A 1,083,902-nucleotide genomic window follows, 5' to 3' on the forward strand; every position below is an offset into this window, starting at 1 on the left:
ATCCACTTTCGTAGCACTTAATGGGAAGACAGATTATTACTTGAATGCATGTAAATTGAAAGAGGTGGATACTCAATGAGATCTTGGGAGTTCTTGTGCATCAGTTGCTGAAAGTAAGTGCAGGTACAGCAGGCAGTAAAGAAGGCAAACAGTATGTTAACCTTCATAACGAGAGCATTTGAGGATTGGGTTATTTTGCTCAATTGTATAGGGTGTTTATGGTGAGGCCACACCTGGAATATTGTGTGCAGTTTTAGTATCCTTATCTGAGGAAGGATGTCCTTGCTGTTGAGAGTACAGTGAAGGTTTACCAGGCTGACTCCTGGAATGACAGGTCTCATATGAGGAGAGATTAAGTCAGTTAGGATTATTTTCATTGGAGTTTAGAAGAGTGAGGGGGATGGCATAACAACTTATAAAATTCTAATGGGGTTGGACAGGGTAGATTCAGAAAGAATATTTCCAATGGTGGAGGAGTCCAAAACTAGTGATCATAGTTTGAGGATAAGGGATAAACCTTTTAGGACTGAAGTGAGGAGAAATTTCTTCACCCAGAGGGTGGTGAATGTGTGGAATTCACTACCACAGAGTAGCTGAGGCCAAAATGTCTGATTTCAAGCAAAAAATTAGATATAAGTCTTGGTACTAAAGGTATCAAGGGATATGGGAGGAAGGGGGATCAGGATATTGAATTTGGTAATCAGCCATGATCAAGATGAATGGCGAAGCAGGCTTGGAGGGCCAAATGGGCCTTCTCATGCTTAATCCACCTACCAGCAAGTCTATCCGACTGGGAGGAAATTGGAGCACCTGGAGGAAACCCACACAGACACGGAAAGAACGTTCAGACTCTGCACTGACAGAGACCCAAGGTGGGAATTGAACGCCGGTCCCTGGCACTGTGAGGTAGCAGTGCTTAACCATTGTGTGGTGCATGCAGTAGGACATCTAGATTCCTCTACACTTTAAAGCTTTGCAATCATTCACAATTTAGAAAATTTTCTTTCTTGTTAAAATGGACATGTTCACATTTGAACACTATTTGTATATATTGTGCTTTCTATTATGTCATGACTATGCTTATTTAGTTTCTTGGCACTGCACAAGTGACTTACCAACTTTCATTAATGCTAATCATAAATCACAGGTCATATTATCCCTGCCCATAACTTGCTCCTCTTTCAGTATAACCATTGCGTCATTTAGTTAATTTATAATGACAAATGGTAAATACTCATCTAATACTTTGATCATGATCTGTTTGAATCCTTATTAGGCCCAATTTTAACCCTGGATAATCACAGTGTCCATATAATGTTCGATGTTTTAATCGAACCTATCCCAATAAGGCACAGTAATATTCAGATAACCCTGTCATTTATAAATGATTGGTTCAACAGTACTTAGAATAACGTGTACAGTTTTGGCCACTGAGATATTGCAGCCACTAAGAAAATATGGTAGTGCATGTCCAGAATGAGGGATGATGAAATATTTATATTATGGTGTACCCTCACTGGTATAGAACATAGAATCCTACAGTGCAGAAAGAGGCCCTTTCGGCCCATCGAGTCTGCACTGACCACAATCCCACCCAGGCCCTACTCCCATATCCCTACATATTTTATCCACTAATCCCTCTAACCTACACATCACAGGACACTAAGGGCAATTTAGCACGGCCAATCAACCTAACCTGCACATCTTTGGACTGTGGGAGGAAACCGGAGCACTCAGAAGAAACCCACACAGACACGAGGAGAATGTGCAAACTCCACACAGATAGTGAGCCGAGCCAGGAATCGAACCCAGAGCCCTGGAGCCGTGAAGCAGCAATGTTAACCACTGTGCTATCGTGCCGCCCAGCAACGTGCTTTGGGGTTTCTCAAAGTTGAAAGGTGATACGATTGCTGTTTTTAGGACTGTTAAGGACCAGATAATGTTGACCATTACAAGTTACCTTACCTCACCCAAAACAGTAGAACCAGAGAACGCAAGCTGCAATTTGAAATGGATTGAAATTAAAACAAATCAATGGAAAGAATTTTTCAATGAATGAGTGATCAGTCTACGGTGCAGGCTCCATAGGGAGATGGTAGAAACAGTTAACATCAATTTATTCAAATACAAATTAATTTCTTTCAAACGACAGATAGTCACGAGCAATTTGAGACAAAATATGTGCCTAGTGGGAAAAACATGTGGCCTGTAGTTCCCTATGCTTTCCTCCATGAAGGTTTCTCTCATGTTTGGATCTCTTGCTCACTAATGATAGAGACTGATTGTTGTGATTAGTCAACAACTTCATTATCATTGTATTACGTGACTACCAAAGCAGTACAAGGACTTTTGTTTTGATTTTGAGGAAGTAGATAAGTGAAAATGTCTCATACTAATTCAGTCACAATGGCATTTTTCCCCATGCTTTTCCCTTAAACTAGCATCACTATTTTCTATACAACTGCACTGTAGGATTCTATGTTCTATACCAGTGAGGGTACACCATAATATAAATATTTCATCATCCCTCATTCTGGACATGCACTACCATATTTTCTTAGTGGCTGCAATATCTCAGTGGCCAAAACTGTACACGTTATTCTAAGTACTGTTGAACCAATCATTTATAAATGACAGGGTTATCTGAATATTACTGTGCCTTATTGGGATAGGTTCGATTAAAACATCGAACATTATATGGACACTGTGATTATCCAGGGTTAAAATTGGGCCTATTAAGGATTCAAACAGATCATGATCAAAGTATTAGATGAGTATTTACCATTTGTCATACTAAATGACGCAATGGTTATACTGAAAGAGGAACAAGTTATGGGCAGGGATAATATGACCTGTGATCTATGATTAGCATTAATGAAAGTTGGTAAGTCACTTGTGCAGTGATACATGTACAATTGGTATAAATATATAGTTTCTAATGTTTATGGGGAATGTTTAGAATTTTAGCATTATTCTGCAAGCGAGTCTGAAAAAAATCATTTAGTTTGAGTGTAAAAGCAAGTTAGTTACTCATTTTCAGTTGGGAATTTATTACTTTAATGGAGCTGATGGGCTTTTGTTTATACCAAAGGATCCCTTGGGAGGTTGATTGACATGGTCATGTACAGAAAGGAGTTTTTGCAATTTTAGAATTGCAGTCCTGGTGAAGAGAGACGTATGCACGCCATTCCTGAGAACTCTCTCTCTCTTTCTCTCTCCACAAAATCTCTCTGAAAGCTTCAAGATTATTAACACAATTCTTCTGGTTGTTAACTGTTGTTAAAGTGGCATTTATGTCTGTAAGAGGAATGTTGCTTATTTGGAACTGAAACGTGATAAGCTAGAAAGTAAAGTTGCTTCTTTTTTAAATATTATTCAACTATCAATATTTAATCTGCTTCATTTGTTAGTTATATTTAAATTGTTAACAAATGAAGTCTATTTTACTATAAAAGATGCCTAATTTGACAGTAGAATTACTCCTGGAGTGAAGCATTTGACCCTCACATTTATGCCAAAATAGAAAAATTGTTGGGTTCTAGTCTGGCTTCCCAATGTAACTTGGGAATCTTGTCCAGGACCCCAACACCTGGTCCAGATGGATAATAGTAGAACTTATTGAAAGAAGCAAAGGTGGACATGACAAAGGCACTGGTCACAATTATTGAATCCTGAATGTGAGCTGCCTTATTTTCACTGCTAAACCTGGGACAGGTGTATGTTTGTTAGGAGGTTTGTTCCATTGGAACAGTACATTGAGCTGTTAAGTTTATACAATATCATTTTTTTAATTCTGTATGTTAACTGTATTTTTAAACTTTGTTTGATAAAAGCTCCCTAGTTGGTTGTTTGAATCATATCTGAGTGAGACATCTTATGCTTACCTGCGCAATATTCAAAGTGCAAAACTTATGATCTAGGCTGACTTCATAAAATACCTTAGAATTTCTGACCTGAATTATAACACACTATTGGTCATTGGTGAAGGGAATGAATTTTTTGTGGAAGGGGTGCCAATCAAGCAGGATGCTTTGTCCTGTTTGGTATCAAGCTTGAGTTCTGTTGAAATTACATTCATCTAAATAAGTGGAGAGAGAATTGCATCACATTCCTGACTTGTGCAGGTAGTGGATAGGGTTTGGGGAAACGGGAGGTGAGTTACTCACTACAGGATTCCTAGCCTCTGTCTTGCTCATTTTTTAACTTGATGGTTACCCCAGATGATAGTGGGGGATTCAGCAATGGCCATGTCATTGGATGTCAAGGGGCAATGGTTAGGTTCTCTCTTGTTGGAGATTGCCTGGCATGTGTGCAGTGTGAATGTTACTTGCCCTTTGTTGGCCAAAGCCTAGATATTGTCCAGGTCTTATTGCACTTGGATGTGTACTGCGTCAGTATCTGAGAAATCATGAATGATGCTGAACATTGTGTAGTCATCAGCAAATATCCCCAATTCTGACCTTATGATATAAGGAAAGTCATTGATGAAGCGGCTGAAAATCGTTCGACCTTGGACACTCACCTGAGGAACTCCTGCTGTGGTGTCCCAGGACTGAGATAATTGACCTCTAACAACCACAACCATCTTCCTATGAGTTAGTATAACCAACCAGCAGAGAGTTTTCCTCTTGATTCCAAAACTGACTCCAGTTTTGTTAGAGCTCCTTGATGCTATTTATGGTCAAATGTTGTCTTGATGTCACGGGCAGTCACTCTCACCTCACCTCTGGAGATTGGCTATGTTGCCGGCTTTAATGTGCAGTCTTCTAATTCATCATAACTTTAACTTTCAAGGAACCAGACCAAGTCATGGAGTTCTCTTAAGCAGCTGTTTTAATGCAAGCCATATAACAAGGACACTGGAAAGTCACAGGTCTGTGCCGATAATTAACCAGAGTCCAGAATTCAGGAATACACACGCAGTTATAGTTTCAAATTCAATTACATGTAGTTAGCATATACAAATCAAGGTATAGGAGTTATCTATAACTATTCATAGCTCTTGATTGAGGTTGTATCATACATAAGATGTAGATATTAAAACCAAACACAATTATTACATGCCTGCTTAATTATAATATCCAATCAGCGCAAAGAGTTAATCATGTTAGCTGACCAAATCCATCACTGTTACAAATTATCATTGATGTCCCAATTTATGACAGTGTCTGTGGATATCACTCTTCTTGCCATGAACAGATGTCTGATTTAACAAATTCTCTCAGACTAATGGCCTTGGTGCTTATCTGTGAAGACTTTTATAAAGATCTCTGACTTTTCTCGTTGCAACTTATGTGATTTTTAAACGTGTGATCATTAACCCTTTCAAGCTTTTTTATCAATTTCAGTGTCGAAGCAATGAGGTCAGTAAGATGTCCCTAAGCACTTGAACCAAATTAGGCACTTTTGGAGAATAATCATTGTGATATTTAATGTACAAAACACAGCAATGAATTTGTGCACAGCAAGTTCCCACGAACAGCAATGAGATAGATGACCAGATCATTATGCCTTCAGTGATGTCCAAACATTGGCCAGGATAGTGGGCTAAACTCCTGTACTATTTGAATAGTACCATGAAAACCAGGCAAGAGGCAGATGGAGCCTTGGTTTAAAGTGTCATCCAAACGATGGCACCTCCAGCCATGCAGCACTCCCTCAGTACAGCACCAGAGTTCAGTCGAGATCTTGTTCTCAAGTTTCAGCAGTGCGACTTGTAACCCCGCTAACTCTGACTCAGGAAAGAGTCCGACCACTGGATCAAGGTTGACACTGTTTTGTGATAAGCAAGTGAAGAATTGTCACTCTATAACAGAATACAATGACTGGAACTGAGAAATCCCAGTGACTGGACCAGCGACTAGACAGGCAACCAGGCAACCCACACGTTGAGCTAATGTGTTCTCATTTTCTGTGACTTAGGTATTTTATTTACAATACAGACAACTCCTCTGGGCACTGTCAAAGTTTGTGTTTTATTTGAAAATATTTTTGAAACATGCTGCTGACAGTTACGGTCAGAGAACACTATTTACCTGTCAGAATCTTTCATTTTATGCCCACCCAGAAAGCAGAGATGGAACTTTGTGTTGGGGGGTTCTTAAAATTCTTCACCGATTTCCCATTACATTTTCGCAAAATTATTGTACATTTTTGGTCAAGTTTGAAAAGCAATTCCAAAAAAATGTGATTGATTCCTGAAATACACGATCGAATGAACAAAAATCAGTTTCTCTGTATTCACAATACAACACTCAGTCCTGTGGCAGCAGGTCAAGTCTCCAGGCCTCTCCGAGGATGGGCTTACTTTTGGTGTGTTACTGGTTGTGGTGCAGTTAAAATCAGCCAGGATTGGTTGGTATTTTGCTTTTAACATGTTAGAGTCTAAAGTTTATTAGTCACATGTCGGCTCACATTAACACTGCAATGGAGTTACTGTGAAAATCCCCTAGTCGTCACATTCCGGCACCTGTTTGTGTACCGTGAAGGAGAATTTAGCACAGGTAGAAGCTGTCAGTGCCTGCGCTGGCTTTTTGCAAGGGCTTTCCAGTTAGACCCACCACCTTTCTCTCCACCTACAGCCACATGGCACACTGGTTAGCAATGCTGCCTCACAGCACCAGGGATCCTGGCTTGGGTCACTGGCGGTGCGGAGTCTGCACATTCTCTCCATGTCAGCGTGGGTTTCCTCTGAGCACTCCGATTTCCTCCCACAGTCCACAAGACGTGCTGGTTAGATGCATTGGTTGTGCTAAATTCTCCCTCAGTGTACCCAAACAGGTGCCGGAGTGTGGTGACTAGGGGATTTTCACAGTAACTTCCCTGCACTGTTAATGTAAGCCGACCTGTGACTAATAAACTTTAGACTTTAACATGTTAATGTCAGCCTACTTGTGACACTAATGGATAAACTTCAACACGTTAAAAGCAAAATTCCATGGATCCTGGGAGTCTGACGTAAAAACAGAAAATGCTGGAAAATCTCAACGATCTGACAGCATCTGTGGAGAGAAAAAACAGAATTAATGTTTTTGAGATTGTAACTCTGAAGCAGAGGGTAATGAAAGTCTGGGTTTTTCTTTCCCAGATGGCAGCTTAGTCATTGAATTTATTCTAGGTTAATACAGACTCTTAAACTGCAGCGTGCAAAAGAGTTGTGGGTAACAGGTGGGAAAGTGAAGTTGAGACCAAGATTAAATTAGCCAGGGTCTTACAGAAAGAGTCTGAGGGACTCTGCAGCTCATTTCTCTCCTGTTATGGTCAAATGTTTTTAGAATGAAGAAACTGGGATTGTTCTCCTTAGAGCAACAATGTTTAAGAGCAGCACCGGACTGATCACAATCATTTGATGGAGTAAATAAGGAGTGTCCAGAGGCTAAAGAACCAGAGGCAACACGAGAATTTTTAAAAAGCCAATAATAATTGTGAGGTGAATGCACTGCCTGAAAGGATGATGGAAATAAACTCAATGATAATGTTCAAAACGAAATTGAAGGGAACACATTTCAAGGATTTGGGAAATGAGGCTAATTGGATAGCTCTACAAGCTGGCACAAGCATGATGGGCTGAAAGGCCTCTGTGTTGTATTATTCTTTGGTTTTAGGATCTCCTCTACACCCTCTTCAAGATCAGACACATTGAATCTTACATTAAAGTTTCATAAGTCTTGTGCTCCAGGCATAGTAAATGATAGGGTTCAGATCCAGTTCTATAATGGAAAGTTGCGAAGATGAATCCAGTGCACTGAATTTTTGTTCTGGGATTGGGATCCCAATCTGAAGTGGATTTCCAGGTGTTGACCCCATTTGCGGGTTTGATGGTTTATTAAGGACAGCCTGGGAGCTGCTGAGGTTGAAGGGCCACTCTCTGATAAATGTTTGACCATTACAAAGGCCACATGTGTCAGGCTGCCATTGTGGAGATCAACCTCTTCAGGGACAACGAAGGGCCATAATTGTGGCCCAATGGCTAGACTGGATATGGGGTGGGGCGAATCCCCCCCACTTCCCAGTCTGCAACCAGCACACTCCTTATCCCTGTAATGTGTTTAGGCCTCAGTGTGGTGGGAGGCTGATTGTAATCGGTGTGTGGCGAGTGTTCTTATTAAGCTTTTCAATTGGTCTAATTAACTCCTTTAACCTCCTGATTTGAAACTGAAGGCTGGAGATTATGGGTCTATCTGTCTCTGGTCCCAACTCTATGGCCATTTGAAAAGTTAGCCCGATAAGTCTGTTAGTTGTGGGTAGGAGCAGAAAAATTGACCATGAGTGCTCCCGCATTAAAAACCAACAGTCCCAGGAATATTCTTTGGAGGAAGAGCCTATCCCCACATTATATTGTTAACTCTAAATGCCCTCAGGACAACTCAAGATGAGTAATAACCATTGCCTTGCTGACATTGGCCTCGTCTCAAGAACATATGACACTCAAATATACTTTGTGTTTCTTGTATTTAAATAGAGAGATTCGGCTGCCTAATCAATAGGGGTAGGTCTTTTGATGCACTGGCAGCTTCTCCACCTCTGACCTAGAAACTCCAGGTTCAAGTCCCACTTCAGGATGTGATGACCGTGGAAGGTATGAGCATAATGTGGCCAAACAGGTTAGTTATCAGGTTGTAAATTCTCCCCATGCTCCTGATGGCAAGTGCTAAACAGTGCGAACCATGGTGCAAACATAATCGTGGACCAATCTCATGGAAGTGCATGGTTGCCGATACCCTTTTGATACCTGCCGATGGTACCTGGAGATGTCAACAGTGAGACATTGACGGAGCTGGAAATAATTATCTTATTTAAGGGAATGAGTCTGAATTGACTGTCTCACCATCTTACCACAGATGGATCAGTGAATCATCACCCTTCACATTACTGTGGGTGTTGCTGGGGTGCGGTATGGTCTTGGCAAATCCTCCATCTGGTAGATCATTCTGTGCCATTCTCCAACAACTGTTATGTTTTTTTACATTGCCAACAGTTCTTCTGCAACTTCTCATTGACTTCATTTGCTAGAAAATGCTTTGGGATGTTTTAAAGCCATGAAAGAAGCTTTAGTAAATCGAGTAGGAATTGATAATCACAGAATTTTACAGTGCTAAAAGAGGCCATTTGGCCCATCATGTCTGCACTGGCGCTCCAAATGACCATTATGGTTTCGTATCATTCCCCTGCCTTTTCCCTGCACCCCTGCACATTGTTTCTATTCAAATAATCATCTAATGCCCTCTGGAATGTGTCGGTTAAGCAAGCCTCCACCACACTTCCAGGCAGTACGTTCCAGACAATAGTCACTCTTCTTACATCACATTTACTTCTTTTATAAATCACTTCAAATCCGTGCCCTCCTCGCTATTGATCCTTTTATGAGCAGGAACAGTTTCTCCCTATCGACTCTCTCCAGCCCTTTATGATTTTGAACATTTCTCTCAAATCCTCTCTTAGCCGCTTTCTCTCCAATGAGAGAACAGCCTCAAACTCTCCAATCTCCATAGCTGAAGTTTCTCATCTCTGGAATCAATCTTGTAAAGAATAAGACATAATAAAAAAGTATCTTTGTTTTTGCACCTTGTACTTTCCAGTAATAATACTGGAAAATTATTTAAGAAAATGACATCCTGTTCTCCCAAAGCTATTTATTTATTTATTAATTAGTGTCACAGGTTGGCTAATATTTACACTGCAATGAAGTTACTGTGAAAATGTCCCAGCCACCACACTCTGATGCCTGTTTGGGTACAGGGAGAGAAAACTTAGCATGGCCAATGCACGTCTTTTGGACTGTGGGAGAAAACCAGAACACCCGGAGGAAACCCTTGCAGATACAGGGAGAACGTGCAGACTCTGCACAGTGACCCAAGCTGGGAATTGAACTGGGTCCCTTGCGTTGTGAGACAGCAGTGCTAATCACTGTGCCATCTTCCATAAGTCCCAGAATATAAATATATAAATTTACATGAATTGTGGGATCTTATTTGCATACGTCACAAGTGACAACATCTTGAACGTAATTCATAGAATCCCACAATGCAGTAGGAGGCCATTCGGCCCATCAAGCCTGCACCGACCACAATCCCACACAGGTCCTATCCCCATAACCCCCATGTATCTAATCTAGCCTAGCCAATCCCCCTGTCTCTAAGGGGCAATTTAACATGGCCAATCCACCTAACCTGCCCATCTTTGGATATAAAGCCCTGAGGGACCTTTCTCCTACCTGATTAGGCTCTGTGTAAATCTAAGACATTTTGCATGCTTCGATCATCGCTCTTGCGCACAGTCACTTCCTGATTACCTTTGCCTTCTTCTCTGGTTTCCTTCACCTCGATTTCTCAATTTCTAAAAAGGAAACCACACCACATAGCTGGCATTGAATGAACATGCACAAAATCATCTTTCCCCATCATCATAAGCTCCTGGTAATATGTCTCGACTTGCACCATTTCATGGTTGTTGATGTTGTTGTAATGAGTATCAGTGCCTGTGAGACAGAAAGGAGAAAATCAGCCTGGCTTTCTGCTCCAGGTTATTATCTAGTGACCTCTGTTGGACAGTGTGTCAGTAACGCAGCTGAGGGCAAGATCAGTCTGTGTGTGATTATAGTCCTCCCCTAAACAAGAAGCTTCCTGATCCTCGTCAGTGCCTGCACATGCCATGTGGGTGAGGCAACAACTAGCATTTATATTGTGCCTTTAAGGTAGAGAAGTATCCCAAGACATTTCAGAGGAAGGTTATCTGACAAAGAATGTCACTGAGCCCCCCAAAAAACGGCAGGTGACTAGGTGTTGGACCAAAGAGCTGGATTTTGAGTTGGCTGTAGAGGTGAAGACACTTTTAAAGTAGGAATTCTGAAATTTACAGACGATGAAACAGAACACACGGCTACCGAAGGTGGACTGCATGAAGTGGGGACTTACAACACAGAATCACAGGGCCACAGAGTTCTCAGCGGATTGTGGGGCTGGAGGAGGAAGTAGAGCGAGGCGGTAAAATCCCACCCCATGGTTTTCAAATCAAGGATGAGACTGGTTTAGGAGCCAGTGCAGGCCAGCAAGCGCAGCAAGGGGTGAGCAGGACTTGGTGGGAGTTACCGTGTGGGCAGCAGAGTTTTAGATCAGATCAACTTTATGGAAGATAAAAGGTGGTGGGCTGACCGGGGGCGGGGGGACCGGGGCCGGACTGACCGGGGGCGGGGGGGCCCGGGGCCGGACTGACCGGGGGCGGGGGGGGCCCGGGGCCGGACTGACCGGGGGCGGGGGGGGGGGCCCGGGGCCGGACTGACCGGGGGCGGGGGGGGGCCCGGGCCGGACTGACCGGGGGCGGGGGGGGCCCGGGGCCGGACTGACCGGGGGCGGGGGGGGCCCGGGGCCGGACTGACCGGGGGCGGGGGGGGCCCGGGGCCGGACTGACCGGGGGCGGGGGGGGCCCGGGGCCGGACTGACCGGGGGCGGGGGGGGCCCGGGGCCGGACTGACCGGGGGCGGGGGGGGCCCGGGGCCGGACTGACCGGGGGCGGGGGGGGCCCGGGGCCGGACTGACCGGGGGCGGGGGGGGCCCGGGGCCGGACTGACCGGGGGCGGGGGGGGCCCGGGGCCGGACTGACCGGGGGCGGGGGGGGCCCGGGGCCGGACTGACCGGGGGCGGGGGGGGCCCGGGGCCGGACTGACCGGGGCGGGGGGGGCCCGGGGCCGGACTGACCGGGGGCGGGGGGGGCCCGGGGCCGGACTGACCGGGGGCGGGGGGGCCCGGGGCCGGACTGACCGGGGGCGGGGGGGGCCCGGGGCCGGACTGACCGGGGGCGGGGGGGGCCCGGGGCCGGACTGACCGGGGGCGGGGGGGGCCCGGGCCGGACTGACCGGGGGCGGGGGGGGGCCCGGGGCCGGACTGACCGGGGGCGGGGGGGGCCCGGGGCCGGACTGACCGGGGGCGGGGGGGGCCCGGGGCCGGACTGACCGGGGGCGGGGGGGGCCCGGGGCCGGACTGACCGGGGGCGGGGGGGGCCCGGGGCCGGACTGACCGGGGGCGGGGGGGGCCCGGGGCCGGACTGACCGGGGGCGGGGGGGCCCGGGGCCGGACTGACCGGGGGCGGGGGGGGCCCGGGGCCGGACTGACCGGGGGCGGGGGGGGCCCGGGGCCGGACTGACCGGGGGCGGGGGGGGCCCGGGGCCGGACTGACCGGGGGCGGGGGGGCCCGGGGCCGGACTGACCGGGGGCGGGGGGGGCCCGGGGCCGGACTGACCGGGGGCGGGGGGGGCCCGGGGCCGGACTGACCGGGGGCGGGGGGGGCCCAGGGCCGGACTGACCGGGGGCGGGGGGGGCCCAGGGCCGGACTGACCGGGGGCGGGGGGGGCCCAGGGCCGGACTGACCGGGGGCGGGGGGGGCCCAGGGCCGGACTGACCGGGGGCGGGGGGGGGCCCAGGGCCGGACTGACCGGGGGCGGGGGGGGCCCAGGGCCGGACTGACCGGGGGCGGGGGGGGCCCAGGGCCGGACTGACCGGGGGCGGGGGGGGCCCAGGGCCGGACTGACCGGGGGCGGGGGGGGCCCAGGGCCGGACTGACCGGGGGCGGGGGGGGCCCAGGGCCGGACTGACCGGGGGCGGGGGGGGCCCAGGGCCGGACTGACCGGGGGCGGGGGGGGCCCAGGGCCGGACTGACCGGGGGCGGGGGGGGCCCAGGGCCGGACTGACCGGGGGCGGGGGGGGCCCAGGGCCGGACTGACCGGGGGCGGGGGGGCCCAGGGCCGGACTGACCGGGGGCGGGGGGGGCCCAGGGCCGGACTGACCGGGGGCGGGGGGGGCCCAGGGCCGGACTGACCGGGGGCGGGGGGGGCCCAGGGCCGGACTGACCGGGGGCGGGGGGGGCCCAGGGCCGGACTGACCGGGGGCGGGGGGGGCCCAGGGCCGGACTGACCGGGGGCGGGGGGGGCCCAGGGCCGGACTGACCGGGGGCGGGGGGGGCCCAGGGCCGGACTGACCGGGGGCGGGGGGGGCCCAGGGCCGGACTGACCGGGGGCGGGGGGGGCCCAGGGCCGGACTGACCGGGGGCGGGGGGGGCCCAGGGCCGGACTGACCGGGGGCGGGGGGGGCCCAGGGCCGGACTGACCGGGGGCGGGGGGGGCCCAGGGCCGGACTGACCGGGGGCGGGGGGGGCCCAGGGCCGGACTGACCGGGGGCGGGGGGGGCCCAGGGCCGGACTGACCGGGGGCGGGGGGGGCCCAGGGCCGGACTGACCGGGGGCGGGGGGGGCCCAGGGCCGGACTGACCGGGGGCGGGGGGGGCCCAGGGCCGGACTGACCGGGGGCGGGGGGGGCCCAGGGCCGGACTGACCGGGGGCGGGGGGGGCCCAGGGCCGGACTGACCGGGGGCGGGGGGGGCCCAGGGCCGGACTGACCGGGGGCGGGGGGGGCCCAGGGCCGGACTGACCGGGGGCGGGGGGGGCCCAGGGCCGGACTGACCGGGGGCGGGGGGGGCCCAGGGCCGGACTGACCGGGGGCGGGGGGGGCCCAGGGCCGGACTGACCGGGGGCGGGGGGGGCCCAGGGCCGGACTGACCGGGGGCGGGGGGGGCCCAGGGCCGGACTGACCGGGGGCGGGGGGGGCCCAGGGCCGGACTGACCGGGGGCGGGGGGGGCCCAGGGCCGGACTGACCGGGGGCGGGGGGGGCCCAGGGCCGGACTGACCGGGGGCGGGGGGGGCCCAGGGCCGGACTGACCGGGGGCGGGGGGGGCCCAGGGCCGGACTGACCGGGGGCGGGGGGGGCCCAGGGCCGGACTGACCGGGGGCGGGGGGGGCCCAGGGCCGGACTGACCGGGGGCGGGGGGGGCCCAGGGCCGGACTGACCGGGGGCGGGGGGGGCCCAGGGCCGGACTGACCGGGGGCGGGGGGGGCCCAGGGCCGGACTGACCGGGGGCGGGGGGACCGGGGCCGGACTGACCGGGGGCGGGGGGACCGGGGCTGGACTGACCGGGGGCGGGGGGACCTGGGGGGGGGGGGGGGCCTGACTGGGGGTGGGGTGATAGGGGGTGCGGTGACCTGGGGGGGGGCTGACCGGGGGTGTTGTGACCGGGGTGGGGGGGGGCTGACGGGGTTGTGCGGGGGGAGAGAGGTGGGTTGATCAGGGGTGGGGTGGATGGAATGGGGTGGGGATTGGAATTGTCAAATCTTCAAGTGACAGGAGTGTGAATGGAGGGTGTCTGGCACCTGCAAGAACTTAATACCTTCAGGAGAGAAGTGAAGGAAATGAAGGAAGGAGGACGGATAGGGGAAAAAAACCTGTTAGCTTGAAAGGGTAACAAGCTGCCAGAGCACTTTCTCCCTCCAGCTAATGCCCCTGGATAATTGATTGATAAGCAAGCTTTCTCGACTGATTGTATAAAAACAATTTGGAGATGAAAGGCTTCGAGTACACTGCACAGACTGCACTGGGAGGTCCTGTTTGAAAGCTTATTTCCTATTTGAGATGAAGCCTGTAGGGAAACAGTGACTGGGGTCATGGATGAAGAATTTGACTCCTCCCTTTGACCATTGTACATGCAAACCAGTTAGAGGAGGTAAATGTGTCTTAGAGTTTATTTATGTTGTATACACTGCTCCCCTTTGATTTGACTGCCAGGTAAGAAGGTGAACTGACATCCATACAGGGTTTTCCCCAACCCCCAGCACGTTCCAAAGCACTTCACAATCAGAGCAGCATATTTCCCAAGCATAGTCACCGTTATAAGACAAGGAAATCATAAAATCATAGAATCCATACCGTGCAGAAGGAGGCCATTTGGCCCATCGAGCCTGTGCCAACAATAATCCCACCCAGGCCCTATCCCATGCATTTACCCTGCCAATCCCCCTGACACTCAGGGGCAATTTATCATGTTCAATCCACCTAACTGCACATGTTTGTACAGTGGGAGGAAACCGGAGCACCCGGAGGAAACCCACGCAGACACAGGGAGAATGTGTAAAATCCACACAGACAGTGACCCGAGATTGGAATTGAATGCAGGTTCTTGGCGCTGTGAGGCAGCAGTACTAACCACTGTGCCACCGTGCCACCCATAAATGAACCGCTGATTTGCACTAATAAATACCTCTCAAACAGCCACAAGATTAAAGACCAGACCATACTTTTTGGTGACGTTGATTGACAGATAAGTGTTGCCGATTCCCCAGAAAGTGTGACAAGATCTGTCTGGTGCATTCAGATCTCTAGAGTGAGGCTTAGCTCCCACAACCTACTGACTCATGAAGGTGCTCACTATTGAGGGAAGTTAGACATTTACTGCCCTTGCACTGCATCAGGAGGAGGAAGCGAATACCCTGGCACCTGGAATTCAACCCACCCCCTTCCCCCACAACACAAGTGACATGGATACTGCAGCATTCATTGGGGGGGGTGGGGGGGTGGGTTTGGGGGGGGTGGGTGCTCAGGCTACCATGCGGTGTTGATATGGGAAGTGCTTGTGGGTGATGCAGTTTGATTCAGTCTGGAATATTTGCAATGGGAAAACCGATATTGATTATAAAGTTGGTTTAACTGTACCTAGGGGGGTCTAAACAGGATGATCATTGAGCAGGAATAACTGAACTTATTCCACAAATATGGGGAAATACGCAAGGTACGCTTGAAATTTTCAGGAAGTGTTTTCCGGTTTAATCATTCCACTGACACAAATCTGTGTGTCGTTGATGATCATTCAATCAAACATTTGGTTGAAAAGTAATCTATACCCATTCCTCTTTCTCTATATTCTTTTCTGGGGGTACTGTCCTCACTCCCATTGGTCTACCAGTCCCATCAGTAACAACCAATCTCAGTAACATTAGTTAATTACCTGTACTTGTTTATACTGCAATGCCTGTGGGATAATCATGGTGTGGAGATGCCGGCATTGGACTGGGGTAAACACAATAAGTCTCACAACGCCAGGTTAACGTCCAACCTGTTGAGACTTCTTACAGTGGGATGAACAACCAGGGGGATAAACTAATCGTAGCTCAAACATGTCCTATTCCCACCCAACACATTCCAACAGGGAGCGTCACTCTCAGGGCATCAGAAGAATTAATCTGGTTGATTCTATTTTCCCCCATCCCGCTCCCACTTTCAGACAGAGTAAATGCAATGCCCCCCTTATGCACAGCTGAAGAAGGTGAGATTGATGATCTAGCCTGGTATCTTTTGGTCAATAAGACTCAGTAGCATCTTATGGTCCCTTTATCTATTTGGGAAGTTCAGTGTCAGTAGCTAATACTCTCTCAATTTCTCCCCTCTCCTGAATATGTTGGCTACCTTGGGACCCAGTGAATCGCTCTTCCATTCAGATCCTTGTCCACGTTGTCATTATTCGTGTGTGAGGCTTGCAATGATTATTAGAGCTCCACTTGACTACCTCAGGCTGTCCCACTGTAATATCTAAAACAGAATGGTATGGTACCTCTCCCAACCTCAGAATGTCCCATTTAAAGTCAGTTAGGTATCTATAAAGCTCAGCCATTGTAAGAAACTCAACTGCTGATTTGTGCACAGAAAGCTCCCACAAACAGCAATGTGATAATTCTCTTAGTGATGTTGATGGAGGGACAAATATTGGCCACTAATTGTTCTTTTAAAAAATATACTTATCTTTTCATAGGGTGTGGACATGGCTGGCTAGGTGGGATTTGTTGCCCATTCTTAATTGCTGAGTGGCTTGCTAGGCCATTGCAGACGGCAATTAAAATTCAACCACATTGATCGTATTGCCTTATGATCGTTTCCACCCATGTTAGAAGGCACTTTGAATCACTGTCTCATCTACAAGTGTAGATCTCCAACAGTTCAGCACTCCATGCACAGTGTGTTGGTCGGGTCAGCCTCGATCCTGGCATCAAGTTACCAGAGTAAAGCCGCAATCTTCTAAGTCAAAAGACAAAGAATTTTGCCAGGGAGCCACGCTGACATCTACTGATGTAGAGTTCCAGCTGTGGATAGGGATCAGGAACAGGGAACCTGAATCTCCCATTCACAAACTGGGGTGCGGAATCCAATTGTAATGAGTTGAATTAACAGTGCTTACCCTGAGAATTGAACCTGGGAACGCTGGCCTGGGTGGCCCTTATTACATGGCGAGTAATACTTTTACCTATTAGGCCACAAGGAGTACACCGGTTCACTTGTTTGATCTTTTTATGAAAGAGAGGTTCCTGACCACAGCACAGTGTCTATTTTACAACGCATATTTTATACACACCAGTCCTCTCAAGTCGTGTCTCTGAACCCAGCTGATTTTTATTGTTTCATCTGCAACATGAAAGGAAGTTTGAAAATAGTGGTTTTCACCTAGCTGATGATAGCCATTAACAGCGTGAGAGGTTGTTAACAGCCGCTTGATAATGATGACAGGTAACCTTCTTGCTGCCTCAGTCCCATGGGAATGGTCAACTTCCCTCTGTCTCATTCTCTTTATGTTATTTAACAATAAGATGCAGGGGGTGAGCCTTTGACTCAGGAGTTACCACCCTAGCCTCTTAATCTCAGAAGATGCAGCATTCAGACAGCGGAGGCTGCAGCCCTCTCTCTGTTTTGGGTTGATATCCAGTGGGGTTTGCGAGTGGATGCTCTCTCTCCATTTCATAAGAACATAAGAAATAGGAGCAGGAGTAGGCCATCTAGCCCCTCGAGCCTGCCCCGCCATTCAATAAGATCATGGCTGATCTGAAGTGGCTCAGTTCCACTTTCCCGCTTTCTCCCCATAACCCTTAATTCCCTTGCCTACCAAAAACCTATCTACCCGTGTCTTAAAAATATTTAGCGAGGTAGCCTCCGCCACTTCAACGGGCAGAGAATTCCAGAGATTCACCACCCTTTGAGTAAAGAAGTTCCTCCTCAACTCCAATCTAAACTGCCCCCCCTTATCTTGAGGCTGTGCCCTCTAGTTCTGCTATCCTTTCTAAGCGATTTCATACAATCACAGAATTCCTACAGTGCAGAACGAGGCCATTCAGCCCATCGAGTCTGCACCGACTCTTCCCCAGGCTTACCCTATAGCTCTGTATATTTACTTCACTAATCCACATAACCTATATATCTTGGGACACTAAGGGGCAATTCAGCATGGCCAATCAACCTAACCTGCACATCTTTGGATTGTGGAAGGAAATCGGAGCACCAGGAGGAAACTCACGCAATTTCATAAAGAATGTAAAACACCACAGCCAAAAAAAGGTCGAACCACTTTGGTTGGTATAAAGACCGATGGCCATTGACTCTTGGGTGGGATTTTCCAGCTCAGCTGAGGGGAGCTTTCTGAAGGTGGAGGCAGCTCACCATTGGCCGCTGGTGGGACCTACTGGTCCTGACAAAGTCTATGGTGCTTGTCTGTCCTGCAGTGGGAGGTGGGAAGGGTGTCGCCGTCAGCAGGACTGGAAGAACCCATTTGCAGGAAAGGCTGGAAAATCCCATCCTCTGAAATATTTTGCTGTTCCATTACTCACGTCGCTGGGTCAAAACCTGGCAACTCCCTCCCTAACAGCACTGTGGGTGTACCTGCACCACATGGGCTGCAGTGGTTTAAGAAGGCAGCTCACTAATGCTTTCTCCAGGGCAATTAATTAAGAATCGGCAACAATTGCTGTCGTAGCCAGCAACACCCATCAAAGAATCAAAAATATTAGAGGATGGTTCAAATAACAGACAGTCCATAAACAGCAATAACTTGATATATTGGAGTGATATAGGCAACGGTAACCAGAGGACAGAATAGAGCGTACAAACATGATAGTACAAATTATTAGCAAAAATTATAAAAAGACAAAATTAAAGGCCCTTTAACTGAATGCTGAGCATTTGTAATAAGATATAAGCAAGAAGGCAACTCCCCACCACCTGCTCAAGGGCAATTAGAGATGGGCAATGAATACTGCCCTCGCCACCAATGCCCACATCCTGAATTTTAAACAAACAGATGAATTGAGGGCACAAATTGAAGTGAATGAATGTGATCTGATAGAGACTACAGACATATCATTGTTAGATCACTAAGACTGAAGATTCAGGCACCTTTCAGATGGATAAGATGTGAGCAGAAAGGTGAGTTTTAAGAAGCTTCTTAAGGGAGGAAAGTGAGGTAGAGGGAGAGGTTTCAGGAGGTCATTCCTGACCTTAAGGCCCATGGTACCACCATGAATGATGGAGTGATTATAATCTGGGATGTTCAAAAGGCCAGAATCAGACAAGTGCAAATATTTCAAAGGGTTGTGGGGCTGGAGGAGATTAAAGAAGGAATTAGCAAGGAATTTTAAAATAGAAGAATTGTCTAACTGGGAGCCCATCTAGGTTATTAAGCACACGAGTGATAGGGGAACAGGGCTTGTTGTTAGTTAAAAGACATGGGCAGCAGGATTCCGGACAACCTCAGGTTGATGGAGAATGTGGGTGACCAGTTAGGGGTGAGTTGGGATAAGTCAGAAGTGGGAAGGAACCAGCTCCATGTTCTCTGCTGATGCTGGTGTGCCAATGGGTCAGTGGTTAGTGCTGTAATGTAAGTAAAGCGGGGCTAGTTTCTCCTGCAAATCCAAACTCAGCACAAACTTCTACCCAATAGGATACAGCTTAAAACTGCTGACCAGTGGTGAATCTTTCAAGTAGAAACATGGTCAGTTTGTGCACTGTTTCCTGGGCAATTTAAGTCTAGGAAACTAAAGCTGTAATTAAAACTATTAGTGCTCAGCTTTTCCTTTGAAATCATTCTGTTGCACCCCTCCTCCCGGTCTCTGTAACCTCCTCCAGCCCTACAGTACAGATTGCAAACACCGAGAGACCTGGGGTGAATTCAGTAACAGGGTTTCAGTGGGAAATGATTTTCTGCAGCATAATCACATCACAGGTTAGCACGGTGATATAAATCATCTTTACCCAGTTGATCCCCATCAAAGCCTTGGCTGCAATAAGTGGGCACAAAATTGGAGCTTCTCACTGGAAGTACCCGCACCATCATGCTGTATATCGAATTAGCTGATCCGTAACGCAAGAGTATTTTAGCTTCAGCTATGCTACAAATATCACAAAATGGAAACAGGGAAAGAACAAAAGAAGTGCAGGTTAGATGGATTGACCTGTTAAATTAGCATCAGAGGTCCAGCAGGGTAAATATGTGGATTATGGGGATAGGGCCGAGGTTGTGGGTGCAAGATCGATGGGATGAATGGCCTCCTTCTGTACTGTACAGGTTCTATGATTCTAACCCAGTCAAGCAGAGCTCAGTCCCAGGATTTTGCCTTTATCAGCCAGTAAGTATTGATGAGGAAGTGCTCAGGGCAAACCAGAGGATGATTTACCCTCTCCTTTGGCTGATATCCAAATGGTTGACATTAGAGAAAATTTCTAATGATATAACATAGGGCAGCTTCTGCCCGACAAATCAACACTGGTGCCACTCACCTCACATCTTTACAAGCTGCCATTTTGTCAGGGACTGGTACATTCTCGAAGAGGGCAGGCCTGCCAACCCCTGTCCTGGCAAATTCCTGAGTTAATTAACAATCTGACTGGTCATAATGTGAATGTTCCTCACATGACCATCCACTAGCCAATCAGGTCTTCCTGCTGAGAGGGTTCTCTGGGCTCAGCAAGCCTCACATGACCATCTGCTAGCCAATCAGGTCTTCCTGCTGAGAGGGTTCTCTGGGCTCAGCAAGCCTCACATGACCATCCACTAGCCAATCAGGTCTTCCTGCTGAGAGGGTTCTCTGGGCTCAGCAAGCCTCACAATGAGGGAGTGGCTACCCAAACTCAGCAAAAGAAAGTTCCAGAACTCAACCAGTTTCCAGCAGGGTTGGAGGAACAGGAGTCAAACCTGCACCTTATTATTCATGGGGTAAGAATGTCACCATGACTGAGTGAAAGCATTTTGCTAGCTTTGGGTCATAGAAGTTTACAGCATGGAAACAAACCCTTCGGCCCAACTTATCCATGCTGCCCTTTTTTTTTAAAACCCTTCAACTAACCCCAATTGCCTACATTTGGCCCATATCCCTCTATACCCATCTTACCCATGTAACTATCTAAATGCTTTTTAAAAGATAAAATTGTACCTACCTCTACTACTGCTTGTTCCAGACACTCACCACCCCCTGTGAAAAAATTGCCCCTCTGGACCCTTTTGTATCTCTGTCCTCTCACCTTTAACCTATGCCCTCTAGTTTTAGACTCCCCTACCTTTGGGAAAAGATATTGACTATCTACCTTGTCTATGCCCCTCATTATTTTATAGACCTCTGTAAGGTCACCCCTCAGCCTTCTATGCCCCAGAGAAAAAAATCCCGGTCAATTCAGCCTCTCCTTATAACTCAAACCATTAAGTCCTGGTAGCATCCTAGTAAATCTTTTCTGCACTCTTTCTAGTTTAATAATATCCTTTCCATAATAGGGTGACCAGGATTGCACACAGTATTCTAAGTCTGGCCTTACCAATGTCTTGTACAACTTTAACAAGACATCCCAACTCCTGTATTCAATGTTCTGACCAATGAAACCAAGCATGCCAAAAGCCTTCTTCACCGCTCTGTCCACCTGTGACTCCACTTTCAAGGAGCATTGAACATGTACCCCTAGATCTTTTTGTTCTGTAACTCTCCCCAACCCCCTACCATTAACTGAGTAAGTCCTGCCCTGGTTCAATCTACCAAAATGCATCATCTCGCATTTGTCTAAATTAAACTCCATCTGCCATTTGTCAGCCCACTGGCCCAATTGATCAAGATTCCGTTGCAATTGGAGATAACTTTCTTCTAGCTTGTAAAGAATGGTTACACAGTAAGACTCACAACACCAGGTTGAAGTCCAACAGGTTTATTTGGTAGTAAACACCACATCTCCACATCAAGAATGGTTACCACAGGCAAATAACTTGGCAATTACAGTTCGGAACAGCTAATATTTATCTTGGCATTGGAAGTTTGGGCCTACACCAACTCTTCAGAGAATCCACATCAACTTCAATGGGATGACCTACTTCCTGTATAGTCTGACATCGTGTTGCTAAGACAAAACTACCATTGTGTACAAGCAGTGAAGTATAAGAGATTGAAGAATAATGCAGCTAGGTCAATGGTTCAAACTCGCTGATCAGGGAGGCCACAAAATCTGTGATTGTGATAAAATCGATGATATCAGGTTGATGTTCAGATGTCTGGTTATTCAGAATTTTCTCCCATTTCTCAGAAACGTCTCAGTGTAATTTCTCACCAACAGTGAACTAAGTGCAGTCAACGTTCTAAACCAGGCAAACGTGGCAGCCATAATGTACACAACAAGACACCACAATCAGCCATGGAATGTTGTTCCTCGAAACTGTAGGAGGTTGCGGAACTCTTTGTTCACCTGTGAATGGTGCTGTGGGATATTTAACCTCCACCTGAACCATTGGAAAAGGCAGATAATTCTCAGCATCTCCAACAATGCAGCTTCCCATTGCCAGTTGCTCTGATGTGTGGGGTTAGATTATAAACTCACATCATGGACTGGATTCTGACTTTGTCAGTGACTTTGAGCCAAGAGTGCAGTTGACTGAGCCAAACGTGCCTACGCCAAATGGGCTGCAGCCATTCAAAGAGTACGTCACAGAGGATAGAGACAAGCTGAATGGGACAGGAAGAGACAGAAAATGTAACACTAATATTGCATTATTAATAGTCCAAAAATAAAATTGAAGTCACTTTATCCAAATGCACTGTGTATCCGCAATGTGGCACAATGAGAGAATAATACTTCAGTTCCAATCATCATTTTAGAGACATGGTTACAAGGTGACCAAGGTAGGGGAAATAAATATACACAATAGCCCAAATCTTCCCTTCTCCAGGTCATCGGAAGTGAGATATATGTTGGGAGATGTGCATCAGAAGCCTAGGTAAGTCCCATAAATGGAAATTTCCCAGGAAATTTAAACTTCCAATTGGCTGCCCAGGACCATACGTAAATTTCTTTGATTCCCAAGTTAAAGACAGACACTTGGGCCAGATACACGAGTCTTACCTGGACACTTACCCAGGAAATGTTGGATGGTTTAATACCTGATCTAACAGTTGTATGTCTCAACTGAGCACCACAACAGACCCCCACAATTACCCCGTCCCTTGTCCCACCTGACCACCGTGTTTATTAGTGATGTCATAGTAAAAGAACCACTGGGAAATAGCAATCATAATATGAGCGAATTCCACATTATGTTTGAAAATGACCACCTCAAAACAGAAACAACAACCTTAAATTTTAACAAAGTCAATTGCAGAGCTATTAGGACAGAGTTAGGGTTGATCGAGTAAAAAGATATAAGGTACAGCAATAAATAAAGTCCAAGCATGGATAGTATTAGATTAAAAGACAAAGTTTATAAAGTTGCAAAGAGTAGTAGTAAGTTTCAAGATTTAGAAACCAGTAAAGGAACATCAAAATAGTGTTTGTTCTGGATTTCCAAAATCCCTTAGATTCTAGAATGATCCCAATGGATTGGAAATCAGTAGATGGAACACTGCTGTTCCAGAAAACAGGAAGAGAGAAAACAGGAAAAGACAAACCAATTAGCCAACATCAGTCATTGTGAAAGTGCTGGAATTCACTATGAAGGAAATCTTAACAATGTACTTAAAGAAGCATAGTGTAAGGAAAACAAGTCAACATACTTTCACGGAAGAGAAATTTTGTTTAACAAATTTATTAGCATTTTTTTGAGGATGTAACTTGCAGATAAGGGGAAGCTTAGTTCCCCTTAGATGTAGTATTCAATAAGGTGCCACACAGAAGTCTGTGAGACAAGATAAGGAGTTGGTGGCAATATATTAGCATGGATAGAGGATTGGTTAACAGATAATGGCATGATGTCACTAGTTGAATGCTGCAAGGATCAGTACGGAGGCGTTAGGTATTTACAATCTATATTCATGTCTTTGACAAAGTATAATTTATCTAAATTTGCTGATGATACCAAGCTAGGTGGGAGTGCAAACTGAGAGAGACACAAAGAGGTTGCAAAGAGATAAAGACAGGTTAAAGAGAGCAATAAGGTGGCAGATGGACTATAATGTGGGGAATGTGAGGTTACTTATATTTATTGTAAGAATAGAAAAGCAGATTTTCTTTAATGCGTACAATTTGTGAAATGTTGATGTTCAAACGGATGTTGCTGTACTTGTGCGAAGAACGCAAAAATCTAGCCTGTAGATATAGTAAGTAATCAGCAAGGCAATTGGGATGTTGGCCTTTACTGCCAAGGGATTGGAGTATAGGAATAAAAAAATCTTACTACAGTTTGTGCAGGATGTTGGTGAGATCACCTCTGGAATACTGGGAGCAATTTTGGTCTCCATATTTAAGGAGGGATAGACTTGCATTGGAGGCGGTGCAGTGAAAATCCACTGGATAGATTACTGTAATAAAAGGGTCCTCCTGTGATATGAGGCTGAGTAAATTGGGCCTATATTTTCAGAGATTAGAAGAATGCTGGGTGACCTCATTCAAACATTCAAGACTGTGAAGGGACAGGGTAGATAATGAAATGTTGTGGAACACAAAACATGAGGACGTAGTTTCAGAATAAGGGGCCGATCAGTTATGATAGAGATAAGGAGAAATTTCTTCACTCAAAGGGTTGCAAATCCTTGGAATTTTCTACCCCAGAGAGTTAAGGATGGCCTTTCGTTGAATATAATTACGGCTGAGGCAGACAGACCTTTGCCTTCCCAGGGAATCGAGGGATATGAGAATGGAAGGAAAGTGGAGTTGAAGTCTAAGATCAGCCACGATCATAGTGAATCACGTGGTCTTATGCTAAGGTAGTTCACAACCTCCTTCTCAATGGCAATTAGGAATGGTCAATAAATGCCATCCTGTCGGTGAAAGAATTTATAAAATCCAATAAACCAGAGGGACACAGCAGTGAGATTAATGATGTTTTGATGTTATTGCTCCCTGCATTTAACAAAGCCTCTCAATAGCGAAACAGCCCAAGGCACTTTTCAGGAGCATACAAAAGAGACAAATAAAATTAGCACTAAGTCAAAGCAGGAGACATCAGCACAGATGACCAAAGCCTGGTCAAAGAGGTAGATTTAAAGGTATGTTTTGAAGGAAGATAGAGGTGTCGAGGTTCAGCGCAAAAACATATTATTTAGGGGTTATGAATTTGACAGCGGGATGAAGAGACTCATGGATGTACGGAAGGCCAGAAATGGAGGAATGCAAAGCTCTCAGAGGGGACTTAGCAAAAGTTTCTAAATTTCATGTAACTTAAATTGAATTAAAAAACCCCAATGTAAAAGATCTAATGCAAGATATTTGTAACCAGTGTTACAGCTAGTTATCCTTTACAATTCTCCTATTATTGTTACCCAGTTTTTAGCTGGACAGAAGGAAAACTGAAGTTGAGTGGACATTGGATCAGCTGAAATTATCCTTCCAGTGGGCTGGCTCTCCCAGCTTAATGTCCAGTTGCATTTTAAATAAACCAAAGTTTTATTCTTTACCAGCTTGTGTGTTGGATTGTTCCAAACATCAATCAGCATTAGCCTGAAGCAGTCTGTCCTGGTATCTTTTACATCGAATTTACAGCATGGAACCAGGCCATTTACCCAGATTGATCTATGATAGTTTATACTACACGTAAGCCGCCTCTTACCCTCCTTCATCTCACACCATTAACATAGCCTTCCATTCCTCTCTCCCTTGTGCATTTCTTGAATTTTCACTTAAATATACAGATAATATTCATCTCAGCTACTGCATGTGATAGCAAGTTCCACATTCTATCCATGCACTAGGTTAAGTAGTTTCTTCTGTATTCCTTACTGGATTTTCTAGTGACTATCTTGCATTTATGACCCTGTGCACTTGGCTCAAATTGTGTTGACCCTTCTAGAGCACACTCCACACCCTATAAACTGATGGTGCTGCACCTCCTGGTTGACTGGAAACATCACCAACCGCAACGTGGCAACAGACCCGAGCGGCGCAATCCCAGGTACCCTGGACAACCAGGGAGATGTGGCTCTTGCTCCACAAGTGGAAAATGAGAAGCAGCTCAAATTGTGACTGTGACCATCCAAGTCAGACCATTGCCCACAGACTGTCCTGAAAGACCTAATCCTGTTGGCATCACAACTATTCACATTGCATCAACTGAATGGATTATTAACCCTGGCTTCAAACTATAACTGCTTTCCTAGACATAGAAATAAAAACATATTATGGCCCCTGGTTCTGGGATTCCCCCAGCAGCTGGAAACAAACCCACCCCACTAAACCCTTTTAAATACCTTTATTTAGAGGGAGGCAGTGGAGCAGTGGTATTGTCAATAGAATTAGCGATCCAGAGGCCCAGAGTAATTCTCTGAGGATCTGGGCTCAAATTTCCACCATGGTAGATGCTAACATAAAATCGAGCCGGTGGATGTGGTCTTTCTTGATTTTCAGAAGGCGTTTGACAAGGTACCTCACAAAAGGTTATTGCAGAAGGTCAGGAGACATGGAGTTGGGGGTAGGGTGTTAGCGTGGATAGACGATTGGTTGTCAAATAGGAGGCAGAGAGTGGGGGTCAATGGGTGCTATTCGGATTGGCGGATGGTGACTAGTGGAGTGCCCCAGGGGTCGGTGCTGGGGCCTCAGCTATTCCCCATTTATACAGATGATCTGGAGGAGGGAACCGAGTGTAGGGTGTCGAAATTTGCTGATGACACCAAGATTGGTGGAACGGCAAATTGTGCGGACGGTGTGGAGAGTCTACAGAAGGATCTAGATAGGCTGGGCGAATGGGCCAGGAAATGGCAAATGGAATTTAATGTTGGCAAGTGTGAGGTTGTCCACTTTGGTAGGAATAATGGTAGGAAGGACTATTACTTACGTGGCGAAAAACTGCAGCAGGCAACGGTGCAGAGGGACCTCGGGGTCCTTGTGCATGAGTCGCAAAAACCCAGCTTGCAGGTGCAGCAGGTGGTCAGGAAGGCGAATGGGATGCTGGCCTTCATAGCGAGGGGGATTGAATATAAAAGTAGGGAGGTCTTGCTGCGGCTGTATAGGGCATTGGTGAGGCCGCAGCTGGAGTACTGTGTGCAGTTTTGGGCGCCGTACTTACGCCTTGGAGGGAGTGCAGAGGAGGTTTACTAGGCTGATGCCAGAGTTGAGGGGGTTGAGCTATGAGGAGAGGCTGAATAAATTAGGCTTGTACTCGTTAGAGTTTAGAAGAATGAGGGGAGATCTCATTGAGATGTATAAGATGATGAATGGGATGGATAGGATAGAGGTGGAGAGACTCTTCCCGCTCAGAAAGGATAGTAGGACTAGGGGGCACAGCCTCAAGATAAAGGGGGGCGCGGTTTAGAACAGAGTTGAGGAGGAACTTCTTCACTCAAAGGGTGGTGAATCTCTGGAATTCTCTGCCCGTTGAAGTGGTGGAGGCTACCTCGCTAAATATTTTTAAGACGCGGGTTGATGGGTTTTTGATAAGAGAGGGGATTAAGGGTTATGGGGAGAAAGCGGGAAAGTGGAACTGAGCAGCGACAGATCAGCCATGATCTTATTGAATGGCGGGGCAGGCTCGAAGGCTAGATGGCCTACTCCTGCTCCTATTTCTTATGTTCTTATGTTCAAAGTCTAATGCTAAATTAGCAAGCCATCTTGCTTTTATTTTTGTCCAAAAGACGTGCTGCTTAGGAGCACTGGTCATGCTAAATTCTCCCTCAGTGTACATGGACAGGCGCCAGAGTGTGGCAACTAGGGCATTTTCACAGTAACTTCATTGTAGTGTTAATGTTAGTCTACTTGTGACACTAATAAATAAACCTTAAACACGAGGTCAGATCAGATTATTTGCATTTTGTTGTTGTATGAATTTGCAGAGATGTGTCGAGCAAAGTGAAGGGTGGTGTTTTTCATTGTGAAGATGCAGGGGTATAGTGTATATCCTGCTGTTTATCACACACAGAATTTCAAAGATGTCACATTTATATTGTACTTCTTTAAATCTCCAAATGAACCCGTGAGGTTTCGCACTCAACAGATTGCTGTTCTTACATCAGTGAACTCTGCATCCTTTGCTAACCCAGTGTCTGTTGCTGAATCACTCCTTATTCATATTAAACAGAAACCAAACCTTTGGAAATCCAAACTCAAAACACAAAATGCTGGAAGTACCCAGCAGGTCCAGCAGCATCTGCGGAGAGAGAAACAGGATGAATGCCGCAGATTGTACAGTCTCCGGATCATCAGGAGATGCACTATGGCCACTCTTGGAAGTGTCAAAATCCTGACTCTGTGGGGATTGCGTTGGGTAATTTCACTGCTCCTGGGCCTCTGAAAATGTCTCCAACTCTGAGTGAGAGTTAGGGGTATTGCAGGCTCCAACTTATTGACTGGAATAGTAACCCGGGAAATGTTCGAAAAACCCTGGTCTAACTCTTGGGTAACTATATAACTGATCCCAACTCAATTCCCCCTCGATGTCTCTCCCCCCCAACTCCGTCTAACCCCACCTGACTCCCCCAACTAATCCCCATGTCCCCCAATTAACGCCCCATCTCCCCCCGGACCCCCACCTTCCCCTCGACCTGATGTGATTAGATCCCACCATTTATCTCACCCCCTGAAACTCTCAGATGACCTGTCTGAACTCCTGATGTCGCCAACCAGACTTGACCCGATCTCGCTACCCAACCCCTTCAAACCAACCTGATTAACCTCTATCACCTGTCAATCTCCCCCGACATGACTAGACCCTGACCCGCCCTGACTCCCCCACCCAGCCTGACCTAAATAGACCCCAATCTGATGATCCCTCCCAAACTGACCTGACTACTGTTGGCCCACCTGCCCACTCACTCACCTACCACCCCACCCAGCTGCCATCCTGCCAAACCCTACCCATCTGAAACCATACCCCCTTACCCTATCACCTCACTCACCCTGTCCCATCTCTCTACAGCTTTTCAAAGCAGCTTCGGGTCATTTAAACACCTTACTCACCAGCAAGTGGCAGCTCGTGGCAATAAGGGGAACGTAGCCACTGCATGGGTTCCCCTTGTGTCTCTGAGGTTTTCTACACTGACTGAGTTCTACGGGCTTCTCGATCGGAATGTCGCTGTGAAAATTCCGAAGAAGGTAAGTCAGTATTTATTTTCTGATCAGGATTAGAAATCCCAATCGGAAGATTTGGGCCAATGCTCTGGGTCAAAGACCTTTCATCAGAAGTGGGGGACCCGTGTGCTCAGTGACCTACCCTGGCTCTCAGTCTGGCAACTCCTCCATTTTAAAGCTCTCATTCTTATTTTCTACTCTCTCCATGACCTCGTTTCTCTCTATAAATCTGAGGTCTCCTTCAGCCCTAAACACACTGTTGGGATCTCTACAGTCCTGTCTTCAAAATCCCAATTCTGGTCCCTTGCGTGTCCACTACTTTTGTTGCTATGTTGTTTGTGGCTGTATCTTTAGCTGCCTGGAATCCTCTCACTAAATAGCCTCTCTCTCCTCCTCAATTTAAAACCCATCTCTTTAGCCAAGCTTTAGGACTTAGAATCCCTACAGTGCAGAAGGAGGCCATTTGGTCCATTGAACCTGCAGCAACCACAATCCCACCCAGATCCTACCTCATTAACCCCACATATTTACCCCACTAATATCCCTGAAAACTGAGGAGCAATTTAGCATGGCCAATCAACCTAACCCACACAACTTTGGCCTGTGGGAGGAAACCGGAGCACCCAGAGGGAACCCATGCAAATGCAAGGAGAACTTGCAGGTTCCACACAGACAGTGACCCAAACAGGGAATCGAACCCAGGCCCTGGGCACTGTGAGACAGCAGTGCCAACCATTGCGCCACTGTGCCACTCACATTGCAATCTTAATGTAAGCCTACTTGTGACTCATACCGGCCCGCCTGCCACAGGAATAGAAGCAGGCGAGGGGTGGAGTATGAGAAGGTCTGTTGACCTGAGGCGGGATTTTACAGTTTTGGGACGAGTGAGGGTGTAAGAATTATGTTTTAGGTGGTTCTACATCAATTTTGTTTGATAATGTTCCTGTGATGCGTCAATGATAGATTCTGCTATGTTGAAGGTGCTATATAAATTCAAGCTATTGTTAGAGTTGAGAAGGATGTGTAGTTACACATTGGGCCGTATATATGAGCTGGAACATCATCTAATCACATGGTCTCTTTTACAACAAGGTCAGGTTTTGTCTAGCAGTTTCCCAGAGATGAGAGACTGATTCTGGGCAAATCCAGATCATGCAAGAATTTCTGTCCATTGAATCCCTAGTCCCTTGGACACAATGGGGGGTAGGGGAGTTGGGGAGGGATGTTACATAACAAGTAGGTGCAAACTGATATAAAGAGTTAACCCAAGAGACTCAAGATGGAGTGCTTGAGCAGTGTAAGCATTCAAAATGTGGGCGGCACAGTGGTGAGAACTGCTGCCTCACAGCAACTAAACCTGTTGACCACTCACCTGATGAAGGGACAGTGCTCCTAAAGCTTGTGGCTTGTGGTTCGTGCTACCAAATAAACCTGTTGGACTTTAACATGTCAGACTTCTTACTGTGCCTCACAGCACCAAGGACCTGGGTTCGATTCCCAGCTCAGGTCACTATCTGTGCGGAGTTTGCACATTCTCCCCGTGTCTGCGTGGGTTTCCCCTGGGTGCTCCGGCTCCCCCCCCACAGTCCAAAAGACGTGCTGGTTAGGTGCATTGGCCATGCTAAATTCTCCCTCAGCATACCCAGACAGGCGCTGGAGTGTGGCAACTAGGGAATTTTCACAGTAGCTTCATTGCAGTGTTAATGTAAGCCTAAACACTGATACTAATAAATAAACTTTAAATACAGATCTTGTGCAAGCATGGAGAAAATCAGAAAACAGCAACAACCAGTACACCTGACCTGAGTCTTTAATAATACGTAACTACTGAGCTGTACATTCATTGTAAAATTATCGCTTTCATGTACACGGTATGTTAATGTTTGATCCAAGTCCTATTACAGACACAGGGCTGACTTGCATTTCCCCATGAGCACACGATTCAGCTCCCTTGTTCTTGTACAGCAAGATGGTGATTAGTTTGATTAACAAACATGTTCCAACAAACTCCATTAAATAATACAAGGGATGCTCGAGATGCAGTAGCCCAGGACGGCAGTGGCATTGGCAACATTTCCCAGAGTCCTCCTTCATATCTGCTCATTACCACATGAGAGAGGACGACACACTTAACCAGACAACAACTGGGCCCACTTCAGGCAGGCTTTGTGTTCACGGCCAGTCCTGTTTACATTTCACACTAACATTAACACAAACCCGCCAATTAGAGAATGCTGGCGTCCCGGTCTCCCCCATTCAGATTTAAACAGCCCAGTAAAATGTTTTGCTGCCTCGGGGAATGACACGTTACGCAGTCAAGTTATTTACATGACGAAACATCTCACAGGGGGCTGTGAACAACTTTGCTTTCAGCTTTGTCACACAACCACTGAAACCGGGTGTTTACAATCTATCGCTGGCTAACCTCTCAAAGTAAGAAACACCAGGTTAAAGTCCAACAGGTTTATCTGGTAGCAAACATCACTAGCTTTCGGGGCTCTGCCTAGTGGGGAAAGCTAGTGGCGTTTGCTACCAAATAAACCTGTTGGACTTTAACCTGGTGTTGTAAGACTTCTTATTGTGTTTACCCCAGTCCAACGCCAGCATCTCCACATCATAACAACTTTGTGGGCCGAAGGGCCAGTATTGTGCTGCAGTTTTTCCATGTTTCTATAACCTCTCAAACACAGCGACTGACAAGACAATTGTAGCTGTAAATATTCTTCATCAAAGGTATTGCTGCTAATACAAAGTGAAGTCTGTGCCCCTTGGCTCAGCCAAGAATTCCACTCCAGATCACCATCCAGCGATTTCTGCTGAGAAAAGAACTATTGCCCTTGGATTATTGACCATGGGTAAATACTAGCTGGGACACAGGAGCTGATATCTATCTTGAACAATGCAGGAAAGTACGCGGTGAGGGATCGACTGTCCCTGTTCAATATTTCGCTCTGCTGAGTTCGGTAAAACTGGTTAGCAAGCAGGGAATGTGACAGGCAGCATAAGCAATGCAGCCGATTTATTTACTAGCCCACAAGATCCAGACTCTCGGAGGATGACTGCCAGACTACGGTGTGCTTGTGGAAACCAGTCCCCTCAGGAAAGCAGAGGGGATAAGGCAGAGAACTGGGTCTAGAATGAACAAATACCTTGGGAGATGGTATTATTTCCTTTCTGTGCATTTATTTGGCCGTTTGCCTCAACCATCCATTCCTCCGGTCTCATTGCCACCACCTGGATTTCACTGCCCTATGCAACCTCACACATATTGTCACCTCTGTGTCACTTTTACAGCAGGGATCAAACCGCACTGTGCTCACCCATTCTCTCCTGCTTCCTCCACACCAAGGAGATCTTTATTCGCTCATTCCTTCCTCCTTTGTGTCTTCCTCAAGCTTTTAAAGCCACCAATGGAGATAATTTTAAGTTAAGTTTCTCTCTCTGTGGGAAATTGATGCAATCATATCAGTGACGATTTGACACGTTTAGTTTCCGAGGTGCAGAGGGTGAGGCTGAAACCATCCTCCACAATTTCCTGATGTAATTCATTTTCCAGTTTACACCTTTTGACCCCATGGTTTCTGTCATGATCGATCCCCTCCCATAAATCTACCCCTCACCTAATTTTACCCTTCTTATAAACCTACCCTCACCTCACATTACCCCTCACCTAAACCTACCCTTCACCTAACTTTACCCATCCCCTCACTTTACCCCGTCCCATAAACCTACCCTTCACCTAATTATAACCTTCCCATAAACCTACCCTCATCTCACTTTACCACTCACCTAAACCTACCCCTCCCCTAATTTCACCCCTCCCCTATACCTACACTATGCCTCACTTCACGTACTCACTCTACGTTATCCCGTGCATCTCATTTCCTCAAATCATAAAGAATTCAAAAGAGAATATTTACACCTCTTGCTAATCTAAACATTTCAGCCTCCTTGTCTGACGTACTGTTGCAAACTCTTTCACTTTAATGTAAGTGATACAAAGAACAACAAAGAACAACCCAGCACGGGAAACAGGCCCTTCGGCCCAACGAGCCCGTGCCGTCGCATCACCCTACACCTATTCTACCCTGCGTGTCTACGAATGGAACCCCTAACTTAGCCAGATTCAGGGGAGAATAGTGTCAATTTGGTAAAACCAATCAGCCTAAGAGCACATCTTTGGGGTGTGGGAGGAAACCCACGCAACCACAGGGAGAATGCACAAACTCCCACAGACACAGGCCCAAATCCATGTATCTGCACAGCTAGTAGTGCTAGTCACCGAGCTGTTGCGGCGCCTGTCTACCGGTCCACGATCAACCACACACACCGACACGAAGTACTAGGCCACTCCCGGAACTTCCAAGAGCAGCCCACGCACGATGTCTGCACATCTCCCGCACACAGATTTGAGGATTTAACACAAGAATCACAAAGTGCTGATTCACATCAGAATTCCTCTTCTCTGCCAGACCGAGATTAGTTCCCCAGGATAAAGTGAGCACACACACATCTCATGTGCTGCTGACCTATACACATTAACAAGGTTTCAGCCTTTATCTGTGGTCAGTGTTATGTTAGCTGATTTTAGCTAGCGCAGAGAGGGAGCTGAGCTATTTTTCAGTTGTGATTCAGTCATAACGTTCCTTCCTTTGACTCAGATACTGGACCAAGGTTAATTTACTGGAAAACGTGGGAGGGCGACGCATTTAGACTCCAGTTTCTAACTGTCAGGCTGCAGCGTAAAAGTAGCTTTAACCTGGTGTTTCTCTGGACTTGGAAATGGTAAAAGGGGACGGTGGCAGAGTAATATCATCACTGGACTGAGTAACACAGAGCAACAGACTAATTCTACAGGGACATGGGTTCAAATCCCACTACGGCAGCTGGTGGAATCAGAATAATAAACTTGGAATATAAAATTAGTTTCAGTAATGGTAACCATGAAACTATTATCAATTGTTTGTCAAAACCCACATGGTTCATGAATGACCCTCAAGGAAGGAATCCTTATCTGGTCTGGCCTCCATGTGATTCCAGATCCACAGCTAACAGGTTGACTCATAACTGCCCTCTGAAATAGCCTAGCGAGCCACTCGGTTTGAGAGCAAGTAAGTCTGGGCAATAAATGAGGGCTTTGCCATCCATTGCCATATCCCCATTAAAAAAACGCACCCAGAAATCCCAATTGTCTACATGTAGACATCGATGACGTATGAACAAAATTAGGTTCAACTGTGGATCCCTCTGAAATGTTGAGGAAACAGGTTTGGTGATATTTAGCAGTGGGTCACCATGTGTCCAATCATGTCCTTATTCAGTGTCCGCACAGAATTGGTCATGTGACATTTATGGCTCAGTGGATCACAGAATGATGTAGCATTGGACGAGGCCTATTCTGTCTGTGTTGACTCTTTGAAAGAGCAGTTCATTTCCTGTTGCCTATTTCCCATAGCCCTCCTATATTTTCCTTTGCAGGTATTAATCCCAAAGATCAGAGGCTGAATGCCCGTGACTGCTGAAGTGTTTGCCAACAGGAAGAGAACAGTCTTGCCGGGTGATTGTTGAGCAGAGACATGGTACATTGGGGAGACCATGCAGACACCACAACAATGGATGAATCGACAATCACCCGGCGAGACTGTTCTCTTCCAGTCGGGGAACACTTCAGTGGTCACGGGCATTCAGCCTCTGATCTTTGGGTAAACGTTCTCCAAGGAGGCCTTCACGACACACGACAGCGCAGAGTCACTGAGCAGAGACTGATAACCAAGTTCCGTACACATGGGGGCGGCCTCAGTCGAAGCCTCAATGCCATCCCTCACCCCTTCCACTCGGATCAGGAGGGCGTCGAGGAGGGTGGTGAGGCTGACCATGCATAGGAGGAGGAGGCGGCAGATGCCTGGGCGGTGATCAGACTGGGCCAACGTGCTGGGAATGGCCTCATCACATCTCGCTTTGGGGACGAATGGGACTGGGGAGTGACCAGCTCTCCCCCCATGGAGAGCTAACATCTCACCAGTGACGTGGTGCCAGCTGTCTGCTCCCACACTGTTGCCAGGTGCCATGGACAGGGCACCGAAGCTATTGGCCGGACTCTGTGGGAGAATGATGCTGACTTGTATTGAGGACAGAGCGATGGTCCTCTCATCCTCAGCGATGTGTCTGACTCCTGCCTGACACTGAGCTTCACACATCCTGCCCTCGAATGGGCTTATCACAGGGCTCAGAAACACAGGGTGCACAATGGCAGCTACTACAGGCCCCACTCACGCCGGGGGCCCTGGTGTTCACACCCATCTTACAGCCCAGGTGAGCGGCCTGGGAGCACCTCGACAGTCCTTGGCTTCATGATCACTAGAGATCACCATTAGACACGAGAGAGGTGAGCTGTATTGGGGGAGGGGGGGGTGTGGGGGTGCAAGGGGGGTCTCCCTTCCATGGATGGGGGTTTGGGATAAGGGTTTCGAGGGGTGTGGGGGCCATGCCAACAGCACAGGGATGAGGCACCGGGCGAGCACGGCAGTTCCCCCCAAGTTTGGTGATATGATCCCTCCAAGCAGCAGTTCCCTGGGACGTCCCTGCCTCTGCTTGTTGCGAACCTTTAGCTGTGAGGTGCTCACCAGAGAATGACCCAGAAGCCTGTCTACCTAGAGAACCCCCCCCCCCCCCCCCCCCCCCCCCCGAGGTATGGGTATCTGGGTTGGTGTCGGGTCTGGGTGACACCTCTTCAACAGTGGGACTGGAGAGTCCCCCCCCCACCCCCCGAGCTACTGGTGCCCGGTGGGTCGAGGGGGGTGAGGTTGGTCTGGCCTGTTCCACTGGTCAGTCTGCAGGAGAAGGGAGATGGCATCAGTGCATTACAGACAATACTGAGAGAACATTGATTACGCGCTGGAAAAAGGACAGCATATATTTTGAGGATTCTCATTTTTCTCTTCACCAGCAGTGCAGGCACACCCGTCCCCCCCTCCCTGGCCAACTCAAGGACTCGCTCCTCAAAGTGTGTGAGGGCTCGGAGCTCCGGCGTGACTCCAGCTCCAGCGCCCGCTCATGCCTGAGACACAGAGAGGGAGAGTATAAGTGGCAGTGTTGGTATTTGAGATGGTGAGGAGGTGCGGCAGGGCTTGGGTTGGAGCTGGAGTGTGAGGACCATGGCAGCTACTGGGGGAAAATGGTGATTGTGGGAGGGGGGAACCTGCTGCCTGGTGTTGGCAAAGGCTGAGTGAGAGAGAGAAGGGGTGTGCGAGGGGCTCCACTGAGAGACTGGGGTTGGTTCACTCAGCCTGGCCCCAGCGAAGATCATTCATCTTCTTCCGACACCGTTGCCCCATCCTCTTCTGGGAAGCACCTGCACTGACCGGGGTTGCCACCGCTCCCCAGGTGATCCTGCTGGAAGGCTGCCTCCTGGAGCAGGGGTAGAGGGTATCCCCCTCTGCTCCACTCCATCCAGCATCCTGGTGAGGGCTCCCTCCAAAAAGCACAGTGCTGCCTCCTAGCTGCCACCCTCTGCAGTCACTGTGGAACAAATGCCAGGGAGGTGTTTATATGGAGCTCCCCCGGGGTTTGCAGCAGTGAAGTTGTCGTGGGTGGGCGGGCGAATTTCCCGCACCCTGACCCTCCTGGGTATAAACATTATTACTAACGAGGCAGCTCGAAGACACACCAACACCATCGGTGGGAATCAGGCCGTTTTTCGCACTGGAACCAACACTCTGCCATTTTTGGTAAGAATTTGCCACACGTGTGGGAAAATTGTGATCCCGGCACCAATCACACCGGTTTTCTCACCCAAGACGATGTTCAAAAATCTGCCCATTGCCCGAATGTGGCCTTGGATAAGATGTTCCAGATGAGAGCTCGGAAGGTGGTTGGTGCCACCTGTTGGGCAAAGTTACTCAGTACAAGCTCAGGTTCCTTCAGAGAATCATTACAATCACCTCCTTGGCCTGTGCGACCACCTTCACTGATAGATGCACAAATACACACAGGCCCCTCTGCTCCTGTACCTCCTTTAAAATTCTACCCTTTATTTTATACTGTCTGTCTTCTTCCAACCCAAATGAATCATTTCATACCTCTTGGTATTAAATCCCATCTGCCATGTGCCTGCCCATTTCAACCAACCTGTCAAATTTAACATGTTTATAGTTGTTTTATTTTATGAATGCCCCTGTTTTAAAATGTTAAAGGAGAGACGTGAACACAAGTTGTTCTCGGTTACCCCCACGAGGAATCTTGTCAGCCAACCCTCTCAATGTTGATAATCCAAAATGTTTTGAGATTTAACCCACCTGCCTGCTAACAGATTCAGACAGAATTTCTATCTTATTCTTTATAATCATCTTCCTTTGGACATTTCTATCTTTTTTAAAAGTACTTTAAGTCTTCACAAACTGACTTAGGAATTTTCTAAATCCTGAGAGTTGGTGTGACTGTCAAAATGGTCAACAGGTAAACTGTCAACTGGTAAATGGTCAACAGGTAAACTGTCAACTGGTAAATGGTCAACAGGTAAAGAGTCTATTAGTAAATGGTCAATTGGTAAATAGTGTATTAGTAAATGGTCTATTGGCAAATTCTCAACAGGTAAACTACCTACTGATAAACAGTCTATTGGTAAATGGTCTGTTGGTAAATGGCTTATTGGCAAAATTGTCAACAGATAAACTACCTACTGATAAACAGTCTATTGGTAAATGGTCAATTGGTAAACTGTCAACAGGTAAGCTGCCTACTGATAAACAGTCTATTGGTAAATACTCTACTGATAAACAGTCTATTGGTAAATGGTCTTTTGATAAATGGTCTATTGATAAATAGTCTGTTGGTAAATAGTATATTGGTAAATAATCAACAGGTAAACTGCCAGCAGGTAAATGGTCTATTGGTAAATTGTGTATTGGTAAAGTGCCCACTGGTAAACTGCCTTATGGCAAATTGTTTGCTGGTAAATAATCTCCTGATAATTAATCTACAGGTGTATGTGTCACTCAGGATCAATCAGCAGTTTGCCTTGTTCCAAATCATCTCATGAATTGCAGTTTGAGTGTCTTGATGTCCTTGCTCTAACTAGGAAAGGAGGTTATATCCTTTAGAGCTACTGCGTATGACAGTAACTCAGTGATCCATGTGGAGAATTGGCACTTGGCTGAGGTATTTATGGAGGGCTGCCAGACCATGCGATGACACCAGCAAGAGTTATCACATTCAGGAGCACAGTAATGGTTACGGTCGTGAACTAGCGACTGAGAGATTGTGCGTTCATAATCAAACTCGAGCAAGATGTGAAATACTATTCATTGAATGTAGTTATTTTTGGTGCCATAAAAGCTGTCAGATAGTTGTCAGAAACAATTAGTTTGTGAATGCCCTTCAGGGAAAGGAATCTGCCAAACCTATTCACGCTAACTCCAGTGCCACAGCTGGCTGACTTTTACTCTGGTAAGTTTCCAAAATTAAGTTGGCACAGTTTAGAGAAATCTAAAGAGAATTCCCAGCAATAATGGCATCTGGGTAATTTGAAGTTGTCAATTAAAAATCCTTGCATTTGTAGAGAGCCTTGGTGAGAGCTAATGTGAAGTATTGTGTAGAGTTTGGCCCCCTTTCCTAAGGAGGGATGTACTTGCCATAGAGAATGTGCAATGGAGATTCACCAGATTAAACCCTGAGGTGGTGGGACAATCTTATGAGAAGAGAAAGCATTCTTTCTGGCTGTATCACAGCTTGGTATGGCTCCTGCTCTGACCAAGACCATAAGAAACTACAAATGGGTTGTAAACGTAGCCCAGTCCATTACTCAAACACAGCCTCCCATCCATTGACTCTGTCTACGCTTCCCGCTGCCTTGGAAAAGCAGCATAATCAAGGATCCCACGCACCCTAGATGTAACTCTCTTCCATCTTCTTCCATAGGGAAAAAAGGTACAAAAGTCTGAGATCACGTACTCAAGAACAGCTTCTTCCCTGCTGCCATCAGACTTTTGAATGGACCTACCTTGCGTTAAGTTGATCTTTCTCTACACCCTTACCATGACCGTAACATTACATTCTGCACCCTCTCCTTTCATTCTCCCCTAAGTACTCTATGAACAGTATGCTTTGTCTGTATAGTGCACAAGAAACAATACTTTTCACTGTTTACCAATACATGTGACAGTAATAAATCAAACCAAGTCAAAGAAGATTCAGGAAACTGGGTCCCTAAAATTTCAAAGAATGAGGGATGACTTTACTGAAGTTTTAAAGTTCAGACAGGCTATGCGAGGGTGGATGTGGATAAGATCTTTCCCCTGGCTGGTGAGTCTAAAACTGGGAGACATAATCTCAGGATAAGGGGCAGGCCAATTAAGACTGAGATAAGAAGGAATTTCTTCACTTAATGGTGATTGTTTGGAGTTCTGTATCCTGGAGGGGAGGGAGACTCAATAACTGAGCATGTTCAGGGCAGAAATTCATATCATAGAATCATAGAATCCTACAGTGCAGAAGGAGGCCCATTGAGGCCACACTGGCCACAATCCTCACCCAGGCCCTATTTCTGTAAGCCTGCCATATTTACCCTGTTAATCCCCCTGATGCTAGGGTCAATTTATCATGGCCAATCAACCTAACCAGCACATCTTTCGGACTGTGGGAGGAAACTGGAGCATCTGGAGGAAACCCATGCAGACACGGGGAGATTGTCCACACAGACAGTCACACGAGGACAAAATTGAACCTGGGTCCCTGGTGCAGTGAGGCAGCAGTGCTAACCGCTGTGCTGCCCCAAACAGATTTACGGATACGAATGATTGATTACAAGGGATTTGGAGATATTGCAGGGAAGTGGATTGAGGTCGATGATCAGCCATGATCTAATTGAATGGTGGTGCAGGCTTGATGGGCTGAATGGCCTACCCCTGCTCCAATGTTCTTTCCAGCTTGGAGATCAACAACAAAAAAGGGAAAAATATAAATATAGGAATTTGAACCACCTCCAAACTTTGTATTGAATGGATAGTGTTCTTGAGTCAGTTATGGCTGTTCGGAAACTTCTAGAACCATTGTGACATATCACATTTAGCTTCAGCATTGTTTATAACAGGGTTAAATATTTTCACGTTCGTTTATTTTCTGATTCAGTGCATATTGATTGAAATGTTTATTTTTTCCAGATGATTGGACTGGCTCCTGAATCTGCTCAAAGCACCTTGACAACATATCTTTGATGAATAATATTCGCTGAGTTCCTGTTACAAAGAGGTAGGAAAGCAGAGACATGGCCGGTAACCAACTTTCAACTCATCAGAATTCTCTTAGAATCACTACTCTCCCAGTACAACACCCAGCTGCAAGTTACCATATATAAAGGCCACAGGTTTGGACACATAAAGCACACTGTCAAGTATCAACAGAGAAAGTAACATTCCTCCCTCTCAAAGTCAAATTATCTTACAGCATGGGGTTTGCATTTTGACAGGTTCAGCACAGGGGAGATTGATCCCTGGGGAAGTTGATCCTTGTGGAATCGGGCACTGGGGAGATCAATTCCTGGTGAGATCGATTCCTGGAGAGGCCGGCCCCCGGGGAGGTTGATCCCTGGAGAGGTCAATCACTGAGGGAGGTTGGGCACTGGGAAGGTCCAACCCTGGGGAGTTTGGCCATGTGAGCGTTTCCCTCCCTGAACCTTTCCACCTCTTTATCAAACTCACCTCCTTTAGGCTGCTCCTGAAAAACCTTCCAATCATTGGTCACTGGTCTTAATGTTTCCTGATCAGATTAGTGCTAACGTTTGTTTGTTAATGCCCCTGTGAAGTGTGTTTTACCACATTAAAGATAGAATATAAATGCGAATTATTGAATAAATGATCAAATGAGCCCAAAGATATGTTTCTAGCTGCAAATGTTTTACATTCTAATATCCTTCCTGGCAAATCCATTTTACCTCTGGATGAGGCGCTGGGTGAGGAAGTAACTGGGACCATCCGTCAAAAACAGACCTACACTTCCAGACACTGTGACTTCTTAGTTTGCTGTCTGGCGTGGCTGACTTTATGTCCCACAACACCAGGTTGAAGTCCAACCAATTTATTTGCTAGTAAACCCACCAGCTTTCGGGGTTTACCCCTTCGTCAGGTGAGTACAGAGTTGATCGAACTCTCCATTCACCTGACGAAGGGGTAAACCCAGAAAGCTGGTGGGTTTACTAGCAAATAAATTGGTTGGACTTTAACCTGGTGTTGTCAGACTTCTTAATGTGTTTGCCCCAGTCCAACATCGGCATCTCCACATCATGACTGACTTATCCCAGATTCATCTGCCTGTTAAATATCTCATATATATCTCTATTAGAGGGAAACTGAACTTGACTTTTTTTGCTATTCTTCACAGATTATCGCTTTACCATTCTCCTTTAGCGTTAAGTTGGCTTTCTACAGCATCCATCGTTGTGCACAGTAATATGGGTACATAATCCGTTTGAATTATAAAGAGTATGCAGCAGATCCCTCAGCACAACAATCCTTGTTGTCACTTATTCTCTGGTCTTTCAGAGAAGATGGTGGCGTAGTGGTAATGTCAGTTGACTAGTCATCCAGAGGCCTAGGCCAACACTCTGGAGTCATAGGTTCAAATACCAACATGGTGAGTGGCTGCAACTTCAAATAATAAAATCTGTAATTGAAAGCTCAGTCTCGGGAGTGGCCACCATGAAATTATCATAAGGCTGTTAGTAAATAACCAGGGATCTATCAGTGGCACAGTGGTTAACACTGCTGCCCCACAGTGCCAGGGACCTGGCTTGGGGCACTGTCTGTGTGGCGTTTGCACATTCTCCCCATGTCTGCGTGGGTTTCCTCTGGGTGCTCCTCCAACTGGGGAGATGGAGTGGGTTAGAGGGATTAGCTCGACTAAATTGTCCCTTAGTGTTGGGGGTTAGCAGGGTAAATAAGTGGGGCTATGGGGATAGGACCTGGGAGGGATTGTGATCAGTGCAGACGCAATGGGCCGAATGGCCTCTTTATGCAGTGTAGGGATTCTATGATAAAAAGCCATCTGGGAATTATTGCTTCTCGGAAAGAAATCTGCCATCCCACCTGAATCCATTGAGATTGATCCTTGACCATTGGCTGCAATGGCCTAGCAAGTCACTCTGTTCAAAGGCAATCCAAGATGGGTAACAGATGGTGGCCTTGCCACTGATGCCCACATCACTTGAAAAAATAGAGAGAAAAACCCACCCTTCCTCTGTGAACTCCATATAATCCTCAATTCCCAACTCCCACAATTGGTTATGTGGCATCCCCTTAAATATATTTATACTGTTTGCCTCAGCTACTCCCTGTGATTTTTTTCAGAACTAGCAGTTCTCTTGCACATCCTCCATTTTAATTGCTCTTCCGTTGCCTGGGTCCCAAGAGAAATTCCCTCTCTAAAACTCTCCTCCTCTCTTCTCCTTTAAGACTCAACTAAAAGACTATCTCCTTGACCTGCCTGAATATCTCCTTATGCGGCTTGGTGTCAAACTTAGTCTGAACACGCCTCAGTGAAAGGCCTTGGGAAGCTTCGCTGCTTTTAAAGGTGCTATATAAATGGACATACTTGTTATTTTCATGGTGGTCATTGATATGGAGTGGGCAGGCTGTTAATGCTGGACCTGTGCCCACACGCAGTTTACCAATTGGGGACAAGACATAAGGAATCCAAAGGTTCCTCTGATGGTGGAAATGAATCTGCAGTCAGGGCTTTGGTTACAGCAGCAGTGGCAATGAAGATTTTTGTGGGATCACCCTGTGCCTTATCCCAGGAGAGTCTTAAGATAGAACGACAGCTTATCTGTTTTCAGAGTGAGCTGCAGCAATGCTTCTTGAGATCCACTGGAGTGAGGTCTGTCACTGGGAGCTCCGAGTAATTGCTGTGGTTAAATGGGGAGCTCCCCTGCCTCTGACGCATGGGTGCTGGCTCCACTATGGAAAGCTGATACCGTGAGGGGGTATTTTGGAAGAGCTGAGATGAGGAGAGTGAAATTTTCTCCCTGTCAGGTGAAAGGTCAGCCCTGGACTGAGGGCACTCAACCACATTGCTGTGGTTCTGGAGTCAGGTGTAGGCCAGACCATGTAAGGACAGCAAGTTTCCTTCCCTAACTAGTAGATGGGTCTCTACAACAATTGACAATCGTTTCATGGCCATCATTAGGCTTCAAATTGCAGATTTTTTACTGAATTTAAATTTTACCACTTACCATGGTGGGATTTGAACCCAGGTCCCCAGAGCATTGCCCTGGGTCCCTGGATTCCTAGTCCAGTGGCAGTCCCACTATGCTGCTGCCTCCCCATTGTGCTATCTCACATCCATCCCTCAATCTATATCACTAGTCATTTAGCAAATATTTGTGGGTAGCATGGTGGCACAGTGGTTAGCACTGCTGCTTCATAGCTCCAGGGTCCTGGGTTCAATTCCTGGCTCGGGTCACTGTCTGTGTGGAGTTTGCACATTCTCCTCGTGTCTGTGTGGGTTTCCTCCGGGTGCTCCGGTTTCCTCCCACAGTCCAAAGATGTATGGGTTCGGTTGATTGGCCATGCTAAATTGCCTCTTAGAATCCAGGGATGTGTAGGTTAGAGGGATTAGTGGGTATAATATGTAGGGATATGGGGGTAGGACCTGGGTGGGATTGTGTTTGGTGCAGACTCGATGGGCCGAAGGGCCTCTTTCTGCACTGTAGGGCTCTATGATTCTTGCTGTGTGCGACCCACTTCCCTCCATTTCACAGGTAACTAAACCTCAAAGGTGTAGACATTTTCACCTGGTGAATTGGCTGCAGAGTACTTTGAGACATTAAGAGCAATGCAAGTCTTCATTTCCTCACTCCCTTGCAGACCCGAATTTGAAGGCCGCAGTGAAACTGCATCTCTCAAATCCTTGAGATCAGGTTAGGGTCAGCACAGACGGGTTTTATGTTGCTCCGCCACAGTCTAGATGAGGCATTTAGCCAGTGAGGCATCGAGAAAGCTCAGCTTTCTTTCCTCTTAACACCTAACCGTGTCCCTTGAGGTCGGTACAGTGCTGCGAGGGACAGCCATTTTAAATGATTACACAAGAAACAATGACAGACTCTAAAATTACAAGCTTGTATTAGCCGAGCTGCCCAGTGATGTCAAATGTCTAATCTCTGTAAAGAAGTTAAACTAGCCCTAAAGTATATATCTTCCCTAATAATAGGCAGTTGGCAGTGATTACAAGGCTGCCTTTCAGTCAAAGGGTTTAAAAGACTTCATAAACTGTGAGAGCGAAGCTTCAGTGCTAGACGACTGTCAGTAAAACCCCAGAGATCACAGTTTTACCAGCTAATTTCTTTTGGTGTATTAGGTGGCATAACAACAGGGTTGAGTCAGAGACAGCTGGAATAAGGGCAGGTGTCTCGTACATTTGACCCTGGCAGTTGCAGGGGAGCGCAGAAGGACCTGCAGAAATTATAGTGTTTTAGCAACAGGCAAGTAATAGATTCTTCACAACCTAATGGATTCTCGAGCAAGTCCAGTTCAAGCAGTGGTTCACCCTGTGTTTGAACTGCTGCGCCCAACAGTGCAGGTGAGGGCACCGCCTGGGAAAATGATTCAGAAAGAAATCTGAGTTCCTTCTGTTTCACCCCAGTCCAACGCCGGCATCTCCGCATCGGGAAACTGATTCACGGGGAGAGCGAGCACTGTGCGATGGTTTGCCTTGGGGATTGTGTGTGGGCTGCTTGGATAGGATAAGCAGACAGTCACATCTCCTGTAGTGTGAACGGGTCTCGCTCGTTCTGCTCAAATAACTGGCCAATTCTGAGGCACCTCACAGAATTTAACTAAATCTCTTTTTTCCACCCAAACCTCGCTCAGAACGTTCCCATGTTTCTCCTGGGTTCAGTTCCGGGATCTGACAACATCAGGAGGGGCATTCAGCCTTGGAGGGGGTGCAGTGAAGACTTAGCTGAATCGAGGTATAATGAGGGCAGGTTGTGTGAATTGGGTTACAATACAGCTGGGTTGTTCAGGAGCAAGACGCTTTTTCACACCCAGCTCAATCAGAATGAGCAGTTCTCTCTTGTAGAAGGCTATGGTTACGAGGACAATTGAAACTTTCAAAGCTGTGGTGTTGTTCGTCCATCATCATCGATGAGGACCTCGACACCATCAGTCATTTTGAGGCTGTGCAAAGCTGTGGCACAGCGGTTAGCACTGCTGCCTCACAGCGCCAGGGACCTGGGTTCAATTCCGGCCTTGGGTCACTGTGTGTGAGTGGAGTTTGCACGTTCTCCCCGTGTCTGCGTGGGTTTCCTCCAGGTGCTCCAGTTTCTTCCCACTGTCCAAATATGTGCGGGTCAGGTTGATTGGCCATGCTAACTTGCCCCTTAATGTCAGGGGGATTGGGAGGGTAAATGAGTGGGGTAACGGGTCCATCCATGGCAGTGCCATCCAGGCACAGGGTGGCAAAGCCAGGGTGGCACTGCTGGGGGTGGGGGGGGGGGGGTGGGGGCAGGTCCCTCACCATCTGAGCGCTACACTTATATGTGCGCCCCCATTGTGTTCTTCATGACTTGGGTTTTCTGAAAGTCGCTAGTGATTAGCGCTGACATGCTTCTGTGCCACCTTGATGGGAAGATACGCCATGGATGGATGTTAGAGCGTGATGACCATAACTATATATCAATATATTGAAATTTATGGAAATCAGGTCCACACCCTTTCCTGATTATGTCCCAGGCGGGGACGGGGAGGGGGCAGGGAGGTCGGGGAGGATCTCAAACTGAGCTCTCACTGACGCAATTCACGTTTTTGGCCACGTGTGAGGTTTGGCAACCATTAGGAAATTTGAGCCCATGGCAGCGATAACTTGTGTTATATTAAATTGCCAGTGTGTGCTACTATAACTTGTGATGAATGGAAGTGCGGAAATCTTCGGATCGCATTACATAGAAAGATACACACTGAAACAAACACGCATAGGGACACAGACAGAATCACAAACATACAGACAGACACACATGGATACAGAGGGACACTGACACACACAGATAAAACACAGACACCACGGGAATTGTAACAGGCAGTACAGGGTACGGGTACAGGGCCATGCAAAGGTCCCTTGACCTCGGGCAGGATTTTCCGACCTTGGGGCCAGTGTGGCCAGAAAATCCCGCCCACAGAATCTGGAACGCCGTGCTTGGGAAGTGGAGGCTGGAAATCTTACAACCTTTAAAAAATATTTGGATGAGCACTTGAAATATCATAACATTCAAGGATGTGGGAGAAATGCAGGAAAATGAGTTTAGCGCACCTTTAGTGGTAGTTATTGTTGGTGCAGGCTCGATGGGCTGAAGGGCCTTTACTGCATTGTGACTCTATGATGCAGACACACATGCTAATCTCCTTTTCCTAACTCAGTGATAACTGAGGCTACTGTAAAAATATTTTACAACTACAAAGCAGAGAGATCCCAAAGTTCTTTGATGAAATAAGCTGTTCTCATATTGGCTAATACAGCAGCTACCTTACATAGAACATAGAACACCACAACACAGTACAGGCCCTTTGACCTCAATGTTGTGCTGAGCTACGTCCAAACCCAAAATCAAGCTATCCCACTCCCTATCATTCTGGAGTGCTCCATGTGCCTATCCAATAACCGTTTGAAAGTTCCTAAAGTTTCCGACTCCACTATCACAGCAGGCAGTCTATTCCACACCCCAACAACTCTCTGAACGAAGAATCTATCTCGGACACCCCTCCTATATCTCCCACCATGAACCTTATGGTTATGCACCCTAGTAACAGCTACATCCACCCGAGGAAACAGTCTCTGCACGTCCACTCTATCTATCTCCCTCATCATCTTATAAATCTCCATTACGTCGCCTCTCATCCTCCTCTGCTCTAAAGAGAAAAACCCCAGCTCCCTCAACCTTTCCTCATAAGACCTACCCTCCAAACCAGGCAGCATCCTGGTAAATCTCCTCTGCACTCTCTCCAATGCTTCCACATCCTTCCTATAGTGAGGTGACCAGAACTGAACACAATATTCCAAATGTGGTCTCACCAAAGTCCGGTACAGTTGCAGCATAACCCCACGGCTCTTAAACTCAAACCCTCTGTTAATAAACCTTTTTGCACCACAGGGCCCCATAAACAAGTTGAATTGAGTTAACTTGTGTACGATTGGAAGTGGACAGCTGATCTGGACAGAGAGGCGTCCACCTGTTAGTGACACTTGTAAAAAAGCAAAGGCCCAGCTTGGGTTAACTCCTCAAATACTCGGGGAAATGAAAACCCATAACCTTCTGATTCAGAGGAAAGTGGCTTCAACAGAGTCACGAGTTGAGCTGCCCAGTGTAGCCCAGCATTTCAACGTGAGAATTTTGAGTCTCAGAGGCTGTGTTGCTGTCACAATAAAAAGTCTGACAACACCAGGTTGTAGTCCAACCTATTTATTTGATAACATATTATCAAATAAATAGGTTGGACTACAACCTGGTGTTGTCAGACTTTTTACTGTGTTTACGCCAGTCCAACGCCGGCATACCCACATCATTGCTGTCACAAGCCATTGAAGCCTCATCTGGCACTATTCAAAAAAGCACAGGGGAGTTTCCCCCAATATCCATCACTCAACCAGTGTCACTGAATCAGATTATCTGGTCAAAATCTCACTGCTGTTTGTAGAACCTTGCAGTCTGCCGATCAGCTGCTCTCCTTCATAGAATCATTCCAGTGCAGAAGGAGGCCACTCGGCCCATCAAGTCTGCACCAACCACAAGCCCACTCAGGTCCTATCCCCATAACCCCATGTATTCACCCTAGCTATCCTCTTGACACAAAAGGGCAATTTAGCACGGCCAATCCAACTGACCAAAGCGATTGTACTTGAAAAGTACTTGGTTTTCTGCAAGGAATGAGGTCAGAGAATGTGGAGCCAGAGGGGCGAGTGGCAGGATGGGGTTGTTAGGAGTATCAGACAGAAAGCAGAGATTGGGAGTGAAGGAGAGTCCGGGATGGCTGAGAGTGGGAGCGGTGTTACACTAGGAGCAGTTCTGGGACCACTGCTGTTCACACCTTACATTAACGATTCAGATTTTGGAATCAAAAACACAGGCCCGAATTCCTCCATCACGCCCACCTTATGAATTGTAGTGGGGGTGGAGGGGGGTCGGGGGGGGGGCTGCCGCAGACCATACAAAGGTCCAATGACCTTGGGTGGGATTCTGCGGTTTTGAGGCGAGTGCTATATTGACCCCCTCCCCCCCAGCCTTGGTTGATTAACTGGAGGCGGGTCCACCAGGGGACCAACATCGTCAGGAGAGGAAGGGAGAAAGTCGGAAAAGGGAGAAGAAACCAATGGTCCAGGTTTTGCAGTCAGTAAATGGTGCTAGCCATTAATGACAATTCGGATATTGAAGCAGTTCTGCTCACCGCAATATAAAAAGAATATAGAGGCCTGGAGAAGGGTGCAGACAGATTTGCAAATCGGATACTAGACGTGTGTGGGTCTCCCCATCAGTAAAGGATTGATTGATGGCTGGGGGGGGACGGGGGGGACGGACAGCGGGTGTAGGTGTGACCTATTGGAGGCCTTCCATTGTTGGAGTGGTAATAGAGAGAATGCTTCCTGTGGGGAAGAGCATAACGGAAGCCACCAATATCGTCACCAAGAAATCCCATCGGGAATTCGGAGAAAGTTTCTTCACCTAAAGAGTGGCGAGGAAGTGCTTAAAGAAAATAACATAAATGCATTTAAGGAGAAACAGGCGCGTATATAATGGAGAAGGGACTAGAGGATTCTGAAGGTAGATTTGGATGAGAAAAGCTGGGAGGAAGTTTGAATGCAGCATAAATACTGGCTTGGGTTGGTGAGGCTGATTGGCCTGTCTCTGTATAATCCTGAGTGATCCTGCTCACCGTTCTTCTGTGGCCTTTTGCACTGGAAGAACCTGTGATGAGAAAGCCTCTTCCAGCACCACTCTATTTATGGGTGGCACAGTAACACAGTGGTTAGCACTGCTGCCTCACAGCGCCAGGGCCCAGGTTCAGTTCTGGCCTCGGGTGACTGTATGGAATTTACACAATTTCTCCACGTCTGCATGGGTTTCCTCCGGGTGCTCCGGTTTCCTCTCACACTCCAAAGTACACGCCAACAGATTGATTTGGCATCATCCTGACATTGCCTAGTAGGACACAGCCTGTTGTGCAGGCTCAATGGGCTGACGGGCCTCTTCTGCACTGTATGACTCTATGATTCTACATGGTTGATTAGGAATCTCTCTCTGCCTCTTACTGCTTGTCATTAGTGTGTGTTGGAAGGATTCCACAGGTTGAAACAAAAGCAAGTCATCCAGATTCAAAACATTGGCTTTATTTTTTTTCCCCATAGATGCTGTCAGACCTGCTGAGATTTTCCAGCATTTTCCGTTATTGTTTCAGGTTCCAGCATCCACAGTATTCTGCTTTTATTTTTTCACAGGTTGATGCTGTTTGGCCACGATATGAACATCCCTTCCTTGACCATCAAGACCTGAGAAGTGGGACTCAGTAAGAAGTCTCACAACACCAGGTTAAAGTCCAACAGGTTTATTTGATAGTAAACGTCACAAGCTTTCGGAACGCTGTTCCTTCGTAAGGTGAGTGGAGAGTTCTCAAACTCAAACCAGGAGCTTCTGGTTCAGAGGCAGGGACCTTACCCACTGCGTCACAAGAAATTGTAAGATAGTCACTATTAAATCCAGTAGAGGATTCAGGAGAAATGTTTTTGTCCGGATAACAAGCTAGAATGTGAAAATTGCTACCCTGAAGGGTGAAAGAGGCAAATAGCATACATGACTTTAAGAGGAAGCCAACGTCACAAGGAAAAGAGAATAAAAAGATACATCAGTGGGGTTAGCTGAAGGAGTTTGTGCGGAGGCTGGTGTGGAGCATAAACATTGGCATGTAACTGTTAGTAAGTAGTCTCACAACACCAGGTTAAAGCTCAACAGGTTTATTTGGTAGCAAACGCCACTAGCTTTCAGGGCTTTGCCCAAGCCCACTCATCTGACGAAGGGTCAAAGCCCCAGAAGCTAGTGGCTACCAAATAAACCTGTTGGGCTTTAACCTGGTGTTGTGAGACTTCTTACTGTGTTTACCCCAGTCCAACGCTGGCACCTCCACATCATGTAACTGTTAAGCCAGATGGTCATTCTGTGTGCTGTGAACGCTTCATAATAATTTGCAAAATCTCAATGAATGAGATGTGACACTTGAACAAACTCGTTCTCAGTATCAGAAAGCTTGCTTTCAGACTGACACTGCAAAAAAATTTCCTTACATCATAATCAACAGGCCCAAATATTTTAGTTTAGTTTACGGCAACTCTCTCGTAGATATTGCTCTTTGCTGTATTTCAATGCTGAGTATTCTGCTGATGGTTCTAAAATAGTGCAGCTTTTGAGGGAACAAGACCAAGAAAACAGCACCTTCCTGATTTCCACATTTAACTACACAAGTTAAAGAGGTCTATAAAATATTGAGGGGCATAGATTAGTTAGATAGTCAACATGTTTTCCCAAAGGTAGGGGAGACTAAAACTAGAGGGAGTAGGTTTAAGGTAAGAAGGGAGTGATACAAAAGTGTCCAGAGGGGCAACTTTTTCACACGGAGGGTGGTGAGTGTCTGGAACAAGCTGCCAGAGATAGTAGTAGAGACAGATACAATTTTGTCTTTTAAAAAGCATTTAGACAGTTACATGGGTAAGATGGGTGTAGAGGGATATGAGCCAAATGCGGGCAACTGCGACTAGTTTAATGGTCTAAAGAAAGGGGGCGGCATAGACAAGTTGGGCCAAAGGGCCTGTTTCTATGCTGTAAACCTCTATGACTTAAGTCCCAATGTTATTGTCGGATTTACTCTTCACTCAGTGCCAACAGTGATTAGCACTGCTGCTTCACAGCTCTAGGGTCCTAGGTTCGATCCCCGGCTCGGGTCACTGTCTGTGTGGAGTTTGCACATTCTCCTCGTGTCTGTGTGGGTTTCCTCCGGGTACTCTGGTTTCCTCCCGCAGTCCAAAGATGTGCGGGGTTAGGTTGATTGGCCAAGCTAAGAAGTTGCCCCTTAGTGTTCAGGTTAGAGGGATTGGTGGGTATAATGTGTGGGGATATGGGGTAGGGCCTGGGTGGGATTGTGTTCGGTGCAGACTCGAAGGGCCTGCTTCTGCACTGTAGGGTTCTGTGATTGATTATTTTTAACCGCAAATGTGGATGAATGAAACAGAAACATAATCTGAAAAATCCAATGATATGTTCTAGGTGCTTTGGCAAATAAAACCCTGCAATTCATTCAGAGCAGGAATTAAAATGTTGGTTTGGAAAACCCTCTTTCCCTACAGAAGTGACTAAAGAGGTGATAATTCTACCCAAGAAGCTATTTATTCATTGCTTTATTACAGCAAGCCCCAGAGATCATTCCTTTCCAGTAGCAGATCACATCCCGACTGCCTTGCCCAGTTTCACCTCCTCACTATTTTCTCAGCTAATTTGCTGAACTGTTAATTCCTGCCTGACACTGTTTGAAAGGTTTCCCTTTCATGTTGTCAGGTTTCATCTCCTGGGTTTTAGGGGCCTTTTCTTCACAGCCTCTAATGACAGTGAGCCTGATAAAAGGATTAATAGTACTAACAATGGCGGTGTCACTGATCCCCTCCCCTTCCACTCTGGGTAATGTCAGTCGCAGCCAATGCTGATAACTCTCACATTGATGTGAGGAAAGGAGCTGTCAGGACAGGCACCTTTATTACCTCAGCAGGGGGCAATATAGGCAGGGGGAAGGGGGGTGGTGGAGGGGGAGGTTTGAGGGGGAATGGGAAGCTATTTACTGAGGCTTCATCCCTCCCCCACTCCATGATTTCTTGCACAGATTTTTTTTATCAGAGAGTAGCATCTTAGCAAATAAGACAGCAACAAATATTCTATCTTTCTATCTGCAATCGACTCACACTCTATTGTGTATCTGTCAGCTTTTTGCCTGTATGTCTACTTATCATCTATCTCACAGTTTACAGCGTAACTGTATATATCTATTTGGGTGCCAACTGTCAGCCTGTTATCTATCTCATTACCTGTCTGTTGGCCTGTTGTTTTGTCTATCTGTCTAGTTATCCCTCTTACAGTGTGTTGTCCCTCTATTTGTATCTATCTATCTATCAATCTGATTTAGTGTCTGTCTATCTAGTTTTCTATCAGTCTGTCTGTCTATCTATCTGTCTGTCTATCTATCTACTTGTCTGTCTATCTACCTATTTTACTGTCTATCTGCTATCTGTTTATCTATGTACTAGTCTACTGTCCATCTTCTATCTGCATAGCTACTTATCTGATAATATTGCCTATATTACACAGGCAAAGTGATTCTGTTTACATCAAGTGTTCCAGTAACAAATAAATGTGATCTGAATTATGCAGACATGACGGTGTGAATGTTTAATGTACAAGTGGCAGGATCAAAATTTCACCCACAATAATATTTTTATGCTGTGTCTCTCAGAACCGTATGTGTTTCCAAGGTTTCTGCCCCGCCCTGCTCTCCAAGCCGCTTGTTCAATGCTTACATTCCTTTGCAACAGGTCTTCTGAAAATTCCCAAGTGCAGGGCAAAAATTCTGAAGTAGCAAATTCTGCAGTCATGATCTTGGAGCATGTCCTCTGAGACAATCCCAATATTTGTATTTCCACACAGCGCTATGGGTCATCCATCAACAGCTGCCCACAATGAACAACTGGGTGCCTGGAAAGTGGCAAGGTCCCAATGTAAGAACTGGACACCTAGTTGCATTATGAGATATTTGGACAGGTAACAACATTCTGAACATAGAAGCAGATTGTAAGCTCTATCTTAGGAATGTGAGAAATAGACGCAGGACTGGACCATTCGGCCCATCAAGCCTGCCCTACTATTCAATACCATCATGGCTAATCTCTGGATTCAACTCCACTTTCCCACCCATTCCCTTGATTCCCCGAGAGACCAAAAATTTGTCCACCTCAGCTTTAAATGTAATCAACAACGGAGCATTCACAACTCTCTGTGGTTGAGAATTCTAAAGATTCACAACTCTTTGAGTGAAGGAATTCTTGTGCACCTCAGTCCTAAGTAATTCCGAGGCTATGTCCTCCTGTTTTAGATTCCCCAGTAAGAAGTCTGACAACACCAGGTTTAAGTCCAACCTATTTATTTGATAGTAAACTCACAAACTTTCGGGGTTTGCCCCTTTGTCAGGTGAACAAAGGGGCAAATTCACTTGACGAAGGGCAAACCCCGAAAGTTTGTGAGTTTACTATCAAATAAATTGGTTGGACTTAAACCTGGTGTTGTCAGACTTCTTATTGTGTTTACCCCAGTCCAACGCCGGCATCTCCACATCATGACTACTTAGATTCCCCAGCTAGGGGAAACAACATCTCAGGATTCACCTTGTCAAATATCTTCACAATCTTGTAGATTTCAATGATCTCACATTTCATTCTTCTAGACTGTAGGGAACATAGACCCAATTTAAACAGGCTCTCGTCATAGGACAATCCTTTCGCCCAGGGATCAATCTCATGAATCATTGATGTGCTGTTTCCACTGCAAGTTCCTATTATATTCCAGTCCCCTCAACCATGTACCACCTCTTCCATTCATAGTAACAGCTAGTGCTGTCACCGTCTGGATTTCATCTGTAATTCTGGCACATGTTTCATATTCAACATGTACACCCAGCACGTCACTCTCTGCCTGACTGTGACTAACACACTCGGAGAGCCAGTATCAACGTGTAGGTTCCACATCCTTAAACAGCATTCCAAAATCTGGAAGGTCCCAAAATCAGGTTTTGTCCTGGAAAATACAACCCTCATCCGGCATTGCAATCCATCACATAACTGGCTCACAGCACACTGATGTCCTGCTCTTTGGCTCTGCGATTAACAGTGGAAAGCAGCCTGATCCAGACCCAATCCCTTTCTTTCCCCATCTCGGCTGGGTCCAGCTCAAAATCCAGAAAATCCCTGTATCCAGTACACATTGGGAACCCAGCATCCCGGATACAGGCTCCAGGATCACTTCCCCTTTTTAATTAATTCTCAAAACACAGGGAATTGTGAAATCGATGTTGTATATGGGATACACAATATCGCAGTGAAGCAAGCAATTGATGTCTCTCAAAATACGAGGAATGATGGGAATGCAGCCTCAGAATTTGATAGGTCAGTTGCTGCATTTCCTTTACGACAGAACAAGCCAATTCTGGAAAGGCAAAGTCTGCTGTATGTGATGTTGTCCCTTGCCAGTACTACAGAATGTCCTTTGCCAGTGCTTATGGGATGTCCCTTGCTGCTACTGAGGGATGTCCCTTCCCTGTGCTATGGAATATCCCTTCTCAGTGCTCTGGGATGCCCTTTGTTAGTGCTATGGAATGTTTCTTACCAGTGCTGTGGGGTGTCCCTTGTCGGTGCTGTGGGGTGTCCCTTGTCGGTGCTGTGGGGTGTCCCTTGTCGGTGCTGTGGGGTGTCCCTTGTCGGTGCTGTGGGGTGTCCCTTGTCGGTGCTGTGGGGTGTCCCTTGTCGGTGCTGTGGGGTGTCCCCTGTCGGTGCTGTGGGGTGCCCCTTGCTGACACTTTTTTTGGAGATTTAATATTTGTTTCAGAGCTTCTGAAACCACATGTCATGCCTGCTGGTGAACCCTGACCACACTTGGTGCCACCATTTGCATCAGCAGTCTGCCAGAGTTACCTCTTTGTCGTCGTTGATACTGAGGGCTCTCATGTCTCTTTATTCAGAATGTTGGGTGCCCTGCTGACCTCTTGGTTCCCCAAACCTCCCCATACAACATATCCTCGGGAAAGTGACCATCTTGCAACCTGCTCACATGGCTAAATCAGAGCAGCCTTCTTTGTGTGATTAGTGCTAGCGTGCTGGGCATGTTTGTCCTGGGAAGGACAGCCTCACTGGTGATTTCTCTTTCTATGTGATATCAAAGATGCATCATCGACACTGGGGAGATGGTGGCCTGGTAGTGTTACTGGACAAGTTATCCAGAGGCTCAGACTAATACTCTGGGGATTATAGGTTCAAATCTCATCACAACAGTGAGGTGAATTTTAATTCAATAAAGAAATCTGAAAAATAAAATTTATTCAGCAATGGTGACCGTAAAAACCACCATTGATTGTTGTAAAAACCCAACTGGTTCTCCAATGTCCTTTAGGGAAGGAACTTTGCTGTCCTTACCCGATTTGGCCTACATGTGACTCCAGACACACAGCAATGTGATTAACTCTTAGCTGCCCTCTGAAATAGTTACCAACCTATTCAAGGGCAATTAGGGACAGGGAACAAAAGCTGGTTCTGCAGGCAATGCCCACACCCTGTGAAAGAATAAATACATTTAAACTGATTGGAAGCATTTTTCTCTTGGCAGGTGTAGGTTGCCTAGTCTTCACTGACTTACAGCAATGTGTTAAGGAATATGGCCTTCTGAATAAGCATCTTGGCCCTGTGGGTTAGTTTGTTGTTTTGACAGGGGCGCAAGGGTTTTGGGAGAACAGGCAGGGAAAGTGGCATCCAGATCTCAATCAGAGCTTATGGAATGGCAGACAGACCTGCTCCCATTTCTTTTGATTTTACAACCTCATGCCCATGTCATTCATTAGCCAAAGCTAGTGGCTGTCTTTCCAATGCATTGGTAAGCTTTTCCTCAAGGGTCATTTGTTGTTGATCACTGTAGCTGAATTTGTTGTCTTCTTCTGTGGTGTGCTGCTGCTGAGTGGGATCACAGTAAGGAGTCTCACAACACCAGGTTAAAGTCCAACAGGTTTATTTGGTAGCAAAAGCCACTAGCTTTCGGAGCGCTGCTCCTTCATCAGGTAAGTGGGAGTTCTGTTCACAAACAGGGCATATAGCGACACAAACTCAAGTTACAAAATAATAGTTGGAATGTGAGTCTTTACAGGTAATCAAATCTTAAAAGCATAGACAATGTGAGCGGAGAGAGGGTTAAGCACAGGGTAAAGAGATGTGTATTGTCTCCAGCCAGGACAGTTAGTGAGGTTTTGCAAGCCCAGGCAAGTCATGCAGGTTACAGATAGTGTGACATGAACCCAAGGCCGTCCTCATGTGTGTGGAACTTGCTATTAGTCTCTGTTCAGTGACTCTGCGCTGTCGTGTGCCTTGGAGAATGCTCACCCGAAGATCAGAGACCGAATGCCCGTCACCGCTCACGTGTTCCCCTCTTCCCTGGTGATTGTCGAGCAGTGTTCATTCATCCATTGTTGTAGCATCTGCATGGTCTCCCCAGTGTACCATGCCTCAGGACATCCTTTCCTGCAGTGTATCAGGTAGACAACATTGGTCAAGTTGCAAAAATACATACTGTGTACCTGGTAGATGGTGTTCTCTTGTGAGATGATGGCATCCATCTCAATGTTCTGCCACGTCTTGCAGAGGTTGCTGTGGCAGGGTTGTCTGGTGTCATGGTCACTGTTCTCCTGAAGGCTGGGTAGTTTGACAGTGGTCTGTTTGAGGTTGTGCGGTTGTTTGAAGGCAAGAAGGGGGGTGTGGGGATGGCCTTGGTGAAATGTTCGTCTTCATCAACGACATGTTGAAAGCTCTGGAGACAATGTAGTAGCCTCTCCGCTAAATATGCCAACATAAAGATGTTGGCATATTGAGGTGCGAATTTGGTCCCCATGACTGTTCCGTGTGTCTGGATGGAGAACTGGTTGTTGAAGGTGAAGACATTGTGGTCCAGGATGAAGCGCGTGAGTTGTAAAATTGCATCTGGAAACTGACAGTTGTTGGCATTGAGTACTGAGGCAGCTGCAGCAATGCCATCATCGTGGAGGATGCTGGTGTGGCGTGCTGAGACATCCATTGTGACGAGGAATGATCCTGGTTCAACTGCTCCATGTATGCTGAATTCTGGTAGGATTCCACACTTTGTCTTGGTTTTTTGTTTTGATAGATCGAGTTTCCTGTCTGGTCATGTGTAGATGTAGAATCCTTCCTGATTGGCAGGGAAAGCATAGGTCCGTAGTGTCATGACAAAAGCTAGGTGTTGTTTGTACAATGGCTTTCAGGATGCCCTCGATGTAGCCGGACAAGTTCTCGCACAGGATCCCATTGCCCGATACAATGGGACGGCTGGGTGTGTTTGCCTTATGTATCTTCGGGAGGCAGTAGAGATCTCCAACGTGGGGAGTACGTGGGATGAGTGGGATCACAGGCAGAGACACAACGGCCAGAAATCTTGTATCTCGCCCACAGCTGAGATTCTCCAGTCCCGTTGCATTGAACAGAGATTTGACTGAGCACCAAATTCTCCGTTGTTGCCGGCAGCGCGAGCAGAGTGTGCAAGACCGGAGAATAATGATCAACATCCTGTTCGACAACTGTAGTTTCCTTGACACAGATGTTGAAGGGGAGAATGAACCAGATGTAGGACGGATGATTTCTGAGTCTTTGGAGGTGGTCTTCTGTCTGGGTGACATCAGTATGCTGGTCAGGATTCCACACTTTGTCTTGGTTTTTTGTTTTGATAGATCGAGTTTCCTGTCTGGTCATGTGTAGAGGTAGAATCCTTCCTGATTGGCAGGGAAAGCATCGGTCAATAGGAGAGAGGAAAAAATACAAAACAGAGAACTAGAAACATAGAAACTAGAAGCAGGAATAGGCCATTTGGCCCTTCGAGCCTGCTCCACCATTCACTTTGATTATGGCTGATCATCAAATTCAATATATCCTCTTCCCCTCATATCCCTTTAGTGCCAAGAGCTGTATCTAATTTCTTTTTGAAATCAGACAACGTTTTGGCCTCAACTACATTCTGTGGTAGTGACTTCACCACCCTCTGGGTGAAGGAATTTCTCCTCACCTCAGTTCTAAGGGTGAGGATAAGGTTTACCCCTTATCCTCAAACCAAGAGCCCTAGTTCTGGATTCTCCCACCATTGGGAACATTCTTTCTGAATTTAATCTATCTATCCCTGTTAGAATTTTGTAAGTTTCTATAAGATCTCCTCTCACTCTTTTAAATTCCAGTGAATATAATCCTAACCGACTTAATCTCTCCTCATATAACAGATCTGCCATCCAAGGAATCAGCCTGGTAAACCTTCGCTGTACTCCCTCTATAGCAAGGACATATTTTCTCAGATAAGGACACCAAAACTGTACATAATATTCCAGGCGTGGCCTCACCATTATGCTCTATACAATTGCAGCAAAACATCCCTATCCCTGTATCAAGTCCTCCTGCTATGAAGGCCATTTGCCTTCTTGACTGCCCGCTGTACCTGCGCGCTTACTTTCAGCGACTGATGCAGGAAGATTCCAAGGTCTCGTTGAGTATCCTCCTCTCTCAATTTGCATCCATTCAAGTAATAATCTGTCTTCCTATTATTGCTACCAAAGTGAATAACCTCACATTTATCCAGGTTATACTGCATCCGCTATGCAGATGCTCACATACTCAGTCTTAGAATCAACTTCGTCACTATCCACCTTGACAAAGCATTCTACCATATTATGGTCACTCGTCCCCAAGGGTTCTCTCACAACCTGATTGCCGACTAATCCTTTCTCATTGCACAACACCCAGTATAGAAGACCTGCTCCCTTGTTCCTCAGCGTACTGCTCCAGAGAACCATCCCATATACACTGCAGAAATTCCTCTTCCATTGTACTGGGACCAATTTGACTCTCTCAATCTATATGCAGCTTAAAGTCACCCATAATCACAGATATTCCTTTAACACATGCATGTCTGATTTCCTGTCTGATGCTTTTTCCAATATTACCTCTATAGTTTGATAGTCTGTATATCACCCCCATCAATGTTTTTTGCCCCTTGTTGTTTCTTAACTTGACCCATATAGATTCCATATCATCTGTGCTAATATCTTTTCTCAATATTGTATCAACATCATCTTTAATCAACAATGCAACTCCATCACCTTTTCCTTTCCGTCCGTTCTTCCTAAACACTGAATAGCCCTCAATGTTTAATTCCCATCCTTGATCACCTTGGAGTCACGTCTTTGTAATGCCAACTATATCATTCCCCTTTACATCTATCTGTGCAAATAATTCATCCATTTTGTTATGAATGCTCCGAGCATTCAGGTACAAAACCTTAAGGTGGGCACTTTTAACATTATTCTCTTTCCTACTATTTTATACCCAGTCCTGATGTGACACTGACCTTTGATTTCTCTGCCTGTCACTTTCCTCATCCTCCTTACTGTCTTTTCTTCTTGATCCTAATTCCCCCTTAGTAATGACTAAGACATGGCCCAGTTTCACCTTGATCTCAAATATCAGAGAGGTGGAGCTATCAAACTGCATGTTATCATGGAAGGAGCATATGAGATTGCAAAGCTTAGGAGGAGCGCCGATTTTCCTAGTATCTATAAGAGACCACCCCTCCTCACAGTGTCAAATGCTTTTGTGAGACCTGCAAAGGCAGATAGAATGCTGTTTGTTGCCCTCCGCCCTTCCTTTGAAGCTGACAGAGGAAGAAGATCATGTCTACCATAGATCTGCCTGCTTTGAACCCACATTGGGCCACATTGCGTTGGCTTGTCATTGCAGCTTCATTAGATTGTCACTGAGAAAGGTCTTCCCAGTGATGCTAAGGAGTGAAATGGCCCAGTAATTGTTGCAAAGCCATTTTGGTTGTCTAATAGGAGACAAGAGAGTTGGTATCAATGGGTGCTATTCTGATTGGCGGTTGGTGACTAGTGGAGTGCCACAGGGATCGGTACTGGGGCCCCAGCTATTTACCATTTATATTGATGATCTGGAGGAGGGGGCTGAGTGTAGGGTGTCGAAATTTGCTGATGACACGAAGATGAGTGGCAAAGCAAATTGTGCAGAGGGTGTGGAAAGTCTGCAGAGGGATCTGGATAGGCTGAGCGAGTGGGCGAGGACCTGGCAGATGGAGTACAATGTTAGCAAGTGTGAGGTTATCCACTTTGGCAGGAATAATAGTAGGAGGGATTACTATTTAAAGGGCAAAAAGCTGCAGCATGCTACAGTGCAGAGGGACCTGGGGGTCCTTGTGCGTGAGTCGCAAAAACCCAGTCTGCAGGTGCAGCAGGTGATCAAGAAGGCGAATGGGATGCTGGCCTTTATAGCGAGGGGGATTGAATATAGAAGTAGGGAGGTCTTGCTGCAACTGTACAGGGCACTGGTGAGGCCGCAGCTGGAGTACTGTGTGCAGTTTTGGTCACCGCACTTGTGCAAGGATATATTGGCCTTGGAGGGAGTGCAGAGGAGGTTCACTAGGCTGATACCGGAGATGAGGGGGTTGGACTATGAAGAGAGACTGAATGGACTGGGTCTGTACTCGCTGGAGTTTAGAAGGCTGACAGGGGATCTTATAGAGACGTATAAGAAAATGAAGGGGATGGATAGGGTAGAGGTAGAGAGATTCTTCCCACTTAGAAAGGATAGCAGAACTAGAGGGCACAGCTTCAAGATAAGGGGGGGATGCGGTTTAGAACGGAGATGAGGAGGAACTTCTTCACTCAAAGGGTGGTGAATCTCTGGAATTCTCTGCCCGTTGAAGTGGTGGAGGCTACCTCGCTGAATATATTTAAGTCACGGGTAGATAGGTTTTTGGTAGGGAAGGGAATTAAGGGTTATGGGGAGAAAGCGTGAAAGTGGAACTGAGCCGCTTCAGATCAGCCATGATCTTATTGAATGGCGGGGCAGGCTCGAAGGGCTAGATGGCCTACTCCTGCTCCTATTTCTTATGTTCTTACATTCTTATGATGTTTATTTTATGTTTCAATCCATCTTTGAAGTAATCCTTGATGTGAGCAAGTGTGAAATTCCACAGGCGGGTTATCTGGATGTGTCTTAGTTGTAATTCATATTGGAAACTTCCAGAAACTTGACCAACTTGTAGTTGCAGACTTGTCAAGGGACCTCTAGCAGCTATCTTAAGTTGCCACCCTATCTGTTTTCCTTATTATCTTGAAAATTTTGATCAATAAATCCCTTAACCTTCTCAATTCCAGGGAGTACAATCCTGGTTTCTGTAATTTCATGCTTGCAATTTAATCCTCAGAGTCCAGGGATCATTCTAGTAAATCTGCCCTGTACTCTCTGCAAAACCAATCTATCCTTCCTCAGGTGAGGTGCCCAGAGCTGCTCACAGTAATTCCAGTAATATACCTGAAGCATGACTTGTAATCGTCGTATCCAGTGGCCAGTTCACCATACAGAAGGCCTTTGGGTATATAGTCATCATTCATCTGATGAATGTGACTGAATCAGTGCAGATGTCATTGGCTTATTAATAAGTGTATGGTAAAATCTTGAAATGAATTATAGACTCTAGTAATTTCCAAACAACAATTCCCTGGTTTTTCTCTCTCACCTCTCCTAGATGTGTTGCATTTTGCACTGTGAGTATCCCATTGACAAAGAATATGATATAATATACACAGAATAGTGAAAATGGTTCCAAACCCCCAATAAATTTGCATTCTTCCACCTTTGGCCTTTTGTCATCTACCACTTCCTTCATTCCACGAGTGGTGGCCTTGCCTTCTGCCATCTAAACCCTAAATCCTAAATTTTTATTTTTATTTCTTCAGAAAATATGGGCATCGCTGACTGGGCCAGCATTTATTGCCCATCCCTGATTGCTCAGAACTGAATGATTTGCTAGGCCATTTCAGAGGGCATTTTAGAGTATTGCTGCAGGTCTGGAGTCACATGTAGGCCAGACCAGGTAAGGTTGACAGATTTCCTTCCCTATATGACATTACCAAACCACATGGGTTTTAATGATAATCGACAATGGTTTCATGATCATCATTAAAGTTTTAATTCCAGATTTTTACTGAATTCAGATTTCACCATTTGCAGTGGCAGGATTCGAACCCGGGTCCCCAGAGCATTACCCTGGGTCTCTGGATTACTAAATCCAGTGAAAATATCACCACACCACCTCCTCTTTTCCTAAACCCTGTTGCCTCATTACTACTTCTTTAAGATGCTCTACAAAATGTATCTCTTTGACCAAGATTTTTTTGACTGTACGTAAGTTTCCTCCTTTGGATCAATATCAATTGTTATCTAATTATATCCCATGAAGCACTTTGGGACATTTAACTCTCTTAAAGGTGCTATCTAAACACAAGTTGTTGTAGAAGGAGATGTTTAACAAATCTGTAGAAGTATTGTGGAGACTGGAAGGTCAAAATGTTCATCAAGAACAGGCAAGGACTTTCTGCCTCCAATCCCAACTGGCAAGATGTTGTATATGGAGACTCACTGGTGCCACGAGTTACTGGGCCTTCTCCAAATAACAGGATATGGAGGACAAAATAATAGAGAGACTCAACAACAGTTTCTAGAGATCATGCCTGCTCTCACAGGTGGATGTAATGGATTTGATGGCATTATTCAAAGGAGAATTAAATTCTCCTGAAGTTTTGGCCAACATTTATCCCTCAACCAATACGAGCAAGAACACATTGACCGTAATTCTCCAGTCTCGTTTGCCCAGCCACTGCTTCTGGTGAGAATGGAAAATTTGGTGCTCCATTCACTGCAGCGGGACTGGAGAATCCCTGCTGCAGGTGAGGTCGGAGAATTCCGACCATTCTAACTGTTGATCTATTTAATGGGTATTTGAGGGGTTCTGCAGTTTGTCTGCAAGTTTTTTCTGACATTACAACACTAGGCTTCACTTCATTCTTAATGGGTCACATCAGGGCTGCAAAAACCACAATATAAAAATGTGATCTTTCTTTACAAGGCAAGTTCAAATTTCAATTATAATGAGTATTACCAAAGAATATGTTGTGGTAGCTCCCAGTTGAGGAAGACCAGTGCTCCAAGCACAGAGGTGCCAATTGATACGTACAGGTTATTGAATCTTCCTCTAGATGCTCAGCAATACCTCACAACACTTTGAAGAGATTGCCTAAATCCATTTTTTCTTTGGGAATCTGTGGAAGCCACAGACAGGATAAATATAGGGGTACGATATCACACTAGCTTTGCATTCCGCTTTCTTAATGCTTCACATTGACAATACACTCAGTGGATGATGTAGGAAATGTCTTGTATTCGTACCTCACTTTTTGAAGACATTTGCTGAAGTGAAGAATGCATTTGTTCACTTTGTCTTGTTATCCCAGGACATTATGGTGGTACGGGGTGGCATATTGGCACAGTGGTTAGCATTGCTGCCTCACAATGCTAGGGACCCAGAATTCTGGTCCGGTTTCCTCCCACGGTCCGAAGATGTGCAGGTTAGATGGATTGGCCATGCTAAATTGCCTCTTAATCTCCCAAGATGTGTAGGTTAGGGGATTAGTGGGGTAAATATGTGGGGTTAAGGGATTGGGGTGTGGGATGGGTCTGGGTAACACGCTGTGCTGGAGAGTCGGTACAGACTCGATGGCCCAAATGGCCTCCTTCAGCACTGTAAGGATTCTGTGATATTATGATTCTATGATTCCTGCAGGGGTTCATCAAGGTAGTGTCCTAGGCCCAACCATCTTCAGTTGTTCCATCAATGTACAGAAATGGGGATGTTCACAGTTGATTGTACAATGTTCAGCAACATTCGCAGCTGCTCAGATACTAAAGCAATGCATAGACAAATGCAGCAAGACTTGGAAAATAGTTAGGCTTGGGGCATTAAATGACAAATAACATCCATGCTAGACAAGTGCCAGGTCGTGATAATCTCCAGCAAGAGAGAATCTAACCATCTCCCCTTGAATGTCCTCCCATCACTGAATCCCCCACTATCAACAACCTGAGAGTTACCATAGGCCAGAAACTGAGCTGGATGAGTCATATGAATACTGTGATTACAAGAGCAGGTTAGAAGCTGGAGAGTAACTCACCTCCTGACTCCCCAAAGCCTGTCCACCATCTACAAGGCTGAAGTTTGGATTGTGGTGGAATATCCTCCATTTGTCTGGATGAGTACAGCTCCAACAACAGTCAAGAAGATCTATTGCACCCAGAACAAAGTTACCCACTTGAATGGCAACCCATCCACCACCTTCAACATTCCCTTCCTCCACCACTGCTGCACAGTGGCAGCAGTGTGTACCATCAGCAAGGTGCACTGCAGAAACTCACCAAGGCTCCTTGAACAGCACCTTCCATCTCCATGGTCACCATCATCTACAAGGATAAGGGCACTATTATATGGGAACACCACCACCCGGAAGTATCCCTCCAAGTCACGTCCAACTGTGACTTGGAAATATTATTGCTGTTCCTTCACTGTCACTGGGTCAAATCCCTCCCTTACAGCACTGTGGGTGTACCTACACCACATGGACAGCAGCGATTCAAGAAGGCAGCTCAAGGGAAATAAGAGATGGGCAATAAAATGCTGGCATCCTACGAAAACAGTAGTCACAGCCTTCAACCAACCCATATAATTCATTTAAGAAAGGGATTCAAGACTGTTGGACTCATTTGTTGAAATTTGCTCACTCTAAAATTTTATCACCTTTCAAATTAAAGTCAAAGAATTTCAGAACGTCATCAAACTTAGCTGAAGATTAATTTATTCCTTGCCTCGCAATGCTGTACGTAATCAGCCATGGGACCATCTGCATACAATAGAGTATTAACCTGTTCAGACTTTGTCTTCTTCTGTAATCCTGAAGCTATTACGTGTCTTGAAAATTATTTCATCAAAGTCACAATTCTGCACCTGGCCTAGTTCTTGTTTCAGCCCAGATCTGTTTGGTAAAGTCAATTTAATATTCAAGGTTGTTTTTCAGCCTAGGGGAGTTCAGCTTTAAATGTTCTGCCACTTTTAAAGATGGCACTGCGGTAACTGTATTTTCAATGTTTCTTACTGTTTGTCAGGTTTGGCAGGTTCCCAAGGGAATCACAGATCCACCATCAAAGGAATCAAATTCTTGCAGCAATTTTTTAAGTGGAAGATTTGTGTCCTTTAGAACATTCTCAAAGCACATCAAAGGTGATTCCTGATCTCCAACTTCTTCCCTCTTACTGTCAATGGAGCTCAGACGCTGTGTGGGTTGGTGCCAACCCTGAACCCTGGCTGCGGTGACCAATGAAATGGACTGCCCTGACTGATCAGTAGCCCAAAGATCCCCAGAGGCTAGTTTAGCCTAAGAACTGAACCTTAGCTGACCCTTGCCACACTACCAGAAGGATGTGGAGGCTTTGAAGAGAGTGGACAAGAGGTTTACCAGGGTGTTGCCTGGTATGGAGAGTTTTAGCCATGAGGAGAGATTGAATAAATTGGGATTATTCTCTCTGGAGAGACAGAGGCTGAGCGGTGACCTAATAGAAGTTTGTAAAATTATGAGGGGTATAGATAGTGTAAACATTTGGAAGATTTTTCCCAGGGCAGAAATGACAATTACAAGGGGGCACTAGTTCAAGGTAAAGGCTCAGTAAGCTAGTGGGGGAGGTGTTTTTGGAGAAGGTGATGAGGGCCTGGAATGAACTACCAAATGATGGGGTTGAAGCAGACACATTAGCAACATTTAAGACTTATCTGATTAGACTCTTGAACAGGCGGGGCATAGAGGGATACAGGCGGTTGGCTAGATTGGACAAAGTGATCAGCGCAGACTTGGAGGGGTGAAGGGTCTGTTCCTGAGCTGTACTGTTCTTTTTTCTACATTCCCAGACTCCACACATGCTCTGGTGAGTCAACCATTCTTCTGCCACTAAGTCTCCACACCAGCAATGAAGTGCCTCTTTAGGTAATCGCTGGCTGTGTCCTCAGTGCAGCTGCCCCTGACCCAGGGCTGGATGCTGTTCCTTCAGTTTTTAAGGCTCCAAGGCCTTTCACCAATTTCTTTGGCTTTGGGCCCATTCACCAGCTGCCACCATGTTATAAGGATTTGTTCAGAAGGTATCACTAAGTAGCTTAGAGCTTTCTCAGGTTGAACAGTGGTGTTTATTGATAACTCATAACTATTTACACATGCACAAAATATAGCCCAAACTGTGAGCTAACTCCATGTTGGCTTTGACACTTCTCCATACAACTCTGTCTTCTATCTACTGTTACATGTCTCTCTACATGAGGGGTCTATTGAAAGTGGTTGTGTGCTGGAGGATTGAACGCAGAGTTATCCTGGAGAATCAACGCTGTCCAGCATGAAGCTCTATGGAAGATACTTATAGACTTTGGAAAGCCCAAACATCTAGTGTGGCTAATATGAGAGCTTTCCAAAAATGCTTCAGGAATTGTCAGAGTAGTTGATGGGCATACAAACCAATTCCAGTTTGAGAATGGAGTTAGACAGGGGTGCGTCTCTGTCACTGACGCTGTTTATTACTATTGGAGAGAAGATAATAAGATTGGTACAGGAAGAGCGATGTGGCTGCAACACAGAAAGTTGTAGGATATGGATTTTGAAGCCTGCAGACAACATCACACTCACCACCAGAACAAGGAGGCTGTGGCGAGCTGGTCAAAAGACATGGGGAGTCTCTTTGACTGGACATGAGGGGCAGAGTCCAACATTGTGGCTCTATATGGAAAGGTCAAAATTGGAAGCACTGAGGCAGGGGCAGTGAAAAAGTTCAAGAACCTTAGCTCGATGATAAACACCAAAGATACATCAAAGAATGAAACCCAGGTTAGATTAGATGTGGTGAGAGACACAAGCAGTGGCCTTTTCTTGTATGGAAGACCAAAAGCATCAGTGTGAAACTGTAAAGGAGTCAGGTGCAGTCGCTCGCGGTGATCGTTGCAGGAATTGGGCTCTGAGGGACGAGGATGAGAGCAGGATTCCAGCGATTGGGATGTGGGTAACGGCGGAGAATGCTCAGCCTCGGCAGGATGGACAAATGAGTGGATTAGATCAGGAATCCAGGAACCTGAAGGGTTTTGAAGGAGAGTGAGAAAGATAGCCAAGTGCAGACATTGTCCTGGCAGCAATTGAAAGAGAAATTGAGGATAATAAAACTGAAGAGGAAGAAGATAAATTGAGATGAAGACTGAAGGAAGCTTGAAGAAAGTCAGAGAAAAAGCAACAGTCACATTAAGGAAATGGTGACAACAACCAAACAAATTGAGAGCTTAGAGCAATCAGGAAAGATTGAGTGAGTAGGGGTCTTTTCTCTAGGAAAGAGAAGGTTGAACATTTTCTTTGCTCATTCATGTGATGTGGGTGTCTCTGGCTAGACCAACATTTATTGCCCGTCCCTAATTGCCCTTGAGAAGGAGGCTGTGGTGAGCTGCCTTCTTGATGCACTGCAGCCCATGTGGTGTAGGTACACCCACAGTGCTGTGCGGGAGGGAGTTCCAGGATTTTGACCCAGTGACAGTGATGGAACAGTGATTTTATTTCAAGTCAGTATGGGAACTTGCAGGTGGTGTTCCTATCTGTATTTGTTGCCCTTGTCTTTCTAGGTGGAAGAGGTCACAGGATTGGAAGGTACTATTGCAAAGCTTTGATGGGTTGCTGCAGTGTATCATGTATCTGCTACACTCTGCTGCCACTGGACGTCTGTAGTGAGGGATGGTGGACAGGTTCTCAATCAAGGGGGTTGCTTTGTCCTCATAGAATCCCTACAGTGCAGAAGGAGGCCATTCGGCCCATTGAGTCTGCATCGACAACAGTTCCACCCAGGCCCTATTCGCATAACTCCACATATTTACCCTGCCAATCGCTCTAACCTAGGCATCCCAGGACACTAAGGGGCAATTTAGTATGGCCAATCAACCTCACCCACACCATCTTTGGACTATGGGAAGAAATCGGAGCACCCGGAGGAAACCCTCGCAGACATGGGGAGAACATACAAACTCCACACAGACAGTGACCCAAGCTGGGAATCGAACCCTGCAGCTGCGAGGCAGCAGTGCTAACCACTATGCCACAGTGCCGTCCTGGCTGATGTTGAGCTGTTTTGGTTGTTTGGGTTGCACTCATCCAGGAAAGAGCCGATAAATATCTTCAAGATTATGAAGTGTACTCGTTGGAGTTTAGAAGAATGAGGGGAGATCTCATTGAGACGTATAAGATGATGAATGGGATGGATAGGATAGAGGTGGAAAGACTCTTCCCGCTCAAAAAAGACAGTAGGACTAGGGGGCACAGCCTCAAGATAAAGGGGAGGCGGTTTAGAACGGAGTTGAGGAGGAACTTCTTCACTCAAAGGGTGGTGAATCTCTGGAATTCTCTGCCCGTTGAAGTGGTGGAGGCTGCCTCGCTAAATATTTTTAAGAAGCGGGTTGATGGGTTCTTGATAAGGGAGGGGATTAAGGGTTATGGGGAGAGGGCGGGAAAGTGGAACTGAGCCACAACAGATCAGCCATGATCTTATTGAATGGCGGGGCAGGCTCGAAGGGCTAGATGGCCTACTCCTGCTCCTATTTCTTATGTTCTTATGTTCTTATGTAAGTGGCTTGATAGGCTAGACATGGAAAAGATGCTTCTGTAGCGGAAAGAGTTAAAAACTAGGAGCCATAAATACAGGCTAATTATAATAAATCCAGGAGAGAATTCTTAACTCAGAGAGCAGTGAAAATACAAAAATCTATATCACAAGAAATAATTGAGGTGAATAGTACAGATGCATTTAGTTGGAAGTGAGATAAATGCAAGAGAGAAAGGAGTGGAAGTTTTACTCTTAGGGTTTAATAAGGGAAGGTAGGAGGAGAATGTGCAGTGTAAACACAGATGGAAGTGAATGGTCTGTTTCTGAGTTGTGTAATTCTACGTGATGTAATCTTGTCCTCCCAGTAGGTGACGCTGGTGTGCACACAAACTATTGAGGTATCAGTAAGCGTGGAGATTCTGATCAGCTCATTGGGTACAGGAGCAACTGCGGTGGGCAGAATGGCCTGCGCCTGTCTGTAATGTTCCTAGGATACCCTGTTCTGGTTGTGACCTCCTACCAGACATCATGAGTCCCTTAGCATCGCGTGAGTAACAGGATTTTCATGGTCGAATAACCACACTCTTGTTGTCCCTGCTCCCAAGTGAAGAATGAGTGGCAGCAATTTATCTAACTTTGGGCTGGGGGCTTGTGGATACGGATGGCCGTAAATCTCCAGGGGGAAATGGGGTGAAAATCGATTAAAAGCAGGATTAAAGGGAAGCAGAGAGAAAATGCCAAACGACTCCAGTTAATTTGAGGTTTGTATTTGCAAAATTTCACTTCAGCTTTCGTGTAGCCCGGAATGACAGCCTGGGATCAAGACTATAGTCTATTGGAGGAGGCAGTTAAATAGGCTTCAATGAATGGGTGATAGGGCACATTTAACCCCTCTCTAATATCTGTCACCATCAGTCACCAACTCCTCCCTGCCTTTCTCTCACTTATTGTTCAGTCCTGTCTCCTCTCTCTTGCTGTTCCACTCCCTGACCTCACCCTCCTCACTTTTAATCAAAGAATAAGAGAAAAACAATTAAACTCTTACAGATGCATAGCAACTGACTGAGGCATGCGCCACAAGGGCTGGGAAAACACTTCCAGGCTGATTACTGATTGAGAAACAAGACAAATAAAAAAGAGACTACAATGGGGTAAGAATGTGTAATTGGCAATAGGTCAGAATTCCAGCACAGGCCTGATTGATAGCGGAGAGAATCGCAGCTACACACACAAAAAAAAACAGCGCAAGGAACCCCAGCCACCCTGGACCAGCCACAGAGCTGCAGAACTCCACACCATCCCCTTTAATTCAGAGTCTTAAAGGGGCTGTGCCACCTGAAAGTTTTTAACCAGATTGACAAAAATGTTAATACTGGGTTAGGCCTGCTGTTTCCCAGTCCCTTCAACACGTGGGAATACCTATCCAAGTTTGCGCTCCTGTTGTTGGAGGGAAGGGTGGTAGTGGGGTGCAGGTAGGTGTGGTGGTGGGATGGGAGGGGGAACCACATCCACAGATGACATAAATTGGACATTTTTGTGCTTTCCACCAACTTCTTTCTTCATTCATTCATTCGCTGGCTAGGTCAACATTTATTGCCCATCCCTAATTGCCCTTGAGAAGGTGGTGGTGAGCTGTTAATACTGTGTAGGTACACCCACGGTGCTGTTCGGAAGCGAGTTCCAGGATTTTGAGCCAGTGTAATGGATGGAAAGCTGTCACTGACAGCTCCCTGGAATCTCAGTGTGTGGTACTATGTGTGGAGTCTTGTCAGGAATGTAAACCTGGAAAATGAGGCAGTTATTCCTGGGACGAGTTTATCAGCTATGCCCGAGTGGTTATACCGAGGAAATTTAGATTTATGCTCAAGACAGAGATTGCAAATCCATCAAAAAAGATGCAGTTGTGTTTATTTTGACTTGTTGAACGTTTGTAGAACAACGGTAAAAGTGTAGCATATCTTCCTTTCTTTGTGCTTGTCATCTGCTGCCATCTCCAGATATTAAAATCTACTCTTGGCACCAACTAAACTCTGTTTTCTGAATCACCGCATCTTCTCTCCTACACTTTTCAATATTTTAATGTCTTAACATTGGTCCTTCTCTTTGCAGTGTCAACAAAATTGAAATTGTTTCTTTAGGCTTAGCAAGGAGATTGAAAAGAGGTCACCCCTCCCGACCTCTTGAAAGATCTCGGGAGGCCCAACTTTGAGTACGCAACTCAGTTGCATCTGTTTGTCACGGAGAACCTGGTCCAGCAGTGTTCCCAGTCTCTGACAGCAATGTACAGAGACCTGTGCCCTATCACATGTGCAAGCTTTTGCCGTGGCCATGGGAGAGGGAGATGGAGCGTCTCAGCCTCCCTCCAGGTGCCGTTTTCCCTCAAGGAGTCCGCGATGGCCTCTCTGGCACTCAAAGGGAGGACAAGAAGGAGCCTCAGGCAGCTAATCAACCCCTGGAGCCTGCGCCTGGATTCTCCAAGGTTGTCCATCCGTTCCGAGCCCATCTGTTTGCGACCCTATCAGCCTCTGGGACTATGAGTATTTAGACAGGAAGATAAAGAGTTTGCATCTATACAGTGCCATGTTAGATCTCTCAGAAAGAGCCCAATACAATTCACAGAGAGGAATTCTAATGAACTGCTGCTGTCCTCTGATGAACGTGAATTCTGTGAAAAAAGGAGTGTTTTAGAACCTTAAGAAATTGGGTCAGTCCTCGGGGAGGTGGGAATGTACAGGGTGTCCTAGTGAAACTGTGGGGTGGGGGGGACTTCAAACTCACTTGGTGGGGTCAGAGGTAGGGGAAACCAGGAGCTAATGCTAGAGAGGGGATGCCAAAGAGCAAGGAATGTTGGAAGAGACCAAGATTACGGGAGTGGGAAATGGTCAGTTATTAGGTGGGTTCAATGTAAGAAGGCAAGTAACAAGGTCTACATTAGGGCAATGACATTGGCAGCTTTTGTTCTCAGTGGAGCTATTTAATAACTGATGGAGCTGTGCCTCATTACAAATGCTTCTAGCATCCCCTGTGTCAGAGGATATCTGGGTAGCCTAACAAAGTTCCAAAAGTCTTCATTATAAATGTGGTAGCCAATTTGCACACATCAAACCCCCACCAACAGCAATATAATGATCGGATAAGCTGATATTGGCAGAAAGATATAAACTGGCTGGGACACCAGGGAAAAGCTCCCCTGGTCGTCTTTAAAATAGTGCCATATATTTTTTAACCTTCACCTGGGAGGACAAACTTAATGTGTCATCCAAAAGACTGCGCCTCCAACAAGGCAGCACTCCCTCTGTACTGGGGCATCAACCATGATTGTTTCAAGTCCTGGATTCGAAACCAAAACTAGCAACTCAGGAACAAAAGTGCTGCTAACTAAGCTGCGGTTAACACTCAAAGACACAAATGGAATGCAAATGTTGAAAATGTAAAATTTAAACAAAGGATAACATCGGAACCACAATCATTTGGGCAGCATGGTAGCACAGTGGTTAACACTGCTGCTTCACAGCTCCAGGGTCTTGGGTTTGATTCCTGGCTCGGGTCACTGTCTGTGTGGAGTTTACACATTCTCCTCGTGTCTGCGTGGGTTTCCTCCAGGTGCTCCGGTTTCCTCCCACACTCCAAAGATGTGCGGGTTAGGTTGATTGGCCGTGCTAAGAAATTGCCCCTTAGTGTCCAGGGATGTGTAGGTTAGAGGGATTAGTGGGTATAATATGTAGGGACATGGGGGTAGGGCCTGGGGTGGGATTGTGTTCGGTGCAGACTCGATGGGCCGAAGGGCCTCTTACTGCACTGTAGGGTTCTATGGTTGTATCATCAACATCTGAAAAGGGAAATGATTGGTCAATGTTTGTGATGAAGGATTTTCACCTGAAACTTGAAGTTTTCATTGTTCTGTTTTCAGATGTTGCTGAGTTGTCAGTGTGTTATCAATAGCTTCTCTTTGTACAAAGATATACCGATTAGTAAATTTCCTTCAGTGGACATTGTCCTGAATGATCGAATGCCTGGGAGGCAGGGGGAGTCAGTTTGATCCTGTCCTTATGGAGTATCTCTGCACGTTACCCGCACATCAGGACCAGCAAACTTTTATTTGTTTCATTAGGAGGGATGAAAACCTTCCCCGTGGTACATGTTCTGCCATAAACTGTAAAGATTGGTGTTTCGAGCACCTCCTGAGACAGGAGATTCTAATTTATTAAGGATTTTTTTTGGGGGGGGATTGAATTGAACTATTTCCTCTGTGGGTGAGTCCAGAACAAGAGGGCATCACCTTAGAATTACAGCCAGACTACTTAAGGGCTGTCACAAAGCACTTCTTCACCCAGAGGATCATAGGAATCTAGAACTCCCTCTGCCAAATAGTTATAGAAGCTGGAAATCAATTGAATACATCAGAGCTGATACATGTGCGTTTGGTAAGGGGATCAAGGAATAGGAAACCAAAGAAGACCATTGGAGTTGAGATGGTATTACCTCCTCACAGCACCAGGGACCCGGGTTCAATTCTGGCCTTGGGTGACTATTAGCACATTCTCTCTGTGTCTGCGTGGATTTCCTCCAGGTGCTCCGGTTTCCTCTCATAGTCCAAAGATGTGCAGGTTAGGGGGATTAGCTGGGGAGGCGTGTGGTCAGAGGGCGCAGATTAGATGGGCCAAACGGCCTTCTTTTGTGCTACATCAGCCATGGTCTAACTGATTGGCAGGCAGCTTGAAGGGTTGAATGGCCTATTCCCATTCATACATTTCATAGTTACATGCCCTTCCTGTTGAAATCTTGCTGTTGTAGTCAGGAGGAAATTGAACAGATGGTGGGTGGGTGTTATTTCTAACTGAATCAACTGATACGCCTACTAAATAGAAAGAGCAATCAAGCCAATCTTTGGATTCGTGATTCTTGGGCAGAAACTGTTTGTGATTCTCCCCATAGCAACTCCCCACCGTTATAAATACACTTTTCTGACTCAATCTTAATTTAAGGTAAGTTATGTCACCCAGTTGTTGGCAATGCTTGGGAGGATGGCAATGGTCAACAATGAGTAAGCCATGAGGAGGTTGGAAAAGTGGGTGTTCAGCACTCTCAAAGAGGGCCCTTTGGTAGAACTGGCTGAAAAATAGGCTACAAAAACTGTTTGCAGAAACTGACACTGAGATAAATGAGAAGGAGAAAATAGCCAGGAGGGAATAACACTAAAACCTAGAGTGTGATCATAGAGAGCCCTAAAGAAAGACTCCAAGATGGTCAAACTCAAAATGTAGACAGTGTGAATTTATTGAAAAGCTGAGTAATATAAAGGCAGCTAAGATTGTATACATCCTCCACATGGAATAATCCACTGGAGGATTACAGGTACCAACACATGCAGGAAAAAAGTTTGTCACCAGCTTAAATATCTTTTTCACTTTGTGCAGAAAGAGACTATAATGTCTCCGAAGAACCTTAGCTTCACATTGTTCATGATAGCAGCCAGGGAATGGGCAGCAAATCCCTGCCTCGGAATTTTTGAGATGTGATGAATTGAGGTTGTGAACCAGTAACACAGACTTAGAGAAAGAACATTTCCCAAATTCTCAGGGTGGCACGGTGGTACAATGGGTAACACTGCTCCCTCACTGTGCAAGGGACCCGAGTTCGATTCCTGGCTTGGGTCACTGTCTGTGCAGAGTCTGTATGTTCTCCCCATGTCTGTGTGGGTTTCCTCCGGATTCCTCCCACAGTCCAAAGATGTGCGGGTTAGGTTGATTGGCCATGCTCAGTTGACCCTAGTTTCGGGGGGATTAGCAGGGCAAGTATGTGGGGTTACAGGGATAGGGTGGGATTGTTGTCAGTGCAGGTTCGATGGATCGAATGGCCTCCTTCCGTACTGTAGAGATTCTATGATTGTGTGCTTCCCCTCCCCGAGCCTCAAAGCTCATACCTGATGAGGTGCCACTGACACCCAAACAGCTGGAGACTTCGGGAGGAGAGGGCCAAGAAAACTAAAAGGGAAAAGCCTCAGTTCATCCTCATTGTAGCAATCACAACTTGCTGAGCCACAGAAGGAGATATTAAATGTTTCTCCAGAGCAGTAGGTTCTGAGGCTGCATCTTAAAGGAGGAGAGGGAGGTAGAGTGGTGGAGATACTTAAGGATGGAATTCCAGACCCTGTGGCCTTGACAGCTGAAGGCAAAAACCACCTATGTTGGAACAATAAAAGTAGAAGATATTGGAGATGTCAGAATTATCAGAGTGCAGAGGACTCAGAGATCTGGAAAGCAGGTTGAGATTATAGAGAGAACCTCCACCAGCGATAATGAGACAATGAAGGAATTTGGAAACAAGGATGAAAATGTTAAAATCAAGGAGTTGTCAAATCAGGAGGTTAAAATTTGGAGTCAGAATCAATTTGGTCTTAGAATGGCTATCTCCATTGCATGTTGGTACACTGGCGTGTTAGTGAGGGATCCATTGGCTAAAGGTTCAAACAAAGAACAAAAACAGCCTGGGAAACAGGCCCTTCGGCCCAACGAGCCCGCGCCGCCATTTTAATATTACCAGTCCCCCCCTCCACTCATGACCCTTATCTATTGTTTTTATGGCAATCTGCATTGAGGGAAACTAATTTAGGGACAATTTATTACTTCCAATCAGCCTAACAGCACATCTTTGGGGTGTGGGAGGAAACCGGAGCACCCGGAGAAAACCCACGCAAGCACGGGGAGAATGCACAAACTCCCACAGACACCGGCCCAAATCCATGTGTCTGCACAGCAATCAGTGATAGTCACTGAGCTGTCGTCTTGCCCAGTATCTGGTCCAGTTTAAGCACAGTAAAAAGTCTGACAACACCAGGTTTTAGTCCAACCTATTTATTTGATAATATACTCGCAAGCTTTCGGGGTTAGCCTCTTCATCAGGTGAATGGAGAGTTCTGGCCTCAGACCGAGCATATAAAGCACAGACAGTTTAGAGATTACTGATTAGAATGCGAATCCTTACACCTAACCTGCTGTTCAAGACCTGAAGTGGCTGATAATGTGAGTGGAAGGAGCACTGATCACAGTTTAAAGAGATGTGTATTGTCTCCAGACAGTACAGTAAGTGAGGTTTTGCAAACCCAGGCAAGTCACGGGGGTTACAGATAGTGCGACATGAACCCAAGATCCCTGTTGAGACCGTCCTCATGTGTGCGGAACTTGGCTATCAGTCTCTGTTCAGCGACTCTGCGCTGTCGTGTGTCGTGAAGGCCGCCTTGGAGAATGCTTACCCGAAGGTCAGAAGGTCAGAGTTTAAGCACACACTAATGACGTGAAGCAGTAGGACAATCTCGAACATTCAACAGCAGCCCAAGTATGACCCATCGCGTGTATGCCCCTCGTTGGATAACAAGGCGGACCGACTTAAAACCTATGAATTAAAAGAGAAAAAACATTATTATCATACCATATCCTTTTACATTACCAGGGACGTCCCAATGCTAATGAACTTTCTTTAAAGCAATCTCCTATATCCTCCCTTCTCCAACCCACTCATGTGCCTGTCTAAATTACTCTTAAACAACTCCAGCGCGCCTGCCTCCACCACCTTACTTGGCAGAGCATTCCATACCCCCACTACTCTCTGTGTGAAAAACCTCCCTCTAATATCCGAGTTATACCTCTCCCCCCCTCACCTTAAGCCCGTGGCCCCTCGTGCTGTGTGTCTCTAACATAGGAAATAGCTTACCACTGTTTACTCTATCCATACCCTGCATAATCTTATGATTCTCGGTTCTCCCACAATGCTGATGTCTAAATCTCAGCTGTATAACTTAAGGAAGGAGCGAGCACAGTTCAGGGGAAAGGTGGAAGTTAAGTATAACTCACCCAACTCTCAACAATCTGGGGTTTACCATTGACCAGAAACTGAACCACACCTGCCATGTAAATACTGTGGCTGCATAGCAGGTCAGAGGTTAGGAATACTGTGGCGAGTAATTCACCTCCTCACCCGCTAAAGCCTGTTTTTTTTTATCTACAACGGTATAGATCATGAGTGTAACGGAGTGGTGTTAAATTGATGAGTGCAGCCCCGACAACACTCAAGAAACTCAACACCGTCCAACACAGAGCAGCCAACCTGATTGGAATCCCAATCCACCACCTCCAATATTCAGTTCCTACATCACCAATACACAGTGACAGCAGTGTGTACACGATACACTGCAGCACCTCACCAACGCTCCTCAGATAGCACCTTCCAAACCCATGACAACTACCAACTAGAAGGACAAGGGCAGCAGATACCTGGGGAACACCCCCAACTGGAAGTTTCCCTCCAAGACACTCATCATCCTGATTTGGGACAATATTGCTGTTCCTTTACCGTCACTGGGTCAAAATCCAGGAACTGCCTTCCTAACAGCACTGTGGGTGTGCCTACACTTCATAAACTGCAACAGATTCAGAAAACAGTTCACCACCAGCTCCCCAAGGGCAGTTAGAGATGGACAATAAAAATGCTGACCTAGGCAGACCCACTTCCTGTGAAAGTCTACAAAAACAAACACTAATACATCGATTTGATAGTTAGACTGTTAAAACGTGTAGGCTTTATGGTTTTATATACTTTGGCTCAGAGAGCAACAGTTTGCCTTTGAAACAAAAGACTGTGGGTTCTAGTCCTACCTTAAGGACTTGCAAACATAATCTAGGCTGAGATTCCTATGCAGTACTGAGAGAGTGCAGAGCCTTTAGATGCCTTTTCAGCTCTGTCTGCTCTGCTCTGTCTGCTCTGCCCCGTCTGCTCTGTCCCGTCTGCTCTGTCCCGTCTGCTCTGCCCCGTCTGCTCTGCCCGTTTGCTCTGCCCCGTTTTTTCTGCTCTGTCTACCCTGCCCCGTCTGCTCTGCCCCGTCTGTTCCATCTATTCAGCTCCTCTCTCAAGTGAATATAAAAGATTTTGCTGTGCTGTTTGAAGGGGAGTTCCTCCTGGTGTTCTCATCAACACATTTCCCTCATCAAACATTATCAGAAACAGATGATTTGATTATTTATCTCATTTGCTGCATGGAACTTAAACTATTCCATTGCAAGGACCTGGGGACTTCCTGAAGTTGTGAAAGATGCTACCTAAATGCAAGTTCTTCCTTTCTCACCACTGCAATTAAAAGATAATAAATAATAAATATATCACGTCCTTCCATCGGCACCAGACAGCCCACTGAGCTGAGGGCCAATGATGCGCTTTTCCAAGTGTAGTCACTGTTGTAATATTGGAAACAGCAATCGATTAGCGCACAGCAAGCTCCCACAAACAGCCCTGTGATAATGACCAATTACAATTTCATGCAACATTGACTGAGAGATAAATATTGACCAGGTCACAAGATGTAACTCCCCACGCTTCTTCACAATGACATCTCACTGGTTTAATTCTTCATCAGGAAAGTGTACCCTCCAACACTGTAGCATTCCCTCGGTGCGGGTAGATCTTTGGTCTCAAACATTAGAATAGGACTTAAATCTGAAACTTTCTAACTCAGAGAGATTAGCTGAGCCACAGCCCATACTGTGTGTGCTGGTAATGGGAGATATTTCACTCAGTGGACATCACACTGAAGGGTTTAATCTGTGTTTACCTCCGCCCGAAAATAAACAGGCTAACGTCTGTCTGAAAGTAGCACGCGCAAGGAATGTACCCTGAGTGCCCAAAGTGTCAGACCTTCAGAAATAATAACTGAAAAGTTTTGGAAATTCTCGGCAGGTCAGACAGCGTCTGTGGAGAGAGAAAAACTCTAAAGAGTACCAGAAAATAGCAGAGTGTTGTCTCCGGTGAGAAAACAGGTGTGTTTTACACCAGAGGGGGAGTTCTCCCGTCCCGGCCGCCACAGGAATCGTAGCAGGTGGGTGGGGGGGGGAGACGGAACACACAAAGGTCCACTGACCTCGGGCGGGATTCTGCAGGTTTGGGGCGAGCGCGGCCGGAGAATCCCATCCCAGATCTTACAACACCAATGTCAACACCAGAGTCAATATACAGTGAGGAGGAGCGGGGGCGGAGGGGTCAACATCTGGCGAGGGGATGGTTAATATTTAAATATATTCAAATAAATGTAAAGTAGGTTTATGGGCGTGAACCTGATGATGTCAGTGGCGAGGGGAGGGGGGAGATACAACATCACATTCTCATCCACGGGAACTGTGATTTCTGGATCTTGAGGCGCAGTTGGTATTTGCACTGACGGCGAAGATTGGCTCAAGATCACCTTAAGATTTCAGCTGGCGATTTTTCATCAGAACCCGATCACGTTGTCCGAGGTTCTCTGGCCTCCCCTCTGCGTGTGCCGTTCGCCGGCGTGGGATTCTCTGTCGTGGGAATGCCCACCGAAACCACCCCACGGCATCGGGAAAACCCACGGCAGGGGGCGCGCCGCCGGCAGGGCCAGAGAATCCCACCGGCTGGAGAATCCCGGCCATTCGAAATGCGATAGGTACGGAGCCTTTGGGAAAGGACTGGGAGGGCGGGGAGCGGAACGCAAGGGAACGTCCGTGATAGGGTGGCGGACAGTAGAGATTGAACAGCAAGTTGATGAGAATGGCACTGTGCCCCCAGTGCCCCGGCAGTGAATTCTATCCCTGCTGCCCATATACACCCCCCTTCAGAACGTCAGTGTAACACCACAAAATATCCTCCTACACTGACACCCGGTTAATCCTGCTGGCAAATGTATTCTCCGCTAAGTTTCAGACCAACCCAATGGAAACAAACAGACAGCCAGGTTTCCTGTTGCGAGTGAGTCACAGAACACTCACACATCCAGAGGTCACTGGCTGTGTCCAATGCTTTCCACCACAATGGATTTCAATACAATCCAGCCCAGCCAGGGCCCACCCAGAGCTGTCACTGGGACACACTGGTGTCAGTGCATTATTAATCGTGTCTGCCCACTCATTCAGAAAGTGCACTGAGGATTGTCAAAGCCCCCAGAAAACTCCTTTACACGTGTCCAGCGTGTCTGCTCGTGGTGGGGGCTTCCCCGGGGGGGGAACGGCACGGCAGATTTACAATACAGGCTTCAGCAGATTCCACTGAGGGGAAGGGTCTTATTCCCCTATCCCCCCCCCCACAACTCCCCACTCCCCCAAAAACATATCTACCCCCCCACCCACCCACAGAAACACATCTCCCCCTCCACCACCCCACAGGAATTGGGTTCATTCCCCCACAGACACTGAGCTCACCCCCCCCCCCACAGACACTGAGCTCACCCCCCCAACAGACACTGAGCTCACCCCCCCAACAGACACTGAGCTCACCCCCCCAACAGACATTGAGCTCACCCCCCCACAACAGACACTGAGCTCACCCCCCCAACAGACACTGAGCTCACCCCCCCCCACAGACACTGAGCTCACCCCCCCCAACAGACACTGAGCTCACCCCCCCAACAGACACTGAGCTCACCCCCACAACAGACACTGAGCTCACCCCCCCACAACAGACACTGAGCTCACCCCCCCCACAGACACTGAGCTCACCCCCCCAACAGACACTGAGCTCACCCCCCCAACAGACACTGAGCTCACCCCCCCACAACAGACACTGAGCTCACCCCCCCCCCCACAGACACTGAGCTCACCCCCCCACAACAGACACTGAGCTCACCCCCCCCCACAGACACTGAGCTCACCCCCCCACAACAGACACTGAGCTCACCCCCCCCCACAGACACTGAGCTCACCCCCCCCCACAGACACTGAGCTCACCCCCCCACAGACACTGAGCTCGCCCCCCCAACAGACACTGAGCTCACCCCCCCCAACAGACACTGAGCTCACCCCCCCCACAGACACTGAGCTCACCCCCACAACAGACACTGAGCTCACCCCCCCCAACAGACACTGAGCTCGCCCCCCCCACAGACACTGAGCTCGCCCCCCCCACAGAAACAGAGCTCACCCCCCCCCCACAGACACTGAGCTCACCCCCACAACAGACACTGAGCTCGCCCCCCCCACAGACACTGAGCTCACCCCCCCCCACAGACACTGAGCTCACCCCCCCCAACAGACACTGAGCTCACCCCCCCCAACAGACACTGAGCTCACCCCCCCCAACAGACACTGAGCTCATCCCCACAACAGACACTGAGCTCACCCCCCCCCACAGACACTGAGCTCACCCCCCCCAACAGACACTGAGCTCACCCCCCCCAACAGACACTGAGCTCACCCCCCCCCAACAGACACTGAGCTCACCCCCCCAACAGACACTGAGCTCACCCCCCCCCACAACAGACACTGAGCTCACCCCCACAACAGACACTGAGCTCACCCCCCCCAACAGACACTGAGCTCACCCCCCCCCAACAGACACTGAGCTCACCCCCCCAACAGACACTGAGCTCACCCCCCCCCCCCAACAGACACTGAGCTCACCCCCCCAACAGACACTGAGCTCACCCCCACAACAGACACTGAGCTCACCCCCACAACAGACACTGAGCTCGCCCCCCCCCCCACAGACACTGAGCTCACCCCCCCAACAGACACTGAGCTCACCCCCCCCCACAACAGACACTGAGCTCACCCCCACAACAGACACTGAGCTCACCCCCACAACAGACACTGAGCTCGCCCCCCCCCCACAGACACTGAGCTCACCCCCCCCACAGACACTGAGCTCACCCCCCCAACAGACACTGAGCTCACCCCCCCCCACAACAGACACTGAGCTCACCCCCACAACAGACACTGAGCTCACCCCCACAACAGACACTGAGCTCGCCCCCCCCCCCACAGACACTGAGCTCACCCCCCCCACAGACACTGAGCTCACCCCCCCCCACAACAGACACTGAGCTCACCCCCACAACAGACACTGAGCTCACCCCCCCAACAGACACTGAGCTCGCCCCCCCAACAGACACTGAGCTCACCCCCCCCAACAGACACTGAGCTCACCCCCCCCCACAGACACTGAGCTCACCCCCCCCAACAGACACTGAGCTCACCCCCACAACAGACACAGAGCTCACCCCCCCCAACAGACACTGAGCTCGCCCCCCCAACAGACACTGAGCTCACCCCCCCCAACAGACACTGAGCTCACCCCCCCCCACAGACACTGAGCTCACCCCGCCACAGAAACAGAGTTCACCCCCCCCAACAGACACTGAGCTCACCCCCACAACAGACACAGAGCTCACCCCCCCCAACAGACACTGAGCTCACCCCCCCCCACAGACACTGAGCTCACCCCCCCCCACAGACACTGAGCTCACCCCGCCACAGAAACAGAGCTCACCCCCCCACAACAGACACTGAGCTCACCCCCCCAACAGACACTGAGCTCACCCCCACAACAGACACTGAGCTCACCCCCACAACAGACACTGAGCTCACCCCCCCCAACAGACACTGAGCTCACCCCCCCCAACAGACACTGAGCTCACCCCCCCCCCACAGACACAGAGCTAACCCCCCTCCCCCACAGGAACAGAGCTCCCCACCCCTCCCTGTGCCCAGACAACACACAAACACACAAATCAGAAGCAGGAGTACGCCACTCGGCCCCTCGAGCCTGTACCACCATTCAATAAGATCATGGCTGATTTGCTCGAAACCTCGAACCCCGCATTCCTGCCGACCCCCAAAATGATCTTGCTAAGCAAGAATCTATCGAGCTCCACCTCAACAATATTCAAAGACTCTGCTCCCACTGCCTTTTGAGGAGGAGAGTTCCAGAGACTGGCGACCCTCTGATTTTCCCTTCAGCTTTACCATCCAGGCCAACCCCCCCCTACACTATCCCTGTGCACCTACCCCACTAATCTCCCTAACCCACACATCTTGGGACACTGAGGGACAATTTAGCACAGCCAATAAATCTAACCAGCACATCTTTCAGACGGTGGGAGAAAACTGGAGCACCCGGAGGAAACCCACGCAGACACGGGGAGGATGTGCAGACTCCACAAAGACCCAAGCCGGAATTGAACCCGGGTCCCTGGAGCTGTGAGGCGGCAGTGCTAACCCAGGAAATGTTAGGAAAATAGAAACCATTTCTAATTCCTGGGTAACTGCAGTACTGACCCTCCAACCCACCACACACGCAGTGCAACCATGAGCGCTATCTGCTGTCGGGTGTCGCAGGCAGTGCGACTGGCGCTCTAAGGGTTAATGAGATGTTACTGATAGTCGCCGTCACCGCTCTGTAACAATGCTCTAAGGTCATTGCTCTGCTGTGCTGACAGGAGTAGCAGTCGGCTTTCGGCCCCCTTCTGTTGGCTGGGGGGAGCTGCTCCTGTGGCTGCCGGGTTGACTGTGCGAGCATTGTGAGTCACTGATGAACTGGCTCCATCACTGCCTTACTCTGGCAGCCTGCCTGATGGATGAGGTGGGCTCTGGCTCTACACGCAGCTTTTCCCACGTGAAAGAGTCGAGAAAATGTGTCATTCTATTTAACAAGAGAGTGGTGCTTGTCCCCTCCCAGTCATTTCCTACAGGTTTGGCTCAAATTAAACTGCGCCGAGACTCTGAGAGGCGATTGGGATTATACATTCTTCCGACAGGCTGATGTGATTTTCTCCATTGTTGCTAATAATGAGGGTTTGAATACTTTGGTTCAATATTCCTCTTTCTTAGCCTTATTTATGACGGTTTTACCTCCAACTGGGGAAAAGAATCAGCAAGGGTTCACCAAATCTGTTAGCTTCGAGCTGTTAATTGTGTTAACTCCAGAGTGTAATTCCCTTTCCAGTAAGGACTGAGGCACAGAATTTATCCACCCAGTTTCTCACTGGTGGAGATAATAAAGGGTGAATTATGTCCACAGTTCATGGCTCCTTTTTCTACGACCCATTTAGTCTTTGGTGACATATACAATAACCCACTGGGCACCTACCCTACAACGGGAATCTTTCAAAACCCTCTTACCTGAATGGTTCATAGAATCCCAACAGTGCAGCCGCAGGTCATTCAGCCCATCGAGTCTGCACTGAATCTCCAACAAAGCATCTTATCCAGGCCACCCCCTCCTACACTATCCGTGTATCTACCCCACTAATCTCCCTAACCCACACATCTTGGGACACTGAGGGACAACTTAGCGCATCCAATAAATCTAACCAGCACATCTTTCAGACTGTGGGAGAAAACTGGAGCACCCAGAGGAAACCCACGCAGACATGGGGAGGATGTGCAGACTCCACAAAGACGGTGACCCAAGCCAGGATTGAACCCGGGTCCCTGGAGCTGTGAGGCAGCAGTGCTAACCCAGGAAATGTTAGGAAAATAGAAACCATTTCTAATTCCTGGGTAACTACAGTACTGACCCTCCAACCCACCATGAGACCCCTCCTCCTGACTTATCTTCCCACTACCCCACTAGACTCCACCAACTAACACCCCTCGTACCTCCCCACATCCCAGACTATCTGTCTAACACCCCAAGGGATCCCAAATAAACTTTCGAGATGCCCCTCATGATTCCCCTCAACTACTCTCCCCACACCCTCCTCAACTAACCTCCACCCTTCCTGACTACCCTACAGATCTCCTGATCCTCCACAACCCCCCAACTCCCCAACCCCTACTACACACCCCCCCCTCAACTATTCCCCTAATACCCTCAGTCCGTCCCTATGGAAACTGCCCTAGTTGCCCTCACTGGCCACCCTCCCAGCTGATTACCACCCAACCAAGTGATTACCTGACCAACCCCCCAAAGCCTGTCACTCGTACCAGGCTCACTGGCCACCCCTTCCCCCACTGACCATCCCATTGACCACCTAAATCCCCCCACTGGCCAACCTCCCAAAGACCACACGGCCCCACCACTGACCATCCCCTCCCTCTGGCAACTGAACCCCCCCCCCCCCGACAACTGACACCTCCACAGATGCTGCCAGACACGCTGAGTAGTTCTGTCTTTATTCCAGATTTCCAGCATCTACAGGTTTTTCTTTATCTCCTTGAACCGAGGCTGTTATCTTTGCCGTCACCTCCCCTCCTGAGGGCTGATCTTTGTGTGATGATGTTTCATGACGAACTTTCACTTGGGACATTTTGCTACATTAAAGGCGCTATACGAATGCAAGCTCTTGTTGTTGTTGTCACGGGGGGTGGGGGGGTGGGGGGCGCCGTGATGCCGAGGCAAGTGCTTTATGTCACAAAACCTCGGTCCTGCAGGGGAGCCTCGCCCAGGGTGGTAACCCGCCTTTGCTGTTTTTGGAAGCTTTTGCAGTTTCTGCCTCTGGGTCACAATGTCCCCAGACAGCGGGCCTGAGGACTCTGTTCATGGAATGACCACTGAATGACCGCAGCAACCTGTGAACCACCCAGTAACGGAACAATAGAAACACAGTCCCATTTTAGAAGGTTCACGTAGCACTGAAACAATCAGCATCTGAAAGAGGGTGGTGGCGCAGTCCCAACCTGACTTGGAAACCTAGTCTTCAATACGATAAACTCGTATTCTTCTTATCAGCAGAATTTTAACAACTTCCCGTTAAAGATTAGAGTTGGAGCGGAGGATGTTCCTCAGGAATGACCGAGTGGAACTCTGGCGCCATCTCCTGCCTGATATTTGCAAGTGTCTCGGCCCATCTGGAATTGGAACACAGTAAGAAGCCCCACAACACCAGGTTAAAGTCCAACAGGTTTATTTGGTAGTAAACGCTATTAGCTTTCGGGGTTTGCCCCTTTGTCAGGTGAGTGGTTGTGCTCCTTTGGTTGTGACTCTGTGGCATTCCAGCTCTTGGCCAGGATTCTCCAGCTGTTCACGCTCCGCCGCCCTCCCAGCAAGCATGGAGAATCCGGAGCTCAGCCAAACCTCCGTTCACTGCAGCAGGAACCCAAGAACCCTGCCAGCGTGAAGGGCCGATGAATTCCACCCCTTGTATTTCACACGTAAGATCTTACTTGATGAGTTGAGGATATCACCTGGGCAGAAGCAGCAGTGCTATAGTGAGGAGTGCTGACTTGTCAGAGGTGCTGTCTTCCAGATTGGACATGCACTCGAAGCCCCTCTCGCAGGGGGATGTTAAAGATCCCATGACAATTTTCAATGAAGAGTAGGAGAGTTCCTCCCCTTGTGCCAGCCGATATAAATCCCTCAGTCTAAATCACTAAAAACTGAGTTTTCCAGCCACCTATCTCGTTCCTGTCTGTAGGAAACCACTGTGTACAAATTGGCTGAGTTATTCCCCTTTATTACAGCTACGTGACAACACTTCAAAAGTATTTAATTGGTTGTAAAGTGCTCTGGGACTTCTTAAAGCTGTCATATAGGCACAATGTTCTACTGAAGAAATTGATTCGACAACTACAAACACCTGCATTTATGTAGCGTCTTCAACATCCTGAAAAGCTTCACAGTAAGGTTATCAGGCAAAATTTGACATCCAGACAAAGAAGAAGAAAGTGGGGTGGCACAGTGGCGCAGTGGTTAGCACTGCTCCCTCACAGCACCAAGGACCCAGGTTCAATTCCAGCCTTGGGTGACTGTGTGGAGTCTGCACATTCTCCCCATGTCTGTGTGGGTTTCCTCTGGGTGCACCAACTTCCTCCCACGCTCCAAAGATGTGTAGGTTTAGTTGGTTGGCCATGGTAAGTGCACGGGGTTACAGGGATTGGGCTGGGCAGGACGCTCTTTTGGAGAATCTGCACATTCGATGGGCCAAATGGCTTCTTTCTGCACTGTAGGGATTTTAAGGTTCTAGGACATGGTGGGATAGGTGGGCACGGAGGCAGGGAGGGGCGGTGTGGATAAAATCCTTGTCAATGAGAGTAGGTTTTAAGGAGCGTCTTGGAGGAGGAAAGGAATTTGGAGAGCGGAAGTCCCAGAGCTTGAAGCTTAAGGAGCTGAAGGCATTTCCCCACTGCCAGAGAGCAGGAACATAGGAAAGTCAGACTTAGAAACGGGATTAGACCATTCGGCCCTTCGAGCTTACGCTGCCATTGAACATGATCATGGCTGCTCTGGTTGTGGCCTCAACTCCACTTTGCCACCTGCCCCCCCAACACACACCCTCACAATAAACCTTCACTCTCCTGTCTATCAAAAACCTGTTTAACTCAACCTTGAATATATTCAGTGACCGAAACTCCACTGCTCTCTGGGGAAGAGAATTACACAAACCAACAATATTCTGAGAGGAAAATATTTCTCCTCATCTCAGTCTTAAAGGAGGGACTTCTTACTCTTCAATGAGTTCTCATATCCTGCAGAATAAAGAACAGGAATCTGCTCAAGAGGCCAGATATGGAGAAACTCAGAGTGTTTGGAGGCAGTGGAGATTAATAAGAAAGGGATGTGAACATGCTGGGTTCCTTTCTAGGGCATAATTCCAAAGAGCCATAGAATCTCTACAGTGCACAAAGAGGCCATGCAGCCCATTGAGTCTGCATTGACTCTCCGAAAGAGCATCTGATCCAGGTCTTGGATCACTGTCTGTGTGGAATTTGCATGTTCCCCCCATGTCTGCATGGGTTTCCTCTGGGTGCTCCAGTTTCCTCCACACTCCAAAGATGTGCAGGTTAGCTGGAATGGCCATGCGCAGTTGCCCCTTAGTGTCCCAAGATGTGTGTGTGTGTGTGTGTGTGTGTGTGTGTGTGTGTGTGTGTGTGTGTGTGTGTGTGTGTGTGTGTGTGTGTGTGTTGGGTGGATTGGCCATGGTGAATGTACAGGTTGCAGGGTTAAGGCAGGGGGTGGGATGTCCTTTTGGAGGGTCAGTGCATACCTGATAATGGCCTCTTTCTGCACTGTAGGAATTCTATGCCTCTGTGCTACTCTCATCAGTGCAAGAATTTCCCTCCCTAAGTGTGGAGAACAAACTTGCACACCGTACACCAGGCATGATCTCACCAAACCATGTACATTTTAAATAAGAATTCTTTCTTCTTGTACCCCAATCCCTTCCACAAAGACCAAGATAAGTAGGGTTATGGGGATAGGGCCTGAATGGGGTTGTTATGGTGCAGGCTCGATGGACTGAATGGCCTCCTTCTGCACTGTATGAATTCTAAGAAGGTGCTATTTACTGTCGTAACTGTTTTATTTTGCCTGCATCCTGACTTTTTGTATTCCTTGTATGAGTACACCCAAGTCTCTGAGCAACAGCGTGTAAGTTTCAGATATTTTCACAAATATTATGCTCTTCTATTTTTATGAATGAAGTATATTACTCTCTGTGTGTTTGTCCAAGTCATTAATTTGGGTTGTGAATAGCTGAGGTTCCACTACTGATCTATACGGCATTCCACTAGACACAGCCTGCCAACTTGAAAATGCCACATTTATCCCTACTCTATGTTTCCTGTCTGTTAACCAATCCTTTATCCATGCTAATATATCACGACAACACCCTGAGCCTTTATCTTGTATATTAACCTTCTGTGTGGCACCTTATCAAATGCCATTTGGAAACCCAAACACACTACATCTACTGCTTCCCCTTTAACTAGCCCTGCTAGTTAATTCTTCAAAAAAAACTCTAATAAATTTATCAAACCGGATTTCCCTGTCATAAAACCATGGGATATTCCAGTCCTTCCTGCTGGCTGGATCTTCCAGGCTCGCTGAAGTAGATGCATACTAAAAAATTCTGGCCTACACTTTTCTAAGTTCCTGTTAAAACTTCCTTGTTAATAGATCCCAGGAATCTCCTGACGTCCGATATCAGACTCACTGGGCTGTAGCTTCCTCTTTCTGTCTCTTCTTTCTGGAAAAAACCTGGAGTGTGGGAGGAAACTGAAGCACCCAAAGGAAACCCACGCAGACATGGGGGGCACATGTCTTTCTGAATTTGGGAAAATCACAGCCAGGAAAATCTCTTCAGCTATTTCTTTTGCAACCCGAGATTTAGGCCATCAGGTCAGGCAGATGTGTCACATTTTAGCCCCAGTAATTATCTCTCCTTCTTCTCTGCTGACATTACTTACCTTGATTACCTCCCCCTTATTAACCTGCAGGTTACTTATGGTATATAACTTATATTTCCTACCATGAAGACTGACACAAAATACTTGCTCAATGTCAGTTCCATTTCCTCATTTCCCATGATGGTGTCTCCTGTTTCTGTTCCTAAGGGATCAATGTTTACTCGCAAGCATGCCAGGGCCTTGCTGTACTGCCCTGGCCACCAACACTCTCCTGCCAGCCCAGCTACAGTGCCAGTTGAGGACTGGTGTAAAACTGGGTGGCCTTATCATGTATGCTCGGCTGTGAGCCCAGATCCATAATAAGATTCTCTCAACAGAGTTACTGTTTTCACAGCTGGAGAGAACTGTTGGTTTTGATTGATTGACATCTTCACGTGGTTATCATAAAATGTTCTTTCTGTGACCTCTTTGGTGAATGTCACAATGTTTATCTGCGCAAAATTAAGATATAGGGACCAGAATTCTACTGCCTTGCCCGCCATTAACCGGAGCAGGTGAAGGGTGGACAATGGAAATGTCCGTTGACCTAGGGCAGGAATTTCCAGTCTCGCCCAGCAAGGCTGTAAAATCCCACCCATGGTGTTCTAGCAGCTTCTGCTATTGATATTTTAAAGGAATGTTTGATTGGCACTTTTACAGGGTTGTAGAAACATTAGTTTTTTCCAAAGGAAAATTTATGAGTGGGTGTTTTTTTCCGAGAAGTTCCCCATATGCCTATAATGTACATGCCTATAATGAGTGGACGGGAATGGAAGGGTCATGGGTTGGCATGGAGGAGTTAAGGGACTACTGGGAAGTGGGTGGAGAGCATGAGTTGACATTGGGATAGAAGGGGCCATGGTGGAGAGTGGGGGGCATGAGTTGACATTGGGATAGAAGGGGCCAGGGCAGTGGGTGGGGGGCATGAGTTGACATTGGGATGGAAGAAGCTATGGCGATGGGTGGGGGGCATGAGTTGGCATTGGGATAGAAGGAGCCATGGCAGCGGGTGGAGAGCATAAGTTGACATTGGCTAGAAGGAACCATGGTGGTGGGTGGGGGGCATGAGTTGGCATATGTGCAATAAGGGGCCACAGAGCAACAATTGCACCGTTCAGGGGACTTTCTATCATGGCAGGTCTAATGAGTTGGGAAATTTCCTTATTCGAGCTGCCCACAGTGAAAATGGAGGCAGTTTGCTCTATTTCTCTCTCCACAGATGCAGCCAGACTTACTGTGCATTGCAAACATTTCCTGTTTTTATTTCATATTTGCAGTGTTTTTTACATTGAGACAATTGTTTGAAACAGTAAGACTGCTTCTATATGACCTCATTAAGTATTACCAGAACAGATATAAACATTCATCAAAAATGGACAAAAGTTCTGGCTGGTGACACCAACAACCTTTGTCCTGGAGCAGTGCAGTCTGATACGTTCTCCAGTGGTTACTCGGTGTCGACACATTGTAAATGAGTGTGTGAAAATTTATCTGGTTGGAGCACTTGTAGCAAAATCAGTCGCATTCTTTCAAAAAACAAGTTGACAATGTTGCCAAAACCAGCAAACAGACATAATCTTCATGAAGGCATCCACAATGTCGTTACACTTAGCAACCAGAGGAATTTGTACCCCAAGCGCCTTAATCCCACCTCGAGAAGGAACCCCCTACTGCACCACTGACAAGTCCATTTCCTACAGTGGCATTGTGTCTGAGGCATGTGAAAACTGAAAAAAAAAGAACAGTTTTAAAACAGAAAAAAGAGCAAAGTTAAAAATAAGACAACAAAGAATAGCAGGAAGAAAAGTGGTCTGACGGAGTGAGCACGGGAAAAGGATTTAATTGGCGTTTTTAATGTTGAGTTATGATTTCGGTATTTAAGAACATAAGAACATAAGAAATAGGAGCAGGAGTAGGCCATCTGGCCCTTCGAGCCTGCCCCGCCATTCAATAAGATCATGGCTGATCTGTCGTGGCTCAGTTCCACTTTCCCGCCCTCTCCCCATAACCCTTAATCCCCTCTCTTATCAAAAACCCATCAACCCGCTTCTTAAAAATATTTAGCGAGGCAGCCTCCACCACTTCAACGGGCAGAGAATTCCAGAGATTCACCACCCTTTGAGTGAAGAAGTTCCTCCTCAACTCCGTTCTGAACCGCCCCCCCTTTATCTTGAGGCTGTGCCCCCTAGTCCTACTGTCTTTTTTGAGCGGGAAGAGTCTTTCCACCTCTATCCTATCCATCCCATTCATCATCTTATACGTCTCAATGAGATCTCCCCTCATTCTTCTAAACTCTAATGAGTACAAGCCTAGTTTATTCAGCCTCTCCTCATAGCTCAACCCCCTCAACTCCGGTATCAGCCTAGTAAACCTCCTCTGCACTCCCTCCAAGGCCAAAATATCCTTGCGCAGGTGCGGCGCCCAAAACTGCACACAGTACTCCAGCTGCGGCCTCACCAATGCCCTATACAGCTGCAGCAAGACCTCCCTACTTTTATATTCAATCCCCCTCGCTATGAAGGCCAGCATCCCATTCGCCTTCCTGACCACCTGCTGCACCTGCAGGCTGGGTTTTTGCGACTCATGCACAAGGACCCCGAGGTCCCTCTGCACCGTCGCCTGCTGCAGTTTTTCGCCACGTAAGTAATAGTCCTTCCTACCATTCTTCCTACCAAAGTGGACCACCTCACACTTGCCAACATTAAATTCCATTTGCCATTTCCTGGCCCATTCGCCCAGCCTATCTAGATCCTTCTGCAGACTCTCCACACCCTCCGCACAATTTGCCTTTCCCCCAATCTTGGTGTCATCAGCAAATTTCGACACCCTACACTCGGTTCCCTCCTCCAGATCATCTATATAAATGGTAAATAGCTGAGGCCCCAGCACCGACCCCTGGGGCACCCCACTAGTCACCAACCGCCAATCCGAATAGCACCCATTGACCCCCACTCTCTGCCTCCTATTTGACAACCAATCCTCTATCCACGCTAACACCCTACCCCCAACTCCATGTCCTCTGACCTTCTGCAGTAACCTCTTGTGAGGTACCTTATCAAACGCCTTCTGAAAATCCAGAAAGACCACATCCACCGGCTCTCCTCTATCCACCGCCCTAGACACATCCTCATAGAACTCCAGTAAATTTGTCAGACACGACTTCCCTTTAATGAAACCGTGTTGCGTCTGCTCTATCAAGCAATTCCCTTCAAGATGCCTCGCAATTTCCTCCTTAATGACGGATTCTAACATTTTACCTACCACAGACGTTAAACTAACCGGCCTGTAATTCCCCGCCTTTTGCCTGGCACCCTTCTTAAACAACGGCGTAACATTAGCCGTTTTCCAATCCTCCGGCACTTCCCCGGAATCCAGCGACGTCTGGAAAATAACCACCAAGGCATCCACTATCACCTCCGCCATTTCTTTCAGAACCCTCGGATGCATTCCATCCGGTCCTGGGGACTTGTCCACAATCAGCCCCTCCAGTCTGTCACGCACCACCTCTCTAGTAACAGTAATGTCATTAAGACCCTCCAGTCCTACCACCTTTCCATCGCTAACACCCGGCAAATTATTCACGTCCTCCTCCGTGAAGACAGAAACAAAAAAGTTATTCAAGACCTTAGCCATATCCCCATCCCCTACCACTAGGTCCCCTTTCTCATCCGCTAAGGGACCAACGTTCACCCTAGCCAGCCTCTTCCTTTTTATATATTTATAAAATCTCTTGCTATCCTTTTTTATATTAAGCGCTAGCCCAGCTTCATAGCTTCTTCTACCCTCCTTTATCAACTTTTTTGTCAATCTTTGTTGACATTTAAACCTTTCCCAATCCTCTTCTCGCCCACTGCTCTTAGCTACTCTAAATTCCTCCGCTTTTAATTTAACACTTTCCTTCACCTCCTTCGTTATCCACGGCTTATTACCTCTCTTCCTACTGTCCTTTTTAACCATCGGAATAAATTTCTGCTGAGCACCAAGAAAGATCTCCTTAAAGATCCTCCACTGCTCCTCAGCAGACCTACCTTCCAACGCGCTCCCCCAGTGAGACTATTTTTTGAAACATGAGTAACTTTTTCCCAGCACAAGTGTGCGTGAATTGGGAACAGAACCGGTGAGGGACAGCAAGTCTGCTGAACCTACCCCAGAGTCTGAAGGTTAAAAATGGTTCTACGCGATATACATGCCTGGTACCAAGGAAGACCTGAATGGAGCTTCAGTCAGCCTCACGTTCAACTGTCACGTTCTGGGCAGGGGAGGGCAACAGGCATGATGTCTCCATCCTGGCAGAAAGGACACACTTGCGTTTATTCAGCATCTCCTCAGAATATCCGGAAGTGCTTCACGTACAATATAATCACTTGTCACAATGTAGGAAATCTGTGCTCTAGCAAGTTCCCACAAACACCAAAGAAATGAATGACCAATAACAAGTTTAGGGTGATGATTCAGGGCCTAGGCATCAGAGGGAACTGGCTTCCTCTTTTTCAAACGAGATCACAAAGTCTTTGATATCCACCTGAGAATAAGCATGTCGGCTGGAATTTTCCAGCCATTCACGCCAGCGGGATTCTCCAGTCCCACCGACAGCGCACCCCCGCCCATTTCCCACTGGCATGGGGTGACGTCAATGGGAATTCCCATTGCCAGCGGCAGGACCGGAGAATCCCGCTGCTGGCAAACCACTTGCCACCTCCCGCTGGGGGAAAAAAAGCGCCTGGGAGGCCAGAGAATCTCAGCCCTCTTATCTGAAATGTAACATTTCCTAAAAACTGCACTGAAACATCAGCTTAGATCATGTGTTCAACGACAAAGCAACCCATCCACAAACATTCAGTCCCTCCGCTACTGATGAACAATAGCAGCAGTGTGTACCATCTACAAGATGCACTGCAGGAACTCATCAACATTCCTTAGGCAGCACCTTTCAAACACACGACGGTTCCCATCTAGAAGGACAAGGGCAGCAGATACACAGGAACACCACCACCTGGAAGTTCCTCTCTGAGCCACACACCATCATGACTTGGAAATAAATCACCATTCCTTCACTGTCGCTGGGTCAAAATCCTGGAACTCCCTTCCTAACAGCACTGTGGGTGTACCTACACCTCAGGGACTGCACAGTTCAAGAAGGTAGCTCACCACCACCTTCTGAAGGGCAATTAGGGATGGGCAACAAATGCCCACATGCCATGACTGAATAGATTAAAAGTCCCTGGAGTCAGTATCTGGGATTTGTGTACATTTGTTCAGTTAATTAACAGCTAGGAATATTATCAAAACAAAGTTCATCATCATGATACTTATCCTCTGGAAAGTTCTCAAATGCTATACAGTAAAGGCTTGGAAATTATATACAGTATGTTTTACTTGAATCAAATTTTGGTTGTGTTGAGGATTATTCTCATTGAAAACTTTAAACGTTATCTTGAACCATGAAACCATTGAGGATAACGAAGAGATAGAAAATATAGATGACCACTTAAAAAAGAGGGACCCAGAACCCCTGATTTCACTCTGTGCAGGAGGACTTAACATCTGGAATGCGATCTTCCCCTGGCCATCTAGTTGGATAATCAAGTTGGATAATCTACCAGAGGGTAGTGGACTCATCAGCAGAGGCTGGACAGGCTTTTACCCATCAATATCCCCTCCACACATTCAGACCAGAGTGAAAGCTTCATTTGATTTATTCTTATCACCTGCATTGGGATAAGTGAAAAGTATTGTTTCTTGCGCACTATTCTGACAAAGCATACTGTTCATAGAGTACATAGGGAAGAAAGAAAAGAGAGAGTGCAGAATGTAGTGTTGAGAAAAGGAGAGGGTACAGAGCACAGTGTTATAAAGTGAACGTTCATCTCCTTCCATTCAAATGGTTCACAAAGCTATGCACCCTGCTAACACCCAGATGGACAGTCGGATGACCACATTATGCAATGTCATCCTATTGAGTGGGGTACTGTTGGTCCAGCCGGTTGGTTATTTGAAGTATGTGCTCACCTCACTGGGCAAAACCCAACTACTTCCCTCAATTTAGCTGTGGGATGCAATCCTTCATCCGGGGTGGTTATACAGCGGGTGTAATGGCCTGGAACTTGCTGCTGGTAAGGGTGGTGGAAGCACAAATAATCAATGATCTCAAAGGGAAATTGGATAGGCACCTGAAGAAAATAATCTTGCAGAGTTACAGGAACCAAGCAGGGGATAGACACTAACTGGATTGCTCTGTGGGAAGCTGACAGTAACTCGATGGGCTGAATGGCCTCCTGTGCTGTAACTGATGATATGACTCTGTCATTTACTGAATTTGCAGAGGGGAGCCAGTGGATGCTGAATCTCTGCAGGTGGCATGTCAGTAAAGCAAGACAGTGGATGCGCATGGCACTCACTGCCAGCAGGAACTTACATTCCCGCCATTGTCCATGGGGTTTCCTTGTCACCGAGAAACACACAGTGGATTTGTCCCGTCAGTGGAACCATAATATCCCACTGGCATAGACAGCAGCAAGAGTTCAGCAATGGACTTTCCAACACTTAATGGACAATCCTTCCTGGAAGCTTGTAGGAAAACAAATGTAGAAAATAATATTCCAATTTACTTAATTTTTTAATTGAATAAATAAATATTTATTTGTTCATTTATGCATCTTTATAACAGTGGACAGAAATACTTTGTAAATTGATATATCTTAATAACACACACTGGGCAAGTCTTGTGGTGTAGTGGGTGGTTCTGTGCTCAAGCCCCCTCCACCAAGACTTGCTGGTCAGGGAACCTGAACTGATAACATGGCCAAGCAAGTAGAAAATAAAGCTGAAAGTATTCTCGACACAGACCCGTGCAGACAGTTAGAGTGGGAGAGATTTCTAGTCATCTGTGTAATTGAAAGAAAGTTGGAGCTTCTGCCATTGTTATCCATAACTCCAGACTATAACATGCATGTACAAGAGCATGTCATCACAGTCACTCTGGGTCTGAGTGAACTGCAAGAAGCCACCAACTATGCATTTTTAAAAATTCATTTATGGGATGTGGACATGGCTGGCTAGACCAACATTTATTGCCCATCCCTAATTGCCCTTGAAAAAGTGGTGGTGAGCTGCCTTCTGGAACCACCGCAGTCTGTGAGGTGTAGGTATGTCCACAGTGCTGTTAGGGAGGGAATTCCAGGATTTTGACCCAGCGGTGGTGAAGGAAAGGTGATATATTTCCGAGCCAGGATGGTGAGCGACTTGGAGGGGAGCCTCCGGATGATTGTGTTCCTGCTGCCCTTGTCCTTGTAGATGGTGGTGGTTGTCTAAGTGTGGGAGTCAGGGAGAAAGCATCATCTGCTGGTGGGTTCAGAAGTGGATTTGTAGGGATGGGTCGATCAGTGTATTCGTACAAATCCTACCCTCAGGAGTTAGACAGGTGAGGCAGGGTCAGTGAAAGAATGGTTCATGTAAAGGCTGCACTTTGCAGCCCTTTCACATCCTATACTTCTTTATGTTACTAAATCACCAGCAAATTTTGTTTGGGTCAAGTTTCTCCCCTTGCCTGAATGAAGGTTCCATACATGCCAGCAGCCCTCCGATATCTCAGCAGAATGTCCATCCCGTATGTCTGTGTCTGGACACTGGAGGCTGGTAGATTAGTTGATTCTGAACCCCAGTCTTATGTTCATTTAACAGCCATGGCAGCTGGGTAGTGATCAGGTGCAGTCATCCTCAGTGAATTTCCCCCCTTGGGTTCCTGAGGTCCATTATGTCCTCCAACTGGGTGAAATCAGAGCACCCAGTCCTGAGCAGGGCCTGGACCGGAAGGTTATGTTCTGCAGGGGTCGGTGACATCCTGACTGCCTGGTGACATTTCCATGTTCTATCCTCCATCTGTCACACCTGCCCCTGAAGCTAAAAGGGCAGGTGTACACCTGAGCTTGATTTTAATTTCGGGTAATGGTGTTTAAGGTGAATAATACCAGTTTTGCTGCCCAATATACCACATGCCTCATGTTGTCTTCCATAATTCAGTAGGAGGGAAAATCACATAGGGTGCAAAATGGGCAGTTAACTCTACATTGTCTGTTTTACACCATTGACCAAAATTGACCCATCACTCCACTGGCATCAATACCTCCAGTAACTGTTAAGTTTTTCAAAGAAATGGCGCTCAAATCTGTTGCTCCTATCTCTCGCCACTCATGTCCTCACTCACATGGAGGGTTCAGTGGAGGGAAAGTGCAAGTGGGGGTTTGTAAAAAACTTGGATTGGAACAGCCCCATCTCCACACTTCTGCACCATCAGCACTCATAGTTTCACAACTCCAGAGCTCCAGCTTTGGATCAGAGCTAGATGTTCTTGGGACCCAGGTTTGAATCCCGCCACGGCAGATGGTGCAATTTGAATTCAATAAAAAATATCTGGAATTAAGAATCTACTGATGACCATAAAGCCATTGTCAATGGTCAGAAAAACCCACTTGGTTTGGTAATGTCCTTTAGGGAAGGAGATCTGCTGTTTTTAGGAAATGCAGGTCCAGGGAAGGGAAGCGAGCAGGAGGATTGGCGAGCAGGAGGTTCAGCAAGGGCAAGGATTGATGAGCGGATGAGTCAGGGAGCAGGAGAGGTGGGTTACACAATGGGAAAGGTCATAGGTCAATGGGTCAATGAGCAGGAGGGTTCATAGGTCGGTGGGTCAGGGAGCAGGAGGGGCTACTGGTTGGTGGGTCAGGGAATGGGAGAGGTCACAAGTCAGAGGGTCTGGGAGCTGGAAGGGTCACAGGTTGGAGGGTCAGGGAGCAGGACAGGCTGCAAACCAAAGATTTGGTGAGAGAGAGGATCCGCAGTGACCATAAGAGGCAGTGAGTGGAAAGTGTGGCTTGTGGAAGATTCCGGGAGCCAGATGGGTGACAAGTAAAAAGTGCTGAAAGTAGAAATTACCATAGATCCTCTATATTTTAAATTTAATTTTATTTTCAAAGTTATTTTGTTTACCAATGTAGGAACTTAGCAAACAACATATTTCAAATTACAGAATATAATATTTTAATATTTTCTTTTTCTGATGAGGCAGTTCCTATACAACGCAATCTCGTTAGCTTTAATGAGAAAGTGTGATTGGCTTAAAGTTGGCTCACTTAAAGTCACGATTTTCAGGAACGTGACTATAACTTTAAGTCAGGACTTGCTGTACAAATCCTTCATGTCCAGCAGGGGTTTCTTTTTTTTATATTAATTCATGGGACATGGGCGTCACTGGGTGGTCAGCATTTATTGCCCATCCATAGTTGCCCTTGGAGGGCAATTGAGAGTCAACCACATTCTCTTTCCTAAAGGACATTAGTGAACTAAATGGGATTTTCAAACAATCGACAATGGTTTCATGGTCCTCAGTAGATCCTTAATTCCAAATATTTTTTATTGAATTCAAATTCCACCACCTGCCATGGCAGGATTCAAACCTGGGTCCCAAGAACATTACCCGAGTTTCTGGATTAATGGTCTAGTGATGTTACCACTGGGCCATCACCTCCTTATTAACTGTGGATTACACGCTGATGGTTAATAGTCCAAGAGTGTGCCAACGGTAAGGAACCTGGGGAACGAGTCATTGGTTAAGTCATTGAACAAATCACCTGCAAATGATTTGAAGAGTAAGAGGCGACTTGACTGAATCATATAAAATCCTGAGGGGACTTGACAGGGCGGATATGGAAAGGATGTTTCCTTTAGTGGGAGAATCCAGAACTGGGGGCCACTGTTTAAAAATAAACGGTCGTCCATTTAAGACAGAGAAGAGGAAATGTTTATTCTCTGAGACAGTTGTGAGACTTCAGATTCCTCTTCCTCAAAAGGTGGTTAAGAATGAAACTTTGAACATCTTTAAGGCAGAAGCGGATAGATCCTTGATGAGCAAGTGGGTGAAAGGTTACTGAGGGCAGGTGGGAATATAAAGTTCAAGTTAAAATTTGATCAGCTACAATTTTACTGAATAGCAGAGCAGGCTCAAGGGGCTGAATGGCCTACTCCTGCACTTAGTTCATAGGTTTGTACATTAGTAACATTAAATATTAATACTATATATTAAATGCTAGCCTACTGATCAAACACACTGTTAAACCACACCCTACCAATTCAACACAATATTAAACTAGACCTTACTGATCAAACACAATGTTAAACCATAGTCTGTAGACCGTAGACCATATTAAACCATAACGTACCAATCATGTGCTGTCAATAAGTACTAAGTATTTATTTATTTATTTATTCATTATGCCAGTTCCTAAACTGCAGAAATAAGCTCGACATTAATCCGCTGTCTCTCCCACAAATCTCAGAAAGATATTTTTGACATCTCAAACCTTTGAATTGCAAAGATTCAAAGTCACAAAACAAAATGTCAAACTAGCTAACCAGCTTAATAACTCCAGGAAATGCATTCTCAAGCTCATTTTTTAAAAAATTGTTTTACGCCATTCTTAAAATTCCAAAGCCAATGCTCAGAGTGGAGCAGGCGATCCCGAATCCATGCCTTGCTTTCTCCAAAAATCAAATTCAAAATCCAATTGAATCCAATTCATGGTCTCCACAGGAGAGACTAACAAGATCCAAGTGTAAGGTTGAGACATCCTTCAGCCTCCAAGTAAAGGTGACCACGTTCATTATCTGGGGTTCTTGGTAGGGTTCTGCTGGATATGCAGTGGCTTCTACAACTGACTTGCGCCCAGAAGGTTCTGCTGTGAACAGGACAGGATACTGCAGTGTTTTACCTGAGCTGATGGTTTCTCCTCTGCATCCGATGCACTTTGGGATTTTGAAGGAGTGGCACCTTTCTCTAATTGGTTGCACCAAGTGCAGCAATCACAGATGAGTTTCTCCCACAACTCATAGTCAATGTCAAGACTCCTAAATGAAGCCTTCAGGGTGTCCTTGTATCATTTCCTTATCTACCATGAAACCACACCCCAGACTCAAGCTCTCCAGAGAACACTTGCTTTGGTAAGTGAGTGTCAGCCGTTCTGGTGACACAACCAGCCCAACTCAATTGTGCCTGTCTCAGGATGGTGTGGATGCTTGGCATGCCAGCTCAAGTGGGCACCTCAGTGCCTGGGATTTTGTCATTTCTTATGACCTTCAGAAGATAGCTCATGTGGAAGTGACTGTGTCTCTAGGCATGATTTTGGTGCCCAGTCCAAGTCTCGCATTCGTAAAGCAGAGGAACACTTCAGCAGTGATGGGCATTCAGCCTCTGATCTTCGGGTAAGTGTTCTCCAAGGCAGCCTTCACGATACATGACAGCGCAGATTCACTGGGCAGAGACTGATAGCCAAGTTCCGCACACATGAGGGCGGCCTCAACCGGGATCTTGGGTTCATGTCACACTATCTATAACTCCCATGACTTGCCTGGGCGTGCCAAATCTCACTAACTGTCCTGTCTGGAGACAATACACATCTCTTTAACCTGTGCTTAACCCTCTCTCCATTCACATTGTCTGTACCTGTAAACACTTGATTACCCATAAAGACTCACATTCCAATCATTATCTTATAAATTGAGACTGTGTCTATGTATGCCCTGTTTGTGAACACAACTCTTCACTCACCTGAAGAAGGAACAACCCTTGAAAGTTTTCCTCCAAAGCTATTCTTGTGTCAATGTCAGCCAGAATGCCCACCCAGAAAAAAAACAGACCCACAACTCGACTGAGCAGGCACTTACAGAGCGCAGAAGCAAATGGGTGAGGCACCACCTACAATACCGTATTTTCAACATCTGGGAAGCAAGGCTGGAAAAATGTTGACTGGTTTCACTGTTATGGAACCTGCCACTGAAGCTGAAAGGGTTAATAATCACACAAGTGCTGTAAGGAAAAATAGGTCTTTATAAAAAGTCTTCACAGATAAGCAAATCAGGCATCGGGAAGTGGCGTAAAGTGAGTGACGTAAAGATAGAGACACAAACTGGGACAATGATCATTTGTAACAATGATGGATTAGGTCAGGATTAAACCTTCACACTGATTGGATATTATAATTAAACAAATGTGAGGTGATTATGATTGGTTTTAATATCTGTATCTTATGAATGATGTAACCTTAATCAATAACTGAGATTGGATAGAAATAATTCTTCGACCTTGATTGGTATATGCTAATTACTGGTAATCAAAATTGAAACTATAACTGCTCGTGTATTCCTGAATTCTGGTCTCTGGCTCATTCCAACACTGTCATGGTCCAAGATGTTGCCATCCATCAGCACTGGTAATGTGACATTGGAGTTTATCAATTCCTTCACACAGCGTTCCAACACTGAGACTCTTTGGCACATTCTTCTCTTTGCTGTTGCCATTTGCCTTCAGGTCTTCTGCAGGTCTTGTCTACTTACTTACCCAAACACATGGAAAGCTGTTCAGTCTTGCTTACCTTAGGTCTAAGACAAAGGTGTGTCAAGTCCTTATGAGAGAGAGAGTCATTTCTAATTATTGGCATTAACCTTTGATTTTCTAGGAACTGAGCTATACTTGCATTAAAACAGCCATTTAAGAGAACTTTGTGGCTCAGTCTGGTTATTTGAAGGGTAAAATTGTGATCCATTGAAAGGCTGACATCAAAGCCCGCAATAGATGCTGAGCAGTCCACACTCCTTAATTACCAGAGAGATCCGGGCGAGAAGGTTCTGAATGTGCTCAAAGCAGTTTGAAGTGAAGCCCAATAAAATGATAAGCTGTGTTTCGTTGACTACTGTCCACAACTCTCTCAGTGTAACCAGATGCTATTCAACCCAAGGAACATTGGGGGCACTCATGAAGGGATCAAAAAGGCAACAGGTCCATCAATAAAGAAAAGAGTTCCTTGACAGCAAAGGCAGGGAATGCGATTAAATACTGCAATTAACAGTTGGTGAGATGGGTGGAATACTACCTTGAGTTGTACTTGAGACAGAACTCTGTTACCGAGGAAGCTCGGGATGCCACAGAAAGACTGCCTGTCTTGGACAGAGTTGGATATTGAACCCACAGTTGAGGAGTTTAGCAAAGGTATTGACTCACTCACCATGGGTAAATCTCCAGGTGCTGATTCTGTACCATCTCAACTCAATACACACAGGACATCAGCATTCATGTAGCATCTGCATAAACGTCTTTATCTTTCCTGGGGAGTAGGGCGCTGTGCCCCAGGATACGTGTGATGGAAAAGTCATGACTCTCAGAACCGGGAGGTCGGAATGATTGCTATATTAGTCAAGGCATCTCCCTGCTGAGCCTCGTGGGAAAGGGATTTCTCTGTGTTGCCTGAGTGCAGCTCCAGGCTGAACACATCTACCCCCAATCCAAGTGTGGCTTCTGGAAGATCGGTGATTGACCTTCTCAGTCCAGCAGCTGCAAGAGAAACGCTGTGAACAAAGGAGATTATGTATTCCATTCATCGATCTCACCCAGACATTCGGTCATGTGAGCAGGGACAGTCTATTTAAGCTGCTGGAGAAAGTTACTTACACACCAATTCCACTTTCTTCATGGCAACAGGATGGGTAAGGTCAGCAATGACTAGACCACATTGGGACCCTTTAAATCCACATTGGGGTCAAACGTTGTTGCGTTCCAACACTGAGACTCTTCGGCACATTCTTCTCTTTGCTGTTGCCATTTGCCTTCAGGTCTTCTGCAGGTCTTGTCTACTTACTTACCCAAACACATGGAAAGCTGTTCAGTCTTGCTTACCTTAGGTCTAAGACAAAGGTGTGTCAAGTCCTTATGAGAGAGAGAGTCATTTCAGACTGAGCAACAGATGCAGCAATAAATAGACAGACTCTCACACACCGGTAAAGAGTTTGGATTGGCCATCAGCATCAGGGAGACAAATGTCATGGTCCAAGATGTTGCCATCCATCAGCACTGGCAATGTGACATTGGAGTTTATCAATTCCTTCACATATGTGGGTTCCACAATCACCAGCAATCTGTCACTTGACGCTGAAATCAAAACGTGCAGCACAAAAGCTGCAACTGTTATGAATAAGAAAATGTGGGCAACCAGACTGACAACATCCAACTGTGTTAACCAAGCCTACATCCTCAGCACATTCATTACTGTGGCGAAATCTGGACAACACACCCTAGACAGGAGAAAAAGCTGAATGGTTTCCACCTTTGCTGACTCAGATATCTACTCAGCATCTCTTAGCAGGACAAGGTCACCAATTGAGAGATGCACTCATTGCTAAGACAACAATGTCTGCACTGGTTGGGCCACATTCATTGGATGGATGATGGCTGTAAACCTTCCGAGTGGTGAATTAGTGACTGGGTCACGGCCTCTCTGGCACCCATACCTCCACTACAAGGACCCTGCAAGTGAGGTATGAAGATGGCAGATCTTCACATTGACAACTAGGAGATAGTCTCCGACATCTGCGACCTCTGAGGGCTGACTGTTTGAAGGGCATTGGAAGAGGAGAGAAGAAATGAAAAACTCAGAAAACAAAAGCCAGAAAATTGTGCACCTTCCCACTCTGTAGGAAATGCAGCAGACACTTCCATGTCAAAGTGAGTCACACCAGCTAATGTTTACACAGAGTAGACCAGAGTAGCACAAATTGTCTTTGTACAAGATGGAAGGCTGCCAGAGAGGAAAGGTGTTGAGGGTATGGAAGCAAGTTGGGTAAATGGAGCTCTAACACAGATGAACCGTGCTCTAATATAAGTCAGAACAAACTTGAGGGACTGAATAGCCATTTCCTGTACCTCCCTACCAACATAGAGTGATGATTGAACTATCAAATTGGCCTCTAAACGTGATTGTTCTACTCCCATTGAGTGAGAGTTATTATTTCCGGCGCAAACACATAAAACCTATTCCTTGATTTCAACATGGAATGATACAGACAGCGGCGAGATTGAGTACAAAGCAGATTTGGAACTCATGTGGAACCAAAGAAATATTCAGAGGAATAAGACTCCTCTGATTCCATAGTTTCTAATCTTGAATATTCCCGATAAGATTTGTAGCTGAAACCTTTCCTCTTGCACTCATCAGGACAAACACAAGAATGCCAAATTTCAAAGGAGTTTTTGCTGTAGGAAGGAAAGTGGGCTGATAGGTTGGCAATTCTACTCAATTGGCTGGTGCACTGCCCTGGAGAAAGCCATGGAGAACTATAGACTGCCCAAGCCCCTGGATAATTCAAAAAAAGGCACAAAGCTAGAATATATTCTTTCATTTGCAGAAAGTGGGTCCCTGTGTATGAATGTCTGTCAGTTCTACAACTGTAAATGAACCATGTTATGAGCTCAAGTGGTTTTCTTAAATTGATTGTTCGTGTAGCTATTAGTGCACTCAGAATTGTTTATCAAGTGCTGCCCAATCAAGAGATCACATCTATAATATTGTTTTGGGTTTTGCCAGCGCAAGCTGGTTGAGTATAGTCTGTATTCTGCCTATTACGAACAATGGAAAGAACATAGGGCAGAATTTTGCCATCGATTTACGCCTGTTTTATGGCAGGAAAATTCCGTAAAATCGGGCGTAAAGTGACGAACGCGAATGGCGTCGGTTTTTGTGACCAGCCCAATTTTACAGTACCTGGATTTCCCGTGTGGTCAGCCTCTCACTGGAAATGAACGAGAGGCATGTTAACTTTTTGAAATTTATGGAAGTTGTTCATTTCAATGTGTTTAATGAGCCGGGTGCTCAATCGTCCGGACTCGCTTGCCTTTACGGACTCGCCGGGAGAGGTTCTCTGCAATGAGGAAAACGCCTGCTCCCCACAAACAGTGAACAGTCGTGTTGGCCTCGCTGGTGGAAATGGAGGCTATTGAGGAACTCCTGAGGAGGCTGAGTGCAAGGCAGGGGTGTCCCCTTGACAGCAGTACCCTGACCCTGAGCAATGCCCACTGGGCAATGCTTGGGGGTCCTGTGGGGTAGGGCCTGACTGTGGCCAGGGCCAATTTGGGGCGATTTATGTCCAAGGGTGGACAATGAACCTGCTTGGAAACCTGACCACAGGCTGTATGAGAACCTGCCTTGGTAACTTGAACAATTTTCTGTTAATACGACCATGAGCTTGGCTTCTTGTCTTCACATGGGTTCATCAATAAATTATTTATTTGACTTGGTCTTCTGGTTGCCTACTTCGTGTCTCTAAACCCCGCCTCTATCGTCACCTGAGCCCTTGCTACATCACACTAGATATTTACCCATGAAGGGGGACATATTGTGGGCTGTCTCTGAGAGGGCTGAGATCAACAGGAAAAAAACAGTTACTGCTAATTCTGGAATTATTAGTGAAATGTTCAGTATACATGTGCACCAGACAAAATAGTCCACACAAAATGCAAATCTGCAGCCATTCATTCATTGCCCTTGAATTTGATCGCTTGCTAGGCCGTTTCAGAGGGAAGTTGAGAGTCAACCACATTGCTATGGCTCTGATGTCACATGTAGGCCAGACCGGGTAAGGATGGCAGATTTCCTTTTCAATAAGAAGATGATTGAACCCAAAAATGAGCATGGGAAAAATTACAAGGCAATGAACAGATAAGGTCTAACTTTCCAATTGAAAAAATATTTTCTAACAATTCCTTACCTTCAGAAAGCAATTTCCATTTAGATATTATTGAAATTTTATTTTGATTTCTGACAATATTCGGACATACAACGGCTGCCATTCTGATCTCATTTCAACCTTAAATCTAAGCGCAGTAAAGAGAAACCAGAAGCACATCATAAATACTCACAGTATATATCACTCCAAGATTACATATGTCTTTTTTATTTGTTTGTGGGACAGGTGTGCCAACATTTATCACCCATCCTTAGTTGCTCTTTAACTGAGTGGCTTCCAAGGCCATTTCAGAGTCAACCACATTGCTGTGGTTCTGGAGTGGAATGTAGGCCAGACCAGGGAAGAACTGCAGATTTCCTTCCCTAAAGGACATTAGAGAACTAGATGGGTTTTTCCAACAATTGCCAACGGTTTCACAATCATCAGTAGATTCTTATTTCCAGATTTTTTTTTATTGAACTCAATTTCTACCATCTGTCGTGGTGGGATTCAAACCCAGATCTCCAGAACATTGCTGAGTTTCTGGATGAGTAGTCTAGTGATAAACCATTAGACCATTATCTCCCCGTGTAGCCTAAAGTGGGAATAAGTGTAGCCCAAAGAGGGATAGCAAAATAATAAAATCTCAGCGGCATGACTGTTACTGGAGTAAGTTTTCCCACAATCTCAGCAACTTCTTAACTGTAACAGGGGAAAGGTAGTGGGCAGCCGATAAGTGATTTCTGTGGGTCCTGGTTGAGGTTTTGGGGATGGACACTTTACACCCGAAGGTGTGCAGGAGCAGGACAAACAGTGTTAGCACTCATGAAAGATACACCAAATGGTTATTTTCACCTGAATCAGTCAGTCTAGTGAGAAAACAACGGAATTGTACTGCCCAGACTGCTACGGGAATCAGAGCGGGTGAGGGGTGGACAGTGGGAAGGTCTGTTGATCTCTGGCGGGATTTTACTGTTTCGGGACGAGCGAGGCAGTAAAATTCCATCCATTGTGCCAAAGATCAAGCTCTTGTCACAGTCAGCTGACTAATGATTTATGAGCAGAGTTTTTACTTGGCTCAGAAGGTGGGAGTAGAGGTGATTTTGGGGAGAGACACTGACTCTGTTAGGCTGGCACCAGTCTGAATGTGGTGGATAACCAATGGAATCTCTTGCGGGCTTAAAATAAGGATCTTCTCCAAACGCCGAAAGGATTTTCATTTCAATGCATGGGTTAACTCTCACATCAGGAGGTCCACTGTCAAACTGCGGCAGCCTCCCAGTGTGACTACCTGAGTATGAGGATGTAATCTATTTGTATGCTGCCACTATGAAAACGATATATTGTGGGAGGCTTTCCCCCTGATGTCAAAAGACCTGAATCCTCAGACTTTGCTCATTTATAGCTGCTCACATGGAAAGATGCTGCTCTCCTATTGGCCCTCCAGACTGGGGAAACTGCCTGCCATCCTTCATAAGAACAGATAATTCATGATGCAAACATGGTGCCAGCGTACCCTAGAATCTGAAAGAAATATGAAGGACAATTTGAATGGGCACAGTTATTGCAAATTCACCATTTCAGTCTGGGGGTGTGCTATCATTGTAAGTGAGGACTGCTTCAGGAAAATAGATTCTTGAAATACTTAAAAGATGGTGGAGACTCCAACCTAAAGTGGCTATGATATAACTCACCTATGCTAAAAGCTTTGTGACCTTCAGTGCTACTTTATTTAATCCTGTTCACATTAATATATGCATGTGTGCCAAACAACATAAGCAGCAAGTAATAGACAGAACTCAGAGATTCCACAACCAACTGATCAGATCGAAGCTCTGCAGTCCTGTCCCATGCAGCTGTGAATGGCGGTGGATAGTTAAGCAACTCACTGGAGGAAAAAACTCGACAAGAATATCCCTATTCTTGATGATGGACGAGCCCAGCACATTCGTGCAAAAGATAAGGCTGAAACATTTGCAACAATCTTCAGCTTGATGTATTGAATGCATAATGCATCTTGGCCTCCTCCGGAGGTCCTCAGCATCACAAATGTCAGTCTTCAACCAATCTGATGTCAAGAAGTGGCTGAAGATTTTGGATACTGCAAAGGCTATGGACAGTGACAATATTCCAGCAATATTATTGACAATTTGTGCTCCAGAACTTGCCACATTCCTATTCATGCTGTTCCAAAACAGCTACAAGACTGGCATCTGCCTGACAATGTGGAAAATTGCCCAGGTATGTCCTGTGCACAAAAAGCAAGACAAATCAACCTGGCCAATTACTCCTCCATCAGTCAACTCTAGATTATCAAGGAAATGATGAAAGGGGTCATAAACAATGCTGTCAAGCATAACCTGCTGAACAAAAACTTGCTCATTGATGCTCAGTTTGGGTTCTGCAAGGATCAATCAGCTCCTTATAGGAGAGGGGATTAAGGGTTATGGGGAGAGGGCGGGAAAGTGGAACTGAGCAGCGACAGATCAGCCATGATCTTATTGAATGGCGGGGCAGGCTCGAAGGGCTGGATGGCCTACTCCTGCTCCTATTTCTTATGTTCTTATGTTCTTATAAGAAATAGGAGCAGGAGTAGGCCATCTAGCCCCTCGAGCCTGCCCTGCCATTCAATAAGATCATGGCTGATCTGATCGTGGTTTAGTTCCACTTACCCACCTGCTCCCCACAACCCTTAATTCCCTTATTGATCAGAAATCTATCTACCTGTGACTTAAACATATTTAACGAGGTAGCATCCACTGCTTCAATGGCCAAAGAATTCCAGAGATTCATTATCCTCTGAGAGAAGAAGTTCCTCCTCAACTCTGTTCTAAACTGACTCCTCCTTATTTTGAGGCTGTGTCCTCTAGTTCCAGTTTCCTTTCTAAGTGGAAAGAATCTCTCTGCCTCTACCCTGTCTAGCCCCTTCATTACCTTATGTCTCTAAAAGATCTCCCCTCAGCCTTCTAAACTCCAACGAGTACAGGCCCAATCTACTCAATAGTGCAGGCCCAATCTACTCAATAGTACAGGCCCAATCTACTCAATAGTGCAGGCCCAATCTACTCAATAGTGCAGGCCCAATCTACTCAATAGTACAGGCCCAATCTACTCAATAGTGCAGGCCCAATCTACTCAATAGTACAGGCCCAATCTACTCAATAGTGCAGGCCCAATCTACTCAATAGTACAGGCCCAATCTACTCAATAGTACAGGCCCAATCTACTCAATAGTACAGGCCCAATCTACTCAATAGTACAGGCCCAATCTACTCAATAGTACAGGCCCAATCTACTCAATCTACTTCATTGACTGGTTGTCCTGGAGCAGCTGCCTCCTTCAAAATTGTCCTTTTCCAAGATGGTACTGGAGCGAGATGACTTCTTGCGAGTTGTCCCCAGCATCATACCCTCTAATTCTATCCTTTACTCTCATTCTTCCCTGCTGCCATCAGACTTCTGAATGGTCCTACCATATGCTAAATTAATCTTTTTCTTTATCCATTTTAGTCATCGGAGGCCGGATGATGGAATAAACCTTTGCTCTATCTCATGGGAAAGATTGTAAGAGTGTAAGGAATCGGAGCAGGAGTGGGTCACATTGCTCCAACATTCTGCAAGATCAATGTGAAAATCCCACAAACAGCTACATCAACTTATTGAGTAACGAGGGAGAAAGTGTTCTTGTTTTTGAAATGTTTGAGAATGGTTTAAAATAATTGGTAAAACAGGCAAACACAGCATGAGGGGAAACGCTTTCATGCAGCGAGTGGTTAGGGTTCAGAATGCACTGCCTGAGGCTGTGCTGGAGGCAGCTTCAACTGAAACATTGAAAATGGAATTAGATTGTCATCTGGAAAAGAAGAATGGGCAGGATTCTGGGGAGAAGGTGGAAGAATGGCACTAGGTGAATTGCTCGTTTGGAGACTCAGTGCAGACACGATGGGCCAAAGGGTCTCCTTCTGCACTGTAACACTTCTGTGATTCCTGTGATTCTGAATAATTCTCACATCTCTTGATTTCCTGTGTTCAAATATCTATCGATGTCAGTCTTGCACTGACTGACTATCATAGTCTTCTGGGCAGAAAGTTATTAAATTAAAACCTGAGAGTTAGGAGCAGTAATTAAAATGCTATTAAGCCAGTCTAATTCCAGTTCCATATACATTGGTGCCCATAGCAACAAAAGTGGTCCTTCACCAAAGGAAAGAAAAAAAAATTATGAAGTTCCTTTCATAAAGTCACGCTCCAAAGTGCTTTATAGTCAATGGGATACTCCCAAAATGTTGGAATGTCGCAAGCACATTCTTAATCTGGCTACATCCTACAGACAGCTGAATGATTTGAGGTAGTGATGCTGAGAAATATTGACAAAGTTATCCCTGGAACTTCTTTGAGATAGTGCTGTACTAAAGTCAAAGGTGACTTGCTGTGGCTTCAACAATGAATGATTTATTATCAATACAATATGTACACAAGATGAGGGTTTGACAGAAATACAATACATGTCTACGCTCTTCTCCTCCCTGGCTCCAACTGAGATTCCCTCCCATTCCAGGACGCACACCCTTGCTCCCGAATGGCTCAGCTTCCCCCGCAGCCTCTCCATAGGTTCTGGCCCAATCACGTGACTCTCAAACGATTGCCCCTTTAAAAGGGGCCACTTTACCATAAGTACCGTGGGGTCTTTCACATCGATCTGAGACAGCAGATGTGTTCTTTATTTAACGTCTCATTTAAAGGATGGTGTCTCCAACAGTACACACTCCCTGAGTACAATACTGGAATGTCAACCTGATGTGACACCTAAACCCAGAACCTGCTGACTCAGGTGAGAGTGCCTCCAATCAAGCAATGAGGAAAGGTTGGGCAGGCTCGGCTATTATCCACTGGAATTTACAGAGTAAGAGGCAACTTGATTGAAACATATAAGATCCTGAGGAGTCTCAACAGGGTGGATGTGGTGAGGATGTTTCCACTTGTGGGAGAATCTAGAATGAGGGGCTGCTGTTTAAAAATAAGGCGTTGCCATTTAAGATGGCGACGAGGAGAATTTTTTCTCTGAACGGGTTGTGAGTCTAAGACTCTCTGGAACACTCTTCCTCAATAACCTCACAAGAGGTTATTGCAGAAGGTTGAGGGACATGGAGTTGGGGGTAGGGTGTTAGCATGGATAGAGGATTGGTTGTCAAATAGGAGGCAGAGAGTGGGGGTCAATGGGTGCTATTCGGATTGGCGGATGGTGACTAGTGGAGTGCCCCAGGGGTCGGTGCTGGGGCCTCAGCTTTTTACCATTTATATAGATGATCTGGAGGAGGGAACCGAGTGTAGGGTGTTGAAATTTGCTGATGACACCAAGATTGGGGGAACGGCAAATTGTGCGGAGGGTGTGGAGAGTCTGCAGAAGGATCTAGATAGGCTGGGCGAATGGGCCAGGAAATGGCAAATGGAATTTAATGTTGGCAAGTGTGAGGTGGTCCACTTTGGTAGGAATAATGGTAGGAAGGACTATTACTTACGTGGCGAAAAACTGCAGCAGGCGACGGTGCAGAGGGACCTCGGGGTCCTTGTGCATGAGTCGCAAAAACCCAGCCTGCAGGTGCAGCAGGTGGTCAGGAAGGCGAATGGGATGCTGGCCTTCATAGCGAGGGGGATTGAATATAAAAGTAGGGAGGTCTTGCTGCAGCTGTATAGGGCATTGGTGAGGCCGCAGCTGGAGTACTGTGTGCAGTTTTGGGCGCCACACCTGCGCAAAGATATTTTGGCCTTGGAGGGAGTGCAGAGGAGGTTTACTAGGCTGATACCGGAGTTGAGGGGCTTGAGCTATGAGGAGAGGCTGAATAAACTAGATTTGTACTTGTTGGAGTTTAGAAGAATGAGGGGAGATCTCATTGAGACGTATAAGATGATGAATGGGATGGATAGGATAGAGGTGGAGAGACTCTTCCCGCTCAAAAAGACAGTAGGACTAGGGGGCACAGCCTCAAGATAAAGGGGGGGGCGGTTTAGAACGGAGTTGAGGAGGAACTTCTTCACTCAAAGGGTGGTGAATCTCTGGAATTCTCTGCCCGTTGAAGTGGTGGAGGCTGCCTCGCTAAATATTTTTAAGACGCGGGTTGATGGGTTTTTGATAGGCAAGGGGATTAAGGGTTATGGGGAGAGGGCGGGAAAGTGGAACTGAGCCGCGACAGATCAGCCATGATCTTATTGAATGGCGGGGCAGGCTCGAAGGGCTAGATGGCCTACTCCTGCTCCTATTTCTTATGTTCTTATGTTCAAAGGGTGGTGGAAGCACAGGCTCTGAATATTTTTAAGCCAGATTCTGTATAAGGAAAGGTATGAAAGACAATCATGAACAGGTAGAAACATGGGATTGAGGTTCCAATAAATCAGCCATGATCTTATTGAATGGCGGAGCAGGCTTGAGGGGCCGAATGGCCTAGCCCTGCTCCTAATTCATATGTTATCTGTATGTTCGCACGGCTACAGCAAACTCAGATCCATTCAGTTTTGAAAGCATGTAACGCAAAATCATGGATTTCCATCCTGTCAATTGGCAAACACTCTCCAGAAAAATCAGAGGCTGAGAGTATGAAATGTTATTATTTGCTGACCCAGTGGGCACCGCGGGGCTGCACACTGGAATTTAGGCCGTTTCTATTTGTCCAAACTATTTCCCAATTTTTCTGCATGCGCCCCCTTTGATGAAGGGATAAATGCTGTATTAAAGTGAGTAACTCCTCCAGCTCTTTTTACCAAATTCCTCCAAACTTTGTCTTCTCGTGACTTACCTTCTGGCCAGTGCAAACAGTTTCTTTACTCACTTCATCAAAACCTCTCGGAAGCTTAAATGGAATAAAAGGATAAATCAAAACCCTTTTACTGTGAGACGGCAAAATAATGTATCATCCTCCTATCAGCTACTAATCGTCGTGTGATGAACTATGATGTCTAATCCTAAGCCCCTGAAAGATCTCTTTCTTTAAACTTTGCGCTTGTTGTGATGAGGAATTTAACTCCCAGGAGCTGGAGTGATTCCCCATTCCAGGCACTCTGTCATGACATCAAGCTTTCAAGATCAGCTATAGCACAGTTCCAGGGTGAATAGGGCTCCCTCTACTTAACACCAGCAATGACTGCAATGAAACACTTTCAGAGACTCCACTGGTGAACACAAGAGGTATTCATTAATAAGAATTGTTTAGCTGCAGCTAGCTTCCCACATATCTCTTTTCCTGAGAGCTCCACCGCCTGGGGTGATTTCCCACTCTGTGTCCCAGTTACTCACCCATGTCAGGTGGGTGGCACAGTGGCACAGTGGTTAGCACTGCTGCCTCATAGTGCCAGGGTCCTGGGTTTGATTCCCAGCTTGGATCACTGTGGGTATGGAGTTTGCACGTTCTCCCCATGTTTGCGTGGGTTTGCTCCAGTTTCCTCCCACTGTCTGAAAACCAACATGTTGGTTAGATGCATTGACTCAAACAGGCACCGGAGTGTGGCAACCAGGGGAATTTCACAGTAACTTCATTGCAGTGTTACTGTAAGCCTTACTTGTGACTAACTTTACTTTAAACTTTTACCTCTGTGTTGGCCTTAAAGGAACAGTCACCCCAGTGACACTCACCTCTGCTTCTCTAGTTGGACCAATAGTTAAAAGATAAATGGTGTAAATTTCATCATTGAATGCTCTTGGAAAGTTGTGCAGATCACAAATTCAACACAAACACTTCCATGCCTGAGGTCTCCAGTTACATTTCCAAGATATCAGGGGCCACACTGGGAGAACTAAATTGTAATGTTAACCCCATATTATGTGAAAAACTATGTGGATTTATTCACAGACTTTAGCCTAAGATTTTGGGTGGGATTCTCCGATTATGTTTGTCCTGCCACCCACTGCCAGCAACAATGTACAATTTGGCGCTCAGCCAAAACTATTCCCTGCAACGGCACTGGAGGATCCCAGCGCGGACAAGATCGGATGTTTCTGATGTTTATCTTTGACTTTCACTATCTTTGGGCACAAACAGGAATCCAGAATTAAAGTGTACGCCTTTCACAACTTCTGTTGTTTTTCGGATTAGCTTCTTCCCATACTACCTTTTTGCCTCTCCTATTTCTTTTTCGCTTCCCTGCTGAAATTCAGCCTGGTTCTCATTTGTAACATAATCCATGATGACTATCATTTGGCCCTTTCTCAGCTTCATTTTATTCTCTAATTCTTTTATCATCCAGGGAAGCTGTCCTATCTTTCCCACTCATGGGAAAGTACTTTGACTGTACCTGAACCATCTTCTCTTTTAAAGACAGCCCTTGGTCTTTCACCAAGTTGCCCACCAATCTTTGGTTCCAATTTACCAGGGACAGACTTGTCCTCCTCCCACTGAAGTTGACCCTCTTCCAATTAAATATTTTTACTCTAGATTAGTCCTGGTCTTTTTCTACAAAAAACCCAATACTGTGATCATTGTTACTGAAATGTTTCCCAACTGATACTAGTTCCAGTTGACACACTTCAATTTCCCAAATCAAATTCAGCTATGCCTCCTGCCTCATTGAATGAGCGTAGTATTAATCAATAAAACTCTGTCTTCTCTCTTTCTGTCCTTTATACTGTTAGTGTCGCAACCAAAATTAGGATAATTAAAGTTTCCCATTATCATTATTCTATAGCTTTTTTTTGCAATTTCCAAGTTATTATATTTCCTGCTATCTGCCCCACCTATATATTACACTCAGCAGCGTCATGGCACCTCAAGTGTTTCTTAGTACTAATCCCTCCCTCCATCACTGTAACGGTCTCCTTAATCAACACTCTCACCCCTTCTTCTTTCTTGCCTTCCCTATCTTTCCTGAATGCCTTGTAACCAGGAATAACCTGCTCACGTTTTTGCTACAACATCATGTTCCCACCAGGCTATTTGCATCTGTACCACATCAACCTTATTTACCACACTCCACACATTCAAATTAATGTCCAATTTAGACCTTATTGTATTCCTTCGTAGTCTGCTCCCCCCCATACCTTATTATTTCTTGCACTATTTCTAACTGCGTCTCCCAATTCTTTGTGAACCTTGTTTTCCCTAATTAATGTTATATCTTGGTGTCTACACCTCTTCTGTTTTAGATTAAGCCCTCCCCAACAGCACTCGCCGACCACCTCACATGGATGATGGTCTACATTCTGCTTAGTCATGACCATTGGGATTGTAGAGATCCCATTATCCCAAAAATCAATCACAATATCCCAGGATTCTAAAGGCCTCCCTCCTGCGTTATCCTTCCATCTACATATTCATCTGCTGTGTCCTGGTGCATGGCACGAGAAGTAATCCAGATATTACCACTTTTGCAGTCCTGATAACTCATCACTTTCCTAGATCCCTACATCCAATCTGCAGGCCTTCATCCCTCTTTCTATCCACATCATTGATAATGCAACCAGCTGAACATAAGAACATAAGAAATAGGAGCAGGAGTAGGCCATCTAGCCCTTCGAGCCTGCCCCACCATTCAATAAGATCATGGCTGATCTGTCGCTGCTCAGTTCCACTTTCCCGCCCTCTCCCCATAACCTTTAATCCCCTCTCTTATCAAAAACCCATCAACCCGCGTCTTAAAAATATTTAGCGAGGCAGCCTCCACCACTTCAACGGGCAGAGAATTCCAGAGATTCACCACCCTTTGAGTGAAGAAGTTCCTCCTCAACTCCGTTCTAAACCGCCCCCCTCTTATCTTGAAACAGTTCCATTGAAAGTAGCAGACGTAATTTAATGAAGTGTATGTGTGTGAACAAGGGTCAGTTTTAATTAGGAGAAGAAATTCAGCCAAGGAATGGAGCTTGCCACTGAAATCATTTTAAAGATCCAAAAGATAGTGAAGGTTTCTCTTTGACCTCCTCAGCTCCAGCTTCAGAAAGCCCATTCACGAGTACAGAGTCCCTGTACTTCACCTGATCTATCTACACACATGGCAAGGTCCATCTGCCCACTAGGCTTTTAGCTGCAAGTCCTCCACTGAAATGTTTGAGATGGGTGGCACAGTGGCACAGTGGTTAGCACTGCTGTCTCACAGGGACTGGGACCCAGGTTCAATTCTGGCCTCGGGTCATTGCCTGTGTGGGGCTTGCACGTTCTCATGTGTCTGCGTGAGTTTCCTCTGGGTACTCTGGTTTCCTCCCACAGTCCAGTGATGTGCAGTTTAGGTTGATTGGCCATGTTAAATTGCTCCTTAGAGTCAGGAGGACTAGAAGGGTAAATAAGTAGGGCTATGGGGATAGAGCCTGGGTGGGATTGTCGTTGGTGCAGACTTGATTGGCCGAATGGCCTCTTTCTGTATGGTAGGGATTCTAGGATTCTATGATATGGACAATGACCATGAGCTGGTCACCCTCCCTCCTCAGAGTGATCCAGTGCTACTCAGTGACAATGTTGATCCTGCCATCAGGGAGGCAACATACCATCCTGCATTCATGTCTGTTCCCATGGAAACACCTATCTGTCCAATCTTACTATTGGTTTCCCAATCTTCCTCCTTCCCCCTATGCAGCTAAGGCACCCATAGACATGGCTCAGTCTGCACTTCTGAAGGAACCATCATCTCATCATGGAAACAGCACAGAAAGATGCCCTTCAGCCCATTGTGTCTGTGCCAGCCATCATAATCCCATTCTCCAGCTCGCGGTCTGTGGCCTTGTGTGCTATGGCATTTCAAGTGCCCGTCTAAATGCTTCTTAAGTGTTGTGAGGGTTCTCACCTCTACCACCCTCTCAGGCAATGAGTTCCAGATTCCCACCATCCTCTGGGTGAAAGAGCTTTTCCTCAAATCCTCTCTAAATCTCCTGCCTCTGACCTTAAATCTATGCCCCAGTTATTGATCACTTTGCTAGGGAAAAGTTTCTTCTAACTACCTTATCCATATCCCCCATAGATTTGTACACCTTGATGACATCACCCAAGGAAAACAACCCCAGCCTTACCAGCCTCTCCTCTTGGCTGAAAAGCTTCAGCCCAGGCAACGTTCTGTGAATCTCTCCGGCACTTATTTAGTGCAATCACATCCTTCCTATAACCTGGTGACCAGAACTGCACACACTACTCGAGCTGTGGCCTTATAGAATGTTGTATACAGCTCCATCATAATCTCTCCGTTCATATATTCTGTGCTTTGGCTAATAAAGGCAAGTATCCCGTATGCCTTCTTAACCACTTTATCTAACTATCTTGCTGCCTTCAGGGGTCTTTGTACAAGCACTATAAGGTCCCTCTGGTCCACAGTAGTTCCTAGTGTCCTACTGTCCATTATGCATTCCCTTGCCTTGTTTGTTCTTCCAAAATGCTTCACCTCACTTTTCAGGAGTAAATTCCATTTGCCACTGTTCTGCACATCTGACCAGCCAGTCTAAACTGTATTCTAAGGCTTTCCTCCTGACAAGGGACCCAGCACCAATCCCTGCGATACTCAACTGGAGATAGGCTTCCAGTCACACAAACAACTTTCGAACCTTTGCCTCTTGCCACTAAACCAATTTTAGATCCAATTTGCCAAATTGCCCTAGATCTCATGGGCTCTTACCAGGCTCCCATATGGAACCAAGTCTTACTGAAGTCCACGTCAGCCACACCAACCACACTGCCACCATCTACACACCTAGTCACCTCCTTAAAAATTCAATCAGATATGTCAGGCAGGAGTGAGATTTTCCAGCTGCGCTCACCTCAAGACCGGAAAACCTCAATCGAGGTCAACAGACCTTTGCATGTTCCTGTCCTGCCCGCCACGATATCTGTGGTGGGCAGAATGGGAAAATTCCACTCATGATCTCCCCCTAACAAAGCCATGCTGACTATCCCCCTTGACTCTCCAAGTGCGGATTAATTCTGACCCTCAAAATATATTCCAATAATTCTCCTCTTCAGAATTCAGAACTGTTAGAGAATGAGATGCATTCAGGGGATTCCTGCAATATCTACTCCGTCCTCCTTGACTGCCTTGTGGGCATCCATTCCCTCTCTACCTCCACATGCTTACGCCGCAGATCCATTAATGTTCTTTCCAAGCTCACGGAATTGCCGCAATGGTGACACCTTCTGCTTCAGCTCTGAAATCCAGAGCCTGAGTTTCTCCAGCTGGTGACGCTTCCTGAACATGTGGTTGTGCAGGAAATGAGAAACACCCTGGCGTTCCCACGTGTGACACAATGCGCATACCATGGGGCTGATGTGCCTGTCGTGCTTTTATTTATTAGACTAACTAAAATCTCACAGAAATAAAGACGTATGAAAGAGTAATAAAAATCCTCCAGTATGTGAATATCCTCAATACGAACTGTCCCATTTACAGGAAGTACTTGGCAAAAACTGGCATCAGTCAGAACTGCAAGATAACAAAAAGGTGCAAAAAGAAGTTTACTTGGTACAAAGATTTTGGCATTGAAACAATCCTCCAACGTCAAATTACTGAACAAATTCACGTTGCAATGTCATAAATAGCTTCACTAGATATCTGGCTGTGTTAAGAGTTGCAGTTTAATAATTAGGTGTTTAGCAGAGTTACCCACTTTACTGAGTTCCCACCGCCTTTGGAGCTGAATGCGTTGTTTATTACTAACTCCCATCTCATCGTGACTGCTTGTCAGATTGCCTGCGGACCCCAAGCCCTGTCTGATAGTCTGATAGATCAAAGAGTCGGACAGTGGAAAATAATTTAGACAGCTATTCAGTCCGACTGGTTTAAAGAAGCACTCGGCAGAGGCAAGGCTGTTATAAAACCATCAGTGTTTTCCCCAGTGTCTGTGGATACGACACAAAGTCGCAGACAATGACCAGGAAACAGAGTGTCATTCAAGCTCGCGAGCCACATCGAATCGGATTCATCGTCCTCAAGCTGCTTTCTTCAACTAAAATGGACCCTGACCACAGGATATCTGTAATCAAACTAGACTCTCATCCTACTTTCATTTTCTGTCTAACATCTTTCAACAGTCACGGAGGATTGAAGATCTGACCCTCCTGTCAGTAGCTGTCAGTCTCTCCTATTCCCCTTTTCTTAGGCAGAATAAATGATATCTGCCCAGCAGTTTGATGTGAATGGTCCCAGACATGCAATCTGCTGGGATTAGTCTCCTGAAGACCCATTTTAGCCATTAATCTTGCTTTTATGAAGATCTTGCCCATACCAGGTCCAGTGTGAGGAGCACTGAGGGTGGCACATCCGTCAGTGTCATGAGGAAAAAAGGAGAGGTTTATTGGAATCCCGCCGAGCTCTACCCCCTGCCAGGTCCCCTCATCCCTGTGTCTGAGCAAGTCAGAACTAATCACCAGGCACAAGAGCACAAGTGATATTTAACCCTTTCAATGGCAGAAGCCAAACACTTGACAGTATTTATAGAAACAAAGCCTGAATGCTGGAAATCTTAAATAAAAACAGAGAATGCACAACAAGTCAGTGAAATGTGCTCCCAGTAGATTGTAAGAATGAAATGGTAGAGGTTCTCTCAATTAAATATTTGTCATTAGTTCAGTGTCTGTTTCTGACATTCTATTGTTCATAATAACTCAAATTATCCACAGTTCTGAGATTATTTACAAACAGAGCCCTCGGTCTTCACTCTCAGTTAAGTGTAAAATAAACCACGAAACTATCTCAGAGAAACAGGAATGTTTGTCCACATGTTCTGACCAATATTTATCTCCCAGCCAAGCTCATGCAAACATCGACTGCACTCATTGTACGCCTCCTGTGAAAAGTCCTGAGTGGATAACTATGAAGTGAAATCTGATCAAGTTAGTCATTGCCGTTAGTGACACCTTACTGCGTGCAAAGTAGGCATCATATTTCCCCTACATTATAACAGTGATATGGGATGGGATTTTCTGACTGCGCTCGCCCCAAAACCGGAAAATCCTGCCTGAAGTCAGCAGATCTTTTTGTGGTCCATGACCTGCCCGTTACGATTCCCATGGCCAGCGGGACAGGAAAACTTCCTCCCGCCACTTTTCACTTATTAATTGTAAAGGGCTCCAGAATGTTCTGAACTCCTGCAGTCATGAAATAAACTGAGAAGCAGATAGAAGGCATAAAATTCAACTGTCCAGCACTGCTTTAAAAAAGCACTATGGATACCTACCTCTACCTCCCTGATGGTGTTCTGCGAGTTTACAGTAGGTGTGACCCCTGTTTGTGCTGGAAGATGCTGATTTAGCACTCTCCTGATGTCACGGCAGTTCAACAGGTTGTTATGATTCCAGGATTCCAAAATCTGGCAACAAAAGTGAAGGTATCACCTGTACCATTTACTCATCAAGAAAAGTATAAATGGCAAGCCAGGCCCTGCAAGTGTGTTATTTAAAGAGCTAGTGTGGTGATTGTCCCTTTATGGATCTGTCTGCAAAGTAAGGATCACTTGATCCGCATAACCAATTCATACAATCATAGAATCCCTATAGTGCAAAATTGCTGGGCCTCTGGCGCAAATCTTTGTCTCTTCTTTGGACACAGGTGAGGTCCCAGAGGACTGGAGGGTAGCAAATGTGGTACCTCTGTTCAAAAAAGGTAGTAGGAATAACCCTGGAAATTATAGACCGGTGAGTTTGACATCGGTGGTAGGGAAATTAATGGAAAAAATACTTAGGGGTAGGATGTATGAGCATTTGGAGCGTTGCGATCTGATTAGGGATACGCAACATGGCTTTGTTAGAGGGAGGTCTTGCCTTACGAATCTGGTGGAATTCTTTGAGGAGGTGACAAAAACGGTTGACGATGGGAGAGCCGTTGATGTCATCTATATGGATTTCAGTAAGGCGTTTGACAAAGTCCCTCGTGGTAGGCTGGTAGAAAAGGTTAAGGAGCATGGGATACGAGGCCAGGTAGCTAGGTGGATTGAGAACTGACTGGGTAATAGGAGACAGAGGGTAGTTGTGGAGGGGACCTTGTCGGGCTGGAGGCCAGTGACCAGTGGTGTGCCGCAGGGCTCAGTACTGGGACCTCTCCTCTTTGTAGTATACATAAATGACTTGGAAGAGAGTGTAGGTGGTGTGATCAGCAAGTTTGCTGATGACACCAAGATGGCAGGGTTGGCGGATACTGAACTGGATTGTCAGGTGATACAACAGGATATAGATAGGTTGGTGCATTGGGCAGATAGGTGGCAGATGGAATTTAATCCTGACAAATGCGAGGTGATGCATTTTGGAAGGAATAATGCAGAGAGGAGCTACGTGATAAAAGGTAGACAGATTAGGAGTATAGACATACAGAGGGACCTGGGAGTGCAGGTTCACAAATCCATGAAGGTTGCGTCACAAGTGGAGAAGGTTGTTAGGAAGGCGTATGGAATGTTAGCCTTTATAGGAAGGGGTATAGAGTATAAAAGCTGCCGTCTAATGCTTCAGTTGTACAGAACGTTGGTTAGACCGCATTTGGAGTACTGCGTCCAGTTCTGGTCACCTTACTACCGGAAGGACGTGGAGACTCTGGAAAGGGTGCAGAGGAGGTTTACCAGGATGTTGCCTGGCATGGAGGGGCTGGGTTACGAGGAAAGGTTGGAGAAACTGGGACTTTTCTCCTTGGAAAGACAGAGATTGAGGGGGGACATGATAGAGGTATATAAGATACTGAAGGGAATAGATAGAGTTAATAGTGAGAGACTGCTCCCTAGACTGGGTACAAACACGAGAGGTCATGATTTAAGGGTGAGGGGGGAGAGGTATAATTTGGAAGTGAGAGGAAGGTTCTTTACGCAAAGAGTTGTGGGGGTATGGAACGCGCTACCGAGTAGGGTGGTGGAGGCAGGAACGTTGGACCTGTTTAAGGTTCAGTTAGATAGACACACGAGTGAAACAAGGATGGAGGGTTATGGTAGGGGCTATTAAATAAGGTTAGAACCTCGGGAGACACTGGAAAAGCAGGCTTGTAAGATTAACGTTTTTGTCTTTTTATTCCGCAGGTGGAGGTCCACCTCGTGTCAAACGAGGGGCATGCACACGGTGGGTCGTGCGTGGGCTGCTCTTGGAAGTTCCGGGAGTGGCCTAGTACTTCGTGTCGGTGTGTGTGCTTGATCCTGGACCGGTAGACGGGCGCTGCAACAGCTCGGTGACTAGCACTGCTGGCTGTGCAGATACATTTGGGCCTGTGTCTGTGGGAGTTTGCGCATTCTCCCTGTGGTTGCGTGGGTTTCCTCCGGGCGCTCCGGTTTCCTCCCACACCCCAAAGATGTGCTCTTAGGCTGATTGGTTTTACCAAATTGACACTATTCTCCCCTGAATCTGGCTAAGTTAGGGGTTCCATTCGTAGACATGCAGGGTAGAATAGGTGTAGGGTGATGCGGCGGCATGGGCTCGTTGGGCCGAAGGGCCTGTTTCCCGTGCTGGGTTGTTCTTTGTTCTTTGTTCTTTGAGACCATTTGGCCTATCAAAACTACACTGCCAACAATTCCACCCAGGCCCTATCCCTATAACCCCATATATTTACCCTGTTGACAATAAGGGAGAATTTAGCATGGCCAATCAACAAAGCCCGCACATCTTTGGACTGTGGGAGGAAACCGGAGCACCCGGACGAAACCCACGCAGACACGGGGAAAACATGCAAACTCCACGCAGTCACCTGAGGCCGGAATTGAACCTGGGCCCCTGGCGCTGTGAGGCAGCAGTGCTAACCATTGTGCAACCGTGCTGCCCTTTGGGGAGAAAAGTGGGGATCAGCCTGATCAGTTCAGTTTTCTGTTCTAGAACCTTCTCAGGAGCTGACTTGCGGCTGCAAGCCTCTGTATAGTTTGACCTGTAGACTAATGTTTTGTTGTTTTTCCTTTAACTGGTGAGCAAGAATTTGGTGATGATGATTTTCAAAGATCGATCCTCAGACTGAGCATCCAATTTACAATGAAGTTGAGTGAAGTTGAGACAAAGAAGAGTAATTTCAGAAATGTCCCTATTTGGATGGATAGATTCTATTGACTCTTCCATGGAGAACTGGACATAATACAGAGAGCGTTGGGGCTATTACTTTCAGGCCAGTGGAATAGAGGAGGAGGGGAAGAGAAAGACAATCCCCCTGAATACATGTGAAACCCAGGTTTACAATTTGATTTGCAGTCTCAAAACCCAAATGTGCCCAACTCCAAGTCATTCAGTGAGATCATTGAACTGGTAAAGTCACATTTCCATCCAAAACCATCGGTCATATTGCAGAGATTTAAGTTTAATTTAAAGGGGAAGAGCACCGGGGGTAACTATTGTGACTTATCACCAAGTTGAAGCAAATCCCAGAGCACTGCGACTTTAGAGCTTGCAATGATATGCTGCGGGACAGATTAGTCTGCGTGGTGAATAATAATGATGGAAGTTACCAGCGGAGACAGACATGAATTTTAAGTATGTGTTGGAGATAGTACTGGCATTGGAGAGTGCTGCCAAGGGTGCACATGAGTTACAAAGCGTGCAAAATGTAGCTGTTTACCGGTTAGAGTGGGAACCTGCAGTTAGCAGTGGTGCCAAAGTGAAGATGTGATAGTGAAGCTGAAGTGAATTCAGCCACAAATAAAGCAGCAAGATTTAGAAGTGAAATCAATCGGCAAAGATTGAAGCAGAATGTTAGCATTAGCTCCCTGAATCCTACAGGAACGAAGAATGTTTTCTCTGTCACAGGAAGGGCCATTTAAGGCATCGGTGCAAAAGCAAGTCAAGTAGCCGATTAAGTAGAGCATCACAAGTAACTTCATTGTAAGCCTACTTGTGACACTAAAATATTTATAGAATCAAAGAGAAATCTGAGTGCATCACAAGAATATAACGATGAGAAAGCTCGCACCAACGATTTAGATGTTCACTCCTTGTGTAATGTGAAAGCGGGCAAGGTAGCCCCTATTACTGTAATGCTCCCAGTTGGTGAAAAGCATCTTAAGTTGGAAGTAGACATTGGGGCATCTGCTACTGTGATAAGTCAACATACATTTTGGTTCATGAGAGAAGGAGCTCAGCCATTGAATTTAAAGAATACTGCATGTAAATTAACAGCTTACATAGGAGAAACCATAAAAATAATGAGTACAGCAACAGTACCTGTAAACTATGGACAATTGTCTGCCCAGCTCCCAATAATAGTGGTGTCAGACAAAGAACAAAACCTTCTAGGCTTCAATTGACTTAAGGAAATCAAGACCGAGATAATTGTAACTTTGGAGCTAATCTGTGTGTCAAGAATCCTCTCAGAGATTAAAAAAGGCTGTCCACAAATATAGAAAGAAAGATTATTAATAGTTTTTGGTGTCAAAAAATTCAAGAGTGTCTCTGATTGCGTTACTCTGTGTTTGTGTTATGTCACTGCCATAGCGGGGAGCTTAGAGGCGTGTGAAGACAGGGGAGAGGTGGGTATGAGGCTGCCAGCATTGAATGATGTGCAAGGTGGGGTGGAGTCTCTGGACATTAGGTGTAAATCCTGAGTGCCAGGGGTGGCTGCCGGGTGAGTGATGGGGGTTGGCACATTGAACAACGTGAGAGACAAGTACAGTAGCTAGGAGACATCATGTATAGATGAATTCACTGACTGGTGACTCAAATGTAGTCCTTGTACTTACTTGTTCTGGCACTGTTGTCCAGTTATCAAGTTCAGACTCCTGGAGTTGATCTTCCTGACCACCCGTTCTCACTTCCTTTTGAACGTAGCCTTGAGGATTTCATGGGACCATGCTCTTTCTCCTCCTGTCTATCTGCGCCATTAATGCCTCCAGGGTCACATCCCTCACTGCAGATCTCTCTCTCGTTCTCTATCCTGATGTTCACTTTATGCAGCAATATTCCTGTGCAGCATCCCTTGAAGTTACAGCCTGTCTTTAAGAAGAGCAGGTTGCCTTTCCCTCACAGGGTGCAAATAGATCTCCAGACTTCAAGCTCTGCAAAGGGCTTGGTTGCAGCGTTCAAGAGCAGACAGCAGGGCTGGAGGCAAACTGGACAGAGACACCATCATGTAGATGAGGAGGTGGTACCTTGACTGAAAAGGACATGGGCAGTTTACGAATCATGACTACTCACCCAAAAACACAGACCAATTTCTGGCCCAAGCTCTTCCTTGTTAAGACTTCTTAATATTTTGGATCATGGGTCAGGATTGCTGGGACAACTGTGGCATCCCTATCTCCATCCGGGGTGGGGGGGGGAGCTAGGTTGTGACACAAATCTGGTTCTATTGAGCTATAATATGACATGGATTGAAGCATAGAACTAACAAACCAGCACAATCACCAACTGAAAACTGTTTAAACTCTTTGAAAATAAATTTGGAGCCTTTCTTAATTAATCAGACATTAAATAAGTTACCCTTGTGGCATTCTGGGAATCGCAACTTTTTTCAGGCCAGGCAGTTACACTTTTCAGAACGCCTTACTGATGGGCCGGTAACTTCCTCTGAGTGACGATCAGCAATAGGCAGGTTGTTGTTCTTAGCGACTTAACCTGTGCTTAAAGTGGAAAGCGCCTGCCTCAGTGATTGATATCAATTATCCTCACGTTTCAGCAACATGCTCCCCAACATCAAGTCACTGATCATTTCCAATTGGTCACAAAATAGTAAATCTCGAATGTGACAGCAGTCTTGTTGTACCCCATCACACAGAATACTAAAACATAGCCCTTACATTTTGTGTGTTTCTTCTTCTCAAAGTTATTCCATTCACTTTAGCAGATTTTTCTGGTTCAAGAAGTGGAAGCAAAGCAAGTGCTGTCACCTCCCTGTGTGTGTCTCTGTGAGACAGCCACACTCTACCTTTTTGGATCCGGATTGTCTTAGACAAAGGTCAGACCATTTTTAAGTTAAAGTTTTAAAGTTTATTTCTTAGCGTCACAAGTAAGCTTAAATTAACACTACAATGAAGTGATTGTGAAAATCCCCTAGTTCCCTTTTCCGGTGCCTTTTCGGTTACACTGAGGGAGAATTTAGCATGGCCAATGCACCTAACCAGCACATCTTTCCGACTGTGGGAGGAAACCAGAGCAGTTGGAGGAAACCCATGTCGACACAGGGAGAACATGCAAACTCTGCACAGACACTGACGCAAGCCAGGAATCGAATCTGGTCTCCTGGCACTGCGAGGCAGCGCTGCTAACCACTCTGCCACCACACATTGAACAGCAAGAAGGTGTTGACAGTGAAATGAAAGACAAGTGCGCTAATCTGTTTTTAAATGTGTTTTAAAGCTAAGTATCACCTAACTACAGTGTTAATATCCTCTCTTCTGTCTAAAGTTCAAGCCCTATTTCAGTGCTTTAACAAGCTGACAATTCTGTGTGCTATAGTGGGAGTGCTGTATTGTTGGAGGGCTGTCTTTTAAGTGTGATATTAAACAAAGGATCTGGCTTTCTGTTCCGTTGAATATAAAAGATCCCATGGCATCATTGAGCAAAGCAATTTTGTTTAGAGTGTGTCTTCACACCCACACTGATTTTTTACCCTGAGGGAATAGTTAGGTAAGTGGTGGAAGGATTCCTGAGCTGATTATTAGCTCGTTGAACTGTGTGATGGTTGTTCCTTCCAAGACCAACAAGTCCTGATGTCGGACTCGAATCTGGAACCTCTAGTCGAGCAGTAGGGGCGCTGTCACTTTGCTACAAGAACTCCCACCAAAGCAATGAGTATAAAACAAGACGTTTGCAAGCAACAGTATGTGCATAATGTATGTACATGCATTGCATCAAACTGCTACAAAAGAGTTAAGTCATAATTATAATGAAATAGTGTCCAAAGATTTAATTTTATGGAGATTGTCTTCATGTTTCTAGAATACGTGAAATCCGATCTTGTTTCTCAAAAAAACACCCAAGCCTTTCTTCATTTCCAATTATTCTGATCACTTTATTTATAGTGAACAAACAGTGAGGTAACACGAGTCACATCCTTAGGATTTCCCAAGGAACCTCACAACCAGTGCATTCTAGTCACTGTCATCATGTTGGCAAAAATAGCAACCAATTTTCACACTGCTTCAGTTGAGGGGGAAATGGTGCATGGAATGCTGAGAATATTTATCTCCCCTTGTTTGAATCTCTCCATTTGGGTTTCTGCCCAAGGCACAGCATCAAAATGACCCTAGATGAATTCAGAAATATCTTCCTCAAACAATCCACACTCATTAATGTGATTGACTGTGCAATACAACTCTTGGAACTACACTTGCTTGGTTCCACTCTTAATTCTCCAGCTTGGCCAGAGCATCTTCCTTTCTCTGCACTGCTCCCTCTGAAATCCCACAGTGATCTATCCTTGGCTCCAACATATTCCACTTTTTCATGTCACCCAGTTGGCAGTATCATTGACAGGTCAACTTCCAAATGTAAGCTCACAATTCCCATCTCTTCCTCACCTTCAGCTATCTTGACCCCTCCCCTACCTCTGTGTTGTCAGACTGCTGATTTAACATGGACGAGTTGCAGATTCCTCCAAGCATTGGGGAGAGTGTCCATCGTCATAGCCCCCTTCACAAAACTTATAGTCATGCCACTGATGGCATCCCTCTCTTTGTACAATCTCTCAAGTTGAAGTATCATATTTGATGCAGAGTGTGTTAAGAACATAAGAACATAAGAAATAGGAGCAGGAGTAGGCCATCTAGCCCTCCGAGCCTGCCCCACCATTCAATAAGATCATGGCTGATCTGAAGCGGCTCAGTTCCACTTTCCCACTTTCTCCCCATAACCCTTAATTCCCTTGCCTACCAAAAACCTATCTACCCGTGTCTTAAATATATTTAGCGAGGCAGCCTCCACCACTTCAACGGGCAGAGAATTCCAGAGATTCACCACCCTTTGAGTGAAGAAGTTCCTCCTCAACTTCGTTTTAAACTGCCCCCCACTTATCTTGAGGCTGTGCCCTCTAGTCCTGCTGTCCTTTCTGAGAGGGAAGAATCTCTCTACCTCTACCCTATCCATCCCCTTCATTATCTTATACGTCTCTATAAGATCCCCCCTCATCCTTCTAAACTCCAACGAGTACAGACCCAGTCTATTCAGCCTCTCTTCATAGTCCAACCCCCTCATCTCTGGTATCAGCCTAGTGAACCTCCTCTGCACTCCCTCCAAGGCCAAAATATCCTTGCGCAAGTGTGGCGACCAAAACTGCACACAGTACTCCAGCTGCGGCCTCACCAGTACCCTGTACAGTTGCAGCAAGACCTCCCTACTTTTATATTCTATCCCCCTCGCTATGAAGGCCAGCATTCCATTCGCCTTCTTGATCACCTGCTGCACCTGCGAACTGGGTTTTTGCGACTCATGCACAAGGTCCCTCTGCACCGTAGCATGCTGCAGCTTGTCACCCTTTAAATAGTAATCCCTCCTACTATTATTCCTGCCAAAGTGGATAACCTCACACTTGCTAACATTGCACTCCATCTGTCAGGTCCTCTCCCACTCGCTTAGCCTATCTAGATCCCTCTGCAGACTTTCCACACCCTCTGCACAATTTGCTTTTCCACTTATCTTTGTGTCATCAGCAAATTTCGACACCCTACACTCAGCCCCCTCCTCCAGATCATCAATATAAATGGTAAATAGTAATGGTAAATGGTAATGTTCCTGATCTCATAACCCCTCTATCATAAAGATTACATTTCTTATTACCCAGCACATTCATTCCTGAACCCTTCTCCTTGTCTTTATCACATTCAGACTCAATTATTCTGATGCTCTCCTGGACAACTTCCTCTCCCACACCCTCAGAACACTGAAACTCATCCAAGCTATCCATCTCCTGCATCACGCTCTATTTACTCATCATCTGCCATTGCTAATCTACATTAGTTCCCAATTTCCCAACACATCAAATGTAATATTCTGATCTTTGATTTAAATATCTTTATGGCCCCACACTTCCCTATCTTTGTGCTCTCCTCTAATCCTATAACTCCACACTTCCCAATTCCACATCTTCCACTCTAGTCTCTTGTGTACTCTCCCTCCCTTCATTCTAGTATTGGTACTTGTCCCTTCTACTGGTTTAGCCCCACACTATAAAGGGGAGGTGATGGTGTATTGGTATTGTCACTGGATTAGTAATCTAGAAACCTTGGTTCAAATCCCACTTCTGGAACATAATGAAATTTGAACTAAAAATCTACATTTAAGACCTTAATGATGACCATGAAACCATTATTGATTGTCATAAAACTCCATTTGGTTCACTAATGTCCTTTAGGGAAGGAAATCTGCCATCCTTACCTGGTCTGGCCTACGTACATGGTTTAAAGAGCATTACAGCTTCTAAACAATGATACCTTTTCCTAGTTTCCCAACAGGACACCATTTTTGAATTACTCCACCAACATTATCTCCCTAAAGTTATCTAAGTTCAGTTCCACATTTATTGACCTATATCACCAATCAAATACCATTACCTTTTCCTGGCAAACTCTACACAGACCTAACCTATTCTTTTTCACAAATATTTACATTTCTGCCAGCAGGTCTATGGCATCAACTCATAAGCATTAAGTGTAGCAGTCTTTATTTCCTGGGAGTCACACAAGTGCTCTGCTGGAAGAGTACACCTGAAAAGCCTCCTCCCTCCAAAACACTTTGTAGGAGCAGAGTTGCTCTTTTGGTCTATTCAGATTCATTTTCGGATTGGTAGAGACATTGCTATAGTGAATGCACCAGAGAGCCAATGTCCTTCTTGCTTCTATTTATTCAAAAAAGGGGCAACATCTGGAGATATTGCTTCTTCCTGCAAAGAATAGGTCCCTGAATATAAATATATGTTGCTTCTGGAGCTGAGCTACCAACCAATTCGTACTCCTTTTATCATGCAGTATAAATTGCTGTTCTCTTTGAAATTTGGCATTCTTGCATCTGTCCTGATGAGTGCAAGACAAAAAGCTTCAACAATATGTCTCCTTTCTCAGCAATACTGAAGTTTTTTACTGCCAAGCAAGTGCTCATATTTATTCTTCTGAACAAAAATATGCATACTTTCATGGGGTGTGTTTGGAGCTCAGGACCATTCAAGGTTGTCAGTTACTGTATAATTTAATTCAAACTTTTTTTTGGAAGTTAAAGATTTATGTTATTATGTTGACTATTGCCTACGCCTTGATTTCCCTCATGCGTTTGCACGTGTTCCCTCATGCATTTTTGAGTTGTGAGTCTTTCACAAGATGTTGGGAGATTATGTGTCGAATGGGGTTGGTGTGGGGTTAGATTCACAGCTCAGCCTTAACTTACTTTTACTTACACACATGTACATTTTCCATGATATGGCGATGCCAGCATTGGATTGGGGTGGGCATAGTAAGAAGTCTCAAAACACCAGGTTAAAGTCCAACAGGTTTATTTGGAATCACGAGCTTTCAGGGTGCTATTCCTTTATCAGATCACTCACCTGTCCAATAAAGATCTATAGTCAATAAAAATTTTGGCTGATTTTTCCCCTGGCCTTACTATACTAGAAACTTGGAGACCAAATTTAACGTCCCAAATGCCACAGACACTGTATGTGGCTAGAAGATACTTTATCTATGTATAAATCCAACTTACTATAAATCCAGTAATGTATATATTTTGTTGTCTTTTTATAATGGAGAAGAACATGCTTCCTTCTCCAGAGTGTTTTCGATAAAATTGGTGCCAACTGTGACAGTATTTGTTTGCGTTACTTGCTGCTTAGCTTGACTCCTCTCTTCTACCTGCACTTGCCCCTGAAATATTTAATTCATTTGAAATGAAGAAGTGTTTTTTCCTCTTGCAAACAGACATCATTCATCTGCCCTTCTACCTACAGCTCTTTGTAGGAACGCTAATTGCTTGTTTACAGCCTTTTGGAAGGGAAACAGACAAATAAATCAAGCATTTTAAAGTCCTTCAAGCACGTTGCCAGCTCGAAAATTTTTATGATTTACTTTCAATTGTTTCTGTCCTTGTAAATTCAATTAATTTTAAAAATATAGATCTGCAAAAGGTAATAATTATGCCAAGCAAACAAAGTGCTGCAGACCCTGCAAATCTCAACTGTCACTATGTTTATTTTCAGCTCCAACTCACTCAACAAATATTCAGAATAAAGCTCATGGCAGATGCTCCAATACAGTACTGGGAGAGCACTGCATTGCCAGAGGTGCTGTCTTTCAGATGGGGCCCACTTGACTGCCTGGCTGGATAGAAAAGATCCCAAGCCCCTATTTCAAAGATGAGCAAGGTTATACCCGGTTTCTTGCCAATATTTATCGCTGAATCAATGTTGCTTGTACATCACAAAAACGCAGATTATTTGTTCATTTTTTGACAATGCGGTTGGTGAAAGTTTGTTGAGTTAAAATTAGCGGCCGGATCTTTTTTACATTACAGCAATGATCACATTTCAAAATGTACTCCATGGGCTGTAAAGTGTTTTCAGACAACTGGTGGTCATGAGAGGCGCTATATAAATGCAAGTCTTTCTTTTGTTTCTTCGTTTTTATTCTTTCACTGTGAATTTCCGCTTAAATTTTCACCGGTCATTTCAGATTCATCCACGTTCATCAGTATCCCCGTGATACTTATTCTTATTTTAACGACTGCTTGCACACATCATCTTGTCCACCCACTCTGCAATGTCCTGCTGCAGGCACTTTCTTGAACTTTCTCTTCAGTGCACCAGCTCACTTTATTCCAGAGCTGTGTCACAGGAAATGTGATTTCTGAAGATATATTTTTGGATTTTTTCCGCTGGCTGGATTTTAAATTGGAATCCTCTACTGACAATTGTACTTCTTTTTTGAAAAAAAGAAAGCCCAGACAGATCTGCTACAAAACCCGATTTCATATTCCACAAAATTGGAATGAAGAGAGAGACAATCAATCCATGGGGAGGTCATCTCCTGACTATTCAATCCACACTGAGACTCTGCAAATGTTTCTGAGATGAGACATTTACCTGCTCTGAAACAATAACTGCAGCGGACAGGAACTAATCAAGTCCCGCTGGAATATGCAGCCAGCAAGGTGTTTCAAAGGAACTCCTGTCAAGCAGGAGAGAGGAATAAGTGAATAGAACAATGCTATATGGAAACAGGCTGCTGGAGTCATGTGCTTTCTCTCTCTCACAAATTATTGTGTCCAGTCTGTAAAGCGACCACTGTGAAAAGAAATCAACGCTGAACCAAGATCTTTTAAAACATGGAAATTTGGTCCATGCAACTGCATCGAGGGGAACAGCTGAACAAAATGTCTGCAGTGTTGAACTGCAGTCAATCGAGGAAGAACTAACCCTCTATCCATTTTTTCATTCATGGGCGGTCAATCCCTGATAAACTTTTCCTCTTACTTTGCCATCTGTACTTGTGTGTAGGTGAGCCCAGGTGAATGTGTGTGGCCATATATGTGGTGTTTTGTTTTATTTTAGCATGGGAGAAGTCTCAATAAACTTACCTCGTTCTTTGTTTAGGCTAATTGAGAACATCTCCCAAGGTCGGCACGTAAATAGTGGGACCCTTACCGAATCGGCAAAGCACATTGTAATACTTCAATCAGACCATTGTGGCTGGCCTATTGGAATATGAACTCCCTGGTTAAGGAGTCAATTAGTGGTCCAGTCAGGGAATCTTTTCCTGGTATTTAACCAGGAGTGTCAGTTTCTCTGGCACTCCCGAAGGTAGACTGCTGACTGACAGTGCTTTGTGCTCTGCTGTTAGAATTGTAAGTAAAGGGATTTTGGCAATAGGACTTCTGCCTCTGAAGACTTTATTACACACACCCTCTTCTGAAAAAAAAGAAAAACAAGTTCTCTTATGGTCAAGCAAGAAGTGGGAAAATAGAGGAGTAATTTCATCCCTCCGCAACTGTTCTTGATCTCAATTCCAGTTTATCCATTGCCTTATCTGGTTCTGCAGCAGCAAATCTATTTTTCCTTCCTGTTAGGTGGCAAGGCTGTTTTTTTTATTACCTTATAATTTTGGGTTCTGGCAGAGGCTTATAGCCACGAACTGTTAACTGTTTCATACACAGCACCAGTGTATGAAAGGAATGAAATCCAGGCCCCAGGTTAGGGACAGTATGGTGAGTCTCAGGTTGTTATCATAAGAGGGATGGAGTTGGTAGCTACAGAACAGTAGCTGTGGGAATACAATATAAGTGGGCTTATATAAACCCACTGACTGCCACAGCTACCTTTTAATATACTTTTTCCCAATCTGCTTCTTTTAAGAATTCTATTCCATTTTCCCAGTTTTTACATCTCTGATGCATCTATTCTGGCAATGCAACATTCCTTACCAGTCCATCCATCATATCTTTATTTATTCTCAATCCCCTCTGTGATTTACAGGGACTGCAATTCCATGTGTTCGATTTCCTGCATTTCTACTCCCATTGCGTCCCCTCTGTAAGAACAGACCACTTGCTCTTACTTTCCACCTCACCAGCCTCCACATTCAATGGACCAACCTCCACTATGTCCACCGTACTCAGTGTAATGTCAGCACCAAACATTTCTATCCCTGTCCTTTCAGTACTTCAGTTGAACTGTTTCCCTACACAAAAATTTCATTCACACTTCAATCACGCCCAATGTCCCATCACTTTGCACAGCACCTATCAATGCAAGTGCAGAAGGTGCTATTTTACCTCCGCTGATCCCATTGTCCAAGCTCCCAAGCAATCCTTCCAGGTAAAAATATTTACAACTCACTCCTTACAAAACCTTTCCGGGACTTTGGGAGACTCAGAGTCTATCCACTCTGAACTTGGATTATATTTTGTGCTTCCTTGAATTTAGTATACTGCATTCACTGACCATGATGTGGCCTCTCCTACACTGGGGAGACTAAATGTAGATTGGGTGACTGTTTTGAGGAAGGACTTCATTCAATTAGTAGGCATGATCCTGACCTCCCAGTGATTCATCATTTTAATTTGCCTCTTTACTCTCAGTCTGACATCTCTATTAGTGTGAAGGGCAAGGCTGGCAGGAATAGGGAACACTGGGTGACCAGAGATATTGAGGCTCTGGTCAATAAAAAGAGGGAAGTGTACGTCAGGTATAGGCAGCTGGGATTAAGCGAATACCTTGACGGGTATAGAGGATGTAGGAGTACACTTAAAAGGGAAATCAAAAAGGGCAAAAAGGAGACATGGGATAGCTTGGGCAGATAAAGTAAAGAATCCAAAGAGTTTCTACAAGTATATTAAGGCAAAAGAGTAACTAGCAAGAGAATAGGGCCCCTTCCAGATCAGCAAAGTCATCTAATTGTGAAGCCACAGGACATGGATGAGATCCTAAACGAATATTTCTCGTCAGTATTTACCGTAGAGAAAGGCATGGAAGCCAGGTAATTCTGGGGAAGTAAATAGTGATGTCTTGAAAAGCACCCATATTACAGAAAACGAGGTGCTGGAGGTCTTAAAAGAGGGTAGAGGAGGAGTGGAATCGGCTGCCGTTCGTGGTGGTGGAGGCAAATTCGATAAGGTCTTTTAAGAGACTTCTGGATGAGTACATGGGACTTAATAGAATTGAGGGTTATAGGTAAGCCTAGTAGGTATGGATATCATCAATGCAACTTCTGGGCTGAAGGGCCTGTTTGTGCTGTAGTTTTTCTATGTTCTATGTTCTATTAAAATGCATAAAGGTAGATAAAGAAAATAGAATTTAATCAATAGTAATTTTTTTAGTCATTTATTAGGGTTAAAATATAAAAATGTGAAATCTTGTCTCATTCCTTTGACTATCAACTGGAAGCTTGATTGTTTTAAAGTTATTTGTCTCTCTGGGGAGTTTAGCAATTCACAGACCTTCCCTTTTGTTCTTTCCTCCCCTCTGCACTCTTCCCGAACATTTTTAAAAATCATTTATGGGCTATAAGCTTCATTGGCAAGGCCAGCATTTATTATCTATCCCTAATTGTTCTTAACAAGGTCTTGCGGAGCTGCTTTCTCGAATCGCTGCAGTCCATGTGGCATAAGTACACCCACAGTGCCATTAAAGTGTTCCAGAGTTTTGATCCAATGATAGTGAAGGAACATGGATATAGTTGCAAGTCAGGATGATGAATGACTTGGAGGGGAAGTTACTTTCCCATGAGCCTGCTACCATTATTCTTCTAGGTGGTAGAAGGTTTGGAAGGTGCTGGCAAAGGAATCCTGGTTCGTTGTGTCTTGCATGTGGTACACACTGCTGCCTCTATGCACTGGCAGTAGAGAGAGTGAATGTTGAAGGTGATAGATTCGGTACCAGAGCAAGTGGGCCACTTTGTCTTAGATGGTGTTGAGCTTCCTGAATATTGTTTGGGCATTCAGATAGGTGGAGAGTATTCCATCACACTCCTATCTTGTGTTTTGTAGGTAGTGGACTTGCATAAAACCTACTATATCTATAATTTCTTCAGTTCAGACAAATCACAGAATTGTTACAGTGCAGAAAGAGACCATTGAGCCCATCATGTCTGTACCAGCTCTCTGCATGAGCAATTCACTTAGCGCCATCCATGCCTTCTCCCCGTGACCCTCTACATTCTCAGATAACAGTCTAATTCCCCTTTGAATGTCTCGACTGAACTTGTCTCCACCATACTCTCAGGTACTGCATTCCAGATCTTAATCACTGCGTGAAATTACTTTCCTGCATGTTGCTTTTGCTTCTTTAGCCAATTACTCCAAATCTGTGACTCCCCTCAGTCTCAATCTTTCATGTATCGGCAACAGTTTCTTCCTATCTACACTGTCCAGATAACTCATGATTCTAATTTGATTTGATTTGATTTATTATTGTCATGTATTAGTATACAGTGAAAAAGTATTGTTTCTTGCGCGCAATACACACAAAGCATACCGTTCATAGAGGAGGAATGGAGAGAGTGCAGAATGTAATGTTACAGTCACAGCTAGGATGTAGCGAAAGATCAAATTAATGCAAAGTAGGTCCATTCAAAAGTCTGATGGCAGCAGGGAAGAAGCTGTTCTTGAGTCGGTCAGTACGTGACCTCAGACTTTTGTATCTTTTTCCCCGATGGAAGAAGGTGGAAGAGAGAATGTCCGGGGTGTGTGGGGTCCTTGATAATGCTGGCTGCTTTTCCGAGGCAGTGGGAAGTGTAGACAGAGTCAATGAATGGATTGGGCTACATTCACGACGTTTTGTCGTTTCTTGCGGACTTCAGCAGAGCAGGAGCCATACCAAACTGTGATACAACCAGAAAGAATGCTTTCTATGGTACATCTGTAAACGTTGGTGAGACTCGTAGCTGATATGCCAAATTTCCTTAGAAAGTAGAAGTGTTGGTGGGCTTTAGGATCATAGAATCCTACAATGCAGAAGGAGGCCATTCAGCCCATCAGGTCTGCACCAACCACAATCCCACCCAGGCCCTCTCGCCATAACCCCATGCATTTACCCTAGCTAGTCCCCCTGACAATCTAGGACAATCTAGCATGACCAATCCACCTAACCCGCACATCTTTGGACTGTGGGAGGAAACCAGAGCACCCAGAGGAAACCCACACAGACCATGGGGAGAATGTGCAAACTCCACACAGGCAGTGACCCTAGCGGGGAATCGAACCTGGTTCCCTCGCGCTGTGAGGCAGCAGTGCTAACCATTGTGCCACTGTGTCACTCTCTTAATGATAGTACCAGCACGGGGGACAAGGACAGGTTGGTGGTGATCTGGACACCTAAAATCTTGAAGCTTTTGACTGTTTCTACTTCATCCCCATTGATGTAGACAGGGGCATATTTTCGACCACACTTTCTGAAGTCGATGACAATCTCCTTCATTTTGTTGATATTGAGGGAGAGATTATTGTCTTCGCACCAATTCACCAGATTCTCTATCTCATTCCTGCACTCAGTCTCATCTTTGTTTGAGATCTGACCCGCTATGGTGGTGTTGTCAGCAAACTTGAAAATCAAGTTGGAGAGGAACTTGGCCACACAGTCATAGGTGTATAAGGAGTATAGTAGAGCACTGAGAACATAGCCTTGGGGCACTGGTGTTGAGGATGATTGTGTATCAAATCTCTTCTCAACCTTCCCATTCCGGGAAAACAATTTCAGCTTCCAACCTATCTTCATAATTGAAGTTCTTTATCCCTGAAACCATTCTTGTGAATCTTCTTGGCATTCTTTCCAATCACGGGCATGATTTTCCCACTGTGCTACATTGGTCAAGTAGCTGCATCTTGCATTTTATATTGTTTCTCCATGTTCTTCCAACCAAAATGAATCACTTCACATTTCTTCACATTGAACTTCATCTGCCACTTGTCCAATGATCCACCAACTTGTCTAAGTCCTTTTGAAGTTCTACACTATCCTCAAAGTTCACAATGGTTCCAAGTCTTGTACCTCCCACAGATTTTGAAATTGTGCCCTGTACACCAAGGTCTAGGTCATTAATACAGATCAGAAAAATCAAGGATCCCATCACTGACGTCTGAGAAACTCCACTATGAACTTTCCTCTCACCTGAAAGAACATCCCTGAACCATTACTCTGTTTCCTGTCATTCAGCTAATTCTGTATCCATGTTACTTTTATTCCATGAGCTACAACTTTGCCGACAAGTCTGTTGTGTGGCATTGTATGGAATGCCCTTTGGAAATACATGTAAAACACATCAATAGCATTGTCCTCAACCCTCTCTGTTACCTCATTAAAAACTCAGGAAAGTTAGTTAGAGATGCATAACCCTGAATAAATCTGTTATGGCTTTCCTTAATTAACCTGAATTTGTTCATGTGACTATTAATTTTGTCCTGAATTATTGATTCAAAAAGCTTCCCCACCACGGAAGTTACAGTGATTAGTCTGTAGAATCAGAGAATCCCTACATTGCAGAAGGAGACCATTTAGCCCATTAAATCTGCACCAACCACAATCCCACCTAGGCCCTCTTCCCGCAACCCCACATATTTACCCTGCTAAGCACCCCCCAGACACTAGGGTCAATTTAGCATGGCCAATAAACCTAACCTGCACATCTATAGTTGCTGGGCTTAGCTTTACACCTTTGTTCAACAATGGTGAAACATTTTGCAATTATCCAGTTCCCTGGCACCACCTGTGAGTCTAAGTAAGATGAGAAAATTATGGCGAGTGTCTCCGCAATTTACACCCTCACTTCCTTCAGTATCATTGAATGTAACTCATCTGGTTCTAGTGTAGTCCTATGTCAATTTTAAATTTAAACAGTTCATCTAATAACTCCTCCATATCAATTTTAATCCTTCTAGTGCATTATTTACCTTGTCTTTCACTACGGCCTGTGTAGCAACTTTTTCCTCGGTAAGTTCAAAGTATTAATTTAATACCTCTGTCTGAAAGACCATCCACAGATGCTGTCCGACCTATTCAGTGTTTCCATCATTTTTCATTTTTGGTTTAAGATTTCCAGAATCCTATATACATTATTTGTGAAATGTATTTATTAGTGTCACAAGTAGGGTTACATTAACACTGCAATCAAGTTGTTGTGAAAATCCCCTTGTCGCCACATTCAAGCACCGGTTCAGTTACTCTGAGGAAGATTTTAACATGTTCAATGCGCCTAACCAGCATATCGTTTGGACTATGAAAGGAAACCAGAGCGCCTGGAGGAAACCCACGCAGACACAGGGGGAATGTGCAGACTCTGCATAGATAGTGGCCCAAGCCAGGAATCGAATATGGGTCCCTCACGATGTGAGGCAGCAGTGCTAACCGCTACGCCACCGTTTTTACATCAAAACTATTCAAAAATGAAAAATATACCGAATTATTTTAATAATGCTACGATTTTGCTCTTTGGTTGATTGCAGCAGTGTCCAAGAAGTTAATCCTTAATTCATTAGTGATTCCGCGACATTGAGTTGAAAGTCTTATTGTTCCAATGGGACATATTTCAACTTTGTTTTTTGACTTACTGTCACCAACAATTAAGGGCTGGGCAATTATAGAATAGAATCATAGAATCCCTTCGGTACAGAAGGAGGCCTCTCAGCCCAATGCATCTACACCAACCACAATCCCACCCAGGCCCTTTCCTCATAACCCTGTGTATTTGCCCTAGCTAGGCCCCCTGACACTAAGGAGCAATTTAGCATGGCCAAGCCACCTAACCTGCACATCTTTGGACTGTGGGAAGAAACTGGAGCATCCAGAGGAAACCCACGCAGACGCAGGGAGAAATTGCAAACTCCACACAGACAGTGACCCCAGCTGGGGATCGAACATGGGTCCCTGGCGCTGTGGGGCAGCAGCATTAATTACTGTGTCACTGTGATGCCCAGAAATTTTCCACAAATATTAATTTACATGTTCTCTTAAGGATTAATTGAAGAAGTCTATGGAACTTTTTCAAATTAACGTGACCATCAACTATGCACCTCCTGTGAAAAGTTCCCAGTGGAAGAGGTAAACCGCATGGTGGCACAGTGGTTAGCACTACAACCTCACAGCTCCAGGGACCTGGCGTTGATTCCTAGCTCAGGCCACTGTCTGTGCGGAGTTTGGACGTTCTCCCCGTTTGTGTGTGTGTTTGCTTCGGGTCTCTGATTTCCTCCCACAGTCTGAAAGACATGCTGGTTAGGTGATTTGGCCATGCTAAATTCTCCCTCAATGTATCCGAACAGGTGCCAGAATGTAACCATTAGGGGATTTTCACAATAACCTTATTGCTGTCTTAATGTAAACCTACTTGTGACACTAATATAAATAAACATTAAATTGCCAAGTAGTAGTTCCCAAATAGTTAAAAATAGCAATTAAACACTTTCTTTCTTACATTGTAATTCTGAAAATCAATCGGGATGGAATGGAATTAAAGGCAGTTATAATTAGGATCTCTCCCAATAGAATGGTCCTATCACACATTGAGGTGATCTTTCTCCTTATCCATCAATAACTGTAACACTGTATTCTGCACCTGCTTTCCTTTCTAGTTTAAGTTTATTTTTTATTGTCACAAGTAGGCCTATATTAGCACTGCATTGAAGTTAATGTGAAAATCTTCCCTGTGTACTCTGTGAAAGGTGTGTTTTGTGTGTAATTGTTGGCAAGAAACAAGACTTCTCACTGTATCCCAATACATGTGACAAGACTTCTCACTGTATCCCAATACATGTGACAAGACTTCTCACTGTATCCCAATACATGTGACAAGACTTCTCACTGTATCCCAATACATGTGACAAGACTTCTCACTGTATCCCAATACATGTGACAAGACTTCTCACTGTATCCCAATACATGTGACAAGACTTCTCACTGTATCCCAATACATGTGACAAGACTTCTCACTGTATCCCAATACATGTGACAAGACTTCTCACTGTATCCCAATACATGTGACAAGACTTCTCACTGTATCCCAATACATGTGACAAGACTTCTCACTGTATCCCAATACATGTGACAAGACTTCTCACTGTATCCCAATACATGTGACAAGACTTCTCACTGTATCCCAATACATGTGACAAGACTTCTCACTGTATCCAAACACATGTGACAAGACTTCTCACTGTATCCAAACACATGTGACAAGACTTCTCACTGTATCCAAACACGTGACAAGACTTCTCACTGTATCCCAATACATGTGACAAGACTTCTCACTGTATCCCAATACATGTGACAAGACTTCTCACTGTATCCCAATACATGTGACAAGACTTCTCACTGTATCCCAATACATGTGACAAGACTTCTCACTGTATCCCAATACATGTGACAAGACTTCTCACTGTATCCCAATACATGTGACAAGACTTCTCACTGTATCCCAATACATGTGACAAGACTTCTCACTGTATCCCAATACATGTGACAAGACTTCTCACTGTATCCCAATACATGTGACAAGACTTCTCACTGTATCCCAATACATGTGACAAGACTTCTCACTGTATCCCAACACATGTGACAAGACTTCTCACTGTATCCAAACACATGTGACAAGACTTCTCACTGTATCCCAATACATGTGACAAGACTTTTCACTGTATCCCAATACACGTGACAAGACTTTTCACTGTATCCCAATACACGTGACAAGACTTTTCACTGTATCCCAATACACGTGACAAGACTTCTCACTGTATCCCAATACACGTGACAAGACTTCTCACTGTATCCCAATACATGTGACAAGACTTCTCACTGTATCCCAACACATGTGACAAGACTTCTCACTGTATCCCAATACATGTGACAAGACTTCTCACTGTATCCAAACACATGTGACAAGACTTCTCACTGTATCCCAATACATGTGACAAGACTTCTCACTGTATCCCAATACATGTGACAAGACTTTTCACTGTATCCCAATACACGTGACAAGACTTTTCACTGTATCCCAATACATGTGACAAGACTTCTCACTGTATCCCAATACATGTGACAAGACTTCTCACTGTATCCCAATACATGTGACAAGACTTCTCACTGTATCCAAACACATGTGACAATAATAAATCAATTCAATTCAATGGAAACAACAAGTGCCAACCTTGCTTGTATATGTTTCCCATTCTGCTCTGTGCAGAGGAGAAAAACTACATCACCCACAATCCCATTGAGTCACAATGCGCATGCTCCAGAAGTGTGTGCGCCGTCATAGCACCACCTGCTGCGTAACCTACCTCATCAGTCGGAAGCGGCGATGCGGCTCCTCCCTGTACTGGTGCTGACTGGGTGACGGTACGGGATGACATCAGCGACTCGATGGCTAAATGGCTGGGGGGAGCTGTCAGTCAGATGACGTATAGCCGCGCGGGCGGGGGGAGTGCGCGGGTTCGGTTGCGCCGTGGAGGAGGAGGAGGAGGAGGAGGCGGGGGGGAGGGGCGGGAGTTGATGTGATTGTCGGCGAGGAAAAAAAAGATGGCGGTAGCGGCGGCATTAGTGGAGTTCCAGCGCGCCCAGTCCTTAGTCAGCACCGACCGGAACGCCTCTATAGACATCCTCCACAGTATCGGTGAGTGAGAGCGGCCCAGGAGGGGGCAAGGCGGCGCGCAAGGAAGGAGCGGCCGGCCGAGCGGCTGCCCGGAGCGCGGATGGAGGGTGGTTGGGAAGACTAACGCTGCTGACTCACTGTGAGAGTGCGGGGCCCGGGGCCTAGTCTGCACTCACCCTCTCTCCCCGCTGTGCTCCCCACCAACAGTGGGCAAAGGGGAGCCAGGCCCCATGAGGAGGAGCTCATAGCAAGCGGGCATCTCTTCCTCCCTCCCTCCACTCCAATAATTACAGCCAGGCTTGGGGAGCTGGATCCACCGGCGGATGAATGGAGAAGCGCCTGGCAGAGAGAGAGGTGTTTGGAATAGTCGCTCTTCCCCAGAGCATGGCTCCCACACGATTCTCTCTCTCTTCCCCGGCAGAAAATACAAGTCACTTCACGGAGAATCTAGCAAGGGTTGATGAGAAACAACTGGCCAGAAACCTAACCTGGATCTCCCAATGAGGGATCGTCCAAAATAAAATAACTGCATTGAATAAAAAGGCAAGCATTGGGGAAGGGGGGAAAAGTAAATTTAAAAAGATCAAAGCATTGGAGTGGGAAGGTAGTCAAGGGAGGTCTAATTCCGAGCGAGGGGGTAAGCGACAGTGAGCTCATTTACTGAGTCATAGTAGGAATAGGCAGACATATCACCCAGAGTAAGTCAATGGGAGCGAACAGGGCTAGGTTAGAAAGTAGTGATATTGGGCAGGAAAATACACCAACCCATTTCACCAGGGTGACCTTATCAGTTTGCTTCTGGCACCAAATTTCTTTGACAATTGAACACACAGGTGTAAAATGAGCTTTGTATGAAGACAGCACAGTTTCCTGGTCAGTTTTGCAAGCAGGGATGTGATAATTATGTAAATTAAGTACAGTACTCAAACTACTTTCCTGAGCATTTATAAGGGAGAGCTGAGCAATATACCCAGCATGCCCTCAATGGGGAAAATAGTGGTAGGCTGGAGAGACCAGGTCACAATAGATTAACTGGTGTTTGGAAAAGATTTCACAAGTAGTGAATGACATGAATGAACAATGACCAGAATGCATACACTACTAAATGCATAATTAAAATGAACTGAAATTGAATTGCACTCTTTATCTTGTGCATATGAATTTCATGTTGTAATAACCTGAACAAAGTTTCAAGACATTGTTACACTGGTTATTAACTTTTCTGCAACACAGGATCCATTTTTTTTAAAGATTCACAGCATGTATCCATGTATGCAATTTGATTACATCTGAGTTTTGAAACTCAGATATTTTCTATTCCATTGTTTGAGTGGTATTCATGTACAATTGGAAAGTGTAAACAGTTGAAGCTATTACTTGGTGTCTGAGCGAGTGATTCATAGTAAGGATCTGATTCATAGGGGATCCGATTGGATGAGTGTCTGACTCATCCCGCATCGATCAGGGATTGTGTCTTTTCAAGTGAGACACCTGTGTTTGCACCAAATATTTTAAGCAAATTAAAAATAAATTGCAGGAAACGGTCATCATGTCAGGCCACATGTGAAGGGTGAATGGCCCAAGTAGAGGCAGCACAGTGGCACATTTGTTAGCACTGCTGCCTCACAGCACCAGAAACCTGGATTCGATTTCCTTCCCCTATCTGCATGGGTTTCCTTCAGGTGCTCCGGTTTGTCCCATGGTCCGAAAGACCTGCTGGTTAGGTGAATTGGCCATGCTAAGTCCTCCCTCAGTGTACCCAAACAGGTGTCAGAGTGTGGCGACCTGAGAATTTTCACTTCATTGCAGTGTTAATCTAAGTCTTGTGACAAATAAATAACCTTTATCTGAAGAAGTGTCCTAAAGTTACATATCTAATTCTATTTTTGGACAGCTGGTTTGTTTAAAATTGTTGATTGCAAATTCTCACCAATTTTCTATCTGTTAATCTATTAGATCTAAACTGTACTCCTAGATTGTGAGTTGTCTGTAATGGCCCTTTGGTGCAGAATTGTATCTCTTTCAGGTCTAGTTTTGCAAAGTTTTTTGTTTTGTCATGTTCTGTATTAGCAATTTGCCATTAGCGGAGGCTGATGCAAAGATATTTGAATGTAAGTTGAGTTTTATTAGTGACTTGTTGGTATTTAGCTACTTGTCTTTTTTCAAATGTTCTTAATATTTAAACACTTTAATTTTCTTGTGCTGTCTAGGTTTTGCATTGTCCAACAGTTATGTAAACTGTAATTTTTTGGGCAATAATGTAGAGAGAAAATCTCAAGTTGGGCTTGAAGAGAAGTTTTCTCAGGGTCAGATGTGGTTAGCAATAAGATATCAAATGCATTCAGAAGATGATAAACTGGTTTCTGAATGTGGCCTTGACAAGTTGAACAATTCCTCAACTCAACTATATGCCTATGCTTGGAAGCAGTACATTCTTTATCACGACTCACTGAAATTTTGGAAGGAACGTTTATGATTATCAAGAAAAAGCAAACATAGTTTTGGTGCTATTAACAGTAGAATCACATACTAAAGTAAAGAGAGCTGCTGTAAGTTCTTTGTCTGACTTGTCTGATCATCTGTACTGGGTTTGAGACTGTAATCTGTTGTACTTGGCTTGGAAAGTAAACTACTTGATTACACTCACGTGTATCACTTGTTGAGTAAATTAGATTTTGCCAGATTGCTTTTTTTTGATGCAAGAGGTGAAGCTGTTTGTAAAGTTTCAATTTAGCTGTATAACTGAAAAGCCAAATGCTCATGTAGCCAATGGTTACATGAAAGAAGAAAAAAGAACTTCCAGCATGTCTAATTTATTACAATAACAAAGTGTATTTATATAATGCATTTAATGTAATAAAACATCCCAAGGCACTTCACAGGAACATTATACACTTAATTAACAATCACAATTTGATTTGACGTGTCTTAAGTTTCCTTTGTACTTTTTGTTTCTGTTCGGGCCGTTCCCCGTCCTTTTGGGGAGCCACCCCCTTTTTCTTTGTCTGAATGTAATTTGAGTTTGTTTACTTGGTTTGACCTGAAAGACTTGTACTTTATTACATGTAGAAATATTATGGCAGTTAACCAAAAGTTTGGTCCAAGAGGTACATTTTAAAAGTTTCTTTGAGGAAGATGGGGTGATGAGCTTTAAAGAGGGAATTAGAGCTTGGGGCGTGGGGAACTAAAAGAGACCAACAGCAGAGGAATGCAGATATCTTGCAGGATTGGAGGAGATTAGAGACATAGGGTGGCCATGGTGGGATTTGAAAATGCATCGAGTCATTACCAAGAGCCAGTGTTAGTCAGCATATACAGGGATGAATGGGATTTGGTGCGAGTTAGGATACAGTCGGCAATGTGTTAGATAACCTTATGTTTGCAGAGGGCATAAAATAGAGGCCGGTCAGAAGTGCATTGCAGAAGTCAAATCTAAAGGTAATAAAAGCATGGATGAGAGTGATAGCAGCAGTTAAGGTGGGGCAGTCAGGCAATGTTACAGAGCAGGAAATGGGCAGGCAGTCTGAGTGACGGCGTGGTTATTTTAGTACATTCCACCATTCCCTTGATCACACGCCATTACCAAATTCCAAATATTCGCTCCACAGCCACACTTAAAAGAGAAAAATCTATCATTGAGCAGCATTGTACACAATTCAAGTGGACTTAGTGTGAACATTTTACTTGGACATCAAATTCCTGCTTCTGTTGTATGACATTTGAGGGAGGTTGCATAATACTAATTGTGCACTTTACATTTCAAGTGTGTTGATTTTTCATTGTATTTTATAGTGTAGTCTCTCAATTGTCTTTATGATCCATAATGTCCTGTTGGCACCCTGGACTGTGCAAACATATATTTTAAAACCACAGCGCTGATGTTATTGCCAAGTCTGTATCTGATTTGATCTTTTGGTCCTGGAATCTTGACACATTTTCTTTTTGATATCCATATTTAACCATGAATTCTTTAATAGAAATGGTGTTAACTTAGTGTTGTGAATGTATTCAACTCTTGATTATCATTTCTCTTGCGCTGAGATTGAGTTGAGAAATCTAAATAACAATTTAGTGGGAATCTAGCATTTTAAAAATTTATGTAGCTTTACTCAAGATAGCAAGTGACTTTATGATTTGTCTTCAAATAAATGTCTCAATGAATGAGAAATATATCGGGGTTGTGTTTAAATTGAAAAGCTCCCCAGTGGCTCAGTGAATGTATCAGGTAAGCAGTGGAACCAATCAAAGCGCCAAGGTCTTGCTTTGATTCCTTTTTCTCAAGTTAACTAATCTTAGCAATGGGAATGCTTCAGTTAACCTGGGTTGTGTTCCTGCTCCCAATCACCATCCTGTGACTCCTGAATTTGGGTGAATTGGGTGATAATGTATTTGGGTAGAAATGGTGACCATATATAGAACGTAGAACACTACAGTACAAACAGGCCCTTTGGCCCACAAGTTGCGCCAGTCATATCCCTACCTACTAAGGCCATTGATTATAGATAGGCCATCAATCCCATTAAATCCCACGTAAAGGGATGGATGTCATAACATGGAAATAGGCCATTTCGCCCAAGCAGCCCGTGTTGGCATTTACTCTCTATGCAAGCTGAGAGTTCTGAAGGTAAGGGAGGTTTAGGCTCAACTGAATTGCCACTTCCAGTAGTTAGACGCTGCTGGCACTCTTGTCAAGGTTCACGTGTAGATAATGTCACTTGGACTAGGTGTCGTGAAGCTGTGATAATGAGAAGCAGCTGCCATCAGATGAGACAAGGCTGGGCTAATATAGAAGGCAGAATAATTTTTAAGCCTTAAATGATGATCTTATTACCTGGGCATTTTGTTCTGAAATCATTTTTAAAAATCAGTTTCCAATACATTTTTCCTTCTATTCAGTTAAATGGTACACACTAATGGAGTGCCAATGGTTCTCGGGTTTGATACTGAGTGAGCAGCATTTGTTAAGTTCGTTTTTGCAAGACTCTTCCGTCCTTGATACAAAGGCAAACACCAACTGCTGTCCGATTCAAAAGTTCTTTATTCTGCTTACATATGCAAGCTGGCAAGCCTTTGCTTTGTAACTTCCACTCAGTGCTGGGAATCAGGTAGCAAAGGCTTGCCAGCTTGCATATGTAAGCAGAATAAGAACTTTTGAATTGGACAGCGGTGGGTGTCCGTCTTTGTATCAAGGACGGAAGAGTCTCGCAAAAATGAACTTAACGCATTTACAGTTGGTACTAAAGCATATTTTGATATTCAGGTATAGCACTTCAAGCTTGGTACCTACTTCAAATCTGAGCCCCAACAAAAAAAATGTGATTGACCAATTATTAATTTAACTATTGAAGTGTATATTCATCAATTTTAACACTATGTTAATGAACAATAGTGTTTATTTTACAAGTAAGTGCATTCCCCTTCATAATTTACAAATTAATATATTTCGTTTTGTGCTGATATATGCAGACATCAGAGTTGAGGCAAGAGTGATTGTTCTTTAGTGCAGTTGATTAGTTAGGCCTCAGGAGAAGGAAGCTGTATGCTGGTGGTTGTAGTGTTTTGTGTCAGTAGCTACTCTTGGCCAAAGTTGGGATGTTGTTATCCTTGTCACAGGAAAAGACTCTGCATGTTTCTTTAAGAATGGAAATTAACTTCACTAAATTAAGAGATATCTTGTGGTTTCTGACAGGTTTGCTAGCCTACTGTTTGCAGGGCAGTCTTGGGTACTCTTTGTAAATGGAAAAAACGTGTTGCTTTTTAAAGATAAAAGCATATTTTCAAACTCTGCAATAGAAATGCTGACTGCCTTTGATATTCTGCACCTGTGAAGAAAGCTGTTTTGAGTGTAAACCCTTTGTCAAAGTTCATCTGTTCTTCTCACAGTTGTTAATTGATATACTGATTAAAATAATTTTCTTTGGTCTTTCAAAGGGTTGAATGGTTGTCCTCTGGTACAGATGCATAAATAAAAGTTTGTGGTAACATTGGTATATAGATAAAACCATGTGGTAACTAATTAGTGGTCATGCTAGAAAATACTTTCAATTCAAATCTTTTTCATAATTTACTTTTATTAGTGTCCACGTAGTGCAAAACTGAGAAATTGAAAGTAATGTGGTATTGGGAATCTAAATAATCATTATGGACGGAAAAAGTATGATGAATAGAATGCTGAAATGTTTATATTTTCTTTTGTCTGTTGACTGTAGTTGGCTTGTAGGTGCATGTCATTATTCAAAAGTTGTGCACATTCTGAACTTTTGCATACTGTATGACTGTACTTGAGTGTGTTTGGAGAAGTAATAGTGAATGGTTCCCTGGCTAAGATATCTTGGGTGGAGCACCCACTGATTTTTACACATCTCCTGGTAATGGTCTTTTTACCTGAACAGTACCTGAATTCCATACTCGTGTTGGCCCAGTGCATTAGTGAGAGTATTTTGAAGAACATATAGTTAAGGTGTATCTAATAACATCTTAGAAAATAAAGTAAACCCAGGTTATTAAGATAGGTGAACATAAATGGAAGTGAATAAGAGTCACAATTATCAGTGAAACTTCTTTACTGAATACTAAATATATTGAATAATCTACTAAATAAGGTAAACAGAGTGAAGATGCTGGCCTTAGCTGAACACTAACACTCTATGTAATAAGGTCATGGGTTCAAATCCCACTGTAGAGACTTGAGTGCACAATTTTGGCTAATTGTAATATTGCTTTACTGAAGGAGTGCTGCTCTACTCGGGGCTCTTTTCTAAAACCAAAGACCAATACGCTCACCTAGCTGGATGTATAACATTCCAAGACTTTATTAGAGGAGGAGTAGGGGTGTTCTCCCAGGGTCCTGGTCAGCATTTAGCCCTCAATCAATATAATTTGAAACCAATTACCTGACTTTCTTTTTATTAAAATAGCAATATAAATAATTAAATTAGCTGTTATATTTCCTATATTACTGACCATACTTAAGTGCTTCGTTGGTTGTGAAGCTTTAAAGACATCCCAAAGATAGGACAGGTGTAATGCAGTTAGATCTGGGAGGGATTATGACATTAGGAAAGAGTTTCAGTGGGTTTATTGGCCTTTTCCTGTTCCTGAGTGCTGACCATCTTTATTGTAATTTTCCCAACATTGTTGCATTCCAAAGTGCTAATCTTAGATTGCTGCTTGCATGACTGACAAGTACTTGTCCTAGCTCCTAATTACAAGTAGCATCCAAGCAACCTTTCTTGTGATTGGTTGTAATTGCATTTTTATAACATCACAATGATTTAACACAAATGAAAGAACCATTCTAACTTAGGATGTGTGGGTATTAATGAAATACATTGCTTGTGTTGCATAATTCTTTGCCCATGTGCGGAGAGGGTTACCTTCAATTTCTTCCTTTTTTAAAATATTAAAAATACTTGGTTTAAAAGAAATTCTCCAGGTGGAAGATGGGTGGAACACTAGTCAGCACAAGTCAGTGTAAGTTTTAAGAATGGCAGGAAAACCCCAAGATGCTCTCCTTCCTGGATATGAAATGCCTGCTTCTCCAGACATATCTCTGCTGTTTGAAGCATAAGCGAGCAGTCTTTCAATGTTTAGCTGCAGTTTCCGCCTCCTCCCTTTCCAGTTTTCTTATGACTTATCTCATTTATTGTGTAAATCTTGCTCTTGTGTAAGGGAATTTTCAGATGAGTTTGGAAGACTTGTGCAATCTTAATGAAGCTTGTTTTTTGAGGACTCAAATTTAGCTATTCTAGTGTGGAGATCAGCCCTGCAAAGTCCCAGAAATTGGAAGCACTACAAATTGAGCAGACAGAACCCTGCATCCAATACTCTGATCTGTGCTTCTGCAGCCTGACTTTGTCCCATGTGTGAATAAAGCTACGTAGGTCCAGACTCTTACTACTTATAAATAAATCTGTGCCAATATTGTGTTTGTTGCTCTGCATCAGTGCTAACCTGAAAGGTCTGCTGTAGCTTCAGAGCAAAACATTGCGAGACCATAGGGGTAGGAGAACAGAGTTTTAGGAAGGCAAAAGTATAAAAAAGGTTCTAGCTGGAGATAGGAACTTAACTGCAGCAGCTGGTCATGATGCGTAGTGAATTGTTCCCTAGAATTGAAAATTGATATGGAAGTATCTTTATTGTCCTGCTCCATATCCTGACTTGCGCCTTGTCAATTTATCCATTGTTGGTGTACTTGCTGACCTACATTGGCTCCTAATCAGACAATGCTTCAATTAAAAAAAATCTTGTCCTGGTTTTCAAATCCCTGCATGGCTTTGCCCCTTCCCATCTTTGCAATCTGTTCCATTGATCAGTGGGCATGTTGCATTTTTTTTGTCAGGGAGACTTTGAGGATGTTCCTGAAGCATTTGCCCCTAGTAACTGCTTGCTGTGGCAAAGCTTAAAATAGAGCACTTGCTTTGGGAGTCTTGTGTCATGCATGCAGATGATGTGGCCTGTCCATCACAGTTGATTAACTGTGACCAGGGGTAGGCCATTTAGCCCCTCGAGCCTGTTCCGCCATTCAATAAGATCACAGCTGATCTTTTTCTAGACTCAGTTCCATTTATCCGCCTGCTGAACATAACCTTTACTGTTCAAAAATCTATCTTTGCCTTAAAAACATTCAATGAGGTAGCCTCAACTGCTTCACTGTGCAGGGAATTCCTCAGTTTCATATCCTTTGGGTGAAGAATTTCTCCTCAACTCAGTCCTAAATCTGCTGCCCCTTATTTTGAGGCTGTGCCCCCTAGTTCTGGTTTCACCTGCCAGTGGAAACAAACTCTCTATCTTGTCTATTCTCTTCATAACTTTATCTTTCTGTAAGATGCCCCACTCATTCTTAATTTCAATGGTTATAGTCCCACTCTACTCAGTATTTCCTCGTAAGCCAACCGTCTCGACTACAGAATCAATCTAGTAAATCTCCTTGCACCCGCTCTGGTGCCAGTTTATCCTTTAAGTAAGGAGACCAAAACTCCAGGTGTGGCCTCATCACCTTATACAGCTGCAGCATAACCTTCCTGTTTTTAAACTTCATCCTTCTAACAACGAAGGACAAAACTCCATTTACCTTAATTACCTGCTGCACCTGCAAACCAATTTTGTGATTTGTGCACAAGCACACCCAGATCCTCTCTGTACAACAGCATGTTGCAGTATTTTACCATTTAAATAATAATCCATTATGCGTTATTCCTACCAAAATGGATGACCTCACATTTAACCAACATTATACTTCATCTGCCAGACCCTTGCCCACTCACTCAGACTATCTATATCTCTTTGCAGACTGTATCCTCTGCACACTTTGCTCTACCACTATCTTAGTGTCATCTGCAAACATTGACACACTACACTTGGTCACCAACTCCTATGTAAATAATTGCAGTCCCAATCTGAACCCTGAGGCACACCGCTTGTCACTGATCGCCAACCAGAAAAACACCCATTTATCCCCACTCTTTGCTTTTTGTTACTTCTACCCATGTTAATATATTACCTATAATACCATGCATCTTATCTTATGCAGCAGCCTTTTGTACAGCACCTTGTTGAATGCCTTCTGGAAATCCAGATACACCACATCCACAGATCCTCCATTGTCCACTGTGCTCGTAATGTCCTCAAAAAAATTCCACTAAATTAGTTAAACGTGATCTGCCTTTCATGAACCCGTGTTGTGTCTTCCCAGTGAGAGAGTTTCTATCCAGATGTCTCGCTATTTCTTTCTTGATAGATTCAAGCATTTTCCCCACTACAGAAGTTAAACTAACCTGTATATAACCCGCCTTTTGTCTACCTTTTTTAAACAGTGGTGTCACATTTGCTGTTTTCCAAACTGCTGGAAACGCCCCGGAGTCCAGTGATTTCTGATAAATTGCCACAAGTGCATTTGCTATCTTCACCGTCTCATCTCTTTTAGAACCCTGCAATGCATTCCATCAGGGCCAGGAGATTTGTCTACCTTTAGCTCCGTTACTTTACCTAACATTGCTTCATTAGTGATAATGATTATTTCTAGGTCCTCACCTGCTATAGCCTTGTCATCAATTTTTGGCATGTTATTCGTGTTTTCCACTGATCAGTGCCTGACAGAGGACACTGATCTTGGAACACCTATGGCAATGTTGAATTTCATTGTCCTCCCTGAGAAGAGGCTCCCAAAGTATGAGAAATGATCCACATTCTCAGAAAACTAAGGAAATTTGGCATGTCAGCTACAACTGTCACCAACCTTTACAGCTGCACCATAGAAAGCATTCTTTCTGGTTGTATCACAGCTTGGTATGGTTCCTGCTCTGCCCAAGACCACAAGAAACTTGTGGTCTTGGGCAGAGCAGGTCATGAATGTAGCCTGATCCATCACGCAAACCAGTCTCCCATCCGTTGATTCTGTTTACACGACCTGCTGCCTCGGCAAAGTAGTCAACGTAGTTAAGGGCCCCACGCACCTCAGACATTCTCTCTTCCACAAACTTCGATTGGGAAGAAGATACAGAAGCCTGAGGTCACGTACCAACCGTCTCAAGAACAGCTTCTTCCCTGCTGCCATCAGACTTTTGAATGGATCTATCTTGCACTAAGTTGATCTTTCTCAACACTCTAGCTATGACTGTGACACATTCTGCACTCTCGTTTGCTATGAACGGTATGCTTTGCCTGTATGGCACGTGAGAAACAATACTTTTTGCTGTTTGTTTTTGATTTGTCACATGTATTAGCATTGTTCCAATAACTTGATGTGGATTTTGATGGTTGAGTAACAGTGTACAGCAGAAGCAGGCTAGTAGAGGACTGTTGTCTGCTGGATGTTTAGCAGAAGGCCCATTCTCCATCTTGATGTGGATTTTGATGGTTGAGGAACAGTGTTGTACAGCAGAAGCAGGCTAGTAGAGGACTATTGTGTGCTGGATGTTTAGCAGAAGGCCCATTCTCCATCCATCTCTGAATATTGATGACAGTTTGGAGCTCAGCCTCTAAATATAACATACTACACTAATGTTTCAAGTTGGGTCCTTGGTTTTGTTTGATGTTGGCAATCTCCATGGCTAAGATCCCAATACCAGAGGGTTGTGATGCCCAAAGGGGCCATGAGACAATCTTCTGATACTGCAAACTTTGCAGCAGCAATGCCTGTTATGGGGCACTGACTGAATGTTAACGATTGCAAGGGCCCTCCAAATCCCTATGATTGAGGGGCATTTATGGCCGAGTTCCTGCTTCAGAAAACTAACTGAAAAGGCAAGTATTGGAAATATGTAAAGATTAAAAATTCTTCTCAACACTCATTTCTATCCTGCCTTTTCACACATGCGCATACACATTGTCAACTCGAATTGGGGTCGCAGTGGGAATATCCAGGTGGCCCAAGTTCTTTGAGCTATAGGTTAATTACTTATGCCAGGTTATTCTTCACAACTCGATTGGTCAGGAAAAGATTAGCTTTCAGTCACTATCGTTTGTTTATTTCAGAAATAGATTTGTCCAAGTTTTTACTAGAAGAAGGAATTTGTTAGGGTTTATAAATGTTTGAACATAATTTGATCTGAAGTTGGCATCTTTCATATTTCCCTGTCCAAAACCAGTTCCAAAATTTGTGTGTAAATAGTCTGATGTGGGCATTGCATTTCAATGGGATGTAAAAATTGAAATCCCTTTCCAAATGAACATTGTAATTCAGTCTAGATATTCATTTGCATCTATTTTAGTTCAGTTTTATACTTACGGTATAATCAAGGAATTGCAATGTTGCTCGCTCATGTGTGACATTGCTGCAATTCTTGAATACATCTGTTTGAAATTTAGGTTCTTTGTACTGGGTTGCGGTGGGGGAAGTTGGTCACCTCCAAGCAAATTTCCTGGAATGCCATTTGCATTCATTTAAGATTTTAAGTTAATTGGTTTCCTTTCCCCTGCCAAGCTTCAACCACTTTCCCAATCAAGATTGAGTTTTTTTGTTTTACTTCTGTTGGTGAGTACTGTTGATTTTAATAAATTAAAAAATGCAGCTTCATTTTGGAGAGGAGGTAATAAATTAGGAACTTGGGTAACTTTCATAATTAAAACTTGAATATATTGTATACAATTACTTGAGTAAAGTTGCTGAAAGGAAGTTCAAAAAGAACTGCGTAAATTCTGATTGAACTATCAGTTTTAATTTGCAGTTTAATGTTTGGCAGGCATCTCTTATTGCTTACTTGTGGTTTTGAAGGCAGGTGGAAAGAAATTAAGAATAAATTTTTAGTCTGAAAATATACACATTCCCTGGAGGGAATTTTCCTGTCCCACTCGCCATGGGAATTGTGCAATGGACTGCTGACCTTGGGTGAGATTTTCTGGTTTTGGGGCGAGCTTGGCAGGAAGATCACACCCCTGTCATTTAACAAGTTTGCTCTAAAAGAATAAAAATTTCAGTGTGACTTTCGAAGCAAGTTTGGTGACCACTCCATAGGAAGCTTGGTTATCTTTGGGGGTAGGCAAGGAAAATGTGATGGTGATAAATGTATGGGTGAGTGACTTAATGGTGGTGAGCTGTGGTACAAAGAATTGTCATGCAGTGCGAACAAAAATTAATTTGATCCAGTGCTGTTGTTATAAAAATTATTGACAAGCTTTAAATAGTCAATATTTCAGTTTAAACATCAAAAGGTTTGAGTTAATGCAATTTCATGCAATTCGATCCATAATAACCAGTTATTATTGGAGCACATGGTACTTATAATGAAAGCAGTCGTCACATTAAATGAATTAGTCGGCATCAAGCTTACAAATGTAAAATACAAAAATAACTCTGTAGTAACAGTATGCTGGAACACTGTTTCACTGTCACATAGAAATGACAGTTATACTTAATTTGTATATCTGGCTGAAGCCTCTGATCCTTTTGCCAGAAGCTACTTTTTGGTTTTTTGGGAATTCCTTTCTCATTATCTCCTTCATTTAAGTAATACTAACATCTGTATTCATGATTTTTTTAAGGTTTCCATCTCTGGTGAAGGTGCCATAATTTCCAAATGGAATGAAAAATGCACATTCACAATAATTAAGTAAACTGTTTATAAGATTTAAAGTGCGTTTTGCTAACATTTTTGTGCCAATTTTCTAAGTGTCATTACATTTCGAGCTCTAAATGTTCATGTCTTTGAAATCTATCCTACTCTTTATTCACGCGTACAGGATGTGCAATATGAGAGGTTGATGCTTCTTCGATGAGGTAGCTGATGATTGCTGATTCCTACCGTACAGCTCAACATGTGGTCTTCTCGCTTACCTGCTTGGTATCACCTTGTTATTGCTGATTCTATGTCAGCAGGGCCTGTGGAGTTATCATTTCAAGTCCATGTGACTCTTCAGCAGAGACTCTTAAGAGTCATACAGACTCAAAACTTTAACATTGTTTCTCTCTCCACAGACACTGCCAGAACTGCTGAACATTTCCAGCATTTTCTGTTATTTCAGATTTCCAGCATTTTCTGTTATTTCAGATTTCCAGCATTTTCTGTTATTTCAGATTTCCAGCATTTTCTGTTATTTCAGATTTCCAGCATTTTCTGTTATTTCAGATTTCCAGCATTTTCTGTTATTTCAGATTTCCAGCATTTTCTGTTATTTCAGATTTCCAGCATTTTCTGTTATTTCAGATTTCCAGCATTTTCTGTTATTTCAGATTTCCAGCATTTTCTGTTATTTCAGATTTCCAGCATTTTCTGTTATTTCAGATTTCCAGCATTTTCTGTTATTTCAGATTTCCAGCATTTTCTGTTATTTCAGATTTCCAGCATTTTCTGTTATTTCAGATTTCCAGCATTTTCTGTTATTTCAGATTTCCAGCATTTTCTGTTATTTCAGATTTCCAGCATTTTCTGTTATTTCAGATTTCCAGCATTTTCTGTTATTTCAGATTTCCAGCATTTTCTGTTATTTCAGATTTCCAGCATTTTCTGTTATTTCAGATTTCCAGCATTTTCTGTTATTTCAGATTTCCAGCATTTTCTGTTATTTCAGATTTCCAGCATTTTCTGTTATTTCAGATTTCCAGCATTTTCTGTTATTTCAGATTTCCAGCATTTTCTGTTATTTCAGATTTCCAGCATTTTCTGTTATTTCAGATTTCCAGCATTTTCTGTTATTTCAGATTTCCAGCATTTTCTGTTATTTCAGATTTCCAGCATTTTCTGTTATTTCAGATTTCCAGCATTTGAAGTAATTTGATTTTTGTCACATTATTGTGTCATGTCACATAGGACTTATTGGGCTATGATACCACAGTCAACTGCCTCAGTTGGACCTATATTCCTTCTGGAAGGAGAAAAAGTGGTGGAATAGTTCCTCAAATATCTGCTAATCCTTGTGTTAGTGCATTTAATTGTGATCTGTAAGCCATGCCACTGGAGATGCATTTGTTAATTTTCTGCAGTTTGTTCTATGCAGTGCTACAATTGATACCCTAATTTTTTTCTTAAGTCATGTATATATCAGTACTTTTCATTCTCCATGACAAAGCCTCGACCGATTAGAGTTAACTTGTCAACCAACCATTACACTTTTCTCATAGTATCAATTGTTGTTCACTTTGAAATTTGGCATTCTTGCATCTGTCCTGATGAGTGCAAGACAAAAAGCTTTGACTTCATGTCTTCAACATTACTCTTACTACTAAGTGACTAATAGCAAATATTGCTGCAGGTCAGTTGCCCAAGTTCCCAAAAGACTTGAAGAAATCTAGTCTGATCGTGGCAGTACTCTTTATATAGACTGGATGAACCAAATTGGCATAATACCATGGAGGATAAGCTTGTGAAATGCATTCAAGATGCTGTTCTGGAACAATATCTCAAGGAATTATGAGGGAATTTGCTATTTTAGATCCAGTATTACAAAAGAAAATGTGATTGAATAGTGAAATGATGATAAATGATCCCTTTAGAAAGTAATCATGATATGATAAAATTTCAAATTAAGTTTGAGTGATGTGGCTAAGTCTGAAGCTATGGCCTTGAAGTTAAATAAAGCCCGCTAGAGAGCTAGGAGAGTGTTGACTGAATGAGGTTGGGAAATTAGTTGAAAGATATAACAATAGATAAATGTTGCATAATAGGGAATAAAAATAGCTCAGCAGGAAAAGTGGTGCAACCATTGGTAACTGGAGAAGTTAAGGATGGTGTTAGATTAAAAGCAAAAGCTTACACTTGGTACAGAGAGTAGTAAGCCTGAGAATAGCAAGATTTTTTTTTAAAAATCAACAAAGGATGATCTAAAAATTGATAAAGGAGGAAAAAATAGAATACAAGTGTAAAGTGGCAAGAACTAACACCTGCCTGTAAAACCTTTTGCAACTGTATAATGGAAGAGATTAGCTAAATTTGTCCTGTGTCTGAGTGGCAGAGGCAAGAGAAATAATATTGGGGGTTGAAGAAGTAACAGAAACGTGAAACAAACGTTGTTTCTGTCTTCATAGTATAAGTCAGAGCATGTCATAAGTTATGGGAAACCAAGAGTAAAATGAGAAACTTGAAGTAATTAACATATCTAAAGAAAAAGTCCAGTGAAATTAATGGACTAAAGACCAATAAATTAAGGGACCTGATGCCCTTACCCTCCCCACTCCTCTCAAATAGGCAACTAGCAATGGAAATTCCCACATTGATTTTGATCTTCTGGAAGTTATTGTATTCCAGAATAACCCTTGTGGATTAAAAGGAAACCAGTGTAATCCTTATGCTTAAATAAAGAGAGGTAGAAAGCACAGAGCTATCAGTTATCCTGACAGTTGATATCAGTGAATTACATAAGGGACTGAGTGTAATATGTGCCAATTCTGCTAACAATATAAATCTAGACAGAGAAGAGAGCCGTCAGAAGTATCTGAAGAAGCTGCAAGGGAACGTAGAATGTAATGAGTAAATGGGCACAAAGCTTGCAAGTGGATAAAGTGAAAGTGTAAAATTATCCACTTGGATGGAAGAATAGAAAAGGTTTTTTGTTAGAGACTAGTAACTAATGACATTCAGATGGTTTTGGAGCCCTTGTACACAAATCACGGAAAGGAAATGTGCAAGTTCAGCAAGTAATTAGGAAAGCAAATAATATGCTGACCTTTATTGCAAGGGGGGTTGGAATATAAAAGTGAGGAAGTCTTGCTGCAAATGTACAGGACTTTGGTGAAATTACACCTGGAATGTTATGTATAGTTTTGGTCTCCTTGGCAAACAGACTGTACCTGCTTTGGTGGGGCTGGAATGGTTCATTAGCTTGATTCCTAGGGTGAAAAGCTTTCCTATGAGGAGAGATAGCTTAGAATGGACTTTTATTCTTTAGGGTTTCAGTGAATGAGGTGATTGCACTGAAATGTGTAAGATTTTGGGGTCTGACTGCATAGATGTTGTTTCTCTTGACTGGAGAGTCTAGGACTAGAGGGTATGCAGTTGATGAGTACATTCAAGACTGAGGTTTGGTACTAGGGCATAAGGTGAAGAAGTAAAGCTGATGAAGTTCACCCATGACCTTATTGAATGGTGAAGTGCTTTCAATGGACTGAATGGCCTATCCTATTTCCTGTTATTTTGTAGTTGAGATTGCTGAAGATGTTTTTTGTTTATATTTAATTCAATCCAATCAAAGTCTCAAGTGAGACATTCCAGGTCCAAGCTGACAAGACAGGCAAGCCTCTTCCTGTCTTGGGCTAGATCTACATGATCCAAGCTGATTGGACAGGCACTACACCCCCTCCAAGGCTTGATCTCATTTGCATCTTAGCCAGTCTAGATGCCGCTTTTAAAAATTGTTTCAAATGAAACCTCAGTGTAACCTCATGACTTCAACCAAGTGCAGGACTGCTGATACTACCCTTGATCTTAGCCAAAAGGCTGAGAAGCGATGAAGATGTTACACTAAGAAAAGATACCCCCAGCTTTGCACTTAACACTGGCTATGCGACTGCATAAGATCCTCTTTACAGTACATCCCTTGTTATAAACACAGTGCTTCATTGGCTTCTGCAAGCTACGTTTTAACAAGTGCTAACTGTCATCGATTGTGATAAAGCCAACTGTGCTTATCTATGCTTTTACATGATTGTTCATATCAAAAAGAGGTCTCCAGGTTTTATCATGCAATGCAGAGTCAGATGCAGTTCTATATGTAGGGAGTTAACTGATGAAATGAGGAGCAACTGCTAAGAAAATGGAGGCAGACATCTGCTTATTTGAGGCAAGAGAATTGAGTGAGTGCCAACAAAGCATAATTTTAGAAAATGAACTTTTTAGAAACCCTCCCTACAACCCTGTGAATTTGTTCTGTATTTTGTTATACATCAATTTTTGTAGCACACTTGATTAGACACTACTTTCCTGTGGTGGAGGAAATTTTGTAGAATGTGTGTACATATTTGATACTGGACTGCTTGAGGGTTTATATTGGACTTTTTGGTTAAGTGCCGTTACGGGTTTACTATTTGAGCTGGGGTGTCAGGTGGACTATTTAGACTCCTTTCCACCTCTCTCTCCAAAATATTCATGATCTTGTACAAAAGGACAGCTTTAAAAATTTCGTCCCCCTGCCCCCTCCGCTTTTAAATGCAGCCCTGCCTCCTTTTAAGTTCAGGACAGAGCATACATTTCTCCCGCTAAATGTAATAGAGGATATATCCAAGTTAGAAACCATCTCTTCGAATGTGTTGTTGTAAAAATTGTTACTTTTGTTTGAAAGTGCAACTTTATTATTTAAGAGTGAGAAATCAGGAGATGCTAGACCTATTAGTCTAATGTCTGCTGTAATAAGTATTAGAACCTATAATTAAAGACAGAAACATGAGCTAATTAAGAGTGTCAACATGGATTTGTACGGGTTAGTTATATCTAATGAGCTTAATTAATTTCTCTTTTATAGTCATGAAGAGGGAAATGTCTATGGATGTAATTGGTTTGAGAAGGCACTTGTGCAGTTTGATGTAAGAGATTGTTAGCTAAAGTTAAAGCATCTTGAATTAAAGACAAATTATTGTCCTGACCAGCAGATTGGTTAGATGTTAGAAAATAAAGTACAGGTATAACGGGTGTGCAACTTGGAAGAAAGTGACCGATGGTGTTTCAGAACTATGCAAGGTCTCAACTATTCACAGTATTCATCAGTGATTTGGATAATACAGTGGAGAACCATATGCAAGTTTGCCTTGCCTCAAAGGTTGGTGTTATAGTAAGAATTGTAGAGGAAAACATAAAATTAGACATTGATAGCTTAGGTGAATGGGCAAAACTGACAGGTGGATTCCAATACAATTATTTGTATTGGCAGTGGAAGTTTTTCCTTTATTTCAGTCGACGTCTCCCAGGGTTGCAAGATACTGAGATGGTCCATCATGTGACTGTTGATTCTTGACCTGTGGATCTTTGTGCTAAATGATGCCCTCCAATCTATGCCCCCATTGATCTGACTATTTATATGGTGAAAGACTTGAAGCTGTGAAGGTTCAAGAAAATTTAAATGAGGATTTTTGCAGGTCACTACATATTGTGGTAGTCTGGAACAAAGAATAATCCAAACATTAATGATTGCTGACCTTTGTTTTTGGAGCACCAGAATATAAGAAGATAGAAGTCATGCAGCACCAAGACAAAGCCCTGGTGAAACCATATCTGCCTAGAGTTCTGGACGTACACCTTGGGAAATGTATATTAGCATTGAAAGTACAGCAGCACAATTATCAGAATGTCATCAAGGTTCGAAGAGTTGGATTATATAAAAAAAAATTGCATTAGTGTTTTGCACAAGCAACAAACACCAAAATGTTTTACAGCTATCTGTAGTGAAGTATTTTTGAAGTGCAGTTAGTCGTAATGTATGAAAAGCTTCTAATTGCGTTCCGCCAACTCCCAGAAACAGCAGTGCGATGGCCAGATAAACTTAAATTTGTGTTGATTGAGGGAAACATGTTGGCCAGGACACTGGATAACTGCCCTGCCCTTTGAAATAACATCTTCTACATCCTTTGGCGCTGATACATGGAAGAGAGGGTACTTCTGGTGCAGTGCACTGTTAATACTACACTGGAGTGTCAGCTGAGGAGAAAATACCTAAACTCGCTTTGTATTCCCTGGAGAGTTGATGGTTTAAGGGTGATTTGATTGAGGCTTACAGGATTTTGGAAAAAAATGACAGTTGAGTCCAGAATAAGCAGCATAAACCTTGAAATTAGGAGTTCGTTATCTAGAAAAGTAGTTAGAAATGACATGACTTGGAATTGTAGAACACTTCCACAAAACAGTATCTGCGAGCAGCTTAAAATTCAATGACAGGTCAGTTACAGTAAATATAAAAACAGTTCCTTATGCAGATTGGATATGTTCTGCACTTTTCACATAGCACCAAGATAAGCTGAAGCAACCATAATTTTACTTATTCCTTGATTTGGTAACTCTGTTGGCTCTTAAGATCATAAAAAAAATCAGAGCAGGAATAGGCCATTTGGCCCACATAGCCTGCTGAGTAAGTTTGTGACTAATTTGATTAATGGCCTTAACACTTGCCTATCCTCCATAACCCTTGACTCTATTGTCAATCACCTATCTGTCTAATTCCATCTTGGAATATACTTAGTGGCCCAAACTCTAGTGCTTCTGCAGTTTCCAAAGTCTAAAGATGTCCAGAGAGGAAATTCCATCTTAAGTGGGAGACCTCTTGCATTTAAGTTCTTGGTGCTCTCAGAAGGAGAAACAGTGACTCACTCGATATCAAACTCCTCTCACTGGCTTGGTAGACCATCTTGCTCAATGTTTTCTCATTCAACAACCTTTCCACCCCAGGAATCTTCTCTAAACTGGCTCCAATGCAAGTATATCAGTTCTTAAGTACAGAGACCAAAACTCTATGCACTATAGGTGTGGACACTCCGGTGTACTGTAAAGCTGTAGCAAGGGTTTTAACTATTTTATGTTCCAACCCCCTTTGCAGTACAAGCCAACATGCTATTTGCCTTCCAAATTACTTGTTGCACCTGCATGTTAGCTTTTGTTTTTAATATACAAAGACATCTAGGTCCCTTCCTACCAAAGAATTCTGCAGACTTTCTTCGTTTAAATGGGCAGTGTTTCTTAGATGACACGGGTGGCATAGCGGTTAGCACTGTTGCCTCACAGCTTCAGGGACCTGGGTTCGATTCCCATCTTGGGTCACTGTCTGTGTGGAGTTTGCGCATTCTCCCCATGTCTCTGTAGGTTTCCTTCAGGTGCTCCGGTTTCTCCCATGCTCCAGAGATGTGCGGGATAGGTTGATTGACCATGCTAAATTGCCCTTAGTGTCTTGGGATGCATAGGTTAGAGGGATTAGTGGGGTAAATATGCGGGGTGAAGGGAATAGGGCCTGGGTGGGAATGTTGTCAGTGCAGACTCAATAGGCCGAATGCCTCCCTTCTGCTCTGTAGGTTTCTATGATTCACTAGATGACAGACTAGCCTGCACATGCCCAAATGCATTGACATTTTACATGTCACTGTCAATGAAGTCTCAGGCAGCTGCTTATAACAAAGATCTTGCTGACCAATTGCGTGCACACAAATAAACTCTGCATTGACAAATTCGGCTTGGCATGCATGTATGTATTGTAGTCTGAAAGTCAGTTAAAAAAGTTCAAGTCCTGTACCCCTGGCTGTGCTCACCCCATTGCCAGCTCCCCTGAAGGGCTCAACTGTGCCCTGACCGCATCCAGGTCATCAAAGGCCACATTGAGACCGCAGGCTGCCCTTAGCATACCTGGAGATGTTAGGTCTGCACCTCACACTAGCACAAGTAAGTATTTCCAAAAGTTATGTGGACCAGTACGGTTGAACTGGTACAAAAACAGAAAATGCTGGGAAATCTCAGCAGGCCTGGGGTCACAGAGAATAGAGCTAATGTTTAAAGTCTGGATGACTCGTCAGTGCTCGACCCTCTCCACAAATGCTGTCAGACCTCGTGTGATTTTTTCCAATGTTTTCTATCTGTTTCAGATTCCAGCATCCGTGGTAATTTGCTTTTATCTTGGGGTTCAACTAGTACTTTGTGATCTGGCAAGTATGTTAGTCTTGCACTAAATAGAAATTTTTAATTGGTATGAGCTCATGTGGACAGAGGGCAATATGAACTTGTTTGCCAGTTACATTGTCACCTGTTGACCATACACAAACGTCCACAATGTGAGAACATTATTGCACGGGCATGTGCTGTTCATGGCCCGGAAGTTAGGCTGGCTAATGGATGATCCTTATTGATGACAAGGTCTTTTGTGAGTGGTCAAGTTGAAATATTCCCGTGCATACATCTTTGTGACTTGACCATTGGCGGAATTCAGCTGTAGCACCCCTTCAATTTAATTCTCTAGTTCCTCATCCCATTTATTAGGTGAGGCATACACTTCCTCATCCTTTCTGCAGACTGATGTTCTCACCTCTTCTCCAGGTCAAGTTATGTAGTGCAGACCACATAATGACTATCCAGGCCGCCCTCACTGCGTTGTGCTGCAGGGTCCCCAAAGGCAAAGGCCAATAGTTTCCTCCATAGGACCCTTATGCCATGACCAGACTTGCCTCTTCTGCCTCACTGCAAGGGGTTCTGATGGCATCTTCAACCAGATCTGAACAAGATGACCATGTCACAGATCTAGCCACTAATTTGTGGCCAAAGGGATGTAGATAGCTGTAGTAACACGGCATTCAAGTATTGGCATGTGGCTGCTGACTGAGTATCATATCATGTTATTCGCATCTGATGGTCACAAGCAATCTACATATTCAGCAAATAGGGTTAGGGTTGATGAAAGTTGCCAGACATTCTTCTGCCTTGATGGCAACATGTATGCAGCCTATTGTATCCTGAACACACTCAGAAACCTGGCCATGGCTTCAGAACCCATTGCCCAACACCTGGAAGTCTTCATCTGTTCTGAATCTTGTGCTCACCAACTCTCTTCTGCAATGCACTTGTAACCTGTGTAATGGTGAATGGCAGCTTTTGAGATTCTGCGCATGTTACCAGTTGATCTCTGGGAGGAACTGGAGTCGTGGGAGGTGTGGGGAGGGAGAGACAGAGGGTCAAGGGAGGAGGAGTGGGGTCAGAGGCAGGAGGGATTGCAGGGAAATGGTGGCAGGGCAGGGGCAGGAAGGCGTGTGGACAGGTGGCAGGCAAGGTGGGTCAAGGGGAGGTGCCGAGTGGTGGAGGGAGAGGGATTGGAAGCGTGAGTAGGGGGAGGGGAAGTGGAGGAGCAGAGGGGCAGAGTGGAGGTGGGGGGAGAGTGGCAGGGAAGGGGGTAGAGCAATGCGAGGGGGGAAGCTGGGAGAGTGGAAGGGTGGGGTGGTGTCAGAGGGGAGGAGGCAGAAGGAGGAGGGAGGGAGAGGTTGATGAGAAGGACCAGGTCTGCAAGAGAGGGAGAGAGAGGGACAGAAAAGCAGAAGGTATGAGTAAAGGATGGCATTGAGGGGGAAGGGGGTAAGTTGTGCTCTCCGAGCTATTGTGCTTCCCTGATCCCAGAATCCTAGACGTCTTCCCAAGCCTGTTAGCCAGCCTCTCCTTCCCTGGGGCTCCCGACACCTGGTTCTCCCTGTCTCCTGCAACCCTGGGATCTTGACATGTTCATCAGCCTATCAACAATAAATGTGGTAGAGAAACGATGTATTTGGAGGAGCAGCACCTTGCAGAATTCTCCTCTCCTCTCCTGCCTGATTGGCATTTTGAAAACTGGCTCCAGAGGCCACAGAGGGTAACTTCACAGTACACAATCTGGGTTGGAGATTGGACAAGCCTGTTGTAGTCCTTCTCCTGAGTTCTTTTCATAAATTGCCAATTGATTTTGGTCTGATCTCCCAATACTGCCTGAATCTCATCTAGCCTAAATCTCACTTTCATGCTGGGCCATACTTATACTTTTTGCAGCACTGTCAGTATACATAGTGGGTTCGTTGTTTACTATTGCCTAGCTCTTCCTTGGGAGCAGTGGTACAATGGTTAGTACTGCTGTCTCACAGCGCCAGGGACTCGAGCTCGATTCCTGACTTGAGTCACTCTCTAGGTGGCGTTTGCACACTCTCCTCATGTCTGCATGGGTTTCCTCCCACTGTCCAAAGATGTGCTGATCAGTTAATAAGTAAATGGGTTATTAAGTAAACTTTAAAACTACTTTCCCAGAAAACCTTGATAAACAGTTGGAGTGTCTGTTGATACAATTTTCTACCTTTTTTCTGCAGGCCTAAATAGGCTCCTTGCATGACATAGTACCAATCCCACTTCCCTGGTACAGAGTTTCTAACCCGCCCAGCCTTGCCTGATTGTGGTGTCTTTTTGTGAACTTTTCATTAGTGAGCTAGCAAGAGTTGATCAGCACAGATAGATTGGTGATCCTTGGCTTTTTATTGGCAGTGCTAAAGGGGCTGGAATTTGTAGAAAGCAGGGCATTTGGACCTAATTGACTCCGAGAGAAGGAAACAACAGGTTCATGGAGTCAAATTGTCTCCATCTGCACTGCAATATCACAGAACTCCATGATTCCAAATCAGGATGTTGTCTTATTCAGAGGGAGACTAACAGATGTCGGTGTTACCATGAACTTGAGAAAGTATAAATCCTACTTTGATATAATTGTCACAATGTCAGCTGAAGCTGAAAACACCCCCTTTAAATTGTAACAAGCAAGCCTCAGTGACAAAATTCAAAAACCATGCAAAGTTTAAATGAATATGCTTGTGGCCTAAATGTTAAATGTTCATGGATCAGTGTGTCGCATTTACATCACCTATATTCAAGGGAGCAGTATTGAGTTGGGTGGCAGGAAGGGGAAGGAGTGTGATGGCCAGGATAAGTATTAGGTTTAATTGGCGACAAGGCACAATTGATGTGGCAGTCTGAGGCAGATGCTGGCCAGTTGGAAAATTGAAAGTGCCATGCCATCAGAGTTCAAAATACAGGGCTGGGTGCAAAGGGTGGGTTTGCCCTTTGAAAGCAAATTTGGCTACAGTGCCGTCTGTCCTTTCATCCAAGTCACTAATATAAATTCTAAATAGTTAAGGCCCAGCAGTGATTTCTGTGGCACTCCACTTGTTACAGTTTGCCAACCTGACAAACCATTTGTCCTGACTCTGTTCTGTCAGTTAGCCAATCCTCTGTCTGCTAATGTGCCAATCCCAGACCTTAAGCTTTTATCTTGCTTGATAATAATTTACGTGGCACCTTATCGGATGGCTTTTGGAAATCCAAATACACTACATCTAATTGTATTCCTTTATTTACCCTGTTTCTTACAACCCCAAAGAACTTTGTTTGTCAAATATAATTTACCTTTCCCAAATCATGTTGGTTCTGGCTGATTATATTATGGTTTTCTAAATATTCTGCTACTACATTGGCAACATTTTCCCCATTACCCATATAATGCTAATAGCCTATGGTTTCCTACTTTCTATCACTCCCCTGTCTTGAATAGGGGTGTTACATTCCTAAGCACAGAATAAATCCCTGCAGTGTAAGAGGAGGCCATTCAGTCCATCAAGTCTGTACTGACTATTCCCTATCCCTTTAACCCTACATATTTATCCTGCTAATTCTCCTGACACTAAGTGGCCATGCTAAATTGTCAATCAACCTTACCTGCATACCTTGGGCTGTGGGAGGAAACCAGAGCACCCGAAAGAAAGCCACGCAGACATGGGGAGAACATGCAGACTCCACACAGATAGTGACCCAAGCTGGGAATTGAACCCAAATCCCTGTTGTTCTGAGGCAGCAGTGCTAACCATTGTGCCACCATGCTTGTCTTAATCTGCTGGAACTTTTCCAGAATCTAGAGAATTTTGGAAGAATGCAGCCAATGCATCAACTATTTCTGCAGCTTCCTGTTTTAGGACCTACAATGCAGGCCATTGGCTCTAGCGGACCTGTCGGTCTTGAGTTCTGATAGTTATCCTAATACTTCTTTCAGGGTGATTGTTTTAAGTTCCTCCCTCCATTCTCCCCTGCTTTCCTACTGTTCTTGGGATGCTTTTTCTGTTTGCTGCTGTACAGACATGTAGCAAATACTTGTTCAAAGTGTGCTGTTTCCTTGTTTTCCATTATTAATTCCTAGTCTTGCTCTCGAAGGGATCAATGTTCATTTTATCTCCTCTTTCCCATATATATTTTATATATTTGTAGAAGCTAATGCTAGCTGTTTTGTATTTCTTGCTAGTTCTCTCTCGTACTCCAATTTTTCTGTCTGTCATTCTTTTTCATCACCCTTTGCTGTTTTCATCCACTCAACTCAATGCCCCAAAGCTTTACATAGAAACAAAGAAGATAGGCGCAGGAGGAAGCCATTTGGCCCTTCGTGCCTGCTCCACCATTCCTTACGATCATGGCTGGTCACACAACTCAATAGCCTAATCCTGTTTGTTTTTCCACATAATCTTTGATCCCATTTGTCCCCAAGTCACGTATCCAGCTGCCCCTTGAATACATTTGATGTTTTGGTCTCAACTACTTCCTGCGGTAATGAATTCCACAGGCTCGCCGCTCTTTGGGTGAAGAAATGTCTCCTCGCCTCCGTCCTAAATGGCCTACCCTGAATCCTCAGACTGTGACCTGTAATTCTGGATTCCCCCTCCATGGGGAACATCCTCCCTGCATCTACCCTGTGCAATCCTGTTAGAATTTTATAAGTCTCTGAGATCTCCCCTCATTCGCCTGAACTCCAGCAAAAACAATCCTAACCTAGTCGATCTCTCCTCATCAATCCTGCCATCCCCAGATCAGCCTGGTTAAACCTTTTGCTGCACTCACTTGAGAACAGGAACATCCTTCCCCAGAAAAGGAGACCAAAATTGCACACAGTATTCTAGCTGTGGCCTCACCAAGGCCCTATATAATTGCAACAACACATCCCTTCTCCTATACTCAGCCTCTTGCAATGAAGGCCAACATGTAATTTGCCTCCTTTACTGCCTGCTGCACGTGCATGCTTACCTTCAGTAACTGATGCATAAGTTCCCCTGCACACTCCTCTCCCAGTTTACAACCATTCAAGTGGTAACCTGCTGCCTTGTTTTTGCTTCCGAAGTGAATAACCTCACATTTATCCAAATTATGCTGCATCTGCTGTTGATTTGCCCACTCTCACAATCTATCCAGGTCATTCTCAAGGATCTCTGTATCCACATCACAGTTCACCCTCCCACCCAATTTGGTATTATCTGCAAACTTTGAGATGTTACATTTTGTTCTCTCATCCAAATCATTAATATAATATTGTGAATAGCTGGGGTCTCAATACCAATCCCTGTGGTACCCCACTAGTTGCTGCCTGCCAATATGAAAAGCACCTATTAATTTCTACTTTTGTTTCCTCTCTGCCAAGTTTTCTATCCATCTCAATACACTTCCCCCCAATCCTATGCGCTTTAATCTTGCACAATAATCTGTTATGCAGGACTTTGTCAGAAGCTTTCTGAAAGTCCAAATATACCACATCAACTGGCTCCCCCTTGTCAACTCTACTAATTACATCTTCAAAGAATTCCAGCAGATTTGTCGAGCGTGTTTCCACCTTCATAAATCCATGCTGACTGTCTATCTGATCCTGCCACTGCTTTGTAAATACTCTGCTATAAAGTTCTTGATGGATTTGAGAATTTTCCCTCTTACCGATTTTAAACTTACTGGTCTAGAATTCCCTGTTTCCTCTCTACTTCCCTTTTTGAATATTGGAATGACATGAGCTACCCTCCAATCAGCAGGGACTGTTCCAGAGTCTATAGAATCCTGGAAGATGACCTCCAATGCATCCACTATTTCTGGAGCCACTTCCTTAGTACTCTGGAATGTAGATCATGTCCTGGGGATTTATCTGCCTTCAATTCCATCATTTTTTCCCAGCACCATTTCTGTACTAATAGTGATCTCTTTCAGTTCCTCCTTCTCACTAAATCTTGCATTCTCCAACATTTCTGACATCTGATTTGTGAAGACAGAACCAAAGTATGTATTCAGTTGCTTGGCCATTTCTTTGTCCCCTTTTATACATTCCCCTGTTTCTGTCTGTAGGGGACTGACGTTTGTCTTCACCACCCTCTTTCTTTTCACATATCTATAGAAACTTTTAGTGCCAGTTTTTATATTCCCTGCAAGCTTACTTTCATACTGTATTTTCCCCTCAATCAGTCCTTTGGTCCTTCTTTGCTGAATTCTAAACTGCTCCCAATCCTCAAACCTATTATTTTTCTTGGCCAATCTGTATGTTATTTTCCTTTGATCAGATGCTCTCTTTCCTTTGTAAGCCATGGATTGGCCCTCTTACCCATTTTGCTTTTATGCCAGTCAGGAATAAACAATTACTGCAGTTACCCTATGTGTTCCATGAATGTTTGCCTTTGCCTATATCAATCTCTGTCATCCCTTTAAAGAACTCTCCCCAATCTATTAAGGCCAACTCATGCCTCATATTGTCATAGTTTCCTTTAAGCTTTAGCACCCTAGTCTCCGAATCAACTGCTCCACTCTCCATCTTGATAAAAAGCATTAGCTGACTCTTTCTAATATTTCTCTTTGGCTTGAAGCTTTGTCTTTTTATCAATCTTCCCCATCCACAGACAGCTTGCCATATATACTTTCCTGTGGCTGCTATGAATCTGAAATAAAAATGGGAATTCTGGAAAAATCCAGTTCTAGCAGCATCTGTGGTGAGGAAAAGTTATCTCAAGATCTTGTGCCACTTCAGAGGAAGAGTCATATGGACTCAAAATGTTAGCTTTGTTTTTCTTTGCACAGGTGCTGCCAAACCTGTTGAGATTTTCCAGCAGGTTTTCAAGCTTGCTGGTTTTGTGTAATTGAAGTCCGAGGCTAAATGCAGTGTGCGCCTTGGGACCAACGTGTTCCGTCGTGCAGATCATCTTAGTGCCTAGTTCATGCGAGCCTGTTGATATCGATCTATTTCTAGACCGTTGTTTCAATTATCAGGACCCAGACTGAATTGGTATGTCAGCAGCAATCTAATTTGGTATTTGAAAGTAAAAGAAATTTGCTGGGCATTATAGGCAGCCTATCAATTAGTCATGGGTCCCTGCGAAGGGTGTCTCATTCAGTCATGGCAACATTGGAACGCCAGATCTATAAAACTTGCAATACAAATTAGTCACCTGCAATATTTATGGACTGCATCCTGTATAAAGTTTTCCTTTCCTGGCCCTTGAGTGCCACAAAGAAGTTGACCATCTAAAGTTGCACAGCTGGTTTTCCTGAGCATTTTTACATACTTAAAACTCTAAGCACTAACTTTGTGAAGTACTTTTTCGTCAACAGCTAAATGTTATGTTTTATAAAGCCATTGAAGTCTGCTTTAGAAGATGTCTACCTCCTTCCAACTGATGGGTCTGCAGGCATTTTAACAGCATACAAAAGCCTAAGCTACTGGACTGAAAGTCTCATTTATTTTATCTTTCAGTGAAACGGGATATCCAGCAAGATGATGAAGAAGCTGTCCGTGTTAAGGAGCAGAGCATTCTGGAGCTGGGGGGTCTCTTAGCCAAAACAGGGCAAGCAGCAGGTAAAATATAGAGCAGTTGCCTTTCTAATTGAAGTGCTATATGTGCAGCAACATGTACTGAATGCGTGTGAGGCCGAGCTACAAAACTTGTTTCTGTTTAGAGCATTCTGTTTCCGTCAATTGCATTAAAAAGTAATATGCTGGATCATAGAAGAGAAAAACCTGTGCCCAGTGATCCTTTCCTGTTTTTCAATTTGCAGATTTGCAATAGCGCCAGTGTTTTTCAAGTGGACCTATCCTGTGTGCAAACTGAAATAATTTTGGTAGCATTAGTTGAATGAGTTTGGAGCTTGAACTAACTTCTTAACAATCTTTTTCTTCAGAGTTTCTGGACATTTTCAGTGATAAAGCACAAGGAGGTCATTTGGTGCATTGTGCCAACGTGAGCTTTTTTTTTTGAAAAAGCTATCCAATTAGTCCCACTCTCCTGACTACCAACAGTGCTACATTTTCCCCTTTGATAATTTATCCAGTTCCCTTTTTGAAAAGTTACTACTGAATTTGCTTCAACCATGCTTTCAGGCAATCCATTACATCATAACTCATTGTATTTGAAAATAATTCATTTTCTTCTGGTTATTTCATCCATTTCTTTAAAACGATATCCACTGGTTTTCAACCAACCATCTTGCTTAGAGATATAGTTTTTGAATATTGTAGCTTGGGGAACCTTTAATTTCCCTTTGCTTTCTCATGACAACACCTCAGGCAATCAGACAACTTGCCAGTCAGTCGGCACACTTTTGTCCTGCAGTATAAATTGTTGTGACTGTGATTTGACATTCTTGTCCTGATGAGTGCAAGATGAAAAGTTTGAGCAGCATGCCTCTCTTTTCAGCAAGATTCAAGGACTACTACCAAGTGATTGTTATATTTGCTGTAAAAGGGTGCTTCACTGTCACCTTTTCACCTGCAGTGTGGAACTTGTAGAGTCATTGTTGGCAAACCTACCCCATGCAAGTCCTTATGGAACTGTATCAGTGATAAATTCTGCATTGGGTCATTGATTTGCATGCTTTTGTATAAAAGGTATGCTTATGTTTTTGATCAAATGCTAAATAAAATGTCATCTCCAAGAAAGCACGATCACTTTGAGAATGGAAGCATTGTGAAACAAACCATACCCCATAATTTATTAATCAGTTCCCATTTTAAAATTCACTCCCATCTTAAAATTAAATCTGACGTGAATTGTACCTATAACTCCAAGCTGGAATGCACTTTGTCTAATTTGATGCATGGATTCACTTTATATTAGAATATAAATTGATATCCAATTGTGACTCCCTGGTGGAAGTACAAAACTCTTACTTTATCTGTGAAGTTTTTGGAAAACCTAAAAATCAGTTGCATACTAAGAGAGCTCCAAAACCTAGCAACATATTTAAAAATCTTTCTCGAATACATTAGCATATTCCTAAGGAACATTGCCCTTCTTTCACAAAAACTGACTTTTTTTTGTTTCACTCTTTCTCTTTGAATTGCAATAGTAATTAGTGACAGACCATATCTAATGATGTGCATTTTCTAGAGTTTGTGGGCAACCACTGAAAGTGAGCTGCAAGTTCTAATTAAGCAAAAGTTGGAAAATACTCGTGTTTATTGGTTTCTAAGCCTTCAAAACATCTTTGTTATAAAGAGAAAGTGCTTAACTGATACCACTAAATTATGGCTCTGGTCAAGAAATTCTGGATCTTGTTTTTCATTTTGCATATAATGGAACTCTGAACATTTGAAATTCATTCTGCCCCTCTTAAAGAGCTAGGGGGACTGCTGAAGTACGTCAGGCCGTTTCTAAATTCCATCAGTAAAGCCAAGGCTGCTCGGTTGGTTCGGTCTTTGCTCGACTTGTTCCTAGATATGGAAGCAGCAACTGGTCAAGAGGTAAGAGCGAACAGTGGCGAGCAATTTAGCTGCCCAATGCTGATTTTCTGTTGAATGTTTGTTTGATTTGCCAAATAAAATCATAGAACCTAAATAGAGTAGGATTAATGTCATGACCAAAAGTTGTTGGATTGCAGCGTTTCATGCATACGATTAGTCCAGTGAATCCCACCAGCTTCTCGGACATGCATGGATAAAGGTCAAGTTGAAAGTCTAGTCCATCAATCCTTACAACTGTTGGTTGTTGTATGGTGAAGAAGAATTGCTAGACAAGCAGCAAACCACCAAATAGAATTTCACCATGGCTAAGTGATGCTCCATTCTCAAATGAGACTATCTAGGCTGATGCATCGTTATACTGCACTTTTGTGATGTCGTCTTTCAGATGAGGCCCCATCTACCCTTATGTCTGTAATAATCCAGGACACTTTTTTTGAAGAAAAGCAGAGGGGTTCTCCAGTATCTTAGCCGTGATCCTCAGGATCGACAATTTCACTCTGCGTACTGTGGCCCCACAAACAACAAAACTGCTGGAATCTTTCTGTACATTATTGAGACTGCAAAACATGGCCCACTAGATTGTATTAACGTAATAGTTTTTTGTTTGCATAGTTAAATAAAGTGCTGTGCCCTCAAATCAGAAATGACTTCGCTTGTTTTTCCTTGTACTTGGCCATTGTGGAACTAACTGACCTGCGGTCTTCACAGGTTGAATTATGTTTAGAATGTATTGAGTGGGCAAAATCTGAGAAGAGGACGTTTTTACGCCAGGCTTTGGAGGTATGTTCTGAATTAAAAATTGGTCTTAACAACGGAAGTAATAATAAATAATATCCAGTTAAAATTTCTGGTTCACCCATGAACTCAGAAGAAATTTCTGAATCAATTATTTTTTCACTTTAACAAATGGGTGTTATTTTTATTTTTAAGTTTTTCAAGCAAATTACTGAAAACTCTTTTTGCAACAGCGAGGAATCTTTTGACTAATTTTTCATTTTCAGTTTTTGGCATTGTAGATTTGGGAAAGAAAACTTTATGTAAAATCATAGTTTTGGTTTTCTTGTATCATGTGGAGGAATCCCTAATGTTAATTTTGACGTTCAATGCATTGGACTACTAGAATTTTTGATACTCAGGACCTTGCTAGTTTCCTAATGGTAGTGAGAGAAATCATGTTGACCAGTGCTTGTAAACTTTCTAGCTAGCAGCAGCAGGAACCTTTGAACATGACACCGACCCATTGCCCTGAGTAAGGGAGTTGAGTGACTGCTGGGTAGTTTTGACTGAGCACTTCAACAATGGAACTTAGTTGCCTGTGGTGTGACTCATTGCAAAAATGGAGCTTCCAGATTTTTAAATCTGTATCTTATGAGTAAACACTTAACATTGCAGAATATAAGAACACAAGAAATAGGAGCAGGAGTAGGCCAACTAGCCCTTCGAGCCTGCCCCGCCATTCAGTAAGATCATGGCTGATCTGTCGTGGCTCAGTTCCACATTCCCGCCCTCTCCCCATAACCCTTAATCCCCTCTCTCATCAAAAACTATTTAGTTTGTCTTCTAGAAATAGTTCAGAATAGAAACTGTGTACACAGCATTTGTACTTTTAATCCATAATCATTGACTTTAAACTTAGTGACTTATATTTGAGTTAAACTAAATTGCCTCACTATTGACCTTTGATTTTTTTTTAAGCTTTGTGGATGGATTACTTAAGTTTCAGGTGTGCAAGGGGAACTTAAAACTTGCTTTGATTTGCAGGGTTGGTGTTGTGGTGTAGAATGATAAATGTTTGCAAGGAGGTATCAGCCAGGAAAATTACGTCGATAAATTTGAAAAGGGAAATATGGAATAATTGTGAAACATTCACAGCTGAACGTTTCCCAGAATCTTAATGTGCTTTAAAGTTTGTCTCAAAATATATAAAGATATTCTCAAGTCTGGTATTGTGAGCTTGCTGTGTGGGAAGGTGCAGGTGAAAACTCTCATACTAAGCCCTCTGCATTATTTTAGTATGGCAACTTTCTTGAGAAAGGAAATCCTTTGTTTACATTATGGATAATTATTTCAGCACCAGGCCTAGGTTCTTAAATAACTACAATGTGCTGCAAAGTTCAGAAAACGGGCATTAGTTTGATGCAATTTCAATATAATATTACACACTGAATTGCATAAGGGAAATTGAGTAGGAAATCTGCAGCTAGGCTCCTTGACTGTTGATTTGGATGCTTGTTTGAGTTAACTTGAGTTAAAACAACTGAGGCTGGAACCTACTAACAGAAAAGTCCTGAGGAGTGAAGGTATGGGGTCTGTCATGTGGTTCTTGAAACTTTGTTGCTAAAGATGTTTATCAGGATCAAAAAGTTCTGCTTGGTTAGTCCTAATGAGCTCCAAGTCTGATGTTCAACAGTATCACAAACATTCTCGGTATCTGGAGGAAACATCGAGCCTTGTGTTTGACTCAGTCGGGAACACTCCTCTTGATGTTGACGAAGTTCCTGGAGCGTAATGTGCAGATAGGGCATAACCAACAATTTTACTGGCAGGGGGTGAACTCTATGCTATGTTAAAGATGAAGAGCAGCCATGAATGATGTAAATGTCTAGAAGTAATGATCTTAGAGCTGAACGTTAAGGATTGTTGACTCACCTTAAAGCAGTCCTTTTGAGGCTAGAAAAGGGGTACTCCCCCTCCAGTTGGTGTTTCTAACTCAAAGATGGGAGATTTTAAATTAATAAGGCATCTTGCTGATTGCAACATTACCATCTTCCTTTTTCTTATGCATCCTTCCTTCTCTAGAATGTTTGGCAAAGGTACTGAGGCAACTGGGGCTATGAAAAGAGAACAGGATTTAATTGCCATGATTATTGTCTGAAGCAGTTGTAGTGTAGCTTTAAATAAAATTTGAATGGTGTAAGTCTCCAAGAAAATCGCTTATACTGCTTTCATGCGCCTTAAGACTTTCAACCCTAGTGCTCGTATCACCTTGGAGAATTTGGAGGCCCTTTGAATTTTATTCAGGTTGCATACTTAAGCTCCAAGGTCCCACAGACAGTTGGAAAACTTGCATGTCTGCCCACTATCACCATTTTATTCAATATAGGGTGTTGGGTGACAGTTTCAAGAGTGTATTTCATTCATTTTTGACTTGTCCACTTAATGATTGAAACATGTGTGTCAGTTGTCGAGTAGGCAGTTGGGAATAGAACAGTATATTTCTAACACCTGACTTTTGAGGTCAGACATGCTTGATAACGGAAGATTATGGTGGCACTTTGATCTTCAAATTTGGTTGTCTGATAATTGAATCACAATCACATGGGCCATTTGACCCAAAAGATTGTGGGTCTACAATCTTTGTAGACCCACAAAGATCTAGCCGAACTCATGGTGAAACTTATAGGGGCGGGCAAGTCATTGAAGCTAGAGTTACTTCCCCTCTGCTCTGCATAACACTGCAAGGCTGTGCTAACATGGATAGGATGAAAAGGAGCTGGAGTCTTGACATTGTTCTTTGTTGTTAAGTTGCGTGTTCAACTCCATGATTGTTTTGCAAAGCTTCAGCTTAACCATCTTGCATTTAGGGCAATAGTCTACATTGCATATCAGGAATTCATCATCCACTTTGTAGATTTTGTCTGTTTGGCTTGAAGACTGGCATCAAGATGTACTTATTGTGTGTCAGCTGAGGGGACAATGTGGTTGTTTGTCAGCATATTTTGCTTAGGCTTATCCTTGATAGAAAATGGAACAAAACCCAGCATCTGTAGACAAACCAAGGACTGTTCTTGTTGCAAGAAAATACTCTCTGAAACTCTACAAAGTAGTTGTTGTTAGTAGATATTTATCCATGGATTATTTTATAGGAGGTATTGCATTAGAATTATGTTTATACTAGCATAGTTTGATTACTATCATGGTCATTATTTAGTTCAAAATGTATAAGCTACTGCAGACAAAACCCATCTCTGTTGCATTTAGCTCAGTAAGAAGACTCTCAACACCAGATTAAAGTCGTATACCCTTCTCTGATCAGAACTTTCCACTCGCCTGACGAAGGAACAGCGTTCTGAAAGCTTGTGGGTTTACTATCAAATAAACTTGTTGGACTTTAACCTGGTGTTGAGAGACTTCTTATTGTGTTTACCCCAGTGCAATGCTGGCATCTCTGCATTTAGTTAAATCAGTAGGATGTTGTTCTTCTGATACAAACACATTTTGTTCAGATAGCTCAAGTGTATGAATCAGTTGTAAACTAGTTGTTGTGACTTTGTCCTGTGGATGTTCAGTTGACTCCCATCAGCTTTTACAATTAAGGGTAGTAAATGGTCACTACGCTAGAGATACAAACTAATTCTCTGGGGCTGTGCTCAAATCCCACCATGGCAGCTGAGGACGTTTAAATTGCATTAATTAATATCTGAACTAAAACTAATCTCATTAAAATGAGATGATTGGAATTATTATTTATATCATCTAAGAAATTGATGTTGAATATGACAGTAAAAAAATCTAAGTCTGTATTCAGAAAATATGCAAGCCACTGCAGACAAAACCTGATGAATCACCCTGTATCAATCTCTGCACTAGAAACTCCAAAGGCATTGACTGCCCTACTGACACTGCAAAATTCCCCACTAACTTCTGGGGATTTGTGCCAAATTTAGTAGAGCTGTGTTTCAAACTGTCTGATTCACTGAATCAAACCTTACAATCAATATTCAAGATTCCTTTTGCCATCATCACCAGGTATATCCTGAGTAGCAGCACTGATTGAGCTAATCCAGCCCTGAAGGCCATATCTGCCAGATTGGGCCAGTAGTAAGGGGTGAGACAACTAACGAGAGGGAAAAGCCTACTTGTCCTTGTCCTCATCCTCATAAATTCACCGATCGCAGCTGCATCTGTCCTTGGCAGTATTGGTTGAAATGACCATCACTTGCTCCTTGCAAAGACGCAGTACATTGTGGGCAGACTTCGTTGTTTTGTGTGGTACTGTTACTGTGCTAAATGACGGAGCGGTTCAAAATTGGACTCCCATAAAGCTGCTGGGGCCATCAGTAATAGCGACAGAGTTGTAATCAACCACAGTGTGTAATCTCATGGTCCTGGCATATATGTCGCTCTACCATTATTAAGCTTGGGAATGAACCCCGGCTCAATGAAGAGTACAGGAAAGCGTATCAGGTACATCAATCGGTATGCCTGGAAATAAGATACCGCAACAGAATCAGCATGTAATGGGTGGCACGGTGGCGCAGTGGTTAGCACTGCTTCCTCTGTCAGGGATCCGGGTTCAATTGCTGGCTTGGATGAATGAATGTGGAGTTTGCCTGTTCTCCCTATGACTGTCTGGATTTCTTGCTGGTGCTCCTGTTTTCTCCCACAGTCTGGTTAGATGTATTAGTCATGCTAAATTCTCCCTGAAAAGAAGCCAGAGTAGTGACTGGGGGATTTTCACAGTAACTTCATTGCAGTGCTAATGTAAGCATACTTGTGATAATAAATAAACTTAAACTTAGACAGAGCTAAGTGACCCCACAGCCAGCGAATCAGACCAAAGTTATGCAATCCTGCTACAGCAATCATAAATGTCACTGGAGTCAACCCAAAAACCCAGACTAGTGCTCTGGGGATACGGGTTCAAATCCCATAATGACAGTTGGAATCTAATTCAGTTCATAAAACCTGGAATTAAAAATGAATCTCAGCAATGGTGACCATGAAACCATAATTGATTGTCAGAAAAGCCCATCTGGTTCATGAATGGCCTTTAGGGAAGGAAACCTGTCATGGTTCCCCTGTCTGACCTATGAGTGACTTCTTAACTGGCCTCTGGAATTACTTAGTTAGCTACTCAGTGGTACCAATGCTTGCTAGCGATGATCACAGCTCATAAAATTTAAAGTATAATGGGCAATTAAACAACTAGAGGGAGAGACTGCACAGAGATCAATATCTTCAGTAATGAGGGATTCCAACATGTCAGTGCAAAAAAACAAGGCTGAAATACTTGGAACCATCTACATTTAACTGAAATGATGCATCGTTACCTGCTCCTAAGGTGTCCACCATCATATCAGTCTTCAGCCAATCCAATTCATTCAATGATACGAAATGGTTGAAAGGTACCGGATTCAGCAAAGATTATGGATCCTGATAACATTGGGACTGCGGTACTGAAGACTTATCCAAAATTAGCTTTAATCATGTTGTCTTAGAGTACAGTTACAAAATTGACATTTACCAGCAATGTGGAACATTTGTCCTGGTTTGTTCTGTCCACAAGATGTAGGACAAAAGAAGAGGCCCCTCGACCCATTAGAAACATCTGAACTCCCACCTAGCCTCATCTGCCGGATACTTGGCCCATAACCCTGGATGTTATGATGCCAAGTACTTATCCAGATACTTTTTAAAGAATGTGAGGTAACCTTCCCAGGCAGCGCATTCCAGACTGTCACCACCATCTGAGTTTTAAAAAAAAAATTCCCTCACAATCCCTCCCTCCCCAAATCTTCTGCCCTTCATCTTGAACCTATGTTCCCTAAGGGGAACAGTTGCTCTTTATCCAGCTCTGTCCATGTCTTTCGTAATCTTGTACACCTTGATGAGGTCGCCGCTCAGTCTTCTCTGTTCCAATGTAAACAACCTAAGCCTATGCAACCTCTGTTCATAACTTAAAATATTCCATCCCAGGCAGTGTCCTGGTAAACAGCCTCTTCACCCGCTCCAGTGCAGTCACATCCTTTCTATATGTGGCAACCAAAACTGCATACACCACTGTAGCTGTGGCCTCAACTTCTATACGACTCCAACATAACTTCCGTATTTTTATAATCTGTGCGTATTTCAAACACACCAAGGTCCTCTTGTTCCACAAAACTTCCTAGTATCCTACTCTTCTTTCAGTACTTTCTTGTCAAATTACTCCTTTCAAAGTATATCAGCTCACCCTTTTTCAGGGTTAAATTCCATCAGCTACTTACCTCCCCATTTGATCATTCAGTCTATATCATCTTGTAGCCCAAGCCAATCTATCTCATTGTTAACCATCTTTCCAAGCTTTTTGTTATCGGCAAATTTACTAATCCTATCCCCCATGTAATCATCAATGTCATTTATATAAATAATGAATAATAGGGGATCCAACACACATCCCTATGGTATCCCCTGGACACTGGCTTCTAGTCACTAAAGTAGCCTTCTGTCATCACCCTCTGTCTTCTACAACTGAATCAATTTTGAATCCACTTTATCAAATTACCCAATATCACGTGAATTTACCTTAATTCTTGTCCCATCAATCTACTCTTTATCAGCCAAATAATGGAAGGAATCAATATCAAGTGGCTCTTATTTAGCAACATCCTGCTCACTGATGTTCAGTTTGGGTTCCACCTGGGTCACTCTTACAACCTTGGCTCAAATATGCATCAAAGAGTTGAACTTAAAAGGTAAGCTGACAGTGATTGTCCTTGACAACCACACTCCTGAATCTCCTCACCACTGAATCAGACGGTCAGCATGCAACAAGATCTGGATGGCATTCAGGCATGGGCTGATAAGTATTGTAATATTCATAACTACACAGGTCCAAGGCAATCTTTGAGAGAATCTTGCCATTTGCTCTTGCTGTTCAACAGCATTACCTTTGCTGAATCCCCCATCACAATTGTTGGTGGGTTACCATTGACCAAAAAAATTGAAGCAGTCGTAGAAATACTGTAGCTGTTAGAACATGTCAGAGGCTATGAAACATCAGTTTGAAGAGATCTGCACGCCACATCTACACAAGTTTTTCACTAATGATCTAGACTTGGATGTACGATGCACAGTTCCAAAATTTCCAGATGAGACAAAAGTTGGATATGTTCACCGTGGAGAAGAAAGAGTTAGACTTCAAGTGGAAGAGAGCACCAGTAAACTGGTGGAAGGAGTATGCAAATGGCAGATGAAATTTAGCACAGAAAAAAGCGAAGTGATGAAAAATGTGTAATGGTGGGTAGAACTAGAGCCACCTGGGGGTATATGTGCACAGATGGTTGAAAGTGAAAGTACTGGTTGTGAAAATAGTTAAAAGCTGTACAAGATGCTGAACTTTACAAATACAATATAGAATACAAAGGCAGAGGTTGTGACGAACCTTGATACAAACTTGTTTCAGCCTGAAATAGAGTCTTGTGTTCAATTCTTGGCATTCCATCTTTGGACTGACGTGACAGCTTTGGAGATGCTGCAAAGAAGATGTACAAGAATGGTTTCAGAAATGAGAAATTTCAGTTAGATTAGCAAAGCTGAGTTGTTCTCAGACAAGATGAGCTTAAATAGAGATTTGATAGAGGTATTAAAATTCTTGAGGGGACTGGACAGACCAGATAGAAAATATTTCCATTGATGGCAAGTCCAAGAATCGAAGGACATCAATTTAAGATGGTTAGCAAAAGAAACGTGACTTGAGGTGAAACAATTTCACACTGAGGGTGAGATTTTCCAGCCATGCTCGGCCCAAGAACGGAAAATCCTGCCTGAGGTCAGTGGACTTCTGTCTGGTCCATGTCACACCCGCTACGATTCCTGTGATGGATGGGACTGAAAAATTCCGCCCGAGTGTTTAAAAGTAGGGATGCACTTCCTGAATCTGAAGGAGGCAAATTCAGTTGTAGCTTTCAAAAAGGAATTAAATAAGCTTCTGGAGAGAATTTGCAGGGTTATGTAGAAAAAGTGGGACCAACTGAGTTACTCTTGCTGAGAGAGAGCACAGGAAGGATGAGCCAAATGGCCGCTGCCTCTGTTGTAACCATTCAATGATTGTGATAAATTTACTTTGTTCTTGGACACATGTAGCTTGTCACTTGCATTGCATATGAATTAGGAGCTGGAGTAGGCCACTCAGTCATGGCTGGTCTGATTTTTAACCTCAACTTCACAGTCCTCCCTACCCCAATAACCTTTCACCCACTTGCTTATCAGCAATCCATTTCCCTCTGCCTTAAAGATTTCAAGGACTCTGCCTCAACCAACTTTTGAGGAAGAAAATTTCAAAATCTCTTGACCCTCCTGAGAGGAAAAAAAAATCCTCATCTCTATCATAAATGGGAGACCCCTAATTTTTAAACCTTGACCCTGAGTTCTTATTACACTGTCAAGTCTTCTCAGGGTTTTGTTTCAATCAAGTTGCTTCATAGTCTTCTAAACTTAAGCAGATGCAAACCTAGCCTGTCCAACCTTTTTCTCTTCAGACAAGCCACCCATTCCAGTTATTAATCTAGTCAATTTCCCCTGAACTGCTATTGCATTTACATCTTTCCTTATGAAAGACCAATACAGATGTGGTCTCGCCAGTGCAACACAATGAAATCCCATAAACTCTAATGGGGTTACCACATACATACCTGTATAGATTTGGCATTGTTGGTGAGTGAAGTGTACGTTTTAGTTTTGTGCCCAAGGAAGAACTGTACATGCAGTATTCTGTAAGACACCCTAAGCTGTTGTATTGTCTGTGTTATTGATTAGAGGGAAGGCTTATTTATATCTATCAATTTGTATTGCAAAGAGCAGTAATGCTGAAGCTTTCAGAACAAGGTCAGAAGACAATCCATGTCAGATTTTTACTTGAGCAGTATGAATCAGTACAATACCAGGTATGCGTGTGTAAAAAAAAACTAGTGACTTGAGCATGGCCCTTACTGTTGAGCATGAAGGAAGTATGATTGTGTCTATAAAGAGTCAAATTTGGTTCTTGTTAAAATCAGAAACACCTCTTATCAGTTTGGGCATGCACATTTCAGTTCTGATTAATAACCTGCAAATTATATGTTGACACTTCAACAAAACGTTTGTCCTTGATAAGGTTATTGATATGTAGACTGATGCAAATACTGACTTCCATGGTTTTTATAACATCAGTGAGCAGAATTTTGCTGCCACAGCTATTGTAATTTTTTTTAATGTTGGCATTTTATGTTTCACCAATATCAAATTTATTTTGTATATTGTGCATTTTTTTAAAGATCAACTTCAACTTACCAGAGATTGATTGGAGTGCAGGAGCACTAGCTAGTGTAGTCTGTTCTAGCTAATAATTACTGCTTGCAGCCAACTGCTTGATCCTGGTGCTGAGGGTAGTTAATTGGCTTAAAGATACAATTTAATGAGCATATTTTAAAATCTTCCACTTGTCATCATACAAGCTCTGCTGATGTGCACATTTAAACAGTAATCACCACTTTTAAATACATGATTTTTAGATTTTATCCATAGTAGTTCCTTACACTCTGCACTTTCCATGATGATTTGCTCCTTATTAACTTGCTGAAAAACTTACTTGGTTATCAAAAATAATTGGTGATAGCAAAGAAAATGTAAAGCAGCAAAACACTGCATTTCTCCTGATTTTAGTAGGGCTCAAATCTTGACTCTGAGTGCAAAAAAGGAAACGAGGAAATAATTCAACTGCCCTGCTGTTGCAGAACTTTTTCTTGTTTCACTAGTCTACTTTTCATCAGTCTAATTCAAATCATTAAACTGTTTTTTCACAATGCAACTGCACCTCAGAATAATTTTGTTACATTGATGTTTTTAGATGTTAGGATGACTGTCAGCTAGATATAGTCACACTCAGACCTTAAAAGATTTAAAGATATGGAAATTTGGCAAAGGAGCTAAAGGATTTTTTAAATACTTTTAAAAGTATTTTTACTGTACTTCCAAAAGTTTTGCACTTTAATGACTTGAGTTCAAACTTCAGTTGAAATACGTACATTTAACTATTTTAATATTTCCTATACAGGCTCGCTTGGTTTCTCTGTACTTTGACACTAAGAGGTACCAGGAGGCATTGCAATTAGGTAACTATTGATACTGCCTTTCATCTATTGGGTAGCTAGCCTGGGAGCTGTGATCATTGTGGCAGTCAGTATGTTGTGGGTGGCTTGTGTTCTAAACTTCAATCCAAACTTACTTTAAAGTAAATTAGAATACAAGAATTTCCTCATCTTTCACTCTCTTGTACATCTACGGTGATGGTGGTAATGAATTAGCACACAGATTGAATACTGCTGGTCTAAGTGCTGCATTTTGTCATTGGTTTGAAATCTGTGATTGCTTTAAGCTGTGTACCTTTTAGTTTGGGAAATGTATGATTTTTGTTTTAGCTGTTTTGGGGTGGCTCTTATGGTGACTGATTAGTCAGCTATTTAAAAATGCTCAATTAGGTAGTGCAATCAGATGATCTAAACACTGCTCTCTGGGAAAACTATACTGAAATTGATTTAATGCCAAGGTATTTCTAACTGAACGCATAAATTAAATCACAATTTGAAGTAAGTTTGAGTCTTGTATTGACTTATTTATATCCTGAGCTGCTTTGTTTGTTCTGAAATCAGTTTCAAAATGATCTGAATGTCCATATTTTTGTTGAAGTTCAGAAAGAAGTGTTTTTTTTATAGGGTCTTTATTACATCTGATATGCATCTCTAAGAACTTCATGAAGCACACTTAAGTGCTGTTACCATGCTGAAACAGAAATATTTCTGGCCTCAGTTTAAAATAAGACCAGTGTGTTGATTTTGTATCTTAGTTTATGGAATATTCAGTCCCTTTCAGTGCACTTCACAAAATATTTTAAGGCATTTCTCCTGGACCATTTTGGTTATGCTTTGTGTAACTTGCTCTAAGCCATTGGTTCTTTTCAGTGTACAACATACAAATTCCACCAGGGGTCAGGGCTCTACAAATTTTGGCTTACACATCCCTGACGGTCCACTAGAGGCCAGTACACTAAAGTATAATTGGATTTAGTTACAGGATATATGTTGGCACAGGTACACTGAATTTTCACTGTTTCAAATTTTCAGCTTTTGTTTTTATAGTTTGAAAATATTTCGAGACTGGCATTTATTTAGCAACTTTACTGTATCTTGGAGAGACACTTCAAAGGCCATACCAAAGATGCATATCCCACAAAATTGAGTGGTTAACAGAATGGGTGTTAGATTATTTTATTCATTAGCACACATGTTCATTGTCCAAGTTTTTAGTGGACAGGAGTTTGCCGTTATTCTGTCCATATGTGAAACCATGTCTTTTTGAGCTTGAAACCAACTTGGATTTCCATTTTTTTATGCTTTGCACAATTGTTTTCAACCTATGCCCAGCAGCCAGATACCATTGCTAATCAGTAATTTCATATTTTCTGCTTTTTTTTGCAATTTAGTGACCTAGTGTTTAGTGTCAAGAGATACAGCACCATGTTTATACACTGTGATGTTTTTGTCTGAATTTTCTTGTCTGTTCTTGAAAGGTTTGAGGTGTTCTGCTGGAGGCACAAAGTATGGCTGAAGTGAGTGAGAGGGGTAGTTGGGTATTGAAGAGGTGTGCACCTCCACTTCTCAGCAATGTAGTAAGTGAGACAATAGGTGAGGCCTAAGATCAGTTCATCCACTTGTATTTGGACCAGAGAATGACTTTTGACCCTATTTTTAAAGGGTTTCCCATGATGGCTGTTTAGATTTAGTCAATAACTGGCCAAGCATATGTTTAGACAAGTCTCTGGTTCTGTCTCTCATCTGTTAAGTTATTGTATCGCGACAGAGTTGTGCTTAGTGACCCTATTTCAAAATTTTTGCTCTTGATCACTTTACTGTGGCTTTGGCTGGAAATATGCACCTGTAAACATTGGGTGATAACAATATTCCTGTTATCCTGTTAAACTGGGTTTTCTGAAAGAGCAGAATTAATGTAGGAGATGCTTTTTACTGATTGCAACTGGTTTTGTCAGCTCCTGTCTTCTCCTAGAGGTGACCTGGACAATAGTTGTAGAGGGGAAATAAGGTTTAAAGCTGAGACTGGAAAGTGAATAGTCTTGTGACAGGTGATGCAATGTAAGTCAAACTTTGAATCACTTAGATCTTAATTGTAAAAAAAAATTTGGCTCAAATTGAAATTCACATCAGCATTGTAAATCATACTTCGTGTTATTTCAGATGATGGTGACTGGCCATTCTGAAAAGGTTTCTCCAGTTATGCAGTCTTTTGAGCACTGTGGAAACGCGCACACACCAGCATGCGCATGTATGCGCGTGCACACATAAACTACTTAGATGTCTGGAACACTGCACCCAAAAAGCTCCCAATGCTTGACTAGTTGAGATTTAAGATGAAAATGTTGGGGAAAGATATCCTGGGTAGAGTGAAGTTGGAGTTAAGTTAAAAGTATGGATGAGCCATGATCTAACAGTATAATGAAAAACAGACTTGAGAGGCTCACTGGGTTATTCTTGGGTTACTGTATGTATTCGATTGAAACATTTTGATGCACTTGGTGTTTAAAGTTAAATATTTTGTGGTCCTGGAATCTGACATTAAGAATCTCAACTCATGAGACTATCCTTATGTTATTAACTTGGTGTTAGTTATATTGTATATCTTAATATTGCAATGTATTTTAATCCAGTGATATCTCAAGAATTTTGTAAAATTTTCAAGCCAGAATAGTCCATATAGATACAATCCAAACTGTCCCAATTTGTCTGCAGCTATTCATAAAACTATAATCCTGAATCATATTTGATGATAGCAATGATAAATTTTAGAAATATTCAATAAAAACTTTTGCCATTCCTGCCAAATGATGCTCATGCTAAACTGAAGCAGTTCAAAGAAGGAAGAGGCATAGAAATTGTTCAGAAAAAACAGACCAGAGAATTTGGAGTAGTTTAGAATTCAGCAAAGATGGACAAAGGGAATTGATTAAGAAAGGGATAAGCTTGCAGGGAACATAAAAACTGATTGAAAAGCAAAGGACTGGCAAAAACAAATATAGGTCCCTTTACAGTCAGAAACAGGTGAATTCACAATGGGTAACAAAGAAATAGCTGACCAACTAAATACATTGGTTCTACCTTCACAAACGAGGATCAAATAACATATCAGAAATGTTGGGAACCCAGTCTTTAGTGAGGGAGAAGCTGAAGAAAATCGGTATCAGTAGAGGAATGGTGTTGGGGAAATTGAAGGACAATAAATCCCCAGGGCTACTAATCCACACCAAAGAAGTGGCCCTTGTAATAGTGTATGCATTGATGGTCATCCCAGATTTTATACACTCTTTGAACAGTTGCTACAGATTGAAAGGTATCTAATGTAATCTCTCTATTTAAAAAGTGGGGATAGAGAGAAAATAGGGAATTATAGACAAATACACCTGAGGTCGGTCGTTGAGAGCACTTGGAAAACAGTGACAGGATTAAGCAGAGTCAAAATGGATTATGAAAGGGAAATCATGCTTGACAAATCTGCTGGAATTTTTTTAGGATTTAATTGGTAGAGTTGACAAAGGGGAGCCAGTGGATGTGGTTTATTTGAATCTATAGGATCTAGATAGGCTGGGCGAATGGGCCAGGAACTGGCAAATGGAATTTAATGTTGGCAAATGTGAGGTTGTCCACTTTGGTAGGAATAATGGTAGGAAGGACTATTCCTTACGTGGCAAAAAACTGCAGCATGCGACGGTGCAGAGGGACCTCGGGGTCCTTGTGCATGAGTCGCAAAAACCCAGCCAGCAGAGGGTCAGGAAGGCGAATGGGATGCTGGCCTTCAAAGCGAGGGGGATTGAATATAAAAGTAGGGGGGTCTTGCTGCAGCTGTGTAGGGCACTGGTGAGGCCGCAGCTGGAGTACTGTGTGCAGTTTTAGTCGCCGCACTTATGCAAGGATATTTTGGCCTTGGAGGGAATGCAGAGGAGGCTTACTAGGCTGATTCCGGAGTTGAACTGTGAGGAGAGGCTGAATAAACTAGGCTTGTACTTGTTAGAGTTTAGAAGAATGAGGGGAGATCTCACTGAGACGTATAAGATGTTGAATGGGATGGATAGGATAGAGGTGGAGAGGCTCTTCCTGCTCAGTAAGGACAGTAGGACTAGAGGGCACAGCCTCAAGATAAAAGGGGGGGGGGGGGGTGCGGTTTAGAACGGAGTTGAGGAGGAACTTCTTCACTCAAAGGGTGGTGAATCCCTGGAATTCTCTGCCTGTTGAAGTGGTGGAGGCTGCCTCGCTCAGTATTTTTAAGACGCGGGTTGATAGGTTTTTGATAGGCAAGGGGATTACGGGTTATGGGGAGAGGGCAGGAATGTGGAACTGATCCACTTCAGATCAGCCATGATCTTATTGAATGGCGGGGCAGGCTCGAGGGGCTAGATGGCCTACTCCTGCTCCTATTTCTTATGTTCTTATGAACTTCGAGGGTTTTTGACAAAGTCTCATGAAAGAGATGGATAGAAAACTGGTTGGCAGACAGTAAACAAAGAGTAAGAATAAATGGGTATTTTCCAAATGGCAGGCAGTGACAAATGGGGTACTGCAGGGATGAGTGTTAGGAACCAGCTATTCACAACATAAATGATTTGGATGGAACTAAATGTAATATCTCCAAATTTGCAAATGATGCAAGATTGGATGGGAGGGTGAGCTGTGCAGAGGATGCAGAGATGCTTCAATGTGATTTAGACGAATTGAGTTGGCAAATGCATGGCAGATGCAGTATAATGTGGATAAATGTGAAGTTATCCATTTGGGTAGCAAAAACAGGAAGACACATTATCTGGCTCTAGTTCGAGAGAGGGGAATGGGCGATGAGATCTGGGTGGCCTTGCACACCAATTGTTGAAAGTAGGCGTGCAAGTGCAGCAGGCAGTGAAGTCAGTAAATGGTATGTTGGCCTTCATAGTGAGAGGATTCAAGTACAGAAACGGGAGTGTCTTGCTGTAATTATACAGGTCCTCGGTGAGACCACACCTGGAATATTGTGTGCAGTTTTGGTCTCCCTATCTGAAGGAGGATGTCTTTGCCATACAACGAGTGCTATGAAAACTTACGAGACTGATTGATTCTTGAGATGGTGGGACTGACCTATGAGGAGAGGATTGAGTTGGTTAGGATTGTATTTACTAGGGTTTTAAAGAATGAAGTGGGGAGGATCTCCTAGAAATCTATAAAATTCTAACATGAGTAGACGGGGTTGATACAGGAAGGATGTTCTTGATGGAAAGGGATTCCAGGGCCACTGAGATGAGGAGAAATGTCTTCAAGTAAGCCTGTGGAATTTTTACCACAAAAAAGTTTAGGCCAAAACATTGTATGTTTCCAAGAAGGAGTTAGATCTAACTCTTGGGGGTTAAACAGATCAAAAGGTATGGGGGTGGGTGGAAAGTGAGAAGAGGTTACTGAGTTGGATGATAATGAATGGTGGAACAGGCTCTGAGGGCCAAATGGCTGCCTCCTATTTTCTCTTTCGTTTTTGTGATAGTGTTCATTAAATGCAGATTTTTGAAGTTTCTACACTTAATTAGATTTAATATTCAAGTTGAAGTTTTCTGCCAATTTCCTGATCTCTCGTGGATGATTTTTTTTTGTAAATCCTTCTCAAAAGAACTATGTTCCTGCAGTACCCAAACAAGGAGACAATGAAATGGTACTCCCTGCTCAACCTCATAGCTCCGTACCACAACCTTTGGTCACTCGCCTGCTGCTCTTTCGTGCTGCCTGCCTCCATTACATTATCCTCCCCATGACCCTTGTCCATTTCTTCCCCCTCCAATCTTTCATGAAGCTGACTGATTAGAATAATGTACAAGCCTTTGTTAGAAAGGAACTGTTCCCTAATTGTGCCCAAATCCATAATCAGGGCACAACATTCACAGATAACTGCCTACCTGCCAAGTTTAAAAAGCCAAACTAATCAGAAGAAATTTGGCAACCAGAAAATTGGGATTTTATAGGATGAATAATTGTCCCTTACATGGTTTTTGGGCCACGGTTTAGGCTGATTTTTGTCATCTTTTATAACCCTCTCCCAAAGAGGTTCAGTGTCTTCCTTTTCCTCCTGCGCAGCACTGACTTTCATTTCCCAATGTTATGGGAACTAAATAAATGCGTGGTGTTGATTATCCTTCACTGAGTCAGAAACTGTGACAATTTAGTTAGATAAATGGGAAATGGTTTAAAGGTAAAATCTCAACTTTTCTTAATTTGACTTTGTCACCAATAGGATTAGTATTGTTTCAAACTGACGATATATTTCAAAAATACTTGAGTGCTTTGGTTTAGTCATGAGAATTATTACACCATTGCTAAAATCCTATTTGATACAGACTTGGAGCTCATCTTTTTATAAACAAAGTTAAATTTCCAAATGTTTTTCAGGATCACAGTTGCTTCGTGAGCTGAAGAAAATGGATGACAAGGCACTTTTGGTGGAAGTTCAGCTGTTGGAGAGTAAAACATATCATGCTCTGAGTAACTTGCCAAAAGCACGAGCTGCCCTCACCTCAGCACGGACAACTGCAAATGCAATTTATTGCCCACCCAAACTACAGGCTGCACTTGATATGCAATCAGGTATGGAATACAAATAAAACATGTAATCCTTTTTAATGCATCACAGTGGGACTTTTCCTTCCATTTAGCTCAACTATGTCTCCGTCAAGGCCGTGTTATCAATGTGATCATTCACAACTTCATGGATGGTAAGGATCTTGTTCACAAGTAAATGGATGCTCTGGAATGAGGTGCAGAGATAATAATCAATCTGTTGGCAGATTCCATAGAAGTAGCGATGGGAGCAATGAGGGAGGCTGAAAGGAGTTGGGCAAGATTAGACCTTAGCAGGGATAAATGCAGAGAGAGAGGTATGCATTAAATGGGGTACGCTTGTTGGAAGGCAGTAACCAATGCTTCAGTGGGTCTATTGGACAATGGCAAGAGAACCAAGTTTGTGATGGCAGCAGAAGAATAGATGAGTGCTGAGGAATTGTGAAGATAGAGTACCCAAGGATAGAGAAAAGAGGAGAGGCATAGTGGTGAGAAGGATAAAGAGGAAAAAGAGAGAGAAAAATGAAATTAGGAATTGATGGACTTGGAACTGGAGGAACAGCCAAAATGGATGTGGGATTTTCTCCTACTTTGAAGTGGTTACATGCTAGGTCAAGATAATTAAGCCTTGAAATGCATGGCCTGTAGAGACAATGTGGGACAAGCTAGTTTAAAATCAGAGGTCAGATAAACCTGATAGATGGAATTAGCAACAGACTTTGGTGAGTAAAACCAGGTAATTTCAACAGGTATTATTTCAAGTAATATACATATTTCCTGCAGCAGTATTAAAACTGCTGTTGCAGGCACCTAGACTTCTACAAGAAGACAAGGACGAGTATTGGTGCCTTTGAATGGATCCCTGGTCATTACTGCTGGTAAATATAAAAGCTGTAGCAAAAGTGCCATTTTATCAACTGTCCAACTGAGAATCATTTGCAATGAAACTAGTTTGATAGTTTCCCATTAATTTTAAAGGCCAGTAAGTAATATGCTGAAAACTAATTCCCCAGCTGTCCCCATTGGTCAGACCAACCACTGATCAGCTAAGATCCCTTGAAGGGAATTTAACTGAGGCAGCCTGAGACCATAGAGCATGTCCTGCGGCAATAGACACTCCTGCCTATCCGTCCCAAGTAGAATAGAGAGTTGGATTCATGCTGATGTTGATATCAGTGTTTTTCTTTCAGTCATTGTACCAGTTGAAGTAGATGAATGAAATGCTGTTAGTTAATCAGAACAGTAGATGTTGTCTAATCATTCTTAGCAGAAAGTCTACACTCTCCAGAGCTGCCAAATCTCAGGGTGCCCTCGACCACCACTCCCAATTAAGTCATTGAGCCTTTTGAGAATCTTTTAAGGTATTCCTGCTGTCATTGGTTCAGAACAGTTTAACCTAATACTAATTAAAATACTGTCCGAGTGGAGGTGCCCAATGTCTATTTGCCAGCTGGAGGTGTACAATGGGGAAATAGTTGATCCAGGCAAGAAAATAGCCTTCCTCTAAACCTGGCTGAAATTAGTTTTGTTAACCTGAGATTGTTGCTTCCAGGTATTATTCATGCTGCTGAAGAGAAGGACTGGAAGACTGCTTACTCCTATTTTTACGAGGCGTTTGAAGGATATGATTCTATTGATAGTCCCAAAGCTATCACAGCATTGAAATATATGCTACTCTGCAAAATTATGTTAAATACGTAAGTTTGAAAGCTTTTGCTCAAAATTGCTTGTGCCGGGTTCGAAGGCAATTGAGGGATGTGGCAATTGTAGGAAGGTGGGGTTGAAGTGAACAGCCAGCCATGATCTTAATGAATGTCAGCTCAGGTTTGTGCACCATATTACTGGCAGGAAAACACTGAACACGTGTTGGGGGTAAAAAAAATACATAATGTGAAGACTTGGAGGTCAAACTGATTTTGAAGGTAACTTTAGAATAATGCTGACACTGTGATGAAGGGCAACACAGTGGTTAGCTCTGCTGCCTCACATTCTGGATTCAGGTGACTGTGCAGAGTCTGCGTATTCTCCCCATGTCTGTGTGGGTTTCTTCCAAGTGCTGTCCCCACAATCGCAAAAATGTGCAGCTAGGTAGATTGGCCTTGGTAAATTGCCCCTTAGTGTCAGGATGATTAGCAGGGGAAATATATGGAGTTAGTGGGATTGTTGTTAGTGCTCGATGGGCCAAACAGCCTCCTTCAGCACTGTAGGGATTTTGTGATATGAGTTTAGGTGTCCAATGTATATTTCATAGAATTTCTTGATGCTGGTGAAGACCTTAGCACAGTCTCCTTTTCTTTTGACTGTACTTAATAAAGATCAAAATTTGTGGTTTTGAAAATACTTATGAAACTAATGCTGCAGAACACCTTTAAGCTGATGTCCACAATAACCTAAGTATGTGGTATTTCAGAGATGCATTGTTCCATTGTGATGGCAATGCCTTTGCATTGCCTTGTGTTGGGGCGGGAAAAGACTAGGGTGAAGCTTGATCAAGGGTGTGCTTTAGCAAATTGTATTTCAATATTTGAAGAAAAGTGGGTCACCTAACAATTTTCAATGTGTTTTTTTTTCAGACCAGAAGATGTGCAGGCATTGGTGAGTGGGAAGCTTGCACTCCGATATGCTGGCAGACAGGTAATAAAAAATTAAACGTTATTTAATTTTTGGGGAAAAGGGGAAGGTGAGAAGAAAGCGTAATGAATATTTTCTTAGCATAGATTTTGTCTGTTACTGACAGATGGTTTTGGATCTTTTGCTCTCAATTTACTTGGTGTATGCATTTGTTTCTTTCCCATTATGTTCTGAAATATGGCATAGTATGTTGCATTGTGGGGAAGTGTAATCTGTTCACGTGTAAATGGACCATGGGTTACTGGAAGATCTTGTCATCCGTGCAGTCACGACCCAGAGTTGATCTGACATCCATTTCCATGTGCATATTACATCTCCACGTTGTATTACAATTGACAGGGCTGGGCCTTTCAGGAGAGATTTATGATCATAATATGGGTTACCTTTAATGGGTAGCCCTAGACTATATTTGAAGGAAGCAAGATGGAGTTATTGACGCATTTACTAAGGAACCTTTCTATTTGGCTAGTTTACAAAAGATATGAACAGTATGTGGGAAAGAAACAGATGAGAGGCCAAGTCATTGGTAATTTCATCCTCTTCCCAATTAAGATTCTGAATTATTTTCTCACCTTCTCCAGGTCTGGATCTCTGGTGTGTTAGTGGTCTAGCACAATTTAATTTTTTCATCAATTTTTCTTGTCTCCTGAAGCTATCCTTAATACCGGCATATCTCTGGTATCTCACCCAAAAGTTTTGCAATTTGAACTTAGCAGATGTTCAGCTGTAAAGGGCATACACCTTCTGATATGCATATACTTCTAGTCAGAATCAGAAAACCTAGGACTATCAATTGTAGCACTGGTACCGTGCTAACTAAGATTGTTTGATGTTTGGACGTTAAGGAACAAATCTACAGTCGTCTTGCTCTTTATGGCATGGTTCCACCACTGATCACACGTTTGCCTATTGCATGATTAGTGACCATATGATGTCACTTTTTGAAATTTGTAACATTCATGAAAGATTGTGAAGGAAAAGGATTTGAGCCCAGCATTTGGCTGAATTATTGTCTTTCCATAGAGTTTGTGTTTCAGCTTGAAGCATATTGAGCCATGCAGATAGTGACGTATAACTGAGAAGGTAAATTTTAACAGATCGAAAAAAGCATCAACTTTAACAATGCCTCACTAATTAACTGAAAAACATGATCAAAAAGCACAAAATAGAGCTATGGATAGAGCAATATTGGTATTGACCTGGCAGTTATAGTAAATTATCAATCTACTGTCCTCTTTTGGCCCTAACATGCACTCTAAATTGGACTTTTTTTATTGGCTTTTGTTGAAAGTTTGGAGTGAAATGGTATAAAGCTTAGATAAAACATGAGTATGTGATAAAATAGGCTTTGCTATTCTTCTGTGCCGCTAGTATGTTTAAATGGTGATTGTAGTGGACTCCAACTGCAACTAGTAATTTTGCCTCTGTTAACAGTTACTTCTTGATTTATTTTAAGACCGATTCACTAAAATGTGTGGCCCGAGCAAGCAAGAATCGATCGCTGGCTGATTTTGAGAAGGTAAGCTATCGTGAAACTGTATTGAAGTTAATGAGAAATTTCACTCTTCGCTGATTGCAGAGCCAATCTTTGCTGGGCCATGAAGTTCTAAGTAACAGTGTTAGCTGGTACCATGTTTGACTTCTCATTGCACAAAAAATAGAAGTAAATTTAACCTGTTTGTGGAGGAAAGGTTTCAAAGCCTCAGTGAAAGGCTAATATATGTTAGCCTTTGTCGAAAGAGGATTTAAATACAGGAATAGCGATGTCTTAAGTTGTATAGAACCTTGTTTAGACTGGACCTGGAGTACTTCGTAGTTTTGGTCCCCTTATCGTAGGGTATTATTGCCTTAGGAGATTACAACAAAGGTTCACCAGACTTTACTAGAATTGGCAGATCTGTCCTATAACAAAAGATGGAGGAAACTAGGTCTGTCAAGATGAGAGGTGATTGTATTGAAACCTACAAAATAGTAGAACATAGAACCCTACAGTGCAGAAACAGGCCCTTCAGCCCATCGAGTCTGCACCGACCACAATCTCACGTAGGCCGTATCCTCATACCCCTACACACTTGCCCACTAATCAATCTAACTTACGCATCCCAGGACACTAAGGGGCAATCTTAGCATGGCCAGTCAACCTAACCCACACATCTTTGGACTGTGGGAGGAAACCGGAGCACCGGAGGAAACCCACGCAGAGATGAGAACGTGCAAACTCCACACAGACAGTGACCCGAGCTGGGAATCGAACCAGGTCCCTGGAGCTGTGAAGCAGCAGTGCTAACTACTGTGCCACCCTAGAAGGGATAGACAAGGTAGATGCAAGTAAGATGTTTCTCCTGGCTAGGGATCTAGAACCAGGGGCACAATTTCTATACAAGGAGGAAACCACTTAGGACCAAGATGAGGAGAAATATTTTTACTCGGGTTGAAAACCTTCGGGATTTTCTACCTCAGATGGCTGTAGAAGCTCAATCATTGCATATATTAAAATTATTGATTATATTTAAAGGGATGTGGGGATAAAGTGGGAAGAGGGGGCAAAAGGGATTGAAGTGAATGTTGTCCATTTAGAGAAAATTATCCATATAAGGAATGAGATTTTGGCCGACTATTTCACAACACAGGAAGTGTTCCACTGGGAGTTTTGTCCTCAAAAATATCACCATGTACTGAGAATAGCTGGTGATAATACATGTTTGTAAACTTGTAGCAGTTTACACCCCTCAAGTTTGTTCACCTAGATGTTAGCAAAAGTTTATTACATCACTGAGTTGCAGTTGCTCTTAAAGGTTATTTATCTTATGGTATTTCCCTTGATATTCATTAATGTCACACCCAGCTTGAAGCAAAGTAACGTATTTAAATGAGATTTATATCAGAATATGCATCTTTGAACAATTTTCACATTGTTTGTCAAGACACTTGCAAACAATTCAAAGTAACATGTTTAGATCAGAAGAAAACTAAGGGTTCAGTGGTGTGTTTATGAACTGTTGGTTGCCCCAGTGATTAAAGGATTAATATTGATATTATGTGACTTGATAGTGGGATTAACATGTCCTTTTGAAACCAAAATTCTAAATTCAAACTGGCTGGGAATTCACTCAGACTTGGTGAATTTTCTATTAAAGAATTTAAGTGGCATCTTTCACAACCACAGAGCGTCACAAAGCATTTTGCAGCCAATTAAGGACTTTTGCAATGCGTAGGCACTATGTAATGTCGAAAACAAAGCAGTTAGTTTGCTCCCAACAAGTTCCCAGAAATAGCAATGTTATCATTTATTTTTGGTGTTGATTGGCCAGAACACCAGGAATAACCCCCTCTTTATTGAACTAGGCCCGTGGAATCTTTGGTGCTCATTGATGAGCATTGACAGGGCCTCAGTTTAATAGCTCTATCAAAAGATAAAGTCTCTGACAGTGCAGTGCTTTTCAATATGACACTAGAATCAGTCTAGGTTTTTGTGCTCCTGGAATGGGAGTTGAACCATAACTTTCTAACTTGGTCAAGATTGGTGCCAATTGAACCATAGCAGATCTCCTTGTTCTTGCTATACATCAAGGTAACAATATGAAAGAGAGGCATTTGGCTGGGCATCTTCAATTGGAACAGTTCCTTTATTAACTGCCACTGGTGCAAAAAATCATCTTTAGCTAAGAATGGTGGCAAACAGCCACAGGTTAAATGCAAATGCTTGTTATTTTAGAATAGTTGACCTGGGGATTTTTGTCAGGTTTATCTTGTTAAATTTAGTCCTGTAAAACAAACTCATCAACCACATGAGCATTACTTCAATTTGGTTAAGTTTGGGTTATCCTGTGAATTACAGTTCTGTCCTTGTGTTCAGGCTTTAACAGATTTCCAAGCAGAACTACGGGATGATCCAATTATCACCACACATCTGGCAAAGCTGTATGACAACTTATTGGAGCAGAATCTTATCCGAGTGATTGAGCCTTTCTCCAGAGTTCAGGTAATTGCAAGTATTTATGAATGAAACAGTCTCCATTTTACTTTTATACAATAGGTCTGGGATCCATCTTGAAATTAATTTCAATCTCTTAACTTTCATGACATTACTACAGAAATATTGGCTGTTTCAATATTTGTCAAGTATTGATGGTTAATTTCTAGTGGATTGCTTCTGAAATTAAGATCACTTTGATTGCTAGAATGGTTTGTAGCACCCATATGTATCAGAAGATAGCATCCCTTTAGGTTCTCTTTTGTGTCTGTGTATTTTACTAGTTAGCTAATTTTTGTCATTGGGGAGATTAAATGCAAACTGGGTGACCGCTTTGCAGAACACCTTCACTCTGTCCACAAGCGTGATCTTGAGCTTCCTGTCCTGTGCCATTTCAGTTCACCTTCATGCTCTCATCCTTGCCTTTCTACCCTTGGCCTGCTGCAATGTTCCAGTGAAGCCAAATGCAAACTGGAGTAACAGCACCTTGTCTTCCGATTAGGCATTTTACAATGAGTTCAACAACCGCTGAGGGTGAACTCTGTCTTCCATTTTGATTTTTTTTTCCTCTCCCACCAGTTCTTTCCCACCTCCCCTACGTGCCAGTCTGTACCTTGTTTTCATGTTTTCCATTCAGAAACTGCTGACCCTTGTTCTTTTATTAACACATTTTGCTCTTGCTTTCAGACCAGTCTAATCTTTGTTGCTATTAACACCATCTTTAATACTATCATTACCTGTTCATGACAGCTTTTTGTCATTTAATCTCTCCTGATCTCCAACCTACTCCTGACTTATTTTGTTCCACCCTCACTTTTCAACAGCATTAATGACCTATGTTTCCATCCTTCTTCAAGTCTGAAGAGTCATGCGGACTCGACATTAATTCTGTCTCCACAGATGTAACCAGATCTGAGTTTTTTTAGCCTTTTCTAGTTTCATAAATCATTTTTGTTATAGTAGTTGCACGCTGATTAGATGAAAATGTTGCCTTTTGTTTTCTACTGTACTATTAAGCATTCATCAGCTAACGACACCTGCAGCTAGCTCCCTAAGTAATATTTAACCACATTTTACGATATAACTTTGGGTCATGGAGCTGTTGTTTTCAATTTGTACCTTTTGGTAAATTCAGTAAAGTTTTTGCATAAATATAAATGTACACCAATTCCAACTAATGCTCACTGAAACTCAGTTTGGGCCCTGCCAGGTTCACCCAATTCCTGACCTCATTGCAGTCTTGGTTCCAACAGGGCAAAAGCTGAATGCCAGAGGTGAGGTGAGACAGACATTTAACCAGCATTTGATCAATCAGTCAAGGAGCCCTAGTAAAACTGGTCATTGGAACAGGGGAAAACCCTTGCTGGTTGGTTCATGCCTAACACAAAGGAAGATGGTTGTGAAGGTTGGCAGTCAATCATCTCAGTTCCAGGACATCACTGCAGGAGTTCCTCACAGTAGTGTGATAGGCCCAACGATGTTCAGTTGTTTCATCGATGACTTTCCTTCCATCATAAGGTCAGAAGTAGAGATGCTCACTGATGATTGTGCAATGTTCAGAACCATCTGTGACTGTGTCGATACCAAAGTAGTACCTGCCCAAACGCAACAAGATCTGGATGATATTCAGGCTTGGACTGACAGCAGCAAATTACATTCACACCACACAAGTGCCAAGCAGTGACCACTTCCAATGAGAAGTAATAGGTAAGTCATGTTTCACTGACATGACAGACCTACCAGAGCTGGTGGCACTGCAGTATGCTTTCAGGGGGGAGTTGCCCTATAAGTCCTTGATATTGTCATTGGACCCAATGAAGTCACAATGTGTTAAGTCAAGGAAACCTCTTGCTAATCAGCACTTGGAGTGCCCCCAACTCTCCATCCTACTTCTTCCTCAGTTGATGGGACATAGGGAGAAGCACCACGTATGGCACTACTGACAGAGCTGGCTGAGTTCTGTGATTACATAAAGGTTCTCGGGGATTGTGGGGTTGAAGTTGCAACTAGATCAGCCATGATCCTATTGACTTGTGGAGCAGGCTTGAGGAATTGAGTGGCTTATACTTCTAATTTCTATGTTCATATGACATAACTGCTAGATTGAGTCTACAACAAGTGATGAGGGAACTGACAAGTGGGAAAAATCCATTTTCATTTTGTTTTTGTTCTCACTAATCTACATGTCGCAGGCAGGAGTCACCACTGCACAGCCTTTGAGGTTACGATCCATTATGTTGTGCAGTACTAGCATTGTGCAAAATGGGACAGATTTAGTAGCAGATCTAGCAACCGAAAACTAGACATCCTCATGACGAATGAGTGCAGGATTTAGTAAAACAGACAAGGCTGAAGTACTTGCAACAGTTGTCAGCCAGAAGTGCCAAGTGGATGATCCATCTCTGCCTCCCGAGATTCCCAGCATCACAGATGGATGTCTTCGGCCAATTCGAATTATTCCACTTGGCATCAAAAACAGCTGCAAATTGCAAGGCTATGGGCCCTGACATCATTCTAGTTGTAGTACTCCAGAACAGCCAAGCTGTTATGTTACAGCTATAACATTGGCATCTATCTGACAGTTGCCCAGTTATGCCCTGTCCATTGGAAACAGGACAAATTTGACCCAGCTAAATAATGTCCCATCAGCCTAGTCTTGATCATCAGCTAAGTGATGGAAGGTAACTTTGACATTGCTAGGAAGCAGCACTTAAACAACAATAACCTGCTTACCAATGCCCAGTTTGGGTTCTGCCAGTGTCACTGGACAAAAGAGTTGAGCTCAAGACAAAGAGTGACTGTTTTTGACTTTAAGTCACTATTTGAGTGTAAGTGTAACAGCAAAGCAAAACTGAGGTCAACGGGAATTGGGAAAACTCTGGTTGGAGTCATGCCTGGTTGTGGTTGTTGGAGGTCAATCATCTCGATCCCAGGACATTTCTACAGGAGTTCGTCAGGATAGTGTCCTGGCCCATCCATCATCAGTGACCTTCCCTTTATCCTAAGGTCAGAAGTGGGATATTCAAAATGTTCTATTTGTGACTCCTTGGATGCCAAAGCATTGTGTCTGTATGCAGCCTGACCTGGCCAACGGAATGCTGTGACAATTAACTGCCATCCAGACACAGCCTGTTCACTATCAACAAGACACAAGTCAATGTGATGGAATACTGGATGATGACTGCTCCAACAACACTCAGAAGTTCAACACCATCCAAGACACAACCCACTTGATTGAGACCCCATCTTCAATATTAATTTCTTTCCTCCACCAAAGCCCAATGGCAGCAGTATGTACTATCTACAAGATGCACTGCAACATCTCTCAAAGACTTCCTTGGAAATGTTAAATTCAAGAATTCAGTGCCACGTCGTAGGTCTTGGACAGATTTATTGGGAGTTCATTCAAGATGTGCACCAGCTTTTCAGTATCACCTTGCTCACTCCTTTTAGTTGTTCTTGCACAGTACTATTATTCATTACTCCAGAGAATGCCCATTTACATTCATTGGTTAACTAAACACAACACAAAATGGTCAACACTGATTAGTCTGGACTTCTGATCGTGCATTGTGCATGAGTTAGTGGTCTTCTGCCAAGGTTAACCAAATCTGAGTCTGTGATGAGCAGAGCAGCACATGTAACATTGTAACATGATAAACTTTCAGCAGGGTTTATCCCATGTGAAATTGTCAATAATATGCCATAGAAAATGTTATATAAAAGTAAAATAAGAGTGGCTTCCCACAGTCATCTCCCTCATGCTCCCCATCCCTCCCTTGATTCTTCCTGACACTTAATGGAAGAAGAACTAAGCAAGCAAGAACATATATTACAAAATTGTTTCCATCTATCTGTGGCCCCAGGACTTGTGGAGCAGCCTTCAACAGAAGGAAAGGTCCAATTTAGCTGGCACCCACTCTGGGCTGGATTAGGTATAAGCACTGATATGGGTCAATATGAGGGGAACCAATGTAACAGGGAGAAGCTTAGTGGTTTCTGAAACATTACCAATCATTTGCTTATGACAGCACTTAATAACCAGAAAGACAAGATATAAAACAAATAAAATACCATTTAAAAAAAAAATTGCTTGCACTATGGGTGTTCCTAGGGAATGCAACCAGCCTGAACACAGCTCCATAAGGTGGGTGATAGAGGTTAAGAGCTTCTTTTTTGATATGATCAGCCAAGTTAGTGATAGTTTGAGTTATCAGGGACATAGGTACAACAATTAGTGTCAATTAAAGCACATGCCCTAGATGCTATGACAAAGGTTAGCACCATACAGTTCTTGGAGGGCTAGCAAGTGGGTAGTTGCCATCTTATCATTAATCTTAGCGCCAAAAAGGTGTCATTGGGAACCTTTCCCAAAACAGGCCATATTGATACTTTGCCTGCACAAGTTGGCTGCACCATTTCGTAGAAGCAGGATAGAGAAGTGCTGAGTTTCCATGATAGTCCTCTTTCTCCTTGCAGGAGACGGGAGAGCGGCAAAAAAATGTGAGGGATAACATAGCCAAAGTAGCATGATCCATATCAATGTGCCGGTAACCATGGCTATGCAAGGCTATCACAGATCCAGTTGGTTCCATTGAGAGGGTTCGGTAATGAGATTAACTGTCATTAGGGGCTCAAACTGTGATAACATCACAGGCAGTAAAGTTTCCCAGCATGATGACATTATTGCCTTGACACTGGAAGCATCAAGGAGCTCTTGGTAAACCTTTGTAAAGTTCACGCAAGAGTGGTTCGCAGGATATATTAAAGGAAGGTTGATACCAACCTGTGTACCAATATATCTGAGGATGAGCAATTGGTGGTGTCATTCAAGGGTGAGGGGGAATGGGTTCCATTATTGAAACATCACCAAGATGTGTTCAGAGGATTGAGTGGGAAGTCTCTTATTGGCACCCCACCTTGCCCATTGAAGGGAATGTGTGAACAGATCCAACATTGAGAGGTTAAACATGGATATAGGGCATGTAAAGATAAGTAATCTGTAATTCCCTAGGGGAGCACTGGACAACCTTGGATGGTGGATTCACTGCACTCGAACATTTAAATTAACGTGAAAATGGGTATAATAAACATGGTCTCAACGAACACACTGGCTTCATCGTTTTGGCAACCAATTAACAGTATCTAGACTTAGTTTTTCTCTGGAGCTCTTTTGGTGTGTGACATGTGGATCCAAGTTTTCTTGCCTTTAACTTTCGCTGCGGAATGTGTGACAAGCAGAACGTGGTGGGGACTTTTCCAATTGGCATTAAGCAATTCCCATTGAGGTTTCGTGATGTATACCCACTCACCACCTGGAATGATTTTCTCGGCCTTTGCGTGGCATCTCCCAAGCAGCAACAACCTGTTGGAAATGGAATCTACATCTTTGGTAATAGTATCTACATATTGGATGATAACCAAATTAGCCTGCAGTATCTCTAGAAGGTGGTTTCGTAATGCTATGTGATAAACTGTAGGGCTGTTGTGGAATCTGAGTCTAGTCCATATGTACTGTCGTTGGTCTATTGCAAAAGCAAACCAAAGTTGAATCTCAGGTGCTAAGGGGACAGACCAAAAGCCATCTGCCATGCTCATTACTGAAATCCACTTGTTCTACGGTGAAGGGGTGCTAAGGATCGTTAAAGGATTGGCTATCAAAGGGGTTAGTTTATCCACTTGTTGGTTAGCATTCCTGTAATCTATTGCCAATCTCCACTCTGTTCGCTTCCTTCACCGCTGTATCGGATTGTTGATACGCTTGAGTTTTAGTCAATACTTCTCTCTCCAGTAACTGATTCATGCTGGGCAGGATTCCATCTATAGATGTCTGGCTAATGGAATACTGCCCAGTGCAGGGTGGAAGCATCCCAGTAAAGGTTACTGGGTCCATTTGTAACAGTCCACAATCATTCTTGTCCTTAGCCCAAACCAGGCGTTCCTTCAGTTTGCCTCCAAGAGCCTGATATTCCAGATGACTTTGCCTTAGAGAAAAACAAAACCAAATCCATCTGGGTGAGCACCTGTGATTGGTCGTACCTTACAGGTGTTTCGATTCTGTGTGGTCCCAGCTGTAATATCAGAGGAACTGTCTCACACGTACATCTGTTTCCCAGTTGCCCACCTAGCCCAAACAGGAGAACCTGTGGTAACTGATTCCTGGGTATATATGTCAATTCTGCTTCGGTGTCTTCACCTACCCTAGCATTCACATAAAAGCTGTCGGCTCAGCTCATTGTCGCAAGAAGCAGGTAGGGGCCACTCCGTTTCTTGCCACTTGCAGGGCTGCTTCCTGTTGTTGGGCAGTGAGCTGTTTAAACTGCTCTATTAACTTGTTCGGTTTGTCTTTAGCATTCTCAGAATTCCCATTGTGCCTTCCCATTGTGCTTTCCCTTGCCTTGCCTGTATGATCAACATGTCTTTGCCCAATGACCTTTGTATCCACAATCATGACCTCAATCTAGGCACCTGTCATTGGTTGAAGGTTGTGCAGCTCTAACATGGTTATATCCTGTTCTAGCTGATTAAGGTACGTAATTAGCTGAGCTTCGGTAATGCCTTCCTCTTCCCAGTTGGGTTTGTTAACCCTCAGCATTTTGGATAATTCCGATTTCAGGCCAGCTACAAACGCTGATTTTTAACAGCATCGACACACTTCCATTTATATTCCCCACAATTACTTCCCAAATGTCTGAGTGTTTGATCCACATTGTCCTAAACCTTTCTTCACAATCATTGATTTCTTCACTCCCTGCTGACATGACACTATTTTACTCCAGTCTGTCTTGCTTGGCATATATGCTGTACACCACAATCTAATCTGATTCCGTCCCCCCTGAGGTTCTGTCTGGCTTGACCCAATCCTTCCTGTGCAGCAATCAGTAACGTCCTGCTTTTTTTTCCATTTGGAACCATAAAGGGTAATATCCGCATACCTCCAACATATGAAGCCCATAAATTCCTTTCAAGCGTTTCAAAGCATCCCTCGTTTTGCTCCATTGTTCTTACGATGTGGTATTTCCTTAGCCCATTTATCAATCTTTTCTGGGTCTTTGGGTACGTGCATCTATTCTTTGTACAAGTGACCCCATCTGCATCTATTCTTTGAAATTCAATCTTTACCCTCCCATATTTCAAGGGAAAAATATTCTTAGGTGTTTCTTCCCCTCCTTCATTCTGAGTCCTCCGAGGGAGAAGACTCATCTCCCTCATAGACTTCCCTTAGCTGTTTTGCCTGTACCTGTTCCTATTTCTTCTAGAACAGGGTACGTTCTAGGAATAGGTATTGATAGAGGTTTACTGTGCTTCAGGATCATCATCTTGCCTGCTGGTTTCTGACAGTTCTGTTTTTCCTCCGAGGTACATACTGCACCTAATTGATCCTGGAGTTCCTTGACTCTGCATGACCTATAGTTTTGTTTTGCTGTCTAAGTTGACTCATCACCGTGAGGGACCAGCGAACATGGCCCTAGCTGGGCAATCTCTTGGCTTTCTCCCACACTCAGTATCATCCAAGGGCCACTGTCCCTTGGCAGTTCCATACTTTGGTTCAGTTTTACTGAATGTTTTTAGTAAATTGAAATGTTATCCTACAAGCTCATTCAGTTGGTGCATCATTTTTTGCCCTTGCTTCTGGAGGGGCCATGCTGCCCTTTTCTGTGATAGATAAGAGACTTTTACTATTCCTTCCTGCCATCTTTAACTCCAAGTTTAGGGGTCTCTAGCTGATTGGGATCAATAATGACCATGGGCTAGGCTTTAGCAGAGAGAGCGCACTGAATATGCGGTCCCGAGCTGAGATCTGAGGTGTTCAGAGAATATGGAATCTCACAAGCAGCCGACATAGAGCCGTATAATGGAGAAGAACTTTTAGAGGGTTTCTTGCCCCTCAGCGCCAATGGGTCCAAGACTTGAATAGCAGGTTAGCTGCTATTAAGTCTTAAAGATGCAGACAATGTGAGTGGAGATAGCATTAGCATAGGTTAAAGAGATGTGTATTGCCTCCATTTTAAGACTGGAATAGCAGGTTAGCTGTAAAGACTTGCATTCTAATCATTATTCTGTAAACTGTGTGACTTTATATGCCCTTCTCTGATCAGAACCTTCCACACACCTGATGAAGGAACACTGTTTCGGAAAGCTTGTGAGATTACTATCAGATAAACTGGTTGGACTCTAACTTGGTGTTGTGAGACTTCTTACTTGGAATGATCTTACCATGCCTTTACTCTGAGTGACCAACCATCTTAGATTTGGTCCAGTGCCAAAGTGTTCCTTTCATATTTTCACTAGGGTTTGGTCACCTACTTTTGACACTGTAATTGGATCTAAATTATGGAAGTCCCATCCTGCACTCTGGCTGTAGCTACATCACAACTATTGCAGCAGTTCAAGAAGGCAACTCACCACCACCTCATGGGCAGTTTGGAATGGGAAACCAATGCTGACCTTGTCAGCGAAGCCCACATCCTGTGAAGGAATTTAACAGTGTCAGTTAACAGCACAAAACCAGGCTGCTCTGTCCTTTGAGTCCGTGCTGGCTCTCTACAGTGGTCATCTCTGCTTCAGGTCTTTGCCCCTCACTATGTAATAAAAAAGCAAAGTTGTTCGTCACGTCATCCCTCCTGCATCTCTTGCCCAAAACTTTAAATCTGTGTCCCCTTGTTACCATTGGTTTTTGGAATCAGTTTTTCTTTGTCCACCTTATTTGAACCTGTTTTATAATCTTGTACCAGATCTCCTCTTGACCTCCTTTTGTTCTAAGGAGACTAACCCCAATTTTTTCAACCTAAACTTGTAGGTGAATTAATTGTTGGAACCGTCCTAGTAATTTTATTTAATTCATGGGCTTGGTCAGCATTTATTGGCCATCCCTAATTGCCCTTGAACTGAATGACTTGCTTGGTCATTTCAGAGTCAACCACATTGCTGTGGGTCTGGAGTCAAACCTGGCCAGACCAGATAAAGGACAGCAGATTTCCAGGTGGGTATTTAAAACAATTGACAATGGTTTCATGGTCATCATTAGAGTTTTTAATTCTGTTTGCTGTGGTGGGATTTGAACCCAGGTTCCTGGAGTATTACTTTGGGCCTCTGGTTTACTAATCCATTACGCCACCATTTCCCCCTCAATCTTAAGGACATTTGCACACTCCTAAAATGAGGTGACTGGAACTGCACACATTACGTTAGTTGTGGTCTAACCAGAGCTTTATAAAGGATCAGCATTACTATCCTGCTTTTGTGCTCAATACTTTTATTTATGAAACCCATATGCTTTGCTAACTAGTCAAATATATTGCCATGTAAGGTTGCCATTACTTTCAGACTGCCTACTGTTGTTTAATAAAGGCTCACTACTGTAAATATTTAAATTGTTGTTTTGAATATCGTTATATCCACTTTTAGAAATATTAAGTGTGTAATCTCTTTGGCAAACACTTCTGAACATTAAAATGAAAGATACAGCTTGTGTTGATGCTTGATTGTGTTTTGAAGATCCTTACATGCCGTTATGGCACGTGATTTGCAACTATTTCTTTTAATCCTGCCTTTCTAGTCATGACCTAGAGATAGCAAAATAAAATGCTTTTTTTCTTAATCTTACAGATAGAGCACATAGCAAGTATTATAAAACTATCTAAGGTACGTTATCATTAATATTTTAGCAGGGAATGCAGAACTGTGAATTTTGTTGATGTTGGTCTGAATCTTCAGCTTGACTTGCTTTCATCTCAGGCATAAGATCAAGGACTGTAATCTCAGTCCAAGATTAGAACATTTATTCAGTGAATTGTTGAAGGAAACATTAAAATTTGCACTGGCTCAAATGAGAATTAAAAGGTTCAGTAAAAAGTCATTAAACATCATTAAAAAGTTGCCATTATCTTATTCAAATATTATGTTATTGCAACATTCATCCCTGAGCCAACACTAAAAGGAAGTGAACTCGTCATTGATTTTAGTATTGTTGGGGGTGATCTTGTTGCAAGTACAATGACTGCTATGCTTCTCTATGTGTACATTTCTTCAAAGTAATTAATTTTGGTCTGCATGTGCTTGAAAGCATTTCAAAAGGTACTTTAAAAATACAAGTTTATGTTGGAAATCTGCTTGACACTTTTCTGTAACAGCAACCTTATTGAGATGCCACTAAAACTAAATGACCCCAAACTGAAGCACTCTTCAGTTCCCTGGTGCTTGACTAACTGCAGTTGAACCTTTCAGACTAAGGAAGTCCCATGTGATCCTCTTACTTTTGTTTAGTCAGTTGACCTTGGCCAAAGTGCTACAATTAGCTTTGGCAAAAGTGGGCATTTAGACAGCATTCATGCACTTTAGTTTATCCAGGGACAAACTCCACTGTCCCCAAATTCTCCTGATGGAGTAGCTGGAAAATACTGTAAATGTTAGACTTTACTTGAGAATAATAGACTCTGGAGCTGATTCCCAGCAGGGAATTAACACCACCAAACAGAAAGGAAATTGTGGATTAAAACTGCAGTATAGTTCAGTTACTATAACTAATTATCTTTCACAAGAATTATTGGGTTAATTTAACATATATTCTTTAAATTGATATTTTCTCAAATATTTGAATCTGCACATTCTGTAATAAAGTGAGAACCAAAGTAATGAAACAAGAGAATTATTTACACTCCTTATTGTAATCTGGTTTCTGAAAGTTTTCTAATTTGATACAGTGAAATTATAAAAGTTTCAACCTCTAACTGGTATCCTTCACCTTGGTGAGAAACAAAAATAGAACCGGGTTATCTTCTTGCTCTGGAACTGAAGGTCTTCATTTTGATTCTTTTTCTACGGGAAAAACAGTAGTCTTTATAAAAAGCAGTTTTATTTTTAGTTATGCTATGTAGCAACTGGCCTCACAATCATGCCGCACTGTTTCTCAAAGCCAAGCAAATGAAATCCACCTTGCCTCCCAGCGCCATTGCTACTCAGCATTCCCTGAAGCAATGAGGGTGTTATGAGTTGGGAGTGAATTATGACATTTTTAAGTGCTGTATTAATTTTTCTGTAGTTGACAATGCATAAGAGATACGCTGTGACTCTGACTCGGGTTGTAACAGGTTAATTTACTGCAGTCAATTTTATATGAACTTTGAGTTCAGACAAGGAACCACATGATCAGTGTATGTGGAAGTAACCATTCATGGAACATATTTACATTTTTTTTATACAGAAAGGCAGATGGCTGGTTTTATAATATGTAGTGATTCAATCACTGACCTCATGAAGTTATGTCCCAAGTAGTTGAGTCACAAACACAAATTGCATTCTTGTCGATGAGTCTCACGTTTTTATCCAGGCTTTGGAATTAAGCAAATTCACTGCTTGTTTGATTTAGGGAATTCATAATGGGGAAATGTTTTAATTAACTTGAAATCTGTATCCATCCATGAAGTTGATGGTTGAAGCTATTGATGCAAGTGCCACTGAAATGATGAGACTGTAACAGACCGTCAAATAAATTGATAGTTTCATTTTATCTAGAAACCTGCTAAGCTTCCCAATTAGTTATGACATTCCTTGGAAACTTGATTTGACTGATCTTTTGAAATGCCATCTGCTCTAGTTTAGCCAAGATGGCATAAGACTCAGCAGTTTTGTCCTGGATAATTCTACCAAAGTGACATATCTTCAGCTGGACAACTATAAAATGCAATGTGGAGCTAACACTGTCCTGTAATTCTAGGGTGATGTGGAAAGGAAACTCTCTCAAATGATCTTGGATAAGAAATTTCATGGTAAGTGTTGAACAATTTCTATATTGAACACACAAGCTACAACAAAGTTAAAATCATACCCAGCTCTGACACGCACAATAATTTTCCATGTAATCAGTTTAACTACATAACCTAGTCACTGTTGCAATTACAATTTTAAATCTTGACTATGCAATATCTTTAAGGCTAAAATTTTTGTCGAGTTGCTTTTTATTTCTTTTTTAGTTCTCAATTCATCTCAAGACATATATGATTTAAACTTTGATCACATCTCTTGTTCGAAATAACTTTTTACCTGTTCCAGATGGGACGAAAGTATTAGCTGCAAGTGGCATTTTTGTTCCAGTACTGTACTGCATGTCCTACAATATTCCTTTTGGCTGTTAAAAATGCCATGCGGAATTTTAGATCGCTTTATGTTTAAAAATAAGTTAAATGAGGTGATTGCTTTTTATCACCTTTTAACTCTGTACATATTAGGATATTTTAGGCTATTAAAGTAACTGACTGACCTGTGGTTACTAGTGTGGGCAAATTATCTCGAAGATTTGTTGGTATCGAACCAACCTCATCAGTATTATTAATGGAATAACTTTGCTGTTCTCAATTGTATAATTTCACACTGGAAATTATACATTATGTACCTTTCCTGGTATTGGATTGATGCTTCTTTAGATTTTAAATAAATGTAGTAATCCTAGCAAGGTAACTAGATTTTAAAAATATTCCTAGCACGTTCTATTTCAGATCACATTTGCATCTTTTCTTGTATTTACTTCAGGTATTTTAGACCAAGGCGAGGGAGTTCTGATTGTGTTTGATGAGCCTCCAGTAGATAAAACATATGAAACTGCGCTTGAAACAATCCAGAATATGAGTAAAGTAGTGGACTCGCTCTACAACAAGGCAAAAAAGCTAACATAGGTGAGTATAATATAGTGCAAGAGACAGCATCCCTTCTGTAAAATAATCCTGTATAGATATAGCTGACATATGTGCCGTATCCAGCCGATATCTCCGGTTCATACTGGAGGGTAATGCATTATTCATATGGAAGTATGGTATCATTCCATGAAACTGGACATCATGGAATGTTTTCTCTACTTTCAGTTTGTGCGGCTGCCTGGCGAGGAAAAAAATCCAATAAAGACCCTAGACGTGAGCCTGTTACAGCTGATATTAAATTAAAGGCCAAAAGATTAAATAGGTACCTTTCACTGTCACATTTAGGAACCACAATAGAATTCAAAGGGATCATTTTACTTCTACCATTTTCCTAATCAAATAAAACAACTTAGATTTTGAATGAGGTTAGCTTGCTCCATCAATTTATCTTGCTCAATCTCTATTTTGTTCCCCTCTCCCAACAAGTTGGGGTAGCAATCCCAATCAATTAGTTTTGTCTCCTTCTCACAGCCAGATAATCAGCATTTAAAATGTTAGAAATGTATTCTTTGGACCTGTTTTATGTCTACTGTTAAATTTTAAATTTCAGTTTCTATGTTTTATAATGAAAACTTGTCATACTACAATTATACACACCAGCCAGTGGAGACTGTGCACAATGCCATTCTTTCTGCACTCTGTCCAAATATCCACCTCTCACTCTGTTCAAATATCCACCTCTCACCCTGCTTTAATGTTAGTTCTTGACGCCCTATGTGAGTAATTGGTTAATTTTCTTAAATCTTACAAAAGTGCGCACTTTTGTTAAATATTCCTATGTCTGCATTTATATTGGAAGTGGGTATATAGATTAGTCGTAGTGTAATTACAATAATGTTGTAACCTCAGTTTGGGGTGTCTCAGCTTCTTCACCTGTACTGCAGAGAAAATCCAAGTATTATTATTGCTTCCTGAGCTGCTGAGCATTTTGCTATTTGACTAGGGGACAGAATGAAAAATTTTGAAATAAGGTATGAATTATGTCTGTGTGTCTTAAAGTTGAAACTTGGCATACTATCCTGCAGCCTAATTCAAGCCTGCCCTTCAGATCTACTTCATTTTAAAGACTAAATAAAAAACAATTTTTGTGAATGCTGGAATTTTGAAATAAACTGAAAATGCTAGAAATACTCAGGATCGGCAGAATCTGTGAAGGGATAAACAGTTAATATTTCGAATTATGTGACTCTTCTGAACAAAGGGAAGATGCTGTTGAAGTTTGAAGAGGGTGGGAGAGAATAAAAGGGAAAGTTGGGTAGAGGGCAGGAGAGATTAAATGGCAGATCTAATGGATAAAAAGCAAGGGGAGTGGTAATTGTACAAAAAAAAAGGATTTGTCCAGAGCGAGTCTGAATAGCAAGATAATGAACACTGAAAGCAAAAATATGAAAAATAAGATTCAAATTAGCACACAGCAAAAAAAACTCAAAATGGGAGACAACTTTCACATTGAACTCTGAGCCCAGAAAGCTTCAAAATGTCTAATCAGAAGATGAGGTGCTATTTATCGAGCTTTTGTTCAGCTTTACTGGGGCACTGCATCAGGCAAAGGACAGAAATGTGACTGAGAGAGCAAGCTGGTGATAAAGTGGCAAACAACTGGAAGCTTGCATCAAGTTTAAAGGTTGAGCAGAGTGTTCCACAAAGCAGTCACCCAATCTGCCTTTGATTCTCCTAATATTGAGGAGACCACATTGAGAGTAGCGAGTATATCATGCTGAATTGAAGGAAGTTCGAGCAAATCATTGCTTAACCTGGGAGAAGCGTTTGGGGCTTTGGATAGTGAGGGGGTGGAAAGGAGGTGAAAGAGCAGGTGTTACACCTGCAAATACATGTGAACAAGGCGTAAGGAGGAGGCAAGGGTGATTGAGGAGTGGAACAGGGTGTTAACAAGAAAATATCCGTCTCAGAATGTTGACAGGGGAGAGGAGTGTGTATTTGGTATTGGCATCATGCTGGAGGTGGTGGAAATGGCAGTGATCAATTCTTTGAATATGGAGGTTGGTAGGATGGAAAGTGAGCACAAGGGGAAGTATGTTGCAGTTCTGGCAACTAGGGGAAGGAGTGAGGGACTGGATGAGAAGAGTTAAAATAGAGTACACTTGCTGTTCATGTGCAATAAACAAAGAACAAAAACAGCCTGGGAAACAGGCCCTTCAGCCCAATGAGCCCACGCCGCCATCTCAACACCACCAGTCCCCCTCTCCATCCACGACCCTTGTCTAATGTTTTATGGCCATCCAGATTGAGGGAAACTGATTTAGGGACAATTTATTCCTGCCAATCAGCCTAACAGCACATTTTTGGGGTGTGGGAGGAAACCGGAGCACCCGGAGAAAACCCACGCAAGCACAGGGAGGATGCGCAAACCCCCACAGACACCGGCCCAAATCCATGTGTCTGCACGGCAATCAGCGATAGTCACTGAGCTGTCGTCTTGCCCAGTATCTGGTCCAGTTTAGGCGCACGCTAACGACATGAAGCACTAGGCCAATCTCGAACAACCAAGAGCAGCCCCAGTACGACCCATCTTGTTTATGCCCCTCGTTGGACACAAGGCGGACTGCTGGTATCATATTTATTATATTTACTAACTGGAATTAACATCTGTTATGCAGTCCATTAAGTTGGAGGGGTTACAGAGAGGGGGTAACTTCTCTACACTTGTGGCTTCAGCTCCAGGCACAGTGTTTCTGGTGTACACACCAGCAAAAAGCAATTGAATTGAAGCTACAATGCTAATAAAGATAAAATGTTTTATAGAAAGATATTAAAACAAAGTATTTTGTTACTTTAAACATGACATCTGCCTCATTTGTCAAAGCAGTCCTCTTGTAACTGGACTGTTTCAATGCTGAGAGAGATTTTTAGCTCTCCACTAAAGACCAAGAGGCCATATCGTTTGTGAGAATAGGATTTGAATGATTAAATGTGCTGCACCAAGCTCATCTAGGTTATAATATCCTCTTGGTTTGAATTTATAATTTCTGATCTTTTTTTTCAATTAACTGATTACATTACTATCTTCCTCCGCAGAATAGTGCTTACTGACATGGGCTATAATTCCATGAGTGAGGCACCTTTTTAGATTCCATCCTCAATGTGCGTGAGCCCACCAAGTCTGGAGCTGGTTGACCAGCCATCAGCATCCAAGCTCATTTAAGATTCCCACATGCACACATTTCAAATTAATTAAATTTGAAGGATTTGAAATCTAGTTCTGTGCTACAGGATTAGCCCTTCCATTGATAGACTTTTATTAGTGAATATCATCCGTTGGGAAATCACTTTCTTCTATTCATTTGTTAGCCTTTCATCTTGTGTATGCACCACACACAACCTAGAGATTTTACAGCATTTTATTACATTAGCAGAGATGAAATTAGACCACATAAAGGCAGCCTTGATGGAGTGATGACAGAAGTCAAAATCTCTGTGTTTACCCATCTTCTTGGGAGCAGATTCTAATTGCCAGGAGTGTTATTTTCTTCTCTGTCTCCTTTTTTACGTTCTATATGATATTAAAAATGTTCAGACTGTAGATTGCTCCCAGTTTTAATGCTTGAAATGTGCTTAGTGTGGGCCAATCATGTGGCTCACAAAAACTAATTAAATACCTAAAATGGAAACACAATCTGAAGGTTCCCCTATAAATGTTGCTTTTGTGTTGCACTGGCATTAAAAGCAGATACTAAAAAAGCATTTACTTGTGCTGCACACATCTCTTATGATTCAAGTAGGCACGGTAAGTAGTCTCTCAACACCAGGTTAAAGTCCAACAGGTTTATTTGGTAGCATGAGCTTTCAGAACACTACTCCTTTACTCATTTGAAAGCTTGTGCTACCAAATAAACCTGTTGGACTTTAATGTGGTGTTGTGAGACTACTTACTATCCCAGTCCAATGCCAGCAACTCCATGATTCAAATTGCCTAACCCACCTCCTGTCTGCTGTACCTTTTCTTTTAAGCCAGCTTTCAACTGCTTGCTTTGGTCCCGATCTACCACCTATTCACTCGACACTGGTCTATAAGAAGCAAATGAGTCTTTTGTAGGTTTCCTAATGATCACAGTTGCTTCATTGTGTTGTGAAACATTTGTCTTAAAAACGGTCACTTTCATCTGTCCATTGGTTTTATTCTTTTGTTGAGAGATCTCCTGAAGTAATGCTCCTTTTCAGTGAGGGAAATTAATTTTGTAAGTAATCAAGCTTAATTGACCAGAAATCAATTACCCTGTTATGCTGTTAGAACATTGTGCTGTTCTATCATGGAAGCATTATTTTGTAATGTTTTTTCCTCTACATTGGAAGTCAGTACAAAAGGGATGCTGCTACCAGCACGTAAATAGAGTGGATTCTTTAAAGATATGTTGATGTATGTTTATAGTTCAGGGCAATGTTTGATTATTTAAGAAGTTCTTTGTAACTGAGTTTAGAGAAGAGAAATCTGACAATATTGGTAGAAAAGGAGGCGGTATTGAAAAGGCCAGCCGTGCTTAAGGCAGATCGGTCACTTGGTCAAGATGGCTTGCAACTCAAGTTGTTTAAGTAATGGTGACAGGAGTAGATGTCTTGCCTTTAATCTTTTATGCTGCCCTAGATTTGAGGGAGGTAACAGAATATTGGGCAGTGGCACATGTCCAGGAAAGCGTGCAAGGCCAGTACAAACAACTGCAGTAGCTAAAGGTTTTGGAATCCATAATCTGGGTGAAGGTTGACTTAATTAAGACCAACCAGCACATTTGTAAAAGGCAGATCGTGTTTAACTAATAGATTTTTTTTAAAAAACATATGGTTGATGAAGGGAATGTGGTGGATGTTGCTTGTACAAATTTTTAAAACTTTTGAAAAGTGCTGCTTAAAAAGGCTAGATAACAAAATTGAAGTTTGTAGAATAAGTATCCAGTTGGATAAAAAAAACTTAATGACAGAAACATGAATAGAGGGTTGTTTTTTAGATTGGAGGGAAGTAAACAGTGATGTTCCCCAAGGGTCAGTGTTAGGACCATTCATTTTTTTATTATATATTTATGGCTTGGATTTTAGAATAAAGGGTGAATTTTCTGAATTGCTGGCAGCAGGACACAGGCAAGCAGAATGGCCAGAGAGCGAGGTGATGCATTTTGGTTGAAGGGCTAGCGAGAAGCAGTGTTGACTTAATGGCATAATTCTAAAGAGTGTTATGCACAGAGTACACGTGCATCGATCTTTCAAAATGGCAGGACATGTTCAGAGGGTGGTTAGCAAAATTCTTGGTTTCACAAAGAAAGGCATTGAGTGAAAAAGCAGAGAATTTATGCTGAACCTTTTATAAAAGCTCTAGTTAGGTGTGTTCTACAGCTTTGCATCCAGTTCAGGTCATTACACCTTAGGATGTGAATATCCTTGAGAAGGCAAAGCAGCAGTTGACCAGAGTGGTTCCAAAGATGGTTGGATTTTGGTTATAAGGTTAGGTTGGAAAGACTGGACTTCTCTTTTGAAGAAAATGAGATTGAGGGAAGATTTGATAGACGTATACAAGTTAAGACAGGCTTGAATAAAGCTTGAATGGAAAAAGCTCTTTCTTTAGTACTTATAGAAGGTCCAGGTACATGGGTTTAAGATTCTGGTGAAGAGATGGTGGGAGAATGTGAGGAAGAACATCTTTATGCAGGAAATGTCAATGACCTGGAACGCACTGCCTGCTGTAGAAGTGAAGATGGTCAGTAATTTTGAAGCAAATTAGATGGGCCCTTGAAGGAAATAAACTTGCTACCGGGATCTGGGTGAATGGGACTGACTAGATTTCCTGCCTCTCTTACTTTCTTCTCCAGTCACCCAGTCGCCAGCATAATGAAGTTAGCAACCAAATTTATGCTGTCTCATTCCATGATAACACTTCTGAACTCAAATTCTACACAGAGCTTGAGGCTGAGATTTCTGTAGCCTAGTTTAATGCATACCTTGTGTAGCATTCGATTGGCCATCTCCAACTGTCTTGTGATATATAAATCACATCACTCATCAGAACATTGGGAGAAATTGGCTCTATATTTTTAGTGCGGTGTTTAATTTACTGCTTTGACAAGTGAGGGAGTTCTAAGGTCTTGGCTGGAGATCAACTTAAGGCAACGTCACATAAATTGGCTTGGAAACCTTTCCCAATTTAATCGATCTTTGAGTGAATTTATATGCAAATTTTGTTATACACCTAAGTGGCACAAATTTGTGAGAGACTCTCAACCACAGATAAATGTAATTTATCTAGAAATATAAACTTGCTGCTTTGCAGGTCAAATGATTATAATGCTGGCCTGCTGTTTCATAAATATCTGAGAAAGGCATTAATTTTGAACATTAAACCTTGATTTGGTTCCTTTACTCCCTTCCCATAAATATACCACAACTTTAAAGTCTTTATGTTAACTGATCTCAGCTGTCTTGTCATCTCTTACACACATTTGGAAAGATGTGCTGCTTTGAAGCTGTAGCCTATTCCGTGAAAGGTCAGTTTGTGTGCAACCCACTGTCAGATCACATGGAATGCAGATGTGCAATAAATGTTGGTTTGAAATATTATATGCACCCACATGAACTTCCTTTCACACTTCAACTAGCCCAATCAATGTATTCTTCTCCATTCTCCTTCATGTGTTTGTCTAATTTCCCCTTAATAGACTGCTGGTTGTCTCAATTATTCCTTACTGAACTTATTATGGGGTATCTTGTAATTAAGGGCCGTAGTCACGGTCACTTCTGCAAGTGGAAACGTCCGTGTCTGTCTCATCCAGCTCTTTAATAATCTTGATGACCTCTATCAGGTCACCCCTCAATCTTTTCTTGTCCAGAGTAAATAGCCCCAGCCTATTCAGTTTTCCCTGATAATTCTAACCTTTCAGTTCTGGTATTATTGTAGTAAGTGTTTTTATACCTTCTCCAGTATTCCTATGTTCTCCTTTTAATATGCAGGCCAGTACACAATACTTCGTGTGGCCCATAAGGTTTTACAAAAGTGGAATATAAAATGTTGTTTTTCAGTTTTATCCCTCAAGAAATTAACCAGTGTTTTGCTTTATTAACTGTGGTAATCTATCCTTCTGATTCCCAACCAAATGCCCATTTTCCAAAGAGCATGTCTCTTCCTTTGCACTCCATGACACTTACCTATATTGAAATCTATTTAACACTCACATACCCGTTCTGCAAGTTTATTGATGTCTTCCTGCAGCTCTCCAATGTTAACTACAAAGCTGCAATTTGGCGTGATTTAAAAATTTTGAAGTTGAATACTTAATTCTCTGGTCCCAGCCAAATCTTTTGTGCGAAATCATTTCTTACCTTTTTGCCAATCTGAGTGACAACCTTTCATCCCCTGTTGTCTCATCTTGTAGCCAGCTTGCAATCAATTCTCAGACTTATCCCCTGATTCCACATGTTCTGACCATAGTCACATATCCAGTATGTATCTTATCAAATGCCTTTGGAAATCCAAATATATTATGTCTGAATTACTCTTATCCACTTTTTCTACTATCTCAAAAGAATTTTGTACGGTTGATCAAAGATTTTTCCCTTTTGAGATCCGTGCTGACTATTCATTATATTTTCAGTTTCTAGATGTTTTCCTAATGCACCTTTTGACCATTGCCTGAATTACTCATTGTGTAATAAATGCCTTCGATTCAAACAGCTTAAGTTATCCACCAGCAAAGGCAAGTTATTTCTTTGGATTCTTCTGTCATTGGATGTACAGAGCCCAGATAGTTAGAACCTCAGATGACTAACCTGGCACCGTATTACTGTTACAAATGAGGATACTCCATGACGTGACGTTATGGGGTGTGAGACTAACTTCTCAGTCTCGAACCATGTTGCTGGAGTTCGGTGGGGCCGTGTGTCTATATTTACTGTTCCAGTTTAGCATTAGTGCAAACCCCACTTTTCTTCTGTCATAAGTGATTCCAAGCTTAGATGTGTGAATGTCTTTTCTGGATATTTTACTTGTTTAAAATACAAGTAAGACTTTAGGTTTGAAAAAATGAGGCATAGTCATCGATGATTTTTAGTGAATAATATGTAGCATTGTTTTTCCATGCCCAAAATACTAAATTTAAGCCATTGCAAATAAAAATGGTTCATTTGTTTTGTTTATGAAACAAATGTTTTATTTGGGGAATTGCAAATTTTATTAAATTGAGAATTTACAATGACAGTTAATTGTATTTTCTTTTTAGTAAAAAGCAGAATTCAGTTTCTGACATTTTGTAAAGTTTGTATTCACTTGATAATTAAGAACAAAAATGATTGATAGTGATACCAAAAAGTCATGATTATTTTGTTCATAGAATAGGGCATGAAAATTACTGTACTTTGAAATTGAGAGTAGTGACCGTGAATTTGGCATAGTAGAGAGATTTTGCCTTCAGCACAGAAGATTGATGTAGAGCCTTTGAGATTAGGGTTGGGAGTTTCCAGCTGTGTTCACCCCAAAACTGGAAAATTCCACCAAGGCCAATGGATGTTTGTATGCCTCCCACCAACCCGCCCCAGGATGGTAAAATTACCCCCGGTTTGTCAGCTGACTTGCAAACTGAAATGAATGACTCCTGATTTGCCTCTTAAACAGCTCAATTCAAATTTTAACATTACATCTTCCTGTTCTGGATTCCTGTGCCCACAGAAATAGTTTGTCTCCTCCCAGTGAATCCTGTTATCACTTTCTAATATCAATTCTCAACCTTCTAAAATCAAAGGAAAACAAACCAAGTTAATATAACATTAATTGTTATAACATAATTTAATCTGAATATTAAGGGTAGCGTGGTGGCACAGTGGTTAGTGTTGTCTCCTCACAGCACCAGGGACTGGGGTTCACTTCCTTTGGCCTTGGGTAACCCTGAAGTTTGCACATTCTTCCTGTGTTTGCGTGGGCTTCCTGTCCTCTGGGTGCTTCGGGTTAGTCCCACAGCCCAAAGATGTGTGGGTAAGGTGGATTGGCCATACTAACTTGCTCCTTAGTGTCAGGGGGGATTAGTGGGGTGAATGTGGAGCTGCAGGGATAGGGCCTGGGTGGGATTGTTGGTGCTGGCTTGATGGGTCAGATGGTCTCTTTCTGCACTGTAGGGATTCTATACCTTTTTGAAGTTCTGAAGAGACAATCTGGTCCAGCTGGAGTCCATTTTCAGCCAGCAGTCTGTTGAGCACATTGTCCCTGTGGCTGTTATAATGGCTAATGGACCAAATGATAACCTCCTTCAGTATCAAATCAATTTGTGACAGCATGGATTGATCAATTTTTGATGGTTGCAAAGATGATTTGTCTCCTTTTTTCCTATGAGAGCTGTGCTGTGTTCAAGTAGATTTTTCTTTGACTATGAAGTATGTAACCAATTTCAGCTTTGTCAGCCTGGCATTTATACAGCTTGCTTAGCTGTTTGTTTTTCCTCCCACAGAGAGCAACTGTGTTCCAGAGAGTTGGACTGTGTGACAGAAGAGAACGGAGCTTGGAGAAATGCTAGGATTTTTTCAGTGTGTCCTACTTTCAGTCTGAAAGTTTTTAAATCCCTCGTCAAACTCATTCTGTTCAGAACAAGTTTGTTCCGGTTTGATGTAGCCTTTAGCCAGCAGGTTATCAGGGGATGGTATGACATTTTTTTTAAATCCTTTGTCATATTTTGTCCTGCTCCATTCTGTTGAGGGTTTAACCAAACTCTCGCTTTGTTATATCCAGAGGTTTTTGGTTGACCGTTGACCCATGCTGTCTCTGGACCTGGCTGACATCACACTGCTTTTGACCTGACTTGTTTTCCAACAGTTTCCTACACATGCCGTCGCTGTTTTGGTTCTTGCCATCAATATCAAATGTACAAACGGTTCTTGCTAACCAACAATTATCAGGTATATCTGATGTTCAGATGAGTTCATAAATAAAGAAGAAAACATTTTTTTTCAAAGTGTGATGTGTGCTTTTATTTTTAGATTTCTAAATTAGTTTTGACGAGAAAGAACAAAACCTGTGCGAAAAACTGTGTATATTGACTATTGGAACTCGCAGGTATCAAAAAACCTTATTTTGGCTTCCCCACAGATGTCTGAATATTTTGAATGTAATGTTATTGATGAGTCACTCATAGTGTACATATTTTCTGCTTTATTTGTGTGTGTCTTTTGTGATCAGGGGAAAAGGAAGATTGTCTTAGGCTTGTATTTTTCTGAGTTGGAATGACACAAAAGTGCTTTAAAAATGGCAGGTTGAAACTGATTCCAGCCCCCATTCCCATGTCTGGCAACTTTTGTTGAAGCAGGAAAAAAGCCGTTGGTAGCCAGTCCACGTACAAAAAACCAAAAAAAGTGAAGTATAGGACAGGCCCTCCAAGCCTCTGTCGATCATGATGCCCTAACTTAAAAAAAACCTTCTGCCCTTACTCAGTCTATGTCCCTCTATTCCCTCCCTGTTCATGTACCCATCCAGATGCCTCTTAAATATTACCAATGTGCCTGCTTCCACCATCCTCGGGCAGAGCATTCCAGGCATCCACCACTCTCTGCCTGAAAAATTTCCCTCGGACGCCTCCTTTAAACTTCCCCCTTGAACCTGTGCCACCTTGTAATTGACACTTCCACCCTTGGAAAAAGTCTCTGACTATCCATCCTGCCTATGCGTCCTGTAATTTTGTAGACCTCTATCACGTTTCCCCTCACCCTCCGTCTTTCTAGTGAAAATAATCCTAGTTTATTCAACCTCTCCTCATAGCCAACACCCTCCAGATCAGGTAACACGCTGGTAAACCATCTTTGCGCTTTCTCCAAAACTTCCATGTCCTTCTGATAATGCGAGGACCAGAACTGCACACAATTTGGTTAGGCCCCAAATGCAGCCTAACCAACATTTTATATAGTTGCAACGTGATTTCCCAACTTTTGTACTCAGTGTCCCGCATCATGAAGGCAAGCATGCCATGTGCCGCCTTAATCATCTTGGCCAATTGTGTTGTCACTTTCAGGAAACTGTGATGCTGCATGCCCAGATCCTTTTTGTATATTAATATTCCTAAAAGTTCTGCTATTGCAGTATAATTCATACTTAAATTTGATCCTCAAATGCATGACCTCGCATTTGTCCGGATTAAACTCCATCTGCCATTCCTGTGCCAAAGTCTCCTGTTATATCCTCTGACAATGCACAGCACTATCACTACTCTGCCAACCTTTGTCATCTACAAACTTACTAATCAGACCACCCATATTTTCCTCCAGATCTGTAAATGTATTAACAGAAGTCCCAACACTGATCCCTGCGGAACACCTCTAGCTATAGATCTCCATTTTGAAAAGCACCCACTGCTATGGTCTTCTATAACTATGCCAGTTCTGTATCCGTCTAGCCAGCCTACCCCAAATACCACGTGATTTTAGTTTTTGTGCCGGTCTGCCATGTGGGACCCTGTCAAACTGCTTGCCGAAGTCTACATAACTACATCCACAGCCCTTATCAATTTTCTTTGTCACCTCTCCTAAAGACTCAATCAAGTTGGTGAGACATGACCTTCCCTGTATAAAACCGTGCTGTGTGTCACTAACTAGCCCATTTTCTTGCAAATGTCCTTCAGCATCTTCTCCAAAAGCTGCCCCACCACAGATGTCAGGCTCCCTGGCCTGTTATTTTCTGGATTATTCCTACTTCCTTTCTTAAACAAAAGAACAATGGCTATCCTCCAGTATTCTGGAACATCGCCTGTGGTCATAAAGGATGTGAACACATCTGTTAAGGCCCCAGCTATTCCACCCCTTACCTTCCGCAGTAACTGGCCCCAGGAACTTCTCTACCTTCATGCAATTTAGGATGTGCAACACTTCCTCCTTTGATATATTAATGTTCTTGAGTATTCACACACACGTCCCTGACCTCAACATCTGTCATGTCCTTCTCCGTGATGAATACCAATACAAAGTACTCATTAAGGATTTCACCCACTTACTGTGATTCCACCATAACTTCCCTCCATTGTCCTTAAGTGGGTTTATGCTTTCTCTTGCTCCTAATATATGCATAAAAAGTCTTAGGATCCTCCTTGACCCTACTTGCTAAAGACATTTCATGGTCCCTTTTCACCTTCCTAATTTCACATTTAAATTCCTTCCTACTTTCACTATACTCAAGGGCTTCAACCGTTTTCAAATGCTTGTATCTATCATGTGCTTCCGTTTGACTAAATTTACAATTTCCCTTGTCATCCATGGTTCCCAAATCCTGCTGTTTCTATCCTTTTTCACAGGGCTATGCCTATCCTGCACGTCAATCAACTGGCCTTTATCAGCCTCCCACATGTCTGACGTGAATTTGCTCCCAAATAGCCAATCCACGTCCCCCAGTTCCTGTCTAATTCGGATGTATTTGATCCTTGCCCAACTACCTGAGGGCCACTCTTGTCCTTATCCATGACTACATAAAATCTTATGGAATTATGGTCGCTGAGCCCAAAATGCTCCCCCACTGAAATATTGATCCCCTGGCCTGGCTCATTCCCTATACCAAATCTAGTATGACTCTCTCCTTGGTTGGATTGTCAACATACTGTATCAATAAGCTCTCCTGGAAACATCTAACAAATGGTTCTTGAAGTGAGCCCCTGGCTGTAGGGGATTCCCAGTCAATATGGGAGAAAATTAAAGTCACCCATCAGAACTATCCTGCTTTTTTCACACATTTTCAGTATCTGACTGCGCAATTGTTTCTCTATCTCCTGTGGGCTGTTGGGAGGTCTTTGGTAAACTCCCATCATGGTGATTTCACTCTTTTTATTCCTGATCTCCACCCAAAATACCTCACTACAAGATTCCTCCAATGGGTCCTCCCTTAACACAGCTATGATGTGCTCCCTAATCAGCAATGCAATTCTCCCACCTCTTTTGTCCCCCCCCCGCCCCTCCCCACTTCTGTCCTGTCTAAAACAACAATAACCTGAAATGTTAAGCTGCCAGTCCTGTCCCTCCTTTAACCATGTAATTGCAATTATGCAAACATCATAATTCCATGCAGTAATTCAGGCTCTCAGTTCATCTGTCTTACCTGTTACACTTCTTGAAGCAAACGCACTCCAGACCTACAGTCCCACTGAGCCTTGCGGCTTCCCTCTGCCTGCTTTCACTCTGCGCTAATTTTATCTCGGTCTCTGTTTCCCCAGTCTCTACACTTACTGTCCTGCGGTTCTGGTTCTCACCCCCCTGCCACATTAGTTTAAACCCTCCCAAACAGCACTAGCAAACCTCCCACCCAGGATATTGGTGCCCCTCCAGTTCAGGTGCAACCTGTCCCTCTTGTACAGGTCCCCCCTTCCCCAGAAGACATTCCATTGATCCATATATCTAAAGCTATTTATCTATATGCAGCCCTTGCTAGATATATTGTGGAATCCATTATTGTGGTGGGCAGTTCAACCCTCCTCATGCCCTCTCCATCCCCGAGTCGGAAATAGGTATATTCATGGCGTCTCAGGGAGGAGAACCATTGGGGAATCCCAGCCCTGAGTCATCAAATAAGAAAAAGAGCCATTCAGTATTCCCATGGGAATATATTAGCCCTCTTAGCTTCTGATAAAGATGCCAATCAATCTCAGCCATTTATATGATCACTGTCTGGAGCTTTGATTTACTTGACCTTTAATCTTGTGTAAATAATCAGTGTGGAGAAAAAAAACTTAAAAGAAGCTTGAGATTGTTACAAGACAGGTCAGTCAAGCAAAACTCTTTCTGCCTGGCCTCACCACCACCGCCCCCTCCCCCCTTCTCCCCCACCCACACACACACACACACACACACACAACTGCTGCCACCTTCTGCAGCTGTCTCAACATGGCTTATTGTGAGCTGAGTGTATTAGCCATTCTGGGAGCTCAACCAGACATTCATAAAATGGTTATTTCTTTCACCTGCTTTTGTTGAAGTTTCCAAATGCCTTTATGAACGCTGGACTGAGCTTCAAGAATGGCTAATGTGCTTACATTGCAGCAAGCAATGTCATGTAGCTGCAGAGAGGAGTAAAATAAGTTGTGACTAAGATCATCCTGACTCAACGATGGCTCTATTCTGTCTCCACAGATGCTGTCAGACCTGCTAAGATATTCCAGCATTCTGTTTTTGTTTGACATCATTTATTATTTTGCAGTTTCTTGAAGATTTCATTGCCTGTATGTTTATGTCAGAATGAGTCCTGAAGTGAATTTAAGCTTCTGACATTTATACTATGAATGGCTGCTTGATTGTCAGTTCTAAGAAGTTGTGAGCTGAGCTTTTGTTTTTGAAATTTCTTTGCAAAGCATCTGCTTATTGTTTCAGTTTCTGAATTATTTTCAGAGACTTGTCAATTTTGCCAGTGGTTCATGTGTTCAATAGAATGGATACTAGAAGAGTGGTTTTGGTTAGATGCATGGCGGTATATGGAGGGGAGAGGGGGGGTTTACTACAATGCTATGTCCCAGTAAACTGTGATGGGCATTCCTGCTGGTGTCCCCATCTGCTGGTCTCTGTTGCTGCCGTGAGCCTGCCTCTGGAGGTGGCAGGCTCAACTCTATCCTGCCCCCTTCCCAGGCCTTACCAGACTGGGGCCTTTTGAAAGGAGACTGGGTATTTCCTGGCTCAATCTTCCCATTTCCATGAAAATCCAATCCTTTGAAACATCAATATTGACGCTACATTAATTCTATATTGAACATCAATGTATTTGAAATCTTTTGGGAAGGCTAAACTAACCATTTTAACTCAGCTGCTGTGACCAGTGTAATCAGTTTTCACCATTACATTCAACTGCTAAGAATATTCTAACTGGGGAGATGGATTATTTTCAGGGTAGAGTGATCTGCATGTGTTTATTTTAAATGACTCTACAGTTCAAGGTCACTTGAGCGTAATGATTGCTTGTTAATCTGGTGCACTAGTCGCTGGCCCCTTTTTCAGAAGTAACTTTTTTAGAACCAGCACATTGTTTCTTTATGACTAGCCCATGCACTCATAATTATTTATAGTGGTACAAAATTTATTCAGTTACAATTGATTTCCATGATATGAATGAGCTACTAGATGCTGGTTTGATTCGGAGCATGATGTTTTATCTGTGGTGTTAATGTAAATTTGGAATGCAATGGAATGATATTAAAATTACAAAGTGTTAGTTGATATTGTAGTGAGAGCAGCGGAAGATGTATTGTTTCCACCAGATGACTGAAGGTTGCACTCACGTGATCATCAAGCCCTGTGTTATCTTTTTAGCTTTGGATAAGTCTTTTTTTATTTTGAAATAGAGCATTAAGTGACATTGCGAGATGACCAATTTAAATCCGAGAAGCTGTCTTTAACTGGTGGCCGTATCACGATCACCTTACTTTTCAGAGCACACTTTGACCATGACTTCAGATTCCCAGAAGTGAACCTCTGTCAGTAGAGACAGCAGTTAGTCTTCAAAACTTTGTGGACAGGTTTGGTACATGAGGGAATAAGAAGGAACAGCTGTAAGAATGGCATTGTGCAGACTACTGTGTTTGCTTTTGCAGTGTGATATGGTGGTTTGCTTCGAGCACCTCACCTCAAAGTGCAGTGGAATAGGATATCTTAGTTAGAAAATGCCAGGGAAAAAAAAGAATTAAACTTGGGCGCCTCAAACGGAGAATGTTCAGCTCACAATCAGATATAAACCTTACGTGAAAAGTGGGAAATTAAGAATACTTGCAGAGGTGAAAAGTTAAAATCTTGGAAATTATCTCAAATCCAAAGAGAAATTAATTGAGGAAATTTGCTGTTTTTCCTGGATTATTTTGTGCTTAAGTATTTTGACAAAAATCCTATCCAATTAATTAAGTAACACCATGTTATTTAACAAATCAAGATAGTTTCACTGTTCTGAGAATCTTTGTTGTTGCTAAAACCGATTTTAATGAGTAGCTGCTGGTAATAATCACCATTAATTATACTTTGGGATGGTACATGCCCTGTGTAGCTATATCTTTTTACTTGGGGGTGGGGGACAGTGGGTGAGGGCTGTTGAGGCTAATTGTAGATTTATGTCACTACGTTAGATTGATCCTAATTAGACTGTACAGATTTTGTGCACGGATCTCCTCCATTACCTGCACCTGTCTTTTTATAATATATATAGACATTTTATATATATCTATTCATGTCTTTGTCCATATGAAATATTGGATGATGTTGAGGATGTTTGCATACTTCCACAATGTAAAAAAAACTAAATCTTTGATTTGGTGCATTTTAAGAGTTTTTAATTAAATGTTATGAATGTTTCACATCTTGTACAGTGTTTGTTCATATAGTTTGAGTTTTACTCATCGAGGGTTTTTCTTTTCAAACTTTGAGCTGGAAACACTAATATCCAGGTCTGAACCAAACAGATCTTCTGTAAGGTTGTTACTTTATTTGTTTAGTTTTCATGTATGAATAGGGTACAGGAAGATAGTCCTTCTCTAGATCCCTCCTGGTGGTAGATGACCTTCCTCTGTTGTATCCTCATTCTGAGTTGCACATCATTTTCGTTGTCTTGGCCAGCAGGTGGTTTGCCTGTTATCTTGCTCCCTATTTTATATTTTACAGTGTTCATTTTGCCTTCAAAGTTTTTCTTAATCTATTGACAATTTTTTGTTTGAACTAGAGTGAAATGTTTTATTTTTCTCCAAGTTCTTCTACAGATGTTTAAGGGCTCCGTGGGTGTGAAACCTTCAAGGGACGCTCTAGCTTTTTAGAGGCCTAAACCATAGAATCCCTACAGTGCAGAAGGAGGTCAATCCACCCATTGAGTCTGCACTGACTCTCCGAAAGAGCATCTTACCCAGGCCCATCCTTACTGTATCCCCATAACCCTTTTGGCCATTTACCATGGCCAATCCACCTCACCTACACATCCCTGAGCACAATGGGGCAATTTAGCATAGCCACTCCACCTAACCTGTGCATTTTTGGACTGAGGAAACCAAAGCAGACACAGGGAGAACACGCAAACTCCACAAACACACACACACACACACAGTCACAGTCACCAATGCAGAAATCAAAGCTATGTCCCTGGCACAGTGCTAGCCCCTGTGCCGTCTTTGGCTCTAGTTATTGTTTGGTTATTTTTTTCACTTCCTCAGATCCTTGCCTATTTGGTGTCACATGACTTCTACTCTTCAAAAATTCTGGCAGAGCAGGCTCGAAGAACCAAATGGCCTACTACTTCTAGTCACTGTTGTAATGTAGGAAATATGGAAGCCAATTTGTGCACAGCATGGTCACACAAACATCAGTCAGATTCTTTGTTTTTATTGATATGAATTTGGGGATCTCAGCTGCTTGTTGGACAACTCCACAGCAACAAGAACTGTTCTGGATGGTCTACCTATCATTCAGAAATAATGTTGAGCGATTTTAAGCACACATGACTTGGTGAATGATTTCTCCTCCCTTCCCATTGTAACCAATATCTTAAGATAGGAATATAAATGAGAAACGTCCATAGCAAGTCTAAATGTTATGATAACTTCAACGTTGGTGTGAATATTTTTGCTTTTGTATCTTTTTCCAAATTCAGTAGCATTATTCATCAAGAGTCCTGCTGCACTTCACCCTGGTGTCAGTAAGTCTCTGACTCTGGATTGTGGCTGCAGTTGCACAATTACTGTGTAGTAAGTGATGCTTAACAGCTTCCATTCCACCATCTCATAGGGTCTGTTTCTTTAACAGGGATGCAAGTCTTTATTGAAGTCACTAAAGTGGGTGCTGGGAATTTCTTTAGAATTTTGATTAATTTTTGTTAAGTTTGGCACAAAAACTTGATATGCAAATCAGGAGAATTTGAGCAGTGAAGTTCGGAGGAATGTAAGTTGCAACTCTGAAGTGTTAAACAATTTTCATTTTTAAAGCACTTTCTGTTGGTCTTGCCTTGCTCTTTTTTAGACTCTATATTCTTGATTATTCTTATTGAGTTGTAACTCTACTGTGGAGATTGTCTTCACTATTCTGCTTTCTACGTTTGTTGGTTGATTTAACTGAAATGACCCTATTCCTATAACAGATCTTTCACTCATCCACAAAAAGTGGAAGCATCACATCAGAATTTTGACCACATTTATTTAGCACTAAACAATTGAAATGAATAATTTCTTCATTTACATTTGTACTTCATAGAGCTCCTTGGAGGAAAAAAAATGTTTGCAATGTATTCAAAAGAATAGAGATTTACTGTAAGGATTTTAACTGTTGCCCAATTTGTCTAAATTTGAAATATCTTAAATTTAAAATCCCAGCAGTTGAAGTTCGGGAGCATTTCAATGTGGAGGAGTAAACAGGCTCATTGAGCAACTTTGATTGTTAAAAGGCGCATCGTAGTTGCATTTTGTTTTAAGTGTTTAAAAAAACTTAAAAGTCAATCCAGTCAAAGTGGTGTAGAAGGAATTTGAAAGGTGTCTTTTAGAATCCTGTTAAACAAATTGACATGTATAAGAGGAAAAGCAGCAGCACGAAGGAAACATTGGGGTTGACCAACAAAAGAAACAGTTTGGCAAGTGAAGTGCTGATTAGTTTTGGAGCAGAGCGGAAGGAGGTGTACCACATAGCTCAGTTCTGGATCCATCATTATCTTTAACTTGAGTTGGTTTTGGACTCTCAACATCTGCTGATGACGCAAGCAGAGTTTTCAAACAGGAATGTCAATTACTTGAAGACACAGGCAGATTAGTAGAATAGATAGTTATAACTGGAGGAAATGCATATTGGGAGAACAAAACAATAATTAGAACCTATACTTCACGCTTAAGGTGCTGAAGGATGTGGATGAGCATAGGTCTAGCAGCTGAAATGCATAACTCCCTAAAATTTTGGAAGTAGGTAAACCTAACAAAATTGCTTTAAGTCTTGTTCATTGAAATCTGAACCAAGTAATGGCTAGAATATTGTGCCAGTTTCAGGATCTTCTAGAACAAAAACAAAGTGGTTCAGGGTGGGTGGGTGGGGCATAGTAACTGGTTCAGGGTGGGTATGTGTGGGTGTTCCAGGGTGGGCAGCACAGTGGTTAGCACTGCTGCTTCACAGCTCCAGGGACCTGGATTCAAATCCTGGCTCAGGTCACTGTCTGTGTGGAGTTTGCACATTCTCCCTGTGTCTGCGTGGCTTTTCTCCCACCGTCCAAACATGTGCTGGCTAGGTTGAGTGGCCATTCTAAATTGCCTATTAGTATCCCGGGATGCGTAGGTTAGAGGGATTAGTAGGTAAATATGTCGGGATATGGGGGTAGAGCCTGGGTGGGATTGTGGTTGGTGCAGACTTGATGGGCCGAATGGCCTCTTTCTGCACTGTAGGATTCTATGACTCTGTATGATGTAGCACCACAATACTGTTGATAAGAATTGCTTTATTAAAAGTAACTTGAAACACTGGGATTATTTCCATTAGAACAGAGAATATTTAAATAGATTTTAAAATGACAATGTTTTTAATCTCTTAACTGGAGAAAGGTTACTGGATGGAGATTCACTGATGGCAGAAGTCATCAACTTACTGATAATTTTAGGAATAAGCAGAGATATGTTAGACAAAATAAGCATGGAACACATTTAGCACATTAAGTAGTTGGGACAATGGTCATTAATATAGCATCCTCACTGTCCAAAAGTTGTAAATCATGGCTTGAGCCTGTGGGGCAAGGCGAGCACATGGGCCTCAAAGATTATGTCAGCCAGCACGGTAAGAAGCCTCACAACACCAGGTTAACGTCCAACAGGTTAATTGGAATCAGGAGCTCTCGGAGCACTGCTCCTTCATCAGGTGAGGATTCCAAATAAACCTTGTTGGACTTTAACTGATTTGTGAGACTTCTTACTGTGCCCACTCCAGTCCAATGCCGGCATCTCCACATCTCAGCTAGCACAGAGATTGAACCCACCCTGTTGCTGTTTTCCTGCACCACACTAGCCATCTAGCCAACTGATTCCCCCTTGATGGCTGTTAAATATTTTAAAATGAATAACTGAAACAAAAAAAGATTGTGGTGACTGGGTGAGTGTGGTGCAACTCGATTCAAACTTAGGCAGTGATAGGAAAAGAGCAAATTGAGGGGCTGGAGAACTGCCTAATTTGATACAATGGTTTCATATAAATACTGATTTTATTCTCACTTCGATCTCTGGTCTCCTGGACTTCCAAAAGGTTATGGATCAACTCAAGAAACTGCCAAGCGATATGTACAACTGAATAAATAATATAATATTGTTTGTATTATATGGCTTGCTTGCTGTATCAGGCTTGTTATCGTTCAAGGCTTTGTTGAATTGCTCCCAATGATTATCCCCAAGGCAGGGTTTTCCAGCAGGGTTGTCTTGGCAATGAAGGAGGGTAGGATGGAAATTCTGCTGGGTGACTCCTCAGACATGTCATATCACAGCTGCGTGGAAGGAAATCTCCCCTCCCACTGAAAGGTGGCGGCAGTTGCATGAGGGCAGTCACAGGAACAGAAAGACCAGCAGCAGAATCTGAAACCAGTTTCAAGCCATCTGAAAACTTCAATGTCTTCACATGCATGTCAAGTGTGTGATGATATCACTAAACATGTGGCATGGCCATACTGCTGTCAGTTTCTCTTTACAAGTTCCAATATATAACATTTTTGGCAATGAAAAGTGTAAAATATTTTGCAAAAGCAGCAGACACCATGATGAACAAAATAAGTTTCACAGTGTCCTATCTTCTAGATGTTAAAGGTTTTTGACCTTTTTAATTTTTTGTTCCTGAGAATGTGTAACTGTACTCAGTTGAACAGGCTACTGCAGGGTCCTAGTGTCCATTGAATTAAACTACAGACTACATTGCCTTTGGTGAGTTAGTTATGATGAGGTTCCCTGCTTTCACTGACAGGCCATCTACAGCTTAGAAAACAAAGTTTGTGAAGTTTCAATAGGGTTCTGTTAACATTTTCCCAAGGGACATAATTGTGCATTAGGAATGCTTGTCTGAGTTGCAAAAGTTACTGTAATCTCAACAGCGTAATGAGACTGCAGGACTTGATTAACAATTTATAGAGGCTGTTAAAGGATTAGTTGTCTTTGATGTGGGATCTGAATAAAGGTTTGTTTTTCTAATAGGTTAAGCACTTGAGATGTAAAATCTTTGCGTTCCTTTTAATTTGCCCACCTCATGTTTACCCACCCCTGTGCTCCATTTCTCAGGTCAATGGACCTAACTCTATCCTTTAAGGTGTTGAGTAAGATCCAGTGAGCTGGGAAATGTCTCAACTCAAGTTAGCCCCTTCAGTAACAAGGATCTTACTGTAGTTGTACAGTCCACCAAACAGTAAATGTGGAGTCCATCTATGGTTTCGGCTGGGACACTAGACTATACTTATTGAAAGATAGGGTCAATGGATAAGTTGCAGCATACACAGATTAAGTATGGGGCCCCAGAACTCCAGACAGGTAAGTGTTTGAGATGTGTCCCTCGTGGCTTCCATCCCTACCAATATTATTTAAATGAAATGGCCTGTTTGTAATTTAGGCAGTGTTGAAGTCAAATAATTTTCAGTCCCATGAATATATAATTTGCATTTATTACAAATATACATGCACCATGGGAAAAAAAAACTAGCACCTTACAACTTCTCTGCTGTATATGTGGCAGCAAATGGGTCAATGGTGTGGTTCAGGTGAATCATTGCTGGACACCAAAGGTAGTATGCTGCAGCCACAGGACATTAACTTGGATATAAAGACAATCTGAAAGTCAACCTCAGCAAACTGCATCCCAACACATGGGAAGAGAACGTCAGAAATAACAAATGGAGAAGTCACTGTTCTCTGAATCTTTTTGTGATGTTTAAGAACAATGAAGTGCCTTCAGACCAGGTGAGCACAAGGAAAAGCCAATGACTCCACCTATCCCACCAACACTGACTTCAGTCCGTTATATAAGTCAAGACTTGGTCTAATTCCACACATGAAACAACATCAATCTAAACTGTAAAGTTTTTTAAAACTTGCTGAACACTGCTGATGCAACAGGAGAATCCAACATAGCAAAATATATTTATACATCAGTTGAAAAAAAATTAAAATTAACTCTGAATTGTCACTTAAATATTTCAATTTTAAGCTACATGCATAATTCAAAAATAGTTTGTAATGATGTTATAATGGTTACAACCATAAAACATGCACCTTGAACCTGAGAATCTATGAAACAATGATATTACTCAGATTTATTTTGAGAATGATGATTTTCATTAAAGTAAGCGTTTGAAACTGTGAAGTGACTTGTCCTTTATTCCCAAATTAAAATCATGGTGGCACAGTGGTTAGCAATTCTGACCGCAGGTGACTGTGTGGAGTTTGCACATTCTCCCCGTGTCTGCGTGGGTTTCCTCCGCCTGCTCAAATTTCCTCCCACGGTCCAAAGATGTGCAGCTTAGGTGAATTGGCCGCGCTAAATTGCTCCTTAGTGTCCCGGGATGTGTAGGTTAGATATATTCCATGTGTGGGCTTATGGGGATAGAGTGGGGGAAAGGGTTTGTGTAAGGTACACTGTCACAGAGAGTTGGTGCAGACTCGATGGGCCGAATGGCCCCTTGCGGCACTGTAGGGCTTCTATAATTTATCAAATGAAAATACTGTGGATGCTGAAAACCTGAAATAAAAACAGAAAATACTGGGGGACAAAAGCTCAGAAGGTCTGGTCGCATCTGCGGAGGGAGAGCAAGAGAATTAACATTTAGTCCAGATATGACTCTGATCTGTTGCATGCAGTCCTCGTGTTTATTTTATTCACCTAATTTTTTTTTAAAAAAATTTCATGTTAATACAATCTAACTGGGGATGTTTAGGAGGGGACTGCGGGTTTCACACCTCTGCAATGTAATCTGGTAAAAGTAACCTCCATCTGCAGCGACCTACAGTGACGTGGATCTCAGTTGCTATTTCTGAATTAGTCAGGCGATGTCGCCCTTGGACGGGATTTCGCACAAAGCGCTGGACCTGGAGTCCCTATAACGCTGCCGCCAGAGAGAGAGACATGTGGAAGGAACCCATCCTACCTGCAGGGCACAGCGGAATCCCGGCTCCAACTCAAGTTATGTGACTGTGTACTTCATCAGAACCCATGATTAAAAACCCACTGCACACTGAATTAAATTGCTGTAAAGCTGACTGTGCGAATGTAAGCTCACACCAGGAAATAGACCAGTTTTGGAAGAGAAAAAAATGTTTCCTGTTTAAAGCGGAAAATGAAAGACAGATTCTGTCCTCAAAACGTGAGAGGGGAGCGAGGAGAAGAAGTTACACTTGGGGAGATTTTCTCCAGTCGGGAACGTTGCATTTTTATTAACTTTCTTTTAGTCCCAAATGAATTCAAATTGTCTTTTATTTCCCTTGTTCAGCTCGGAGAAAATAAATCTACGGTTATTGAGAACATTGCAGCTCCATCTGCCAAGGAGGATGTGGTCAGAATTGCAATGTTCCCTGTCTGTCGCTTCACAATGAGAACATGCTGACTGGAGAGAGAGGCGGATCTGGGAGTTAACCCATTCATTTCCACTCTCTCTCTCTCTCTCTCCCCATGTGCAATGCTGTTTTGACAAGAGTTTTATGCTGCTGAATTTCGCAGCAAGGAGTCTCACAACACCAGGTTAAAGTTCAACAGGTTTATTTGGAATCACCAGCTTTCGAAGCGCTGCCCCTTCTTTGGGTGATGTCCATTCACCGGAGGAAGGAGCAGTGCTCCAAAAGCTCATAATTCCAAATAGACCTGCTGGACTTTAACCTGGTGTTGTGAGACTTCTTGCTGCGTCCACCCCAAGTCCAAGGCCAGTTCCATATCACGGAATTTCACAGTGGGAAGGAAACATTTAAAAACCTAAGTCAAAATCCTGGACTCTCTCTATCAGAACAGTAGGTATACTTACGGTGTGAGTAGGGGGGAATGAGGCTTAAGAAAATGGCTCACCACCAAGGGCAGTGAGGATGGGCAATAATGCTGGTCGAACAGAGACACTTTCCTGCGATGTGGGCCAAGATCAGCATTTGTCTCCCCTTCTTCATTCTCCTTTAACTAAGTGGCTATTTCAGAATCAATTACACTGCTGTGGCTCTGGAGTCATATATAAGCCAGACCAGGTAAAGATGGCAGATTGACTTCCCTGAAGGACATCGGTGAGGCAGTTTTTTTTTGCAACACTCAATGACAGTTAATATAGTCAATAATACTAACATTTGCTTTACCCAGATTTATTAGTTTAAGTTAAAATCCCTTCCAATTGCTGTGACGGGATTTGAACCCGTGTCCACAAAGCATTAGCCTCAAGAACACGAGTCCAGTGATGTGGGGCTATATTCAGTGGAGTTCAGAAGAGTGATAGAGGATCTCATACAAACTTACAAAATTCTAACAGGGTTAGACAGGGTAGATTCAGAAAGAACGTTCCAGATGATGGAGGAGTACAGAACTAGGGGGTCATAGTTTGAGAATAAAGGGTAAACCTTTTAGAACTGAGATGAGGAGAAATTTCTTCACCCAGAGGGTGGTGAATGTGTGGAATTCACTAGCACAGAATGTAGTTAAGGCCAAAACCTTGTCTGATTTCAAGAAGAAATTAGATACAGCTCCAGGGATCAAGGGATATGGGGAAAGAGGAATCAGGATATTGAATTCAATGATCCAAATGAATGGTGGAACAGGCTTGAAGGGCCGAATGGCCTACACCTGCTTCTAGTTTCTATGTTTCTATTGTAAGTATACCACCACCTCCCGTTTGTTGCATACCAATTCACTGTAAAAAAATCAACAAGGTTACTCCAGACCCATTATGATGTGGTTGACTCTTAACTGTCCTCGGAAATGACCAGTCAGGAATGGACACCCATTTCCCATCAAAGAATGAAGAGAAACTATGCTACATAAACTCCATCAGGCTAGGCCTAAAACTTATTTCAGGCTACTTTTGTTCTCTTACAGTTGGGTGGCAGATACCTGGAGACTGAGGAAAAATGGATTATGATACTTCAATTCATGTAGGATTCCAGAAGAGCCGGAATGTGTGAAAATGTAGTAAACCGAGGGACTGCAATAACACTACAAGAGCTGATCAACGTCAGCTTAACCTCAAATTTGTTAAATTCATGCAACACCTGCCAAACTGTTGTACGTAAAATTATTTTAACAGCTTTTGGGCCAGTACTTTTGTTTTCTGGGCTGGGTAGGGCAGGTAGGATGGGCAAGGGGAAAGGGGTGTATCATCTAAAAGACTGCACTGGAGTGTCAGCGCAGATTTTGTGCACACAGAAGATATGTTCTTAATGTAGCCAAACGAGTTGATTATCAGCCTGTGAATCCTTTCAATAAACAATGTCAATGGACAGTAAGGATGAGAGAGAGTTTCCTGGTCAGACAGACTGCAGGAGACACTTTTCCAAGCATCATCATGGACCAATCCAGTGGAAGTCCATGGCCCCAAATCCCCTCTTAAGACTTGGTACCTGACGAGGGGAAAGTTTTAATGTGGTTCAATGCGCTGCCTTAGTGTAGGGACAGTAAGAAGTCTCACAACACCAGGTTAAAGTCCAACAGGTTTATCTGGCAGCACTAGCTTTCGGAGTCTCAGGCTCCTTCATCGGGTCAGTGAGGACTTATGATCACAAACAGAGCATAGAAAGACACAAGCTCAATTTACAAAATAATGGTTGGAATGCAGGTCTTTACAATTGAGTAAAGTCTTAAAATTGAGTTTGTGTCATTATATGCCTTGTTTGTGAACACAAATACTCACTCTCCTGATGAAGGCTCCGAAAGCTAGTGGACTTTAACCTGGTGTTATGAGACTACTTACTGTGCTAACCCCAGTCCAACGCCGGCACCTCCACTTCATTAGTGTAGGGTCACATAGCACAAGTACCCAATGCAATGATAATTTGATCATTTTGTTTTAGCGACATTGGTTGAGGAATTGGCCAGGACACCAAGATCAGCTCCCTCATACGTCTTCAAACTTAAATCCACAAACTTCTTGTCTGGACCCACACTGAACCACAGGTGACGAGAATACGATAAATGCCTGCAAGTGACTATGAGGCAGTAATGTAATTGAAGGTTTCATGATTCAGAGTAAACTCTCTGGACAACAGTTGAATGGTCTCTAATGGTGCAAACCCAGGGATTAGCTCACTGTCTTGAAATCACTTGGGTGGAGAGAACGTGTGTATTTTTCATTATACTGCAAAACTAATGGATGGTTTTAGTCAATTTGATTTGTGTTTATAGGAACAGCAGCTGTCAGCCCAGATGTCAACACGAGCATCATGTCATCAATGTCATCCTGATGTTCAAACTAAAATATAAATGATAATGATATTTGTGCTTTCTCATAAACATTGAGTTCTGCGGCCATTATATATTAAGTGGCAGCTAATGACTGACTGGACTGCAAGACAGCAAAGAGTTTGGATAAAATGGCAAACCACAAAGCAAGGCTTTAATGTATAACCACAGTCTTGGTTCCAGGATTAGAAAATGAATGCAGTTGCCTGCATGAGCTAGCATGTTATAAATATGGTATACTGATATCTGCATTTAGAACAGCATCACACGAGGGTAATAACCAAATTGCTGCGCTTCATATGAAAGAGAAAGGAAAGTACTTAGATTTCTGTACCGTCTTTCACAACCCCAGAACTTCCCAAAATGCTTTAATGTCAATTAACTGTTTCCAAAGGGTTTTTGTGGAGATTTTGTGGTGCAGCGATTACATCCCTGCCTCTTGCCAGAAGCTGAGGGTGCAAGTCCCACTCCAGGACCTGATGGCCATGGCTAGTGTCTGCATAACACGGCCAAACTAGTTGATTATCAGCCTATAAATCCTTCCAACGTGCAATGTTAATAGACAGTAAGAGTGGGAGAGTTTCTTGGTCAGCCTCATTGCAGAAGCCAATGGCAAACCACTGCAGTGCTTTGCCAAATAAAATCATGGGCTCTGATAAAGGGTCATCCAGACTCACAACGTTGGCTCTATTCTCTCTCCATAGATGCTGTCAGAGCTGCTGAGATTTTCCAGCGTTTTCTGTTTTTGTCATTGATGAACATGGACCAATCCAGTGGTGGTCCATGGTGGTCAATGCTCTCTTTGGGCCTGGTACCTGATGAGGAGGAAGTACTTTAATACAGGTTAATGTGCTGCTTTAATGTAGGAAAACACAGCACAGCAAGTGCCCAATGCAATGATGACCTGGTAATTTAGTTTTAGCGATGAGGGGTTGTGCGGAGCTTCCACATGGGATCTTTTATGTCCGTCTAAAGAGGAAGAGGGGGTCTTGGTTCAACATCTTATCCAAAATATGGCACCTCCAATAATTAAGTACTAACTCAGTTCAGCATTGAAGAGTCAGCCTGGATAGATCTCATGCTGAATTAATAATAGATATGTATATATAAGCGTTGATCAGAGATTGGAAATTCCTTCATGACTAACTCACCTACTGATTCCCTGAAGCCTGTCCATCATCTACAAGGCACAGTTCAGGAGTGTGATGTTATACTCTCCACTTACCTGGAGGCGGGGGGGGGGGGGGGGGGGGGTGGGGTGGGGGGGGGTGGCAGGGTCTTTCGGTTTCTCCACTTGCCTGGATAAGTGTGACTCCAACAAAAGTCAAGAAGCTTGACACCATGTAGGAGAAAGCAGCTGACTGGATCAGCTTCCCACCCACCCACCACCTTAAATATTCACTCCCCCCCCCCAGTACAGATGCATAACAGTGTACCATCTACAAGATGCACTGCAGCATGTTGGCAAGCCTGCTTCAAAAGCACCTGCCAAACCTGCAGCCCCTACAAGGAGGACAAGGGTAACAGATGCACAATGACCACCTGCAGGTTCCACGCCAAATCAGACATCATCCTAACTTGAACATTATCACTGTTCCTTCACTGGCACTGGGTCAAAATCCTGGAACACGTTTCCTAACAGCACCACAGGTGTACCTACACCAGATGGTCAGCGGCAGTTCAAGAAGGTAGCTCACCGCCACCTTCTCAATGGAAATGTGGGGTGGGGACAAGTGGTGAATCTGTGAGCAATGCCCACATCCCATAAAGCAATAAAACAAAAGCCTCTGGATTAGGTCCTAGACCTGCTGCCTTTGAGCTACCAAATAAGACACAGTTCATAACCTTCATGTCTGCCTCAAAAACACAGTTAAAAAGTTACATCTATAAAAGTGGATCTAAATCAGAAGCTCTGGAAATAGACAACAAGTCAGTCAACGCTGTAAAGAGAAAAGCAAACTGATGCCTAGGGCTGGCTAAAGTTCCCCTCAATGCCACTTTGTTGGTTTCTGTTTACAGTTGATCTTAACATGGCATTCTTGTCTCAGTTTTTGCAATTTACTGCTTTGTGTAAAATATTAATTTGAACGGCAATTTTTTAAAAAAACTTGTCACAAATTATGCTACAATCTGATTAACCCATCTCGGCGATTCTTTGGGACTGCCCCAAACTCCTGGTTACTCAATCACCTCATGTTGATAAGCTTCATCAACAAGTTTGTCGAGATAATTGAGGTAAATCATTCCCTTGACCTTATCCCAGTTTTTAAAACCAACTTTTGAAAAGCTCGCAATCAGCCCTTAATTTTGTATTCTTGGTTATTACGGCAGCCATAATTACAAACAATGATCACACCCGCCCCAGCAAACTCATTATAAATGTGACATCGTTTAAAAATAAAATTCCCCACTCTACCATCTCTCAGGGTAGGAAGTGTGCTGATTTTGTAACAATATGTCTAATCAAGAACTTGTTCATCTTCTGTGGCATGGCCCACATCGGAAAATTAAAACCTCTCTTCCTTTAACTCTTTCTCCCCTCCACTCTCTAATTCTATTTGCGTCCCCTATCTCTCTCTCTCTCTGCCTCCCTCTCTTTCAGCTGTCATGAGCTCTCATTTATCGTCGTCTTTCTGTTTGCCCTCAAATGTTTGATCCCATTGTTAGTCCCTCTTGGATATGTTCCTATTCAGTTTGTACAAAGTGCTCACAATGTTCTTTTACTGACATAATATTAGGGCGGAAGGTCCATTATAAATTCACGGAATCATTGACTGTTTATGGTCCAGGGAAAGACCACTCTGCCCATCGTGTATGCGCTGAGTCACCTTGCCTATCCTAATCTCACTTTCCAGCATTTGGTCTCTGTCCCTTGCTGGCTACAGCACTTGACGTTTGCATCTGGACTCATTTTAACTGAGATGAGGGTTTCTGACCTCATCCAGACTACCCTCTGGGCAAAAACATTTTTCCTCATTCCTCCCTCTAATCTCTCGATCAATCAATTTAAATCTATGCCCCCCAGTCACTGGCCTCTCTACTAACACCCACGGGATAAGAGAAACCAGAGGTTGCTGTCAGGCTGAGGGGAACTAATGACCTTAAGTCAGAAATGAACATGGGCTGGGGGCTTGACCTGGAAGTTAATAGCAGATCTGGCTCCAGATGCTCCTCTTGATGTACTTGCATTCGATCCTGTGATAACCCTTGCATTTATAATGTTGACTCTGTAACTCAATAACGTCTTCTGAATTATTTGTCCCAACGCTGTATTACCACATCAAGAATACTCAAACTTTTATTTTGTAGTTCTTTTCGACTCTTCCACGTCACATTTCACCAGTTGCTGGGAAAAACTTAAAACTAAATAGGTCTTTGTACAATAACACAAACACTCCCTCCGCTACACCTCATGTAGCAATGTTTTCTTGCATAGTTTATGTAGGATAAATGATCTGTGGCATGTGTCTGCTTTAGGGATTGTATAATTACAAGTTTGTTCTATTTTCCTTCATGCAGTCTCACAGAACTATTACAACACAGAAGCAGGTCATTCGGCCCATTGTGTCTGTGCTGGCTCTCTGGATGAGTAACTCACTTAGTGTCTCTACTCCGCCGTCACCCTGCGACCCTGAACATTCTTCTTCTTCAGATATCAGTCTTTTGGATGCCAAGATTGAGGCTGCCTCCATTACATTCTTAGCAGAGTGTATCCCAGACCCTAACTACTCATCACATGAAAAGCTTCTTCCCTGTTCTGCATGGTTAACATTACGACATTAGTTTGAAAAAGTGAGTAAGCATAGAGCTCACCCAAAACAACACTTAGAAAAGTTAATATGCTTTGGAAAGGAGGCGTTTGGGCTTTTCACAGTGTCACAACTTTCCAAAGCATTTTATAGTCAAATAAATAAGTTTGAAGTTAATGTAGGTGTGCAACAGCCAATTTGCATATAGCAAGCAATGAAATATGAATCACAGAAAAATCTCAACAGCTCTAGGAAGGGAGTTTATTTATTAGTGTCACAAGTAGGCTTACATTAACACTGCAATGAAGTTACTGTGAAAGTCCCCTAGTCGCCACACTCCGGCACCTGTTCGGGTACACTGTGTTCAGCATGGCCAATGCACCCTAACCAGCACATCTTTCAGACTGTGGAAAGAAACCGGGGCACCCGGAGGAAACCCACACAGACACGGGGAGAATATGCAGACTCTGCACAGACAATGACCCAAGCTGGGAATTGAACCCAGGTTCCTGGTGCTGTGAGGCAGCAGTGCTAACCGCTGCCATCCTATGAGAAACTCTCACAGACAGATGCTGCCAAACCTGCTGAGGTTTTTTTTTCCCTCGCCTTTCCTGTTTTTGTCTCAGATTTCTCCTGAAAATTTTGCCTTTGTAAACCACAGATTTGCTTGTTGTTATTCAGTGGACACCTGGACTGCTCTCTTTAGCAATACCCATTTAAAACTGAGCGTGGGCTATTGGCGGCAGCTGAAGGGTTAAGGCGACATTATAATACGCTTCCCCTATTTGGAAGGCGTTGTGTGTTATGACTGGAGGGAGGCGGAGTGTGAGAGGCGGAGGCAAAAAACACAGTTTCAGTGAGGAAGCGGCAGATGCAGAAGGAGGATCACAGAGAGAGAGACGGGAGGGGAGGAAAGCGAGGCGTTTGCAGGGAGGGAGAGGCACACACCATCCCTTTCTGCCCTGATCCTGGTTCGACTCCAGGGCCGGACGCTGGCCCCAGCTCCCACAACATGCAGCTGGGAAAGCAACCCCCGGCTTAGACACAGAGGGAATTCACCCAGAGAGGGAGCGGGGAAGGAGGAGAGACAACCCTTCATCCCCAAAGGCCGGAGGAGGATTCATCCTGTAACCGGGAGGAGGGAGACGGAGCCCAGCCTCGCCGCAGAGGAAGGAAAGCTTTTTGTGTGTGTGTGGACCTGGAGAGACATTTTACCGCAGCGTGCTGTCTGCTCCAACACTGACTGACACACAAGACATTCATCTGAGTGCAGCTTTTCACCAGCAGATTGGAGCTGCAATTGGAGCTGAACCTGAGAGACTGCAGAAGATCTGGATTATATCCTGTTGTTTTTATTAAATTCCATTTTGCAACTGCCAAGGGAGATCTGTAGACTGGGCACAGGGCAGCCCGCAGTGAGAGCAGCTCAAAATCCGCAGCATCCTGCCAGAGACTGAGGAGAGACAGAGATTCATCGGTACCCCCAGTGCCAGCCCCAGCCTCACCCCCAGCCCCACCCCCCCAGAGCCAGCCCCAGCCTCATCCCCCAGTGCCAGCCCCAGCCTCATCCCCCAGTGCCAGCCCCAGCCTCATCCCCCAGTGCCAGCCCCAGCCTCACCCCCCCAGTGCCAGCCCCAGCCTCACCCCCAGTGCCAGCCCCAGCCTCAACCCCCCCAGTGCCAGCCCCAGCCTCACCCCCAGTGCCAGCCCCAGCCTCACCCCCCAGTGCCAGCCCCAGCCTCACCCCCAGCCCCACCCCCCCCAGAGCCAGCCCCAGCCTCACCCCCAGTGCCAGCCCCAGCCTCCCCCCCCCCCCCCAGTGCCAGCCATGGGCACCGTGCTCTCCCTCTCCCCCAGCTACAGGAAGGCGGCCCTCTTTGAGGATGGCTCAGCCACGGTGGGTCAGTACACGGCGGTGCAGAACAGCAAGAACTCCAAGGAGAAGAACCTCAAGCGGCACTCCATCATCTCGGTGCTGCCCTGGAAGCGCATCGTGGCCGTCTCCAGCAAGAAGAAGAACTCCAAGAAGGTCAACCCCAACAGCTACCAGAACAACGTCACCCACCTCAACAACGAGAACCTGAAGAAGTCGCTGTCTTGTGCCAATCTGTCCACCTTCGCCCAGCCGCCTGCCCAGCGCCCCAGCCAGCTGCCCAACAGCAAGAGCTCGGCGAAGAAGAGCCCCCAGCAGAGCAGCGCCAGCCCCAGCTCCCCCAAGAGGGTGATAGTCCAGGCTTCCACCAGCGAGCTGCTGAAATGCCTGGGCGAGTTCCTGTGCCGGAGGTGTTACCGCCTCAAGCAGCTCTCCCCCAGCGAGCCGGTGCTGTGGCTGCGGAGTGTGGACCGCTCGCTGCTGCTCCAGGGCTGGCAAGACCAGGGCTTCGTCACCCCGGCCAACGTGGTCTTTGTGTACATGCTGTGCCGGGATGTGATCTCCTCGGAGGTGGCCAGCGAGCACGACCTGCAGGCCAGCCTGCTGACCTGCCTCTACCTGTCCTACTCCTACATGGGCAACGAGATCTCGTACCCGCTCAAGCCCTTCCTGGTGGAGAGCTGCAAGGAAGCCTTTTGGGAACGCTGCCTGAGCATCATCAACGGCATGAGTGCCAAGATGCTGCAGATTAACGCCGACCCCCACTTCTTCACCCAGGTCTTCGCCGACCTCAAGAACGAGTGCAACCAGGATGACCGCGGCCGCATCCTCCTGGGCTTGGATCGGTGACTGCTGTTTCCACCCCCCCTCCAAACGCCCAACCCACCTCCTCCCCCCATTTCCAGAGACACCGACACTTTAATACACCGAGAATCGATGAGAGCGTGTAACCGATACCTCGATGGGACTTGAGTGTGCAACATTTTTTCTTTCAGTGTCTTGGGGGTTCTAGTAACAGACATTTAAAACAAAAAGGGATTTATTTCCATGCTGCTAAAAAAAAAACAAGTGTTTTAGAACAAAAATTTAAAACCCGTCCTGCAAAAACGGCACGTTTCATTTTCTCCTCCTCCTCTATCTCTCTTTCAGTCGCTCCAGTGGTTATTGTGCATGCAAAAGAGTATGTGTGTCCCTGAAATCTATATTAGTACAACTGACTAGCAACACTCCACGCGGCAAAAAGAAAACACAACACACAAGGAAAATATTGAGTATTTGGACTTTTTTTTGGACTATAAATGTTTTGAAGAAGTATTTATCAACACGGAGACGAAGGGATTTAACAACAACAAAAACAGTTTCTTCTGTCTCCAGTTTTGAAATCAGGTGATAGCGGAACCTGCAGACATGTGCCATTTTCCATGCGGAAAGTCTATTCGAGGAGACTTCAGCTGTACATTTTGAAAGTGCTAATATTTACGAACATGTTTCCCAGTGCAATTTGTTATTTAAGGAGAAGAAAAATCTCTGTTGACCAAACGGTGTTACGTGTTGTATGTCTGTAGGGTGTATGTTTGTATGTGTATGTGTTGTATGTCTGTAGGGTGTATGTTTGTATGTGTATGTGTTGTATGTCTGTAGGGTGTATGTGTGCGTGTGTGCGCGGGTGAAATTGAGAATATTGGTGTCACAATGCTGTAAACAGCTGTGGCTGTGTTTTATGTTGATTTTTTTTATTTCTATTTATTTTTGTACTGTGATGAATAAAATGCACTGATCATTCATGACTGACTGAGCCTGTTTGGGAGTTTTATTTCAGATAATAAGATGACTGACATCCGTTAAAGCACGACTCTGAATTACTGACAATGTTTTAAAAAAAACATTTCTCAGTATGTCTTCATTTTTAATTTAATTCTGCAAAAGTTGAGTATTTTTGTTCTAAGGCAACAAAATGACCTGGTCATTTGTGCTAGCACCCAGTTTATTCATTAATAATCCAACATTGTATTATCTTATTTTCTGCATCCTTTTGTGTACATTTAATACTTGCATTGGTTGTAAGTCTCCAAGAATTATTTGCAATCTTGATGCTTTTGTTTTTTTTCAGTGCCTGAAATTTTGAATTGCTGTATCAAATTACTGACGCAGTTATATAATTTCTCTCTGAATATGTTTATACACGCCACAAATTATCCTCAAAGGGAATGATACAGAAATAAACACTAGGCTCCCATCAAAACAAGGAGGTCTTGATTTTATACATGTTAAAAATTCCTGTATTTCCTGTTGTCCTTGACTGTTTAGATATGAAAATAAATACAAGGTAACAGGAACCAACCAAAGCAACATTATGATATATCATCCCTATGTGAGATTGAGATATTTTTCATTTTTGAGACTTTCTGGTGTATTGTACTGACCTGAATCTGAACTCATCTTCAACCATCTCTCTTACCTTCTCTGAGGCCAGTTCTCCTCATCCAATAGTGAAACAGGGTTCAATGCTACAATGCAATAGGACCACCACAGGCTACAAAACAAATGCAAGCTGTATTCTTTCAGAGAAATATACATTGTTTTATCATTCTTTAGTGAGTTTTCAATTCTTCCCTGCAAACTAAATCTATTCTGCTGCTTCTGAAATTGCTGCTTTTCTAATATAGGATTCCAATCTTCCTGAGCCTGTGAGGTCAAACTTCAACATTTAAAAAATTATTTGAATGTCTTGAAGAACTTTGCATCCTTTCTACGAATTCAAGTTCCACGCGGAGTATTTAAATACATAGAAAATTTCCCATTACCAATGATTTTTCTTGTGTAGGGGAGGGAGATACATTGAGATTGATCTGTGGAAGCATCCAGCACTCCAGAATCTGCAACTACATTGTGACAAATGACAACAAAAGCCTTGGAATTGTTGACAACAACAAATTATATTTATATAACACCTAAATTATTCCAATGTGCTTTAAAGGAGCATTAAACAAAATGGGCGCAGCACTTTACAGTATTAAATAGTGCTGCGAGAGCGTGATCAAAAATTGTAATAGAAATTAGGTGTTTCTATGAGTTTTAATGTATAGTTACAGATGAACATACTGCGTTGGCTATAGATGGCTCTAAGACCTGAGAATTTATCTTATTAAAGTTGATGAAAGTAGCATTTTCTGTATTAACTCAGGATCCTGTACGAAATGAGACGCCCCTAATGGGAGTGAGCAGCATTAAAATTGCCCCTAATTTGTTACTGAATTGGCAGACGTGGGAATGGCTGGCACGGAGAATTGGAAAATGTTACAAAGTTACATCAGAGTTTTTCTCCTCAGATTTAGAGTTAAGATATAATCATTGCAGTGTTGATGTTACAACTGATGAACTAAAATGGGAATGTGCACTGATAGCCAGTCCTAGTTGAGTGCATTCTCCAAAGGTCAGTACTGTAATAACAAAAGCATAAATAAAGATCATCTCAGTCTTTTGACTAAGATTGAGTGTAGTTCAGATCAAGCCCGACATGGGTTCAATGCATTTTTTCATCAGCTTGGATCTTGTACATCTCTTTTGTGGGACCATGAATTGGATTCATATTGAATTTGGTTTTTGGAGCAAGGAGATGAGTAAAGGGCTCGCTCTGTCCACTGCGCAATGGCTTTGTAACTTTACGAATGAAATAATTTTTTTAAAAAAAGGTAATAGAAATAAGGCAATGCTGTTTAAACACTATATTCTGCACCCTCTACTTTCCTTCCCTATGTACTCTATGAATGGTATGTTTTGTCTGTGTAGCGTGCAAGAAACAATACTTTTCACTGTATCCCAATACATGTGACAATAAATCAAATCAATTGAAAATTACATGTTGGAAATACTGAAGGTTATGTTTGGGATAAAAAGATAAAAACCAAAAATCACTCAGCTGATCAGGCAGCATCTGTGGAGAGAGAAACGGAGCTAAAAACCTTTTAGCAGAGTCTGGACATGTTTTAGGTTTAGAAAACAACAGTGACTACACTTCAAAAGTAACTAATTGGCCATGAAGTGTTTTGGAGTGTAATGAGAATGTGAAAAGATTTTCCATAATGTGAGTTCTGCTCCTTCCTGAAGGGAAAAAGGGAGATGGAAAAATCTGCCAGAGTTCCAATTCCTGTTTCCATTGGGAACTATGTATGTGTGAATACCAGGTCAGGACAGGATTGGGTTTGGCCATGATGTCCCCTCTCTTCAATAATTCAATAGATTAATGACACTCTGCCCATTCTCATGGGTGGAATCAAATGCCCAACTTGAGCTCCCACCCTGTAATGAAAGAGAAATGGAGTGAAACCACCCCCCTCCCCAAAACCACCTCAATCGTTATTGCTAAATTAATGTCTGGAAGGATGTTGACTGATCTCTGATCCAGAGGATTTTATACATTGAAACTTGACATTAACCTCACTGTTCCATAGTTATATTCAAAATGGCCAAAGCTACATGTTAGCACGTGGGATAGAGAATAAGATGGGCATGATGAGTTGCTGAGCTACCAAACTGACGCACCCCAGAGTAAGAAAGACCAGTTGATTTAGTCTTGTGCCCAAAGCTAGAAGAAAAATAACAGCTGACATAGATGTCATATTTTGATTGAGCATAATGGCGAACATAAATAACATAAGAACATAAGAAATAGGAGCAGGAGTAGGCCACCTAGCCCTTCAAGCCTGCCCCACCATTCAATAAGATCATGGCTGATCTGAAGTGGATCAGTTCCACTTTCCCGCTTTCTCCCCATAACCCTTAATTCCCTTGCTACCAAAAACCTATCTACCCGTGACTTAAATATATTTAGCGAGGTAGCCTCCACCACTTCAACGGGCAGAGAATTCCAGAGGTTCACCACCCTTTGAGTGAAGAAGTTCCTCCTCAACTCCGTTCTAAACTGCGCCCCCCCCCCCCCCCCTTATCTTGAGGCTGTGCCCTCTAGTCCTGCTATCCTTTCTGAGCGGGAAGAATTTCTCTACCTCTACCCTTATCCATCCCTTTCATTACCTTATATGTCTCTATAAGATCTCCCCTCATCCTTCTAAACTCCAGCGAGTACAGACCCAGTCTATTTAGTCTCTCTTCATAGTCCAACCCTCTCATCTCCAGTATCAGCCTAGTGAACCTCCTCTGCACTCCCTCCTTCCGCAAGTGCGGTGACCAAAACTGCACACAGTACTCCAGTTGTGGCCTCACCAGTGCCCTGTACAGTTGCAGCAAGACCTCCCTGCTTTTATATTCTATCCCCCTCGCTATAAAGGCCAGCATCCCATTCGCCTTCTTGATCACCTGCTGCACCTGCAGACTGGGTTTTTGCGACTCACGCACAAGGACCCCCAGGTCCCTCTGCACCGTAGCATGCTGCAGCTTTTCACCCTTTAAATAGTAATCCCTCCTACTATTATTCCTGCCAAAGTGGATAACCTCACACTTGCTAACATTGTACTCCATCTGCCAGGTCCTCGCCCACTCACTCAGCCTATCTAGATCCCTCTGCAGACTTTCCACACCCTCTGCACAATTTGCTTTTCCACTCATCTTTGTGTCATCAGCAAATTTCGACACCCTACACTCAGCCCCCTCCTCCAGATCATCAATATAAATGGTAAATAGCTGAGGCCCCAGCACCGATCCCTGCGGCACTCCATTAGTTACCAACCGCCAATCAGAATAGCACCCATTGATACCAACTCTCTGCCTCCTATTAGACAACCAATCCTCTATCCACGCTAACACCCTACCCCCAACTCCATGGCCCCTAACCTTCTGAAGCAACCTTTTGTGCGGCACCTTATTAAATGCGAAGCTGTGTTGATAGGGTGAGATCAAAAATGATACACCTTGGTCACTATAAGAAGTGATGCCATAAATACAATATTTCTGAGAATCAATGTTTAATGAGTATTGAACAGGGTGGACCTTCACAGACACACTTGCAAGTTTGATATTCACATAACAATTAGAGCACTCCTTCCCTGAAATTTGGCATTTTTAGGAAGTATTTGTACAGTTACAGGTTTCTCAATATTAATACACAATTTCTGTCTGTAGAACTTCTGTCCACAATCATGAAGTGTTGGACTTATTTACATTGTTTTAATGGGGTCCCTGATTTCCACTGTCTGGGATTAGAGGGCAAATAGCCGAGCTACCAAATCCAAAGGAAGCAAATCCTTTTCTTTTGCTGAATTAATGTAATTAATCCCATGCACGGGGGATTATTTAAATGGTAAATGGGCTCCACACCACCCTGTGGCCACCAGATTTCCCCCAGCACCCACCCAGGATTGCCATGGGTCAAATGACAGCATGATGCACTTTTGCCCTTTGAATATTATCTCAGTAACTGCAGTTCTCCCTGGGCAGAGAATCAAAACATCTCACAGAGCAACTGAGAATAGGTAAAACCAAAAAAGGGGTGGGTTTGGTTCAACTTTTGTGAGTCATACAACACATCCTGGTGGCCCCTGCCTGCTGCTTGGCTGCCAATACATCCATACTACATGGTAGGTGTTGAAAATTAATGTATCCCTAAAATGTCCTTTTCTCCCGATTGTATTTTGAAGGGGATTAAACTGTATGGAACTGCCTCAGAGTTTTTCCCACCAGAATATTCCCAAATCTCTGAGTGCTATCTGTGTCCTGATTGATGTCCTTCAGGAAAGACCTCTTGTGTCATCAAAATATTAGTTTTCGTCAAATGGAAACAGGAAATGCTGGAAAGACACAGCAGGTGTCTGCATCTCTAAAGACAAACAGAGCTTAACATAACTGGAAAAAAACAAAAGGCGAAGGGAGAACAACAGGTAGAATTCAGGAGCTGATACTGGTTAATGGTTAAATGGTCAACATTTGGTGACCAATAATGTAAAGATAATCATCATGGGACAACAGAGAGGCAGTCTTCAAATTGTTTAGCCTTTTAAGTTTAATTTTTACAATGGGGGAATAGCATTATAAAATTATGTTTTGCTGATAGATTTATTCTATCATATTATTCTGAAAGATTAAACTCTTTGCAAGTCATTATACAGTATATGGACCACAATACAGATTAATACTACCTTGAATTGCTAAGATTTTTAATTTGGTTCTAATCAATGGCAAAGGATTTGCACAATGCAGTCATTCCTGGTCAGGAGATTTATGAAGTGGAGATGCTGGCGTTGGACTGGGGTGAACACAGTAGCAAGTCTCACAACACCAGGTTAAAGTCCAACAGGCTTAGTTGGTAGCAAAAGCCACTAGCTTTCGGAGCGCTCGCTGCTCCTTCATCAGGTGAGAAAAAGGAGCGCTCCGAAAGCTAGTAGCTTGTGCTACCAAGTAACCCTGTTGGACTTTAACTTGGTGTTGTGAGACTTCTTACAGGACATTCATGGCATAGATTGGAGCGTGGGGGAGGGTGGGTGGTTGGGTGGGAGTAGTGCCAGTAGGTGCTGAAGGGGTGCTGGAGCCAACTTATTCTACAGTTACCAGCGTGGCTTGGTGTGGAGGGCAGAGGACTCATACCTATTCCTTGGTATTTCTCTCTAGAATCATTTGCAAATTGTGCATCTCGGGAATTACATATATATTTGGAAATGTATGGGGAAAAATTCAGTGAGTGGTACTAATTGGATAGCACTTTCAAAGAGCCAGTTTAGACATAATGAACCAAATAGCCTCTTTCTGTGCTGCCAGATCCTATGATTCTATGCATTTTGAGTAGCAATTGTCCAAGTATATTGTCAAATAGGTGTCAGTTTGTAATATAACAGGGTATTACTGGAACAGAAGTTGTGTTTTTCATGGAGAGCACAGAACATCTATAATTCCTGAATTAAAAGGATTAAGAATAATTGATCCAATGTGGGTGATAGTGCACCATCAAACTGCAGAGCCACAGATTGTTGGGAAGTAGATTTAATTCCCCTTCTCTACTGAGCTGCTGATCTCAGCTATACTGCAACTGCTGGCACACAGCCCAGATCAGATATTTCACCATGAAGGAAAATCTAGATAGGGCTCCTCTGCAAGACCTCCTGGAAGCTAAAGGATAAAGGATGACATTGTCACCAGCCTTAGAGGTGGCCACACGTCTTATCGGCTGTGGGCTGGACAAGGAAGAAATAAAGACAGGGAAAGATAGCCTGCTTTCTTGTCTAGTGATGAATGCATTATAGAGGATAGGACTACACCTAATTTCAAAAAAGATTCATGAAGCCACACAACGCAGATGGTAATGTGATGTTAGATGTGGTTTTATAAAGTTTACGACATAAAATTGAATACTTGCATTTATATAGCACCTATGTTGGAATAATGTCCCAAATCGCTTTGCAGAATGTGATTTGAGAAAGTGATATCTAAACTACTTGTGTATGGACTATAGCACCATATTGAAATCATTTCAGATTATATTGTGATATTAACTGGTTTGTATAAATTGCAGTGTGATAATAGTATTGGTTTAGTATTGATTACAGTGTGATATACCCACCATATTATTACAATATTCCATCCTGCATCATTTCCAATATTACAATGTCAGGATTCATTAGACCCTTTGTACAAAATCATTGATAACTGTCTCTTGTTCACTGCTGGTGTTATTCCTTGCATACTTATCAATGTGAGGAAGGGGCAGGAAAATTGATTTCAAAAACTCTATTCAGGCTTTTTTGAAGCAGTGTTAGGATGAGTTTAAATCAGCTCAGTTTACATCCAAGCACATAACCAAGTACTGAGTTCAGCGTCAGTAAAAAGAAATGCTGCTTTTTCCTCTTTGTCATTACTTTAACTCAAAAACACTGTCCAGAAAAATAATCATTCATGGAGAAAGCCAACAAAATACTTCAGGATGAGTTGTGGATGTTGGCAAGATGAAGGCCCAGAAAATTGAATGTGACTGTAGGCTTATGAGCAGAAGTAAGTCCCGTGTGCGTTTCCTCTGGGTTTCCTCCAGTTTCCTCCCACACTCCAAAGATATACGGGTTAGGTAACTTGGCCGTGCTACGAATTATCCTTTAGTTTCTCAAGATGTGCAGGTTAGAGGGACAGGTGTGGTGAATGTGCAGGATTATGGGGATAGGGTGAGGGAGCCTGGATAAGATGCTTTGTCAGAGAGTCAGTGCTGGCCTTCTTCTGAACTGTAAGGTTTCTAAGTAGGCCATTTGGCCCATCAGGTCTGCTCTGCCATTCAATGAGATCATCCTTATGATCAAATATGATAATCCTCAACCCAACTTTCCCGCCTTATCCCCATACCCTTGATTCCCTTACTGATTAAAAATCTCCCAGCCTTGAACGTAGTTAATGACCCAGCCTCTACATTTTTCTGCCATTAAGAATGCTGGAGGCATGTCCAGTAAAGAATCCCTACACCAGAAGAGATCCAATATCGTGCTTTAATACTGAGGAATTGCAAGCAATAAGAGGCATCTTGTCAATGAATTAGGATTGAAGATCGATTGAGCCATTGCAATCTCAACGGTGATCCCATGGTGATTTGAGTTGTGGTGGTGACCAGGAAGGGAAATGACCAGGGAAAGAGGGGAGGGTGACATGGGAAAGCGAGTGACTAGGATGGGGCTGATCATGTCAGAGGGTGTGACGGGGTTTAGGGTGACGGTGTCAGGAGTTAATGATCAAAGGAGGCCTCAAACCAGCAGTAAACCAGCAGAATAGAACACAGAACACTACAGCACAAACAGGCCCTTCGGCCCACAAGTTGCACTGATCATTTCCATGTCTACCAGGCCTATCTATAACCCTCAATCCCATTAAATCCCATGTACTCATCCAGAAGTCTCTTAAAAGACCCCAACGAGTTTGCCTCCACCACCACCGACAGCAGCCGATTCCACTCACTCACCACCCTCTGAGTGAAAATACAAAATGGAATTATGCCTATTTCAGGTGATGTGATATTTATCAATATGCCACATGCAGGTGAACTTCCGACTGCCATGTTAGAAGGTTAGGACACTGTGCGGTACAGCTAATTTCTAGGCCAAAATGCATGGGTCTCTCTTGGATTATTAGGGAATAGACATTCATCATTGCTCTGTTTTTAAGCATGAAAGAGCTGAAATCAAACAACTGCTTTGAATAATCAGTGCATTAGAAAAGCTTGAATATATTATTGTGGTGGGCTGGAATATTGCCTTTCCATCTACGACTAGGGAAGGTGATGGCCTAGTGTATTATCGCCAGAATATTAATCCAGCAACTTCAGCTAATGTTCTGGGGACCTGGGTTTGAATACCGCCATGGCAGATGACAGAGTTTGATTTCAATAAAACATAAATATCTGGAATTGAGAAATTACCGGTGACCATGAAACTATTGTCAATTGTTGGAAAAACCCATCTGGTTCACTAATGTCTGTTAAGGAAATCTGCCGTCCTTACCTGGTCTGGCCTACATGTGACTCCAGAGCCGCAACAATGTGGTTGACTCTGAACTGCCCTCCAAGGGCAACTAGGGATGGGCAATAAATGCTGACCCAGCCAGCGACGCCCATGTCCCATGAATGAATTTTTTTTAAAATAGGAAAGATGTTTCTATTTGTGAGGAATCCAAAACTAGGGATAAGTGAACATTAGAGTCACTAAAAATTCCGGAAAAATGTCTTTACTCAAGAGAATGTGGAATCAGCTACCTTAGGAAACAACTGAGGCAATAGTAATTTGTTGACTGTAGGCAAGAAGGGTGTGCAATAAGTGCCAAATCTTTCCCAGCGCCTACCTATTTCAACTTCCCAAAATTTCTCACTCTCAACTCCTAATAATTCCTGCTGGTGTACGCTTCCACGGATTTCACATTGGGAAGAAATGGAAAACCTTTAATAAGAACACCAGTGAACTTTCTCCTCATCCTCTCTGTTTTCTTGCACGTACTGTTTACAGTTTTTAAGTTCCTTAGAATGCCATCAATTGTTCCTTTTTTTCAAACCATGTTTTGAACATTGCACTAAGATTTGCATTGTGTTCAAGGAAACAGTCGAAAGGAAGAATTTCTTGATTTTGAATCTCCAACTTACTTCAAGAGGAGAATAGGCAGTAAACCTTTGCCCCTCTTCTAAATATCATACTCTACTGTAATCACTGATATTGGAATCACTGGTTCATTTCTAAAATTAATTTAGATTGCTCTAAATTTGTGATTAATAATGTTTTCTCTGTCCTGTGCCAATAATCCCTACAATTAATAAACACTGCCTGGGGTCCCATGTAAAAAATAACACACTCCCAAGGATCCCATGTAAAACATGATACGCTCCCTGGGATCCTATGTAAAGAATAACACACTCCCAGGAATCCCATGTAAAGAATGACACACTTCCTGGGATCCTGTGTAAAGAATAACACACTCCCAGGAATCCCACGTAAAGCATGACACACTCCTGGGGATCCCATGTAAAACATGACACACTTTTAGGGATCCCATGTAAAGAATGACACACTCCCAGGGATCCTATGTAAAGAATAACACACTTCCAAGGATCCCATGTGAAGAATAACACAGTCCCAGGAATTCCATGTAAAGCATGACACACTCCCAGCGATCCCATGTGAAGAGTAACACATTCACAAGGATCCTCTCTAATTACTGGCACACTCCCAGAGATTCCAGGTAAATAATTCCATCTTCCCGGGAATCCCCTGTCATTATCCACATGCGCCTCAAAACCCTCGACAATTACTGACACAGTCCAGGGACCGCTTGTCCTGAATATTGAAGGACAGTTTGAGATACCCAAAGAAAGATAACCCATTAGAAATGGCAGAATGTTGAGTTATTGCATAAAGCCTCAGAAAAATAAATCTAGTCAGTTAGTCAGGGAATGTAATAAATCTGGGTCATTAAAACATGGATGTACAGAAATCTGATGATTTTGGGGAGCTGCAAAGGCTCAGGGCTCGAGGTTTAACCTTCAGAGTGGGATTTTCTGGCTGCCTTCACCCCCAAATTGGAAAATCCCATCCAAGGTTAAAGACCTTTGCATGGTCCTCTCTCCGCCCATTACAATTCCCGTGGTGGGCAGGATGGGAAAATTCCAATCCTTGTGCACCTGCCCCCACCCCCCCTCGCCACACTGCACCCATCCCACCCCCCCCACCCCCCCAACTTCCCCCCCAACACACACACACACACACACACACACACACACACACACACACACACACCACCTCCCCTTCCCCCGCCCATTGTCTGATTTCCTGGTCTTGTGTGATTTCTCTTAAATATGGTTTATGTTTTAGTTTGAACGCACACACTGTGATAGTATAAAATGACCAGGATTATGTGACTGGTACAAGACACTCCTTGAACAGATTTCACTGCAGCTTTTACAGAATTGCTATGCTGTATTGTATAGATTTCTCCAACTGAAGGACCTTTGTTTCAAAACTATTCATTTTACGAGAACAGAAATAGGACGAGGAATCAATGTTTGACCCCTGAAATCTGCTCTGTCATTCAGTGTGATCGCGGCTGATTCTGGCTTTAATTCCACTCTCCTGCCTTTGATAACCTTTGGTCAAAAGTGTGTCTAACCCTGCCCTGAATAAATCGAATGACTCGGTATCCGCTGCTCTCTGGATGAGTTAATTACAAGGATTAATGACCCTCGAAGAGGAGAAATTCCTCTTCATTTCTGTCATGGATAGGAAACCCTTTATTTTGAGACTTTGCCCCTCGTTCTAAATTCTCAGCAGCCTCTTTGTCAAACCCCCACCAGAGTCTTACACATTTCAATAAGATCCTCTCTCATTCCCCTAAACTCCACTGAATACAGTCCAAAGATGTGTGGGTTAGGTTAGATTGGCCACGCTAAAATTGCCCCTTAGTGTCCTGAGATGCCTAGGTTAGAGGGATTAGTGGGTAAAGTATGTAGGGATATGGGGGTGGGGCCTGGGTGGGATTGTGGTCAGTGCAGACTCGATGGGCCAAATGGCCTCTTTCTGTGCTGTAGGGCTTCTATGTTTCTACGTTTCTTTACAAACCCATCCTGCTGAACCTTCCCTCGAAGGCAACACCTTCATTCCAGAAATCAACCTAGTGAAGCTCCTCTGAACTGCTTCCTGTGCCACTCCATGTCAACTGTCTGTCTAAGTTTTGCATGTTTATTGATGTCTTTTCTTTTACTTCACAGGTCATTCAGTCCGCCTTGTTGTCCAACAAGGGGCATACACGCGGTGGGTCGTGCGAGGGCTGCTCTTGGATGTTGCTTCGAGAGTTGCCTAGAGCTTCACGTCGTTGCGTTCGCTTAAACTGGACCATCTGACGGGCAACACGACAGCTCAGTGACCATCACTGTTTGCTGTGCAGTTACATGGATTTGGGCCGGTGTCTGCGGGAGTTTGCACATTCTCCCCGTGATTGCGTGGGTTTTCTCCGGGTGCTCCGGTTTCCTCCCACACCCCAAAAACGTGCTCTTAGGCTGATTGGTGTAACAAATTGTTCCTAAATTAGACTCCCCTCAATCTTCCCCAATAGGTGTAGACAAAGGTCATGGGTAGAAGAGGGCACTCATAATGTTAAAATGGCGGCGCGGGCTCGTTGGGCCGAAGGGCCTGTTTCCCATGCTGTGTTGTTCTTTGTTCTTTGTAAATAAGGAGGCCAAAACTGTACACAGTGTGATTTCACCAATCTCCTGTAAAACTGTAATAAGACTTAGTTACTTTTATATTCCACCTTCCCTGCAATTGTGGCCAACATTCCATTTACCTTCCTAATTAGTTACTGTATCTGCTCGCTAATGTAGCAGGACGCCCAGATCCCTCTGCACTCCAGCATTCTGCAGTCTTTCTCTGTTTAAACAATATTCTGGTTTTCTACTCATCCCACCAAACTGGCAACTTCACATCTTCCCACTTTGTACTCTCCCAATTTTTTGTAAACCCAATTAACTACCTATATCCCATTTCAGATTCTCTGGATTCGACACAGCCAGGTCTAGTGAGGCAGGTATGATTAGTCAGGAAAATTTTCATCTTGATACATCACCCCCGGGAGAAACAGCCTCGAATAGCTGGATTTTCATTCTGGAGAGGCAGGATGTGCTGGAGTTGGACCCCTCAGGTAGTCACAAGGGCTGGTGAGTGCTGAGTGAGTTGGTTAAAAGGCCTGTCTCAGTGCTCTGGGACTTTATCCCAGTTGTAATGAAGTAGTTAGGCCCAGTATCTCTCGCACCTCAATCCCCCCACCCATGCCCTTTCCATGTCAACACAAGCTCCTATTGGTCCCTCCCCCCCAAGGTTCCATTCTCCTCCATGCCATCCTATGCCTTCTCTACCTAACCCACATGGTCTCTTATAACCCCTATGCCAACTTAATGCTAACTTCTGTCTAGACATGCTGTCCCCACCCACCATCCTTTACTCTTACACCCTCCACCTATTCACCCTATATTCATCATGGGCAGATCCTGGGAGTCATGTTTAGACGAAATAAAATAAAGTTCCAATTATCAATTACAGGCCTTACATTATAAAGAACACTCAAATTGATAACAGCGAATACATTCAAATCCCTTCAAGCATTTGTAATCTTAACCCCACATTGCAGACTGATAATTTCTCAATCACCTTCTGGAACTGTCAATCAAACTTTGAACTTACAAGTCCTCTACTATGATCATGATAGATTTGGGAAGCAGTCAAATAGTAAAAGTACTTTAACGAAAGCTCTAATATACAAATAGCTACAGAAATTACAAGCACTGATTTTTTTTTCAAGTGAGAGACAAGGCAGACTGTTTCCCATCCAAAAATTTAAAGAACAGGGGATTTAAAAACTTGACAGTTTGACAGTTTCACAGACATTGTTTACCTTCGATGTACGTTCACATCTGTCTCATTATACATTGAAAATTATGAGTCACACACTGCGGGAAATGGACTGTTCCAATGAAATTGGGGCCCGTTTGAACTTTGCATTAAATTTGAATAGCCCATTTGGGTCTGGGTTTCACATCCCACCTCCATCCTCCCTCACCCCGATTCAAATAGAAAATGTTGGAAATGGGGGAGGAACCTTTAGATTCAGGGCCTTGGCCCGTTTTGGCAATGATGCAGAATCTCCATGGCTGCATTGAAATCCAGACCTTTGAATCCTCCTCAGAACTTGCTTTCTTACCTATCTTTGTATCACCAGTAAATTTGGCTAGCCTTTAATACAGAATATATAAATAATACAGAACCAATGGAGCTGCTATCTCTGTAGCCACCTCATTTAAGACCCTGGGCTACAGGCCGTCTAGTCCGGGGTCTTATCAGCTCTTAGTCCTATTAGTTTACCCAGTATCTTTTCTCTACTGATAGGATTGCTTTGAGTTCCCCTTCCCTTTTGCCTCTTGATTTTCTGGGATACTTTTTGTGTCTTCTAAAAAGAGGACAGATACAAAGTATTCGTTCAAAATTGGTTCCACGTCCTTGTATATAATAATTTAATATTAACAATGCAATAATATTAATCATTTCCATGATGAATTCCCACGTCTCATCCTCTAAGTGATCAAAATGACCCCGTCCTGGAGGCTGTTTGGTAACTCAGCCAAATTGCTGTACTTGAGCATTATGAACCAAAATTATTGGTGGGCCTTTCAACCCTGATGGTGAAGGGAAAGGGTTTGGACAAGCCTTGTCCGCCTTGTTGTCCAACAAGGGGCAAACACGCGATGGGTTGTGTGAGGGCTGCTCTTGGATGTTGCTTCGAGAGTTGCCTAGTGCTTCACGTCGTTAGTGTACACTTAAACTGGACCATCTGACGGGCAACACGACAGCTCAGTGACTATCACTGTTTGCTGTGCAGATACATGGATTTGGGCCAGTATCTGTGGGAGTTTGCACATTCTCCCCGTGCTTGCGTGGGTTTTCTCCGGGTGCTCCGGTTTCCTCCCACACCCCAAAAACGTGCTCTTAGGCTGATTGGTGTTAACAAATTGTCCCTAAATTAGTCTTCCCTCAATCTGGTTATGGTTCCTTTCTTGTGGAGTCCAATAGGCGTAGACAAAGGTCATGGGTAGAGGAGGGGACTCACAATGTTAAAATGGCGGCGCGGGCTCATTGGGCCGAAGGGCCTGTTTCCCGTGCTGTGTTGTTCTTTGTTCTTTGCTCTAAGCCTGATCTTGCCCTCACCTTACTACATTTCAGTCCGAATTGTTGATCTGTTTTTCCTATTCATTCATGGGGGTGTGGGCAGTGTTGGCAAGGTTTGATAAATGGCTTGCTAGACCCATGAAGATGAGAATTTTCAGTTTAAGTTTCAAATGCAAGTCGCAAAGGGGGTTTGAACGGATGACCTTCTGACATACTCGCCTATCAATTGATAGCTGACAGGAAGAAAATAAAATGCAAATGATCTGCGGATAAAGAAATTCTATTTCTGTGGAATAATGGAAGAGGCCCAACAACTCATGGACAGCTCATAGGTCAGGAGCCTGAGAACTGAAAGTGAAATTAGTCATAAGGAGGCTACAGAGAGAGCAGTTAAGTTTAAATTTATTTGTTAGTGTCACAATGTAGGCTTACTTTAACAGCGCAATGATTTTACTGTGAAAATCCCCTAGTGGCCTCACTCTGGTGCCTGTCTGGGTACACTGAGGGAGAATTTAGCATGGCCAATGCACCTAACCAGCGCGCCTTTTGGACTGTGGGAGGAAACTGGAGCACCCGGAGGAAACCCCTGCAGACACGGAGAGAATGTTGAAACTCTGCACAGACAGTGACCCAAGCTGGGAATCGAACCCGGGCCTCTGGTGTTGTAAGGCAGCAGTGCTAACCCACCGTGCCACCATGCATGGGGGTCTAGTTAGAGAGGCTGAACATTGAGTCAAACTTGAGGATCAGAAACAAACAAACAGATATATTTGCCATGGCGATAGTGTAACCTTTGCGGTCTGTGTGTCAATGGAAGGAGGTGACCTGAGGTGATCGGTGATGCAATGGCAAATGTGCCCAATCACAGCTGTTGATATGGTGTTGGGGTTTTCCTCAACAGGCTAGCCCCAGCCAATCCAGGAAGTGTCGGAGAACTCCCCTGTGAGCTGCTCGTATAGAATAGTGAACAGAATAATACGAAGGAAGGAGCAGTGGGCTTTTTTCATTGTTGCTATGGAGATATGCAAATATGTTCCCCTTTTAGTTTTTGTATTTTTAAATCCTGTGTTTCAGTTCATCTGGTCTATCAGTGTGGGCAGGAAGTCTTTATTTAGGCTAGCGGGGGTGACAGAGACTGCCCGGTCAATGGCATCAAGTCATGAGCACCCCTGCCACCACCCCCTGGACACCCAACCCACTGGTATGGTCCCTTCCTCCAGCTTGATAGGAGTCGCTAGTATTGGAATTAATTTATTTTTCAAGTGTCCAGTTCCTATATGGTTTTGCCCCCCTCCTATAAAATTAGAGCCAGTTAATTTAAGAAATATCCCCCTTATTAAAGCTCAATAAACCCCAATATATGGCTTGGAAGTCGGAAATAGTAAAAATATAATCATTGTGATGTTTCTTGGATAAAATGGGAACTGACGGTGTGAGATCTTTTCCTCTCAGTTTTTCCCCCTCCAACTGTGCATCCTACACATGCCAATTCCCTCCATGATAATAACGTCATTCTTGTTGCAATAAAATATTCCAAGAAGCTTTGCAGGCCCATAATCAGACAATAGGAAATTGACATTGAGAAGGAGAGATGGGCAAGAATAACCAAAAGCTCGGTCAATGTGATAGATTTTAAAGAAGGTCTCAAAAGAAGCAAAGAGGCAGAGAGATTCACTAAGGAAATTCCAGAGTCAAGGGTTTAACTGGCAGACGGCACAGCACAAATTGTCAACCAAAAGGAATTGGGGACGAGGAACTGAAGAACTGTCCGAGGTTGTAGGGCTGAAGGAAGTTATAGAGGACCGTATGGAGATTTGAACACAAGGATGAGAGTAAATGGATATGGTATAATAATAATGCTTTTTTTTCTTTTCATTCACAGGTTTTAAGTCGGTCCGCCTTGTGTCCAACGAGGGGCATACATGCGATGGGTCGTACTGGGGCTGCTCTTGGTTGTTCGAGATTGGCCTAGTGCTTCATGTCATTAGTGTGTGCCTAAACTGGACCAGATACTGGGCAAGACGACAGCTCAGTGACTATCACTGATTGCTGTGCAGACACATGGATTTGGGCCGGTGTCTGTGGGAGTTTGCGCATTCTCCCCGTGCTTGCGTGGGTTTTCTCCGGGTGCTCCGGTTTCCTCCCACACCCCAAAGATGTGCTGTTAGGCTGATTGGCAGGAATAAATTGTCCCTAAATTAGTTTCCCTCAATGTGGATGGCCATAAAACATTAGACAGGGGTCGTGGGTGGAGAGGGGGACGGGTGGTGTTGAGATGGCGGCGCGGGCTCGTTGGGCCAAAGGGCCTGTTTCCCGGGCTGTTTTTGTTCTTTGTTCTTTTTGTTAGTTGGAAAGGCAATGTGTTGGTGAATTGGAAGCAATGTAGATCATCAAGTTCAGAGGTCAGTGGACACTTCTGGATGCGGCACAGCAGTGGTTATGGAGGGTGAAAGGACAACTTGGAAAATATTGGAATTCTCCCTTCCTCAGATCTTCACGACCCCTTTACATTCCTTATAGAGGGAATGGTCATCCTATGCCCTTTATAACCTCCTTTGCATAAAGCAGCTATATTCAACATTTGGCTTTTTATATTTCATCTCTTCCCCCCTCTTTCTTGAAGATCCTGCCTTTGTACTCGGATGAGTTCTTTGTGCCTGGGCAAACTTTCACCTCCTCACCCAAGAGAGCAATTTCCCCACCTCACCTCCTCGGATCTGGAGCCACTGAGGACAATTCTCAATTCACTATTGTTACCCTGGCTGAGATCGGCTGAGCCTCACTGGGGATACCAGTTGCAAATGTGGCTCAACGTCACACAGGGAATGCCGTCATTCACCAGATATTCGGTTTTAAATTTTAAACGTAGTTTTTCTGGTCTTCCTGTGAGGCACCAAGCAACAATTTGTATTGATGTACAAATCCATAATATCTTTCTCCTTTTCCACACGCACTGCGAGATAGCAGAGATTACAATCCCCCCTTTTAGCCAAGAAAAATATCCCAAGTTGCTTCACAGCAGAATTAACTAAGGAAATTTGACATAGAGACAAATATTGCGATATTATGGCAAATGGGTGAAAACATTGGTCAAAGAGATAGTTTTAACGAGTACCTTAAAACAGAAAATGTGGTAGGGCAGTGGAGAAGTTTAGAGAAAATTGCAGACCTTAGAGAATTAAAATAAAGAGGCTGGAATTGACTGAGCACAGATTTCCCAGAGGGAAGAGATTACCGAGATGGGGAAAGCTGAGATGAGGGAGGGTTTTGAAAAAGAATGACAGTATTAAAATTAAGAAGCAGGATTTCCCAGTCCCACCGCAGCAGGGATCATCCAGTCCAGCTGGAAATCAATGGAGCTTTGGCTGGTTTGCTGAATCTCCCGCACTGGATCTTGCCAAAAAAATCCCGGCCAATTAAAGGCCAAATCAAGCTATTAAAAACATCTCATGGAATTTCACAGGAGTTTTATCAAATCTGACATTAAAGATGTTCTGTCGGGTACGATTGGAAGGATGGGATTTAAGCAGTGATTCAAAGGACAAGAGAGAGATGGTGTGGTTTAAGTAGCAAGCTTCAGATCTTCAAGGCCTAGTCAGCTGAAGGTATGGCTGCTAAAGGTGGAGCGAAGGAAACCAGGAAGTCACGAAAGCCCAGAACCCTTGGAGAGATCAAATAACAATTGCTATTAACCATCAATTGCTCCTGTATTCTTTGGCTGCCCATTTCTGAGTTTCACTATTTATGCACAGTCCAAAGATGTGTGGGTTAGGTTGATTGGCCATGTTAAGAAATTGCCCCTTAGTGTCCAGGGATGTGTAGGTTACAGGGATTAGTGGGTATAATATGTAGGGATATGGGGGTAGGGCCTGGGTGGGATTGTGTTTGGTGCAGACTCGATGGGCTGAAGGGCCTCTTTCTGCACTGTAGGGTTGTATGGTCTATGGTTCTATGGTAATCCTCAGCCAAGAGACAGAGCAAGCACTCTGATCTCAGTCATCTAGAATTTAGCTGCAGAGGGGATGCACGAGAGGTGACTTTTCTGGAAACCACCTTCATGTATCTGTTCCTCATTTGGCAATGAGACTGCTGGCTGACTGATTTGGCAGTCCATTGCACAGTACCCAGGGCCCATTGCAGAGAACCGGAGTCCAGTGGAGAGAACCGGAGTCCAGTGGAGAGAACCGGAGTCCAGTGGAGAGAACCGGAGTCCAGTGGAGAGAACCGGAGTCCAGTGCAGAGAACCGGAGTCCAGTGGAGAGAACCGGAGTCCAATGCAGAGAACCGGAGTCCAGTGGAGAGAACCGGAGTCCAGTGGAGAGAACCGGAGTCCAGTGCAGAGAACCGGAGTCCAGTGGAGAGAACCGGAGTCCAGTGGAGAGAACCGGAGTCCAGTGCAGAGAACCGGAGTCCAATGCAGAGAACCGGAGTCCAGTGGAGAGAACCGGAGTCCAGTGCAGAGAACCGGAGTCCAGTGGAGAGAACCGGAGTCCAGTGGAGAGAACCGGAGTCCAGTGCAGAGAACCGGAGTCCAGTGGAGAGAACCGGAGTCCAATGCAGAGAACCGGAGTCCAGTGGAGAGAACCGGAGTCCAGTGCAGAGAACCGGAGTCCAGTGGAGAGAACCGGAGTCCAGTGGAGAGAACCGGAGTCCAGTGCAGAGAACCGGAGTCCAATGCAGAGAACCGGAGTCCAGTGGAGAGAACCAGAGTCCAGTGGAGAGAACCGGAGTCCAGTGCAGAGAACCGGAGTCCAGTGCAGAGAACCGGAGTCCAGTGCAGAGAACCGGAGTCCAGTGCAGAGTACCAAAGCCCATTGCAGAGTACCAGAGCCCAGTGCAGAGTACCAGAGCCCAGTGCATAGTACCAGAGCCCAGTGCAGAGTGCCAGAGCCCAGAGCAGAGAACCGGAGTCCAGTGCAGAGTACCAAAGCCCATTGCAGAGTACCAAAGCCCAGTGCAGAGTGCCAGAGCCCAGTGCAGAGTACCAGAGCCCAGTGCAGAGTGCCAGAGCCCAGTGCAGAGTACCAGAGCCCAGTGCAGAGTACCAGAGAGCTGCCTCATATTTTCAATGATTCTTTGGGGATCTGATATTTGTGAATAAACAATCCGGTTTTTGCATGAGGTTTTGCAACAACCAAAATCTTTAATGTCAGCTTTCAGTACAATCTGACTTTAAAAAAAACAGATCTAAGCCTAACACCTGGAACAAATAGACTAAATACAAAAGAGTTTGTGCTTCAGATAAACAACACAATTCTTCTAGCCTGTCAGAAGGTCGAATCCCTACACCACACGTGATAGGTAAGCTCCTGACTTGTTTTCCACAATTCAATCATTCTGATGGTACATGTGATGTAAAATTGTGCTGGAAATCCCCTGAACCCTGATTCTAACTCTGCTGTTGGAAGGTGTTTTCTTACAGCTGAGTTAATTTGCTTTACACTTTCTATGTAATGAGGAAGTAGCTTTTTAATGCTTGTTCTCAAGATGTGAGTAACCCTGGTAAGGTTGTCAATTATTGTCCTTCCCTTGTCCTGTGACGTCGGTGTGGACCTTCTTTTTGAAGCCAGTGTGTCCTTGGACTCGTTAAGATCACATTAGGGAGTTTTAAGCGTCAACCACACAGTGTGAGTTGGCCTCCCATGAGCTCAGAGTGGGGAAGAATGTTACGTTTCCTTCCCTGAACCAATAGGTTTTTACAAAATTCCAGCAGGTTTTTTTTTGGTTATTCCCTCCAGCGTCAAGCCACAAATAATCAGATTTATTGAATTCAATTGTACAAATCGCCACAATGACGTTTGTATTTATGAACTCTGGGTCACAAATCGGTGCAATAATTAACAGAGAGTGAGAATAAAAGACAATGAATTGTAGGTGATATCAGGTGTGGCTGGTACTCATTCTATAACAATCTTTATGTGAAGAAGTTCCCCCTCAACTCAGCCCTAAATCTGCTTCCCCTTATTTTGAGGCCTGTCCGCTAGTTTTAGTTCTAGAAACAACCACCCTGCTTTTATCTTATCTATTCCCACCATAATCTTATATGTTTTTATCAGATCTTCCCTCGTTCTTCTAAATTCCAATGAGTATAGTCCCAGTTACTCAGTCTCTCCTCATAAGCCAACCCTCTCAACTCCGGAATCAACCTAGTGAATCTCCTTTGCATCCCCTCCAGTGCCAGTATATCCTTTCTCAAGTAAGGAGACCAAAACTGTACACCGTACTCCAGGTGTGGCCTCACCAGCACCTTATACAGCGGCAACATAACCTCGCTGTTCTTAAACTCCATCCCTCTAGCAATGAAGGACAAAATTCCATTTGTCTTCTTAATTACCTGCTGCACCTACAAACCAACTCCTTGTGATTCTTGCACAAGGACACCCAGGTCCCTCTGCACAGCAGCATGGTGCAATTTTTTACCATTTAAATAATAGTCCATTTTGCTGTTATTCCTAACAAAGTGGATGACCTCACATTTATCAACATTGTACTCCATCTGCCAGATCCTCGCCCACTCACTTAGACTGTCTCTATCCCTTTGTAGACTTTCAACATCCTCTGCACACTTTGCTCTTTCACTCATCTTAGTGTCATCTGCGAATTTTGACACGCTACACTTGGTTCCCAATCCCAAATCATCTATGTAAAGTGTAAATAATTGCGATCCCAACACTGATCCCTGAGGCCCACCACTAGTCACTGATTGCCAACCAGAAAAACATCCATTCACCCCCACTTCTTGCTTTCTGTTAGTTAACCAATCCTCTATCCATGCTAATACGTTACCCATAACACTGTGCACCTTTATCTTATGCAGCAGTCCTTGGTGTGGCATCTTGTCAAATGCCTTCTGAAAAATCAGGTATACCACATCCAAGGTTCCTCATTGCTCACTGCACATGTAATGTTCTCCAAGAATTCCACCAAATTAGTCAAACATGACCTTTCCTTCATGAGCCCCTGCTGCATCATACCAATAGGACAATTTATATCCAGATATCTCAGTATTTCTTCCTTGATGATAGATTCAAGCATTTTCCCTACTACAGAAGTTAAGTTAACCGGCCTATAGTTACCCGTTTTTTGTCTACCTCCTTTTTTAAACAGTGGTGTCACATTTGATGTTTTCCAATCTGTGGGAACCACCCCAGAGTCCAGTGAATTTTGGTAAATTACCACTAGTGCATTTGCTGTTTCTTCTGCCATCTCTTTAGTATCCTGGGATGCATTCCATCAGGACCAGGAGACTTGTTTACTTTTAGCCCCATTAACTTGCCCAACACTACCTCTTTTGTGATAATGATAATTTCCACGTCCTCACCTGCCATAGCTTTCCTCTCATCAATTTTTGGCATGTTATTCTGTGTCTTCCACTGTGAAGACTGACACAAAATACCTGTTCAATGCCTCAGCCATTTTCTCATTTCCAGTTATTACATCCCCCTCTCGTCCTCTAAAGCACCAATGTTTACTTCAGCGTCTCTTTTTCATTTTATGTATTTGTAGAAATTTTTGTTTTCTGTTTTTATATTCTGAGCTAGTTTACTCTCATCATCCATCTTACTTTTCTTTATAGCTTTTCTCGTGGCTTTCTGTTGATCTTTAAAATTTTCCCAATCCTCTAAGTTCCCACTAATCTTTGACACGTTATATACCTTTTCTTTCAATTTGATGCCCTCCTTTATTTCCTTAGATATCCATGGCCGATTATCTCTTTTTCTACAGTCCTTCCTTATCACGTTTGCTGAGCACTGTGAAAGATGCAGTGTCTCATCATAAAGATTTTGCTTCTAGTCTACCTTAGCCAACGCCTCCCTCATCCCTTTGTAGTCTCCTTTGTTTAAGCACAAGACACTGGTATTGGATTTTACCTCCTCACGTTCCGTCTGTATTTTAAATTCAACCATACTGTGATCGCTTCTTCTGAGAGGATCCCTAACTGCAGGATCATTAATTATTCCTATCTCATTACATAGGACCAGATTTAGGATAGCTTGCTCCCTCGTAGGTTCCATTACATTCTGTCCAAGGAAGCTATTGCAGATACATTCTATGAACTCCTCCTCAAGGCTGCCTTGACCAACCTGGTTTGACCAATTGATATATAGATTAAAATCCCCATGATAATTGCGGTACCATTTTTTGCTCTGAGGATCTGAGTTCAAATCCCACCATAGCAGAAGGTGAAATTTGAATTTTAAAAAAATCTAGAATTAATGGGTGACCATGAAACCATTGTCGATTGTTGTAAAAACCCATCTGGTTCAATAATGTCCTTTAGGGAAGGAAATCTGCCTTCCTTACCTGGTCTGGCCTACCTACAACTCCAGAGACACAGCAGTGGCTAACTCTTAAATGTCCTCTAAAATGGTCTCGCCCTCACCAGAAGGTAAGCATGCCCTCACTCATTTCAAGGGCAATTAGGGATGGGCAATAAATGCTGGCCCAGCCTGTGACACTCATGTCCCACAGAGGAATAAAAATAAATCTGATGCATTGGTAGAAATGAAACCTCTTAGAGCTCAGCGACCAGGAGGCACACACAAACCTACATACAGACCTCTGGGTAAACCCTGGTCTAGGTCTCCATGAATGAACTTATCAAGAGTATTACAGGCTGGGGAATTGGAGTGGCTAAAACCTTCTTGGATTTTTAAAAGCTCTATGGTATTGGTTAGAAAATCAAATGAAATAATGACAGCAACTCACCCGAATGCAGCTGCCAGCAGGAAAACTGGGGTGTCTCCCACTGACATTAACAGTGCCAGTCAGATGGGATTCACCCTCTCATATAGCATTTATAGATATGCACAACCTGAAACACACTGACCAGCCCTGCTTTACAGAGATCAGGGTGCCTTTTTTAAAGGGTGCACCAATCTCAATGCTGAGAGACAGGCCCCCTTTCCCCCCACAACAGACATGGTGCCCACCACTGACAAGGGGAACACTCCAAACTCCTTAGCACAGAGGGACATCCTCCCTGTTCCATTGAAAGACAGGTCACTCCTTCCCATGAGGGTGACCTGACCCCCACTCCAGCCAGAGGCCACAACTGACCAACCCCCTCCCACCCTGCCCCTGCAGTAAGGGAATCATTCTGAGAAGGAGGTTCCTTCAGTCCCCACTCCTCTCAGGCCCTCCCAACCCCATGACGGTCTAACATCTGCCTGGTTCCCATTTTAGCCCAGACCCCAATTTACACTGCTGTCGGGATTCCCGTCAGAGGTTAATGTGCCCTGTGAATCCCGGCCAACTTGTTCTCTAAATCAACAATGTAATTCTGTCAACAAGATGGACTCTTTGAAGGCCATGGAAATGGGAAGTGTTGATTAATGAATTTCTGTAAGAGATAATTCCCTGGAATTACCCTTGTTTGCTAGATAATCATAAGGCTGGATCAAGAACTCAATTAAGATATTTAATCAACATGGGAACCTTGTAATAAGTTCCAGTGCGAAAAATGTGATATTAATCTTTATAAACCTGACCTCATGGTAGCCAACAGTCCTATGTCTGCTATTGCAGTCCATTAAAACAGCCTCAGGAAATGTCTTGCAACTGCTGGTTGAATGGGAGAGTATCGTTGGACATAAATGTAAGTTATTCACCTTTGGGAGCAAAAACAGGAAGGCCGATTACTATCTGAAAGGCTGTAATTTAGGAGAGGGGAGTGTGCAGCGGGACCTGGGTGTCCTTGCGCACCAGAAGGTAAGCATGTGGGTGCAGCAGAGGTAAAGAATGCAAATGGCATGTTGGCCTTTATTGCGAGAGATTTTGAGTACAGTAGCACGGATGTGTTGTTGCAATGATACAGGATCTTGGTGAGGTCACACCTAGAGTATTGCACAGTTTTGGTCTCCTTTTCTGAGGAAGAAGGTTTTTGCTGCCAGGGGAGTGCAGCGAAAGTTTACCAGGCTGATTCCGGGGATGATGGGACTGATGAATGAAGAGAGATTGACTAGGTTAGGATTGTTCTTGCTGGAGATCAGACGAATGAGGGAGGATTACATAGAGACTTATAAAATTCTAACAGGACTAGGCAGGGAGGATGTTCCTGATGGTGGGGAAGTCCAGAACTAGGGTCACAGTCTGAGGATTCAGGGTAGACCATTTAGGACAGAGGTGAGGAGACATTTCTTCACCCAAAGAGTGATGAGCCTGTAGAATTCATTACTATGGGAAGTAGCTGATGCCAAAACATTGAATGCATTCAAGAGGAGGCTGGATATAACACTTGGGGCAAATGGGATCAAAGGTTATGGAGAAAAAGCAGAATTAGGTTATTAATTTGGATGATCAGCCATGATCGTAATGAATGATGGAGCAGGCTCGAAGGGCCAAATGGCCTCCTCCTGCTCCTATCTTCTATATTTCTATCGCTCCTCGCCAGTGTATTAGAACCTGCTCTCTTTCATGCTCCCCTTTTGCCCTGTGATTTCATGTCCCTGCCTAAAGCTTTCTGACTCCTCACTTCCCATTAGTTCATTAAGGCCTTCCTTGGTCCACATTTCTGACCAATAACAATCATCCCTTCTAATATCTACCCTTTGACCCGGTCTGTTTTTTTTAAAGCACTTTGGGATAGATTTCTCCAATAAAAGCCCAATTAAATGCAACCATCCACTTTCACCCATCGTCTTAGAGTGTGAGATAGAAGAGGACCAGTGAGGTAAGTTTTAAAATATAATTTAGGAACCCTTGGGGGACAATGAGGAACAGAAATATTCCAATGGTCCTCACAGGGAAGCTTTGGGACTCCCTTGCCCTGGGAACACTGCCACCGATCAAGCCACCCCCACCCTCCTGATGACTGCTGGGGACCAAATCCATGAGTCCTCAACTGTGGACTCCTGTTATTGGATTCTTACTTTGGCCCGATGGAAAGTGAATGGATTTGGCCAGGAAAACCTGTCGAAATGATGTCTCGCTGTCGAACAACAAAAGCAAAATACTGCGGATGCTGGGAATCTGAAATAAGATCAGAAAAGCTTAGCAGATCTGGCAGCATCTGTGGAGGGAAAGAGAGTTAATCATTGGAACTTTCCGGCTGTTTCCGGATCTTGCGGTTCCCCAGAGGGTTCTCCAGCAGAAGGAGATGCATAAAACAGGAAACTCCTTTGACAGCGGCGGAACCAGAAGACCGGAAGAGGGCTACCTCCGCTGCCATGAGACATGCCGTGGGGGTGCATGGAAAGTCCCACCCAATGTTTAGAGTTTGCGTGACTCTTCTTCAGCGTTAAAATGAGAGAGAAATTATACGTATGTCAGCTTTCGAAGCCCAGGACTTGGTGGGGTTGCCACCTGCTTTGGAAACTTTCCTAACCCCTTAAGATTGGAATCTGTTGTCTTTATATCTTACTTGAGATGTTGTTGCAGGTTCTTTAACATTCTGTTGCTGCTGGGACTGGGCTAATTGGATTGCACATTTCTGACATGATGTAAATAGTGTCTGGGCTCCTTTTCTTTTCTCATGTCATTAATTACACGCACAGAAACATGGAGACATGAACCAGAGAAGGAGACTGATGTTTCAATGCCCTTTAATTCAGCCGCTGTGCAAAAATGTAAAGCTCTCCCGAGAGATATAAATAATGATTACTGATCTAAATAGATCTGCAATGTATTTACATATCGCACAGGCAGCACGGTGGCACAGTAGTTAGCACTGCTGCCTCTCAGGACCAGGGACCCGGGTTCGACTTCTGGGTTGGGTCACTGTTTGTGTGGAGTTTGCACATTCTCCCTGTGTCTGCGTGGGTTTCCTCCAGGTGCCCCGGTTTCCTCCCATAGTCCGAAAACCGTACTGGTTAGGGTGCATTGGCTGTGCTAAATTCTCCCTGGGGAAGGAGGTGGAAGTCCTAGACATCATCTCAGTTCAGCTTTATCGAGACCTGAGCACAGGGCAAGGAACGGGCTCTAGGAGAACCATTCTGCTCGTGTTTCCAATCAGCAGCTGCCAGTCCTGGTATTAGTTACGGCCGATAACAGTTCCTGAATTGCTGTTATTGCTGCTTGACTGGTGGAAATGGAGAACTCCATAAGGCTGACTTTATTTCCCCATATCTCAGAGTTAAGTTGTGCTGAAATATACTTGGCTTTTTACTATTTCAGAAGAGGCAATGGGAGACTAGGTTAAGTTTTGCAATTGAGTAGAAACTGAACGTTTGCTCTGACATTTTTACCTTCTTGATACATCTAATTTGTTGATTATAGCTTGAGATATGCAGTTGGAGATGACAGGAGAGTACAGAATAAGTCAGACTATTTGCAGTGAGCTTTTCAGCAATTTCAGAAATGCAATTTCTATGCTTCAGTTTCAGGGAAGTGAAGGCTCGTTCATTGAACAAGAACACAAATCATGAGTTATTTCCCCTAAACAGCACTCCTTATAGCCCAAGTCCATCCCATTTCAGAGTGAGCTCCAACACCCTTTCATCTACTTCTGAAAAATGCAGAAGAAAGGGCTTGTCGCTTGCCATGAAAGCCATCTTTGTTGTAACTTTTACAGTGTCATATTGTTTATTGGTCACTCTTATAGCAAATGCCATGTGAAATCCTCTTCCTTCAGTGACAGAAGGGAATCACCTTACATATGCCTCCTCCTCAAAACATCATATTCATACTCTTCCTAGAATGTCAAAGAGTTTTAAAATCCTGAAACCTTACACTGGGCAAACCCTAATTAGAACGTGGAGCCACAAATCCAAATTTACCACCCAATTTAGTGAGAGGGAAGAATTGAGGGAAATCAATGTTAGTAGAGAAATGGTGCTGGGAAAATTGATGGGATTGAAGGCGGATAAATCCCCAGGGTTTGATAATCTACATCCCGGAGTACTTAAGAAAGTGGCTGTAGAAATAGTGGATGCATTTGTGGTCATGTTCCAGGATTCTATAGACTCTAGAACAGTCCCTAAAGACTGGAGGGTAGTGGATATCACTCCAATATTCAAAAAGGGAGGTAGCAAGAAAACAGGGAATTATAAACCAATAAGGTTAACATCAGTAAGAGGGGAAAATTCTCAAATCCATTATCAAGGACTTTATAGCTGAGCATTTAGAAAGCAATGGCAGGATCAGACAGAGTCAGCATGGATTTACAAAGGGGAAATGATGTTTGACAAATCTGCTGGAATTCTTTGAAGATGTGACTAGTAGAATTGACAAGTGGGAACCAGTCGATGTGGTATATTTGGACTTTCAGAAAGCGTCTGACAAAGTCCCGCACAAGAGATTATTTTACAAGATTAAGGCGCTTGGGAATGGGGTAAGTGTATTGAGATGGACAGAAAACTGTTTGGCAGAGAGGAAACAGAGTAGGAGTTAATGGGTATTTTTCAAATTGGCAGGCAGTAAGTAGTGGGGTGCCATAGGGATCAGTGCTAGGACTCCAGCTATTCACAATATGTATTAATGATTTGGATGAGGGAACAAAAGTAACATCTCAAAGTTGCAGATGATACCAAGATGAGTGGGAGGGTGAACTGTTACAAGGATGCAGAGATCTTTCAGAATAACTGGACAGGTTGAGTGAGTGGGCTAATCAATGGCAGGTGCAGTATAATTTGGATAAATATGAAGTTATTCACTTTGGATGCAAAAACAAGACAGATTACTACCTGAATGGCTGTAAACTGGGAGAGAGAAGTGTGCAACAGGACCTGGGAGCCCTTGTGAACCATTTGCTGAAGGTAAGCATGCAGATGCAGCAGGAGGTAAAGAAGCAAATGGCATGTTGGCCTTCATTGCGATAGGTTTTGAGTACAGGGGCAAGGATGTGTTGTTGCAATTATACAGGGCCTTGGTGAGGCCACACCTAGAGTATTGTGTGCAGTTTCGGTCTCCTTTTCTGAGGAAGAACATTCTTGCTCTCAAGGGAATGCAGCGAAGATTTACTAGGCTGATTCCGGGGATGGCGGGACTAATGTATGAGGAGTGATTGACTAGGTTAGATTGTTCTTGCTGGGGGGTTAATGAGAGGGGATCTCATAGAGACTTACAAAATTTTAACAGGACTAGACAGGGTAGATGCAAGGAGGATATTCCCGATGGTGGGAGCTTCCAGGACCAGTGGTTACATAGAACATAGAACACTACAGCACAAACAGGCCCTTCGGCCCACGAGTTGCGCCGATCACATCAACACCGACCAATCTATAGACCTATCTATAACCCCCAATCCCATTAAATTCCATATACTCATCCAGAAGTCTTTTAAAAGACCCCAGCGAGTTCGCCTCCACCACCACTGACGGCAGCCGATTCCATTCACTCACAACCCTCTGAGTGAAAAACTTACCCCTAACATCACTTCTGTACTTGCCTCCCCGCACCTTCAATCTGTGTCCTCTCGTAGCGACCATTTCAACCCGGGGAAATAGCCTCTGAGAATCCACCCTATCTATTCCTCTCAACATTTTATAAACTTCTATCAGGTCACCTCTCAACCTTCATCTCTTCAGGGAAAAGAGTCCCAGCTCCCTCAACCTAACTTCATAAGGCATGCCTCCCAGTCCAGGCAACATCCTTGTAAATCTCCTCTGTACCCTTTCAATAGCTTCTACATCCTTCCTATAGTGAGGCGACCAGAACTGCGCACAGTACTCCAAATGAGGCCTGACAAGGGTCTTATAAAGTTGCAGCATTACCTCCCGATTCCTAAACTCAATCCCTCGATTAATGAAGGCCAGTACGCCATACGCCTTCTTGACCACATCCTCCACCTGCGAGGCCGATTTAAGAGTCCTGTGGACCCGGACCCCAAGATCCTTCTGCTCTTCAACACTAAGACTCCTGCCCTTGATAGTGTACTCGTTCATCCCATTGGTTCTGCCAAAATGGACGACTACACATTTATCCGTGTTGAAGTCCATCTGCCACTTCTCCGCCCAGTCCTGCATCCTATTTATGTCCTGCTGCAACTTTTGACATCCTTCCAGACCATCCACAACACCACCGACCTTCGTGTCATCAGCGAACTTACTTACCCATCCTTCCACTTCCTCATCTAGGTCATTTATGAAAATGACAAACAGCAAGGGTCCTAGAACAGATCCCTGGGGCACTCCACTGGTGACTGACCTCCATGCAGAAAAAGACCCATCCACAACCACTCTCTGCCTTCTGCAGGCAAGCCAGTTCTGGATCCACAAGGCCAAAGGCCCTTGGATCCCATGCCCTCTCACCTTCTCAAGAAGTCTTGCATGGGGGACCTTATCAAACGCCTTGCTGAAGTCCATGTACACCATGTTACGGTCTGAGGATTCAGGGTAGACCATTTAGGACTGAGGTGAGGAGATATTTCTTCACCCAAAGTGTGGTGAGCCTGAAGAATTCATTACCACAGGAAGTAGTTGATGCCAAAACATTGAATGTATTCAAGAGGCAGCTGAATATAGCACTTGGGGCGAATGGGATCAAAGGTTATAGAGAAAAAGAAAGATTAGGCTATTCATTTGGATGATCAGCCATAATCGTAATGAATGGCAGAGCAAGCTCAAAGGGCCAAATGGTCTCCTTCTGCTCCCATCTTCTACGTTTCTATGTAATTCCTGCCAGCAGCCATTTTGACCAGTATGGGAAATGTGGAAGATTGCGATCCAATGCCCACTCATAATGATACTGCGTTCTGCTTTTTAAATGCCTCATTTTTGATTTTCCCTATATTTGATGTCTTCAGTATGGTGGGCAGGTGCCTGAAAATTGAAACACATCAGCTTGTGAACCTTGGAGGAAGCCTGTTGTGGAGGTGGGAACATTTTTTATAGGCAAGTTTAAAAGCTGTTGCCAACTTCAAGTGTCATAATTAGATGCTTTATATGTTAAGAATGTTTTTAATATGGTGATTGATCATCGGGTCTATCCTTAAAAGATGTGATCATTAATTTAGCCAACATTCTGTAAGTGTTCAGATGCATTGGAGTACTTTTGCCAGTTGACAAAGTGCTTTTCCTGATTCGACATTATTGAGAATCAGATATCGTCAACTGGACCCTATGCCTTGATTTTGACATTCATTTAAATTATTGAGCTTTGCCTCAGGGACTGCAGTGGTTTAAAGCAGCAGCTCACCACTACCTTCTGAAGCACAACTGAGAATGGGCAATAAATGCTGGCCTGGTCAGTGATACCCGCATATCATAAATGAATTTTAAACACTTTGAGGGAGAATACAAGCTTTGTTTAGTTTTCAGTTTTATCAGATAAAAGGATTAAAGTGTTTTGAAGGGGCTTTTGAATGGTTGTGCATTTTGACAGGTCTATGAACACTTAAAAGGAGTGATTATTTTAAGGAGGAGTTTGTGCTTGAAGGACAGTTTTATGACTTGGTAAAAGGAACAAGTTTTTTTTCAAATGTATTACAACAGATAATTATTTTATGATTATTCACAGTTAGGGTTTGAGAGATCTGTTCTTAGGAGATGCTGGCTGAGTGGACCAGGCAGATGCATAGGAATACATAAGGAGTTTACGAGATGTGGAGAAGGCATCGGGGTATGAAGGAGGCATAGAAGGTGGGTGAGGGTTGGGGCCTTAATAGTTAACTACAAAACTGGGACATTGTTCCTGTAGATGGTGATGGGCCTATTTGATTTGTTTTATTATTGTCAAATGTATTAGTATATATGAAAAGTATTGTTTCTTGCGCACTATACAAAGCATACCATACATAGAAAAGCAGAGTGTAGAATGTAGTGTTACAGTGATAGCTAGGGTGTAGAGAAAGATCAACTTAGTGTGAGGTAAGTCCATTCAAAAGTCTGATGGCAGCAGGGAAGAAGGTATCTTGAGTCGGTTGGTACGTATCCTCAGTCTTGTGTCTTTTGCCTGATGGAAGAAGGTGGAAGAAAGTATGTCCAGGGTGCGCAGGGTCCTTAATTATGCTGGCTGCTTTTAGAGGCAAAGGAAGTGCACAGTGTCAATGAATGAGAGGCTGATTTGAGTGATGGATTAGGCTTCGTTCATGGCCCCTTGTAGTTTCCTGTGGTCTTGGGTAGAACAGGAGCCATACCAAACTGTGATACAACCAGAAATGCTTTTTAAATCTCCTGTCCTGGCCATCCCATGCCTCCTTTCCGATTTAGATCGGTTTTGAAAAGTGGCAGCCCCAAATCCAGCCCACCGCAGTTCCCCAAAATGAACAGAGCATGAGCTTGTGGGATTAAGTAAGAATTTGGGAATGTGATGTTGGGAAATGGCCCGACTTGTGATTTTTGAACCTATCATTAAAATCAGGTCTCTTCTCTCTCTTCGCCTTTCCTCCCTTCCACATTGGCCAGGTTAATACTGAAGCTTATCACAACCTCGACTTCTCAACTCATGATATCTTCTCTTCTTTCTCCAATCTTGTGCGTGTCCATATCTTTTTATTTTTTTTAAGTTCAAAATACCTGCTAACCACATATGCCAGCATTTGTTTATCCAGCAATCTTTGGAAGGGTTTTACTACTGGGACTTCACTGTTTGGGGGAAATTGGGGAGAGGTATTTATCGGCTTCATGTTGCATTCTGTGTGAATGAATAAAATTTGACAAGAAGCATTTGAACTGTACAAACAAAAAATTCAAAAGACACCAAAGTGTACTTAGAAATGTTTTTTTAATTAATGAAAGCACTAAGTTCTTGTTCTAGTCTGGGACATATCAAGCAATTACGAAAATAAATTCATTGTATATCCTATCACGGTTATAACTGGATGAAACAGATCAGAAAAACAACCAATTTACAAATTTAAATTGCATATCAAATAAAATTGCACCATAGCCTTTGACTGAAGCAAAAGAACAGAAAAACTTCTTGTTTACAAAAAAGTTGCACTTTTGATAGAGTAGCAAGTAGCCACATTTCATGGTTAATTTGAATTCTGTATATTAAATTTCTAAATATAAAGCTGATTTATACATGATATTTGATACATTAGTGATTAAATACACCATCTTATTACAATTGGCAACATTTAAGTCAATACCTACAGATTCCAGCTGCACATGTTCTAATGATTTGAATTCCAGGTTATTTAGGCACTTAGTGAGCAATGTAGTGTTTGCTGAATCTTTGTATTTTTTTTGTGACCTTTCTGTTCCACACACCTCCCCCCCACAATCTCCTCCTAAATAGGGGAAATCAACTGCTGCAGTGTAAGGCCAACGTGCTCAAATACTTGGCACATCACCAAAACTGATCTGTGAGCACTTAACTATGGCAGGGACTGTGGTGACAGAAAATAAAATATTGGGTCACTTTCTCCTTGCAGCCTGTGACATTGTGCACTTCCTACCCGACAGCACAATAGGGTGTAGATGAGGCCTCCCTCAGCTTGTGCACTGTAATGCTAATGTTAGAAGCGCGACCCATGTCAGTCACCCTTCTGGCCTCTGGGTGAAGTGAACAAAATGCATACAGGCTTAGAATTCCCACTTCAGGTTGCAGATGTGGAAGTAGTGCAATTTTATCCAAGCCAATAACCTTCAACTTAATGGTCAGATTTGACAAAGAGCAACCTGATTGAAATGAGGCAACTAGTTCAATTAAAAAAAAAATCGGTTTGGTGTCTTAGCTGAACAGGAATGCACAACATTCCATCAATCATAAGGTCTGGAAGCTACATTAAATCTTTCTGAGGCTGGAAAAATCATTGACCATTTAACATAACATTGCAGATTACTGAGGATGCACCAAGCATGTTTAGTTTGAGCTAAATAAATAATAATCAAGGTCTAACTGATGGCAAGCAGTATATGTGTATATCTTTGGTTGTTAATTCTTTCGTTGAAATGTATATAGCTGAGTGTTAATTAGTAGCACTGCTTACTGATTTTCCAGGATTAATCTGTATATGGGCAGGAAGCAAAATCCATAATCACCTCTCCACAGTATGGCTTGACCTATTCTTTAAAAAAAATGGTATATTGAAGAAGAAGGGCTGTGGATGAGAGTCAATCTTCTGTGTGGTTTTCGTCATAAGCCAAGTAAAACAGCTCTTTAATGTTACATGATAGCTAATGATAAATGTGGGCCATCTACATCCCGTGTTGGTTAAAAGGCACCTGTACCTGTACACCAACAAAAGGATTTCTTGTACAGCTAAATCCACTTAAGCAAATATTTTTGCTAAAAGGCATGGCAGTTTCTTAATGAGTATATATAACCACAACAACTGAAGAATAGTAAAGCTTTCATATATTTAAAAATTATAATCTAGAACATACCCTCTGTCTAGCTAGCCCCAGTCGCTGACTGGGTTAGACAGGTTTGTAGATTGGACGATTGCACCCACCACAGTATCACATGGAGACTGACCACAGAGTTGAGCTGTAATGAGTGGGAAGTTGCAACTTCAGTCTGCCCAGCTTCACAATCATTTGAATAATATAAAGAAAAACAGTAATGACAGGAAAATGATCTCATTTGTGGGTGTCAGATAACATTGGCCTATAAGAGGGAAGTGGTTTAAAATTGCAGAGATGAAAATTTCAATGGAAATCATATTTAGCAATATTTTAAAGAAACAGTAATGATTAAGGCTGATTGACAATGTCCTTTTATTCTCCAGTTGCCATGGCTTTGACATCACTGTTAGAGTACTGTGTTATGTGGACTGCAAAATTATAGGAAGAATGAATGAATGAACTTATATTTGTGTAGTGCCTTTGACATCCTGGCATGTTCTAAAGTGCTTAACAGCCAGTGAAACATGTTGTTTGTAAGCAATCACATCAATCAGTTTTCACAGAAGGGCTCACAAACAATGACCAGCAGTTATATACCATGACCACTGAGGAATAGCTTTTGGCCAGAATGTTTGCCTTTAGATCTTTTTGTCTTCACCTGAGTAGGAAAGACAGGGATTGATTTTATGCGTCAAACGAAATGTGGCATCTTTGACAGTGTGGCACTCCCTCACGCGAGTTCTGGAGTGGGATTTGATTATATGATCTTCTGACTCGGTGTGAATATTACCACAAACACAGCTGACACTGCAGAAATTTATGCTGAACTTTTACAGCCAAGTATTCTACTGGAAATGCATTCCACATCTGAGGGAAGCAGGACAAGTGAACCCCCTCAGTGGTGTTTCTTCACCAGAGCTCATGGTAAATTATTTGTCACTTTCAGATGCTGACCAACTTACCCTGCTGTTACTTATTTCTTTCACCTGTGTGAACTTCTACTGAAATAATTTTCCAGACTACAGTGAGATCCAAATATTAGCTGTGTTAAGCATCTTTGTTCTTCCCATCTCCCATTCTAACGTTAGTGGAGATTGCGCAGCCTTTCAGAAATGTGACTTGCTTGGTGTTTACCTGTCATAATGTTGACAATGTTCCACAATTAGGAAACTGTCGCCAAAGGAAAATAATCACTGTTGTTTTACTATGAACTTCTGATGTGTGGTTACAAATCTTGTCAAAATTTATTCACCCCCCCCCACCCCACCCCCACCCCAACCCCAACCCAAGAGAAACCAGTAAAACTTGGAAATGACTGGTACTGGTGAGAACGGGACTTTCATTTGGAGGTGTACAAAACCAGTTCAAATCAATAGCTGTCATTTCTCTTTTACTGTTTCTTTTCCCCTTCTTAAAAAACCATAGTGCAGAATTGAGTGCCTAGCACTCCCAATTTAAAATATCCCTTTGTATTATAAATGCAAATGAACACCAGTCTGATTTACATTTATATCCTGCCTTATCCTTTGTAGATGCTAATGGCAATACAGTAATGAAAAATGGAGACCCATTGCACAAGACAGGTGCAATGTTTGTGCTAAAATAGAACTGCAGAAATATAAGTCTGTCACTTGATGCCACTGTGTGAATGCAGCTTTCAGTCCTCCTGTTCTCCTGATTGCCATGTTGTCAAGTAGGAATTCTGGTAATGAATGAACTGTCTCCGCTGATTCAGGGAGGCGGCGTCGGATAAGAGGGAGAAAGCAGAGAGGACATGTTGGGTGATATTTCACCTTGAATGGTTAGTCCTCAGTACCACCTAACAGCCAGCTACAGGCAGTACTGATTGAACCCTGAGGAACAGGCCATGTTCCCATTCAATCTGCTGCATTGGTCTCATGCTAGAGGCAGAGGAAGGGAAATTAAAATGCAGAAAAAAGATTCTCATAAAAGATTTAAATAATCTAATGTCAAACCTTGTGATATGCTGTTGATAAAAAACAATTTGGTTGTGAATCTACTTTTATGCACGCTAAAGTAACACAGTCTCACTTTCCTTGCAAGCAGGATGTGACAATGTGACCAGAAACTGTGGTGGAGGCACAGTAGAATTACTGATCTGATTAAGCCAAGTTTTAAAGTGTACGTGCATTCAGGGGAGGTAGACGGAAGTGGGAGGTGTGATAAACTTGGACTGGTTCAAAATTTGGCCCATAAGTAACATTAAGTATTCTCTTTAAAGCTGAATCCAGAAGCAGAAAATGATTTGCAGCCGAGAGTTTTGTTCCTTTAGAAAAACTGGATAAGAGAAAGATGACCTGCTTTTTTTTTTAAACAACATTCGTCTAAATCATTATGGCGACCATGGACTGGATTTCCATTTCTGAAGTGGGTAGCGAGTGTTTGGAAAATTTTTGGTTTGTTCCTGCCTTGGGGGAGGGGAAGAGAGGAGGAGGGGGAGGGCAGGAGAGGAGGAGGGGGAGGGCAGGAGAGGAGGAGGGGGAGGGCAGGAGAGGAGGAGGGTGAGGGCAGGAGAGGAGGAGGGGGAGGGCAGGAGAGGAGGAGGGGGAGGGCAGGAGAGGAGGAGGGGGAGGGCAGGAGAGGAGGAGGGGGAGGGCAGGAGAGGAGGAGGGGGAGGGCAGGAGAGGAGGAGGGGGAGGGCAGGGGAGGGGGAGGGGGAGGGCAGGAGAGGGAGAGGGGGAGGGCAGGAGAGGGGGAGGGGTGGGGAGGAGAGGAGAGGAGAGGAGAGGGCGGGGGGGAGGGGATGGGGGGGGGAGAGGGGACGGGGGGGGGGGGAGAGGGGACGGGGGGGAAGGGGCCAGGACGGGGGGGGGGGGATGGGGGGGGGATGGGGGGGAGGGGACGGGATGGGGGGGGAGGGGAGGAAAGGCAGGAGGGGGGCAGGAGAGAAGCCGAATGGGACGAAGTTCAATGGCAGCCACAAGGGATCCTGGGTTCAGAAGCACGCTGTTTGCAATGCTCCTATGGTCCCTCATGCTTCCATGACAAACAATGCTCCCCCCTCCCCTCCCACAAACAAGCCATGGACTCTCATGCCAATCAATGGCATTTCCTTGCCCATTCACCCACTATACTAGAATCAATAAATCCTATAAGTTATCAGGATGTGTTATAAAAGCTTTGAAAAAATTTCATTCATTAATAACTTTCCATATAAAAAAATCCTTTGTACTCCAGCTTAATAAAAGAATCATTAGGACTATTTAAATTACTAATAACCGAAATTGCACGTACTTCAAACTTCTTTGTCTGTGTAAATAAACATTATGAAATTAACAGCATACGTTAGAGAGCTAGAACTGTCATTAAGCAATGGGGCTGAGGTGGATTACTGACCTCTTAGCTAAACCTCATTCTATGCAATGTATAGTGGGTAAATGAGTTTGGGACACATGGGGTTGTTTGGTGGGGAGGGGAAGGAAAGCTTTACATGAGGGGCATGGTGAGTCTTGGGTGGTAGTTTGGGCAGGAGGGTTGGGGAGGCGAGGGCATGGTGAATACAAGGAGGACCTTTTGAACTTACTTTCCAAAAGGTCCCAGCAAACAGACTAAGGTTCACAATTCCTCAAAGGTGCCATGAACCATTACTCTTTGAAAAGCTGTCCCAACACCATGTAAATTGTGGAGGACTATGAAATGCTTTTCCTCGCTATGGAGCTGGCCAAGTTGGGAGTGCAGGATGTGGGGACTCCTGAAGATTGGAATGTGGTCAGGAATGTTGGAATTGGGTCCTGGTCACCATTTCTAAAGGGTTCCTGAGTCACCCCAACTTGGTGAAAATCCAGCCCTATACCTATTCGATCACGCATCACAAGGACCACAGAATGAACTTTTTGATTCTATTTTCAGACAAGTCTCAATCTAAAAAAAATCCTAAACAGAGTAAGGTTAATTCAGAAATTCAGACCTGATTCATTGCTGAACAGACACTTGAAGCCAAACTATTGACACAGGTGCTGGAACCCTAATTATGAAATATAGATTCTAAATCTGCAAGTTCATTTATCATTTTCATGATATAGAATCTTGCTCCATATCTTTCTAGTATTAAAATATGGGTTACTTCATTTAAATAAAACAATAAATATTGAGTGCAAAAGTCCATAACCCTGAAAAACTACAAACTAGAGCCCGCTCTGCATGATCGTCATGTTTAAGGAGATCCAGGAACGAGGTTAAGAGGGAAAGAGAGACAAAGTCAATTCCAACAGGGCAGATGTCAAAGAATGTCACAAAGTATACTGAATACAGTAAAACACTTAATACAGGTCAGACAGAAGAGGTGCGACTACCAAAAAGCAATACTTTTGAACTCAGTGTTTATAATGTTTAGCACGAACCAGTGCTGGCCTTATTTCCCCTGCTTCTTCCCCTCCCCCCCACCCCATCACTAATGTTGCCAGCTTATGAATGAATTGACGCTGAATGGCAAAGCTGGCTTTGGACAAATTAAACTAGAAAAGGGCCGAGATTATTGCTAGTTTCCAGGCCAGGATAAGACAAATCCCGAACGTGTCTTGGTGAAGTCAGGCTGTGACTGGTTGATTTTGGTCTCCACCATGATGGTACATTTCTTTCCGTGCATGGAGCATTGAATGGGGTCACATGCTTTCACTTGGAAATGCCTCTTCTCGCTAGAAACAGGGGAAAAAAATAAAGATATTTAATCAAAGTGCCTTTTTCAAATGGTTTCAAGACAAAGCTCAAGCTTTCTGACAAGAATTACCATTTGTGCTTCGACGTTGGTGCTGACCAAGCCAAGGGAAACTGGCAACCTTCATTATTTCATCATTCTTTTGGTTGTTTTGCAGGAGCTAATTAGCATGTATAGCCCTTTTCAGAGCCACACTTGCAGCTTTTAGCGCTGAGTGAGGTTCTCGCAACGACAACCCCACAGGGATAAGTATCCAGTCCCAAAACCAGCTGAGCACGTTGGCAGGTTTTCAGGATTCATGGCTGTTGTTCTAAACAATAAAACTCCCTGTATAGCCTTTAAAGTCAGCAGTTTTGGTTTTGATTGTTATGGATAACAACAGATAGAAATTTGCAGCAGTTTCAAAACACACATCCACATTATCCAGATGGTGATTCTTCAGTTCTTTGTCTTTTGAGATTTTTTTTCTTGTGTAGACATTAGGACAGTATAAACACAAGTTTACAGTCAGAAACAAAATACATGGAACCTGGATTGAATCATTGCAGCCTTGCAATGCAGTGCCAGATAATCCCTCAGGGATTAATTAATTAGACAAATGTTGAGCTGAAAAGCTTGAAATCCTGTTATAAAATGGTGTCTGACAATGGCACATTGGTCACCCCAGGGCAAAATATGCAGGTTTGAGACAGCATTGCCTGATCCTCTCTGACACTTGTAGGCCATTTTCGCAATTATTTAGCTTTAAGGTCATTTAATATTTATACTGGAGGGGGAGGGGTGTATACAAACAACACATCAGCTCAAGTTACAAGTCTGATATACTAAGTCACTAGTCCTCATGATTTTGCAAAATGTGACCTGGCACTTAACAGAGAGAGAGAACTCTTATGAATATAGGATAACTTCCCATTGATTGTCTAGTAATACGAGATACTCATCTGAATTTTGGTAATCCCTGGTGTTGGTTAGCCAGAATAGGAACTGGACTGAAACGTTTGACACACAATGCTCAGCATTTGAGTATTTTGTACTTTACTCTCTCTGGTTATTAGTGCTAAATTTGAAGTTCACTTGGCCTAAGTGAGAAAGCGGGAAAGTGGAACTGATCCACTTCAGATCAGCCATGATCTTATTGAATGGCAGGGCAGGCTCGACGGGCTAGATGGCCTACTCCTGCTCCTATTTCTTATGTTCCTAATCACTCCCCATTTCTGTCAAATGCCAAAACATTACCCAGGAGGGGAAAACTGTCCAGTAGTTCCAAACCAACAAGATTACAATTTTGTTAAGACTCTTCTTTTTCCTTGTTTCAAAGGCCGAAAACGTGCAGGTTAGGTTGATTGGCCATGCTAAATTGATCCTTAATGTTAGGGAGATGAGCAGGGTAAATAAATGGGGTTACAGGAATAGAGCCAGGGTGGGATTGTTGTTAGTGTGAGTTTGATGGGCTGAATGGCCTCTTTCTGCACTGTAGGGATTCTATGATTCTACGCATCATCTCTTAAAAACACATTGTGCCTAGGCCACGTGTAGTACTTCCTAGATCAATTTCCTGATATACCCTTTTGCAAGCAAACTGGGATGATGAACACACACAATATGCACAATTAAAAGATCAGCCAGTCAAGAGCAATTGAAAACCTTTTCTCTTTTAACAAAATGCAGTATAGAACAACAATATTTTACCAAAACTCTCAGGGCATAAGATGTTACATCCAGAAATAAACAGCACTTACTCAATGTGAACCCTATCTCAATGTAACAATCTCACTCTCCAGTGTAAAAATCTCAACCATTAACTATGTTGAAATGAACTGCAACAACAAAAATGAATTAATAATTAAATTGTTACAAATCCAGTTTATATGTTTTTATAAAGTCAAGAGAGTCAGAGGTTAAAATAATTTTTTTAATGTTTACTAGCTGCTGGTAGTTTAAGGGCTCAAGGCTGATTTAACATTGATAAATCTTTGATGAGCAAAAGAACTGGACTTTCACAAGAATTACCTTGTTCTTGAACAGGCAGTGGAAAATTGCAATTTAGAGGTTGCAGGTCGGAACAATTTCCTTTTACATCCTTTAACATTTTGAACCAATAAACAATGCTATGATTTTCAAACTGTGTTTATTTTACAGTCATTTGATTAACACAAATACATGAGCACTTATTTGCTGACAGCTAATGTGTGATGTGGATTTTTGGGCTGGTAATGGAGCAAAATGCAGTGATTCCAATACAAGGCTGAAGTGAATGGTAAATGGGTGTTTTTCTGGTTGGTGATCAATGACTAGTGGTGCGCCTCAGGGATCAGTGTTGGGACTGCAATTGTTTACAATTTACATAGATGATTTGGAGTTGGGGACCAAGTGTAGTGTGTCAAAATTCGCAGATGACACTAAGATGAGTGAAAGAGCAAAGTGTGCAGAGGATCCTGAAAGTCTGCAAAGGGATATAGATAATCTAAATGAGTAGGTTAGGGTCTGGCAGATGGAGTACAATGTTGGTAAATGTGAGGTCATCCACTTTGGTAGGAATAACAGCAAAATGGACTATTATTTGAATGGTAAAAAAATTGCAGCATGCTGCTGTGCAGAGGGACCTGGGCATCCTTGTGCAAGAATCACAAGGAGTTGCTTTGCAGGTGCAGTAGTTAATTAAGAAGACAAATGGAATTTTGTCCTTCATTGCTAGAGGGATGTTGCAGCTGTGTATGGTGCTGGTAGGCCACACTTGGAATACTGTGTACAGTTTTGGTCTCCTTACTTGGGAAAGGATATACTGTTTTGGAGAGGGTGCAGAGGAGATTCACTATGTTGATTCTGGAGATGAGAGTGTTGGCTTACGAGGAAATACTGAGTAGACTGGGGCTACGCTCATTGGAATTCAGAAGAATGAGGGAAGATCTTATAGAAACATGTAAGATTATAAAGGGAGTAGGTAAGATAGAAGCAGGGAAGTTGTTTCCACTGGCAGGTGAAACTAGAGCTAGGGGGCATAGCCTCAAAATAAGGGGAAGCAGATTTAGGGCTGACTTGAGGAGGAACTTCTTCACACAAAGGGTTGTGAATCTGTGGAAGTCCCTGCCCAATGAAGCAGTTGAGGCTTCCTCATTGAATGTTTTTAAGGCAAGGATAGATAAATTTTTGAACAGTAAAATAATTAAGGGTTATGGTGAGCGGGTGGGTAAGTGGAGCTAAGTCCATGAAAAGATCAGCCATAATCTTATTGAATGGCACAGCAGGTTCGAGGGGCCAGATGGCCTACTCCTGCTCCTAGTTCTTTTGTTCTTATGTTCTAAGAAATGATCAGGCTTTGTTTAATACAAATCTGCCAGTACCAATTTATTTGTATTTCCAGAATGTTGTGAATTGAAGAGGGAGATCATGGCAGTAGTTAGTAAACATTATTATTGACATAAACATTATAACAGAGAAATTACTTTAACTCCTAGCACTTGATTTTATAAAAACATATAAAGTGCTGACAACATCATCAGAGGCCTGGCTGGGAAAAGTTAATGCACCCATCCATATTCATGAGCAGGCTGGATTAACAATCAAAATAACATGTTTGTGCCATGGTTATTGATATTAGTTCAGCTCCATCCCATTCTCTAACTCCAGGTTTTCGTCAGTCTAGCTTCCTCAAGCAGGAGATTACTGAGATAAACTAAATTTTGGATCAGTTCTTACAGGACTGATGGGTCCTTGTTTAAATTCTGTCTGATGATATCCCTGCAAAGAACTTGCAATTCTTAATATGTTAAAGCTGCTATTTGTTGATGTGCCTGTTCATAAGCTGATATTCCCCCACATATTAAGGGCTGCACCACGGAGAATCTGCGCACCATTTTAAATCTACAGTATTTTAGACTGATTAATACTAACCTTGACCTGTGACTGTATCAATGAAGGGAATTAGAGATTCTAAGTTCTACATATCATTTATTTAGTTTGAATTTGAGATTTTGAGGCTGGATGACAGCTGTGATTCTAAAGGGAGACTGTTTTGCTGCAAGGGATTAAACTCTCCCAACTCAGTGGGACATTGCACTTTCATCTTCTGCCATCTGCTTCAGCTTCCTTGTGCAACACACACTCTTTCTAACCTGACTTATGTCGTGCTTTTTTGAAGGAAAGAATCCTTTCAAAAAAAAAATTCCTTGTGTTCCTCCCACAATTTAAAGTGACAGGTGTTGGTATTGTGATTGGGGAATTTTGTCATTCAGCCATTCTTTCCGTGCCCCCAAAATTCAATTTCAAAATTTATCAATATTCAAGCTGTCATTCAGCCCATCAAACCTACACCAACTATCCCACCCAGAACCTATCCCACCCCATACCCCTACATATTCACCCTGCTAATTCCTCTAACACTAAGGGGCAATTTGCCATGTCCAGTCAACTTAACAAGCACATCTTTGGATTGTGGGAGGAAACTGGAGCATGCAGAGGAAACCCACGCAGACATGGGGAGAACATGCAAACTCCCTAGAGTCACCTGAGGCTGGAATTGAATCCATGTCCCTGGCACTGTGAAGCAGCAGTGCTAACCACTTGTGCCATGTGTATCCTATAGACTCTTCCCTCGGCGAACGAGCTGTGGTGAACATATTTATCAGGAGCAGAAGTAGGTCACTTGGCCCTTTCAGCTCTGGGTTGATCATGGTTGATCTGACTATAACTTCAACCCACATTCTCACCTATCCCCGATAACCTTTCATTTGCTTGCTCATCAAGAATCTATATACCTTCGCCTTAAAAATATTTAAAGTCTTTGCCTCCACTGCCTCCTGAGGAAGAGAGTTCCAAAGACTCACAAGCGAGAAAACAATCTGCTTATCTTTGTACTAAATAGGCGATCTCTTGTTGGTGAAATTCATTTAACAACCAGGTCATATGAAGGACCCTAAATTCTAGAAAATTAATCCAGCTCTTTTAATGACTGATTGATGTTTATGCTACAAGTGTCTTCTAAAGCCTTTCTTTCATGAAGCTGTGTCCAATAAACTTCAGTTTCTTGTGATACAAGTGGCATCACCAAGACTGAGCATTTGCTTTCACAATAATTTCATTGCAGTGTGAGTGTAAGCCTACTTCATAGAATCATAGAACCCCTACAGTACAGAAGGAGGTCATTCGACCTATTGAGTCTGCACCGATCACAATCCCACCTGATTCCCATAACCCCACATACTTACCCTGCTAATCCCCCTGACACTAAGGGTCAATTTAGCATGGCCGATCAACCTAACCCACACATCTTTGGAATGTGGGAGGAAACCGGAGCACCTGGAGGAAACCCATGCAGACACAGGGAGAATGTGCAAACTCCACACAGACAGTGACTCGAGGCCGGAATTGAACCTAGGACCCTAGCACTGTGAAGCAGCAGCGCTAACCACTGTGCCATTGGGCTGGCCAGGGGACACAGTGGCATACTTGTGACTAATAAATAAATAAACTTTAACTTTGTGGATGGTTGCATTAATCAAAAGCTACTGATTAGATAGTACAAGCTAAGGATTTAAAGGGAAAGAAAATAACTCAAATCTTGTAAGCAGATTCCATTACCCTAAGATGTCCCAAAGCAAGGAAGTGCTTTTGGAGTACAGTCACTGTTACAATATAGGAACCACGGCAGACAATCTGCACACAGCAAGATCCCACAAACTGTAATGTGAGGGTGCACAGACAATCTGTATTTTTAGTAATGCTAGTCAAGAGATAAATATTGGCAAGAAACTGGCAAGAACATCCCTGCTCATTTTCAAAGTTGAGAGCTACCTTTTTAACATCTCCTCTGAAGATTGGCACCTCTGACTATTGCACTGGTTTATCATTTTGCATTATGGGCTCAAATGCCAGGAGTGGGGCTTGAACCTACTACCTACTGACCCAGACGTAAGACTGCTAGCAGGAAGCCACAGCAGACACTAGTAACTTAAGTTTAGAACAAGAAGGCTGAGTGAGGTGAGGAGGTCCACAGTTTTAAAGCTTTCAGAAGAAGCATGGGTTAGAGAAAAATGCATCAAGTGAGATAAACAAACTAGCAGCAATATCAAATTGGGGCAGCTTTGTGCTGTGATTAATGCACACTGAGGTTTGGACGAGACAGCTGAAGCTCATTTCACATCCAGCAGACAGATAAACTTTTCAGCTACTCAGTGTGGGCTAGATTTGAGAGATCTGGGAAACTAAGGACTGATGTCTAATCCAGGCTCCCTCCTTTGGGGGTTTTGAAAAATAAGTGTAACTGTGTTCAATAATTTGCAAGCTTGTATATTTCTGAACAAAAATCTTACAGCAGATTTCAGCATCTGAGAGAAACCATTCCACAAAATGGCCACCTTAAAATAGAGTCATTTGACTGTGCACATTGCAGGTAGATTGCAATGCTGATCAGGTGACTCAATTGAAAATGTAACTAAATTTTTATTTAATTCATACATAGTGCTACCAAAGTGAGTGATAGGAACTTCAGTACATGGTTTTAAAATAAAATGGTTTTTAATCAAAAACCATAACTAGTTATTTTCCATATGATTAAATTCTCCCATTGTAGCTATAGGATTTTATTCATAGTCAAGAGCTGGAGATCTTTTCCATTGTGTGCAATGCCACAAAATTCTTCTCTTAGATCCGTCAGTTTAAGCAGTGGGAGCTTTGTACAAGATTGTCTACACAATTAGGTGCAAGGAGTCTGATGGAGGAAATCTGTCTGCTGTCTGTACTTTTACTAAGAATCCAGTGATTCACGGTCCTGAACCCAGTAAGGATCACAGTACAAGTGTCTTCGGTAGACAGATTACTAAATTAACCCTATGGATTTTGTACCAGAAGCTGAACAGTATCAGACACGCAACATAAAATGAGGGTTGCACCTTTGATTGACATGCTTGTTCTCTTATTTTTATGTCGTAGTAATGGGACCAGCTGGAACACGGTATCTAAAACACTTTCTGATGCTGGTCAAGTCCAGTAGCTGCAGGCAGTGGCTTTGCACAGACATTGGAAATGCCACAGTGCTCATGGAAATGTATAACCATCTCAAATTCCCTGGATCTGATTTTGACTAGCGTCTCACCAGACTGAGCAAATGCAAGATGAGAGATCAGACTAGAAAGTAGCAAAGGCAGTTCTGATACGGATCATTAGGTATTCTGCTAATCAACTTGGCTCTGAGTGTTGAACAGGAGTGGAGCAAACCCACTCCAGTCCAAAGTGATTTATTTACTGATGAGGGAATCTTACTGGATCCTTAGCAATGCAACCACCGTGCAATTCTGATGGTGGACATTCCAATTTCAGCACTACTTTTACAACAGCACAGTGTAAACTCTTCAAAAAAATCCTAGTCCGGAACTAGTTTGCACAGATTGTTTAACTACTTTCCAGTCCTCACACACAAAAGGGTATTTGGCTAATTTAAGTCCCTCAATATCACCATTCTATAGTTCTTGTAGCCCAAACTGTCCGAACAGCCTAATGCAATGCCTTTGGGATGCGATTGGCTTCCAACAACTATTCATTATATTTTGTGTGACTGATGTTATTCCCACAATTCATGGGCTTGAATAGAAAACTGTCCACCCAATGCAGTTCTCAATGTCTGGCCTCTTGTGCATTTTAACTGCTCCACCATTGATGATCATGTCTTTAGCTGCCTACGTACATAAGAACATAAGAAATAGAAGCAGGACTAGGCCATCTAGCCCTTCGAGCCTGCCCCACCATTCAAAAAGATCATGGCTGATCTGAAGTGGCTCAGTTCCACTTTCCCACTTTCTCCCCATAACCCTTAATTCCCTTGCCTACCAAAAACCTATCTACCCGTGACTTAAATATATTTAGCGAGGTAGCCTCTACCACATCAACGGGCAGAGAATTCCAGAGATTCACCACCCTTTGAGTGAAGAAGTTCCTTCTCAACTCTGTTCTAAACTGCCTCCCCCACCTTATCTTGAGGAAGGGGGGGACAGTTTAGAACGGTCTGAAGCTCTGAAATCTGCTGTCTGTCCCTCTCCGCCTCTCTGTTTTCTCTTCTCCTTTACTACACTCTTTACAAACTACAACTTTGGCCACACTTTTAGTCATCTGCCCTAATATCACTTTTATGGCTTAGTGTCAAATTTTGCTCAGTAAAGTCCCTGCAAAGTACATTGGGATATGTCGCTATGTTAAAGGTGTTGAATAAATGCAAGTTGTTGTTGTAGAATGATCCTGTTCTATTCTTCCAGGCTGCTAGATTTTGTCAGGCCTATTAAGGGTGTGCAGCACAGAGACAACATCATAGCATCTAATTGCTTGGTCAGTCCTGCGCAAACATTTCACAACTTCACCTGACATAGAGGGAAGTTCAGGTTTATATAGAAAGGTCCCATCTCCTTGATTGCAAACAATACACATGTTACATATTTTTCTCTGATGAAGAAGCCATTGTGTCACTGGACTGAGACCAGGACCTATGGGAGGCCATTAACAGGAACAAGTGGGTTTCTGATACACTCAAGAGGTTTACTATGTATAGCTGACTGAAGCTATATACGTAAAACACCATGTTTCCTGTCCTGGTTGCTGCACCGAGGGAGAACTCTGAACGGTAATGTCTCAAGAAGCCCAAATGGAATGGAACATACGAAATGCAAGCAAAACCACTACTGTGGTGTACACACACTGTCTGGGTCTGCTGTACAGCAGGGAGATCAATCAGTGATTCCCCATGCGCACAAATTTCTGACAGCAGCAACATTTCAGGACAGCTGGACAACTGGCTTCAATAGTAAAAAGAACTGGAATGCCACATTTTTAAAATTCTAAAACTTAAAAGAATTGTGAAGTTACTTCTCTTGAAACAGATTTTCAACACTAAATGCTCAGAGGTTCAGGGTGGTTGAACATGCACTGCTCTAACATGGAATCTATACTAGAGACAGTGGTGTGCTAAAGGTCAAATCAGTAAGTTTGGGACAATAACAATTCTTTTCAAAGTAGCTTTATTACTTTTGTGGTAACTTTTTAAAGTTTAGGTGCTTTACAAATCAGGTATTATGAAACTGATAAATACTCTTGTTATACCCAGTTTCACATACTCCATTACTTGCGCAAAAGATGTGTTATGTGAGGCATAAATAACTGTGTCACGTAAGACTGCAAGACACAGTTAAAGACAAGTAGTTGTGCATTGTCACACTGAATGTGCCATATTCTCCTAAAGGCGGACATTCAAGGTACAAATGATCAAATAATGTATTCAATGCAAAACACCAATTTGAACAATCTGGAATAGACTAGTTTCTACTGTTCACTCTTGATGGTTATGACCATACCAAGCCTTGAATAGGATGGAAAGGACATGACTGAATACGAGAATTCTGTTTTACCCATTTGCTGCGCCCAAAGAACTTGCCACACTGAACAATTGTTCAAGCCCGACCTTACCTTGGTAATGCTTTGTGTAAATATCTGACAGCACCTACATCTGAGCAGGTTTAGTGCAGTTTATCTTTATGTGTTGCCTGCCTAGCATATAACAGCTGTTGCTAGCATAACGTGAGCAGGATTTGTGGTTCAGCTACTGATGCATCTGTCACAATTGCGACTGTGGTCATTGCAAAACGTCTGCTTCTGCGGATGTTATCTGCTCGTCACACTATCTGCTGTCAGCAGCCTCTCACTGGTGCACAGCAACCACGGAACCACTTATGAGCACAGTGCTGAGTTCTCACACATGTGATAACTGTTTCAATTCACAGCCAGTGCACCGATGACAACTTTGACCATATTTGGTTTGTTTTCATGTGGAGGAAACAAATTCAGCATGTTACACATGTATTCATTCCTTGAAACAGCCAAAGGGCAGAAGCCAATATCATGGATCACATATCAGAGAGTGCATTTAATTAAATTACTCATATCAATACAGCATTCTTTTTATCTTTTTAAAATTATATATTGAACTTCAGTTCATTGCTATTAGCTTTGAAAAACAAAATGACTGCACTTCAGAATTAGATTTACAGGAAGTGAGGGAATTTCCTCTGCAGCCTTCAGCTTGCTTGCACTATAATTTTCCGGAAATGTGAGCTGATAATGGGAGCTTTCGCAAAATGTAAATCAAGGAGGATCAGCAGGAAAACTCCCTAGTAAGGTGGCTGTGGCAGCCCATTCATTGTCACTTCACAACATTGCTACAGCACTTCCTCAGGGCAGTGACCTTGGTTCAACTGTCTTCAGTGGGTTAGCAATGACCTTCCCTCTGTGATAAGATAACAGTGTAGATGTTTATTGATGGAGCAGTCCATGCTCACATGCAAAAAAACCTAGAGAACAACAGGTTGAGATGATAGGTTGTAGGTAGGGAGGTGGTGGTGTCATGATATTGTCCATAGATCCAGAGTAATGGATAACCCAGGTTTGAATTCCACCACAGCAAATGGTGGAATTTGAATTCAATAAATATCTGGAATTAAACATATAATGCTGACCATCGTAAAAATATATCTGATTTACTAATGTTCCTTAGGGAAGAAAATCTACCATCCTTACCTGGTATGGCCTACATGTGACTCCAGAAGCACAGCAAATTGGGAGAGCTTCCCCACAGATTCAGCATGGAACAGCCTGACCTAGTCGTACTCAAGGAATTATACCCTACAGAGACTGTCCCAGACAACATGATCACCATCGCTGAGTATGCCTTCTCACACTAGCAGGACAGACACAGCAAAGGTGGCAGCCCAGTGGTATACTGTCGGGGAATTACTCTGGGAGTGCTTAACATTGACTTTTGACTACATGAAGTCTTCTGGCACCAGGTCAAATCTGGGCAAGAAAACCTCCTGATGATTATCATTTACCGTTTCCCCCTCAGCTGATAAATCAGTATTCTTCCAGTTTGAACACCACTTGGAAGAAGCACTCAGGGTAGCAAGGGCGCAGAATGTACCCCGGATGAGGGACTTAAATATCCATCACCAAGAGTGGCTTAGTAACACAACTACTGATTGAGCTGGTAGAGCTCTAAAGAACATTGCTGCTAGACTCTGTCTGTGGTAGGTGGTGAGGAACCAACAAGAGGAACATGCTTGACCTCATCCTCACCAAACTTCCTGCTGCAGATGTATCTGTCCATGATGGTATCAGTAGCAGTGATCACTACATAGTTCTTGTGGAGACTTCACATTAAGAATACCCTCCATTATGTTGTGTGGCACTACCACTATGCTAAGTGGGATAGATTTCAAACAGATCTAGCAACTCAAGACTGGACAACGATGAGGTGCTGTGGGCCATCAGCAGCAGCAGAATTATAACCAACTACATCCCCCACTCTAGTATTATTACCAAACCAGCGGATAAACACTTGATCAATGAAGAATTGAGGAGAGCATGCATGGAGCAGTACTCCTAAAGGTTAGATGTCAACATAGTGAAGCGACAACACAGGACCACTTGCGTGCCAAACAGTGGAAGCAGCAAGTAATAGAGAGAGTTAAGTAATTCCATAATCAAGAAATCAGATTCAAGGTCTGCAGTCCTGCCATATCCAGTTGTGAACGGTAGTGATCAATTAAACAAATTACTGGAGGAGGAAGTTCCACAAATATGCTTATCCTCGATGATGGGAGTGTCCAGCACATCAATGGAAAAGAGAAGGTTCAAGCATTCGCAACAATTTTCAGTCAGGAGTGCCAAGTGGATGATACATCTTGGCCTCCTCCGAAGGTCCCCTGCATCACAGCTGTAAATCCTCAAGAAATTCAATTTGCGTCATGTGATATAAAAAATAGCTTTAAACACTGAATACTGCAAAAACTATGGACTACAATAATGTTCTAACAATAGTACTGAAGATTTGTGCTCCAGAGCTTGTCATACCCCTAGCAAAGCTGTTCCAGTACAGCTACAACACTGGCATCTATCCAGTAATGTGGAAAATTGCCTAAGTTTGTCCTGTACACAAGAAACAGGACAAGTCCAACCTGGCCAGTTACTGCCCCATCAGTCTACTTTCATTCATCACTAAAATAATAGAAGGTGTCATCAACAGTGCTATCAAGTGGCAGTTATTCAGCAATAATCTGATCACTGAGGTTCAGTTTGAATTTCACCAGAATCACTCAGCTCCTGCCCTCATTATAGCCTTAGTTCAAACATGGACAAAAGAACTGAAAATCTAGTGGTGAGGTGAGAGTGATTGCTATTGACATGAAGGTAGCATTTGACTACATGGCATCAAAGAGCCCTAGCAAAGCTGAAGTAAATGGGCACCAGGGGGAAAACTTTCTGCTGGCTGCAGTCAAACCACAAAGGAAGATGGTTGTGGTTGTAGCTATTTACCTCTGTTCAAGGACATTGCTGCAAGGAGCTCCACAGGCCCAACCACCTTCAACTGCTTCATCAATGACCTTCCTTCCATCGTAAGTGTGAGCATGTCAGCATAGGGTGCTGAGGTTGGTGGGGAGGCCAGGGGGAGGGAGCAATTGCACGGGTCAGACCTTTTGGTGTGGGGATGCCCAATGTTACAAGAAGGCTGCTGATACAGGCTCCCTCCCACAACACTAATCACTCCCCTATCTCCACTCATCCTTTCTGCCCAAGGCCCGAACAGGGTCACACTTCAGGATCCCCCCTGCTTTTGAATTCCTCTCGCCAGCCTGAAAATTGAAGTTGGGCAGGAATCATCCCTGAAGTGGTCAATATTTGGTCACCTAAGGGCCTTAATTGGGGAAAGGGTAAGTGGGCTGGCCTAGGTCGTGCCCATCCCTTTGTAAAATTGCAGAGGGTTTCGGCTGGGGAGGAGCCCATGGGAAGGTCATCCGAAAAGTTTCACAATCTAGTCCCTGCCTACAAACCTGCCAGCGGAGGTAAGTAAAGTTTTGCTTATGGAAGCATTTTACATTTACGTTTCCTTTTAAGACAAACACCATCCTGACTTTAACAACAGCTTCTATTTATTTAGTGATTTTAGCATAATGAAGATGTCTCAAGATGCTTCACAGGAACATTATAAATCAAAATTTGACACCAAGCCACATCAGGCATGATATGAGCAGACGACCAAAAGATTGGTCAAAGGGATAAGTTTTATGGTTCATTTTGAAGGAGGAAAGAGAGAGAGAAAGAGAAAGAGAAAGCGAGAGAGAGACAGAGTGGCTGATGTTTAAGATGGGAATTCCAGAGCTTGGAACTTAGCCATCTTGAAGCACAGCCATCAATGGTAGAACAATTTAAATATTGGGGATGTGCTGGTGGTCAAGACTAGATGAATGCAGATAATTTAGATTGGACAAATATTGTCATTTGCTTATTAGCACTGGGGCAAATCAACTTCTTGCAGGCAACTAGACATGGGCAATAAATGCTGGCATTGCCAACCAGATTGTAAAAACACAACCTTTATTTTAAACAAATTCCTGATTTAAATTACACAAAAACAGATGTTCATGCTTTAAAACACATCCAGTGCTCCAGAAATCTGAGAAACATTGAAAGCTCCAACAATTTTTAAACAGTTGTACAAATAACTGAAGCTTCAGTGAGATAAATGACAGGTTGATATGCATATCTGTACTTGTTTGATTTGCGGAAGTTAGAAAGGCTTCAGGGTCAAAAACGATATGATGGGATACAGGACTAGACTTCACATATTACAATGCACCTTACAGCTCACCTTGGAGGATCTCGGATCACCTGTGACAATGCAGAGTGCACAGCTGCAACATGTGGGAATAGGAGCCAGTGCAGGTGACTGCATCCCTTCCAAAATCAGGAAACGTCTAAGGTAAATCTTTAGCTCAAGTTGAATCAGCAACTCGACTGAGGGTTTTCTTTTCCTGTTGTACATTTCCAACATGTTCTACTTTTTATTTCACACTTACTACATTCCCTCATTTTCTTCTTGGCACCGAACCATGATTTCCCCTATAACAGCTGAAATCCTAGGCCTTGCTTTATCAGTCTCTTTAACACTATCAGCTGTTGCTCAGCTGGCAGTCTTCACGCTCAAATCAGATGGTTGTGAATTCAAATCCCACTCTGGAGATTTGAGCATAAAATCCAGACACTCCGACACAGTGCTGAGAGAGTGCTGTATCATCTTAGGTACCATCCTTTCAGTGAGACATTAAACAGGTGCTCCAACTGCCCTCTCAGGTGGGTGTAAACTATTACACTGGTCTGGAGCGAGGAAGCTATTCCCAGTGTCCTGACTGACATTTACTTCTTAACTAACAGCTCTAAAACAGATCATTTCATCATTAGAACATTGTTGCTTGTGGGAGCTTGCTATGTACAAATTTAGATGTTTTCTAAAGTGCAACCGTGACAGAAGTTATTGCATTGGCTGTAAAGTGCTTTGGGATGTCCTAAAGTCATGAAAAGAGCTATAAAATATATTTTATTGTAATTACCCAACTATACAAGTCATAATTCATTCAGCGCTACAGCCCATGCACCTATCTAAAATCCTGCACATTTGAGATTCCTACCCCAAGCTTTGGAGGTTCCCTGTATCCAAATAAGTTGGCTTCAAGGTTCTCATTCACCTTTGCAAATCCTCCGTGGCCTTAGCCCAAATGACTTCACTGACATCCTTCAGTCATATTAAAAAAAACTCGTTGTGATATACTTCAGTTAGTGAGTTACCGGTGAGAATAGCTTTCGGCAGGAATTAATTTCACAACTACATCTATACCCGTTCAATAGTTGCAAATGTATATTCCAATCTCGTCTGTGCAGATTCAATCAGTAGAATTAGAGAAATAAAGATGAAAAGATCCTATCATTGGGACTTCAACCCGCGTAGGATCTAATTAATGTCACTGGTCAGTTTTACTGGTGTTTGTTTTTAGCTCTTGTCTCAAGTAGATTGCTGTGCATCAGAGGAATTCCAGTCAGAGAGCTTTAGTCGATAACAAGTTACTGTGCAGACACAGAATGAGTAGGAATTATATAAGAGATTCAACAAGGCAACAAACTTTGTTAGCCCCAGTTTGGGAAAGCCACTTGTCATAGGTCTGGAAAATTAGGCAGTGCATCAAGTTATGGGAGCTATTCCCGTTAAAACTGAAATCCTGCTAATTGTATGAGGTAATGCTTTTATGTGTGTGGATTTTCTCAACCAGAGAAAAAGAAATGTATATATGTGTACATAAAACCAATTCCCTTGAGCAGAAATCTGTGACACAGAACTCTGTTACTTGTATTCTAAGTGTGACGCTAGAGATGCATAATTATTAATTGCTATCATGATATGCTCAATTCCTATAAAAGCCAATAAATCAATAAATGCCTTGAAAACCCTTTGATCTTTTGGGATTATATATAATTCTAACTGTATGTTCCAAAAGTTGTATAAATGAAATGTCATTTTTAAAATCTGTATTAATCAACGAGAATTTGTAGAAGTTTTTCTACAAAGTGCTTATGGCGCAGAAACAGGTAATTGACCCAGTAGCTCCATGATGGTTTTTATGCTCCACATGAGCCTTCTCCCACTTCCCTCCATCTAAACCCAACAGCATATTCTGTTATTCCTTTCCCTCTCAAGTGTTTATCCAGCTTTTACCGAAATGCAACTATGCCACTGGCCTCAACTACTCCATGTGGGTTGCAAATTCCACATTCCAAACACTCTCTGGAAGCAGAAACAATAAATGGGCCATTGCACTACTGGATGTATTCCATTGGCCAAGAACTAGAAAGTCAGGATGTCATGTTGCAACCTTCTAAAACTTTGGTTAGGTTGCACTTGGATTATTGCATTCAAATCTAGTTGCCACATCACAGGAAGGATGTGAAGGCTTTGGAGTGGGTGCAGAAGACTTTTACCAGGATGCTGCCTGGATTAGAGGGTATGAGCGATAAGGATAGGCTGGACAAACTGGGATTGTTTTTTCTGGAGTGGCAGAGGCTGAGGGGAGACCTGATAGAAGTCTATAAAATTATGAGAGGCGTAGATAGAGTTGATAGTCAGAATCTTTTTCCCAGAGTTGAAATGTCTAATACTAGAGGGCATGCACTTAAGGTGAGAAGGGGAAAGGTTCAAAGGAGATCTGAGGGGCAAGTTGTTTTACATAGAGACTGATAGGTGCCTGGAATGCACTGCCAGGGGTAGTGGTGCAGGCAGATATGATAGGGATGTTTAGATAAGCACATGAATATTCATATAAAAATAATCACACATATGAAGATGGATATGGACCAAGGGTAGGCGTCATGTTCAGCACAACATTGTGGGCCGAAGCGCCTGTTCCTGTGCTGTAAAGAAGTTCTACGTTCTAATGAAGCAAATTTGCAGGGAAATTACAGAGAGATGCAAGAATTGAGTAGTGTTAATGGGGGAGCTTTAATTAACCTAAATATAGACTGGAATAATAATGCCAAGGATAGAGATGGGGAATAGCTTCTAAAATGTGTTAAACAGAATCTTCCTGAACCATACATTTCTGGTCCAGTGAGGAAGGAGGTATTGTTGGATCTAGTTCTGAGGAATGAGGAGGCGAAAGTGAATTAAGTGTCAGCAGGGGATCATTTAGGGAACAGTGATCACAGTATTGAAAGGTTTAGATCGGCTCTGGCAAATGACAAGAAGCAGTCTGAAGTAGAAATATTTACTTTTTCCTGTGGCAATTGGGAACATCTTTTTGGATAAATGAAATGACAGGTGACCAGAAGCTGGGAGTCATTCTTACAAACTGAAAGGTGGTATTAATCTGCAAAGCAATCACCCAGCCTCTGTTTGGTCTCTCCAATGTACAGCAGACCACATTCAAACTGCTCCTTGTCCTTTGCCTTAGCTGATCTAAACTTTTCAATACTGTGATCACTGTTCCCTAAATGATCCCCTACTGACACTTAATTCATTTTGCCCTCCTCATTCCTCAGAACTAGATCCAACAATATATGAGCAACAAATATGAGAACAAATTGAAAGAAGCACATGTGAAACGCTGTTTCACGTGAATGGAGCTCTCACCCACAGCTCCTCATTGTCCAAAGCCCCAATTATTTCATTCACGTGAAACAGCCATTCACATGTAAAGGTGCCAAGGGAAGGGGAGGAGTGCTGGGGTTGATTAAGGCATGGACCATGGTATTGTGGAGGGAAATGAAAGAGCAAGCAAAGGAAAGATATGTCTGGTAGTGACGGCGTGCTGATGCAATCAGAAATGGGGCAGAGTTATCACTGAATATGGAGGCTGGTGGGGTCAAAGATGAGGGCAAGGGGAATCCTATCATGGTTCTGGGAATGAGAGGTAGGAGTGAAAGCAGAAGTGTGGAAAATGGGACTGGCACATTTGAGGGTCCCAATAATCTTGTGGAGGAATCACTGGATGTCAGGTTGAATTATCAGAACAGAGGTGAGTGAAAGGGAGAAACTGAGTAAATGGAATGCATCCTTTACTGTAAGCAGTATGTGAAATATCCATAGTCAGTGAGGTTTTAGTGAATATTTGTTGGCAGCCTATCTCCAGAAACGGAGACAGGGAAGTCAAGGGAGGGAAGGGAAAATTCGATGATAGTCCATGTGGAGCCAATAATCTCTCCATGGCCTCCCCCTTCTCCATCTCTGTAGGCTACTTCGGACAACAGCCCTCCAAGGATTTTGCATCCAACAATTGTGTATCCTCTTGATCCTTTGCCCCACTGTTGGGGATGGGATCCTCCAATATCCTCCCTTTTAAAACCTTCTTTGTCTCCTGTGAAGCACCATAGGATATTTCAATGTTAGAGATGGTTTTGTAAGTGCAAATATAATAGCAGAAATGACTGGATGGGATCCAAAACAGGAATTCAGGCTAAATTTCTTATTTCTAATTATAAGTGGACAAAGTGTTGAGCTGATAGGAAATAATGTTGATATTCCTTTACACTTACTAATGGAGTAAAATTCTAGGGCTCTGTAGCAAAACAATTACCTTTTTAGATGTTCTAAGAGTCTAGAGTGTAGCCCCATCCCTCTATTTCATCCAGGTGTGTGCCACTGGTTCTTGGTCTGTCTCTGTATTTGTTTTTCTCTCTCTCTCCTCTGAATAATTGGTATTAAGCTTAGACTAAGATGAGTACAAAGTAGACTGTAAGCTGCCACAGTAAACACCCGAGCAGCTGGTCATTCTCACTGGGTCCTGGCCAAACACCAATTTATGCTGAGATGGTAACAAAAGCTGATGCTTTAAGGTGGAACACAATTCGTGGTTTTTTTTTGGATTCACTGGATTTGAATTGGCTTTGGGCCGACTAGTGGTACCATCACTGCTGACCCCACATAAGGCAAAGAGAGAAGAGTTCAGACTCCATGAGGTATAGAGAGAAAATTGCGAGCCCACAGGAGAACAGTGCAGGGGGATAAAGAAAAGAGTGAAGACCCACACAGGGTGACAGAGGGAAGAGCAGACACCCACACAGGGTGAGAGAAGGAAGTATTCTTCCACTGAGTCAAGGATGACACTTGAAAGACAACACTAAAACAAAATTCTATATGCTTCTCCCTAAACTTTTGGACAATGGGACCCTATCACAGTTATAAATGAAGAATGAGCATATGGGCAAGGCACTGCAAGGCATCAGGAACATGTGGACATATACCACAGCAAGAGCCAAAACCTTGGAAGAGATCAGAGGGAGGAGAAGAAAAAGCAGGACAGAAAATGAAATGAGAAGCAATGGAATATGCATTGCCAACTCAGTTTTGTGCAGTCAGCATAATGCTGCATTTAATTTATTTTCAATTTTAATGCAAATAATTTGTAAAGTCATGAAATAGTCTTTTGTAACAGCTTTCATATTAGTTAGCTACATGTTGTGACATTTAATTGACTATAGACTTGTGCACTCATCTATAAATGGCGGGGCAGGCTCGAAGGGCTAGTTGGCCTACTCCTGCTCCTATTTCTTATGTTCTTATAGGCTTGTACTGCTTGCTGCCTGTCTGACTAAATCACGATGGATATACACTGGGCAAGAATTCAGCGGTCACAGTGACACCTGTTCACCCAATGGATTTGGTACAGATTTAAGGGTCTAACCTCTCATTTCTTTGAGATGATGCTGTGTCAGTGGGTTGGTGTTGTCACATCAGAAGTTTTGTAACATAATTCAGCCAAATAAAAATAAGAACAAAGAAAACCCAGTCATTTGCAATGTTGTATCCATTGTTTACAAGTGATGCCACAATGGACTAAACTTTACCTTAGGCTTTGGAACCACAATGTTGGTCAAATCAGGCTTTATCGGCAGTGACACCAGCAGAGAAATCATCCTGGAGGTTAGCCACTTCAGAGCCTGCAGTTCAATTAAGGATAGTAGGCAGCCTCCCAAACAGAGGGCAGCAGCTCCAGGACTTCAGCAGACTATGAGAGCTGGGCATGGCTTAGCCAAATGAAAAATCTTGGGAGTTGGTATCATTTAAAAATCAGCCAGGCTGGGAGAGGAAGCCCCCTCCAATCAGCAATGAAAGGCCTCCAGGGGGACTGTAGGCACCTTTCTGCCTGTGGCTCCCACTATGGGGCATGGAACCTCCCTCCCTCCTACAGGGAGACCTTCTCCATTAGACTGGAGGCCTAGCCAGACAGTGGGGGCCACACTGCCATTGGCAAAATGCTGACAGCCCTGAAAAATTCTTGTGGGGGACCACTTGTTACATCCTGCTAAATGCAGTGCCTGTCCAGTGCGCTGTCCTTTTCCTTGACTGTAAATGCTGGCAATGTAATGGTTCAAAATGTCTGCCTTTTTCTTACTTTCAATGACAATATCACCAGTTATCAGTTTTTAAGGTGCACAGATTGATCCTCACCACACTCTTTTTCCTGTGGTAACTGTAAAAATTTTTTTGTGTTGATTGATCGTTGCCTCTTGGCCATGGATGAGATAACGTATACAACAGAGGCCTATTTCATGGATTTATAAACAAAAATACAACGTGTCACATTCATGAGATGACAAATGAGATTCACAGATAGAACATAAGAACATAAGAAATAGGAGCAGGAGTAGGCCATCTGGCCCTTCGAGCCTGCCCCGCCATTCAATAAGATCATGGCTGATCTGTCATGGCTCAGTTCCACATTCCCGCCCTCTCCCCATAACCCTTAATCCCCTCTCTTATCAAAAACCCATCAACCCGCGTCTTAAAAATATTTAGCGAGGTAGCCTCCACCACTTCAACGGGCAGAGAATTCCAGACATTCACCACCCTTTGAGTGAAGAAGTTCTTCCTCAACTCCGTTCTAAACCGCCCCCCCTTTATCTTGAGGCTGTGCCCCCTAGTCCTACTGTCCTTTCTGAGCGGGAAGAGTCTCTCCACCTCTATCCTATCCATCCCATTCATCATCTTATACGTCTCAATGAGATCTCCCCTCATTCTTCTAAACTCTAACGAGTACAAGCCTAGTTTATTCAGCCTCTCCTCATAGCTCAACCCCCTCAACTCCGGTATCAGCCTAGTAAACCTCCTCTGCACTCCCTCCAAGGCCAAAATATCCTTGTGTAAGTACGGCGCCCAAAACTGCACACAGTACTCCAGCTGCGGCCTCACCAACGCCCTATACAGCCGCAGCAAGACCTCCCTACTTTTATATTCAATCCGCCTCGCTATGAAGGCCAGCATCCCATTCGCCTTCCTGACCACCTGCTGCACCTGCAAGCTGGGTTTTTGCGACTCATGCACAAGGACCCCGAGGTCCTTCTGCACCGTCGCCTGCTGCAGTTTTTCTCCACGTAAGTAATAATCCTTCCTATCATTATTCCTACCAAAGTGGACCACCTCACACTTGCCAACATTTAATTCCATTTGCCAGTTCCTGGCCCATTCGCCCAGCCTATCTAGATCCTTCTGCAGACTCTCCACACCCTCCGCACAATTTGCCGTTCCACCAATCTTGGTGTCATCAGCAAATTTCGACACCATACACTCGGTTCCCTCCTCCAGATCATCTATATAAATGGTAAATAGCTGAGGCCCCAGCACTGACCCTTAAGGCACTCCACTAGTCACCAACTGCCAATCCGAATAGCATCCATTGACCCCCACTCTCTGCCTCCTATTTGACAACCTGTCCTCTATCCACGCTAACACCCTACCCTCAGCTCCATGTCCCCGACCTTCTGCAATAACCTCTTGTGAGGTACCTTGTCAAACGCCTTCTGAAAATCAAGAAAGACCACATCCACCGGCTCTCCTCTATCCACCGCCCTAGACACATCCTCATAGAACTCCAGTAAATATGTGAGACACGACTTCCCCTTAACGAAACCGTGCTGCGTCTGCTCTATCAAGCAAAGTCTACTGTAGATTTAAAACCGTAGATTTTACCGTAGATAGTCTACCGTAGATTTAAAAACTTGCCATAAAAAGTGATGCAGTCTTTGTAAATTTCTAAAGTCCAGCTCCATTCCATACATGTTTTTTGAAAAAGTAACAGGATGAGTTGACAAAAGCATTACTATAGGCGAGGTACAAATGGAATTTCAGAAGGCCTTTGACAAGCTATTGCCTAAATGACTCAAGACAAAGTTAGCATAGATTTTGTAGCACAGGAGCTGCCACAGGGTCCATCATGCCAGTGGCGGTTCTTTGAAAGAATTATTAATTAATCCCACTTCCATGCTCTATTCACATAACCCTCCTAACTTTTAAAGTATCAATTTCTTTTCTGAAAATGACTAATGAAATGGCTTGGAAACATAGGGCAGAAGTTATCCGATTCTTGGCTGGAACACTGTTGTTTACCAAATACATAAATCATTTCTCAGGAACTGGAGCCACGGTATAGAAATTTGAAGACAATACCAAGTCGTGTATATATGGAAGACTGATCCAAAATGGAGGAAGGCATAGAAGGGCTTGGAAAGTAGGTAGGTAAATGCCAAGTTAAATTCAATATAGAAGTCTGCGGTAGTTCATACTGATAGGAAAAGTAAGACCGCTTATTCTGTGGAAAGCAAGAAGCTACATGGGGTTGATGAGCAAAGAAATAAAGGAATACAGATACATACATCATGAAATGTAGCAACACAATTTGATAAGGGCACAGAGAGTGCAGAGTACTGGGATTAATTTCCAAAGAAATAAGTACCAAGGCAATGAAATAATGCTCAATTTATATAGAACTCTGGTGAGACCACACTTGGGATTACTGTGTACAGCTCTGTTTTCCATGCTACAAAACAATATTTAAGCACGCAGAAGGTGCAGAATGATTTACAAGAACAGTATCAGAATTGATAGATTGTAACAATGAGAATGCAGACTGGGAGAAGATTAAGAGGAGATCTGACAAAGATCTCAAATTCTGAAGGGATCTGATTAGTCAGACATAGAGAAATTGCTTTAACTTGCAAGTGCAGCCAGAACAAAGGGGCTAAAATAAGCAACAGCTACAAACAGGTCAAATAAAAAAAAGAGCAACTTCTTCACAGGGAGCATCGAAAATGTAGAACTTACTACCCGATCTGGGCTAGCTCCATGGTCTTTAGTTTTAGACTCCCCTACCATTGGACAAATATATTGACTATCTAGCTGATATATGCACCTTATTAATTTATAGACTTCTATAACATTAACCCTAAGCCTCCTATGCTCCAGAGATAAAAGTCCCAGTCCAGCCAGCCTCGCCTTTTCACTCAAAGCACCAAGTCTCGATAGCATCCTAGTAAATCTTTTCTGCACTCCTTCTAATTTAATAAACATGCTTTCTATTATAGGGTGATCAGAACTGTACAAAGTATTCTAAGTGTGGCCTTACCGATGTCTTGTACAACTTCAACAAGACGTCCCAATTCCTGTACTCAATGTTCTGACCAATGAAACCAAGCATGTTGAATGCCTTCTTCATCACTCTGTCTACCTGTGACACCACTTTCAAGGAGCTATGAATCTATATGGTGTACATGGACTTCAGCAAGGCGTTTGATAAGGTCCCCCATGCAAGACTTCTTGAGAAGGTGAGAGGGCATGGGATCCAAGGGCCTTTGGCCTTGTGGATCCAGAACTGGCTTGCCTGCAGAAGGCAGAGAGTGGTTGTGGATGGGTCTTTTTCTGCATGGAGGTCAGTCACCAGTGGAGTGCCCCAGGGATCTGTTCTAGGACCCTTGCTGTTTGTCATTTTCATAAATGACCTAGATGAGGAAGTGGAGGGATGGGTTAGTAAGTTCGCCGATGACATGAAGGTTGGTGGTGTTGTGGATGGTCTGGAAGGATGTCAGAAGTTGCAGCAGGACATAAATAGGATGCAGGACTGGGCGGAGAAGTGGCAGATGGACTTCAACATGGATAAATGTGTAGTCGTCCATTTTGGCAGGACCAATGGGATGAATGAGTACACTATCAAGGGCAGGAGTCTTAGTAATGTCGAAGAGCAGAAGGATCTTGGGGTCCGGGTCCACAGGACTCTTAAATCAGCCTCGCAGGTGGAGGATGTGGTCAAGAAGGCGTATGGTGTACTGGCCTTCATTAATCGAGGGATTGAGTTTAGGAGTCGGGAGGTAATGCTGCAACTTTATAAGACCCTTGTCAGGCCTCACTTGGAGTACTGTGCGCAGTTCTGGTCACCTCACTATAGGAAGGACGTAGAAGCTATTGAAAGGGTACAGAGGAGATTTACAAGGATGTTGCCTGGACTGGGAGGCATGCCTTATGAAGTTAGGTTGAGTGAGCTGGGACTCTTCTCCCTGGAGAGACGAAGGTTGAGAGGCGACCTGATAGAAGTTTATAAGATGTCGAGAGGAATAGATAGGGTGGATTCTCAGAGGCTATTTCCCCGGGTTGAAATGGTCGCTACGAGAGGACACAGATTGAAGGTGCGGGGAGGCAAGTACAGAAGTGATGTTAGGGGTAAGTTTTTCACTCAGAGGGTGGTGAGTGAATGGAATCGGCTGCCGTCAGTGGTGGTGGAGGCGAACTCGCTGGGGTCTTTTAAAAGACTTCTGGATGAGTATATGGGATTTAATGGGATTGGGGGTTATAGACAGGTCTATGGATTGGTAGGTGTTGATGTGATCGGCGCAACTCATGGGCCGAAGGGCCTGTTTGTGCTGTAGTGTTCTATGTTCTATATTCCTAGATCTCTTAGTTCTATAACTCTCTCCCAATGCCCTACCATTAACTAAGTCAGTCTTGCCCTGGTTCAATCGAACAAAATGCATCACCTCTCGTATCTAAATTAAACTCCATCTGCCATTCATCAGCCCACTGGCCCAATTGATCAAGATCCTGTTGCAATCCTAGATAACCTTCTTCACTGTTCGCTATGCCACCAATCTTGATGTCATCTGCAAACTTACTAATCATGCCTCCTAAATTCTCATCCAAATCATTAATATAAATGACAAATAACAGTGGACCCAGCACCAATCCCTGAGGCACACCACTGGTCACAGGCCTCCAGTTTGAAAATCAACCCTCTACATCCACCTTGTCTTCAGTCATCAAGCCAATTTTGTATCTATTTGGCTACCTCACCCTGGATCCTATGAGATTTAACCTTACGCAACAACCTACCATGTCGTACCTTATCAAAGACCTTGCTAAAGTCATTACCTGTACTGCCCTCATCTACCTTCTTGGTTACCCTTTCAAAAAACTCAATCAAATTTGTGAGACATGATTTTCCACTCACAAAGCCATGCTTACTGTCCCAAATCAGTCATAGACTCTGTAAGTGCCTGTAGATCTGTCTCTCAAAACACCTTACAACAACTTACCCACTACAGTGTGAGGCTCACTGGCCTCACATTTATTTATTTATTTTTTATTAACACCATCTGGGACCTCAACTTGCTGACTCCCAAATCCCTTAACTTTACAGGAGTTCAGTTTCAGAGTCAATAAGTCATGACTGGCTCTCTACTGGCTCTAAGTAAACATGTTTTTTATTAAATAGACAATGAAGTCTAGCCACTTAATTCATATAAATGCAACAGTCAATTTGCGTGACAACCAACAAGAACAACTAGTTAATTTGATTCTGTAACATTGGCTATGTGGATGAATATTGGCTTATACAATAGAAAATTCCCAACTCCTCTTTGTTGAACAGTCATGCAATCTTTAATGTCCATCTAAACAGATAGATCACTGCTTAAACATTTAACTGAAAAGGTGGATAAAGCAAGTGTGAGCAAAATATTTATCTAGGAACAGGCAAGATAAGAATGCAAGAAATAGAAACGAGCAGGACATTTGGCCAGTCAAGCTTGCTCCACTGTTCAATAAACCATAGCTGCAATGAGTATGACAAACTCCATTTTCCTGCCTGTCCCCCAAAACCTCTGGCAGTCTTGTACAGAATAAATTTGTTGAACTTAGCTTTGAATATATTCAATTAACCAGCCTTCACTAAAGTAGGATTACAAGGTTTAACAGCCATGAAGGAAAGGAATTCTTCGTTATCTCCCCCTACATGGGACTCCTTTTTTGGAAACTATCCCTAGTTCTAGGTTCCCCATGATGAGAAAGTCTGTGAAGCCCCCTCAGAATCACATAAGTTTCAGTAATTTCACCACTCATTCTTCTAAACTCCAATTAGTGTAGGTCCAACCCATTTAACCTTTCTTCAGAAGGTAACTCCTTCATCCCAGCAATCAACTTTGTTAAACCTCTCTGAACTCCTCAAATACAAGTACATCCCTCCTTAAAAAGGATCACAACTGTGTGCAGTATTCAACTGTAGCCTCACTCGTTGTAAAATACTTCCTTACTCTTATGTTCTATCCCTTTATAATAAAGCCTAATGCTCTATTTGACTTCTCCTATACTTGCTATGCCTGCATGAGGGTCACTAAGCATTTAATGATCCCTCTGTACCATAGTGTTGTGCAGTCTCCCTCAATTTCGTCATTGAGTTTTGTAATTTCCTTGTAAAGTTTGCTGATCAAGACGTGTTCTGAAGTTTCTCTTCTCATTGGAAATGCAAAAAGCTAAATTTTAAACAATCACAACAATTTATACTACAGGAGAAAAGCTTTGGCAACATGTTTCTCTCTTCACAATTGGCAAGAGAATTACAGAGAGTTGCAAGAATTATACAGTAGTTAAAATGGGAGATTTTTATTATCTAGATCCAGAATGGGATAATAGTAAAGGACAGAGAGAGGAGTTCTCAGTATTTCAGGAAAACTTCCACAGTATTATTGTTATATATTTAAGTGGTTGCAGATTGCTTTTAAAGCTGATCACATGACTGGATGGTGATGCCATTAGGGTGTTGCACACACTGCTGTTTTAGTTTCAGTTTGTCTTCTGTACAGGCAACAACTCCTAGAATAAATCTGTTGTTGTTATTTGAATCTGTATGTGCAAACCACATTTTTGTTTGTTTAAAACCCAAAATTGATAATATAGTTAGGACATTACAAATATGTTTTCAGTCCAATGAGAAAATGTTATTGCATGTTTCATTAACCACTCTCTCAACTAATGGGATTGGTTAGTTCAATTGGCTGGACGGCTGGTTTGTGATGCAGAGCAATGCCAACAGCGTGGGTTCAATTCCCATACCAGCTGAAGCTATTCGTGAAGGCTCTGCCTTCTCAACCCTGCTCCTTGCTTGAGGTGTGGTGATCCTCAGGTTAAATCACTATCAGTTAGCTTTTCCTTTCAAAAAGGGGGAAGAGCAGTATATGGTCCTCTGGGACTTTGGCAATTTTCTAACTCAATTCAAATTCTTACTTTCCCACTTCTTATTGAAATGAATACCTGAGTTTCCTCAGAAAAGTTAAAAATACTCAGCAACCAATTGCTTGCCTGGTTTCCTGTGATATCACACTAAGATTTTCTTTGCAGACATCCCACAGGCACTGTAATGTTTATTCTCTCCTCCACTCCCTTTATCCCCACTCTGCTCATGTCTTTTCTGTTGGTCTTGCAGTGACTCTATCTGACAAATGTTTGCCCACTCGCTTAACCTATCTGTATACCTTTGCAAAGTCCTTTTATTCTTCTCACACTTGCTTTCCAACTATCTCTGTATTGTTAGCAAATTTGGCCACAGTACACCTTAGTTTGGAAATAGCATGTCTCCAGCACTCATCCCTATGACACTCCAATATTTACAGCTTACCAACCTGAAAATGCCCCACTTACCCTGACTCTATTTCCTCTTGGCTGGTCAACCTCTAATATATTATGGGTAATATATTGCCTCCAAGTAATATATTACTCATAAAACCACAAGTTCTTAGCGTGTATAGTATTACCCACAACATAGCTTTTATCTTGTGTAGACCACATCTTGGGATGACAGCCAAATCTGATTCAGTACTCAACTAACTGTCACTTTCATTACTGGCTAGCTAGTCAATGAATAGTGATCAATCCCTAAATGGCCTAGCAATGTAGAGGCCAATTGTAGCGTTTCAAACAAAATTAATTCAATTCCCTCAGGAAGAAACTATTAAGTAAACGTCTGGCCTGTGTGGCAAAAACAAAACTGGGTAACGAGATTCTTAAATTTAAAAATATTGTAAATAGCAATCCAAGTTCTGTCTTTAGAATTAGAGGCCAGTGGTAAAACATTTCACTTTTCAAGCTCAACTTAATTACAATGAGCAGATAAGTTCCGAAAACATCTAACAACGCAATTGGACCAAGGGTATTAAAACAGACGCCATTTAAAAATAAACATAGGAAGACCAGTAGATCATTCAGACCCTTGAGCATTTTTATCATTTTTCAGTTAGATCATAGTGTTTACCTGACTTTGATGCCAATCCCATATTTCCCTTGCTTGGCAAAATTCTGTTGATGTCAGCCATGAGAATTTAAATTGAGCCAACATCTCAGATATTCAGAGAAGAGATCCAATAAGGAAAAAGAGTTTGGGCTAGGATTCTCATTTCCCAGATTCTACTGATTTTTCTTCCTATTTTCAGATTAACATCTTTGAAAAGATGCAACTTGATTTCACTCCTGAATGGTCAGCCTTAATTTTAAAATTGTAACATCTTGTTTGGATTCCCCACCAGAAGAATCAAGTTCTTTGTGTCTATTCTGTTGTGACCTTTTATCGTTTTAAATACTTGATTAAGCTCTCCCTCAACCATCTAAACTCAAAGGAATCCAACCCAACTTCACGCAGCCTGTCCTGATGTAAACCCCAGTATCACCTGTTATATTTCCAAGATCAATATCCTTCCTGAAGTGCAGTGGCCAAAAAATAATCTAATACTTCTGATGAAGCCTGGCCAAGCTCAGTAGAAATGGAGCATCATTTCCTGCCTGTTGTATTCCAACCCTCCTGGGTTGCAGGTCAATATTCCATTAGCCTTTGTGATTACTTTCAGTACCTGAATGTATTCTGAGGTTAATTACAGTTTGTTTGCTTTTGGGAAGGAAAACTTGCAGATTGACCTTCAGAACATAAATGAAACTTAATTGACCCCAGAATCTTCTATACTGAATAATTAAACTTTGGAACATTAAAGGGATAGGCCGGTAGGTAAAACACTGAAGCGTCTCAACTGCAGAATAATGTTCTGTGTATTGTTGGTCGTCCATTGTCATCAATGAGGACCCCAACACCATTAGTCATTTTGAGGCTGGTTGTGGTGTGTCCGAAGATGACTGATCAGGCCAATTCAGGCACGGAATGTCCTGGCACATATTGGACAGACTTGTGTAGACACTGTAGTTGTTGCACTGGTGGCTGTGGACTTGCGCAGCTCGCGCTTAAGTTGTGCTTCAGCAATACACCTTGCTTTGTGAGCTTGACAGCCTTTGTGGATGAGGCAACGCCAGATAGGGCGGTTTTGTGCCAGTGTTTCCCAGGTGGTCGTGTCAATGTCAAATGACTTCAGGGAGGCCTTGGGTGTGTCTTCTGCCCTCCATGCGAGTGTCTTCCAGCAGAGAGTTCCGCAAAAAGGAGCTGCTTGGGTATGCGCTTGTCTGACATATGGATGACATGACCTGCCCACCGGATCTGCACTCTCATCAGCAGAGTGTGGACTGATGGTAGACTTGCTCTAGAGAGAACTTCAGTGTCTGGTACTTTGTCTTGCCATCAGATGCATAATATTCTGCGAGGACAAATCATGTGGAAATGATTGAGCTGTCTTGCATACCTTTGATACACAGTCCACGTTTCACAGGAGGGTAGTGAGTACCACGGCGCTGTAGACTTTCAGTTTTGTTGCTGGGCTGATTCTGCAATGTTCCCATACAGTGGAGCACAGTCTACCAAAAGCAGAGCTTGCCTTTGCTATTCTGCAGTTAACTTCTGTATCAATAGTCACTGCTTGGGAGAAACTGCTGCCAAGATAAGTGAACTGGCTCACTGCCTGTAGTTTCTGCCCTTTGATTGTGATTATGGGTTCTGTGTATGGTGCATGACTTCGGTCTTTTTAATGTTGATGGTGAGTGCAAAGTTGTCACAAGCTGTGGAAAATTTGTCCATACTGACTTGCATGTCTGGCTCTGAGCCAGCATACAGGGTGCAGTCATCAGCAAAAAGGAAATCTCTCAAAACAGTCTCTTTCATTTTGGTAACAGCTTGAAGTTTCCTCAGGTTGAAGAGCTTCCCATCCACTTCTGTCATCTACTTGAGGCTGATTCCAGCAACACTGTGCTGGAAGGCATCATTCAGCATGGCAGTAAACATCATGCTGAACAGTGTGGGTGTGAGCACTCAGCCCTGCTTAACGCCATTGGTGACTGGGAATGCCTCGGAGGATTCTCCGCCATCCAGCACTCTGGCCATCATGCCATCATGGAACTGGCGTACCATCTGAATGAATTTGGGGGGGCAGCCGAACTTTGACATGATGCTCTACAAGCCTTGTCGACTTACAGTGTCGAAGGCTTTTGCAAGGTCAACAAAGGTTGTGTAGAGTTCTCGATTCTGCTCCTGACACTTCTCCTGAAGTTGGCGCTCAGCAAAAATCATGTCAGTAGTCGCACGACCTTCGTGGAAGCCATACTGTGACTCTGGAAGCAGGCCCAGCTCCAGATGAGTGACCAGACGATTTAGCAGGACTCTTGTGAGGGTTTTTCCTGTGATGGAGAGCAGCGAGATTCCTCAGTGTATGTCACATACATGTCGGTTGCCCTTCCTTTTGTAGAGGTGTACGTTGGAAGCATTTTTAAGTTCCTGAGGAATGGATCCTTGCTTCCAAAAGGACTGGAACAACTCGGTGAGCTTCTCGACAAGTTCAGGACCAGCAGCTTTATAGATCCCTGCAGGTATGGCATCTGCCCCTGGGGCTTTGCCACTGGATAGCTGGCTGACATCTTTCGTGACTTCGGCTACTACCGGTGGGTCATCCATGGCGCTGCTGATATCAATCTGGGGAATCCTGTCTATTGCCTCATTGTTAATAGATGACGGTTGGTTGAGAACAGCCTCAAAGTGTTCAGCCCATCTCTGCAGGATCTGAGCCTTCTTTGTAATGACAGTTGTACCATCTGTACTCAGGAGGGGAGATCTCCTGACAGATTGAGGTCCATAGAAAGTGTTGAGGGCTTCATAGAACTGTTTCAAGTCATTTCTGTCAGCATATCCCTGTATTTCATCTGCCTTAGCGCTCAGCCAGACATCCTGCATTTTACGCAGTTTATTCTGGACTGTCCTGTGAGCACTGGTGAAAGCATTTTTCTTGGCCGCTAAAGATGGGTCATTCTGATAGGCCTGATGAAGACGGTGCTTTTCAACAAGTAGAGCCTGTATCTCCTCATCATTCTCATTGAACCAATCATGCTGCTTGCGGGTGGTGGGCCCGAGCATCTTCAGCGCAGATGTATGGATAGTATCCCTGCCTGCGAGGTGTAGGTCAGCAAGCTTGATTTCTAAGTCTTCAGCCAGTGCTGAAGCTACGCTGGGGTTCTTTAGCTTGGCCACATTGATTCTTTTCATAACCTTGCTTCCTTGTGGTTGCCTCTTGGGTCTGATGCGGAGCCTCATTTTGGAGACAATGAGCCTGTGATCTGTCCAGCAGTCAGCACTACATATGGCCGTGGTTACTCTGACACCCTGCCTGTCTTTTCTCCTGACAATGACATAGTCGATATGATACCAATGCTTAGAGCGGGGTGCATCCAGGAGGTCTTGTTACGGGTAGGCAGATGGCAGGTTGTGTTGGTGATGAGGAGGTCGTGTGCTGCACAGGTCTTCATTAGAGTAGGCCATTACTGTTACACTTGCCCACTCCATGCCTCCCAATGATTCCCTGCCAGATTACAGAGTCACACCCTACTCTTGCATTGAAATTGCCAAGCAAGATCACTGCTGATAGTTGGGTGTCTAGTACTTCGTAGAACTTGCCTTTCATCTCGTCCGGGTTTTCATTGTGGGGGCATAGGCACTGATCAGGGTGACTTGACTTCTGTTCGGTAGCGGAAGCTGTAATGTCATAAGCCGGTCGTTCACACCCTTCGGTAGACTAGCAAGTTTCCGAACAAGGTGACTCCTGATGGTGAATCCAACTCCAGCATCACGACACTTATTGCTGCCGTGACCGCTCCAGAAAAAAGTGTATCCACCTCCAGTTTCAGTCAACTGACCTACGCTGGCAAGACGAATTTCGCTCAGGGCTGCAATGTCAATGTTGTATCTTGCAAGCTCTCTGGCAACTAAGGCTGTTCTTCTCTCTGGTCTGCCTGCTGTAGGGTTGTCCAAAAGTGTGCGCACGTTCCAAGTGCCAATGGTGAGCCGTGTCACCTTGTGTTTTATTTTATGTGTTTGACCACAAGATGGGATCCCCGCCAGCCGCGGTAAACTGGCCAGGGTGTAGTGACGCAGGCAATGTGTAAGGCACCTTTTCTAGCCCCTTCCTCATTCTACAGGGGTGAGCAGTGCGTTCCTGAAGAGGACTGCTCAGTCGCCCAGGTAGACGCCGAGTTCCACTGCTGCTTCGGTCAGCGGAAAACGACCATTAGACCTGAGCCACCTGTGTGCAGGTCCGTGACTACAGGTCCCAATGTATCCACACCTGCTGCTTCATCGCTCGCCCATCGTCACAGGACTTCAAAGGTTGAACAGGACACTAATGAAGATGATGATGGTGTCGAAACTAACGCTTGATTTGGATTAAAGTGAGGGAGAGTTGCGCAGCGTCAGTCTCACTCTCTCTTCCCAATTCCATCTAGATCAAGTGGCAAGACAAGAGTCAAGATGGCTGGAGGTGGGACTAGGTGCAGTGGATGACCAGGATGTCTTCTGTGTCTTGTCCTGCTCTTCGCGTTCCACGGTGCTGGCAGAGACCGCCTTCTTGACTGTTGGACCTTCCATTGGCCTTGTCCGCTCAATCCGCCGGACTCTGTCTTCACATGCTGGGATAGACATCTCCCTATCTCACTGAGGGTTGAGACCCATCGGCTACCCTCACCTGGTTTAGCCAGCTTGTCGAGGTCGAGGCCGTTGCCCGGGGTGTAGTCGCCGTCGCACGCAAACAGCTACGGGGAGCCACAGGTGAGAGCTGAGTTCCAGGTGGAGACGAAGAATGGACAAACTGCCCTGAAAGGACGCGACATGTTCCCACACCAAACGTATTACCCCTCCCTGACACCCCATACACACCTCTGTATATTACAAGATATTACATCAGTGTCATTGTACAGTCCTTACCACTTAACTAATATAGTAAGTTAATAATTACCATTTGTGTACCATGTACTTGGGTCATTTGTCTGTGTGGAGTTTGCACATTCTCCTTGTGTCTGCATGGGTTTCCTCTGGGTGCTCCAGTTTCCTCCCACAGTCCAAAGATGTGCGGTTAGGTTGATTGGCCATGCTAAAAAATTGCCCCTTAGTGTCCAGGAATCTGTAGATTAGAGGGATATGGGAATATGGGGACAGGGACTGGGTGAGATTGTGGTCAGTACAGACTCGATGGGCCAAAGGGCCTGATTCTGCACTGTAGGGTTCTATGATTCTATACTATACCTGCTAAATGTTTGTGGGTGAATTATGACAAAAGGGTACAAGCGGGATCTCATCAGTGAAATTAATTTAGGAATCTTGGTAATTACGAACATTCAAACATATGGTTTAGGAGCAGAATAGGCTATTCAACCCCTTGAGCTTTCTCCGGCATTCATTTGTATCATGGTTGATCTGATTGTGGTCTCAATTCCACATTCTACCTATCCCTGATAGTCTTCAACTCCCTTGTTAGTCAAGAATTTACCTATCTCTTCCTTAAAAATATTCATTGACTCTGCCTCCCTGGGGAAGAGAGCTCCAAAGGTTCATGACCCTCTGAGACAACAAAATTCTTTTCATTTCTATTATAAATGGGAGACCCCAGATTTGTAAACTGTGTCTAGTTCTGACCTCACACAACATCCACCCTGCCAAGACCCCTCATCCCATCCTTCCAGGATATTAGCCAAATGAATCTTCTATGAAGTGCATCTAACATATTTATGTCTTTTCTTAAATAAGGAGGCCAAGTTTGTACACCAACACCCTGCAAGACTGCAGCAAAACATTCCTACTTTTATCTTCCATTCCCCTTGCAATAAACAACAACATTCCAATTGCCTCCCTAATTATTTGCTGTAGCTGCATACAAACTTTTCCTGATTCAAGTACCAGGACATGAATGTTTTAATTAACAATAAGGAATTAAAACACCAAAGATATCTTTTTTCCCAAGGTCATATATAAGTAGTGGTATCAAGAGACTATCAATTCAAATAAATTAGTATTTTGCCACCATTTGTACTTCTGAAGCACAAGAAATATGCGTTACAATATTAACAGTTGTTGCTGGAATCCAACGGCAGCAGTTCAAAGGCTACATCCATAGATGATGTTGTCTGGTTCCTTGTTAGAGACAGACAGAGTTAATCTGCAGGGAGGCAGCATGACTGTATACTAAAGGTTAACAAAGATTCCAGCGCAGTGGTGTCCTTCCCTGGTGCTCAAAATAATCCATTATCATTTCATCTATCAAATGTGTAATGGAGAGTGCTTCTGGTGGTATTGTGAAAGGGTGACAAGAAACAATGTTCGGTTTAAACTTTTTTTCATAATTTGCAGATTTGAGGGGGCCATGGCGTTGATTCCTTGGGGAGATAAATGTGCACCTCATCTGCCACTATAAACATTCACTCTGCTCACTCCGGAAGCAATTCATCAAGCATCCTTTGACAGGATCTTTCAAGCCCGTGATCTTTACCACCTCGAAGGATAAGAAGTAGATGATGCATGGGAGTATCACCACCTGTAAGTTCCTTCCAAGCTGCATACCTTCCTAACTTGGAACAAGATAGTTGCTGCTTCACTGTCACTGGGTCAAAATCCTGGAACTCTCTTCCTAATGTAGGTGTAACTGCATCAGATGGACTGCACAGGTTCAAGAAGAAGACCATAACATCCCTAGAAATAATTAAAAATTAAAGACCCAGGAAAGTAAATTAAGCTTGTGTAATCTCTCCTTGTAACTTAACCTGTGGAGTCCAGGTATAATTTTGACAAAGCTTCAATGCATTGTCTCAAAAGGTTAATATACCCCATCTAAGATATGGTGCACAGAACTGTTCAAAGTACTCTTGGCAAAGTCTAACCAGTATTTATGCAGCTGAAGCTTGATTTCTACCCACCTGTATTCAAGTCCTCTGGATATAAGATAAGCATTCCATGAAACTTTTTGAATACTTTCTGTACCTGTTCATGACATTTGAATGATCTGGGTCCCAGGACCTTAAGTCTCTATTGCATTTCCACTGTTTCTCGATTCTTACCATCTGGAAAGTACTCTTGTTAAGTCCAAAGTGAATGACCTCACATTTGCTTACATTGAAATCCATTTGTCACAGTTTTGCCTGTTCACTTAATCCAACAACATTGCTTTGTAATATTGAGCTTCCAATATTGACTACAACTATCAGAAAGTTTGAATATGTGGCTTTTTATTCCATTGGCTAAGTCATTAATAAATGCAGTGGACAGTTAAGGCTCCAGTACAGATCATATTAGATACCACTGGTCACATCCTATCAATGAAGAGTACCTGTCCCATATCGTGCATTCTGCCTCCTGCCCACAGTCAATTTCCTAACCAGGATCCCTTTAATTCTACGAGTTTGAACCTTAGCTAACAGTCTCTTACGAGAAATTTTCTCAAATGCCTTCTGGAGTTCAAATAAATAACGCACATAAACAGCTCCCCATCCAGTGGTTTAGTCAAATGTTTAAGGTAATCATTTGGTTCTATTAATGAGTCAGAAGGCTGTCGGTCCAAGTCCCATGCCAGGGACTTAAGCACATACTGACACTTCAATGCAGAACTGAGGAAGTGCTGCAGTTTCACAGCACTGTTTTTCCAATCAGACTTTCTGGTGGAAGTAAAACATTGTATTACTTTAAGACAGAGAACAGCAAAAAATTCTATCTGGTCTTCAAAGAACAGTACAGCACAGGAACAAGCCCTTCGGCCCACCAAGTCTGTGCCGACACAGATGCTCTCTAATCTAAAACTTTCTTACCCCTACATGGTCCATATCGCTCTATTCCCTGCCTATTCATGTATCTATCCAGATGCCTCCTGAACATTGTTACAGAATCTGCTTCCACATCTCCTCCAGCAGCACGTTCCAGGCATTCACCACCCTGTGTGAAAATCTTGCGCCTTACATTGCTTTTAAACTTTCCCTGTCTCACTCTCAACCTATGCCCCCAAGTAATTAACCCTTCAACCCTGGGGAGCAGACTCTGACTATTCATGCTACCCAAGCCTGTCATAGTCTTGTAAATCTCTATTAGGTCCCCCCTCATCCTCTGACACTCCAGTGAAAACAATCCAAGTTTGTTCAACCTTTCTTCATAGTGCATATCCTCCAATGGCAACCTCCTGGTAAATCTCTTTAGCACCCTTTCTAACGCATCAATATCTTTCCAGTAGTGTGGCAACAGAATTGTACACAATACTCCAAATGCGACCTAACCAAAGTCTTATACAGCTGCAACATGATTTTCCAATTCCTATACTCAACACCATGACCGATGAAGGTCAGCATGCCATATGCCTTCTTGACCATTTTGTTCACCTGAGTTGCCACCTTCAGGGAACTGTGGATCTGAACAATGAGATCCCTTTAATGCTAATATTTCTAAGGGCTTTCCTTCTGCCATAGACCTTCTAAATTGCATCACCTTACATTTATCCGGGTTAAATTCCATCTGCCATTTTTTGGCCCAGGTCTGCAGCCGATTTATATCCTGCTGTATCCCCCAACAATCCTTCTCACTATCTGTTACTCCCCCAATTATTGCATAATCTGCAAATTTGCTAATCAGACCACCTACATTTTCCTTCGAATCATTTATGTATATTAAAAATAACAGAGGCCCCAAAGGATCCCTGTGGAACAAGGCTTGTCACCACCTCCAGTTAGGAAAGTACCCTTCCATTGCCACTCTCTGCTTTCTATATTCAAGCTAGTTTTTGTATCCATTTTACCAGCTCACCTCGGATTGCATATGACTTCACCTTCTGTATCAGCCTGTCATGAGGAACCTTATTGTAAGTTTTACTGAGGTCCATATATACAACATCCACTGCCCTGCCCCAGTCAATTTTTTAAAAAATTCAATCAAGTCTATTAGACACGACCTCCCCTTCACAAAACTATGCTGCCTATCGTTAATAAGCCTATTCTCTTCCAGATGTGAGTACATCCTGGCCCTTAAAATCTTCTCCAATTATTTCCCCGCCACTGATGTAAGGCTCATAGGCCTGTAATTTCACAGATTGTCTCTTCTGTTCTTCAACTGAGGAACAATGTTAGCTACTCTCCAATCCTCTGGTACCTCACTTGTGGCCAAAAAGGATACAAAGATTTTGGCTAAGGCATCAGCAATTCCTTTCCTACTTCTCTCTCTGTTCTGGGATGGACCCTATCTGGCCCTGGGACTTGTCCACCTTAATGCTTTTCAAAACCTCCTCCCTTTTTACCTCAACATACCCTGGAATGTCAATGTCCTCCTTTCTACACTCGCCATCCACCACATCCTCCTCCTTTTAGAATACTGATGCAAAGTACTCGTTAAGGACCTCACCGACCTCATCTGGCTCCACACATAAATTCCCCCCACTCTCCTCGAGTGGACCCACCTTTTCCTTAGCTACCCTCTTCTTCCTTGTACATTCATAAACGGCCTTGGGATTCGCCTTAGTCCTGCCTGCCAAGGACATTTCATGGTCCCTTTCAGCCCTCCTAAATTCCTGTTTAAGTTCTTTCCTACTATCTTTGTATTTCGCAAGAGCCTTGACCATTTTCAATTTCCTGAAATTTATTTATGCACCCTTCTTTTTCACAATCTCTACTGTCATCCAGCATTCCCAAATTTTTACCATCTTTACCCTTAATTTTTACAGGAACATATTTGTCCTGAATTGTTAACTGACTTTTAAAAGACTCCCACATATCAGATGTGGGTTTACCCTCAAACAGTCACTCCAGTCTACATTCCCTAGCTCCTGTCTAACACGGTCATAGCTAGCCTTCCCCCAAATTAGTATTTTCACTCTGGGACTACTTCTATTGTTTTCTACAAGTATCTTGAAACTTATAGAATTGTGATCACTGTTCCCAAAATGGCCCCCACTGAGACATCAATCTCTATCCGGGCTCATTTCCCAGAACCAGGTCTAAGATAGCCCCCTACTGAGTTGGACTATCCACATATGGGTAGCAGGGTGGTACAGTGGTTAACACTGCTGCCTCACAGCACCAGTGACCTGGTTTGATTCCCGGCTTGGGTCACTATCTGTGTGGAGTTTGCATGTTCTCCTTGTGTCAGTGTGGGTTTCCTCTGGCTGCTCTGGTTTCCTCCCACGGTCTGAAAGACGTGGTTTGGTGCATTCATCTGAACAGGTGCTGGAGTGTGGCGACTAGGGGAATTTCACAGTAACTTCATTGCAGCGTTAATGTAAGTCTCACTTGTGACTAATAAATAAAACTTATATTGTCTCAAGAAGCACTCTTGGACACACTGAACAAGCTCTGCCTTGTTCAAGCACCTGGTACCCAGCCTATATTGTGGAAGTTAAAATCGCACATCACAATAATTATTGTTTTTACATCTCCCCATAATCTACTGACTGTTGGGAGGTCTGTAGTACAATCACTCCTATTCCTGAGACCTAGCCATATGGCCTTATTGGTCGTCACTGCTCTTTTTGGAACATGGTACTAAACAAATTGATTGCCACATTTCCCTACATTGTAACAGTATAGACTACCCTGTTAAAAGGCTCCATGTGCCAGTTCTTGCCATGGACTCTATGGGAATTGTAGTAAGTGCCCTACTCGTTTCGAGGGACTACTACAGAGAGAGCGTAGTGCTTCAAAAGTACTTCATTACCTGCAAAATACTTTGGGACCTTCCAAAGTCATTAAATGGGAATCTATCTCTCTGCCATTCACCGGGACAAGTTTGAATATTTCATTATCCCACCAAGACAGACTGGAACATTGGTATATAGTAACAGGAGCAGTCCATTCAAACCACTGAAGCTTACCTACCACACAAAACTGAAAATCAAGGCTATGGTTGGCTGCACTAATCGAGAAAGTTTCTCTCTATATACCTAAGAATTGCAGTTAGAATAATTGATAACGTGGCACCAAGTCCTTCCCTCACACACATTGGTGTGTGTGAAGAGGAGAAACAGGCATTCAGCCGCACTAATCCATATTGATGTTGATGTTCCACTCAAGTCTTCTCCCACCTTTTCTCATCCAAATCTATCATCGTAATCAACTATTCACTTCTCCCTCATATTGTCACCTAGCATTCCCTTAAATATATCTATCCTATTCATTTAAACCATATTCCGTGGTAGTGATCTCCATATTATCATTTTTTGAGTGAAGAAATTTCATAGATAGTAAAAATTTTGCTCATAGGCATTAAGTTCTTCATCATGTAAAAATCCTGATCCCAGAGAACAAAGAACATAAGAAATAGGAGCAGGAGTAGGCCAACTAGCCCTTCGAGCCTGCCCTGCCATTCAATAAGATCATGGCTGATCTGTCGTGGCTCAGTTCCACATTCCCGCCCTCTCCCCATAACCCTTAATCCCCTCTCTTATCAAAAACCCATCAACCCGCGTCTTAAAAATATTTAGCGAGGTAGCCTCCACCACTTCAACGGGCAGAGAATTCCAGAGGTTCACCACCCTTTGAGTGAAGAAGTTCCTCCTCAACTCTGTTCTAAACCACCCCCCCTTTATCTTGAGGCTGTGCCCCCTAGTCCTAAAGCACAGGGTTTTTGCTCAACCAACATCACCAAAAATGAAAATCAGATTAACTAGTCATAACTGTTCATGCAATATTGCTGACACAGAATGGCTGCTTTGTTTTGCTGCCCAAGAATACATTTGAAAATTAATTTTGTAAAAAACTGTGTCTGACAAGAAGAAATAAAACACAAAAAACACAAACATATCATTTATTTTAGATGAATATTCTCCAAGCAGAAAATTCTCCTCCTCTTACCCACTCTTTCTACACCCAAAATTAACCTGACTGAAATAGGTCACTTTGTAGCAAATTATTAATTTATGAGGAGAAAACCTTACTTAGCAGGCATTTGAAGCTCTATTTATAGAAATAGGGAACTTCATCCTACGAAAATCACCAGAAACACAATTGCCAAGTGCCATGGTTCAGGTCAGAAACTCCAGACTGTGTTATGGAGCCAGCCTGGATTATAAGTTTTGCACCTTGAATTTGGCTAGGGTAAGCATGATGGGTCTCACCTCAGGTATGATTCAAATGACCCACTAGGGACTTTTATCAAACAAAGTTTATTTAAAAATATAGTTAACATGTACGAAAAGAAAATTAGCAATAGCTTTCACCAATTACAAACAAGAAACAAACACTCATGATATATTATAACCCTTCATGAATATTGGAGCTGTCCCCAATTTGGATAATAAAGTTAGTCGCAGTAATTTAACTATCATTGATTGCCATAAAGACCCATTTGCTTCATTACTTTTTTTTAGGGGAAGGAATCTACTGTCCTTATCTGGTCTGGCCTAAATGTGACTCCAGACCCAGAGCAATGTGGTTGACCCTTAACAGTCCTCTGAAATGGGCAACAAATACTGGCTTTGCCAGCAGTGGTCACATCCCATGAAATAATAAAAAAAAGTTCAACACTGAGAGTAGGATCTTTGGGATCTGTTTGCCTCCAGGCTCACTTGGCAGGGCTGCTGAATCTCCTGCAGCAGGTCCCGCCAAGAGAGGGCCAGAAAATCATGAGCATTGTCAGGCTCTCAGACATGAGAGAGCATCAGGGTTGAGCCTAATCCAGCCCTCATCACATGCATGCGCACAATTAGTCAAGAACAGTGATCCTATTTTATCCTTTGCCCTCGAATGCAAGGGTAGTGAGGTTAACTGCACCAATCCTACCACCCCCGGCTACAGGATGAACTTGGGGCGCCTTCTCGGTCTCTACAGCTCAGCTACTTATTGCACATTAGCTATGTATATTTGAAACCTTTGTTTCTTTCTCTTGGTTTAATATGTACAATTTCTCCCAAACATTTCCCAATCTTATTTTATTTTTTATGAAGTTGAGCATCCTTCTGTGTTTTGGCAATTTTCACACTCCACTCCTCCATCCACCTCCTCATCATCTGGGCCCTCTTGTGACATTAGTGTACTTTTAAGTAAGTTTTTTTTTTAAAAAAAGTCATGATCTCTGGAGCTCTCACAGCTTCATTGTTTCTCACTGCTGCCAAGCTGTCTACCAGATGTCCTTTCATTGATCCTTAAGTGGCTTAAATGGGGGCCTCGGGTGCTTTCTGAGATTATGACCCTGGAGTATTATGACCCTGCACTGTTAGGAGAAAAACTGGTTAGCAGGCCAGGGGACAGGAGATCTTTCATTTTCAGTTCTGAGTTGCAGGTTACTTTTTAGAAGGGGCAGCAAGCTGAAAAGAAATGTCTCTCCCTTTCCCTGGTTTTGGAAATTCTGCAAGTTAGCTGAAAACCTTCCTGGAGGAGTAAATTTGCTGTTGGTGGCTTGACCAGAATCTACCTGGGTCTGGGAAGCTGTCCTGACTTCAAGTTGTTCTAGATGTGTCAAAAGAACTACTAGAACATACGAGACTGAGAGTTTTCAATTCTCCAACCAAAGGACTCAATTCCAGTATCACATGAGATTTAATCTTTGCTGTGTTGAATCTATTTAAAGGGCTTTGTCTATGGCAAGGTTTTGTTTGATTGGAATATTTTAGATATATTTGTTAAGGTTATACATTATCTTGGTCGTTTTGGTTTTGTTTGTAATTGATAAAAGTCATTGCTAACATTCTTTCCATACACGTTAACTATATTCTTAATTAAACTTTGTTCGATAAAACCTCCCAATTGGGTCATTTGAATCATATCTCATGTGAAACATCCAGGCCTATCCTAGCCAAATTCAAGTTGCAAAAACTATGATCTAGGCAGACTCCATAAAACATTTTGGAGTTTCTGATCTGAACCATAACACTCATATATCCTTAAGCTGTCACACAATTTCAGGGATATTCAGTTTCTGATTTTGTTCACAGGATTGTTGCTGACTTCAGTTTTATAATGGCTCTTTGATACCATGCTCAGTTAAACGCTTCCTTGATGTCAAGTGCAATCACTCTCACCTGACTTCTTGAGTTCAGCTCTTTTATTCATATTTGGACCAAGTCTGTGATGAAGCCAGGAGCTGAGTGTCTCTAGCGGAGCACAAACTGAACATCAATAAGCAGTTATTGCTGAGTACATGCAGCTTGATAGCACTGTTGATTTTACCACTTTGCTGACTACGTTTTTATGCAAAGTTGAGAATTTGCAGAACATATTTGCATCTCATCTTTACCGTTGGCTGTCTGACCCAATTCGCTAGAAGTAGGATATGTTGACTGTCTCTCTTTTCTTTCCTCCCTCACTGTTCTGAAAATGTAAATCTGTGTAAAAGATAATGTGTGGTACAAACAAAGATGACTAGATTATCATGAAAATGAGCAAGGATCAAACCAAAAGGAAACCTCATCTTGATTTTCTGGTGTAAGACAATTCAGCATGCCTCACAAGGCTGAAAAAGCTAAAATTTGAATGGGGAGGGTTTAGTTAATTGAAAGTTAGCTCTCTTGGCTAAACAGAAAGCTTATGAATCAGATTAATGCCAACTGCGCAGGGTTTAATTTTTGTTGCATCTGATGTAGATTCAGGCACTACCTCCTCACCCTATCCGGAACTACTTTTCAGCAGTTTGGTGAATAATTGTTCAGGACTTGCCTTTGAATGGAAAACACAAGGAGAAGGAGGGGTACAGTTAACACTGAGGAAGTTAAATCCTAACATGGGCTTGAAAGTAAAACCTATTGATCTCTAGGTGAAACAAATACCAACTGAGCCACAATCAAGTGGCACAAGTGCCAAGCTTTGATCAATGAAGCATATGAAAACATAACTGAAATTTTAACTCATTCAAAACCCAGCCACTAACAAGCTTTAAATTGGGCTCCTTTTTTCTCAACCACGAGGAAGATTGAAAACATGAGAGATGAGTAAATTTTTAATAAGAACACTTATTTATTAATGAGATCATAAGGCTAGGTTTTACAGGATGCTGTGGTCCCCAAACTACCAGAAAATAAAGTCAGAAATCCAAAAAGCAGCCCTGCTGCCATTTTATACTCAGGGGCTTTAACTGGATTAGGGCAAGACATTTACCTCCATCTGAGGGAGCTGGTTACCAATTAGATTGGCCAACAACTATGTAATACCAACAGTGCCAGGTTCAAGTGGTGGCCACTGCTGGGATTACAACCAGTTCCCAAGGAGGCTGTTACAGAGGCCAGAAGGTAAGACTGGTGTACTGGCAGGCACCAGCTGGAAGGCCCCAGCAAGAAGGGTGTGGAGGGCTTAGTTTGAGACACCAAAGAGGGGGTGGAGGTATGACTTTAGCAGGTGCTCCCAACGAGCCCAGGGGAACCACAACAAAGTTCTTGCTCCTCTGCCACCCCATCCCTTGCTCAACATTACCTTGCCCAGTAAAAACCGTTGGGCCTTCCCTTGCCATGGGTACAACAATGGCAGAGGTAGGATGAGACACTTCATCCCACCCGTTCCCAGTAAAATAGGAGCTGGGTTGGGGTGGGTAGGAAGGTGTCAAGCAGGTCGTAAATTGTGTACAAGCTGTCCTGCCTTCAAATATATTGGCGGTGGGCTGAAAAATCAAGGCTATAGAATGGCTACATTACAGAATGAAGTCATTTGGTTTGTCATGTCTGGGCTGGCTATCTGAAGGGGCAATCCACATAGTGCCACTCCTCTCAACATTCCCTTCTCCAAGGAAACCAGTCCCAACTTCCACAATCTTTGTAACTGAAGTTTCTCATTCCCTGAACCATCAACCTTTTCTGCACCCTCGCTAAAGCCTTCATATTCATCCCAAAGTGTGGTATGCAATCCTGCAGTTGAGGCCGACCATTGTTTTATAGAAGTTTATTATAACTTCCTTGCTTTGTACTTATGCACCTATTGATAAAGCATAGGATGCTGTATGCTTTATTAATCACTCTCTTAAGTTGCCCTACAACCTTCAACAACTTATGCACACCTACGCACATTCCTTGATTCTTGTTACTCGTTCCTATTTTAGAACTGTACCCTTTATTTCATAGTGGCTCTCTGTGTTTTTTCTGCCAAAATAAATCACACCACAATTACCTGCATCAAGTTTCATCTGCCACTCGTCTGTTCATTCCATCAGCCTTTTTTGGAGTTTAACACTATCCTTCTCACTGTTCACGATCCTTCCAAGCTTTGAATTGTCTACAAATTTTGAAGTTGTGCCCTGTACCCCAAGGTCCAGCCCATTTTCATAATCAGGAAGAGCAACAGTCCTGATTTAACCCTCAGGGAACTCCACCATAAACCATCTCCGCTCTGAAAAACACCCACTACTCTTTGTTTCTTGTCACTTAGCCAATCTCTTTTATTCTATAAACTCGAATATCACTCACAAGACTACTGTGCAGCATTTAATCATTTAAGCATTAAGCATTTCGGAGGTTTATGTACCCCTCATCAACAGTATTACCCTTATCAACCCTCTCCACCACCTCATCAAAAACCTCAAGAAATTTACTTAAACATGATTTGTCTTTGATGAATCCATACTGGTGTTCCTAAATTAACCCACATTTTGTCCTGAATAATCATTTCTAGCTATTGAGGTTAAACTGACTGGTCTCTAGCTACTGAGTCATATGAACAAGATGTAACATTTTTAATGACACAGAAAGTGCTGGAAACACTCAAGCAGGTTTGGCAGCACCTGTGGTGGAAGAAACAGAGTTAATGTTCAAGTCGAATATATGACTGTTCTTTGGAACATTTACAATTCTGTAGCTCTCTCACACAGTCCCCGAGTCTCAGGAAGATTGGTAAATTAAGCCCATTCCCCCACAATTTCCACTCTATATCCTTGGATGCATCTCAAGGGTCCTAGTGCCTTATCAATTTTTAAGTACAGCCCAGCCTCTCCAATATCTCCTCATTAAATTTAAATCCTTCAAATGTTTGAACTATTTCCTTTTTTACCTTGATCTTAGCAACATCTTCTTCCTTGGACAGAACACATGGTATCTATTTGATATCTCAGTCATGTTCCCTGCCTCCATGGATAAATCAACTTCACTCCTTTTACCACCTTTTTACTATTTATATACCTATAAAAGACTTGTGGATTTATTTTTACGTTAGCTGCCAGTTTCTTGTTATACTCTCTCTTGCTTTTACATTTGCTTTTCAATTCTCCTCTGAACCTTCTACATTCAGCTTGGCTCTCAGCTATATTATCCAGCTGACATCCATCATAAGTACATTTTTTCATCTTAATTGCTATTTCTTGTCTCATCTCATGAACTCTGGATTTGTTCGTACTACGTTCATGGAAATATATCTTGACTGTGTCCGAGCTAGCTCTTCCTCAAACGCAAACCATTAATCGATTACTGTTTTGTCTGCCAACGTTTGATCCAAATTTCTCTGGGTCAGATCCATTCGTAATTCATTGAACTTAGCTTTCCCTTATTTAATTATTCTGGATTGTTCCTTGTCCATTTTCGTAGCCAACCTAAATCTTGTGGTACAGTGATGATTGTCCCTTAAGTGTTCACCTGCTGGCACTTCACTCACTTGGTGACCTTGTTCCCAAGAACCAGATCTACCAACACTTCCTGTGTTAGACTGGAAACATACTGCTGTTGACATTTCTTCTGAAGTATGTCCTCTGGAGAATTCTTGTCTCTCTCTGCCCTTTATTGAGCAGTAACATTTCACAATAACTAAGAAATGTAAATGATTTAAGTTAGTAGGTTAACTTCATGAAACTTTTTTACTTTTATTGCATTTGACTGAACAATGCTGACCTAATGGGGGTCATAATTCACCAAAATCCAAATACTAGCCACCAAAAAAGATCTGGTTAAATTTGACCAGCATCTTTCATACTACTGCAGTTCAAAAGATGGTTGGATGAAGACTTTTAGCCCATTTGATATCACCTTTCCATCACATCCGAATTCTATTCTACAACTGACAGATTTTAGCCATTGCATGTTCTACCTTTCAAACTGTAGCATCAATGGTTGAGAACTCGTTTCAACTTGCAGAAGTCAATATGAAGTAGCTTGATTTTTAAACAGCTTTTATCAGCAGAAATGGCTTGACTTCATTATATTTACAAGCAAGGATCTAACAACAGGAAAAGACCCAATAAAAGGGGACAAAAAAAGGAATTCATTCCATGTTATTAAGAGTGCAAAGATTATTAAGATGAAAAGCCACACTGGCAACATTAAAAACACTTCTGCTACATCTCAAACTCCCCTACGTGCCCTTCTTGCTGTAATCTCTACTTTTCTAAAAAAAAGCATCTAGCTGTCTCATGTATCAATTTAAATTGTTTAGTGCCGTGACCTTCATTCCTGGAAACTGATTTGTCTATCAGCCTTTGCATGAAAGCAAACTGCAGTGTTTTTTCCTTCCTATCTTAGCGCTCCTATTTTTTAATTTGCAAAGATATATATACACACATTCAGGAGTATATGTGAACGTCTATACACCACTAGTTGCTTGGTTCTTCAAACATGGATAATACAAACTGGTATTTTCCTCAACACACTAATCTATTTCTCCTCTACGTGCATGCAGCGTAAAGTATCACTATGTGAACTGGTGATAACCCATGCATACAAATCGGTATTTGGCACTAGCTGAAAGGCTTCATTCTTTCCCTGCTATATAACAAACAGCATATCTCACAAGTGACGACAACGTCAAATTTTATTTGCAAGACAGTTGTTAGAAACTACTTTGTCTTCTCCCTCCATGTTGGCGATATGTGCTTTACATCAGCTGTGGCCCAGCCTCATTCCTTGGATTGCATGTGCCACCTGGAACCAGCCCAGACATTCACTTACAATGCAACGACGCAGCATGACATTGGAATGGGAAGCTTTTGTTGAATTCATGGCCATGTTATTGAGACTAATCTAGCTGGTTGGTTTGGCCTGGATCCCATGTTGGGCAGTGCTGTCTGGTGGTGCTGCTGCTGATGTTTTGCTACTAACCCTTTCGTGCTCGCCTTATTCTGAGCTCTTGACCAGTGGATTGGCTGGAGCTGGCTGACAAAGCAAAGATAGATCACTGATGTGTGGGCAGCAAAGATGTCAAATATTGTTCGTTGGACCAGGCATTTTGGGAGCTGTGAATTACTGCAGTTGTGCATGGTTGTGAGACAGAAAAAATGTATCAGGGTTGGGCTGTATCCACCCTCACTCCCCACCACCGCATCCCCATCTTGGCTGAGATCGTCTAATTTTGCCCAGATCAAAAGATCAAATTTTGGACCTTGAGGTCCACAAGGTTCCACTGAATCATTGTGAAAGTCATAATGACTGATGAAACAAATTTGCATTTTACATACAAAACAATTGTTGATTTCCTTATTCATTTGGTTCTGTGGAAGGAACGAACCTCAGCATAATGTATTCCAGCACTGTGGGAAAAATGTGGATGTTTGCCCAGGTTGCTTAAATGCATCATCATTGTGATCAGCTGAATGCTGCTTCTGTGAAGGAAACATTACCCCACTCATCTGACAAATTTAGTCTGCTGAAGAGATAACCAAAGTACTAGCGTGCAATACAAACACAAAATGCTGCAGATGCTGAAAATCTGAAATGGAACAGAGAATACTGGAAATGCCCAGCAGGTCAGGTAGCAGCTGTGGAAAGGAAGAGTTAATAGGTCCGATTTTTGTTCCGAGTCAGGTAGCTCAAGCTGGGGGGTGGCTGTGGAATGGAGTTGGGCTCATCGCACTTGGCTGCAGATCAGAGTTGGCCAGAGAGGCTGCTCAATATAATGTGGACTGTTTAAGAGGCCTGCCTCAATTCTTTAGGACTTTGTCCCAGTTATTTTGTTAAATATTAGACACTTTAGCTCCCATTGTCATGCCCCACATCCACTCCTCATGCTCAATCCATGCAAACTCACATATCCTCACTCCCCCCTACATGGCCCCTCATTCTTTCTATTCCAACTTATGACCACACCCTTTACCCTTACCCTCCATGCCAACTCACACAGTATCCACCATGGGTAGATCTCAGAAGCCATACTGAGATCAAAATGAGATGAAAATCTAAATATCAATTACAGCTTTTACTATAATGAAAAATGCACTTGCGCTCATGAAACTTCATTCAAAAATGTAAAAGCCTTTCAAGTACTTAATCCCTTATCAACAAAACATTCGTAATCCTATTGAAAACAGCTTATGTTTTAATAACCCCTGAGCTGTCAATCAATCTGTGAACATACCAACTTCCTGCTAGGATAATTGTAGGTTGTAAAAAGGCCCTAGGGTCTGGTTTTCAGAAGTCTGGCACTTGCATTGCAGAAAGGTAACTCTGAACGGATTCCTTCAGATTTTCCCTTGATTTACGAAAATTAGTTTTGAGAAATTAGGTTCTTTACCACAAAGCTAGTTGATTCACAAATTGTAACTCTAAATTTGCAAGACTCCCATTTAGAGATCAGGGAGCACAGCTTGTACATTGTATGATTATTTCCTGGACTAGTAAACTAATTGAGGTCAGAGAAAAGGGTCTCTCAAGTCATAGCTCACCCCACCGCGCTGCTTCCACTAGCTAAATGCCAAGCAGAGTGTGTACTTCTAAGTCAAAACTCTATCTGTTTTTTGAAGTGGAATTTTTTTTATTCACTTATGGAACACAGGCTGGCTAGCATTTATTGTCCATTTCTAGTTGCCCTTGAGAAGGCAGTAGTGAGCTGCCTTCTTTAACAACTGAATGGCTTGCCAGGCCACTTCAGAGGACAGTTGAGTTAACCACATAGTCGCGGCTGTGGAGTCACACGTAGGCCAGACCAGGTAAGGACAGCAGATTTCCTTGCCTAATGGACATGAGTGAACCAGATGGTTTCATAGTCATCAGTAGATTCGTAATTCCAGATACTTCTTATTGAACTCAAATCCCATGATCTGCTATGGTGCGATTCAAACCCGGGTCCCCAGAACATTAGCTGAGTTTCTGGGTTAATAATCTAGCCATAATACCACTAAGCCAACGCCCAACCCCCTCCCATCCCTTTAACATATCCCCCAACTCTACCTGAAGTGCAATGAATTTGCCAGTGTCCTGACCAATTAACCAACACCACCAGAAAGAGATTAACCCTGTCATTCATCCCAGTTGCAGCTGGTGAGAATTTAACATCAGAAAATTGACTGCTGCATTTGTCTACATAACACCGTTGACTACATTTAGAAAATTAATCATGGGTGGGAAATTTCCATGACACCCAGAGCACACAATAAGCTGCTATGTAAATGCAAGTTCATTCTTAGTATGTCAGACATTACATCAAAGAAATGTGATAGTACTAAATGAAACTGAGCAAATGCTTCAAGAAAAACATTTCAAGGACATACAATACAGAAATCTACCAAGGGTAGAAGTTACTTTCCCCTTTTCCCTCTAGATGACTTGGCTACCAAAACACAGAAATCTCAAGATTCTGCTCTAACTTCACTGATTTTAAAGACATACAAAATCAATGACTTGTATTTTCAGGAAAGATTGTTCATCTAATCTAACACTGCCTCCTGGATGGAAAATAAATTGAGTTGATTGATAAATTGAGGGCACGTTTTCCCCATACTAATAGCATAATAAAATGTAAAGTTTTTTGAATATGGCTTAAATCTTTGTCTTAATTACGAAAATCAGACTGCATAATGTCCTTAGAAGTCACTAATATCAGGGCATACTGTTTCATATTGTGTCAAAACAGATCATATGTCACCTACAGGGTTTTACTTCACTCAGTAAACAGAACACAATGTTGGAACACACAGTGCTTCTTTCACAGACAGCATCTATTCATATTTATCCATCAATGCTATATACAACATACTATTCAATAAAACACTGACCTCACTGATATTAGCCAAGTGCAACCAACATAACATCCAAAGGCGTTTCATGCACTTTTTATTTTGCATTGGTGTTTTTGGTGAATGTGAGGAAAGGAAAGCAATGTACTCTGCCTTGGAATGTCCACTGTTGACATCAGACAACCCCAGATCAGGGAAATACAAACTTCTCCCCCATAACATTTCTTCTTGCCCTGTCGTAATCCTGCAGAACAGTCCCTTTCTACGCCAGCCCTCAATCCCTGCAGCAATTCCAGTGTTTCATTTTTAGTCTCTCCAAGGAAGAATGCTATCACAGTGCCAATTGGCAACAAATTGAGGCACCCTCGTGCTGTAAACTCATGCTCATTAGAAACTAGTTTGGAATTATCCAAAATTTGTTCATGGGATGTGGGTATTGCTGGCTGCTCATCCCTAACTGTCCTAGAGGAGGTAGTTAAGAGTCAACCACACTGATGTGGATCTGAGGTTACATGTCGGCCAGAGCAGGTTAGGGCGGCAGCTTTCCTTTCGTAAAGGACATCAGTGAACCAGATGGGTTTTTATGACAATTGACAATGGTTTCATAGTCATCATTAGATTATTAATTTCAGATTATTACTGAATTCAAATTTCACCGTCTACTGTGGCGGATTTTGAATCCAGGTCCCCAGAACATTTCCCTGGGTCTCCGGATTACTAGTCTAGATAATTTATCTAGTGGGGCACGGGATGGTGAGGAAGAGCTTCCATTACATCAATCTGAGCTAGATGGGAAACATAGCAAGTTAGCACTGTTGAGCTGAACGTGGCCTCACTGGACATCTACAGGCACTTGCAGCTATACCATCAAATAGTGATCAGGATTATAAGCCCAAACTGATTCCAACCATCCCCCCCCTTCCCCATATCTTGGGGGCACAAATCATGAACCCAGCTAACTCAGCAGAAACTAGAGAAGAAATCTGAAAGCTTCCTTGATCTGACACTACTGTACCAAAAAGCATATCATATATAGTCATCTGAGTGAAATAATCTTCCCCAGTCCCACTGTACATAAAACCTAATCTATAATAATTCAGCTAGTTGCAGTAAAGATACAAAACTATGAACTGGTTGAGCTTCATGCTTTTCAGTCAGTTTTGCTCCTTTTCAAATGTTTGGGATATCTTGATGGATTCCATTTATTTTTGTTGATTAATATTGGTCAGTGCTGATGAAAGTCAATCCTTATCTGTGTTTAAGTTGCCTTTAAGGGAAAGCAATATGGCATTCCTAGAAGAGAGTGTGTCATGAGATCCAGCTTTAGCGTCACTTTTGATTTTGAGGAGAGCGTACACATGTTGTGAGATGTTGATTACATTTCAACAGGTTTGATGATGCCTTTGTCATCCTTAGCCGGTTAACTAAGTCTTTATTAACAACTACAACTATTTACAAATATACAGTAAAGTCTACAAGCTAAGCACTGTCTCCATGCTCGGACAAGCATATGGTTCTGTCCACACCATGCTGATCACTAGGTGCAGGTCATGAGTTCCCTTACATCACTGTGAGAGTGATACTCTACTCAGTTCCACATTAATTCTGTATGTGCCAGATTCTTATTATATTACACACATAGCACTCTTGTTCATGTCCTCAAAGCTTTTCTATGCAATCACCACTCAGCAATTTCAACACTCTCCATTGCTATGACTCTGTGCGGTCTGACCAGAACGTCAAGAGTTGTTTCATGCAACGTAGCATGATCCAAGGCTGCTCACCATGTTGTATCTGTTCTTAACAATACAGCCAAGTGGTTTGTCCCACCACTGGCCTAATATATTATTGCTATATGATATAAAGGCTCCAAATGCTCATAATGGATTGTGGGTTCATTTACTTAGACTAGGCACATAAGAGCACGTATACAAAGGTAGAAAGCGCAAAGACATCAACAGCGGAACTGCTCACGTGTGTGTGCGGTCTGTTCAAAAGCAAAATGAAACTGGTCTGAATCACATGACTCATTTCCTTTCTAGTGATGACATACTGCTATCCCTTAAAAGGCACGTTGCAACATTTACGATCATATGTTAAAAACATGTTATTTAAGAGAAATTTTATTTGAGTGGGAGGAAGGGAAGTTATTGGTTCCAGAAAAGTTGTCTTCTGACAAATCAAAAAGCTATGACACACTTCAGTTTCTGAACTAGGAGCAATGCAGTTATGAGAGTTCCTTTCCCTTTTCCACAATTTGCTTATTTTCTAACAACTTTAAGTTGTTCTTTACTACCCCAATACTATTGCTAATACTTTTCATAATGACATTTTTAGAACTACACTGAACTGACGGAATTCCAGCCCCTAATTGCATCTTGAAGATACAGAAAGTAAAAGAAATGATGCCATATTGTTTCTCTGTTCCTGCACCTGGTTTAACATTTGATCCTTTAGTTTGTATCGCCTCTTCTCAGTTTAGGGCAAACCAAAATTGACTTTCTCGCTACTACAGTTTAACCCTTTGAGTTTGATCCATGTCCAAAAATAACACAAGGCTGGAAGTCTGAAAGCCTTTTTCACTGGACAGATCTGCCATTCATTAAACATCATTTTGCTATTCAGAAAGCACTGGGTTTTCATTATTACAAGGTGTATCAGTCACATCCTAGACGCCACATTGATAGTCATTTCCGTAGCAGGTTGTCCTAAAGTCAACAACTTAATGCAATCACAGTGTGAAATTGGACACAAAGTTAATACCTCTGCAATCGGAAGTAGATAAAGAGCTGAACCTAGAGGTGGGAAGGGGCAAGAGGAATTGTGAAAACACTGCAGAGAAGAAGTATTGTTCTTGCAACTGTTTCTACTGCTGATACAGAACAGGAAATGCTGGCAAATTCTGGAAATAATCACTGTTTTTACTAGGTGTTTATCAGATGTAACCATTATGAAAGCTACAGCTATTGCATTCCAATCCACAATGATGGGAAGACCAGTGCAACAACTTCCATTTATACAGTGACCCCACGCAGTCCAGATGTTCTCGCTCTGTTAGGAAAAAGATACAACCAACTCAATCAGGAACAGCTTCTTTCCTGCTGACATCAGACTTTTGAATGGACCTATCTTGAACTAAGTTGATCTTTCTCTACACCCTAGCTATGACTGTAACACTACATTCTGCGCTCTCTCCTTTCCTTCTCTATGAATGGTATGCTTTGTCTGTATAGCACACATGAAACAATACTTTTCACTGTATACTAATACATGTGAAATCAAACCAATCAATCAAATCCCTACACACTTCAAAGAAGCATTATAAAACAAAGCATGATACTAAGACATAGAAGCCAACATTAGAGTTAATGCCCAAAACTTGTTTGAAAAACTGGATTTTAAAAACTGGCTTAAAGGACAAAAGGAGGACAGGTAGATGGATACACTTAATAGGGAACTTCCAAGTTTTGTGTCTAGGCAGCTGAAGTTTTGGCCACTAAATGTAGGGCAATTAAAATCAGGAATGTCCAGAAGCCAGAATTGGAGGAGTGCAGATATCTCAGAGGGCTGTGGGGCTGGAGGAGATTACAGAGAAAGGGAGGATCAGGGCATTGAAGGTGCTTCAAAACAAGCATGAAGTTTGAAATCAAGGGGTTGCATGACTGGAAGTCAGTAATGGTCAGCAGGCACAAGAGTGATGGGTGAATGGGACTTGCTGCAAGTAAGGAGAATAAGCAGGATTTCAGATGAGCTGTAGTTTACAGAAGATAGGACGTGAAGAGCTGCCTAAGAGTGTACGGGAACAGACAAGTTCATTTCCATCTGCTTATATGTGACTTGGATGTAGAAACTAAAGCTATGGCTGCTAAATTTGCTAATGACCTAAAGATAGAAAATAGAATACCTACAGTGCAGGAGGCGGCCATTCAGCTCATCGAGCCTGCACCGACAACAATCCCACCTGGGTTCTATCTCTGTGATTCCACATATTTACCTTACTAATCCCCTGACACTAAGGAGCAACTTAGCATTGCCAATCAACCTAACCCGCACATCTTTCAACTGTGCGAGGAAACCCACGCAGACACAGGAAGAATGTCCAAACTCCACACAGACAGTGATCCAAGAATCAAACCCAGTTCCCTGGCACTGTGAAGCAGCAGTGCTAACCACTGTGCCACTATGCTGCACATAAGTAGGAAAGCAAATTGCGAAGAGAACATAAGGTGAATACAGAAAGATTGAGATAAGTTAGATAAATGGGCAAAGATCTGGCATCTGGGAAAATATAAGGTTGTCCATTTTGGCAAAATGAATAACAAAGTATATTGGGTGGAATTTCCCCCAAAAAGTTCTAAGTGTCATGAGAGCCAGCAAACAGGAGTGTTCAGTTCCAGTCTTCTTGGCAAGCTCGGCAATCTTCTAGCACTCTGTCAATTTTTTTTGACAGCTGGGGGCAGGAACCTACACATGGCGGCGAAGCCAACTTCAGAGCACTCAGGCACCATTTCGTAGGACGCCCTGATCTGTTGGTGAACCGGGAGACTGCCTCCCCACCCCTCCCTTCGTCGGCAGCATTGTCACCCCCCAACACTGACAGGGGTTGCCAACATCAGGGTATCAGGGCAGTCTCCACTGGTGCCCTGGCGCTTCCGACATGACCCTCCTTGCAGGTCCCCCCTCACCCAATCAGCACAAGATCACTGTTATAGCCCTTCCCCCACTCAGGTACCACCCTCTTGGCAATGCCTCAGCACACAATGCCCAACCAGGCACTGTTAGGATGTTGAGGGCACTAGCAGGGTGCCACAGAAGCACTGTCAGGATGCCTGGTGGGCAGTGGCCAGCCATGCCCCCGACCAGCCAGCGGTTTCAAATGACCTTTGATCCCCCAATGTGGGCATGGCACCTGGCCTTTGTTAAGATTCTTACTGGCATGATGCCCTGCCAGTGAGGTGGCAAGCATCAGGGAAGGGGAAGCAGCCATGGCTGACTCCATAATGATACGGAGATCCAGGCAATCTTATGGTAATGAGCTTTCCACCCTTTCTGGGTACAAAGCCATTTTTGCTGGTAAAACAGAGTCAGGAAGATAGCAATCTGATTCATGCCCAAATCGGATTTTTGGGGCCTCGTGCTATTTCTTGGCTCACTATGCTGACTGACGGATCACACCCATTATCTAAATGATAAGAAATTGCAGAACTCTAGATGCAGAGGGATCTGGGTGTCCTGGAACATGGATTGCAAAATGCAGATGAAGCAAAGATTTAGCAAAGTAAATGGAATATCATTTGTTTGGAGAATTAAGTGTACGGTGGTTATGCTTCAGTTATACAGGGCAATGGTTAGGCTACATCTGGTGTACAGTATTCAGAATTGATCTCCTTGTTTTAGGAAAGCCATTCAGAGAAGGTTGAATTAATTAATACATGGAATGGCCAGCTTGTCTGTTGAGAAAGGTTGTGCAAGCTAGGTTTGTATCCATTAGAGTGTAGAGGTGAGTTGATCAAAAAATACAAGATCCTGAGAGGACTTGACAGCGTAGAAGTGGAGAAGATGTTTTCTATTGTGGGATAATCTAAAACTACAGGTCACTGTTTAAAAATAAGGAATCATCCATTTAAGAGATAAGAAAATCTTTTTTCTCTCACAGGGTTGAGACACTTTGGAATTCTCCTTCTCAAAAGGTGGTTGAAGAGGAGTCTTTTTTAATGCAGTGGTGGATAGATTCTTAATAAGCAAGGGGATGAAAGGTTATCAGGGTAGACAGAAATGTGGAGTTGAGGTTAAAATTAGATCAGCCATGATCTTATTGAATGGCAGAGCAAGGTCACAGGGCTGAGTGGTCTATCCCTGTACCTAATTCTTATGTTGTATTCAAGTCAATAATAAAGAGGAAATAAAAACATGGATAGAAGTTTCTGAAGCAGATGAACTGAAGCAGGAGCAGAGGTGCATGATGAGGCAGAAACAAACATTTTTAATGATGGAAGGTTGGAAGCTCATCTTGTGTGTCAAATATGACATCAAGATTGTTTGCAGTTTTGTTTAGTCTCAGAGTAGAGCTGTCGTGGACAGAGATGGAGTCAGTAGGCAGGAATAGAGTTTTTTTTGAAGGAATCTAAGGCAACCTCAATGTTTGATTGGAGGAAATTTCTACTCATTCAGTACTGGGTGAGAAGCGATAATTTTGTAACCGTTTAAGAGGCTGTGAGATATAGCTGGGAGTTGTCAGCACACATGCAAAAATCAATGCTGCACTTTTGGAAGATGTCACAGAGATGCAGCCTGAATCACAAAATCGTTACGGTGCAGGAGGACATTCAACTCATTGTGTCTGCACTGGCAATCCCAAGTGGGCATTATGACTGAGTGCCATTCTTCTGCCTTGTCTCTGTAACCCTCGCACATTCTTTCTATTCAAATAATCATCTAATGCCTTCTTTAATACCGCAATGGAACTTGCCTCCACCACACTTCCAGGCAGTACATTCCAGACTTCAATCACTTGCTGAAAAACTTGTTTCTCACAGTGCATTTGCTTCTTTTGGAAAGCACTTCAGAGTCACAGAGGTTTACAGCATGGAAAAGGGCCCTTCAGCCCAACTTGTCCATGCCACCCCTTTTTTTAAAAAAAACCCTAAGCTAATCCCAATTGCCCGCATTTGGCCCATATCCCTCTACACCTATCATACCCATACGGATCGTAACTATCTAAATCCTTTTTCAAAGATAAAATTGTACCCGCCTCTACTACTACCTTTGGCAGCTTGTTCCAGATACTCACCACCCTCTATGTGAGCAAATTGCCCCTCTGGACACTTTTGTATCTCTTCCCACTCACCTTAAACCTATGCCCTCTAGTTTTAGACTCCCCTACCTTTGGGAAAAGATATTGACTATCTACCTAGTCTATTCCCCTCATTATTTTATAGAGCTCTATAAGATCACCCCTCAGCCTCCTACGCTCTAGAGAAAAAAGTCCCAGTATATTCATCCTCTCCTGATAACTCAATCCATCAAGTCCCGGTAGCATCCTAGTAAATCTTTTCTGCACTCTTTCTAGTTTAATAAATATGCTTTCTATAATAGGGTGACCAGAACTGCACACGATATTCCAAGTACTAGTTACCAATGTCTTGTACAACTTCAACAAAACGTCCCAACTCCTGTATTCGTTGTTCTGACCAATGAAACCAAGCATGCCAAATGCCTTCTTCACACTCTGTCCACCTGTGACTCCCCTTTCAAGGTGCTATGAACATGTACCCCTAGATCTCTTTGTTCTGTAACTCTCCCCAACGGCCTTCCATTAACTGAGTAAGTACTGCTGTGGTTCATTCTACAAAATGCATCACCTCGCATTTGTCTAAATTAAACTCCACCTGCCATTCGTCAGCCCACTGGCCCAAATGATCAAGATTCCGTTGCAATTGGAGATAACTTTCTTCACTATCCACTATGCCACCAATCTTGGTGTCATCTGCAAACTTACTAAACATACCCCCTATATTCTCATCCAAATCATTAATATAAATGACAAGTAACAGTGGGCCCAGCACAGATCCCTAAGGCACACCACTGTCACAGGGCTCCAGTTTGAAAAACAACTCTCTACAAACACGCTCTGGCTTCAATCAAAAAGCCAATTTTGTATCTATTTAGATACCTCACACTGGATTCCATGAGATTTAACTTTATGCAACAACCTATCACGCAGTACCTTGTCAAAGGCCTTGCTAAAGTCAATGTAGACAACATCAACTGCACTGCCCTCATTTACCTTCTTGGTTACTCCTTCAAAAAACTCAATTAAATTTGTGAGACATGATTTTCCACTCACAAAGCCATATTTCCCTAACAGTCCCTAATCAGTCCTTGCATCTCTAAACTATCTTGGCTAGGGGAGCCGCAATTTCCTCCCTAGCCTTCCACAATGTCCTGGGATATACTTCATCAGGTCCTGGGGATTTTTCTATCTTGATGTGCTTTAATACTTACAGCACCTTCTTCTCTGTAATATGTACTCTCGTCAAGACATCACTATTTATTTCCCCAAGTTCCCTAACATCCACGCTTTTCTCAACAGTAAATACTGATAAGAAATATTCATTTAGAATCTCACCCATCTCTTGTGGATCTGCACATAGATGATGTTGTTGATCCTTAAGAGGCCCTACTCTCTCCCTTGTTACTCTTTGCCCTTTATGTATTTGTAGAAGCTCTTTGGATTCTCCTTTGCCCTATCTGCCAAAACAATCTCATGTGCCCTATTTGCCCTCTTGATTTCTCTCTTAACTCTACTCCTACATCCCCTATACTCTTCAAAGGATTCGCTTGATACCAGCTGCCTATGCATGTCATGTGCCTCTTTCTTCTTCTTGACTAGGGCCTCAGGAAGGGAGGCTGTGAGATCAACAGTTAGCTGCAAATAGATTTGAGGGTACAGGAGCTGGGACTCATTGGACACAGTGAGTTCATGAGGGAAGAGAAAAATTTGAAGCAAACAAGCGCTCAGCTGATTATTTCATCCTCAGTAACAACAAAGTCCATGAGCTCCTTGCACCTGTTGTCGGCAGTAAAGGTCATGCGGGGTTTCAGCAGAAAGTATGCACTTGAGAAAAGCAGCCAGCAGTTTTACTAGGCAAGCGTAGGACCTGATAGTGTTTTAAAGGCAAAATACTGTGGATGTTGGCAATCTGAAATAAGAACAGGAAATACAGGAAATAATCGGACGGTGCTTCCAGGCCTGATTACTGTTGGGTCAATGTGTTGCAAAATGCATGCTTGAATACAAGGCAAGAGACAGGAGTGTGTCTGATTATGTTGCTCCCCTTTTGACAAATATCTGTTGACATTTGATATTCACTCTTACACAAAGACTGGCTCTTTGGTTGAGATTGAATTTTTAAAAAACTTTTTTTTTTAATCCTCAAACCTGCATTCCAATCTAGCCCAGAATGATAGGATGTTCACTGCTCGACCCTTGGATTAAATAATTTTGGCCAATTTTAATTCCCAGGAACTAAAGAACAACACACTAATCCAGCACCAATTTGGACTAACATCAACAATTCCATGCAAGAAGCAATATGGTTGGCATGAGACGTGGAAGATGCCATGGTGATGCAGGGGCGGTGGGGGGATGTGGCGGGATGGGAATGTGGCGGGATGGGAATACTCCCTTCAAGGTTCAGGTACACTGTAAGCTCTGCTTGTAGCCAGGCTCTATACCCGGCTTGGGAATGATTGGTGCTGACACTGTTATGTCTAAAATAGAAAATGTTCCACTCCCCATGTTGACATCCTTCCCTCTGAAGTGCACAATAAAAGCGAAGAAAGGAACAGCAGGCTGACTATCATTCATTCTCATTGAATCAAGAAGTCAGAAAATGGTTGTTCCTCCATCTTGTTTGATTTATTTCAAACAATATCTGGTGTTCCTATAGCTGAAGCAGATTGATCGCTCTCCTGATGGCATACAAAGGACTGCAAGATCTTTTTATAGTCCTTTGGGTTTAATTTCACTAAAGTTCCCTGATGATTGGAGGCTGTGTGCACACTGAAACAACTGGTATGTTCAACCGGCTAATTCAATACATGCACAGTAAATAAAAAGAGTAAAAAGGGATAAACACCATCGTGCTCTGTTACGGAACATTTTCTGTCACAATCTCTGCTGGTGATTGACCAAAGTATATGCAGTAACCATGGTAACAGAATTATTAACCTTTCCATTTGCCACAATTACAGAGTTAGCCAATAGGAAGTCCAAGGGTAATGTTTCAGGGAGCACAGGGAAATGTTCGCAGTGGTTGATGTACAGAATTGAGTTAAACGAACCATTCAAGTCTCTGGCTTAACTGGGCTATTCCAGCTCAGTGACAATTCATCTGATCCATTATGTATTAACTCCTCTCATGATTGTGTTGTTTTCCATTCAAATGGGTAATTAAAGTAGTCTAAAGAGTCCATATCTCATCTATTGCAATCAGAATAGCAAGCGTATCAAGAGCTGCGCTTGGGAATGCATTAGTCCCCAAAAAAACTGCTTTTCAATAAATTTCAACATCAGTAATGAGGTTCTTCGGGCAAATTGTCTAAGTGCGATTATCATAGCTATGAATACATTTCTTCTGATGATATTTTGGTGTATAGCCCTATACTCAAAGCCTGTAAGAGTCTTCGATGCACAACAGCCTCCACATGATAAAATATCCAAAGCAGACTGCAACTACAGGCAGGAATACACTGCAGGATTTCCTTAGTGTAGGGTCCTAAGCCCAGTCATCTTCAGCTGTTTCACCAATCACCTTCCCTCTATCATAATGACAGAATACAGACAGTTTTCTAATTATTTCCATTATTACCATTAACAACTCCTAAATAATCAAGCAGACTGTGCCCACGTATAGCAGCGAATGGACAACTTTCAGGCTTAGGCTGTTAAGTCACAAGTAATGTTTGTGACACACAAATGTCAGGCAATGAACATCTCCCACAGGAAAGAAATCACCTTGACATTCAATGAAACGTCCATTGCTGAAACCCTGATCAGCTTCCTGAGGGTTACTAGTGACCAGAAACTTAATTGGCTCAACCATATAAATACTGAGGTAACAAAATCGGATAGAGAGGCTGGAAATTCTGTGGCGAGTTTCCTCATTTCCCTACTTCCCAAAGCCTGTCATGAATGTGATGGATTACTCTCTATTTGTCTGGATGAGTGTAGCCTCAGCTACACTCAAAGAAGCTCGACACCAAGTGGGACAAAGCAGTCCATCTGATCGGCAGCCCAACTGCCATCCTAAACATAAATTTCTTCTGCTATCGAAGCACAGTGGTAGCAGCCAGTATCACCAACCAAAAAAGACAGAAAATGCTGGAAATATTCAGGGCATCAGTGGAGAGGAGAACAAAACTAACATATAGAGTCATAGAGCTTTATAGCATGGAAAGAGGCCCTTTGGCCCAACTTATCCATTCCACCTTTTTTTTTCCAAAACCTGTAAGCTAATCCCAATTGCCTGCACTTGGCCCATATTCCTCCATACACACCTTACCCATGTAATTATCTAAATGCTTATTGAAAGACAAAATTGTACCCGCCTCTGCTACTACCTCTGATAGCTTGTTCCAGACACTCACCACCCTTTGTGTGAAAAAATTGCCTCTCTGGACACTTTTGTAACTCTCCCATCTCACCTATCTATGCCCCTCATTATTTTCTAGACCTCTACAAGGTCACACCTCAGCCTCCCATGCTCCATGCCCCATGCTCCAGAGAAAAAAGTCCCAGTCTATTCAGCCTCTCCTTATAACTCAACCCATCAACTCCCGGTAGCATCCTAGTAAATCTTTTCTGCACTCTTTCTAGTTTAATAATATCCTTTCTATAATAGGATGACCAGAATGGCACACAGTATTCCAAGTGTGACCTTACCAATGTCTTATACAACTTCAACAAGACATTCCAACTCCTGTATTCAATGTTCTGACCAATGAAACCAAGCATGCCAAATGCCTTCTTCACCACTCTGTCCACCTGTGATTCCACTTTCAAGGAACTATTAACATGTACCCCTAGGTCTCTCTGTTTTGTAACTCTCCCCAACGCCCTTCCATTAACTGAGTAGTAAGTCCTACCCTGGTTCAATCTACCAAAATGCATCACCTTACATTTTTCTAAATTAAACTCCATTTGCCATTCGTCAGCCCACTGGCCCAATTGATCAAGATCCCGTTGCAATTGGAGATAACTTTCTTCACTGTCCACTATGCCACCAATCTTAGTGTCATCTGCAAATTTACTAACCATCCCTCCTATATTCTCATCAAAATCATTAATATAAATGACAAATAACAGTGGGCCCAGCACTGATCCCTGAGGCACACCGCTGGTACAGGCCCCCAGTTTGAAAAATAACTCTTTACAACCGCCCTCTGGCTTCTGTCAAGAAGACAATTTTGTATCCATTTAGATACCTCACCCTGAATCCCATGAGATTTAATCTTATGCAACACCTTGTCAAAGGCTTGCTAAGGTCCATGTAGACAACGTCAACTGCACTGCCCTCATCTACCTTCTTGGTTACTCCTTCAAAAAACTCAATCAAATTTGTGAGACATGATTTTCCACTTACAAAGCCATGCTGACTGACCCTTATCAGTCCTTGCGTCTTGAAATGCCTGTAACTCCTGTCTCTCAAAATACCTTCCAACAATTTACCCACCACATATGTGAGACTCACTGGCGTGTAGTTCCCAGGCTTTTCCCTGCAGCCCCTTTTTAAACAAAGGCACAACATTTGTCATTCTCCAATCTTCAGGCACCTCACCTGTGACTATTGATGATTCAAATATCTTGGCTAGGGGACCCGCAATTCCCTCTTAGCCTCCCACAATGTCCTCGGATACACTTCATCAGGACCCTGGGATTTTCCTATCTTTATGCGCTTTAAGACTTCCAGCACCTCCTCCTCTGTAATATGTACACTCCTCAAGACATCAGTATTTATTTCCCCAAGTTCCCTAACATCCATGCTTTCCTCAACAGTAAATACTGATGAGAAATATTCATTCAGAATCTCACCCATTTTTTGTGGATCTGCACATAGATGATGTTGTTGATCCTTAAGAGGCCCTACTCGCTCCCTTGTTACTCTTTGCCCTTTATGTATTTGTAGAAGCTCTTTGGATTCTCCTTTGCCTTATCTGCCAAAACAATCTCACGTGCCCTTTTTGCCGTCCTGATTTTTCTCTTAACTCTACTCCTACATCCCCTATACTCTTCAAAGGATTCGCTTGATCCCAGCTGCCTATGCATGTCATGTGCCTCTTTCTTCTTCTTGACCAGGGCCTCAATATCCTGAGTCATTCAGCATTACCAACTTCTGCCAGCCTTGCCCTTCACTCTACGAGGAATGTGTTTACCCTGAACCCTGGTTAACACACTTTTGAAAGTCTGCCACTTACCAGACGTCCCTTTGCCTTCCCACAGACTCTCCCAATTAACTTTTGAAAGTTCCTGCCTGATACCATCAAAATTGGCCTTGCCCCAATTTAGAATTTTAACTTTTGGGCCAGACCTATCATTCTCCATAGCTATCTTAAAATTAGAATTATGGTCACTGGTCCCAAAGTGATCCTTCACCTGACGAAGGAACACCGTTTCCAAAAGCTTGTGAGATTATCATCAAATAAACTGGTTGGACTCTAACCTGGTGTTGTGAGACTTCTTACAGTGTTTACCCCAGACCAACGTCGGCATCTCTACATCATGACTACCTGAATGTAGGCAGTTCTGACTAGTCTGCTGACTCACAGACAGAAGTGTCAGATATCACATCCCTGTTCAGTTTGCTGTTCGGTGCAGACAGCATCCCCTAATGGGTCTTCTGACCCAGTCAGACAGCATGGTCCCACTCAGTCTGTTCATAGCAACAGGGAGGAGGGTTAAAAAGGTCAATTTAAAACTGAACAACAATAACTTGGCGTACCCAGTAGTTCTTCACTTGGTGTGTTTGTTGTTTTCCATGCTCCAGAAGTACTCTGGCTCCTCCTGGCCCACAGCAGTGCTGGAAAAACACTTGCCTTCTAGATCTGCTAGCTCATACCTCCCTTTCACTGTCAAATTTCTGAACTCCAAGTGACCATTAAATTAAAACCAGAGTGACCCTTGATCCCATTCAAGCCAGTTTGGAAAAGTTTGGCAAGTTGCACTTCGCTGCACAATTTCCACCAAGTGCTCCAACACTAGTCAAGATTCCAACGCTGTTTATAAATTGTGGCCTTACCAAAGTGTTGTCTAGATTCAGTGTGGCTGCCTTAGACTGGTAGATAACTTGGAGGGTGTGGGGTTGGAGGAGACTGTAGAGATAGGGAGGGGTAAAATCATAGAGGGATTTCAAATCAAGGATGGGCATATTGAAATCAAGATATTGCTTGACCAGTAGTCAATGGACCAAAGTACAGTGGTGATAGATGAACAGGTTTGTTGAAAGTTAAGAAATAGGTGACAGTGTTTTGTATGGCCTCAGGTTTACAGATGGTAGAATGTGGGAGACCAGCAAGGAGTGCATTGGAATAACTGAGACAATGGATGAGGGCTTCAGCAGCAGATAATCTGAGACAGGAAGTAGTCAATGTCATGGAGGTGGAAATACGTGGTGTTCAGAACTGGCTTACCACTAGCCATCCACAAATGCACTTGCTGCTGAGATAGCACAGAGAATCTGGTGGCATTTTAGTAACCTCCTCTGGATTACTCATGGCATTTAAATGAGGGTCTGTTCCTCAGACATTTAGAGCTATTTGAATTTAATGGCTGTGGGTACGGTAGCTTGGAGCTCAGAAATCTGACAAGTGTCTTTCCAACACTGCTCAGGCCAGCAGAAGCCAGAGTACTTCTACCATCAGCCCTCCACCCACCCTCCTCACAGCTGAACAATATGCAATTTTCAGACAACATCCTCCCCAACCTTTATGACAATCCTTCTCTCTGTACTCCATTCCAACACCATCCCCCAAAACCCCATGACTGCCCCACCTACTCCAACTGCCGGATAGAGTCCGCAGAGGGCCCTAGCCATGGCCCCCTCCTACCTCCAAATTTCCCACTTGGTAGCTGGCTAGTGTTTCAACGTGACTGGCTGCCAAATGGAAAGTGGAATAAAAATGCAGTCCTGCCAATAAAGTCGACAACACCAGACTGTCCCCAGGATTTCAGGGTTTCCATGCCATTGGCATGTGCCCCTGTTATTCTGTGCAACTATCTAAGCTAATTGAATTCATTACAATGTCCAGGGACTATTCCAAGTGTTGATTACACCTTGACTGAAAATGATCTTCCTGACAACCTGTGTCAAGCTTCCTTTTTACCATTTTCTTTTATCTGTATCCCTTTAGCTATCCTAACACATCTTGCAGTATTGTTCCGGATTCATTTTACCTACAAAGTTGAATATTTCCAATGGTTTAATTGGGATTCCCTTGAGTTCCCACCTTTTGCAGATTAAATAGTCCTAATTTCTCTAACCTTTCCTCATAACACAATTCTTGAACGTCAACTCTGGTCAAACTCTCACCTCGAAGCCAGAAGGTAATGAATTCAAATTCTTCTGTGGAGATTTGAGAAAATAATGTAGGATGGCATTCCAATGCAATACGATGGGAGTGCTGCACAGTCAGAGTATCATCTTTCAATTGTAATCTTAAACCCAGATCAAGTTTGCCTTTTTGGGTAGAAGTAAAAGATCCCAGAACACTTCTTGAAAAGTGAGCTCTCCCAATCCTGTGGTCAACATTTATCCTTCAATTAACACCACCAAAAACAGGCCCCCCCCCGACCCCAGTCATTTTTGCACTGCTGTCTGTGGGAGCTTGTTTTGCAGAAGTTGGCTGCCATGTTTGCTACAACTTTGCACATACTTCAAAAAATCAAAGCACTTAGGGACATGTGATGACTGTAATTCAATTGATGTAGATTATATATATTTAAGGGAGATATTTAAAAATTCAGTTTTATTCTACAGGCAGGCGGCATGTCTGGGGGGAATGCAGCTCAGATTTTGGGAGAGCAGAATGATTACTCATTACAGCCTTGCAAGTGCTTAGAGCTAATGGACTTTTGTTTACTTATGTTCCCTGGGATTTCTGATTGACAGGGCCACGTGATGATGTGGTTTAAATGCCGAACTTGCTCTGTGGAAGAGAGAAAAAAACTTTTGCAGAAAATTATTAGTTGCAGCTGAAGCCTGGTTAACGTTAGAAGAACTTTGCACATTTCTGGAACTCTAGCTCTCTCTGAAAACAAGTATGCCTAGGTTCGCTAGCTGCACGTATTTAAAAATGGTTTTGATTTATGAATGAATGAGGCTTATTTGGAACTGGAACAGCCATAAGCTAGAAAGTAAAGCAGCTTCCTTTTCATTTTTAAATATTGTTCAACTGTTAAAGTTAAGTTGTTTCATTTGTTAGAGTTATGTTTAAACTGTTATTAAATAAAGTTTGTTTCACAATATAAGATTTGAATAGCATCAAGATAGATAAAACGCCAGGACCAGATGGGATGTACCCCAGGTTGCTGTGGGAGGCCAGGGAAGAGATTGCAGAACCTCTGGCGATGATCTTTGTGTCGTCGGGATGGGAGAGGTTCTGGACGATTGGAGGATTGTGAATGTGGTTCCTATATTCAAGAAACGGAATAGGGATAGCCCAGGAAATTACTGACTGGTGAGTCTAACCTCAGTGGTTGTTAAGTTGATGGAGAAGATTCTGAACATTTAGAGAAGTTTAGTATGCTCAATAGTAGTCAGCATGGCTTTGTCAAAGGCACATTGTGCCTTACGAGCCTGGTTGAGTTCTTTGAAAATATGACTAAATACATGGTGAAGGAAGAGCGGAAATGTGATTTATATGGACTTCAGCAAGGCATTCGATAAGGTCCCCCGTGCAAGACTTCTTGAGAAAGTGAGAGGGCACAGGATCCAAGGGGCTGTTGCCTTGTGGATCAAGAACTGGCTTGCCCGCAGAAGGCAGAGAGTGGTTGTAGATAGGTCTTTTTCTGCATGGAGGTCAGTCACCAGGGATGGAGTGCCCCAGGGATCGTTCTGGGACCCTTGCTGTTTATAATTTTCATAAATGGCCTGGATGAGGAAGCGGAGGGATGGGTTAGTAAGTTTGCCGATGACACGAAGGTTGGTGATATTGTGGATAGTTTGGAAGGATGTCAGAAGTTGCAGCGTGACATAGATAGGATGCAAGGCTGGGCGGAGAAGTGGCAGATGGACTTCAACCCGGTTAAATGTGTAGTGATCCATTTTGGCAGGTCAAATGGGATGAAGGAGTATAATATCAAGGGTAAGACTCTTAGCAGCGTAGAGGATCAGAAGGACCTTGGGGTCCGGGTCCACAGGACTCTTAAATCGGCCTCTCAGGTAGAGGATGTGGTTAAGAAGGCATATGGTGTACTGGTTGCTATGAGAAGGTTTAAGGTGCTGGGGAGTAGATACAGAGGAGATATCGGGGTAAGTTTTTCACTGAAGGTGGCGGGTGAGTGGAATTGGCTAACGTCGGTGGTGGTGGAGGCAAATTCGATAGGGTCTTTTAAGAGACTTCTGGATGAGTACAAGGGGCTTAATAGAATTGAGGGTTATAGGTAAGCCTAGTAGGTAGGGATATCATCAGTGCAACTTGTGGGCCGAAGGGCCTGTTTGTGCTGTAGTTTTTCTATGTTTCTATAAGATCCCTACCTTGTCAGTGGAATCATTTCTGGAAAGGAAATGTTCTATCCTCACATCTATGCCAAAGAAGAAAAATTGTTGGGGTTGAGTCTGACTTCACAATATACCTTGGGGTTCTGGTCTGGGCCCTAACAGATGTCCTGAAGTCAGGAAAGGCATTTACATAAATACAATTTCTTTTTTGCTCAGAACATAAGAAATAGGAGCAGGAGAAAACCATTTGGCCCACCAAGCCTGCTCCGTTCTGCCAGTCAACAGAGTCATGGCTGATCTTGGACTTCAGCTTCATTGTCCTGCTTGCTCCCCTTTTCCCTTAATTCTTTGCAAGACCAAAAGATCTGTTTAGCCCAGTCTTAAATGTACTCAATGATGGAGCATTACAATCCTCTGAGGTGGACAACTCCAAAGATTCACAATCCTTCGAATGAACTAATTTCTCCTCATTTCAATCCTAAATGATTGCCCCCCCCCCCCCCGCCACTTATCCCATGTTTTAGACTCCCTTGTTTCTCAGAATAGGATTTTGCAACTTAAAGTAGTTAAGCTTTGTTTTACAGCAGGTCCAACTGTGTTGTCCACAAAGTCTGAATGGCAGGATGTATGGTCATCCAGTCTGAACTCTGGTTAAGTCTAATTGCAGCCTTTAAGCAGCTCAGTTGCTGCTGCGGAAGTTTCCATACAGATGACTGTGAACCTCACGATTAAAGTCATCTTTCAGAGTCCATTTACAAATTGTATTTCTTGATCAAGTGCTTTTCAAATTAAACTATCAGCAGCTTGCAGAATTGAACATGGACTGGCTATTGCACTGAGAGAGAAAACATCTGCAGAACTCTCCACTGAGGTGATGACATACAGAAGGCTTTTTATTTAAAGCAACCCTCTAAAGGCTGGTTGAAAAATTAATCTCTGAATAAGTAACTGATTTCATACAGAGATGAACATTTCCTAAGACCTGCATCCAGTAAATCAAATTTGTCAGTGACTTGCTTACAGTAATATTCTCCATAAATTATTCAACAGTTGGGACAGTTTTCTACACAAGATTGGAGTCATATTTTATTCAAGTTAATGAGGAATTGCTGTCTTTGATTTTTTGACCTTCACACCAGAACTTCCTGTAAACATTATTTGTTTATGGGATTCACTGTTGTTGGGCTGAAATAATCAAAGTACATTTGTTCATTTACTACTAATCATGCAATAATGATCTACAATGAAGGAAATGGTCACAGACAGAGCTGGCAACTGCATACCAAGCTGCTCAAAAACCAGCCTGATTTCTGATTGATGTGCAACTCACAAAGCTCTGGGTATGCTTCAGCCCCTCATTGAATAGTCACTCCCTGTGCTGGAGCCTAAAGCTTGCAGCGCAAGCAGGTACTTTGAACGAGAGATGTATAAATATATTTCATTAGTTCTGTAGAACTGTGGATGTTCTGAAGATGTGAAATCCAACAAACATGAAATGAACGTTTATTCTTCCTTTCTCATTGCTCAGCCATGCTCTCACCCTAGATGTATGTTATTTACCAAATGGGAATGCTGTAAATAGTGGAAACGTGGATTGATTTTCCTCCAGTTGGCCCTGAGATGCTGAGGCTAATACAGATTAGGAATCAGTATGGCACAATTCAAGGTATCATAAGGACAACTCATTAAATTATTATGATGGTCCAGTTTACACAAAATGGAATCTTTCTAACAGTAAGGATTATTCAGTTTTAAGCACTTAAAAAAAAGACTGACTACGACTTTACACTTTACATTCAAAACATTGAAACTGGACCTTAGCAGAACAAGGTCCTTAAAATGGCTAAAAAGGTTCTGTGACCCCAGAAGAAGAGAAACAACTTTGTAGTTTCCCAGAAAACCCACACCTCGGTATCTCTGAGGAACTAGCAGCCAAATGCCCTCAAACATTCCTTTCAAATCATAATGGCTGGGATATATAGTACTCTTTGAGTCCCAGCTAAATTCCAGATGTTGGGAACACATGCTTTGTTGAAGACCTAATGGAGAGGTGGGAGGGTCATGTGACCTAGGCCTTTGGCTTGCTGAACTATGTGGCTCTTCAATTTCTGACTAGCAGTCTCACAGAAAGGATCTTTGCCTAGCATAAACACCTGGCCCCATCTACACTGTTTCTGTTGGAAGTTCTGTGCTATTTGCTATAAAATGGACTCATCTCTGCATGCCTGTCTCATCTTGTTAAGTAAACACCACTTTAAAACTGAATTATATAACAATGGTTTTCAGCCCACTGACCTCCATGAAGAAATATCTTATTGAGCTTTGATTCTGGACTTGAACTCACGTGAACCAATATTTATTTTTTTGGTGGTCAAATATACTCTCTATTCTTTTCTTTACCATCTGAGTGTGAAGGTGATGTTACACACCCTCCTTCCTGCATTTGGAGCAGATGCAAATAAATTAATCCTTTGAGTTCATCCTATGTCAAGTTTGTTGAGGAGTTATTGTTAGAAATTTAGATAGCACAAAAAAACTGAGGCGCTACTGAAATAGGCAACATTTTTAAGAGGGAAACAAATCAAAAATATCTTTCTGGTTAAGGACAGGTGGAGAGAGAGGAATTAGTGCTATTTAATTTAATCTCACTCCTATCCATAACATAAGCAAGAACCCAAATGTTTTCCAGATTCTTAATGACTTTCTTAATGCTTGATGATACACTACTAATGGATGTTTCTGATTCTTTGGGAGGTTCAATTCCTCCTGTTGATTGGTGCCACCTCACAACTCAGAGAGGGGCAAGAGCATTTCCAATGTTGCCTTTTTATGGGCAGGTCAAAAAGTAAACAAGTCTTTGCTGTGAATCTTCTTTGTTGCTGCAAACTTCAAAAGGTGAAACTTCCAAACAATGGAATATAGAAACAAGTGAAAAAAAGCCCTATTCTAAAATAAATCATATTTCCAGATGGCCCACTCAAAAAACTTTGGTCCAAAACTTGATAGGTGGCCATCTTCTCCAAGGAGAGGATAGAAAGGTTTATATTAGAGGGAAAACCTCATTGGTCTTGACACACACTTAGTGAAGAATGGCTGAAGAGAGAGGGTAGGCTTTCTGCTTGACTTCAATAGACTAATAGTAGAGGGATTGTGGAAAGAGCATCGTTGGGTTTTTTAAAAAAAAATCCCTCCAAAACTGTTTAGACAAACTGAAAATTATAGCTAATTACGATACTAAAAATTATTACTCAAGAAAAAGTACCCCTTCAAGAGAATACAGTTTGAAAGTGGATTTTGAATATAGCAAACTTAATTTTGTCCAGTGCTTTAGGAAGTATCCTGCAGAGGGAGGGTGGTGAAGGGCAGGAATTTGACCTGTCACAGATCTGATTCATGGAATTCCCACATTCATTAGATAATACAATTTACAGTCAGTTTTCATTCACTGTGTTAACTGAAATGAAGCAAGATTTGTTCTGGAAGTGGAGTGACAGTCTATTTTTATGATTACTGAGAAATCTAGGTGAAGGTTCAAGGCTTGAAGTGCAAGCGTGCACAAGGTTCAAAAAGAGAAAAGGCGAAGGAGATATGAATGGAGATATGAATGGAGATATTAGGTGACATTGAGTTTGCATTTTATAAAACCTAAAGACTGCTAGAGGAAGGAAGAAGAGAAGGCGGTATCAGGCATAAAGAGAGGATTCTAAAGAGAGAGAAATTGAGATCAAGCTCAGAGTCCTGCTTTACATTCCTTCAAAGTGCAGAGGAATTTGTTAGGCCAGGATTTTTTTCAATCTTATTTGCCTGTTAAAGGTAGTGGAAGGGTCCTTTCCTTGATGGGTGAGCAGTTTGATACAAAAGGGAGGCTTCTTATGCCATTTCAGAGGCTGGTCAGGAGTCAATCATGTTGATGTTGTACTGACATCATATATAGGCCTGACCAGGCAAGAATGGCAGATTTTCTTCCTCCAAGGACATAAATGAAGTAATTGGGTGTTACAGCAACCCGACAACCTCGTGATCTCTGACACCAAAGGCTGTATTTTCCTGTCCTGGATCGGACTGGAATAGAGGTGGGAAAGTGGCAGGTAAGTCACACAGCTGAAAGTTTCCCCCTCCTTTTATGTCATCATGGCTTTCATAAGGGAGAACGAGACTGCGAGCCTAGGAACTGCCCCACACTGATTAACAGCTCAATTAAACTACTTAACACCTCAATAAAAGTGTGACTTCCTGAAGTTCTAGAATGTTGGTGAAGGGAGCTGACCTTTAGGCATCCGCAGTCTGACACAGTGAGGGCATGCATGCAGCAAGTTGGAGGTGAGTCAGTAGAGCAGAAAACTTTATGAAGATTAGTGGTCTGGTTTAAGATGGAGAGTTACCCACATTATTTAGGGCAGTGTTCAATGAAGAGGAGCCATACTGGTGACATTCTGAGCGGTAGTAAACTATAGGAAGAGATTATGGCAAGGCCGACTCACAAGTATTGCCTTAACCTCTAACTAGAGAGTGCAGAGCACTGTTCTCTAGGATACTGGGTTTGGAAAACATGAGAGCAGAAGCAGGAGTAAACCATCCAGCTCATCAAGCCTGCTCTGCAAGTCAATATGATCATGGCTGATCATCCACTTCAATGCCTTTTTCTCCCCTGCACCTCCCCCCCCACCTTGCACACTATCCCCATATCCCTTTACATCATTGGCATTTAGAAATCTGTCAATCGTTGCTTTAAAAATATTCAATACTGAGCTTCCTTAGCCTTCTGGGATACAGAATTCCAAAGATTCATAACCTCCTGACTATAATATCTTTCCCCTCATCTTGGTCCTAAGCGGCTTCCCTTTTGTTTTGAAACTGTGTCCCTTGGCTCTAGACTCCCCAACCAAGTGGAAAGACAGAAGGGAGTTCACCTAGAAAGAAAAACAGAAAATGCTGGAAGAACTCAACAAGTCTGGCAGCATCCATGAAGAGAGAAAACAGTTACAGTTTTGAGTCTGTACAACTCTTCTTCAGACCTAAGACGTTAACTGTATTTCTCTTTCCACTGATACTGCCACACCTGCTCAGCTTTTCCAGCATTTTCTGTTTGCGTTTCAGACTGCAGTATTTTACTTTGTTTATCAAGCAACATTTTTATGCTAATGACAACATGGCCGCAATTCTACTGTCTGAGATAAAGAAACACTTACAGAAACCTTTTACAGATGGCCTTTCATTCTGCCCACTCTGGGGACAGCCCATTTCCATTTGCATGTCCTGACCATCTAAGTGATGGCAAGCCTGCTGATTACCTAATTAAGACCCAGACCACAGAAAAATCACCCCTGGTTCTGGTTTCACACCCTTGAATCAAAACTAGCCTTCTGCTTCCTATCTCCCTCCAGGAAAATCCAGTCCAGGTTTTCATTTAAAAACTGAATGCAAATTCTCAATTTGCAACTGAGAGATTTGAAATACTGCTCTCTGGTGTGCTAGTCCAGGAACATAAAATCGACTACACCAGTGGTTCTTAACCATTTGTCATGCCACACCGCTTATATTAGTTAAAAAAATTGAAGCATACCTCCTATTTACTCTGTCTTCTTCCCTTACCAGGAACTTTGTCTTCCTGTCCTCTTGCCTGTCTTTTTCTAAACCTCTTGCAGTCTCTCACTTTTCCCAGGGTTTCGCTTTTAGTGTAGGTGCATGGGACTATTGTCTTCAGCTCTAATTCCCGTTGGTCACATGCATGGGGCTGATCAACATATAAAATCTAAACTGCATGTGTGCGGCTCTTTCCCAGTTGACACATGTACGGGAGGCCCAAGATGTATGGGTCTTTGGGATGCTGAAGATAAAGATTAGTTTTACCTTAATCACATGAATTTTGAATATTTTTGATCTGCTTTTGCTTTTGGGGTCTTCATGGCACACTGGGTGGGAACCACTGCCTTTACACTACTGCACCCAGCATGTAGATCCATTTATTTCAATTATATTTATCGGTAACAAAGTCCATAGATAACTGTTAGATTGGCTATAATTCTATATGTAAATGCAGCCACTGAGCAGGGTTTACTTCCATCTGCATTCAATAAGGATTGAACCAAAATGAAAACACTTCCCTTTGGCATGAATCAGTATTTACAATCCTTTAATAATAAAGATATAGCATTCTTCAGGAAGTCTGAAAGACCGCAACCTTACCTCAGATTCTCAAATAGCACATACAATGCTACAAAAATTACTCAAGGACCCATATGCCCCAACTCAATGCTGAGAAACAAACCAATTATAAAATAGGCTAGCACAGTGGTTAGCGCTGCTGCCTCACAGCGCCAGAAACCCAGGTTAAACTCTGGCCTCAGGTGGCTGCCTGTGCAGAGTTTGCTCATTCTGTGTGGGTTTCCTCCAGATGCTCCAGTTTCCTTCCACAGTCCAAAGATGTGCTGGTTAGGGGGACTGGCCATGCTAAATTGCCGCTTAGTGTCTCGGGATGCGTAGGTTAGATGGATTAACCATGGAAAACGTATGGGGTTAAGCGAGGGGAGTGGGCAAGGGAAAAATACTGTCAGAAATCATAGAATCCCTATAGTGCAGAAGGAGGCCATTCAGCCCATTGGGTCTGCACCAACTCTCTGACTGAGCATCCTACCCAGGCCACCCCCGGCGTATCCCCTGTATTCGCTCAACTAATCCCCAACTCAGAATTGGTGCAGACTCAATGGGCCGCATGCTCCCTTCTACACTGTAGGGATTCAATGAACTCCCATGTTTCATGTCTGAAACCAAATGTTTTTAAGCCAACATCACTATACTAGCAGGTTACTGACTGTTATCTACTTTCTGGACAATTTAAACCTCATTCTTGCAGATGTATTTAAACACATTTTGAATAGTGATGCCACCATTTTGAGCCACACATTTTAATGTGTGGCCACATAGAAGTGAAATCTTTGCCATTCCCTTTGCAAATGATAGATAGATTAACTCATTAGAAAGAGAGACATTGAATATCACATTCTACTCCTATGTCAACTTATGGTTCTGGGTTTCTACTTTTGACTACCTTACTTTTACTAGTTTACTTCAATTATGACATGTTCTTGTGTCATACAGCCTAGCTGAGAAGCTAAACAGCTGACTGGCGTCAAGGTCTTTGCCAATGTCAATTACTGCAACGTAGTAGCTCTGCACAATGTATAGGGAATTCCAAGCATCAGTATACAGCCACTATATCAATGCACCATAATATGTAAGAAACAGCTGCCAACATCTTTTAATGAACCCAAACACAAAAGTTTGTGCTCCATGTGGTTTTCCTGCAAAAGACAGTGAGAATCTATGAAACAAGTGCAGTGTTATTTCATTTCCAGGGTTCTGCAGAGGATGATGGACAGGGCCAGTACTAATTCTTCTCACATGGGAATGGGAAACAGTCAGGGGGAAATTTCAAATCTCAAACGCAGCTTCAAAAACAACTGCAATCAAGGTCACTCGACACAAAGCTTTTGCATTCCATTTCAGTCAAGTTGTCATTTTTTTTTCTGATCCATCTCACAGATGTGTTTAAGATTGATTTGCATTCCATCTGAAGTGCCTGACTAAGAACTATTCCATTAAAGCAAGGGTCTGGTTGTTGTATGATGATCATTTCCTTATTTTGTGAGAGCTGTAGATCGGAAATTGGATTGCTCAATCTTGATTTTCTCTGATCTACACAGTACACTATAGAAAATTCTAATCACATTTACCGGCAGCTGCACATTCCATTAAAACCTGATAGCACTGATTCCCTGCCTTTGCGGTTCCTTCATTACAACAGTGACTGGGACTCAAAAACGTACTTCATTAGCCGGAAAGTGTTTTGAGATGTTTGGTAGTTGTGAAAAAGCATGTTATAAATGTCAGTCTCTCCTTTTTTTCTTTCTGAAACCTCACTGAAGTCACAGATCAGCTGCTTGACAAACTTTGCACTTCCAATGTGATGATTCTGAACTTCAGCAGACTCACTTGAGGAACTGGTTATCAGATGTCAGAGCCTCAAAAATTGGGAGTTTTCTCAGGTACGAATAGCAGAGGCGCTGGCATCTTGGTGACAATCTAAGTGTATCCAGGAAACTTCATCTGCTTCAAGTCTCTTACTCCCAAAGTACTTGTAGTGAAGTTGTTCCACAGCCATTCACGTGTACAGAACAAGCTGTTAGAATAAAGACTTACCATCTTTTCCAAAACAACAGTGCACTGACAGATATTTTAAAACATTTCTTAAACTATATTAATTTGATGTGAAGTTGCTGGCGTTGGACTGGGGTGGCCACAGTAAGTAGTCTCACAACACCAGGTTAAAGTCCAAAGATTTATCTGGGGAAAGAAAAGTATCACCTGATGAAGGGGCAGCACTCAATGCTCGTGCTACCAAATAAACCTACTGAACTTTGGTTATCCCTTATCCAACATCACTAAGGGAATTTAACTGCTAATTTATCTGTTTGTGTGATGTTGCCTTGCACCAACTGGCTGTCATGTTTGCTCTATGGCAAGAGTAATTATACTTCAAAAGTAACTTATTGGCTGAAAGGCACTTGGAGACCTCCTGAGATCGTATAAAGGTGCTATTTAAATGCAAGTCTTTTCTTTGGTCATGATAAGAGATGAAAACAGAACTTGTACCAAATAGAGGACAATTTCTATCTGCTCTTGACAGATATTTCAGAGAACAAGTCTTGGCTCACAGGAAGTATAAACTATTCCTTATGCAATTAGGTTTAAGCCTAACTGGGGAGTCAGCTCTGAAATGATTGCTCTTCCATCTTCTGAGAACAATTTACTCTCAACTTTACAAGGGAGAAGAACATTTGTCACTTGATATGATGTGGCTTTGGTTGATTTATACATTGCTCTAGTTCCGTATAGAAAACTTTTATATTCAAAGAGTGCCTTCCCCAGATATCACAAACTTTTATGGGTAACTGAGGTTACATTCCATATCTCAGTCTATTCACTGTGTCATCAAGTTATCTTGAGGTCACACCCAAATCTCACGTACAATTAATAAAATGTTGCTGCAAAATTTGATCTAGTTCTGTTTCTTTGGTCATTAAACTACACAATGCAAATATTAGCCTACAAATAGTTGAAGCACTGGGATGAAATTCTTTTATTACAATAAAGCCTTACTAGGATCACACCTGAAGTACTGCATTCAGCTCTGAGCCCTGCACCCTAGGAAGGATATGACCTTGGACAGGATGCAGCTCAGATACATCAGAATGCAATCACAACTAAAGAGTTAAGTTTAATAATTTAAATAAAATTGAACAATTTAATAAAATATAATAATGTTAGACTTGGGTTGTGTTCCCCGTTCAGAAGGTTAAGGAATGGGATAACTTAGATGTTTTAAGATGATTAGAGGATTTAACAGGGGCCTGTGGTGGGGACACAAGTTAAAATTACAGATGGCCCATGAGGAAAGGGGAAATTTAGAACTTGCTCTAGACAAAGAATTATTGGGGCTGAGATGAAAAAAACTTCACAGCTGAGATTAATAGTTTTTTGTTAAGAAAGGAATATGGAACCAGGGAGGTAAATTGAGTTAAAATGCAGATCAGACATGATCAAATTGAATAGTACATTAGGCATAGAAATTGAATGGCCTGCTTCTGCTTCTATGTGCCATTAAACCTTTTTAAATAGCTGGGTTCGTACCCTCTTGAAATAGCACTCGAATTTTATGCAAGTGCATTAAGCATTCATATGCTAATATTTGCAGAGTGTAATTAAAAGGCTGATGGGTAGAAATGCTGAGAAGGGAAATCACAGCAAAGAACGTCCAAAGTCGCAAGAATTTATAATGCCACTTGAAGTGTCGAAGGAAGGTTGCAGCCAAGGTAGCCTTACTGCAAGGTATTTCAAAAGAAAGTGATTAGAAACACACTGACATAAAACAGTAAACTTTACCAGAAGCCCATTTTTGCATTGCTCCAGACAGTCTGACATTTATTGAAGTGAGACTGTGGGGGATATTGATTCCTTGCAAGGAGGTCCTTGTTGAGTGTTTAAAGCTCTTGTCAGGTCTCCACTTCTGTAGCTGTAACACTTATTTATTAGTAGCTGTTGCTCTCCAACAGTTCAATGAACTGCACATGGGAGAGTGTAGAGAACCATGCGCCACAATACTGATGTGGAAACTTTGAAAAAAAAGCTTTAAATAGGATTGGGCTAAGCTGCTGAGAAGCTGTCAAACTCTAAAGATTGAAGCGCCTCAGCACCATGATTTTTTTAAAAAATATGCACATCTTACATGTCCACCATACATTGTAATGATCAAACCTCCTTGCACAGCAAAGAGGTTTATTGTGATGGCATGTTTGTTTTGACAGAAAACATGAGCTTTCTTTCCCGTTAATTTGCTTTTCCTGGGCAATGCATTATTCTGTTGAAAATATAGGGGCGTTCTTACTTCTGAGTTTTATCCATTCGATGCTTTATGTCACTATTTACATTTATTTCAATACTGAAAGGCAAATAAAATATTGCTTTCCAGCATGTTCTCTCTCCTCCTGCTGGTATTTAGTTTTACTTGTTGTCAGGAATATGAAACAAACTAAAGGCAACAGAGAAAACAAAGATTTTCTAAAATGAAGACTCATGGCTTACAAGGTTAGTTAACACTGTGGTTTTATCCATATAAGCCTCCATTTCTTTGATCACCTCAAAGTATCCTGGCTTTAAACTGTTTTACAGAAGTTCTTCTTTGTGTGAAGCCCTTCTTTATTGCACCCAGATACATTTAGAAGGTCCTGAAGTCATCCAAATATTTGTTTCATGCTGTAATATTTGAGGTTTTACGTCAAGCACAGTCAGGCAACAAAGCTAACTACAGAATTAATAGGATACGCTCAACTATAATGGTAAATTTTGTAATGTTAGTCTTTTGCAACAGCTGCAAGATACTTTTATATAATGAGAATCCTATACCAATGCAGGGTTTTCATAATGATGATCAGCACAGTACAAACAAAGCTCTGCTAGGCGTCTCTGATCTTTGGCCGGGCACTTTGAGAAGTCAAAGAGTTGAGATTTTCCCATAGCACAGTGAGTGAATATACAAGGTCTGCATTCCAGTCCCTCTTCTTGAGGGTATAGAACAAAAGATGAATGTGAAGTGCTTGTGGGCAAGTTCGAGAATGAATTGAGCAATCATATTTTTCCACACATTGTATTTGCCTTGGCTCAGGGGAACAGAGGTAACTAACAAGCTGTGCTCCATAGATTGGAGATTATGTAGACTGATACTCCTAAGCAGCACTGGAGGAGCGCTGGATGACTGAGGGGCCATTTATCAGATGAAATGTTAGGCCAAGGTCTCATCTGCCCCCTCAAGTGCACATAAATTGTCTCCAGACACTATTCAAAAAAGAACAAGAACTAACATGACTAAATAAAGGCTATTTGGTCATAGGCCATTTGTGAGACGTTGCTTTGAGCAAAGTGATTGCTGCATTTTCCTACATTGTTAAAGTAACGATATGTCACAAGCAATTCATGTTGGCCATGGCTCAGTTGGTAGCACACTTGACTCTGAATTATAAGGTCTAAGTTCAAGTTCCACTCCACTGCTTGAGCACAAATAAATCAACATCGGCAGTCCAGTGCAGTATTGAGGGGCAATACTGTCGGAGGTGCTGCCTTTCAAATAAGGCATTAAATTTAGGTCCCATCTGCTTGCTTGGGTAGATGTAAAAGATCTCACGGCACTTGTTCAAAAAAGAACATGGGAATTTTCTCTAGGGTCCTAGCCAATAATATACATATGAAATAATTTACATCATAAAAACAGATTACCTAGTCAAATTAATACATTGGGGCGACACAGTGGCAGTGGTTAGCACTGCTGTCTCACAGTGTGAGGGACAAGGTTAAATTCTCAGCTTGAGTCACTGTCTGTGTGGAGTTTGCACATTCTCCCCATGTCTGCGTGGGTTTCCTCCAGGTGCTCCAGTTTCCATCCACAGACTGAAAGACATGCTGGTTGGGTGCACTGACCTGAGCAGACGCCGGAGTGTGGCAACTAAGGGCATTTCACAGTAACTCCATAGCAGTGTTAATAAGCCTTACTTATGACTAATAAATAAACTTTACTTTTATTGCTGTTTAGGGGAGTTTGCAGATTGCAAATTAGCTGTCATGTTGCCTACATTACAACAGTGACTACACTTGAAAAAATATTTAGTTGGCTGTAAATGTTTCTTCAGGTGGTCATTAAAAGTGCAACATAAATACAATTACTTTTTTTTCCTTTGGGAGATCCCGATGTGATTTGGAGGTGACTGTTGACCAATTCTGAAATTTACAACAATGAACTGCACTGAACCTTGTGCTGGCCGACATTGAATTCTGCCCACTGTGTTGGTTTCTAAGGGTTTACACTGAAATGTTAAAATGGCATCAGCATGTCATATTTTGCATTGGCATCAGGATTTCCAAGAGCCCAGTTTGATTAATTTTGCAGATTACCCATCAGTTTTATGAAATTGAGGCATACAAGACAGAAAATTGCAGGAGAGGATTTCATTCGATCACTTACTATGTACGAACATAGAATACATGTGAGGTCAGAGACTAAATCCTTACAGCATTTAAAATCAAAGACAGTGAACACACTGGAGTGCCATCTTGGGTGAGTTGGTAGTACCTTTGCCTCCAGGTCAGAAGGTTGCAGTACGAGTTGAGTACCACATAATCAAAGTTGACACTCCAGTGCATTCTGAGGACAATTATTCTGTGGATCAGACTTGAACTTCAGTCCTTTCTGCCTATTGAGGTGAATGTCAAAGGTTGAGGCAGGAAGATTGTTGGCTACGAGGAAATTAAATTCAACAAAAGGGTCTTCAACAGACCAGTTTATTGCCGAAGGCATTAATACATCACTAAGTGGAATTTCCAACTTAAATAGAAAAATCCTTATTTTTGTTAACCATTCCTAATCACGCTGCACTCTCAAGTGGAATACATACGAACATATGATTTAGGAGCAGGAGTAGGCCACCTTGCCCTGTTGCTCCATTCAGTCAGATCATGGCTGATTTTCTTGTATTACTGCCTAACACCAATAACCTTTCACCCCTTTTGGTAACCAAGAATCATTATCCATACAGGAACACTGGAATTATCAATGGTTTCTACTTTTAAAAAAGAATTGGCAAGATTATAAACATCAGGGTTAGATCAATGGTCTGGGAGCTGTTTGAGAAATGAAAGTTTCTGACAGTAACATTAATTTCCTCAATAAGATCATCTGCTACTTTTGACACTAAATTATTAGATTATTTAAAACAAATATTTATTGAAATATTTCTTGGATGTTTGCTGTGATCTGCTTTAAGGCACAGCGATGATTAATTTAATTTTGTTTTCCATTTCTGTGTTATCTATAAGCAGGCTTCTAGATTGTGAGATGCAAGAACCCGATTCTTCATTGTAAACTGATACTCTTCCCAGGTTTAGCTAGAAAAGAAACTGATCTTATCAGGATTGACTTTATATCTGATACATTGGCCTGGATTTTGTGGTCAGTGGCAAAGAAGAAGCCTTCTTCTGCGCTACAACTATTCTATCATTCTAAATCTGCATTCTTTGCTAATCTTAAATAACAGTAAGAAATCTCACAGCACCAGGTTAAAGTCCAACAGGTTTATTTGGTATCACGAACTTTCAGAACACTGCTCCTTCATCAGTTGAATGTTCCGAAAGTGCTCCAAAAACTCGAGATTCAAAATAAACCTGTTGGACTTTAACCTTGTGTTGTGAGACTTCTTACTTTGCCCACCCCATTCCAACACAGCATCTCCCCATCACAACCTTGAAGAAAGCTGCCCACAAAGGTCTAGTCTTTTCTGTGGCACCTTACCAACATTATTTTCATTCCGATGTCAACTATAGAGTATGCCAGGATTTCAGCAAGGCTAATGTCATTAATCTAATCAGCCACTCACATAGAAAAATTCTCAAACAGAAAACCAGGAAGTAAAAAGCATGTCATCATTATTTTAAAAATAATTTTGCAAGAAAGAGAAATCAAAGATTGGACGCACACAAAATTAAGACATGAACTGAAATATCATAAACAAACTTTAAAGAAAATTAAAAAAGATGGCAGCTTTAGTATCAATGAGGAAATCTGACATTCCAGAAATATAATTAGTTTTTCAGAACCAAAGGGGTTGTTTAACAGTCATTAGATGGGTTTTTGATAGGAGAGGGGATTAAGGGTTATGGGGAGAGGGCGGGAAAGTGGAACTGAGCAGCGACAGATCAGCCATGATCTTATTGAATGGCGGGGCAGGCTCGAAGGGCTGGATGGCCTACTCCTGCTCCTATTTCTTATGTTCTTATGTTCTTATAATGTGGTATGCCATTGAAAACCCAGCTACACCTCACACAATAAGGTGGGACATTTTTTAAAGAAGTCACTGAGAGACTAATAGCATAGAAAAATGAAAGCTCACATCAAATTAGTGATATCTAACTAATTTCAATCTGTATGCATTGCATCCTTGAGAAGCAGCAAATTACTTTCAGCAAATTCTGGATTTCCCTTTTTCAACTGCTCATGAGCGGATGCCAAAACATGTCAGTTTCATAGAATAATGACAGTGAAAGCTGAAAGCTTCAGTGAGTTTACTGGCCACTTCATTAATCCAATCATGTCCCCTTAACAATGCTATGCTCCATCGTTCTTTACATACAGGTCAAGGTCATTCACAAAAGGATCCTTTTGTCCATATGCAGTTGCCAATAATTTTTGGTGCATAACTCATGAAATGCTCTGGCAGGAAAAGACTGGCGGGTTCATCGAGCCTGCCTCACACTCATCCAAAGGTTGAGACACCATGACGAAACACTTACTTCCTGTCAGAGCTCCTGTTTATTGGCTTCCCTCAGCTCTCTCCCACAATCCTCAAAATTCAACTCTTCCCGGCCCCTTCCCCTACATCTAGTCTTCTGGGAAAAAGGAAGCAATAGGAAAAATATTTCCTCCTCTTTCTGTACCCATTGTGGCATTGAGTTCAACCCCCATAACTTATTCTTCTTTTCGGTTCTTCTACCGTTTATTTTCTAACCTCCCCCCTCAAAATCTCATTTGTTAATGAAATACACTCCCTGCTCACTCAGACCTCAGATGTCACTGCACTCAATGTGGTGTTATTAGTTTAAAACCTGTGGCAATATTGTGGACACAATCCTTTGAGCTGAAAGGTGAAGGGGAATATTGAACTAACATCATGTGCCATAATATATTCTAATACAGCAAAATCTGGCTCATTGTTATTCCTTTTCACTGACACGGAATCAATTGTCTGCTGCTGATGCAGTTTTTATTCCAGCTTAAAGGCAATGCTGCCAAATTCATGAACCACATTTATTTTAGAAATAGGATAATCTAACGAAGAATAATGCAATCTTTCCCAGATATCCACTTGTAACCAGTACATTATTCCTTTTGTTAAATTACTGGCCCAGAATAACCAAACACTTCCTCTGATCATTTTACTGATTAACAGACATATTGGAGTACTTGCTTCCATTTCTGACTCTCTCACTTGCTGTTTCACTGCCTGTCTCTCTAACTCAGTGCTTTCTCTTGATGCCTTGCTGTATACCAGGGCTCAGAGAGGGTGGCCAGAGTTAGCCAGGCCAATGGAGTGGCCAGGGCTCAGGAGAGGGCTGCCAGAACTGACGAGAGCCAGCTAGGCCAGGGGTGCATCCAGAGCTGATCAGGAGAGTGGTCAGAGCAGCGACCAGAGCCGGCCAGGGGAGCAGCCAGATTTGGGCAGGAAAGTGAGGAGCAGGATGAAGGCTCAGGGATTAGGTCACCGATCAGGTTGTGCACATTCTGTTAACCCTGACGCAAAGTTTATTCAACTGCTTGGAAATATTACTTGTTCTATCAATTGACCTTCTACTTTTTGTCTAAAGATTTGGTCTCAAAAACTCAACTTTTACACATGCAAACAAGGACATAGCAAGAAATATGCAGAACGATAAAGTAATCTGCAAACAGTAGTTTTATTGCAATTATGGAGTAAGAAGATTAATTTAACATGGGACACGGGCTTGAAGGGCTGCTTGAGTCATTGTCAGAGCCTGAAAGTGGAATATTTCTCAAACACTTGCAGAATATTCTACCTGAATGTGACGGACAAGGAGGGACAGCAGTTGGTTTAATCCTCATGGATTTGGATTACGTTTGTACCACTTAATATTGAGTCAGGATGGGTGTGGTTAGAAGTAATCCTGGGATTCTGAGACCAACCTGCTGTCAATTATACATAGGTCAGTTTGAGGAGTGAAAATTAAGGGATAAAAGTCTGAAAAGACGCACCAGATTTGGTTTGCAACAATACAGCAAACATAGTGCTCATTTTCACACACCGTCTGCTGGAATCAAAATTCATCATGCTTAAGATTTCAGGGATTTTAGTGTCAGGAATTCTCAATGGAGAAAAGTATGTCAGGTCTTGTTGATACATGAGGTCCAGACAGGTATTACAAATTAGGTTGCAATATTTCTCCTTTTTAATAGAACATGCCGCAATTTAGCCGTTATGGCTTATGGACTCTGCACTATAATTTTAATGATGTGGAGATGCTGGCGTTGGACTGGGGTAAACACAGTAAGAAGTCTGACAACACCAGGTTTAAGTCCAACCGATTTATTTGGTAGTAAACTCACAAGCTTTCGAGGTTTACCTTTTCGTCAGGTGAATGAAGAGTTCTGGCCTCAGACAGAGCATATAAAGCACAGACAGTTTACAGATTACTAATCAGTTTACAGATCAGTAATCTGTAAACTATCTGTGCTTTATATGCTCTGCCTGAGGCCAGAACTCTTCACTCACCTGACGAAAAGGTAAACCTTGAAAGCTTGTGAGTTTACTATCAAATAAATCGGTTGGACTTAAACCTGGTGCTGTCAGACTTCTTACTATAACTTTAAGACAGCTTTAAAGTGGAGCTGCGACTAAGGAGATTCAATCTCTGTAAGAGTAATGAGTTTCCCCCCAACAATGCCCTGATAATCCAATTTCAGCATCTTGTCTCTTCACAAATGTATAGATGGTCTGTGACGTCTTGTATTTCTTAAGATAGATGGAGTGGGAGAGGCACACATACGTACAACCCCATCCTGCAGTGGAAGGACAGAATGGGATAATGTATTGGATTTTCATCCTGAGCTGGGTAACAGGAGCCTGGAAAATTCCCAGCCTGGCCCACCCACCCTAGGAGAAAGTGTCTACAGGATGGGATTTTCATTATGTGGGGGAGGGGGGGTTGCTGGTGCATGTGCAGTCAGGCCAGCTGGCCTGGGAGAGATTTAGTAGCAATCACAGAAGGTGCCAGGTGAGGTGGTGGCCTGTTTAAAAAGGCTCAACTACATTCTAGTGATAATGAAACCAGAAAGGCCTCCAGCCGTCACAGCACCCCCACAACACTCCCCATGCCATCTCATGTCCCCCACTCACACCATGAGACTTTCATGCCTCTCTATGCCAAGCTATGTCCTCAAACACCACCCATGACTGCTATGCCAAGCTATGTCCCCAAACAACACCAATAATCCTTCATGCCTCATGATGTATTCTTGGCTGAGTGCCCAGGCATCCATTGCCTGTTGAAACACCTGAGTACAGGGAAAATATTGCTTGATTGACAGCTATAATTCTGTTTCGTGCTGCCAATTTCACAGTGTTATTTACACAAGATAAAAAGGTTTCAATTACTTTCAGTTTCTGCGACTAATACTTTAAAGGGTCTAGATGATTGTCATCTAATGGCATATTGTAAAAAAGTTGAAAGTTATCAAATGAATAACTTTTTATTAAGGCATTTTTAAAACAAATACTCTTGTCACTATAGGCTTTATTAGTATTATATGATGTGTAGTGGGTGAATGAGCATTGAAGTGCCATAGCTAGATATGAGGGGCATGAGGAGCCACTGGGGTTGCTTAGGGGCATGCCTATTTATGGCAAGCATGAGAGGGCTTGTTTAGTGGGACATCGCTTAGCATGGAGGATACAAGGGGACATGAGGAGAACCATTTAAACTTCCCTTTTAAAAGGGTCCCTCATACAAATTACAGTTCACGACACCTCTGATGTGCTGTGAATCACAATTCTTTGAAAAACTGACCGGACGCCTTGAAAATTGCAGACGTCTAGGACATGACTATACCCACAATGGAGACAGCAGGTTCAGGAATGCAGGCTCATGATCCAAATCAGCTCACACCCTCAAAGCACTCCTGAAGATTAAAAACCCAATAACGGAGGAGAAGAATCCTGGAATTGGGACCCAGCCGCAGGGCTCTAAAGTCATCCCAACTCAGCAATGGCCAGCCCATCTTTTAATTACTCTGTTGTCATGTATCACTAAGAAACTACTTTCAGTACAGGTTACAAAGCAACTTCGGAGCACAGTGGCTGCCACCAACCAAATGCAGGGAAAGACAGGATGAGGCATAAAAAGGACCAGGAGAAAATTACGTCAGAAAAACAGTTCCCCTAAAGAAGAAAACTGTACTCAGTGCTATTAAGCAAAACTTTTGTAAAAAAATTGACCGCCATTAATGATCTGACCACCTAGTTTCAGACTGCGGGTGACGTTTGTAGGACCACTTTTATAGCCTATCCTCTAACTTTCCCAAGATGATAGGCAATCTTCTTCTTGAACCACTGAAGAATACTTAAACAAAGAACTGACAGAACCACAGAGCGTGGGACTGGGGCCACAAGTAGGCCAGACTGAATAGGATGGCAAGTTTCCTTCACCCTCATGTCAGCATGCATGGTTGTTTTGTCCTGGTACCAGCCCAGAAATAACCAGATTAATCAAAGTCAATTTGATAATTTGCCACAGGTGGAATTCATCTTTTATATCTAGAAAGCTGGTTAATTACCATAACCACGGCAACACTTGACACACAGAGTGTTCCAGCCTAACTTTGTTGCCTCGATAACTGGGACCCTGGGGATTTGTCAATATGTACTTACAGCTCAGATACAAGTACAGAATACCTACATAACACCACTGCAAAATTAACTCTTAATATACAGGTAAAAATAAAATGGTCACTTAGAAGATTCTAGGCTATGCTGATATTAACCAGGACAGCAAATAGAACGTTTTTATGAAGCCACGTGTGACTGATAACAGATAATGAACTGTGTCATCAAAATGTGTTCTCTTTAATAATTACCATTCACATTATTTACAATAAGTTGTGCACAATGTCAAGTACATACCCCTTATGCCTCAGCCTACCTGCCATGAATCCTGTTGCTTATACTACATGCTGCAATATGTATTTACAAAGGGGTACATTAACTATGAGGATGGTTTAACTGACAAACTGGTGGCTAAGTGTCTTGTTGTATGTTGCAGCTGGGATGGAAGTGATTCTGACCACATTTATAAATTTGCAAAGCAAAAATCTACTCAGTTTTGCATTATCAGCAGTTGGAAAAAAAACACAACTAGGCAGGTGGGATTCACATTAGTTGCTGAGTTTTGGAACCCTGCAGCAATGAACTGTCACATGAACATATGAAACAGAGGTAGGCCATTTGACCCCTCAAATCAGTTCTGCCATTTAATAAGACCATGGCTGATCTTATTGTGGCCTTAATTCCACTTTCCTGCCTGTCCTTATACTGACTCCCTTGTAGATCAAATATCTGTTAAAATCTGCTTTGAATATGTTCAATAATCCAGCCTCTATTGCTCTCTGGAAGAGTGAATTTCAAAGCTTAATTTCCCCATCAGAGAAGAAATTCCTCTTTATTTTAGTCTTAAATGGGAGACACATTTCATTAACTCTGCTCTAGTTCTAGATTTCACCACTGCACCCCCGCCCCCCCCCTGCAAAGAGGAAACACCTTCTCAGCATCCAACCTGCTAAGCCCCCTCAGAATCTTATATATTTCAACAGAATCACTCTCATGCTACTATACTTAAATGAGAATAGGCACAACCTGCTCAGCCATTCCTCATAAGGCAAGCCCTTCATCACAGGAATCAACCTAGTGAACCTTCTCTGAACTCTCTGCAATCCAAGTGGATCTACCCTTAAATAAGGAGTCCAAAACTGTAAGCAATACTCCAGGTAGAGCCTCACCATTTTCAGTTGTTACAAATCTTCCCTTCTTTTATATTCCAAACCCCCTCCCCCCAATAATAAAAGCTCAAGTGCCATTGACCTTCCTAATTTCTGCCAAATTTTTGCCAACTTACTTAACCTATTGCTTTGTAGACCCATTGTGTCCTCTTCTTGCTTTGTATCATCAGCAAGTTGACTACAATGTACTCTTGTCCTTTCATCTGTCATTAATATGAATTATGAATAATCAAGGCCCCAGCACAGATCCTCTGTGGCACCTCACTAGTTTTGGTTTGTTCACTTGAAAATGACTCATTTATTCCAATTCTGTTTCCTGCTAAGTTAACTAATCCTCCAACCAAGCTAATGTTACCCCAAAGCTATGAGCTCTTAGCTTGTGAAGTAACCTTTTATGTAGCATTTTACCTTCTGCCGTTTGTAAATCCAAATACATCTACTGGTTGACCTTTATCCACCTTGCTTGTTACTTCTTCAAAGAATTCTAAGAAAAGGACCCATCCTTTCAAGGGATTTGGGTGTGACCCATTTGCTGCATTTAAGATTTAAAATGGAAATATTTCTCTTGGTGATCCTCTTTGGAATCTGTATTTTTGAAGATTGTATTTTTCAAGACAGACCCTAACTTAAAATGGAAACTAAAAAGGGAAACTGAAAAAGCAAAGAGAATGGAAATTGTCACTTCCCAGTTTCTAAGGCAATGAAAACCAAAGCTGAGATTTGGGAACCAAAACGTTTGGATACAGTGAAACTGGTTATAAAGGGATGCAGAGCCATCCAAGTTCAGTAATAGCAGTTAGTGAGTGAGTTCAGTGGTGCAATGCAGTCAAGTCGCAAAGACAGAGGCCAGACCCAGATGCTGATTATAAATTGCTGCAGGTGTTTCTGTTACTCAGAGAAAATCCACACCATTCAGACTGAGTTGAGGAGGTTCAGCAAACATGAGGATCAGACTTATACAACCTGTGAAAGGGGCTGAAATTCTTTCAGAGGAAGACAATATCCTGAAGGACTTTGTGACTGAGTTTGATGACCAATATGCAATGTGGATTGCTGAGCTAATTTGTAAGGTCTTAGTTGTATGCGTCATTTTATGTTTAATTTATAGTTTCTAGTCAACCATAATTTGCCTGTTAATCTACATTGATTGGGCGCATCAGTGGTGGTCGAAGATAGTTTTAGTGTTTTCTTTGTTTGTCTCTCGTATAATAAAAATTCTTCTGTTTTAAAGCACAGAGCCTTGGGGCTTCATTCTTTTACGAAGTACCTGGGATTTCAATTCATTCTTTCTTCTAAAATATAGTTTATTGGTCATTACTGAAACCATAAGATTTGTATAAAAAAATGTTAAGAGTAAACATTTCACAAAATCTTTTTAAATCTGTAGTGATTCAAAGGTGCAGGAGAAATGGAGAACTTTCAATAATTATGCCATAGTGTTTTGCCACTGTTTGATGAGTGTGAGATGAGTGGATGGAGCTTTGTCTTGCTGTTTCAGAATTTGGTTCTGTTTGAAGTGTGGCAGCTCCATTCCTGTGGGACTGCTTACTTTCTCCTACTGAGTCATATGCATCAAGTGCAGCCTCACTATCTTTGTCCAAAGTCAGCTGGCACCAGGGTGTTTGTGGACATCACCTCATTGCACAGTTTGAATAGTTGGAATAAGATAGCTATGTAATTTGATGCTGTGCCATCCAACTGTGTTTATGCTGGGCAAGCACTCCCCAGCCTCAAATCTACTAGCATTGATATCAGGTCACATCTGTTTCCAACAGCTGGTGAGACTGTCACCATGGTGCTGACTTCTTTCACATTGATGGACTTTCATACTCCCACTAGACACGCTTCCATGAAAAGGGATAAAAGGCTTGCACTTAAAAGATGTCTCGTCATGTCTCTGAGATAAGTCACAACGCCTCAATATTATGCAGCAAATTGTTGTGAAGGCAACCATGGTAGACATTTTACATACAAAACTTCACAAACAAAGTACGTTGAAGATGAATTAATTTCTTTTTGACAGTTTTCATTGCAGAAGGAATGCTGCCAGGATATATTTTTCAAGTACCCTGGACATTTAAAACTTCCACCAGGCAAATAGAACCTTATCTTAAACAACTCCAACTAAGGATGACAGCTTGAAATTCAATGCTTTGTTCTAGTCACAGGTTCACATTGTCACTTTAGGGGAAAGAAGGCATCCCTGTTTTTCCAATTTGTGTTGGGGCATTTCTTATAATCAGGATACTTTTTGTGGGAAGTTTCTGCTGTAGCTGGGGACATTTGCATACTGTTCTAATTGTGAATTTCTTGTTAGGCTGATACTGCATGTGAAGGGAATAAGTTTAAGAATTGTGAAAACTTGAGAGTCCAACAGATTGTCGTATTATGTTAAGAGTGTGAACTTCTCTGTGCTTGCAGTGTGAACCTTTCCATGCAGCTTTGGATACAGCTTGAGTCAATACTCTACCAGCAGTTTTCAGCACAAGTTTGTCTCATTAAAGCTAGGGTTTACTTCTGGAGACACATTTGCTTCCTCAATTATTTTCTTGAAATATTTCTCTGCTCACAGCAAAGCACATTAAGTTCCAAAATGAATCCCATCCTAAACCCTTCTCTTCTCTTGATGTTGTTAGGGTACCAAATCAGAATCACCAAGGTATTTTATGAAGTCAGATTAGAAACTAACAATTTTTCTACTTAGCATGAATGTGAGGATAAGATGTTTCACTCCAGGCACAATGCTACTAACAAACCAGGGAAATTTTTATCAGAACAAACTTTATTTGACAATACAATTTAACTATAACAAATAAATTAGTTTAACTTTTAACAATTGAACAATACTTAAACATATCAAGATACAAGTCTTAACTGCTAACCTATCACTATGGATTCCAATCAAACAAAATTTCCCTTATAGACTTAAACCCCTCTTTATAATTAGTTAATAAAACTTGCTTTGACTTAGGTTACCAGTCCTGGAGAGAAAAAGAGAGAGATAGAGAGACACTGTTTTCTTTAGGTAACCCATGCAGGAACTGCTTGCATTTTAAGATGAAAATGAAACCAGCCTGTTCCTGAAAGCCAAGATGTGGAGTTGCCAGCGTAAGACAGCAGTAGGCATAGGAAGTAGTCTCACAACACCAGGTTAAAGTTCAACAGGTTTATTTGGTAGCATGAGCTTTCAGACCCCTCTCCCTTCATCAGGTGAGTACAGGATTTGGTTCCCAAACAGGGCATATATAGACACAAACTCAATTACAAGATAATCTTGTAATTATCTTGTAACTGAGTGTGTGTCTATATATGCCCTGTTTGTGAACTAAATCCTGTACTCACCTGATGAAGGGGCAGTGCTCTGGAAACTCATGCTACCAAATAAACCTGTTGGACTTTAACCTGGTTTTGTGAGACTACTTACTGTTCCTGAAAGCTTAGCTCCTTCCATTAATCAAATGGTTCTGTCCGTCAATCAACCTATCAAAACGTCACATGGCTCTGCGACCTGTTCTAAAATTTCAGAGGAACCTGAACAAACAAAAGGTCCATTAACTCTACAAAGTAACACATTCCTAGTTAAAATCACAAATGATAGAATTATAGAATCCCTACAGTGCAGTGCCCATTGAGTCTAAACCGGCTCTTTAACAGAACATCCCTCCCAGACTCTAATCCTGTAACCCCATGTATTTATTCACTTAATCCCCTTAACCTACACATCTAGGGACACTAAGGGGCAATTTAGCATGGCCACTCAACCTAACCGGGGTATCTTTGGACTGTGGGAAGAAACCAGAGCATTGGAGGAAAATCACAGAAACATGGAGGGAACGTATAAACTCCACACAGATAGCCACTTAAGGCCAGAATTGAACCCGATCCCCAGTGCTGACCACTGTGCCATCGTGCTGCCCCAATTATTAGTCTGCATTCTTAGCATCTACTGAAGGTTTACCAGACAAATTGACTCTTGTAACAAAACACTGCCTCCTAAAGCAATCCCACTTTAAACACGAAGTATAGCAAAATAGCAGAGTATCATCACAACGTTTACTGGATCAACCAAGAGACCATTACATGCATTCCAACATGGAAAGGGAGCTCTGCCAGAATATCTAACCATGAGCCCAAGTTTGATTTTGGCTTTACCTAACTGCTACCTCACAACAGGGACAATAGAGAGTGATCACAGAAAAATCTTAGTAACTGTCTCCTCCTACTTTCAACACCTACTGGCACCTTGGTTCAGCTAGCAAAGCACATAACAGGAGATCCTCTGGGTCTGTGGCTCAGTATCACACCATTTACTCTAAAATGTATCAAGAAGTTCCTCTAGAACATGTCAAGAGGATATTATCCGTTCAGAACAAAATCATATGACCAATTAGGTAAAACCAAAAATATTCAAAATTTAACAGAGTAATAAGGTCAGGTGAATTGCTACCACTGATATAATTTTATTCCAAAGATCTTTCAATAGCAAGCAAATCATTGTTAATGTAGAACAGTAAATGATGGACTGAGGGGATTTGGCTGAACAGCATGCCTTCTGCTAATGAGCAGCCCAGAGAATGGCATACATGCCTATCCCTATAATTGCCTTAAATAGAAAGCAAGAGATCTCAGCTGGAATAGTGGAGCTACTTTGTCAAAAGCAAACCACAGAACAGATCACCTCTGCCAAAACAAATATATTCTGAAAGTGATAATTTCTGCAACATTACATATCTCTGCTTATGGAATTACTTGGAAATTGTTGCTGTGGGTTGATTGCATTGCAAGAATCTATGGCAGGTTTCTGGATTCTAAGGTTTTTATATGGTCAGGTTTCCAGCCTGGTACAACTTACCCATTTACACACAGTGGAATGGATGACAAAGCACAAACAGCATTGCAGGAACAATTGTTCTTCATGGATATTAACAGTTACTTTCAAGTCACTAACACGACCCAAATTTTGCAGCCAACAGTGAAGAAAATGCAGTCTCCGCTGACCTCATAGGAAGCTGTGCTGAAAAATACGGCAAAAACTTCAATTCCCTGACTGCAGCATATTTAATACGATCACCAAGCATCCAGCTGCAGCAATGTCATCAGGCTGTCCAAGGAGCCAATTATATTAAAGAATTCTCACAGATAGCAAACCAGGAAGTGAAAAGCAACAAATAATCAAACCACTTTTTAAAAACTTTTACAGAGAGTGAGACAATGATTGGAATATACACATAGGATTATGGTAGAAAGTCACAGTTTATGAACGCATTTTAAAAATTTAATTTAGTAATTAATCATAGAGTCATAGATGTATACAGCATGGAAACAGGCCCCTTGGCCCAACTTGTCCATGCCACCCTTTTTTTAAACCCCTAAGCTAGTCCTAATTGCCTGCATTTGGCCCATATCCCTCTATACCCATTTTACCCATGTAACTGTTAAATGCTTTTTATAAGACAGCATTGTACTTGCCTCCATTACCACTTCTGGCAGCTTGTTCCAGACACTCACCACACTTTGTGTGAAAATGTTGCCTCTCTGAACCTTTTTGTATCTCTCCCTTCTCATCTTAAACCTATGCCCTCTAGTTTTAGACTCCCTTACCTTTTGGAAAAGATGTTGACTATCTCACTGATCTATGCCCCTCATTATTTTATGGACCTCTATAAGATCACCCCTCAGTCTCCTACACTCCAGAGAAAAAAGTCCCTCTCTATCCAGCCTCTCCTTATAACTCAAACCATCAAGTCCCGGTAGCGTCCTAGTAAATCTCTTCTACACTCTTTCTAGTTTAGTATCATTTCTATAATAGGATGACCAGAACTGTACATAGTATTGCAACTGTGGCCGTGCCAATGTCTTGTACAACTTCAACAAGATATCCCAACTCCTGTATTTAATATTCTGACCAATGAAACCAAGCATGCCGAATGCCTTCTTCACCACCCTGTCCCACCTGTGACTTCACTTTCAAGGAGATATTAACCTGTACCACTAGATCTTGGTTCTATAAACTGTCCTCAACACCTTTTCATTAACTGATTAAGTCCCGCTCTGGTTCTAAATACCAAAATGTATGACCTCACATTTATCTAAATTAAACTTCATCTGCCATTCATTGACCCACTGGCCCAATTGATCAAGCTCCCATTGCAATCCTAGATGACCTTCTTCACTGTCCTCTGTGCCACCAATCTAGGTGTCATCTGCAAACTTACTAACCATGCCTTCTAAATTCTCATCCAAATCATTAATATAAATGACAAATAACAGTGGACCCAACACCAATCCCTGAGACATACCACTGGTCACAGGCTTCCAGTTTGAAAAACAACCCTCTATAACCACCTGTTGTTTTCTGTCATCAAGCTAATTTTGTATCCATTTGGCTACCTCACCCTGGATCCTGAGAGATTTAACCTTATGCAACAACCTACCATGTGGTACCTTGTCAAAGGCCTTGCTAAAGTCCATGTAGAGAACATCAGCTGCACTGCCCTCTTCTACCTTCTTGGTTACTGTTTCAAAAAACTCAGTTAAATTTGTGAGACATGATTTTCCACTCACAAAGCCATGCTGACTGTCCCTAATCAGTTCTTGCCTCTTGAAATGCCTGTAGATCCTGTCTCTCAAAATACCTTCTAACAACTTACCCGCTACAGATATCAGGCTCATGGCCTGTAGTCCCCAGGCTTTTCCCTGCATTAGGGTTAAACAAAGGCACAACATTTGCCACCCTCCAATCTTCAGGCATCTCACCTGTGGCTGTCGATGATTTAAATATCTCTGCTAGGGGACCAACAATTTTCTCTCCAGCCTCCCACAATGCCCTGGGATGCACTTCATCAGGTCCCAGGGATTTATCTACCTTGATGCACTTTAAGACTTCCAGCACCTCCTTCTTTATAATATGTACATTCCTCAATTCATCACTATTTACTTCCCCACGTTCCCTAACACCCATCCCTTTCTCAACAGTAAATACTGGTGAAAAATATTCATTTAGGATCTCACCTATCTCTTGTGGATCTGCACATACACGACCTTGTTGATCCTTAAGAGCCCCTACTCTCTCCCTTGTTACTCTTTTGCCCTTTATGTATTTGTAGAAGCTCTTTGGGTTCTCCTTTGCCTTATCTGCCAAAGAAATCTCGCGTCCCCTTTTTGCTCTCCTGATTTCTCTCTGAATTCTACTCCTATATCCCCTATACTCTTCAAGGGATTCACTTGATCCCAGCTGCCTATGCATGTCATGTGCCTCTTTTTTCTTCTTGACCAGGGCCTCAATATACTCAGTCATCCAAAATTCCCCACTTCCATCAGCCTTGCCCTTCATTCTAAGAGGAATGTGCTTCGCCTGAGCCCTGGTTAACACATTTTTGAAAGCCTCCCACTTATCAGACATCCTTTTGCCTTCCCACAGACTCCCATAACTAACTTTTGGAAGTTCCTGCCTGATGCCATCAAAATTGGCCTTACCCCAAATTAGAATTTTAACTTTCGGGCTAGACCTATCATTCTCCATAGCTACCTTAAAACTAATAAAACTATGGTCACCAGTCCCAAACTAATAGAATTATGATCACTGGTCACTAACACTTCTGTCACCTTCCCTTCCTCATTTCCAAGAGGAGGTCAAGTTTTGCTCCCTCTCTAGTCGGGCCATCCACATACTAAATGAAAAATTCCTCCTGAATACACTCAATAAATTTCTCTCCATCCAAATCTCTAATACTGTGGCTAGCCCAGTCAATGTTTGGGAAAGTTAAAGTCCCCTATTATTACCATCCTATTTTTCTCAGAGCTTTCCTTGCTCCTCAATTTCCTGTTGACTATTTGGGGCCTGTAGTACAATCCTATCAGAGACATTTAACAACATTCCATAATTAAAAATGTATTGTTTAGCAGTATCTATTACTCAGATTGCTTTTAAAAGCCTTGGTACACTTCAGTGTACAAGGTTGTTTTTACAGGGTTTCCAGCAATGACAGAACAGAAATGGGAACTTTTGCTGATTGATGCTGCTGATTGTCTGCTTTTTGGGGAGGGGGGGGGGGGGGGGAGCGGTTCCACAACACAGCTGGCAGTGAAATAGTGAATGATGGATTGCAACCTTGGGATTTTTGTGCTAAATTCTGAAGCTGCATTCACAATTCAGAGGTGTAATGTTAGTGAACGCTGACAATTCCCCCTCAAAGAGTGAACATATTTCAGGCCCATGAGTGTCAGCACCTGGCCAAAGATTTTACCTAATGCTGGACTGGAACGGTGCATGGGGTGAGGAAAGGTTTGGGGATAGAGGAATGGGAGTATAAGGCCTACACTTGGTCCCCAGAGCATAAGCCATGTTAGAAATTATTTATGTACATGTTTGCTGGTAGTGTGGAGGATAAACCATAATCTACAGTCCAGACTCCTGCTGGGGTACTAACTTTATCTTTTCTATAAGTATTTCTGTTGTAGTCAGTGGTACTTTTCTAATAAACAGTGCCCCATGACTAGAAATTTTGCTATCACATTTAACTTATGCACAAACTCAGACTGTAAATATATTTGGTTTGCAACATAACACATGAAGAAATTTCTATTCCTGTTCACCAGCACATACACAGATTTCTAAAGAAATGTTGGCATCAACATAAAAACTTGGCTTTTTCCACCCTCTTCACTCCTTTCCACTGAGCAGAAATTAGTGTAATCCTATCACAATTATGATCTGTGGATTGCTAACCATGCTTATTTTGATCTGACACCACAGTGATACCAACACAAGAAAATTCCATCACTCCCCACCTCCACAGAGATTACTGCAAAGACATAATCAGTATCACTCAGTAAAGGGATTACAGTGTCACTGCATCCTTTAATACAGTGTTTCAGAGTGATACTCTGACAATGTCTTCATCACTTCCTCAGGGATAAAGCCTAAGTTTCGCTAACATTTCAACATCCAAGTTAGCCAAATGAATCCAGGTGTCCCTTCCCCACTTTCGCCAACTTATCATACTTCCCCACTAGGACATGCATCTTTCGTGGTTCGTCTCAACCAAATTTTTTGTTTGTCTAGTTTCTCAATTTAACCAAAAGAGAGGAATAGTAATGTAGTAACTATTGTGGAATATCAATGATTTAGTGAGAGAGTACTGTCAGCTCCTTAGTTTTAATTGCATACATTTTATAAACCTTAACACGAGATTCTTGAATAGAGTCATGCTGGGCGTAACACAAGAAGTGGTTTTGATTAGATTGTGAACTCAGTGGATTAGGGCATGAACCTGAGTGATCTTGCTCTCAAGTGTTACGTCATTATTTCCACTGATTGGGAGATTCAACAAGAAATGAGTTCTTACATTAACTTTTATAATTTATTCTTTCACAGATGGGGCAGCATTGGCTTGGTGAGTGCTTATTCCTCATCCCTAATTGCCCACAAGAAAGTGAAAGTGACCCTCAAACTGCTGCTGTTCACCTAGTGTAGGTACACACACAGTGCTGTTAGGGAGTGATTTCCAGTTTGTTTGAGTTAATTTTAAGGGTGATACATGCTCTGAGAACAAAATGCCAACAAGAAAATTAACTTAAGATTCAAAGTAACCAGAAGGTTGGATTTTCAAGGCTGACCACAGCTTAACTAGGTATATCCAACAGGCCTGATTTATACACAGAGATTTGAGAGATTACAGGTTCCTGGTATGGATGTTGAGTAAAATGAAGCTACAGAGACTCAACTGTATATACTAGCAATCAAAGGCCAGAGTGAATTTTGGGTAAGATAACACGAATAAACATTCAGTTTCTTCTCCCATTTTTATGAAACCTAGCTTAAGGGTTGAAGTCCAGACTGCAATACTAAGAGAGAGAGTTGCAGAAGATAAGGTAAATCAAAATGTAGGTAGTTAGATCATGTCAACTGCAGGTTTAAAGTGTGTAAATGGCAAAAAGAAATACTTGCATTTATGTAGCACCTTTTAGGAGCTCACACAGTGCATTACAGCCCATGATGCACAAGTGCAGTCACTAATGTCAGAAGTGTTGAAAACTGAAGTCAAGAGGTCAGGAGGTTTCTGATGCTTTGAGGATGAATTAAATTAGAATATGGTTATAATGCAGATGATGTAGGAAGGAGCAATAGTGAGTGAGACAGCACATTCACAGCTGTGAATTACATAGAACAGTCAAACAATACTAACCTTTAGTTCTATTTATGGTTATTTATATGGATGCAGCGTGGCACAGAATTCCCAGTATTATAATTTGCAGATTTGTAACATTGCATCCTTGCACTGCTGATTCAGTTTACTGTTGAGACACAACATGTAAGGCATCCCACGACCAAATGTATCGGAGACAATTATTTGTGGCAGTATGTTAATTTCATGCAGCTAATCTGGATTGCAGCAATTAAAATTCACTTTAATTATCAAATTTAAATGTGGCTGCAGCACTCTGAAGGGAATACAATTCCCTAATATTCCCAGGAAATCTCCTAATCATTGGCATAGCATCTGTTTTGCACGAAAAACAGAGATACCCTTGATTTGTTTACTTAATGGCTCAGATTGGATTCGTCAAAATTGAAACAAAGGAAAGGATGAATAATAAAAAAACAAATTAGAGTGCAGGAAAATGGTAATATATCAGTAGGGTAAATGTAGTAGTACATATAGTCACACTATGCTACACAATCTTCAGATCCTGAATGACTAGCGCTGTCTCATTTCATAGCACTTTATCAGAATCTGTACAATAATTTCTTTAACATAACAGAGGGTTTGGACGATATAGCAATTGGTCATTCTATGGTTAAATAGATGTCTATCTGGCCTGTATTTAACTACAAATCAAAAATCTTAAGCAACAAATGTGCATTACACATTGTGAGACCTTTGGCAAGATGATATATTTCAGAGCAATTTTATATAAAAATATTAAATGTATTTCATTAAAGATAGTCTACTCCTGATCATTCAAAGTTTTTCCCTGCTCAAAAATTTCTAATTATCCAATAATTTGAATTCAACAATGTAAAAATAAAAACATAAAAGCATGCATTTAGTACTCAAAAAATGAATTATTCAATCATTTGAATTAAGTGACTCGGAGTTAAACTACACTGTTGAAATGCTAATGGGATATTCAAGTAAACCTAAATTGTTCTGGGGAAAATTCAGCTCTGTGGAAGATTGCCTTCAGCATGGTTCAATATGCAACTTCCTTTTTCAAAAGCTAATGAAGGCACAAATAGTTATTACATTGTAGACACAAAGCCCACAGTTCACCATTGTTATTATCTACCCAAGCCGCCAAAATAACAGGATGTCACAGAATGGAAAACCAAGTTATTATCACTATTATTCAGCTCTTATGAATTTAAAAAAGCTTGGATCCATCCAGTGTATCAAACCTGTTCTTTTCACAGTATTTTCAGAAATAGTAATCGACATTTGATTGAGCTATCTCCATAACCCTCAACTCTCCCCTATTCCTTGCAGGCATTAACCCTTGAAGGTTTGATGTGACTGCTCAAATATCAGCTATCCAATAACCACATGATCATATGATTAATTCCAGACCATTCTGAACAAAATCTGGGGAAGTCCCTCCAATGGTGAACAATTTGTAGAACCATAGAAATATCAATGTAGAAAAAGGCATTCAGTTCATTATTTCAATACCTTCTCAATTTATCTGCTCTTTCCCTCTATCAGATTTTTCTCAAGTCCTTATCTCATTCAGGTTTAATTCTCTCTTGAATACTGTGATTAATTCAGGCTCAATAGACACTTGCAGTGATATATTCATATTCTAATAAATCTTTTACAAATAAGTGTGTAACATTTGAGACCCTTCAGGCCTTCGGTTCAATTTCTGTTTCCAAAGAATTTCAAAGTTAATTGCTCCAGCAATTTCATCAGGTGTTCTTCTGGGGTCTCCTTTATGCTTTCTAACTTTGGCTTTATGCTCCTTTGTTACTCATTCACCGACCACTGGAATTGCTCTCAAAACCTATCAAAACTTTGAAAACTTCTATTATATCCTTCCCAATCTTCTCTGTTCCACTGATAATGGGCCTGGTCATAGAATAATTTCCAACACAGAAGGAAGCCATTCAGCTTAATCAGTACACGCTGACTCTCCGTGGCACAATCCAGCCAGTCCCATCCCCCCACTTTATTCCTATATCCTTCCAAGTTTATTTCCTTTGAGTCCATCCAATTTCCTTTTAAAATCATGAACAGCTACTGCTTCACCACCCTCGTGGGCAATGATTTCCAGGCCATCACATTTATTATGTAAAAATGTTCTTTTTCACATTTCCTCTGCATCTTAAAAATCTTAAAATGATGTCCCCTAGTTCTTGTACGATTGGATAATGGGAACAGATTTTCCTTGTTGATGTATCCAAGAATGCTGAAACCTTATACACCAATCAAATCCCCCTTGCTCCAAAGAGAACAACCCTAGTTTCTTCTGCAGTTAAAATCCTCTGGCCATATAACCATTGTAAAAAGTCTGACAACACCAGGTTTAAGTCCAACCGATTTATTTGATAATGAACTCACTAGCTTTCGAGGTTTCCCTCTTCTTCAGGTGAATGGAGAGTTCTGGCCTCAGACAGAGCATATAAAGCAGACAGTTTACAGATTACTGATTAGAATGCGAATCTTTACACGTAACCTGCTGTTCAAGTCTTAAAGTGGCCGACAATGTGAGTGGAAGGAGCACTGATCACAGGTTAAAGAGATGTGTATTGTCTCCAGACAGTACAGTAAGTGAGGTTTTGCAAACCCAGGCAAGTCACAGGGGTTACAGATAGTGCGACATGAACCCAAGATCCCTGTTGAGACCGTCCTGTGTGCGGAACTTGGCTATCAGTCTCTGCTCAGCGACTCTGCGCTGTTGTGTGTCGTGAAGGCCGCCTTGGAGAATGCTTACCCGAAGGTCAGAGGCTGAATGTCCGTGACCACTGAAGTGTTCGCCAACAAGAAGGGAACAGTCTTGCCTGGTGATCGTCAAGCGATGTTCATTCATCCGTTGTCGTAGCGTCTGCATGGTCTCCCCAGTGTACCATGCTTCGGGACACTCTTTCTTGCAACGTATCAGGTAGACAACGTTGGCCGAGTTGCAAGAGTATTTACCGTGTACCTGGTGGATGGTATTCTCACGTGTGATGATATCATCTCTTGCAACTCGGCCAACGTTGTCTACCTGATACGTTGCAAGAAAGGATGTCCCGAAGCATGGTACACTGGGGAGACCACGCAGACGCTACAATAACGGATGAATGAACGTCGCTCGACAATCACCAGGCAAGACTGTTCCCTTCCTGTTGGCGAACAGTTCAGTGGTCACAGACATTCAGCCTCTGACCTTCGGGTAAGCATTCTCCAAGGTGGCCTTCACGGCACACAACAGCGCAGAGTCGCTGAGCAGAGACTGATAGCAAAGTTCCGCACACACGAGGATGGTCTCAACAGGGATCTTGGGTTCATGCCGCACTATCTGCAACCCCTGTGACTTGCCTAGGTTTGCAAAACCTCACTTACTGTACTGTCTGGAGACAATACACATCTCTTTAACCTGTGATCAGTGCTCCTTCCACTCACATTGTCGGCCACTTTAGGACTTGAACAGCAGGTTATGTGTAAAGATTCGCATTCTAATCAATAATCTGTAAACTGTGCTTTATATGCTCTGTCTGCGGTCAGAACTCTCCATTCACCTGAAAAAGAGGGAAACCTCGAAAGCTAGCGAGTTTACTATCAAATAAATCGGTTGGACTTAAACCTGGGGTTGTCAGACTTTTTACTGTTTACACCCCAGTCCAACGCCGGCATATTCACATCATATAACCATTCTGATAAATCTTCCTCCACAGCCTCTCAGGTATGCTTAAAGTTCTCCTCGAGTATGATGACCTGAGGTGTAGCAATACCACAACTGTGGCCTAACCAGAGTTCTACATGAGTTCCCTGTTTTTTTTTGTTCAATGTTTCTATTTATGAAGCCCAATAGTCAATATATTTTGCTAACCACTCGCTCAAAATGTACTGCCGCCTTCAAAAATCTATGTATTCTCCCTCAGGTCCCTCTGTCCCTGAATACCCTTTAGAACTGTGCCATTAATTCTATATTACAGCTTCCTATTCCTTCTGCCTAAATGCATTACCTCAGAGCTTTCCATGTTAAACTTAGAGAATCAATACAGTGCAGAAGGAGGCCATATGGCCCATCAAGTCTGCACTGATCACAATCCCAACCAGACCCTATTCCCACAAACCCATGTATTTACCGTGCTAATCCCCCTGACACTAGGTTTTATTTAACATGGCCAATCAACCTAACCCGCACATCTTTGGGAGGAAACCGGAGCACCCAGAGGAAATCCATGCAGACACGTGAGAATGTGCAAACTCCACACAGAATGTGATCCGAGGCTGGGATTGAATCTGGGTCCCTGGTGCTATGAGATGATGGTAGTCATGATGTGGAGATGCCGGCATTGGACTGGGGTAAACATACTAAGGAGTCTCACAACACCAGCTTTTATATGCCTTGTTTGTGATCAGAACTCCCCACTCACCTGATGAAGGGGTAGTGCCCCAAAAGCTGGTGGCATTTGCTACCAAACAAACCTGTTGGATTTTAACCTGGCGTTGTGAGACTTCTTGCTGTGAGACAGCAGTGCTAACCAATGTGCCGTCCCTATTAGTTCAATCTGCCACTTGTCTGCCCATTCTGCTGGTCTGCCTATGCCCTGTTGAAGTTGTTTAGCATCGTCCTCACTGTATGCCATTTTTCCAAGTTTCTGCAAATTTCGAAACTTTACTGCATATTCCAATATCCAAATCATTTATATATAGTAAAAAAAGCAGTGGTTCCAGCACTGATCTTTATGAGAAAATAATGCTTTTGAATGACACTTTGTAAAGAAACTAAGTCACATATTAAAATTCGGCACATGTCTGCATAACTTCAAATACTCTAAGTGAACCTTTGTAACTCCAGCTACATACTTGCTTGTCACAGCATGAAACTGCACACAAGAGCTGATAGGGTGTCTGGAAGTGCGAGAACTCTCTTTTTTTAGGAATGTTGCAGATTAGGAGTTAATGCCTGATGTCAGGGTGCAATTAAAAAACAATTATGTGCCCTGGTAACTGGTCAACTGGCTCGTAAAGAAGGCGAATAATTGCTATTTTGGATATATGAAAGGAGGTCAAAATCATTGTAGCGGGGAAAAGAAAATTCCAAAGGGAAGGGATGGTCCCTGTATGGGATCAGGGAACTGTAGAAGTCTGAGCAAAGAAGAAAAGAGAAAGACAAGCAAGAGAAGTCTACAAGGTGAATTTGCACATCCCATGCTGATTAAGGATAGCATCAGGGTGGTAGCAAGGGATGATATAGGAACCAAAGAGCAGAACGTGGAATCATTGTGGGTGGAGATTAGGAACAGCAAAGGGAGGAAGACGCTGGTGGGTGTCGTCTATAGGCCCCCATAATGATCTGGAGGTGGGGCGGGCTGTTAACGCGCAAATAAGTGCGGCGTGCAGGAATGGAACGGCCGTAATTATGGGAGATTTCAATCTGCATATTGATTGGTCGACCCATGTTGGACGCGGGGGGCTCGAGGAGGAGTTCTTGGAATGCTGCCGGGATAGTTCCTTGAACAGTGTGTGTTGGAGCCGACGAGGGAGCGAGCAATCTTGGATCTGGTGTTATGTAATGAGGCGGGTAGAATTAGGGACCTTGTGGTGAAGGATCCTCTTGGGGAGAGTGATCATTGTATGGTGGAGTTTCTGGTGCAGATGGAGGAGGAGAAAGTGGGTTCCCGGACACACGTCCTTTGTTTGAATAGAGGGGAGTACGGTAGGATGAGAGAAGAATTGGCGAATGTTGACTGGGGGAGCGCGTTGGAAGGTAGGTCTGCTGAGGAGCAGTGGAGGATCTTTAAGGAGATCTTTCTTGGTGCTCAGCAGAAATTTATTCCGATGGTTAAAAAGGACTGTAGGAGGAGAGGTAATAAGCCGTGGATAACGAAGGAGGTGAAGGAAAGTGTTAAAAGCGGAGGCGTTTAGAGTAGCTAAGAGTAGTGGGCGAGAAGAGGATTGGGAGAGGTTTAAATGTCAACAAAGATTGACAAAGAAGTTGATAAGGAAGGGTAGGAGAAACTATGAAGCTGGGCTAGCGCTTAATATAAAAAAAGATAGCAAGAGTTTTTATAAATATATAAAAAGGAAGAGGCTGGCTAGGGTGAACGTTGGACCCTTAGAGGATGAGAGGGGGGACTTAGTGGTAGGGGATAGGGAAATGGCTGAGGTCTTGAATAACTTTTTTGTTTCGGTCTTCACGGAGGAAGATGTGAATAATTTGCCGGGTGTTAGCAATGGAAAGGTGGTAGGACTGGAGGGTCTCAATGATGTTGTTGTTACTAGAGAGGTGGTGCTCAACAGACTGGAGGGACTGATTGTGGACAAGTCCCCAGGACCGGATGGAATGCATCCGAGGGTTCTGAAAGAAATGGTGGAGGTGATAGTGGATGCCTTGGTGGTTATTTTCCAGACATCGCTGGATTCCGGGGAAGTGCCGGAAGATTGGAAAGCGGCTAATGTTACGCCATTGTTTAAGAAGGGTGCCAGGCAAAAGGCAGGAAATTATAGGCCGGTTAGTTTAACATCTGTTGTCGGTAAAATGTTAGAATCCGTCATCAAGGAGGAAATAGCGAGGCATCTTGAGGGGAATTGCTTGATAGAGCAGACGCAGCACGGTTTCGTTAAGGGGAAGTCGTGTCTGACAAATTTACTGGAGTTCTATGAGGATGTGTCTAGGGCGGTGGATAGAGGAGAGCCGGTGGATGTGGTCTTTCTTGATTTTCAGAAGGTGTTTGACAAGGTACCTCACAAGAGGTTATTGCAGAAGGTAAGGGGGCATGGAGTTGGGGGTAGGGTGTTAGCGTGGATAGAGGATTGGTTGTCAAATAGGAGGCAGAGAGTGGGGGTTAATGGGTGCTATTCGGATTGGCGGTTGGTGACTAGTGGAGTGCCCCAGGGGTCGGTGCTGGGGCCTCAGCTATTTACCATTTATATAGATGATCTGGAGGAGGGAACCGAGTGTATGGTGTCGAAATTTGCTGATGACACCAAGATTGGGGGAACGGCAAATTGCGCCGAGGGTGTGGAGAGTCTGCAGAAGGATCTAGATAGGTTGGGCGAATGGGCCAGGAAATGGCAAATGGAATTTAATGTTGGCAAGTGCGAGGTGGTCCACTTTGGTAGGAATAATGGTAGGAAGGACTATTACTTACGTGGCGAAAAACTGCAGCAGGCGACGGTGCAGGAGGACCTCGGGGTCCTTGTGCATGAGTTGCAAAAACCCAGCTTGCAGGTGCAGCAGGTGGTCAGGAAGGCGAATGGGATGCTGGCCTTCATAGCGAGGGGGATTGAATATAAAAGTAGGGAGGTCTTGCTGCAGCTGTATAGGGCATTGGTGAGGCCGCAGCTGGAGTACTGTGTGCAGTTTTGGTCGCCGCACTTATGCAAGGATATTTTGGCCTTGGAGGGAGTGCAGAGGAGGTTTACTAGGCTGATACCGGAGTTGAGGGGGTTGAGCTATGAGGAGAGGCTGAATAAACTAGATTTGTACTTGATAGAGTTTAGAAGAATGAGGGGAGATCTCATTGAGATGTATAAGATTATGAATGGGGTGGATAGGATAGAGGTGGAGAGACTCTTCCCGCTCAGACAGGACAGTAGGACTAGGGGGCACAGCCTCAAGATAAAGGGGGGGCGGTTTAGAACGCAGTTGAGGAGGAGCTTCTTCACTCAAAGGGTGGTGAATCTCTGGAATTCTCTGCCCGTTGAGGTGGTGGAGGCTGCCTCGCTAAATATTTTTAAGACGCGGGTTAATGGGTTTTTGATAAGCGAGGGGATTAAGGGTTATGGGGAGAGGGCGGGAATGTGCAACTGAGCCACGACAGATCAGCCATGATCTTACTGAATGGCAGGGCAGGCTCGAAGGGCTAGATGGCCTACTCCTGCTCCTATTTCTTATGTTATGTTCTTATTATCTAAGCTGTGATTGGAAGTATAACCTGTTGTGTTAATTACTACCTAAAATTTAAAGTCATATTTTATGCTGAATAAATCTGTCCACTTTGCTACAATTTGACAGAGTTGATGTCTACTTATTCATCATGCCTTGATTCCTTACATCTTTGTGAAACATCACTATCGAGCATCTTTCAGTCAGAAATAATAACTATCTATCCTGACTCACTGTTTTCTGCCCTTACGCCAATTTGTTATCCAGGTTCACAATGACCACCCACAATATTGCTGACTAGTGTTTTATACGGTACCTTGTCAAACACATCCTTGAAATCTGTATAGACAATATCCAATGCATTACTTGCATCAACGTTCTCTGTTATTTCAAGAAATTCAATTGGATTAGTCAAGCATGATCTGCTTTTTACAAATCCATGACAGTTATCCCTTTTTAACACAAATCTCTAAATGTGCCTGCTGATTTCACTTTGATTTTTATTTCTAAAACCTCATCTGCACTGATGTTAAACTAACTGACCTGTAGTTGCTAGGAATGATCTTGCATCCTTTCATGAATGAAGGTGCTTGTTTCCATTCCCCAATCTTCTGGCATCTTTCTGCAAAAATTTGGAGGATTATGGCAAGTCTTTTTGCTATCTCTATTTCTACTTTCTTTAACAACCTGGGATGCAAGCCTATCCTTACCCACTGTAAGCACAGCCAGGCCTTTCCTGCCTCTCAATTTTCACTCCATTCATTACTTGTACCATCTCTAACATTGATACTTTGTCAGATTCCTCATCCTTATTAAACTCTGATACAAAGTACTTATAAAGTATTCTGGACTTGCCTTGTTTTATATTTTATATCTCTGTGATGTAGGATACAAGGCAAGTCCAGAGCAGGACCCACTCCACCTCTTACTCCCCGCTTACTATTTACATGCTGGTAAAAGATATTCTGGCTCCCTTTTATGCTAACTGCCGTTCTGTTCTCATATTCTCTCTTTATGAGTCTTATTTTCCTCTTTACTTCCCCTCTCAATCTATTGGATGTTGTTCTTACTTGAGGAATTCACCTGACATATGCATCATACACCATCTTTCTTTGTTTTAATATATTCTCTATTTCCCATGTTGTCCAAGGAGCCCTGGCTTTGGTTCTTCTGTCTTTTACCCTGGTTGGAATGTGCCTGAAGCATCCCTGTCTGAAAGCTCACTCATTGCTCTGTCACAGTCTTGTGACAGTCTTCGGTTTCATTTTGCTCTGGCAAGATCGCTTCTCATCCCATTGAAATTAGCCCGCTTCCAATTCAGACATTTTGCTTTAGATTGTTCTTTGCTCTTTTGTATTACAAATCCAAAATAGTCACTCTTAACAATACGCTCTCTCACAGACACTTGGTTCAGTTAGCCCAGCTCATTGTCCAACAATCTGATGATGCTCTTTTCTAGTCGGGCTAAAAACAAACTGATCAAGGGCATTTTTTTAGAACAGATTTCAGAAATTCCTCCCCTTCCTTAACCTTTATTCTAATACTCTCCCAACTGATAGTTGGTTATTTAAAGTCCCAAAATATCACAATTCTATAGTTTTTGCACATCTCTGTGATTGCCCTGCAGATTTGCTCCTCAATATCTCTTTACACATTGATCAGACTTGTTTAGCTCCTTCACTTCAGACGAATTGATTCTATTCTTAAAACAAAAGCAAAATACTGCAATGCTGGTGTCTGAAACAAAACAGAAAATGATGGAAAATCTCAGCAGGTCTGACATCATTTGCGGAGAGAGAATAGAACCAACCTGTCTTCAGCTCTGATAAAGGGTCATCCAGACTCAAAATGTTGGCTCCATTTTTTAATCCATGGATTCTACTCTTGTCTGTTAAGGACATTTCCCCCCGCTTTCCAATGATACCTTCCTGAATTAGCACTGACACCAACTTCCTTTCTCTCCTTCCCTATCTTTTCTGAAACCTCTATACTCTTGAATATTAAGCACTTAGTCCTCACCATTTTGAAGCCATTTTTCCATTATTGCCAGGACATCATATTCCCACAGGATTATCTATGCTTGTCACTCACCAGCCAACTTTGTGGTTTTACGTACATGGATTGTAAACCTGACTTTGTATTCCTCGTAGTCTTAGGTAGTCTATTATTATCTAACATGGAACTACTCCTTTCTCTAGTACTGTCCAACATTTTATACATCTTATTTCTCTTTTTTACTTCTCTATCCTGGAGTCCATTCCCCTGCCCATGTAGTTTAAGTCATCGCCAATCACACAGATGAAGCTCTCTGAAAGGACACTGGTCCTTTTCAGGTGCAACATGTTCCTTCTGAGTAGATGCCTTTTGCCTCAGAACCTGTTCCAGTGTCACAAAAATCTAGAGTCCTTCCCCCCCAGTCATGCCTTAAAGCACATACTGATGCTCCCTATCTGAATTTTTCTACTCTCACTAGCTCCAATGGGAGTAATCCAGAGATCACTACTTTTGATGTCCGATGTTTTAACTTCTTTCTTGGATTCAGCAAGCCTGATTTCAGCATTTTAGTGGTACTGACATACATTAGAACTTCCCCTGCAGAAAATTCTGCACCTCTTCATCATGTATGTTATCCTACTACCACTGAGGCAACACATTATGCGGGACTTCCTATGATGGTTACAGAAATGCCTGTCTGTCCCCATAGCTATGGAATTTTTATAATGACTGTATAACTACTGTTTCTTCCCTCCTGCACAGTCCCTTGCCTATTGGTGTAGAACTGCAGTTCTTCAAGGTGTCAAACTCCTTGTAGTCTCCCATGTAAGATCTAAAGAAAACCCTCTATTGCGTCTTTAACAATCTAGTTAGTACCTTGTTTAAATTTTTAATTTTAATTAATGTCTCAATACCTGTTCTGTGCTTATACTTACATATTAATTCTCTTACTATTATACTTACTCCAATTAAAAGTGTTAATTTCTCAGCTCCTAATTTGAACGAATGTCCTCTTTCAGAAAGAGAGAGCAAGTGAAAAATACTCATCAACCATTACTTTTCTGCTTTCCCTTGATGTCACCCTTTGTTTTGTTTTAAACATAGCTGGTCAGTTCTAAACACACCCAGCCCCGAGCACTTGCATCTTCCCGCCGGTCTCACTGTGCTCTCATTCTGGGGGCTACTTCTGCTGCCACTCTTTTATTCTCTCTCTAGTCTCACCATGCGCTTGTTCTCAGTGCTGCCGCTTTGCTGTTTATCACCCTACCAGACTCACTGTATTTTTAATTCACTAGTTTTTAAAACTCCCATTTGTAATTAGGACATAGAACAGTACAGCACAGTACAGGCCCTTCGGCCCTCGATGTTGTGCCAAGCTTTGTCCAAAACCAAGATCAAGCTATCCCACTCCCTATCATTCTGGTGTGCTCCATGTACCTATCCAATAAGCTGCTTGAAAGTTCCTAAAGTGTCCAATTCCACTATCACAACAGGCAGTCAATTCCACACCCTAACCACTCTCTGAGTAAAGAAAATTACTTCAATGAGGCCAGTGATGTTGGCCTCTTGGAATCCAAAATCTCTGACTGAGGTCATTATTGCCTGCCCAATCTGGGAGTCTTTTCTGTATGATAAGTGGGAGTGTCAGGTCTCCTGGCACTCTGGATGGGACACGCTATGAACTATAATAGAATTTGTAAATAAAAAGTAATCTGGTGAAGGCACACTGGCGTCTGCTGACTTATTTCACTATTGTAATGGTATTTCCACATCTGTGATATCTATGCACTTCTACTTCTTTCATGACTTCAGTATGGAATATTTACAACTCATGCCTTGCACATGCTTCATCTCCTTACTTTTATATTCAGCACCTCATATACAAAACTGTGAATCCTGCTTTCTCTTTTTTTGGGCTACTCTACACCTGCAACCCTATGCATCGGTAATCCTAGATCTCTATGTTTGCATTCCGTTTACTGTACAGTTCAGGCATTACTTTCATTTTGATCCATCTCCCAGTTATCAATATTCAATTACATTTTTCATATAACACCCTTCTCTCCGTATGTTATCCTACACTTGTCAAGATCCACAAACTACAGATTTTGATGTATGATTACATCCAAATCAGTTAGGTTTATAATCAATGTGATAACACACCAAGTAGATTCCTGGGGCACACCAGGAATATCTTAAAATCAGAAAGATGTATTTGCTCTCTCTCCTATTTACCCTCAGCCATTTCTCATCCATGCTACCAATTAACTACTAATGGCATTTACCCCAACTTTACATGTCCCTAGTTTTGATCACATGCCTCCGCTAACTCCAAATACATGATACCGAACCTCCTCAAAAATAACAAAGTTTGTAAAACTTGACTTTCCATGCACAAATCCTGGCAAGGTGGATCCTTGGAGATTGGGATGCCATTTTTGAAGTGCACCCTGATTTGTAGACAAACCTACACATCCCCTCCCATTCATCAGCTCACTCACTTCATCCCCCACCCCTTCTCCCCCTGCTTTGGCACCCTGGTGGTGCTAACCAGTACTGTCATTGTGCCAAAGGGCAGTGCCAGGATCATCTCCCCGACCACTCGGGAGCTTCAACGGCCTCCAAGCCTCCCTGGTGTGACCATGTGACTGGTTTCCTTATTTGGAAACCAGCAGTGATTCATGCTGGCTTCCCACTGTCCCCAAGGGACAGAGAAACCTGGGAACAGGGAGGATCTGGCTGAAGACCAACTGAGCCTATTTAAATGAGGATTTAAAAATGCTAGTCTGGTTCACGCCCTCACTGGACATGAACAAGATTAGGTCAGGATGCAGGGGCTGGGAGTACCCAAAGGGAGCTATGGCTCCTCCCACCCGATTCTCCAGCCATGCACCTGAGCCTGCAGGGATAAAGAATCACATCCATTTTTTTTTAAACCAGCGATATATTTGAAAAACAATTAGTGCATGAAATAAATAGAAAAGAGTAGATTCCTTGATCTGTGCAGAGTTAAATTTAAGCCAAGTTGTTTTTTTGGAGTGCTGCAAGTGGCTTCAACTCTCATGGACTCAAAACAGAAAGAAGGGAAAGAAAATCACCCTACGGCTGATTCCCTCTTCCTGACTGTCATTCAGGAATCCCTGCTGGATCTTTATATGTCGACTCAAGGAGCACAGTGAGTCAATGCTCAGCTGTGATGTCTTGCATGGTAATAGCCCTTATCATCTAGTCTCAGAAATTAAAAACAAGACCAAATGAATGAGATCCAGTTTCCATGGAACTGCATCCCAACAAGAGGTGAAAACCTTCACTTACTGAAAAGGAAAAGAGAGAAAATAAATTCTCAAATATTGAGAGACTTAGCTTCTAAGCAGCCATGTGCTCATTAAGTCGCAGGCCTGGGTATCCTGACATGCCATCATTTAGATGCTGATTCTGTTACCATAGTAACAAATCCTGTGCTTGACTGCTGCAGGCCATGTTGGCAAGGCAGGCATCTCAAACCAAACACTCACTTCCAGAGGGAGGGGAGAGAAAATGGAATTCCATCAAATTGAAGCATCTATGTGTATAGCATTGCAATTTAAAAGTTACACAGAACAGCTCAGCCATACAGTTTGTATTTGAGAGATTAGTCGGCTAGTCACTATAGACGTTGTGTTAAGAGCTAAATAATTGGTTGTAGAAGTATGGTCTCTTCAATTTTTCTATTATATATTTCTATTTGCAGCATAGGTATTTATCATCAAACTAATTATGTTCCCATTTCTCAAAATCTTCAAATCGATGACAAAGAAACATAAGATCACACCACAATCTGTTCAAAACCCTAATAATAGCACACTGTCAGTTTCATTCATTTCCATCACATAAATTCAATAGAACCTGCTGAAAAGGAAAAATCAAACAATGGTTTGTTCATTTTGTTTGTCTTATGGGCACTCCCATCAATGAGCTGTTGTTATTATAGCTTCTGTGCTCAAACACCAACACCACAAATAATATCCGGATAAAACCATAGTGCTCTCTCAGCAGGCATCATTAACGTTGCGGCTGCATATCTCTGTAACATGTTGCTTTGACCCAGTTTTACCCTTCCTAAACACTGTGTGCGCAATGGCACACCTTATTTGCCCCCTATCATTTGCCACTAGAGCTCTGAGACGTATTGTGGATCCAGCAACTTCCATCCTCCATCTGAGCTTTCAAAGCATAAGTCACTAGCTTTGCCCTTAGTGTTCTCCAGCAAACCACACTGACTCAGTTAAGGGTAAAACACTGTGGATGCTGGAATCTGAAACAAAAACAGAAAATGCTGGAGAAACTCAGCAGGTCTGACAGCATCTGTGGAGAGCGAAGAGCCAACTGTTTCAGTCAGAATGATTCTTCTTCCTGACTCAAAATGTTGACTCTATTCTCTCCCTATAGATGCTGTCAAGCACACTGACTCAGTGCATGACATGTGCTGTGGTTGATATGACTGTCACTATCCACTGAATTCTGTTATACGCTAATTGTGACTGGCTATGGAATGATTGCTGAGCCATTGATATCTAAGCTTTAGCTGGTTTATTGGATGAACCTAACAATATATATATAGTTTTATAGATAACTAGGTGTTATCAGTCTGGGCATTCTCCAGACTCTTGGTCATTTTTATTTTATTAATTTGTTGGCCAGCATTTATTGCCCATCCATAGTTACCCTTGAGAATATATCACTTAGATCATTATATGGGTGTTGTTGTTACTCCCATTCCAAAAAATTCTTTAATTTTGGTTGCACTTTTCAGATCAGACCTGCAAAATTCATTATTGTTGATTTTTTGAGTTTTCGGGGTCCTTCACACTGCCAGACACTGATATGTTTGTACTATAACTGATTTATTGAATAAGCATAACTATATCCCTAACTAGGTGTTACTCATTCTCAACCACTTGCATAAACCTTCTCAAATCTTGGATTTGCATCTTGTACCATCATGTGGTTGGTACAGTTTATCCAATTCGCACACATTAATCCTTTAACCCTGATAACCCTAATCCTAATTCTCCAAGCCATCAAAGTGTGAAAGATGTGCATACAAGGGTGATCCAAATTGCTTTATAGCCAATGAAGTACTTTTGCAGTGTAAGAAATGTCAGCTAATTTGCACACAGCAAGATCTCACTGAAAAGCAATAATGATCACATTGTCTGAGGGATTAATATTTGCTGAGAGAGGAGGGATAACTCTCCTGCACTATCTGCATCTAATACAGGTGTCCAGTATACTACAAGTAGATATGCTGCAAGTGTGCCGTGGCATACCCATTAATGTTCTGGCATGAAGGAGTCATGAAACAAACAGCACTCTAGTACTGAATATATCTCAAGGTTAGGGTTACAAGCTTATGCACTTCTGGTTTTGAAGATGCAATTTTCAACTTTCAACTGACTGGAAATTTTGCATTTTGAAATGAGACAGAGCAAACTGCTTAAAAACACAAAGTCACATTCCAAGGTGAAGGAAAGAAACCAGAAAATCACCTTCAGAGGAGTATGAAGTGAGATACGTTTCCTATAATCCCAACACCCATCAAAACTCGTAACTATATGAGGAAGAGTCATTAATAATGCAAATGATGGATATTGAACCAATGGCTGCCACAGACAGACACACCAAAATGACTTTGAAATACACAATGGGTTAAGTACTTCAAAGCAAGCTGCAAAACATTTGAGAGAAATTGGAAGTGGGGGGAAGAGTGTGTGTGTTCAACTGAGGGTGAATTCTTGGTTTCACATTTTTATTATTTTTCTTGGTTTTAGTAGTTGATACATTTCTCTTTCTATGACTCAAGAAAACTTTGGTTGGCTCCTTATTGCTCACAGCTTAAATAGGAAAATACATTCTAATTTGGGAAAGGCATACCCTCATGAAAACCTTTGTTTCGACCAACCGAGGAGGTTGAACCAGTCTACCCCTTCTCACTTGGCCATAATATTTGGTCACCTTTCTGTTATTGAGACTGGACTGTTGCTTGAATCATGATTCATTTCTAGTATGCTTCACTTTGACTTTAAAGAACTCATCATGATGCCAAGAGATACCTTTCAATAATTCCACTGAATAACACTGGGTTTATATCCATTGTGAATTGGACATCTGTCTCCATGCTGATTTATTCTGTCTGTGAACAAAACTATTATCTATTCTTGGCATGTGCCTGGAGTCTGTGATGTACACATCAAAGGTCTTGGAGCAGTCTTTGGCTCATCTGATATGAGCAGCTCCAGCTTCACATTTGATTACCAATCAATCTTTACCCAGAGGAAGCAAATCGCAATGTCGGACTGTACTAATCATACAATGCTGGTTGCAGCAGGATAGCACAAACTGTCACAATGCTGGAACACTGTATCAGTCATACAAGAAAAAATAGAGAGACAACGCATCAAGCAGTGCAGACAGAGGACTGTCTTCCTCTGGACTGTGTTTCATGAATTTCACATTTGCAATTTATCACAAAATTAAATGGACATTGTGCCAGGTGTGACCATTAAAACAATGTTCCTTCCTGCAAAATCCCAATCTGTAAAAAGTCTCCATTAACAATGTATTCTTCCTAATCAAAGGATATAGTTTGCTTCACTAGGCAGTCATGAGGATTTGGCATCAAACGTTTAAAATATTACAATCATAAGTAACTGCCAAAAAATAGAAGCCTTAGAAGGGTGTTTTTTGTTGCTGGTTTGAGCATGTGTTTGTTCCCTAAAACCATTCCTCACTTAAACACATTAATCATGGGAGAGACCTGATCATTTTTTGTGCAAGGGCTGGGGTGAAGCAATAGACCATTCCCAACCTAGGAACAAGCACAGACTCATTGTCATTATTTTATGGAGGTGACCTATTGGTTGGTCAAATGGTATTTTCAGCAGTTAGGGAAAATTAGCTATTAACAGTTTTGCTTATTGATTAGAAAGCTGCATGGGCTAAACAAAGAACTTGTATTTACATCCTGCCTTTTATGAATTCAGGATGCCCAAAACACTTTGCAACAACACCAACTTGCACTGGTGTTCCACGGTGCTTCACAAATGTGTTATCAGGCAAAATTTGTTATTGAGCTATTTGCACAGCTGGCCAAATGCTTAGTTAAAAAGCTAGGTTTTAAGGGCCATCTTAAAGGAGCAGAGAGAGATAGGGTGGCTTTGGGAAGGAGATCTGAACTACTCTGCTGTTCTATGAAATATTTGAAATATGATACCGTTCACATCCAGCTGAAAGGGCAGATGAAGCCTTGATTGAACATCTCATCCCAAAGCAGCATCTCTGACAATGCAGTACTACACTGAGCACCTCAGCAATGCCTGTAATCCACTGGAGCTCAGAGTGCATGGATTGCTGAGAATATCTGTATGTCCTGTCCATGAGATATTGAGATCCATAATGTATTTCCTTACTCCTGCCTTGAGACAATTGGTGTGATTTTGTCCACCGCAAATACTTGGACTTTGCCTGTGCGGGGTTAAACTTTGAGCTTGCTTCTATGCCTAATATTACTGCCAAGCTGATATGACCATGCCATAGGCTTTAAAGTAGATGTATCCGTAATATCCTTTACATTTCGTGGATCAGATAGAAAGTATACCAGGAAAGTGATGTAACAGCTATGCTGCCCCAACTTAAGAGGTTCTCAGCTTATCCATGTGGATGTGTGGAAGCAAATTGGGAAACAAACTACGCCTATGCAGCACAAATGAAAAAATCAACTAATTTAGCCATAATGATGTGACAAGGTCTTTCACCATGGCGCTTGAATGACCTTTTAAAATGCAACTGTATGTTTATTGTACAAGAAATGATAATTGTGCAATTCAGCAAAAGACAATTCAATTTACATTCTAAATCTCTGAGTAAGATGACTTGAGGTTGAATTTTACCTGGGGGCACACTGTCTGCCACCTGGAAGAAATATCAGTTGCATGTGAACTGATCAACTTTAAGGAAGACTATCCCACTGCACAAACAAGCTAAGGCTTTGACTTATGTCCTTCAATGGAAGGAAGTCTCACCAATTTGACTGGTTGACAACTCTTGCAGTCTCAGCAGCACCAACAGAAAAGTAGTGGCTACTGCTGGTTCAGCAAGCAGGCCCACAAGGAAGACACATGGATATAGGAGGCAGATAGGTTGGTCCTTTTAGGGCAGGGAGGGTTTGGGCACCCAGAGACTAAGGGTGAGTTTTCTGAGGCCAGGTAGGGGGGCATAAAGATGGGGGAAGGGATGTGGAGACCTGGGTGAAATCTTAGGGAGGGTGCCCCCACGCGCAGAGGTAACAAAATGGCCTTGCCATTCTTACATGCATGCCGTTGCCCAATTTATTATGGCACTGAAGGTCCTTAAATGCCCACTAATTGGTTTAATAGGTAGGTAGGGTAGTGGGTGCCTGACCCACTGCCCGTATTATATGGCATTGGTGGTCTCGACTTTGGGAGGTGCTGTTGGACAAGCCTTGCTAAGTTGCTGCAGTGTGCCTATGGTGTCATGGTAAAGAATATCACTGAGCAGGGACAAAATTTTGAAGGGGGAAGGGTCACAGCTGGAAGTCAAATTCCATATAGGAACTAATGAGGTATGGAGGAAAAGGGTTAGAAAAAGTGCAGAACAGGATTATTGAAATGATACTGGGACTTCCATTATATGGGGAGATGGAAGAAACAACAGATAACCTAAAGGGAAAGTTAGACTGGGGAGTTCAAAATCATGAATGATTTTGATATGAGTAAATAAGGAGAAACTGTCTCCAGTGTGGGATGGTTGTTAACCAGAGGACACAGATTTAAGACTAGTGGCAAAAAAACAGGCGAGATGAGGAAACGTTTTTTTACACAAGATGCTGTGATCTGGAATGCACTGCCTGAAAACTGGTGCAACAGTCATGATTTTCAAACAAGAAGTGGACAAATATTTGAAGGGAAAATTTTACATGGCTTTGGAAACAAAAGCACATGTGACTAATTCCTCCAAAGAGCTGGCATAGCGACGATGGGCTGAGTGGTCTCTTGTGCTGTATCATTCTGTGGGTTGATCTTCTGGATACCACAGCTATGGTGTGTCAGCAATGGAGGAACAATGGAGATTTTGTGCAGTATTGTGTACAGACACTGCTGAAGCAGGCAAAACTGATATGCGGATTGCCCTCAAGAAAACACAAACCTAATTTCAGCAGTTACAAATGATTTAATATTGCAATTTCTGATTTGTGAAACTGAGGTGCAAAAACGATGCATTGTAGGCACATCTCTCCATGGAAGCGGTGCTGTGTTTTAAGAAGAATGCAAAATATAACCATGATTTTTCTATCACTCAAACTCAGAACTGAACAAATTAACTCACGATGTAGGCACCTTGGCAGATTCAACTGTGAATATTAAAACCATATTCTGCAATTGGCAATAAAGACCTCTCTACGAATTCAGGAGTACATTTAGTATCTGTTTACTGAACTGAAACATTTGCCAACCTATTTACATAGAAAGGGCTACAAACTACAGAATACAAGGATATTTGTCAGTTGCTGGTTGCAGAGGAAGTTCAGGAATCAATGGAGTAGTTTGTGGGGAAGAGAAATACAAAGATAAGCTTTCCTAAAAATAAAATTCTCTTACTGAATGCATTTCCCGTAAATAGGAAGCTTTTCTTTTCTGTTTCCTGTTTGTGAATTGAACACTTGCAGCCATTTCCTTCCCCATAGGTACACAACAGGTACTTGCTCCAAGTTCTATTACTAAAGTCCTCTTACCGAGGCCAGAGCATGCAAGGGGCCTGCTGTTTAACAAATAATCCATTCAGAGGATATTTACTTTCAGAGGTATTTAGTAAGAGAAGATACCAGAACTTGGTGTCTCCTTTTTAACTTTCAGATACTTTAAATTATACCGACCTGATCAGTGTTATGAAATAACTTCACTAACTATTAGAAATTGTGCATTTCATGGGATAATCTACAGCAATTGATAGCTAAGCAGTCAGAGGATGACAGGCAGAAACGGAGTACTTGGGGCCCAGCAATCAGGTGATTACATAAGAACTAGGAGCAGGAGTAAGCCATCTGGCTCCTCGAGCCTGCTCCACCATTCAATAAGATCATGGCTGATCTTTTTGTGGATTCAGCTCCACTTACCCGCCCACTCACCATAATCCTTAATTCCTTTATTGTTCAAAAATGTATCTATCCTTGCCTTAAAAATGTTCAATGAGGTAGCTTCACTGGTCAGGGAATCCCACAGATTCACAATCCTTTGTGTGAAGAAGTTCCTCCTCAACTCAGTCTTAAATCTGCTCCTCCTTATTTTGAGGCCTGCCCCCTAGTTCTAGTTTCACCTGCTAGTGCAAATAACTTGCCTGCTTCTATCTTATCTATTCCCGTCATAATCTTATATTTTTCTATATAGATCTCCCCTCATTCTTCTGAATTCCAATGGTTATAGTCCCAGTTTACTCAGTTTCTCCTCATAAGCCAACTCTCTTAATTCTGGAATCAACCCACTGAATCTCCTCTGCACCCCCTCCAGTATCAGTACATCCTTTCCAAAGGAGGAGACCAAAACTGCACACAGTACTCCAGATGTGAACTCACCAGCACCTTACACAGCTGTAACATAACCTCGCCGTTTTTAGACTCCATCCCTCTAACAATGAAGGACAAAATTCCATTTGCTTTCTTAATTACCTGCTGCATTTGCAAACCAACTCCTTGTGATGCTTGCACAAGGACACCAAGGACACTAGGACAAGCATGCTGCAATTTTTCACTATTTAATAGTCCATTTTGCTGTTATTCCTACCAAAATGGATGACCTCACATTTACCAACATTGTACTCCATCTGCCAGACCCTCGCCCACTCACCCAATTCTTACCATTCACTTGAAGTAACAAATCCCTTGTTTTTGTTTCAGAACACAGTGCATTTTATCATTATTCTGAAAAGCAAATAGTTTAAATAGATATATAATTCATCATTAATTACTTTACTGTATAGGAATACGGAAAAGTTACTTTAAATTTTCATTTAACAAACTATCAATAAGGAAGATAAAATAAAGTCTAAAAGAGGATGCAGTGCACAACTATAATTCATCACACTGAAAGCGAGAACTTGGTAAGATTCAACATGCGGGTGGTTTAGTCTTTCCTTTGTAATAACCTTAAGTGCACATAATTCACATATTCATCCTTCTGAAAGCTCTGTGGCTCATTCAATGAATGTTGTCAAGTATAGTACTTCAGCACGAGTTCAAAATCAAGATGTAGACTCAAAATGAACAGAATCAGATAAACAATGACATGAACATAGAAGATGTAAATTTGATCAAAGTCTTTCCTTTTAATTGGAAGTTAGTAAGTCACTGTTTGGAGAATCATGGAACAGGAGGTCGTCATTTGGCCCATCAAATCTGCACCAATCACAATCCCACCCATGCTTTATCCCCACAGCCCCATGCATTTACCCTAGTTAGGCCACCGACACAACGTAAGCACAGCCAATGCACTTAACATGCACATCTTCGGACTGTGGGAGCAAATCGAAGCACCTGGAGGAAACCCACGCAGATACAGGGAGAATGTGCAAACTCTACACAAACAGTGACCCAAGCCAGGAATTGAACCCCAGTCCCTGGCGCTGTGAAGCAGCAGTGCCAAATTGGGGCTCAAACTCATGTCTTACGACCCTTGCATTGAAGCTAACTGTTACTTGTCCATTTTTGTTTCCATTAGACTACTGTAAATGCCAGTTTTTTTATATTAAGGGTGACATATGAATGCAAACCCTTGGTGTGGTTATGCTGTTTTCCTGAAGAAATGATTGTGTGAGATGTCCAGTCAGAGCTGGTTGAATTATGATGCTCTCAATGATGAAGTAGACAGATTTCATTCACATTTTTGATTGCACTTCAAAAATAATCAATACCAATAAAGCACTGAGAACTGCCATTCTCCACAGCACTGCACCCCAGCATGAACCACTGTTTTTACAAGAGGGAGGAAAATGGGTGAAAAACTTGTACAAAGTACAGCGTGAAAATAAAGAGGAGCTAAGATCCAAAGGTACTGCAAAATGACACGTTGGACACGCTTTACAAATGCAGTGTCGGTGCATGATCATCTTATGCTTAGACTTCCAAATTTGCGGAAGTGGGGCATCTTTAAATTAAAGTTCGTTTGTGGTTGAAAGGACGCAAGCATGCAATCCCTCAGCAAATAGGAAAATGACATCCACTTCAAGGGACGTTGGAGTAGAATGTGACATTTGTACACAAATGGTTGCGGTTCTCCCTTGCACCATTACTCCTTGTAGTTATTTACAAAGGGGAACGTTGGTGGCTTTCATTACCGATCATCACAGATCCTCAGAAGCATAGTGGACTGCACACACTTAAAACAAGAGCATCATTCCCGGGATAATTAGAAAGATTAGATTATCAGTTGAAAACACACGCTGGGCTTTTCATCTAGTACATTCATTTCTGTGAATACTACTTGGCAGGCATGGCTTATTTTCCCCAAATCCAATGTTCCAGCAGCACTGGAAAGTTCTTTATACCATCCCTTAGTGTTACTGCCCTTTAATAAATTATAGGCAGACATATCTCAGAAAAGATAATTTTCTCTCCACTTTTAAGACTGTTGGCTTAAAGCAGAACTGATCTGAAAAAGGTAGAGTGCACCAATTCCAGATCAGCTGATATAATAATGAGTAGAGTGTTAAAAGTAGCTCAGTGATAGCGCTTCTCCATGAAGTCATGAGATCATAGGTTCAAACACCACTCCAGAAAACTGAACACCAAATCCATGATGACAGTCCAGCACAATAAGGAGCGCTAAACTGTCAGAGGTGCCATCTTTTGGAGGTGACATTAAACTGAGGTCCCATCTAAGTTCCCATAACACTATTGCCCTTAGGGGTCACATAAAACAATCAAATTGATGTTCATATTGAGTTGCATTTATCTTAATATAGCTTGGGATTCTAGCATGGGAGCTTTCATTAGTGAGACACAGCACTAAAAATAGCACTTCCTAAATCACCAGCACCAGATAATTCAAACAGGATAAAACAGCAACTAAGACATGACTGCAACCAGGACTAAGTTTCTTGAACTTCTAGGGCCAAATTCCCAAAGTAAGGGATCTTGATCCAATCTGAAGTCATGTAATTCAATTCAGAAGGTCTTTACAAATTTTCAGTTACAAGGCAGGAAAACAACAGAGTGAAATGATCCCACTTTTCTAGACAGCAGCTGTTGGTGATGATTCTTTATTCCCAAATACATTTCCTCTAGTCCCATCTGTTGTTTCTTTCCTTGTCCCACTAACATTTTGCTTTTACATTACACCATCATCCCTTTTGTCAATTAATATCCCCTGTCTTTTACCCTACATGGGCCTACACTGTCATTCTTTTTCTCCCATCATAGCTTACCCTCATACCTGGTTAAAATCTGACGTATCTCTAACCTTTTCCACGAATGAACGTATGTATTAGGTGCAAGAACAGGCCACTTCCCTTTCGAGCTTATTCTATTATGGAATAAGTTCATGGCTGATCTGATTCTAACTTCAAGCCCACTTTCCTGCCAACCCCAATAATCTTTCAACCTTTTGTTAATCAAGGATCTATCTAGCTTTGCCTTAAAAACATTCAAAGATTCTTCCATTGCCCTTTGAGGAAGAGAGATCCAAAGACTCCAGGCACTTAGGGAAAAAAATCTCTGCATCGCTGTCTTAAGTGAGCAATCCTTTATTTTTAAATAGTGACCCATAGTTCTAGGTTCTTCCACAAGAGGAAAATCCTCTCCACATCCATCCTGTTAATACCCTTCAGGATTCTAAAGGTTTCAATCAAATCACGACCTACTTTTCTAAACACTAGTGGATACATACCTAGCCTATCCAACCTTCCCATTCCTAGTATTAGTCTTATGAATCTTCTCTGAACTGCTTCTAATACATTTACATATTTTCTTAAATAAGACCAATACTGCACACAATATTCTAGGAGTACAGTGCAATTGAAGCATAACCACCCTACTTCTGTAATCAATTCCTGATCAACTTCTGAGGAAAGGACATCAAGCTTAAATGCTAAGTTTGTTTTTCTCATTGCATAGATCCAGCCTGATTTGCTGAGTATTTCCAGCAATTTCTATTCTTATTTCACTGTACTTTACTTTTGGATGAAACGACTGTCATTGTTTTATGCTTTTGACATTTTGAAATGTAAATGCAGGCCCCCTCAAAACTTTACTATTGTAAACTCAACGATAAAATTTTAATGATTTCATCAAGAGTGCTTTATCCAGATAAAACTACTCCTTTAAACTTTGATATCCAAACTCCTACATGCTGCTTATAAACTGCTTTCTATTCAGTTTATCCCCAGCTCTTAGATCAGTTTCAAAATCATAGAGTGAAGAACCATTAAAGAACCATTGTAGTCAATCAGGTTCCTCACTGTAATCTTATCAGTGATGATACTGCAGCTGCGGCAGGTATTTCAATACAACAAAATCATATACATTTTACAACTAAATTTTAGGACAGTTAACCTTTCACATCATAATTTTAATAGGGGCCTCACTGAATGACAAGAGTTGGTTCGGGGATTTTCTTTAATCTGTTTAGCCTGCATTATTCAAATGGAATTGGTCACCTCAACATAAACCAGGATTGAGAGGAAGCAACACAAACAACTGGACACAGGCCAATGGAGCCTGATCTTAAAATGCTTTTAAAAGATTGCATTTTTTTAAAATTAATGAGAAGTTGATAAGGTCATCAGATATTGAATCACAAGTTCTGAGTGAATGCTAGATTGAACTACCTCCCAATGTCCTTGAATAGTAACAAGAATCAATGAAACCAGAGACTATAACAATGCCAATATAACTACACCTTCATGTCCTAGCTTCAGTTTAGCACCAGGTTGGGATTGAAAGAATGTACTTTTTGAATCTTTCAAAGCTGCCGTGATCTTTTTAAAATGATGATTATAATGATTCCAACTTTCTATCCAGCTCTACAGGATTATCAACATTTGCTTCACCAGAAACTCTGACCCTCCATGTCTTCTTCTGAAGAACACTAGTTGTTTACTCATTCATTATTCAAGAGCAAGTTGTTGCCATTTGTTTTAGGGAATAGTGTTGAAATTGTTTCTTTTCATGTCTCTTAGAATATCTAAAAGCACGTCTGGTTCAAGAATTACTTTCAAGTGTTGGTGTGGTCCAGCAATCAAGTACAAATAGATCTCCCATTGGGTGATCATATCCCAGTATTTAATGATACGAAAAGTTGGACTACCGTGTCATAAAGGGTTTGGTTTCAAATGGAGGGGTTTTCCAAAGCTTAAAAACAAGTATTCACCCCTATCAACCAATGAGGTCACACTTTATTAAATGCCTTGATTGAAAAGAGTAAAAACGTTGTAGGTCAAAATAGACTCAAGTTAATGACAAGCTTTGGTTTTAGAAGTTGGAGGTTTATAGGCAGGAGATAAAATTAAGGGAATGGGATATTCCATAGTTACAAGGCACAGAACAATACTAAATTGGAGTAGGAAACTAGGTGACATTTCAGCACAGGAAGATTTTGAAGGAAAATGAAGAGTTAGTGGCACGATTTACTTAAGTTTAAATTTAATAAGTTCAGGGTCCTCCAGTAAGAGGGCTGCAGTGAAGTCTGGGGAAGAACTGGGGTTTATAGTGAATTAAGGACTCTGAGGCAAAATATTTGGCATCAAACAACTTCTTAAGGTCAGCTTTCACAACACAGATGTGGAAAATTGACTTGAGGTGAATGAAGATAGTGACCAAGGATGGGAAAAGATGTAGGAAGGGTATGGATGGAACACAAAATAAGAGAATCTATTTCTCTGGGCCCCAGCTATTCGCAATAAACATCAATAATTTTGATGAGGGAACCAAATGTAATATTTCCACATTTGCTGATGACACAAAAATTGGTGGGAATGAGAGTGGTGAGGACAATGGTAAGAAGGTTCAGGTGATTTAGACAAGTGACTGAATGGACAAATACATGGCAGATACAGCATAACATGGATAAATGTACAATTATCCACTTTGGAAGGAGATACAGAATGGCAGAGTACTATATGAATAGTGATAGATTGGGAAATGTTGATGTACAAATGGACCTGGATATCGTAGAACATGAGTCACTGAAGCAGTCACATAGATACAACAAGCAGTTAAGGCAGCAAATGGCATGTTGGCCTTCATTGCAACAAAACTTGATTACAGAAGCAAGGATGTCTTACTGCAGCTATACAGGATTTGGTGACAGCACAACTGGAGTATTATGTGTATTTTTGATCTCCTTACCTAAGGAAGGATATAGTTGCCATGGAGAAAGTGCAGCAAAGGTTCACCAGATTGATTACTGGGATGGCAGGATAATCTTATGAGGAGAGATTGGATCAACCAGGTCTATATTCACCAGCGTTTAGGAGAATGAGAGGCGATCTCATTGAGAAATCTAAAATCTTGACAATGCTGGACAGACTGGATGCAGGCATGTTGTTTCCTGTGGCTGAGGGAGTCCAGAACAAAGGGGTAGATCATTTAGGACTGAGATGAGTAGAAATCTCTTATCTCAGAGGGTGGTGAATCTTTGGAACGCTGTGGAGTCTGAATATATTTAAGAAGGAAATAGATAGATTTCTAGACTCTAAAGGCATCATAGGGGAAAGTGTGGGAGTTTAGAAGATAAAGGATCAGACATGATCATATTGAATGGCAGAGCAGGCTTGAAGGGGCTGATGACCTATTCCTGTTCATATTTTTGATGTTATACCTGAGAGACATGGAAAATCTTAACACTGAAGAATTAAAATAAAAGTGATTTTAATGTCCCACTGACAGGTATAGATAAGATTAAGAAAAATAATTTAGTCATTGCATTGAGAAAATATGAGGCTGTGTTCACTTTGGGCATGTAATTGCCGAGAGATTGATAATACAGAATGAAATCACTTGCATGAAGAGATAGATTGGACAATGAGAAGATTGGACTCACTTTGACTTGTATAAAGGTGATGTGAGATAGCAAAGACCCCTGAGAAGCCCTTGTCAGTAAGGACGATAGAAGGAAAGAGAAAGTAACTGAAGAGACTGCTGCCTCACAATTCCAGGGACCCAGATTCAATTCCAGCCTTGGATGACTGTGTGGAAATGTTTGTACATTTTCTCCATGTTTGCATGGATTTCCTCTGGGTGCTCCAATTTCCTCCCACAGTCCAAAGATAATGCAGGTTAGGTTGATTGGCCATGATAAATTGCCCCTTAATGTCAAGGGACTAACAGGATATATTTATTTAAGCTTATTTATTTATTAGTCACAAGTAAGGCTTACATTAACACTGCAATGAGGTTATTGTGAAATTCCCCTAGTTGTCTATCTGGCACTTGTTTGTGTCAATGCACCTAACCAGCACGCCTTTCAGAGTGTGGGAGGAAACCGGAGCACCTGGAGGAAACCCAGGTAGATATAGGGAGAACATGAAAACTCCACACAGACAGTGACCCAAGCCAGGGTCCTTGGTGCTGTGAGGCAACAGTGCTAATCACTGTGCTACTGTGCTGCCCCATGTAAGTGGGGTTACCGGGCTAGGGCCTGGGTGGAATTGTTATTGATGCAAAGTCAATGGGCCAAATGGCCACCTCCTGCACTGTACGGATTCTATGATAATAAGAGGAATTGGTTGCTATCTACTTAAGGGAATAATGTTAATATTTTGTCATGTCATATCTCTTATGATAACCAAAAGCGTGCCATGTACCAGCAATTACTCTCTAAGGTTACTGTGGTCCAGCAGTCACTTTGTACACAGCACGTTTCTATCACCAGCAATAAGATAACCAAGTTCCTAATGTAACTTATGCTGGTGTTGGTTCAGAGAAGAATACTAGTGAGGAATTTAAGAAAACTTTTCACTCTTTGAATAACATTAGAAAATCTTCATCAATTTACCAGTTGGAGAATATCTTGATTTAACAAAGGATACCACCTTCAGCAATGAGACATTCAATCACCTTAAGGCTTAAGGATGAACCAAGATTTCATGCTCAAGTTCTGGACTTGAGCTTGAACCCACCACCGTTCACTCCACTGCAATGGTAGTGACACAACTGAGTTAAAGGAGAATGACAATCCACGAAATGATCAATATTTTACATTTTCCTATTTTACATAAAAATAGGTATAGAGATAAGGATAAGGATGTAACCAGAAGTAACAGTTGGTACCTCTTTTGATTAGACTCATGAGATTGAGGAATGACACTGAGTGCGCAAAGAAGATTTATGTAGATGATACCCAAATTGCAGGATAAGGCATTTACGAAAAGATTTTAAGGATGGATTTCTTTTTCTTGATAATAGAAGGATGGGTCTTTAAGATTATGAAAGGTTTTGAAGGATATCAAACAGTTAATTCTGACAGAGGGAATGAGCTAACTGACTTAAAACCTTGACAGTGACACAGGTTGACTGTAATCACAAACTGTGAGCAGTTCCTGTTTTGAGAATGAAAGGAGCACTTCCACCTGAATACGAGCAAAACACCCCCCATTGTGGGAGGGAAATCATATTATTCTTCTGCCATGGAAACAGCAGGAGAATTGTCTGCGCCCTTGCAGTTCCGTACAGCTCAGGACAACGAAAGGACAGGAAAAAGGGGCTTAAAAAGCCAAACAATCCAATGGAAAGTTAACCAAATCTGCACCTGAGGCCTAGGAGTGTGATCATGTGACTTGAATGTGATAAAAAATTGACCACATTGAAGTGTGGTTACTGCAGTCAGAAGAGTGAGGGGGACGGGGGCTGGTCATCTCCAGATTCAGGCCTACAATCAGTACCTGTAGTGACCAACTGCACATGTGATTGTAAGTTTCAGTCAAATCATAAAAGAGTTTGTACTGTGGTTTTGTGGGTTCAATAAAATAATTAATACAAAGTTCAGCCAAACCCTGTTTGCCGCATGCACCTTGTTCCTGTAGTTCCGGGGTCTAAGAACTACTGTAAGGAGGAAAGGAACACTACCTCAAACAGGTTTGATAGAGTGGATGCAGAAAGGATGTTTCCCATGTGAGAAGCACAAACTGGAAGCATCATGACAGTCATCAAGAATTCACATTGAAAGTTCAGAAAAAAATTCTTTTAACCCAGGTAGTGGTGAGAATGTAGAACTTGCAACCACAGGGAATGGTTGAGTTGAGTAGTATTGACTTAAAATGCTAATGTTCCTCCGAAATGCATTATTTTATAGGACCTTAGTTAGGGTGCACTTGGAATATAGTGTTCAGTTCTGGTCGTCACATGACCATAAGGATGTGGAGGCTTTGGAGAGGGTACAGAAAAGATTTACCAGGATGCTGCCTGATATAGAGGGCATTAGCTATGAGGAGGGGTTGGAGAAACTTGGTTTGTTCTCAGTGAACAATGGAGGTTGAGGTGCGAGCTGATAGAAGTCTACAAGACTATGGGGGGCATTGCCAGAGTGGATAGTCAGAAGCTTTTTCCCAGAGTGGAAGGGCCAATTACTAAGGGGCATAGGTTTAAAGTGCGAGGGGCAAGGTTTAAAGGAGGTGTACGAGGCAAGTTTTTTTTTACACAGAGGGTGGTGGATGTCTGGAACTTGCTGCTGGGGGAGGTAGTGGAAGCAAATACGATAGCGACTTTTAAGGAGCGTCTTGACAAATACATGGACAGGAAGAGAATAGAGGGATATGGTCCCCAGAAAGGTAAAGGGTTTTAGTTCAGTCGGGCAGCCTGGTCGGTCATGGCTTGGAGGGTTGAAGGGCCTGTTCTGCAGCATGCGGCGGTGCAGAGGGGCCTCGGGGTCCTTGTGCATGAGTCGCAAAAACCCAGCCTGCAGGTGCAGCAGGTGGTCAGGAAGGCAAATGGGATGCTGGCCATCATAGCGAGGGGGATTGAATATAAAAGTAGGGAGGTCTTGCTGCAGCTGTACAGGGCACTGGTGAGGCCACAGCTGGAGTACTGTGTGCAGTTTTGGTCGCTGCACTTACGCAAGGATATTTTGGCCTTGGAGGGAGTGCAGAGGAGGTTTACTAGGCTGATACCGGAGTTGAGGGGGTTGAACTATGAGGAGAGGCTGAATAAACTAGGCTTGTACTCGTTAGAGTTTAGAAGAATGAGGGGAGATCTCATTGAGACGTATAAGATGTTGAATGGGATGGATAGGATAGAGGTGGAGAGGCTCTTCCCGCTCAGAAAGGACAGTAGGACTAGAGGGCACAGCCTCAGGATAAAGGGGGGGCGGTTTAGAACGGAGTTGAGGAGGAACTTCTCCACTCAAAGGGTGGTGAATCTCTGGAATTCTCTGCCCGTTGAAGTGGTGGAGGCTGCCTCGCTCAATATTTTTAAGACGCGGGTTGATAGGTTTTTGATAGGCAAGGGGATTAAGGGTTATGGGGAGAGGGCGGGAATGTGGAACTGAGCCACGACAGATCAGCCATGATCTTATTGAATGGCGGGGCAGGCTCGAGGGGCTAGATGGCCTACTCCTTCTCCTATTTCTTATGTTCTTATGCTGTAATTTTCTTTATACTTTGATCGAGTATACTTATTTTCACCTCATTTAACCCATGCAACCTCGGAAATGTTGAATGGGACTCCAAGGCTCTTGAATAGTTTCCTGCAGCCTTTGTTACACTTTTCAAAGTTATTCATAACTGGTTTCCTGTAGTTTGGTAGAGGATCTCAAAATTTTCGTCTACAGCTGCAAGCCAATAATCCCTAAAGAGATTATTAACACAACAAAAATTAAGACAACAGTAAAACAGTCCATGCAATTGCCTGGACTGGTTTGATTGTCTTGGGGAACTGGAGAGAGGTCTGTTCACCCTGTATTTTTCTGCTTTTTCCTTCTCCCTGGAAATTTAATGGCTAATTTGGGTGGGGGGGGGGTGGTGTGGAGAACACACACACACACACATACACATACATCCAGATCCTCCCAGCCCACTACTGTGGATTTACGTGGCTCTGGTGTCCATGGCCTTCTTCTTGTGCCTGCCTGCTATCCAAGCATCATCCACTAATGCACTCTTGGCATTAGGCAGACCATTAGGATTGGCAAGCCGCTCCACAGGGCAGGATTTCCTCCTCATTGATGCTGGGGAGGAAGCATTGGCACTTACACAGCCCCACCCACAGCTTGTTATGACTGCAGCATGGTCACCTTGCTACTGGGCGGCGGTGGGGAAGAGAGGGGGAGCCCTCTGCCCATCCTCTCCACCTCAATAACATACTGCCCTTGAGCCTTATTTATGTCTGTCCTTATCCAATAAAACTTATTTTCCAACCCTTCTTGTGCATTTTCTTACAGGACCCATTCTCTCCTGTATGAAACCCAACTTGTTGCCGAGTATTATCTAGCGGGTTCCTCAGATCTCCTTTAAGATAATCGTTAATTAAACATCTTGCCTTTTTTTGCAATATTCTGTGGAAGTATGCTGGATCTGAAAAAACTTCAGATTGTCTAAATGACCACCACACCTGCATTACCCTCTTTGACCACTCAGTATTTATACAAAAAAATGGTCCAGCAATTAACACTTCATAAGTGAGTTGTTATGGAAAGAGAGACAACTAAATTTAGAGATTCTAAAAATATCCTACCAACAAATGACTCAGTACTCAGCCTTCTATTAAAAGGGTTATGTATCACAGAATAAGTACATTCATTTCTTTTTCATCAATTTTTAAAAAAATGGCTCCACTTTTGGACAATTCCACAATAAATTCTTTCAAGCTAGTCTCCCCAGTCCTGAAGATACACTGAAGATTGCAACCTCCTCCATAGTATGGCACAAGAGATCAAAGTCGTTTTCCTTTATATATCGAAGACCAGTTGTTTATGAGGCAAGGTTCAACCCTTGAACAATTTTCCTGTTCAACGGCTGATAGCTCCATCTCAGACTTACTATCGTTAGTGTCAGAAAGACAGAGCAGTAAAAAGGAGGTTTTTTTAAATAACACTCGTCTCTGAAAAGGTTAAAATTTTCACCTGAATCAACGCTGTCACGATTAATGACTTACCTGCTAATTAATATTTAAAAAGTCATATCCAATAAAATGCAGGAGATTGTTTGTGGTAGGAAGAGATTGGTTTGGTATTTAGGATATTGTGGGCTTATTTTAAATTTAGATTAAAAGAGGATTGGAGGTTAAGCTTTAATAATGCACCCTCAGTTTTTGGTTGTTTACTTCGTCCCCATTCTGAAAACAGAATCAGTCTCCTGGCTTATTTTTCTTTTCCCCTTCACTTGCAAAGGTACCGATTGGAAGGTATTACGTTCCAGTTCCATGGAAGTCACCAACCCGCTAGCATCTGGCCCAAAGGGGTCACAGTTAAGTTTTTAAATATGGCACGATATAGTCAACTAGGTATTTTATAAATCAAGATAAACAAGATAAACTGAAGATCTACCAATCTGAATTAGAAGCAGAATTGACACCTATTAAATGGTTAAATAGCCAATCCTATAAAAACAGTGATGTACATGGTTTATCAGTCTGGAGTGCAAGTACTTATAGGGTTTTTGATTGATTTATTCCACCAAATGCTTGGAAATTTATCTGGGCAATTCTCTATTCAGTGCATAGAGGTGCTGAGACAGAGTCATAGATTAGTTTCTAAATATGGAAATGACAGAACAAGGCACATTAGAAATCTGGGTCAGATCAAAGTCTTGTGATTTGCAGATTGCTCACATCTGGTGTCCATGGAGATTGCTAATAAGTGTTAAATGGAATTATGAATGAAACAACAGCCCTGGAGTCTTATTCTGTCAAGAAAATGTTTGCAGGTAAGACATTTTCATGAAGACCAGGAATTGCACAAGGCTGCAGTTATGCCTTTGAAAGAGAGGACGGACAGGCTATGTTAGCTATGTGGTAATATGCAATAGCCATTTCTGTTGCCAAGCAAACACCATACAGTAAAATACACAAAATAGTGCAGACGCTGAATGTGAAACAACAACAAAGAATGCTGGAAAAACTCAGCAGACCTGGCAGCACCTACAGAGAAAACACTTCAAGTCCTTCATCAGAATTGAAAGAAGGGCAAATGTGTGACAGCTCTGAGAGAGTACAACAAAAAGTACCAACTGTAAAACCAAAATGCAGCTGGCCTGGTGCAGGTGCGGGGGCTTTGTGTACGTAGGGGGTAGTAGGTGAATGGAGGCAATATATGTATGGGATATTAAAAATTGGGCTGCAAGATGGAGGAGAAATGTCACAATCTAAAGCTCCCAAACTCCACTGCCAAAAGTTGAGTTTCAAGGGCTGCAATGTGCCCGACCGGATGATGAGATGCTGCTCCTCCAGCTCTTGCAAGGCTTCACTGGAGCACTGCAACAGGTCAAGGAGTCAGGATGTCATTTTGGTGCAACATTCAGTAAAAACTCCTACTCCATCTCGCCCCCTGAGAAATATCTGAGGGTGACACAGACTGTTTGCAATCTAAATGTCGTATTTGACCCCCAGAGGAGCATTCAGCTATTTTGTGTCATCGCAAAGACATTTTTTCACCTCCATAATACTGCTAGATTCTGTCCTCCCTCAGCTCAGTGGAAATCCATACCCATGTCTTTGGTAACTTTGACTTAAACCTGACTATTCCATCGCATTTGTGGCTTGCCTCCCACATTCAGCACTCCTTAAACTTGAGAACCTCCAAAGTTCTGCTGCCCTTACACACATCTAGTCATGTTCACCCATCACCCCTGTGGTCATCACCCTATATTGTCTCCCAATCAAGCAACATCTTGATTTACAAGTCTCATCCTTTCTTTCCAAATTTCTCCATTATCTCACCCCTCTTTATCTCTTGATTCTCCTGCAGCTCCCAGAGCCTCTGAAATACTCTACTCATTTAATTGTGGCCTCAAGCATTCCTGATTTTAATTGCTCCATCACTGGCGGCTACGCGCAAACTTTGGAATTTCCTCCCTAAATCTCTCCACCTCTTTCCTCCTTTAACACATTCCTCAAAACTCACCTCTTTGACCAAGCTTTTGACTATCTTAATAATGCCTTCTGTGGCTTAGTGTCAACTTTTATTTCAATAACTCTTCATGAAGTGGCTTGAGGTGTTTTATTATGAGCCAGTGTTGCTTAATTTCTGCTAAAGAGGACCAAAGAATGGATAGCACTAGAAACAGAAATGTCACACAAATTTGATACACATGTTATTCTAAGGCTGGGGTACCAAAGACAAATTTTCACCCTTCATCTAAGCCAAAGAATAATTGACTTAGAGATCTTCGTTTCTGACATCTAGCCATAAAATGGAGGAAAACTTTTACTTCATGCAGACTTTGTGTAGAAAGAACTCGCAGTTGTAAAATGTGTTATTTTCCAACTGATGGAAGTGTCCCTAAAGCTAAAATATGCAAAATCACTATAAATTCTCATGCAAGAGGCCACTATTCACATTAGTAGAGGGTGTTATAATGTAAGGAATGGAACACCTGGTTTTGCCAAGGTCATGCCAGTTATTCAGTAGGTAAATGCACTATGTAGCATAATTTCTGGAAAGTAAGCCCAGCGAAGCACCTCTGTTCAGAATAAAAGCATTGCAATTGGGGGTTTCAGTGTCTCTGAGCTGTAAAGAAGATTTTTACTTGATCTCTAGCCATATGACTATATATGGAAGGCTCCTGTGTAACTGGGCTGCGGTCCACCATAGTCAGATAACTGATCTGGCATATTGAGTGGGCTGACTGCTTAGGCAAGGTACCAGAGAGCTTCTAGCACCTGCAGAATTGAATTTAAAAATGAGTTAACACATGTATGAAATCTTACTTGGTTCCAAAACTTCAAGTTCTCAAAGCCACTGAAGTTTAAAGTACAACTTTGGCTGTCTCCGTGCTACATCATAAGCAAATTAAGCAATATGGAAGATAACATTTTATTTACTAAACACTGAACCTTACAATAATGAGACCAAAGCATTATACATTGGAAGGACATCATTAAGGTCTTCCTGAAATTAGTCATGAGCCTTAGCTAATTCAGCCATTCTAAAAATCTTTTACTTCTCCAGAATAATTCATTTAGACCATATTTCATCCTTGCCCCTCTTCGTTCCCCTTACATAGCCTCTTCTTTCAATTTTCTTTGCTTGCATCTTGCTTCAACTATCACTCTGCATCCATTTTCCAGTTTTGAACATTATCTTTCTGCTGCTGCACATTACACACCATTTTAAATTGTTGGCTTCTAACTCAATGGGGTCAATTTTTACTCCTGGGTAATGAGCAGCAGAAGGAAATCTTGACAGATTTAAATGACTAAATCTCATGCAGCTTGCTGCCTTCTTGACCAAAACAGAACCTGCTACCACTGAGGACAACAGTACAGATGCATTTAATAGGACAGTAAGTAAGTCTATGAGGGAGAAAGGAATGGAGGGTTATGCTGATTGAGTTAGAGTGTGAGGAGACTTGATCACAGCATACATGGTAACATGGACAATTTGGGCTAAATGGTCCATTTTTGCACTGTAATTCCACTACAAATTGGCAGGAAGTGCTTGCTTTGCTGTTAAATTCAGGTGGTTCAGAGGCTTAAAAAGTGCACTTGAAATACATTTTTAAAGCTAATTTTACAGGGTCCTCAACTGGCATGCTTTAGCCTACTTGGTAAGACACTAGAATTTCTTTTGCTGAAGCCTCCCTTTGTGGAGGCCGGGTCTTTGTAGTTAGTTTCGGTAGTACTAGACAGGTTTTTGCTAGGTAAAGGGGACATACGGGAACGTGAAGCTGAGGCTACAACCTTAATAATGTCTTGATCATATTGAATGGTGGAGCAGGCTCAAAGGGCCAAGTGACCTACTGCTGTTCCCAAATTCCTATGTTCCCTCTGAGGTCATTGGAACCAGATTGTTTATATATCAAAAATAAGAATGTTATTGGTGAATAAAATAACTTTCCTACATGACCAAACTATGTTTGAAGAAATTTGATTTTCTCTTTAAATATGCTCTTCTCATGTAATTATTTAATCTTAAATTGTAACTGCCAAAATCCCAGGGTGGCATAGTGATTAGCACTCCTACCTCACAGCACCAGGGATCTGAGTTTGATTCCCAGCTTGGTCACTGTCTGTGTGGAGTTTGCATGTTCTCCCATGTCTGTGTGGGTTTCCTCTGGGTGCTCTAGTTTCCTCCCACAGTTCGAAAGATGTGCTGGTTACTGGAAATTTCCACAGTAACCTTATTGCAGCATTAATGCAAGCCTACTTGTGACACTACTAAATAAACTTCACTTTATAGCATAGTACTACCAAAAACTTTAATTGATTTGCAAGATTGACCCACTTACTGTACTTTCTCCCTGCTGGTAGTGCTTCAAAGACACAGAAAAACAGATGGATGAAACTGTTAACAACAAGCACTTTAACCACATCAAATTGTTGTGAAGCTAAGTAACTCAGAATCTCACATCATTCTCCCACTGTATGCAAGAGTTGGCCTGTCTGATAAACCGCAAGTCAGCAGATGCAGTGATATGTTTTCCATTAATTTAATGGAATTCATGGATTAATGCTCTTTCAGTAATATGAGAAGGAGCCAAATGTACAATCATGGTTTCTGTGCAAAATTGTTTAAACAATTCTATAGCTTGGGAATCCACAATATTTTATTTCCTGTTTGAGCGTAGCACATGTACTCTGAAAACACTGTTCTCAGAGTTGAGAAAATAGCGTTTGGCATAAACCACTAATATGGTCCTTACTACGGGACAGCAAGCCATGCCACCAGACAGTTTCTTCTCTATGCTGGGAGAACAGAATGCTTCATCAACAACAAACTAATTACTCCTGGACTAGGACAGCTGAGCATGTCAACTGCAGACTCATTCCCCTGTTCTAGGAGTGTGGGTACATTAACTCCAGACTTCTTTCCCTATACTGGAGGAGCAGGACATATTACTTACAGACTCCTTCTCCATGTTGGGGCAGTAGGCCACATAATCTGGGGAGAGCAATGCACTATTTACATCGGCCAATAACATAGAATGGAAACAGCACTGCCAGAAAGCTTAAATAAATATCAGACAATGCTGGATGTACTATGAACCATAAGAACCAAAGAATCCTGACAGTGCAAAAAGAGGCCTGACATCAATCCTACCCAGGTCCTATTCCCATTAATTCCCCTAACCTACACTAACGGGCAATTTAGCATGGCCCATGCACCTAACCCACACTCCTTTGGATAATGGGAGGAAACTCACATAAACACGGGGAGAACATAAGAACTAGGAGCAGGACTAAGCCAGCTGGCCCCTCAAGTTTGCTCCATCATTCAGTAAGATCATGGCTGACCTTTTTGTGGACTCAGCTCCACTTAGCTGTCCGCTCATCATAACCTTAATTCCTTTACTGTTCAAAAATTTATGTATCCTTGCCTTAAAAACATTCAATGAGGTAGCCTCAACTGCTTCACAGGGCAGGAAATTCCATAGATTTACAAACCTTTGGGTGGAGAAGTTCCTCCTCAACTCAGTCCTAAATATGCAAACTCCACACAGTTACCCAAGACCGCAACTGAACCCTGGTCCATGGTGCTGTGAGGCAGCAGTGCTAACCACTGTGCTGCTGAGTTATGATGTTCTGATGTATGGCACTTATTTTTTGCTTTACATATGCTGACTCTCTAGTTGAACATTTCAGGGGCGTTTTGCTTTCATTACAGGAAATGGTCTCGTACGGGATCCTTTTTTTCTGTGAGAATGCTCTAAAAAGTTGGGTTTCACCAGTTTCTTTCTCATGGGATAAGCAAGAAATATGCCAGGATTACCAATGTTATTGCAGAAATCCTCACTAACAATTGTGCAGTCCAAACTGCAATTAATAATCACTAGTATCTCCCTTGTCAAATAATTTCATCTAATAATTAGTACATACAAATTGTGCGACAAATAAAAACCAAGATCTTCTGTTTGCCTTCTGTCAGCCTGGTAGCCACATGATAAAACAATGGACTAATAAATTGCTGTCAAATAACTTACAATCAATTCAGCAAAACACCAGGAAAATTCTATTGGTAGAGAGCTTGGAACCATAGGTCTAAAGTCACCCAATCCTCTCCATTATGTTACACTTGGCATATGTTATGTTTGAAGTTATTTATATAATCTATACCATTTTTTCAATGTTATTCAATAAACCCATCTAATAGTTACTAATATGCATTGCTTTATAAGTAATTAAAAATCAACATATATACATTATCATGTTCACAGCAGGGTGAGACCACATTTGTAATGATAAAGTTTAAGTTATATTCCCTTTGGCAGCGGAGTATGTACCTGAATTATAAACTGGTTATTTTTATTTATAGATGCTATCCAACATGGTATAGTAATCCAATTCCAGAAATCTTTTGGAGTTCAGATGAACACCAGTTGCAGTTTGTTTCTTTTTAATTACTTTATTCTGGGAAACAATTTTTTTCTTCTCTGGCCTTGACATATGCGAGTGAAACTACTTTGCAAACATTGCAGGCAGGCTTTCTGCTCTGTCACCTCTGCTTACAGCCCTTTCAACCAGCATATGTTTGGAACAATGAGCAAAATTAATGGCACAAATCCGCAGTCAGATTGAACTGCGGGTGAGAATCTCAGCTAAGAAAATATTTCGCTCAACCCTCTGAGTGGTTTTGAGGCCATCAGCATCACTCTCCTAACAGACATTAGATGCACAGTATTTTTGTTGCTATGGCAACAGCCACTTGTCAGCTGCCAGAAAGTGGCTTGAAATTGCCAGGTTATTTGCACATGGTTTTGAGAATATAGATGTTGTGGCTCTATCTATTTAATAGAGCAAACAAGAAAATTTACAATCATTGAGCATTTACCGGGAAAAAAGTTCTTTGTTGCAAGAAGCTCAGGGGAAAAACAAAATCCTCAGTTTAAATGTACCTTTGCAAAGGGTGTTTTAGTAGGGCTCAGAACTCAACAATACTTGCCATTTCGTGAAGCAGCTTTTTTGATGAGAAACAAAAAGCTGCTTGGCACGAAGACTGAAACGAGTAGGTGAGAAGTTGAGATAAATCCAGATTGGGTGGGATGATGCTACGAGCTTAAAAGCCTTGGATTATGAGAGGTCAGTGATTGAGGAGTTTCATAACATTGAGGCTGCTGGGAGAGAATGAATCAGGGTAGGCAATGAGTCTTTATTTTAATCTAATGAGGTGGAAGAAGCAAGTTGGATAGCCTATTTGGGATGTAGGTGAAGCAAGAGGCGGGAAATTTATTTTTAATACAGATAATTAAATGCATATTGTACCTGGACACACTGTTCTATGAGACACTGCCACTTAAGCTTTCACACATCTGTCAAGGTCAGTAAATAATACCTCCAGACCCTTAAATTTCAACTCATTTCAAGAACAGAGGATTTCACTTTTTAATTGAACACATTACTATATCTCTGGCATAAGGTGTGGAATACTTAGGCAAGCCAACACTAGAGCAGCTGTTTGGAACAGATGGGTCTTACAACTGCTCGCGTGATATGTCTGTAGCAAATGGCTTGGTATGGTCACTTTGCTGAAAGGGGTCAAACAAATGTGGCCTTGGTGCTGTGTAACATAATGCTATTCCAATAAAAAAGGGCTTATATTCCACAGAGCATGAAACTATAACACTGAAGTATGACAAGTACGCAGATCAAAAAAATACTGAATACAATTGGGTGCTTTTCTCTTAAAGTGAAATTCAGGGGAAGAGTTTTTGTATTGGCATTGTTTTAGTCAATTACAAGACAACTAAATAGTTAAATCAAGAATTGCACAATTAAACTGAGAATTGTACATAAAATTATTACATTAAACCATGCTGTAATTGCACAGAAATATATAGAATGGCACAGCACCTCTGCTCAACTAGTCCACATTAGCCTCCTTCCATCCTTCTTTATCTAACCCTATCAGCATGTCCTTATACTCCATTCTCCCTCACCTTTATCTAGCTTATACTTCAGTGCACCCATGTGACAGTCATCTCAATTACTCCTTGTTGTAGCAAATTCCACATTATAACCGCTCTGAGTAAATTAAAAGTAAATTTACTAGTGACTATCTTATATTTATGGCACTTTTTTCTATTCCTGCTCAAGATTAAATAAGTGACAATGTTTTAGGCCCATTCAGCCCATTGCACCTGGTTTAGTGTTATCTCCACACCTAGTGCCATGTACTGGGCTGAAACTATGACAGTAATCTAAATACAATTATATCCGCCACAATTACCAAGACTTTACTAAAATATCACTGGCCCCCTTACAGGATAAATTTTAATTAAATGTTAATCTGATTCTATCCTGTCTGCAGTCTCCTGTGGGTATTTCGGAGGCCAGCCAGAAAAGGTAAGCTTCGAGCAACACAGTGTGACCCCTGCCAGGTTCCATCCTTTTATTCGATAAGGCGCTCTGCAAAACAGCTGAGATCAGCATCTGACAGTTTAGGAGAAGCCTCAGTGTAAACGCCTGTAGAGATGGATTCCAAATCCAGGGATTCAGACAGTATGCTGAACAATTGGACTGATCTGCATGGTTCTGAGTTTATTTTCTCAATCACAATTGTGTTTTCCATTGCTACATATCCGTGGTCGGGATCTTCCGGACAGCCCTATGGCAGGTTTTCTGGTGGTGGAGGCCACTAGTGGAATCCTCTGGTCCTGCTGAAGTCAATGTCCATTTCAGTTGCTCGGGTCACCATTGGCAGGACAGGATGATCCCAGCAGCATGAAGGGCTGGAAGACCCTGCCCTATGTCTTGAAAAAATGTAGAGTAAAAATCGTACAGCATGGAAGGAAGTCATTTGGCACCTTTGTCAGCTCTCTGAAAGAACTACCAACTATGCTATTACAGCAAACAAAAGCACGGGTCTATAGAGTTATTGATTCACCAATAGAGTTTTACAGCAGAAAGAGGCCTTTCAGCCTATCGTGTCTGCACCAACAATCAAACATCTATCTATTCTAATCACACTTTCCAGCACTTGGCTCATAGCCTTGTATGTTTATGATGTTTCTACTTCTTATCAAAATGCTTATTAAATGTTGTGAGGATTTCCACCTCTATCATCCTTTCAGGCAGTGAGTTCCAGATTCCCACCATCCTCTGGGCTTTTCCCCATATCCCCTCTAAATCTCCTGCCTCTAACTATAAATCTATGCTCCGTGGTTATTGACCCCTCTATTAATGGGAAAAGTTCCTTCCCATCTACACCCTGTATAACTTTGTATACCTCAATCAGCTCTAAAGAGAACAAACCCAGACTAACCAGACCCTCTCCAAAGCTGAAACACTCCAGCCTAGACAACATCCTGGTGAATCTCCTCTGCATCCTTTCTAGTGCAATCATATCCTAATACTAATCAATTAACACAATCAACTTCAATTCAAGCCAGCTATGCTTCCACTACTATCCTTATTTCCTTTTTTTAAAAAAAAATTCACCTCACTTTTAATTTTAGCTTTCTTTTTTATAACTATAAAACAAGTTCTTCTGCATGGATGCAAAATATCCAGCTAACTCAAGAGTTTGGCAACCCAGTAGTGTCTTAGTCCATTCAGTCTCTAGATTCTGATCGTGTTCTTTATCTCTTCAAACTTGATTGCACCCCCAAGTTCCACCCAGTGGCCAGAATTTTACCTGCCCACCCATGACTGGAATCAGAGCGGGCGATGGGCGGAGCATGGGAAGGTCTGTTGACCTCAGGTGGGACTTTACGGATTCAGGACAAGTGAGATAGTAAAATCCTGCCCAGGGTCTCTGTTTATATTTCTCCAAGTCTACCCACAGAGTTGGGATTGGTAAATTAAAATCATTATTTTAAACCAGTAAAATAGCACATGTAGCTTTTTTTTAAAGTGAACTAGGCAGCTGTGTCAAAATTTCAACCACGTATTTCAACAGCAAATAAATCAATTTACAAATGAAAAGTTGAAGTGAAAGGGCAAAAATCAGGTGGAAAAAACCCAATCAGTAAATTAACTAACACTAAATGAGGAAGAATAAAGACTGTCCAAGCAAGAAACAATTTGAACTTGCATAGGATCTAAACACAAACAAATAATTCCCAAAGGGGTAAATGAAGTAAAGAAAACAGGTGTCGAATCAGGAAGATAGATATTAGGAGAATTTACAAAAAGGGTAATCAAAGTATTGGCGCTTGAGAAACTTTTTTAAGGCGCGTTAAGATGTGGAGAAGAGGAGGAGAAGCAGAGGGATTTACTGAGAGAATTCCTGAAAGTAGGGACAGGACACTGATGCCAATGGAGTGGTGAAGGAAAGAGAGAAATAAACAGAAAGCCAGGATCAGGGGGATGGAGCTTTCAGGAAAAAGTACTGAGGTGAACTGCAGACTGGATGGCGGCAGCAATGAGCTGAATCACAGACATGAACTAAAGCTTTAAATGTAAGAGATGGCATTGACTGATTGAGGTAAGTGTTTTGGAAGACTAGTGCAGGACAGGAAAGCTGTCATACTTTGAGCAAGAGGCTAACAAGTGAATCTGAAAATGACAAAGGCATGTACAAGGCCTAAAATTGTGGAAGCACAAATAAGCAGTTACTGCATTTTGCTATTTGCATTTATTTAAGCAGTTTCTATGGTGAAGTGGAAGTAGGGGTTTCAAGCTTAGCTCAAGGCCGAATAGGGTGCAAGGTTCTGAAAGGTCTGGCTCTGCCTCTGAGTGGCTGAGTAGAGGGATGCAGTCAGAGCTACGAGAACTGTCTTCAACTGTGATTCTCCCCAAATTCGAGCTGAAATAAATTGCAAATATATCTGATAGAAATCAAAATCTGATAGTGCAAGGTAGTCTAATGATAACAGTGAAACCATTGTTAATTGTCGTAAAAACCCATCAGATTCACTAACATCCTTTAAGACCTACATGTAACTCCAGATCAACAGCAATGTTGTAGACTCTTAAATGTTCTCTGAAATGGCCGAGTAAGCTATTCAATTCAAGGGCAACTAGAGATGGGCAATAATGCTGGCCCAGCCAGTGACACCCACATCCCATGAATGAACAAAAAAAGGTCCAAGTCAATTGAGGCACTGGAGAGGTAGAGAGGGACATTTTCACCATACAAAAACAAAATACTCAGATGCTAGAAATCTGAATTAAAAACCGAAAAATGCTGGAAATACTCAGCAGGTCAGGCGGTATCTACAGAGACAAAGTTAATGTTTCATGTCAATGACCTTTCACCAGAAATCCCTAAAAAATATACTTTTTCTTTTTTTAGCATACGTACAGAAACTTACCACATACCTGTGGACAACACAAATGAAATTAAGGAAGATGGATCCAGAGATAGAATCTTGCAGCATTCAGGAGGTGCTGTGTAAAAGATGGTAGTGAGATCATTGCTGGAGGCGTACTGGTCGTGATAGAAAAGGTAAGAATGTATTTATACAAAGAGAGCCATCTAAGAACAAGACAAGGAATTGAGGAAGGAATTATAGGGAAGATGAAGGCCTTAGATAAGAGAGTAAGTTTTGAAATGGGGCTAAAAGAGGTTTCTTTCTTTAATGAGTGAGGCGATAACAGCAACTTTGAAAGGGATGAAAAAAGTACCTGATGAGAGAGAATGTCAGGTAGCATGTGCATCAGAAAGGAGAGGTGAGTAATGGGGAGTTAGGTGTGGAAATGATTGAAGGATCATTAATAGCAATGAGGAGAGAAGGACGAGTTGGGATTTGGAGAGTTAGCTTGAGACACCTAAATAGAAATTTTTTTCATGGGTGGATGAAGAGAATACTGTGATTGGGGATGTGAGCGGAAAAGGAATCAAAAGATAGCTTTGTTGGAATCAAGATTTTAAGTGCAGAGATACTATGAGAGATGACAAGGTCCAGAGGATGGATAAGAATGAGAATTCATGTAAGAGGATTGAGAAGGGCAAGAGGATTTTGTGTATGTTCATTTGTAGAATTCATGTGTAGCTCCTAAGGTCTGCATTTATTACCTGTCCTAATTGCCCTTGACAAGGTGGTGGTGAACAGCCTTCCGGAGCCACTGTAGTTGACATAATGAAGGTACACAAAGGCTGAGTACAGATATGTAAAATGAATGGTTTTCAAACTGTGGTCTCCACATTTTGAGGTGTGATCCCAGCAGATTTCCAAAACGATTATCATTTTCCCCATAAGTTACACATTTTTAGACTTTATTCTAAATACCTGTATTTATTGACTTACAGGGCATATATTTCCTGTTAAAATTTGTTTTTCTTTTGTAAATTTGTCCTTTTGTAATGACTGCATAGCTTTCCTTTGGGTATCTAGCATTATCTTACGGAAGTTAGAACAGGAGATTGACATGAGTATATCAATATTTGTTCCCGGTGCCTGACAGTATGTCAATACTAGAGCAGGATCCTTAGTTGTGTGTCAATATTTGAGATAGCATTTTCTCTCCCCACCCACAGCAGGGAAAAGTTTGAAAAATCATTTCATACGCTCAAGATTGAGAATACAATTCTTTTAAAATGCTAGAAAAAGGAGTCAAATGTCTTTTCTATTATGCAAACCTCTGAAAAGGAAAGGGAGACTGGATGGTAAAGCTCACCAGAAAAATCAGGGAAATAGCTTAAAACAAAGTTAAAGTTAAAAGTTAAAATTTATTTATTAGTCACAAATCAGCTTTTACTAACACTGCAATGAAGTTACTGTGAAAATCCCCCAATCGCCACACTTCGGCATCTGTTCGAGCACAGTGAAGGAGAATTTAGCATGGCCAATTTAACTAACCTGGACTGTGGGAGGAAGCCGGAGCAGCCAGAGAAAACCCAGCAGACATGGGGACAATGTGCAAATTCATACAGTCACCCAAGCTGGGAATTGAACCCAGGTCCCTGGCACTGTGAGGCAGCAGTGTTAACCACTGTCCACCATATATGTAGTTTTTTCACAACCTTAAGATAACCCAAAGCAATTAACGTCTAATTAAACCCAGGGCCACATGCATCCCATCTGGGTGCTGAGTGTGGTCCATGAGACTTCTGCTGACCATTGCTCACGTGCAGGGTTGCTACGTTCTACAGATTTCCATCAGTGTGGTTTTTTTTCTGACCAGTATGACTGACATGATATGCAGATATAGTAAGGGCACATGACGTGAGATGCATGCACACAACATCAGCTGAGAGAGCCACATGCTCCCTCTGTCTCCTAAGCATAAATATTTCTTCTGTTTTTAATGATTACAAATATAAGTTATTAAGCATTATGTATAACTTCTGAAATATTTGGTGTGTATTAAATGTATTTAATCTTATTAACAGGATCATGATTCGTCTAATTTTAATTTTGTGGCCCACTGAGATTAAGGAGGGCCGCTCATGCGACCCATTCACTACCTAAGTTGCCCATCACTGAACTGAACATTTGGAAGTACAATCACTGTTGCAATCATGCTCTGAGATGATTTTACATTAAAATGTGCTATATAAATACATTGTGTGGCTACTATTCATGTAAGCAACATAGTAGTCTATTTTCTTTGCACCTAGGAAGCTCCTATTAATAACAATGAAATGTTATGAAATGAAATGAAATCTGATTAAGTAATGTTGGCTATGAAATTTTTGAACTTATTGCTGTGATTACAGTTAACATTACTTGGGTGAAACTTGTATCGCATTGTATAATGCAAGAGGCTGGAATGAGGATAAGTGGGGTGAAGTTAGTAGTAAGCCACAGGGAAGGCTGGAGACAAAGCTTGGCATACATTCAATCTGCATGTTGACTATGGCACTATGAGCAATGAACAGAATATACTATTTTGGAGCATGTACAAATAAATCACTCTCTCATTTGGTTGACGTAAAATTCCCATGCTTGAATTCAAATCTGTTCATGGCTTCACCCCTCACTATATAATAAAGCTGCAGCCCCATGATCCTCCAAAATTCTGTGTTCTTCAAATTCTTGTCTCCTGGGCAGCCCAAATTTCTTCACCCGACCAGTTCTTGTCTTCAGTTTCGGGGGCCCGAAGCTCTGGAATTCTCTTCCTAAACGTCTGTATCTCTCTCCCATCCTTTAAGATGCTCCTTAAAACCTCTCTCTTCGGCCAAGCTTTTGGTTGCCTGTACGTCTCTGTGGCTCAATGTCAAATTTTGATTGATAATAGTCCTGTGCAACTCCTCGGGATACTTTACTATGTTAAAAGCGCTATATGAGTGCCAGCTGTTGTTAGTGGGAGAATGTTTGGTATGTTGGGAAAAATTGCAGTAAGCAGCAGCATGCTGTATATTCTCTGATTACACAAAAAGTGCCTGCAGAATAGCCGTGACAGAAAAGTGAACTGGGACGCTGTCGAACAAATCCCTGGAGAAAGAGGCGAGGAGAAGAAGCAACTAATGTTGGAGCAAAGTCATATGGCAGACATACTGCAAATGATCTGCTTGATAAGGAGGCTACCAGATGGAGGAGACAAAAGAGATTCCATTATCAGTGTGAAACCAAGGATTTGAGCTGACTTTCAGCAAATAGGAACATGTCAATCAACGGTTATCTTGATAACGAACAAGAGAAGACCTCTACAGATGAGGTAGAGGAATACATCAGGAGCCCAAGTGTAGACTCGACAGACAGAGAATGCATCTTAACATCAGTGTCTTTATAAATGTTACAGGAGAGTCTACGGGATTATAACTCTTGAAACTAAAATAAATGTCGCATCAGATACAGCGGTATCTTCTCCATGTGGTTTTGTAACAATCCTAGTAAATAAATTCACAGTTAGATAAATAATGCTGAGATTGTATTGGTGACAATGTCTAAATCACTTTGAATAGTTAATAGCAGCAGTAAAACTAGCCCATTAAAGTACCTCCCATGCAGCCCCTCTGTTGCTATTATTCAGTTTAAATTACTATTTTCACCAAACTTAGTGTTGCAATGCTAAACAAAATAAATGGATAGGAATCAGAATTTTTCTTTTAGTAGTTTCAATAATACCAGTAAGTGACCAACTTATACTGGGCAAATGATTGCTAGTGTGTTTCATGAATGTAAAACATAGAAACCTGTCACATAAATCAGAACTATAAAATCTGGGTTACTTTTCACTACAGAAAATTAGGTTAAGGGGTGAGCTGATAGTGCTATCAAAAATTATAGAAAGTTTTGAGAAAGGAAATCAGGAAAAGATGTTTCTTCTGGTCAGTGAACTGATAACTTCCTAAATTTTTTTATTATTTGGATGTGTGCAATGCTGGCCATTGCTAGCTTCTCTGAGAAAGTGGTGTAACATTTTCTTTATCCATTGCAATTCTTCAGCGATGGTGTTTGAAATAAAAATGAAAGAGAACAATTGTAGTTTTGACAAAAAGTTGTTTTAAGCAAATATTTGTTAGTAAAAGGATTTGAGTTGGTCCTTAGGCTGGACTTCATAGGCATAGTTATCTTGAAGTGAAAATGTCAATCTAACCTCCGCACCTAATTCGCACATTTGAGTACGAACATTGGTCCCAAGGAAATGATGGAGCGGCAGATGGATTGAAGCTGCCAATTAGTGTGGTGGCTGGGGCAGGGTGATGGGGCAAAATCCATAACTTAAAAGTCAAGTGGACTGAACAATTGAAAAAGAAACACTTAAAATGATTTGCAGACTCAGGGTAAGGGACTTGGGTGAAGTGGATAGTTCTTGACATGAAAAAGACACCTCCTTCTGTTGCTTTAACATTCTTTATGTTTAGAATTAAAAGATAAACTGACCAAAGACTGTGTTGTAATCCACTAGTTGCAAAGGCAATGATGCCAACACAATTTGTCCTGACTCATTTCACTTGGGCTGGACTCAGTCAATGAATATAGACTGCAAAAGCACAGCCACACCATTTGCTGCTGTGGAATTTCAAGCAGAACATGGCAAACTATTGATTTCCTTTATAAAAAAAGCACGGCTTCAAAAGGAAGCCTCTGGAGTGCCTCAGCTAAGATGGGAGGTTAATACAGTTTCTTTGTTCAGCTGACATAGAGATGTGATTTTAACCAGTGTGCCTGAACCATTTCATTCGCTGTGTGACTAATCTTCATTACAATCAGCCCTTCAGTGGTTATCTTATTCCTTACTGTCTGGGGATAAGACGAGCCATCTGCCTTGCCTGGCAGAAAAGGTCAAACAGATCAGACTTTTATCAACCTACAAAGAAATGAGTTACTTGATAAGAGTGAATGGCTAGATACACATTTCCAGGTCCATAATGTCATTCAAAATACCGAGTGGCCTTTACAGATTTTAAAAGAGGTGTTGGCTTCATATCTTGTAGTTGGGCGAGACCCCTATTCAAAAAGATATGCTTGATCTAGCCGCAGAACTGGCCTCTGCAATTGTTTGAAGGAAAGCAAAATTGTTTTATGATGGGAAATTGAGATCAAAACTACATTCTAATAAATCAGAAAGTCTTTGTGAAAAGCAGCCATAGGGAGCATGTCGGCCACTGCACTTCCAAGCTGCAGGTAAAGTGGATTTTATAATGGAGTTAACTCTTTGAATACTGGATAGGATTCAAAGCAGTTGGACCTAAAATTTATACTCCTTGTGCATGATGCAGGAGTTTGAAAATGTTGTGCCCAATTTGCCAACGCTAAATTATGCCCAAGTATCCTCCCAATCTCCGAAGAACACCCTGAATCTTAGAATGGCCACAAATTAGCATAAACAATACTCAGGAAAACGTCAGACCTACTTTAGGTTTGGAAATTAAAGTTTCAACTTATTTCACCATCATTCATGCACATCAGCAAAGCATTTTTAGAACCTGCAATTAGGGAAGCAGTTCATTTTTTTTAAATGAATTACTTATAAGCTGAAGATGGAGCCGTCTCCCTTCCGGAGGTCACCCCCCGCCTCACCACAGAACAAATTCTGTACAACATAAAACAAGAATACAAACGCATTCAGAAAGGAGGCATTTAGAAAGTGTGTCAGTGAGAATATTTTTTGAACATAATCCAGGAATTGCAGTTAAACACCAGGAGAATCCCATAAAAATCAAAGGGGGTGCAGCACAGGTTCACTACAGTGGCGCCAGAGCTTAGAGGTTTAAATTATGCAGACAGATTCCAAAAACGTGGCTGAATCTGAGGTCAACATATTTTTGTCAGGTAAGGATATCAGGGGAAATGGAGCAAAGGCAGACAAAAGGAGTTGAGATGCAGATGAACCATTAATGAATGGCAGAGCATGCTTGAGGGGGTGAATGCTTATTGACCTGCCTCATGTTCTTATTAAACAAAATGGGTTAGAAAAAATAAAAGATGGAATGGTATTTGTCAAAATTGAATTGAGAGAAAATTGATAACCCACTTTCCCAATGCAAGAAAATTAAGATTCAAAACACGGTCACCTCCATTTTTTCCTTTCCCAGGATCTCAAAACTGTGCAAATTTTTAAAATCCTCTCTGTACCTTTGGTCCTTTCTTCTTCCCACAACCAACATGATCCACCCCCAATTAATTTCAAATTTCTTTCACCGCCTTTTCTCCATAGCACTCCACTGTGCCATGGGTCCTGCCCTTCCACTTGGGTTGCTTCATTATTGAAAAAAACAAAGCAGGGCTGAAATAACATGCCAGGAAATCACAGGCTGGAATTGTGTGTGATTAGGTTACAAATGATCAGGGGTTAGCCGCTTCTCCAAATTGAAAAATAAACTACTGTCTGAGACTTGTATGTTTTCACGTGTTTGCACAGGAAAGTAGGGCTTTGAAATTTTTCAGCAGTCAGGATCATTTTCAGTAAATCCCCTCTGGAGGTAATTTCATGGGAAGCGCCCAAATAAGAGGCCGCTTCCAGAGTTACCATCCAATTTGGAGTGATATGCAGGTTGCGGAGGCTAGAGGGTGAGTGAGTGCATGAGATTGCAAGACTTGATTGTGTGTGCAGTTAGAATGCTGCTGCTATGTATGGAATGTGAGTGGCCCAGAAAAAATGGAGGAATATAACTGCTGGCGTCGATGGCTGCCAATTCCTGAAAACCAGATCTTTCGGCAGTCTCCAGGAAAATGGAAAGAAATTGCAGGCCTCTGCCTGAAGGGAATTTCAAGCTTGCCACCTATTTGCATCTTAAGGCAGTACATTTAGAATATCTGTCAAGGTATTTTAACCTTCCACTCTGCATGTGCCTTTTGTTACCTGATAACCTGTAGTCACAGAGGTGGTTCTGCGTGATGCCAGTAAAATCTTGTTTACAATGGACGATTGCTGTTAATTGACTGCTGATGAATCTCATTAGTTTCTCATCAGCGTTGTGTGGGTTACTGTCACTGCCTTGAAACTAGGGAACACATTGAGGAATCGGCACAACTGCCTTGCCTGTGATTTTCCCATCATGACCCTATGCCCTGCCACCAACCTCGAAAGGGATTTCTGAGTTACTGGTGGTTCAGATATTTTTGATCTTCTCACTTTCATTTTTCCGATCTCCTCATCTCCCAAATCCTATCCAATGACTTCATTTCCTGAAATAAAAGCAAAATGCTTGGGTTCTAACAAAAAGTTCTGGAAAAACTCAGCAGGTCCGACAGCACCTGTGGAGAGAGAAACAGAGTTATCCTTTTAAGTTCATATGATTCTCCTTTGGATCAATGTTTCAAAAAAAGTCATATTGGACTCGAAACATTAACTCTGTGTTCCGCCTTGCATAGATGCTGCCAAACATGTCGCACTTTTCTAGTGCTTTCTGTTTTAACTTTGTTTCCTTCATATGATGTCTTTTTAAACATATGAATATTCCTCAGTCTGAATCTGTCTCTATAAAGCTTGTTGAACCATGATAGAATATCCTGCACTGGCCTTGAACTGAACGCACAGCATCTCAAAAACAGAATCAATAAAATCATGTCCTTCAATTTAGACACAGTGCTACAAAGATTGCAGTTAAAGAATAAAACGCACACTTAAGTTGCAATATTACAGTTTTCTAAAGGTTAAACAGTTCACCATTAGAACAGTCAGATAGATATTAGATTACAGTATTGCATCAAGCAAAGTTTGATGCATAAAGTGCATATTAACCTGATTGAAATACAGAGGTTCGCCTCTCCTAGCTCTTTGGCTTTACCTATGCCTAGCCATATGCCACAGAATCATTAAATCTCCCAGCTAAAGGAGGGCATTCGATCCATCGTACCAGGCCACTGCTGGGATTTTGAAGGAGGTATCCAATGAGCTCAACTCTCCAGCGCTTGTTTCAGATGCCAGCAACTTTTTTCCCTTTCAATAAATTCCTTTGAAATTTACTATTGAACCTGCTTCCCTGTTCTTCCAGGCAATACATTCCAGCCCACAGTAACACTCTGTGTATAAAATAATTCGCATCTGTGCACAGAGGAGATGATGGCAAAGTGATAACATCACTGGACTAGCAATCCAGAGTCCCATGCTTATGCTCTGGGAACATGGGTACAAATCCCATCACAGCAGCTGGCTGAATTTACATTCAATTAATAAATCTGGAATGGAAAGCTGATCTCAAATAAGGTGACCATGACAACGATTATAGATAGTTGTAAAATTCCATCTGGTTCACAACCGTCCATTCCTCTCGCATGGGACAGTAACATTGCTGACTCTTAACTGTCCTCTGAAATGGCCTAGCAAACTATTCAATTCATGGGATAACAAATGCTAACCTTGCCAATGACACTCACATTCTATGAAAGAGTAAAGAAGATATCGGATTCTTTGGCTGATCGACTTAAATTCTCGCTTTACAATCCCTTCTGTTACTGAACACTCCACCACTGAGCCTCAGAAAAAAATAATGCTGACCTATGGACAACAGAAGATTGGAGATTTGGATGAGGAGAGGGAAGGTATCTGCTTGTCCTTCTTTTCCTCAGGAATTACAGGGACAGCAAAGTTTAAAAAGTATCCAGCAAGGGAAATTGATGGAGTTAAACTGCTTATACTTCAATGCAAGGAGTATTACAAACAAGGTAGATGAGTTAAGGGCACAAGTAAACACATGGCAGCGGGATGTCATTGCCATAATGGAAATCTGGCTAAAGGAGGGGCAGAATTGGCAGCTCAATATCCCTGCTTATTCAGTCTTCGGACATGATGGAATGAGAGATTAAAAAGGAGGAAAGTAGCATTAATGCTTAAAGAATCAATTCCAGTTGTGTGAAGGGATGATATACTAAATGGGTCAACAAACGAGGGTTTATGGGTTGAGTTTAGAAATAAGGGGCAATAACACTACTGGGAGTATAATACAGAACCTAAATAGTGAAAGGGAGAGAGAAGAACAAACATGCAGGCAAATTTCTGCCTGTAAGTACAAGAGGGCAATAATAGTATGAAACTTTAACTACCCCAATATCAACTGAGATTCAAACAATATGAGAGACACCTAGGGAGGAAAATTAATGCAGTCTGTCCAGGAAATCCTTTTTCACAAATTAGTGACAAACCCAATGAAAAGAGATGCAATTCCAGACCTAGTCTCAGGGAACGAAGAAGGGGAAGTGGATGAAGTGATAATAGGCGACCATATCAGGTATAGTGAACAAAATTTAGTTAGATTTAGCATTACCATGGAAAAGAACAAAGATAAAGCAGATGCAAAACTTTTGAATTGGGGGTAGGAAAATTTTGCAGGAATGAAAAGGGATTGGTTGAGGTGGGCTGGACAGCACTGGTAGAGGATAAATCAGTGCAAGACCAGTGGGTCAGTTAGCAGTCAGTTCTATTAAGCTGCTGTCTGTACCCAGCAGCCCATGTTATTACTGCAGCAGCATAATTGATCTTAATTGCTAAAATGTTTGTTTTAATATGGATTGACGCAGGGTTGTTATTTTAGTGTTTTCCCCTGAAGTTTTCCAGAGTGGGACTTGATTTAGGTTTTGACAAGAAGTCATGTGACTGGGCAGGGCTAGGCTCAGAGAGAGAAACCCAGCTCAGTTGCTGTTTGTGATCTGTAAAGAGAAGGAAGACCTCTCTGTCTCTTTCTCTCTCTGGTTTACAGACTGAATCTCTCAGAAAATTGGTCTCTTCCTCTGAAGTTCTGCTGCTTGAAGGTAGATCTTCTCTGGAAGCTGATGTATGGGAGTCAGAAGACCGGTGTCTTTCTGTATCTGTTCAGAGGGGTTGAATAGCTGGAAATCCAGCACCCTTGTAAGCATATCTGTTTTTGGTGTGAATTGGTTCTGAAATACGATTTATGTCAATGGAGATATTAATTGGAACTATAGAGGTAGATAGCTGTTAAGAATTATACTTTGTCATGTTTAAGCATTTTAATTGATAAAAGTTATACTAATTCTTTTTGTATATTCTAACTGTGTTCTGTGTTCGGAAGGATATATTGGCCTTGGAGGGAGTGCAGAGGAGGTTCACTAGGCTGATACTGGAGATGAGGGGGTTGGACTATGAAGAGAGACTAAATAGACTGGGTCTGTACTCGTTGGAGTTTAGAAGGATATGGGGGGATCTTATAGAGACGTATAAGATAATGAAGGGGATGGATAGGGTAGAGGTAGAGAAATTCTTCCCCCTTAGAAAGGACAGCAGGACTAGAGGACACAGCCTCAAGATAAGGCGGGGGGGGGGGTGCAGTTTAGATCAGAGTTGAGGAGGAACTTCTTCACTCAAAGGGTGGTGAATCCCTGGAATTCTCTGCCCGTTGAAGTGGTGGAGGCTACCTTGCTAAATATATTTAAGTCACGGGTAGATAGGTTTTTGATAGACAAAGGAATTAAGGGTTATGGGGAGAAAGCGGGAAAGTGGAACTGATCCACTTCAGATCAGCCATGATCTTATTGCATGGCGGGGCAGGCTCGAAGGGCTAGATGGCCTACTCCTGCTCCTTTTTCTTATGTTCTTAAATAAAGTTTGTTTTAATAAAAACTACCTATTCGGTCAATGGAATCACACCTGGAGCAAAACACCTTATGCTCTAATGCCAAAATCAAATAAAGTAGGGGTCTAGACTAACTTCAAAATATGCTTTGAAATTTCTGATCTGGTCCCTAACAAATACAATTTATTTATGAGAAGTAATGCTTCCGTGGAGGTTGATAGAAGCAAATTCAACAGGTATGATCAGACCAGTCTTTGCCAAAACTCTTGTGTTCAGCATCATTATGATGACTATTTATAGGAATCATGCTGGCAGTCAGAATCCAATCAGATTAGTGTAGGCTTTTGCATACTTTCCTGTCTTTCTCCTTTTCACAACAACTTAGCAAAATAACCAATGTGCTAATGGCATAATATATTTAAAAATACATACATTCATTGGCATGGACCTTCTGGTAGGACCAAAAAAAATTCTGCCATTTAAATCTTCATTAGATTAAGTTGCATTTAGCACCAAGTTTATTCCTATTATATATGTCCTTTTTAGGGATAAACCACAGCAACTGAAGGTGCCCGATACATCAGAGAAAACAATTACCCACGCTATTCCTTTGTGAACTAAGGTTGCTGCAATTACATTATGTGTTTTACACAAGTTCGGCAATTGAAAATAAAGGCCCGATTTTGTTGCAAAAACTGTCAGCACTTGTCCTCCAGATGTTAATGTCAGTTGCAAGTGCAGCTGACTGCAGAAACCTAGAAACTGCAGACAGTGATTTTCTGCTTTTTCCTTAAGGTGTGAAGTCCTCCCAGAATTTGCTGAACTACTTCTGCCTCAGATACCAGACGCTGACTGGCAGCCACCAAGCTGTTAAAACTCTGCAAGATAGTATGTTGTGTATAAATGTTAGTCATTTCATACCTAACTGGTGAGCCAAAGTTATTACAGTGTATCACTGTAAAAACCCTCAAAAAGTTCCACCCTGTTCACTGACATGTAACCGAGGTTACATTTATAATTACTGAACAGCCTCAACGTTCCTGAAAAACTAATTTTACATTTGTGAAATGTCACATTTCTGCATTCTGATTAAAAGAAAATCACATTCTTTCAAGATCATAGCATCCCTAAAGTGCAGAAGGAGACCATTTGACCCATTAAGTCTGCACCAAAAACAATTCCAACCAGACCCTCTGTAACCTCATGTATTTACCCTATTAATCTGCCTGACACTAAGAGGCAATTTAGCATAGCCAATCATCTGAACCTGCACATCTTTGGATTGTGGGAGGAAACCTGAGCACCTGGAGGAAACTCATGCAGACACAGGGGGAACATGCAGGCTCTGCACAGATAGTCACCCAAGGCCGGAATTGAACCAGGGTTCCTTGTGCTGCGAGGCAGCTAACCAGTGTGCTGCCAAGATGTTAATGCTATTTCAACTTCTACCTTAATTCCATTTTCCAGGGATGGCATAGTGGTTAGCACTGCTGCCTCACAGCACCAGGGACCCAGGTTCAATTCTGGTCTCGGGTCACTGTCTGTGTGGAGTTTGCATGTTCTCCCCGTGTCTGTGTGGATTTCCTTCGGGTGGTCTGGTTTCCTCCCACAGTCCAAGATAAGAACATAAGATGTGCAGATTAAGTTAATTAGTCATGCTAAATTGCCCCTAGTGTCAAGGGAATTAGCAGGGCAAATATGAGGGGTTGCGGGTGTAGGGCCTGGGTGGAATTGTGGTCAATACAGACCCGATAGGCCAAATGGCCTCCTGTGCTGTGGGGATTCTATGAATCGTTCATTTTGCTCTTTTTAAATTTTGGCAGTAAAAGTGAAAAAGAATTCTGCGTATTATTTTTTCCGCTGAGAAGCTTAGCCTGCTTGATGATGCGGGATAGCCAGAGTGCTCCTTAACATGGCAGAAATACAAACTGAGGTCAACAGAGGGGAAATCCACACCTCAGAGAGCACTAGATCTTCCTGGGCAGCTTTTTCCACAGTCACTGGTGAGCACCATTGCTTCACCATTGACTGCAAAATCTGGACCAATGTTTGCTCTCTGTCCCTTTGATTGGGGTTGGATGCACTTAACATAAGCAGAAATTCTACTGTCTAGTAATAAATAATGCACAGTTTGGAAGTTTAATAGCTCTTTGATTATTACCTATTGTTCTGTCTAAGGGCAATTAAGAATGACAACAAGTGGGCACAATGGAAAACAACAGAAGCAAGTTCAATAAGCACCATCTGACTAGTCTATTGCCAGAGTCCTTGGCGGGATTTTATGGCCTCATTTACACTGAAATCGTAAAATCCCACCCAAGGTGAACAGACCTTTCCATGGTCCGCACCATGCCTGCTCCGATTCCTGCAGTAAAATTCTGGCCCTTGTGTTCAGCGTGGGTATGATATTTATAGAAATCTTGTTGGCAATCAGAATCCAATCAGATTAGTGCAGGCATTTGAATCCATTCCCATCTTTCCCCATTTCACAACAAAAATATGATAATTTCATTGACATAGTCTGATCTTTTGCTGGGAGCGTCTACCATTACAGCCCTAATAATGAAAAGCCAAGAAAAGGCACATCAAACCTACCCTCCCACCCTTGTAGTCAATCATTCAACCAGATCCTAGCCTTCTGTGAAAGGCACAAAGGAGAAAAATGTACCTGTGAGCAGTTTAGGGAAAGAAAGCTAACCCGCTTCTCCCAAACACCTCCAGGAGAACATATTGCCTAGGATTCTTACTTAATCATAACTACCTAATAATTTACCTCAGAAATGGAAATATTCTCTTCTCTAAGATATTTGTCAAGTTCTCTTTGAAAGGAATATGTAGTGGAATATTCAGCACACCTCAGTGGCTGTTTCAGGGCGACAAGAGTGTTTTCTATGAATAAATAAATGCTGGGATCTAACGTAACTCTTGCCATATCAATTTTATAGACACATGCGACCAGCTCCATTCAATTCAAATAATTGTGTCCACTTTATTCATCACTTAAATGACCACAATCCCATCCCCTCCCAGATAACAAATGGCATAATTTTTACCTTGGATCAATCACCAAAACAAATAGCTGTGATACTTTTGTTCACAAAACCTTAAAAATACCTACAGCTGCGCCAATTGTGAATGTAGAAAATGTAAATGATAAGCAATACTCAGGGACAAATAAACCACTGAGTCACACCAAACTCAATCAAATTATAAATTTCAGTGATATTTCTGAAGAACTTAAAACCATACAAACCACACAGAAAACACAGCTGCATCACTAGGGTCATTGTAATGATGATACACTCTACAGAAAGAACATGGATGCTGGTTGGATATTGTCACTCCAGTTGCAATCGCCATCCTCCCTCTGATGAGGCTCAAGTCAACTGCCAATTATTTACAGAGAGAATACAAATCTTAACAGCCCTATGCTACCCTCTCCAATATCCTTCTGCCCTGTGGTAGTTTGACACACTGGTAAAAGCACTCAGTATCGGTCTAACTCCTACTGAGTCATATGCATCAATGATGCAGGGGAAAGTGCATCCTTTTGTTCCTGAAATGACACCTTAAATTTTAGGCAAACAGAACTGCGATAATCTGGTGAGCTTTCACTGACTCAGAAAGATGAAATCATCAGCCACGGGAAGGACATAAACTCAAAACAGTGTCATTACTGGAATTATCTCAATTATATGCTGTACTCCATGCTTCAAATAGAAACTTCATGTACAACAACAGAAACTGCTTTTGTGCAGAATTTGCAATTTTAGAAACTACCGTTAAAGAACAAAATTAGAGGGGTGATGAAGCTAGTGCAGCTGAAATTGTGTTTAATTAAGTGCCAAATAATGGATTTTTAAGGAAATTTGCAATCTATGAGATCAAGTGGACATTGGCAATATGGATTTGAAATTGGCTAGGAGTCATAAAGCAGAGAAAAATGGTGAAAAGTTGCTTTTGACATGGTAGGGGATGGGGCAGTCGACAGTGTCTTTCAGGTGTCTGGGTTTAAAACTTTTTTATTAATAATCTGAATTTGTTAAGAAGAATGAGTAGAGGAAATGTGAGCTAAATGATACAATTTTAAAGGATATGTAAGAATAGAACATGTGTAATTATGCAAACATTTGAAAACACAAGTTGACAACACTGTTAAAAATGATCAGGTGAGATTCTTGTTTTAGAAACAGAGGTGTAAGGTTAAAAGCAAGAAGTTATTTTTAACCTTCACAGATTACTGTTTAGGTATCAGTTAGAATATTGTGTTTAGTTCTGGGCACCATACTCTGGAAAAGACATCAAGATCTTCAGCAAGCTGGTGGAGCAGATTGACTAGAATGGTACAGGGATGTGAAACTTCAGTTTTATATATAGATGAGAGAAGCTGGTTTATTTCCTGAGAACAGAGAATGTTAAGTAGAGATTCAAGAGAGATGCTCAAAGCTGCTGGTAGGGTAAATAAGGTGGCAGAAGTGCTGATAACCAGTGGACACAGATTTAAGATAATTGATTAAAAAAAAATCAAGGGGAGAGGAGTTTTTTTTAATGTAATAAATTGTTATAATCTACCATAATCACTTCCTGATCGGGGGGTGGCGGTGGTGGGGGCAGTGCCGGATGCAAGATCTGTAGCAACTTTTAAAAGGGAATTTTATGTGTATTTGAAAAATTTCCATGATTATGGGAAAAGGGTGGAGGAATGAGAAAAATTAGACTGCTCAGGTGCAGAGTAATAGGCAAATGACCACCTTCTATAGTGTATTGTTCTGTGAAAAGTAAGATGAAAGATTGCATATTTGTAGAAACACATCTTAAGTCCAGCTTGAGTGCAAAAGCTTGATCTGTTACATGCTACATTTGCACAACTGAACAGCCCTAAGAAGCAGTAATGCAATATCTAGGGTTCCATGCTATTGATGTTATTATATCATGGAGCAGTTTCCCAAGTGGCCCAAACACTAACCAATTGTATATACATTGTTCATTTGCAATTTGAAATTTTACTTCTACACTTGATTTTTCGTAATGTCCAGCGAATAGAAATATAGTTTCTCCAGTCTGAACAGGAGGATCAAGCGCCGCCCCTAATCAATAGCCACAAAACTAGCCGCCCCCATTCCCCAGCGGTGGTTTTTGTATGCCCACAGGAGCCCCTCCACTGGCACAAGAACCTGTGGAAACCAGCTTTACTTAGTAGTCTCAGACTCTCCATGGGCAGCATCAATGCTTTTCAATTGGATGACGGGGCTGGTGCTGTCAGGGCTGGCATTGGTGATATCATGTGAAAGTAAATACAGCATTAGACTAGCAACGAAGCAAATCCATTATTGGATTAGCAGATGCAGGTGGTTCAAACAAAGGCAATAGTTGAAGGATTCATCCCACAATAGGCAAGCCAGTACTCTTAATTCTTTGTGATGACTGAATAGGCTTTTCCAGAAGTACATGATGTATAGCTGGCAGGATTGAATAGGTGTCCACAGCCTTCTCTGACTGATTCATAGTACAATTGGGTCGAAGGATGGATTTATTATATAATACAAACATATCAAAAGATGCGATAACTAACCACATTTTACACCCAATTGGTACACAGAATCCCTACCATGCAGGGGGCAGCCATTCAGCCCATCGGGTCTGCACCAACTCTCTGAAAGAGCATCTTACTCAGGCCCAATCCCCTACCCTAACCTAAAAACCCTGCGCATTTACTATGTCCAAACCACCTAACCTGCACATCTTTCGGCTGTGGGAGGAAACTCAAACAGGCACAGGGAGAATGCGCAAACTCCACACAGTCGTGTAAGGCCAGAATTGAAACCAATCCCTGATGCTATGATGCAGCAGTGCTAACCATTGTGCTACCATGCTGTCTACATACATGGAAGTTATGCTGCCTTCTAGTCAGTAGCTACCAGATGAAGGAAATGTTATGCTTCCCACAGGGGTCCTCCCAATAAGAAGCTTTTATTATAATTACATAATTCTTCTACATCATTCTTCTAGAGTTTGCACTGAGTCAACAGGATCAGCACAATAGATCTTTTATCTTAAAAGGTTTAGCCACATCAGAATTGGAGATTACTGCCATGATTTATGAGGAGTCCAGTTGAGTTGACAGAACCGGCAATTTTGACTGGCATAGGATAAGGGTGCCAGTGGTGAGCCTGCACCTAGAACTCCCTGCTGTTATCATCTTTATGGAGGAATGGGGCATTTTACCCCTTCCTCCGAGCAATTTTGAAAGAATCAGGCCTGTTCCAAAATTGTTCACAGCACCTCAGAGGAATTGTGAACCATAGGAATCCTTGTCTTGAGTCGGCAAATGAAAAGGAAAGCTATTCCTACATTTTCTTCGATATACTTTGCCTCTCTTACCGTCTCAGAATGCTGTCAATCAATCACACTCATTCATTATTTGAATTTTTAAGAAGTTTTTATCCACTTCAGACCTTTTAATTATGTACCAATAAACACACTGGCACTGCAAAACCACAAAGAATAACTGATTTCAAGAAATGTCAATTTAAATAAAAACCTGCACCTGCTGTTTTAACATTAAGCCCTAACTTCCAACTGGGCCATAAAATCATGCTCTGCTGGAATTACAACCGCGTAAAGCACACCCAACTAGTCTGGAAAACCTCCAGTGGCTAGAGCTGCTTGAAGTTTGTGGTGGGCATCGGGGTATGTTGAGTCGGGTCTGCTCTGGGGGTGGGGCGTTCTGTCCTAATATCTCTTAGATGGCTTGGTGTCAAATCTTCATTGATGATGCTCTTGGGGAAGTGTGTCAAGGTGCTTTACTACATTAAAAATGCTATATAAATATATGTTGTTGCTGCTGCCCAGAGCAACAGCAAGTAGGTGAGATCAGACTTTTAAGCAGTCCATTTTTTTTGGCTTAATTGGCTCATCTTTGCATGCTGTGGAATTAATCAGGTCACATCATATTTATTGCACTTTGGAGTGCTACCGATATCCAAATCGGTACAAAGTTATGAAAAATATTTGTTTACAATCACTGTTGCTTAATTTAACACAACCTGATAAAAATAATGACAATTTTCACTGCACCAACTTTTTAATGATTTGCTGGGTAAATGCAGTACTATATAGATTCTATATCAAAGGCACGTGGAAGAGTCGATTCCCTACACTAAGAAGGGGATTTATCTTTTTTGACTAGACTCATGTGAAAGCTGAAGACCTGAGGCCACGTATTATGTATTACATGCAGAACTTGCAGCAGGTGCGATACCTGAGGGGAACTTCCATATAGGGATGTACTCATTAACCAAATCATAACTCTGCAGGAATAAAGGAAGCTTGTGCAATATGTTTTCCTGGCATACATGCATTTCAATTTGCTGTCCAGGCCAGCTTCATGTCCCAAAAGAGTAAGAAAACTATGCAACGTGAAAAATCTATTCAATCCCCAAAACCATTTTTTACATGTTATGGGTCAGTTTAGAATTAATATTTCAAGATTGACAGGAAATCTATCTTGTTGAAACAGAATGCATTTTTAAAGATTGGCTTAAAACAGCACAACACTAGTGTGCTATATCTCAGACAGCTAGAATTTTGTATTGAGATTGTTGCATGCTCTAGTTGCAGATGAATTTTAAGCCTTGATACTCAAGTTGGACCACGCAAAGTTTTGAAGGAGAAGAAGAGTCCATTAATGTAAGTCCTCATTCAGTGTCAGTGTGTAATTTCCCACTTTAAAGCACAGAGATACCCCAATTCCTCTAACCTTCTGAAGTGATTGGCCACAACACCCACAAGCTCTCCGATGCGGTTCTCATTAGCTGGCTGCATTTTATCAAGGCACACAATGAGGTCTTTATTATCCTTGGTGTGGAACACCACAAGTTGATCCTTTCCTGTTGAAACGCTCACTCCAGTAACCTGCAGGAGAAGGGATAATATGAAAATATATACTGTTGTGTGTGGATCCAGATGCTATTTCAGAAATTGACAATTCATTATGATTTTACTGCAGAAATCTAACCCATTGTGTCTGTGCTAGCTCTCTAAAACATCTATTCACATTCCACTACTCCTCCCAACCCCACTCCCTTGCCATGTCACCAACAGAATCACAGAATGTTACTTTGATTTCCTTTTTAAAAATCTCCAAACCTTTAGCAGGTATCGTAATTTGAACGGTACACCAAATGCTGGGGACATGATGGGTGCGGACTTATTGTACGAACACAATGCAGGTTACTGTGAGCCCTCCTCCTATAGAAAAAAGAAACCTGCACAAAATCTGTGCCTGCACTGTAAACTTTTATCTTGTTTTCAAAGGAAGTGTGACCGTTATACAAGAACAATTAAGACTGGAAGAGTAATGGAGTTGAGTTACCAAAATGAACTGACAGAATAGTCTAGTTGAATACCAACGTTAGCTGCTCCACATCTAATCACCAGGAGGTGCAAGTGAAACCTGGTAATAGCCTGAAGACTCAGCACCTGGTCAGGGAAAGTTACAGGCACACACCCATATCCCACAGGTTGCATATCATGGGGTGAATTTTACCATCCTGCCCACCATAGGAATCGGAACGAGCGAGGGCAGACCATTGACCTCAGGTGAGATTTTCCAGTTTCAGAGCGAGTGAGGCCAGAACATCCTGTCCCATATCTTCCGACAATGAGTTCAATTGATAAAGAAATTGAGGAGTTGCATGCCATGGAGGTGGTTAGCAGTTACAATCTGCGCTAACAGTTGTGAGATTAGAAATTAACAGGGTATTTTGACATGGAATTTTAAAAATTCTCTTTGGGGATATAAAACAATGTATTGAGTTAATTACTTGAACTTGCTGCTGTTTTGGTTTCATTACTTATGATTTATTTTTCGGGGATAGTTAATGACAACAGAACTATGATTTTAGGTATCACAGCACACCCTGTGATAGTTGAAAACAGCACAGTGTAAGTGTCATCACACTATTGCTATTGTAGAAAGTGTTGCAAATGCTTTTACAGTGAATATTAGATAACTAAAATCAGAAAGTTTGATGCCAGCTAAACAGACTTTAATCCAGTTTCTCTCTCATCAGGTACCATGCCTTTAGAGGGCACTGGGCACCAAACACTTCTATTCAATCTTGCTCAGGAGGCATGGATGATCTTTGCTGGTGGTGCATTCACCCAGTTTGAGGGGCTTTTGGAAAGGGTGTTCTTTACCTACTATGATCTCTTTTACGATTGATCTTTTCCATCAGCAGATTTTCTAAAGCATGATTTTTAAATTATATGTTCAAGAAATTTTAACTCTCTCTTCCTGATCTTGGTCAGCAGAGTTCCTTTGGTCTCAGATTTTACTGGCATCTATTCAATGACAGTGTGACTTCTGCAAGATATCTTCATCAATTGTCTCAAAAAACACAACTCTACAGCCTTAATTCTTCTCTGCATCACTTCACCGATCGTCCAACGTTTGCTTTTGTTATGTCAAAATTGGTGTGGTGCAGAATTCCAGGATTTTCAGCTTTGGTTTCATGACTAAATTTATGTTGACCATAATCATTTTCATTTTTTGAAAGGGAATTTTGGCTACTGAAATCCTTCATCTTATTTCTTGATCCTATTTTCTGTCTGATGTTAGCATACTTCCCAGGTACGAAGTTTGTTTACTTGAATGACTTTTGCATTTTTCATTGTGATTTTGCATTCCGGTATGGTCTTCTGTTGGGACATGATGGAACATTTTATTTTCTTATTATTTATGCTCAGCTCTTTCTTCCCATTTTCACTCACTATTTTGTCTAAAATCTTTTGTGGTTTCTCTTCAATGTCAGCAATAAAAATGGCGTCATCAGTGTATTCATATTACTATGGTTATGGTCTCCAACTAATAGTCCAGGAAGGTTTTCAATCTCTCCACAAATGTTTTCACTGCACAAATTGAATAAATCTGGGAGAAAACACACCCTTATCTGATCTCTCATTTATTCCTGTTTAAAATTCTAAATTGGACTTTCTTAGAATAGTGGCCGAATTTCAAGAGGCACCACACCCTTTTCAAAAGAAATCAGGTGTCCATCCACCTACAGAGACAGTAAGAAGTCTCTCAACACCAGGTTAAAGTCCAACAGGTCTATTTGGTATCACTAGCTTTCAAAGTGCCACTCCTTCATCAGGTGAGTCACTCACCTGAAGAAGCAGCAGCGCTCTGAAAGCTCGTAATACCAAATAAACCTGTTGACTTTAACCTTGTGTTGTGAGGCTTCTTCCTGCGCCCACCCCAGTCCAATACCGGCATCTCCACATCATCCACAGGCAGGCAGATAAATAAAGTCATGAAAATTTTATTTTGAATTTGTCATATCCACACTTAAGATAAAGAAAGCTGTTTCACCTTATACTTAACACACAATCTGCCGTTCAGAGTATTGTCCATTCTTACCATTTTTTTAAGCTATATTCAATCAAATCCAATCAAAGTACAATTCAACATCTCAAGGACTGAGACATTACAGATCCAAGTTGACAGGACAGGCTGTCCTCTTCTTGTCTTGGGCTTGATCTACACAATCCAAGCTGATAGGAGCAGACTTTGCACCCCCTCCAGTGCTTAATCTCATTTACACCTTAGCCAAAAGGCCCAGATGCTGTTTTAAAAAATTGCTTCAAATGAAGCCTCACTGTGACCTCATTGACTTCTTTCAAGTGCAGGCCAGCAAAACTACACTTGATCTGAGCCAGAAGGCCAAGAAGTGAGTATTTTCCATTCTTACCAATTCAGTCACAGGGTAAATTAATTTACTGGTCTGCTAAACCAATAAACCAGAAGTACTTCAGGACCATGCACTTTTAAGTTACTGCAGAATCAAAAAATGGATAAGCCTAGATTCTGGGCAGGAGATTTTAAATGTTCTGAGATACGCACAAAGAAAATTCACTTCAGACACTTTGGGAGAAGCAGGAGACAATTTTACTTTTGTACAGTTCATTTTATTCACACATGTGATGCGATGTTCCTCACTAGATCAGCATTTAGGCGGGTAGAATTTTATCTTTTAAAAAGCATTTAGATAGCTACATGGGTACAATGGGTATAGAGGGATATGGGCCAAATGTGGGTAATTGGGATTAGTTTTGGGCTGTTAAAAAAAAGGGCGCATGGACAAGTTGGGCTGAAGGGCCTGTTTCCGTGCTGTAAACCTCTATGACTCTAATGCCCTCCATTGTCACCTAGCCACTATGCCAAATAGGATAGGAATTTCTTCTCCTAGAGGGCTATTTACCTTTGAAATTCTCTTCCCCAGAGCACAGTGAGGGCTGGATCACTGAATATACTCAAGACTGAGTTAGACAGATTTTTGATCTACAAGGGTTAGGGTGAGGGAACAGGCAGCAAGAAAGAGGACTTAAGGCCACAATCAAAACAGCCGTGAATGGTTAAATTGCAAGCAGACTCAAGAGGTTGAATGGACAACCCTTGTTCTTAATTCTTATGCTCTTATGAGCACTGAGCTACATACAAAGTAACAGATAGTCGGGATTGAGTCAGGTTGGGAATAATAAATTCCAGGGCAGATCTGCATGCAGAATAATTGACATTTGCAAGGCTATGGGCCACTTAAGAGGACATTTAAGAGTCACTGACATTGCTGTAGGTCTGGAGTCACATGTAGGCCAGATTAGGTAAGGATGGCAGATTTCCTTCCCTATAGGACATTAGTAATTCAGATGGGGGAATCTGTCTGATGCTCTCTCAAAGAGTTGGCACAGGCACGAGGAACCAAATGGCCTTATGAAAGGAAATAAGAGGGTGAAACTATTCATTATTTAATTTCTCTTTTGAGCTATTAAAACAAATTCTATATTTAAAAATGTAGATTCCGCTGACTGAAATACGCTGGTTTTAGCTTAGCATCTGACCTTCCATGCATTTCCACTTAAAGGGCTATACTTTTAAATCAATAAATAAGCAATCGTAATCACATTCACTGTCCCTCCACCATCACCACCACCCCCACACTTGGCTTCATTTATTCTTTCTTCCTCTCTCCTGGAGATTCAAAAGCAGCTTTGTACAGAATAAAAGCAATATGGACACTTGCCAGATTTCTATACAAGGAAAAGTGATGTCATTTTAATTTGTCTATTAAACTGGTTTCAGCTGTAACTGCAAGCATCCCGAGTTCAACAGAAAGATAAATTGAAATGGGACAATGCAGCACAGGCACAGTCCAGTCACCCCATTTCAATCTGTCACTCTTTAATGCATATTAGTATACTCCACTAACATTCAGAGATCTATTAGTATTCCACTGCTCATCTTGAACACCAACCACTTATACTGTGAAGCTACAGACAGCTGGAAAGCAAACACTTTAACCCCTTCCTACTCTTTCAACAGCTTCCAAGATCCTCACAAGCTTCTGAAGGCCAGGTTTCTCTGAAGTGTCATGAAATGGATTTAAGATTAATAACCAATAGTTGAATTCCTCAGATTAGTCACTCTAATGCCAAAAAAGGTAACCTGGTGAATGCTACTTAGTTCCACAAACAGTTAATTTGGAATTCACTACATAATTCCTGCTGACTTTGGTACTGGCAAAGTGCTTTGACCTTCCCTGACAGTGATTATTGCAGCAATCCTTTAATTTAGAGAGACACATTGAGGTTTGCAAGTCAAGCAACGCGATTATTTTCTGTTCACAGTGACTCTGTACCATCACACAGCGAGACATCAGCTGATGCAGTCTCCAAGGAGATCTCTATGGAAACTGGGTTACCACGGAAATGCTGAGACTGAGCTATTCTGACAGTAAGATGAATTTACCAAGGATCATCCGGATGCATATTGCCTCAAAAATCTATCTCCAAGTGTAAAATATGCCCTTTCCAAGCAAGATGAAATGCATACAAAGCTGACAAATTCAACCCCTTTACATAGATTATGGTGAAGGGAAGCTGATGAACCAGTTATTCAATATATTGGATTTAAATTCTGTGAGGAACAGATTAACAATTAATAATATATTTTTCTGAATAAAAATTAAATGACATTAATACATTAATATGTTCTGCATCGTTCTTTTTAAAAAAGAATAATCTGTTTATTTTACTGGTTTCAGTCTGCTTTTGTTGGTTTATGTTTAAAGAGAAAAGCTGAGGTTCAGAGTGCATTTGCAGAAAAATTGGTCTATTATGCTAATTAGGCTTCTGGGTTTTCAATGTATATTCACATGTGGGTCTTACATTAAATGCCAGTTCAAAAGAAAGGCTCATCATCTGACAATTCCACTGTCTTTAGATAGTTGCACATGATTACATGGTCTATCCTTAACCACTGGAGAAAAAAATATTTGGTTCACCTTTGTTGCATGGTCAGGTTTTCATATTGTGAGGAGACTGGCTCTAGTGGGCTCAAGGAAAGTGCAGTCACAGGCATGTGAGCTACAGTTCATTGCACCTTGAAAAGGCAGAATGCAGGTCTGTGCCAGCAATTTCCCAAATGGCAATGATAAGTTGTTGGACCATCAGGTGAGGGAGGAATTGAAGGTGGGGGTCTAAGCTTGTTGCAGCTGCTTCTTTGCACAAGCCAGAAGGAAAGTACAAGGGGCAAGTCACTTGATGCTGCACCTGAGCCTAATGGTGGCCAGTTATGCAGCGACAATCACAGCAGGTTCCTGGCTTAATTGCCTTATGGAGCAGACAACAAGGCACAATATGTGGGTAGGACAGAAAAAAGAGAGGCAGGCAGTCAAAGAGCTTGCATTTGTATACAGCCATTTCATTCAGACTCCATTGGAGTGTGACTTACATTATACAAAGGAATAGTCTTCATCACTTGATACTGCTTCAGTGGATCCAACTTGTATAAATGTCGGTCAGTGATGAAAATTGCACGGTCCTCAGATTTATTAAATCGGTTTATCTGTGGCGAGATAAAGGCAAATACTGAATAAATACCAAAACCAATCCAAAGTAAAGTGCTTAGCAGCATGTCAAAATTATCACACCAAAACCTTATAGAATCAACACTGCACGTTTGCATCCGATGTTAGATGGCCTTCAACAGGTTCAGGAGGAATCATAGTGACCCATTTTCTGATTTCACAACTGTGACATAATCTTCAAGAGGTGCTCTGTGATAATTGCCTTTACCTTCTCCTTGGAAAAAGAAACTCAAGCCCTGTTCCATTACGAACACTTAATGCTCCGTAAGTTATTTTTAGTCATTATAAATATTGCTGGCAAATTGCACTATGCATGATCATTTCAGAATGTGTGTGAAGCTCCTTTACTGTAGTGTAACTAAACAATACAACTGTGCTCTTCCTGCTAATGAAACGTTGCTAGTTTTAAAATGACCATCACCAGTAAAGGTGAAAACATGGGAAAAATACGACATCTAATCTCCCCCCATCCCCAATGTTCCATATATGACACTGAACCACACAGATCAGCAAGTTCTCAGGATTAGGTTTCTGGTTTATGAACAGTTAGCTGATTTTAGACAAAGCAGATAGAAGGTAAAATACAACAGATATCATCCCGGCCTCTTACTCCTTATCCACATCCAGTGAAAAAGACAGACAGACTTCTGTCTTTCATTACCTCAGGATACCCTCAAGTACTTTTTTCTGCAAATTAACAACCTTCTTATCATCCATGGGATATGGCCTTCCTTCTGAAGTGTTTAGATTCACTATTATATGTTACGAAATGTTACAGCAAATTCCCACAAATAAAAATAAGATAAATTATCAGTCAATCTTTAGCACATCCTTTGACAAGGTCCCACATGGCAGGCTACTCTGGAAGGTTAGGTTGCATGGGATCCAAGGAGAGCTAGCAAATTGGATTCAAAATTAGCCTGATGGTAGGAAGCAGAGGATGATGGTCAAAGGTTCTTTCTCAGACTAGAAGCCTGTGACTATTGGTGTGCTTTAGGGATTGATGTTGGGATCCTTGTTATTTGTTATTTATGTAACTAATTTGGATGTGAATGTGCAATGCATGGTTAGTAAGTTTGTGGATGATACCAAATGAGAAGGTATCTTTGATAGCAAAGAAGGTTATCAAAAATTACAAGGGGTCTTGATCAGTTAGGGAGGTGCGCCGAGGATTGGAAAATGGATTTCAATACAGATAAGTGTGAGGTGTTGCATTTTGGAAAGTCAAACCCGGGTAGGACTTATACAGTGAATGGTAGGGTCCTGGGGAGTGTGAGGAACAGAGGGACCTAGGAATACAAGTAATTGTCTACTGAAAGCACTGTCACAGGTAGACAAGGTGATGAAAAAAACATTCAGCAAACTGGCCTTCATCGGTCAGGGCACTGAGTATACGAGTTGGGACATTATGTTACAGTTATTTAAGTCTTTGGCGAGGCTGCACTTGAGGTATTCCATACAATTTTGGTCACCCTGTAACAAGAAACACATTGATAAACAGGAAAGGGTGCAAAAATGAGTTACAAGAATGTTGCCAAGACTAGTTATAGGGAGAAGTTGGCCAGGCTAGGACTTTATCCCTTGGAATGTAGAGGGGATGACCTTATTGAGGTGTAAAAAATCATGAGGGGCATAGATAGGATGAACACAGAGTCTTTTTCCTAGGGAAGGGGAATTGAAAGCTAGACGGCTGAAGGTGAGAAGGGAAAGGTTTAAAAAGAATCTGAGGGGCAACTTCTTCATGCAGAATGAACTGCCAGAGGAAGTGGTTGAAGCAGGTACAGTAGCAACATTTAAAAAGCATTTATCTAAGTACATGGATGGGAAAAGATTAGAAGGAAATGGGCCAAACGTGGGAAATTAGGACCAGCTGGTAGGGGGGACCATGGTTGGTTGGACCTATTGAGCCGAAGGTCTGGTTTCTGTGCTGTATTACTCTATGACTCTAATCTGCTTTTAGTTTTTGGTTCAGGAATAAATATTGCCCTGGACACCAGAGAGAACTCCCTTCTTTTTCAAATGATGCAGTTTTTTTTTAGATTCACCTAGATCTCAGCTTAATGTCTCCTCTGAAAGACTTGTGTTGCTAAGTGCTGTTTGTAGATGTCAGCTGAGGACAGGATTAGGCCAGCACCTGCCTGCACTGGTTCAGTAGCTTGTCAACCTAACACATCTTAATGATAATTCTGAAAAAGGAGAAGTTAAATCCCACTACACAATTGACAAATAAGCCATACAATTGGTACATGTGACAATAATAAGTCAAATCAAAATCAATTCCTGCAACATCATCCCATCTGTCACTCTAATGCACTTCTTCAAATTGTCCATTCTGAGAGAGATCTCACTGAACATTCAGATGGGGACCTCAGTTTATCAAATTAACATCAAAGTTTTACAGAGTGCTGGAACTAAAATTGCCATATGAATCATTATTCAGTTAATTCTATATTATAGAGCATGGTGTAATTGTCAAGCTGTAACCCAGGGTGCAGTTGTGCAATTGTAGTAGTACTGGTATGTACAACAACTTTGCCTTTGGGGATGATACACAATCAATACCATACAAAACATAACATCCACTACAATCAGGTTTGTATCAGGAAAGTCACCTCTAGCAGAAAATAAAGCAATCTACAAAATTCAAACAAACTATCTTTAACACACAAGTGTTCCTTCAAGGTCCAGCACCTACATAAGGAAAAGAGGTTTCAAACCAAATGCTTTTTACTTTGAGAGCAACCATTTTACTGATTCACAGAAGTCTCTTGTAGCTCATCAACTGTAGAAATGAGTGAAACATAATAATTCTGCATCATATATACTGAGCACATTACATGTCATATGCTACCAGATGTGCTGCGGTTCAGTAATTCTCCATGTAACTCACTGCACAGATATACTGAATCTTGAAGAAATTACAATAAGCAATGTGCATGTGATGCGTGCATAGTAGGTTTACCTACCAACTAAAGCTGAAAATCATGGCATGCCTATGTACATTCTGAAACTGCAAAGTTACGATACACATTTGATTAATACCCCTGGTGGGTGTGGTGGCCAAAGTGACAGGGAAATCTGAGTTTTCTTCAGTTACAATATTCAGTTCACATGGGGACATGAATAAATTCAATAGAAAGCTGTAATATACAGCAGAATTGTAAAACAAATGTACATATCAGCACCTTTCATGTCTGCAGAACGGCCTAAAACTTCAAAGAATCCCGACTGTGCAGAAAGATGCCATTCAGCCCATCGAGCCTGCACCACCAACAATCCCACCAGGCCCATGAAATATGAAATGTAGGCACTGTTGTAACTGGGAAATTTATGCACAGCAAAGTCCAACAAAAAGTAATGATATAAATTATCCACTAATCTGTTTTAGTTATGTTGGTTGAGGGCTAAATATTGGTCAGGAAGTGGCAGCATTCTCTTGTCTTTCTTCATATGACATCTTTTGCATCTACTTCACAAAGTAGGGAAAGAAGATATTAGTTTAACGTCTCATTTGAAAGCTGACACTTCCAACCTGTGCTCTAGCTATGTGTGTCCAAGTTTCTGGAAAGGGGCTTGAACCCACAACCATGTGATTCAGAGGCAAGAGTGTTATCAATTAGTCAAGCCTTTTCTTTTAGAAAATAATTATTAAATGGAAAAGCAACTATGAATTCCCACATATTCCTGATAATGGTGAAAGTAAGTCTATTTAATTGAACATCACCTTCTGCCATCGCATTGAACAGAAAGTCTGTGTCCCTAATGTCATCAGTGTGTGCCTGGAACAGTAAGGTGGCACACAATCTACCTGTAGATGCATGCGTGGTACTGCTGACACTTGTTGAACACGTCCTTCCTGCTCGCCCCACTCACCAGTACACTTGCCTCTCCACCCCGTGTACACTTGGCTGCCTCATTTGCTACTCTGCACTCTATCTGCACCTTTTTTTTTTTAGGTACCTCTTATTTCACTTGGAGTTTTAATTCCAGTGCAGGGTCGAGACCTGGAGCAGCTGTCAGACTCAGTCTACGGCTAGTGAACAAAATTGCAAAGACCCTGGCCATTGGCACCTGGGCCACTGAGACGTTCTGGGAGACACTGATCTGCAGTAGAGTATGCCTGGGTGCAAAGAGGGTACTGGAGGATGCAAATACATCGAGGGCACATGAAATCTTGGTTCTAATTTTCTTCAGGCTCTCCAGGTTGCCTGAGCTCTCCGATCTTATAGCATAGTTGCAAAGAAAGAATGAAAAGTTGCAGCAGAAGACAGGGCAACCATGTGGGAAAAAACAGTAGTGCTGGAGTCCCAAAATATAAAGCCACTAAATGAACTGGCAGAGTCAGGTATTTTGTCTATCTGCCCCTCCCCTTCTCTTACAGCAATATCAGTGAGGGAGAATGGTACTCATGAATTTTTGTCATTGCACCTACAGGTGCAGTAATGGCAAGTGTAAGGTAGCCACCAGCATTTTTAGAACCTGGAGATGCAGTCACAGACCTCTGAGGCAATTGATGACATGCTAATTAATCTTAAATGATTTTTATCAACAGTGGTGAAGAGCTGCATGCATCAGTGTACGTGACTGACATAACAGAACCTGAGATTTTCTTTTTTGAACACGTATTGACTGTATGCCCTACCACCTGCAGGTCCAATTGCTTGCTGGGGTCACATTCAAGGTACACCCATGGGACTTGGCCTCTAGCCAGAGGACAAATTCATTTTATATGAAGACTCTGACCATTGGCATTTGGGGCAATGCAGGAGGGATTGGTCTGCAGCCAAGCATGTCCGTGGTTCATGGGCAGAGGGGTACTCCAAAGCCAGCACTTTCACCTGTTAAACTGAAAACAGTGAAAGGTAATTACTCTAATATAAATCTAATGGCAAAGCTCATCATCTTCTTCTGTGTCTTTGATCTCCTGCTGCTCTCGCTTGCATATATCACTTGTGCTGTGATGGCTTCTCTTGGTTATAATTCCTGTTTTCTTTGCCCACTAGAATGTTTTATACGCCAGCTCCATGCGCAGGGTCTCAGTGTAGATGAAGGAAATCAGGAAAATGAACAATCACATCTCTGGCAAGATCCATGACCTAAATAAAAAGCTGTGTTTGGCAATGTAAATAAAGTGGTTCAGTTGAGTTTTACTTTGTTTAATTTTCATTTTTGCCATCAAAGTTTAAGATCAACAATGGTCTCCTTGACATTCTTGATCAACAGGTTAGTTACAATTTCACAAATATACATATTTATAAGACTTACTCAGTGGGGTGGTCCTTCTGGGAGGTCAGAGATCCATTGAATTAAAACAACATAAACGATGTGCATTCAATCTTTCCCAACTTGAAACCAAATTCAGCCAGCGTCTTGACTAGAGTGTCATAACAAGACACATCAAGCTCATGGTGAAGCACAAAATGTCATCGTGGATCGAGTAATGGTGCCATCATTTAATAATAAGGAAACTGCCCTGTAAGTGGGATCAACTAGATTTCAACCAACTGAGATCAATTCCCCACTATTGACCAGGATTAACTGGCTTCCAACCACTCATGGTTATCCGTTCATTAACTAAAACAACCAGCTTCCAACCAATCAAGATAGCTGGATTTCAACTGTCCCAAAGCACAGTTGGGTACCAGTCTGGAACTGGTTTCTCCTTTTTGGCAGTGAGACAGGAGGAACCGGGGTGGGGGGGTGGTGGGTATCTGGAGCTACCAATGAGGCAGCAAGCAGAGCGATGACAGGATTGCGATCATAGTCTCAGGACAACTGGCGTTTTTGGTTCAATATTCTGTGAAAACTGCTAACCTTAATCATGGTGTAAAAATGCATTGTATTGATACTGCACTTGTTAAAATACCTTTACAGTACTCAATATTATGATGGCCCTATCCTTATGGCATCTCTGGCACTGAAATTACAGGCACTGCAATTCCATGTCTGGTGAATATGTCTTCTGCAGCCACGGTGACGGCAAACACAGCCTTGTTTAAAATCAAAGCATTAGCTAACACAAAATTAAATTCACTGCTCTTTGCAGCAACTGGCAAATACAATCACTTGTTTAGGCCAAATGAACATGGATCCAGATTAAAATAATAATTGTTTCACTTGAACAACTTTGAAATTGTCTGTAAAATGACTATCTGATATCATAGGGGTTGCATGATGAAGTTCTGCTGCATGTAGTTATAGGTTCCCAAATGAGGAGCAAACTTCTTTTAAATTAAAAAGCTCATGGCTCAGTGAATAGTGTTCTCACCTCTGATGCAGAATTAAGGCTGTGGGTTCAAATTCCATTCCACAAACCTCAACACACAATTTAGATTTGCATTCCAGGGCAGCACTGTGGGGTGCTTTGTTTTGTTTCGGTCTTCACGGAGGAGGACGTGAATAATTTGCCGGATGTTAGAGATGGAAAGGTGGTAGGACTGGAGGGTCTCGATGACATTACTGTTACTAGAGAGGTGGTGCTCGACAGACTGGAGGGGCTGATTGTGGACAACTCCCCAGGACCGGATGGAATGCATCCGAGGGTCCTGAAAGAAATGGCGGAGGTGATAGTGGATGCCTTGGTGGTTATTTTCCAGACATCGCTGGATTCCGGGGAAGTGCCGGAAGATTGGAAAACGGCTAATGTTACGCCATTGTTTAAGAAGGGTGCCAGGCAAAAGGCGGGGAATTATAGGCCTGTTAGTTTAACGTCTGTTGTAGGTAAAATGTTAGAATCCGTCATCAAGGAGGAAATAGCGAGGCATCTTGAGGGGAACTGCTTGATAGAGCAGACACAGCACGGTTTCATTAAAGGGAAGTCGTGTCTGACAAATTTACTGGAGTTCTATGAGGATGTGTCTAGGGCGGTGGATAGAGGAGAGCCGGTGGATGTGGTCTTTCTTGATTTTCAGATGGCGTTTGACAAGGTACCTCACAAGAGGTTATTGCAGAAGGTCAGGGGGCATGGAGTTGGGGGTAGGGTGTTAGCATGGATAGAGGACTGGTTGTCAAATAGGAGGCAGAGAGTGGGGGTCAATGGGTGCTATTGGGATTGGCGGATGGTGACTAGTGGAGTGCCCCAGGGGTCGGTGCTGGGGCCTCAGCTATTTACCATTTATATAGATGATCTGGAGGAGGGAACCGAGTGTAGGGTGTCGAAATTTGCTGATGACACCAAAATTGGTGGAAAGGCAAATTGTGCGGAGGGTGGGGAGAGTCTACAGAAGGATCTAGATAGGCTGGGCGAATGGGCCAGGAAATGGCAAATGGAATTTAATGTTGGCAAGTGTGAGGTGGTCCACTTTGGTAGGAATAATGGTAGGAAGGATTATTACTTACGTGGAGAAAAGCTGCAGCAGGCGACGGTGCGGGGGACCTCGGGGTCCTTGTGCATGAGTCGCAAAAACCCAGCTTGCAGGTGCAGCAGGTGGTCAGGAAGGCGAATGGGATGCTGGCCTTCATAGCGAGGGGGATTGAATATAAAAGTAGGGAGGTCTTGCTGCAGCTGTATAGGGCATTGGTGAGGCCGCAGCTGGAGTACTGTGTGCAGTTTTGGGCGCCGTACTTACGCAAGGATATTTTGGCCTTGGAGGGAGTGCAGAGGAGGTTTACTAGGCTGATGCCGGAGTTGAGGGGGTTGAGCTATGAGGAGAGGCTGAATAAATTAGGCTTGTAATCGTTAGAGTTTAGAAGAATGAGGGGAGATCTCATTGAGACGTATAAGATGATGAAAGGGATGGCTATGATAGAGGTGGAGAGACTCTTCCCGCTCAGAAAGGAGAGCAGGACTAGGGGGCACAGCCTCAAGATAAAGGGGGGGCGGTTTAGAACGGAGTTGAGGAGGAACTTCTTCACTCAAAGGGTGGTGAATCTCTGGAATTCTCTGCCCGTTGAAGTGGTGGAGGCTACCTCGCTAAATATTTTTAAGACGCGGGTTGATGGGTTTTTGATAAGAGAGGGGATTAAGGGTTATGGGGAGAGGGTGGGAATGTGGAACTGAGCCACGACAGATCAGCCATGATCTTATTGAATAGTGGGGCAGGCTCGAAGGGCTAGTTGGCCTACTCCTGCTCCTATTTCTTATGTTCTTATGTGCTGTCTCTCAGATGAGATGTTAATGTTAAGACTGTCTTAACATGCAAGAGATGCTTCCAGCACCGTTGGAGGAGGAGTAGGGGCATTTTCCCTGGTGCCCCAACCAATATTTATCACTCAAGCAACATTAATAAACAGCAGATCTGGTCATTATCACATCTGTATTCATGGGACCTTGCAATGTGCAAATTGTTGTTACATTTCCTACACTGCAACTGTGACTACACCTCGCTGACTGCAAAGCACTTTGCAACATTCCAAGATTGGAAAAGGCCTACATGAATTTTTGTTTCAAGGAAAAAACCAAATCTTAGTTATATAGTGAAAAATGTGTTTTAAAAAACCTTTTGAAGTTGGCAAGGTAACAATAAAAACAAATCATCAATATTTAGTAAGAAAATAGAATTGGTCTAGAAATAGCATCACTACTCACAGTTCAGGTTCAACTCTTCTCTCACATTGACTTGCAATGCTATTGTGACTTTCAGGTTTAATGAATTTCCCCAACAGCAGGACTAAGGTCAAACCCCCAATTCCCTTTCTGGCTCCTCTGATTAAAGAGTGCCTGTTAACACTGGAGAGATTGTTGTGCTGTGGGCTACTGATGGGAAGAAAATTAATTTAGATTGCTAAAGCCAAATGCAACTCTACGCACATCATAATATGATTTTGAAGTGAGCAATAATTTTAAAACCGTTTCTACACTTATGACTTTTCCTTTCCTCCTCCAATTAAACTGTGTGATGGGAACTCTATGCGCTTTAGTTGAGGACTACATGGTTTTGGGCAATGACTCAATGTGCAGGGTTAAATTAATATTAGAAGAAAACAAGTTTCAGCCATCACCTCATTTCACCACTGTATTAATTTAGTTAATCATGGAATTGTAGAATGATACAGCACAGAAGGAGGCTATTCAGTCCATCACAACTGTGCCAGCTCTTTCAAACTGTCACCCAATTAATTTCACTCCCCTGTTCTTCATAACCCTGGCAAATGTTTACCCTGCAAGGGTTTATCCAATTCCCTTTTGAAAGCTATTGTTGAAGCTGCTTCCACCATCCTTTCGTACAGTGCACATCCAGATCACCGAGACAGCATAACTCCCCAATGCCAGTCTCCAACAAGCATAAACACTTATCATTTAACACACCAGTATTAGAAGTACCATATGGAGAGAAATTTCAGGGCAGAGTTTCAGTCAAAACTAAAATTGACAAATATCTTTACACATATAAACAGTTGTTGCCAAAACAAGCATGTGATTGAAGTAATGGGATTTTTGTCTTCTTTTAAATACAGGAATGGTGCAATGTAGGATAGTATGATAAATCTGGAATGACAAAAGGAAATTCTTGGGAGGCAAAATAAAAACGTCCTTTGTGATTTTATCTATTTTGGTTTTGAAATAAGCGCAGATGTTAAACTTTGCGCTAAAACCTGGGAAGATCAATATCTGGTGAGATTTGGTTTTGTTTTTTCCTGTGTATACTCTCAGTACTTTTTTTATCCCAATGGAAGTTACTGATATTGCACAATGTGAAACATGATCTAAGACTTAGCATGAGACTGCATTTTATAATAACATAGGTTTGCATTCAGTCTGGGAGTCTTTACAACCTGTATGTACTATGTCAACTGAAAGATGGCTCTTTTTCTAAAAACGCATAACTGGAAACATAGCTTTAACCTTGCCAGCTATTGTCTTTCATAGACCCCATGAAAATTCATGCAACATATTTCAGTTTAGCTCATCATGTTTCCAAGATTATTTGGAAGCAGTATTTTGTACAGCCAAGGATCTATGTGCCATTCAATAATTTTTTTTAGCTCCATGTCTCAGTTGGCAAGAACTCAGTAGCATTAAAAGCCATATGCTAGTGTCCCCACCGAGCTGTTGGGGGTGTCTCAATGACAATGTGCCAGTGGTGGCTAAGTTAGGTGGTTCATGCCCTAAGTGCCTGCATCTGTCCAGTGTCTGGATGTTGGCAGGAGGCCGGTAATGCACATTTCCTGCCAGCAACTGGTATGACATTGTGAACATCAGGGGAGATTCTGGACAGAATGCCTAATACAAGCACCACACCCCTAATTAGGGCATGAATGCATAATACAATAGGGGCATTGAACATCAGTTCAGTTGTTAATGAGTATTGATATTGCTGCTGTGCATCTCATGGCCTCAATAACTGCTTCATTAAAAACCAAGCAGCAACCTTCCAACAGCAAAGGAGACAGGAGGCGTCTGTTTTTTTTTTAATTTTCCTTTAGGCCTGCGGGGTTTATATGGAACTTTTAAAAAAAAATCTGTTTTGTTTTCTCTTCTGCGTTTCAAACTTGTTTATTCAAAGTAGAGAAGAATTGCTAGGTTCTAAATGGTCCCGGTGGATTGGAAAATAGTAAACATAACATTGCTAATCAAGAAAGAAGGGAAAGTGAAAACAGGGAACAAAGGCCTGTTAGCCTGGCATCAGTCATAGGGAAAATGGTAGAATCTATTATTAGACGTGGTAAATTTTTTGAACTTGCAACTAAAAACAGGACCGGGGGAAACATTGGATATACCTGGAATTCTTAGATGCATTTTAATGTGCTGCATTAGAAGTCAATACACCCAATTAGAACTCATGCCAATGGAGGTAGCAATTAAAATAGATTAAGGATTGGTCAACAGACATGAAAGAGAGTAGAAAAAACAGATAATTTTCAGGTTGTTTGGGCGTATCTACCAGAGTGCCAGAAGGATCAGTGCTTGGGTCTCAGTAACTTACAGACTTATGTCAATAACTTAGATGAAGGGATGGGGTATCTTCTTTATTTATTCTTTCAAGGGATGTGGACATCACTGGCTAGGCCATCCCTAATTTTCCTTGAAAAGATGGTGGTGAGCTCCTTTCTTGAACTGCTGCAGTCATGTGGTAGATGCACACCCACAGTGCTGCTTGGAATGAAGTTCCAGGATTTTGATCCAGTGACAGTAAAGGAACGACAATATAGTTGCAAATCAGGACAGTTTATGGTTTGGTTGGGAACTTGCAGTTGGTGGTGTTCCCGTGCTGCCTTTGTTCTTCTAGGTGAGAGAGGGCTTGAAAACTGCTGTCAAAGGTTACTGATCTTACAAAGTCAGTGGAGAATTAAGATATGAGGGAGGCACAGGGGTTTTAAAGGGTATTGTCAGGTTTAATGATGAGAAAGAATGTTGTAAATGGAAACATGTGAAGAAATATAAAATTATTCACTTTGATAGGAAAGTGGAATATTTGTTTTAAATGGCTGAGAAATGTTGGTACCCAGACTGTAGTAACAGAAAGCTGACATGCAGCTACAGCAAGCAATTAAGAAAGGCAAACTTGTACATTTTTCCTTACATTGGTATTGGAGTATAAAGGCAGGAATTTCATGACCGAAGTCAGGAAATTTCCCAACTTGGCAAATCTGTCTTGGTTTAAAATGCTGAAGCGCACGCAATTTTTATATGGGAGAGACGTGTGGGTATGGAATGGGGTTGTGTCTTAGGTTGCCATGCTGGCAGGCTGATGAAGGTTCCTTTGTTCTAAGGGACTTTATCCCAGTTATTATAAAAGTAGTTCGGTCCTCTGTCTCCCATGTGCCCCCCCCCACTCCCTGACAACCAACTCCTCATGACTCTTCATACCCTCTATACTAACAGTCAAAATAAACATCGAGATATCTGCAAAATAAACCACAGAAATAACTTATTATAACCACTTAAAGATTTCAATTCACTTATCCAAACACATTCCCTGCTGAGTTAATGCTTTTATTGGTCTGGGCCCTCAGCAAAGCATGATTTATTTGCACAGGCTTAAGAGATGAGACATGTTTGAAACCTCTGTTATTGATAGATTGGTCTGTCTGATTGACACTTTTATAGAGTTGCAGGAACAGCAATTTTTCTTTCAAGAAACATTTCTGAATGGATGTTTATTTTCCTTAGCAGTTCTACTCTTGCCATTGTTATTATATCACAGGAACACAGGAATTAGGAGCAGAAGCAAGCAGCTCAACCGTTTGAGCCTGCTCTGCTGTTCAATCATGACTGATCTCTTCCTAGTCTCATATCCACTTCCCTACCTGTACCTTACATCCCTGTAATCCATTTTTTAAAAAATCAGAAATATATCTATCTCCTTCTTGAAACCATTTAATGATTCAGACTCCACTGTGCTATGGGGCAACAAGTTCCACATATTCACCACCCTCTACGAGAAGTAATTCCTCCTCATCTCAGTTTTAAATTCACTGCCTCTCAATCTATGCCTATGATCTCTTGTTCCAGATTGCTCCACAAGAGAAAACATTTGGACTACGTTTACTTTATCAATCCCTTTTAATATTTTTTATATCTTGATCAGATCCCCTCTCACGTTTCTAAACTCCAGCGAATATAAGCCCAAACTGTTTAATTGCTCCTCATACGTTAACCCTTTCATCCCTGGAATCAATCTGGTGAACCTCCTCTGAACTGCCTCCAATGCCACCATATCCTTTCTCAAATAAGGACACGAAAACTGGGCACAATACTCCAGATGTGGTCTCACCAACACCCTATACAATTGCAACAACACTTCTCTACTTTTATACTCCAGTCCTTTTGCAATAAATGCTAACATTCCATTTGCCTTTATTATTACATGCTGCACCTGCATATCGACTTTCTGCAAATCATGAACAAAGGCACCCAAATCCCTCTGCCCAGATGTATTTTGAATCTGTTATCCATTTAGATAATAATTTGCCTTTCTATTTTTTCAGCCAAAATGGAGAACCTTACACTTATCCACATTAAACTCCATCTGCCAAATTTTGGCCCATTCTCCTAGCCCATCTATATCGCTCATTACGTTATATAGTTCATACTACGTGAATGGGCATAAAAGGGCCTTGAGTTTAACTGAAGAGTATGCAACATCATGAAGAGTAGCTGTGATGCATGGGTGAGGTTTTTTGAGTTTAATTTTCAAAAGTTATCTGGATCAAGACTATAGTTAACAACAGAGCCAGACAGGGTGGGGATACAGGGTGAGGGATTGCTACAAGCACGCTTATCCCACACTGGCGAAAATCATCAGTGCTGGGAATAGGGGCAGGAATCCTGGAATCTGGTCCCACCATCATTTTAAATAGCTCTGGAGTCTTCCAAACACTGCAAAAATCCAGGCCTAAGAGTAAAAAAGTTGTATTATAATTGTATAGGTCCTTGATAAGGCCACACCCAGAATATAGTTTTGATTTTCTTACTAAGAAATATTTGCCTCAGAAGGATATCGTAAAGGTTTACTTGATTGATCATGGAATGAAAGATTGTTCTATGGGACGGATTGAGTTGGCTAAGTATAGAGTTGTTTAAGGGATACTTCGATTGGCACATGAGTGGAATAGAGATGGAGGGATATAGGAGACTGTTTTAAATAAGGATCAAGAGCCTTGGGACGTTCCTGGGAATCAACTGATTCCTATGGACCTTCCAGTATATTTTCTGGCTCACTTGTTTTACTTTTGAGCTTCTGGGGATTCCCTTGAATGTTTGCATAAGATGTGCATGTTATCTCTTTTAATCCACAGGTGCTTCGGTCCGCCTTGTTGTCCAACAAGGGGCATACATGCGATAGGTCGTACGAGGGCTGCTCTTGGATGTTTCCAGAGTAGCCTAGTGCTTCACGTCGTTAGTGTTCGCTTAAACTGAACCAGCTGATAGGCAACACGACAGTTCAGTGACTATCACTGTTTGCTGTGCAGATACATGGATTTGGGCCAGTATCTGTAGGAGTTTGCGCATTGTCCCCGTGCTTGCGTGGGTTTTCTCCGGGTGCTCCGGTTTCCTCCCACACCCCAAAGATGTGCTCTTAGGCTGACTGGTGTAACAAATTGTCCCTAAATTAGTCTCCTCTCAATCTGGTTACCAATGTGGAGTGCATAAGCGTAGACAAAGGTCACCTCCTATTCGGATTGGCGGTTGGTGACTAGTGGAGTGCCCCAGGGATCAGTGCTGGGGCCTCAGCTATTTACCATTTATATAGATGATCTGGAGGAGGGAACCGAGTGTATGGTGTCAAAATTTGCTGATGACACCAAGATTGGTGGAACGGCAAATTGTGCGGAGGGTGTGGAAAGTCTGCAGAAGGATCTAGATAGGCTGGGTGAATGGGCCAGGAACTGGCAAATGGAATTTAACGTTAGCAAGTGTGAAGTTGTCCACTTTGGTAGGAATAATGGTAGGAAGGACTATTACTTACATGGCAAAAAACTGCTGCATGCAACAGTGCAGAGGGACCTTGGGGTCCTTGCGCACGAATCGCAAAAATCCAGCTTGCAGGTGCAGCAGGTGGTCAGGAAGGCAAATGGGATGCTGGCCTTTATAACAAGGGGGATTGAATATAAAAGTAGGGAGGTCTTGCTGCAACTGTACAGGGCACTGGTGAGGCCACAGCTGGAGTACTGTGTGCAGTTTTGGTCGCCGCACTTACGCAAGGATATTTTGGCCTTGGGGGGAGTGCAGAGGAGGTTTACTAGGCTGATACCGGAGTTGAGGGGGTTGAACTATGAGGAGAGGCTGAATAAACTAGGCTTGTACTCGTTAGAGTTTAGAAGAATGAGGGGAGATCTCATTGAGACGTATAAGATGATGAAAGGGATGGATAGGATAAAGGTGGAGAGGCTCTTCCTGCTCAGAAAGGACAGTAGGACTAGAGGGCACAGCCTCAAGATAAGGAGGGGGCAGTTTAGAACGGAGGTGAGGAGGAACTTCTTCACTCAAAGGGTGGTGAATCTCTGGAATTCTCTGCCCGTTGAAGTAGTGGAGGCTGCCTCGCTAAATATATTTAAGACGCGGGTTGATAGGTTTTTGATAGGCAAGGGGATTAAGGGTTATGGGGAGAGGGCGGGAAAGTGGAACTGAGCCATGACAGATCAGCCATGATCTTATTGAATGGTGGGGCGGGCTCGAAGGGCTAGATGGCCTACTCCTGCTCCTATTTCTTACGTTCTTATGTCATGGGTGGAAGAGGGAACTCACAATGTTAAAATGGCGGCATGGGCTCGTTGGGCCAAAGGGCCTGTTTCCCGTGTTGTGTTGTTCTTTGTATAGGAACTGGAGCAGGATATTCAGCCCTTCAAGTCTACTCCACCATTTAATATCATGGCTCATCATCTAGCTCAACAACATATTCATGCATTCTTCCCATACCTCTCAACACCTTTACAGCCTAGAGATCTATCCATTTCATCTATTCAACCTCCACAACCTTCTGTGGCAGAGAATTCCATAAATTCACCATACTTTGAGAGAAGAGGTTTCTCCATGTCTCAGTCATAAATTACCTACTCTGTATCTTGAGACCTTGAATCCTTGTTATAAACTGCTTATGATGCCCTTGCCAATATCCTTCAATCAACATATTATCTGTAGTTTATCTCATTGCTGTTTGTGGGATATTGTAGTCTGCAAATCGGCTGTCATAGCCACACTTCAAAAATATTTCTTTAGCAGGTGAGTTGTTTGGGATGTTCTGAAGTTGTGCAGTAAAAGCAATACATTCAAGTTGGCATTTTACTCCAGTCAGTTAGTGGGTCAGAGAAAAATCATCGGGCCAGACATAAACATTAAAGGACAAAAACAAAATACTCAGGATGCTGGAGATCAGAAATGGAAAGAATGAAATATTAACCCTGTTTCTCTTTCCACATATGCTGCTAGACCTGATGAATATTTCCAGCACTGTTTAAAAAAAATGTTCTTTGCCAGCCTGAACTCTTCCATTTTTTTCCCTAACCATTTGAACCAACATGTAGCCTTCTTACTTCCATGGTAGTCCACAAAGTCACAATATCTGAGAATATTTGAGAATATCTTGTGTTTATCAAAATAGTTGGGAAATTAAAGACTTTCTTCAATTTGAGCACACTTCTCCATTAGCATCAAGCATCTCCAGGTTCAGTAGAGTTTTACCTTATGCGTGTTAGGGAGAATATAGCTCCTCTCATTCAAGTCTCAGTCTCAAAGTCAGAATGACATCCTTATTGTAATCTTGCTCCATCTCTCAATCCAGCCAACTCATTGGAGGCGAGACTGAGAAATTAGAGAGAATTAGAATATCTTCTCTATGTGCGCTGAAGTGCAGCTCAAAAATCTTTTAAAGCAGCCACTATATTTGATACACTGCATTATGAAATATATGCATGTTGTAAAAATGTTTTCTCTCCTGCACTGAGAAAGTTAGCAGCACATCTGCTGACATTGTGAATATTTCTGAATGTTAATTTCAGTGTACATCTGTTAGGCATTTACTAGAAAATAATTCTGTGACTACTCAAACAGGCAGCGTCTATTTTTCCATCTCATGTTTAAAAGCTTTTGTTTTTTTTTCTGTTCTTATTAAGAAAATGTCACCGTTTGGGAATGATGCACTTGCACATTACTGTAAAGTACTGATGTCAAATGCAGTAGTTATTTTGAGCGCAAGATTATCTTATATTGAATAGCTCCTGCTTGATTTCCAAATGAAGAGTTTTAACTAAAGACTGTTCAGAGTAAAGGAGCAGGTCATGTGGACAACCAACATCCTCCATTCTCAGAACACTTCCTCCTTATGCATGTTTTTCTAAATTTACATGGGAGGTGAGCATTGCAAGCACAGCCAACATTTGTTTCCAATCCCTAACTGCCTTTGAGCAAGTCTTGATAAGTCACACTCTGAAAGCTGATATCTCCCCCCCACAACTCACTATACTGTGGCTCAATCGAGCCAGTATCTCATCCAAATGGGCTTCTTTGTTTTGAATCTTGTCAGAAATCTCAGCAAGTTTTCTAGATTGAGCCACTGGAAACAGTTTTGATCACTTGACATAAAGATTGGGGGAAGCTGGGTGGTGAACTGCCAAGGGAACTTTGGAGGCAAATGGTGAGTAAATGTTATGGAATCATATAATGCAGAGGTGGCCCTTTGGCTCATCATGCTTGTATCAGTTCTTTGAAAGAACTACCCATTCAGTCCTGCTCGAAATATCTTGACAAATCTTTCCCTTCCATTTTAAAAACTATTAAATGTGCTTCCATCACCTTTTCAAGCAATGCAGGCAGTATAACTTGCCATGCGAAAAAAAACCATCTCATCTCCCTGATTCTTCAGGTGTTCATTCAGATCTTAACCCTTTACTGTGTAAAAAAGGTTCTCCTCCTCCCAGCTCCATGTCACCTTTGGTTCTTTTGTCACTTATAATAAATCAGTATCCTCTGATTCTTAACGCTTCTACCAATGCGAAGAATTACCTTCTCTGTCCAGATCCCTCTTTGAAAACTCCCTTTATCTTCCTTTCCACTAAAAAGAAAATTTTCACAACAATCATCTCTCCACATAACTGGAGTCCCTCAACTTGGTACTAATCTTGCAGATCTTCCCTGAATCCTTTCAAAGGCCTTGACTCCTTCCCACGGCATAACGCAGAGAACAATACTCCAGCTGAGACCAAACTAGTGATTTATTTTACCAAAATTGAAAATAGCATTGGATAGATTTGAATGAGTTGGTCATTTAGAGTTTGTGAGAACAGCTAGATAGATGGCTGACAGAATCTTTTCTTCACTTAATCATATAGAATGTTTGCTGATTTCATTTATTTCCCTTCTGGGTTAATTGACAATGATTGTAACCATCTGAGATCAGCTAATTCAGGCTCTATGTTCTCCTGTATCACAACAGGTGATTTACTCACTGAATTATTGGGAATGAAAAAGTTATACAGACTGATGAGAATTGAGATGCTTCTGTCAACTTGCCGTCAAAATAAATCATGCGCTTACCTTCCGTACATGACTGGAAAAGAGTGTGTTCATGTATTTGTCTTTTCGCTTCAGCTCACTGGCTCTTGCAGAGAAGGCAGGTGTCATCTGTGGGTTATCCCGTTTCTGAAAAAGTAACCAAGCGCTGGTAAGCGACTTTTTCAGTCCCATCACAAAGACAGTTGCTGACTTCTAGCCCTTCACCAAAATGACCGTGATTGTAATCCCACCAACATGAGATAATCCTGCTTTTTGCTGTTCAGAACAATTATGTTTCAAAACTACCATAACTTTTTAAACATGAAGAAAAAATTGGTAATTAAAAATTTAATTGGAAATTATGGAGCCACTACGAAGGTGAAACCAATCTTGAAATTGTGACTTGAAGACAGAAATCCCAGGAGGACTATCCCTTAAATTGAGGCAACTCACTTCATTTGCAAATGTGAAAAAAAAACCACTTTCAGGAATAATACATTAACAAAACAAATTGATTCTTCAAGGCTTGTGAAAGTTGTGAAAAGGGAAAATGACGTACAATTTGTAAATTTGGAGTCATGTTACATTTAGTGATTAAAATGTTTTGCAATTTAGTTTCACACACTATCATTCTCAGCCTGACAGACTGGAAATAGATTCTGCTTGATCAGGCAACAAACTTTTTCAGGCCTGTGGTAGCAACCTGACACAGTGGAAAAATCAAATCCCTAGACATCTGATTCTTTCCTACGCTGGGTATATGACCTCAGGAAAGTCATGTCCAACACTTGTCTTTAGACAGTGTCTAGGATCTATTTTTATGTTCTCTTTCTCAGATCAAAGTCCCAAGAAGGACGACAGAATTTGACAGCATAGGAGGGGGCTATTTGTCATTCATGTCAATGCCAACACGCAATCTAAAACTGAACCCACTGGTCTGCTCTCTTCCCATCATGGTTATTTTTCTCTGCTTCAAATATTTGACTCTTCCAACAAAAATGTTACAATTATCAAAAAGGAAATTAAAATTAAGTGTTTTTAAAAATATTTTATGCGGTTATTTTTGATGGGTTGTGGATGTCACTGGAAAGGCCAGCATTTATTACCCACCCCTAATTGCCCTTGAACTGAATGACTTGATGGGCCATTTCAGAGGGTGGCATGGTAGCACTGTGATTAGCACTGCTGCCTCTCAGCAACAGGAGCCCAGGTTCAATTCCTGCCTTGGGTGACTGTGCAGAGTTTGAACGTTCTCCCCAAGCTGGTGTGGATTTCCTCTGGGTGCTCTGCTTTATTCCCATTCTACGAAGATCTGCAGGTTAGGTGGATTAGCCATGATAAATACGTGGGGCTAATGGGATTGGGCAGAAGTGAGAGTGGGGTGCGCTTTTAGAGTCAGTGCTGACTTGATGGGCCGAATGTCCTCTTTCTACACTAGGAATTCTATGGTTCTGGTCCATGGGATGCAAGAGTCAACCAGATTACAATGAGTCTGGAGTCACTGCAGGTCAGACCAGTTAAGGATGGCAGATTTCCTTCTCTAAAGGACATTAGTCCAGATTAAACCACTTGGGTTTTTATGACAAACAGCAATAGTTTCATGGTCATCCTTAGAGCTTTAATTCCAGATATTTTTGAATTGAAATTGCCACAATGGGATTCGAACCTGGGTCCCTAGAGCATTACCCCAGTCTCTGGATTACTAGTCCAGCAACAATACCAATGTAATAGTTTCCCAATTCCTCCCCTAAAGGACATCAGTGAATCAGATAGGTTTTACAACAAACAATGATAATTCAGTGGTCAGAGACTAGGGCATGATTCTGCTATCCGCGTCAGCTACTTTTCTGGCAGGTCTGGTTGGGAGATGTGCATCTGTGGCCTTGAATGGGAATTTGCACATGCGCGGGGAACACATGCACATCTCCCAAAAGCAGCAAGCAGTCGCCTGCCAGACCATGCTGGAAATTGGCAGGAAGGCAGGCAAGTCATTTAAACTTTTTTTAAGATCTATTTTATTAATTATCGGGACCTTTCAGGTGCCGATCCAATCTTCCACCCTGCCAGGAGTACTTCATGCTGGCAGAGTTCAGATTAGCTCCCCATGTTCGGGGAACTAGTGGGAGACCCTGCTGGAATAATGGAGGGGGCAATTGGGGCACTCCAGGGAGTCAGGCAGCAGGGGGTTCCTTTGGACAGAGCCGAGGGGGCATGGCCTATTGTGGGCAGGGCCTGGGTGCAATCGGGAGGGGTGGGGGTCCCACTGCCACTTTGCATGGTGATGGGTCTGGGATGGAGGGAGGGTAGCAATTCGGGTGGGCTGGGGTGGGGGGGCAGGGAGCGGTTTAGGCCAGGGTGAGGGGGTTGGGGGGTGGAAATCATCACTGCTGGTGTTTGGAGCCTGAGCATCGTGGTGCTCCAGGACAGAGAGGGGGCATGGCTGACCTGGGTATTGTTGTGGGGGCCGCGATCGGGCCATGGGGGGGACTGAAGGGCCAACAATGCGGGGGTCCTGGGCTGACCAGCATTCAGGCTGCCAGCAAACAGGAGTTTGACAGTTTGGGGCCATTGTGCATGCCCAGAACTCCAGCACGAATAGGTCCTGCCCCCCTGGGTTTTTAATGAGATTCACGACTGGGTCCTCTGTATTGTACAGAGTGCACAGATTCGGCTGAGAAGCTGACCTGTCAGAACTGGCGCGATCTAGGACCGTTTTCCCGGCAATACAGCACTTTTGGGAGAATCAGCCACTAGATTTCAGTTCCGCACTGTATTAATTGAATTTAAATTCCACCAGCTGCCCATAAAGTAGGATTTTATCTGGTGCCTGCCCGCAGAGCATTAGCCTCAGCTTCTTTGTCCAGTGACATTACTACTGTGCCACAATTTCATAAATGTCACTTATCTCTGTCTTCAGTTACATTTGTATCTCTTTACAAAAAGTGAAAAATAAGGGAAGTACACAGTGTAGGAACAATGATGAAATAATAAAATCTTACAACAAGGAGGCTATTCATTGTACTGCACCCATGCCAATATTTAGCATGAGTTAGCCACACTTAGACCCACTGGCCCTGATTTTACTGGCACGGTCGCCCCAAAATTGAGGCAGGGGGAATGAGGCTGGCAGAATTGCATTCCCGTTGGCCACGGGCGCAATCTTATGAGCCTTGGGCGACTCGTACCAGTAATACCAGGGCCATTCTCTTTCCTTATCCCCATGCTCTTCAACATTTTTTTGGTTTACAAATATTTCTCCACCTCTCTTAATGAAAGTAATTAAGAATTGCTTTCGGTACAGGATTTGATGCAACAGAGAGGGTGTAAGGACAAGTTCCTAACTTGTTCTGTTCCTTTGGCATGAATAAAATCCTAAAACACTGAAGAAAAAACATAAGTCAATGCTTTTATGAAATAAGTTCTGATGACGGTTATCTTTTCTCTTTCAGTTGTGATTAGACTTATTTCACATTTCCATCACTTTCAATTCTCACTTCAAACTTCCAACAGTAAGGAGGAGGATAAGATACAAACTCCATTCCTTGCTTCATTTTTACCAATATTTCAATCATTAGCACTGGGTTTCATGCAGTCCTCTTCTGTTCGAAGGCAGGATAACTGCACTGCAGAACTCCTTGATTTTTTTTCAGCTGCAGTGAAGCTATACTTAGTTCTCACAGAGAATAACATACTATGGCAATTTATCTTCTCAGAGCTCGAAATGCTGCATTCCCAGCACCAATATAGCTTACTGATTTGAGTGTGGGGTAAAGGGAGTCAGGCCCCTCATTTTAGAATGGGATTTATGAAATAATCTCTGCTTAGTAAATTACTTTTGATGACACATTGGTCAAGGGGTCATGAAGAGAAGAGGACAGGACCATCAGATATTTTTAGTTTGACCCATCGAATAAACACACTCTCAATAAATGATCAGGGTGATGTAACAGTCTTACGCAGGTCGCCAGCAAGCTTCTTTCTCAAGTCCTCTGAAAGCACTGACTCTTGTGGGATTTGCACCTATGGACACAACATCCATTGTGCAATTGGCCCAAATGGCCACTCTTCATTTGGGTGTAAAGGGGAAGCCTTCACAAGGATCCTTAAACTCCGATAGCAAGAAAGGCAATCCAACCGCACCAAGTCAATACGCCCAGCACTGAAGTACTAATCATTCAAAACCAGCTTTGCGGGCAGGCCATATTGTTTACCTACATGACATAGACTCCAAAAGCAATTGCTTTACTCAGAACCTGGACATGGCAGGAAACTCCCTGGAATAGAATGGAAACACTTCAGGGGTGTCCTCAAAACATTCTGGCCAACCCAGGGACTCCCTGGCATGTGACCAACCAAAATTGAGAGGGTTATTCAGAAAGGCAAACAGCACATCAAGGGATTTTATTAGGAGCATGTAGAGGTGATAGTGAGGTGCTGGAGATAACACACAAACCTCCAAACACCTTATTCTGTTTGCTTCCTCAAGACCCACCTGCCCCACACATGGCAAAGTCTGCAGACTGCATTGGACTTATCGGCCATCTCAGGATCCATCAAAACGGAACAGAAATAAGTCTTTCTTAATCCCAAGGGACTGTCTGAGAAGAAGGCAAAGGAGTAAAAGGGGAGTTGGCATTGACACTTGGTCAGTTATGACCACCATGCTTTAATAAAGATCAAAGGAACATATGATGCTCAGGAACAAACATCCAGGATGACTTCCCTTGGAATGTGCAGGCAATTACAACAACTATATACCTGAAACACTGATCTATATAGAATCATACTGGGCAATTTATCAGCTCATTGAACCACTAAAGAAGTTGCTTCGAAGTTTGCATATCTGTTAATATGCTGCAAGGCCCATTGGTCTCCATCTCTTCTTTGCACCTCTAATTGAATTGGTTAGCAGTGTTTATTAGTGTTGTGACATTAACAACTTGTAGAATGGTGAAAGCAGTGCTGGAAATTCTTTGCACATGCATGTAAACAGCCCTTGTATTTAAACTGTGCACAAGCAGTTGTCTGATCCCAATGCATTCAGGCTCTACTCGTGACTGGCATGAAATCAATTTAATTGACCAAACAATGGCACCATTTTATCCATTGCTTTAGGTTTTATCAGGTCATAGGGTATCATTCTTGCACATGAACACAGAATTTGGTACTGTTACAATGTGGGCTCCTCACTCATTTGGAAAGACATGGAAGAAAGGTTAACACATCTAGGTTGAAATATAATTAGCCATCCTTGACAGCCCAACTTCCTTTTATCTTGGAACTAAATGGTTGGCTTAAGAGACAACTCTTTATAACACATGTTCTCAGCATGGGACTTTTCTCAGTCTACATTGTTAACACATGCGCCATTGTCTTCACTGGTAAATATCACACACCTTGTTCCTGGGAAAACAATCTTAGTCTCTCTCTGATGGCTAACATTCAAACTTTAACCCTAACCAAGGTTTACCGTCTGGCAGACAATAGAACAGGTCACATGACCTCCAAATTTTACCTTGGGTTTAAAGACACAGTCCCAAAAACATAACGATCTCATACATTTCATAGTTGCATTACATTTATCTAAATAATTGCAAATTTCAACATCTTAAACATAACTGGTGTTTTATTGGCTGGGTACTTTTGTCAGTAACAGTATTTAATTGGTGTCCTGCATCTCTTTACTAACTATCGAGTTGGTCCAACATTGCACATTCGAATAAATTAAAATGCTGTTTAAAAATGCACTGCTGATGGTGTCGCCAAGGGAAGAAGACTCACAACAGCTGCACTTTGCTCCTGCAGGAAATTTAAGGTCTCTTTTTAAAATGATACATAGATTTCTTCACACATTAATGTTGGGGAGTAGCTTATAATTTCACTACGACCTGGTGTCAGCACAATCCCTGTGGCTGATCCAGTCACTTTGTCAGTAGGTCTATGCAATACAAGGATAATGGATGCAAAACAGAGACATCCATTTCAGAAATCTACATCTGGCAAGTCTCTTTTTAACATTAATTACTACGTGAAGGGCTGCAAGCTCTGGAATACAGCATCAAGATAGAAGTAATAATGTAGAAGACAAAGTAATGGGTCAGAGATGCCAAGCTTGGATTTTAAAATTCCGCATGCTTTAGGAGGACGTAAAGATTGAAGGAGGTCAGGTGTTCCATAAATTTGCATTTTGCACTGACTGTGAAAGGATCAAGCCACTCGTTGACATTTAATGTCAGCAGGATTTTACAGTTTAATATTTCATCTGCCGGAAGCAGCATGACCCAAAATCTGGCCTGAGATACCAAAGGGAAGGAAAGGACACCAGACAGGGTTAAAGCCAACAAAGCATGTTGAGTGATATATTGCAGAATGAAAAGCAGCTTAAAAATAAAGCTTGGCATTCATCAATAGGAAATCATAACATTCAATTACATAGGAAGTAACCAGTTCATCTGATATCTTCTCTATCTCTCCTATCGCAGTCAAAAAGACTTGCATTTATAGCACCTTTAACATAATAAGATGCCCCAGAGTTTTTCACAGGAATGTTACCAAACATATGATGATATCTGGACAAATGACCAAAAACTTGATCAAAGAGGTAGGTTATAAGAACAGTCTTGAAGAGGGAGGTAAAGGCTATGGCTATAGGAAGAAAATTCCAGAGCCAACCAGGCAATTATGTAGTTGAAGGCAATGGCTGTCAATGGTCGCCAATTGAAATTAGGGATATGCAAGCAGCCAGAATTGGAGAAGCCTGAAGGGTTGTAGGGCTGGAGATTGTTATCAAAATAGGAAAATGCAAAGCCATGGAGGGATTTGAAAATAAAGATGAGAATTTGAAAACTGAGAAGTCGATGTAGGTCAACGAGCATGGATGATGTGAGGGCATGGAACATAGTATGAATATGGGTGGCAGAATTTTAAGCAGGAGGTCAATAGGATGCATCAGAATGGTCAAGTCTAGAGATAACAAGGATTATGGAAAAAGGTTTCAGTGCAGATGAGCTAAGGTAGGATCATATTCAGGTCATGTTGTGGATGTGCATGTAGGTGGTCTTGGTGATAAAGTGGAAGTGCTCTTCTTTGTGTCAAATAGGATACAAAAGTTGTGAATGGTCTGGTTTAGCCTGAAATGTTTGAGAAGGACAGAGATAAAGAGTGTGGCTAGGCAACAGCTGTTGTCATAGGAACTGAACATAGCGACTTTGTCCACAGTCGCAAGATACATGGTAGGCCATTTAGAACTGAGGTGAGGAGTAACCTCTTCACTCAGATTGGTGAACCTGTGGAATTCTCTACAACAGAAGGCATGGAGGGCCAAGTCACTGAATATATTTAAGAAAAAAATAGACCCTCCATGCATTTACCTTAGCTAGTCCCCCTGACACCAAAGGACAATTTTAGCACGGTCAATCCACCTAACCCGCACATCTTTGGACTGTGGGAGGAAACCGGAACACCCAGAGGAAAACCACGCACACACGGGAAGAATGTGCAAACTCCACACAGACAGTGACCCAAGCCGGGAATCAAACCCGGGTCCCAGGTGCTGAGAGGCAGCAGTGCTAACCACTGCGCCACCCCATTGTCTGGCATTAGTGTGGTTTAAATGTTATTGCACTTATCAGCCCATTGCTGAATTTTATCCAGGTCTCACTACATGCAAGCACGGATTGCTTCAGTATTTGAGGATTGTGAATGATTCTGAACACGGCAATCATCAACAAGAATCCCTATTTCTGATCTAATGATGGAGCACAGTCATTGATGAAGCAACAGTAAATGGTTAGACCTAGGACACTAAGTTGAAGAACACCTGCAGTGATGTCCTGGGGCTGAGATAACCGGTCTCCAACAACCACAGCCATCTTTCTTTGCACCGGTCCCGACACCAGCCAATGAGCAGTTTCCCTGCTGATTCCCATCAACGTCAATTTTACTGCAGTTCCTTGATACCACGCTCAGTTAAATACTGCTTTGATGTCAAGGGCAGTCGCTCTCAACCCACCTTTAGAATTGAGTTCTTTTATCCATGTTTGAAGCAATGGCTTAAAAAGGTCTGGTGCCAAGTGTTCCTGGTAGCACACAAGCAGAACATCAGTTAGCAGGTAATTGCTGTGTATTTGCCATTTGGTGTCACTGCCAATGACACCTTCCATCAATGTGTTGATGATTGAGAATAGACTGATGGGATGTTAATTGGCCTGTATGGATTTATCACAGTAAGACAACTTTCCACACTGTTGGTTAGATGTTATTAATCTGTACTGAAACAGGTTGACTGGGGCACAGATATTTCTGGAGAACAAGTCTCCAGTGCTATAGTTGGGATGTTGTCAAAGCACATAATCTTTCCTGTATCCATGTCTTTTGGCTTTCTTGCTATTGCATGGAGTGATTTGAATTGGCTGATGATTGGGGTCTGTGATGGAGCTCAGAAAAAGGCTGAGATGGAACATTTACTCAGCTCTTTTGGTTGAAGATGATTACAAATGCTTCAGCCTTGTCTTTTGTACAGATATGCTCAGCTTCCCATTCTAAGGAGAATTTGGCTCCTCCATTATTGGATGCCAGGCCAGCAGACTGATAAATTTTGAACCATGCCAGAATCAAGTGAGGCTACGGTGTGGTAGCGTTCTGTATCACTATCATATGTATGTGCACACCAGCATAATCAATAATTTACAAGTGATTTAAACATTGCCTTCAACCTCCCCTCACAGTTGACAAAGGAGGGGGGAAGGGTAAGATTCATGCTAAATGTGTTCTCATTCTCTAGCCTTCTCCTTTTTATTCATGCTGTCTTTCTTCCTTGGATGTATACCACCTGACTTGTTCCAGATGTTCTGAAGCAGAGCAAGGCATGAATGAAAGTTCATCTTGTGATCTCCTTGAAAGAGTCCAATAGGTTTGTCTAACATGATTTCTTTCTAAACTTTGTGTTGATTCTTTCTACTCAGATCTTATCCTTTAGCTGATTCCTTGTTCTACTTTTCTGCAGTCCTGTAACTTGAAACGTCATCCCTTGCCTCTTTCTTTAGTAATTGGGAATATCTGCTACTTTTGACTCTGACTTCTGATTGATTTCAATGATTTTTGAAAGATATGGAAACTCCTCAGCCAACCTACGGCCTCCCTTGGACAGGAGATGAAAAGAGCCTCATTTGACCGTAGGCTTTCGTACACCCAATATGTATTTCATATATTTCCTTGTGCTGGTCAGTCTGATTTTTAAGGATATATTTCTCTTATAACTCTCCTCCCAATGCCCTTAATCCCCAACAGAAAAACACGCACAAAAATTATGGCTTAGCAATCCCGCCACCTTCCTCACAATGATGAGGAAGGAACAAATTAACATTAAACAAGATGCATTTATCATGATATGGAAGCTAGTTCTGTACATCTTAAGAGTTGAGCTGAGAAGCATCCTTACTTTGTGACCAAATTCAATTAAAGATCAATGTCAAGCTGCCAAAATTCTTTCCCCTTTTGATGGGCTTTCATTTTCTTTACCCATGTAAATGTTTGCCAATACCTGAACTCTGTGAGTGTCACCTACAATGGCACAAATTCATGAAAGGCTAAAGGAATTCTATGCAAAAAATGTCAGTAAAAACAATTCTAATTTACTAATGGTCAGTAATCAACAAAGGGAGATATTTAAATTAATCAGACTGTCAGAGTGAGAATGAAGTGCGTATGAAATGCAAATAAAGCAAATGAGAACAGTGCAGGCAGGAAATAAGCTGCAAACCGGACAGCATCTAAAAGAATGGGGAACATTTGCTAAAGGGCCTATATCCAAATTTTTAACTTGTCTTTATTTCAGATGCTGTTAGGTAAAATGCTGGTAAAACAGCATCTTCTGATTTAATTTCAGATTTCCAGTATTTGCAATTTCTCCACCCCACCCATCTTTCATTAATCAATTAATTTAATATCCAACCTAAATTCAGTAAAAATTTGTTATCCTTAATCATGATATTCAAGTATATGTTCAGATCAAGTTACAATAATTTATTGTACTTGTTGGTATTCTTGTGACTCCTATATTAGTCACATACTAAAGGAGCATAAAATGCAGAATAGTATAGATAGAGGCCTATTTTACATAATGTTAAATTTTTAGTTTCCTTCATTTTCATGTGAGGCAGTTTGAATACAGGTATTGTGGTCCCAGTGCGACACAGGTGAAAGATTAATAGATATGTCATGGTACTTGAAAGTATACTTTACATTCAGACTACTGTTGTTTAATGCTTAGCTCCTGGTTCTTAACCAGTTTATTTCTGCAGTGCCTACCATATTATTACAGCACTGCAATAGATCAATCCATATTTTTATGTATTCTCCAATCACGCAGTTATTATGGAAGAGTTGCGCATAATCTTCTAAGATACGTGACTTTTCCTTCTCTTCCCACACAGATTTGCCTCTGTATTTATACTATTCTGCATTTTATGCTCCTTTAGTATGTGACTAATATTGGAGTCACAAGAAAACTAATATAATAAATCATGTAACTTGAACTGAACATATATACGCATAAGTACAGGAACATGTTTGCACAAGTACTCTGCCAGTCTACACCCACAACTCCAGGGTCATCTGAGACATGACATAATTCCCTTCAGTTACACTTCACTTAGTCTCAAAGTGAGCCCGTAACATCCCCATTCTTTTCCAAAGATTACAACATAATGCATTAATCAGAAAACATATGGACAATATGTTATGGTTCAGAGTAATTGCACAGGAATAAAACAAAATTTAAATTACAATTACACAAAAAACTAGGAATCTTGAAAACATAGTGCAAGTCTATTTATTCAACAGATTTTCTGATGGTAAACCTCTGCTCCTAACTGTGATGATCTTCACAACTCCTCTGGATCACTGATAACTCAGAACTTTGCTTAATGTGTTCTTCATCTTGACTCCTGCACCCATGTCCTCACTGTTGAACCTTTACTTTGGCGTTGTCCAAGATGTGACGTGAATGTCAGACGCAGAGACATTGTTTAACTCTCCCAGTTGACTTTGGTTCTGTATGTGGTTCTGTCTATGAATTGCACTATTGGGTGTTTTCACAATTGATCTGGGCTGGTTTTACATCTTAGCAACCTCTGCGGGATACCAAGATCCTGATGATTGAGTGATTATGCTAACCTCTATCCTGCTCACAATCAAACCATTTCTGGTCCTGTGTGCCTGCCTTATGACATCTTCCTTTGTTGGGAAAGTAGTACATCCTTTACTGTTGAAAACTATAAAAGGTGAAGACTGGACAACGTAGTTCTCTCCTGCCTCTTAAGTAACAATTCTGCAAGCAATGGTATACTCATGGCTGAATGAGCTCAGAGATGTAACACTGAATTCATTATACCATGTTCTGATTGCTTACACTTTAAAATTAACAATTTGATGGTATGAATCTTGTGTAGCTGCTTGATGATTGGAAATTTTGTGAATTAACCAGTAATAAGAACAAAATTATTATGAATGTGAAATAAGCACAGTAAGAAGTATCACAACGCCAGGTTAAGTTCCAAGAGGTTTATTTGGAATCATGAGCTTTCGAAGTGCCACTCCTTCATTAGGAGAGGGTCTCTAAGAAGATCGCACATATAAAACTCACCTGATGAAGGAGCAGTGCTCCGAAGGCTTGTGATTCCAAATAAACCTGCTGGACTTTAACCTGGTGTTGTGAAATGTCTTACTGTGCCCATCCAGTCCAACACCAGCATCTTCACCTTATGAAATAAGCAGAATAGTTAAAGAAAATGCAAAGATGTTTTCTCAATATATTAACAGTAAAAAGCTAGTTAAGGAAAAAGTGGGACATATCAGTGAAGAAGAAGGGAACTTGTATGTAGATGCAGAAGGTGTGGGAAGAATTTTAATTGAATATTTTGACTGTGTTTAGAAAAGGAAAGGGAAGAGGTAGATTTAGTAGCCCATGTAGAACACCAAAATATTGGATGGGACAATCATAAAGAGAGGAGGTATTAGAAGGGCTAATTCCTTGAAAGTTGATAAAGTCATCAGGGCCAGATAGATTGTTTCCAAAGTTGCTAAAGGAGATCAGGGAGGGGATAGCAGATGCTTTTAGGATGATTTTCTGCTTCTTGATGCTTCTAGAGACATGGCTACATCTTGGTGAGAGGCACCTGTCTGAAATTCTTGAATCCCCACAAAGTTAATCAAGAGTGGCATTTTGCCAGGGGAAGTACCAGACGACTGGAGAAATGCAATGTAGTTCCATTGTTTAATCAAGTGAAATGCTAAACACTATAGGCCAGTTAGTCTTACATTGATGGTAGGTAAATTAGTAGAATTAATCTTCAGAGATAGGATTAATTGTCAGAGAGAAAGGCATGGACTAGTCAGCGATGGTCAGCATTGATTTGTTAAAGGAAGATCTTGCCTCACAAATTTGATAAAATTCTTTGAGGAAGTGATAAGAAGGGTTGATGAAGGTAGTGCAGTAGATGTTGTGCACATCGATTTTAGCAAAGCATTTGACAAGATCTCACATGGCAGATTGGTAAAAGAAGTAAAAGCTCTTGGTACGTAGGGTAATGTAACAAACTGGATCAAAGGTTGGCTTAAAAGGAAACAATGGGTAATGGTTGATGGATGCCCTTGTGAATGGAAAGTTGTTTCAAGTAGTGTTCCACAGGGCTCGGTGTTGGGATTCTTGCTGTTTGTGTTATATATTAATGATTCAGATAGGAGCATGGGGGCACAATTGGAAAATTTGCAGTTGACACAAAGATTGGCTGAGTAGTGGATAGTGTAGAGGATAGCTGTAAACTACAAAATGATATCAATGGGTTGGTGGAATGGTGGTAAAGTGGCAGATGGATTTTAATATGGAGAAATGTGAGGTAATACATTTAGGGATGTCAAACAGTTGTAGGGCATACACAATAAATGGGAATATATTAAGAAGGGCAGATGAAGTGAGAGATCTTGGTGCACAAGTACACAGGTCCCATAAGGACAGAAGTTCAAGTAGACAAGACACATAGAATACTCTCCTTCATTGGCAGGGTTATAGAATATAAAGTAAGGATATAATGTTGGAATTGCATGAAAACTGGTGAGGCCACAACTGGAATGTGTGCGCAGCTCTGGTTACCATATTACAGGAAAGATGTAGTTATTCTGAAGAGAGTGGAGAGGTTTACAAGGATGTTGCCAGGGCTAGAAAAGTATAGCAATGAGGAGAAATTGGATAGGTTGGGCTTATTTACCTTGGAACAAAGAAGGCTGAAGAGTGGTGATAGAGGTGTACAAAATTATGAGGGGAAGAGATAGAGTGGACAGGATAAAATTGTTTTTCTTGGTGGAGGATTCTAGAACCAGGGGACATAGATTCAACACAAGTGGCAGTAGGTGTGGAAGGGACATGAAGAACTTTATTTTAAATGTGAAAGGTCATGGGTGTGTGGAATTCGCTGCCTGAGTTGGTGGCAGACTCTAAGCTCTCTGAAGTGCTGTAAGCATCAGAGCTGATGGGCTGAGTGCAGGAAGGTGGGATTAGAAAGTGCATCTGTGGTTGCCTTGGGCTGGAATGGCCTCCTTTGTGCTTTAACTTTTCTATGGTTCTAAGTCTGTGCCCATCTTTGCCAATGGATGTGGAAATGTTTCATTTGGAACCAAGGGTTCCTCTGTTGATTTAGCTGACTTATCACGCAGCATTTCATGAATTTCTCAACATCACTGTTGACTCCTAGCCAGAAAACTGGCTCTCTGGCAAGATATTTGGTATATTTAATCCCCAAATGCTCTTCATGTAATTGGGTTAGAATATTTGAGCACAGAGTTTCAGGTATCAGAACATATTTCCCTTAAAAAAAATCACCCCATAGGATATACCCAGCTCATCTCGATACACAGAATACTTTCCGTTTGGCGTCAAACCATCCTCCCACAATGACGATATAATGGGGTCATATGTTGCCTCATCTCTTAGCTTCTCACATTCGTGAGCTCCAAAATCTCGAGATCAATCCTCAATACATCTTCAATCTCAGTAACCATACTGTGGAAATGCAAATCCAGCAAGAAATCAGTGTTTCTATTTCGGTCAGGCAATTTGCTCAGGAATATGAACATTATGGTGCCCAGTTTATATCAGCATCACAATCATACCTCTGAACCTTCAACAAAAGCTTTTGCAACCACGAAGCAGCACTGGTAAGTGATTTGCATCATATGTTTTCCAATGTCTCCATTGTTGAGTGCTTTTCAGAGAGATAGATATGAAACTTGGTTCTGCCACAGACAAGTTTTGTGCTCAAATTTTGGAATAATTAGCTTGGGTCTGTGACAAACTCTTTGATGTGAAGGCAATTGGCTTCCCTTCTGCAGATCAAGATATTAGTACATTAACATTTGCCACAGTCTCTTTTGCCACAAGTAGCATCTATCTTTGCATAGCAGTTCTCTAAGTGGAGCTGTTCACTCAACAAAATTGTTTACATACGGGGCCAAAAGATTGAATGGCCCTAGGTATCAATGTGGGTTCTCCGGGCCCTGCAGATTAGCATGGCTCCAGAAGCCTTTATTTTTTCTAGTTCTGGGCATACTGCTTTGGTGGACTTAACTGACCCAAAGAAGTTGATGTGCCCTACATTCACCTGACACTTCTGGTTACCAAATATATGGCTCCCACGGCAAGCAGCCAATATTAACATATGGAAGTTTCAGTTGGGTTCTTCCTTGGTCTGCTCCATCACCGCAAGGTCTGTACTACACAATACACAGTTCAAACCAGTATCTCCCGAATGGCATTCTAAATGTTGTGAGAGCAGCTGAGACTCTTTGGCTGGGTGGACAGACTAAGAGCCCTGCTTTGCATCGAACTTGAAAAATACTTAGTGGACTTATCATTGACCCTGAACAATTCATTTGCTAGTAAAGTACCATTCCACCCTTAGAGTTAAATATTCTCCACTCCTGGGTTGATAAGATTGAAGCTTGACCTCACCCTCAGAAGCAGAAAGCAAGGCTTGAACACAACCCTTTGGCAAGAAACATATTCCTACACATTGTAGCCATCCACAGTGTGTTAGCTTTGCTCAATAGGTAGCACTTCGAGCCAGAGATACTGTGTTCAAAGCCTACATCAGTTACCATTCTGCTTTGGAATGGATGGAATGATATACTATGGGAGGCACTCTTCTTTATTAAAGATCCCAGAACGCTACGTAAAGAATAACTGGAAGTTGTTCTGCAATCCTAGCCAGTACTCCTCTCAGCTCTTTATTGTATGTGAGGATGTTGTCAGTTCAGTATGGCTGCTGCATTTATCTGCTTAACAGCAACAACAAAAATAATTCTCTGTGGGAAGAGCTTTGTGATGTTTTGATACGATGAGATCTTATTTAAATACAAGGACAATTTCCTTACTGATCTTAATTTTATGCTCCAGGCATGAAGCAGTATAGAAAAGAAACTTGCTATTACTTGTACACTATAAATACATCAATGAATTCTGGTAGTGACAAATTTCCCAAACAGCTGCTGGAATATTCTTTAATGAAGAAGAAAATTCCCAAGGATACAGCATAAAAACTTGTCTCGTCGATTAGGTCATTGTTCGTCTCTGTGAAGATGAAAAGCCCATCAAAGCTGCCAGACGCAAGTTTTAAGCCAGAGGGCTGATGAATCTCATTAATGCAGGCCCATTGGCAGCTGAGAGGAACTCTCTCCCTCACACACATTCAGCTACAGACTGATCCAATTTCTGCAGACACAGATCCCGCTGTGAAGCTCAGCGCTGCAAATAACAGCAGTCAGTGCGTTAGTGGGCCACAGAAAAGCAGAAGGTAAAGGGCGGAGGGATGGATTGGAATTGGGTGTGGCCAGGTGCTAGCAATGCTACCCAAATCACAACGCAGATGTAATCGTTCCTAATCTGTAAAATATCTCACCTGGATAAAGCACAGACAGCTCTGTGCACATAAAGAAATTGCTGGGGAGAGCCTAAAATTCTCAAGCTAGACAGGGAAACAAATAATATTTATGAATAATGAATAGAAATTCTAGAAATATTCTGTAACCAATCAGTTTGAAGAGAGAAAGTAGTATCATTGAGGGTAAAGATTCTTTGTCTGAATTGACAAAAATGGTCTTTACCCAAAGCTTTTCTTTAGGATGATGGACCAGTGGTGTTTTTCCAGCATTTCTTTTTCACTTTGAAATGTAGGACTGTAGGTTTCTTTCCTAAATATTTTATCGCAAGTTTTTCAATAATTGTTGATAAAATGGCGATTAAACCTTCCCAAGCCACAAAACAAAACCTATTGAAATTTTAAAATGTCAAGATCTCTCAGGGAGCCCTCCCTGATAACCAGTGAGTGACCTTTGTCCCTAGTAATTGCAATATTGATAAGGTTAGTAAGTTTGTGATTGCCAGAATATATTTGCTTAGAATTTTCATACTTCATAATGCAATCACGTCTGTCATCACTCTGTTTGGTTTGCCCCTTTGTTTTGTCTGTATAATTTTTTTACGAATAAAATTTCTTTAATAAAAACCAGTTGGGAAACTCACTATGCAAATGTTGTGTTAGGGGGATGCTGTGTTGTACTTCTGATGCTTCTCGAAGGATGAACTTTAATCTACATGGCTAGATTCATGCATCCTTGCTGACAATCAGAATATTAGACCGTAATTAAAGCAATATCTTATCAAATGGAGTGCTTTTCCAATGAGGGTATTTTCTCCTGCTCATCTCCTTACCCCCAAATTTTTTGTTTGACAACTTGCAGCTGAAATAGTTGGTGCATATCTTACCTGAGTCATTCCCTGCAATCCTCTGTTGGAAGGTATTACAATCAACTGGACATAACTTTCTCCTGGGACTGCCCCGCCCCCCTCCATTCGGATATGCGTGGGGCAGAATTTTGCTCAGTCGCACATTACAGGCACAATCTTCCACCAAAAATTCTAAGTGTCAAAAGTCTGAAAACAGGAGTGTTCCACACTTGCTTTTTGGGCAAGTTTGGCACTGCAATCTTCTCACATCCTGTCAGTTTGTGTGATAGCAGGGAGATCTGTACCAGTACGGTGGGGGTGGTGGGGGGCAAGTACACCAGTGAAACCAGCTTCTGACTGCTTGGGCCGCTATTGCGCAGGGTGCCCCAATCTCTCAGTGAACTGGGACACCTCCTCCCACCCTCCTCATCAGTGGCATCAGGACCCTCTCGATGAGTCCCCTAGTGGAGCAGCGACGTTTCCCCCCCACCCCACGCGTACCTCCCCTCCACTTGCAGAGCCTCTCCCTTTTCAAAGCTCCCCCTCCTCCCAAGTACTTGCAGAGCTCTCCTGTCATGGCGTATCCCCCTGGGTCATAGCTTCATCCCCACTTAGGCCATTAAAACCTCTGGCATCATCCCTGGCACATTTCTGGTGCCAGGATGGCAGCGCCCACCATGCCCCCAACCACCTCGGGGCTTCAAAAGCCTCCAATCCTTCCTGGCGCGGCCATGGGGACTTGTCTCGCAGTACTGATTCTCATCAGCTTGATGGGGGAAGATTCTGGGAGGCTAGAAGATGCTGTGCGGTGTGCACTAGTGGGATTGATTGTATTCAATTCCACGCCTATGAGTTGTGGGCTCTATCTGGGTGCAAAGTTGATTTCGCCGGCAAAACAGGGCTGAGCGGATTATGGGGCCAAACCGGTTTGTGCCGAGAGAACCAGATTTTTGGACACACATACAATCCTACTGACTCACAGCGCTGGTTGACTGGCGTGGTGAGTCAGTAAGATTGCGCTTTACATCTGGGATCCGGTAGAAAGTTTATTGGAAAATCCTGGATGCATTCCCATTGTTCATTCACATCAATGAATGGAAAATTATGCAGCGCCCGGGATCCGGATAAATTGCACAGACTACAGCCCTGAAACAGACCATTTGGTCACCTTTCATCTAATCCTGTCAGCAGTCGCATCTATGAATGGAAAATTATGCAGCGCCTGGGATCCGGATAAATTGCACAGACTGCAGCTCTGAAACAGGCCATTTGGTCACCTTTCATCTAATCCTGCCAGCTGGTCCCTCTCTTTGTTTCTCCTTCATATCCTTAATCTAGCTTCCTCTTAAATGCATCCCAGGTATTTGCCTCAACTATTCTTTGTCGTGGCAAGTTTCATATTCTCACTCCCCTTGGATAAGGAAGTTTCTCCTGAATTCATTATTGAATTTCTTAGAGACTATCTTAAATTTATGGTCTCTCATGCTTGAATCTCTCAAAAGTAGATTGGAGTTCTATGAGGATGTGTCTAGGGCAGTGGATAGAGGACAGCCGGTGGATGTGGTCTTTCTTGATTTTCAGATGGCGTTTGACGAGGTGCCTCACAAGAGGTTACTGCAGAAGGTCAGGGGGCATGGAGTTGGGGGTAGGGTGTTAGTGTGGATAGAGGATTGGTTGTCAAATAGGAGGCAGAGAGTGGGGGTCAATGGGTGCTATTCGGATTGGCGGTTGGTGACTAGTGGAGTGCCCCAGGGGTCGGTGCTGGGCCTCAGCTATTCACCATGTATATAGATGATCTAGAGGAGGGAACCGAGTGTACGGTGTCGAAATTTGCTGATGACACCAAGATTGGTGGAAAGGCAAATTGTGCGGAGGGTGTGGAGAGTCTGCAGAAGGATCTAGATAGGCTGGGCGAATGGGCCAGGAACTGGCAAATGGAAATAATGTTGGCAAATGTGAGGTTGTCCACTTTGGTAGGAATAATGGTAGGAAGGACTATTACTTACGTGGCGAAAAACTGCAGCATGCGACGGTGCAGAGGGACCTCGGGGTCCTTGTGCATGAGTCGCAAAAACCCAGCCTGCAGGTGCAGCAGGTGGTCAGGAAGGCAAATGGGATGCTGGCCTTCATAGCGAGGGGGATTGAATATAAAAGTAGGGAGGTCTTGCGGCAGCTGTACAGGGCACTGGTGAGGCCGCAGCTGGAGTACTGTGTGCAGTTTTGGTCGCTGCACTTACGCAAGGCTACTTTGGCCTTGGAGGGAGTGCAGAGGAGGTTTACTAGGCTGATACCGGAGTTGAGGGGGTTGAACTATGAGGAGAGGCTGAATAAACTAGGCTTGTGCTCGTTAGAGTTTAGAAGAATGAGGGGAGAACTCATTGAGACGTATAAGATGATGAATGGGATGGATAGGATAGAGGTGGAGAGGCTCTTCCCGCTCAGAAAGGACAGTAGGACTAGAGGGCACAGCCTCAGGATAAAGGGGGGACGGTTTAGAATGGAGTTGAGGAGGAACTTCTTCACTCAAAGGGTGGTGAATCTCTGGAATTCTCTGCCTGTTGAAGTGGTGGAGGCTGCCTCGCTCAATATTTTTAAGACGCGGGTTGATAGGTTTTTGATAGGCAAGGGGATTAAGGGTTATGGGGAGAGGGCGGGAATGTGGAACTGAGCCACGACAGATCAGCCATGATCTTATTGAATGGCGGGGCAGGCTCGAGGGGCTAGATGGCCTACTCCTGCTCCTATTTCTTATGTTCTTATAAAAGTGGAAACATCTTCCCTACTCCTACACTGTCAAACTCCAATCATGTTTTAAAGGCCTTTAACAGGTTCCCTCAGTCTAAAAATGCCCCAGTCTGTTCAGTCTTTCCTGAAAATGATCACCTCTCAGTACTGGTATTTTTCTTGTCAATCATTTTTGTCTCTATATCCCTTGTACAGTATGGAATTCAGAACCATGTTTGACACTCACTTGCAATGTAACCAAGAAATTTTTTGATAAGTTTAGCATGATTTCTCTGCTTCACATTTACATCCCTCAAGAAATAAACTCCAGGGCTCGGCTAATTGTCTTTTACGATCTTATTAACCTAAGTCTACATTTAGTGATCTGTGTTTCTACACTCCAGATCTTTTTGTTACTCTATATCACTAAATCTTTTGTACTTAGCTGAGCAGTATGTGGCCTCCTTAACCTTCCTATCAAAATGAACCATCTATAGATATAGATGACAGTCTTCTATATTGCAAGTCACTTAAACACCCAAATTGCAAGTTTATTGAAGTCTTCTCATACTTTGTCACAATCTTCATTTGGTATTAACTATATTCCACAATTTGACACTATCAACTCATTTAGAAATTACAGTTCAATTCTCCAATATGACAAAAACAGTGCTTTGAGTGTGAGGGCAAGGTAATGTCCTTGGAAACTTACACCTGTGAACCTTAAATCTCAAACTAGGTGGGTGATAGCCACATCTGTTTTTGCTCCATCGCAGTAAATCTGACCAACAACTTCATTGTGTTGCTGGGGAGAGCAACAGTTTATGAATTAAAAGAGGGAATTCTTTTAATCACTACCTTAAGTTACCTCAGTTGTAGAAAACAGTAACTTAATGGGGAAGGAGTAGAGGAAATCAAAGCGAAACACCAATTCAGTTTTCTCAAAATTATTTAGCTGATAGGCACATTGTACCACAGAGTGGAAAGTGTGAAACACAGGAACAGAGAAAGTTATTTTTGCCTGTCCTTTTTCACCTCCCGTTCTCTATCTGCAGCACTCCCTCCCCCCTTCTTCCTAAACAGGAACTACAATCCTGATTATTAATATGAGCAAGGCCTATACTCATAGCAGGAAATAGCCCATGACTGGTGAGTTAGCCTTACCAGCCACACACACCCACATTCTTACAGTGAAATCATCCGTGATTTTAACTGTTTTGACTGTATCTAATTGCAAGAACACAAAGTGGGATGGAAACCACAAACAACAATCATCACAAATGGGAAAAGAAATTATGTGGTCACTAGTTAGGGCATTATGTTTGAATTGTCCTTTTGTTCTTAAGAGTTAGAAGGTACTTTTATCTTTAGCCATCTACCAAAACATCACATTGCTGCTAAACTGACAATATATAGTTTTCCACTGCACAGGGCACCCCAAAACAGAAGTGACTTGACTTCTGCTGAGCCAAGATATTTGGGGTCCTGTGTTCTGCGAGATTCCTTTCTGGACTCATCAATGTACAACTTGTTTAAATGCATAGGCAAAATAAGGTGAGAACAGATTACTCAATAGTCTTTGGGTCCATGGCATACCCATTACATCATAGAGTCATAGAGGTTTATGGCATGGAAACAGGCACTTTGGCCCAACTTGTCCATGCTGCCTCTTTTTTTTAAACCCCTAAGTTAATCCCAAATGGTCACATTTGGCCCATATCCCTCTATACCCATCTTACCCATGTAATTGTCTAAATGCTTTTTAAAGGACAAAATTGTACATGTCTCTACTACTACCTCTAGCAGCTTGTTCCAGACACTCACCACCCTCCGTGTGAAAAAACTGCACCCCTGCAGACATTTGTATCTCCCTCCTCTCACTTTAAACCCATGCCCTCTAGTTTTAGACTTCCCTACCTTTGGGAAAAGATATTGACTATCTAGTTGATCGATGCCCCTCATTATTTTATAGACTTATATAAGATCATCCTTCAGCCTTCTACACTCCAGAGAAAAATGTCCCAGTCTATCCAGCCTCTTTCTATAACTCAAACCATCAAGTCCTGGTAGCATCCTAGTAAATCTTTTTTGCACTCTTTCTTGTTTAACAATATCCTTTCTGTAACAGGGTGTCCAGAAGTGTATACAGTATTCCAAGTGTCCAAGTGTGGCCTTACCAATGTCTCGTACAACTTCAACAAGACCTCCCAACTCCAGTATTCAATGTTCTGACCAATGAAACCAAGCATGCTGAATGCCTTCTTCATCACTCTGTCCACCTGTGACTCCACTTTCAAGGAGCTATGAATAGGTACCCCTAGATCTCTTTGTTCTGTAACTCTCCCCAATGCCCTACCATTAACTGGTTAAGTCCTGCCCTGGTTCAATCTACCAAAATGCATCACCTCGCATTTATTTAAATTAAACTCCATCTGCCATTCATCAGCCCACTGGCTCGATTATAGTCATAGAGGCTTACAGCATTGAAACAGGCCCTTCGGCCCAACTTGCCCATGCCACCCTTTCTCTTTTAAAACCCCTAAGCTAATCCCAGTTGCATTTGGCCCATATCCCTCAATACCCATGTAGCTATCTAAATGCTTTTTAAAAGACAAAACTGTACCCACCTCTACAATACCTCTGGCAGCTTGCTCCAGATACTCACCACCCTCTGTGCAAAAATGTGCCCCTCTGGACACTTTTGTATCTCTCCCCTCTCACCTTAAACCTACATCCTCTAGTTTTAGACTCCCTTACCTTGTGAAAAGATATTGATTATCTAGCTGATATTTGCCCTTCATTATTTTATCGGCCTCTATAAGATTACCCCTCAGCCTCCTACGAGACAGAGAAGAAAGTCCCAGTCTATCCAGCCTCCCCATAGAGTCATAGAGGATCTAGATCATAGAGAATCTTGATCAAGGTCCCGTTGCAATCTGAGATAATTTTCTTCACTATCCACCATGCCAAACAATCCTGGTGTCATTTGTAAACTTACCATGCCTTCTATATTCTTATCCAAATCATTAACATAAATGACAAATAACAGTGGATCCAGCACTGATCCCTGAGGCACATCTCTGGTCACAGGCCTCTAGTTTGAAAAACAACCCTCAATAACCACCTTCTGTCAAGAAACCAATTTTGTATCCACTTAGATACCTCACCCTGGATCCCGTGAGATTTAATCTTATGCAACATCCTACCATGCCGTACCTTGTCAAAGGCTTTGCTGGAGTCCATGTAGACTTTAATATACTCCCTTCCAAATTCCACCCCATCAGCAAAGCAACATCTATACCCATACCTCTCCCTTACCTGCACTCCTCCTCTCTTCTCCCCCCACCCAACCCCACTCCCAAAGGGCTCCTCACAGCCCAAAAACCCAGACTTTCCTGTGTCCAAGATCCACTGGACCCTCCATCCTGGCCCTGTTTGAAATCCCAGGAGCACTCACACCTAAGCACTGGCCTCATCTACCCTCTTGGTTACCCCTTCAAAAAACTCAATCAAATTTGTGAGACATGATTTTTCACTCAAAAAACCATGCTGACTGTCCCTAATCAGTTTTTTCATCTCTAAATGCCTGTAGATCCTGTCTCTCAAAATACCTTCTAACAACTTACCCACCACAAATGTGAGGCTCACTGGCCTGTAGTTCCCAGGCTTTTTCCTGCAGCCCTTTTTAAACAAAGGCACATTTGCCACCCTCCAATTTTCAGACACCTCACTCCTGACTACCTCTGATTCAAATACCTCACCTAGAGGACCCACAATTTCCCCCCTAGCCTCCCACAACGTCCTAGGATACACTTCATCAGGTCCTGGGGATTTATCTATCTTGATGCACTTTTAAGACTTCCAGCCTTAGCTATTTGCCATTTATATAGATGATCTGGAGGAGGGAACCGAGTGTAAGGTGTCCAAATTTGCTGATGCCACAAAGATTGGTGGAAAGGCAAATTGTGCGGAGGGTGTGGAAAGTCTGCAGAGGGATCTAGATAGGCTAAGCGAGTGGGCGAGGAACTGGCAAATGGAATTTAATGTTGGCAAGTGTGAGGTTGTCCACTTTGGTAGGAATAATGGTAGGAAGGACTACTACTTACATGGCGAAAGGCTGCAGCATGCTACGGTGCAGAGAGACCTCGGGGTCCTTGCGCACGAGTCGCAAAAACCCAGCCTGCAGGTGCAGCAGGTGGTCAGGAAGGCAAATGGGATGCTGGCCTTCATAGCGAGGGGGGTTGAATATAAAAGTAGGGAGGTCTTGCTGCAACTGTACAGGGCACTGGTGAGGCCGCAGCTGGAGTACTGTTTTGGTTGCTGCACTTACGCAAGGATATTTTGGCCTTGGAGGGAGTGCAGAGGAGGTTCACTAGGCTGATACTGGAGTTGAGGGGGTTGAGCTATGAGGAGAGGCTGAATAAACTAGGCTTGTACTCGTTGGAGTTTACAAGGATGAGGGGAGATCTCATTGAGACGTACAAGATGATGAATGGGATGGATAGCATAGAGGTGGAGAGGCTTTTCCCGCTCAGAAAGGACAGTAGGACTACAGGGCACAGCCTCAGGATAAGGGGGGTGCAGTTTAGAACGGAGTTAAGGAGGAACTTCTTCACTCAAAGGGTGGTGAATCTCTGGAATTCTCTGCCCGTTGAAGTAGTGGAGGCTGCCTCGCTCAATATTTTTAAGACGCGGGTTGATAGGTTTTTGATAGGCAAGGGGATTAAGGGTTATGGGGAGAGGGCGGGAAAGTGAAACTGAGCCACATCAGATCAGCCATGATCTTATTGAATGGCAGGGCAGGCTCGAAGGGCTAGATGGCCTACTCCTGCTCCTATTTCTTATGTTCTTAGCACCACTTTCTCTGTAAATGTACACTCCTCAAGACATCATTATTTATTTCCGCAAGTTCCCTAACATCCACACTTTTCTCAACAGTAAATACTGATAAGAAATATTCATTTAGGATCAGACTGGCATTATGCAGTATAATCAAGAATGCTTTGGACTTGTGCGAATGAGTGAGCCAGTTTTCTTAGTGGTCTCCAGTGAGGCTGTGAAAAGCAGGGGAAAAGAGGAACAATAAACACAACAGAGCAAAGAACAGAGGTTGTGTTGATTATAGAGAAAATACTAAGACAGTGCAAGACTTTCCAAGACAATGGACAAAAGCGTAGTCAGTATGGATTGGTATGATCAATATAGCTACAAATAAGCATGAATTGGAAGTTTAAAACGCGCCAAGATTTTCACTAATTTAGTGGTCATAATGAATTACAGATATGCAGGAAATATGGGGCTGGCTTCTAGAGCTGGCGCATTGCTCACCCATTCCAACCTGACTAAAAATTGGGTTGGAAACTGAGAATAAAAAGTCTGGCCTGCAGCAATAACATGCTGCTGGTTTCAACAATGAGGAAACTGTGGGACTTCGCCCCTCAAAAGGAGAAATCTCACCCTCGGAACTCTGATTGGCCAGCGCTCAGGACTGAGTGCTCCTGGGACTTCAAACAGGGCCAGGATGAAAGGTCCAATGGATCCTGGACTCAGGGGTTTTGGGCTGTGAGGAATCTTTTGGGGGTGGGGTGGGGGTGGCGGGGGAAAGACGTGGAGGAGTGCAGGTAAGGGAGAGATGTGGGTATGGGTTTTGCATTGCTGATGGGGTGGAATTTGGAAAGGGAGTGCATTATAATCTGGGGGCTGCTCCTGATACACAAAAGGCAATCCCTTGAAGATAGTACTCCCTTTCCGCCCTGCTTTAAAGTGTTTTTGAAAGAACAAACTGCCTATGCCAAAGGGACAACTCGGGGATGGGCAAAGAGATGGTGGGCTAGCCATCTCCCTGGCAGAATTTTCCACTTCTGCCAGCAGTGGGATGCATGGGACGGCAACTTAACTTGGCATTAGGCCTAAAATCAGTTTCCTGATATTAGGATGAATGTTCAGTTCTTAGGACTTAAAGGCAGGTTAATGGTGGGTCAAGCTTCCTGATGGACAATGTCAGGAAGCCATTTTACATGCATTAAAATGTCATGTGTGGTCTTAAATTGTCAGCTCGCTGGTATTAAGTTCCCCCACCAAATTAAGTTCCCACCACTGAGGAATAAGAACATTCACTTTTATGGGTGGGATGGGGGGGAAGGCAACTTTAAATCTGGTGTCTGTACCTTTGAGCCCATGTTCATTGCGCTCTGCACGGACGTGTACCTTACGAGCTGAACAAAGCAAGATTGTGTGTGATCAAGCATTCCCCTCCCACTTGAGGAATTACTTGCACTTCCATGCCTACCACCAAATTTACACTTCAGAATGGAGTGTTCTGCCCCTTATATGTGCCCCCCCTTCCCCCTGCTGAAAACATGCTCTGCAGTGGATTGTAAAATCTAGCCCCTGATGTGTTCACGTCAAGACTCTGTAATATCAAAGGCAAAGATTTAAAGGATGTTGCAAATATTACAAAGAATTTTGGCAGCATGATGAGGGAAAGCCATTTCTTCCAGTTGGTATGTCCATGATAAATTTAAAATCAATTTAAAATCTTCATGAAGACAGGCGACAGGAGGTTTTTTTTTAAACTCGGTCACTGGAGCATAGAATACTTTGACACAAGGAGGGTTTGAGGAAACGTTAATTACATCTTATAAGGGAAAATGGAATGAATATTTGAGGTACTGGATGAAAAAGAATCATGGGGAGAGTGCAGAACAGTTGGATCAATTTTGTGATTGACTTAGCAAAGAGTCAGTATATAAGAGAATGGATTGGGTCCTTCTCTGTTGTAAAATTCTATGATTTTCTAGTGGTAGAACTTTTGTTTTTACCTGGAGAGTAAATTGCTGATCCTAAGTGAGGTTATTAAAAGTGGAAAAAAAACTACAAGTTTTAAAAATTTAAATAATTTAAACAAAAGTGCTAAAAAAAAAATCACATCTTGCATCAGCTGAAATGATAGAAGACAGGTTATTGGGCCTAGTGAACTCTAGGCTATTTTTAAAATAAACAAATAAACAATGATGACAACATTCTCACAATGGAGTGATTGAATTCAACACCAGAGATGGGCTGAGATAATAGGTAGCAGAGGGTGGAGACAGCAGAAACTCTGACCACTCTTTCAATCCTCCTGGGACACTGAAGTGGTAGTCATGATGTGGAGATGCCAGCGTTGAACTGGGGTCTTTCAAAAGGTCATAAAGTACCGAATAATAGGTATTTGGAAAAAGAAACACATGGTATTATGGGGATGGTGGTAACTTGGGCTTGGAATTGGCAAAGGGTCGGAGACAATGGTGCTGAATAGATATTTTCCTGATTGGAGAGGAGCAAATATTGGGCTCTTGCAGAAGTCACTGTGAGGATCATTGCTTTTCTTGTTCTAAATAAATTACATCGACTTTGGAACAGGGAATACAATTTAAAAGTTTATGGATGGTAAGGGACTTGGCAGTGCAATAAATTGTGAAAATTATGTGCAGAGTTCTTGAGAAAATAAACAGACTGCTGAAATGGCCAAACACATGCAGATGCAATTTTATGTGGATAAATGTGAAGTGGTGCACTTTGGGAGAAACAACATGGAGAGGTACTATAGTCTAAACGGTACTATTTTGAAGGGAGTGAATGACTAGAGGAACATAGGGGCAGCACATTCACAAATCTTTGAAGGTACTTGGGAAAATTGAGAAAGCAATTAAAAAGCATTTACAATATTTGGCTTAATAAGCTGGGGAATTGAACACAAAGACAAGGAAGTCATGCAAATCTCTGCCTGGGCCTTAGTGGACGTTTTATGCATAATTCTGGGCACAGCCCTTTGATAAGGGTTTGGGGCAGCAGTTGCTGTGTACTCAATGGGCTGAATAGCTTCTTCTGCACTGTAGGATTTCTATAATTCTATCAAGGCCTTAGCGGGGTTACAGCAGGGGTTTATCCACATGATACCAGGGTTCAGGGATTTTATTAATTTGGAATTGTCCCTAGAACAGTGAAGGCGAAGAAGAAACCCAGTAAAGACATTCAAAATTGAGGAGTTTCAATAAGAGAAACAATTTTCTTTGGCAAGTGGGTCAATAATCAGCAGTCTTAGATTTAAACTAATTGGTAGAACAAACAGAGAGGAAATGAGAAGCAAATCCTTCACTCAGAGCTGTTAGGTACTAACTGAAAGAATAGTGGAATCCATTTCAATAGGAATCTTTGTGCTTGAAAATAACTAATTTGCAGGATTTAGGGGAATAAAATTGAGATTGGGGACTACATCGGTAAGCTCTTTCACAGTCAGCGTACTATAATGGACCAAATGATTTCCTTGTGTGCTGTAAAATTCTATGATTCTAATGTATAATTACATATATACATAGTAACAATTCGCATTTGACAAATTCAACTTTGCTTTCTTCATGTGATTAAAATTCAATGAGTGGAAACATTAAACGGACATGTAATTTCTGATCGTTTCTCTTTTTTCCCAAAACATATGGTAATCTTGCCTATGGATATAGTAAGTAGAGCATGAAAGAAAGTAAAGGAAAAAAAGCACTTGCATTTATATGGTGTTTTTCACAATCACTATACGTCTAAAACACTTCACAGCCAATGAGGCATAATTGAAGTGGTCACTGTTGTGATGTAGGAATAGCTGACAAGTGTTCCTTCACCTCGACATTCAAGCTATCAAAACACATTTCCTTTTGGGAACAAGCCCACATTACACCCTTACATTTACATATTAGAAAATAATAGAAATTCAAAATATTTACAAAGCCAATAAAACATTTTTTTTCTCAGACTAACTCTCTTGTTTCTCCAGAAAACTGAGCACACTTCATGGGTGAATTTCCAAATCACGAGACAAAAAAGAGATTGATGAGACCTCAGGACCTAAGCCAGTCTATTTGCAACGGAATGTTCAGGGTGTGCTCATTTAAAGAGCATAGAAAAGTTGTTGAGTATATTTGAGGCTGGAATAGACAGATGTCTGTGTCTCTCAGGGAATCAAGCAATATGAGAAGCAGGTAACAAAGTGGAGTTGAAGCTGAGATCAACCACAATCGCAATGAATGGTGGAGCCACCTCATAGAACCTTACTGTCTACTCCTGCTCCTATTCCTTACATTCTTCTGCTCTATTGTAATAAAACTCAACCTCATCCAATTTAAAATAGCCCAATTGCCCTTCATACTTGCCAGCATCCTAGTGATTCTGCTTTGTGTCCTATTGCCTCTATGCCATTCCTACAGTGCAAGGCCCAAAACTGCATACGTGTCTCCAATAATTCTTACTAAGGTCTAGTATAGATTTACAATATACTTCAAATTTTATATTTTATACATCTTGTCACAAAACTCGATATCATGTTAACTGTTTCATGGTCTTGCTCACTTGAGATGTTGCTTGCAATGTCATGAAAATCATTAGCTTGAATCACCAAATCCAACTGCTGTTTCACATTATCCAGCATCCCTTCATTCAAAGTACAATCACACCAAAATGATGACAGAGGGTGGGCTTTTCTGGCCCCCCCCCCGCCCATGGCATGTTTTCTGGTGGCAGAGGCATCTCGCCACAGATCACTAGCAGGACCCTTTAGCCCTGCCGACGTGTACACCGTTTTGCATGGCTGGTCCATCTTGTCGCCAGAGAAATCAGGGATTGCTTTTGGTGGGACTGGAAGATCCCACCAGCAGGAAGGAATGGAAAATCTCACTCATGGAAATTCAGCTGCCACTAGTTTGTCTAATCCACCAGTATATCACCATGCACGGCACAGTGATTAGCACTGCTGCTTCACAGTAGGGACCTGGGGTCGATTCCCAGCTTGGGTCACTGCTTGTGTGAAGTTTGCACATTCTCCCTGTGTCTGCCTGAGATTCCTCAGGGTGCTCCAGTTTCCTCCCACAGTTTGAAAGACGTGCTGGTTAGGTGCATTAATCCAAACAAACGCTGGAGTGTGGTGACTAGGAGAATTTTACAATAACTTCATTGCAGTGTTAATGTAAGCCTTACTTGTGACTAATAAACTATAAATAAATAAACTGTAGCTTTATTCTCTTTCAGTTTTGTTCTCATTATTATGCCTCCTATTTGGCTTCACAGGCTAACTATAAGTTTGGACACAACTTTAACTAACATTAGCATGTTCCTCAGTGGTGGGAGGCGGCCCACCATTGGCCAGCAGTAGGATCTTCTGGTCCTGTCATTGTCAATGGGATTTTCCACTGAATCCACGCTCAGGGACCCCATAGCGCCATCAGCAGGACCAGAAGATCCCACCAGTGGGAAGGGTGGGAAAATCACGCCCATTGTGTCGAAATTACTGATGTACAATGTACAGACTGCCCAAGAACAAAACCTCATGGGATTTCACTACCCGACTTACAACCACTCTGGCAAACCCCTACTTCCATTTCCTGTCTTTTAACAAGCAATCTGCCACCTACTCTCATTTCATATTACTAATCTTCCCCATTAACTACCTGTGCAGTACACCTTGATAAGGTTTTTTGAAAGACAATTGTACTTATCCACTCCGCTGCATGTCACCATCTCATAAAATTTGACAGGTTCCTCAAGCACACATTTTGTTCTGAAATTCTATAATGCAATTATTTCCTCTTCATCTAGATATTTACTAATTTCATCTTGAAATTTCTAAACATTCCCACCATAGATATTAAACAAACTAGCCCTGTAAGTACTTGAATTAACTCCGTTTCCCTTTTTAAAATGGATATTTCATTGAACACTTTTGTGATCTATGACACACATCAACTTTCAACTGAAACCTGAAATTATGGTTTCTATGGGATTCTGTTACTTGTTGTGCATTTGCCCTAAATGTTCGCAATCCGATTCCGCTCTGTTCTGATAAACAATACTAACATTTTCCCTTCATGTATTGTGAGTTATTTTGCTTATCCTCTCTTAAACCTTCCCTATTACAATCTGGAGACTTTGCTTTTGTTCCAGTTTCTCTCCTTTGAGCTGGAAGTTAGCAGTGTTATGACCCGGAGTTGTTTGCTCATCTTCCACTCAACTACATGACCTAGCAACACCTCTCCCCTTGTAAGCACATAGGAACACGGGACTAGAAGTGCCTCAAGCCTGTTTTTCACCATTTATTTCATTCACGGCTGATCTACACCATTGCTGCCTCATAGCGCCAGGGACCCAGGTTCAATTCTGGCCTCAGGTCACTGTCTGTGTGGAATTTGCACTTTCTCCCGTCTGTGTGGGTTTCCTCTGGTTGCTATGGTTTCCTCCCTCAGTCTAAAGATATGCGGGTTAGGTTGATTGTCCATGCTAACTTGACCCTAGTGTTAGGGGGATTAGCAGGGTAAATGTGCAGGGTTAGGAGAATAGGGCCTGAGTGGGATTGTGGTCGGTATAGACTCGATTGGCTGAATGGTGTCCTTCTGTACTGTAGGGATTCTATGATTATATGATACCCATCTTCGTTCCATATAATCAGACTGATTGAGGAAAGAGCCCTGCAGACAATTTTGGAATCACTGCTCTTTCTGCTGTTTTTTATTTTTATTTGTCTGAAGCCTAGTTCATTGCTATATTCCATCCTTTTAAATCTCTTGCTTTTATTAAAAATATATTGTTCCAGTCAGCACAAATGGCTTATAGCATAAATAAAGTTTGATATTTTTAAATCAATTCCTCGGTCTTTTTCCCATTTCTTTTACTGGAAAGGACCAGAAAATTGAATACCTTTGCGCAAATGCAGCCCAAGTTACATGACACACACATATGGGATTGTGGATTGACATGTCACATAAGTATGGAAATAAAAGCACTAATAAAGATAAGAAATCCTTGAGCTGCCTTATCTTAAATAAAGAGAAATGTAATATTCAGGATATATTCAAGGTGAATAACTGTCGAGAGTCACAACATGCTCAATTGGGTAGATAAGAACTTTCTAAGTCATGAGAGTGAAAATGCAGAGATTTCTAACAAAAATCTGATTTCCCCAGGGAGATTATTATCCAACATTTACTCACATTATGCATTTCTTTTGCAGCACTAGTACTTTGGCAGATAGCAGCCAGGATAAACTCAACAGTTAATGCAGGATAACATTCCCCCCCAGAGGTCCAACACCTGTGACAATCCTTTGATAATCCACAACAGATTACTAGAGAATAAATTGGCATTATGTAGGGTCCACCATGACTATTAAGATAGTATGCTGTATCTAGGTAAATATACATAAAGAATGAAGAGATCACAGACTATATTTAATGGATAGTATATTGCAGATGATCCCTGGAAAAACAGCCTGTGTAAAAGCATACAGCTTTTTAATTAGCTGATCTACAGTGGCAATATTCACAGGTAGTCTGGGGTATGGTGTATATTTTAAACTTTAGCTGGTAATATGGAGCTGTGCTTAACCGATCCTGATCTTTAAATGGTATTATTTGGATGTTTCCTTCAGGAAACAAACTTAAATAAACAAATCTGGGGCTATTTATAAGGGAGGTTTTTGCAGAGCAGTAGCTGCTCATGAATACCCAAATCCCGCACTAAATTATCAAGATCTTGAACCAGTATACGCAGCCACAATGTGCTGCAGGATCCTGAAATAAGTTTCCAATCTCTTTTAATATCCAGTACTAAAACTGCTCACATTGCCATCAGCATCCTTCCATCTGTAAAAGATGATGGATAAACAACAAAAAATCCATTTCAACCTGTGTTTTCATATGGCACACTTAGTTGATGGCTTATGAGGCCAATCTTCCACAAGTGCCATTCATTAAGCTACCAAGTGTTGATGTGGGTTGTGGTTCTCTGCATTGGCATCTCTTGCCAAGCCATTGTAGTCATTGGTCATTGTGGTGGCACATGCCAGCTCACAGGTTGTGTTGCTTTTCCCCTCTGTTGTCAGCCAGTGACTCCCAAATATAATAATCAACGTCTAGGCCCTTCATGTCCTTGAAGCAGATATTCGAGCATCCTGCTGGATTGTCTAGCTGCGGCTACTTCACCACATAGAAAGTCCTTAGGAATGCAAGTGTCTTCCACCCTACGGATATGCCCAAGCCAACGAAGCCACCACTGTTTGATGATTGCTAACAAATTGGGACTTCTGCCTTGGACAGGACTACCACATTTGTGATTTTATCCTACCATAATATACCCACAGTGCACAACAGACAGCAAAAATGGAAATTGTTGAGCTTCTTTTCTTAATAGTTGGAAGTCATACAGTAAGGTGCTGAGAACATAAGCCCTAGAAACCAACAGCTTGGTCCTAAGGTATTGGTATTATTCCATGCGTGCTTTGAGAATTGGGCAAAAGGTCGTAGATGTTTTCCCTGTGTGTGCATCAAGTTCTGCATGAAGGGACAGTTTGCCCTTTACCATAGAACACACAACATTCCGTGAAACACATCAAGCTGTATATTATTTAGTGTGATTCAGGACAGAAATGTAACATTTTGTCCCATGATCACAGTTTTCATGATGCTTTTAATCAGGAAGAGCAAGTTATACAGTTAAAGGAGAGATAATCCATAATTTTTTGTAGCTAAGTTTCCATGTGGGTGAGTAGCACAGTATCATCAGTGTAGAGGCATTCCCTGATTAGGACACAATGTGTTTTTGTCTTCGCCTTTCAACTGACCTACAGACTGTAAGTAGGCTCCATTATCAGCAGGGAAGACAAAGGTCAGGAGCACGGAGAGGAAGATGTCAAACAGAGTGGGGGCTGTGAAGCAGTGCTATTTCACTCTATTCTTTACTCTGATACTTATGGAAATGGAACCATCAACCTGCACAGAGTGGCACCATGGGAGGGGTGGATGATTTCAGGAACTTTAGTGGACAGCTAATTTTCCCTAAAATCTGGTAGAGTCCTGTTCTGCTGATGGTTTTGAATGTCTTAGTGAGATCTACAAATGCAAGGTAATGTGGTATACCCTGTTCCTCACACTCCTCTTGCAGTTGAAGATCATGTCCACAGTGGATCTGCCACCACAGAAGAAACTGCAATATGCTTCTGATGCATTCAGTCTGCAAATAGATGGAACTTTTTTTTATAAATATGACACTAAGGAATGAGATTCTCCTTCAATCTTTTCACCCTTCTCTGTCACCTTTGCTTTTATATAGTGTGATGACTTTTGCATCATACATCTTTTATGGAACAGAACCTACTTTCCAACAGCCAAGGTGATCATAATTTTGATAATAGATGGGACTTTGTGCTTGCTAGTTTGGCTGGGACTCCATTCTTCTGTTTGCACAGGGAGTGTCTGACCTTCTCAAGCTCAAGTGATGATTGTTCTTCGTGTATCTCAACCATCACAGCGCAGAGTCGCTGAGCAGAGACTGATAGCCAAGTTCCACACACATGAGGACGGTCTCAACAGGGATCTTGGGTTCATGTCGCACTACCTGTAACCCCCGTGACTTGCCTGGGTTTGCAAAACCTCACTTACTGTACTGTCTGGAGACAACACACATCTCTTTAACCTGTGATCAGTGCTCCTTCCAATCACATTGTCTTCCACTTTAAGACTTGAATAGCAGGTTAGGTGTAAAGATGCGCATTCTAATCAGTAATCTGTAAACTGTCTGTGCTTTATATGCTCTGTCTGAGGCCAGAACTCTCCATTCACCTGAGGAAGAGTTTAACCTCAAAAGCTTGTGAGTTTACTATCAAACAAATTGGTTGGACTTAAACCTGGTGTTGTCTGACTTCTTACAATAGAAATGGTCACATTAGGCTCAGAATATAGTGTTTCTTTCTGTTCTCCATGTGGCTGGTAGACTGATTGGTGGATACACTGTTGCTCAGCATATGACTGCAGTTGAGCTGCAAAATGTGGCATCCCAGTTTCATAGAACGTAGAGAACATAGAACATTACAGCACAGTACAGGCCCTTCGGCCTTCAATATTGTGCAGAGCTATGTTCAATCCCAAGATCAAGCTACCCCTCTCTCTATCATACTGGTGTGCTCCATGTGCCTATCCAATAACCACTTGAAAGTGGTTACTACCACTTTTATTGAAAGTGGACACTCCTAAAATGTCTGACTCCACTATCACAGCAGGCCGTCTATTCCACACCCCAATCACTCTGAGTGAAAAATCTACCTCGGACATCCCCCCTATATCTCCCACCATGAACGTTATAGCTGTGCCCCCTAGTAACAAATACATCCACCCGAAGAAATAGTCTCTGCACGTCCACTCTATCTAACCCCCTCATCATCTTATAAATCTCCATTACGTCGCCTCTCACCCTCCTCTGCTCCAAAGAGAAAAGCCCCAGCTCCCTCAATCTTTCCTCATAAGACCTACCCCCCAAACCAGGCAGCATCCTGGTAAATCTCCTCTGCACTCTCTCCAATGCTTCCACATCCTTTTTATAGTGAGGCGACCAGAACTGAACACAGTATTCCAAATGTGGTCTCACCAATGTCTGGTATAGTTGCAGCATAACCCCACGGCTCTTAAACTCAAACCCCCTGTTAATAAACTCTAGCACACTAGAAGCCTTCTTCACGGCTCTATCCACTTGAGTGGCAACCTTCAGAGATCTGTGGATATGAACACCAAGATCTCTCTGTTCCTCCACATTCCTCAGAACCCTGCCGTTGACCCTGTAATCTGCATTCAAGTTTGTCCTACCAAAATGAATCAGCTCACACTTATCAGGGTTAAACTCCATCTGCCATTTTTCGGCCCAGCTCTGCATCCTATCAATGTCTCTTTGCAGCCTGCAAGAGCCCTCGACCTCATCCACTACTCCACAATCTTGGGGTCATCAGCAAATTTACTAATCCACCCTTCAGCCCCTTCTTCCAAGTCACTGATAAAAATCACAAATAGCAGAAGACCTAGCACTGGCCCCTGGGGTACACCGCTAGTAACTGGCCTCCAGTCTGAAAATTTTCCTTCCACTACCACCCTCTGTCTTCTATGATCCAGCCAGTTACTTATCCAAATTATCTACAATTTGTTCCAAGCTCTTTGAACATACCTTAACAATATTACAGTGGCCCCATCTGGACCTGTGTCACCGGATAGTAACTGCCTGGATTGGTAGAGAGAAAGGCCCCTTTGCTGACTTCCAGGCCAATCTAACTGCCACCGCCTCTCCCCTCCAAAACACCAACTTCCAGCCAATTGTGTACTATGCTTGGATCTCACATGATGAAAGGCCCTGGCTCCCCACCAGAGAAAAAGCCCAGCAGTCCCCCCCCTCCTTTTCACGTACCCTCCCAGTTTTCACTTCCCATCTTGTCCCTCTTGCTCACTGACTCCCACAAACTGACGCTCTCCTGCCCACTATTTCTCCCCTCTCTCCCGAACCTCTTGCTCACTGACTCATGCTTGCTAACTCTCTGACTCATCCTTTATCTCTTAGCCACTTCCTTCCCCAGCCTTCTCACTTATGAACTATCTCCCATTTGCTGATTTCCTCCTCAACCATCCTGCTCATTGATTTTCTCACTTGCCAACCCTCCTGATTACCGCTTGTAACTTTTTCACTACCCTCCACGCTGACCCTCTTGTTCACCAATTCTCTCCTGCTTACTATTTCCTTCTTATTATATCCAGACTTTCTTGCCAGGCTCCTGTGTTCCACACAACAAACTCTACAAATTGGCCAAGATTCCCCTGCCTGCATCTTCTCCTGCATTAACACCTCAGCACCCTTCCTCGTGAGCCACAAGTTGCTCTTGCTCCTGAATGCATCAATACCCTTTTTTGTCAATCTTTTCTTGACCATACCCAATCTTCGCAAGGGGAATTAGTAACAGAAACATCTATATCTCAGCTTGTTTCTTTAGCTTTTATACACTGCTTTTAAAGTGTTCTAAAAGTCAATTTTTTTCATCTCTCCAACCAATGCTCATCATCTGTCACCCTGCAAATGAAATCCAGGAAATTGGAGGCTCCATCTCGTCCTTGCTATGGTATTGATAGCAGACAGTGCCAATTAAATTGGCTCTCTTTCATGATACATCATATTAATGAATTTGCTTCAGTTGAATTCAGTTGTATTGATGTTTTTCATAACCAAACGGATAATTTATAGGCAGCAACATTGTCTATAAATGTAATTGTTATTATGCATTGAACCATGAACATAAATTGTTAATTATTTTTTGGAGCTGCTACTGATACAGATTATAAGAGATATAACTGTGTTTGGAAAGCCTTAGAAAAATCAAAGCAAACCATGCAAACAATAACATTTAAATCAGAATATTAACCTAAATTTTCAGACCAGTGTCAGTGTGTATTCAATAGATTCTTTTCCTTTCACTCAGTGCAATCAGTGTTTTGTTACAGAAATTCACATCAGAAGTGACTGCATTACAGCAGCAGTTGAACTGGAGAGAACTGAAATTCATTATGCCTGTTTTATAAAGATTTCAACAGCATGCAACTTGGATCAATAATACCAAATAATTCAAACATGAGTGGGAGGGTACAATGATCCCACTCAGCACTCCTGGCAAATAAGAATTGATTGCAAAGGTACTTGATTCAAATGACTGTAGTTGCATAACTGTAACTGATTGCATATGAGGAAGGTACCAGGTGTCACAACATTGAGTCAGAAGCTTGCGGAGGATTCTGCTTCTATATTTTATTGTGATACTTCAATACTGGGAAAATATCTGAATAATTTATTTGAATATTCAATTCATTATTACTATTTTATACTGTTCCAGAATTTTCTAGAGGGTCATCTTGCAACTTGCCCATTAGATTTAGTCCTCACACATCAGTTTGAAAAACATCTCTGTTGCGAATGGCTGGATTATTGAGCTAATAATGAATAATTAAATCAACAGGGTATCAGGACTGTGGTGAATGTTGGTGGGACCAACAGTCTCTCTTTATCAGTGTGTTTATGGGACAAAAAAAGTCAAAAGTTTATTTATTAGTGTCACAAGTAGGCTTACATTAACACTGCAATGAAGTTACTGTGAAAATCCCTTAGTCGCCACACTCCTGTGCCTGTTCAGGTACACTGAAAGAGAATTTAGCATGGTCAATGCACCCTAACCAATGCATCTTTCGGACCGTGGGAGGAATACAGAGCCCTCGGATGAAACCCATGCAGACATGGAGAGAACATACAGACTGCACACAGACAGTGATCCAAGCTGGAAATCAAACCTGGATCCCAAACAGATGAAAAATGGAGAAGGGGATAAATTAGAGTCAAGTTATTTGTGGAGAAATGCAGAGGGAAAGAACGATTGGATTAAGATATTGTGCAAAGGATATTGTGGTACAATTTGAAGAGGAGATGGGGAATCGAGGGAGATGCTCTGGGCAAAGTTATCCTTCAATGAACACTCTGTCCTTTTATGGCTTTACCTGCAAAAATTGGTTGCTGTGTTTTTATTAATTTTATCCATGGTGATGTTTTTCCAAGAAATTTATTGACAGTGAAATACTTTAGTACTTCCTCAGAAGGTTCCATGCAAATTCAATTTCTTACTTTCTTAAACAGAGCCACATCATCTTTGAGGCACAAGCCATACTTTACCAATACTTTCACAGGTTATACAAGTAGCATGCAGGTTTTTAAAAAATGCATTATGACATGCGAATATATCAGCAACAACTAATCTATACAAGATGGCATTACTCCTGCAAGTCCAATCACTGGAATGTAATTGGTAGATAGTGCAATAAAAACTGAAATTGCTGGAAATACCCAGAAGCTGAAATAGCATCTGTGGAACGAAACAGAGTTAACATTTCAGCTCAATGATCTTTAACAACTAACATAAGCTCATATTGATTGTTTAGTGTTCAGCACATGCCAAGCAATGACCAGAGGCATGACTGTGCCCTGTACACTACCAGAATACAAGGTTTGTTGCAAATTCTCTCAGGCTTACAGATGAGCACTGCCCATGCCCACCACCTGTGATTCAATTTCCAAACCTCAGCAACCTAATTCCCTTCCAAGATCTTCACTGATAAATCATTTCTTAAAGTTGATCAGAAAAATACACCACGTAGATTATTAATAACAATCTTGCTATTTGCATGTTGTGCTGTACATGTCAAAAATTACCAGAGCTGGCAGACTTCTATATCTTAGGTCCTAGTCTTGAGGTTAAATTCAATGAGAAGGTATTTCTCCCCTTGGAGGGAAATGAATCTGGCAAATTCTTTACTCAGAGAGCTGCAGAGGCTAAGTTATTGAGTATGTTTAAGGCTGAGCGAGACAGATTTTTAATCAGTAAGGCAATCAAGGGTTATGAAGATAAGATGGGAAAGTGGATTTGAGGATTATAAAAGATCAGTCACAATCTCATTGAATGGTGGAGCAGACTCGATGGGCTGAATGATCTACTTTAGCTTCTACGTCTTATGGTCTTAAATTACTGGGCCCTGAACAGAGCTATATATTGTCACCTTTATGGTGATAGCCAATTAATTCAGGCTTTCAAAAAAGAACTGGATAATTACCAAAGGAGAAAAGATTTGCAGAGCTGGGGGGGAGAAAGGAGGGAAAGTGGAACTAGGTGAGCTGTAATTGCAGAGAGCTGAGATCAACAAATTGGGTGAAAGGACCGCCTCTTATATTATAACAATTCTGTGACGCTATCGTAACGTGATTCAAGTCCACAGGCTACACAGAAAGTTCATTCCGCCAGCATCAAAACTGTACAAACTCTCAAAGGCAAGGAACAAGCTATCTACAGTCAATATTCAGGGACAATTCTCCAGATCTCTGCCATATTTGTGGCCACAGCACTTTGGCACACTGACTCAGTAGTCCTGAATTGCAGCACCAGCTTCATATTGCTGTTTTGTTCTCTTCTCTCTCTCTCCATGGGGGTTCTCAGACCCAGAGTTGCTACCATTTGGACTCTAGTCCAGTCCAACACTGGCATCTCCACATCTTTAGCCACCTTCAGAGGCTTCAAGCTGTCCTATTCATGCCTTGGCACATTCCATATTGCCAAGCATCATTCCTGGACCAGTGCTTGCTGTTTCCTGACTTGCTTCGTGGCAGCTGACTCCACTCCTCAGCTTACTAAAGACATTGTTCCCTGCAGAGGGGGGCCCACAGGAATCAACCAATTCCTTTGCTCAGTGCTTTCCTCCACTGTCACCACCTGCTGTTGGAGGGCAGCTATGCACTTTTCTGCTTTAGAGCTACTATCCTGACAGCTGGATATATCTCTAAGTGACTGTTTATCACAGTATCAAAAGTTTGATTGCTCTGTGACAGCTAGCATATCTCATTCCACATTGATGGTAGCATTTCCTTTGTGCATCCCTGATCTGGCCAAGAGGTCAGAATTGGGATGATATTCAGCATTTGCCAGAGATTACCTTCTCAGCCCATCTTTCAAACTGGTACTTTCAACAGCACCCAGGCTTTGTGACGGGTCAACCACGTAGGAGTCTAGGTTAATCATTTCTCCATGCACTGCATGATCAGCAGCAGTGGTTGCTCCTGTTGTAGCCTCCCTGCTTGACATCTCTTTCGGCACTCAAGTCAGCCTCCTGGTACTGGATGCATCCCTGGAATCCCTGATGCATACGTTCCAAAATTTGTCATTGCTACCTGACTCCTCTTCACTCGAGCCATGGTCAGCTGCCACTTCAGGTTCTATTGTGCTGCTAAATAGGCTGCTTATTCCAACAATAGCCAACAAACTTTTAACAATGAGCTAAGCTCCCATCTGGGAATGGTCTTCTGAGTTTGTCCTCCAGTTATATATTTGGTGTCATGGACGTGACCACCAATACCAAGCCACTTCCCTGCTTTGACCAAAGTACACCCTTCACAGCTCTACAGTGGTAGTTGGCAATATCAGTAGCTGCCTTTGGTCAGTAACACCACATCCTTGTCAGAGCAACTGTGCGCTCTGGCACTCGGTGTCTGCCTGATAATGAACCGTGGTCATTACTTAACACTTGAGACAGCCAGGCAGAATGAGTTGCTTCACTTCTTTCCCATTGTAATGAACCAGTCAGAAATCCATCTTCCTCCCTCATCCCCTTTCATTTGATTGATCTTTTTGGGCACCTTCATTATTCAGCATTGGGTTGGTAAAGGTTTGATTTTCTGGCTATCACCATAAAGGTGACAATATGTAGCTCTGCTCGAGGCTCAGTGATTTAAGGCCATAGACATAGAAGCAGAAGTAGGTAATTCAGCCCACCAAGCCTGCTCCACCGTTCAATGAGATCGTGACTGATGTTATATAATCCTCAAATCCATCTTCCCACCATATCTTTATAACTATTAATGTCTTCCTCAAACAGTTGTAGCTGTCTGAGGCCCCTTAATGAGATGAATGGCAAAGATGAAACTGTGCCCCTCTTGGTTGGGTTTAGGTTCCTTCACAAGATCTTTTGCTACACCCTAGCTATACTGTAACACCACATCCTTTCCTTCCCTATGACTGGTATTGTTTGTCGGTATGGCATGCAAGAAACAATACTTTGCACACTAATAGATGTGACAGCAATAAATCAAAGTGGTGGATTGATTAAAATTGGGAGTGCACAACAGGCTAGAATTAAAAGAGCAGAGAGATGAAGGTTGTGGAGCTGAAGGAGATTACAAAGTTAGGGTGGGTCACAGCCATGGGAAGGATTTGAAAACAAGGGTGAGAGTTTTAAAACCAAATTCTTGCTTAACCGAGAACCAGATTAGGTCAGTGAAGGCAAGGTGATAGGCGAGCAGGACTCTGAGTTGAGAAATGGGCAGCAGAGTTTTGGATAACCTCTGGTTTAAGGGGTATAGAATGTAGGAGACCAACCAGACTATTGAAATAGTTGAGTCCAGATATAAGGGGGCACAGCCTCAAGATAAAAGGGGGAGCGGTTTAGAACGGAGTTGAGGAGGAACTTCTTCACTCAAAGGGTGGTGAATCTCTGGAATTCTCTGCACGTTGAAGTGGTGGAGGCTACCTCGCTAAATATTTTTAAGACACGGGTTGATGGGTTTTGATAAGAGAGGGGATTAAGGGTTATGGGGAGAGGGCGGGAATGTGGAACTGAGCCACGACAGATCAGCCATGATCTTACTGAATGGCGGGGCAGGCTCGAAGGGCTAGATGGCCTACTCCTGCTCCTATTTCTTATGTTCTTATAAGCACATTGGTGATAACTTCCTGCATGGATTCCACAGAGGATTAGAGTGGGAACGCTGCTGTTTGCTTGAGGCCCGCACATAACGTCAACCATAACCCTCTCTAAACTAGCAAAAGTCCCATGTTCAATCTTCTGGCTAAAGGCAGTTCCATTTCCTCTGCTGGGCTTTCTCTGATGAGAGAGGAGGAATGGAGTTACCATGCCTGACATCTGCAATGTGTGAGATTGTTGAGAGCAATTGCGTTGGAAGTGTCCAACCTTATTGCAATTACTATTTGGTGTTTCCTACCGTATGCTCAATTGCAAGGCTTACGGTACAGCTAGGACAGCACAGATTGGATTTGTGCTTGCTATGCCGTAATCCCTTCTGCTTGAGATCTACATCCCCATCTGTCCCGACCATCACCTCCCTGTCGGTCTTAGGAGTTCAGTCTGATCTGGAAAATGTAATCTCATGTGTCGAAGAATGACAGTTGGGGCTTATCATTGTTAATTCCCTCCAGACATCTTCAGCCTTTACCGCTGCAGTGAGGCAATTGTTCAGCTGAACATCCCTCTGGTCAATTACTCCTTTGAATCCGGGAGGACGATGCAGTCAAACAACTTCACCAGCTCCAGGAAACAGAGACCGGGTTCTCTCCTTCAAACTGCTTATAGGCTTAAAACCCCTGCTGCAGCTGTGACAGGCTGATACTGTCTCCGACATCCATGTCAAGACTTCAAAAATCTGCCATAACATTCATACGAACGAGGAGCAGGACACTGAGCTGCTAAAGCCTGCTATGCCCTTCAATAAGATCATGACAGATCTGATAGTAATTTCAAATCTGCATCTCGCCTATTCCTGATAACCTCTCACCTGTTTGCCTACCAAGAAACTATCCACCTCTGCCTTAAAAATATTCAAAGGCTCTTTCACTGCCTTTTCAGGGACAAAGTTCCAAAAGACTCACACCCTTCAGTGAAAATATTTTAGCTCATCTGTTTTAAATGGACGACCCCTTATTTTTAAACGGTGACCCATAGATTTTTCCACAAAAGGAAACAGCCTCTCCATATCCACCCTGTCAAGACCCTTCATGGTCTTGTATGTTTTAATCAAGTCACCTTTACTATTCCAAATTCTGGTGGATACAAGCCTAGCCTGTCCAACCTCTCCTCTCAAGACAACTTTCCCACTCCTTGTATTAGTTTCTCTGATCTGCTTCTGATGGATTTATATTGTTTCTCAAGTAAGGTGACTCTTACTGTACACAGTATTCCAGATGTGGTCTCACTAGTGTCTTGTACAATTGAAGCACAACCTCCCTACTTCTGTATTCAAATCCCCTCACAGTAAATTACAAAATTCTATTAACTTTGCTAATTTGTTGTTGTACCTGCATGTTCAAGAACAGAGACATAAAACTTAAAACTACAGGCGTTAGCTTAACATCTGTCATAGAGAAAATGTTAGAAGTTAATATTAAAGAAGTTATAGCAGAACACAGATTATTTACAGTGAATATTCATGGCCATGCTCCTTATCTCTGTCCTATTCATGGCCTTGCCTCCTTGACCCAAGACTTGTTAGTCCAAAACTGCTACTCCAGTCCTGCTCTCCAAGAGGTTTCTCAGACTGACTTTGTCTCCAATTCTTCATTCTGGCTCTTTAGCTTCTCGAGTTGCTCTATTCATGGTTCCTGCCACTCAAGTTCTGGACTTGTCCTTAGTACTTTCTCCCTCACCTCATGGCATCTGATTCCACTCCTCAGCTTCTCAAAGACAGTGCTCCCTGCAGGGTAGGGCCCACTGGGGCCGACCAGTTCTCCGTCATTACCACCTGCCGCACGAAGTTCCACTATACTATATAAAGGGGGGTTTGTTAGCTCAATTGGCTAGACAGCTTGTTTGTGATGCACAGTGATGCCAACAGCACAGGTTTAATTCCCGTACTAGCTAAGGTTATTCATGAAGGCCCTGCCTTTTCAACATGCGTCTTGCATGCGGGGTGTTGATCCTCGGGTTAAATCACCACCAGCCAGCTTTCAAAGGGGAAAGCAGCGTAGGGTCATCTATGGTTACTTTACCCTTTACTCTTTACACCACATCAAAACAAATGATCAGAAGCTGAAAACATTAGTTATGAAACAGAAGTTGGAAAAATAATCACAACTGAATCACATTCTTCATTCACAAAATTCTTGAAACAGAGTAAACAAACTTGAATATAATATTGATTTTGGTGTGAAATTGCTCCCACAGCCCATAGAGCCAGCACATTAAACTCTGGCGGCAACTTCATGAAGAGGTTTAAGGAACCTTTCTGGACTGGCAATATTTCTCTTCTGCATCTGCAACACTAGCCAAGGTCAAATCAAATTGATCCTGAAAGGGAGTGACAATTGGGATGTTGTTGTTGACTAAATTGCTCTCAACATGAACTCAATTCCCCCTTTTGAAAGGTTTGGAATTGGAGCAGAATGACTTACTTACACTGGATTTCTACAAAGAGTGATTTTGACTCCTTTGCATTATTTGAATATTACCATGTCATTTGAGTGGAACTATGAACATGGTTATAAACAGGCCGCATTTTAATATCTTTTCAGCATTATTCTGTTTAAGCCACTACTGGGGTATATTAGACTGTTTTATAAATTGGCATATTTCCAATGAATAGGAATTGCACTTAGTGACGTATGTGATGCTCCCTAACAAATAGCAAAAGCCTGAAATCTACACTCTGAAATGACCTCTTTCTCAACCCATGCATGGAGATTCAAGGTCAGCTGTATCCAGGAACAATCTGAGAGTAGAAGAGACCTTACAAGAGCAAGCATAGCAAATGGTTTTAAAAAAACACTTCATACTTAAAAAAGGATTCAAGCCAACAATCACATCTAATGTGAAATTTATTGTATAGTAAGTTAATGCAGGAGCTGAAAGTACTTCTTCCTCCCTGATGAGGTTAACGGTGGTAAAAGCGCTGGTCAAATTTGTGAAGTGAAGTGACCAAGTGCTAGTTTTTGAAATTCAGAGCTCAAATTTGCTGCATGCTCAAGTTTTTATTAATGTACTAAGAAGTTAAATTATCTTACGAGTTCTTAATCCACCTCAAATTACTCGATTGATTATGCTGTTAGATGAATTAATCTGGAGTAGGAATTTACTAGTATTAGGAGGCACCATAATTTATTTAAGATTGATACTGGATTTTCTATTGCTCTCCATTCTGTATGCTTTTATGGTTGTTAAAGCTTGTAATAACTGTACAATTGTTTGTAAGATTAAGATTCAACTCATATTGCTGTGGAATCCCTTCAACCATCATCATAAGTTTTAATAAGAGACACTTAGTCTTGCTTTTGGATCAAAAATGATTGTAAATGTTTACTGGAAATGTAAAGATTTGAAAATAAAAGAGGACAATCAGTACAGAATTCGAGTATTACTCACTGTTGCCAGGTAATTGCCTTCCCAGGTTCTCTGTAGTCCCAGATCAACCCTCTGGCCCCTGAGATTCTCCACAGCCGCAACCTTTGCTCTGACCTGTGGCAAGTCAGCCGGTGGGATACTCTTAATCAGCTGATATGCTCTCCATCTATCAACAGAAATGGAATGAAAGCAAATGTAGTTTAAAGATAAAGAAAGATTAATACTTATATAGCTTTCTTCAAAGTCTCTGTATGTGACAAAGTATTTACAGCCAATGAAGTGAGAACTGTCGTCACAGCCACACATCAGCCTGACTTGGAAATATATCGGCTGTTATTTCACTGTCAGAGTCAAAATCCTGGAACTCCTCATGTTCTTATGTAACTCCCTCCCTAGCAACACTGTGAATCATAGAATCCCTAAAGTGCAGAAGAAGCATTCAGTCTATTGAGTCTGCACCAACTACACAGGTCCTCTCCCTGACCTATCCCTGTAACACCGTACATTTATCCCACTAATCCACTTAACCTACATATCTTTGGACACTAAGGAGCAATTTAGCATGACTAATCCACCTAACCTGCACATCTTTGGACTGCGAGGGGAAACTGGAGCACCTGGAGAAAACCCACGTAGACTCAGAGAGAATATGTGTGGAGCTTGCACACAGTACCCAAGGCTGGAATTGAACCTGGATCCCTGGAGCTGAGAGGCAGCAGTGCTAACCATTGTGGCACCATACCTACATCACAGGATTGCACTGGTTCAACACCTTCCTAAGGGCAAATAGGAATGGGAAATAAATGCTGGCTGTGCTAGTGATGTTCACATCCCATGAGAAAGAATAAAAAATAAACCTGGACATTTAATAAATAAGGAGTTGCTGGAGTGACCTTGTTGCAGGAAGTTGGTATGGGGATACCCAGAAGACTGAGTAGCATAACATTCAAAGAACACTGGAAAACTTGCAGGGAAAAGAGAGTCTGATGAAAAAAACCAGAGAAGAACAAAATTTTCAAAATCATGTATCTGCTGGGAGCATGGTGTTCAGCTGTGTTAGTTCATGGTGGAACAACCTTTTTAGTTTATTATACTTATTATCCATTAAATCATGTTTTTTTTTTACAGTAGAAGTCTTAAAACATGACATCTTGTTCTGCAATTCCTCTGCTTCCATGCTGTAAGCCTCTATGACTCAATGCTGCCTGCTGTACAATCCAAATCTGTTTTTTTAAATTATCAATCCCTATGGGAATTGGAATAACCTTAACTTCAAGGATTATGTTATGAAGAGGGATTAAACAAATTAACGTAAATTCCCTGAAAGTTGGGCATTGGGGAGACGACAGTCTAGTGGTATTATCATGGTACTATTAATCCAGAAACTCAGCTAATGTTCAGGGGATCTGGGTTTGAATCTCACCATGGCAGATGATGGAATTTGAATTCAATTTTAAAAATATCTGGAACTAAGAATCTATTGATGACCATGAATCCATTGTCCATTGTCAGAAAAACCTATTTGGTTCTTTAGGGAATGTCCTCTCAGGAAGGAAATTTGCCAACCTTACCTGGTCTGGCCTACATGTGACTCCAGAGCCACAGCAATGTGGTTGACTCTTAACTGCCTTCCAAGGGCCATTAAGGATAGGTAATAAACATTGGCCAGCCAGTGACACCAATGTCCCATGAATGAATATAAACAAAGGCAGTTAAGGGGTGATTTGATTGAAAGTCACAAGGTATCAAGGGGAATAAGGTAGATGGGGATAAGTCTGTGTTCTGCAAATGGCAATTAATACTGGATCAACTTAATTTTAAAACTGAAACTGATCGAGTTCCATTAACAAACTGTTTTAAGAAATTGATGCAAAGTTAGGTATATGGATTTAAATTCAGACCAGTCATGATCAAATTGATGGATGAGGATGAAATAGCCTATTGATCGTGCCCATGTTCTTTTCTAGGATTTCTTTTTAGGGCCTAGGAGTCAAACTGAAAATCTTTTTAACAGGATTCTGGATTGGTTGAAGTGAAAGATCATTATCTGTAGCTCTTTCTTCATTGGAATCTAGCTGCTTATCAGCAATTAGCTTTGATAGGTTAAATGACACATATTCATGCCTTACAAAAAATCCAAACAATTTTACATGGTCAAATCCTGTCATTATATAAAAAAATGCATCTCCTGGGAGCAAGCAACAGTATTCAAGATTTTCTGCTCTATAATCGAGCTGTCACATGCCAGATATTATACACTGTCATCTAATACCTATGTTACAAAAAACAAAAGCAGTAAGCTGCTTGACAGCAAATATACTATTCTAACCTTAGCCTATCCACTGGTTTAAATCAACGCACATTGTGCTTATGTGTATTTAAAACACCTTAGATCCTATACTATATTTCTTTAAACATCAGTATTATTAATATGCTCTCACAATACCACACGAGATTAGTGAGCAAAATTAAAGCTCATGGTATTGAGGGTAATGTATTAACATGGGCAGAGGACTGGTTGGCAGACAGAGAGTGGTAATGAACAGGCCCTTTTCACAATGGCAGGCAGTGACTACAGGGTTCAGTGCTGGGAAACCAGATGTTCACAATATACATTAATGAGTTGGACAAAGTAATTGAATGCAATATTTCCAAATGTGCAGATGACTAAGCTGGGTGGCAGTGTGTGCTAAGAGGAAGATGTTAAGAGGCTGCAGGGTGACTTGGACAGGCAAATGCAATATAATGTGGATAAATGTGATGTTATCCACTTTGGTGGCAAAAAGAGGAAGGTTATTATCTGAATGCTGGCAGTTTAGGAAAACAGGAAATGCAATGTGACCTGGCTGTCTTGGTTGAGCAGTCACTGAAGGTTTGTATGCAGGAACAGCAGGTGGTGAGGAAAGCTAATGGCATGGTGGCCTTAATAGCAACAGGATAAGAGTCTGGGAATGGGGATGTCTTGCTGCAGTAATACAGAGCTTTGGTGAGGTCACACCTTGCGTATTTTGGTCTCCTAGTCTGAGGAAGGACATTCTTGCTATTGAGGGAGTCCAGCAAAGGTTCACCAAACTGACTCCCAGAATGTCACGACTAACACATGAAGAAAGACTGGATCAAATGGGCTCGTACTCACCGGAATTTAGAAGAATGAGAGGATGATCTCATAGAAACATATAAAATCCTGATGGGACTGGACAGGCTAGATGTGGGAAGAACGTTCCTAATGTTGGGGAAGTCCAGAACTAGGGGTCAAAGAAGAAGGGGTAGGCCATTTAGGAGTGAGATGAGGAAGAACTTTTTCATTTAGAATTGTGAACCTGTGGAAGTCTCTACCACAGAAAGCTGTTGTGGCCAGTTTGTTAGATGTGTTCAAGAGGGAGTTGGATGTGGCCCTTCTGGTTAAAGGGATCAAGCAGTATGGAAAGAAAGTGGGATACTAAAAGTGCATGATCAGTCATGATCATATTGAATGGTGGTTCCGCTTGAAGGGCCGAATGGCCTACTCCTGCACCTATTTTCTATGTTTCTCTCAGGTTCCAGCTACTGATGTTTATCCAGTGATCCCTTGTTTGAAAGTATGAGTGTACAACAGTGGGTGAGACCAAGATTATGGTCAGCTATGCCATTCATCTATCCAATTAGCCAACTGACACCAATGGACTAAGCTCATACAGGAAGTGTATCACTTAGGCAAAGTACAAGAGAGTTGATTGGTCAAGAATCTGTACCACAGCATCTTTCAGGAAGGAGAAGTGGAAATTGGGGATCATGAAAGGGAAAAAACATTAAGACTGCAGTGGGAAGCTGAAGATCTGTGGCACAGTCCTGTCGCTGAGCCGAAGCTCCAAGTTTGTGACCAACTCCAGGATTTGATGGCTATGGAAAGCACATTTGTAACACCACCAAGCAGATTGATTGTCAACCTACAAGTTCTTCTAATAAACCTACGGCAGGTGGCAAGAGCGGGATAGTCTCCTGGTCAGCATGCTTTATGCAGAGTGACCACGAACCCCGCCCCGCCCCCCCCCCCCATCTTACTTTTGGCTTCACACTAGTGACTGTTCTAGGAAAAACAAGCTACAGAAAACAAACACAAGCATGCGCTTTGTCTGACTTGTATCTTGAGACATAAGAAGTTCTTCTAAATCTAAATAATAGGAAGCACAATATCCTTTCACCTCTAGTGCAATCCAAACGGAAAATGTTGCCTCTGTTGGCTTTATGACTGGTTTAAAATTAATTTGGGCAATCTTAGATAAACTTGTCATAGGAATAGTTGCAGGCTGCATGACAGTACGCAGAGAACCATTCTCACTCAAAGATTACATGGATACCTTGTGTGCTAATAGGAAGCTTCCTACAGGTATAATGGGTATTGCTTCCCTGAACTTTGGATTTCAGCATTGAACAAAGTTAACTCACACAACTTCAATATAAATGGCACACAACATAGTTTTATACAATGTATTATAGCACACTATAGCTAATGTTATTGTTCACTGTTGGGTATCCATGTACAAAATTTTAATTTTTCCTCGTTTATTTTCTCCAATTTCTTCTACCAAAGTAGTCAGGGAGGAAAAAAGTGCGTCCGAGATTAAAAATCAACCACTTCCTGATTTTTTTTGGAGTTTACTCTCCAAAATCTTATGTTCACAACTGTACACTAGTTTCAGGAATCTTGTACGCACTTGATTCATTTTAAATTATTTAAATTTCTGTTTGACCTGGAGATTGTGTTGTAAGCTAGAATGCATCAGATTCCCATGGTATTGGCAAAGAACGAGCAACCCAGATAAATCATTGGTGCAGATGAGGTGCCCTACAGCTGGATAGAATAAATGGTCATCAGCTGGCGCTTCAGAAAGAATCAAGGACACCAATTTTGTTACATAAAATTTTGGAGCCAAAATAGGCAGACTTGGCACACATATTCAGCAAAGCAGTGGCAGCAACTTAAAATAAATAATTTCAACAAAATTGCTGCTTTGAATGGTCAAAAGCACAAGAAACAAAGGTCAATATTCTTTCACATCAACAAATCAATTCTGTGTTAACCGTAGTTACCTAATAGGGCACCCTGCTGTATTCATGCACTGATTTTAATGGAAGCCATGGAGAGATGAATGCATGGCTTTTGACACTGAGAAATGTTAGACAGCTGGGACTAAATAAAGCATCAGAGCTCAAACACCAATCTTAGCAGAAATTAGGCTTTTGTTCCACTTTGCTACACATCTAAAAGGTTCACAGGCTTAATATTTACTAAAGAGACTCAAGTGCACAACTGCAGTGTTGCCAAATTAAGCTTTATGGAAGAAAAGATTTATTGCAGTGTAATCATTATTGGTTTAAATAATTTTTAACATTTCAGTTTACAATCTCATTTCTCTCAAAACTGTTTCCAGAAGATGCTGCATTTTAGTGTTACCTTCCTTGAACTGTTCTCGACTTTATGGAAAGCAATGATATAGTCATATATCTGGGAATTAAAAATAGGAAGACGAGATGGCCAATAAGTTGAACAGATATTTTTCATTGGCCTTTACTGTATGGGATACAGATAACATCCCAGAAATAGCTGTAAACCAGGAATTGGAAGGGAGAAATTCAGGAAAATTGCAATCACTAGGGAAGTGGCACTAAACAAATCATTGGAGCTGCTGGCTGACAAATCCCTGAGTACTAATGGACTTCATCCTAGGATGCTAAAAAAACGTGCCTAATGAGTTAGTTGATGCATTGGTTTTAATTTTCTAAAATTCCCTAGATTCCAGGCAGGTTCCATTATATTGGCAAATAGCAAATGTTTATTCAAATGTTTATCCCTTTATTCAAGAAGGAGTGAGACAGAAAGTGGGAAACTACAGGTCAGTTATATCTGTCAATAGTGAAAATATTAGAAGCTATGAACGAAGGTGTTATAGCAGAATATTTGGATAAGCTCGACATAATCAGGCAGAGTCAACATTGTTTTGTGATGGGGATGTTTAACCAATTAATGGAATTCATTGAAGGAATCACACGTGCTGTGGCTAAAGAGAAACAGTGGTTGTTCTGTACTTAGATTTTCAGAAGGCATTCGTTAAGGTGCTATATGAAAGGATATTTTGGAACATAAAAACTCAAGGTGTGGGGGTAACATATTGGCATAACTAGGGATTGTCTGGAAACAGAGTAGGGATAAATGGGTCTTTTTCTGATTGACAGGATGTAACAAGTAGTGTGTCATAGGGATCAGTAATGGGGCCTCAGCTTTTTACAAATTATATAAATGGAATCTATTTTTATTAGTGTCACAAATCAGCTTACATCAACACTGCAATGAAGTTAATGTGAAAATCCTGTACTCGCCACACTCTGGCGCCTATTCGGGTACACAGAGAATTTAGCGTGGCCAATGTACCCTAACCAGCACGTCTTTCAGAATGTGGGAGGAAACTGGAGCACCTGGAGGAAACACAGTAGACAGGGGGAGAACGTGCAGACTCTGCACAGACAGTGACCAAGTCAGGAATCGAATGCAGCTCCCTGGCGCTGAGAGGCAGCAGTGCTAACTACTGTGCCACCATGCTGTCATGCCCCGTCATGGCAGGGGTGGGGCCCTAAAATACAGTGAGTCATTCAGAAATTCATTGACTTTGGCAGGACTGGAAAATTCAGCCAGTGGGTGGGCCTGTAAAATTCCACCCATGGTGCTAAATTTGCCAATAGCTAGAAAAGTAAGTTTTGAGTACACAAGGAATCTGCAAGGGATATAGATTTAGTGAGATCACATGTGGAGTATTGTGTACAATAATGATCTCCTTATTTAAGCAGTGTCTTTTGAGGAAAGGTCGAACAGCTAAGCTTATATCCCCTGGAGTTTAGAAGAATAAGAAGTGACTTCATTAAAACATATAAAATCTTGTGGGGTCTTGATAGGGTGGAGGCGGAGAGGATGTTTCCTCTTGTGGGAGAATCTAGAAATATGGTTCACTCTTTAAAAATAAGACAGATATAATGAAAATGTCTTTTTCTCAGAGGCTCTTGAGTCTTTTGAACTTTCTTTTCTTGAAGGCAATGCAAGCAGAGTATTTAAATATTTTTAAAGCAGCAGTAGATAACCTTTCACCCCTTGTTTACTGGGGCTAGGCGGGAGATCACAATCAGGTCAGCAATGATTCAATTGAAAGGTGGAGCTGGCGCAAAAGGTGGACTAGCCTATTAATGGTTCTAATTCATATGTCTGTATGCATATTAAAATATGCACTGTTTTAATGCAATTGTGTTTCTTGAAATTTGTCTTTTTATTAAGACTGACTCCCTTACAATTTCCCACACACCATCATACATGATCAAAATTTAGGTATTGTAGTATATTTGGCATATAACATAGAAATGGTAAGCATGGTGTTGAACTTGGAAACAGATGTCTTTTTGAGCTGATGTTTGGCATTCTCTGTATTCTGTGCAATAAGTGATTGATTCAGGGATAAGTTGTTAAGCTAGAGTACACATGGTGAAAATGAAAGTAGTAAGTACTGGCTATCATAAGTGGTTGATCAATTATAAAAACTGAGTCTATCTATGAACCTGAGGCAAAGCATAGGGGGAAAATTCAAAGCTATAACATGAGCAGAAGATGCAACATAAAAATTATGGCAAGAGTTTGAAGTGACAGTACATGATTAGCAAACTGTACTGCTAACAATGCTTAGTTAGTTACCTTTGAAAAACAGACTGCAACGTGTCCTCAAATTTACGCAGGACCTTGGGTGGAGTTGGCCATTTCACGTGTTTCCCATAATCCTTCATGCTCCCAACATTCTGGAAGCGCCTGCCTACCTCCCGGATATAAGACTTCACTTTGTACTTTCTGTAGTGGTTTATGATAATGTAGACAGCTCTGGTACGTTTGTAGTGAAGCCGAGCTATGGTACCTCTCCAGACCTGTAAAAGAGTCAAATGCTTCATTACAGAAAATGGACCAGAAAGACCGCAAGTTATCTAAAAAAAGAGATAACTGTGCAAGTAATCATAATCTTCAAGTAATTTAAGCCAAATATCTACAAAATCTAATATTTCAAGTTCGACTATAAGATGAGTATTATTCAACAGTGGGTTCCTGATCCCGTGCAGTTTTTATGTTGTATGGATTACATACTATCCTTGGGCTCCCAAGTGCACATTGGATTACATTTACCACAGTTAGAACCTCCTTGGCTCAGATGGATAAAAATGTAAGATGCTTTCCCACTGGAAAAAATGAACATTTCTCGACCTTGCATTCTTTCTCTCCCCCGTCACCTCATCCCACCCATGACATCAGCCTCCTTCCCTTGCTGCCGATTTTCAGGTGTCGCTAGATTGTGAGCCCCACCAGCCATCTTGCCGACAGACACCAGGGGCTCAAGTTCTTCCCCTTGGCTCAGTAATGAAAAAAATAAGGGAGGAATTAAGGAGAAAATGCAAGACCAGGCTAGCTATGTGCAACAGAATGCATGTAGAATCCAGCCATGTCTCACTCGTTATGTATTAAACGTGGAATTCCATAGAAACAGCACTGGGTCAAATATAGAAAATTAACTATTCTCTGGCTAATAGAGTTTCAAAATAAGAATGTGTCTTCATAGTCACTAGCATGGAGAATGCTTTCACAATGGAAACCAGCAGGCATTTATCTGCCTGAAGTAGAAACTTTGTTTAACAGGAAATTATTAAGATAAAGTTGCGTCAACCTACATGCGAATTTGAGTGTCTATTCAACTTTCCATTAGTATTTCATGGAATCAGTTTCACAAGTGTTCTCCATTCAATCATGGATTATCGACAATGCTGTCTTTAAAAGGAATCAAACTGGGTAAAACAGGAAGATTTTTTAGTCACCTTCAGGATGAACTTTCAGGAACTAAAGAGGATTTTGTAAAAATGAAACAGAATCCCAGTTGTTTTACCCAATCATACAGCACAGCAGGAGCCCATTTGGTTCATTGGGCTGCACCAGATTTTTGAAAAATCTATTCAAGTCATCCTACAACCCCTATAACCCTTCTAACTTTCAACTCCTTGTTATACATGGAAGAATTGAGAAGCAGAGAACACAGATTTAAAGTGATTGGCGAGAGTTAAAGACTTCATGAGGAAAAGCTTTTTTAGCACAGCAAGTGGTTGCAACACACCTGCTGAGGCAAATTAAATCACAGCTTTCAAAAGGGAATTGGATAAGCATCTGAAGGAGAAAATGTTTGCAGGTCTATGGGGAAGAGGACCAGGGAGTGGGAGAACTAAACTGATTTTGTAGAGAACCAGCATGGACTTGACAAGCCAAATATGCCCTCCTGTGCTGTAACCATTCTATGATTCTATTCTAAGTATACATAAAATTTCCTTTTGAAAGCTACTGTTGAAACTGCTTCCACAGCCATTTCAGGCAGTGCATTGCAATGGAACCATTATATGACAAGAGGTTCAGGCATGTGGTGAAAAAATGGTGCCCTAATCCTTTGTGGATCAAATCTGCTTGTCTCATCAAAATATTGTTCATTGCTAGAAAGTAAAATTCATGGGTATCATTTTATTTGTAAATAAATCTGTTTAGCCTGTATCAAATGATTTGCATGTGTTGTTGTCTATCATTTGGGGTAAGAGGAAAATGCAATATAGTCTTGGCATCCAAATCAAGGAGCTATTGATAAGACTGGAATTGCACTAATCCAAAAACAAAGGAAAATAAGGATGCAACATTGCACAGAAAGCAAAAGCCTCCTGCCTCAAGTAATGAAAAAAAAGTCTGAAATATAATAATACTCACAGCATTTATTTTAATCTGTTGGCTCTGTAATGTCTAGTTCAGAGAGTGACTAGATGGGAAATCAGGAGAGAACTGTCATGAAGACGAATGCAACAACATCAATAATTGAGTATTCCCAAAATGTCCACAGAAATGCACTACTTTGGCAGAATTTGTACTTGATAATTTCTGCTAATGGAAGCCGGTTTAAGAAAAAGTAAAACAAGAATTATCTGTCTGCTCCTTTAACTTATGCTCCAGTAGTTTCATGAAGGGAATTTATAAAGGAAAGAAATATTCAGAATGCAATTAGGTTTGGCTTTTTCAGACTTCTTGAAGATTTAACAGAACAATCTTTTATTGGCTTTGTTCTACATTAAAGGTAGAAAATAAAATTAATTCTTTCGGGTGACATGCTGTGAGCAAGCTGCTTGTAAATTGCTTTTCCAAAACAAGCAGATGCATCCTTTCACAATGTAGCTTGGAATGGATGGCTGGGGGCACTTGATGGGGGCATAAGGGTTCCCTTGATGGTTTTGGGCTTGTGTATGATTACATTCTGACTGTGATCCAGTGTAATGTTAGATATCAGTAGCTGCACAAACAAAGATTATGAAGCAGAATTCCCCGCTAGACTCAAATTCGACATATTCTAAATACATCATTATATAATTCATTGAAACTTGATAAAGGAACCAATGTATTTTAAAATTTATGGTCTTCCTTCTGCACGACGGCACATCTTTGTGATTAAATTTAACTAAACTTCAGTTACTTACAAGACAGTTAAAATACAAAGTATTCAATAGGTTGTTTTTTTTTAAATGGCAGCTTTGCTTTATATAAAAGTTTCAGTCACAAAGCATTACTGAAGGCCAAGATGGTTACGATCCCAATATTTCCCATCCAAATTTATCCCATTTCCAATAGCTCATTTACCAGCTCTACTGGCCTACTATACACCAGTTCTGTTTCTTAAACGGATGAGTGAAGTTAATGCATTCTAAAATCTGCGGTCTCAAGTCTTAGTTGTCACTTCATCATATTGTCATCGGGTAATCAGCCATCTCATCCCAGGCAGGTCTTGGACTGGAGATTACAGGTTATGAAAGCCAGCTGTTTTCTTTACGTGCACCATTGACCACAGGAAGAAAGGAAAGCGAGGACAGAACCAAAACTCAAAATATAAGTTAATCTCCCAAAAAAATGGAGATAAATTTTAAACACAGAGGGGGCGATACTCTCAGCCCGCTGTGCTGCTCGAGTAGTGCAACAGACCGGGAGACATCAGTGGGGGCCGTTTCGTGGGCTTCCTGCTGGGCATTACGGCCTCCATGCATCTCTGGCACTAAGTTTTTCTCACGTAATCAGTTCTGCACTGGAAATCAATGCAGAGCTGATTACAATATGGAAATCTTAATTTCCATGTGATTAGCTGGCCTGGGAAGGAATTCTCTGGGCACGCTAACATCTCTCCCCCCCGTGCCCATCTCATGCTGGAAGTGGTTCCATCCAGCAGGGTTAAGTCCTACTCCCCACTAATGAGGAACTGGCAGCCCGATCCCGCTGTATGGAAGAGGGGTCCTGGGAGGTTGGGGTAAGAGTGGGTGCCCCTTGGGTAGTGCTGGACAGGCACTACCCAAGGGGCTCCTTGGCACTGCCCAATAGGTGGAGGAGGGGGGAGGGCGTTCGAAAGCCAGCAACGGGGGGGTTGCAGGGCTGGCCAGCAATCTGGAAGCTAGCAATGGTCCCCACTCTGACAGATCGAAGCATGCGCAGAGGCCTGCTCAGTGCTATGCTGCCTGCCCCTCAGGTGGGAATTGGCCCCAACCACAGATTTCCAGAATGTATTACATTGAGGCACTTTGTGTTGCGCAGAGTGTTGGAGATTTATTCTGGAAATCATTCTTAAAAAAAGGTGAAATTTACTCCCATTTTCCTGCATGTTGGGAATTTAGAATTATTTTGGGAGAATCCTGGCCAGAATGTTCTCAGATTTGCAAATTATTTGTTGAATCAATACATTCTTGAATTTAGGTCTTCAGTTAAAGGAATTATATTCCTCAGCAATTGATTTTATTGAACAAGACTAGTACTTGACAAAGGTACGAAGTCTGACAACACCAGGTTTAAGTCTAACAGGTTTATCAAATAAATCTGTTGGACTTAAACCTGGTGTTGTCAGACTTCGTACTGTGTTTACCCCAGTCCAACGCCGGCATCTCCACAACTTGACAAAGGTGTCAGAGGCAAAGGGAAATGGCCTGATCAACTGAACAAAATAATTATTGTATTTTGGCATTATTCATATTGGCCTTTCACAACTTCACAGCACGTTACAGTCACAGAGTATTTTCTTTTGAAACACACTGAATGTAGGGGTTGTGGCAGCTAATTTTCCCTCAGCAAACCCTCACAAAATGCAAAACAGCAATGTGCATCAGATGTGGTTCAATTTTGCTATACTTTTGTCTCCAAGTCAGAAGGTTAAGATTCAAGACCCACTCCACAATTTGAGCACAAAAATTGAGATTGACACGCCAGTGCAGTTAAGTAGAATCAGCAGGGGTGGAAATTAGGATTGGCTGAAGTCAGAAAATACTGGTGGAGCAGTTTATGGGTCCAAAACAGTATACTGAAGGGCAGAGCACGAAGCAAGATATTATTTGGTGCTTATAACAAAGGAAATAATCATGGAGGGCTTTAATCTTAATACAGGCTGGGACTATCAAACTGGCAAGAGTAGTCTAGAAGATGAGTCAGTAAATGTTTTTGTGATAGATTCTTGGAGAACATGTTGTGGAACAAACTATGGATAAAGCTATCTTAGATCTAGTATCATGTAATGAAGCAGAGTTAATTAGTAATGTCACAGTAATTTTCACTGGGAAATAATTACCATAATTACTGTTCAATTCCATGTTAGATTTGAAAGTGACATTCTCCAATCACAAACAAGCATCCTATCCTTGCATTTATGCCACAATAGAAAAATTGTTGAAGGTCTAGTCTGGCTTCCTGATGTAACTTGGGATTCTGTTCCAGCACCTCTGGGTGTGGGACGAGAGACAAGAGACAAGACTCCAGATATTAAGGCTCGCAGTACATGAAGCATTAGAAGTATTATAGTAGAGGCACAACTAAGATAGGTTTATCAATCAAATGCCTGATACTAGCCTATCCAAGAAGGTATTATACAGTGAACTGCAGTTTGGTCGATGTTCTCATGGTGGTTAATTCAAAATGTAAGATTGCCTGAAGACCAATTTCATAAAACACGTAAGAGGCATGATTGCTTCATGAGGACAAAATAGCATAAGAAGAATCATGATGGCATGACAAAGTTTGAAACAAGTTGTTATTTTGCTATCAGAAAAAAGAGCCCAAAAGAAATCAAAGAAAAGTAAGCCAAAGCATCTCGAAAATCAGATATTACAGTCATTTGAGAACCAATATGTACTAATTGGATGAATCGTAGGCTATTATCATCAATGATGGACATACCATTGTCATCATTAACCCTTGTTTTGGATGAACTCATCAAGATACATGTAATAAAGTGCTCATCTTAATGTAAAAGCAATTGACCTGAGGCATTTTTGATGGGAATGATGGAAGAGGAAATTAAATCTAAAAGCTTTCAATTCCCTTGACCATGCATATCCAGATTGTGGCGGTTTATATAATTTTAAAACTGCTAGTTTACATTGCCTTCTAGATGCCTGTTTTTGAACTGCTATATCTGTCCTTGTTCTTTTCCACTTAATTTGGCGGAATGCAGCAATATCTCACCATGGAGACAATGCACTGCCTTCACAAGGACTGTGCAGTGGTCTATCAGCCAATAAAACTGTGGCCAAAAATGTTTACAACAGGGTGCATGAGATCAATTTTATTCAATTGTGCTGGTTCTCTCATCAGTCGAATAGCTATGACCTTCTGCATTGCTCAGTAAATGGAGACATGACCAACTCAAACTTGGTGGTGGACAATGAAACTTCCACCAAAAGTTTGTTTTATTCTGTTGTTTGCCAAGGGCATCCTCCAAAATAATAAGAGCAGTGATCAATAAAGGTGGTAGGTGGTGTTCAACAGGAAGTTTATTTGGCCATATTTAATGCTAAAAGATGAGACTATGTAGCATCTGGAATCAATGAGAAAAATGCCACTCCTACCTGCTTCCAGTACAAATGGGTCTATTCTGCTGGTTTTATCCAACAATGGCGACAGCGGGGTTTGGCACTTCGGCTGTGATTCCATGGCTATGATTTCATGCCTGGCTGGTGGTTTACAGGTTTATTTGGTAGCACGAGCTTTCAGAGCACTGCACCTTCATCAGGTAAGGGGCAGCGCTCCAAAAGCTCATGCTACCAAATAAACCTATTGACTTTAACCTGGTGATGTGAGAATTCTCACTGGGCTGGTGGCTTCATTGTACCTTTGGATGGGTCTCGCAACTTAGGCACCAATTCCCAGATGTTGTGAAGGAATTAAGAGTTTGCTAGACTGAGATTAGTTATAATCAAGTGACTTGCTAAACAACTTCAATGAGCGCTAACATTGAATCACATAACTTAGGACTAGAGTCATAGGTCATCCCATTATGTTGGTTGAGGTGGTAGACTTCATTCCTTGAAGAACATTTGTGAATTCTTCAGGTTATGTAAAGCACTTGGAACTTACTCAATATGTGTTTCTCCAAAACCATGAGAACACCATGCAAGTAATCTCGCTTACAGGCGATACTAGTTAGTTCTACAACTAGGCTATTGAAGTTTGGTTTTTGGGTTACTTCAGCTAGACTGGCCAAAGATCAATTTGGGGGTTCATAAGAAAGGGGACTGTAGGGTTGGCTCAGGTGAAGCTTTGTCAACTCATGAAGTTACAGGCAGGGTGAAGCAACTGGTAGGCACGATCAGAGGCCTAATGGCGGTGGAAATTAGAAGATCACAGCATAAAATGTGATGGTAAAGAGGTGGCTGACCCGAGGCTAGGGTGACCGAAGGTCAATGCTGAGGAAAGCTCTGGAGCACCTGTGATGCCCAGTGAAGTCGTATTCTATTCATAAATTTGAACATGGACTATGTTCTGATGGAAGCTTCTGCAACTATCTTTTATATTCTAAAATGGACATTCGCAAGGTAGCTAAAATTGCTGCCAAGGGTGAAATTTACAACTTCAAAACAGACTATCTCAAGCTTCCAGTGAGTTCCTAGGTGAGTCTTCCTTGGTGGGAGACTTTTACTTTAATGGATATGCCTAGACACTTACCCCTTTGTGGGATTCATTCCTGCCATCTCTGAAGTTAATTCCAAATACAAACTCAATGGATTTTTAGGCTCTAATTCTCCAAGTTTTCAATTTGACAAAGAGAACTGACAGGACCAGTCATCTGCAAGTTAAAGGTGAATGACCATCATCTATGATGTCTTGAACCATCCAAACCATTCGGGTTAGACAATAGTATTTGCTATGTGACTGAAACTAGCTGCCAATAACAAGTTTTAGTCTATTACAAAGACCCAGAAAATACATGCGCCACCTGCAGAAGACCACTGTAAACTATAGAAAAGGCAGTGTCAAGTTTGGCTTTTAAGATCGAGGAGGCTGTAAAGTTTTTAAAAGCATTCCAGTCTGATTCCAAAACTCAAGTCCATCTGTAAAGAAATCTAATCCTACTATGAAAACCAGAAGTGTCGAGTTTCACCATCTGCTGAACATGCATCACTTCAAGAGAATCCCGCAATAATCCAGATATCTATTTTCAGCAATTTGAACTCATCTGAACTACAATCCAAGAATGAAAAGGACTCCTTTCTCTACCAGGCTCACAATGACTTATCTATCCCCTACAACAAGGCAAACATGCGAAGTGTTAACTATTTTCCAAGTGATGTAGAGGTACCAAGAGGTTGGGGGGAAAGAGGAATCTGGATTGGTTGGCTGCAGGTTAATAAAATTGAGCTTTAGATGGGAAGGCAGGTCAACTGGATTGGAAGGGATAAATGAGAAAATTAACTGGGAGAAAGGCATCGAGGATAAATGCTAGGCCAAAAGGAACTGATAAATGTAGGAGGTTCCTAAATTGTAGTCATTTGCAGCCACAGGCTAATAAAAAAAATGACATCACAGCACCATCTAGCTGGGAGGATCAGCTGGGATGATTTTCAAAGAGTACTACCATCAAAAGGAATAGGATAATTCCAGCATGATGACAATAGTGTGAATGCAAACTAGTAATACTTTGCCCTATTTGCAACAGAAAGTCATCATTACTTAACAAGTAGTAGGTGGGCATGGAAGACTTTTATAATAATAAATTGATTAACATACATTATCCAACTTCTCATATTTCATTGAACATTGTACGGTGGCCTGGTCACATCTGATTTCTATTCAGACAGCATACGTTTTAATATTTGCCTCAATCATCTTTCATTTTCTGCTATATATTTTAAGTAAGGTAACAGCATTGGATTATTAATGGATTAGGCTGCAACAATAGAGCATTCAATCACAAACCAACCAGAAAAAGACATTAAACACCCATTAATGGAGAGAACATAACCTACTCTTTATGGCATGCCTCTCATCAGTTAGTACTGAGTGGTGTTGATGACAATAACAGACAACTCCACAAATGACCATCCTAGCCTCCAGCTGGAAAGGACGAAAATGTAGGAGTGAAAAGGCAAGTGACAGGTACTTCAAAACTAAAATTTATAGATTTCTGTGACTTTAGAATGAGATATATAACCTTGTCGTTTCATTATATCACTTAAAAGAGGTAATGTAGTTCTGATTATAACAAAAAGAATACATTGCAAAAGATCATATAATAAATTGTATTTTTGTCATGGTGCAGGTACAGATGGCTTTTAAAATAAACACAGATAGAGAACCAGCAGTATCTGTGGCGTCTATAAGTCATAATATGCAAATGCTAAATACTCTTCAGTTTCTTTTGACTATATTCCTCCCATAGGTGCCACTGAAGTCTGTGGTTTTAATTATGCGATTGTAAGGCATTTTCAAGCACTTAATTTGTCTTCTAATGGACTTCAAAAGGGGTCGTTACCATGCCTTATGTTGTAGAGAATAGAGCTCAATACACTTGTACCCAATCCACAGTTGTGTCAGGCCTCAGTCTGATTATTTCAGAAGCGGATACGCAATAGATCCTTGTGACCAGGATTTAAATCTTTTTCTTAAAGCCAAATTACTCTTTTGCTACGAAATTCATGTTGTTTGATCCAAATTATTGCATAATTCAGATATTTCTATCTAAAAAAAACACTGAATCATCTCCAATGAAGATAGATTGCAAACGCTCAAAAATCAGCATTAATACTGTTTTGTTTAGTATATGTGCTGCCGAAGATTAAAACTGTTAAATTGCTCTTCTGTCTTACAGTTGTTTCAATTGTTAAATGCAGAAGAACGAGTTGCTCCCTCATCTTTAGAACCTAAAAATAGATTTGTAGGTATGATGTATAAATGTATAAGGAGAAGCAGCAGCAGCTTCGGGGTGATATAGTTTTGACTAAATCGATTGAAGCCTAATGTACTTATTTAGGTTATCAGCCATTCCAGTCTAATCCCATTTGCTAGCTGAGAGACAGAGTATATGTACGGGCAGTTATTGACCTAGATGAACAAATAAACCTTTGGGCCTTGGAACGGTTTGTTTGGCTTTTCGCTTTGAGATTCGCTTGTATGGGATGTTGTATTTGTGTGTCTGAGGAGGCGTCTATGGGACTGGGTACGTTTGCATTAAGAATTATGCATGAGAGAGAGATGGTCCGTGTGGGAGTGTGCACGCAATGTGAATGAGCATATTTATAGTTTAAATCTTGATCACAGAAAGCTGGATCAATATTCTCGTGATGCTTCACTCTGGTTCTGCAGAGGTACAAATTTATATGGAACCTTGCCTCTGGAGATTAAATGAGTAGTACGAAGAACTGGGGGTGATTTTATGTGGTTTGCAGTAGGGCTGTACTGGGGCACTCTTTTTCCATGCTTTATACTCTTAGATTGCACATCTGTCTTAACAAGAGCTACGCTGAGCCACAGCAACAGACTCATATGCTCGCAGACAGATTTTCCATCACTTACCATCAATCACGAATGAAGCAAGCATCGACGTGTACATATTTAAAGTTGAATACATAAATTGTGAGAAGAAATGACAGAGTATCAACATACATTATTTTGAAAGATTTAACTGTTGCTTGGATTTTGTGTCTGTTTCTGTTCATGTTAAAATGCAAATGTTCAAAATTCAACAGCTAATAACATAATCAGTGAGCTGACTGGGAGCTCTTTTTGACAATGCGAGACAGTTGAATTATTTGTAATTTAGTACATATGATTTTGTTATCTGCATTGCCTGTGTATGTTGATTTGACACCATTACATTAGGCCTGAACTTGCTTGGATTGCCATTTTGTCCAAATACTTGTCTTTTTTTTAATATATCCCAGCGCGCCTGTCCTTCCAAATCAGGCCAGGTGAGATCCAGGCGGTGCAGCTTGAACCTGGGGCCTAGTCAAAATGCAGGGCAGACAAAGTGAAGGAGGCCATGCCCTACTTACTTAGAGCAGTGTTTAAAGACCCTGTGAAATGTAAAGGTCTTTGAAAGACCAGGGTGAAGGTTAAGTGGAAGGGGGAGTGGGGAGTGGGGAGGGCAGATAAAGGTGAGGGGGGCTGACAAGAGTTATGGATGGGGGATCTTGTGCTGTCGGATGGAGGTTACCCAAACAGGCACTGGAGTTTGGCAACAACTAGGGGATTTTCACGGTAACTTCATTACAGTGTTAACGTAAGCCTATTTGTGACTAATAAAGAAATAAATAAATAAATCAGCAGGGTGGGAGATTGGTGGCAGATATTTGGGGGGCTGGTATTGACATCGTGCGAGACGTTATTGGAATGTTTTGCAACTTGGGTTAGGCGTCAGGGAGAATGCACGGGGAAGAGTTATACAGATCTTGGCTTGGATTCAGGTGGGGGAGGCGGGGTGGTGGTGGTGGAGGACAGCCCCTGGGGAGTCCAGTGTGTTGGGAGACTGGGGGTCGTAGGGTAGTGACTGACTGTGGGTAGCATCTCTGGGCCATGGTGGGATGTGCTCCTGTGGTCAGGCTGGATGGAGGGGAGACAGTCTGATGGAAGGTGGAGCTGGGTCTATATAATCGTTACCCAGAAGTTGGAAATAGTTCAAACGTTGTAACTATTGATGTAATCCACTTGGAACCACCTGAAGTTTCAGATTTAAATTACATTTTCAATTGATTCCTAGTGCACTGCAATTGCCCAAGTTGCACTCTTACCTATGAACCTCCGCATGAGGCTCCCCAATGTATCTTTGGGGTTCCATCCTTCCATCTTCCCTAACTGGCCAATTGCACTCCAATATCCTTAATGATTTTTGACTAGAGCTAAGGGGCACCATTTAAGAACAAGAGGTCTCCATCTTAAAAGGGAGTCGGAGGAAATGTCTTTGATATTCTCTTATCCACAAAGCAGTGGAGACTGATAGACATGAGAGTGAAGGGTTATGGGAGGACAGACAAGTGAAAGTAAAATCGAGAACACAAACAGATCAGCATATCCTATCGAATGGCAGAGCAGCCTCAAAAGGCTGAATGGCCTACTCCTGTTCCTAAGTCTTAAATCCTCTGAATGTTCAGAGGAATGTAATATTTACAGGAGAAGGGGCTTAGAAAGAGAATAGAGGGTCAAGACCCTGAGCTTGAATGAAATTGCCCTTGTATTGAGAAAATCTGAAGACTTTTCACTGTGGAATGCAACACAGTGAATCTACAAAAAGCTATTGAAAATTCCTTTAGGTCCACTTGATGAAATATATTTAGTTGTGAACCTGGCAGTTCGTATGTGGGTCACACTGTGGTTAGGTCTTCCGTAATAATTAGAAATTGTTGGCTTGCATTCTATTTGTTGACATTGTGCTCCATCTTACTTTGTCTATGCCAGTTTTAGTATTCCTCAAAGCACGTGATGCAAGATTCCAGGAGGTCTTTGTGTGAAAAATAAATCGATTAAAGCAACCAAAAATATGACAGAAGTAAGTGAATGATGGATGCTGACACAAATGATAAATGGTTTAATAGCAAAAGGCAGTCCTGGATAGTTTATCATCATTAATTTTTAAGTGAACGAGCTGCAGGTACATTTATTCATTCTGTACTTTCTGATGAAATAATTTCTGGCTTATTTGGCATTAAATAGGTAAAACATCATATTAGTATTAAGCTTGTTACTGGGAAAAAGAAGCAAGAATTCCCACAATCGCTTAGTCAGTTTACCTATTAAGTAGGCAAGCCAATAAGATCCCGAGTTTGTACTGAATTAGTTGATCTCCGTCAGGCATTAGAGGAAGAAATATCTATTTTGATGCACCAAATATTTTTCCTTTGCACTACAGTGAAGTAACCTCATGATGTTTTTTTCCACATTAGAGGCGTTACCAGAAATAGATGCAGCTCTGGCACTGCAAACATTGGGTAAGGATAAGAATGGGCTTACTTGTGATGTCTTGCAAGGCTGAATCACTGGCAGATAGCCATTGTCCAAGCTTATACATGAACTGTGGCCATGTTTGCGAGGTTCTAGCACATAAGGGACCCAACCAACAAACAGATCATGGTCTTCAAGAATAAAGACTGGGGTTGGCGTAAGGGTGAGTTACTCTGTCTTAATATAGCCTCATGGCTAATTTCTAAAATTTGACAGGAAAATGACCTTTTCAAAATGGTTGAAGTTGTTTGGCTAGGACCCTGAACAAAATGAAATATCTGATAAGTGATGTAAAAACTCACATCTCGTTTTCTCTGAACAGAGCTAATGACATCTGTGGGCTGCAGAGACTAAATTCAAAGGGAACTAGGTCAAGGCCATCTACATTTCAGTACACAGCTGGCCAATCAGCAGCTACTAGGACAAAGACCTTTCAAATTCTTATGAGTTGGAACATTAATAATCTTATGAGTCCAGGCAAAAGGATGTATACCTGTCAAAGCTAAATTGGAGAAGTGGGAGTCATATGAAAATATGCCCTCTAGCATGGAACCTGCAATATTACCTTTCTTCTTCAGCTGCAAAGCTCAGTCTGCCATCTTTCCATCCACCAAATAACAGCATACAGGCTCTGTCCAGGTTTGAATGCCCAGCCCATCTGTACTGTTTCCACTGAAACTTTGGTACCATTGATTCATCTTGCCTGTTTCATTGTAGAAATCAACTTTACTGGGAAAATGGAATGTCCAGCATCAGTTTAGCCTGCCGACCCATGAGCAGGAATACCCTGCTGGACTTTGATTTTGGACTCTGGACACAAATGAAACAATAATCCTTTTCTCTGTGATCTTTGCTCTGTAACTCTTTCTTTCTCCATCTTCCTCTTAAAAAGCAGGCCATGCTGCTAACCTCGTCCCATGTTGTATATGTGTGCAAATGAACTAACCCTCTGAGTTCATCCTATCATAAGTTTGCTGAGAGGTTATTAATAGAAATTGGATCACATCAAAACAGAGGGGTTGAGAAATATGCTGCTGCTTATAAAGGAGGAAGTCAAATCATAAACACTTTTCTGATTACACAGGGGTGGCAAGAGGAGAAATCAGGGCCGCTTAAAATTAACCTCTTCTTGTCCATAACAATCTCATAGCTTCACAAACAAAATGCATAAAGGTCTTGTAAATTATCATGGTTTTGTGGTAATATAAATTGGGGCCTAGTTTTAAGGCCAATTAAATTGGATATCTTAGATTAAAGAATTGGGCATATTAAAATCAAATAGTCAAACTTTGAGCAGGTCAGACTTGACTAAGCTTACACACACAGAAACATGTCTGGGCCTGGCCCAAAGATCATTGCACTCTACTGAGACCCAGCAGGAGATCATTGCACCCCATTGTAATGTACAGGCCTATTGTTAGAAACCCAGATCAGGCCAGACTTCTGTCACCTAGAGTTCCTGCAATGATCTTACATAGGTTACATACAGGTTACATGTAAGTAACATCATGGAGATGGACACCTGGGGGTGGGGCCCAGTATCCTGTCAGGCAGACATCAAGAAACCCACTGGGTATTGGGACCTATTCCCAGGACCTCGTTGGCCGGGAGCCAGAGAACTTTCTGGAAAGTAAGGCAGGCAGGTGGATAAAGGTACACATCTCAGACACACTAGCAGCGGTGACTCGATGAGGGAGGTGATCTTGACCATCCAGAAGACTGACCAGAGAAGGAAGGAAGGAAGAAAGAAGCTGCCATCGAGGTTTACTTTCATGACGATGGACCAGAGGGGTTGAGAATCGAGCCTGCAATTTAACCAAATCACCTTTGCTAGTAGTATACTCGAATCTGGGGCACCCTCTTGTTTCACGAGGGTAATCTATGGGTTAATAGTATTATTATTATTGAACCTTTACTTGTGATAGTCCTTTGTCCATCTTGCAAATAAAGGCACCAGGGTAAAACCTTTGAGTAAGCAAACTGGCCGAAAGGTACACCAGTTTCAACTCATTTGAAAGTTGATAACACAAATAGAAGTCTTGATCTTAGATGCTTTTGGTCTATCAATCGATTTGCAACTAGGGATACAGCTTCTTCTGTGTTGCATTACATTCCTGCAGTACACAACTTGCTTACTGTGGTAAAGGGACGATCCTTTGCAGGTCAAATGATTGGACTGGACTGAATGGAATGGAAGATTGGGAAGTGCCAGCCCTATCGGGTGTGAAGGCGTGCATCCTGGAACTAGGAGTTCAATTGGAGACAGGGAGGAGAAGAAAGCGGACCTGTGTGATGTTTTCATGAGACCCTTGGGTGTTTATAGTTATATTAGTTAATAAACCTTTCTTGTTGTTGGAGCCACACTGAGTCACCTCCAGTTATCACACATCTCAACTAGAATGTTTTAAATACACACACACCCCAAGTTCTCTATTTTGATGCTTCTGACAACGCAGTTAATAGATATATAATTCAGACCATAAATCTCACTTTTGTGAAGCGTCCCTCAATGACATCCTTGCTCCATATAATGCAAATTATGTCAAAGAGAGCTGAAATCTGAAACAAAAATGAATTATTGGGAATGTACAGGTTATTCAGCATTGGAAAAAAGGTAGATTAGCATTTTAGTGATTATTCCCAATATTTCCTGTTTTATTTCTGAATACTCCAAGTTTCCAGGTATTATCATTGCAAGTCTTTGCTGACTAGGAAAAATATTTTGTTGCTTGGCAACAGTGCTTCTGGGCTCTGGTGTCCAGAAATTGTCTATTGGCTAGTCCAAAATTACCATGCTAAAAGCTGTTTTGATGCCATCTCAAAATAAAAGCTCCCATTATTTTTTCCCTTATTGAAAGATGATATATTTGCCTTTATATCTCACTATCACATCATAAAGCAGTCCACACACAAGTTTCTTTATTTCTGGAGAGGACTAAGTGTTACATAGGCAAAACAGTCACCCTGTGCCACTTGTATTTGACAAAACAGCAAGGTGTTTTTATTTGGTTGTACTAGTTGAAGGGAGAATTTGACCCCAAGACAGGAAAACTCACTGGTCTCATTATAATCATACTAGGAGATCTTTTAACGTGCACCTAAATAGGCAGACAGATCCTTAGTTTATTTCCCTAACTGCAGGATAGACACATTATTTGTGTCACACGTGATTTCTATTCCCGCTGAAAGGTTTATCATTGGTATTGCTGTTCAAATTCCCTGATAGAATGCTGTAGTCAGAGAAATGGACCACACAAGTTAATAATCTTATTTAAACATGTATTAAATAATCTTTGCTTGTAAAACATAGGAAATATGCTCTGAGATATATTAAAGTATTCTGTATATAATTTTAACGAAGGATTTTCAATCAACAATTTACTAGTAGTGAAAATCTGCTTTTACACCTCAAAGTGCCTTGAATATAATTATATTGTAAAAGAAAATAATTCACCCTCCTCAACAGTTCATCATTTACTTGTGGTGCCTTAGGTAATGAGAAATTTATTGGAAATAGTGTCTTCACTTTGGCTTGATGCACTTCACTGCATTGCTAACCAAGGAAGAATTCTACTTGTCTGGTAAGTCGGCTGTAAAATGGGATAACAAAGCTTGTCAGTAAAGTGTAGTACAAACAAGCCACGCTGCTGCGCAGGAGAGGATTCTGCTTGGTAGAATTTTAATTGGGAAGACCAGCTGCTGCCTCCTGCTGTGTAAATACTGAGCTCTGAAACAACAATCTTGCACCCAAATGTTGCTTTTGGAAACATAATACATCAGTATAACTGAAGACTGCCGTTAATAAACTTCACAACCTACTATTAACTGAGAATGGACCACAAACGTTCTATAGTATATGCTAAGAATATGGGAGAAATGCATGAAGACTGAAAGGTATAATGAGATTGTAGTTCCAGTGTTTTGTTGTCCTAAAAGCTAGATAGTCACTATCCCCTTCTATAGAATCCCTACAGTGCAAAAGGAGGCCATTCAGCCTATCAAGCCTGCACTGACAATAATCCCACCAAAAACCCCATCCCCGTAACCCCATGTATTTACTCTGCGAATCCTCCTGATACTAAGGAGCAATTTAGCACGGCCAATCAACCTAACCTGCACATTTTTGGACAGTGGGAGGAAACCCACATAGACACAGGCAGAATGTGTAAACTCCACACGGTCACCCGTGGCTGGAATCGAACCTGGGTCCCTGGCGCTTTGAGGCAGCATTGCTAACTGCTGTGGCATCATGACGCCCAGGATGGTAAATGGTTTCCCTCAGGCTACAGAAGTTCCTATTGAGAAAACGTTACTAGTATTCTGAAAGAGAAAATAAGAGAAGTTCATACAGAAGAAAAGTCAGAAAATAAACAAAGCAAATCACAGGAACTTATTGCAAAGGAGGAAGCTATTTAGTTCATTATGGCAATGTTGTCTGAAAAGAGCTATCCAGTTCAATTCCACTTTCCAGCTCAAAGCCCACAGCACTTCAGGTTAGAGCACCTCAAATACTTTTTAAATGCAATGAGGGTTTCTGCCTTCACCACGCTACCAAGCAGAGAGTTTCAGATCTTCAGCATCTAGGTGAAAATTTTGTTTTTAGCTTCCCTGTAATTCTTCTGCCAAATGCTATAAATCTGGGCTCTGGTCATTGATCACTCTGCTAAGAGATATGGGTCCTTCCTATTCACTCCATCTAGGCCGTCAATTTTATAAACCTTAATTAAGACTCCCCTCAGCCTCCTGTCACAAAGATGTGCTATATGGAATTAATCTGATATCTCATCAGCTGGTTTCACATATTTAGTTTTTAAAAAGCAGGCTGTTACACTGGAGCAAAAAGGCACTGGCTAGGATTTCCCACCCCCATTTGGGTTGGGCAGGTTAAGCAACAGGAGGATATTGCAAGGAGGTGCAAAGTTGTGTTTTACATTGGCATAAACACTTGACGTGATTGTCCCCATGCCCTATCAGTGATGAGGCATGTTTCGCGATCATTGGGATCATAATTTAAACATATTAACATTTAATTACCAGATCCAGATGCCTGAATCATTCATAACCCACCTCTCCCACACACAATCCACCCACAGTGGTGTGATAGCAGAATGGTGTGAAACCTGACTGATCTCTCAAGACGTGCACCTAGCAAGCAAAGTCCCAGGGAGCTCAGGTGAGTTCAGTACATGGGGAGAGAATGTCATGCCTGGGCAGTGCCCAGTGTGCAGGAGCAATGTCAGTGCAGTCCCATGGTGGTGCCAGAGAGTATGATAGTTTTTATCCCCCCCTCAAGGTCCAGCAATAGAAGACAGAAAAGGCTGCTGTTGCTGTAGGTGGCTTCAACACCACATAGGTGGATTGGCCATGCTAAATTGCCCCTTAGTGTCCCAAGATATGTAGGTTAGATGGATTAGCCATGGTAAATGTGTGGGGTTATGGGGATAGGGTGGGGGAAAAGGGCCTGGTGAGATACTCTGACAGAGAGAATTGGTACAGACTCAGTGGGCTAAATGGCCTCCCACTGCACTGTAAGAATTATATTGTTTTCTGCCTCTCTTCAGCCGATTGCCGATTTCTGGAAAGTTTTCGCCCACTGACTTAAAATGGCTACCAATTTGCACTTGTGTAGCCACAGTCCATTCTATGGAGATGTAAAGTCTAGAGAGATTCCGTCAGAGACAAACATAGCAACCTTGGAGACACAACCCATTCCTTCCTATCTCATCAAGGCGGAGAATGGATCTTTCAGGAGTTAATGGCTGAGACATTAAGAAAATAACTACCTTAGCTAAAACAGTCAATGGCTAAATGTCAACCTAGGCATGAGGAATTACCTTTTGGAATTAACAATTAGAATCACAGAATCCTAAGTGCAGAAGGAGGTCATTCGGCCCATTGAGTCGGCACCGACCACAATCCCACCCAAATCCTCTCTGCGTAACACCACACATTTACCCCAGCTAGTCCCCCTGACACTAACGTACAAGTTAGATTAGCCAATCTACCTAACGCACACATCTTTGGACTATGGCAGGAAACCGGTGCACCCAGAGGAAACCCATGCAGACACAGGGAGAATGTGCAAACTCCACACAGTGACCCAAAGTCGGGAACTGAACCCAGGTCCCTGGCACTGTGAGGCAGCAATGCTAACCATTGAACCACTATGCCACCCAAATTGATTTCTTTGAACTGCTGCGACTTTACTAGATCATAGACAAGTCACATGACCCCAGCTCAGACTGGATTTTTGAACTAAAGGACAAGCAATATTCTAGCTGCTGCAATGAGAGACTGTTTTCTTGCCCTCTCTCTCTACAAGGATCCATTTAAACTTTGAACCCTGTTTTGCTGAGTTAAAAGTGAGCCTACATATCTACAGCATACAGAGGCTCTGTTAAAAGCCAATGGATTTCTACATGTGTTTCCAGGTTAAAAAAGGGACATACCAGCCACAACCATGAAAAGTAACTGCCTCAGCTGAGAATCATCCCCTTTGGAGACATTCAGTGAATCTTTATTGACTTTCCTTCTTTTCAATCTGCAATTTAACATCGGATACTCTGTAACGTTGTATTTCTTTTGCATGCTTGGCATTTGAGTTGTGCTTAAGTATATTTGTGGGAAGTGGGGAATTTGTAAAATTTTAATATTTTTACCTGGATGGGTATAACAAAAATAACTCTTCTGTATTTAATACAAGGATACCTGTCTGGCTGAATTCTTACAAATGGCACACAGTTCAGTACATATCAAATTGGCAATGCAATTTTTGGATCAAAACTCATGCTATAACCAAATGGAGGCAAAAGAAAGGAATCTCTACACTCTTCCTGACCTGGTTGCGACACTCACTTGGTGCAAAGAAAACAACTCTAGCCTATCCAAAAGAATAGCTAAAATTCTCCAATCCGAGCAACATCCTCACAAATCTCCTTTATGCTCCCTCTAGTAAGATCTCATTCTTCCTGTAATGCAGTAGCATAAACTCTATGCAGTCTCTAGTGCTATCATGCTGTTCTAGCATAACTTCACTTTTCTTATATTCTGTATCCAGGCTGATAAAGGAATGCATCTCTCATGCCTTCTTACTACTTTATCTACCTATCCCGCTATCTACAGGATCTGTGGACAAGCATTTCCAAGGTTTCTCTTAAAACTGAAACAGGAAATGGTCGAAACACTCAGCAGATCCAGCAGCATCTGTAGGGAGAAAAACAGATTAATGTTTCAAGCCCGTATGTTCTGTAAGAGGGTCATAGGGTTTATCCAGCATTTTCTGTTTTTATACAATAATTCTCTGTTCCTTTGCACCTTTCAATAATGTACTCTTTAATGTGTATTCCCTGGTGTTGTTTGTCTTTTCCAAACCCATTATCTCATATTTCTCAGAATTTAATTCCATTTGCCACACTGATATCTTCCTGCAGTCTATACTTCTGCATGATCAACTATATGCACAATTTTTGTCTCATTTGCAATATTCTTAATCATGCCTCTTTCATTTAAATCCAAATTGTTGACAGCAGGGGATCCTGTACTTCCCCACTGGGAATAGTCTCCCAGACACCAAACACCTGCTGGCCATTGCCTTTCATTTTCTGCCACTCACCCAATTTTGGGCCAAAATTGCTACTTTTGCTTTGGATCATATAGGCTCTATCATCGCTGACCAGTCTGCCACGTAGGATCCTGTCAAAAGCCTTGTTAAATGCACCTGCATTGGACAAGCACTTCAAAACTTCAAGACAGTGTGTAAAAGTGTAAGTTTAGCAGAAAATATTTTGCAAGGTTGGGGAGCTCAGCAAAAAGGTGAAAATAAAAGTGCCTGGCAATTTGCATAATGATGATTTACTTTCATACCTAATCAACATGATTTTCAGGATAGAGGTGATCCACAGAAGGACTAAGAATGTAATTGAAAATGTAAAGCCAAACATGTAGCATGGATACATACCCAGAGACTTAGCAAGAATAATGCCAAACTAGATTGGCACACTAATCAAAAGAGGAATAACGAGAATTACAAATACAAATTCAGCATAGAGAAAGGTTTATTGGGATAAATATAAAAATATGCAGCTTTAACAAAGCATGGCTGGTGGTTCAGACACTGAGCAAAAGTCTAGCTGTGGATTCTAAATATTATAGCAAGATGGTTTTTCAGTATTAAAATAATACAAAGACAGTCACAGAATAACTGACAATCATAAAATATATTTATGAAGTGAAAACTGAAGGTGAGCATAATACAGTTAACATATTAAATAATTAATTCCTCTAGCTATTCACTGAGTTAGAAGTAACATGCTTTCCTGAAATAGTAAAATTTATTCCTTTGACATAAGAATATAAGACTATAAAAAAAGGAGGACGACGACGTACTCCTTGAGCCTGTTCCATCATTCAATACGATCATGATTGTTCTCCTGCCTCAGCTACATTTTCCTGCTGCTTCCTCGATTCTCAGAAAATCAAAAGTCTACCAAACCTAGCCTTGAATATATTCAACAATACAGCATCCACGTCTCTCTGGGGTAGACAATTCCAAACACTCATCACCCTCTGATGAAGAAATTTTCCCCCAACTCCACACCACTTGCAGGATCGACCAAGTCAGAGTGTCAGGTTCCTTTCCCTGAAGGATATTAATGAGCCAGTTGTGTTTTTTTAGCGTCAAGTTTTAGCTTACAGTAGTAGTTCACAGTCTTACTGAATCCAATTATGTAGTTTCCCATGGTGGGATCTGAACTCAAGACTGCTTCTTCAGCACCATGACCACTGAAATACTGTAGTACGACAGTTGCCTCTTTGCTAAGAGGCAACTCGGGGCAGGCTCGAAGGGCTAGATGGCCTACTCCTGCTCCTATTTCTTATGTTCTTATGTTCTAATATTAAAATTATTTTGAAAGAAAGCACCTGCTAATGTGTACACCCATGTTTTATTCTGAATCCATGAAGCTAAATAATAGTTTTCCCTGTCTCGTCTACCCTCCAAATAATGTGAGTCCCAAGCTGTGATTTGACTCTTACTGCCCTCTGAAATAGCTGAGCAAGCTACACATTGTAGAAGCAGTTCTTGAGAAGAAAGCTCTCCTGATCAGGGAAACTAAATGCGACAGCAAACAAGTGCGACCATATACGCGCCATCTGCATCCTGAGAATTAATTTTTCAAAAAATGCTGTTTACCAGTAGAAATTTGGCCTGCATTTGGACATCAGTGAGCAAAGCCCTTTATTGTAAATCATGTACAGATCTTGCTTTCCACGGCCAGAGAGGAGTGTGGAACAAGCACTGTATTGCCAGAACACATCCCTTTAAGTTAGGTATTCAGTGGTTAAAATGGTATCAGGAGCATGGCAAAATCCTGAAAATGAGACAGTGCAAATCCCAATAAGGGTCAACTGTAGGAATGAGGAAGTGGTGATCTGTTTTGGAAATGGTTTAATCAAACCATAAGGTGATGGTTTGTTTTTCCGGGAAGCAACATCTGTCAGAAACTAAAAGATGCAATAGGAACACATCACTGCAGTGTGCTCAGCTTTTAATCAAGTTTTTACTCTGCATAGCATATGCTGGGATTAATGATAGAATTCATTCTAGAGAGATAAAGCTCTGGTGCCTTGGTTTCTAAAATACAAGGTAACAGGTAGTTTTTACAAGCTGGCTCAAAAATAGAAAACAGATAGTAAGGGTTAAAAGCAACTGACTGGCAAAAGATGTGAAGTGGTATCATCATTCATTAAAAATATTTTAAAATGTTCATTTAAGGGAATGTGTCATGTAGCATTAAAATGGGTATCACTGGCTTGGCCAACATTTACTGCTTCGAGAGAGCATTTAAGAGTCAAACACATTGCTATTGGGCTTAAATCTGAGGTCACATGTAGGCCAGACCAGGTAAGGACGGCAGGTTTCCTTCCCTAAGGAACATATTTCCTGAATGACAATTGACAATAATTTCATGGCCGTCATTAGACTTTTAACTCCAGATGTTTTATTGAATTTAAATTCCACTATCTTCCTGTGGACATCGGAAGAGGGAGAAGGAAACAGAAGGATATGTTGAAGAGGCTAAGTGAGGGAGGCTTGAATGCAGTATACCTTTGGTTCAAATACCTATTTTGTTGCTGCAAATACCAGACAGCAGGCATTGCTTTCTAATCCTGTTAGAAAGGGATTGTCATGTAATCTCGTTTACAGTTTAATTAATGATCAGTTCACTTCTTAGCTCAAATGAGTTGTAAAGTGGCTGAAAGTGATTTTGTTCCCCTGGTTAGTCTTGAATGAATACTGATCAGCTTCAAAGGGGCAAGGGAAACAGAAAACAACAACCACCTGCTGGTTCTGTCAAGAATCTTTCCTGTTTGGGAATCTAAAGCCAAATTAGAAACAGCAGATAGTTCACACTCACTTTGGATTTTAATGCTACATGACACATTCAGGGCAACCATAAGATTTCTGAATGTTGGATTTTTCATAGCTAAAGATGACGCAAACTGAACACTGGCCAGATGCAAACGTTCTTGAATAATTGTGTAGTTTACAGTGTAGAATCTGATTTCAGTGATACATATGAGTTAATCAGCAATTTACAAGGAACAAAAAAAATCACACCAATATTTCTGCTTAATGACTGAACAGACTCCAAAGTGAGATATACTCTCTTGATGGCACAACACAGTCGCTCCAGGCTCATCTCAAGGAAGTAGTTTTGGAACATGTAGTGATGGCTAGCATTTGTTTCTACGTTGCTGACCAGCCAGTTGTATTTCTATTGCTATCTCATATGAACCATTCCCAACCTTCAGATCCTGACTACGACCAAAGGAGTAATCCTGTGATGGCCAACTTTAGTCAACTGTGCCAAGCACTCCAGGGCATTCTTTATCTTATTGAAGTATTTTACTGCAATAACTAATTGATAAAATAATTGGGACGAGATGTTAGAATATGGGCAGTAATTGCTAATTGAATTGCATGGTGAATTAACATGTGCACATTTAAACCTTTTAAATTCTGAATTCAGCCCAGAGTACTGGGACAAACACTTCTCATCGGAAAGGACTTCTACTTGAAACATATTTGACAGTTTTAACTTGGTTCCTGTGGACATGGGCTACAAGTTACAACTGACGCATACTGAACAATTTTACTTATAGGTCATTGGCATTATTGCTTTTAGGAATGGTCCAAAGGGTTGTTCTTTTAAGATTAGATTGTAATGAATGCAAGCTGTTCAAATCACATTTTCAGAACAAGCTGTTATAAAGCTGTTACATTGAAACAGACCATTCAGCCCAACTTGCCCTCATCAGTGTGTCATTATTTCTGCCTCTTTATTTTATTTTAAATTATTTTGCAGGATGTGAGCATTGTCAACAAGATCACCATTTATTGCCCATCATTAGTTGTTCTTCAGAAGCTCTTGGTGAATGCATTAGTGGGAGTGCCGAAGAGGTTTACAAGAATGATCCCAAGGACGAGAAAGTTCAGTTACAAGGATAGAAAAGAATCAAGAACGAGAGGGTGATTTGCAAGATAAGTGAGTGTGATGTGAGGAAAAAGCTTTTTTACACAACGAGTGGTTTGGATTTGGAATGCACTGCCTGGAAGCATGGTGGAGGCAGGTTCAATCAAGGCATTCAAGAGAGAATTTGATGATTATTTGAATTCAAACAATGTACAGGGGTATGGGGAAAAGACAGGGAATGGCACCAGGTCATAATGCACATTTGGAGAGCTGGTGCAGACACAGTGGGCCAAATGATGATCTTCTGAGCCATAACAATTCTGTGAATCAATTTTATCCCTTTTATTTTATGGTTTTATTTAACCCAGGTTGCTAATTTTAGAGATTTGTTTATTTGACTTCTAAATCTTTTTGACCTTGTGACCCATTTAGATATTTACTTTCTAAGTAAATGTCTCATTTTTCTTACCAAAATAGAATATATCACACTTGTTGGGAGTTAAAATTTATTTGGCAATTCTGTGTGCTTTCTGATGAAACAATAACTCTGTTTTGCTCTCCACAGATGCTGCTAAGCCTTCTGAATATTTCCAGTATTGCTATCTTTACCTCTCCTCCATTGTTCAAGTCACTAGCTCCGCTCGTATCTATGTCACTGCAACCTCAATGACTCAGGTAATGTCATTATTCACACCCCCAACTGCTTTTTTTTGGAGTTTCCCAAACATTAATGCTTGACCACCATCTGGCGCCAGCCTACTTTTCTATATGCTGCTCATTTGGCAAGGTCACCTGAGTGCATGTAATAAAATTCCACAGGCACAGATGCCTAGTTCCACTGATGATTGGTCTTGACCTTCTAACACTTGTAGTCAGAATGCTTCTCCAATATTCATCCCTTTATCAGTAGCAGTTACTGCCATTTAAAGATTGGCATTGGTCCTTGGTCCGTGTTACCATTTGTTTTTAGGCCTCTCTGGCCATTTTCTCACGTTGAATCAAACTGCTTGCAACTTCAGCACCCCTTTCAACCTTGAGCTTTTGCTTCTGCTTCTGACACCATAACCTCTGTGTCAGAAAGACCTTTACTTCCACCTCCATAATATCATCTGCCTCCATTCCTGCTTCAGAACATCTGCTATTGAAGGATTCATTTATACCTTTATTCCACTGTTCCTGCCTGGCCACTTACCTACTCTCCAGAAATTTCAGTTAATCCTTGTTGGCTGTATCCTATACCCACACCAAGGCTCGCTTTCCCATCGTCTCATTTTCTTTCCTTCTTAAAGTGACTTCTTAAAACTTTATCTCTTTGATCATACCTTTTGTCATTCCTTCCCTTTGACTCTACATTTATTTTTGAATAATAGACTTGTGCAAAGTGTTTTTGACAATTTACTATGTTAAATATGAGAGTTGTGCTTGCCATTGTTTTCTGTTTGTCTGTAATGCAAGCACAGTTTACTATACTGCAGTTAACAAAGATTGAACACAGTGTTCAACATGTGGGTTGACTGGCGCATTGTAAAAACCTAAGTTGCTTCAGTAGATTTGTAATCCACTGTTCAGACATGTTATTAGTTTTTTTTCAATTGTCCACCACATTGTTGGAACATTGAAAATGGCATTGTTCCATTAACTTAAATTCTTAATTGCTTCATGAAGTCTTTAAGAGCAGTTGTGAATAAGTGGTAAACATTGAGCAGAAGGGCTACCCAAAGCTAAGTTGAGCAGTATACTTCTCACCCCAATGACAAACAGGATGCTGAGGGTTGTGGAGCTGGAATGATTTCCCAGCAGCATTGGGTTAAATCATCGTAATAAGGAGCAACATGAAGTTGACTCATGCTGCAGGGAGGAACATCAGCTTTAACAATAAGGAAGTTCAAAATTAATACCAGCTGCTGCTACCTGTTAGTTTTTTGCCCATTCGACCCCACCCTATTATTTGAGCCCCAGCGGTAGCTCCCTGCTATCAGCCATGGTCAATTTGAACGGCAATGCATGCTCAAGGGGCTGAATTTTTCTTTTTTTTCCATGAGATGTGGGTGTCACTGACAAGACCAGTATTCGTTGCCAATTCCCAATTGCCCTTGAATTGAGTAGTCTGCTGGGCCATTTCAGACAACAGTTAAGAGTCAACAACATTGCTGTGGATCTGGAGTCACATGTAGGCCAGACCAGGTAAGGAAGGCAGATTTTCGTCTGCAGTAGATGGATTTTTATGACAATCAATGGTAGTTGTCCTGTCACTATTACTGAAACTAGCTTTATATTCCAGATTTTAATGGTTGAATTCAAAGTTCACCATCTGCCACGGTGGGATTTGAACCCATGGCCCAGAGCACTATTCTGGGTTGTTAGATTACTAGCCTGGTGACATTGCTGCGACAACACCATCTTCTTCAAATGGCCTACTCCTGTTGGTATGAGTGCCAAGGATAGAAGGGATGAGATCCCAAATACACATTTATCTGATCCTTATAATAGGACATCATCTTACATTATTATCACACTTCACATTCAGATAAACATGAGCCACTTTGTCATTCTGATGCCATTTTGCACCATTCCAGCTGCAGGAATAAGCCAGGTCACTGAATTAATGCTGCTGTACAAAACAAATGGCATCCATTTCAGATAACTTTAAATAATGGGCTCTCTGGCTAGTCAGCGAGAACTATGACTAACTAGCTTCAATGCTTAGGAACTATACCAACAACATAAATATAATTTGAATTATAATTGCAAATGCATATCATTGTTTTTAGCAGATTCCGCAAATATAAACTTTCCCATGCAACATCTGTATACTTGATATCTGTAAATGAAAAAGATAATTTTAAGTGTACAGAATACTGACTTACTGTTTTCAGTCAAATTATACAGAAAAGATGTGGTTCACCTCTAAGCTCTGTAACAAGTTCAAGATGCTTCACAATTGTTTTTCTCTCTCCATCCTGTTGTAATTGAGGACAAAGGCAGAAAGTTGAGCTTTAAGCCACACTTTGGTCTCACCGGCCCCATTACTTCTCTGACACCATCTCGTCCATGGAACACCTCACCTTGTTCTACCCACATCTTTCTGCTATAAAATCATCATTGTCTATCACCTCCCAAATTCCCACTGGAGTTTTCCAGCAAGCTGTCCTCTTTGCTTGTCTGATAGCCATTGCACAGAGCAACTTCCCATCCTTTAATGCACATCCTTGGCCTGCTGCAATGTTCCTGTGATACCCAAGGCAAAGTGGAAGAAAAACACCTCATCATCCAATTAGACATGTTACAGCTTCTGGTCTCAACACTGACTTCAGCAATTTTAGACGGCGAACATTCCCCTCCATCTTGATCCCCTTTTGGTTTTCAGTTTCCTTGATTTGTCCCAATATGTTTGATTTGATTTATTATTGTCACATGTATTAACATATAGTGAAAAGTATTGTTTCTTACGCGCTATACAAAGCATACCTTCATAGAGAAGGAGATACGAGAGTGTAGAATGTAGTGTTACAGTCAATAGCTAGGGTGCAGAGAAAGATCAACTTAATGCAAGTTAAGTCAATTCAAAGGTGAGCGGGGAAGAAGCCTTTCTTCAGTCGCTTGGTACATGACATCAGACTTTTGTCTCATGGAAGAGAGAATGTCCAAGGTGCGTGAGGTCCTTAATTTCACTGGCTGCTTTGCCGAGGCAGCAGAAAGTGTAGACAGAGTCAATGGATGGGAGACTGGTTTGCGTCATGGATTGGGCTAATTCACAACCTTTTGTAGTTTCTTGTGGTCTTGGGCAGAGCAGGAGCCATACCAAGCTGTGATACAACCAGAAAGAATGCTTTCTATGGTGTAATAATAGTACGAGGGATTATTATTTAAAGGGCAAAAAGCTGCAGCATGCTACAGTGCAGAGGGACCTGGGGGTCCTTGTGCACGAATCGCAAAAACTCAGTCTGCAGGTGATCAAGAAGGCGAATGGAATGTTGGCCTTTATAGTGAGGGGGATAGAATATTAAAGCAGGGAGGTCTTACTGCAACTGTACAGGGCACTGGTGAGGCCGCAACTGGAGTACTGTGTGCAGTTTTGGTCCCCTTATTTGCGAAAGGATATACTGGCCTTGGAGGGAGTATAGAGAAGGTTCACCAGGCTGATACCGAAGATGAGGGGGTTAGCTTATGAAGAGAGATTGAATAGGCTGGGCCTGTCTTCGTTAGAATTTAGAAGGCTGAGGGGGGATCATATAGAGACTTACAAGATAATGATGGGGCTAGACAGGGTAGCGATAGAGAGATTCTTTCCACTTATAAAGGAAAACAGAACTAGAGGGCACAGCCTCAAAATAAGGGGGGGGGGGTGGTGCAGTTTAGAACGGAGTTGAGGAGGGACTTCTTCACTCAAAGGGTGGTGAATCTCTGGAATTCTCTGCCCATTGAAGTGGTGGAGGCTACCTCGTTGAATATATTTAAGTCACGGGTAGATAGGTTTCTGATAGACAAGGGAATTAAGGGTTATGGGGAGAAAGCGGGAAAGTGGATGATCAGCCATGATCTTATTGAATGGCGGGGCAGGCTCGAAGGGCCTACTCCTGCTCCTATTTCTTATGTTCTTACGTATCTGTAAAAATCGGTGAGAGTCACGGCTGACATGCCAAATTTCCTTAGTTTTCTGAGAAAGTAGAGGTGTTGGTGGACTCTCTTAACTATAGTGTTGGCATGAAGGGGACCAGGACAGGTTGTTGGTGATCTAGACACCTAAAAACTTGAAGCTCTCAACCCTTTCTACTTTGGCCCCATTGATGTAAACAGGGGCAGCTTTTCCTTTACACTTCCTGAAGTCAATGACAATCTCCTTCATTTTGTTGACATTGAGGGAGAGATTATTGTTGCTGCACCAGGGGAATACCTATCCCCTTCCCCACATGGCCATTTGTCACTTGTTTATTTTGCTTCCACTGAGCACTGACCTTGGTTCTCCTATTAACACAGTCTGATATCTTATCTTTATGCCACTGTTAGCACTTCCTCAGTCTTTAATGCTACCATTAACAATTCCTTTGTTTTATGTCCATGAAATCTTTGTTAGTCTCCCCTAAGCTCCAACCTATCCCTGACCTTCTATTCTGCCCCACCACCACGATCACATAATTCATTACATTTCTATTCCTTTTCAGTTCTGTAGAAGAGTCAAGTGAACTTAAAACGTTAACTCTGTTTTTCTCTCTACAGATGCTGCCAGACCTGCTGAGTTTACTCAGCATTTCTGATTTTATTATAACTCCTCATCCTTGGTGATTTCTAATTCCCTTTCCTCTCCCCACTCTGAATTTGGTTGCCCTTTTGCCTCTCCTAAGCTTTTCCCTCAGTAAACCTTCTCTCCCATATACACTGCCAACTCCTTAAATTCAGCATTTTGTGTAGCCTCTCCACCCTCATGGTTTTGATTACTCACAAGGCCACCTCTCAATGCTTCCTCGTACCATTCGTCAATAGTGTCACTTAATCCCTTTAAGCTCCATTTCCTTCAAGGACTAATCCCAACAAAAAACTTATTTCTCCAGTCATTCACAACTATACTTCCAAATTACCAACTTCCGAGTGTTTGGCTATCCATTCACCACAGTATATTTGCAGCTGTACAATGTGCTCAATCACTTCCTCACCAATGCCTTTGAAGCTCTTGCCCTCAATGAAACCTTTACTCCCACTTGTCCAGTGGTTTCCTCTGGCATGACTTGCATCATTGATTCTTCAAATTCTAAGTGGTGAAAACTTGCACATGTCTGAAACACAACTGAGTTACCCACCAGCAGACTGACTTGACCACATCAAATGCTATTGAACATCATTCAGCTATCTACATACTCCAGAAATATTCAGGAAAGCAAATATACCAAAATTCTCTGTATCTCAGACTCTGACATCTGTTGTAAACTCCATTGCTTAGGTCCACTACTGATAATGATGCCTTCACCTGCCTGAACCTATATGCTTCTCTCTATTCCTTTAAGTCCTGTTCATTGATCAAGTTCATCGTCACCTCTCCCAGCATCCCTATTTAGCTTGACAGTGAATTCAATCATAGATATCCTGGCCTTTTTTTTGGATTACATTACGTAAATAATGCTTGATACAAAAGGACACAATTTCTCTCAAGACCCAGTAATATTTTCTAATAAATGCTCCACTGAAATGGATACCTTGTAAAGACTGGGTATTTCAACTGTAAGTGGTAATATGGCCCATAACATACTTCTGGAATGACCAAAAAACTTGTGTCAACTTCAACAAGGGCAGACAAGGAAGCTATGCCAACTTCGCTGCCACGACAAACACAGACAGCTATATCAAAACCACGAAAACCCATGATGTACATCATGCTACAACAATTTATATCAGAAAACTCCCAAGGCTCTTCATGAAAACCTGATCAAACACAAAATTGACAAATCATATGAGGAGATATTAGGATATGCCAAAAAACTTAAAGCATAAGAAGTTGGGGAGGCTTAAAGGTTTCCAATATACTTCTCACACCAAATGGAGCACTTAAGGCAGACTTTTGTCTGTTTCCATAGCTAGTCGTTCTTGGAATAGGTTGGTACGTTACTGGTTGTAGATAGGACTCAAACCCTGAGCTTCTGGCTCAGAGCATAGTCACTACCCACTGCACCACAAGACCTTAGAAGTTTAGGATGGAAATTTCTGAGTTTAAAGACCTCAGCAAAAATAGAGCAATGAAAAACATGCACGCTCAAGAGACTAGAATTGCAAAATCACAGATCTCGAGGTGCTGTGGAGCTGGAGGAAGCCATGGAGAGATTTCAGAACAAAGACAAGAATTTTAAAATCATTATGTTGGCGGACTGGTATTAAGTTTTAATTTAACTTTGTAGGAAGGGCATGTCGACTGAGGGCTCATCCAAACCTTTCCCATCGCTCCCACTGGATTGATTAGGGTAAATCAGTGACGAATAAATGCAAAAGCTCAAGATACTGTTTGGATAACTTAGAAATTGCTCAGTAAAAGGTTGTTTTTGCCAACTTATATTTTTATCCAATAGTCTTGCTTGGTCTTGCAATGTATTTTGTTTCTAACTGCTTTCAAAATGCAAGAATTCCAATCTCTTTCTGTAAACTGACCTGTGTATTTCTCTACTGAAGTGCAGTATTGTACAAGATATCACAGAAGTATGAATAATTGGTTAACCAGAGAACCACCACTAAGTAACACTTCACAGAGGTACAGGAAATTTGTCTGAAACAAAAAAACAAAGCTACAGTTTACAAAACAAAAGCTTTTGCACCAACATGCCCCAAACAGGAAATTGGTGTCATGTGGAAGGTCTGCGCAATGAACAGTTGCTTTTACTGGGCAAACCTGACTGTAAGTGAGAAAAGTTTTAACCATCTGAGCAGCATGCTGTTGTTGTTTGTGTATATTTTGTGTTTGTGTAAACATCTGGATGTATGTACTTGCACTAACTCCCATATCTGTACAACACTGTGTTGCACCATCTCACTTTTATCTTGTTGCGGGTTCATCTGTTCTGCTGCATTCCTTGCCGAGAGACTTGCTGTGGCTTTATTTTTGTCTCAATTTAGATCCTATTTTCAAATTACAACTAATTTTGTCTTGCTATAAACAGTCTTCAGGTTGATGCTAGTGTTGGCAACTTTGGTTAGAAGTCCTGGAAATTTGATCACAAAGCAATCACAGGTGTTTATGCATCTACCACAAAGGTTGGGGCACCTGTATTTGACTCTCTTTACTTGTGGGATTGCACCAGCAGCTGTTGTGCAGGAAACTTCAAGAACCTGGAGGCCACCCTTCAGCCTGGAGAAGAATCAGAGTAGGGAAGATAGGGGAAAGGTTGACAAGGGGGAAAAGTAGAAGAAACAGGAACTTTTGTCTAATAGTAACACATTAAAATTAAACCAATAACTAACAAATACACAAAACCTCAATTAAATATCATAACCCATTGATAGCCTCTATGTAAATGATGACATAACTGATAAAGCTCCAATCTGCTGCCTGTATGTAGTGGTAATTCAATATTCATTTCTTGACTAAAGCAAAAATCACCCCGACACTTCCCAAGATATGGTTAGCCTCCCTGACCTCCATCTCTTGCCCTTCTACTAGTTTGGATTGAGCTGATCTGTAATAGGACTTCATATATTGGAACGTGAACCAAACCAGGACATTCTACAAAGGACAGTGGACTTGGTGCTTTGGAGCATTTCTCACTGAGCACATAGTCCTAAACTCAGGTCAGCAGCAATATTTCCAAACTATTATCTGGATTCAGAATCAATAAAGGAAACCCTATCATTCTGTTCCTTTCTCACTCAGCTTGTTTACCCAGCTTCCTCTTAATGTTACATGCCTCAATTAGTTCTTTTGGTGGTTCTGCATTCTAGCCACTTAATGAGCATTAAGCAGGCCCGATTTCACCTGAAGACAATGATTAATGTTTAACAGGCATAAGAGTAATGCTGGTGTTGTTTTGCATTAATTGTAAACATGATAAAACAAGAAACATGTTCGTATTGCAATTCACCTGTACAAGATTTTAGCAATTATGTTTCTTTTAAAAAACTTGTCTCTCTATACAGTCATTAGACTTGTTATTTGCAGTTCCCGCATAGATTACTGCTACTGTAATCTAAATTGTAGCACTTCGCAAAATTAGAGCTATACACACTAAGCATATGGAATGGACATGATTTGCACAGAAAGTTGATGAAATTCAATGATCACAATGTTAACCTGTTTAACTCTTACAGATGCTTAATTTGAAAAATAAAGGAAGGCTTGCATTTACTTTCAACGGCCACAGGGTACCCCAAAGCAGCTTACAGCCAAAGAAGTACTTTTATAGTGTACTGTGCCAGAAACAAATATCTGCTTTAAGTGACAACAGGAGGAGAGGAGTGAGTAGCTGGTAAGGCTTTTTTTAAAATGTAGTAACTTTATCTAATAAACAGCTAAGTAGCAGGGCAATTCCAACTTCTGAAATGTACATTCTTTCCGTATGGAACTCCAGGACATTTCATGTGTTCTGCATTACCATGCGTGCCGGAACTGTCGTCAGCTACAGTGGCGGAGTTCCTGTTTCAGAGCTGGAGCAGCAGTTGGCAGGAATGGGAAGATGGAGCAGATGAATGCATGGCTGGAAAGTCCTTGAGGGAAGGAAATCTGCCATCCTTACCTTGTCTAGCCTATATGTGACTCCACAACCACTGCAATGTTGTTGATTCTCAACTGTCCTCTGAAGTGGTCGAGCAAGCCACTTAGTTCAAGGGCAACTAGGGATGGGCAGTAAATGCTGGCCAACCAGCAGTATCCATGTCCCACAAATAAAAAAGTACTTAGTTGCAGGGAAGCTTTCAGAATTGATAATTTGAACAAAATTAATAGTCAATAGGGCAAATACAATTTAATTTAAGGAAAGTCTGTAAGGATTTGCTAAATTGTGTTTAACTAATTTACTTGAGTTTTTGAAGTAACAGAGGGAACTGATGTGGATAATGCTATTGATGTGATGCACGTGGATTTCCAAAAGACATTTGATATTGCGCCACACAGACCTGAGAGCAAAGTTACAGAATAAAATGGATATGAAACATGTATATCAAATTGGCTGAATGATAGGAAAATAATAGTAGGGATGAATGTTTGTTTATCAGGCTGGTGAAAGGTCCATAGTATTTGCGTGGGTTTTCTCTGGGTGCTCTGGTATCCTCCCACAGTCTGAAAGATGTGCTGGTTAGGTGCATTGGCCATGCTAAATTCTCCCTCAGTGTTCCCGAACAAGTGCCAGAGTGTGGTGACTGGGGGATTTTCAAAGTAACTTCATTGCAGTGTTAATGTAAGCCCGCTTGTGACACTAATAAATAAACTTTAAAATATATTAATGACCTACTAATGATCCTGGCATACAGTGCACCATTTCAAAATGTGTGGATGTTGCAAAACTTAGAAATACTAGGAACTACAAGGAGGATAGTGTAGAAATTCAAAAGGCACATGCAGATTAGTGGACTGGGCAGAAAATAGAACATAGAACATTACAGCGCAGAACAGGCCCTTCGGCCCACGATGTTGCGCCGACCAGCTTTTAAAAAAAAACAACACTAACCCACTAATCTAAACCAATCCCATTTCGTCCATAAACCTATCCACAGATCTCTTAAACGCCCCCAAACTAGGCGCATTTACAACTGCAGCTGGCAGGGCATTCCAGTCCCTCACCACCCTCTGGGTAAAGAACCTACCCCTGACATCAGTCCTATAACTACCCCCCCTTAATTTAAAGCCGTGCCCCCTCGTGCTAGCTTTCTCCATCCTAGGAAAAAGGCTATCACACTATCCACCCTGTCTAAACCTCTAATCATCTTATATGTTTCAATAAGGTCCCCTCTTAGCCGCCTTCTTTCCAGTGAAAACAACCCCAAATCTCTCAGTCTCTCCTCATAGGATCTCCCCTCCATACCAGGCAACATCCTGGTAAACCTCCTCTGCACCCTCTCCAAAGCCTCTACATCCTCCCTGTAATGTGGGGACCAGAACTGCACACAATACTCCAAGTGCGGCCGCACCAGAGTTGTGTACAGTTGCATCATGACGCTGCGACTCCTAAATTCAATCCCCCTACCAATAAACGCCAAGACACCGTATGCCTTCTTAACAACCTTATCTACTTGATTCCCAACTTTCAGGGATCTATGTACACATACACCTAGATCCCTCTGCTCCTCCACACTATTCAAAGTCCTCCCGTTAGCCCTATACTCAACACATCTGTTATTCCTATCGAAATGAATTACCTCATACTTCTCCACATTAAACTCCATCCGCCACCTCGCGGCCCAGCTCTGCAACCTTTCTAAGTCACCCTGCAAACTATGACACCCTTCCTCACAATCTACCACACCTCCGACTTTGGTGTCATCAGCAAACTTACTAATCCACCCAACTATACCCTCATCCAGATCATTAACAAAAATTACAAACAGCAGTGGCCCCAAAACAGATCCCTGAGGCACACCACTCGTAACCGAACTCCATGACGAATATTTACCATCAACCACCACCCTCTGTCTCCTATCTGCTAGCCAATTCCTGATCCAATTACCTAGATCACCCCCAATCCCATACATCTGCATTTTCTGCAGAAGCCTACCATGGTGAACCTTATCAAACGCCTTACTAAAATCCATATACACCACGTCAACTGCCTTACCCCTATCCACCTCTTTGGTCACTTTCTCAAAGAACTCGATAAGGTTAGTAAGGCACGACCTACCCGCTACAAAACCATGCTGACTGTCTCTAATCAATTCATTACTCTCCAAATAACTATAAATCCTGTCTCTAATAATCCTTTCCAAAACCTTACCCACCACAGAAGAAAGACTCACCGGTCTATAATTCCCAGGGAAGTCTCTGCTCCCCTTCTTAAACGATGGGACAACATTTGCTGTCCTCCAATCTTCCGGTACTATACCAGAGACCAACGACGACCTGAAGATCAGAGCCAGAGGCTCCGCAATCACCTCTCTTGCCTCCCAGAGAATCCTAGGGTAAATCCCATCCACACCAGGGGACTTATCTATTTTCAAACCCTCTAGAATATCCAGCACATCCCCCGTATCAACTGCAATACTATCTATTTTACACCCCTGCACCCCAGTGTCCTCCTCAGCTACATTCATGTCCCCTTGCGTGAACACCGAAGAGAAATATTGGTTCAACGCCTCTCCAATCTCCTCCGGTTCCACACACAACTTCCCTCTACTGTCTGTAACTGGCCCTAATGTTGCCCTAACCAACCTTCTGTTCTTGACATACCTTAGGGTTTGTCAAGGTTCTTAGGGTTCTCCTTAATCCTATCAGCCAAAGTCATCTCATGTCCTCTTTTAGCCCTTCTTAACTCCCTCTTCAACTCCCTCCTAGCCAATCTAAAACTTTCTAATGCACTACCTGAGCCCTCAAGCCTCATCCGAACATAAGCCTCCTTTTTCTTCCTAACCAACGAATCAACTTTTTTAGTGCACCACGGTTCCCTGGGCCTACCAAATCCTCCTTGCCTGACAGGGATATACCTATCACAGACCCGCAGTAGCTGCTCCTTGAAAAATCTCCACATCTCGGACGTTCCCAGTCCCTGTAATCTCCTAGCCCAACCAATGCTTCCTAATTCTCTCCTAATAGCCTCATAATTACCCTTCCCCCAGCTGAAACTACTGAAAATAGGAGATAAAATTTAATACCGAGGAATGGGAAGTGATCTGTTTAGGTAGGAGCAGGACAGGCATAATATAAAAGGGTATAATTCTAAAGATCGGCAGGAATAGACAGACCTGGGCACACAGTTCACTGAAAGCGCAGGACAGATTGCGAGAACAGTTAATAAATTATATGGCATCAATAGAGATGTAGAGTACAAGAGCATGGATGTTAAATTTGTTAAAACACTGATTTGACCTCAACCAGAGCATTGCATCTGGATGTGAAGGCATTAGAAAGGATGCAGAAAGATTCACAGGAATGGTTCTGGGGAAGGAGAACTTCTGTAAGGTAGAAAGATTGGAGAAGTTGAAGTGTTTTAGGTTAAGGGGAGTTTTGATAGAGGTATTTAAGCTCATGAGGGGCCTAAATAGAATAGAAAGGATGAAACTTCCCATTCTTAGAAGAATAAAAAAAAGAGTATTCAGATTGAACATAATTAGCAACAGAAACAATAGTACATAAGGCAAAGCTTTATACACAGTGAGTAATTAGAATCTGGACTGGACTGTCTGAGGCTGCAGTAGAGACTGGGTCAATTGAGACTTTCAAAAAGAAATGGGAACATTGCCTGAAAAAGAAAAAAATGCAGGACTATAGGGAGAGGAGGAAGAATGGCACCAGGTGAACAATTCCTTGAGAGGGCCAATGCAGACATGACAGATCAAATGGCCTCTTTCCATGTGGTAACCAGACTGTGATTCTTCTATATTCTGCACACATGAAGGTTCCAGAGACAGCAATGCAATAATAATCAGATCGCTTTTTTTCAGTAATGGTGGTTGATGGATAAAATGGGCCAGGACTTGAGTAGAACTTCCTTGTTCCTCTATTGAGTAGTTCCATGGAATATTTTACTTTCCCTGGAACAGATGTGTCTTGGTTCAACAAGCACCTCCAACAGTGCACCACTTTTCAGTACTGAACTGGATTGTTAGCCTACACTGTGCGCTCAAATCTGTGGATTAGGGCATGAATCCATAGGAGCATAAGACGTTGGAGCAGAAGCAGTCTATTCAGCCCATTGAGTTTACGCTGCCATTCAATGACATCATGGTTGATATGATAATTCTCAACTCCACATTCCCACCTTATTCCCATGAGCCTCAATCCCCTTACTGCTTCTAGTTCTGTCTCTCTCAGCCTTCAGCATACTTCATGACCCAGCTTCTATAGTCCTCCATGGTAAAGAATTCCTTACCACAGAGGATTGTAATTCTCACTACCTTCAGAAAAGAAATTCTTCCTCACCTCTGCCTTAAATGGGCAACCACTCATTCTGAGATTACATCATCTGGTCCTAGAATTTCCTACATGGAGCAAAACAAACCTCTCAATATCTATGCTGTCAAGCCTCCTGAGAATCCTATGTGTCTCAATAAGGTCAGCTCTCATTTTTCTAAACTCCAGTGAGTCCCAGCCTACTTAACCTTTCCTCATAAGAAAATCCCTCCATACCCAAGATCAACCTAGTGAACCTACTCTGGACTGCCTCCAATGCCAGTACTTCTTTCCTTAGTTAAGGAATCAAAATTGTTCACAGTATTCCAAGTGCTAATGTCTTCTATAGTTTAAGCTAGACTTCCCTATTTTTAGACTCCATTCCCTTTGAAATAAAGGCTAACATTCCATTCTCCTTCCCTATTACCCTCAATTTTCTGGCTCAATGCAAAAGTGCCAGGTCCTCAGCCATGGCTGACAAATGTTAAATAAGAAAAATGAGTCTCTCTTGGTGTCTCAGTTGGTAATATGTCACATGCTGACTCACATTTTGATCAATGATCTTTACTATTGACTGATCTCAGTTCAGGTGGTGACATGGGATACTATGATTGATTAACTTCAACATGCAAAGGTCTTAGAGATGGAGAGAAAGAATATGACTTGAATTACTGACTCATGATTGTTATCCAATAATCCCCTCTTCCCAGTTATGACGGAAATTGTCTCCAAGTGAACTGCACATTTCCAGTAAGCTAATGTATGACGGTCCCTTGGAAACCGCATCTTCAGTAGTCCATAGAATATATGTAACGAGACACAGATCATTTTTATGCTGACGTGGCCTTCTGACATGGAGAGCTTTGTTCCCAAATGTACTGTGGATTTACACTAAATGAGAGCAGTAACATTCCTGCGAAGATAAATCGCCATAGTCATGTGGAGAACCACAGACCACTTCCATATTAAATGGGGTGAGAATGGAATGGGACAGGATCTGGCTTGAACATGACGTTATCAGCAATGTTACAGGCAATGACATGATGAACAGAACACTTACAAAATGGACTTCGGCTAATAAAGTAGAAGTGTTCAGTTAGCATACTAAGCACCATAATTTCTACCTGATAGTATGAGCATCCAAACATTATGTCAATTAGAGGTATCTGCATTCAAATTACCCATTGCCTTATTAATATTTAATTTTTATTTGATAGCCAAAATGATATTATGGCTTTCAAAGCTTAATTAAGCAAGAAAGGCAAGCAAAAAATAACAGAATGAAGTTAACTCTTCTAAAACTCTTGCATTTGGCTTAGACTCTCATCACTGACTGAATAATTTGCGAAAGGAGTAGAGCTGTGGTGTGCTTGTTAAATTTCCGCCGCTTGCCAAACCTGTTAACCGATATCCAAAAGTAATCGCAACATTGCGTTGGATTTCTCTCGATGTTTTTGATCTGCCAGTTTGCTGTGGGAGCCATCTGTTTCAATGTAGTTAAATTTAGGTCTGGCACAAATTCTCTTTTGTGTTCAGCATATTAGAAGTTGCAGTGCTGCAAAATCATTAAGAATTTTGAAGCACGAGCACTAGTGAGTTGTATCTTTGCTGAAATAACATATCTACACCTGTACCAGGAGGTGAGTGGTCAAATGTCCACCTAATGATTTGGACAGAAGTGTGCCACAGGCAATATGAGATATGTTTGTCTGTCTGCTTCCCCACTTGAAAGTTGAAGCTCAAAAGCTCTGCCATTCTGAACAGGTGCCAACCATATGTCAGGCTATCCAAAACCGATCATTCTACTGTAATATATGAATCAGCATCGTACTCAATCCATATTTAGTTTCATCTATTTCATTTTTCCCCATCAGTTTTAATTTCCATACCAGGAATGAACAAAGTTCAGTGAAATTGCTTCACGTCAGTAAGACAGGGACATGAGGCCTCTGACATTGAGCTCATTAGATCTTTCATTTTTGGATATGTGGGAAGAGTGTTAAGTAGAAGAGGAAGTAGTCAGTAACAGCAGTTCTAACTTCACTCATTATCAGCCCTTACTTCAAAATCACTTTCTTCCCCGTTCTCTGTGGCACCCTATGTGTACCAATTCCAAACAGAATAACAGAATAAAATGGACTCTTGGCCTGAGCTCTCATATTTTGCTGCTGTTGCTGCTGAAGAAAATTCACCAAAAATTCTAAGCTCAGAGATAAGTGATGTTATACCTTGAGTAAAGGAAGTGGAAACACAGGCAGTTACTTTAGAAAAAAACATAGCTTGGGCTAAGTATTCACTTGCTCCTCAAAGCGGATGTGTGGTTTGTAAGAGGCGATGAACCCAAACCAGTATTACAGCCAGTTTTCACACTTGCTTTGCCTGCTAATTATAATGATTGCAATGTGCAGCTCAGGGCTCAATGTACTGCTGAGAGACTGTACACCAAACAGGAACCCCAGAATTGTGCGAGATTAGCAACATTTAAAACAAAGTTGCACTACTTAAAGTCAGACTGTATCTCTTAAAGACGAGGTGCATTCTGGCTGTGTCAGGGGCTGAAGTTGCTCGAAGATGACTGGGGAACCAGGAGGATGCTGGAGAAATGGAACAACTGGCAAGTCAGGATGTCCCCAGATTTTCTGGTGCTGCTGCGCAGGAGTCAATAATGCAGGAAGTATATCAAAGGAGAGATGACCTTCTACCAGGGACTGGGAGGCCTCCAGAAGCACGCTTATAATGTGGTTGGAGAAGTTAGTTACGGCAGCCAACACTACCAGTTTAATGTCAAGAGTCTGGATCCAGCACTGCAAAACATTTAGTGATTTAACACGAGTGGCCAATTTCAGGGAACGTATCGTCTTCTTTTAATTTGTCATGCAATGTAAACCTCTATTGTAAGGCCAGCATCATTCCCCATCCCTAATGGCCTTAAGAAGCTGATGGTGAGATAGTTGTTGGTGGAAAGATTCAGAGAAAAACCTAGGGTTAACTCACCAGGTCAATGAACTTCTGTCACATGGTTAAAGGTCATCAACCTGATATGTTTACTGGTCTTCCCTCTCTGCACAATGTGGCCAGACCTGATGTGTAGCTTGTTTTCGGCTTTTGTTTCACATTTCAAACATGAATCAAAAAAGGTTCAACTTAGCCTTTTAAATATTCTGGATACATTTTAATCTAATTACTGACAAGGTTGCTGCACATGCAAAGAACACCATAAGATGCAACAATGTACTTTCATAATATAACCAAATATCATTCCCTCATCCTGTCAGCATATTATGGTCGACGGCAAGAAGTGTTTTTTTAATTATGCATATTCACACTACATGCCTCAATGTCCGATCATCGTAAATAATTCATAGGCATTCTACATTAACAGCCTCACAGGAATGTCAGGTTATGCTGAGAAAGGGTTCAAAATGTCACAGTCATTGAGCTTCAATCCTTTTACAGGATTTAAACAACGACAAATATTAATTTTATGTAGTTTGCATCTCAGAAATTTTAGTAATAGATCAATAAACAAAAAATGAAACTAATAAATAAACTCAGCACAATGCAAGGGCATAAAACAACTACAATATTTTCTTAAAGCACACATTATGGCACTTGACAAATATGTAATGGCAGATTTAGGCCAGATTTTGACTGGCGCCTGCCATTCATTACAGTTGCTCATAAACCTTCAATTGGGCACCGCAGGAGAAATTATAGTAAGGTAGAGAGCCGTTAGAGTTCATTCAGGGACTTCATTTGCTGCGGCATGTGCACTTGTATGTACATGTTGTCACAGAGCAATGGATAGCAATGGCAGAGGCTTCAACTTTCTTTCCATCACATGACTGACCAGGAATTTCTCCCATTCTTACTGCTTGTCACTGGCACATGTTGGAAGGATTTACAAGTTGACACTCTCTCAACCTTTTTTTGGCCACGTTACAAACATCTCCTTGGGTATGAAGTCCTGAGGTGAGAATCAAACCCACAGTCTCTGTTTAGAGGCAGTGACGCTAGCAATTGTGCTTATATATATTTGGGACTGTCTTTCTAACTTAGGGTAAAATGGTAGGATCATGTATCGTGTTCCAAACTCTGCCTGACAACAATCTCAGGTGGCTTGGTTGTTAAAGATTGGGGTGGGGTTTGGGGGCAGGAGGGGGTGGTGGAGAGTCCCAAGGTGTCTTTCTGGGAAGAGGGTGCAAATTATTGATACCTGTAGACAATGAACAGAACATCTGTGATGATTTTGGGTAGACTGTTAGGTCTGAAAGTCTGACAGGGAGGTGTTAGGGCTGTAAGTTTTATAAATAGTGATACTTTAAGCTATCTATTTAAGTTCAGGATTGGATGGAGTTGTGGGTCTAAAGGATTTTCCTTCTTTTTAAAGTTAAATGAGGGAAAGTTTTCTGTATTTAGGGCACAAGTTGCCTACTGAATAATGTTCAGAAAATGTTGATTTCAGCTTGTTTCTTACAATAAGAGACTTAAAATTGAAATTTTTTAATACCATCTGCAGTAGATAGCCCTTTATTACACCATCCTTCCAGTCAGACTCTGGAAATTCCAATATCTTTTTAAAAATACTCAGTCTCTACAGTAATCATAATAAAATACGTTAACAAAAGGGAAGCGAGGCTAACTGCATTGTCTGTCTGATAGTTGACATACACAATGGGTTAAGTGGCCTCTTTCTTGCTGTACCTTACATACAAACTTACAAATTAGGAGCAGGAGTAGGCAGGCCACTCAGACCCTTGAGCTTGCTCCATCATTCAATAAGATCGTGGCTGATATGCTGGTAACTTCAACCTCACATTCCTGCCTACCCTGATAACCTTACACCCCTTTGTCAATCAAGAATCTGTCTAACTCTGCCTTAAAAATATTCATAGACTCTGCTTCCACTACCTTTTGAAGAAGAGTTCCAAAGACTTGTGATCCTCAGAGAAAAAAATCCTCATTTCTGTCCATCCATGATTCTATGGAACCTCCTATAGTTCTAAGTCAAATTAACCTGAATATGTGGTCAAGTCTCTGGGATGAGATCCAAACATACAAATAAATATTCTGTAATGGAATGAGGGGTTATGAGAAAAGGTTAAATAGGCTGGGCCTGTATCCATTGGAGTTGAGAAGAACATGAGGCGATCTTGTTGAAAAATGTAAGATCCTGAAGGGGCTTGACAAACTGCTGAAAAGATATCTCTCGTCGTGGGAGAGCCCAGAACAAAGGTTTAAAAATAAGGCAACTCATTCAAGATAGAGATGAGAAGAATTTTTTTCTCTCTTGAAGGTCACATGTGGGTGGATCTCTTTTCCATAGAGAACGGTAGAGGTTGAGTCATTGAATGTTTCGAAGACAGAGGTAGATAGATCCTTGACAAACAAGGGTATCAGGGTAGGCAGGATAGTGGCATTGGGGCCACAATCAGATCAGCCATGATTCTATTGAAAGGCAGAGCAGGTTCAAAGGGTTGAATGGCCTACTCCTGTTCCTAATTTGTGTGTATGTATTGAGCATTCTAGATATAATATCAAAGGAAGCAAAGAGAATTATTTAAATGGCTCCATGCCACATCCCTCCAAACTGACCAAAGTGCATCACCTCCAAATTCTGTAGCCTGGGGCTTGGTTCATCCTTCTGTGACTGGATCTAGGACTTCCTAGCCCATAAACTGCAAACAGTAAGGATAGGCAACAACATCTCCTCCACAGTCATCCTCAACACCCTGCAAGACTGTGTCCTCAGCCCCCTACTATACTTCTTATACACCTATATCTGTGTGGCCAAATTCCCCTCCAAGTTAATTTTCAAGTTTGCTGATGACACCACAGTAGTGAGTCAAATCTCAAACAATGACGAGACAGAGCACAGGAAAAAGATAAAGAATCTAGTAACAATAATATTATGGTTCAGGTCAGAAACTCCAAAGTGTTCTATGGAGCCTACGTGAATCATAAGTTTTGCACCATGAAATTGGTGAGGGTAAGCATGATATGTTTCACTTCAAGTACTTTCACTTTTGGTAATGAACCAAGATTGGGGGAACGGCAAATTGTGAGGAGGGTGTGGAGAGTCTGCAGAAGGATCTAGATAGGCTGGGCAAATGGGCCAGGAAATGGCAAATGGAATTTAATGTTGGCAAGTGTGAGGTGGTCCACTTTGGTAGGAATAATGGTAGGAAGGACTATTACTTACGGGGCGAAAAACTGCAGCAGGCGACGGTGCAGAGGGACCTCGGGTTCCTTGTGCATGAGTCGCAAAAACCCAGCTTGCAGGTGCAGCAGGTGGTCAGGAAGGCGAATGGGATGCTGGCCTTCATAGCGAGGGGGATTGAATATAAAAGTAGGGAGGTCTTGCTGCAGCTGTATAGGGCATTGGTGAGGCCGCAGCTGGAGTACTGTGTGCAGTTTTGGGCGCCGCACCTGCGCAAAGATATTTTGGCCTTGGAGGGAGTGCAGAGGAGGTTTACTAGGCTGATACCGGAGTTGAGGGGGTTGAGCTATGAGGAGAGGCTGAATAAACTAGGCTTGTACTCGTTAGAGTTTAGAAGAATGAGGGGAGATCTCATTGAGACGTATAAAATGATGAATGGGATGGATAGGATAGAGGTGGAGAGACTCTTCCCACTCAAAAAAGACAGTAGGACTAGGGGGCACAGCCTCAGGATAAAGGGGGGGGCGGTTTAGAACGGAGTTGAGGAGGAACTTCTTCACTCAAAGGGTGGTGAATCTCTGGAATTCTCTGCCCGTTGAAGTGGTGGAGGCTGCCTCGCTAAATATGTTTAAGACGCGTGTTGATGGGTTTTTGATAAGAGAGGGGATTAAGGGTTATGGGGAGAGGGCAGGAAAGTGGAACTGAGCCACGACAGATCAGCCATGATCTTATTAAATGGCGGGGCAGGCTCGAAGGGCTAGATGGCCTACTCCTGCTCCTATTTCTTATGTTCTTATGTTCACTATGGAGCTTTAATCAAAGTTTATTCAAGAATATAGTTAACAGATATCAAAAGAAAATTAACAAGAACTTTTTCAATTACAAACAAGAAACAGAACTACCACTATAACGCATAGATTAAAAAATATATCCAATGTCTTCAAATCAAAACCATAACCTTCCATAGACAAAACCCTTTAAACAAATTCAACACAGTAAAGTGTTGTTCATGTGGTTGAAGTCTGCAGTCCTCTGGATTCACTCAGAACAAATCGAAGTCAAAACAGCTTCTCAGCACACCAGAGAGACATATTCTGGTCAAGCTACCAATTGCAGCATCTTTAATGCAGGAAAGTAAGATTCTTTTTTCAGATAACCAGCAGAATTTCCAAAATAACAGGGCGAGAGAGAAAACACTTCTTTTTAGCATGCTGTCCAATCTAACACTCAACTCTAACTGCAGCCAAACACAAAATGAAACCTTAAACTCACTGAAAAAAACTGTCCAAAAACACATGACTGTCCTCTTAACAATCCAGGATCATAAAACTAATCCCAGAGTAAAGGCAAACAACCCCATCTAAGCCACTTAAATAGCAATAACAGAACATATCCAGTCAAACCAGTGCCATAAAGGGAAAGCTGAGAGCTGCAGAAGCCGTGACTGAAAAAAAACCTTTCTTAAAAGTACAATAATCTCTCCCTCAATGTCAATAAAACAAAGGAGATAGTCATCAACTTCAGTGGAGGACATGCCACTGTCTACATCAATGGGAATGAAGTAGAAATGGTCAAGAGCTTCAAAGTTTTTAGGTGTTCAGATCACCAACAACTTGTCATGGTCACCCCATACAAAACGCCCACCAACACCTCTATTTTCTCAGGAGACTAATGCACCATAGAAGACATTCTTTCTAGTTGTATCACAGCTTGGTATGGCTTCTGCTCTGTCCAAAACTGCAAGAAACTACAAAGGATCATGAACAAAGCCCAGTCTATCAAACATACCAGCCTCCCATCCATTGAAACTGTCCACACTTCCCGCTGCCTCGGAAGATCAGCCAACATAGTTAAGAACGTAAGAACATAAGAAATAGGAGGAGTAGGCCATCTAGCCCTTCGAGCCTTCCCCGCCATTCAATAAGATCATGGCTGATCTGAAGTGGATCAGTTCCACTTTCCCGCCTGCTCCCCATAACCCTTAATTCCCTTATCGAGCAGAAATCTATCTACCCGTGACTTAAACATATTCAACGAGGTAGCCTCCACCACTTCAATGGGCAGAGAATTCCAGAGATTCGCCACCCTCTGAGTGAAGAAGTTCCTCCTCAACTCTGTTCTAAACTGCCACCACCACCACCGCCCCCCCCCCCCCCCCACTTATTCTGAGGCTGTGCCCTCTAGTTCTGGTTTCCTTTCTAAGCGGAAAGAATCTCTCTACCTCTACCCTATCTAGCCCCTTCATTATCTTGTAAGTCTCTGCAAGATCCCCCTTCAGCCTTCTAAACTCCAACGAGTACAGGCCCAGTTTATTTAATCTCTCCTTATAAGCTAACCCCCTCATCTCTGGTATCAGCCTGGTGAACCTTCTCTGTACTCCCTCCATGGCCAATATATCCTTTTGCAAATAAGGGGACCAAAACTGCACACAGTATTCCAGTTGCGGCCTCACCAGTGCCCTGTCCAGTTGCAGCAAGACCTCCCTGCTTTTATATTCTATCCCCCTCGCTATAAAGGCCAACATTCCATTCGCCTTCTTGATCACCTGCTGCACCTGCAGACTGAGTTTTTGCGATTCGTGCACAAGGACGCCTTGGTCCCTCTGCACAGTAGCATGCTGCAACTTTTCACCATTTAAATAATATTCCATCCCACTATTATTTCTTCCAAAGTGGATAACCCACATTTGCTAACATTATACTCCATCTGCCAGGTCCTCGCCCACTCACTCAGCGTATCCAGATCTCTCTGCAGACTCTGTGTCCTCCACACAATTCGCTTTTCCACTCATCTTTGTGTCATCAGCAAATTTTGTTACCCTACACTCAGCCCCCTCCTCCAGATTGTCTATTTTTATGGTAAATAGTTGAGGCCCCAGATCCCTAATTCTACCTGCCTCGTTACACAGTACCAGATCTAAGATAACTCGCACCCTCGTAGGTTCTGTAACATACTGTTCAAGGAAACTATCCCGACAGCATTCCAAGAACTCTTCCTCAAGCCCACTGCTTCCGACTTGAGTCAACCAATCAATATGCAGGTTAAAATCCCCCATGATTATCGCCCTTCCGCTTTTGCACGCATCAATTATTTGCTAGTTTATAGCCCACCCCACCTCAAAGTTATTATTTGGGGGCCTATAGACCACACCCACAAGTGACTTTCTCCCCTTACTATTCCTTATCTCCATCCACAACGATTCCAAGTCTTGCTCTTTGGAGCCTATATCATCTCTTACTACCGCCTTGATATTATCCTTTATTAATAGGGCTACCCCACCTCCTTTTCCTTCCTGTCTATCATTCCTAAATGTCTGATACCCCTGGATATTCAGTTCTCAGTCCGGGTCACCCTGCAACCATGTTTCCGTAATGGCTGCTAGATCATACCCATTTGTGCTGATTTGTGCCATCAACTCATTCACTTTGTTTCGAATGCTTCATGCATTCAGGTAAAGTGTCTTTATGCCATCCTTTATCTGGACCCGATTCGTAGAAACGCTACTAACCTCTCCCGTGCCCTCTACTCCTTTAATTAGTGAATGTCCTCAACATTAACCTGCACTCGTACCCTCGCCTTTACTTTTGATTTTGTAATTCCCCCTATGCCTGCACCCTCCCCCCCCACTAATTAGCTTAAAGCCCAATCTACAGCCCTAGTCATACGATTCGCCAGGACTCTGGTCCCAGCACAATTCAGACGAAGACCATCCCATCTGAACAGGTCCATCTGCCCCAATGCCCCATGAATTCGAACCCATTCCTCCCACACCGATCCTTGAGCTACGCATTCACCTCCTTAATCCTAAGGACCCCACAGACGCCTGACATACTCTCTTCCACCTTCTGTTGGGAAAAAGATACAAAAGTCTGAGGGCATATACCTAATGAGGCGGGTAGAATTAGGGACCTTGCGGTGAAGGATCCTCTTGGAGAGAGTGATCATTGTATGGTGGAGTTTCTGGTGCAGATGGAGGAGGAGAAAGTGGGTTCCCGGACACGCGTCCTTTGTTTGAATAGAGGGGAGTATGGTAGGATGAGAGAAGAATTGGCGAATGTGGACTGGGGGAGTGCGTTGGAAGGTAGGTCTGCTGAGGAGCAGTGGAGGATCTTTAAGGAGATCTTTCTTGGTGCTCAGCAGAAATTTATTCCGATGGTTAAAAAGGACAGTAGGAAGAGAGGTAATAAGCCGTGGATAACGAAGGAGGTGAAGGAAAGTGTTAAATTAAAAGCGGAGGAATTTAGAGTAGCTAAGAGTAGTGGGCGAGAAGAGGATTGGGAAAGGTTTAAATGTCAACAAAGATTGACAAAGAAGTTGATAAAGGAGGGTAGGAGAAGCTATGAGGCTGGGCTAGCACTTAATATAAAAAAGGATAGCAAGAGTTTTTATAAATATATAAAAAGGAAGAGGCTGGCTAGGGTGAACGTTGGTCCTTTAGAGGATGAGAAAGGGGAGCTAGTGGTAGGGGATGGGGATATGGCTAAGGTCTTGAATAACTTTTTTGTTTCTGTCTTCACGGAGGAGGACGTGAATAATTTGCCGGGTGTTAGCGATGGAAAGGTGGTAGGAATGGAGGGTCTTAATGACATTACTGTTACTAGAGAGGTGGTGCTTGACAGACTGGAGGGGCTGATTGTGGACAAGTCCCCAGGACCGGATGGAATGCATCCGAGGGTTCTGAAAGAAATGGCGGAGGTGATAGTGGATGCCTTGGTGGTTATTTTCCAGACGTCGCTGGATTCCGGGGAAGTGCCGGAAGATTGGAAAACGGCTAATGTTACGCCGTTGTTTAAGAAGGGTGCCAGGCAAAAGGCGGGGAATTATAGGCCGGTTAGTTTAACGTCTGTGGTAGGTAAAATGTTAGAATCCGTCATTAAGGAGGAAATTGCGAGGCATCTTGAAGGGAATTGCTTGATAGGGCGGACGCAACACGGTTTCATTAAAGGGAAGTCGTGTCTGACAAATTTACTGGAGTTCTATGAGGATGTGTCTAGGGCAGTGGATAGAGGAGAGCCGGTGGATGTGGTCTTTCTGGATTTTCAGAAGGCGTTTGACAAGGTACCTCACAAGAGGTTATTGCAGAAGGTCAGGGGACATGGAGTTGGGGGTAGGGTGTTAGCGTGGATAGAGGATTGGTTGTCAAATAGGAGGCAGAGAGTGGGGGTCAATGGGTGCTATTCGGATTGGCGGTTGGTGACTAGTGGGGTGCCCCAGGGGTCGGTGCTGGGGCCTCAGCTATTTACCATTTATATAGATGATCTGGAGGAGGGAACCGAGTGCAGGGTGTCGAAATTTGCTGATGACACCAAGATTGGGGGAAAGGCAAATTGTGCGGAGGGTGTGGAGAGTCTGCAGAAGGATCTAGATAGGCTGGGCGAATGGGCCAGGAAATGGCAAATGGAATTTAATGTTGGCAAGTGTGAGGTGGTCCACTTTGGTAGGAAGAATGGTAGGAAGGACTATTACTTACGTGGCGAAAAACTGCAGCAGGCGACGGTGCAGAGGGACCTCGGGGTCCTTGTGCATGAGTCGCAAAAACCCAGCTTGCAGGTGCAGCAGGTGGTCAGGAAGGCAAATGGGATGCTGGCCTTCATAGCGAGGGGGATTGAATATAAAAGTAGGGAGGTCTTGCTGCAGCTGTATAGGGCATTGGTGAGGCCGCAGCTGGAGTACTGTGTGCAGTTTTGGGCGCCGCACCTGCGCAAGGATATTTTGGCCCTGGAGGGAGTGCAGAGGAGGTTTACTAGGCTGATACCGGAGTTGAGGGGATTGAGCTATGAGGAGAGGCTGAATAAACTAGGCTTGTACTCGTTAGAGTTTAGAAGAATGAGGGGAGATCTCATTGAGACGTATAAGATGATGAATGGGATGGATAGGATAGAGGTGGAGAGACTCTTCCCGCTCAAAAAAGACAGTAGGACTAGGGGGCACAGCCTCAAGATAAAGGGGAGGCGGTTTAGAACGGAGTTGAGGAGGAACTTCTTCACTCAAAGGGTGGTGAATCTCTGGAATTCTCTGCCCGTTGAAGTGGTGGAGGCTGCCTCGCTAAATATTTTTAAGAAGCGGGTTGATGGGTTCTTGATAAGAGAGGGGATTAAGGGTTATGGGGAGAGGGCAGGAAAGTGGAACTGAGCCACAACAGATCAGCCATGATCTTATTGAATGGCGGGGCAGGCTCGAAGGGCTAGATGGCCTACTCCTGCTCCTATTTCTTATGTTCTTATGTTCTTATGTTCTTATGTTCTTAACTGAGTGGGATCAGGAGTTATGGGGAAAAGGCAGGAGAATGGGGATGAGAAAAATATCAGCCATGATTGAATGGCAGAGCTGACTGAATGGCTAGTGGCCTAATGCTGCACCTATGCCTTATGCTCTAAAACAGCTTCTTTCCTGATGCCATCAGACTTTTGAATGGACCTACCTCGCATTAAGCTGATCATTCTCTACACCCCAGCTATGACAGTAACACTAAATTCTGTACTTCGTTCCTTCTCTATAAACAGTATGTTTTGTCTGTTATAGCATGCAAGAAACATACTTTTCACTGTATACTAATACATGTGACAATAATAAATCAAACCATAAAAAATACTTTGAAGTAAATGTCATTATGCAGATCAACACAAAAGTCACTTTTCTACACAGCAATGAGAGGAACAACCACTGTGTCTGTTTAGCTATTCTGATTGATGGGAGGGGGTTTGTCGAGCAAACTGGCAGCCTAATGGGACCTTTGCCATCTGCCTGAAGCTTTAGAACAATCAGACATGATTTCAATATAACACATCAAAAGGACAAGACCCCAACAATACACTATTGTACAGAATTATTAACCAACACTAATTGGCTCAGTTCTGGGGTGTAACTTTGAACTAATCATCTTCTAACTCAGACATTATGGGTTGACCAAACAAACAGCATGGTAACAAATCCCAAGGGAAGTATACATTGGGTTTGATAAGATTAACATTACCCGTGCACTCACACAATACCAAGCTTTCATTATAATTGCATCCCTTAGCATAACAACTTAAAGTTTGCAACTTTCATGCTAAACAAAACATTATAATCAGTGGGCAACTAATTAACTGACTAATGCAATTATGATGTGCACTTTAGACTAAGGCCTATTAGGATTTGAGCTCAAATGTCCCCTGTTCATTTCAGTTAGAATGCTCAGAGCAAAAAAGAAAAATGGAACACACTTATTCCCAGGTGATGCACAGTAAGCAATGGATGAGGAAAAAAAACACAAATATGAATTGTTTGTTGGAGGGCTAGAGGACGGCTGCAGATTTGATCTTCCTTTAAAAAAAGGAGAACAGTTAGAAAGTATAATCAAATAATATTGTGATTTCCATTACAGAATATTTGTATGCACTCGTTTGAATCCTATTTCAGAGACTTGAGCGTGTAAGCAGGCTGACACTGCAGAGAAGTAATGAGAGCACACAGCTCTCCATTCAAATGAGACATCTATCAAAAATCCGCTCTACACTCTAGGGGATAATATAAAAAATCCTGAGGACATTTTGAAGAAGGGCAGGGGTGTTTCACTCATGGCATGACCAATATTTATCCCTGGAATGGGAACTGTGCAGGGAAAATGGGGAAAACAGGGATGGAGGAATGGGGGGGGGGGGGGGGGGGGGGGCGGAGTTGGGTGTCAGACATGAGGCATGTTGGTCAGGCTTTATGTATCAAAAAAATATAAGGGCGGGATTTGCCAATGAAGTGTTTGCAAGGAAGAATGAGGTGAGGCAATATGAGCTGAACTGTACAATTTTAAAGAGGCTGCAGAAGCAGACAGACCTTTGAAAGCACTTACTGAAATCTTTGAAGCTCCATAATAAGTTAATAAGGCTGTTAAAATATATGGGGAACCCCTGGCTTTACAAATAGAGGCTAGTGTACAAAAGCCAGGATGCTGTGCTAAATATTTGTATTGTATATCATATGGTTGGGCCTCTGCTTGAGTAGTAAGCACAACGCCTTACGAAAGAGTTAAGGCCTTGGAGGGAATGCAGAGATGATTTTCTAGAATGGGAGGCAATTACACAAGGAATCTCATGAATCTGGTATTATTTATCTGAGAACAGGGAAGATTAAGAGGAGATTTAATAGAAACCTTCAAAATCAGGACAGATTTTGAGGGAGCAAAATGCAGAGGAAGTGCTTATGTTGGCTGAAGGGTCAATAACTGGAGGACACAAATTCAAAGTATTGGGCAAAAAGGCAGCGCAGAGGGTGACTAGAATTCTTTCACATAGCAAGTCTACTGCTTGAAAAAGTGAGAGAAGCATATTTAAAAGTAGCTTTCAAAATGAAATTTCATGTAAACTTGAATGGGAGAAAGCTGTCAAGCTTATGGAGAAAGAACAGCAGTGTTGGATGACTCTTTCAATGAGCCTATGATGGACTGAATAACTTCCTTCTGTGCGATAAATTTTATAACATTTAGAAGAATAAAATGACTCTTGCGTATCGTCCTAACCCTATTTGCAGTTAAGCACTAAAAAGCAAATAGCTCTTCAGCTATTTCTATTTAAAATGGTAGAATTGTTTCTCTTTTTTAACCAGTTTTATGGCTGTATATGCAGCTGTGACTTGCGGTGTGTGCATTGAGCAAATCTCAAATCGATTTCTTTATCATGTGAACACTGCTGTGAGGCATGAACAGGAACCAAATAGAAGAAATTAATTTTGATGTTGCAGCAGTTTGCTAAGCACTCTGCAACATTCAGCCAGGATTTCAATTAATGGTCAGTTGCAAGAAAGATGCTCTTAAAATTGAAATATGGAGAAAAGCAATAATCAAAGACATTATGGAATGAAATAAAATTTATGATAATTGGAAATTTGTTGAAATAGTCAATTGTAGCACTTGAACCATCCTTGTTGGAACGCAATGCTACATAAATAGATTGGAGAACTTAGGACTGTTTTCCCGGATGAAGGGAAAGTTGAGAGGAGATTTGATAGGTATTCAAAAATCATGAGGGACCTGGGCATGTGATGGGTAACCTGTGGCCCAGGAGGCACATCTGGGTTCTGAGTGTGACCCAGGACAGCTTTTGTTGACTGCTGCCCATGCACAGGATTGGCAGATTCCACTGGTTTCCTTCTATGCAGTTTTTTTCGTATTGGTACGATTAAAGCGATACACAGTAAAGCAAGGGCACGTGAAGTGAGGATCATACACAACATTGACTGTAGAATCCGTGCACTCCCTCTGCGGCCTTTCAATATGTAAATACTTATTTTGTTTTGATCAAAGTTGATAGTTCTATTAATACATGAATGTTTAAGCATTTTCTTTATCACATTATGAAATATTTAGCATGAATTCAATCTTATTCATGGGGTTGATGGTTAGTGGACAAGTCTGATTTTAATCTCGCAGTGCACTGAAATGTCAGAGGGCCACTCGTGGCCCATTCACTAGCCTAGGTTGATTATCTTCAGTCTGGATAGAATAGATAGGGGGAAACTATTTCCATTGATAGAAGGGTGGAAAACAAGAGGGCACAAATTTAAGGTAATTAGAAAAAGAAGCAATGGAGACATGAGGAGAAACTTTTTCATGCAGCAAATGGTTACAATCTTGAATACGCTGCCTCAGTATGGTGGAGGCAGATTCAGTCAAGGCATTAAAGAAGGAACTGAATTATTATCTGAAAAAGAAGAATGTGCAGGGTTACAGGAAGAAGACAGGGCAGTGGAACTAGGTGAACTGTTCATTCACAGAGTTGATGCAGATAGAGTGGATTGAGTGGTTTCATTCTGTGCTGTAAACATTCTGTGATTCTGAGAAAAGGGCCATTTAGCTCCTCGAACTTATTTTGTCTTTCAGTGAGATCATGGCTAATCCAAAACGCAACTTCATATACCTGCTATAACCCTATATCCCATCATAACTTTGGTTATTAAAAATCTATCGCAGCATTATGATACATGTAACAGAAACAGGCCATTTGGCCAACCGTTCCATGCTGGTATTTGAACTGCACGAGCTTCCTCCCATCTTTCCACATCTAAATTTACCATTGTGACTATCCATTCCCTTCTCCCTCAAATGGTTGTCTAGCTTCCTCTCAAATGTGTCAATACTATTCACTAATTATTTCCTATAGTAGCAAGTTGTACTTTCTTAATTCTCCCACATTCTTTGGATGAGAATTCTTCTGAATTCTTTATTGGATTTATTATAACTTTCTCATATGTGTTATTCTCTTCCCTGTAAGTGGAAACATTCTGCCTAAATTCACTATCAAAGCCTGTCATAAATCTAAAGAGTTCTACCAGGTCACCCCCTCCTCCTTTTTGTTCAAGTGAAGCAAGAGAAAAAAGATCCAACTTCTAAGAAGTATCACAGAGTAGCTACAGTCCAGGAAGAGGCCATGCAGCCCTAAAAACCTGCACTGACAACAATCCCATTCTGGCCCTCGCCCTGTCACTCCATATTTACCATCCTAATCCCACTAACATTAAGGAGCAATTTAGCATGGCCAATCAACCTAACCCGCTCGTTTTTAGACTGTGGGAGGAAACCAGAGCATCTGGAGGAAACCCATGCAGACACGGGGAGAACATGCAAACTCCATAGAGACAGTGACAGGAAGTAATCAGAGGTCGATTTATTTGGAAGAGGCACAACGGGAGTGGTGAGGCCACATGAGATGGCAAGATTGAAGAGGTATCTGTGAATATAGCTAGTAGAGTTAATGGGCTGAACGTGATGCATGTGGCACAGGTATCGGTGATGGCACCAGGAGCGAGTGCCATTGGCACACTAAAATTCTGGAAAAGTCAAATGCTGGAGAAAAACTCATGCATAGTTTGCAGTTTAAGGCTGCACAACATTAGCTTACTAATGACAAGGTGGATAACAGCACTGTTTGCTGCAGCATTTAACACAGACCAGGAAGTTCCATGTGTAATTTCCCAATTGAGTGGCAGGCAGAGTTCAGTTATTGGCTTCAGAAAGTCTGGATGAGGACAAGGAGACAAAGTAAACTTCCTGTTTTGGACAGCAAAACACTGACCAGGGCAGTGTAGTTTATATATATGGATGCCAGTTAAGAGCCTAATGAAAGGTCCACTGCCGTCAACACTCTCTGGATACCAAAGGACTGACGCAAAGAACCTTATCCCAGCAAGAGTTTGTGCCTTCAGGAAAGGATGAATAAAATGGAAACATATTTTGAAGGCTAAACAAAAGTGTTGTGAAGGAGATGTTATTATTGGATGTGAAACAAACTGCCTTCCATAAGAAATTCATATACATTCAGTGTGTATGTTGCTGCTCAGGTTATAAGTGTTCTTTGGACATACGCACGTTATTAAATTTTTTGTGTTAAATAATGAGGAATATAGTAAAATTCCACATTAACCCTCAAAAAATATTAAAACACAAAGGAGAGAATATAATGAGATATTAGGATGTACCAGCTGGTTTCATAAAGGGTGAATAATTAATTGTTACTATGGAAACATCAGGCAATACTGCCACAGTACAATCCGAGAGACTTCCTGCTGCATTAATGTGGGGAGGTGGGTGCAAAGACTGGAATGTCTAGAGCCTGCGGGACTAGCACTGCTTTCAGGGAACAAAATAGGAAATGCTTCTTATCGGCTTAAACATACTTTGATAGGCAAATTTAGCGTTTTGATGGCATGGCCGTCGTCATGCAAAACTAGACCAATAACAGTATTAGGTCATTTAGTTTTGATGTGGATATGCCAGCATTGGACTGGGGTAAACACAGTAAAAAGTCTGACAACACCTAAACCTGGTGTCATTTAGTTTACCAGCACTTGCACATGCCAAAACCAATTCTCGAGCATTTCTGGATTCAATCTTCAGCTTCATTCCAACTAGACTTGGAAACATAGTCTGCGCACATCTTGTGTGACAGTTTGCTGTTCATTGGATTTGTAAGACCTCCATCCCAGCACATCCACCATTAGTCTTTTGACCTTTGTTTGCCCTATGGTTTATTGTACATTGAGGAAATAATCTGCAATATGTTCGTCTTCTTGAGAATCTGTAAAGTGCAGAATAGAATGGATATTTGAGAACACTGAGGGGGGCTAAGCAGAATGGGCAAAAACAGAAGCAAATTTAGAAAATTAAGTGCCAACAAATCTACTAACAGTCGCATTAACATAGGTTACACAGGCTGTAACATGGTATGCCTGAATCTAACCTAATTTGTTTGCCCCCAAATTCTTTCTGACCTATAGAACATAACAGCGCAGTACAGGCCCTTCAGCCCTCGATGTTGCACCATCCAGTGGAACCAATCCAATGACATAAGAACATAAGAAATAGGAGCAGGAGTAGGCCATCTAGCCCTTCGAGCCTGCCCCGCCATTCAATAAGATCATGGCCGATCTGTCGCTGCTCAGTTCCACTTTCCCGCCCTCTCCCCATAACCCTTAATCCCCTCTCCTATCAAAAACCCATCAACCCGCGTCTTAAAAATATTTAGCGAGGCAGCCTCCACCACTTCAACGGGCAGAGAATTCCAGAGATTCACCACCCTTTGAGTGAAGAATTTCCTCCTCAACTCCGTTCTAAACCGCCCCCCTTTTATCTTGAGGCTGTGCCCCCTAGTCCTATTGTCTTTTTTGAGCGAGAAAAGTCTTTCCACCTCTATCCTATCCATCCCATTCATCATCATATACGTCTCAATGAGATCTCCCTCTCATTCTTCTAAACTCTAATGACCCTCTAACCTAAACTATTCCAATATTATCCATACGCCTATCCAATTAACCCATCAATCTTCCGCATCAACTTTCTCCACCAACATTTCCCCATTAAATTTCATCCAGCAATGTACACACAATAAAATTTACCCTTCAGTAGTCACCTAGCAGCATTCCTCCATCAGCATTCACCAACTAACATTCAACCATCAGCACTGACCCATCAAACTTCAGCCATCAACATTCACCAATCAACATTCAACCATCAGCATTCTTCCATCATCATTGGCCCATCCGCACTGACCCATCAGCATTCTCCCTTAAATATCCACCCTTCAACATTCATCAAGCAACATTTAACCATCAGCAATGATCCACCAGCACTTCCAGTATGGCAATTCTACCACTGCCTCCTGCCCCCAGGAAAATGCTGCACCTAAACTTGGAACTTAGTTCAGTTTTGTACAAGAGAATGTAAGGCATGTACTTGGGGCAGGGGATCAGTTTTTAGCAGTTAGGAATAGTTAGAGTGAAAGGTGAATGTAACAACCAAACATGGCAGCCCACAGAAGGGACTGGGTGCATCACTTTCTATTTATTCTTGTGTTACGAAGGAGCAATGTAAGTTTGACTGATAATCTGCATATTTATGTGCTTTCTGGGTTGTACACTATGGCTAAATGATTTTCTCACAGGCTATTCAGCTACAACAAAGGAATAAGACTGAGAGCACAAGATTCCTTTAGATGATCAATCTTTCATTTGGGAAATGACTGATCCCTGCCTGGCACCTCTGAATAGCCCCATGACCCAGATGAATAGAAGAATGGAATGTAATTTTATTTTTGGGATGCAAATATTGTTGGCAAGGCCAACATTTATGGCCCATCCGTTGTAGAGAGCCACTTCTGTGAACAGCTGCTTTTATTGTGATGAAGGCACATGGCTTTTAGGTAGCAAATTCCAGAATTTATGTCATGATAATGAAGGAACAATGATATAACAAGTTGGTATGGTGTATGACTTGGATGCAGACATGGGGCAGCATTTTTGAATGGCATGATTTCCTGCCCTGACATCTGAAGTGTCGTAGTAAAAAGTCTGACAACACCAGGTTTTAGTCCAACCTATTTATTTGATAATATACTCACAAACTTTCGGGGTTAGCCCCTTCGTCACCTGACAAAGGGGCTAACCCCGAAAGCTTGTGAGTATATTATCAAATAAATAGGTTGGACTAAAACCTGGTGTTGTCAGACTTTTTACTGTGTTTACGCCAGTCCAACGCCGGCATACCCACATCTGAAGTGTCAGCAGGGAATGTATCCTGCTGATACCTGCTGCCCTGCAGTTATTTAAAGTAGTTGGAGATGGGACTGCCACCCCTCACTTCGGAGGAAGTCATGCCCCAGAGAGCTGCTGCTAATGTGATTGGCTGGCAGCTCTGTAGTCCCAGCAGCACTAGTAGCAGCAGTGACCAGGACTGCAACGATAAGCTGTCCTCAGATTCAAAGTTGTGGAGTCCAGGGTCAGGTTAGCACTACGGTCTCACGGCTGGGAGGTGAGGTTCAGGGAGGTATGAGAGGGGGCTCGGAGCATTGATGGAGAGGCCAGGGACAGGGAGGGAGTGAGTACCCACAGACAGCAGATTTGGTGGACAGGAAACTGTTGATGGAGGCATTCCCCAACCCCCTCCCAGTGCGGGCTCGAGCAGGGTGACTTGTTGGATTTCTCTCTAGCCAAGCTCTGCCCACCAGCCTCAAAATTAAGGCACCTGGGAAATGACCTCAAATGGTCATTAACTGCATTTAAGGGTCTCGACTGGGGTTAGAGCAGGCAGGCTAGCCTTGAACTAGTCCCCTTAACAAGTTGGGGCAGAGAAGATAGTGGTGCAAAGGCCATTGTATGCCTGCAAAAGTGGCAGAAGGGGACCAAAATATTCTGTCCATGGTATTGGTGCTATTCCATTGCACCCTTGTCCTTTTGGATGGTAAAGCCCACAGCTTTGATGAATTGAAGCAGTGCATCTTGTAAATGGAGCTGCACTCTGGTGTAATAACCTAGAAAGAAATTAATATGTAAAATGGTTAATAGGGTACCAGTCATGTGAGCTTCTTTGTTTACAGAATCACAGGATTGTTACACTGCAGGAGTCCATTCAGTCCATCGTGCCTGCACTGTCTCTCCAATAGGGAAATTCTCCTCCTGTCATTCTCCAACCTTCTCAAAACCCCACACATTCCTCTTGGATAACAGTCTTTCGAACATAGATTGAATATGCCTGCACTAAGCTCACAGGTAACGAAGTCCACAACTTAACCACTTGCTGTCTGATAACATTTATTCACACATCGCTTACGCTTCTTTAGCGAATTACTTTAAATCTGTACCCTCTGGTTCTCAATCCTTTCATGAGGGAGAACGGTTTCTCCCTATCTACTCTGTCCAGTCACCTCATGATTTTGAAAAGGTCAAGAAAGTGTCTCTCAGCTTTCTTTTCTCCAAGGAAAGCTATCCCAGCTGCTCCAATCTATCTTTATATCTGAAGTTTCTCCTCCCTGGAACCACTCTCGTGAATCATTTCTGCACTCTCTCCAATGCCTTCACATCTTTTCTATAGTGTGGAGCCCAGAACTAGAGGCAATACTCCACTGAGGATCAATTAGTGTCTTATATAAGTTCAACATAACCTTCTTACGTGTGCACCCCATTAATAAAGCTTAGGATACTGCAATCTTTGTTAACCATCGTCCCACCTGACCTGCCACCTTCAGTGGCTTATGCACATATATACCCATGTCTCTCTGCTCCAGCACCTCTTTTAAAGTTGTATCCTTTGTTTTTTATTGTCTCTACAATATTCTGAAGATAGTTGGGCCTACACAAAACCGAGGATCTCCTGCAGTAATGTCCTGAAGCTGAGACGATTGGGTTCAAACAATCAACTTTCATTGTGATTGGTAAGACTTGAATCAATGGAAACTCCCTCACAGTCCTTCCCAGCCTGCCACCCCACAACTCCCAAGGAGTTCAATTTTACCCAAGCTCTTTGGTGCAATTGCATTCACTGCTGCAATAACACTAACACGAAAAATATATTTTCTAACATCATATCTCCTGATGCCTGTTTACAACAAAATGTACTTTTTGAAAGCTCTAGTCTAATACATTTCACAGCCGCAGGACTGATGGGTGTTGATACCAGTAATGTTTTGGAGTTGATCATTCAAAGTTGGAACCAGTAATTAACTACAGGTTTATCAATCAAACCAGGAACAGCAAAAGGTGGACTGCACAGGAGAGAACAAGAGAAAGAACAGTGAGAGGTGAACTTTTAACAATATATGCAGGACAAAAAAAAAGCACCCCCTTTCTCCTGCTCCCCTCGCAAAAATCGGGGAACTTGCAGTTACATAGATCAGAACAGGAAACTGCAGCAAGTTCAACTAGTGGAACATAAAGGTCCGCAGACTAAGTATAGACTACTCCTAGAAATATGTTGTGATAGAAAACCAAATGTGTAATCAAAATAACATCTCCATACAAAGTTAGTTTGGTGCAAATAGTAATTTCCAGACACAGCAAATTTGCCAAGTGAGGTAGTTAAGGAGCACACACTCAACTCTGACATTCCAGTCTAAATCTGACCAAATTATGTTGGCACTTATGAAAACCTTGCATTTGTGCAGCCAGCAGCTGAAAAGATGAATTGTGAAAGTATGTTTACGTACAAGTATAATCACTCCCAAAATTCAGTACACCCTGACCTAGTTTCTCATTACATTTCAATCTCTAATGCAAAGCACAAAAGATGGAGAATTAGCACTGCAGTTACAAGTCTGCCTCAGAGAAATCTGATCGGTTGAAAATATAATGGAGGACAATGTCTGCTTCCACGAAGTAAAATGGATAGCTCATGTTAGAATAATGCCTGTTTTTGATTTACATTAATCACTAATCCAGAGACTCAAAGTGAATTGGTTAAATTAGGAGGGACAATTCAATCTGAGGGCAGTATAGTAACTATAAAATGAGCAGGGTATACATGGAAATGGATAGGTGAAATTTAAAACAAAAAATTATTGTATTTAAAGGTATTGCAAAAAGGGAACCTTAAGTTCTTTATGAATGGCATTGAATACAAAGTTGAGAGGCCTAAGGGGTCTTAGTAACTCTTTGATCAACTAGCATGTTCTACTACGATACAGCAGCAATTGACAAATGAAATGCTGAATTATATAGTCAAGTAGAATGAAAAGTACAGAAAAACACTGCTGCATTTGGGTCACATTGAGACCTGTGGACACTACTAGTCATTGTGACACAAGGGAGATATTCAGTCACTGAAGACAATCCAATTAAGAACTGCAACACTAATCCCTAATATCAGAGAACTGAGGTTTAAGGAGAAGCTGGAGAAACTTGAACTTGAAGAGAAACAATCAGAGACTGAAGGCAACAATTGGACCCTAAAAAATTGCCTCAAACCGGTCAGTAAGACAAGTGGTCACAAGATAGATACTCCAAGATTAAGGAAAGACATAACTCTTTCCATATAAAAACATATTGATCACAGTCAACAAGAGAGCACGTATATTCTGTCCATGACGAAAGTAATCCACTTTTCTTAAAATCAATTTTAAGTGGTGTGCACTTCATTAAGCTTTCTACCACAGCATGTTAATACTTATTTTGTGGGTCATGGGGGCAATTCTGGAAATGTGTTGCACAATAACTGACATATTTTCTTCCTGCTTATTTGTCTACCTTAAGTGTCAACTGTGCCTCTGTTTGTGGAATTCATGCCCAAGACTTCAGCACAAAAGCTAGGCTGCTATTTCAGTGGCATACTAAGAAACTGCTGCACTACTGGAGATACCACCTTTCAGAAAGGTCATTAAACTGAGGCACCGTCTGCTCTTTCAAGTGGACATAAAAGATCTGGTGGCATTATAGGAACAGGAAAGGGAGCTCTCCTTGTGTCCTGAACAATATAGCTCTTTTGATCGACATCATTAAAGATTCATTACTTTATCATTTATCTCTCTGGTTCATCAATGGATCCATCTATGCCATGTTCTCCTGAGGTGAGACATTCAGACATCAACATTGTTTCAAATGCTGACTCAGCTGTATTTTTCATTTTCAATACAGATTCATAGCACTCACCACCTGTTCCAGTTTAGATGCCTTTTGGACTGCAACAATGTTTTCTAGAAATTTTTTTTTAAAGCCTGGATTCTAATTTTAAGCTAATCAAGAAGTTATGCTAATATATAACTGCAAATTTGCAATCTCATTTATAACAGAGAATTTACAATAAAAACAGAAATCATTTATAATGAGCTGTGCAAGGACACTAGGGCAGTACGGTGGCACAGTGGTTAACACTGCTGCCTCTCAGCGCCAGGGATCTGGTTCAATTCCCAGCTTGGGTCACTGTGTGGACTTTGCATGTTCTCCACGTGTCTGCATTTCCTCCAGGTGTTCCGGTTTCCTCCCACAGTCCAAAAGATGGGCTGGTTGGGTGCACTGGCCATGCTAAACTCTAAAATATACATAATGGGATATTTAGAATTATTGGTATAATTAAAAACACTATTCCCTTTCGGATTTTATGTAGTGCAAAAGCTGCTTTCCCTGCAGCTGAGTCAATATATCCCTTTTGGCTTAACCTAATTTCACTGGCGGCATCTCCCATTCATGTGAGCGTATGATTATAATTATCTTGCTGCATGTTAGTCTGTCATTTAATGTTTTCTCCAATTCTCTATCAGACCTGTTTGCCAAGGTTACTCCTGGTGTCCCTCTGTGCATTTGAGAACTGGAAGCAAACTCGACTACTTAATGAGCACCTAGCAATAATTTCTATGGCTCATTTATTCATGATCACCGATGCAATTTAAAACTGAATCCTCGCTGTTACAGCTTTAGATTTTATTTAAAGGTGTAGCACATGATAACAGAAAACATTACAGATTGTTTACAGGAGCGAATTTACTTAACGCACAACTGGCCACAAAAATGAAATGGGGGGTGGAGGGGGGCAGGGCAGAATGTACTGCTTCTGCTTCAAGAGTTCAAAAACATTCACTGATAAGATGCATGCCCTTTTCAACCTTGCCTTACTTTCCCTGTAGGTTTACCTAACATGGAGTTGTGTGTCAAACATGATTGTTATTATGTGCAATATATGCTGCACTTATTCTCAAAAGTACTGCATTTCTCATTTCAAGAGTCTTTATTTTAAAACTGGGCCAGCTGAACAGGTTGGCATGATGCACTGAATACATTATATCATCAATAAATAAGCTGAGGTAAATTTAATAAAGATACGAAAAAATCCAGCAGGACTCAAGAAACCAAAATATTAAAATCAGCTTGACTTTTAAACAAAATATTAGTTACTAAAAAGAAATGTGTCCATAAACCTACAGTGATTTACATAAATGATCAATCACAATCTTTTGCCTGGATAGTTTGAAGCCAGCAAATAGGCCTCATTATTTAAATTGCTGATATTGAACCACTCCAAGCAACATCCCTTTTCAATATGCACATGTCTTTGCTCATTTGAATTGATGCGGTGGAGCTGGAGGCAGCAATGTTCTCTGTATAATGTGATAGCATAATCTGTGTTTCTTTGGGCAATTCTGACAAGACTAGACATCTCTAATCCACTGTATTAGGCAGGAAGCTGCACAGCATATATACTTACAGTGGTGCAATCTTTGAAGCAGTTTAGGGACCATGTGCAATAAACAACAATAAAATGGCAGGGCTTAAGGCAGCACTTAATCAGTAACCTTGATCTTTGCAGCAAGCCTAGGATATGGAAATTAGATTGATGAGGTTTCTTTGATTTTAATGTGATTTCAGTAGATAATGCAGATTAGGTTTCTTATTTGCAGATCATCAAAAAAGGCACATATTTAAAGAAAGTAAACAAGTAATTCACATTCTTGTGTAGCAAAATCATTTTTGTAAATTTGATCTTTCTATCATCTAGTTCAACAGTTCATTGAGTATCTCAACTCTGCAGAATTAAAAGATATCAAATTTGATCAGTGTTGACTGAGCTGATCTCAGTAAGAAGTCTCACAACACCAGGTTAGAGTCCAACCAGTTTATTTGATAGTAAACCCACAAGCTTTCGGAAACGGTGTTCCTTCGTCAGGTGTGTGGAAGGTTCTGATCAGAGGAGGGCTTATAAAGTGACACACAGTTTACAGAATACTGATTACAATGCAAGTCTTTACAGCTAACCTGCTATTCAAGTCTTAAGGATGCAGACAATCAGAGTGGAGATAGCATTAGCATAGGTTAAAGAGATGTGTATTGTCTCCGGGCAGGACAGTAAGTGAGATTTTACAAGCCTTTTACAAGGTGTTGTGAGACTTACTGTGTTTACCCCAGCCCAATGTCGACATCTCTACATCATGAGCTGATCTCAGTCAGGGCACTGGGAGAATGTAACTAGCTTTATGTTTAGAGGTTAGGTAGGTGAAAATTATTCACAGTCTCACCTCCCATTTGTCAGTGTACATCAGTCAGTGTCAGATGAGGACATCAGGGGGCCTTGGCTGAGGGTCGACCCAAAAAAACCCCACCACTTGTCAAAGTCTTATGCATGAAGAACGATCATTTAATGAGTCAAGGAGTGTCTGTTCCAATGTACAGTTTGCATTTATATAGCACCTTTAACATAGAAAAATATCCAAAGGCAATTCACTGAGGCACAAAGGGAAAACAAAAATGTAAAGCAAAAGAAGACAACATAACTGGAATTTTAGCAGGGATGAGGGATTTCCGATACATGGGACTAACAGGGAGCTGCGACTGTTTTTGTTAGAACAAAGAAATTAAATAGAGATCCTGAAAACTATGAAGGGTTTTGACAGAATAAATACAGGGGGATATTTTTTACTGACAGGAGGGAGGTAACTGCATATTTAAGATAATGGGCAAAAGTACCACAGGAAAGATGAGGAGAATTTCTCTGGATAGACCAAGTTGTCATCATTAGGAATGCACTACCGGAACAGGTGGTGGAAGCCGAATATATGCTTAAAAAAGAAACGATACAGGGCCACAGGAAAACAGCAAGGGACAAAAGGTAACATGCAAAGGATAGCATTGAGGTAAATGGAACGAGTAGCGATTTTTATATCACATCTCTGGTGTTCAGTTTAGCGACTCTCATTGTGGGTGAGATAGCAGACAGGATGCTGTTTAAGACAGTGACACGGTTACTGCTGTCATTGTGCATTGGCTTATGTTGTTCAAGTCACAGAATCACAACAGCACAGAGGGTGACCATTCAGCCATCAACGCATGTAGCTCTCTTTTGAGAATCCAATCAGTACCATGCCCTGACGCATTCTCTATATATTTATTTTCCGAGTGGTCATCCAATTTCCATTCAAAATCATTGATTGCCTCTTTTCTCACCGTCCTTATAGGCAGCGTGTTAGAGGCCGTTACCACTCATGCATAACAGACATCTCCCGCACATGCCCCTGAATGTCTTTGCTGTAACACTGAATCAGTGTCCCCTAGTCCATGTCAGTTAATGGGAACAACTTCACTTTGTTAGCTATGTCTAAGACTTGTATCTGATCTCTCTGCCACCTCCTTTGCTCCAATGCAAACAACTGTGGCTTTACATTATCGCAGAATGAATACAGCATTGAAGGAGCTAATTGTGTCTGCATCTAGTGCCACTCTTTCCTCTTCTCCCTCTAGCCTTGCACATTCTTCCTTTTCTGATAATCCAATTCCCTCTTGAATGCCTCAATTGAACCTGCTTCCATCAAACTCTCAAGTACTGCACTCCAGATCCTAACCACTATCTGCATGAATAAGTTTCGCATATCACCCTTTTTTCTTTTGCCAATTACTTCAAACCTGTGCCCATTTCTTATTAATACTGCAATGAATGGGAACAATTTTTCCCTATCTATTCTGTCCAGATCCCTCATGAACTTGAATACCTGTATCACATCTCCTCTCAACCTGCTCTTCTCCAAGGAAAGCAGTCTGAACTTCTCTCATCTGTCTATATGACAGAAATTCCTCATCCCTCAAAGCACTGTCAATAATCTTTTCATGCATCCTAATACCTTCACATCCTTTCTAAAGTGTGGCATCCAAAACTGGATCCAATACACCCCACCAGTCAAGCTTGAACAAATGTTCTATACAAGTTTAACATAATTTCCTTATATTTGCATTTTATTCTTCATTAACCATGCTCTCAACCTGTCCTGCCACTTTCAATGACTATGCACATATACCCAGGTCCCTCTGTTTCTTTAGAATTGCACCCTTTAGCTTGCATTGTTTCCATATTCCTCTGACCAAAATTGAGCATTTCACATTTCTCTATATTAAATTTCACCTGCCACTTTTCTGGCATACTATGTCCTTTTGAAGTTCTACACAGTTCACAATATATTCAAGTTTTGTATGATCTGCAGATTTTTAAATTGCGCCCTATACACCAAGGTCTAGGTCATTAATGTGCATCAGGAAGAGTAGGAATCCAAACACCTACCCAAGGAACTCCAGTATAAACCTTCCCCAGTATGAAAATCATCCATTAACCACTACTCTCCATTTCCTGTCACTCAGCCAATTGTGTCCATGCTGCTATTACCCTCACCAACCCTCTCTGTTAACTTTAACAAAAACTAACCTGTAGCTACCTGCTCTCAACACTAAGTATTATGGTAAATATCCCCTGGATTCTCTCAAGGTCCTTCACATCCTTCATAAAATGTGATGACCAGAACTGGACACAACAAATTTGTTGTGGCCTAGCCAGAGGTTCAGTCTTGACAACCCTGGAATCTCAGCTCAGGCTAATGTAGAAATTAACAAAAAGGAGATAGGAACACAGAAATAGGAATAAACCATTCTGCCCCTCAAGCCTATTCTGCAATTGAATTAGATCACAGCTGAATTTCAACTTAACTTTATCTATTTACTTTGGTTCTGTAGCCCTCAATAATATTGCCTAGCAAAACCTATCAATCTCAATTTTGACATATTTAATTAACTTAGCCTCAGCAGGCTTTTGGAAAGAGATTTCCAGTTTCTTTTGTGTGAATTATCTCCTGGCGTCACCACTGAGCCATTTAGCTTTAATTTTAAGATAATGCCCTTTGTTTTGGACTCCTTCACTAGAAGAAATTATCTCTCCCTATCCACCCTATTAGTAACCATTGAAAATTCAATCAGTTCACCTTTTAATGTTTAAAACCTAAGGGATTACAAGTCCAGTCAATGCCATCTGTTATCATAATTTAACCCTTTGAGACCCATTATCATTCTGGTAAATCTGTGTTGCAACTCATCACGGAAGATATATCCTTCATCAAGAGTGATGCATAGAATTGAACACAGTACGCTAGGTGAGTCCTAACAAAGTTTAACGTAACGAATGAATCTTCTATCTCTTTGTAGTCCAGCCTGTTGAGATAGAAGCTTTTAAAAATCTTTTAGTACCTATTCACCAGCTTCAAGTGATTCCTGTACTTTGGGCCTCTAAGTCACTCTTGTTTTCCAGTTTCTGACTTCTCATCATTTGAAAAACATATTCAAATCCATCTTGCTTAGGTCCAAAGTGAATCACTTCAAATTTCTCCATACTGAACTCCAACTGCTAAAGGACCTTCCCACTCACTTAATCGATCAATGCCCCTTTGGATTTTCTACTCCCATATTCACTATTTTCTGCGCCAACTGTTTTGGTTTTGTCAACAAACTTGAATACATGACTCTCTATTCCTTCATCCAAAACATTTAGTGAAATGCTGAGATCCTAATAATGGTTCTATGGAAGACACTGTGAATCACATTCTGTCAAATGGAGAACATCCCTACTGTATCTCCCATATTACACCCAATTCCCTCCCCATACCAATAGAGTAATTCCTGTTCCAAACACCCTTACTTTTGTCAACAGTTAAGTGTTGTGTGTTGAAAACATTGCCTTCAGAAGTAGCTAGAAGAGAAATAAAATTCATAGGTACTTACAGTCTAGGAATGCTACAGCCTAAAACAGTACAAGGTCCTTCAGGGTTACAGCTTCTGGATTCTGAGAGATGCAAAATCTGCTTAAGCACAACACAGGGGAGACAACAGAGGCGGCAGCTGGTGTATGTATTCTAAAATTACATTTCAAGCCAATTGTGAAATGTCAGTCCTAGAATTGGATATTTACAGTTTACATTGATAGAGTAAAGTATGTTACAAGAATTTGTATATCAGTATAGTCATGTTATACACTGACTACCAATTTAGGTATCAATTTTTAATCAAGGTGGGGAGAAGAACAAAGCCAGAAATCAGTCACAAGAGCTAATTCTACATCCTCTGGGTTGTGTCACCATTCCTGTGGTGCATGGTGATGATTTTCATCAGTACATCAGCAAGTCTGAAGAGGGCATGATCTAGAGGTACATGTTCATAGCTCCTTAAAAGCGGAGTCACAGGTGGACAGAGTGATGAAGAAGGCATTCGGCATGCTTGGTTTCATTGGTCAGAATATTGAATACAGGAGTTGGGACGTCTTGTTGAAGTTGTACAAGACATTGGTAAGGCCATACTTGGAATATTGTGTGCAATTCTGGCCACCCTATTATGGAAAGGATATTATTAAACTAGAAAGAGTGCAGAAAAGATTTACTAGGATGCTACTGGGACTTGATGGATTGAGTTATAAGGAGAGGCTGAATAGACTGGGACTTCTTCCTCTGAAACGTAGGAGGCTGAGGGGTGACCTTATAGAGGTCTATAAAATAATGAGGGGCATAGACAAAGTAGATAGTCAATATCTTTTCCCAAAGGTAGAGAAGTCTAAAACTAGAGGGCATAGGTTTAAGGTGAGAGGGGAGAGATACAACAGTGGCAATTTTTTCCCACAGAGGGTGCTGAATGTGTGGAACAAGCTGACAGAGGTAGTAGTAGTGGCGGGTACAATTTCATCTTTTAAAAAGCATTTAGATGGTTACATGGGTACAATGAGTATAGAGGGATAGGGGCCAAATGTGGGCAATTGGGATTAGCTTAGGGGTTTTAAAACAAAGGGCAGTATGGACAAGTTGGGCCGAAGGGCCTGTTTCCATGCTGTAAACCTCTATGAGGTGAATCCAGCTGGGGATCTTTTGTGCAGATGAACCAAATTTTAACCTGTTATTGGGAGACAGTGCATTTAACAAATGCTGCTCTGATATCCTCAAATGCAAAGAAGTGATAATTATACTAGACAGATCTATATTTCATTGCAAGGCAGGAAATGCAGTATGATTCTCCAAGTATAAAACTGATAGCTTTTCTTTGTGTTACTGAATCTACTCATGTTTAATATACATAACCTTACATATCAGGTCATGCATTAAGTAAAGCATCAGTATTTGAGTACTTATCCCCCTGAAATGATTTATATGCATGTGCATTTGAAATTTCAGTAATAGGATTCCATGTGGAGAGTGAGGGAAGGGGTCATTCAGGGTAGTGCACAAAATGAATCCAAACCACCCCCCCATCCCCTCTATTTTAATCACACGGTAGTTCACTGTCATGTCCCTCACCCACATTTCATATCCTTTCAGCCCCAATCAGCATGAGGCTGTCACAGGAAAAATACACAACATCGATCATGCTCTCCAGTCACCAAAAATGGAAATGAGAGTTATTGTTTAAAGTCGCTGGAGCTTTGAGGTCAACCTCTTGACCTTTTGAATAATGACCTTGCATTTAAAAATCCATTCAGCACCAAAAATAAGCCATTGCTCCAAATGCCTGCTGGAGAACTGAATTAGCGTTCAATTTATTTAGAAGATTACCTGAGCTGCAAGATGAGACCTGCATCTGGCAGTGCTAACATCATTCTTATTCTTTAGCCAAGTGGATTTTTTCTTTTATAATTATGCTTCTCCCTTTCATGCCCTCTCTCTTCAAGGTTAAGTACAAATACAGATGATCCAATGGTATGTAAACCTGTCAATTGCTGAGCTACTGGTATCATGGAATGTAAACACAGTAAAAAGTCTGACAACACCAGGTTTTCGTCCAACCGATTTATTTGATAGTAAACACACAAGCTTTCGGGTTAGTCCCTTCGTCAGGTGAACGGAAGGTTCTCACTCTCCATTCACCTGACGAAGGGACTAACCCGAAAGCTTGTGCGTTTACTATCAAATAAATCGGTTGGACTAAAACCTGGTGTTGTCAGACTTTTTACTGTGTTTACCCCAGTCCAACGCCGGCACATCAACATCATCATGGAATGTCGCAAGGAAGGGTGAATAAGACAAGTTTGTGTAAAATTACTTAAATGTTCTGCAGCTTTGTACAATTTACTTCCAGAGGCCACGGACTGAAAATTTTCAGATGCTGTCCTTGCGAGACTGCAAGAGTGAGATTGGGCTCATGATCGACGGAAAAGGGCCATTCCTCAACCCATGCTGCCCCGAAATAATTACTTACAACAATTTCTGACATTCATTTTGCTCTATACTTTGATAGGAAACTAACTGTTCTGGAACAAAAATGGAAGGTGCTCTTTGGTTTATAGCTTTTTTACTTCTCTTACCAGTTATTCAATTTATATTTTTCCTAGTAGAGTGAAAAGTTCACACCACTTGTGCATTATGCTTAAAACCAATTGTCTCAGTCTTATGGGAAGCATCACAAAGAAGTAATACACATGTAAACTGTATCCAGATAAACAAAAACTGACCCAAGCACTTCGACGTTCAGTAAACCCAAATAGTTCCCTCAATCCGTTGATCTCCAAACAACTATGCACAATATGGTGCAGTTAACACCTATGCTCAATAGTCTCTTTGCAACTCATTCATTTTTGAATTAAACAAAGGGAGCTGCAATTTGGCAGAAGAAAACAATTAATGTTGCATCACAACAAAGGTTCACCAAATTGATTCCTAGTAGGATTGTCTAATGAAGAAACAGTAAGAAGTCTCACAACACCAGGTTAAAGTCCAACAGGTTTCTTTGGAACCGTGAGCTTTCGGAGCACTGTTCCTTCATGAGATGAATCATGAGCTCTGAAAACTCGTGATTCCAAATAAACCTGTTGGACTTTAATCTGGTGTTGTGAGACTTCTTATTGTGCCCACCCTAGTCCAACACCAGCATCTCCACTTCGTGAAGAGAGATTGAGAAGATTGGGTTTGTAATCTCGAGTTTAGAAGAATGAGAATAAGAAAAAAAAATTTCTTTACAGGGCTTGTTGCAGGTAGTATGCCTGCTTGCCCTGGATGGGGGAATGGGAACTAGAAACAGAGGACACTCTCTCAAAATAAGAGGGAAGTCATTTAATATTGAAATGGGGAGGAATCTCTTCACCTAGAGGGTGTTGACTCCTTTGAATTTTGTACTCTTGAGGGCTAAGGCTCAGTAATTAATTATGTTCAAAGCAGAGCTTGATAGATTCCTAAATGTTAAAGATATCAAAGGACATGGGGATAGTGCGGGAAAATGATACCGAAGTTCAAGATCTAATTGAATAGCAGAGCAGGCCCGAGGGACCAAATGGCCTCCTGCTTCTAAGTTCCTATGTTTAATTTAGAAATGAATGAGTTGCAAAGAGACTACTGAGCATGGGTGTTAGCTGCACCAAATTGTACATAGTTGTTTGGAGGTCAACGGATTGAGGGAACTGTTCGGGTTTACTGAATGTTGAAGTGCTTGGGTCAGTTTTTGTTTGTCTGGATATAGTTTACATGTGTATTACTTCTTTGTGATGCTTCCCACAAGGCTGAGACAATTGGTTTTAAGGGATATGAACCTTTTCACTTTTCTAGGAAATATATAAATTGAATAACCACTAAGAGAAGCAAAAAAGCTACAAACCAGCATGTACATTTGGAAAATCAAAACCCTCATTTTCACTGCCCAGTCCCTTGGTATTATTTTTGACACAGCACTTTGACATCTCTCAGGCAAAGTGAAACCATCTCCAACATCAATATTGTACTTGAACCTGAGTTAAGCTTTAAATCACACATTCTTTCAATCATCAAAATTACATACTTCCATGTCTGCAAAATGCCCAACATCACTGCTGAAACATTTACCCAAGCCTTTGTTAACTTCAGTTTCTCTGACAGACTCCCTCCATAAGCTCCAATGGATCGATCTCAGCTGTCTGCAGCATACCTGGGTCACCCAATCACTTATGTTGGCTCCCTGCTTGCTAACACTTTTGAGGTAAAATTCTAATCCTCATCTTCAAATCTCTCCATAGTCAAGCTCCTGCTGACCTCAGGCATAGTCTCCAGCCCTGTTATCTCCCCACAACTCCCATCACCCATCCCTCCACATACCCTTGCAACATCATACCAGTCTGTCTCCTCCCTTGGCTCTATCACTAGCACAGAATCTTCAGTACTTTGGCCTGACTGCCTGGGATACTTTCATATGTGCTCCTCCTGATGTAAACCACCTTGTTGATGCAGCCTTCTGACACCTAAGCTAATCTCTTACCCATAGCTTGATTCCCTTTGATATTATTTCCTGTTAGGCCGTTTTGTATGCAAAAACATTCAGTGTAAGCTACTGTTAAACTAACTAAACACTATAGGTGCAGATAAACAAACAAAATGCTCATTTAATTTTTATTAAAATTAAGACTCAAAACAATTTACACAATGAACAAATATTTCCAAACAGTTAAAATATTCATGGACAATAAGAAGACTATCCTGATCTATGGAAATGTCATTATTACTGCCACTCTCCCTGGGGTGTGCTCAAGACAAGGTTAAAAATTCTGAATCAATGGACTGCTCTCCCATTGCTGAAAGGGTTTAAATGTTTTTTCTGCTCATCAGTTCTGCATGACTTGACACAGCAATTGTGAAGAACTGGCATAACCTGAGAGGCCACCATCACTCCACTACAACTGGCTTAAGATCAATAGTTGGAAAAAGCCTGAGGCAGAGAGCACTGACGGAGTAACTATCTGAAAAAGCTGATACGCTCGTTTAACAGGGGACTGTATACTCGGTGGACAGTTGAGCAGCTGGATGGAAACATCAAATACTTCCTGTAGTATACTCTTCCAGTGCTGTGCAATGTTTATGTCCTGCAGTTGGGCTGTGTATTCTCTCAGTTCTGGACCTTACAAAATATCTGGAAGTGGTTGAGTGGATTGGAAGGGGAGCAGTTCATGAGGTGTTTGCTGAAAATTTAAGGTAATGGTTCATTTTTTTTGCAGTAGCACTTGCATTGTGCCCAGAGGCTACACTGGTAGTGTGTCTCCTCTTCACCTCTGGTCCATGATAAATTCTTGCCTATGGCCTCTGATGAGGTGGTTGAGAACAGGCTTGGTAGAGAATCACAGGTATAGACTGGGTCTTAAAATGAGGTTTGGGAACCTGTACTAAAAATTTAACAATAATTCACTAAGCTTGCAAGAACAGTCTGAATAAACTCAAGTTAGACAATTGCTCCCAAGCATTAACCCATTTGTTCATTTAAGTTTTAAGTAAACTTTTGATACATCAGTAAATAATACCACAGTACTGTTTCTAAGCAGGGATATTCTGGTCAAATTTAATCACACAACCAACTTCATTCAAAAAAAATGGTTATCGGGTCATTATTATGTTACTGCATGGGATGTATTACTGTGTGTAAATTGGTTTAGTAAGAAGTCTCATACACCAGGTTAAAGTCCAACAGGTTTATTTGGCAGCACTCGCTTTTGGAGCCTCAAGCCCCTTCTTCAGGTGAGTGAGGACTTGTGTTCACAAACAGGACATATAAGGACACAAACTCAATTTACAAGATAATGGTTGGAATGCGAGTCTTTACAGATAATGAAGTCTTAAAGGTACAGACAATGCGATTGGAGAAAGGGTTAAGCACAGGTTAAAGAAATATGTATCGTCTCCAGCCAAGACAGTTAGTGAGATTTTGCAAGCCCAGGTCTCATGGCGAACAATCACTGAAACAACTATATGATGACATTAACAAGTTCCATGCCACCATCAGACTCACCATGGATTACTCTCCAGAATAGGTTGCATTCTTGGATGCACACATCTCCATCAAGGACAGTCACCTCAGCACTTCACCTTACTGCAAGCCCACGGATAACCTCACAACGCTCCACTTCTCCAGCTTCCACCCTAAACATGTTAAAGCAGCTATCCACTATGGACAATCCCTCCATATACATAAAATCTGCTCAGATGAGGAGGATCACAACAGACACACAGACGCTGAAAGATGCCCCTATAAGAACAGGATATGGTGTTTGACTCATCGATCAACAGTGCTGACGTGCCACAGCAAAAAACACATCGACCTCCTCAGAAGATAAACACGGGACACGGTGGAGAGTACCCTTCGTCATCCAGAAGTTCCCCGGAGCAGAGAAGCTATGACATTGTCTCCAGAGCCTTCAACATATCATTAATGAAGACAAACATCTCGCTCAGGCCATCCCCACACCCCCACTTCTTGCCTTCAAACAACCGCACAATCTCAAACAGACCACTGTCCGCAGCAAACTACCCAGCCTTCAGGAGAACAGTGACCACGGCATCACACAGCCCTGCCACAGCAACCTCTGCAAGACGTGCTGGATCATTGATATGGATGCCATCATCACACATGAGAGCACCATCCACCAGGTACACAGTACGTACTCTTGCAACTTGGCCAATATTGTCCACCTGATACGCTGCAGGAAAGGGTGTTCCGAGGCATGGTACACTGGGAATACCATGCAGACGCTATGACAACGGCTGAATGAACACCGCTCAACAATTGCCACGCAAAAGTGTTCTCTGCCTGTTGGGGAATAATTCAGCGGTCACGGGCATTCGGACTCTGATCTTCAGGTAAGCGTTCTCCAAGGCGGCCTTCACGGTACACAATGCAGAATCACTGAGCAGAAATCACTGATAGCCAAGTTCCGTACACGAGGACGGCTTCAACCAGGATCTTGGGTTCATGTCACACTGTCTGTAACCCCCATGACTTGTCTGGACTTCCAAAATCTCAATAAATATCCTGGCTGGAGACAATACACATCTCGTTAACTTGTGCTTAACCCTCTCTCTACTCACATTGTCTGTACCTTTAAGATTTGCTTACCTGTAAACAGTCACATTCCAACCATTAGTTTGTAAATTGAATTTGTGTCTTTATATGCCCTCTTTGTGAACACAAGTCCTCGCTCACCCAAAGGAGGAGCTTGAGGCTCCGAAAGCTTGTGCTGCCAAATAAACCTGTTGGACTTTAACCTGATGTTGTGAGACTTCTTACTGTGCTCACCCAGTCCAATGCCGGCATCTCCACATCATGTAAATTGGTTGCCACGTTTCCTACTTTACAACATTTTCAACTGGCTGCAAAATACTTTGGTATTCGTAGGCGTTGAAAAGCTATTATATGCATTTTTTTTCCCTTTCTGCATGGACAACGAGCACTTAGCTAAAGGACTCAAATACAAAATTCATAATTGCCTCAGGCAACGTTAGGACTTAGAGGAAATTTTTTTCTCCCACAAGATAGTTGATCTGTGAAATAGACTGCCAGAAAATTCTAGGTCAATCAGTACCTTTGACAAGAAATTGGGTCAATGCCTGCCAAGAAAGAGATTAGCATTATAGCGATATTAATAAATCTGCTTGATTCACCTGGGGATTAGAAAGGCAGTATAGAGATCCTCAGCGCAGGAGAGAAAACCATGATTGAAGGATGTTATGCATGGACAGCAGTAGAATTGGCCTTGATGGGCTTTTTTTATTTCAATATTAATGCTCTTGTAGGTTTACACTAAAAATGTAACATGTTTCATATGATGATAAAGGAATCAATATCTCAAATTAAATAGTCCCTAGACATGCAAAAGAAAAACCAAAATATGTGCATGGCAAATTCACCTGATGGGGCTAGAAGTTCTTTCTAAAATAGAAACGAAATAGAATTACAATCTTAAACGTGGAAGGAAATAGGTGAGACAAACAGTAGCAAAGGTGAACATAGAGTGGTGCAGAATGCTAAATACACAATGCGCAAATATGTGAAAGGGAAGAATGAAAAGTAGAAAGGAAGGTCCAAATATAGCAGCGGGAGAATTAAAATGACATGCAAACTCAAAAACTGGAGGATAAACAGTAATAGTTCATCCTCGCAATTCAGCCTGAAGTCATAAGTTCTTTTTAAAAATGTAACGATTTGTTTAAACTGCGAGGAAACAGAAGCATGCAGGAAAAGGTATACTTTATCGCTTGAAGAAAGGGCATTTAAAAAAAACAGCAATCTGACTGCGCCATACCAGATTACCGACTCCTGTACATCTAAACAACAAAGTTTAGAGGTACATAAAAGGAATAAAAACACAATTGCCAGCAATCTGAGCTAAGATGGAAAACACTGGAAACACACTCAGATTCCAGTACTGGAGACTAAACCAGTACATTGGTTTATTATTGCTAATAGTGGATTTACTTTCCAAGTCCATCATTTCTGCCTTCTTTTTTTTCCATGGGCAAGGCCCATCCCCTATTTCTTTAGGCTCAATGCAGTGCTGCACCGATTTTAGCAATTATTCACACTCTGATGCCCAGATGTCAAATGGTTGCTCAAAACAATTTTTATTTTACACAGTGGTTAAATTAAACATTGGCTATGCTGCTATGGCATAGAGGCCCATTCTAAGTTTTACCCCTGCTCTGTACTCAAGTCATCTGATTTCAGTGGCAAATTTTTTTCTCCCACAGTGGCAATTGCAATATGCTTGTGCTCAGTTTCCCTGGGCTTGGGTGGGGAGACAAAGAACAAAAAACAGAATCCTGCTCTAGATCACTGTATTGTGAGATCTGATGGAAGTACTTTATGGGGGCACTGGGTGGTCTGTGGATGCTTCCTTCTGCTGAGCCCTACACATCCTCCCCTTTCTGCTTCCTTCTCCTTCCTGTGCTCCTGCTTCCCTCTTACCACCCTTTCACTCCTCCCCCACTTCCTTCTCATCACTCCCACTTCTTCACTCACACCCCCCACCACACTCACTGCTTTCTTCTCCTGACACCCTCACTGCTACTCCACATGCCTCCTCATTTGTTACCTCTTTCCTGAGCCCTCAAAATGAAAAGGGCTCTGGAGAGGGATAACAAGAGGAAAACAGTGAAAGGGTCAGAAGGTTAGCACAATGGGGGAAATGAGTGGGAGGAAGTGAGCAAAGTGACCACTGTGCGTGATTGTAGGAGGTCAGGAGAAGGAAAGTGAGTTGGAGAGAATGAGAAGGAAACAAGTGAGATAGTGAGAGATTAGGAGAGGGGGTTAGGAGAGGGCAGCAAAGAATAGGGACTGCGAGGGCAAGTTGGTTGGGAGAGGTGGCAAGTGAGTGAATGCAAACAGAAGGAAGGGGAATTTAATGGATGGCATGAACAGGCTGGAGTGAGGTAGTCAAGAAAGGCAGTGAGTGGGAGGGGATGAGCAGGTTGGCAAAGATGGTAAGTGGGAGGGAGTGAGTGGGTTGGGAAGAGAGGTGAGTGGGAGGGAGTAATAGTGTGTTTAAAAAAAAACGTGCAATCACATTACAGTTCTTGGCATTTGCATACTCATGCTAAAACAAAATGGGGGCAATACAATTTGGATAAGTTCTGCTATTTACAAATCAGGCTGAAATGGAAATGTGTTATTAGTATGTGCTTCAAACAAGGGATACCTGTACAGCAGTTGTGCACTTCTGTTTTTCATTGGTGAATACTTAATTACAAACATTGCAATTGCTGCATATTCAACGGAGTTCAACAGAAGAGAAAATAGCAAATGTCATAATGCTAAATCAGAATCTAATAAAGCACAGTAAAATATGAACAAAATGCACATATGCATGTTGCTTGACTAAATCATCAATGCTGAAACTGGCAAAACTATGACCATGACAATGATCCTGAAGCAACTAGAACTTCTATTATTTGTACAAACCACTGTGCAAGGTGCAACACAAACTACAGCAAATAAAAATACTTCTCACAACTTGCAGCATTTGCTGTTGCTTCTGCATTGGATGTAATGGCACCATGATGCACCACAAATGTTCATTTGTGGAGCAGAACTAAACATATCTCCCTCTGAAGTAATGCCACTCATTTTTTTTGGGACCATGTGTAATTTGATAACATGCAGCCAGGCACACTGATCATTAATACGGTTAATAAAATGCTTCAAGTCATAAAGGTTTACACCATTTAAAAGACAAAATTATACCTGCCTCTACTACTACCTCTGGCAGCTGGTTCCAGACACTCACCACCCTGTCTGTAAAAAAATTACCCTCTGGACCCTTTTGTATCTCTCCTCTCTCACTTTAAACCTATGCCGTCTAGTTTTAGGCTCCCCTAGCTTTGGGAAAAGATGTTGACTAGCTGATCTATGCCTCTCATTATTTTATAGACCTCTATAAGATCACCCCTAAGCCTCCTACACTCCAGAGAAAAAAGTCCCAGTCTATCCAACCTCTTATAACTCAAACCATCAAGTCCCAGTAGAATCCTAGTAAATCTCTTCTGCACTCTTTCTAGTTCAATATCCTTTCTATAATAGGGTGACCAGAACTGTATACAGTATTCCAAGTGTGACCGTACCAATGTCTTGTACAGCTTCAACAAGACATCCCAACTCCTGTGTTCAATATTCTCACGAATGAAACCAAGCATGCCATCTCCCTTCTTCACCACTGTGTCCACCTGTGACTTCACTTTCAAGGAGCTATGAACCTGTATCCCTAGATCTCTTTGTTCTATAACTCTCCCCAACACCCTACCATTAACTGAGTTAGTCCCATCCTGACACCAAAATGCATCAGGCTGCAGAGTATTAACATTTTCCCTCTGGTTTTCTATAAGTCATGGATGGATCAGAATTGATCCCTTCCACTTTTTGGAGGCAGGAAGGGAAGAAAAGCAAAGACTAGTTGAAACTGAATAACAATAATCTGAGAGATTAAACACTACTTTTGTGCAGTTGCTGTTATTCTAGAGGGAGTTGCCCTTTGTAAAACATATTTAAGAAAATGCATTGGAGTTTCATGTATTTGGATATTATGTCACACATGAAATTTATAACGCAACCAGTATTTCTATACTTCAAAGGAAGTGTAGGCTCCACAAGATAGCTGGTATGGAATAGGATAGTTTATAACATTAGCCAAAGGGCAGAAATGATTTCTGGAAAAATTCCCAAATAGGAGGATTGAGATAGGAAAATTTGGAAATCTGGAGCAGACAGCAGTCTGGAGTTTGAGTGAGAGGAAACAATATAATTGCATCTGGGATCAAATTAATGTTGCATAATGATTGGTGTCATCTGTCTGCTCTGCATACTTGTGTGCACAGCTGCAAATTCAAAGCAGGGTAAAGTCGCATTGCCAGTGGTTATGAAGGTGGCAATGACAATGAACAATTTTGCATTTGCCTCTATCCAGGGTGCAGCTGGAGATATTTTCTACAACTTGTAATTTCCCTTTCACTTTTATGTAAGTGAGATCAGAGATCTTTTCTATTCAATAAAACTCTCAATTTTTCATTCTTTCTGGCCAGAGAATCAGGCAAAGTCGGCACATGGCTTTGCCGGACTATGTTTCCCCAATGGTGCATGTAATAGTGGGCATCACATGGCAACCGTTCCCTAAACTGCAAGTTAAAGCGATTCCGCTCCCTCAATATCCAGTCGATGTATGACCAGACACAGAAAACCATACAGGTCAGTGCCAGGTATCCTGGCAAGTGTCATGTTGCTTTCACTCTATGGCAATCTGCTGTTGCAGCCCCCTTACACACTGGCAAACTGAATGGTAACTACAGGGTGACTATCTGCTGACTATATGGCTAATACTCTAGTGTGCAACCCATGCGCATGTGCTCAGCACACATACAATGATAGCCACGCTATCACACAAAATGCAATGAAACAGACCACTAGTGTGTTGAAACCCCATTTTTTGCTGCTTGGACCATTCTGGAGGAGCCCCACAGTACTCAGCAGAGTGGGTGTCAAGATTCAAGGCGGTCTGCAGAATCACACCACCTTGACCAGTCATGTGGGGTCATTGAACTTCTTATAGCACTGCAATCAGGTCCTCAAGTCTTGACTTTGGACATTGATCTGCCCAGCGATCTGCTTCCATTGACATCTGAGCATGTGTTGGAGAGCATCCTGACTCCTTGTAGATATAGAGCATCTCTCCTCCTTGTTACCTCTTCAAAGCCTCCTCAACAGCACCTGAAAACCCTCGCATTCACTCTCTTAAATGCTGTGCTATTCTGTACTGTTCCCAGATCAGATTAAATTTTGAAAGATCTCCTAGTACCTGTTCCAGCAACAATTTACATCCTATTTAACAAGGAGCTACTGGATACCAGCTTAGGTGTTACTGTGCTGCTTCTTTGGAATCAAAAGGCACAGGTTAGCAACTCATTGTGATATTAAGTTTAGCTCCCTGCATCACCCAAGTTTTAAAATCATAATTACACTGAAGCTCCAAAGTAGTTAGGAAGTTTGACATCATCCAGAACAAAGCAATCTAAACACTAATGTACAGTGGCAGCAGTGTGTACCATAGAAAAGAGGCACTGCAGCAACTCACGAAGACTCCCTTGGCAGCGTCTCCAAACCCACCACCTCTACCATCCAGAGGAACAAAGACAGTGAAGCATTGGAACACAGCAGCCTGAAAGTTGACCTCCAAGCTATCTCATCACTCCTTCACTGACACTGGATCAAAATTCTGGATCACTCTTCCTAATATCACTGTGGGTGTACCTACGCCACATGGGCTGCAGCATTGAGAAGGCAGTTCACCACTATGTTGGGCTAGTCAGTGATACCCACATCCAATAAAGGAATAAAAAAGATACAGAATCTAAAGCTTTTGGGGAGCATTAATATAATTTGCCAAGAAGGTTTCACTTTTCTGCTCTAGGCATGCCTTGATTGTTAAATACTTTAACAGCTCAGATTTATTGTTGATACTGATCACAGAATAAATAAGCTCCTTATTTATTGAACACCCTCTCACTTCTCATATAGCCTGGGGCTCCCATCTCTTTTTGTTTTTATATTTAGCGCACACTAACAATGATAAATGTGGCTGCACGGAGGGAGTTCCGTTTAATGTAATACTGAACAAGATAGACTCGCTGGTATGATAAAGCAAGATAGCCCAGGTTAAAAAAAAAGTTCTGACAGGACTAACTAGTTGAACATCCAACTTCAGGGGAGATATGTGAAAAATATATTTGTCCTTCAAAACTTAGGTCATTCAATCATTTCTGCAGCACTCATTATTGTAGCAAACTAATCTACTTAAAATACAACCAGGGTGCTGCAGGTTGTCACTAATGTGAAGATCCATGAAAGACATATCAAAGTTTCATAGAGAAAGAGGTAGACTGGCAAACTAAGCAGTGGTAATTTAGTACATAAAGCTTTAAAAACTTGTAATCTTCGGCGAATGCGCAGATCGATGTTCCATAGTTGAGATAATGGAAAGAATGGGCTAAGAGCGCAGGAGTGCACTATATTATTTTAATATGGGAAGAATACTTGTTCAGTGACAGCACCTACTTGCATTACCACAACAGACAAAACAATGGTTAGGATGTGAGAGGTCCAGTCGCATGCCACGCTCAAGTGTTGCTCACATCAAGTATTATCTCCGATAGATAACAAATTTAAACAAATCTACTTGATTTAGTTATTCAGCTTGAGAAAATAATTCTCATTCTTTCATGCCTTGGTAACTAAGCTGACTGCCAGTTGCACATTTGCTCTTTCATTTCAGCTTCTTTATCTGTCTCTCCTTCCTCACTGAGGTCCTATTTTGTCTCCTTCACTTTTCTTCTTACTGAATTTGATGATTAGCCATGATCAAAATGAAAGGCAGAGCTTGAAAGGCCAAATGGCCTACTCCTGCTTCTAGTTTCTATGTTTCTTCCTTTTCCTTCTTACTGTTTTCCTTCCAACAGTGTTCTGTCTCTCTCTCCCTGTCTCCCACAGCAGTGGAGCAGACATCCAAAGCAATTGCAGAAAAGAGATGAGAGAGCCAGGCACGATTCTTAGTCAGCAAAAACTAGTTGGTAAATACAGCCAGCACGTGGGACTATTGAATAAAAACTGACAAGCCAGCTAGTACTAAATATTAGCTATGACTTTCCTAAACACTCTGGGCGATGATTGTGGAGATATCACTCCCTCAATCTGAAAGCAACCTGACATCTAACACACAATGGTGCAACAGAATTGCTAAATTGAACTGGGTTGGTCCAGAGTACATCAGGAAATGATTTGCATTATTGCTAATAGAAGTCCATGTTGAATTTCTAATTTCTTTTGTAATTAGATCTGTTCTGTATCCCTTTGTATTAATGCACAGTGTAAAACAGAATCAATTAATTCTGTAGATATAAACATTGTTAGCGTATTATTGGGTTAGCTAAATCTTGGGAGCCACATAAACTGTAATTGCCAATCGGAAGGGACAAGACAATATACAACATGAAATTCAGTCTCAATTTTGCAGCTTTTATAAAATATTTGACGATATCATTAATCTGGAGGACTCCAATTGAATTCTTGCTTCCCTGGTAATTAAACAAGAATTAACGTCAAGGCAGTTGATTTGTTTTCCAATATACAGGGGGTATTCAATCAAATTTATCCAACACAGGAAAATTAGCTTGGTGTGCCCTGGTTGCCAGCATCAGTTGGTTTTCGACCAGCAGCAGCAATTCAAGAGGCTGCAACATTAAAGCTTAAAGTTAAAAATGGTCTCCCCAGGATATCTGTAAACCAAGTCCCAGCCATGCTTTACTTTGAGCAACAGTTTTAATAAATTTATGTATATATTCTTCTCTTTGTTTGTGAACAATGGCCATTGGAGATTACGATGAGAATTGCATGTGTCAGATCAGCGTGTATAATGATGGAAGTGTAGGAACACACCAGAAGTTGACATTATAGGTGAACAATTACAACAAAGATAATCTGAATGCTTCCATGTAAAACAGTGCAGATTACAACGAACAAGGAAGTGCCCAACTCCTATGATTATAAGCCTGCAGTCGAGGGGGAGGGGTTGCAGTTAGCTCAGTTGACTAGGCGACTAGTGTATGAAATTCAGAATAATGCTAATACTCAATTCTGGTTCTGGCTGAGTGAAACCTGGGGCTTGGCTCCTCGTCCTGCCCCATGATAAAATCACAACAGAAGCCATGGCTTTGCAACCCTTGTATAATCGAGGATACAGTCTGGCGAAGATAAACCTGCAGTACCCAGAGACATCACCTGAGATTTATGCCATCAAATTTCACATTCTTGTACTTGAAATTTGCTAAGGAAATTCATAATAGTATTTAGAACAGGCTCAACTATCTCATGTTCATTTCACGTGCCTGATGATCACAGTGTGCCCTTACCTTCCTACTTCCTCTGTGTTGCCAGCTCAAATCTTTCTTGAATGTGCAGACTGGCTGTATCATGTCAGATTTAATTCTCAGCATTTTACCCTTCTGTTTTTCAGCTAAAACAGTGATTGCAGAACTCAGTCTGCACTTTACAAGTGTATTCCATTTCATTTCACAATAAAACGTGAAAATTTTCTGAAATACTGCATATTTGTTACATGTATTTTGTTTTTAAGGGAGTTAAAGCTATAGCTGCTTTGGCATAAATCTTGAAGGGATATTTACTTAGTAAAGTAACTTGCAATAAAAATAATATGCTTCGTCACATCGAATATACTTTTTCATCATTCTTAATTTTGAATAATTATTTTATCATGGTGGCGAACTGTTCCACACCCTTACTCCATACCTTCTGTAGGAAGAGCACGATCCTTTCAATCATACGCGCTCGCCGATCCTCCAGTGTGAACAATGTTCTCGGAGTCCGAATGAAGAGTTTGGTCTTGCCATAAGCCACATCATGCTGAAACCCGCAGCACTCTACCAACTTCTTCACGGCTTCCTGATCGGAGCTCATGTCATGGTTTGGCCATGTGAACTCAGAGATCATCTTATATCTGGAAAGGAGGTGAGACTGTCTATTACAAGGATGTGAAAACATAAATCTACTCAAATGCATAAGAACTCACCTACAATTGTACCTAAATAAAATCAGTCAATGCAGGGAAAACACAGCTGGTCTGGCAGCATTGTCATCGACGTGATGTGGAGATGCTGGCGTTGGACTGGGGTACACACAATAAAGGGTCACACAACACCAGGTTAAAGTCCAACAGGTGTTGTGAAACTCTTTACAGCATTGTCATAGAGGTTTATAGTATGGAAACAGGACCTTCGACCAAACTTGTCCATACCGCTCTTTTTTCTTCAAACCCCAAAGCTAGTCCCATTTGCCCACATTTGGCCCATATCCCTCTATACCCATCTTACCCATGTAACTGTCTAAATGCTTTTTAAAAGACAAAATTGTACCAATCTATATTACTACCTCTGACAGCTTGTTCCAGACACTCACCATCCTGTGTGAAAAAATTGTCCCTCTGCCCTCTCACCTTAAACCTAGTTTTAGATTCCCCTACCTTTGGGAAAAGATGTTGACTATCTAGCTGATCTATGCCCCTCATTATTTTATAGACCTCTATAAGGTCGCCCCTCAGCCTCCTACACTCCAGAGAAAAAAGTCCCAGTCTATCAGCCTCTCTTTATAACACAAACCATCAGGTTCCAGTAGCATCCTAGTAAATCTTTTCTGCACTTTTTCTAGTTTAATAATATTCTTTCTATAATAGGCTGACCAGAACTGTATTTGGTATTCATAGAAACACAGAAAAACTACAGCACATACAGGCCCTTTGGCCCACAAAGTTGTGACGAACATGTCCCTATTCTGAGTGTGGCCTTACCAATGTCTTGTATAACTTCAACAAGATATCCCAACTCCTTGGACAATATAGGAACCCGGCTAATGTTTCAAATCCGAAGAAGAGTTAAATTGGGCTTGAAACATTAACACCATTTTTCTCTCTCCACAGATGCTGTCAGACCTCTCAGTTTTTCCAGCAGTTTGTCTTTATTTCAGATTTCCAGCATTCTGCAATATTTTGCTTTTACAATTATACCTCAACTCGCACGCAACCAGCTTTATTTGTAAGTGATGCACTTCCCATCATCAAATGATGAAAATGTACCAGTAGTCAATATGATGGAAGCATGCCATATTTCTCCGTTCATTATTGGCTTGGCTGTTGTGGCTCCAGCAGATCGCACTTCTATTCTTAACACAATGCTATTATGAGTGGAAGAAATTTGACTCACAAAACAAGGTTCCAAGTTCAAGTCCCATTCCAGGACTTGAACGCAAAAAAAGGGCTGTCACTCTAGTTATCTTTTGGATAAGATGTTAAACCGAAGCCCCATCTGTCTGTTGGAGTGAATGCAAAACACTCCCTGGCACTATTTCAAAACGTTATCCGCTGTGGCCTGGCCAAACTTTATCCCTCAGTCAACACCACAAACACTGATCATTATTAGATTGCTATTTGTGGGGTTTACTGTGCACAAATTGGCTACAAAAGTACTTAATTGGTTGTAGAGTGCTTTGAGATATCTGGTGAACATGAAAAATACTAGAAAAACAGAATTCCTACAGTGCAGGAGGAGGTTATTCAGCCCATCAAGTGTGCACCAACTCTCCAAAAGAGCATCTTATCCAGGCCCATACTCCCACCTTACCCCCGTAACCCCACACATTTACTATGGTTAATTCATCTAACCCTACACACCTTTAGACACTAAGGGCAATTTATCATGACCAATCCACTTAACTTGCATAGCTTTGGGCTGTGGGAGGAAACACACGCAGACACATGGAGAATGCGCAAACTCCACACACACAGAGACTCCCATGGTTGGAATCGCACCCAGGTCCCTGACTTTGTGAGGCAGAAGTGCTAACCATTGTAAATGCAAATCTTTCAATTTAAGTTATACAGTTAACAACAACTGCAAACTTACAACCCAACCCTCACGGCTGCTCACAGAACAAAAAGTAATCATGTCAATGCCTACAGGCAAATCGCGAATGTGCCATAACCTAATGCAGAGCTATCTAAGTTTTCTTTTGGCCATCTAGTTGGACACCATGGAGGCTAAAAGATCACATATGTAGTTAAAATCACTGGTTTTAATATATTTCAATATGAGTAAGGTAACAGAATCGGAGTTAGAATCTATTAGTAAGGTACCAGCCCCATAAAAAACATCAGGACGATAAGTTTGAACTGTCCAAAGGATCTTAGCTTCAAGATCCAGACTGGCAACACATATGGACATAAGTTGGTCATCTCATGAAGTAGAGCTGGATATCATCAGTGCACATGCGGAAACTAACACAACACTTTCAGGTGATTTCTTGGACAGACAGCGTTTAGATGTAAACTAGGAGGGGACCAAAGCCAGATCATTGGGAAATACCAGAGGTAATGGTGTAAGAGTAGGGAAGGAAGCCACCTTGAGTGCTTCTCTGGCATAAATTAAGTAGATAAGAATGGAGACAGGTGAGAGAAGATGCACAATGCAACTGAAAAACAGGGGAAAAGACATTGAAAGAGGATATAGAGTGGTCAACTATGCTAAAGATTGCTGACAGGTCAAGAAGGGAAAGTTTACTCTTGGCACAGTCACAAAGGATGCCATTTATGACTGGATTGGTTCAACTGGCTGTTAGTGTGCTGTTAGCAACTGCAGGGGTTATTTCATCCCTACAGTTGGGTTTACCTCATTCGCACAATAACTCCTTTTCTATGCAACGCAGTTTGTATTCATTTGTTTTGGTATTATGGCAGGGGGTTGTGGACTGGATGAAATTGGAGAGACTGGGAGAGATGAGGCCACGGAGAGATTTGGAAAAAAAGGAATTTTAAAAGTTCAAGTGTCAGCGAACACAGGGGTAATGGGGCTTGGTGCAGTTAAAGACATAGGCAGCAGAGTTTTAGGTAACCTCAAGTTTGTGAAGGCCAAAATATAAGAGACTGGCGAGGAGTGCTTTGGAACAGTATAGGGGTAACAAAAGCATGGATGATCACAGAATCCCTCAAGTACAGAAGCAGGTCATTTGGCCCACTGAATCTGCACCAACCACAATCCCACCCAGGCCCTATTCTCGTAACCCCAATATTTACCCTGCTAATCCCCCTGACATTAAGGTCAATTTAGCATGGCCAATCAACCTAACCAGCACATCTTTGGTCTGTGGGGGGAAACCAGAGCACCTGGAGGAAATCCATGCAGACACAGGGATAATGTGCAAATTCCATACAGACAGTGACCCAAGGCCAGAATTGAACCCAGCTCTCAGGCGCTATGAGGCAGCAATTCTAACTGCTGTGCCACCTTGCCACCAGCTACAAATGAGGCACAGTCGAGCAATGTTACAGTAGTCTTGCAGATGGCGCAGGTGTGTTTCGGAAACTACTGTAATGAGAAATAAAAAAATGGACAGGGCAACACTTTCCTACACACACTCTAATGCTGGGAGGCATGAATTAGGCAATAAGAGTGTGTTGGACAAGAACAAAAGCAGACTCAAGCTGTCAAATAAGCTGCCAACACACTCAGTCTCAGCTTACATATGACAAACTTTGGCAAGGTATTGGAGAGTGCTGTAACTGCAGCCCCTGAAAATGTCTTCAAAAGGAGAGAAAACCAAAAGAAAAGAAAATAAAGGCAGAACAAATACACAAATGATTTCAACATTCTTCCAAAACAGCAGGCCTTTTATTTGAATGCAAAGTCAAAACACCAGCAAAAGACAAATTTGCACCTTGAAGAATTAACCTGTACTGCTTGCTGACTTGTGCAGGCCATTCTAAACACAACGGACAATTTTTCTATGCTGTATTAGACTGCATTGTTAATGCATCCCAGCAGTCTGTGTAGAGGTGACGCAGAGCACCATCTGCTTCATTATTTTGTGATAGTGAAATATTCCCATAATAATTAACAGACTGGATGAGTGTATTTGTCACATTAAGTGAACCTGCATTTTAAAAGCACACATTTTAGAAAGAGTGAGTGATCACCAGGATTTTAGAATGTGCGGGGGACAGAAGTCGACATTAACACAATGCTAAATAACATTCTAAAATGCAGCGTAGAACTATAGGTGCTAAATAAACCTGTGTTCTTTTTGTTTGCATTTGAGCCGATGAAGATGAAACAGCAAATAGAAATTAAAATGAATACAAACTCCGTTGCATAGAAAAGGAGCTATTGTGCTAATGAGGTAAACCCAATTGTAGGGATGAAATAACCCCTGCAGTTGCTAACAGCACACTAACAGCCAATTGAACCAATCCAGTCTCCATTTTCAGCTGCCTCCCATAATTGTGAACAGTGTGACAGCTGACGGAGACTTCTGCTGTCTTCAATCAGCTGTTGGTGCTGTTAACAACTGCGGGAGTTATTTCATTCTTATAATCTAGTATGGCTTTACTGTTTACCATGTTGTTGGTTACTGCAAGAGACAGGGCTGATGTACGTACAATCATCTTCAGGTCAGAAGTGCTGCATGGATAATCCATCTTGACTCTTTCTAAGGTCCCTAGCATCACAAATGCCTGTCTTCAGTCAATTTGATTCACTCCACATACTTTCAAAAAAGGGCTGGAGTGACTGGATACCGCAAAGGCTATGGGCCCTGACAACACCCTGACAATAGTACTGAATGTTTGTAGTCCTGAGTTAGCTGCACGCTTAGCCAAGCTGTCCCAGTGCAGTTAAAACACTGAAACTGGCATCAGCCTGGCAATGTGGAAAGTTGCCCAGGCATGTGCTGCCCACAAAAAGCAGGGTAAATCCAATCCAACTAATTACCACCCTCTCGGTCATCACTAACATGATGGAAGGGGTCATCAACAGTGCTATCTGTGGCACAAACACAGCAATAACCTTCTCACTGATGCAGTTTGGTTTTGGCCTTGCAGCCCCTGACCTCATTGCAGTCTTGGTCCAAACTGGACAAAAGAGCTTAACAGAGGGATGGGATGGAACTAACTGCCTTTGACATCAAGCTGGGCATCAAGAAGCCCTAGAAAAGTTGGCATCAATAAGAATCAGGGAAAAATTGGCTAGAAACATACCTAGCACAAAGGAGAATGTTAGCGGTTGTTGGAGTTCAATCATCTCAGTCCTAGGATATCAATACAAAAATTGCTCAGGGTAGCAAATCTTCACGTTGCTTGTCAATTACCTTCCTTCCATCATAACGTCAGAAATGGGAATGTTTACAGATGATTTCATGGTTTTCAGTGCCACTTAGAATTCCTCAGATACTGAAGCAGTCCATGTTCAAATGCAGCAAGACCCGGAAAACATTCAGAGTCTGGCTGACAAGTAGCAAGTAATATTCATGCCACACAAGCGCTGAGCAATGGCCATCTCCAACAAGAGAGAATCTTACCACCTCCCTTTTGACATTCAACAGCATTACCATTGCTGAACCCCCAGCTATCAACATTCTGGGGGTTAACATTGACCAAAAATGTAACTGGATCAGCCATTTAACACTGACTATGACAACTGGTCAAAAGCTGGGAATTCTGCAGTGTGCAACTTGCCTCCTGTCTCCTCAGAGTCTGTCCACCATTTAAAAGGAACAAGTCAGGAGGAATAGTCTCCACTTGCCTGGATGAGTGCAGCTCCAATAACACCCTAGAAGCACTTGTCAAGCTAAGGTAAAAATAATTTGCAGGGCTCCCCAGTGGTTCAGGTTTGTAACAAGTGGTTTAGCCATACATATCTGGAAGGGCTTTGATTCAATATTTCTGATGGTGCAGTAGGAGTGTTACAATTAGCTCCCAGGATTCGAGGAAGTGATATGAAGAATTACATTTTAGACAAATTGGACTGAAGTTAAATTTTCTTCTCAAATTTTCTTGGTGCACAGGTTGGGTATTAATTGATGTCAGAAAGGTTAGATGGTTGCAGAATCTCCATAAACATGAATCAGGACTGAAGGATTACCCTGAATTTCAAATTAGGATTAAAAACAAACTGAAATCCATATGGGGGAGAACTGACTGATTGAATAGATGTATGTAACACAACAGGCCAAAGACTGATCTTTTCCTGATGCATTCCTTAATTTTAATTGGAAATATATTTGGTTGAGAGGCAAGAAAATAAAGAAGAATATGCTTTGTATTTCATATACCCTAAACACCGCCATTATCCCCTTTACCACCATGAGTCCATATAGTTCAGGTATGTATTCTGTCAAGTTATGAAGATATCTAGAGAGACAAGACTCTCAACCTTCAACGCGCAATATTTATTTTTAACATATTTAGGGTGCAATCTTACCAAAACATTTCTAAGTGTCAAACGAGCGAAATATGAAAGAGTTTCAGACCTGTTTCTTGGGCGAGTTTGAAAATTTAATCTTATTGCACTCTGTCACTTTTTTGGATAGAAGTATGATTCTCACCCATTGGGAGTGAGGTGGGGTGGGACCCTAAGCTTGTTGTTGAAGTTGGCTGCAGACGGCTTGGAGCAAATTGTGCAGGCACCCCAATCTCCCACACCCCATCATCGGAGGCAGTATAACACCCCTCCCCATGGCAACAGAGTTTGCCAGCATTGAGGCCCTGACGATGAGTCCCCGACACTATCCCCTTCACAGACTATCCTGCATGCCCCCCACCACCCCTCCAACCAGCTGATCCCTCCCTATGCTGGTCTTGCACCCCCCTGCCAATCACTCTCCTGCTGATCATCCCCTTTGTCTCTCCCCTCCCCCACCCACCCTGCGGAGCTCTCCCCACCATATCACCATCCCCATTATGCTACGCATGACATTAATATGCAAATCAGCTTCACACCTTTTTGGGTGCTATCACGATCCCACTGGCAAACAGTACATTGTGTGCAACGAGAAACTGATTTTTCGTTCTGCACGCAATCATATCGGCTTGCTTCATCGATTGACCAGCACAGCGAGCCAGTAAGAGTGCGCCCTTAATGTTTTATTGAAAATTTCCATGAACTTGTCACACATTGCTAAATTGAGACGGTTAATTTACAATAATTACACAATTTGAATAAATTATAAGAGGACAGACTCCTTATCAGTCAGAGCCCCCAGATTCAGATCGCTGCCCAGTGCCTCTGCAGGACAGTGCTGTATGTGGATTTTGAATGAATTTGTGGCTACGATCTCCCCTTGTAGTTTAACAATGACAAGTGGCCTCTTGGATGAAGTACTGGACAGTTGCCTGAGACTTTGGAATCAGAGATTAGAACAGTAGTGGACAACTTGTAGCCCATCAGGATTCTGAGTGTAGCCTGAGGCATTTTGTTGACTGTTGCCCACACACAGAGTTGATACATTCTGTGGATTCCACTTGTGTAGTTTTTTTCCCTACCGGTGTGACTGAAGTGATACGCATATAAAGCAAGGGCAAGTGAAATGAGGTGCGTGCTGATCGTAAACAACGTTGACTTTGAGAGCCGTGCACTCCCTCTGTGTCAAATGAAAGCATAAATATTCACTTTGCTTTCACCACTTGAAGTTGATGACAGTTCTATTAATATTGAATGATTAAGCATTTTCTATAACTTATGAAATATTTGATGTTATTAAATGCATTCAATCTTATTCAAGGGTCATAGTGAAAAAGCCTGATTTCAATTTTGCAGCCCACTGATATGAAGTGGTGCGGTGGGGTGGGGCACTCATGTAACCCACTCAGAAGCCTAGGTTACCCATCACTGGTTTAGGGGTAAAATCACCAGGGCAGGCTGCACAAACCTGAGTACAGGAGATGGAAGGGTGACCAAATCGTACTATTTGATAGGAGGTTCCAGGATTTTGACCCAATGTTGAAGGTGCAGCAAAGAGGTTCATGGTGGGTTGCTGTGTGACTTGGAGAAATGTTGTTGCCATACACCTGCTATACTTGCTGGTGGTAGTTATGCTTTGGAGAGAGAATGGCACTAAGTGAATTGCTCATTTGGAGAGCCAGCGCGAAAATGATAGGCCGAATAGCCTCCTACAGCATTGCAGAAATTCCGCGACTCTGTGAAATCCATTAGGGCTGTAAACACCCAGCTATCTCAAACAGCCAGAAATGAATATCGCTGGTAGAAATAAAACCTTAATAAAAAAAAAAATTATGGGGGGCGGGGGCAGTGGGGCATTTTGGAGGTTCTATAAACAACTGGTTGAATAATTCAAAAATTAACTCCGTTAACAAAATAAAATTACAGCAAATGCATAGTTTAAAATATATCTAAACATTTCTTTATCATGTGGAATTTTTAGGAACAACAATGAAGGAGGAGAAAATAACAGGGGTATGCTCAGCATGGATTTAAATTATCTCCAAATTGTGAATTTTTTGATTGAGAGCAGTTTACTGAAGTGTATACTTCAATCAGAGGTGTGGAGGGGAAAGGGGGGGGGGGGGGCCCATGGAGGGGAAAGGGGGGGGGGCCCATGGAGGGGAAAGGGGGGGGGGCCCATGGAGGGGAAAGGGGGGGGGGGCCCATGGAGGGGAAAGGGGGGGGGGCCCATGGAGGGGAAAGGGGGGGGGGGCCCATGGAGGGGAAAGGAGGGGGGGGGCCATGGAGGGGAAAGGGGGGGGGGGCCCATGGAGGGGAAAGGGGGGGGGGGCCCATGGAGGGGACACAGGCATCCTCAGCATTTCACTGTACCGCAAGCCCATGGATAACCTCACAATGCTCCACTTCTTCAGCTTCCACCCTAAACTTGTTAAAGAAGCCATCCTCTACGGACAAGCCCTCTGTATACACAGGGTTTGCTCAAACGAAGAGGATCGCAACAGACACCTCCAGATGCTGAAAGATGCCCTTGTAAGAACAGGATATGGCGCTTGACTCATCAATCGACAGTTCCGATGCGCCACAGCAAAAAACCACACTGACCTCCTCAGAAGACAAACACAGGACACAGTACCCTTCATCATCCAGTACTTCCCCGGAGCGGAGAAGCTACGACAGCTCCTCTGCAGCCTTCAACATGTCACTGATGAAGACAAACATCTCACCAAGACCATCCCCACTTCTTGCCTTCAAACAACTGCATAACCCCAAAGAGACTATTGTCCGCAGCAAACTACCCAGCCTTCAGGAGAACAGTGACCATGACACCAGACAACCCTGCCACAGCAATCTCTGCAAGACGTGCCAGATCATCAACATAGGTGCCATCACCTCACATGAGAACACCATCCACCAGGTACATGGTACATACTCTTGCAAGTTGACCACTGCTGTCTATCTGATATGCTGCAGGTAAGGATGTCCTCAGGCATGGTACACTGGGGAGACCAATGCAGACACTATGACAATGGATGAATGAACACTGCTCGACAATCACCATGCAAGAGTGTTCGCTGCCTGTTGGGGAACACTTCAGCGGTCACAGGCATTCGGCCTCTGATCTTCAGGTGAGCGTTCTCCAAGGCAGCCTTCACAACACACAAGTGCAGTATCACTGAACAGAGACTGATAGCCAAGTTCCATACACGAGAATGGCCTCAATCGGGATCTTGGGTTCATGTCACACTATCTGTCAGCCCCACGACTTGTCTGAACTTGCAAAATCTCACTAACTGCCCTGTCTGGAGACAATACACATCTCTTTAACCTGTGCTTAACGCTCTCTCCACTCACATGATCCATACCTTTAAGACTTGATTTCCTGTAAAGACTCACATTCCAACCATTATTTTGTAAATTGAGTTTGTGTCTTTATATGCCCTGTTTGTGAACAGAACTCCCACTTACCTGATGAAGGAGCAGTGCTCCGAAAGCTAGTGGCTTTTGCTACCAAATAAACCGTTGAATTTTAACTGGGTGCTGTGAGAGTTCTTCCTAGGTTACAGCCCAGACTGTGCTAAAGTAACTGATCTCATCTGAAGTACTACAGAGGACTTCTGACTGACCCTAATGCCTGTGCTAGGTCAGAAGAAAATTAATGTCAATGTCCGGCACTCTTCTGGGGGTGTACTTATGTTGATCTCTGATGAGCAGATCTGATGGGACAATAAAGAACAAAGGGACATCATCTTAATGGGACTTAAGGTGAATAAGTCTCATAACCTTGTAGATGCATGGAACAATTAAAATTAGTTAGGTAGGAGTATGAAGGGGCATAGAGCCAAGGTGGGTAAATTGAGTTCAAATACAGATCAGTAAAAGGCAGGATCAGCCTCAAGAGGTTGACACTCCTATTCCTCTGCCTATAGAACAAGCACTTCCATTTATGTACCATCATTAACATTGTAAAACGTCCCAAGGTGCTTCACATTTGACAGCAGTAGGACAGATGACCAAAATCAAAGAAATGTATTTTAAGAAGCATTTTAAAGGAGGAGAGAGTGGGAGGAAATTCCAGAGGCTGGGGCCTAGGCAGATAAAAGCACAGCTGCTCATGGTGGGGCAATTGCAATAGACAATGCGCATCAATATATCTAAAGTCAACCAACACCACCTACTGCAGCATGCTCTGGGTAAGGCTGATATTGAGAACTGCTTCAATGTCATCTCTGAATGAATTCAGATCAGTTGCAGGTTACATTGCCTGTGATAACTGCTTTCACAACCTTTCAGTAATAGTGGGGCTTTTGGTTCTCAGCAGCTAGTTTACATCAAAAAGCAGCTCAGTTGCCTTCAGACTCTTACCACCTCAATTAATATCCTCGCTTTGATAAATTCCTTCACATTTTCAATGTTTCAGTGTCATGTCTCATTGCTGCGTGCGTAGTGGCTTCAACTATCCGATGTTTATCTTTTCTTCTCCACAGCATTGAATGTTCTTGTTCCAGCAAATTCTCTTCAATGCCTTCAACTCCTATTCCCTGAATGAGCTTTTCTGAGAGTTCAATCCAATTCTCAATGCCCTCAGGTAGAGGGAGTATTGGTGCAAAGAGCTCCATCTAGTGGCTCAGTTTTTGATAAAAGAGATATTCAAAGAGGAGTCTATCAGCACTGTGTGCGTTACTGTGTTCTGTCTTCAGCAAGCAGACTGTCAAAAGGACATAACATGAAGAAACTGAACTCCACGCATCTAGCCTGTATTCAGTGCAGGGCTTTTTTGATCAGAAGTGTGGTCATTCAAGCACCTGGAAATATATTTTCATTTCCTATAATTGATGCTCTAGAACATATGACAGATGACACAGGTGTAAATGTAACAAGTGCACAGAAGGCATGGCTTTCAGCTTGAACAATATGGCATTAAGATCCAGGCACAATATAGAACCAATTTAAATGTTAATTAAGGATGGGATCCAGCGGAGGCCATCCGACCGGAACCACCTTCCTAAGCACTGTGCAACTACGCCACATGGATTGCAGCCGTTCAAGAAGCCACCAGCTTCTCAAGAGCAAACTAGGCATGGGTAATAAATACTGGTCTAGGCAGCGATGCCTACATGCCATAAATTAATTTTAAAAAGTTTACATTCTGAGACTAAAACTACAACCCAAATCCCAATTTATTCGTCAAACACCAATTCCAATCTTTCATTACTCCATGTTTGATGATTTAACAGGATATATGACAATATTATAGCTTTGTGTAATCAGTTATATTGTCTTTCTTCACAGCGTATTGGATTCTTTTATAAATAATTACCTCTGAAGGAATCTATCGTAAGTCTGCCGGTAAGCGAATCCTGCCCTTCGAACACGTACATTTTCCATTAAACCTAAATATTCAACCTGGTGCTGGCAGCGCTGGTCGTCAAACAGCAGTGGGGATTTCTGATCATTGGGCTTGATACAACGAACATAGTAGGGTTCCTGCCAAACAAAACAGTCACTTGTAAATTGCCACATATAATACACAAAACAGTTGCTAGTACTGACAATGAATTTTGTATACGATCTGGTGCTAATGTGATTGTGCATAGATGCATTGTGACAATATCAGAAAACCATGCATCAGTGAGACCAGTCTCACCCTTAGGTACATGGTGTCAATACAATAACAACTGCATAAAAGGTAATATTGTTGCAAATACTCATAAACCATTACATCAAATTATTCTATACTTTCCAGTGCTTGCATAGCACAAAATGCTGGCTCCAGAAACACCCCAAACGTTTGGAAATTAATAGCTGTGACGTTTTGTTCAAGCAGCAACAATCCAAGATTTTTATAAACCCATCTGTCCACATCACTGAAATCAGTGGCAGTTGTTATTTGTAGAATTACATAGAATATTAAGTTTACATTCTATATGCTATGTGCATGAAAGGTCATTTGACCCAAGCCAATATTTATACACTGAGCCTCTTTCCATCCTTTCTCATCAAACTATCAGCATTGCACTTATTCCCTTCTCCCTCATAAGCTTACCTGCTCTTTTTCAAACCATCCTTATTATTCACTACTTGTTGTGAATGTGAGTTCTGCATTCTTACCCCTCTCGAATTAAAAATGTTTCCTCTGAATTCTGTTTCATTTCTGGTGACTATCTTATATTGATTAACTCTTCCTCACAAGTGGAAACACTGTGCCTGCTCTATTAAAATATTCATGATTTTAAAGATCTTCATTAGGTCACCCCTCAGCCTTCTCTTACCAAGATACAGAGGCTCAGTTTGTTCATCCTGCACTAATCGACATAAAGTTGCATTTCTGGTATCATCTTTGTAAATCTTTGAGCTTTTTCCAGTGTATCTTTCTGATTTCTACAATATGGCAACCATTTAACAACATGGAGTTAATATGTAACTGTAAGTGTAGTCTAACCAAACTTCAACACAAGTTTAGCATAGCTTTGCTATTTTTCAATGCTATCTGTCTATAAATAAACTTTGTTTTTTATTTTTAATGGTTTTATGAAGCGATCACTTTCTGTAATATTTACGGATTCCTTTCCTCCTTTACCCCATTTAGTTTTTTTCCCCATTCCATGTACAATATATAGACAAAAAGACATGTGAAGCATCATGACAATAACGCAGGCATAAAGTGCATCTAACAAACTGTACAATTTAACATACAATTTATTTTCAAATTCTATTTAGTAGCTCAGGGACTAACACTAACATTCTGGAAATTGAATCTGAGGTTACACCTTGGAGAGATCTTTCATCACTAGGTTACAGGAAATATTTTGTTACAATTAAAGCCTGACAAAATTCAAACTCCTAATATCATTAGATTGTCTTCACCCATTCCGTAAGGGCAAAGGATAAATTACTGTGCCAGACTTAAAGGAAGTCACCTAACTCAATGAGGAAAGAAATGGAGAGAACATATTGGTAAATAAAAATTGGAAAAAGAGAGCAGCATACAGAACACTAATTACTGACACCAAACATTGTAACAAGAGAAACTCAAACAAAGAGGGTGAGGGGAGTAAAGAGAGAGGAAAAGGGAAAAAAGAAATTGAGAGAGAGGAAAAAGGGAACAGAAGAAATTAGAAAATAAAAGCAAAGAGAGCAAAAGGGGTGACTAAGGACAAGAGAAAGGGAAGAGAGGAGAGGGAATGTACAGGAGAGGGTGGGAGTATGAGGAGGAGGTGGAAGAGGTGACATAACAAAATGGAAAAAAGGGGAGAATGGAAGACAATGAAGCAATAGAAAACCTAATCAAGATTAAAAACAAGAATGCTGTTCTGATAACACATAAACATAGCATTGCTTTTTCAGATGCATGCTATACTGAATTGCTTTTTTGTCAATTTATTTTCACATATGTAAAAACCTGTGCAAGTGTGCACCATTTACAGACTTTTTCTTAACCAACTTTCACTATTCAAGAAACGAGGGAGATAGAACGCTATTAGTCTAACATTAGTATTTGGGAAAATGCTAGAATCCATTATTAAGGCAGCATCATCAGGACATTCAGAGAATTATAATACTATCAGCCAAATGTGCCAGATACTCATGCTACAGCTGGGTCATTGAAAACATGCAAGACCAAGTTAGACAGATTTTTGATCGATATGAGAGTTAAGGGTTATGGCGACATGCAGGAAAGTGGAGGTACCACAGTCAGATAACCTATGATTGTATCGAATGGTGGAATAGGGTCAATGGGCTGAATGGCCTACTCTGCTACTTATGATCATTTGAATTTCACTTATTAAAACAACTTTGACCTAAGAACAAGGCAGTCATGCTACCTTGTACATTGATATAGACTCTTACCGGTGATAGAAAGGAAGGCTGTCTTTCAGATTGAGGGAGGGTTTTGCATTATCATCTTTCTTGGACAGCTTCAGCAAACTTTCACTATTTTACCATATATTAGGCAAGATTAAAAATTAAATGGAATCAGCCTAGGATGTTGGTTAGTACATGATTTATATGCCACTGGCAGCTCTCCAGTATTCTAAGAGCAGATGGAGGTACTTGGATTCCTTTGAAGACTTCACTGTAAAAATGGCAAGGACCTAGGTGCTGAGTTTCAGAGTGAAAGTTGCAAGGACATACTCCACTGACATAGGTGTACATTTTCAGAGACTGTGCTCTCAGCAGCCAGTGTCACTCTGGAACTGCAGAGCAGATGACTGAAAAGAGCGGTGAGTATTCCAAAGCTGGAAGCCCATTTGATAAGGTTCTATACTGAAAGGAGAATCCTCCAAAAATGTATTTATTTTACACTCATTTTATACTACAAAATGATAGAAACCAGTTAAAAAGTATAATCTGAAATATGAGTTTAAAATCCTAAATTAGGTCAACAATTATTGTTCAGAGGACTTTAGTTGCCACCAACTATGAGTATGATACATGCATCATCTACATTGCAATACTAGCTTGTTACTAAAAATATCGCACATGAAAACTACAATTATATCCAGACTAGTCATACAACAAATCTATTTTGATATCTCTATTGTGAAAAGTTAACAACAATATTATTTTGGCTGCATCATTGCTCTATAACAAATTAAGTGTGGTATATTTCAAGGAGGATTCAAGGATTGAGGGCGGCTTTTGTGAATCAGATGACAAACTAAAGGTGTAATAATAGAGGGATTTGGAGACTGCCAATATCGCATTCGGGCCAAGAATGTAATCAATCACCACTGTCAGCTTAGATGGTTAGTGTCCTGAAAAGTAAATTAAAAAAAACAGCCAGCATTCTGCGACTTTCCATCAGGCAAAAAAGCAATCTTGGAAGTATAATGAAGGGCAAATAATGTATATCAGGCAGCTTCCCCTTGACAATGTTATAAATCAGGTCATAAGAATACGGTGAAAAGACACAGAACCTCTCTCGTTCAGTTTTTGCACACCAGATGATAGCAGTCAGCTTCAATATTCCCAACCCAGACCCATGAGCAGAAACACAGATCAAATTTGGTACAGACATATGGTATGCCAGCACAATAAAGTTACTGATGATCACACAATGACATCTGAGTTTTACTCTGCACTGCATTTCGTCAAAAATGTTTTTTTTACCTCTTATATCAATGAATGTAGAAAGGATTACTAAATTCTACATGATATGGTTGCAGTGAAGCTCACAGATATTGGCATTTACAGGTGAACTATTGCTTTGTTTTCAACAGCCCATTCAATAGTTATGCATGGCCGGTTAAAATTTCTGGATACAGCCCAGGCAGGAAAAGAAGTCTACAAAATCATGAATTGGAGATGCCGACGTTGGATAAAGTCATGTGCAATGAAAACCCTTACAAAAAGGCATTTTATAACTTGCTCTAACTGCAAAAAGAGAAATTGAATTTTGGGAAAAGTTACGAACTTCAATTATTCTTGCTGCCTCACACCTTTCCTCATACTTGTCCTTCCTTCAAAACCCAGTCCATTTTTTGTTGAAAATCTAACATCGGGTTATTGCACATGTGATGGATTCCTTTGAAATGGCCAAAAACAGAAGAACATAAGAAACATAATAGGAACAGGGGAAAGCCAGTTGGCCCCTCGAGTCTGCTGTGCCGTTCAATAAGATCATAGTTCACGGCCTTAACTCCATTTTCCTGCCTGCCCCCTCATAACCAGTGACTCCTGTGCAAAGCAAAAATCTGTCTTGATCAATTTTGAATGCACTAAATGACTTGACCTCTACAGCTCTCTGGGGTAGATAATTCCAAAGATTAAAATCTCCAAGAGAAGAAATTCCTCCTCTCCTCAATTTTAAATTGGAGACCCCTTATTTTTAAACTGTGCCTCGGCTTCCAAACTTCCCTACAAAGGGAACTATCCTTTCTGCATCTACCCTACCAAGCCATCTCAAAACCTTAAATGTTTCAATAAGATCACCTCTCATTCTCTAAATGCCAATGAGTACAGACCCAAACTGCTCAGCCCTCCCACACAAGACAAACCTTCCACCTCCAGCATCAGCCTAGTGAACTTTCTCTCAACTTCTGCCAAAGTGTACCCAGCCATAATTAATGCCAAGAAATTGTAATATTTTTATGTCAGTAATATCATTCTCATATTCCTTATGTGCCAGAAGATAAGCTTTTGGGGGTTTGTGATTGTGGTAATTGGAGTAAAAGATAGGCTGACTGCAAGAATCTAAATTAGAGAGTGCTTTTGATATGGTGATGAGCCCAGCAGAACTTCATCGAGATGTTTATATAAGCCAATAACAAGATAAGCTGTGAATGGAGGGGTTGTTTTGGTTCAAAGGGGAATATAGGCAAGCTGTAAAAAAAGGTGCAAGTAGTTAAAGATAGGATAATTATTTAAAAATCCTAAGAACTTTAGTAAATAAATAAACTTAATTAATTTGGGGAAGAAAGCATTTCTAAAGAGAGTGGGTGAGAAAATGGAGAGATCAAGGGAAATAACATATTTAAGGAAATATTTAAGCTATGCAAGGGGATAGCAGTTTAGATCTCTCCGCAAACAGCAGGAATAGCTGCTCAGAATTCCAAGAAACCAGTGTGAACAAAGCCAAACCTTAACAACCAGCTGCTGCAGCAGCATTAAAGAACACCCCAAAATAAAAGTACTGTTTACTGCGTGAAGCCATTTTTGTGTTTCGGTGTATTTTTTTCTTTATTTCTTAATAATCCTTTACTATAAAATCACCACAGGGACATAATTTCCTGATTTCAGCAGCTCTCCTTGTTAAAGTATTTTGACAGACGTTTCACATTTCCAATTGGGATTTGGGCAGTAGGCATTTACCATCAGCCATGCCATTATAGTAAGGAGATCAAACTGCATGCAACTCTCAAAGAGTTGTTTCACCAATGCCCTGCACAACTGTAGCAAACTTCCCTGCATGTATACACCAACCCCCTTGCAATAAAGGCCAACATTCCATTTGTCTTTCTAATTACTTGCTATATCTGCAAGCAAGCTTTTTGTAATTCAGATACAAATAAAGCCAGATCATACTGTAGCACAGCATTCTGCAATCTCTCTCCATTTAAGTAACATTATGTATTTCTGTTCTTCCTGCCAAAATGGATAACCTCATTTTTCCAGTGTATTGCATCTTGCAAATTTTGTACTACTCACATAACCTATCAGAATCCCTTTGTAGGCTTGATGTCCCTGTCACAACTTGCTTACTTATCTATCTCTGTACAGTCTGTCCCTTCATTCAAGTTATTGATACAGATTATAAATATGCTGAACCCCCAGTATTGATCTCTGTGGCACTCCACTAGTTAGTTTGCCAATCTGAAAATAACCCATTCATCCCCCATTCTCTGTTTATTCTTAGTTAGCTAATGCTAATGTATTAACCCAATAACAGCAGCTCTTCTCTTGTTGTATCTTTTTAAAAAGTACCTTATCGATTTTGTTTTATTTGTTCATGGGATGTGTGCATACTGAATAGGCCAGCATTTATTTCCTACCCTTAACTGTTCTCAAAAAGCTGTTGCTGAGCTACCTTCTTAAAACAGGTGCAGTCCATGTAAGTACACTCACTGTACTGTTAGGGAAAGTGATCTAGCAGTAGTGAAAGAAAGGTGATGTAGAACCGAGTCAGGATGGTATGGGGCTTGGAGGGGAACTTATAGGTGATGGCAGTCGCATGCATCTGCGGCAAGAAATTTTCTCTGTTGTTTCCCTCACCAGTCTAGCAGCCATGTCCTTTAGGACTCAGCCTGCTGAGTCTGTGGTGGTGCTATCGAGCCACTCTTGGTGATGGACATTGAAGTTCCCCACCCAGATCCAATCCATCACCATCTCTGGGGTGAAGGGAATGGAGGCAGTGGTGGGGGTTCATCACTGATGCTGTTGCTGCAAGAGCAGAAAAGAGGGAGGTGGGTTATTCTGTAGTTAAGTAACTCACCTCCTGACTCCACAAAGACTGTCCATTCCCTACAAGGCACAAGTCAGCAGTGTGATAGAATACTCTCCATAGATCTGGAAATTGCAGTTCGAACAATAGTCAAACTCAAAATCATCCAGGAGAGGGCAACTGCTTGATTGGCATCCCATCCACCTCTTTAAATTAACTTTATCCATTACCATTGCACCTTCCAAACCCAGAGTCTAAAAGGAAAAAAACAGCAGATGCATGGGAATACCAACACCTGCAAGTTTCCCTTCAAGTTACGCACCATCGTGATGTGGAAATCACTGTTGTTTGGTCAAAATAGCGAAACCATTTCCCCAACAGCACTGTTGGGAATGCCTGCGCAACATAGACTGCAATGATTCAAGAAAGCAGCTCAGTTCTACCTTCTCGATGGCAGCTATTGATGAGAAATACTTATTGCCCTTGCTAAGGACACCTGGATCCCAAGAACAAATCAAAAAAGTACAAAATTTTATTTGTACTTTTGCAAACTGATTAGGGTGGGGGAAATAGTTATGACTTTGTTAAGCAGGCAAAGCAAAGTTGTTCCTTTTCACAACATCACACACGAGCAAAATACGGTTGAGTTAGATAAATAGTACCCTTGTAAAATTATTGCTTTATTGAATGTACAACTACAATTAAAGCATATTGACTATAAGAGGGCTCTTCATGTGAAACATAAAGAACTTAGAAAAGGAAAAAAAGCCAAAGTCACTGACTCCTCGGTCAGCACAAAATATGTCAATTGCTGATAAATCACAGACTGATAAAAAGACACTCTGCTTGAACAAGCTGTCTCTCACATTCATAGTCCAATTATTTTCTTTCTTCAATCGATCTGAACAACAGCCATTTGTTCTTCACTGTCTCTAAAATCAATATCGAGGGAACCTTTCATGTCCAATAAGGAAGTAGAATAAAACACCTTCATGCAGAGATTTTTCACGAACAAATAGCTGAAAGTAATTTAGCCTTGGATTTCAACACACTGCTATTTTAGTTTACTGTTGACTGAATCATTGCTACAATCATCGCACACTCACAATTGCCCAGTTAAGTCTTTTGTTTTCTGGTTCAGACAAAGTAAAAATGTGTTCTCGACTCAAGAGTGCAACATCAGGTACTGGAAACCTTTCAAAATACCAGGAACAGTTTTTAGTCAAACTCCAGTCCTAGAAACATTTGGTCTGTACTGCTAACAGTTTATTAGCAGCTTTTGCATTCACTGAATCTTACAACAAATACTTGTTTTCTACAATACATTCTCCAACGGCATCAGGACTCAAACTTAAGTTTCTATTAGCTCAACATCTAATGAGAAAGATTGGTATTGAGATATCAATATGCTCCTGTTCTCATAGCTTCAGGAAAAAGATAGCACAGTGTAAGTAGATGAAAGAAAATAATGAATTAATACCGTACAAAGACACCGCAATACTTCATTCTACACACATTTTGTTTATGTAGTTTCTTTACTATGAGGACACTGTAAGCTATATCAATATGAGCAGATGAATACTTAATTGTATTGGTGCACTATTTTACTGTAGGCAATAACTCACTTACTTTAAAAAGATATTGGCTCCTTTGAAATTGGAAGACCAATGTCATTTAAACTTGACAATGGCAAAATCTAGGTTTCGGAGCCCAGACTAAGTGGTCCTTGTCTTCTGGAGGGTATTTCCTACTGGGTAATCATTCAAAACCTAATGACCTTTTGAAAGCCATCACCAATTCCCAAGGGTTGGAACTGTGCACTTTTTCCCTCCATTTGTCGGCATCCGCAAAAAGGATTACAGAATACCAATTGAGAATATATTATTTCACTTTTTGCACATTTCATAGTACCATAGAACAGGATTTTAATAAGTGTCAATGCTGTCTCTTGTAGACTGTGGTTTAAATGAAAGAAAATATTGCTCATTGAAAGGCAGAGATGCTAGAATTAAAGACAATTGGTGAGATGATTTCGCCATAAAATTTGCTTGTTCGCGAGCACTTTTAAGGTAGAGAAATGAGGTGAGTTGTGTATGTTTAATACTTAAGTTGACTTACTTTTGATGCCAAGTTTTCTACCAATGCAATCATGGAAGATTTGAACAAGGTGGCAGCAGTTAATGGGCGTTTAGTTACTTCTGTGATGCTGAGCTTTCCCTCTGGCCACATATTCTTCAGCACAGGATTTGAGCTGGTGAAGTACAAACAAAATTATGTGTCAATCAAAACTTTTGAACACAGCAGATGAATCAACATCAATCCGCAATGGTCATACATGTCTCACAGATTTTGACAGTGGCAGTAGTCAAGGAAAGCAAAAGAAAAGGTGTCTGATATGGTTAGGTTAATAATAAAAATCCAATGTACAGCTTACTAAAATACATTGTAAAAATTTTGTTCATAATCAATCAGTTTTACATATAAAACACTGGTTGCCCACTAACAACGCTTCAACCACATACTACACCATCCAAACACTGGAAGCCATTAAAGTTAAACCTCTGTGATAAAAGTAAATTTCTTTTTTTTCCCCCTTGGTCATTATATGTAATTTTTCATGAAGTGAACAAGGTATCCAAAATGAATATCTGTAAGAACAATAAAGTTAAGTTTGAATTGGATATGAAAAGATTCCTCAAGAAATGCTACCAGCAGATCTACACTTTACCTTTCAGGCAACTTTCCTTCAAGTTCTTTGAGTGCGCCAGGCGAACAAATATTTCAGTGCCTATTGTGATAAATATACATTTTCTTGGCTAAATGAAGCATCAATTGCTACTGTACATGACATTCAAAACAGGTTAACAAATTTCTTTTGGAAAAGAAGCTCAGTTCAGATTCATAACAAGTATTCTAGAATTAATTCACTCACTGAATGGCGAGATTACAGAAAACATTGAAAAAACAAGGTAAGATACTTTTTTGGAGAATCAGTGCAGATATGATGGGCTGAATGGTCTCTTTCTGCACTGAAGGGATTCTATGGTTTTAAGACTCTACTGTTATCTGGCTTTTAAGAGCATTGGCTTGTTTTAAAATAAATGCTTCGCTTTTTTCAGGGTATGATGGCATCTTTTCCCTCCACCTCGCCTCAATTCAAGTTAGTATTGCCTTTTGTTTTCATACAGTTTTCGTACCCTTTGCTCTTTTCTTATCAGTCTTTACAGTGGAAGACACCAGTAACTTACCAGAGAGTCAGGGGCAGAGGTGACTGTGGTGGCCATCACTAAGGAGAAGATGCTAGGGTGGATAAATCACATGGACCAGATGAACTACACTGAAGGGGATGGCTGAAGAGATTGTGGAGGTATTAATGGTGATCTTTCAGGAATCACTGGAGTCAGGGAGAGTCCCAGAGGACTGGAAAATTAATGTAACATCCCTGTTTAAAAAGGCAGGAAATTATAGGCCAGTTAGCCTGACCTCGGTTGCTGGTAAGATTTGAAATTCTACTATTAAGGATGAGATTTCAGAGTATTTGGAAGTGCATGGTAAAATAAAGCAAAGTCAGCATGGTTTCATCAAGGGGGGGGGCCTAACAAATTTGTTGGGATTCTTTGAAGGAGTAACAAACAGATTAGATGACTGAGAGCTTGTAGATGTTATCTACTTGGATTTCCAGAAGGCTTTTGACAAGATGCTGCACAGGAGGCTGTTCAATAAGATAAGAGGAAAGGAACTAGCGTGGGCAGAAGATTGCCTGACTGGCAGAAGGCAGAGGTGTGGGGATAAAAGGGTCCTTTTCAGGATGGCAGCCAGTGACTATTGGAGTTCCTCAGGAGTCAATGGTGGGACTACATTTCACTTTCTGCATCAATGATCTAGATGAAGGAACTGAGGGCATAAATTAGCAAATAATACAAAGACAGGTAGAATGTCAAGTAGCATTGAGGAGAATGGAGAGGGTCCAGAAGGACTTGGACAGGTTAGGAAAGGGGCAGGTGGAATCCAACATGGGAAAGTGTGAGGTTATGCACTTTGGTAGGAAGAATAGACGCATAGGCTACTTTCTAAATGGGGAGAGAATTTAGGAATTCTTTGGAAGCACAAAGGGACTTCGGAGTCCTAGTTCAAGATTCTCTAAAGGTTAACTTGAAGGTTGAATTTGTAGTTAGGAAGATAAATACAATATTAGCATTCACTTCAAGAGGACTAGAATACAAAAGCAGGGATGTACTTGAGGCTTTACATAGCTCTGGTCAGACCACATTTGGAATACTGTGGGCAATTTTGGTCCCCATATCTAAACAAGATGGCCTTGGAGAGAGTCCAGAGGAGGTTCATGAGAATAATCCTGGGAATAAAAAGCTTGAAGTATAAGGAGCATTTGAGGACTCTGGGTCTGTACTGATGGAGTTTAGAACAATTAGGGGGAATCTCATTGAAACTTATAGAATACTGAAAAACCTGGATAGGGTGGACGTGGGGAAGATGTTTCCATTAGTAGGAGAGACTAGGATCCGAGGGCTCAGTCTCAGAGTAAAGCAATAACCCTTAAGAACTGAGATGAGGAAGAATTTATTCAGCAAGAGGGTGATGAATCTGTGGAATTCACTGGATGGGATTTTCCAGCTACGCTCATCCCAAAACCAAAAACTCCTGCCTGAGATCAATGGACATTTGCAAGGCTCGCACCCCGACTGCTATGATTCCTGTGACAGGCGGGATGAGAAAATTCCCCCATTGTCATAGAAGGCTGTGGAGCCCAAGTCATTGAATGTATTTAAGACAGATTCTTGATTGGTAAAGATTACAGGGAAAAAGTGGGAGAACGGTGTTCAGAAACACATCGGTTGTTACAGAACCAAGAGATAGGAAGGAAGTGAGCAGCACTGTCTCCAATGATTTCTAGGGAATCTAAGAGTGTAAGGGACAGAGGGTGCTGGGCAGTTCCATGCAATGCAGGGGGGTGGGGTGGACTGGGCTTAAAGTTCTACTCACAGTAAGGGTAAGGGTCACAGTTGATGTCTGTTGTCTTGGAACATGCAATTTGGTGCCGTGCGAACATAAGTCTGCGGCATTGGAGTCTGGAGCGGAGGTGGCTATGGCAAACATGAGGTGGCAAATGCGATTTGATCAGGCCTAATGGGTTGGGTGGATGAGACCCTGAAAGAGAAAGCAACGGTGTCCATAAGAGCTGGAAGCGGCTCAACCTGTGGATTAGCTGTCCAGGAGGCTTAAATGTTCAGGCATGATAGCAATGACTTCTCTGAATTACGCAGCCCAACTATACAGAGTGCCTAATAGCTCTGCCTCCCCCAAAGGAGTAAGTAACTGTGCCCTGTTACATTCCTGAGACTCACGTTCGTGATATTAATTAGTCATCAAGAGTTCGAAAGAAGTTTAAAAATTAAAAAAAAACACCTTCTGGGCCTTTTGGCTAAGCTCAAGCGTTGTTGGATCGAATCCAAGATTGGGTGCAATGCCTTATTGTGAAAGCTTGGATCTCGTTTGTCTCTCTTGGGTGATTTGATTGGAATTTGAATTTGATTTTTGGAGAAGCAAGCAATGCATTTGGGTTTGTCCAGTCCACTCTGAGCATTGGCTTTGTCACTTTAAGAATGGACTAAAAAATTATCTTAAAAAGATAGTTTCTTGGTCTTTTGTGAGAACCATGTACTGGATTCAAGTTGAATTTGTATTTTGGAGCAAGGAGGTGGATTTGAGTTTGTCCTGTCCACTTTGTAACTTTAAGACTGGAGTTTTTTTTAAACTTTCTTGGCCTTTTGTTCTTTCTGTCTATAATGAAAAATTGTAATGTTCTCAGTACTGAACTGAAGCTCCTCAGGGTCATCTTGATCTCTGAAGAAAATGTGAATATCATTGCATGTTCCTGTTATAACAATGCTAATGTGTTGTGCTGTGCCTTTTAGATTATGTGTGAATATGTTTTTGTGATTGGCCATCAAGAATTAACCCTTAGCAATGTCACCTCCCTACAGTCTCAAAGTCAAGGAATAGGATGAATCCTTGGGTTTCAGGCCTCACAGTTTGGTGGCACAGGGTGAAGAGACAACGGGGTCTCTTCTCTGCCAGGGACTTACTCCTCACCCCAACCCCAAGTGGCTATAACCATCTAGTTGGCTTTGGCCTTTTGGGATGAGCAAGCACATAACCCTCCTATAAGAACCCCAGTGAGGGTTAAGGGAGGGGAAACCCAGACTGAAAGCTATAGACAAGTCTAAGTGGGTAAAGGTATATACTGGAATCAGCCCTGTTCTAGGGGTGAGGGGGCATCCGAGCTGTAAGTGTGCAATTGCTGCCAGCAAAAATCTAGGACTGGTCAGGAAGGCCAGCGGGTCAGGGGAGATCATGATGGTTAGCAACTGCAACACCAACATGACTTTCTCTCACCCCTGACAGGATTTTGATCAATATTGGGATGGAGCCACAGGAGCTGGCTATCTTACTCATCACTGCACTGCAGCAACACAGCCTCTAGCAGCAACATCCTACAGAACAAAACAAGGGAGCTGCAGGGCAGGATCAGGGGCCGGAGGCCATACCAGACATGCAGGGGGCACGAAGGCACCAAAGATCAAGGGTCTATCAGTGCACTCCAAGGAGCTGTCCAATACCACATGCCGTCAACACCTAATCATGGAGAGAGTGCAGCACCTGTGTCATGTCCTCACAGGCTTGATGCCACATGGCAGCGGATGTCATCCACTTCCTGTGGTCATCAAGCTCACAGCAGCCCTCAGCTTCTTCACCCATGGGGTCCTCTGTGGTTTTTCACAGGCATCCACCTATCAGGTATCATCAGCAAAAGGTTCACCAGTCTTTGGTCAGAAAGTATTTGCATTTTGAGTCTGGAACCTTGCACCATTCGGTCATCCTGCCAACTCTCTTCTCATGCAATATGAATTGCTGTTCCCTTTACTTTTTCTTTATTTTGCATAACTGCTCTGATGCAAGGTGAAAAGTTTTGATGGTATGTCTCTCCTCAGGCAGTATTCATGTTCTGTAGGACTACATGACTTATTTCATGGCGATTATTATTGTCTCACTTTCCCTTCAATTGGGCTCCTTGTGGCATGTACATATCCCAGCCACAGGTGCAAGAAAAATACCTTTTTCTAGCTTCGTTTCTGAATTGGAGGCCAGGTAAAACTCATTTTATATTTTCGTGTTCGCTTGGGGCAATAGTCTTGCTTTAACTGGCAGCCTGTTCATAGCATAGCAGTCACTTTGAACTCAATACCTGAGAACCAGGTGCACAAGCCTGAATTTAAATGTGGAGACAGTAGCCAAAAGTGTTTGCAAGCTATGCCACAACAGGGCACTTCAGCTCCAGAATATTGCAAACTTTAAAATTAGATTTTCTGCTAAATTTAAATATCTACATTTTAAAGTGGTTATGGGAGGTAGATCCCTCACTGCAACAATGCCATAGAATAGCAGGAGGCAAATTTAATTTCAATGTAACATGTATGCAACATCTAAAGCAAAACTGGCACAGGCATGGACTGACCTACCTCATTTATCTCGCTGCCAATAAAATGCATGATAAAAGTCACAACTGAGAAAATAAATCAACCTCAAAGTTTTCCCTGGATAGAATCATTTACTTTTTTTGAAAAAAAAATCTTGGGGGGGGGGGGGGTTAACAGTACAAAAATAAATTATTCTCAATCAACGTAACTCTACCAGCAGTAGATCAGTCAACTCCTGTAGCTTATGTAAAGTTATCCTGCTCCACAACCACAAGATGAAATTACCAAAAGTGCAAAGGAACATAACTTAATGAAAAAAGCACAATAGATTCATAGGTAGATGCCCTTTGCATGAATCTCACTATATTTAATTCTAGGATGGAACTCTGTTTATCTGTGAATATTTTTATTTCTGTGGATAAAATTGCACTTATTTGGGTTGAGAACACCCCACAATTGCTCAGAATATTCTCCATTGAACGTTGGCAACAAGACAGTGCGAGGCCTTCAATCACAGGTAAAGAATAGTACTTCTGTAGCCATATATTAAAGCATACTGATTTATGCAAAGCTTTGGGCTCAATACCTGCTGCGATGATTTTTAGCTACAGCAATTCAGGTGTGAAATATATTAAAAACGGTCAAGCAGGTGACATAAATCAACTTTGGACATATTCACATGATTAGCCAACTTTATGAAAAGAGCCTTGCATATTTTTGTTTTGAAGATCAGTAAAATTATTTGAAATCTCCTACCTGTTATACATTAGCCGTTTGAAGTCCTGGAACAGAGTATCCTTATTTTTGTCAATGAAGCCAATAACGGAATAACTTCATAGAAACAAGAAAAGAGCATTTTTTAAAATGAATATGGAAAAATATCAGGCAGGAAAAGACCATTTAGTTCATCAACCCTGCCCACAATCATGATGTCTGAAGTATCACGATAAGAGCTCCCATACATCAGCAACAGCTATTTGAGTTTCTGTGCACGTGCTGCAAGAAGCACCCGTAGACACAAATTATCGTACAACCAAGACATCTGGACTATTAGTCAAAAGTTTAGTCAAAATCATAAATTTTAAGAAGCATCTCAAAAGGGAGAGGGGCTAGAATGCATAAAGCATTAGGGAGGGAGTATCACAGCCTAGGTTCCACCTGCACACTGACAAGTGTCAGCCATGATTCAGGTGATAAGATCACAAGAACCTTTCTCTCTGAGTGAGAAGGCTGTGGTTTCAAGTCCCACTCAAACTCTCAAAAGCCAAGCGAGTGTTGCACTATCAGATGGTGTCATCCTTTGTTAAGCCAATACCTCTACCGCAGTTTCAGCCTCGTGTAAGAAACCAATGGCAGTATTTTGAAGAAGGATAGTGGATCTATCAATATTCATTCTTGAATCAACTTTGGAATAACGTTGATTCAAAACAAAGAGATCTAGGGATACATGTTCATAGCTCCTTGAAAGTGGAGTCACAGGTGGACAGAGTGGTGAAGGCGGCATTCGACGTGTTTGGTTTCATCGGTCAGAACACTGAATACAGAAGTTGGAATGTCTTGTTGAAGTTGTACAAGACATTGGTAAGGCCACACTTGGAATACAGTGCTCAATTCCACACAGAAAGAATATTATTAAACTAGGAAGAGTGCAGAAAAGATTTACTAGATGCTACCGGGACTTGATGGATTGAGTCCTGGATAGACTGGGCCTTTTTTCTCTGGAATGTAGGAGGCTGAAGTGTGATCTTATAGAGGTCTATAAAATAATGAGGGACACAGATCAGCTAGATAGTCAGTATCTTTTCCCAAAGGTAGGGGAGTCTAAAACTAGAGGGCATAGATTTAAGGTGGCGGGGGGGGAATACAAAAGTGTCCAGAGGGGTAATTTTTTCACACGGAGGGTGGTGAACATCTGGAACAAACTACCAGAGGTAGTAGTAGAGGCTGGTACAATTTTGTCTTTTAAGAACATAAGAACATAAGAAATAGGAGCAGGAGTAGGCCAACTAGCCCTTCGAGCCTGCCCCGCCATTCAATAAGATCATGGCTGATCTGTCGTGGCTCAGTTCCACATTCCCGCCCTCTCCCCATAACCCTTAATCTCCTCTCTTACCAAAAACCCATCAACCCGCGTCTTAAAAATATTTAGTGAGGTAGCCTCCACCACTTCAACGGGCAGAGAATTCCAGAGATTCACCACCCTTTGAATGAAGAAGTTCCTCCTCAACTCTGTTCTAAACCGCCCCCCCTTTATCTTGAGGCTGTGCATTTAGATAGTTACATGGGTACAATAGGTGTAGAGGGATATGGGCCAAGTGCGGGCAATTGGGATTAGCTTAGGGGTTTTAAAAAAGGGCAGCATGGACAAGTTGGGCCGAAGGGCCTGTTTCCATGCTGTAAACCTCTATGACTCTATACTGCTTTATCAACCACCAGTTTCTCAAAAACAGTTAGACATAGACAATAAATTGTTATTGTCAATTATTGTCTCAAATACCAGTCATCAATATTGCACTGCATTGTGATGAAATTGTCCCCAGAAAGAGTTAAATTCTTGAACAGAAGGGACAATGTGGATTTTTGGATCTGCAAACAAATAATTGGATGCTCGAAAGCTTACCTAGCTGAAAATTATTGGCAATGAGTTTGCTATGGCCCACTTTGTTGGCATTCTTGGAAAGTTGGTTCCAAGGACACTTGGGACTGATATTTTCTCTGAGCTGTAAGGGGAAATGGAAAGGGGAACAGTGTTTGGTGACCATAGGAAGGATAGTGTCAACATCAGTGCTGTCCAACTTACACAACATGTCCAGCATAGTGTTTAATCCGAAAATCACGATCAAAATCCAGGGTCTTATCTGTTGCACAAAGCTGAAAAAAGAGCGAGATAAAATGTGTAGATTATTCTGCTTTCTTTGCAACAGCTTGCTAGTCACTGCACCAAAAACGGTGCTAGAATACTCAGCAATGACACAATGGTTACTTGTACTAGCAAATTGCAGCATTTAGTTCAAGTTCTGACAGCTAGTTCCTAGATTGTATCAGAGCATGTGGTCACCTGATCTTTACAAAATAACCTTTGTTTTACAATTAATTCGTTTCAGTTAAAGACAGCATTGCAGATGGGTAGATTTTCTCAGGTTATTTGTCATCAATTGCTCAGGAGTAACTTCTGATCACCAGACCAAAAGGATGCTTTGTTGCAAATGATATATTTCCATGATCAATCGTGAAATGGACAGGATATTACTAAGGTTTTAGTATTTCCCCAGATAAGACTGGATATGTGTATGGAATCATGTAAACATGATCAAGCTCTATTTACATAAATGTTTACTTTGATAAGAACATAAGAACATAAGAAATAGGAGCAGGAGTAGGCCATCTAGCCCTTCGAGCCTGCCCCGCCATTCAATAAGATCATGGCTGATCTGTCGTGGCTCAGTTCCACTTTCCCGCCCTCTCCCCATAACCCTTAATCCCCTCTCTTATCAAAAACCCATCAACCCGCTTCTTAAAAATATTTAGCGAGGCAGCCTCCACCACTTCAACGGGCAGAGAATTCCAGAGATTCACCACCCTTTGAGTGAAGAAGTTCCTCCTCAACTCCGTTCTAAACCGCCTCCCCTTTATCTTGAGGCTGTGCCCCCTAGTCCTACTGTCTTTTTTGAGCGGGAAGAGTCTCTCCACCTCTATCCTATCCATCCCATTCATCATCTTATACGTCTCAATGAGATCTCCCCTCATTCTTCTAAACTCTAACGAGTACAAGCCTAGTTTATTCAGCCTCTCCTCATAGCTCAATCCCCTCAACTCCGGTATCAGCCTAGTAAACCTCCTCTGCACTCCCTCCAGGGCCAAAATATCCTTGCGCAGGTGCGGCGCCCAAAACTGCACACAGTACTCCAGCTGCGGCCTCACCAATGCCCTATACAGCTGCAGCAAGACCTCCCTACTTTTATATTCAATCCCCTTCGCTATGAAGGCCAGCATCCCATTCGCCTTCCTGACCACCTGCTGCACCTGCAAGCTGGGTTTTTGCGACTCATGCACAAGGACCCCGAGGTCCCTCTGCACCGTCGCCTGCTGCAGTTTTTCGCCACGTAAGTAATAGTCCTTCCTACCATTCTTCCTACCAAAGTGGACCACCTCACACTTGCCAACATTAAATTCCATTTGCCATTTCCTGGCCCATTCGCCCAGCCTATCTAGATCCTTCTGCAGACTCTCCACACCCTCCGCACAATTTGCCTTTCCCCCAATCTTGGTGTCATCAGCAAATTTCGACACCCTGCACTCGGTTCCCTCCTCCAGATCATCTATATAAATGGTAAATAGCTGAGGCCCCAGCACCGACCCCTGGGGCACCCCACTAGTCACCAACCGCCAATCCGAATACTGTCGTTACTAATTGCATTTCTGGATGGGATCCCATCAAATTTTATCTGATCATAACTTCAAAGCGATCAATGGTGTATGCTTATTGTTAACTATTTCTGTATGGAACTTGTCAAAATTTCATCTGATTGGCCAACTACAAAACAGATCAGTACTTAAAACAAAATAACAACAAAAATACTAGAGGAGCTTCCACATGGTTTTTAGTGGTGCAAATTCCTTGCAGAGAGAAAGAAGGAAAAACCAGTTCAAAATGTTCAAATTCCAGTACAAATTAATAAAGCTGGAAGTTCCATTTTAAAGTATACAAGACCAGTTCAGACAAGCTTTACTGGAACCTTTAATTTCCACGTGTCATGAAGCACGTGCTTATTTTTGAAATCTGATTTTCAAAACCTTCACTGACTGGAAATTCTGTAATTTGAAATGAGTCAGAAAAGGCTACTTCAGAATGCAAGGCCGCCTTCCAAGGTGAAGGTGGGAAAAGGCAACCGGTTCCTGAAGTCACCATACCAAAATGCCGAGATTTTGTAAAAATTGCAACACCTTCTTCATCTGACTGCTTCCATGGAGTGGAGATGCCGGTGTTGGACTAGGGTAAACACAGTAAGAAGTCTCACGACACCAGGATAAAGTCCAACCAGTTTATTTGATAGTAAACCCACAAGCTTTCGGAAACGCTGTTCATTCGTCAGGTGTGTGGAAAGATCTGATCAGAGAAGGGCATATAAAGGCTCACACAGTTTACAAAATACTGATTAGAATGCGAGTCTTTACAGCTAACCTACTATTCAAGTCTTAAAGGTACAGACAATGTGAGTGGAGATAGCATTAAAGAGATGTGTATTGTCTCCAGACAGGACAGTAAGTGAGATGTTGCAAGTTCAGGCAAGTCATGGGGGTTACAGATAGTGCAACATGAACCCAAGATCCCGGTTGAGGCCGTCCTCATGTGTGCAGAAATTGGCTATCAGTCTGCTTAGCGACTCTGCGCTGTTGTGTGTCGCGAAGGCCGCCTTGGAGAATGTTTACCCAAAGATCAGAGGCCGAATGCCTCTGCCGCTGAAGTGTTCACCAACAGGAAGGGAACAGTCTTGCCTGGTGATTGTCGAGCGATGTTCATTCAACCGTTGTCGTAGCATCTGCAAGGTCTCCCCAGTGTACCATGCTTTGGCACATCCTTTCCTGCAGCGTATTAGGTAGACAACGTTGGCCGAATTGCAAGAGTATGTGCCGTGTACCTGGTGGATGGTGTTCTCATGTGAGATAATGTCATCCATGTGGATGATCTGGCATGTCTTGCAGAGGTTGCTGTGGCAGGGTTGTGTGGTGTCGTGGACACTGTTTTCCTGAAGACTAGGTAGTTTGCTGCGAACAATGGTCTGTTTGAGGCTGTGCAGTTGTTTGAAGGCAAGAAATGGGGGTGTGGAAATGGCCCTGGCGAGATGTTCGTCTTCATCAATGACATGTTGAAGACTCTGGAGAAGATGTCGTAGCTTCTCTGCTCAGGGGAAGTACTGGACAGCGAAGGGTACTCTGTCCACCGTGTCCCATGTTTGTCTTCTGAGGAGGTCGGCGTGGTTTTTCGCTGTGGCGCGTCGGAACTGTCGATCGAAGAGTTGAGCGCCATATTCTGTTCTTATGAGGGCATCTTTCAGTGTCTGGAGGTGTCTGTTGCAATCCTCGTCATCTGAACAGATCCTGTGTATACGGAGGGCTTGTCCATAGGGGATGGCTTCTTTAACGTGTTTGCGGTGGAAGCTGGAGAAGTGGAGCATCATGAGGTTACCTGTGGGCTTGCAGTACAGTGAGGTGCTGAGGTGACCGTCCTTAATGGAGATGCATGTGTCCAAGAATGCAACCGATTTTGGAGAATAGTCCATGGCAAGTCTGATGGTGGGATGGAACTTGTTGCTGTCATCATATAGTTGTTTCAGTGATTGTTCACCATGAGTCCAATTTCTGCACACGAGGACGGCCTCAACTGGGATCTTGAGTTCGCGTTGCACTATCCGTAACCCCCATGACTTGCATGAACTTGCAACATCTCATTTACTGTCCTGTCTGGAAACAATACACGTCTCTATATGCGATCTCCACTCACATTGTCTGCACCTTTAAGACTTGAATAGCAGGTTAGATATAAAGACTTGCATTCTAATCAGTATTCTGTAAACTGTGTGCGCCTTTATACGCCCTTCTCTGATCAGAACTTTCCACACACCTGATGAAGGAACAGCGTTTCTGAAAGCTTGTGGATTTACTATCAAATAAACTGGTTGGACTTTAACCTGGTGTCGTGAGACTTCTTGTTGTGCTTCCGTGGAACCAGCCGCAACACTAAATGTCTATGCCTCAAGACAAAAGCAAAGGATATCTAACAGTATATTCTTTTAACTTTTAATTTGGACACTAATTAATGTTCCTTGCTTCCAATATATGTGTGAGTGTGTGTGTTATTTTTTCCCTTAGCTTAGTGACTAATAAACTTGCTCTTTCTTTGACTCAAGAAAGTTTCATTTGATTGACTTCTTATTGGTCATGACATAGCTAGAAAAGGCAAACAAGTGGAACCTAAATTTAAAAACCTTTCTTGTGAACAACTGAGGAGACTGAATAGAGGAGAACCAGTTCAGTCCTGGTTGCCGCACAAACTTTAATGGTTTTTTTTTATTTGGGAAAACGAAAAGCCTGCTCATTAAGGGTTTTAAAATCATAATTGTTGAAAATCCCAACATATCCTTAAAATACCTCAGAAGAAAATATTAAGAGACACCAACTCCTTATGGGCTTTGGTCAACTAATATATTTTATTACGAATATTTACCAAACTCCTTCATGTTTCAGATATTTTATAAATATATTTTTAGCTCTTCTCTTAAAATGAATTCACATTTATAGCTAGGCACATGCTTAGCAAATCAACGATATTGGTCCTCACAGCACAGCACAGCACAGAAAAAGACCTTTTGGCTCACTAAGTCTGCGCAGGTCAAAGACAAACCACCCAACCATTCCAATCCCATCTTCCAGCAAGGCCCATAGCCTTGTATGTCTTAGCATCACAAGTGCAGATCTAAATATTTCTTAAATGCTTCTATTTCCAGCTCAGACATTTCTATCGTTGCATTCAGTCCATCCTGAGACTGAGTTGGACTCACAAAAGTTCTTTCACGGTTTCAACAACAATAAGGAAGATCAACACCATCTGTCGCCTATTGGAAAATCGGAGGTATAACATTTACAAATATGGTTAATATTCCTATTAAGAAATATCTTCATTCATATCAATTTCATACCAATGTGAAATTAAGAAACATACAAATCACACTAGTTTTTTAACACGTGTAGTCACATTCAGTTGCCGATCACTTCGCCAAAAGAATCAAAGACAACACAAGGGAACTTACTTTTTGATCCAGATAGTACTTACAATCCAATGTCATTAGGCTATCCAGAAAAGAAAATGATTCTAGTTGTTCTATTCTTTTTGATTCCACTGTTGTTTTGCAACAAAGTGCAATGACTGTCATATTATGTACATAATGCATGTTCTTTATGTTGCAGCAGTAGTGAGTTTGAGATCTTGAAGCTTGTGAGTTTAAACATAAACACCTTTATTGGTAGGCTTTAACCATTTACAGTTCCAGGAATGAGATTGCTAACACCATGCAGGCCAGCTGCTTACAGTTCTAGACTGTTCTCTGACTACGTGACTACATACATCACAAGTGATGCCACTCTCCAGCACCACATTAACCCTCGGTACATTGTACCAAGCATCTTTACATTATGAGTGCACATATAATCATTACCCACCCACCACTTCCCCTTTTTCAAAAACATTACTCCCTTCTAACAGAAAATATAATGTTTACTTCCTATCACAGTATAACTTGCCTCAATGTACAAAATCCATTTCCCTGATCAAAATAAAGGTTGGAATGGTTCAATTCAAAATGATTTGCTGCAGGGAATACACTGCACACTTTCAATATGGAGACATCCTCACGGTCAATGATTAAAATGTTATCATGGTGTTGCCCTACAGGCAAGTGGTTAAACAATTTGGTTTCTAATTGATTCAAACTTCTCCAACAGATATGCAATGGAAATTAGTAAATGTTGAAATAAATATCTCCATTCATATCAATTTGTGTTTATATACAAGATTAGATGCAGATTGTATACATTTGTGTGATGATGTTGCTCGACATCAATGACATTCTTTGGAAAGCAGGCTGCTTTTTGAAAGCAAGATAGAAAGGGTTAGTTTAATTTCAGTTGCATTCACTATTGACTATCTGGCCCCAGCAATAATTAAATACTAAGGCAGGAGTTTCTGCTAGGTTGCGTCACTTCAGTGCACATTTTGTCCTGAAATTGGCCCAACAGTACAAATGAAGAACATTTACAAGTGTATGTTCAATGCAAATCAAGTTTCTGCAGTCTTCTGTGCTAGTTTAAAAAAATCCTCCTCGAAGTTGGTCCCACTCAAAAACAGGTCATGCTGCCTATTGATTGAATCACTCTCACATCTCTACTCATTGTGCCCATTTGCAAGTCTTCAAGAAAGCTCTTAAAATTAAGCATCTTTTCAAGTAAATGAACATTAACAGGATTTGAAACGCTTTTAACTTTTTATTCACCACTAATTGAATATTGGATATCAATGAAAGAAATTGAATATACGAGTCAATGTCTCGATATTATTTTTAAAGTCACTGAAAGTTATTCAAAATTGGGTTATTCATAGGTTGCAGATAAATGTTTTGAAATATGCTTATTTTTGTGATAAATCCGTTTGCACCGGTATTAATGAAGCTTTCATCTAGGAATATTGTTAATGCAATTTTTTAAATTACTTGCACTTTAAAACACTGCCTATTGTGTTGGCTCATTGGAGAATTAAGGCTCACTAATATGCAAGTAAGTTTAATTGGAAACATGAGAAAAAAAATATCCACTTCCCAAAAATAGCATAACTGAGTGAAATTTGTGCCTGGACCACTACCGAGGCCAAAGCTGAAACTCCTTTGCTAAAACTATTTTTAATCTTCTCAAATAATGCATAGCTTCTAATATTGGCTCAAAGATTAAAATGTAGACTCACTGCAAAGGTACTTAACCCATAGTCTAAATGACTCAATGGAATTTCCAATCCACTTGAAATGCTCAGCTGAACACTGGCTATTTAGCTATCGAGTCCTCCTCAGGATTATGGATCTAAATTCAATACCCTCTGACCTGGAGTAGATCATAAACAGGATTGTATAAATCTGAAGAATTAGGCTGATATCATGCACTATGTTGACAGCTATTCTAGTAAAACTTTTATTGGCTTAGTGTTGGAACTAATTAGAGCGTGAACTGAGGCCTGGGTATCTCTGTTCTGTCTTCAACTTGAACATAAAACACACAGGAGAGAGCTTCAGCAGTACAGGGTAAGTTGTGAACTTGACTAGTACAACTTGCATTTTTTTTAGAAACTGTACTCAATAATGATCAAGTGATACAATGTGAAATTAAGAAACATACAAATCACACTAGTTTTTTAACACGTATAGTCACATTCAGTTGCCGATCACTTCGCCAAAAGAATCAAAGACAACACAAGGGAACTTACTTTTTGATCCAGATAGTACTTACAATCCAATGTCATTAGGCTATCCAGAAAAGAAAATGATTCTAGTTGTTCTATTCTTTTTGATTCCACTGTTGTTTTGCAACAAAGTGCAATGACTGTCATATTATGTACATAATGCATGTTCTTCATGTTGCAGCAGTAGTGAGTTTGAGATCTTGAAGCTTGTGAGTTTAAACATAAACACCTTTATTGGTAGGCTTTAACCATTTACAGTTCCAGAAATGAGATTGCTACCACCCCGCAGGCCAGCTGCTTACAGTTCTAGACTGTTCTCTGACAATGTGACTACATACATCACAAGTGATGCCACTCTCCAGTGCCACATTAACCCTCGGTACATTGTACCAAGCATCTTTACATTATGAGTGCACATATAATCATTATCCACCCACCACTTCCCCTTTTTCAAAAACATTATATTTTCTGTTAGAAGGGAGTAATGTTTACTTCCTATCACAGTATAATGCGGTATTAAGTCTTGACAGTTTTTTTACAACTTGGTATGTCACGTGTCAAGAAATGGTAGCATTACTCTGTTCTATAAGCACTGCATGCTTAATTACTTGTATAAACATTTTCTTGAAGGTCTTATTCACCTGATTCAATTTTTCCCTGGACTTGTTGTCAAGTTCAAGTTGCTTGTCATGAAGTTCAGCTTATTCATCTTCTGGGGTCTTTCATTAGTCTCCTTCCATTGCCTCCTATCTGAAATCTTACATTTCCCTCTTTCTGGGGTTTATTGCTTTCTTTGAGGTCTTTGTTGTCTTTCCTTTGAGTCTTCATTATCTCTTCTTTGATGCCTTTGCCTCCTTTCTGAGATCTTCATTGCCTCCGAAGGTTCCTGTTGCCTTTTTTTCAGGTCTTCCATTGCCTATGGATCTTTTTTGACAGTTGCCCACTCTTTGAGGTCTTCTCTAATTTTCCTTTCCATAGCCGTTTGTTTTCTCTTGTGGTTGCCACCTTAAACATGTTTCTGCTTTAAATGTAATATCTCTTTAAGGGTATTGCTGCTTTAATCAGTTATTGTTGTTTTCCACCAAGCTGTCAGTTTAGTTTCTGCTTTTCCCACGTTTTTGGCATTTTGATGAGAATGTGACTTTCTCAACTTGTTTTATGAAAAGGTCATTACCCAGCAATCTCTAAAGCTTTGTAAATGTGCTGGGTTTTTGTTATTTCTCCTGCATTGGACACCCCATTTTTTTTTGATTGAAACTCATCAATTGCTATCACTCAACCTCCTGGAGACTCTCCTCCAATCCTACAAATCAGGAGCTGTTCTCAGCCTGTCAGCCCCAGCCCATTGATCTTCCTGTGCTTCCAGAGACCTTGTTGTGGTTCATTTCAGCCATTTTCTTTTAATTTAAAGCTGTGTGGCTCTGTTTTGTTAACACTTAGCAGCAACTCTATTTTTACTTCAGTTTTTTTTCCCCCCAAACCTAACACCACAGCTCTTCTGGCTGCCAACTCTGCAGGGTTATATTCTCTTTCCTTTTTACTCTGTTTCTTTTCTAAACCTTTGACTCTGCTGGCCAATTTTACAAGTTTTTTCTCTGCATTTGTCAAACTACTGAACCTCCCAGGACCAACTAGTTTATAATTGTAGAGGTATTTTTCTGCATTTCACTCACCCTTATGTATTTTGACCCAGAGGTCTTGCCATGTTTTCTCAGTCGTTCACCAATCTCATATCTGTCCATTTTCTTTGGCCCTACCTTAGCGTCTTTTTTTTGTTTTCTGAGGTGCACATCTCTCTATTTAACCTTGTGTTCCACATCTTGTGGATGTGCTGTTCTGCATTCCTGCAGCAAGTTGCCACCTTTCGTGTTGCTGTTGATCGCCACCATCAATCACCATGGTACTACCACCAAATCCCACTGCTGACACCATGTCATATTATGTGCATAATATCCAAGTTATGCAGCATTTCAAACATTTCAATAATCACAAGAAGTAGAATGACTTTCTTATTTGGGGAGTCAAATAACAGTTGATGGGAAAGGGTGTAGAGAAAGATCTACTTAGTACAAGCCTCTTGGCAGTATGGAAGAAGCTGTCCTTCAATTGATTGGTGTGACCTCAGACTTCTGTATGCTTTTCTCTGTGGACTTTGCATGTCCTCCCCGTGTCTGTGTGGGTTTCCTCCAGGTGCTCTAACTTCCTCCCACAGTACGAAAGACATATTGCTTAGGTGAATTGGCCATGCTAAATGCTCCCTCAGTGTACCCGAACAGGTGCTGGAGTGCAGTGACTAGGGGATTTTCACAGTAACTTCATTGCAGTGTTAATGTAAGTATACTTGTGATAATAATAAATAAAAACTTCAAAAAAAACTTCATTCAAATCAAATACACTGTGTGACTTCAAGGCGGAATTAAATATAGCTCTTGGGGTAAAAGGGATCAAGGGATTTGGAGGAGGTGGCGGGGGGAAGGTAGGATGAGGATATTGAATTTGATCATCAGCCTGATGATGGTGAATGGAGGAGCAGGCTTGAAAAGTCAAATGGACTAATTCTGTTCCTATGGCATTAGGAGGCATTAATATAGAAGACAAAATGAGGATGCAAAGATAATTAATACAACATTGAAAAAACTGCAGGCATCATAGGTACTGGAAGACTGCAGATGCTGCAGTCAATCTCTGTCTGTTGATCATCCTTGGATTCCCCTTGTCCCAAAAACTATCACAAGTATGCTCTGGATTAAGTTTAAATCCAAGGTCATCATGCTAGAGAGATATTAGATAGTTTATTAGTGCAAAGCTGAATCTTAGACGTTCTTATAAGAGTGAAGCCCACATGCATGGACTAGCTTGTGCAAGGGTCAATCCTGTAGCACCAGTAATTTAAGAAACTAAATTGACCAGTAACTTACCAGTCTTCGATAAATTTAGCCAAAGTGATTTACAGATGGAAATGTACACATCTTTGAGGCTCCTCAAGTGAGAATCATGTTTCAGTGCTTTGTGGAAGTCAGATACAGAGCAGGAAAGAAAAATCAGAAAAACACAGAGCAGGGAGAACACAATTAAAGCAGGGTTTTGAAGAGACTCTAAAAGCAGAGGCAAAAATGGAAGAATAATCATTTCAAGAAAAGCGATTACATTTGTCCCTTTTATCTAAAATTAAATATTGATGCCTACATCACATCAGAATTACAAGATCTATCGCAATTAAATAATCAATTTCTTAGCAACCATATTTTACAACATGATCTAATATGTGACACAGATAGTTTAGCCAGCAATCCAGCTGGTACAAAAGCTTCTGTTTAATTCACAGATTTTTGTTTAAAATAATTAATATTCTTCCTTAAACCACTCTTCCATTTTTGTCTGAAGACAAGAATGATTGTTGAGATGCAGTTCCATGAGTTATTATTACTATGCCTAAGTGATTGTTTGTTGGTAGATTAATTGTTACAAGACTACCTGACCGTAGGAGGTCATCACAACCCAGCAGTTTTATTTTCGCTGGAGATCCCCATGTGTGCCAACGTTAGTAGAGATCACTGAATTACCACCAGGAATTATGACTAACTTTCTCCTTTCACCCATTCTGCAGTCCAGGAGCACTGTTGCAACCCATAAGTGGTCCTTAGTGACACAACTGAAGCCCACGCTTTTCTCTGATAACAGCAACCAGCAATGATCAGATCATACAACTCATTACTTCAGAGAGAGAAAATGTGGAGAAAGGCTGAAAATCAATTTAAAACAATGGTAAGAAAGAGAAGCTTCAGTGAGAGAAACAGCATGGAGAGGATGGAGAAGCAAGCAAAAACAATGGGAAGGAAGAGCAGCTTCAGAGGGAGAAAGTGTGGAGAGAGGCAGAGAAGCGAGTTAAAACCGTGAGGAAAGAGGGTGGGGGAGCGGAGTTCATAGACAGTGAAAAAATACAAAGAGTGACATCAATTGGATCCAGAAGAGTGGTGTGGGGCAGGGTAGGCCAGAAGGGGTAGCACAGGGAGAGAGAAGTGGAGCAGACTGGAGCGAGACTACAAGGCATGAGGAAGAGATGGAAAATTATATCACAATTGAAAAGTGATGACACTGACTTGCAAGTAGATGATCGATGCATGATGTTAATTTGTTCATCCTCGTTCTACAGTACAGCCTGGTCTCTAGTCATCTTGGATTTTCCTGCCATTGTTGCAGGATCTTATTCTGCTGGGGTCATGTGGTGGTTGATGTGCAATGACCACCCCATGTTAATGGAATTCATGCAGAGGCCTCACCCAACCACACCCACCCAAATCAACTTAGGGACATGGAACGTCAAGGCCCCTGTGGATAACCCCAACAGCAGACCTGAATATCACACTATCATGGTCCAGGAACTCCAGCGCCACAACACTGATATCGCCACCCTGAGTGAGATATGCCTGGCAGGAGAAAGCCAGCTTAAAGGACAAAGCAGCGAATATACTTTCTTCTGCCTTAAAGGCCACTGTAGTCAGCACCTGCGAGGAGACACTCAGGCTCGGGGCTAAGAAACCGAGGCTTGTTTAACAATTATGATCAGGAGATACAGATTTCTTTGTACGTAAACAAAATAGTTCCTGAACTGGCAGCTCTACCAAACCGAGTGGAAACAAGCCTACAGACCAGTGAAGGCCGAGATGCAACAAAGAACCCGTAACCTAAAGAACACGAGGGTGAAAAGAGTGCAGGAGAGACAGCAACTCTCCGACAACTATAACACGTGCGGCTTCTTCAGTGCAATTAAAATCATTTATAATCCAAGTCCCCAGAGTGCCATGCCACTGAGAACCAAAAATAGAGACGTGCTCATCAAAGACAGAGAGGCAGCCAATGCACACTGGAGAGAGCACTTTGAGGACCTCTTCAACCAAGATGTAGCCTTCGATGCAAATGCCCTCGACACCATCCTGCAACACAATACCTGCCACCATCTCAGTGCAACCGATCTCGCTGTGAGGTCGAAAAAGCCATCTGACAGCTGAAAAACAAGAAAGCCTCTGGCGCAGACTGAATCCCCACTGGGAGACACTCTTGTCAAAAGTCGACAAACTTATCACCCCTGTCTGGAACCAAGAGAGCAAGCCAGGGCATATTAGAGATGTCTTAATTGTGGCCATCTTCAAAATAAGAGACAGCTCTGACCCTGGAAATTACAGAGGGATTTCCCTACTCTCTGCCATGGAAAAGGTCATCACAAGAATTCTCTGCCACCCCTTCTAGTGGCTGATGAGCTCCTCTGAGTCTCAGTGTGGCTTCCACCCCTCAAGAAGCATATTAGGAATGATCGTCAGCATGTGACAAATCCGGGAAAAGTGCAGAGAACATCAATCTTTGTACAAAACCTTCTTAGGCCTCAAAAAAGGCCTTTGACTCTGTCAACTAAGAGGGATTGGGGAAAAATCCGGCTGCTCACAGAAATTCGTAATCCTTCCGCCCGCCTGCTCCACGATGACAACCCATGATCCTCACCAACACAACCACTGTAGACCCAATACTTGTGCAAGCTGAGGTCAAACAGGGCTGTGTCATCACATTAATGCTCTTCTCCATCTGCCTAACAGCAACATTCCGCCCCATCACCACTGGAGCTAACCTACCGACAACAGAAAACTGTTCAACCTCTGACTCCTCCAAACCAGAATCAAGACTACCCCAACTTCTGTCATCGAGCTGCAGCAGGTAGACAACGTCTGCACGTGTGCACACACATTCAGAGGCTGAGCTAAATTCACCAATGCATTCACTAAAGCATGAGAGAGAATATGCCTCAGACTAAACATCTGGAAAACAAAAATTCTCTACCAGCCCACTTTTGTCTCTCAAAACTGCTGCCTGATCATGTGAGCTCTTGGACAATGCAGATTATTTCCCCATGTCTTGGGAGCTTCCCCTTGGCACAAGCAGACACTGACGATGAAATCCAGCATCAACACCAGTGTGCCACTGCAGTCTTCAGACACCTGAGGAACAGGGTATTTGAAGACCAAGACCTCAAAGTCAACACCAAGCTCATGGTCTACAGGTCAGCTGTCCTCCTGCATGCATCAAAAACATGGAAACATACAGCTGACACCGCAAATCCCTGGAGAAATATCACCAACGTTGCCTCCGCAAAACCCTGCAAGACTACTGGTAGGATAGACATGCCAATGTAAGCATCCTTTCCCAGGCTGATATCCTCAGTATTGAGGACTGGTCACACTCGACCAGCTGCAATAGGTTGGCCACATTGTCCGTATACCCAACCCAAGACTCCTGAAACAAGTGCTCTACTCCAAGCTGCACAATAGCAAGTGATCACTAGGAGGGCAGAGGAAACACTACAAGGACACTCTGAAAGTCTCCTTAAATAAATGCAACACCCCCATCAATATGTATGAATAGCTTGCCCTCAAATGCACAAACTAGAGAACAAGCATCTGCAAAAAAGTGCCAATCACCTTGAGCGTCACCAGGTGGAGCATGCAGAGCCCAAGTGTAAGCAGTGGAAAGAGAGTGCAGAATCCAGAATGCCTCACCCACCTCATCAACTACCACCTGCCAAGCCTGCAGCAGGGTCTGCGGCTCCTGGATTAGATTATTCAGCCACCACAGAACACACATCCTCGGAGTGGAAGCATGTCACCTTCAACTCTGAGGGACTGCCAAATGAGGAGATAACTCAATATAGCCACCAAACAAGTGTCTTTATTCTGAAAATCAGAGAGGCTAAACTACTTTAATATTCCACCAATAACAAAGAAGTTATTTGGAGGCAAAAAAAAATCCAAAGTTGTTTAAAATAGTATTGGTTTTACGGATCCTTGGTTCCATTAAGAATTTGTCCACAGGCCATTTTCCTCTTGCTTTGATGATGTGATATCTGTTCATACATTGCTGCTCGCTTTTGGGTCTCCCATTATTCCTGAACAAAATCATGATCTACAAACTCCCACTCCAATGACTCAGGCAATACTAATCCTTAATCAGCTTCAAGTTGATTCACTGCAATGACTCAAGATGAACTCTCCATTCTGCTTCTGTCCTCGTTTAATGCTCATGATAGAAAGAGTATGATTACTGACTCAAGGTGTGGCAGATGTCATAGCTCCACAGCAAGCACTGACTCCAAGGTACTATGCTACCAATTATTTTTCTTTCAAAGACACGACATGGCATTCAATGTTGTTTGAGATTAATATACAAAAGAATATGGGAAGAATGTGTTTAACTGCCACCTGTTAGCCAGAGAATAATGAGGACATGACTTGCTGCTATTATCCTTTTTGGGATGGGTGTGATGTTACCCCTTTCTTAATAGTGCAAAATTTAAGATGTATAATGAACCCATTTATCACTTGCCAGCATTGGTACAAAAATTCCTGCATCACTGGCTGAAGTTGCACTTGTCAAGGAGCAAGAACTGAATAATGCTGAAACAGGTTAAACAGCAATAGCAGCAGCTCAGGAAAGACAGCTGGCTTCTTCCTTGGACAAAGAAAAGGTGTGCAATATCTTTCCTAAGAAATTTTTAAAAAATCATAAACACCCATTCTATCTCATGGCAGAATATCACCTCTCTAGGCTGATAGGGGGAAAAAAAACTCTTCTCACTTTTCCCCTGCCCCCACACACTTGCACAGCAATCTGCCTCTTTCACCTTAAAAAAAATCTAGGCCAGCAATAAGTGGGTCAAATAATCCCCATGTGGTATCAAGGGAACAAATTGCAGATCACTATGACAGCTTTCGGCCAGTTAGATTTCACCAATTGCAGGAGAAGGAATAGAATACAAGGTCAATCTTTCATTATCAGATTGCTGGATTTTAATTAACAGCATTTTTCTTTCAATTGTTGCTCTATTGTCCTATGCCAAGTGAGTAAGATATGGACATATTTTTGTGATTTCTGATATTTTGAACTCCTCTTGTATCCACCTGGTGTTCACAAGGAGGAGTGAAGGGACGACCAGTCACTTCCTCTGATGGTGTTGTTAATAACAGGTAACGTTAGTCATATCTGATATCATCATAATTCCATAACCCCACAAGCAATAAATGATGCAGCTAAACCACCAGGCATCAATCTAGGCACTGGAAACAATAATGGCACACACAACGTCTAGACTCTGCAATGTACTCCCCACTAACACCTGGGAACTTGTGCCAGAATTGGGAGAATTGTTCCACAGACTGGTCAAACAACAGTCTGAAATAGTCACACACACTGAATCATTCCTTACAGACAATATTCCAGACACCATCATTAACATTTGGTGGCATCACCATTGCTATTAGCCCCAGTAGCATCATTTTGGGAGCTACCATTGACCAGGAGCTTAACTGGACAAGCCATATAAATACTGTGGCTACAACAGCAGGTTAGAGGCTAGGAATTCTGAGGTGAGTAACTCATCTCCTGACTACCCAAAGCCAGTCCACCATCAGGAATTTGATGGAATACTCTCCACTTACCTGGAAGAGAGCAGTTCCAAAAACATCCAAAAAGCTCAACTCCATCCAGGACAAAGCAACCTGCTTGATTGGCACCCCATCCACCACTGATGCACAGTGACAATGGGTACAAAAAGTACACTGCAATAGCTCGCTAAGCCTGCTTGAACAGCATCTCACAATCTCTATCATCTGGAAGTACAAGAGCAGTAGATGCTTGGGAAAGCCACCACCTGCACAATCCCCTCAAGCCACACACAATCTGACTTGGAACAATATTGCTTTCTGTTATTGTCGTTGGGTCAAAATCCTGGAACTCCCTTCCTAAAAGCAACGTGATTGTACCTGCATTACATGCTGTGCAATGGTTTAAGAAAATGGCACACCATCACTTTTAAGGACAATTAGGGATGGGCAGCAAATGCTGACTTAGCCAGTGATATCCACATGTATGAAAGAATTTTTTTAAAAAGCACTGTTTGTTCACTTACATCCCAGGATTGTAATCAGCTGCAGCGTCTAGGGAGGACCCTCGATTTGGCACCACTTTGATTCAAGTCAGTTGATCTCAGCCAGAATCGGACTACGATTGGCTTTACATAACGCTCATATAATTTTATGGTATCTGCTGTTGATGTCAGGATCACCTGTGATACTCACACCACATTACTAAACATAATACCGAAAGATGTGCAAAAATATCAATTAAATTATCAATACCCAGGGGTTTGAACAGACAGACACACCCATTTTAAGAAATGTTTAAATTAAAAGGAAACATAGTTTATGACTGCATCAGTTAAGTTTGCTCTTTACAATCTTACAGAGAAAATGGAACTATGTTATAATTCACTCAAGAATAAATCTGCTCAGGTTATTGACCACAAGCTGGCCTCCACAAGTTTTATTTACCCACCCCGACCCTATTTTAATACATGCAATATTTCACTGTGCTCAAGGTTTATGCATATTTTATGGACAAGATGAATTAATATGAAGCAGCAAGGGAGTTATTATGACTGTTGTTGTACAGTGGCACACTTCATTCGAGTTTTGATTATCAAGTGACGAGTTTTGAGTTTGTACTTCCTATGCTGTCATTCTCCTGACGTGCCCAGTGGGCACTTCCTCATGATGGCAGGGGTGTGTGGGAAAGCAGCAGGAAGCAAACAAAAGGAAAGAAAATGGGTACTGAAATGAGTAACCATACCTCTGTTGCTGTCCTTAAGGATTCTACCAAATATAAAGTAAGCAGGTCTAAAATGCATATAACATGGTCACACCCTATCTGGCAGAGATAACAAATTTCACTTTAAAACAGAGGGGTACAAGTGTACGTGATAAACTACAATAAAAATATCACTTCACCTTAATTTAAATCTTGTACTGTGGAACTATTATTCTGCAAAGGGGGGAGATCTATTTGATCTGAGAAGCAAGATCCAATTGCTATATTGAAACCCAGCCATCCACTTGCATTCACCTACTAAATTCAATTGCATAGTGTAGACCATTAGAAGACAGACATGAAAAGTGGAGCTCGCACCATATATCAAAAGGAAGCTGAAGCTGATGCTGAAATCATTTTCATTTGATTACAGAAATATCTGAACAAAATCAGGAATTTGTATTTATCCATTTGATTGACGTGGCAAAACCATATAGAACAGACTGTCATTAATTTTAAAAGGCAACAACTGCATGAACTGAAACATCAACTGAGATCCCACTTTAGCTACTTCTAGCTTTACTGATTGATATATTTGTGCAAAATTTCTGGTTCTACTCCAATGGAGTTAGCTAAACTGCTTCAAATAAAGGGAATCGATGGATGTACAAAATGCACAGAAGTGTTTTGTACCAGCCTGTTATCCAATTAAATCTCATCCCCAAACGTGTTTTATTAAATAACAGAATTATGATAAAGAATGGGATTGGTTAGAATGTCAAAGAATGGTGCTATTTTAAAACGCTGGTTCTATATGGCATAGTGCTTAAAACTGTTCCACTGAGCATGAAGCAAAACAATCTTTTATAGTGAAAGCTGGGATCAGCCTTCACAAATTCCAATTTTCACTAAGTTAATGTACAATTTGGCAACATAAATACTGTGCATCATACAAAATTAGGCAGACACGATTAGGTATTTGAAATATCAGATGTTCCAAATCTGCTGTTCAGAACTGCTTTGTTATCCTTAAGAGCATTCAACAGAGGTATGAACTGGACATTGACAGCCCTCTATAGGAAATGAAAATTATTTCAGTTTTTAATACAGGAACAGTCATTTCAGTTCTTCTGTGACTTCTTTTGCACAATTTACTAACCACAGTTTAGGCAGGCACTGACTCACTGTGTGTAATTTCCTGAATGATTCCATTTGTCATATTACACTACCACTATACCATCATCAGCCACTTCCACCTTCTAAGAAACAGTCTGAATGTGATGAACAGTGAAGATGGGGTGATACTTCAACTCAGCCCAATGAACATAAACCATTAAGAGCACTGCACAGAAAGAGGGTGTGATCTCCCTTTAGTCATTGTGACAGCAATCATATGGAGTTTTTCAGTAAAAGCTCATTTTAACATTTTCAACCTTCTTAAGCTATTCAGTAATTGTATGTGCTAATTCTTAAACTGATCATGAAAAATCATTTATATCCCACATTAAAAATATCAGAGCTGCTTGCATTTCCTCTGTGCCATTTCACTTCCTGTTGTCACAGTTTTATCTCACCCACGCGTCAACATTTTCTGTAATAAATTCCTATGCCGCATCCTTACTGAAAAGCCCATATAAACTCATCATACAGATTGCATTATCAAGCCTCCAGGTTCCCACACTTCTCTCAAAAGGCTTGCTCTTTTATTTTTTTCTCAATAACTCAAATTTCTAACATCTAAAATACAAAAACATATACATTTTACAATAACGAGCTTATTTATCCATTGAGTTGTCTTTTAATGCTTCATTAAAATTTAAGCTTGAAGGCCAAAACTTCACACTAAATCACAGAGTATGCGTGCGGCACATAATTTCCTAGGATGCTTTAGGGACAGGCAACTAAAACAAATAATATTTCTTCCTTTACCCCACTGGTTGTTTTGTGAAAAATATTCTGAAGCTAGAGAGAGATAAATTTTTTAAAAACTGACTCAGAGACAGAAAGAAAATTATAATGACAAACCTGTTTGTGGCCTTTATTTAGTATTTGATGTATTAGAATATGAGAGACTGAGGTGTGGGTGGGGTCAGAGACAGAAATTACAATTTTACATGCATTTCCAAAAAAGCAGCATCAGTTGAATCTGAAAACATACCAATTATCTCCAACTACTTTGTTGATCAAAGAATCTTTACAGTGCAGGAGGCCATTCGGCCCATTGAATCTGCACCGACAACAATCCCATCCAAGACCCTATCCCCATAACCCCACCTAATAACCGTGCTAATCCCCCTGACATTAAAGGTCAATTTAGCATGGTTAATCCACCTAACCTGCACATCTTTGGACCATTGGGGAAACCGAAGCACTTGCAGGAAACCCACACGGACACAGGGCAAACATGCAAATTCTGCACAGACGGTCACACTAAAGCTGGAATTGAACCTGGGTCCCTAGTTCTGTGAGGCAGCAGTGCTAACCACTGTGACGCCCTGATAGTTCAAATAGGTCAATGATAATTGGTTGACATCGCTTAATTTCTGAGGTCTATGAGCTAGATAAGGCATGGAGGCTTTATTTGTGAAAAATGTGTCTTAACTTTGGAAAAGAAACAAAGCCTCTGAATAAAAAATAATGTATATTCAATCCAAACATTTCCTTTTTTTAAACTATTCTTATGAAGTCATGTAAGGCTTTGAGCAGCACGGAAACTAAATATTCTGCATACCCTGTCAAGGAGATTGATCAACTGAACTGTCTAAAGACTGATTCCTGCTGACCCAATTGGAAAGTCTTGTCATACAACTCCAAGATCATTGTGTTTTGGAAAGTGATTATTTTCAGTACAATGGACAGTGCGTTTCACCTTTCATCAATGCAATCGAGAGACATTTCAGCTCTGTTAAATATTGAGAAGAACTTTTTTTTTCCAATATCCTGCTATAAATTCTGTTCCTCAACTCTTCCTGTAGCTGTCTGAGGCTGAACCAGACTTGTTTTAAACCCTGAGCTTCTGACCAAGTATTTGTGTCATCACTAAGACCTCTTTAACAAGGACAACATCCCTACCCCAGCTCACCTGCTGCTGAAGACTTGACACCTCCAAAGTACTTCTCCCATGCTTCAACCTCCATAAATCCATTTGGCAACTAGTTAAAATTTCTAGCTCTTTGGCAATCAAATGTTACAATACAATTTTTTATGTATATATGAATAAAATAGGAATAAAGGGATATGATCCCCAGAAGGGTAAGAGGTTTTAGTTCAGGCTGGCAGCAATGTTGGTGAAGGCTTGGAAGGTCAAAGAGCCTGTTTCTGTGCTGTAATTTTCTTTATTCTTTCTTTGTTCTCTTAATACAAATACATTCAATTGCCAGTACATAGATGAGCCATCACAAACCAGAGATAGCACAGTTTCAGTTCAGGATTTAGTTTACCCTGACTTGATCTAAATGTATTTATTTTTGTGGTACTATTAAATGATATCAAGTTTTTGAAAAGCCTTCATATTCTAGCAAAGTGCAGTTATCTCACCGAGTCCACACTTATCTGTCATTTTACTTTTGCTTTTATGAATGTGCAAAATTAAGTAATGTTTGAAATGTTTTGATTTGTGGCAAAATGCTCATCTCACTGAGTTCACTCTTTTTCTGTTATTTTGTCATCTCGGATTTCTATCGTCAAGATGGCTATTCCTCATTTGCATTGAATCATCTGTCAAGTGCTCTAACATGGTTGTGGAGCCCAACTGCAGACCTGCATAGCTTTCCATGGTGCTGATTTTGTTGGGACTGTACAATTTTTCTCGTCTGCATTTTGCTGCCTATAGTCTTTGTTGTTCAAAACAAACAATGTCATTAATTGAGATTGCTCAGTTCTTTTGTGTGCATTTTTCTCCCAGTCTGTGGTGGACATGCCGCATTTTTTGAGCTTTAGCCTCAAGGAGTCATTAAATCTTAATCTCAGCTACCTAGCAGCAAATTTAGGTTGTGAATATATGATCACCTTTGGGATTTTACTGTATGTCATGTGGATTACATGTTCACTTCTCTGAGCTGGGCTCTGATGATCAGTGCTTTAATTCCAGACATTTCTACTCAGTGTTGGGTATTTTTTCCTCCCATTCGATACCCATGATTTTCTAACTTCATCTCATGTGGAATGTGTCCAACTGCTTAATATGTCTGGAATAGACAGTCCATGCTTCAATGGCATATTAGGAGGGTAGTTACTATCACAGCTTTCTACACAGCAACTCTTGCTACCTTGTTTCCTCTAGAGTTTCTTGTCTTTCAACAGACAAATGTTGAGTTTTCTCTGGCAATTTAATTTGCCACCTGACAACATAGACATTGTTGGAGATTCTGCTTCTTATATAGGTGAAGTTATCTACAGCTTTCAGGCATGTGTTATTGATAATTATATTAGGTGGGGTATAGTCAGAAATTGATGGTGATTGGTGGAGTATGTCTGTTTTCCCTAAGCTGACGGTTAGCACATAGCCATTAGCCACTTTTAAAAACAGTCCATGATCACGTGAAGGTTGTGTTCATAATGTGACACGAGGACACAAACAGCAATTTCTGTACTGTCTCTATACCTTAGTTGAGGGTTTCAGTTATCTCAAAGAGATTGCCATCTATTCTGAAATAATTGCTCATCACATCAACATTTCCATCGAGTGCCCCACAAAACAAGCAGCAAAGAATATAGTGAAGAGCTCAGGAACCATGACAAACCCTTCATTCACACCACTGATTACATCAAAGGTGGTCAACACATTCACCAAGTCAGTGACACTGTGCATCACTCCACCGTGAAACTGCTGTATCATATATACAGCTCTATGAGGACATCCAGGTTCGGTTAAGGTTTTCCACAAGGCCTCCTTGGTTATTGTGTCAAAAACCTTCATCAGGTCAATGATTGACAGTCAAGTCCCATCTACTCTTGTGGAATTTCTCGTCTTTGTTGAAAGATGGCAATGATGTCACAAGTGTCTCTGCCCTTCTCGAACACATTCTGAATTTCTGTACATCTTGATGTCCAATGTCACATAAGGAACATTGGATTTTCAAGTGTTAAAACAGGGTCATATTGGAAAATAAGTGCGATAGCAAAATTTCACCAATGTGCACTGTTGAATAAACTACCTGTGATTTTCCCAGGTAGTACAATATATGATTTTAAAGTGCCTATTCAAGTACACAGATGAATTTGTGTGTCAGTACATTAGGCATCTTTACAGACAAGGGAAGATGAGAATTTACTGGGCCTCCAATGATGGTAGAAACAAAGCTGCTAAGTGAGGCCTCAACATACACTAAGACATGGGCACTGAGTAAACATTTCAGCTGGAATATTGTGTACAGTTCTGGGTGCCACACTATAGGAACAATGTGAACGTATTGGAGAAGTGCAGGAAAGGTTTACAAAAATGGTTCGTGGGATAAGAAACTTCAGTTATGAGGATAGATTGGAGGGGTTGACGCTGTTCTCCTTGGAGAGAAGAGGCCTGAGAGGAGATTTCATAGAGATGTTCAAAGTCATGAGGGGCTGAACAAAATAGACAGGGTAAACCTCTTCTCCCTCACAAAAGGATCAGGGACAAGACAGCACAGATTGAAGATGATTTGCCAAAGAAGCAAATGTGATTTGAGAAAAAGCATTTTCATGCGAGCAGTACAGGTCTGAAATGCACTATCTGGAAGTGTGGTGAAGGCAGGTCTAACTGAGGTATTCAAGAAAGCATTAGTTGATTACTGGAATAGAAACAATATGCATGGGTATGGGGTAAAACCAATTGAATGGCACTAAGCCATAATGCTCATTTAGAGATCTGGTGTCGACATAATGGGCTAATTGGTCTCCTTCTGCACAGTAACAATTCTGTGATTCTAATCAGTCCAATTTACTCAGTGTCTCATTCCAGGTCAACCCTCTGATCCCAGGCGCCAACCTAGTGAACTTCTGTTTAGCACCTCCCATATAAATATATCCTTTTCCAAATATGGAGACCAAAACTACATACTCCTGGGCACCTGCACAATTGTGGTAAATATTCCTCATTTTTGTACTCTAACCCTCTTGTAATAAAGGTCAATATGCTACGTGTCTTCCTAATTGCATTGTCTTTGTGTTTTTATGTTCTTGTTACACATACATGCAGGTCTCACTGAACATATTTCTTTTAAAAATATTCTGCTTTTCTATTCTTACGACCATAATGAATAACCTCAGACTTCCTACATTATATTCATGTGCCACATTGCTGCTCACTCACTTTACCTATGTTATCTTTGCAACTACTTTGTGTTCTCCTCACAGTTTACATTTCTATTTAAATTTGTATCATTTGCAAAATTGGGTGCATTATTCTTGATCTTTTTCTGAGTTATGAATAGAGATTGTAAGTTTCTGAGGCCCCATTACTGTGTCGTGAGGCACTCCACTTGTTGCATTCTTGAAACTGCACTGTTTATTTCTACTCTCTGCTTACTGTCCAATAACCGCTTTCAGAATATCCACAACTCCATAAGCTCTCATCTTGTTCATTACATTTTATGATGTAGCAATTTTCTGAAATTTAAATTTATTGCATTTGCTGGTTCCCCATTTTCTACACCCGTTGTTACATCCTTTTGCAAATCTAATAAATTTATCAAATACAAATTTCCTGTTGGATGAAGCCTCTTTTTTGTTTTGAATACAAGAGGAGTGAATGAGAGTAGAAGTTATCAAATCAAATTTTATATGAACTATACTAAAGAAAGCAGTTGGAGAATTACTGCACTGAGGAACCCTTCAATGTTGGAAAGTGTTCCATTCTCAGGTCACTTCTGTAGTCATAGATACAACAGATGGCCTTAATGCCAGAATTTGGCTCTCAACCTTCATTTTCTAACTTTTGCTTTGCATGAGAAGTGGAAGGATAGATCCATGATGGCATTTAAAACAACTCCCTGATCTTAACCATAAAAGAATGCTGTGGTTTCATGGCTTAGATGTAGAGGTATCACAAAATAACTTACTTATATCACAAAAACTGATGAAATTTCAGTCTTTCTCAGGTGTGATTACATACACTACCTGCTTTGGAAATATCACTTTGGATTACATTGGCTTGAAGATTTTTTTGAGTCAAGCTTGATGATGTTTGATGCACCAATATTACAACCACCTTCACAGCATAGCAGCTACAAATAACATTAAACTCCTGATAGTCAGTCAGTGAAGGAAGAAACTAGAGCCAGTCTTTACTTGGAAAAGGTTTAATTCAAAATGAACTATTACTGGGAACTATCCCCCCTCCCCGCTCCACTCAACTCCTGTGCCAGCAAATGTCTCTTTATATGTGCTCAAGTAACCATGCAATCAATGCTCTTCACCTGTATGTACTTAACTTCAATTGGTACAATTAACAAACAGTACAAATGCATAATTCAGGACAGGCTGAATGTCACAATACGTAATCAAGACAAAGCAGGCAGAAAGTGACGAGTCACACCTAATTATGAAAAGCACCAATGGATGAATCACTAACAATAACTTCCATTAGTACAGCACTTCAAATATAAAAAAATGTAAAACCTTCCATGAAACTTCTTTGTTCTAGGAAGATCAATGCCAGCTTCACCTGTCTCATGCAACTGGAGTCCCTTATCCTTGGTAAAATCTCCCAAAGGTTTATCAAAGTTTAACCTAACTTCCTCGCTTTTGTGCTCCATGGCTTTACTTATAAAACAAAGCATCACATTTTTTTCTAAACATCCTTTTCAACTTGCTCTGCCATCTTTAAATATTTGTGTAGGTGAGTTCCTAGGCTTTTGGTCTTCCTGCATCCCCTTTGAAACTGTGCTAATTTATATCACTAGTCCACATTCCTCAGCACAAAATGCATCACTTTCACACCTCTTTGCATTAAATTTAATCTGCTATATGCCTGTCCACTTTATCACGTCTATGTCCTCCTGAGATCAACTGCTACCTTCATCACATTTCCAACTTTGTGTTATTTTGGAATTTTGAAATTATATCCTGCCGACGTAAGTCCATGTCACTAAACAGGAGGTCATGATGTGGAGATGCCAGCATTGGACTGGGGTAAATACAATAAGAAGTCTCACAGCATCAGGATAAAGTCCAACATATTTATTTGGTAGCAAAAGCCACTAGCTTTCGGGCCTCTGACCCTTCGTCAGGTGAGTGCAGGCTTCTGATCACAAACAGGGGATGTAAAGACACACACTCAGTTTATAAAATACTGATTCGAATGCGAGTTTTTACATTAGCTGTGGCCTGACCTAACATCGACCCTAGGTGGACACTACTTTATACTTCTCCACTGTCCAATAAACAATTGCTTCCCACTACTTTCTACATTCTGCCCCTTAGCCAATTTTGTATGCACTGCCCCTTTAATTCCACAGACTTCAATTTAGCTAATTAATGCCTTTTGAAAGCCCATACCAAATGCAGTACACCTTCATCAGCCTCCTCCCCTACTTAATCGAAAAACAATTACCTTCCGGCTGGAGTAATGCGCATGTTTTTGCAGTTTGGTGTTCAGAGCATCCAGGAACATCTTATCGGTGACCTTCCCCACATTTACACAAGCGTCATCAAGAATTGAAATGATACCCTTGTGTTGTTGTTCCACTAAATCCACAATGATCTGATTGTTAAAGTAGTCGATCTGAAGGGAGGCCAAATAAAGAGAAAGCCATTTTCTATTTGAGCATTCAGAATTTAATCAATTACAGAAGCAACCCTTTACACAGCAATCAAAATGATTAGAATTACCATATCATAAGATAATTTGAAGTGGGAATAAGGTGGGGGTAAAAGATCACATTCATTGTGCAAAGCAGCTATCTGGACTCTACTCAAAGAAAAAAGTCAGCAACTACTGAAGCAGAGTAAGAGTGGGGAGGGTTAGGAGTTTAGAGGATTTAATGTTTTTGCATTAGACTAACGTTTCGAGTGGGCTGCAGAAAGAGCAGGGGTATCCTGGATAATAATTAAAACAGATTACCTGATCATTAATCATACTGATTATTATGGGATTATGCTTTATGCAAACTGGCCACTTAAATCTGACTACTTTGTACTGTCACTATACTCTAGGGTGTGTGTTAAAATTTAGCTGCAGGATCACACTTAGCACTGAAAAATAATGAAATTCACTTTACTTTTAAAGTCAAAATCTGATTTACTCAGTCTTAATTTTCTCCCCAGTTGACAGAGTAGTCTCGAATTGTGGGTTGATTCATGCAAGTATATGAGAAGTATATGAATAAAAGTTACACTGATGAAGCAAGGCAATGCCCTTCTGAAGTACATCATTGCAGTGCCCTTGGTAGGAATTTGGCATACATAACTGACTCATAAAGGTAGAACAAGCATTAAGTTATGAACAAGAACATCCCATTTCCCCAGCACCTCATTATAATCAGACATGCACACACACACACACAAGTAAAACGGTGCTTCGTTCCTTACATGTCTCCAGGGGATGCCTTCACGTTGATACTCCTCCTGTTCCTGCTTCAGGACAAGCTGGATAAAAAGCTGCTGCAGTTTCTCATTGCAGTAGTTAATACAAAACTGTTCCAAACTGCAGATACAGAAACATAGTTACCATCAGTAATGCTCAGACTTGCCTATTTTGTTGTTTCCAATTAAATTTTTTCTGGTAATTTAGAACAAATTGAGGGGGGGCATAATGTAGGTTCCTACGTTGTGACTAATTCTAGTCCTTAAAACTGATTCTGTCCAGTTCTAAAGTCACGATACAGATGCTCATTACTACCCAAGTGTCCATTTCTCACGTGAAAGCCTGGGCACTGGATGTTGGCATGAAAAGACATGCTATCACATCTGAATTTTTTTTTAAAACACGAGACAAAAATAAACTCAAATTTGTTGAGTGCAATTATATTGAATTCATCACCTCACCAGTTTGCAACCTGTTCAGTCAGTATGAACTAGGGATTATAATTATAGGATGCCCATTCAGATGGCTGAGTGTCTCCTGATCACTGCTTTGTCTTTGCATCATAGGAATCAAACATCTTTCAACCTTTCATAAGTTCCTTTGCCAAAGCAAAATAGGAATTAATTTGCAAGCTCTTAATGATCAGCTTCTGTAACTTGGGCAGAAGACCAATAGAAATCATAATGAAATATTGCAAGTGCTACAGGCCAGGGCTTTCATAGATCATCCAGCAATTAGGAAACCTCTCACTGAAATTCACCTTCGTAATAGCTTAGGACTGTGAGTACCTGCACTGTGAAACCTGTGAGCTAGGGAGGAAACAAAGTATTTATCCAATAAAACTGGAAATGGCATGAGGTAAAGACCCTGGTTGTCCTCTAAACAACTGTGCTAGAATCTCTAAAAAAAAAGTAGCTTATAAGAACATAAGAAATAGGAGCAGGAGTAGGCCATCCAGCCCTTCGAGCCTGCCCCGCCATTCAATAAGATCATGGCTGATCTGTCGCTGCTCAGTTCCACTTTCCCGCCCTCTCCCCATAACCCTTAATCCCCTCTCCTATCAAAAACCCATCAACCCGCGTCTTAAAAATATTTAGCGAGGCAGCCTCCACCACTTCAACGGGCAGAGAATTCCAGAGATTCACCACCCTTTGAGTGAAGAAGTTCCTCCTCAACTCCGTTCTAAACCGCCCCCCTTTTATCTTGAGTTTAGTTCTCTAAATTGGCATCAAAAATTCTCATGTCAAAGCAATGTCACATTGAATAATTGTCTTAAAATTTGTTCTAAAAATTTTGAACAATGTGTACCTAAACTTGTGAAGATCCACATTAACGAGAACTGCCATCTAATGAAGGCCAAATGAACACTATTTTCAAATATCTCACATTAATTAAGAGATGAACGTATACCTCCATAATCCAAAAGGGTCATGAAGTAAAGTTGAATGAAACTGCACTTAAACATGTGCCAGAGATGTTCGAAAATCTCCAGAATACGTGAATAATTACTGACTCACTATTGCATCAGTCTCTTCAGCCTTTTATTACAATTATACTGGTAGATGTGGTATGGAACAAATCAAGTTATCCATCATTGAAGACAGGAAACCCTGATGTAAAAGTTGCTGTACTGCAAGAAGCAGGCTGCCAGAAGGATGTTTCCTGGCTTTGTTGCAATATCGAACTCAGGCCTCTGTGAGATCTACCCTGTGAAACAGTCGGTTAGTATCTTGGGTAAGTGTTGAAATATTGGACAATCTTGGTTTTTAACCTAATAAGTAGTGAATCAATATTCACCATTTGTACTTGTATGTTTTGAGTTTCTAAGCAAGTGGGAATAAAGGACAAACTGTACTTTACAAAAACCTTTTATTTGTGATACATATTGAAGTAAAAATGAAATTAAATCCAGCCAGTTCTGGGAAAGGAATGTGTAACTGGATTGCTTAACAGTGAGGTTATTTCTGAGAAGAGATCTAATGACTTGACAAAGAACAAAAATCAAAGAAAATTACAGCACAGGAACAGGTCCTTCAGGCCTCCAAGACTGCACCGACCATGCTGCCTGTCTGAACTAAAACCCCTTAACTCTTCTGGGGACCATTTTTCTCTATTCCCATCCCATTCATGTATTTGCTCAGGAGCCCCTTAAAAGTCACTATCATATCTGCTTCCGTTACTTCTCCCAGCAGCGAGTTCCAGGCACCCACCACCTTCTGTGTAAAAAACCTGCCTCGTACATCTCATTTAAACCTTGCCCCTCACACCTTAAACCTATGCCCCCTAATAATTAACTCTTCCATCCTGGCACTCTGTCCATGCCCCTCATAATCTTGTAAACTTCTATCAGGTCGCCCTTCAACCTCTGTTCCAGTAAGAACAAACCAAGTTTTTCCAAACTCTCCTCACAGCTAATGCCCTCCATACCAGGCAACATCTTGACAACATGGAGATGAGAGTTGGGTAACCAAAACAGGTAAACAGAAGTTAATTTTAACTTGTGCTGCAAACAACACAAACTCACAGAACTCCTGGTGTGTCCAGGAGAAGAAAGCAGAGCTCTCATTAAAATGGTCAGTTTTCTGTTTGGCAGCAAGAAGAAAACAGAACCGCATTTTTGGTGAAGCAATATGCAAGCTAGCCATGTGGTACTGAATTCTAAAAGCAACGTAAATAGTTCAGGCATGCTAAAGACCTGACTGCTTGCACCATAGGTGATCAGTCTGTGACCCAGTGTGTTGCTGATTGGTCAGCTGAAAAGGAACTCTGGGAAGCTACACCATCAGGACAGTATGACTCAAGGGAGAGAGGATTCAGAGAAGAGTGCCTTGTCAATGGCAATCACATCTGCCTACCTCAAGTGGAATAAGGAGACTCAAATCCAGAGAGGAAAAGTCAGAGATCCTACTCAGAGAATTAGTTTGAAGACAATGAGACTCCACATGGAGTGATGCAGAGTCAATTGAGAGACCTACCTTTGTTGAACTAACTATTTAAAGTGAAGGTCATTGTTTCTACTGAAATGTAAATAAGGATGTAAAAGAATTGGAAGCAGTACAGGGGAGGTTTACAAGATTGATACCTTGACTGAGCAGGTTGTCTTATGAAGAAAGTTAGACAGGTTGGGCTTGTTTCCACTGGAGCTTAGAAGAATGAGGGGTGATGTGATTGACTGTATAAGATCCTGAATGGCACTGACAAGGTGGACGTGGAAAGAATGTTTCCTCTTGCAGGTGAGTCCTGAACTAGACGGCACTGTTTTAAAAGTAGGGGTCGCACTTTTAGGACAGAGATGAGAATTATTTTTTTCTCTCTGAGGATTGTGCAACTTTGGGACTCTCTGCATGAGAAGAGATTGGAGGTGGAGCCATTAAATTTTTAAAGTTGGAGGTAGATGGATTCTTGTTAGGCAAGGGGATCTAAGGCATCAGGGTGGGTGGGGGGTGGTTAGATGGGAATGTAAAACCAGAAATGTAAATAGATCAGCCCTGATCTTACAGTGGAGTGAGTGGGGGGCGGGCTGAATGGCCTATTTCTACAGCCATTTCATTTGTACTGTTTGTTAATGCATGCTTAATTTTATGTTGAATTTGGATTAGACTGTTACAGCAAAAAAAATTAAAAATCAAAATGTTGTCTATCCATTCCTTTCTTCAGGGTGGTTTAGGATTACTTAGTTTTCAGGTTATTGGTCTCTTAGCAGATTGTAACAAGAACTGGAGGAAAAGGATATTGAAAAATAGGGTGGTAATAGTAGGAGATTTTAACTTTCCCAACATTGACCGGGACAGCCATAGTATTAGAGGGTTGGATGAAGAGAAATTTGTTGAATGTATTCAGGAGGAATTTCTCACTCAGTATGCGGATGCCTGACTAGAGAAGGGGCAAAACTTGACCTCCTCTTGGGAAATAGGGAAGGGCAGGTGACAGAAGTGTTAGTGGGGAATCATTTTGGGACCAGTGACCGTAATTTGATTAGTTTTAAGATAGCTATGGAGAATGATAGGTCTGGCCCAAAAGCTAAAATTCTAAATTGGGACAAAGCCAATTTTGGTGGTATCAGGCAGGAACTTTCAAAAGTTAATTGGGGGAGTCTGGGAAGGCATTGGAGAGGCTGTCAAAAGTGTGTTAACCAGGGTTCAGGGTAAACACATTCCTCTTAGAGTGAAAAGCAAGGCCAATAGAAGTGGGGAACCCTGGATGATTTGAGATGTTGAGGCCCTGGTCAAGAAGAAGGAAGAGACACATGACATGCATAGGTAGCTGGAATTAAGAGAATCCCTTGAAGAATATAGGGGGTGTAGGAATAGAGTTAAGAGAGAAATCAGGAGGGCAAAAAAGGGACACAAGATTGTTTTGGCAGATAAAGCAAAGGAGAGTCCAAAGAGCTTCTACAAATACATGAAGGGCAAAAGAGTAACAAGGGAGGGAGTACAGCCTCTTAAGGATCAACAACGTCATTTATGTGCAGATCCACAAGAGATGGGAAAGATCCTAAATGAATATTTCTCATCAGTATTTACTGTTTAGAAAAGCATGGGTGTTAGGGAACTTGGGAAATAAATAATGATGTCTTGAGGAGTGTACATATTACAGAGGTGGTGCTAGAAGTCTTAAAGCACAACAAGTTAGATAAATCCCCAGAATCTGATGAAGTGTATCCCAGAACATTGTGGGAGGCTAGGGAGAAAATTGTGAGTCCCCAAGCAGAGATCCCTGAACCATCAATAGTCACAAGTGAGGAGTCTGAAGATTGGAATGTGGCAAATGTTGTGCCTTTGTTTAAAAAGGGTTGCAGGGAAAAAAACCTGGGTACTACAGGGCAGTGAGCCTCACATCTGTGGTGGGTAAGTTGTTGAAAGGTATTTTGAGAGACAGGATCTACAGGCATTTAGAGATGCAAGGACTGATCAGGGACTGTCAGCATGGCTTTATGAGTGGAAAAATCACGTCTCACAAATTTGACTTTTTTGAAGGGGCAACCAAGAAGGTTGATGAGGCAGTGCAGTTGGATGTTGTCGACATGGACTTTAGCAAGGCCTTTAACAAGGCACCACATGGTAGGTTGTTGCATAAGGTTAAATCTGACGGGATCCAAAGTGAGATAACTAAATGGATACTTGGCTTGAAGACATAAGCCAGAGGGTGGTTGTAGAGAGTTGATTTTCAAACTGGAGGCCTGTGACCAGTGGTGTGCTTCAGGGATCAGTGCTGGGTCCAGTGTTATTTGTCATCATATTAATGATTTGGATGAGAATATGGGAGGCATGGTTAGTAAGTTTGCAGATGACACCAAGATTGGTGGCATAGTGGACAGTGAAGAAGGTTATCTCGGATTGCAACGGGATCTTGATTGATTGGGCCAGTAGGCTGACAAATGGCAGATGGAGTTTAATTTAGATAAATATAAGCCGATGCATTTGGTAGATTTGAGAGAATTTACTCTCATCAACTGAAACTTGTAATTAAAACTTGTACGTTGAAATGTGATGAGATCAGCATGTTAATCAAATATAACCAATATAATCAATGTATGTTACCTAATGTAATCAGTATAGTAATCACTTATAATCAATGAATGTAAACAGTAACCACCTTGAGGAACAATGGGTACTGTCCAGTTACCCAACTCATAATATGATTATGACTAAGAACATAAGAACATAAGAAATAGGAGCAGGAGTAGGCCATCTAGCCCTTCGAGCCTGCCCCGCCATTCAATAAGATCATGGCTGATCTGTCGTGGCTCAGTTCCACTTTCCCGCCCTCTCCCCATAACCCTTAATCCCCTCTCTTATCAAGAACCCATCAACCCGCTTCTTAAAAATATTTAGCGAGGCAGCCTCCACCACTTCAAGGGCAGAGAATTCCAGAGATTCACCACCATTTGAGTGAAGAAGTTCCTCCTCAACTCCGTTCTAAACCGCCGCCCCTTTATCTTGAGGCTGTGCCCCCTAGTCCTACTGTCTTTTTTGAGCGGGAACAGTCTCTCCACCTCTATCCTATCCATCCCATTCATCATCTTATACGTCTCAATGAGATCTCCCCTCATTCTTCTAAACTCTAACGAGTACAAGCCCAGTTTATTCAGCCTCTCCTCATAGCTCAATCCCCTCAACTAGAAAGAAAGAATGAAGTAAATATGTTTTCTTTACTGTTCGGTCTGAGTCAGCTAAACCACGATTGTTGTATACGCAGAACTGTTTGGATAAGGACAAAGGTTGTAATTACAATGGTTTCAAGAAGTAAATGATACGTTAATTAGTGACCAATCTCAAACAAGGTAGATAAATGGCAGGCCCAGAAACAATAGTGGCTAAAAGAGGTCAACCTTGAGAATGAGATAAGGGATCTCGAGGTACGGAGCTGCAGAGAGCATAAAAAGACTGTAAGCGAATGGTTCGTTGGATTGTTCTGGACATCCCGGCTTTATTGTCTTGTACTGGAGAATAAAGTCTACTGCTTGGAGGATTGAGGATCAAGGCTCAGACTCTCTGTTTCGATTGGCTAAAGTCAGTTGTTGTCCTGGGGAACCACGACAATTGAACCAGAGCAGGATTTACTTAGTTAATGTTAGGGCATTGGAAAGAGTTACAGCACAAAGAAATCTAGGAATACATGTTCATAGCTCCTTGAAAGTGGAGTCACAGGTGGACAGAGTGGTGAAGAAGACATTCGACATGCTTGGTTTCATTGCTCGGAACACTGAATACAGGAGTTGGGACGTTTTGTTGAAGTTGTACAAGACATTGGTCAGGCCACACTTAGAATACTGTGTATAGTTCTGGTCACCCTATTTAAAAGGATATTACTAAACAAGAAAGAGTGCAAAAAAGATTTACTAGGATGCTACCCGGACTTGATGTTTGAATTATAAGAACATAAGAACATAAGAAATAGGAGCAGGAGTAGGCCATCCAGCCCTTCGAGCCTGCCCCGCCATTCAATAAGATCATGGCTGATCTGTCGCTGCTCAGTTCCACTTTCCCGCCCTCTCCCCATAACCCTTAATCCCCTCTCCTATCAAAAACCCATCAACCCGTGTCTTAAAAATATTTAGCGAGGCAGCCTCCACCACTTCAACGGGCAGAGAATTCCAGAGATTCACCACCCTTTGAGTGAAGAAGTTCCTCCTCAACTCCGTTCTAAACCGCCCCCCTTTTATCTTGAGGCTGTGCCCCCTAGTCCTACTGTCTTTTTTGAGCGGGAAGAGTCTCTCCACCTCTATCCTATCCATCCCATTCATCATCTTATACGTCTCAATGAGATCTCCCCTCATTCTTCTAAACTCTAACGAGAACAAGCCCAGTTTATTCAGCCTCTCCTCATAGCTCAACCCCCTCAACTCCGGTATCAGCCTAGTAAACCTCCTCTGCACTCCCTCCAAGGCCAAAATATCTTTGCGCAGGTGCGGCGCCCAAAAATGCACACAGTACTCCAGTTGCGGCCTCACCAATGCCCTATACAGCTGCAGCAAGACCTCCCTACTTTTATATTCAATCCCCTTCGCTATGAAGGCCAGCATCCCATTCGCCTTCCTGACCACCTGCTGCACCTGCAAGCTGGGTTTTTGCGACTCATGCACAAGGACCCCAAGGTCCCTCTGCACCGTCGCCTGCTGCAGTTTTTCGCCCCGTAAGTAATAGTCCTTCCTACCATTCTTCCTACCAAAGTGGACCACCTCACACTTGCCAACATTAAATTCTATTTGCCATTTCCTGGCCCATTCGCCCAGCCTATCTAGATCCTTCTGCAGACTCTCCACACCCTCCGCACAATTTGCCGTTCCCCCAATCTTGGTGTCATCAGCAAATTTCGACACTCTACACTCGGTTCCCTCCTCCAGATCATCTATATAAATGGTAAAAAGCTGAGGCCCCAGCACTGACCCCTGGGGCACTCCACTAGTCACCATCCGCCAATCCGAATAGCACCCGTTGACCCCCACTCTCTGCCTCCTATTTGACAACTAATCCTCTATCCACGCTAACACCCTACCCCCAACTCCACGTCCCTCGACCTTCTGCAATAACCTCTCGTGAGGCACTTTGTCAAACGCCTTCTGAAAATCTAGAAAGACCACATCCACCGGCTCTCCTCTATCCACCGCCCTAGACACATCCTCATAGAACTCCAGTAAATTTGTCAGACACGACTTCCCTTTAATGAAACCGTGCTGCGTCTGCTCTATCAAGAAATTCCCTTCAAGATGCCTCGCAATTTCCTCCTTAATGACAGATTCTAACATTTTACCTACCACAGACGTTAAACTAACCGGCCTATAATTCCCCGCCTTTTGCCTGGCACCCTTCTTAAACAACGGCGTAACATTAGCCGTTTTCCAATCATCCGGCACTTCCCCGGAATCCAGCGACGTTTGGAAAATAACCACCAAGGAGAGGCTGGATAGACTGGGGTTTTTTTTCTGCAGCATAGAAGGCTGAAGAGTGATCTTACAGAGGCCTATAAAATAATGAGGAGCATATATCAGCTAGATAGTCAATATCTTTTCCCAAAGGTAGGGGAGTCTAAAATTGAGAACATAGGTTTAAAGTGAGAGAGAAGAGATACAAAAGTGTCCAGAGGGGCAATTTTTTCGCACAGAGGATGATGAGTGTCTGGAACAAGCTGCCAGAGGTAATAGTAGAGGCAGATACAATTTTATCTTTTAAAAAGCATTTAGACAGTTACATGGGTAAGACAGGTATAGAGGGATATGACTCAAATGCAGGCAATTGGGACTAGCTTTGGGGTTTAAAAAATGGGCAGCTTGGACAAGTTGGGCCAAAGGGCCTGTTTCCATGGTGTAAACCTCTATGACTTTAAACCTTTGTAACTATGGACGAAGATTGTCCAGCCTCCATGGCAATAATCTCAGTTTCTGAACAGAAATGAAGGAGCTGATGGGTGTTTAGAACATCAAACAGATGTACTTCTGAAGTAAGCAACTTTTGAAAATATCATGAACCATCCTCCAGATACATCCTTCCCTTGGAAACATGAACTGTAAGGTAACTGAGGATTTTCTCTCCTATGCTGTTTATTTTGCTTGAATAGTGAACAAAGAGATCCAGAAAACAGATAGTAGCAGGACCATGTCTTGGTGAGTGGATGTGGGAATATGTGTCATCCTGTCTCATTTGCTAAATGTTGTGCTAATTGTACTGCCTGATGACATATACACAAAATTATTTTGTACAATGGCCTGCCAACTGATTAATGTTCTGAGCAGGCTGGTCCAAATTCCACTTCCCTAGTTATCTTGCAGATGACTGCGTTATTCTGTTAGAAAAGTATGCACTAACACTGCCAAACCTACAGGAGGTTATCAGGTCTTACTGGTTAATAAAGGCGTCAGTTGGTGACAACAATTGTTCAGTGTAGTGTCAAGTTGGCAACTCCTGTACTGGATTGTCCTCAGCATTGCCTGAATTCATCAAATCTTTGGTACGAACTATGTAACGTCAGCACTTCCTTCACACTGATTCATGTTAATGTGCATTCACTGATGCCCGACTCAGCATGGCTACATTTCTTTAATTTGTGTTTGTCCATTTTGTTCTGATTAATACCACAGCTGGGCCTCGTGGGTACAATACTCAAACCAACAAACATTTTACATGCTGCAACAACTTTTTAGGCTTCAAATATTGTACATAATGATGGTGAATGCTAGCAATTTTGAACAGACTATTGTGTTTTGCACATTTACTAATATATTGGCACAGACACTGTGATTCAACATTGAAGGTGCATCATTTTGATATAGTTAATCTATTGCGAGGGCCATGGGCAGATGGGACAGTCTCGATGCTGATTCTGAAATTCCAATTTGCTCCTGTTAATGTTTGTTTATTGCCTTATTATGTTTGCTTTCACACAATCACAAACTGCTAGTAAGAGTCAAGGCTACAACAATATGCCTCTGATTCGACAATTCATGCTGCCTGGGAGCATAGATTAACACTGGAGTTTTAGGATTGTGGAATCATATTGTTCCACTTTAACTATAGATGGGAGAATGTTAGCCAAGCTGGAACAAAAGAGACTGCATATTGTTCAGGTGTACTCCCCTATAAGCTTTGCAGCTCAAGAGAGCCAGAAATCCTCATTTCAAAGAACACATTCCAGTCTCTTTACCACTTTCTTCTATTACCTCACCTGATTTGCTGAAGTTGCCAGTTTTCAGTAACTCTCAGTTTCATGGCTTCAGGGAGCACCCTGATAGCTTCTCTCAAGTAGCCAATTTTTCATGTATTAGAGTAAACAGAGATGCATTTATTGAGTATTGCAGCCAAACCCAATGCTGCTTCCCTGTAATACCTGTACATGTGCATTTTCAGCAGCAGGGTTGCTACATAGCTTGAGAAGCAACAGCTTGTTGTTTTGTTCATCTCTGGCACTGATTTGATGAGGCCATCGGACTCTGCCGTAAATTGCTCTTTTAAGTGCATACCTGTTGTTGTCAAAGATCTCAAAGCCATAGATGTCCAGGACACCAATAACTGTGTTTTTCCCATGGATTTTGGCATCATAATTCTTAACTTCAATAATATCATTGATTCGGTTGACAATCCAACAGAAAAGGCGGTCGTATATTGCCTGCATTGTGAAAGCAAACAAATATTAACTGAATGGTCATAGAATCCCTACAGTGCAGGGGCAGCCATTTGGTCCATCCAGTCTGCACTGACCACAATCCCACTCAGGCTTATCCCGTAACCCCAAGTATTTATCCTGCTAATCCCCAAGCACTAAGGGTCAATTTATCATGGCCAATCCGCCCAACGTGCACATCTTTGGCATGTGGGAGGAAACTGGGGCACCTAGAGGAAACCCATGCAGATACAGAGAGGACGTGCAAACTCCACACAGTCAAACGGAGGGCGGAATTGAAGCGGGTCTCTGGCACTGTGAGGCAGTAGTGCTAATACTGTGTCACCAAATTATCTACACATTTTATAGTCTAGCCTAGCAGAAACAGAGTGCAGCATGATCTGTTTATCTTAAAAGGACAAAGAAATACAATGCAATTTTCATAGAACTACATGAGTTTTTATGACAATGATTTAATAGTCATTATTAGACATTTAGTTCTAGATTTTTATTGAATTCAAACTTCACCAACTTCCATGATGTGATTTGAAACCAGGTCCCCAGAGCATTATCCTAGGTCCCTGCATTACAAGTCCAGCAACGGTACCTCCATACCATTGCCCCCCTTGCCTCAGTATTGGTAACTATTTGTTAAGTGTCAGCATTCTCAGCTGAGCTTTAATAATGTTTCTGGTGTCAAATATGAACCATAAAGTCAATAATTTGATCAAATCAGTCCAAAGTGAATCATGAAAAGGTTGACATGGTTGACCATTCGGCCCATTGTATAGTGTCTGGAACTATCACCTCCAATTAATTTACTTCCTTTCCTTCAATTATTTCATTTTTGAGACGTGGCAGTTCTGGAAAAGCCCATGTATTTCCTACCCATAGCTGCACTGTAGCAGTGGTGTTCAAATATATTTTTTACCTAAATTGTATATACAATTGAGTGACTAGCTAGACCACAACAAAGGAAATTTAAAACTGGAGTTATGGATAAGCCAGACTGTCACATTGTTATAAGTGCTTCTTTCCAAGTGTGAACAGAAATGTTAGCAAATTTATTAAATCCATTTTACAATGTGAAAATTCAATCTCGCGAGTTGTGCAGTTCCAATAATACAATTTGTGCTGCATGCGAATATTGATCTCTCTGGGAATTTAGGATTGCAGAAATCTTTTTTGCTTCATTTTAACCAGAGATGATTTGATAGCCTGTTACAATAACCACGATAGCACCAAACATAACTGCCTTTACCAGAAACCCAAGTCTCTGGTTTAATAGTGACGTTAAAGCAATCCAGATTCTAGTAACTGTGTTTAAGAAAATCATATAACTTTCCTAAATTCTGTCCTCTTGAGAATTTCCAATTTTGAATTGCTCTGCCATCAGCAGTCATATCTTCAGCTACTGAGGCTAAGTTCAAGAATTCTCTCCCTAAACCTCGCCATCTCTTTATCAATGTCTACCAATCCCTTCTGAAAATGCACTCTTTGATGATATTTGGTTATCTCCCCAAATACCTCCTTTTGTAACTCAGTGTCATTTCTTTCAGAGGGTCATTCTTCTGTGGAATTCCCAGAGAGCAGTGGAGGCAGGGTCAGTGAATATTTTTAAGGCCGAGTTAGATAGATTCTTGATTGACAAGGGAGTCAAAGAATATAAAGGGTAAAAAGGAATGTAGAGTTGAGGCCACAATCAGATCAGCCAGGATCTTATCAATTGGTGGAGCAGGCTTAGGGATTGAATGGCCAATTTCTGTTTCTAATTCTATGCTCATACGGTTGTACGTGTCAAATCTTGCCTGTAAAGGGCCTTGGGTCTTTAAGAAAGAGGCTACATAAATACTAGTTGCTGTTACAGGTTCACCGACAACTGAAGACAATCTTTCACAACTTATTTTCTCCAAGCTTCGCGTAATTTTTAAAACCTATGAAACCAATTGAACAAAACCCAATTTTTTGAACATTCCTCCAAAATGATAACTTTCTATTTCTTCTATCACGTCACTGTGCTCATTTCTGAACTCCCTTCCTGTAAGGGAGATTCAGAGAAATTATGTTCCAGCTATGGCCAGCCAATAATCTGTCCAAATTCAAAATCACTTCCTTGCTTTTATATTGAATGGCTGCATAAAAGCACAATTTCCTTATTCCAATGCCCTTGTCTAGCTGCATGTCTCTTTGACTAACTACATCTTTCTGTTCTGCTGTTATTTAAAGTCTTACTATTTAAAGTAGATTTCTTTTCACTTACTTCCTGCTACAAATTTATTGAAATTTCACTTATTTGCATTTTCCACCAATGATCCTGCCCCACTAAGCTGCTCATGCCTTCTTGCATTCTTCCCCACAATTTGCCATAACTCTTAACTATTAAAATTAAAGATTAAAGTTTATTTATTAGTCACACGTAAGGTTTACTTTAGCACTGTAACGAAGCTACTGTGAAATTCTCCTAGTCGCCAGAGTCCAGCGCCCGTTCGGGTCAATGCATCTAACCAGCACATCTTCCAGAAAGTGGGAGGAAATCGGAGCACCCGGAAGAAACCCACGCAGCGACATGAAGAATGTGTAAACTCCACACTGACAGGGAGCCAAACCAGGAGTTGAACCCAGGTCTCTGGCGCTGCGAAGCAGCAGTGCTAACCATGTGCTACTGTGCCGCCCCAAATTTCAATTGCATTCATTTTGTGTCTATGTTCAAATTATTTCTTTAAATGCAATACCAGCAAAGATTTCTAGGTTTCACAGTCCAACTCCAGAGAATACACAGGATATAGATAGGCTGGAAAATTGGGCAGAGAAATGGCAGATGGAATTTAATCTGGACAAATACAAGATGATGCATTTTGTAGATCCAATTGAGGTGGGAGCTATAAAATAAATGGCAGAACCATCAGGAGCCTAGACACAGAGACCTGGGAGTACAGGTCCACAGATTCTTAAAAGTGACAGCACGGGTGGAAAAGTTAGAGAAGAAAGCATATTGTACGCTTGCCTTCATCAAACAGGGCATCGAGTATGGCAAATTATGTTACAGTTATATAAAATGTTGGTTAGGCCACATTTGGAATATTGCGTCCAATTCTGGTGTGGAGGCTTCGGAGACAGTACAGAAAAAGTTTACCAGGATGTTGCCTGGTATGGAGGGTATTAGCTATGAGGAGAGATTGAATAAACTGAGATTGCTCTCCCTGAAAAGAGGGAGACTGAGGGGCGACCTGACAGAAGTTTATAAAATTATGAGGGGTATAGATAGGGTGAACAGTTGGAAGCTTTTTCCCAGGGCAGAAATGACAATTACAAGGGGGCACAAGTTCAAGGTTTCCTCCCACACCCCAAAGATGTGCTCTTAGGCTGATTGGTTTTACCAAATTGACACTATTCTCCCCTGAATCTGGCTAAGTCAGGGGTTCTATTCGTAGACACGCAGGGTAGAATAGGTGTAGGGTGATGCGGCGGCGTGGGCTTGTTGGGCCGAAGGGCCTGTCTCCCGTGCTGGGTTGTTCTTTGTATAAGGGGAGAAAGGTTCAGTGGAAATGTGCAGGGCAATTTTTTTTTTTACAGAGGGTGGTGGGGGCCTGGAATGCACTGCCAAGTGAGGTGGTTGAGGCAGATGTTAGCCACATTTAAGACTTATCTGGATAGACATATGAACAAATTGGGAATAGAGGGATATAACCAACTGGTCTAGATAGGACACCATGATCGGCGCAGGCTTGGAGGGCCAAAGGACCTGTTCCTGTACTGTACTGTTTTTTGTTCACATCTTACCAGTCCAAATAAAAAATCCATTTAACCCATTCTTTGCTTTCTACCTTTAGCCATCCCTCTATCCATACAACTAGAATCTCTTCCAGAAAATACGCCAAACTTTTTTCAACAAATTTCAGAGGCCGAAGTATGTTTCTGAAAAGAAATGAAATAATAAACATCAACTGAAACTCTGCCTGATTAGCCTGTGACTTTTGTAAGCAATTGTTAATTTCATTATATCTCCTAGTTCCAAGGCATGTCACTTGCGCCCTTTTTGAATAGGGGAGACCCTGTATCCAGTTCCAACACAGTTTCCATTCCTAAAATTTTCTGCAAAATTATAGTTCAATAGCTCTCCAGTATCTCCTCTCAACCCTTTCAATTTTCTACAATGTCTCTCATCAGGGCCTGGTGAGTTTATCACATTTTAGGCCCAATTATTTCATTAAAACTGGCATCATACCCTCCTTAGGTATGCCTGCAGCCTTCCTTTCACTTTCCTCTATAAAATGTTGGTGCAATTTCTTAGACCTTCACTCTAGAGAAGTCCACTGCCGGGACTGCAGAAAGAAAAGATCAAGGTTCATGGATCCCTGGAACAGATATGTCTGAGGTCTTAGAGCAGGGAGTCTGCAGCGCGGGGGGGGGGGGGGGGAGTCTGCAGCGCGGGGGGGGGGAGTCTGCAGCGCGGGGGGGGGGGGGGGAGTCTGCAGCGCGGGGGTGGGGGGGGGGGGAGTCTGCAGCGCGCGCGCAGGGGGGGGGGGGGAGTCTGCAGTGGAGGAGGTGAATTTAAGAGAGAGAACGCATTGAAATGGGGCAGTTCAACTTAAAAGGGGGTGGTGTAGGGAGGAGTGAGGGGCAGCCCATGATCAGTAAAAGGCAGCCCCCGAAGTGTGACTCCATCCACTTCTCTCCTGCCCCTTCAACAATTAAGTTAAAAAAAAGCTTCCTAATCCCACCCCACTATTCACTGTGGGGAAATATTCCTTCTGTGGTCCCCTTAATATGCTTTAGGATCCTTTTATTAAGGATGACTGGGAATGATAGTGCATTATCATTGTTGAGACAGACAACTATAAAACTTTGAGAGAAGCAATTATCCAGAATTTAGGCTTTTCCAGAATTAAATTTTGTCATAAATGTGCAGGAAAACATGAGATGAGGGAAGGCTATACAACCTGTCAAGACAACACCTTCCAGAATTTTCCTTCTCTAACGAATAAATCCTACATCACGGCAATTTGGGAAAAAAAGGTATCTGGAACAATACACTTTAAAGGAGCTTTAGACTCTCCTGAATCTGATTTAGGATTGTTCTGATTTAAGAATGGCTGGGAATGACTACACATTATTGTTGTCAATTGAGATGCCTATAAATCATTGACAGAAGCAATTTTCCAGAGTCCAGATGGTTCCATATGCGCACATCTAGCTCAAAGGCATTTTTCCCATCCATTTACGCAGCAGCCTTAAAAGCAAATCTTCAAAATGTAATCAGGACTTTGATTAATTTAAAAGGATACTTCAGATTGAAATACATTTCCTGAAGGTACTTTGAAGCTGGTGTTATTTTGGATGAATTGGAATAAACACAATGTAATTAACCTTTATTCTCCTGCTATCAACAGCACAAATACAGTACTTTGATTAATGCTGTTCCGTGGTGAACAGCATCAGTTATTGACTCTAAATTGGTGACACCAAACAACACTCTGGTTTTCAATTTGCAATAGGAATTTTGGTTTCCATCTCTCCCTGGTGCCTAGCAACACCATCCTAGAATAGAACTTGAAGCACTTAGATAATGACATACCACTGAAGTATCACAGTCACAGGAAGTCTCAGAAAAATCATTTTTAAATCTAACCTTGGTAACCACAAAATTCTCTGAAATCTTTTATGTTAAAATTTATACTAACTGATTGGAATAAGTACTCTTCTGATTATTAGCATTAGCGCAATGATCAATATCTGCGTGTTACAAATTTCTCTAGCTATGAAGTCATAACAATTATGAAGGTAATGCAAGAACATACACCATTAAACTATCAATATGCTATGGGTAAAAGAAAATTCAGCAAAATATTTTATAGTTAAAAGAAGAGCACTTCATCACCCTTTTTTTAAAAAATAGTTTGAAGTTTACTTATTTGTGTCACAAGTAGACTTGCGTTAACATTGCAAGGTAGATACTCTAGTCGCCACATGGGGAGAACGTGCAGACTCCACGCAGTGACCCAAGCTGCGAATCAAACCCAGGGCCCTGATGCTGTGAGGCAGCAGTGCTAACCACTGTGCCACCCCAACTCAGCTTGGAACTACCACCATGACAAAGCCATTGCATCTAGGAATTAAAATGCTCTTCCCAATCTAAATTGTTCTCCAAGGTGTCATATCTTCATTCCAACACAATGTTCACTTCTCATTTTTAAATTTATTTGTTCATGGGATGTGCTGGGCCAGTATTTACTGCCCATCCCTAATTGCCCTTAAGAAGGTGGTGATGAGCCATCTCCTTGAACAGCTACAGTCTATATGGTGTAGGTACACTGATAGTGTTGTTGGACAGAGTTTCAGAATTTCAACCCAACAACAGTGAAGGAACAGTGGTGATACAGTCCCTGTAAAGAACCTTGAAACATTTTTGTAAGTTGCAGTTGATTCACAAATGAAACCTGACGCAATTTTATAATTAAGAATAGGGTGGGATTATCCAGCCCCTTTGTGGCAGGTGCCCCAAGGGAGACTCTGTGGCCCAACCACAAGTCCACATTTGGTAGGACAGGACAATCCTTCCCAAGATGTTAAAGTAGTCATTATGAACATTCCACATACTTCATCAAAACTCCATTCACAGAACAAAGGGCCACAAAACCTGACCACAGTTCCTCCCGGTGGGGAGTTCAATAAACACTTCACCCAACCTTCAAATTTCTGCTGTAAGACAGGCCTGTTTTTAGCTTCATTACCTTGGCAAATGCATCCCGTCCGTAGCTGGCTTCCTGATCTGTGTGCTGTTTGTCAATCACATCACGGCCTGTGGCTACAGTCCGATACAACAAGGCTTTTTCCACCACATCAGTTTTTGTTGAAAGCAATTCTGCTATTACGGACACCAACTTACTGTTCTCAATGAGAACGGAATCACCATCCATTGCAAACTTCAAATTCCCCTGTTTAAAATAAAAACAGATAAGACAGGGTAAGCCATCATGAGCTGCTCTTTTGCTCTATTTAAGTAAAGTGATGGCCAGAAAGCAGATTTCTAGGATCATACATTCTTTTAAAAAGGCACCAATGGAGATTGAGAGTGTGAAGGACTGTCACACAAACATCAGAAGCAGCAATAAATTAGGTACTTTACTTCAATCAATTCAACTTTGAGAAAAGTGTTATTAATTTCATCAGAAGAGAATGGAAAAACTGCAAAATGTTGGACATGTGAAATTAAAACAAAAAATTCTGGAAATGCACAGCAAATTCATCAGCATCTGAAAAGTGTAAAGATGAGCTGTGATGTTTTGGGTATGCATTAATCAACAGCATGTGAGCAGTCTCTGCCTAAAAGCATCGTCAATCAAGCCTCCGTTCAGAAGTAACACTGTGTAACCCCATCCGTTCAGAGCAGTCATTTGGAAATGATTTGGTTTGTTGTGAATAGAATGGCCTCCCTGAGACATTGGGATCATTGACAGGGATCAGTAGCAGAGTAAGTGACATGGGGCAGAGGCAGGTAATGAGGCTATGGTATTGGAAGTGAGCGATCTTGGTTGTGAAAATAAGCTGAGGGTTCAGTGTACAATATTCAGAAAATCCAAGCAGTTACAAAATAAATGACAAAATCTGGGAGTTAGCTAGAAACAGATAAGGAAATGATTTGGATACATGCCAATGGGTAGTAAAAAAAAATTAAAAGTTACAGAAATGGAGGAATAAAAAAAAGTAAGGAAACAGAATATGATGATGAATGGAAGCAAAAATCTTCAAAGGCTGGAAATTTGCAGTTGAAATTGAAATTGCCTGAAATACATAGCAGGTCCATCTGCATCTGAAAATAGTGAGGACAGATTGACCTTTCAGATGCAGAGCCCTTGTCAGATTCTTCTAATCAAGTGTCACTAGTAGGCTTAGGGTGGCACAGTGACACAGTAATTAGCACTGTTGCCTCACAGCGCCAGGGACCCAGCTTCGATTCCTGGCTTGGGTCACTGTCTGCACGTTCTCCCCGTGTCTGCTCCGGTTTCCTCCCACAGTCTGAAAGACATGCTGGTTAGGTGCATTGGCCATGTTAAATTCTCCCTCCGTGTACCCAAACAGGTTCCAGAGTATGGAGACTACAGAATATTCACAGTAACTTAGTTGCAATATTAATGTAAGCCTACTTGTGACACTAATAAATAAACTACTTTGAACACATCAGGCGTTCTTCTCTCTGAAGAGCGATTTCTCAGAGTCATAGAATGATGGTACACAGAAGTAGGCATGAGGCCCATCATAGCCCTTGGAAAAAGCTATAAAATTAATCCCATTCTTCTGTCCTTTCCCTTAGCCCTCACCTTCTCCTTTTCAATGTATATCCAATTTTTATCTGAGTGTTACTGTTGAATTTGTGCATAAATCACTAAAAGCTAGCATGCAACTTCAGCAGGTAATTGAGAGAGCAAATGAATTACTTCATTTCAAAAGGAAAGGAGTATAACAATAGGGAAGTTTTGCTAAAACTATACAAGGCACTGGTTAGACCAAACCTGGAATACTGTCAACAGTTCTGGTCCACTTATCTAAGGAAATATACACTGGCATTGGAGCCAGTTCAGAGAAGGCTTACTCGGTTGATCTGGGTATGAAGGGATTTTCTTATGAGAAGTTGGGCCTTTACTTTTTAGAGTTTAGAAGAACATGATGTGACCTTAGAGACATATAGGAATCTCAGTGGCCTTGACAGGGTGGATGCTGAGAGAATGTTTCCTTTAGTGAAAGAATCTAGGACCAAAAGGCATAATTCTAGAGTAGTGGATCACCTACTTAAGACAGAGATGAGGAGGAATTTCATCTCTCAGAGGGCAGTAAATCTGTGGAAATTTTTACCTCAAAGGGCTGTAGAGGCTGGGTCATTAAATATGTTCAAGGCTGAGATAGACAGTTTTTATTCAGCAAGGGAATCAAGGGTTGTGAGGGTAAGGAGGAAAGTGGAGTTGAGGATAATATCAGATCAACCATGACCTCACTGAATGGCAGAGCAAACTCAATGGACTGTATGGCCTACATCTGCTCCGATGATTCATGGTCTTATAGACTTTCCGGACCCTTTCAGACAGTACACTTCAGGTCATCATAACTTACCACCTTAAAAATTTCTCATCTCCCCCTGAATATTTTACCAAATAGTGTAAATCTATCAACCTCCTATCAGTGGAAACAGTTTACCCATAATTACTCTATGAAATTAAATTTATCTTTTTAATTATGTTTTATGGTTTTATTTATTTTGGTTTGTTTTTAAAGGGTGCTAAAGTGCAGTAATACATGCTGTCAAAGACCCAAGGCACAAAGGATCATAGAATCATACAGCAGAGAAGAATGCCATTCAGCCCATCATGTCTGTGACAGCTCTTTGAAATAGTTGTCTATAATCCCACTTCCCCCAGTCTTTCTCTACAGTTTTGCACATTTTTCTATTTTCCAAACCTGCATGCATTTTCCTTTTCCTACATGCAAATCCCATGTGAAGGTTGTTTTTTTTTAATCTGCTTCCATGATCCTTTCATCATAACTCACTGTGTAAAAACATTTCTCCTCAACTCCTCCACACCCACCTCCCTGCTCTTTCATCAATTATGTAAAATTTGTGTCCTGATTACTGGCTCCTGCCAGTGAAAGGTTTCTCTCTTCTCTATTAAAACCCTTAAAAACAAGTCAGCAACATGTGAAGTGCTTCATGACAATAATTTTGCTTGTTGTTTAGCGCAAAATGGTATCAGAACACTTTTATCAGGGCAATATGTGTGTCAAATTGTTAAAGCTATGCACACAGCTGCACATATATACGTAACATTTGGCCTCAAAGTGCTGCACAAAAAAAGTAACATGAGTAAGGAGGTTCAACTAAACTCTAGATATTAACAGATGCAGTATTCTAAATACAGAACTGCTGTACACATTGACAAAAAACTCAAACAAAAAGAAATAGTTGCATAATGAATGAATCAGGTAAAAGTGTTTCAAAATCCTGGGTGCTGCTTTCATTTGACATTCTCAATGTTTTATTGTCTCAATAACAGAGCACTGAAGTGCTTTTTAGCAGTGAATCTAGCAGCGAGTGATGGGGTGATTTTATTGACAGCATTCAATTTTAAATCTGGCAAAAATGGGTAGACCTTGGTACATGGCTGTGTTCTACATATTTATTATCTGCATCTTAAGAGTGGTATTACATGATTCAAACAGGCAGTGAGTCAGAAATAAGAACATAAGAACATAAGAAGTAGGAGCAGGAGTAGGCCACCTAGCCCTTCGAGCCTGCCCCGCCATTCAATAAGATCATGGCTGATCTGTCGTGGCTCAGTTCCACATTCCCGCCCAAATGCACATGCCCACAACACGTGGAGTGATTCTATGATCAATGAAAGACAACTGAGGTCAAAAACGGTGCACAACAGTACTGAAATTAAACTAGCAAAACAAGCTCCTTTATCACTTCATGAAAAAACTTCCTGCCAATTTCCAAAAAAGTCAACATTATCCTGATGAACTCAGCTGAAGTCCTGAGGTTAGGTCATATCCACTCCTATGGGTAATAATGGGGCATTTAAAAAGTGCACAAGCTCAGGCGTTCCCAATGTTGTTGAGAGCCGTTAAGCACTTAAGTCCAGCCTCTGCTGTAACACAAGAAAAGCGCATCAATTTGAGCACAGTATGATCCCATAAACAGTAATTAAGTAAATAACCACAGCAGCTATCTTAAATGTCAGTTGAGAGATTAATGTTATCCAGGATACCGGATAACATTACTGAGGGAATTCTCATGTCAGAGATGTTGTCCTTCAGGTGAGAAAGTAAACCAAAGTTCAATCTATCCACACAGTTGAATGTAAAATATTTCTGGCCAATTTTCATCTTTACATCACTAAGAAAACAGATTAACTGGGATGTTCAAAAGCACAGCCTTTGTTTTCATATGTACACTGATGACACCTAGCTCTACCTCACCATCACCTTTTGATTTGATTTATTATTGTCACATGTATTAACAATACATGAAAATATTGTTTCTTGCACGCCATACAGACAAAACACACTGTTCATAGAGAAGGAAAGGAGAGAGTGCAGAATGTAGCGTTACAGTCATAGCTAGGGTGTAGAGAAAGATCAACTTAATGCAAGGTAAGTCCAATCAAAAGTCTGACAGCAGCAGGGGAGAAGCTGTTCTTCAGTCGATTGGAGAGTGACCTCAGACTTTTGTATTTTTTTCCCAAAGGAAGAAGGTGGAAGAGAGAATGTCTGGGCTGCATGGGGTCCTTAATTATACTGGCTGCTTTGCTGAGGCAGCGGGATATGTAGACAGAGTCAACGGATGGAAGGCTAGTTCAATTCCTACGCTCTTGATGAATTATCAGACTGCTTATCCGGCCTCCAGTACTGTACGAGCAAAAACCTCATCTAATTTAATACTGGGAGAACTAAGACCTATGTTTTCAGTCTCTGCTTCAGTCCATTCCCTCTCTACCCCTCTCCCTAGCAACAGTCTGAGACTAAACCAGCCTGTTTGCATCCTCCTCCCCGAGGCTGACTTCATATTCATACCATTATTCAGATTGTATACTTCCACCTCCATAACATCGCTCGACTTCATCCCTTTCTCAGTTCATCTGCTGCTGAAGCCATTATTCATACCTTTAGTACCTCTAAACTTGATTATTCCAGCACACTGATGACTGATCTCCCACAATTTAGTTTTGGTAAGCTAATCATCTAAAAATCTGCTCCCCATATCAAGTTCAGTTCTCTATCACTCTGTGTCTGCTGACCTACACTGGCTCTCAGTCAAGTAATGTCTTGATTTTTAAATTCTCATTTGTTTTTGGATCTCTCCACTCCTTAAATCTGTAAACTCCTCCAGCCCCACAACACTCCTGATAACTACACTCATCAAATTATGACCTCTTATGCTTCTATAATTTTAATCACTTCAACATTGCTGACCATGCCATCAGGTGCAAAGGCCCAAAGCTCTGGAATTCCCTCCCTACTCCTTGCCACCTCTTTAATTTGTTATCCTCCTTTAAGATACCCTTCAAAATCTACCTTTTTGACCAAGCTTTTGGTCATATGACCCACTATTTCCTTATGTGTGGAAGTGTCATGTTGCTTTCATCATGCTCCTATCTCTCCTATGCTTTTTATGTTAAAGATAATATTTAATTCTAAACTGTTATTATCACAATGTAAGAGTTTATTGTACCTTGGCTGTAGCATTTCCAACTTTGCAATAGTGACTTAACTTCAGAAGTACTTTATTAGCTGTAACACATTGTGGATGCCAAAGTTGTAAATGGCACTACTGTATATAAATGTGAGTCATTCTTCTGAGATAGGCATACAATGCTACTTCTGATGTTTGGATGTGCATTTTAGAGTCACTCGTGCTTCAACAGCGAAGAGTTCAGGTTCTTAGAGGGTGGACTTTGGAATCGCATTAAGCAAGCTTAGCGGGGAAAAAGAAGAGCCCCCATAGTGCTGATGCAACTTCCATACAATAGTTGCGGATGAGTTTTACATTTCGAATTTTCAGATGAAGGGTAAACTTAATCAGGGGGACATTAAAAATCCGCTAGAATTATGCAAAGAAAATTTAGGAGTTATTCCTGTGTCTGGCCAATATTTCTCACTCAAAAGATAGAATTAAAACAGATTTAACACATCAGCCAGCTCAATGCTGTTTTTTGGAGACTTGTTATACAAAATCTAGCTGCCAAATTTGCTTACATAACAATAGACGAAACAATTAATTGCGTCTTTCATTTCAGAGTGTTTTTGGTAAGGTGTTAAATAAATCTGTCACTGGTTAAATGATAGCAATTCCATACTGGTGTTACATCTGTAGTGCCCTTTAAGTCTACATACATTTTTGGCAATGCTTTTCTATTCATCTCTCTTTTTAGATCCTATGTGACTTGGCATTAAATTTTATTTGGTAACACCCCGGTACATTTTACTGCATTGAAAGTCCACCATAAATGCAGGTTGATGTAGCGGATTGTTAAATTTACAGCACACATTGTCAGTTTATGGAAAGGGAAAATCCCATTTTGTGTCAAACTGTATCAACAACATGATTTGTCAAGAATCATATAAGTTGCTATTAAGCAATAGAAAACAAACCCTTCCAAATGCACCAATGAAGACAGATAGCCCTAAGGCACCTGTTTTCTCTCAATATTGCTGCTAAAAATAGTACTTCTATGGGATTGTGAAGCTCAGGGGAGTTTTCTAGTGACCTAGCCAATACTTACTCCTGAACCAACATCACTAAAACAGATTATCAGAACATTATGTTTTGGAACCTTGTTTCGTATCAATTGATGCACTGCTTCCTGTGTCAGAAACAGTGAAGACATTTCATTGGCTGCATAGCACTTAAGAACAGCCAAGATTGTGAAAGGTGCTATATAAATGGAAAGTCATTCTTTATTTTCTTCTTTTACCACTAGGGCTGCCTGTTCAGTCTCTCACAGCCAGCAGCAGCCACACAGGAAACCTTTAGATTCGCTAAATTCAGCATTCTGGGAATGGGGAAGGATGGCACTTGGGCACCTCTGCATGCCTATAGGTATCAGCAACATAAAACCAAGTTGTCTCAGAAACAGACATTGGAACAAGGCTAAATAACATGAGCCTCGTGATCCCTTATAACACTAAATACGACAATAACACAAAAAGGGAACCTGTCAGCAATCTGCATGAGCAGACAGAAACAACGTAGACATGTACAATATCAGGCTGTCGTATAAATCATTATCAAATAGCATCTCTGCAAACACTGGCATATTTAACTAGCCCAAGGAAGTAAAAACAATTTTTCATCCCAGGACTCCGTAGCAGAACCCTCTTTTCAAAGAGGATTCACTGCAAACGAAAATCAACTCTACACAAATGTCACATTCATTTCTCAATTCAAACAAGCAGACATAATGCAAATTATTTTTGTCACTCTGTGCCTTATGCCTGCTTCATCTTGTGTTAGGGGGTTTGGGTGGGGGTTCTTTAGGGTTTGACTGTTTCCCAAAGAAAGCTGCTTAAGTGTGTCGTCCTTAGATTTTATAGTTATATACATCTTTAACTCTAAACGAGGTTGGACTTCTCCTTCCTCCAGATCTCCTGTTAATTAGCCATGCGATATGCATCACAGTCACAACATTAGATGTTTCTGACGGAAACCCTTCACTGAACGCCCAAACGTATCACAAATGAATTTTGCATTGACTGCTGTTTGTTCCATTTCCTCTCCTCCTATCAAACAGTGGAAATATTTATGCAAACACGTGGCTTTCCATTGGTGTACAAATTTTCCACCAAGGTAACAAAGATTTATCTGCATAAATGCAGAGAACCAGGTCTCCCAGAATTCAAACTTAACCAGCCCCTGCGTAAAATGTTCAAAAATGGTGTTGAGCTGATCCTTCCACAATGTTAGCAATTTAGTCACTTCAAAATTCAAATTTTCAAGCCTGGGTTATTTGGCTGATTTTCACTCCATTTCAAGTTGTTACTCTTTTCCCTCCCCTCCTGAAAGCTGACAAAATATTTGTACTCAAACTCTGGTGCCTTATCAAAGCGGACTGCATGCAGAATTACAGAATAGACCTAACCTAAAAAACCAAAAACAAGACTTTGGTTCAATAGGTTTATGATCTACACCAGCTTCCTCCCTATTTATCTAACCCAATTAGCCCCTGCCGATCATGAGGCCGTAATAAACTAAAAATAAACCTTCTGCCCTTACTCAGTCTGTATCCCTCTGTTCCCCTCTTATTCACGTACCCATTCAGATGCCTCTCTAATGTTGCTAATGTGCTTGCTTCCACCACCACCTTTGGCAACGCATTCCAGGCACCCACCACTCAGTGAAAAACTTGCCCTGCACATCTCCTTTAAACTTTCCTCCTCTCTCTCACCTCGAACCTGCGTCCCTTTGAAATTGTGTGGAGATGCCATCGTTGGACTGGGGTAAACACAGTAAGAAGTCTCACAACACCAGGTTAAAGTCCAACAGGTTTATTTGGTAGCAAACGCCACTAGCTTTCAGAGCGCTGCTCCTTCATCAAGTGAGTGAGGAGTTGTCTGAAAGCTAGTGGTGTTTGCTACCAAATAAACCTGTTGGACTTTAACCTGGTGTTGTGAAACTTCTTACTCTCTTTGTCTTTGACATTTCACCCTGGGAAAAAGCTCTGACAATCCATCCTATCAATGCCTCTCAATTGTGTAGAGTGTAAATATTCAGCTGTTTCAGTTATACATATATCAGTAATAAAACATTGTGTTTTTAATAGTTCATGATGGACATTATTTGTTTGAATAAGGAGAGATATGGTATAAAACTTATTTTAATTATGGAATCAGAATAATTGTGCATAGATGTGACCACTAGATGGTGCTGCATGACAACTTTTTTAAAAAAACATTTTTTTATAGCTCTTTTTAAAGTGACAAAGCCAATGTTCAGAGTGGACAAGACCAATCCACTCCTTACTTCTCTAAAAATCAAATTCAAATTCCAATTGAATCCAATTCATAACCCCCACAAAGAGAGACAAACAAGATCCAAGCTGACATGAGAGAAGGCATTGCACCCCATCTGGGGATTGATCTGATGCCTGATCTTAATCAAAAGGCCGAGAAGTGATGCTGCTCTATGACAACCTGGCAACTGCACAGACATGGTCAGGAGTGACAGTCACAAGATAGATAGGAATTTGGTACCCATTCAGATTCAGCTTATCTAAGCATTCACTTTATCACATTATCCTCTGAAACGAGTTTTCTGTTTTTTTTCCTTCATTCTATGGACTGACCTCTCGGTCACCCTGGTTAAGAAATTTATGAGATATAAAGTCCAACACAACCAGTCCATGTTTATGCTTCATTTCGAGCCTCCTTCCATATTTACTACATCAACATAAACTTTTTATTCTTTTCTCTCTCATATGCTTACTTAGCCTCCCCTTTGCTTTACCTATCCCACGTGATAGCAAGTTGCACAGTCTCTCCACTCTCTAGACAATTTATGGCTTGATTTATTGCTAACTAATGATATCCCCGAGTTTCCTCTTCCCCACAATGGAAACACCCTTGTTTGCTCTTGTCGATACCTTTCATAATTTTAATGACCTCTATTTGTTCATACACCAGTCTTCTCTTTTCATGAGTACAGAGACCAGGATGTTCATCCCTTCCATGTTAACTCTTATCGCACTCTCCAGTGCCTCTGTATTCTTATTATAATATGGTACTGAGAACAATTCACTCCTCTCCAAGTGGGTTTAACAAAGATTTGATGCAGGTAACATAGAAATTAAAGCAGTAGGAGGCCATCTGGCCCTTCAAGCCTGATGCATCATTCAATCTGATCATGGCTGATCCTCTACCTCAACACCATACTCCCACGCTCTCCCATACCCCTTGATGCCTTTAGAATCTAGAAATCTATCTACGTCCTTCTTAGATATGTTAACTACTCCACTCTATCCCTCTATAAATAAACCCAAGTGCTTGCCTGGTTTTTATAACCTTATTAATCTGTGTTGCCACTTGTAGTGATTCTGTATTCTCCCCGTCCCTGTTGTATTCAATTGGTCAGCGTTAGATCATGTATGTCTGTTGGCTGCTTACTAAACTGTATGCTGAGAGTCAAACCTGTGGGTGCAGTTACAGAGAAATGAAACTAAGCTGTGTGTGTAAAAAGGCAAATTTTTTTAAAGCATTTGCAATAAAGTTCCTGTTTACACAAAAAAAACTGGTGAGATCACCTCTGCATATCTCAGGCACAAAATACCATTGCCCCTCCACCCTCACCTCCAACAAGTGCAAGGCACTCATGATTTATTTCGAAATCAGCCGCCTCTGCCACTTCCCTCCCTTCTTCTAACCCACGTGGCAAAATTTCCTTTCATTATCTTCCTTGTCCTAGAACTGAACTCACATCTTTCTCTAGCTTCCCTCTTATGGCAACACAATGGCACAGTGGTTAGCCTCATAGTGCCAGGGATCTGGGTTCGATTCGGTCTTGGGTGACTGGGTGAAGTGTCTGTGTGGATTTCATCTGGGTACTCCGGTTTACTCCCGGATCCAAAGATCTGCAAGTTAGGTGGATTGCCCATGGTTTGCCCCTTAGTGCCCCAAGATGTGTAGGTTAAGGGAATTAGCTATGGTAAACATGTGTGGTTACTTGGGATAGGGCAGAGGTGGGGCCTGGGTAAGATATTCTGTCAGAGATTCTGGGCAGACTCCATGAGCTGAATGACCTTATGCACTGTTGGGATTCTATGATTCTACCTTCTCTCTGAGGTCATGTTGTCCATGAGACCCACTTCCTATTCCTACTAAACTGATGATCACCCAGCTTCCCCTCCTAACTACATTTCTTTCAAACAAATCAAACAATGTAATAATGCCTCTGCTATTTTTTGTTCTAAAATGTCTGGGTCAGGGCTTTAATCACAGAATTGGTACAGCACAGTACAAGGCTATTCACTGGCTCTCCGAAGGAGCAATTTACGTAATGCGCCCCCCCCCGGCCTTGTTGTTGCTCCGCATATTCTTCCGGCAATCCGATTCCTTCTTAAATGACTTGACTGAACCTGCCTCCACCACACTCACGGATAGTGCAACACAGATCCCAATCACCAGATACGTGAAAAAGTTTTACCACATGTTGCCATTGCCTCTTTTAACAATTACCTTACGTTTGTGCCCTCTGGTTTTCAAAGCTTTCACTAATGGGAACAGTTACTCCTACTTACTCTATCCAGACTGTTCATGATTTCAAATCCCTCTATCAAATCTTCTCTCAACCATCTTTTCTGCAAGGATACCATCCGAAATTCTCCAATCTGTTTACCTACCTAAAGTTTCTGATCTTTGGAACCATTCCTGCGTATCCTTTCTCTGGCCTCTCTAATACATTCATATCTTTCCTAAAGTGTGGCAGCCAAAACTGTACACAATACTTCTGTTGAAACCAAATCAATCTCCTTGCTTTTGTAGTCAAATTAATATTTTTTAAATTACTTACTAATTTAGTAGTCTATTAATAAAGACTAGGATGCTGCATGCCATTATTGACATCCTTGTCATCCTTCCTGCCATGTTCAATGACTTATGGCTATATATACCTTGGCTCCTCTGCTGCTGTATCTCTAAAAATTGTATGCTTTATTTTGTTGGGTCCCACTGCATTAAATTTTATCTACTACTTCTCTTCTACTAATCTATGTTCACCTGGCACAGTGATTAGCACTGCTGCCTCACAGCAGCAGGGATCAGGGTTTGATTTCCTGCCTTGGGTCACTGTCTGTGTGGAGTTTGCATGTTCTCTTCCGGGTGCTCCAGTTTCCTCCCACAGTCTGAAAGACATGCTAGTTTGGTGCTTTGATCGAATAGGCACCAGAGTGTGGCAACCAGGAGAACTTCACAGTAACTTCATTGCAGTGTTAATGTAAGCCTTATTTGTGACTAATAAATAAACTACTTTTTTTGAAGTTTTGCACCAGGTCCCTCACTGCTCACAATGCTTCCAAGTTTTGTATCAACCGTAAATTTTATGTGTCCTGTTCACCAACATCTAGGTGATTATTATACAACAGGAGTGAGGGTCCCAACACTAACCGCTGGATAACTCCTTTATAAACCTTCCAGCAGTCTGAAAAACAGCCATTACCCTCTGTCCCTGTCACTCAGTCAATTTCCAGTCCATGTCATTACTGTCCCTTTTATTCTATGAGGTTTAATTATGCTCTGCGGCATAGCATTTTATTCAGTGTTTTTCAAAATCAATGTGTTCTTTGAGTTAGATTAATTTACTAAATACACCTTTTTTATTTTAAATGTGGTTATATAATTCCTGATCTCATTTTTATCACCTCCTCCAGATCTGTCTCTATGGTAAAGACTGAAGCAAAATAATTATTTAATATTTCTGTCCTTTCACAGTTGCTTCCTGTGGCTTTATCATTGTCTATTCCAAAGTGACTTTCCTTTTCTAATTTATGTGTTGTTATTATTCTTTTCTTTGATAATTTAATTTCATACATCCTCTTTCCTTCCTAATTGTGTTAACTAATGTCTTAATCTCTTCAAATTTCCCCTTCTGTTCTCTCCTGCTATCCTTGCATTGAACATCTGGCTCTTTGTCTCTTATTTTGTCTTATGCCTTTATTCATCTATGATGTCTCATTAATGTTACGCTTTTTTTAGAATTTTTTTCCCCTGAAAATTACTTTAAACGTTTCCCATTGCTGCTACATATCACAGCTTATCAATATTATTCTCTCAAGTTACAAAGTATTTACAGCACTGGAACAGTTATATTCTCAGTCCCTCAAAATTAACTTTCGAACGATCTACTGTATTTATCCTGGTCTTTGTCATACTCGTCCTGTAGACTACCCTGATTAGTGTAACCTTAATCTGTTATTTCCCACCATGTGGATTCTATTTCTGTCTTTCTGATGACTAGGTTATTCATTTTTGTTAAACTGTCAGTATGTTTTCTCAAATAACTACAGCTGTGTAACTGTTAATCCAGCTTCTCGCTTTCCTGCATACATTATATCCTGCGATGTCTAATTCCCATTCTAGATTTTTCTGCAGCCATAGTCTCAATAATCCCTAATGCTTGCAGTTTATTATTGCCTTCAGATCATGTTTTATTACTGACACCATGTGCAATGCTGTATAGAGAGTTTAACAAATAGCTGAAGGATGAGGGACCTGCAAGAAATGAAAAGGAAATAACAGTTCCTTTCACTTTATTTTTAAGCATTATTTTACACTTCTGTTTTGTAACTCTATTTGTTCTCCAAACATTTATTTACCTCCTCCCCAAGGTAAAGTCAGCCTAGTCCTAGATGACTCCTTTGATAGGGAGAGCTGACTAGTGGTGATTTAACCTGAGGGTCGCCATATCTTGGGCAAGGGGCAAGGTTAAGAAAGCAGGGCCTTCATGAATAATCTTAGCCGGTATGTTAATTGAATCTGTGCAGTAGGCGTCATTTTGCATTATGAACCAGCCATCCAGCCAACTGAGATAACCAACTCGATCCACCTTAGATCTATCTTACGTTCTCCTTTCCCATTTCAGTTATGTTCAGGCTTGTTTCATTTCTTGCAGATCCCTCATCCTTCAACCCTTTGTTTAGAAATTGGAGAACCAGGAGACCCTGGCTCCTGGAAGAGAAAATTTATATTTAACTACTTCATGGGTGGTGGGCCTTAGATAAGCAATCATGTGTAAAAGGTTAAGGAGGGAAATAGATATTTGACAGAATAGGCATTCGATCACCTATCAAAGCTCGAGGAGCTGAATGGCCTAGGTCTACCTCCATTTTGCACGTTCCTATCATTATTAACTTTTGGAGATGGCCAGATATGGTTCTACTCATGTGACAAAGTTAAAGTTTATTTATTCGTCACAAGTAGGCTTACAGTAACATTGCAATGAAGTTACTGTGAAAATCCCCTGGTCGCCACACTACAGCACCTGTTCAGGTACACTGAGGGGGAATTTAGCATGGCCAATGCACCCTAACCAGAATTACAATTTGACACGTGTAAATTGATTTGCAATTGTCTCACTGAAATTAGAAAGCCTTTTTTATATTGTTAGCAATCAAATAAAGGCCTTTGTGAACCAACCAGACAGATTGACTAATCTTTCTAATTCTTTTTCCTGATATTTCATGGTGAGACAACAGCTGTTCCTATTTTAAGCTATTGTAACACGCAGTGCCATTAGCTACGTCATCTACTTACCTCATTATTATTTAGTGCATGTGTGTCGCTTTCCTTTATCACAACTGTTGATAGGCAAATTTCCAATTTAAATTTTGACACTATGTAAACATTCAGAATGGAAATTGAATGACAAAATGCATAGCAAGAGGATAACAAGAAGTAATAGTATGGGAAGGGGTTTGGAAAAGGAGAAGACAGTTTAGAAGACAAAGGAGGAGAAAAGAGGAAACAGGTCAACAAGGGTTCAAGGATTAAGACTTGAAATAGTCAGCCTGAGAGGAGGGAGCGCCACTGTGGACAAGTTGTGCAATTGAAAAAATACTGGAAAATAAACTGAAGGTTTATCTTCCCCTTAAGTCTGACTGTTCCAAGGTCTCATCCTTCTGTCTTTGCTGATTTTAAGTTTAATGATTGTGAGGGGTAACTGCAGCCATTTGGATGTTGGGGGAGACTGAGAATGGAGGAAGGACAATAACAGCAACTGAGAGGTGGAATTGTTCAGTTTTGAGCATGGTTTTCTCAAATTCAACAACATTAATCTTTGATCCATTATTTTGCTATTTTCCCTCTTCTGCTGCTTTAGCCCATTTTTTTACACAGCTTTTTAAAAATTCATTCATGGGATGTGAGCGCCGCTGGCAAGACTAGCATTTGTTACTCATCCCTAATTGCCTTTGAGAACAATTAAGAGCTAACCACATTGCTGTGATTCTTGAATCACTTGTAGGCCAGACAAGATAAGGTTGGTAGGTGCCCTTCTCTAAAAGAACACTGAATCAGATGGGTATGGCCAACAATCAATGATGATTTCACGGTCACCATCACTGAGACCAGCTTTCAATTCCAGATATTATTAATTGATTTCAAATTCCACTAATTCCCATGGTGGCATTATTCAAGGCCTCCAGATGACCAATCCAATGTCTTTGCCACTACAAAAAATAAAGATAGTAAAAAGTTAGTATCAAACTAAGATTGGTGATAGGCCAAAAGATTGGATAGAATGTGAAAACAACACAGAATGACTACAAGATTAATAAGGAATAAAAAATTTGAGTTTGAGGGAAAGAAGGTCAGAAAGATAAAGATAGTTAGTAAGTGTTTCTATGGATATTTTATAAAGGAAAGAGTCAAAGTGAGCAAGGTCCTATAGAAAATGAGCCTCGGAAATTTGTAAAGGTAAATAAGACAATTGCAGATGAATCGAATTGGTATTTTGCATTGGTCCTCACTATAGAGAATTGCAGGGGTTCAAGAAGGCAGTTCATGATTATGTTCTCAATGACTGTTAGGGATGGGCAATAAATGGAGGCCTAGCCAGCGACACCCACATCCCATGAAAAGATTAAAAAATGGAATAACACTGTTGCAATCTAACTAACTAATAAAAGCAATATCCTAGAAATAGCTGTAAATCAGGAAATACAGGGAGGAAGTCAAGAATATTATAATCACTGGTGTGAGTCCAGGCGATGCAGCCAGACCAGCAGTGTGGGGTCCAGGTAGAGCAGCCCGAGCAGTGGAGCACACTGACGTCTGAGTCAGTGATTGGAGACTGTGCAAGAGTGTGCAAGGGGATGGTGAAGAGAGAGTGTGTGAAGGGGTGGGGAGAGAGAAGATGGGATTTACCCTGTGTGTTTAGCAGTGGTGGAAGCAGCCTGAATTGGACGGTACCAGGATCCTCTGGTTCTGCTACTGTCGATGGGGTTTCACATTGAATGCACCCCTCAGCACCATGAAAGCTGCAATGAGGGTGCACCATTGGCAGAATTGGAAGATTGCACGTGCATGAATGGCTGGAAAATTCCAGTCTGAGAGTGGGGGATGAGGAAGAGGAAGTGGTGGAGAGAGCGCAGAAGATGGAGGGGAAGAGAGTGAGGGGAACTAGGGGAAGGGATCTGATGAAGGCATTTGTAAATTGTTTTCTTTTAACCTAGTTATCCATTCCTACTGAAATGAAATGGAGGAAAATAGATTTGATTTATTGTCCCATGTATTAACATACAGTGAAAAGTATTGTCTCGTATGCGCTACAGAAACAAAATATACTGTTCATAGAGATGGAAACGAGAGAGTGCAGAATGTAATGTTACAGTCATAGCTAGGGTGTAGCGAAAGAACAGCTTAATGCAAGCTAAGTCCATTCAAAAGTCTGACAGCAGCAGGGAAGAAGCTGTTCTCAAGTCAGATGGTACGTGACCTCAGACTTTTGTATCTTTTTCCCAAAGGAAGAAGGTGGAGGAGAGAATGTCCGGGGTGCGTAGGCTCCTTAATTATGCTGGCTGCTTTGCCGAGGCAGCGGGAAGTGTAAACAAAGTCAATGGATGGGAGGCTGGTTTGTACAAACTTTTGTCTCCTGTACATTCACACTTTCAAACCATCTCACTCTTTTGTACAGAACACAATTTTCTTTAATATTTCCTATTGTTCAATGCTCCCAGCAGTTTGAACATACGTAGGTATGGTTGTCAAGGCACTGAACTCAAATCAAGCTAATATGAGCTGTCACTGTTCAAAAATAAAATATTACTTCACATACCACAGGAACAAACAAAGGACCTACCAGGTGGAGAATAGTGGCAAGAATTTTATAGACCGTCTGAATCTCTTCAGCAGTGAAACCAATCACTTTCATGGCATCTGCGACAGCTTTAAATTCAGCAGCATCATTTATAGCAGACTGTATACAGAGGCAACAAAGTTAGAAACACATTTTAAACGCAACATAAAACCTTCTAGAGGTACATTGTTAAACTTATCCAAATACGTTGTTCCATCCAAATTTTTCACCAGAAAATTATTCAGTATACACAATATTAAAAATCATTGGATTTGCCAAAGGAATCAATGAGATGGTTCAGTGAGTAACGTCACATAAGAAGGTCCCCCATAGCTTCTCAGAGAGATCATCTCAGTCAATTTATGGCAGAGGCTGCCAGAATAAAGAATGGTCCCTGGATTAGCGGGGACAAGGTTAGCAGCTTTTCCTGCTCCTGGTCTCGACCTACTGACTCCTACAGGAAGTATACATACCCAAGCATGGGTGCGAGACTGCACTCAGTGGTCATGGCAACACTGCTATATGCCTCATTCTGTCCATGCCGCATTCCCGTCCGCCCCCTAATGACTAACAAGCCAACACTTCCAGGCCTGCTCTGGCTGGCTCAGCATAGCATTGGACAAGGCACTGCCTGTTTAGGCTGCAGTAGGCATTAAAACATGTAGTATTAGCTCTTCACTCCCCTCAGTCTAATTACATGTTTCAAGGAGATGGGAAGGAAGCACAAAATTAACAGCAAATTTCCAGTTCAAAAATATTTTTGAAAAATACATTTTTTTAAAAAATCCCTCTCTGGTGTTACATTTCTGCTTTTGAGAGATAGGCAAGGGAGAAGGTGAAATGAATTGTTTTATCTCTCTTTTCTTATACTGTAACCCATACCTTTATCTCCCCTCCGACTTTGATGAAGTTGTAGGCAGTTGGGTCTTTCTGAATGTGCAAAGTCCGTAGCAGTTTCTCAGGAGCACCAGAGAGTAACTAAAATACAAACACCATTTTCAAGTCAATTTATACAAGAAGCACCTATACCACATTCACATTTTCTTCTATCCTGTGGAGGACACATCAGTGAGGAAAATAATTAGCGGTGGCCATTTGCAAATAAAGGTGCAAATTAATACCTTCCTTTTGCAGGTTCCCTGTTTTGTTAGCTGTTTTCGTATTGTGTTAAGTGTCATGCTGTTGTGGGATGCTCCTGAAACACAGGCTTCACACAACTACAGGTAACACTGAAGAAAACTTGCTAGTTTTATTTGGGTCAACACTCTCTCAAAACCTGGTGATACGGATGGTCAATCAGTAAGGCCACTCTGGGATTTCCAGCAGATGTGCAAGGTTTTCTTTTTTCAGGGTCAAAGCATTAGTATCAATCTCACATGATACAAAAGCAGCTTTGATCCCATTTCTAGAGGAAGCTCTGAATTGGCAATAAGAAACACTCTAAACCGGCCGAGCAGCACCCAGCCTTTCATACCTGAAGATCTCAGGTCTCGACTCCCGGTCTATGCTGGGTTAGTGGACATCACCAGCAGCTACAACTGGGAGTCAACACATATTTCAGTAGTCCTGGGTAGATAATCAGTCAGTGCTCCTGCTCATGAAAAGTACCAAATCTGCTCTGAAAGGTGAACTGAGGGAGTGCTGCACAGTTGGAGAGTCATCCTCTGAATTACACTTTAAATGGTAAGAAGTCTCACAACACCAGGTTAGAGTCCAACCAGTTTGATAGTAATCTCACAAGCTTTCGGAAACAGGTTCCTTCATCAGGTGTGTGGAAAGTTCTCCACACAGTGGAGAACCTTCCACACCTGATGTTGTGAGACTTCTTACCGTGTTCACCCCAGTCCAATGCTGGCACCTCTACATCATGACTTACACTTTAAACCTAGAGCTTGCTTGCTCTTGGTGATTTACATGAAGGACCCCATGGAATTAGTTTGGAGATGTGCAGGGGAGTTCCCCCCTGGTATCCAGTCCAATATTTCTCACACAATCATGATTAGTAATATAAATCATTTATGTGCATGCAAGATTAGGCTGTCAACAAACTGGCTGCTACATTGTTTTATTGTAACAATACTTTCTTGTCTGTAAAGCACTATGGAAGGTTCTGAGTTATGAAAATTCTATATAAATGCAAGTCTTTTTTTTGCTGGGCAGAAAGCATACATGTTTGGAATTTGAGAGATGAGATGCCCTTCACATGGCACAAGTCACATGGCACTTAGCATCCTAGATTAACATTAGAAGAATGGACATTTGGGCAAGGCATTAGTGAGTAACCTACATCCTGACACTGTGCCCAGGTCAGAGCCAGCACCTTGAAGAGTTCCTTTCTAGCTATTCAAACCAGTAGGATGTTGTGGTCCTGCTGCAAGGAGTACACCCCAGCTGTGTGTTTCATGGAGGAGAGGGGTGCATTCAATGGGAAACCCTGTTGACAATGGTTGGACCAGAGAATCCCACCAGCAGTCAATAGTTGGCTGCCTCCCCCTGCCATGAAACGTGGTATTTAAAAATTTTTTTATTAGTGTCACAAATAGGCTTACATAACCATTGCAATGAAGTTACTGTGAAAATCCCCTAGTCACCACACTTTGGCACCTGTTTGGATACACTGAGGGAAAATTTAGCACGGCCAATGCACCCAACCAGCGCATCTTTCGGACTATGGGAGGAAACCAGAGCACCTAGAAGAAACCCATGCAGACACGAGGACAACATGCACACTCTGCACAGACAGTGACCCAAGCTGGGAATCGAACCCAGGTCCCTGGCACTGTGAGGGAGTAGTGCTAACCATTGTGCTACTGTGTGAATAATGGGGTACAAAACTAAAGGATGAAAAACACTGCGATAAACATGTGATGTGGGCAGGGTGCAGAGGTCAACAGACTTGCCATTTGGCTACAGCTGAAAGATTTTCAGCTGCAAGCTGTAGATACAAGTCTAAATAATAAAGTAAATTTAACCAGAATCAAACATAACATAGGATCTTGAATGGTCTGATCAGATTATTCACACTAACCTGATGAAAGGAGTGGAAGTTTCGTTCTCCTCGTTGCTGTACAATAACCCGAGACTGTCAAACAAGGATCAACAAAGTTTTAGGTAAAGCAACAACCGGGAAGGGTTTATAACAAGCCTGTTGATGCTACATAGGCAAATGCTTTAATCCCTCAAACGACTAATACGCAATAGAATTCTTTGCCACTCCGGAATCTGGACATTGTTACAAGTTCTAAATACCTTTGCTGCAGGACTGAGTAAAGCACCTGATGAAATTAAAAATTCAGCACCAGGAAGATCTTTATAGCATCAATTTAAACTACCTGGCCTGAAGTATTCTCTGTTGGCACAGCAAGCAAGCTGCACCCATTTTGAAAATGTCAGAAATCAGTGACTTTTCTCTTTTCCCCTTTTGCTCCAATAAACAGGCTAGTTAGAAACAAATTAATTTGGTAATATCGAAGCTTACTTTTTCCAGCAGGTAGTTGCTGATGTGCCCCCCTATAGGGTCGCCTTTAAAGTCAAAGTTAATATCCATATACTTTCCAAATCGACTGGAATTGTCATTGCGGTTGGTTTTGGCATTTCCAAAGGCTTCCAATACACAATTAGACTTTAGCAACATGTTCTTTACCCTGCAACAGAAGAATCATTAATGCATCACATCATGCTAACAACACCTTCTGGACACTGACCTGGAGAAACACACACCTATTTACACATACCTCAGTACCCCACATATTAGTTACGTAATTTAAAATATCAACTATCATTAATTGTTCATCCAGGATAACAACTCATCATTTTTTAATTGAGCTCAACTTAACAAAAATAAAATATTGTCAATGCAATGGGAGCTTTTCTAGAACACTGTGGCATTTTATGATTAAGTTGATCAAAAAAGCCCTCTCAATGTCAGATGTAAGGTCTCATTTTGAAGAAAACCTTTCATCTATAACTGGAGGAGGCTACAGAAGAACCCAACGGTCAGTCTGTAGATAACTTTGAGAGCAACCATCTGTAATTTGGCCTGAGGGACCACAACATCACACCAAAGGCCACAGTTTGATTGTCTTGGAATGCAGCAATGACATATTGTGAACATTTGTCCTCAGATTGAAAACAATCCAAATCAACCCATGGTGAAAAGCCTATTTGATGAGTGAAGTTGTTGCAGGGCTTCCCCTGCACGGTGCGGTGTTAGAAAGGGAGGGCTGTGCAAATTTGGTGATAGCTGTAACATACTTGGAGCACAAAGGGAAAAGCAACAAGAAAGAATTCCAGCTGACTTGTTGATATACTACACAACTGTAGCACTGCTCCAGGGAACTTGTCTCTTTGGTGCAAGCATGTTCTTCAAAGAAAAATAGGGTTGACTAAGTTGTCTGGGGCACCCTTTTGCACCAAGCTATTTGGTTGGGTTTCTGCTGCTTTGAGATCTGTCCATCATATTATGTTGCAAATGGTCAGCAAGTCAGAAGGCAGGATGGAGTAAAAGGCATCACATATTCTGGCAATAGGTTATGTTCTGGTTGACCTCAATTCCCTCACTAATATTGTCAATACTCAAAGTATCTGATGCAAAAATCTCACTCGCTGAGGGACTCAGCTGAACCAACCTCCAAGGCACTGAGGTATTAGGATCATTTGCAAAAAGATGCCTACAAATTAAATGGAAAATTTACACAACTCTGCCAAAATCAGTGATTTACAAATGTAATCCTAGGATTTGTGCAAAGTGGCTTAGTTTCTCCAAGAGGTTGTTTTAACTCACTCTGTTGTGGATTATACGAAGGTTTAAGAATGTTAAGAGTTTTGCTTTCAGTTTAAGGTGAATGGGTTTTTTAACTTTTGGTTTGGTTTAGTATGTTTGGGTACGTTTACAATCTTTGCCTCAACTTTTGACGCAGCTGATGGGTCTTTCTTGCTTCTAAAAACCTGATGTTGCTATGGAGAAAATTGTTGAGGATGGAAATATGTTCCAAAAGGTAAAATGGTGGAGTTCTTTTTCAGGGAAAAGTGTAACAGAAGCTGACCGGAGGCTGAAGCCAACCTGTCTGTTGTATTTAAGTAAATAACTCAGGTTTCCATGTTTATAGAGGAAAATAAGGAGTTCTAGGGAATTGGGTAGGACCAAGTAGCTCTATACAGAAAGGAGAAGTCCAGCTATGAAATAGATGCCAAAGCAGCATCTACGTATCTCTGGTGGGTTGTGCGTGTTACCATCCACGATGCCTATATTTGAATCAGTCCTATGTAGGCAAATCCAGAGACAAATGAACTACCTTCTAGAGTATAAGTAGATTTAAACATCTATCAGAGTGAAAACTACCATAAAAAGGTTAAGTTGTGCTAAGTCTGTTGGATTGAATTCAAGGTGAATCTCACATTGAGCAAATAAGAAACTGAATCTAAACAACGTAGCTATTTAGTCATTATTGCTTGTGTTTGATCTGTTCAAGTTAGTATAAGGAAAATTTGTTTAGTGTGTCAATTTAATCTTGGAGTCATGCTGCCTATTTCTTCATCTTGGTTCTTCCATGCAATACATTTTTTAAGTGATTATGATCGACCAAGCTAGATTCTAACAAGTTTATCCTGTGTTCACATGGCTCAGAATATAACATGGTCCTTAATTCCATAAGATCTAAAATAGAATATATTAATTGGGGTCAAAGTTTTCAGGAAAAATTTTGAATTGTGAGAATTAGTACAGTACATAACCATTCTTTAAGCATTCCTCTTTGTGGTGTAGCTGCTTCACAACTTCTTCATTCCATCTGCAAAAAAGATTGCTTATAAAATACTGCTAATTAACACCTACTGATGGAGTTTGTCCTATTGGGCAGACGCAACATAGGTTCATGAAAGGCAGGTCATGTTTAACTAATTTTCTGAAATTCTTTGAGTACATTACAAGCATGGTGGATGTGGTGTATCTGGGTTTCCATAAGGTATTCGACAAGGTGCCGCACAAAAGACTACTGCATCAGATAAAGGTGCATGGCGTTATGAATAATGTATTAGCAAGAGGATTGGTTAACTAACAAAGCCAAGAGAGGGATAAATGGGTGTTTTTCTGGTTGGTGATCAGTGACTAGTGGTGTGCACTGGGGATCAGTGTTGGGACTGCAATTGTGTACAATCTACATCAAAGATTTGGAGTTGGAGTTGGATAATGTGTCAAAGTTTGCAGATGACATGAATATGAATGGTAGAGCAAAGGACATTGGAAGTCTGCAGAGGGCTATAGATAGTTTGAGTGAGTGGACAAGGGTCTGGCAAATGTACTACAATGTTGGTAAATGTGAGGTCATCCATTTTGGTAAGAATAATAGCAAAATGGACTATTATTTAAATGGTAAAGGGGTTGCAGCATGCTGCTGTGCAGAGGGACTTGAGTATCCTTGTGCATGAATTGCAAAAAGTTGGTTTGCAGGTGCAGCAGGTAATTAAGTAGGCAAATGGAATTTTGTCCGTCATTGATCGAGGGATGAAGTTTAAAAACAGGGAGGTTATATTGCAGCTGTATAAGGTGCTAGTGAGGCCACACCTGGAGTACTGTGTGCAGTTTTGGTCTCCTTACTTGAGAAAGAGGGAGAACAAAGGAGATACACTAACAGTTAAGAGGGTTGGCTTATGAGGACAGACTGAGTAGACAGGGACTATATTCATTGGAATTTAGATGAAAATTATGAAGGAAATAAATAAGATGGAAGCAGGGGAGTTGTTTCCACTGGCGGGTGAAACTAGGACGAGGGGCATAGCCTCAAAATAAGAGGGAGCAGGTTTAGGACTGAGTTAAGGAGGAGCTTGTTCACCCAAACAGTTGTGAATCTGTTGCATGCCTTGCATTCAGAGTTTTCTGAGTAGGAGGGAGGCTGTTCCCATCTTACGGTAATGTAAATCTGTAGCTATCTCTGTTGATGCTGGTCAAATGTCATGAAAAACTATTCCCTTGCCTTTACATCAGTCAAAAATGATATTGCGGACATTGGTTTCTGAGTCACTATTTGAAGGAGGAAGAATGTTGTCCAGTGTTCCAGCCAACATTTATCTAACAAAAAAAAATGAATTGTTTTTCCAACCACAGCTTGTTTTGGGATATTACTGTGTATCCTGAAACTTGCCTACTCACCAACGGTCACTGCATTTCAAAGTAATTTGCTGAAATGAAGTACTTCTTTAAATATTACCGAGACTAGCTCAAGCACTATTAAAAATGCACACTTGAATCCTGAGATTGGTCGGGATCAGACGTGGACTGGAGAAGGCTGTATGACTATCATAAGATTATGGAACCTTTGCCCAGCCTTGTAGGTCAATGCATCACTTTTGGATTTTTCTCCACGAGGTGGTGATTACAAGAGCCAATTTTGTATCCTGGCCTGGAGGTGGAGTTATGTTTTCTGGTGCTCGACATATGTTCTGGTGTATGAATGGATGAAACTTGGGCTTTCTTTTGGAGACCATTACAAAATGTGTTATGCAATTAGAATTAAATTATATCATCATAATGAAGGCAACAAGAATCAGTCCAAATATCTTGCACTTTAGGCTGTTCAGCAGTCTCCATTCTGGGAACATTTCTCCCCTACATGCAGTGTTTAAAGAAAATATTAAAGTGCACGTTATGAAAGGTAACAATTATTCAAATTCTGCACAAGTGAAGGTTTCTATTTATTACCTTTCCACTTCCTGACGCTGGCTGGGATTTGTAATAGCGGCAATGAACTGCATGATGTATTTACTAGCTTCTGTTTTACCAGCGCCACTCTCCCCTGGAATCCAGAAAAAGGAAAAATTAACAGCTATACTGATGCTGCTGCAGATTAGTAATATTGTTACAACATAAAGCCATTACTGGGAGAGGCCAACAAACCAAAGTGCAACCAAATATAGTGGTTTATTTCAGCCATACTCTCTCAGATCAAAACACAACTTGCTTCACAGCTGAAACCAGTCTCCTCCCATTTAAATATTCTAAAACAGTACATCAACCAAAATAAGATATTCACAGGGTGGAACTGAATAACTTGATTTCCTTTAACACAAGCGTCATTTCCAGTTCCTGCTAAAGCTTGTCTCCTTCTCTCATCCTTCAGACGTCTTCATTTATTAGTCATTTTACACTGTACATGCTAGAGCAGCTGTGCTTCTCAGCATGGAGGATGTCTTAGTAATTAACAGGGTACTTGCTGTATTGTTCATCTTCATGTAGTATATCATGACAAAAGGTGTAATGCAATGTGATCTGTTATCTTGGTAAAGTCCAGAAGCCAATAGTTGGTGTCTTGCCCAAAAACTATCAGGAGGACTTTAAAATACTGATCAATTCTTCGTTTTCCAAATTGCACAACTGTTAGTTTTCCAAAATGCTGCGGTGAAAATTGCTGTTTGTGAGACCATCCAAATGATAATTGCATTTCCTATATTACAACAGTGAATAAACTTTAAAAGTGAGTCATTGGTGGTAAAGCACTTTCCGTCATCTTGAAGTTGTGCAAGGCACCATCTAAATACATGCTCACATGGAACCTCTCCAGATTACTAGCTCACTGCTAAACTCAGGCGGATGCACAGAATGGCTAACAATTAAAAGTAATTTGCCTGAAGTTGATCTCATACGAAGAGGGACCTTTAACTTATATTTAGAGCGTGAAGCCAAGTATAACTACGCCAGCAAATGGTGACATTCAAAAATACAATGTAGATTAAATCAATTAAATAGAAATCAATTAAAAAATTCTTCTGACCAGCCCAGCATTTTCTGTTAATTAATCACTCCCTACCTGATATGACTATGCAGGTGTCCTTTGCCCTTCGCTTCATGGCTTTATATGTTGCATCTGCAATAGCGAATAGGTGAGGTGGTCTCTCATACAGCTCACGGCCCTTGTATTGCTCAATGGTATCCTTTCCATAGATATTCAAAGGACGGTAAGGGTTAACAGAAACCACTACTTCACCGATGTATGAATAAATTTTGCCCTTCTCAAATCTGTTGGGGGAAAAGAAAGAAGAAACAAGTTAAAAAGGGCCATTTTTCTAGGCAACTGCATAGAAATTGTTGTATGATACAATATAGGCCATGATAAAAGATAATTTTTACAATTCCCATGGTGGATCTGTAAATTAAAATAACAAAATTTACTAAATATCCCAACTGCTCCCATGAAGAAAGTACCAACAGGATTTCACTATTACTTTAATATAAATGAGAATGCTTTACAACTGAAAAACATTTAGAAGTCCCATTCAAATACTCTTAATACAATTCTAGTTTCCACACACATTTTAAAGGAATAACAAATCTTCCTTACTCTATTGGTTCTGGTTCAAAGGACACCACACAATCACAAGAGTTTGTGCAAGAGATAGGTAATGTTTACCATCTATCTGAAAACTTGTATAAATCAAAATTTTGGTCTTAATACTATCCTGCAATTTACTTAAAAAGTATCAACTGCAAGAATAGGAGTTGGCACAAACACACTGCTCTCAAACCCTACTGTACAAGATTTGGGTTGAAGTCTCCAGACTATGACCCCACCTCACAAATCATGGCAATCCAGCCATGAAGCCCAGAGAATCTTTGAACTGTCCTTTTCTCCGACTTGCTGTTTCACCCAGTTGGTCTTTTTGGGCCTGAAGTCTTAGAAAGGGCTGCAATTAGCACTGTTGTCTCAGTGGTGGCAATATCAGAACTTTATCAGCAACTTGAGATATATGCAAATTAGTTCAAACCCAGACTTAAACTTTTGAAGAAGCTTCCGAGGTTTTCTGGTCACCTCTAAGTAATCCACAGGACAAGCTCCAACAGCCCAATTTAAATTAGTTAACCCCTATGCAATAGTTTCCCTATTTATTCACCAGAGGGCAGTAGATTGCCCTATAACTTCTGATCAAGAATATCATTGGTTTTTCAATACTGGTCAATATAATAATGTTTAAACTTAACAACGTTCACTGCAGACCTTATTAGAGTGAAGAAGTTCATCATTGTGTACAGATTTATTTTCCAAATGAATTTCACAGAACTAAGTTTTTTAAATAAATGCAAAAATGGATGTGGACTAAAATCACAGAATTGTTACAAAGCAGAAGGATGCCATTTTACATTTCACATGCATACTCGCTCTCTCTGAGAGCAACTCCGCTAATTCCACTGCTCTGCCTTTTCTCCTAGCCCCACAGATCTTTTCTCTTCAGATAATTACCCAATTCCTGATTGAAAGCCGTGTTTGAATCTGCCTTTCTGGCACTGCATTCCAGTTTAGTAGGTTTTTTCCCCATGTCCCCATTGCTTCTTTTGCCAATCATCTCAACATCTTCTGGTTCTCAACTCCACCAACAAGGAGAACAACTTCCCACGGTCTATTCTGTCCATCACCCTCATGATTTTTACTACCTTTATTAAACTTTTTCTGCTCTAAGAATCTCATGATTCCAAACAAAATAATAGTTTTTTTTCCAGTCTGTGTACAATGATGAAAATAAACCTGTGCATAATGATGAACTTCTTCACTCTAATAAGGTCAGAAGTGAGCATTGATTAAATTTAAGCTTTGTTATATTGCCCAGTATTGAGGCAGAAATGATATTCTTGACTAGAAACTCTTGACTAGAAGTTCTTGACTAGAAGTTATATGACAGTCTACTGCCCTCTGGTTTGACACAAACTGAAGTCTAGCCCATGTTTAAGACCCTCTAAAACAGATTTCCTGTGAATAAAATGGAGGTGCAAGTCCTGAAATTACTTCAGAAGCAAACGTGTACAATGATGTTTCTAAAAGACTTAACAATGCATAGGTACAGCCCAATGCAAAACTTCCTGCTGTTCATCTAGATAGGTTCATTACAGCTTACTATTTTAGCCCTGGTTTGTGAAGTTTTCTGTTGGCATGGGGTTAGCTCACCAGGCATCCCTGATGGGTCTAAAAGTTCTATTAGTAAGCCAGATTAGCTACTTTAAGGTATACAAAAACAGTACCAGAACACTTATTTCCCAGTTTTTACTGTTTTCTCCTGGTGGGGGTTTTCCTGGTACATTGAGAACTTGTCTGTTCAGATGTTGGAATACTGAAACTGCCTGGGAGAATATACTGGTTCAAAAACTCCAACAGGCAGGGTCATCACAAGCTGCCGAAGGAGACTCTGCTTGGCTCCCCACTTCTCTGCAGGAAGATAGTCATCAGGTGGTTATCAGGCATGGAGAAGAGCCTGAGCCCTTGTTTATGGTGGACAATTTCCAAGGGGTTCCTGCCTTTGCATAGTGATCACTGCACCTCACCATAAAATATGAGATTGTTAGCACCATGAACCCATGATGTGGGCATGCAGGCGTTGGACTTGGGTAAACACAGTAAGTCTCAACACCGGATTAAAGTCCAACAGGTTTATTTGGTAGTAAACGCCACTAGCTTTCAGGGTGTGCCCCTTCATCAGGTGAGTGGGAGATCTGATCACAAACCTGATCACAAAACGAAGGTTTGTGATCAGAACTCCCACTCACTGACGAAGGGGCAAACCCTGAAAGCTAGTGGCATTTACCACCAAATAAACCTGTTGGACTTTAACCTGGTGTTGTGAAACCACTTACCATGCAACCATCCAGGGACAGATACACATTGCCATTAACCAAAGATGTAGAGTTTCAGCTGCCTAGCTCTGCAGTCCAATCTTTACAAGCATTAAGGCTACATATGAGTGCATATTCACACATCTGGGCGGCAATATCTTCCAGCAGTACACCAGGAGCGAGGTCGCAGACTTTTCTCTGCAGCTGCATACTAGAAGAATAAAGTGTGGTTTATTTCATGTCCTACATTTAAGTCTAGTACTATGCATCAATCTTACTCAGCAGTAACTCCCTACTTCATGTCCACACAAGGGTCTTTGGCAGTTACGTGACCATTTCACATGACTCAATGTACACTCTCCAGGATTCGATAACTAGTCCCTCCAGGCTAGAGCACTCTCTCCATGCAGTCACTGGCTTTTTTTCCCCTTATATCCAATCTGAGAATGGTGCTGCAGGCTGCACATGGTCAGGAGAAACACAGCACTTTGGAACTATGAAAGAGGAGGTTTTTGACAAATTTTATAAGCTATAAACTTGACCTTCATTAAGAACTGACTGTAACTGACTACAAGAAAGACCGAATGTTTTTCACCCTTCCAATGCATTATAGAACTGATTGAAAGATTGCAGTTGCTCAGCAGGCAAATAGTTTGGATGAAGTGATACCATGGTGGTCCTAAATTGGAGCTACACTGAATGCCAGATTAGTTATAATTGCCACCAGCATCTCCAATCCTTGGTATGGAAAAACAAAGATAGTAAATTTAATACAGTTGGAACTCCCATGTCCTCATTGCTGTCCAGAAACGCTTGCTGGAGGGGCACGTACAGATCCAGAGTGGTCAGGATTTTGTCTGACTTAATAATGGAGAATGGTCCACTTCAACAAAGAATAGGCCTCCTGAGTCCCATCCCAGCATAAACCACCTTTTTCAGGAGGGAAAGATTTATGAAGGATAGAGCAAAATAAATTTAGGGAGGGGGAAATTAACTTTAATTCATCCTGTTAGAACACCTGAGAATTAGGTAAACGGCACACTTTGGTGGGAGTTGGGGAAAAGTGAATGGCTAAATTTCTATGCTACTGAAAATTTCTGGTTGTAAAGTACTCCATATGTGAAATTAAATTGAAAAATAAATACTTGTTTCATTATTGTGTTGTTACAGTGAAATGATTGACAGAGGAGCACTTAATAGCTTAGTGAGTTAATTTCCCAAAATCGAGAGTCTGAACCAGGCCTCAGGGTAGCTCCTGTCTGATAGCAAGAGTTAGAATTCAGCCCCGACACCCTTAGACACTTCCTTCCTTCACAGTAGACCTGGGCTTGCCAGCTGCACTGTGACTAAAACACCTCCCACATCCAGATAATGCTTCCTTCCAGCTTGCTCACACCAGATTGTACACACCATGCCAACACCACCAGGGAATTTTTTAAATTTAAAAATGTAATTTTTTTTAAGGAAAAAAACTTAGAGCAGAAGGAATGAGAAACTATACAGTTTTCACTATTTATCTTCCACTTTAATAGTTACAGCTTATTTAGAATAATAAGGTACATCATTATAAACTTTAATGCACAAATAATCCTGACTGATGGAAGTAAGCCAGTGCCACCTTGTTGTGACTGTACAGACAAAAAGCACAAGAAAGTCGCCTTACGACTTATGATTAAGGTGAAGTCCTGGCTGAAAGACACAATCTGTGACTGAAGGCTATCCATGGCTTTGGTGAAGTAGTTGGCAATTCCAAATAAATTATCAAATACATAAAGGAAATTGTGTGTCGCTGAAGACTCTGGCCTTCCTTGACTTCAACATTTATTTGTGGTGCCTTAGAATTATTAGTGAAAATTGCCGTTTAGCCAGCAAGCCTTTGCTCACAAGGGTAGTCAAAACACAGCTGTCTAATTATTAGTTCTCTGTAAGATGTTAGCCCGTTAGGTCTTTATTAGGAGCATGATAATTTTTTTAAAAATTTTTTGTGTCAGTTTAGAAACATAAATAACACAAGGCCTTTCAGTCCATCTTAGCTGTACTCCACCAATTCATTTTCATGGCTCATGCAATGATGTTTCTCCAATTTACCTAACACAATTAATTATCTGTGACAGGCATAAAGGGCTCCTCAAAACTTATCTGACATAGCAATGAGTATATTTGATTTGATTTATTGTCACATATATTGGGATACAGTGAAAGTATTCTTTCTCGTGTGCTATACAGACAAAGCATACCGTTCATAGAGTACAAAGAGTGAAGAGTATAGTATTACAGTCATAGCTATGCTGTAGAAAAAAGATCAACTTAATATAAGGTAGGTATAATACATTGTATCTTGTGTCAAGTTCTCTCCATCCATCCCCCTGTGCTTGGTGTGCCAAGACCTTCATGTTAAAATTCTCATCCTTGTTTATCCATGGTCTTTCTCCCCCTCAATCTCTGTAACCTCTTCTTGCCCAACATCCTTCCACGATACCAGGCTTTTATCAAATTCTGGACTATTGTGTTTCAGCTGCCTTCAAGCTAAACCTCTTCACTACTCTTCCTCTTTCAGACGCTTCTTTAGCTACATCCCTTTGGTGAAGGTTTTGGACACCTTTGCTCCTAATTTGCTCAGAGTCACATAACCTGGACTGACACTTTAATGCAATACACCTTCAGATCTCCTGAGGGAGTAGCGAATCATTATCAGATATGTTGTTCTCCAAATGATATTAAACTGTGGTCCCCATCTGCCTCTCTGAAGTCAATGTAAAATATTCAAATGTCATTTACACTACAGAAATAGTGGCAACTTTCTGTCTGGTAACTGAATAGTTTGTGCCAAGGTTGTTAACTCTGATGTGGAACAGGAGCTGCCAAAGTCCTGGCACGGCAGTCTCTGCTACAACGAAAAACAGTAGGTTCAGAAGCTGCACAATTCTCTGGCTTCTGTTTTCTCTTGGTCTAATTCTCTGCCAGTTGGGTTTCATTCCTGCTCGCCTCTTCAAATAGGTTTTTGACAAGTTAGTCTCCAGAAGTCATGCATCAGTAACCATCACCTAGTTGTTAGTGTCAATATCCACCATCTTCACATTTCTCATGGAGATGTCATTGTAGCAGATGCTCAGGCATCCAGGAAGTCATGACCCAGTGGTGAGTTCAGAAGGTCCTTGGTCATCGACGAACATGGCAGAGATAATGTAGATATCACTGGCTTAGCAGTGAATGTATGCTGATAGAATTAGCACAGTCCAGGAACTGTGAGGTGGTGTCCTTGTCCTGCCAAGTGATGCTGAGGGTACATCTAAGACAATGAAGTTGGAAATATGCCAAGGATCAGTAGGCCAATTTGGTGTTCTTAGTCATGTTGCTGTTATTCCGCAATCTCTCATTCAGCTTTGACATAACAGCTGCAGGTTTTGTGATATGTGTTTGATTTCAGCAAATGGCAGGTCCTTTTGACGTAGCAATCTCAGTACTGTCAACCTAAATTGTGTGCTTAACTCCTGGAATGGAGCTTGGACTCATTTTCTCATGACTCAGAATGAATGTTACCAACCCCCTGAGATACACAATAATAAGATCAGCTTGTGGTTTGCTCCATAGAGATAAGTCAATGGTTTACAACATCATGTCCAGAAGAAAGACTTTTCAGAAACTACAAGTATGGTCAAAATCATCAACAAAGTAATGGCTTCTATTGAGTGCGTCATGGTTACCCCGACAGTGAGCTGCTGAGCCAGAGTTCTGTTTCAGACTTGATTCCTCGATGCCAAGAGGTGCACATTTTATGTCAACATCTCTATTCAGACAGCAATGTCCTATTTTTTAAGACTTCAGTGGAGTACCAAGGGAGTGCTCCAGTGTCAGAGCTGGTGCTGTTCAGGTGAAACTTTGAGGTTCTGAAAGGCGCTATATACATCCAAGTTCTTTTTCTAAAATTATCTCACAGGCAACCAATTATCCAAGTCAAAATTACTCTTGAGCAAACATGATCAAAAGACAGCTAAGTTGGTCATTCATTTTATCTGCTTGTAGGATATTGTGAACAACATAGCTGCTGGCAATGAAGTGGCCACATTTCAAAGACCTCCAGCCCTCAGAGATCTCTGTGCTCCTCCAGGCTTGACTTCTTGTGCATCCCCGATTTTAAACAGCTCCACTGCTGGCAACCATGCTTTCAACTGCCTAGGCCTCAAGCTCCAGTATTCACACTGAATTTGCACCGTGGCCTGAATAATAGGTTCCAAAAATGAGTGTGAAATGCACATGCACAAATTGGGCATTATTTTTGGGCACAAAGACATTGGGTCACATTCATGGTGTCATCGTGCCAGTCTAGAATAATATGGATAACAAGCAGGTTTGGAAATTGGAAGCACAGCCTTTGCGAATTGAAGGTAATAGGCTAGTTGTTCTCATTTGCGCAATCACACAATTGACTGCCATAATATGTACAGGCTGAAATAAAACACTTTCAGAGTGGGATTTACACCAGCAGCACTTCTCATTTTTCAATAAGGCAGGCTGTAACGATGGGTTGAGGGCAGGGTTAACTGTTGGCTGTTTGGTGTTCTTTGGCTGCTAGAAGTGCTTTGTGGTAGTAGTAGATGTATATTGACTTAAATTCATGATTTAGGAACCTGAGGCCTCACTGCCGAGGGCCCATTCCTGCACTTTACTGCTGAAGAGGCCAGAGTGGCCCTTTAAGTTACAGGCCATGCCCTCAACGCAGGTCACCACTGATGAGCACCAAAGCCAAATATCACAGAATCATAGAATCCTTCCAGTGCAGAAGGTGGCTATTCAGCCCATCGAGCCTGCACTAACAATATTTCCAGCCGGACACTATCCCTGTAACCCCACATATTTACCCTGCTAATTCCCTCGACGCTAAGGGGCAATTTAGCATGGTCAATCAGCCTAACCCATACATCTTTGAATATACTTCTCTGATTGGGCAGGATAATCTCTGTCTTTGACCTGGAACCCACCCAGCAATCTTAATTGTCCCAAATGACAATTATTCAGCGTCCTTGGGTGGCGGATCTGACAAGGGTGAAACCATGATTAGACAAAGGATGAGGCTAGCCCATTGCACTGTGGGCATGCTAGTGCCTGCAATCGTGGTTTTCCCAGGCTAGGGTAGACTAAGGGAGCAGGGTAGCTAAGAAGGTTAAACTGATGCTTTACCTGTTGCAATTTTTCAAAGCCATCTTGGCCTTTTGGCCAAGATGAAACATTAGATCAAGCCCGGGAGGGGGTATAATGCCTCACCCCCTCAGCTTGGGTCTTGTTTGAAGAAATCCAAGGTAGCATGCAAAGTCTTGTCAGCTTTGTTTTTGTTTCTCCTTCACGTGGGGATGATGATTGGGTTTAATTGAAATTGGCTTTTTTGATTAGAAATAAAGTACTGAAAAAAAACCCAGCCACATCAGGGTGCTTGGCCCATGCGTTGCATCAGTGCTTATTATTCAGCCCAACGTTTCTCTCCTCTCTTTAAGAGGCTCCTTTGAATCTAAATGTGACCAAACATTTGGTCACTCATTGTAACATCTCATGTGGTTTAGTGTGAAATGTTCTTGATAGCACTCCTGTGAATCACCTGATGACGTTTTACAACTTCAACGGCACTATATAAATTTGAGTTCTTTAAAAGACACCATCAGCCACTACAGAAATACAAGTCATCGAAGCATAGAACAAGAAGCTGGAGTAAGCCATTCGAACCTGCTCCGCCACTCATTTTTATCACAGCTAATCATCAAATTCGATATCTTGATCTCCCCTTTCCCCCATATCCCTTTAGCCCCAAGAGCTATTATCTAATTTGTTCTTGAAATCAAACAACGTTTTGGCCTCAACTATATTCTTTGGTACTGAATTCCACACATTCACCACCCTCTGGGTGAAGAAATTTCTCCTCATCTCAGTTCTAAAAGGTTTACCTCTTATCCTCACCACTGGGGACATTCTTTCTCAATCTACCCTATCTAGCCCTGTTAGAATTTTATAAGTTTCTATGAGATCTCCTCTCACTCTTCTGAACTCCAGTGACTCCACTAAGTGTTTTTCTTTTCAAGGTTAAAATAGTCCAACATAAATAGTGTGATTCCCCAACAGGATGTTCAAACATGCCCTCTGGCTCAGTACCCAAGACACACAGCAAGTTACTATTAAAATCTCCATTGAAAAGGGACAGAACTAGTCAGCTACATGGTTCGCAAAAGTATAAACACATTTTATTGAGAGGAGGAGGAAAATTGCTTTCAATATAAAGTAATTTCTTTTTCATGACTTCCATTATTTGCTGACCTATTTGGTTGTCCCAGCTGGTATGAATTTTTACATTGATTGAAAACCTCAGGGATCAGCATTGAGCCCCAAGGAGAATGACATCTGTACAAGCAACGCAAAAGTTGCTTGCTGATGATCTTACTAATACATGCAAAAACTTGTATTTATGTCATACCTTTAATACAATTGAACATCCCAAGGCTCTCACAGGACGAATTCAAATAACACTGAACCACATTAGGAAACATTAGGATAGGTCCCAATAGGTTTAAGGGGTATCTAAAAGGATGAAGAGATGGCGAGGTTAAGGGATGGAATTCCAGACCTGAGGGCTTAGGCAATTTAGGATCTAGAAACAGTCCAGAAAGACAGTCCCTAAATAAGTGGAAATCACTATCGCAAAGATAGGGAGACTAGATTGTAAATGAAAAGTGGGCATCAGATAATGAAGATATGGCAGAAACAATGGATTTAATGAGAGCAAGGTCTAAAACTAGAAATTGGAACTAAACAATTTGAGTACAGTTCAGTGAAGCTTCTGAAGAGCACTGATAATTGAATTGATACTTTACTCTTGTGCTTGACCTGCCAAAGTGTGATTACCATGACCTGTGCAGTGTTCAATATTCAGTAGCAAACAGAAGTATAACCTTTGAGAAGACTTGCCAGAATTATTGTACTTAATTTCATTTGGAGCCTGATGCTTGGCAAATTCTTTCAAGTGTGAGGAATTCATAAGTTCTTCACTTTGGCACGAAGAAGGTGGCGACTGAAGCACTGATAACATTCAATAAATCCCAAAAACGTACAGCATTTCCCTATAAATGTCTTGCCACAACAGAACAATTGAGAGGGGTTGAAATGTCTTAAAATCAACCTGGCCACTTCTTTCACTCTCACGATTGAGGCAACAACATAAAGTAAATACCAAGAGGTGGTTTATGTCTCTCCAGCCAATCTAAATATAGAATGTTTTCACAATTACTGAGTACCATCAACTAATTTATACAATGCTAAAAAGGTGCTTTACCAGAGCATAATCAGACAATAATTTGCACTGAGCTAAAGGAAAAAAAATGACAGGCAACAGAGAGGTAGGTTTTAAGGAGCATTGTAAGGGAAAGGTAGCAAGGTGGAGAAGTTTAGGAAGTGAATTCCAAGGGCTTAAAGCTTGGGCATTTATGAGATGGTGATGAGAAGCAAAATGACATGAAAGACTAAGAAAAATATCACCTATGGAAGATACAATTTTTTCATGCGCACACAGGGCAGTGACAACATTAGTCAGTACGTAGCTGAGCTGAGAAAACTCCTAAATTGTGTGAATTTGGAAAGCTTGAAGAATCACTCTTCAAAGATAGATTAATGTGTGGGATCACAAACTACTGACAACAATTTTGAGAGCAATGGACATCAGGCAGGAGAAAGCAATACATATCTGCAGAGTAGCAGGGACAATAAAATGCCAGATTAAAGAGAATGATAGAATTGTTACACTGCATATGGTCAAACGTTTATATGCAGTTAAAACAGAAACAGTGCTGAGGAAAAACAAATAGAAAGCCTGAAGGTTAAAAACAAAATTGCTATTAAAACACTTAAATGCATTTGGCGCAGAACTGAGCACTTACCACATAGTTGTCCAGCCTACAGAAAGCCACGTAAGAGCTGTGATCACTAAAGCCCTTTGCTAAAAGATGCATCTTGAAAAAAGTGCACACAATTGCAGATGATGAAGCAGACACTGAAACTAAACCTTTCATTAGTACAGCAACAGGAAATGCTAAAGATGATGAATGGAAGGTTGGTTTAAAAATTCCCAATGTTCAAGCTTGACACGTGTACAAGCAAATGTAATTTCCATAAACCTGTATTGTATAAAGGAAAGGAAAAATGCTAACTAAAACAAAAGTGAAGCTGTCTACTTTCACAGCTGAAAAAAATTGCTGGAGAATGTCAATGCACACGTAAAATGAAATGCAAAATCCAATCTCAAGCACTTCCTTTTATTGTGGTGAAAAATTATGCATTAGCCATTCTTGGAACCAAAGCTTGTGAAAATCTAAAGCGAATCAAAAGAATAATGACTGTTGTGTCTCAGTGAGTACAAAGAGGTATCAAAGGGAAAAAGGTTGCCTCAAGGGAAAACACACCATGAAGCTTGACAGAACTGTAACACCCAAGACACACCCACCCAGGAAATTACCAGCAATGCTGACAGACCAACTGAAAGCAGAGCTGGACAGAATGGAGAAATTTCACATCATCAAGAAAACTGAAGAACCGACAATATGGGTTGATCTAATTATAACTGTAAACAAATCAGATGGAAATCTGCGGATCTGTCTGAATTCCAGAGATTTAAACCAGGTAGCACAAGGAGAGCATTATCAGTTGCCCACAGTGGAAGAGATTACATGCAAGCTAACTGATGCTAAATATTACTCAGTCTTGGATGCGAGTTCAGGCTTCTGGCGGATCAAACTGGATGAATGCAGCTTCTGTCACTATACTTTCAACATACCATTCAGGCACTACAAGTGTCTATGGTGTTACGCTTACCTTTTGGTATTAATTCAGCTTCTGAGGTGTTCCACAGAACAGTGAGGCAGCTGTTTGATGGGTTAGAGGATGTGGAAACCTATATCAACAATGTGCTGGTCTAGGGAGCCTCACGAGAAGAACACAACCACAGACTCAGGCAGGTGTTAACAAGAGGTAGACAGAGGAGTCTCAAGTTGAAGGAGGAAAAGTGCCACATAGGTCCTCACAAAATCAAGCAATTGGGAAATGTGGTAACAAGTGAGGAATTGAAGCCAGACCAGAGTGAAACTGAAGAAGTCATGAACATGAGTGAATGTAAGAATGACTTGGAAAGGTTTTTGGGCATGGTAACATATCTTGGGAAATTCATCCTGCACGTGTCAGACCTGACAACTCCTCTCAGGGAACTTCTACAAAATGATGTGGAATGGTACTGGGGACAAAGTTACCAAGGAACTTTGACCAGTCTAAAGAGAACACTGACCCAGTTACAAGTGCCAGTCAGCAAGTCAAGAGATCAGTGATTGCTTCAAAAACCAGCCCAGGAACTGTCCACTTACAAAATGAGGCACCAGCGGCACACGCTTCACAGGCAATGACTGCAACATACCAATATTATACCCAAATAGAGAAAGAAATGCTAGCAATTGTGATTGACCTAGAATGCTTCGAAAGAAATGGAGGTAGAGTCTGATCATAAGCTTTTGGAAGCTATACATAAAAAGCTCTTTATGTACCACCAAGAATCCAATGATTACCACTGAGCTGCAGAATTATTACATGCATTCTTAACCATCACAGGAGAGGAGGAGAAAGAAATGGAAATGCAGGTTCACATGCCGACAAAAAACTTACCTGTGGCTCTAACCAAACTGTATGAGATCAGCGAAATGTCCAAGAATGGAGTTGCCCTGAGGAAGCTGCAGAAAATTGCATAAAATGGCTGGCTCACATTTACAGTCTCTTCTGCTCTACAAGAGTACTGGAAACTTCCTGAAGAAGTTCATGTAGCAGAATGAATGCTTTGCTAGAAACATTCTACCCCCAGAACGTTAGAATGACTTGGAGAGAAGTACTTGAGATGCAATGTATTCACCTGGAATGGGAGCACAAATCGGGGGAATGGTGAAAGTGTGTTCAATGCGCCAAAAATATAGTGAGCCACAACAAAAAGTACTTCAACCCCACAGTATTTGAAAGAAGGCCTGGTAGAAAATTGGAGTGGACTTGTTCAGATTTGATTACAGTGAGTTTCTACCAGCAACAGACCATTACTCTCAGCTTTTTGAATCAGTGCTGCTGGGAAAGGATAGTAAGAGCACCACTGCTCTTATAGTAAATCAGTGGAAATCAATTTTTGGTCACCATGGCATATCTGAAGCACTCATCTCAGACAACAGTCCACAGTTCTCAGGCACAGAGTTTCACAAATTTGCACAGGACTGGCAGTTTTGCCACACAAGACCAAATCCCAAATACCCACAATCCAATGGAATAGTGGAATGTACCAAGTAAAGCTTTAAAAACTGTATCAGTGAAGGCAATGACGGCTCTGCTAGATTTCATGAACACTCTGTTAGAGGGCATTGGATCACCTCCAACCCAGTTCATGATGGGCAAAGGACTAAGCTTCCAACTGTAGCCCAATTGTATGACAGTAAAATAAAATAACAGACTATCTTTATTACACACCACTCTCTTAAACTCTGTTGGCTTACTCCATCCCGTTTCATTTCTCTATCAGGGAGGAGATAAGATGGCAGAACAGCATGATTTGTACATATTTGCTGCAAATCTGCCTCAATGCTCCCTTCTTCCTGCAAAGGCAGATTTATTGTGCCAGGTTATAATGTATATAATGTATGTATAGATCCTAAGATCTATAGCAGTAATAATTTGTTCATTTGCCTACTTAATGGAAAAACTGAACCATAAAAACTGCAAAGGCAGAAGGCTGTCCAGCTCAGACATGTTTGTGCATCGTTAATTATAATGTGATGTAATTTCATCAAGGCCCCCGAGAGCTACAGAAAGTGTTTAAAGAGGCACTAATTAGTGCATGGTATTCAACAAACTAGTTACAAAAAAAACTATTTCCAAAAATCTTTGAAGAAAACTAGAAATGATTCAAGGGAGTTGAGCACAGACTCTTACACTTCCATGAAGACACATATGGCCATTGCTTGGGGGTACCACTGTTCATTTCTCTCAAATAGACTTACAAGATACCTATGACACTATTTAAAGAAGATTGGGTCTCAGTTTAATATCTCTTTTTAAATGAATAATTGTGATTCAACAATGGTTGATCTTATTTAGACTTTAAGACTGCAAGAGCAATAGCTTTCTGCAGTAACATTGTTGTATTTTATAAATGGAGGTAAAACTCAGGTTGGAAATGTAAAGAAAATGCTATGGTTGCCAACGCTTCAGGATTAGCCTGGAGTCTTCACACATTGAAGATCAGTCTCCAGAACACTGCTATGTGCAACCCACAGTTCTCTTTACCAGATACAAAAATGTTGAAAACATGGAATACAAAGCTGTTTGGCTGATAGTCATCCATCAGTCAATTGGTGTAGGAGGGCAGTAACATGGATGGATGTGTTGGCTAACTAATGGATGAGATGTAGGGGCAAATCGTGCAATGAAACTTCTGTAGTAAAAAGGTCTGGCACGTATAGGATTAATGTGGGACTGAGTACAGTACTGCCCACCCAATGATGTAAAACAGCACATGACCAGGGTCAATCTAGTATTGAACAGAAATGTGTATACTAGCAATATGGAAACAGCTCCTAGTTTGTATCCCTTTATGGTATATTTGTAAATGGTTCCAAGAGTCAATGAAGATTTGCAGTTAACTTACGCATGACTAAGAAGACTCCTTCAGACCTACTGAAATGTAACATCTTCCAGAAATACATAGTTAGTATTACACTAAGGAAATGAAAATCCATAGGAAATCTATTCCTAATATGTGAATTAGAATATTTAGTCCTTTTTATTGAATTAATGATTAAGCACACACAGCACTGTAGGACGGCTTGGTGGCAGAATAGTTAGCTCTGCTACCTCGCAACGCCAGGGATCCAGGTTTAATTCCAGCCTTGGGTGACTGTCTATGTGGAGGTGGCATGTTCTCCCCATGTTTGTGTAGGTTCCTTTCAGGTGCTCCGATTTCCTCCCACAGTATAAGATGTGCAGGTTAGATGGACGGGCCATGGTACATTTCCCCTTAGTGTCCCAGGATGCGTACGTTAGATGTATAAGTCATGGTAAATGTGTGGGGTTATGGGGCTAGGGCAGGGTAGGATACTCTGTCAGAAAATCAGTGAAAACTCAATGGGTTGAATAGTCTCCTTCTGCACTGTTGGGATTCTATGAGCATGTACAGAAGGTAGGGAAAGCAGCAGCTTAGTGATACATTGCTGAGCCCGAAACTCCAGGTTCCCTGTTTATGAAGAAGAAGCATCCTTCAGAAACATGTTGTATTCTCACCAGGCGAAAGAAAAAATTCAGTTTGGAAAATGTTTTCATCTTTCCTGACAGCAGCATTGATACCTGCATGCAATAAGCTTCAAAATGTTACTAGCGGACGGGGAATGTTGTAGAGGTAAAATCATAAAAATAAGTGAAGTAGATGGATTACAAGGATGTTGCCTGGATTGGGTGGCATGCCTTATGATGATAGGTTGAGGGAGCTTGCTCTTTTCTCCCTGGAGAGACAAAGGATGAGAGGTGACCTGATAGAGGTTTATAAGATGTTGAGAGGTATAGATCAGGTGGATTCTCAGAGGCTATTTTCCAGGGCTGAAATGGTCACTACAAGAGGGCACAGGTTTAAGGTGCTGGGGAATAGGTACAGAGGAGATGTCAGGGGTAAGTTTTTCACTCAGAGGGTGGTGGGTGTGTGGAATCGGCTGCCGGTGGTGGTGGAGGCAAACTCGTTAGGGTCTTTTGAGAGACTTCTGCATGAGTACATGGGATTTAATGGGATTGAGGGTTATAGGTAGGCCTAGTAGGTAGGGATATGATCAGCGCAACTTGTGGGCTGAAGGGCCTGTTTGTGCTGTAGTTTTCCATATTCTATGTTCTAGATATGCATCAGCCTAGCCTAGTCGCAGCGATCTCATTTCCATATCAGGCAGTTATGAATTTGAGCCCCACTCCAGGGTTTTGAATAAATAATCTCAACTGGCACTTGATCAACGTATCAGTGAGGGATGAGATGTTGTACAACAGCTGGTGGAATTTAAATTCAGTTAATAGAATCTGGAATTAAAAAGCAAGTTTCGCTAATAGTGAGCATGAAACCGTTGTCTTTTGTCATTAAAAATTCATGTGGTTCGCTAATGACCTTCAGAGCAGGAAATCTGCCATCCTTACCTGGTCTGGCCTGCATGTTTATCACCCTTTCTGTAAAGGCATTTTCCTAAAATCTGTTTTAAGGCTTTTTTTTGCTAATTTAAATACATGCCTCATTGACAATGATTACTAGGTAAAAATCTGTGTTCACCTTGTTCAGAGGAATGAATAAACTTTTATTTATAAAGCAGGTATCATTACCAAAAACATTCAAAATACAACACATTGAAATATGTAGTCACTTCTGAACAGGGCTTCACCACCAGGGGCTCCCCTATATATTGTGACAAGTAGAATAGTCTCAACAACAGAAAGATACAGTCAAGTCAGGCCCTTACTGTTGGGCACCATTTACACAAGATTTCGTGTGTCGCTGACTTTTATGCCAGTATTTATCATGGCTAGTTTTTTTTGTTCCAGCCCTGTTCGCTTCCAAGGTCATAAATTCCCAGTTATTAAGTTGCACATTCGATAAGAGATCACTTTTTTCCCCTGAATAAACTTGTGTTTGAATGGCAAGCTATCATCACATGGCCTTGGGAGTAGGGAAATCAGAGTGAAGAGGTGGCAAGAAAGAGAGCTTCCAGAGTCTGGGTTTGCCATTAATAATCAGGATCTGGCACCATTCTCTCCTTCAGTATCTTCAACTGTGCCAATAAAACAGATGAAAGCTGCATTTTTTTTTTCTTATTCCTTAATCTCAGAGCTTTATATTCAGGCCATGTCCGTCTGTCAAATAAAGAGAGCTAATCAGGCTCTTGTGTCCTTTGGTTGATAGTATTGACTACTTGTTAAGGGCTGGGAGGAGGAAAGAAGGGCACCACCACCCTGCCCCCCCCAGCCCCGCCGCCCGCTCTTCCAGCGTGCTCCACATCTCGGAAGCAAAGTCAGTTTGGAGCCAACCCACTCCACATCAGCCTGCCCTCATCCAACAATGGCTCAGGAGGACTTCCACCTCTCGCTGGAGAGGGAGTGTCCTTCTCATGAGCTGCTGGCCAATCCAACCGGTGAACAGTTCCTTCTGTCCCAGAGGCATTAGGAGTGCCTAAGTGGCCACTACCTGGACTAGAAGAGGAGAAGGAAGGAAGCCCATGGATCTCAGAGACAGAAAAGTACAGGGTCATAAGAGCAGTTGGGAAGGTCAGGGAGGGGGCGAGGGGAGAGACACTGAAGGCTGCAGAAAGGTAAGGAGATGGGGACAGAGTTCTACTTTGGCAGGGGAAAAAGTAGCAAGGCTGAGGATTGGGAGCAGTTTAGAATTCAGCAAAGGAGGACTATGAGATTGACTAAGAGGGGAAAATGGAGTATGTGAGCAAACTTACAAGTAACATAAAAATGATCTGAAGGGTCTAGTGTGCAAAAAGAAAAAGGATTAGTGAAGGCAAATGTGGGTTTCTTGAAGTTTGAATTGGGATAATTTATAATAGAGAACAAGGAAATGGGAGGGCAATTAAACAACTACTTTAGTTCTGTCTTCACAGAGGAAGACAAATAAATTCTTAGAAATGGTAGGAAACCAAGGGTCTAGTGAGAACGACGAATTGAAGGAAATAAGTATTACTAAAAGAATAGTGCTGGAGAAATTAAAGGGACCAATAGCCGATACATCCCCAGGGCCTGACAATTTATATGCTAGGGTCTTAAAAGATGAGAGAATGGAAATAGCGGATGCACTGGTTGTCATCTTCCAAAATGCTCTAGATTCTGGAATAGACCCAGCAGACTGGAGAGTGGCAAATGTAAAAGTACCCTGCTAGTCAAAAAAGACCGGAGGGAGAAAACAGGGAATTGTAGATCGGTTAGCCTTACAATTCAATGCTCATACCTACAAGAGCTGAGATGGCCATGTCAAGTCAGAAAGCTTGCCTCCGCCAGATTATCCCAGGGAGAAATCACAGAATTGTTATGGTGCAGAAGGGGGCCATTTGAACCATCATGCCTGCACTATCTCTCCAAATGAGCATCATGACTTAATACCATTCTCCTGTCTTTGCCCCGTACCTTTGCACACTGCTTCTATTCAAGTTATCTAATGTTCTCTCGAACAGTACGATAGGATGAGGGCGGAATTGGCCAATAGACTGGGAACACAGACTAGTTGATGGGACAGTGGAGGATTTTTAAGGACATTTTTCTCAGTCCCCAGCAAAAACATATTCCAGTGAAAAAGGAGTGCAAGAAAAGGGATAACCAGCCATGGATAATTAAGGAAATAAAGGAGAGTATCACATTAAAAACCAATGCATACAGAATGGCCAAAATTAGTGGGGAACTAGAAGATTGGGAAAGCTTTAAAAAAAAACAAAGAACTACTAAGAAAGCAATAAAGAAAGGAAAGATAGATTATGAAAGTAAACTAGCACAAAATATAAAAGCTGATCGTAAAAGTTTTTACACAAATATATAAAAACGGAAAAGAGTGGCTAAAGTAAATGTTGGACCCTTAGAAGATAAGAAGGGGGATTTAATAATGGGAAGCAATAAAATGGCTGAGGCCTTAAACAAGTTTTGTGTGTCAGTCTTCACGGTAGAGGACATAAATAGCATACCAATAATTGATGGTCACGAGACTGTAGGGGGTGAGGACCTTAAAACGATCACTATTACTAAAGAGGTAGTGCCGGGTAGGCTAATGGGACTAAAGGTAGACAAGTACCCAGGTCCGGATGGAATGCATCCGAGGGTACTAAAAGAAATGGCAGAAGTAATAGCAGATGCATTAGTTGTAATTTATCAAAATTCGCTGGACTCTGGGGAGGTACCAGCTGATTGGAAAACAGCTAATGTAACGCCACTATTTAAAAAGGGAGGTAGACAAAAGGCAGGTAACTACAGGCTGGTTAGCTTAACATCCGTAGTTAGGAAAATGCTGGAATCTATCATTAAGGAAGAAATAGTAGGACACCTGGAAAGAATGATTCAATCAAGCAGACGCAGCATGGATTCATGAAGGGAAAGTCATGTTTGACAAATTTACTGGATTTTTATGAAGATGTAATGAGTTCTGTTGACAGAGGGGAACTGGTGGATGTGGTGTATTTAGGTTTCCAGAAAGCATTCGATAAGGTGCCTCACAAAAAGTTGCTGCATAAGATAAAGACACACGGAGTTGGGGGTAAAGTGTTAGCATGGATTGGGGATTGGCTATCTAGCAGAAAGCAGAGAGTCAGAATAAATGGGTGCTTTTCCAGTTAGTAGTCGGTGACTAGTGGCGTGCCGCAGGGATCAGTGCTGGGGCCTCAACTGTTTACCACATACATAGACGATCTGGAGGAAGGGACCGAGTGTAGGGTAACAAAGTTTGCGTATGACACAAAGATGAGCAGGAAGGCAAACTACGTGGAGGACACAAAGTCTGCAGAAAGATTTGGATAGGCTAAGTGAGTGGGCAAGGATCCGGCAAATCGAGTATAACATTGGCAAGTGTGAGGTTATCCACTTTGGACAGAATAATAGTAAAACGGAGTATTATTTAAATAGTGAAAAATTACAACATGCTACTGTGCAGAGGGACTTGGGGGTCCTTGTGCATGAATCACAAAAACTCAGTTTGCAGGTGTAGCAAGTGATCAAGAAGGCAAATGGAATGTTGGCCTTTATCACGAGAGGGATGGAGTATAAAAGCAGGGAGGTTGTGCTGTAATTGTACAAGGTATTGGTGAGGCCACACCTAAAGTACTGTGTACAATTTTGGTCCCCTTATTTACAGAGGGATATATTAGCTTTGGAGGGGGTGCAGAGAAGGTTCACCAGGTTGATTCCGGAGATGAGGGGGTTAGCTTATGAGGAGAGATTGAGTAGACTGGACCTGTACTCGGAGTTTAGAAGGCTGAGGGGAGATCCTATAGAGACATATAAGATAATAAAGGAGCTAGACAGGGTAGAAGCAGTGAGATTATTTCCACTTAGAATGGAAACAAGAACTAGAGGGCACAGCCTCAAAATACAGGGAAGTCAATTTAGAACAGAGTTAAGGAGGAACTTCTTCTCCCAGAGGGTAGTGAATCTTTGGAATTCTCTGCCTATTGAAGCAGCGGAGGCTACCTTGTTAAATGTGTTTAAGTCACAGATAGATTTTTGACCAATAAGAGAATTAAGGGTAATGAGGAGTAAGCGGGTGAGTGGAACTGAACCATTATCAGATCAGCCATGATCTTATTGAATGGCAGGGCAGACTCAAGGGGCTAGATGGCCTACTCCTGCTCCTATTTCTTATGTTCTTATGAATGTTTTGAATGAACCTGCCTGCACCACACTTCCAGGAAGTGCATTCCAAATCCAAACCACTTGTCTGAAAAAAGATTTTTCTCGCGTCACATTTGCTTCTTTTGCAAATCACTTTAAATCTGTGCTCTCTCATATGTACTTTCCTAGCTAGTAAGAAACCTGAACTTCTTTAGCACTGAAAGGTGCTGTATGAATAGCTAAACTGGGTTACTTTGCAGACATCATTTTCAGTGAAATGAAAAAAGCTAAGCAAGGTGGGAGGACTCATTTTCTTGCCCAGCATGAAAGAATTGACACATTCAAACAGATATTGCATTTTGGCTATGTCCTACCTCTTGCATTCCTTCTTTCAAGGAAAAATGCTAACTTTAATGTATTCAAACCACAGTTGGCATCACATCTTTCTGGCCTACACGACAAATTTAACTCTCATTTTCTAGAACTCATGACAGAGCAATCAGCTACAGGCCCCTTTAGCAAAAAATACTGAAGCTAAAATGCAACCCCCTCTATCCCAAAGCTGCTAGCAGAGCTCACTGAAATTTCATTAGACAGCTCCCTCAGAAGCAAGTTCAGTGAAATGTTACAGAAAGATGGTTTTATATGAGTGAACGCTGCAATGAATTCAGCATTGCTTTTTCTGCAGTACTGAAAGTATTGGCCAAACTTTGTTTTACACACTTCCTGTGAAGCTGGATTTTCAGCAATGATGGCAATGAAAACAAAGTACTTACTAATCTGGGATGAACAATGACCATACCATGTGTGTGCTTGTCAAAGATACCTCCATGTTTGACAGACGCGTTGCACAATACCAGCAACGTGTTTCACATTAAGTAAAACAAAAATAACCATACACCATTTAACCATTGGCAGATGGAGTTTAATTTAGTTAAATGTGATGTGTTGCATTTTGGTAGATTGAATCAGGGCAGGACTTACTCAGTTAACAGTAGGGTGTTGGGGAGAGTTACAGAACAAAGAGATAGAACATAGAACCTACAGTGCAGAAACAGGCCCTTCGGCCCATCGAGTCTGCACCGAACACAATCCCACCCAGGCCCTACCCCCATATCCCCATACATTTACCCGCTAACCTACACATCTCAGGACACTAAGGGGCAATTTTTTAGCATGGCCAATCAACCTAACCCACACATTTTTGGACTGTGGGAGGAAACCGGAGCACCTGGAGGAAACCCACGCAGACATGAGGAGAATGTGCAATCTCCACACAGACAGTGACCTGAGCTGGGAATCGAACCCAGATCCCTGGAGCTGTGAAGCAGCAGTGCTAACCATTGTGCTACCGTGCCGCCTAAAGTATTGATTCATAGCTCCTTGAAAATGGAGTCACAGATGGACAGAATGGTGAAGAAAGCATTCAGCATGCTTGGTTTCATGGTCAGAACATTGAATATAGAAGTTGGGATGTCTTGTTGAAGGCCACACTTGGAATACTGTGTACAGTTCTGGTCACCCTACTATAGAAAGGATATTATTAACTTAGAAAGAGTGCAGAAGAGATATGCTAGGATGCTGCCAGGACTTGATGGTTTTTGTTATAAGGAGAGGCTGTATAGACTGGGACTTTTTCCTCTGGAGCATAGGAGGCTGAGGGGTGATCTTATAAAGGCCTTTAAATAATGAGGGGTATAGATCAGCTAGGTAGTCAATATCTTCTCCCAAAATCAGAGTCTAAAACTAGAGGGCATAGGTTTAAGGTGAGAGGGTAGAGATACAAGAGAGCCCAGAGGGGAATTTTTTTCACACAGAGGGTGGTGAGTGTCTGGAACAAGCTGTCAAAAGTAGTGATAGTTTCAGGTACAGTTGTGTCTTTTAAAAAGCATTTAGACAGTTGCATGGGTAAGATGAGTATAGAGGGATATGGGCCAAATGCAGGCAATTGGGACTCATTTAGGGGTCTAAAAAAAAGGCGGCACGGACAAGTTGGGCCAAAGGGCCTGTTTCCATGCTGTAAACCTCTATGACTCGATGAACTGTATAACTCATTATGGGGGGAAAAAAATTACTTGCATTACAGGGTACCCAGGGATTCTTTAATATCAGAGGAAGGGGTTCCCAGAATCAAAAAAGGTTGAGAACTCCTGATATAGGGAATGCAGTAACCAAACGCGCAAAGCACAGTCCCACATCAAGATTAACAAAACAAAGTATCTGTTTTAATAGCTGCAGTAAAGTCGAAAGTGACTCATTGTGGATTGAAGTAAGAATTGATTTATTAACAATAAAACATACAATAACAAGGGTCTCGCAGAACTGCAGTACACATCTACTCTCTTCCTCCCTGGCTTAACCTAGGATCCACACCCTCCCAGGATGCACATCCTTGTTCCTGATTCGCTCAGCTTCCCGTGCTGTCTGATCATGTGGCCCTCAAAGGATGGCCCCCCTAAAGAGGTCACGTTAACAATGTGATGCTTGAGGGATATACATATTGATCAGATCACAGAGGTATGCTAATTTAGTTCAAAACAACACCTACACAAGTGGATAGACAGAGGTTCGGTCAAATATGGTCTGAAAGGCAGCACACTCCAATAATGCAGCAGCACTCCCTCAGTACTGCTCCAAGGTGGCAGACTAGAGCAAGTGGTCAGCCAAAATCACAAACACAGGATATTTGCTTTCCTCACTTGCCCTACATTTTACCTTTAGTTTCTTTTTAATGTATTACAACTGATTTTTGGAGATTATTGATGCAAACTGCAATGGTAAGGAGCTGATTATCTTAATTCAAACATATTGTACACTTTTGATAGCCATTATTCTATGGGGGCACTCTTTGCCACAGTCATTACTTCCTAGTTTTACTGGTTAAATGTGTTTAACAAATCTCCATTGTATGGCAGCAATCTGCCCAATGTGGGATGATTCAACTTGAACTGCATGCTTCCTTTTATTGTGTACTGCCTCTTTGTTCATACTGTAGTATTCCATAAACAATGAATGAATCACATTTTATTTTTTAGTTTTTGAAGAATTATTAGTAACGTCAAACCATGACTAACAAACAATTCTTTCCCTCATGCACTTAATCCTGCTATGAAAATAGTGTGGTCAGGTGATGTTGACAATCAATTCAGACTATATTACACTACAGCATTTTTTGAAAAGTTGCATGTCATTTGTAATGATAAATTAACAAACTTGAACCACAATTCATATCAGCACAAAAATAGCTGATTTCATACCCACAAGAGCAACAAAACATATTCAAGATGGACAACCGCCCTATGCACAAGTTTTCTTTTCTGTTTGGTTGCATGTGTTCATGTCACCTTGGCATTTTCAGCATAAGGTTGCCAATACATTACAACTGATTTTTAAAGACATTATTAACGCATTACATTAATTTTAATGGCATATCATTTTCCCGAGCCAATGGAAAAATAAACAGATTCTTTGGATGATTCTTGACTGCCAAGGAATCTTTTTCCAACCTCAACATTTTTGTGACTAATTAACAAAATGTTGAAAGGAAATGTGTAGATTTCTTTTGAAATCACCCTGTGACTTTTCTAGGTTGGCTCTTTTGCTATCTTGGAGATTAATCTTCAATTTGTGGAGACTCCAAAACGATCGTGGAGTTTTGGCAAGCGGAAGTGCTGCTTGCTAGATGCACGAGCATATATTGGAAATCCAAGGTGTTCCAACCCAGATTATCTCAAGGTATTAAATGCCCAATGCTCATTTTGGCTATCATACCTGACCCCAAAGCAAACTTCCGGCCTCATATTCGTACTAAGACTGCCTACATCCAGCTCCATATCATCGGGCTTCAACTGTTTCAGTTCATCTGCTGAAACCCTTGTCTGTATCTTCATTACCTCTAGACTGGATTGTTCCAATTCACTCCTGGTTAGTCTCCAATATCCTACTCTCTTTAAGCTGGAGGTCAACTAAAATGCTGAAGCCCATTGTTATGATTCAAGGCAGAAACTCCAAGGTGTTTATGAAGATAGCCTAGAACCTAAGTTTTTACCTTTGGATTTGGCATGGGTGAGAACAAGGTGTTTCACTCCAGGTATGATTCAAGTGAGCCACTTATATCAAACAAACATTTATTTAAGAACACAGTTAGAATATAACCTAACCTGTCATTCATTCACCACCAGCAATTCAAAAAGACACTGCTTTTAGTCTGCAGTCCAAACAGCTTCTGACAAAAATAAAATTAAAGCCCGAGACTTTGCTGTGAAAAAGCTGTCTTCCATCATCACCTAACCTGTCATTCATTCACCACCAGCAATTCAATAGGGTCATAAAAACCGCAGGACACTGCATTAGACCGGATTAAAAAATAAACATTGCTTCGATTACCCTGCTTCAGCGACAATAAAAGATATTGGTTACAGACATTACAGAGCAAAAGAAAAAGGCCCAGCCTGCTTGAAAAAACTGCGGAGAAATATGGTTAGAATACATTTCTTAAAGGCACAGTATCATCACACAATGTCTTAACTCACACTTAGTGCTGTTTCCCAATCAGCCCTGTGATCACTGATCAACACTGATTCCCATAAGCAAAGTCTTGATTTTAAAATTCTGAGTTTTGTTTTCAGAACATTTCATAGCTTTGCCCCTCCCCTTCTCTGAAACCTCCCACTACCGTCAGAAATATGTGTGTTGCTCTAATCCTGGCTCCCTGATTTTAATTGATCCACAACTGGTGACCAGGGCTTTGGCTGCCCAGACCCAAAGCTCTAGAATACCCTCCCGACACCTCTTTACTAGACTCTCTCACTATTCTTTTTAGTGCAATCCATAAAAACCCACACCTTTACCCCAAGCTTTTGGATATCTGATCTAATATTTCCTTATATAGCTTGGTGTCATGCTTTGTTTTATAATGCTTCCACGAAACACCTTTGGATGTACTATTACTTTAGGGACGCTATACGAACACAAGTTGTTTTGGCGTTTGATGCTTCAGTGCACCGATTCCTGTTGTAACCTCGTAGCGATTGTCCGTTCTGCCTTTCAGTAAGGCTGCTTCCAGTTTATTAGTTCTGGTAATGCACTTTATTTTCAAATTTGGAGTTTGATCAATTGGAATTGTACAAGTTTACAGGACAAAATATGCCCACCTTGTCCGCATCACATAATTGCTGGAACAAACCAAAATTAACCCCACTGCTTTGCTTTTACCCTGTTCATTTGCTTTGAGGGAGGTGGTATTATCGCTTGACTAGTAATCCAGACACTCGTTGCAATGCTTGGGGTCTCAGGCTCGCAGACGGTGGAATTTAAACTCAGTAAAACATCTGGAATTAAAAGTCTAACAATTAGTATGAAATCATTGTTGATTATCGTAAAAACCCATCTTATTCACTAATGTCTTTTACAGAAGGAAATCTACTGTCCTTACTGTGACCCCAGAACCACAGCAACATGATTGACTCTTAATTCCCCTCTGAACTAGCCCAGCAGGCCACTCAGTTGTGTTCAACCACAATTAAGAAAACACAAATGAATGAAAGCAGACAGACCACCTGTCATCAATCAAGGCACTGAAAACGACAATGGCAAACCCATTCCTGTTGAAGTTGAAAGTCCTAACATCTGGGGGCTAATGTCTAAATTGGGAGAGCTGTCTCACAGACGAGTCAAGCCTCCCTAATGGCACTGCGGGTGTACTGCACGTTGGGGACTGTAATGGTTCAAGGCAGCTCACCACCCACTTCTGAAGGGCAACTAGAGATGGGCAATAAATGCTGGCCTAGCCACCTCCCGCAAAATGAATAAAAATTTAAAAAATCTCCACGCTCCATTTAAAAGACACAATAATCTCTTGTGGTTCTATGCTCCAACATTTGAGATAGATATTGCTCCCAATTACATTCCTCACTGAATGGCAATCTTAAAATTAATGACCCTCTCATTTTTTATGCCCTTAGCAAATGAGTAGGGTTACAGGAAAAAGGCAGGGAATGGAACTGAGTTGCCCTTGCATAGAGCTAACACGGGCTTGATGGGTCAAATAGCAATTTCTGTGCTGTAACTAGTCTATGAGTCACTCTACCAAAATTAAGGATCAAACTTTTAAATATTTTTTAAAAACCTCTTAAATCCGGTGGTAATAGTCCCAAGATAGTTTTCATCACTAAATGCTCTTCTTGTTAGCATCATCTTGGTGAATGAGTATGATCCTTGTGTCTTTAATGTCTTTTCTATCTTAAAAACTGCACTTGTATTCTTATTGTGACCTATTAGCCATTAGAGAGAAACTATACCAAATTTGCTGAAACGTCTACCTGAAATACGCTGGAGTTTCTGTATATTTACAGGTGTTGCTCCATCAAAGTTACAGAATGGAAATCAATCATCTGTCAATATCACTCATGCCATCCGAGTGTGAAGTTGGAGCATGTGGAATAAAGATACAACAACAATATGGATGTAAAATTGGCTGAGTAATGGAAAACCTGAATGGTTGTTTTGTCAGAATGGAGGAAGGTTGATAGTGAAGTTTCCCAGAGGTCATTTTATGACCTCCCAGATTATTTTTTTCATGAATCCTTCATCACCAACTGGTTCCCATGAGAGAAGCAATCAACTAGACAAAGCACAGAGATCAAACAGACTGAAATATTTCCCATTCCACCCCAATGAATGAGCCCCATCAATTCAGAATATTAAGTTATCATAATTCTGTCAAACTGAATTTAAAAGGGGATACGACAATGAATTCCAACAGTGTATTCTGAACAGTTGATCACTCGTATATTTTTATAAATTGTCTTATTGTACTCCTACATACTGATATTCAACCGCATTTTAACTATACCAGAAGTGCCGCAGATTAGTTTATCCACTTATTGATTAGTAAATAAAATTGAGCAATTAACACTATCGTTGGATGTGTGATTGGAATACTATTTTGCAGGCTGTATATGAACTTTAACAACTATGGGTCTTTGTTTTCTAAAAGAAAAAAAACAAAACTTTTGTTATTTCATTCCTTGGTTGCTGCTAATTGGTCATTTTCTAAACTGGTCAATTTCAGCTCTGATACATTTAGCAATCAGAACAAACCATGCTTATTGTACTACTAGATTAAATAATGATTATATTTAGGATAAATTGAGAAAACATCAAAAAATAAGCAATGTCTGCATTCAAAGCAGAGGCTTGTTTTTGAAAACTATCAAGCATCAGGTCAAATAATTAGGGGAATTCGTTAGCTCAGTTGGCTGGACGGCTGGTCTGCGATGCAGAGTGATGGCAACAGAGTGGATTCAATTCCCACAGCAGCTGAGATTATCCATGAAGGCCCCATTTCTTAACCTTGTTCCTCGCTTGAGATGTGGTGATCCTCAGGGTAAATCACCACCAGTCAGCTGTCTCTCTCAAAAGAGGAGTACAGCCTACGGTCATCTTGGACTATAGTGACTTTACTATTTTCTCTCCATGTCTGCGTGGGTTTCCTCTGGGTGCTCCGATTTCTTCCCACAGTCCAAAAATGTGCAGGTTAGGTGGACTGGCCATGCTGAATTGACCCTTAGTGTCCCAAGATATATACGTTAGGGGGATTAGCGACCTAAACGTGAACGGTTACAGGGATCGGGCCTGGTTAAGATGATGTCAGAGTTGGCGCAGACTTGATGGATCAAATTTGACTCCTCCTATACTGTACGATTCTATGAAATAATGGAGTTACAGATAATTAAGGTTCTACTGCACAATGATCACTCCTCACATATAGAAGGACTTCTCAGAACTCTTGAGTAGGATAGTAGACAACAATTGAACACTAAACATTAAAACAGCAAGTCATGGAGTTCTGATCAATGAAGTCTAGTTGAAGGAAAGCATCTTTAGATGGTTTTTAAAGGTAGGGTAGGAAGTAGCAAATGTTTTGGAAAGCTAGATCCAAGTGAATAACAATCGGTGGGAAACAGCATGATCAATGTGAAGTGACTTGAATTTACAGCAATAGACTGTACCACAGAACATGTGATTCAAAGTGAAATGGGGACAAGGCAATCTTTAGATTGGTTTCCATCAATAAGAGTCAAAGCTCAGAGGGCTTGGACCTTCTGAGGAATGGCAATCATCATTGCATCATTCCAGTGTAACTTCCCCCTGCCTCGATGATGTTCCATATTTCTTGCTGAGTCTCTCAAATCAGACTTACCCAAGAAACGAAGCACAGCATCCCTCAGAGAACCCCTTCAGATGATAGTAAATTCAGGGGAAGACAAAGCACAACCCCTTCCAGTGTGAATGTTAGTAAATGAGTGAGGTGGATGAATTAGTGCGACAAATGAATGAAGAGGGTGAGTGAATTGGCAGGCAGGGTGACAGTTGGTGAAGTGGGTCAACAAGGCTAATCAGGTTAAGTTGTGGGATAATCATGGTATTGGGGGGAGTGGTAGTCACATCTGGTCAGGGTTAGCTTGATGAGGAGAAGTAGTCTGGTTGGATACTCATGGGTTCAGGGGCTAGCTGGGGCATGGAGGGAATAATCAGGGAGTTGGTTGGCACAGAGGGTCACTGAGGAGTCCACAGGTAGTGAGGGGTTTGTTAGGGCTTCAATTGTGTAGCTACCTCAACTTTATATTAATTTTTAAATCAGTTGAATGTTTCCTGAGTAACTATCCAGGCAAGTAGATCAAAATTGTCTGAGCTCTAAGTCAGAAACATTAGTGGAGGATGTTGGGCAGCAGAGGAAATACACATGAGAATTTGAAATTTCCCTGGCAATTTCCACAGAGGCCCATGCATCAGGAATTCTGCAGAGTCCCAACACACATTTTGGATCATAAGTCTGGTTCCTGCTGATCTGGAGAGAGAAGATCTGGGCCACAACTTTCTTTTGTATGCAATTTACACGTGCTTCTTTCCTTACTGTCATCCCACTCCTACATTTTTTTCCAGGGTCATAGAACACCAAAGCCAATGATTTTCTTCTGGGTGACATTCAGCATCGCTTCAGACAGCTACTGTCCTCATGTGGAAAGTGGCTGGGCTTAACTTGACATCTCTCCATGTACCCAAGATGAGGAATTTAGAAGAATATAGCTGAATGCCCAACATGTTATCCCACGACTGGATAATGACCCACTAACATAGGAGTAAATTGTAAAATGTGACAAACTGGAAATGTAAATTTGCTTAAAGCAATGACTAGAAATCCATATTCAATCTCTACCCACCCTCTGAACAAGAATGAAAATGTTAAATTTGAACACGCCACCAGTGGAATAATTTCATTTCCTTTAATAGTAGCTATATTTTTTAAAGAATCTTTATAGTCTTTTAAGCTCTGCTACTAAGTGATAAATATCAGCTGCATTAAAATTGAATACTGTGTAAAAAACAACACATTGAGGAGGATACTACCCAAGGTTTCCATCATTTGCCTTCTGAAAAACAGCTAGATGCTTTCTCAAGGTACTCTGGCCTGGTTATGAAAGCATTCCCTCTCTTTACAGAGAAAAGCAAAACTTACTCATCACAAAACTGCATATTTGTGTGGAACAAAGAAATCATGCTCACCTAGATTAGTTGGTCATCTGAAGCAACAGGTGAGAATGCTGAAAATACTGAAGAGGTCAGTCAGCATTTGGGGAAGAAACAGATGAGCTAATATCTCAGGTGTAGCCTTTTGGCTAAGATCAAGTGGAGTATCGACATGCTGCACTTGGTTGAAGTCATTAGGTTACATTTCACCTTCATTTGAAGCAATTTTTTAAAGCGGCATCTCGGCCTTTTGGCTAAGATGCAAATAAGATCAAGCCTTGGAGGAGGAGCTACAGCTACTCCAATCAGCTTGGATCATGTTGATCGAGCCCAAGGCAGGTGGTGACAGCCCTGTCTTGTCAGCTTGGATCGGGAATGTCCCAACTTGTTGGGACTCTGAATTGGATTTAATTTGACTTGATTGGATTGGAATAAAGTTTAAAAAACAATTCAGGTGTAGAACTGGAAGTTCTGATGACAAACCTTTAACAAAAATGTTGACTCATCTATTCCCTTCACAGCTTGTGTTTCCATAATTTGCTTTGGATGTTCAGAATTAATTTTCAGCTGTTAGCTGGTTAATTGTCTCTTTGAAGACTAGTTTTCACATGTGCCTACAAGTCACTCAACCTCAATGATTAATTTTAGAAGCAGTAATTTGGAACATTACAAAGACTCACCACACACAAAGAAAGGAATAATTTGAATACAAGAATGTATGAATTACCTGCTCTAATGACAGGCTAATTGAAGTATAAATATGTGCAGGACATTGGAGCAGCTTTTTGCTGTTCTCAAATGATGGCACGATTCCACATGAAATGGCGGACAGTATAATCTTGCTTTCATCCAAAGGACAATCAAGTGGCACTGAAGTAGCAACCTAGGCTAAAATATCAGAGAGCTGCTGACAGACAAGCACTGTGCACATTGAGGGGTACAACCTTCATGAACAAAAAGAAAAATTGAAGGCATATTCATCAAATCTCACTTGTGGTGTTACAGATTTTTTCCTCCCCAATGTTCTTCCATTCAATCCTGAAGAACTCCTCCCACAGTCCAAAGATGTGTGGGTTAGGTTGTTTGGCCATGCTACAATTGTCCCTTAGTGTCCTGGGATATGTAAATTAGAGGGATTAGTGGGTAAAATATGTAGGGATATGAGGGTAGGGCCTGGATGGGATTGTGGTCGGTGCAGACTCGATGGGCCAAAGGGCCTCTTTCTGCACTGTAGGGTTCTATGATTCTATGACAGTTCCCACAGCGTTATTTACATGCAGATTTCTGAGCAAAATTAACCCGTTTCCCACAATACAATGTGTCTTTCAAAACATTCCTAAACACAAGTGTTCGCTCAGTCCTATGAAGGAAGAACATTTTCAGAAATACTTAATTGTATTTCTTCATTCTTTGGCTGCAAACAAACAGAAGGTGCATGCAGAAATTTTTAGCTTGTCACTAGAGATTTTACATGCTTATTTTGTCAAACTCCCAGCACTTAGGTTAGAAGGACTGAGCCAGGATGTGCCACTGCAGCCTATTAACAGGATGATTTTCACTGTGGCTTGCCTCCTGGTATATCCTGTGCTGATAACTCATTCTTGTGCAACTTAAGCTTAAAAATACTGTGTCTTTCAGAAGAGATTAGTGATACAACATCCTCATGAGCTGTTACGAAAGTTAAACACCCTGTGAGGCATTGTATCCTGGTGACTCTCAAGGTTAATGCAATTCCTGGAAATCTATGAAAGATCCATTACTAAAGATGCAAACTTCCTCAAATTTCTGTGCACAATATTATTAAGGAATTGGTGTTAAGTATAGCAGGCAACTGTCCTCAAAACTGTGAACACAATACACTTTTTCTAACCTCATGACCCTTGCAACATTGGTAAATTCTCATTGGACTTCTCATGTCCATTGGACATTACTTTGAAATAAAATACCACATATTAAGAGCCAAGCATACTGCTCTTAATTCAAAGTTGATCAATTCAAATTCTCTCTTAGCCATTTTACATATTGTTTACTTTGAAAGATTGGATAGAAACTGAAAAGCATAACTCTTTCACACAAACTACTTGTGGACTACGGTACCAGGGAAAAGACATTGAAACAGACAGCATTTTTGGCTTCATGAGATGATCATCGATTGCTGAAGAGAAAAGAAACTGAGACATAATATGTGAAGGTGGAGAAATGATCAAAAAGGGAATCCGGTTAATGCCCTCAGCCAATCTACAAAAATTGCTATACATATCTTGCCCTCATGATTATTGTCTCAATTCAATCACAGCACTATAAATTTCACTAATGATTTAAAAGATTTTACATACACCACACATTATGGGTAGTTATCCATGAATTATTAAGCTGTTGGTAGGTTTTTTTTGCATATTAGTAATGCTGTCACACTGAGAACAGCAGGAGGTACATAGAGAATAAAGCGTAAATCATTGAAGCAAAAAAAGTTACCATCCTTTAAAAAAACTCTAAACGTTCAGGCTGTTGCATCCTTACTAACCAGAAAAACAGTGGGTCATCTTCATGTTTTGGTAAGCATACCATCTTTCAACTATCATTGGTGCGAATGCTAGCAGTGCAGACTGATTCAGTGCTGGGACATCACTGAGGTTATCTAATGCTGCTTTGGGTTTGTACCAATAGCTTAAAAAATGAGAAAAAAGGAGAATTTAAGACAGGCTGATGAATGATAGTTTTACCAATGAGAAGTATTCCTCTTCAAAACCCTCACCTCGTATTTGAGCCCACTAACGTATGAACAGTGCATTTGGAATACCAACAGTAGTCATAATCTGTCGAAGGGCAGCTCCTCTACTCAAATCTGAGTGTCTTGGTCCTATGGTTTTCTATGTAGTTTCTCATAGGAGCCTTCCATTTTCAATTTCAAGTTTTTGAATACTTTCTAATAGCAGCATCTTGTACAACTCTGTTCTTGAGATAAGGCAGTTGGTGGGCAGCAAAGTAAATCCAGACAGCTGGCATGTGGGCATTGATCTCTTGCCATTTCAACCAACAGGAGCCAAAGGTTAAAAAGAATTGCCAAGGAACTAAGGACCAATTACCAGGAACTGAGATTGAAAAGTCTAAAAGAGGTTAGGTAACTTCATAAATAAAAATAATGTTCAAAAGTAGAAACACACACAACCATATCGGAATTCTCACAGAATCACAGGATTGTTATGGTAAAGGGAAAAGCCATTCGGCCCATTGCGTCAACAGCAGCTCACCAAATGAGCATTATGACTTAATGTCAAACACTTCCTTTTCCCCATAACGTTTGCATATTGCTTCTATTCAAATAATTAACCAATGCCAGATTGAACCTGCCTCCAACATACTCTCCAGACCCAAACCACTCACTTGCAGACCTTGCCATAGTCAGTGGAAGTCTGTGTGGCTAGTGGGGGACTCCAGCTTGATTCGGTACTATCTCTTGGCACCTTTGATAGTTCTCCATAGATCATATCTGGATTTCTTATAAGTTTAATGTAGCAGATGGTGGTGGTGGTGCTGATCAAGTCAGCTGCTTTGTCCTAATGGTGTTGAACCTGCACTCATCCAGGCAATTTTTTTTTTCTCACGTTATGTTTGCTTCTTTTACAAATCACTTCAAATGTAGAACATAGAACAGTACAGCACAGTACAGGCCCTTCGGCCCCCAATGTTATGCCGAGCTAAGTCCAAACCCAAGATCAAGCTATCCCACTCTCTATAACTCTAGTGTGCTCCATGTGCCTATCCAATAACCGCTTCGAAGTTCCTAAAGTTCCACTATCACAGCAGGCAGTGCACTCCACAGCCCAACCACTCTGAGTGAAGAATCTACCTCGGACATCCCTCTTATATCTCCCATCATGAACCTTACAGTTATGCCCCCTACATCCACCCAAGGGAATTGTCTCTGCATGTCCACTCTATCTATCCCCCTCATCATCTTATAAACTTCTATTAAGTCGCCTCTCATCCTTCTGCACTCTAAAGAGAAAAGCCCCAGCTCCCTCAACCTTTCCTCATAAGACCTACCCTCCAAACCAGGCAGCATCCTGGTAAATCTCCTCTGCACTGAGTCCCCAGCAAACAAACACCAGGCAATGACCATCTCCAAAAAGTCTAATAATTCCCTCTTGCCACTCAATGGCACTATCATCATTGAATCTCCCACTATCAATATCCATTGTCCAGAAATAGAACTGGAGCTGCCATATAATTACAGTGGCTACAAGACTAGGTCAGCGATTGGGAATTCTGTAGCGAGTACCTCACCTCCTGACCTCCCAAAGTGTGTCTATCATCGACAAGATAATGTTAGGGCCATGACAAGATACTCTTCATTTGCCTGGATGACTGCAGGTCCAACAGAAGTTCAACCCCATTAGGACAAAGCAGCTTACTTGATCAGCATCACTGCTACCATCTACTACCTTAAACATAAGAAATCCAGATATTATCTATGGAGAATTATCAAAGATGCCAAGAGATAGTATCGAATCAAGCTGAAGTCCCCTGCTAGCCACAAAGACTTCCATTGACTATGGCAAGGTCTGCATGACATAACAGGCTAAAAGATGATGACATAGAATCACCAACACACCCCTCTCCAATGAGCTCAATGCATTCGATGCTAACTTTGAGCAAGAGGTCAGCAAGAGGACGCCTTCTGCCCCAGAAGTCTCGGCCAAACCCGCATTCAAAGTTACCATCGCTGACGTCGGATCAGCCTTCTCGAAAGTCAACCCTTGGAAAGTGCTGGCCAGGATGGGGTAGTCAAATAAGCACTCAGATCCTAAGTAGACCAGTTTGTGTTTGGGGGGGGGGGGGGCCGGCGGCGCGGCGATATTTGGTGACATCTTTAACCTCTCTTTACACCAATCTGAGGTCCCGACCTGGACGACAACCATCACCACTGTAACAAAGGAAAGCAAGGCAGCGTGCCTTAATGACGACCGCCTGGTGGCTCTGACACCCATCATTATGCAGTGTTTTGAACGGTTTATCATGGCATGGATCAACTCCAGCTTCCCAGATTGTCTGCATCCATTACAGTGCGCCTATCGCTGCAACAGGGCCATAGCAGACACCATCCCCCTGCTACAACACTCAACCCTGGAACACCTAGTTAACAAAAGGAACTTTTGACAGACTCCTATTCATTGACTACAGTTCAGCCTTCAACACTATTATTCTCACAAACTCATCTCCAAACTCCGTGGCTTAGGTCTTGCCTCCTCCCTCCATGACTGGATCCTAGTCTTCCTAACCTACAGACAGCAATTAGAAAGGATAGGCAACACCTCCTCCACAATTATCCCCAATGCTGGTGCCCCCAAAGGCTGTGATCTCAGCCCCTTCCTATACTCCTTATACACTTATGACTGTGTGGCCAAATTCCACTCCAACTCAAATTTCAAGTTTGCTGATGACACCACCAGAGTGGATCAAATGATGAGACAGAGTACAGGAAAGAGGTAGAGAATCTGGTGAAATGATGAAACGACAATAGTCTCTCCCTCAATGTCAGTAAAATGAAGGAGATAGTCGCGGACTACAGGAAGCATAGCAGAATACAGACTCCTATCTACATAAATGGGGATGAAGATGAAATGGTCAAGAGCTTCAAGTTTCTAGGTGCCCAGATTGCCAACAATCTGTTCTGGTCCCTCCATGCTGATATTATAGTTAAAAAAGCCCACCAACACCTCTCAGGAGGCTAAGGAAATTCAGCATGTCTGCTATGTCTCATACTACTGTCTGTGTGGAGCTTGCATATTCTCCCCATGTCTGCGTGGGTTTCCTCCAGGTGCTCCAGTTTCCTCCCACAGTCCAACCACGTGTAGGTTAGGTGAATTGGCCATGCTAAATTGACTCACGTGTCGGGGGATAAGCAAGGTGAATATGTGGGGTTATGGGAATAGGGCCTGGATGGGATTGTGGTTGGTGCAGACTTGAATGGCCTCCTTCTGCACTGTAAGGATTCTATGATTCTATGAAATGCTACAAGACTCACCAGTTTGGTTCACATCACAAGAATAGATAAATATATATACCTAGTGGCATTTCTGATAAAAGACACTGAAATATGGCATAACTTTTCTAAGCTGTAAAAAGTTGGTAGTTGTACAAGAATTCTGTGCTACAAAGCAATGTGTTTTAAGTCATGAAACAACACAAGTTTCACTGAACCACTTCCAGACTGGCGTTAACCAGACTCAGCTACAAAGCATTTCCGTGGATGCATAAACACAAATAATTTTAATTGGTCTCATTTTTAGTTTTTAAGGTCATGTTTTTGTTTTAGTTCTCGTTTCCTCTCACCTCTCATTGCTTAAAATTGGTGGTGCACACAAATGGAATGAGAGCAAACATGTAACAAATCCCTCCACTAAACACATTCAGATTAAACTGCTTTTTTAACAGGAAATATCTTTTGACCCTTTCAGGCTAGCTTTAGAGCATTGAACAGCTTATTCTAAAGAAAAAAAAACAAGGAAAGCTGTGTCATTGGATGCTAGGCTCCCAAACTTTGGAACTCCCTCCCTAACTTCATGTTAAGTAGTTCCTTAAAGCCAACCTCTTTGACCAAGTCTTTTGGACACCTTTCCTAGTATTTCCTTATGTGGTTCAGTTTCATATCTTAACTGACGATGCTCCTGTAAAGACTCTCGAGACATTTTTCATACATTAAAAACAATCTATAGATAAAAGTTTCTCCTGTTGTTCTGCTTTTGTTTTTTAATGGGGCCAAGTTTATGAAATGTGCAAAAACTTCACATGGCTTGGTATACAATATTGTTGATGTGGAAAATTTGCTAGATTACAAAAGGCAATTACTGCATACTTTCTGTACAAACACCTAGTTAAATAAAAGAGCTATTTTATCTAGAACATCCTCTGAAGAAATAAAACGCCACTTCCAATCTCAGATGACACACCGATGATCACATCAGGGCATTGACTCAGATTCCTCTGTTACCAAAATAAGACATATCACACCGCATGATGCAGTCTTATGTAAAGAAACAACCGATGGACAGTAGAACTGGAACGCACCATCTAATTTACCAAGAATGGATTAGCTCTTTTGGCTTAAAATAAATATTAAAGATCAAAAAGCAGCAGCCATCAGAATGAACTCCAGCTAATAATTAGACTGACTCGTGATTACAGGATTGAAAGTTGGGCTCAGGATGAAAGAGCTAATGCTTCATCAGCATTTAATGTTTCATTCTGTGGTAAGATGCATTATAGATAGAGCGTGTCTCAAGGTCTAAAACTGGGATCAAGATTTTATCTCAGATTTAAATAATGTATCAGTAGATGGTTAAGTTTCTAAAGACAGGTTCTAGCATAGCTTTCAATTACCTTACACTTAAAAAGAGCATTGATATTTTTGATTTGTGCTGGCTTGAAGAGCTACTTTTTGGACGAAATATTATACACTAAAAAGTCAGTTAGTGTGGGATACTGAGAGTAGGATTTGAGTATGCTCAATACAATATTGCTTGCACCAGTGCTTTGTCTGTTTATATTTCATACAAGGTTTATTTTCGTTTGGATGTTTATAGCCCCTCATTGCATTGCAAAGAACAGAAATTCATTATCTTATTTTGTAATATTTCAGATAACAAGTAATCCTCAGCAATTTTTTTTTGCTCATATCAACCAAAGTTGAGTTTTTGCATCACCCCTCAGCCTATTCTTGTTGAGTGCTGATACCAGAACTGACAGCTGCTTTCCTGGAGCGTGTGTGTTCCAAGATGTCCAAACCTGAGCTGAAGACACAACAGGAAGTTCCTGGAATAAAAACTATGAGACATCTTTGACCAACATCACTAAATTGGCATAACCACAGCATCATTTGCGAGAGATTGCTGTCTACAATTGGCTGCCTCATTTCCCAAATTACAACAAGTGATGACACTTACAAGTATTTAATTGACTGTAAAGCGCTTTGGGATACCTGGCGGTCACCCTGAAGTTGTGAAAGCCTATTTTTAAATGCAAGTCTATTTCTCAATTTAGAACAAATGCATCTTCAAGAATACTCAGCACGTTGAAGAATATCCCCAACATCATGGATTTTAAAAAATTCATTTCACAGAATGTCACTGCCCATCCCAGCATTTACTGCCCATCCCTGGTAGCCCTTGAGAAGGTGGCCTCTTGAACTGCTGCAGTCCCTGAAGTGTAGCTATACCCACAGTACTGTTAGGGAGTGAATTTTAAAGTCTTGACTCAGTGACAGTGAAGGAACATGTATATATTTCCGGCTAAGGTGGTGAGTGACTTGGAGGGGAACCTCCAGTTGGTGGTGTTCCGAAGTATCTGCTGCTCTCGAATTTCTAGATGGTAATGGTCATGGTCATGGTCATGGTCATGGGTTTGGAAAGTGCTGCCGAAGGAACCTTGATGAGCTCATCCAGAGCATCACGTAGATGGTATAAACAGCCGCCACTGTTTGTTGCCGGTGGAGGGATTGAAGGTTTGTGCAAGAGGCAGTAATCAAGTGCTTTATCCTAGATGACGTTGAGCTTCTTCAGTGTTGTTAGAGCTGCACACATCCGGGCAAGTAATCTATCATGCTCTTGACAGGCTTTGGGGAGAGTCAAGAGGTGAGGTACACACTCAGGATTTTTAACCTTTGACCTCTAATATAGATCTTCAATTAGACCACAGAATTCAGAAGGGGTTTAGATATCTATCCATCAGATGCTCTGCAATGTTAAGTACGGTATTTTGAGAATATATTCTACATGGGCGGCATGGTAGCACATTGGTTAGCACTGCTGTTTCACAGCTTCAGGGTCTGGGTTCGATTCCTGGCTCGGGTCACTGTCTGTATGGAGTTTGCACATTCTCAAGTCTGCAAGGGTTTCCTCCGGGTACTCCAGTTTCCTACCACAGTCCAAAGATGTGCGGGTTAGGTTGATTGGCCATGGTAGTGTCTAGGGATGCATAGGTTAGAGGGATTAGTGGGGTATAATGTGTAGAGATACGGGGGTAGGGCCTGGGTGGGATTGTGTTCGGTGCAGACTCGAAGGGCTGAAGGACCTCTTTCTGCACTGCAGGGTTCAATGATTCTATGATTTTGACTTGTTGACTTCTGGCATTCTGTTCCTGTTCCAAATAAGTTTCCTTTGGGTATCTGATACAGTATTTCAAAAAATAGATGGGAAAGTCTGAGAGATTATTATACCTGTGGGGGAGTGTATCAACATTTGCAAGATTCAATAAATTTCAGCATATAAATGCTAAGAAAACATTAGCTCCTTCATTTTCAGCTCAAAACTCAAACTTGGCCTAATATTAGCTGCAGTTCATTCTTGACAACACTTTTTTTCTTTAAAATGTAAATGTAAATCAAAAGAGGTCATCCAGTCTGGGCAAATAAATTTAAAATGTGTGTGCTCCAATTCTGCTGTCAATGTTGCTGTTTCTTTGCACATTACTGATTATTGCAAATGCATATTTTCCCAAAGAGAACAATCTGAGAATCATTCCTCAACATAGGCTGAAGATTTTTCTATTGAATGTAGTACAGTCTGTTGGGGGAAGAGATAGGTTTGACCTAGTTCATAGTTTTCATGTATAACAACAATTTGTACTTGCACAGCACCTCTAAAATAGTTAAAATAACCCAAAAGGCTTCACTGGAACACAATCAAACAAAATTTGACACCAAACTAGGTAAGGGACTTTTTTTTTGGATGACTGATGAATAAGTTGATCAAGGTGATGAGTTTTAAAGTGTATCTTAAAGGAGGAAAGAACTTTACAGATGCAGAGAGGATGAGAGAGACAATTTCAGAGCTTCACGCTCAAAGATGCAACCACTAATGGCAAAATGGCTAAATTTGTGCAAGGAATCAGAATTGGAGCAGATATCAGAGGACTGTAGGGCTGGAAGAGGTAAAGAGATATGGAAAATGGGTGAGAGCATGGAAGGTTTTAGAAGGCTGAGAATTTTAAAAGCACAATGCTGACAAACTGCTGAGTCGCAATCTATTTTCACACAATATATGAATTTCTACTAGTTCTGGAACTTGCAATCTAACAACATCATAGGAGTAACTCCACTGCAATCGCTCAAGAGAGCAGCTCACCAGCAACTTCTCAAAGGTAAGCAGAGATGGGCAATAAATGCTGGCCTTGACAGAGGTGCCCATATTCTATAAATGAATAAGAAAACAAGTAACTTAATGTTAAAACGTAACTTAATGGAAAACGTAAATCCAAAATGTTATTTTAAATTAAACCTTGGGAGTAGAACAAAGGGACAGGTTCAATCTAGATTTTTAGAGCCATTATCACGAAATTCTTCTGCAAAAATGTGATTCTTTGGAACATGGTGGTACTGAATGCTGAAGGCAAAAATACCTGAATCCAAGAAGCATTTGGATACTATAATAGAAGAACTGTCATGGGTTAAAATATAGAAAATAGGAGCAAGACTAGGCCATTCAGCCCTTCGAGTCTGCTCTATTATTCATTATGATCATGACTGATCATCAATAGCATGATCCTGCCTTCCCCTCGCCACTTTATCCTTTGATCCTCTTTGCCCCCAAGAGCTAAATCTAACTCTTCAAAACAGACAATGTTTTGGCGCCAACTGCTTTCTGTAGTAGCAAATTCCACAGGCTTCCTACTCTGTGCGTGAAGAAATTTCTCTTCATCTCAGTCCTAAAAGGTTTACTCCATAGCCTGAAACTATGGTCCCGAGTTCTGGACACCCCCACCATTGAAAACATTCTTCCTGCATCTACCCTGTTTAGTCCTGTTAGAATTTTATAGGTTTCTATGAGATCCCCTCTCATTCTTCTAAACTCCAACATTGCAATAGTGACCACGTTTCAAAAATATTAAAATAGTTGTAAAGCGCCTCGTGATACCCAGTGGATGTGAAAAATGCCACATAAAATACAGCAGTTTATTTTTCTTTTACTTGTTTCATTACCATCCTCAGCCATAATTATCTCACAAAATAAATATTACAAAACTTTTGAAGGACAAAGATCTAGAAAATACAAATATTTTTTGTTCATTCGTTCTCAGGAGATTGGCTTCACTGGCGAGGTTAGTTTTTTTTAACCCATCCCTAGTGTCCTTGAGAAGTTGGCAGTGAGCCTGCCTCTTGAATGATAAATTCATACTCTTCCGTGTTGAAGGTATCAACAGCAGGCAGGTAGTGCTGGTGCCAATAGCAGAAGGTTTCTTTGCCCATGTTTGAGCTGACGTTATCAGGCCTCGTAGCAACCAGGATCAATGTTGAGGCCTCCCAGGGCAAGTATGATCCTATTGTACACCGTGTCTTTACCACTGGTGAGGGGCTGTCCTGCCAATGGGACAGGTGATGGAGGGGAATGCAATATTAACTACTGGGCATGATTTTGTGAGTATGCTTAAGATTTTGTTTCCTCTCTCTTCAATTTTCTCAACTTGTTCCCCATTGAGCTCCCCACTAATGACACTGACCCTTATTGGGGAATAAGGGCTGACAGCCATCCAGCTTTTAATCAAAGTAGCTGTTACCCATGTACAAGCCCGGCTATGAATGTCAGCAAGATATTTGGCAATGGTGGCTGTGTATATTAGTGGAGGAGCTGGAAAACCACAGCCAAACCCCAATACCATTTTCACCAAATATCCATTTGCTCGCTTCTCAGTAGAGCTTCTCAGATCAGCAAGCAGTAGTAAAAATCATGCCTGAATTTCTCAATCCATGCCCAAGAGAGTAAAGTCTAATTATAGCTGCCTTGGCTAAGTTTGGCTATACTGAAGAAAAATAAATTAACTTTGACTATTATTGTGTATTCATAAGGCATCGTGTACAAAAGCAGAACTGGCACATATGGACACGCAACAGGGCAGGAAACAAAGACAATTAAATGGCTTTCATTTAAGTAGTGCACAACTCTTGTCTGCAGAGTAGCTTTGAAAAATCCGTAGCCAACTTCACAACCAAAGCATGCAATTATTCGTCAGAACAAAAATCTTGTTTTGGAAAGCAGCTATTTTTAAAATACTCAGGAAACATTCTGTTTAACACTGGCTCTCATATTACACAGTATTTTCATTCTCTCCATGGCTGCATCAATGTTCAGCCGAGTGCTACCACAATATCACAGCATAATCTGGCTTTGATTTTCTCCCAGATGTTGGGCCAGACAGACTATTTTTTGTTTAAACTGGTTATGCCAGGATACATTTCCTGAACTGAACTTCAACATTACAAGTAGACAGGATCACAAGACAAGTGGCAAACTCTTCTGGTAGAGGCAGGGCTGTTAGTGGCTAGTGGGACAGAAAGTGGTGACACTTCCACTTGGGGGTGGGAAGGCTAACAGTTTAGGAAGCAGCCAGCCAATTGATGATGCGTGTGAAGAGTGCCATGAATCACGCAAGAAGCCTTGTTACCTTAGAGGGGGGTCAACAGTCTGAGTGCCATATTTAAAGGGCATCTGGACAGGCTTTCATCTCTTCAAGCCAAAAACATCAGTCAGGCTATCGTTCTGGAGATGTTGACACTTTTTCACATGGTGGAAAACTTATTACTGCTAGCATCATGCTAGAGTGGACAACAATTCAGTGCCACAGTTCAGTGATACCTTCTGCATGTTCTCCTCCAGGCTGTGCAAGAAAAGTGGGAGGGCTACTCCCCTGGAATGGCAGCAGTGCGTTCTCCTGTCTGACCAAAGCAACCTGGATGGAGACCACACCGCCTATGGGACCAACTCCAAATTCTGGGTAGGAAAAGGATGAATCTACTGCGCTCTGCCAAGATAAGTGGCACCATGGAATCATTGCAAAGCGATCTCTTAATGGCATCAAGTAGTGTTAATGTGCAAGTGCAGACGGATATCAGACTGGAGTTTGGGTTGTAGGTCTCAGCAGCAGATGGGGTATGTTCACTGAATGTGTGGGAGCCACTTGACGCTGTGAATATTATCCCACTTGCAGTACTGTAGGGTGTACTGGGAAGAGCTCAAGAAGAGTCAAGGGCATGCACGCTCACAAAGTGGTTATGGGGATGACAATCAGTCATTTTTTTCTTTCTGTCTGCACTAGGAAAACTAGTGCTGGAAACTATCAAAGTCTGGAGGAAGTATTCTTGATATTAGAATCCTAACTCCATTTGAGGAACAGACTGGGGAACTTTCCGGGAAGGATCGAGGTCGAGCCTGCACAGATGGACAGACGACTCTCTCAACCATCCCATATCTCTGGTCTGCTATTCACAGGAGTAACATCTGAAACATTATTGAGAAAAGGGGCTGTATGTAACCATTAGCTAATTGTTTTTGTTCTCCACTGCAGATTCTCATGGCAAGTCAAAAATCTAGAAAGGGAATACAATCTTCTCCCCTGCTCCAGCAACCCCTTGAGAGGATGCATCATCACAGCTTTCTCCTGAATCCTCCCAGCAGCACAGACATTTTCCCCTCAGTGAGTGTACACACTAAATGAAGCTCAGGTCCACAATCTGGTGAGCACATCACATTCACATGGTGAAGGATGTGGCATTCAAAGTTCTTGGCACTTGTAGGACAGCAGATCAGGCTCATGCCGATTCCCATTCACATCATAAGCCTCTGGATTCGGTCATAAGAAACCTGATGAAGATGCAGGGAAGATCAGGCAGAGGGGCCAGAAGCCATACGCAGACCTGTGTGAAGGCTGGAGGAGTCCATCCACAGTATGAGTACTGTCATTGTCCTGCATGTGAATGTTTCGCTTCCTTCTTCCAGTTCTGGTCTGGAAAGATTCACTAAGGGAGCCAGATATGCGCCTGGGCTTGCATTCCATTGCAGTAGACATGGGTGCAGTGAAGCAATGACAATGCGAGAGGGGGAGGAGGCACCTCGACCTTCCTTCTGATGCCCTTTCTCCTCAAGGAGTTAGGGAGGTGCCATTTCACATTGACAGGGAGTGGGAGAACCAGCACAGACCCCAGGAGCTTCATTCCACAACATACCTCTCGACCTCCTCTCTGCCAGTGACCCCATTACCTCCAGCAGATCAGATCAAGGAGCGTGGTCCTGTACTGCTGCAGGAGACCCTCACTATAGGACGGCATCCAAGCTCATCTCAGGCAATTGGGACTAGCAGTTGGCAGGCTGCCCCCAAATGAGCTGAGGCTGCACCATGGCATAATGATATTAAAAGTAAGATTAATTATAAAGGCACAGACACTGACAACTGTCTAATCACTGTACATATGAAACACACTTGTAAATATATGTTCATTTCACTCTCTGTGTATGCTATACTTTCATTACGTTGCTAATTGCTGAAATGATCACGTGCATTTGGGAACATTGCTAGGGGTATCAGCATTGGGCTGCAGTCTCCCAGAATTGAAGGTCAATCTCCAAGACACTGCTTTATGCAACTTTGGAGAAAAATTATCAGGAGCTCAAAGAAGTTTTGGTTTTTTTGTTGTTTTCTTTTAACTTTTTTTAAAATCAGATATTAAAATATTGAATGTGGGATTTTAAATAAAGGGTTGGTAAAATATCATTCAATTTGCTAATGAGTCTTCCTTTTGCTTTCCAATTGACATAGGAAGGCAATGCGTCACCAAGGTGGATATGTTGGCTGGCTAATGGGGCAAGTCATGTGATGAAACCAATAGAAATACATTTAATCACAGTTGGTAACTCAAAGCCTTTTACTTAAACTTAATTACCAATTGACCAGGATGATGTAGTCCTGTGGGTTAGGGTTAGGGTTATTCTGCTGTATTGTCAGCAGCTGATCACTGAGTATCCTGACATTTGTAGGATTGAAACTTGGGTATCATTTGTAAAGTTGTAGTCTTGGAACACACAAGAACCCATCGAGTACTGTTCATCCAGTTATCATCTTTCTGAGGCTACTGTCTGAGCAGAGTCTGCAGCGAATTATTGCACACCTTGCTGGTGTCCACATGACAAGAGTTCTTTGAAGAATATGTCAGTGAGACATGAGTGTATTCACACCAAATTAAGACTGGGTGTGCCTTCCAATGTAACATGCATATGCGATTGCTTGTATCAAGTGCCTACGGCAGTTTTCCTCCCCTGTACCAGAGGTTGTGGGAATATACATGTTTATACAGATTGTGTTGCATTCCTGCTGGCATTCATGCTGCAGTGTTATCAGAGCAGCACATCTTGCAAACTGGGAAGATTTTGCTTCAGATTAGCTCATACAAGCATCAATGCTACTGTGCTTGGAGGATGACCATACAGAGGAGGACACATCTGAGCATGGCTCTCATCCAGTTGCCTCATGATTATTAGGTTGGCCCTTTAGCCAGGCAATTGTGCTCACCATTAACTCCACCCACCTGAAAAGACTGCTCCCACTTTCTGGGATCACGCTTACTGATAGACTGTGTTTTCTCGTTGAAGTAAAAAAAACATGGAGGACAATCTTATCTAAAAAATTTGAAATGTCATACAAGACTAGGAAGAAGGGCGTGTTGCACACCGTTTTTTTGGGTGGGTTCAGCAATGTAATCTTCCCCCACTCTGTCAATTGTTCTGACAACTGGGAGTTTTGCACTAGTGGGGGACAGAACCTAAGTGCACCAAGGAAGTGGGCGCCATTGTTAGGGCACTCTGGGACCTTCTCCCATCCCACCCCCATCTCTCTCAGATATCGGATCCCACCCCTCCCCATCATCAGCAGCACTGCTACCCCCCACACCAACACAGGTTACCGGCATCAGAATCATCCCAATGAGTTCCCTAGCAGACCCACAACATGACTCCCACCCCACCCTTCTAAAGCTCCCCCTTTCATGAGCCCCTCCCCCCTGTCATAGCCCCAGCACACTTATGGTGTCCAATCAACCACAGTGCCAGGTGGACAATACCAGGCCAGCACTGCCTGGCCTTTTCCCCACTACCCTGAGGTTTCAATGGCCTGATTCCACAGCCAACCGCCCCCCCCAACCCACCCACCTCCACATGGCCATGGCACTTGGTCGCCTTTGGTGGAGATCAGCAGTGCTTCTGGCCAGCAGGAAGATTCCAGGAGGCCAGAAAATGCCATATGGGAGCAAGGTAAACCCTTTTAACTCTCGCTAATAGACTTCACGCAGCCTCTGGGAGCAAAGCTGATCTCATCAGCAAAATAGGGCTGGGAAGATAGGTGCAAATCGGCTTTTGTCCTTATCTGCAATCTTTGATTGACTGGCGCAACAAGCCAGTAAGATCACACCCATGATGCGTGTCAGCTTTCAGACATGCTCCACTACCTTGTACCCTCCCGTCACCCACTAACCTTATCCATCAACCTCAATTCACCCAATATAATAATGTCTCCTCTCTTTCATTCTTGAACCTCCTCCAGTTACCCTTGATCCGATGACCATCACCCTCCACATGCCTTCTTTTCCTCTGAACCCATGCTGTTACTATTCCCACCCCCACCCTGATCCTCTTTCCATTTCTCTGTCATCTGTTTTGCCTTTTCCTCCTCCTCCTAATGATACCATTCACAAACCAACAGTGACACTGGACCTGCCATTCCACTGCATACTACTACTCCCTCCTCCTGCAACTGTTCCATCTGCCCGCCCATACTTTCAGCTCAATCCCCAAGGCTCTATTGTAGGCAGCATTAACTTCACCCTTTAGGATAATCCTCCATCCACCAGCCCTGCCTGGAAACCCTGCCCCCACTCAACAACTGGATCCCCACACCCAATATGCAAAGCCCATCCCTCCCTCCCACACTCCTACAACTTCACTTTCTCTCCTGACTCTCTCCTTGCCCCAGGCATCCTGCCTCTTTCCACGCTCAGGACATCCTGCCTCCCTTGACCAGCCTGCCTATCATGTGCCTCTTGGACTGCCATCACCCAATCATTACATTGTTTAACAACGTTCCCCAAACAGGAAACAAAATAGCTATACACGCCAGCTTGAGCAAGTTTACTAGTTTGCCTGCTGCATGCCAGTTATATGCAGTTGTAAAACTGAAAGCCTGTATTTCTTGTTCACAGATAACTTAGTTGGGAGGGGATACTACTTCTGAAAAGATGCCTCTTCATGAACATACCCAACATGCAGATGAAGCAAGTGCTATCAGAACTCAAGCAAGTGCTATCTGTGTTTGTCATCCGGTAGTTTGAACCACCCTCAAACATGCTTGAATTTAATAACGTAGTTTCATCCCATCACCAAAAGGATAAATTTTTGATCTCCCGCTCAATTAAGTTCCCCCGCCCGCTTTGCTTCCCGTTCCCAGGAGCAGCACAAAATTCTACCTTAGATATGTGAAGTTCTTTCTCCTGTCTGTAAAGTAAATGGAAGTAATTCACAGTCAAAGCCCAGACAGTTTTACACTACCACTATCATTCTACATTAATGACTAATGCTCACAAAGGCCAATTTCAGCAATGCATGGTCAGTTTTTATTGACTTGATGCCAGTATTATTGTTACACCCTGGTTTTGTAATTGTGCTCAATCTAGTTGTTATTCTTTTCACCTGAAAAAGAAAAGGAAATGAAGGAAACCATTCTGGTCATTGTACCTATGTACTGAGTTCTCCATCACTTCACCCCAGTAGTTTAACTACTAATACTGTTTATAGTAAATAAAACATTTTAAAATATTATTGTCAAAGCTAAAGTATGTATCAAAACTGAGGCAATAACTCCGGAAACTCAAATTTTGGCTTAGGAAAATGTATTTTACATAAATTGCACTACATTCTTGTAAACACAAGCTTATAGGCTATGTGATTCTGCCATAATTCAAGAAGAATCCTCTAAAGGAAATGGCAGAAACTTGGTTATGCTGAGTCTCTAGGATTTCTGGGAGTTTCCACATTGATACATAAAGGGCAGAACTTGCATCTGACCTCAACAAACAAATAATCCAACAAAGACTCCACACTTTAGGCCTAATACTGATATGCTGCCCAGTATGCTGAGTGATTAGAGGTATATTGGTCTCCACATTACTGTTCAGTCTTATTCAGAAAACCAATAGGATAACTGCAAGGGTGCTTGGTAATGGTGCAAGAGGGGGTGTTCAGTTGCCCTGTCTCAAGTGCAGGAACTTCCATCAACCCTGGTTCTGCTGGAGGGCATCACTGGTTCCAATCAGATCTGGCGTAAGCACAAGGCAAAAGAGGTGACCAGCTAGGATGGCAAGAGACTGAACTCCACAAAATCATTGTAGCAAATTTCCACAGATGAATCCAGAACTCTGGAGTTTTCTGAAGCAGGTCTTTCGCAGCTCCCTCACAAATCTAGTGTGCAGCACCAAGGAAACACAGTGCTGAAAAAGTATGGGAGACTGAGACCGGAGTGAAGGTAGGCCATAAATAACAGCTGCCCTTGAGTTTGACAATTTTGTGGTTGTGGCGAGAGTGGAACTGACAGGGAACAAATGTTCATCCGATTTTACTGTATGAATTTAGGAAAGTTAATTGTGGAGGCGAAGGGAGTTTCAGAACTCAAGGCTGAAGGTTCACCTTGGATGCCAAATACACTTACACCGACCCTGGATGCTATTCCAATATGACCACAGAATTCAGCACGACCCTGGAATTTCTCTGCCATTGTTTAGGACACTTTAAAATTTGTAGAAGAACAAAATGTGAAAACCATGCTTCAACGTGCTTAGTTAAAATCAATGAGACTGTACCTAGAGGGCTGTGGACAGTTTGGGTCTCCTTACTGAAGAAAGGATGTACTTGAATTGGGATCATTTCAGTGAAAGTTCATGAAGCTGACTCCTGGGATGAAGAGTTTGTCTTAGGAGGAACACTTTGGGCCTATATCTATGGGAAGCTAGAAGGGGAGTAGGTGCTCATTTCGAAACATTTCGGATTCTGAGTGGGCTTATCATGATAGATGCTTGATATAAGTAATGCATTTTGGTAGACTGAACTAGGGCAGGACTTACTCAGTTAATGGTAGGGCATTGGAGAGAGTTACAGAACAAAGAGATTTAGGGGTACATGTTCATAACTCCTTGAACATAAAGTGGATAGAGTGGTGAAGAAGGCATTCGGCATGCTTGGTTTCATTGGTCAGAACATTGAATACAGGAGTTGGGACATCTTGTTGAAGTTGTACAAGACATTGGTAAGGCCACACTGAGAATACTGTGTGTAATTCTGGTCACCCTATTATCGAACGGATATTATTAAACTAGAAAGAGTGCAGAAAAAATTTACTAGGATGCTACCAGGACTTGATGGATTGAGTTATAACGAGAGACTGAATAGATTGGGACTTCTTTCTCTGGAGTGTAGCAGGCTGAAGGGTGACCTTATAGAGGTCTATATAATAAAGAGGGGCATAGACAAGGTAGTCAATATCTTTTCCCAAAGGCAGGAGAGTCTAAAACTAGAGGGCATAGGTTTAAGGTGAGAGGGGAGAGGTACAAAAGTGTCCAGAGGGTGATGAGTGTCTGGAACAAACTGCCAGAGGTAGTAGTAGAGGCAGATACAATTTTATCTTTTAAAGAGCATTTACGTAGTTACATGGGTGTGATGGGTACAAAGGGATATGTGCCAAATGTGGGCATTTGGGATTAGTGTAGGGGTTTTTAAAAAAAGGGCAGCATGGACAAGTTGGGACGGGCCTGTTTCCATGGTGTAAATCTCTATGACTCTATGCTGTAATGGGGGTTGATGATGGGGAATTCAGCAATGGTTATGCCAATGAATGATGTGGAGATGCTGGCATTGAACTGGGGTGGGCACAGTAAGAAGTCTCACAACACCAGGTTAAAGTCCAACAGGTTTATTTGGTAGGAAAAGCCACTAGCTTTTGGAGCGCTCGCTGTTCCTTCATCAGGTGAGTGGGAGTTCTGTTCACAAACAGGGCATATATAAATCACAAACTCAATTTACAAAATAATGGTTCATAATGTGAGTCTTTACAGGTAATCAAGTCTCAAGTGTACAGACAATGTGAGTGGAGAGAATGTTAAGCACGGGTTAAAGAGATGTGTATGGTCTCCAGATAGGACAGTTAGTGAGATTTTGCAAGCCCAGTTAAATTGTGGGGGTTGCAATAGTGTGACATGAACCCAAGATCCTGGTTGAGGCCGTCGTCATGTATGCGGAACTTGGCTATCAATCTCTCCTCAGCAACTCTGCATTTGTCATGTGTCATGAAAGCCGCCTTGGAGAATGCTTACCGGAAGATCAGAGGCCGAATGCCCGTGACCGCTAAAGTGTTCATCAACAGGAAGAGAACATTCTTGCTTGGTGACTGCCGAGTGATGTTCATTCACTCGTTGTCATAGCATCTGCGTGGTTTCCCCAATGTACCAGGCCTTGGAACATCCTTCCTTGCAGTGTATCAAGCAGGTAATGTTGGCCGAGTTGCAAGAGTATGTACCGTGTACCTGGTGGATGGTGTTCTCACATGAGATGATGGTATCCATGTCGATGTTCCAGTACGTTTGCCCAGAGGTCCAGATGGTACAAAAGGATTCCAAACTCTTACAGAAAGGATTAAGCCTCCTGTAATCTGAAGTACTTTTTTTCTGTTCCCTGTAATGTACTCATCGTTATCCTTAGAATGGTGCCTGAGTTTGTGTACCTGGCTATTGGAAAGTTTGGACCAAACGTAATGGGATAAAAATTAACCTCTGCAAGACGTCTTGCAGAAGTTGCTGTGGCAGGGTTGTGTGGTGTCGTGGTCACTGTTCTTCTGAAGGCTGGGTAGTTTGCTGCGGACAATGGTCCATTTGAGTTGTGCGGGTGTTTCAAGGCAAGAAGTGGGCGTGTGGAGATGGCCTTGATGAGATGTTTGTCTTCATCAATGACATGTTGAAGCCTCTGGAGACTCTTCTCCAGAGCCTTCAACATGTTCTCCCCCCCACAGGTATTCCAGTTTGCTCCCACAGTTCAAAGATATGCAGGCTAGGTGGATTGTTCCTGTTAAATTGCCCCTTAGTGCTCCAGGACGTGTGGGCTAGGGGGATTAGAGGATTAAATACATGGGGTTTTGGGGATACGGCCTGGGTAGGGCACTTTGGGGAGATGAGGGAGGGAATATTGGTGCAGAAGCAATGGGCCATAGGCCTCCTTCTGCACTGTAGGGATTCTATGATGACACCTCCAACAGTGCAGCATAACGCATAGTGGCACAATGGTTAGTTCTGCTGCTTCATAGTGCCAGAGACCCGGGTTCAATCTCATCTAATCTAATGGTCTAAACTGTTATTTAAACATAGGACTGGTGCAATGTTCAAGGTACCATTCTTTTAGTTTAGTTTTTTTTAATTCAATTCACAAGTAGGCTTACATTAATACTACAATGAAGTTACTGTGACAATCTCCTAACTGGCACACTCTGGCGCCTGTTCCGGTACACCGAGGGAAAATCTGGCATGGCCAATGCACCCAGCCAGCACGTCTTTTGGACTGTGGGAAGAAACTGGAACATCTGGAGGAAGCCCATGCAGACACAGGGGCAACATGCAGACTCTGCACAGTGACCCAAGCTGGAATTCGAACCCAGGTCCCTGACACCGAGGTAACTGTGCTAACGTTTGCTCTAGCACTAATTTAAGAGTGCAAATTCCCATCGGCTATCTTTCTGATCACCTCCAGATTAAACTATTCCAATGCTCACCTGCCCAGCTGCCAAACTGTGTAAACTTCAAATGTGTTGTCCATACCTTATCCTGCACCTGCTTACAGGCAATCCATCTTTGCTGACCTACAGGCTCACAGCACTCAATGTCTAAAACAGAAATGTTCATCCTGGTATTTCCTATCCCTTCATGACCTTGCTCCTGCATGCTGCTGTAACTTTTTCCAGTGGCAGCTCTGTTACCCATTTCTCCAAATCAGGCCTCTTAAATTTCGACCTCCCTTCATACGTCGGCAGCCGTATTGCTACTTAGGAGTTTTGGAGCAAATCTCACACATGGCAATGGAGCTGCCAGTTCAAACATGAAGCAGTAAAACTACGCAGGGGCTTTGTTCTACAAAACAGGATTCAGCATCAGTCTTACTAACCAAGAAAGCCAGTCAGTGAAGGATGAAACTGTAGTCAATCTTTCCTCAGGCTTACATTTGTCTACAGAGTTAAACATTGCAAGAATACACCTCCGAACTCAAAAAGTGTCTACTTAACTGTCCACCATCTGCGTACAATTAAAAACAATTAATATACTACTGCTGAGAGCGCAAGGAAAAACATCTCAAAGGGGGTTCCACATGGAGTTAAATTGAGACCAAATGTTGAATTTATCCTTCTGCAATCTGTTGTCTGTGACTTCAGCCCTTAAGAACAAAGAACAATACAGAAAAGGAAATAGGCCCTTCGGCCATCCAAGTCTGCGCTGCTCATTGGTCCAACTAGACCATTCATTTGTATCCCTCCATTCCCAGTCTGTTCATGTGGCTATCCAGATAAGTCTTAAATGATTGCAGCGTGTCCGCCTCCACCACCCTGCTTGGCAGTGCATTCCAGGCCCCCACCACCCTCTGTGTAAAATACGTCCCTCTGATATCTGAGTTAAACCTCACCCCCTTCACCTTGAACCTGTGACCCCTCGTGATCATCACCTCCGATCTGGGACAAAGCTTCTCACTGTTCACCTTGTGCCCTTCATAATTTTATACACCTCTATTAGGTCTCCCCTCATTCTCCGACTTTCTAGGGAGAACAACCCCAGTTTACCCAACCTCTTATAGGGAGCTTTCCCCAGAGCTCCGACCAACATTTATTTATCAACCAATATCTAAAAACAGATTTACTTACTTTTCCTATGGATGCTTGTTCTGAATTTATCTTAATTTTTTTAAATTTAAAAATGTACAATTTGTACCACATTGCTGGAGTGGGATACAAAAGTTTTAATCTTCCAGAACAGTGAGAGATAAACATACATCCATTAGCTGCCGACAAAGTAGTTGGGAAAATTAATTAAAACAACTTTCCTCAGTTACGAGTTACAATCCTGAACTGAAAATAAGGTCATTCAAATCACTGGATTTAACTTACAAGTGAAGATAATCCCAGTAATGTCCATTTCTGTTAAAGCAATTATTCTAAAAATGGAAAAGGCTTGAGATTGCCTTTACCCAGCATGTACCACTGCAAGTATCCAACACTGCACTATGCTGGTAATAGAAATGTACAATGAATACTCTGCATTCTAGAATGGATGTTCCGCTGTCAGTACTAGGTAATGCTGCATACATGCATGGCACCAATATCTCCACATCTGTAGAAGTAACCATTCAATACAAAATAAACAAACGCAGAATCAGCTCTGACATTTTCAGTGCAACCTATTTCTATACAATTGAATACGAATGATATCTTTGTCAAAACTGAGGAATGTTAATGCTGGAAAGGATTGTTCTCTCTCTATTTAAGACTTAATTTTCACAATTACTTCCACATCAGGCATCCTGAGGGTTAAATACAGCAAAGTTTCTTCTGCAATGCCTCAGCATATTTCCCCTGACCCCAGTCTAAGGACAATATCTTTTAATGTTGATATTTAAGTATTACTGCTATCCAATTTTTTAGTATTTTGGATCACGTTCACTGCAGCAAGGCAGACAGAACTGCTCAAACATCTTTCACACAAGACCAAGAGAGTGAGGGCACAAGCAAACTGGGGGATAGAGCCATAAAGCAAGCAGTATGGTGGCACAGCAACTAGCACTCCTGCCGCACAATGTCAGAGACCCAGGTCTGATTCCAGCCTTGGGTGGGTGACTGTGTGGAGTTGCATATTATCCCCATGTCTGTTTATGTTCCCTCTAGATAATCCGATTCTTTCCCACAGTCCAAAGGCACCTAGGTTAGGCATGGTAAATGTTCTTTCAGAGACTCGATGGGCTGAGCAGCCTCCTTCTGCACTGCAGAGATTCTATGGTTCTAAGAAGAGTCATACAGAACAATTGTGTCTGTGCCAGGTTTTTGAAGTTGATACTGATTTCCTCTTTGCTCAGAATCCTGGAAGTGGTTTTTTTTTTAAGTACTTTTCAAATTCCTTTTTGAAAGTTATTATTTAATCTGCTTCCAGCCTGTCAGGCAGTGCGTAACATAACAGATCATAGATTGTAGCCAGCGGGCTATGGTCTAATACTGAAATGCTCAACCAAGGAAAGGACACTGCTCTGGCCTGATGGAAACTATGGCTAACTTCAGAAAATAAGATTTTAAAACTCCAGGCTGAGTTTGTGGACTACTCAGTTTACTTGTGCCAAAGGCTTTGGTTTTATAATGGGTAATAAAGTCAGCAGGATACTCGACACAGTTGTTTCCAAAGGGGAAGCTGTAACCAAACATGCATGATAGTGAATTCATTCTAATCAATCAAATGGACAGAAACCAAATACAAATGAAGCCATAAGTCTGATTTTAAGTGTTACACAAACTTAGGACACTGCCCCAAGGTCAGACAGCTGCAATAAACCAATGTGGATGATATCCCTACAGTAAGAGCTGATATGCAGGAATGCATGTGTTCGAGCCAGTCTCAAGAAATAAATATTGGAGTTTTGAAGAAGAGGAGGAGAGGAGAGAAGTGAAGTCTGATCCCTCTCCATGGTTAATTGGTTAAAGATACCCCTACAGGCCCATCAGCTTAGTATAAGCAATTCAAATCTATGTCTGCATACTGTTTAGAGAGGAATAAAAGCATTGTTCTGCGATACCGTGTAAAAGAGTCAATCCTGTAGCAGTCATAAATATTTAAAGTATTGTTACATTTTCCTAATACAGACATGATGTTTTGGTGCTGATCAATTAACTGGAGTAAGAGTCTCAGTTAACAAATGACTTGCTGCATAATAAAGTTTCTCATCTCTCCTCTGGTTCTTTTGCAATTTACCTTAAATCTATATCCTCTTGTTACTGACCTACCTGTCAGTGAAAAAATGTTTATCCTGCTTTACAGAGGGATGCTGGCATAATATTAATATTATTGAACTAGTAAACTAGAGGCCTAGGCTCCTGGAAACATGGGTTCAAATCCCACAATGGCAACTGTTGGAATTTAAATTCCATTAATGTATCTGAAATATAAAACTAGTCTCAGTAATGACAACCATGAAAATATCAATTGTTCTAAAAGCCCATTTAGTTCACTGATGCCCTATAGGGAAGAAATCTGCCAGCATTACCTGGTCTGGTATACATGTGACTCCAGACTCACACCAATGTGATCAAGTCTTAACTGCCCTCTGAAATGGCCCAACAAGACACTCAGTTGAAGGGCAACTGGGGATGGGCAACACATGCTGGTCTTGCCCATGATGCCCAAATCCTATGGGAAAATAAAACAAAACTTCATCAAAACCCTTCATGTTTTGAACACATATTTAATTTCCCCTAAACCTCCTTTATTCTAAGCTGAACAGACTAACTTCTCTATTCTCTCCATGTAACTGAAGCCCCTCAATTCTACTAGACAATGAGAAAGACGAAGGCATTTTCACTACAAAATCTGAGTTGGATTGAAAAGCCCCACAGGACAATGCCCCACCCAGCTGAAAAAAATGTTTTAAAGTAAGTATAGAGCTGGCCAAGGTCAGGCAACAGACAGATGGTTAAATATTCCTGTGTAAAGAAGGACATATGGTTGTTATTTCCATCTCACTCTCAAAACTGTTTCAGGAAAACAAAATATTTAGGCTGTGGTTATTTTGGCAATTAGAACCCAATGAAACTAGCAACAGAAGACAGAGAATGGTTGGAAACAGGTGTCTACAGGTAAGCAATCTTCAGCTGACTGATAATTTCAGATCAGACCACTCACTGGACACATCAAAGAATACATCTATTTTTAATCACTCAAATTTAAGGGAACAATTTGGTTTGGCTTTGCCACAAGCATCTGTCTGTGTCTCCAGCTGAAGGAATGCCCACAATTATCCTAACAATTCTGTGAATGCAGAACGGTGGGAGTACAAATGGATGTTGTACACACCACAAAACTTATAGAAATAATCTACGAGTAAAGACACTGACACCCACACAACAAAGGGAAAATTTTTTCCAGAAGGTTCTCCACCCGCTGCTAAAACTCACAGCTCATAATTTACCTTCTACAGTATTAGTGCTTTCTGTCCCATTAACATATGTTGGAAATGCTTTCATTTCCTTTCTGAAAGGGTACATTTGTTCCCTCCCAATAAGATACTTCTGTTAGGAAGAATAATAATGTTGTATTACCCTAAAAGAGCAATATACACTAACCACAAACGTATGTTTTCCTTCATTTAGAATATGCTTTGCATTAACCCAATTGACAGTGATATCCTCACAAATGTTAGAACCCAATAATATTGCACACAAGGACTGAGCAATGAGCCTAGTTATGCTGCAGCTTTCTCACCTAACCCAGACTCTTTGCTACAAAATATTTCACGCAAAAAAGGACCCATGAAGAGTACTTGCACATTTCATGATTTCAAATTTTATTGGAAGACCTTCACAGCCAATTACCTACTTTTTGTGCAGTCACCATTACAGTGTAAGAAATGTGATCGTCGATTTGCACACAGCAAGCAAGGTTTCACAAGAACAAAATATTCCATTTGAATGATGAAGAATCTGAAGAACTCTCTTGCCTTTCTTTGAGAAGCTATGGGATCTTTTCCATCAGAATGAAAACAGACTATTAAACATCTCAGTGCTATTCCAGCACTCCCTCATACCGTACTGAATGAGTCAGCTTTTCATGTTCAATCCTGGAGTGGGACTTGAAATCAACTTTCTTACTCAGGTGAGTATATAACTCTCAAACTCCACAGCTAATGCACAAAAGATAGCTAAAAACGTTAGTCCACAATTTTAAGACAAAATGTCAATGTGCATTCATCAGTTTGCTTCGTGCAAGAGTTAAATCAGATAAAAACATTACATGAACTACCATAAATACAAATAATAAAACAATTTGACATCCTTGTCACAGAAAGAACCAAAACTACTCTATACAGATAGAAAATTATATGTTTAGCTCATGGGCACTTAGCTATATTGCTATGGGCAGGAAAGGGTGGAAAATATAGAAGGAAAGCCGAAGGTGGGTTTTATTTTGACCAAAAGAATGGTTTCTTCTGGGTGGCCTTTTCAAACACTTATTGTAAACTGTTACTAAATTTACAATGTATTCAACTTATGCACAATGGAGCGCAAGTGCAATTCAATCTGAAATTCAGGCAGCTTAATTGGTCTATCATTTACAAGTTCACTTTCTCTCCCAGTTTCTTCTACTGCCCGGAAACATAATCGGAAAATCTGATATCACGATCCATGTTTGGAACAGGGAACACATGCAGTAAGTACAGGTGCACCCAGCATTAAGAGCTGTTATCAATCCTTATCAGAACAACCTAAAGTGATCATGAAGTTGTCCACTGTATATTAGTTCCAATTATGGTTCAACATTGTAAGGAAAGATAATAAGACTCCCGCACAAAAAAGTGTTTACATATAATGTACAGCAGTGAAAATGGTTCATGTTACTTAACTGGTATAAACAGTAAACCAGGATCCAGCTGAAAACATCCCCACCCTACATTTGTTTATACACTATACATAAATATGCACACCCACTTAACAGGTGTGAGCAATAGGTAAAGATGTTGTTAACACATATATTTGTAGAGCATAGAGAAATAGCTTAAAGTTAAATAGATTGGATATAGTTAGGCATATTGATAACCCACTTTATGGAAACAACTGTGAGTTTAGTCACAAACATAGGACATAAGGTTCGATGCTGCTAACACAGCAATAATTAGGGATAATAAAAAGACTGCCTGTAATGTAGAGATAACATCAGAGATGTGATGTGCAGTGAAGCATACACCACATCCTGCAGGAATGTAAGAGGCCCACGTTATAAAAAGCAAATGGTCTGCAAGATGTGTTGTTTATACAACTAAGCATAAAAGGGGGAAGGGGTCACTGAGATAGTCGGGACAGCAATGATTAAGTTGGCAAAGGATTGATTACTGCCAATCTGAACTGGACATGTAACAGTATTGGATAAGATGGATGAGTTTGCTAATGCACTCTTGTGATAACAGGAGACATTGTTAGATGGGGAGTAGAGGTGATAGGAACTTAGGGCACCTCGAGCCAATAGGGGAATGTCAACACATAGATGGGACAGGGACCACCAATTAGGGGAGAACATCACATTGCAAAGCCATCACAATGCTTGTAAAAAAGGTATAAAATGTGCTGCAAATCTATGTGAGGTGTGCCTATTTCGCTAGACACCCGGTCTTGCAAGAACGTCAAATAAAATCTTGCTCCTTCAGAACTTGACTTGACTAAATTGTTTAACTGTGAGCTGTGTTTCTCACAACAGGTATTCCATGTTAATTAAACTTTATCAAATGACTCTCTTGTACTTTGACTTATGGAAAACATATTCAAAGCAAATTTGGTCTGAACCCTATCAGTGATGTTACTAGAGATGGTAGAGGAATCATTGGTTACTGGAGCTTATGAAGTGTGCAATCACAGGCATGGCTATGAAACAGGCAACTTAATAATGGGAAAACCCGATTGCTACGGCATCTAGAGCCGCTACAGAGTGATGGTACTCAAATAAGAACTGAATGCTATTTATGACAAATATTATTCATTATTGATGGCACACATTCCCTCATTCTGATGAAAGATTGTAGACCTGAAACATCAGGCAGAATCTTTTGCTCTTGCTGGGGGGGGGGGGGGGGGTGGTCACAGAGCCACACCCATGCCCTTGCTGTCAACTTCCCTGCATTCCTCTCCCTGCAACTTCCATCCTGTGAAAAACCTCCAATCCACATTACTTCCCTGTGGCCTAGATCACACTATGATCCTGAGATTCTATCAAAAGTTTTCCCTGCAATAATCACCACTTCTCAGTGGCACTGCTGAACAGAAGAGTTGCCTATCTCAATGGCCTGCAACTCCTGGTTCCTCTCTTATGTGTGGAGTCTTGAATTCAGGAGACAGCTAGCCTGGCTGACTTGTGGTTCGATGGGCTTACACAAAAGAGGCAGTCTGAGGTGGGCGGGGGGGGGGGCGGTGTCTGTGTGTGCATGTGTCTGTGTGTCTGGGTGGGTGGCAAATACATCTCAACAAGATTCCACTCATTAAGTCTGTTTCCTTCTCTTATGCTGCCAGGCCTCCTACTTCCAAGACGCTGTTTGGATCAAAAACACATTCAGAAGCAGAGAACTGCAAGTCTAATTTGCAAAATTGAACAGAAGGTAATGACCAAAGTACTTTAAATATACACAACTCTATTCCACTTTTTGAAGACTCAAGAGTCTTGGCAAAGTCAATAACTAGAACTCAAACGTCATCTTCCCCTTCGAGAAACTCTGTTCAGCTGCTTCAAAGAATTTACTAGATCCCACGCGTTAGAATGGCAAAAGAGACATGCCAGAGGTGGGGGGGCAGGGTTTTGGCTGGCGTTTGTCATGGGTGAAAATGGCAACAGCAGTAGAAAGTCCCGCAAGACCAAAAATCTCATTGGTGAGATCTCGTTCTTGGATTTTCCGTGCCCCTCACCAGTGATACAATTTACAACAGCTTCCACACAACTTGAAGCTGTCGAGGTGAACATGTGGGGACACAAAGGTCAAATGGACAGTCCCATGATAGCAATGCGAGGGACAGGCCCTCTGGGGAGCCCCTTTAAAAAGTGTCCAAATCTCCAGCATTACCAACTCCAAAAGGCCACACCACGTCAGAGTGACAGCATAGAGGGTCCAGAGAATCTGGAGAGAGCACTTGGCTGTGGAGCTGGAGAGCCACCCATTGGTTTTCTCACTGAAACTGATATTCTGACAAATTATGGGAAGATTCTGCCCATGACGTTGACCTTTTTGTCTTGCACTTATCAGGACAGATTGCAACTCCAAAGGTGTGTGGATTTGGTGGATTGGCTGTGCTAAATTGTCCATTCGGGGGATTAGCAGGGTCAATGCATGTGGTTATAGGGATAGAGCCTGGATGGGATAATTGTCGGGGCAGGCTCGATGGCCGGATGGCTTCCTTCTGCACTGTAGGGATTCTAAGAATACTCTTGGTAAAGAGAATAACAATTTATACTGCATGTGAAGAGAATGCTGAATGGTTGGCAAGTAGACTCTAATTGGTAGAGTTATTGCAATGGAGAATTCATCAGGAAAGTTTGTTTTACTCAAATTCAAACCAGACAGATCGACTTAGATTGGTCAAGGCATTTCCATAGGGAATGAACCAGAGAAAGGCCATCTCTCAAGCTTTTGTTTAGTGGACAAAGGTACAACATATAGACACGCTTCTTCTGTCTACAAAGGGCAATACCACGTGTGTGAATATATGGAATCTCTAGCATGGTAAATCAGCCACACTGCATGCCAGGCTGATAATCTTAAATTGGTTTTCAGTGTAATTCTTAGTACCATCAGGATCGCTTAGCAAATATTGTCTGATCATTGCATCATATCAAGTGTTAAACACGATGTGTGTTTTGGTTATGTTTGATTATGTATAGTCAGCTCTTTGCTGGATGTAAAAAGTCAAAGGGGCGTGGTTATTGATACGAGCGTGAATTGTGAGGGCATATGCCTTCATACCTGGCATCACACTGGCACTGAAATTCATATACCACGTTACTCATTTGTGCGCTTCACAGATTTTTTTTGGCTAAACAGCAGAATCCTGTTAAAAAAGAATGCTATTCATGTTGCTACTGCGTATTAACAGCATGACACGGTTAGCTTCACCTGTTGGCGAAATTACTGAGGCACCTTACCCTTCCAGGGAATCCAAGGTAGACTAGGCACTTTAAGAGCTTAAATGGAAATCTTAGGCCCATTCATGCATTTGCATGATACATAGCTAGCAATAAATTGATCAGTGTGGCCACTGTCCCGCTGGATGGTTTTGATGCACCCTATTTTAGCAATAAATGTACATGGTGAGCAAATGGCTCAAGCCATAGTTACAAAGTTGCTATTTAAAGCCAATCCTAAAGCACGCATGCAGAACTGAATGAATCCAAAAGAGTATGACCTGTGAAGGTAAGCTTGCAATAAACAGGAGTAGTGGAACCATTAGCAGATTTCTCAACTAGCACATCAAGGAAAGGGAGCTCATTTGACTGCTCCATTCCAAAGGCGAATTTGAGTGCAGGATGGAGCCATTTAAGGTTGTGTAAAGAAAGTTTGTACATTCAGCTGCAAATTCAAATATAGCAAAAATACCAACCTAACAGAAATATGCATGGGTTAAAAGGTTCGGTGTCATTCCATTAAGATGAAAACCACCAAAGATGTTTGTGAAAGCTGGGACTAGAGGGGATCCCATGGCAATACTATCAATTTGGGCCTAAAACAGAACTAGTTGCTGAATTCATAAGTTCAATGAATACAGATTCAGACAATGGTGGTGCATCTAGATCACCTAGATGCAAATGTCTATGACTTCCTTGAGCAGATCATTAGTGAATACACTAGTAATGTCTAATGTCATTGCTACTGTATGCAAGTCCAGTGTAGCTTTTGCAAAGATGAAGGAATCCTTCATCCTTGCTCATAACTGATTGTAGCAATTTGTTCAAACCCCCTTTGACCATTGTACAGAACCAGTCAGAAATAAGATAGGGCATAAAGGAATATCATTAGTCAGATCATACAAATGCAGACACAATGAACAATGAGGATGAATCCTATCAAATATACTACCTGGCAGCTCAAGTCCAACAAGCATTTTTGTAACCTGCTTTCAAACAGGGCTGTCTGATCATACATAGTGGTAGATTCAATGGATATGAATTTCAACCCATCATTAAAGAACCAGAAGTAGAACCAGAGGGCACAACCTCAGGCTAAAGGGATGATCCTTTAAAACAGAGATGAGAAGAAATTGCTTCAGCTAGAGGGTGGTGAATCTGTGGAACTCTTTGCTGCAGAAGGCTATGGAGACCAAGTCATTGAGTGTCTTTAAGACAGACATAGATAGTTCTTGATTAATAAGGGGTTCGGGGTAATAGGGAAAAGGCAGAATATGAGGATGAGAAAAAAAAATCAGCCATGATTGAATGGCAGAGCAGACACAATGAATGCATTAGGCCGAGTGGCCTAATTCTGTTCCTATGCCTTATGGTCTTATTAAGAATTGCAATGATAGTGTGCTATTGCTACGGATATTGATTTTTTTCTAATGTTTAAGGAAATTTTTTTGAAGTTTTTTTCTACAGGTAGTCAATATGTCTGATAGGAATGCAACTCAATATTGGGAAAGTTGCTCGTTTTAACAATGTAGTTTTTGCTTAGGGAAGAGCTAATGGACTTTAGAAAAGAAAAAGTCCCTGGGGTTTTCGATTGAAGGAATGATAAGTGGGTTTAGATCGATAGAGTCATGTGATAATGTAGTTAATGGAAGGAGCTAAGTACATAGCAGACAGAAAAAACAGCTTTTGAGTTCTGGCTGGGGTATGTTTTAAGACAGAGGTCTGCAAAATCTCTGAAAGCTTCAAGGCTTTTAACACATTAAAGCAAGTATATTTATGTTGCTAACTGTATTTAAAGTGAATTTTGAATCTATAAGAAGAGCAACGTTACTTATTTGGAACTGAAACAGCAATAAGTTAGAAATTAGAGTTATTTCTTTTCACGTTTAAATATTGTTCAATAGCTAAGCTGTTTCATTTATTAGAGTTGAACTGCGTTATTAACTAAACTTTGTTTTATATTAAAATATCCCTAATTTGTCAGTGGAATTACTCTCAGAGTGAAGCATTCTATCGTCTCCTTAATGCCACAACAGAAAATTGTTGGGTCTAGTCTAGCTTCCTGATGTAATTTGGGAATGTGATCCAAGACCCTAACAGAATGTCATGCATTTTGCCAAAATAGTCAGACTTGTTAAGGACGACAATCCCAGTCATTCTGTCGGGTTTACAGATACGTATGCCTGGATCGGCCTTGAGGCTTCCCAGACGTTCGCAACGTATGCAAAGTCATCCAGAATCCCACAATATGCATGCACTAGATCAGCCAGGTGCGTTTCAAGAATTCAGCATCTTCTGTAGATGCTGGCGGTGGCAGGATAACTTAGAATGGATGGGTCCATCTCAGCAAATACCTCCTAGAAACATAGTAACTAGAACTCGGAGCAGGCCTTCAAGCATGATCCACCATTCATTTTGATCATGGCTGATGATCGAATTCAAGATCCTGATCCCCCCCCCCCCCCTTTCACCCCATAACCCTATAGCCCCAAGAGCTAGATTTAATTTCTTCTTGAAATTACACAGCCTTTTGGCCTCAACTATTTTCTGTGGTAGTGAATTCCATACATTCACACTCTCTGGGTAAAGATATTTCTCCTCACCTCAGTTCTTAAAGGTTACCCCTTATCTTCAAACTTTGAGCCTAGTTCTTGACTCCCCCACCCTTGGGAACATTCTTTCTGAATCTGCCCTGTCTAATCCTGTTAGAATTTTATAAGTTTCTATGAGGTCCTATCTCTAGTGAATATAATCTTAACCAATTTTTTCTCACCTCACATGATAGGCCTGCCATTCCAGGAATCAGCCTGGTAAACGTTCATTGTACTCCTTCTATGGCAAGGACACCAAAACTGCACACATTACTCCAGGTGTGGCCTCACCAACACCCTATACAATTGCAGCAAAACATACATATCTCTGTATTCAAATCCTCTCACTATGAAGGCCAATATACCATTTGCCTTCTTCACTGCCTGCTGTACCTGTGCGCTTACTTCCAGCAACTGATGCACAAGAACACCAACGTCTGGCTGAGTATCCAGCTCTCCCAATTTACATCCGTTCAAGTAATAATCTGACTTCCTATTATTGCTACCAAAGTGGATAAGCTCACATTTATCCAAATTATACTGTATCTGCCATGCATTTGCCCACATACTCAGCCGGTCCAAATCATGCTGAAGCATCTACACATCCTCCTCACAGCTTACCCTGTCACCCAACTTTGTATCATCTGTAAATTTTGAGATAATACACTCAGTTCCTTTTTCCAAATCATTAATATATAATGTGAACACTTGGGCTCCTAGTCATAGCCTGGCAATCAGATAAAGACCCATTTATGCCAACTTTTTGCTTATCTGCTAACCAGAAAGTACAAGGTCAGAAATTTATTACATGACTGGCAGCATCACTATTTGCATGACCAAATCATTTCCACTTAAAGAAGTTACAGTGCAGGCAATTTTCAAGTGGAATTGTTTATGGTGTAATCACCCATGAGGCAATACAGTGGCACAAATGAATCAAATCAAAAAAGAGAAAGAAAAGTGCTCACCTCAGACAAAGTGCAATGTGGAACATGGTGTAAATTAATAATTCTATTATCAGTCTGTCAATCTTATCTTGCATAAACGCTTGCCTCATCGTGAGACTGTGTCTCATATTAGCATCATCAATATGTTCAAAAATGAACAGTGGCATAACTTTGGGACATTAATATACTCATGGAAATATTTGATAGATAGCTTAATTGTTCTTAACTTCTCCATGAGGTAACCAGACTGTTGATATTCCAAACTTGGTTTTGTTGTGCCTCTATCTCATGTATGCAAGTAGTTATTTGGTTGTATTGAATTTGAATATTGCTGAAAAGAGAGAGACATGCAAAGCTTTTTGTCTTGCATTCATCAGCACTTCTGACCTGCCTGATTTGAATTTGAACTAAAGCTTGGCAGTTAACTTTTCCCTGGTGTATTCCCGATGACAAAGCCTCTACGAAAGTCCACTTGCCAACCAATCAGCGCTTTTTTCTCATGCAGTAAAAATTGTTGCTCCTTTTACTACTGATATTTGTGAAACGTTCTGATGTGCACAAGATGAAAAGCTTTGCCATCTCTTTTTTCAGCAATTGTTGAGTTCTGTACTATCAAATGACAAAGTTCAAGTTGGTTTTAATATCAGGTCTAACCTACTTTGGAATTCATCGAAGGAAAGGAAGAGAGCAAGAGTTAAAGTTCGTTATGAATAGATGGGCACATGTCTCAATTTTCTTCTAGTAACAGGAATTATATTTCCAAGGTACTGTTTTTCCCCAATTATTTCCCATCCTCTGCCATAGGATACACTGGCAGCCCTCCAACAGCTTTCTTCAAGTCAAGACATTTTGTATGTTTCTAACCAGGCACTATAAAAGACTTCAGTGCCTTTCTATACTCCATCTACAAGTGGCATAAACATACTTTACAGTTGATAGCGATCAAGAGCAGGAAACCAAGTTGATTTTTAATTTCCTTAGTCCTAGGATACAGACTGACTGAATCATCCTTGATTGCCACCCAGCTGAGATCAGTCAACTGAACACAGACGAAAATGCAAGGCCTTCCTCATCTGTATGGCTCAGTTATAAAGTGGGTAATTACCTTGCTAAATGAGGTATCAGGGGAACTGGATTAAAGTGCTAATCAAATGTGCTGCAGCATGGAAGATTTATCCAACAGAAAATTTTGAAGCATTTATACCACAAGACTAAGACAGTTCAGTTATTTCTAATTAGCAGTCTATTAATGACACCGGTGCAGTTTCACGCACTATCAGCTCCTACATATATGGTCCTGAACTAAGGTTCATGCTGGAAATATTTTAGAAGAAACATTGTAAACAGAATGCATTCTGCTTACTCACCCAAAACTCCTCCTCTTCATCCCTCTCCCTTCTAAATGCTTGAATCTACCCTGTCCCTGGGCTTTACATAAATTAAAAGTGATTGTAGGAGGCTGGAAGATTAGACATTTCAGTCATGACCATTATGCTACTGCTGTAAGACAGTGGACTTTTAAATTGTAAGCATATCTTTGTTTGGTCAGGGCAGAGTACATTATGTTACTGGGAACCTGTTCAGTGCAGACAACATAGAACAGTTACAGAACATGAATCGACTGGCACATGATGCAATGCACTGTGAGGACAACATAAGATAAAGCTAACGTTTGAGCAATAATTGGATCATCTCCAGAACCAATAAACATAGCATCCTCTGGCTGATAAATAAATAAGGAATTAAGCTGCATTTACATCAGTGGCTGTGCTTAGATCTTGCATGGCAATATTTACACTAAGGCAGAGGCTACGCAGTTTCATAAGGGCAGGAATGTGGCATGTAGTATACAGTGCATTATTCTAAGTGATCTTCATCCAAGACGGTTGACTTCCATGCAGACACATCACCTAACTGACCACTAGATCAGCAGCAAATAGAAGCAAAATATAGATGAGCGATGTTTGCAAATGGCAAAATGCTTCTAGCTCTCAGATTTAGTAAGAAGTCACCATGAAGGAGTTGCTTTTTCAAATTTTTATAAATACACGTGACAATTTGAAGGGCAATACTAAAGCATGATGAACACACATTGGAGGCATACCTACATTTTTACTTGAGACAACACACAGTTACTGGTCAATATCCTCCACATTGCTGCACAGCAGGGGGCAAGGCCAATTATAATCTTCAGGTGAAGTAGATTAAAGGATGAGATTAATTCAACCGGGTGTGCAGGCCCCATTCAATCAGTAGTTTATAATTATATATCCTGCCCTCAATGTTCTATTTCTGTTGTAAACTCCAAGGTTCATATTTATATTGGAAAGTGCCTACATCAACTTCTGTCAGTGTAATTACATCTTCCTTCCACTGACCTCATGAAGGAGGCCATAGAATTCTAAATGTGAACTTGGGAATTTATAATGGATGATGATGATAGGATTTTTGACAATATTTTTAATATATTTTGTTATGTATGCATAGACATATGTATGTACAGACATGCATGCATTAAGTTAAAAGGAAACTTTCAGAGAGAAGAAAGAAATCGGGGAATGAACTCTCAAAATGACAGAGGTAGTTCTATTATTTTTTGCTTTTCTTCTATCTCCTGTTTCTCTCTCTGCTCCAGGCATGAGTCAGCTTTGTGGAATTAGTTTTCATTCCAGGAGGACTCAGTGATTCAGCTGGGACTAAAGAGCCCAGTGTACAGCACCCATTTGGTGCAAATTACACTCTATTTTGACCTCTTTCTAAGTAATTTGATGAGGGCACATTTTTCCAGATCATTTCAGATTAAATTTTTGGAAGAATGCATGCCACCCTAGACTCACGCTCCTTGCGTTGACACATGCATCCTATAACTAAGAAGACTGCCAAACCACAAACTGACTCAAGCTGCTAGAAACATGAAAATTTCCTATGCACAAGTTATTAATACCTTATAGTCTCACTGTGGAATCCTTTCAACCACTCCCTCAATCTGATCCATCCTCAGCTCATAAGAGGCACTAGCAAGTTGTCCTGATTTTCAAATTAAACTGGAACAATAAGGGTCAAGTTGTAAGGTTTATGAAGCTGGGTTGTATTCCAGAGCACAGAAGATTAAAGGGATGATCTAATTCAGAAGTTTATGATGAAAGACATAACAGGGTAGATAGACAGAAACTTTTTGCTCTGGTGTGAGAGTCCAGAATGGGAGCACTTACAACGTCAAAATTACAGCCAGGCCATACAGTGGTGGTATCAGAAACCAGTTCCTCACACAAGAAAACCACCCTCCATCCATTTCAACAACAAACTCTCCCCCCGCCCCCATCCATAACCAACTCCAATAAAAATCTGTAGATGCTTTAAGAATTGCAAAGTTCAAAACTAAGATTAATAGATTTTTGTTAGCCAAGGGTATTAAGGGTTACGAATCAAGATGGCTACTCAACGTCAAGATCCATATTGACCACTATGTAGTTGAATGATGGAATAGGTTTGAATGGCTGAACGTTCCATTTCAGTGTCCAAGCCAACCACGCAACTTGCATTTATGTGGTGCCTTTAATACAGACATCTCCTCAAGTTCAATATCAGTTATTTAGGCTAAGAGAAAGCAGGAATGTGGGCTTGGGGTAACAAAGCAAAGAATTGTTTTCATTGATATAGCATCTTATGTCTTAAACTGAGCCATGGAAAGGCTTGAAGGCCCATGAAGTTGGTTACAAAGTTAAGAGGAAATCAGTGTGAATGATTTAACAAATAAGCAAGATATTTGCAAATGAATTCTAAAGACATTGGAGTTTATGAAATATGGTAGATTATCACTGAAGACGTGGCAGGAACCATCCAGGACAAAGCAGCTTGATTGATTGATTGGCATTCCATCCACAAACATTCACACCCTTCACGACCAATGCACAGTGGCAGCTGTGGTGCACCATCTACAAGATGCACTGCTAGAACACACCAAAGCTCCTTAGACAACACTTTCCAAACTCATGACCAATATTAACTAGAAGGACAAGAGCAGCAATTACATGGGCACAACATAACCTGGAAGTTCCCCTCCAAGCCACTCACCACCCTGACTTGGAAATATGTTGCTGTTCTTTCATTGTCATTGGGCCAAAATCCTGGAACTCCCTAACAACCACTGTGGGTGTACCTACACTACATGGACTGCAGTGGTTCAAGAAGGCCACTCACCACCACCTTCTCAAGGGCAATTAGGGATGGACAATAAATGGTGGCCTAGCCAGTGCTGCCCACATTCTGTAAAAATGAAAGAAGCAGCAAGTTTCATTTGTCAAGATAATTTGAACCATTTCAAAGAAATAAGATGCTATATAAATTAAAATAATTCTTTGCTCCACTGTCTCTACCCGATGCCCCTGCTTCATCCTCACCTAAGTTTACAATTCTTTTTCATCCATCTGTATTTTATCAACACCTTAGGTATCAGTTGGGACTGTAGTTCCACATCCAACATAATAGGAAGACCATTCTAGGTTAACAGGCTATAGGCACATGCTCCTGACAGTAAGCAAAATTAAAAAAATTGTGCAACATGATGACTCATTTCTAATCTACATGGCAACCAGTAAAGGATAGCAAGATTTTCCCAAAATTTAATTACTTTAGCACTAGGAAGAAAGGATCAGTTTCTTTGAGATTAAATAGGTAGTGTAGCTTTGAGTATTAGTTGAGTAGCATATGATGTATTCACATGAAGCTGACTTAAAGGCCCAGTGTGTTTGGCTTACACTTTGTCAATTACCTAATCAGACCATTGTGTCCTCTAATTTATAGAAATGTATGCTCTTTGAAAAGAAAAGCCTCTTTAAAAACGGTTACCACTGCAAATACTGTTTTCTTTCTTAAACGGATGCTATTTTCATTCATTCTTGCTGTCTGATATACATACAAACGTATGTTTTACAAGTGCAGTTAAAAAGCATTGCATGCATCATACTGTTATGCAACAATTACATTTTCTTTAACAATATTTTTTGCAAAGACAAAGCTATCTTGTTCCAGCAGCCAGAATTCCAAACTCTTAAGTTCAACCTATAAGACAAACATTTTAACATCAGGCATTCTATGCACAAAAAACTGAAAGCAATTGCAGATTTTTCAAAATATAACAAGAACGCATGCTAAGAAATATGAATGAAATTGCTCAAGTTAAGTACTATTTTAAATTTAATTGAGCACCGTTCTGGGAAAAATCAGCTTATGGTAATTCCACTATCAAAACTCTATCAGAAGTGTGATGGGACCAAATTAATTCTCCATTATAAACTTTGTAATCCAATACCAAACCGGGGAGATTAACAATACAGTTCACTAACATGGTCATGATAGGTATACCCATCCTCAAAGGAGTAGAATCTAGGCACATGGCTTCAGTTAGTCCCTAAGCCAGTGCTGTATTGGGTAGGGTGGTCTTAGTCAGACAAGCAAATGGGAGGTTTTAATGTGCTCTGTGCAGGTAAATTGCCATTTTATCTGGCTGTCCCCAAGCCGTATGCTTTGATCTCTTGACTTGGGGAAGTTAGGCATGTTTCAAAAAAATGTGGGGCACTCTCAGCCAAATAAACTTAATTACATGGATCTCCTAACAGCATAGCAATGGGCTGTGATTTTTTTTTAGATAAGTCAGCTAGCAAAAGAAGTTTGTCTGCTGTTATTAACTTAAATGGCATTTTCTCTCCCCCAGGGAATATATCACTTGTTAACTGAGTATATTTACATGGTGTAGTAGGTAATATATTGGCATGGATTGAAGAATGGCCAGCAAACAGGAAACAGATTTTGCATAAATGGGTATTTTCCTGGTGATGAGTGCTATACCACAGGGATCAGTGCTGGAGCCTCAACTTTTTACACATTGTATAAATTACTTTGATGAAAGAACTGAAGATATGGTTGCTAAATTTGCTGACAACACAAAGATAGCTAGGAAAGTAAATTGTGAAGAGACCATAAGGAGGCATAGGTAGGTTAAAGTACTGGGCAAAATCTGACAGATGTAGTATAACATGAAATTTGGGTTACCCTGATATGGAATTGTCCATTTTGGAAGGAAAAATGTTTTTAAAATTATGTAAGTAGCAAGAGATTGCATGGTTCTGAGGGGCAGAGGGATCTGTGTGTCCTAGTGTATGAATTATTAAAGCTATTATACAGGTATAGTAAGTAATTAGGAAAGCTGACATAATGTTATCAGTTATTGTAAGGGGAATGGATTACAGAAGAGAGGAGTTATGCTTCAGTTAGACAGGGCACTGGTGAGACTGCATCTGTAGTATTGTGTACACTACTGATTTCCTTATTTCAGGAAATATGTAAAAGCATTAGAAGCTGTTCAGAGAAATTTACTAGGCTAAAAATAGGAATTGGCAGGTTCTCTAACGAGGAAAGGTTTGAGGGGTTAAGTCTATATCCATTAGAACAAAGAACAGTAAGCAGCAACTGGATGCAAACTTTTAAGATCCTGGAGGGTATTGACAGGGTGGATGTGGAGAGGATGTTTCCTCTTGTCGGAGAATCTAGAACTAGAGGTCACTGTTTAAAAATAATGGGTTGCTCATTTAAGACTGAAATGAGGAGAATTCTTTTCCCTTTGATTTGATTTATTATTGTCACATGTATTAACATAATGAAAGTATTGTTTCTTGCACACTGTACACACAAGACATACCGTTCATAGAGAAGGAAATGAGACAGTACAGAATGTAGTGTTACAGTCATAGCTAGGGTGAAAGAACGGTCAACTTAATGCAAGGTAAGACCATTCGAAAGTTTGACAGTAGCAGGGAAGGAGCTGTTCTGGAGTCGGTTGGTATGTGACCTCAGACTTTTCTATCTTTTTCCTGACAGAAGAAGGTGGATGAGAGAATGACTGAGATGCATGGGGTCCTTAATTATGTGGGCTGCTTTGCCGAGGCAGCGGGAAGTGTAGATCGAGTCAATGGATGGGAGGCTAGTTTGTCTGGTGGTTTGGGCTACATTCACGACCTTTTGTAGTTCTTTGCAATCTTGGACAGAGGAGGAGCCATACCAAGCTGTGATACAACCAGAAAGAGTGCGTTCTATGATGTGCCTGTAAATGTTGGTGAGAGTCATGCCATGCCACATGCCAAATTTCCTTAGTCTTCTGAAAAAGTAGAGGCATGGCTGGGCTTTCTTAGCTATAGTGTTAGCACGTGGGGACCAGGACAGGTTGTTGGTGACTTAGACACCTAAAAACTTGAAGCTCTCAATCCTTTCTACTTCATCCCCATTGATGTTGACAGGGGTATGTTCTCCTTTGTGTTTCTTGAAGTCGATACAATCTCCTTCGTTTTGTTGACATTGAGGGAGAGATTATCGTTTCTGCACCAATTCACCGGATTCTCTATCTCATTCCTGTACTGTACGAGGTCTAAAGTTAAGGAGAGTGTACATGTAAGGGAAGAGGCCGAGGATGTCCCAATAGTAGAGGGAGTAGGGGGCGTGAGTATGGTTGGTGGCGTTGCGGCAAATAGGGTCCAGGTGAAGGCTGGGATGAAAGCACTTTATCTGAATGCACGAAGCATTCGGAATAAAGTGGATGAGCTGGTGGCGCAGATCGACACAAATGGATACGATCTGGTGGCCATTACAGAGACGTGGCTGCAGGGTGACAGGGATTGGGAGATGAATGTACAGGGCTATCAAGTGTTTAGGAAGGATAGGCAGGAGGGAAAAGGGGGGGGGGGGCGCGTAGCTCTGCTGATTAAGGATAGCATCACGGTGGTAGCAAGGGATGATATTGGAGCCAAGGAGCAGAGGGTGGAATCGTTGTGGGTGGAGATTAGGAACAGCAAAGGGAGGAAGACGCTGGTGGGTGTCGTCTATAGGCCTCCGAATAACGATCTGGAGGTGGAGCGGGCTGTTAACGCGCAAATAAGTGCGGCGTGCAGGAATGGGACGGCCGTAGTTATGGGGGATTTCAATCTGCATATTGATTGGTCGACCCATGTTGGACGTGGGGGGCTCGAGGAAGAGTTCTTGGAATGCTGCCGGGATAGTTTCCTCGAACAGTGTGTGTTGGAGCCGACGAGGGAGCGAGCTATCTTGGATCTGGTGCTATGTAATGAGGCGGGTAGAATTAGGGACATTGTGGTGAAGGATCCTCTTGGGGAGAGTGATCATTGTATGGTGGAGTTTCTGGTGCAGATGGAGAAGGAGAAAGTGGGTTCCCGGACACGCGTCCTTTGTTTGAATAGAGGGGAATACGGTAGGATGAGAGAAGAATTGGCGAATGTGGACTGGGGGAGCGCGTTGGAGGGAGGGTCTGTTGAGGAGCAGTGGAGGATCTTTAAGGAGATCTTTCTTGGTGCTCAGCGGAAATTTATTCCGATGGTCAAAAAGGACAGTAGGAGGAGAGGTAATAAGCCGTGGATAACGAAGGAGATGAAGGAAAGTGTTAAACTAAAAGCGGAGGAATTTAGAGTAGCTAAGAGTAGTGGGCGAGAAGAGGATTGGGAGAGGTTTAAATGTCAACAAAGATTGACAAAGAAGTTGATAAAGAAGGGTAGGAGAAACTATGAAGCTGGGCTAGCACTTAATATAAAAAAGGATAGCAAGAGTTTTTATAAATATATAAAAAGGAAGAGGCTGGCTAGGGTGAATGTTGGTCCTTTAGAGGATGAGAAAGGGGACCTAGTGGTAGGGGATGGGGATATGGCTAAGGTATTGAATAACTTTTTTGTTTCTGTCTTCACATAGGAGGACGTGAATAATTTGCCGGGTGTTAGCGATGGAAAGGTGGTAGGACTGGAGGGTCTTAATGACATTACTGTTACTAGAGAGGCGGTGCTCGACAGACTGGAGGGGCTGATTATGGACAAGTCCCCAGGACCGGATGGAATGCATCCGAGGGTTCTGAAAGAAATGGCGGAGGTTATAGTGGATGCCTTGGTGGTTATTTTCCAAACGTCACTGGATTCCGGGGAAGTGCCGGATGATTGGAAAACGGCTAATGTTACACCGTTGTTTAAGAAGGGTGCCAGGCAAAAGGCGGGGAATTATAGGCCGGTTAGTTTAACGTCTGTGGTAGGTAAAATGTTAGAATCTGTCATTAAGGAGGAAATTGCGAGGCATCTTGAAGGGAATTGCTTGATAGAGCAGTTGCAGCACGGTTTCATTAAAGGCAAGTCGTGTCTGACAAATTTACTGGATTTCTATGAGGATGTGTCTAGGGCGGTGGATAGAGGAGAGCCAGTGGATGTGGTCTTTCTAGATTTTCAGAAGGCGTTTGACAAAGTGCCTCACAAGAGGTTATTGCAGAAGGTTGAGGGACATGGAATTGGGGGTAGGGTGTTAGCGTGGATAGAGGATTGGTTGTCAAATAGGAGGCAGAGAGTGGGGGTCAACGGGTGCTATTCGGATTGGCGGATGGTGACTAGTGGAGTGCCCCAGGGGTCGGTGCTGGGACCTCAGCTTTTTACCATTTATATAGATGATCTGGAGGAGGGAACCGAGTGTAGAGTGTCGAAATTTGCTGATGACACCAAGATTGGGGGAACGGCAAATTGTGCGGAGGGTGTGGAGAGTCTGCAGAAGGATCTAGATAGGCTGGGCAAATGGGCCAGGAAATGGCAAATGGAATTTAATGTTGGCAAGTGTGAGGTGGTCCACTTTGGTAGGAAGAATGGTAGGAAGGACTATTACTTACGGGGCGAAAAACTGCAGCAGGCGACGGTGCAGAGGGACCTCGGGGTCCTTGTGCATGAGTCGCAAAAACCCAGCTTGCAGGTGCAGCAGGTGGTCAGGAAGGCGAATGGGATGCTGGCCTTCATAGCGAGGGGGATTGAACATAAAAGTAGGGAGGTCTTGCTGCAGCTGTATAGGGCATTGGTGAGGCCGCAGCTGGAGTACTGTGTGCAGTTTTGGGCGCCTTGTTATCTAGGTTTTCTAGAGTTGAGTACAGGGCCAGCGAGATGGCGTCCGCTGTGGACCTGTTGCGGCGGTAGGCAAACCGCAGTGCATCCAGATAATCCGAGAGGCTGAAATTGATTCTTGCCATGGTTAGCCTTTCGAAGCGCTTCATAATGATGGATATCAGAGCCATTGGCCGATAGTCAGAGCATTGAGGATCTCCAGAGCGCTCTTCCAAGCAGCAGAAGCAGAACTTTGGAATATTTTTAAGGCAGAACTAGACAGCTTCTTGATTAACAAGGGGGTGAAAGGTTATTGAGTGTGGACAGAAGTGTGGGGTTGAGGTTACAGTCAGATCAGCCGTGATCTTAATAAATGGCGGAGCAGGGTTGAGAAAGCCTAGTGGCTGATTCACACTCCTGAATTGGATATTCTTACTAATTTTGATAAGCAAGATCTCTAGGTTAAAGTAACCTAAATGGTTGCAAAATATGCTCCATAATAGTTTACTTTTTCACCTCATCTACCATCACAGCAGCAATTTTTTAAAAATATTTTACTCCATTTTTAATTTTACAAAGCCAATTTTCAGAGTGGACTGGGCAGACACAAATCCATTCCCTGCTTGCTCCAAAAGACCAAATTCAAAATCCAATTGAACCTAATTCACAGTTTCCACAAGAGACTTGAACAAGATCCTAGCTGACAAGATAAGGCATTGCACGCCATCTTGGGTTTGATCTGACACTTGACCTTAGCCAAAAGGTCGATTAACACCATAAAACTTAAGTATCACAAACAGGGGAATTCAGGATCATTTTCAAAGGCCGACTAAAAAAGGAAGCATTGGTATTTTGATCACTTCAGGTCCTAATGAAGTGCATCTGGAAACAGGTAATCAGGTTACTTATCCATTTAATATTTGGGAGATCTTGCTATTGTGCATACTAGCTTCCATGCTTGCCCTGAGAACAGTAAGTTCAAAATCAAAAATAACTCTGATTATTAGATGTTTCAGGGCATCCTGAGGAAATTATAATTCCCAATTTAAATGCATGTCCCACCTTTCTTGCAAATCCAATGTTATGCTTTATAAATTTAAGACAAGAAAATTTCCAACAGTTTTGGTACATTAACATATTTAGGTGCCTAATTTGATGTTATAAAAGTTTAACAGCACACTCCAAAAGTAAATTTTTTTGTTCAGAATAGTTTCCTGTCTTGAATTTCCCAAAATGGCATGCATCAGACAAAGGAAGTTTTCCTTCCAGCAAGCAACCAAGAAATTCTCTGACCCAGTATATGTAGAGGCCAAGTTTTTGATTTATTCATTTGAGACATGGGTGCCATTTTTTTCACGTTAATCTGTTGCTTGCTCACATGCTGGCAGTTTGTTTTCTTCCTGCCCATTTACCTGCTGCCATCTAATGTTGTGTTTTAGTTGTTGCTAATGAGTATCGTTGGAATCTTCTGAGGTAGGGCTTAACACCAACTTTATTCAAAACATAAAGAATAACTACATCTAAAATGAAAATTCAACCTTGCCATGAGATTGCTAAAAGGAACTTGGTCATGATAGTCATGTGATCATACATAACTTCCCCAAGATGATATGAACCGTCTCATTTATATGTTCACATAATCCTTTACATGGTCTATTTTAACAGCATCCCAAAACATGGAAGGCATTCAATTTTGATTGTGGAGCAAGTACACACACTGCAGTTCTCACTAGATTTAAGTATATTGTGCATTAGCATGTAGATCAGACGCCAATATAAGGATCTGTGCTTTCTTTTGTCATGTTCTACAATAACAACAAAATACCATAACCCCGATTCTCAGAAACTGTAATAGCACCATCGTGGCCATCTGTGTATATATGTCCATATAGTCAAACTGGAATAAACTCATTCCAGTTGGTACTGGTTTTCAATATGGCATACACTCTTTTCTGTTCCGCAAAGATATCACACAGAAGTTTGCTCAGTTCATTGGGCTATGCCATAATTTGAAGATATCTTTAGAAGTAAAAAAATCCATTCACTATGAGGCTTGTTGTAGAGGCCCGGAGATGCTACCTCACAGTGGATGAAACAAACCACTAACTGCCAGCAGGATCTTCTGGGACTGCCAAAGTTAATAAGCTTTTGCTTGGCCTGCCCTGCCGCTGGGGAACCTACTGTGAAGGGTCAACTTTGGCAGGACCCAGAAGATCCCTGTGGCGTAGGCAGGAAAACCCTGCTTATACTGTGGAGCAGGTTATTTTCCCACAGAATATTGCTGCACTTTTCACAGATGTTCACTCCATAAAAAAATATTCTTACTGTGATTACTGCAAAACTATACTGAGCCAGAGGCAAAGGTTATCAGCATTTGTAGTACTCAAAAAAATGGATGTATCCTAACCCATGAATTTGACTAGGTATGCAGTTCTACTATACAGGGTTATTTTGTATCAACTAAAGTGGAGGAAAATAATCTCAAAGTTAGTTTTAGATAACATATTTATAAATTCCATCCACATTTTTCCTCATCCAATCAGCCAATAATTGTAGTAACACAGGTTACTTCAGGGCACAGATTTAAAACAATTGGCAACAGAAGCAAAAGCAATATGAGAAAAAGCTTTTTCAAGCAGCATGCGCTTAAGGCCTGGAATCCATTGCCTGAGAGTGTGGTTGAGTCAGGTTCAATCAAAGCATTCAAAAGGGAATTGCGTCATTATCTGAAAAGGAAGAATATACAGGGTTGCAGGGTAAAAGCAGAAGAATCATTGTATTGCTCAGATGAATTGATCATTTGGAGAGTAGACATCTTGGAATAAATGGTCTCCTTTCACACTGTAACAAAGTTAAAGTTTATTTTTAGTCACTGCAATGAAGCTACTATGAAATTCCCCTAGTTGCCACATTCTGGCACCTATTCAGATCAATGCACCTAACCCGCACGTCTTTCAGACTGTGGGAGGAAACCGGAGTACCTGGAGAAATCCACACAGGTACAGAGAGAACGTGCGAACTCCACATAGACAGTGACCTAAGCCGGAAATCAAACCCAGTTCTCTGGCACTGTGAGGCAACAGCGCTAACCATTGCGCCACCGTACCATCTCAATTCTTTGATTCTCATCTTATAGGTTTAAAGAACCAGCAGCAACCTCACCCCAAATGCTTCTATAAACTAGGGCCTGTAGCCATGATTTCTGTTGCCTAAAATAATGATCAGCACAAAGCAAACTGAATGTAATCTAAAAAATCATTTTTTTCTCGCAATTTTTTCCACTGTTGCCGTGAACATATCAATCCAAGAGGTCACAATCGCACACACAGAAGCAACCCAACTATACTTCACTAAATGACAATTTGATTATGAAAAGAATCACAGGGAAACCTGATCCTACTTTCATTCATATACAAAATGTTTTGCAGCTGCAATTTTAAACAATTTGCTTCTAACCAGTTTACTTGAGGTTAATTGTAGCACCTAACTCATATGATGGTGGCGGCACAGTGGTTAACACTGGTACCTCACAGCACTAGGGACCCAGGTTCGATTCCCGGCGTGGGTCATATATACGCGGAGTTTGCACATTCTGTGTGTTTGCATTGGCTATGCTAAGTTCTCCCTCAGTGTACCCGAACAATCCCAGAGTGTAGCAGTATGGGATTTTCACAGTAACTTCATTGCAGTATAATGTAAACCTACTTAGGAGCTAATAAACAAACTGCTGGCCGAAATCTAGTAGCCCATCTCAGACTGGGATCGCAACCTGGGTTTTACCAGATATGTGCAGCTTAGGACCCCATTTAGCAAAGGGCTGAACCAGCAAACTAGCATAAAGACTGAAAAAGATACAAAGCTTTACTGTTACACAAAAATCTTTGAAAATTCTTAAAATGGTTCCTTGTGCTTAAAATGTGCAGTTTAGTCTTGAAGATACACTAGTTATTTTTCTCTCCACTTATTTCTAAAATAGGCCTACTGGTTGATTCACCACAAGGATATTTGTTAAAACAGCCACTGGTTCAGTGCAAAATTCTTTTGATTATTTTGTTTTCCACAAGACAATTTTGTTACTTGCTAAATATACATATTATCCTTTAAGATTCCTTCGCAAAAAAAGTAACGTGATGACCAGAAATGAAAGATGCCTATTAAAACTGGGCAATTGTTTCAACTTCATTTGTCCTTAATCTCCAAAATGAATGCATAAAAGCAAAAATTCCCTATCTAAAGTTAATTGACTCTCTCTAGCCCAATAGAAAGAAGCATTTTTGTAAGATCATCTCTTTTTAAAAGCGACTATCCTTTTGCATCCTTCCATTACCCTTTAGTCAATACGTTTCGGGCTCCACTCCACTAGTTTCAATCAAACTAGTGCATTTAGAAACTTTTAGGAATTATTCAGGAGACTACAACACAATTTGATTAGAATTTCAAGAGGATACTATGGTGTAATGGTAATGTCATTGGACCAGTAATCCAGACGCTCACGTGCTAGGAACACAGGTTCAAATTACAACATGCAGTAGGTGGAATTTAAATTCAATTTGAAGCTAGTCACAGTAATGGTGACCATGAACCTATCATAAGACCCATAAGACATAGGAGCAGAGTTAGGCCACTTGGCCCATCGAATCTGCTTTGCCACTCAATCATGGCTGATATTTTTCTCATCCCATTCTCCTGCCTTTTCCCCATAAGCCCCAATCCCCTTATTAATTATGAACCTATCTATCTCTGCCTTAAAGACACTCAAAGACCTGGCCTCCACAGCATTTTGTGGCAAAGAGTTCCATAGATTCACCACTCTCTAGCTGAAGAGATTCCTCCTCATCTTTGTTTTAAAGGGTCGTCTCTTTAGCTTGAGGTTGTGCCCTCTGATTTTAGGTTTTCCTACTGGTGGAAACACCCTCTCCGTGTCCACTTTATCAGGCCTCGCAGTATCGTATAAGTTTCAATAAGATCCCTTCTCATCCTTCTAAACTCCGAGCACAGACACAAAGTCCTCAACCATTCCTCAATTGTCATAAAACCCAATCTGGTTCACTAATACCTGCATAACAGTCGTAAATCTGTCATTCTTATCTGATCTGGCCAACATGACTCCAGATCTACAAAAACTTGGTTAATTCTTAACTCTCCACTGAAATGACCTGGCAAACCATTCAGTTTAAGGACAATTAGGGATGGGCAACAAATGCTGGCTTTGCCAACAATGCCGACATCCCATAAAAGAATAAATAAACTGTTTGAAATAGGTCACCATCTGTATTGTGGGCAAAATAAAATCTATCATGTATTACCTGAATTACATCACATACAACTAGAGAACTATCTTGGGAGTAAATTTAAAGCTGAAGAGTGCATATCTCTTTGTCCCAATGATATGAAAGATAAACCATTTTGGTTTATAAATTGGGGCCTTTTTAAAAAAATTCTGGAGAAGCCAATCCTCAAGTGTAATGTAGCGCATCTTTTACACTATTTTGAAGACTGAATGGTTCAGATTACCCAACATTGAAAGATTCATGTCTCAATGTAGCACATTTTGTACCACAAACTCTATAAATTGTCAACATATGCTAATGCTGTTGCAGTGCAGGTTCAATGGGCTGAATGGCCTCCTTCTGCACTGTAGGGATTCTACGATATAATTGCAAATATAGTACCATACCTCGAAACAGGTCCATTACAGCCTAGGGATATCACTTATGATGCCTTTGGCAACTTGTACAAAATGAATGGGTTAGCATTCAATCCATAAGAAAGTCATACTCATTAAGATTGAATCACTACAGGAGTGAAATAAGGAGTTATTCTGTTTCTTATCATTACCCACTGACCCCTGTTGGAAAGTGGATTTCCGTGTAGACATCAAGTAAAGACAGCATTGGACTTGGTTATGATGACATCCAGTCTAAAATCTGGCCAAAAATTGAGTTCAATTTTCCTTGGTGAGATGCAGTTAGCTTCTGGCGACACTGGAATTGTATTCAAGTACAAGTCAATGCCCTCTAGAAGTGGAAGAAAATAATAGGGTGAGAATGCAGAATGTTAGTGGGAGTGTTGAATGAGGACAAAGGTCCTTAAATTATGTAATAAGATAACTCAGCTAGATGTGCAATTATTTTTCTGAGGGCCAAACATTTCAATTGACTCTGGAATAGATGATATGGAGTTGGGCCACATAATTGCCCAGCAACTTTTGCCCCAAGGATAGCTATGGTTTTCCATGTTATATCTACTCAAGTATGGTCTCAAATCGTCTTCCAAACAATCAGTGCAAACAATGACAATGAGCGTGCTGCCAGAGAGCAAACTATTATTTATTGCAACGTTGGTTTGTTAAAACAAAAGTCAGAACTGTGACCAGACTGGAGCTTGACTATTCAATTCAACAGCTTTCACCAGATAAAGTGTGAAATACACCAAAACCAACAACTTCAGTTCTAAAACAATAATTCATCCTGTAATGACGCATGCTGCAGTTTTTGTCAGAAACACAAAGGGTATTTATTATTTAGGAAGAACCTTACAGAGACTGGCAGTCCCCAACTGCCCATGGAACAGCCCATCAGCTGCCCCAGTCCAATGTGTCTTCGGACTCTTCTCCCCAAGAGAAAGTTCCACCCCTGGGGTGATTACCTACCCTTAATCCTAATTGGTCCTCTAAGGCAGTTGACCCTCTTCTGTTATGTTGCCCTTAAAGGCACAATCACACACATCCAATATTATAACGACAACCTCCCATATGCAGCAATGACTTAGGTTTTTTAAAAAAAGGCTGTTTGGAATGTTGAGGTACAAAATGAAACATATGTACCTTCATTGAGGTTTCCCTTCCAGTGCATGCATCAGTAAGCAGTATGATGGAGGCCACCATTAGCATTGGAGTAGATTAAAATGACATTCCCAAAATAATCCAGTCAAAATGACATACTTTCAGTGCAGTGGGATTCTAATTTGAAAATCCTATGAAGTGTTATGCAGTCAACAACAAGTTTTCAATTACTGAATATTTTTGTGGTTCCAATCTATGTTTTAACCACAAGATTTTATGTCCTCTTTTCTCAAGGCAGTCATTTGGGGATATGTTGGATGTTAAAAATACCATAGTGATACAATTTGACTTCACTATCGTTTTCCCTCTATAGTCTCCAACTCCACACACTAAACACAGGGCACAGTTCACATTGAACCCTTCCAAGCTTTGCTTTCCTCCCTCTGATGAACCACTTGGCTTCTGCTCATTGATGAGCATAAACAGCGAATGCATTACCTAAAGGAAACACAGACAAGTTTTTAAATAACAGATCATTTCATTAATGGTGGAGCAAATCCCAAACTGAAATAGTGATGTGCAAGATTTTTTCCTACATCAAAGGACCATCTTTTTCTTGGTTCAATTACATAGCAGCTGTAGACATTATGTATTCCGTTCATTAAGGCTTAAAACAAGAGCTTGCAATTCTGTTTCTAACAATTACATTTAATTTTGCTGTCAGCCCTATAACCCTCTTGAGATTTCTGTGTTCCATCAACCCTGGCCTTTTGTTACATTTTCCTTCACTTCACAAACTGAGGCTGAATCTGCAACTGCTTATGACATCCTAGAATTCTCTCCCGCTTTAAGATGTTTGTTAAATTAACCTCTTTGACCACCTGTCTGTAATAATGCATGCTACAGACCATGTCAGGGACACAAAGGATTGTCATTAGCAAGTGTGAGGTTATCCACTTTGGCAGAAATAATAGTAGGAGGGAATAGTAGAAGGTGAAAAGCTGCAACACGCTTCGGTGCAGAGGGACCTGGGGGTCCTTGTGCACGAGTCGCAAAAACCCAGTCTGCAGGTGATCAAGAAGGCGAATGGAATGTTGGCTTTTATAGCGAGGGGGATAGAATATAAAAGTAGGGAGGTCTTGCTGCAACTGTACAGGGTACTGGTGAGGCCGCAGCTGGAGTACAGTGTGCAGTTTTGGTCGCCGCACTTGCGCAAGGATATATTGGCCTTGGAGGGAGTGCAGAGGAGGTTCACTAGGCTGATACCGGAGATGAGGGGGTTGGCCTTTGAAGAGAGACTGAACAGACTGGGTCTGTACTCGTTGGAGTTTAGAAGGCTGAGGGGGGATCTTATAGAGACATATAAAATAATGAAGGGGATGGATAGGGTAGAGGTAGAGAGATTCTGCCCGCTTAAAAAGGATAGCAGGACTAGAGGACACAGCCTCAAGTGGGGGGAGGTGCAGTTTAAATCAGAGTTGAGGAGGAGCTTCTTCACTCAAAGGGTGGTGAATCTCTGGAAATCTCTGCCCGTTGAAGTGGTGGAGGCTACCTCGTTAAATATATTTAAGTCACAGGTAGATAGGTTTCTGATTGACAGGGGAATTAAGGGTTATGGGGAGAAAGCAGGAAAGTGGAGCTGATCCACTTCAGATCAGCCATGATCTTATTGAATAGCGGGGCAGGCTCTAAGGGTTAGATGGCCTACTCCTGCTCCTATTTCTTATGTTCTTATTAACAAAGGAAAACTGTACACAGGCTCACAGCCTCACTGGCTGCCCTGGAACAGCTGCTCCAGTTCCTACATGTCTACAACATGAATTCAGAGAGTATTCTACCTAAGAGAGAGCCTCATCCCTGGGATGTTATCCATTCTATCCCAATTGGTCACTCAAGCCAGGTGACCCGCTCCTGCTGTGTTGCCCTTAAGTATCTTTTTACGTGGCTCAGTACCAAACTGTGCCTGGTAACAGCCCTAGGAATCACTGTGGGATATTTACTGTGTTAAAGGCACTGTATAGAATCTCAGAATTCCTACAGGGCAGGAGGCGTCCATTCAGCCCAATGAGTCTGCACCAACTCTCTGAAAGAGCATTTTACCCATGCTCAATCCACCACCCCCATCCTCATAACCCCGCACCTCCCCATGGCTAATCCATGAACACCATGGGGCAATTTAACATGGCCAATCCACCTAACCTGTGCAGCTTTGGACTGTGGGAGGAAACTGGAGCACCTGAAGGAAACCCACACAGGGAGAATGTGCAAACTCTACCCAGTCAGTCGAGGCTTGAATTGAACCTGGAACCCTGGAGCTGAGGCTGTGCTGCCTTAATGTAAATTTAGCTGATGTTTTAAAAATATATTCAGCTTCCCCAGTAGTTCAGTGGACAAATGCAGTGCACAGTAAATCCAGGAGTCGTCCATGGTCAGCTAGCTGATCACAGATACAGCAAAAATGCAACAGCACAATTCACATCAGTGTACCACAGCTGAGGGGCGAGGTGGTCAGGGAGGAAATTCTTATCTGGTATCAACTCAAAAGTGCAGATTTGTTGATATTGGTGAAAGATAGTTTCAGTCTTAGTTATGGGACTTCCCAGGTTCCATTCATCTCCTGCCATCACCAGTTTAACAACTAGTTGGCAGCCATTGTCCAGGTTCCCACAAGAGTGAACAAACTGGTCTGTACCTTAGCTGAGATGAGGGTCAAATTATAACAGTCATTGAATCTTTGAAGTAAAAACACTCATAGGTGAATGATTCCAAGTGGCATGTTGCTACAACTGACTTCAGCATTGGGAAGATGAAGCAGAAACAAGGACCACAGCCCCAACTTCTATTCATGACTTGCCCCTGCTGGAAGTGTGCATGCATGTGGACACAATTGAATCCTACTGGATTCCCACCCTGTGGTTAAATACCCTATCAAATTCACATTCAGTCCCACACTGGCAAGCTAGCAGATAACAACTAATAAATAGAGCTGCCAAAGCCATTCCCCAACAAAGAATCAACATGTTTAGGCAAGGAAGCATTCAACACTTCAGAGAAAATAACACACAGGAACAGTGTGTGCCTCTGTATGCCCTTCTCTGATCAGAATCTTCCACACACCTGACGAAGGAACAGTGTTTCCGAAAGCTTGTGGGTTTACTATCAAATAAGCTGGGTGGACTTTAACCTGGTGTTGTGAGACCCATTACTTGTCATTCATCTGGAAAACATGAAAAAGGGCTTCATCATGTCTGCGGTTCATACAACTACTTATCAGCTGCATCAAGAATATGTTCACTTGACCTTCGTGTATTTATATGGAAAAATGCACATTAATTAAAATATGATCTGTTCTTAACTTTAAGAATGGGTTAAAATTCCTGACCATATCTGCAAGCGTTTTGGTAGTGTTCCGTAGGAAAATATGACAACATTAAAGGTATGTTGAGAAAAGTTAGAATTTTCCTCCCAGCATATGCATGCAATTACTAATTTTCTTAATGACTACAACTACAACTGACTTCAGCATTGGGAAGATGAAGCAGAAACAAGCACCACAGCCCCAACTCCTATTCATGACTTGCCCCTGCTGGAAGAGTGCATGCATGTGGACACAATTGAATCCGACTGGATTCCCACCCTGTGGTTAAATACCTTATTTTCTTAATGACACATTTATTACTGTGCCAGTCCTCAATTCCAATCAAAACTTTCTTATTTCTCTGTTTAGACACCGACTGACTGGCACACTTGCAGTAATTTATTCTCCCTTATCACACCTTCTTAAACATTTGGCATAGGACTAAAATGAGCTAGTTACTGGCCTACTGCACAGCTGCTTTCTAGTCTATACCTGCACCACCAGGCACCCTATTTTCCAGTGTGTCAGAATAAACAAGCCTCATCACTTTGTAGAAGTTCAGGAACAGAACTTTAAAACTGAATGAAAGACAACCACAAGATTTATAAATAGCTATCATTGAGGTCTGGACTTAGGAACTATAAGTAACTCTATGAGAAGATTTGTAATATTTCCTAAGGTGGCTGGTTGTGGTGGATTTATTTACATTGTTTCTTTTATCAGATCTGCACAAATGCAGACTTCTTCACGATCACTTATATTCTAAAACCCAATTTTCCTATCAGAACTGAGAGAAGACAATGACTAGTATATTGAGAGATCTGGATCAGAAGCTCACTGTTTATAATTTTCAATGTTTTGATGTCATCGCTTCAGCCCAAAACAGCTTGTTTGTAGTTCAGCCATTAGTAAAACACAATTATGGACTCTGGTATCTCAATGTACACGATTATATCCCTGAATATAAAACAAAATTATATTTATACCTTTATATCATTCAGATTCAACAGAAAAGATAACACAGGAAAACAACCTATGCATCAGATAAAACAAGAGGAAACTTGAGAAGCATTGCGAGCAAGGCCTAGAGTCAATTTAAATAAGAGGGAAGAACTAGACAGAGTACTGTGAAAGGAGTTCAAAATGAGTTTAAGCAACAGGGGGCAATGGGCCTCATACTGTGACAGGATAGAGCTGTGCTGTTGTGCCTGACCAGGTGTGGGTTAAAGTTCCAGCAGAGTGCATGAGAGGACTGAAAAAACAACTTCAAACCAATAGAGAGGAGGAAGGATTGGGGAGAAATAATAAGTTAAACATAAGAACATGGATGAGAGCAACAGTCAGGCTAGAAGTAATCAAGATGAACTCATGGCACAGAAAAAGTATGGGCAAAGTAACAAAATAAATGATCAAAATAAAGGAGCAATATGAGCATTTTAAATTGCCTGCATAGTACAAAAGGCTACAGACAGATGATAGGTTTCATGAATGAGTGGTTGGGGATGAAGAAAATATAGGGATAAATGGAAAAGTTGTGGAATATCCAACAGAAAAGGAGATCAGGCAGAGTGTAAAGCATGTTGCCGATTCTTTAATGCTAATTCCATACTCCTGGCCAAATTCAAAGACTCTGATCTTCCTCATGGTGAGCTGAACTAAGTGAAGACACATCCAGGACTAGCAGCAGAGAAACAACTGGCAGGGTGAAGAGATGGGAGAACGGCATTCAAGCGGAAGCTGTTATGTGATAAATAAATATTTGAATGTGGAAGTTAGTATTAGGGTGGTTTTCTGCACAACTTGTATTAGAGGCAATAATAATATTTTTGAATTGGATAATTATCCAGATTAGTTGAACTGATCTAGGTTTTATGCCATTTTAAGATTTCTCAATATGCTGCTCACCATTTAGAGGTTGATGAAAAATCTCAAGATTTTAAGAGTAAAACCACAAAAGAGTAAATGTAGCCTCTTTGCCACTGCGCACCATGTATTTGTACTGTCACCATCTGTTGCAAAATGATGCATAACACATTATATGCCACAAGAGGGCAAAGCATCAATTATGTTCAAAAGGCTGGATATGATGTGGCATAACAGGATGTAGTTGCAGACAACTGTAACAAGGCCAACTCCGTCTCAAATTAGGGCACTACCTTGACTGAGAGCTGTATTTGGGAAAAGAAACACGATTATGTTTCCCGTAAGGGGAAGATTGAGGATCTTTGATCTTTCAGCAGATTCTCCAAACACTTGCATCACTTGCTAGATATTCAATCTTTGCTGGCTCATTAATTGTTCCAACAGTGATTTTCATCATATAAATTCAGGAAGCAATACAAGGCCAGATATATATTATGTAGGTCAAAGGGCCAATTGGCGAGTTGGTTGTTATGTAGCCTTGACTGCCATTATTCCCAAAACAGCTGAAAGCCTGTGACAGTAGTTAATTGTCCCAACTGCTCTGCTGTACATTATTTCACAGCTCTTGACATGCTGATATCATCTATGACAAACCATACAGTAATTTCACAACAATACAGTTTTGTATTCTCCTTTTAAGGGCAATAAATGAACCTACAAAAATTAAATAGAAAAATACAAGCAAAATAACCTACCTAAACCATCCCTGAGCTTTCCCTTAGAAATCAACACATTTGAAGCAATGGAGCATTAGCAGATAAAGTTCAACTTTCAGTCATGCAATTTACCCTAACTTAATTGCACACTAATTATTTTTGTACGTCTGACTGAATATGTTAGTGGGAGCTTTACTGCTCACTTCAATGTGACGTTGAGATGTGTTCCAAGGCCCTGGAGAAGGGTGATCAACCAGCATTTCAGTGATCCTGTATATTGCAGAGAAAGCTGAAAGAGTATAACAGAGAAAGAGGGAGATACATTCCAGAGCACTCTTGCACATGAATTCTAACTGACTCCTTCAACTATTTCATCCCTTCAAAACTGTAACATGTTCAGATTCATAAGAACATAAGAAATAGGAGCAGGAGTAGGCCATCTAGCCCTTCGAGCCTGCCCCGCTATTCAGTAAGATCATGGCTGATCTGTCGTGGCTCAGTTCCACACTCCCGCCCTCTCCCCATAACCCTTAATCCCCTCGCTTATCAAAAACCCATCAACCTGCGTCTTAAAATATTTAGCGAGGTAGCCTCCACCACTTTAATGGGCAGAGAATTCCAGAGATTCACCACCCTTTGAGTGAAGAAGTTCCTCCTCAACTCCATTCTAAACCGCCCCCCCTTTATCTTGAGGCTGTGCCCCCTAGTCCTGCTCTCCTTTCTGAGCGGGAAGAGTCTCTCTACCTCTATCCTATCCATCCCATTCATCATCTTATACGTCTCAATGAGATCTCCCCTCATTCTTCTAAACTCTAACGAGTACAAGCCTAGTTTATTCAGCCTCTCCTCATAGCTCAACCCCTTCAACTCCGGTATCAGCCTAGTAAACCTCCTCTGCACTCCCTCCAAGGCCAAAATAGCCTTGCGTAAGTGCGGCGACCAAAACTGCACACAGTACTCCAGCTGCGGCCTCACCAATGCCCTATACAGCTGCAGCAAGACCTCCCTACTTTTATATTCAATCCCCCTCGCTATGAAGGCCAGCACCCCATTAGCCTTCCTGACCACCTGCTGCACCTGCAGGCTGGGTTTTTGCGACTCATGCACAAGGACCCCGAGGTCCCTCTGCACCGTCGCCTGCTGCAGTTTTTCGCCACGTAAGTAATAGTCCTTCCTACCATTATTCCTACCAAAGTGGACCACCTCGCACTTGCCAACATTAAATTCCATTTGCCAGTTCCTGGCCCATTCGTCCAGCCTATCTAGGTCCTTCTGCAGACTCTCCACACCCTCGGCGCAATTTGCCGTTCCACCAATCTTGGTGTCATCAGCAAATTTCGACACCATACACTCGGTTCCCTCCTCCAGATCATCTATATAAATGGTAAATAGCTGAGGCCCCAGCACCGACCCCTGGGGCACTCCACTAGTCACCAACCGCCAATCCGAATAGCATCCATTAACCCCCACTCTCTGCCTCCTATTTGACAACCAATCCTCTATCCACACTAACACCTTACCCCCAACTCCATGCCCCCTTACCTTCTGCAATAACCTCTTGTGAGGTACCTTGTCAAACGCCTTCTGAAAATCAAGAAAGACCACATCCACCGGCTCTCTATCCACCGCCCTAGACACATCCTCATAGAACTCCAATAAATTTGTCAGACACGACTTCCCCTTAACGAAACCGTGCTGCGTCTGCTCTATCGAGTAATTCCCCTCAAGATGCCTCGCTATTTCCTCCTTGATGACGAATTCTAACATTTTACCTACAACCACAACAATCTGAATTGTACGTTTAAAGCATACCATGCTTTAAATATCTTCCCAGAACTTATTACTAACAATTATGAAGGACGGGGCATGATGTTGCACATTTAAGTGATAGTACTGATTGGTGTTTTTTTTTGCTCTACTTTTCTTACTGAGTTCCAGCAGGGGAATTAGCTCCAATAAGGACTTCCAATTGCAATGGAGAGGCCATCATGCCCTGCTAATTCAGTATCTTTGTGGTTATCGTCACAATTCAACCACCTCCTAAATCGTGGGATACAAGAAATTTATTCCAGCAAGATTTACAGAATTCCAAGGATTCAGAAGGGATAGGGATAGAAGTGCCATCACATTTGCTCCTTTTGTCCAGGATTCTGCTTGCAATTAGGATATCAATAATTTAACAGGACAAGGATAAGCTTCCATTGAAAAATATCTTTCTAACCACAGTTTATGATGCTTTAATGAACAGAAGAATAAAGCAAGGAGGCTGGTAAAGAGACAAGCCATTATCTGGCCTGTTACTTAAACACAGAGAATGCAAAACATCTAACATGATTAGGCAACGTCAGTTATTGTACCAATTTTAATAGAAACAGTAATTTAGACAGCCTAGCTACCAGACAAATTATATCCCAAGTGGTTGCACTTTCATGGTTAACTGGGTTAAGTAACAAAAGTAGTAAATACTGCATTAAATCTATTTATAGTTCAGAATCCCCAACTGACTCAACACACAACTACATTCGCTACTTATTAAAACCACCAATACAATGGAAATTTGATAAAGCTGCATTAGTGTTAAACTCCAATGTTAAGTAGCTGCTTTCATTTCTTTATGCTCTTAAATTTAATATTCTTATGACCATGAAAGCAACACCTAAAAGATATTCCTAAGAAATATTTCATACCTGAATGTCAATGGTCTCATATTTTCTCAATAGATGTTGAGTACCTCCAGAATTTGTGATTTCATTTTAAATTTTTGCTCTAACAAGTAATCCTAACCTAATATTGAAATTCCATCAGCTGCTCTCTCTACAGCTCTGGTCAATATGTCCATCCCTCAAAAGGGAAGCAGTGGTGTAATGGCATTGTCGCTAGACTAGTAATCCAAAGACTCACGATAATAGTCTGGGACCCAGCTTTGAATCCCACCATGGCAGATGGTGAAATTTCAACTCCATAAAAATCTGAAATTAAATGTCGAATGATGACCATGAAATCACTGCTGATTGTCATTAAAAAAAAAATCTTTTGGTTCACAAATGTCCTTTAGGGAGGGAAATCTGTTATCTCGTCTGCAGCAGTGTAGAATATGAACGTTATGCTTTGTCTGTATAGCGCACAAGAAACAATATTTTTCACTGCATGTTAATACACGTGACAGTAATAAATCAAGTCAAATGTCCTTTACTCTTAATTTCCTATAATAAATGAATAAATAAAATTAAAAAAACACAACAACCCTCGAATATTATTGGTCATTATTTCATTGCTACTTGTGGATCATTGTAAAAATTGGCTGCCATATTTCTCTGCATTAAAAAATAGTACTTCATTGATTTTAGCACTATGGGACTTCATGAGGTTGCGAAAGGCACTATATAAATGCACGTTTTTATTTTTGCTTACTAAAATCAGAATAATCTCTTCATTTTTCGCTTTTCTACATACTTTACCTTTCCAGGTGGGACCTGTTTTCTATGTGATATGCCTTGTTCTCTCATGTTCCTGCAATCCCATTACTGGTTCTATTATTTAAAAAATGTTTGATCTGCTCATCAATAGACTGATGTATGTATATTGATAGTATTTCTGTCATGGTCCTCTTAAACAACGAGCAGAAATACTAATGCTAATTGTTTATAAATGACAACTGATAGTGAAACTAGTTTATCTGATCAACTCCCTCAAAATAGCCTGGCAGCCATTTTAGCAAGCTGTCTAGCGCACTGATTGGGTGAACCCTGGTCTTTAGGGAATTTGGTGCTGGTAGCTAATATAGTGCCATCTTTTGTTTCTAGAACATAGGCAAAATTCAGTCCCAAGCAATTGTTAAAACCCTTTTTTGATTGGGGGAAATCTCAGAGTCCCACAGATTACAGATTTATCAAACAAAAATTGATGCTCATTCAACATAACAATAGAAGTAAAAGATGCACTAAGGAAAATGTGAAATAAATATTATACAAAGTGGTTCTCCACCTTGGGGACTAAAGAGTTAGGTCTGAAAACGATTTGTAATTGCAAATCAAAACGTGCAATGACGTAAATAATGTTGACATAGATCAGTGGATCAGGACATGGTTCGCCTCCCTACCAAAACAAGTTGTCAAATACTCCTTCCAAAAGTGAGTTTTACCTTAAGGCACATTGTTTAGAAAAGCAGAGCGGGTTTTCCAATTGGTCAATACTGAATCGTTAAGTCTGCATTTAAAATAGGTTTTGTAAAGCAAGTTCATGAATTGTATTGAAGAAAAATTAACTTCAACAGACTGAACATTCAATGTATCAGGACTCATACTTCTCTGTGCAACTTCAATGGGATAGCATGCCACAAGATTAACAATTCCTGAAGATCAACTACCCCCAATCTCTCTGGTCTATTTCTAAAGGCAGCATCATATTGCCAGGGAATTATATCCAGGTTAAAACTAATCAATATGTTTACGGAAAAGGGTAGAAATAAGGAAGCAATAGAGAGCAAATCGGTCCAAAAAGCTCAAATATCCTTTTCCAATCATACTTATTGCATAATTTGACAAAAAGCAGAATTTATGGATGATACACACTGTTATGTGTTTCCCAACAGTATGCTTATACACAAGACAATTTTCCTGGCCCATTGAGTTTAGCTAGCATTTTAGGTTCAGCTGAAATTATAGATTACAGGAAAAGCCCACAACTTTTGCACAATTTTCTTCTTCAAAGATAGATTCCATTACCAAGCTCAAATATCCTATAAAAGGGAATTGTATGCATACCATTAAACAACTTAAATTTGCCAGCACACAAATAAACTCACCACACTCTGGATTTGAATTCAACACATTACAGAAATGATAGAAGGGCATCATATTAGCTACTACTACCAAATCCCCTGAAGGCCAGATTTATCAATAGGGTACACTAGGCAACTTTCTACAATGGCTGCCAGGCTAGGAGAACAATGGAACTGATTACAAAGGCTATTTTTGCTGTCAGTTACCATGTAAAAGAAATTAGTATAGTTCTACTTAACAGCACAAATACATGTTTGCTGAACGGATTTATGTTCCTGAATTTTTACTCAATCTCTCCAGGCTAGATGGAGAACAACTTAAACTTTGAAGGCTCATTCTTAGTCGCCTTAACAATGGAAAAAAAGGAATTAAAAAAACTTTAAAGTTTAAGTTCATTTATTAGTGTCACAAGTAGGATTACATTAACCCTGCAATGAAGTTACTGTGAAAATCCCATAGACACCACTCCAGCACCTGTTTGGGTACAGTGAGGGAGAATTTAGCACGGCCAATGCATCTAGCCAGCACGTCTTTCAGACTGTGGGAGGAAACCGGAGCACCCAGAGGAAACAGAGACACAGGGAGGATGTGCAGACACCACACAGACAGTGACCCAAGTAAGGAACCAAATGAGGCAGCAATGCTAACCACTATGCCATCCTGCTTTTTTTCTGTCTCTTTGCTCTTGTTATTCAGTTTTTCCCATCTCCGTAAAATTCTCTTCCTGCACATGATTTGCTTCACCCGAGGCCAATAACTCATTAAAAAACTTTAAAGCAATTGATCCTCAGAAGATCTATCATGAATGGGATGAAGAAGATTCCCACCAGAGGTCATGTGGTGTTTCAGTGAAACATTTCATCACAGGATTTCTGAAAACTAACATCATAAATGGGTGCAAGAGATGAAAGGATGGGAAGCAAGGAGCTGTTATTGTGTTAAGTGGATAAGATTACATAAAACAAGGGCAACGGTCAACCATTTTACAAGCTTATAAATCTAAAGATTAGATATTACCTTCAATTGTTGTTCAAATGTTTCCTGTTTATGTCACATAACCTTGTACTTTCGCACAATTAATATTTTGCTAGGCTTCTTCTTCCCTTATGTTTCAAATTAATTTCTCTGGTCTCTAGCGGTCTCAAGTCCCAAGAGTAATTGACACAAATCTGTAACAACATTAGTCTATACTACTCATAAGATGGTCAACAAAAACAGTTATTAAAAAAGAAAGGCACACACCTATCAGGATCTGAAAGCTGACAGGCTAATAACTATGATGTGGGTATGCCGGCGTTGGACTGGCGTAAACACAGTGAAAAGTCTGACAACACCAGGTTTTAGTCCAACCTATTTATTTGATAATATACTCACAAGCTTTCGGGTTAGTCCCTTCGTCAGGTGAATGGAGAGTTCTGGCCTCAGACAGAGCATATAAAGCACAGACAGTTTAGAGATTACTGATTAGAATGCGAATCCTTACACCTAACCTGCTGTTCAAGACCTGAAGTGGCTGATAATGTGAGTGGAAGGAGCACTGATCACAGTTTAAAGAGATGTGGGATACACATCTCTTTAAACTGTGATCAGTGCTCCTTCCACTCACATTATCAGCCACTTCAGGTCTTGAACAGCAGGTTAGGTGTAAGGATTCGCATTCTAATCAGTAATCTCTAAACTGTCTGTGCTTTATATGCTCTGTCTGAGGCCAGAACTCTCCATTCACCTGACGAAGGGACTAACCCGAAAGCTTGTGAGTATATTATCAAATAAATAGGTTGGACTAAAACCTGGTGTTGTCAGACTTTTCACTGAGGCTAATAACTATACATATAATAAAAACAGAAAATGCTGGATAAACTCAACAAGTCTGTGAAGAGTGAAACAGAGTTAATGTTTTAGATCTGAATGATCCCTCTACAGTTAGATCCAAAACGTTAAATGTTTCTTTCCCCAAATACTGCCAAACGCGCTCAGCTTATCCGACGTTTTTTGTTCTTATTTCAGATTTCCAGCATCTGCAGTATTTTGCTTCTAATGACTACACTGTTGAGCTCAAATGAACAGCACAAAGGGGTTCAATGTGAAATACTAAATTATCTTGCCTCATTTCAGGTGCTGAATTCCTGTATTAATCTCAGATTTCTTGCATGCATAATATGACTTTATCTCTGCAAAACAGAACAGTGTAAGTTATCTTCAGCCTTACGTATTTGCTTTGAAACATGGATCAAAAACCGTGAGCAAAGCTGCAAATAACCTGCATCTATTTCATGGTATGATGAAATTTACAAATCTATCATCTAATGCCTATGGGTAGCTGACTTGAACCTGCCAGCAAACTAGTAATAGTGTAAACTCATGCAAATATGAACTCCTGACAATGTTCAATACAAACTCCAGCATTTCAGGCAAGGCAAGGCAGTCATTTATTTTTGACTGGATTCATACTGAGTGCTCTTTCTGAAAGTGATAACAGTAGGAACCAAGCCTATAGAAGGACGTCTATAGTTGCAAGGTTCTACCCATAGTCAATTATAGTTTTATAACAATAACTGTACATCCTCCAGTGGGGTTTTGGTAAAATAACAAAGTGCTCAAGCTATATTTGTAGTTCAATACATCACTCAATCACAGTATTCTCCTGTACAATTCATTGCCTAATATAGACTACAGAGCCCAGTTTATCTTTTCATAGCAATTACTCTCTCTGGCATACAAGTTACCACAGCGATAAGAATCAAACAGGTACTGAAAATGGTAGATTGCAATACAAGTAGCACAGACTGACCCACAAAGAGCATACATGAGTAATCCTGAAGTAAATGAAGCCTAACATAATCTTAACTGTTTGTCATAGTCAGCAAATTATTCATAAGGCACTCCCTCAAACTTTGTGCTCAATGATGGTTCAACTGATCTTATCCAAATTAAAAAAAAATGCTGTAGTATTTTACTGGTCAAATAGCAGGCATTCGGGAAAGATCTTGATCAGACTTATCTCCATTTGAAACTTTGCCCCATAAAAGAACGTTAAATTGTTTACATTAATTTTCTGTTTATCATTACTTCCCACATACTTCATTCCCCAAAGCTGTGAGTAATTTTAATGCAAGGAGAAACCAGCTGCTTTTGCCTGAACTGATAACAACAGAAGCACAAGTTCACATTTTTTCTTATAATTCACTCAAGGAATTTTAGATTGTATCTCCATGCTGTCTCATATAAATTGAGAAACACTGAATAAACACCGAAATAAGGTGGAACTGTTTCTATAGACCTTACTAAAGTTTACAACGTCATGCTCAAAAAAATGCTGACTTCCAGGTTCATATTTCTATGTCAACATGCATTCACAAATTAAAAATAGCTGGTCTGTTTCTTCAAATAATTGAAATAGTAAAATTGCTATCCAACATGGTAAGCACAAGAGAGGCTCAGGTTGAATTTCTGGTCTTTGGTTTGTCACCCTCAAGCAAGCTCTCGACTGGTGCAGAGGGACTGGAATTAGTAAGGTTCTTACTGCAGATTACTATTCTATTCACCTGTTAGAAGTGTGAAACTTACTGGAACATTTCAAGACACTTCACAAAAGAGACTGACTCAGCCCAAAGGAGGGACTGGGAGCAGAGTTTGATGCAGAAATTTCTAAAGGTGGGAGAAAGGCATGAAATTCAGATAGTGACACAATTCTGTTTTCCCATCCCAGGCTCAATTTAATGCTCTCAGCTGAAACAGGTTTGATGGCAGAGGGGCATTAAATCCGGCAGGTGGTTGGCACCTACCTTTTGTCCAATTATATCTCCTGCCCCCATTCAAATTCACCTTACAGGGGGTGCATTCCATCCTATTCTCAGAAACTGCCCTGCCTTCCCAGCAACGTTCAGAATACTGTAGCATTTCTCACGCCATTCTGGCTAAGATTAGTTAACACACCTCTGCCCTTTGCATATACATGGCATAATTTAAATAAATAGTGGTAGTAACAATAAAGTGTCAGCCATAGTTCAGAGGTATATCTCTTGTACAAGTCAATAAGGCATAAGTTTGTGCTCCACTCCAAAGAAAAAGAATCCACATCAACACTCCTGCTCGGTATTGAGGAAGTTGCTACACTGTCAGAGGTCTTTTCAAACAGAAATTAAACCAAGGCCCCACTTGCCCTCTCAGGTGGATGTAATAAATCCTGTGGCATTATTTTGAAGAGAACCAGAGGAGTTTTCCCCAATATTATGGCCAGTATTTCTTGCCTCAATCAACAGAAATGAAAGATCGGATCATGATCACATTGCTGCTTCTGGAATCTGGCATAGTGGTTAGCACCATTGTCTCACAGCACCTGGAACCCAGGTTCGATTCCCAGCTTGGGTGGTTGGCTGTGCAGAATCTGCATGTTCTCCCCATGTCTGCGTGGGTTTCCTTCAGATGTTCTGGTTTACTCCCACAGTCCGTAAGATGTGCTGGCTAGGTACTTTAGCCATGCTAAATTCTCCCTCAATATACCCAAACAAGCGCCAGAGTATGGCGACTAGGTGATTTTCACACTAACTTTATTGCAGTGTTAATGTAAGCCTATTTGTGACATAAGACTTTTTAAATCTTTTAAAAAATGTGCACAAATTAACTGCCTCATTTCCTACATTTCAACATGACTGCAATTCAAAAGCACTTTAGTGATTAAAGCAGTTTAGGATGTCATACAGTATTGGACAGTGCTATATAGATTTTACTTAACAATAAATCGGACTAACCCATCACTCATTTCATCTCAGATCTGCAATTCTCCCTTTCATCCTCAAATCCCTGCATGACTTCAGATTACTCTCCTCCTACAAACTCCATCAGAGTTACTTCTATTTACTTACTTCTACTGCGCATCATTCAGCTATCCATTCTAGTCCCTGCACATCCCATTGTACCCACTTTACTAGTGATGGCAAAGTTCTCGGCTTCTGTGAACTTCCTCTTGAGACCCCTGCAAAAACTTTCAGAACACTGCTTTCTTCCCAAGCCTGATTCAATCTCCCTGTCGTGGCTTCACTGTTTCATTTCTCATCAACTCTGGGAATCTGGATTGCAAATTTACTCTTGGTAAAATATTTTCATTTGTGAATAAATGTTGACCTTTCATAAATTGGGGAAAAAAATTGTTTCTCTCACCACAGATGCCGAGTTTTTACTTTATACTAAAACAAAGCCTGCATTGTGTTAAGATTTAAGTTTTTAAACATGACCACAGAAAAATCTATAAAGTAGTGAGGGTGTGCCAGTGCCCTAGTCAGATATGCCTAAACCTATATAATTCTTTGAGAAACCTGGAGATAAACCACCACACAGCCTTTCAGCAGGAACGTGGGCCCGAATCTTCTGAGGATTGGCAATCACCATTGGATTGCTACTTGGCTCCAACTTTTCTGTGGCATGCTGGAGTTCTGAATTCTGGCCGAATCTCCTGATCCCAGCTTCTCCGGAAATTCAATGGAACTGTTTTTTCGGAGCACTGGATTATTTGAGAAGGGAAGCCACAAACCTTCTTACAGACACCAGCTACTGCATTCTGGTAAGTAAAGAATCTAAGTGCCCTAAAGCTTCTTTGAAAATCTATGGAGAGAAGATAGGGAGGGAATGGAGTGGGTAAGGAGACTATATTACATAAGAAATAGGAGCAGGAGTAGGCCATCTAGCCCTTCGAGCCTGCCCCGCCATTCAATAAGATCATGGCTGATCTGTCGTGGCTCAGTTCCACATTCCTGCCCTCTCCCCATAACCCTTAATCCCCTCTCTTATCAAAACCCATCAACCCGCGTCTTAAAAATATTTAGCGAGGTAGCCTCCACCACTTCAACGGGCAGCGAATTCCAGAGATTCACCACCCTTTGAGTGAAGAAGTTCCTCCTCAACTCCGTTCTAAACCACCCCCCCCTTTATCTTGAGGCTGTGCCCCCTAGTCCTATTATCCTTTCTGAGCGGGAAGAGTCTCTCCACCTCTGTCCTATCCATCCCATTCATCACCTTATACGTCTCAATGAGATCTCCCCTCATTCTTCTAAACTCTAACGAGTACAAGCCTAGTTTATTCAGCCTCTCCTCATAGCTCAACCCCCTCAGCTCCAGCATCAGCCTAGTAAACCTCCTCTGCACTCCCTCCAAGGCCAAAATATCCTTGCGTAAGTACGGCGCCCAAAACTGCACACAGTACAGAACAAAAGGTTATTTAGAACAATAACAGATAGCACAAATCATCACTGTCAGTTGCAGGATACTCCTCTTTAAAAGTTCATTATCAGTACCAAAACATTGTTCCACATGTCAAATTACCCAGCATTAAACTGCACTGTCTATTAAATGCGCACAGGGGATTAGCATCAAGGCCATCGATCCTGGAACCAAATCAAAACTAAAATGTTGAATAAATATTCAAATGTTAAACCACCTTGTAAAATATGCTTTGCACAATGGAAATGGAAAGCCCAAACTAAAAGGTTCATCTCTTTACTTCAATCTGCTTCAAGAAGATGAGCATCATCCCTATGTCAAAGAAAAGCCTGGCAGCGTGCCTTAATGACTATCGCCCAGTGGCTCTGACATCCATCATTGTGAAATGCTTCCAAAGACTAATCATGGCACAAATCAATTCCAGCCTCCCAGACTGTTTGGATCCATGCAGTTTGCCTGTCACCACAACAGGTCCATAGCAGACATCATCTCCCTGGCCCTACACTCAACCCTGGAACACTAGGATAACAAAGACACCTATGTCAGACTCCTATTTATTGACTACAACTCAGCCTTCAACACCATTATTCCTACAAACTTATCTCCAAAGTGTGACTTGAGGCTTGGTTCCTTCCTGTGAATCTTAGACTTCCTAACCCACAGGTTGCAATTAGTAAGGATAGACAACAACACATCCTCATCACTGGTGTCCCACAAAGCTATGTCCTCAGCCCCTTACTATATTACTTATGCACCTATGACTGTGTGGCCAAATTCCCTTCCAATTCGATTTTCAAGTTTGCTGATGGCACCACTGCAGTGAGTCAGATCTCAAACAATGATGAGATGGAATACAGGAAAGAGATAGAGAACCTGGTGAACTGATGCGTTGACAATCTCTCAATGTCAGCAAAACGAACAAGATAGCATAGTGGAGGACATGCCCCTGTCTACATCAATGGGGATGAAGTAGAAATGGTTGACAACTTCAAGTTTCTAGGTGTCCAGACACCAGCAACTTGTCCTGGTCCCTCCATTCCAATGCTATAGTTAAGAAAGCCCACCAATACCTCTACTTTCTAAGGAAGCTAAGGAAATCTGGCATGTCAGCTACAACTCTCACCAACTTTTACAGATGCACCATAGAAAGCATTCTTTCTGGTTGTATCACAGCTTGGTATGGCTCCTGCTCTGCCCAAGACTGCAACAAACTACAAAGGGTTGGGAACAGAGCCCAGTCCATCACTCAAACCAGCCTCCCATCTGTTGACTTTGTCTACACTTCCCACTGCCTCGGCAAAGCAGTCAGCATAATTAAGGACCCTGCAAACTCCAGACATACCCTCTTCCACCCTTCTTCCATTGGGAAAAAGATACAAAGTCTGAGGTCACATACTATTCGACTCAAGAACAGCTTCTTCCTTGCTGCCATCAGACCTTTGAATGGGCCTGCTTCATATCAAGTTGATTTTTCTTTACACCCTAGCTATGACCGTAACACTAAATTCTGCACCCTTTCCTTTCCTTTTCTAAGTACAGAATGCTTTGTCTGCACAGCGTGCAAGAAATACTTTTCATTCCATGTTAATACACATGACAATAATTTAACAAATCAAAATTGAAAAACAAAACTAGTTCAAGAATTCATGCCACACAAGCTTTTCCTGCAGATTTCCTAGAGATATAAAAGCATAAATTTCACTTCTTCCTATTAGTATGGGGCAAGTGGTTGGGGGTTGATAACATGGGAAATACTTCCAAATTGAAGTAAAGATAGTCTTCTAATGGTTAGGTTTATAAAGACGAGGTGTCACTGACCAATATAAACCACAGGCTCCCGGATTCATTCCAGATCTGTGCTGAGTTCACTGACTAAAGTGGAGTAGTGCCAAAATTAAATTCAGTGCTTCATGTTGAAAAAGGATCATTAGTCAGTGGTCAGCCAACATGGATGTCCAATAAGGATGAAACTGAACACAGCTGCGATGCTCCCCTCGGTAAAATAGTTTGCTAACATCGACATACACAGGCACAAGGACTAAATATTTCTTAAATGATCCATCATACCACATTTTTAATGTAATAAGTTAAGCTAAATATAATAACATCCTGCTCTACTATGTAATAAATAGAGTTGTGTTAAAGCAACTGTTAAATGATATGACTCAGCCTGGGAAGCAAAATGGGGAAGGAAATTCTCACCAGCCAAGATACAGTAATTAAGAATGCTTCAATGATCAAAAGTTATTTAGACTGCAAGTAGTCATTCGGACAACTCCTCCAAAATAATTCCCAAATGATGTCATCCGAAGCCAAATTGACAAGCAAAGCATAAAGCTGAACTGCATTTCAACGTGAGTTTTCAGATTTTCAAGAATAAAATCTTTGTAACTCTTTATAGTGGAGTTTATTTATGTGGTGCTCTGAAGTCCACATACGCAGAACAACGATTTAGTTTCTCTCTCCCACGTTTACATTTGCAGTGGGCAATCAGTCAGTGGCCTTTCCTGGATAGGGTAGTGTAACCAATGGTGTGATCAACTCGCCATCACTGGTGCTGCTTTCCTATTGTTACTTTAACTTGGACTTCGGAAGTCCAACACCTATGAACCAGCTCCTGACGCTTATGCTGTTAAATCTGTTTTCCACAGCCTGGTAATGGACTATTGGGTAAGACTGGGATTAATGGCCAGCTGCTGGGCTACAGAAAACTAATATAACACCAGGAGTCAGATCCTAGATATTAGGCTGCCTAAACCAAAATTATATTAGAGCAGTAAAGAAATAGGGGATCAATAACTATTTTGAAGTGCAGTTACTATTGTGTAGGCAATCCCATTTCTGACTTTATAATATGGATTGATAATACATACAAAGGCCTATCAAAATACTATGCTGAAGGACAATGCTCTATTTTGTTGCAAAACACTCCCATCCAAGCCACATAACACAAAGGCACACAGCAAAATGTGGCTGCCAGAATTAATACAATCTACTGTTTGTGGTGTGATACAATTAATAGTTATACATAAGAAACTAAGAGCCAACTGGGATTATGTCTTGACACAGTGATAATCACAAAATGTTAAATCCCCACTCCTCCATTGTCTCACAGCCTTGTAGCACACTCCTAACCATCCTCTATTGTTCAGAATGTAAGCATATAGTCTTACTAATTTAAAGTAACCAACTGATCTTGGGAACACCATCCAAAACCATTTTCAAACAGTCACACCCACAGGGGAGGTTGCCACTTGGACAACATGGCTATGCTGATTCTCTGAAAGGGATACAATTTAGTCCTACTTTCTTAACTTCTCTATAGTCCTGGAAGTATTTAAGTACATAATCCACTTCCATTTGGAAAGATATCTGTTTCCACGATCCTTTCAAGGTAATACATCCCAGATCATAAAACTCAGAGTAAAGAATTTTGGAATTGCAATTCACAGGATGCCTATTCATATATGTGAGCAAGTATGTGCATGTATTTATTTGTCAAAAGTGGAAAGAATAATCCTGACAGAAAGTTTGGAAGTGGAGGTGAATAAAGCGGAAACATATCCCGCTAAACATGCCCATCTCCTAGGCTGTACCATCATTCATTATCATAACAGCACAGTGGTTAGCACTGTGCTGCACAGGCAGTGACCCAAGCCGGGAATCGAACCCAGGTCCTTGGCACTGTGCTACCTCACAGTGCCAAGGACCTGGGTTCGATTCCCGGCTTGGGTCACTGCCTGTGCAGTCTGCAAGTTCTCCCTGCGTTCGCATGGGCTTCCTCCGGGTGCTCTGGTTTCTCCCACAGTCTGAAAGACGTGCTGGTTAGGTGGATTGACCATGCTAAATTTTCCCTCAGTGTACCCAAACAAGTGCTGGAGTGCAGCGACTAGGCGATTTTCAGAGTAACTTAAGTTTTAAGTTTATTTATTAGTGTCACATTTATTAGTGGCTTACATTATCAGTGCAATGAAGTTACTGTGAAAATCCCCTAGTCGCCACATTCCAGAGCCTGTTCGGGCACACTGAGGGACAACTTAGCACGGCCAATCCACCTAGTCAGCACTTCTTTCATTGCCATATTACTGTAAGCCTATTTGTGACACTAAATAGACTTAAACTTAAAAAAAAGGTAATCGATGGAAACAGCTGTGAAATTAGGTATAACCACAATAACAGTCACCTATTGCCATACAACGTCTCACATTATGCTGCAACACACCTCTACTCAGGTTAATTGTGAAACAGAAAACAGCACTTGACAAGTACAAGTTTTTATAACACCCCAGATAGATAGCATCGCCAGAGTTGACGAGCTATACTCATTCCAGCCATTCCATGAAGTTTGAATCCAACCAGGAGTAAAGGAGCAGGTAGGTCCTCCTGGGCAATCTTTCAGCCCCCATCTCCACCCTGAACCGGTCCACTTCTGGTGGGATTTCCTCTCTCTCCTTCTTTGCAAACTGCAAAACACCCTCTTTTGTATAAACGACAAACTGTGCGTGGTCCAAAGCACAACCATCCCTCAAACCTTGTTTAAATTCTCTCACTGTTCCTGTTGCCTCTTCTCCAATCCCGCCCCCCCCACCAGCCACCCACCCCCCTGTGGCGTGTGCATGGGTGGGTGAGGGGGACTTTACCCTCTCTCTCTCACCTCAGTTTCAGGTTTGCCATGAATTCTGACATGTTGACTGTATCCAGGAGGACGAAGTCTGCCTTCCCGAACTCCAGGCTTTCCTGCTCCGCCATGGTGCCTCTCCGGACCGGCAGAGAGACAGAGAGAAAAGGAGTTTCTTTATCCCGGACTCCTCAAGACTTTTCTCACAGGTTTACTTCAGGTTTAATTTTTTTTCTCTCGCACCCTTCTTCTTTCTCTCTCTTTCACTCAGTGTTGTGGTGTTGGCAGCTTTCCCGTTGTTGTTTTGAGTGTTTTCCCTTCTTTTTCTCTCTCTCTCTCTCTCTCTCCCTCCCCGGTCGCCAACCGCTCCGCGAGCCGCACCTCACCTGGGCGAGACTGTCAGCGCGAGCGAGCGCGCTCCCGATCACTAGGCGCGCGAACCAGGCAGCGCGCGCATTGGGGAAGATGGCGGGGACGCGCGCGTGAGGGACAGCCGAGATTGGGCACGCGCGCCTGAGGGACAGCCAAGATTGGGCGCGCGCGCCACCCTCCCTCCCCCGGCGCGCGGCGGCAGCGGCAGCTGGGCGGGGCTTGAACCCTTATTAGCCGCGCCCCCTTCTCATTTCCCCGCCCCCTCCCCAGTAGGTAAGCCAACACTCAGGACAAAAAAGAAGCCATGGAAAGGGAGAGGCTGAGGTGAGACCTGTTAAGAAATCTCACAGCACCAGGTTAAAGTCCAACAGGTTTGTTTGGTATTCATGATGTGGAGTTGCTGGCGTTGGACTGGGGTAAGCACACTAAGAGGTCTCACAGCACCAGGTTAAAGTCCAACAGGTTTGTTTGGTATTCATGATGTGAAGTTGCTGGCCTTGGACTGGGCTAAGCACAGTAACGAAGCCTCACAGCACCAGGTTAAAGTCCCAATAGGTTTGTTTGGTAGCACAAGCTTTCAGAGTGTCACGCAGCTGAAGAAGGAGCGACACTCTGAAAGTTTGTGCTACCAAATAAACCGGTTGGACTTTAACCTGGTGTTGTTTGGTATCCACTGTGAGTAGTCTCACAACACCAGGTTAAAGTCCAACAGGTTTATTTGGTAGCAAACACCACTAGCTTTTGGAGTGCTACTCCTTCCTGAGATGAGTGGGAGTATCACCAGCTTTTGGAGCACTGCTCCTTCCTCAGGTGACTGGAGAGGTAGGTTCACAAACACTCTGATGCTGTGAGACTTCTTATTGTGCCCTGCGCTGGCATCTCCACATCGAGGTGAGTCCTAATCAAGGCCTACAAAATTATGAGAGACATAGACAAAATGGATAGTCTAGAGGTTTTTTCCCAAAGTGGAGGTATCACTTACAAGGGGGCACAGATTCAAGGTGAGAGTGGGAAAGTTTAAGGGAGATGTGTGAGAAAAGGCATGTTGGCACAGTGGTTAGCACTGCTTCCTCACAGCGCTAGGGACCTGCGTTTGATTCCTGGCTTGGGTCACTGTCTGTGTGGCGTTTGTACATTCTCCCCATGTCTGCGTGAGTTTCCTCCAGGTGCTCCGGTTTCCCCCCACAGTCCAAAGATGTGCAGGTTAGGTGAATTGATCATGATAAATTCTCCCTGAGTGCATCCGAACAGGTGCTGGACTGTGGAACTAGGGGATTTTCACAGTAACTTGATTGCAGTGTGAATGTAAGCTACTTGTGACACTAATAAATAAACTTTAAAAGGTTTTCATGCAGAGAGTGGTGGGTACCTGGAATGCGCTGCCAGAGGAGGTGATGGAAGCAGGCACATTAGCAACTTTAAAGAGGTATCTAGATGGGTAGATAAATAAAAAAGAAATAGAGGAATGTGGAACAAGTAAGGGCAGAAGGGTTTTTTTTTTAAGTTTAGTTAGGGCATCAAGATCGGCACAGACTTGGAAGGCGAAAGGCCTGTTCCAATGCTGTAGTTTTCTTTGTTATTTTTTCTTTGTTCTAGAAGGACTGAGGGTTACTGAGTCATAGAGATATAAAGCACGGAAATGGGCCCATTAGCCCAAGTTGTCCATACCAACCAGGCTTCCTAAACTGAACTCGTCCCATTTGCCCCATTTGCATGTGTTTGGCCCATATCCCTCTAAACCTTTCTTATCCATGTATCAGTCCAAATGTCTTTTAAATGTTGTGATTGTACCTGCCTCTACCAACCTCGTCTGGCAGTTCATTCTGTATACGCACCACCCTTTGTGTGAAAAAGTTACCCCTCAGGACCCCTTTAAGTCTTTCCCCTCTCACCAGTAATTATTGGAATAACAAAGTGTCGAAGTACCAAAGGCATGGGTGAAGAGTTTAGCAGCAGATTCAGAGTTGGGGCAGAGTCAGCCAAACCACAGATAGTTGATGTCAGTGATCATTCTGAGGAGGTAGTATGTGGTAAGTGTCCTATGAATGTTACTGAGTTGACTTAAGATCAAGACCCTGTTAGGCAACAAAAACTTGCATTTATGTTAAAAATAAAAGCAAATCACTGCAGATCATGGAATCTGAAACCAAAAACGGAAGATGCTGGGAAAACCTCAGCAGGTTTGACTGCGTATGTGGCGAGAAGACAGAGCTAACGTTTCGAATCTGAATGACACTTTTTGTCGCAGTTTTGTCGGTTGCATTTATGTAGCACCTCTGAAGTGATCAAACATCTGCAAGGCACTTCATAGGACCTTTATAAAATATAATGCAATATTTCAACTATATTAGGAGATGTTGGTCCATACCTTTGGGTCTCTGGATGGTTGGAGACTTGATGTACCTGGTAGGATGCACTACAGGACATCTGGGAAGCCCCAAAAACAAGATTCTGTGCAAACTTCCCAGGAATTTTCAATTTCCAATGGGCAATTTCTCTGTATCCAGAACACTCTGAAAGAATCTCGAACTCTGTGTTACAGCCAGAGTATTCAGAGGGTTCCGTCTCATTTACCTGGTGAGTTACCAAGGAAAAAACACGTTTCACTCTTGAGTAACTGTACAACTGATCCTCTGACTTCCCACTCACCCTGTTGACCTCCCAAATTGAACCTCTGACCCATCTGACTCCTGTCTTGATTCTCCAACTTCCCTTACTACTTTCCCCCCAACCCAACCTGACCACATTGTCTTACCCAACCTGCCACCCTGTCCTTCTGGCATCCTACCACCCTGCTGCCTTACCCAAACTATGCACTTACCCATTTTCCTCACTCATACTCATTCACTAACACACTGAAAAACTGTTTACATCTCGAAGCTTTCTATTGTTTTTGTGATTTAGACCTTACCAAAATACGATAGCTAGTGCCACCAAAAGAAGAATACCTTGGCTTCCCCTGATGACCCAGCACTACAAAGGAGGAATCCCAGAGCAGTTACTCTCCACGTTTCTGAAGGGACACAGAAGGACATCTGGACCAGAAACGCAGAGCTCTATCTTAGCAGAAAATAATCGGAAAGGAGAAGCAATCAAATGATGATTGCCACTCCTGAGAAGATTTGTCTCTTAGGTCATTTGACCAAAATCTTGCCCAGATTGGTGAGTTTTAAGGATCACCTTAAAGGAAAAAAGTCAGGTACTAACAAATGTATGAACTAGGAGCAGAAAAAGACCACTCGGCCTCTCAAGCCATTCTGCAATTCAATAAGATCATAGTTGATCTGATCTTAATCTCAACTCCACATTCTTGTCTGCCCCCAATAACCTTTCACCCCCTTGCTCATAGGAATCTATCCACCTCTGCATAAAAATATTCAAAGACTCTGCTTCACTGCCTTTTGAGAAAGAGAGTTTCAAAAACTCACTATCCTCTGAGAGAAGGCTTTTCCTCACCTCTGTCTTTCAGTGACCCTTGGTTCCAGATTTGTCCAGAAGAGGAAACATCCTTTTCATGTCTACCCTTTCATGACCCCTCATGATCTCATATGTTTCAATCAAGTTGCCTCTTATGCTTCCAAACTCCAATAGATGTAAGCCTAATCTACCTAGTCTTTCTTCGTAAGACAACCCATTCCTTCTGGATATTAGTGTCATAAACTTTCTCTGAAGTGCTTTTAATTCATTTGCATGATTCCTAAAATAGGGAGACCAGTACTGTACACAGTATTCCAGATGTCGTCTCACCAATGCCCTGTTGTCCTGAAGCAAAGCTTCCCTACTTTCGTAGTCAATTCCCCTCATAATAAACAATGATGGCCTACTAGCTTTCCTAATTACTTGTATTATTTGCATATCAACCATATGCAATTCATGCACTTGAACACCCAGATCCCTCTGTACCTCAGTGCTCTGCAATCTCTCATCATTTAGAAAATATGCTTATGTATTATTGTTCCTCCCAAAATGGGCAATTTCACATTTCCTACATTATGTTTCATTTGCCAGATTTTGCCCACTCACCTAACATATCTATAGCCTCCTTATGTCCTCTTCACAACTTACTTTCCCACCTATCTTTGTGCAATCAACAGTTTTAGCAATCATATGTTTAGTCCTTTCATCCAAATCATTTATATGAACTGGAAAAAGTTGAGGCCCCAACATTGATTGCCTTGGTACACTACTCATTACATCTTGCCAACCAGAATATGATCCATTTATGCCTAGTCTCTGTTTTGTGATAACAATCAATATTCTATATTTGCCAATATGTTACCCCCTACATCAGCAACTTTTATTTTCTGAAATAACCTTGCTGTGGCAACTTATCAAGTCCCTTCTGAAAATCTAAGTACAGTACAACCACCAAGCACACGTTATTTCTTCAAAGAACTCTGATTTGGTTAAACATGATTTCTCTTTCACTAGACCATGTCCATCCCCTCTGCTTCATTACCTTGAATTTATCTAAGTGCCCTGCCGTAATGTCTTTAATAATAACCTCTAACATTTTCTCTGTGATAGCGGTTAAGCTAACTGGCCTTTGTTTAATGTGATCTGTCTCTTTGCCTTTTTGAATAAAGGACTTACATTCACTATTATCCAATCTAATAAAACTATCCCTGAGTCTTTTGGAAAATTAAAAGTAATGCAGCAACTATCTCACCATCCATTCTTTTAACTCCCTCAGATGAAGGCCATCAAGATCTGAGAACTTGTCAGCCAGTACTTCTGGCAATTTGCTAAGTACCACTTCATTGGTGATTATAATTTTCTTGAACTATAATCAGAGAATCCCTACAGTGCAGAAGGAGGCTATTCAACCCATCAAACCTGCACCGACAGCAATCTCATCCAGGCCCTATCCCCGTAACCCCACGTATTCAACGTGGCTATACTAAATTGCCCCTGCCAATCCCTCTGACACCAAGGGACAATTTGGTATGGCCAATCAATCTAATCCACTCATCCTTGGACTATGCAAGGAAACCAGAGCGCCCAGAGGGAATCTACGCAGACATAAGGAGAACATGCAAACTCCACTCTGTCACCCGAAGCTGGAATTGAACCCAGGTCCCTGGCACTGTGAGGCAGCAGTGCTAACCACTATGCCACTATTCCGCCCTTCCTTCCAATTCTGAATTTACAGCTTTTCTAAGATGCTACTTATACCATGTATAGCGAAGACTGATGCAAAATACCTGTTGAATTAATCAGCCATCTCCTATGACTGTGACACTTCATTCTGTATTCTTTCCTTTCCTTCCCGATGTATGGTATGCTTTGTATACATAGCGCACAAAAATCAATACTTTTCACTGCACACTCATACGTATGACAATAATAATAAATAAATAAATGAAAATAATTTCCCAGACTCACTTTGTGTAGGACCAATGATCACTTTGTTAACTCTTTTCTTTCTTACATATCTATAGAAACTCTTACTATTGCCTTTATATTTCTAGCTAGCTTTCTCTTGAACTCTAATTTTTCCCTCCTTATTAATCCTTTAGTCATCCTTGTATTTTTTATATTCTGATCAATCTTCTGATCTGACCCCTACCTTTGAGCAATTATATGCTTTTTTTTTAAGTTTGGTACTCTCTTTAATTTTTTTTAGTTAACCATGGATGAAAGGTCTTCCCCTTGGAATTTTTCTTTCTTGTTGGAATATATCTAATCTATGTATTCGGGAATATCCTTTAAATGTCTGTCATTGCATCTCTATTGACCTATCCTTAATCTAATTTGCCAGTGCACATTAGTTAGGTCTGTTTTCATGCCCTAATAATGGCCCTTATTTAAGTTTAAAGTGGTAATCTTAGGGAGGGAGGCAGAAAGGTGTAGGAAAGTAATTGCAGAGTTTGTGGCCTAGGTAGCAGAAGGTGAAACCACCAATAGTGGATTGATTAAAATCATGAATTAAAAGAGTGGAGATATCTCTGAGAGTTGTGGGGTCAGAGGAGATTGCAAAGATGAGCAGGGAGCAAGACCAAGGAGAGATTTAAAAACAAAAATGGGTATTTTTAAATCACGGCGTTGTTTAACCAATACAGGTCAGCAATTAAGTACAGAAATGATAGGTGAACAGGATGTGGTCCAAGTAAAGACACAGATGGCAGAGCTTTGGATGACTTCAAGGGCATAGTATATTCACAGGGGGGATCTTTGTGATCTTTGAAGGTGGGCGGGTGGTGGGAATTCTTTGTGGGTTTTTTCCAAGCAACATTGGGTTGTCCTGAAATCCAACATTTTAAAAGTATTGGACAGGAAAAGTCATTTTCATTCAAATGCCCTTCTGATGAGGCTTCCAGACAACACCACCCATAAATTTAAGCTCATCTAATGTACTGCTGCCTATATCCTAACTCAGGTCAAATTCTAATTATTCCTGCGCTCGTCAGTGCCTTGACGGAACATTCTGAATTGAGAGTTCTTAACTTTGTATTCTCTATGCCTAACTCCCTCCCTATCTCAGTGACTTCATCCAGGCATACAACCTTCCAAGAACTCTGTGTTCCTCTGTTCTGTCTTCTTGTGCAAATCTACCCGTTTCACTCCACTATTCATGCCCTGGACTCTGGAATTCCTATTCTAAACCTCTCTTCTCCTCTAAGACGCTCTAATACCAATCATTTTGTTCAAGTTTTTGGTCATCTGTCACCTATTCTAATACTCCTTTGTTGGTTCAGCATTGTTTGACAATGCTCTCGCGAAACGACTCTATGTGTTTTAAAATGCCAGAGGAGAGTTATAAATGTCAATTGTTGATTGATACAATGGTCAGAGGGAACATTGACCACGGGCAACTTGTATCACAAATTCATGCGCACGTTGGTCGAAATCCTAATATGTGCTATGTAACGGGAAAAGATTCCCCAAAGGCTGCACTTGGCACATAAAGTTACTGCTTATAGACCACATGACTCCTAATTACTTTAATTTATAAAGTTCCATTCAGTTCACATTTGAATTCAGATCACCTGTCCTCACAGTTCCTATAGATGGTCTGTTCCATCACTTTACCATTGTCATCTTCCATCACATTATGAACTTTAAGTCAATACTTTTTATTTTTACAAACCGAAAAGGCTGATAAAGGGGGTAGCTCACAGATCACCTGACTTCTTTTGTGGATTGAAGCCACTACCCCATCTGAAGAGGGGACAAAAGGAACCTTCCAGACTGATGATGTATCAATGCCTTTTCCTGAAATCGGTTGAAAAGGGAGTTATCAATTGAATGGGTCAGTCAAACACAAGAACACTGGCCATCTCAAACTCCCAAGGTGTCAAACAACAACACATAACCAGCGTGTTGCGTAACCAGTGCAACACTCTGCTTGGAAAATGGATTTTGAAATTGAAGCAATTACATGATGAGACATGACAAGCTGTTTGTTATCGGCATTTAAATCAGCAAGCCATGACTTGCAGAGAGAGAGAAAAAGAGTTCCACCAAAAATTATCAAACCCACTAAACAGCCACAGTAATAATCAGCAATACTCTGAAAATCCTCCAATCTGTTCCAACTTTGAGTTCATCTGCGAACCTACCTCCTGAAAATTCGCAAACTTTCACTTCAACTGTAAAGCATCATCTCCATTTAAGAAACTATTGACATGCCATGAAAAAGACTGAGATAACAATAAAAGCAAAATATAATGAATGCTGAAGATCTAAAATAAAAGCACTGAAAAAGCTCAGTAAACCTGGCAGCATAAGTGGAGAGAGATAAGTTAACATTTCGAGTCTAATATAACTCTTCTTTGGAACATCTTCGTGTCATCCGCAAACTTACTGATCACACCAGTTACACCTTCTTCCAGATCATTTATTTATATCACAAATAGCAGAGGTCCCAGTACGGAGCCCTGCGGAACACCGCAAACTGCCAGATTCAAGTGGAGAGGATCTCCAAGAAGATCGCGCATATCGACTTCCACAAACTGCCGGATCCAAGTGGAGAGGATCTCCAAGAAGATTGCGCATATCGACTTGGCACATCCACATCATGAACACCACTGGTCACAGACCTCCAGCCAGAAAAAGACCCTTCGACTGCTACCCTCTGTCTCCTGTGGCCAAGCCAGTTCTCTACCCATCTAGCCACCTCTCCTTGTATCCCATGAGCCTTAACCTTCTTAACCAACCTGCCATGAGAGACTTTGTCAAACGCCTTACTGAAATCCATATAGATGACATCCACGGCCCTTCCTTCATCAACTGCTTTTGAGTTGTTTAGGTTGCAACCATATTGTGGGTCACTGTCTCTGCAGAGTCTGCATGTTCTCCCTATGTGTGCATGGGTTTCTTCCGGGTGCTCTGGTTTCCTCCCACCGTCCAAAAGACGTGCTGGTTAGGTACATTGGCCGTGCGAAATTCTCCCTCAGTGTACCCCAACAGGCATCGGAGTGTGGCAACTAAGGGATTTTCACAGTAACTTCATTGCAGTGTTAATGTAAGCCAACTTGTGACTAATAAATAAACTTTACTTTAGCTTCATCTGACCCGAATCACTGTGTATGAGGTGAGTGAGTAAGATGTCGCAGTTAAAATTCTGGGGCAAGTGCGTGAAAATAAGTAATCTCCATTATTCTAAACACACAACAAGCTTGTTGCTGAAAATTATTTAATTGTGGGTCTCAGTCTGAAGGTAAGAGAATACACATTTTTCTTACACAAACATGCAGAAAGGAAACATGTAAATTCGGTCTGTGACACTATGGTCTTTGTAAAGTAGCTAAACTAAAAACTATTTGGTCTCCTTCCCTTTTCTGTGTCGGTCGTTCTTGTAGTAAGGTTTGTGATTACTTCATACATTATCAGATATATTTCTATGTATACCACCTTAATAAGATTGCATCCCCACCCCTACTCCACAGGCACACACACTCAAGCCTCATTTTAGGTTGTAAATCTCCTCATGTTCTGCAGCTTCTCCTTATAGCCAAGATATCGAATGGGGCTTTCCTTTTTTAACCCTCCAATCCAGGATGCTCTCAGAAAATTGAGCCCAGAGATTTGTAGTATCCCAAGAGAAGCTAGCTCAATTTTTTTTACAACTTAATTTGGATATATTCCTGGATATATTCTCTAATCCTTTGATATAAAGCAAAACATTTTGTTTGTTTTCTGTACAACAGATGGTTTTGGCAAGACAATGTGAATACTTGCAGCCACCTCACTTGTGTAGTTCCTGTTCCTAACAATTCCCTTACTTACTTGCATCACCTTCCATTGATCCACACCTACCACATGTATGTCAGATATATTAATCCTTCAAATTTCTTTTATTTGATCCGTTTGTTTTTTTTTCCCCCATTATTTCCAAGGCCCAGTTCAGTGGTGTCAGTAGAGTAAGCATCATTATCTCTGACACCACTCTGGACCTAACTTTGATTCCTGTTCAGTTTGCTGGTCACCTCCTTCCTTACAAAGACAGCTCCAAATGAAAATGTCTTTTATTTATCTCTGATTCTCTCTGAATGAATGTTTTACAGCATTAATTCTTGCAGATCAATTCCCTGTGCTGCTTTGTGTCATAAGTTGTCACTAAAATCTAAATGTTTAATGTCCAGTTTCCACCAGGTCCCTTATTTCTTCAAATTATCCGATAAAATTGAAAATCATATTGATTCCTTATCAGTCTATATTTATTGTGTTGCATCTTCTTTGAGGGTACCTTCAAATGTTTGCCTATTACAGGTATGAGGCACATTGACTATATTTTGTCTTTTGGCTTATATTTAAGTCCATCACCTATGTATTGGTGTGAGGTTTGTTCTTGTATAATCTTAGACATCCCTCTTATTTCTAATAATTCAGCAAAGATATCCATTGGGACATAATGAGCAATGTCATTATCTACTTCCCTAAATATACCTCCACACAAGCCAGATCATTTCTCTGAAATGTTACATTTCAGCTTGCTCACTTCTGAGTCAGAAGATCATTGTCCCACCCCAGAGACTTGAGAAGATAACCTCAGCTGATGGAGTACAGCTGGGCACTAAAGCTCTGCCTTTTCTATGAGATGTTAAACTTAGGCTCTGTCTGCTCTCTTAGGTAAAGAATCTCATGGTTTATTCAAAGAAAAGCAGTCAACCTGAGTCAACGTTTATCCGTTGTCTAACATAACTTGCAAAACAGATTATCTGGTCGATTACTGAACAGTTTTGTTTTGTGGGACTTTGCTCTGTGAAATCTAGCTGCAGCATTTCCTTACATTACAACAGTAACTACATTTCAAAAGTGCTTAATTGGACATTGAGTGATTTGGGACATCCCAGGTTTGCAAAACACACATTGTGTAATTGCAAGCTTGTTTGTTAATGTCGCCAATTTGTCCCACATTTCTTTTTCATTTGGAATTTCTCACTATTTCCTTTATTTTTTGCCCTGTAAATTTTACGTCTGCCTTGGGAAGGTAAGCCATAATTCCATAAGAGATAAAATGTCATTTAGGACTTCTGCTACCACTTAATTACTCAATACTGTGACAACCTCGGGATTGTTCAATAGTCTTATTTTTTTTCTACGTCCACATATTTCTGTGAATGTACATTTGTGACAATGCAGAATATGGTGTTCTCAATTCAATGCAATCTTGGCTCTTGTTTTAATTTTAGCTTTGCTGTCCCATTTCTTACATTCTTTTGATGTGTCAGATGTGGGCCACTGGGTAGCATTCTTGCCTCTGAGTACCAAGGTTCCTGGTTGATGTCCTTCTCAAGAGCTTGAACAGAAAAGAAAAATCAAGTTTAATAGTCCAGTGTAGTACTGCAGAATTGTTTGGATTGGTCCTATCTACTTACTCGAGTGGATGTAAAAGATCCCAAGGCACTGTTCTGAAGATATCCTGGCTAATATTTATCTCTCAATCAACTTCAGAGAAACAGATTATCTGGTCATATTACGTTGCTGTTTGTGCGGGCTTGCTGTGTGTAAGTTAACTGCTGAACTTCCAATATTATAACAGCTACCACACTTCCCCGTAGAGCCAAATAAGTTTCTAAAATTCCCAGTGATCAATTCATATAATCACATGACAAAATTTCATATTTTAAAACTTTTAGTGTAATAAACACATTAAAATCAACACTGACTAAACATCACTCAGTAGGCAATAAATATATTGAACTACAGATATTATATTTTCCCTTAACTTCCTAACAACTGAAAATCCTAAACTGTTTTTATATGTTACACTACACTCTCTGCATGAGTACAGACTTTACAGGAACTGGTCCAATGTTACTCTAGCTTCCAACAGGCGTGCTTCTTCCTGTTTGACTGAGTTGTAAGTTGAAAGTTGTTTTCCTCAGACTTCTGAGAATTCCCAAACCAGCTTCCAGTAGCAAGGCTCACTCTAGTGACACTTTCTCCTGGCCACAACAAGGTGAATCTTGTGCTGCCCTTAAATTTCCACAGACCCCAAAGAATAAGCTCCCACCAGCATCCTGTCTGAAAGCAGTCTTTTCCTCTGCTATACACCCCCGTTGCTATTTCTCTGTCTCTCTCTGTCTCTCCAGGACTCATTCTCCTTCTCTGATTTCTGACGCCAGCTGCCTATTTCTTTGTCTCCAGGTATCAAAAATTTGAACCTTGCTTTCAGTAGGTTTCGAGCAGGATCCTTGTCATAAAGGCCTATAGCCAGGCAGTGCACTCCATGCCACTCTCCACTTTGCTCTGAATTAAAAGAGAAATAACAAGCTTATAAAACCTTGACTTTGTAATACCACCCTCCAAAAAATGGTAATTTTACTATAACATTATCAAGAGAATGTGACCGCTGTGGAGAGATTTGCTGGGCTAACTTTTCCCCTTTCTTCTCACCTCTCAATTATCTGCAAAAATAAATGTTTTAGAGGGAGTATTTTATTCCTTTAGTGTTGTAATTTTCAGTTATGTACATGAGGCAGGCTTTCAGATAAGTTTATATCAGAAGATAATGGTCTGAATTTTCAGGATGTCAGGGTCTCAGCCCCTACGAGCCAGAATCAATGGAAAATACATCCTCGCCGACTCCAGCAGTCCTGATGCCATATCACACCTCATGAGCATTAATTGGCATAAGGTGGGACTTTTGCCCCTCACTTGGGAGGAGGTCCCACCAGGAAGTGCTGCTGGCCAATCAGAGTAATCTGCAGCCATTCAGTCCCACAGAAGAGACCCTGCAGGGAGCTATCTGGTACTAAGCCCCAGGAACTGGAGGGCAGGAAGAGCATGAAATTCTGGCCAATGTTTATTCCCACAACCACCAAAATGTAAATGTAACAAAACATCCTCCCTCATATACACACACACACACACACACACACCTGGACCACACACAAATAAAGATGCATTCTGGAGACAAGACTTGGGTTTAGATGTTTAGCAGAAACATAAGAAATAATCCACGTGTTCAAATTTCAGTCTTTTAAGATGCACATTCATTGAACTGGTGAAGGTGGTAAATGCGCACCTGGAAAATGCAAATGATTGCATTTATTTTTGATTCATTCATGGGACATGGGCATCGCTGACTGGCCAGCATTTATTGCCCATCCCTAGATGCCTGAAGGCAGTTGAGAGTCAACCATGTTGCAGTAGCTCTGGAGTCACATGTAGGCCAAACCAGGAAAGGACAGCAGATTTCCTTCCCTAAAGAACATTAGTGAACCAGATGGGTTTTTCTGACAACCCTTTCATGGTCATCAGTAGATTCTTAATTCCAGATAGTTTTAAATTTAATTTAAATTCAACTATGTACCGTGGCAGGATTCGAAACTGGGCCCCCAGGACATTAGCTGAGTTTCTGAATTAATAGTCTAGCCATAATCCCACTAGGCCATCGTCTACCCAAGTAACCTCCCAGATCCTGTTTATTCAGAAATAAACAAACAGAAATCATCTGACTTTCTGGTAACCACTTCGAGAGAGCAGAGTGTCCGCTTTTTAAGGTCAATTTCAAAAAGTCTCCATGCGCTAGAATTGGACTGTTGAAAGTTACAAGTATGATATCTTTACTGGGCATGCCAGTAAAACATTGTAAACACCCGAACACCAAATGTACTACATACAAAGTAAGCAATACTCTTTCTCTATTAAACAGTCTTGGCAACAATATAATATTATCATGTACCAACCACATTCCATCACCAATTGCAGCAAATCTCCTTTTGCATTTCAAGTACAGGTTTTCTATGTCCTGGGTTCGGACATTGTATACTTGGTTTGGTCTTGTTAAGTTTGTCAATAATAATATTGTTGACTCCAGCTGTCTGGTACTGCCAAGCATGAAATGTAAACCAAGAAGAAATCCTTTGTCATAAATCTTCTTAGCCTCTGGATTCAATAATTGCCTTTATTCTTCTTCAAGACCAGTCTTGTCATCAAAGTGTTGAAATTTCAATGCAATATTTAAACCATTCTGTTCAGGTTTTAGCTCCAGACTGCAATTCTTGACCATGTCTGTAGGTTTTCTAATTCCCACATCTGTTTAAAAAAAAAAGTCTGATATGATATGTTTGAAATGTCTTCATCCTATTTAAATCAAGAATTACTTTTATCTTTAAATTCATTTCCATGTTTTAAATATTCAGTGTTTTTTTTTGGTCAGTGCAGATTTGATGCGCTGCGAGGCCTGCTTCTGTACTGTAGGATTCCATGATTCTTTTCCAGGAGAAGCAGATCTGTGTCCATTTGTGCAATCAGTACATTCTTCCGTTAAGTGTTGTGGTTCGTCCATCGTCATCGATGAGGACCTCGACACCATTAATCATTTTGAGGCTGGCTGCGGTGTGTCCGAAGAGGACTAATCAGGCCAATTCGGGCACGGAGTGTCCTGGCGCATATTGGACAGACTTGTGTAGACACTGTAGTTGTTGCACTGGTGGTTCTGGATTTGCGCGGCTCGCGCTTAAGTTGTCCTTCAGCAATACACCTTGCTTCATGAGCTTGACAGCCTTTGTGGATGAGGCAGCACCAGGTAGGACGGTTTTGTGCCAACGTTTTCCAGGTGGTTGTGTCAATGTCAAGTGACTTCAGGGAGGCCTTGGCTGTGTCTTTGAAACGTTTCTTCTGCCCTCTATGCAAGCGTCTTCCAGCAGAGAGTTCCCCAAAAAGGAACTGCTTGGGTATGCGCTTGTCTGACATACGGATAACATGACCTGCCCACCGGGTCTGCGCTCTCATCAGCAGTGTGTGGACTGATGGTAGACTTGCTGTAGAGAGAACTTCAGTGTCTGATACTTTGTCTTGCCATCAGATGCGTAATATTCTGCGAAGACAAGTCATGTGGAAATGATTGAGCTGTCATGCATGTCTTCGATACACAGTCCACATTTCACACACATACAGGAGAGTAGTGAGTACCACGGCGCTGTAGACCTTCAATTTTGTTGGTGGGCTGATTCCTTGACATTCCCATACAGTGGAGCGCAGTCTACCGAAAGCAGAACTTGCCTTTTCTATTCTGCAGTTAACTTCTGTATCAATAGTCACTGCTTGGGAGAGGGTGCTGCCAAGATAAGTGAACTGGTCCATTGCCTGTAGTTTCTGCCCGTTGATTGTGATTATGGGTTCTGTGTATGGTGCATGAGGAGTAGGCTGATGTATGACTTCTGTCTTTTTAATGTTGATGGTGAGTCCAAAGTTGTCACAAGATGTGGAAAATTTGTCCATACTGACTTGCATCTCTGGCTCTGAGCCAGCATACAGGGCGCAGTCATTGGCAAAGAGGAAATCTCTCAGAACAGTCTCTTTCACTCTGGTAATAGCTTGAAGTCTCCTCAGAATGAAGAGCTTCCCATCCACTCTGTACTTGAGTCTGATTCCAGCAACACTGCCCTGGAAGGCATCATTCAGCATGGCAGTAACTGTAATGCTGAACAGTGTGAGTGCGAGCACACAGTTTGACACCATTGGTGACTGGGAATGCCTCAGAGGATTCTCCGCCATCCAGTACTCTGGCCATCATGCCATCATGGAACTGGCGTACCATCTGAATGAATTTGAGGGGGCAGCCGAACTTTGACACGATCCTCCACAGGCCTTGTTGACTTACAGTGTTGAAGGCTTTCGCGAGGTCAACAAAGGTTGTGTAGAGCTCACGATTCTGCTCCTGACACTTCTCCTGAAGTTGGCGCGCAGCAAAAATCATGTCAGTAGTCGCACGACCTTTGCGGAAGCCGCACTGTGACTCTGGAAGCAGGCCCAGCTCCAGATGAGTGACCAGACAATTTAGCAGGACTCTTGTGAGGGTTTTTCCTGTGATGGAGAGCAGTGAGATTCCTCGGTGGTTGTCGCATACTTGCCGATTGCCCTTCCTCTTGTAGAAGTGTACGATGGAAGCATCTTTAAATTCCTGAGGAATGGATCCTTGCTTCCAAAAGGACTGGAGCAACTCGGTGAGCTTCTCGGTAAGTGCAGGACCAGCAGCTTTATAGATCTCTGTGGGTATGGCATCTGTCCCTGGGGCTTTGCCACTGGATAGCTGGCTGACATCTTTCATGACTTCAGCTACTACCAGTGGGTCATCCATGGCGCTGTTGATATCAACCTGTGGAATCCTGTCTGTTGCCTCATCATTAATAGATGATGGTCAGTTGAGGATGGCTTCAAAGTGTTCAGCCCGTCTCTGCAGAAACATTCTCTGTAATGAGAGTTGTACCATTTGTACTCAGGAGGGAGGAACTCCCGAGAGATTGAGGTCCGTAGAGAGTGTTGAGGGCTTCATAGAACCGTTTCAAGTCGTTTCTGTCAGCATATCCCTGTATTTCATCTGCCTTGGCGCTCAGCCAGGCATCCTGCATTTTATGCAGTTTATTCTGGACTGTCCTGCGAGCACTGGTAAAAGCATTTTTCTTGGCAGCTGAAGATGGGTCGTTCTGACAGGCCCGATGAAGACGGTGCTTTTCAACAAGTAGAGCCTTTATCTCCTCATCATTCTCATCGAACCAATTATGCTGCTTGCAGTGGAGGGCCCAAGCATCTTCAGCACAGATGTATGGATAGCATCCCTGAAGTGTTCCCAGTTGTCCTTAGCGCTGCCTGTGAGGTGTAGGTCAGCAAGCTTGATTTCTAAGTCTTCAGCCAGTGCTGAAGCTATGCTGGGGTTCTTTAGCTTGGCCACATTGATTTTTTTCATAACCTTGCTTCCTTGTGGTCGCCTTTTGGGTCTGATGCGGAGCCTCATTTTGGAGACAATGAGCCTGTGATCTGTCCAGCAGTCAGCACCACACATGGCCTTGGTTACTCTGACATCCTGCCAGTCTTTTCTCCTGACAATGACATAATCAATAAGATACCAATGCTTATAGCGGGGGTGCATCCAGGAGGTCTTGTTACGTGTAGGTAGATGGAAGGTTGTGTTGGTGATGAGGAGGTCATGTGCTGCACACGTCTTCATTAAGAGTAGGCCGTTACTGTTACACTTGCCCACTCCGTGCCTCCCAATGTCTCCCTGCCAGATTGCAGAGTCACACCCTACTCTTACATTGAAATCGCCAAGCAAGATCAGCTTGTTGGTACTGCTCACTGCTGATAGTAGGGTGTTTAGTTCTTCGTAGATCCTGTCTTTCATCTTGTCCGGGTTGTTCGTTGTGGGGGCGTACGCGCTGAGCAGGGTGGCTTGATTTCTGTTCTGTAGTGGAAGCTGTAATGTCATAAGTTGGTCGTTCACACCCTTGGGTAGACTAAAAGTTTCCGAACAAGGTGACTCCTGACGGCAAATCCAACTCCAGCATCACGACACTCATCGCTGCCATGACTGCTCCAGAAAAAGGTGTATCCACCTCCAGTTTCAGTCAACTGACCTACGCTGGCAAGACGAGTTTCGCTCAGGGCTGCAATGTCAATGTTGTATCTTGCAAGCTCTCTGGCAACTAAGGCTGTTCTTCTCTCTGGTCTGCCTGCTGTAGGGTTGTCCAAAAGTGTGCGCACGTTCCAAGTGCCAATGGTGACCGGTGTCACCTTGTGTTTTATTTTGTTTGTTCAACCGCAAGATGGGATCCCCGCCAGCCGCGGTAAACTGGCCAGGGTGTAGTGAAGCAGGCAATGTTTAGGGCACCTTTTCTAGCCCCTTCCTCATTCCATGGAGGTGAGCAGTGCGTTCCTGAAGAGGACTGCTCAGTCGCCCAGGTAGACGCTGAGTTCCACTGCTGCTTCGGTCAGCGGAAAACGACCATTAGACCTGAGTCGCCTGCGTGCAGGTCCGTGACTACAGGTTCCAGGGTATCCACACCTGCTGCTTCGTCACTCGCCGATCGTCACAGGACTTCAAGGGTTGAACAGGACACATGATGATGGTATCGAAACTAGCGCTTGATTTGGATTGAAGTGAGGGAGAGTTGCGCAGTGCCAGCCTCCCTCTGTCTTCCCAATTCCATCCGGATCAAGTGGCAAGACAAGAGTCAAGACGGCTGGAGGTGGGACTAGGCACAGTGGATGACCAGGACGTCTTCTGTGTCTTGTCCTGCTCTTTGCGTTCCACGATGCTTGCAGAGACCGTCTTCTTGACTGTTGGACCTTCCATTGGTCTCGTCCACTCAATCCGCCGGACTCTGTCTTCACATGCTGGGTTAGACATCTCCCTATCTCACTGAGGGTTGAGACCCGTTGGCTACTCTCACCTGGTTTAGCCGGCTTGTCGAGGTCGTTGCCCGGGGTGTGGCCGCTGTCGCACGCAAACAGCTATGGGGAGCCACAGGTGAGAGCTGAGTGCCAGGTGGGGACAAAGGGTGGACAAACCACCCTGAAAAGACTCGACATGTTCCCCACCAAAGGTAATACCCTCCCTGACACCCCATACACACCCTCTGTTGAGTAAAATCTTCATTAAGTGCTTAAACTGTTTCATTCAGGTTATGTCATTGACCAGACACAAACATCTCGATACTCCTTTGTAGTCATTTTATGACTTTTTAAAAATACTTCTTGGTTTTTATCTTCCCACTCGGCACGAGCTCTGATCAATTATTTTGTGACAAGAACAATCGCTTCATCATACAGCAGTTTTGTTTTACATTCAAGGACATGTATCTTTCCATGTAGCTCCATGGCATCATTTTTGGTTATAGCTGAGACTTAAAAAAAATTGTAAATTTATTTATTAGTGTCACAAGTAGGCTTACATTAACACTGCAATGAAGTTAGTGTGAAAAACCCCTAGTCGCCACACTCCGGCATCTGATTAGGTACGCTGAGGGAGAATTTGGCACAGTCAATGCACCTAACCAGCGCGTCTTTCAGACTGTGGGAGGAAACCGGAGCACCCAAAGGAAACACCCCCCACAGACACGGGGAGAACATGCAAACTCTGCACAGACAGTGACCCAAGCCAGGAATTGAACCCAGGTCCCAGGCACTGTGAGGCAGCAGTGCTAACCACTGTACCACCATGCCACAAAACATTTTATCATCAGTTTTGAGTTCTGTCGCTTTCTGCTTTGACATCTCTTGCTCGGGTTCTGCCTGCAGGTTTAATTCAGACAGCTATAATTTTTCTCCAGCTGCCAGTCACTCTTGTTCTTAGTTTGATGTTCCAATGTCCCTTTAATATCAGCAATCTAGCTATTCGACTCCTTGGACCCATCTTTAGTTTAAACAATAATTTCGACAGCAGACTTACAGAGAACCGTGCATCTTTGTACATCATTTTATTTCTCTTGTACATCTTCAGTTTCAACAAATTCATTGGCTTTTTCTGACGTGGTTGGAGAGGTTAACACCTTATCTCCAGCTAGCCCATTTCCTGATGGAAAATGAAACTTTTTAATAGGTAACGTAGATAAAATCGCACAACTAAAATATGGGAAAATAAACCAAAATTTAAACCTACTTTATGCAACGAGTGGTTCATCTTCCACTAATAACCTGCATCAATATATTTTTATCTAAGAAGTCACGTAGAGGGAGGTTCACATCACCCATAAACATCAGCAATTGAGGTAGTTCAGTATCTGTAAGAATATTAATCTGCTTTCCTGCCTTGCCAGACAAAAGTGAGGAAACAACCTTTGAAATGTCTAAAATGTGCTAGGGTCTTATCCTTTCCAACAGTAAATACATTCAAAACTATTAATTCATTACAAGATCCACCCTCTAGCACAGCACTTTCCGAAGAGATGCCATGCAATCCAATAATTGCTACAGTGTTGGTTTTCAATTTTCAGCAACCCCCTCCCCCCCACCCCCCATGGCGTGTTTTCGACTTTTTCTGCTGGCGAAGATGGTTCGGCATTGACTGCAGTTGGGATCTTCCAGTCCTGCCTATGTCTACAGCGTTTTGTGTGGCTTGCCCATCCTGCCTGTGGGGGAAATGACCGTGGGGGTGAGGAGGGTGGGATGGCACCTTTAGCGAAACTGGCAGATTCTGTCAGCGGGAAGGGCTGGAAAATCCTGCTTTGTTCTTGCACGCCCTCTCTTATGAATCGTGCTCATCCTCATGTTGTGTCTTTTACTTCTTTGAGAAGGATAGGTATTTCATTCCTGCTTTCGTCCTCACAGTAACCAGTGTTTAATTGACTCTCAGCCTTCTTATCGTTCCAGTTTCTGTGTGGATTTGCAAACAAAGCTTACTGCTACTCACATGCTTGTGTGACAATTCATAATCATCAGCCATAACAGCAGCTGCCCTTATCTTAAAAATGTCATTATCTTCTAGGTGGGATCTTGTTCCCAAAGGACACTTTTTTAATTTGTTCATTAGTGTTACCACCTCTCTAAAGTTTTCAAAATTTTACTCAAACTTGATAGACCTGTACCATCTATCAAATATCATTTCCCTTTCTCAAGTAAATTCCGCAGAAGTTTAATTCTGTTTCTTCCTTAAATTAGGCTCTGCACCTAACTCATGTAGATTGAGAAAAAACAGTGTTCACTGGATCATAATCTCTCGATTGTATGCCTGGAAAGGAAGAGTACAGTTTTTACACATTCCTCATGAACATACTTTGAAATAAAAGTTATTCTGAACCAACTAACATATGGCAGCCCGGAAACAGAGGCTTATCAGTGGGTAAAACTAATAACACGTCACATGCCACTCTCCGCCACTCCATTTTGCCTTGAGTTAAAGGAGAAAGTTTAAGATATAACCATCTTATAAAACTCCACATTTGTAACAACTTCGAAAGTAATTCATTGTGTGTAAAGATCTTTGAGATGTTCTGAAAAGCAGTGCATAAATGCATTTTTTTCTGGTGTATTTTTCTTCATCTTTGGCTTAGGTTGATCATAGTTCATTTTTTTGACCTTGTTGCTAACAAGGGTTTCAACATTCCTCAACTACGTCTCTTTCTCAGCGGGAGATCATTAAATCTATATAGTACAGAAGGAGACCATTCAGCCCATCAACTCTGAATCAGCTCTCTGACAGAGTATCTTACCCAGGCCTGTTCCCCTGCCCTATGTTTGAATGACACATTAAAGTCTTTCTTTGAAGATAAGCTGAAGTATGTACTGCTCATGCTGGCTCCCTCTTCTGGTTTGAACTCAACATTGTAGCCAGAAAGGCAAAGGGGGGAATTTGCCCGCCACAGGAATTGTAGCAAGCAGGGGGCAGGAGGGAGGGGGTGGGCAGACCCCTGCAAGGAATCATTGACCTCGGGCGGGATTTTCCAGTTTTGGGATGAGCACGGCCAGAAGATCCTGCCCAAAATTTTGAAAGCCGTCTTATGAAACGTTTGGACCAGTGGTTTGCAACCTGCAGCCTGGGGACTACATGTGGCCCATCTAGGTCCTGAGTGCAGCCCACAAGACATTTTGTTGACCCTTGCCCACATGTAGAGTGATCACATTCCGCTGTCCATGTGGTTCTTTTTTGTCCCTCAAGTGTGACTGAAGTGATAAGCATGTAAAGCACAGTCAAGTGAAGTGAGGTATGTGCTGATTGCAAACAACATTGAGTGTGAGAGCTGTGCGCTCCCTCTGTGTGCAAAGTGCAAATATTTATTTTGTTTTTACCATGTTAAGTTGGTGATAGGTATTTCATTCCTGCTTTCGTCCTCACAGTAACCAGTGTTTAATTGACTCTCAGCCTTCTTATCATTCCAGTTTCTGTGTGGATTTGCAAACAAAGCTTACTGCTACTCACATGCTTGTGTGACAATTCATAATCATCAGCCATGACAAATTTCCCAAATGGCTTCGTTGTGCACAGTAGGGATTCTATAACTCTAAAACTCGCAATGAAATATTCAGCATGTATTAAATGTATTTAGCTTACTCATGGGGTCACAGTTAGTGAACAAGCCTGATTTCAATCTTGTGGCCCATTGAGATGAAAAAGGGCCACGCATGCGGCTCACTCACTAGCCTAGGTTGCCCATCACCAGTCTGGACCATTTTGCATGTTCCACTATGTTTAATCAGGTTGTCTTGTTGTGGAACTAGAAAATGGCTAGCACGGGCAGAGAGGTAGTATAAGAAATTAAAATTCCTCACTCAAAAATATCAGCAGCAATGCAATACACGATAGAGCCACCAGTTCTGATTGGACACATTTCTCGAAGTGACATTGACTATCTGGGAAGATGATGGCCTAGTGGTATTATCGCTAGACTATTAATTACAGAAACTCAGCCAATGTCCTGGGGACCTGGGTTCAAATCCCGCCACAGCAGATTGTGGAATTTGTATTCAATAAAAAATATCTGGAATTAAGACTCTACTGATGACCATGAAACCATTTTCAATTGTCAGGAAAAACCCATCGGGTTTACTAATGCCCTTCAGGGAAGGAAATCTGCCATCCTCACCTGGTCTGGCCTACATATGACTCCAGAGTCACTGCAATGTGGTTGACTCTCAACTGCCCTCCAAAGGCAATTTGTCCGCCACGATAGCCCTTAATTCCTTTACTGTCCAAAAGTCTATGTTTCTTTGCCTTAAAAACATTGAGGTAGCCTCAACTGCTTCACTAGGCAGGGGATTCTACAGATTCATAACACTTTGGGTGAAGAAGTTCCTCCTCAACTCAGTCCTAAATCTGCTCCCCCTTATTTTGTGTGGCCATGCCCCCTAGTTATGGTTTCACCCACCAATAGAAACAACCTCCCAGCTTTTATCTGTTCCTTTCATAATTTTATGTTTCTAAAAATCCCCCCTTCATTCTTTTAAATTCCAATGGTATAATTCCACTCCACTCAGTCTCTCCTCATAAGCCAACCCTCTCAACTCTGGAATCTCCTCTGCACCCCCTCCAGTGCTAGTATATCCTTTCTCAAGTAAGGAGACCAAAACTGTACACAGTACTCCTGGTGTGGCCTCACCAGCACCTTATACAGCTGCACCATAACCTCCCTGTTTTTTAAACTCCATCCCCATAGCTATGAAGAACAAAAATCCATTTGCCTTCTTAATTACCTGCTGCAACAATATTTTGTGATTCATGCACAAGGGCACCCAGGTCCCTCTGTACAGCAGCATGCTGTCATTTTTACCATTCATGTAATAATCCATTTTGCTGTTATTCCTACCAAAATGGATGACCTCATATTTACCAACATTGCACCCCATTTGCCAGACCCTTGCCACTACCTTAAACTATCTATATCCCTTTACAGACTTTGTGTCCTCTGCACACTTTGCTGTACCATGCATCTTAGTGTCGTCTGCAAACTTTGACACACGACACTTGGCCCCCAACTCCAAATCATCTATGTAAGTTGTAAACAATTGCAGAGCCACCTCTGGTCCCCGTGGCACACCACTAGTGACTGATCACCAACCGGCCTTTTGTACGGCACGTTGTTGAAAGCCTTCTGGAAATCCAGATGCACCACATTCATCTGTTCTCTGTTGTCCACCGAGCTTGTAACGTCCTCAAAGAATTCCACTAAATCAGCTAACCATCACCTACCTTTCATGAACCCATGCTATGCCTTCTCATCTTGCTAATTCTTCCATGAACATAAGAACATAAGAAATAGGAGCAGGAGTAGGCCATCTAGCCCTTCGAGCCTGCCCCGCCATTCAATAAGATCATGGCTGATCTGAAGTGGATCAGTTCCACTTTCCCACTTTCTCACCATAACCCTTAATTCCCTTGTCTATCAGAAACCTATCTACCTGTGACTTAAATATATTTAGCGAGGTAGCCTCCACCACTTCAACAGGCGGAGAATTCCAGAAATTCACCACCCTTTGAGTGAAGAAGTTCCTCCTCAACTCCGTTCTAAACTGCCCCCCTCTTATCTTGAGGCTGTGTCCTCTAGTCCTGCTGTCCTTTCTAAGCGGGAAGAATCTCTCTACCTCTACCCTATTCATCCCTTTCATTATCTTATACGTCTCTATAAGATCCCCCCTCATCCTTCTAAACTCCAACAAGTATAGACCCAGTCTATTTAGCCTCTCTTCATAGTCCAACCCCCTCATCTCCGGTATCAGCCTAGTGAACCTCCTCTGCACTCCCTCCAAGGCCAAAATATCCTTGCGCAAGTGCGGCGACCAAAACTGCACACAGTACTCCAGCTGCGGCCTCACCAGTGCCCTATACAGTTGCAGCAAGACCTCCCTACTTTTATATTCTATCCCCCTCGCTATAAAGGCCAGCATTCCATTTGCCTTCTTGATCACCTGCTGCACCTGCAGACTGGGTTTTTGCGACTCACACACAAGGACCCCCAGGTCCCTCTGCACTGTAGCATGCTGCAGCTTTTCACCCTTTAAATAGTAATCCCTCCTACTATTATTCCTGCCAAAGTGGATAACCTCACACTTGCTAATATTCCATGATGATAATTTTAAGAATTCTCCCCACTACTGAAGTTAAGCTAACCAGCCTATGATTACCCGCCTTTTGTCTACCTCCTTTTTTAAACAGTGGCAACACATTTGCCGTTTTCCAATCTGCCGGAACTGCCCCAGAGTCCAGCGAATTTTGGTAAATTACCACAAGCGCATTTGCTATTTCCCCTGCCATCTCTTTTAGCACCCTGGGGTGCATTCCATCAGGGTTTACCTTTAGCCCCATTAACTTACCTAACACTGCTTCTTTAGTGGTCGTTTCTAGGTCCTCACCTGCCTAACCTTCCTGTCATCAATTTTTGGCATGTCATTTGTATCTTCCATTGTGAAGGCCAAAGCAAAATACGTATTTAATGCCTTGGCCATTTCTTCATTTCCCATTATTAAATCCCCCTTCTCATCCTGTAAAGGACCAATGTTTACCCTAGCCACTCTTTTTTCTTTTTACAAATTTGTGGGAACTTTTGCTACCTGTTTTTATATTCTGAGCTAGTCTCCTCTCATAATCTATCTAGTGTCACGTCATCAGACATGGCTATACCAATTGGAAAGTGATTTTGTTGTTTGTTGATGCATGCTAAACCGAGTAATTTATGTGCACTATACCTTCAAATTATTTTGTGTGACCACACAAGCTGGGTATCTTAAAGCAGACATTTGTGTGCGGCCTGCTCAGTGCACACTTCAGCTCAGCGAAAACACTGCTCTCTTTAACTGATTGGACAATGGTTGGCTCTCAGTCAGACAACATTTTCTTTGACACTAGACAAATGTAAATATTGCGACATTGGCTCACCTCTGCCAAATTTCACATTCGTGGAAGTCATGACCCTTTTTGGAAACCGTGGCTCCTTTGGTTGGATTAAGAAAAAGAAAAAGAAATTACTTCCATAATGAAAACCAGGGAGTGATGTAAATGGAAATATGTTGTAAGGGCACCTGGGAGTTAAATAAAAGCAGGTTTTCATCAGCTTTGACATTTCTCAAAGGAGCAATTACAGAGTTGTTCCAATTCTGAAGGTCTGGAATGTTCGTACACTGGGGTGGCTGGTGATTAGGAACCAGATGAAAGCGAGCAATCTCGTAGGACATCCCTATAGATTAGAGAGCCGAACTCCCTTCAGTGCATGGCACCTTGTAGCTTTCCAGCCATTCTGAGGTCCCAGCTGCCCACATCCTTTGCCAGGTAACAGGATCACTTATCACACTGTGGAATCCACCTTGGTTTACTTGGCCTTTAAGCAAGTTGAGCCAAGGGAAGCTCTCATCTGCAATGATACAATTCGGGAACTGGAATAACATTCCATTAAAAAATCCATAATCTCATTGTTCCATCGCTTTAAACCTCTTCATGAAGGTCACTTGAGGCATTCAGCCTAAAATCTCTTGAAAGTCAATTAAATACATTTCTCCTAGACCTTACAGTAATCTATAATTTTATTGTGGTCTGTCCTAAGCAATCATCATGGCAGCAAAATCTCGCTTGTTTCTTTTCTGAATATCGTGTATACTATGTCAAAATTGTCTGGCAGGCTGAAGCTACCTGTACTTTGGAACATCTGAGAAATACATACCTCAAAGAGAATCCCATTCACCTGCTTCAGAATAGGACAGATGATGGTTCGCTGCATTGTTCTCCAGGACTACTGATGTTCTCCTCTCTTTCTGTCTCTCTCTGAGAAACCTTTAGTAAATCATCATGCATACAGACCACCACATCTGTTGCCTTCCTATAAGTTGAACAGTGCTGGTCCACATTCAGTACTTATCAAGGCATTCTACCTGCCGTGGCATACCCCATCAATTTCCCCAGCCCCCACCTTACTACTGCTTGTTGGGTCTGATGGCAACACTGCGTAGTACCTAGTCAAGGTCTTGAAGGTATCCTCAGCTTTGTTGGAGAACGACAGTCCTCATGAGATGTTCTATTATAACAAACCTTTACAGTGGCTCTTGGTCACTCCAGAAGACACTTTCGAAAAGTACCTGTTCGAATAAGGTTCTCTGGTTTTACGTAGGATTCTCCAATAGTTGCATAAATGGAAATTTTTTATTAGGACTGATACATTTGTCAAATTATACAATGATTTACTTTTGTTCTCTTTTTACAGGGACAGGGTAGGAAGATGTGATTAGAATAGAAAGAGGATTGTATTCTCTGACATGGAGGTGAATTGTCTGTCCTTGTGGTACAGATTTGATGTAATTTAGTGCTTGCGTTTGAATTTTGAAACATAATTTCTTGAGCTGTTCAGAGAACTGACAGTCTGGAGTTGGGAGAAAGCTGTACTGATTGTCTCCATCCAAAAGTTACAGTATGATCCTGAACTCCCTGTAGCATATCCTTTGACACTATCCCCCAAATCCCATTCTCAGCTTCTTCCATGGCTGAAACTAAACTCATACAAGTTTCTCAAACAATATTTGATCTTTCTTCTGGGCGTGAAGGACCCCTCTAAGTCTGAACATTGACCCCAGCAACTTAGAATCCATAGAATCTCTGCAGTGCAGAAGGAGGCTATTTAGCCCATCGAGTCTGTATGACTCTTGAAAGAGCATCTTACCTGGCCCCCCCTCTAATCCGTAGCCCCCCATGTACTTGTTTGCTATATCCTCTATTTACCTTACAGTAGGGCTTTTCTGTGATTGTAGAGTGGGTCGGCAGATGGAGAAACAGATTGCTATTTTGACTGAGGTACCTCCGCCATCAGCACACAGAGCAGTGGAGTTTACACCCCACCTGTTAACGTGCTCTTCCTCATTTTGCCATTTTGCATGCTTGTAAGTGTCTTCTGGTTAAACTGAAACATTGATCCCTATGCTATTTGTTTCTTTCTCTCCCATTTCACTGCAGCTCCTAATGCTTTACCTATCTGTATGTCCAGATTTGGTGAACTGGTGCGGCAACAATAATCTCTTCCTCAATGTCAACTAAACGAAGCAGATTGTCATCTACTTTAGGAAGCGTAAAGGAGAACATGCCCCTGTCTTTATCAATGGGGACAAAGTAGGAAGGGTCAAGAGTTTCAAGTTTTTAGGTGTCCAGATCACCAACAACCTGTCCTGATCCCCCCATACTGACAATATAATTAAGAAAGCTCACCAATGCCTCTACTTTCTCAGACGACTAAGGAAATTTGGCATGTCAGCTACAACTCTCACCTACTTATACAGATGCACCATAGAAAGCATTCTTTCTGGTTGTATGGCTTCTGCCTTGCCCAAGACTGCAAGGAACTACAAAAGGTTGTGAATGTAGCTCAATCCATCACACAAGCCAGCCTCCCATCTATTGACTGTGTCTACACTTCCCACGATAAAGCAGCTAGCATAATTTAAGGACCCCCGCACCCTGGACATTCTTTCTTCCACCTTCTTCCTTCGGATAAAAGATACAAAATTCTGAGATCATGTACCAACCGACTCAAGAACAGCTTCTTCCCTGCTGCTGAGAGACTTTTGAACGGACCTACCTCACATTAAATTGTCTACATCCTAGCTATGACTGTAACACTACATTCTGCACTCTCTCATTTCCTTCTCAATGAGCAGTATGTTTTGTTCAATAATAAATCAAATCAAATCAATTCAAACATCCTTTGTTGTCTTTGATGCTTCACTGGGATAATCTGTTACATGATCCAACAATTGTTTCATCCTTTGTTCCTGTCTGTTTATAACTCCCCAAGTTTACAATTCTATGAATACATCAGTTCAACTTTTATTTTGTAGGTCTAAAGAAGAGGACGAACCCAAAAGGGCTACTGTCTGTTCCCTCCAAAAATGCTGATGTGTTTTCAGCTTTTCTGGCTGTTATCTTCAGTTTGCCAGCAGAGGTAGTGTTTTGCTTTTAATTTTGTTCCCAGATGGGGGTTGATTGGGGATGTGATGGGGTCATTGCAGACAGACGTCAGTGATGGGAGGAGAGAACTGAACGGTGTAACAATATGAGAAAGGAGCAAGCATGGGCAGGGAAGAAAGTCAATAGCACAAGAGAGAGAAAGGAATGCATCCAGAAAAGAAGCAGAAGAGGTGAAAATGAAGGAGAAAGAGCCTCATTTTGTTAGCTGAAGTGTTTGGTGGCCTTGGTTTATTCTGTTATCATAGAAACCTGCCGTTTATTTCATGTCATGTCCCTTAGATGTAGGAAAATGTGGTGCCCCACGAACCTGATCACACTACTTCATAGACCATTGTCCAAACATAGATAATATACCTGCAAGCATCTTACAGGACTAAGAGTTCAGAAGTCATTATGAAGAACAAAAGCAGCACTTGCAAGACATCTCAATCCCATTTGATCCCTGAAGTGGAGACACAATTCTCTATATTTAATCCTTAGAGCCACGTAGCAATGTCTCTTTCTCTTCATTTAGGCGATATAGGTGCTGCTGGACCAGCATTATTGCTGGTCCAGAGTTGTACTTGAACTGTGTAGTTTGCTAGGCCATTTCAGAGAGACATTTAAAAGTCAATCACATTGCTGTGAATCTGGAGTAACATGTAGGCCAGGCCAGGTTAGTGAACCAGATGGATATTTACAACAATTGGCTATAGTTTCAGGGTCAGCATTAGACTTATAATTCAAGATTTTTGTTGAATCCAAATTTCAACATCTATCTTGGTGGCATTAAACCCAGGACCCCAGAGAACTGACCTGGATTACCAGCCCACTGAAAATACCATCACGCCACTGCCTCCCCTCTCATGTTAGTTGCCCATGACAGACAGTTTTGGGCATACGCTGGTGGGATTCTCCGATCCCACTGGCAGCACACCCCCTCCTGCAGGTATTGTGGCAGCTTGAGATGACATTGATGAAAAATCCCCTTGATAGCAGCGAGACCAGAGAATCCTGCCACCAGTGAACATCACGTCAAACTTCCCAGAGGGAAAAAAACAATAAAAATGGGGAACATCCCCCTCCCCCCCGCAAGTGAACACAGTTTCCTCCTTATTTATCCTTATTTATTCTATTAAAACTTCCCAGAGGGAAAAAAACAATAAAAATGGGGAAATGAAGGTACTGGTCTGAACTTCTCTTGTGTACCTTGACGTGGAGCATCAGTAATACCTGGGAAATAAGAATATTCATGCAAACTGTTTCTTCCTACCTGATGATTGTGAAGACCTCCAGTGAAGCTTCCCTAACCTCTCTGCCCTCTGGAAAATAATTCCAGTTTCTCTTGTCTCACTGCAAGACTGAAGAAATCAAGGCTTCACATTGACAAGGGGCAATTAGTGATTGTCTGAAGTGAGGGTATCAAATATCTGCTGTCTAACCACCAACAGATCAGAAACGGTTCAACTGAATCACCGATAAGACTGAATTACAAGTAAGCAGAAAATTGAACAGGGAATTCGGTTGAATTATTTTTACCAATCTCAAAACGGCAATAGGAGCTGACCAATAAAATAATCAATAAAGTAATTTTGCAATGTTACTTTGAACCACCATCTTAAATTTTCAACTGCCCGTAAAAATAACATCCATGCAAGCAAACAAAAGAATAAACAATTCAGAATAAAATGCTTAATCTTACCCGTAGGCCGGAATTCCACCACCTCGCCCATCCCAGGGTTGTAAGATCCCGCCCGAGGCCATTGGAGGATGTCATTCTGCGAGACTGGCCTACCCCGATTCTGGGGTGGACGAGGCGGTAAAATTCTGGCCATAGAGTCATCTATTTGTTGGAGCAACAAAGTTCCCTTAGAGAAGCCTATTCGAGGAACATACTATCGCCCTCAGGCTCAATTTGGTACTGGAGCTTTTATATTTGACTTGGGATTTACTGAGGTCAAAGCTAGTGGACGTGGGTATATACATGGTGTATTTTTTAATTATGCTACCAGTTACAGCTGTGCCCATTTTCTTCCTCAGTGCTGTTGTGTGCTTAGACCTTTCTCAGCCTGTATGAGCCACTGTAAATTGCTCAGGTGAACTATTTCCTTGGAACACTCGACAGGTAAGTCAGCATCTGGAAAGAGAACAGTAGTTAACATTTCATCAGAACATCCTGAGATTTCCGCTGATGTCCCACTGGAGATCCCACCTCAAAGTTTAGGAGCTGCTTATCTTCATCTGATTAGAATGAGATACTGAGGGGCTGTCAGTGTCTGAGCTGCCAGTTCCTGGGTGGCAATATTCAGGTTTCAGTGAGAAGCTGCAAGTAAGACACTGTCAGTGTGACACTGGTCTGCTTGTATCTGAAGTGACAGTGTCCGAGCCGCCAGTGTCCGAGCCGCCAGTGTCCGAGCCGCCAGTGTCCGAGCCGTCAGTGTGAGCTGCCAGTGTCTGAGCTGCCAGTGTCTGAGTTGCCAGTGTCCGAGCTGCCAGTGTCCGAGTTGCCAGTGTTCAAGCCCCAGTGTCTGAGCGGCCAGTGTCTGAGCTGCCAGTGTTCAAGCCCCAGTGTCTGAGCTGCCAGTGTCCGAGTTGCCAGTGTTCAAGCCCCAGTGTCTGAGCTGCCATTGTCCAAGCTGCCAGAGCAGCCAGTGTCTGAGCCGCCAGTGTCTGAGCCGCCAGTGTCTGAGCCGCCAGTGTCTGAGCAGCCAGTGTCTGAGCCGCCAGTGTCTGAGCAGCCAGTGTCTGAGCCGCCAGTGTCTGAGCTGCCAGTGTCTGAGCCGCCAGTGTCTGAGCCGCCAGTGTCTGAGCCGCCAGTGTCTGAGCTGCCAGTGTCTGAGCCGCCAGTGTCTGAGCTGCCAGTGTCCGAGCCGCCAGTGTGAGCTGCCAGCGTCCGAGCTGCCAGTGTCTGGCTGCCAGTGTCTGAGCCGCCAGTGTCTGAGCCGCCAGTGTCTGAGCAGCCAGTGTCTGAGCCGCCAGTGTCTGAGCAGCCAGTGTCTGAGCCGCCAGTGTCTGAGCTGCCAGTGTCTGAGCCGCCAGTGTCTGAGCTGCCAGTGTCCGAGCCGCCAGTGTGAGCTGCCAGCGTCCGAGCTGCCAGTGTCTGAGCCGCCAGTGTCTGAGCTGCCAGTGTCCGAGCCGCCAGTGTGAGCTGCCAGTGTCCGAGCTGCCAGTGTCTGGCTGCCAGTGTCTGGCTGCCAGTGTCCGAGCTGCCAGTGTCCGAGCCGCCAGTGTCTGAGCCGCCAGTGTCTGAGCTGCCAGTGTCCGAGCCGCCAGTGTCTGAGCTGCCAGTGTCTGAGCCGCCAGTGTCTGAGCTGCCAGTGTGAGGCGCCAGTAGGGCTGTCATTGCTCATCCTTGTTCAGAGGATGAAAGAAAAATTTGAATAGCGCTGACACCACTTTTCAGTCAGAAATGGACTGAAAGTACCTGTACTCCTGTATGTTTCCCATAAAAACATTTACAATTTGTTTTGCTAGTTCCTGTGTGACATTTAATAATGTTCAATGTCGCATCGACATGATAGAGCAAACAGCAGCTCCCTCTGTTGGTCAGTAATGTGTCATGATCTGAGACCTTAAGAAGAGAAAATGCTGGAAATACTCAGCAGAGACTGAGTAGTTCTGATGAATGAATATCAGCCTGAACGCTGGGCTGAATTTTACTACGGGTTCAAGACTCCAATATCAGGCCAAAGAATCTCTGTAGAGTCCCAGCTTGTCTGCAGTGTTACCACCTTGACCATTGTAGCAGCCTCTTCATGTGATGTGGCCATTCTAAAATTGATAAAACATCAGCAACCCTGTAAAATGACCCCTTTAATTATGTGGCTGTCGTTATGTAATTAATTATGTCAGCTGCTCAGGTCATGCCTCCATTACCACCAGCCAGGGGGCTAGCTGAATTCAGCCTGTTAACTCTGTTTCTCTCTCTGCCTGATCTGCTACATATTTCTAGTATTTTCTGTTTTTAGTTCAGATTTCCAGCGTTTGTATCTGAACCCTAGACATTTGATTATCAATAAATTGTGCTAGGATTTGGGATCATTTGCATCCATTTTTGTTTTGGGGGCTCCTAGTGGCCTTGGGGCTCCAATATGTCATTGGCAATCTCAGGCTTCCTGCAGGGTCTTGTTGTACCAGAGATGAGGGTGTTAGCACACACACACTGAGCAGCTGATAGAAAAGTGCAGAACAGACAGATTACAAAATCATAAGATTCATAGAATCCTTGCAGTGCAGAAGGAGGCCATTCGGCCCATCAAGCCTGCACTGACAACAATCCCACCCAGGTTGTATTCCCTTAGCTGCAACTATTTACCCTGCCAATCCCCCTGACATTAAGGGGCAATTTAGCATGGCCAATCCACCTAACGTGCACATCTTTGGACTGTGGGAGGAAACCGGAGCATCCGGAGGAAACCCGCGCAGACACAGGGAGAGCGTGCAGTCTCGTTTTCCTTTGGTCAAACTTTTTTGAAGTCAACCAATGTGCAAAATTGAATTGACGGCACTGTTGCCATTTTGAGGCTCAACGCTGCACTCTCTTAGCTCCGTACAGCTGAACATGAATTCAGCAACATGAAATAACTCTCTCCACCGTCACCAGTGTTATTTCAAAGGCTCATCAACAACTTACAACTTAGCTGCTAGTTGCTTGCTTCAGGTTGTGGCTTCAATTAAATTTTCGCTTTCTATAATTGTTTAAAGTTGTAAAAGCCTGCAGATAGTGGGACGGCAAGTTCTGAAGAAAATTGCACCGACTTAAAAGGCTTCTGCGGAAACCAGTTGTTTCTGGGCATGGGTGCATTAGCAGTCCTTGTCTTGGGATTGAGTGTGACTGGGAGAGTGAACAGAGGAGGGCGCAGTGAGCTGCTGGAAGGGGAAGGTGGAGGAGGAGTAGACCAGCTCATAGTGGGAGGCCATATCCGACCTGTGTGCTCAGAAAGCAAGTCCACTATATCAGTGGCTTTTCAGTACTACGGCACACTTCAGTGAGGCAAACAATTCCACTGAACACCCACTTATTTCAGCTGAATCGATTACTCACAAATACTCCACAACATAGTAGTTAACCAACAGTAACCAACCACATACAAAGGGCAGGGGTGTGCCACTCTTCATCAATCAGCAAGTGTTTCCTTATCGTGTGGCTATTATTCCAGCTGCCTCGGAAAAGCAGTCAGCATAATTAAGGATCCCACTCACTCCGGACATACTCTCTTCTACCTTCTTCTGTTGGGAAAAAGGTACAAAAGTCTGAGGTCACGTACCAATCGACTGAGGAACAGCTTCTTCCCTGCTGCTGTCAGAATTTTGAATGGACCTACCTTGCACTAAGTTGATCTTTCTCTACACCCTAGCTATGTCTGTAACACTATATTCTGCACTGTCTCCTTTCCTTCTCTATAAATGGTATGCTTTGGCTGTATACGTGCAAGAAACAATACTTTTCACTGTTATACTAGTACATGAGACAACAATAAATCAAATCAGAATCAAATCCTGCATGCTCAGTCTAAATCAGCATTTGGATTGAACTTCAGTTTAATTCAAAGCTGCTCTCTTCATTGCAACAATAATTCCAGGTAAAATGCTAACAGATATTAGACATAAAGATCTACCAAACAATGTCAACCAGAAAACAAGTAAAAATTGTTGCACTGGTTAGAATTTTATATATGTGTATAATATATTATAACTGGTGCCCACACTCGATGAGAACAATTTTTCTTACGTTTGTCAAGTTAAATGTCAAATCTAAACACCAAAGTTAGTTTTGTGTAACACATTGTACATGCTTATAAACTGTGAGACTTGAATTTACTTTCACAGTTCTTAACAAGACACACATAATTTATTTGCTCTTTGTTAACAACACATGGTTTGCATTAACATCGTTTTGTGCTACACTCTGTAACCCTATTACATATCCATGCTGTGTGCCAAATGGTAGCAATATATTTAATATTAGATAATGACTACATACTTTAGAAAGATTGTTTTGCGCACTTAATTGGTGTGTGAACTTAAAAGTTTTACTGTCGCTTTTAGATTGAACCATGTATTTTTGGTCAGTTTATGAAACCTACATGTAAAACTCTGTCAACATTATATCACACACGATCTTAATCATGTATTGGGTTCTCTGTTGCTTCTTTGAGGTAGATTGAGCCTGCAATATTCAGCAGGTATTTGAAATGAAGTGGTCCATACCTAATTTGAATATTATATGTGAGATAACTTGCATCAGGCAGTGCAGGATATTTTAAAAAATCAACGTCCAGTATGATTGATACTATGCAGAGGGGCACTGTGACTGTAAGAGGGCACAAACATATTGCATAGATTTCTTTGTCGTATCCTTAAGTAAGAATAACAGACAAAGATCCCCAAGGAGCAGAGAGACAGCCACAGGTTCTCGCTGGGTATTTTCTCCATTGAGGATTTGATCACCTTGCCCAATGCCACTTTCTGATGGCAGCCAGTGATCCAACGCATGACAAGGCCCTGCTTTTGGCTCTCTCCTAACCCGCCCTTCACCACCTCAGAATCAACTAGAGTGCAAGTGTACCTCAGGGTCGGCTCTGGTGATGGTTGAGGCTTATTGCCTGGCTTAATTTCAACAAAAAAAACAAAGAAAATTACAGCACAGGAACAGGCCCTTCAACCCTCCAAGCCTGCACCGACCATGCTGCCCCACTTAACTAAAACCCCTACCCTTCCCGGGACCATATTCCTCTATTCAACCAACACTTGAAAGCCTCCCACATGCCAGATGTTGATTTTCCCTTAAAACATCTGCCCCCAATCTACATTCTTCAGTTCCTGCCTTATCTTGTTTGAATTAGCCTTCTCCCAGTTTTGCACCTTCACTTGAAGACTACACTTATCTTTATCCATCAGTATCTTAAAGCTTACTGAATTGTGGTCACTGTTCCTGAACTGCTCCCCAACTGAAATGCTGGGCTCATTCCCCAATACCAGGTCCAGTATGGCCCCTTCCCTAGTTGGACTATCTACATACTGTTTCAAGAAGCCCTCCTGGATGCTCCTTACAAACTCTGTCCCATCCACGCCTCTTGTACTAAGTGAGTCCCAGTCAATATAAGGGAAGTTAAAATCTCAACAACCCTGTTACTTTTACACCTTGCCAAAATCTGCCTACGTATCTGTTCCTCTATTGCCTGCTGGCTGTTGGGAAGCCTATAGTAAACCCCCAACATTGTGACTACACCCTTCCTATTCCTGAGCTGTACCCATGTTGCCTGGCTGTATGAGCCCTCCAAGGTGTCCTCTTGCAGTACAGCTGTGATATTCTCCTTAAGCAGTAGTGCAATTCCCCCACTCCTTTTACATCCCCTTCTATCCCGCCTGAAACATCTGTATCCTGGAATGTTAAGCTGCCAATCCTGTCCTTCCCTTAACCAAGTCTTTGTCATGGCAACAATACCATTGTTCCAGGTACTAATCCAAGCTCTAAATGCATCTGCCTTACTTCTTGCATTGAAACAAATGCATTTCAGTCCACCAGACCGTCTTTGATTAGCAGCCACACCCTGTCTGCACTTCCTCTGAGTCTTACTGGCCCTACTCTCTAGTTCCCCTTCAGTTAATTCGCCTTGGCTTTGGTTCCCACCCCTCTGCTAAACTAGTTTAAATCCTCCCGTGTGACACTAGCAAACATCCCAATCAGAATATTTATGCTATTCCAGTTTAGATGCAACCCATCCTTCTTGTACAGGTCCCACCTGCCCCAGAAAAGATCCCAATGGCCCAGATATCTGAAACCCTCTCTCCTACATCACCTGTTTCCATGTGTTGAGCTGCACTATCTTCCTATTTCTAGCCTCACTGGCACATGGCACAGGGAGTAATCCTGAGATTACAACTCCAGATGTCCTGCTTTTTAACTTTCTACCTAACTCCCTAGACTGCTGCTGCAGGACCTCATCACTCTTCCTACCTATGTTGTTAGTACCAATATGTACCATGACCTTTGGCTGTTCACCCTCTCCCTTCAGAATGCTTTCTGCCTGTTCAGAGACATCTGGATCCTGGCACCAGGGAGGCAACATTATCATCCTGGAGTCTCTTTCCTATCCACAGTAGTGTCTATCTATACCCCTAACTATAGAGTCTATAGTTATTTTTAACTATTGCTTGCTGTAACTTTGCCAGAAGATTGGTGGAGCCCCGGAGAAATGGGATAAATGGGTAAAAATGACAATTTGTGCCACTTATTCAGGGAGCTTGACTGTTTCCCACTGAAATTATAGCGAGAAATCAGGAGAACTCCAGAGATATTTCAGGGCTTGGGTGTAACCAAGCCACAGAAATCATTTAGGAACTATGTATGACTCTGAGTTCTTAATCAGTTCACTACTCTCAGCAAGGGTGGCCATCAGAGGCCTAAATACCCCTTAGTTAAAAAGAAATCAGTCCCAGTCACTGTTCCTATTGTTATCCTTTGACCTTAGCTGTAAGGTGTTTCAGTATACTGAAGTCAGATGTGAACATTGGAATATAGATCATAGGAACAGGAGTAGACCATTCAGCCCTTTTATCCAACTCTGCCTTTTAATATGATCATGACTAATCCTCTATCTCAACACCAGGAGAGGGTTCAGAGGAGGTTTACCAGGATGTTGCCTGGTATGGAGGGGCTGGGGTACGAGGAAAGGTTGGAGAAACTGGGACTTTTCTCCTTGGAAAGACGGAGGTTGAGGGGGGACATGATAGAGGGATATAAGATACTGAAGGAAATAGATAGAGTCAATAGTGAGAGACTGCTCCCTAGACTGGGTACAAATACGAGAGGTCATGATTTAAGGGTGAGGGGGGAGAGGTATAATTTGGATGTGAGAGGAAGGTTCTTTACGCAGAGAGTTGTGGGGGTATGGAACGCGCTGCCGAGGAGGGTGGTGGAGGCAGGAATGTTGGACTCGTTTAAGGTTCAGTTAGACAGACACATGAGTGAAACGAGGATGGAGGGTTATAGAAGCGGCTATTAAATAAGGTTAGAACCTCGGGAGGCACCGGAAATGCAGACTTGTAAGTTAACGTTTTTGTCTTTTTATTCCGCAGGTGGAGGTCCACCTCGTTGTCAAACGAGGGGCATGCACACGGTGGGTCGTGCGTGGGCTGCTCTTGGAGGTTCCGGGAGTGGCCTAGTACTTCGTGTTGGTGTGTGTCCTTGATCGTGGACCGGTAGACGGGCGCCGCAACAGCTCGGTGACTAGCACTGCTAGCTGTGCAGATACATTTGGGCCTGTGTCTGTGGGAGTTTGTGCATTCTCCCTGTGGTTGCGTGGGTTTCCTCCGGGCGCTCCGGTTTCCTCCCACACCCCAAAGATGTGCTCTTAGGCTGATTGGTTTACTAAATTGACACTGAATCTGGCTAAGTTAGGGGTTCCATTCATAGACACGCAGGGTAGAATAGGTGTAGGGTGATGCGGCGGCGCGGGCTCGTTGGGCCAAAGGGCCTGTTTCCCGTGCTGGGTTGTTCTTTGTTCTTTGTACCATATACCTGTGCTCTCTTCATACCTCTTGACACCTTTAGAGTCAAGATATCTACCTACCTTCTTCTTAAATATATTCAGTGATTTGGCCTCCACAGCCTTCTGTGGTAGAGAATTCTACAAATTCACCATCATCACAAAGAAGAAAGAACAGTAGAACAGAGGGACAGGCCTTTTGGCCCACCAAGTCTGTGCCAACATAGATATCTCTCTAATCTCTTATTTCCCTGCCTCTACGTAGTCCCTATCCCTCTATTTCCTGCCTAACCTATATCTATCTAGGTGTCTCTTGAATATTGTTATAGACTCTGCTTCTACCATCTCGAGTTCCAGGCAGTCACCACCCTGTGTGTGAAAAACTCACCCCTTACATCTCTTTTAAACTTTCGCCAGAATTGTGCACAATACTCCAAGTGCAGCCTAATCGAAGTCTTATACGGCTGCAACATGATTTTCCAATTCCTATACTCAACATCCCGACTGACGTAGGCCAACATGCCATACATTTCTTGACCACCTTGTTCACTTGAGTTGCCACCTCCATGGAACTATGGATCAGCATGCCTAGACTCCTCTGTACACTCGCATATCTAAGGGCTCTACCATTTACTGTATACTTTCCTTCTGCAGTAGAGCTTCCAAATTGCATCACCTCACATTTGTCCAGGTTAAATTCTGTCTTTCAGCCCAGATCTCCAGCCAATCTATTCCCTGCTGTATCCTCTGACAATCCTCCACACTATGTGCTACTCCCCTAATTTTTATATCATCTACAAATTTATTAATGAGACCACCTACATTTTCCTCAGATGATGTTTCTCATCTTATTCCTAAACGATTTATCCCATATCGTGACACTGTGATCCCTTGTTTTCGACTCCACAGCCAGAGGAAACAACATCCCTGTATCCAGTGTGCCCAGCTCTGTCAGAATTTTATATGTTTCAATGAGGTCCCCTTTCATTCTTTTAAATTCCCAAGAATACAGATCCAGTTAAATCAATCTCTCCAGATATGATAATCCTGCCATCCCAGGAATCAGTCTGGTGACCCGTCACTGCCCTACCCCTCTGGCAAGTTTTAGATAAAGAGATCAAAACTGCACTCAATACTCCAAGTGTGGTCTCACCAAGATGCTTACTCCTGCACTCAAGTCTTCTTTCTGGCAATGAAGGCCAACATACCATTTGCTTTCCTCACTGCTTGCTGTACCTGGATATTTGATTTCAGTGACTCGTACAGTAGGACACCCAGGTCCCTTTGGGCAGCAGCATCTCCCAATTTATCACCCTTTAAATAATAGCTGTTGGTTTGGTTGTTATGCCCCGCTTGCCAAGTCAAATAGCTTGTTAATGCATTTTGTGCAATCCCTCATCTGGAGAATGGCCAATTAACTGAACGATAGATAAATGGCAGCCTTCAGGATAGGGAAGGGAAAATGGAAGGAAGGATTTAAAGAAAAAGGTGAAGGTAGCCAGCAGGAGGAAGACAAATTGAAGGCTTGAGGCAAACTTAATATATTGTTAAAGTTTATTTATTAGCCTCAAGTAGACTTGCATTAATGCTGCAATGAAGTTACTGTGAAAATTCCCTCTCACCACGCTCCAGGTACACTGAGGGAGACTTTGGCATGGCCAATTCACTTAATCTGCACATCTTTGGACTGTGGGAGGAAACACATCTGCTGCATGTAGGAAACCCACGCAGACACAGGGAGAATGTGCATATTCCGCACAGACAGTGACCCAAGCTGGGAATTGAACCCGGGTCCCTGGCACTGTGAGGCAGCAGTGCTAACCACCGTGCCACCACTCTCCCTTTCTTCGGGTTCCCTGAGGCTAGCCCATAAGACAGTTAGGTGACCTACTTCCAGGTTTTTGTGAACTCTACCCTTGTACTAGCTGCTCAATCTTGTTCCTCAGTGACTCTCAGTTCCCAGATTGAGTGCATTCACAGAGCACAATGGGCCAAATCAGAGATCATGGTCTAGCGATTCATGAGGCCAGAATGTGGAAATGTGAATGTAGGACTCGTTTTCACTGCCAGTGACTGGACATCCGTGAGATGAAAGGGAATGGCCTTGAGAGCTAGGAGTGATTTGGTCATATGACCTCACTTATTTTTACTCTTCCTGGAAAACTATGTCACTCAATTTACTTTGCCTCTCATCATTTTCCTTCCAGAACGTGTTGCTATAAATCTCTGCATTAAGTCTCAGCTGCCATATGTCCACCCATTTAGCCAGTCTATGTCCTCTTGAAATCTGTCACTACCTTCTTCACTGCTTACATTTTTCAACTTTGTGCCATCTGCAAACTTTGAGACTATGTCCCTCTAGCACGAGTTATCGACATGTACAAAAAAGTGCAGCGATCCTAATATCAACCCCCAGTGTATACCACTGTAAACATCCCCCCGAGATGATAGCCAATGTTTTACTGTGGCTGTCTACTTTCCGACCCTTAACTAATTTTGCATCCATGCTACCATGCTACCATTTCCACTCTAACCCTTGCCTAATAGTAGGACTTTCTAATGTCACCAAATATCCCACTATCAACAATTTTTTGGAAGCACCATTGCCCAAGAACTCTACGGAGCAAATATATCCATTCTGTGACTATAAGAGTAGAGCAAAGACCAGGTACTCCCCGATCGGTAGCTCTCCCTCTGAAATCTCAAATTGGATCCTTACATGAATGATTATACAATCCTTCTGGGGTTTCCCGCCTTTAAGTTAGTCTCGTTTCCCCACTTGTTGTTTTCTGTTCAAGGTACTCATTAATGCACAGGTTTGAAAGAGATTCAGGTGGCCCAGTCACTTATAAAATGCAAATGTTTATTTGTCAAAGAAGATGATAGAGTTTACAGGCTGTGTTTGACAGAGGCTGCATCAATTAATTCTACATGACCGTGTGACTCAGCAGGAATGTCCCATGTGGAGCACGGCTAGGCATATTGCACAAAATAACGTTTGTGCCACACACGTGTCAGGCAATGACCACTTTCAACAAGAGAGAATCTAATTATTGCCCCTTGACATTCAACGGCATTACCATCACTGAATCCCCCACTGTCAACATCCTGGGGTTACCTTTGACCAGGAACTGAACAGGTCTTGCCATATAAATACTGTGGTGACAACTGTACATCAGACCCTGGAATCCTGCAGCAAGTAAAACCTCCTGGCTCCCTAAAGTCTCTCCGTCTACCATGTACAAGTCAGCAATGTGATGGATTACTCCCTATTTGCCTGGATGAGTGTGGCTCCAACAGTATGCTTGAAGATCAATACCATTCAAGACAAAGCAGCCCACTTTTATGGCATCTCATCCATCAAGTTAGACATTCACTTCCTCTGCCAATGACATACATTGGCAGCAATGCTGCACTGCTGCATTGCAGAGCTCCATTGATAGCACCTGTGAACTCTACCAACTATAAGGACAAGGGCAACAGATGCATGAGAACACCGCCACCTACAAGTTCCCCTGCAAGCCGCACAAGATCCTGACTTGGAACTATATCGCCATTCTTTCACTGTCATTGAGTCAAAATCCTGGCACTCCTCCCCCAACAGTGCTGCAGATTTGTCTACATCACTTGGATATAAAGAGTTCAAGAAGATGACTCACTAGCATCTTCTCAAAGGCAATTAGAAATGGGCAACAAATGCTAGTCCACATGAATGCCCACATTCCATGAAAGATCAGGAAAAAAAATTCACCTTGGCCAAGGTATTAATTTAAGGCACAGTATCAATAACTACAGCTTGCATTTATGTAGCACCTTTAATATAGTTAAATGTCTTAAGGTACCTAACAGGAATGTTATTAAACAAAATTTGACATGATGCTACATAATGGGAATAATGATAAAATACATAGTTAAAAGGTCAAGGGCAGCACGGTAGCACAGTGGTTAGCACTGCTGCCTCACAGCATCAGGGACCTGGGTTCGATTCCTGGCTTGGGTCACTGTCTGTGTGGAGTTTGCGCATTCTCTCCGTGTCTGTGTGTGTTTCCTCCGGGTGCTCCGGTTTCCTTCCACATTCTGAAAGACATGCTGGTTAAGTGCATTGACCCGAGCAGGCGTCAGACTGTGGTGACTGGGGGAATCTTACAGTAATGTCATTGCAGTGTTAATGTAAGCCTTACTTATGACTAATAAATAAACTTTAAGTTTTAAGAAGCTTCCTTAAGGAGCAAGAGAAGCAGAGAGCTGGACAGAAAGAGGGAGGGAATTCCAGTGCTTAGGCCCTTGGTGGCTAAAGACATGGCTGCAAATGGCAGAACAATTAAAATTAAGGGGAATGTAGATTCAACCAAGACTTATAGGACTGCAGTAGTTTACAGAGATAAAAGGTGTTTGAGAATATAGTTGCTTAATCAGGAACCAGTATAGAGTCAGTGAGCACATGGATGACTGGTAAACATGATTTGCACAGTAAGGAGTCTGACAACACCAGGTTTAAGTCCAACCAATTTATTTGATAGTAAGCTCACAAGCTTTCAGGGTTTGCCCCTTTGAATGGAGAGTTCTGGCCTCAGACAGAGCATATAACAGCACAGACAGTTTACAAATTACTGATTAGAATGCGAGTCTTTACAACTAACCTGCTATTCAAGTCTTAAAGATGCCGACAATATGAGTGGGAAGAGCATTAGGTATAGGTTAAAGAGGTGTGTATTGTCTCCAGACAGTACAGTGTGAGGTTTTGCAAACCCAGGCAAGTCATGGGGGTTACAGATAGTGCGACGTGAACCCAAGATCCCAGTTGAGACTGTCCTCATGTATGTGGAACTTGGCTATCAGTCTCTGCTCAGCGACACTGCGCTGTTGTGTGTCGTGATTTGTGGCAGAGTTTTAAAGACAGTGGTCGGCTGTCACTCACAATGCTGAGAGTTGGCACATAACATGCTCCTGCTGATCCTCAGAAGCCCACTCCTGTATCATACCCATTGAATTCTGATGGGCAGTAAGCAGAACCTCCGTCTGCCCTTGGAAGTAAGTCCTGCTTTACAGAGCTGTCAGCCAATTTGATTGGCCAACACCTCTCCAATCTGTCCAGGCACAGTACTTCAGTGGCCAGAAGAGGTACCACATCTCACTGCTTGGATTAGATCCAGGGATTGTCCTGAAGGTAAGTCCTGGGATTTCTGGGGGCAGGAGGGTAGGGGATGCCCTTGGGTGTTAGGTGAGATGTGATTGCAGGGGTAGACCAGCAGGGGATGGAAGGCAGGAGCTCTGAGATCCCAGAGGGGACGTTGCTCCAAATCTGAAGGGGCTTTTAAATTGAGGTGTACCCCACTACCCTCTCAGCCAGCCTATAAATTGAGACTGGTCAGGAACAGCCATATCATGACCACTTAAAGGCCTTATTATGGCAAAGGACAGGTTTCCCCACAAGGCCCTGCCCACCCAACACCAAAATTGCACCTGGGTCAGGTGGGGCAAGTGGGGTTACAGGGCCAATCTTGGCCAATCAATTTTGTACTCTCCTCCCCCCCTCATCTCAGAGCCCATATGGGGGTAACATAAAACTCTGCCCTCTTATTGTGAGTTAAGACATAGGCAGCAGAGATTTGGATCACTTCAGGTTTACAGAGGGTAGAGGTTGGCCTCAAGGCTGGTCAGATGTACATCAGAATAGTAAAACATAGAGGTAACAATGGTATGGATGCAGGTTTCAGCAGCAGCTCAGGCAAGGGTGGAGTTGGAAAATGTTGCGAATGTGGGAGTAGGTGGTCTTAGTCAGAAGCTCCTCTCCAAGTCAAATATAACACAAAAGTTTTGGATAGCCTAGTTCAGCCTTTGACAGTTGCCAGGAAGAGGGGGAGTCGGGAGTTGGTGACTAGTGAATAGAGGTTGTGGCAAGGACCAAAGACATTGTCTTCAGACCTCCCGGTATTTCTTTCACTGGAGGAACTTTCTGTTCACCCTGTACTGAATGGCAGACAAGAAATTTAAAAATGTAGAGATTGTGGAGTATTGAGGGAGGTGGTGTTGTGTTGGAGCTGTGTGTCATCAGAGTACGTATGGAAACTGATTCTTTGCTTTTGGATGATGTCTATGTTGGCCAATTTACGGGAGAAATAGAAGGTGGCCACCAATAGATCTTTAAATCCAAAGCCCTGGATTTTGATTCTCTAATTCTGTAGAATGGAAGTAAGCAAGGCTCTTGGGACCCAGATTCGAATCCCACCATTGCAGATGGTGAAATTTGAAGTCAATAAAAAAAAACTGGAATTAAAAGTCTAATGATGATCGCAAAACGGTTGTTGATTGTCATAAAAACTCATCTGGTTCACTAATATCCTTTACAGAAGGAAATCTGCCATGCTTACCTGGTCTGGTCTCTACATGTGATCCTTACCATGTGGTCGACTCCTAAATGCCCCCTGAAGTTGCATAGCAAGTCACTCAGTTCAAGGGCAATTAGAGACGGGCAATAAATGCTGGCCTAGCCAGCGATGCTCACATCACCTGAAAGGTTAAAGGAAAGGGCAAAACCACCTGACAAAGGAGAGGATTGTAGCAGAATAGTGTGGCCAACGTTGTTAAAATTGCGGATAGATCAAGGAGAATGAGGAGGAACAGGGTATCATGGACTCAGTCACAATCCTAATCAGTGTTGTGACTAGGAGTCTCAATTATTAGTCAACAAGTGATTCAGTTATCAGCCTGCACAGGTTGCAAGATTGCATTTAGACGCGGAAACTAAAAATGCTGCAGCTTTCCAGTGTAGCTTTGCCACTCTGATGTGAATATTCTCTTTCTTTTCTTAAGTTATAAAATAAACCATCCTCTTCAACTGATTTTTTAAAAAAATCCTTTATTCTTCCATCCCATATCCATAGCCCCCACTCCCAGCACTCACTTCACCCCGCTGTCACTTGTACATTCATTCATTCCCACTCTCCTGTTTTTAAGGTAATATTATTTTACACGCTGGATCCTAAATAAATTAGGTTGCCTTTGCACAAACACAGCTGTTCTCTTAAGGAGAGAGGAACTGCATCAGCTGTTAAATATTATAACCCTGAATGTGGGAGGAAGAAATCTAACCTGCGACACATGATAGGATAACGATCTAAACACACAGCGTTGTGCCAAAGATAGTATGATGATCTCTCATGGAAAGTAAGTGCTTAGCAACAGTGACTACTGTTGGCAAACTTCATGACACACAAGTTTAGGTATCTGAAGGCCCTCCTCCTGCTTTCAATTATCATTTGCAAACTGCGTTGGCTAAGGACATGACTCAGAACTGAGGGTTGCTCATTTATCATGTTATTAAAACTAACAACATTTAACTAAGCCAGATATGAAAACCCAATTTTTATCTGTAACAAGAGAAATAACTTAGACATGCGTATTGTGTTTTGATATGGCGTGTCTTTCTCTTTTGGCTCAGTGAGGACATAGAAAAGGAAGAAAGAGGTCATTCAGCTTGTTTAGTCTGTTCCTTTTGTTTACTATCGTACAGCCTATTCTATCACATATCCAATCCAGTCTGTAAAGTTTCCTGAGAAAGCATTTGCAAAATTTAAACCCCTTACTTCACTCGCCCGACATCAACCAATCATAGAATCTAATAGCTTAGAAGGAGGCCATTCAGCCCATTCTATCTTTGTGTTGTCCTTGAAAGAATTTCCCAATTCATCCTGCTCCCTCACTCTTTTGCAACATTTTGAAAAAACGCTATTAAAATCTGCTACCAGCACCTTTCAGACAATGGGTAGGGGTTTTTTTTTCATCCTTCCTGCTGGCAGGATCTTCTGGTCCCACCAAAGAGGTTCCCCGTCAGAGGAATGGACGAGCTATATAAAATGATGTCGACCTCAGTGGGACTGGAAAATCCTACCGGCAGCCAAGGGTGAGCCACCTCTGCTGGCGGACAATATTGCGCAGGGAGGCCAGAAAACGGTTCAACACGGTTTCATTAAAGGGAAGTCGTGTCTGACAAATTTACTGGAGTTCTATGAGGATGTGTCTAGGGCAGTGGATAGAGGAGAGCCGGTGGATGTGGTCTTTCTGGATTTTCAGAAGGCGTTTGACAAGGTACCTCACAAGAGGTTATTGCAGAAGGTCAGGGGACATGGAGTTGGGGGTAGGGTGTTAGCGTGGATAGAGGATCGGTTGTCAAATAGGAGGCAGAGAGTGGGGGTCAATGGGTGCTATTCGGATTGGCGGTTGGTGACTAGTGGGGTGCCCCAGGGATCGGTGCTGGGGCCTCAGCTATTTACCATTTATATAGATGATCTGGAGGAGGGAACCGAGTGCAGGGTGTCGAAATTTGCTGATGACACCAAGATCGGGGGAATGGCAAATTGTGCGGAGGGTTTGGAGAGTCTGCAGAAGGATCTAGATAGGCTGGGCGAATGGGCCAGGAAATGGCAAATGGAATTTAATGTTGGCAAGTGTGAGGTGGTCCACTTTGGTAGGAAAAATGGTAGGAAGGACTATTACTTACGAGGCGAAAAACTGCAGCAGGCGACGGTGCAGAGGGACCTCGGGGTCCTTGTGCATGAGTCGCAAAAACCCAGCTTGCAGGTGCAGCAGGTGGTCAGGAAGGCGAATGGGATGCTGGCCTTCATAGCGAGGGGGATTGAATATAAAAGTAGGGAGGTCTTGCTGCAGCTGTATAGGGCATTGGTGAGGCCGCAGCTGGAGTACTGTGTGCAGTTTTGGGCGCCGCACCTGCGCAAGGATATTTTGGCCCTGGAGGGAGTGCAGAGGAGGTTTACTAGGCTGATACCGGAGTTGAGGGGATTGAGCTATGAGGAGAGGCTGAATAAACTAGGCTTGTACTCGTTAGAGTTTAGAAGAATGAGGGGAGATCTCATTGAGACGTATAAGATGATGAATGGGATGGATAGGATAGAGGTGGAGAGACTCTTCCCGCTCAAAAAAGACAGTAGGACTAGGGGGCACAGCCTCAAGATAAAGGGGAGGCGGTTTAGAACGGAGTTGAGGAGGAACTTCTTCACTCAAAGGGTGGTGAATCTCTGGAATTCTCTGCCCGTTGAAGTGGTGGAGGCTGCCTCGCTAAATATTTTTAAGAAGCGGGTTGATGGGTTCTTGATAAGAGAGGGGATTAAGGGTTATGGGGAGAGGGCGGGAAAATGGAACTGAGCCACGACAGATCAGCCATGATCTTATTGAATGGCGGGGCAGGCTTGAAGGGCTAGATGGCCTACTCCTGCTCCTATTTCTTATGTTCTTATGTTCTTAAAATCCCGGTGATGTTTTCTAGATCATATTGAATGAAGGGTTAAATTCTGAGGCAAGCCAACAATAACATAAATCATAGCAACCAGTAGACCAGAACATTTCATCATCAGTTCAGAGACTGTTGTACCACAAACATTTAATTATCTCTATCTGCATTTATCTCTGTAAATAAGTTCCATTCCTAACCATATATTCAGGAAGTGCCTAAATGAGCTAATTTGTCTCTGTTGAAATCTGTTTTAGATAGCCACACTTCTTTGCAGCAAAACCTCTGAAATAGCTGGAAGATTCTGAATTTCATGTTTGAATAAATTCATTCAGCAGGGAGCTTGAATTGGCACTCCATATTTTCCAGAACATGATATCAATGATATTATCCTTCCTTCCTTGGTTCTCCTTTAATTGGACTGAAGTTTACATCATCTTTAGTCATGAACCTAATCTTCCTCCACTAAGCTACGAAGGAACTGTTTGGAATAATTTACCAGGCAGCTTGACTAAACAGCTTGGAAAGGTGTCCATTAATTGGATGGACATTTTCATAGTCTTGTTTCAACCTATTATCTGATCTGAACCTGTAACTGTGTGTTATGGCCAGATTTAATGGTTCAGGCTGGTTGCTAGAACATAGAACAACGGCAAACAAGAGAAGGTAAGGTTCTCTCAACTATCAGCTTTAAGATTATTCCCTCTGGATAAGTTTGGTGGTGTGGTGAGATGAGTCGTGCCTCTCCCTTTTTCCTCCCTCCAACAGTGATGATCATATCTGCTGCCATCTGGGTCCTAAGGTACAGAATTGCCTCTATAAACCTCTTCATCTTTCCCTGCTCTGTCAAAAAGTTTGTTATAACATATCTCATCAACCAGGCTTTTAGTCATCTCTCCTGATATCCATTTCTCCGGTTTAGTGTCAATATTTGGCTGAAAACACTTGTGTGAAGGACCTTAAGATGTTTCACTACATCAAGGTGCTATGTAAATGCAAGTAGCTGTTGTTGATGGATTCCTCCTTCCCAGCAAATTGTCTTGGACTTTGTGGAATATTTGTTTGGTACTGAAAGTCAGGCTTCTCAATCACACCCATACACTTTTACTAGATCAGGAGAACACCTTCCATAGATTGCGTTGTTCTTTCTGCAAAAATATATTTCTTTCTCCACTAATTTCATTTGATTTGATTTATTCCTGTCACATGTATTAGTATACAGTGAGAAGTATTGTTTCTTGCACGTTATACAGACAAAGCATACCGTTCATAGAGAAGGAAACGAGAGGGCAGAATGTAGCGTTACAGTTAGTCATAGCTAGGGTGTAGAGAAAGATCAACTTAATGCAAGGTAGGTCCTTTCAAAAGTCTGATGGCAGCAGGGAAGAAGCTTGAGTCGGTTGGTATGTGACTTCAGACTTTTGTATCTTTTTCCTGACGGAAGAAAGTGGAAGAGAGGATGCCCGGGACATGGGGTCCTTAATTGTGCTGGCTGCTTTGCCGAGGCAGCGGGAAGTGTAGATAAGAGTCAGTGGGTGGGAGGCTGGTTTGCATGATGGATTGGGATACATTCACGACCTTTTGTAGTTTCTTGCAGTCTTGGGCAGAGTGGGAGACATACCAAGTTGTGGTACAACCAGAAAGAATGCTTTCTATGGCGCATCTGTAAAAATTGGTGAGAGTCGTAGCTGACATGCTAAATTTCCTTAGTCTTCTGAGACAGTGATGGGCTTTCTTAGTGGGTTGCATTAAAGGTTCCCCCCCTCATTTAATGCCAATCTGCTGGCAAGTCCCAGATCCTGAAGGTTCTACCACAATTAATGCAGTGTAGGGAGGAGGGTGACAACATTGCCAGGTGGCAGAGGAATAGAACGCTCTCAGAGGAATATGGATAGATGTTTCATTTCAGCCTCCTCCTAAGGTCCCCACCTGCACAGATGCCAGTCTCCAGCTAAATCGATTTGCTCCACTTCATGTCAAGAAACAGTTGAATGCATTGGATGCAGCGATGATTGTTGGTGAAATTCTCCCCTCTGAGGACTAAGTCCCATGGCTAGGGCAGGATAGTGGAATGTTTCCTGCTTCAGAGGCTGGCAAGAAAACACACCAAATCTTCTAGCCTTGACCTCATTAATCAGGAAACCGGATGTTGTGTGCCGTATTCCATGGTGGGGCAGGCCTGGTGGTGCATAGCCCTCCTTCATGTTTTGGTGCCGTACTGAAAAGGGGCCCTACATCAATGATCCTCTATTGAAGAAAGAAGGTGGACCTCCTGAAAATGAAGATAGATATCCAGGGACATCATGAGGTTGAAAGAGGGACCCCCTTCAGGACACCAAATCTGAAAGATCCACCTGTAAATATTTCCCCCACCTACTGCTGCCCTGTTCCAGGGTCCAGGGTTGCTGCCGGCCTCCATCCTGCACTCTGGAAGCAGTCCTGAGCATTGTTCAGATGAGTCCCAACATCTGCATGCCACATTGTTCCAGATGTGTTCACACCGGTGTATTTCCCACTGATGCAGCAGAGAATCTGGTGTAGGTAATCAAGCTTTTATTAAACTTTCAAGAGTTTCACCTTATACTACAGTAAGTTACCCAATCCATTATGGCAGTAACCAGTAGAAGATCCCAATGTAAATTCACGCTGGTGTAAAGAATTCTTCCCCCAGCTTGTCTTGAACCCACTGGCGGGGGTTTTGGAGAATTCCACCCAATGGGTCCCGACAAAATCCTGCCTGTTGTACTGAAGACTTACACTTTTGAAGTAGCTGCACCCCTTACCAAACTGTTCCAGTGCAACTACAATTTTGGCATCTGCCCAAGGTAAGGCACAACACAGGGCAAATCCAATCTGGCCATTGATCCATTAGTCTGGCCAATAGTCTCACAAATCCAATCCTGCCATTAATCCCCCTCTAGCAAAGTGATGGAAGGTGTCATTGACAGAGCTACAACTTACTAAAAAGCTGCCCAGTAATGCTCAGTTTAAATTCCACCAGGGGCCATGCAACTCCAGACCCTATAACAGCCTCATTCAAACATGGACAGAACAGCTGAACTCCAGAGGTGAAGTGAAAGGCATTGTCTTTGTCACTGAGACAGCACTTGACTGGATGTGGCAATAAGGAGCCCGAGTAAAAATGAGGAAACTCATCATTGATTGGAATCATATGTTGCTAAATGCAGATTGTTATAATGGTTGGAATTTTTCTCACTTGCTGGCCATCACTGCAGAGGTTACTCAGGTTAGCAACTCAATCTTCAAATGCTCAATCAGTGACTTGCCCTCCATATAAGGTTAGAAGTAGGTGTTTTACAATGGTTCAGACAGGGTTTGAGTATGGTCTCTCAAGAGTATGTTGCTCAAGCCAATAGTCTTTTTAACCAGAATAATTTATTTATAGAAAATATTTGTACATCTGGACCTCCACATAAGATAAGGCCTTCCGTTCTCTTCAAAATCTTGTTTACTTTTTTGTCATGTCATCTGACATCAGCACCACATATGCTTTCGATATTAATCCTTTACTCTGCATTCCCCACCTCTCACCAAGTCTTTAGTCCCATCATATTTACGTCCTCCTATATCTCCCTACGAAGTCTCAAATTTCAGGTGGCACAGTGGCACAGTGATTAGCACTGCTGCCTCACAGTGCCAGGGACCTTGGCTCAATTCCATCCTTGGCTAATTGTCTGTGCAGAGTTTACACATTCTCCCTGTATCTGTGTGGGTTTCCTCTGGGTGCTCAGTTTCCTCACACAGTCCAAAGATGAGGGGCTTAGGCTGATTGGCCATGCTAAGTTGCCCCCTACTGTTAGGGGATTAGCAGGGTAAATACTTGGGGTTACAGGAATAGGTCCAAGGTGGGATTGTTGTCGATGCAGACTTGATGGGCCGAATGGTCCTTCTGCATTGTAGGGATTCTATCATTCACTGGGTTAGTCTCTGAGGTGCTTCACTAACCTCCCTAAACTTGTTCTGCTCTCCTTTTTGAGGTCAAAAATTTTTTGTAATCTCCCTTCTGTCACTGTGAGTGATCTTCTCCTGATTGACTGCAGAGCTTTCAGTAGGTCTTTCCTTTTCTTTGGGAGCTGTATGGAGTTTGCACATTCTCCCCGTGTCTGTGTAGGTTTCCTCCGGGTGATCTGGTTTCCTCCCACACTCCAAAGATGTGCAGGTTAGGTTGATTGTCCATGCTAAATTGCATCTTAGTATCAGGGAGATTAGTAGGGTAAATATGTGGGATTACAGTGATAGAGCCCTGGGTGGGATTGTTGTCTGTGCAGGCCTGTTTTTATACAAGAGATTCAATGATTCCACCTGAGTAGTAAACCCAAAGCTTTCTCTCCGAGTATATTAACATCCTGTAGTTTATCCTTTCAATACCCTGGCATGTCTCAACCCTGTATGATCCTAATTGTGGAGCTTTTTCAATGATTGTACTTTTCCTTTGCTGGCCTAAGTCCCAGACATTTTCCTCAACCTTCAGCACTGGTAACCCACATGCCCTCTGCCTGTGATTAAAGTTCTGAGCCTGGTCATTTCTCCGTTTTCCTCATAATGTTTTGCCCTCTCGTGGTCATTCATGATGAAGTTGGGTTTGAATTTCTGTGTCACCGATGGAAGCTGTGCTCTCAATCTCCTATTGATTAGTAACTCTGATGGTGAGAAATCATTCTGCAGTGATGAGGATTGGTAACACAGGAGAGCTAGATTAAGATCCTTGCTTTTATTCTGTTAAATTTAGCCCTCTTGACTATGAAGTTCTAATGGATGCTGAAATAAGAGCCAAAAACTTGCATGACTTCTTCATAAGAAGCTGAGATCTCATCAACCCCTTACTTTGCTATCTTATTGTCAATGATGGTTCCTATAGGATAAAGTAGGGTACTGATCCAGTCTTTTTTTTAATCCTGAGGTATTTCTGTACCTTTTGAAACTTTATCTCCAGTTGTCCCACTTTGGGGCCTACTGTAGGCCTTCCCTACTCTAAAATGGCTCTGGGAGTGGAAAGATGAATGCCATTCTTTTTGTTGAGCCCTGGAATTGTTCCTGCCCTTGATCCTGATTTTCAGCTACTGCTAGCTGTCTGGGCCTGTGCTCATAGTTGTCTGCTCTTTGGGTCTGTATCATGGTTTCTCTCTGCTGCTCCCACAAAGCTCCAACATCTTGGTGAGTCTTGGGATTTTTTTTTCTTTTGTCCTTCCTTCGTGGTTCTCTTTTCTTGCCAGCCCTGTAGTTTCCTTTGGTATTCGTTGGATCATCCGTCACTGATATTATGTTTTATTGCATGATAGGGGCTTCGAGGGGGTTTGAGGGATGTCTGATCTCCTAAAAATATGCTGCTCAGGTCCACTGTCTATTTAAGCAGAATTATTTATTTACAGCCAGTATTTACACATTTGGATTTCCCTGTGAGATTAGAGACTCTGCTCACTTCAAAGTCTCTCTTACTTCTCAGTCATGTAATTGACCTTAGCACCATGCCCACTTCTGATGTTAACCCTTTATTCTGCAGTGGGATGTTTGTTGATGACTGCATAATCTTCAGTACCATTCATAATGGCTCAGATACCAAAGCAGTCCATATTCATATGCAGCAAGACCTGACCAACACTCAAGCTTACACTGATCAGTGACAAGTAACATTCACGCACACAACCGCTAGGAAATGACCATCTCCAAAAGAGAGAATTTAACCATCTCCCCTTGAAGGGCATTCAATAGCATTGCTATCAATGAAATCCCCATTATCTACATCCTAGGGGTTACTTTTGACCAGAAACTGATCTGGACTGGCCGTATTAATACAGTGACTATAAGAGCAAGCCAGAGGCTGGGAATTCTGTGGTGGTTAACTCACCTCCTCACTCCCCAAAGCCTGTCCACCAACTACAAGGCACAAAATAGGAGTGTGATGGAAATCTCTCCATTGCCTGAATGAGCGCAGCTCCAAGAACTCAAGCAGCTCATCATCATCCAGAATATAGCAGCCTGTTTGAATGGCACCTCACCCACTACCTTAAACATTCATTCCCTCCACCACTAGTGTCCAGTGGCAGCGATGTGTACCATCTACAAATTACATTGCAGCAACTCACCACATCTTCTTTAGCAACACCTTCCAATCTGCAACCTCTAGCACCTTGAAGCACAGTGACATAGTAGTTAGCACTGCTGCATCACAGCACCAGGAATCTGTTGTGCAAGACCTGACCAACATATATTGTATATTGTGTTCAATTCCAGCCTTGGGTGATGGTCTATGTTGTTTGCACGAGCTCCCCGTGTCTGTGTAGGTTTTGTCTGGGGCTCTGGTTTCCTCTCACAGTCTAAAGATGTGTAGGTTAGATGGATTGGCCGTGCTAAATTTTTTTGTTCATTTACAGGATATGAGTGTCGTTGGCTGGGTCAGCATTTATTGCCCATTCCTAACTGCCCTCCATTTCATAGGGCATTTGAGAGTTAACCACATTGCTGTGGATCTGGAGTCACATATAGGCCAGACCAGGTAAGAATGGCAGATTTCCTTCCCTAAAGGACATTAATGAACCAGATTTTTTTTTTGCAATAATTGGCAATGGTTTCATAGTCGTCATTTGACTTTTTTTAATTCCAGATTTTTAATGAATTCAAATTTCACCATTTGCCTTGGCAGGATTCAAACCCAGGTCCTCAGATCATGCTCTGGCTCTCAGTGACAATACCACAATGCCACTGCCTTCCCTTAAATTGCCTCTTAGTGTCCCAAACTAGACACGTTAGGAGAATTAGCTGGGTAAATATGTGGGGTTACATCCTGGGTGGGATACTCTGCCAGGGAGTTGGTGCAGACCTGATGGGCCAAATGGTCTCCTTCTGCACTGTAGGGATTCTATGATTCTATGACAAGGGAAGCAGCTGCTATGGGCACCATTGCAAATTCCCTTCCATAGGTTCTTAAAAATAGGAGCAGGAGTAGATTATTTGGTCCGTCAAGCCTGCCGTGCCATTTGATACGATCATGGCTGACCTTCAACTTCAACATCATGGCTGGTATTCTCCCAGAAAAATTCTAAGCATTGAATTCACGTAAATACTGGAGTAAATCCCGCTGGTTTTTTTCAGCAGGATTTTCAAAATGAATCTCCCGCATGCTGTGCACTGCAGGGTGCACTAGTCTGAATCATGTGAAAAATCAGCGGTTGGGGCATATTCCTACCTGAGAGGCTGGCAGTATAGCACTGAGCGGGCTACTGTGCACGCGCCGATCTGTCGGCACCGAGATTGGTACACGCGCAATAGCCTCGCACAGCCGGCCTCCCGATTGCTGGCCAGCTCGATCACTAACCAGCCCTGTGACTCCCACTGCTGCCCCCTCCAATACCCCCATACCCCAATCGCAGGCCTGCACAGCAAACCCCATTGCTGGCCAGGTGACCCCCACCCCCCCACCTCAATCTCCCCACATCCCCCCAGTAGTAGGAAGCTTGCTAAACGGTCTCCGCTTGAGTCTCCCAGCTCACTGTGCCGCCTTGAGAGAATTACACCCCCCACTTTTCCCCCCCTGTTCCTCATATCCCTTGATTCCCTGACAGACAAAAAAATTGAGTCTATCTCACCTTGGAATATCTTTTAACACTTTAGGGTTCATAACATTCTGAGGTAGAGAATTCTAAAGGTTCACCACATTTGAGTTAATAGATTTCTCCTTTATATCAGCCCTAGATAGTTGGCTCTTTATTCTGAGACTGTGTCTCTGACTTCTAGACTTCCCAAGCAGAGGAAGCAGCCTCTTAGTGTCAACCCTGCCAAGTCGCTTCAGAATCTTTTGTTTCAATGAGATCAGCTGTCATTCTTCCAAACTCCAGAGAATATAATTCCAATTTAGTCATCTTCTCATCATAGAACAATCTTCTCATCCCAGTGACCAAAGTAGTGAAACTTTGCTGTACTGATTCAAGTATATCCTTCCTTAAATATGCAGAGCAGAATGGCACACAGTACTGCACACCATCCTGACTTGGAACTATATTGCTGTTCCTTCACTGTGGCTGAAACATAGACCCGGAGCTCTGTCCCTAACAGCTCTGTGGACTTACCCGCACTATGTTGTGCATCAGTTAAAGAAGGTGGCTCACCACTGTTTTCTCAAGGGAAGTTTGAGAAGAACAATAAATGCTGGTATCGGCAGTGATGCTCATATCCAGGAACATAGCATGTAGCTTTCATCTCAGTCCTCTCAGGACTGAAGGGTTTGGATGTGGGATCAGCATGGATATATCAGAGGTTCATATTATAATTGGGGGGGATGCCTGGTCCTCCTCTGTCTGGGTATGATGGATGCTGTGATTTTATCACAGATGGCAATGCAGAATTTTGTCTCTTTTGTCGGACGTCCTTGCATTACTGGCCACCTTGTTATCCTGTGAAGATCTTCTTGGGGTTCCTGTGATCATCTGTGCGGGAGACATGGCCTGCCCATCTAAACCGAATTTTGAACTGGGTTTCACCAAACGCCAGCAGTGACAATATGAGCTATCAGTTCTGTGGACATCCATGTCAATTCCACATTCAACTCTTCAGTCATGGGAGAACACACTGAAATTGATTAAGTCACTTTTATATGTGGCGTGGACATACTCAAAAGGATATGTGGTTTCCATGCAATTGAGCCCATGATGATGGAGGACCATGTTGTTTGTGATTTTGTTCTGCCATTAAATTCTTATGAGGTGCCATTGTTGGAAGCTTATAGCAAACCCAGGATTGCGCACTATACAACAGGGTGGTGAGGATAATGCCCACTGGATCGTAGTTTTAGTTTTCAGTTTAATGCCATGCGTTTCCAAACATGATCATGGCTTTGATAGTAGGCAGAACTTGATTTCTGGATACGTGCACAGATATCTTCATGAATAGTGGCATCTCTAGAGAGCGCAGGACTGAGAATTTTTCTACTGCCACAGCTTTGAGATTGGTACCATCAATGGTTATGTCTGGTACTTCATAGCCTGTGTTTGCTCGATCTAGGAGGCTCTGATCTGAAAACAAAAATTCTTGGAGTAACTCAAAACTTTGCTGTCATTATATCTTCCTAGTTGCGGGTAGCAAAGACACAGCTATGTGCAAATAGGAACACTCTGATTACTGGATCTGTGACTTTGGTTGAGGCATGCAGCCTGGAGGAATATGTCCATGTATATGTGCTTAAGTGATAGGTGATAGGGAAGGGACAGGGTCACCCTGGCAAGCAGGGCCTCGGGATACTGAGTACTGACATCTGATGGGAGTGGTGACATCTCACATAATAACTGGCTGTCTCTCCTGATGGGGAATTGCTAGTCAGGCTAACAACCTGACCATATAAGCAGGGGCTTCATTACAGAAGCAACCCAGAACACGGTCTGCTAGATATGAAGCAGTGTAAGAAACAGGTTCCACCATGGTGCTGCTCGGCACAGGAGAGAAGTAAAAGAGAGGGGTAGAGGCAAAGAGCATGGGAGTAGAGGTAGCTGAGGTTTGAAGATGTTGGAGTTCATGGAGGGCGGAGGAATGGAGGCTGGAAAGGAGATGGTTGGAGTAATTGAATCTGGAGACGATGAAACTTCATGAGAGTTTCAGCGGTGATGCAATTAGAGTCGAGGTAGAGTTAGGACAAACTGCAGCAGTGCAAGTAAACAATATTTGTTGTGGAGTGATTTACAGGATCTCAATCTTAGCTCAAGTTTGAATATTTTTTATTCGTTCATGGCATCTGGGTGTCACTGGCTGGGCCAGAGTTTATTGCCCACCCCAAAGGCATTTAAGATATTACTGTGAGTTATATGTAGCCGTGATGTGGAGATGCCGGCATTGGACAGGGGAAAGCACAGGAAAAAGTCACTCAATACTAAGTTAAAGTCCAACAGGTTTATTTGACGGTACCAACTTTCGGAGTCTCAGGCTCCTTCATCAGGTGAGTGAAGAGTCGTGTTCACAAACAGGGCATATAAAGACACAAGCTCAATTTACAAGATAATGGTTGGAATGAGACTCTCTACAGGTAATCAAGTCTTAAAGGTATAGACCATGTTAGTGGAGAGAGGGCCAAGCACAGGTCAAAGAGATGTGTATTGTCTCCAGCCAGGACAGTTAGAACTTAAGACGTGGGTTCCAGCCATTATCTTGTAAATCGAGTTTGTGTTTTTATATGCCCTGTTTGTGAACTCAAGTCCTCACTCACCTGATGAAGGAGCCTGAGACTCCGAAAGCTAGTGCTGCCAAATAAACCTGTTGCACTTTAGCCTGATGTTGAGAGACTTCTTACTGAGTTATAAGTAGGCCAGATCAGGTAAGGATGACAACTTTCTTTCCCTGAAAGGCAGTGATGAACCAGATAGGTTTTTACAGCAATGGTTTCAAATTCTAGATTTTTATTGAATTCAAATTTCACCATTGGCTGAGGTGGGATTTGAACCCTGGTCCTTAGAGCATTACCCTGGGTCGCTGGATTACTAGTCAACTGACAATACCACAACGCCACTGCCTCTCGAATGGAGATTTCTGTTACTGAGACAGTGGCAGAGGAAAAACAGGGGAATGGAGTTTGTCTCAGGACTTGAAGACAGTGGGACGGCATCTTACAGCCTTGCTCATCCCAAAACCGTAAATTCCTGCCCGAGGTCAAGGGACAGTTCCATTGTCCACCCCTCACTGCGCTGATTCCGTGGTGAGCCGGGCAGTAAAATTCTGGCCAGTAAGTTTAACCCTCCTGACAATGAACTGAAAATGTTATCACCATAAAGTTGTGCCACAAATGCAGGAATACTTACTTGATGCCAACTAATTTAATTGCTAACTTTAACTGCTAGGTTTTGCGAGGTGTTAACAAGCTCCTGTATTTCAAGATGAGGGTCGAGTTAATAAATTATTCTGACCAAACTGTTACATCCCAGGGTGTCATAATTCAGAATAGTCTGTGAAAAGGCCGGAGCTACATCATGTCACATGTCATGAATGATTTTGGTGCTGAACACCGGAATTCTACCACCCGCCCACCATGGAATCGGAGTGGGTGAGGGGCAGATAATGGAAATGTCCGTTGACCTCGGGCAGGAATTTCCAGTCTCGCTCGAGTCAGGCCATAAAGTGTCAGAACTTTTAAACACAAAATCCAGACAGACTCCCCATTTTGTACTGAGGGGTATGCTGTACTGTCAGAGCTGTCTTATTTTTCCCAAATAAGACATTAAAACAAGACTCTTTCTATCTTTTCCAGCAGGATTTAAAGCATTCCTCCAGCACTACTTCAAGGATGATTGGCAATCTTCCAGGTGCCCTGGCCAAAAACTTTCTTTCGTTATCTTGTAGATGTTTGCTGCAACTTGCTGAGCACAAATTGTTTTGAAGAAGTTAGATATAGCACTTCAGGCAAAGGGGATCAAAGGATATGGAGGGGGAAGGCAGGGTCAGGCTATTGAGTTGGCTGATCAGCCATGATCGTAATGAATGGCAAAGCAGGCTTGAAGGGCTGAATGGCCTCCCCCCTGCCCTTATTTTCTGTGTTTCCTACTTGGGGTGACACGGTGGCATAGTGGTTAGCACTGCTGTCTCACAGCACCAGGGTCAATTCCAGCCCTGGGTGACTGTGTGGAGTTTGCATGTTCTCCCTGTATCTACGTGGGTTTCCTCCCACACTCCAAAGATGTGCAGGTTAGATGGATTGGCCGTGCTAAATTGACCAGCAGTGTTAGGGGGTTTGTAGGGTTACTGGGATAGGACCAGAATGGGATTGTTGTGGGTTCAGGGCTGAAGGCCCTACTCCTGCTCCCATTTTCCAAGTTCCTACCTGATAAGAATGACTATCTTTCAAAGGTAATTCATTGGCTGTAAAGTGCTTTACTTCTGGGACGTCCTGAGGTCATGAAAGATGCTGTATGAGTGCAAGATCTTTCTTCACTTAGGTGTCTTTTCAAGGTTCAGAGGACGGATAACGGGTCTTTGCAGAAGCAACTACCGTACTGTTGCCACCCAGCAGAGGGAGCGACCAGTTAAGAGATTCACTCTAACAAAGATTAATATTAAACTGCGAGCACCGGGGATCCCAAAGTAAAATGAATATTGTAATAAAGTGGCATTTGTCTGCGGTGGGGAGGGGGGAATATTAGAGATCTTCACAGAAGTTAGGGACATGTTAAAGTCTTGCTGCTAGTGTGTGTGTGTGTGCCACTCTGGGTTTCTGAGGGCTGATGCTGTAAGGAGTATTTTTAGCCCCAATAAAAGGCTCGGTTTCAGTTTTGTATTTAATCAGTTCGGAGTTGGTGCCGCGGAATACAAGTGTCACCGGTTCTCTCACCCTCTGCTTTGGGACAGGAGAGGAGAGAGACAGAGAGACAGACAGGGAGGGGAATAAAGAGCGACCCCTAACTTGTCTGGCTCTCTCACCTGCCCAGCCCCGGGATCCCAGGTGCGTGTCAGGAGCTGGTGGGAAAGCTTGTTGTGTTATTGGTGTGAGAGAGGCTGTGGTCCCGTCCCCGGTGAGTTTGAAAAAGATCTGAAGCATAAAATGGCTGCTTTGGTTTGAAACAAAAAGAGGAAGTTTGTTAAACTGCGCCGAGGACATTTTATAGATATCTTTAAACTGTCCAGCTCTCCTCCCTCGCTTTTAGTGCAGTCTCTAGTTTGGTTTCATGGTCAAGTTTTGGTCCCAACGTTTCCTATTGGTTTCACCAGCCAGCAAGGTGACATTAATACATTCCTGTCTGGGCAGATATTTCAAGTACGCTTCTGTTCCTCAAGTCAATAATAGTTTTAGATTGCAGTGGGGAGATGTGGAGAATTATCAGGGTTACCAGTCTTTAACGTCTATTTAATTCGACTACTCGATTCACTTGTAGTGGAGACTTGAGGATTTTGTTTTTTATTGCAAACATAACTTGTTTGTACGTTTTGAATAGGTGTGATTGTGTTCTGGTATGTGTGTGTGTAGAGTTCTCATTCTGAATACCATTTGGGCCATAGTCAACAGTGGTTGGCACCTACCCCCGGACTCTAGTGGGAAGGGGTTGGGTAGGGGGGCAGTGTGGCAGGGTGAAGTGGAAATGAGCAGTGGATCTGGGTGGGGAGCTGTTCTACATGTGTACCTGTATTTTCAACTGCCATTTGATAGTATTCAGGAATAAAAAAAAATAATCAAAATGTATACAACAGAGTTAGAACCATAGAATCCCTACAGTGCAGAAAGAGGTCATTTGGCCCATTTGAGTCTGCACTGGCCACAATCTCACCCAGGGCCTACTCCCATATCCCTCTAACCTACGTATCTAACGACTCTAAGGGGCAATTTTTAGCATGGCCAACCAACCTAACCTGCACATCTTTGGACTGCGGGAGGAAACCCACACAGACACAGGGAGAATGTGCAGACTCCACACAGCCAGTGACTCAAGTCGGGAATTGAATCCAGCTCCCTGGAGCTGTGAAGCAGCAGTGCTAACCACTGTGCTACCGTGCTGCCTGAGTTAATTTTGTTCAATAAAACCCCAGTTAGGTAAAATAATGTGAAGTGTATGAATGGTATGTAACATAGCACCTGTAATGAATACAGCATTGCGGGTACATCTTGTATTTTATGCACAGGACTGCCATAATTGTTCTTGTAAGGTGTACTTATGCCACCACTTTTTGTATTGATGCAAAGTTGTTTTGAATCTGCATTATTGCATACGGTAACTTCAAAAATTCCAGAACATTTTAGCACCTTGTAGTATGAGTCCCCCACAATGGGTGACCATGTTAGCCAGTTTAACTTTCCAATTCGCTGGCAGTGGAAATCAGACCATTAAGGGGTCGTGGAAGTAAAATAAAACCCACAACAAACAGCAAATGCAGCACGTTGGGCAGCACCTGCGGAGAGAAACAGAGTTAATGTTTCAGGTGGCTGATGGTCCAGGAAGGGTCGACATTGACCTGCAACGTTAACTCTGTTTTTCTTTTGGGAGGCTGCCTGACCTGCTCAGTATCTCTATCATGCTATTTTTGTTTCAGATTTCCAGCTGTTTTGCTATTGGAATTGGAAAATAAAATTCTTTGTTACTGTTTGGATAATGTTCAATAATTAAATTGGAGAGAAGAAAAAGCACCCCCCCCCCGCCCCCACCAAGCCCCCAAAAATACTAAATGGACATTCAAGCTTCCCTCAGCCTCTCATTGGATAATTGTTTTTTTGCCACTTAAGGTCTTACACCTTGAATGTTGGAGGTTTTGAGACTGGCAGTTTCCCCCATCAACTATTTAAGCTTTCCACAGAAATCCTTAAAGCTCTGTGGCTATATTACACTGTGATTATCTCTGTGCATTTTGTGGATCTTGAAGTTACTAAAGGCTCTTTGACTGATTTTTTGGATGGTCAAGAATGACTGAATCTGTGACTGAAAGGCTTGCTGATTGGCCTCTCATGGCCCAAAAATTGTTGCAAGGTTCTTACTGAGTGTTTGAACTGCGATTGTCATTAGGGATCAGCAATTCAGCTTCTCCCAGGCTGATTCAAGGTTGTTTAGTCAAGATTTGTCCAGCCAAATTCTAATGGTTTTCTTGATTGGCCACTCAAGACATGTCCCAAATCATCACTAAAATTACCCCAAGCAACAGAGTGAGTCTCCCAGGGTAACATTTAAGATTATCGTATTTAACATTATGTTGAAGTGTTTTCAAGGCATCAACCATATTATTCCCAATTAGAGTGTAAAATTATGCCACTGCTCCTGATTTCAATTCACAGGTCCCAGAAACTGTTCGAAGGAAACCAGCCCCAGGCCAGTCTGATTAAACTGTAAGGAAAGGAGTAGGCCATATAGTCCCTCAAGCCCATTCCACCATTCAGTTAGGGCATTGCCAATCTGTATCTCAAATCCACTTACCCTCTATATACCTTGATAGCTTTATCTAATCAAAATCTACTGATTTCTGTCTTTAAAATTCTAATTGATCCATCAGCCAGCCTTTTGAGGGAGAGAATTTCTCGTTTCCGCTGCCCTGGGTGTGAGAAAGGTTTTCCTAATTTCAATCTGAATGGCAAAGCTCTCATGTCAAGGTTGTGGCCGATTGTTCTGTATTTACCCAAAAGAAGCAATAACTTCCCTGAATCTGCACTATCAAATTATTTGATAACTTTAAGTGATTCGATTAGACCTCCCTCAACCTTTCGAACTCAGAGGGCCACAAACCAAGTTCACGCAACCCATAACCTGTAAACTCTGGTATAATTTTAGTGGCTTCCAAAATCAGTAATATAAGCCCTTGCCCTTGAAGTGTGGTGCCCAGAACTGAATCTAGTACTCCAAATGAGGCCTGACCAAGGCTCTGTCTAATTTAAGCATAACTTCCTCTTCTTTTTAACTCCAGCCTCCTTGAGGTAAAGGCCAAGTCACCATTAACTTTTCTGAAGACCTTTTTGCATTAGTCCAACAATTAATAGTGATGCTGTGTTAGAATGCCCAAATCTCTTTGCTCCGCCATAATTTTCAGTCCCGTGCCATTTAGAAAGTATTCTGATTTCTTCAGAGTCTTGGTTTTTGGGACATTCCACTAATAAAAATTGTATCTGTTTTAAGGCAGCTGCACTTCTCAATGAGTAGTTGCCTCTGTAGTTTACACACCAGTGGTTCACAAGTTGCCTCCTGGCTACCCCTGCAAAAATGGTGGTTGCTGGGTCCAGGGTGAGGCTTCCGGAATTGGCCGAGTCAGAGATCACTTTCTTCCCTGCCAAAATTCAGGCCTAAGTTACATTTAAGTGACTGAACCATTCTGGTTCCAGTGTTTGAGCCAGCTTATAGCACATCGCTCAGTTTACACATTTATTTACCATGTGGTGTGGGATTCAGAATTATTTTGATGCTGACTATGCATTTTCTGTGTACCACTTGACATAAATTTGGCTGGTGATACATCACAATGTAATTTTACAGTTGTAAACACTTTTACATGTGAAGAAGTCCAACATTAAGTATTGCTTAAAAAAAGTGACATGTTGTTGAAGTTTTTCATTTTGCACTCATCAGGACTGTTTGCAAGAATACCAATGGTAAAGAGAAAACAATTTTATATTGCATGAGAAGAGAGTGTGGATTGATTGGCAAATGGACTCTGGTAGAGGTGTTACCATAGAGAATGCATCAGGAAGCTATGCTTTTGTTTAAATTCAAACAAGACAGGTCAACTCTGGTCAAAGCAACATTATTTTATTGTTAAAACTTAATTTAAATTGCACTTTTTTTTTTCTGAACCTATTTTTAAGTTTTGCTTTTACTTAGGCGAGACAATTTAAGGAATCAGCTGATATTGCTTCTCTCTGATCAGACTCTGGGTCAGCTGGACTAACATGTGATTTCTATCTTACACCATAGCAGACACAGTATTGATCAGTCTCTAGGGTGGGTCAGGAGTACAGACAGGGAGTTTGCAGAGCTAGAAGGAAGGAGAAAGATTGCCAGTTCTGGACTTAGATCTAGAGGTTTTAATCACAGGACTGCCTGCCTGCAGCTGCACACCAGACAGTTAAATATCCTTTTCTCCTGTTCAAAGAGAATGAGAAAAGTAATCACTTTTCATAGAGTGATAGAATTCCTGGTGCATTGTCTATCACTGCAGTGCAGAAGGAGGCCATTCTGTCCATCAAGCCTGCGCTGACAACAATCCCACCCAGGCCTTATCCCCATGATCCCATGTATGTACCTTGCTAATCCTCCTGATACAAAGGGACAATTTAACATGGCCAATCCTCCTAACCTACACATCTTTGGAGTGTGGGCAGAAACTAGAGTACCCAGAGGAAACCCATGTATTCACAAGGAGAATGTGCAAACTCCACAGAGTCACCCAAGGTCAGAATTGACCCCGGATCCCTGGTGTTATGAGGCAGCAGTGCTAACCACTGTGCCGTCCCTTTTAGTTCCTCTGTGCTGGCAGTATTATCCTGGAGAGATTAATCTTTAATTCCTGGAGACTCTGGGATAATCCTTGAATTTGAACATAAGAACATAAGAACATAAGAAATAGGAGCAGGAGTAGGCCATCTGGCCCTTCGAGCCTGCCCCGCCATTCAATAAGATCATGGCTGATCTGTCGTGGCTCAGTTCCACTTTCCCGCCCTCTCCCCATAACCCTTAATCCCCTCTCTTATCAAAAACCCATCAACCCGCTTCTTAAAAATATTTAGCGAGGCAGCCTCCACCACTTCAACGGGCAGAGAATTCCAGAGATTCACCACCCTTTGAGTGAAGAAGTTCCTCCTCAACTCCGTTCTGAACTGCCCCCCCTTTATCTTGAGGCTGTGCCCCCTAGTCCTACTGTCTTTTTTGAGCGGGAAGAGTCTTTCCACCTCTATCCTATCCATCCCATTCATCATCTTATACGTCTCAATGAGATCTCCCCTCATTCTTCTAAACTCCAACGAGTACAAGCCTAGTTTATTCAGCCTCTCCTCATAGCTCAACCCCCTCAACTCCGGTATCAGCCTAGTAAACCTCCTCTGCACTCCCTCCAAGGCCAAAATATCCTTGCGCAGGTGCGGCGCCCAAAACTGCACACAGTACTCCAGCTGCGGCCTCACCAATGCCCTATACAGCTGCAGCAAGACCTCCCTACTTTTATATTCAATCCCCCTCGCTATGAAGGCCAGCATCCCATTCGCCTTCCTGACCACCTGCTGCACCTGCAGGCTGGGTTTTTGCGACTCATGCACAAGGACCCCGAGGTCCCTCTGCACCGTCGCCTGCTGCAGTTTTTCGCCACGTAAGTAATAGTCCTTCCTACCATTCTTCCTACCAAAGTGGACCACCTCACACTTGCCAACATTAAATTCCATTTGCCATTTCCTGGCCCATTCACCCAGCCTATCTAGATCCTTCTGCAGACTCTCCACACCCTCCGCACAATTTGCCTTTCCCCCAATCTTGGTGTCATCAGCATTTGGCATCCCCAAAGCCCCAGTTTTCTCAGGTTCTTGACTTTCAAAATAAGGCCCATGTTTACTTTATTAGTGTCACAAGTAGGCTTACATTAACACTGCAGTGGAGTTACTGTGAAAATCCCCTTGTTGCCACACTGTGGCCCCTGTTCAGGTACACTGAGAGAGAATTTAGTGTGGCCAGTACACCTAACCAGTATGTCTTTTGGACTGTGGGAGGAAAGTGGAGCACCCGGAGGAAATCCATGCAGACACGGGGAGAACGTGTGGACTCCGCACAGACAGTAACCCAAGCTGGGAATTGTGCTGATCCACCGTGCCACCCTATGGTATGGTCTCAAAACTATTTGTTGCAGTTAATTTAAAAAAAGGATTTAATTCTGATTTTTGATGAGGTAATCATCAATTGATGGCTGTACCACCAGTGTGTGTTGGCACCCTTTATTTGCATCAACATATCACATAAGAACATAAGAAATAGGAGCAGGAGTAGGCCATTTAGCCCTTCGAGCCTGCCCCACCATTCAATAAGATCATGGCTGTTCTGAAGTGGCTCAGTTCCACTTTCCCGCTTTCTCCCCATAACCCTTAATCCCCTTGTCTACCAAAAACCTATCTACCCGCGTCTTAAATATATTTAGCGAGGTAGCCTCCACCACTTCAATGGGCAGAGAATTCCAGAGATTCACCACCCTTTGAGTGAAGAAGTTCACAGTGGTGTGTTTACGCACCATATAGTTGTAAGAACCCTTTCAGCTGTTCTGAAACTAACAACAGCAATGACCAATTTGAAGCTAAGCACTTGCCATATGAACATGAAATATTAAGTCTCCCTGAATCTGGATTTACAGTGTGACTTGAGAATATGTTCACTTCATGCTGTGTACACTGTTCTACAGAATGTTCAACTTGTGACATTCAGCAGTTCAGAGGCATCTATACTCATTTCAAAAGCAGCTGTTGCTTAAATGTTGCTGTAGAAGTTTGAGTTTGAATCACAAGGGAGTTTTTTTTAAAAAGCATTTCAACTGCGATGATAGGTTCAGGTTTCTGGAAGAGAGATTTGTTGAATTCAGCCTTCCTTTTTATAAAACTCAGAAAAAAAGCAGCAAAATGACTTGCTTGTGAGTGGAATGTTTTGGAGTTTGGTGAGCGTGTGCGTGCAGCTAATTTCTAAAATTTAAAAGACAGGAGGAAAAAAATTAATTTTTCTATTGGAGCATGTTTATTTTTGCCAGAACATTTTGTGTCCGTGATCTATTTCTTTGGCAAAGCAGGACACACTGGCCTTGGCTAGGCGTGTAGCTGAGAGATTTATGTTGCAGCACTGATACATGGCTGACAATAATGGAGCAGGTTGCCTGCCCTTGCAGTAGTACTGGCTTAAGAGTGCCTTGTCTAATGGATCTCCAACACCTGCTCAATGTCACTTATTCTGAAAGTAACAAGAAAAATTAATAACCAGTGTTTTGTTGTGCTATATTTTTGGCTTGTGTGTGTGCAGCTGGTCATGTACGTGGGAGTCCTGTACATTCCTGGAGGGCGGAAGGAGTAATATTATAGTGTAACCCTGCTAAGATGAGTAATTTTTGAAATATAATCGGAAAGAGAATGGTGAATAGGAAGAAAGTAATTCCAATAATCATACTGTGGGGTTCACGTGGGACCATAAGAGTGAAGCTTGAGCGTGTTTTCATCTAAATCACAAGTTTCTGCTAAATTCTAAGTATGTCCAAGGACATGATAGATAGATTTTTAATTAGTAAGGGAACCAAGGGTTATGGGGATAAGGTGAGAAAGTGGAGCTGAGGATTGTAATTTCAAAGCAGTCATGATCTCACTGGCGAAGCAACAAATGGCCTACTTTTGCTCCAATGTCTTATGGTCTTATGTGTTGGGATGGTATCATTAACTAGGCTGAAGAGGAATCTAAGGCAAGTAAGCCTTTTCAGCCAAGCAATGTATGTCAGATTCTCACTGTAACAAGTTTGAGCTTTGAGATCTCGCAAGCTACATTTTTTCTGGTACTTACTGAAGGGTATAATTCACGTTAAAAGTTTTTCTCTCTCTCTTAGCAATGGAATTAGTGTCCCTTAATATGTGGCCCCTGGTTGGAACATAATGTAATCTTCATATAATCATCATTGACTACTGACAATAAAGACGGCAATTACCAAAATGCTGGCTCCGCTAAAGCCTGTGGGTGGAATGTTACAGCACTGCCATGGCGGTGAGAGGGTGGAAATCCTAAAATGCGGCAAACTATTCATAAGTCCTTTGACTTTGGTGGGACCATAAAATCGCCAGTGTAATGTTCCGCCCCAAGTGTGTAGATAAACCGAAAGATAAGCAGACTCTTGGCCATGTTGACCAATGTCTCCTTCCCCATCTCACAAATGTAACAAAAGTGTTTACTGTAAATTTACAGTAGGCAAACATCCTGCCCCGCCAACATAATGACAGGATTGAGGCATTAGAGTGACAGTTATATCAGACTGATTTCTCACTTTGTATACGCTTGTGAATTATATGTAGGACAACAAAAAAGAAGCAGCCAATCTATAAATGACTGTCTGATATCACGACATTACTGTCTAATCTATATGTGGAACTTGTGACAATTGCTGGTCTCTCAGAACATGTTTGACTGTAATGCAATTCAGTTATTTCATAGAACCACACATTAGCTGCCCAGTTTAACCGTTTAAGGACTGGCTCAGGCATTTCTGCTGGATTAGATTGGATTTCCTAAGTTTATTCTTACAAATAGCAATGGAAAAATTATTAAGTAGTCATTTCTTCGTGAATGTGCTTGAACAGAGCACCTGGCAAACAGTATGCTGAGTTAGGTGAGACACTGGCCTTTCAACTCATCACCATGTATTCCATCAAGGCCAGACCGATGGGATATCCAAGTGAAATCAAACTGAAGAAAGTTCAACCGTCCTCTGAGCAACACAAAATAAGTCCTTATTCATCAGACATTGGCAACATCATGCTTAATTTGTGTGAAGAAATATCAGATTGATAGGAATAGGAAGGTATTTTATAAGATGGGAATGGAGCAAATTGGTTTAGAGAGAGCTTTGCTCTCCACCTACTTGTTCCCTCTCTCAACTGACCCATGTTTGATGTGTACCAAATGCCTCAATGTGTTCCACTTCACTAACTTCCCTTGTCCTAATATGTACAGAAAGTAGCATGCTGATGATATGCATTGTGACTAGAACAGTCTGGAAATACACCTTTACATCCTTCTGACATATGATTCTATAATCAGAATTAACTTTGTGCATTTGACAATGCCACCTCTGAGGTGAGAAGGTTAGCAAGGATGGTGGGGGCGGGCATGCAAGTTAATGTGATGATTCGGATGGGGCTGAGCAATAATGCTGGAGGAGAAAGTGGCCAGTCTGATAATATGGAGGAATGAGAGAGAAGGGCTAACGTGCACGGCAGCTCAGAAGAAAGAAAAAGCAAATTGGTTAGCATCTCAAAGAGAAAGACGAGGGTAACTTCTCTGACCCATTTTGGATTTCACGAGCAGTTCTATTTCCCACATTTTGTTTCAGGTTTATGGCACGTGCTGGGTTTTCTTTCAATCATTTTACAATGGATTGTATTAAAGTAAAGGGAGGAGGCAACCAGAGAAACAGAACAAGAATAGCCCCAGTGGTTTAGAAATTTCTTTCAATCCTACATGAGAAAATCTTTAATCTATTTAATGTTCCAAACCAGGAACTACGACATTTCTTGATAATTGGGTGATGTAGTGGGAGAGGGAGATGGTTTCCTACCGACCTGGACAATATACATAATCAATTATTTTGAACGGAAGCATCTTGTATATTATCCTTTTGGAACAGTTAGATAAACACTAGGAAAAATAACGTTGTTTGGGAGATTAAAGGGAGAGGCTGTTTCTGTTGACCGGAAATTTGATTTGCAATTAGGGACATGTCTATCAGATAATTGGCAAAATAGCCAGGGAGAGATAGGAGAATTTTCTATGCAACTCGTCATTCTCTCGAGTGGTCTAAAGTGGTGGAGGAGCAGATTCAACAGTATGTTTCAAAAGAGAATTGGATCTCCCGCCTCTCCAAAGGACATGGAACACTGTCCTTTGCGTTTAAATGGACATTGTTTTTTTTAACAATCATTAAGTACCAGGATAACATTGTGGTTTAAAAAGAACTCTTCCAGTCATCTGTACATCTCCACGAGAGAATATCATGATTACATCCCTGTAAACTTATACCTATACTGATGCTCATCCTATGCTGTTTTCTAACTCTATAGCGTCACACGCCTACTGACTCTGTTATGAGTCGCTTCCTCAGCTGTGCAGTCAACCCATGACCATCTTACACAAAAGGGCAAAAACAAATACTTCAATGTCACGGCCAAGTCACTGAACATATTGAAGATGGAAATAGATAGATTTCTTCTAGATACTAAAGATGTCAAGGGTTTCTTGAGATAGAGGATCAGCCATGTTCATATCAAATGGAGCAGCAGCCTTGAAGGGCTGAATGACCTACTCTTGCTCCTATTTTCTATGTTTCTGCTGCAAGGGTGTTGGAGATTACAGAGATGGGGAGGGATGAGGCCATGGAAGTATTTGAAAACCTTAAGCATGAAAATCTTAAAGTCGTGAAGTTCCTTGGTTGAGAATTGAAATAAGTCAGCCAATGTGGTGGTGTGAGGGGGGTGTGGGGGGGGGGGGGGGGGGGTGGTGGGGGAGGGGGGGGGTGGGGGGGAGGGGGGGGAGGGGTGGGGGGGGGCAGGGGGAGTGGGGGGGTGGGAGGGGAGCATGGGGGGGGCAGGGGGAGTGGGGGGGTGGGAGGGGAGCATGGGGGGTGGGGGGGGTACAGGCTCCATTGAGCCAGAGAGCCTCCTGTACTGTAGGGATTTTATGTTTTGCCTCTGAATGTTGTCTGCCCTGCAGTGAGCTGGTTTGACTACAAACCGCCTGACTATCCTGAATCCAGACCAACCTGCTGCATTGCCTTTCACATGTGTTCTGAACAATTTCCTCCCAAATCTTCCATTGATTAATAATATGAAACAAAATAAAAGAAAGATGATTTTCATAGCCTTAGCATATCCAGTGTCCTTTAATGAAGTATTTTTGCAGTGTAGTCACTATAATGCAGAGAACATCAAATTGGACAAAGCCAACAATGTGGACAAAACAAAAACACAAAAAATCTGTTTAAGTGATATTGCCACTTTGGATTTCGAGGGAAGATGGCAGTTTGTTTTATCTGACTTAAAAGATGACATTATTTAAACCCCATTGGGGGTGGGGGGGGCTACTCCAAATTTAATGGTGACCATAAGAAGCGCACTTTTCTAGGGACACAACTCACTGCTTTATAACTCCAGTTTCTTAGCTTTTCTTTTCTCTGTTTTTAATTTGATTGCAATTAGATAACAGGAAAGTAAATAGCTCAAGGGGACAGTGATTGAAAGAGTGAGGAACAATGATTTGCTTATTTTATGCAGCTTCTTGTCGAATGCTACATGAATACCATGGGGGGGAGGGGTTAGTTGGTTGGTTTTTTTTGGCTCCTCCCATTGAGCCTATGGCGTTGCCTCAGTGCTGGTTGATCACCTTCATATTGAGCCATCGTTTTTGGATTTGGCGGGTGGTTTTGCAGCCAGGTGCCCTTCCTGACTGACCCTTCCCACTTATCCAGACTGTGACCACGCACTGATGCATGCTGGGTGGCTACACGTAGCGGGTTGAGAGCTGGAAGGCTGTTCTGTTTCTCTGTTAACTGGGATGAAATCCCACAGCACTGAGGTGGGCTATTTAAGCTCGCTTCTGCATACAGCAGCCCCAGTGACTGTTTCCTACCTCCTCCCCAATTCCAGCCTGCACCCACACCGTCTGGCAACGATGATCCCGCCTTTGCGGATGTTTTCTCCCAAAGTGGGCTGGCCAACCTGGGAAATTTTTCAGACTCCCACAACCCACGAAAAACCCAGCAGGTCTGGCAACATCTGTAGGGAGAGAGAAATAGTGTTAATATTTAGAGTCCCTTTGACTCTTCATCATAGAAAACATAGAATCTAGAAGTAGGATTAGGCCAATTGCCCTACGCACCTGCTCCACCATTCATTATCATGGCAGATCATCCAACTCAATTGAACATTCAGACCACAGTGGGTAACCTGCTTGTTTTGCGAGTCAGAAGCCAGTGGATTCAAGTGCCTTTGCAGGATGGTCACCACAGTACCCCCTGGTGTCCTAGCCAATTGCTTAAAATAACAGATTACCTGGCCATTATCACATTGCTCCTGGGGGGGAACCTTATTGTGCTTAATGTGGCCTCTATTTTTCTGAGGTTAAAACAGTGATTCTACATCAAAAAGGAATTAATTGGTCAGAAAGCATTTGCAATGCCCTGAGGTCATGACCGGCACTATAGAAATGCAAGTTCTTTTGTTGGGATATATTTATAATTTTTTTTCTTCATTTCCAGTATGTATTTAGAACCCTGCCAGATTAGTTGGAGCAAACCCAACTTCCTTGTTGTGTTACATCCAAAGTTACATTCCAATTTAATATTGCTTGGAGTGATAGCCACTAATTTCCAAGTCAGCTCATTAACCAGTTCATTAGCAGCAAGGGTGAGAATGCGGTCTCTTCCCTTGCAGTGAGGATGTTGGCACACCTACTAGCATTCAGTTCAATGACATTCAAGACCTCAGAATATCCCCAAAAGCATCTTACAAGCTACAAATTGGGAGATCTTGTGGAACAGTGGGTAACATCCCTCCCATAAGCTCTGAGTTCGAATGCCACCCCAGGATTGGTGACCAAGGAAGGTGCATTAATAACGTGGCCAAACATGTTGAGTGTCAACTTGCAAATCCCTCTAAACATGCTAATGGCTGGTGCTAAGAGTGGGAGAGACTCCTGGTCAGTCATGCTTGATGTGGAGTGGCTATAAGCCTCTGACGACAGACTAGCAGCCTGTTCCAGGAATTGCTAGCTACGGAAACAAGTGGAAGTCTGCCTTAGTGCACCACTAGGTAGAGGAAGAGAATTGGAAGCTACAAACTAATTAACCATTGCTTCAGGATTCTCTGAGAGAATTTCAGGAAGCTCAGTGTCCAAGAAGGGAAATGTTCGTTCATGTTTCCGTAAAATGTATCCTCTATTGAATATATTACAGCAGATCATCTCATCTCTCAGCCGAACCTTTGGTCTGTGTGTGTTTGGCTTTGTATCATTCTAAAAAAAGTAGCTGAAATTCTGGTTCTTCTATGATATAGGGGGAGGCCTATAGGGGGGTGGCATAGTGGCATTATTGCGAGACTATTAATCCAGAAACCCAGCTAATGTTCTGGGGACCTGGGTTCGAATCCCGCCACAGCAGATAGTCAAATTTAAATTTAATAAAAACTATCTGGGATTAAGAATCTACTGATGACCATGAAACCATTGTCGATTGTTGGAAAAAAAACCTCATCTTGTTCACTAATGTCCTTTAGGGAAGGGGATTTGCCATCTTTACCTGGTCTGGTCCGCATGTGACTCCAGACCCACATGTGGTTAACTCTCTAAAATGACCATTTGAGCCACTCAGTTGTATCAATCAAACACTCAGCCGAATCTCCATTCACTGCAGCGGGACTGGAAAATCACAGCTGCGGGTGAGGTGGGAGGTTACCGCATTATCAGTGTGATAGCATTAATTCCAGGAGAGTACATTGCGATTCAACCTATTTGGATGGGGTAAACAAATACAATGGTAGTTTGGCAAATTGAACTAGAAGCCATTCTTTTTCAGTCATGGTTACCGACGGATGTAAGCTTTTTATTAGTGATGTGATTCTCCTTTAGAATTTTCCGTAATATAAACAGAAAAGGCTGGAAATACTCAGCAGATCAGGCAGTAACTGTGGAGTGAGAAAATGTTAACGGGTGGAATTTAATGCCCCCCCCCCCCAAAGATATTTGAAGGTTGGGATCATTTAATCTTGTTAGCTGATGCAGAAGGGACATCTCACCATCTTCCCACCTCTGCCTCCTTAAATGTCCTGGGCAGCACTTCCACACCACCACCAATTTACCCCCTTAAGTGGCTAATTACCGCCCCCCCCCATTGCTGGTAGTCACCAGGCTTGCCATGCAGGAACCTTGAAAAGAAAACCCCTGTTGATTTTGCTTATGGGCTCCCGGGTGGGAGTGATGGTCCTCGCTGTCAGGCACTCAGTATCAGAAAAGAGGACCCCACTGAGAGTCACCCCTTAGTCTTCTCACCTGCCTGTCCTCCCCTAACTAGTGACACCCTCCTTGAAATCTCACTGTACCCTCAGTCTGAGTTCCTTTTCAATCCCACGCCTCTGGGGTGGGTTGCCAATGAGCTGTTGTCCCTCCTGGTGGCGCTGCCTGCAATGGAGACCTGAGGGAGGGTGGAGGGGAGGAATCTCCACCTCTGGATTCCTTGTTCCTGTAGAAGACCAACCACTGGCTACGTACGTGCCTTGCTGTCACTGAGTCTGACACAGCCTCCCCACAGGAGGTGACAAGGGGCTGTCACCATCTGTCCAGCTAACAGGAGCTGCCCCATCACCGAGAGGAAATTCCGTCTGTTTTTTTCTGGTTAACGACCTTTCAGCAGAACTTTATTTTAGAAGCATTCATGTTTCTGAGCATGTAGAGAATAGGAAAAAGGACGTGGATTGTGGTCGGTGAGATAGAAAGGAATGTCTATGATTTGTTGAGGGCAGGAGTGACTAAATGGCCATGGGATAGGTAGAGAAACACAAGATGGTCCAGTTCCAATGTAAATGGTGACAATGGGGAGCTGGAGATCTGCCACTGCTTACCGTAACCGTTCCTCCTGTAGTTGGCAAGTATCTGACTCCAGCACCACCCAAAAGTAGACCCGGAAAGTGATGTGTGTGTTGGCTGTAAGAGCAGCTGCCACATCAGCTAGCTGGCAGCTTCCTTAGCCAGGTATTTGGACAGGGTGAGGGAGGGGGGAGCAGGATGTTTGAACTGATGCAAGTGCCGGTGAGTGGATGACACCCATCACAATTGTAGTCATTTTCCCTAGCAGGTACCGCATGACTTTCAGTGCTGAACGACTTGCCTGCATGTTCCTTCACCTGTCTCCATGCCAAGCCACCCGATCTGTCAATGTGCTGCATGCGGAAATTTAAGCCCATTGCCAGTGGACGGGCAGCTGTCGTTGGCATCTTGTCCATGCCACTCACCTACTCTGATTTCTTTTTGCAGTGGTATAAATAATTCCTTGGGCAGAGTGTCCTCTTGTGGTCTATCTCCCCTTTATCTGTGTCCCTCAACATTCTGCACTGCATGTCCCTTTTGATTTCTACCCTTTTATTTGTGACATTGTTGCAATGCAGTTTGGAAATGAAAAAGGAAAAGATTTGCATGTGAAGTGCACCCTTCTCAACCACAGGATGCTTCACAGAGGCTTTTTCCCAGGTCGGAAGTGACGAACACAAGGGGTCACAAGTTCAAGGTTAAGGGGGGGCAAGGTTCAACACAGATGTCGGAGGACGTATTTTACACAGAGGGTGGTGGGGGCCTGGAATGCGCTGCCAAGCACGGTGGTTGAGGTGGGCACGCTGGGATTGTTTAAGACTTATCTGGATAGCTACATGAACAGACTGGGAATAGAGGGATACAAATGAATGGTCTAGTTGTGCGCATGAGCGGCGCAGGCTTGGAGGGCCAAATGGCCTGTTCCTGTGCTGTTTTGTTCTTTGTTAATGAATTATCTTTGAGGTGTGGTGATTATAGTCATGTAATAAGTAAACTTGTACAAAACAGCCTGTGCCTCAGCGTCCCAAGATAGCTGGCCAATAAAGGTGAGACAATTTTAGATGCTAACATTATCTGATATAATTGCATAATTAAACTAAGAGGGTGGAGTCCAGGAATAGGAGCTAAAAATAGATCCGGTAACTATGTCATGCACAAGATACGATTAAGTACAAGGGCCAATTTCCTCCTTTCCCATGGGGCAGTTGGCAGGCTCAGCAGCAGTGTAGCTACAGTATCTGATGCCTCCCCAAGCTGAGTCGCACCCAGTTTGGCATTCCATTAACATGGCTTACTCAAGCCTGCCCCAGAGAAGGCTGTGTGAGGTTCAACGAGGCCTGGAGGACCAATTATAGAGCTGGCCATTGGAGCTGGGCCTTCGGACCTGGTATGAACCAGAAAGCCCCCCAGGCTCCAACGTTCACTTAGATGTGCGAAGCAGCGAGATTGCTGAGCTTCCAAACTTGCTGCTGTGGACCCTTGGGCATCCACTAACTCCAATAGAAATCAAAATCAGGAGAGAGATAAAGGGGACTGCTGATTTGCTGTCACCGATCTGCATCCAGAAGATTCTGCTGCAAACAGGTAAGGATTCTGCAGCGTGGGTTTGGGATTAATTGCTTGCATGTTCTCTCAGCCTCTGATGCGTGCTTGCTTTTGATGGAGGCAGCACCCTTTTTTCATTTGGTTGTGCCACGTGCAACGATCATGGGCAAGCTACTCCCATCACTCCAAGTCGATATCAGAATTCCTAATGAAGGCTTTCCTGACTGCCTAATAGTGTTTCCTTTGACTGCCATGCAAGCAAACTCTCCATTGAAAATTCACATTGGTCAGTAAGTATCAGGCTTGAATGTATCCATTCAGGATACATCACCAGCCCAACTCATGTACCAGTATGATGTGGATGCTTGGCAATGCCAGCCCAGGTGTGGCAACTCAGTGCCTGGTATTTTGTTAAGCTCTCTGATCTTCAGAAGCTTCTGAAAGCAGCTCAAGTTAAAGAGGTCTACTCCTGTCCAAGGCAGCTCAAGTTAAAGAGGTCTACTCCTTCCTTAATTTCTTATGTCTCGATGCCAGCCGTCACCTCAGCATGTTTTCTACCTTGCTGCTTTCTAAATGGGTGTCCACACAATGTTCCGGAGGTGCTGCATGATGTAAAATATTATTATAGACCCAGGGGAACAATGTGCTTTGTCATCTTGCAGTGATAAACACTATATCAAAGTTGCAGTCCTCTTTAATTAAGGCAAAGTATTTTGGTTCTGCTCCAGGAATAGGGTATCAACAAAATCACTTTGCCCCAGTGGAAATCTGGGAAGTGGGTTAAGGAAGACACTCCGGTGCAGTACTGAGGGAGTGCTACACTGTCAGGGGTGCAGTTTTATGGATCAGAAATGAGGCCATGTCTGCTTCTTAGGATGTAACAGATCCCCTAGCACTATCTTGAAGAAGAGCAAGAGAGTTCTGTCAGTGTCCTGGACAATATTTAGCCCTCAATCAACATGAGTATAACAGATTATCTGGTCGTGATCACGTTATTACCTATGGGAGCTTGCTGTGCACAAATTGGCGACCATGTTTTTTGTAAATTGCAAAATTATTTATTTGGCGGAATGTTTTGGGACGTCCTGAGGTTGTGAAAAGTGCAAATACTTAACTTTTTAAAATTTCAAGACGGAAATTCAATTTTAATTAAGTCAGGCAATGGGTGGTGACAACAAGTCTGTTGAAGTTCCTTGTATTTTTGACTCTTATTTCTGGGCAAAAAAACATCCTTTTTATGATGTGTCAAATTGCCCTGCCATTAAATCTTGATTTTTTTTTGGAAGAAGAAAAATGTGTTCGTAATGTTTGCCTGTCAGAGCTTGGCCATCAAAGTGTTTCGAAACCTCCAGTTTTTATTTTCTCTGCCAAAGAGGAAACTACTTTTTCAGCAATGAGTAGACTAGACTAGCGAACATTCCTGGTGCGTCCCGTTCTGTTTAGGTAAACCCAGTTTCAGACAGTTATATACAAACATATTGTGCAGCATCCAGATTTCAAATGGTTTAATTTCCTGTCTCTGAGTGCTGTGGGTGCAGCTCCCCCGACTTTGGCCTCCTAAGAATCATCTGTATTCATTCACCAGCAACGCGACATGGATTGCCCACTCGCATTCCCACACACAGGGGGTTTGGAGGCTTTTTAGCACTTTACACGATGCAATCTTCTGTCTGAAAATATCTGCATTTAATTCAGCTGAATTGATTTAACCTTCGGCCATCGGGGGCGGGGGGGTCATTTGGTCTATCTTGTCCATACCGACCCAAAGACGCACAGGAGCCCTTTCTAATCCCATCTTGCCACACGTGGCCCATAGCCGTGCACCTTACAGCAGTTAAGGTGCAGATCCAGGTACTTTTTAGAGTCTAGGTTTCTGCCTCCACCACCAACTTGGACAGCAAATTCCAAAGACCTACCATTCTCTGTGTAAAAAAGGTTTTCCTTATGTTCCCTCGACTCTTTCTGCCACTTAGCTTGATTCTATGACCTCTACTTTTTCAACCTTCCGCCAAGGGAAACAGGTTCCTCCTGTCTACTCTTATCTCTACCCCTCGCAGTTTTTTATACATCGATCATGTCAGCCCTCAGCCTCCTCTGTTCCGAGGAAAACAACCACAACTTCTCCAATCTCTTCTTCAGCCCTGGCAACGTTCTAGTAAATCTTCACTGCATTCTTCCCCAGAGTAATTGCAAACTTCCTATAATGTGGTGACTAGAATTGCACACAATCCCTCCAGATGCCATTCTTATACAGTTCCATCATTACATCCCTAGTTTTGAATTTTATACCTCTGCCAATGAAGGAGAGCATTCCATATGCCTACTTTATCTACCTATACTGCTACCTTTAGAGTCTTGTGCACTTGCAAACCAAGATCTCTCACTTAATCTATCCCTTTTAGTATGTTCCAATTTATTGTGCATTTCCTTTTACTGTTTTTCCTCCCTAAATGCATCACCTCACATTTACCAGAGTTGAATTCAATGTGCCACCAACCCATCCACATCATTTTGGAGCTGGCAGCTTTCCTCTAGACCATCCACTAAATGACCAATTTTGTATCATCTGCAAAGTTCCCAATCATGCCCCCCCCCGCCCCGGCCATTCAAGTCCAAATCATTAACCATGGCCTTGTTTATTCAAACTTGTGTAACAGATAAAAGACATCATGTGCAATACAATCATAGCATATTTTTGCCAATGGTACATTAACATCATTCCTTTTGACTTGAAACTTCAGCCAGCACCACCACCACCGCTGCCTCCTCCTCCCCTCCCCCCGCCGCCACAACGGATGATTGCCGTCCAAATGATAGATCAAACTTTCAAATTTGTGACTTGCTTGTATCAGTCCTTGCTGGTTGTGTATAACAAAATGTTACTACCTTGCAAGATTGGCCCATAGTCTGCGAGACCCAGGACACTGCTGTGTGCAGCCCTGGGAAAAATCATCAGAACAGGAAAAAAGATAGTTTTTTTGTAAGTTTCTCTTGAACATTTCTCTTTACCAGATAGAAAAATATTGAAAATGGGGGACAAAGGGTGTTTCGCTGATAGCTAATCATTCAATTGGATAAAAAACTTTTTCCTTTCCAATTGGCATAAAAACTCAGTGTGTCACGAAGATAGTGTGTTGCTGAAGTGATACATGAAGCATGGGGGCAAGTCATGATGAAACCTCCAGGAATATATTTAATCATAGTTGGCAACCTTAAATATGATAGATGTTCTCTCAATGCCTGAAGGAAAAAACCGACCATGTGTCCAAGTTTGCAAATGTTACAAAACTAGGCGGAAACATGAGCTGTGAGGAAGATGCAATGTGGCTTCAGGAGAATTTGGACAGACTTAGTGAGTGGGCAAGAACATGCCAGATGAAATAAATTGTGGAAAGATGTGAGGTAATCCATTTTGGTAGAAGGAACAGATGTGCAGAGTATTTACTAAATGATAAGGAATTAGAAAGTGTAATGTATGAAGAGGCCTGGATGTCCTTGTCCATAAAATCACTGAAGGTTAACAGGCAGGTGCAGCAAGCCATTAGGAAGGCTAATGGAATGTTAGCCTTTATCACAAGAGGATTTGAGTACAGGAGTAGTGTGTTCTTTATTCAGTTGTGCAGGAGCTTGATTAGACCATGCCTGGAGCACTGTGTGCAGTCCCCTTACCTCAGAAGGGACATTATTACTATAAAGGGAGTGCAACGAAGGTTCACTAGACTTGTGGGAATGGTGGGACTGTCCTATGAAGAGAAATTGGTGAAAGTAGTATTCTCCAGAGTTCTGAAGAATAAGAGGTAATCTCACTGAAACCTATAAAATAATTAAAGGAATAGGTGGGGGAGATATAGGTAAGGTGTTCCCCCTTGGTTGGTAGTCTGGAAATAGGGGGCATAATTTCAAAAAAAGGGGCTTGCCATGAAGGACCGAGATGAGGAGAAATTTCTTTACACAGAGGGTTGGAATCTTCTACCTTAGAGGCTGTGGAAGCTCAGTCATTGAATATGTTTAAAGGAGAGATTGCTAGATTTCTGATTTACAATAAAGTAAAGAGTTATAGGGATAATGGCTTCAAAAGGCATTGATATGTCGGATCTGCCACGCACGTATTAAATGGCAGAGCAGGACTGAAGGCCAACTCCTGTTCCTATTTGATGAAGAGGAAAGCAGTTTTCCTGATGTGCGACCTAATATCCATCTCTCATCCAAAATTATTAAAAACAGAGGAGGCAGTGGCGTAGTGGTATCGTCGCTGGATGAGTGATCCCAAGACCCAGGGTAATACTCTGGAGACCCAGGTTCGAATCCCACGATGGCAGATGGTGAAACTTGAATTCAATAAAAGAAATCTGGAATTAAGAATGTAATGACTGTGAAACGATTGTTGATTGTTGTAAAAACTCATCGGATTCACGAATGTCCTTTAGGAAAGGAAATCGGCCATTCTTACTGGGTCTGACCTACCTGTGACTTCAGATCCACAACAATGTGGTTGACTCTTAAGTAAATAATAAATAAAACATGGTTGACTCTTAAATGCCCTCAGGGGTGGGCAATAAATGCTGGCTCAGCCAGCGACGCCCACATCCATGAATGAATGAAAACATATTAGAAACAGATTGTGTTAATTTACCTCACTGCTGCTTGTGGTATCTCACTGTATGTCGTATTGCTCAACATATTTCCATACATCACAACAGCGATAGCACTTCTGAAGTACCTTGTTGACTGTGGTTCTTTGTTTCCTGATATGAACACAAGACATTGTTGTCAGAGCTGCATTCTGTACTGAGCTCTGGTTTCTGGTTACTGTTTTGCTGCAAGCCACTGCTGACAAGTTACTGTAGAACTTGGGCTTGACACTGCATGTGTGTACACAACCTATTCCCGAGAATTCAAACCTATTGTTTGTCCCTTTAAAATGAAGTGAATGAATCAGTTGCGTCAGCGGGGCACAGCTAATCTTTTCAACGCCGTTCACGTTACTCACTACTTAAAGGACAGTTTAGCAGGAGTAAACTATAAGTTGTTGTCATGTTGTTGCTTTACGTGGAGGGAATGTACAACTCACTTACAATTAACCAGATGTGACAGTTTACAAAGTGTGGGGTTTTTTTTGGTTTGGTTCAAACAATGTTTTGTTGGGGAAACACATTTTGTTTTGTTGGCAGATGACAGGTTGACCATCAAGATTTCCATATTGTCGTTTAAAAAGTCAAATCAAAAGTATTATGCAAACTTGTGCCAATCAGGGAATGTGTAGCTTGATCCTATGTGAACCTACCTGAGGACAACTGGTACACATTATTCTCACGCAGACATCAATGCATCTTATCAGTTAGCATGGATGCTTGCTCAGTGAAAGGGAAGATTAGATAATCAGACAAAGAAGTCAATGTGACCGATCAGGTGAGTGCAGTTGATGAAGAATGGAAAAGATGAAGGCTAGCCAGGAATAGTCATGTCTGTTGGGTGATCAAGTTTTGGCTGTGGCTTCCTGAAGCTGGTGGGCTGAGGCAGGGAAGGAGATGGGTGATATTATGGAACTGGAAGTAAGCAGTCTTGGGATTAGAGTATTGAAGTAATGAAGCGATGGTGTATTTGAAAGGCACACTGGTTAGGCTACAATTGAAGTTTTGGGTGCAGTTTTGGACATCCCATTACAAAAGATATTGAAGCCACAGAGTCAGATGGAGCTGTATAAAGTGCTTTGTTAGGCCACAGCTGGATTACTTTGTGCACTTCTGGTCACCACACTGTAGGAAAGATGTGATTGCACTAGAGAGGGTGCAGAGGAGATTCACCAGGGTGTTAACTGGGCTGGAGCATTTCAGCTATGAAGAGAGGCTGGTGTTGTTTTCCGTAGAGCAGAGAAGGTGGGGGGGAGGGGGGGACCTGACTGAGGCGAAGAAAATTATGAGGGGCATTGATAGGATAAATAGGAGATTTAGAGGGGATTTGAACATAAGAAATAGGAGCAGGAGTAGGCCATCTAGCCCTTCGAGCCTGCCCCGCCATTCAATAAGATCATGGCTGATCTGTCGTGGCTCAGTTCCACTTTCCCGCCCTCTCCCCATAACCCTTAATCCCCTCTCTTATCAAGAACCCATCAACCCGCTTCTTAAAAATATTTAGCGAGGCAGCCTCCACCACTTCAACGGGCAGAGAATTCCAGAGATTCACCACCCTTTGAGTGAAGAAGTTCCTCCTCAACTCCGTTCTAAACCGCCTCCCCTTTATCTTGAGGCTGTGCCCCCTAGTCCTACTATCTTTTTTGAGCGGGAAGAGTCTCTCCACCTCTATCCTATCCATCCCATTCATCATCTTATACGTCTCAATGAGATCTCCCCTCATTCTTCTAAACTCTAACGAGTACAAGCCTAGTTTATTCAGCCTCTCCTCATAGCTCAATCCCCTCAACTCCGGTATCAGCCTAGTAAACCTCCTCTGCACTCCCTCCAGGGCCAAAATATCCTTGCGCAGGTGCGGCGCCCAAAACTGCACACAGTACTCCAGCTGCGGCCTCACCAATGCCCTATACAGCGCAGCAAGACCTCCCTACTTTTATATTCAATCCCCCTCGCTATGAAGGCCAGCATCCCATTCGCCTTCCTGACCACCTGCTGCACCTGCAAGCTGGGTTTTTGCGACTCATGCACAAGGACCCCGAGGTCCCTCTGCACCGTCGCCTGCTGCAGTTTTTCGCCACGTAAGTAATAGTCCTTCCTACCATTCTTCCTACCAAAGTGGACCACCTCACACTTGCCAACATTAAATTCCATTTGCCATTTCCTGGCCCATTCGCCCAGCCTATCTAGATCCTTCTGCAGACTGTCCACACCCTCCGCACAATTTGCCTTTCCCCCAATCTTGGTGTCATCAGCAAATTTCAACACCCTGCACTCGGTTCCCTCCTCCAGATCATCTATATAAATGGTAAATAGCTGAGGCCCCAGCACCGACCCCTGGGGCACCCCACTAGTCACCAACCGCCAATCCGAATAGCACCCATTGACCCCCACTCTCTGCCTCCTATTTGACAACCAATCCTCTATCCACGCTAACACCCTACCCCCAACTCCATGTCCCCTGACCTTCTGCAATAACCTCTTGTGAGGTACCTTGTCAAACGCCTTCTGAAAATCCAGAAAGACCACATCCACCGGCTCTCCTCTATCCACTGCCCTAGACACATCCTCATAGAACTCCAGTAAATTTGTCAGACACGACTTCCCTTTAATGAAACCGTGTTGCGTCTGCCCTATCAAGCAATTCCCTTCAAGATGCCTCGCAATTTCCTCCTTAATGACGGATTCTAACATTTTACCTACTACAGATGTTAAACTAACCGGCCTATAATTCCCCGCCTTTTGCCTGGCACCCTTCTTAAACAACGGCGTAACATTAGCCATTTTCCAATCTTCCGGCACTTCCCCGGAATCCAGCAACGTCTGGAAAATAACCACCAAGGCATCCACTATAACCTCCGCCATTTCTTTCAGAACCCTCGGATGCATTCCATCCGGTCCTGGGGACTTGTCCACAATCAGCCCCTCCAGTCTGTCGAGCACCACCTCTCTAGTAACAGTAATGTCATTAAGACCCTCCAGTCCTACCACCTTTCCATCGCTAACACCCGGCAAATTATTCACGTCCTCCTCCGTGAAGACAGAAACAAAAAAGTTATTCAAGACCTTAGCCATATCCCCATCCCCTACCACTAGCTCCCTTTCTCATCCTCTAAAGGACCAACGTTCACCCTAGCCAGCCTCTTTTTTATATATTTATAAAAACTCTTGCTATCCTTTTTTATATTAAGTGCTAGCCCAGCTTCATAGCTTCTCCTACCCTCCTTTATCAACTTCTTTGTCAATCTTTGTTGACATTCAAACCTTTCCCAATCCTCTTCTTGCCCACTGCTCTTAGCTACTCTAAATTCCTCCGCTTTTAATTTAACACTTTCCTTCACCTCCTTCGTTATCCACGGCTTATTACCTCTCCTCCTACTGTCCTTTTTGACCATCGGAATAAATTTCTGCTGAGCACCAAGAAAGATCTCCTTAAAGATCCTCCACTGCTCCTCAGCAGACCTACCTTCCAACGCGCTCCCCCAGTCCACATTCGCCAATTCTTCTCTCATCCTACCATACTCCCCTCTATTAAAACAAAGGACGCGTGTCTGGGAACCCACTTTCTCCTCCTCCATCTGCAACAGAAACTCCACCATGCAATGATCACTCTCTCCAAGAGGATCCTTCACCGCAAGGTCCCTAATTCTACCCGCCTCATACTTTTTCACCCAGAGAGTGGTGGGGACCTGTAACTTACTGGATGAAAGGGTGGTAGAGGTGGCAACCCTCACAACATTTAAGAAACACTTAAATGAGCATTGAAATGCCGTAAACATACAAGGCTATGGACCGAATGGGATTAGAATAGATAGGTGCTTAAGCGTGCGCTGAAGTATAATGGGCCGAAGGGCCTCATTTTATGCTGTAAAAACCTGTGACATGATAGCGTAAATTCATTAATTTGGTGAGGCTTTGAAGTCCATTTTAATGTTTTAACCATCAGTACTAAAACACAATAGCCAGTCATCACCGATTGCATGTTGTTGAGCCTTACAGCCAAAAAGAAAAAAATAATATGTATGTGAAGTGCTGACAGATGTTATAATGAAGTGAAGGAATTCAAACATTGCACATTGAAAGGGAGGACTGGCATTTATATAATTGTGCTCACATCCTGATTAGGAAAACCAAAGGCACTCTGCAACTATTAAAGTACTTTCGAAGCATAGTCACTGATGATGAAGAAATGTGATGCTCGCACAAGCATCAATTTGATAATGAGCAGATAATCTGTTTTAGTGAGATTGGCCAGGGCTGGTGGCACGGTGGTTAGCACTGCTGCCTCTCAGCGCCAAAGATCCTGGTTCAATTCCGGCCTCGGGTAACTGTGTGGATTTTGCACATTTCTCCCTGTGTGAGTTCCCTCTGGGTGCCCTAGTTTCCTCCCACAGTCAAAAGATGTGCAGGTTACATGGATTGGCCAATCTAAATTGCCCCTTAGTGTCCAAAAATGTGCAGGTGTGGAGAAATTTCTTGTTGCAGGTGGTGGTTTGGAATTCTCTGCCCCAAAGGGTGCTAGATGCTTTAAGTATTTAAAGTGGAGGTGGATAAATATTTGATGGATTGAGGAATAGAGGGCTATGGGGAAATGGTACAGAAAAGGAGTTGAGGCTGGCAAAGATCAGCCATGATTGTATTGAATGGTGGGGGCAGGTTTAAAGGACCTCCTCCTGCGTCTTGTGCTTGTGTGGTTCAGTGGATGAATATAAAGTGTGAGTTATGGGATTGGGGTCGGGGTTAGGTGAGATTCTTTCGTAGAATCTACAGTGTAGAAGAAGGCCATTTGGCCCATCAAGCCTGCACTGACAGCAATCCCACCCAGGTCCTATCTCAGAACCCCCCATATTTGCTCTGCTAGTCCCTCTGACACTAAAGGGGCAATTTATCATGACCAAACAATCCAGCCCGCGCATTTCTGGAGTGTGGAGGAAACTGCAGCACCCAGAGAAAACCCACGCAGGCACGGTGGGGGTGGGCGGAATGTGCAAACTCCATACAGTCGCCTGAGGCTGGAATTGAACCAGGTCCCTGGCGCTGTGAGGCTGTTGTGCTCACCACTGTGTCGCCCTGTCAAAGAGCCGGTGCAGACTAGATGGGCCGAATGGCCGCCTTCTGCGCTATAGGGATTCTCTGGACAAGGTGCAGAACTCCCTAGTTCCATTGCCAGACAGTCTTAACATCTCAGGTGTAGTCCCTGCAGCTGGCTCTTTGTGCCCAGAACAATAGAAAGCTCGGAACAGTTCGACTGGGACACGCTCGCAGCAGCCCAGCCTGTTTTCAGTTAACAAAAGCTTCCTGGAATGAGCTCCTATTCCTGTAAATCAGGAACAATAGCAGCCAATGGCTTTTGCAGCTGAAGTCACTGTGTTTCTGTGCTATTGGTTGAGATGCTGGCTGTTTGCCAGTGAGGAGGTTGAAACTGAACAGTTCCGAGGTTGGGTTCGCTTCCTCTCTGCACAAGTCGTTTCTCTACATCAGAAGGAGACTCATGTAACCCCCCCTCCCGTCCCCTGAGCTACAGCCTTTTCGGGTATGTATGTATGTATGTATGTGTGTTACATTTCTACGGAGGTTTTATTTGGAATCTGTCGCTGGGTGTGTAATTTGAGGAGAGTCAGAGCTAAAAAGAGGAAACTGGAGAGTAGGGAGTAAATCGTACAAGCGGCTCATTGGAATAACACGAAGGGTAACTGTATCCTTGTTTCAAAACCAGGAACACACGATCCTTCCTATCCCTTCCCCAGAAACAAAATGGGAATTGTTAGCAGGCGGTTTGTTTTGTTCTGACTCTCCCAGCATAGATACAGTTTGGTTGTTGCTACATCCGAGGTGCTGAGACGCTACATACTTTCCGTCCTTGCGGCTTATTTTGGTGTCATGTAGGTTAGCAGCGAGTGTGTTTCGGATAAACATTGTAACCTTCTCCATTCTGCTTAATTCCGGAAAACAGAAAGGGCCAGGTGCTGTCTGAGAATACGTAGATTCTGGTTGAGATAGGGAGCGGAGTACAGTGACAGACAGACAGATAGCATCGTGATGCTGGGCTGCTACAGAATCCCGACAGTGCAGAAGGAGGCCATTCGGCCCGTCGAGTCTGCACGGGACAGCAAGACCCCTGAACCCCCACACCTACCTACCCCGCTAACCGGCACATCCCAGGGCACGAAGGGGGCAATTTAGCATGGCCAGTGTATCTAATCCGGGGAGGTTCACCGGGGCACCCAGAGGAAACACACACACACACACGGGGAGATGGTGTAAACTCTGCACAGACAGTGACACAAGCCAGGAATCGAACCCGGGCCCCTGGAGCTGTGAGGCAATAGTGCTAACCACAGTTGTCACCATGCCGCCCCATATCAGTTTATTTTTTTAAATTTAGAACAGGCATGTTTGTACCAGAGTTGATTTGCTGAAGTGTCCCTTTTACTTACCCTGGTTGTGAATATTCCAGTGCCAGTGTTGTCAGAGGTGACTGCTTCTGCAGCGTGCGGTTAGCTGTGTTCAGTTCTCCTCTGTGCCCTTTCAAGAAGTTGGGCTGAGTCCAGTGAAAACAGTCTTAAGTTCAGAAGGTGCGGGCAGACTGCTGTTTTAAAAGTTATTTATTTCTGGGACCTGGTTCTGTACCCTGTCCAGACACGATGTAAAAGACTCCTCTCTTTATTGCCACTCAAAGGGCTCCTAAGTGGGATGTGTGCAGGTAGTCTCAGTTCATTTCCTAGTTGGCCACATCATGCAGCCAACAACAGACCTGTACTGAGATGCCAGGTTCACTCAGAGAAACCACAGGCTGGCTGAAGGTGAGAGAAATTAAATAATTTGCGCTGGCCGTATAGACTTCTCCTGTAGTGCATCGGCTGGAAGATTGTTTGGAGGTAAATGGTTCTTTACTCAACATCTAGTTTGGGCCAGGGTGATCATAGAATCCCTACAGTGCAGAAGAGACCGTTTGGCCCATCAAGTCTGCACTGACTCTCTGACAGATTGGACAGGATTTTACGGCCTCACTTGTCCTAAAATTAAGTCCTGCCCGAGGTCAATAGACCTTTCCATGATCTGCCTCTCGCCCGCTCCGATTCCTGTGGCAGGTGGGATAATAAAATTCTGGGCATTATCTTACCCAGGTTCTCTCTCCTGCCCTATCCCCATAACCCCACATGTTTATCATGGCCAATCCACCTAACCTACAGATCATTGGATAGTAACGCCAGAATTCTACTGCCCCACCTGCCACATGAATTTGAGGAGGTGAGGGGCAGACAATGGGAAGGTCTGTTGGCCTCGGGCAGGATTTTCCGGTTTTGGGTCAAGCGAGGCTGTAAAACCACCCCCTAAGGGGCAATTTAGCATGGCAGTCCACCTAACCTGTACACCTTTTGGCTTGTGGAAGGAAACCGGAGCACCTGGACAAAACCCAGGCAGTCATGGGGAGAACATGAAAACTCCATACAGACAGTGACCCAAGGCTGGAATTGAACTTGGTCCCCTGGTGCTGTGAGGCAGCATTGTTAACCACTGTGCCACTCCTTGTGACTCCTGCCACCACTGTTATTCCTGGAAGTAACCAATGCCGACACGGGACATTAAAATATTTTGTTTCCAACACAGATGATGTGCAGGTTCACCAAATGAGAAAAAGAAATTTAGACAATGTTTTTTTCCCCTGAAGTAAATGGATCTTGTGAGGAGTGAATGTGGTAAATTGGGACCTCTCTGTGAAAGTAGCAGCTTGTGTTGTGCTGATGTTTTGATTGGCTCACCCTTTTGGGTAATAGTGACTTGTGTGGAATGTAAACACTAGCATGAACCCAGTTGGACCAAATGGCCTATGTCTGTGCTGTAAGACTCTGTAAATACTACCCCATTCATCCATTCATTTGTTGACTTGCTCCCTTCCCCTCACCTCTTGAAAGGAATTGCTGACAAGCAAGACTATATTGACACAGACCATGGTTTTTTTGGCTGCGTACCCCACTCCCATTCTCCCCCGTATGTTGTTCGAATGGTCATTATTTGTATGAACTTGGGTAGTGAGTGCCACCCGGCATCACAGCAGGGGCTTCACATCCAGACTCATCCAGTTCCATCCCAAGAATCTTAACTGAGGCTATTGGACAGCAGTCTAGAACAGGAACCATACCCACTTTTCCTTTTTATAACCAGGCGGCACTGAGACCAGCCCTGCCTGAGAACAGCAAACGCTATGTTGGCATCATTGGAAGAACTGTATTACCCAGTGTAAATCATTCTGGAATGAAATCCAATCCCAATAGTGCTAAATGTGTCCGTCTGATTCACTGGTAGTTTTGGTCACACCGGAGGACCCGTACATGAACAGGATTGGTGCAAACACAGTTCCTCCACTGTAAGGACAAGAAGATCCATTCTTTCAAAAGATGCCAAAATTGCATTGAACAGCTGCACTGAGAGGCCATGCCCTCCCAGGACTGAAGTAAAATGGCAAAACCAAAGGCAAGCAGTCTCTAGTGGTGGGTTTGGTATCTGGAGTCCACTGTAGATCTGCCTCTGAACGCTGGATGCTAACTTCAGGCCTGCATTTATCTCTACATCAACATATAATGTTGATGATTTGATCGTAGGACCCTCAGATTCATAGAATCCTGACTGTGCAGTAAGAGGCATTTGCCCCATCGAGTCTGCACCGATTCTCCAAAAGAGCATCTTATCCAGGCCCTCCCCACCCCTGTCCCATCCCTGTAACCCCTTGCATTTGCCATGGCTAATCCACCAAATCTACACACCTTTTGGACACTAAAGGGCAATTCAGCATAGCCAACCCACCTAACTAATTGTGCTTGCTTTGCATGAATTGGCTTCCAAGTTTTCTAAATTACCTTGGATGTTTTTTTTTAATGCATTTGTGGGACATGGATGTTGCTGGCTGGCCAGCATTTATTTTCCATCCCTAATTGCCCAAAAGGCAGTTGAGAGTCAACCACATTGCAATAGCTCTGGAGTCACATGTAGGTCAGACCGAGGAAGGATGGCAGATTTCCTTCCCTAAAGTGAACCAGATGGGTTTTTCTGATAATTGACAATGGTTTCATGGTCATCAGTAGACTCTTTATTCCAAATTTTTTTTATTGAATTCATATTTCACCCATCTGCTGTGGTGGGATTTGAACTCAGGCCTCCAGAGTTCTTGGATTAATAGTCTAGTGATAATATCACCAGGCCATTCCTTCCCCTTACTTAGATGTAATGTGCTGTGTGACGTCCCAGCATTGTGAAAGATGTGGAATAAATGGAAGTCTTTCTGCTTCCTCCGTCCCTGAAACAAGAGGCACATGAATGGTTCTTATTGTGAGGCAACTTATGCTTTCAACAAGTTGCCATATATCAGCGCTGTATTGAATAACTAATAGTGTACAAAGAATTTTCCTAGTTTAACCTGTGATTTCACCAAAACAATTACATTCAAATTTGAAACCAACTTCAGAACTGCTGGTTTGAGGAATAGATACTGCAGTGCTGATTTAAAATATCTCAGAACCAAGACGTTGAAAAGCAGAATCTGCATCCCCACCCTCATGGGCAAAATGTTTAAAGAACTATGGGTGAAATTTAATGTTAATTGGTGCTGATTTTAGCCCACTGCTTGGCGGGTCAGTAGGAAACCTGTGCCGTTTCTGAGGGGGAGCTCTGACCAGATTAAGTGCCTAACTGGCCAGTGTCAGTCCTTCCCCAGGATTTAAACCCCCCGAGGTGGAAATTTACCTGCTGCCCAATTGGAGGTTGGCAGCTTTTCATTATACAGAGCTCTGTTGGGAGCAATGGTTGTTGCCAGTGGGACAACCAAAGGAGAGGCCCAGGATCTCTGGTGGACCCAGGCCTCAGGTGTGTGAGCGTGGGATAGGGATTGCTGAGAGGAGGCGTGGGGCAGGAGGGTGGATAGGGGCTTTCAGCAGACACACTCCTACCCAATGCCAGCTCCCTCACAGGGGAACTAATCACAGGTAAACCTAGCATAGTTTGCTAGGTGGGCTCTGGGAGACTTGAGAAAGCCACTTGCATGTAACCCCTGAACCACCACGCAATTTCAGTGGGTCCAGAGATAATTAGCGTCAAGTGGCTCAATAATGAGCCTCATTGACAACATACCATAAGCATTCTCCCCGAGGCCACTCCTGCTCCAACTTAGTAGTGGGAGGATTTCTGCACTGCCTCTCTTGTGATTAAATGGGCCTGGCCACCATTTTTCCCATTGCAATGGGCTGCATTAAATCCAGTACTACGTATATACATCAAAGAGACACTACAGGTTTCGAGAGCGTGACCAACGTTTACACTCAGTTCTGCTGTTAACCCTCGCTGTGTATCCCAGCTGTAGAGATGGTTTGGAAGCAGGCATAGCCCAGAAATTACTTTTACAGTGCATAGAAATCATAGCACAGAAAGAAACATTAGGCCTAACCAATCTACGCTGAAGTTTATGCTCCACACAGTCCTCCTGATGCTCAGCTTACTTCATCTCAACAAACCTTCAGTTCCTTTCTCTCTCGTTCACTTATCCAGCATCTCCTTAAATTAATCAATGTAGTACCATGCATATCATGTGTTACCATGGCTGAGACCTTGGCACCATCAGAAATCTCTTCACAGTTTTAAAGGAGTTGTTTGTGAGTCCCTCTTCAGAAACGTCAGCACATAGTGGAGACTGGCACTCCGGAGCCCCGCTGAGGGAGTTCCACACTGTTCAGATGAGATATCAAACTGGAGCCCAGTCTTCCCTTTCAGGGGAATGTAAAGGATCCCAGGGTATGGGCATTCTCCCCAGTGTTTTGGCCAATGTTTATCCTCAGTGGAAAGCAGATTCCCTGATCACAATTTCATTGCCATTTGTGGGATCTTACTGTGCACATGTGTTTTCAACATTTATAATAATGATTCCACTTCAAAAATACTTGATTTACTGTGAAGCACTTGGGGAGGTCAAAAAATGATTTTTAAAACGTATTGTTTTAACTTTATTAAATGGGTTAGTGTAGAATTACAGCCAGACCTGTCCCCCACCTATCCTGGTCTGGCTTTGTAGTACACCCCTTGATGACAACTGTTACAACTAAATCAAATACTGTACACAGAGAGATCCATCAAGTACATACTCCTCACACCATCTGTTCACGTTTTTTGTATCGTTATTTAACAGTGAAGGAATTCAGGTATTTGGTGAGATGGAGATGGTGAGATGAATCTGGGATTGTTCTCCTTAGAGCAGAGAGGCTAAAGAGATTTACAGCAAAGATATTCAAAACTGTTAGAGGTTTAGATTGGTGTCAATAAGGCTGTATTAGCAGGCAGTCAGTCACTACAAGCAGCAGACTCCAGAATTGTTATGATTTGGAATACATTTCTGGGAAACAGCTAGAGTCATAACTTTCAAAGGGAATTTGTATACTAAATGGAGAGAAAAATTCAGAATGACAGGGAAAGAGCAGGAAAGTGGACTTTATTAAATAGCTCTTTCAAAGAACCAGCATAAGTGTGATATGCCAAATAAGCACCATCTGTGTTGCATGATTCTACGGGTGGAATCTTCTGTGGGTGTCTCCCATCCTGCCCGAGTATGTGGTGAGACATCCAAGCTGACTCCTGGGAAAAGGCCCAGTGCATCTTCTGCCCATCAGGCACTTAAGAGGACAGTGACGGGTCCTCCTCCCGGGTGTAGACCTCGGGGGGTGCAGCATCCTGCCTGCTTAGAGCTGATGGCCAGTCGAAGGCAAGCAGCGCCTACATTTGGCAGTGCTGAGGGGGAGGTCGTGGCTGCGGCTGAAACATTCCCCCCCACCCCCAAGTCCCAACATCAATGGGTGACCAGGAGAAATGTGTGGTGACAGGGAGTTGCAGAGAAAGGGTTGGGGGGGGTGGTCAGCAACAAGGACAAAAGGAGTGGTTGCCAGCAGCCACACCCTGCCACACATCCATGCTCTTGATCATGCATAGATTATTGCAGATTGAAGGATTCCCCCTCACCCCCCACCCATCAGCTGCCATGCAGCCTGCACAGTTTAACCAGTCATGCTGGCCACATGACAGTACCAGAAGTGGGAAGATACCCTCAAGTCAACTGAGCAGTTAAGGGTCTTAAGTGCAGAAGAGGCACCAAGGTTAAACATAGCCCTTCCTGCCCAGAACTTACCCAGGACTTGTTTCAGTTCCAGTGTAAGCCCACCTAATTTTCAGACTCTTCCACCTCCTTCCTTGCTTCTCATGGCAGAAGATTCCATCCTATATCTTAAGACCGCAAGGTGTTAGCTGGCCGATTCACACTGAACTCAGGCATGATTTATAAGATCTGTTTTTATCTTTTGCCTGCTTTCCAGGTCAAATAGAGGAAATGGCAGTCAAGCGCTCATCTCGGCACACTGCTGAATCAGTCATCAGGGACCAACAAGAACTCCCGATTAGCCAGATGGAGAGCAAGCGATCCGAGATCAGCGAATATAGGCGCTGCACAAAAATGTGCCTCCCAGAGAAAGTTTTAACCGAGGGAACGGCAAAACAGGAAACAGATGAACACGGAAGCAAATATTCCTACATTGCACAAGCGACAGGTAGGTAGAGAATCCTGTTGTTGTATTGGACTTAAATGACATCAGTCACTGAGAAGAGGGTTGGTAGAAATCTATTGGAGTCACCAATCTGGCAGGTCAGCATTTTTTCATTCTGTTGCAATGATGCTGTTGGATGCCAGATACTCTCAATGTCAACAGATGCACCTTTGTTCCGGAATGATTTTGCTCTTCTCCAAAATTTGTTAGCTTGTTGTTAACAGTAAGAACCTGTTCTGTGACGGGAATGGAATTGAATCCAAGCCCACTGTTGTGGTTGTGTTAACAGCACCAATTGCTGAGTGGGTTCTTGATGTTAAAGGGCATCACCTACTGTTTCCCATTGTAGCAGAGGCATTGTGTTTAAAAAGGGACCATTCACTCTCATTCTGGTTTGGTGTTCTTGGATGATCTAAAAGCCAATCCAAAGTCATTTTAAAGAATACAGGAATGTAACCACCCTGAATAACTGGGGGGAAAAAAAATCATTGACAAGGGAATTGGAAATGTGTTTAACAGTAACTCCAAAGTTATAGACTGCCTGAGCCCTGCGGTATTTTACTCATTGAGATTTTATTGACCCCAGTGAGTTAGATCCGAAAAGGTAAAAAAACAACTTCCGGGATGCCATTTGTTCAAAAATTGCTGCCCCAATCCCCTGCTCATTCTCCTTCCCCCCACCCAATTAAAAATCTAAATGAAGTTGTTAGCTGCACATTCCGATCTTTGTAAATGAGTTTGGGCAGCTTCTTGTGTTTGGATTAGTCCGGCACTCCAGAGTTGTACTGGCTGTCTTTTACGTAAAGTGTGACAGATTATTGGTCTTTACAGGTGTGGGGAACCAGAAGCTCATTCCCAGTTGTGAGAAGCCGCAGTTTATAGCAACGCCAAACAGTTACAGGTAAGGAGCTTCTAAACATTCTGCAACTGAGGGTATCATCAATACATTTTTAAAAAAACCATTCATGGCAAATGGGTGTTGCTGGTTGGGCCAGTATTTATTGCCCATCCCTAGTTGCCCTTGAGAAGGTGGTGGTGAGCTGCCTTCTTGAAACGCTGCAGTTCACCTGCTGTGGGTTGACCTACAATGCCATGAGGGAGGGAATTCCAGGATTTTGACCCAGTGACTGTGAAGGAACGGTGATTTATTTCAGGGTGGTGTGTGAATTGGGGGGGCAGCTTCAATGATCTAAATGCAAATCCAAAGTCATTTTAAAGAATATAAGAACAAGACCCTCCCGAATAACCAGAAAAAAAATCATTGACAAGGGAATTGGAAATATAAACCTTTAACAGACTCACTTGTTCCCATGTATCTGCTGCTCTTGTCCTTCTAGATGGAAATGGCTGTGAAGATGCTGAGTAAGACTGATTGGTGAATTGTTGCAGTGCATCTTGTAGATCGTACATACTGCTGTTCCTGGTTTGAAGGAGGAGAAAGGGGGGCCTGGAACAGAGTGAAAGCTAATGTGGAATGTCACGATGACTCAGTAATGCAAATTGTTGAGGGGTTGGTCTGGTAACAGTGAAAGAGAAATTCAGAAGGTAACGCAGGCTGGAAGAGCAACCCCTCTTGTGACAGTGGCTGGGAAGGAACATGGATACAAGAGTGGGCCTTTTCGATTCCTCCAGCCTGTTTCACCATTCAGTTGGATCATTGCTTCAAATGCATTCACCCACCATTGAAAGGTATCCCTTTGCAATGTTGCCTGGAATCTATCAGTTTCAGTCTTGGGAGCTTCAGCATCACAGAGAGAGTTGGGGAGAGAGAATGTTCTAGATTTCCACTACCTTTTGTATAAAATGGTGCTTCCAGATTTCATTTCTGAATGGCTTCATTCTAATCTTAATATTGTCCCCTCTTGTTATGATTTCCCCATCGGATGAAGTAGCTTCTCTAACTAATTGATTTAACCATTTTAAATATCTCCATGAGATCAATCCTCCTCTTTTAACAAACCAAACTGTATAAAAATAATGTTTAAAAACTTGTGTGAAAATTTAAACACCCTTGGATTGCAGAAGTTGCAGCTTTAAGTTTGAAGGGTTATATTGTAGAGCGTATTAAAAATTGAATTCTGCGAGCATAGCACAATAATAATCATGTCAGCAGTTATTTCTTTGACCAGATCTTCTTCCTTTCCTCAGTAACCATTCAGAGAGGTTGAACTTAGAGACTGTTCCAAACAATGTGGCAAAGGTAGCTGGAGGACAACTGCCCCGGCTGCAGCAGCAGGACCGAGAGACCAATAAACGCCCCAGAAGGAAGCATGGGAAGAGAAAATCCAAACACAAGGTCAAAGGCAGGAATAAAGCTTCGCAAAATCGGTCAAAGACCCCTGAGCAGGAGAGCTGCCCTCCAATACCGGTGCAAGTAAGTGGTGCCCTTTTCTCTGATCCTCACTTTGTGGTGTAGTTTTTAGACCGATCCACAGTTATCCTCCTGCCATGATCTTGGAGCCGCGGTTATAGTTCCCTAAAATGAACTGAACTGGGGTCCCGGTTTGCTGCCTTTACCCAAACAGGAAAACGTTGAAAGTACTCAGCAGGTCAGGCAGCATCTGTGGAGGGAGAAAGCAAACTTATCGATTTCGGGTTGATAACTTACCTTGTCACTCCTGTTTTTTGCCAGAAAAGTGAGCAGATTCTTATCGGATGACTAATTAACCAAAATATTCAAAGAAAACGAAGCAAGAAACATGCTTTTAAAATATCCATATAATTTCCTTCCGGTTTACTTGCTGGGAAATGAATCCTTAATTCCTGCAGCCTCCTGGAAGGTTGGCAACACCAACCCTCTGCCAACATCTAATCTGTAGCCTGTTTTAAAATAGATTTTCACCCTTCTTTTGTCTTTGAATAAGTGGGCTGCCACCCATGGCCTACCATTGAGTGTGCTAACTCCAAACCCCCCCCCCCCCCGCCCCCAGCTCTGTGACTCCACTGCTGGTTTATAACGTGTCTCGATTGCTCTGTAAGTGAAGTTCAATATTTTAATTTCCAGGAAGATGATGCGGAAAACAGCACCTCCGACTTTTGCAGCAGCACAGCAAGCAGCAGCAGCCGCTGTGAGCTCGAGCAGGCTCACCTCAGCCCGGCCAGGGGCGATTCACATGCCTTCTGTGGATTGAGCCTGCAGAACCGCCTGCGGGAAGATGAAAGGATCGAGAACATATACTTCAACATCAAACACTTTGAGAGCAGAGTGAAGAAATCCAACGTCAGGCCCATACCCTCGTCGTCCATGAAACATGGTGGACTTGTGCAGAGCGTGGCCTACCCAAACGTGGCAAAGAACTTTGCATGGAAATCGGACCTGGACAAAGTGCCACAGCCTGAACTGAACCAGAATCCGTTCGAGACTCTGGCCTGCCTCAAAAAGCAGGAACTTTGTTTGAAAAATAATGCTGCCATGCTCTACATCAATGATGAAGGAGGGGACACTGGAATACGTATTCCCGATTCGATAAGTGCAGAAGAGACTTCCCCACCACTGCCCTCTGCCTTGCACGCTGATGGTAGAAAGGGCTACGTTACCTCTGACAGTATAAAGTTGTTGACTAATCATGCACTACAGTGGGCAAGATACTCAGTAGGGTGGAAAGAAAAGGAAAAGCTTCCAGAAACCAATGAGGGCGTCCTTCAACATGAGGTAGGTGATACAATATATAACAGGTGCTAAATTATATAGTAGTTTACCGCAATGCTGGCACCCCAGCCCAATGTCATTTCAGACATCAGAAAATAGGGAGAATCAATTACTTTCTCATTTTACGCAGCTCCTTAACTAGGTCCCAGGTCCATCGTGGTCTTATTTGGGGCCAAGAAAGGGAGGTGGGAGCAATTTGATAGATTAAAACCTCCCTTTTGAACATCCCTATCCTGTTCTGTTTTAGGAGCTTGTGGTCTCTCAACCACAAACCTAAAGCAATGCTGTGGGGTTCCAGGTTCAAATCCCATCACTGCGATTAAATCTGTATTCTAAAATAGACCTCAACCATGCTGAGGGATCAGCCAACTGAACTTGTCAGCTCGAGTGTCTCCTTGCCTCCCACACATTGGCTATTAAGTGGCTTTAATTTTGATCTGACTGGGTTGTAATGTTCAGCAGACCCAAAGGAGAAGAAAATAGGCCTGTGTTTTATATGATGCCCTTCAAATCTCCTGGCCATGCCTTACTGCTTTGTAGCCAACTGTTTTCATTGAATCATAGTTAAAAGTGGTGGTGAATTTGCACACCAGGTGCGACAACCATCACATGAATGACCAGTTAATTTACTTTGGTGACTTTGGCTGAGGAAAAGTACCGGCCAGGACACTTTGCAAGCTCCCTATTCAGGTTCAGTAAAGATCCATGGCATTTTAAACCGGCCATCTGAACACATGGGGCTTCAGGTTAATCGCTCATTCTAGAAATGGAATTTCTGACAATTTCTCAAAACTACTTTGAAATGTCAGGCTGGGTTTTGTGTTTAAGCCCTGGAGGTGGGGGAGGGTGGTTTAACATATAAACTTCTGGCATAAAAACTGTTCAACTCAGTAAGCTAACGCTTGACTCAGCTGCACAATTCTTGCCTTTGAAAAGAAAGTAGCTGACAGCGCTTGAGAAGGGATGAGCTTTGTTCACTTTGATCGCGAGTAGCCAATGTGGTCAACTTTCTCCAGAGTGAAGTCTTGAAAGATGGAAGCTTCCTCCAGCTGACATTGTCTTTTTACTATGCAGAAACTAATGCCTGTGGACAATGAGTACAAAGAAGATCTGCAGTGGTCTCTCATCTCCACTCGTCTGGGTGTTGGAACCTTTGGAGAAGTCTATATAGCAAAGGATCACTCAACTGATTTCACCTGTGCTGCTAAAAGGGTCAGTTTGCACAACTAGACATTATCATATTTGGGAGAATATCAAGGCAGGAATTAAACCAATAGCACAAACTGCATTACCTGGGTTCCTGTGCTATTTTACTAGAACTTAACATGAAAGAAACCTTTTGTCCAATTCTTATTATAACTCACGTGGCGAGCAGCTTAGCCAGTCTCGTCATGTAGCCCTAAGAGCCCAATTAGATCGCCAGTCTGTGTGATGTATATCTTAACGTGGAGATGCCGGCATTGAACTGGAGTAAACTCAGTAAGAAGTCTCACAACACCAGGTTAAAGTCCAACCAGTTTATTTGATAGTAAACCCACAAGCATTCGGAAACGCTGTTCCTTTGCATTCTAATTAGTATTCTGTAAACTGTATGTGACGTTATACGCCCTTCTGTGATCAGAACCTTCCACACACCTGACAAAGGAACAGCGTTTCCGAAAGCTTGTGGGTTTACTATCAGATAAACTGGTTGGACTTTAACCTGGTGTTGTGAGACTTCTTACTGTGATGTATATCTTAGCCAGGATGCCTCTGCTAAATTTCCCTCAGTCAGGGAAGGAGAAATTAGAGTTCCTGCTCCCGTCATGACGCAGAGATACTTTGTGGAATTGTGCAATTTGGGCACTCAGTTCAGTTGCTAGGCCTGTCACAATTAAATAGCTTGCCTGCCTTCCATTCAAGGCTTGTGCATGAAAGATGGCAAATTGGATGAGGTACTCGTAGCCCAACAAAGTCATCGATTTTAGAACATAGAACATAGAACATTACAGCGCAGAACAGGCCCTTCGGCCCACGATGTTGCGCCGACCAGTTACAAAAACAATGACCCACTAGCCTATACCAATCCCTTTTCGTCCATAAACCTATCCAGAGATCTCTTAAACGCCCCCAAACTAGACGCATCTACAACTGCAGCAGGCAGGGCATTCCAATCCCTCACCACCCGCTGGGTAAAGAACCTACCCCTGACATCCGTCCTGTAGCTACCCCCCCTTAATTTAAAGTCATGCCCCCTCGTGCTAGCTTTCTCCATCCGAGGAAAAAGGCTATCACTATCCACCCTATCTAAACCTCTAATCATCTTATATGTTTCAATAAGATCCCCTCTTAGCCGCCTTCTTTCCAACGAAAACAACCCTAGATCCCTCAGTCTCTCCTCATAGGACCTCCCCACCATACCAGGCAACATCCTAGTAAACCTCCTCTGCACCCTCTCCAACGCCTCCACATCCTTCTTGTAATGCGGGGACCAGAACTGCACACAGTACTCCAAGTGCGGCCGCACTAGAGTAGTGTACAGTTGCAACATTACACTGCGACTCCTAAATTCAATCCCCCTACCAATAAACGCCAAGACACCGTACGCCTTCTTGACAACCTTATCTACTTGATTCCCAACTTTCAGGGATCTATGTACACACACACCTAGATCCCTCTGTTCATCCACACTATTCAAAGTCCTCCCGTTAGCCCTATACTCGACACATCTGTTGCTCCTACCAAAGTGAATTACCTCACACTTCTCCGCATTAAATTCCATCCGCCACCTCTCGGCCCAGCTCTGCAACCTATCTAAGTCTCCCTGCAGACTATGACACCCTTCCTCACAATCTGCCACACCTCCAACTTTGGTGTCATCAGCAAATTTACTAATCCACCCAACTATACCCTCATCCAGATCATTAATAAAAATTACAAACAACAGTGGCCCCAAAACAGATCCCTGAGGCACACCATTTTATAATGGAAGGGGAGAAAATGTCTACTGCCCTGGTATCCACAGGAGCAATGTGTGGCTGAATGCTTAAGAAGGTTTGTGGCAAAATGTAAGAGCCTTTTGAGAACTGAAAGATATATAACATAGAACCCTACAGTGCAGAAAGAGGCCCTTCGGCCCATTGAGTCTGCACCAAACACAATCCCACCCAGGTCCTACCCCCACTTATACCCACTAATCCCTCTAACCTACACATTCCTGGACACTTAGGGGCAATTTCTTAGCATGGCCAATCAACCTAACCCGCACATCTTATGGAGTTAGAAAAATAACTGATACTCAGCACAGCAAGACTATTTTTGCCCAATATACTGGTGGTGTGATTCTCCTTCAAGTCTTCCTGTTTATAATATTACATCTGTCTGTAACATTCACAGACTTAGTGTTGCTTGTTTAAATCATAATTAAACGAGCAATCAAACCGTGTTAATCCTTCAACACAGTGAAAGGCATCCTAGGCTAGTGAGTGCGCTGTACGAGTATCTCTCTGACATATCAGTGGGCCCCAAGATTGAAATTGGGCTTGGTCACTAATTCCTCCTCCTCCTCCTCCTCTCTCCCCCCCCCCCCCGCCGAGTATGATTAAACACGTTTAATACGTGCTGAATATTTCATAACGAGTTATAGAAATTGCTTAATTGTTTGTATATTAATAGAACTATCAACTTCAAATGGTAAAAGCAAAGTAAATATTAATGCTTTGATTGGACACAGAGGGAGCTCACAGACAATCAGCATGCACAGTATTTCACTTGTCCTTGCTTTACATGTGTAACACTTCAGTCATGACAGTAGAGAAATAAACTACACAGATGGTAACCAGTGGAATCTGCCAATCCTGCACATGGGCAACGGTCAACTAAATGTGTCATGGGCCACGCTCAGAACCCTGATGGGTTGTGTGTGCCCCCGCCCCCTCACTTCTACCCCCCCACCCCACCCCAGGTTGCCCAGCACTGCCTTTGCAGCTCTTAGTTTGCAGAAGGGAGCTCACACACAGCATTATTTGCTCTGAATCTTTACTTAGATTTGGGTTTCAGGCTAATGGTATATGAAAATTTAACTTGCGCAGGAAGAATCTGCCCGAGAGTGCGTCGTTCATTAAAACTGCTTTCCTTTTCCAGATTCACGTGAGCAATTTCCAAGCACAGGAGTTGCTGACCTGGAGCAAGTTGAACTCTCCGCGAATTGTTCCACTATACGGGGGAATACGGGAAGGGGAGATGATCACACTGTTTATGCAGCTCATTCAAGGTGAGACACAAACCTTGGTGTAAGTGCACTTCCTTCATCCAGTATTCCATTTTAACCAGTCTGTTATTGGATTTCAGAATCATGAAATTGATTAACTTTCTACCCTGAATGACTTGGGGAATATTTTGAAATTTTACACATCAATAAAATTTTACTAACTGACACCGACATGGTGGCACAGTGGTTAGCACTGCTGCTCAGAACGCCAGAGACTCAGATTCCATTCCCAGCTTGGGTCAGTGTGTGTGTGTGTGTGTGTGTGTGTGTGTGTGTGTGTGTGTGTGTGTGTGTGTGTGTGTGTGTGTGTGTGTGTGTTTCACACATTCTCCCTGTGTCTGTGTGGGCTTCCTCCAGGTGCTCCGGTTTCCTCCCACAGCCCAAAGATGTGCGAGTTAGGTTGATTGGCCATGCTAAATTGACCCTACTATCAGGGGGATTAGAAGGGTTAATATGTGGGGTTAGGGGAATAGGGCCTGAGTGGGATGGGCCGAATGGCCTCCTTCTGTGCTCTAGGGATTCTGTGATTCTATCGTTTCAATATTGTAATGGGCATTAGTTTAAGTCACATATTACTTTATCCGGGGAAAACTGGGTCTCTTTCCTTTGCTAAGAAAGTCCTCTAAACCTATCAGTTTGACCAAGCCTTTGACTCTGTGTCCTGCTGTCTCCCTCTTCTCTTAGTCAATTTTCATTGGCTGAATACGTTCCTGTAATCTCCTTAGGACAATTCTGTATATTAAAGATGGTACAAAAAAGTTGATGTAGACAACACACTCCAGGAGCCCAACACCATCCAAGATAAAGCAGCCCTCTTGATTGTTACTATTTCCACAAATATTCAATCCCTCCACCACTGGTGAACAGTGGCAGCCGTTTGTACTATCTACAAGATGCTCTGCAGGAACCTACCGTGTCTTAGACAGCACCTTCCAAATCCTCGACCACCATCATCTAGAAGGACAGGAGCAGCAGATACCTGGAACACCATCACCTAGAGGTTCCCCTCCAAGTCACTCACCATCCTGACTTGGAAATACATCACTGTTCCTTCATTGACCTCGCTAAATATTTTTAAGACGCGGGTTGATGGGTTTTTGATAAGAGAGGGGATTAAGGGTTATGGGGAGAGGGCGGGAATGTGGAACTGAGCCACGACAGATCAGCCATGATCTTATTGAATGGCGGGGCAGGCTCGAAGGGCTGGATGGCCTACTCCTGCTCCTATTTCTTATGTTCTTATAATCCTGGGATTCCTTCCTAACAGCACTGTGTATGTACATACACCTACAATGGTTCATTAGGCAGCTCGCCACCACCTTCTCAAGGACAACTAGGGATGGACTGGTTAGTGCTGCCCACATCCCATAAACTAATAAAAAAAAGAATTGAAGGGAACCAAGCTAAATTAGCACTGAAATTTTATAGGATGTGGGCATCACTAGCTAGGCCAGCATTTATTACCCAGCCCTAATTGCAACTGAACTGCAAGGCTTGCTAGGCTATTTCAGAGGATATTTAAGAGCCAACCACCTTTCTGTGGGTCTGCATGCCAGACCAGGTCAGGATGGCAGATTTCCTTCCTGACCAATTGTTTTTGGTTGTTGGAATTTAATTCCAGATTTTTTTAAAATTGAATTCAAATTCCACCATTTGGAATGGTGGCATTTCAACCAGGGTGCCCAGAACATTAACCTGGGTCTTTACTTCAGTGACAATACCACTACACCCACTGCCTGCCCTATTTGTATAGATTAGTGGTGGGATTCTGTTTACATTTCAGCACAGCTGACTCCACGGTCGATGGGGAAAATCTCAGCAGGCTGGTGCTGTTCAACGCCTGGATAATGCAGCAGATGTTAGCATTCACTCAGTCAATGTGTGAGAGCCACAATGTCACCAATGTGTAGCAAATTAGACTTGAGATATTTTCCTCATATCCGAGAATAGCATTTGTGAGATTTCTTGCCTGTTTTTAGGTGGATCAGTTGCGCAGCTGATAGTGAATAAAGGGCCTCTTCCTGAAGCTCTGACTCTGCACTACACGGGACAAGTACTGGAGGCACTCGAGCACCTTCACTCCCTTGGAATTGTGCACGGAGACGTAAAAGGTAAAGTCAAAACTGACTAGTGCGTCATATTCAGTGATCTTTCTCTTCACTCGACCTGTAACTACAACACTATTATCTATACCCTATTACACGTGACAATAATAAATCAATTCAATTCTCTTTGTTACTATCGGTCCAGGATTCTATCGAGAGTACGCTTTCAATGTGTCTTTGAATTTACACTGGCTGATCTCATCATAAAATGAACGTTATTAATCTAATCCCTCAGGTGTAGCTGTATGTTTTTAACACTGAAAGTGAGCTTTATTCTTAGACCAGATGTTGCAAGTTAAATGCTGACCATAAAAGTTCCTAGCCAATGTTGACCATCTATATTATCCTTTCCTCAGCGGACAACGTGCTGATATCACAGCAAGGCTTGGAAGTTTATCTCTGTGATTTCGGACACTCAACACAACTAACATCGACAGGAAGAAGCACCTCACATGGTAAGAGTTAAATATACAGGCACGGTGAGCGCATTGACCTTTACAAAAACCTAGCTTGGAAGAGATGCGAGAGGACGTAACAGAAAAACTGAAGGAAGACGGGTACAGGGCAAGGGTTAAACACAGCTATTAAGTTTCTCTTATGAGTTACAAAGAGCAGCACAGTGGTTAGCACTGCTGCCTCTCAGCACCAGGGACCAGGGTTCGATTCCCGGCTTGGGTCACTGTTTGTTTGTGTGGAGTTTGTACATTCTCCCCATGACTGCTTGGGTTTCCTCTGTGTGCTTTGGTTTCCTCCCACAGTCCAAAGATGTGTGGGTTAGGTGGATTGGCCATGCTAAATTGTCCCTTAGTGTCAGGGGGATTAGCTAGGGTAAATGCATGGGTCTATGGAGAAAGGGCCTGGGTGGGGTTGTGGTCAGTGCAGACTTGATGGGCTGAATGGTCTCCTCCAACACCGTAGGGATTCTATGATTCCACAAACTTGATGACCACGTGCTTATTTGTTAACTGACTCCAGCTGGTGGGCTGAAGGTGGGAGATCCTGCTGCAGAATGGCTTCGGGGAAGTGGTTCTGCAGCGGGTGCCACAGTTGGATTATAAATATATGGAGGTTGTGTTTTATGGAGGGGTTATTGTTAGAGAGGCACTTCTTCCGAAACTCATACTGCGCCTTTAGGTGGATCCAGTTGAGTGCAGGCTCTGACCAAGGCTTAGGTGAGAGCAGCCACGTACCCCCATCAACAAGCGGCTAGATGAAGGCAGTCGGAATTTTATTCAGGGCGAGGTACGCAACCAATAAATCCTTCTGGGCACTGCCCACTTTGACCAGCAGGTTTCCAGTGGAATTGTTACTAAATAAAATGTCTTTTATTTCCCCCGTCCTTGTAGGCAGACAGTGCCTGGGCACAGTGACGCACATGGCCCCAGAGGTAGTTGCAAGCCGTGAATTTGGTGTTAATGTAGATAGCTGGAGTGTTGCTTGTATGATGCTGCACATGTTAACCGGCCGCCATCCCTGGAAAAATATACCAATGAGTCAGCTGCTCCTTAAGGTGAGTTTAAGTTTAAAAACTGTGCAGTAGCTGCGTTATGCCTTTGCAATAACTTCACATGAATTGGGGTATCTATGCATGACCCTCGTGAGAGCTTGATCTGCTTTGAGACCCAAGACTTGTGCAGAGAAATGCTAAAAGGAGATCTTTTCAACACACGGGTGACTAAAGTCCAAATCAAACTGGACTGTTTTTCTATCCATGACAGCAGTCAGATCAAAGCTAGTACAGGAGCCCCCCCAAAGTCTCCCGCTCCCGTTCGTTGTAATTAAACAATTGTTCTGGAGCTCGCTGACCCGCAGGTATCAGTGGCACTGACTTCCTGGTCCCTCTCTCCCAACAGATTGTGACACAAGACCCTCCGGTGGATGAAATTCCACCCACATGCAGTCCACACACAGCTAATGTGATCAGAGCTGGGTTGGTCAAAGATCCAAAATACAGAGCTACTGCATCTGAACTTCGTGCAGAGGTGAACAGAGCGTTAACTGTACTGCGACAACGTAAGTAGAATTATTGAACTGCCTTTCCTTTACTGCAGCTGAATATATTTATGTCCACATTATGCTCAGCGAAGGCAGAAAACGCAACAAAATCTTTAATTGTTGTCAAAGATGCATCGTATTTTCTACCAGTGTTTTCTGCCAACTGTTTTTTTTTAATTTGTTCATGGGATATGGGCATCACTGGCTGGAGATGCCGGCGTTGGACTGGGGTAAACACAGTAAGACGTCTGACAACACCAGGTTTAAGTCCAAACAATTTATTTGACAGTAAACTCGCAAGCTTTCGGGGTTTTCCCCTTCGTCAGGTGAGGGGCAAACACCGAAAGCTTGTGAGTTTACTATCAAATACATCGGTTGGACTTAAACCTGGTGTTGTCAGACTTCTTACTGTGATCAGTGGCTGGGCCAGCATTTATTGCCCATCCCTGAGGACATTTAAGAATCAACCACGTTACTGTAGCTCTGGAATCACATGTAGGCCAGACCAGGTAAGGACAGCAGATTTCCTTCCCTAAAGGACCTTAGAGAACCAGATGGGCTTTTACGATATGGTCACTTTTAATTCCAGGTTTTTATTGAATTCATATTTCACCGTTTGCCACGGTTGGATTCAAACCTGGGTCCCCGGAGCCTTGGTGTCTGGATTACCAGTCCAGTGACAATGCCACTGGGCCACTGCCTTCTCACTGGTCCTGACTAGTGGGATGAAACTCTCTCCTCCTTCTTACATAAGAACATAAGAACATAAGAAATAGGAGCAGGAGTAGGCCATCTAGCCCTTCGAGCCTGCCCCGCCATTCAATAAGATCATGGCTGATCTGTCGCGGCTCAGTTCCACCTTCCCGCCCTCTCCCCATAACCCTTAATCCCCTCTCTCATCAAAAACCCATCAACCCGCGTCTTAAAAATATTTAGCGAGGCAGCCTCCACCACTTCAACGGGCAGAGAATTCCAGAGATTCACCACCCTTTGAGTGAAGAAGTTCCTCCTCAACTCCGTTCTAAACCGCCCCCCCCCCCCTTTATCTTGAGGCTGTGCCCCCTAGTCCTACTGTCTTTTTTGAGCGGGAAAAGTCTCTCCACCTCTACCCTATCCATCCCATTCATCATCTTATACGTCTCAATGAGATCTCCCCTCATTCTTCTAAACTCTAACGAGTACAAGCCTAGTTTATTCAGCCTCTCCTCATAGCTCAACCCCCTCAACTCCGGTATCAGCCTTGCTGCCTGTACATTTCCAAAGTGAGTGAGCTTGAAATGTTTCAGCTGAATTTCTCAGTGGCTCAAATCTGCAGCTCTGAGCTGCTGACAAGTGAGCATTGAATTGGCAATGTCACTTACAGTAACCATCAAACTGACGCTGTGAAAAATGATACTGTGGCATGAATCCAATAAGAAATGTGTCCCTTGTATTAGCAGTGTGGCCCCTCCAATCTCCTTGATAAATATTTTTCCTCTTTGAAGTGAGGGCACTGTAACCTGCTTAATTTGACTCAATAGTGCAATAAATCATCTCATCTAGTGGCAATTTCTGTGTAATACATTGGCATAATATTTGTAAGCTTCTTTCATCCCGTCACTGGGTGTTGTTAGTTGATGTAAGCATCATTGGAGATCAGTTTCCCTGGCCAGTGACCAGATGAAGTTCAGCAGCAGATAGCTCAAAGAAAGTGTTTTTTTTTGCATTAAAATATGCAGCCTACAGTGAATGTTCTTCCAATTACGTACGTATTTTTAATAAGGGAGTTTTTGTAAACCCATTTGCTTGATACTTTCATTGGAAGCTTCCTGTCACATGAAACTTTGTGGTATAGAAGCTTGGATTTTTGGATATTAACCAGGTGCTGCAACATCCAGACTTTGAACTTTTGCTCCCTAATCATGAGGGCACTGTAGTTAGCATTGCTGCCTCACAGCTCCAGGGATCCGGGTTCAATTCTGGCTTCGGGTCACTGTTTGTGTGGAGTTTGCATGTCCTCCTCTTGTCTGTGTGGGTTTCCTCCGGGTGCTCCAGTTTTGTCCCACAGTCTGAAAGTCATGCTGGTTAGGTGCATTGGTCATGTTAACTTCTCCTTCCGTGTACCCAAACATAAGGGATTTTCACAGTAACTTCACTGCAGTGTTAATGTAAGCGTACATGTGATACTAAATAAATTTAAACTTAATCAAGACCCAAACCATTTGAAGATAGTTACTTGGTGAATATTAGTCACATTCCCCTTGCAAGAGAGGGAACTGTAAGTGTGATTCAGTCCATTAAACTTTTATATGTTTCCTAGTCATAGGAAGAGATGCACCTTTCATTGTGACATCAAGAAAATGGTGGGAGCAACAGAGCTATTCTAAAGATGGGTGAAATTTGTACTGTCCCAGTTAAGGCAAGGGAGCTGGGACTGAAAGCATCTGATATATGTTTGTTTTGCAAACCTTGGTATTCATTTGTCTTTTTATTTGTACTGCAGGAGCTGTGAGTGGTTCTCAGACTAATCATGTTCAGAAAGTGAATTGTGCTGCTAAGCCAAACGATGGCAACAGTCCAATGACCCCTCTGCCATCGGATCAGAGTGCTGTACACTGTGCCACCAAAGGCCGGCCTCCTCCAGGGTCAGAGCCAGTGCCGGCTGGCGTCGACTCAGACAAGCACAGATTCCATCCGCTGAAGGGAGGTCAACTCAACATGGGCAAAACGGGGGCAGTGGAAAACGTGACCAAGGAAACGTCAGCACAGGCCTGCCAAAGAAAGCCGCGCCCAAAAAACCTAATTAGGCTGGCCTGTAACTTCAACCGGCTGCTCCTGCAAGACGAGGAGATCCAATTCCCTGAAGAGTTGGCAGAACCTTTGAGCGATGAAGAAGATTTATCCACTCCTTCACCACTGTTGTCGTTGCCTTCACTGCAGAGCGACGAGGCAGACAAGAAACTCCTGGAGGAATACGGGAAACTGCAGAAAGGTAACACATACTGCTATCTGCCTTCTGAAATAATGATGAGAAAGTGTTTCTTTTGTCATGATCCCCAAGAATTGAAATGTTTTTGGACTGGCTAAAATGATGGCCGGAATTCTTCAATGTTGTTTGCACTGCCATCGCTACAGGGAATTTGGCGCTCAGCCAAACTTCCATTCAATGCAGCAGGACTGGAAAGTACCATGCGAACGAGGTTGGAGAACCCCCGCCCATATATTTTGTGCAGTATGGTACAGGGCCTGTCACTTTAAGTGCACAATATGGGTACAATCCCTCTTGGAATATTTCCTGTCAGGTTTCATCAGGAGAAAATTCATCCCTGGTGGTCAGTACCCACAGTCAGGATCCTCAGCTTGGTGAGCAGGCCATTCGATGTTTCACTCCTGCAATCCACGAAGTGGAGCCACATGGTCTCCACTCACGATTGCCCTCAAGTTGAGTTCCTCACCTCAGTCACCAGAAGAGACGCAGAAACAAATTGGAGATCTTGCAGTGCACTGCCGAGTGCCAAATTCCAGAGTGGCAGCGGCAGAAGCCTGTGGGTTTATAATGGGAAAGGTGAGCACAAAAGATTATAGTTGAAAGGGAACATGAACTCTTTATATCTATGTATTATGTAATATAGATGTGACATTCTGTGATGGATAAGAATGTAACATTGGGAGGTGCCACCTACAGAATCTCACCAGTCTACATTACTGTACCTGATGGCAGTGTGGTGGCACTGTAGTTGGCACTGTTGCCTCACTGCTCCTGCCAGCCAGAGGAAAGGGTCTGAGACCAAGAATAATGGTGGCACTGCCAACTCAGCGCCAGGGACGCGGGTTCAATTCCGGCCATTGTGACTGTGGAGTTTGCATGTTCTCCCTGTGTCTGTGTGGGTTTTCTCCGGGTGCTCCGGTTTCCTCCCACAGTCCAAAGGTATGCAGGTTAGGTGGGTTGGCCATGCTAAATTGCCCCATAGTATCATCGGGGGATTAGTAGGGTAAATATGTGGGGTTATGAGGATAGGATCTGGGTGGGATTGTTGTCGGTGCAGGCTTGATGGGCCAAATGGCCTCCTCCTGCACTGTGTGGATTCTATGTTTCTAACTACATTTCAAAAGTACGTTTGTGAAAAAAGTTCTATAAATGCAAGTCTTTTACTTGAATGAATAAAGAATATAGGAGACTGATGAATTGAGATATACCTTTTTGCCGCTTAATTACAAGCATACCTTTCTCTATCAGAATTCTCTTATTTCGAAGCATCATGATGCATTGTTGGTGTTGTCACTGTTGCTGTAAACTGTTTAGCCTGATTGAGGTTTGCAGTCGAAACTTGGCATCTTGACTTTTTTTTTTCTCACAATCTTTCTTGACTTGACATTTCAGAATTTCTACTCTATAACTTATCTCAAGTGTTCCCAGAAAAGTTGGAGGACCAGATATTAGATGTGTTAAGCAGCGACGCATACAGTCTAATGGAAGATTATGACAAGGTATGACTAGCCCATTGCTACCCTCTGCACAGTGTATGTTATTATCTTATAAAATATTATTACTTAGTAATTTTTTTTGTCAAAAGCAGCAAGTCGGAGTTGTGGTACCAATATGTAAATCAACGTAATTTGTTTTTTAATCTCACGTGATGTTGCACAGGAGGCTGTCTAGACCAGGGGAGAAATTTTAACTCAATCTCCCCAGGTGGGAAATTGATCGTAGAATCCCTAATGTGCACAAGGAGGCCATTTGGCCCATCAAGCCTGCACTGATAACGATCCCACCCAGGCCCTATCATAACTCCATGCATTTACCCTGCAAATCCCCCAGCAGTGCAGATTGGTCACCCAATATAAATTGAATGGGTGGAATGTGGTACAGATGACCAATCCTAGCCCCTTATTGGGGCAGTTTCCTATCTATCCTTACTTGTAATTACATTTTGATTTTGTGTTCTTTAAAGTAAGATGAGCAGTAGCTGGGGTAACAGCAACATTGATTGGAGTACCAGGATTCCTGTGTGATACAGCTTCATCACCAAACTGTGACAGTGCTGATGGAAGAGGGGGGGGAGGTGGCATTACAGTACTGCAAATGTGTAGAGGTGGTTTCTATTGTAAATTAAGGCACAGGAATTTTATAATGAGAAAAGTTAGCACGAAAGATTATAGTTGACAGTGAATATGAACTCTTTGTATCTATGTATTATGTAATATAGATGTGACATTCTATGATGGATAAGAATGTAACGTTGGGAGGTGCCACCTACAGAATCTCACCAGTCTACATTACTGTACCTGATGGCAGCGTGGTTCCACTGTAGTTGGCACTGTTGCCTGACTGCTCCAGAGACCCTGGTTCAATTCTAGCTTTGGATGACTGTCTGTGTGGAGGTTGCATATATATCTCTCTCTCTTTTCTCCCCCCCTGCCCCACCCCTCCCCGAGTCTGTGGGTTTCCTCCCACTCTCAGGTTAGGTGGATTGACCATGTTAAATTGCCCCTTAGTGTCCCAAGATGTGCAGGTTAGGTGGATTAGCCATGGGAAATGTGTAGGGTTATTGTCAGAGAGTCGTGCGGGCTAAATGGCCTCTTCTGCACTGTGGGTATTCGAGGATGACATTTCATTGCTTAGCAATTCTTAAGTGTTGCTGTCATCAAATCCTGCTTATTGTTGCTTATTTAGATACAGAAGCAGAACTTTTGAAGGGTTGATGCTAAAGGATTTTTTTCCTCTAATAATTATGACTACTATGACTATATTGGCCTAGATAGTCCACAAAGAAATCTCACAACACCAGATTTCTTACTGTGTTTACCCCAATCCAATGCCAGCATCTCCACACCTAGATAGCCCACAACAGAGAGGCTTTTGGTAAATTCTAATGCCACAGCTTTGTTTCTCACCAATACATCACACTGCTGCCACTGACATTTAATCTGGAATGTTCTGTCTTTTTCCAGGATTCCCAGAAAGGAATGCCCAGCCTGAGTGGTAACTACAGTTCTGGAATTCACTCAATGTCGTGGAATAGTCAGACAGATGGACTTAGTGCCAGCGTTAGCCTCAGTCAACGTCTGGATCACCAGCAGGACATGCCAAGCCTTTTCAATGGTAAGATAAATGCTCAGTAAGAACCCTCAGTTGAAAGCAGCATCGACAACAAGGGAAAGCCCACCACAGTATTGTCAAGCTGTAACTCAAATACACGTGTAAACAATGTAAATTGTGGGCCTGTCACTATTATCTGAACCTTGAGGGAAGCAGAGTTGGGAATGACCTCATCAAGATACAAGCGGTGAAATTTAGTCTTGGGCAGAAGCATAAAATGGTGAATTGCGAATCAGCCAGCTCTGTTACAATCCAGCCTGATTTTCGTCACTCTTAGCTGCAGTTGAAACAATGAGTGGGTAAAGTGTAAAATGGTAGCTGCAGTTTGCTGTCACAGTTTATACCATTTTCCAAATCAATCCTGGGCTTCATAAAGTATTAAATAACTTGGATAGGTGAACCTAGGATACTGCAATAAGTCAGGTCAATAGAATAAAAACAGTTTTCAATGATTGAAAATGATTTAAAACTATTCTCAGTAAAATGTCCAGTGATTTGAATATTTGAAATAATCTTGAGAGGCGGCAGTGTCTCAGTGGTACTATCGCTAGACTATTAATCCAGAAACTCAACCAATGTTCTGGGGACCGGGGTTCAAATCCCGCCATAGCAGATGGTGGAATTTGAATTCATTAAAAAAAACCTGGAATTAAGAATCTACTGATGGCCACGAAACCATTGTTGATTATCGAAAAAACCCATCTGGTTCACTAATGTCCTTTAGGGAAGGAAATCTGCTGTCCTTACCTGGTCTGGGCTACATGTGACTCCAGAGCCACAGCAATGTGGTTGACTCTCAAGAAATAGGGATGGACATTAAATGCTAGCCAGCCAGTGATTTCCATGTCCCAACAATGAATAAACAAATAAGTAGGATGGTGGAGTTGAGTTTCCAAAATTCATACGCTTTCTAATATCGGCTACTAATGTGTAGAAAAATTGAATATTCTCTAACATCAATTGACAAAATAAACTCTGCTAACGTTACTTATATTATTTGTTTCTGGAAAGTTTGCTGAGATTCTTGCAAGGCCCCTCCTCTTGATTTGATCACAATTTGTTAAGATGCCAAAGCAGAGTTCCAGTGTCCTTTGAGACTAAACACTTTGCTTCTATTTTAGGGGTTGAAGCGAGAATTCACACTTTCAGTGGAGAATGTTTGGTTGTACATGACATGCGAAGAGCTACAGTTGGCCAGGTGGCTACAGGAATCAGTAATCTGGTAAGTGTGTGTTTTTTTTTTGAAGGAGACCACACACAGTACACTACCAAGAACTGACTTGTTGGTGTTCTCTGGAATTTAGAAGGTTGAGGGCTGATTAGATCAAAGTTTTCAAGCTAGGAGTGGGAAAGCTGATGAGATAGATAGCGAGGAACTATTTCTGGTGGTCTAGGTCTAGCCTCAAATCTAAAGCCAATCTTTGAGAAGTGAAATTAGGAAACCTTTATGTATACAAAGCCTGGTCAAAGTTTCAGACTGGCAGTTGATGCTAAATCATTGTCGGTTTTAAAACTGAGAGTGATAGATTTTTGATAACCAAATTTATTAAGGGATATTAGAAAAAGGCAGGTAGAATTAAGTTGCAGATCAGCCTTGATCTCACTAAAAGGTACAATAAGAAGTCTCACAACACCAGATTAAAGTCCAACAAGTTTATTTGGAATCAGAGGCTTTCACAGCAGCACTCTGAAAGCTTGTGATACCAAGTAAACCTGTTGGACTTTAACCTGGTGTTGTGAGATTTCTTACCGTGCCCACCCAAGTCCAACGCTGGCATCTCCACATCATCACGCAATTGTGTAACAGACTCAAGAGACTTAATAATTTATTAATTTTCCTATGTATATAAAACTTAAAATTACAGTTTAATAAAATGATTTAAATGTCTATACAGGAAATGTAATCTAGATTTTCAGATTAAAGTTTAATTTATAAGATCTAAAAGTTTGTTGATTGTAGATCGCAGACAGTAATTTCTGACTCATTTCTCATTCGCAGATACAGATAGCTAGTTTCTCTCTGGTGAAACAAAATGGACATCCTATTTCTTCTGACTTTGAAATCCCAGAATCTGGAATTGACCTGAGGTGCATCTCAGCTTTCAACTGCAACAATTCCTGGACCTGGCGGGTTAAGGATGGAAACCTTGATTTCAAATATTAGACTTTTCTGTGTCTATCTTCTGTACTCTGGGATTATAATCCCACCTTCTCATTTCAGGCTCAGATCTCTCAACCCATTTGGATACCAAAATCACATCACTAGTCTAAACCACAAGTAGGATCTACTGTTCTTAAAGTTGTTGTTTGGTTATTTTTAAATGCAAAATTCCCAATTTGTTGTATCATTTGCGGTGCCTAATTTGGATTATTAGTTCATTTGAAATTGCAAGGAAACGACTTCTAATTAAGCAACTCAGACCATCTAATTGTTTGCGAGTACAGTACTTGCCTGTTTATAACTGCATGATGCCAATGCAGTGACCATTACAAGCAAAATAACTTCATTGGGATATCTCCCACATCCTGAGGGGATTAAGATTGCTGAGAGCCTGCACACCGCGTCCTCTGCGGCAAGATCCTCTCCATCTGTTGTTAACAACAGAAATACTGGAAAAATTCATGTCATTTCTCCAGGGTCCCTGTAAAACTTCTCATGTTCTATTGGGAGAATCCATGGAAATCCAAACCCAATATATGCAAGTACAAGTAACTGGCAGATAAATTGATACTTCGCAACCTCTTCAAATTAAGTAGGTCTGTGATTTGATACAAGGAGTAATGTGTAGTGTAAGGGTCAGGTACAATGGTGAAATCCTTTAACAAAGCAACTGGAGGATTAACCTCCAGCAACCAGATTGCACAGTTATGCCTGTGTGATTATTTGTAATAATTAGTTGTGCTTGGCATCAATTATCCTTGGTTCAGGTAAGACCTGCCATTGTATCCCCGTGCCCAGGCGCACGCTCTTGAGAAATGGGTATCACCTTTATAATCGGTTGGTGCAAATGAGTTTTCGAGGGAGATTTGGGCCAATGCTTTTTTTTTCCTGCTGCTGATTCAATTATACATTTTTTCCATAATTTCCAGTTATGTTTTATTATTGTACGTTTTGAATATAATGCTTCTTTCAGAAACAGAATCACCTTCAGTTGATTCAAAGGCATAAGGAGATATTACACTGGACGTTTGAGATAAATATTAATTTTTTTTGCCTATTTTTTCCTTTTGCCACTGCCATCAACCCTGATAGGTAGCGGTTCGGTTGCCTGTCGACATTTTATTTTCTCCCCCCTCCGGTTGAGGCTGTTTAAGCCGTTTGCGACACCGTGTTCAGTGGGGATGCACCAGATTGTAGGCCGTGGAGGCTGAAGAGCAAAACTGTTGGCCGCCACGTGGAGTCTGTCGTCCCGTCGAACTATCGTCAAGGGGTGAGATAGTCCACCTCGCGCGGGGTCACGGTGATGCCCTCTCTCCCCATTAAAAACACGACTCTGTGTCGACTGCGGTACCAGGTGTTGTCACGATGCCTTTGGGATCCGCAGCCCGACCACCTGCCCTTCCGAGAGGCAGAACCTCCGGAAAGGAGAAGCTGCTGCGGAATGGGAAGCGGGAAGGAACGGTCTCTCCCTTTTTAGGAGAATAAACCAGCAGACAACCATATTGTGTTTATTTGTGTTCTGTGCAAGAACGAATGTACTCGAGATTGTAATGAGAGTGGATCACAGAGGATTACTCCTGAGGTGGAGCTTGGGGGAGGGTCACTAAGGATCCTCTCTATTCATGTCCAACATAATGAATATGATCTCTTTGTTACTGGTCAGTTTTAAAGTGATTTTCGTTGCTGGGAAGTTCTGAAGCGATTTTGCCCAAATCCATGTTACAATGAAAAGCTGTCCTCAGATCTATCTGGATATATTTAATAAGAAATAAACATTGATATACTTCTCCATGTTAATAATAGATAGGATTCTGTATAGCAATATGAAATTCCTCTTTAACAGCATTGTGAGTCAACCCACAGCACGTGGACTGCAAGTGATTCAAGAAAGCAGCTCATCACACTTTCACAAGGGCAACTAGGGATGGGCAATAAATGCTGGCCAACCAGTGACGCCTGTGTCCCACGAATGATTAAACAAAAAAGTTGCTATGAGTTCACGGTGATCTGTGTGGAGACTGTTCTATTTGTTGGCATTTGTGAGTTTGCATGTAACTTTTCTATCTCTTGCTACATTGTACAAAGTGGGATTGAGAAACTGCACTGGGCATCAGGACTTGAAAAAAAATCTCCAGTTTTGCCAATCTGCGGAATGTTCTTATGTGCTTTCAGCCTGCCATACCTGAATTTACGGGGTTGTTTGTAAGTTCTGGGGGGTTCCCTCACAGGCCCAGTATAAGTCTCTGGGTTGTACTGAAAGTGAGATGTTGGCACTTTCTGTTTAAACTTAGAATGTTTTAGTTTGTGGAGCCACTGAACAGAACAGCTTCAGCAGAGTTGAATCAATGATGATGGCTCATGTGCATGCCTCAAGGAAAACAGTGGTGGCCCACAATTAAAGGGCAAGTAGACAGTGGTCTCATCGGTACAAACTTCCATTAGCAGTGGAAAAATAGCGCTCTTTCCCTTAGTTGAGTTTGAGTTGCTAATCAGATATATGGGACATTTTTTCCCATAATATTTTTAAATATAGATATATATATATATAAATATATTTTTAAATTGTATTTCTTGAATGGAAATTGTCACTTTAATGTTATAATATTAATATAGCTATTAATCTGAAGCTGGGACTTTGCTGTAGTGAAGAAACTTAAGGAAATTGAAAACCTTTTTAAAAAATGGCAGGCAGGGCACCAATGTTAAAGTTCCACCTGTATTTCCGACTGCCCCACTTATTGTAGTGAGGGTTGGCTGGATTAATGGGTGTTAGTTTGATATGTAGCAATGGATTGCAGTTAGGTTAAAACTGAAATGGTTTGATGTGTCCTGATAGGGTGGAATACGTTTAAGGAGAGTTCAAACTTTTTGACGTCATAACAAAACTTTACTGACTTCACCAGCAATCAATGCACAGCTTAAGAGAGTCGAGGATATTGTATAATGTTGTCACCGATCATTGTCAGTGTTTTAATATCTTTCTTTAGAGTGAGTTTTATGCTCCGACATGCATTACCCGAAAGGGTGCTGGAAGTAGATTCAGTGGATGGGGTTTTCCAGTTCCGCCATGCTGGGTTTCCTCATGGTGGATGCGACGAGCCTTTCCGTTGACTCCAGCATGATGGGCGACCCCACTGGCGAGAGTGGCCGGAAAATTCCCTCCAATAACTTGCAAAAGGGCAAGTGAGTTAGAACTTATTGAATAAAGATTGTGAAGGAAGGGCAGGAGAATGGGATTAATTAGATAGCTTTCTCAAAGAGCTACCAGAGGCGCTAGGGGCTGAATGAGAGTAGAAAATGATAGTGGGAGAGATTTTCGGCACAACCCTGTGGGGCGGAAGTGGTCTGCCAGTGGCTGGCGATGGGATCTTCTGGTCCTGCGGGATTACGTGTTGAATGCACTTCTCGCTGCTGGGAAACCCACCGCTGGTGACAAACCCTCAATCCTCAGCCTTGCTGCCTATCGGCATACAGCCTAAAAGCCTTGCTTTGAAATGTGAATCTGGAAGGATAGTTTGCACTGTTGGATCTTTTTCATTTCTGAAGTAAATGTATAGCTTGAGAGATTCTGACTCCCTTTCTTATCTTTTAATGAAATGGTAGTAACAATGCTGCTATGCTTTTAAGCTGATTGTGCGTGCTGGTGCCACATTTCAAGTCCTGTGCCCTTCCTGATGTTTTATTGAATGTGTCTTAAAATGATAATGCTACTGACAGGTGAATGTAACCTTTTATTGTGATGATTGTGACCACATTAGATTTAGCGGTCTGTACTTTTATCCAATGGAAATGTGTCAAAAGTTTGTGTCATTTGTCTAAAAATGTTTGAAATAAGTTTACCTTGAAATGTTACGCTCTTCTGAAATATCAACTTGCACAATGTAATTGAATCCAAAGTAAAGTAATAAAGCATTTCTGATGCTGCATTCATGTTTGCGTGGCCTCATTTTTCATATTGCTGTCAATGAGAGGAATTGAAAAAGTACTAGGCAAGCGTGCAGGGCGACACAGTGGCTAGCAATGCTGCCTCACTGCGCCAGGTATCCAGGTTCGATTCCCGCTTAGATCGCTGTCTGTATGGAGTTTGCGTGGGTTTCCTCCCACAATCTGAAAGATGTGCAGGTTAGTTGCATTGACCCAAACAGGGGTATCAAGTGTTTAGGAAGGATAGGCGGGAGGAAAAAGTCGGGGGGGGGGGTGCGTAGCTCTGCTGATTAAGGATAGCATCAGGGTGGTAGCAAGGGATGATATAGGAGCCAAAGAGCAGAAAGTGGAATCGTTGTGGGTGGAGATTAGGAACAGCAAAGGGAGGAAGACGCTGGTGGATGTCGTCTATAGGCCCCCAAATAATGATCTGGAGGTGGGGCGGGCTATTAACGCGCAAATAAATGCGGCGTGCAGGAATGGAACGGCAATAATTATGGGGGATTTCAATCTACATATTGATTGATCGACCCATGATGGACGCAGTGGGCTTGAGGAAGAGTTCTTGGAATGCTGCTGGGATAGTTTCCTTGAACATTGTGTGTTGGAGCCGACGAGGGAGCGAGCTATCTTGGATCTGGTGTTATGTAATGAGGCAGGTAGAATTAGGGACCTTGTGGTGAAGGATCCTCTTGGGAAGAGTGATCATTGTATGGTGGAATTTCTGATGCAGATGGAGGAGGAGAAAGTGGGTTCCCGGACCTGTGTCCTTTGTTTGAACAGAGGGGAGTACGGTAGGATGAGAGAGGAATTGGCGAATGTTGATTGGGGGAGCGCATTGGAAGTTAGGTCTGCTGAGGAACAGTGGAGGATCTTTAAGGAGATCTTTCTTGGTGCTCAGCAGAAATTTATTCCGATGGTTAAAAAGGATTGTAGGAGGAGAGATAATCAGCCGTGGGTAATGATGGGGGTAAAGGAGAGTATTAAATTAAAAGCGGATGCGTTTAGAGTAGCTAAGAGTATTGGGCGAGAAGAGGATTGGGAGAGGTTTAAATATCAACAAAGAATGACAAGTTGATAAAGAAAGGTAGGATAAACTATGAAGCTGGGCTAGCGCTAAATATAAAAAAGGATAGTAAGAGTTTTTATAAGTATATAAAAAGGAAGAGGCTGACTAGGGTCAACGTTGGACTCTTAGAGGATGAGAGGGGGGACTTAGTGGTAGGGGATGGGGAAATGGCTGAGGCCTTGAATAACTTTTTTGTTTCGGTCTTCATGGAGGAGGACGTGAATAGTTTGCCAGGTATTAGCGATGGAAAGATGTTAGGAGTGGAGGGCCTGAATGACATTATTGTTACTAGAGAGGCAGTGCTCAACAGACTGGAGGGACTGATTGTGGACAAGTCCCCAGGTCCGGATGGAATGCATCCAAGGGTTCTGAAAGAAATGGTGGAGGTGATAGTGGATGCCTTGATGATTATTTTCCAAACCTCGCTGGATTCGGGGGAAGTGCCGGAAGATTGGAAAACGGCTAATGTTACGCCGTTGTTTAAGAAGGGTGGCAGGCATAAGGCAGGGAATTATAGGCTGGTTAGTTTAACGTCTGTTGTAGGTAAAATGCTAGAATCCGTGATCAAGGAGAAAATAGCGAGGCATCTTGAGGAGAATTGTTTGATAGAGCAGACGCAGCACGGTTTCGTTAAGGGGAAGTCGTGTCTGACGAATTTATTGGAGTTCTATGAGGATGTGTCTAGGGCGGTGGATAGAGGGGAACCGGTGGATGTGGTGTTTCTTGATTTTCAGAAGGCGTTTGATAAGGTGCCGCAAAAGAAGTTATTGCAGAAGGTTAGGGGGCATGGAGTTGGGGGTAGGGTGTTAGCGTGGATAGGGGATTGGCTGTCAAATAGGAGGCAGAGAGTGGGGGTCAATGGGTGCTATTTGGATTGGTGGTTGGTGACTAGTGGAGTGCCCCAGGGATCGGTGCTGGGGCCTCAGCTATTTACCATTTATATAGATGATCTGGAGGAGGGAACCGAGTGTAGGGTGTCGAAATTTGCTGATGACACCAAGATTGGTGGAACGGCAAATTGTGCAGAGGGTGTGGAGAGTCTGCAGAAGGATCTAGATAGGCTGGGCGAATGGGCCAGGAAATGGCAAATGGAATTTAATGTTGGCAAGTGTGAGGTGGTCCACTTTGGTAGGAAGAATGGTAGGAAGGACTATTACTTACGTGGCGAAAAACTGCAGCATGCGACGGTGCAGAAGGACCTCAGGGTCCTTGTGCATGAGTCGCAAAAACCCAGCCTGCAGGTGCAGCAGGTGGTCAGGAAGGCAAATGGGATGCTGGCCTTCATAGCGAGGGGGATTGAGTATAGGAGTAGGGAGGTCTTGCTGCAGCTGTATAGGGCACTGGTGAGGCCACAGCTGGAGTACTGTGTGCAGTTTTGGTCACTGCACTTAACGCAAGGATATTTTGGCCTTGGAGGGAGTGCAGAGGAGGTTTACTAGGCTGATACCGGAGTTGAGGGGGTTGAACTATGAGGAGAGGCTGAATAAACTAGGCTTGTACTCGTTTGAGTTTAGAAGAATGAGGGGAGATCTCATTGAGACATATAAGATGATGAATGGGATGGATAGGATAGAGGTGGAGAGGCTCTTTCCGCTCAGAAAGGACAGTAGGACTAGGGGGCACAGCCTCAAGATAAGGGGGGGGGGGCGGTTTAGAACGGAGTTGAGGAGGAACTTCTTCACTCAAAGGGTGGTGAATCTCTGGAATTCTCTGCCCGTTGAAGTGGTGGAGGCTGCCTCGCTAAATATTTTTAAGACGCGGGTTAATGGGTTTTTGATAAGAGAGGGGATTAAGGGTTATGGGGAGAGGGCGGGAATGTGGAACTGAGCCACGACAGATCAGCCATGATCTTATTGAATGGCGGGGCAGGCTCGAAGGGCTAGATGGCCTACTCCTGCTCCTATTTCTTATGTTCTTATGTTTAAACAGGCACCAGAGTGTGGCAACTAGGAGATTTTCACAGTAACTTTATTGTAGTGTTAGTATAAGCCTTACTTGTGACTAATGAGGAAAGAAACTTGAAACTTAAATGGGGCTAAAGGTTCACAAATCCTCTGAATGTGATGGTCTGCATTTCTCTTATGTGATGTGGCTGTCTCTGGCATTTGTTTCCCATCCTAACTGCCCTCGTAGGCCATTTCACAGCGTGCCTCGGAGTCAACCACGTTGCTGTGGGTCCGGAGTCACACATAGGCCAGACCGGGTGAGGATGGCAGATTTCCTGCCCGAAAGAAGATATCATTTTGTGAGACTAACTTGAAATTAAATTCCACCAGCTGCTATGATGTTTGAACCCATGTCCCCAGAGAATTATTGTGGGCCCCTGGGTTACGAGTCCAGTGGCATTGGCACTACACCACCATCTCCCCGTGTGTCCTAGTGTCTTAAGAGAAGTAGCTGCAAAGGGAGTTGTAATCTTTCAAAATTCTCCAGATTCTGACATGGTCCCAGCAGATTGGAAAACTGCAACTATCACATCTCTAATCATAGAAAAAGAGGAAGAGAAAGCAGGAAACTACAAACCAGTCTTCAGGAAATATGTTGGAATTCATTATTCAGGAAGTAGTTACAGAACATTTCAAAAATCATATTACAATCAGGCAGAGTATATGAAGTTTTGTGAAAGGGAAATTATGTTTGACAAATTTATTAAAGTCCTTTGAGGATGTAACACAGCAGGGTTGGTAAAGGGGAATCAGTAGATGTGATGCATTTGGACTTCCAAAAGGCAACTAATAAGGTGCCACATAAAAACTTAATGCACAAGGTATTGGTTCAGGGTATTGGGGATGATACATTAACATGGATAGAGGATTGGCTAACATCAGGAAACAGTAAGCTGTTCATGGTGGGATTTGAACCCATGTTCCTTGCACCTCTTGTTGCTCCTGCTGCCTGATTTAAAGTGGCTCTGGGGCCTATTGCACCTTCCTTTGCAACTCTTCCATTGTTGATGGATCCAGGAGGACTGGATTCCATCTTTGGATGAAATCACCTTTACTGGCATGGATGAAAGGGCAATAAGAAGTCTCACAACACCAGGTTAGAGTGAGACTTCTTACTCTGTTTACCCCAGTCCAATGCCAGCATCTCTACATCATGGATGAAAAGTCCAGCAGTTACCCCTCAGCTCCTCAGAACTGCCCTTCTCCTTCACATGTTTGCTGGCTCCCTCTTTGGTGAAAGTTTGCACTCCAATGAAAGGTGACAGTGGTTAGCACTGCTGCCTCACCACCAAGGACCCAGGTTCGATTCCTGGCCTAGGTGACTGTCTGTGTGGAGTTTGCACGTTCTCCCCATGTCTGCATGGATTTCTCCGGTTTCCTCCCACAGTCCAAAGATGTGTGGGTCAGGTGGATTGGCCATGCTAAATTGCTCCTTAGTGTCAGGAGGACTAGCTAGAGTAAATACTTGGGGAAAGGGCTGGGGTGGGATTATGGTCGGTACAAACCCAGATGGGCCAAATGACCACCTCCTCTGCTGAAGGGATTCTACGAGCTCCAGAATGGCCCATCTTCCCCCCAGTGTCTAAGACCTTGCCTGGAAACCACCATGTTATATTTGTCAGAGCCCTGATGGCCTGTGAACCCATTTGCAGCTTGTTAAATTGAGACAGTAGAATTTAATTCCTCTGAATATTGATGAGGCTGATGGTTCATTTGGGGAGGGCAGGCAGAGCTGAGCACTGCAAGTGGCTCAGTTGTACAGGAGAGGACACAAGGAATTCTGGAGGAGCAGTCAGGATTTGATAGGTAAACAGGCATTTTTGCAGCTGTAGGTGTGAATCCGGAATGCTGTATGGTCTCCCTAGTGCTAGGGTCGAGAATGTCATAAGTACATAAGAAATAGGAGCAGGAGTAGGCCATCTAGCCCTTCGAGCCTGCCCCGCCATTCAATAAGATCATGGCTGATCTGAAGAGGATCAGTTCCACTTTCCCGCTTTCTCCCCATAACCCTTAATTCCCTTGTCTATCAGAAACCTATCCACCCGTGACTTTAATATATTCAACGAGGTAGCCTCCACCACTTCAATGGGCAGAGAATTCCAGAGATTCACCACCCTTTGAGTGAAGAAGTTCCTCCTCAACTCCGTTCTAAGGTGCCCCCCCCGCCCACTTACTTTGGGACTGTGCCCTCTAGTTCTGTTTTCCTTTCTAAGCGGGAAGAATCTGAACGTCACTGAACAGCTGCAGAGCACACAAGCAGGAAAGGTGGGCCGTCAGCAGTTTTACTCCATATTGGGAACAAGAACATAGGTAGGGAGAGGGATGTCATCCTGCAGTCGGAATTTAGGGAGCTAGGTACAAAATGAGCAAGCAGGTCCTCACAGATAGTAAACGCCAGGTTGAGTATAGGAAGGTAAGACAGAGCACTATGTGGCTGGAAAGATGGTGCAGGATGGAGGGGTTTAGATTTTGGGACATTGGGACTAGCTCTTGGAGAGATGGAGCCTGTGCAGGTGGGACAGGTTGCGCCTGAGTAGGGCTGGGACTGAGTTCCTTGTTTTGTTCGTGCTGTTGGGGAAGTTTTAAACTAATTTGGCAGGGGTTTGGGAATGAAGGGATAATATCACGGCGCAAGTAGTATTGGAAATACTAGCAGTAGATAAAGAAATAGTAAGTTCATGGGTTGGGTCAGAGTAAAGGAGAATGCAATAGCATCAAAATTAGCATTACTGTGCATGGATAGAGTGGATGTGGAGAGGATATTTCCACTAGTAGGAAAACCTAGAACCAGAGGGCACAACCTCGGGCTAAAGGGACGATCCTTTAAAACGGAGATGAGGAGGAATTTCTTTAGCCAGAGAGTGGTGAATCTGTGGAACTCTTTGCCGCAGAAGGCTGTGGAGGCTGGGTCATTGAGTGTCTTTAAGACCGAGATAGATAGGTTCTTGATAAGGGGATCAGGGGTTATGGGGAAAAGGCAGGAGAACGGGGATGAGAAAAATATCAGCCATGATTGAATGGCGGAGCAGACTCGATGGGCCGAGTGGCCTAATTCTGCTCCTACGTCTTATGGTCTTGCGCGTATGATCACATAAAATGTGGCCAATAAGATTGGGCAGTACAGCAGGCCAGGAGACACCAGCGGGGAATGATGGTCTCCCGAGCGCATAGCTTTGTTTTAGTGCAATCAGTTCCGAGCCAGAAACCGGCACAGAGCTGATTATCATATGCAAATTTGAATTTCCATATGATCAGTGGGATCGGGATGGCATTCTCCGGGCCTGCTAGTGTCTCTCCACCATCCTCCCGCCCTCTCCCCCGCTCCAGCTGGGAGTGGTTCCCTCCAGCATGGTTTCCAACTACTGCCCACTGACGGGGAGCATGTGTCCTCACCCTGCTGTTGGGGACAAAGACTATTGAGACCTCCCTCAGAGGTCAAGGCAAGACGGGTGCCCCTTGGGCAGTGCCAAAGGGTGGGGCCAGGAGAGGGCACAGCATAGTGGGGAGAGGGACCTACTGGGAGGCAATTGGTGGGGTTGGAGGGGGGGTACTTGCTACCCCCCAGGATCAGTGCGGGAGGGAGGGCGGAGGCGACCGGGGCCTGGTCATCGAGGTTGGGGAGTGATGTGGGGGATCGGGGCTAGCCATGGGGGGTGGCTGTGGCTGGCTGTGGTGGGGGGTTTCGATCTGGGCTGGCTGGGTATTTTGGCGGGGGAGGGGCGGGGGCGGGAGATCATGGCTGGCCCAGGGAGGTTGGTAGGCCAGCGATTGAGGGGGGTGGTGGGGATGAGTTGCAGGCTGGTAAATGATCTAGTTGTGCAATATGCCTTGGGGATCAGCGGGTGGTCAGAAATGCGGGGGGGGAGAGGGGTGGGTGCCAGTGCACATGCGCTATTTCTGCACTGATAGATCAGCGCAGTGGCCCGCTCAGCAAAATGTTGTCAGCCTGTTGGTTGGGAATAGACCTCACCAACAACCACCTCCCCCCTCCGCCCCCCCAGCACACACACACACACACACACACACACACACACACACACACACACACACACACACACACACACACACACACACACACACACACACACACACACACACACACTTACCAGAGTGAATTATGCTGAGGAATTCGGCAAAGCTCAGAGTGTCAGAAAGGCAGGGCTGTATTAAATAACCTCAAAGACAAGGTGCCCAGGAAAGGTCAGAAAGGGGGAGGTGGTTTTGGTTAACAAGAGCATTGCAGTGCTGGAGAGAGACGATAACGCAGAAGGGTGAAGGGCGGAATCTATCTGACTAGAACTAAGGAACAAGAAAAGTGCCAGTATGTTGCCTGGTATAGTCTATAGGCCAGACTTAAGGAGTACTTTTAATGGGGGGGACTTCAATTATCTGATCCAGCTTGGGATAATATTACTGTAAAGGACACAGGGGATCAAGAGTTTCTCGCGCTTGTACAGGAAAACTTTCTTCAGCAATATGTGTCCTGCCCGACAAGGAGGGACACACAGCTGGACCTGGCTCTTGGAAATGGGGTGGGCCAAGAAGGTCAAGACAACATTTCAAGGATAGTAAACATTGTATCACAAAGTTTTGGCAGACTGTGGAAAAGGACAAAGAACAATCCGGAGTAAGGAGAATTAGCTGGAGGAAAGCCAGCTTTAATCATCGGATTTGTAAACATGCCCTCTGTGTTGATAGGAACAGCTGTGAGTCAAATAAATTGAAGTCAAAGGTTGGCAGGAAAAATGATCAATGGGTTTCCTTCAAAGAAGAAATGATTCAGGCACAGGCAAGGTATATTCCCTCGAAAGGGAAAGGTGAAGCAAACACAACCAGAGCTCTCTGGATGAGAATGGAGGTAGATATTAAAATAAAGAAAATATAGTTGTCGGGTAGAAACTGTGATTGAGAACCAGGCTGAATATAAAAGGTTCGGAGATGAAGAAGCAAATAAGAGAAACAAAGAGAGAGTATGAAAATAGACTGGCAGCTGGTATAAAAGGGAATTACAACATTTTCTACAGACAAATAAACAGTAACAGGGCAGTAAGAGGGACAGGGATGGTGACAGGACAGAAAGGGAATTTACACATGGAACCAGAAAAATGAATACTTACGCATCTATTTTCACCAAGGCAGAAGATGATACCCAGGCCACGGTAGAAGAGGTGGTAACTCAAACACTAGAAGGGTTTAAACTTGAAAAGTAGGAAGTATTGGGTGAATCATCTGTACTCAAAGTTGATAAGGCACTGGGGCTGGATTACATGTATTCAGTGAGAATTGACATTGCACTGGCCATAATCTTTTCGGTCTTCTTTAGTCTCAGAGTGGTGTCAGAGGACTGGAGAGTTGCAAACATTACACCTTTGTTCAAAAAAAGGGTGTAGAGGCAATCCCAGCAATTACAGACCAGTCAGTTTAACCTCTGTGGTGGGAAAACTTCTAGAAACGATAATTCAGGACAAAGTTAATCGCCGTATTTTCAGATGCAGGTTAGTTAAGGAAAGCTAGCATTCTGGGAAATTCATGTTTGGTTAATTTGCTGGAGTGTTGAAGAAGTAACACAAAGGGCTCATGAGGATAATGCTGTGGATGCGGTGTACATGGACTTCCAAAAGGCACTCGATACAATGCCACATTACAGACATATGAGGAAAGTTGTAGTTCATGGAATTAAAGAGACACGGTAGCAACATGGAGACAGAATTGGCTGAGTGACAGGAACCAGAAAGTAGTGGTTAATGGATGTTTTTCAGACTGGAGGAAGATTTGTAGTGGAGTCTCCCAAGGTCACTGTTAGGACCCTTGTTTTTCTGATATATATTAATGACCTAGACCTTGGTGTACAGACGCAATCACAATTTTTGAGGGTGATACAAAACTCGGAAGTATTGTGAGGAGGATGATACAGAACTTCAAAAGGCATCACCAATTTGGTGGAATGGGCAGACAGGTGGCAGATGAAGTTCAATGCAGCGATATGTGAAGTGATTCATTTTGATAGAAAGGACTGGCGAGACAATATACATATTAGAGGGTACGACTGTAAAGGAGTTGCAGAGGAGCCTGGGTGTATATGAGCATTAGGCATTGAAGGTGGCAGGACAGGTGGAGAGCAGTCAATAAAGCATAAAATATCCTGGGCTTCATTAGGAGGGACAAGGAGCAAGGAGCTTATGTTGAACTTACGTAAATCACTGCTTTGGCCTCAGCTGGAGAATTGTGTCGAGTTCTGAGTGCCTCACTTCAGAAAGGATGTGAACACATTGGAGAGAGTTCAGAAAAGATTCACAAGAATAAGTACAGAGAAATTAGGAGCAGGAGTGGGCAATTCAGCCTTTGAGTGTGGTACACCATTCAATACCACCATGGCTAGTTTAACGTTCACCTCGTTTCCACTTTTCTGCTTGTTCTCCATAACCCTTCATCCCTTCATCCTGCAACTAATTGGAAACCTATCCCTCTCCTCCTTAAATTTGTTTAGTTTTCCGGCATCCATTGCACTCCGAGGTAGAGAATTCCACAGATTCACAGCCCTTTGACGGAAGTTATTTTTCCTCATTTCTGTTTTAAATCTGCCACCCCTTAGCCTAAAACTGTGGCCTCTTGTTCCAGAATGTCCAGCAAGAGGAAACATCTGCTCTACGTCTAACCTGCCGACCACCTCCCCCCGACACCCCCCAGAGCATCTTATATACCTCAATTAAATCTCCCCTCATTTTTCTAATCCCCAGCGCGTATAGGCCTAAACTGCTCGATATCCCTTCATAAGACAAGTCCTCCATCCTTGGTGCTACTGGATCTACATCCTTCCTCAAGTAAGGGGGCCTAAACTGTGTATTTCAGATCCGGTCTCTGTACAGTTATAACACCACTTCTCCACTTTTAAATTCTATTCCATCAGCAATGATTGCCAAAATTCCGTTGCCTTCCTTATTACCTGCTGCTCCTACATTCCAGCTTTCTGCAATTTATACATGAGGACACCCAGGTCCCTCTGCACTGAAGTTTCTCTCCATTTAGATAAGTTGCTTTTTTATTCCTCTGATTAAAATGGATAACCTCACACTTATCCAAATTAAATTCCATCTGCTAAACTTTGGTCTACTCACTTAACCTACCTATACCTCTTTGTAAGTTTCTTAGTTCCTGATGGCAACATACTGTCCCACCTATTTTAGTGTCATCTGCAAATTAGACTGTGGTGCATTCCATCCTTGTATCCAAGTCATTAATATTGATTGTAAATAGTTGGAGCCCGAGGACTGAACACTCTGGCCCACCACTATTACAGCTGGCCAACCAGAAAAAGACCCTTTTAGCCCCACTCCCTGCTTTCTATTGGTTAGTCAATTCTCTAGCCAAGCTAATACATTACTGTGAGATGAGGAACTTCCATTAAGAAGCTAGATTGGAGAAATTGGAACTGTTTTCCTTTGAGAAAAGAAGGCTGAAATTTGATTTGATGGACGTATTCAAAATCATGCGGGGTTTGGACAGGGTCGAAAGGATCAGAGGGCACAGATTTCAAATAATTAGTAAAAGAATCAATAGTGATCTGAGGAAAACCTTTCTCACGCACTGAGTGGTTAGGCTTTGAATGCACTGTCTGAGGGTGTGGTGGAGGCAGGTTCTACAGAAACATTCAAAAGGGAATTGGACTGTTATTTGAAAAGAAAAAATGTGCAGGGTTACAGTGAGAAGGTACAGAATGGAACAAAGTGATGTCCATCTGTGCTGTAACAATTCTGTTATTCTGAAATAGCCTAATAGAAAGGGATGGTGAAGTGTTGAGGGAGGTAGGGCAGAGATAAAAGGGTGATACCATTAGACTCTGCAGGTGATGGTGAGAGAGAAGCTAGAGAGTGTGTTGGGTCTGATTAGATAGATATGGTGGAAGCAAGTAAGGACAGTCTCATTGAGCTAAACAACAGGTAAGAGGCATTGGGCAGGAAATAAAATACACAATTATACGCACTGAGAGGTGTATTGTGAGGTGAACATACCGACACAGGGCAGGAGTAGGTTATTCCATTGAGCCTGTTCCATCATTTAATAAGATCATGGCTGCTCTGATGCTAACCTCAATCTACCCTGGATAACTCTTACTTACCAAGAATGTATCCACTCTGCCTTAAAAATATTCAATGACTTGGTTTCCACCATCTTTTCAGGAAAAAGACTAATAAATCTCTGAGAGAAAACATCTCGCTTCATCTCTGTGGGCAAGTGGGCAAACCCTTAATTTTAAACAGTGACCCCTAATTCTAGATTCTCCCACAAGAGGAAATGCCCTCTTCACATCCATCCTGTTAATAACCTCTCAGGACCTAATGATTGTACACCTCGCTCGACCCGAAAACGGAAAATACCCCCCGAGGTCAAGGGACCTTTCCATGATCTGCCCCTCGCCCGCTCCGATTCCAGTGGTGGGCGGAACGGTAAAATTCCGGCCTATATGTTTCAATCAAGTCACCTCTTACTCTTCTGAGCTCCAGCAGATACAAACCTAGCCTGAATATGGTAGTGAGCTGCCTTCTTGAATGACTGCAGTCCCTGTGGTGTAATACAGCCACATTGCACTCTATCCCCCAAAGCTCTGCAATATCTCTCCACCATGGATGGCACGGTGGCACAATGGTTAGCACTGCTCCCTCACAGCACCAGGGACCCAGGTTTGATTCCAACTTGGGTTACTGTCTGTGCGGAATCTGCACGTTCTCTCCATGTCTGCGTGGGTTTCCTCTGGGTGCCCCCTAATCACAGTGGCACAGCGGTTAGCACTGCTGCCTCACAGCTCTAGGGACCCGGGTTCAATTCTGGCCTCGGATGACTGTATGTATAGGGGCTGCACATTCTCCCCATGTCTACATGGGTTTCCTCCGAGTGCCCCGGTTTCTTCCCACGAGATGTGCTGGTTGGGTGCATTGGCCATGCTAAATTCTCCCTCCGTGTACCTGAACAGGTGTGCTGAGGTGTCGCAATTGGGGGATTTTCACAGTAACTTCATTGCAGTGTTAATGTAAGCCTAGATGTGACACTAATAAATAAACTTTAAAAAAACTTAAATGATATTCTGTTTTCCCATTTCTCCTGCTAAAATGGACACTCACTTAAGCTATAATTCCTTACGTCTTCTTCGCGACTTAATTTCCAACCTAAACATCCCCTGTCCGAGCTTTGCTCTCAGCAAAAAATGAGGTGAAGATGTGGTCTTGGACTGCCTGGGCAAGTACCTAAGTTCAACACTGACAACAAGAAACCTTTCATCTCAACACTGAGGATCTGGTGGTCCCTGTGGCAGTAACGTTAAGGATCAGTTTTCACTAATGGTGTTCAGAAAAGTGAAATTAGAATTGTTTGTGTAGAATGAACTGAAATTGATCACCGGAATCCGAATTCACTGCATATGAATGAGTCTCAACAGGTTGTCTGCAGCAATTAATAAACAAAGAACAAAGATCAGCACAGCCCGGGAAACAGGCCCTTCGGCCCAACGAGCCCGCGCCGCCATTTTAACATTATAAGTCCCCTCTCCACCCATGACCCTTGTCTATGCTTATGGTATTCCACATTGAGGGAAAACTAATTTAGGGACAATTTGTTACACCAATCAGCCTAAGAGCACATCTCGGGGTGTGGGAGGAAACTGGAACACCCGGAGAAAACCCGGGCAGGCATGGGGAGAATGCGCAAACTCCCGCAGACACTGGCCCAAATCCATGTATCTGCACAGCAAACAGTGATAGTCACTGAGCTGTTGTGTTGCTCAGCGCCTGGTCCAGTTTAAGTGTACACTAACGACGTGAAGCCTGATGAGACAAGATATCTTTGTGCTTGTCATTGAATCATTAAAAACTTTTATGCCGACCTAATCTGAGTCAGCTTCTGAAAGTTCGTTCATGAATTATGTGGAAATGAGACTGTTCGATTTTGAGGAAAGTGGTTTCCATGAAATTCATAAATGCAGCATTTCCAAGTAATGGTGAAGTTATTATTTCCAGATTGTTTGATAGTACGCTTAATAGGTGTGTCATTCTGACATTGTCTCACACAAACAGGAAAAGGCAGAGTGGGTTTAGTGGTTTTATTTTCACTCACTTACTGATAAACTGAATATCTTGTACATGTAAAGTAAACCCACATGTACAATTCTATTCTGAGCACATTTAGACTGCAACTTCAGAGTCCAATGATTAAATTGCTTTGACTTTAGGTGGATGATAAATGGAAACACAGCCATCGGGAGTGGAATCTGTCACAACCTAAGCCAGACAGCTAGAAAGATATATTGAGCAAAGGCGAAGGAAGAACAGGACTTGCTTGTACTCGGCACCTTTCTCAACCACAGGATGTCTCAAAGAACTTTACAGCCATTGAAATACTATTGAAATGTAGATCCTGCTACAATCTGGAAAAAGCAGCAGCCAATCTTCCTGTCCCACAAATAGCAGTGTAATAATCACCAGATAATCTGATTGTGAGATTTGAATTGACAGGGACAATTCCCCTGTCCATTCCCAAAATAATACCATCAGATCTTTTCTGTTCCTGAGAAGACACATGGAGACACTGTGTACGTTTACAGGGCGGCACGGTGGCACAGTGGTTAGCACGGCTGCCTCATAGTGCCTGGGTCCTGAGTTCAGTTCCAGCCTCAGGTCTGTGCGGAGTCTGCACATCCTCCCCGTGTCTGCGTGGGTTTCCTCCCACAGTCCAAAGATCTGCGGGTTAGCTTGATTGGCCATGTTAAATTGCAGGGGGACTAGTGGGTGGGTAAGTGGGATTATGGGGATAGGGCCTGGGTGGGATTGTGGTTGGTGCAGACTGGATGACCTCTTTCTGCACTGTCGGGATTCAATGATCCAATTTATTGTTGAATCTAAAAGATGTCCTCCAAATATGAAAGCCCCATCATGTCATTAATCTAGAAACCAACTCTTAACATTTGTATAAGATCATGAGGTACAATTTTTTCCAACAGAGACTGACGGCCAGTTTATAAACTGCACCAGCGGTTGAAGTAATCTTTAACGGGTCAGAGCTCTTTACAAAACCATGGGTGGAACTTTCCACTCCCGTGGTGGTGGAGTTGTGGTGGCTGAGGCACTTCATTTGGTGGGAGGCAATAAAAGCTGCTTCCCTGACGGGATAAACTGCTGGAATTCTGTCCTCCCCAACTCTCAAGGCAGGTTGAGCTTCCTGACGACAGATGCTGGGAATCTCATTTGAATGCGTTAGCGTCTCAGGCATACTCATTAAAAGGCCCCCTCCCGGGAAATGTGCCCCACATTAAGCTCCCCGCCAGCCAGAGTTTAGAATGTTCAGTTTTACGGCTTTGTCACTTCCCCTTTGGCTCTAAGGCCCAGGGACCTTCCATCCTCCTTGTTGGAGACCTCCTTAACTTCACTCGGATGCCGTTAGCAAGCGCTGCGCCAGGGTTAGACAAGGGAGGCAGGAGAAGGCTGGAAGGAATAAGGGGAGGGGGGGGGGGGGGGGGAGAGTAGAAAGGTGGAGTGAAGGAGAGGCAAGTTTACAGTGAATGTTGGGGTAGCAGGGGTTGGGATGGGGGGGGAAATGTTTGGGGAAGGGGGGTTGAGAGTATCCAACCAAGTGTGGGCAGAGCATCTTAGAGGGTGGGACCAGGAGTGTCGATGGTGGGGTTCTGGAGGAAGAATCCATGTTGCTAGTGATAGGACGGAATTGTCACCATCAGAGGGGGGAGTGGGATGTGGTCGGGTAGTAGATCCAGGGTGAGAGTCTGGTTGGTAAAGGTCTCATCAGGTGGGTCATGGAGAGAGGCAAGCCTGGTGGATTGAGGATAGAAGCTTCTGGTGGGCACAGGGATGATAACTGGTGCCAACTCTGAGGAGAGAAAAGGCTTGTCTAGATAATAGCACCCAGGATAATGGGGAGGAGGTTCAGGGGTAACAGAATGAAGACAAATGGTGACATTAGTGGGTCACGGGTACTGGGGGAGGTTAATGGATGACAGGGAGAGGGTGATGGATTGAGTTTGAAAGATAACACACACCATTTTTCTAAACTGACCTTGATGATGCAGTCAATCAGTCGGTGAGATCACTCAAAGTGGCTAGAGTGTCAAGATCAGCACAAATGGCTGATTAAAGGAACACCCAATAACTATAAGGCAACTGGATGTGTCAGAAGCTCAGTTGTGTCCTCCTGTCTGTAGTGTAGGTGTCCTGCAGCAGCTTTTCTCCTGACTCATGGCTCTCAACACATCGAGATCCCAGCAAGGTGTGAAGCTCCCAATCGTTCTGTACCACCTGCCACTGCACTGAAGTGGGATGGAAGTGGATGGCACCAAGGGGCACAGCTGGTGGAGAGCAACCCCCATTTCACCACCCAACACATCCATCCTCACAGATGGTCACAAAAGATCATACTGTTAATCTTTTTATGCTGCCAAAGCAGTGGTCTCACTATAGAGTCTCAAGGGTAACGGAGAAGAAGCAGACAAGTGTCCATGTGAGGCTATACAGACAAAGCATACCATTCATAGAGAAGGAAACGAGAGAGTGCAGAATACAGTGTTACAGTCATAGCTAGGGTGTAGAGGAAGATCTTAATGAGAGGTAGGCCCATTCAAAAGAAGCTGTTCTTGAGTTGATTGGTACGCACCCTCAGACTGTTGTATCTTTTTGTGGCGGAAGAAGGTGGAAGAGAGAATATTCAGGGTGCATGCAGTCCTTAATTCTGCTGGCTGCTTTTCTGAGACACAGGGAAGTGTAGACAGAGTTAATGGATGGGAGGCTGGTTTGCGTGATGGACTGGGCTACATTCACAACCTTTTGTAGTTCCTTGCGGTCCTGGGCAGAGCAGGAGCCCATACCAAGCTGTGATACAACCAGAAAGAATGCTTTCTATGGTGCATCTGTAAAAGTTGGTGAGAGTCGTAGCTGACATGTCAAATTTCCAAAGAGCAATGTCTCTATACACAGTCACATATCCCTGGAGGAATACACACCTCTGGTCCTCCAGCATGCCCCTTACCTGGAAGGGATGGGGTGGAGTTGCCCTGTGGCAGTGAGTTCTTGCGAGCTGTGCCCAACATGCCCTCTAATTCCATCTTTCACTGCCATCTGATGCTTTTAAAACTCTACTGTAGCTCTTTTAAGCTCTCTAACAACGCTCTACATCCTTGCCATGACTGTAACACCACATTTTCCACCCTCTCCTTTCCTTCTCAATGAACGGCATGCAAAAAGCAATGCTTATCACCGTATGCTAATACATGTAACGATAATAAATCAAATCAAATAGCTCAGGGCCAAATTCACTCTGGGTCAATGGAAAGTGCAGGAGGGTGGGAGCAGCACTAAAAGTGAGGTGTCAGCCTGGTGAAGCTATCAAACAGGAGTACCTGCATGCCAAACGGCAAAAACAGCAAGTGATAGGCAGAGCTAAGTGATCCCATAATCAACGGATCAGGTTCTGCAGTCCTTCCACATCTTGTCGTGAATGGTGGTGGACAATTAAACAACTCACTGGAGGAGGAGACTTCACAAATATCCGCATCCTCAATGATGGAGGAGTCCAGTACACCAATGCAAAAGCTGTTGAAGTATTCGCAGCAACCTTCAGCCAGAAGTGCTGGGTGGATGATCCAACTCGGCCTTCTCCAGTGATCCCCAGCATCTCAGATGCCGGCCTCTAGCCAATTCGATTCACTCCACGTAATGTCAAGAAACGGTTGGAGGCACTGGATACTGCAAAGGCAATGGGTCCTGAGAACATTCCGGCAATAAAACTGAAGACTTGTGCTCCAGAACCCTAATCACTGCCCCTTTACATTCAATGGTGTAACCATCACTGAAACCCCACTGTCAACATCCTTGGGGTTACCATTGACCAGAAACTCACCTGGACTCACCACATTAACACAGTGGCTACAAGAGCAGGTCAGAGGTTAGGAATACTGTGGCGAGTAACTCACCCCCTGACTCCCCAAAGCTTCCCATCCTGATTTGGAAATACATCTCCATTCCTTCACAGTTGCTGGGTAAATTTCCTGGAATTCCCTCCTTAATAGCATTATGGGTCAATCTACAGCATGCGGGCTGCAGCGATTCAAGAAGGTGGCTCACGACCACCCTCTCAAGGCCAAATAGGGACGGGCAATAAATGCTGGCCAGCCAGCGACGCTCATGTCCCACAAATCAATAAAAGAGAGTGAGGGGCTTAGCACTTAGCTGTTGGCTTTGAGATGAAGGGAAATCTGTAAAGGGCACGCTCACTAAATGTATCACTTCAATTCATGCACAGTTCCACTGAGGCATTGATGACGCAGGCTGCAGGAAACTCTGGTAATGCCTCTCATCCAGATGAGGAGGAGGAGGGCCTATCACAGGCTGGTACAGCCGTGAACTAAACTCTTGTATCTTATCTTTATTAGGATCCCTATTCCATATCAATATTTCGCACTACCTGTTCACACCCTACTGCTGCTAACAGCAAGGACGGAGAATTTGGAACTCAGCCAAATCTCCATTCACTGTAGCAGGAACAGAGAATCCTGCTGGCATAGAAAATTCCCCCCAAAGTCCTTGTATCCCATGTTCCCAGTCTCAGGAAGCTATCTGTTCCATTGAGTGTAATGGCCCAGAAACTGAGACCCACTGTGAGCTTGGGTCAAGTTTGTTGGTGATGTTATTGTGCAACGATCTCTCTTTTGTTATCAGTGTTTATAGCAGGATTAGAAGTGATAACAGAAATCTCTGATCAAATATACGGCTCACCATATTTTCCAGGTGACTTGAGATGTTTTATTATTCATTACTTACTAGAAAAATCTATGGCATTGGAGCCTAATCATTTTACAATATCATAGAATCATAGAATGTGTCATTTATCATAGAATGCCTACAGCGCAGAAGGAGGCCACTTGGCCCATCAAGTCTGCACTAACTTTCTAATAGGCTATCCCACCCAAGCCCGATCCCCATTAAGCCCCCTAACCTACCCATCTTGGGACACTAAGGAAAGTTTAGCATGGCCAATCCGCCTAATCCGCACATTTTTGGACATTGGGAGGAAACTGGAGCACCGGGAGGAAGCCCACGCAGACATGGGGAAAATGTGCAAATTCCACACAGACAGTGACCCAAGGCTGGAATTGAACCTAAGTCCCTGGCACGGTGAGATAGCAGTGCTAAGAACTGTGCCACTGTGTCATCAGAAAGTAATGTTTTTACTTAATGCGACATGGGCCGTCAGGTTATGCAAATTGCAGACAAGTGTTAGATATATAAACCATTCAGCGATTGCAATGCTGCAGTTGCTGATGTGATTACTGTGTGCTGTATCTTTAACAATAATAGGGCGTTTTTCCCTTTAAATATGATAAATGTTATTTTGTAGGAAGTGATAAGGGTTTGAACAAAGGCTGCTTTGGGGACTTGTGGACCAACTCTCAGTTATCAAGTTGCTGATCTCTAGACATACAGGATCTTGTTCAAATCCACCTCTTTAAACAATGTCAGCAGCAGAAAAGTCCCAAGATTTCAGAGTCCTCTTCTCACATGACAAATTCACATATCTCAGCATATAGGTGGCACAGCGGTGGTACGGTGGCACGGTGGTTGACACTACCGCCTCACAATGCCAGGCACCTGGGTGCGATTCCAGCCTTGGTGATTGTCTGTGTGGAGTTTGCACATCTCCCCCACTGTCTGTGTGGGTTTCCTCCTGTTTTCTCTGACACTCCAAAGATTTGTTGGTTCGGTGGATTAGCTATTGTACATGCGCAGGGATTATGGGGATCGGGCAGGTGATGGGCCTGGGTAAAATGCGCTGTTGGAGAGTCAGGACAGATTCGATGGGCCGAATGGTCTCCTTCTGTACTGTAGGGAATCTATGATTCTATTCAACGCCAACAGTGCAGCACCTTTTCAGCGCTGCACTGGAGTGTCAGCCTTTTGATTGTGCTCTCAACTTCATGTCTCAGAGGTGCGAGTGTTACCCACCTACTGAGCTACAGCTAATACCCAATTAGAACCACAGAAAATTACAGCTCAGAAACAGGCCTTTTGGCCCTTCTTGTCTGTGCCGAACCATTTTTCTGCCTAGTCCCACTGACCTGCACCTGGACCCTATCCCTCCACACCCCTCTCATCCATGAACCTCTCCAAGTTTTTCTTAAATGTTAAAAGTGACCCTGCATTTACCACTTTATCCGGCAGCTCATTCCACACTCCCACCACTCTCTGCGTAAAGAAGCGCCCCCCCTAATATTCCCTTTAATCTTTTCTCCTTTCACCCTTAACCCACGCCCTCCGGTTTTTTTTCTCCCCTAGCCTCAGTGGAAAAAGCCTGCTTGCATTCACTATCTATACCCATCAAAATCTTACACACCTCTATCAAATCTCCCCTCATTCTTCTACGCTCCAGGGAATAAAGTCCTAACCTATTCAATCTCTCTCTGTAACTCAGCTTCTCAAGTCCCGGCAACATCCTTGTGAACCTTCTCTGCACTCTTTCAACCTTGTTTACATCCTTCCTGTAACTAGGTGACCAAAACTGTACACAATACTCTAACTTGGCCTCACCAATGCCTTATACAACCTCACCATAACACTCCAACTTTTATACTCAATACTCTAATTCTAAGAAATTGCCCCTTAGTGTCCAGGGATGTGTAGGTTAGAGGGATTAGTGGGTATAATATGTAGGGATATGGGGGTAGGGCCTGGGTGGGATTGTGTTTGGTGTAGGCTCGATGGGCCGAAGGACCTCTTTCTGCACTGTAGGATTCTATGATCTATGATCTACTCCGATTTATAAAGGCAATTAGGAAAAATAGAACTAGGATGCCAGGTTACAACTGCCGTTACTTCAAAGCAAAGTGATTTTTCAAAATTCATTTATGGGATGTGGGTGTCACAGGATAGGTCAGCTTTTATTGCCTATCCCTAATTGCCCTGATTAGCTTGTTCAGCCATTTTATAGGACATTTTAAGAGTCAACTACATTGCTACGGGTCTCGAGTCACATATAGGCCAGAGCAGGTAAAGATGACAGATTGCCTTCCCTAAAGGACATTTGTGAAGCAGATGTGTTCTCAGGACAACCAACAATGGATTTCATGATCAACGTTCAATTTTTAATTCTGGATTTTATTGAATTCAAATTTCACGATCTGCTGTGGTGTGATTTGAATTGGGCAGGGCAATATCCTGGGTCTGCTGGATTCTTAGTCCAGAAAAAATACCACTGTGACACCATACATGACTATCAAACTGTCTGAAGTCTTTCTGAGTAGAAGACATTTACCTGCAAAAGCAAAATACTGGCAGTTTAGCAATTAGTGCTTTGCTGTCCCTTTTAACAGTTGCACGAGGTGAAAGGTCGTGCAAAGTTGACCGTCTGACTGGACGTTTCACATAATCCAAGCTTTACCCGTAAAGTGGATTGTCAGGGAAGCTGTTATGAGTTATGGCTCTTGACATTGAGGGGTTCAGTTACCTGCTCTCAAACACAAAGAAACACACAGCTCATTGTGAATCAAACAGGTATTGAAAGCAGTTTATCGGTGAAGAATGCTGAAACCAAAATGAGTCAATTGAAAGTAACCGAGTCTGTAGCTGTATGAGTTCACTATTTGTGCCCCAGAGGCAATTAGAGACAGCGGCTCTTGTGTCTTTTTATAACCGCATGAATCACTCTTATTTTATGCTTCTTCTCTAGATGCTGCGATGATTGGGCCGTAATGGAATGGAGTGAGAGGAAACTGTTTGGGTGTATTCACATCCCACAAGTACCCTGTTGGTGGAAAGCTGTGATGGTTGCAAAGTGCCATTAAATTTACAATGAAAATGAAAGTTGAGAGCCAGTGTCCTCCAGAAAGTCTCTGTACTTCATTTGGTATCTGGGTATTGACTCCATGTTCATGACACTTACACTTTCTATTGTACCAGTGTGCGGAGCAAAACCTCTTTCACTTATCATAGAATCGTAGAATCCCTACCGTGCAGAAGGAGGCCATTCAGCTCATCGAGCCTGCTCCTGGCCCACCCTGGTCCTATCCCCATAATTCCATGTATTCACCCTAGCTAGTCCTGTTGTCACTAAAGGGCAATTTAGCATTGCCAATTCACCTAACCTGCACATCATTGGACTGTGGGAGGAAACTGGAGCACCCGGAAGAAACCCACGCAGACACAGAGAGAACGTGCAGACTCCACACAGTCAGGGACCCAAGCCAGGAATTGAATCTTCGTGCTGTGAGGCAGCAGTGCTAACCACTGTGCCACCATGTCGCTTACATATATTGGGGGTTTAATATAAAACACCTTAATTTTTCCCTTCACATTTGGGATCCCAGGGCATTTTCAAACCTCCTGATATTTCTGTTGGTCTCATTCAGCTTTGAAGCTGGAAGTGTAATGGATACTGACCTGATCCTAATGAAGTCCTATTAGAAATGACAGGAAATTATACGGCTCTGAAGCTGCTTCCAAGGTGCAAAATGTATGTCAAAGGATCCAAAATAGTGAAGAAAGAAAAAGGGACTTTCAGCACCACAGATTGCAATGAAGCAAATGATTATTTAATCTGTTGTTGATTGAAGGATGAATATTGACCAACGCATTAGGAATAACTTTACGTGCACCTCCTTCAGTCTGGTCTATTGCATTCAATGCTGCCTGCTCTAGATTGGAGAGACCAAACGCAGACTGGGTGACCGCTTTGCTGAACACCTTCAGTCCATCCACAAGCAGCAGCCAGACAATCCTATCGCTTGCCTCTTCAACACACCGCCCTGCTCTCGTGTCCGACGTTGCAATATTCCGGTGAAGCCGAACGCAAACTGGAGGAAAAGCACCTCATCTTCCGACTGGGCACTTCCAGACTTAACATTCAGTTCAACAATTTCAGAGCACAAACTCTGTCCTCCATTTCCACTCCATCTCCATTTATTTCACTTCGTTTCTTCTCATCTTATTCATCCATTGCTGTAACTTTATAATCTTATTTTTATTTTTCCACTTATAAATTCTCCCTCTCCATCCTGTTTCAGCCCCTCCTTCCCTTCTACCCACCCCTCCCTCCAGTAGGGTCATCTGCCCGCAGTCCTACACTCTGAACCTTTGTTCTGCCATTTACAGATTCCGATCTCTTAATGGATGCTGTTAGCACCATTCCTAGCCTTTATCATCACAGATTACATCCCTTTTGTCTTTTTGACTATGCCACTCCTATCAATAGTAAGAAGTCTGACAACACCAGGTTTAAGTCCAACCGATTTATTTGATTGTAAACTCACAAACTTTCGGAATTTGCCCCTTCGTCAGGTGAACAAAGGAATCCGCCTCACCTGACAAAGGGGACGAAAGCTTGTGAGTTTACGATCAAATAAATCGGTTAGACTTAAACCTGGTATTGTCAGACTTCTTCCTGTGTTTACCCCAGTCCAACGCCGGCATCTCCACACCATTCCTATCAATTACAGCCCCTCACACCGCACCATCAGAGTATAATTCTTCTCTGATTTTCTGACAAAGGGTCGGCCAGACTCAAAACGCTAGCTCTATTCTCTCTCCACAGATGCTGCCAGACCTGCTGAGGTTTTCCAGTGTTTTCTGTTTTTGTATTAGGAATAATTTTCCTGCCCTTCTTCCACTGGGACCTCAATCCTTAATGGCCACCTGACAGAAGTCAGACAGAACTTTGCTTTGATGTCTCGATGCCTCTGACAGAGAAAACGAGTATTGCATTACAGTGTCAACCTAGTCAAATGAGTAGGAATCAGCCACAGATGGTATCAATATCCTTTCTGTTGCCCAATAAGCATTTTATTCGAAACTAGGCTCACTTCATGTACTCACTTCTTGAAAACATGATAAATGGAGCCTGAGAGTAGCTCAGCGCAGACTGGGTCAGGTTAACATCGTGACAAATTCAACCTTGACTTAGGCCTGAATTTTTAGCTTGTTGGGCAAGAACGATTGGTGGGACCTGAAGCAGACATGACATCTGCTTCTGTCCATGAGTGGCTCCTGACATCAGTTTCACTCTAGTGGGCCAATCAACTGCCGACCAGTGTGGTTGTCACTGAGAGAGGCTGGCACTGCCAGCGAGGGCATGAGGTGGAGACGCTGGCATTGGACTGAGGTGGGCACAGTAAGAAGTCTCACAACTCCAGGTTAAAGTTCAGCAGGTTTATTTGGAATCAAAAGCTTTTGAGGGTGAGTGGAGGTAGGTGAGTGGAGGTAGGTGGGTGGAGGTAGGTGGGTGGAGGTAGGTGAGTGGAGGTAGGTGAGTGGAGGGAGGTGAGTGGAGGTAGGTGGGTGGAGGTAGGTGGGTGGAGGTAGGTGAGTGGAGGTAGGTGAGTGGAGGTAGGTGAGTGGAGGTAGGTGAGTGGAGGTAGGTGGGTGGAGGTAGGTGAGTGGAGGTAGGTAGGTGGAGGTAGGTGAGTGGAGGTAGGTAGGTGGAGGTAGGTGAGTGGAGGTAGGTGAGTGGAGGTAGGTGGGTGGAGCTGGGTGGGTGGAGGTAGGTGGGTGGAGGTAGGTGGGCAGAGGTAGGTGAGTGGAGGAAGGTGGGTGGAGGGAGGTGAGTGGAGGGAGGTGAGTGGAGGGAGGTGAGTGGAGGTAGGTGGGCGGAGGTAGGTGAGTGGAGGTAGATGAGTGGAGGTAGGTTCACAAACACAGCATATATAGGCAAAGGCAATTGCAAGATAATTACAGATTGGAATGTGAAGAATGGTTGAAATGTGAGTCTTTACAGATAATCAGGTCTTTACAGGTGTGAACAGTTTGTGTGGGCAGAAATAGGGTGAGCTGAGAGGTAAGGTGATGTTCCCTGAAGGTTGGAAGCCTGTGTTGAAGAGACTCATGGAGCTGCTTTGAAATTTGAATTATTTGATTCATCAGTTCAATTTCTGAGCTGTTAGTATCTGCAGTATGTTGTTCACACTTCTACTAATTGTAGATGTCTTTTCTTTCTTTTATTTTTGACAGAGAAGTAAATAGGCGAGGACAGTTTTGTGCTGTAGATACTTAATCACTAGGATTGAGACCAAAGGGTAAAATCTTAAACGGGGGTGAGGTGGGAGTTATATTTGAACAGCCTGGGAGACACAGTTTTTAATGTAGTTTCTCTTTTATGATCGTATAAAGTTTATTCTTACTTTTTCCACTGAAAAAGCACGCTGCATGTGTGCTAACTCAGCAGATGATCAGTGTACAGAAAGCACATGCCGAGTTTATGTCGAGTGTGCAGGGTGTAAGAATCATGTGGTCAGCTGGAAACGAGCCCCTGATCGACCGTGATTGAGTCCTCGAGCACCGCCGACACGGGGGCTGGAATTCTCTCCGGCTGATCACGCCAGCGAGATTCTCTGATCCCTGCAGCAGTTTTCCCGGTGGGGTGGGCTGGCTTCAGTGGGAATTCTTATCGACAGCAGTGGGAGCAGAGGGTCCTGCTGCCAGTAAATGGTATGTGGGGAGGGGAGGGCACAGTTTAGATTGGAGTTGAGGAGGAACTTCTTCACTCAAAGGGTGGTGAATCTCTGGAATTCTCTGCCCGTTGATGTGGTAGAGGCTACCTCGCTGAATATATTTAAGTCACGGGTAGATAGGTTTTTGGTAGGCAAGGGAATTAAGGGTTATGGGGAGAGGGCGGGAAAGAGGAACTGATCCACTTCAGATCAGCCATGATCTTATTGAATGGCGGGGCAGGCTCGAAGGGCTAGATGGCCTACTCCTGCTCCTATTTCTTATGTTCTTATATATACCACCTCCTGCCACAGAGTAAAACACTGAGGGGGAGGCCAGAGAATTCGGCCAATGAGTCTTACGGGTTATAATTTGGACCATGTGTAATGCTGGTAAACGTAGTTTACCTTCAATTTTAAAATAATAAAACTAAAAGATAATATACTACAGCCTTAGGCCAGGGTTTTACTGACCACCTTACCAATTCTATTCCCACTATCAACTGGAGCCAGACTTTCACTCACACTGATGTAATGAGTTTAATTTTAAAATCTTATTTGTGACTGGCGTATATCGTTTTCATTGTAATGGTGGAATTTGACCTCAGTAATGGTCAGTATTTCCTAGTGGATGTTTTACGATGACATTACTAATTAACCTTGCTTCATTGCACAACACCAGATCAAATATAGCTTCTTTTATGTAGTTGGTTACGTGACAGATTGCTCCAGGAAGCAGTCACATTCTTCAAACCCATCTTCCAGAACACCTTTTCCAATTTGATTGATCCTAAGATAATTTGATAAGGTGGATACCGGAAAGATATTTTTTCAGGTAGGGGACATTAGACGTCGAGGACATAGATTAAGAATCAGGGGGTTTTATTTTAAGGTGGAGATTCAGAAGATTTTTTTTTCTCTCAGAGGGTTGTTTGTCTGCGCAGTTCTTCCCCCAAAAAGCAATGGAAGCTGGATTGTTGAATCTATTCAAGGCTGAGTTACAGAGACGTTTGACTGACTGGGGGAGCAGACGGCAAAGTGGAGTTGAGTTCAGTGCAACTAGATCAGTCATGATCTTATTGATGGACTGGATTACCTACTCCTGCTTCTTAAACACAGAAACTTAGAAGAGAAGAGCAGGAGGAGGCCATTTGGCCCTCCGAGCCTGCTCCGACATTCATTACGATCCAGGCTGGTCATCCAACTCAATGGCCTAATCTTACTCTTTCCCCATAACCTTTGATCCCATTGGCCCCAACTGCTATAGAAAGTCTTCTGTTCCTGTGTCTCCACTCTATGCTGTCAAAGAAGCTGTCTGCTCTTATAGAGAACTGATGACTCACATCCAAATTGCAAACTTCCTGCCACGGTTATTAACACCTTTTAAGTAACTACTTTCAAGTGATTGACAGATAACTGTCATTACCAGACAGATTCTGTTAAATTAGTATTTTAACTAATTTGCAGTTTTAGAGTTCTAAGTCAGTCTAATTGCTATTCTAAATTGTAGCTTGAAGAAATCTCACCAGACAACTATCCAAACTACACAAAATTTCAAGTTTGCACTTGTTCCTCATCACATTCAGTCCTCACCATCGCCAAATCTTGACTGAAATTTATTAATCATTCTGATCAGAGCTGACAGCTGCATTTTGAACATGTTCCCATCTCCAGGGATTTATTATCCTTGTGCTTTAAGCATGGATAATGATTCATCTTCAAGGACTAAGAGTTTTCTGGAAGAATTTTGTGTTTTCTTGTCCCTTAAAATGGAGATGCTGGTGTTGAGTTGGGGTGGGCACAGTAAGAAGTCTCCCAACACCAGGACGAGGTCCAACAGAATTATTTGGAATCACAAGCTTTTAGAGCACTGCTCCTTCATCAGGTATGTGGTGCAGTGCTGATGTTGTGAGGCTTCTGCTTGTCCCTTGAAGAGCAAGGACTCTTGTTGCTGCTATTCCTAGAAAAGACAGCATTTTATAGGGAAAGGTAACTGAGCAGTTTGAAAGGAGCTGGAAACTTGACGCTTGATGGACTGTGTACAAGAGAGTCATACGGTAGTTTATGGCTTTGAAAAGAACTATGCCTGGAAAATGTGTTTAAAAGCTGCTAGTTTTTTACTTTGAGGAAAACAAGAAAGGTCAACTGCCGAGACAAATAAAAAACTCCTGACCCAGTCCAAAAAAAAATGGAAATTGCTCAGAGTTTGCCCCACGTTCTAAAACTGACTGACTGCAAGTTTTCCTCAAAGTTCACCTGAAAATTAGTGCGAGAATCACCGACTGTTCCCCAGACCAATGCCGAGAAGGCCATCACTTCCTTTTGTCTTTGCCTGGCCCGGTAAACACCAAATTTTTCCAGAGTGTAATCCCACAGATACCAGTAAACATTAGACTATCATTAAAGTGGTCAGCGTTTAAGTGTAGGCTCAGACACTAACTCTTCAAGGTGGTGGGCACAAGCTAAGGGGAGCTCAGTTCTGTCTTTGCCTGACAGTGCCATGTGCAGTCGGACCGTGCACCCTCAAGAGAAAATAACTTGTCTTGACTCTGAAGCAATTCTTCACATTCTCAACGCCATAAGACTGTAAGATGTAGAAGCAGAAGTAGGCCATTCGGCCCATTGAGTCTGCTCTGCCAATCAATGAGAGCGGGGCTAGTCTGATATAATCTTCAGCTCCACTTTCCCGCCTTATCCCCACAGCTCTCGTTTCCCTTACTGATTAAAAATCCACCTACCTCAGCCTTGAACATACCTAACAATCTGCAGCCCACTGCGGTGAAGAATTCCACAGGTTCATTCCCCTCTGAGAGAAGAAATTCCTCCTCGACACAAAGCTGTATATAAGTGAGGTGGGTGCTTTGAATAAAGAGACAGTCTGAGAAAACAACCAATTCAGGAATGAAGTCACCTGACAGTGGCTCTTCCTCTCAGACCATGTGACATAGCGTATAGAACAGTACAGCACAGTACAGGCCCTTCGGCCCTCAGTGTCGTGCCGAGCTATGTCCAAACCCAAGATCAAGCTATCCCACTCCCTATAACCCGATACACTTGCTTGGTTTCCAGGTACACTATTCTCCCATTCAAGCTGGGACCTGTCCCAGGAATTTGCAATGTGTGTAGCAGGGAAGAGCTGAACAGCTGGGAGTAAGATCTCCATATCAGTCCATGACTCTATTTCTTATCTCTGAAGAGGAGATCGCTACAGACCAATGACCTTCTAAGGGAAACAAGTTGTCCCCCATCTGAAATTCATATATCATGTTGATCACTTGTCTGGAAGGCTTTTAGTTTGATGGCAGCATTCTGTTAGTAGAACAACAGGTGAAGGAAGCTGTTCCATGTTGCAAGTGGCTCTTTTTCACTCCTCTATCCCTCAAACTGAATGCAAAATTTGATCATATTATGATCACAAATGCCTAGATGTTCCTTTACAATGAGGTAATTAATTAATCTTCTCCCCTTACACATTACTAGGTCTAGAATAACCTACTTTCTGGTTGGCTTTAGAACATGATCCTTAAAGAAACAATCCTGCACACCCTCTATGAACTCATCTTCCAGGCTGTCCTCGCAAGTTGATTCAACCAATCTACACATAGATTAAAACCACCCATGATCATCACTGCATCTTTCTCAGAAGCTCCAACATTTCTTCCTTACAACCAGTCCCACAGTGTCATTCATGTGAGGGGACTTATGAATTAGTCTCACAAGTGACTACTTCCCTTTGCTCTTTGTTATGTCCACTGAAACTGATTATACATCTCGATCTTTAGAACAAAGATCACCCCTCAATATTGTTAATTAACAGAGTTACCCCACCTTTCCTCAGCTTCGTTACCTTGCAAAATACCATATTCAAGTCCCAGCCTTTGTCATCTTCCAGCCATGTCTCCCTAATGGCTATCAGGTTTCACATACCCATTTCTATTTGAACTGACAATTCATCTGTTTTTGTTATGAATGCTACGTGCATTCAGATACAAAGCCTTTAGTTTTGCCTTTGTACTATTTTTGCAACTTCAAACTTCATCAGTTGGCACACTCTTCAGTTTGTGCATTCTGTCCTTTCCTGCCACACTTTCATTTTCATCACCCACCCTGCCTCATCCTCTCCCTTTATCACACCTTCCCTCTCTTGATCCCTTGCCCCCACTATTAAATTCAAAGCCTTAGTTACTGCGTTGGTTGTGTCTCATCAGAATGCTAGTTACAGCGTTGCTGCCCATTCACTTAACTTTTCCAGAATGTGAGTCATTTCTATTAGTTCTGCTAACTTCACTCACTTATGGTTGTGAGTTCAGAGCAGGAATGTCTTTGGAATTGAAATGCTTTTGGAATTTGCCCAGCCTGCTTTCTAGATTAATCATAGAATCATAGAATTCCTACAGTGTAGAAAGAGGCCATTCAGCCCTTCAAGTCTACACCAACCACAATCCCACCCTATCCCTGTAATCCCACATGTTTACCCTAGCTAGTCACCCTGATACGAAGGGTTAATTTAGCGTGGCCAATCAAACAATCTTTGGACTGTGGGAGGAAACTGGAGCACCTGGAGGAAACCCACGCAGACATGGGGAGAATGTGCAAATTCCATACAGTCACCCGAGGCTGGGATTGAACCCAGATCTCTGGCTTTGTGAGGCAGCAATGCTAACTGCTGTGCCACCGTGCTGCCCTAATAATGACTAACTAGTCACCAAACAATCACTTGACTCAAGAAATAAACTTTTAAAAAAACAAGCATCGGACAGATGGACTAAAGCACACCACACTCTTGTTCCTGCAACAAACTCCTTCCTTCCCACAGAAAGGCTACCCAGAAGGAAGCCAAATCTTTCCCCTCACTCAAAAAGGCACAAGTGCATTTCCAGTCCAAGTCTCCATCTGAATCACTGGGTGGACTTTTCCAGGCCATTGTAGGTAAGATTGGAGCTGGAAGTGCTGGAAAATCAGCATGAAATAAAGCAACAGTATTCCCACCTTTGGGTACTCTTTTCAGGCATTGGAGCAGTGGGATTTGGGGTGGAGTTGGGGATGGAGGTGGGGGTGGGTAAAGGGGTGAGGAATATGCATGATGACAACTCAAGAAGACAATTAAGGTATTTATGGAGGCAATAGACTACATTTTTGGAAGGACCTGAAATTTTGGGACCAGCACTGTGTCTGTACCTCACAGATGGTGAGAGCAGAGCGGGAGGCTAGGGTTTATAAGCAGTGAAAACTTTAAAGGTTAAAATTGGAAAAAGTTAAGACATCCATGTTCACAGCTGCATTTCTTATCACCCTGTAGATGGATGCACCAGCTAGTGCTGGGTGTGAGGAATTGTCTCCCAGCAGTGTAACACTTTCATCTTGTTTCACCCTCTCCTTCTCCATTCACCTCAGCAGCACACAGCTTCCATTGTGGGTCTAGCCAGCCACTTTTCACTTTAAACGCTCTGATTGGCATCCGCAAGACGTTCTTCCATCCTGCCCCTTCTCAGAAGTTCCCCTCCAAGCCAATCACCATCCTGACTTGGAAATATATCACCGTTCCTTCACAATCACTGGGTCAAAATCCTGGAATTCCCTCCCTAACAGCATTGTGGGTTAACCCACGGCACATGGACTGCAGCGATTCAAGAAGGCAGCTCACCATCACCTTCTCAAGACCAACTGGGGATTGGCAATAAATGCTGGCTGGACAGCAATGCCCATGTCCCACGAATGTAAAGAAAAGACCCAGCTTTCCCATCACACTTCTATCTGTGTTCCCAACCCTGGAATTGGCCTGATGTAGGATTTGTGACTCAAACAGGAAAGTGCAGCTGCCAATGCCTTTCCTTTCTCAGTATAAGGTTACAAAGGCAAACAGAGGAGAGAGATAGAAACCAATTCACATAGATTTTTGAGGGTGAATCTCAGGGCATCAACTGTTAGGTGTGATGCGTTTATACATGGTATTAGCTGTGCCACAGATGGGTATCTACTTATAACTGATGTCTCAGTGATCAGTTTGAATACAAGTTGTTCACAAACTTCAAGGATGACCTAAGTATGGAATTTGGAAGGACACTCATCAAAACCTCTGAGAAGTTTGCATGTTCTCCCCATGTGTGCATGGGCTTCCTCCGTGTGCTCCGGTTTCCTCCCACAGTCCAAAGATGTGCAGATTAAGTGGACTGGTCATACTAAATTGCCCCTTTATGTCTAAATTAGATGGATTAACCAAGATAAATGTGTGGAGTTACGGGGATAAGGTAATCAGTCAGAGAGTCGCTGCTGAATCAATGGGCCGAATGTCCTCCTTCTTCACTGTTGGGATTCTATGAGTCTGTGAAAGCCAGTTAATAGAAGCAGGTTTTTTTATTTCTTCATGGGACATGGGCACCCGCTGTCTGGCCAGCATTTATTGCCCCTCCCTAGTTGCCCGGGGGCATTTGAGAGCCAACCACATTGCTGTGGCTCTGGGGTCACATATAGGCCAGACCAGGTGAAGATGGCAGATTTCCTTCCTTAAAGGACATTAGTGAGCCAGATGGGTTTTTCTGACAATGGTCGTCAGTAAATCATTAGTTCCAGTTTTTTTTTATTGAATTCAAATTTCACCACCTACTGTGATGGGATTTGAACCCAGGTCCCCAGAACATCAGCTGAGGTTCTGGATTAATAGCTGAATGATAATACCACCAGGCCATCGCCTCCCCACGTTTCCTACCTGTAACTAAATGTTACAACATCATTAACGGAAGCAACTCTGCATGGAAGACAGAGACAGAAAAACAGACAGATAACTCGAGGTACCATGACCTAAGAGGGCATTGGTGGCAACGGGCTTCTGTTGGATTGGTCCATGTTCATGCTTGGCATTATTGCATTGGTTTGCAATTGCCTTTTGCAATGTGGCTGACCAGGAAACTCTCCCACTCCTGATCTTCCCTCTCTCGATACACTTCCTCGAACCCAGAGATTCCCTCCTAGAGGTGGGGGTGTTATCATTGCGTCACACGACCTGCTGGGAAGGAGAGATCTCTGCTTACTTACTATGCCCGTGAAATGGTTAATCTGCACATTAAGGATACAGATTTGGATTCGAATCCCCCAGCTGCATCTCACTCAATTGCTTTCTGTTTATTTGTGACTTCCTCATGTGAAAGTTTATTTTGTTGACTTGCTCAGGAATTTGCAACAAATGTAAATATTAAATTGCAGGTCGTTTCCTATGTTTATGTTACTTCATCCTGAAAGACTTTAGTGCGATAGGATGTGGGTTCCTCTCTGCAAAAGTGAGCTTCCGGACTTGGCTGCTGTGTGGAAGAGGCTGAACTCTTTCTGAGAGAGGAAGGAGTGTAGGACACAGACACGTGGTGAGAGGGATGGAGAGGGGATTGGCAAAATGCTTCGTAAGTCAACCTCGCACAACTCCAAGCAAGTGTCATGGTGTCACTCTGGCTGAGAACAGGCTGCTAGTTTGACAACACAGATCTTCCTCTGAGCTATCTCGCGCCATCCAAAATTCATACACGACTCAAGTGTGACTTTGCTGGTGGTTTTGATTTTCTGCCACAGGGGTCAGGGTCACGATGCACTTTTCAAATCATGATGGAGTTTGTGAGAGTGTTGGTGAGGTGAGCACAGACCTGTTAGACGGCCCTCGTCACCTATTAGTCACTTCTCTAACACAACAGTTTGGCTTCCAACATTGTTTGAAGGTTGAAATCCCTCCACCTATCTGTCTTGCCACCCTGTATTCCCTCAGCCCATGCCATGTGAGATCATCCATGACTCCTCCATGCCCCCTCACACCACTACCAACCCCAATGCCAGCCTCTGCCCCATTAGATCCACCATGTTATCTTTATGCTGCACCATGCGCCCCCCCCCCCCACTCACCCCATATTCCATCGCATTCCCCCTTATCCCACCCACCCTCCTTGCACCCTCAGATCTACATGACCGAGCCTCCTCCCACTCGTGTCTATGTTGCCCCCTCAGATCCAGATACACACTTATGCCTCTTGCCCACCTCCATGCCACTCCTTTAACCTCCATAGCCATCCACCCTTTGTGCAGAGTGCGCCATGCATTGGAGATGTGCATTGGCAATGGGGAATATCTTAAGATCATTGGAAAAAATTAAAATTCTAATGATGTAATAAAACCCTGGAATCACTGATACGGAGAAATGAAAACTATTTTCCCACTGCACAAGATTAGGAGGTAAGAAGTGTTTGGAGCATCTGTTAATGATACATTATTGATTGCTTTGATAGGGTTATATAGAGTAGCAGTTTCTTTTGAAAAGAAGATTTGAAAATGGTTGTTATTTTTAAACAGTTTCACACATGCCATTGTTACTATAGAACTCATTGGTTCTGTACATTGTGATTACTGGGTAAATGGGCATGCAATGGCTATGAGTTGGCATGAAGGACATGAAGGGTGATTGGGCGCTGAGTGACGAACATGGGTTGGCATGAAGGGGGATGGGATATATGGGGAGACATGGGAGTGTGGAAGGAGCATGGTGCACAGGTAAGGCCTTTTGAAAATATCTTTAAAAGATTGCGGATCCCATATTTTGGATCACATCTCCTCTGGGAAGTCATGGAGAAGCTGACCCAATTCCATGAAGTCAGGAGTTTAGGATGCTGACTTGCACCCTTATCCTGCAGTGTGAAAAGTTTAGGGAGGGCAGGAATGGTGGTGGAAACACCTGGGATTTGGGTCTACACATCATTTTTAAATAACTGCAGAGTTGTTTTGATTTCCACAAAATCCGGGTCTGATTTTAGTGTTCGCACTTCCATTAAAAGATGAAAATATGATGTTTTAAGAATCATAGAATCCCTACAGAGCAGGATTTGGCCCATTGAGCCTGCACTGACAACAATCTACCCACGCCCAATCCCTGTAACCTCACGTATTTACCCTGCTAATCTTCCTGACACTAAGGAGCAATTTTAGCTTAACCAATCAACCTAACCTGCGCATCTTTGGGAGGAAACTGAAGCACCCAGAGGAAATCCTCACAGACTTGGGGAGAACATGCAGACTCCACACAGACAGTGCTCCAAGCCAGGAATTGAACCCAGGTCCCTGGCGCTGTGAGGCAGCAGTGCTCACCACTGTGCCACCGTACCACCCATTAAATGGGGTAATATTTATAAATAGTGATGGCAGGATAAACCCTCCCCACTTTCAGGATGTCCTCATGGCAGCACTGAACAGGTCAAACATCGTTGTTGATTCATCGGAGTCCCTTGTTGGTGACCAACCAAAATGATGAAGCTTCACCTGGAAAGCCAACAGGTTCACTGAGATACTTTGAATTTTCCAGTTTGTTTTTTTGGGGGGGAGGGGGGCGTTGGTGGTAGCTGGCGGGTGGGCTGTGGGGGGGTGGTGGGTGGCTGGTGGCGGGAGATGGGGCAGAATTGGGAGCAGAGTGAAAAATCCTAGAGGATTCCCAACACGTGTTTATGCCAGCGGGATTTCGCCTTGCCATGAGAGGACAGGAAAACCGACATTCAATGTTGGGATCCCTATTTGAATAAATGCTATTATCAGGGCTTTTCCTTCCTCCCTTTAGATGTCCATTCAGGGCAACATGAATCACTACAGAACCTCCACGATATGAACCAAGCCAACAGAACCGTCTGAGGCCTGCAAGAGGGTACAGCCACCATGGGAAAGGGGCCCAGGCACTGTCCCCCACACTGGCCGGGCAGAGTTGTGGGGTCAGTGCTATGGGCCAATGCCAGGGACCAGTGCTGGGGGCAGTGCCAGAGGGCAGTGCCATGGGGCAGTGTCAGAACAGTGCCAGACCACAGTCCCTAAGCAGTGCCGGGGGATGCTCTGTGCTGAAGTTGTGGAACCCCATGTTGGGTGTAGAGATCGATGGGGGCTTTGGGGGATTTTGTTTTTAATTCTTTGTATCAGGGCTTTTTAAAAATGAAATTGCCGGTGGGCTGAGATCCGATTGAGTGACGTCATGAGCCCTACCCCTTAACTGTTTTTTTTATACCAGTGCCTAACAATTAGACTGAGGAAGCCCTGGGGCCAGTGGCTTCCAACCACTTTCTCCCCGCCCACTGCACTGCTCTGCCGAAACGTGAGAACATTGCAGGAGGCAAAGCTGAGGTGTGGGAGGAAGCGCAAATAACCTCCAAGCAACTCACTTGGCCGACCCACCAAACACCACTTACCTTGCATGCAGCAAAGGCTACAGATTGTCGAGCTTATCAGCCATCTGAGAACTCACTGAACCTGAGTGGAAGCTAGTCATCTTCAATCCCAGGAGGCTTCCTACATATATATATATGCTGGTAGATATGTGCATGCACCTGTCTCTCTTGGGTATATCTTCTCAGAAGTAGGAAGTGAATAATTTCAACATTTTGTTTTTTTGGGTTTGGGGAAGTTGAAAGGCGATTAGTTGAATTAAGAATAAAAATATCTTGACACAGTAACCCATAAATTATTATAACAGGTCGATCAGCAGGTGGTTGGACATTCATAGAATCCCATCGAGTCTGCACCGACACTCCGAAAAAGCATCCCACCCAAGCCCACCCCATTCCCACAGCTCCATGCATTTACCATGGCTAATTCCCCTAGCCTACATATCGCTTGGACAAGTTAGCATGGCCAATCCACCTAACCTGCACATCTTTGTAGTGTGAGAGGAAACTGGAGCACCCGGAGGAAACCCATATAGACACAGGGAGAATCTGCAAACTCCACACTGGCAGTCACCCAAGGCCAGAATTGAACCTGGATCCTAGGTGCTGTGAGGTGGCAGTGCTAACCACTGTGCCACCGTGCTGTCCATTCAATGACAATGATATTTGGAGCTGCAGGTTGCTAAATGTGGAAGCATGGGAACGATATGACATCTTCTCCAAAGCATCTGGGACCTGAGTCAAAAAGACAAACAATGGGATGAGAGAGTTTTCCCATCAAAAGAAGCTCCGTAAATTGGGCCTCTCCTCTTTGGAATTGAAAAGAATGAATGGGGTTATCTAATTTCTCCAGAAACGGGAACTCTGCTGTCCATGTCTTAACTGGCAACAAGTCCCATTCCCCTCTCACCCCTTGCACGCTGACCTACAGTATGTCTCCTGTCGAGCGAAGTCTTGATTTAAAAGTTGTCATCCTTGTTTCTCTCCATGGTCTTTCCCCTTCCTATCTCTATAATCTCCTCCAATCCCATAATCCTTCAAGAAATCCACACTCCTCTAATTCTGACCAATTGTGTATTTCTAATTCTAATTGCCCCACCATTAATAGCCATGCCTTCTGCTGTCTTGGTCTCATGCTCAGAAATTCACACCTATTTTTTCCCGGCTCGGGTTACCGTCTACGTGGAGTTTGCACATTCTCCTCGTGTCTGCATGGGTTTCCTCCGGGCACTCCGGTTTCCTCCCACAGTCCGAAGATGTGCAGGTTAGGTTGATTGGCCATGCAATTTCTAAGAAATTGCCCCTTAGTGTCTAGGGTTGCGTAGGTTAGAGAGGTTAGTGGGTATAATATATAGGGATATGGGGGTAGGGCCTGGGTGGGATTGTGTTTGGTGCAGACTCAATGGGCTGAAGGGCCTCTTTCTGCACTGTAGGGTTCTATGATTTCTATGATTTCTGTGTTTGCCTGTTTTCCTCAGTTTTCTCATTTATGATGCTCCTTAAGACTTCACTCTTTGGCCAAGCCTTGGTGTTTTGATCTAATATCCCAGTATGTGGTTGGGTGTCATATTTTGTTTGATAATGTTCCTGTGAAACACTTTGAAAAGTTTCATTGTGTTAACGATGTTGCCACATTCCAGATTCTGAAGGCACTGGATACGATGCAAACTGAGAATTAGTTATTCCTGGCTGGGGAACATAGAACAGGAAGGCTGTGACTCCAAGTGTGGTGGAAGCTGGAACAGTGAGTAAACTTAAGGAGGAGGTAGGCAGATTTTTAATTGGTAATGGGTTGAAAGATTATGGGGAGAAGGCAGGAAAATGGGGATGAGGAGCATATTGGTCATGATCGAATGGCAGGGCGGACTGGATGGGCCAAATGGCCTAATTCTGCTCTGATGTCTTATGAATTTATGATAAGGGGCCAATCATTTGGGACTGAGGTTAGGAGAAATTCCTTCATTCAGAAGGTTGTGAACTTTGGAATTTTCTACCCTGGAGGGTTGTAGATGCTCCGTCGCTGAATATATTTGAGGTTAAGATGTTCAGATTTTTGGTCTCTTAGGGAATCAGAGGACATGGGAAACAGGCAGGAAAGTGAAGTTGTGGGAGATTATCAGCCATGATGCTATTGAATGGTCAAATCTACTCCTGCTCCTATGTCCCGTCTTCTTATCTTCTGAGCTGATTGGGGTTGAGGGATTGTGAAATTGACAGCATAAATGTTAAGAAGGAAATTTAGGATGGCAAATGCAATGTCAAATCAGATAGAGAAAGAGACAAAAAAGATAGGGAAGGGAAGATTGGATTATGAGAGAGAAGGAAAAGTGACAGCAGGTAAAAATATTTTAATTTCAAATAAAATCTCCAAATACAATTACAAATACGATTGGGTGGCACGGCAGCACAGTGCTTAACACTGTACAAATACAATTACAAATGCATTTGGGCTGCACGGTAGCACAGTGGTTAGCACTGCTGCTTCACAACTCCAGGAACCTGGGTTCGATTCCCGGCTTGGGTCACTGTCTGTGTGGAGCTTGCACATTCTCCTTGTGTCTGCGTGGGTTTCCTCAGGGTGCTCTGGTTTCCTCCCTCAGTCCAAAGATGTGCGGGTTAGGTTGATTGGCCATGTTTAAATTGCCCCTTAGTGTCCCAGGATGCGTGGATTAGTGGGTAAACTGTGTAGGGATATGGGGGTAGGGCCTGGGTGGGATTGTGTTTGGTGCAGACTCGATGGGCTGAAGGGCCTCTTTCTGCACTGTAGGGTTCTATGATTCTGTGAAAACCTGAAGGAATGAGACTCCATATTTGTAATAATGCTTTGGTAGGTGCTTATTACATTGTTGAAACATCAGACTTGATTTAACTTTCTGTGGCAAGATTGTTTTATAGCTACTGTTTGTCTGATATCTACTGTTTGATATCTACTGTGAAAATACAGTGGCTTCGGTACATATCAATGATGAGACAGACTGAAAGATGCTGTTTTTTCAAAGCTAACGGCAGAGTAGCACATTCTTGATTTTGGGTTTAATTTCACACCTGGCTTGTCTGAGGTTGCTGAAACATTTAAAAGTAAAGAAGAACTAAAGTTTATTTATTAGTCACAAGTAGGCTTACATTCACAATGTAATGAAGTTACTGTGAAAATCCCCTAGTCACCACACTCTGGCGCCTGTTCGGGTACACTGAGGGAAAATTTAGCATGGCCAATACACCTAACCAGTGCATCTTTGGACTGTGGGAGGAAGCTGGAGCAGCCGGAGGAAACCCACACAGATACGGGGAGAACATGCAAACACCATACAGACAGTAACTCAAAGCCAGAATTGAACCCGGGTCCCTGGAGCTGTGAGGCAGCAGTGCTAACCTCTGTGTCACAGTGCTGCCCCAAGACGTTTGCACAGAACTAACGAATTGCGCAACTTTTACATCACCTTTACTTTTGACACCAACCTTTGAGCCAAGATCAAGATGCTAACCTTCATTTGGCAGCAGATGGTTGGGTATTGCAAACTTGCATCTTATTCAGTAACTCCAGGCAAGATGTTGGCAGCTTCTCCCAACCTGCGGAATGGGAACTCTCATCCAAAATATCTGGGTCAGGTGTTTGGGTCCAAATCCCAGAGATGAAAATAGTTTGTAACATTGGGGTGGAACGTGTGTGCCTCCAGCAGGCATATTTTCCACATAGAACATAGAACATTACAACGCAGTACAGGCCCTTCGGCCCTCAATGTTGCGCCAACCAGTGGAACCAATCTAATGACCCTCTAACCTAAACTATTCCAATGTTATCCACATGTCTATCCACTGACCATTTGAATGCCCTTAAAGTTGGCGAGTCCACAACTGCTGCAGGCAGGGCATTCCACGCCTTTACCACCATCTGAGCAAAGAACCTACCTCTGACATCCATCCTATAACTACCAACCCTTAATTTAAAGCTATGTCCCCTTGTGTTAGCCATCACCATCCAAGGAAAAAGGCTCTCACTATCCACCCTATCCAATCCTCTGATCATCTTGTATGTCTCAATTAGGTCACCTCGTAACCTTCTTCTGTCTGATGAAAATAACCTCAAGTCCCTCAGCCTTTCCTCATAAGACCTTCCCATCATACCAGGCAACATCCTGGTAAATATGGGTGGGAAGGTGAGGCGGGAGGTGGGGGGCAGGGGGAGGCAGTAGGAAGCAGGTAAAATAGCGTGGATGCCCATTGTACCACATTTCCATTCACCCCCTAGCTATTGCCCATAATTTGGTGGGCACCGAAAGCAATAGCCCACCCACCATATTTAAATCCACACTCAAGAGTCATTTGGGTTTGTTATCAAGCCAGTTGATCCTGACTATATGCTGGCCATGACATTGGAAGTGTTTGATGTGAGATACAAGGGGATAGTTCAATTTTTAAAATTGGGTGCTTCAAGGGCAGGCGGGTTTGTGTTTCGGGAGCTGTCTTCTGCTGATCGCAGAGTGCCAGCCCCCCCTCCCACCTCTTCGGTCAAATGCCTCCTTCCTACCTGCCCACTCCCTCCCTTAAACTCCATCCCATCTCCACAATCCCCACTCCTCACCCTAACCTACCCAAACCCTCCTAGCCCATTGTTCCTGCTGCAGGAATCCACAGCCTTGATTTTCTTCATCTCCTGTAGCCCTGGCACTGGTTGCTGAAACCTTGATGTGGAGATGGGGTAAATACAGTAAGAAGTCTGACAGCACCAGGTTTAAGTCCAACAAATTTATTTGATAGTAAACTCACAAGCTTTCGGGGTTTGCCCCTTTGTCAGGTGAATCGTCAAACCCCGAAAGCTTGTGAGTTTAAGGTAAATGGATATGATACAATAATAATGTTTTTTTCTTTTCATTCACAGGTTTTAAGTCGGTCCGCCTTGTGTCCAACGAGGGGCATACACACGATGGGTCGTACTGGGGCTGCTCTTGGTTGTTCGAGATTGGCCTAGTGTTTCATGTCGTTAGTGTGTGCCTAAACTGGACCAGATACTGGGCAAGACGACAGCTCAGTGACTATCACTGATTGCTGTGCAGACACATGGGTTTGGGCCGGTGTCTGTGGGAGTTTGTGCATTCTCCCCGTGCTTGCGTGGGTTTTCTCCGGGTACTCCGATTTCCTCCCACACCCCAAAGATGTGCTGTTAGGCTGATTGGCAGGAATAAATTGTCCCTAAATTAGTTTCCCTCAATGTGGATGGCCATAAAACATTAGACAAGGGTCACGGGTGGAGGGGGGGACTGGTGGTGTTGGGGTGGCGGCGCGGGCTCGTTGGGCCAAAGGGCCTGTTTCCCGGGCTGTTTTTGTTCTTTGTTCTTTGGTGTTGTCAGACTTCTTACTGTGCTGAAACCTTTGCAGGGACAAATGGAGTTAATAGCTGGACAATTGGATTGGCCAGCAACTCAAACAGGGGGCACGCTGGCGCAATAGTTAGCCCTGCTGCCTTACAGCGCTACGGACCCAGGTTCGAATCCCACTTTGGGTAACTGTGCAGAGTTTGCACATTCTCCCTGTGTCTGTGTAGGTTTGGGCAGGTGCTCTGGTTTTGCCCCCACACCCCAAAGATGTACAGGTTAGGTAAGTATTTGGGGTTATGGGTACAGGGGCAGGGGGTGCTGGAATGGCTAAGATGCTGTTTTGGAGAGTCGATGCAGGGGGGGTGGGCTGAATGGCCTCATTCTGCACTGTATGGTTCTGTGATACATTCTTACTCAGCCCTCTTAGTCCACCTCGCAGTGCCTGTGGGGCAGGTCGATGTGGGGTTTGTTGACCGTATGTCAACACGGTTTCCAAAACCCCCCAGCACCCCCTCCGCTCCTCCCCCCATAATATCCAGCTAGAGATCTGTTTGCACATTTTTTCCCCGAGATCCTATCCCAAAGATCACATCTGTGTGTTTGGCTAGTTGTACCGTTGGGATGTGAGAGTGAATAAAGCAGTGCCTGTAACTCACATACCACACATTTCAGAAATACCTTAACGCGATCGAATTACCCATACTCAGGAAAGCACTTCCTCCATTAGACCTAAAAATACAGAAGGCAATTTTAACAGCAGCAACCTCCAGAGCTGGGACCATTTTCAGAACTGTTGTTTGATCTAAAGAGAGAGAATTGTGATTTGCAAACACGTATTTTCCTTTCCTGAAAACCCATTGTTGAAAGTTTCTATCCTGGAAATAACTAGTTTCAGGTAGTATTGCAGAGTTTCTGAGAGATGGCCGGATAGTGGGTTAATTAATTCCCATGTGTGACTTTCTTTATCTTGATTTAGTCATTAGGGAATCTGTTAATCAAAGAGTTGACTCTTTTAAAGCAAAGCAAACAATTAGGTACAGTCCCTCCCAGACGCTCCTATCGAGTACAAGGAGCTTGGAAGGAGCTGACAGTCTGATGGGTGATACGTAAGTAGGTTGCGTTTGCATTGTCAGTTTCTCTCTGTATTTGCATATCTGCTAGAGCGTTTCTCTACTGTGATTGAAACCACAGTGTCCAGTTTGCTAACCCCTGTGGAGCGTACACAGCCTTTGTTCGGGGAGGATAAACATTGAGGGCATGTTTTTGAATGTCTTGTTATTTCATCATACTCAATTTCCAGTGTTTCTAACCGCTCAGGACGGAGGGAGAATGCTTTTGGGATCAGCCTACCACTGGGAGTTGGCCATGGCTCTGCGGCAGCGGTCTTGGCTCTAGGTTAGAAAGTGGGATCTTCAAGTCTCGCTGAGGTGGACTTGCAGGCACAGCCGGGAGAGAGGTGTGAAAGTTGCGCGATGGGGCACATTCGCACCTCTGAGTGATCTTGCTGGAGGTGGGCTCCAGGCGGTGAAGGCTATCCAGCCGATAGTGCAGGTTGCCAATTTGGATCAATTCATAAGGCCATTAGACCATAAGAGATAGGAGCAGAATTAGGCTGTTTACCCCATTGAGTCTACCACAGAGTCATAGTCGTAGAGGTTCACAGCATAGAAATAGGCCCTTCGGCCCAACTTGTCCATGCTGCCCTTTTTTAAACTCCTAAGCTAATCCCAATTGCCCACATTTGGCCCATATCCCTCTATACCCATCATACCCATGTAACTATCTAAATGCTTTTTAAAAGACAAAATTGTAGCCGCCTCTACTACTACCTCTGGCAGCTTGTTCCAGACACTCACTACCCTCTGTGTGAAAAAATTGCCCCTCTGGACACTTTTGTATTTCTTCCCTCTCACCTTAAACCCATACCCTCTAGTTTTAGATTCCCCTACCTTTGGGAAACGATATTGACTATCTACCTTATTTATGCCCCTCATTATTTTATAGACATCTATAAAATCACCCCTCAGCCTTCTACTCTCCAGAGAAAGAAGTCCCAGTCTATCCAGCCTCTCCTTATAACTCAAACCATCAAGTCGTGGTAGCATCCTAGTAAATATTTTCTGCACTCTTTCTAGTTTAATAATATCCTTTCTATAATAGGGTGACCAGGACCCTGCCTTTCGATCATGGCTGATAAGTTTCTCAACCCCATTCTCTCCAACATTTTGCCCCTAGCCTTTGATTTCCTGACCAATCAAGAACCTAGCTACCTCTGTCTTAAATACACTCAATGACTTGGCCTCCACAACCTTCTGTGGCAATGAATTCCATAGATTTACCTCCCTGTGGCTGAAGAAATTCCCCATCATCTTGTTGGATGACGCACTTTGGGCCAGGGAGCAGACATACCAGGGATTTTCCCAATAAGGCTCTAAGCTCCCACTGAGCTGAGCCACCAACAGTAACCGCAAGGTGGCCTCCCAGTGATAGACATGGGGCCAGTTGTCCATCATCTATCTGGCCCCATTATTAAGGATGGGTTACATACCAATTCTGTGGCTTGAAATGAATACAGGAATCAAGCTGTCAATTTCATTAAAACAGCAAAGTATTTTCATGTTCATGTGTACTACATAACCATGTAATTCCATATGACTAGAGAAGTTAACACAGCATCTCACAGATTTCTCAGGAAGCTAAGGAAATTTGGCATGTCTACAACTCTGACTAACTTTTGCAGGTGCACCTTTGAAAGCATCCTGGGTCCAAGACTGCAAGAAACTACTAGGTATTGTGAACGTAGCCCAGTCCATCACGCAAACCTACCTCCCATCCATTGACTCCACCTACATTTCCCGCTGCCTCAGAAAAGCAGCTAGCATGATCAAGGACCCCACGCACCCTGGACATTCTCTCTTCCACCTTCTTCCATTGGGAAAAAGATACAAAAGTCTGAGATCATGACTCAAGAACAGCTTCTTTCCTGGTAACATCAGAGTTTTGGATGGACCTGCCATACATTAAGATGACCTTCCTATACACCTTAGCTATGATTGTAACACTAAATTCTGCACCCTTCTTTTCTTCCCACTTATACACTCTATGAATGGTATGTTTTATCTGTATAGCGTTCAATAAATTGTACAGTTCACAATGTCCCAGTACAAGTGACAATAATAAATAGCAACACTATATTCTGCACTCTTCTTTCCTTCTTCCCTAAATACACTATGTACGGTATCCTTTGTCTGTATAGAATTTAATAATAAATGGCAACACTATATTCTGCATTTTCTCGTTCCCTCCTCTCCCATGTACTCTATATATGGGATGCTTTGTCTGTATAGAGTTGGAGAAACAATACTTTTTACTGTATCCCAATACATGTGACAATAATAAATCAAATCAATGATAATAAAACAGAGAGATCAATAGTTCTGGCAGTATCTGTGGAGAGAGAAACAGAATTTACATTTTGGATCTAAGTGATCCTCCTACAGAACAGTATTTTGCTTTTATATGCCTAGTTTTGAGCCAGATGGGTAATGACTTTCCATGGTATTTGTGCACTGTAAGTGAAACTGAGCTTACTCATAAGAGGAACAAGCTGCCAAAGTGATTTCAGTTCTACAGTTCTTGTAGCTCATAGTTCTTTCCAGGCGGGGATTGTTGTTCCAAAGTCTCTCCAGAGGACAGCAGCCTGGATAAATTACATCTCAGCAACTAAATGAGACACAGCTCTGATTTTTTTGTTTTTAAGAGTTGGAGAGGATTGAGGAAATGCTTTTCTCCTTTTCTCTTTAAGCTGAGCAAATGCCGAGCTTGTGCAGTGAAACATCTCGCAGCTGAACATGAATAACCGTTGGGATATTTCCTGTCTCTCACCCACACACTGTGCTCTTGTGGCCTCTCACAGAAAGGTTGTTGAATCACTGCTCTGATCTGCTGATCCCAGGAGACACTTGTGTTTTGAGGCACTTCACCTCTTTGGGTTTTCAATCAGATTTTGCAATACATCATCACTTCATTCGCTTCACAAGCCAAGGAGAAGTTTTTTTCTGTTCCTCTTTGTGCTCCTCAAGTGCGAAACATGGAATTTGGAACACTTTTCCATTCTGAGTAACTGGTCTTAGCCTTAAACACTTAAGTCAAGAATAGCAACTATTTATTCATCATTTTCTTGCCCCGGAAAAGTGCTTAGACACCCACCCTTAGAGAAACATTCCTTATGGCACTTCTGTGGAATTTTGTATCAAAAAGAATGGGCAATTTTGCAACATTCCAGCATTATACCATTTCACTGGCCACCAGCAAGTTAGAGAGATTTGTGTTTAAATAGCACCGTCCCCAAACTCATGACATCTCAAAGTGCTTTCCAGATGACCAATTACCTTTGAAGTGTCGGCATTGTAGGAAACATGGCAGCCATTTTATAGACAAGGTTTCGTTAACAGATAGTGACCAGAGACTGCCTTTCCCTTTATTAATTATGTTGATTGAAGGATAATTACTGGTTGGACTTTGTTCCACATCCAAAAGTGTACTCCATCCCTCGGTATTGTTCTGAGTTATGTGTGCAAACCTTGTGGGACTTGAGTTTCTAATCTTCTCACTCAGAGATGAGGGTTTTATCCAATGAGCTACAGTTGTTCCCTTTTGTTAACTAATCAAAAATGTGCTCAATCTCTGTTGTTTATTCATTATTCCCAAACAGGGCTGCATCCTGGGCAGCAATGCAGCTGGTGAAGTTGCAGCTGAGAGACGTGGGGCATGCTTCTTGTGACTGGGTCAAAGTTCAGGTAAGACTAGGACTTGACTCAGACAGAATCATAGGGTCACAGAATCCCTACAGTGCAGAAGGAGACCATTCGTCCCATTGAGCCTAAACCAACCACAACCCCACCCAGGCCCAATTCCCGTTCCCCCTTACCCTGTTAATCTCCCTGGCACTAATGGGCAATTTAGCAGGGCCAATCCACCTAAACCACACATCTTTGAAATGTGGGGGGAAACCAGGGCACTCGAGGGAAACCCACACAAATGGGGGGAGAATGTGCAGGAGACAGTGACCCGAGGCCGGAATTGAACGGGGGCCCCTGGAGCTATGGGGCAGCGGTGCTAACACTTCTAACACATTGTCGTAGGTGGGATGGAAAATTTGGCGGACCATTTACAAAACAAAACAGCCTGGGAAACAGGCCCTTCGGCCCAACGAAACAGGCCTTCGGCCTGTTGACCTCAGGTGGGAGTTTCTGGTCTGGGGGCAGGCGCAGCAGTGTGGCGGCACGGCGGCATAGTGTTTAGCACTGTTGCCTCACAGTGCCAGGGACCCGGGTTCAATTCTGACCTGTGCCACAGAGGCTTCTGCCACTATTGAAAGGAATGGCCATAATTCCTTCATAGCAGAGTTAGCCATGCGTGGTGTCAACTTCCTCTGTGCACCCCCCCCACCCTGAATCAGCTTGGCACTGAGGAGAACAAAATTACATTTTGATTTTACTTCTTTGATGTAAGAACTTTTCCCACTTTCTGTGAGTTTTAAGCTGGATGCTGTTTAGACAACCATAAAGACAGTAAGAAGTCTCACCAGGTTAGAGTCCAACCAATTTATTTGATAGTAAACTCACAAGCTTTCGGGGTTTGCCCCTTCGCCAGGTGAATGGAGAGTTCTGGCCTCAGACAGGCCATATAAAGCACAGACAGTTTAGAGATTACTGATTAGAATGCGAATCTTTACACTTAACCTGCTGTTCAGGTCTTAAAGATACAGACAATGAAAGCTTGTGAGTTTGCTATCAAATGAATTGGTTGGACTCTAACCTGGTGTGGTGAGACTTCTTACCGTGTTTACCCCAGTCCAATGCCGGCATCTCCACGTCATAACCATAAAGACTGCAGGAGGCCATCAATAGATTTATCTGTGGGGTTTGTGGACTAAGAGCTCCCTAACTGAGCAGGCAGAGACTCACCCAATGGGATACAGCCAGCACAGGTGGTTTTAAACCCTGTAACTTTACCCCGACTGGAGTTGCAGATCCCGAGATGAAGACTACCTAACTGTAATCTGTGGGAGTGGCCTTTTTCTTTGGTTCATAATAAAGGGTGTTGGGACGGCAAACTGGAGTGTGGCTGAATTACTATAGATACATTGCTTTTTGGAGTTAGAAATTTCTGCATCCGAGTCTCATTCCAGTGATATTGGTCGGAATTCTCTGAGTTTGCCCACAGCTGGGGTTTTCCTGTTCCACTGCTTAAAGGGTGGTGACTTTGTGCAAGGATTTCTGGTCTTGGGGCAGGTGCGACAGTGGGGTGGCAGGGTAGCACAGTGGTTAGTATTGCTGCCTCACAGCGCCAGGGACCTGGGTTCAATTCTAGCCTTGAGTGACTGTCTGTATGGATTTTGCACATTCTCCCCATGTCAGCGTGGGTTACCTCCGGGTGCTCCAGTTTCCTCCCACAGACCAAAGATGTGCTGTTGATAAATTGGCCATGATAAATTATCCCTCAGTGACCCAAGTTGTATAGATTAGGAGAGTTAGTGGGGGTAAATATGTGAGGTTATGGGGATAGGGCCTGGGTAACATGCTGTGTTGGTGCAGACACAGTGGGCCGAATGGCCATTCTGCACAGGATAACAGCAGATGCTGGAATCTGAAATCAGAAGGGAAAATGCTGGAAAACCTCAGCGGGTCTGGCAGCATCTGTAAGGAGAGAAAAGACCTGACGTTTTGAGTCCAGATGACCGGCTTTGACAAAGGGTCGAAACGTCTGCTCAATGATGACCCTGAGGTGAATTGAACCCTTTCTGACCCAAGAACAGACCAAAAATAGCCTGGGGTCAACAAATTGAAATTTATAGTCAAAGGATCCTAAATATTTTACTTTCTCAACTCCATTCCTGTGTTCATTGGGAGATGAAAATCCAGCCCTCGGTGTCATTTATATAAGCTTAAGAATCCTGGACAGCGCTCAGACACCTCAGGCTCCTGACTTTCTCCAATCTTTTCTCATTGTTTAGTAATTGATATCTTGGGTGGGATTTTCCAGGCGCGGTCTCCCCGAAACTGGAAAATCCCGCCCGAGGTCCGCAGACCTTTGTATAGTCTGTGTCCCACTCGCTAAGACCCCATGACGGGCTGGATGAGAAAATTCGGCTGCTTGTGCCTGAAAGCGATTAATTATCTTTGGCAGTGCACAAAACTGAGGAAGCAAAATGATTTCAATCGTCAGGTACCCACATTATGAAGGGCTGAAGATTGGCTGGTTCCATTTGGAAAAAGGTTTTGGTGGAAATTGTTCTTCAAATCCTTTCATAGAATGTGGGTGATGCTGTCAAGGGCAACGTTTGTTGTCCGTCCAAATTTTGCTTGAGAACATTGCACTGAGGAATACCTACCGAGGTTTCCAAGGTTTCAAAGGGAAGGTACATAGTTGATCCAGGAAAAAGGCTCAGCAAAACGAAGGTTTAAATGTTGTTGGACACAGGTCAGTTTAGCAAATTATAGATAAGAGAGGAATTGAGGTAGAATTGGGGGGGTTTCTTCCAGGTGCTCTGGTTTCCTCCCATAGTCTGAAAGATATGCTACTTAGGTGCTTTGGCCGTGCTAAATTCTCCCTCAGTGTACCCGAACAGGCACCAGAGTGTGGCAACTAGGGGATTTTCACAACAACTTCATTGCAGTGTTAATGCGTGACACTAGTAAATAACTAAATAAAGAAATGCTTAGCGATAAGATTCCTTCTCTGTTTGTGATGGTCAATCCATCTTTTGCTGGGGAGTCGGTTAGCCCAGTGGGCTGGATAATTGGTTCATGATGCAAACAGACACCAACAGCGTGGGTTCAATTCCTATACCGGCTGACGTTATTCATGAAGTCCCTGCCTTCTCAACATTGCCCCTTGTCTGAGGTGTGATGATCCTCAGGTTCAATCACCACCAGTCAGCTTTGCCCCTCAAAGGAGAGATCAGCCTCTGGTCACGGGGTGGCGATAACCTAGTGGTATAATCGATGGACTATTAAACCAGCTAAAAATTCTGGGGACCCACATTCAAATCCCACCACGGCAAATGATGAAATTTGAATTCAGTATTCAATTAAGAATCTACTAATGACCATGAAACCTTTGTCGATTGTTGCAAAAACCCATCTGGTTCATTAATATCCTTCAGGGAAGGAAATCTGCCATCCTTACCTGGTCTGGCCTACATGGGACTGTAGAGCCACAGCAATGTGAGTGACTCTCAACTGTCCTCGGGCAACGGGGGACGGGCAATAAATGTTGGCCAGCCAGCGACGCACATATCCTACGAATGAATAAAAATAAAGCCTGTGGTCAACTGGGACTGTGGTGGCTTTACCTTTACTGCCTAGATCATCTGCCATTGTTGAATGTTAAAATCCACCATATTGCTTTTGGGTAATATTCCTGTTAGCCTACTGGAGGAGTTAATCCTTTAAAATAAACACATTCACATTTGATTTAAAATTAGCAGACAGGAAAATATACTTGTTAAACATTTGTCCATGAAAATGTCGCCAACATTAATGTCTAGGTTTGTTTTGGGAGGATGAAGGGATAGAGAGTAAAATGAGAAGATGTGTGGGCGGGATTGAAAGGAGTCAAAGTAGGGTTGTGTTTGGAGGCTGATTATCTTACATCCTCCTGGAATTAATGATACATCTTTTGGCTATCGCTGCAAGAATAAAGAGGAATGAGCTAAATGCTTTCAAATATTTTCTTTGAATGTTTTTGTTTGTGCTGTAAAACTAATGAAGATTGAAGCAAAGGCTGTCTGACTGGGTGAGAACAGGAAGGTCATGTGATTCAACCTCCAGGAATACATCCAACCAGAGTTGGCAACCTTACCTTATTGGCTTAGACTTCTCCTTAAAATAATTTGTAACCTTGTATTCTGTGAAGGAGCCTGTGTAAGCCAGTTCAGAGTGCGTCAGTATAGTTGTCGGTATCAGTCAAATCTTTAAAAAAAAGCCCAACACGCAAAAAAGAAGAAAGGAAAACAACCTTTTCCTCTAACACCCTGTTAAAACGTTCCAACATGTTACACAGTAGAACTAAAAGATTACATTTCAGGTTTATTTGACAAGTACGATAGCCAATTTCTGTCAAAAGAAAGGTCCACCGTGAATAAATGAATTGCAAGTTTGGGTGGCCCGGTGGCACAGTAGTTAGCGCTACTTCCTCACAGTGCTAAGGACCCAAACTCAATTCTGGCCTTGAGTGACTATCTGTGTGCAGTTAGGAAGTTCTCACCGTGTCTGTGCGGATTTCCTCCAGGTGCTCTGGTTTCCTTCCACAATCCAAAGATGTGCATGCAAAGTTGATTGGCCATGCCAATTGCCCCATGGTGCCAAGGAGGTTAGCAGGGTAAATATATGGGGATATAGGGATATGGCTTCTGTGGGATTGTTGTTGGTGCAGATTCAATGGGCCGAATAGCCTCTTCTGCTCTGTTGGGATTCTACGATTCTAAGTTGTGTTTTGCTCAGGTTGTTTGAGGGTGCAATAGTGGAGAACTCTCTAATTCTTCCCCAAACTGAGTCATGGGACGTGAGCAGTCAGACAGAGCCTGGCCTTCAATGCAGCAGTTCTGACAATTCAACACTTCTGCATTCTTCCTCTGAAAGGTCAGTCCCTGATAGATTACGTACTGAAGTCAGTAATGAAGAATGAGGAACAACACCTACATCCTCTACCTCCACACACCACTTCCCTTTTCGGTCTCTGATCGGCCCACTCTTTCCTGGGTTAGCTTCTTGCTCTCTTTGTATTTACAATGCACCTTTGAGTTTTCCCAAAGTTAAGACCTTCCGATTCAAAGGTGAAAGAGTCAAACAAGGTAACAGGTGACAGAAGTGCAAATCCTGTGACAATGTGAGCAGTCTTCATTGGAAGAGGGATTTCATTGGACACTTAGATCATGGGGGTAACAAACATGTTAGAAACATGGGAAACATAACAGCCATTCTAAATGAAGAAGAATATTATTCCTCAGAAAGTTTTTCCAATAATGTACCTATCACAAAGATTAGGTTGACTGATTTATAATTGCTTAATCTCCCATACCCTCTTTTAAAATTGTGAAGAAAATACAGTCCATCACGCAAACCAGCCTCCCACCCATCCGTCTATACTTCCCGCTACCGCAGCCAGCATAATCAAGGACTCCGTGCACTCAGGACATTCTCTCTTCCACCTTCTTCTGTTGGGAAAAAGATACAAAAGTCTGAGATTATGGCCCAATTGACTCAAGAACAGCTTCTTCCCTGCTGCCATCAGGCTTTTGAATGCACCCATCAAACATTAAGTTGATCTTTCTCTGCACCACAGCTATGACACTTACCTTATATTCTGCACCCTCTACTTTCCTTCTCCACTATGTACTCTATAAACGGTACGTTTTGTCTATAAAGCATGGAAGAAACAATCCTTTTCACTGTGTACCAATACATGTGACAATAGTAAAATAGATCAAATCAAAAATAACAATATAATGTTAGCTGTCCTCCAGGCTTCCGGCACCATATCTGTAGCCTGAGGGGGCCAGACAATTAGGGTCAGTGCCTGTTATTTCCTCCTTGCTTATATTAGCAATATTGCGTACGTTTCATCTCAAACTGCAATTTATGTACTTTTAAAGATGCTAAAATTATTAATATTTCCTACAACAGTATGTTTATCCCATCCATTATTTCACACTCTGTTTCATTAGTTATAATATCTGCAATGTTCCTGTGGTATCTTGTCAAGACAAAAGCATGGGTACATACGTAGGAATTCCTGGATCCCAACTGAACCAGTTTATTCTGGTTCTGATTTATGTACATATACACACTAAGAGCCAGAAAAACATATAATTACATTCCTCCAAGTTCTATACAACTTATATATGTATATTCTATTCTGCAATTATTTACAAATCCAATTTAACCACTGCCTTCCTATTCCTCAGATGATACGACTGTTCTTGACCTAAACTTTCTAAACAAGGGAAGAATCTTGTCTGAAGTCTGAAGGGAAATTGATTTTGTCCTTGATCATTCCTTGAATTTCCCATTTCATCAGACATGTCCATCTGAATTTGATTTGGATCTGTGCTAGTTTCAGGCACAGCTTGTGTTCGGAGTAATTAACGATACTCTACCTATATCTCAATCATCCAATTCATCAGATTTATTTGGTTCTTCCCAATTTAATTTTTTATTGTGAATCTCCGAAGGTAAGGTACAATCTATATGCATAGACTTAACTTTTCCGTGACCAAACATCTCGGCAAATATGTGTGAGGACCACATATTTCCATAACTCTTCCTGGTAGCCACTTATCCACTTGTGATGATCTTCCACCCTAACCTTGTGGTTCAACTTCAGATTTCTTTCTCTCACCTTATCTTGATTCTCTTTCTACACTGATTGATGCCCTTCTATTGGTGCTGCTAATTGTAGACTCAGCAATGAGAATTTTGTGCCTAAGAAAACAACTTTGCTGGTGTTTTGATGGTCACATTCTGTGTTGCAATAAATAAGAAATTTGCCAGTTTATGGGTCAATGACATCTAATATTTTGTCCAATTTTTATCCAATATTTGTTTAACAACAGTGTGGCACAATGATTAGCATTGCCACTTCACAGTGCCAGGGACCCGGGTTCAATTCTGGCCTCGGGTCACTGCCTGTGTGGAGTCTGAATGTTTTCCCCAAGTCTGTGTAGGTTTCCTCCAGTTGGAAGGATGTGCGGGTTAGGTTGATTGCCATGCTAAATTGACCCTTAGTGACAGGGGGATTAGCAGGGTGAATATGAGGGGTTACAAGGATAAGGTTTGGTGGGATTGTTGTTGGTACAAGCTCGATGAGCCTCCTTCTGTGCTGTAGGGATTCTATGAATATGTACTGTGTACTCTGTTGTTCCAGGGTGATATAGTGGAACTCTAGTGTGTTTTATCCCATTCATTATATGATTTTAGGAACTCTTTTGAATAAAGCTGAGTTCCATTGATGGACGCAATTCATCTGAGTGTGAAAGAAAAATATATCTTCTTGTTGGGTTCTATCCCTGATGGGGATGGTCATCTTGACATCACACTGGCATTTCGATGATCTTCTGATTACCCTACAGTGGGGGAAGAGGCCATCCAGCCCATCGTGTCTGCACCGATCCTCCAAAAGAGCATCCCACCTAGACTCTTCTTTCCAACCTGTCTCTGTAACCACATGCATTTTACCATGGCTAATCCACCTAACCCACACACCTTTGGACTATGGGAGGAAATTGGAACACCCAGAGGAAAACCAGGCACACACAGGAAGAACGCAAACTCCACAGACACAGTCACCCAAGGCCAGAATTCAACCCGGATCCTTGGCATTGTAAGACAGCAGTGCTAAACACTGTGCCACCATGCCAGTCGTGGAATTTTTCTAACGTAGACAACCACCTGAGATATAACCTGGATGTAAATGGCAGGGGCTGTGTGATTCTCAGAATACGTCCACTGATGATGAGCTAAAGTGGCGCCGTTGATCACAAGTGAGCCCAAAAGGCAAAGAAACAAAACAGCCTCCATTAAAAGTAGCAGTTGATGGAACTTGCTTTGATCTTACTGAGCACTCCCTACCCTAATATTGGCAGAGTGTAAACCCTCAACCTGATTGGATCCTAACCTAAGCTGAGTCATTATTAGAATCTGCCCCAGGAAGTTCAGTAACATCTGACTCATTGTTGCGAATGAGAGTACTTGTGGTGTGGCTTTTTGTTGTTGTGGCTTCTTTGCTTTGCTAAGTACCTAAAGAGAGCCCCAGAGTCCACCAATCCCCTTTCAATCTGGCTCAGGGGAATTCTGCCGGCCAGTAGTTTTTATTTTGGGGGTTTTCTGGATTGCCGTTGGTTGTTTTGATTGTGAAACTTTCCACTTGCCATATTTCATATTTTCGTGCAGCGTATACTTAATTTTATTGTTAACTCAACATTTTACTCATCCTTAATTTGGTGTTATCATTATAGATCTCACCGTGTTACTTACAAATCACTTTCATTTTAATTTTACAAAGTGGAGACTGACTGTCATTTTGTATTTTCTCTTGTTCCTATTCTAAACGCAAGACAATATGTTGTGGGGGAATTGGGGTAGCTCCGAAATACTGAACTTATCCACATCTCTGTTTGCCACAGTCTGACCTCTACCCGGTACCATTCGTTCACCTTTCACCCCTGAGCTCACTGGCCTAATTAGCCCGCTGATTGGCTCTCCAGTGGCACGGTGGCACAGTGGTTAGCACTGCTGCCTCACAGCGCCAAGGACCCAGGTTCAATTCCGGCCTCGGTCACCGCCTGTGTGGGGTTTGTACTTTCTCCCCGTGTCTGCATGGGTTTGCCTCGGGTGCTCTGCTTTCCTCCAACAGTCCAAAATGCATGGGTTGGATTGATTTGCCGTGCTAACTTGCCTCTAGTGTTGGGGGATTAGCGGGATAAGTGTGTGGGGTTATGGGAATAGGGTCTGGGTGGGATTGTGGTCAGTACAGACTCAATGGTCCGAATGGCCTCATTCTATACTGTAGGGATTCTATGGATTCTATAAATACACACATACACATACACCTCAATATTAAAAACATTATTCTGTCTCCAAATCCTCCCATGGTGACAGCTTCGCATATCTCTGAAAACCTCTCCAGTCCTACTATGCCCTCCCGCCCTCTAACCCGAGAACTCTGCTACAAGGTCATTGAAAACCGAGGTGAGTAGAAAATTCTTCTTGCAGAGGGTGGTGAATCTCCGGAATTCTCTGCCCCAAAGAGTAGCGAAGGCTGGATCGGTAGAAGTGGAGCACTATCTGATAGATCGAGGAATAGAAGACAATGGGGAGATGGTACAGAAAAGGAGTTGAGACCAACGTGGATCAGCCATGATCATTCTGTGTGGCATGGCAGGCTTGAAGGGCCTGGTGGCCCACTCCTGCTTCTATTTCTTGTGTTTGCATTCCAATTCTGGCATTTTACATTTCCTCATTCTCTCTCACCCTCATATTGGAAGTAATGCCTTTAAGTTGAAGGGTATGGTTTATTTAATAATGTTATAAGTAGGCTTACATTAACACTGCAATGAAGTTACTGTGAAAATCCCCTAGCTGCTACACGCTGGCATCTGGTTGGGTACACTGGGAGGGAATTTAGCACGGCCAAAACACTTAACCCGCACGTCTCTCGGACTGTGGGAGGAAAGCCGAGCACCCGGAAGAAACCCACACAGACATGGGGAGAATGTGCAGACTCCACACAGCAGTGACCCAAGCTGGGAATCGAGCCTGAGTCCCTAGTGCTGTGAGGCGACAATGCTAACCACTGTGCCACTGTGCCGTCCCCTTCATTTATGTCAAGGCTTTAAGTTCCGAAAGACCCTCTGTTAACCTCTTCAGTTTTCCCCCTGAAAACTAACCTCTGTAACCATCTTTTAGTTAGCTGTCCTGTTGTCTCCTGCTTTGGGTGGTGTGAATTTCTTTCGCATCCCACTCCTGTGAAGAACCTTCGGTCATTTTACCACACCAAAGCTGCCATATTAATGCAAGGCGTGGTTGGTGATCTCAGGCCAAAAGGTCAGGAAATATTTATCAGTATTCAATCACACTAGTTAAGTTGACTTTGAGGCCTGTACCACAGGTTTTAGGCCTCGTAGTGACACCACAGGCCCGAAGTTTGACTTGACCACCATGAGCATTCATTGCCCATTCTTATTAGTGGTCTCTGGGAAGGCTGTCCACAAACCTTCCTGCCATTAGACTAGAGGTGAGAAGGCACTGGAGTTCCCACCCATCATCCTCCTTCCTTGTTAAATACTCTCCCACCAGGAAACCCACGTAGGGATGGGCACTAAATTCTACCCAATGTTTCAGGTCAGTGACTGGCAAATGGCTGGAGCTTGCACATTCTCCTCGCGTCTGCATGGGTTTCCTCCGGATGCTCCAGTTTCCTCCCACAGCCCAAAGATGTGAGGGCTAGGTTGTTTGGCTGTGCTAAAATTGCCCCTTAGTGTCCTGAGATGGATAGGTTAGAGGGATTAGTGGGTAAATATGGAGAGATAAAGGGGTAGGGCCTGGGGGGGGATTGTGGTCGGTGCAGACTCGATGGGCCGAATGGTCTCCTTCTGCACTGTAAGATTTCTATGATTCTATGATTCTAAATACAATGGACTGTAAGATGTTACAGAGGCAGGGAACGGCAGGAGGAGAAATCGGAGAAATCAGAAGAGAAGGTGTGTGAGGAGGAAAAGTGTAAGTCTCCGGAATGTTAACGTTTCACTGTCCACGGGAATCGGAGTGGGCAAGAGGTGCACTATGAGAGTGTCCATTGGCCTCAGGCAGAAGTTTACAGTTTTGCGATGAGTGAGGTTGCGAGATCCCGTCCTCTAAGTCTTGCCAATGTACAAGACTTTTGTTAGATCACACCTGGACTGTCGTACACAGCTTTAGTCTCCGTAATGAAGGAACCATGTTATTTCCTTCGCGGGGTGCAACGAAGATTCTCGACATTGATTTGTGGTGACAGGACAGAGCTGGTGAAGAGGGATTGTGTAGAATAGTGCGATAATCTGTGGAGTGGAAAATAATGTCAGATGGCCAACCTCTTTGAGAGGGCTTTTTACAGGCTAGAGGTGGAGAGGCTGAACTTCACAAGTTTTAAAATATGCCTTTAACTCAAAGTAAACCAGAGAATTCTGGAATGGAAAGTGTAATTAGCAAATCTGATAACTCAAGAAAGGCTCAAATGATCCAGTTGCTCTGGGGAGAGAGACTCAGATAGAAACCCATTGAAGTGAAGCAGCCGTTTTAACATCTTTCACAACCTCTTACAGAAAAAGGCAAGTTGCGATTGAGATGCAGGAACAGAGAAGTTACCACTGTGGAAGGGCAAGGAAAACCGTTCATATGTTAATGACCAACACGATGCTTTTGAAAGTTCAGTTTCTGTTCAAAGAAAAGGGAACAGAACAGGCGGGCCTCGTGAAGATTTAAGGACTGGGGAATCGTTGAGACGTGCCTTGTTTTGTGAAAATCCTGAATGGATCTCGATAAGATAGACGTGGAAAGGATGCTTTCTCTTCATAGAATCCCAGCAGGAGGCTACTCGGCTCATTGAGTCCGCACTGACTCTTCTTTGACAGAGTGTATCTTTCACAGGCCCACTCCCCTGCCCTATCCATGGAACCTCATGGATTTACCCCAAAAATCCCCCCAAACCTGGGCTGTGGGAGAAAATTGGAGCACCCAGAGGAAACCCACACAGACACGGGAAGAACATGCAAAGAACAAAGAACAAAGGAAATTACAGCACAGGAACGTGTCCTTTGGCCCTCCAAGCCTGCATTGACCATGCTGCCTGACTGAACTAAAACTCCCTATCGTTCTGGGGACCATAGCCCTCTATTCCCATCCTATTCATGTATTTGTCCAGGCACCACTTAAAACCCCCAACTGTATTCACTTCCACTTCCTCCCCCGGCAGCGAGTTCCAGGTACCCACTGCCCTCTGTGTAAAAAAACATGCATCGTACATCTCCTTTAAACTTTGCCCCTCGCACCTTAAACCAATGCCCCCTAGTAATTGATTCTTCCACCCTGGGAAAAAGCTCCTGAGTATCCATTCTGTCCATGCCCCTCATAATCTTGTAGCCCTCTATCAGGTCACCCCTCAACCTTTGCTGTTCCAGTGAGAACAAGCCAAGTTTTTCCAACCTCTCCTCATAGCTAAAGCCCTCCATACTAGGCAACATCCTGGTAAATCTTTCTCCAAAGCCTCCACATCCTTCTGGTTGTGTAGCGACCGGAACTGAACACTATATTCCAAATGCAGCCTAAATAAGCTTCTATAAAGCTGTAACATGACTTGCTAATTTTTAAATTCAATGCCCCCATCAATGAAGACAAGCATGCCATGTGCCTTCTTGACTACCTTCTCCACCTCCATTACCACCTTCAGTGACCTATGTACCTGTATACCCAGATCCCTCTGCTTATCAATAATCTTAAGGGTTCTGCCATTTACTGTATATTTCCTAACTGTATTAGACCTTCCAAAATGCATTAACTCACATTTGTCCAGGTTAAACTCCATCTGCCATCTCTCCACCCAAGTCTCCAGCTGATTTATATCCTGCTGTATCCTCTGATGGTCTTCCTTGCTATCTGCAAATCTATCAACCTTTGTCTCATCCGCAAACTTACAAATCAAACCAGCTATATTTACTTTCAAATCATTTATATACATTACAAACAGCAAAGGTCCCGACACTGATTCCTGAGGAAAGCCACTTGTCACAGCCCTCCATTCAGAAACTCACTCTTCCACTGCTACCCTCTGTCTTTTATGAAGATCCAGTTCTGTATCCATCTTGCCAGCTCACCTCTGATTCCAAGCAACTTCACCTTCTGCATCAGTCTGCCATGAGGGCCTTTGTCAAAAGCCTTACTGAAGTCCATGTAGACAACATCCACTGTCCTACCCTCATCAATCATCTTTGTCACTTCTTCGAAAAACTCATTCAAGTTAGTGAGACATGACCTCCTCTTCACAAAACATGTCCACTTATTTCCAAGTGGGAGTAAATCCTGACTGGAAGAATTCTCTCCAATAATTTGCCTATCACTGACGTAAGACTCACTGTCCTGTAATTACCCGGATTATTCTTGCTACCCTTCCTAAACAAAAGAGCAACATTGGCTATTCTCCAATCTTCTGTGACCTCCTCTGTAGCCAGTGAGGATACAATCCAGACTGTGACCCAAGGCTGGAATTGAACCTGGGTACCTGGCGCTGTGAGGCAGCAGTGCTAATCACTGCGCCACCGTGTAGAATACTGTGTCCAATTCTGACCCCTCCATATGCTGCATGATGTTGTCACCTTGGAAAAAGTTCAGAAGAGAGATTCAAGAATGATTTCTAGATTGGCTCAAGGATATTGGCCTATTTACTTTGGAGAAGTGCATTCTTAGGGGAGACCTAATATGGGAGTGCAAAGTAGTTATATGGCTGCATAGCGATCATATTGACAGGTTATTTCAGTTTAACACATTGGAGGGGATCATGGGGCGTGAGTTTTAAATATGTAATGGTAAGAGTATTCTGAATGTTAGATAGCTTTTCGTTATCTGGAGAATAGTGAGCCTCTGGAATACATTATTGGCTGCTGTGATGGGTGCTAAATCTCTGCACAGTGCCAAGAGGCAAGTGCACCAGCTCCTGACAGCGCATACAAAGTATAAGGCCAGCATTTTCCAGCACCAATGTCAACCGCACCCCCCATCCCCCAATCCGCTGCCCCATCTTGAGTTTCCGCAGTGGGACTAGCAAAACAATGGAACCTCCATTCATATCAATGGGACAAGAAAGTTCCATTGGTAGGAAGGGCTGGAAGAATCTGGCCTTAGTTAGTCCATGTGATCTCCTGGATTGGATTTGATTGCTGGTTGGGGGGTCGCCCTGCCTTCCCTTGCCTTTCCTAGAGAATTATAGGTGAGATTTTCACTACTTAAGCAGGTAGCTTCACTTCGGAAATTTTCTGACCTACCCTTGTAGGAAGTACATTGTTCGGCCCGGTTGGTGCCACAGCGGATGTCTGGACCCTCAGCCAAGGATACATAATGAGGCTTGGCTGAGAGCTCAGAAATCCATTTGCTTTTTGAAATGCCTACTCCCTAGAGATAACATTGTTTGATTGACAGCTCTGGGTCTCTGATCTATACTGTTAATTGCACAGTGTTTATTTAGACAAGCTTTTATTAGGACATTTTAACAGTGCTGCATGTAGATAAATTCAAGGCAAGCAGGCAGAGTCAACATGGTTTTGTGAAAACAAAACCATGTTTAACCAATTTAATAAAGTTATTCAAAGGTGAACAGATGCTGTGGATAAGGGGGTTTGATTGATGCACTACACTTAGGGTATCAGAAGGCATTTTACAAGTTACCTCATCAAATGTTACCATGGAAAATTAAAGCTCAGGCTGTAGGGGTAATATTTTGGCAGGCATAGATGATTGTCAAGTTAACAGGATACAGAGAGTAGGCATAAATGAGTATTCCTTAGCTTGACAGGATGTGATGAGTGGCATGCCACAAGGATCGGCGCTGGGGCCTCAACACTTTACACTTTATATAAATGATTTGGATGAAGGGACCAATGGTGGAGTTCCTGTTTTTCCTGATGACACAAAGATAGAAAGGAAAGTAAGCAGTGAAAGAGACATAAGAAGGCCACAGAGGGATATAGGCAGGTTAAGTAAGTGGGCAAAAATCTGGCAAATGGAGCATAATGTGGGAAAATATGAAGTTGTCCATTTTGGCAGAATGAATAAAAAAGAAACACATTACCTAAGTGATGAGAGATGGCAGAACTCTGAGATGCAGAGGGATCCGGGCATCCTGGAGTGTGAATTGCAAAAGGACAATAGAAACAAGAGTAGGAAGATTATGCTTCAGTTATACAGGGCATTGATGAGACCACATCTGGGATACTGTTGGTCTCCTTATTTAAGGGAGAATGTAAATGCATTAGAAACAGTTCAGGTTTACTAAATTAATATCTGGAATGGGCAGGATGAGGAAAGATTGGATAGGCTTGTCCTGTATCCCTGGAGATTAGAAGAGTGAGAGGCCATTTGATTGAAATGTATAAAATCCTGGGAGGATTTGGTATCGTTGATGTGGAAAGGATGCTTCCCTTTGTGGGAGAACTGAGAACTAGGGGGCACTGTTTAAAAACAAGGGACCACCTTTTTTAGATGGAGATGAGGAAAGCATTTTTCTCTGAGGGTTGTGGGCCTTTGGAACTCTGTTCCTCAAAAGGCGGTGAGGAAGATTCTTTGAGTATTTTTAAAGATTCTTGGTAAACAAGGGGGTGAAAGGTTATCAGGGGTAGACAGGAAAATGAGGTTGAGATGAGGTTCAGATCAGCCATGATCTTACTGAATGACAGAGCAAGCTCGAGGGGCCGAGTGGTTTGTGTGTTCATTCATTCATATGTTAAGAGGCTCTAAGTGCCTGCAATTTCAACTATAGCAACTTTAAAGGGTCTGGATTATTGACAAAGTGAAAGTAAAAGTGTAGCAAATGGAATATCGGCTTTCATAGTGAGAGGATTTGAATTTAGGAACAGGGATGTTTTACTGCAATTGTGTAGGGTGTTGGTGAGGCCACACTCGGAGTATTGTGTGCAGTTCTGGTGTCTTTATCTGAGGAAGGATGTCCTTGCTATAGAGGGAGTGCAGTGAAGGTTTACCAGGCTGATTCCTGGGATGGCAGGTCAGTCACGTGAGGAGAGACTAAGTCAGTTTTGATTGTATTCATTGGCATTTAAAAGAGTGAGAGGGAATCTCATTGAAATTTACAAAATTCTAACAGGTTTAGACAGGGTAGATGCAGAAAGATTGTACTCGAATGGTGAGGAAGTCTAGAACTATGGATCATTATTTGAGGATAAGGGTTAAACTTTTTAGAACGGTGGCGAGGAGAAATTTCTTCACCCAGAGAGTGGTGAATGTGTGGAATTCTCTGCCACAGAATGTAGTTGAGGTCAAACCATTGTGTGATTTCAGGAAGAGATTAGGTATAGCTCTTGGGGCTAAAGGGATCAAGGTATATGGGGTGGGGGGTGGGGGTGGAAGTGGGATAAGCCATGATCAAAATGAATGGTGCAGCAGGCTCGAAGGGCCGAATGGCCGAGTAGTTTCTATGTTATCAACGACTGTATTTTTGAAAATAAGTTTACAAATCCTATTGTCAGTCGAGGAGTTGTTGCTTCCACACAGAGTGGGTAAGGGAGCACGCAAGTGTCATAGCGAGGCATGAGAGACAGTGAAGTTGGGGTGGGCGGGGAGGGGGGGGGGGGCTTCCTTTGGTATGAGGGCATCAGGTGGACCTTTCAAACCCATTTTTAATCACGCACAGTGTGATTCACGATGCCTTTGAGGCGCTGTGAAATCTTTGAAAAGTTGCTCCGTCTCCGTGTCAATCGCAGAGGAGTCGAACAAGCCTCACCCCCGCAATGGGGCTGGCCAGGTTGTGAATGCAGGGCGCGTGTGTGTGGGCTTTTGACCCGAACCAGCTTGAACTCTTTTATGGAGCTGTTAAAATTGGGAAACCGCAGGAATGGGGGTCAGGAATCCTGGAATCGTACCGCCCTGGCCACTGTTTTAAAGTGCTGCCAAATCGCTGTGGCTTGGTGAAAGTCACGTTGGCAGTGTGCAGGTTGAGGAGGTGGCAGGGATATTATTACTGTTCGAATCAATGACCTAATCATTCGCATGCTTGCTGGAATGGATTGTCTAGTGAAGTCAAATGGCTCGTTGATTCATTTCACTAAAACTGATATCTGCTTTCGGTAAGGTTGGGGATATTGGGTTCTTATCCAGAATAATACAAAAGGATGCACAGATCACTCGCTGTTTGTTGTTTCTGTTGGGTATATACGCTGATCTCACTGATGGTGTCCTGATAACCCAGGGCTGCAGAAACCACCTTGGTTTGAAAATAACTTGCTGCATTCAATAACAATTCATTTCTGAATTTTTGAAACATTTTCTTTCTGCTGTTCACGGAATTCTACAGTGCAGAAGCAGACCATTTGACCCACTGAATCTGCACCAACCACAATCCCACCCAGGCCTTGTCCCTACAACTTCATGCATTTATTTTTGGCCGTCTCCCTGACACTAAGGGCCAATCCGCCTAACTCGCACGTCTTTGGACTGTGTGAGGAAACTGGAGCACTCGGAGGAAACCCACGCAAAACACAAGGAGAACACGCAAACCCCAGACAGACATTGACACAAGCTGGGAATCGAACCCAGGTCCCTGGCACTGTGAGGCAGCAATGCTAATCACTGTGCCACCGTTCCACTGCATGAGAGTTTTAGCTGGGCTATGCGTGTGGTGATAAGATGTGGGTTACTGTGAACAGTGTTGGGCAAAGATAATGACAGGAAAGACAGTTATACATGGACAGTAACCTCTGTATCGATTTATAGACAAGGTGTGATTGATTGGAAACGCACTTTGGATGTTGTTTATTGAACCAACGTAGATTCCAAAGGTAATTGAAACTACACAATCTCACATTATAACGCGTTATCAAAATTTTGGTTTAATGAATAATATTTGTAATCAAAGTACAGCTGTGTTTTTCACACCTTCCCAATTTTAATGGGATTAAAGATTAAACAACAAAGCACTTTCAAATTTTGAGACATTTTAATGGTGATTATGCTCAATAAAACACTTCATTCATCTTATTTTATGCAAAGTTTCCTCTTCTCGGTTTCATTTTCCATGTCTATGAGGAGAATGAAACAGAATATTGCATGGCCCAAACATTGTATTGTGAGCTATGTGTGTCGAACTGGCTGGCATATCTCAGGAGGGCATTAGTGTCGGGGGGGCATTAGTGTCAGGGGGGCCGTAGTGTCGGGGGGCATTAGTGTCGGGGGGGCATTAGTGTCGGGGGGGCATTAGTGTCAGGGGCATTAGTGTCAGGAAGTGCAGTAGTGTCAGGGAGGGCATTAGTGTTAGGGGGCATTAGTGTCGGGGAGGCATTAGTGTTAGGGGGCATTAGTGTCGGGGGGGCATTAGTGTCAGGGGCATTAGTGTCAGGGGCATTAGTGTCAGGGGCATTAGTGTCAGGAAGTGCAGTAGTGTCAGGGAGAGCATTAGTATCAGGGAGGGCATTAGTGTCAGGGGCATTAGTGTTAGAGGGCATTAGTGTCAGGGGAGCATTAGTGTCAGGGAGGGCATTAGTGTCGGGGGGGCATTAGTGTCAGGGAGGGCATTAGTGTCGGGGGGGCATTAGTGTCAGGGGCATTAGTGTCAGGGAGAGCATTAGTGTCAGGGGGGCATTAATGTCAGGGAGGACATTAGTGTCAGGGAGGATTTTAATGTCAGGGAGGACCTTAGTGTCCTTGAGAGGTTGGAGGCTAATTCAGAATTTCAGGATGCTAAATTGTGAACATTTCTGTCGACACGGTTCCTTTGATGCCTTCAGGATATCCCAAAATGCCTCAAGAACAATTAATTACTTGTGAAATACAGCTGTTGTTGTGTTGTGGGAAAACACGGCAGCCATTTTAGATTCCCAATACAGGAATGAGTCAAATGTTGGTGGAAAGGCAAAGTTTAGAGAGGATGAATACTCTGCTTTTCTCAAAAATATGAGGGACATGAAATAAGATCTAAAATTAAATAATAACGGAATTATCTATTCACAAATTAACATAAAGATTAATTCTTTCATAGAATATTTATCAAGGATGATTGTCGGAACTTTCTAGAGAAAGGAGGGGGGAGCTGATGAATGTAGTAGTCAAGCAGAATATTGAAAATCAACCAAATATCAATGGACTTGTCTGATGTCCCTTACCTCTTCCTAAAATCGTCTCCACTCTCTGGGGTGAATATTCCATTCCGCCCATCACGGGAATTGTAACGGGTGAGGGGCAGTCATTGGAAAGGTCTTTTGGCCTTGGGTGGGATTTTCCAGTTTCGGGGCGAGTGCGGCTGGAAAGTCCCAGCCTCTGTATTTCCATCAATATGTATTGATTCCCCAGGGCTGATGGCCCATGGAACTGGGCTGGGGGGCCAAATCGGAATTCTCGCTGGGCATTAGACCCATCTCGGCCTACTGCACCTGGCCACAGCAAGGTTGTTGCCCAGAACAGGCAAGAACCTGATAGGAACTAATTTGAATACATCTCCATACAATTAGTGATCTGGAAATCTGATTCGCCAGCTGTCTGGGAGGGCCCCCCCCTCCCCACCAGTGGGAAGTCACACAGATGCCAATTAGTACAGATGTTATGGACTCCGAGAGAGGTACAAGAGGGTAAGCACCCTTATTAACTTTCTACTTGCTTGTAAAGGGGCTGAGGAGGTTCTACAAGTTACCTGAGGTAGAGGGGGAGGCCCGTGCTGGGAGGAAGGACTTGACCTTGTTGGGCGGGACACCCCTGGGATGGGGGTCTCTTGGCTGGGTTTCTTCATGTTGCTGTAGGCACCTGGCTGGTAATAGTGTTGAATCCTCTCTAATTCACGTCAGCACTTTGAGGTCTCCTCTTCACTCAAGAATCCACTGCCCTCGATATCTGGAAACCTTCAGTTGTATCAGCACTCCATTCGACCTGTTGGAATGGCCTCAGTGGATTTCAGGAGCCCCAGGTGTTGTCTGCCCTCCTTTGATTGGCAGCTCCAGAGCAAATCAAAGAGGGGATTAGCCTCGGTTGGTTAACCCAAGGAACAGGTGGTCCATGAGCTGCTGGGCAGCCAGCCCAGGTCACATCAAATGGAGTCAATACTTTGTTGTTGACATAATTAGTTAACGCTCCATGAAGCCTCAAAGTGCTTTCTCTTTTCACCACAGCTGGTCAATCCAGCCCCATCGGTCTGACAAAGCACTGGTTTTTACACTCTTATCCCTCCCGGAGAGCAGAACTGCTTTCTAATACTTTGATTTTAAACAGTGGCTACATCTTCTGTGGCTGCAAAGCTTCCTGCAAACCAGAAACAATTTTTTGACAGCATTTCTCTCCACATGGTCCTCCCAACAAGGGCACAAAAACATTCATCTTTAGGTTCACTTCAGCATCTTGAGGAAGAGCTGCGTGCCTGCAAAGTGTTAACATCCGCACCACACCAGCATCTACCACTGCTCTCACAAGGAGGCACAAGGGTCCGTCAATGACCCCCCCAAACCATTTGAGTCTCTGGGTAACCCGTGGTAAGGACCCCAGAGCCCTTATTAAATACCTTGATGTTGCTGCCACTGGCCCTGAGGGATATTGGCTCCTGAGTTGGGCTGGAATGACTGTGAGGGTTGAAGGTTTTCAATGAATGGGGCTGGATGCAAGTCACTGACGAGGACAGGGCTTCAGTGTCCAGGCAATGGCCTGGACGGGGATGGGGTGGGGGGTGTTAGGGAGTGAAGTGTCAGGTCCTACAGTGGCTACCTCGCTGTATGGAGTGAGGTTACTTGCCTGGAAGAAGGTGGCGTGATTTCAATTCTGATCACCCGTTGGCCAACCATCTTCATCTCAGCGAGCGCCTGTGCCCCCTCACATTCCCATCAGTCCTGAGGCTCCTATCAACTGTCCACCATCAATATCCCGGGAAGGCTGAGGGAAAGAGGTAGGGTCTGAGGCTCACGGACTGGACATAGTGAGGGATCGCTCTGCACCTCGCACCATCAGCCACACAATTGCACTGGTGGATCCAGGAGCCCGGGGGCCACGGAGGGGAGTCCACTTTCACCAGAAAATGTGATGCACCATAACTGATGAAGTGAAGGGAGGGATCGACTGGATGTGAGGTGTTGGATGACAATGAGGATCCATGGGGCAGTGTCTGTGATTGTGCAGGCTAGTTGTTATGGACAGTAGCTGCGCTGGGTGGTGGGAATGGGGAGGTTTGGGCAGCTTTCAAATATAGGAAGACTCTGGGAGTTGGGAGGATTTGAGGGTCCAGGAATGGATGACTTTGCTAACTCTCTCTCTCCATCTCTCTCTCTCTCTCTCTCTCCCCTGCTCTCTCTCTCTCTTTCACTCTCTTTCTCCCTCTCTCTCTCTATCTATCTGTCTCTCTCTGTATCTGTTTCTCTGCCTCTCTCTCTCTCCCTCTCTCTCTCTTTCTCCCCCCCACCTGTCTCTGTCTCTCTGTCTCTCTCTGTCTCTCTCTCCCTCTCTCTCTCCACCCCCCCGTCTCTTTCTCTCTTTCTCTCTCTGTCTATCAGTCTCCCTCTCTCTGTTTCTCTGCCTCTCTCTCTCTCCCTCTCTCTCTTTCTGCACCCCCCCGTCTCTCTCTCTCTCTCTCTGTCTCTCTCTGCTCTCTCTCTCTCCCCCTCTCTCTTTCTCTCTCTCTCTCTGTCTCTCTCTGTCTCTCTCTCTGTCTCTCGCTCCCTATCTCTCTGTCTCTCTCTCTCTCTCTCCCCCCCCGCCCTTCTCTCTTTCTCTCTCTGTCTATCAGTCTCCCTCTCTCTGTTTCTCTGTCTCTCTGTCTCTCTCTCTCTCTCCCTCCTTCCGGCCCTCGTCACAGATTGAAGATGAATTTCAAATTGCAGCTATCCCAGGTTGCCAAGTTCCTGGTAACTGCTGCCAAGGCGGACAGATGGTGGCGAGAGCGCTAGGCCCAGCCCAGGCATGACCAGCACCGGTCTGTATCTGAAGAGGCTCAGATCAGCCCCTATCAGGTTGAGGAGCGGGTAAGAAGACAGCAATACTCTAAGCCACGGGGCTGCCGGAGGCGCTGGAGTTTTAACAAACAGTCAGGCAACTTGTCCTGATGAAGATTGGACTTCACAGCGAGGTGGTGTGGCACCAGTGATGGGTACTCACAGACCTGGAGGAGGAAGATACCCGCTTCCAGCGTCCATGAAGATCACAGCTGCCTTGAATTCCTTCACCTCCGGCTCTTCCCAGGACTCTCGCGGGGATCCGTGTGGCGTCTTTCAGCTGTCAGTGCACACATGCATCTGCGCCTTGACAGATGCCATGTACGTGTAGGCACTGGCCTGCATGACCTTTCACCTGGATCAGGCCCCAGGTCCAGGAGGCAATTGATGGCACCCATGTCCCCTCGGGACACTGACTTAACAGGAAGAGGCTCCACTCCCTGAACATCCAGGTAGTGTGTGACCACCAGCTGAACATCATGTACGTCTATGCAGGCTATCCTGGGAGTGTGCACAATACCCACATCCTGGGACACATGGAGGTACCCAGTGTCTTTGAGGATCAGTCTTGGCTGAAGGGTGGATTAATGGGGGACAAGGGTTATTGACAAAGGTCATGGCTAATGACGGCAGTGAGGAGGCCTGAGGCTGAGGGAGGCTGATACAGTAAGGCTCACCTGGAACATCATCGAGTGGAGCATTGGGCTTCTCCAGATGTCTGGACCATTCTGGCAGGGTCTCTCAATCACCTTCTAGAATCACAGACTCACAGAATATTACAGCACAGAAGGATGCCATTTGGCCCATTTAGTCTGTACGTGCCCTCAGCACTAGTCCCATGCCCCCTTCCTTTGTAACTCTGCACTCTTTATGTTGAGGGACTTTTACAATTACTCTTTGAAACCTGGAGATTAAACTGCTCCAGCCATTGCTGCTCTTTGCACATGTGGCTACAGGAAGCATCCTGGAATCCCACATGGATTTGCACTCCATGGGACTGAGATGCCTCTATATTTTAGTCTAACTAAAGTTAGCAGAAATAACCAGACTTATAATAAATTTATATTTAAAAATAGTTTATCCAGTTCATCAATTTAATAAGGTAACATGAAGTCACACATTCCAAACCTGAGTTTGGCACATCTCCCTTAAAAACACAAAGCTACAATACTCATAAATCCAATCATCTCCTGGCTGCCGTGTAACATTATTCCGTGATTGTTTGTTGTTGATCTATTTTCCCTGTTTCTGAGTCTCCTGACGCCCCGATCTCTGCTCTCGCTGTGCTGCTGAAAGATTTTCAGTTCTCTCCTGCGATGCTCAAGGATTCCAATTCCCAATTATTTTTGCATAACCTAACCATGATGTTGGGGATCTCTTTTGAACCTCTTCCATTAGTTGCATGTCCTGGTGATCACAACTGAACTTGGAATTCAACATCTGAGCGGGCAATGTGCAGTTTCAGCTCAGCATTTCATAGAACCATAGAACCCCTACATTGCAGAAGGAGACCATTCAGCCCATCAAGTCTGCACTCAACTCTCTGATTAAGCATCTTACCCAGGCCCACCACCCCACCTATCCTTGTGACCCTCTGCATTTATCCTGTTAAGCCCCCTAACCTACACATCTTGGGACATTTGGGTGTCGTGGGACATCTTGGGTGGCATGATGGCACAGTGGTTAGCACTGCTGCCTCATACCACCAGGGATCTGGGTTTGTTTCCCAGATTGGGTCATTGTCTGTGTGGATTTGCACATTCTCCCCATGTCTGTGTGGGTTTCCTCTGGGTGCTCCAGTTTCCTCCCACAGTCCAAAGATGAGTGGATTAGGTGCATTGGCTGTGGTCAATTGCCCCTTCATGTCCTGGGATACATAGATTAGAGGGATTAGCAGGTTAAATACAAGGGGTCATAGAGTGGGATTGTTGTCGGTGTAGATCGATGGGCCAAATGGTCTCCTTCTGCGCAGTAGGCTTTCTATGATTTCTATGACTAAGGGGCAACTTAGCACGGCCAATCCACCTAACCTGTACATCTTAGGGCTATGGGAGGAATCTCTCTGTGAGGCTATGTCCAGTGTCTTGCTGTGCTCCTGGGATTGTGTGGGGCGCCCGTGCCTCCTGTAAAATGAACGGTCATTTGCCTCTTTACCAACTTCGATAGGCTACCCACCGTTGATGGGCACGCAGTTGCTTCCACACACAACCTGTCATCAGGAACGTTCCCTGGACTCAAAAGAATTTCCGATGGACTACAGATCAATTCCACATTCCCAGTCCTCCAAATCACCTCCAAGCGGCTGTGGAGATACATCCCAGAGGAATAGGGTGGGATTTTGCGGTTGTGCTCACCCCAAAACCGGAAAATCCCGCCCAAGGCCAAAGGATGTTTGCATTGTCCCCCCGTCCACTACAATTCCTGTGGCAGGATTGATGAGAAAATTCCCCAGTAGTCTTCCTCTAAACTAAATGGAGGCAAATCAACACTCTGGGGGTTGCCATTGACCAGAAACTCAACTGGACTAGCCACGTGAATAGTGAGCAAGTCAAAGGCTAGGAATTGTGCAGGGATTAACTCACCTTCTGACTCCCAAAACCCTGTCCACCACCTGCAAGACACAAACCAGGAGTGTGGTGGAATTCTCCTCACTTGCCTGGATGGGTGCAGCTCTAACAGCACTCAAGAAGCTCGGCACCATCCAGGACAAAGCAGCCCCGCTTAAGTGGCACCCCATCCACAAATATTCATTCTCTCCACCACTGGCAAACAGTGGAAACAATGCATATGATTGAGAAGATGCAGTGAAGGAACTCACCAAGGCTCCTTAGACAGCACCTTCCAAACCCATGACTGCCTCCATCTAGCAGGACAAGTGCAGCCACCAGCTGGAATACAAGCAGGCTTTTTCCACTGAGGCTAGAGGAGAAAAAAAACCAGAGGACATGGGTTAAGGGTGAAGGGGGAAAAGTTTAAAGGGAATATTAAGGGGGGGCTTCTTCACACAGAGAGTGGTGGGAGTGTGGAATGAGTGGCCGGATAAAGTGGTAAATGCGGGCTCACTTTTAACATTTAAGAAAAATTTGGACAGGTTCATGGATGGGAGGGTTGCGGAGGGATATGGTCCAGGTGCAGATCTGCGGGACTAGGCAGAAAAATGGTTTGGCACAGCCAAGAAGGGCCAAAAGGCCTGTTTCTGTGCTGTAGTGTTCTATGGTTCTATGGAAGTTACCCGACAAATCACTCACCATTCTGACTTGGAAATAGATCACAGTTGCCTCAGTGTCGCTGGGTCAAATTCCTGGAACCCCTTACATAACAGCACTCTGGGTGTACCTACACTACATGGACTACAGTGCCTCAAGAACACAGCTCACCACCACCTTCTCATGGGGAATTAGGGATGGGCAATAAACTGTGGCCTCATCAGTGATACCCACATCCCATTAATGAACTTTTTAAAAAGATAGGAAGAGCTTCCTTTAGATGTGTGCCCATTTCGCGGGAAATATTCATGACCCATTCCAGATACAGTTATTTATCTGAAAGATTGGCCAGATAGCGTTCTTCTTCTGTATTTATCTCAGGATGTATCAAATAATTAATTCATGGCATGATTATCATAGAACATCTGCAGACAGAGAAAGAGAGAGAGAGAATGTGGATGACCATAAAACAATAGATAAGGGTCATGGGTGAAGGAGGGGACAAAAACAAAGAACAAAAACAGCCTGGGAAACAGGCCCTTTGGCCCAACGAGCCCGCGCCGCCATCTCAACACTACCAGTCCCCCTCTCCACCTACGACCCTTGTCTAATGTTTTACGGCCATCCAGATTGAGGGAAACTGATTTAGGGACAATTTATTCCTGCCAATCAGCCTAACAGCACATCTTTTAGGTGCGGGAGGAAACCGGAGCACCCGGAGAAAACCCACGCAAGCGCGGGGAGAATGCGCAAACTCCCACAGACACCGGCCCAAACCCATGTGTCTGCACAGCAATCAGTGATAGTCACTGAGCTGTCGTCTTGCCCAGTATCTGGTCCAGTTTAGGCACACACTAACGACATGAAACACTAGGCCAATCTCGAACAACCAAGAGCAGCCCCAGTACGACCCATCGTGTGTATGCCCCTCGTTGGACACGAGGTGGACCGACTTATAACCTGTGAATGAAAAGGGAAAAAAAAAATTATTATTATACCATATCCATTTACCTTACCAGGGACGCCCCAATGCTAATGACCCTTATTTAAAACAATCTCCTACATCCACCCGTCTCCAACCCAGTCATGTGCCTGTCTAAGTTACTCTTAAATGACTCTAGCGTGTTTGCCTCCACCACCTTACTTGGCGGAGCATTCCATACCCCCACTACCCTCTGTGTGAAAAACCTCCCTCTAATATCTGTGTTGTACCTCTCCCCCCTCACCTTAAGTCCATGGCCCCTTGTCCTACGTGTCTCTATCATAGGAAATAGCTTACCTCTGTTTACTCTATCTATACCCTTCATAATCTTATATACCTCTATTAGATCCCCCCTCAGTTAACGCCTTTCAAGGGAAAAGAGCCCCAATTTCTGGTGGTGCTAAAATGGCGGCGCGGGCTCGTTGGGCCGAAGGGCCTGTTTCCCAGGCTGTTTTGTTCTTTGTTCTTTAAAAACACATGAAATTTAAGAATCTCCTTTGATTCTAGAGTGTTTGGAGAATAATTTATCCATATGGCATCCCATAAGTCTTTGTTTTAAAGTTTATTTATTAGTGTCACAAGTAGGCTGCAATGAAGTTACTGTGAAAATCCCCTAGTCACCACACTCCGGCACCTGTTTGGGTACATTGAGGGAGAATTTAGCACGGCCAATGCACTTAACCACGCACATTTTTCGGACTGTGGGAGGAAACTAGAGCACTCAGAGGAAACCCACTAAGACACGGGGAGAACATGCAAATTCTGCACAGACAGTGACCCAAGCCAGGAATTGAACTCGGGTCCCTGGCACCGTGAGTCAGCAGTGGTGCTAACCACTGTGTCACCACACTGCTCTGTTTTGCTGTTGTTCTGTTAAGAAAAGCTCATTGGGTTGAAATCTCCCAGCCTCACAGAGGTGAATTCGGAGACAGAGAGTGGGGAAAATCAGATCGTTGCTTGTCAGGATGGCTGCCTGACATGCTCCTGCCTCCAAACAAGTTTCCAAGGACCTACTGCGTGGTTCCCTTCCTGTCATCTGTAGTTGGATGATGAACGCAGAGGAGTTGGCACCGTCCATAAGATTGTGCTGGGGAGGAATGGAGTGGTGTGGACTTCAGACACCAGTGGGACTGAGACGTGGAAATAATGATGTGGATATGCCGGCGTTGGACTGGGGTAAACACAGTAAAAAGTCTGTGAATTCACCTGACGAAGGGACAAACCCCGAAAGCTTGTGAGTTTACTATCAAATAAATCGGTTGGACTTAAACCTGGTGTTGTCACACGTGGAAATAAATCAGGCCCCAACAACACCCACAGAAAAATTCGGTCTGAAAGTGTGGCGACTCGGGGATTTTCACTGTAACTTCATTGCAGTGTTAATGTAAGCTTACTTGTGACACTAACTTTAAACTTTGTGAGGTGTTAGTTTACTGTTGTGAATATAATGACTACCTCTGTTCCATTTGCTGTGCATGCAGTCTGGATAATTTGGCGCGGAGCTTTATCTAGCTGGAATTTGAAGTCAAATATTATAACTAAGCTAATCTATCGTGCATTATAAATAAGGATGTTGTCATTGCCCTTATCTCTGTCACACTGTTTGGAGATTTGCAGTTTGTCATTTAAGATGAGGTCAATGGCTGTTTGAACTTGTGCGGCAGGGGCTGAATAGAAAGGCAGGGAGTGGGGGAAGATCAGATGGTTGCTTGTCAGGATGGCTCCCTGACATGGTCACTGCTGAAATGGGGCAACGAAAGAAAAGTCCAAAACAAATGAAGGGGAGTTGAAAGCAGAACTGGAAAAAAGGGCAAATGCAAAGTGGTTTGATTTGTTACTAGTTTCTGGCATTGATGTGAGTTATTTACATAATGGCAAATTCCAATCAAACAGTTCAAATAGAAAGTTTGATAAATAATGCAGCAAGATATCACACCACATTCCATACTGCTTACCGATTGACTGAAAATTCAGTCGAATTGCACGCTCCCTGCTTCCTGGCAGGAGCTACCTTGATCCAGAACTGAGATTATTAGTGCAGGGGGTTGGACTATGAAGAGAGACTAAATAGATTGGGTCTGTACCCGTTGGAGTTTAGAAGGATGAGGGGGGATCTTATAGAGACGTATAAGATAATGAAGGGGATGGGTAGGGTAGAGGTGGAGAGGTTCTTCCCACTCAGAAACGACAGCAGGACTAGAGGACACAGCCTCAAGATAAGGGGGGTGCAGTTTAGAACGGAGTTGAGGAGGAACTTCTTCACTCAAAGGGTGGTGAATCTCTGGAATTCTCTGCCCGTTGAAGTGGTGGGGGCTACCTCGTTAAATATATTTAAGTCTCGGGTAGATAGGTTTTTGGTAGGCAAGGGAATTAAGGGTTATGGGGAGAAAGCAGGAAAGTGGAACTGATCCACTTCAGATCAGCCATGATCTTATTGAATGGCGGGGCAGGCTCGAAGGGCTAGATGGCCTACTCCTGCTCCTATTTCTTATGTTCTTATGTTTTATGTTATGAATAAGAAGAAGAAAGTGAGGCTCATCTCTCACGGCAGTGTGAAAACATGAAGATATGGAAATAAAATTATTATTCATAAATCATAGAATCCTACAGTGCAGAAAGAGGCCCATCGAGTCTGCACCGAACACAATCCCACCCAGGCCCTACCCCCATATCCCCTACACGTTAAACCCATTAATCCCTTTAACCTACGCATCCCTGGACACTAAGGGGCAATTTCTTAGCATGGCCAATCAACCTAACCTGCACATCTTTGGACTGTGGGAGGAAACCGGAGTACCCGGAGGAAACTCACGCAGACACAAGGAGAATGTGCAAACTCCACACAGACAGTGACCCGAGCCGGGAATCGAACCCAGGCCCCTGGAGCTGTGAAGTAGCAGTGCTAACCACTGTGCTACCATGCCGCCCATAATTTCACTGAAATTAAATTGATATTTCTGTTGGAGTTATCAGCCCAGTGGGTTACAGGGTAGAGAAGTGGCCAAAAGACTTATGGTCAGCAGCAGTGACCTGTATCCAGGTAGACTGACTGCTGGATGATTGGATCTGAATCCCGTGAGATGGCCATGGTCGCAAAGAGCAATCTATCGGAGTGACTGGTTTGGAACACAAGGTGAAGGGAGGTTGTATTGTATCAGCGAATGACCTTTGACTGGTATTATAATCATCTTAAGCTGTTCACTCAGCTGCTACCATGATAGTACAATTTCAACCCATTGGTAATGATTTACTGACTCACAAAGGCCATTAACCTTTTTGTCCATGATCCAGCATCTTCCTGCCTTCATAACCCAAACTGTGATCGAGTGCTGGATGAATCATAGAACCTTACAGTGCAGAAGGAGGCCATTCAGCCCATCGAGTCTGCGCCCACCACAATCCCACCCAGGCACTGTTCCCATAGCCTTAGCTAGTCCCCCTGTCACTAAAGGGATATTTATCATGGCCAATCCATCTAACCAGCACATCTTTGGACTGTGGGAGGAAACTGGAGCTCCCTGGGGAAACCCACACAGACATGGGGAGAACGTGCAAATTCCACACAGACAGTGACCCAAGCATGGAATTGAACCCGAGTCCCTGGCGCTGTGAGGCAGCAGCACTAACCATTGTATCACGGTGTGTCAGCCTTTTCATTCCTCCCTCTCTCTAGTGGAGTAACACGAGGCTGGCACTTTCCATCTCCTGGTGGCATTGGCGTGTGGGGGATTGGCAAGTTTGGTGTCTTGTTATTGATCTGATTTAGATTTAATGCTGCAGTTGTGCCACCATTGCATCACCCAGGCGGTTTAACCATTAACGCTAACTAGTGCTGTTACGTTAGACCAGCTGTGCCTGTTTACTTTATGATTCCAGGTGTCTGTACAAATTGTGATCAACCTTTTGATCTGCCCTATTTGCATCACAAGAAAGCTGTTGTTTGGTTCCATGTGACGGCAGTGAAATCTTGATTATAAACGCGGTGTAATTGGATGTTAATGGGAATTCAATGAGCTATAAAGCCATATCAGTATCAGTTATCTTTACAAGATAAGTGTGGCTAAATCAAGTCAAAAAGGGCCACAGGATCAACCGTTCAACAGTGTCTTACACCCAGGCCACCCTGGGCACCAAACAAGAGTTGTCTATACCAGATGTGACAGACCCCTGGTCAGTCCACTGCCAGCTGTTTCCTCCCCCAGCATTGACGTGTATGTTTTACTGTACTGGTGCACTCCAGTGTGGTGACAATGAGAGGCAAGAAACCCAACAAACACAGGCAACCTGTTTCTCAGTGATAAAAGCAGTGTAATGTTGAGGTGAAGGTACATCCTGAAACGTTCAACAAACAACAAACCACAAAGAGTTCCCCTTGTTGTTTACTCAATTAGCACACTGCTTACTTTTTACCTGACCTCTACGGTTGAGGAATGTCCCAGGGTTGAAGATTAATCAGAAAACAGCCCACACCAGAAAACAGCCTTGCTGCGCCTCACCCAAGTAGATGTGGTGTACACATTCACCATGACACAGCGAGGGATTGAAGCAAAAGTTAACTATGTTCTCTCTCCCTACAGGATGCTGCCAGACCCGCTGAGTTTTTGCAGCATTCTCTGCTTATTTCAGATTCCAGCGTCCCCAGTGTTTCGTGTGTTTGAGAGATTGGTGGAGCTTGGTTTGCGTGTTTGCGGGTGGCATTGGGGAACGGGAGAGCAATTAGACGATTTTGGGGAAGGTACCATAGTCCCAAGTGTGCACTTCCCAAAAAAGGAGGGCTGGAATTCTCCCATCCAGCATGGTAGCACAGTGGTTAGCGCTGCTGCTTCACAGCTCTAGGGTCCTGGGTTCAATGTCTGTGTGGAGTTTGCACGTTCTCCTCGTGTCTGGGTGGGTTTCCTCCAGGTACCCCGGTTTCCTCCCACAGTCCAAAGATGTGTGGGTTAAGTTGATTGGCCATGCTGAGAAATTGCCCCTTAGTATCCAGGGATTATTGGGTATAATATGTAGGGATATAGGGGTAGGCCCTGGGTGGGATTGTGTTCGGTGCAGTCTTGAAGGGCCTCTTTCTGCACTGCAGGGTTCTGTGATTTCGATCCCACCTGCCACTGGAATTTTAGCGGGCGGGTTGCAGAGAATGTGAAACGCCATTGATGGTGGGGTGGGAATTTCTGGCTTTTAGACCAGCGCGGCCAGAGAATTCCACCCAAGATGTCTGGCTAGTGATCAGGGGAAGTGTTTGGATTGGGGTGGAGTGGTATTAAAATTCTGTTGTTCAGGCTGAATGGACTAGAGTGGGACTTTTCCTCTTTCTCTCTTTCTCTGTCATTGTTTGTGTGTTGATGCATCCTTTTTCCCATTTTCTCCCTAACTCTTGCTGTGGAACACTTGTCCTGTGGTTCTTTCTCTTTGTGTGTGAAATAGCTCAGCTATTTGAGAAGGAAGAGCGCCAAAGGCAATTCTGATCCTGCTCTTAGGAGATCCATCAAAAGATGTCAACAATGGTTCAATGGTTGCCCTCATGCCAGAATGTTGTGAGTTCAAATCCAACTCAAAGAGCTGACTGTGGAACCCAGATAGTTATTCCGGGGTATAAGTGTTTTAGGCGAGACAGAAGAGGGAGAGTAGCAATGCTGGTTAGGGAGCATATTACAGTGGTACAGAGGCTGGACAATTTTTTTGCACGTGATGTTAAGTTATTAAGACATATTGCCATAATGTGAAACTTTGGGAGCGGATCAAGTTAGATCTCTGGAATTATTGTCTCTGGGACCAGATTCCTGTTGTACCCAGTAGACGTGGAAGGATGGATTGTTCATAAGTATGTGGATCACTGGAGAGATGCTCCAACAGTCAATGTTGCCATCAAGAAACGTTTTCGAACCTGTACCTGGGTGACCTGTTACAGACATAACTTCTCCCTCAATGTACCCAAACAGGTGCCTGAGCGTGGTGACTAGGGGATTATCACAGTAACTTCATTGCAATGTTAATGCAAGCCTACTTGTGACCCTAATAAATTAACTCAATCTTAAAACTGATGTGTCTGGGGAAGCAAGTAGTAATGAACTGCCTGTGCCAGGAAAGGTACCTGCTATTTGCCTGTTGATCCAATGGAAGCATCTCAGACTGACACCATTCTACACAGGGCAGAAAAATCCTTCAAAGACTCCAGTTATAATTGTCCAGCTGAGGTGTGCAATGTTTAGTTAGAATTTAGGTTATTTAGTAAGTTGGTTATTGAAGATTGAAAGGGTTAATAATCACACAAGTTTAAGAATCACTTAAGCTGCCAAGAGACAGAGAGAATAAAAAGGTCTTTATTGATAAACACAGATAAGCACCAAGGACTTTAGTCTGAGAGAATTCATTAAATCAGGCGTCTGGTTATGGCACAACAACTAAAACAATCTGGGGCATCAATGGTAACTTGTAACAGTGGTGAATTAGGTCAGCTAACATAATTAAGCCTTCATACTGATTGGATATTATAATTAAGTGAGCAGGAAGTGATTGTGATTGGTTTTAATATTAAATTACCTTATGAATGATGTAACCTTAATCAATACTGTAAGCAGACAGAGATAACTCTCGTTGTTATATGCCAATTACTTGTAATTGAATTTGAAACTATAACTGCTCGTGTATTCCTGAATTGTGGAATCTATCAAGTTATGGACACTGACCTCTGACTTTCCAGGCCCTTGCTCTAACTTGATTAAAACAGCTGTTTAAGACAACTCCATGACTTGGTCTGCTTACCTCAAGGTTCAACAACAAAGCCCACAACAAAGATTGTAACAAGTGTTAAGGGGTTGGGGGGGGGTTTGGTGGGCAGATGGTTAGGTGCATTGACCCGAACAGGTGCTGGACTGTGGCGACTGGGGGAATTTCACAGTAACTTCATCGCAGTGTTAAAGTACTTGTGACTAATTAATACATTTAATACATTAACTAGATGTGGTGGTTGTGGTGTTTTAAGGGCAATCACCACATCTAGTTAAATTGTACTCTTAAGGACAACACAGCAGCAGAAGGTCACCCGACTTGAGAGACCAACTGGGACTGAGAGTGGATAATCGCTCTGAGGGGTGGAGCTCTCTTTTAGGCAAAATACAATCTGAAGATATATCTGGACTGGGGCAGCCAGAGGCCCACAGGAACACAAAGAATGTTTATTAATTAGGATAATCTATAGTGTTCCTGGCAAAACCTGCGAACATGCATTCTCATAAGTGGCAAACTTCAAAAGCATTTCATGGACTGTAAAAGTTTTTGGGATGTTCTGAGGCTACAAAGAGCACTGTAGATAAATTCAAGATTTTTTAGCATCCGTTTTCCAGCAGAAATCACTCAGATTTTGTCTCTTTTCCTAAATCGGGGAAGCAAAACTCAGTATAATGAGTTCAGCAGAAACTGGGCAGTGGAGCAGAAATGTTCCGATCATGTGATTTATTTTGCATCAGATAGTGCCTTTAACCAGCCAGTTACTACACTTGTTATTTTGAACCTGAATTGCTACCTTTTAAAGATAGTTCCTGACCGCCGCTCTCTGCTTCTTGTGTGTGTGAAGTAAGTTGGAAGTGAGAAGGGGGAAGTGATTTTGCCCATGACGCACACTTTCTGCAACAAACATGTTTGGAACATTAGGACAAGAGTAGAAGATGACACCGCATATGCAAACGTAAGAAAGAGGCCAAAGGGCCCCTCGAACCTGCTCCACCCTTCAATAGAATCATGACACATCTCTACACCAACTCCACTGTTCTATCCAAGGCTCTTAGGTTCCTAAAATTGGTCGATCTGAGTCTTGGAAATACTTACTGAGTTTATTTTAAGCATAACCTCACACGTTCATTTTCCCCTTTTGGGCAAACAATGGAAGGATTTCTGAACTGATTATCAGCCCACTGAACGATGTAATGAATGTTCCTTCCATGGACAACAAGTCCTGGTGTTAGACTCAAACCTGGAACTTTAAGTCCAGAGGTAGGGATGGTAGCCACTGCGCCACAAAACTTCCCACTCATTGAGTGATTACCCACAGCCCTCTGAGGTAGGGAATTCCAGAGCCTCCCAATTTTCTGAGTGAAGGAATTTCTCCTTATCTCAGTCGCTAATGGCCAATCCATATCCTGACACTACACCCACTACTTCTAGGCTTTTCAGTCGGGGGGGGGGGTACCATCTCTCAACGTGCGGAATGGACTTGATCACAAAGTGTACAGGACTTTTCCACCGTCCCTGATCCCTTCCCATCTGGGTCAATGGGAAGATATTGTTGGCTGAAGAAGCTGTTCTGATTAGAATCAGCTTTCTTCCTCATCTTTGTGATACTAAAATGTCAAAGTGCTCAGTGCCTTGTTTGTGGATTGCCAGCACCATAGCGTACAAGCTCGCAACTTCTATTACCACCTCCATAGAGGTGGCCTCCCAGCTACGTGTGAATCCAGTCTACTTTCATTCGAAATAATATGAGTTGAGATCTTCTGGCCCCTGGGTGGTCAGACCCTGGCATCCCTAAGAAGGTGCGCAGGGCACCCTCAGAATTCCACAGGCAAGGACCGCACACGAGTTGCACAAGTAGTTTCAACTAATGATGGGCAATCAGCCAGTGCCTGGGACCATCCAAATAAGATTTAAAGTCATAGAATTTGGATTGTTCTGGCTCTCCATTGGGTCACCAGACTACACCCAGAGTGCCCTCTAACCTCCCAATGACCTCAAGCCCCGACCATGTCCCACCCTCTGGCCACCTCTTATCTCCGCCTCCTCTCCTAACCCTTTGATCACCTGACTACTCCTTCCCATCTCTGCCAGTTGTCTGCCCCATTCCCTGTGACAAACCCCCACCCCTGAACACCCTCCACCTCCCGACTACTCAACCACAGACTATCCCCTAACCTAACACCACTCTGCACTCATTCTACATACTTACCTTGCACCTTTACTTTCTCTCCTGTCAAAGTGACTGCGACCTTTGAGCTTAATGGTTTATAGCAGCTAGTGCCATTGAGTGGGGATGATTCTCCACTGCACTGAAGGAACCCCAGGAGAAGTTACACTGCTCACAGAGGGCCAGGTGAGAAATGTGCAGGAATGGACTCAGATCAGTAAAAATAAACGGAGTGGTAATCTAACACTGATTGTCACTCCATAGAGGATTAGTCTGAAATGTAGTGATGTGTATTGGGCAAGACATCAAGATCTCAAATCTCCCATAATACTGCACACACAAGGTTGGGAGATACACTGGGTTAATGAAATGGGAATATTGTACCAGTGTAATATTCCACTGCTAAAGTCTATTGGTATCAAATAATTTAAAATCTCTTCCCGCGTTGAATGGTGTGCAAAGCAAACTTTCAGTTGTTCCCGTAGTGAAGCTTTTCCCAGAACAGGTCACTGGTTGCTTATAACTTGAAAGGTGCACTCTACATCAAACATGGCTAACCAGAATTCTGCTGCTCTTAAAACCAGCCATTGGCATGTTTGGGTGGACTTGCAGGTTGATTCACAACGCACCTTCCTTGGTCGTCAAATCCTGGGGTGGGACTACTCCACTCACCTGACGAAGGAACAGCGTTCCGAAAGCTACCAAATAAACCTGCTGGACTTTAATCTGAGGCTTCTTATTGTGTTTACCCCAGTCCAACGCCGGCATCTCCACATCATGTGGGACTCGAACCCAGGACTTACTGGCTCAGAGGCAAGGATGGCTATGCTCTGCGCCACAAGAACATGAGGGACGAAGGTTGAGAGGCGACCGGATAGAGGTTTATAAAATGTTGAGAGGTATAGATAGGGTGGATTCTTGGAGGCTATTTCCCAGGGCTGAAATGGTCGCTGTGAGAGGACACAGGTTTAAGGTGCTGGTACAGAGGAGATGTCAGGGGTAAGCTTTTCACTCAGAGGGTGGTGAGTGAGTGGAATCGGCTGCCGTCGGTGGTGGTGGAGGCAAGTTCGGTAGGGTCTTTTAAGACACCTCTGGATGAGTACCTGGGATTTAATGGGATTGGGAGTTATAGATAGGCCTGGTAGGTTGGGATATGATTGGCGCAACTTGTGGTCCGAAGGGCCTGTTTGTGCTGTAGTGTCCTTGGAGGGAGTGCAGAGGAGGTTTACTAGGCTGATACCGGAGTTGAGGGGGTTGAGCTATGAGGAGAGGCTGAATAAACTAGGCTTGTACTCGTTAGAGTTTAGAAGAATGAGGGGAGATCTCATTGAGACGTATAAGATGATGAATGGGATGGATAGGATAGAGGTGGAGAGACTCTTCCCGCTCAGAAAGGACAGTAGGACTAGGGGGCACAGCCTCAAGATAAAGGGGGGGCGGTTTAGAACGGAGTTGAGGAGGAACTTCTTCACTCAAAGGGTGGTGAATCTCTGGAATTCTCTGCCCGTTGAAGTGGTGGAGGCTGCCTCGCTAAATATTTTTAAGGCGCTGGTTGATGGGTTTTTGATAAGCGAGGGGATTAAGGGTTATGGGGAGAGGGTGGGAATGTGGAACTGAGCCACGAAAGATCAGCCATGATCTTATTGAATGGCGGGGCAGGCTCGAAGGGCTAGATGGCCTACTCCTGCTCCTATTTCTTATGTTCTTAACTCTGGCAGCAACAAAATAAGCACAGAGTTAAATCACTTTTTGGTGAGGGAAAGCTGATGATTGGACACTTTTCTTAAACTGCAGGATGTGAGGCGATACTGGCAATGCTGGACTCTCCACTCCCTTCTGTGTAAATAAGATTGATCAGATATGACAGACACTTTAGTTCCTGTGGTTGCAAGGTATTTTTACCCCCTAGAGAGGTTTGGCCGCACTTTGCAAATTGTTTTTAACATTTTGTTTTTTGGAAGAGTGACACAGAAATTTGAATATACTTGGATGTCAAAAAGAAAAGAAAAACTTTCATTTATACCCCACCCTTCTTGACATCACCCCAAAGGGCCTTACAGTGAAAGATGTGTTTATTTTTGTCAGCATAGTCACTATTATAATCTGCAATTTGCTGGTCTGGTACCTTTTAACCCCATAGTCATAGTCAGGATTTTTCTTGCGAATACAAGCTGGGTGAATCTTTCAAGTCATCGCAAATTCAATCTTTTCAATCCGTGTACAAGCTATCACCTGTGTTCCTGCACAGTGAATCATCCAGATTTATGGATTCTCCCTTGGATCATAGCAGACTGCCCATCTGTGAATTTTCCAGGAAAGCTCCCTCTCAAAGTTTGCGTCCAGATAGAAGTACTATGCAGCTATCCACAAGACCCCAACTCTTATTTTTATCTTGGAATTAAATGGATAGTTTACAGGCCAATATCTTCAAAGAACAAAAATCAGCCCGGGAAACAGGCCCTTCGGCCCAATGAGCCCACGCCACCATCTCAACACCACCAGTCCCCCTCTCCACCCACGACCCCTGTCTAATGTTTTATGGCCATCCAGGTTGAGGGAATCTGATTTAGGGACAAGTTATTCCTGCCAATCAGCCTAACAGCACATCTTTGGGGTGTGGGAGGAAACTGGAGCGCCCGGAGAAAACCCACGCAGGCACGGGGAGAATGCGCAAACTCCCACAGACACCGGCCCAAATCCATGTGTCTGCATAGCAATCAGCGATAGTCACTGAGCTGTTGTCTTGCCCAGTATCTGGTCCAGTTTAGGCACACACTAACGACATGAAGCACTAGGCTAATTTCAAACAACCAAGAGCAGCCCCAGTACGACCCATTGCGTGTCTGCCCCTCGTTGGACACGAGGTGGAACATTGGAGGCTAGCAATCAAACGACCGTAAACACATATGTTGCTGCTCATGTTTCCAAGTGGGATCTTCTTCCCAGGTAAAACAGCTGGGCCTCTCTTTAATCTGTAATAGCCACATCACCCAGGCCTGTTGCCAGGCAGAACACGTCAATGCGTCCTTTTATTTGGACCTTTATTAAAGGCACAGTGGCAAAAGCATAACAATCCCAGAAAACCTCATGTTTGTAAAGAGTAGCCCAGGTGGAGGCCTACCAAGCACTATATTGAGACAAGGCATCAGTGCCGAGGTTTCTCCTGGTATGTTCCTCCACGTTTTGAGAGGGTAACCTCTGTCATCGAGGAGCTATCCATTGGGTCATGTGATATGCTTGAATAGATGTGGCAGTTGTGACTGACAGAGGATAAATGGGTCATGAATGTTTCCCACGAAATGGGCACATACCTGAAGGATGATCTTCATATGTTTTCATATCTTTTTTGAGGTTCATTTATGGAATGTGGGCATAAATCGGTACTAGACCAGCATTTATTGCCCATCCCTAGTTGCCCTTGAGAAGCTGGTGGTGAGCTGCTTTCTTGAACCGCTGCAATCGCTGAGGTGTAGGCGCACCCAGAGTGCTGTTAGGAAGGGAGTTCCAGGATTTTGACCCAGCGACAGTGAAGGAACTGTGATATATTTCCAAGTCCGGATGGTGAGTGGCTTGGAGGAGGCCACCAGGTAGTGGTGTTCCCAGGTATCTGCTGCTTTTGTCCCAGCTTGCTTTTGGCAGTAGTCGTGGGTTTGGATGGTACTGCCTAAGGAGCCTTGGTGAGTTCCTGCAGTGCATCTTGAAGATGGTACACGCTACTGCCACTGTTCATTGGTGTGTGGAGGGATTGGATGTTTGTGGATTGGGTAGCAAACGAGCAGGGCTGCTTTATCCTAGATGGTGTATGCTTCTTGAGTGTTGGAGTTGTAGTCATTCCAGGCACATGGAGAGTATTCCATTCCATTCCTGACTTATTCCTTTAGATGGTGGACAGGTTTTGAGGAGTCAGCAGGTGAGTTACTCACTGCAAGATTCCTAGCCTCTGACCTTCTCTGGTGGCCACAGTATTTATATAGCTAGTCCAGTTCAGTTTCTGTTCAAGGTAACCCCCAGGATGTTGACAGTGGAGGATTTAGCGACAGTATTGCCACTGAATGTCAAGGGATAATGGTTAGATCTTTTTTTTTGGAGATGGTCATTGCCTGGCATTTGTGTAGTGCAAATATTACTTGCCGCTTATTAGCTAGAACTTGGAAATTGTCCAGATCTGATTGCATTTGGACGTGGATTGTTTCAGTACCCAAGGAGTTGTGAATGGTGCTGAACATTATGCAGTCATCTGCGAACTTCCCCACTTCTGACCTTATGACGGAAGGAAAGTCATTGATGAAATAGCTGAAGATGGTTGGGTTTAGGACACTACCCTGAGGAACTCCTGCAGTGATGTCCTGGGACTGAGATGATCCAACCATCGCAGCCATCTTCCTTTGCGCCAGGTGTGACTCCAACCAGCAGAGAATTTTCCCCAGATTTTCATTGACTCCACCTTTGCTGGGGCTCCTCGATGCAATACTTGGTCAAATGCTACTTTGATGTCAACGGCCATCACTCTCACCTCACTCCTGTCATTCAGCTCTTTGTCCATGTGTGCACCAAGGCTGTGATGAGGTCAGGAGCTCCCTACAGACATGAGGAATCTGCAATGGTCTCAAAGCCTACAAACTTCTCTGCCTCACTTTTCAGATCTGTGCGGAGGTGCCAGAGCCGATTCAAAAGAGCGTTTGTGACTTCTCTGAGACAGCTTCCTGTGATTTCCAGTAAACCATTGAAAACACCCAGATGCATAAACATTTACCATGGCAGAGATCTTTCTACAAAGATCTGGGCATTGAGTGCCCAGCCAGCTCCATCAGATGCTGGACATACTGCAGCAGTGTACATCTGTCTATCACTGACTCCCCGGAGGTTTGCAATCTCTGGCTCTGTTGCTCAGCCAACTGCAGATCGGTTATTCGAAGCCTGAGTACTCTGGAATGAAACACTTCCATCTCCTGCCTCTCTCCTGGATTGGCTCACCGTGATGTCCTGGCAGGCCCTGCCCAGCTGTGGACTACACTACTTGGTACTCCTGGTGCCCTGGGTCATGCAGCCACTAATGTTTGGAGCCTCTTTCCTTTCTTCCATTCTGGGTGCAGTAATATTGTGTGTATCGTTCTCATTCCCTGAAGCTTTCCCCTTCACTCGCTGCCTTTCTTGTATTCGACACCGAGCTTCAGGATCTTCAGCCCCCCCCTTGCAAAGTCCTGGCAGAGGTTCTGCCCCTCGGCCTCTCCACAGAGCCTGCCCCTACAATATTTCTTTGCCTGATGATTGCCGAGATTGCAGCTGAGAGAGGGCTGGCCTTCCGGTCGGGAATTGCAACCTCACCTGGAAACCACTCATGGCCAGTTTTCCTCCAAGCCACTCATTATCCTGACTTGGAAATATATCGCCATTGCTTCACAGTCACTGAAATCCTGGAATTCCCTCCCTTACAGCACTATGGGTCAACACACAGCAGGTGGACTGCAGTGATTCAACAAGGCAGCTCACCACCACCTTCTCAAGGGCAACTAGGGATGGGCAATAAATGCTGGCCCAGCCAGCGATGCCCATGTCCCATGACTGAATAGAGATAAAGTTGATAGATGGCCTGGGGGTCCTGTGAACCACCGATTAAATTCAGAAGGCATCATTAAATTGCATTCAAGAAAATATTAATGACAGATAAATGCCTTTTCAATTGGTTAATTAATCTCCCACTGTTTTGTTGATAAACACATAGAAACATAGAAAAACTACAGCACAATACAGGCCCTTCGGCCCACAAAGTTGTGCCGAACCTTAGAGATTACTAGGCTTACCTCTCACTCTCTATCTTACTAAGTTCCATGTACTTACCTAAAAGTCTTTTAAAAGACCCTATCGAATCCACCTCCACCATCATTGCTGGCAGCCCATTCCACGCACCCACCACTCTGTGAGTGAAAAACTTACCCCTGACACCTCCTCTGCACCTACTCCCCAGCACCCTAAACCTGTGTCCTCTTGTGGCAACCGTTTCAGCCCTGGGAAAAAGCCTCTGAGAATCCACTCGGTCAATACCTTTCAACATCTTATACACATCTATCAGGTCACCTCTCATCCTTCGTCTCTCTAAGGAGAAAAGGCCGAGCTCCCTCAACCTATCCTCATAAACCATGCTTCCCAATCCAGGCAACATCCTTGTAAACCTCCTCTACACCCTTTCTATGGCTTCCATATCCTTCCTGTAATGAGGCGACCAGATCTGAGCACAGTACTCCAAGTGGGGTCTGACCAGGGTCCTATATAGCTGCAACATCTGTAAAGGGCATGAACAGCTAATTCAGATCACACTGGGGTTCTGCTGTAACTCCCCTAGCCCCTTTGGGCATCAAAGGAGATACAGGATGGTGTAAATCAAACTTTGCAAAGTAATTGGTATTGGATCACTCAAAGATGTGATGAATCCACTGGACAGGGTAAGAAGGAAAACAGCTCCTGGTCAGGTCAGGGAACCAGAGCACCCGGAAGAAGCCCACGCAGACACGAGGGGAATGTGCAAACTCCGCACAGACAGTGATCCAATCCAGGAATCGAACCTGGGTCCCTGGCGCTGTGAGGCAGCAGTGTTAACCATTGTGCCACCAATCAAGTGAAAGCAAGACTACAGAAACACAACCCCTGCCATTTTTTCTGCCCCTTGCATATTTGAACGAGGCTGCGGATCTAATGTTTGGAGATTGACAGAAGGGAGCAAGAATGAAAGTCTTCCCTGCGGAACCCCTGTGGCTGCAGGTTTGTGCAAGCACTATCAGTGAAATGAGAAATATTCAGGTGAAAAGAAAAAATGTGCAGGCAGGTTCCCAGCCCCAGGCCTGCCGCAGCAAGTCTGAACTCCAGTATTGGTGCAGACCCCAAGGCTGAGCTTCACTGGGAGAAAAACGGCAAAATAACTTGTGAACACATTTTATTTCTATCTAAATCCACCCACACACAGAACAGATACCTTCTTACTCATCAAATGTATGCAAATACAGTTTCTGGGAAAGTCCACATAGTTCCCTAATTTTGGATTCCATCTGGTCTTTGCTGAGCAATTAGTTTGGTTTTACAGGACTGTTTAATAGAGAGACTGGTGATATATTTTGTGTGTGTGTGCATGTGGGGAGGGGCACAATGAGATGACTGGATCTTTAATCCATAATTTTGGTTAAGGTGAAGAAGCTTCTTGAGAAATGATTTATGAGATTCCAATATCGAATCAAAAAAAGTATACATTTAATTTCTATTATTTTGAATTTTTCAAATAAGTTTTAGGTATGAGGAGAGGTTGGATAAACTCGGATTGTTTTGACTGGAAAGACAGAGGCTGAGGCGGGGGGGGAGGGATGGGGGCGACCTGATAGAGATCTACAAGACTATGAGGGGCACAGACAGGGTGGATAGTCAGAGGCTTTTTCCCAGTGTGGAAGTATCAATTACAAGGGGGCACAGGTTCAAGGTGAGAAGGACTAAGTTTAGGGAGACGCACAGGGAAAGTTTTTCACTCAGAGGGTGCTTGGAACGTGTTGCCAGTGGAGGTGGTGGAAGCAGGCACGTTAGCAACATTCAAGGGATATCTTGATAGACACATGAATGGGAGGTGAACAGAGGGATAGAAAATGCGTACTGGCAAAGGCTCAGTGGGCCAAAGGGCCTGTTCCTGTGCTGTATTGTTCTTTGTTTAACTTGGTTTAAAGCCTGGTTTAAGCCAACTTAAACCTGGTGTTGTCAGACTTTTTACTGTGTTTACCCCAGTCCAACGCCGGCGTATCCACTTCGAGTCCCACCCCAGGATTTGATGGACAAGGAAGGTGCATTCATAATGAGGTCAAACAGGTTGAATGTTAACCTGCAAATCCTTCCAAACATGCCAATGGCAGGCAGTGAGAGTGGGAGTGACTCTGGTCAGCCACGCTTAATGTGGAGTGGCGCCTCCCAAGCTACAAGTCCCTGGTGACAGACTAGCGACCTGCTTTAGGGATTACTGGCTATGGAAACAGATGAAAGTACCTTAGTGCACCACTAGGTACAGGAACACAATGGGAATTAATTGTCCCTCCCTATTTGCCATTTTGGAGTCATCGACACTGCTGTGGATCAGAAGTCATCATGTAAGTCAAACCAGGTAAAGATGAGAGGCTTCCTTCCTTAAAGAGCACGAGTAACACGAGTGAGGCAGCAAGTGGTTAGCACGACTATCGCACAGCACCAGTTCAATTCCGACCTGGGTAACTGTCCATGTGGAGTTTGCACATTCTCCCTGTGTCTGCATGGGTTTCCTCTGGGTGTTCTGGTTTCCTTCCACAATCCAAAGATATAGGTGGATTAGCCATGCTAAATTGTTCCTTAGTGTCCCAAGCTGTGTAGGCTAGGGGGGTGAGTGGGGTTAATATGTAGGGTTACAGGGAGAGTGCCTGGTAAGATGCTCTGTCGGAGAGTTGTTGCAGGCTCCATGGGCCGAACGACCCCCCTCTGCATTGTAGGGATTCGAGTGAACCAGATGGATTTTTCTGACAACTGTTCCAGAAACTACAGCTGCCTTTATGGGGTCACTAGCCCAGGTACTGGATCACTAGCCCATTCACAGCACCACTGCCAACTGCCACACCCCCATGGACACTGAGTGGACACAGTGACATGGGTTGGATTTCTTATCTACAAACTGGCAATATCAACAACCTAAACCTATCCTGGTCAAAGTCTAACCAAAAAACAAATAACCCCTGTCAGACAGGAAGATAACACAACATGGTAAAAACAATTAGAATTAGATGAAGTACATAAGGGATATCCAGCTTGTATTTTCAGCATTTCAACTCACCTTGTCAGCGTCCAAATGTTTTGTCAATTCATTCTTAGAATGTGGGTGTCATTATCATCCTTCTCTCATTTGTCAAAGCGAAAGGACTGAGAGATTCGATAGGCTGGGTGATCGAGTTGAAGTCTAACTGGAGTCACGGTAAACCGGATTGGATGAAGACTAAGATGACTCAAGATTGCAGTTCATCACCACCTTCTCAAGGGCGATTAAGTTGCTTCTTTTTCCACCCTGACGGTGCACAGGACAGACTATCATTTTCCCACAGCGGGTCCTCCAGTAATAGTTCGCTAGTCTGTCGCTTGAGGGGCAGCACTCTATATTTATTGTGCCTGACCCAGGGTCTCTCCCACTCTTACTGACAGCCCACTGGTGTTTGCTGGAAGGATTTTGAGTGCTGATACTCAATCTGCTTGGCCACATTTATGAAGGCACCTTCATTGGCCGTCAAGTCCTGGGTTGGGACTTGAAGTGTAGATGCTGGTGTTGGATTGAGGTAAACATAGTAAGAAGTCTCACAACACCAGGTTAAAGTCCAACAGGTTTATTTGGTAGCAAAAGCCACTAGCTTTCGGAGCGCTGCTTCTTCAACAGGTAAGTGGGAGTTGTGTTCACAAACAGGATACATACAGACACAAACTCAATTTACAAAATAATGGTTGGAATGCGAGTCTTTACAGGGAATCAAGCCTTAAAGGTACAGATAATGTGAGTCCAAAGGATGTCCTGAGGCATGGTACATTGGGGAGACCATGCAGACGCTATGACAGCAATGGATAAATGAATCACCCGGCAAGAGTGTTCTCTTTCTGTTGGGGAGCACTTCAGCAGCCATGGGCATCCGGTCTCTGATCTTTGGGTAAGCGTTCTCCAAGTCAGCCTTTACAATACACGACAGTGCAGAGTCGCTGAGCAGAAACTGATAGCCAAGTTCTGCACATATGAGGACGGCCTCAACCAGGATCTTGGGTTCATGTCACACTATCTGTAACCCCCATGACTTTCCTGGACTTGCAAAATCTCACTAACTGTCCTGGCTGGAGACAGTACACATCTCTTTAACCTGTGCTTAATACTCTCTCCACTCACATTGTCTGCACCTTTAAGACTTGTTTATCTGTAAAGATTCGCATTCCAACCATTATTTTGTAAATTGAGATTGTATATTTATATGCCCTGTTTGTGAAGAGAATCCCCATCACCTGATGAAGGAGCTGCACTCTGAAAGCTTGTGGCTTGTTCTACCAAATAAACCTGTTGGACTTTAACCTGGTGTTGTGAGACTTCTTACCGTCAGACCTGAACCCAGAACTTCTAGCTCAGAGGCAGTGATGTGTGCCACAGGCCCTCCCACAAGGATAATTATTACCTATAAAGATGGGTAATAAATGCTGGCTTCGCCTGCAGTGCCCACACCTCATAAAATGAATTTTAAAAGGTCTTCCAAAGAGAGTGGTAAAGCATATGGGTTTTAACAATAATCCAACAACTTCATGGTAACCATTACTGAAACCGGTGTTATTATTTTCAGGTTTAAAAGTTAAATTCAAGATCTCCTCCTATTGTGGCGAGAATTGAACTGCTATTCGCGTCATTACCAGCTCAGTAATTTCGCCACCACACTTCCATTTATTTCACGCAGTTTACATCTGCCAGGTTCTTTATTGAGACTGCAATCTGCTTTACCCGATCCCCCCACCCCACACTGGCGAGGGTGAAAATCACTCTCACGTTTCCACCCCAACCCCAGGTGTCCAATGGAAATGAAGCCAGTTGAGAAAAATGAGAGGGTATCTTACTGAACATGTATTACCATTGGAAAGCTATGACAGAAGAGGCTGTAGCTTGCAGTATCAATGTTACCGTGTTGTATGTTATCCCCAGCCTGATTCAAATTGCCCTTTAGTGTCCTGGGATGAGTAGGTTAGAGGGATTAGTGGAGTAAATATGTGGGGTTATGAGGATAGGGCCTGGGTGGAATTGTTGTCACTGCAAGCTCAATGGGCTGAATGGCCTCCTTCTGCACTGTAGGGTTTCTATGATTTAATGATTTATTATTTCATGGGAGGTGATCATTGCTGGCCAGGTTTAACCACCCCTAATTGCCATGAAGAAGGCAGTCCTTGAGAAGGCAGTGGTGAACAACCTTCTTGAAGTTCTGCAGTCCATGGTGATATAATTCCAAGTCAGGGTGATGTGTGGCTTGGAGGAGAATTTGGTGTTTCCATGTGTCTGCTGCCTCCTTCTTTTAGATGATGGACTCTGTGGTTTTGGAAGGTGCGTTCGAAGGAGGTTTGGTGAATTATTGCAGTGCATTTTGTAAATGTTAAATACTGTTGGCACTGTGCAACAGAGGGAGTGATTGTTTCAGACAGTGGGTGGGGTGCTGATCAAATGGGCTGTTTTGTCCTGGGTGACGTTGAGCCTCTTGACTGTGGCTGGAGTTGCACTCATTCAGACAGGTGGAGCGTTTCATCACACGCCTTACCAGTGCCTTGTGCATGGGCTATTGGGGAATCGGGATGTATGCAAATTGCATGGAGAGTGTGGAAAGTCTGCAGAGGGATCTAGATAGGCTGGGCGAGTGGGCGAGGACCTAGCAGATGGAGTATAATGTTAGCAAATGTGAGGTTATCCACTTTGGCAGAAATAATAGTAGGAGGGATTATTATTTAAAAGGCGAAAAGCTGCAGCATGCTACGGTGCAGAGGGACCTGGGGGTCCTTGTGCACGAATCGCAAAAACCCAGTCTGCAGGTGCAGCAGGTGATCAAGAAGGCGAATGGGATGCTGGCCTTTATAGCGAGGGGGATAGATTATAAAAGCAAGGGGGGTCTTGCTGCAACTGTACAGGGCACTGGTGAGGCCGCAACCGGAGTACTGTGTGCAGTTTTGGTCGCCGCATTTGCGGAAGGATATATTGGCCTTGGAGGGAGTGCAGAGGAGGTTCACTAGGCTGGTACCGGAGATGAGGGGGTTGGACTATGAGGAGAGACTGAATAGACTGGGTCTGTACTCGTTGGAGTTTAGAAGGCTGAGGGGGGATCTTATAGAGACGTATAGGATAATGAAGGGGATGGATAGGGTAGCGGTAAAGAGATTCTTCCCACTTAGAAAGGATAGCAGAACTAGAGGACACAGCCTCAAGATAAAGGGGGGGGGTTGCAGTTTAGATCGGAGTTGAGGAGGAACTTCTTCACTCAAAGAATCTCTGGAATTCTCTGCCTGTTGAAGTGGTGGGGGCTACCTCGCTAAATATATTTAAGTCGCGGGTAGATAGGTTTCTGATAGACAAGGGAATTAAGGGTTATGGGGAGAAAGTGGGAAAGTGGAACTGATCCACTTCAGATCAGCCATGATCTTATTGAATGGCGGGGCAGGCTCGAAGGGCTAGATGGCCTACTCCTGCTCCTATTTCTTATGTTCTTATGTTACTTGATGCAGAATTCCCAGCCTCTGATCTTCTCTTGAATGACAATGGCACAGTAGTTAGTACTGTTGCCTCACAGCACCAGGGACCTGGGTTTGATTTTCGGCTTGGGTCACTGTGTGTTTGGAATCTGCATGTTGAGCGCGTGGGTTTCCTCCGGGTGCTCAGGATTCCTCCCACAGCCTGAAAGACATGCTGGTTAGGAGCATTGGCCATGCTAAATTCTCCCTCAGTGTACCTGAACAGACGCCAAAGTGTGGCGACTAGGGGATTTTCACAGTAACTTCATTGCAGTGTTAATATAAACCTACTCGTGACACTAATACATATGATTATTATTTGCTTCTTATCAGGGTATTTGAATAGCTGGTCCAGTTCAGTTTCTGATCAATGGTACTCCCCACGATGTTGATAGTGGGGGATTCAGCGGTAGTAATGTTGAATATCAAGGGGAGATGGTTAGATTCACTCTTTTTGGAGATCATCATTTACTGGTATTTGTATGGTGCAAATTTACTTTCTATTTATCAGTTCAAGCCTGAATGTTGCCCAGGGCTTTTTGCACATGCACACGGACAGCTTTAGCATCTGAGGAGTTGTGAACGATGCTGAACAATGGGGAATCCCCACTCCTGACCTTATGGTGAAGGGAAGGTCATTGATGAAGCAACTGAAGATGGTTAGGAAACTGCCCTGAGGATCGCGTGCTGTAATATCCTGGGGCGGACTTGATTGACCTCCAACAGCCACAACCATCTCCCTCTGTGCCAGATGCGACTCCTAATGCATGGAGAATTTCCCCCTCGATTCCTATTGCCTCTAGTTTTACTCAGGCTTCTCGCTGCCACACTTGCTCAAATGCTGCCCTGTGCTTCGTGTTGGCAATGTGGGGTTTGTGGTAGTACCCATGGGCACCCCATCCATCCAGATTTCCTTAGCTACGATGTTCAGGAAGGAGTAATGACCTGGATTTTATTTTTGTGTGGGTAGATCACATCGGTTTACAATCAGGGTCAAACCATTCCAACCCTGAAAGACATGGCTTCTTACATCACTGGAGGTAAGTGTTGACATATTGACAGTAATTAATGTCAGATGAAAACCAGAATTCGCTATTCAATTATTTCTCTTTGCAAAGCTGCAAATAGGTCCCATATTCAGAGGAAGATTCCTGCTCCTCCATCTGATCCCAGCCCGTGACCAAATCTGAATGAATCATCTCCCCCGCCCGCCCCACCATGAGGCTCTCACTGGGGCCCTTGGCACAGGTTGGCGTGGCATGTGTCAAGGCGCAGTGCCTGGGCATTGTGAGACCACTGCCTGCGCATGTCCCTTTCCCCCGGGGGCTAAACCCACCTTTCTGCTTCAAAGAACAAAGAACAGCACAGCACAGGAAACAGGCCCTTCGGCCCTACAAGCCTGCGCCGCCCACTTTAGCACTCAGTGAGTGCCTTATTCCATTCCTTCTTCTACCTACGACTTTTGTCTACATCTAGTGGAACTCCACAATAAAGGGGGTGCAAATTTAGAGAATTACATGTGTGCCAGATTAAGGGAGATTCAATTTAGGGACAATTTATTAACACCAATCAGTCTAAAAGCACGTTTTTGAGGTGTGGGAGGAGACCGGAGAAAACCCACGCAAGCACGGGGAGAATGTGCAAACTCCCACAGACATTGACCCAAGCTGGAGATCCGACCCGGGTCCCTGTAACTGTACAGCAGACAGCGATAGTCACTGAGCTGTCGTGTTGCCCGTCAATTGGTCCTTCCTGGGGGCCCCCAAGAATGGTTCACGTCTAAGTGAAAATGGCACCAGTGTGACATTATGTCTGCAGTATATCCGGTGGAGGGAGATGCCCGGGCGAGAGTGCTCGCTCATGACATGTTAATACTTTAAAATGAACCTCCTGCAGTCCCATGGCGTGTTTCATGCCACTCTGCTGGCAGGGGTCCGGGAAGATCAGGAGGGAGAAATTTTTCCCAAAAAGTGTTGTAACGGTGAGAAAACAGGGTGCGAAACAGTCCTTGACATTAAAAGGGGGGTCACAAAACTAGCAAACTGTTCAGAGCTGGGCCCGATTGGCATCATATGTTATTTTCCCGTGCTTATCGATAGGCGGGCCGAGGTGATGAGATCGCACCCCAGAATTCGGAAACTCGCCGGCGTGGATTGCGTTTTCCGGGTTTTGGGCGTGCGTCCCCGTTCCTGCAGACAGAGAGTGTGGCCTCAGAACTGTCCCCAATATCTCTGAGTTCCTTTTAGTTGAACTGCTTCCACCTTACATAATAGTCAGCTCAGTATATGATTTAACAATCTTAAGCCTAGCCTGACCAAAGAGGATGGGAGGGAAAGTTGAAAATATGAAGCAAAACAAATGCTTCCAAAATAAATTTTAGAATAGAATCCCTACAGCACAGAATGAGGCCATTCAGATCATCGAGTCTATGCCGGCCACAGTCCCACCCAGGCCCTGTTCCCGGAGCACCACATATTTGGACTGCTAATGCCCCTGACACTAGGCTCAATTTAGCTTGGCTAATCCACCAACCTTTGGACTGTGGGAGGAAACCAGGGCACCCGGAGGAAACCCACGCAACCACAGGGAGAATTTGCAGACTCCACACAGACAGTGACCTAAGGCCAGATTTGAACCCGGGCCCCTGGCATTGTGAGGTAGCAGTGCGAACCACTGTGCCACCGTACTGCCCATTCTGGAAACAACAGTTAGTCCAGAGTCCCAAACACTTCACGTTGTGAGGTTCCGACATCCTAACTAGGTGGGGGCACTCTGAATGTCGAGCACAAGGGTATGGACTACAAGCAATTCATCTCAAACCAAGGGCAGAATGGAATCAGCTGCCTGCCACACTCTCCAATCCAGTGTACTGGGCCAAACATCAGGTGGGGAGTATAAAATGATATAGTCAGATTTGTGTCACTGATAAGGTGAATTTCTGCCCCTAATACTTCATGAATCCAACTGTGGTCTGAGAACGGACAAATCGAAGATAGAGTGAAAGCAGCCATATTTTATTCATTGTTCTTTTCTCTCCACTGGCCTGTCATTGTTAGGTTGAGCTTAAAAGTGACCCCTGTTGGAAGGTCAGATAATGACAGGATCCTGCATGGCCATGATGTCCTGTGTACTGAATAGGGGGTCGGTTAGCTCAGTTGGCTGGGTGGCTGGTTTATGATGCAGAGCCAACGCCACCACCACTGGTTCAGCTGGACAGCACGGTGGCACAGTGGTTAGCACTGCTGCCTCACTGCGCCAGGGATCCGGGTTCAGTTCCCAGCTTCGGTCACTGTTCATGCGGAGTTTGCACATTCTCCCCGTGTCTGGTTGGGTTTCCTCCCACAGTCCAACGATGTGCCGGTTAGGCGGATTTGCTATGCTGAATTGCTCCTTAGTGTCAGGGGGACTATCTAGGGTAAATGCATGGGGTTATGGGGATAGGGCCTGGACGGGATTATGGCTGGTACAGACTCAATGGGCCAAATGGTCCCCATCAGCGCGATGAGAAGATGCCGGCGTTGGACTGGGGTAAACACAGTAAGAAGTCTGGCAACACCAGGTTTAAGTCCAACCGATTTATTTGATAGTAAACTCACAAGCTTTCGAGGGGTTTCCCTCTTCGTCAGGTGAATGGAGAGTTCTGGCCTCAGACAGAGCATATAAAGCACAGACAGTTTACAGATTACTGATTAGAATGCGAGTCTTTACAGCTAACCTGCTATTCAAGTCTTAAAGAGGCCGACAATGTGAGTGGAAGGAGCATTAGGCATAGATTAAAGAGATGTGTGTTGTCTCCAGACAGTACAGTAAGTGAAGTTTTGCAAACCCAGGCAAGTCACGGGGGTTACAGATAGTGCGACATGAACCCAAGATCCCTGTTGAGACCGTCCTCATGTGCCCATCTGCACTGCGGGATTCGATGGTAATTCCTGTACTGGTTGAGGTTATTAGTGATGGCTCAACCTAGCCTGAGGTGTAATGATCCTCAGGCTAAATCACCACCAGTCAGCCCTTCCCCCCGCTGAAAGGGGAGATCAGCTGATAGTCATCTGGGACTACAGTGACTTTGTATTGACTGAATAGCCTTCGAAAGCTACAATCTAGGCTCACACATTTAAAACAAACTGAACTATCAGGCGGATATATTGGAGGATGGCTGGCACCTGTGGAAACGAAACAGAGTGTGACTCATTGTCTCCAGGAGAGAAAACAGTATAAAAATCGCAGATTGTTTGAATGAGTAATGGGGCTGGCATTTAAACTGAAGAGTTTGGATCATTTCATTAACCGTAGCCTGAACATTGAACTTCTGAAGTTGAATTCCACTATCTTGTTCCCTGGAAACCCAATATTTCTGAGAAAATTGTGTTAATAATTTTCAGAACAGAGGTAGTAAGAGGACAGAGTTGAGGTGTGGGAATCATTATATAATTACAAAGGATCAATTTGTTATTTTAACAAGAGCTCTAACTAAAATGGCCACTTCCTTTCAGGGAAGCTAGCCTTAGTTAAAATAAACAAATGCCATTGATGAGGCGTGATTTTAGATTGACGAAATCCAAGTTTAATTTTGACACTTGGAAATGTGGGCCCGGATTTTGAGGATGGTGGTTTCTCTTTGTTTATTCATTCGTGGGACATGGGCATCGCTGGCTGGTCAGCATTTATTGCCCATCCCTAGTTGCCCCTTGAGAAGGTGGTGGTGAGCTAACTTCTTGAATCGCTGCAGTCCGTGCATTGTGGGTTGACCCACAATGTCGTCCCATGTATCTGGACAGGGTTAGTACAGTAGGTCTTTGTTCCTGGTGTCCAGGACTAAATAAGAGTGGGGGTCTCAATGCGGTGGGTTGGGCAGAGAAGGCTGGGCTGTTGGTGACAAGGCCAGGCGGAAAGGGAGAACCCCAAGGGACCAGGCCCCATAGATAGAGAAAGTGTTGGGCATGATTCATGTTGAAAGGAGACTGTTGATGGAAGCCCCCCACAAACATCCTTGTTGCCCAAAGCCTGAGCAGGACCTCCCCCCCCTCCCTTGCCACCACTGTACCTCTCCCACCAGCCTGTAAATTTGGCTTGGGTTTGAAACAGCCCTTTTGTAGTCATTAGTTGGCCACTTAAAGGCCTCAATTGGGGCCCCTTAAGGCCTCATCAATTCAACTGTAAAAGAGTGGGGAGGTCAGGTTGCTGGGAGCTTGGTGGGAAGGCCACTGCAAGGAATGTTATGGACCCTCAGCCCCCTGTCCGCAAACCCACTGATGGGGAGAGCAAAGATGTGCGGGTTAGGTTGATTGGCCGTGCTAACATTGCTCCTTAGCATCCTGAGACATGTAGGTTAGAGGGATTAGTGGGTAAAATATGTAGAGATATGGGGTAGGACCTGGGTGGGATTCTGGTGGGTGCCGACTTGATGGGCCGAATGGCCTTTTTCTGTACTGTAGGGTTTCTATGATTTCTATGATAAAGCATAAAATTCTGTTTGATGTTTGAAACGTGACATATGTGTACTGCAGGGAAGCCAATTAGTTATCCCAATTATTTTCCATGCGTACAGAAAGGTGGAAGGTGCAAAGATATTGAAGATATTACAGCATTAAAGGCACAAGGTATTACTCTCCTGCTGGAGTGAAGCTCAAAGCCATAACACTTGATAGTATTCAGTAATTACAGGTAATTTAGGAATTAAATCTACCAAAGTGCAACAATGGCTCCCTTTTACTTAGTGTTTTGTTTTCGAAATGGTTCAGAAATTTGAATATTGCAAGAGGTCAGGAAGAAAAGAAATCCTTGCATTTATATAGTGCCTGTTGGGCCCTCAGGATGCACAGTGCTAGATTCAATGGGGCGTAACTGCTGTTGTGATGTGGGAGATATAGCAGCTGATTTGTGCACAGAAATATCCCACTAAATCCTCACAGTATTACCCTAATCCCTGGATTATTAAACCAGCGGAGATGCCACCATCTATCTCCCTGTATGGTCAAGTCTGCCTTGAGAGGAGTTGATTTTGATTTGATTTGACTTATTATTGTCACATGTACTAGTATACAGCAAAAGGTATTGTTTCTTGCACGTTATACAGACAAAGCATACCCTTTATAGAGAAGGAAAGGTGAGGTGCAGAATGTAGTGTTATAATCGTAGCTAGGGTATAGAGAAAGATCAACTTAGGTTGGTCCATTCAAAAGTCTGATGGCAGCAGGGAAGAAGCTGTTCTTGAGTCAGTTGGTACGCGACCTCAGACTTTTGTATCTTTTTCCTGATGGAAGAAGGTGGAAGAGAGAATGCCCGGGTTGTGTGGGGTCCTTAATTATGCTGGCTGCTTTTCTGATGCAGCGGGAAGTGTAGACAGAGTCAATGGATGGGAGACTGGTTTGCGTGATGAATTGGGTTATATTGGCCTGTTTGGTAGTAGGATCCGGATGAGTAGCAGTAGCGCCCTCTGTTACATGTTCTGAACGCTGTACCACAGGTTCTGCAGTCGGAGCAGGGGTTGACGGTGCTCGGAGTGAGGCGAGGGGGCTGCAGCAGCACCATTAAGACTCAGTCCCACTTTCTGCAGCAGAAAAGCAGAGCTAAGGTTTACTTAGACAAGACACGAGTGGGACTTTCCAGGCACGCTCACCCCGAAACCGGAAAATCCTGTCGGAAGTCCAGGGACATTTCCATGATCTGCCCCTCGACCGCTCTAATTCCCATAGCAGGCGGGATGGTAAAATTCAGCACTTGGTGTCTGAAAAGGAGTTTTGCTGGAATGTGATTGGTGAGCTAACTAAGTGGAAAACAGAAGAATCCGGATGACATTGATATGAAAAGAAAACCATAAAAATGAATGTAAATTTAAGAGTGATAGAAATTGTTGCAGAAGCTGTAACATATACAGTGTAACTTTACCCATTGGTTAACATGGCAGAGTTCACTCTCTTCTCTTGGGGTGGGGGGGGGGCATGGTGGCACAGTGGTCAGCACTGCTGCCTCTCAGGTGCCAGGGACCTGGGTTTGATTCCCGGCTTGGACGACTGTGTGGAGTTTGCACATTCTCCCCGTGTCTGTGTGGGTTTCCTCCAGGTGCTCTGGTTTCCTCCCACAATCCAACGATGTGCAGGTTAGGTGGGATTGGCCGTGCTAAATTTCCCCTTAATGTCAGGAGGATTAGCGAGAGTCAATGCATGGGGTTATGGGGATAGGGCCAAGGTGGGATTGTGGTCGGTGTAGACTCGATGGGCCAAATGGCCTCCTTCTGCACTGTAGGGATTCTATGATTCTTGAGGGAACTTTCTTAAATGTCCAGCATCCACAATACAACACAAGTCAATGAAACAATTCAGTCAGATGTTAGTGATTAAGTGATGTACAGATTAGCTTTAAGCCTTTAGATTGAGGGAAAAAGAGGGAAGTAATTAGTTCCACTAGATTATGACCCGAGCCATGAGAAAATTGGCATCGGGAAAAATAAGATGAGAGATGAATGGTGGCTCACAGATTGGTGTGGGAGAAATGGGTTTCCATTTATGGGGCCTTGGCACCAATACTGGGAAAAAAGGGGAGGGGACAATTGGAATGGTTTTCACTTGAAATGTGTGGGGACCAGTGTTCTGGTGAGTTGTATAACTAGGGCGCTGGGGGGGATAGGATCATGTGAGGGGAGATATCGTAAATAATGGAAAGAACAAAGTAATGGAGCAGGGCGGAAATTTGGATAAGGATCCCCAGGGTGTGACAGGGAGGATCTGAACTTACAATTTTAAGAGTCATCAGCAGATGAAGCCAAAAATGATAAAAACGGCAAAGTTTGAGATCCTGTTCTGAATGCACGCAGCATTTGTAACACAAAGAATGAATTGTTTGCACTGGATAAGCATGGATATGACCTGACAGACAGATGGTTGAAAGGTGACCAAGGTTGGAAACTGAATGTCAATGTATAGAATCGTAGAATCCCTACAGTGAAGAAGGAGGTCATTCGGCCCACTGAGTCTGCACCAACAGCAATCCCACACTATTCTTGTAACCCCATGTATTTACCCTGCTAATCCCCCTCACACTAAGGGACACTCTAACATGGCCAATCAACCTAACCCACACATTTTTGGACTGTGGGAAAAAAAAACCAGAGCACCCAGAGGAAACCCACGCAGACATGGGGAGCACAAGCCAACTCCACACAGACAGTGACCCGAGGCTGGAATCGAGCCCAGGTGCACTGTGAGTCAGCAGTGTTAGCTACTGTGCTGCGCCGGGCTGAATGGTTTTTGCAAAACTGGAATGACAGGAAGGTTGGCGATGGTGGTGGGGTATCCCTGCTGCTGAAAGAGGACACTTCAGTACAGAGAATGATTTTAACTTCAAAGATAAGATGTCGGGTGGAATTTTCTGGCCCAGTTGCAGTGAACAGAAATTTGGCTGAGCGCCAAATTCTCCGCACTTTCTTGTACTGGCACTGCTGTCTCACATGTTGGACTTTAACCTGGTGTTGTGAGACTTCTAACCGTGTTTACTCCAGTCCAACCCCGGCATCTCCACATCAGAAAGTTCTGACCATAGAATCAGTTTGGGTAACGATAAGAAACAGTGAAGCTAAGAGGTCACTTGTGGGAATAGTTTACAGGCTTTGTAACAGCAGTTACACTGTAGGTCGGAGCATACAGGCAGAAATAAATGGGGTGTACAAGAAAAGTACGGCTCTGCTACAGAGTTTAATCGAGAGATAGATTTGGAAAAGTCAGATTGGCAAGGATAGCCTGAAATAAAGTTCAATGAATGCATCTGGGACAATTTCTTGGAGCAGTTCATTCTAGAGCCAACCAGACTGCCCAAGACCTGGTAACATGCAATGATGTGGAGATGCTGACATTGGACTGGGGTAAAATAAGTAAGCCTCACAATACCGGGTTAAAGTCCAACAGGTTTATTTGATAGTAAACGCCACAAGCTTTCGGAGCGCTGTTTCTTCATCAGGTGAGTGGAGAATTCTGATCAGCTACGCCCTGTTTCTGATCAGAATTCTCCACTCACCTGACATAGGAACAGCGTTCCGAAAGCTTGTGGCGTTTACTATCAAATAGTTGGACTTTAACCTGGTGTTGTGAGACTTCTTAACATGCAATGAGACAGGGTTAATCAATAACCCTCATGATAAAGGAGCTTCTGGGCAACAGCGATCACAATATGGTAGAATTTCATGTTCAGTTTGAAATGGAGAGGTGTGAGTCAGTGGTACAGTGGTTAGAACTGCAGTCTCACAGTGGCCTGGGTACAATTCTCAGCTTGCATCATTGCCTGTGCAAGGTCTGCACATTCTCCCCGTGTCTGCATGGGTTTCCTCCGGGTGCTCCAGTTTCCTTCCACAGTCCGAAAGGCGCGCTGGTAAGGTGTATTGGCCATGCTAAATTCTCCCCCAGAGTATCCGAACAGGCACCAGAGTGTGGCGACTAGGGCATTTTCACAGTAGCTTCATTGAAGTGTTAACGTCGGCCTACTTGTGACGCAAATAAATTAATTTTTTTGCAGAAATGTACTTACTCATAGAATATCTGAAAGAACATTAGAAACATTCCAAAATGGCCATCACACAAATTGCGGTAGTATTGAGGTCTAATGTGAAAGAACTCCTCATTGGAGTCTGACCCGCGGGTCATCTGAACTAATACTCATTTCTGTGGCCCTTGTTATGTTATTATCCAGTGTTGTAAATCTTTCTTTTTTCTATTCCCCTTAGTGCGTATGCATGCATGCATGTTTGCGTGCCTGCGTGCGCACATGTGTGTGTATGTTTGTTTGTGCATGTGTGTGTGTATATCTGTTCGCATGTGTGCATATTTGTATGTGTGTATGTATTCACATGTGTTCACGTGTGTGCACGTGTGTGTGTGTATATGTGTGGTGGAACATTGTGAACACTCCTCCCTGGGTGTTGAATGTCTATAAACTAACCCTCTAAGTTAATCAAAACACAAGTTTCCCAAGTGTCATTAGTAAAACAGGATCGCCCAAAACGGAGGGTTTGGGAAAATACACCACAGCATACTTTAAAAATAATTTTTAAAACCTGCTTAGCTGGCGAGAGGAAAGAAGTATCGCTTGCCTGTCTCTCCTGTTCATAACAATAAATAGGACTGCAAACATGTAATCAAGCTTCCCGACGTTAGTTGAATAAATGCACCATTCTATTTGGTTGTGAAAACCTGAGATTCCTTGCTTGATCCACACTGAGTTAGTTTATCTCACCCATATGTGGAAAGGAGAAAGATTTCTGTCAGTGCTCCTGCTCCTGGTTGGTATCTAATACAGAAAAGTGCCCAGTCTGATATGGGATCAAACTTAGCCTCACAGTTAAATTAATCACTGATACTCTGGGGGTGTGCAGGAACAAACATGAGGAACAGAGAGAGATGATTGACTCCAATCAATGATTTTCTTTTTGATTATTAGCATCACTACTCATATTTCCCTTTGCATGTTGACATTTCCAATATACATGGTGAGGGCTAGCTGCCTCATTACTAGGGTAACAGCATCAGGAGTGTGTAAACAACAGCTTTCAAAGTCACCGAACATAACCAGTTGATAGACATTCAACACCCAGGGAGGGGTGTTCACCATGTTCCACCATGTATACACACACACATGTGCACGCACGTGAACACATGTGAATGCACACACACATACAAATATGCACACATGCGAACAGATATACACGTACACACACATGCATAAGAAACATACACACACGTGCGCACGCAGACACGCACACATGCATGCATGCATTAACATAACCTAGAGTCCAATCCCACTCCCTATTGTGTTTGCCCTAAACCCAGTACTTATCTAGCACAGTGGGAGAAATGCTCAGATATAATCACACAAGGGAACAGCTTGCTTGCAGCTTTTTAGTGTCAGCGAAGGATCAAACAAAACAATCCTTCACACAGAACCAGAGCCAAACTGATTCCAAGAATCTCCCTTTGGGTCATTAAAACATTTTTAACATCTGAGTGTTCGTATTATGTAATATTTTTTCTGTGGAAAAGCATTAAATCTACAACCACGATTCTTGCTATTTCATTTGATCCCAATTTTATGATTCAAATGATTTCAGGATGTAGCTCTCAGTTTGGGAATGGAAATGTTTAAATGTAGGATAAATGAAAACACCTGGGGCAGAACTTTCTCAAAACCATTCTCAGTGTAAAACAGGCAAGCAAACAGGTGGTTTTCTTGCACATTTTTCCACTGGAGTAAGTCATGGTAATTTACAGCATTCTGTGCAACACAGAGACCCGTAATATGAATCTCCCCAGAAGGGGTAGTGGAGTCTCAGCCCACCTATGAGGGTGGCTGCCTCTAGGGGCGCTATTGCGCAAAAGCCCCAATCTCCCAGTGTACCATGTAGGCATGTATTAGGTGATTCTGCCTCCTGCCCTCCCCCACTAATTGACGCCCAACTGATGTCCCCTCCCCGATCACTGGGGAAGCTGGTAAACACACTTAAAGTAATGGCAAACCAAAGGGAGCTTATACTTGTTTAATAAGAATGTAGTAGGCAGAATTGGACACTAGAAAATAATTACCCCCCTGGGCTTCTTGGCTAAGACGGGTTATCTACAGCTGTTTCAATACAAGGTTCAAATGATTCATATAGTTTCCCATACCAAAGGGAGCTTAGGGAAGTAAGAGGTAGTTTAAAACTCTATGTGGGACATCCCACTGTCATAGAAATCATAGAAACACTACAGTGCATAACGAGGCCATTCGGCCCATCGAGTCTGCACTGACCATAAACCCACCCAGGCCCTACCCCCATATCCCTATATATTTATCCGCTAATCCCTCTAACCTATGCATCTCATGACTCAAAGGGGCAATTTTTAGCATAGCCAATCAACCTAACCTGCGCATCTTTGATGAGGAAAGCGGAGCACCTGGAGAAAACCCAGGCAAGGCACGAGGAGAATGTGCAAACTCCACACAGATAGTGACCCAAGCCGGGAATCGAACCCAAGTCCCTGGAGCTGTGAAGCAGCAGTGCTAACCAGTGTGCCGCCCACTGATTTTTTTGTTTTGTTTTTAATTCCAATTCAATCAAGGCAAGCCCAATTCAGAGTCTCAACAAGTCGGGACATTCCCGATCCAAGCTGACAAGACAGGGCTCTCACCTCCTGTCCTGGGCTTGATCTACATGATCCAAGCTGATTGGAGTAGGCATGGCTTAATCTCATCTGCATCTTAGCCAAAAGGCCGAGATGCCGCTTTTAGAAATTGCTTCAAATGAAGCTGAAATGTAGCCTAATGACTTCAACCAAGCACAGCATGTCGATATTACACTTGATCTTGGCCAAAACGCCCAGAAGCAAACATATTGTCAGAAAATATTGCAGTGATTTTGTTTAATTGGTTTTGGGTTTTTATCTCGCTGATTTTTTTCTGTTAAAGATTGAATCAGAAGCTGTAAATCGGATAGATCTAGTAGCAGAGGAATATAAGAAGCAAGTGTTGTTTGAGATTTGGAGCCACTAAGCAAAAATATTGTGATACTCTTGCTTATAGCGGGGAGTCTGCAGTCATTAAGTTTTAAAGTGAGAGTTGTGCGATTCACCTAGGGTGCAAGAAATCCCCTGCCTCGGGGAATACCTGAAACTCTATGGAGAAATAAAGCGAATTCTGGAGAGCCGTGGCAGACCTCAGTTTGGTCCCAAGAGAGTGAGTTTAATACTCACTGAGTATTAAAATGGGCAGTGTGGGCTTGTAGGACCGAAAGGCCTGTTCCCTGTGCTGTGCTGTTCTTTCTTCTTTGTTTGGATAGATTAGCTCGAACAAGATGCAGCTCAGGCACTGAATGGATGAGAAATGACTGACTGCTTGCTTACTTTATGATCACTCTGACCTCCAACCAATCTAGTTAACTCCCACCATCTCTGTTCTACTCTTTTGGTTATGTGTCTATTTATTTATTGATGGGACGCGGGTGTGTCGGGCTAGGCCAACATTTATTGGCCATCACTGACTTCCCTTGAGAAGGTGATGGTGAGCCAACTTCTTGAACTGATACAGTACAGGTGGTGTAGGTACACCCAGAGTGCTGTTAGGGAGGGAGTGCAAAGATTTTGACTCAGTGACAATGACGAAACAGTGATACAGTTCCAAATCAGGATGATGTGTGGCTTGGAGAAGAATTTGAAGGTGATAGTGTGCCCACTCACTTGTCCTTCTTGGTCGTAGAGTTTGGAAGGTGCTGTCGAAAGACTATTGGTAAGTTGCTGCAGTGCTCCTTGTAGATGGCACACACTGCTGCCATTGCTTATCAGTGATGGAGGGAGTGAATGCTTAAAGTGGTAGATGGGGTTCCAATCAAACTGGCTGCTTTGTCGTAGATGGTGCTGAGTTTCTTGAGTGGTATCGGAATTGCACTCATCCAGAAAAGTGGAGAGTGTTCTACCACACTCCTGTCTTATGCCCTAGAGTTGGTGGACAGGCTTCGGAGAATCACAGAGTAAAGTCAATTCAGCAGAGTTTCCAACTTGTAGCTATGGTATTTATATGGTTGGTCCATTCAGTTTCTGGCCTTTGGTAACCCTGAGGATATTCATGGCCGGAGGTTGGGGGGTAGTGGGGGAAGAGGTGGGATGAGCAATGGAATGCCATTGAATGTCAAGGGGAAATGGTTAGACCTTCTCTTGTTGGAGGTATTGATTGCACTGGTGTGGCACAAATGTTACTTGCCATGTATCAGACCAAACCACAACATAATCCAAGTCTTGCTGCTGAATGGTCAAATCTTTAATCAGAATCTCTTAACACCTTAAGACATAAGTACAGACTTTGTTAACTGGCACCAAAATATAGGCTCCAATTAATGATAAACTAACAAAAACTTTTAATCTATTATTTTATTCCCTTTGTCTACCATACAGATCCACCAATCAGGAAGGGCCTCAAACAACTGGAAGACACTTTGTGCTCTTTCTGAAGGGGTTTCAATGTGCAGGTATAACTGTGGGAAAGGGGAAGGTAGCTGGAATGAACCCTCCCCAGTGACCATGCTTTTCCTGGAGAAGTTATCCAGGCCCAAGAGCAGACTGCTGAGACCATCATCCCATCTTCCCACCACAGCCTTGCTTCTGCTCTTCAACTCAACTGAAGCCTCCCATCCCCCCAGTCGATCTGACTGACAGGTATTAGCAACTTTCAAACCCAGCGAATAAAGGTGATACAGTTCATACCCCTTACCGTGTTTTCTACATATTAAAGATATCGAATGTAGAAAAGTACTGAAGATATCAAGGGATATGGGGAGGGTGCTGGAAAATTGACAGTGAGGAAGAAAATTAGTGTGCCCAAAAGGCCAACATCCTGAGCAATTAGGCCCAACATAAAAATTGGACATGTTAAAATAATGTACAGCTAAACTGTTTCTACAAGCAAGGCCTGATGGAATGTGGACAAGGTTACCACAGGTCAAAGGCCAACAGGACCAGCCCAGAACTGTCTTGCATATTGAACCGAGATCTTTGAATTTGACAATGTGGGAGTCGCTGTGATTCGAGACCCATTAGGAGATGTTCAGCCATATCCTGAAAGGAGGGCCCAGACCTGTCTTACATATTGAACAGAGGTATCCAGTCTTAACAATGGAAGAATCGGTTTAACCCAAAACCTATCAAGAAACATTTATGAAGTGGAGGTGCTGGCGTTGGACAGGGCTCGGCACAATTAAAGTCCAACAGGCTTATTTGGAGTCACGAGCTTTTGGAGCTCTGCTCCTTCATCAGGTGAGTCAAATATTTCGAAATACTTAGCCTGAGCAATCGAGAAAGGCACATTGTTGTGTATTCTCCAGTCTCAGCCCGAAGGGACAATCCTTTAAATCAGAGATGAGGAGGAATTTCTTCAGCCAGAGAGTGGTGAATCTGTGGAACTCTTTGCTGCAGAAGGCTGTGGAGGCCGGGTCATTGAGACAGAGATAGATGGGTTCTTGATTAATAAGGGGATTGGTGTTATGGGGAAAAGGCAGGAGAATGGGGATGAGAAAAACATTAGCCATGATTGACTGGCAGAGCAGACTCAACCGGCCGAATTCTTCTCCAATGTCTTATGGTCTCATGGACTCTGCCATTAACCATATCTTGAAAAGGGGTATGTATGACACCTTGGATGACCTGGCCTAACCTCACTAGGTGCTGTGATGGACATTTTAAAGCAAACTCCAGTGAAGGCTCAACTGGCCTAGTGTAACCTGTGATGACAGAAGAAGGCGTGTGAGTTCCATTTATCTTCATACCAAGAAAATCTTCAGATTATCTGTCGATGCGAACCCGGTGAATTGAATCCAACAGCCTGGTCAACTTCACCAGAGCGGGTAGTATCTGTGTTTTAGGAAGTCAGGGGAAAGGGTAACTGAATTTTATTGTTTAAGAATTCTTTCTTAAATTTGCAAGTTTTTTAATAAAACCAAGTTTGAATCAGAGTCCTCTGTCTGTCCCATTGAGTAAGAGCACCTGGGTAAACATGTTTTGGATAATAAACTGGTTGAAATCTCTATATAGAGTACTGCAACATCAGCTATAATTGGGCAGCACGTTGGCACAGTGGTTAGCATTGCTGCCTCACAGCACCAGGGACCCAGGTTCAATTCCAGCCTTGGGTGACTGTCTGTGTGGAGTTCGTACGTTCTCCCTGTGTCTGCATGGGTATCCTCCGGGTGCTCCGGTTTCCTCCCACACTCCAAAAATGTGCAAGTTTCGTGGACTGGCCATGCTAAATTGCCCCTTAGTGTCAGAGAATTAGCAGGGTAAATATGTAGGGTTATGGGGTAGGGTCTGGCTGCGATTGTTGTCGGGTACAGGCTCGAGGGGCTGAATGGCCTCCGCCTGCGCTGTAGCGATTCAATGATTCTATGAATGAGCGGCAGCGCAGATGGAGAAGGTAGTCAAGAAAGCATACAACATGCTTTCACTGGCTGAGGCACTGAGTTTAAAAATTGCTAAGTCATGTTGCAACTTTATAAAACCTTAGTTAGGCCGCACATGGAATATGGTGTTCAGTTCTGGTTGCCACAGTACCAGAAGGATATGGGAGATTTGGGGAGGATACAGAAGAGATTTACCAGGACATTGCCTTGTATGGAGGGCATTAGCTATGAGGAGAAATTGGAGAAAGTTGGTTTGTTCTCATTGGAGCAACAGAGGTTGAGAGGTGATCTGATAAAAGTCTACAAGATTATGAGACACGTGGACAGAGTGGACAGTCAGAAGCTTTTTCCCGGTGTGGAAGAGTCAATTACTAGGGGGCATAGGTTTAAAGTGTGAGGGGTAAGGTTTAAAAGAGATGTACGAGGCAGATATTTTACACAGAGAGTAGTGGGTGTCTGGAACTCATTGCCGGGGGAGGTAGTGGAAGCAGATACGGTAGTAACTTTTAAGGGGTGTCTTAGCAATATCATGAATAGGATGGGAATAGAGGGATATGGTCCCCGGAAGGGTAGGGGGTTTTAGTTAAGTCGGGAGCATGGTGGGTTCAGGCTTGGAGGGCCGAAGGGCCTATTCCTGTGCTGTAATTTTCTTTGTTCTTTGTGTTGAATGGCAGACCAGGCCTGAGGAGTGAAGTGGCCTACTCTTGCTCCTATCTCCTATGCTCCTGTGTGTGTGAACTTACTCTGAAGAGTCACTCCTATTGGGGAAATAGCACCAGGCATTGTTCACCAGCATAGGGCCCGCTTGCAAAAATAACTTCAGTATTACGTGTGCTGACTCTTTCAGTTCAATAGCTGCTAATCCATTTCACAGGCAGTGTTTTGTTTTATTTGTGGGACATGGGCATTGCTGGCTGGCCAGTATTTATTGCCCATCCCTAGTTGCCCAAGAGCAGTTGAGGATCAACAACATTACTGTGGCTCTGCAGTGACACGTAGGCCGGACCAGGCAAGGATGGCAGATTTCCTTCCCTGAAGGACATTACTGAATCAAATGGGTTTTGCCTGACAATCGACAATGGTTTCATGGTCATCAGTAGATTCTTAATTCCAGCTACGTTTTATTGAACTCAAAGTCTACCATCTGCTGTGGCAGGATTCGAACTTGAGTTCCCAGGAGATTAACTGAGTTTCTAAATTAATAGTCCAGTGATAATACCACGAGGCCATTGCCTCCCTGTTGTCTGTGCAGTACTCTATCCAGAGACTTCAATCAGTTTACTCAAAACATGTTTACCCAGGTGCCCTTACTTTATGTGACAGACAAAGGACTCTGATTCAAATTTAGTTTCATTAAAAAACTTGCAAATTAAAGAAGCAACTCTTACATAAGAAAATTCAGTTATCTTTTCCCCAAACTAGTCTGACTTCCAAAAACACATATACTATTGCTGGTAAAGTGCTGATAACAGCCCAGACATATCACACACAGTTTTCAATTAGCTGTTTACACCTCATACATGTGACAAGATTCTGGATGGAAATGTTAACAATTTGGACTGGCTGTGGCTAAGTGAAGACTTCCTTTTTTAACATATGTTAATAATTTTGCCCTTTATTGAAACCACATTTGGTGACACATTTTATTCCCATTTACGCACTCACTTTAACCCACTATTAACAGTGGATTTCTGATCCAGCAATTGAAATGCTGGCCGTCAACATAAAATAACCATGATATGAACAGCCTGAGTGAGGTACTGCGACACCGCGGCAGAGCGATGGATGTTACTGGAGCTGAGTAAGAACCATTACCTGAAGGAGAGAGAAAATGGATGAGGAAAATAGATGTTGTTGAATGATCAAACACTGCTTGGGATGTGACGGTGCCTGTGTTTCAGGAACTGCAGAGAGTTGGGATGTAGCTGGCACGGTTTGAATAATGTTTGAAGATCCATTGCGGTTTTATTCAAACGCCATGAGGGAACGAGAGTGACAATTCCGACTCTCTCTGATTCGATGCCTCACCTTTTGCAGGAGATCACTCTGTTGGTGTAATCTACAGGCATTCTAGAGATAGGGTGGGGGAGATGGACCTGGGTAAGATGCTCTGTCAGTGCAGGCACGATGGGCCAAATGGCCTCCTTCAGCACTATATTAAAAGTAAAGTTTATTTATTAGTCACAAGTAAGGCTTACATTAATACTGCAATGAAGTTACTGTGAAACTCCCCCACTCCAGCACTTGCTTGGGTACACAGAGGGAAAATTTAACATGGCCAATGTACCTAACTAGCACATCTTTCAGACTTGGGCGGAACCCCACACAGACACAGGAAGAACGTGCAGACTCCACACAAACAGTGACCCAAGCCAGGAATCGAACCCATATCCCTGGTGCTGTGAGGCAGCAGTGCTAACCACTGTGCCACCATGATTCTAGCAGCAAAGTGAGTAGGTTGGCAATGTTAAAGGTTATGAGTTAATGACATTTTGATGAGAGAGATGATAGGGGGGTGTGGGATGGAGATCATTGTTTACTTCAAAAATATTTCACTGGCTGTGAAGCTATTTGGGGACCACAGTGAAAAAAACGTTACACGAATGAACTTTCTTCCTTTTGAGATACAGCAGAGCTTCAACAATCCACCTTAGCCCCAAGCCCATATCAGCATCCATGATTGTGACATTCACCCATTAAAAATGTTTACTTTTTGTATTAGTGTCACAAGTAGGCTTACATTAACACTGCAATCAAGTTACTGTGAGATTCCCCTGGCTGCCACACTGTGGTGCCTGTTCAGGTACACTGAGGGAGAATTTAGCATGGTCAGTACACCTAACCAGCATGCCTTTTGGACTGCGGGAGGAAACTGGAGCAAACCCATACAGTCATAGGAAGAATGTATACCCAACCCAGAAATCGAATCGAACCTTGGTCCCTGGGGCTGTAAAGCAGCAGTGCTAACCACTGTCTGACCCCATTCACTCTGCTTAATGCTGACTTCAGAGCAGTTTCATGCCATAGGCCCTTGCAGGCTTTGAACTGTTGGAGAGTGTTTTCGCCAACACTCACTTCAGTCAGAGAAAGCATTGACCTCATGATTCTGAACCCAAATCTCAAATATCTGCTGTATTGAGTTGCTCATTTGACTGTTTAACTGGGGTTTAAAGTGTTCATCGGAGCCTCAATGGAGAATCCTCAAAATGAAGATGGTTTTCTTAAAGTGATGAGCAATCATTTGAGAACTTCTGAGTCCTGCTGGGGCTGGAAAGGTGACAAGAAAGGGAGCTATGGCAGGGCTTGTTGATTTGGTGCTCTTCCATTTTGTGAGCTTTCACTGTCTGACAAGAATTTGCAGCAGGGCCCAACTGCAGGCTCTCACTCTGCAGCTTTGCTTCCTGTGCCTGCCCTTGATGTCTTTCAGGATGAGTGTAACCCACCACAAGATCAACAGCAGTTGCCAAGTTGGGTAATTAGTCAGCACGCATTTGAAATGCAGTTGATGAAGTTACTTTCCAGCGAATGGGCCCCTGCTCGCTTTCACATGCAGTTTACAAACCCCAACAGCGGGCTGGCCAACCTCACAGGAAATTTCCCGGACTTTTGTTCTCCCTGGCAACGGTGCATTGATTAATCGATTTTCAGAGAGCTTTCAGAATTTCTGTTTTGCTTCCCACGCTTTTGGGTCTAAAATAGATCAAGATCAGCTACCAGATATCTAAGGCAGGATTCTCTGGCCTTCCAGCCGTGTGTTTCCTGCCAGCTTTGTGTACAGGGAATGACTCCAACCAGTGGAAAGTTTTCCATCAATGCCCTTTCGTTCCAATTTTCCTACGGCTTCTTGGTGTCAAGAGAGAATTTGGTTCTGGGGGGCCGGTTTTGATCAACACGGCTGACTGTCGCATGCATTCTTAATGCACCTGGTCACGTCAACATAGGATGTTCTCCTGCAGACTGAATTTCCGATAGCTCCAGATTCCATTTATATATAAGTCAAAGCAGCAATTAAGTTGAGGCCTGATCTTCCAGAGAAAAGAGTGTCCTCTGAAAAGTATGGCACTTTTTGATGTTTAGTCACTGTTGTAACATAAGAAATACAGCAACCAATTTGCAGGGAGCAAGCTCCCACAAACAGCAATATGATCAATGCCCAAATAATGAGTTTTAGAATTGTCGACTGGGGGATAACTATTAGCTGGGAGCCCAGGACAATGGGGGGAACTCCCTGAATGCCCCAACCCACTACAGCAGAAGCCAATCTTGAAAAAGAGTCGTTCGACAGCATCTCATGAACATATTTCACACAGCTTATGCTTACCTTTGCCATCCTGAATGATGAGTCCATGATTTAGCACTGGGAATCATACCTGTGTCGATCACCTCACTGCTAAATTAGCCAGCTTCATGCCTGGTTTAGACCTCAAAAATAGATCCAGTGCAAACTAAGCTTTCTCTTAACACCAAGAAGACCTAGCAAAATTGGAATGAAAGGGCTTGGTGGAAAACTTTCCGCTGGTTGGCGTCATTCCCAGTGTAAAGGAAGGTGGTTGCAGTTGTTTGTTGTCTTCAGGATAGTTTCAAGGATCTTCAGCTGTTTCAATGACCTTCTCCCCATCATAAGGTCAGAAGTGGGGGATAGTCAAGGAACATTGTGCAATGTTCAGCACTATTCACAAGTCCTCAGGGATTGAAGCAGTCCATGTTCATACGCAGCAAGACATGGCTAACATTCAAGCTTGGGCTGACAAATGTCAAGAAATGTTCTGATCGTACAAGCGTTGGGCAATGTCAATTTCCAAGTAGAGAGAATCTAACCATTATTTCTGGATATTAAAAACTTTACCGTTACTGGACCCTCCCTCAGCAACTTCCTCAGTGTTACCATTGACCCGAAACTTAATTTGACCAGTCATATATATGCTGTGGCTAAGGAAGCAGCTCAGAAACTTGGGATTCTGCAGTGATTAACTCACCTCTTGATTTCCCAAAACCCGTCCAAACCCTACAAGGCACAAATCAGGAGTGGGATCGAATACTCTACAATTGCCTGGACGAGTGCAGCACCAAAAACAGCCAAGAAGTTCAACGTCATCCAGAAAAATATAAGCTTACTTGATTGGAATCCCAATTACCACCCTAAACATTCACTCCCTCTGTTACTGCTGCCCAGTGGCGGCAAAGTGTGCCATTCACCAGATCTCCTTCTACAGCGCTTTCCAAGCCATGATTTCTCTTTTTGTGAAGGACCAGGAACATGGGGTCATCACAATGTGCAAGTTAGGAATTCTCTACCCCAGAGTGGAGAATCAGTCACCATGTTCAAAGCAGAGGTCAATACCTTTATAGGTATCAATGACGCCAAGGGATAGGATGGGAGGGTGGTGTTGAAATAAAAGGGCAGCCATGACTTAAAAGGCAGAGCAAGCCTGAGGGGCCAAATGGCCTAGTCCTGCTCCTAAGTTCCTGTTCAAGCCGCTCACCATTCTGACTTAAAACTATGTCAAATGCCTCTGGGTCAGATTCATGGCATTCGCTAACAGCACTGTGGATGCACCCACACCAGATGAATTGCAATGGTTCAAGGCAACAGTTCACCATCACCTTCTTGTTATGGCTCCTGCTCTGCTTAAGACCGCAAGAAACCACAAAGGGTTGTGAATGCAGCCCAGTCCATTACGCAAACCAGCTTCCCACCCATTGACTCTGCCTACACTTCCCATTGCCTCAGAAAAGCACCAACATAATTAAGGACCCCTTGCACCCTGGGCATTGTCTCTTCCACCTTCTTCCATCAGGAAAATGAGACAAAAGTCTGAAGTCACGTGCCAACCAACTCAAGAACAGCTTCTTCTCTGCTGCTGTCAGACCTACCTTGCATTAAGTTGATCTTTCTCTACACTCTAGCTAAGACTGTAACACTACATTCTGCACCCTCTCCTTTCTGCACCCTCTCCTTTCCTACTCTATGAATGGCATGCTGTGCCTGTATAGCATGCAAGAAACAATACTTTTCACTGTATGCTAATACATGTGACAAGAATAAATCAAATTAAATCCTATGAAAAACCAAGGGCAATTAAGGCTGAGCCACAAGTGTTGGCCTTATCAGCAACACCTACACCCCATAGTGGAATTTCTAAAAGCCTCTGAGTTGACACCACGCTGTGTCAATTATTCTCTCATCGTAAATTCCTATGTCCCGAGTTATAATGTTAGAGGCTGGTGTGAACTCACCCTTCTGAACTTGCACATTCCCTCAAACTGAATTTCAGATAAACTTAACCCATCAATTTTTGTCCCAGTAACTGAAACTATTAATGTTCAAAACAGGGATTTGAAAACAATAGTTAAAACTGTTAACGTTTCACATAAAATGGATCCCTCGAATTGTCTTTTGAGTCTGGTCATTTAATTCAAAGGGGGGAAGCTTTCGTGAGGGCAGCGAGTTGTCTCTCAGCCGAGGCAGCCAGTGGGCATTTCTTGTCACCAGGGTGGGTGGGGGGGGGCATCCCCTTTGGGTCACAGGGGAGGCAATGGAGTAATGGTACTGTCGCTGGAATTGTAATCCAGAGACTGGGGTAATGCTAGGAACCGGGGTTCCAATCCCATCATGTAGATGGGTGAAATTTGGAACTAAAAGACTAATGATGAAACAATTGTCATAAGAATCCATCTGGGTCACCTTTACCCGGTCTGGCCTATCCAGATACTCAGCAATGTGTTTGACGCTTCATTGCCCTCAGGCAATGCCCACACCCAAGTGGTGTCCACATCCCATTAATTAATAAAAAAGGTGTGTAATCCAGAGGGCACTGCTATCACCCCCCTGACCAGGGTGGGCACCAGGGCCTTTTCAGTGATCTACTCAGGTGCTAAAATGCCAAAGATGGTGGCAAAGTGACAGCCACACCACCTAGGGGTGGCACAGTAGCACAGTGGTTAGCACTGCTGCTTCACAGCTCCAGGGTCCTGGGTTTGATTCCTGGCTCGGGTCACTGTCTGCGTGGAGTTTGCACATTCTCCTCGTGTCTGCGTGGGTTTCCTCCGGGTACTCCGGTTTCCTCCCACAGTCCAAAGATGTGCAGGTTAGGTTGATTGGCCATGCTAAGAAATTGCCCCTTAGTCTCCAGGGATGCATAGGTTAGAGGGATTAGTGGGTATAATATGTAGGGATATGGGGGTAGGGCCTGGGTGGGGTTGTGTTCGATGCAAACTCGATGGGCCGAAGGGCCTCTTTCTGCACTGTAGGGTTCTATGATTCTATGATTTTTGCCGTCCCACCCGATTTTCCCTGGCCTCCTCCGCCCCCTTCCTCTTAGCATGCTCCCTGGAGCCCCGTTAGGTCTCTGTCTAGTCTATTGGACAGGATGCAGCAGAGTTTCTCTTGAGGGGGGTGACGTGAACTGGGTCACAGTCAGCTCTGACCGATCTGTCAGCTTGAATGGCCTTTCCTCATCCTCTTCTTGAGTTCTAATGAAGTAAAATTCGGCTTGAAAATACAGACCATTTAAATGTATATCTGGCACCATCCTGTGGTACTCTGAGCTGCAGCATCATTACTGTGTGAGTGTTTCGGTTCCAACAAGGGGGATATTCTATCTGATGCTACTTGTGGTAACTTGTGAAGGTCCATTGTTCATGTGCAGCCAAGTTAGATACAAGTGGTGGTTGGAAATTTATCAACAACACTCAGCGCAGTGTCACTGCAAGAGATAGTCAGCCTTATTTACTGATTCCTAACTTGTACAAGTGGCTTCATTTCCTCTCCTACAATCGTCTAAAAATAAAATCTATTATGACCAAGGGGAGATATATTATCATTTCCAAGTACAACGCTACAGATGGAGTGGCTCAAAAGAGAACTTCCATGGAAATTCTCCGGCTTATTCACCATTATTTTGTAACAATTAGAAATTAAAGGAACACTGGCATTCAGGAAAAGCCCCTTCGGTCGCTCCAGCACGACTTTGTTCAACACAAGACCTACATCGACACACCGCACCTGAAAGCCACGGGATCTCCCGGGAAGAGTAAAGAATATAGTTTGGGGAAATGGGCAGGAGATTCAGAGGGGATTTGAGAAAAAGAAATTTCACTTCCTGGGAAGGTAGTAGAGGCCAAAAACCTTTCAACTTTTAAAAAAAGATTGGAGGAGCACTTGCAATATTACAAGTGCAGGAAAATAGGATCGGTGTGTCTTTATGGTAGTCACTTTCAGTGTGGCCTCGTTGGGGCAAAGGGCCTTTTCTCCAAAGATTACAGTATAATGTGCTGCCTGATTTTAGAAGATGCCATACGTGTCCTGATAAAACCAAAACGGTCTCACATGTTTATGGACATGTCAGATTGAATCAAGCCACCCTGCAGTGATGGTTTTCCACTGTTTCTGTCATTTGCCATTTCTCCTTGCAGCTTCTGACATTTGCATTGTGCAAAATGTACCAAATCAATCTGGAGAACATCTTCAGATTCAATGTCAATGAAGTCAACTTGTAGATCTAAGGATATATCGCCTGTTTTCACTGGGTTAGACAGTCCGCTCGGAGTATCCAATGTGACCATTAGGTCATCTGGTTTGTACCTGATCTCACAGTCACAACCTTAAATGGTTTTTGCCAAATAATCTCCAGTGAGCAGTCAGTATTACAAAGCTTTTGCCAAATAGAATGGTATGAATATACATTGCAGGCAAAGATTTTCAAGCAAGTGCGATGCGTTTGCCTTTTTTGTAATATACATGCACCCAGACCATCCTGTGAGACATCTATGTCCTGGATTGGGTGGCATGGTGGCACAGTGGTTAGCACAGCTCCAGGGACCCGGGTTCAGTTCTGGTCTCAGGTTACTGTCTATGTGGAGTTGCATGTTCTCCTTGTGTCTGCATAGATTTCCTCTGGGTGCTCTGGTTTCCTCCCACATGCCAGAGGTGTGTGGGGTTACGTTTGTTGGCCATGATAAATTACTCTTTAGCGTTAGGAGTATACGTAGGGTTATGGGGTTGGGACCTGGGTGGGATTGTTGTCGGTGCAGGCTCAATGGGCCAAATGGCCTCCTCCTGCACTGTAGATTCTATGATTCCAGTTGTCTTTCTAGGATCTGAAAAATGCAATGTCAATTCTTCTGCTATTGACTGTCTCCTTGTTTTGAAGAGGTATTGGTGGTCTATATCACAGGAAAGTTATATCCTTTCTGAACAACTTCCTTAGCGATGGAGATTTTGAAAATGCCGGCACTGGGATAAATAGATTTGAGGAATTTGCTGCATATCAGTGTTGTTTTCAGAGTATTGAACACCAGTTCTTCACTACATGCTGCTTGCAAGTAAGTGTAGATTATAGTCATGTCCCTGCATTATCCTTCCCACAACAACAATGTCATCTACTATACAGATACGTCCTGGCACAGTGCATGTAACGTGGATCATGTAAGCTTCAAATGGGTCCTGGCTAACAGGTAGCGTAAAAGGACGTCATTGAAATTGGTATCAGCTGAATGAGGTAAAAAATGTAGTAAGCATTTGGGAGTCCTCCACAAGATGTACTAAGCAATGGAGGGAGTGCAGAGATTTACCAGGGTGCTGCCTGGTTTGGAGGGTAGGTCTTATGAGGAAAGGTTAAGGGAGCTGGGGCTTTTCTCTTTAGAGCAGAGGAGGATGAGAGGTGACTTAATAGAGGTTTATAAGATGATGAGGGGGATAGAGTGGACGTGCAGAGGCTATTTCCTTGGGTGGATGTAGCTGTTACTCGGGGGCATAACTATAAGGTTCATGGTGGGAGATATAGAAGGGATGTCTGCGGTAGATTCTTCACTCAGAGAGTGGTTGGGTGTGGAATGCACTGCCTGCTGTGATAGTGGAGTTGGACACTTTAGGAACTTTCAAGCGGTTATTGGATAGGCACATAGAGCACACCAGAAGGATAAGGAGTGGTCATCATTAGATTTTTAAGTAAAATGTAGAGCATAGAACAGGACAACACAGAAAAGGCCCTTCAGCCCTCAATGTTGTGTCGAGCTGTGTCCAAACCCAAGATCAAGCTATCCCACTCCCTATCTTTCTGGTGTGCTCTATTCTTTATGACATGTGTCTGAGCTGCACTCATTTGTACTCTTCTAATAATTCTGTCTTTCTTCATCTTGCCTAGTTCCATTTGTCTTGAATGTGGATGCACTTACACCGTCCTTATGTGGTGGATCAATTGACAGACTTGCATTCTCCTGCAAGTGTAGATTGCATCCCTCATGGAATTGTCAATTTTATCAAAATACTCCTGCTATTTTAATGTTGGGTCATGAACTGAGGTGGTAGGAGTAGTTTCTGAGGTTATTTTTCCTCGTAGTGTCTGACCAATTCTATGGATTGTGGCAAGTGTGAGGTCACGACTTGTCGGTTTACTTGCAATCATTGGGCCTTTAGTTTTCACATTGCAGACCATCCATTATACCAGGAGAGCTGATTGTATTTTCACTCCAGGATTATAGATCCTGCAGATGGAATTAGTGAACCATTGTATGTCAAAAGTTGAGCAGTAGTAGGGTTTCACCATTGCCTTCCACATCCATGGATTTTAAAACTCATCATGATATCTCTACATTTGCTCCGTATCAATTTTGGCCAATAACAATTAGTTGCCAACTTTCTTTGCACAGTTAATTTGAATGTTGGCAAACATTTTGGACTGTGTAATAGCACTTTTGCTTCTTATTCAGTTTATTGGTCAGCAATTCTTGAGGCCGCTTGCTATAATGCAAACCTCTCTGGCCTGACTTTTATGATGATTTGTTTGTTTGACTTTATGTTGCTTGCTCGCTATCTATCCAGCTGACACTCTGGTCACTCACCTTTCTTAACAGGGCTAACTAGGGGCTGGTCTTCTCCAATGTGCTGTCCCACTTATGGAACTGAGAGGTTATACACTGCAATCTCACTCCAGTGGATCTGTCTGCTTACCAGCCCTCTATCTGAGCACTAGCTTGGCACTGTGCCTCCAAATCTTTTCTTCACAGTTACCCATTGTGCTTTCAATATTCGCCAATGCTGCCAATTTATTGCTGTCTGCCCAAAACATAAAGGGCCATTTCATAAAGCTTAAGTTTTAGAGATTATTTATTAGTGTCACAAGTAGGTTTACATTAACACTGCAATGAAGTCACTGTGAAAATCCCCTCGTCGCCAGACTCTTGCACTTATTTGGGCACACTGAGGGAGAATTTAGCATGGCCATTCCACCTAACCAGCATGTCTTTCAGACTGTGGGAGGGAACTGGAGTGCCTGGAGGAAACGCACGCAGACACAGAGGAAGTGTGCAGACTCCGCACACACAGTGGCCCAAGCTGGGAATCAAACCCATGTCTTTGGCGCTGTGAAGCATCAGTGCCAACCACTGTGCCACCCGTGTAGCCATGCTGTATAGCACGATCAAAGTCTGTTAATCATTTCAGATATCTGTACCACATCTTGCTGTTAGCTGTCTTACTGTTGCTGATCATTATGTCATGTTGTTATAACGGTGTAAAAGCTTGAGATTATTTACTGTATAAGACACAAGGCATCAATCGCTCTGAAGGGATTGGGTAATCATGTTGTGGGTTCATTAATTAAGACTATGCACATGAGAACAGTTGTACATAGATATGAAGACATCAGAACTGTGTGCGTGTACTCGGTTCAAAGCAAAAGTGTAACCAAGACTGGATTCTATTACACATTTCCATTCTAGTGATGTCATGCTGATATTCTATATTACTTTGCAGGAACTTTATCAAATAAAATTTGCCATTTTCCGCCTCAGAAGGTATTGGGAGGACTTTTCCAGGTAAGGAGAGGAATGTTTGCAAGTGTGTGCAGAGTTTATAGAATCCCTACAATGCAGAAGGAGGCCATTTGGCCCATCAAGCCTGCACCAACAATCCCAGGCCCTATCCCCGTGATTCCACATATTTACCCGGCTAATCCCCGTGACACTAAGGGTCAATTTAACATGACTAATCAATCTAACCCACACATCTTTGCAATCAATCCCTTGAAGTTGATGTTTAAACTGGGTCTCTGCTGGCTTTCTATCACCAGGATTGAAGTCTAGTGGGGACCCTACTGGACCTCTCGAGGAAGTAGTTATGAGTGGTAAGTTAGTAGTAAGTAGTGGGGCGGCATGGTAGCACAGTGGTTAGCACTACTGCTTCACAGCACCAGGGACCTGGGTTTGATTCCCGGCTCGGGTCACTGTCTGTGTGGAGTTTGTATGTTCTCCTCGTGTCTGTGTGGGTTTCCTCCCACAGTCCAAAGATGTGCGGGTTAGATTGATTGGCCATGCTAAATAAATTGTCCCTTAGTGTCCTAAGATGCTTAGGTTAGAGGGATTAGTGGGTAAAATATGTAGGGATATGGGGGTAGGGCCTGGGTGGGATTGTGTTTGGTGCAGACTCGATGGGCCGAATGGCCTCTCTCTGCACTGTAGGATTCTATGATCTAATTAAGGTCCTTAAAAGAAGCAAATTAAGTACAATTTCAACAACCATTTTCTATTTCTCTGTGGCTCCTGTTTCTCAGTCTGTCAGTCCACATACCATAGTGTCTGTGGTGAGCTCACTGTTGGAAGAGCGACTCCAGTGAAACTGACCTACCATGGCCTGGGGAAAGGAACACTTGTTCCCTCGGGGAGCACCATCACCGCTTGACAGATGATTGCCAATTTTGCGGAAGACGTTTGATCTACCTGACGTATCACTTGTGTGCTGTTAGCCTTCCCCACAGCATGGGAGCGGCTCCTGCAGATTCACCTTTGACCTGGGCCGAGGGGCAAGAGCAGACACAACCCCATGATCCAAAGCACCAGCAGCAACTCATCCTCAGCCGTATCCTCAGCTGCTTCACAGGGAAATTAGGAGGGACATCCAGAGCCAGCTGATAATGACGGGACCCACAACACAGAGGCTACAGACAGAGAGGGTCCGCTCTCTCGGAATGTCTGAGTGCCAGCACCTCAGGGGTCTCAGCTTCTCATGGTACGTGGCTGCTGACACCTACAGCCTGTTGGAACTAGGTCAACTTCAGGGTCCCGGGCTCGATTCTCGGCTCGGGTCACTGTCTGTGTGGAGTTTGCACATTCTCCTCGTGTCTGTGTGGGTTTCCTCCAGGTACTCTGGTGTGCAGGATAATGCAGGGCAAGTCAGATAGTGGGCACCAGCACGCATTACGCCACACACTTTTCCTGCCCTCCTGAGGTCCCGTATTCTCTCGGCACATTGTCTCCCAGTTATCCTTCCCATTGTTGGCCTCCTCAACCATTTCCATTCTTGCCTGTTTTGCTGCAGAAATTGCCCTCGTCCACATACTGCTGGGAGAGCTCACCTAACTGACCCTCTGATCCCAAAGCCAGACCATCAGATAAGAGTCTTCTGAGAGACTTCTCTCCTTTCCTCTGGTTGCTACGTCTTTGTGTGTTCTTACTGTGCTACAATTTCAGTAGTCCAAGAGCTTTGCAACTCATGTCGTGGTCCCTTTAATTACAAATCCTTCCTTTAAGAGAATGGGCATATCACCACCCCCCCCTCCCCCACCCCGCCCTCCTGAGTGGTTCCGGGACTAGGAGGAGGAGGATAACGCCAATATTTTGGGAAAGAGCCTTGACAAAGATGAATAATTAGCGAATCAGGTTCCTAACTCCAAGACAGCCCTACTCTTCCAGCTGGATCTAAATGGTGAAGATTCTTCAAAGTGGAAAAGTGACAAAAACTTAGTCAAAAAGGAAGTTTTTAGTAGGTACCACAGGAGGTGGTGAGTGTCTGGGAGGGGGATGGCAAGTATCTGGGAGGGGGTGAGTGTATTTTTTTTATTCATCCCTGGGACAAGCGCATCGCTGGCTGGGTCAGCATTTATTGCCCATCCCTAGTTGCCCTTCGAGGGCAGTTGAGAATCAACCACATCGCTGTGGCTCTGGAGTCACATGTAGGCCAGATCACGTAACGACAGCAGATTTCCTTCCCTAAAGGACATTAATGAATCAGATGGGTTTTTCTGACAATTGATAATGGTTTCATGGTCATCAGTAGATTCTTAATTCCAGATATTTTTTATTGAATTCAAATTCTACTATTTGCCATTGTGGGGTTCGAACCCAGGTCCCCAGAACATTAGCTGAGCTCCTGGATTAATAATCTAGCGATAATACCACTCGGCCATCGCCCCCTCCTTTATTGAGGGGGGAAAGTAGAAAGTGTCTGGGAAGGTGGGGGTGAATGTATGGGAGGAGGGAGAGTGAGTGTCTGGAAGAGGGGTGAATGTCTGGGGGGTGAGTGTCTGCGAGGAGGATGAGTTCTGGGGGTGAGTGCCTGGGAGGGAGTTGAGTTCTGTGGGGTGTTGAGTTCTGGAGGGTTGAGTTCTGGGAGGGTGTTGAGTATTGGGGGTGAGTGCCTGGGAAGGGATGACTGACTGGGTCGGGGGGGGGGGGGGGGGGGGGGCGAGTGTCTGGGGGGTTAGTATCTGGGAGGGGCGGGAGCGAGTGTCTGGGTTGGGGGGGGTGGTGGTGGGCAAGTGACTGGGAGGGATGGTGAGTGTCTGGGGAGGAATGTTGAATGTTTTGGGGGAGAGAAGGTGGCCAGTTCCTGGGAGAAAGTGGTGAGATTCTGAGAATGACAAAGGAGCAAATGAAGGCACACAATTGGTATACACGCAATCACCAGTGGAGAACTGAGCAGACATTAGTGGGCAGACTGTGTGCTAAGCGAGCGCTGGTTCAGAACTGACCCTGTGTGGCAGCAGGAGTTAAATCAGAAAATGTGCTGTACTCACAGTGGCCACTATATGGTGCTATTTCTCAAATATGAGATTTTAAATTACTCTTTACAAGCAAGGTGAAGCTTACCTTCACTCAAAACCTCAAGACATTCCAAAGCATTGCCAATGATGTATACATTGCTATTTGAATAAAGAACAAAGAAAATTACAGCACAGGAACAGGCCCTTCGGCCCTCCAAGCCTGCACCGGCCATGCTGCCTGACTTAACTAAAACCCCCTACCCTTCTGGGGACCATATCCCTCTATTCCCATCTTATTCATGTACTTGTCAAGACGCCCCTTAAAAGTCACTACCGTATCCGCTTCCACTAACCCCTCCCCGCAACGAGTTCCAGCCACCCACTACTCCCTGTGTAAAAAACTTGCCTCATATATCTCCTTCAAACTTTGCTTCTTGCACTTAAACCTAACACCCCTAGTAACTGACTCTTCCACCCTGGGAAAAAGCTTCTGACTATTCACTCTGTCCATGCCTTTCACAAAGTTGTAGACTTCTATCAGGTCTCTCCTCAACTTCTGTCGCTCCACTGAGAACAAACTAAGTTTCTCCAACCTTTCCTCATAGCTAATGCCCTCCATACCAGAGTATATCTTTTCTGTACCCTTTCCACATCCTGTTGGTAGTGTGACAACCAGAATTGAAGACTACATTCCAAGTGCGGCCTAACTAAGATTTTATAAAGCTGCAACGTGACTTGCCAATTTTTAAACTCAGTGCCCTGGCCGATGAAAGCAAGCATGCCGTATGCCTTCTTGACTACCTTCTCCACCTACATTGCCACTTTCAGTGACCTGTGTATATGTACACCCAGATCCCTCTGCCTATCAATACCCTTAAGGGTTCTGCCATTTACTGTATATTTCCTTTCTGTATTAGACCTTCCAAAATGCATTACCTCACATTTGTCTGGATTAAACTCCATTTGCCATCTCTCCGCCCAAGTCTCCAACTGATCTATATCCTGCTGTATCCTCTGATGGTCCTTATCGCTATCTGCAAATCCAACTACCTTTGTGTCGTCCGTAAACTTACCGATCAAACCGGTTACATTTTCCTCCAAATCATTTATATATATATACAATATATATATATATTTACATATAGTGCATAACAAATTCCCTTAAACAGTGAAGACATTGTCACCAGAGAGTCGAAGGGGGCCCGGTTTTAACTCAACTCAGTTACATACAGTAAAATCAGGCCAGTCAGTTTTAGTGATGGAGAGTTATGTTTTGGTCAGATCCCAGGGAAAACTCCCCAGGTTTCCTTAATTGTACCGCGGGAACTTTCATTTCCACCTGTGAGGGCGGACTGTCCATAACACAACAGCACTGACAGTCCAGCACCTTTCATTTCCAAATAATGATTCACTTCCAAAGAAAAGAACTTCTAAGGCTCAAAACATTGTTTTGAAATGTGTATTCAGTGTGGAGTGTTAAATACGGTATCTTATTATCTGGCTGTGCTGTTCCGCATCTGTCTGGCTATTTTCCATAAATAAGTTGAACCAATCATTTTGTGCAGGATTCTTGCAATGCACTGTTTTTCTTCTTTCGAATTGACAGTGGAGCAAAGTGAACACATCACACAAAGTGCTGAAGGAGAAATGTTCTGCTAGTAGCGTGTTATCATTGTCACATCATGTATAAACTTACAAAGCTCTATGCATAGGAAAGTCAGATCTGTGGTGAACACATTAAGAGTTTTGGGAAGGCGTCTAATTGTAACTGTAACATTCCTGCACACAAACAGTATCAGAGCCAATCGCAACTCTTATCTAGCTTTCTTTCTGAGAAGGATAACCAGAAATGTCCAAATTAGTTTAGTCATGGTGCAATGATTTCCCTTATTTCTCCAAGTATTTACTCCATTTACTCAGTGTCCCATGATAGAGTAGGAAAGAGAAATATGGAAAATGCTCCACTCGACATTATATTTAATCATGAGTTGAAATTTGTAAATGTAAGAGCTTAGCCACGCAAACAACAGCACCTCACCATGAAATACAACCCTGAGGGAAAGATCAGTAACATTAAATTATCACCAGCAAGAGTGTGTTTTATCTCACTGGGACATTAAATCCACGGCCAGTTTCTCTGCCAACTCAACAGTGAGCAGAACAAACACATTTCTGATTTTCATTTTTTTAAAATCCTCATTTGGGTTTTCCCATCTTGTGCTTTTCTGTTCTGATCTTGGACTTTGAGAAAGCTCTGTCAGCTGCTAAGTGCATGAACATAGTAGCAATTCGTGTGTGTGTGTGTATGTGAGAGTGTGTGCGTGCGTACATGTGTGTGTGAGTGTGTGTGGGTGTGTGTGAGTGTGTGAGTGTGAGTGAGTGTGTGTGGATATGTGTGAGGGTGTGTGTTTATGGGTGTGTGTATGAGTGTGGGTGAGTGCATATGTGTATGAGTGTGTGTGCTTGTGAGTGAATGTGTGTGTGCTTGTGAGTGTGTGTGTGCATGTGAATGTGTGTGTGTGTGTCTATGTGTGAGTGTGTGTGAGTATGTGTGTGTGTGTGTGTGTATGTGTGTGTGTGAGTGCGTGTCAATGTGTGAATGTGTGTGTGTAAGTGTGTGTGTATGTGCGTGTGTGTGTGTGTGTGAGTGTGTGTGTTCGGACAATGCATTTTGCCAGATTGCGCCAACATCCAGGAGATCAAAGCCAAGACTGATTCTGTTTTCACTCGATGCCTGCACTTTCCAGCATGGGTCAGGGGAGGCAGTACCAGATTAGTAACCCAGAGATGTGGGACAATGTTCTGGGGGCCAGGGTTCGAATCCAACCATGGAGAAATTTGAATTCAGCAAAAATCTAGAACTAAAAGATCTAATGTTGACCATGAAACCATTGTTGATATTTGTAAAAACCCATTAGGCTCACTAATGTCCTTTAGGAAAGGAAGTCTGTTGTCATTACCTGGTCTGGCCTACATGTGACAGCAGACTCACAGCAATGATTCCCAGTACCCTTTGATATAGCTCAACAAGCCATTCATTTGAAGAGCCATTATGGATAGACAATAAATGCTGACCCAGCCAGCGACAACCACATCCCATAAGTGAAAAGAATCACTGAATCACTCCAGCACTGAGGCCCATTGCAGCACTGGGCAGAGAGAAACCTAATTTAACACCAATTAATAACATCAAACAGCTGTCTGAGCTTCCAACTCCATGGAGCAAGTAAGTTTTAGATGGTGGATGAAGAAATGCCAAAATTGAGAGCTTGGGAATAATCAAATCTGATGGTGATGTAGTACGGAGAAAGGTTCTGGCTGTGGAGGAGCCGAGGTCAAGGGAAAGGAAAAACAGACAATGTTTTAGATGGAGCTAAAGGTAATAAAGAGATCATATATTGCTGAAAGAATTCGTCGATCACAGAATCCTAGTGAACGTCCAGAACTTATTTGTTTAAACACATTCGTATCCCTGAATGGGATTCTGGATGACGGCTACTGACAACATACAAGAATAATGGTCAGAATGGAAGCAGGCGCTGATGGTGATGGAGAAGATGTTGAATATGGAAATCATTCGATGCAGGGTTTCTGGCTGGGTTTGTTCAGTCTGAGTGAACAGCTAGAGGAAGGAGGTAGTATCCGTGCTAAGGCACTGCAAATTCTATCAGATACTGAAAACGATTGTTTGTCTTTGACGGAAGATTGATGTTGGATAGACAGTCTGACACTTAAGTGTTCTTAGGATCAGGAATACAGGGGGAGACATGTGTCTGGCTGCTACCACTGAACAGATTGAAGATCATCTCAGTGATATTGCCAAGGGATTGTGTGAATAGGGAGAATTCGAGGATAGATCTCTGGGGGACCTCTGGAGACCTTTTCTCCTCAGCCTTCAAATCCATAATCCCCCAACACTGCACAGCTTCAACCTCCTTCCCCAAAATACACAACAAAACAGTCCTGGCAGCTCCATTGTTTCAGGCCATTCCTGCCCAGCTGAGTTTATTTCTTTCTTTCTTGAATCCATTCTCTCTCCCCTTATCCGGTCTCTTCCCACCTGCATTTGATATCCTCTGATGCCCTATGTCAATGCAAGAGTTTTCAGTTTCCTGCCTTTAACCGCCTCCTCTTCAGTCTAGGCATCCAATCCCTTTCCACCTCCATTCCCCCACCCTCCAGGAGGGTCTGAGGGCTCTCTGCGTCTCCCATAAGCAGAGACCTGAGCAATCCGCACCCTCCTCTGTCTGACTGAACATGTGCTCTCATTCAACAATTTCCTCTTTAATTTCCCTCACTTCCTTCAGATACACAGTGTGGCCCATGGAATCCACACAGGCCCCGGCTATACCAGTTTTTTGTGGGATAAGCGGAACATTCCTTGTCTTACTCAGGGCCACTCCCACAACTCTGTTACATCGATGACAGAATCGGTGTCAGTGCATGCTGTCATCCGGACCTGGAAATATTTATCGATTTTGCTTCCAATTTTGACCCCTGTCTCAGTTTGACATGGTCTACCACTTCCCTTCCACTACTACACATCCCTTCCCTTCATTAAAGTTTAAATTTATTTATTAGTGTCACGAGTTGGCTTACATTAATACCACAATGGACTTACTGTGGAAATCCCCTAGTCACCACACTCTGGCACCTGTCCAGGGAGAATTTAGCACAGCCAATGCACCCTAACCAGTACACCTTTTGGACTGTGGGAAGAAACCAGAGCACACAGACAAAACCCACACAGTCATGGGGAGAATGTGCAGACTCTGCACAGACGGTGACCCGAGCCAGGAATCAAACCCAAGTCCTTGGCGCTATGAGGCCACAGTGTTAACCACTGTCCCAGCATGCCGCCCTAGGCCTCTGTCTCCATTTCCGGTGATAGACTGACCAATATTTAATACAAACCCAATGACTCCCACAGCTACTGTCACTGCACTGCCCGTAAGGACTCCATCCCATTCTTCCAGCTTCTCCACCTCCGTTGCATCTGTTCCAATGATGCCACCTTTGAAAATAGTGTTTCTGACATGTCCGCCCCATTCCTGAACCAAGCTTCTCCCCCCCCAGCTGTTGTTGACAGGGTTTCAACCATGTCCTACCCATCTTTCCTCATCCCTCCCTCCCATGATGGGATTCCCTTGTCCTCACTTTTCATCCCACCAACCTCAATGTTCAAAGGATTATCCGCCGCCATTTCCGCCAACTCCAGTAAGAGTCCATCAGCAAACATATCTCCCTCTCACCTCCCCTCTGGAAGGACCACCCACTCAGTGACATCCTGGTCCACTCCAGTACCTCCAACACAGCATTCCCTTCCCACCGCACCTTCCGTGCAATGGCAGGATGTGTAACCCCTCCTCCCTCCTCACTGTCCAAGGTCCTGACCACTCCTTTCAGGTAGAGCGGTGTTTCACTTGCACCTCCTACAATGTTGTCTGTTGTATTCACTGCTGCCAAGGCAGTCTCCTCTACGTTGAGGAGATTAAACGTTGATTGGGTGACTATTTTGTTGAATACCTTCACTCAGTCGGCAAGTATGACTCTCGATCTTCCTGTCGATTGCCATTTTAACTCACAGTTGTGCTCCTGTGCTCACAATTCCACCTTTGGCCTTCTCTGTTGCAGTGAAGCCCAACACAACCTGGAGGAACAACATGTCATCTTCCCATTAGGTATTTGATAACCTTTTGGACTTAACCTTGAGTTCAGCAAAGTCAGACCATGAACTCTCTCCTCCATTTTGATTTTTTCCCTAATGCTTTCTCTCACAAGGTGACTTGTTTTGCTTTCACAGAGGGCTGATCCTTGTTCTGCTTTTAATGCTCTCTGCTATCTGCCCATTCTGCCACGATTGGCACCTTCCTTAGTCCATTAATACTCCTTTATCCTGTGTCCATGACACCTTAATCAATCTCCCTTGAGCTCCCACCTGTCCCTGATCTTCCATTCTGCTCCTCCTTCTCCACCCTACTCTCCAATTACGGAGCCCATTACATTTCTACCTTTCTTCAGTTCTGAAGAAGAGTCAGACGGACTCGAAACATTAATTCTGTTTCTCTGTTGAGTTTTTCTCGTATTTTCTGTGGAGAAGAAAGAGGAGCCAATGAAGACATTTGGATTTAGGCAAGATTCCCACAGACCTGGACAACTGAAGTGACAAAATGGAGGAAGATCAGTTCGCCAACTGTATCAAACTCTGTTTGGAGCTTCAGTGCAGGGCCGGGGGGGGGAGTCGGGTGCAAAGGAGCGTGATACGTTATAGTCACAAATTGCTGCAATGATGGCTATGTTTAGATCCATCGTGGTATTGTAACTGAGCTGAAGCCAGAAAGGAGATACCTGAACAAGGGGCTTTGGGAGGGGTCAAGGTAAAGGGAGTAATAACAACCTCTTAGATCTCGAGAAGTAACAGCAAGGGGCGACATGGTGGCATAGTGGGTAGCACTGTTGCCTCACAGTACCAGGGATCCAGGTTCGATTCCCGGCTTCGGTGACTGTCTGTGTGTAGTTTGCACATTCTGTCCGTGTATGTGTGGGTTTCCTCTGGGCGCTCTGGTTTCCTCCCACTGTCCAAAGATGTGCGGATTAGGTGGATCGGCCATGTTAAATTGCCATAGTGTCAGGGGGACTAGCTGGGGTAAACGTATGGAGTTATGGGGATAGGGCTTGAGTGGGATTGTGGTTGGTGCAGACTCGATGGGCCGAATGGCCTCCTTCTGCATTTTGTATGATCCTATCTGTCTAAAGAGTGGGAGTTAGGACAGATAACTGGATGATGATTTTGGTGGTTTTGTCGGGAAGAGCGGTAAGAGAGGCGAAAGTGAACTGCTGACAATGTCACAGGGGCCCTGGTGAGGGGGGGGATGCATTGGCATGATCAGGAATGGAGATGGAAGGAAACTGGCGGATTAGAGCAACGTAGAAAGAACAAGTGGGAGACTGAGGGGGAAATTGGAGAGTGATGAAGCTTCAGGGCTGGAGTCGAGAGCTGGGAGAGGGAAAGTAGGCTGGAGGCAGTGTGCCTGAGGATGGAGTTGCAGGAAACAAGGCTGCTTAGACAGGGTTGAGTAACCCAGTCGCAAAATGTTGTGTACTTTGGCAAAGTGAAAGCTCATTCAGTCTGCACAGGGTCACCACAAGGTCATGGTGAAGGGAGCTAGCTCCAACTGAGCAACGGAGACAGAAATAAGGGCCTACAACAAATCAGGGCCAGTCAAAACTCCATTGGCTGCTCCAGAAAATGAAAAAGCTCCGAGGTACTGGAATTTTGGGACACTTCAGGCTGCCGGGATTCTCGGGTCCCACTGGCAATGTTCCCCCTGCCACGGGTTTTCCAGCACCACGGGGTGGCTTCAGTGGGATTTCCCATTGACAGTGGCTGGACCAGAAGATCTCACCACCGGCAAACGGCACGCCACCTCCCGCCACGGAGAAGCCAGAGAATCTTGCCCCGTATCTCATAACACTCCTGAAACCCAATCTCTACTGTAACTGTAAAGCTGACTGTCAAAAGTCAGTTGCTGAGGATCAATTTGTAAATCCTAAAAGGCTTTGCCTGTCCATTAAAAATATCCTGGGGCAGCAGAACTACTGCACACAAACATCAGCCGTGCAGTTTTAATCAATGGGTGGGAATCAGAAAGATTTCCAATGAAGCGTGGAGTCACGCAGACCCACCATCTCTCTCCGTAAAAGCAAAGTACCGGGGACTCTGGAATCTGAAACAAAAATAGTAAATGCTGGGGAAACTCAGGAGGTCTAACAGTATCTGTGGAGTGATTATAGGGCCAATGTTTTGACCCAGAGCCAGTTGCTCCGACAAAGAGTCATCCTTTGTTCCTGAGAAGAGCCAATTTGAAAAGCATCAGAACAAGAATGGCCATTCCTCCGACTGGAACAGCCAGTCAACTCTGGCAGAGGGAGAGACAGAGAGGCTAATTTGTCCTCACCTGCAAAGATTCACCTCGGCAGAAGTTTGGCTACAACTTTTTCTGGAAACCCAGAGAATTATAACTTCCATTCATTCAAAAGAGCGTGAAAGAGAACTCAACTAGTCCCACAGCGCATACACCATGGGTCGCACGGTGGCACAGTGGTTAGCACTGCCTCCTCGCAGCGCTTGGGACCCGGGTTCGATTCCCGGCTTGGGTCACTGTCTGTGCGGAATCTGCACGTTCTCCCTGTGTCTGTGTGGGTTTCCTCCCACACTCCAAAGATGCGCGGGTTATGTGGCCTGCTAATTTGCCCCTTAGTGTCTGGGAACTAATTAGGTAAGTGCATTGGGATAGGATCTGGATGGGATTGTGGTTGGTGCAGACTTGATGGGCTGAATGGCCTCCTTCTGTACTGTAGGGATTCTATGATTCTATCTTAAATAATTAGGTTTAAACACATAATTTGCTTCTTGTATTTATGTCAATAATCTAATAATCATATTTAGAATCTGTCTTTATTTCTATGTGCCAAGATGCAATGAGAGAGTGAGAGTTTGTTGTCTTTTACATTTTGGAACATTGTGTGAATAAAGGTTTTTTTCCTTCCAATTTTGTGTTTTTCGAAAGCCTGCTTTCTGTCTATTACTGAAAATCAAAAGGTTTAAAACGCTGCTTCTAAAACCAACAGCCGGAATTCTCCGGCTGTTCGTGTCAGCGGGATTCTCCAGTTCTGCCGGCAGTAGGATTTTCCATTGACAGCAGGGGGACTGGAGATTCCAGCCGCCAGCAAACAATGCGCCACCTCCCACTGGAGGAAAATCACGGCTCGGAGGCCGGAGAATCTCGCCCCATATCTTGTGGCGGACAACCGAGAAGTGAGGAAGAATCATCCCACCAACTCTCTCCTATCCAGAACTCCAGTCTCTCTCCTTCCCTGCCCTCCTGCCCCCACTGCAATCACCCTCCTGACCAGGCTTGTCCCATTCTTCATCCGTCCCCTTAAGGACCTCGACCTCAACTGATCTGCTGCCGGGCTGGAGCGTTCCAGTGGGGAGACAAGGATGTCAATCAGACTGCATTCCAGGTGAGAGATTCGTTGGCAAAAAATAAAACACGCCAACACGAACATTCTCCACTTTCCCAAGTTGAGAAATCCTGCTCTAGTAACTATCCTCGTGGCTAATATCACAAACAGTCATTCCTCCCGAAAATATTGAAACATTAACCATTTTATTTTTGGAGTCCACACGGCTCCTCTTTAGAATTAGATGCAACTGGAAATAATAGGACAGCTTTTTGTTCAGAATTAAACAGATCGAGATGTTTGGGTGGTACGCTGGTTAGCACTGCTGTCTCGCAGCGCCAGAGAGCCGGATTCGATCCTGGCCTTGAGTTACTGTCCGTGTGGAGTTTGCACGTTCTCCCCGTGGCTGGAACTTTGCAGCCGCGCTCGCCCCCGAAACTGGAAAACCCCGCCCGGGGTCAATAGGCCCGTCCATGGTCCGCCCCTCGCCCGCTCCAATTCCCACGGCGGGCAGAATGGGAACATTTGCCTTTGTGTTCGTGTGGATTTCCTCCTGGTGCTCCAGTTTCCTCCTACACCCCAAGAATGTGCGGGTTAGGTGGATTAACCATGGCAAATGCCCGGGGTTATGGAAAGAGGGTGGGTGGGCCTGGGTAAGGCTCTTGTTCTGGAGCATCAGTGCACACTCGATGGGCTGAACGACCTCCTTCTGCACTTGTGGCAATTCTATGGATTCTATGTTGGGAAGCAATACAGCCTGGCTCTTTCTGAGTTAACCTGAGAAATCAAAGTGTTGCCCTTCACTAACTATGTATAATGACGGCTTGTTAGTAGCTTTTCTGGGAAATGTTTTGATTTTTATTTCAATTTGCAGTAAAATTCCCAAAAATCTGAGCACAAGAGTTTCTAATCAGAAGTGGATTCCTGTTTAGGCTACATGCCACATTAGCAAGGCTCCAGACAATCAAACATTCCCACACACTTTTGCTTCAGGACACAACTTGTTTCCCACACGGTCACGGAAATGCTTGAGTAAGGTGTACATGTGACTCCTTTCTTAACTGTAGCGGCAAGAGTGAGAACACTGCATGACATATTCCTCAAGGGCACACAGAGAGAATTTTGTCAACCGTTTTGATGTACATAATCGGAACCACTGTGGGAACAAGTGCTTTGAGTCAGAGGGCAGGATTGTACAACCTCGCTTGGGCAAGGCGGTAAAATTCCTGCCAAAATCTCTCTTTCTCTCTGGCTCTGATTCTCAGTTGAATTCAGAACTTGAATTTGTTCTGAAAGCAGTGCATCTAAAAAAAAAACAGATTCTGGGGAACCTATTCCTGTTGTCTGATATTGGAATCAGGCTGCGTCCATGTGACAACTGCATCGTAAGTGTGCAGCTATGCCACAAATGCTCTTTGGATTGGCATTATTCCAAATGGAAGTGAGACTACTGACCTACACAGTAAATGCGGCTCGTTTCATTGTAAAGGGCAGGAAAAGCTGTCTAATGGGATGCGAGAGAAGAGACCATTTGTAATCGAGGCACAGAAATCTAGCCTGTTTGTGTGAGATTGGATGACTTATTTTAGTAATTGCAGTACACCGAATTTAGTCAAACATTTCTTAGAACCAAAACCACATTTCCTCCAATAAGAGGCTGTGGAAATGCCTCAGTAATCGCTGCTAAAGAAAAACAACATTCTAAAGTTAGAGATGCAAAGCGTCTGCTCAATATGGGGCCAAATACACAAATAAACCAGGAAGGTCCCACATGCAGACTCTGTTTATGACGAATTTGGCACTATCTGCTTATGTCGCCATAGAGATCCTACAATTGACATACAGGTGGCAATTGGCAAAGACAGAACGAGACTCGCCCGGGCCCAGAGCTAAATAGCCAATCCTCGCTCAACGTTCACACTTGAAGGATGTCCACATGGGTGAGATTCCAGGAGATTAAATGAGCCATGACCTTTCAGGGAGGAGGGGACTAATGGAGATAAATGTAATGTTTGAAAATGCATGGTTCAAGGCAGAATTACAAGACAGGAAAAACACTGTTGCAAAACTTATGAGTTAAACAATCTTCAATGAAATAACCTAACTCATCCTCTGCTGTTTCCAACTTGGGTAAGTGCTATGACTATGCTTTCCTTTACATTGTTAATAATGCTTATCATAGATGATCTGGAGGAGGGAACCGAGTGTATGGTGTCGAAATTTGCTGATGACACCAAGATTGGTGGAATGGCAAATTGTGTGGAGGGTGTGGAGAGTCTACAGAAGGATCTAGATAGGCTGGGCGAATGGGCCTGGAAATGGCAAATGGAATTTAATGTTGGCAAGTGCGAGGTGGTCCACTTTGGCAGGAATAATGGTAGGAAGGACTATTACTTACGGGGCGAAAAACTGCAGCAGGTGATGGTGCAGAGGGACCTCGGGGTCCTTGTGCATGAGTTGCAAAAACCCAGCCTGCAGGTGCAGCAGGTGGTCAGGAAGGCAAATGGGATGCTGGCCTTCATAGCGAGGGGGATTGAATATAAAAGTAGGGAGGTCTTGCTGTAGCTGTATAGGGCATTGGTGAGGCTGCAGCTGGAGTACTGTGTGCAGTTTTGGGCGCCGTACTTACGCAAGGATATTTTGGCCTTGGAGGGAGTGCAGAAGAGGTTTACTAGGCTGATACCGGAGTTGAGGGGGTTGAGCTATGAGGAGAGGCTGAATAAACTAGGCTTGTACTCATTAGAGTTTAGAAGAATGAGGGGAGATCTCATTGAGACATATAAGATGATGAATGGGATGGATAGGATAGAGGTGGAGAGACTCTTCCCGCTCAGAAAGGACAGTAGGACTAGGGGGCACAGCCTCAAGATAAAGGGGGTGCGGTTTAGAACGGAGTTGAGGAGGAACTTCTTCACTCAAAGGGTGGTGAATCTCTGGAATTCTCTGCCCGTTGAAGTGGTGGAGGCTGCCTCGCTAAATATTTTTAAGACGCGGGTTGATGGGTTTTTGATAAGCGAGGGGATTAAGGGTTATGGGGAGAGGGCGGGAATGTGGAACTGAGACACGACAGATCAGCCATGATCTTATTGAATGGCGGGGCAGGCGCGAAGGGCTGGATGGCCTACTCCTGCTCCTATTCCTTATGTTCTTATGTTCTTAAAGCACCATCCTAAAATACATATCCTCTGCACCGAGTGGCTAATAATATCCAGGAAAGACTTGGGATTCTTAACTCACGTCTAATGATTGTTTACTGCACTTGAAGCAAATTAAATTGATTATTATTGGAAACCAAAAGAAAAAAATGCTGGAAAATCTCAGCAGATCCGGTAGCAACTGTAAGGAGAGAAAAGAGCTGATGTTTTGAGTCCAGACGACCCTTTGTCAAAGCTGAGTGATCACAATTGTTTTGACAGCAGGTCGTCTAGTTCGAAACATCAGCTCTCTTCTCTCCTTACAGGTGCTGCCAGACCTGCTGAGTATTTCCTCTTTTAGTTTCAGATTCCAGCATCCGCAGTAATTTGCTTTTATCCAATGATTATTATTGGACACTGAGCACTGAGCATCCTGAATGGGTGAATAATGGTGGGGCTGCAGATTGTGTTTGCTAACCTTCTGTGGCCGACAAAAAGCAGATAGAATTTATATAATGCCATTCATGGCCTCAGGACATCCCAAAGTGCTTTATAATCAATTAAATACGTTTTGAGTTATGGTCGCGATTGTAATGCAGGAAGGGTCAAGGTAGGTTGTGTACAACAAAGTCTCAAATGCAGTAATGTGGTCGTGACCAAATAATTTGTTACATGTAATATTTATTGAGACATGAATAGAGGCCAGATCACTCGATAGCTCCCTTGTTCCTCAGAGGCCGGTATTCCCCCCTTTATCTGGAGCTAGTCAGCTTATCTCCACACCTAGAATGCTTCAGGTACAAAGTCAGAATCCAGAGTGCCAGTGGAGCTGACACTCCCAATTTTATATACAGGTGAGGCTGCCTGATTGAGCAGGAAATTATGACCTCAATCAGGGAGCTCGTACTCCAAGAGCCCAATCTCAATGGGCCTCGTTGAGTCATTGCAAGTGAGTACATTTTTTATATCCTCCTGAAAGAGCAGACAATGTCTCAGTTGAACATCACATTATGAAGACTGCAACTCTGGCAGTGTAGCACTCCCTCAGTACCGCCAGAGTCAGGGTTAGGGATTGACTTTTGTTCTCTGGTCTCCGGAGCTAGTCAGCACCAATGAGGATAATGCTGGGGTACTGGGGGGGAAAGGGAATGCACCCCGATTGTCTACAAGGAAGGATCGATCTCATTAAATTACAGCAATGGAAGTTCCTAAGACATTTCAGTCAAAGAACTCCACCACAACCGACACGTCTGCCCAGGGGAAAGTGCTGACATTTCATCGATTGTGTCACGCAATCAGGTCACACAGGAAAGATACAGGCAAAATACTGTGGATGCTGGAATGTGAAACAGAAAATGCTGGAAAATCTCAGCAGGTCTGACAGAATCTGTTCAGAAGGAATAGAGCTAATGTTTTGAGTTGGCTCTCTTCTCCCTCCACAGATGCTGTCAGACAGGCTGAGATTTTCCAGCATTTTCTGATTTTGTGTAGGAAAGATACATCAAGCTCCCAAAAAGTGGACATTGCAAAACTGCTAACAGCACAGTTCCCTGTGATATTGTAGCACATTGCGCAACTTAGGGGTGGATAGTGTTGGGAAAAATAGCTGGCACTTCAGTCAATCCGCCTGTTGTATTGGTTAGAAACCAACACTCCAAAGACGTGTGTGTTAGGCGATTAGCTGTGCTAAATTGACCCTTAGTTTCAGGGATTATCAAGGTAGTTATGGAGATAGGACCTGAGTGGGGTTGTGTTGGTGCAGCCTTGATGGGCCGAATGGTCTCCTCCTGCACTGGCGGGATCCTACCCTTCCTCGAAATTGAGAGTCTGAATCGATGAAAAGATGTTGTATAAAATTTTCAGAGAAGCTCTGGAGCCAGAAATATGTGGATCCTTCCGTCATTCATCCTCCCAAACCTCAGTAATCTCTGTGAATAGAAAATGTATTTATAGCTTAAAAATATTCATTTGTTACAGTATCCATGATCACTTCAGGATAGCTACTTAATATGTGAAATTGAGATACATCTCAATCACTCACTAAATTGGTACTTTAGCTGAATGACAATAAAAACACAAATCCCACTTTGCCCAAACCTCTGTAAGAATATGTGGACTGGTGTCAAAATATTTAAGACAGTGAAATTTAGTGCCATAGCATGCCTGGTTTTGGCATTATTGATTCTATTTTGGTTTCCAAATCATGTCTCTGCCAGATGCACAAGCACCCTAGTGTGGCTCTCTCTCCGGACCAGTCTGGGAAGGTGTAAGGAATGAATGCTGGAGATTTGCAAAGTAGCAGATCATAACATCAAACAGCATGTAATGTCGATTTGATTCCAGCAATGCCAGTTCCAACCTCGTCACTCTAGCTAATGCCTCGCCTTAGCATCACGCAGCTGAACACATGTTGAACAGCAAGGGCACCTCACCAGTGTGAAATCATCAGCAAATCTTCAGATTAGTTGCTGATTCATTTCTGCTGGCACTGTCTGAGTATGCAGAGTGCTTTGGGGTTTGCAGAGTTGTTTAATTCTTCAAGTCGGGAAGGAGTGCTACTGCACGTGATGAAGACCTTGGTTTTGGCTACAAGAACTTTGGTCAAACCACCCACCCCCAGTTGTAGCAGTTACAGTTATAAAATGGGTGCAGTAGTTACAATATGAATGCTATAGTTGTAGTTCCAATATGGGTGTTGTAATTCCAATATGGGTGTTGTAATTCCAATATGGGTGTTGTAGTTGTAATATAGGTGCTACAGTTGCGGCATGGATGCTCTATTTGTTGGAGCTGCAATTCTCCTTGGGCTGTTACATGAGAAGGAGATGGAGCACAGACAACACGGAAGGGCAAAGGCTGCTCACAGGGAAAGGAGGGCGTGGGGAGAATTCTCATCAGGAGACCTTCTACATTGCAGGTTGTTGGTTACTGTTCACTAGTTTGTAGTCATTCTGTGGGTTAACTATGTATTTATTAACTACTAGAATTATTTACAAATATACAGTAAAGGGTAGAAGTTAGGAGCTGTCTCCATGCTTACTGGTACACATGTCTCTGTCCAACACTCCAATGAACTCAAGGTGGAAGGGGCATGTGTTCTCTTCCATCACTGTGTGGATGGTACTGTACTCAATCCCATATTAACCCCATACTACATCATGCACCCAGGGTCTTCTGAGAGACTTTCTCTGATCTCAAGATAAATCAGCAGCTCTGTGTGCTGCCTCTGTTCTACAAAGGAGGTGATCAGATCCTCCTGTGTCTCTCGCAGTCTCAGAGAAAAGCAAGGCCGGCTCTGCCGGTGAGTGTGAAGGTGACCGTGGCTCAGAATTCCTTTGCATCGGAATCCTTCCAGCCTGCAGCAGGCAACAGCTGTAATATTTCCCAGTTCACCATCCACTGCTGCACCTCAGGAGGTGACAGACACACTTGACACCAGGAGAGGGGGGTTCATTCTCTCTGACCCTAGACAAACAGAGGGAGAATGCTCATGGCTTCAACAGGATCGCTGGCATCCCCATGGTGTAAAATACCATTTACTGTTTACGGCAGGCTTCCCAGAGGAGAAAACAATAAAAGAGGGACATAATACTTGTCTGAGCTGGTATTGTATACTTTAGAATGGAACACCAGTAAAAGGGTGTTCAAACCAGTAAGTATACTGGTCTGAACAATAGTTTCCTTCTGGGTTTGCAGGCACTATATCAACATGCTGATGTGTTCCACAACCATTCCCAGTCCCTCAAAATGCAGTTATTGCTAAGCCATGCCCAGCATATTGTGCTGGTCACTATCCTTACAGCAGTCATGATATATTTATTATGGACTGAACCATTGCAGTGGTTGACCTCAGCGTTGCTTTGAATGCTTGAACGCAGGACCACAGCCAGGCGTGCAACCACTCAGTAGCACATTTCATTCTGGGCCTGTGCACAGATATTATTTGAATCTCTGGGTGGCATGAGGTTGGGGTGATGCTTGCATCACATTAACTGGGCAGGGATTAACCGCACATGTGATCCTGAGCCTGCCAGCTGGTCTCATCCAATATTCCCTGCTTGGAGTTTTACTTAGCACAGTGCACCAGGCAGTGCAATATTCTCTTACTCAGTATCTGGGAGTAAGACACTAATCTCACACACCTCATCCAAAGGTCATTGGAAAGAATTAGTCTATGGTTCCTCTGTTTTCCAAACAGAACAGCACCAAACTGTAGTGTTAAGCAGAGAGTGGAACAGTTGTGGGACATGTCACAATTACCAGTAAGGAAGCCTGAGAAAAGCACAGGAAGTCAAGATGAGTCAGTGTCCAGAGTGCAGTCTCTAATCAATGAGCACTTTGACCCCGCCTGTTCACATACAGATAAGCAACTTGCAGTGTGACCAATGATTGTATCACTCCACAATGGACAAAATTAAAACCCTAAAAATGGCCCAGTATCTTTACAGGCTATCTGTCATTTTTAGAAATACAAATCTATCCAAACCCTTTTTGCGGTTAGCACTGCTGCCTCACAGCCCCAGGGACCCAGCTTCAATTCTGGCCTCGGGTCACTGTCTGTGCGGAGTCTGCGTGTTCTCCCCGTGTCTGCATGGGTTTCCTCCGGGTGCTCCGGTTTCCTCCCACAGTCCAAAGATGTGCGGGTTAGTTGGATTAGCCATGCAAAATTGCCCCTGAGTGTCGGGGGATCAGCAGGGTAAATATGTGTGATTATGGAGATAGGGCCTGTGTGGGATTGTTGTCGGTGGACAGTCAATGGGCCGAATGGCCTCTTGCTGCTCTGTAAGATTCTATTCGATAATTCTTTAATTTTTCCCAAACAAAATTGCACCAAACCATTTTGTTTAACAGATTTTTGCGTTGTTTCCAAACCGTAGCAACGGGGAAAACCAAGCTTCCATTTTTTACCTGTTGTCAGCGCGGAGACAGTCTTGATGCTGAATGCACCATGGCTGTTAGCGGGCATTTGAAGACTTGTCATTGTCTATATTTTTACATCATTGTAAGCTGAGCTGCAGGAAGCTTTGTGGTCTTTCACACTGTGTGACACCAGTGCAGAGCTATCAGCTTCTGCAAGCCTCCACTTCTCAACACATTGCTAATGTGCAACACAAGAACTGGGGAGGATACGTAATGAGAGGGAGAACTGCGGTCATCCAATCTGCTCCTCCTTCACTGGGCTACATTATAAACCCATCCCGAGTCATCCTCAGACAGCTCAGTTTCCAAGGAAGTGGTTCCCCAGTGGTAACCCAACCAGCCAGATTAATACAATCTTTCATACAATCCCTACACAGTAGATGGAGGCCACTTGGCCATCATAAACCCACAAATTTACCCTGGCTCAATATCTTTACAGGCTATCTGTCATTCTTAAAAATACAAATCTATCCAAACCCTTTTCGTGGTTAGCACTGCTGCCTCACAGCCCCAGGGACCCAGCTTCAATTCTGGCCTCGGGTCACCGTCTGTGCGGAGTCTGCGTGTTCTCCCCGTGTCTGCATGGGTTTCCTCCGGGTGCTCCGGTTTCCTCCCACAGTCCAAAGATGTGCAGGTTAGTTGGATTAGCCATGCAAAATTGCCCCTGAGTGTCAGGGGGATCAGCAGGGTAAATATGTGTGATTATGGAGATAGGGCCTGTGTGAGATTGTTGTCAGTGGACAGTCAATGGGCCGAATGGCCTCTTGCTGCTCTGTAAGATTCTATGATTTTATTCTGTGATTCTTCAATTTTCCCAAAAAAAACTGCACCAAACCAATTTTTAGAGGCAATTTTTAAAAAATTCATTCATGGGACATGGGCATCGCTGGCTGGCCAGCATTTATTGCCCATCCCTAGTTGCCCTTGTTCAGAGGGCTTTTGAGAGTCAACCACATTGCTGTGGCTCTGGTGTAGGCCAGACCAGGTAAGGATAGCAGATTTCTTTCTCTAAAGGGCATTAGTGAACCAGATGAGTATTTCCAACAATTGACAATGTTTCATGGTCATCAGTAGATTCTTAATTCCTAAAGTTTATTTATTAGAGTCACAAGTGGGCTTACATTACATTTCCCTAGTCACCGTACTCCAGCGCCTGTTCAGGTCAATGCACCTAACCAGATATTTTTTATTGAATTCAAACTCCACTATCTGCCATGGCGAGATTTGAACCCGTGTCCTCAGAATATTAGTTGAGTTTCTGGAGGAATAGTCTCGTGATAATACTACTAGACCATCGCCTCCCCAATTTAGCATGGTCATTCAGCCTAATCCGCATATGTTTGGAGTGTGGGAGGAAACCGGAGCACTCGGAGGAAACCCACGTAGACACGGGGAGAATGTGCAAACTCCTCACAGATTCCAAAGAGAGTCTTTTACAGATTGCCAAGCAGACACAATTACACTCTGGCCGCTTTGACCAACAGAAATGATTCAATGTCAAAGTAACTACTTTTGTATGATCACAAGTTAGACTACTTCACTGCTTAAGTTCCTAAGGCACCCTCTCTGAGTGAGATCTTAGACAGCTGTGCATATGATGGTTTATACACTAGGGCTGGGCTGCTTCATGGGTCATTTTGTGAAGATGTTCTCCTGGAATTGAGCTTTACTGCTGGGGAAACATTGTTGAAATTTTGGTGAATGTCTTGAATCATGAACCATTATCTTCCAACCCACAGGATTTCCCATCAGTTGACTTTAACTTTGAGGTTAGATGTTACTCACTCTACCTCCAGATCAGAATGTTGTCGGTTCCAGTCCCACTACGGGCCTCAAGCCCAAAAATCTAGGCTTACGTTCCTAGTATCGGGGAGTGCTGCACTGCAGGTGGCTCTGTCTTTCAGATCAGATGTTAAGCTGAGGCCCTGTCTACTCTCACTGGTAGATACAAAATATCCCAGGGCAAGACTTTGAAGAACAGTGGAGTTATTCCTGGTGTCCTGGCCAACTGTCATTTCTTAATCAACATCACAAAAACAGACCATCTGGTCACTATCATATTACTGTTTGTGGGATCTTGCTGTGCACAAATTGGCTGCCATGTTCCCTACATTGTTGTAATATGCCTTTAAGGGACAGCTGCATGCCATCACTTTAAGGGAGGTGTATCATGTGATCCAGCCTCAGTTTCACTTTGGCCTGGAGCAGAGCACACACACACAGTTCTGGTGTATTCAAGCTTTCTGATCACATGTGCCTCGAACTAATAGACTCACAACATGCATAAGGGAGTGATTTGTGCATTTATATCATCATATCAAATATTACAACTACACTTCAAAAAAAGCTGTATTGGCTACAAACTGCTTTGAGAAGGTCAGTGGTGGTGAAAGGGGAAATATCTTTCATTTTTAAAAATCTTCTACCTGTTGATTTTAGTATCTGAGCTGCTGATATATGTTCTGCTGGACAAAGCAGGGTGGCAGGATGAACATTTGTAAAGTTTACCCTTCTATCTGTTCTCCTCCTATACTATCTTCTTCAAATGGTCTAGATAATTAAATAATGTGGTATTAGATTTTGAAACGGTAAGGTGTTGGTGTGTTTATTTCGCTGTATTAGTAATCAGAATAAAGTAAAGTTTATTTATTAGAGTCACAAGTAGGCTTGCATTAACACTGCAATGAAGTTACTGTGAAAATCCCCTAGTTGCCACACTCTGGCGCCTGTTTGGGTACACTGAGGGAAAATTTAGCATGGCCAACATACCTAACCAGCACATCTTTCAGACTGTGGAAGGAAACCAGAGCACCTGGAGGAAACCCATGCAGACACGGGGAGAATGTACACAGATCCAAGCCAGGAATCCAACTGGGGACGGTTAGGAATGGGTAATAAATGTAAGCCTTGCCCTGCTGTCCATATCTCATGAACGGCTATAAGACAAAAAGGCTGGACAAAAGGTTTGAATCCTCTGATAGCAGTTGAATTAAATTAAATACTATTCAGAATAAATCTGTAAGTAAAAAGCCAGTATCAGGAATGGTGACCAAGGGGCCCAGGGATACTTGTAAAATTCAGTTGGCTCACTGATATCCTCTAGGCAAGAATTAAAGAGTGTATTTTCAGATTGGAAAAATACATGCCATTCTGTTATTTAAGAATGGTAAGAGAGGAAAGGGACACTTTGTGGCGTGGTGGTTATGTCCTTGCATTAATATACACCATCCTTGTATAGTGGTGGTTGAACACCTTAGCACTCCCAGTTGAAATCTCACTCATTTGGAGTGAGGGTAATAATGAAGGCTTCAAATACTAGAACTTTTCTTTAGGGAAGGAACTCTGCCATCCTTACCTGGTCTGCCCTACAGAGCCACAGCAATGTGGTTGACTCTTAAATGCTATCTGAAATGGCCCAGCAAGCCACTCAGTTCAAGGGCACTTAGGGATGGGCAATAAATGCCGACCCGCTGCAATGAATGGAGATGTGGCTGAGTGCCAAATTCACCATCCTCACTGGCAATGACATTGGGTCGTGAATGGCAGGAGAATTCCGGCCAAGCCTTTCTAATGCTATATTTTGCAATTGATGGTTAAATTCTGCTGCTCGCCACTGAACTGAACGAAAACTGTCCACAAAGATTTAGTGATCAAAGATTTGTGATCTGTCTATTGGTGCCCGGTGGCACGGTGGTTAGCACTGCTGCCTCACAGTGCCAGGGACCGGGGTTCGATTCCCGGCTTGGGTCACTGTCTGTGTGAAGTTTGCACCTTCTCCCCGTGTCTGTGTGGGTTTCCTCCCACAGTCCGAAAGACATGCTGGTTGGGTGCATTGGCCGTGTTAAATTCTCTCTGTGTACCTGAACAGGTGTCGGAGTGTGGTGACTAGGGGATTTTCACAGTATCTTCATTATGTTGATATGAGCCTACTTGTGACACTAATAAATAAACTTTACATTGCAAAATCAGGCCCTTTGTATTTAATCTATATGTGTTTCTTTATTGAACTACTTAATGTTATGTCTTTTGGTTCAGTTGTCTTGACTCAGATTGAAATAATAGCTGAAATTCTCTGGTCATTCACTCCCTGCCATCGCTGCCAGAGAGGATGGAGAATTTGGCATTCAACCAAATCTCCATTCACTGCTGTGGGACTGGAGAATGTAGATGTGATATATCCGGTCTTCTAGGAGGCATTTGGCAAGGTGCCGCATTAGAGACTGATCCAGGAGGTGAGATCATAGGAGACTGGGGGAGTGTACGAGATTCGATTGAAGTTTAGCTGACTGACAGAAAGCAAAGAGCTGGAATAAATAGATCCTTCTCTGGCTGGTGAACTGTAACTCACGGGGTGCTGCAGGAGTCAGTGCTCAGACTTCAACTGTTTACAATCTGTCTAAATGATCCGCAAGTAGGGACAGGGTGTAACATAGTAAAATTTGTGGATGATGCTAAAATAGGTTGGAAAGCAGGCAGTGAAGAGGATATAAAGATTTTACAGGCAGATGTGGGTAGGCTAGGAGAACGGATCAAAAATTTGGCAGATGGAGTTCAATGTGGATAAGTGTGAGGTTCTCCACTTTGGCAGAAAAGACAGAAAGGCAAATTATTAGCTAAATGGAAAGCAGATTCAAAACGTGAGTAGGCAGAGGGATCTGGGTGTCGTTGTTCATGAATCGCACAAAGTCAGTATGTAATAAAAAAAGGCAAATGGGACGTTAGCATTTATTGCAAAAGGACTGGAGAATAAAAGCAGAGAAGTGTTGTTGCAGTTGTATAGGGTGCTGGTGAGACCACATCTGGAGTATTGTGTCCAGTTTTTGCTTCCTTATTTGAGGAGGGGCCTGGTGACATTGGAGGCAGTTCAGAGGCGGTTCACCAGATTGATTCCAGGATGAAAGGGTTGACATGTGAGGAGAGATTAAACAGTTTGGGCTTGTACTCACTGGAGTTTAGAAGGATGAGAGGGGATCTGATCGAGGTATGTAAAATACTAAAAGGGATTGATGAAGTAAATGTAGATCAAATGTTTTCTCTTGTGGAACAATCTGGAACAAGAGGACACAGGTATAGATTGAGAGGCGGTAAGTATAAAACTGAGGTGAGGAGAAACTACTTCTCACAGAGGGTAGTGAATTTGTAGAACTCGCTGCCCCATAGTGCAGTGGAGTCTGAATCATTGAGTGGTTTTAAGAAGGAGGTAGATATATTTCTAATAAGAAAGGGATAAGAGGATATGGGACCACCATGGAATTTGATGGGCCAAATGGCCTCCTTCTGCATGGATTCCAGTCCATGAATAATATTGATGAAGACAGGGAGTTTTCTCTGGGCCAAGACAATGCTTCTTGCAGTGCAGCACTTCCCAGTATGTTTCCCTCAACAAGTAGCATTAAGGCAGATTATCTTACAGCTCCAGGGACTTGGATTCAATTCACGGTTTGGATCCATGTCTACGTGGGTTTCCTCCGGGCGCTCCAGTTTCCTCCTACAGTCCAAGGACAGGCAGGACACTTCCCTCTGTGACTGGATCCTGAACATCCCAACTCACACACCACAATCAGTAAGGACAGGCAACAACACCTCCTTCACGGTCATCCTCAACACCGGTGCCCCACACGAGGCTGTGTTTTAGCCCCCTAACCTGCACATCTCTGGACTGTGGGAGGAATGTGCAGCGCCCGGAATAAAATATCCCCCTTTAAAGGTAGAGATGCGGAGAATATTTGTCTTTTGGAGAGTCATTGGAGTGTGGAGTTCTTTCCCAGGAATGTTGTGGAGGCTGGGTTGTTAAATGTGTTGAAGATTGAGTGAGTTAGGTTTGTGTTGGATAAGAGAATCCAGGCTTATGGCCTTCAGACAGGGAAGTGGGGCTGAGACCACAATCAGATCAGCCATTGAGTGATGCAGCAGGCTTCAAGGGCTGAATGTCATCCTCCTGTGTGCTCAAGTCATAGGACATAAGCTGACAATCTACTGACTCAGAGTACATCCTATGGAGCCAAGACTTTAATATACAGTGGCACAGTGGTTAGCACTGCTGCCTCACAGTGCCAGGGACCAATTTCCGTATCGGAGCAGTGTCTGTGTGGAGTTTGCATATCCTTCCCGTGTCTACGTGGGTTTCTTCTGGTGCTCCGGTTTCCCCTCTCAGTCTGAAAGATGTGCTGGTTAGGTGCATTGACATGAACAAGTGCCAGAGTGTAGCGACTAGGGGAATTTCACAGTTACTTCATTGTAATGTTAACGTAAGCCTTACTTGCGACTGATAAATAAAGTTTGATTTATTATTGTCGTGTGTTAGTATACAGTGAAAAATATTGTTTCTTGCACACAAAGCTTATCATTCATAGAGAAGGAAAGGAGAGAGTGCAGAATGTAGTGTTACAGTCATAGCTAGGGTGTAGAGAAAGATCAACTTAATGTGAGGTAAATCCATTCAAAAGTCTAGTGGCAGCTGTTTTTGAGTCAGTTGATACGTGACCTCAGACTTCTGTATCTTTTTCCTGACGGAAGAGGATTGAAGAGAGAATGTCCGGAGTGCGTGGTGTCCTTAATTATGCTGGCTGCTTTGCCGAGGCAGCAGGAAGTGTAGATAGAGTCAGTGGATGGGAGGTTGGCTTGCGTGATGGATTGGGCTACATTCACAACCCTTTTGTAGTTTCTTGCAGTCTTGGGCAGAGCAGGAACCATACCAAGCTGTGATACAACCAGAAAGAATGCTTTCTATGGTGCATCTGTAGAAGTTGGTGAGAAGACAGGTTGTTGGTGATCTGGACACTAATATGCAGTCAGACTGATGATTAGTTTCTGTCAGTGAAAAGATTGTGTTATTGTCCTACACTGACACAGCAGAACTGCATTTATAACCTTTGAGCTTTGTACTGAAAAATTTAATTAAAAATATTTGCAAATAACGATGAGCAAGACAATTGAAAAGTGATAACAAAGTTTTATTCTGCTTAAGCTCCAACCTGGTAGCCCAGAGGAAGTCCTTGTCAGGGGAGATTGAAACTTGTATTGAATATTTTCTGCCTTGCCTTATATCAGGTGGAACTGAATTGGGAACCGTGAAGCCCAGACATTGCTGAACAACACTCTTAATAATGTCTGCTTTTTTTTGAAAACTCAAGCTGAGGCATTTTAGTAAGATAAAAGCAAAATACGACCGATGCTGGAATCTGAAGTAGAAAACTGTAGAAATGCTCAGCTGCTCCAGCAATGTCTATGGAGAGAGAAACAAAGTTAAGAGGCAGTATTTCCATTTCGAGGTTAGAAACCTGGGCCGGACTTTGCAACCCCCTCCTCCCCACTCCCTGTGACAGTGGAGAATTTGGCGCTCAGCCAAATTTCCATTCACAGCAGCAGGACTGGAGAACCCCAGCCACAAGCGAGGTTGGAGAATTCTGGCCGTGATGTTTGGACCAGTTTTGGATCCCAAACCCTCACGTGACTTATTCCTGACATGCCTGCCACAATTTTTAATGTGTGTCGTTGGCTGGCCAGGATTTCTTGATGTGCAGATGCCGGCGTTGGACTGCGGTAAACACAGTAAGAAGTCTGATAACACCAGGTTAAAGTCCAACCGATTTATTTGATAGTAAACTCACAGGTGATTCACCTGACGAAGGGGCAAACACCAAAAGTTTGTGAGTTTACTATCAAATAATTCGGTTGGACTTAAACCTGGTGTTGTCAGACTTCTTACAGGATTTCTTGCCCATCGCTAGTTACCTAAGGGGGTTGAGAGTCGAACAGATTGCTGTGGCTCTGGAGTCAAATGTAGGCCAGACCAGGTAAGCACAGCAGATTTCCTTCCCTAAAGGAAGGAACCAGATGGGTTTTTCTGACAATTGACAATGGTTTCATGGTAATTAATAGATTCTTAATTCCAGATATTTTTATTGAATTCAAATTCCACCATCTGCCGTGACAGGTTTCGAACCCAGATCCCCAGAACGTGAGCTGAGTTTCTGGATTAATAGTCAAGCGATTATACCACTAGTTCATCATGTCCGTTATAGATGTTTCCACTTGTGGTGAAGGTCAAAATTAGATGCCATGCATATAAAATGGTCTCAAAAAAAATCCCAGAAGGGAAGAGAAACCTCTTTAACCAGCGACTGGTTAGAACGGGGAACTATATGCAGCACTTGTGGCAAATAGCATTGATACAAAAAAGGAAGTTAGATATGGACATAAGGGAGAAATAAACAGGAGAGGTTATTTATATCAATGTCCAAATATTAATGATTTGGATGAGAATATAGAGAACATGGTTAGTAAGTTTGCTGATGACACCAAGATTGGTGGACAGTGAGGAAGGTTATCTCCAATTGCAGCGGGATCTTGATCAATTGGGCCAGTGGGCTGATGAATGGCAGATGGAGTTTAATTTAGACAAATACGAGGTAATGCATTATGGTAGATTGAATCAGGGCAGGACTTACTCAGTTAATGGTAGGGCCTTGGGGAGAGTTACAAAACAAAGCGATCTAGTTCATAGCTCCTTGAAAGTGGAATCACAGGCGGACAGAGTGATGAAGAAGGCATTTGGCATGCTTGGTTTCAACGGTCAGAACATTGAATACAGGAGTTGGGACATCTTGTTGAAGTTGTACAAGACATTGGTAAGGCCACATTTGGAATACTGTGTGCAATTCTGGGCATCCTATTATAGAAAGGATATTATAAAGCTAGAAAGAGTGCAGAAAAGATTTACTGGGATGCTACCGGGACTTGATGGATTGAGTTATAAGGAGAGGCTAAATAGACTGGGACTTCTTTCTCTGGAGCGTAAGAGGCTGAGGGGTGACCTTATAGAAGTAAAAAAAAATAGAGGGGCATAGACATGGTAGATAGTCAATATCTTTTCCCAAAGGTAGGGGAGTCTAAAACTAAAGGGCATTGGTTTAAGGTGAGAGGGGAGAGATACAAAGGTGTCCACAGGGGCAATTGTTTCAGAGGTGGTGAGTATCTGGAACAAGCTGCCAGAGGTAGTTGTAGAGGCGGGTACAATTTTATCTTTTAAAAAGTACTTAGATAGTTACATGGGTATGATGGGTAAAGAGGGATGTGGGCCAAATGCGGACAATTGGGATTAGTTTAGGGGTTTTAAAAAAAGGGTAGCATGGACAAGTTGGGCTGAAGGGCTTGTTTCCATGCTGTTCACCTCTATGATTCTATGAAGTGTTGGTAATCAATGAATCAGGGTGGTCCATGGCCAGAACTCTCCACTCACCTGATGAAGGGGCAAACCCTGAAAGCATGTGGGTTTACTATTTAAATAAATTGGTTAGACTTAAACCTGGTGTTGTCAGACTTCTTACTGAACTTAAAATTAAATCAGAACCCATGTCCTAACATGCAACAAGTCCTGCTCACATGTTGCCCCTCGGCTACTTGGCTCCCAGTAAAGCAGTGGGCGGGATTCTCCGGTTCCGTCCATGGAGGATCAACAGAAGGCGAGAAGAGAAAATGCGACACTCCAGCCAAAGCTCCGTTCACTTTCAGCAGCATCGGAAAATTCCAGCTGTGAAAGAAAGGGAGATTTTTGGTCAAAGCTTTGATTTTAAAGTTCTCTTTGTTTTCAACTTGTTGCATGGCCCGACCCCTGATCCCAACAAACTCCTGCAGCTTTAGAGCTGCCCAGATCCCTACATTTAATAACACCAGTCACTTCAGCACTCAATTGCCCCAGTGCTGTTAGCCACGTCTTCAACTGCTGGAGTCAGAAGCTGGGGTTCGGAGGAGGGACTCACTGGGGATTGGGGGCGGGTGGGTGAGACTCTTCGGGGTTTTTTTTTGGTAGCTAGCAATTGAGAGGCCCACACTGATGTTCTGGGGATATGGGTTCACATCCATCATGGCAGCTGGTGGAATTTAAGGTCAGTAATAAAATCTGAATTAAAGGCTAGTCTTGATAATAGTCACCATGAAGCCTTTGGTGATTGTCATTAAAAAAAACCCATCACTCATGCTCTTTAGGGAAGGAAATCTGCCATCCTTATCTGGTCTGGCCTGTATGTGACTCCAGACCCTCAGCAAGGTGGTTGACTCTTAACTGCCCTCTTAAATCGCCTAACAAGCCACGCGAGTACAAATGCTGGCCTTGCCAGCGACACCCACATCCCACGAATGAATGAAAAAAACACAAAGTTCCACATGAAATACAAGAGGCCGATTGTGTGTGGCATAGAGACAGAGCAGAGTGTCCACCACAGAAGGTCAGAAACAGTCACAGTGGAATCTTGCGTTGTGTTAAGTGTGGTACATCACTGCTAGTACTGATTCTGTCAAGTGTAAACCTAAACCTTTCTGTAACTTGACCTTTGACTCCAGGCCAGACCCAAGCTGACAGATGGACTTCAGTCTAGAGATTATCAATTCTTGAGGATCCCCCAGGAATTAAAGATTAATCTCAGTGAGGCAGGCACAAGCACACTGAGAAAGGGGGTTATAGGGACATTAAAAATACAGATGGGTACCTTTCTTTTCATCTTCAATGAACATTTTTGTTTAATGGTTATAAAATCAGATAGACTTTCATTTAAACATTGATGATTTGGGGGAAAAGAAATGATTTTACTGACTTCAAGTGTCAAAAGCAGCTTGCCTTTTGATAGCAACTCCAAAGGAATAAAGAGTTCCATTAGAGCTTTGCAAACCAAAGCACAGAAGGAGGTATTAGACCAAAAACTTGGCCTAAGAGATGGATTTAACACCACCATGTTGCACTCATAGAATCCCGACAGTGTAGAAGGAATCCATTTGGCCCAGTGGGTCTGCACCAACTGTTTGCACAGGTTTACTCCGTAACCCCACTTACCCCGCTCATCCCACTAACCTATATATCTTGGGACACTAATTTAGCAAGGCCATTCAGCCTAACCTGCACACCTTTGGACTGGAAGAATCACTCCTCAGGCTTTTTCCAGGATCTCAGAACCTGAAGCAATACGTGTTGTTGGCTGAAGAACAATGTTAGCGCAGGTAGAGTGAAATCCATGTGTCCACATTGCTGCCTTATTCCATCAGCTCATCAAAATCAAAGCTTGAGACATAGGCTGTTTGGTGTTTCAGCAACTTCCCTCAACGTAAGTAGTCTCCTTAATCTCATGTATCCTCTCTTTTTGTCCCTATCTCTCAAAGGGCGGCATGGTTGTTAACACTGCCGCCTCAGCGCCAGGAACCTGGGTTCAATTCCTGGCTCGGGTCACTGTCTGTGTGGACTTTCTACATTCTCCCTGTGTCTGCGTAGGTTTCCTCCGGGTGCTCCGGTTTCCTCCCACAGTCCAAAGGTGTGCAGGTTGGGTTGATTTGCCATGCTCAATTGAACCTAGTGTCAGGGGGATTAGCAGTGTAAATGGGATTACCAGAATAGGGCCTGGGTAGGATTGTGATCGGTACAGACTTGATGGGCCGAATGGCCTCCTTCTGCACTGTAGGGATTCTATAAATGAAATAGTCAATGAAGCTATTCTGAAATGATGATAAGCTATTCTCTTTAATCACTCACTCATTTGATCAAGGTTCATAAGATGACTCGTGGAATAGAGATTGTGTGGTGTTGAAATTAAGTAGGTTAGGGTTGACAGTGTTATGTGAAGCCAGTACGAACTTAGATATTGGGAGGTGATTTTTGTTTCTCATCGTGTTGTGGATCTGTGGAGCATTGCCACAGACTGCACGTTTGTGTGGTGGGGATGCTCTGAGCTCTTTCACACACGAGAGAGAGCTGTTTCTGTCTGGGGTGGACAGCACTTCCTGCAAACTGTTTGACATTAATCAGGCCCAAAGTGAACTAACCCCCGGAATGGTTTTGTTTGCCAGGTCGGGGTCAGGGAGGAATATTTTGGGTTTCCCCCCCCACCCCAACCCCAACCCCAACCCCGATAATTTTTGTAGTTTTATCTGGTTTGTCACCTTGCCTGGGAAATCACCAAACTTTCCAGTGAGGTGTGTACATGTTCTGAAACACAAGACGTTGCGTCTGTCTGGGACAGACTGGTCAAACCAGAATGCCTTTTCCTGTTGCTGTTCATATTTTTCAGTCATTTTGAGCCTCTCAATTTTGTGTGTGTGTAAAGTGTCCTGCTTCCTGACTTGTGAATGATTGTGTATCGATATGCCCTCATTCTAAACACTTCAACCAATGAAAAACGGTTAATTCCTATCTACTTTGTGCCATCCTTTTGTCATCCCTTGTTCAAACAAGAACAGCCCTAATTCCTCAGGCTTCTTTTTTATATTTAGGGCGGTACAGTGGTTAGCACTGCTGCCTCACAGTGCCAGGGATCCAGGTTCGATCCCCAGCTCGGGTCACTGTCTGTGTGGAGTTTGCACGTTCTCCCCGTGTCTGCGTGGGTTTCCTCCGGGTGCTCCGGCTTCCTCCCAGAGTTCGAAAGGTGTGCATGTCAGGTGTATTGGCCATGCTAAAATCTCCCTTAGTGTACCCAAACAGGCGCCGGAGTGTGGCGACTAGGGAATTTTCACAGTAACTTCATCGCAGTGTTAATGTAAACCTATTTGCGATTAATAAATAAACTTATGAATTTTTTGTATTTCCTGATCCCAGGCAGGAGCTTAGTGAATTTGCATTGAACTCTGTCCATTCTTTCAAAACCCTTCCACTCCTGGGAAGCCCAGAGTGGCACACAGTAGTTTTGTTGAGATTTTAGATATAGAACCATAGGACATTACAGCTCAGAAACCCACTAGTATATCCACCAGTGTTCTAATTGTGTTCTTTAAAATTGTAAATTTTTAAGTGAAACGATGTTAATTGAATAACATTTTCCCTTAAGAATTAAAGTACAAACTTGAATTAGGTTTCACATTGAATCAGTCCTTTAATCCCCAACAAAGATGGGCAACACAGTGGTTATCACTGCTGCCTCACCAGCCAGAGAGCCGGGTACAATTCCCAACTTGGGTTACTGTCTATGCGGAGTTTGCACGTTCTCCCCATGTCTGCATGGATTTCCTCTTGTTTCCTCTCACAGTCCAAAGGTGTGTGGGTTAGGTTGAATAGCCTTGCTAAATTGCCCCCTAGTGTCTGGGGGGCTGGCAGGATAAATACGTGGGGTTATGGGGAAAGGATAGGATTGTTGTTGGTGCAGACTTGATGGACCGAATGGCCTCCTTCTGCACTGTAGGGATTGTATGAAGTCTCTTCCCTGATCCCCAGTGAATCTTCCAGTGAGCATCTTAAAGCAAGGACTTACTTCAGATTCAACAATACACCCTGGTTTTCATACTTTGTGGGTTGCCTATAAAACCCAGTTTTTCATTCACATTTTTATGGTGCCATCCACTGAGGGCACTTCTTTTAATCTCTTGTGGACTTTCTCTCTTCCCTCTGAAGCTGGCCGATCGGAGGAGATTCAACACCCTTCTCCAAAATTACGGATGGAAGCCCACCTGGGATCTCGTCCCTTGCAGTCGGAATGCCATTTTGTAATTCTCCCTCACTTGTTCTGAGTTGGTGCAGCGATATAGGAAGAGTCAATGTTGTCCAACAGGCCATCTCCTGTGAGAATCTTATAGAGAACTCTGCGACTGCATTTCAAAAATCTGCCTCTTAATCAAAGTATGGCTACAGTTTTTATATTTCCACCAACGTGTAACCCCTGACATTGTACCTGACACTTTTTTGCCCATTCTGCGTCTTCTCAATATTCACAAGCCTCCTATTTCAGTATCATTTGCAAATTTATGTACCATTGATGATTGTTTTGTATTTAAACTATTAATGTACACGGTGAACAGAAGATAATCACATGCAATACTGCACTTTTAGAGAATTTTGGGCAGGATTTTCCAGCCGTTCACTGGTGGCGGGATTCTCTGGTCCCACTGGCAGTGCACCCTTGCCCATGGGTTTGCCATTGGCATGAGGTGGCTTCAATGGGAAATAAGAACATAAGAAATAGGAGCCGGAGTAGGCCATCTAGCCCTTCGAACCTGCCCCGCCATTCAACAAGATCATGGCTGATCTGAAGTGGATCAGTTCCACTTTCCCACTTTCTCCCCATAACCCTTAATTCCCCTGTCTGTCAGAAACAATTCCCTTGTCTATCAGAAACATCCCATTGATGGTGGTCAGACCAGAGAATCCCACCATCGGCAAACGGCACGCCACTTCCTGCTGCTGGGAAACACACAGCTGGGAGGCCAGAGAATCCTATTCTTCATCAGTGAGTGAAGGATTTATTGACAAGGATCTACAAGAGCAGCAAAGTGTCTGCTGCAAGTTCTGGAAAGCCTCTGCTTAAGAGAATTCCTCCCTCTGGGATGATTCCCAATTGGTCACCCAGACCACTTGACCTTAACTCTGCTGTGTTGCCCTTAAAGGGACAGCCACCGCATTGCAGAATGTTATGGGACTCCACTGATCTCTTCAAACCACTCTGAGAAACTTTCCTCAATCATTCACTCTATTTCATTCTTACATAGCGAACCTTTAATGCAATTCACTGCCTTTTCTGTAATTCCATATCCCCTAATCTCCTGCAATGGTCTCTTGTGTAGTCACAATGTTGGGAGTTTACTATAGGTCACCCAACTGCCAGCGGGACATAGAGGAACAGATATGTAGGCAGATTTTGGCAAGGTGTAAACATAGCAGGGTTGTTGTGTGGGAGATTTTAATTTCCCCTATATTGATTGCAATTCACTTAATGTTAGGGGTGTGGATGGGGCAGAGTTTGTAAGGAGCATCCAGGAGGGTTTCTTGAAATATTATGTAAATAGTCCAACTAGGGAAGGGGCCATACTGGAGGAATGGGCCCAGCCAGGTAGTTGGTGTTTCAGTTGGGGAGCAGTTTAGGAACAGTGACCACAATTCAGTAAGCTTTAAGGTACTGATGAATAAAGATAAGTGTAGTCCTCAAGTTAAGATGCTAAATTGGGGGAAGGCTAATTACAACAATGTTAGGCAGGAACTGAAGAATGTAGAATGGGGGCAGATGTTTGAGGGCAAGTCAATATCTGGCATGTGGGAGGCTTTCAAGTGTAATTTGATAGGGATTCAGGACTGACACATTCTTGTAAGGATGAAGGATAAGTATGGCAAGTTTTGGGAATCTTGGATAACAAGACATATTATGAGCCTAGCCAAAGAAAAGAAGGAATAATTTGGCAAAGCAAGGAGGCGGGGAACACACGAAGCAAGTGTAGAATACAAGGAAAATAGAAAGAAACTTAAGCAAGGAGTAAGAAGGTTAAAATGGGTCATGAGAAAGCACTGGCCAGCAAGATTAAGCAAAATCCCAAGACTTTTTATACATATATAAAGAGCAAGAGAGTAGCCAGGTAGAGAGTTGGCCTACTCAAGGACAAGGGAGGGAATCTATGCATGGAGGCAGAGGAAATGGACGAGGTATTAAATGAGTACTTTGTATCAGTATTCACCAAAGGGAAGGACTTGGTGCATGATGAGTCTGGGAAAGGATGTGTAGACAGTTTGAGTCATGTTGAGATCAAAAAGGAGGAAGTTTGGGGTTCTTGAGAACCATCAAGGTAGACAGGTCCCCAGGGCCTAATGGAATATACCCCAGAATACTGAGAGAGGCAAGAGGAAATTGCTTCGGTCTTGAGAGAAATCTTTGTATCCTCACTGGCTACAGGAGAGGTCCCAGAGGATTGGAGAATAACCAGAGTTGTTCCTTTGTTTGAGAAGGGTAGCAAGAATAATCCAGATAATTACAAGCCGGTGAGCCTTACATCAGTTGTAAGGAAATTATTGGAGAGGATTCTTTGAGACAATTTATTCCCACCTGGAAATAAATGGACATATTAGTGAGAGGCAACATGGTTTTGTGAAAGGGAGGTCGTGTCTCACAAACTTGATCAAGTTTTTCGAGGAAGTGATGAAGATGATTGATGAGAGTACGGTAGTGGATTTTGCTTACGTGGACGTCAGTAAGGCCTTTGACAAGGTTCCTCATGGTAGACTGGTGCAGAAGATGAAGTTGCATGGGATCAGAGGTGAGCTGGCAAAGTGGATACAAAACTGGCCCGGTCAAAGAAGTCATGATGTGGGTATGCCGGCGTTGGACTGGCATAAACACAGTAAAAAGTCTGACAACACCAGGTTTTAGTCCAACCTATTTATTTGATAATATACTCGCAAGCTTTCGGGGTTAGTCCCTTCGTCAGGTGAATGGACAAAGGGACTAACCCCGAAAGCTTGCGAGTATATTATCAAATAAATAGGTTGGACTAAAACCTGGTGTTGTCAGACTTTTTACCCGGTCAAAGAAGACAGGGAGTAGCAGTGGAAGGGTGTGTTTCTGAATGGAGGGCTGTGACAAGTGGCGTTCCTCAGGGATCAGTGCTGGGAACTTTGCTGTTTGCAACGTATATACAAGATTTGGAGGAAAATGTAACTGGTTTGATTAGTAAGTTTGCGGACAACACAAAAGTTGGATTTGCAGACAGCAATAAGGACCATCAGAAGATACAGCAGGATATAGATCAGTTGGAGACTTGGGCAGAGAGATGGCAGATGGAGTTTAATTTGGACAAATGTGAGGTAATGCATTTTGGAAGATCTAATACAGATACGAAATATACAGTAAATGACAGAACCCTTAAGAGTATTGATAGGCAGAGGGATCTGGGTGTACATATACACAGGTCACTGAAAGTGGCAACGCAGGTGGAGAAGGTAGTCAAGAAGGCAAATGGCATGCTTGCCTTCATCGGCCGGGGCATTGAGTTTAAAAATTGGCAAGTCATGTTGCAGCTTTATAGAACCTTAGTTAGACCACACTTGGAATATAGTGTTCAATTCTGGTCACCACACAACCAGAAGGATGTGAAGGCTTTGGAGAGGGTACAAAAAAGAATTACCAGGATGTTGCCTGGTATGGAAGGCATTAGCTATGAGGGGAGGTTGGAGAAACTTGGTTTGTTCTCACAGGAACCATGGAGGTTGAGGAAGCGACCTGACAGAAGTCTACAAGATTATGAGAGGCATGGACAGAGTGGATAGTCAGAAGCTTTTTTCCAGGGTGGAAGAGTCAATTACTAGGGAGCACAGGTTTAAGAAGCGAGGGGCAAGATTTAAAGAAGATATATGAGGCAGATATTTTATACAGAGAGTAATAGGTGTCTAGAGCTCGTTGCCGGGGGAGGTAGTGGAAGTGGATACGGTAGTAGCTTTTAAGGGGCATCTTGACAAATACATGAATAGGATGGGAATTGAGGGATATGGTCCCTGGAAGGGTAAGGGATTTTAGTTCAGTTGAGCAGCATGGTCAGTGCAGGCTTGGAAGGCCTTTTCCTGTGCTGTAATTTTCTTTGGCTGGGTACAAAGAGAACAAAGAACAAAGGCATTGCAATAGTCCATGTAAACAACAGCCGTGCAGTAGCCTCATCTACCAGATATGTCACCTCCTCAAAATACTCCCTGCTTTATGAAACACCACTTCTATTTCTCAAATCCCAGTTGGTGGCTCCAAACTATTTGCTCTCCCGCTGGATATTTTGCATTGTCATCTTTAATTCAAAGTTTCCAAAATGTTCCAGAGTTCAGTGATTTGTAACCTCCCTGACAAGCTTTTACAAAACAACTTGTGCAGCACATCAGAATCTGAACGTGCAGTTGTACATCACACGCTGGTCTCGTACTGAACTAGTGACTGAGTCCTTGTACTTTCGGTTTTCAAAACAAAATTGCTTTGTTCATAGCCACTAAAAGCTAGCATGCAGGGTGCAGAAAACAATAGATATGTTGGTCTTCATTGTAAAGGGTTTTGAATATAGGGGTAAGGATATCTTGCTGCAGTTATATAGAGCCTTGGTGAGACCTCACCTGGAGTATTGTGTACAGTTGTATTCTCCTTATCTGAGGAGGGATGTACTCGTCATAGAGGGAGTGCAACAGAGGTTCACCAGATTATTCCCTGGCATGGTGGGATTGCCTTCATAAGGAGAAATCGAGGAGACTGGGTAAAACCAAATTACTGCGGATGCTGGAATCTGGAGACGGGGGGGCAGGGAGAAATCTCACCCAAGATAAGAAACTTTGCATGGTTCGTGTCCTGCCCGCTATGCTTCCCGTGGTGGGCAGGACAGCAAAATTCCACCCAGGGTCTCTATTCCCGAGAGTTTCAAAGAGTGAGGGGCGATCTCGTTGAAACTCACTAAGTTCTTATAGGGTGTGCCAGGGTGGGTGTAGATAAGATGTTTCCCCGCGCTGGTGAGTCCAAAACCAGGGGACGTAGTCTCAGGGTAAGGGGCAGGCCATTTGGGACTGAGATAAGAAGGAATTTTTTCGCTCAGAGGGTGGTAATTCTTTGGAATTCTACATCCTGGAGGTTCAATCATTGGGCATGTTCAAGACAGAAATCGATGGATTTCTGGAGACTAATCACACCAAGGGATATGGGGACGGCATAGGAGGGTGGTGTTGATGTAGATATTTGGAAGGATGATGACTTGGGCACACTGTGAATGCCCTGGAAGAGACAGAGTGGGCAGATTGTGCCGCCAGTCAGCAACGTGGCTGTTTGGGTGCCCGACCTGCTATTTTAGAGCTTGTTAATGCCCTTCCACATAGGGCTGAGCTTGTATCCAGCTGCACCAGGGACTCCCCATCGATGCTATTTAGAGACATCGGCTTGAGGCTTCCAGGTGAGGGGCTTTTGATTTTCGTGCGCGGTTGCTGCCTAAGTGGAAGTAGAGAGTTCTGTGTGGTTGAAGGAGCTGACATACGCTGTTTGAGACAGAAGGAAGTGGTGCTGGACATTCGCAAGGATTGGAGTGGATTTTGATGATCTCTGAGCAGAAAGCTTGTTCTCACTCATGGGAACTGCAGTTGCAGTTCCTCTTGGGCTGCAGCACGATGGTGAGCTGGAGTCGAGGCAGCAGCAACAAGATGTGTGTGAGAAGAGAAGGTCGTGGGTTCAAACCCTACCACTACAGCTGGTGGAATTTAAATTCAACTTTATCCAACACCATTTCCAAGAATAAATACAAAACTGAACCATCCACACACCTGCTTTCTCTCAGCATTGTGGGTGCCGTTACGTAGCCCACACGCTCCTAAACAGTGCTACCACAATGGCTGAGCATGATTGGTGGAAGCCTGTTAATGGTGGAGACATTGCAGGGCCACTCAAGTGAGTATGATCCTCGAGGGTCCAAACTTTGCTCTGCACCATGGGTAGCAGCAGTCTGGACTGGCTGTGTAATTGACAAACACTCAGGCACTGGTGCATTGGCAGCAGTGGGTGCGTGATTGCTGGCATCCTGAGAGAGAACAGCAGCTCTTGCACCACACGGTCACTCACCCTGAGGCAGTGGCCTCAACATCCCCAGTAAAATCCCTACAGTACAGAAGGAGGCGCACTGAGTCCGTACTGACCACAATCTCACCCAGGACCTATTCCCGTAATCCCACACATTTACCCTGCTAATTCCCTTGACACCAGGGTCAATTTAGCATGGCCAATCAACCTAACCTACACATTATAGGACGGATGTCAGAGGTAGGTTCTTTACTCAGGGTAGTAAGGGTGTAGAATGCCCTGCCTGCAGCAGTTGTGGACTCGCCAACTTTAAGGGCGTTCAAACGATCGGTGGATAGGCATATGGATAACACTGGAATAGTTTAGGTTAGAGGGTCATTAGATTGTTTCCACTGGTCGGTGCAACATCGAGGGCCAAAGGGCCTGTACTGCGCTGTAATGTTCTATGTTCTACCTTTGGATTGTGGGAGGAAACTGGAGCACTCAGAGGAAACCCATGCAGTTACGGGGAGAACATGCAAACTCCACACAGACAGTCACCTGAGGTTGGAATTGAACCCGGGTCCCTGGTGCTGTGAGGCAGCAGTGTTAACCACCTTGCCAGTCTATTGTTGAAGCACAGACGGCTGGTCTGCTTTGAAAGCCTGCAAATCCTTTATAGTATTGGCATTCAGATATATGATAGCAGAACTCTGAACCTGCATGCTGGGCTTACATGGAGACAAACTGAGATCCCATCATCCCAGCGTGATCTTCTGCTGCAATAGAGTGCCATGGTGGCACAGTGGTTTTAAATTTTTTAATTCATTCATGGGTCATGGGCATCACTGGCTGGCCAGCATTTATTGCCCACCCCTAGTTGCCCGAAGATAGTTGAGAGCCAACCACATTGCTGTGGCTCTGGAGTCACATGTGGGTCAGACCGGGTAAGAACAGCAGATTTCCTTCCCTAAGGGACATTAATGAACCAAATGGATTTTTTCCGACAATGGCTTCATCAGTAGATTCTTTTTTCTTTTATTAAATTCAAATTCCACCATCTGTCGTGGTGGGATTCAAACCTGAGTCGCCAGAACATTAGCTGAGCTTTTGGATTAATAGCCTAGAGATAATATCATTAGGCCATCGCCTCCCCATTAGCACTGCTGCCTTACAGTGTCAGGGACTCAGGTTCAAGTCTGGCCTTGGGTGACTATCTAAAGATTGGCCGTGCTGATTGCACAGGGTGATGGGGATAGGGTGGAGGGGGTGGACTTGGATAAGATGTTCTTGGAGAATCAGTGCAGCCTCGATGGACAGAATGCTCTCTTTCTATGTGGTAGGGATTCTATGGAACTTGAAAATGCTGTAAATAAAGTTCTTGAGTTCTAATGAAGAATGGTTCCAGGGATGAGAAGCTGATGAGAGTAGATTGGAGAGCTTGGGGCTGTTCTCCTCGGAGGGAAGACAGCCACGAGGAGAGTTGGTAGAAATGCTCAAAGTCATGAGGGGGCTGCACAGAATAGACAGGGAGAAACTGTTCCCACTCATAAAAGGATCGAGAACAAAAGGGCACTGCTTGCAAAAGAAGCAAATGTGATATGAGGGGAAAAAAAACATTTTCACATAACGAGTGGTTCAGCTCTGGAATGCAATGCCTGGAAGTGTACTGGAGACAGGTTTAACTGAGGCATTCGAGAAGGCATTCAGTGATAATTTGAGTAGTAACAATGCAGGGGTAAGGGGAAAAGGCAGGAAAATGGCACCAAGTTCTCATTTGGAGAACCGACACTGATAAGATGGGCTGAATGGCCACCTTTTGCACTATATCTGCAAACATACTTGTTTATTTACAGGTTAAAACTATACAGAGGTTTGTAGCCTCTTGGCTGCAATCAGCTCCCAAGATGACCCAGAGTACTGAAGCTTGCGCTTACCGGGGTAATCTCCCATCCTGCTCTTTGACTGGTTCGCAGGTCGTGTGACCCTTATTCTGCATATTAATCTTTAAAGAGGCAATCACCACATCCTCCCCCCTCTAAGTCCTTATACAAATGTCAATACTTAATTTACGCAGACCAAGATAAGTATACATGAATTTAGTCAGTTATAAATAACGGCCAGAATGTTACCACCATTCACTCTGGCAGGGATTCCCCATTCCGCTGCAGGGAACGGGGATTTGGCTGAGCGCCGAATTCTCCGCCCTCCCTGCAGCGGGAGCGTGGTGTAAACAGCTGATAAAATTGTGCTTTAACGGGATTTCCAAATCCTTGTGGAGCAGAGTAACCCCTCTCTTTGGGGCACTTCCACAGTCAGCCAAATCCACAATGACAGACGTCTCTTCAGGCACTGGCAGTTCAGTTCTATCTGTTTCCATGGAGGTGTCGGTTGTGCCTGCTGCAGGAAGACCAGATACTTCCGTGCCAAAATATTTCCTGATGGCAAAACTGGTGTATCTCCTTTTCTCAAATGATCCATGTGTTTTCAGATGATCCTTCCTTCTGTGTTGACTTGATAAGACAGAGGTCCAGTTTTCGAGACACTGCTTCCAGAGGCCCAGATCAACCCACCACCAAAATTCCTCCCATACACAGCATCAACTACCATAAATGACTATGTTGATTGCCCTGAACTATGACTTTGGCTGCTTTCTACTCTCCCCGGCAAATTTGGAAACATGAGGCTCAGTTTCTTTCGAAGATGATGGTTCATTAACAGCTCTGCTGGCGGGACTCCCCATTGTTGCATGTGGAGTGGTTTGGTAGCGTAAGATTCTGGTCTCCAGTGTTCCTCCTGACTGCTTCTTCCAGCCAGACTTAAAAGTTTGGACTGCTCACTCAGCTAATCCAATCTAATCTGCTTTGTGCCATCGAACGTGGTGAAGTTTTAAAACTCAGCACTTGTGAATGCTGTTCCTTTATCAGAAACTATAGCTTCAGGTATTCCATGGGTGGAGAGAACATTGATGTAATCTTTTAATGATAGCGAGCAATACAGGAGACTTCACTCAAAAACATCCACCCACTTAGAGGCATCAACAATGGGCAATGAATGGATTAACATAATCAATGTGGACTTGTACCTATGACCAGCAGGTTATTCCCAAGAGTTCAATGAGACTGCAATAGGCAACTTTTGCTGCATTTGGCATTATCCACAGTCCTTGACTAGGCTCTCAGTGTCTGTATCAATGCCAGGCCGTTGCACATAACCTCTGGTGAACATCTTCACCTTTGAGATGCCCAGATCAGCACTGTGTAATTCTACTGGAAGCAGCGCTCTTTGCCTGATACAGGAACTAACTATTCTTGCTCCTCTGAGTATGCTGCCATCCATTCATCCTTCTGGGTAACAAATGGTTTCATTTCTTCAGAAACTGACTCATTGATACAACCTGTAAGTACCTATGCCTCGCTTTGGACAGAAGTGGGTCCCAACTGGTCCACTACCTGATTTGCTTTGCCGAAACTGGCAAAAATTCAACGCCAGGACAATTTTCTGTGATACTGGAGCAGTGCAACACTTTCTTGCAAAGGTAGAGTGCATCGACATTGGTTGTGTGTTCCAGGTCGATGCTTGAATGTCTATTCATAGGCAGACAGAAAAAACGCCCAATGTTAAATTCTTGTCAATGTGACTGGAATAGCCTTGTCTTTAAAAAGTCCAATGAGCAGCTTGTGGTCAGAAACGAGGGTAAAGTGCCTGTCGTATACGTACTGGTGAAATTTCTTGACACCAAAAACTATTGATAACCTTTCTTTCTCAATTTGTGAATAGCTTTTTCAGTCTCAGAGGATTCTTGAAACATTACCTATTGACCTTTCAGATCTAATGCCCATCTCATGGGTTGACATTGCACCAATTCCATATGAGGAGGCATCACAGATCAACACAGTTCCTTAGATGGATTGAAATGTATTGCAAGTTTGAAGAATGCAGCAATTGTTTTACTTTATTGGAAGTTTCTATCTGGGGGAGGCCTTCCAAGCCCAATGCTGGTGATTCTTTAGCAGAATATGCCAAGGAGACAAGTGAGTGAACCTTTAAATTGTTTGTGCTAGACTCTTCCACATTGAATACTGGTGACGCTAGATCTAATTGGGTAATTGGTAGACTTGACTTGGCTCTGAACCTGTGCCTTAAGTGGCCTCTCCTCTGACAAAAAGAAAACATGTTGTAAAGATGCTGGCGTTGGACTGGGGTAAACACAGTAAGAAGTCTCTCAACACCATGTTAAAATCCAACAGGTTTATTTGTAGCAAATGCCACTGGCTTTCGGAACTGGCTGTTCTGAAAAAGAAAACACACAGCCTCCTTATACTTGCAGGATTCCATAGATCATAGAATCCTACAGTGCAGAAACAGGTCATTTGGCCCATCGAGTCAGCACCGACCACAATCCCACCCAGGCCCCACTCCCATATCCCTACATATTTTACCCACTAATCCCTCTAACCTAAGCATCTCGGGACACGAAGGGGCAATTTTAGCCTGGCCAATCAACCTAACCCACACATCTTTGGACTCTGGGAGGAAACCAGAGCACCCGGAGGAAACCCATACAGACACGAGGAGAATGTGCAGACCCCACACAGGCAGTGACCCGAGCCGGGAATTGAACCCAGGTTCCTGGAGCTGTGAAGCAGCAGTGCTAACCACTGTGCTACCATACCACCCACGGAGTGGTTACCTCGATATCAGTAGCATTCTTCTTCAAAACTTTGCTAATTGATTTACCTCTTCTAAATCATCTTGTCTTAAGTGTGGTTGAATTTGTTTCCCACCTCACAGTTTTGGTGCCATCTCTAACTGCAAGTTCCTGCCCTTAACTGGTGAACGGCACCATTTCGTAACTCTTGTGCACCGTTTTCAGTGCATCCCATTGCTTGTGCTATCTCCATTGCTCATTTAAAATTTGTATCAACCTCTGCAAGTAATCTCCATTGAATTGCCTCGTTATTCACTCCACAGACTAATCTATCCTGTAACATTTCATTCAAGGTGCCACCAAAATTACGGTACCCAATATCGCATTCAAGTTGATGATATAAGTCACAATCATTTCACACGGGACTCTCCCCTCTGGAATTAAATTTGAATGCCTGGAGTATGAGTGATTGTTTAGTCTGGAAATGCGACTTTGCCAATTCTACAAGCTTGCTAAGTGACTTGGAGTCAGGCACGCTTAGGACTGTGAGACTGCAAATTAGATTATGAGTTTGTGTTCCACACGCAGCCAGGAGAATTGCGTCTGCTTCACATCCTCCCCAATTTCATTTACCTGGAAATATTACCCAAGGCGCTCTACATATTGGGTCCAGACTTCCATGGAGGAGTCAAATGGAACTATCCGTCCAAAGAAGGACATCTTAGTACGTATCACAATCACAATCACTCACAATCTAAGGATTGTTTTCATCTTTGTCACCAGATGTAAAGATGCTCGTTCACCAATTTGAGGCAAACACAGCTCATTTGTTTACAGGTTAAAACTACACAGAAACTTGCAGCCTCGTGGCTGTAATCTGTTCCCGAGATGACCCTGAGTATGGATTCCCCCATCCCACTCCCCGATTGGTTCTCTGGGTCATGTGACCCTCACTCCGCAGATTAATTCTGAAAGGGAGAATCACCACCGTGTCAATTTTGTGATCCTAAATTGAAATGTCACAAGATCCACTCCAGCTGCAAGTCTAAAATTGCCCCTGCAATTTGGAGGTGGCTGATCTTAAGGTGGTTTGACAGGAGTGTATTGCCACTCCCCTGTGGTGTGGTGCAAGGCTGCCTGTAATCTTTCCTTCAGTTTATAAAATCTAAAGATTATCTCGTTAATCAGGACGTGAATAACCCTGGTCATAGAAACAGGTTTTACAACTTTGTCTTTGCTGCGTTATTTCAGGGCTGTGAGGACACTGTCTGGGGTTAGAGGAACTCCACACATTAGTAATCCAGTGATAGAAGGGCTTGGGGAAAATGAAAGGAGCATTACTGTAAATGTGATCTCAATGGCTGCTCTTATTGATCAATGATGGGTTCCGATTGCCTGACAAATTGGAAAACTAAATCAGGTGATCAATAATCTTAAACTCATTTTTTCCTCTGCAACTTGTACAAGCAGTGAATGCCTTTTATGAAAATGTGTTCTAATGAGATAATAATAAAAACATGCATTCATACAGCACCTTTCATGATCTCAGGACATTTGAAAGCACTTTACATACAATGAAATACTCTTACCAGTGTAATTACGACTATAATGTAGGGTGGCACTGTGGCACAGTGGTTCGCATTGCTGCCTCACAGCACCAGGGACCCAGGTTCAATTGCGGCTTCGGGTCACTGTCTGTGTGGAGTAAGTTCTCCCTGTGCCTGCATGGGTTTCCTCCAGGTGCTCCGGTTTCCTCCCACAGCCCATACATGTGTGGGTTAGGTTGATTGGCCATGCTAAATTGCCCATTAGTGTCAGGAGGATAGAACATAGAACACTACAGCACAAACAGGCCCTTCGGCCCACAAGTTGCACCAATCATATCCCAACCTACCAGGCCTATCTATAACTCTCAATCCCATTAAATCCCATGTACTCATCCAGAAGTCTTTTAAAAGACCCCAGCGAGTTTGCCTCTACCACCACTGATGGCAGCCGATTCCAATCACTCACCACCTCTGTTGGCAGGGTAAATATGTGAGGTTACGGGGAGAGAGCCTCAATTGGATTGTTGTCAGCGTAGTCTTGGTGGTCAAGTAGCCTCCTTCTGCGCTATAGGGTTTCTATGAAAAGTGGCAGCCAATTTGAGCACAGTAAGCTCCCACTGGTGACGTGATAATGAACGGGTAAGCTGTTTATTTTTAGTATTTTTGATTAAGGGGTATATGCTGGCCAGGTCACCCTCTGGCTCTTTTTCGAAATTGTTCCAGGGGATCTTTACTGCCCACCTATGAGGAGGTTGGCTTCAGTGCCTCATACTGGCATCTCTGATAGTTCCTCAATACAGTCAGAGAGTTTTACAGCACAAAAAGAGGCCTTTCAGCCCATCATGTCTGCCTTGGCCATCAAAAACACATCTATTCTACTTTGGAATGTTGGAAGAAAAAGTAACGATTTGTATTTTTTAATTTTATATTATAGCACTTATCGGGTGCATCTCAAAGTACTTTACAGCCAATGAAATACTTCTTGAGGTACTGTTCTAACAAAGCAAACGTGGCTACCAATATGTACGCTACAAACTCCCACAAATAGCAATGTGATGATGACCAGATAATCTTCTTTATTGTCATGTTGGGTGAGGGATAAATATTGGTCTGGCCAATGTGGATAACTTTCCTGCTCTTCAAAGCTGTAAGAAGCCTGACAACACCAGGTTTAAGTCCAACCGATTTATTTGATAGTCAAATAATATCAAATAAATCAGTTGGATTTAAACCTGGTGTTGTCACACTTCTTACTGTGTTTACCCCAGTCCAACGCCGGCATCTCCACATCTTCAAAACTGTGCCAAGGGATCTTTTACATCCACCCGATCAGGTGGATGAGGCCTTGGTTTAACATCGCATCCAAATGCACGATGACTGTCTCAGCGATGCTTTGGTGTCTCAGCCCTGGAGTGGGACTTAAACCCGAAACCCTGTGACTGAGAGGGGAGAGGGCCACCATACAAACCATTGCTGACATCCCGTTAACTACAATTATGTACTTGTCTCCATAGTGGGATTTGAAAAGACCATTCTGACACAGAGATGAACATCTTACTAATTGAACCACGGTTAAGATATTTCAATAAATGTAACTTGTCCTTTTCCTTGTAAGTGTTGATAGATTTACCATGCACTTCCAGCATCACTGGATTTTATTTCTAAATTCCAGAGTTTGTGGATTTCTTTATGCTTCATTGCCTTTTTAAGTTATTGCTAACTGAGTGCACTGGGGCATGAGGAACTGTGTGTGCTGAGTTAAAGAAGCATTGAAAACAGGTTATTTTTCTACTTCCCTACCTCCCCCCACCTCCCTCCTCCACTCCACATATTTGAAGCAAATGTCATTTTGAGGAATTTACAGTTGGTGAACCATTGACCCTCTCTCCACTCCTGCCTCTCAACTGTGATTGGCAGGAGCCCATTGGTCAAGGACCAATGATGCCATTGCACAAACGTTGCTCTCCTGCAAGTGACCTGACGGATGGGGTGGTGCTGACGTTTTTGTTTGCACTTTGGGGGTCAGGTTTCTTTAGAATCTAGCTGCTTGTTTCAAAATGACCTGTTTGCTAACAGCTATTGGGGCCGGAGGAGGGAATGAATGCAGCCTGGAAGAGCTCCATTTGCTGGGACAGGACCAGTACTTTAGACTGACCCAGGCAGCAGTTCTGAAGCTCCGAGGGTGTGGCAATGTTGAATTCACGTAGCGCCTCATAGCATCCCAAAATTTTTGACAACCAGTGAGATGTAGTCATTTAAAAAATACAGTCTAAAATTGGTAGTGTGTCTCTGAGTGGAGATTGCTCCTGTCTCTGACTTAGATCACAGATCTTTTTAACAGGGGTAACGGGAATACTTTAGCAACAACTTACTTTGCATTAAGGAGCCCTAGTAAAATGAGTCATTGGGAATCAGTGGGAAAACTCTCCATTGGTTGGGGTCACACCTCGTGCTGAATATGTTGGAGGTCAGACGTCTCAGTCCCAGGATGTTGATGCAGCAGTCCCTCCAGCTAGTGTCCTCAGCCCAACCATCTTCAGCTGCTGCATCAATGTCCTTTCCTCCATCACAAGGTCAGAACTGGAGTTGTTGACCAACACGGTAGCACAGTGGTTAGCACTGCTGCTTCACAGCTCCATGGACCTGGGTTCGATTCCCGGCTCGGGTCACTGTCTGTGTGGAGTTTGCACATTCTCCTCATGTCTGCGTGGGTTTCCTCTGGGTACTCCGGTTTCCTCCCACAGTCCACAGATGTGCGGGTTAGGTAGATTGGCCATGCTAAAATTGCCCCTTAGTATCTAGGGATGCGTAGGTTAGAGGGATTAGTGGGTGTAATATGTAGAGATATGGGGGTAGGGCCATGGTGGGATTGTGTTCGCTGCAGACTTGATGGGCCAAAGGGCCTCTTTCTGCACTGTAGGGTTCTATGTTCTAAATGTTCAGCACTATTCTGGACTCCTCAGACACTGATACCATGTATGGCCAAATGCATCAAGACCTGGATGATATTCAGACTTGGGCATACAATGGGCAAGTTATATCTGCATAACACTTGCCACCTCCAACCAAAGAGAATCCAACCATCTCCCCTTGACATTCAAAGGCATCATTATTGTTGAGTGCCCCACTGTTGACCAGAAACTGAACAAGACCAGCCCCATAAATTTTGTGGCCACAAGAGCACTTCAGAGGCTGAGAATTCTGTGGAGAGTAACTCACCACCTAACTTCCCAAGGCCTGTCCACCATCTACAAGACATAAGTCAGGAGTGTAATGGAATACTCTCCACTTGGCTGGATGGGTGAAGCTCCAACAATACTCATGAAGCTTGCCACCATCCAGGACAAAGCAGCCCACTTGGTTGGCACTCCATCCTCACCTTATACATTCACTTCCTCCACCTCCAATACACAGTGGCAGCAGTGAGTCCAATCTACTGGATGCACTGTGGCAATGGTCACTTCAACAGCGCCTTCCAATCTGGTGACCTCTACCACAAAGAAGGATAAGGGAACACCATCACCTGTATGTTCCCCTCCAAGTCATGTACCATTCTGACTTGGAAATATATCACTATTCTGGGTCAAAATCCTGGACTCCCCTCCCTAACAGCACTGGAGTACCTACACCATAGAGGCTGCAACACTCCAAGAATGTGGCTCACCACACCTCCCAAAAGGCAATAAGATACGGACAATAAATTCTAGCTTAGCTAACGGCATTCATTCTGAGAAAGAGTAATTGAAAAGAATTTTCCCCTGGTATTTTTGGGTGAGAAAGGTCACGGATCATTCCTTGCCTGAGGAAGAGCTTCCTGATATTGGTCCAAAACTTGAACACAAGCTCAGTTGATCTGCTGTGCAGTGTTGTCGTGGGACAACCTCAGACATCAATGTTGGGCTGTAACTTCCTCGGAGAGACAAATAGCGTTGGATTGTCACTCTGTACTGACTTAGCTGTGCTAACATTTGTAAGAGGTGGTTTCACTGACCCTCCTGACTCAGGCAGCATGGAGCGCCCCTGGTTCCAGTGTCAAAGTGTAAAAGAAACAGAGCGAGGGAGGCCTCACTCTTTTTTAAAGGTCCCATTAAAAACAACAGACAGGAAGAAGATAAGTGGATGAGATGTAAAGCTTGCATGTTCTGACATGGCTGGATATTGGGGAGTGTTTGACATCAGTGGTTGGGGGGGAGGGGGGTGTGAATCAGACGTCAGGGGATGGGGAACGGGTAGGTGTTGGATATTGTGGATATTGTGGATATTGGTGCCTGGGGTGGTCAGACATTGGATAGGTGTGCAGGAGGGGGTTGAACATTTGGGGGTGAGTGGATGTCAGAGATGGACAATTAGATCCAGGGGTTATGGGGTCAGGTCCAGTCAGGGGGATGGGCTCAGGTCAGTTTGGGGGTGTCCGATCCGGGGGGATGGGGAATTCTATGGGAGGTAAGTTAGTGTTGGAAGGGATTCCCTTGAAATGAAAGGGTCCAGGATAAGTGGGGGTAGGGAATGTCTTGTGAGGGGCTCGGTCTGGGTGTTTAAAATAGTTCC

At 42.8% G+C, this 1,083,902-nt stretch overlaps 4 protein-coding genes and 1 non-coding gene across 8 annotated transcripts; 3 read left to right on the forward strand and 2 right to left on the reverse strand.

Moving 5' to 3' along the window:
* The first annotated feature begins 140,677 nt into the window (after positions 1-140,677).
* Positions 140,678-217,797, forward strand: LOC145359343 (26S proteasome non-ATPase regulatory subunit 11). Its single transcript, XM_080213947.1, has 14 exons — positions 140,678-140,801; positions 169,212-169,313; positions 171,073-171,197; positions 171,906-171,977; positions 181,993-182,050; positions 188,402-188,596; positions 190,122-190,266; positions 191,143-191,203; positions 192,657-192,719; positions 195,057-195,182; positions 204,783-204,818; positions 206,890-206,941; positions 207,702-207,844; positions 217,297-217,797. The coding sequence occupies exons 1-13, from the start codon at positions 140,708-140,710 to the stop codon at positions 207,842-207,844; spliced, it is 1,272 nt and encodes a 423-aa protein (XP_080070073.1). The 5' UTR covers positions 140,678-140,707; the 3' UTR covers positions 217,297-217,797.
* LOC145359358 (U2 spliceosomal RNA) lies at positions 157,466-157,660 on the reverse strand. Its single transcript, XR_013889572.1, has one exon. It is a non-coding gene; the product is annotated as a U2 spliceosomal RNA (small nuclear RNA).
* A 21,955-nt stretch (positions 217,798-239,752) lies between the features above and the next one.
* On the forward strand, positions 239,753-243,658 carry LOC145359216 (cyclin-dependent kinase 5 activator 1-like). The gene has a single exon (XM_080213696.1). The coding sequence runs from the start codon at positions 239,756-239,758 to the stop codon at positions 240,647-240,649; it is 894 nt and encodes a 297-aa protein (XP_080069822.1). The 5' UTR covers positions 239,753-239,755; the 3' UTR covers positions 240,650-243,658.
* A 34,300-nt stretch (positions 243,659-277,958) lies between these two features.
* Positions 277,959-798,700, reverse strand: myo1d (myosin 1D). Its single transcript, XM_080213488.1, has 22 exons — positions 798,402-798,700; positions 696,146-696,354; positions 695,041-695,134; positions 690,823-690,988; positions 690,373-690,426; positions 688,227-688,322; positions 687,348-687,464; positions 670,744-670,947; positions 663,873-664,018; positions 653,422-653,536; positions 652,445-652,615; positions 627,091-627,161; positions 625,047-625,121; positions 618,913-619,045; positions 610,231-610,397; positions 598,420-598,627; positions 515,097-515,320; positions 507,407-507,551; positions 462,392-462,496; positions 444,342-444,455; positions 438,309-438,463; positions 277,959-279,736 (listed from the first exon to the last, which is right to left on the reverse strand). The coding sequence occupies exons 1-22, from the start codon at positions 798,494-798,496 to the stop codon at positions 279,580-279,582; spliced, it is 3,021 nt and encodes a 1,006-aa protein (XP_080069614.1). The 5' UTR covers positions 798,497-798,700; the 3' UTR covers positions 277,959-279,579.
* Positions 798,701-845,666: 46,966 nt separating this feature from the next.
* On the forward strand, positions 845,667-914,711 carry map3k14a (mitogen-activated protein kinase kinase kinase 14a). Of its 4 annotated transcripts, none has more exons than XM_080213545.1 (16): positions 845,667-845,724; positions 890,320-890,550; positions 891,379-891,448; positions 892,696-892,921; positions 893,552-894,199; positions 895,271-895,408; positions 898,319-898,448; positions 900,425-900,556; positions 900,907-901,005; positions 901,897-902,060; positions 902,404-902,563; positions 905,028-905,516; positions 906,906-907,012; positions 908,477-908,627; positions 909,746-909,846; positions 910,624-914,711. In XM_080213545.1, exons 2-16 carry the CDS (start codon positions 890,334-890,336, stop codon positions 910,786-910,788), a joined length of 2,997 nt encoding a protein of 998 aa, XP_080069671.1. In that variant the 5' UTR covers positions 845,667-845,724; positions 890,320-890,333; the 3' UTR covers positions 910,789-914,711. The 4 variants fall into 4 exon arrangements, with proteins under 4 accessions (XP_080069671.1, XP_080069668.1, XP_080069670.1 ...); XM_080213542.1 differs by lacking the exon at positions 845,667-845,724 and adding an exon at positions 857,351-857,558; XM_080213544.1 differs by lacking the exon at positions 845,667-845,724 and adding an exon at positions 857,351-857,488.
* The last annotated feature ends 169,191 nt before the right edge of the window (positions 914,712-1,083,902 follow it).

This window comes from Carcharhinus amblyrhynchos, chromosome 27 (assembly GCF_965287045.1).
Source record: "Carcharhinus amblyrhynchos chromosome 27, sCarAmb.v2.hapA, whole genome shotgun sequence".
Lineage (NCBI taxonomy): Eukaryota > Metazoa > Chordata > Chondrichthyes > Carcharhiniformes > Carcharhinidae > Carcharhinus > Carcharhinus amblyrhynchos.

Coding starts and splice junctions, on each gene's coding strand:
- LOC145359216 (XM_080213696.1), top strand. CDS start 239,756: ATGGGCACCGTGCTCTCCCTCTCCCCCAGCTACAGGAAGGCGGCCCTC.
- LOC145359343 (XM_080213947.1), top strand. CDS start 140,708: ATGGCGGTAGCGGCGGCATTAGTGGAGTTCCAGCGCGCCCAGTCCTTA. Junction 171,978..181,992: donor TTTTACGCCAGGCTTTGGAG/GTATGTTCTGAA, acceptor TTTCCTATACAG/GCTCGCTTGGTTTCTCTGTA. Junction 206,942..207,701: donor CTTGGATAAGAAATTTCATG/GTAAGTGTTGAA, acceptor TATTTACTTCAG/GTATTTTAGACCAAGGCGAG.
- myo1d (XM_080213488.1), bottom strand. CDS start 798,496: ATGGCGGAGCAGGAAAGCCTGGAGTTCGGGAAGGCAGACTTCGTCCTC. Junction 696,355..798,401: donor ATGGCAAACCTGAAACTGAG/GTGAGAGAGAGA, acceptor TTCCCCCAACAG/ATTTGAGAAGGGCAAAATTT. Junction 515,321..598,419: donor TCGTGCTCTTCCTACAGAAG/GTATGGAGTAAG, acceptor ACTCTTTTACAG/GTCTGGAGAGGTACCATAGC.
- map3k14a (XM_080213545.1), top strand. CDS start 890,334: ATGGCAGTCAAGCGCTCATCTCGGCACACTGCTGAATCAGTCATCAGG. Junction 902,061..902,403: donor TGAGTCAGCTGCTCCTTAAG/GTGAGTTTAAGT, acceptor CTCTCCCAACAG/ATTGTGACACAAGACCCTCC. Junction 907,013..908,476: donor TAATGGAAGATTATGACAAG/GTATGACTAGCC, acceptor GTCTTTTTCCAG/GATTCCCAGAAAGGAATGCC.